The following is a 1,153,433-nucleotide window of genomic DNA, read 5'->3' on the forward strand; positions in this document are numbered from 1 at the left end:
AGGGCGATAGATAGATAGAGTGAGGGCGATAGATAGAGTGAAGGCGATAGATAGATAGAGTGAAGGCGATAGATAGATAGAGTGAGGGCGATAGATAGAGTGAGGGCGATAGATAGAGTGAGGGCGATAGATAGAGTGAGGGCGATAGATAGAGTGAGGGCGATAGATAGAGTGAGGGCGATAGATAGAGTGAGGGCGATAGAGTGAGGCCGATAGATTGATAGAGTGAGAGCAATAGAAAGATAAGAGTGAGGGCGATAGAGTGAGGGCGATAGAAAGAGGAAGTGAGGGCGATAGCTTGATAGAGTGAGGGGCAATAGATAGAGTGAGGGCGATAGATACAGGGCGAAAGATAGACAGAGTGAGGGCGATAGATAGAGTGAGGGCGATAGATTGATAGAGTGAGGCCGATAGATAGAGTGAGGGCGATAGACAGAGTGAGGGCGATAGATAGAGTGAGGGCGATAGATAGATAGAGTGAGGGCGATAGATAGATAGAGTGAGGGCGATAGATAGATAGACTGAGGCCGATAGATAGAGTGAGGCCGATAGATAGAGTGAGGCCGATAGATAGATAGAGTGAGGCCGATAGATAGATAGAGTGAGGCCGATAGATAGATAGAGTGAGGCCGATAGATAGATAGAGTGAGGGCGATAGATAGATAGAGTGAGGGCGATAGAAAGAGGAAGTGAGGGCGATAGAGTGAGGGCAATAGATTGATAGTGAGGGCGATAGCTTGATAGAGTGAGGGGCAATAGATAGATAGAGTGAGGGCGATAGATAGAGGGCGATAGATAGAGTGAGGGCGATAGAAAGAGGAAGTGAGGGCGATAGAGTGAGGGCAATAGATTGATAGTGAGGGCGATAGCTTGATAGAGTGAGGGGCAATAGATAGATAGAGTGAGGGCGATAGATAGAGTGAGGGCGATAGATAGAGTGAGGGCGATAGAAAGAGGAAGTGAGGGCGATAGCTTGATAGAGTGAGGGCGATAGCTTGATAGAGTGAGGGGCAATAGATAGATAGAGTGAGGGCGATAGATACAGGGCGAAAGATAGACAGAGTGAGGGCGATAGAGAGAGTAAGGGCGATGGAGAGAGTGAGGGCGATAGATAGATAGAGTGAGGGCGATAGATAGATAGAGTGAGGGCGATAGATAGACAGAGTGAAGGCGATAGATAGATAGAGTGAAGGCGATAGATAGATAGAGTGAAGGCGATAGATAGATAGAGTGAAGGCGATAGATAGATAGAGTGAGGGCGATAGAGTGAGGGCGATAGATAGAGTGAGGGCGATAGATAGAGTGAGGGCGATAGATAGATAGAGTGAGGGCGATAGATAGACAGAGTGAGGGCGATAGATAGACAGAGTGAGGGCGATAGATAGACAGAGTGAGGGCGATAGATAGACAGAGTGAGGGCGATGGAGAGAGTGAGGGCGATAGATAGAGGGCGATAGATAGAGTGAGGGCGATAGATAGAGTGAGGGCGATAGAGTGAAGGCGATAGATAGATAGAGTGAAGGCGATAGATAGATAGAGTGAGGGCGATAGATAGAGTGAGGGCGATAGATAGAGTGAGGGCGATAGATAGAGTGAGGGCGATAGATAGAGTGAGGGCGATAGATAGAGTGAGGGCGATAGAGTGAGGCCGATAGATTGATAGAGTGAGAGCAATAGAAAGATAAGAGTGAGGGCGATAGAGTGAGGGCGATAGATAGATAGAGTGAGGGCGATAGATAGATAGAGTGAGGGCGATAGATAGACAGAGTGAGGGCGATAGATAGAGTGAAGGCGATAGATAGATAGAGTGAAGGCGATAGATAGAGTGAAGGCGATAGATAGATAGAGTGAGGGCGATAGATAGAGTGAGGGCGATAGATAGAGTGAGGGCGATAGATAGAGGGCGATAGATAGATAGAGTGAGGGCGATAGATAGAGTGAGGGCGATAGACAGAGTGAGGGCGATAGATAGATAGAGTGAGGGCGATAGACAGAGTGAGGGCGATAGATAGATAGAGTGAGGGCGATAGATAGATAGAGTGAGGGCGATAGATAGAGTGAGGGCGATAGATAGAGTGAGGGCGATAGATAGATAGAGTGAGGGCGATAGATAGAGTGAGGGCGATAGATAGAGTGAGGGTGATAGAAAGAGGAAGTGAGGGCGATAGAGTGAGGGCGATAGATTGATAGAGTGAGGGCGATAGATTGATAGAGTGAGGGCGATAGATTGATAGAGTGAAGGCGATAGATAGATAGAGTGAGGGCGATAGATAGAGTGAGGGCGATAGCTTGATAGAGTGAGGGCGATAGCTTGATAGAGTGAGGGCGATAGCTTGATAGAGTGAGGGCGATAGCTTGATAGAGTGAGGGGCAATAGATAGAGTGAGGGCGATAGATACAGGGCGAAAGATAGACAGAGTGAGGGCGATAGATAGAGTGAGGCCGATAGATAGATAGAGTGAGGGCGATAGAAAGAGGAAGTGAGGGCGATAGAGTGAGGGCAATAGATTGATAGAGTGAGGGCGATAGCTTGATAGAGTGAGGGGCAATAGATAGATAGAGTGAGGGCGATAGATAGAGGGCGATAGATAGAGTGAGGGCGATAGAAAGAGGAAGTGAGGGTGATAGATTGATAGAGTGAGGGCGATAGATTGATAGAGTGAGGGGCAATAGATAGATAGAGTGAGGGCGATAGATACAGGGCGAAAGATAGACAGAGTGAGGGCGATAGAGAGAGTGAGGGCGATAGAGTGAGGGCGATAGATAGAGTGAGGGCGATAGATAGAGTGAGGGCGATAGAAAGAGGAAGTGAGGGCGATAGATTGATAGAGTGAGGGCGATAGATTGATAGAGTGAGGGGCAATAGATAGATAGAGTGAGGGCGATAGATACAGGGCGAAAGATAGACAGAGTGAGGGCGATAGAGAGAGTGAGGGCGATAGAGAGAGTGAGGGCGATAGAGAGAGTGAGGGCGATAGATAGAGTGAGGGCGATCGAGTGAGGCCGATAGATTGATAGAGTGAGGGCAATAGATAGAGTGAGAGCAATAGAAAGATAAGAGTGAGGGTGATAGATAGAGTGAGGCCGATCGATAGAGTGAGGCCGATCGATAGAGTGAGGCCGATCGATAGAGTGAGGCCGATCGATAGAGTGAGGGCGATAGATTGAGACCTAAAAAAGATTCTAGCGCCACCGGGTAACAGACCTGGTGGTGGACGGGAAAAGACTTGAGGGCACAACCGGCAGGAACAGGAAACTGTCATACGCATGTTTAGAAACCGGTAACATGGCAACTTATAGGTGCTGTGGTGACATGTTCACAGTTGGGGGGCAGGTATAGTTAGTTCTGCATGTGGGGAGCGCGGCAGAAAAAGAGGACATACTGACATATGCACATGCGTGACAGTGGCATGTACACATGTAGGAGCAGGTGACCTGCACGGATACAGCATGGGGGCTGACAGGTACATGCAAAGAGACTGTGTCCTACTCTTATGCAAATACACTAGACTGACATGTAAATATTTAGGAGCCAGTTGCGTGTGATCTGGTAGCACTGGTGGTAAGAGTAGACATAGGAGGGATTTCCATGCGCACAGGAGATGCAGGTATACGCAGGGGTAAAGAATATATGGATGAATACACACACAATTAGCTGGCAGAGAGCAGTACACATAAAGGAGACGCGTCCTGCACATACATGCACGTGCCCGTTCAGCAGACATAGGTGATGTGCACACACAGTGAAGGGAGGCTGCATGCAGACATGTGGGGATCAGTGACATGAGACAATGACTTGTACACACACAGGTCAGAGAGTGCCAGCACTCACAGAGGAGACAGTGGCCTGTGCCAACATATGCCCCTGGGAGATGGTTACCTGTGCACACTAAGCATAGATAAATGAGCATCTATAAGAAGGAAACGTATACTCAAGTGTGGCAGGTGTACACTTATGACATACCACTCACTAGCATGTACAGACATACAGAAATATAAACGACGGTACACGTCAGCTCAGGAGTAAGTAATATGTCCGCATACAGGAGACACTGATGTGTCCATGTATAGCGGGAACTGTTGTGCTCATATAGCGGTTCGCGTAAAGGTGACGTACACACAAAAGGATATAAGAGGTGCACACATGAGAGTATAGAAGTGTTGATGTGCACATACAGGAGTGTAGAACTTAGTGACATGTTCATGTGGGAGTATAGGGCGTGGTGACGAGAGCGCACAGAAACACAGAAATCAGGAGCATGTTTATACGTAGGAGGCAGTGGTATGTGAACGTGTACGCATGTAAAAGGTCTGACGTGCAAAAAGAAGAAAGGGGTGCGCACATGGAGTCAATGGGTGATAAGTCAGGCGACGTGCACACATACGAGTTTTGAGAAGAGCAACATGCACACATAGGGATACAGACAGGAGCACACACGGCTGTCGTGAGCAAAGGAATCTTTTGGGTGTGTTCCAGAAAGAATGTAGCACAAAGCTCCTTGAGGGGGCCAAGGACTGGGCGAGAAGGGAGGGGGGGGGAATGCCAGAGGGGTGACGAGAAGGGCGAGCGGATTCCTTTGAAGTCTGATGCGGGGGTGGATTCCTTTGAAGTCTGATACCGAGGCTCACAAGCTGAACAAATGGTGTGCTATGGGCATGCGCCCGGCTCACATGCACTGTAGGCAATCTGCTGTTTGTGCATTTTTCAGAGCCGTTACTTTAATCTCGCCACGCATCCCTAACGGGATGGCTTAGGCAAGACCTAATAAACCGCTAGCGTGTATATTTATGGTAAAATAATGCTTACATTTTACATAGACACTTGTGGTTCCCCTCATTACAGTTTTAGTCAAAATAATGGAATTCGTGGTATATATGGAGTGCAAGGAGCCGTTTTAACTCAAAGCTCTGGCAAGATCAGATCCAATTACACTTAACAGATAACATATACAAGAAGGACAGGCGCAGGGGCGGGGGGGGGGGTGGAGGAGTGAAAAAGTTATACAAGGAGCAAACACTTGTAAATGATTATCCAGCTGAGTCATGATCTAATTAGCAAGTAAACCGGTAACAAAACAAGTTTGATTCCAGCAAATGAATACTTAATAAAGAAATAAATGCTTTAGAGGAGGGTGTAACAAATCATTTGTACAGAATGGTCAATCTGAAAGTGTGCAGGACAAATATATTTACACATATAAACACAAACACACATTGGACACTGCGGAAAGAAGGGTGTGAAGTTTGTGTGTGATGCAAAGCTTGTGAGATTATACATTCGAAACAAACTTTGGACTTTATATGTGAACAAAATGCCTAGGAAGGCATCTCACACGTGCTTTACTGAATGGTGCTCTAAATACCCTACCACAAAACCAGGAAGGAGCGAGCGGAATATTACAATCTGAACCCCACAGATTTCAAAGTGGTGTATAATTCGAATCAAAGTGACAAACCCACGGCAGCTTCTTCCTGCACCAATATCAAAATAGACTAACACACACTATCAAGGATCTAGGGCTCCTTACACTTTTTGAGAAACTGAGGCTAATAGAATGTGCAGCACTGGATTCTCCATGTCTGACAGAAGAAAATGATTCCTGAAGAAATTAGGGGAGGGCCTGTGGAGGCCTGCAGAGTTACCAATCTAGCCCCATTTTGGGACGGACTGGCCCCCGTGTCTGCATGTAGCATCCTCAGACATCCTTTCTAGTGCTTGCCTAGAAGTAACTGCCCACACCAGGACTAATGTGGGAACACACTGGCGGCTCGGTGTCATTTAGTCTGCACACCCCCTATTGCAGCGTTGGCTTTCTTATTAAAATAGCGTGTCCTAAAGTATTATTACTGTTTTATTTGAACAAGACAGATATAGGAGTGAGCCCAGTTGTACAGAGGATTCCGCAGTAACCAAAGCCCGAAACACCAGTCACGTCATTGCTAGAATGTTGGTGCTGTTGAGAAAATAATGTGAGGGGGTAGGAGGCAAGAGATACGAGTCAGGAGTACAAGGAAAGAAGGGGCAGTGGACTGGATTTACATGTGACCCCCGCACAACTACCCATGGCCCCTCGCTAGCTTATTCCAAGGCGCATGGTAGTAAAAACCTTAGAAGTATTTCAGTTTACCAACCAACATTCCTCAGCGGGAGCGGTGGGGGAGACTGAGATAAATGGTATTTCAGGTGAGTGATATTGATTCCTTAAACAGCACAGGGGTACCAAAGCCACTCTTGTTCGCCTGAAGTAATGTCAGGTAACTCTCAGATGCTGTCACGGCGCCGATCTCAGGCCGCTGCTTTCACCTGTCCCCCAGCCCATGTCACTGCCTCGCCCTTTGTTCTGCTCTCAGAAGAGCAGCCACACACCAATTGAGCTCCTTTGGCTCAGCCCATCCATGGAATGGAGACAATGGACAACAGGAGCTCAGGATAGGCCGGAGGTAATCCTTACCACTAAGCAGAGCATGGTGGAGTAAGGTAGGAGATGGAGCTGAGATTCACATTGTTCTCACAGAAATACACGCACCATGTCAAATAGTGGTTGGGGTCCTCACAAGTGTGGCTAAAAGAGTGCAGCAAGATGGGTGTAAAGGAGACAAGAACAGGCACCTTCAAAGAGACAGGTTTGTAAACCACTGTACAGTAAATAGAATTCCGAGTGAAGAAGCTTAAATCGGCAGGATTCAGTGAGGGAAGCATATTTTATGATAAGGTCATGGGTTCAAATGATCATAGAACTTCTTTTGAGTTTAATCGGTCAGTCAGTAATGAGAAGTTTTTCCTTCATCAAGAATGCGCATAGAATTGATTGGGGAGATGTAAACAAGGCTAAAATCTAACAGAGACTGACTGGCCTATGTTCAGCTACATGTTTAAAAGTTAATAAACAAATGTTTTAGACACCAGAAAATGGTTCAAATGTTTATCGTAATGCACTTTGCCCCTTATGTTTCAGCAATGATGCTTTTGACCACCTTCTCGGGGAAGAATATTTAATCTATTGGGTTAGTTAAAACTGGGCAAGCTGGAAACTTTTTTATGCAGTATCTGTCTCTTTAATATACACGGCCTGCTTTAAAAAAAAATGTTAAAGTTCCTTTTAGGAGTGTACTGTGGAGGTCTGTATTTACAGCCATTCGAAGGGGTGGGGGGGGAAATCACAAATTGTGACATATTCAATTGAACTTCATTAGGCAGGTTATTTTGCAACCACCTGAAAATGTACAATTTGCAATGTGACCTACGAGTACATTGGTTGCAAAGCGTACTGTACTCCCACTCGCAAACCATTTGGTCGGCAAAGTTCCAATCCCAGCTTTGCGAATGAGAATAGTTCAGCAGGCCTCTAGTTCATCCCGTTGGTGACATGTTTGGCTTCTTTTTCGTCCTCGTAATAATTCAGTATATGCCATTGCAAGGGGCGAACCATAATTAATAATAATTCCTATTTGTAAAGCGCAAACAAATCACCCCCTTAAGGGTTTCAAGGCGCAGGGGTCTATCAGGGAGATTAAGTGAGCTATTGCCAAGAGTCACATGATGCTGAGCTGCTGCCAGCGCAGGGATCAATCCGCAAGCCTGCAGTCAGCCGCCCTGGCCAATGTGCCACAGCCATATAACCACCAGCTTTGAACTTGACTGATAACATATGTAGCAAAGCACAGCACATTCCCACAGAATAACCACCTCACGTGGCTATGTCTACGGCTTTTAACCAGAGGATGGGTAGTTTGTACCGGTGTTATTAAGCAAATGTTTTTATGATATGCCTTTCCCATGTATTTATCTTTTTGTCACAGCGCTCGTGTTGAAGCGAGCTCCTTGCTTGTGAGCGTTATTCCTTTTTAGTGTTATCTTTCAACTTGTAATTCTGGGCCTGTGCAGCCTCCATTGTTCGTTGTCTCAGATCACTAAGAGAAGCCGGTGCAGGAAGAAGACTGGATGTGGGCTCCTTATCTGCGATACTTACTAACAGAACACAAACTTGTTTCACATACCTCTTCATTTGTGAGGCGTTCTTTACAATATTTGGTGAACAAGAAGGAATCTCTCTAAATTGTTTCTAATTAAAGCCATTGAAGCAGCATTTTCAGCAACCCCAGATGATTTTCCTTTGCTCTCTAATACTGCTGGTCTCTACTGACGATGGGCTCAACCCAGAAATACGTGTCTAGAGATATACAGCAATGTCTGCACCAACTTTGGAGAAAAACTCCAGCTAATTTGAAGTAAGTTTGAACTGTGTACTACATTTACCAGGATGCAAAGGGGTGAACTGTGCTGTTACTGTGAGGCAGTGTGCTCCCAACGCCATTCCATTGAGGATGCCCAACCAACTCCGGATTGTGAGACATTTTGCTCTTTCCTTGGGCTTAGTGGGTATTACTTACGTTTTGTGCAGGACTATGCTTTCATTGTTTAACCGTTGAAAAATCTGCCTAAAAAGGGCGTGAAATACGTATGGTCAGATTCAGTGCATAAAATGTTTCAAAAAGGTTAAGAAACTCAACACCTCTGTGCCAGCTTTTGTCTCCATTTGTGTTTGGCAGAAAGTGTGTCATCACAGTTGATGCCAGCCAAATTGGTCTGGGAGCTGTGCTTTTGCAAATTGCTCAGGACAGGAATATACCATTGCCTTTGCCTCTTGCTCACGCAGTACTGCTGAAATACATTACAGTACTATTGAGCAGAATGCATTAGCCTATAGTTAAAAGATTCAAGACATACATTTGAGGTTCACGTTTTGATCTGCACACTGATCATTACCTGCTGCTACATTTCCTTAATGGGAACGGTGCTTGAAAGGCATCTGTATGTTTGGTCATGTTGCTTTCAAAATTGAAGGACTATAATTTCCCTTAAAAGTACATGGTGGAAACAAAAAGTGAGGGCTTACTGCCTATCCAGATTACCTTTTGCGGATGAATGTGTGCAGAAGATCAAGAGAATGAGTGTGTGATTGCCCTTGTTGTCATTTTGGGAGATACAGGTACAATCACACACAAGTGATAAGATACTTTCAAACAAGATACCGTTTTGCAATCCATTGTTAAGTACATGAAAGGGGGTTGGCCTAAGGATAGAAAAGTGGAGGCTTCGTTGAGATAGTACGTTCAGGTTTCTTTGGGCCTTCCTATTGTAGAACGTGCCTTATTACAGTCAGATGTTCGAGCTCATAAAAGGTCATTTGGGAGTCATTAGCGCCAGTAAAACTCTCAAACAATTTTACTGGTGGCCAGCTATGGAATCGAAGTTTGCCAAATTCATAAATGATTGTACCACTTGCTGGGGGTCCGACAAGCATTGGAAATTACACGAATCTCCCATTAATATGGTACCTTTACCGCGGGAAGCACGTCAAAAAGTAGCTCTTGATTTTGCCGGATTGTTTGAGCCATTATCAAATTCTAAAAGATACATGATGGTGTTGGTGGATTAATATTCTAAATGGGTATATTTTGATTTTACTTTAGTTCCCAACACAGATTCCATAATCACATTTTCAAGGAAAATGTTTGGTATAGAAGGGGCACCCAAGGAGATCGTCACCGATAATTGCATTAATTTTACTTCAGGTCACATGAAGGATTTCATCAATGAGTTTCATATTACACAATTTTACTTAAGGTCACATGAAGGATTTTATCAATGACTTTCATATTACACAACTCAAAGTGGCTCTCTACTAGCCTTCTTCAAATGGCCTAGTTGAGAGCAGGACTACATTTCCAAAGCAGGGTGTTAAACATCTTTAACCATGGGTTATGAAAAGGAATCATTCATGATGGAAATGATCTGGTCCTTCTTGGTAACACCTCATAGCACCACAGGGATTTGACCTTTTTTGTTGTTGTGTAAAAGATCTCCTACATTCTTAGTCTTTCCTGGCTAGGTAAGAGAGGCAAGGAACAAGAAAACAAATAGTTTGTCAACTGTGGCTTCGAGGATGCAATCTATACGGAGTCAGATTGAATAGAATTTTGAAAAGAAACGCCATGTCAAGGAGGTAACATTGAACATGGAAAATTGGGTTTTGGTCAAGATTCCCCCATGGAGGAGAAACTAAATTCTCCAGATCTGTGTGCATTGAGAATGTCTCAAAGGGAACTGTTCTGTTACATAACACATGGTGGTGGAGCAGAAGAGATGTGGTAAAAATGACACGAGAACAAGCATGTAAATTCAAGCTGTCAAATGAAAGTTCTTATGTAAATCCTAAATCAGTCCATGTAGCAGACTAGATGAGAATATTAGTGTGCCCGGTGACACAGCTCACTGTTCTGAGGCTGAAATGGCTGAAGAGGTGCCAGATGGAGTGATGAAATTTGTTACTGAGAGGCAGCACACTGAGTCATGAGCACCGACTCAATCTGGCAGAGGTCCATGTAATGTTTCCATCCCTGCTAAATTCAAGGATTATTAGATTACCTCAAAACATATGTATATACATAGAGTTCTGTATTTGAGTTCTTGAAATGGTTTGTTATTTTTCCCCCTGTAATCGCAACTTTATTTTTCAAAGGGGGGGGGGGTTGTACCTGTTATTTATTGAGCAAATGTTATGATATGCCTTTCCCATGTGTGCATTTCTTTTATTGTTATATCGCTCATGTTCGAGCAAGCTCCTTGCTTGTGAGTATTATTCTTATTTAGAGTGTAAACTTTTAACGTGAAAGTCTGGGCCAGCACAGGACGAAGGTTGAATGTGGTCTCCTTATCTGTGATAATTACAGGATATAAACTTGTTTCACATACCTCTTCGTTTGTGAGGCGTTCTTCACAACATGTGGATATGCCTATGGGTAATAACCAGAAGGATAGGTCATTTGTGGAAGGCAGCAAATGATGCCCTTGGTCATATTAACCGGTCCATGAGGGTGTCTGGCCACATCTAGGAGCTATGGTAATAAGTCACTGCAGTAAAATAGAGTGCTTGACAAAACCAGCACTGGGGAGTGTTTTTTAAAAAAATTAAGTGTACCATTCACCAGGCAGGGCAATGAGGACTTCGTAAAACCAGTGATTTGTACTCCGAGGGTTTTGATTCAAGTTCTAGAAATTTTGGGTCAGTGCAGATTTATAAAAGAAAAAATATCTTCTTTGTTACTAAACCGAGAACCTTCTGCGGTAGCCAGTGCGGCAAACAACCACGTGCTTTTATGTTCCGTTGACTGGCAGTGTGGCACGTCTATCCCCCGCCCCTCCCTCCCTTCCCTTAATATAAAAAGGTATTTGTATTTACATTTCAATAACATTTTCTAGATTAGGATTGCCCACGAATTTCTACATGGCATATGTTTGCTACAAGTTAGGAACTATATACTCCTCTCACTTATCCACATTGCAAAAGTGGTAAACAAAATAAATACATACATTACTATTCCTGACCAAAAAGAGAAACCTGAATGTTGTTTAAGATTACACTTTCGAGCATCTTTCATTAAATTCCTTTGATTTTATGCACAACCTGAAATTTTACGCTGTTGGATACCAATCCTTGCCAAAACATCGCCCTGCTCTTGACAAGGCTACTTAAATGCTTAACAATACTTAACCTATAGTTTCTCAAACAGGGATGCAGTGATGAAGACGCGATTCACTTTTGCTGAGCTACATCGTAAACTTAAAAAAAGTTACGATTTCTTTTTACATCACTATAGAAAGCACAGGAAAGGGAATTGCAAATTTTTTTCCAAATTATTTCTTACGGTACAGGAATAACGCTGGGCAGAGGATAAACACAAAACCCATTTAAACTGTAGCAGTACCATTTAATTTAAATGGACCTTTTTTCATTTTACATCAGAATGACAAGGTAACATGAGTAGCTTCTGTGACATGCAACCTTTTATAATCTTACATTATGTTAGTACAATGTCTTTGATGGAAAGCAGAGGTTTAATAACAAGCCTTTTCGTATGATAATGACACAAGTGCCCTGGTGCTCACCTTCGCATTCCCTACTAACCAAATTACATTTTTCAACAGCACTTTCATCTACACCAGTGCCAGTACACGCAGCAAGCAGCTCGAAAGGTTCAACTACTTTTCAATCTGTGATCAGACTTTTAATAATTCATAGTTCAAACTAATGGCACGTACAAACAACATTTCTCTCGCACTTCTGCTCCATTTTACTGTGCCAGTCCCCCACACAAAGACATTTCAACAGGCTGATGTCAGAGCTCTATTTGGCACAAGAGCTCCCAATGCAAACATTCCTCTGGAGTGTTAATTAAAAAGTTCTCCATGCCTGCCTTCTAACTTGGCCAGACAACTCTGCAGACACGACTGCCCCCTGAAATAGTTTTAAGTTGGCGCTAATAACAAGTCATCAACCCAAAACTAGCGTGCTGGTGTTGTATATCTCTTTCGAAAGTTACTCGAGAGCATACCAAGGTTATTGAAGTCTGCTATAAATTAAACTGCAGACAATATGAACTAGGAGCTATTGGTAATATGGTATTTGTCAAATAAATGGCTGGGGCGTGTGTGCTCAATTCCAGAGTAAGATTTGTTCTGTGCCTAGAGGTAAATGAATTTAAGGGTTTTCGAGCAAAATTAATAAGTTAAATGTACATAATAGACCAAATTAAGAGCATGCGTGAGGGGGCGTTGTGTTACAGTGCTCCTACGAAAGGACTTCCATGTTCTTCCTATTGCCCAAGATATCCCTACCTTCCAGTTCTTCGCAGCTGAAAGAACAAATCTGCAAAACAACTGGGACCAATGGCATGCCAAGCGTACCACGTGATCCAGTCCTGCAACGTGCCACATGCCATACCTTCTACATACGTTCACTATACTACTTGTGATGGCACAGAGAACCAACAGAATTGCACCACTCCCCCAACCACCATGGATTGGTGAAACAAGATCTTTCTTCTAAAAGATACTGAAGCTTTTTGGCGGCGTGTCAGAAAAGTTGCAGAATGCCAAGGAAGTTCATGAAAGCCTCATACTTTATGGATGGGAGAGAGGGGGCAACAAAGAAACCAATATGTATTACACATGAATGAGTGCAATATTCCGCATAGACTATACACCCGAGCATGGTAGGGTCAAATACTTAGTTATCCAAGTTTATGTGACACTGTTCTGACAAAGCTATCTAGTTCCACGGAAGGTACAATACAAATGCAGTCAGTTTAGCAAATAAAGCACTTTTTCAATACTCGATTATAGATAGTCATCACAGAGCTGAATAATATGTACACTATACAGAAACTGATAAACGGCTTTTAAAAGTACATTAAGATTACATTCATTGTAAGACTGTACTTAACACAATGATTTGCCTGGGAAAAAAAGGTATTTATCGCTTATGGAAGAACGAGGGTAAATTGGCCGTAACTTTCTGAATACAATATAATTTAGAGAACATTAGACGAGAAAAAAAGGTCAAAAATGCTGGGAAATCACTACCAAAACATACCAAGATAAGTATTGTTCTAATCCAAACTCGGATTCGGGTCCTACTTTTGAAAAGATTCTTCGGGAGACAAGCATGTCACTCCAAACCAAAACGAAGGTTCAGGTAGCATTGGAGAAGTGGAAGACTTATTTAATTGCATTTTCTCTCTTTTCCACAAAAGTGCACACAGATGTATTAAGAAAAAGCAGCATTAATGAGCATCCAAGCTAGTAAACACAAATAAACCACCACTGGTATAAGACAACATGCACGACCATCAGCAACAATTGTAAGGGCCTAGTGAAATTCCAGTCAGGACCACTACATGTCAGTGAGGAGACAAATATTTTTGGGTGACTCGAAACAACAAAACAAGGGTGAAAGACTGCAATGCTAGGAGTGCGGGTTCAACAGTTGGGGCAACTGCACTTGCAAAATATAAATAAATACTGACTAGATTGACCTGGAATATTGGTTGACAAAGGAGTTGAGAATTATTTGCCCATCAGTAAAAGTAGCATTGCAGCAATCGTTCTGACATTTAAACACAAATGATTAGACAAGATGGTCCACTCGAAATGCATTAAAATAGCAAGGCTGTTTTTTTTTTAACGAAACAGACAAAGAGCTTAAGGTTAAATGCATTTGTATACATTTTGCACACCTCATTTGTGGCTTATTTTTTGGTATAACTTGCTAATAAATCTGCTGAAGAAAAAGCTCTTTCTTTCAAGCCTCTGTCAGTCAATGTTGGTTCAGAAACTGTCTGTGGAATTATCCTATGTACTCTTGGGGGAGTTTGGGGAGGGAATGATGGAGTTTGTAACTTTTCATCGAACAGCTCATCCGATCTTGACCGAAACTGCAACACTTTATTCAAGAGTGGCCTCAATAAGCCAATAGTTACTTGGTCACCACTGTGGCTTGAGAACGGTACGTGGCCATCTGCTGAACTTGGGATGTGTTGTAGAACAATGTTAAGTATTTCAGTAGCTTTCATTTCTTCAGGGCACATCTGCCACACTTGGTCAAGGTAAGGATCTAGCTCACGATGCCGAGCAAACTCAATGAGGAGAATTGTAAAAATGTCTTTATGCAGAACTGGACTCAACTGAAGATATCTTCCAGCAACCTCTACAACCTTACCCCACCTTTTGCAACATATAAGCATATGTATCGCTTGAATAACAGCAGTGGGCCTTCCACTGCACAGCAGCAGGTCAACCTCAATGTCCGAGTCATCATTGGCTGTAGAGTTAAATCGCCTTTTCTTCAGCACAGACATTGCCCTTTTGTACAAGGGATTGACTTCGCAATTGTTACTGTAATTCCAGTGTACCCCAACATATTGTTGAGCCTTTGCGACAAAGCTGGCCAGTCCCTTGGGCTTGTAACTGTACATAGAGTGGCAGATCAACTCAAACAGAGGTACTACACCATTAATTGCCTCTTCCTGTGACACAGAAGGGGTTGGCACCAAAATCTTCTTCCAAACATCTAGTACAGCTTTGTCTATAGAATGACCAACTCCATTCTGTTGCAGCTGGAGGCACCTGCTAATCGACTTCCATGACGCTTGCGGGAAAGTGTTAAACAAGTAGTTCATATACACCATGTTCTCTTTCTCCAAGCCAGAATTAAGAAGGCGAACTATCTCCTGATCCACCAGATTTTCACAACACTGCTCAGTATCTGTTCCAGACAAGCTGACAATGCAAGACTTGAGCTGTTCCAGACTTAGGTAAATGTCAAGGTCAGCATTTATAATGTGAATCAATTTATCAAATTGTCCTTTGTGGTCAGCAGCAGTCTTGGCACTCTGACGAGCCTGCAGTATGGATGACAGTGCAATGGGAGCCTGGAACATACCCCCATCTTTCAGGCTATCCACAGTAAGTGTTGTGTTTCCCAGGCTCCTCTGCTGATAGTATTTACAAGCCTCTTCGTAGACCATTTCCACCAGCACTGGATCTGAACCGCTACCCCCAACAGTGCTGTCAGTCAGGCCAATCTCATAAATGCCAGTGTGTGTCAGAAACTGCATTTTGCCCTCGTTGAAAGGTGGCATGAACAGCATTTTATTAGAGCTGAGGATCTTCTTTTCCCTCAGCCGCCCAATGTTCAAATTGATAAGATATAGGACTCCAGACAGAAAGCAGGCCAAAGTACTGCCAAAAATCTGCAACTGGACAAGCTCATCCGGGGAAAGGTGGCTGCCACCAAAGTCGTAAACACGTCTCAGAGTGCCACCTGGTTGAAGCAGGCTCACTACCCCTCTTTGGGTCACGAATAATAGTCCCCCACAGCTGGACAAGGCAAAACTTTGAACATCTGCATGCTCAATGGAGGGCATTAGCCCAAGGCACGTGAACATGAGGTTCTTGTAATCCGAGTCTCCCAGTGTGAGGCGTGTGCTGTGGATGGCACCTATGGACGGGGCCACTACTGTGACTTTGCCCTCCTCGGGCATCCAGACGAGTAGAGTTTTGGAAATACAGCTCAGGTCGGTGGGAGAATTTGGCAGCAGGTAGACGTGTTGCGGAGAAGCCAGCAGCTGAAAACAGGGGCTGTGGTGAAGGACGATCTTCATGGGCCCCAGGGTCAGTTGGGGGCCGCCGAGTTTCAGATCACGGTGGCACACACAGTAAGCAAGGGCAGCGGCGCTGGAAGTGGCGAGGCTGGCACCCGAGGGTGATCTCTCCTCGCACCAGGTCAAACCTCGCTGGTGGCAGCATACAGCCACCACCCGGGCCCGGGGGCTATTGCCCAGCTCCAGGCTCTGTCTCTGCGCCCAGCCGCCCTCCGCCCGGTAGTCCCACACCTCTGCCTGGCCGTTCTCCCAAACCACGGCCAGCACCCAGGCGGGGGCTGGGCCCTTCAGGAACAGCAGTCCGGCCACGGAGGGCTGCAGCGGCGCCCAGGTCCTTTGCAAGCGGCCCTGGGGGCGGTGCGGCGCGGCGGGTAAAGAGATACGGTCAAAGGCCTGCAGCAGCCGGCGGTCCCGCCGCAGCAGCAGGAGGTGCTGCCCGTCCGGGCTGCTGTGCACCTCCACGCCGCCTCCTTCCACGCGCAGCGCCTCCCTCAGCTCCTGCGACCGGCCGAAGTCCTCCAAGTCCGAGACTCGGCGCGGCGGCCGCCCGGCCTGACTCATGGTGGCTCGCCGGCTGCCTGCAGTCCCCGCCCGAGCGGCTGCATCGGGAGCGAAGGAGCAGCTGTCCCGTGACTCTCAGCCCTGCGCCTCGGCTCTGCCCCGCACTCGGCCCACCGCCCCCGGCGCTGACATCACGGGCTCCTCATTTCCGGAACAACTCGACTCTTCTCCACTCTTTGCCGTTAACTTCCCGTCCCACAGCAGTGAGGTAGAGCCGCCGGGCGGGGTCCGGCAGGAGAAGTGGCGGGGATTGGCGAGGTACTGGTGGAGGGGAGCGGCGAAGAGCCAGCTGGGGCCATGATTGGCCCGTCACGAGGGACTTAGAAGCTCCAGGCCAATGGGACACTTGTCCGCAACCTCAGCCTGATGGTGCTGCTGCGCAACATAAGAAGGCGGGAGGAGTTCGAAGCTGTCAAAATAAAGTATTTCAGTTTTTAACGGAACTCGAGTCTTCGTTTAAACTAGTTACTTCTCTCCAGTATTTTAATTGGTTTTTATTATAGTTACAATTTTTTAGCTATATCTACATAGACTTGAGGGTGCCTGTTCCTCTTAGATCAATACAGCGAAAAGTATTAGTTTTGCCTGATTCCCCAATATAGAAACAGAGAGAGCATTTAACTTAACACAAAATAATAACCGTTGTGTTGAACGTGTATCTTTTACCTTATTGTGATATGTTGTTTATTTCCATGCTAGTCAGCATAGAATACACATAGGCATCACAGATAGAATTCATAAACAATCTAGAAGGCTAACACAGAAGAAAAGCTAAGCAGATTACAACATATCTCCCCCCCTTAGATAACGAAAGAAATTGACAGAAAACAAAAGAAATAAAAGAGCAAAAGAATCATCAGTGAATGTAATCATCCAAGTAAACAGGAGGATGACGGGAACGTGGACTCCTCAGACTGATACCTAAGGGAGCTAAGTGAACAGGAACAGAATCAACTTCTTTGACCAAGAACGCACATTTCTCTCTCCGCAAAGTGAGACCAGCCTCAGCCACTCTGCGCAAAACACTTCGTAAAACACAGTTGTGCTCCTCTAAGGAATCACCAAAAATTAGGATATCATCCTGAAAGTATATTACTTTGTCTAAACTCTTAAACACTTCGGAAACCATACGCTGGAAAACGCTCGCGGCTGAAATTAGCCCAAATGGTAAACGAGTGAACTGAAAAGTCCCTTCGCCAATAACAAAGGCTGTCAGATGTTTAGAAGCATCCTCCAGCCGAATCTGGTGATATGCATGTTTCAGATCTAACTTACTGAAAAATTTAGCTCCTTTGAGAGTGAAAATCAATTCCCCAATATTAGGCAACGGAAATACGTCAGCCACTACACACTTGTTCAAAGAGCGCAAGTCCACACAGAACCTAATTTTGTTGTCAGGCTTCTGAGAAATCACAACCGGGGAAATCCATGGAGACGCTTCCACAGGCTCTATAATCCCCCCTTGTAACATTTCTTCCAGAACAGATTTTACCTCATTTCGCAGAGCAAAAGGTACCCGTCTAGCTTTGTGCTGAATAGGAATACTGCCCTCTTTCAACACAATTCTATGTGAGTACCCCTGCAATTCGCCTAATTGCTCTCTGAAGACATTATTATAAGTGGTGAGAATGTCATCAACAGTGAGATTGTCTAGAACCATAACAGGTTCTTCAGCTCTTGGATTTACCACAATATGTAAGTCATATTGATGAGAACGTCCCAAAATGGCAGGGCCATCCACTGATACATAAACTTTACCCCAAGTGAACCTGTCTTTGAAAATGATCTTCCCTTCAAAGTAACCAAGAAGATTAATTTTCTCTCCCTGATAACCAGAGGGAAAGATGTCACAATCTTGGAGACATTTGTAGCCCCATACAACCTTTAATAGAGACGCAGAAATGAGGGTCCACTTTGAACCAGTGTCCACCATTAAACTGATACACTTATTATCAATCATAAAATCAGCTTTTGGAATTCGTTCTCTTTTCTCCAGACAAGAACATACTGAATCACACAAAACAAGTATTTTGTTCACATCTCGCTTTAGCTCACCAAAGTCATCCACCAAAGTTACCCTTGAATTAGACTTGTTTTTGCACATCTTGGCAAAGTGACCTAGCTTACCACACCGCAAGCACTCTTTGTTATTCGCAAAACAAATTTTGCCTCAGATGAATGTGAATAACTACCACATCTTGAACACATTTTGGGGTGTGGCCTATTAGAGGGTTGGTGAATAACATTTTTCTTTTGAAGAACGTAATCCTTTTTCCTCACAATAGCAATAGCAGCTGCTTCAGTGTCACTGTTATCACTATTAATCACTTTGTGTGAAACTTCAGCAACTTTTGTTTCCAAACCACTCTTCTGTAGTTCCTTCATGCATTTTTCGCTCTCTTCAACTATTTTTGCTAATTCAATCGCGACTTTCAAAGTAGGGTTTTTAGCTGCCCAAAGACGCTCTTGTATTTTGCGATTATTAGCCTGTAGTATAAGTTGATCCCTAATGAGCTCATCTGCCATTTGTCCAAAGTTACATTTAACAGACAATTCGCGCAAACGCGCAACAAAATCATCAATACTCTCATCTTCAAGTTGTCTGTTCTTATAAAATTTGTATCTCTGTAAAACCAAATTCTCCTCTTTTCCAAATCTCGTCTCCAACCTTGTAACTGCTTCTTTAAACTCGTCTAGAGGTGAGGATGAATCAGAAGGTAAAACTTGTGGTAAAAATGTAAATATACGCTGTCCCTCCTTCCCCAAAGTTGTCATGAGAAGAGCCTTTTTTTCTTTTAGGGGAAAAATCATCTCCATCTAGTGCCTCTATATAGTTATTAAACATTGCAATCCAATCCTCCCAAGCAGTTGATGGGTTTCCAGGCTCGCTAAGGAATTGAGGAGGAAGAGCATCATTGACTGGTTGTGCCATTATCAGAACGTAGTCCAAGATTTCTGTGGATCCGGACTTGTTTCCGAAGAAAGCGACCCTGCGCCTGAGTTCCAAGCACTAAGTATCACGTCACAGCTGGCCATTCAGCCACTAGAGGGGAGTAGAGTGCAGAGCGCGGAGCGGAGCACAGCAGAGCACAGTGCATCGAGGAGCGAGAGGAAAGCGCACCGGCTACACCGCTACACCGGCTTTCTGCTGAAACCTGCCCCCCCCCGCGAGGTGTTGAAACGCAGGGGGAGCACGGGCGCGGGAGGCCGCGGGAGGCCGCCAGCAGTCAGAGCCGGAGCTCTCGGCGTTCGCAGCACCGGGAGACAAGCGGGAGCCGCCCGGTGGCGGCGGGAAACACTGCGAGGCAAGGGCCTCGTTCCAGGCTCATTCCAGGCTCATTTCAGGCGGCTGGGACAGCGGAGCAGGGCGGGCTCCAAAAAAAAAAAGAGACAGAGACAGAGGCACTCTGCAGACCTTCAGAGACACTCGAGTGGCTTGCCCGCTTGCCTGCAGGGGGTGGAGCAATCATTGGAGAGCCAGCATCTGATCAGGCAGTAGCAGCATTTTGGGACGAACAGTTTTGTCATTCCATCATCATTTTATCATCACTCCTCCATCAACCCGCAGCTACACCATCACGCTCAAAAGCCATAAAAAGCTGCAAAGGCAAAGGGAAGACAAAAGCGGCGGCTGCACTTGGGACGAGCAGCTTGGGCTCACAAAAGAGACGTGAGCTGTGAAGCAGTAAGCAGTAAGCGGCAGTAAGCAGCAAAGCAAGCATCGCAATGGTGAGTGAAACCAGCAAGGGTGCCTAGGGGGTGGTCAAGTCATCGTTACAGCTGTCCCGGCCCTCCCATAGGGGCCTGAGACCTCAGCAGGAAAGGGGCTGAGCCAGCTCTGACCAGGGCTAGAGCACTGAAGTATAGGAGGCCAGCCTAGAACTATAGAACTACCTAAAGTGGAGGTTGCGGCGCGGTCCCGGACCCTGCCCTAGCCAGAACCTGTACCTACCTGTACCTACCGAAGATTTGGACAATATCTTACTCCTCGCTACCGCTCCGCACCCTCCCTGACGGCAGCCGCCCTTCCTGTGAGGGGTAGACGGGCTTGGGAGCACGCTGAGGAGCTAGCGTGGGGTTAGTGCAGGTCGCAGGGTAAGGCAAGGCAAGGCAAGGCGACATGAGATCAGGGCGAGTTCGTGGATGTCCCACTAGTAAAGGAGGGGCAAACAATCGGTCAAACAAACGAAAAAGATCTCCGAAGGCAGGCGAGGGGGCAAGGGAAGATCAAACAAGAAAATCCAGGCAATTAACTCAGAGCGAAGGCTCATTAATTGACATAGCAACCGACAAACTTGATCTTATCTGTGCAAGCAGCGAACAACCGGCAAATAGAGAGAAGAGCAGTAAAAAAACAAAATCCAACCTTGCAATGCTCCAACCAAAAATTTTCACAAAATTTCATTTCCTAAAAAAACACGGGGGACACATCACCCTCCAACACCAATGAATCTCCAGGCCTTCAGGAACCTATTGAACCTTCCCAGACTTGCCAGTTAGTGTCTGTGCACAATACAGGTTCAGCAACCAATGACAAAAGCCAGAGAAGCCCTATCTCTACAGCCAGAGAATCACTACAAGTGACATCAACCCCTCAGGGAGAGAAAGGTATTTTCACAATGGCTGCTACAACTCAAGGGCCAATATCCGGTAAGAAAATCGTTTTAGAACCAAATCTTATTCAAGTGCACAGAGCAGTCGACAATAATATAAGCCGGCCTGCACATATGTCACCCAAATGCCTTACAGACCCCGGCAAAACTGCTAGCAATAAACTATGTGAGAGGACGGCATCTGGCAAGGGTAGCGATGCCGACAAACCTCCCCATCGCATTACGAACTGTACGTCAAAAATCCAAGCACCAAACAAAGACCCAACATCCCACAACGGGGCAAGTGGAAAAGATACAAAGGAGTGTTGGGAAGAGAATGTCCTAACTCTTGGGGATCTAACCTTAACATATACCGAATGTACAACTGACCACAACAGCACGATGGGGCCAGGAAAGGATGCAGCAGACACACACAGGTCACCAAACTCGCCCCTAGATGTGATAGAAATATCCTCATACCTGGGTAAGGAAGAGTGGGAAGACCTCGTTGCAGCATACACCCAAGACAAAAGCAGCATTGAAACAAGCACGAATATGTCTTTACCGATCATCATAAATGATGCCTCACTGGATCACCCAGTAATGGACATGGGGACTCCAGTGCTGGCCCAAAAAAGCCCCTCGTCTGAGGATAATCTGGTCAATACCTCGAATCATACAAATCAGGGAGACGCGTGGAATAGCCTGCTCAAAACAACACAACTCCTGGTAGATGCCCTCAACTATCAATCTGACAAAATGGACATCCAACTATCGCTACTTGATACATTGGCTGTATTTGTGGTGGCCATTGACGGGAAGCTGGGCACGCTTAATACGCTTCTTCAGAATAAACCGCCATTGTCGGACCAGGCATCTGGGTCTTATAATGAAGGCTGCGGATGCGGCCCAATAATCGACAAGTTGTCGAGTCTACCAACAATAATGAGCGATTTATGTACAGAACTTAGAAGAACACCCAAGTGCAGGCAAAGAAACTCCTGCACCAGCCCTGGCGTGGCGGGGAAAACCCATCCAATGACCAAAGAAGCGCTGGGGAGCAAGGGACAAAGCAACCCTATTCCAAGGGCCCCCACACCCACAAAACCACCAAGTCCAGCGGCCAGCGATACAGGAAACTCAGAACCTCAATTCCCTGATAACACGGAAGAAGAAACAACAAATTTAAAAATGAACGCCAAACAAAGACGAGCAAAAAAACGCAAAGGCAGGAAACATAAAATAGATCTGCAACGCAACGGATTCCAACAACTTTTTGGGAACATTCCAAACAGGGAACAAAGCGCAGCACACCCTGAGGGAGCCACGTACCCACCAGAATCTGACGAAGTCATCGGCACACCTGAGCCCCCGATCAAGGCAACAACCACCAAAGGGCTGGGGGGCAACTGCAAAACAAAAACAAATCCAGAACTACATAACATCTGCACTCAAAAAGAACCCGGAAGAGGAACACAAAACTTATGTTTCCAATACAATGAAACTAGTAGCATAACCCCTGCCTCTTGTGCGATACATGAAAATGTATGTGTGTGGGTACTGCACACAGTAATCAAGTTTAAGGGCGTTTAATCAAAATAGTGTGCTACCTTTGATTGATGCCTGCCACACCATATGAAACTTGTATTAAGCCTGACACCAGGAAGGCTGCCAGGGCTCTAAGGTGCACAACATAAAACTGAGCAAGCTCTTAATTCGTTTGACTTTTTCGTTTATATTTCAACCATTGTTTCATCATGTTAAACACATTTCTTGAACATGCTTTCTTTCAAAAAATCACAGTATGCATTTTACAAATCATTGAGAGTCATCAACTAAACATAAGGATAACACAAAATAATGATGCTTAATATGAACACATAAGAACCCAATGCATTTCGGGACCTTTCGTGGCCCCTTCGTCAGGGGTCTGTTAAAGAAAAGGAAAAAATCGAATGAAAGAAAAATTAGTATAAAGCAAACTATTGCTTTGATGTTTACAAGTTGCTCAGCCATTTCCAATTACTTGATAATTTCTATATCTCCAAATTTGAGATTCAAGTCTTTTTAAATTTCAATGGAATTATGTTCCTTTCTGCTTTTATGTTATTCTCTGTGCAAAACAGTCTATTCATTAAATGTATTTCAGATAGTTATTTTGAATTCATTATTCATTTAAATTGTAACTGAACCTACCTACCGTGACTAGCAGGTTGTTTGGAACAAAAAAACGATGTTCCTACGTACAAAAGGGATGACATTGAACGAGATATTTAAGAATACCTTATGTCTAAACTTTGTTACAGCATATTTATCAGGTCTTCGAAAAAAGGAAGAATAGAATGGTTAAAAATGGTTACCTGCGAGCCGATGCGTGATGCGTTGGTCTCGCTTTTATAGCCAGTTAAATTGAGTTAATACTGAAAAGCAAAAAAATAAGATTGCAGTCTAGTTTCCTAAAATAACAGGAATATTGTCTATTTAGCGTTTACATGTGCCAAATTCTTGTTGTACCTGTTGCGTGTGGCGTTTCGGAATCCTTCTTGTTATTAGGCAGCCCTCACCAACCTATTAAAAGGTTGAGAGTGTTGTTTTAATATTAAGATCGTTTTAATAGTCAACAAGTATTCTCGCAAAAAGGGTTAAAGTTTACCTGCGGTCCTAGGCTGTGGCGCTTCGGTTCCGCAGTGTCAGTCTTTTTAATGTTTTAGCTGTGGGAAAACCACAGAATTAGTTGATCCGATTTTCGTTTTAAAATCCCTTTCAATTTAAGCGTTTTCGAAAAAACGCATTGCGGGGCTTACCTGAAATACAAGTTTTACTAGCCTTCCAATGTTCCACTCTGGCGTGTTCTCAGTCGCCATTAAAGTTTTGGTCCTTCTTCTAGTTTTGGTTTTGAGGTTTTCCCTAACACTAAAAACGGACTTTAGTAGTTCTGCGCTATTTAGTTGTGAGCGGATTGTGGCAGCCATATTAGAGTGTTTTGTAAAATCGATCCAACATAATCTATATTTTTAAACTTTGTGTAATATTGAGTATGACTTCGAACTATTATTTATAAGGGAATAATTATTTGAAACCTTTGGCTGTATTAATGCTGATTTCCCTAACACATAAAAAATGGAAAATAACAGTACTGCTGTATAACATTTGTATCTAAGAAAACATTTCGGAACATGTATCATCCAATAGATATTTACAATCCCTTTGTATTTTAAATCGATGCCTGCCTATTTACAATCTTCTGTTTAGTGTGTTAGAGTATGTAGAATAATGTGAATTATTCATAATTTGTGTTGCTTTGAATTTATGTCGCTTTGAATTTGTGTGTAGGGTTATAACTAGAACGCGTGCTAGAATTCACGGGGGTTTATGTGTAAATTTGTATCTAGAACGCGTATCAGAATTCACGGGGGTACCAGGACCGTCCATCAGTATTGGTTGTTTAAAGAAAACATACCATCTCAATTTTATCGTTGAGCCCAAATGGGACCAGAGTCTGCAATTTGCGTATCCAGAAGGCTTCTCTCTGGAGAAGAATCTTTGCATTATCGAATCCCAACCTTTGTGGTACCTGCTCAACTATTTGGAATCTTAGTTGCGCTATCGTATGCCTTGCTTCTGTCCAGTGTTGCGCTAGAGGTGATGTGATGTTTTTTAAGCGTATCCTGCTCTTGTGTTCCGTTAGTCTCACTTTTAGTTTTCTGTCTGTTTTTCCTATGTAGAGGAGTCCACACGGGCATTTGATAGCGTATATCACGTGTTCAGAATTGCATGTTGTATTGTGCTTAAGTTGAATTTTCTCCCCTGTTCTTGGGTGTAGTATTATATTTCCCAAAATGATGTTATTGCAATTTTTGCAGTTATGGCATTTCATTGTCCCTTTGAATGACGCTTGATCTTCAATGGTGGTTACCGACTTGCTCGGTTTATTAAGCATTTCCTTGAGATTTTGTGCCCTTTTGTAGGCGAACAAAGGTTGCTCGTGAAACAATGAACCAAAGTCCTTTTCTATTTGCAATATCTCCCATCTTTATTGGTTTAAACAACCAATACTGATGGACGGTCCTGGTACCCCCGTGAATTCTGATACGCGTTCTAGATACAAATTTACACATAAACCCCCGTGAATTCTAGCACGCGTTCTAGTTATAACCCTACACACAAATTCAAAGCGACATAAATTCAAAGCGACACAAATTATGAATAATTCACATTATTCTACATACTCTAACACACTAAACAGAAGATTGTAAATAGGCAGGCATCGATTTAAAATACAAAGGGATTGTAAATATCTATTGGATGATACATGTTCCGAAATGTTTTCTTAGATACAAATGTTATACAGCAGTACTGTTATTTTCCATTTTTTATGTGTTAAGGAAATCAGCATTAATACAGCCAAAGGTTTCAAATAATTATTCCCTTATAAATAATAGTTCGAAGTCATACTCAATATTACACAAAGTGTAAAAATATAGATTATGTTGGATCGATTTTACAAAACACTCTAATATGGCTGCCACAATCCGCTCACAACTAAATAGCGCAGAACTACTAAAGTCCGTTTTTAGTGTTAGGGAAAACCTCAAAACCAAAACTAGAAGAAGGACCAAAACTTTAATGGCGACTGAGAACACGCCAGAGTGGAACATTGGAAGGCTAGTAAAACTTGTATTTCAGGTAAGCCCCGCAATGCGTTTTTTCGAAAACGCTTAAATTGAAAGGGATTTTAAAACGAAAATCGGATCAACTAATTCTGTGGTTTTCCCACAGCTAAAACATTAAAAAGACTGACACTGCGGAACCGAAGCGCCACAGCCTAGGACCGCAGGTAAACTTTAACCCTTTTTGCGAGAATACTTGTTGACTATTAAAACGATCTTAATATTAAAACAACACTCTCAACCTTTTAATAGGTTGGTGAGGGCTGCCTAATAACAAGAAGGATTCCGAAACGCCACACGCAACAGGTACAACAAGAATTTGGCACATGTAAACGCTAAATAGACAATATTCCTGTTATTTTAGGAAACTAGACTGCAATCTTATTTTTTTGCTTTTCAGTATTAACTCAATTTAACTGGCTATAAAAGCGAGACCAACGCATCACGCATCGGCTCGCAGGTAACCATTTTTAACCATTCTATTCTTCCTTTTTTCGAAGACCTGATAAATATGCTGTAACAAAGTTTAGACATAAGGTATTCTTAAATATCTCGTTCAATGTCATCCCTTTTGTACGTAGGAACATCGTTTTTTTGTTCCAAACAACCTGCTAGTCACGGTAGGTAGGTTCAGTTACAATTTAAATGAATAATGAATTCAAAATAACTATCTGAAATACATTTAATGAATAGACTGTTTTGCACAGAGAATAACATAAAAGCAGAAAGGAACATAATTCCATTGAAATTTAAAAAGACTTGAATCTCAAATTTGGAGATATAGAAATTATCAAGTAATTGGAAATGGCTGAGCAACTTGTAAACATCAAAGCAATAGTTTGCTTTATACTAATTTTTCTTTCATTCGATTTTTTTCCTTTTCTTTAACAGACCCCTGACGAAGGGGCCACGAAAGGTCCCGAAATGCATTGGGTTCTTATGTGTTCATATTAAGCATCATTATTTTGTGTTATCCTTATGTTTAGTTGATGACTCTCAATGATTTGTAAAATGCATACTGTGATTTTTTGAAAGAAAGCATGTTCAAGAAATGTGTTTAACATGATGAAACAATGGTTGAAATATAAACGAAAAAGTCAAACGAATTAAGAGCTTGCTCAGTTTTATGTTGTGCACCTTAGAGCCCTGGCAGCCTTCCTGGTGTCAGGCTTAATACAAGTCTTGTGCGATACAAGCACAAACAAGCAGTATGCAGCCTAGCTCGGCAGGCCAGCAAATAAAAAATTATGGACCCACTAAGGGAACACAGTTTGGGATCAATCGAGGACCGGCTATTGTTGAGACAGGCAATCAGCTGCTAGAATGCTCTCCAGCTATGACTATGGAAGGTGCACTGACTACAAGAAGAGAAGCAGACTCGGCAATTATGGGGACATCGGGCCCTACGTGCAATATCCCTAGACCTTGTGAAATTCCCCATCTAGACGGGTCAGTAATAAGGAACGATCACATCTCTGCCCAAGAACTAGGAATAACTACAAGTAATTCAAATGACGTCAAAACCACTGCAGCACGACTAGTAGAGGTTAAGGGACGGTCTGACAACGATCATATGCTGAACCGCTCGTACCAAATGAACTTTTACTCGGCCGACGGTTAAGAGTCACTGCACCCACCGCCAGCCAACTGGAAACAACTTCAACACGACGAGTAGAATTCATGGGACCTAGCCAACCAATAACAAAGAGTGCAACTGAGGGAGAACGGAAAAACTCAACTGGCACTGTCTGGTTTAACCCGGACTATACATCGCAAGGTAGACACGACACTCTCAATAGAGGTAACATCTTAAGGCTGCTATCCCACATTCCATCCTTGACAGAATTAAAAAGCTCTGACCTGGAATCCATTGAATTTGTAGTCGATGAGGCTACAGGCAAAGAAAAAACAAAAGCAACCTGGAGAACCCTGGCAATTTCACAAAAAATAATTGCCGAGGCTGACATCTTTGGAAGCTGGGGGATCACAATAGAGCCTTATGTCAAATCAAGGTACCCTGACATACTTGTCCCGGCGGAAAAAGCGGCAGCTCCAGCTATCACGAATACTCTAAAAAACTCGGTCCTCAGAGGAGCGGTAGGACCAGGGAGCAACAAAATTGATCTACACATCAATAGCACTGGAGCCACTGTAGATGAACACACACAAATGTTCGACTCAGGATGGATTGCCAGAACTCTAAATAACAACGAATGACAAATCGGCCACAAGCCAAAGGAAGACTTATACGGCTCATTAAAAATATGCTCATGGAACATCAATGGCCTGGCTTCCAAAATAACTGACTCAGATTTTATGAATTACATCAGGAAATTTGACATAGTGGCACTCCAAGAGACATGGCTCGCAGACCCCCTCAACCTCCATGGCTACTTACGTTTTTACGCAGATGCAAGTAGGACGGCTAAATATGGGCATTCCAAAGGCGGCCTAGTACCTTTATACTGGTCACAAGTGTACTGACAGCAACAGAAGATGGACCATCCTCTACAGCCGCACTGGCTGTAAAAATCCGCATGCCACTCAAACAAGGCAATACTGAAACCGATTTCCTTCTAATAAACGCCTACATCAACCCAAGAAGGAAAGGGAAAGCAATTAAAGACCTCTGTAGCCTCATGGAGACACATATAAGGGAAAGATCCATACCAAATGTTGTTCTTACCGGGGACTTTAACCTTAACCTCATGGGCGAGACGCAGGAAGATGAACAACTAATACAAAACGCAACTTGGGACATCCCAACACAAGCAACCTCTCAGTTATCCAAAAAAACCAAGCTAGGTAACAGGGCACTAGAAGATCTGGAAAACTTCAACATTAGGGCCCTTAACGGTAGGACCTCTGGAGATAATCCCCCAGTCGCAACCTTTCACTCAACAAAAACGAGCAGTATTCTAGACTATACTTTTATATCTTTACCCCTTTTTCAGTTCTTAACATCATACCGGATTGACTGTAGCGGGGAAAGCGATCACTGTCCCCAAGAAATTATCATCAAGATCATAATGCCGAACTTTGAGCGATCAAAAGCACCTAAAGAGTCAATCCAAACCATTAACTTTAAAAAAATCAAATATTCATCAGCAATGGATGGAACGCTTGTGGAAAGGGCAAAACAGCACTTCGAGAGTCGCTCTGGGGATAGTGAAATAACAAAATGGGAACATTTTACAAGTACCATGTCTATGTATGCTACAAGACCCAAGTTTCAGTCACAACTGGAGGACGCAAGTTTCTGCAAATTCTCTAGAGAAGACCAATGGAAAATTAAAGACATAAAGACTCTAATCTACCGCACAATGAGAGAACTCCAACGGAAACCCATGGATAACGTAAAGCAAAATCATTTACGAGAACTAAAATCAACACTAAAAAAATTAAAATGGGAAGCAAACAAATCAGCTGAGGATAATTTATGGGCGAGACTTCATTCCGATATTAAACGGAACAATGAAGCAAGATTCTGGAAATCAATACATGCATTCATAAGACCCGCGCATCACGGGGTTTCCTCAAACATCTCGGAGGAAATCTGGGTTAGCTTCCTTGGCACCCATTTTAGTCAGACTGAAGGGAACAACCATAATTACGAGCCTGACATCTATAAAAAATGTACATCAATTATTGACATAAGGCCCACAGAATGCTTTACTTCAAATGATATTGTGAACTTGTCGAATTTACAAAGCACCATCCAGCGCCAAATCAAAAAAGGAAGAAAGGAAGGAGCGCCAGGGCCAAATGGCATGCCTCCTATTCTCTACAAACAAGATGTGCCAGGCTGGGCAGCAGCCCTGGAACCCCTCTTTCTGGAAATACGACAATTCAACATCATTCCAAGGTCCTGGAGGGGCTCTATCATCTCCTCAATCTATAAGGCAGGAGATAAGGCTGCCCCAAACAACTACCGACTGGTGGCTTTAATTGACAACGAGGCAAAAATCTTTGCAGGTATCCTTCTTGAAGAGCTGACAGCCTGGGCCACAGAGAGATCCTTAATCCCTGCCAATCAGACAGGCTTCGCTAAGTCAGTAGGCACGATGACGAACATCCTGAGCATGGGTATGCTCATAGACAACGCAGAATCTAACAAAATGCCCATCCATTTCTGCTTCATCGACTACAAGGCCGCTTTCGATAACGTAAATCGGAAGCTTTTGTGGTCTAAATTGAACGACTGGGCGATCTCGAGACCCCTGCTGGATCTGCTCATCAACCTGCACACAGAGACCTGGGTACAGATAAAAATAGGGGATGGATCCGCCTTGTCAAGGCCCATACAGACCAACAAGGGCCTAAAGCAAGGCTGTGTCCTGGCCCCCACGCTTTTTAACCTATTCCTGGGTGACCTTGTCCCAATACTAAATGGCTGCAATTCCCATGCCCCTAAACTAGGAGGGCTCCTGCTACCCTGTCTACTATACGCAGACGATATCGTCTTAATAAGCCACACTAAGGTAGGACTTCAACATCTTTTAGACGCAACACAAAGGTACTCAAGCAAGAACGATCTCACAATAAATCTGGGGAAAACCCAAACAATGACCATTAGCAGGAAAAAAAGGAAACCAATATCATGGCATTGGAACACGACAAGAATCAAAGAAACTCCAACATACAAATACCTAGGAGTGAAGATCGATAACAGTGGGCAGTTCTCGGTTCAGAGATCAAGCATACGAGGGAAAGGTCTTTCGTTAGCAATTTCGTTGAAGGCGCTAAATCACAAACTCTCCGGCCCATCCCTGTTACCCCTGACGTAAGTAATTTGAGCTAAACTTCTTCCAACAATTACTTACGGGAGTGAGGCACTTAGAGGAAGGGATGCCAAGATCCTGGATAATACTATAACAGCAGCTTACAGAACTATTTTCAGTCTACCCAAGCAAACCTCGCCCGCTCAAATCAGGCTTGAATTTGGCATCAACCAACAACTCCTGGCAAGGCAGGGAGCCTACGTGATAGCCTGGGACAAAGTGAGGAAATCAAAACAAGGAACCCTGAATGAACATTTGTGGAAGGAGTTAGAACAGCATCCTTCCTCACCAGCAGCTAAGTACCTCACGGGCAGCCTGACGAATACAGGTCTAGAACAGCTCTGGAATACTCCAACTAGTCATACAAATTTCAAAAAACTGGTAAGAAAATCAATCAAATTACAATCATGGTTGCAAGATAAGGAAACCCTCTCGAAGAGAACACACGGCTGGTTGACTCTGAATTCGTACACAACTAAAGCACAACAGCGCTATCTGGCCGAGGGTTATTCCAAAAGTGTCAAGATGTGCTTTCTAAGGCACAGGCTGGGCCTGCTACCTTGTACTCAAAACCTCCCACGCTGGCTCAAAATCAAAGCTGACCCCCTCTGTCGGCTATGCGGCTTGGCACAGGAGGACATGCTGCATTTGATATGCTCTTGTGAAAAACTACGAGACGAACGGAAACGCTGGATAAAACATCACTTCAATCGGCAAGGGATCCGCACTAGAAGGGCGGCGGTCCTTGCAGGTTTTCATCCTAATGACCCTGGCTTGAACTGCAGCTTTGTAAAATTCCTGAAGGCAGTTGGGAAAAAGATGCCAAAAAACTCAATCCATAACTGCCCCAATCCAACCGACTTGATATAACTTCGCTGACTGTTTCACTGACCTTATGAGCTCATGTGGACACTGAGCAACAACTTACAAACATTAAGTCCAACTACAAGCACATCGGTCATAAGGAAATGTGAACATTTTAAATTTTAAAATCTTGAGTCTTTTAAAACTGTAGTTTTATCCTTTCTGTTCTTAAATCATTTTTTACACTGCAATGGTTTTAAGTAACTATGCTAAATAAAGATTACTTACTTACTTACTTAATTATCAGAACTCTCGACTCAGGAATAATATGCAAACAAAGAACCACAAAATAAATGGTTTGAGCAATGTTTTGAAGAAATCTTTAAAATACACGTTATTGTCACAAAGCAACTTGTTATTGATAAATCGTTAGAATAATTAATTCCAGCAATAATCCACACAGTAGTTACTAACTTGTGTTGGAGAGTGAAATGGCAAACCACTTTTAAAGAGAACTAGCGCAAAAAGAAATGCGCGCTTACTGCCGATCCGCTGAAACAGGTATGACGAGTAATCCGATGAATGGCCGAAGGTAGAAAAGAAGATGCGCATTTAGTTAAAATGCACTGACGCGGTAATTTCCAAAACCATCGAAAGCCGATATGCTTTCCGAAAGATGGCCGACAGTGTCAGGCGTCAGGTCAGCGTCAAACGTCACGCGCGTTTGACCTTACGCTAGTGACGTGACATCAACTGGTTGCCAGGTGACAAAGAGAATGCTGTGCGTGAGCTGTAGAAGCTTCTGAGTTGCCGTAGATACAAGGAAATAATCAACTCACCGCAATGCAGTTGCTAAGACAACAAAGAGGTGACGTCAGTAGATTGAAGTAACGGAAATACCACGATGGAAAAATAATAAAAATGTGGTTCCGCTTCGTTTTTCGTGGCGCCGCTCGACGTCAAAAGCAAAGGAATGACTTTTCCTTTCGCTGCTTGTCACGCAGGATTCAGTTGGAAACAGAGCACTGTTCTTCTGTAAAATTCAACTCCGCTGCAATTCACGAACCTTGAATATTGGCCAGAAACATCCACAAGCCAAGTCGCCAAATGAAGTAAGTAAGAATGAGAATCTTACACGTTGATGGCAAGTAATTAGTAGGTTTAATGCAGCACAGAAGATAACAGGTCTGTAGCCTCTCTGGCCAAAGCTCTAACTGCCACAGCATAGAATACACATAGGCATCACATATAGAATTCATAAACAATCTAGAAGGCTAACACAGAAGAAAAGCTAAGCAGATTACAACACACAGCTGTCACTTGCCATCTGACAGCTGTCACGGCGACTTGCTGCCTGCTTTTCCTCTGGCTCCCCGTGGGCCTTTATACCCAATAAACATAGTTAAATATCATCTTCTATTGGTATTATTATTGGCCCCCACTACAATTGGCGACAAGGACGTGGAGATCAAAGGCCTACGGGTGATGTCGAATCTGCATACCGGACCGCACCTTTGAGTGAAGATCGGCAGCAGATTTATCAGTATATGTGCAGTTGGGAAAGTCATATTGAGGAAAAATAAAGAACTGAAGTAAGTGCGCTTAACAAAATAAAAGCGGATACCTACAGCATGTAATGCAGCGCTGTCAGAGAAAATAAGAGGAGTTTCTGCCTTTGCGCACTAGTCTTCGGCGTAAGCGCTCAACCTCAGTCTAACGCACAAAAGTCTGTGGCATAATCGCGCTGAAGTAAGGAGAGTCTACTTGACGAACTAAAAGAATATTTAATAACAGTTCGTGTTAATTGTAAGAGGAATCTTAACTCGATCTGTGTGCCGTCTATGTGCAGAATCCAGCTAAGTCGCTGAGGGAAATTGCCGGTGTTGTGAAGGAATCCTCTCAGACGTGTCGCCTGAGGCATGCTGGGAGGAACTGATGATCGTCGGATAAGATTGGATAAGCCGGTCAAACGTCATAACATGTGACCATCGAGCGGCCATTTTGAAAAAAAAAAATCTCCTCAGTGTTACCGATCTTGTGTAATCGATCTTATGAATACAACAGTGGTAACGAGGAACAAAGCAAGGCAAAGAGGCAGTGAACCTAAATTGGAAGTGAAAAATAGAGCAAAATAACAAGTATATTTGTGAAAATATTAATATACATTTGAAAAGTGTTGAAAAAAAAAAGTCGATATGAAATAAACTAAGTGTTTGATATATCCAACAAAATAAGAATAACTCAAAAAAGAGAATATATACAACATACATGTGTGGAGTATTACATTAAGTTTAACAAGTGTAATTGAAGCAAATATCCACCATGTAAAGGAAAGAACATGGCTCAAAGTAACAATATATGTGCACATCCACGCTTTCTTGATGAGCCAGGGAAGCCAACTATGAGGTGGAGGAAATGGATAAGAGCATTTGAGAACTATGTAGTATCCATTGATGGCAAGGCCTATGATGCAGAGAGGAAATGTTCTATTTTATTTGGACTATTAGGGAAAGTATTCGATAGCCTACCTGAATATGAAAGTCCTCCAGGCACATTTATTCCATACAGGAAGCTGTAAAAAGGCTAGAAAAACAATTTGATGAGGAAAACAATGTCATGGTTGGTAGGCATGAATTTGCAAAGAGGAAGCAACAGGAAGGAGAAACTATTGATGAGTACATTGCATGTTTAAGGATTTTAGCTATGGAATGCGAGTTTGAGGACATGACTGACATTTATATTAGAGACCAAATTGTTTTTTATTGCTATTCAAAAAAGGTGCAAGAAAGGCTACTTGCATGTAAAAAACCAACCATGCAAGAAGTTATTGATATTACTAGAGGGATAGAAAGGTCATTAGTATCTACAAAAGTGTTATCTAATGATAGTGGTAATACAAATGTATTTTACATGCAGGAAAAAAAGAAAGGGGACAGCGTGGAAGGTGAGAAAAGTTGGGGTGAGAGAAGAACAGGAGGTAAGCAATTAAGCTGTTTCAGGGGTGGATCAAAAGAACATCTTGCTGATAGCAAAACATGCCCAGCAATTAATAAGAAAAGTATTTTGTGCAAAACAAAAAGAGTTTATAGTAATGTGAATGTCAATACTGTTGGGGATTTTGACGAGGAAATGTGCGCAAACATTATCTTATATGTAGAAATGGAAGAAGGTAAGATAAAAGGGCCCATTGGTGAAGGGAAAATTGGTGAAATAGAGTTACAGTTTACTGCAGATTCTGGGTCACCCATAACTACTATTTCTGATAAAATGTTTGAAGATAAATGGTCAAAGGTATAGTTAATTGAATCAGATGTCAACCCAAAAGCATTTGGTGAAAAAGACTTTAACATGCTAGGATATTTTCATGATACTGTCACCTTTAGAGGTAGGAAGATTAATACTAAAGTGTATGTTGCTGAAAAAGGGAGAATTTTAATTGGATGGAGAGATTTAGCCAAATTAGGAGTAATGTTGGTGCCTGGTGCTAAAGATCCAATAATTCTGAGAGAAGATTGGGTGAACAGTGTGAGTTTGGACGACAACAGAAATGACCTAAAAAGTACGTTGGACAAATTTAAGGAAGTGTTTAAGAATGAGATTGGGTGTGTTAAGGGATTTGCCCACAACATAAAATTAAAAAATGGAGCCATTCCAAGTAAACATAAGGTAAGGACCATACCTTTGTCAATAAAGAAGGAGTTGAAAGAGGTATTGGATAAATTATCTAGAGAGGGAGTCATTGAGGAGGCAGATGAATCAGAATGGGTTTCTGCTATCGTTGTGTCCAAGAAGAAAAAGACAGGTGACCTTAGGCTATGTGTGGATCTAAGGTCCCTAAACAAGAACATAGTTGTAAATTGTCACCCCCTCCCCAAAATCCAAGAAATTTTACAGTCTGTATCTGGCTTGAAATTTTTCAGTTTGATTGACTTGAAAGCAGCCTATCACCAGGTATGTCTGACTAATGAGTCTAAAAAGCTAACAACTTTTGTAACACCATTTGGGGCATACAGATATGTTCGCTTACCGTTTGGATTAGCCTCCTCATCTGGAGTTTTTCAGAAATTAATTGATGTTTTGTTCAATGGCTTGAGTGGATTAGAGGCATTCCAGGATGACATCCTGGTGCATTCCAAAACGGAAAAAGAGCACCTGGATTTGATAGGAAAAGTATTGAGCATACTGGAAAAGAGAGGAATGACTGTATCAAAGGAAAAATGCAAATTTATGACAGAAAAAGTGGAATACTTAGGTCATGTTTTGACTTCTGAGGGAATCACTCCTAGGCACCAGAACCTAAAGACAAAGAAAAACGTAAGTCATTTTTGGGCCTTAGTGAATATTATGCCAAATTCATACAAGGGTATGCTAAAAAGGTAGAACCACTCAGGAAGCTATTAAGAAAAAATGTGTCCTACAATTGGTTGGATGAGCAAGTGCAAGCTTTCAAAATTGTGAAGGAGGAAATAGCAGGAGCTCCTGCTCTAAAACCCTATAACTCTGAACTTGAGAATGTTGTAACAGTCGATGCCAGTGCTGAAGGAATAGGTGCTGTGTTCTGTCAGCTATAAGGAAAAAGAGAAAACACCATCGCTTTTATTTCAAGGAAGTTGAACGAAACAGAAGTAAATTATAGTACAATCGAAAGGGAGGCATTGGCTTGTGTATGGGCTGTACATAAATTAAAAGATTATTTATGGGGAAAAAGGGTCACCATTGTCACGGACCATAAACCATTGATATACATGATGGATGGTGAGGGCCGTGGCAACGGCAAGGCGAACTCAAGACTAATAAGGCTGTTATCTAAGCTCCAAGAATACAATTTTGAGATCCAACACATTAAAGGTGGCAAGAACTACAGAGCAGATTGTTTGTCTTGCTTACCAGTTGATATAAAAGGAGAAGAGGCGTTTGATGACATTGAATGTGTGGTGGCATTAATTGACGCCACTGTTATGTGTGAAGGTTCTATAACTGAAGATGAATGGCAAGAAAACATGGAGAAGGACGCTACCTTGGAAAAAGAGATGCGCTTAGTAAGAACTAAGTGGCCTCATATCAGGAATTTGCAGAATGAATTAAAGAGTTACCAGCAAGTGGGCGATGAATTGTCATTGGAGAATGGTTTTCTAAAAAGAGGAGAACTTTTTGTGCCGCCAAATGGTTTGAGGAAGAAAATAATTTCTCTTGCTCATAAGGGTCATCCAGGAAGTACTGCAACTAGAAATATCCTCAAGATGAACTACTGGTGGCCCGGGGTAGATAAGGAAATAAAAGAGTTCATTGACAAATGTGAGCAGTGTTTGAAATCAGATAAACATTGGCGTATAGAAAAAAACGAACTACAAATGGTGGAAATCCCAAGTGGACCTTGGGCCAAAGTTGCTATTGATTTTGCTGGTCCTTTCCAAGTTTTACCGAATGACTGTAAAAATCTGATCGTTGTCGCTGATTACTACTCAAAGTGGGTTTATTACAAATTTGTAAGCGCTGTAACAACTGAGATAGTAATAAGATTTTTGAAGAAAGTATTTGACAAAGAAGGCCAGCCTAAAGTGTTAGTATCTGACAATGGTGCACAGTTGGTTTCTAAACAAATGACTGATTTTCTAGAAAAAGCAGGAATCGAACAGGTAAAAACACCTTTGTATAGCCCAAAAAGTAACAGCCAGGTGGAGAGGGTAAACAAATACATAAAGGAAGGAATCCAACTGGCTCTGGCTTCTGATATGAACGTCAAAGAGTTCATAAGGGTGAAAATCAATGCATATAACAATACACCTAATGAAACTACTAAGCATACACCGTTCTTCCTAATGAGAGGGAGGAAATGTAACAGTCAAATTACACCCAAATTCACAGACTGGAACAGAAAGTGTGTAATCTCAGAAGAAGTAGATGACAGAAACCTTATGGTAAAGGAAAAAATAATGGAAAAGCAAGAAAAGGCAAAGAAGTACTCTGACATGGTTAACCGAGTAAAAGTAAAAGATGTACAACCTGGTGATTGGGTGTTATTGAGAAAACCTGGTTTGGTGTCGAAGGGTGAGACAAAATTCAGTAAGCCAGTTAAAGTTTGCGAAGCATCTAAAGGTGCCGTTCACGTTGAAGGAGGTGGATGGCGAAGCAAAGACGATGTGATAATCTTAAAGAAGGGTCAAGAAAAACTAATAATGAGAAATAATGAAAGCGAGGAGAGAAGTCTAGACGATAGTATTCTGGAAAGGGAAAACGTATCTGAAAAACAAAGCTACTCCAGCCTGGAAGTTAGCCCAAATGTTTCTTTGGAAGTAGGGGAGAGATCGAGGAGTTGCTTGACTGACACAGTTAGTGGGGCTATAGACAATGATACATCTGTGTTAGTTAGGAGCATGGACAGAGTTGTATTCCCCAAGGAACACAGAACTGACATTGCGTGCCCTAGTACCTCTGGTGTGCAATCCAAGAGTGGAAGAATTGTTAGGACGCCTAAACACTTTGATGACTATGTTATGGAATAACTTATATTTTCCTTCAGCAGTTGTATTTGTGGGGAAAGGGAGATGTTGAACGTGTATCTTTTACCTTATTGTGATATGTTCTTTATTTCCATGCTAGTACGTCACCGTGTACCAGCCAATGCTCTTAGAGCTATATATGTGACGTCACAGCTGTCACTTGCCATCTGACAGCTGTCACGGCGACTTGCTGCCTGCTTTTCCCCAGGCTCCCTGTGGGCCTTTATACCCAATAAACATAGTTAAATATCATCTTCTATTGGTGTTATTATTGGCCCCACTACACGTTGCTACAAAACTTTTTGCTCAAATCTTTGCTATTTCTTCAAACATTCTATTACAAGACCGGAGGAGGGATTATGACAACCTTATTTACTGTATTCTCTAGCAGCAAAGGTATAGCATTCAATGTATAATAAATAAGGCAATACTATTAAAACAAGTTAAGCACTATGCAAGTGACATCACAGCCTGTGACAATGCACGTGGCATTACAGGAAGTGATACCATAACCCATGAACTCACAGGAAGTGGCATCAAAAGAAGTGACATCAGCCCTTAAGACCTCATACATATGTTTAGCATGACTGTCATGAGTAAATTTGAGCGCATTACAACATTTAATAAATGAGCTTATCAGTACTTATGCCTGTGACTTGAGTTCCCTTCTTAAAGGAATTAAGAGCCCAAATAGGGATAACGTTTGGTGTCTAAAAGTGGCACCAAGAACAAAGCACAGTTCATGCTCACATTAAAATGCTTTAAACTGCAGTTGTTAATATCAAAACTATCCTCAAGGTGACGAAGGTGGCCCTCCCCCCTCTAGTGAAAATCCTGAATAAATCACTTGAATCAGGGTCGGTCCCCCGGGCTTGGAAACACACCATCATAAAACCAATTAAAAAACCTCATCTGGACCCTGACACTCTGAGCAACCTTCGACCTATCTCCCTTCTCCCTCTCCTAGGCAAACTCCTGGACAGGTATGTTAACCAAACCCTAACCAAATTCCTGGAGGAGAACGCACTCCCCCAACCCAGGCAGATGAGCTTCCGCTCCATTCACAGTACAGAAGCAGCACTCCTGGCTGTCACTGAGGAACTCAAAAGCTTACTTGACTGTGGAGGGTCAGCAGCAATTATTCTGCTTGACCTTAGTGCGGCGTTCAACACCGTTAACCACACGCTACTAAAAAAAAGACTGAAGGAAATAGGTATCCAGGGTGGAGCCTTGGAGTGGTGGCCCTCCATTTTAGATGATCAGATCGATCGCTCCAAGTTATGGATAAGGACTGCCTTTCTGACAGTCTGAGTGCCGCAGGGCTCCTTTCTGAGCCCGACCTTATTTAATATATATGTAAGGCAGCTTGCCAACATTATATAGGAATTTGACATCCTAAGCATTTCGTGTGCGGACGACACCCAGTTGATCGTTGCTCTGCCCCAGGACTACCATCAGGGAGACTCCTCTTTGGGCCCCTGCCTGAACAAATTGGCTAACTGGATGTCAAATAGCTTTCTAAAATTGAACAGTGAAAAAACAGAAAACATGATATTGGGTAATAGGGCCATCCGAGACCCCTAAATCACTGGCCTCCTTGCATGGGGGACCCTCCAGTTCCTAAACTGGTGGTAAAAGATTCAGGTATGTGTCTCAACAATGCACTATCAAAGAACGTACAGGCAAACAAATTGTCAGGCATATGCTTTGGATTCCTGAGGATGCTCAGAAAGATACTAGAATTCATCCCGGAGCCTCTTAGGAAAACCGTCATACAGTCTTTACTAGTCTCCACCTCGACTATGGGAACTCCCTATACTTGGGTTCCCCCAAGTATGTGATCAAGAGGCTCCAGACTGTGCAAAATGCGGCGGCCAGGCTCTTGCTCAAACTCCATAGACAAGCGCCAGTGAAAGAATCCTTGAAAGTACTCCACTGGCTGCCAGTAGCGTCAAGGGTCAGATTTAAAGCCCTCTGCATAGCTCACAGGGCAGTAAATAGCAAAGGCCCACCCAAACTTAAATCTCTGATCTCAGTCTATGTCCGATCGAGACTCTATGGTCATATCACTTTCACCTCCTCAGCACCACTAGAATTAAAAAATCCAGATGGGGAGGCAGATCTTTCGCCCACTTGGTGCCAAAACTGTGGAATGTTCTCCAGTTGGACCTCAGAGGGCAGCAAAACGAACTAATTTTCAGGAAAAAGTTGAAGACCCTTTTTTTTCCCATCTAGCCATTAGGGGCCCTTTTGTCTTTCATCACACCTCTTATCGTCAGCCCAGGGAAGCCTCCGGGTAGCCATGCGCTATATAAATTACACAAAAAAAACTATAAAATGTATTAACCCACCTAACATACTGCCATTACATCCACTGACAATTTTAGCACACTTTAACCATTATCAAAAAATGCAAGTTGCACACTGCATTTGGTATTCCAAGCATGGCAAACAACATTCCGTATGAAAGATACAGTTCACTAGTAGTGTGTTTTTTGCCCTCAAAATAGCTTGCAGTTGTTCAGTAATCTTGTTATCACCATTGTCTATATACAGTTTCGGCGGCTGCCCATTCTGCGTGGTGGGAAAATGCAGGGGCAGCGCAAATAAAAATAAATAAATAAACACTTACCTTCTTCTCCCACACTGCTTCCCGCTGCTCATCTGCTCTCGGTACTGCAGTTCTCATAAGCACAGGCTAACATCTCACCACGCAATCCCAGCACTTCTCTCATGCTATTACTCCCAGCATGAGCGAAGCGCTGGGATTGGCGGGAGCGCACCAGTTTCATGCTCCAGCACGGACTGGGAGCCTCTGCTCCTGAGCCATGCAGATATCTCCAAGGAGTAATCTGGATATATATACTAGTGCGCATGTCAGTTTGGCCAGCCGTAGATGGTCAGCCAAATCGGCAGGCGCACTTTCAGTGCCCATTACTGATCCCCCCACCCCCCACCCCCGCCCGCTGGTGATGCTGTGACCTGGCCCTGCCACGCCGCAGACTCGGCGGCACTCAGAAAACTAGGTAGGGTCAATGAAAAATAAAATGATAATAAACGTGTTTTATTATCATTTTATTTTTCATTTTCTACCTTTAACCCCTTCCACACTCATGACGAGCTGGGCTCGTCATGGTGTAGCCTCCTCAAACACTGATGACGAGCCCAGCTCGTCAAAAAACAATGTAATAAAAGAATTTTCAGCACAGAGGGGGAAAACGCATAGCAGCCATGGAGTTAAACATTGGGGAGATACGCCTCTGCCATAGGGGAGGAGCCGCCCCAGTCAATATAGTCTATGTAACCTTCTGGTATGAGTTGATAAATAAGAGAGAATCTCCTGCACTAACACAAACTACACATACTTAAAATTACTTTCTTGTGCATTTCTTTGAGGGGCTTGCTAGGAGGATGTTTCTGCAGCCATTAGTATAGTCAGTGACATTAAGTACATGGACAGCAAGCACTTGTCGAGCATACATAAGTTGCCCAAGCATGCTCTGTGGGCATGACTCCTTCAGTTTTAACCCCACACCTTAAAAGGTCCAAAAGTTGTAAAATAATACTGAAAGATCATTTCTGTAATTAAGAATCAAGTGGTCGACAGCAGTAAAGAAAAAATATAAAACATTGGGGGATTTTTAAATCTCTAAAAGGCTTAATTATATCAAATAAAATATTTAACAAAGTGGTAAACTGATTGATCATTTGGCTGTATGAGTTAAAAGCTCACCCCTGCAGTGCTCCCGCGTAGCATGTAGATTCGTTTGAATAATAGTCAAGCCACCTCAAACTTTCAACATTGTGGAAAACTGATGAATTTAGAACAACAGAGTTGAATACCAAACATCTAAAGTTATGAGATAGGTACATTGACTGGAGAGAGACCCTAATAACCACAGAAATTGGTGCTGAAACTTGTCAGACAGATCAGTGGCCAAGGCATGGGACACAAAGTGAGCTCCATGTTTGGAAACCATCAAGCATGCTTGCAGATATTGTGAAGTGGATTTTGATGCCAAGGGAGAAGAAGTATATGTCCAAACACTCCAGATTTAGGCAGAACACTCATGGTAAAACTATGTTGCCTTTGGTCAGCGTAGAACATTTTTTACCCAAGGATTGAACCAACTCCGCCTCCAGCCTACTCCAACAAGCATAATATTCCATATGCAACACATTTCCTTTTAGATGTGATTGCTTTAGCTGCCTGCGCTCTCCAGAGGTGAGACAGTTTTAATATACAACATATGCTTACTCCACCCTTCCCACCATCTATTGTGTCTGCGGTGGGCACCTTCACTCATTTTAGAAGACTGAGACTCTTTTTTCACCTACAGAAAAAGTAAGGGAGAACAAAAGAAAGGAAAGGAAAAAGAGATAGGAGAACAATGATGAAGACAGAAAAGTAGATAAAAAAGAACCTGCAAGAATAAGCAAGTGTAGGGTAGTGAAAGAAAATGGCTATATTAACCCTGGGATTCAGCTATGAGACCCTACAAAAAGGTTCAAGGCTCTGCATTTATGTTTATTATGAATTATACACTGCACCCCAAAATGTCACCTCCACAGATAGCAGCAGACATCTCTTATGTTCTTATTGTTGCCATAACTATATCTAAATGACCCACAGATTCACCAGCAAATTTACATTTACAGCACAACCGGACAGCTTAACCTGGAATCAGTACCGACAGAACACCCACACAAAGAATGGACCATACATTTCACAATACGAGGTATCAGCTTGACATCAAAATAAGTATAAGCCACCCTGTATCCAAGGTGAAGCAGGAAACGGTGATAAAGTTAACTCACAAAGAAAAGGGCACATGCAATTCCAGTCCCAACTAGCACTTTCTTGGAAAATATCAGCATTCACAAGGAAATATTGCTAGTTTGCATAGAAAAAGGACACAATTGGGGAGGTGTAGCAATAGTGAGAGACAGCACAAACTATGTACAGTAATCAAAATATTCCCTAGACTACACTTGCTAACTAGAACTCTGCACATAGTAGACATGATATAATACCAGCATGGTGCTTTGGAGAGGGCCTACTCGACCTGCTTGTTTTACAGTAACTCTGACCCTTGGGCTTGCCTATTCGCTGTAACTTCATCCTGAAGAAGCAAGCCCTATTTAAGCACACGTGATCTTTCATCTCATACATAGTATAACTCAGACTTACATCAATCTGCAAGATCTAGAAGCATTGTTAACAAAAAAGCCACTGTGTTATTGTGTAATTAATTATACAGTACATCGCAAACTTTGCAGCATCTCTGCTGTAGTTAGGTGTGAGAAGGGCAAAAAATAAGACCAGGCGCACCCTGGCAGGATAACAAGTAGGCCAACTTTAACATAGAATATCCACCACTCTCGAATCTCCTAAGCTTCAAAACAGCAACTTGTCTTCCTTTCAGGAATAAAGATATTTAACATTTAATTATTGGAACTGGTAAGTAAAGCAAACAATTTCAAATGTTTGGAAATCATTTTTTGTTGTGGTGTGATGGATTTAGATACTTCTGCACAAAACTGAACTGCAAAAAGAGAACGGGGAATGGGGTCAAACACAATTGCACCTATCCTTAGTACTGTTTAGTGTATATTTTTAGGTGCCACGGACCGGAGATTCACAAGCCCCTAAATCTCTTAAGACAAAAGTCTTTCTCACAACTTTATGGCACACAATGGTCCAGCACACTAATTTTGTAAGTACATTGTAACCTTATGGGTATACAAGGAGAGAAGGAGCCACTAATAAGGTATCGAACAGCAAGTTTTATTATGTTTTTCTTCACAATGCAGTTCGACATGCTGTTCCGACTGTCCCAGGGGATTCAGTTGTCTTCCTGCTTTGTCTTCGGTTGTCTTCACAGCCCGGTCTCACCGTCTCGCAGAGTGATATCTTCAAAAAGCAACGGCTTGTAACAGCATTCTACATGCTGAAAGTGCCCACCCCAGGAGCACGATCAATGCAATAACCGATGGGGAGATGATAAGAGCCCGCCGTAACTGTAGTGAGGATAAGAATTTCCATAAACATGTCAAAACTCTAAAACGCGACTTCAGAGAGCGAGGATATTCGAAAAACTGCCTGGATAAGGCAGAATCGCGGGCTATATCAGTAGATTGTGAAACCACTCTGAGGACTACTGTAAAAAAACAGGGTAAAGCCAATAAAAAGGAGGAAGTTCTGTTCATAAAAGAATATAATGTATTTAGGTACCATCTTTACAACATTCTACGCAGAAATTGGCATATAATTGGATCTGACGAGATGCCAACAGGCACAATCTCATCTAAACCCAAGGTGGTATATAGTAAGGGAGCCAATCTGAAAAAAATACTCTGTCCCCGTTACATCAAAGAAGTAAAAAATGACAACTGTTGCATCCTGGTTGCCCGAAAAAACGGCTGGATTTTTTGTCTGTGGCACCTGTGTAACGTGTAAATTTGGCTTGAATAGAAAAACTACATTTAATTACAACACGAACAGGGAATATACAATTCGAACATTTATAAATTGCAACACCACGCACACTGTGTACATATTAGGATGTGCCTGTAATAAACTGTATATAGGTTGTAGCATTAGATGTTTGAAAATAAGAATACAAGAACACATTAGAGCCATTAAAAACAATGGTGTGAGATATCCTGTTGCAGTACATATACAAGAAAAACATTCTTCCGAAAAGAATGTCTGGTTCCATGCTTTGAAACATATTAATTTATCCAGAAAACAATGGTTCCTGTGGCATATCACTTTATCAATTACTTAATAGACTGAGGCTTGATAACAATCCTAGTATTAGAGAAAGGGTGGCAACAAGGAGAGAGAAACACAATTATACCAGTTTTAAACCATTTTTTGTATTTCAAATAACAAAATGAATAAAATTGATTTGACTGCGACATATAGTACAATATACAAAGTGCAATGTGTCCCAAGTGATTTGTGAAGTAACCAAAAACAACGTGTGTACAGTTAAGTGAGCTATACAGGTTACAATGGTGACTATTTACAAGAAGGAGACATGACTCAGAGCAATTATTTAAATCAATTGTAGAATAGCCGCTATAAAGTCATAGGCACTGTGTGAGTCTTATTCGCCTCCAAGTACGTCGACGGCGTTTCGACCCTTGGAATGAGGGTCTCATCAGGACTGGGAGTGAGGGACGTCTATAAAAAATAATATATGAAGTGATATTGTAAATACATATATAGTAGCCATGAATATATGAATATTCTTGGAGAAGGTTAAAGAAATTACCTTATACTGGGGTAGTAGAAAGTGTAACCCGTGCGTGTAAAAGTAAAGCAAATTTACTTACAGTGAACCCAGCCGGGCACTGTCGAAGAGCAGACAAAGAAAGGGCATGGAATTAGCCACATACGCAATATTATAGTTTGTACTTGGTATACTACAGCTAGAGCAATGATACAACTTACCACTGTCGTGGACAACTTGGTAATTGTAGTCTATCTATGTGTAGCGGTCGATACCGTCACTGCGCGAAATAAACAGCGAATGCCTGTAATACAAAGCGCTGTCTGAGTAATTGTAAGTCGCGAGTAGCATTTGTCCGGGCTAAGGGGGCCAAGTAATAATGGCAATTTGTTTCGTACCTGCGCGCGTTTCCAACCAGCCCGATCGCTGCCTTCAGGAAAATGTTTGGTGTGCGGCCGGGTGACGTCACCGCGATTATAACGTGCGGCGTTACGCACGTAATCGCGATAATGGAAGGACTGGAATGATTTGTTTACAAGTGCCGGGAAATGCGAACCCATATAATATTGCGCAAGGTTTATGTTAGTATCAACTTTTCACACTAGGTGTGATATTGTGGTGATAGAATCTCAATCGGAGAGGGACATATTTGTGTTATGGAGATAGAATCGCAATCAGAGAAGGACATATTTCTATTGTTTACAAGTACAGATTAGGCAGGGAGATAGCGTGCAATGTTTACATTTGCGTGAATATATATACATACATATACACTGTTCCTATTTTGCATAAACACATTTGCTGTTAATGGTTTAACAAAGTACGCATGATATTAAACAGAATCACCTGTTATACTAAACATCATGTAACCAATACATGTATATACAGTGTCACAACTTATTAACAATGATGGTATATAAATGTTCAAAACGTCTTCTCCTAAAGATGCCACAAAATTATCTACTTATGGGACCATAGTTAGTAAACCAATATATACCTGTAACAGTGAGCTTTAATTATGGTATCATTCGTAAACATGTTATCTAATATCCAGAGAAGACATCTAGGTCTACGTAAACAGTCTTCACAGTGTAGTACACAGCTTATAACATTCAAAGTTCATAAATACAAGGTAGATGTTATTTCCAAGTATTAATTAGGTCAATGTGGAGACAAAGCCCCTCCATTCATCAGCGGAGTTCAATCCTTCATTTATTGAATTGATTTTGTCAATCCAATGCATTCACGGCGTTGTAGAATCTGAGCAATGTCACCACCTCTCTCGGGTAGTGTTGCAATATCTACAACCTGCCACCTCATTTCATCTGCAGAATGATTGAATTCTTGAAAATGGGCAACGAGAGGAGCTGTCAGAACAGATTTTCTTATGCGGCTACAATGCTGCCCTATTCTGGCTTTTATCAGTTGTTGAGTTTGCCCAATATAGGGTAGGCCGCATGGACACCATATGCAATACACGACATTTCGTGTGTTGCAATTTGAAAAGAAATCAAGTTTGTGGTCACAATTCCCATGTTTAAAATTGGTAGTTTTACAAGTTAATGGGCAGAACACACAATTGCCACATGGGTGGTGACCGAGGAGAGGGGGAAGATTCCAGGATGTTTCAAGAGTGCCACTTCTCTGAGATGTTTTTTCAGTGGATGACCTAACCAAATGGTCCTTAAGATTTTTTGCCCTTTTGTATGCGAACAGAGGTACATCAATTTCAGAGTCAATACTTTGGATTATCTTCCAATTTTTCATGATTGTTTTACGAATTTTGTTAGTATTGACACCGAAAGTAGTGACACACGATTTTGTTCATTTCTTTCTTTGGTCTAGTGACCAATAATTCCGCTCGTGGGCAATACCAGGCACGCTTAAGTGATCTTCGCACCAATCTGTTGGGATATCCTCTCATTAGTAGTTTATTTTTCAAAACTTCTGATTCTCTTATATAGTCCTCTCGTCGCGCACAATTCCGGCGAATTCTCAAAAATTGCCCAAATGGCAGGCCATCCCTCAATGCTCTCGGGTGCTGACTTTTATATGATAACAATGTGTTTTTTTCCGTAGGTTTTCTATGGAGAGATGTGATCAATTTATTGTCTGTATTCAAGATATTTAGATCTAAGACCGGAATTGTCTCTTTCTGTAGAATAGATGGGAAAGTCAATTGAGTTTGAACAGTATTTAAATATACAATGAATTTAGTGAAGTTTTCTTCACTGCCTCTCCTAGACTACAATTACCAAGTTGTCCATGACAGTGGTAAGTTGTATCATTGCTCTAGCTGTAGTATACCAAGTACAAACTATAATATTGCGTATGTGGCTAATTCCATGCCCTTTCTTTGTCTGCTCCTCGACAGTGCCCGGCTGGGTTCACTGTAAGTAAATTCGCTTTACTTTTACACGCATGGGTTACACTTTCTACTACCCCAGTACAAGGTAATTTCTTTAACCTTCTCCAAGAATATTCATATATTCATGGCGACTACATATAGATTTACAATTTCACTTCATATATTATTTTTTATAGATGTCCCTCACTCCCAGTCCTGATGAGACCCTCATTCCAAGGGTCGAAACGCCGTCGACGTACTTGGAGGCGAATAAGACTCACACAGTGCCTATGACTTTATAGCGGCTATTCTACAATTGATTTAAATAATTGCTCTGAGTCATGTCTCTTTCTTGTAAATAGTCACCATTGTAACCTGTATAGCTCACTTAACTGTACACACGTTGTTTTTGGTTACTTCACAAATCACTTGGGACACATTGCACTTTGTATATTGTACTATATGTCGCAGTCAAATCAATTTTATTCATTTTGTTATTTGAAATACAAAAAATGGTTTAAAACTGGTATAATTGTGTTTCTCTCTCCTTGTTGCCACCCTTTCTCTAATACTAGGATTGTTATCAAGCCTCAGTCTATTAAGTAATTGATAAAGTGATATGCCACAGGAACCATTGTTTTCTGGATAAACACATTACCCTGGTTCCTTTGTGAGTAGGGTCTCCCTTGTTTTCTTCTTTCGCATTTTGGAACATATTCAGGCACTTCCAAGAGGTGGAGATAAGGAACTAGCGTTGAGAAAGGTGGAAGCAGGTTGGATCTGTCACCTTAGGACTACGACCCAGGGACTGAACACAAATACTGAATTACATCATTTTTTATAGAAATTTGCAAGGATTATTCACCCACATTTCTGTAAAGTGCTCAGGCGGTGCATTACTGTGGTTCCCTGAATAAGTTGTATCATTGCTCTAGCTGTAGTATACCAAGTACAAACTATAATATTGCGAAAGTGGCTAATTCCATGCCCTTTCTTTGTCTGCTCCTCGACAGTGCCCGGCTGGGTTCACTGTAAGTAAATTCGCTTTACTTTTACAAGCATGGGTTACACTTTCTACTACCCCAGTACAAGGTATTTCTTTAACCTTCTCCAAGAATATTCATATATTCATGGCGACTACATATAGATTTACAATTTCACTTCATATATTATTTTTTATAGACGTCCCTCACTCCCAGTCCTGATGAGACCCTCATTCTAAGGGTCGAAACGCCGTCGACGTACTTGGAGGCGAATAAGACTCACACAGTGCCTATGACTTTATAGCGGCTATTCTACAATTGATTTAAATAATTGCTCTGAGTCATGTCTCCTTCTTGTAAATAGTCACCATTGTAACCTGTATAGCTCACTTAACTGTACACACGTTGTTTTTGGTTACTTCACAAATCACTTGGGACACATTGCACTTTGAATATTGTACTATATATCGCAGTCAAATCAATTTTATTTATTTTGTTATTTGAAATACAAAAAATGGTTTAAAACTGGTATCATTGGGATTCTCTCTCCTTGTTGCCACCCTTTCTCTAATACTAGGATTGTTATCAAGCCTCAGTCTATTAAGTAATCGATAAAGTGATATGCCACAGGAACCATTGTTTTCTGGATAAACGCATTACCCTGGTTCCTTTGTGAGTAGGGTCTCCCTTGTTTTCTTATTTCACATTTTGGAACATATTCAGGCACTTCCAAGAGGTGGAGATAGGGAACTAGCGTTGAGAAAGGCGGAAGCAGGTTGGATCTGTCACCTTAGGGCTACGACCCAGGGACTGAACACAAATACTGAATTACATCATTTTTATAGAAATATGCAAGGATTATTCACCCACATTTCTGTAAAGTGCTCAGGCGGTGCATTACTGTGGTTCCCTGAATAAGTTGTAGGTTTATGTCTATCGTGTTGGTGTACATACTAATAATATAAAGCATGGGTACTCACAAACTTTCTCTCGGGGGCCAAATTTACAGCGTGGTTTGTGGCTGAGGGCCACACAGGTGGGGCAGGGTCAGAAGGGGAGGGGGCAGGGCTAAAGCAAAAAAATTGTGATCATAAGGTTGAACACAGGTCCCTGCAGCAGACGCCTTCGTCCACGGAGCCACCAGACCCGGCTTACACACATCTCTCTCACTCTCTGTCTCCCTCCCTCCCTCTCCCTCGCTCTCTTTTCCTCTGTCTCCCTCCGTCTGTCTCCCTCCATCTGTCTCCCTCTGTCGCCCTCCCTCTGTCACCCTCTTCCGTGTCCCTCTCTCTCTCCCTTTCTCCATCCCTCTGTCTCTGTCCCTCTGTCTCCGTACCTCTGTCTCTCTCCTCCCTCTGTCACCCTCTCTGTCTCCCTCCCTCTGTCTCCCGCCTTCTGTCTCCCTCCCTCTCTGTCTCCCTCCAGCTCTGCCTCCCTCCCTCTGTCTCTCTGTCTCCTTCTGTCTCCCTCCCTGTCTCTCTCCCTCCCTCTGTCTCCATCCCTCCTCTCTGTCTCCCTCCCTCTGTCTCCCCATGACTGCCTCTCTCTGTCTCCCTCTCTTTGTCACCCTCTGTCAACCTGTCTCCCTCCCCCCCTCTCTCTCCCTTCCTCCCTCCCTCTCTCTCCCTTCCTCCCTCTCCTTCTCCCTCGGTCTCCGTCTCCCTCGCTAACCCTCTGTCTCCCTCCCCCTGTCTCCCTTCCTCTGTCTCCCCCTGACTGCATCTCTCTCTGTCTCTCTCCCTCTGTCAACCTCTTTCTCCCTCTCCCTCCCTCTTTCATCCTCTGCCTCCCTCCCTCTGTCTCCCTTCCTCTGTCTCCCCCTGACTGCCTCTCTCTGTCTCCCCCCTGACTGCCTCTCTCTGTCTTCCTCCCTCTGTCGAACGAACAGTCTCCGTTGCCTACTTGGACTACACTCTTTAAATAGTGTCTGCTAAACAAAATGCGTCATGGACATCCATAGTTTCCTACCAAAATAATCTCTCCAGGCCGCCAAACTTCGTGTTCTCTTTTATTCTCTAGGTATTGTTTATTATTCCCGTCTCATTTATGTGCCGCCATATTTAATCTTCGTGCTAGATGTGAATCAGTAACAGTGATCAGAAAATGTTGTTGATGATCCTTTTGTGGCAGCCCCCTGCTGAAGAAATGAGCATCAACATCACTAAGGCCCCATCGTGTGTCCTGTGGAATTCCGGATTCTGTTTCTAGACAAATTGGCAATTGTTATTAATAGGGGAATACTGCATTTGCGATAATCCCCTCTGAAAGCGTGTGAAGTTGTGGGTGTGAATAGGCTGAAGAATGGAGGATTTCTGTGTAAATGTTGTATTTCCGGTTCCAGCAAGGTAATTCACTAGTATCCATAATATTGGTAATTTAATGTGTGATGCAAGAATACTGATGCGGAATTCCAGAGACACCAGTAATTGGGACCAAAGTATTTCTGATGAATACATTTGCAAGGAATTAATCCCATCTGATGATTTATTTGTGAATGCCTTTCCACTGCACGGGAAAACGTGTTGCCAACTTTTTTTGGCTAACTTTTGATCCGTTTTGAACCCTCTACCTCCCTCGGTCTCCCTCTCCCTCCCTCTGTGGCACACACACACACAGCCGCACCCCTGCACTTCACAGGTCTTTAAAAGACCATTAACATGTTAATGAGGCTTTGTTCACCTCCTAGGCCCCTGCAGCTCCACTCTATCACTGGAATCGCTCGGCCCCCACAGAGCAAAGTCTCTGAGAGTCTGGGCTGCTGCAAACTGCGTGTTTCCTGACACAATATAATTTTTTTCAAAAACACAGGTAGGTCCTCTGCGAGGTCCACGGGCCACCTGGGAAGGCTTGCTGGGCTGCTGATGGCCTGCGGGACGTACTATGAGTACCCATGACATGTCTCGACCACTTAGGAGGCCAAGCTACGAAGCCGGCCCAAGATCCCGTTTGAAGTAAGTGAGAGCAAGGCAGGGGTTCTGTCATTTTTACTTTGATTTAGGTTGCATTTTCTCTTGTGCTCCTATAGATAGATGATATAGAGAGTTAACTGATCTCTATTAAGTTGGATATGCAAAAAGCATGCTTTAAGGTATGCTTGTATATAATGGCAGCCAACACATTACATGATGGCTGCTAATACTATTGGCCAATGTGATTGGGGTTAGTTCAATATGGCGCTGCCAATTTATAATAACATCTTCATACCAATTACAGCTTAAAGAGCGGGGGATTCAAATAGGGTCTTTAAGACGCTAATAATAAGGGAATGAGAAATGACGTCTGTAAGCCACTGATACTTACCGTCCTCAAAAAGACCAAAGGGGCAGTGTATATCATTAAGAATTACCTAGAACAAGTGGACCTCCAACTGTTGGTTCTCTTTCGTGTGGAAATATTGCGGCCCGCACCAGGGTCACGGAAAGCCCCCGCTGCATAGCGAAGCAGGTCCGGTGTCATTACTGGGAATGACACTGATGGAGCAACGTGATGTTTTCTCTTGGCAAGTAATCAGCGGAGCAATTACTTTGAACTACTCGAGCAACCCACTGTGGTTTATGTATTTCTTTGAGGAGAAAACTGCAGCGAAACCTACTAAAGTATTAACTCAAGAACTATAAGTACCAGGGTGCTCAGCGAAGACGCCAGTAGGCGGGACCCGAAAGCACTCATTAAGGAACTATTTCGCTGCCTCTCCCTACATGACATTCTCCGTGATTAAGGGCGCGGTGATGCCCGAAACGCGTTGGAAATCTTATGGCAAATGTGGCTCGAGCCAGTTGGAGTTCTTAGCTGTGCTACAAGAGAAAAATAAATATATTTTTGACACGGATGCGAGTGGGCCTCCAACTGTTGGTGCTCTTTCGTGTGGAAATATTGCGGCCCGCACCAGGGTCGCGGAGAGCCCCCGCTGCATAGCAAAGCAGGTCCGGTGTCATTACTGGGAATGACACTGATGGAGCAACGTGATGTTTTCTCTTGGCAAGTAATCAGCGGAGCAATTACTTTGAACTACTCGAGCAACCCACTGTGGTTTATGTATTTCTTTGAGGAGAAAACTGCAGCGAAACCTACTAAAGGATTAACTCAAGAACTATAAGTACCAGGGTGCTCAGGGAAGACGCCAGTAGGCGGGACCCGAAAACACTCATTAAGGAACTATTTCGCTGCCTCTCCCTACATGCCATTCTCCATGATTAAGGGCGCGGTGACGCCCGAAACGCGTTGGAAATCTTATGGCAAATGTGGCTCGAGCCAGTTGGAGTTCTTAGCTGTGCTGCAAGAGAAAAATAAATATATTTTTGACACGGATGCGAGTGGGCCTCCAACTGTTGGTGCTCTTTCGTGTGGATATATATATGATCGCATTTATTTTTGAATATGTGTTTCAAGGGTTACATTACACTGAAAGGTCTGTTACTCTGTCACAAGGATGGTGTCATCAGTGATGTCATGAGTGATGTCACTGACCATGTCATGAGTGATGTAATATGTGACGTCATCAGCAGTGTATTGCAGGCGCGCAAGTTATAGTGAGTCCAACTAACTATAACGTGGAATTTCAATGGTTTTATGTCAGTAAAATTTCCAGCTAACTATAACTGGTGTGAAACCTATGGTTTTTGCAGTGAATTTAATAGGTTTTTAAATGCCAATTCCTAACTATAACTGGGGTGAAACCTATGGTTTTTTCAGTGAATATATATATTTAAACTTTACAGAAACACACAGTCGCTGGATGATGTCATCAGTGATGTCATTTGAGATGTCGACAGTGATATCATCATTGATGTCACTGATCATGTCATGAATGGTGTAATATGTGACGTCATCAGCAGTGCATTGTGGGGACACAAGTTATTTTTTTTTTTTAACTCTTTATTCGTGACTGTGTCAGTTATTACATTTTACACTTATTCATATCATCGTTCATCCGTCTTTTCTCATTTTCTCCCTCTAACTTTCGGCTAATTGACATGTAACTTTCCTTAATTGTACTTTAAATTCAATTTGTCTTAGAGTTATTACATCAAGAATCATATTGCATTTGCATTAAACTGTCGCCTCTTAACTAAACTCTGTCCCTCCCAACTCTCCCCCACCCTCCGCGTCGCCCAGCTTCTCCATCAGTTAGGCACTGTAAACCTTGGCATGATAACCTTATTCTGTCCAGAACTGTATTTGTAGGTGGCTGGCTAACCTGTACATCCGGCGGTTATATCCTTACTCTGTGTTCCCTTCGCTCTCCACCTTGTGCTTCAGGTCATGGGGTATTCCCTTGTGAGATCTCTAGGTCCTCATCCTCTATCTCCACCAGCATCCGCTCCCATTCCTGCGCAATTGGATGCTTCCGGAGCCCTTTCTCCTCTTCTCTACGCAGGATTACACTTTCTGCCCTGCCCCATTTTAGCAAATCAGACCACCACACCTCTACACTCGGGGGTCTGGCTGATTTCCACCTCATAGTTATGACTCTGGTTGCCAGTAAGAGTGCTAAGTCTAAGAACTTCAGCTGTGCTTTTTGGGTCTTGGGCCTTTTCCTGTGCCCTATCAGACAAGGCAGGGCCCCTTCCGGGATCTGCAGAGTTGTGATAGTGTGTAGTGTATGGCGGACTGTCCCCCAATAGCTGCGTATCCTCGGGCATGTCCACAGCATATGAAGAAGGTCGGCCTCATCCCCCTGACACCGGGGACAGCTATGGGAGGAAGTAGGGAACATCCTATGGAGTCTTTGTGGGGTGAGATATGCTCTGTGCAGTATCATAGCGTGTATGAATTTGAATTTGACGTTTCTGGACACCCTCCTAGGACAGTCTTCCAGGCCCCGTCCGTCATAGCCTCTCCCGTGTCTAGCGTCCAGGTGTCCCTTAGTGTAGTGAGAGACAGAGCAGCGTGTTCTCTAATGCCCACGAAGAGCCCTTTTACTAAGTGTCCCCCTGCCCCCATATAATGGAGGAGATGCACTAGTTCATGCTGTTCTGGTTTGCTACGCTGCGTGGATCATGTGCGACGTACCTAATGTGTCACTGTGGCATGTAGGAAGTACAGTCCTCCTGTTGACTGCGTGAAGGAGGCGTGGTCCAGAAAAGTGTTGTCTCCAAACAGGTCTCCCACTCTATCCACTACCGCCTCTGCCCAGGGCTGTAACCTGCGTTGTGTCAGATGTCCTTGCGGTGTTGGGAGCCCTAATAGGGGAATATTATCTGCCTAGGGTGTGGTCCCTGCTGTGTATGCCAACGCCTTCCGCCAGCACATTAAGGCAGTATGCAGCAGGGGGTGGCAATCTCGAGGGATCCTGGCTCTGGGTAACAGAAGGGAATGCAATTCTCCCCGTGCTAGTTGGTCCTGAGTGAAATCAATCTTGTGTAAATTCTTACCCGCCACCCATCGTGACAGTCATTGCAGCTGGCTTGCATAGTAGTAACTTCGTAGGTCTGGTACACCTAGGCCTCCCTGTCTAGTGCTCAGTTGTAGTTTCTTGAGGCTTATTCGCCGTCTCCCAGGGCCCCATATGAGAGTAATCAGGATCCTGTTCAGTGTGGCGAATATGTGCTGCGGGAGGAGGACCGGCAGGTTTACAAAGTAGTACAGTATTCGGGGGAGCATGACCATCTTTGAAACTGCTATCCGACCCATGACAGATAGTGGCAGGGATGTCCAAAAGTTTACACTACTTCGGAGACCATTAATGGCCCTCCGCAGGTTGCCCTCAATCTGGTCTTCCTGTCGTCTATATACGTTGATGCCTAGGTATTTAAATGTAGTCGGCTCTATGTGAATCCGACAGTCACCAAATTGTACGTTGGGGGGTCGTTGCCCTTCGCGGAAATAGAAGCCTAGGGATTTCGTTGGGTTAATGGCCAGGCCAGATACGGTCTCAAAGTGGGTAAAGATATTCGCCAGGTTGGAGTGGTTACCGTTCAGATCTCGTAGATACACTAAGATATCGTCAGCGTATATTGATATCAAATTATGCGTTCCCCCTATGGAGATACCCACCTCGCCCGCTCGGGTCCGAAGCGCTATCGCCAGGGGCTCGAGTGTCAGTACAAACAGCAAAGGTGATAGTGGGCAGCCTTGCCGGGTGCCTCTGTAAATGTTGTAGCTATCTGAGGTATACCTGCCTGTGTGCGCTCTAGCCGTCGGGTTCGTATACAGTAGACGAATCCATTTGATTAGTGAGTCCGGGAAGCCAAAACGCCGTATGACCTCGAACATAAAATCCCATATCAGGGAGTCGAACGACTGTCGGAGATCCAAGGCAATGCAACCGGCCTGAGGAAGGTCCGTTGGCGTGGCTGACATGAGGGCGTGGAGCCTCCTCGTGTTCTGGGAAGCGCTCCTCTCTGGGAGGAAGCCGCACTGGTCTGGGTGTATTAGAGCAGGGAGACGGGTCTGTAGTCGCATAGCGATAGCTTTGCTAAGTATTTTATACTCTGTGGAGAGCATTGAGAGGGGCCTGTAGTTATTCAAGTCAAGGGTATACCTGCCGGGTTTTGGTATGGATATCACTGAGGCCTGATTCGTCGTGGCAGGCAGGTGACCCACCTCGTAAGCTGTCTTATAAATGTTCTCTAAAATGGGTACTAGCGTTACAGAGTAAGTCTGATAAAATTCTACTGGCAGGCCGTCCATGCCGGGAGTTTTGCCCCGGTTAAGGGAGCCAATAGCTATTTTGATTTCCTGCTGCGTAATGGGTCCGTCCATCTCAGTCTGTTCTTCCCGGGTCAGGGTTGAGATCGGTAGGTTTCTTAGAAGTTCCATCATTTCATCTCCACCACCCTCGGGGGAGGGGCATATAGCCTCTCCAGGTGAACCCTAAATGCAGTATTAATATCCGACTGTGTGGACATCTCTCTGCCCTCCCCGTCCCTAACTTTTATGATCACTGGGGCTTCGGGGTTGTCTCCAGGGCCGGACTGGCATTTGCGGGCACCGGGCATTTCCCCGGTGGGCTGGAGGGGTGGGGGCCGATTTTGTGGCCGCAGGAGGCTGCTTTTCTTGCAGAGTGCCGATTTTGTAGTAGCGCTGCAAAATCGGCCCTCGGTAAGAAAAGCGGTAGCAGTGCTTTGCGGGTAAAAACCCCTCCCCTCCCATTACCAGGGCCGGTGGATAAGCAACCTGCCAGGGCTGGATGCTAGTCTCAGTCCGGCCCTGGTTGTCTCGGACCAGGCGAGCTAGTAAGGCCCCAGATCTGTCTGCTTCCGCCTGCTGGCGCCTCAGGTAGTCCTTGTGATTAATGACTCTCAGTGTCTCCAGGAGTTCCGCGTGTTCTATGTTGCATAACTGTAAGTCTCCCCTGCGTCCGGGGTCTACTCCTGCCGCCGTCTCTAGATCTTTCAGGCGGTCTTCGATCTCACAGAGTTTTCTGTGAATTTCCTGTCTGGCTCCCACCATCTGGCCTATAGCGTCCCCCCTTATCACAACTTTCATGGAGTCCCATACCAGCAGGTTCGAGGACGCAGTGTCCCAGTTTTCTCTGAAGTAGTTATTTAGTGTATCCGACAAGTGTTTGCGGAATGGGCCATCCTCCAGTAACAGTGGGTTAAGTCTCCAGGTGGGTACCGGTGGTGGCACCCTCCCCCAATGTAGGTCGAGTGTCAGTGGTCTGTGGTCTGAGAAGGTTTTAGCCAGGTGATCTGAGGACGTACATTTGGTCAGTAGGGAGTTGGTACACAAGATTCTATCTAAGCGGGTATGCAGGGCATGCACTGGGGAGTGGTAAGAATATTCCTTGTGTGTTGGATGCAGGGTGTGCCATACGTCTGCCAGTCCCCAGTGGGTTAAGTCTCCAGGTGGGTACCGGTGGTGGCACCCTCCCCCAATGTAGGTCGAGTGTCAGTGGTCTGTGGTCTGAGAAGGTTTTAGCCAGGTGGTCTGAGGACGTACATTTGGTAACAGTGGGTTAAGTCTCCAGGTGGGTACCGGTGGTGGCACCCTCCCCCAATGTAGGTCGAGTGTCAGTGGTCTGTGGTCTGAGAAGGTTTTAGCCAGGTGGTCTGAGGACGTACATTTGGTCAGTAGGGAGTTGGTACACAAGATTCTATCTAAGCGGGTATGCAGGGCATGCACTGGGGAGTGGTAAGAATATTCCTTGTGTGTTGGATGCAGGGTGTGCCATACGTCTGCCAGTCCCCATCCCCGGAGCCAGGTTCTAAAGGAGTCGGCCATCTTGTGTATTCCTGTCGTCTGGAGGGGTGGGGGGGGGGTGTGACCTGTCCAGTTCGACATCTAGAATCATGTTCCAGTTTCCACCCAGAATCCAGGGGATGTCTATCCAGTCAGCTAAAACTCGGCCTACGTTTGCTAGGAATTTGTCCTGGTCAAAGTTCGGGGCATAGATGCTGCCCAGGACCAGAAGTGTACCGTCTAGTGTGCCCTTCACCAATATATATCGCCCTTGGCATCTACCTTCCTCTCAAGTTCTACAAAACGGGTGCCGTGGCGCACCCATATGGTTGCCCCCATGGAAAAGGCGGAGTACGTTGTAGAGAAAATAGGACCCCTTCACTTTTTCCATAATGAATGTGCCTCAGCCTGTGTTAGGTGTGATTCCTGTAGAAATACTATTTGGGCGTGTTGACGAAGTAAAAAAGCATGTATTCTATGTCGTTTTTGTACTGCTCCTAGCCCCCGTACATTCCAGGTAGCCAGCCTATATTTTCCCTTCGTATCAGCCATACTTGAGTACAGATGCCATAATTGACAGTGTTTTACGTTGTGGTGTTTGTATTGTCAGTGCTAGCCAGGAGACGTTTCCAATCCCTCCCCAAACTTGAACTCTATAGGCGCAGCATAGGAACGTTGCTGTGCCAAACCAAAAAATGCAAAACTTAACTAAACAATTTGTGGTGCATGCGCCTTTAGGAGGTCGACTAAGCATGTGCCGTGTCTACAAAGTCTCACAGTTCTGCGATGCCGGCTCTACGGTGCCGCCAGGGAAGTCATTTCTAAAAGTATCTACTACTGGTATCCTCCGGGGTGGGTTTCCCCCGCCTCCGTATCTCTGTGTCTCACCTTTCTGCAGGAATGTAAGTTGTGAGGTCCACCAATCGCAACTTCCATGTGGTGAACAAAACATATATATGCCGGACCACAGCATACAGACGGCTCAACAAAGGCAGGTTCTCCCGCTTCAGGTTCCCTCCTCCCTCCCTTTCCTCACCCAGCTTTTCAATCAATATACAACTTAGAAAGGATATTAGTAGGTCCTAGGGCCTCCGGCCCCTTCCGTTTAGGCAGTTAATCCTGAGCAGCGTCCAAAAGTTCATCTGCTGCTCGTGGCGTTACAGTCGGGAACAATACCATGCTGTGATCCGAGTCCGAGTGTAATGTACTGTCTTCAGTGTCAGTATTGATGATCACTTGCTCTTCCCGAAAGGAGCCCAACATTGCGACTGCGTCTTTCTGACCTTCTTTCTGTTGGGATTTAGTAGGCTTTCGTCGTTTCGGTCTCGTGGTCCGCGTGTTGGAAGTACCTCCTGTATGGTCTGAGCTGTCCTTGGAGCCGCTAGCCGACGATCCCTGGGTTGATCTCGGATTCTCCTCAATGTCCATCACTTCCAGCCATTCCTCCACGTCAGTGGGGCTCTCAAAAAAGTGAGTTTTACTGTCATGTATCACCTTGAGGCAGGCTGGAAACAGTAGGGCATAGCGGAGGTTGGCTTTTTGGAGCCTCTTTTTTATCTCAAAATAGGAGGACCGTTGCTTTTGCACTAGGTTAGTGTAGTCCGGGTAGAGCGAGATGCGCCTGTTTTCATATTTAATGAGGGACTTCTCCCGGGCCTTTTGCAGCAGTGTGTCTCTGTCCCGGTAGTTGAATATTTTGACAATCAGTGGTCGTGGCGGTTGTCCCGGTCTCGGCCGTCCAGTGGGGATCCGGTGAGCTCTCTCCACACAGAAGAACGGCGACAGGTCTTCCGAGGTCACGTGATTCTGGAACCATTGTTCCATGAATTCCGTTGCGTGGGGTCCCTCACTCCGTTCCGGAAGCCCAATGACGCGGATGTTGTTGTGTCGATTGCGGCCTTCTGCATCCTCTACGCGTTCCATTAGGGCCTTCACTTGCTGTTGTATTTGTTGGATGGAGGTGGTATGTTCCGCCACCGTCGGGGTGAGGTCCGTTAGTGTTACCCCTTGGTCCTTGACTCTGTCCGCCAATTTGTTGTGCTTAACTTTTAATAGCGAGAGTTTAGTGGTAAGGGTTCCCATCTGTGCTTCTATTGCGGTTCTGGAGTCTCTGAATTCTTGTAGAATCAGATCTAGTTTATCCATTTGCTGGTCTCCAGGTAGGGCTGAGTTCACAATCGTTTTTGTGGATCCTTCCGGACCAGACTCTAGGGTGTGTCCTGCCGATGTTCCGTCTTTGCCATCTAGTGCTTTTGCCCCTTTCCGGACCATGGTGCCTTCTCCGGGTATGAGCCGTGTCCGAGAGCGGGACCCGGTGCGGGGCGCCCCCCAACCTCAGCGTCTGTCCTTCTCGGGCCCTCGCCTCAGCTCTGTGTTCCCAGACGCCAGCGGTGAGTAGGCGTCTTACAGTGTAAAAACTGTCCAGGTCCTCTCTCGGCGGGCCGCTGTTGGCATCTATTGTCTTTCACCCCGAGTGATCATGAGGGGCTCACCCACAGTGTGTGTCCGGTCTTCTCTCCCCCTTCTCCTGCACTGCAGCGCGGTGGTGATTTAGGCGGATTGCCCGTGACACTGGGCATCAATGACCATCTCCCATGCTTTGGGGTCCTCCACACGGACTCTTATCACCTGTCCCAGTGGCTCTCGTCAACCCCCACCCCAAGGGGGGGAGAGGGGGTGGGGAGAGGGGGTGGGGAGAGGGAAGGAAGGAGGAAGAAGCAAACTCACCCCCTCCGCTGCACCTCTGTACTCACCCCTCCGATGCTGCACCAGGTCGACTGCCGAGGCCGCGGAGCTAGTGCGGCAGTTCGGCCGTTCCCAGTCAAATCCCGCCTGGCCGCACTGATTCTGTAGTTCGTGTTGCAAGGAAACAAAGGTCTGCAGACTGCCCCGGTCCCTCCGCTCGTACCCGGGTGATCTCCACCGTACCTGTCTTCGCTTCCGGCAATGGGAAGGGATGTGTCTCGGGCAACTCCCTCGCGGCGGTTTCAGGCGATATCGGTGGGCGGCGTCTAGCAGTCTGAGCGCGCCCGCCACTCTAGGTTCCGGCTCGCAGCGTGGGGATAGGCCTTGGGCTCCTCTCTCCCGGTCGCTCTGCAGTCCCGGCTCCCAGGACCTCCAAAGTTTCGCTGAGTCGGCAAGGGGCTCCACGGAGCTAGCGTCTCTTCTCTGAGGCAGTATTCTGTCCCCCAGGAGCTTCTGTCAGGATTTCTTCTTCCCGGCGGCACCGGAGCTCTAGCAGACTCCGTCCGCCATCATGGCTTGCTAGCCAAGCCCCCCTGGGGAACACGAGTTATAGTTAGCTTAACTAACTCTAACTGCCAAATTTCTCTGGTTTTGTACTAGTGAAATGTCCAACTAACTATAATGTCCCTGAAACCTATGTTTTTTCAGCGAATTGCTATGGTTTTTAAAAGCTAATTTCTAACTATAACATCCCTGAAACCTATGGTTTTTTCAGTGAATTTCAAAAGTTTTTTCAATGAGAATTTCCAACTATGTCAACAGAGGTAGGACAAGTGAAGAAAGCGGATGAAAGGCACAGAAAGAAGCATGAGAAATGCAGAAAGAACCAACAGAGGTACAGAAAAAGGCCTTGTTCCAAAGTCACCCTGTGCCCCCAACTTCTTACTAACTGGTACTGGTGGTAACTGACTAACCAGACCTGGAGCCAGTGCTATGCTGAAAGACACCTAGAATACAGTTAAAACACCTACATAAACTAGGGTACACTATGGGTTGGGGTACACCTGTGATTGGCATGACCTCCCCTGTAAGGCCCTAGTACAGTGGTCTTCAAACTTTTTGATGCCAAGACCCTTGTCAAAATCTTTTAGGGGTAAGGACCCCCTTGTGACAAACATTTCTAGAACCTGGTACTCCTTATCATTGACAACCATAAATGTTCTCCAGTAAATCGGTCAATCTGTGGTTGCACCTCATTAGTACTAGTTTAACACCCAAATAAAGCAATAAGCAACAAAAAGGTGACCAGTGCAGCTTTACAAAGGGCCTTCTACTGAGCAGCAACCCAACTAAATGCTTTTTTAGTAACATTTAAAGCTTTTGAGTAAAACTTTTTTGTTGTCAAAATAAGCAGATTATGATGCAGATGATTGGTTATGTGGTAAGTGCAGCAAATCTATAATTACGCTAAAATCGCTGTGGCCGCACAATCACATAATTCCAGTGGCCCTTAGAAGAATAGCTGTAATGCATGGGCTGCAACTTAATTGCATGGCATCTGAGGAAAACCATACTATATTTCATCGGAAGCTGATGGCTTGGCATTTACAGCTGCATGGAACTGGAGGTAGCTCAACATCACTCATCACAAATAAAACATAGCATTTACAGGTTCAGGTTTTAAAGTCTTTATTTCGATTTTTTAGATCATAAAAGACAATTAAAAAAACAATAGAAATTGAGCATACATAATATGATGTAGTTAAAAGAATTTGATTTAAAACTATCATAGTTACAATTTGCAATTTCATAGATTACAAAACATTTCAACACTAATATTAGAATTAAACAGTATAATAAAGACCTAATACAAGTAAAACCTGTTTAGAAGTTGGGATACAGAAACAGAATCAAAGTGCCTGCAGGTATCTTGATCTAATCACCCATGTCCACCCCAGGAATTTGGCTACGGCCACAACTACCACCTCAGAGGTATTAGTACGAAGTGCCCAAATAGCCTCTGCACTCCCTCTGACTTTAAGATGGCGACATATGGGCCCTAACCATTTGCTTCTTGAGGCATGATAAACCGGACATGCAAATAGGAGATGACCCACACTCTCCTTATGTCCAGGGCACCGAGGACAGGAATCACTCACTCGGTTGGACCAATTCCTGGTAAATGATCTTAAAGGCAAAGTACCTACTCGGAACTGGTGATAAAGCTTTTTATCTAATGGCTTAGTTATGACATCCCAGTAGTTCTCTAGGAGAGGGTCCAGTTTATGGCACAAGAACCTTCCTGTTAAGTTAACACAATCTGAGTCAATACCAAGCCCTTCGCGAACAAAGGCACAATAGAGTGCTTTATATTCCTGTTTTGAGGGAAAGCTGGTAGATCCCGGAGAAACCCACAACTGATTAAGGCCCATCTCATCCAGGATCGATTTCACTTCACGCAACCAGGGTATACTACTAGACCCCCAAGTGGATCTTACTTCCTCGAGTTCCCTAGCAAAGAGGCTTAGGTCTGGGGAGGTCCAGATGCGTCTCCACAAAGCTACTAGTCTGTATCTAGCCATTTCATTAATTGGGTTACAGCCCATATCCAGACATAGTGGTTTACTTGGGGTCGATTGTGGAAGTCCAACTAGTTTCCGCATAAATTTATTCTGAACTTTCACCAGAGTTGATAGGTCCATATGTCCCCAAAGGTCTGCCCTGTACAATATTGCGGAGCTTACCTTAGTGGCATAAATCTTGAGTGCGGGTTTAATACGTTTAGTTAGGGACCTTTTTTTGGTCCTGTAAGAGACAACTCGTAAGGCGAGCAAATTTTAGGTGTAATGTATCAACCTGTGGTTTCCAGCGGAGACGGTAGTCCAAGGTTACTCCTAGGTAGGTCATAACCTCAACTTGTTCCAGACCCACTCCGTTCACGCTCACTGAGCTCTTAATGGGACGACTTTTGGTTAGGACCATGAATTTAGTTTTGCTTACATTAATTTTAAGGTCGTTGACGGTACAAAACTCCTCAAAGCGGGTCAATGCAATTTGCAAACCCCTACGAGTATTTGAGAGGAGTAAAGTGTCATCAGCAAAGATGAGCATGGGGAACTTTGTCCCGCCAAAGGATGGTGCATCGGTAGGGGTATTTGCAAAGAACTTGACCACCTGGTCAATGAACAATAAAAAGAGTGTGGGTGCTAGGACACAACTCTGACGGACGCCACGAGTTACGGAGAAGCAATCCGTCACCTGCCCTTGGCCTCCCCACCTCACCCTGGCAAAGTTACCCTCATGTAATCTAACAATCATTTCCAGTAATTCTAATGGCAGTCCCAGATCTCTAAGAACAGTCCAGAGTTTGGCCCTTGGCACAAGGTCAAAGGCCGATTTCAGATCAATAAATGCGGCATAGATCGTTCCGCCGCCCAACAGCACCATCTTCCAGTAAATCAGACAGAATCTGAAGACCTGGTCAATGGTGCTGGTGCCTGATCTGAAGCCAGCCTGTAGGGGGGACAAGATGCCCTCCAACTCCATCCACCCCTGAACTCTAGCAAGGACCATCCTTGCAATGACCTTTTGAAGTGAGTCTATTAAACTTATTGGGCGGTAGTTTCCCGGATCTGGACGGTCCCCTTTTTTAAAAATTTGGAGAATCTCTGCCCCCTTCCAGGACATGGGGATCCTGGCCCCCATTGCAATGGCATTCGCTATCGTGGTTATGTAGGGAACCCAAAGTTGGGGATTGACCTTAAATAAATCGTCCGGGATGCAGTCCATCCCTGGCGCCTTCCCCCTTAGGACCAGGCGGAGCGCAGACTCAGTTTCCAGTGGCGTGAATTTTAGCTCTTGGTTAGGAGTGAGGGTGATTACCTGCCTGGTTTGAGCTGTGTTGATTTCTAAGTCAGAGTCCATAAACTGACCAGAATAGAAATCAACCCATGCTTCTGCGGACACATGGTTAACTGGGGCTTGAGAGTCAGGATTTCTGCCCCACTTAACAATTTCCCAAAACTTAATCTAATTGGCAGAAATGCATGCATCCAGTAGGTCAGACCAATATAGATCGTCCCACTCCCTTTTCGCCTCCCACTGGGTTCTTTTATACATTGGGCGTGCCTCCTTTCTATCACTAGAAATCCTAGATTTCACTGCTTTAACTGAATGGCTATGTGCCTCCCTGCAATTTTTATTATACCATTTTTCCCGAGGACCATGTACCTTTACTGTGCCTTGCGTTGGTGGAATCGTCAAAAGGACCTTAAGATGAACAAAGCACCGTTCGTGAAGGTCACAAATCTGATTACAAGCAACCCTACTGTGGGCAAGGGACGAAATGTCGCTCAAAGTCGACGAGACTACCTTCGTTAAGCTATCAAGAAGGGTCGGGTTCTCCACAACCCTGGACCATCTAAGCCTTCTTCTATCGTTTGTTAAGATCGCATCCCCTGTTACATGAACAGCAGAAGCGGGCCTACCAAATCCACCTGGAAGTCTCAAGCTAAGTGACAAAGGGTTGTGGTCGATTTCAGGGTGGGGCACTACTTCCATGTCAATCAGAAGTGACCAATATTCCATTTTTAGCAGGATGTAATCTATCCGACTTTTTCTCACCCCATTATCAAAAGTGGGTTTGCCAACTTTGTCAGAGGCTGTACGACCGTTGGTTGCCCTTAACCCCCAATCTAGACACAGCCCCATCCATTGTAAGGCTGCCTCGGAGCCTCTTTTAATAGTATCGAGGGACAGCATTGGGATGTTCCAGACAGTATCCTCTGCAAACCCGAGGTACTCCCCCGCAGCATAAAGCAGCTCGAAAGTACAGTTGAGGTCCCCTGCTAGGACGAGTAACTTGTCTCTCCCTACCGCTTCAAGTAGGAGTCTAACACATCTAGGATACTGGAGCAACGCCCACCCGGTTGGCCACGTGCATAGAGGTTAATGACTACAATGTCCTGGCAATTTTCTTTGCTTAGCCTAATTCCCAAGAGGTCCGGGTTATCCACACAGATTTCCATTGGTCGATAGCCAATGGACTGTTTGACCCAGATCACTAACCCCCCGATGCCCGACCCTTATTGCCCCTTATAGCAGGTTTGAAGAAGTTTAGGAACCCTACCCTATAAATAGGATCAGGGGCCTAACTTTCCTGAAACAAAAGAATATCAAAAGTATCAATAAAATCCAACCAGTCCTCTGAGTCCATACGACTCTTCATCCCTGCCACATTCCATGATGCTAATTTAAGTGTTGCAACCTGACTGGATGTTATAATACTATGCGTACCACTATGATCCACTCCCAAGGGTGCTACTATACTCAGTTGCGGACCCACCACCGTGTTATCCTCCTGGTGAGGGTATACAGAGGCCGCCACCAACTTCCTCTCAATGCTAAGGTCCCCCTGAATAGACACTTCAGTGCCAACTCCGTCTGCCCCACCTACTTGGTTGCCCAGAGCCCTCCCTTTGCCACTTGCTCGGTGAAGTCAATCAATACAATCCAGGCCAGAGAGGGGTTCATAACGATTGAACAATAATGGGTGCTGCGGAATGTAAGGTGTTCTATCAGGATGATATCTTCTAACAGGTATTCGTGTGAAGGTATGACTAGAGGGGAACTCACAGGATCGTCTGGGATAGAAATACCCAAGGCCTAGGGTCTGCACATCCCCCAACCTCCCAAACCTTGCTTCCCTATGCAGAAAATCTACCACCCAGGGGTCCTTAAAGGATATAATAATGCAGTCCCCTTCTAAGTCCTTGGTACAGTGGCCCAACCATTCAACTCTTCTCACAAACAATATTTCAGTCGAGAAGGGGGGGGGGGGGCGGGGGGGGGGGGGGAAGAGGGCGGTTTTTATTAAGCCAAAATACAACCTTGTTTCGGGGGTCCCCGTGTGATTCATTTGAGCCCTCCCTAAGAAGGGCAACACCTGTTAGAACTATCGTATATGGAGTTGCTTCTAGGGGTAGATCTGTACATGGGGGTATCCGTTTGCTAGCTTTCACAAAGGGAGTAGGGGGATTGGTGGGTCTGCTCCCCTTTGCACCATTGGTTAGTTTGGGCTGAGACGATATACTTGGAACATCCATTACACTATCCTGTGGCCGAGCAGCCACATGAGGTGTAGGGCTATTCGGCTGGCCTTGGTGGTTGGATTTAAAGGGAGCCTTTTTTGGCACCTGCAGCAAGGAGACTGGTGCAGTCATACGATCATTGTTCCCAGAACTCCCCCCTGCCACTGAACCCTTGTTTTTATTAAGACCAGAATTGGATACTGAACCAACAATTGCTGACGATGAAATTTTACCTATGGTTACGTTTTTCTGGCCTTTGGGGTTACTCGAGGAAGAACTAGGATTCCCCTGAACAATTTGGGATTTTGCCAACTTTTTTAAGAGACCAGTATTGGTGTTAACAATGGACTCAAGTGAATCTAATTTGGCAGTCATCAGACGTGTTCTTTCAAGTACAGGGAGTAAAAGAGTTTTAAACAAGGCTTCCATTTTAACCAGCAAGCTATCATCGCTACTGTAACAGGTGGGGCATGGGTCCGAGGAGCCAAAGGGGATGTGAGATTGACTCGGAGGATCATTTAAGACTGGGACAGGATGTGAAGTGGAGATGGCTTCAAGAGTTGGGACAGTGGGAAGTGCTGGGGCATTAGGTTTCTGAATCTTAATAGCACCCCCCCTCTGGTGGCCCTTGCATCTTTTCCTTTTTCGTGGTATTTTTCTCTGAGAATCCTCATCCTTGGAGGAGTCCGACAGAGATTGACTGGCCAGGAGCACACTGCTCTCACCCCCACTGCATTGTGTATCATCAGAGCTAGAGTCATTCTCTATCATAGTCGGAGGTAGGCCTTCCCCCTCTACCTCACGGTGCACATCAACCGCTATTTCAACAAGATGGTGGCTCGTATTGGGGGCCCGAACATCAGGGCTGGGTATTGTGGCTAACCTTCCCAAGGAGGATCGTTTCCCGTTTACCAAATCTATGGAAAGCCTTTTTTCGACCATAGCTATCTCTTTTTCTAGGATGCCTGTGGCCCTGATGATAAAAGCGTCTAAAGGGCCAGAGACTATCCCCTTTGTGGTCTGTAACTGTACATTGCGTTCTTTACCTGAACGTAAAGGCATAATTAATTATAACAAAAACCGTACAATATTGGCGCAACAATAAATACAAAGGAGCAGGGGGGGTGGCCCAACCCAACCTCGGCCGACCATGGACGGAAACAGACGGTCCCGCCCTTGTCCCGGGATTCTCCCGGCGCTCTCCCACGCGCCCCCGCACAGCGGGGACAACAGGTCGCTAAAATAATTACTCTCATTAGTGAGGGGCGTGGCAGGCAGGGAGAGCGGCCCAGCTGGTTTCGATTGGGTCTGGCTGGGGCTCCTGGGAGAGGTAGTCCCGCAGCTCGCAGCCCTGCCCACGCACTCTCACACCCACAGCAGTCTCCGCCTGATTAAAAATACCACTGGAAAGGTCCAAATGTCCACGGCGAAACTTCCCTCGAAGCGGGACCCGCGAAGCGGGTTCCGCGAGGCGCTACAAGGGAAGCGGCAATTAGGGCAGCGACTCTGTTCACACAGCCACAGGTCAGCAAGGCGTCCCAATGAGAGTCGAAATGCCAAGGTTTTTACCTTCGTTGGTGGGGGGCGTGGCAGGCAGGGAGAGCGGCCCAGCTCGTTTCGATTGGGTCTGGCGGGGGCTCCTGGGAGAGGTAGTCCCGCATCTCGCAGCCCTGCCCACGCACTCTCACACCCACAGCAGTCTCCGCCTGATTAAAAATACCACTGGAAAGGTCCAAATGTCCACGGCGAAACTTCCCTCGAAGCGGGACCCGCGAAGCGGGTTCCGCGAGGCGCTACACGGGAAGCGGCAATTAGGGCAGCGACTCTGTTCACACAGCCACAGGTCAGCAAGGCATTTACAATCATTAGTGATGAACTGTAAGGCCCAAGTAGTATGCTTTAATTCAAGGGTAGGAAGTGGTCCCTTAATGTTCTGTCATACTGCTTTTCTAAAAAGGTTTTTATTTTTAATATTATGAAAATAAATGCTTCTATTTTAGCAATAACTGACTCCTGGTTATATTAGTTAGCTGCTGTTGTTGACTTCAGTCATGTTTTGGGGGCTGGAGGGCCTTGAGAGTCTGAACATGTGGGCTGGGTAAAGGGTGTGGCTAAAACCTAAATATTCTGTACACTTTTTGGTCTTTCACCGACGGATAGCTACATATAAAATAACGAGCAGGTACAATGAATAATAAATAAATTAAAGTTGTTACGCAGGGGGAAATGCACAATAGTATATTATGAAACCTCTATTAGTTAATGCACTGCAAAGATCTGTGTGAAACCAGAGAGCCACAGAATTAAATTGTGATTGGTCCAGTAGTGAATAGAAACTTGAGTATTTTTTGTGCTATGCGGTCACAGCCTGTTACAGGAAGCATTGTGAATATGTAAGTCTTCATGTTATACTTGCATTACACACAGTATTAGATCAACCACTACAAAATACGCCAAATGTTTTATGATAAAATGGTGCTTCCAAAATATAGCGGCTAATTGACAAGCCCCTTGCACTCCGGTGCGTCACTTTCTATGACGATCAAGTTGCACAGAGTGCAGAACCATATCTACGAGGCCACGGAAAGTCACTTTGCATGGCTTTTCATGGCCTCCTAGATATGGTGTAAGGCAATGCAGCGTAGGCCGCTGAAATGCATTACACTGCGTCAGGGAGGCTTTTCCATGGGCGTTATGGTGGGTTTTCCCATGCAACACCCATGGGTTTTGACATATTCCCAGATTCACAAGTATCTGTAAAAATAAGGATGCGTCAAAAACTGTAAGCTGCCCCAGGTGGTGCGTAACAAGGAGAAATATCTTTATTTCTCCTCAATTGTTTACTCAATGTGCAGCACACATAGAAAGAGGAAAAAGCCTTCATAGATTGTTTTTATTCAGGAAGGTGTGTGCACAAATCAATCCTGCTAACAATGCAGACACCCTTGCACTATGGTGCAAAGGTGCCTGCCTTGGTGCTAGGGACCAAATGATGCGCCAGCATAAAGGCCAGGAATGCACGGTATCTTATAAATCTACGAATTGGCGTAGGTCAATGCAGGAAAAATACTTGCGGCACTTACCTACACCATTTCATTGTAAATGAGGCCCATAGTTTTAGTAATATCCAGACTCTATGCAATGCAATTCTGTTTACGTAACCATCCCTTCAACACCTTCTCAGGGATAGTAAGTGCTATGTATATACAATGACAATAAATATCAAGCACTTCACAGCTCAGTTAACTCTAAGCAATACCACTGAAAAAGCTTCAAGTGATTCGATCAACTAAGTGCAACAGCACCCTTCTGTGCTGTGAAGTCAGGCAACAGCTAAACACGCCTTTTTTGCCAGTGTGCTGTTGGGCTGAAAGAAATGTATATGTGCATAACTAGTTAATCTGCAAATGTAAAGGATTTGCCGATTAACTTGTTGCACACATTTGCATGTTTTTCAGGCCATCAGCACACTGGTAGAAAGGTGTGTTTAGCTGTCTGCCCGTTTTCGATTTCACTGCACAGAAGAGTCCCTGAATAACACTCCAGCCGATGCATTTTAACTACAGCACTGTCTTTTTGCGAGATCCCCTTCCCATGTCTTCACAGCCCCCCTGTGAGTCGCGTCTCACAGTTTGAAGACCTCTGCCCCAGTACATATTAGGGCAGGGGGATTAAAACCAACTCTAACTCAGAGGTATAGAAAGAGGCAAGAGATGTGCATAAACAGGTAGGAAATGTGCAGAAACAGGGAACAGGGGTGCAAAAAAAGGCAAGTGGGGTGCAGAAGGAAGTAAGAGCAGGGGAGAAAGAACCAACAGAGGTGCAAAAAGAGGCAATAGGGGTGCAGGAAAGGTAGGAGGGGTGCACAAAGAGGCAAGAGAGGTACAGAAAGAGGCATGAGGGGTGCAGAAAGAAGGAAGAGAAGTGCAGAAAGAGGCAAGAGAATTGCTGAAAAAGCAACAGAGGTGTTGGAAGAAGCAAGAGAACTGAAGAAAGAGGCAAGTGAGGTACAGAAAAAGGTAAGAGGGTGCACAGAGGCAAGAGAGGTACAGAAAGAAAAAGGAGGGGTGCAAAAAGAAGGAAGAGAAGTGCAGAGAGAGGCAAGAGAATTGCTGAAAGAAGCAACAAAGGTGTAGAGAAGCAAGAGAAGTGCAGGATGAGGCAAGTGAGGTGCAGAAAAAAGCAAGAGCAGTGCAGAAAGAACCAACAGAGGTGCAAAAAGTGAAAAGAGGGGTGCAGAAAAAGGTAGGAGAGGTGCAGTAAGAGGCACGAGAGGTACAGAAAGAGGCCAGAGGGGTGCAGAAAGAAGGAAAAAAAAGTGCAGAAAGAGGCAAGAGAATTTCTGAAAGATTTATTAATTTATGTCCCTCCGGTGGGTGATGCCACGATTGTAAGTTGCTGTAGCCATAGTTAGTTGGTTACCATGCTCAGATGTAATTTATTCATGCTCACTGATGCTCCAGAAGGGGAGAGTTCCTTTAATATTGAATGGCTTGGTTCTGCCATAAGTGACGCACCGCCAGCAAGAAAGCCGTATCTGCCCTAAAAGGAACAGCCTTGAAATCTCGTGAAAGCGATTATGGGCAGCAGTGCAGCCACCGAAGACGGACATCGGCATGGACTCCAGCATCCTTGAAAATGGGATTGCCACGGAGCAATGGTGAGCGTGAATAAATTACATCTGAGTATGGTAAACAACTAACTATGGCTACAGCAACTTAATCAAAATCGTGGCATCACCCACTGGAGGGACATAAATGAATACTGGGTAATGTATCACAATTACCAGCATGCAATGCAATGGCCCACTAGGCGTGTCAGGACCACCATTGCTGTACACTGAATAAATTATTGACTGCCACTGTTGTGAGTGTAAAAAATTACAAAAAACTATTTGATGGACAGAATGTAGATCAATGTCTTACATTCACCCCAGTACAAGGATCTGGGCCTAAATCCATCGTTTTTTGCACTCCACACCACCCTGGGTTAGATAATGGCTTTATGCAAATCAGCTCTGACCCTGTGCCCCATGGGTACAGTCCAGTCCGAACTACACAGCCATATCTTTCCCAGACCGGAATCAAGCATCCGAGGACCGGACCGGTTTCGAGGTAACACCTCTCATCAGCCCGGCTAGCTTGACTCCAGTGGTGTGGAGGCTCTGGGACCCACGTCTGAGCTACCCCAGTACACTCAGGGAGAAAATTACATAAAAACTATTTGATGGACAGAATGTAGATCAATGTCTTACATTCACCCCAGTACAAGGATCTGGGCCTAAATCCATCGTTTTTTGCACTCCACACCACCCTGGGTTAGATAATGGCTTTATGCAAATCAGCTCTGACCCTGTGCCCCATGGGAACAGTCCAGTCCGAACTACACAGCCATATCTTTCCCAGACCGGAATCAAGCATCCGAGGACCGGACCGGTTTCGAGGTAACACCTCTCATCAGCCCGGCTAGCTTGACTCCAGTGGTGTGGAGGCTCTGGGACCCACGTCTGAGCTACCCCAGTACACTCAGGGAGAAAATTACAAAAAACTATTTGATGGACAGAATGTAGATCAATGTCTTACATTCACCCCAGTACAAGGATCTGGGCCTAAATCCATCGTTTTTTGCACTCCACACCACCCTGGGTTAGATAATGGCTTTATGCAAATCAGCTCTGACCCTGTGCCCCATGGGAACAGTCCAGTCTTAACTACACAGCCATATCTTTCCCAGACCGGAATCAAGCATCCGAGGACCGGACCGGTTTCGAGGTAACACCTCTCATCAGCCCGGCTAGCTTGACTCCAGTGGTGTGGAGGCTCTGGGACCCACGTCTGAACTACCCCAGTACACTCAGGGAGAAAATTACAAAAAACAATTTGATGGACAGAATGTAGATCAATGTCTTACATTCACCCCCAGTACAAGGATCTGGGCCTAAATCCATCGTTTTTTGCACTCCACACCACCCTGGGTTAGATAATGGCTTTATGCAAATCAGCTCTGACCCTGTGCCCCATGGGAACAGTCCAGTCCAGAGCTGATTTGCATATCGCCATTGTCTAACCCAGGGTGGTGTGGAGTGCAAAAGAACGATGGATTTGGGCCCAGATCGTTGGACTGGGGTGAATGTGTGACATTGATCCCCATTCGGTCCATCACCTGTTTTGTTTGCAAATTCCGCCATGGGTGCGCTGGGGATGCTCAGACGTGGGTCCCAGGCACTCCACATCACTGGAGTCAAGCTAGCCGGGCTGATGAGAGGTGTTACCTTGAAACCGGTCCGGTCCTGGGATGCTTGATTCCGTTCTGGGAAGGACATGGCTTTTGTAGTTCAGACTGGACTGTTCCCATGGGGCACAGGGTCAGAGCTGATTTGCATATCGCCATTGTCTAACCCAGGGTGGTGTGGAGTGCAAAAGAATGATGGATTTGGGCCCAGATCTTTGGACTGGGGTGAATGTGTGACATTGATCCACATTCGGTCCATCACCTGTTTTGTTTGCAAATTCCGCCATGGGTGCGCTGGGGATGCTCAGACGTGGGTCCCAGGCACTCCACACCACTGGAGTCAAGCTAGCCGGGCTGATGAGAGGTGTTACCTCGAAACCTGTCCGGTCCTCGGATGCTTGATTCCGTTCTGGGAAGGACATGGCTTTTGTAGTTCGGACTGGACTGTTCCCATGGGGCACAGGGTCAGAGCTGATTTGCATATCGCCATTGTCTAACCCAGGGTGGTGTGGAGTGCAAAAGAACAATGGATTTGGGCCCAGATCTTTGGACTGGGGTGAATGTGTGACATTGATCCACATTCGGTCCATCACCTGTTTTGTTTGCAAATTCCGCCATGGGTGCGCTGGGGATGCTCAGACGTGGGTCCCAGGCACTCCACACCACTGGAGTCAAGCTAGCCGGGCTGATGAGAGGTGTTGCCTCGAAACCGGTCCGGTCCTCGGATGCTTGATTCCGTTCTGGGAAGGACATGGCTTTTGTAGTTCGGACTGGGCTGTTCCCATGGGACACAGGGTCAGAGCTGATTTGCATATCGCCATTGTCTAACCCAGGGTGGTGTGGAGTGCAAAAGAACGATGGATTTAAGCCCAGATCTTTGGACTGGGGTGAATGTGTAACATTGATCCACATTCGGTCCATCATCTGTTTTGTTTACAAATTCCGCCATGGGTGCGCTGGGGATGCTCAGACGTGGGTCCCAGGCACTCCACACCACTAGAGTCAAGCTAGCCGGGCTGATGAGAGGTGTTACCTCGAAACCGGTCCGGTCCTCGGATGCTTGATTCCGTTCTGGGAAGGACATGGCTTTTGTAGTTCGGACTGGACTGTTCCCATGGGGCACAGGGTCAGAGCTGATTTGCATATCGCCATTGTCTAACCCAGGGTGGTGTGGAGTGCAAAAGAACGATGGATTTGGGCCCAGATCTTTGGACTGGGGTGAATGTGTGACATTGATCCACATTCGGTCCATCACCTGTTTTGTTTGCAAATTCCGCCATGGGTGCGCTGGGGATGCTCAGACGTGGGTCCCAGGCACTCCACACCACTGGAGTCAAGCTAGCCGGGCTGATGAGAGGTGTTACCTCGAAACCGGTCCGGTCCTCGGATGCTTGATTCCGTTCTGGGAAGGACATGGCTTTTGTAGTTCGGACTGGACTGTTCCCATGGGGCACAGGGTCAGAGCTGATTTGCATATCGCCATTGTCTAACCCAGGGTGGTGTGGAGTGCAAAAGAACGATGGATTTGGGCCCAGGTCTTTGGACTGGGGTGAATGTGTGACATTGATCCACATTCGGTCCATCACCTGTTTTGTTTGCAAATTCCGCCATGGGTGCGCTGGGGATGCTCAGACGTGGGTCCCAGGCACTCCACACCACTGGAGTCAAGCTAGCCGGGCTGATGAGAGGTGTTACCTCGAAACCGGTCCGGTCCTCGGATGCTTGATTCCGTTCTGGGAAGGACATGGCTTTTGTAGTTCGGACTGGACTGTTCCCATGGGGCACAGGGTCAGAGCTGATTTGCATATCGCCATTGTCTAACCCAGGGTGGTGTGGAGTGCAAAAGAACGATGGATTTGGGCCCAGATCTTTGGACTGGGGTGAATGTGTGACATTGATCCACATTCGGTCCATCACCTGTTTTGTTTGCAAACTGTTGTGAGTGTGGCTTGTTCTTTGCGGAAGGGGAGAGTTTGTTTAATATATATAGATATATACACACAGAAATATGTATATGTGTATTTATACTTATGTGCATAAATGTGTATATATGTGGGCGTGCACCTGTGGGCTACGCTACGTGGGTAGCACGAAACTACAGGTGCACGTCAGGATTTTGCAGCATATCAGGGCCATCTTACACAGCGACGCAACATACCCTGTTGCCAGACATTTTAAGAAAGTGCATGCCAACAACATCAACTGCCTTTCTTATTATGTAATTGACGCTGTAAACAAAAAAAGAAGAGGGGGCAACAGAGAACGCCAACTCCGGCAATTGGAGACCAAGTATATCTTAGACTTAGATTGCAAATGGCCCAATGGTTTGAACACGACGGAAGACATGCGGAGTTTTCTGTAATAATAAGCCAGTTACAGCATGGTCTTATCACGTTGGTTCATGTATCTCAGTCTTGTAAATATATGAATTGGTCCTTGTAAATAGAACATATGTATATAGTTTGTATATATATATTTTTCCCTCATTTAGAATTTCTCTCTTTTATAAACAATGAAATTTAATTAATTGTTTTTATTAATCAAATGGTTCTTGGGATTTTTTATGAATACCGACATTTTCCATGAATTCATTAACATGTATTCTTGTGGTCAATGGTAGATTAGACCCGTCAATCCAAATTTGATTATTTTGAGAAATTTGCACCATTTTTTCTTGCACTAGCACTTTACTATTTTGTAAGGGATGCACTTATAAGCACTTTTTGGAACCCTCTCCAAAGTTATAGACTATTCGTGTGTACAAACTTAACAAACTGTTTTAGAGTTTGATTACAACGTATAACAGTTTGGCTTTTTTACAGGGTATCTTGATAAAACGGATTTAACCGGTTATTCATTTTTCCCTGAATTACTGCTTGTAAATACGGCAACAGAAAAGGTTGTTTTTGCCTTTTTGTAAGAAGATATTTTAATCAATAAGAACTATAATTATATTTATTTTTTATAAAGCTCTGTGACATATTTTACTAATTGTAAACCCAGACATAGATTATTTGTCTAAATGTGGTTAATATGTCAATAGTGATATTTCGTTCCGTTGTATTAGCAGTAACATTGACACAAAAGAAGAAAGCTATATATACATAGTATTTTTTCTATGTTAATACACATGTGGTCTGTGATGCAAACAGTAGGAGGGGCGCTTTTTGCACTTTAAATTGTTATCATGGTGTATGCAATTTTGTGACACGTGATCAAGGGCTTACGGGCTTGAAACGCGTTGTGTTTGGGTCACTGAAATAAAATACTGCCCACTTGAAAAACTCCAGAGGTCTGCGTCTCTTTCCTCGCCTGACTGCCGCTGGGAGAACTCAGGAAGTGGTTTGAGGGTTTCCAGATATATATATATATATATATATATATATATATATATATATATATATATATATATATATATATATATATATATATATATATATATATATATATATATATGATAAAGACATATGCATGATAAAAATGTGCGTGGAAAAGGCGGATGCGTTGTAAAGGCATGAGTAGTAACTGCATGCGTGCTTTCATCATACATCCTTCTCCACAGCCAGGAGGGCAGAAATAGATTCAGGAGGACTCACCTCATCTGCTACCCTTTACTGGATTCATTGTGGCTGAGCCAGGACCAAGTTGTTGCTCACCCTCATCTTTCACCATTATGTGTTCTTTTCTCTCTGCTCTCCAGCCTGTTCAATCCTCAGAGGAAGCTGATCAATATTCAGCAGAAGTATCATCCTTAGAGGCCAGCTATGTCCCACGCAGTTTCGATCCCATGAATTCGGGTTCAGGGATGACAATTGTATTTTGTATTGTTTTGTAGCATGTGTGGAGCGCTAACTACCCGGTATGGGGTGCTGAAGCCCTTACAGAGAAGATGCTATACCATGTAGTTATGTTATGTTAAAAGTGTTTAATACCGCGCACATACACCAATTGGTTTCTTGGCGCTCGGGGACCATGGAAGAGGACACAGGGGGTGTAGGCAGCTAGCCGTGAGCAAGACGGAACAAATGAGTTTTCAGAGATTTGCGGAAAGTGGGATAATCAGAAGTGAGCCGAATTGGGAGGGGAAGGGAGTTCCAAGTGGATGGGGCAAGGAAAGAGAAGCCAGCACCACCATGCTTCTTGCGTCTGAACCTGGGAATGATCAGTAGATTGTGGGCAGAGGATCTGAGGTGTCGGGAGGGAGCATAAGGGTGTACGCAGAGGGAAATGAAAGCAGGGGCAGAAACAAAGAGAGATTTGAAGATAGTGCAGCCCAGTTTAAAGATGCAACGTTGCGCAACTGGGAGCCAGTGAAAGGTTTTTAGCAACGGGGTGACATGTTGGTGTTTGGGTTGCTGGAAGATTAATCTGGCTGCCTGGTTTTGCACCAGTTGGAGTCGTTGAAGATGGTATGCTGGGATCCCCACGTATAGACAGTTGGCATAGTCTAAACGTGAGGTAACCAGGGCCAAGATGACAAGAATGAGAGCCTCTGGAGATAGGAACCTTCGGATCTTCCCGATCCTGCGAAGATGGAAGAAGCAGGCCGAGGTAACAGTATTAATATGCGGCCGCATCGAGAGGTCATTGGAGATGGTAACACCTAGGCTCTTCACGGAGTAAACTGGGCAGGGAGGGGGGCCAGAAGTTGGGAGTCCAAGGATGTGGGGGCCCACCAATCAGGACCAGCTCTGTCTTGCTAGGGTTGAGCTTCAGCTGGCTGAAGTTCATCCACTCATAGATGGAAAGCATAGTGGTTTGGAAATTAGAGCGGGAGAGAGGGGAAGAGTCGATAGGAAAGATAAGTTGCAGATCATCTGCATAATTAAAGGTGGTAACAGAAAAGTGGCGGAGAGAGACCAGGAGAGGCTGCATATAAAGATTAAACAAAAGAGGAGATAAAGCAGAGCCCTGGGGGACACCACAGGAAAGTGAAATGCAGGGGGCAGAAAAGGAAGATAAGTGTACAGATTGGGTGCGGAGTTGGAGGAAGGACACAATCCAAGACAGGGCCAGGCCCGAGATCCCAGCATTTCTGACACGGTCGACCAAGATGTCATGGTCGACCGTGTCAAAAGCGGCCGAGAGATCGAGTAGCACTAGGGCCTGGGCCATGTTCTTATCAGCCCCCTGTCTCAGTGTGTCCATAACCGCTATCACCACTGCCTCCGTGGAATGGGAGGGTCTGAATCCGGCCTGTTGATCATCGAGGAAATGAGTTTCCTCGATGAAGGTACTCAGGCAACGGGTGACGTAGGTTTCCAAGACCTTCCCCAGGTATGGGAGAAGGGAAATGGGTCGATAGTTGCCCAGGACCGCAGGGTCGGAACCGGGTTTTTTTAGAATAGGTACTACCACAGCGCTTTTGAAAGCATTAGGGACAGAGCCTGTGGAGAGTGAACAATTTAGGAGGTCCAGAGGAGGGCCAGGACAGGCCATAAAGGCGTCTCTGAGGATTTGGGGAGGGCAACAGTCCTTGGGGGAGCCTGAGCCCACAGCCAAGAGTAATGAACGGAAAGTGGCTAAAGAGATAGGGGGAAATACATTCAGGGAGTGAGGATTCGAAGAAGGAAGGGCGCTGATCTGAGACATAGTGGTAGGGGGAATATTGTTTTTAATCGTGGAGATTTTGTCAATAAAAAAGAATTAAGGGAATCGCACAAAGCTTGAGAAGGCTGAGGCTGAGGTGTTACACGGTCGGGTAAAGAAAGTTCAGCTACAATGGAGAAAATTTCTTTTGTCTTGGATGCAGAGTTGATAACTTTCTGGGAGAAATGAGCAGATTTGGCCAAAATAATGGATTTTTTGTAAGATGTTAGTAAGTCGGTGTAAGCAGACTTCAATAAGGGATCATAGTTACGCCTCCAACGGCGCTCAGCCTGACGAAGAAGGAGTTTGCTGGCCTTCAGTTGGTCAGTGAACCAGCGCTGAGCGTCGTGGGGGTATGCTGTTGTGAGGTTATTATATTTCAGTCTACATGGGATGTGTTTTCATGTTCGGATGACCACTAAGATGGGGTTATCATGTTATGGGACGCAGCACCAGGCGGTGGGATGGGTGAGGATAACTGAATGATATGCACACAAATTATAATTAGGACTAACCAACTTAGCCATAGGAAATGCTGTGTGCCCATACACAAACAAGGAGGGTAAACAGAGAGGGTCCAATGAGCCAGGTAGAGAGAGTACAATGATAAATAGGGCATAAACGAGAATTGGCGATGTAGGCAGTAGCCATACAACATGTTTATGTATTTATTTTTTAAAGGCAGGGTGGAGCACTGTCTACTGCTGAACAAATATATCCCATGAAAGAAGAAGAATGTGGAATAGCATCCTTAGCAGAAACTAAACAAATTTAAAAAGCCACTATAGCTAGGCCTAAAGAAGCCCAAATGTTTGAGCAGGGGTTCATAACAGGGCAGGCTGCAGCTCTTCCTTGAGGTACATGGTTATCGTCTCTTCTGCCCTCCCACCCATCACCTGTCCAGTTTCTCCTTCAGGGTCCTCTATGTTAGAATGTCCTGCTGTGACCTTTTCGGTGACTTCTGGCACCAAGGTCAAATGATCTTCTTGGATAACCTTGCCTTAAAGCAGAGCCATCCCTGTGGTTCAGGCTGCTCTACAGTTCTCAAAACGGACCTGCTGACGATTATGTGGGCAATGGGAAAAGTGTTGTCTGTGAAAAAGCAAACCACTGCCCTGCTTCCTAGGCTGCTCTGCATGACGTTGGGTCTTTGGCTAGATACCTGAAAAATCTCTTGATCCCCCATGCCCGTTCCATGAAGTGGGTCTTCAGCTTTCTGTGATGCTCCCGGCGTTCAGTAGCATTTATTCAGTTTGAAGCCTCCACAGTGCTCTAACGTGGCTATTCAAAATTTCCAGAACGCCATGGAGAATTTGTGGCAAGTTTAAATACTGTGAGTACATTAGTAATTTGCTGTTTTTCAGGACGCCGAAGGCAAATTCTGTTTTTGCGTGCATGCATGGCCATGCACCCCTCTGTAGCAGTTGGGTTGGACCTCATGATAAATACTTTTCGAAATGTATGTGACTTCTGTGGGTCATCTGCTCACTATGACTGCAATTCCATGATTCTAAGCCATATAAACTGGCATGCAACCAATATCACTCGGGGCAGTGTGGGGTAGAGCAGTGTTTGAAACCGGTTGCAATTCGTCTGAAAGATCAAACACAGTTATGTTACCCACAGAGCAATGAGGGCATGCTATGAGCAGCAGAGTCGCCATTAATGGCTCCTTGCCTAAACATCGGAAAATTATGTTTCGGTAGTTTTTACTGTATTACAGGCAGGGCTTCAAGTGGGCTGGGTCTCACCGGTGATGCGTACCAGCAGTTTTTTAAAGGGGGCCTCGAAACAGGTCTCTATAGGGCTCTGTTTTGTGCCCTGGCACAGGCGTCCGTTTTTTCATGGACTGCAGTGACAGCAGGCACATCCATGTGTGCGTGCTTACACGGCTCACTTCTAACTAGTGGAGAAGTTGCGGCATGATGTCATGTCAGGTGAGCGTTGTAGGGGAAGGGAAATCCTTTAAAGAGAGTCATTTTCTCTCTGGATTTGCCTTCGCTTTTTGAAACTCAGGAGCAGAAACATTGTCGTGGTGTCACCAGGGCTTTAAGTGCAAGCTTTTCCAATATTATATGCAAGCCAAATCCAATAGTCCAGACTTGTTTTAGGTATGATGTTACTTGTTGTATCATATCTGGATGCAATGAAAGAAACAGCAAAATACAAGTCGGGAGGCACACTATGCTAAGCACAGATTTTTAGCTTACACGTTTTTAAGCCACGCCCTTAATTACATTGCCCACGCTCCTTTGAGGGACCCCCATAGTTTTTTCATCCCACTTAAAGCCCTGATTACAGATACTTATTCTTCCAGAATGTTCCCCTATGTCTGCATGCACCCAGCATCTCTGAATCTGGCTTTCCTTATTGGCGTAGCTTGACCCAGGCATATCAGTGTGTGACGCACGAGCTTAATTTGAGACTTAATTTTCTATAATTCAGTTAGGATCTTCCTCTGAGATGGGTCTGTTTGAGCTATTTACTTGATGCTAACAAACTTGTGACTTCAACGAACGGCTTTGAATAGACGAGCATATTAGATGCAATTTTAGGATCCGCTCTTTTTAATTGAAATCTCCAGTTCATCTTGTAGAACCAGTCTTCATAAGAAAAACAACAAAACGGTTCTTTCTGTGTGACTCTGCTTCCGTAACAATCCTGCATTATGGCCAGCTGACCAACCTCCTGTCGTCACAGTCATAGGTCATTGTATATATTTATATATTTTGCGCAAGTTTTTTACTGATCATTCCCATAATCAGTGTTTATTCCTGTAAATCTAGGTTGGAACCTACAACTACTTGACATCGCTGCCTAGAAGGGGAGTTAGATCTAGATATCACTGATGTGAGCGAAAGGCTCAGAAGGCGTAACATGAAACATAAAAATAATGATGGCTGTGTACTTGGTATTAGTAGCAACAATGAGAGTGACTGACTTTGTATCTCAGTGAGAAGATAAAAGCACAGCATTGTCTCTATGGCAATGTAACACTAGAGAGGAGTTTAAAGGTAAACTCACTGTTTCCTAATACCATATGAAAGGCCAATTGGATCCTAGTATAATGTTGCTGCCTCCTTATTTGCAACTATGGGGTACTGTGTATGTAGATTTAATTGATGGGGACATATATTGAAGAACAAAGTCTATGTTGTAGAGAGCGGGAAACATTTACTTAGTTGCCAAGGGGTTTGATAGATAGGAAGGTGGACTCCAGCGATCCAAAACAATTATTAATTGCTAGCTATAGCATGGATTGTAGAAAAAAGTGTCTTGATATGTTAGGGAACCAGAGAAAAAATATATATCAAGGATGTCCTGAAAAATAAATTAGAAATGGTGTGTTCATAAAAGAGCTTGATAAATTAAATGGGTTTGGGCACAGCAAAATTTTAAGGGACTATTTTAAACGAAGGCAGCTTTATTTTAAGGGATAAGGTTAAACCGAGGTTGCTCAAGGCGTGAAGTGTGCATATTACTAAGAGCTGCTTTGAAGGTAAACATAACATGTCCAGAGTGTGCAAAACAATATTTTGATTATTTATATGGATCATTTCTAATAATGATGCTGACCTATCATTGCAGCTGAAAAATTACTTTAATATAAACATATAATTTCCATCAGCATTATCTAACACCGATAATTCAGTATACCATAAGATCACTACCTACCATGGTACGAGGTATTATTCATGAGGAAAGAAGAAAGCACAATCATTCCTAATAACCAGCAATATATATGGATGGGAGTGAAACTGATACTAATTCTATAGGATGGTATAATCCTCACCTCTGTTCCATTAGCAAAAATAAAATTTTCCTTCACACTAGCTAGTAAAGTTTTGATTCTGTCAGGACTGGAGGCAAGAATTATGCTAGTTCAAGGCTCACTGTCCACCAGCGTAGCCATACCCACCATAGGTTTAAAACAGAATCTTTTAGAGGCGGAGTATACTGAAAAATTGAGATCATTCCTAGTATCCTCAAGCCATTCTGACAGAGTGGCCAAGAGCCCTGACATCTGGCACTCGTCTTCAGCAAATGATGCATGATAACATAGCCAACATATCTAATATATTCTTAAAGGACAGAGACAGATATTTCAACAAGAAAAAAATACATTCAACACTCCATTGGATCCTTATCTTATTGCACACACCAATGAAACCATCTTTTCCAGGCTGCCGTGTACTGCTGACAGTGTTCTATACCTAAGCTATTTTAATGAATTCCTCAAGCTGTTTCAAAAGACCAGGGACTTTCTATGCCAAAAAGTTCAGGAGTCCTTCTGAAGCTAGTTGATTTGGAATGCCCTTGTGACTCCCAAGAATGTTCTGATTCCGGCAGGGGGTGGGGAATTGGGCTAGAGAGATCGGCATAGCCCAAGAAAGTTCGATCAGAATAGGATACCAGACTTGTGATATCAAAATAGAGTGATGAGTACTACGTCCGTTTTCAGCCTCTGGACCCGAGCTGAAGTTCCCTTAATCATCGCAATGGTGGGAACATATACCCTCGCTCTTCACCCCAGTCCTGATAGAATGCGTCTGTGGCAGGTAGTACTAAATTTGGCCTCCAACTGAAGTACCTCTGGTCCTGGAAGTCTAGTATTGATGCAAAGAAGTCAAATGAATACGGCCCCCATTTATCCTCTTTCTCTCAGATGACCCTCATCTCCTATTTCCACAGACTTGGGCCCTGGAGATGCCTAGAATTCAAATCCGCCACTAGATTCTTCTCTCCATAAGGTATTCTGTTGTTACAGCCACTTGATTTTCCAGGCAGAAATACCAAAAGTCATTGGTCAAATCCACAAAGATCTTGGACTTGGTTCTTTCGAAATGGTTGATGTAGCAAACTGCAGAGTTGTTGTCCATTTACGGCAAGAAGTAGCCATGAGCTTTCTACTTTGTCCAACATTTTACCACAAAAGAACCCCCTGGGAGTCTCAGGCAGTTTATTTGCAGTGCCAATTTTTGTTCTGACCACTTTCGTCCTGTAGACAGTTCTCCATATCTTGCTCCCCAGCCCATTCTTCTGGCATTGGAATCTGTCACCAGATCAGGATTTAAGCCAAAGACGACTCTCCCATTCCAGACCTCCATGCGAGTTATCCACCAACAGATCTCCCTCTTGGACTCCCCTGAAAGAGGAATTAACTGTGAATATGACAAACTTCTTGGAGTCTTTGGAGCATACTGCAGTGCAGCAGACCCAGGAAGATTGGTTATATTGATGACAGAAGGCTGCCCAATCTATTTTTTTTACTGCAGTTTTAGGGCTGTCTTAATGGAATCTATCATAAAACCCAAGAAGATTATTTGTGTAAGAGATTCTTCTTCAATCTGTCCCTGTTTATAACAAAGCTTAGTCCTTACAACAGGATGACCACTGTACGAAGATGGTTCAATAAAGTTTGTGGCATTTAACCATCTTGAGGATGTCATCTAGATAGACAATGAACCGTATTCATTGAAACTTCAGCTCCTCCATCACTAATTTCAAAACCTTCGTGAAACATCATGGTGGTATAGAGGACAGACCAAAGGGATCTTGAATTTGAACACTTGGTGTCCCCAGATAAACTCAAGAAATTTGCTGTGTGGCAGAAAATCTGAATTGCCAGGTAAGCCTCCTTGAGCTCCATGTGTACCATGGAATCCCCTTGCCAAAGGATGTCCCTTTAAAGATGAATACCCGCCATCTTGAAATGTTAAAAAAACAGTCATCCATTGTATTCTTGGAGATTAATCACTGGGCGCTGCCTCTTATCTTTCTTCTCCACCTGGAAAAAAGATTGCTTATGAAGCCCTGCAGGTCAGATTTGTCCTTGGCCTGTAGGCCTGCTACTTCTCAATCAATTAGGAAAGACTCAGCCTCAGAAAAAGGAGAGGTTGAGTCACCTGCACTAGTAAGCCATAGAACTCAATGTGGTAGCCCTTGATAGTCTGTAATGTCCAATCGTCTGAAATTATTTCTTGCCATTTTTTTTAGCAAACTTCACTAGCCTTCCTCTTATTTTTAAGTATGAAGCAGGGAGAGTACTCATCAGAAAAATGTTGTGTCTTCACGAGGCCTCTGATGAATCCCCTTATGACTCTTTCTCTGCCACCTCCATTGCTCTCTTACATTATACTGTCCTCTATGAGGTGCTTAATATGGGAAGCACCCGGCCGAGCGTCGAATACCTCATCCGGCCACAAAGAAACCCTTGGGGGGAAAAGTCTTTTTGACAGAAGTATGTGCTTTATTGAAAGACTTAAAGGTTGCAACAAATGTGTTTAGTTCTTCTTCTTCCCATAGAGATCATTAAGTACTAATGGTCCCAAATAGGAGGAGGCCAAGTCCCCAAGTTGCGGGTCCACCTTAACAAGTAAAGAGTGTGAGAGATCTGTAGAAATAGCACAATTGACGTTTCCTAAAAATGTAATGGCCATATGATCCCAGCCTTATAGAATTTCAGGTGAAATCAAGTATACTGACTCCCTAGCTTCCCTTGCCATGTCCAGAACCTTTTTCAGGGGGCCTGCAATGTATAGGAGTCCAGAAGTGATCATTCAGTTCTTGGGATACTTAACAAACTTGGCTTGGAACGTTGTCATCTTAACATTGACCTCTGAGGTCAATGCTACCTTACCCTCAAGGGTAGGTCAAGAGCATTTCGCCCTAAGGAGTACTTTTCAAAACATGGAAGTATCCGTTTGTGCTCAAATCACATTTTGTTAATTATTGAATTTAGAGCTACACCACAGATAATTTCTCTTGGATTACTTTGTTTAGACCCACAGCTACTTTTTGTTGTTCATGCTGGGAGAGATGCCATAACCGTCCGATCTGCATTTGGATTTAACTGTATTAAGTTAGCTCAGCGTGTGCAATCATGGCATGATTGTGGGACCAATGACTTCATCTTTCTGCATCTTGAGTGAGGTACAGGTACTGTGTCGAACCAAAGGAGGACAGGAGCTTACGTGTGCTGAGGCATTGGAGCGTAAATGCCGTCTAGAGGTCGGTGGACCGCACTGCTGTAGGACTATGGTCCTGCAATAGATCACACTGCTCAGGTCTCAGCTGTACACGTTGCCAACCTGGAAGGGAACAAAAGTTAGAACTGCATAATAAACAAGAATTTGCAATGCAATCGGTCTCGCATTTGTTTGTAGAGGAATTATGTGGTTTGAATTGGATTTGTTAGTTGTTGAATTGTGTGGGTTTGAATTGCGTGGTGTGTAGTGTATTTGTTTTGTGGAATTATGTGGCACGGTGAAAATAGGGGTGAGAGCTGTATAGAATAGATAGAAAGGAAGATTGAGAGGGATATGTCGTTGGAACATCAAGTATTGAATATACTTTAGACAGAGTAGCAGAAACAAGTGAGAAGGAGAGAAAGAAGTGGAGAGAAGTTATTGATGCACATAGAGGCTGTTTTTATATAATCATTAAAATGGCACCACGTTTAGCATAAGATGTCTGTGTAACAAATAACTAGTAAGCTTCTGCACACTAGGTTTTGCACGATAGTACCAAAAAGATATAGATACTCCGTGGGTTGACTTTGTGGAGAAAGAATGTGCAAGATGAGACACAGGCGAATGGCAACTTGTGCCTCTACTTCAGACCCTAGGAATTTTAGTGTAAATAATCAAATCCTAATTGCACGCAAAGTCTAAGTAAAATCCTAACCAACATAACGGTTTAGGAAGAGTGTTCAAATTTAGAAGACTTTCTTAAATACTTTATGAATCAACGTTTTTAACAAATTAGCTCCTTTCCTTGCCCGCTGCATTATAGATTATAGTATCGGTGTGAAGAGTTGTAGCGTCTTCATTCATATGCCTCATTGTGAATGTATGTATGGATGGATGCGGGTATTTAGAGGGGGAATTGCCAAAGGCGCATACTCCAATTTGAATAATGCACATATGACTAGCAGTTGGCACATGACTTGAACTTCACACGCACACACAAACACACCAACACCCCACACTGTTATTTATCTCACTGCTGCTATTTTTCCTATTTCAGGCCTGCAAACACCCCTGAAAATTAGACAATGAAACAAGTGCTTGTAATCCACCTAATCAATCACACTCACAACACTGCTGATGAGCCCACTTTAAAAGAACCAGAAAAGTGCTGCACCACGTTTGGGCCACTCGGGTTAGACTCTGCCGGTGTTGGACGAGGGTGCCAGAGAAGACTGAGTGCTGACTGAATATCTCATGCACGGCCCTGCACACACAGTGACACTAGAAACAAGCTGGGGAGAAAGAGCTCTGCTATAAGGGGCGCAGAATGAGAAAGTCCCAACCCTCATCTTAAGAATTCGATTGAGACCGACATGCACTCAATTCTGCCCCCTCCTTTGGAGTTGAACCCCATATTTCATGAGTTGTAACTGCTGCGCCCACCAAGGCGCTTTGAGATCTAAATCGCTACATAGGTCTAAGCGACCAACCAGTCACTGACATGCAGTGCTTTTAAAGAGAATGTACCATAAGTTTCCAGCTTCCTCATCACATCGTCATGAAAGCACTAATAAAAGGACCGCCTAGATGGTCCAATGGACATGAAGCAGCCACCACCCTCAGAAATAAACCCTAAACGTAATCCAATTTCACCATAACATTTCCTTAATGTTCCTGAAGTCACAAAACAGTAACACTAAAATCATCAAAGCACCTCAAAATAAAGCAACACAAACATAGAGTTTTGGGAAAGAGAACGCGTCGTAAGTCAAATGGGCGCAGCGCTGACACAATAAAACATGATCACTTAGGAGAAGTGCTTGTTCTACATTTTTAAAAAGTGCCTACTCGCCTCTCTCTGTGCCTGGTGACAAACTGCTCTGAGTAGTTGAGCTGCAAAGCAAATGGCCAAAGACTGCGCAAACACAAAGGGAAAAACCCTTTGTGAAAGGATACCTTTAATGGGCCAATACTCCATGGGAGGAGAAAGAAACAAGAAGGTGGGACGTAGACGGCAAATACACCATTGAGAAGCAAGCTTTTGCAAGTGACGCTCTCTTTAACAAATCAGCAGTGAGGGGCGGAATGAAAGCCTACATACTGAATACAGCATGTCTTCCAGACTGCGCATGCGCTGACTAGGCTCGACCTAATAAAAAACATGCAGTAGGTCTTTATGACCACACAGAGGAAAAGAACACGAAATGGTATTCTTCTGGGGCTAGAGCAACAAAGAATGAGGGGAAACAGGAAGTCATGAAGCCTCTTCATTAGGGATTGGTTAAAAGACTGTTGACGTATTTCCACCAAGTTCCATAGGCTATGTAGTTTTGTGATTAAGTTTATGTTGTGCTGCTAGAGAAATAAATGAAGAAAACAAAGCAAAATCCTTGCCTCGTTTAAGGTTCTGACATGCAATACTTATTACCCGCACAATATTCTGGTCTCAATTGGCAGCCAGAGAATATCCCTGTCACTAATGTCGTGGGCTTCTACAGTCCTTTCTCTACGGACGGATTCAAACCAATTACAGACAGTACGCTTAATGCACATCTTTCATAGTTAAGAAGACAACAGCGGTCAACAGTATCAGGTGTGACTGACAGCTAAAAAATTAGGGTGTCGACACTGTTTACATACAATGCTTTCTGGAGATGATTCAGAGCTAATACCACGTATGAACGTTGTTTACCACATTAAGCCGACAATAGCACAGCTGAAGCAAAGAAACTAGATATGCTGCAAAATTAAGACTCGAATCTATAAATGATCAGAATAGGAATGGAACTTTTGTGCCTCCCTCCTACTTTCCCGTTTTCTTGATGCACCCTCACCACTTTAATCTCCTGAGGAATGGTGATGGAAATGTGAGGGTCATGCCTGTATCCAAAGCAGGCTGCTGTAACTATAAAAATATCAGATTGCCTGTCAAAATCAGTTTGTGAACTTTTGAGCATGTTTAGTTAAGCAGTGGACTGTATTTTACCTGTTTTTAAAACTCATCAGCTTTCACCATTGCCCCGTTCAACTATATTTTGTCCCTCTACAGTAATAGTGTAAATACCTCCATGTCTAGTAAAGTGGCATTCACAACTGAAAGTCGTTGAGAATGTGATGACCAAAATGAGGAATAGTTTTATGAATGATACATTCCTCAGAGAATAATACACGTAAAAACTAATTAGGGCAATTAAGGCTTTTCACTTGAAGTATGGTAGTTAGCACAGAAGAACACCAACAGGCCACACTCTGACTACTTGGTTAATGTAGGATTTCAATGGGGGGGGGGGAGGGGTGAAGGATTATTTGCCATTAGAACTTAGAAGTCATTGAGTCACACCCAATTAGATCACAAGTGACTTTCTACTTATACTGTTAATTTGAGGGATTGTGTTGCAATATGCGCCTTGGTAAAAGCAGGCATGAGAGTAATGGAGTGTGAAACAATCATGGCTTAAGTTAAAATATGCGAGAAAGAGTACAAGATGAGGAGTAATCCTAACATGATGTGGACAATCAAGCATAAACAATTTGCTATGCCCAACCTATGGCTTTGGGGCTTGGGGAACTGGGCACCTATGGTATGTACAAGAGCTGTAACAAGTCTCCGTTCTGATGGTCAGCAGACTTGAAAGCATGAGATTGCAAGACCATTTGTTACCACTCCACGCTGCCCCACTGTGGTTAGTACCTTTGTGGAAATCACCTGTGTTAATCCAGTAGAAAAACAAAGTTGGCGTGCTTTCACTCTGTCCAGTAGTACTTATGAAGCAGATGGGAGAAACCCACTTTAGCCTTTCAATTTAATACCTCACAAGTCACACATTCCTGGGGGATAAACAAAATCATTTTATAGTGAAAACGTGACAAACATTTACGGCCTTATTACGAGTCTGGTGGTCTTGCAACCGCCAGACTCGCAGAGGCGGTTCACTGTCCACCGTATTACGACTGTTAAAGTCATGGGGGTGGCCACGCCAGGGAACAGTCATTCCTTGGCTGTGGCATAGGAGTGCCACAACGCAATATGCTGAGTGGCGCAGTCCCGCTCAGTATATTACGAGTTCCTAGACCGCCAGCCTTTTCCTAGCCGAGCCCCGCCATGAAAAGGCTGGTGGTGCAGGAACAAAAGGAGCCCTACAAGGCCCGCATGTCCCCCGGCCATGCGGATACATGTTGTTCCCCCCCTTGTCCATATTCCCACAAAGTTCCAGCATGGCATGGACATCACCATCCATACCGTGCTGGAATCCTTTTGCCGTTTCCACTGTGGTGCCTGTTTTTCAGGCAAAGGACCTCCGACCATATCACGAGTTAAATGCGTGTAACACCAGTTTCACTTGTGATATGGTCGGTGGTCCTTGCGTGAGTTTGGCCCAGCTGTGCCGGCGGAGAGCCGGCGCAACTGCCCCAAACTTGTAATCAGGCCCTCAGTCTCCAGGATGAGGCAGAAAACACAAGACCCACAAAAACACAATGTACAGGTAGGCAAAAAAAAAACTGATCCAGGAAACCCGCAAAATATTTAAATGATATACAGGCCTCAGTTAGAATATGCCAAATTAAAAAGGTGACACTGGGCAGCAAGATCAAATTAAGCTCTCTGCTAAAATGAGCAATCACTAGATTTCAGCGAAAAACTCTCCTGCAACAGATCTGCACAATGGTAAAAAAAAATGACCACGGCTTAAAATGAAAATATGGTGTGCTGGTGCACTTCTGACGCAACTCATTCCACTTAAGGGGGCTAGCAATTGGTCATTAGATGAGGTCACACAGAAGTTAACTGCTTTTCTTCTTCTGCAAAGTTGCTTTCATTTTAGCTTGGAGTACAAATATGTATAAGTGAACAAATAGTTATCTTGTCCTTCCCGCCTAGAAGGCTTCTTCTAACGTAGACCTTTGATTCAACTAGTTGTCAGAGCGAATTGAGACTCAGACAGGCTCACATGTTAAATTTTGTCTTTCATTAGGGATCAGAGCTCTTCACTCAGTCAATGAATGGTCTCTTTTTCGGTACACTTTCATCAGGTCTTGTGCTGACCAAAACTGGTTTGCAAATGTTCGGTTTTATTTTGAGGTTGCGCCGCAAAGCAACCAAGCTTGAGAAACATTTAATCCTACTGAAGAAATCAAGAATACTGACTGCCCCTCAGACCCTTGATGGAGCGAGTTTCAGAACTCATTTTATTCTGACTCGCAAAGTTAATTCCCTGTAATGTGAACTAATTTATTAATGAATTGTTGCATGATTTGTATAATTAATTCAACCTAGAGTAAAAATTGCATACACACAAACACGCGGGTTTGATATTATGTGCTCTTGTTGCATTTGCGAGTTTGTCATGTAACACATGATTAATATGGTCTTGTTCGTCCTATTGTTCTTGTCACTATTAATGCGGCTGATCATTTTATGGCATGTGCTTTCATTATATGTGCTTATGTGTTTGTCTTATGTTGTGACTGTTTATCTATGTTTTGTTTGTCAATCTTTTTACTCTTTCAGATATATAAAGAATCCAGCTGGACATTAAGAAGAATGGTAGATATTAAATGTGCTGCTTTATTTGTTTGCTTTTGCTAGGTGACATATAATAATGGGTTAATATTTATCAATGGAAGGGTGGGTAACAGAAGGGTTTATTTTACTTGAATTAATCACCTTTTTGTGTTTGTTTAAATACTAGCTCGAGTGAAAGGATTGAGGCCTAGTTCTAATGAAAAGTTGGTTGGCCTGACAAAAGGAGCTGAGCACGACAGTGACGGTGTTTTCATTGATAAACTTCCACGGAAACGTGCAGAAGCTCAAACAATGGACGATGTGTGTATCAAGCTCCGAAAGTTAAAGCGTCAAGGCCAAGGAAGCGTGTAGAGGCAGCTTGGCTAAAATCCTGGAGGAAACAAAAATTAACGTTTAGTTAAATGTTACAACTCTGGGAAGTCAGTGTTGCTTTGTGTCAATGGACAATGACATAATGATGTCACTAAGACTGATGCGTTGGCCTCTCGGTGGTCTGGTGGATGACAACCAATTAGGTTGCTGTTTTTTTGCAAAAATAACATTTTAGTTAGATTAGTGAGTAAGAAAAGGTATAAAAACCTGGCCTCTTGAGGGGAGCGGGGCTGACTGTTTCCTGAGGGCGAAGTGCTGTCCGTTTACCCTTGGACGCGTAAGATTTGATTGCTTAATAATAAATGATTATTCCTTTCAGGTCAGAAAGCTAACATAGGGTTTAGGTTGATGTTTTTCTTTAATTCATTATTTCTGTGCATTTTCTGATATGCCGGACCTTTTGAGCCAATAATTTAATGATTAAAACTGATTTAATAAAATGATTGAAATTAATAAATGCTAATAAAGATTTGAAACTTTGAAACTTTAAAAATAAAAGACTTAAAACGTCAAGCTGGTCTTGATTATTTAGTCGTTACCATTAGCATAATTCCATTGGCCTCAGTGGTCTAATTAAATGTTTTCTTGATAAACTATGAATATAAATGTTATACTGCAGTTGTAAATATTGTACATTTGGTTTAGATAGTGTGATTAATTAGGCCACATGATTCAGCTTCATGATTTTCTGTCATAAGTTGTTTGGGCCTTGGTATTGATTAGTTTGGTGAGTATTAGGTAGTGAATGGTGACGCATGTATGACAGAATTTCTTTAGTGATGCTGGATCAATTCTTTTGGTAGCAGATTCCGGTTGCTATGGTAACATACATGTTACATGTAAATTACATAGGATACATGTCTAAAAATTGTTGTTAGGTTTGCTCACTTGTTGTATGTAGTCGAAAGGTTTTTTTCCAGCAGTGTGAAAAATTCCTGGTTATTTGCCGGCAAAGAGTAGTGTGACTAGAATAGTTACATAGTGCATTTGTTCTGTTTCAAAATTGTGGTATAGAATATATCACGTGTTGTGGATGTACAACACAAGTTTAGGGACCTTAGATGTGACTGGTTGAATGTAATAGCGAGGATTGTCTATGAAATCGTAGCATTAAGCATAGGGACCTGGTGAGCCTGTTTTAAAACTTTTTGTGAAAAGAGTAATAGGATTTATCCAAGCTTGAGAGAAGGGTGAGATAGCCTTGTCTATTCTTATTAACGTTTGACGTTTTCTGTGGTTGGTTCAAGTCCTGCCACGATTTCGTGTGTGTATGATTAGGGTTTCCGTATGAATGCGCGAATGATCGTATAGAAATAGCGTCGTCTATTTTATGCGAAGAGAGAGTTCTGAATGTTTGTAAAACTATCACTTTGTTAGCGAAACAGACAAGTGGTTTGTTTATTTGTGGTTACTAATTAAGATTCATTGGAAAGCATTGTTTAAAATGGCGCCGTGAAAAAGTTTTGTGAAGGAGGGGTGAGTTTACGGAGTAACACGCAGAGAAGCTGCAGCAGCAGTGTACGTCATTTCGGTTCGCGCTGTGATTGGCTAACATACGTCACAGAAAGCGCACTGATTGGTTCACGTGACAGTGACGAGCTGGTACCAGATTGGTCAGTTCTGAATACTGCATTTCTATTGGTGGAGCAAGGTGGTGACGTAGCTTAACCTGATTGGCTTGTTGGTGTCTTTCGCGCAAGGATTGGCTAGAATAGCGGAACACCAAGAGAACATATCGAAGCTTTCGGAATAAACGATTTGGATTTAAAACATGAGTTATTGGAATGATAGTGAGATAAAGAAGCCTTCATGGTTTCAGAAAGTGAAAAATTATTTTAAACCTGACAAGAAAATTGAAACGCGTGGTGGTAAATTACTTCATAAGTACAAAACACCCGCAGCCTATATGGAAGGCGAATATGGCTATCATACTGGAATTTGGTTTGACAATTGGATGCATTACACTAAAAATGATGGCGTATTGGCCTTGCCGGAAGATGGGTCATTTAATATGAAAGTTTTGAGAAACTTGAGAGGAAAAATGATGGATCTTGTGCCGAAGCCTAGACCTACACAATTTGAGGCATTGGTTGAATGGGAGGTTGAGATGATGGAACTTGAGCGTTAAAGTAAATGCTTGGCACCTAGAAATTCAAAGTATATTCTAAATAGAGAAACACATGAAGACAAAGTGAGACGCTGGAGAAAGGCAGACATGTATGATGGTCTGCATCCAGTGAGAATAATGATTACTGAAGATTTAGAACAAAAGAAAGCTGAAAAGAAACTTGATGAAGAATTAGATGATGCAGTTTTAGAAGACATTTATGCTACTAAACGCAAACCGCCACCTTATCAAGTAAGTTCTCAATCTACCCCGAGAGTTTCTACAGGAACTTCTCCAAGTGCACCTCCTAGAGAGGCTGAGGAAGGTTCTCCTAGATTTTTAAAATTACCTTAAAGAGTAGGGTCAATAAATAATTGTAGTACACCTAGAGAAAATAGATTTCCCCAACAACAGGAAAGTAATTTTGTGGGAAATCAGGAAAGAATACTTGCAGACATGCCAGAAATTTCCAGTTATAATAAAGCAAAGGAAGATTGAATTCAATAATTGACAAAAAGCATGGAAGCAGTGACAGTACCAGTAACTATTGGTCCTGTTGTACCAGTTTTCGACCAAGGAGAAAATAGACATTCTGCTTTGACAGTTCCATTAAATGCAGAATTTCAAAAAGTGGCTGAGAGATTTTATTCGGAACTTTCAGAGATACATAGAGAAAAATCTATGATGCCAAATTCAACTTTAAATGAAAGTATGTCAGGTTCACAAACACCATCTGTGGCAGAATCAGATCCAGGTCCGTCAGAGAGAAGCCTAAACAGAATAGATTTAACCCAAAATGCATTGTCCCCAGAAGCTTTTGATTATAAAAAGCTTGATGTTGCAAAATTAAAAGCTGACTTAGAAGAATTAATTATTGGCACAATTGGTACTGACAATTTGAAATTGTATCAGGATGATGAACTTCTTTTTATTTGTAAAAGTATTCAGTGGAAAACGAAAAACAGGTATGAACAACTGGAAGAAATGGCTGCTGAATTAGAAATTGATTTGAGTAAACAGAAACATTTGCAGAAACACTACAGAGTGGATTTTTCTGAAAGGGATATTGACAATCTCAATGCTGCTGGAAGAATGGAAGAACTAATACGTTTTCTCAGAAAACTGGGGGAATTAGGTAAATGGAGAATATAATGGTCAAAGAATAAAGAACAGGATAAAAGGTTGAGAAACGATGTGGTTTCAGAATTTCCAATGAGGGAAATAGCAGGAGGAGGGTATGTACATGTTCCTTGGTCCAGACAGGATACTCTACTGTTTACCAATGATTTCCCTCGTTTGAGAGAGAAGCCAGTTGAATGGTATCGACAGGTAGACAGATTCATAAAAGTGTCAAAAGTTTTGTGGATTGATCTGGATGGATTCTTTGACATTGTTGTCCCATCAGATCTTTGGACAGAATGCAAAATTTCTGTGGATTGGCCAAAAGAAGAACCTGCCCGAGACACAATTACAGGTGCCCCATCAAAAGATGTCATGGACATTTATAATAAAGTGATTTATTGGCTGAAAGGAAAAATTCCCCCGAAAGAAGTGGACTGGGTTAAAATTGACAGAACAAACCAGGAACCAAAGGAATCAGTTCACTCATTTTATGAAAGGTTACTGTTAGTCTTCAAACAGTACAGTGGCTATGAAAAATTAAGTGAAAAGGACATGAGCCACTTTATTTACAGATTTGTTTATGGCCTGAGACCTGAAATTGGTGAGATGATTAAAAATGGGATTGTGTGCTGGCAGTCACTTTCAATTGATGACATCCTGAGAAAGGCAAAATATTGCAGTGATGAGATAGATGCAAAGCAGAAAAACCTCAAGGAAAAAGCAATGTGGTCACAAGTGAAGGTAGCAGAGCAGCAACAACAGCAGTTAGCTTCTATGCAGCAGCAGAATCAAGGAAAATGTAAGAACAATTTCAATATTAATAACAAGCCTAAATTTAATGTAAATGTTGAAGAGCTAAAACAAAAGCTCCCTTGTTTTAATTGCGGCGAGATTGGAAACTGGAAGCGCGAGTGTAAAAACCCGCCCAGAAATGTTAAAAATATTTCATTTAATCCACAGGTGCAGTGTGAGTTAAATCAGCAGCAACAGCAACAGCTACAGCAACAGTTAAATGAGTTAAGTCAGCAGCAACAGCTACAGCGACAGGTAGCAAATCAGCAGAGCCAGATTCAGCAGAACCAGACACAGCAGAGCCAAATTCAGCAGAGTTAGGTACCTCAAGCACCATTCCTTAATAGTGCTAATGCTCAGAGGTTTTCACCCGAAATAGGTTTCTGTGGAAGTAATCAGGTAAATAATGTGTCAAGAGTTAACATGTCAAATGCTTCTCAATTTTGGCTAAAAGATAAAGAAGAGAGTGATTCATCAGAAGATTACTCATGACGGTGCCTGGGAGAGGAAGAAGAGTGTGTGCTTGGACCAACTCTTGAGGTCTGGTCTGGTCCATTTGTGAATGGTAAAGTGAATGACGTTGATGCCACTTTCCTTGTGGATACAGGTGCTACCCGTTCTACTGTAAGATCAGCAGAAATAGAAAATCTTCCTCTCTCTGGTGAGTGCATCCAAGTTGTAGGTGTAGCTAATCAGAAAATTAAAACAAGTTTAACAGAACCAGTTAAAGTGGAAATCGGAAATTACAAAGATAAACACAGATTTCTAGTTTGTGACAGCAGTCCTGTGAATCTGTTGGGTCGTGATATATTATGCAAAATGAATTGCAGGATATATTGCTCACCAGATGGCATTGAAATGCAAACATCAGAAGAAGATGGGCTTTATAATTTGACAATGTTGATGGTTGATGAAGAAAAGACATTACTGTTTCCTGTTTTTGATAAAAAAGATTTGCCAGAGGAGCTCAAAAAGCCAGTTAATCCAGAAATTTGGGACCTAACTGGAAATGATATGGGTCTTATGAAAAATGTAGATCCAGTAAAAATTACTGTTAAGCAGGGAATAGATTTTCCAAATGTTCCTCAGTACAAAATGAAAGCAGAGACAATTGAAGGTGTCATTCCAGTGATTGAAAAATTTATAAGTCAAGGTGTGCTAAAAGAAATTGAGAGCAGCCCATGTAATTCACCGATTATGGGTATTAAAAAGCCAAACGGAACATATAGAATTGTTCAAGATCTGAGAAAAATTAACCAAATTGTTGTTCCATGTTGCCCAATTGTTCCAAACCCTGCGGTAATTCTTTATCAGATTCCGCATGATGCAGAATGGTACACGGTCATTGACCTGTGTAATGCCTTCTTTACAGTTCCATTGCATCCAGAAAGCCAGCAAATTTTTGCATTTAGGTTCCAGAATCGCATATTAGCATGGTGTCGTATCCCACAAGGGTATACTGAGAGTCCATCTATCTTTAATCAGTTATTAAAGAAGTCTCTGGAAGATCTGATATTGCCTGGTAATTCTACGCTGGTTCAGTACATTGATGATTTGCTTGTGGCAGCAAAAACACGAGAACATTGTGTAACTGATACCATTACACTTTTAAATCGATTGGCAGATGAGGGACATAAAGTGTCACCTGCAAAATTGCAGTTTTGTAAGCAAGAAGTAAAGTATCTTGGTCACAGAATTGCAAAAGGAACAAGACAAGTGACAATTGAAAGAATTAAAATGATTCGAGCAATTCAGCCACCGACAACACAAAGACAGGTCAGAATGTTTCTGGGAATGGTTGGTTACTGTCGACAATGGATTAGTGGATGTTCAGTAATTGCAAAACCACTCCAGAGATTAACGAAAGCTGACATAAAAGATCCAATCAGATTGTCAAAAATTGAACTGGAAGCTTTTGAACAATTAAAAAGAAGTCTATGTGAAGCTCCAGCTCTGGGTATGCCAGATTATGAAAAATAATTTGAACTGTACTGCAGCGAAAGGGAAGGATGTGCATTGTCTGTTTTGATACAGAGACATGGGAAACTGAGAAAGCCAATTGCATATTTCTCAGCTGTTTTGGATCCTGTTGCAAAAGCTTTGCCAGGTTGCTTAAAAGCAGTGGCTGCATCAAGTGTAAGTCTTGAACAAAGTGAGGGTATCATTATGGGATTTCCTGTAAAAGTATATGCACCTCATTCAGTTGAAATTCTTCTTACCAGAAGTAAAGCTCAACATTTGATAAGTAGTAGACTGACAAAATATGAAAAAAATATTCTAGGATCAGATAACGTTTCAATTGCAAGATGCGTGAACTTGAATCCTTCCACACTATTGCCAGATGGAGTCGTTACTGAGGTAAATAATGAAAATGACATTGATCATGAATGCCTGGATGTTGTAGATTACTGTATAAAACCACGACAGGACATAAAAGATGTTCCTTTACCTGAATCAGATCTAGTGTATTTTGTGGATGGGTCTTGCTTGAGAACTGATGAAGGGATTCTGAGAGCAGCATATTCTGTGTGTACAGTTTCAGATGTTCTTGAAGGTTCACCTCTAGATGGAATTCGTTCTGCTCAGATTGCAAAACTAATTGGTTTAATTCGAGCTTGTAAAAAAGCAGCTGGCAAAAAGGTAACCATAGTGACTGATAGTCAGTATGGATATGGCGTAGTTCATGACTATGGGCAGCTATGGTCTGAAAGAGGTTATTTAACCTCTGCAGGTACGCCAATCAGGAATTCAAAATTGATCAAGAGATTGATCGATGGCATTCAGTTACCAGAGCAAATTGCTGTTGTCAAGTGTGCAGCTCACAAGAAGGGAGAAGATTACATCACTAAAGGAAATGCTACGCAGACGAGATTGCAAGATACTGCGCAAAGAATAATTATTCAATCAATCAGGAAAAAGACAAAAGTCACATGTTGAATTCTCTCATGCTAATTTCAGTAGTTGAAACATGGCAGGAGGTAAAAGAATTACAAGATGAGGCAGAAGATGAAGAGAAGAACTCATGGTTAAAAGCAGAATGCAGACAGCGAGAGGAAGATGGAGTTTGGGTTTACAAAGATGGAAGACCTGTAATGCCAAACTGCATGATTGCTGACATGGCACGGATGTACCATGGTCCAGGGCATTTAGGGAGAGACTCAATGATTAGGCTATTCAGAGAAACATGGTTCAGTCCAAAATTTAGGATCATTGCAGAGTCACTTTGCCAAAGATGTTTAACCTGTCAACAGATGAATCCAAATAGGAAAACTGTTGTAAGCATAGGAACCATAGGACGGGAGGGTGGTCCATTTACCAGATTGCAGATGGATTTCATTGAGATGCCGTTGCATAACTGGCTAAAATATGTGCTTGTGTTTGTTTGTTTGTTTTCAAGATGGGTGGAGGCTTTCCCAACTCGTCACAATGACTCAGTCACTGTGGCAAAATTGCTTTTGAGGGAGATCATACCTAGGTACGGATTTCCAGTAACCATTGAAAGTGATTGTGGAACCCATTTTGAAAACAGATTGATGAAATTGATTTGTGAAGCTTTAAACATTGAGCAAAAGCTGCATTGTGCATACAGACCGGAAGCATGAGGTGTTGTTGAACAGATAAATGGAACTATCAAAAACAGAATTTCAAAAATGTGTCTAGCCACAGGAGTAAAATGGACAGATGCTCTTCCACTTGTTCTGATGTCTTTGAGAAGCACTCCAGAGAAAAAGACAGGCCTTAGTCCCCATGACATTTTAATGGGTAGAGTAATGAGGCAAGCATTTATTCCAGTTGGCAAACTATTGAGTATTAATGATAGTGCAATCATTGAGTACTGTCAAAATCTTTCTGATGTAGTTAATTCTGTATTTCATCAGGTGGGAACAGATGTAATATCAAAGGAGAAAGAACAAGCTCATGATTTATTGCCTGGAGACTGGGTGAGGACTAAAGTTCATCGAAGAAGAAACTGTTTAGTACCAAGGTGGCAAAAGGCAAGACAAGTTATTTTGGTCACAACAAATGCTATCAAGTGTAGAGGGTTGAAAAGGTGGGTGCATGCGAGCCACACAATTCGTGTACCACCTCCTGAAAATCCTGATGAAGACAGTGAAGTAACAACTGATTCAGATTCAGAAGGAGATCCAGAAGATCCCGAGTCTGATGATCAGCAAGAAAATCAACATCAAGAAAATCTAGATGAGAATCAGAACTTGAATGAAGAAGATCTGAATATCGAAACTGAAGATCAAGGTGTTGATGAAGACTTCCTAGAAAAAGAATCTCAAAAAGAAAAGGGAAATTCAGAAGCAGAAGATTCTGAGCAAGACGAAAATCTAATCCAGGAGAGTATTGAAAAACAAAGAAGTAACTCTGTGTGTAGGAGCAAGAAACCTGAAACTGGGAAGCTAAAGGTGATTCCTGAAGAAGAGGAAGAATTACCAAGTACCAGCTGTAAGGAAGTTGTTCCTAATGGAGTGAAGCTGCCGAGTAAAGAAGTTCCTAGGTATAGAATTGAAGTCTCAGATACAGACACTGATGAGAGTGATGAAGAATCTGAAATAAGAAAATTCAGAAAAAGAGCTTGGAAAGCTGAATGTAACGAAAACGTGCCAAAGAAGATCTTGAGGAAAGGAGATATTTGGCCTGAAGATAATTTGAAATTCAAACTGGTGAAGAAATCAAAAGAACAGATCAACAAGATATCTAGTCAGGGAGGTGACTCTGATAAGAAAAACGAAAATAGAAAGATTGAAGTGATCACTCGAAAGACAAAAAGAGTAATAAAGCCAAATCAAAAGTATAAGTCCCCGGAGTGGACCTATATAATAATCCCGCCAATTGTTGAGGTGGAAAGCAGTAGCCAAGAAGATTTGGAAGAAGCTAGTGACAAAGATTGATGTTGTTTAAATTCTAAATAACGGTTTTGTTTCCTGGCATAAGGCTGAAGAAAATGTGTTAGGTGACTTTAGGTCGAAGAAATTGTGTTTAGCTGGAAAGCACATATTCATGTGACGCAAGGTCGAAGAAAAGCTGTTTAGGGTTTCTTTAAAAAAAAAAAATTAAAAAGGGGGCATATAGTTTAGTTTTACACTAATATTTTAGTAAACTCACATATTTTTAAAATTTTTGCTTTTCAATTTTGATCGTTTTTCAAAATGCCTAGTTCAGATACTTCAAGGTGTTCTATCTTAAGAAGATGTTGCAAAATGTCTTCAATTTGCAAATCTCAAAGTTGTAAATAGCTTAAACAAAGTAAAACCTGCGAAACAGATGAGGGAATTATTTTTAGTTAATAATGAACTCAATTACGAGTATGCTTATAGAAATAATTTAACATGCAAAATGAGAGCAGAAGAAAAGACTTTCCTGAACATGGTTGAGGAGAGAAGGGCTGTTTACAAAAGAAATAAGATGCTTAAACATGCCAAGTCCAAGTATTGGCAAATGGAGGACACTAAGCTTAACGGTGTTAACACAAATGCAGCTATACATATAGATGAACCAGTCAGTGGTAAATTTTGCATTAGGAGAGATAATACTCTTTATGATAACTTTTTTGTGGGTGCTAGTCAATGTGAGGATACCTATCCTATCATAGGGGGATGGGGTTTTAAAGGTGGTAAGGATCCAATTTTTCCTGGAATCTATTTTATTTGTGGCAATAAAGCATATTTTATCCTCCCAGACCATTGGTGTGGGACATGTTATCTTGGTTTAGTTTTTCCCAAAAACCAAAAAAATTTCATGTTGACAGAAATGAAAAGGGTACTTTTGAATTTGGTGAACATCTGAATAGGTACAAAAGAGAAAGTTTTACAGAAGTCCTGGGAGACATCTTTGGTGCTGTCATTCCTATGGTAGGAATTACCATGAATTCAATCAAAATCAGAAAGGTTTCTACAATCGTAGATAGATTGTCAACAGATACTGCAAGTGGTTTCCAATTAGTCAATACAGAACTTGTTGCTACCAGAAGCATGGTTATGCAGAATCGTCTTGCATTAGACATTCTGCTTGCAAAAGAGAAAGGGGTCTGTGGGGTCTTACATGTCCAGCATTGTTGTACTTATATTCCTGACAAGAGTCGGAATATAGAGTCGCTTATTAAAAATATCACTGAGTTTCATGAAGAAATAGAACCCCTGGAAGAAGAAAGTTTCACAGAACGAATAGGCAAAAGAATGGAGGCAATAAAAGAATGGTTTTCGGAAGTTGGTAGCTCAATCATCGGCAAAGTGCTCTATCCAGTAATTGTCATCATTATAGTGATAATGCTGCTAAAAATTAGTTGCATGATTCACAAGAGAAAGAAGCATCAGAAAGAAAAGAGGAGGATTTACAAACTCAGAAAGGAACAGGAGAAGGAATATGAGTTAGAAGAGATGCGGAGGGCTCAGTTTGAAAGTGTTGATCAGACAGCAGAAACAGGGGTTTAGGGAGACTAATACTGAGAGAATTCAAAGTGTGATGTCTCTAAATTGGGTTTAAAATTTTCTTGAAATTTTTGGGTGTTTGGTGATTTTTAAATCACCAGATGAGGGAGTTGATGGAGCGAGTTTCAGAACTCATTTTATTCTGACTCGCACAGTTAATTCCCTGTAATATGAACTAATTTATTAATGAATTGTTGCATGATTTGTATTATTAATTCAACCTAGAGTAAAAATTGCATACACACAAACACGCGGGTTTAATATTATGTGCTCTTGTTGCACTTGCGAGTTTGTCATGTAACACATGATTAATATTGTCTTGTTCGTCCTATTGTTCTTGTCACTATTAATGCGGCTGATCATTTTATGGCATGTGCTTTCATTATATGTGCTTATGTGTTTGTATTATGTTGCGACTGTTTATCTATGTTTTGTTTGTCAATCTTTTTACTCTTTCAGATATATAAAGAATCCAGCTGGACATTAAGAAGAATAGTAGATATTGAATGTGCTGCTTTATTTGTTTGCTTTTGCTAGGTGACATATAACAATGGGTTAATAATTAGCAATGGAAGGATGGGTAACAGAAGGGTTTATTTTACTTGAATTAATCACCTTTTTGTGTTTGTTTAAATACTAGCTCGAGTGAAAGGTTTTGGCCTAGTTCTAATGAAAAGTTGGTTGGCCTGACAAAAGGAGCTGAGCACGACAGTGACGGTATTTTCATTGAAAAACTTCCACGGAAACGTGCAGAAGCTCAAACAATGGACGATGTGTGTATCAAGCTCCGAAAGTTAAAGCGTCAAGGCCAAGGAAGCGTGTAGAGGCAGCTTGGCTAAAATCCTGGAGGAAACAAAAATGAACGTTTAGTTAAATGTTACAACTCTGGGAAGTCAGTGTTGCTTTGTGTCAATGGACAATCACATAATGATGTCACTAAGACTGATGCGTTGGCCTCTCGGTGGTCTGATGGATGACAACCAATTAGGTTGCTGTTTTTTTTGCAAAAATAACATTTTAGTTAGATTAGTGAGTAAGAAAAGGTATAAAAACTGGCCTCTTGAGGGGAGCGGGGCTGACTGTTTCCTGAGGGCGAAGTGCTGTCCGTTTACCCTTGGACGCGTAAGATTTGATTGCTTAATAATAAATGAATATTCCTTTCAGGTCAGAAAGCTAACATAGGGTTTAGGTTGATGTTTTTCTTTAATTAATTATTTCTGTGCATTTTCTGATATGCCGGACCTTTTGAGCCAATAATTTAATGATTAAAACTGATTTAATAAAATGATTGAAATTAATAAATGCTAATAAAGATTTGAAACTTTGAAACTTTAAAAATAAAAGACTTAAAACGTCAAGCTGGTCTTGATTATTTAGTCGTTACCATTAGAATAATTCCATTGGCCTCAGTGGTCTAATTAAATGTTTTCTTGATAAACTATGAATATAAATGTTATACTGCAGTCGTAAATATTGTACATTTGGTTTAGATAGTGTGATTAATTAGGCCACATGATTCAGCTTCATGATTTTCTGTCATAAGTTGTTTGGGCCTTGGTATTGATTAGTTTGGTGAGTATTAGGTAGTGAATGGTGACGCATGTATGACAGAATTTCTTTAGTGACGCTGGATCACCCTCACAGTAGGAATGTAGTGATGACTCTCATTCCTTTCAAACTGCCTCAGAACTCATAGCGCAGGAAACTGTAACCCTTACCAGGATCTCTACTCCGCCTCCTTAGGATGCATTACATGTAGGAAAACATATATAACACACAATGAAAATGAGCTTCACAAGATTTCAAGAAAGAAGAATGGGTTATGACCTGATTAAACTGTGGGTTAAAAAAAGTATTTTTGCAGCAAACAAATTTTCACACTGGTAAGTAAGTAAAGTGATGCTGTACAGTATGGCTAAAAAGTACTCCAAAGCCAATAAGTCCCACAGGCATTGGCTTTTTTCGACGAGCCTCTTTCAGCATCACTTCCTGACTCAGCCATATTCATCTTACCTTATGATATGACCTGCTTTTTTGCAGTTTTATACAGCAGAATCTTGTTGTGAGGGCTTTAGAGCATTTTATTGTTTTAAAGAGGTGAGATTAAGTGATGACGCAGAACAGAGGCTTGGAATGGAACCTGGTTCAAAAGTTCTAAAGACAGCAACTCTAGAAGCTAGGATGTTTGTTTGTATCCTTCTTCTACTACTTGAGCGCTTGTATTAAACTGCACTTGGGACTACCTTACAAAAAATACCCTTGTCTATCCAATCCTGCTGCCTCTAATGTGCTTGCGCTGCACTAGTTAGCAGCTAATGCTTGTTTTTTTCAGCCATTTCATAATTTAATTTGGTGAAAGTTCATCACCTTAATGCTGGACCCATTTTGTGCTCTGGCAGTTCTTATATGCCAGTAGAGGTGGATGAGCCCTTAAAAGCTTAAACCAAAAGCCTGGCTCTAGTTCAGCTTGAGGTCATCTTTGAAACTAAAACCTAAAACAAGCCAAGCTTTCACATGAGGCAATGCGGCCTAGTGGTTACAGCTGCTTACCAATGGAGAACCAGGTTCGAATCCTGGACCTGGCTCAGAATCCTGCATATCCCTGCAAATCTATGTGGGATGAAAAAAAGTGTAAGGCAGTCTGTATCTGTTTTGATAAGCTCTTCTGAGCGTAGGCAAGGTTCATTCATTGAAAAACTGGCAAAAATATATCTAGATACTGCACTTCAAGGACACTTTAATCTTATCCTCCAAGAATTGAGGACAAAGCATTAACCTTTGGCATCAGAAAGAGATATCCATCTAAAGGCTGAATTGCAGGGTGAAACTGGAAAATATCCCTGCCTCCTTTGCTTGGCCAAATTTGTGATTCTTAATAATTAATTTCACTATAGTTCATGTGTGCTTGCTTCCACATAGGAGAGTACTTTCAAATATTTGAGTACAGGGTGTCCGCTATACAGAATCTCCTTTAGCACCGATTTAACAGCTTATAATGTTGTTCCAGTGTAGTATCTTAAGGGTTATAAAGAATGCATGTTACAAACATGCTTAATTCTTTACATAAGTACTGGGTGTGCCAACACATTGCAGTGGGGGTGATAATAAAGAAGATTCCAGCACATACAGTGTTTCGGTGTTATGTGTGTGATTGGAGGTTACTACAATATTTTGGTGACGAGCGAGTAGCCTATCAACCCCTTGAGCCCATGTCGAGTTTCAGAAGAAGAAATTGATGTGCTACAATCAAGGGTTCCACATACTACCCTTTTCCCAGTTTGGAGGACATGAGTCCCTGATCATTTTACGAAAAGTGAGGAAAACAGAGAGTTGCGCCTGCGCTCGTGGTGGTCTGCTCGTAACGCTGCTGAGCTAGCTGAAAAACGCTGCTATTTTTCACTGTTGGAACCTTTTTAAATCCTTTTAAAACTTGTAAAAATTGTACCTTGCACTTGTGGTCTGCACTGATACTGACTCGCTCACAGCGCTCCCTCAATCTGCTTTGAGCACTTCCGTTTTTACTCACAGTCTAGTGCACGGGAATAGCCAGCCCTGCACAGCAGGGCTGAGTGGTGGGTGGGAGGAGTCTCACGCTTATTAGCGAAGCTGGAGCGCGTGCGCACAGTGGGCGCGCCTCAGGCAAGCCCATATGCACCCGTCCGGGACCAGGACCCCTGGCCCCCGCCTACTGTACTCCATGGAGGAATTCCTGCACCTAAACCAAGGTACGACGCTACATAATAACAACGTAGCTGTCGCACTCAGGTCAGAAAGGCTTCTGAGGTCACAAACAGGAACTGGCAGCCTAAATCGTACGTGTTACCCTACGCCGTCTTGGCCCACTAGCCCACAGGGACTCAGGCTCATCACCCATTCACTGCAGACACATAATCTTGAGGTTTTCTCGCTCCTTCAAGACGACCCTCTGGACATTCTAGCAATCACAAAAACATGGCTCGAGGAGTCATTAACCCTGGACTTGGTAGCCACCATGCCCCCGAACTATGCTGCCGTTTGCCACAATAGACTGGACAGCACTAGAGGGGGTGGGGTCGCCATCCTTTATAATCACCAATTTAAGGATGAGACTCTTTGCGCAGAAAGCATCGAGGGGGCTGATGTGGGGGTCAAGTTTTGCTCCCAGACTGCCTGTCTAGCTATTTTGATAGTGCACCGCCCCCCGCGAACGCCGGCCAGGTGCGTTGACCTCTTTACGGAACTAGTTAACGATATCCGCTCACAGTACCAATGTTGAGGTGATGGGGGACTTTAATTTCCATTAGGATCAGACTCCCAAAGACAGCCAGGCCAAACAGTTGGAGGAGGAGTTGATCTCTTTAGAACTCCACCAACTAGTGAATGGTACCACTCTTGAGAAGGGCCATACACTCAATTTGGTTTGGACATCCCATTCATTTACCAGCCCTATAGTTATCAGTCCCTGCTCCTGGTCTGTTCACTATGTAATTAGTGGCCGGTTCCCACTCACAAAACCAGCAGCCCGTCCACCCCAGGAGTGGAAAGTGTTGCGGAGTTGGAATAAAATTAGAGCTGACGACCTGGTTACTATCCAACATAAATCTGCCACCTCAACTCCAATACAGGGAGACCTTGATGTAGAAAATGCTTCCCTGTCGACAAGGCTGAAGAACGCTATTGACATGGTAGCCCCAACGCGCAGGGAAAGAATAAGGGACAAAGGCAAAGGGGCCCCCTGGTTCAATGATGCTTTAAGAAACCTGAAACAAACCCTTCTCCAGTGCGAGAGAGCCTGGCGGAAAGCTTACGACCCAGGAGCCCAGTTAGAATATCACTCTATGTTTACAGTCTATAAAAAGGCAATTCTTACAAGGAAAGCAGAATTCTATGAAGCTAAGATTGCGGCTGCTGACAATATACAAAAAGAGACTTTTCGGATCCTGAACGGGCTGAGACAAGATAAGGAACAGAAGTCCTCCTTCTGCCCGGAAGATTGCAACAAGTTCCGGTTCTTTTTCGCAGTGAAAGTGAAGGACCTACTGACGGAAATTCATCTTACTCCCACGTTCCCTTGCCCTTTAGCGCCAGCACCCCCGCCCCCCACATTTGATAAACCACTCACTGCCTTCCCCATGCTCACCCACGACTCCCTGTCTCCTTTATTAGGGCAAGTCGAATCAGGGTCCCCTGCAGATCCCTGTCCAAGGATCTTTAAGGTGGCACTACCTGGGATCCCTTGAAGCAGGGCATGTCCCTACTAACTTTAAGGAACTTTAAGGAAGCTTGCGTCATCCGCTTCTAAAAAAAACAAAGGCAGACACGAAGAACCTAAAGAATTTCAGGCCGATTTCCCAACTCCCATTCCTGGCAAAAGTGCTGGAACACCACGTGTTAAAATTCCTGTCACACCATAAAGAGGTTAACCACCTCTTACAACTCAACCAGGCAGGGTTTAGGGCTCACCACAGCACGGAATTGGTAATGCTGTCTGTGCTGGATGAACTAAGACTAAGGGCGATAAGAAAAAGTCATGTGCCCTGGTTTTGCTGGACCTATCTGCGGCATTTGATACGGTCAATCATGACCAACTGTTGTCGCGGATCTCGGATCTGGGCATCCAGGGCACGGCCCTTGCCTGGCTTACATCTTTTCTTAAGGGTCGCTCCCAAAGAGTACAGCTGACTGACCATGTGTCCGACCCAGGCATACTCTTGTGTGGGGTACCACAGGGCTCGGTGCTGTTACCTCTCCTCTTCAACGCCTACCTTCAGCCCCTCATAGCTGCATTGAATTTCATGTAGTGTTAGATCTATAATTATGCTGACAACACTCATATTATCATCCAGATAGACAGCTCCCCGACCGCCCACACAAGAATCCAAAACATTCTAAAATTTACTGTCAACTGGATGACAGCCAACTCCCTCAAAATGAATCCCGATAAAACAGAGGTAATGGCCGTCACTACAGACTACAACCCCGGGAGTGACCTCTTCTGGCCACAAGAGCGAGGCACATATCCGGAGCCGACATGGCCGTAAAAAGCCTGGGCATCAAAATTGATGCCAAACTTACCATGACCCAGCAGGTGTCAGCAGTAGTGGGAACATGTGTTGGCATGCTGAGACAGTTGTGAAAACTTGCCCCCCTTCCCACCTTTGCTACACTTAGAATGGCTGTATCAGCCATGATACTGTCGCAGCTGGACTATGGGAACGCCCTGTATATCGGCCTCCCGGGAAAACTACTGGCCAGATTACAGGTCATCATGAATGCACATGCCACCCCCCTTCTACGTCAGCTACACTGGCTCCCAGTCAGAAAGAGAACAACGTTTAAGGGCCTCTGCATCGCACATAAAGCCATCTATGACCAGGCCCCTATGTACATCAAGGATAGTCTGGCCAACTATACTCCCAGCGGGTACTACGGTCCTCGGAGACCAGCCTGCTGGGTTGCCCCCACTTTAGCTTGTCCTCTAAAGGAGGAAGAGCCTTCTCAACATCCATCCCCCAAACTTGGAATAACTTGCCGGAGAATGTATGTAAGGAACACGCCCTTCTCCCGTTCAGGAAGAAGTTAAAAACTATTTTTTTTTGGAAGCCTGGGGCACAATCTGATCAATTACATCTCCTCACAAGCGAGGGTAGGGCTCTCTCCCATAGCGCTTAGAGACCAGAAGGTGATAACACGCTCTATAAATGTGAATTACAATTACAATTACAATGAGAGTTTTCTTTGGATCTTATTTGTGACCGTCCCCACTCTACCGCCTCACGGGATCAATTGAGGAGCAGACCGCGGGACACTACTTTACCGTTGTCCATCCATGCTGCGTGCGAGCGCTGTTGACATTTAAAGTAGACAAAATGCCTCTCTGGGTTCAGCGCTCTTAAGCATCGCATGTGCAGCGCTTTCTGGCACAGCAAGTTACTACTCTGCAATAGCAACCGCATTAGCACGCACGTGTCACAATTACAAACGAGATCACGTTACGTGACCCTGTGAGCTACCGATTTGACTTCCACACGGATTCTCTCAGAGAAAGGGAGATTATGGAGCACTGACTGAGCAAGGAGAACTTGAAGGAGCAGGTTGCTATTTCAGTTATTTAAAGCTTGTCCTCCACCTTAACCTTGCCATGGACGCAAGCACAGCCAATAATACGAGTGTTGGCATAACATTAAGTAAACCTAAAGAGTTTCTTTCTAAACTAGGACAGCCATGTATCAAATGGGCAGACATGACCCTCTCCCTACCCAACTCGATATGCCAAATTTTTTGTAGTTACTATTTTTTTAATCCATTTTGTGTGGCAAACTGTGACACTATTTAGGGGTTGGGCCAACTCCACCTTATGGGTATAAGCAGTTCTGGTGCTGAATGTCAACTTTCCTGTTTATTTTTTTCCAGACAGAAGTTGTCTATAATTTTTTCTATTTTTACAGTTGTTAAAGTTTTGATGTGCAAGAAAAATTATGGGATGGTTTTGTTGTATGTTTTGTAGCTTTTTATTGCACACAATTCTTCACAGTATCAAATTTGTAAGACACCCTCTCAATTGGTGGTTAGTGATTTTCACTTAATATAGATTCTGCGGATTCAGGGTCACCGTTTACTATTATCGCTCGTTCCATATGGAAGAAGAATTTTGTAAACGTTATTGGGCCTCATTTAGAATCTATTGATGTGAACCCTGAAAGTTTCACCAGGAAAAAAAACTGACATGTTGGGATTTATGTGGTTAGTGTTCTAGTATTAAGAACAGACGTGCCACTTGTAAACTGTATACAGCAGAGGAGAGTCGTTCAGTTTTATGAAGGAAAGACCAAAGAGCGTCACACATTATTTTAGATCCACATAGTTTGGAGCAAGTTCTAGTTGCCTGTGAGAGGGAAGCACACAAAAAAGTATATCCTAAATGAGTTTTAAAATGTATTTTGTGGGACAATTGAGTAACTCAAAGGTTTCAATCACCATTAAAAGTAAAAGCTTTAGCTGCGCCTAAAATACACAAAGTTCGCAATGTGCCAATTGTGGTTATAGAGGAGGTTAAATGGAGCTTAGAAAATTGTAAGAAGCTGGTATAATTGAACCCATTTAAACCTCAGAGTGGATTTCACCAATGGTCATTGCTAGAAAGGCCAATGGTAAAATGTGGCTATGTGTGGACCTTAGATGCCTGAATGACAACATTGTAGTGGACCAATTTCCATCGCCCAGAATATATGAGATACTTTTGTTAACTATGTCTGCTAAATGGTTCTCCACAATATACCATAACATCGTTTCGTACACCTTTTGAGTTTGATTGTTTCCAATTTTGACGTATGCCTTTTGGCTTACCTTCTGTGGTGTTCCAGAGACAGATGACGGAATCGTTTGGTGATATGCCGGGTGTTGTGTCCTTTCAAGATAACATCTTGGTGGTGGGCAGTAGTAGGAAAGACCATGATGAGAAGTTTAGAAACGTTCTTAGGGTGCTAATGAATAAGGGTTAACAGCAGAACTAACAAAATGCTAATTTGCTGAGAAGAAAGTCATATACTTGGAGCATGAAGTCAGTGGAAGTGGAATAAGACGGAGAATTCAGTGAAAGCTATTGTCAATTCCCCCTTGCCCAAATCCAAGGTTAACCCGAGGTCATTTTTGGGTTTGGCAGAGATTTGTTCCAAATGTGTAAACACATCTTCAGAAAAAACCCATACCTTTAGAAATTTACTAAGGAACAAGGTGAATTTCAATTGGTCAAAAGAGTGTCAACAGTCATTCAATGACATTACAGGTGCCATTTGCAAAGCACCTAATCTTCAAGGGACTGATCCCACTTCCATTACAATTGTCACTACTGATGCTAGCAGTAAAGGATTGGGTAGTGTTCATTCTCAAATTTGTGATGATCGGTATGAAGTTGTGTTTGTTTTTGCCTTCTGATCACTCACTCCTACAGAAGAAAATAACTCAGTCATAGAACGTGAGACTTTGCCATGTTTGTGGAAATTGGAACACCTCAGGATTATTTTATGGGGTAGGAGATTCACTGTATGGAGTGACTATGAACCATTAATGAAGTTGTTAACCACAGAGGGTTTACTTAGAGCAATGGCTAGAATAGCTAGCTTATCAATGCGATTATAGGATTTCAGGAATGATGTCCAGTATGTTCTAGGGGCGAAGAATTTTATTGCAGATTTTTTTTTTTAGCAGAATGGCGTTACCTCTCTCTGAAACTATATGGACTCATCCAATGAATATTCAGGGGCCAGTTTTTCCCATGTTCTTCAGGATAGTTTCGATAAGATTGATTGGTTGGAAGCTGGAGACAAAGATATGGTGTTAAAGGAAGTGAAAGTAAAAATTGTGAATCGTTGGTGAAGAATAAGAAGTGCTTAAAGGGTGATTTGAGAGGATTTTGGGAAGTCAGAGATGAACTGTGTGTTTGTGATTCCTTTATTTTATGAGGCGATAAGAGTTAACCCGCCCACTGAACTATGTGGGAAAATTATCAACCTGTGTCATGATGGGCGCTCGGGCATCACATGCACTAGATGAAGTCTGAAGGATCTTTATTGGTGGCCTTCGGTGGACACAGAAGTTGAAAGATTTGTTAGGTCATGTGTGAAGTGGCAGATAAAACACAAAAAAACTTTTAATCCCCCTTTGAGCTCTTTAAGGTGTCCAAGTTTTCACTGGGAGGATGTTGTCTTGTAATTCATTGGGGGCATATAAATTGGAAGATGGAAGTTCAAAGTATATTATTGATTTAGTAGATATGTTTTCAAGGTGGTTCCAACTGAGCATCGTAGACAAAGTAGATACAAAAACTGTACTCAAATTTCTGAATGATGTGCTTTGGAGGGAAGGATTTCCTGCAACAATCTTGACTGATAATGGTGTGCAGGTTACATTCAGTGAGATAAATGGATATTTAAAGGTGTCTGGAATTAGGCAAAGATTAACAGCTTTGTATCATTTTAGCGGAAATGGTGTCGTGCATAGAGTCAACAGAATTATCAAAGGGATTCTACAACTTTCAAATGGTAGCAAAATTGGTTGAGAAAGTGAGCTTAGAAGGATGGTATGGGTGTACAGAGTGACTTGCCGCGGTTCAGTAGGTTTGAGCCCTTTTGCGTTGAGAGGAAGAGTGTCTTATTCTAAAGGTTAACGCAGGTTATATGGGGAAGAGTGTAATGTCAATGAAGTGAGGAGATGCATCATGGAGTCACAAAGGAAAAATAAGGCATATTATGATTCCAAACATGGAGTGAAACAAGTGAGATGGTGTGATGGGCAATAGGTGTGTGAAGAGTTGGAGAAACATTGCTAAAGGACTGAGCAAATTTAGCGAACCCAAAAAAGAGGTGAAAGTAATGAAGAATGCGGTTTTGTTGGATGATGGTGAAGTTTGACACCTTACCAGGGTAGGTGGTAATATTTAGGAGAGCAAAGATTCTTTTGGGAATTATTGGTGGATGGACCGGAGTGGGTTAATCAAGTTTTCAAGTCAATGATACTTTTATTTGATTTCATAAAGAAAATCGTAAAAGATTGTAAAAACACATTATACACAGTAATTAAAAGCAATGATTTGAAAAATGCAAAGAGGTAAAAAAACACTATTGTCATTACGCAATCTGCGCTAAAATTAAAAATAAGAAATGTTATGTTTATTATCAGTGCGGTATTTAAGTGCTAGGATATTTCGTTTGAGAAACGATCAAAAATTAGTGCATAAATAGGTGAGGTCCAGTCAGTCTGTCTTGTGAGGGCCACTCACGTTAATTCTTGTGATTTATCTAGTTCTTTGGCTGCCATTTCCAAAAACGCGATAGCTTTGCAGGACCGTTGCACTGACAGGCCTCCCAGACTTTCTGTGACAGCAGCTCTGCATGTCCTTAATTGTTTTTTCCTAAAAAAACTCTCGAAGGCTGATTTTCCAGCTTTCTAAAAGCGAGGGGCAGATGCATAGGGGGTGAAGTAGATTCTCATCTCCCTGTCCACACAGTCTGCATTCTTTAGTCAGCCATGTGCGTTTCCATTTCGGGGTCAGATCCTTCGTGGGGAAGTGCCCCAACCGTAGCATCGTCAGGTAGTGCTTTTTATGGTGTGAGAAGTGTTCTGACAAGTATTGTGGTGGTTTCAGCGTCTGATACAATTGAATCACTGCCCATGCATGTTTTTTTGTTGCAAATGCCGTTTTATCCATTAACAAAGACCTTTGTTTCACTGCCGTGTTCGCCACTTTTTTTAACACAGAATAGGAGGTGATTGTATGCCAGGCCTCTTCAAGGTGTAGTTCTGCAAGTGATTTTTTTAATATGCGGACAATGGAATTCTTTTGTCTCGCTTGCTGTTCAATTTCTGCCCAGCAAGAGTGGGCTAAGGTGTTTTCTTCTGCTTGCCTCATCCCCCAGTAATATTTGACCACCACTCCTTGTCGGGCTGGTTTCTGAGCCCCTATTCCAATCGAATCTGTGGCTGAGAGATGTATTGTGGAATTGAAAATAGATTCTTAAAGAGACTCGACTGGGCTTGGTTTAAAGCAGCTGCATCTTTTGTATTCATCAGTTCTGAGCCATAATAAATAGTTGGAATGAATTTTGCTGAAATTACCTTTAACAGGTGACCCGTTGAGCAGCCTTTTAACTTCCTCTTTAGAATTTTAAAAGTGTATTGGAGTTGTTTTGCCTTCATTTTTCCTTGGTTCAGTTGGTTGTAAAAGCTGAGGTTATGTTCAAGTTGAAACCCAAGGTATTTGTAAGAATTCACCTGGGATATTGGTTTGCCATCTAGATTCCAGATGAATTTACCTTTTGACCCCGTTTTCCGATGTTTGGAAAAACATAGCACCTTTGTTTTCTCGTGATTTATTGTTAGTTGGGCTGTGATCATGTATGCTCCTAGTTGGGCCATTGATCGCTGCAGGCCTATAGGTGTTTGAGAAAGGAGAAAAATGTTGTCTGCATATTGAAGGCTAGTGATTGGCGTGTTGCCTAATTTAGGGGGGTCGGTTTGAACTTGTTAGAGATGTTTCTCAAGGTCAGCAGTATAGATGTTGAAAAGACAGGGGCCAACACACACCCCTGTTTTAGTCCATTTTTGTTGGAATCTTGCTTGTTATACTGCGTCCGTCTCCTTTCTTTATTTGTACCTACGTTTTTGTTTAAAACGTTCATTATTGCCGCCAGAAGTTTGGTTGGTAACCCCCCAAGTTTGCATTTTGGCCCATAATCTTGCTCTTGGTACTTTATCGAACGCTGCCTTACAGTCGATAAAGCACGTGTGCAGAGTCCGTGATTTTGCGTGGGCTTGTTTCTCTAGAAGAGTAACCGCTGAGATGTTTGTGAGGGTGCACATTCCAGCCTGAAATCCGTTTTTTGTATTTGGCATTAGATTTGTACGGCTCACCCATTCTTCTAGATCTACCAACAGGTTCGAAGCATAAATCTTAGCCTCAACGTCAATTAGTGCAATCATTCTATAATTGCCGGGGTCCGAGCGTGAGCCTACAGAATAAAGCGTTTGGCAAACCGTTGGGCCCTGGAGCTCCTTCAGGCCTTAGATTTTTTGCGATGTTTAGGACCTGCTCTTGTGCGATCTCCAGGGTGAAATCAGGGAGTTCTGTTTTTGCTTTGTCATGGGATATTCCTACATTACTAGTTTGACTTGGGAAAATAAACCCCTTGCCAAGTCTAATACTCAATTTTTATAACATGTAAGTCACCCCTAAGGTAGGCCCCTAAACAGCCCACAGGACAAGGAGCACTGTAAAAAAAAAGTTGGACATATGCTTTTAAGTTTTACATGTACGGTGAGGCCTACCTCTCTGATATGATATCATTGGGCTACATTATTACATTTAATAAGTGCCAACTTTTGAAAGGGAGCAGGTAAGAAAGTCATGGTTGGCATCCGATGATTAATAATGCAGTCTGATTTTAAGTTACAATTCTGATAATGCCACTTTTAGGAAGTTTTTTTTAGAAAAAACAAGTGCCAACCCCACCACTTTTCAAATGCTCTCTACTGCGAGCAAACAAATCAAACTTAAATTTCAGATTTGTTCGGTATATTTATTTTTACCTTTTACTTTAGAAATTTTGACATATAAGAACAGACGGATTGTCTGAGAAAGACACTCAACATGTAACAACTACTATACAACAATACAACAAGGAAATATAAATCACAAGATAAATTACAAACACACAATTATATAATACACCTTTCGGATATTGAGTGATAGCAAACGATAAATCTCTGCACATATTAGAACAACACTCAATAAACCATAATCAGTATTTCAACTCAATGAAAGAGACACGTTCAAGGAAAAAATTGGAGAATATAAACAAATTAATCAGTAAGACTCAGAAGTAAATTCTGTATCCTTCATATATTCTTTCAATGATGCCGACGCGTTTCGAGTCCGTGAGCACAGTTGACGGACTCTCATCAGGGCTCAATCAATGTAGTTCTGCAAGGTGTTTATGTTTAAAAAAGAAAGACAAAAGGAGAACAGCGTGTCACCAAACATTCTCAATACCAGGGTGACTGTCCCCAATGCCCCTCATAGCCTTTTTAGTACCTGACAGTGACTCCGAAGACCTTGTCTCGGGAATCTGTTAGCACCAATACTCGTGGCGGGACCTTGTTATCTGCAAGATAACATCAAGCTCAGAATGTGCAAGAGCAATGTACTTCAAGTTTGTACACACGCGGGTGAACCCGCGAAACATAAAGGAAAAATTCAAAATTCCAAGTTCATACCTAGGACAGTAGCAAGTGTCTCTCCCTGTCCCTCTCTAATTCAGATATCCTGTAGCTCCTTATTTCACCTGTGGATAGCGAACCAAAGTCGCCACATTAGATTATACACCGGCATCAGCATTTAAAGTTACATAACGGATCACCAATGATTAGTTCTAAAAACGCATACCTTGAGAAACAACGTTTTCTCTCACGGTCTCAGGTATCAAGCACGCTGGCCGATCTAAGAGAGGGCAAAGAGCGAAGCACAATTTCAGAGCCTGCTCACAACCGGACTGTTTGCGCTGAAGACTGAAACGGGATAGATCCGTTTGCAGGTTACCTTTGTTTGCGCCTCGCAGAATCGCGACCAAACTGCTGTGAATTCTTCCACCAAGATACAGCCGTATCCAGATTACACCGCACTGTCTCCTATTCTTCGGCTTAAAACCTGCCAATCAAAGACGGGAGACTTGTAAGTTGTCAACCCCGTTTTCAAATACAAATGTAACTGCCGGCTATTTTACGGAGCACTCACCGGTTCAGTAAGGGCTCCATCGTACCACTGCCAGGTTCAATCAGAAACACCAGCGCCATCTTTAGGGCGGGGATATACACATTCAATAGGTGCATGGAACTATGGGACATGTAGTTCTGAACAGGTAAAGCAAAATTGCACTCAAGTTGAGCACTTACAAAAACACTCGAAGTAACAGGCTTAAAGCCTTGAGACTTCGGACATGCTATTCAGTCCAGTTTGGGCACTATTAAATCTCATGATCAAATAGGCTTCCTTGCGCAGCAGGGTTTCCTCAATGTCGACAAGACCTTTTTTAGTGGGCATTGTATACAATACTGCCAAGAAAAAACAGTTTCAGCATGTGATTTGTCCACAAAGTGTTGGACCATGGGCGTGCTAAGCACTTTATTTTTAATGCGGGATCGATGTTGTGTAATCCTTGTGTTGCCTTGCTGGTTAGTCTTCCCTATATACAGTTTTGGACACCCACAAATGATGGCGTACACGACATTTTTGGTCCTACAATTTGAAAACCCATTATTGGTCCATTTCACTTGCTTATGTTGGAATTCACAGCCCTCCAGACAGGATCCACAGGACACACAATTCCCACACTTGTGGTGCCCCTCAACAGGTTTAAGACCCCATTTGGATAGAAGGTCTTGCTTAGGTCTGGGTATAGCAATGTCGGCACGTACTAGGTGTTGGCCGATACTCCTATTTCTTTTGTAGGCAAAAATGGGCCTGGGGAAGGGGCACTCCAATTCTTCCAACGGGTGATCATCTCATCACAGAACTTGTCCGCATGATGGTCAAAGTCCATCATGCGGACAAGTTCTGTGATGAGATGATCACCCGTGGGTATCCCAAAAAGATGTTGAAACACTCATACAAAAGGGCACGCTACACGCCAAGAGAATGTTTACTGCAGAATAAAACAAAACGAGAATTGGAACAAATGGTGTGCGTCACGACGTTTGGACCAGATACACATCGGGTGAGACAAACGGTCCTAAAAAATTGGCACTTGTTGGAAGAATTGGAGTGCCCCTTCCCCAGGCCCATTTTTGCCTACAAAAGAAATAGGAGTATCGGCCAACACCTAGTACGTGCCGACATTGCTATACCCAGACCTAAGCAAGACCTTCTATCCAAATGGGGTCTTAAACCTGTTGAGGAGCACCACAAGTGTGGGAATTGTGTGTCCTGTGGATCCTGTCTGGAGGGCTGTGAATTCCAACATAAGCAAGTGAAATGGACCAATAAAGGGTTTTCAAATTGTAGGACCAAAAATGTCGTGTACGCCATCATTTGTGGGTGTCCAAAACTGTATATAGGGAAGACTAACCAGCAAGTCAACACAAGGATTACACAACATCGATCCCGCATTAAAAATAAAGTGCTTAGCGCGCCCATGGTCCAACACTTTGTGGACAAATCACATGCAGAAACTGTTTTTTCTTGGCAGTATTGTATACAATGCCCACTAAAAAAGGTCTTGTCGACATTGAGGAAACCCTGCTGCGCAAGGAAGCCTATTTGATCATGAGATTTAATAGTGCCCAAACTGGACTGAATAGCATGTCCGAAGTCTCAAGGCTTTAAGCCTGTTACTTCGAGTGTTTTTGTAAGTGCTCAACTTGAGTGCAATTTTGCTTTACCTGTTCAGAACTACATGTCCCATAGTTCCATGCACCTATTGAATGTGTATATCCCCGCCCTAAAGATGGCGCTGGTGTTTCTGATTGAACCTGGCAGTGGTACGATGGAGCCCTTACTGAACCGGTGAGTGCTCCGTAAAATAGCCGGCAGTTACATTTGTATTTGAAAACGGGGTTGACAACTTACAAGTCTCCCGTCTTTGAATGGCAGGTTTTAAGCCGAAGAATAGGAGACAGTGCGGTGTAATCTGGATACGGCTGTATCTTGGTGGAAGAATTCACAGCAGTTTGGTCGCGATTCTGCGAGGCGCAAACAAAGGTAACCTGCAAACGGATCTATCCCGTTTCAGTCTTCAGCGCAAACAGTCCGGTTGTGAGCAGGCTCTGAAATTGTGCTTCGCTCTTTGCCCTCTCTTAGATCGGCCAGCGTGCTTGATACCTGAGACCGTGAGAGAAAACGTTGTTTCCCAAGGTATGCGTTTTTAGAACTAATCATTGGTGATCCGTTATGTAACTTTAAATGCTGATGCCGGTGTATAATCTAATGTGGCGACTTTGGTTCGCTATCCACAGGTGAAATAAGGAGCTACAGGATATCTGAATTAGAGAGGGACAGGGAGAGACACTTGCTACTGTCCGAGGTATGAACTTGGAATTTTGAATTTTTCCTTTATGTTTCGCGGGTTCACCCCGTGTGTACAAACTTGAAGTACATTGCTCTTGCACATTCTGAGCTTGATGTTATCTTGCAGATAACAAGGTCCCGCCACGAGTATTGGTGCTAACAGATTCCCGAGACAAGGTCTTCGGAGTCACTGTCAGGTACTAAAAAGGCTATGAGGGGCATTGGGGACAGTCACCCTGGTATTGAGAATGTTTGGTGACACGCTGTTCTCCTTTTGTCTTTCTTTTTTAAACATAAACACCTTACAGAACTACATTGATTGAGCCCTGATGAGAGTCCGTCAACTGTGCTCACGGACTCGAAACGCGTCGGCATCATTGAAAGAATATATGAAGGATACAGAATTTACTTCTGAGTCTTACTGATTAATTTGTTTATATTCTCCAATTTTTTCCTTGAACGTGTCTCTTTCATTGAGTTGAAATACTGATTATGGTTTATTGAGTGTTGTTCTAATATGTGCAGAGATTTATCGTTTGCTATCACTCAATATCCGAAAGGTGTATTATATAATTGTGTGTTTGTAATTTATCTTGTGATTTATATTTCCTTGTTGTATTGTTGTATAGTAGTTGTTACATGTTGAGTGTCTTTCTCAGACAATCCGTCTGTTCTTATATGTCAAAATTTCTAAAGTAAAAGGTAAAAATAAATATACCGAACAAATCTGAAATTTAAGTTTGATTTGTTTGCTCGCAGTAGAGAGCATTTGAAAAGTGGTGGGGTTGGCACTTGTTTTTTCTAAAAAAATTGTGTATGGTCCAGCCGACCCTACGTCCCGGGACCTATCTCCTTTACTACACAAACTTTTAGGAAGTTAGCATTTTCTTGTCCTAACCATTTAGGGCAGTTGGCCTTTAAATATTCCTCCCGGACAGCCACATAAGGATGGTCTGGGTGCTGGCAGGATGGGACATCTCTGGCTAAATAGGTAGGCGGAGCGGTCTCCTACCAAACTTGCACTTGAAAGGTACTGGCTCAGCTCACACAAAAAGAACTTCACACTACCCTACTGTGCCCCCAGACACAGCGAGGCAGGGCAGGGCGACAGTAAATTCTAGACACTTCTGTGAGGATAAGCCTCCATAAGATTCTACCACTTCAAAGGAGACATCAGGTATACACATGGGACTCTCAGACCCACTCTACAGTACACTCCTGGACCAGTGGATACTACAGAAGGCTACGCTGCTGCTTGAGGCCTGTCCTGATAGCTGTGAAGGAAGACTGCACATTCACACTTTATCCCAGGCTGAAGTGGCTCTAAGGGTCACCTGTCTGAACTACATAGACACAACAAGTTCCAAAGGTCTCCCTGAAACTGCCCACCTGACCTTCTGCACTGGACCTGCCTGAGCCCTGCTGGTCTCTGCCAGGATGAATTTCTGACCCCCCAAGTGCTGCACCCCATAGATCCCCAGGGCTGACACCAATACTCTTTCCAACCAGATCACACTATAAACCAACACTCATTTAAAGAAGCACAATGGAATACCTAGTTACCCCATCAACATCAATTCCCCGCCTCGGCGGGTCATGGGCACAAATTTCCCCGGACCTGACAATTCTCGCCTCGGTGCCTATTCCAATCATGGAGTACCACTCTGTAACTCTGGGCAATAGCTTGCTTAATCTCCACAACGGCCCCTCGCAGCGGGATGCCTGGCTTTCACCTTGGGGATGCCCAGTAATGGGTTATCTCGCAGGGGAATACCAGGACGGGTTCCCTAAGCAAGCGCTGGGACGCTTTCGGGCAGCCATGCGCTCTACAAATCAAATTTCATTTCATTTCATTTCAACCAATAAATGCTTTGGGACCTCCTCAGGGGCATAAGGCTATATAACAAAGCAACCAAACTGCAATACAATATAATTGTTACATGTCAACCTGAGCTTAGTCAAATGTGCTTTTGCTCAAATTAATGTGCATTGGGAAAAGCAAATGTACATTAATTATAAACAATGAACATAGGAACTCACTAGGTATATATATATACACCTATGAATGGACGATTGCACCAGTGAATATACATTTACATCAGGGAATGTACACTTGGACTAAAATTGGCATTTGTAAATATGCATCACATTCACTTGAAGCAAATTAACATCCACAGTATAAATAGAGCATAAAAGAAGCCATGGACATTCTGAAAACAAAAACATTGCATGCATAAAATTCTCCCCTAAGCAAAGATGGAAAATGATATGCACTGGGCCTGCACAGCTTTGTACTGCGCACTACATTACTGTCCTTGGGCTCAGATTCTAAATGCTCTAGAGGACAGTGTAATATTCATCTCACCTGATAAAATGAAATCACAGGATCTGAATTTATCGAGTGTGATAAAAGCACCAATTAGGAATTTGCCCAAAAATGGGGCATAACAGGTGGCTTTTGGTTCTTTTCACGCCAATCCTTATATCCTGGTATTTACTGGACCTTTTTTCTCCCCATGTAAATTGTGGCAGTTTGACATGATGAAACTTACTTGCACAAATGTATGAAAATGCGCTGTAGGTGCAATATTTGTAAACACAACTCTATGCACCTTTTCAAGAAGGTTTCCAGTACTTTTGAGGAAAGAGCTATGAAATTATTATTTTTTTTAAAACCTTTACTGATGCCTTTCTTTAGTTTTGAGAACTTATTTATAGGTGTTGTAGTATGCAAGACAAGGTAACCTTTTTCTTGAAATCTTCCTCAAATATGTAATAATATTCTGCAAAGTTATGCACGACTACAAACGTTCTGTATGTTATCCGGTGTATAAATACCAGAAGGATGAAAGACTCACATGCCCACACTGTAAATTAATCTCATGCTGTGGGGACTTTAAAGCCCTGCGGAAGGCAATTAGGCCTATCTATGTACAGAGACACATTTTTTTGTGTTTTCCAATGATATATAAATAGCGCCTTTTACCTCTTATGTCAAGATGCTATATTACTTTTTCCACATTTGCAGTGGTACTGCACATTGCAAGGAGTTTGAAGCTACTAATAAAATAAAACAAACTGATTCCAACAGTAACGTTTTCATGTACCCTGTAGTTCTACTTTCTTGAGCATTTTCCTTGGAAGGCAAAATCCTTCAATCACATCACTGACTCAATTGCCTTTCTGGGTGATTCATTGCTGGGCTTTTATTACAGAGGGCTTGTTGTAGGGTACCCCTACTGTGCATTTGTTGATAGGGTGAGCGCGGAAATCTTATAAAGCATTTATAAACCGCTCCACCTTGAAACTTACTAAGAGAACATCCAATGTCGACGCCATTTTCTTCTTCATGTCGATGAATCTTTGACACTGTGTTAGAATTTAACACAATCCAAATACATTTCTAAAATAATCATCAACTAATAGTATTAAAGTTCAGTCAATGGTGAGAGGGTTGGTATAGTTTTAAAAGTTTTATTTTCTCATTAAGAGATTAGTCTGTAGTTTTTGTCTTTTTATTTAAGTTAGTCAAATAAGCTGATTTACAAAAATATCAAGAAAAATGTGGTTTGAATTAGTGTACAAAATATCAGTGTGTTCCAGAAAGGAATGAATCCCTATCTTAATCTAAGGACCTAACCCATCCTAGCCAGAACTCTTAAACAGTTCCTTCGCAAAAAAAAGCAAGAGACAATTTGGAGCAAAAGGCTAATAGCTATGAGAGGTTGAACTACCCATAAAGAGTACTTCTTACAACTCAGCTGAGTTCCCTAAAGCTGCAGTCGCAACTGTTAGCACAGGTGGAAGGAGATTATCACAGCAGTAGTTATGTTCAGCATGGAGAAAAGTCTACAAAGAATAACAGAAAATTGATGTTAGCAGTAGCTCACAGCAATTTCAGGCAAGAGTAGCACAGTCAAGTGCTAGAGGGCATGGCAGGTTGAAGATGTGCATAGTATTGTATTATAACTGAATATATATAGTGCTTACTACCCTTGACAAGTTATCAAAGCACTTTTTAAGCGAGTAGCACGCTACTCTGGAACCCAAAAAGGATTAGTGGTGAATTAGTATAGGGAGATATGAAATGTATTTGATCGGTGGACATGTGAGTTTGTTATATGGTTTGAAAAGGATAGTGGTGTCATAGAAGAGGTAAGGTTTTGCATTTATATAGCGCTTGTTATATGCAGGAAGCATATGTGGGGCTCTGCTTTATGGCTCCATGCACACCACCTGCAGGGATAGGATATATGCTCTCCAGAACGGCCGCTCACCCTCGCTCCTCCTCACTTACAGCTGCATTACTCCACGCTCTCGCTTCTGGTACCGTCAATTTCGTGTTCTGTCTAGCATTCAATTGTAGCACTGTTGGGCTTAGAATTGTAGCGCTGTGAAGCATCCAATTATAGCGCTGTTGTGCATTCAATTGTAGCGCTGTTGTGCACAGAATTGTAGCGCTGTTTAGCATTCCATTGTAGCGCCGCTGCTTTAATTGATTTCTTTAGCGCGACTTCGCTCAGGCTGCTGCGCTCGCTTATCCAGTATTTATTTAATCATTTCAGAGAACTGCTCACTCGACGCATTTTTACATTTGTCGTCCCTGTCTGGCTTTCCCTTTGACCCTCCATTTTGTTATTGGTATCCCCTGACCCGCCCCCTCACCCACACTACCGCCTCCCTGCTGCCCCTCCCACGCTCCGCCCCCTCCACTCTCCATTTACGTTAGATGTCCACACGCGCAGCGTCCACGCGCTACGGCCACGCCGAAGGTGCGCCAAAGGTAAGCCCGTCTACGCCCGTCCGCGCCTGGACCGCGCCCAGCGCCATACCCCCTGGTCCCCGTCCCTCCCAGCCCTCCCGCATTACCTACGATGCCGCAACCCTCCTAGCCCTTAACCCCGGTCGCACCCCCAACTGCGTCCAAGCAGCTCCTGGACACACCCATGGACCTTTCTCCTGCTACTCCTGCAAATTCAGCGGCACCGACAACTACTCCGCTACGACCACTCCACAGACTCCCGACCCCAACCACCTACAATGCATCCTTCTCAACACCCGCTCGGTCCACAGACACGCCATTGACCTATGGAATCTACTAGACACCATCTCTCCAGACGTCGCCTTCCTAACAGAAACATGGATGAACGCTTCCTCCGCCCCAGACATCACCATTGCCATCCCTGAAGACTATAAGATCACACGCAAGGACCGAACCGGCCACACAGGAGGAGGAATCGCTATCGTCCATAAGAAATCAATCCGCATCTCAACCAGCTCTGACGCCAACCTCGCCAACTCTGAACACCTTCACTTCCAGATCCACATCGACCCCAAGACCACACTCAGAGGCACCCTCCTCTACAGACCACCAGGACCCCGCGCAAAATTCAGTGAAGACATCACGGACTTCATCACTCCACACGCGCTCCCCTCCAAAGACTACATCCTTCTGGGAGACCTCAACTTTCACCTTGAAAAGATCAACGACCGCAACACCACCACCCTCTTGGACAACCTCGCCAACCTCGGACTTAAACAACTGGTCACTTCCCCCACCCACATCGCAGGCCACACACTCGACCCCATCTTCACCTCCAGCAATCATGTCTCCTTCAGCCACACTACGGATCTCCTCTGGACTGACCACAGCTGCGTTCACTTCACCTACAACAAGCCAAAACCCACCAACCACCTCCAACCAACTCTGCAAAGAAACTGGAACAAAATCACCACCGACCAGATCTCCACATCGTTCCTTCTAAACACCCCAGCCCACTCTTCTAACCCAAACCAAGCCGCCGCCAACCTCACCCTATGGTTATCCAACACCAACACCAACACCGCCGACACCTTAGCACCACTGAAAAAACCACTGAAAAAACGTCAAAGCAAACCTGGTAGCAAGAAGGCCTCATGGTTCAACGATGATCTTAAGAAGTCCAAGAAACTCTGCCGCTCCCTTGAAAAGGCCTGGAAAAAAGACCCAACCACTAGCACCAAGGACGCCTTCAAAAACGCCACCCGCACACACCACCAACTAATCCGAAAGGCCAAGAAAACAGCATTCAAGGATCGACCTGACAACAACGCCCACAACAGCAAGGAACTTTTCAACATCGTCAAGGAATTTTCCAATCCCTCGGCCAACTCCAACGACATCACCCCCTCTCAAGCCCTCTCGACTCCCTAGCCTCATTCTTCCACAACAGCTTCGACAACCAACCCGGAGACCAACCCACCCAACCATTTGCTGAACATTCTCCCCCCGTGAACACCCTTAACGACTGGAACCCAATCTCCACTGAGGACACCATCCGCCTGATGAATTCCATCCACTCAGGATCCCCCACAGACCCATGTCCTCACCACATCTTCAACAAAGCAGACTCCGTCATAGCACCGCAGCTCCGAGACGTCATCAACTGCTCCTTCAACTCCGCCACCTTCCCGGAAGACTGGAAACACGCTGAACTCACCGCCCTTCTGAAAAAACCCACAGCGGACCCCACCGAACTCAAAAATTACCGCCCCATTTCGCTCCTTCCATTCCCGGCCAAAGTCATCGAGAAAGCTGTCAACAACCAGCTCGCCGCTTTCCTCGAAGCCAACAAATCCCTCGACTCCTCACAATCTGGCTTCCGAGCAAAACACAGCACTGAGACCGCCCTCATCGCAGCAACAGACGACATTCGAACTCTACTAGACAATGGAGACACAGTCGCCCTCATCCTCCTCGACCTCTCTGCAGCATTCGACACAGTCTGCCACAGCACCCTTTTACAACGCCTCAATAACATCGGAATACAAGGAAAAGCACTTGAATGGATCACCTCGTTCCTCACCGGAAGAACCCAGAGAGTCCGCCTTCCACCATTCAAGTCCGAGGCCACTGAAGTCATCTGTGGCGTACCACAAGGATCCTCACTCAGCCCCACCCTCTTCAACGTATACATGAGCCCCCTCGCGGCCATCGCCCGCCAACACAACCTCAACATCATCTCTTACGCGGATGACACTCAACTAATCCTTTCTCTCACCAATGACCCCAGCACCGCCAAAACTAACCTACACGAAGGAATGAAAGAAGTTGCCGAATGGATGAAACAAAGCCGTCTGAAACTGAACTCAGACAAAACAGAAGTCCTCATCTTAGGTACATCCCCCTCTGCATGGGACGACTCTTGGTGGCCGGAAGCCCTTGGAAAAGCACCCATCCCGACAGACCACGCACGGAACCTAGGCGTCATCCTGGATTCTTCACTCTCAATGAACAGACAAGTCAGCGCCGTATCCTCATCCTGCTTCAACATTCTTCGCATGCTCAAAAAAACATTTCGCTGGATCCCCACCGAAACCAGGAAAACAGTCACCCATGCTCTGGTCACGAGCCGACTGGACTACGGAAACACCCTCTACGCAGGTACTACCGCTATTTTATTATTTTATTTAAAATTATTTATTTATTTAAAATATTTATAAAGCGCGGCTGTCACCTGGCAGGTATCCTGGCGCTAGTAGCTACTCCTGGGGTTTATTGCCGGGGGGAAATGAACTGTGGCTAGCTTGTTTAAAGAGGTAGAGGAAAGAGCCATGTTTTGATTCGTTTCCTAAAGGGGAGAAGATGGGAGATTTGGCGAATATCGACAGGCAGACTGTTCCACAGCTTGGCTGCGGCTACTCTGAACGATCTTCCCCCCATCCTGGCCTTCTTACATCTGGGCACTCTCACAAGGCTGGCAGTTGTGGACCTGAGTGTTCTGGTGGGAGTGTACCAGGAGAACAGACGTTGAAGAGGTCTGGGTCCTGCGCCATGTAGTGCCTTAAAGACCAGGCAGAGAGCCTTGAAGGCGATACGTTTCTTCAGAGGCAGCCAGTGCAGCTCGGCCAGTGCGGCGGTGGCCGAGGATCTCCTGGTCCAGCCAAGAGCCAGTTTGGCTGCTACCGACTGGACTCGTTGGAGTCTGTCCAGTAGTGTCGCAGGAGATTCTAGCAGCAGGGCATTACAGTAGTCGAGGCGACTAAGAATGGTACACCTGACTACTAAGGCTCTGGCGGAGGAGGGTAGCAAGGGCAAGACCTTGCGCAGTGAGCGCATAAGGCCAGAGCAGGTAGCGACTGTTCTTGAGACCTGCGTTTCCATGCTCAGTTGGTGGTTCAGCATGACGCCCAGGTTGCGAACACTGGTAACAGGTGGTGGGTTGTTAGAGTTTTCCGGGGGCCAGAACTCTGCGGGCAGAGGGCGGGGTATACGACACGCAGGGCAGAACAGTACCTCGGTTTTCGAGGCGTTGAACTGAAGGGAGTTCCGGTGCAACCAGCTCGCGGTATCTCTTAGACACTCATGGAAGGCTTGCAAGGAAATGGAATCTTCGCCTTCCCAAGAGAAGAGGAGCTGGGTGTCGTCCGCATAGTTTACTGTGGTCATGTTATGTGATTTAATTAACGTGACCAGTGGTTTCAAGTAAACATTAAAAAGAATCGGACTGATAGAGGAACCCTGGGGAACACCGTGAGGGACAGGGGAAAAGACCGATTGGAAAGGGGGGAGGGATACGGCCTGTTTTCTGTCGCTGAGGTAGGAGTGAAACCAGATCAGGGCCGTGCCGTCGATCCCTGCCTCTCTCAACCGCTCGAGCAGAATCCCATGATTAACAGTATCGAATGCGGCAGACAGGTCTAATAAAATCAGGGCCACGGCTTGGCCCCTGTCTGCGCGCATTCGAAGCTCCTCCATGGCAGTAAGCACAGCAGTTTCAGTGCCATGGGCTGGGCGAAAACCAAATTGGAATTCGTCCAGGATGTGGTGTTGCTCGAGGTGGGTTGAGAGGCATTTACTGACCCAACGTTCAAGCACCTTCACCGGAAAAGGCAGGAGTGATATGGGGCGGAAGTTGGACAAACATTCTGGGTTTAACGTTGGTTTCTTTAGTAACGGTGTGATCAGTGCTTGCTTCCAGGGACGGGGGACGAAGCCGCAGCTAAGGGATTGATTACAGATCATCCGGAGTGTGTGAAATAGTTCGTGCCCACATGCTTTCCAGATTTTCGGAGGCAGGGGATCAAGGGGGGATCCCGAGGTGATGCCCTGTGCTACTTTTTCAAACTCTGCTTGAGAAATAAGGGGAAAAGCCAGTAGTCTGTTCGTAGGAGGGCAGGCTGACCTGAGAGAGTTAGGAATGGTAGGGCAGACTTCGGGAGGGGCGGGATGAGTGTGTGACGAGGGCGATGCCAGGTTATTGATGATGGTCTCAATTTTGTCAGTGAAAAACTGAGCAAGGCTATCACAAAGGGACTGAGATGGGGAAATGGGGTTTTTGACGCAGTCAGGATGTAAGATGTTGTCCAGGATCTGAAATATACTTTTTGGACTGTTGGCCGCATTGGCTATAGTGGAGCAGTAGTACTTTGCTTTACTCTCTGCGATGGCGGCTTTGTAGTCACGGAGTGACTTTTTCCAGAGGATTTTATTGTCATTGCAGTATCCGTGTCTCCACTTTCTCTCAGCCTGTTTACAGGCTGATTTGTGGGTTTTCAGAGAGTCATTGTACCAGGGAGCAGGTGTTCTACCTTTAGGTTTCAAAGTTTAAGAGGGGCGACAGAGTCCGCAATGGAGGTGATTCTCGAGCTAAGGGATCTGTAATTGTCTTCCACCGAGCTGGTGGGGGAGAAACTTTCCTCCACCTCGAAGACTTTGGTGGAAATGCTAAGTTTTTCTAAAGCTTTCCAGTTCCGATAAGAGAATTGTGGTGGCGAGTGATTTTTGGGCTTACTTGTAGTGGCGTTATTGATGAACAGTTTGATGAGCGAATGGTCTGTCCAGCTCATGGGCAGAATGTCGCCTACTTGAGTTAGACCCGGGCTCGAGAAGATAAGGTCAAGCCGGTTGCCTGCGGAGTGAGTGGGGTCCTTTATCAGCTGGTGAAGCCCCACACTGTCACAGGACAGCAAAAGATTGTCTAGACCTGTGTCTAGGCTGCCGTTTGGCCAGAGATTAAAATCTCCTAGAAGTATAAGTTTATTATGCGAGGTTGCCATGTTGGTGATAGTCGTGAGGAGTGCTTGCTGTTGCGAGAGAGAAAAGGCCCCAGGTGGACGGTAGCAGATAATCACAGTAAAGGTGGCTCCTTGGTGGCAGTTTATGGTCAGACCAAAGAGCTCGATACCGGGTGCAGGATCTATGTCTAAGGTGTTTATTTGCCACGAGGCTCGGAAGATGACACCAACTCCGCCACCGTGGCCTTTAGGTCTGGGGAGATGAAGAATATTAAAGTTTAGCGGGCAAGCAGCTGCTAAGTCGGTCTCACAGTTTGCATGTGTCCAAGTCTCGGTTAGGAAGAGTACATCCAGATGGTGTGAGTCAATAAGGAGGTTGATTTCAGTGGCATGCTTCGGTAAAGATCTGACGTTCAGGAGGCCCCCTGCAATAAGGTCCTTGTGGGTGAAGTCAGTTAATGGAGAAGCAGTCTCTTCAAAGGTGAGCTTTCCTTCGTGCGCATACCCTCGAAGATTAAGCAGTGCATCCCGAGTGTAGCAGGGGGAAGGCGGACTGTGTAGGGCAGGGTTTGTGGTGTTAGGCGCGTCCTCGTCGCGGACGAGCGCAGACTAGCTTGCCTTAAGCGCGCCTTCGGCGCGCAATCGGCGTGCCCGCTGCGCTCGTCCGCTGCGCTTCCGATATTGACACATGAGTTATAGTGGTCGCTGGTGACGTAGGAGGGGTCGTGGCCTGCAAGAGGTGGGCGTGGCGATCGTTCTCCCTCGGCGGTCAATGGCGCCAAGAACGAGTGGTTTTTGTTTTCCTGACAGCTAATATTCAGCTGCTGTGGAAATGAGCAGAGTGTGCAAAATCGGCAGGTATTTTTAAAATCAGTACACAAGTTACACAGATTACAGGTTAAAAATGCAGTAAAACAACCTCCCGGCTTTTCGCCTCAGGAGTTAGCAGTGCAGTGGAGCAGCGCGAGAGTCAGCGCGCCCTATTTATCACAGCGGAGGGGGCGTGGCCTGCAAGAGGTGGGCGTGGCTATCGATCTCCCTCGGCGGTCAATGGCGCCAAGAATGAGTGGTTTTTGTTTTCCTGACAGCTAATATTCAGCTGCTGTGGAAATGAGCAGAGTGTGCAAAATCGGCAGGTATTTTTAAAATCAGTACACAAGTTACACAGATTACAGGTTAAAAATGCAGTAAAACAACCTCCCGGCTTTTCGCCTCAGGAGTTAGCAGTGCAGTGGAGCAGCGCGAGAGTCAGCGCGCCCTATTTATCACAGCGGAGGGGGCGTGGCCTGCAAGAGGTGGGCGTGGCTATCGTTCTCCCTCGGCGGTCAATGGCGCCAAGAACGAGTGGTTTTTGTTTTCCTGACAGCTAATATTCAGCTGCTGTGGAAATGAGCAGAGTGTGCAAAATCGGCAGGTATTTTTAAAATCAGTACACAAGTTACACAGATTACAGGTTAAAAATGCAGTAAAACAACCTCCCGGCTTTTCGCCTCAGGAGTTAGCAGTGCAGTGGAGCAGCGCGAGAGTCAGCACGCCCTATTTATCACAGCGGAGGGGGCGTGGCCTGCAAGAGGTGGGCGTGGCTATCGTTCTCCCTCGGCGGTCAATGGCGCCAAGAACGAGTGGTTTTTGTTTTCCTGACAGCTAATATTCAGCTGCTGTGGAAATGAGCAGAGTGTGCAAAATCGGCAGGTATTTTTAAAATCAGTACACAAGTTACACAGATTACAGGTTAAAAATGCAGTAAAACAACCTCCCGGCTTTTCGCCTCAGGAGTTAGCAGTGCAGTGGAGCAGCGCGAGAGTCAGCACGCCCTATTTATCACAGCGGAGGGGGCGTGGGCTGCAAGAGGTGGGCGTGGCTATCGTTCTCCCTCGGCGGTCAATGGCGCCAAGAACGAGTGGTTTTTGTTTTCCTGACAGCTAATATTCAGCTGCTGTGGAAATGAGCAGAGTGTGCAAAATCGGCAGGTACCTAAACTCCAGAAGAAACTCCAACGAATCCAAAACGCCTCAGCCAGGATCATATTAGACATCCCGCGCAACGAACACATCTCTGGTCACCTGAAAGACCTCCACTGGCTACCCGTCAATAAGAGAATCACTTTCCGACTGCTAACCCACGCACACAAATCACTCTACGACATCGGACCAGAATGCCTCAACTCACGACTGTCCTTCTACACCCCCTCCCGCCAACTACGTTCTTCCAGCCAAGCCCTCGCCACTGTACCTCGCATCAACAAGACCACCATGGGAGGCAGATCCTTCTCATACCTGGCTGCTAAAACATGGAACTCACTCCCCGCTTACCTGCGCCTCACCCAGAACCACCTGGCATTCAGAAAGCAACTTAAAACGTGGATATTTGACAAGTAATCTTCCTCCCCTTCCTAAGCGCCTTGAGACCCTCTGGGTATGTAGTGCGCTATATAAATTCTCTGACTTGACTTGACTTGACTACCATGAACACCTCCTACAGGGAGAGTGAGGATCGCTACTATCCTGTACCATGTACACCTTCTTCAGGGATAGGATATATGTTCCTGCTTTACCGTACCATGCACACCTCCTGCAAGGATAGGATATATGTTCCGGCTTTACCGTACCATGCACACCTCCTGCAAGGATAGGATATATGTTCCGGCTTTACCATATCATGAACACCTCCTGTAGGGATAGGATATATGTTCGTGCTTTACCATACCAGAGAGTGCGGTTGCTGCTATACTGTACCATGCACACCTCCTGCCGAGAGATGTTCAGTTCCACGCTTTGTTGGGTCGTGGGTAGCTCCTGCACAATGGTCTATAAACCTTCAGAGCATAGAAACTAGACGCAACATGGATCCCCAAACAAGAGGCGATTGCCGTGTAATGTGCCCAGCAGAGAGCCCAACATTTCGATATGTGATAAAAACACCGGACTCTTGAAGGGGTTGCAAATGCATTGACTCTCTAACTAGGAACACGTACTACAGAAAAGCACAAAACATGTTGCCAACCCTGAATGTTGGATCATCTTTAGCCAATAGGAAAGAATCTTTTCATGGTCAGTCATCTTCTCTCTTGATTTCCACAGTAAACGTCTATGCAGACATGTTATTTGAATGTTGCTACAGCATATTACAAAAACATACATCTAGGAAGGTCCTCAATAAAACCTTGCAATCGTGCTCTGTTAGCTGTTCAGTGACCCACTGTAGAAACATAGGCTGCTCTATGAAATTAAACATTAATATCTAGCATGTCCCTTTTAGATCATGAGCCTCGAATCTATAGCAATATACTTGTTAAATGTAAATGTAAATGTCATGGTACTTTTAGAGCGCACTGTCACCAGACGGTAACCTTGCTGCGTCGCCTATTCGGCTTCCTGGCGCTGATACTCATACCGCTGTGGAACCCCTCCTGGCATTCCCTGTGAAGTGTCCACTCCTGGGCACCCCCAGGGAGAAGCCAGGTATCCTTAGCGGTGTTGAGGCTAAGCAAGCTATTGCCCAGAGTTGCAGCGTGGGGCCCATGATTAGAATAGGCACCGAGGTGAGAATTAACAGGTCCGAGGAAATTGAGCCCGACACCGAGGCGAGAATTAACAGGTCCGAGGAAATTGAGCCCGAGACCCCGCCGAGGCAGGAATCGAACCCTGGTCCCTGGCCAGAACTCTGCATCAGGGTTTGCCGCTTTAACCATTGAGCCACACTCCTCCAATTGTTTATTATAAGCACGTGGCAGAGGTAACTATCTAAAATACAATGTAGTCATATGGTCCGAGGAAGTAAATTTTTGCAGCAAACAGCACATTTCACACAGATGTTAAGTTCTACAGTTCAATTATAACGTTAAATTCAGCATTTACAAAAAGGCATTTCTATTTATTAAAGGGAAAAAAGGAAATATTGAGACCTAGCAGTGAAAGAACGACAGAAATGGGAGCCTTTTTGCAAAAAGAAGTAGCATTTTTCTCTTTTTGCACGTTTAATAAAAGCATATTTTTTAAAACCTTTATATTGACACGCACTTTCTACGTTAATGTCAAGACATTTCTAGGTTGTTATGTTGCTAATTTACGTGAAAAATTTCAACTTTCTCATGACTGTCCGAATTGCCTTGTTTTGGGGATTCATTACAAACTGAGTTTTTATTGCAGAGGGCGTGGTGCAGGGTACCCATGCTGTACATTTGTTGATAGTTTGGGCTGTAATTACAGCTTGTGTCTGTGCTGCCGTTTCGACACTTCCAAATCTTCCTTGGCAGCGGAATGATTAGGCAGGGCAGCTATGGCTCGTTCACGTTGCACTTCAAATGTGCTTGAAAGCAACACCTTTTAAGTGTCCGACCTGCAGTCCAGGCTGCAGCCCCAGCCCAGCCAGACCATGTCACAGAACTGTCGGGGGAGGGCTAAAGCCCGTTCAGCCCAAGGGTCGTTGCGCGCCAGACTGTTGCATGATTCACATGCTAAATATGTTCAAGGCTCGTCTGCACGGGCGCTTAAAGCCAGAACGAACCCTTGGCTCGGCTCTCCCTGTTTTCTTGGCTTGCCTACCTTTATCTGTCTTTATTCGCAAGTGGAACTCAATGTGCTGATCCTAGCAACCTTGGATGCTGTCTATCCAGCACTTGAGTCCTGTATTACAACGGAAAAAGGCCAGATAACACAAACACGTCTGCCAGTCTTTGCACCCTAGGATAGCGGACCACGGGCTCCCGACTTCTGGGGCTGTAATTTCCGGTGCAATCGGGATCGTCATATCCGGGGCGGGTTGTGCTGTCAACTTCCAGGACTGCTCCTTCCTCTTTTCCGGGGAGGGACTTTAATATTATCACCTATTGCGACAGCTTTACGGGGCGGTACAACTGGCTTGCCCCTCCTACGACCGTCCCTAATATGTCAATCAGTATAATGTTGCTTTCCAATTGGCTTCCCCCTCCTTCAGTTTTAACTACTGGAGACTCAAAAGCGAGATATTGGATTTAAAAGACCCTCAGCTGGGAGTAGGAAGGTAAGTGTCAATGTCAGCACATTGCCTAGTTTTGGGAGAGCTGTATGTGTTCCAGTTGTCTTCCTTACCAGTTGTTCATTCCTTCACTCGTATTTGCACGTCTCATAGCCATTTTCACTTTTCTTGAACATACATTTCCTGCTATTCATCCCCCACTCTCTATTCACATACTTCATTCTTTTGCAGCCTTTATCAATAATCCATTTATGTTCCTTTCTCTGCCCTTCCCAACGTATTGGTCCCTTCTATGTCCTTCTTTCTTGTCTCAGACTTTTATCGTATTTTCTCTCTGTGCTCATGCTCTCTCTTATTTGAATTATCCCTTCGTACCCTCCTTTTTATTCTGTTGCTCTCTTGCTTATTTTCTTTTTTGTTTTTATCATAACCTGCGTTCTTCTACTCCTATCACTCCTCTTTCTTATGTCTTCACTTTCCATTGTTTTCAGCTCAAATACAAATAAACCACTCCTCTCTGAGGCTGTTGGCATCCATCATGTATGTATCAACCTCCCCATCATCCAGCTCCAGCCCCTGCTCTGTGGCCTTTTATTTCCCCGTGCACACTTGATGCATATGAAAGGTCCAAGATCACTGGCAGCGATGTGATTGGTCTTGCGTCCAATTGTCAAAAAGAGCCCTTAGTGCATTGTTTGAAAATCTTAATTCCACGAAGGGCCCTAATGTCAAGAGTTTTCATACCTTATTTTTTGGGCTGGAACCGCCTGCTGCATGATTTGCAGACAAAACAAAATGTTGCTTCTAGCTCAAACCTATCGAAAGTTCTAAAAACGCAGGAGCAGATTTACAAGAACTGGACCATCTTCTCATATTAGCAGAGAAGCTTCAGTGAATTTGTGTCACGTAAAAAAAACCTTGCTCTCCCATGGATGCTTCGTATTTACAATGCGGCGCACCGTGGCGCAAGGATAGACAGATGCGTGACGCATCTTTTGGCGTAATGGCAGCGCATTGCTGGAGTCATGTCGCAAGCACGACGCAAGTCCAGCAATGTTCAGGAATTCCTATTCCTATCCCTATCATGCTTTGTCACTCCTTACGCCTACTTGTAGATTTCACTGGGTCACTTTTACAAAGCTTTCTTACGTCGGAATGCCCACCCTGCATACATTATACCTTACACAGGTATAATGTAGCACAGGGCTTTACAACGTGACGCATCTCCCTAGATGCGTCACGTTGTAAATATGTCGCAACATGGCACATTGGTTACAACGCCTCGGCTTCACAGAAGTAACGCAGCGCTGATGTAAAGTTGTCGCAAGGGGGCTTGTAAATCTGCCCCGCAGTAACGTGGTGCTGTGTTGTTGAAAGCCCTTTGCAAAAGTTTACTGGTCACCTTTCAGTTGCCTATGTCTGTATTTCGATGTTAAAGTGGTATAACGAGGTGAAAACTTTTCTAAGACGTTCCCATTAAAAACAATAAAAATAAATGAGGTAATACTATCACAAAATGTACTGCATTACGCCGAGTAATTTGCCTTTGTTTTCATCGATTAATTACTCGGTGGCAGGAGCTTGCGGTCTCGATATAGTGGGGGTGTCTCAGGTACCCCATCTGTTTATAGATGCACATAATGGGGAGAGGATGTGATCACTGTCCTTCTTCTTCTGTCTGTTCTTCTAAGTCTTTTACTGACCATGCTTTTTTTCTGTGATCATTGCTTCTCTTTCACTCCATTTCACTTCTTATTGCTGTACCTTTCCCTCTCTTTCTCTCTTTGGATGCTGCTAGCTCTCTTACTAATGTCTCTCCCTACTGTTGTCCTTCAATTCCTTTTTTTTGCCTCCCTTTCTCCTATTGGTCAGTCTCTCTCATCTGTCAAGCCACCTCTCCTGTCACTGGCACATCTCTTATGTCTTTGCCAGGAGAGCAACAATACCCAACCTTCCGGGTGTGGTGAGTGCCAATACTTCCACCAAGTTGTGCAGGTCAAGAATTTCAAGCAATGCGGGCAGAGCAATCTTTATAGCCAATATGAGGGAAAGAAGTGACAAACTTTGCTGTTTAAATACATTGGACAAACCCAATCTTATTATGCTTGAGAGATTGGAGTCCTTGGTTGCCCTAGATTCCTCACTAGGGTTGAATTGTTTTGTGGTGGTCTGGGTGCTGGGGCCATATTGTTCATGGGTGGTGTTTGATTATTTTGGCATATATATGAATAGTATGATTTGTGACTTGTTTATTTTTCTGTGGATAGAGATCATCCTTTATTTGACCTCTTGAAGCAATGCCCAGTAAACATCAGATGGGTTTTCATATTTAAATGCAATTTGTATATTATCTGCATAACAGTAATAGTTGGGGTTGAACAGGAGATCAGATCTGGCGGAGAGGTCTTATAGAGGAGGTAGAATTATTAGGTACATTAGCTATGAATTAAATGGAGTGACCTGAAGGGATAAAGTGGGATGATAATCTGTCTGATAGAAAATATGCAATCTGCTTCAGTTCGCTGCCTGCAGTCTGATACTGACAAGTCTCTGTAGAAGCTTGGGATGAGGAACAGTATCAAAGGCAAGGAAGAGTTCAAGTAATAAGCATGCTGGTACTATAGTGCAGATATTTGTCTTAAAGCATATCTTTCTAGCTTTCTGACTAAAACAGTCTGTTATTGGTCATAAGTAAGAAGTATCTTGTTTCAAGGCATGTTTGTTTTAGGGAGGGTTTATGGAAGACCTTAAGAGGTCCCTTGGGAAGATACCTGCAGTCAAGGAGTTGTTAACAGGTCTGACTGGATTAGCTCAGAGCTAATCAAGATGACATTGGTCTGCTGGTGATTCTGTTGGCTACTAGAGTTTTCAGCATGTATGAAGTCTTCTGTGGTCAGGATGTTGCAAATGTAGCATTTATAGAGCGCATTATACCAGGAGGCATCAAAGTGTTAAAGATTATTAACTGTCATTGCTTTCGTGTTTTGTTATTTGGTACACTGAGCTGTGCTGCTAGAGTTGTGGTTGAGTAGAGGGAAGGCAATGCGGGAAACTGACAATGGTGGGTGGAAAGTAATTCGGGTGTGTCATGCAGACACCAAGGGTCCATGGTTTACTGTGTTGCCAAGGAACCAAGATGTCCTTAGATACTACCACTTCAGGTATTGTAGTTGAATGATTCTTTTTACTGAGAAGTGTGGCTCACTGGTTAGAGCAGGCAGACCCTGAAGCAGAGGTCAGACCCGGGACCAGGGTTCAATTCCCGACACAGCAGGGTCTTGAGCTCAAATGTCCATGGACTCGATAATTCTCGCTCCGGTGCCTGACCTAATCATGGGTTCACACTCTGCAACTCTGGGCATTAAGCTTGCTTAATCTCCACAACGGCCCCCCCGCGGCGGGATGCCTGGCTTTCACCTTGGGGATGCCCTGTAGGGGCTATCTCACAGGGATAAACCAGGACGGGTTCCCAAGGCAAGCGCGGAGATACCCCTTCGGGGGTCGATTCTGGTGCTATATAAGTAACATATTAATAATAATAATAACTCTGAACTCTTCTAGAGGGGCTGTTGTTTGTGACTTTTAGACCTCTCATCAGATATACAGGCTATGAAGCTGCTCTCCCTATTCAGATCTTCTTTCTTGTGTTACCGGATCTTGGCAGCTGTCAGCTCCCCAAGCTGCAGCTTAGCTCTCCATGACATAGAGAAGGTCTCCCTGAAGTAAGTCACACATCAGGTATCGCTTCAAACAGCTTTCTTTGCTACCTTCTACAGAAGAAAAGAAAATGTAATATCCACATTGCTTACTATTTGCAGGTTGCAGAGCAGCTATTCCTCCATGTGTGCATGGAAGTAATGTACATTTAGACCAAAGCCTATATACTGAGACACATATGCATTTGTTTAGTGTACACAAAACAGATTTACAGGTGTCACCTAAACATGCATAGAGTGAAAAGACCATAAAATAAGCCATGTTGATTTAGGAAAACATCAAATTGCCTGAACATGCTGTTGGGAAGGAAATGTTCCCTGCGTGGTATTTAGTCATGTTGCCCTTTCTTGAATACCTATCTGTGAGCATCTGGTATTCTAGAGATTCGTTTTGGCCTAGCCTCATGCTAAGCTAGTTTATTGAGGCCTATGCTTTCCCTTGATGTGACTGAGTTCCTGTACATGTCCTGTGATCTGGAGGGACATTTACTTGACAGTGGGCTAATAGCCTGCACAGGTTTAGCATGTAGGTCAGTGGTGCAGCTTACCGTGTTGTGTGAATCCACAGTAGTGACCAAACCTTTTTATCTGTGTTACTGGAGTAGAGGCCCCACTTTTGTAAAGTTCTTCTTCAGTGCGTTAATCCTAATATGAACATTCCAAACAAATGTGCGTGTTTTTGTCTGTGGCTAGTGTGGTACATGCAATATGTGAGATTGTTTTCCAAGGCAGTGGAAGTGTTTTGCTGATGTTCCTGAAGCTAGAGGAAGGAGAACTAGAAAGTTAAGTAGGGGCAGAGACGCCAAGACACATTTAGAAAGGTATTGAATCCCCTTTGTTGAGAGGAGTTGCTGATTAGTCTTCCTGCAGCACTGTCATTTGGAAAACGATGGAGGTAAAGGGTAGGACTGAAGTCTCTTGTTAAGTGTAAAAAGGATCTTTTAGGTGACCCACCCTTTTGTATTCCCCCTGATCACTGTACAGTGTGGGTGTTGATAAGTCAGGTATTGAAACGTCACACCTCTTTGTGCCTATGTACTGGTTACTCCAAGCTGGAGACTACTGTGCTCGGTGAGTGTTACAGAGACGCGAGGTGACTTTGGCAGCAATTCCAGCACCCCCACAATTACTTGTTGCTCTCTACTGATGAAGGAATGAATCCAGAAACACATGTTTAGAGTTACACAGCACAGGCTGCACCAACAAGGGTGAACAAATAAAGACTGCTACTGAAGTAAGTATTATCATGCACTGCGTTTACCATGATGCATTGGGGCAAATTGAGTGCTGGGATGTGGGGCAGTGTGCTCCCACCCTCCTGTTTGAAAAGGCTCATTTGAGCTACTGAACTGACAAGCTTGTGTTGCTGCACGTGCACTCAGTGAGTGGTACAGAGGCGCGATTAGACTATGGGCAGCATTTCCAGCATCCACAAAATGATTAGCTGCTCTCTACTGATGAAGAAATGAATTCAGGAACACATGTCTAGAGTTACACAGCACAGGCTGCATTAACAAGGATGAAAAATTAAAGAAGTAAATGTTAGCATGCACTACGTTTACAATGATGCATTGGGGCAAATTGAGTGCTGGGATGTTAGGCAGTGTGCTCCCACCCTCCTTCTGGAGACTACTGTATTAAGAGGAGCAATTCTCTGGTCTGCAGCACACTGTGATGACTACTGTGCACCCACATCTGGTGTCTGTCTGACAGCCAGCTTCCCAGATGGCATGGGTTATTCCCTGATATTTTGCCTTGCTAGAAGAGCTGTAGCTCGGAACCTAGGTGCTTGCAAACCAGTATGCCTGATGAGAAGGAAATATCCTGTCAACCCTGCAGGAGGTGTAGTTCGAGCCAAACTGAGGGTCTGCTCAGGGGAAAGGAGTCAGCAGAGACCGATTGATTAGCCTGATAGTATGGGCACAGTCCCTCCAGAAGTGAGGTGCCAAATGGGAATAGGGGCTTGGCAGCAAACCTCGCCGCAGTGCAATAGGAATGATTGTGGGTGTTTGCGCTGCTAAATAGAAAAAATCGTGCCTATGGAGGTATTTGCAGTCGAAGCCAAGACCTGTGCTTGTGGCTGTTGCATTTACAAAGTGTGCCCCATGACTGGTAGCCTGCTGTTGTGTCCCTGTCTACGTGGCTGCCCATCTGCTGCTCAACACCAAGTAACCCAGATGTGGGTTCAATGCTTGCTGTCTGCCCCCATGCCAGTATCTGCATTTATCGAAGAACTCTTGGCTACCAAGCTAGCTACCCATCCCTTTGCTGGCTGTGGAGATTGAGGGCCACTTCTGCAACCACCACGTCTCATCCTAGAAGTAGGAGGGATTGAATACACTTGCTATCGAAAGGACATGAATACCTGAGTTGTGGTGAGAATGCTTCAAAGAGACTGTATTGAACTGAGCTCAAGCATTATTGAACTGGGGTATCTGTGCCTGAGCCTTGATTCATGTTGCACAGAACCCTCTAACCTAATTGGGAACTGCCTAGATTCACATAAGGATGGACTCCAGGGAAATGGGGGCAGGGGACGGGGGGCATTAGCCCAAGGCACAGTAGCTCATGCACCAATGTATATTATTATTAACTGCTACTATTACCTATGTGGAATTTCATTTAGGTGAGTACTCTTCTTATCCAAGTTAAGCACTGTACTGGGCAAACAGATATTGTTCTGCGGGGTGGTTGAGTTCTGGGTTTGTGCACCCCCACACACTATCACCCTGAGAAGCCTTGACTGCTTTCCATTGCTACCACTGAGACTCCAGTACAAAAGAGTTGATCCAGTGTCATAGCCGTAATAGAATGGATTCATGAACATCAGAGGCAAACAACCCCAGCCTCAAGACTGAGGGCTAGTAGCCCATGCTTACCCCATGCCCCCCTGAAAGGGTCAGACACAAGTCCTTGAAAGAGTATGTATTCAAACTGACCAAATTTGCACTGTGTGTCTCCTAGCGCTATATAGTTCCTGCAATTCAACTTAATACTAGATTTTCAATAGGCGCCAAGGACACAGTGGGTGCAGAAATGAAGGGTGCACATTTTTTGTTACTAAAGGTATTAAAGCAAAGGCGTGAGAACTGAGGGATTCAGAATAAAATTAATAGTGTTATTAAACACACGTCACTGATTCTGGAGAATCAGTACTCCCAACACATACATAATTCTATGTGTAATTCTTGATGAGTTAATGTACTTGTATAGTGCTTTGAGATTTTTTTTTGAGCACCTTCACGGATGTATTTCAGTACTTCTGAGACTTACTTTTTTTAGATTTGGCTTGACAATGCAGCTGCTGCCAGAACTTGTGTGATGAATAAAAAAAGTTCTATGATGGGCACAACTGAAAGAAACCATTGGCTCCGCCCATGTTGGTTACCTTCAGTAAAGTACTTGGTTGGACACACGTTATGTGCTGCTGCAAAGAAAGTGTATTTGTTGCACTCCTTTTGGCTCCTGAGGGTTGTTACTGTACCTAACTTGACAGCCCCATTAAAATGTGGTGTGCAAGAGGAAGACCTCTCAACCACGATGTGATGGTATTGGCTAAGAGTATTGCTCCATGAGCCAGCAGCAGTATAACTGGTTGAAGTATTGGGGACTAGGGCTTGCCGATAAGGGTTTGTAAATCATTAAAATGGCTACTGCATACAGTGTGATGATGCAGTGGTGTCTGAGCCTCTTTATGTTTGTTCTTCCCCATCTGCATTTGTGACGTGCAGGAAATCCACCCACCCTTTCAGGCACTCTAATGTATGTGCTATTTGCTGCAGTCATAGCCTGTGGTTCAACATCTCAAATGGCCTTCTACCAATACCTACTCCTCCCACAGCCTCAGTTCACTCTACCCGGCTACTCCAGTTCCTCTATAACCAGCTCCCACAGATTAAGACTGATCTTGCCTCAACCCAATCCCCCTTCTTGTTCCATCCCACTGCCCCACTACACTCTTTCATGTAGCACCCACCCTGTGGTTGCAGATGGAACTGAATAGGTATCTAGTATTAACAGATATTCTTTGGATGCATTTGTAGAAATATTTGCATGTTTACAAGTGTTGGGTAATTTTTATGTGTGCTGTGTGAAAGGTGTGCCCATGTCACTGCTGGGTTACAGTTAATGGTGTGACTGCATGGTCAGCGTTGTGAGTGCTGTGTGAAAGGTATGCCTAAGTAAGTACTGGGTGATTGGGGTGCCCATGTGATCAGTGTGTTCATGTGACCTGAGGAAGAGCTGTGCGAGTAATGGAGAAGCAGAATGCCCTGTGAGTGCATTGAGTGGTGAACCTGTATAATTGTAAGGTGAGGAGTGTGAGTTGTATGAATGCAGGGCGATATATCCCTAGACGCTCTACACAACTCACCATGTCATTGACAATTGGCAAGTGGAGTTTCAGATGTATTTTAAACTATGATTATCTTGACGTCAATAAGGGATTTGAGTGGATAAAATAAATTCAGTTGATCTTGCAACAAAATGCCAGCTTTTTGAACATGCCTATAACCACTTTTCTAGAGACATGCGAACCACTGAAGGCCAGAGACAAAATCTGAGCCCTGACTCCGAAAGATTTTTGGAACCTCAAGATAAGTCTTCATGTGGCTTCTACTGCCCACCCAGTTTTATCAATCACCAAGCCCCCATCTCTTTATCTAGTGGCTAAATTGGGCAATGTGAAAGTAGGATACTTGGAATCAAATGGTTTACTTGTTTGATAAAATTGTGTGATCCTAGTTAATGACCTTATTTCATTATGCCTCCTTTTCCTTTGTCATCTCATTTGAATGTACCTTGATGAACCTCTGTTTAGTATGTGTGCAGCAAACACCTCACATACATATGTTTTGATACATTTAAGGTTGCTCCACATATTGTTAAAACCATTGCAGGGTTCACATGATGATTTTCTTGTATCTTGGTTCACTAATAGCATCATCATTGAAGACGCAAATGTTTCTGGTTTTTAGTTTAGAAACTGTGGGATAGATTTAGTAAAAACCCTAATAATGCAGTGCACTGCATTTCAGCAGCCAAAGTTGCTGAACTGCATTGCATGAAAGGAGAGAGCAAGACAATACCATAGCTTTTAAATAAGTGCTGATGCACAATCAGGCTGACAAACGCTGCACACACATCTTTTCACGAGAGTGCAAAGCTGTGTGCGTGATGTGCCGTATATCTTTTTTACTGGAATGGTGCCCTTCCAGGTCAAAATGGTATACCTAAGCAAACTTTAAAACATTTCCCACTTTGGATGCATGCTGTATAGTGCAGCAGACATAAAGTTGGAAGTGTTTGGAGAAATACAAATATTTTCTCTTTTTTAACACCTGCCTCAAAGAGGCAATATGTTTGCCACAAAACCCTCTCGGCTACTGTTAGTAGATAGGGCTTTCCATTAAAAACTTTGAAACATGGAGCATTCATGCCCTGCCTTTGGAATGCCCCCTTGACACAAAGTAAAGTAAAGTAAAGCAGAGCAAAGCGCGTTAATTGCATTACTTTCAGGTAACATTGAAGCGCCAAACAAACTTTGAACTCAAATGTAAATTCCAAATAAACATTTGCAAACCCAGTGCATAATGTAACTGAATGTGCTTTAAGACTTATGTTAAATGTCACTAAATGTAGCATTTCATTCTAGTGTCCTGAAGTAAAACACTTCCACATTAAAGAAATACGCTTTTTGAATTTTGAAGAGTCTGTACCAAATTTTACACAAAGATCCGCATATCATGCAGCAGGCTTTGTTTGTGGTGTAGCCATTAGAGGCAAGTCAGATCATTTGCTATGGTCTGGCTTGGCACTACATATTCATTTTCTGCTTGCCCACGTCTGTATTTTTCCTGAAATATATATCCACTCTCTCTATGGCAGCAAGCGCAACAGTCCTTTACAAGAGTGGGGATGATGAAGTGAAAACAAACAAGAGACTCGTTAGCTGTTAAATGGACTTTAGAATACCTGCAAAATACTTTAAATACGTGAGAGGCGTCAGCCCCTCCCCAGCCCAGCCTGCACAGCCCGGTCTCGTGAAAGACTACGGGGGAGGGGGAAGCTAAAACCCTTTGAGCCCAGTGGGCGTTGTGCACTTAGTCACTGCTATCCTCTCACACAGTGATGCTCAAAGTATGGCCCGGGGCCGCATGCGGCCTTCCTGACCTTTACATGCGCACTGGGCTGCTGTTTTTTCAACCCAGCACTAACATGGGAAAAAAAGTAAAATATAAAGTAATCACTTATTTAAAGATTAATTGCAGTTAGGGAAATAGAAGTAGCTAGGCGGTTAACTTTAGTAACACTTTCACTTTTAAAGACAGCCACCACTAATATACATGCCATGCTTCTCATACTCCCACTATACGCTCCCCGCTGGCATCAGTGAGGTCCTCGGTCACACCATAGACCAGGGGTACTCATATAGTACTGCCCGCGGGCCAGTGGCGGCCCGGCAAGCCTTCCCTGGCGGCCCGCGGACCTTCCAGACATCGTACACGAGCTTTTTTTTTTTTTTTAGAGTGTCTGCAAACAGAGCGGGACTCAGACTCTGCTGCTCTGTGGGGGCCGGGCGATTCTCACTATAGTCAGGGTGGAGCTGCAGGGGCGCTGAGAGGTGAACAAAACCTCATTAACATGCCAATGGTCGTTTAAAAAGCTGTCAAGTGCTTTTGGGTGCGGCTGTGTTTGGAGATTGTGCCCAGTAAAGAAATGTTCTCAAATCGCTGCACTTCTTCGCAGGAGGGCAGCAGCACTTTGAAGCTGAACAGCATAGGAGACACGCCGTTTCCAAGACTGTTTTTAGGACTAAACGAAGCGAGGCTTTTTCATTTGCGTCTGCTTGGATAGTTGGTGTTTACTTTGCAAGCGCCGGAACGCCTCAGCGACTTGCTTATTGATTTGATGCACCTTATTCCGTGTCAACGCGCAGGTTTTGGAGTCTCTCTGGGGTCACTGAGCGAACGGGTGGCAGTGGTGCCCGCCAGTCATGGCAGCAAATGGTGATGGCTCACAGAGGTTCCCGCCGCGAGGGGCACAGGGGGCGGCGGTCCGTGGCACAGGCTGATGCTTACAGCACAGGTACAGAGACTCCTGTATCGCACGCTGTGATTACCAGGGGCGCTGCCTAGAACCTCATCGGCTCTACCCTGTTCTGGGAGCACCAGTGACAGAGCAGACTCTCTTTAGAGATCCAGCCCTTCATCGCTGGTGCACAGTGGCAGAGGTGACGGGGTCCAACATTGCAGAGGCCGCCGCAGCCCCCCCGAAGGGGGGGGGGAGGCTCAAGGGCCGGCGCCTTAATCCACGCCGAGCCCCAGTGGAAGAACCGGTTCTGGGCACCCAGAAGCGGCAGGGAGACTTAACACCTCGCAGGGGAACATCCGGTTTACACCAAGGAACCCTCAGCCAATCGGGGGGACAGCATGGTACAAACCCCCCAATGGGGTGGCCAGCTTCAAGGAACGGACATACAGAAGTGGGGGGATATAAGCCACCGCTTCCACCAGTTAAGCTCCTAGTTTGGCGGAGCAGGGGAAGCGGCGCACCTGAACTTTTGGAAAATGGTACCTTTTACTTACTACGAGGCGAAGCTTTACAAATGCGGACGGAATGAAAGCCCGAATCTGTCGCCAGAGAAGCACGAAGAGGCGAAACCCACGCAGGGCCTTGCAAAGGTATTTGAATATGAAGAAAGCAAGGGAGGTGCGCCCGCTAATAACCCCCCCACAAATCTCCGCGGCTGGAACCCTCAAGATGCCGACTACTTGGTTGAGGCCTGGCGGTCTGCCGTATGTAAGGTGGTAGGAGACCTCCGCAAACTCCACGATGGCGGCAGAGGTGGAGGGCAGCGGCTAAGCCCAGCCGGTGGCAGAAATGGCGGCCTACGCGTTTCAAGGGAACGCCCGATGACCGTCGACGAAGGGGGTATGGAGTGACCCCTGATCAAGAGAGCCTAGTCCAGGGATCGGAGGACAAGGCCGAGGGGACCGGCGCGCCCAGGAGGCACGCAGCATAAGAAAAGCAGGAGGCTCGCGGTGCCAGCGACGATCCGGCAAAGGAGACGACGATGAAGTGCACCCCCCCCCCGCCCCTCCACCCCCGACAGCGATGGAAGAGGCTCCCAGCTTCGGTAAAGATCCAGGCGGAGCGGAGTAGCGGTGGTGGCGAGGTAAAGTGGCGAAAGGGGGGGGCTAAGCGCTAGCAGCAGCAAAGGCACAAATAGGTCGAAAAAAAAAAAAAAAAAAAAAAAGAGGCAGATTCCAAAATGTAAAGTGCTGGGCGGTGGAGCCCACAAAGGGGACGAATCGTGCCGATAACAGAGGTTTCTTTGAAAGGGAAACTCACGGACAAAGACCTCTCCTAAGCGAGGTAGGTTCATGGTATGCTTTCCGGGCAGCACGGGTTAATGTAACAGCATTTCGCAGCGTAACTCTAGGCCTGGGGGGCAGCCGGGCAGATAAGGCAGCTTGCGTGCTCGGAGATAGCAGTGTGCCCAGGATCACACAGAGCGGCCAAATGTGGGTAAATCGAGCATGAGTGAAAGTGCCCCGGACAGAATGTTGCAAGCAGCTTATGGCAGCCAGATCAGGCAACAAAAGAGGTGCCCTCCCGGGTAAAGCCAGCTGCGAACAACACAAGTTATGAAGAAAGTGCCCTACCTAGGGTAGCGGTTTTGCGGTGACTAATCGTGAGCAGCTCAGGTAATGAGGTACAGTGCCCCGGTTAGTTTTGTTGTTAATAAAGGTTGTAAACAGCTAGGAGACAAGCTGAACCGACGAGGCGCACGCGTGGCAGGCTTGCAATCCCGTCATGTAACACGAACAACTACGACGAGTTTGATCATAAGAAAAGCCGAAAGAAAGGAACGCTAAGGGGGCAGGTAGAACTCCCCTTTAGAAACGATCGTATATCGCATTGCGCTAGTGGGAACATAATGCCGAGGTAGAAATTGGTCAAAGAACCGCCATCACGATATAGACGTGGTAAGAGGCATTTAAAAAAAAAAAAAAAAAAAAAATTTTCACGTGAACATAAGAGTCATCCTAGACAATATTGTTAAGCAGGTGAGCATGCGGAGGCTAAACACGATTGGAAGGGGAATGATGTAGCAAGGTTACAAATCAGTTACACCGAGAAGTGTTGGCTTAGGCCGTCACACCCCCCGAAGGGGGGGGGGGCGCGGGGGCAGGCACCATAACCTTTGAAGCGAACAGAAGCCAAGAGGGGAAATCCGCGATTCACAGCCTCCCGCCAAAATGAACGAGAATGTCCAGTGGCGCCAAGAGGGCGGCCAATGGGCAAGGAGAGCAAAAAATGAACATCACGGACACCGCAACTTGATCTCCGCTGACCCAGCGCCAGGGCGGAGAACACCAAGAGGATAGCACATTTTTGTGCGTCACCACAAGCGCTCCAGGGTGTCATGTTCAGGAACGCCGTCCGACCTAATTGGTTTTAGACCGGCCAACGCTGTCGCTTGTCCTCATAGGTGTTAAACGTCCGCAGGCAAGGGAGAGATGTGTCTAAATGCAAGCATCGCTGGTGTTTTGAGCAGCCGAGGCTTGTGTACGGCAGCAGGTATGGCCCGGTTTAACTAGGATGTTTCCAGCAGTTGAGCGCCCTCGTAGTGGGATGCCCTACTTACGCGTGCCACGGCACCAGTCCGTTAAAGCAAGGGAATTTGCCTCCGGGTAGAAATTTCAGTTGACCAGTTGCAGTCAATTTGTTATGCAAACCAGATAGGGCGCAGTAAATTAACTCGTTTTCTATACAACGCTTGTCGCCACACTCTTGTCATTCCGAATCATTGTCAATGGAAGTGGCCGGGCGTAGTTTAAAGGTACTACGGCATCCGCCTCTGAAGAGTTGAGGGCGGCGTGAGCTTGACTGAGAGTAAACTTCATCAGTCGTTAGTACATGTTTGGGTTTGATAGGTTATATCACCGAACCTTCCCAGGTAACTGGACAAGAGATAAGTCGACTTCATCAAATGCACCCATAAGACACGTTTTAAAAAAAAAAAAAAAAAAAAAAAGCCAGGGGGGTACACCGAATGGACAACTTGGTGCACATTTCTTTCAAAAGAAGGGCAACCCCGGCCTTGAGGAAGGCATTTTGTTTGCGCGATGGCGGATACCTGTGGACAAATGGGTAATCCATTTATAGGCGCTGACCACCACCTGTTTCCAAGCGTCACGTTCGTAGAGGCATCATCTGGTATATCAGTGGTCTTTCCTTACCCGTCACCGGGGCCGGGGTTTGACATCAGGGTTGCGGTCCATATCCCGGCGGGGGGCCCAGCCAGCCTCTCATGCATCTGGGGTCGACGATAAACCGAGTACGAAGATGAAACAGCGTTTATTCAACAGCGAGGGAACGCGCGTTCAAAATTACACATGTTCGGATATGTCAGGCTACGGAATCCCAGAGCCATGGCAGTGTCGGGCAGAACGGTAGCAAACTGTCGCACACCAACGCAAGCGCTCCAGTGGTACTGTTGTTTTGTTGGTAGCGCCTGACAATTTTAAAGGGTTTTAAAGTAGGTAAGGCTTCCTATTGGGCCTAACTACGTTAATTTAGCAAACAGGAGAGCGATGCCTCAGAAAACAAGCACGGGCGGTCGTTAGACAGCCGGGTGAGACTATATCGTGCGATGAACTCGGCATATTGGTGGCGGCCTGTCCGCCCCAGAGGTGAACTTGGTGCCCTCATACCGAAAACAGTGGAGGGGAAGCACTGGTGATGAATGCATGTGCCACAGAGTTTGCCTTTGTGGTGCAAACAGTGCGCAGCCAATTGGCTTGGCTTTAAGTGAGGGCGGCCGCCGGAAGCCCGATGCGAATACCACGACATCTAAGGCCGGCTGACTTCATTTTTTAAGCGCTGGAACGCGCGAAAATCACGGAAGGCCACGGTCCCTGTAAACCCCGTTGAATATTCAGTTCACTAGCAGTGGCTAACCTCCAGGCCGGGCCGGGATCGGGCGGTCAGCTAATGCAGCATAGTGGTTAATCGATTTGTGGAGGAGGGTGAGGATGAACGCACCGCACACAGGCGGCTCCCACGTGGCAGACAAAGCCAACAGCGTTTTAAAAAAAAAAAAAAAAAAAAAAAGAACAGAGTGGAAGGCAGACGGCTGCCGGGCACGAGTTGCCATTGAATACTGCAGGAAAACAAGAGTTGATTGTCGCGCCGGGGGCGAAGGGCCCCGGCGCAGGTCCTGCGCCCACCCCGGCATGGAAAAGGAGGGCCGGCCTCACAAATAAAGGTATAAGAACAGCTGCGCAAAAGTACGCAAGGCCGGCTCAGGATATGCGTGGCGGGTGTCCACATTGGGTGTTGTGCAAGGTAGCCCTGACCCTCTCGGCCACGACCGAGTATAGCTGACTGAAGAAGGGGTAAGAGTCAGCGAAGTGCCGTCCGATGGCCCAAGTGCGCACTTAAGCCACAAGAATCACAGGAGCTGGGGGGAGCCGCAGGAAGACGTGCGCCTCCCTGCGGCGTGGCGGGAATGGTTACAATCGGATGGCTAAGGAGACACACCAACAGGGCGGTGTGTAGAAGTAGGCCACTCATTTTGGGATGCCGCACGGCAGGGTGAGGTGGCCTGGCCAAGGAGGGGAGTAGCGAACGGAGACGGCGCTCGCGGCCCAGACCCGGCCGGACGGCATGGCACATAAAGGTAGCGAGTTGGGGCCTAACTCCTTGGAGAAGCTACCCCTCCATACACGCAAAGGGCGTGGGTGACCAGCCAAAATGGCGGTCCTTGAGGTAACACGACAATGGGGAATACCAACGGACCAACAAAAGAACTGGTTTGGTAGACGTGCCATCTACGAACTGATCTGCACAATATGTTGATTGACATGTTTATGACCCAGATATGATTTATGAAAATAATGATGACATGTATGATTTATGACCCAGAGATGATTTATGATGATGATGGCATGTACGATTTATGACCCCGTTATGATTTATGACCACGGTAATGGCATGTATGATTTATGACCCAGACATGTTGTATGACACAGTTATGACCCAGACATAATGTACGGGATATTGTGTTGACATGTATATGACCCAGATATGATTTATGATCCCAATAAAAAATGCGGCCAACAACCACCACAACAATTACGAGCTTGTTGGCTAAGTGTGTTGGGGATAAGATGGGTTTGGGTCTTTGGGTAGATACTTCCACGGTATGGGGGAGTGCGGGGGTTATTGCAGAGGCCGCCGCAGCCCCCCCGAAGGGGGGGGGAGGCTCAAGGGCCGGCGCCTTAATCCACGCCGAGCCCCAGTGGAAGAACCGGTTCTGGGCACCCAGAAGCGGCAGGGAGACTTAACACCTCGCAGGGGAACATCCGGTTTACACCAAGGAACCCTCAGCCAATCGGGGGGACAGCATGGTACAAACCCCCCAATGGGGTGGCCAGCTTCAAGGAACGGACATACAGAAGTGGGGGGATATAAGCCACCGCTTCCACCAGTTAAGCTCCTAGTTTGGCGGAGCAGGGGAAGCGGCGCACCTGAACTTTTGGACCCACCCACCCACACCTAAGAACCAGCAGTTGTCGCAGTGCTGGACAGGAACACAAGCATCGACGGGAATGGTTACAATCGGATGGCTAAGGAGACACACCAACAGGGCGGTGTGTAGAAGTAGGCCACTCATTTTGGGATGCCGCACGGCAGGGTGAGGTGGCCTGGCCAAGGAGGGGAGTAGCGAACGGAGACGGCGCTCGCGGCCCAGACCCGGCCGGACGGCAGGGCACATAAAGGTAGCGAGTTGGGGCCTAACTCCTTGGAGAAGCTACCCCTCCATACACGCAAAGGGCGTGGGTGACCAGCCAAAATGGCGGTCCTTGAGGTAACACGACAATGGGGAATACCAACGGACCAACAAAAGAACTGGTTTGGTAGACGTGCCATCTACGAACTGATCTGCACAATATGTTGATTGACATGTTTATGACCCAGATATGATTTATGAAAATAATGATGACATGTATGATTTATGACCCAGAGATGATTTATGATGATGATGGCATGTACGATTTATGACCCCGTTATGATTTATGACCACGGTAATGGCATGTATGATTTATGACCCAGACATGTTGTATGACACAGTTATGACCCAGACATAATGTACGGGATATTGTGTTGACATGTATATGACCCAGATATGATTTATGATCCCAATAAAAACTGCGGCCAACAACCACCACAACAATTACGAGCTTGTTGGCTAAGTGTGTTGGGGATAAGATGGGTTTGGGTCTTTGGGTAGATACTTCCACGGTATGGGGGAGTGCGGGGGTTAATGTCTGGGAACACCAGGGGCGTTGCGGAGTGTCCTGTGCTACCCGCCTCTGCGTGCTCCAGGGACAGAGCCGAGGCTCTTGCAGCGCCCTGCCCTCTTCGTGAGTTTCACTGGTTTTAGGGACGCAGCGCCCGGTTTTGGGCAGCCGTGGCTCTCAAAGAGTCCGTCAGCTCAGGGGTACGGCCCGGTAGTGAAGACAGGTGGTGGACGAGCCATAAGGCCTCCAGACACGATGCCGAGCCTCTCCGAGCGTCCTGGTGTCTGTACCAGAGGTCTGGGGGTAGCGACATAGGGTCGGGCAGTGCCTGGGGTTTGGGACGCTAGAGCGCGAGAGAGGGAGAGCGAGGGAGGGTGGGAGAGGGAAGGAGAGCGAGAGGGAGCGAGGGAGGGAGGGAGAGCAAGGGAGGGAGAGCAAGGGAGGGAGAGCGAGGGAGGGAGGGAGAGCAATGAGCGAGGGAGAGCAAAAGGGAGGGAGGGAGAGCGAGGGAGGGAGAGCAAGTGAGGGAGCGAGAGGGAGCGAGGGAGGGAGAGGGAGCGCGAGGGAGGGAGCGCGAGGGAGGGAGAGCAAGGGAGGGAGAGCGAGGGAGGGAGAGCAAGTGAGGGAGCAAAGGAGAGCGAGAGGGAGCGAGGGAGAGGGAGCGCGAGGGAGGGAGAGCAAGCGAGGGAGAGCGAGAGAGGGAGCGAGGGAGAGCGAGGAGCAAGGAAGAGCGAGGGAGGGAGAGCAAGTGAGGGAGCAAAGGAGAGCGAGAGGGAGCGAGAGAGGGAGCGAGGGAGAGCGAGGGAGAGCGAGGAGCGAGGGAGAGCGAGGGAGGGAGGGAAAGCGAGAGAGGGAGCGAGTGAGGGAGCGAGGGAGAGCGAGGAGCGAGGGAGAGCGAGGGAGGGAGGGAAAGCGAGGGAGGGAGAGCGAGGGAGGGAGGGAGAGCAAAGGAGGGAGAGTGAGGGAGGGAGAGAGAGAGAGCGAGGGAGACAGAGCGAGGGAGACAGAAGGAGGGAGACAGAAGGAGGGAGACAGAAGGAGGGAGAGGGAGACCTCAGAGAGAGGGAGACCTCAGAGTGGGGGGGCGGGAAAGAGAGAGAGGGAGACCTCAGAGGGAAGGAGACAGAGGGAAGGAGACAGAGGGAGGAGACCTCCGAGTGAGGGAGAGGGAAGGAGAGAGAGGGAGACCTCAAAGAGGGAGAGCTCAGAGTGAGGGGGAGAGAAGGAGAGGAGAGAGAGGGAGAACTCAGAGTGAGGGAGAGGGAAGGAGAGAGAGGGAGACCTCAGAATGAGGGAGACCTCAACGTGAGGGAGAGGGAAGGAGAGAGAGGGAGGCAGAGGGAAGGAGAGAGAGGGAGACAGAGGGAAGGAGGGAGAGGGAAATAGAGTGAGGGAGAATGTAACAGAGAGAGAGAGGGAGACAGAGGGAATGAGGGAGAGGGAAGGAGAGAGAGGGAGACAGAGGGAAGGAGAGAGAGGGAGACAGAGGGAAGGAGAGAGAGGGATAGGGGAGAAAAGGAAATAGAGTGAGGGAGAGGGAAATAGAGTGAGGGAGAGGGAAACAGAGAGAGGCAGACAGGGAAAGAGAGAGAGAGTGAGACAGTCAGGGTGAGTGAGACAGATGAAGAGAGGGAGGGAGACAGTCAGAGTGAATGAGACAGAGGGAGAGAGGGAGTGAGAGAGTCAGAGGGAGTGAGACAGAGGGAGACAGAGGGAGAAAGGGAGGGAGGGAGAGAGAGGGAGGGAGGGAGAGAGAGGGAGGGAGGGAGAGCGAGAGAGAGTTGTGTGTATGCTGGGTCTGGTGGCTCAGTGGACGAAGGCGTCCACTGCAGGGACCTGTGATCAACCTCATGGTCACAGGTTTTCTTTGCTGTAGCCCCGCCCCCTTCCCCACTGACCCCGCCCCCACCGGTGCGGCCCTCGGACACAAACCACACTGTAAATTTGGCCCCCGAGAGAAAGTTTGTGAGTACCCATGCCATAGACCAAACTTTGCGGCCCCCAGGAAAATGTTTGTGAGTACCCATGTCGGTACCACCTTTTCAGAAATCCGCTTCAAGAATGCACCTGACTTTTCACTTTTTCCCTTCGCTAATTTATTTCCCAAGGCAGAATGAAAAATAAATATATCAAATGATCTTTTCATATCCTGAGAAAATAATGGAGTAAACAAACAAGATAATAAAACAAACGAAATGCAAAGTAACTTGAAATATTGTGATGAAAAATCAATACCACCTTCTAATTCACTCTGTGACACAGAAAGGGCAATGAAACGGAAAGTCAGTTGTTTCCAAAGACAAAGAGAGGTAGTTTAGTGGCTAAGTAGCTAACTTACGAATTTTGAAATCTTGTGTCTAATTTAGCACATGGAAAACGTGTGATTGTGGGCACATTATGTATTGTCACTGTACCAAGAACATTGTAAATATGTGAAATCTGATGCCATTGTATCGTGTAGAAATATAGAATGGAGATACTTTCAAATTTGTACTCCTCTACAAACCCCCAGTTGTTGTGCAGCACTACATGTTTCCCAGTTACATTCACAATTACCCGTGCATATGTATTCAAATTTTTTTCTATGCTTAAAACGTCATGGAAAAAAAAATTCAAGCATAAATAATGCACTGATGGGGGGACCAAGTTTTTGCTCAATTGATAGATATGGTTTTGGGGGAACACATATTTATTCTTCGCACATGTCTGTCAATTGATTAAAAAAGGTATGACCACTTCACATGTTCTAGTTACTCAACGGTTGTAATCCGTAGTATGTCAACATCAACTCAAAATACAAATCCATGTTTTAGTGTTAGACTGGTGTCTCTGAAAGCTGAGTAGCCTAGAGCAGCACTTTATTGGTAGGAGTGCGTGTCTCTGTCTAAATTATACTGATCTTTCCCTATCACCTTTAAGGGTAACTCCTAGAAGATATGTTAAATTGTGCTAGCTAAAATGTGTGCTGTCAACCTACAGTGAGCCTAGCATGCAAAGCAATCACATGTGACTTAAAAATAAGCCCAAAACAAGTGATACTCACATAGTGATGAAGACTGGTCAACAAGCATTTGCAATGCAATCGGTCTTGCCTTTGGGACCTTATATGTATTTAGCTATGCAGCACATTAGTCTGGGTGTAGAAACATATACTATTATTTAACCTGGAGGGAAAGTAAGCACCAAACTGCATGGCACGCCAGGTATGGGAACACATGGAGAGAAATATTGCCTTTCAGCTATAAAAATTGTATAGTCCAAAGGTCTATTTTTAATGGAAAATCAGGGCCTACTTGGCAGCAGGCACTATTCAAAGATATGGGAGGGAGGGTGGGTGGGGGGGGGGGCTTAGGTCGACAACGGAAATAGGTTCAGTGCTCGCAGATAATTGTGCAGCTTGTAGACATGTTCATTTATTTAATTATTTAACACTGACTGATAGCCTACAATTCTTCCTCCAAAGCAGATAAACAACACTGCAGGACAGCGCTAAGATCAAGGGTCACACCTAACGTGTGACCATGATCATGGCATCCGAGTACAAGAATGGATGGATGCCTTGTCATCCCTCTCCCTTCAAAGTGATGGATAGCTAAGGCATCGTTATGCCCGAGGAATTGTTACCACAACTAGGAATGTCATTATTCAAAAAAATCAACGTAAGGGAAGAATGTGAGCCAGAAAAAAATAATACCTCATAAGGCATTTGTCTGACACTCAATGGGACCTGAGAGATGCCACTGTAGCATCCATGGCAGTAAACTCCGCAGCCTGCAGTTCAAGCCCCAGACTTCTACAAAACTTTGAAGAAGACAACACTGAAAGATGCTGAGAGTAAAACTTGCAGAGGATACCCAGGACTCCATACCCTTTATGACATCCACCCAATTCAACTGTGGGTTTGAAGGACTGTGCTGCTTCAACCACATAAGACTTCACGCACCCAAATTAAAACCAGGAGTTTTTTTCCAGCATTATTATTTGGGAAGCGTGATAGCTGGAGAAATATGTGTCTGTGCTATCTGTTCTTCATTGAAGTAAAGGGCCAGCGCTGCGCTGACAGGCTCTAAAAGAGCTCTGTTAGTGCCGCTTTGGAATGACTTTATCAAATACCAACACTGATGCTGCCACATCATAGTAGTAACTAAGCCAAGCACAGCTTGGAATGCATTTATAACAGAGAAAACGAGGCAAACACATTTTGTTTCGAACTGCTCCTACAGTTTAACAGTGAATAACCGGATTTAGAATACAACATTTACGTTGTTTGTACTCTGAGAGAGTCGTACATAACATATAGAACTGTAGCCACGGGTGCCTGTGAATAACAGGAATGCTAATCACTAAAACATCTGTATGACAGCAAATAGTGAGGCTGGAAACAGCAAGTGAGGTGGGTCACCTGTCATGTCACCACCTCTTTGCTTGGCTTCCCGGGGGACCAAGGCAAGTCAGCACCTGCAAAGCGAGCACCTCCCTTGGTGATGTAAGTGCAGTGAAAAAAAAAATGTTGTAGTGCCATACATAACTACCTGCGCGTCATGAACAATTTTTATTACTATAAAATAACAGGCTTCCTAAGAATCCATATGACAGTAGTCAACCGTTGCCTTCCACGTTTCCCAGTGCCCACCTATGCATAGCCGCTCTAGTCCAGGTTTTTTCTTGGCATTCTGTGACTTGTAATTTTCTTTATTTCATTATAAAATAGGGACTGCAGGTCCCAGAATGCAAAAGAAAAAACATGCACTGGAGCAGGTAGTCATGCAGACTAGCAATCATTTTTAAACAACACTTGAATCTCTTGCCTAGCAGTCCCATAGAATTAACAAAAGCCGAAAGTCTGTCCTTCTGTTTTCAGCTAGACGGTTGAACTACGTATCCAGGAGTGTTGTTCTATAGACCACCTTGCTCTATCACTAATATCCTGGATAAACTAGGGGATAGTATCAGCTCCCTCGTAATCAAATATGCCAATTGCACTATTTTAGGAGATTTTAATATGTACTTAGAGGCTAAGGATATTCCTAATGCCAGATTTTTTCTGAAAACTATCAGCACTTTGGGCCTAAGACAACTAGTGGAGGACCCTATGCATGATGCAGGACACACCCTAGATGGGATGTGCACAAACATGAGCAGCCTTTCCTCGGAAACTCCCATTACACTGTCTTGGTCAGAGCACAAGGTCATCCCATTTAACCTGGAATATCAAATTAACCCAGTTGAGAAATCCATGGGACATACCGGTCCCATGAGTAGTCGTCAATGGAACAGCATGCTTAAAAATCCGGACCTACTAACTAGGGCCGAAGCAAGTAAGCCCATCTTTACGGGTAATCCCTCAGTAGATAACGGCAGGTTCAATGAATGGCTACCATCCCTAGTGGATAATCTAGCGCCAACTACTCGTCTCAGAAAGTGTACCACACACAAAGAGTCTGCGCCTTGGTTCACTCCCGGTCTCAAGGAGTGCCAGAGCCACTGCAGAAAACTAGAAAGAATATGGAGAAGGGACTACGCTCCTGAGAACCTTATTCTCCTCAAAATTGCTCTCAGACATAAACACCACCAAATCAAGAGAGAAAATAAGGCCTATTACTCCAACCTAATAAATCAAGCACTGGCTGATCAGAAACGTATTTTTAATATTGTGAAATTTTACACAAACCTAAAGGCATTAGATCAGGAAATTCAACCCTCACAAGATTTATGTGACCAAATTTCAGGACATTTTGAGCAAAAAATCACCAATCTGACAAAAAATGTCATTAAACCTATCTCCCCCACCTTCCATCTTTAGTGACCACAGGAGAATTCTCCTGTTTACAAGAAATCAGTATGGAACAGTCTAGACAAGCCATCCTCTTGTAAATCCGGCTCTCCATTTGATCCATGCCCCCCAAGAATTTGACACGCTCTCGTGGACATTATAAACTCTATGGTAAACAATTTCATTAATTCTTCATTTTATTCCGCTAGTCTACCCAACAGCTGGAAGATTGCAGCGGTAAAACCTCTGCAAAAAAAGAAAATGACAGACCCCACTGTTTTACCTAATCTTAGACCCATATCACTGCAACCCTGGGTATGTAAGATAGCGGGGAAGCTGGCTAACAAGCAATTAAATTACTTTCTCCAAAAAGATGATATATTGCACACCAAACAATCTGGTTTTAGACCTGGGCATTCAACAGAATCAGTGCTGCTTCATACTACTGAAACATTAAAGTTTGCCTTAGATCAAGTTTGATTTATCGGCAGCGTTCGACACTATTTCCCACGATATCTTGAGGGACAGACTCAAGTTGAATGGCATTACTAATAAGGCGCTCGCTTGGTTCTCCTCATTTTTGGACAACAGCCGGAATATTGTGACCCTCGGCGGCCACAAATCCGCAGAGCAACAGCTATCAGCAGGTGTACCGCAGGGTTATTCTCTGAGCCCGATATTGTTTAATTTATTTATGACCCCATTGCTTACTCTAATTGATTCCTTTGATTTAGAAGCTATTACATATGCAGACGACACTCAGATTATTCTTACCTTAGATACAAATTCCACCACTGCAGAAGAGAAATTCCACCACTGCCTTATGGCAGTTATGAATTCGATGGAACTCAACCATCTGAAGTGCAAATGTCAGAAAACGGAGATCATGCTGTTTGGGAAGGGCAATCGCTTCACACCCCGTCAGTGGTGGCCGGCCAACACAGTTCCACCACCAAATACTGCAGTTACAGCACGTAACCTGGGAATCAAGTTTGATCCAACCTTATCTTTTCACAGCCAAGCACTTGCAGTGGCTGGTATGTGCTTCCACACCATAAAAATACTGAGAAAGTTCTTAGATCTTCTCCCTCTGAATGCAAGGAAGGCAGTGGCTGTTGAATTGGTCTTGTCTTGTTTGGGCTACTGCAACCGCCTCTATTCAGGGACAAATAAAGCTGTTCTGAAAAAGTTACAGGTAGCCCAAAATGCTGCAGCTAGACTGGTACTTCGTCTTCCGAGAGGATCTTCATCAGAGGCAGCACTCAAACGACTGCATTGGCTGCCAATTCATAAAAGGATCTTATTTAAAGTCCTAGTAATCATGTTTAAAGCCCTAAAGACAACAGGACCGACCTATCTGAGGCAAAGAATTCATCCCTATATCACGCAACGTCTGCTGCGGTGAACCTCTGGAAATTTCTTAGCAGCCTCCAGCTATTGCCTGAAAACAAAAGGGGGTAAAACCACTGCGGTACTAGGAACCAAGGCCTGGAATATGTTGCCACTTCAGCTGAGATTGGCACATTCAGAACCACTTTTCAGAAAGCTTCTAAAAACATGGATGTTCTCCGTTCATGACAAATTGGTACTCTCTCTCATATGAGCTTCCTCCCTTTATTGGTCCCATACTACACACCCTATATGCCAGCGCCAAGTTACTCCGTGGAGTGAACGCTGCGCTTGATAAATTCCCTCATTCATTCATTCATGCATGGACGTTAGAAAACTGTCACCTGTCCGCGCTTCTCAACAGTCTCCACAGTGTCATCACGCCACACTACAAAACGGTGTTTCACAAGAACAAATCCCACATGTGACGCACTATTGTTCCGGTGTCTAATCATCCTGCCTTTCGACAGCACTGTAAATTCCCCCAAATTACACACACATTTGATTCTGATTGGGCGTCTGTCGATGCCGAACCAGACTTCGGAAGCACAGGTTTGTCGAAAGTCGTCCCTGCCCCTCCTAAGAGACGCTCTGTCACCGTGCCAGCAACAAAAACATAAGAATCAGAAACCAAGCTGCAGGCCGCGCACGTAGGCTCGCGTTGCTAGGATTACATAACTGCTCGGAACCCTTCAGCTGTGCTGTGCCCTGCACTGCGAGGAGGGCACTTGCATGGGCCGAGGCATCAGCGTGCAAGCTTCACTGTTTATAAATATTTGGCAGCCGGGTCGACGCTCCGAGCCGCAGCGAATTCTTTAGGGGGGAGAGGTGATTTTTACGTCTGTCTTAAACAGCGATTTTGGTTTATTCAGAGAGGTAAATGTGTAAGACATTTCTGAAGGTGGGGGTATTTTATCCGCCGAGGGAGTGAGTACAAAATCTCTGCGTTTTCCGCGTGCTCGGTGTTTCTTCAAATCATCAGATGGGAGTGGTGCGCGGACACTGTAAGGAATGCAGGTGCCATTGTGCCCGCTGCTGCACGTGAAAGTAAAAGCTAATTAGAAACCTGACCCAGAACAGATGGCACCCTGCCTGCTCCCGAGACCCCTAGGTCATGGGAGTGAAAGTTTTGAGGAGAGGCGGGACATGCACCCGTCTTTGGCCATTTGCGTGCTTTCAATTATTAGAACAAAAGGGGGTGGTGATGGACGGAGCATCTGAACCAATCAAACACTCACACCCAGTCAACAGATCTGGGTTTAATCCATCACCGTTCTTTATCCCACTCTGCCACCCCAGTTCAGACACGGCCATATGCAAATCAGTCTGACCCTGTGCCTCACGGGAACAGTCCAGCCCAAACCACCAAGCCATGCTTTCCCTGGACTGGAAACAAACTTCCTAGATCGGTTTCTGGCATTACAGCCGTCTTCAGCCAGGCTTGCTTGAATCCAGTGGCAAAGTGAGCAAGGGACTCACGTCTGAGCATACCCTGCCAACTTATGGCGAACAAAGCGGTACAAAAGGGGGTGGTGAACATATGGCCATGTCTGAACTGGGGTGGCTGAGTGAGCTAAAGAATGGTGATGGATTAAACCCAGATCAGTTGACTGGGGGTGAGTGTTTGATTTGCTCAAGCGCTCCGTCCATCATCCCCTTCTGTATCGCTTTGTTCGCCCTAAGTTGGCAGGGTATGCTCAGACGTGAGTCCCTTGCTCACTTGGCCACTGGATTCAAGATTACCTGGCTGGTGAGGATTATGAATCCAAAACTGGTCCCAGGATGCTTGTTTCTGGTCCAGGGAAGACTTGGCTTGGCAGTTCGGGCTGGACTGTTCCCATGAGGCACAGAGTCAGGCTGATTTGCATATGGCCATGTCTGAACTGGGGTGGCTGAGGGAGCTAAAGAATGGTGATGGATTAAACCCAGATCAGTTGACTGGGGGTGAGTGTTTGATTTGCTCAAGTGCTCCGTTCATCATCCCCTTTTGTATCGCTTCAATTATTGGAAGCCAAACGCAAAGGCTAATGGGATGTGTGGGAGGAGGAACACCCACACGGAGAAGGCTCTTTGAAGTCTGAAGTGATACCAAAAGCCCTCTCCTAGAGCCGCATATGCGCGCTGCGCTCTAGGCGAGACCTAAAAATGTTACCCCCCTAAGAATCAGAACATACAATTGATTTTCAAGAAGTTGTTGAACACTGGGAAATATCTGACAAACCCACAACTATCACATAAAATGTGGGACGGCTGCTCTCCTTGTTTGTGTGTCCACCAACAGAAAATGTAAGGAAAAATCAGTGTGAAAGGTCATGTCCAATCTGCAGTCTGCGAAATGCATTCAAGATCTGTTAATGCCCCCTATCATTGACACCCATTCTCAGTGATAGAAGGTCTGACTTTTGTAGGAGATTGATTAAGGATGCATGTGGGGAAAATAAGGTGTGTTTTTTTTTTCCATGCCTCGTGCAGGAAGTAGGGTATGTATTTGTTTTTCACCACAGTCCAGTGAGTGTGTTCTAGATGTCTTGTTCATGGGATAATGCAAACAGCTGAATGAAATGGAAAAGTTAGTTCAGTGAGGAAGTAGCTTTTCAGGTTGTACCAACAGCTTTTCTTATATGCTCCTAGTACATCAGACTCAAGACATTTTTGTCCGGTAACATGGTGCTCCTGCAGCCCGTTGTCTGCCTGTTGATAGAGATGGCCCTAGAATACATTTCCATGTAATTGGTCAATGCTTCAAGATGCAGTAAAGTTGTGGTGATTAGGTGTCCCATTAACAGGGGTGTTTAGCTTCTTTTTATAAGAAGAGCTACTTCTGATTTAATGGAAATCATCCAGAGCTATTAACACTCACCTCTGTGCCCCTGCACTCTACGCCTATACATTTTATGGCACTCTAATCTACTCTGTGCCACTGTACTCTATGCCACTGCACTCTACACCACTTTACTCTAGGCCATTACACTGTATGCCACTCTACGCAACTGCACTCTACCCTGCGCCTCTCCACTCCACACCACTTCACTCGACTCTGAAACAACCTACTCTATGCCTCTCCAATCTATTCCATTTCACTCTATGCCACTCTACTCTTACCTACTGCACTTTATGCCACTGCACTCTACTCTGCATCACTGTACCCTAGGCCACTGCTGTCTACGCCACTTTACTCTACACTGCTGCACTCTGACACTATAACCTGCAACACTTCACACTCCGCCACTGAACTCTACGCCACTCTACTCTTCTCTACCCCACTCTGTGCTGCTTCACTCTATGGTACTATATTCTACCCTTCACAACTCTATGCCACCCTACTCTGCACCACTCCATGCCACTGCACTCTATGCCACTCTTCTGTGTGCCACTGCACTCTATGTACTACTCTAATCCATGCCACTAAATTCAATGGCGCTTCATAGTATGCCTTTGAATTCAGTGCCACTGCCATCTACGCCACTATACTCTGCAACACACTACACCAATGCTCCCTACACCAGTCCACTCTACTCTATGCCACTCGGTGTTTGCCTCTCTGCGTGACTCACACTTTGCCATTCTAATTCACAGCACTATTTGCCACTGCACTCTACAACACTCTACTCCACTTTTCACCATTCCTCTCTACGACACTTCATGTGACTCTCCTCTGCGCCACGAAGTTTTTAATCATGGTGAACAGCAGCCACCCTGGTGTATGTACAACCTGGCTAAAACACATTGACAAAGCAAATAGCTCTTGCGTACGCGAGACCTGTTGGTTTTGCTGATGCTTATTTTTATGGTGAATGGTTAAGTTTCAGATGGCTGTTGCTTTGACTAGCTGAAATCCTGAACGTCTGGAGCTCGTCAGCAGTACCTTTTGCTTTAGTTGTTTGGAACCTAGTACTGCATGTCTCCAGCTCCTCTGAAAGACGTACTGAGCTGGGCTTCTAGTCTCTACGTTACTTACTAACTACTAAAACTCCAAGCTACCCATCGGAGACTCTGCCCTGGAATATGGTGGCCCCGGAGCACCTCCGTAGCTGGGTTCTGTCTGTTGCTTTTGATAATTTCCAAATATTAAAAGCAGAGTGGACGACTTCTTTTTGGGCAAAGTTCAGCGGCTACACATAAAATAAGTCAACATGCCATGGCAACTCTTCTCTTTTTTCCTTGGAAATGGCAGCTCCATGCAAAACAGGGGAAGGTCCTAGTAAAATGATGCTAGTCAAGTAGCTCAATCCATTACACCAAGCTTTACCAATGGCAATCCCGAAAGGGAAACACAAGGAGATAATGGACGGACCACTGAAACTTTCCAGACACTCGCCCCTAGTCACAAATCTAGGTCGAATTCATCATCGTTCTTTAGCTCACTTCGCCACCCCAGTTCAGACACATCCATATGCAAATCAGTCTTGACCCTGTTCCTCATGGGAACAGTTCAGTCCAAACTGCCAATCCATGTCTTCCCTGGACTGGAAACAAGCATCCTGGGACCGGTTTCGGGGTAACACCCCTCATCAGCCAGGCTAGCTCAAGTCCAGTGGCAAAGTGAGCAAGGGACCCACGTCTGGGCATACCCTGCCAACTCCCATTACTAGTCCCTTCATCAGGGGTATCTATAAACAAAAATACCTAATTTTAGCCATGAGCAAATTAAAGACAACTAATGTTTTAAAGAGTTATAACCTCATCTTGTGAAAGCCATAGTCTCTTCAAAAAGCCAATATAGTTATGAACCATATGCTTATAATCAAGGTGATCTAAAGTAGAAACAGCAGATAAGTTATGGTGCTTGCTCCATCTCAAACTTCTATAAATATCAACTGCGAGTGAAAATTGTGCAACCAAAAAGAGATGTGATCCTGGCAGACTGTGCTTAGTGCGTAGACGAAAAGCAAAGAGTGCTTTTGATCGTGTAAATAAACGCATGAATATCAAGTCGTGTTGACAATTAATTCTTAAGTGATCAGTGAAGGACATGCTAAGAAACAAAAAGCCAAACTCTGACCTTAACACAATCATGGAATGGCAGACCAGTAAATGTGGTGCCAAGGCATAAACTGTTCACCCATTGTTCCTTGTTTGGTATTCCCCTTGCTTCCCACATGCTGGAAGGGAGCCATGAAAGGCATGTTAATGCCATCTCGCCAGGAGATTCTCTTTACTTCCTGTTTCTTTTTTACTAGTGTCTCAGATTAGATTTTAAAGTGAAATTACACAAACAGTGACTCTGCTTCAATTCTTTATTGGCAATTATGTTGTAAATGTCTCACTAAGAAAGGGTAGCAAATCAAGGCAGCTAGGAAGTGAGTGGGTAGTGAAGTAAGTTGATGGCCGAGTGGACCATGGACTGATGCAAGCATTTCAGTTTCCATGTATGTTATATTAACTGAAATCAAGTTTTTACTGTTGGTAATATGCTAAAATTTTGCACATGCACTATCAGGTACTTTAAGAACAAGCACTTTTTGCACTTTTCTTGTACATCTAGTTTTGCTGCTAATCACCAATGCACTTTAATAAAATGAACAGGGAATAACTATTATTATAAAAACACGAAAGGGTTGATATGTTGTGGTGATGTCATTTAAATCTAATATTGCAGAGTAAAGGCATTTGAACAGAAGATCATTGCCACCAAACCATTGATTAGGCTAGATTAGGCTAGATGGGCAAGTTACAGCATGTGTGCAGGAAGATGACACCATTAATATATATATATATAAACGCGTCATGGCAAGCTGTTGGGGTAAATAAAATACTGCAGAAACTACAAGAAGTGGTCCTTGCCTTGTTTTTTCGCCCAGGAAACGGTGAAGTACTGCGAGGTATTGCAGAGAGAGATATATATATATATATATATATATATATATATATATATATATATATATATATATATATATATATATATATATATATATATATATAAAATCACATACTGGTGAATGTTACAAATAGAAAACACTAAGTGAAATGCATAATGTGGCTCACCGGTTAGAGCAGGCAGACCCTGAAGCAGAGGTCAGACCCAGGACCAGGGTTCAATTCCCGACGCGGCAGGGTCTTGAGCTCAAATGTCCATGGACTCGATAATTCTCGCTTCGGTGCCTGACCTAATCATGGGTTCACACTCAGCAACTCTGGGCATTAAGCTTGCTTAATCTCCACAACGGCCCCCCCGTGGCGGGATGCCTGGCTTTCACCTTGTGGATGCCCGTAGGGGCTATCTCACAGGGAAAAGCCAGGACGGGTTCCCAAGGCAAGCGCGGAGATACCCCTTCGGGGGTCGATTCTGGCGCTATATAAAAAACATAATAATAATAATAATAATAATATGTTTTTTAAGCATGGCTATGCCTCACATATTTACAATGCAAGTTTCATATATTTATATACATATTTTTGTGGTTAGCTTGTCTATTTACTTGCATTCGTAATTAATATGACACCGTCCATTGGATATTTGAATGATAAAAAAATAACATCAACCTTATGAGATATACAATGTTACTAGACAAAGTAAATGTTGAAAGTATTTTTTCCCTGTTCATGAACACGTGACACAGAAGGAGGGGGGTGTATACTAAGCAATTATAAAAAGTTATGTTTGAATAATAATAATAATAAAATATCATTTGGGTCCGTTACTCTCTCTTCGCCGGGAGGAGGTTGCGAGAGTGTGAAAGTCTTCGATATATATATATATATATATATATATATATATATATATATACATATACGACGGAGAACCTGTATCATTTTTTATAGGGTCCTATCGTATATTGCACAAATTATGTATTGTTCTGTACATACATACACGCATAGATTGGTTTGTTTCGGGGTTTATCCCAATACCGGCAAATTCACAATATCGATAAAAATGTCAAGTGCTTATTTCACGCTAAAAATGTAATTACGTAGTATTTTCACTATGTCGATTGCACTGTAGCACTTTGCGCCATTCTGGTTGGTTACCGCTTTACGCACTTGCACTTTAAATTCTGCCATTCCCTTGTGTAACACCATGTGATCAAGGCCTGTGAGAGGCCGAAACGTTATGCTGTCGATTGTTGCAGAATAAAAAACAACAACTCGCGGAATACCTGAGTCCTGCTGTTTTCTTGAGGTAGCGTGGCTGCATGATGCTCCGAGTGCCTTGCTGAGAACCCGTATGGATATATATATATATATATATATATATATATATATATATATATATATATATATATATATATATATATATATATATATACATATACGACGGAGAACCTGTATCATTTTTTATAGGGTCCTATCGTGGTTTACTCTTGTTGGCCTGCAACATATAATATCTGATGAAATGACAATCTATCTGAGGCCGCCCCCACCTCCCCAGTACCGTTCCGTTATTTACTAATTTGTAATGTTTTTTATTCTGTTGATTTGGGATGCAGATATGGCTTATTAAATCCGTCTGCATCCGTATCCTGCACCACACTACAGGGGGTTTCTTCCTTTTAAAGCACATTTAGCCAACAACCTACGGGTAACCCTATACATTTACAACACAGAGGGGTTGCCATCTTTATTCGATGTCCCCGTTGCAAGCTATCTATTTGTTTTTAATACATTATAGTTATAGTCAAAACAGTACTCGAATCATAAATTATTCGCATATGTTGCACAATTACCATGCTTACATTGCTAAGATTTGCACATCCCAATGGAAAGTTTTTATATGGAAATAATCTGTTCCTAGCATGGTTTTAAATATATAAATTATTGCTTTTAACATGCTACTATTTTGCACAAATCTTAATGTTTACAACTGCGGTATTTTGCACATGTTTATTAGTTTACATTATATAGTCTTTTTCATCAGTACTGTATAAACTATGTTCATTATTTCCTATATGCATTTATGCAGGGACCCGTGTTTTGTTCATGAATTTATTCAGCATATGAATTGATCCTAACTTTGATTGTGGCATTTTGCAACATAATACCCCTTGCGAAAGAGAGGGGAGATCAAATATCTTTCTATGGACTTTGGCTTACCTCTAAAGTATGTTGTTTATGTCTATATGTCACATGGTGTGCACAACAGCATATAAAAACAAGGCATTTTGGATTACATTTTACTGTGATCAAGGGTATCCGCCCGAAACGCGTCAGTCCGCTGCGCTGTTGAACTTAGTTTAATAAATTCCTTTTGCCTTATCTTTGGGATTCGTTTGGTCTCTGTTCGCCGGAGCTGGAAGTTCAGGACTATTTGTTTGAATATATCTATATATAAAATTAGGGATTGAGTAAGCAGCTGTGCAGCCAGTGCTAGGAAAATCTACTTGTGCTCACCTAAATGGATCTCCAGTCTTTTTCATTGATTTTCTTTCTCACCATTTACGGTGTCTCTTTCCCTCCATCTTCAGAATATTGAACCAGTATCTTGGTGGTGACAACCTGCTGCGCAGTTTTCAGCATATTGAAATAAATATGAGACTCTCGACCTTAATCTGACAAATCTTCTTAATCCTTGCTTCCAGATCTAGGTATTTCCAATCTAGAGCCACCTTCTTTATGAGGGGTGACGAGAGAGGTAAATTTCACTAAATCTGAAAGAAAAACATTAGTGATATATTCCTTACCTTAGAATTACCCCAAGGCGTCAGACTGGATCCGGGAAGTTTTCCCCAGCAGTACCCTTGCGCGTCGGAAGGTGGCGTTGTGTGGCTCCACCTCAGTGGTTAGCGTTGTGGTCACCGAGATGACATCGTGGCAGCTACTTAGACACCGCCCTCGCACGCTGGCGTCAGTTGTTTTCTTTTTCTACCCCAGCAAGCGCAGATCCGGAGAGAAGGTTACCCCCAGTCACTTTTTGACTGAGTTTGTTCGAGGCTTTTTGTCTCTATTTTTTGAGTCGATCGACTCCTGGTGCAGTAGGGAGGCCCGGCTTCAAGACCTATGGGGACTGTCATCGCATGATGTCGGTGATAGACCCTCAATGCGCTTGTCTTTACTGCCTGGGGTGCGACCACGACCCCAAGTCGTGACCCGACTGCCGGACCATGGCACCAAAGACTTTGCGGGAGCCGGGTCCCGGTCCTGTGAGAGGTCGAGGGACCGGTCGCAGAGCCCCCACCACCATTCATCAGGATCGAAGTCTTCGCACTCGGAGTCATGTTAAACGAAGCATTCCAAGAAGTTGAAGAATCACCATCGCTCTCTGACTTCCCTTCACCCGTCGTGCGAAGTGGCTGAGGGTTCATGTGGTGCCTTCCCCGCAGCTCCGGCGGAGCCTACGCAGTCGCCGCCAGCCTACCCGCCCTGCCCGGGTCTGTCGGCGACGCTGGCCCAGCTGCAGGAATTTCTGTCAGCCATGGCTCGCCTCTTTGGGCCGAAGGGCCCCACCGGTGCGTCTTCGGGCCCGCAAGCCCGACCGGGGATTCTACCTCTTTATTGCCAGCGGCTCCGGTTCGGGCATCGTTGTCGGCTCCGGCCCTGGTGCCGTAGGACCTCCATGGATCCGGGCCTGGATCGCGGTTGACGCTGGTTGACCTTGTGACACCACCAACAACCTGGACCACACCAGCACCATGTCCGACGTCAACCGGCCCTCCGGACGATGTCGCCCCTGCTTTCAGCCCCAAAGTGGATACGGTGCAGGTCCGGCGTCGCTCGACGCTGATTCCAACGCCGATGGGGGATTTCTATCCTTATGTCCATCCACCTTATTTTTGGCCTGGTTATCAGCCTTCGGAGGAAGGAGAGAACTCAGAGGGCCCCGAGGACCCTCTCACAGCACAATGTGAGTTTGACCAGGACTGGGTGGAGGAGTTGGGAGATGCCAGTGGCCTTGATACCTCTCCTGACTTTGCATACTGTCTCCTCCTTCCGTGGCTACGGAGGAGGGTGCAAGTTATGCAGTGGTGTTGCGTAGGGTGGCCCAGGCCCTCCACCTCGAGCTCCCTACAGTGCCCATCAGGACTAACCTCCTGACAGAAGTGTTTTCAGGCGGCAGCTACCTCTTCGGATAGCCACTGCTGCCTTTTAACTATGCACTTTTGGAAGTTCTTTTGGGCACCTGGACCAGACCCAACACAGGGGCTCCTGTGGATGGGAACGACTAACCTCCTGACAGAAGTGCTTCAGGTGGCAGCTACCTCTTCGGATAGCCACTGCTGCCTTTTAACAATGTGCTTTCAGACGTTCTTTTTGGCACCTGATCCAGACCCAACACATGGGCTCCTGTGGATAGGAAGGTGGCTAGACGCCATCGCCTGGCCCTGCGCGACCCCCTTTTCCTTTTTCAACAGCCCACCCCTGAGAGCTTGGTTGTCGAAGCCTCTGCGTCGCGAGCGCATTCCCTACCACAGAACCGGACTGGGAATCCAAGAAACTGGAGCATTTTGGTAAGAAGATTTTTTCTTCCGCCAGTTCAGGGCTGCGGCCTGTGCACACTGCATGCATCTTGGGCCATTATTTCGACTCTCTGTGGGATATGGTGGCGCGCGTGCTGCCGCAATATCCGGAGGAGGCACGGACAGTGCTCCCTCAAGCTAATGATGAAGGGAGGAATGCAGCCAAGTTTGCTATTCATTGTGGCCTTGACACCGCCGACTTGCTGGGCAGGGCGATATACACAACGGTGGCGCTCCGTCCCCACGCCAGGCTGAGGACAACTGGTTTTTCTGGGGATGTCCAGAACATTTTGATGGACATGCCCTATGATGGCTATCGTTTTTTCGGCGACAAAGCAGATGCAGCGTTGCGTTGCAGCACTTTAAGAACTTGCGGGCTACGGCCAAGTCCTTGGGCCTTTCCGCCACCCGCCACCCGCCACCCTCCCTCCTCCGCCTTCTGCTTTTCGCTCCTTTCGTGGCCACGGAAGGGGCGCCCAGCACGTTTGTTTCAGAGCCACAGGCCTGCGCAGCAAAAGTCTCAGTGCGGCCGCGGACGTGGGACCTGTAGAACCGGTTCAGGGGGCCAGCGGGTGGGTCAGTCCATCTCCACCCCAGCCACCACTGCCTCCAAACCATCCTTATCCGGTTGTTCAGGTGCATCAAACGCCAGTGGGCGGCAGGATTCACCATCACCTCCTCCACTGGGACGAGATTCAAGACAGTGAAAGAAGGTGGGCAAGGAAACTAAGAAATAGGTTAGGTGGTATTAAGAACCTCCATTCTGATTGTGGTACAATTACGTCCTGGTCTCCTTTTCCAGGTAAACCAGTATTTAAAGAATCTGCGGCTAAGGTGGCCAGGACTCTCAACCTGGCCTACTGTAGTCTGAAACCTTCAATCAGTTTTTCATTACTCTCTCTATGTCTTGATACTATTTTCCCTACCTGACGCAGGTCCCTTATCCCAGCCTGCGGAATGAAATTTTATGGGTAAGAATGGGATGTAATCTAATCCATTCATCCCGCTCTTGTTGGACCAGGTTCCAAGATAATAATGTTTTTTGTCCCTGCCCACTGAATGTAAAATGCTCTTTCTTGCATATACTTATGGACTGTGCTTTTTATCTTTCACGCCGCATCAAGTTTTTAAGGCACTTGTTTTATAAATACAGAACTGCACAAAGGATGAAGGCTGTATTGCTTCCTGAAATGCGTCATTTAGATTTGGCAGTAGGAACTGCTCGGTATTTACGTTCTGTCCAATAGTGTTTTAATGATGGATTACAGTGGGCGGTAATGGGTGGGCCCGATGGGTTTATAATCAGTTTTGCATTGTAACTGCTTTTATATGTGTGTTTTTTATTTTTATTTAGAATAGTTTATGGGCAATTGTCCAAATAAACTTGTTTTCTACCTACCAAATGTAGTTATGGTCACTAGGTTTCTCATTCCATCGGCTGAGTAATGATAGGGATGTTCAGACATTTTTCAGATTCTAGACCCAGTTTCTTACACCATTCCACACTTTGTTATACTTATGCAGCCAGAATTGCATATGTTATTGGCAATTTAGACACTGACAGTCAAATTTATTTTACAGAATAAAAATCCACTATAAGGCACAGTAACTTTTAGTGAGTTCGTGTTTCCACATAACTAGGGATTCCGAACGTCAGTTTTACATATCGCAGTGTTCTAACGTTTTATTTGATGTGCCATACACAGCATATTGTTCTGTTGTGTCAAATTTAATGCAGGGCGTGATAATGCTTATTGTTCTTCGCTTCTTGTTTTTCATGGTGTCTTTTTAAGTAAACTCTGCATTTCTTTTCGTTTTTTAAAACTTCTACCTTTCTATTGATTTTTGGCGGTCCGACACTTGCACCTCTCGAATTGTTCACATCTTTCTCCTCTTTAATTTAGTTTCTTGTATATTGTGTTTATATGCTTCAGTGGGTGGGCCTTCCAGATTCGCCTGTCTCCTTGTTCCTGTTGTCTTCTCCTCATCCCTCATGTGTCCACACTCATATGAATGCTTGGCTGAGCCTTTAATCCTTTTGCACTTTTCTAACAGAGCATCTTCTTTCCCGGTAGATTCTATCTTATTATTTTTTCGTTTTCGTTGTCATATTTGTACTTCAGCGCGTTTAAAAAAAACAAATATTAAGCGCTCTTTGGCAAAAGCACCATTTAAATGTATTAAGTCAGAAATATAGATTCCTTCCATTATTTCCAAAGCGTCGAAGTTGATTGAGTGTTTGTTACTTACATTTCCTGGTGGTGTTCCATTCACAGTCCCAGCAATGTAATCCTTCATCGAGTGGTTTTATCGTGTTCTGAACTTTGTTAAGTTGTAAGTGCAGCTCATAGGGAAAAGTCCATCCATTATTTATTTTACGCCTGTTAACCACTTTTATAGCTGTGTGAATTGTCTTTCCTTTCTGAAAAGTTTCCACTGAAAGGTTATAAAATCGTTGAATTTTAAACATCAAGTAGCAGGGGAAGGCCTTGCATGCTGTTCCACTCATAACTATGTTTTTTCAGCTTCAAGGAAGCCTTTACAGTACACCTTTACATCTATCCGTCGCCTGTATTTGCCGTTTCCGAGCTTGCCCACACTGCAGACTTTGTCCCTTTTTAGGTTTCGCCTGGCGATCCGCTGCGTAGCAGTGTTTGCGCAGGCAAAATCTTTTGAGAACAGTCTGGGGCTTTGTTCCACCTCTCTGTTCCATTGGCTAGCTCCATAAATGGAGGCTAGCCATTGGAACAGAGATGCGTCACTCATTCCCCGAGCAGATTCGTGGGCGTTCCGGCGATTTTTACTCATCCCGGCCATTTTCGTGCGTCATGCGGCGGTGGGCGTTTTTTTTTTTGTATCAGCATGTTGGTTTCATTTCCAACGTGTGCTTTGCAGGGGTGGGCTGCGTGATTTCACTTTCCAAGAGTTGCTAGCATGTAAGCGGCATATTTTACAATTTTTTTTATCCCGTTCCCGCCCCCCCTCCTGCTGTCCGTGAGCCCGTTCCCGCCCCCCCTTTCGCTGTTCGTGAGCCCGTTCCCGCCCCCTTTCGCTGTCTGTGTGCCCGTCCCCGCCCCCCCTCTCGCTGTCTGTGTGCCCGTCCCCACCTCCCCTCCTGCTGTCTGTGTTCCCGTCCCCCCTCCCGCTGTCTGTGTTCCCGTCCCCCCTCCCGCTGTCTGTGTGCCCGTCCTCCCTCCCGCTGTCCGTGTGCCCATCCCCCCCTCGCGCTGTCCGTGAGCCCGTCCCCCCTCCCGCTGTCCGTGAGCCCGCCCCCCCTGGAGCAAGGAAGAGCCACGAAGCATACAGGCAGAAGAGCGCTGTGTCCGCCAGAAGCTCCCGGTGAGTGAGGGCGTCTTAGCAGCTTCAGGGGCATTTTGTTTTCAGAGCCCACGAGGCGAAAGCGGGGGCATTTCTTTTGAGTCCCCCACGAGGGACTCCCACGACCGGAGGCATTCGTCTTCTGAGCCACGGAGGCTCGTGGGGGCATATTTGTGCTAGAGCCCATCTCTCTCTCGATCTATCTCCCCTATCCTTCTCTCTTTCCATAGATCCTCTCTCTCACACTATACTAAACTGTCTCTTTTTCTCTCTCCTTGTCTCCTTATCTCTCCTCTCTCTACCCATCTGGTCTTTCTTATTTCTTCTCTTTGTGTAGCTTAGTCTGCATTTTTTTTAAATAGCTCTCTTCTGTCTTTCACTGTTTCTCCTCAGTTTCTCTCTCGCATGCAGCTGCAACCTTCCGTTAGGCCTCGTGATCTTACTGGTCACCCCCACAGTCCTATATAGGGTGACCACCTCACTCCAGGTCATCATGGAAACTACATCCCATTTTCTGTGTGCCTCTGTTGCCTTCTGCTTGTGGCCCGTCCCCCCCTCCCGCTGTCCGTGAGCTCGTCCCCCCTCCCGCTGTCCGTGTGCCCGTCCCCCCTCCTGCTGTCCGTGTGCCCGTCCCCCCTCCCGCTGTCCGTGAGCCCATCCCCCCTCCCGCTGTCCGTGAGCCCATCCCCCCTCCCGCTGTCCGTGAGCCCGTCCCCCCTCCCGCTGTCCGTGAGCCCGTCCCCCCTCCCGCTGTCCGTGAGCCCGTCCCCCCTGGAGCAAGGAAGAGCCACGGAGCGTACAGGCAGAAGAGCGCTGTGTCCGCCAGAGCTCCCGGTGAGTGCGGGCGTCTTAGCAGCTTCAGGGGCATTTTGTTTTCAGAGCCCACGAGGCTCTTCCGAAGTGTGGGCATTTCTTTCGAGTCCCCCATGAGGGACTCCCACGACCGGAGGCATTTGTCTTCAGAGCCACGGAGGCTCGTGGGGGCATATTTGTGCTAGAGCCCATCTCTCTCTCGATCTATCTCCCCTATCCTTCTCTCTTTCCATAGATCCTCTCTCTCACACTATACTAAACTGTCTCTTTTTTTCTCGCTACCTGTCTCCTTATCTCTCCTCTCTCTACCCATCTCGTCTTTCTTATTTCTTCTCTTTGTGTAGCTTAGTCTGCATTTTTTTTAAATAGCTCTCTTCTGTCTTTCACTGTTTCTCCTCGGTTTCTCTCTCGCATGCAGCTGCAACCTTCCGTTAGGCCTCGTGATCTTACTGGTCACCTCCACAGTCCTATATAGGGTGACCACCTCACTCCAGGTCATCACGGAAACTACATCACGTTTTCCGTGTGCCTCTGTTGCCTGCTGCTTGTGCTCCGGTTTTGCGTGTGCCTCTGTTGCCTGCTGCTTGTGCTCCAATTTTGCGTCTGCCTCTGTTGCCTGCTGCTTGTGCTCCGGTTTTGCGTCTGCCTCTGTTGCCTGCTGCTTGTGCTCCGGTTTTGCGTCTGCCTCTGTTGCCTGCTGCTTGTGCTCCGGTTTTGCGTCTACCTCTGTTGCCTGCTGCTTGTTTATGAAGCATTACATTCGTTCACATTTTACTCAAAATTGGACTTGGTCTCATAATGCACCAATTCGACAATATTTTGTTATTTTCTAAAACTCAAACTCAAACAGATTACATCACCAGCACTATACCAAGGTTAAAAATTCTTAATTACAAATGTTACTCATAATGCCAGCATTTCATATATTTCCTTAGTTCAGGGACGTTTCTTATCAAATTTAGTATATCTCATGGGTAGAAAGTTTCTTTAAGAAGGTCAAGTCCTCTTTATGCATTCTTGAATTAGAATTCTTTGAAACAGAAATTAAATAATCTTGCCTATAATCAGTGTATAAGGGGCAAAACAGTATAAAGAGACTTGTGCTTTGTGTGGAAACTTGATCACAGTGACACAGGGGCAAGTTATGTTTCTAGATACTGTGTTGAGGAAAAGCTACCCTATAGTGTATCTTACATAGCCTAAAACCCCTCGCTGTGCTTGCTTCCCTGCCCCCTGGCTGTGCGTGATTTAGGTTTCGCCTGGCGATCCGCTGCGCAGCAGCGTTCGCGCAGGCGAAAACTTTTGTTTACTAGTATGGGGCTTTGTCCCGCCTCTCTGTTCCATTGGCTAGCTCCATAATGGAGGCTAGCCATTGGAACAGAGAGGCGTCTGTCATTGTCCGAGGCTATTCGTGGGCGTTCCGGCGATCTTTTTTTTTTTTTTTTTCCTCATCCTGCCCCTTTTTTTGCCGTCACGAAGAGGTGGGTCCATTGTGGGTGTTTCCTTTTTTTTTCTTTTCAGGTTGTTTGCGGCCGCCATTTTTTATGTGAAAGCTGAGCGTTTTGGGTCCTTGAATTTTGCTGCTGATCACCTACTTTGCTCTTCTCTGCTCCAGGGCGGGGGCTTGTAACCCCGGGGTCGCCTCCAGCTAAATTACTCGCACTGGCAGTTGCAGTAGCTGGTTTCACTGTGTCCTCAGGGCCCGATACCGCTCCACGTCCTCTCACCCCCTTGCTCCCTGTCTTCGGCGGCATCCTTACGGCTCCCTTCTTCCTGCTGAGAGGCACAAACCACACAGTCGCGGAACAGCAGAGAGCTCGAGATAGCAGCCAGCAGGGAAGCGGAGTCCTCCACACCGTGCTCTGCGTCCCCCAGAGTCTCCAAAGCATCAAAATCGGCCGTCGGGACATTGCTGGCCGGAGCTGCTATCGCTGTGAGTCTGCACCCCTCCCCCCACCCCCCATCCCCCCTATCCTACCGGCACCTCACGGCCGTATTTGTGCGGGCCTCTGGGCCGGAGTGGCGGGAGGTCGCCAACAGAGAGGAGTTGCCGCATCAGAGCATCGGCAGAGCACGGCAGTGACAGGGGACTTCTGTGGTGAGTGCAGCAGTGTGGAGCTCGCTTGCACCCGATCCTACTGATTTGCGGCGACGATCGCTCCACGGAGTGAAGGTGCGGCACAACCTGAGATTGTTGAATTGCGCAGCCGCCCGGCGACTGGAGATACTCGGGGGCCATGCAGAAGTGCTTCATCGTGCCATTCCTGGCCCGGGCAGGTGCCCGTCTCCCTCCCCCCACGATGGACGCACCATGACCAGCCCTATGTGCGATCACCCGCTCTGCTCATAGCCCGCTGACGGGGACGGCCGCCATTTTGGAAATTGCTGACTATCTTACTTTCTGCTTTTTGAGATCCCAGCCTAACCAGCATCAGCTCCAGAGCCCCCAGCCTAAATAGAGGGCACACTGTTCGCCTCTTGCCTTGGCGGCTTCTGCAGCTGCTCGTGTGCCGTCGGAGGCAGCCAATTTGTGAAAGCTGAGTTGGCCGCCCAGGGGAACGCTGAAGATTTGCTTGGCTGATGGATGCGCGTCTATAGATAGAGGTGGGCCCGGGGCCACTGCAGGGAGTGTGGGGTGCCTCCTCTGGATCATTTCTACACCCTCCTCACCTCAAGACGCCTGTGCCTTTGCTTTAGTCCTATGCCCATATCGACACGCAGAGCAGATCAGAAGGTTGCAATACTGGTGGGTCGTGCCTGCACAATACCTCATACCGCTGTGCTGCGGCTAGCGCCCTTGCCTCCTCCACGGTGTAAACTGCTCTGCTCTTACTTATTAGTAAGGGGAAACATTTACTCCATAGTTACATTCTTGATAAAACAATACATTTTATATCAATAAGTAAAAACTCAATAAATTACTCAATCGAGAAAAACATAGATTCTGAATCGGTTGCTGTTCTATTACAGATGTTGGTGACTAGCTGATTAATGTCTTATTTTCAAGATGGTCGCCTATGAAACATTTTTCACCCGTAGCGCTGCGATGCGCGTTGGACCGTAGTCCTTTCTCTACCTCGATAGTCTGGCAGGGGTGCTGCTGCTGGTAAGATGGCGGCGGTGTCAGATAGCAGAGTACTGGGGTACACCGTACACCGCTGGAGCTCATTCTCCTCCACATATCTTCCCGAGTAAGTGACCTAAGTATAGGCTCTGGTGCGTCATGGAAGGCTGAATGCAAAAGTATAAACTTCTGGGGTTGAATGGGGAATTTGTGAGCAGACATTGGATTGTGCAGAAGCCTGGTTGGAAACTGTGCAGGAACTAGTTAGTGCTGGGGTGTTGAAGCATTGCAGCCTGGAGTTGAATTGTGTTGGCCAGTGTCTGCTCGACGACCGGACCAGAACTTTGTAGGTCCATGCAGAGGAGTTGTGGAGACCACAGGGTTGGAGGGGCTTGAGAACATGAAAGGAAGATTGGCAGATCTCTTAAATACTAATGTCTTGCTGTGGAGATCTCTCGCATCCAAGTTCCTGGAAAGGAACTTTGCAAAACCATATTTTATTGGACACAGGAACCTGAAATAGGTTTGTTTGAACATGGGCATTGTTTACATCCTGTGTTTGTTGTTTCCCACAGAGGAATGAAGAGCATTACCATGTTGAAATGCCTTATACTGCAAAACAGCAGTGTAGATAGCGTTAATGCATAATGCTTTGAATTGAATTTTATTGGTGTGATGGAGTAGTCTCAGTGTTTGTGTCTGTGTGTGTGTGGGGGGGCTCTCTGTGTGTGTGTGTGTGGGGCTCTGTGGGTGTGTGTGGGGCTATGTGTGTGTGTGTGGGGGGGCTCTGTGTGTGTGTGTGTGGGGCTCTGTGTGTGTGTGTGTGGGGCTCTCTCTGTGTGTGTGGGGGGCTCTCTGTGTGTGTGTGTGTGGGGCTCTCTGTGTGTGTGTGTGGGGGGGGCTCTCTGTGTGTGTGTGTGGGGCTCTCTGTGTGTGTGTGGGGGGGGGGCTCTCTGTGTGTGTGTGTGGGGCTCTCTCTGTGTGTGTGGGGGGGATCTCTGTGTGTGGGTCTCTCTCTCTCTGTGGGGCTCTCTGTGTGTGTGTGTGTGGGGCTCTGTGTGTGTGTGTGGCTCTGTGTGTGTGTGTGGGGGGCTCTCTGTGTGTGTGTGGGGGGCTCTGTGTGTGTGTGTGTGTGGGGCTCTGTGTGTGTGTGTGTGTGTGTGTGGCTCTCTGTGTGTGTGGGGGGGGGATCTCTCTGTGTGTGGGGGGCTCTCTCTGTGTGTGGGGGGCTCTGTGTGTGTGTGGGGGGCTCTCTGTGTGTGTGGGGGGCTCTCTGTGTGTGTGGGGGGCTCTCTGTGTGTGTGGGGCTCTGTGTGTGTGGGGGGCTCTCTGTGTGTGTGGGGGGCTCTCTGTGTGTGTGGGGGGCTCTCTGTGTGTGTGGGGGGCTCTGTGTGTGTGGGGGGCTCTCTGTGTGTGGGGCTCTCTGTGTGTGGGGCTCTCTGTGTGTGTGGGGGGGGGGGCTCTCTGTGTGTGTGTATGGGGGGGCTCTGTGTGTGTGTGTGTGGGGGGGGGCTGTCTGTGTGTGTGTGTGTGGAGCTCTCTTGTGTGTGGGGCTCTCTGTATGTGTGTGGGGCTCTCTGTATGTGTGTGGGGCTCTGTGTGTGTGTGGGGCTCTGTGTGTGTGTGGGGGCTCTGTGTGTGTGGCTCTCTGTGTGTGTGTGTGTGTGTGGGGCTCTGTGTGTGTGTGTGGCTCTCTGTGTGTGTGTTGGGGGGGCTCTCTGTGTGTGTGTGGGGTTCTGTGTGTGTGTGTGTGGGGCTCTGTGTGTGTGTGTGTGTGTGTGGGGGCTCTGTGTGTGTGTGGGGGGGGCTCTCTGCGTGTGTGTGTGTGGGGGGGGGGGCTCTGTGTGTGTGTGGGGCTCTGTGTGTGTGGGGCTCTGTGTGTGTGTGGAGCTCTCTCTGTGTGTGGGGGGCTCTCTGTGTGTGTGTGTGGGGCTCTGTGTGTGTGTGTGGCTCTGTGTGTGTGGGGGGGGCTCTCTGTGTGTGTGTGTGGGGCTCTCTCTGTGTGTGTGGGGGGGGGATCTCTGTGTGTGGGTCTCTCTCTCTCTCTCTGTGGGGCTCTCTGTGTGTGTGTGTGTGGGGCTCTGTGTGTGTGTGTGGCTCTGTGTGTGTGTGTGGGGGGCTCTCTGTGTGTGTGTGGGGGGCTCTCTGTGTGTGTGTGTGTGGGGCTCTGTGTGTGTGTGTGTGTGTGTGTGGCTCTGTGTGTGTGTGGGGGGGGATCTCTCTGTGTGTGGGGGGCTCTCTCTGTGTGTGGGGGGCTCTGTGTGTGTGTGGGGGGCTCTCTGTGTGTGTGGGGGGCTCTCTGTGTGTGTGGGGCTCTGTGTGTGTGGGGGGCTCTCTGTGTGTGTGGGGGGCTCTCTGTGTGTGTGGGGGGCTCTCTGTGTGTGTGGGGGGCTCTGTGTGTGTGGGGGGCTCTCTGTGTGTGGGGCTCTCTGTGTGTGGGGCTCTCTGTGTGTGTGGGGGGGGGGCTCTCTGTGTGTGTGTATGGGGGGGCTCTGTGTGTGTGTGTGGGGGGGGGGGCTGTCTGTGTGTGTGTGTGTGGAGCTCTCTTGTGTGTGGAGCTCTCTTGTGTGTGGGGCTCTCTGTATGTGTGTGGGGCTCTGTGTGTGTGTGGGGCTCTGTGTGTGTGTGGGGGCTCTGTGTGTGTGGCTCTCTGTGTGTGTGTGTGTGTGGGGCTCTGTGTGTGTGTGTGGCTCTCTGTGTGTGTGTTGGGGGGGCTCTCTGTGTGTGTGTGGGGTTCTGTGTGTGTGTGTGTGGGGCTCTGTGTGTGTGTGTGTGTGTGGGGGCTCTGTGTGTGTGTGGGGGGGCTCTCTGCGTGTGTGTGTGTGGGGGGGGGGGGCTCTGTGTGTGTGTGGGGCTCTGTGTGTGTGGGGCTCTGTGTGTGTGTGGAGCTCTCTCTGTGTGTGGGGGGCTCTCTGTGTGTGTGTGTGGGGCTCTGTGTGTGTGTGTGGCTCTGTGTGTGTGGGGGGGGGCTCTCTCTGTGTGTGTGGGGCACTGTGTGTGTGTGGGGCTCTCTGTGTGTGTGTGTGTGTGGGTGGCTCTGTGTGTGTGTGTGTGGGGGGGGACTCTCTGTGCGTGTGTGTGTGTGAGGGGGGCTCCGTGTGTGTGTGTGTGGGGGGCTCCGTGTGTGTGTCTGTGTGGCTCTGTGTGGGAGGGCTCTGTGTGTGTGAGTCTCTGCTCTGTGTGTGTCAGTCTGTGTATGTGGGTGCAAATGCAATAGGTCTCGCATTTGCGAGAGATTAAGCTAATGGCATTGTAAATGACAATGCCATTTATTTATCTGTTTTCAAAACCAACACATAAATAAAAATGTTGTCATTTACAATGCCAATAGCTATAACTTTGGCAAAAGCGAAACCGTTGCATTGTAAATGCTTGTTTAACCTTACTAGCATTTCCTGGAGCAATTCTGTAATTTGGTTGCTATGTCTTTGCTTTTTCTGTAAGTTTTTATCTTGATGTTCTTTCTCTTGGAATTTACAGTTCGCTGTTCTTTTCTACATTTGAAGCAACTGTTTCTTGTCCGTTATTTTCTTTTGTATCTATTTTGCCTCCCTGGTGCACATTTCTGAAAATGAATTGGTGATATCTTACTTTTTTGTTGTTAATATCGTTATTTGAAGTTATCTGTTTATTTACTTTGGAATTCTGAAAAGCAGGCAGCCATATTTGCCTTTGAGCGAAAATTCATCTTTCTGTTGAATTCCGTTGTGTGTGGCTAATTTGCTCCCAGCTGTTCACGAATGTGAGAAGGGAAAGCTTGTAATAACACACACACACCTAGCAAGAATACCATCCTCTCTGCAGTTCGGCTTTATCAGTATGTTTTATAGGAAATTGGAAACTTACTAAACACTCCTCGTAATTTTGGTCGGGTGTACTGAGCAGCACCCAGCGTTTACAAGTAGACTCACTTCTCTTCTGTATTTCTGTGTGTCATTTTGGTCAATAGTGTAACGGGTTATTTTGTTAGCATTCACAGACTCATACATACCACCCTCCAGCTATTTATTAGTGTTGCTTCTGATGATGTAAAACGTTCTCTGTTCAGTAAAACTGTAGTTGTTACCCTTTGCTATAATGGAATTTCCACAATCTCTTTTCTGTTGGTAGATGGTTTGCAGTGCTTTTTTGTCTGTCTACTGGTATCTGTATGGTCCTTTCAGGGAGGTGATTTATACAGATCTCTAAGAAATCCTTATTTATATGGCTTAGAGATTGTTGCTACCCCCTCCATCTCCCCAAATTTGGATTCAGACTCTGTATGTCTGGATACTCTCCAGAGGCAGGTGGTGCCGTCTTTACAGATCACAATTTACAAGCTGCTTGACTCCCTAAAATTCAATCTCTATGCTCCTCAAAGTGGGGAGGCAGGCCCAAAACGACGCAGTAGCATAGACGCCTTTCACCCACAAGTGCTGGTTATAGACTGTTGAATGGACTGGTCTCTGCTGCTTAGACGTGCAACATCTCCTTTCCCCCTTTATGTTGGGCTGGCTTGATCTACCAGACCGTGTATGGTGTATATTTCTGTAACAGTGGCCAGAGCCTGGAACGCACTTCCCCTTCACCTTCGTGCTATGCAGGATATTGCCCTTTTCAAAAGTCAAAGGGGAACAAAGGCTGCAGGCTCGGGACGGAGACTCTCCAGGGGTGACCAGCACTTCGAGAGGTAAGTGGGGATCTTGGAGCACAGGTAGGTACCCCAAAGGGAGGCACAGGGGGCTGTAGGGCGCCGGGTGCAGGGGTGTCTTTGGGTGTCGGAAAAGCTTACCCTCAGCTGGTCACGGCTGGAGGGGCCCATGGTTCTGAGTCTGCAGGCGTCGGCTGGTTCGTCGAGGAGGGTCTTTGGGCACTGGATTTCGGGTCCCAGTCGCTGGGGGGACGTCCTTGTGATCTTGGTTCGGTTGGGCCCGGCTCGGGCTCGGCTGGTGCAGAGTGGGCTGGTCCGGAGCTTCCTGGCTGGCACCAGGTGGGTTGTTGCAGCAGAGCCTCTGCTGATGGGAGTTCCAATCTTCAAGAGGGTCAAGGCAGGCAGGTCCTCTGGGTGTCCCAAGGTTGCTGTCCGCGGGAGTCGCCGGGTTTAGTCAGGAGCAGGTTCCAGGATCTACAGGACGGTAGGGCTGGGGCCAAGTCAGTTGTTGTACTGTTGTTAGCAGCTGCGCGGCGGGTCTTCTTCTTCTTGATCTTCTTTCTTCTTTTTGGTATAGGAATCTGAGGAAGGAAAGTTCAGGGAGCTTCTAAATACTAAATTTAGGGGCGTTACATATAGGGCAAGGACAGGAACCAATGGGTCCCTGTCCTGGGGTGAGACCACCCCTAGCCTGCTCCCCTCCTGTGGGAGGGGACAGGAGCCTAGCTGGGATTGGGCAGGGCGCCCCATCTACAAGATGGCCGGTCGTGCTTCGCCTTGTCTCCCCACCTGAGGGGTGGGGTTGGCACAGGCTGGCACACCCCCCTTCCTGACGTAGTTTTTCCCGCCATAGTGCGGGTCAGGACGGTTGGGGGCTGGTTGCTGGGTACAGCAAATGGTCTGGAGAAGCTGCCTTTGAAGCTTCCCCCTGCCCATCCTGGGGGAGGAGACCTAGCACCTCGCCCAGGATGTGCATTGTTGCAGGCCCAGGAGAGCGGGGGCTCTCCTACCCAGGGGTCCAGCACCATGTCTGCTGTGTGGCAGCCTCTGCAGCCACTCAGCCAGACGTGGATTGTAGGTTAGGTTTTTCAAGGGGGCATCTCTAAGATGCCCTCTGCTGCAGTTTACATTAAATCTCACACTGGCATCAGTGTGGGTTTAATGTGCTGAGAAGTTTGGTACCAAACTTGTCAGTTTTCAGTGTAGCCATTATGGTGCTGTGGAGTTCGTAATGACAACATCCCAGCACCATATACTCTTAATGGCATCACTGCACTTACAGTGCCCAGGAATGGCCCTGGGTACTGTAGGGGCACAGGGATCTTGCACCTGTGCCCACACCACTGGCATAGGGCACCCAGCTAGAGGGGTGACTGATGTATGCCAGGGTAGTGGGTTTGTGGGCACGGCACACAGGGATGTGTGTCATGTCGACTCTTTGTTTAGTTCAGTACCTAGGCACTCCCCTTGCAAAGGCAGTGTGTGGGTACCAAGGTACAGGGCCACTAAGGGTGGCACAATAAGTGCTGCAGCCCTTAGGGGTCTTCTCTGGTCACCATGCCCTGGGTACGTAGGGTACCATTTACTAGGGGCTGATAGGTGGCCAGAGATGCCAATTGGGTTTTGTTTCAACACAGTTTTTAGGAAAGGAACACAGACCCCGGGTACCTGGTTGGCAGGAGCCCGGGGCACACTCAGTCAAAGCACAACAGCAGTTCAGAAAAAAGTGGGGGCATCCCAATGCAAGAAAGATGGCACTTTCTCACAGTCTACTAAGCATTTCATCCCTCACCCATTTCTCCCTCACCCTACTGCACCCTTCCACTCTATTCCTGTTGATGAATTCCACATGTCCCATACCCTTCTCCGGGAGTGCAGAATATTTGTGAATTGTCACCCATGGAAGAGACCATGGGAGCATACATTCATTTATCACCCACTGGTTTAAGAGTTGCAAGACCTCAAAGACAGGGACCTTGTTGCTTCTCTGTTATCCCACCCCCATGTACAATTTTATTGGATGCCAAACATTAACATGTTAGAAGTAGTGCTATTTGTTGTCTATCAGTGGCTATTAAGCGCCACAGCTCCAAGTACCTGCTCTCCTTTGTTGAACCTCTTTATGGTTATATTGTTTGGTAATCTCTATCTCGCCGTTAGCAACAATCGAGATATCATCTATCATTCTGATTTCCCAACTGCTCACAAGGTTTCAGATATTGATCTTGAGATTTCGGAGTTTTAAATCTGTGGTATAGGATATCTCTGATGGACTCCAATACATTCTTCAGTGCCCTTGAATCATTTGGCTCATACACAACATGGGCATTTCCAAGGCATTGCCTCCACAGGGCTTCCAACACCGATGTGGTATTCCTGATTATATGATGCTCCGTACAACTGCAGTCAGATACCAGGCTGCTATTATCTTGTTAGTAGCTTCCCTGTTTTACATCGCGTTTCTCCTTTACAAAATCTGTTCACTAATGAACATCTTTCATTTCTGGAGGCATATGGAAACTTTGAAGATTCTCTGACCATGCCTTTCAGAAGCCAGGTGTCCTACTGGGAATACAGAATGCCTTCGCACTCCTACCCTTGGTATACCGTGAAGCTTAAACACACAATTGTATGTAATGTGTATCACTTGCTGATATGACCAGTTGGAGAGCTTAGTCCAAATAGAAGAAACACCAAAGAGGCCAGGACACGAAGCATACTAGGCAGTTAAAAGCAGAAATACAACTCTCGCCCATTAAAACAGTTCTGGGGTCAGGTAATTTATAAACTAGAAATCTTTCAATTGGTTTCCTTTCTTTTAACCCCCTCCTTTCAGGGTACTAATTATTTCCTCACTTATACCTTAAGTGTTCAGTTGAATGAGTACATCTTTGACAAAAGTGAAGCTATGAGGACTGAAATGGCTACAATTTGCTTGGTGACCAATCTTCACCCCTCAGCACCCTGTTGGATGAATATGGATCCCTCTTTACTTGACATAACCTCTTTCTCATTGGGAACTATATATGTGAAGAAAACTGGTAATATCCTGCCAATCCGTATGTCTACAGTTTCACCCAACAACCCAGCTTCTCCCTGGCTGTTCAAAAAGGTTAGACCACTGTTCGGTCCTTTCATTTGCAAACGGAGCAGTCCAGCTATTCAGGAAAGCTTTGTTTCATCACAGCTCTAACATGGCAGAATTGCTCCCCTTATGAATAATCCAACTTAAACCATGCTACCTTATCTTTAACTTTACAGTCTCTCCCTCATGGCAAAGGTGCTAGAGAAAATGATAGGCCTTCGGCTTCAGGTGTAGCTTAAGATTTATAAATGCTTTCCCCAATACAAGACATGGAACCAAAAAAACTCTTCTGGCATTGTGGAATGACACACAAGGTAACAAAACGTTTGATGGTGTGCTCGATTTTTTTTGTGGCCTTCAATACTGTGGTCCATTCTATTCTTCTGGATAGGACGGCCACAGTGGTTCATTTCAATGAGCGGAGACTGTGACCTTTTTTTGACTCATTGCACACATATGGTAATTCTAGGGCCCTTTACCTCACAGGAGGTCTCCCTTTCCTGTGCTCCCCCAGGGATCCTGTCTCTCCCTTTTGATTCTTAAAGCTAGTTCCAATTTTTAACATCCTCCATGACCAATTAGTGTCCATACAGTTATATGCATGCACCATTGAGGTTTATGTCAAATTTTTCAGGGATTCTGAACCAATGACCGCATTTCTAAAATTCTTTGAGGCTATCGAAGGCTAGGTAAGATTAAATACGCTCATTTTCTGAACTTTGCAAATGTTATCATTCTTGTTCATGGAAAACAAGTTTAGTTTGGCCAACACATCTTTCCTCCTGATGAAGTGTAAATGTTTCAATTGACTGTTTAAAGCAGTACAGTAGAAGTACCTGCTTCTCTTTAGTGAGCAAATTGTGGCGTATCCTTCCATTACTCACCATACCCATCACTGCCTGTGCAGTGGGAGCTGTATTAAATGCTTACAAGTATTATTGCAGCACAATTTATGAAGGCCTACTGTTGCACAGCTCCATCATCAGTAATGCATACAGTGCAGTGATGCACCTAATCCTGGGCTTCAGAAAAAGTGATTACCGCATTTAGGAGTTCCTTTCACTGACTACCAGCCAAAGAGAAGATTCAGTTCAAGCTATGTTGCCTATTATTTAGGTTCACACTATCTTGCTCACTCAGCCTTGGATACCAAATCCATTGTTCATAGGTCCTGCCAGAGACCTCTGAAGCACACCTCTCCATCTCGTAGACAAGTTGTGGACTAAGTTGTTTACTGTCGGAGGTGGGGAAGGGGCATTTTTCTGCAAGTTCCAGTGTTCTGAAAGTCCCTGAATGTGTAGCTGTTATATTTTTAGGTTTTGCCTGGCGAAAGCTGCGCTCTGCGCAGCTTTTTCGCGCAGGCGAAAACCTAATGAGAACTGTAGTGTGGGTTTGGGTCGGCCCTCGTCATTCATTGGCTGGCTCCATAAATGGAGCCTAGCCATTGGACGAGGGGCCTGTCCGTCAATGCCGGACCAGATTCGGGGGCGTTCCCGAGATTCTTTCTCTTTTGCCGACGTCACGCGACGTCAGCCAAAAGCCGGGAACGCCCCCGAATCTGTTCCGGCATTGCCGGCACCCGCCTTCCTGCTCCGGCCGTCGTCAGCGTCTCTCCTCCCCCTTTCCCGCCCCCTCCCGCTTGTTTCCTCATGGCCGCCTTCCTGCTCCAAGGCCGTCGTCGGCCGTCGTCAGCGTCTCTCCTCCCCCATGGCACTTACTTTTTTTTAAATTAAGCACTTGTTTGAGCCGAATTGTATTTCGAAGAGAAGAGCTCTGAGATCTCTTTGGAAGGTAGCAAGGCATGCGGTCAGACCGAGGTTTGTAAATATTCAGTTACACTGTTGCATTCGCCCTCCCTATCTCTGACTTGCAAACCCTGTACAACTAGAGCGTATTTCTGGTAAATGTGGCTTAGGAGCTGTGGGCGGACGGACCATGTTAAAGGTCCTGTATTTGGGGAGGACGGTGGGTTGTTTCATGGCTCTGCTGCTGCCTCTGCGGGGGAGTGAGATGAGAGCTGGGTGTACAGTCAGGAGGGAGGGGGAGGGGAGGGAGGAAGGAAAGTGCGGCGTAAACACCGCATGAAACGGCACCGTAGCACATCTGAAAGCGGGCACTGCAGCTCTGCCCTGTCCCGGGGCACGGCAGATCCTACCACAACCACATCACTGCCGCCCCCGACTTCCCCTTCCTGCGGGCGGGCACCGGGAGAGGGGGAGGGGATCCGGCCGTGCGAGCCCAAGAACCGGAGCCCCAGACAGGAGGCACCGGCCTCATGGAAGGCCTCTCGGCCCACAAGCGCTGCTTTCAAGGCACAAGAGATTGCAGCTTTAACGGAGGCCGCAGCATAGGTTTTACATAGGCGACCGTTACTGGGAGGTACGTGTGGGGGGCGGCCCCCTGAGAGGATCATCGCCAGGGACGGACTGCAGGAGAAAATAGGCCCGGGCGGCAAGGTAAACGTGCCCCTCCAGTGAACTAGTGAGCTAAAAAGTGGTCCCTGTTCAAAATGGGGCCGCTTTGAACTTCTAAAGATAGCTGTTTACCTATTTTGCAAGGTAAGGAAAACAACAGTAGACATCGACTCTACAGACCATATAACTGTCTCGCACGTTCACCTTTCAGACTGGCCTGCTGGCCGCTGCCTGGTTGCCATATAGGCTCGTCCGACCCTGGGCGTGGTCATCACAGACACCTTCCCTTCCCCACCCTCTGAAGAACACAGGCCCTTTTCCAACTACATGAAGCAAAGGTGTTTGGAACCGTGGAAGGGTTTTGGGGGAGGGTGGGGGGCGGGGAGATAAAACACCAGGGAACTTGGAAACCCAGCACAGTTCTTAGAATTTCAGGTAGGCAGAGCGCAGCTAAATACCGAGCAGCGCAGGATACCCAAAGTCCCAGCTCCTGATGCCCACACCTCATGATGGTGTTCTTCATATTCGGGTTTTCCTTGGGCATATGGACTGACTGCACTCTAGAATGACATAACCCGGCGTGGCTGACGCTTCACATGTCCTTCACGTGACAGCTGGGCCATTTGTAAACACGCCTCTTGCACAGTTCTGGGTACACACACGTGCGCCTCAGAAAGAAGATGAAACCTGCCTGGGTCCGTGAGAATTCTTTCCTGGAAACCCCTCTTCAGTGCCACCCTCCGGCCCTTTGGGCGATGGCTGTCGTTCGTGCAGCAGGTGCAGTGGCACAAGGGCTGTGGAAGACACATATTGCACTCCAAATATAGCTTTGTTCCACTACCTATTTGAAGGGGGTGGTGTCTGGTGTCCATTCACCATGCTTGCATTAGGCCCCATGTCATTCTCGCTGCTAACACTAGCTGCCCTACAGCTCACCTCAGGGCTCCCTGCTACCCTCATTTTAAACCTTGGTCTGCCCCCTCCTGCTGGCCGGGAGCGGTGTGGCACTGAGGGTTGGCCACGTCGAGGCTCGAGCTGTCACCATATCTCCCTTTGCAGGGCCAGTGTTTACTCTGAGGGCCTCCGAGGAGCTCTGAACAACATTAGGGCAGTGAGGGCTCCCGGGGTACCACTCTTTAGAAGCGGCGAGGAGAGTGATAGGTGTACCCCTCACCCATGCCAGAAGAGGGGCGGCTTCCTGCAGCACACCTTGGCGAGAGGGCTCCAGACCACTAAACAGCCCCCTCCCCGCCGAACATGGCGACTTTGGACAGACATTGTTCTCTGGACACTAATCTGACAATGGAGAGTCCATTAGCAGGCATTAGGGGCTGGCAGCGGCCACGGGCAGGGCGGTGCCCGGACAATAGACAATTAGGGCTGCTAAAGCTGCCCCACTCGGGGCCGTGGCTATAATTCCCCATAATTGTGCCCCCAGCCCCCACCAGGCCCGACGCCTGCCGCACAGGCCTCTAATCGCATCACTACCTGACCTACATCCTGCGTGGGCTTTTGAGGACCCGTTTTATTCCCATCTGGCCTCCCTGCGCCCCCGCTCCCTACACACCCCCTTCTCTCGGGGGAGGGGCGGCCACGCGTCCAGCTCAATAAGGGGTACCGGGTAGCACATGCAAAAACAATAAGCTAATCATGCTGGGTGATTACACCCTGAGGGGGCACATGCCTGGCACCGGCAGCCCCCCCCCCCCCCCCCCACACACACACGTGTCCTGGGGGTTTTAATGCGATATTGCAATGCTGCGGTCGTCGTGTCATTCATTCTAAAGCGAACACAGCAACGTCCGTCAATAATGGACTTTATGTAAGGATTTCTCACGTATATCGTGTGGGGCGTCGGAAAAAATGTCATTTCCAGTCCCATTGTAGTTTCCAATTGTAATCAACAGTCGTGGGCACGCACCTGTAAAAAGAGGCAGAGCTGCGCGCGCTGGCATGTGCCAGGGCACGGTGGGCGCGTGGCTGCACGTGGAGTGTCAATAAGTCCGCGTGAGCTGTGAGGGCTTGGGAACATGAAGGGGAAGAATGGATGCGTGTGCCCCCCCCCCCTGACATTAAAATTGTTTATCCGCATTTACCGCATTTAAGAGACAATGGACGTATATAAGCGCAGAGCACCCCTTATTGCTAAATTATAAAATGCCTAAGAACCCCAGTTGTTTCCAGTAACGAAGTGGACGCAGCCACGTCACGCTGAGAGCCCTGCAGTGTATTGCGCACACCGTTGTAAAAATGAACGCTGCAGACATTCCATGCTACGTTGACATCGGTCATAGATTCTCAAAATTAAACCACCTGGAAATGGATCGCGCTGTTTCATTTATTTAAAGTTTCTTTACTGGCGCGTAGCGCTTCTTGTCTCCGCGTGGCAGTGTTTTGGCACTAGTCCTGATAAACTGAAGCGGATAAATCATTGTTCAGTGTGTGCATGCTTCAGGTGGATTACATGCTTGCTCTGCTGTTGGTTGTGTCAGTGTTTGCTGGTTTGCGTGTCTGGCCTCCTTCCCTGGTGGTCCCTAGTACAGTGACAGTTTGTGCTCTTGCACTGGTGAAGCTGTGCACAATACCCCAACACTCTGGGGGGTTTGGGGGCAGGTCTGGCATGTTTTCCCATTTGCGGGGTGTGAATGGAGTCTGGGGTTGGCCGCAGCTCCCGTGGGCTTTGGCAATCCGCTCTGGTCGCTGCTGGCTGATGATACGCTGGGCCGGTGGTCCCGCACGGCCCGCCCTCTCGATAGCTGACAAATGGTGCGAGGGTGCATCAGCGGGTTCCAGCTGAGCAGGGCCATCGCGCTCCCCGCAAAGGCGTGTCGGGGTGTGGGGAAGGCGAACGAACAATCTGCCCCACACCACAGCGACGGATGGGAGCTTCTCTGCTTCCACCCCGTGCGTAAAGCGCCTTGCTCATTTATGGGGCTGGTTTTATAGCTCCTCACGGTCGCTTCATGGTCCTGACTGCCAAATCTTTGTTTTCTCTTATCTTTCTGAGGATCGTGCATGTGGCTGGTACGTACGTTGTGCGAAGTAGAGTGTGTAAAGTAAAAAAATAAAATTAATATAAAACTACGATTGTCAGTTGTTAGTGATTGCTTTATGTATTCTCTTCCTTGTATTCTCCACCTGTTGTGTAGCAATTGCTATTCCTGGGTATAGTTCGGAAGCCCCCCAGCCCTCTCAGGCGCGTGTGCAGGCTTCAGTCCCCGAATACTTTATGTTAAAGCATACATACATTTCTTGGGACATATTACCGCCTGCATCTGTGCAGCAGCTTCATTTCGAGAGAAGGTGCCGGTGTGGGCAGGGGCACCTCCCTCAAAGGTGCAGCAGGTGTAATGCCAACGGGGCCCAGAGGCCCTCGGAACCCTGATCACTGCTGTTTTTCACAGTTCAAACAGCGGCCGGTGGGCCTATTTCCTCCTTGCCAACACAGTTTAGCAGCGCCAAATGAGCCCCTTAAGAGTGTCTCTGCCAAGTGGCCTCTTGACACGAGCACCGGCCATCAGCACTTTGTGTGCTGAGACACACAGCAATCATGAAAATGCGGAACTACATGCCTCAAAATGCATGGTGCCATCTGTTGAAAAGCCACGTTTGGTTGAATTTTCCAGAGGTGGATGGGGCCACCTGGCAGCGTCAGCTGAAGTAAAAGTGTGAGAGCAGATGACAGCGCATTCTAAACATCAATCGAGCGCATGCGTGTTCGAGCTCCTGAGAGCAGTGGAAAAGTAAATCTGTCACAGAAAGGGCGGAGTTGAGACGCCACACCACGAACGCGCAAATCCATAGCAGTGACGTTGCAGTCAGGTGATCCAAGACGCCACTGTGTTTGTTTCCTGGTGATGGGATCTAGCCGCTACCGTGGCAGGATCTAGTGCTGGCAGACGCAGGCAGATTACACGGCGGAGGGATACCTCGGGGCATAGAGGAGCTTGGAAAAGCGACGGAGTGATGTGTGGATTCGGTGCAACAAGTACCCGTGGTAGCTAAAAGTAGAACCGGCGTATGTTTTTCCAGTATCTGTGCGGGAAGCATTTTCGAGCCGATACTGTAACGAGAGGTCCTCAACATTAAATACATCGCCTCTTACAGAAGAAATAAAGGACAGATGTTTAAACAATCCTCAACAGCCTGCCTTAAACAACAGCAAAGGATTTGAGGTCTACTAAGTCTGGCTGCATTTGTGTATGCATTATAATTTATGTTTTAACCCGTGAAAGAAGCCTGCCCACATGAAATCCATGAATTTTGAAGACTAATTCAGGAGTTTTGATACTTTTTGTCCTGAAAACACTAGAATATTTTAAACACCAATCAGCTGTTTGAATACTTGTTATGCAGCGAATTGCTCGGAATTTTTTATGACCACGCTATTTTAAGTGACATTTTTTTGCGTTAGCTCACAGTGTGTGGGGGGCTCGCAGTGTGTGGTGGGGCTCGCAGTGTGTGGGGGGGCTCGCAGTGTGTGGGGGGGCTCTGTGTGGGTATGTGTTGGGGGACATTTGCGAAAGATAAAGCTAGTGGCATTGCAAATAACAATGCCATTTATTTATGTTAAAAAAAAAAATGGTCACAAGCTTTGCCAATAGCTCAAACTTTAACAAAGGCAAAACCATTGCATTGTAAATGCTTGTTTCTACTGCAGCAATGTTTTAGCAAGACCTGTGCCAAGAGATCGGTTCTTGGTAGTGAGTGTGTTATCAATTTGATCAGTCAGACACTAACTTTGTTTCTCATGCATGTATCCATCTTTGGACTATCTTTGCATAGTCATAACCACTAGGTGTGTGTACTTCCCTCATCTCTATTGTTCCCTACTATTCATATAATTCATTCAGGTAGCCTAGTTGGTTACCATGAAAATGTTGTAAAAATCCTTGTCATTTGCATTTTTTATCTGTGATTGGGCTATTCAATTATTTGATAGGTGTTTTGGCTTTCATGAGTGCAGATGTTATGGCCTGGTGCAAAGCCAATGGTTAATGTGATAAGAGCCTTTCACTTTCATACATTCCAAATTTGTGTTTCGATGTTTATGATGATTTGATGAGATTGCCGCCATGCATATTCAGTGTTCTACAGTATTCCTCTCTCCACTGGACAAATACTTCCCCGATTGTGCTAGGAAGAAATTGATGTGTATCTTGGTCACAGGTGATGAGATTGTGACAGCTATGCTATCCCAGATATCCTTTAAGGTTCGTATATCTGGATATGAGAGAGTTAATGTGGTTTGTTTTGTTAGGCATCCAGGGCCCCTTTTTGCAATAGCCTGGCCCACATGGGCCTATGTTTTTGTTGACTGTCTCGGAACCCACTAAACTAGTATCCTAATGTGATTTTCTTCTTAACAGAGTGCAATATTAAAGAAAGCTATGCCACACTTATACTTCGTGCATGATTCTATGGCAGGACCGGAGGCTTCTGATTATGCTTTTTTCCATCACACACAAACATAGGAGATGTTTCTGAAGGGACTCTGAAACAATGTTACAAATCTTGATTGGGTGGAGCCTGAAAGTTATAGAGCAACCTCAATGGTACAGAGCCAAGACTCATATGTAGTCTCCTAAGCCTTTTCTAAATTGTTCTGTGAGCAATGAAAAGTTTACATTATATAGCTTTTTCCAATCGATTACGTTTTTTGAATCCCTACATATCTCACAAAGGAATTTGCAGTTCTAAAGGAAAATGTCAGCTTAATTTCTTTGAGGCAATGTACCTGTATGGTCATAGCTACCATCTCCGATTTCGTCAAGATCCTAAACCACGCTACTTCTCTGCGTTGCCTTATCTCTTAGATCAATGCCTGATGTGAAGTTATAGGTGCCACAAAGACTGCATATAATCATCTGTAAACAAGAAAGCCTTGTGTTCCACCCTTCCAATAAGATACCATTTATGTCAGGATATGCTCCAGTTATAGTAGTACAGTATATATCACCATAGCAAACACATGGGGACCGTTTTGTGAGCATGAACATTGAGACTCCGTCTTCACGGAGACTCTCATTCACATACAACCAGCAAGGACTAGTGTGCCGTAATTCTTGGAACTGAACTGCGGATCTGAAAGCAGATTATCAGTACCCCGTCAAAGTCTTGAACAACCGATACTGGATAGTATGTGTCATTCTCGTATAAAGAAACGTTTTAGGACTGAGATCCTATTTTAACAGCAAACGTCTGGGCAGAAGGAGAACAACTACAAGGAAGGGCATGTGCATGACTGTCTTGTGTCCCTGTATAGTCAAATGTCATTAGAAAATTGTTTGTTCTTCACCACTTTTGCTGTCAGGGCCTGTAGATTACAATAGCAATGTTGATAAAATGTGGCCTGAGGCATAACCTCCCCTGGGCAATCTTCACAAAGGAAAAGCTCACTCTGTCAAGGCATTTTCTTAGCATCAAGACATCCTGAATGCCTTGATCTTGCTTCTTGTTTCCTTTCTCGTTTAAGTAAATAAGGTTTCTAATGTTGTTAAAGGTCTATGTGCAATGAATGAAAGCAGACTGGCTCTCATGCATTAGCCCAAGAGGAGGTCATCAATCCAGGATGCTAGGATATTGTTGTTTAGCTCATTGAGTTAAGTTATAGAGCTTCCTCTTTAATTGTCTCTTTATCTAAAGTTTTATGTTGTTCTCTGTTAAGTTTGTGATGGTTAACCCTACCATTCCAAGGATTATCAGTAAATGTGCGCAAACAACACACCTGTGCTATTGCCTTTCCCTTAGAGTGCTTCTTCAGAAAGAGAAATTACTTTTCTGACTTGACAACAACTAACTTTTTTTGTTCTTTTTTTTATGATGATTTCATTGTAGTACATGGATCAAAACCATATTCTGCAAGTAACATTTTAAACTACCCCATCACTCCCATCAAAGTGCCGGAGTCCTTCTTGAAACTAGAATGCTAAAGTTCCTTTTGAGCACCATAAACCTGTTTCTCTATGTTGGACCCGGCCTCGTGGCGTGGCCCTCGCTGATCCCCCCGACCCCAGAACGACGGATGGAAATGATTCCCGTCCACCCAGATCTATCTATGAGACTCCTACACCGGACCTGAGACGACCCCCAAACCGCGTGCCTGCACCCGTGCACGTGACCATCAGACTCCATGTTTGCCCTCCCCGGCCAGCCGGCCGCCTTCTTCCCTTTCGGCAGCCCCTGGCCACTCCTGGCTGCAGCTAGGCGTGCGTGTCCGGCGCGCCCACACCCGCCCGGGGGGTGAACGATTCACCAAGTACCCGAAACCAAGGCTTCCATCACACCTCCGGCCCCCTCCTGAGGAACTGGTCTCCCTCACACCTCTGAACCATCGCTGGGGGCTGGTTTCGATCGCACTATTTGCCTCCTAGCGAGTTGGCCCCAGACCGTGGTGAGCGTCTGGGATCCCCTGGACGCATGGCCCAAAAGCATCAAAGACCCACCGCCCAGACAATCGGACGCCTGGCCCTCGGACCTCCGGCCTCCTGCCTCTGAGAGTCCGGACATCAAAGGGCTCCTGGACTATAAGACAGCCTGCCTCCCATCTAGCCGGCAGTTGTATCCTGGACAAGAAAGCCCTGATGATCTGATCGCGGCTGACCTTGAGGAGAACAGACTCTGGACCACCGAGCCCTGCTGACGCTGTCGCGGCTCATCCTCGAAGTTACGGAACTGAACCACCGGGCCCTGCTGACGCTGTCGCGGCTCATCCTCGAAGTTACGGAACTGAACCACCGAGCCCTGCTGATGCTGTCGCTGCTCATCCTCGAAGCTACGGAACTGAGCCACCGAGCCCTGCTGACGCTGTCACGGCTCCACCTGCCCACAAGTACTACGGAGTACTCCCGATCAAGCCCTGCTGACCTCGTCGCGGCTTAAATAACCCTCTGGTCCGGCTGGACCATCGACGCTACCCTCACGACAATCTTGAACCGAAGTGAGTAGGACAGCACGTACCATCGCCAGTCCCCGTACCCCCCAGTTCGAGGATTGAGAACTGTGCGCAGGGTACGCGGCGTACCAACTGGCCCCCTAAGACTGTCCCGCTTCCCCGTTCCCTTGTTCATGAGACTTTTGCGATCCCTCGATCGCTTGGTATTGCTACCTATTTTACTTTGATAAAGTTCATACTTGATAAAGATTCACGGTGTGGTGTCCGTTCGTAAGTGTGGTGTGTCGACAGTGTGTACGATCAGTCCTCCCCGGCGAGGACCATCCCTCGATAAGACTCGGCAGGAATTGTGGAAGCGGAGGGTCTCGGGTGGTTAAGAGAGTAGTCTTGAGGTGGCTAAGGCGCCGATGTAGGTGGAAGCGGGACTCCGGAGCTCCTCCGTGCCCGCCTCGCACCACCGCATATCCTGAACCCCGGCTCGCACCCAGACCCCTCAAAAGTACATAGGAGGGCAACGGGGGCACGCAGGGTGAGTTTGGAGGACTGGGGGCCCCTGTGTACACCCCCCCTGGACTTAATGATTCGAGCGCGGCTCCCGGAGAGGAGAGCGCCCAAAATGGCGGCCGCCGTCCTGCCCTGAAGTGCCTGGCGGCTGACTCCAGGAGGCGAGGAAGGACCCCCTGACGCGGTGACGACTGACCGCTGGCCGGCGGAGAACCCCCGGAGACCGGACAAAGGTGAGGGGACCTGGCTGGCACACTCGCGGGTGCCGCTGAAGGACGGGAGTCGGCGGCCATGCCTGACCCTAAAATGGCGCCGGCGGAGACCGAGTGACCGCGTTGGCGGCCGGCGACAGAGCCCCTGGTGCTGCGTGGACCGCTGGACCAGCGCACAACACACGACCCAACCTCCTGGTGGTGGCGTTGGGGGGTGCGCGAGGACACTGGCCGTCAGGGAGAGCGGGGTTTGAGGGACTGACTGCCCTTCCCCCCCCCCTGCCACGAGGTGCCTACCTGGGCTGGGTGGCTGTCTGCGGAGCTGTGGGGGCCGAGTGGAGGCCTGGACCTACGAGGGGCACCTGTCCTGATATCCCGGTGACGGCCTTGCCAGGGAGCCTGTGCCACTGTGGATTGGCAGCACGCGCACAAGGGGGACGAAGAGGGGAACAGGAGACGAGGTGCTGACTCCCCACCCCCATGAGTCCCTGAAGCTCCGGGCGGGAAGAGGTGCCTGCCTGACCGGGGGCGTCCGAGCACAGCGGACCAGGTTCTCATCGGTGACTACCCTGCCTTAGCCTTCTAGGTGCCCGGACCAGGGGCACTGGTGCCACACGACGCCGGCGGAGACTGGCCCTTGAACTGGACCCCACGAGACGCAGGCCCAGTGGTCGGAAGGCACGGCGGACCGGAGGCGGACCAAGGACGGAGAGAGGGGGAACATCGGTGGCCACCGCAGGGGCGCTTGACGATCACTGACCGCCAGGATGGTGCGGGGCAACAGCAGGAAGAAAGGCTTCGAGGCCCTGAGGCAGGATGACCCGGGGCACCTCGCCGAGGACGACCCGCCGAGGGAAGGGGCCGGGAGCTCGACCCGCCCACGGGATCCCTCCCTGGGGGACATAATGCAGGCGATTGTGGCGTCGCGGGAGGCACTTGAGAAGCGCATGGACACCATAGGGTCGGACCTAAGCCTGTTGAAGGACGACCACAGGAAACTGAAGGAGCAGGTGACGACCTCAGAGGTGGCCCTGAAAACCTTGCCAGGGGACGTGGCGGAGCTCAAAACGTCATTGGCGGTAATGGCCCAGAAGGTGCGGGTCCTGGAGCTCCGAGCAGAGGACAGTGAAGGACGCTCTCGGCGCAATAACCTCCGCCTGGTGGGGGTCCCTGAGAACGCAGAGGGGCGGGATGCGGTCACCTACCTGGAGGGCTGGCTACGATCCGAGGTGGCCCCGGAGGGACTCTCGCCGTTCTTTGCCATTGAGCGCGCACACAGGGTCCCTGCGCGTCCCCCCAAACCGGGGGTGCCTCCGCGCCCGATTGTGCTGCGGCTGCTGCACTTCAGAGACAGAGACCATATACTGCGGAGGGTGAGGGAAATCCCGGACCTGAGAATAGACAACAGCAGGGTCATGGTCTTTCCGGACTTCACCAGAGATGTGCAGAAGCAGCGTGCCTCCTTCCTGGCGCTCAAACGAAAATTGAGATCACTGCACCTGCCCTACGCTATGCTGTTCCCGGCGCGGCTGCGGGTGGTCGATGGGGATCGCACTCACTTTTTCCTGACGCCGCAGGAAGCTTGGAGTTGGTTGGACGCGAGAGGGGAACCGGGCGCGGGCCCCACGCCGCAGACCCCCCCCAGGAGACACTCCGCGGAAGGGACACCGACGCGACGATCTGGCTCCCCAACGGGCTGGCAGCAGGAGCGAGCCAAGGCGGTGCAAGCGGTGGCGGCCATCAGCCAGGGGGACGCCAGCCCCTCCAGCAGTGCATCTGAGCAGTCGAAGGACAGCACTCTCAGCCCTGGCTCCAGCAGTGAGCACGAACATTCTGAGACGGACCTGCCGGTGGTGACCCCCCAGACAGCGGAAGGTATCCTTGGCTGAGACGGATCGTGAGACCTTGGCCGCACAAGTAAGATAATGGGACATGCAGGTGGGGGGGGGGACCGCTTCTGGACGCTCTGCAGTGGGATGCGGATGCCCCCCCGGGACTTCGCACTGGCACCGTGGGGGACGGGGTGAGTCGGGGGGCCTCTCCTGATTGTTGTTAGGGGTAGTGGGGCGGGGGCGGGGGGCTTCGGACCTGTCTGGAGCCGGCATCGCTGCCACTCCAGCCCTACTATGTAGTGATACGCTCTTTGATTCTTGAGTTTGGATGGGGTTTCCACGTTGGTTGTCTGTCCAGGGGTGTGGGAGTTGGGGTAGTTTGATTGTGCAGGTTGGGGGGTGGACGGGGGGGGACCTAGGCGTGCTGGGGGGGTTGCCGGGAGAGTGAGTGGAGTGGATGGGGCTTGGCAGACTTCGCCATGGGATCCGACTTAGGCTATAGATGTCTCACATGGAACGTAAGGGGGATGCACTCGATGCACAGGCGTCATAAGATCCACTCATATCTGGTCAGGCGGGGCATACACATTGCCTTCCTTCAGGAAACCCATCTGCTGGACAAAGAAGGGAGGGCACTGCAGCGGCGCTGGAGGGGGCAGGTCTTTCACACCGGCTACTCCGCTTATGCTAGGGGGGTGGCCATCTGGGTGCGGGCGGGGATTCCCTACCAATGCACACAACAGGTGATTGACCCAGAGGGGAGATACATAATGGTGCGCGGCAAGCTGGACGGGAGGGACCTTAACCTGGGTTGCATATACGCCCCAAATGTGGACCAACCTGCATTCCTCGCACAACTGTCCAATAAACTAGCTCAGTTTCTGGTGGAACCCTTGCTCCTGGGCGGCGACTTTAACAGCGTGGCAGACGTTAACCTGGATAGATCCCACCCTCCCCTCCCGAATGCACCAGCTGGTAAACTTGCACTCGCGCGCTCGGCCTGGCAGCGCCGGTGGGGACTGGTTGACTCCTGGAGGGCTAACCATCCGTCGGACAGGGACTACTCCTTCTTCTCCGCTCTCCACGAACTACATGTCCGCATTGACGCCTTCCTATGCTCGCAAGACGTGTACGCGGAGGTGTGCCACAGTGAGTATCTCACGCGCTCGATCTCGGACCACAACCCGCTCCTCATGCGGCTGCGCTGGTCGCAGCTCCGCCCGAGGATCCCGGCTTGGAAGCTCCGCCCTGAGGCACTGGACGATCAGCTCTTCCGTGCCACGATTGCCTCGGGCATTGAGGCATATTTCCAGGAGAACGCGGGTACGGCGGGGTCAGTCGCGACGGAATGGGACGCCTTCAAATCGGTACTTCGGGGCCAGTGCATTGCAACGGCTTCGGGAGTGCGGAGAACGCTACTGGAAGACATCGAGAAAGAGGACGAGACCCTGCGGAGACTAGAGAGGGCGAGACCTGAGCGGCCGGACACTCACGAGGCCCTGCTAGGGGCACGAGAGGCGGTGGCGGCGACAGTGGAGCGTCTCCGATGCTTTGACTACAAGGCCTACCTCACGCGAGCGCACTCGGAACGCGACAAATCGGGGGCTCTCCTGGCCTGGCTGGCCAACCCGTCCCGTCGAAGCTCGGTCATTCTTGAGCTCCGAGACCAGGCGGGGGCGGCGAGGTTCGATCAACAGGGAATTAACGCATTGTTTTATGACTACTACACAGAGCTCTACCGCAGCAGGGTCCTCCCGTCGGCGGAGGAGTTTAGGGCCTTTCTGGAGGGTCTTGACCTACCGGTGTTGGAGGAGGGGATCGCAAAGCGACTTGGGGACAAGATTGAGGAGAGGGAGGTACGGGTTGCCATCAAAAGCATGGCAAGAAATAAGACGCCGGGCACCGATGGATTCCCGACGGAATTCTACCTCACCTACACGGATCTCCTAGCGCCCCGGCTGACGTGCGTTTACAACGAGTCGAGGCGGCTAGGCTGCCTCCCGGCGTCCACGAGAGAGGCGCTGATAGTCCCCCTACTGAAGCCGGGTAAGCAGCCATGGGACAGGTCAGCGTATCGCCCACTGTCCATGCTCAACCTGGACTATAAGATTCTGAGCAAGATCTTGGCGACGCGTTTGCTCCCTCACATGCCCATGCTGGTACATGCGGACCAATCGGGCTTCATCCCGGCCCGCAATACAGCGCTTAACGTGCGGCGACTCCTGCACATACTAGAGGCCGACACTTACGACGGGGATGAGGCAGTGGTGTTTGCTGTCGACATGGAGAAGGCCTTCGACAGCCTGGAATGGCCGTATCTCTTCCATGTGTTGCGAGCGCTGGGCCTGGGCGAAGGCTTCGTAGATTGGACGAGGCTGCTCTATACGAACGCGACGGCAAGGGTCAGGACGGGGAGGATCATCTCTGAGATGTGCGGAGTGGGCAGGGGCACCCGTCAGGGTTGCCCTCTTTCCCCCCTGCTGTTTGCCTTGGCCGTCGAGCCGCTGGCGGCTCGGGCCCGGCTGGGGCAGGCGTATCGGGGCCTGGACGTCTATGGTCAAGACCACCACATCGCACTATACGCAGATGATCTGCTGATGTTCCTGGCGGATTCGACGGACTCCCTGCGAGGAGCTAAGGCCCTCCTGCAATCGCTGGGTAGAATCTCGGGCCTCCGAGTGAACTGGGAGAAGTCCCACCTATTCCCGGCCCGCCCACGGAGGACATGCCCGCAAACTACAGAGGGAGTGACCTGGGAAGAGAGGAGCCTGCGATACCTTGGCACCTCGATCTTCCATGACAGAGCCGATATTCTTGAGGGTAATATCGGTACGGCGACACTAGAGAGAATTTCGACTTTTGGGGCACGCTCCCACTGTCGCTCATGGGCAGGGTGGCGTTGCTCAAGATGGTAACCCTCCCGCGGCTGCTTTACTTCTTCGGGACCCTCCCGATCTGGATCCCGGCGAGCTACTTTCGGCGGCTGCGATCGATGGTCATCGGCTTCCTGTGGGGGACGGGAAGGCGCAGGGTGGCCCATGCCACGCTTCTCCGCCCTAGGGCGGAAGGAGGTCTAGCGGTGCCGGACTACGAGCTCTACTACTTAGCGGCGCAGCTGCAATGGCTGACACAATGGGTGGCTCGGGCCAGGAGGGGGGAGGATGGAGCAGGAGAACCGGCGGGTCCGGTCCATGTGTTGTCCCGGATTGTCCTGGGACTTCCGATGGGGGATTTCCACCTCACCCAGGAGTTTGCGACGGCCCGGAAATGCTGGAACAGATATCGCCGGAGATGCGGTGTTACGGTTCCTTACGCACCAGAGATCCCGCTTAGACTCTGCGGGGCGCTTCCGCATGGAGGCTCGTGGCGCGGGCTGAGCGGCTGGGACCAGCAGGGGCTGTCATCCATAGGTGACCTGTACGAAAATGGAGTGATGTTGCCCTTCGACCTCCTGCAGGACCGCTTCGAACTGGCGGGTGGGGACTTCCTTCTTCATGCGGCTTTAACGGCGGCGATCCGCAAACACTGGGGGGCGGGCATTTCGGAGCCACCATTGTCCCTGGGATGTCAGTACGTCGTGATGATGGCAGGGACGGTCAAAGCGGTCACGTGCCTGACTCGACGCATGGTCTCGGAATCCACCGCTCCGCTGCTGACCCTGAAGACGAAATGGGAGGCCGATCTGGCGACTGAGATCCCCGAAGAGGCCTGGAATGGTATACTGGAGGGGGCCCGGAACGGCACGCGCAACGCAAGGTTCCAGCTGGTGCACTTTTATGTCCTACATAGGGCGTATCTGACCCCTGATAAATTACATAAGTACTTCCCGGCTCACCCAGCGTCCTGCCCGCGCTGCCCGGCGGATCCCGCAGATTTCCGACACATGTTCTGGTCCTGTCCCGAGCTGGGGCCCTTCTGGGGGGAGGTGGTGGAGGTCCTGAGGGAGGTGACGGAGAGGGACCTGCAACTCACCATGGCACATTGCATACTACATTGGTTCCCACACACATCAAAGAACAAAGTCACTAGCAAGTTCCTGGACTTGGGGCTTCTCCTGGCGAAGCGGGCCATTACGTCCCAGTAGAAGGCGTCCCGGGGCCCCGTAGTAGAGCGCTGGAAGGCTGAACTGCTTAAATGGGCTAGATGTGAGGGTGAGCTTCGCCTGCGAGCTGCGCTCAGGATAGACAATGACATGGCACTGGAGAGAGCCAGGGCGTGGGAGGGGCTGGTCCTAGATCTCACGCTCCTGGACGAGGAGGAGGAGGAATCCCCGGTACATAGCCCGGCTCCAGAGGGACGCCCGCCTGACGGGGGGGCGGCATAGTCCCGCTCGGCTATTGCACTGCCCTTGCGTTCCATCGAGATGTTTTACGGATGATTGCAGACGAATCCTGGTACCATGCTTCGGGTCTGATCTTGGTGACAAGGTTGAGAGTTCAATTAGGTGATACTCTGGCACGCCTGGGGGGGTGGGGGGGCTGGGTAGGGGGCAGGGAGAGTTGGGGGGGGGGAATCCTGGACGGGGATGGCGGGGTAGGAAAAGTTGAGGGGGTTTAGGGGAAGGGGAGGGGGGTATGTTCACGGGAGTTGCACAGAAACTCTTGGCTTCAACTGGACTTGGGACAGGGGAGAGGGAGGGTTAGGTCCGAAAAGCAGCATTGCCGTTTCCCATCCACTTGTTGGCTGTAGCCACGCACAGAATGCTCCAGCGCAGTTTCCTATGTACCTGCGACTTTGCCGCTCGACCTCCGGGGTGCGAGCTGAATGGCTGTGTGATACTGGGGAGTGGGAGCGGAGCTCACACTGAGCATCAAGGGGAATGGCATAAATTGTACTGTATACTTATCTATCATTGCTGCAATAAAAAGATATTTACAAAAAAAAGAGAGTAGTCTTGACCCCTGGGGTCCCCGCCTTCCAACATTGGTGGCAGCGACGCGATACAAACCTACGTCTGGAGATTGTACCACTCACACACTACCTGAACCCACACGCAGCAAACGCACGAGAAAAGAAGAGCAATAATGTCGTCCACAGAATCCGGTGAGAAGACGACATTCAATAAAGACCTATTGGAAGACTACACCCATAGAGAGCTAAAACAGTTCTGCAAAGAACTAAGTATCGCGAGTACCAGACTAAGTACTAAGGAGGATTTCCAGAAAGCGCTAACCGCTTGGGTAGAGTCCGGAGCATCCCTTCCCCCGACCGAAGACAACGAGGGAGGGAGACCACAGACTGAACCCAGTACACCGGCCAGTGAAAGAAACCAGCAACCAACCCGGAGCCCAGCAACCGGGAGGGATCGGTCGTCAGAAGAGATGGCCGACCGAGAATGTGACCGAAGCCAGGAACTAGAACTGGCGCGCCTCAAATTGGCGGGCGAGCTCAAACTGGCAGAGAAAAAGTTGGCAATCGAGCAATTGCGGCTTCAGGGAGAGCTAGAAGAGAAGAAGCTCCAGAGGGAGCATGAAGGCCGGAAACTCCAGCACGAGCATGAGCGCAGCATCAAAGAACTAGAGTTGAAAGCCAGAGCGGAGGCACCCGGACCACCGGGACTCGGAGAACAGGTGGTTCCCCGAGAAACGAAGGTGCACATCCCCAAAGACGTCGTGAAGGAGTTTTACAAAGGAGACGACATCCAGCAGTGGTTCAAGGCCTATGAGGTCGTCATGTCGGCCCACCGGGTCCCCGAGAAGGACTGGGGGGCCGGCCTGTGGGGCCGCTTCCTCAGCGAGGGACGAGACACCCTGCTGGACCTACCGACCGCACACATGAACGCCTACCCCCACATGAAAGACGCTCTCCTATTCCGCTACGGCCTAACGCCAGAAATGTATCGCCAACGGTTTAGGGAGTGCAAGATTCCTGGCACCACATGGGGGGACTATGTGAACTACTACACCCGGGCCTTAGATGGGTGGATCAAGGGCAGCAATGTGACCACTTTCGAAGGCCTAGTCGACCTAATCGCTTACGAGCACCTGTCCGCGAATTGCTTTGTGGAACTAAGACAGCATCATCTGGACAGCAAGCTCGCCAATCCCCGAAAACTGGCTGTCGAAGCCGATCGCTGGGTGGCCACTCGAGTCCAGAAGGGGCCCGGGGGAGACCACCCACGGAACGACCAAGGATCTTCCTGCCAGCGGGGTGGGGGAGGTCGAGGTAAACAGCAAGGATCTCAGTCAGGGCCCCAGCGTAGCCCCCCCAGAAACCAGGCCCCCCGTTCTCCTCACTCTACGAGAGCAGCCCCGAGCGTAGGTCCCCCGGGGCTCCGCCCCAGCACAGCGTGCTTCAAGTGTCAGCAACCTGGGCACTATGCCGGTGATCCCCAATGCCCCATGTCCCAGAAATCCACTTCGACTGGCCCCTCCACCAGACAGATATCTTCGGTAGCCCTAGAAGAGGAAGAACTATAAGAGCAGGGGGAGTGGGAGCCCGCCGCCATGATCTTAGCCTCCCTGGGGAATTGCGAGATGGTCCCGGGAGATTACTTGCCCGACAACACAGAAAAGTATAGCCAGACAGTTAAGGTTAACGGGCGCAGCATTGGAGCCCTTAGAGACACAGGAGCCAGCATCACGTCCGTCAGATACACGCTAGTCCCTGAGTCCCTGATCATCCCTCACGCCTCCTGCAGAGTGATAGCAGCCGACAACTCCGTCCGCACCTGCAAAATAGCACAGGTTCCGTTTGAGTGGGAGGGAGTCTCGGGCGATCTACGGGTAGCGGTCCGCACGGACATGCCCGTGGACTGCCTCCTGGGGAATGACCTAGAGAGCTCGAAGTGGAAGGATGTAGAAAGGAGGACCCATCTAGAGATGTTGGGTCTGCCCCACTGGGGCTGTGTGAGCACCCGAGCCATGACCGCCAGAATGACCAACCCCGGGAACGAAGAGTCAGAGTTCCCCAGTGCAGCCCCTGATGCCCCCGCGGGAGGCGAGCGCCCCACGGTCCTCGACCAGCCCCCCAACGAAGGAAGCGAATTCGACGGAGGTCCCCTCGAACCTACCGTCGATCCGGTCCCCACCCTAACAGATATCCCCGAGTTGGCCCAGTGGCGCCAAGAAGGAGGACCATCCCGAGAAGAGTTCTGCCAGGAGCAGACCTCCTGCCCTGCCCTTGAGGGGCTTCGGCAACAGGCCGCAGCCCAGGCCACCGGAGACCAGTCCGGTTCCCACTACCTTTACTGGGAAAACGGCCTACTTTACAGCGAACAGAAGACCGCCGAACTAGGGTCAGCCCGAGTGCTGGTGGTACCCCTACGTTTCCGCGGCCTCCTCCTCAACCTGGCCCACGATGTGCCCCTGGCGGGACACTTGGGCCAAGATAAAACCTATCAACGACTAGTGACCCATTTCTACTGGCCCCGCATGCGGGCCGATGTGGAACACCACTGTAAGTCCTGCCCCATGTGTCAGGCTAGCGGCAAGAGCGGAGGTAAGCGCAAGGCTCCCCTCCAGCCCTTTCCAGTTGTCAGTACCCCCTTTGAGAGGGTAGGCATCGACATTGTCGGACCTCTGGACCCCCGGACCTCCTTAGGTCACAGGTTCATTCTTGTCTTGGTTGATCACGCCACCCGATACCCCGAAGCCATCCCCCTCCGGACAGTGACGGCCCCGGTCGTGGGCCGGGCCCTCATGGGGATCTTCTCCCGGGTGGGATTCCCGCGGGAAGTGGTGAGCGACCGAGGCACAAACTTTATTTCCCGGTACATGAAGTCCCTTTGGCAACAATGTGGGGTGTCGTACAGGTTTACCACCCCATACCATCCACAGGGTAACGGCCTGGTTGAGCGGTTCAACCGCACCCTGAAAGGAATGATCATGGGTCTCGAGGAGCCCTTGCGACGCAAGTGGGACGTCCTCCTGCCCTGCCTCCTGTTCGCATACCGAGAAGTTCCCCAGAAATCCTTGGGGTTCAGCCCTTTCGAGCTGCTCTATGGGCACCCCGTCCGGGGTCCCCTCAGCCTGGTCAAGGAAGGCTGGGAGACCATCCCCCCGAGCACCCCCCCGATGTGTTCTCCTACGTCCTGGCGCTCCGGAACCAGACGCGGAAATTTCGCGAGCTGGCCGAGGCCAACCTGGAGGCCAGCCAAGAGGAGATGAAACGCTGGTACGACCAGAATGCCACTCTGGTCGAGTTTCAGCCCGGCCAACAGGTTTGGGTCATGTCCCCAGTAGAACCTTGTGCCCTTCTGGACAAGTGGACTGGACCCTTTAAGGTGATAGAGCGCAAGAGCCAGGTCACATACCTCGTTGATACGAAATCGGCCAGGAATGCCCTGAAGGTTCTACACGTGAATCGGCTCAAACACCACTTTGTACGTCCTGAGTTGGGATTACTCCTTGCCACCGACGACGGAGAGGAAGAGGAAACGGACCCTCTACCGGATCTCCTGTGTGCGAAGGACCAAGATGGCTCCGTAGAGGGAGTGAGTCTCTCCTCCTCCCTCACCCCCGTGCAGCGTGAAGAATGTCACCAATTGTTGGAACAATTCTCAGACCTCTTCTCCCTCACCCCCGGCGTCACCAGTTGGTGCGTCCACGACGTGGACACCGGGGACAGTCCTCCGGTACGGCACAGAGCCTACCGAGTCCCTGACCGAGTTCGAGCCTGCATCAAGGCCGAAGTTGACAAGATGTTGGCCCTGGGAGTGGTAGAAGCCTCCAACAGCCCATGGGCTAGCCCCGTGGTCCTGGTTCCGAAGGCGGCCGCCCCCGGTGCTGTTCCCGAGCTAAGGTTCTGCGTAGACTACCGCGGACTCAACGCAGTCACCCGAACCGATGCACACCACATACCCCGAGCCGACTAACTCATTGACCGCCTAGGGTCGGCTCAGTACCTCAGTACCTTCGATCTCACCAGTGGCTACTGGCAGATCGGCCTCACGGAGAGGGCCCAAGAAAGGTCTGCTTTCTCCACTCTGGATGGCCACTTCCACTTCAGAGTAATGCCCTTCGGCATGAAAAACGCCCCGCCACCTTCCAGCGACTGGTCAACCAGGTCCTGGCCGGGTTGGAAAGTTTCAGGGCGGCGTATCTCAACGACATTGCCGTGTTCAGTGCCCACTGGCTCGAGCATCTGCACCACCTCTGGGAGGTGCTGGACGCCCTGCGCCGCGCCGGGCTCACCATTAAAGCTAGCAAGTGCCAGATAGGACAAAGCTCCATGGTATACCTCGGGCACCAGGTCGGCAGCGGCCTCGTAGCCCCCCTCCAACCTAAGATAGACGCTATCAATGCCTGGGAGATCCCCACGACCCAGACCGAGGTGCGGGCCTTCCTGGGACTCACAGGGTACTACCGTAGATTCATCAAGGGCTACGGGAGTATTGTAGGCCCCCTCACCGAGTTAACCACCAAGGCAAACCCCAAGAAGGTTAGTTGGACCTCCGCCTGTCAGAAGGCGTTCGAGGAACTGAAAAGGGCCATGTGCACCGCTCCAGTACTACAGGCCCCTGATTACTCCAGAGAGTTCGTGGTCCAGACCGACGCCTCCGAACACGGCATTGGAGCCGTGCTCTCCCAGGTGGTCGACCAGGGGATTGATCACCCAGTAGCCTTTATCAGCCGGAGGCTACTACCCCGGGAGCGGAGATGGAGCACCATCGAGCGAGAGGCCTTCGCAGTAGTCTGGACCTTGAAGAAGCTGCGGCCCTACCTGTTCGGCACCCACTTCCGGGTCCAGACCGATCACCGCCCACTCCGGTGGCTCATGCAGATGAGAGGAGAGAACCCTAAACTGCTACGCTGGTCCATCTCTCTCCAAGGGATGGATTTTACTGTGGAACACAGGCCTGGTGCCGACCACGCCAACGCCGACGGCCTGTCCCGCTTTTTTCGCCTCAGCGAAGAGAACCCCCAAGAGGATGGGTAGTTCTCCTCGTCTTTCAGCAGGAGGGGACACATGTTGGACCCGGCCTCGTGGTGTGGCCCTCGCTGATCGTCCGACCCCAGAACGACGGATGGAACTGATTCCCGTCCACCCAGAACTATCTATGAGACTCCTACACCGGACCAGAGACGACCCCCCCAAACTGCGTGCCTGCACCCGTGCACGTGACCATCAGACTCCATGTTTGGCCACCCCGGCCAGCCGGCCGCCTTCTTCCCCTGGCCGCTCCTGGCTGCAGCTAGGCATGCGCGTCCGGCGCGCCCACACCCGCCCGGGGGGTGAACGATTCACCAAGTACCCGAAACCAAGGCTTCCATCACACCTCCGGCCCCCTCCCGAGGAACTGGTCTCCCTCACACCTCTGAACCATCCCTGGGGGCTGGTTTCGATCGCACTATTTGCCTCCTAGCGAGTTGGCCCCAGACCGTGGTGAGCGTCTGGGATCCCCTGGACGCATGGCCCAAAAGCATCAAAGACCCAGCCGCCCACACAATCGGACGCCTGGCACTCGGACCTCCGGCCTCCTGCCTCTGAGAGTCCGGACATCAAAGGGCTCCTGGACTATAAGACAGCCTGCCTCCCATCTAGCCGGCAGTTGTATCCTGGACAAGAAAGCCCTGCTGATCTGATCGCGGCTGACCTTGAGGAGAACAGACTGGACCACCGAGCCCTGCTGACGCTGTCGCGGCTCATCCTCGAAGTATCGGAACTGAACCACCGAGCCCTGCTGACGCTGTTGCGGCTCATCCTTGAAGTTACGGAACTGAACCACCGAGCCCTGCTGACGCTGTCTCGGCTCATCCTCGAAGTTACGGAACTGAACCACCGAGCCCTGCTGATGCTGTCTCGGCTCATCCTCGAAGCTACGGAACTGAACCACCGAGCCCTGCTGACGCTGTCACGGCTCCACCTGCCCACGAGTACTACGGAGTACTCCCGATCAAGCCCTGCTGACCTCGTCGCGGCTTAAAGAACCCTCTGGTCCGGCTGGACCATTGACGCTACCCTCACGGCAATCTTGAACCGAAGTGAGTAGGACAGCACGTACCATCGCCAGTCCCCGTACCCCCCCAGTTCGAGGATTGAGAACTGTGCGCAGGGTACGCGGCGTACCAACTGGCCCCCTAAGACTGTCCCGCTTCCCCGTTCCCTTGTTCATGAGACTTTCGCGGTCCCTCGATCGCTGTGTATTGCTACCTATTTTACTTTGATAAAGTTCATACTTGATAAAGATTCACGGTGTGGTGTCCGTTCGTAAGTGTGGTGTGTCGACAGTGTGTACGATCAGTCCTCCCCGGCGAGGACCATCCCTCGATAAGACTCGGCAGGAATTGTGGAAGAGGAGGGTCTCGGGTGGTTAAGAGAGTAGTCTTGACCCCTAGGGTCACCGCCTTCCAACACTCTAATTTACTCAGCGCTATTGATTTTCACTTGTTTGTGTTTTTAGCTATTATTTTGCCACTACTCCCTGCCTTCAATGCATCGCATGCTTTAGACTGAAGTCACCAAAAGTTGGTTAAACTTGTCTACTTGATCAAATCATTGAATTTACAGCATCTTCCAAGATATGCCTGCCTAACGTTCATCTCCTAGTTTTGGGTTCAGGTGACTGCAATCTCAGGTGAGGTTTGTCCAGGGTGTAGTAATGAGTGAATCTTGAGTATAACTTGTATACCTGGGCTAAGACTGTGTAAGTCCTTTTCACTTAAAGGCTGCACCTTCCCAATATCAGCAAATCATAGGCCATCTATTGGCTTTGAGAACTCCCCCTATTCTATGTACTGTGACGAAAATGACCTTTTTCGGGCTTCTGCTACAGTTGCTCTATCCATGGATTTCCGTCTCAAGTGCCTCACTTCCCCACTTCTTGTTGTAAATTTTCAAATCACATATATCCCTCTCCTAATTGTGATGACTCCTCAGACCCGCAGTCACAAACTTGTTAGGGCAGTCTGCTCCTTCCTTTATGCCATGTTACTTTCCTCTGTCCCTTCTCAGTTCCCCTTCATTAGTTTAGGTCCGTAAAAGGGCATCACATAAAGCAACCCCAATAAAACCATTTTTTCCCCTTAGTCATCCCAGACAGTCGCCATCTTCTCAAGGTTTTCATTGTTATTTTGAGTACCGTGGTCAAGAGCTACTCTATGCTCCCTCTGCTAGGGTGTATTTGCATCTTTCTTTTGTATGGCCATGAGATCTTTCTTGAGTGTGGCGAAAGAAAAGATTTTGCCATCAACTTGAAACTGCTGATCAAATTGATTGGCTCCAAGTTGAGCTATTGGGCTGACCAGCTCAGTGGGATGCACCTGCACTCTGAGAGTGGTGTTGAAACCTAAGAAGGCTCTGAGCAGCAGAAGATGGTACATGTATATCTAATGTTTGTTTCTTTTGTGCCCACCGTGATATGCTTCAAATCTTTCTGGTTGAAGAAAATTTAGCATGATTGTTTTTCTGTTTGTCTAGAAGTATAGGCTGATTGTCATCTCACTTACTTTATGATTGATTCCTTTTGCTGAGCTTTGCCAAGTAAGCCAAAAATATAGCCTCTATGCATCAATGCCGTAATTTATTGACCAATGGTTTTGACCCCTTTGACATACCTGGCCTTTTTCAGAGGCCTTTTCTTAAAGACATCACCTCTCATTCTTTTTGTATAAAAAGGGATTCACAAACGAAGTGACTAAGCAGTGTTTCATGATTCCATTGGTCAATTGTTAGCTCAACCATTTCTGTTACATGGCACAACGGAACTAACACAATGTCTTGCCGACACTCTACTTATAAACATTTGCTCTCTATCACTGAGCTTTGCACATGCTTCCTAAGCACCTACCTTATGGCCATATTGAGTAATGAGAATTTGGAAAAAGTTAATCTGGTGAAGATCTAGTTAACGAGACCAAAGAACAAAAACAGTTGGCTAAGCTTCAGTTTTGGAACACCCTGCTGTGGGGATGCTACTTGAACTGCTTAGGTGACACGCCCCCCCAAACCTTTTCGTTGCCACACAGAAGATTAGGCACCGGTTGGGTCTACTTTCGTTCCAGTGAGAATGATATCCATAGAGGCCGGCTAAGTGAGAATGGAGGCAGGAAGGCATTGATGAATGTGCACACCCTTGCCCAGTCCAGAAAAGGCCCTGAGTAAATAGGCAAAATATGTCGACCATAAAACATGGAGCCCACCGGACAAGACCCAAAAGAGATACCATTGAATTGGGGATGGTATAGTGAAAGAGGCACTCTTGTGATTTGGCACCCTATGATGACCTTCGACTACTACAATTTTAATTGACTTTAGTGTGTTATTTTACCCTAGCCTTAATGTAGGACAGTCCTGCATATGCCTGCTTCTCTTCTGTCTTGTAATCTTGCTGTCATTTAGTGGGAGCTGTCATGGAGTAGAGCAGTACTATTAGCTTTGACAAGGTCTCATGTCATTTTGTTTTCTGACTTTGCCTTGTTTCTGCGTGCACAGCAGTGCTTGCAAGTTGTTTAGGTTAATTATGAGTTCTTACTATTGGCTTTGACATGGCCTCATGTCATCTTGTTTTCTGCCTTTGCCTTGCTGCTCGCACGTACCTGCAAAGTGGGGAGGCCATGTTTCTGCTCCTCACTTGTTTTTCGCTCTTTACTGACCAGAGTGAACTGGATATTATCTGTAGAATGTGCAACTCTGCCTCGAAATCAAAATACGGGAGCTTGGCCAGCCTCTGTCTTGGCCTTGACGCAGACTGGTACAGCAAGCTCGTTTTTTTCCATTGAGAAAGGGGCAAGGTTTTCTAGAAGCTTTGCCTCACGTTGAGTAATTATATTTAAGCTATGAACCTTCGGGGAAAGGTGGAAGTTAACCACAGAATAGATGTATTGCTGTAGAGGTGACTGAACTTGAGTCCGGATTGAACTCCTTCCTGGGCTGTTGACGGGCTTCCCCAGCTTGAGTTGGCAAGGATGATGCAAATTCAATCGGTGAGGTGTTCCTAACCCATAAATATATATATTTTCTACTCTTTGCTATTTGTATATACTGCATTCTATTTCGATTGTTCATTTAATTGTTCATTGTAGTTAATTAATAATTGGGAATCTGCATTTACTGATATATTTGGCCTACCGTTCTCATTAATAAATTTGTATGTTATTTTAAATGCACCTGGATTTGTTTTCTTGCCTTGCCTAAAGTTAGTGCTGTGTCCTTTCCTCATCTTTAGGGGGTGCTACTCAAAGTGTATCATTTAAAGGTGCAGTGGTATTTTAAATGCATGTGACCGGATCAATGACCACGGACGACTGAAAAGGGGGTATAAGAGGTATTTTATTAGCTATTCAGTACAGAGTGACATAGGGAGGAGTATCAATGGTGTTATCTTGACATGTCCTGGTTGGGCTTGACTGTCTCTCGCTCTTCCTGCTCTTGTTCTGTTGAGGTGGTGGCCGTCCCCTCTGTATAAGAAAAGAGAGGCAATCATTAGGGTCTCCTGGTCTGCTGAGCTTTTCCCTGTCACCCTTTTCTTTCTTCAGCTTTGACCTTCCCCCTCTCTTTCTGCACCTGCCCTGGTAGGTGTTCTTGTTCTGTTGAAAGGGGTCTCTTACTTGAGAGGACTCCCTTGTATTGTTGGGTACCTTCTCTGACCCTACCTGGTTCTCACAGTCAGGCTGTTACCCTCAAACTCACATGAAAGAAAAGAAACCAAAATTACTGCTGCCAGTCCTAGTTTATTCACCCTGGCTTCATACGCTCTATGATTATTAGCTTGAATTAGGTAAGGTGGGGAACCATTCACTCTTCCCTTGTCTTGCCTCCCTGTCCTCCCCACTCCCTTCTACAACCCTATGAAGACAGCTTGAGTGTGTAGCCACCTCCCCAGTCTCCTCCTGGTACCCGTAAGAACTTGCCTGTAGCTGTGACCCGCTGACAGGGTCACATCCGCCTCGCCCAGCTCACCTTCCCCGGGAACCGCCACTGCCTTCTGCTCCTCTCTGGTTCCGCCGACCTCCGGACCCGTCTTGCCGCCGCTCTCCGTCCTCGGATTCTCCGTTACTCCCGTCTCGCTCTCCTCCTCCGCTGTAGCTCCGTCGCATCCTCTCTTCGCTTCATCGAGCTCTCCTGCCTGTTCCACGTCTTCAGGGTTAGCTGCTCCCGGGACGCCCCACCTCCTAGGTTGTCCTGGGAACCAGGAGAAACCGGGTTCCTTGGTGTCCCCGGGGCATCCGCCGTTGTACCTCCGGGGTTCCCTGTCACAATGCACCTGGATTTGTTTTCTTGCCTTGCCTAAAGGGAGTGCTGTGTCCTTTCCTCGTCTTTAGGAAGTGCTGCTCAAAGTGTATTACTTAAAGGTGCAGTGGTATATTTGCCTCCAGGGTGGGAGTGCAAGGTTTGGGTGTGTCCTTTTAGTGAAAAGCACATTAATTGCAGGACTGTCTCTCTAAATGGTTAGAAACATTGGATATATAACTCTTTTGGCCGGCCCTATCCTTAGACGGACTATCTTTTGATGGTCCAAATTTCAAAAAATGGGAATGACAGCCATTTTCTGAAATATTATGTTTTGGCAAGGATTGTGCAATGTTTAAGATATATGATGATTGTTTTTATAAATTTCGCAGTACTTGTATGAGGAATTAACTTTAAATTCACAATAAATGACAAGATTTTGCATCAATAAGTGTTGTGTCTTCAGAGAATTCAGAAACGCAATATCCAGGTGATATAAACAATTGTTGAAAGTATTTCAGTTGGATCGTAATAATCCTGCCAATAACAATTCAAGCGCTAATATTGGCTAACAAATGCTTTTTTTGTAGGGCGTGCCCCTCTGGGGGGGCACGCAATCCACCCTACCCCTTCACCTTTCATTGTTGCTTCCAGGTGCCAATGCCTATTAGGCTGGAAGGGCTTCATCCCCTCCTTCGTGTGTATCAGCTGGGGTGCTGCTGCAGCTGGAGCTGCTGGGGGCTCGGCTGGGCAGTGCCTGGAGTCTTATCTCAGGTCTTTAAAGACTTTGTGTGAAGACAAGTGATTCAACGCCTCGCTAGTAAGCGCTATATAAATGCAATTACAACACTACAATACAATTTAAATAATTCTAAAGCTGCTAGATTCATTACAGCTGTCAAAAACGCTTGGTGCACAGAGTCTCCCAACTGTAGTGGACAAACAAATCTTTGCTGCCCTTTTGCAGGAGTCCAGGGAGGCAGAGTTCTGCACCATCAACCCCTGCATGACATCTGGACTAGGTTGGGGGAACCACTGGAGGCTGCTGGAGATCCAGCATATTAGTTTCTCCATAGAGGTCAGCGTTAAATAAAAACACTGAAACCATGCTTTTTTTTTTAGCTTCAGTGACTACCCAAATGCCTAAAGCAAAGAGGGACACATGTGCACAAAGAAGGGAAATTCTGGGAATGTTTGTTTTAACGGAATTCCCACCAGCCATCAGGGCCAAAGTTTCTGCAAATGCGTAGTATGCCGACACTGAGCACCATGGTGTTTACATGCATGCCTGGGTTCTCACTCGGAAGTTCACACTGACAGAGATCGACTACAGAAACAATTGCTGTTTGTGAAAAAGGCCTTTGTTTCAGTAGCAAGTTGAGTGCCCAAACACAATAGCCTTCGGTTTAGACGTACATTCTAAACTGACGTAACTAACATCCTAACAAGGTTAAACTAGCCCATCTCATCTCCCTGATACACCACTCACACACCCATGAGTTTGTAAAATCCATCTTTCAACGCCAACTGCAAAAATATGTCTACCGTTCAGCCTGCTGTTTATTTCCTCAGTCTTGAATTACTTCCAAATTCCTGTCTAGCCAGCCCACGCTACGCCCACGCTGCATCCTCTTGCTCGGGGTCTCTCCTTCACTTTTCTGTTTCTAATCTGCTCAGTCAGGGCTATCTCTTCCCATTTGCCTCTTGTGACAAAACTTAAAATGCCAATACCCCCCTGCCCAACCAAGCTGTAACATAGACTGGCACTCTGTGCCAGAGTGGGAGTTTGCCTTGCCTACCTTGAGGGATTGTGAACATCCCTCTATATAGGCAAGATAAGTTTGGTCTGCTGAGGGATTGTGATAATATATCTGTGCATTTGTGGGCTTCACACACATGCACAGATGTGCATGTGTGAAAGTTCAAAGACACAGATACCTGTGTCTTTGAGCCCTCACATCTCTGTGCTGAAAAGGCCATTCCTTCCCCCTCCAAAAGGGACCTGCCTTTAGTGAGAACAACTCCATACACGTTTGCTGTTTCTAAAACAAGCATTGGCAAAGCTGATAGGTCTCAGCAATCCGTGGTAATACATTTGTGTATATCAATAAAAACAGCCCCTGAACCATACACAAATGCACTTACATTGCCATCGCCTATAGCTATCTGATTGTCGAGACCTATTGCTTGTTCTGATATCTTGCCTAGGGCAAGGATGTGGTGCAACAGCCAGAGCTGATGACTGTGGAGCTGGCGAACCAAGTTCAATTCTTGGTGTCTGCTCAACATCCTGGGATTCTGGGTAAACCACTCTATTGCCCTGTGCTTACAAAAAATGTATGCTTGTATAATGTAAAAGATGCTCCTGTAAAGTGCTCCAATACCTTTGGGTCATGAATCATGATCGCGCTATATAAAACTGCAAAAATATATTACAACATTTTGTGAGCACTCCGCTCAAGACTGGAAGTGGAGCACTTCATTTATTATTATTTGCTCTTACGTCCTGGGCTACGCAGGAGGGAATGGCCATCAATGATGCAGAGTACCAGCTTACAGAAATTTTTTGTCAGGTGGTTGGGGGGGGGGGGCTCAACGGGTAAAAAGGGTTAGATGGGGGGCTCAGCCGACAAAAGTTTGAAGACCTCTTCTCTAGAGGAATATACAGGCTCAACCCTGATGTGCTTTTTACTTACTAGATTCTGCCATTGGGCACTTCCAAAGACATCTGCTTGTTTATTTGTTTTGCACTTGGCCAGATCAGGTATCCAGTTTGATCCTACTGGACATCTGTATATGCATCTCCTAATTCAAAGTGTTTTCACCTTCAAATTTCTGTTGCTTGGACATATTGATGGGCTACCCTTTTTGTCCCCCACTAGTACGACGATTCAGTTGGAGGACACTGCCCTCATTTTGAACCTATTTGAAAAGTGATAATGACATGAGCACTGTATTTCTTGTTGATTCTACTTCTGCTAGACAGCTCTGTGAATGACATTTCAGTCCACTGTTGATCTTACAACTGCTCTCAGGATGAGATTGCTCTTTCCATTTTCCCAACCATTCTGCCCAATTCTCTTCTTGCCCATGTGATTTGCGTATGTTTGCATTCTTTAGGTGTAAATATGTATTCAACAGGAAGATTTATAAGCCTCTGGATCTTCAATCTGTTTGTTTATTTTGATGGCCTTTAATCAGCAAGCAGGAATCGAACCCCAATATTTATTATGTTCCCCCCTAATTTTAAAATATTGCTGTGTCAATGGAATCTGCCCGAAGTGATTTGCTTAGCAGCATATTGGGCTCTATAACACTCTTTTTGTGAGCATTATATATTGACCATTAACTCCAAATTGCAATCTCAAATTGTTCCCCCATATTGATGAATATTTACGCTGAGAAGTCTTGCCTATATTTGCTTAAATTAAAATGTTCTAGGTGCTTCCCATGGGTCTTGTGGAAGGGGAGCTAATTGTAAGAGTGCATAGATTAATAAATCTTATTTTGTATGAAATCTCACATTCTTCTAATTAGGATCCACAGCTCTGTTATTGTGTTGATGTATATGGGTGTATAAGGCAAAGGTTTGCAGGCTGATTTTTTGATAATGTAGTTACCCGCTCGTCATGGCCTTATGGATGGAGGATGATGTCCGATTTCGCTGACTTAGTCCAGTATGCACTTAGCATCTTTTGCACGCTCACTATAAAGGTTGCAAACCCACTTAGAATGAAAAGTTAGGAGGCACAATGTTCATATTACTCCTACCCTCTTCTACCAACTGCACTTTCATTTTGTCAATAAATTCAACCTGCATGAGAGTCTTTGTAGTGAGTAACATTTTCTTGCTGTACTAATGTCCATTGAAGTTGGGTTAAGCTTTGTCTTTTTTTCTCTAAAACACAGATTGGATTGTGAACCATGGCGCAAGTGGAGAAGAAAGGGGGTCTACTGCGAAAATCTACAACTTCAAAGAAACCGCTGAAAGAAAAAGTTGTATTAATGTATGATGAGATCTTTACGGTAAGGCGTTTCCAGAGTTTTTTTTCTCACTAATCGTGTATTTTTCGTAATTTCAAGCAAATGGTGTTCTGAGGATATTTTAAGTGTTTGAGGATATTGTAAACATTTTGCTTTGTTTCCCAGCATATTTCGCTTCTGTATTCATGGGATTTCTTCTATAACAGATTATTGTTGAATTTAGGCTCATAGTTTTAGCAATAAACATATTCCTGCCTTTTTTTAAGTTCTAGTGTAAGCCATTGGGGATGTAGGTAGCGTTTTAGTGGACCAGGAGTGGGTTGCGAATCTATTTTATATTTATTTTGTAAATGATAGATAGGTATAGATAACTGAGCTTATAAAGCGCCTGGTTACACTTAGCAGTGTGTCCCCGCGCTGTACCGCTGAGGAACCCATCCTGGCCTGTTCCTGTGAGGCGCCCACTCCTGGGCACCCCAAGGTGAAGCCAGGCATCCTTAGCGATTAGGGCCGGTGTGGAGATTAAGCAAGCTATTGCCCAGAGTTGCAGAGTGGGACCCATGATTAGAGTAGGCACCGTGACGAGAATTATCGGGTCCGCCGACATTGAGCCCAAGACCCTGCCGCGACGGGAATTGAACCCTGGTCCCGGGTCAGATCTCTACATCAGGGTCTGCCGCTCTAACCAGTAAGCCACACTTCTCCAAGTCTGAGATTTTTGTCCACTAATTGTCAATCTAACCTTAACAATCCTACTAATAAAGAATGTGTGCATATGTCAGTACAGTAGAGCAGTTTGCTACGCTCTTACTTCTGATATTTGTTTCAACCTGCAGTTCCTCTCATGTAACATCCTACAAAGTTGATAATTTGCATATGATAGAGTTTGGTAAAGGTAACGGTATATATTCTTTAAGCTAGCCTGCCCAGTGCTGTGTCGTAATTGATTATTCTAAAAATGGGTGTTATTTGCCTTGTGCAGTTTTGAAGGCATTGTCCAGAGTAAGCAGATCTGGTATTTATCAAACTGTTGTTGCATGTTCCACCTAGCTGTGATCATCACTGTGTGTGAAAGATAATTCAAATTAGTGCTTGCTTATAAATATAGCTCATGTTGGAAACTATTTGATTTAATAAATCTTTGAATGTATACTAGTACCTGCTTGTGATTTTGCTTTGCTACCTTTGACAGTACCCGTTTTTTCATAAAAGTAAATAGACTTGCCTATAGGATAACATTATGTTCCTTTTGTTTGCGTAACTGGTAGAGTAAGGGGCAGAGACTCTGAGATCAAATAGTAGTCAAACTAGGGACACAATAATTCACTGTCCAGCCCAGTCTTAGTTTAAAGAAAGTACTTTTCCAGTAAAATGAAATACTACAATGGAGGTGAGCTCAGCCACAGGGTTCTATGATCTAATCACCACACCATCTACAGTGCCCTATCCCAATTCCAGGGTGCCACAATATCTGCAGGGACTTAACATAAATACGGTAATAGGCAGGGATCACTCATAAATTTGAGTCCACTAAGCAATTGCCTCATCATGTATTTCCTAAGTCAGTTCAATCCGATCATGGGCCCAAGATTTCACAGTGGCAAATGTTAAGTTCCTGATGGCATGTTAATCTCACTGTGTTCAAGACAGTCTTTCATCTTTTGATCTTAAGCTCTCTCTAACCTGCTCGCTGGATGATTTGAGCGGATCTCACTGGCAGAATCTTTTTCAGCCCCATTGAGCAGCAGATAGCATCCTCATTCGTCAATCAGGACGCTGGGATGAACAGCACAGCCGCCAAGATCTGTGGGTGTTTATCCTCAGCAGGAGCAGCCTCTGTGTCATGGGACAGGTCCTCCGCTATGGCGGCAATGGGCACTTTCCCAGAATATTTCATGTCGGGGAGTGACAGCATCAGCCTTTTGGTGCAATTCATGCTTCAAATGGGTGGAAGAGCTGGGGTTTTTTGATGGCGCAGCTTGTGGACATTTCATCAGGGTTCTGTCATCTCTGAATGAGACTGGAAAACTGAGAGATGGATGAATGTGGATTCATTATTTTTTTACTTTTTGGGGATGCCCATCAACTCTAAATGAAGCCTTTAGCCTTTCCTATTTTGTTTGTATTTTTAATAGCCCCTGTTTAATATAATGGAGTTCATCATTGCCAACGATTCAATAGCGAAGTACATAAAGTAGAATTTTTGATAGTTTACATGATTTCTAATTAACTCAGTATGGAGAGTGCTATATTGGTTTGCCATTTGAATTGTATTTTGTTGAAATTAACTGTTATTTGATATTCAGTGTACTCTGTAAAATTTGTTTTCCAAATTAAACAACAGCTTACTAGCTTTTCATTGTCTGAGGACTCTCTACATGAGGTTTGGATCAAAGCATTCCTTAGCATTTAGTGGAGGCAAGGTTTGCTGTAGAAGAATCCTGTATCGCTGTTTAGCATTTTGACATGCATGATCTCAGAGTAGCCATACATGCTCTACGCCATGACCATAGTCTCTTGCACTATATTTTTAAATTGCTCAAACAACTTGAGAACAAGTGTCTTGAGATAATTGCAATTCCATAAACACACATGGATGTCCAGTGGTACTGCCAGGTTTCTCACTCGTGGAGAGGTGTGGTGCAGCGGCCAGGGCAGCTACCTTTGGAGCACAGGGTTCACCGTTCGATCCCCGGCTCTGGTGGCAGCTCAGCTCAGCACCATGTGACTCTGGGCAATAGCTCACTTAATTTCCACGATGGCCCCCAGCGCCTTGAGACCAGTAAGGGTGAGTAGTTCGCGCTTTACAAATAAGGATTTACATTTTACTCGTAGAAGTTTCAGTTGTGACAAAATATATTCTCAAAAGGATCATCTCCATGATCTATGATAGATTGATGAATGCATCCCTAGACTTTCAAGACCAAATGCAAAATAGTACTGGGAAGCCTTAACAACAGACGGAGAGAAGGTCTGTTGAAGATCTTTGGCAACAAGAAGTATTACTTGAGGCATGTGAGGGATATGACTGAATAACACTCCAGGCTGACTGAGGCAATAGATACTATTCTTCTGATCTGGAATGGGTCCACCACGATAACGTAGTGCTCAAGACCAACTTATGATGGATAGAGATAAAGTGACTACACAGTGTACTTCACTTGACTAGATCGTAGATGATGGGATATTAGAATTGGCGTAAGAGGTTGTGGCGAAATGGCCCATTCATACAGATGTATCCTTTGGGATTATTTCAAGATTCGAAACTACTGGGATAAAGTCAGGAGACTGGTTCCTGAAACATTGATGCATGACAGCTGACAACATTTTTTAAAATGCTAGGATTGCCTTCCTAGGTTTGAAGAAATCGCTCTTTTGTTTGCAGTGATAACCTCTGCTTGCTGTGCTCTGAAAGGCAATGCAAAATGTAAAGTGTGATATACTGCACACCCAAAGCAACCGCCCACCCCGGGGACCCTATTGGTTCTCGGACTGCGTAGGTGGGGGACGGGAATTTTCTGCCACGGGCCGGTCCCAGTAAACAGTTGATAGTGTCTCCCCATGCCCACACACTGAGCGTGCTCACGCTATCTCCATAACGATAATACAACATGAGAGGGGACCGCAATATTACAGCGGATAACTAGCTGCAGGGGAAGCTTTACGTTACCACTGACACATAATTGCTGTAGGATTACGGCAACCTGTAACACTCCTAAGAGTTATCGGGCAGTGGCCATAGCCATGGTACAGGAACCCGTGATACACAGCTTAGTGCAGCGTAATGCTGCTTGGCCCTGATGTACATCTAACCAATACTCCTGATCGGGCTCACTACACATGCCCTTAATTGCGGTTTCTTCCGATGAACCGCCAGATATCTGTTGATGTGACCCGCTGTGTAACCTGCCGGAAAACTGTTGTTGACTGCTAATGAAACCGATTAGGTAAGTTAGGAGCCACGCCACCTATACAGTTGATGTATATACTTGTTTTAATTGTTTTTAACCTCGACATTGCGCACGGTTGCCCACAAGAGCATGCCCACCTTCCTGCTCACAAAGGATTTGCACGCACATTGAACTGTTTAATATATAACTCACATGCCAGCAGCACCTGTTCTAGCATGGCACAAGGAATGCATTATATCACCCGTTCTTTGTTTCTCAAGTCCTGTTGTGATTTGCTCCTTTTTCCTCCCAAACCAGGTAGAAGCAGCCCAACACAGGTACTACGCAGGAAACACCTTGTTCCTGTGAGCTAATTACACTTGATTTTAAGCATCAGACACTTAACATATAAACGTAGACAGTAGATACTTAAGAAACACTTTCTACTTGTAGGTCCTGAAGAATCGCTAGCCAATTGCATTACAGTGAGAATTATGCTGACCAATTAGAACACACACTAAACCGTGACTCGTGACACGGAAGCATAATATTCCAGCGAGTAACAGTTAGTTTTGTTTTTAATTAGAGCAGGGGACCCCCAGAATAAAGTCATTCCTGGTATTCCTAGCTTTATTTTAACCCACACTGACACGTCTACATACTTCTGGCCCCACACCCGCACTTTATCTGGCAGTTGGAAAAAGATCTCCGCCAAAGAGCCCCTCTTTGAGGTGTTTCCCGGTGGGTATTGCACCGCTGACCCAAAGAGGAGCAAGCCCAGATGATGAAGCATGACACCTGAAAGGGTGTGTGAGGGCATTACATCCAACAAAATGGATGCCAAATCATAGGACTCTAAGAGGCCCTACAACATCCTTCACACCACAGTGATACATACATTCCCTAAATTCAGGAACAGCACAACTCTTTTGTAATAATACAGTCTTTGTGTCATGTGTTTGAAAAGTAAGTCTCAAATATTGTTTCTTTACTACTCTACTACTGTGTATTTTTAAATATGGTCATGCTGATTGTACAGCGCCGCACTAGTTAGGTTGTTGTATTGTTGCTTGTATGTCACTATGTCTTATATCTGAACCTCCAGTAAAATGTTCTATTAAAAGTCTGTTTTTGGACCATTTAATATGCTCTTCTCATATTTTATGACATTTTTTTCTCAAGTTTGATAATTTATCACAAAGAATTTGAATGTTTCCTTCAATTGTGTGCATACAAGTAGATAATATGCCCTTTTTACAAATACGACAGTGACTGCAACAGTTGGGGTGTCCAGGAATACGTGTGCATTAACAGATTAAATATTAACTTGGAGAAACCTGTGTTGCCACACGGGGATGAGCTCATTAAATTTAATTTGTTTCTAATTAAAAGAAAGTTAAAAGTTGTCCACGCTTTTAAATATCCACAGATTACTGTGATGCCTAGATTGTGGTGAAACCTTTTTAGAAATGTCAATATATTAAATCCTTAAACGGGGCACATTTATTATAGAAAGTATTTAATTTGTCAGTTGATCTGCCAATAACAACAAATGTTTAAAATAAAAACACTAATTGTAAACTTTTGGCACCCTGGGTCTTGGTTAAGAGCAATCCTACAAGAAGGTTCAGTTTTCTGTACCAGAAAAAAAAGTACAAGCCACCTTATAGTGCGTAGCTTGAAGGACAAATTGTCAGATATGCTTCCTTCTGTGTACGCTTTGATTTATGGTATCTGGAAGGCAGAGCTAGATATTTATATTGGAGTGATGATGTAAAATCATCTGTGCTGAACACTGCATCTTAGTTGGATAACATCTTTTTAAGTGTTTCTGGTAAATTATCTGTTAGAGGCTTGTGATATAATATTGCTAGAGATATCAATAATGACCTGAAAACATTTCAAGGGTCTGATTTGAGCAAGACGGCTGTTATGGTCTTCTAAAATGTGCAAAACATTTACAAATGGTGAGGTTTCAAGAGTCTTGTCAAAGTATTCCAGGTTTGCACTAAAACATTACAATTAAAATGGTAATTAGGAGGAGGCAGGGCCACCTAAAACCCTATACAGCCATGGGGTCTAGGAGCTCCTGCAGAAAGTGTGGCTTACCTTCATGCTGTTGTGGTGCTGCGTTGCTCTGTGCCTCTGGAGCCTGCATCCAAGGCATGGAACACAGGGGCTGGTTCCTTGGTGAGGCACATAGAGATGAATTTCCAGTGAATTTCTTTCTGCACCCAGCTGCAAGGCCTGTGGGTGCTGGGTGAACTGTATGTTGCAAAACAACATCTGCAACTTCAGCTTCAAGAGATCTGCAGCTTAACCAGGACATTTGAGCACTGATGAAATCTGGGTGGTGGAGTAATGTGATAGGGACAGTGTTGGCTACAGGGCTGTTCCAGCTGTGAACTTGTACCTGCCTTTGGGTCCGACTCTCTGCTACCCCATGCTTTGGATTGACACAGTTGGAAGGCTTCATCAGAGCAGACGTAGTTTTGTATAGCTACGGATGATACTTTTCCCTGACCTCTAGGCTTGTGTGATATTTGTACTAATCTTGTTGTACTTTATGGCTTCTGCACACCGCGGAAAGGGTAAAGGAGAAATCAAATGCCCCAGGGGAGGCTGGCTTATCAAGTGAAAAACAAATACTTTTGAAGTCCATTGGTATTCTGCACGGCGATTTCTTTGACTGTGAAGCTTAGAATATAAAGCGATACCAAAGGGGATGATGGACGGAGTGTTTGAGCAAATCAAACACTCACCCCCAATCAACTGATCTAGGTTTAATCCATCATCATTCTTTAGCTCACTCCACCACCCCAGTTCAGACATGGCCATATGCAAATCAGTCTGACCCTGTGCCTCATGGGAACAGTCCAGCACGAACTGCCAAGCCATATCTTCCAAGCCATATCTTCCCTGGACCGGAAACAATCATCCTGGGACCGGTTTCTGGCTAATTAGCCGTCATCAGCCAGGCTAGCCTGAATCCAGTGGCAAAGTGAGCAAGGGACCCACGTCTGGGCATACCCTGCCAACTTAGGGCGAACAAAGCGATACCAAAGGGGATGATGGACGGAGCGTTTGAGCAAATCGAACACTCACCCTCAAACCCTCACTCAGAATATAAAGGTAGCCTCACACTCCTTAAAGGGGAAGATGAAGGGTCTGTCAAACCACTTGCGGACACTGCAGACTCGAAAGAAATAAACTGAGGTAACACTGAAAGACATGAAAACATTTTAAAATTGTCCCTTTGGAAGCATTGTTAAGCTGGATATGTGATTCAAGATGCCTGATAATCGAGCACATCACCCAGCTCGGTTTTTTGTGTGAACTACTCAAGGTATTGATAATGACAATGCTGAGAAATTATTGTCGTGCCAGGATGGTGAGGACCATCGAGTAATGTAAATGGTATTAGATTGCCCTTTAGATCAAGGAAGGAGGATGCTGGCATTATGGAAACAGCAATAGTTGGCTTGGTCTTGCTAAAGCAACGATATAGAATACTGCAGGACAAAGTTTGAAAAGAAAATAGTGCTACTGAAGGACTGTTGCTGCCTCCTCTTCCTTGCATTGACACCTTGTACCAATATGAGGTTTTAATGGTGTTGTTTGGATTTTCAGTAAAGCTAAAAGTGTGCTTTCATGTGATGAAAGTAGTGTTCATCCGGCCTGAAGAAGCGAGGTCTCTTTTTTGATTTTATAGACAAGGGAGAGAGGTGAACATATGCAGTATGTTTTCCCCGGTATATCCTGTGTGGTCTTTGTGGACAGAGTAGGGATTATATTTCCAGCCACCATAGGGTATTGTTCAACCTGAGAGGTGAGATGGGAATACCCAAGTGAGGTTATTACTCTGCTTTTATTGCGTTTTACAGAACTTTGCTCCTCTACTACAACCTTTTCCTGTATTATATTCTAACGAGTCCTTGAGTTTAATCTATTGGAGCAATTAACACAATTAATCATTAAAGTGTTGACAGTTTGAACACTATTTATATATTACGTTACACAGTGATAGTTTGTGTTTTAGGTGTATGTTTATTTCTATGTTGGTTTATTCCAGATTGAAACATCAAAAGGTAGAAAAGAATATACAAAATAGTTGAATATGTTGTGAACAAATGCCTGAGTTGGGATATGGGATGTAGTTAGGGTTACGTTCAAGGTTAGGTTTGCCTCATGTGTAGGTGTTAGGGTTATGGAGGGGATAAGATTTTTGGACAGTACTAAAACATAAATATAATGCTCAATATGAAGGAAAGGTTTACGTTTTGGATTGGGTAACATGGATGAGGGATTGATGTCGGGTTATCTTAACTTTGTTTTGGGTTAGTGGAAGGAGTAATTTAAGGGCCATTGTGGGTTTACAGTTGTAGTAATGATTTGTTTTCGAATTAGAGAATGGTTCAGGTTGGGTTAAAATGTTAGGGCTTAGATTGGGGATAGAGTGATGGAAGGGCTGGTGTAAGAGAGGGGGGGGAAATGTCACACAGGATAGACTTCCAATATCTCTCATGAAATGGCAGAGACCACAAGGTGTCAGTAATTCTTTTAGTGTTTGCGTTAAGTGGCGAGTAAGTGTAGAGGAAAATGTTTTATTTTTTAATGTCTTCATTTTATGTAGTCATACATGTTAGCCACAACTTTTTCGCCTCTAATCTCTTACCTATTTTTTGTGTTCTTTCTATTTTAACATACACATTCTGTCTGTTTTGTCGAACAAACTACCAAACTTTGTATAATTAGGAATTTGTGTCTAAATTTCAGTTTGTTATTGAATCCTGGGCAGGTAATATTATGTTTTGTGACTTGTAAATGATGGACAGAGTATGGGATGGTGGAAGAGCAATAACAGAAGTGAAGTTCTGTTTAGATGAATGATCATTAAACATTACCTCTGTACCGCTTGTGTTGTTGGTTAGACGCCTATACTAACAAAAGTGGAATTTCGTTTTTAAAATAAGCTACATTTACTAGTTTATTTATCACATGAGATTATATGGATTTTGTTAAATGATGGACACAATTTGGTGGACTGCTTAAAAATAAATGTGACTGTTTAAATTGTGAACTGTGAAGAGAAATCATTGCTTTGCTTTTTAAATTCCTACCTTATGGATAAATTGACAATCCATTTAAATTATGCAGTTTGTATGTACACTAGGTTGTTAGACAAATACAAAATACATATTTTCCTGAAAGACTGTTCTAATAGCTGTTGGAGATGATAACCTCTAAAGGATAGTATTATTACAGTTTGTATTGCACGCCTCTCTTGATCACCTCTTGCCCAAAACATTCTGTCTCTTGCTGCCGAGTCACAATAGTTTGAGGACTCGGTTTCAGTTTCTGCAGAAACGCCTTCTGCTGTCTTTGATATCTCTTGCTGTGATTTTGTAAGGTGGCTGAACCAACTAAGCCATATTCCTAGGTTTCATTATGCTCGGACTCCTACCACCTGTTTCCATATCTAAACTGTGAATGATTGCATAACAGGCACGTTCTCCTACATTTCTTTCAGGTTGATTCCACGTCTGTGAATGGAAATCTCCTGCAGCCACAGGCATATTGTCCAGTGAGCAGTGTGGTATCTTCTGTTGGGGGAACAAAACATATTTACATGGTTAGGTATCCTTGTTGGTGTAAGAACTCTTTTTAGTCCAGTAGTGATCAGAGCCAGCACAGATTGAAAATGGTCTCTGAACTCACCTGACATCTGCCCAGATGTAGAGATCCTTGCTAAAGTTAGCACTGTATAAAATAAATGCACTATTACCACAAAGGAGTTTTTGTGGGGCAGAGGGGGAGGTTATAGGATTTGACAAGCGAAACAAGCTAAAGACCTTGCACCCCTTCTTTATTCTTCTCGCCTTCTCCTTATTTTATTTTTAATAGTTTGGACCCAACTTTCGACTCTTCACTCCCTGCATTACATGAAAGCCAGGGGCGTAGCTCTGGGGGCGTGGGGCATTGGGGGGATTTGGCATGTTACACCCCCTCAATAAATCTATTCTCTAATAAATAGTTGGGTGTGATGAGAATTGTGCTGGATTTCATGTAGGATTATTACAGATCTACACAGACAAAAACACACATGCACTGTCTCTCGTCTATGTTCTAAAAGTCTTTAAAAATGTTGGTTATTTTACAAAATATGGTGTTTTAAGTACCCATACAATCTGCACTCCGCTCCGTTCCAACCGCCACTTAAACTCCCCTTGTTCACTGCTTCTCTTATAACTTATTTTAACATGATATGCCAGCATGGTTGTCTGAAAATATGAAGCTCATCCCCCCATTTTAGTGACAAAGCTACGTCCCTGATGAAAGCAGGGAGTAGCAGTACCGCCCATAGCTGTTGGTCTGTCTGATTCTGACGCTGTTTGCAATAGGAAGTTGGGTGATACAACAGTAACTGTGCCCATTTTTAAGAGCAGTTTGTGAAGAACCGTAATCCCATCATAAGAAACTACCTCCTCTGCCATGGCTTCCTTGCACAGTCAGCTATGTTTTCCAACACTCCCTCTCCTGTTCTCTAAACCACCGCCCCACGACTCCCTTGACAACTTACTTCAGTACCCCATAGGGCATGCCCATCTTGACAGTCACAGAAGATTACATTTTATGTGAAGGATTGTATAACATGGTTGCTGATATATCATTGCAGTTTATACACCTGCATTTGTGGGCTCGCTATAGCTGCACTCCCTGCAGTGTTTTTCTTTTACATTTGAGCTATGTGTTTTGACCTAAAGTTATATTATAGTTAGGTTTCTCATATGCATTTCTTCTCACTGACCTCTCAGAAATCTCATTGGAGATTACTGGGTGGTCTCCTTGTTGGGTGGTGACCAAGTCGGGGTCTCATAATCTATAGCATTGTATTTATTGGATTAATGAAATAGGTTGCCATTACAAATCACTAAATTGATGTAAATGGTTCATAGCTACTGACACACAATTGAAAACACTATGTATAGCCAACAAAGATGCTTGTTTTGATGTGGACGGTATATTTGAATGTTCCATAACAACATTTGATATTTACTGTGGATAGCAGAATGGTGAGCCCCCCAGAAAAAGAAGAAACCATAAAAAAAGTCAATGCATCTGTTGTGCATGCTCTGCTTTGTATTCTTCCGCCTAGGATCCATGAGGTCCAGGCTTTATTGCAGATGCAGCTCCACCACTTAGTATCTAAGTTGAGGTAGAAGCAGTAAATTATTGTTTTCCATTGCCGTAATCTTACACTTGTTACCAAATATCTTAATCATTTGTCAGCTTCATGTACCAGCAATGGTTGACAGCTTTGAAAATGTAACGCCTCCACTGCCTATACACGCATGTAGGGTCCTTACACATGAAATCTTTGCTCAGAGTCTGTATCTACGTATAATGATTTTTTCATTATGATTTGCTTTTGAACATTAGAATACTTTTTTTGTAGAATAAGTTTGTTCCTATTTCATGCTTTCCTTATCCTGTGGTGTGTGGTACTTTTGTATCAATTGTACCTTTTACAGTACGAGTAGAATTGTTTGCACATTGAACCTGATAATAATGAAATGTGAAATTTTGTTGTAGAAGGAAGACCCAACAAAAGTCAACCCACGATTTTGGGAGGAGCTGTTTCTGTTGAAGGTATTTGTTTTTCAGACTCAATAATGAAGTAATGTTGTATTAATGTAGTTATTATAGAGAGTTCCTAAACTTCAAAGAGTGTTACTGAAAAATATCACGTTTATATAATTTTCAGAAATGTTCATGCTTATTAGTAATTTTCATTCAAGGATGGGTTCAGTAGAACGCACAAATATACTTGTTTTATTAATGTGCGTGGACACACTCCCTTTATTGCTTTGATTGTATCATTGTATGTTCTCGTATTCTTGTGAAGCGGGCCCTATTATGTCTGAACTGGGGTGGCTTGGTGAGCAAACTAACGATGGATTAAACCCAGATCTGTGACTGGGGGTGAATGTTTTCCATTGTGCAACATTCCGTCCATCATCTTGTGTGTTTTGCTATTATCGTCTGTTGTCATGGTTTGTTGAGATGTGAATTGCAAATGTATATATGCTCCATTGATGAAAACTAGTCTTTTTCATAATTTGTTTGTTAACATTTAATACTGAAGTAAAAGTTGAGAAGTAGCTTCCTGATATTTGAGAAAATCCTGTTTAAATTATAGTACACTACTCCTTCAAGTCCTGGGTAGAAACGGGATCGTTAAAAATGTATATAAAGCGAGGGTTCCTGCGCAAATTACATTTTGCAGTTGGCGTGCGCCAGTGGTGCTCGAACAATTTTCCGAGTGGGGGGCTCTACTATTTATGTTACAACATTGAAGTCCAAAGGATTGTGAAAAATCCATGCGTTACACAAAAGTATTGCAAATGTATTCGGCAGGAGAGTGATAAGGGTGCAGTGTTGCTGGAGGTACTTTTTAGATAATAATGTTGAAAATATAGAACTAAACCAAGGTGTGGTAGCGCACTGACATTTACAAACACATTTTCCACAAAAATTACTACTAAATTGGCACAGACATACAGTTTTACTGATAAAACTATGCAGAGCATAAATAATCTGTGGAATTCAAGTTTCAGCAAATATATCACCAAGTGTATTAATTTGTTATGCTCTTATTGAAATCTGTTTCCCCTACACTTCAGAATTTAAAAATGTGCTTAACTTTCCCTTTCCTAGTTGCTGTTATTATTTATGGTTCAAATTTGTCTTAATGATTTTATAATATAAACAGAAACTCTCACCTACATCCAATGCTGGCCAGGTAGGAGAGAGGGAGAAGGTGGGGGAGCAAGAAAGCAACCAGGGCTGCTTGTCCATGATAGCGGGGTGCGGGTGGGGTATGAATCGTGGGGGTGGGTGTAATTCCGATATTGGGTAAGGGTTACTGTTTTAGGTTGCTCCTTGTCACAGACAGTTCGGTGGATATAGCTGTGGGGTGTTACATGTACGCAGCTCTAGGGTTTAGCGGTTGATGTTTAATCCCGCAGGGTGGCCAGCACTTGTTAATCAAAGCACACATGGGTATGCCGGGCAGGTGAGTTCATGGAATTCTTGCACCAGAAACTGGATACATGAGCCCCACATTTTTATCAAAGAGTGGGAGTTTGTTATCAATGACAGTAGTCCATTTCTCCATTTCTCCAGTCCCAAAGTTTGTGCAGCCAATCTGTGTGGGTGGGGCTTTTATCTGTGACCCATATAGCCAGACTAATTTGTTTAACCATCCAGAGTGCCAAAGTAATCCCATTACCTTTGTTGGAGCGCAGAGGGTAGGTAAGGGTATTTGGGAGTCCTAGTAGGATTAGCTGGGCAGATTGGTGACATTGGTTTGGTATATCTCATTCATGTTGTTTAGTACTTCTTCCCAGTATCTTTCAAGCTTGGTGCAATGCCAAAGCAAGTGGGTCCGTGTTCCTGTGTGGTCACATCTGCTCCAGCAGCCTAGATCCCGCTGTGACGCCATCAGGCCAATCTGGCCTGGGTGTAATACCAATAATGTACGATCTTAAGCAGAGTCTCTTTCCCCGCAGCACTATGGGAGGAAGAGTGGGCCCTGCGTAAGATGTCAGTCCATTCCTTTTGGGTGAAGGAGCATTTTAATTTAGATTACCATCTGTTTTGTCCAGGAGACTTGGTGGGCTCCAGATGGTGTTCAGAAAGGCATAGATATCTGAAAGGATACCCTTGTTCTGGGGAGTGAGGAGCCACTTCTCAAATGGCCTGTGCTGTGTAAGGGCGGACCAGGGTGGGGGTAACAGTGGCGTAGCGAGGCACTTTGCTGCCCGTGGCGGTCCCTGCCTTAAAGAGCGGGGTAGGGGGTGCTGGCGATGTTTCCTGCATTTGCTGCCCTGCGGCAAACTCAAGTAAGAGTGGGAGCGGACTGTTCCCCCGCCACCCCCTTGCTAAACCACTGATAGGTGAGCTAATTTGTGATGGTTGTGTTATGCCAGTGTTTGTGTCCTGGTATGCCATAGCTGGCCTGAATATGGGGAAAATCCATAAGGCCCGAGTGGTCAAAGAAGTCTCCAACTCTTTTGCAATTAAACTCTTGCCATGGGAAAAAATGCCATGGCCTTCCTTACAGGTGGAAAAGAAGCGCTGCCTATAATGGGTGTGTACAGGGAAATGTGTGTAGACATTTTCTGGGGGAGCTTGACCCTGACCCACGAGTGGTGTTTTTTTTTCTGCAGCCAGGGGATCTTCCAGATGTGAATTCTTGCTAATGTTTGATCAATGAAGCACCATTGTTTTTCTGTAAGTGGTCTGTTCCATTCCACCATGTACCATAGTTGGGCTGCCTGGTAATAGAGATTTAGGTGAGGAATCCCTAGTCCTTCATCCGCTAATGACAGGTAGGCTGTTTCCTGGCCATGGGCATTTTCTTGCCATCCCATATGTAAGTTTCTCTAATAGGCTTTGTAGTTACCCTAGGTGGGGGTGGCTGGAGAGGAATTGTCTGCATAATGTAGAAGATCTTCGGGAGGAGGGTCATTTTAATAGCAGCTATCCTACATAGCCGATGATGTTCCCTCCCTTCCACGTCTGCAAGCCGGTTCACTTTTGCCAGCAGATCATTGTATTTGCACACTGCTGTTTTCCCTGTCGAGGGGCTGAGTTTTAAACCAAGGTAAGGCACCAATGAAGTCACCCATGGGAACAGGAAGAGATGCTCTAAAATGTTGTCGCTCCGCAGGACGGCGATGTTCAGGATTTGTGACTTTTGTAAATTAACTTTAAAGCCAGACACCCTGCCAAAGGCCTCCAGATCCTGTTTAAGTGCCAGAAGGGAGGTGTGTGGTTGAGTCAGGGCTATCATAACGTCACCTGCATAGAGCTCTATATTATGCTCTTGGTGGGTAGAGGGGATGTCAGTGATTTGTGCGTTTGTACATATTCTCTCGGTCATAGGTTTCATATACAGGACAAATAAGAGGGGATAAAGAGCAGCCCTGCTGTGTTCCTCCTACTATAGTAAAATTCTGTGAGGCCAATCCATTAGTTTGTACACCTGCTGTGGGCCCTGGGTAATTGCACCAGACCCACTTCAGGAACAGGGCGCCTAACTCTACCCCCTCCAGTACCAAGCAGAGAAAAGGCCAGTGCACCCAATCAAAGTTTTCTTTGGCTTTGATCGATATTAGTAGGGCTGGCGTATGGGGGCGTCCCGTTTTATCGATGAGATGCAAAAGGCACTTTGTGTTGTCACTGCAACTCCTCTACTGTATAAACCGGACTCAAGGCCAGACTGGCCGAACCAGGCATCGGGCGATGCCCATGGAGGCTTGAAATGTGGGGGGACAGTTTTGTTAATGGGGCCAGCTTTCTATCAGTGCAGCGGATTTTAAAAGCACTGTAAAGTTCCTTGTATATACAACAGTATTCGGGCAGTAATAAAATTGTCAAGATAATTCTGGAGATTAATGTACCTGCCTGAAAGAGATGGGAGTTTTGTTTAGTAGCAGATTTGACTCCTCTAAGGTAGCGCATAGGGTTAATATGCCTGCTACAAAGAACGAGTACAATGCATATCAGACAGTATTTTATGTGCATAGATCAATGGGTTACTGCTTTTGTCACAGAAATTCTTTTTGTTAGTGAGCAGTTCATAAATTACAATCGTAATCTAGCACAGTGAGCTATGAAAGCCATCAAAGAGCTGGATGGTACAGGTTATAAAGTTATGTTTTTTCCTCAGTCTTTCATTATCCTGATTTTGCTAATAAAGGTTTGTTTGGGTAGAAATACATTCTTCTTATTAAAGTCAACCTTAACCACTGTATTAGGTTCTTAATTCTGAGTTTATGCTTATTCAGACCAAGGACTCTTAAAAAATGTATTTTAGTCCCATTTGCCTTATGTAACATTTTCTATACACTGATTTACACACACATGTTTCATTGTCTCTGTATATGTGTGTGATGGGATGTGCTCAGACACCTACACTTGTATGAGAGGTGCTAGAAAACTGATAAAATGCATGTGAGAAAGAGACTATGGAGAGATGGGGTGCACTGCTAGAGGGTGATAGTAAGGGAATCATTGAAGAGCCTCAGCAAAGATTGTTGTATCCTGGTGCACATCCAGGTCATTATTAACTATGCTTTAAAAACTAGTACAAAAATATATAATGACAAATATATTGTAGAATGCACCCATTCCCCCCACCCACCCAGAGCCCCCTTCTTTGCAGTGATCAGGCTCACTCGCTGCATTCGCTATGCACCATTCGAGGGCAGGTTGTGCAAAATTTTCAAGGGCTGCTTTGGTTTCCCAGTCCGGCCTTGAATTGGAATCTATTGGTCCTGCATATATAGATTAAGGCAAGCAGCCAGTATGCCTGTAAAGATTTTGGTGTCTACATTCAGTAAGGGTATAGGGCGATACGAAGTTAGGAGGATCTTGCCCTGGTTTGAGGATCACTGCGATGACTGCTGTTTTCTTGGTGTTAATAAGTGTGCATGTGACCCTAAATGAATTGTAGATACAGGTGAGGATAGCAGCCAGTTTGGTGGCGAACAGCTTGTAGAAAGTGGGTGTAAAGCTATCTTGCCCTGGGGCTTTGTCTGTTTGGAGTTTAGCAGTTCAGGGTCCGTGTTGGTAGGGAAGTTTGAAATGTGACTTAATGTGCCTCAGTCCATTTACAGGGGATTTGCCTTTTTAAGAACAGTTCCCCTCACACACCAGAGGTGTCATGCTTCATCATGGGGGTGCCTCCTCGCGTGAGAGACCTAGTCCTCACACGGGCTACAACCCCCTCGCTGCGAGGGAGTAGCTCAGGGATGTTTTTGATAGGGAGGATGGGTGTACTAAAACCCTATGAGAGCTTGGTGTGTTGAAGAAAGGTACAGTGCTGTGTTTATGAGTGATTAAAACTGGCTACGAGGTCAGCTATGATGCTACTTTTATTCAGCTGCCCGGTTTAAAAACAAAGTGTCGCTCGTGACGCAGGTGCCAGGATTTAAGCCTTCTGCACTCTTACAAGAACAACATGTTTCAGCCTAATAGACCTCAATTAGTGTCACGAATTTCTTCAGGGTCGGTGTTGTAGCTACTGCAAAAAAATAAGCGAATGGTGTGTGCAGAAACACTGGGAGGTTTCGCTGTTCAGGATGTTCAACGTATACCTTAAAATGGAGACAAATGGTAACATGTCACATGGACACACAGGATTATATCAAGAATACACAATTCGATCCTCCCTACATTTAAACATTACAGTCACATTCCCATATTAGAACAATGGTTAACACACTGGTATGGGCGTACCATATGGTACGGGCACCACAACCTGTAGAGGAAGGTTCATAGCGGTTAAAACCAGAAAAATCACTGAGGGGGAAAAAGGGCGAAAGTTAAAGAGTTGATTACAGCAGAGATGTACGCAGTTACCAACTAACCTTTAATTGGTTTGTAAGGCAACACTTCGAACCCAGACCAGGGAGCCGAGGGACGAGCAGTACTAGGGACGCGAGAAACAGTACTCAGCGAGACAACCTGTGTCGGGGGTCCCCATGATACCAAATGGACAGAGTCCGTATCGGAAAATGAGCTGGGGGGATGCGCATAGGTCCAAAAATAGACCTAAAAGTAACTAGACTTTTGCGTGGCCATGGTGGCCCAGTGAGGAAAAGAGGATGTCCCAAGGATAGAGGGGGCATTCCAAATTAAAGTAATGTGAGCGCTAGAACCTGAACCGGTGGTGGCGGTCTAGCGTGTTGACAAGGGCCCTTTCCGGGAAGCCGGGAGCACATCACTGGAAAAGGGCAAGGCACCCAAGCTCAATGGAAGGGAGGGGGGTCACTCAGGTGTCAGTGGCCCAGCACGGTAGGCCAGGCGTGCTTCTCGGTTGAAAGGAGCGGCCGTTGGTCAAGGCTTGGTTTGCTCAGGCCGGACCTGGAAGCCCAGGGGGTTGCAACCATGGCAGTGGTGTGATGGAAACTTACCGCCGTCAGTGCGGTTCCACGCAGGTCTGCAGCGCTCGTCTGGGGAAAGGGAATGAGATTCTACCGATCGAGCATTTTAAATACAATGGGATGATTGAAAAAATTAAAAACCTGCGGGCTGCATTCCTGGCTGGAAGGAATGCTGGGAAACGTAGTTCCGGGGGTAGTTGTCGTGGCAACCAGTGTACGCATAGCGCATCCCATGCGGTTAAGTGCTATGACATGCTCTGAATCTAGCTTGTCTCAAAAATGTTGACAGAGACTGCGGAGGCTTACTTAAACAAGCATTTGCAATGCAATAGGTCTCGCATTAGGAAAGTTTGAGTTATTGGTATTGTAAATGACAAATTATTTATTTATGTGTTGGTTTTGAAAATAGCGAAATTATTAGCTTTGTCATTTACAATGCCAAAAAATTAAAAACCTGCGGGCTGCATTCCTGGCTGGAAGGAATGCTGGGAAACGTAGTTCCGGGGGTAGTTGTCGTGGCAACCAGTGTACGCATAGCGCATCCCATGCGATTAAGTGCTATGACATGCTCTGAATCTAGCTTGTCTCAAAAATGTTGACAGAGACTGCGGAGGCTTACTTAAACAAGCATTTGCAATGCAATAGGTCTCGCATTAGGAAAGTTTGAGTTATTGGTATTGTAAATGACAAATTATTTATTTATATGTTGGTTTTGAAAATAGCGAAATTATTAGCTTTGTCATTTACAATGCCAATAGTTATAACTTTTGCAAATGTAACACTATAGCATTTGTAATGCAATATGTGTTGTATTAACGTGACTTAGATGTATTGATATTACAAATAACAATGGCTTTTAATTTTTTTAAATAATTAATACTTAAATAAAAGTTATTGTAATTTATAATGGCAATAGCTTAAACTTTTGTAAATAACTTTTGTGAAGATTATGTTCAGTGTATTTTATTGTGCCGAAAAAACAGAACTGAAATATTAACATCTTTTTGTGACATTTGTAATAAAGCTTGAAACATTGATAGAACATATTTGAACCAGTTGTTGAATGGTTGCACAGATTGATGCTGTGGTGGCGCTCAGTGATGTTGTGGTGGCTCTGAGTGATGCTGTGGCGTTCAGTGATGCTGTGGTAGCGCATTATGATGTTGTGGTGCCCCTGAGTGATGCTGTGGTGGTGCTGAGTGATGCTGTGGTGATGTGATAGATAGATAGAGTGAGGGCGATAGATAGAGTGAGGGCGATAGATAGAGTGAGGGCGATAGATAGAGTGAGGGCGATAGATAGAGTGAGGGCGATAGATAGAGTGAGGGCGATAGATAGAGTGAGGGCGGTAGATAGATAGAGTGAGGGCGATAGATAGAGTGAGGGCGGTAGATAGATAGAGTGAGGGCGGTAGATAGATAGAGTGAGGGCGATAGATAGATAGAGTGAGGGCGGTAGATAGATAGAGTGAGGGCGGTAGATAGATAGAGTGAGGGCGATAGATAGATAGAGTGAGGGCGATAGATAGATAGATAGAGTGAGGGCGATAGATAGATAGAGTGAGGGCGATAGATAGATAGATGGCTAGATAGAGTGAGGGCGATAGATAGATAGATGGCTAGATAGAGTGAGGGCGATAGAGTGAGGGCTATAGAGTGAGGGCTATAGAGTGAGGGCTATAGAGTGAGGGCTATAGAGTGAGGGCGATAGAGTGAGGGCGATAGAGTGAGGGCGATAGAGTGAGGGCGATAGATAGATAGAGTGAGGGCGATAGATAGATAGAGTGAGGGCGATAGATAGATAGAGTGAGGGCGATAGATAGATAGAGTGAGGGCGATAGATAGATAGAGTGAGGGCGATAGATAGATAGAGTGAGGGCGATAGAGTGAGGGCGATAGAGTGAGGGCGATAGAGTGAGGGCGATAGAGTGAGGGCGATAGAGTGAGGGCGATAGAGTGAGGGCGATAGAGTGAGGGCGATAGAGTGAGGGCGATAGAGTGAGGGCGATAGAGTGAGGGCGATAGATGGATAGAGTGAGGGCGGTAGATGGATAGAGTGAGGGCGGTAGATAGATAGAGTGAGGGCGATAGATAGAGTGAGGGCGATAGATAGATAGATAGATGGCTAGATAGAGTGAGGGCGATAGATAGAGTGAGGGCGATAGATAGATAGAGTGAGGGTGATAGATAGATAGAGTGAGGGCGATAGATAGATAGAGTGAGGGCGATAGATAGATAGAGTGAGGGCGATAGATAGATAGAGTGAGGGCGATAGATAGATAGAGTGAGGGCGATAGATAGAGGGAGGGCGATAGATAGATAGAGTGAGAGCGATAGATAGATAGATAGTGAGAGCGATAGATAGATAGATAGTGAGAGCGATAGGATAGAGTGAGGGCGATAGATAGATAGATGGCTAGATAGAGTGAGGGCGATAGATAGACAGATAAAGTGAGGGTGATAGATAGATTGATAGACAGATAGATAGAGTGAGGGCGATCAATAGATAGTGAGGGCGCTAGAGAGTGAGGGTGATAGAGGGCAATAGATAGAGGGCGATAGATAGATAGAGGGCGATAGAAAGATAGATAGATAGAGTGAGGACGATAGAGTGAGGGTGATTGATAGATAGAGTGAGGGCAAGAGATGGAGTGAGTGAGGGCGATAGATAGAGTGAGGGCGATAGATAGAGTGAGGGCGATAGATAGAGTGAGGGCAATAGATAGATAGACCGAGGGCAATAGATAGAGCGAGGGCGATAGATAGAGTGAGGGCGATAGATAGATAGACAGATAGAGTGAGGGTAATATATGGATAGATAGATAGAGTGAGGGCGATAGATAGATAGATTGATAGAGTGAGGGGCGATAGATAGATAGATGGAGTGAGGGAGATAGATAGTGAGGGCTATAGATAAATCGATAGAGTAATTATGTGGCGTGTAATTATGTGGTGCTGAGTGGTATTTGGAGTGTATGTTGCGTTTAGTGCAGTGTAATTATGTGGCGTGTAATTTAACGCAATGGCTTAGGCGAGAGCTAAAAATGTGTATAAACACAGAGTGAAGGACTAATGCGCTTCTGGTCAAACCATTGTAAATAAGAGCAGCGTACCCTCATAGTGGTGGAAACTTACCATTCGGTGCTTACATTTGGTTATGTTGGACAGGAATGGATATATTCTTGTACTTCAGAGAATTGAATGGCCAAGTCCCGACCTATAAAGAATATATATAATAAAAATGTGTATCAGGAACCCTTTAGAAGAATACAGTCATAATAGTGTGTTGACGGCATGGTCTAAACTAAGTCAATAGCGAACAAATATATCAGGAATCTTGTTATAGGGGACCACAAATTTATATATATAGGTGAGCCATTTAAAGTTGAATGAAGGTACCAGGTGACCAACGATGGCTCAATATGCGTATATGTTCGGTTACTCACACCGAGATACAGATCTCAAACTCTGGTAAACCAAGATAACGGGAAAGTGCTTGTCGTGTGCTGGTAGAGCGCCTAGTCATTTTACTGGTATATGAAATAGTGCAAATTGACTCTGTAACGGCTAACAGGGTACTACAGACCCAAAATATATATATATATATATATATATATATATATATATATATATATATATATATATATATATATATATATATATATATATATATATATATATATAACAAGCAATGATAGCATTATATTTTTATGACATTTTATGAATCTTTTATATATATATTTTTAATAGTGGTTTTTATCTGGCTGGAAAAAACTTTACACTGTTGAGATTGTATGGAATGATTTTGCTACTGAAAATATAATTTTAATAATCTGGTTTGTTATTTTATATATGTATAATGAACTTTATATTTATTGGTTGCTGATTGTTGCACATAGTTTATGGCACTTTAATTGTAGTATTTGCACTAGGTATACTGAGTATGCACTATAGCACTTTTTTTTCATAATAGAACAAGTAAGATATATTTGGGAACAGTAAGCTGATCGATATCATACGATAAAAACAAAATGATGTAAAGAATACATTGACTTTACAGTGGATAAATATCTATATATTTTTCATAACATTTGAGATTTATTTAGTTCACTCCGGCGGAAAACTAATAATATTATTTTCACAATGGTATTTATACTGTGATCCATTTTAACAATGTTATTGTCCTAGCTTTATGCACGACTGCATTCAGGCTGATGTTGATTATATATATCACTGCATTTAGGCAGACATAACGACTTCTACAGCAGCATATATGTAAAGTCTGTTGTTTATATTCATGATCACATGACCCAAAAAAATCACCTGTGAGGGGGCGTGCAGGGTGTATAGCACAATATAAAAAGTGAAAAAAGTACACATGAAGCTGAATGTGATCAAGGGCTCCTGAAGCCCGAAACTGCAGTATAAGAATAAAAATAAAAACATACCTTGCCTGAACTGCTGTGGTCGGTCTGAGTTCCTGCTTCGCTGCGAGACGGAAGTGGTTGGAATTATATATATATATATATATATATATATATATATATATATATATATATATATATATATATATATATATATATATATATATAACCTACTGGCGGTCGCCAGTAGGTGTATATATAGTTAGGATTTTTTCTCTATGGAACTTTTGAAAATTCTATGTCTAATAACTTTGGCGTTTGTGGACGGAATCGGCTGAAATTTTCAGGAAAATGGCACATTTTGTTTCTGAGCAGCCCCTGAAAATTTGGGAGGGTTCCGTCAAGGGGGGCCGAGAAAAAAGGGGGGTCCCAAAACGCGTTTTTCCCATTAATTTTTCCATAGGGCGTTTGGCCTCACTTTTAGCTCGAACGGCTGAATGGATTGGCACGAAACTTGGCAAAATTGTAGGGACTGTTAGCCCGATGTGCCTTTGCTGGGTCTCAATATATGTGCTCCAGTGGATTTTGAGAAGTTAACGTTTAAAAAAACAGATATATCTGTGACAGCGTCCCGGATAGCGAACCGGTTCGCGTACTTTTCGCGTAACGGAGCTTTACGAAGCGAAGCTGATTGGCTCTCCGGTGTCTGTCAACATTCTAAACAGTCCGGAGCGGCCGCCATCTTGTCTCTCGGTAGGATCGAGAGACAAGAGGTGGTGAAAAACGAAGGGGGAAATGAAGGAAAGGGGGTAAGGTAGACCTCTCCTGACCCCCTAGGATTGATGAGGGGGATATTAAAGTGCCCCGCGGGGCAAAAAAAAAAAAAAAATTGCGATTTTTCGCCGTAGAGGCGCGTCCCGGTTCGTGAACCGGGCTGCTAACCGGGCAGCTAACCAGCAGCGTAACGGGAGTCTGAGGAGAAGCTGATTGGCTGTCAACATTGTAAACAGTCCGGAGCGGCCCCATCTTGTCTCTCGGTAGGATCGAGAGACAAGAGGTGGTGAAAAACGAAGGGGGAAATGAAGGAAAGGGGGCAAGGTAGACCCCTCCTGACCCCCTAGGATTGATGAGGGGGATATTAAAGTGCCCCGCAGGGCAAAAGGAAAAAAGAAAAAAAAAATTGCAATTTTTCGCGGTAGAGGCGCTTCCCGGTACGCCAACCGGGCAGCTAAACGGTAGCGTAACGGGAGTCCGACATCTTGTGTTTTTGGAGCGTCCGGTTTGCGTACCGGGTAGCATTCCGGTAAGCGTAACAAGGGGAAAACCAAGAGAAACAGTAAAATAAAATTTAAAGGAATAGATTTACACCAAACTTGGCAAAATTGTAGGGACTGTTTGTTTGATGTGCTTTTGCAAGGCCTTAAGATATGTGCACGTGTGGATTTTGTCTAATTAAGGTTAAAAAAAAAATATATATATCTGTAAGCGTGCTCTGGCGCGCTTACGTTACGGGTTTTGTTTGCGCTGCAGAGACGATATGTCCCGTTTATGTGACGCGTCATGAGGCGTCTCACGTGGCTACGTGATACGTCACGTAATAAAGAATATATTTTACAGCTATAGATATTAGCTTTTAAAAAACCAATGAAATTCACTGAAAAAACCATAGGTTATAGACCATATATAGTTAGGAATTAGCATTTACAAAACCTTGAAAATTCACTAAAAAAACCATTGGTTATAGACCATATATAGTTAGGGATTAGCATTTTCAAAACCTTAATTTACTCGCACAAAACCATAGAAATTCGCATATATAGTTAGTTGCAATAACTATATATCGCGCACCCGCAATCCACTTCTGATGATGTCACATATTACATCATTCATGACATGGTCTGTGACATCACTGATGACATCACTGATGACATCTCAAATGACATCACTGATGACATCTCAAATGACATCACTGATGACATCACTGATGACATCTCAAATGACATCACTGATGAAATCACTGATAACATCTCATTTGACATTACTGATCACATCACTGATGATATCATTCATGTGATAATACCATGAACCTCTTCAGACTCTAATATAACCTTAGATACAATCAGTGTAAACAGACAGTCACAGACTGTCACTCATCCATGGAGTTACTCACACACCTAGTCAGTTATGCAAAAAATCAATCACACCTCCATTTTCTCAACTATACAGTTATACACACCTTACTTATTCAAACATATACTAACACATATTTACTTTACTCTCTTATACAATCCCTGATACATGTTCACAATGATCCATACAGCCACTCACACATTCACTGGCTCTTATGCACAGTTATTTATATATGTCAACTCTCACATGTACTGTGTTTTACATATGTACTTACTTTGACATGTAGCACTGAGATATCCATTCACTCACTAATACACTCATGCACAGTCAACCGCCCATACAGCTGTTTCCACATGCACTTTTGAACCCATACATATAGTGAATCAACTACTCACACATCTATGTACAGAGTCACACACCTCCCAGCCACCCATACACACACACACACACACTCAGTTTCCCATACAAATACTTGGACAACCAATGAATAACCCATACAGTTACTCATATAGCTACTGATCAACATATGCAGCAGTTTGTAGAACAACAGATATAATGATGCACAAATTAAAACAGTTTAGTCACTAACCCATGCACTCAGTGAGACACATTTAATCACTCACTCATACAGTCAGTCATGCACCTACTAAATCCTTCATCCAGACACTTATACATCCACTCATTCTTCAATATGTAAGACATATTTTAACTTTACAGAAACATACAGTCACTGGATGTTGTCATCAGTGATGTCATCAGTGATGTCATTTGAGATGTCATCAGTGATGTCATCAGTGATGTCACTAACCATGTCATGAATGATGTAATATGTGACATCATCAGCAGTGGATTGCGGGTGCGCGATATATAGTTAGTGGAACTATCTATATATGAAATTTCAATGGTTTTGTGTGAGTAAAATAAGGTTTTGAAAAGGCTAATCCCTAACTATATATGGTCTATAACCAATGGTTTTTTCAGTGAATATATATATATATATATATATATATCTCCTACCGATTATAGAGGTCCAAACACGTTGCAGCATCCGGGCAATCTCGCAAGGGAAAAACGCCACTTGCCCACAGGTATAAGAGACCGGATAACGGTGGACATAAACTAACGTATTAAAAACACAGGGCCGTAGCGAGGCCTAGCATAATGCAGCGCGGGAGACCTTTGTGGCGGCCATGTTGGATGTTGTATGTGTCTAGGATAGTATACTGTGAGGGAGAGCGATACAACAGCAGAATGAGTACAAGGACCCAAACTGGACCTCCACTCATATGGTTTCCGATCACATAATGTAGGAAAAGGGCAGAATTCTCAGTGGAATTTGCCACAAGTATACAGTGATAATCTCTCTGTCCCAAGTGACAATGCCTTATATTTTGATACCATCTAGGTTGCATTACATGAACAGCAAGAAACGCGGAATAAACTACGGTGTGACAAAAGAGCAGAAGTAATGTAACAAGCGGGATGGGCGCATAAAGAAAGATATACCAATCACTCAATGAAGAATCAGACAGAAGGGAAACGTAAGGAAAAGACGAAAAAAAGGAAATGGGACGAATATCAGAAAAAAAGATCGGAACGTGCTTGCGTGTAATGCGCGGGGACAAGATGGAAGCGGGTCTCAAGGAAGGAAACTGGGAGAGGAAAACAAAACAAGCATTGGCCGCGGGGCCTGACAGCAAAGAAATAATAATAAAAAAAAATGCGAGTTCTGCGCGCGCGACGGGAAAAAGTGCTATGCACGTCGCGCGCACGTGTGCACGTTCTAGCAAGCTGGTCGCCTGCAAGTCTGTGGTGGGTAGCACTTTTGAAACCCGCTTTCAGCTTATTAAATATCTCGCTGACAGTGCATGCGCGCTGGCTCAGCGAGACCTAAAAACGTACTCTCATAAGGTGGTGTGCATATTAGTATAGGGCACAAGTGGCGGGGAAGTACTATTGCAGCAGGTGTGATCCAACTCAAGAGGAGTGAGGTGCATGTGTCATTGCCCATGAATTGGCTGCGCTCTGTTGCTGCCGGTGGGGAACTAATATGGGGAGTGTGCAATGCAGAGCCAAGGCGAACTTTGTTAGGATCGGGTGTGCCAGTCCAGAAGCATGTATCATGGCACAGTGGCCATGCTGCGCGCTGAAGTGGCGAGTAGGTGGGGCCTCTAAATGAAATTGATTAGTCCATGGCAATATGGCTGTAGCAGTGGAGCCAACAATGGGTCAACAGGTAGCCTCTAGTTGTGAGCAAGGCGGCGAGGGGTCATTGGGTTTATGCCAATGCTAGCCAGGGAATGTCATCATTGAGTCCAATACTCTCGGTTTCCAGCCTGTACACCCACCTCTGCTCTAGCGTCAGTAGTTTGGTTGCCAAACCAGGTGTGGTTGCTTGCAAATTTGGTTTGTCAAGAATAGTTCAGCTCAGTGTATATGCTCTATGCTGTTAGTCAAAGAAATGTTTAGTTAATTTTGTTATTTGTTATGCACTACATATGTGCTCTTGTGTTCAAGTATTCTGGTGCGTACCTTCCTGGTGGTCCTCCCCACTTACCTTAAACCACAGGGGCAGGTGATCAGGTATATGACCCGTTCGCTGTTACAACTCCTGTGTTGTTGTAGTACCCAAGGACTAGATGTTCCTGGGTCTATGCTTTTAGTCATGTTGGTTTTTGCACATGACCCACATGGATAGTGGCCTTGAACATTGGGTAAGTTCCTTAGAGTATTGGTTTTTGGTACATTTGTGGGTGTGGGTCTGGTGTGGATCAAGTTATCTTTCAGGTTACGGCCTCTTTTGTATGCAAAGAGGGGTTTCTCAAGAGTCAATTGTCCTTTGTTAAGAATGTTCCAATTCTGTAGTAAGGATTTTTTTTAACTATGTTCGAGAGAGTGCTGTAGGTGTTAACTAATTTTGGTGACCCATTCAAAATTCAACAAGAAGTACACCAGTTCTTTAGAAAGGTCAGATTAACTTTTTTCTTTGCAGACAAAGAGACTCTGACCAGCGACACAGAGAAAAAGAACGCTACTTTACGACCAAAGTCAACCTTCAACCAACCCATTGGTGCAATTCCAGCTGAGGTAGCTACCTTCGAGAAGGCTGTCCTCAAAGATCTGACTTCGGCATTGTCATTGCCAACAAGAACCTATAACAACATCCCACGAAGAGAACAAGAAGCTCTCCGACACCTAACCATGGACAAAACGATTACCATCAAAAGTGCTAACAAAGGCAGGGCAACGGTAATACTGGATACAGACACCTATAGGACAGAGTGCTTACGACAATTCAACAATGAGACTGCATACCGGCGTTTGGACAGAGATCCAACAGATCAGATCATGGACACTATCTCTACTGTGAGCAAAGAAGCATGTGAAAGTGACTGGATCACCGCACAAGAATCTAATTTTCTCTGTACTAAATCTCAGACGATACCCTACTTCTATGTACTACCCAAATTTCCCAATCCACAAAAACCTCCTCCGGGTAGACCGATCATCTCCGGTATCAGTTCTGCATTGGAACTACTGTCACAACTTGTTGGCTTTTTTCTCAGACCACTGGTGTGTAACATGCCCAGGTACTTGAAAGACACCACAGATGTGTTACGCCTCCTGGATGTCTTCCTCAAAGAGGAAGTCGTCCTGCTCTGACTTCCGAACAGTAGGTGCTTTAGAGAGATATCTTGCAGCTTCATTGGAGTTTAGGGTCTCTGCGGTGTACAGGTCTTTATAGAAGCCCTCAAACGCCTATGGTATAGCCGCATCTGTGCGCAGTATGTGTACCGGGGGTTTGTGTAACTCCTGAATTCTACTCAACTCTACTCAACTGATGCGCCAGGAGCCTACCACCTTTGTTGCCACCAGTTTAGTACCTCTGCTTAGTGTGAAGAAGGGAATATACCTCCTTATCCATGTCTAGGGTTTTAACATTGTTTTCTGGCCAGGGTGATTTGCCACCTCCCCCTATGGGAGCCTGACTGTTTGTGTTTTCCAGGTCTTTTACCTGGGTTTTCAGTTTTCCAGATATTTTACCTGAGTTTACCTGTACATTTCTCTCTCCAGGACCTATATTCTCGCAGATATATGGCGATCCATGCGCCTCAGAGGATTGCTTTCAAGGTATCCCACAAAAGTGAGATGGAGGTATTCGGGTTGTCGTTTGTGCTTAGGAAGGTGGCAATTATTTCCTTGAGCTCTTTGACTGTAGAGGCATACGTTAGTAATTTGGGATTCAGGCACCTTGTCTTCTGTGTCTTGGGTCCTTCTCGAACAGTCAGCACAATGGAGACCGGGGAGTGGTCAGAGGACACTGCAACCCTAATCTTGACTTGAGTAACCTCTGTGATGATGCGTGCAGTGTCTAGGAAGTAATCAAGTCCTGCATTGGTTTGATGCCTGGCAGAGAAGAAGGTGTAGTACCTGCTAGTGGGATTGCTTGAGCTCCATATAGCCAATAGGCCTGCCTCCTGTAGCCAGTGCAGGTGCTCAGGGGCGAAGGCTCCAGTCTGCCCTATTCTTTGTGCCAAGCATTCCGTGAAAGTGTCTCGGACTAAATTGAAGTCTCCACCTAGCAGTACGTCGATGTCTGGAGTGGTCAGTCTCTGCCCCAAGGCGCTGAGTATGAACTTCTCTTGGTGTGTATTGGGAGCGTAAATGTTCGCTTAGGTAAAAGTATGAGTGTGTAGTGTGATAATGAGGGAAAGGAGTCTCCCTGGCTGCTACACCGGTGTTTGGAGTACCGGTCTGTGAAAGGACGCGAAAAGGATCGCTACCCCACCCATCTTCCCTCGGTCTGAAGAGAAGTATTGGTGATCAAACCAGCTAGATTTCATTTGCTCCCAGTGCATTTAAGTAGATGTGTTTCCTGCAACAGGCTGACATTGCACTGGGCGTCTTGAAACATGGAGAGGAGTGCTAGCCTTTTCGCCGGGGCATTGGGACCCTGTATGTTTAGATTCAGTATTTTAATCATTGTGTGGGCGTGTCCCTAGTGAATGGGATGTGTGGTTGTGCATCTGTCAGCCTCTTTAGGTGCATCACTGCAGAGAAACTGGTCAGCAGAAGGAGAAGTACGAAAACCCAGGCTGGAACTGAGGGATTCAACTACTCCCTCTATGGGTGTCAAAGCAACAGTGTGAACAGCGGTCGTTGCTATTGGCTTTAGAGGTGGTGGATAAGACCAGAGCATTGTCTGCAGCTTTCATCTGCTGTGGGCCTGTTGAGCTTGCCTGTGCATCTCCTGGAGGAACATGGGGCCCTCCTGCCAGCTCTTGTGCATCCCTGGTGTTTTGCGATGGGCGTCCGAGGAGGCGGTCTCCTCTTGGTCGGTTTCCAGGCCTAAAATCAATTTTTCTTACTCGTATCATGTGTGTTTCTATCTTCCACGCAATGGTCAGGTGGAACCGGTGGCCCCACCTGTATTTAACACCATTTTCCCACAGGAAGGCGGTAGCAGATCTGAGCAGGCGGCGACGTTGCAATGTGATAGAGGATAGGTCCTGTTACAGCCATAGTTGCACATCTTCGAACATAATCGCGGCCCAGTCCCACACAACTGCCATGATGCCCTCATTCTGGTGTAATTGATGGACACATGTTAAGATGTCCTGGGTTATACCTGGTGCACTGGCCAGTCTGCCCGCTATATGCGCAGTCCCAGACCACCTCCTTCTCTGCCATGTCCGGTAGCATGTGACGGAAGAGGAGGGTGACGTATCCCTCCAACTCCCCAGCGTCAGCCTGCAGTGGGACACCTCTGATTCTAATGTTGGATCGATTTTTAAGGTCCTTCAGGTGAATTTGCAGGTCTTGGTGTTATCTTCACAGGTCCAGTTGCTCCCTCCGTAGTGTTAGAGTTCCTTATCCCGGGCATCACTAGTTTTCTACAGCTTTTCCACCCTGCAGCCAATTTCCGTGACATCCTTCTTAACCTCTTTGATGTCCACCGTCCTCTCCTCCCACAGAGCAAATATGTCTGTCCGAAGCACACTAAAGAGTTTCCATGAAGAATCAAGTGACTGCCGTCTCTGCCTGTGTGGCTCGTGGGACGTTATGTTATGTTATGTTATTTGGGGTGCTTTTATAGCGCACGGCTACTCCGAGGAGTGTCCCGGCGCTGAAGACCATCACCGACCCAGAGTGGAAAGCAGAAAGGGAGGGGAACTGAGAGCAAAATGAGAGGAATCACTGCGTGAACAGCAGAGTCTTCAGATCCTTCCTGAAAGCCAGAAGATTGGTATTGGATCTGAGAGACAGCGGGAGAGCGTTCCATAGCCGGGGGGCAAGATGTTTAAAAGATCGCCCACCGCGAGTGGGGGTGAGGCCTCGCGGGTCTGGCCTGTCTTCTTGGCTAATAGCTTTGTGAGTAGGTCTCTCAAGGTGTGAAGTCTTTTTGGGCCTGTGACTTGCCATATTGTTAGCGTTGTGAGGTTGTTTCTCATTGACTCTGGTAGATTTAGTGTGCCTTAGCATGCCTACCACAGGAGCGTTGGTGTCTGGTTGAGTAATATGGATGTCGGCGGGCAGTCTCTCCCAACTTATTGTAGTGGTTTGCTGTCTCCTGTAGCTGTGTGTTGCCTCACCGCCTCTGCCAGCACCTACCTTCCCAAACCTCAAGGGGTGGCCTCGCAGTGAGAGTCCTTCGTAGCAACATCCAGTGGTCCGCAGGGGTTGCGGGGGTGGGAATACAGGCCTCCGTCGTGTTGCTCCCTGTGATCTGAGACCTCTTGGAGCGAAAAGTGGTGTCATGGGTCTGCGACTGAAGTTGTGTAGTGGTAAATGTCCCCTTCCCGGCATGCTACTCTGAGGGACACACGTTTGACGACAAAGGACTGCTCCCCTTCGCTCAGCTATGCACTGACTACGCATTACCCAAAACGGTGAGAATACATTACTTCCAGGTTCACCACTGACTGCTACACCCATCCGTCTGCCAAGGAGCGCAAAGACCCCTGATATCCTTTGAGAAATGTTTAGTGACCAAAACATCAGGTAAACACCTAGTTACTGACTTGTATGGTATCCTGCACCCCGCCCCAAACCTATTAAAACAGAGGGGCAAAGGAGCTGGGAAAACAAAGCAAGAAACCACTTCTTGGAAAACAAAGCAAGAAATTGTAAATCTTATCGCTGGCGTGGTGTCGTTTGTGTGGTGTGTACCGCCAGAAGACACACGATGTGCACTTGTGTACCAGTCATGATTGCCCTAAAGGCTGTTCATGGATATTCTATAGCACAAGGACCATGGCATGTTGTGTTGTACTGTTGTTGCTCGCAGGGTTCAGACTTGTTTCTCTAAAATTAGGTAGGCGTGCTTGATCTCATCATATACACATGTTACAGTCCCTCTAAAAATAAATGTTCAAACTAGACAAGGGTTAACAGAATATTAACAGTCGCATACTGCTGACATCTGTCCATGTTGATGTAAATAAAAAAATTACTCTTAAGTTGTGATACTGAAACTTAATGATACTGCAGTCCGGTACCTCTAGATCATAAGGGTGTGCTCCGACTGAGAGCAGCCAAGGGCCCGATCAAGTTCCAAAAAGAGGGAGGGAGGGGGATTTACTTACTTTACAAAAACCAACGAACCTAACAAATCCTGGAGCTGCTCTCATGATGTTTTCAGCATGATAGAAGCACCAGGATTGGTTGGAGCAGGCAAACCAGACTAGGGTCTGGTCTGCAATCTGCTCGACTGTTTAAAGCAGCTCAGATTGTTACTGTCTGTAGTGCGCATATCGGGCTGGCTGTCGCAAGACAGCTGGCCAATCTGACATGCAATCCGCAGTTAACACTTTAGGGAAGCCACCCCTGTTACCAATCAGCCGGAATAACGGCTGCTCCCGCCCGCACACTAGAGTTAGAATAGTGGTACTTTATAAAATGGTAATGACCATTATATTAATTTACGTTGGCTTCTACATTTGCAGCAGGGAGGGCAACACTCCTCTGCCTTCAAGGAGGAACCGCCACTGACTGCATTCAGCAGGCTTTGCACAGATGATTATATTTCTGCTACCCCTTTCGGAGCCCCTCTGATCCATTCGTTATACTTTCTCGAACGATTCAACAAATCGTACTGCTGATCTTCAAATATTATGTGCTGTTCCCCTGGAGTTATAAGACATGTCCTGTGCTCTTCCTCTCTTTCGATTGCTCTTTCATCGAGGGAGGTCTCCAACTAGTGCATTCTCTCCCTCCAGCTCGTCAACTTCTGACCGTATTTCTTTCAGACCTTGCCTTAGTTCTGTTCGGATCGTTCTAACGTCTTCCTTCATTTCTAGCATGAAGTGCTTTAATAAAATTTGTTGACTGGTTCCTTTTCCTGTTCAGTTTGTTCTAGTCCTTAATTTTCTCCCTGTTTAATGCTGCAAGTAGTTTCAGTCTTTCCCTGCCTCCTTGTGGGAGGTTTTTTTTTCTTTTGGAGTCCCTTTTATGCCTTTGAGTCTGCTTCTGTAGGGGTACGATCATCTTTTTGCCAAGGGGTCACTATTTGGAGCGTAGTTCCGTCAAGGCACAGTGTGCCTGTAGTGGAGTGGTGTGGCTCACTGGTTAGAAGTGGCAGACCCGGAAGCAGAGGTTGGCCTGGGACCAGGGTTCGATTCCCGACGCGGCAGGGTCTTGTGCCATGGTCAGCGGACTCCATAATTCTCGCCTTGGTGCCTACTCCAACCATGGGTCCCACTCAGCAACTCTGGGAAATAGCTTGCTTAATCTCTACTAACGGCCCCATCAGCGCCGGGGATGCTTGTCTTCACCTTGGAGATGCCCAGGAGGGACCATCTCACAGGGAAAGCCAGGATGGGTTCCCCAGCGGTATACAGCGCCGGGACGTCCCTTTGCTGGGGCAGCTGTGCGCTTTACAAGTATACGACAAGTATACAACATTTAACATTTTGTGCACACAACCTGCGCTAGTCGTCTCACTCCAGAGAGAAGTGAAATATAGTGCTGTGACTGTATTTTACTACCTTGCAGCAGAAATGCAGCCTATGTCTACTGCTCTGTCTCTGTGAGTAGAGTGGTGCTGATCTCTAGAGTTTTTGCATGTTGCTTTCTCCCACAGGCTCCACTACGTGTTATGACACTATTTTATGCAGCCTTTTTGTCGCTAGATGCAGTTCACGACTTACTTCTAAGTGTCGCCATCTTGGAGTGTCTATGCCTAAGATTCTCTGGTCACTGTTCTACTGTGTCTTGCAATTTTCCTTTAACAGAAATTGTCCTTCAAGCATTTGTTTTTCATCCACATCACTTGGTTAATCCCACCAACAGCCCTGTCTCCTATCTTGAAACACTACATCAGCCAAGGCGTGTTTTTTTAAACTCCTAGGGCGCAGTTTCACTGTACTCATTTTACTTCAAGACGGTCTGTTGACCTGCTGCACCAGAGAGGTCATCGCCGGAAAGCAGTACCTGCAAGGGGGCCAGAGTTTGCGTGGTGTTCTCCATTGCTCCAGGTCGGCATCTTGTCTCGAGGAGTTTGGCACTCTATGCTATCAAAATTCATGGTCTCAGCAGTTGCAGCCAATCAGCCCCTTCACCGGACAGTGTCAAGACTTCAGGCTACACGTCTTGCACCATCTTGGGCCTGGCTCCTTCCTCAATTTCTTTTTTTTACTCAGTCAATGAGCTATTATACTACTTAATGAATTAGGTCCCGTTGTACACATTTCTTTGTGGTTGTAAATCCTGTGAGTTGCACAATCTCTGGGTTCGTGACCACAAAAGGGCCTTTCTTAATGTGAGTCAGAATATGCTATCTGACTCGTAAAAGGGTTTTTGCGATCCTATCCGAATTGCAGATTGGAGGGGGCGTCCTTCCCTTATTTACAATTTGGAAAAGACTCTATCAATGGTTTGTGACTGAAACTGCGGTTGTAAACCATTGATGAGTTACTGCCCCACAAGTTGGGGTGGCAGCTGCTTCGCAAAGGTGGAAGGTGTCCCAATGGGGAAACTTGTGCCTTTTGCCCACTGGGAAAATTTTGCCTCCCAACACACGTTAAACGATTCTTGCCGGATGTTTCCTACAAAAGTGGAAAGAATGTGGAAATAAAACAAGCATTTGTTGTGCAATAGGTCTTGCATTTACGAGAGTTTGAGCTATTGGCATTGTAAATGCCAATGCATTTTAATTTGTGTGTTGTTCTTAAAACAGAGAAATAAAAGGTATTGTCATTTACAATGCCAATAGCTTAAACTCTCGTAAATCTGAGACCTATTGCATTGCAAATGCGTTTGTGCTATAAACATTTTAGCTGGTTTGTGATTCAAAGTTGCTCAAAATGCTCACCACAACCGTATCTAGGCACCAGCCTCTCCATAATGCTGAAGGAACGCTTTTTGGCAATGAGGATGGGGATTCTACCTGTTCAAACCCACATGCCCCCATGGAAACGCTTACCTGCAACCACCCTCTGCAGACTATGTGGAGAAACCAAAGAAGATATGTTGCACCTTCTGTGTATTTGTAAGACTCTCGACCTGGAGAGGAGAGAACTGTTAAAGCCACATATAAACAAACTGCATATTCAGTCCTGCAGACAGGCAGTGAAGGCGTGCTTCGAAGGGGCCAACGTAAGACTACTCTGCAGTTTGGTCCTCTTAATGAAAGAAGTACAGACAAAACTAGGCGCAGAAACCTGACAACATTCAACCACGCCCCTGGCTCCCCGCCAGGGGCCTACTTATGAACTCAACCCCGCACAGACACTAAAACTAGCGGGTAACGATCAAACAAATAACTATTTAGATCTATGGGCCCAGGTGCCGATGTAAGTTTGGAACTCGTACACAAACTTTGCCTGAATTAACGAAGTTTAATAACATTTTATTACATGTATTTTTAACCAGTTTTTAGAATACAGTGTTCTTGCTTTTCAGGATATATGAAATTATGTAATATATGCGTTTTATTGTACAGTCTGCTAAGATTTTAATTAATCATGCAATAATCAAGCAATAAAGATTACTTACTATAAACATTTTGAAAAGCGTTAGGAGAGAGCGTGTCCTGCCTGCAGCAGCAGGCAAGACACAGCTATTTGAGAAAATAGTGCTTGGAGGCTCTAATTGAAGATCTGAAAGAAACAGGTTAGTATTAGATTCCTTACCTTAGAATATCCCCAGGCGTCAGACTGGATCCGGAAATTTTTGCGTAGCAGTACCCTTGCGTGTCGGCAGGCGTTGCCTGCGGCTCCGCGTCCGTCATGGGCGCCGTGATGACGTCGTCAGAGTACTTAGACTCCGCCTCCGCGCGCTGACGTCAGTTCTTCTTTTTTCCGCACCAGCAGTGCAGATCCGGAAAAAAGTGGTACCTTAGTCACTTTTTGACGAAACTTTTTTGAGATCTTTTTGATCATTCTTCGAGTCTTCGACTCCGATCGGTGCCGGTAGGGATGCCATGTTTTAAACCTTGTGAGGACTGCGACCGGCTAATGTCGGTCACCAAACCTCACCGACGGTGCCTCCACTGCCTCGGCGACCATCATGACGACAAGACCTGCTCCGACTGTCGGGCCTTAACATTGAAAGCTAGGCTGGAGCGGTCCCGCAAGCGGCTCAAGCTCCGGCAGTCAGCCCCGTGCCGTGAGAGGGCCCGGTCTGGGCGGAGGTCGAGGGACCGGTCGCGGGGGCGGAGCCGCCATAGCTCCGGGAGTCGACATCACTCCTCAGGTTCGAAGTCGTCAGGTAAGCACAAGAAGTCGAAGAGACGTCATCACTCTTCCGACTCCCCCCCCCGACGCTCGCGCGATGCGGCCGGGGGATCGGGTGACACCTCGGAGTCGCGGGCATCGCGACCTGCCCCATACCCTCCGGTCCCTGGGCAGCACGCGACGCCTGGAGGAGATCGAGCACTTCCTCATGGCCATGAGGTCTCTCACTCCTCCGGCGGGTTCCGCGGCGCCTTCGGGCCCAGCGGACCCGTCTGGGGGCCCTAGCGGGTCAGGTGTTACGGCCCCGACGCCGGCGGGTGCTTCGACGTGACTTCGGGCCCCACTGGATCCGCTTCTGGATCCGGATCGTCGCCTGGCGACCTCACCGGCGCCAGTCCCGCAGGTGTCACCTCCGGCGCCGTCCTCGGGCGGCGCCGTCCCCGATACCTCCCTCGACCCGGTTCCGGCGCCGCTCTTGACGCCGCTTGGGGAGTTTTACTTCAATGAACCGGCCCCATCATTTGACAACCCTGATTATCAGGGGATGGGTGATGAGGAGTATTGGGAGGGGTCTGAGGACTCTCTGACACGTGAGTGTCAGTCCCAGGAGGTCTGGACAGGTCTTGGGGATGCCAGTGGTCTGGACACTTCGCCAGACACTGGTTTTGTCTCACCTCCTACCGTGGCTACAGAGGAGGGGGCATCATTCAGTGTGGTGTTGACGCGGCCGGCCAAAGCCTTGGCCCTTGAGCTCCCCGTCGCGGCAGTGAGGACTAACCTCCTCACTGAAGTCCTTAAACCGCAGTCAATCTCGGCTGAGCCTCTGCTGCTGTTTTAATGAGGCCTTAACTAACGTTCTTTTGGGCACCTGGTCCAGGCCCGCTACAGGACAGCCTGTAGATAGGAACGCGGCCAGATGCCACCGCCCGGCCCAGGGCGACCCTGCTTTCCTGTCCACCCACCCCACCCCAGAGAGCCTGGTCATCCAGGCCTCTAACTCTCAGACCGCATTCCCGTCGGCTCCGCCTGATCGGGAATCCAAGAGGTATGAGAATTATGGAAAAAATATATTCTCCTCCCTTAGTTTGGGACTGCGGTCTTCCAATACCGCATGCCTCTTGGGCCGCTACACCCACTCCCTGTGGGTGCATGGTCGCGGACGTGCTGCCACAATGCCCGGCGGAGGTCAAGGCTAAACTCGCCCATGCCCTTGCGGAGGGTCGAGATGCGGCACGTTTTTTCCATCCGGTGTGGACTAGATACCACCGACTCACTGGGCAGAGTGATGGCAACGACGGTGGTGATTCGTCGCCACGCCTGGTTTAGGTCCGCAAACTTTTCTGCGGATGTCTAGAATACACTCATGGACATGCCGTTTGATGGGCTCGAGCGCTTTAAGGACTCCAGGGCTACGGCCAAGTCCTTAGGCCTCTCGGCCCCGCGCCAGCAAATGGGTGTCTTTCGCTCCTTTCGTGGCCAAGGAAGGGGCGCTCCTACACGTGCTGCCAGCCACGCACCGCAGACTAACATTCAACGCAGTGGCGGCCGTGGAAACCGCAGTGGAGGCGGTCGGGGACAACGGCAAGGCCAGTCCTCACCTTCCCCCGCAGCATCCGCCTCCAAACCTTCCTAGTCCGTGCTTTCAGGCCCAAGTGACTCCAGTGGGGGGAAGAGTTTGCTATCACCCCTCCCACTGGCGCACTGTCACATCGGACAGGTTGGTGCTGCGAATCGTCCGAAGGGGCTACTCCCTCCCCTTCGAGACGACCACTCCATCCATGCCACCAAAATACCACTGCGTATCGGGGGATCATTTGCGGCTTCTGCAGGAGGAAGTTACGGCCCTCTTGGCCAAGGGGCCCATCGAGCACGTTCCTGGGCCAGAAGTAGGGTGTGGTTGCTACTCCCACTACTTCCTGGTACCCAAGAAGGGCAAAGGGGGCCTACGCCCTATCTTGGACCTACGGAACATCAAAGGCTTCCTCCGGAAGGAGAAGTTCAAAATGCTGACACTAGCTCAGGCCTTGGCTGCCCTGGACCCAGGAGACTGGATGGTAGCGTTGGACTTGCAGGACGCTTATTTCCACATCCCCGTCCTGCCGGCCCACCGGCGCTACCTGCGGTTCACGGTAGGCCACGAGCACTTTCAGTTTACCGTGCTCCCCTTCGGCCTTACCAGCGCCCCACGGGTGTTCACGAAAGTGAAGGGCGGTGCTCGCAGCACATCTGCGCAGGTTAGGGGTTTCAGTCTTCCCCTACCTCGACGACTGGTTGTTGAAGGCGGGCTCCCCCCAGACAGTCGTCAGCCACCTCCAGACGCCGGCGGACCTCCTGCACCTGCTGGGGTTCTCCATCAACGTGCCGAAGTCACACATGTGTCCCTCTCAAAGCTCCTCTTCATCGGAGCGGTTCTCAACTCGGCGCAGTTTCGGGTTTATCCCCCCGAGCAGCGGGTTCGGGATATTAAGGCTCTGATTCCGATCTTTCAGCCTTTATCCCGAGCCTCGGTCAGGTTGACGCTGCGGCTTCTGGGTCTGATGGATTCCTGCATCCTTCTGGTGCATCACGCCCGTTGGCGGATGCGGGCTCTGCAGTGGGACCTGAAGTTTCAGTGGGCCCAGCATCAGGGCAACCTGTCTGACCATGTCCTGATCTCGGAGGGCACTGCGAGATGGGAAACAACACTTACAACGCAACTTTTACAACGCACTACCTTTACAACGAAACTTTTACAACGCAACATCCCTTACAACGCATGCCATTACAACGCAACCATTACAACACATGTCACTACAACGCATACCAATACAACGCATGTCATTACAACGCAGTCATTACAACGCATACCATTACAACGCATACCTACACTATCCAACACTTACCCTACTGTTGCACCCCCTGGAGTTAGAATACTAATTTTTACCCCTACACTATCCAATACTTACCCTACTGTTGCACCCCCGGGAGTTAGATTAGTAATTTTTACCCCTACACTATCCAACACTTACCCTACTGTTGCACCCCCCTGGAGTTAGAATAGTAATTTTTACCCCTACACTATCCAATACTTACCATACATGCAATGTAATGGTATGCGTTGTAATGCTATGCGTTGTAAATGTAGTATGCGTTGTAGTGGAATAGGTTGTAAAGGTAGTTTCAAAGAATTCGTTGTAATGGCATGCGTTGTAATGGAATGCGTTGTAATGGATGTTGCGTTGTAAAAAATGCGTTGTAAAGGTATGCGTTGTGAAAGTATGCGTTGTAACGACATACATCCCAGTGAGACAGCTGCAGTAGTGGCTCACGGACGGCGATTGGGTCAGCGGCAGATCCCTCTCCCTTCCCCAACCGGAGCACGTAGTTGTGACGGACGCGCCCCTCCAGGGTTGGGGAGGCCACATGGGAGAGGCGGAGATCAGAGGCGTCTGGTCTCCGGCGGAGTCCCGGCTCCATATCAACCTTTTGGAGCTCTGGGCGATTCGTCTTGCACTGAAGGCATTCCTCCCCTCTGTCGTGGGGAGTGTAGTGCAGGTGTTCACGGACAACACCACCGCCATGTGGTACTGCAACAAACAGGGCGGGGAGGGGTCGTGGACCCTCTGCCAGGAGGCTCTGTGCCTCTGGCAGTGGCTGGAAAATCAGGGCGTGAAACTGGTGGTTCAACACCTAGCAGGTTCTCTGAAAGCCAGGGCGGACGAACTCAGCCGCCGGTGCATGATGGATCACGAATGGCGTCTGAACTCGGACGTGGCGCAAGGTCACTTTCTGCAGTGGGGAGAGCCTTGGTTAGATCTATTCGCCACCGAAGAGAACGCGCAATGTCATCAGTTCTGCGCGTTGGAATTTCCAAGGCGGCACTCGCTCGGAGATGCTTTTCGTCGCGAGTGGAGTTGCGGTCTGTTGTACGCCTTTCCGCCTATACCACTTCTGCCCAGAGTGCTGGAGAAGATCAAGCGCGGCCGGGCCCAAGTCATCCTTGTGACTCCGGACTGGGCACAAAGGTACTGGTATCCCGAGCTACTCAGTATGTCAGTCGATCCCCAGGTTCGTCTGTCTCTTCTGGAGGACATTCTGTCGCAGCAGCAGGGGATGGTCCTTCACCCGAACGTGTCTAGTCTCCACCTCCATGCTTGGAGATTGAGCGGCGACAGTTGAGGCCATTTGACTTGCCTCCTGAAGTCTGTAATATCATTCTGGCGGCCAGGCGGCCCTCCACAAAATCGGTATACGCCTGCAGGTGGAACAGATTTGTGGCATGGTGCACAGCAAAGGCTGTGGATCCTCTCTCTGCCCCTCCTTCTGAGGTTCTTCTCTTCCTTCTTTCTCTTGCCCAGCAGGGCTCTGCTCTGGGCACTATCAAGGGCTACCTTTCTTCCCTTTCAGCCTTTGTTCAAGTCCCCTATTGTAACTCGTTTTCTGAAGGGCATCACACACACGTTTCCACCTGTTCCATTCGTGATGCCTCAGAGGGACTTGAACCTGGTTCTTACTTAACTGATGTGCGCTCCCTTTGAGCCACTTCACAACTGTCCTCTCCGCCTTCTTACTCTGAAGACTGCTTTCCTGGTTGCCATCACCTCTGCCAGGAGAGTGAAGGAGCTCCAGGCTCTTTCCTCCAAACCTCCTTTCCTTTCTGTTGTGTTGCGGACTAGACCCTCTTTCCTGCCCAAGGTTGTCACGGCCTTCCACATCGGGCAGTCTATCACCTTGCCCACCTTCTTTCCGCCTCCGCATCCCTCAAAAGAGGAAGAGCGGCTCCACCGTCTGGACACAAAACGTGCGCTCTCGTTTTATCTCGTCCGCACTCGCCAGTTCCGGGTGGATGACCAACTCTTTGTTGGTTACGTAGGCGCTAAGAAGGGACGGGCGGTACACAAGCGGACCATCTCTCGGTGGGTCGTGTTGTGTATCAAGGCATGCTACTACTTGGCTAAGAAGGAACCTCCTGTTGGGCTGAGGGCCCATTCCACTCTGGCCACGGTGGCTACTACTGCCCTGGGTCGGGGAGTCCCCTTGCAGGACATTTGTCAGGCAGCTACGTGGGCCTCGCTGCACACGTTTGCAAGACACTACTGCCTGGACAGTCAAGTCCGGAGGGATGGCTTCTTTGGCCTTTCTGTCCTCCAGGACTTTCTGGTGTGATTATTGGTTCGCAGACTCACCACCGGGGTTGGTATTGCTGGGGTATCTATTCTAAGGTAAGGAATCTAATACTAACCTGTTTCTTTCGGATGAACAAGTTACTTACCTTCAGTAACAATATATCTGTAAGAAACAGTAGTTAGTATTAGATTCCTTACCGCCTCACCCATCCTCCCCGTTCTGCGAACCGATATCTAGGGTTAAGGGCATCCCCTTTCAGGGCCCTAGTTTCAATGGCACCAGTGTTGGTTTTTAACATGGCTCTGCGTTTCTGGCTCGGAAAAGCTGTGTCTAAGAACTGACGTCAGCGCGCGGAGGCGGCGTCTAAGAACTCCGACGACTTCATCACGGCGCCCATGACGCCGACGACGGACGCGGAGCCGCAGACGATGCCTGCCGACGCGCAAGGGTACTGCTACGCCAAAATTTCCGGATTCAGTCTGACGCCTGGGGATATTCTAAGGTAAGGAATCTAATACTAACTACTGTTTCTTACAGATATATCGTTACCGAAGGTAAGTAACTTGTTCTTTACCGAGTGACAACACTCGTAACAGGGGATGTCACCATGGGAGCTTACAAAATGCGACAATGAACAGCCACAGTTTACAGTGAACAATGACACAAGCCAATGAAAATATGGGCGGAGATTGGGTGGAGCTTCAAGTCCCTACCTGAGCACCGCATGCTTTGCAGTCCAGCGCATGCACTGCCTAGGCTCGACCTAAAAAGGGGAGTGGATAGAGGTTTAGGTTTCCAATCGAGATGGTTATTGCTTGATTTTTGACACATTAGTCTAAACGTCACTTTTTCAAGAAATGCACATGGCCTTCAGATTGTTTCTGTAACAGTGAGTAAAAATAGCATTTCTAAACATGCAGAGGTGTTTATATTTTTGCATGTACATTATACATCAAACATTGAATAAAGTAATGAAACTGCTCTTTAAACGTCAGACTACATTTATGTGCATAAGCGTGCATACATTACTAAAAACCTGTAGCCTTAATGTATTGCTCCCCTTAAGTACAAAAAGTAAAAACAAATGTAATCAAGTCACTTACATGATGTTCATGTCTTCCATTGTGTTTATCTGCTTTGCAGTTATTTGAGAAATGCAATCAACCTTGCTGTTAGTTTTAGGTTTGTAGCCATAAAACAAACTGCTCCTGCCTTTTTGAATGACCTTACACCCACCTGGAGCAATATTGCTCTTAACCATGGTCTGCCTGCTAGCAGTAAACTTTTACACATGCACACCAAATGGGTGATGATTTCTTTAAGTGCTTCACATAACCACCAGCATGCGCTATTAAAATGAGTGCATCCACAATAAAGCACATTTCAGCAATGTTTACTAACATAAATTGAAACTATAATTCTACCCAAACCTGAATGTGTCCATCTCCGAAACCCGAAACTTAATCAGGTATGACCTTGACCTCCGGGCCAAAGCCAGCACTCTCCTCAGTAGCTCCGCCTCACCAGGACTCTCCCCAGCTGCTCTGCCGCCAGGACTGAGACGTACGCTGTGCAGGGTTCGAGTCAGCTACCCGGCACTATGCGCCGGTCCCGCCCGGCTGCCTCCTGCATCCTGGTAACCCACTGCCTCCCTTCTGTTGCTGATTGCTTTCTGGTGCTGTTTTTATTTTTAATTATTGTACTGTGTTGCGTTTTCCCCCCTAGGTTTTCCTTTGCCTGCCCATTTCCAGGCGCTGCTGAGCCTGCGGCTCCGCCCCCGTTCCAGCCGCTACTTCCTCCCTGCCTCTGCTCCCGCCCCCTCCCCTTTACATGGCGACCTCTCGGGCAAGCGCCCGTGAGACCTTGACCTCTGGGCCAAGGCCCGCACTCTCCCCAGCACCTCCGCCTCACCAAGACTCTCCCCAGCTGCTCTGCCGCCAGGACTGAGACCTACGCTGTGCAGGGTTCGAGTCAGCTACTTTGCACTATGCGCCGGGTCCACCCGGCTGCCTCCTGGTAACCCCACTGCCTCCCTTCTGTTGCTAATTGCTTTCTGGTGCTGTTTTTATTTTTAATTATTGTATTGTGCTGCGTTTTTTCCCCCTTGGGTTTCCTTTGCACGCCCGTTTCCCGCTGCTGCTGACCCTGCGGCCCGCCCTGTTCCAGCCGCTTCTGCTTCCCTGCCTCTGCTCCCGCACCCCTCCCCTTCATATGGAGACCGCTACACGGTCGCACCGCTTGCGCACCTAAGGCAAACCCATCTGCGCCCGTCCGCGCCTGGACGGCGCCCAGCACCAGACCCCCTGGTCCCTGCGAACGCCACACCGACCGCAGCCACTACACCACCAGCGCCCTCCACACACTCTACACTGGACGACGGCACACCTGCTTCCTGACCGCCCCGAAGTACACCAAAGGACCCTTCTCCTGCCAGAGCTGCAGCTTCACCAGCCTCCGAGCCGCCAAACGTACCACTGTGACAGGACACAACCACCTCTGGTGCATACTAATGAACACCTGCTCCGCACGCAAGCACACCGTCAAACTCTGGGACCTGCTCAACACATCCTCCCTGGACGTCGCCTTTCTGACAGAGACCTGGATGAAAGCCTCCTCTGCACCTGACATCGCCATAGCCATCCCGGATGGCTACAATATCACCCGCAGGGACCCCACCAACGGAGTAGGGGGTGGAATCGCCGTTGTCTACAAGAACACCCTTAGGGTCTCGACCAGCACCGACAACCCCCTCAACACCGCCGAACTCCTGCACTTCCAGATCCACATCGACCCCAACACCACCCGCAGAGGAACTCTTGTCTACAGACCCCCGGACCCCGGCCTCTGTTCAGCGACTCAATCGCCGACTTCGTCAGCACGCACGCCCTTGCCTCCACAGACTACATCCTCCTCGTAGACCTGAACTTCCACCTCGAGAACAACAACTACACCAACTCCACCACCCTGATTGACAAACTCGCCAACCTCGGACTCAGACAGCTTGTCACAATGTCCACCCACTCTGCTGGCCACACGCTTGACCCTATCTTCTCCGCAAGCTCCCACATCACCTTCAACCAAACCACCGAACTCCACTGGACCGACCATCGCCTCATCCACTTCACCTTCCGAAAACCCCCCTCGCACCACCACACTCAACCGTTTCCCCGTCACAACTGGAGAAAAGTCCCTGAAGACTAGCTAAACACCACCCTTGCCCAAAGCCCACCCGCCGACCCCACCGACGCCGACACCGCCGCCCGCAATCTCAAGCGATGGATCGACGACTTCGCCAACACCCTCGCCCCGATCAAGAAACCCTCCAACAGATGCACTAACAAGAAAGCCAGCTGGTTCACCGCGGACCTCCAGGCCTCCAAGCAAACCTGCCGAAAATTAGAGCAGGAATGGCACCGCGAACAGACACCGGACAACTACTCAGCCCACAAGAACGCCAGCCGCAGACATCATCGCCTCATCAGATCCGTCAAAAGGGCCCCCTTCAAGGACCGCCTCAACGACAACGCGCACAACAGCAAAGAGCTCTTCAACATCGTGAAGGAACTCTCCAACCCCAGCTCCAACACCAACGACATCCCACCATCGCAAGACCTGTGCGACTCACTTGCCACCTTTTTCCATCGCAAGATTGCAGACATCCACAACCGCTTCAACAACCTGGCCGCCCGACAACCACCGTCACCTCAGATCTCACAGCCACCACCACATCGATCCCCTGCTCACCTGGACCAACATAAACAACAACGAACCCATCAAGAGGCGGCGTGGCTTGGACGCCGATGGCGATGGTCGCCTGAGAGCTCGGCTCCGGGACTGAGCCCGCATTGATCCTGCAGATCGGAGACCGCGGGGCACCCCGACCCCCGCAAACCGAAGATCGGGTCAGAGGGGACCTGCTGGGACGCCCGGTGACACTCGAAAACCGGTTGTTCCGACGAAAAAGCGAAGTTACGGGGACCGCGGAGCGGGACCCAAGATGGCGCCCGGACATTCTCTATGGCTTTGTCGAGACCCCAGACCCGTGGAAGCCTAGCAGGGCTCCGCGCATCTTCTCTACATCCTATCTCTCCGAGAAACGTTAGTCTGGTTGATGGTTTGGAAGGATCTGAGCACGGTGGCCATCCCCAGACGGATTGTTAGTCGAATTTTCGTTGAGAGCAGCTCACGGGTGACCGGAGGCCCTGAGTGGAAAGACGATGCCACGAGACACACCCGGCTGCCCCCCACTGAGTGCCTGAACTCGCCTGAGCCCCGTGCACTTCATGGGCGGCACAGCGACCTGGCGCCACAGAGTTTCCTGCAGCACTGGTGATTCTCATTCAAGGTCTTCATCGGCCAGGTGGGCCTACCCGGCCTGGCGCCGATCGTCCCCGCCTCCCCCTCGTTGGCCTCCGGTGACACGGCGGTGGCACGGCCCGAAGAGTCGAAGGAGTAGTGGGCCCTGGCGATGACGATCGACGGCCCTCTGCACAACGACCGCGTGCCAGGAGTGCCGTAGTCGACGTCCACACTTGGTAGTGCCTCTGACGAACTTTCCTCCACGGGATTCAACCGCCATGGGGAAACCGAGGGGGCCCAAAGGGACCACCCCGGCCGCCTCGGACACGGAGGTGCCGGATAAGGATGAACGAGTTGACCCGGAGAGCTCTGGTGGTCCCCACCTACAACAACAATTTGACCGGGTCCTGGAGGCGATCGCGATCGGCTCTACAGCAAGACATCGCCCAGGTTGCGACGAGCTTGACCCTCCTCAGGGCAGACCACGGCAAGCTCTCGGACAGAGTTAAGGAGGTAGAGAGCTCGGTGAGGGTTCTGGAGCCAGTGCAGAAGACCCTGGCCGCGACAATGAAGGATGCCCTGTCCCGGATTGAGGCCTTGGAAAAACGGGCGGAGGACGCTGAAGGGCGTAACAGACGGAACAATATTCGGGTGGTAGGCCTACTGGAAAAGATCGAGGATGGCGACATGGTGGCCTACTTGGAAGCTTGGCTCCGGGACACGGTGGCTCCGGAGGGTCTGTCCTCCTTCTGCACCCTGGAACGGGCACATAGGGTGCCGGCGAGGCCGCCGCAACAGGGCCGCCCCCGCGTCCGGTGGTGGCGCGTTTATTGCATTTTCGGGACAGAGACCTTATCCTCAATGCCGCCAGGTATAACGGCCCTTATCAGGTGGAGAATAGCCAGGTGAACATTTTCCCGGACTACACGTATGAGACCCAACGTAAACGGACCTCTTTCCTGGCGGTCAAGCGCGAGCTCCGGAGCGAGGGCATCCAGTACTCACTCCTTTTTCCTGCAAGGTTCCGTATTATCATTGACGACAAAACCCAGTTCTTTGATTCCCTGGAGGAAGTCTGTAATTGGCTCGAACTTTATAGGGCCGGCAAAGATGGTTTCGGCTCGTCATCCCAGTTGGCTATGGAACCTGGTCAACAACGTCGTTCCAAAAGGCTCCGCAGCCGCCGCAGCAAACCAGGCAAGCCTTCGACTGTGGAGACAATGGCGGAGCGGCGAGGAGTACTGGAGATGGTATCTAATCTGTCTGGTTCACAAAGTGGCCCCATTGTCGAAGAATCGGAACCCGGAGGCGAGGGGGCGCAAACAGACACGGAGGAATCAGAGACCGATAGTGTTCACTTGCCAGTGGTTACTCCAGACTCGGCTGAGGGCATGCTGGATGGGCAGGGATGACTGGGTGAGCTACTTCCATTTGGGTGGGGGTTTGCAGCGGGGGTGGTAGGGGAGGCGATTGGTGACATGATCCGATGAGGGGGTGGGGGGGCCCCGATCGAGCTGTCGCTTTTTTGACTTGGGCTCAATTTAGTCTCGGTAGTCCGAGACTCGAAGGCCCATTACTGGCGCCCAGCCCGCACCTAGCCATTAAGGCTTCCCTGCGGTGGCGACCGCAGGATTAGTCGGGGATTGGGGGGTTGTTGGAGACATGGTTTGGATGGGAACTAGATGGAGCTATTTGGGTCCTGTTCTGGGGTGGGTGGGAGGGGGTTTGTTTCAGACGGGTGTTGGGTCTTTGTTGGGGAAGATGGCCGCCATCAGTGTTGACTTGACTGTCGCTTGTTCTTTGTTGGAGCCTTGGTGGGAAAGCCCGGGACAGACAGTATGGGACAATGGCTGAAATTGCTAATGTGAAATGCATCACTTGGAATGTACGGGGGCTTCACACAATGTCTAGACGACACAAGGTTCACGCTTATCTAGTGCGTAGAGGGGTGCAGATAGCGCTGCTGCAGGAGACTCATCTCACCAAGGCGGAAGGGGCGGCGCTACAGCGTAGATGGAGAGGGCAGGTCTTCTACACCTCATACTCAGCTTACGCAAGGGGGGCGATAATATGGATCAGGGCTGGGGTTCCCTTTCAGGTTGCGAAATCGGTGGTGGATCCGGAGGGTCGCTACGTGGCTATCTCGGGCACACTGGGGGGTAGGGACTTGAATATTTGCTGTATTTATGCACCTAATGTGGACCAGCTTGACTTCCTCTCCGGGTTATCGGGTTCATTGGCCCACTTTCTCTCGGGAACCCTCTTGCTGGGTGGTGATTTTAATTCAGTAGTAGACTTAGAGGCCGACCGCTCGCACCCCCCCCTCCCGGACTCTCCAGTCCGCCGAGTGGCTAAAGGGAGGAAGGAATGGCAGACGCACTGGGGGCTCACGGATATCTGGAGGGCGCAGCACCCCGACTCTAGAGACTACTCCTATTTTTCTGGCCTACATGAATTGCACGTGCGACTGGATGGGCTTCTAGGATCAGCAGAGTTGGTGTCCGCAGCGGTCCGCTCTGAATATTTGACCAGGACCATCTCGGACCACAACCCCCTCCTAGTGGACTTCCGTTGGTTTCCCGGGGTCCCTAATGTGCCCACCTGGAAATTGCGCCCGGAGATCTTGGAGGACATAGTCTTTAAGGCGGACCTGGAGGACAAAATCTCGGATTATTTTGCGTCCAATGGGGGCACTGCGGAGAGCGTCAGAGTGGGACGCCTTTAAGGTAGTGGTCAGGGGCTACTGTATTTCTAAAAAAGTGGGCATGCGGCGAGTCATCCTTGATGACTTGGCCACGGCTGATCGGAAGCTCCGTGAGATGGAACTTCGCCGCCCCGGTCATCCTGAACTCCAGGAGCGTACGGCGGCGGCAAGAGAGGCGGTGGCGGCGGAAGTCGAAAGGCTGCGCTGCTTCGATTATAAGGCCTACACCACTAGGTCGCTCACGGAGGGGGATAGGTCGGGCGCGCTGTTAGCGTGGCTAGCCAATCCCACACGCCGGACCTCTCTAACGACGTCCATGCGCACGGCGGAGGGGTCTGAGGTGCACACCCAGCCGGAGATTTTAGGCTGCTACCAGCGCTACTATGAACAGCTGTACCGCAGTGACTCGGCCAGAGACCCTGCCCTGATTGATGAGTATTTGCAACCCTTAGAGATGCCAACGCTGGAGCCCGATGTGGCGAAGGCTCTGGGCTCCGACATCGAACTAGGAGAAATCCGTAGTGCCATTAAAGGGATGGCGAGGAATAAGACCCCGGGCCTGGATGGCCTTCCGGTTGAATTCTACTCCACATACGTTGACCTCTTGGCGCCTCGACTGTTGATAGTCTACAGAGAGGCGAAGCGATTGGGTCGCCTCCCCGGCTCGATGTGTGAGGCCTTAGTAGTTCCCCTCCTCAAACCTGGTAGAGAGTCGACTGACCCGGCGTCCTACCGACCATTATCAATGCTGACGGTTGATTATAAGATCCTAAGCAGCATATTGGCATCGAGGCTGCTAGGGCACATGCGCTCTTTAGTGCACGAGGACCAGGCTGGATTCATTCCTAAGCGAAACATGACCATGAATATTCGCAGGCTGTTTCGCTTGCTGGGGGAACCGCACATAGAGGCCCCGTGCCCGGTGGTTCTTTCGGTTGATCTGGAAAAGGCCTTCGATAGTTTGGAATGGGACTACCTGCGCAGAGTGCTGCTGCGTTTTGGTCTAGGGGAGGGCTTTGTCAGGTGGACCACGGTACTTTATGCCTCGGCGTCGGCCAGGGTGAGGGCAGGCCCGCTGATTTCCCAACAATATCCGGTGGAGCGAGGCACGAGACAGGGCTGTTCACTGTCCCCACTACTCTTCGCGCTAGCGGTGGAGCCACTGGCGCTGTTGATCCGGTCCGGGGTCTCCTTCAGCGGTTTGTGGACTCCATCTGGCCCGCATTATATCTCGCTGTATGCTGATGACCTGCTGCTCTTCCTCGAGGACCCGAATGCCGCTTTGAATGGGGCTGCGACGGCACTAACGTCTTTTGGGGAGGTCTCGGGCCTTCGGGTGAATTGGGCCAAGACTTGTCTGTTCCGGGTTCGCAAGGGAACGCCCAGACCTGACATCAGTGGGGAAATTAGGTGGGAACCCAGCTGCTTCAAGTACCTGGGGGTATACATATACCACGACCCCACCGACCTCCTGGATGGGAACATAGCCCGCTGTACTCGCGCGTTGCGTGGTAGTATGGAATTTTGGGCTACCCTGCCGCTTTCGGTGGCAGGGCGGATTGCTCTATTGAAAATGGTGGCACTCCCCCGGTTGCTCTACTACTTTCGAGCGCTTCCGATTTGGATCCCGCCGGCCACCTTTCGGCTATTGCGATCCATGGTGGTGGGATTCCTCTGGGGTTCGGGCCGCCGGAGAGTGGCTCTCAAGACCCTGATGAGGCCAAAGTGTGAGGGTGGCCTTGCGGTGCCGGATTTTGAGAAATATTACCTGGCGGCGCAATTGCAGACCTTCACCCAGGAGGTCGCGAGGGAGTTTCGTGGCCCGGAGATTGGGAGGGGCACGGGGATGCCCAGGCATGTTATCTCCTTCATCACACTGCAACGTTTGGCCCTGCAGGACCTGACGCTCGAAGAAAAGACCATTCGATTATGCTGGAATCGCGCCCACGCCCGGGGGCAGTTAAGGCTTCCGTATGCACCAGAAATACCGTTGGGGATGCTGACGGCCCTGCCTCACGGGGGAGACTGGTCACGCCTAGGGCAGTGGGAGGACGCGGGATTGCAATTGGAGGGGGACCTTTATGAGGACGTGGTGTTACTGCCCTTCCAAGAGATCCTAGACCGTTTCGATGTTCCCCGAGGCGACTTCCTCTTGCACACGGCTCTGGTCCGAGCGATTCAGGCGCACTGGAAAAGTGGGTTAGAGGAACCGCCCACGTCTCCGGTGTGCCAGCATGTTATGATGTCCGCGGGGACGATCAAGACAGTCACGTGCCTGTATAGCAGACTGGTTAACGAGGGATTAACCCCCCTCGCCACTCTGCGGACCCGTTGGGAGGCCGACATAGGGAAAGAGATACCGGAGATGACCTGGTCACAACTCATGCGCCGAGCCTGGAAGGGCGTACGTCATGCCCGATTCCAACTAGTTCATTTTTACATACTCCACAGAGCCTATTTGACCCCGGCGAAGATTCAGCAGTACTTCGCCACGGATTCAGCAGAGTGCCCCAGGTGCCGAGCGCCTGAGGCGGACCTCCTTCATATGTTGTGGTCCTGCCTGGCGCTGTCCTCCTATTGGCTTGTGATAGAGGATACTCTGAATAGGGTAACGGGGAGATCTTTATCGGTCGACGCGGCGGTGGGGCTCTTACACTGGTTCCCGCATACCCCTAAAAATAAAATTTCGAGTAAATTTATTGATTTGGGGCTTATCCTCGCTAAACGGGAGGTGACCAGGAATTGGAAGGCAAGAGTTGGTCCGACGGGAGTTAGGTGGCACAGCGAACTTCTGAAATGGCCTGCGGGGGAGAGCACTCTGCGATACCAATTGGCTAGGCGGCAGCACAACGAGAGAGCGCTAGAATCGGCACTGGAATGGGAGACGTTAGTGCAGGCCCTTAGAGATTATTGCGCTTCCAGCGATTCCGAGGGTGAAGATGCAGCACAATCTGAGTCCCGATAACCGTTCACGATACAGATATGAATATAGTCATCTGGGGTTTTTCCCATAGGCTCTTCCTACACACACTACTACACACTGATGGCGGGGTTGTGGGGGGGAATAAGTTGAATCATTGGGCTGTTGAGGGGGAGTTTCTTTTGCCTTTTTGGTAGGTTGATCTAGGAAAGCAGATGAAGCCCGTGGGATTATCCGGACCAGCTTCGACCTTCTATCAGATCCCCACCTGTGTTCGCCGCCCGACCCTTGGGTTGTGGGCTGAATGGCTGTGTACCCATGACGTTTTCTCACGGGGGATCGGATGTGTCTACTATTTTATTCCTGTAACTGTATTGCTGGTCCGACATGTAATTTTGGCTAATTCCTGCAATAAAAATATATTTAAAAAAAAACAAAAAAAAAAAACAACGAACCCATCAAAATCATGAGCACCATCCACTCCGGCTCTCTGTCAGACCCATGCCAACACCACATCTTCAACAAAGCTAGCGCCACCATCGCACCCCATCTCCGCAAGGCCATCAACGTCTCCTTTGAGACCGCGACCTTCCCGGAGAGCTTGTAGCACGCCGAAATCAGCGCCTTACTCAAGAAACCCAAGGCGGACCCGAAGGACCTCAAGAACTTCCGGCCAATCTCCCTGCTCCCGTTCCCGGCGAAGGTCATTGAGAAGACCGTCAACAGAAACTGACACGCTACCTCGAGGAGAACAACATCCTGGACCTGGCCCTGTCTGGGTTCCGCAGCAACCACATTACCGAAACTGCCCTCAACGCTGCCACCGATGACATAAGGGCCCTGCTGGACAACGGCGAAACTGCGGCCCTCATCCTCCTGGACCTATCAGCTGCCTTCGATACTGTCTGTCACCGCACCCTATGCACACGCCTCCACAACACAGGGATCCGAGACAAGGCTCTGGAATGGATCACCTCCTTCCTCTCCGGCAGAACCCAGAGCGTCCGCCTCCCCTTTTCCATTCCGTAGCCTCCGAGATCATCTGCAGCATATCCTAAGGACCATCCCTCACTCTGACATTGTTCAACATCTACATGGCACCGCTCGACATCTACATGGCAACGCTCGCCCACGTTCCCTGACTGCACGACCTCAACATCATCTCTTATGCCGATGACACCCAGCTGATCCTCCCCTCACCAAGGACCCCCTCACCGCCAAAACCAACCTCCACGAAGGAATGAAGGCCGCCGCCGAGTGGATGAAGAACAGCCATCTGAAGCTGAACTCTGACAAGACGGAGGTCTTCATCCTCAGCCTGGGACGACTCCTGGTGGCCGACCGCACTGGGAGCATCACCGATACCCACTGTCCACGCATGCAACCTGGGGTTCATCCTCGACTCAGCACTCTCCATGACCAAGCAAGTCAATGCCATCTCCTCCTGCTTCAACACCCTCCGCAAGATCTACAGGAGGAGAAGAAAAATGGTCTCCCAGGCCCTCGTCAGAGGGAGGCTGGACTACGGAAACGCCCTCTACGCAGGAGCCTCGACCAAACTCCTGAAAAGACTAGAACACATACAGAACACCTCTGCATGCCTGATCCTCAACATCCCTTGCCACAGCCACATCACACCCTACCTGAGAGTCCTGCACTGGCTTCCAGTCAACAAGAGGATCACCTTCAAGCTCCTTACCCACACACACGAGGCACTCCACAACACCAGACCGGCATACCTCAACAGACGACTCACATTCTACACCCCGAACCACCAGGTCCGCTCCTCCGACCTTGCCCTCGCCACCATCCCCCGCATCCGAAGAGCGACCACCGGCGGCAGATTGTTTGCCCACCTCGCCGCTAAGAACTGGAACACGCCCATCCTCCTACAACAGACCCAGGACCTACTAACCTTCAGGAGGCTACTCAAGACCTGGCTATTCGAGCAATAGCAACACCCCCTGCCCCACCCCCAGAGCCTTGAGACCCTCATGGGTGAGTAGTGCGCTTTACAAATATATTGATTGATTGATTGAAAGACTAATGATTGTTATAGTAATCCAGCCTCTACCAAAATTAGGGTTAAAAGATTTAAAATGAAAGCTTTTGCTTTTATCAGAGACTAGACGAAGCGCGATTCACTGGTCCTCCACGTTTGAGGTTTGGGCACAAGGCTAACAACCTTGTCCCATTAAAAATGTTTGTTGCAGAAATATCAGCAAGAACAACGATCTTGGATACATTTTTATCTAATATAATTAAGTAGAGTTTCCTGTTGAAAGTGCTTTGCCACTGCCAAACACCAGAGGCCAGATGTAGGAGCCCAAATACCGGTCGGTAACGGACGATTTCGGCCGTTACCGACCGGTATTTGGGTATTGTAATGTAGGGGGCTAGAAAATTACAGAATCAGTATATTTACCAATTCGGTAAATTTACTGATTCGTTAAAATACTGATTCGGTAAATATACTGATTCTGTCATTCAATATGTAGGTGGCACAGTTTACAGTGCCACAGGCCCTTGTAAATTCGTTATTTACCAACCAATACTATTGGGTGGTAAATTACGAATTTCTGTGTACATGCACATCTGTGCATGTACACCTGTGCCATGTGGCACACATACATGCCCTAAGGGGATGTATGTGTGTCACATAGCACACAATCCAGAAACAGGGGTGCAACAGGGTGTCAAAGTGACACACTGTCCCCCTTGGAAATTCTGTATTTTTACCGATTCGGTAATTACCGAATCGGTATTTGCTATTGAATCCTATGGGCTTCAAGGCCCATAAGAATCTATGGCAAATACTGATTCGGTAAATACCGAATCGGTAATTACCAAATCTTACCGATTCAGTATTTTTACCGATTTTTTTTTTTTTTTTTCTTTTCTACATAGCAATTACCGATTAATAAATACAGAATCGGTAAAATTCGGTTTTTACCATACGGTAATTTGCTATTACCTACATCTAGCCCCTGATTCTTGTTTTTACCTACATTTGATGATACATTATTTTGCCTATTGTCACCCCTAAGAGCATGAAGGGAAGGTTGTAAACCAATGGGTATGGTCCAGAACAACTGTGTCATCCAGCATATTGTACAGTATTTATGTGTAAATTACTATGTTTAGGTAGACCTACTGTAAGCTTCTCATGCTGGCCCCCATATCTGCTTTGTAAAAGTTAAATAAAATGGGCCCAACACACAGGCTTGCTTCAGGTGCTGATTCTCTTAAATATTATTTCGGTCATTTTGGTTTTGTCTCTCTTTTTGGGCTCTAGTCCCAAAAATAAAACATTAAAACACCATCAGAGATCTGCATTGCTGACAGAGTGTACGTTTTGTGTTAATTTGATAATCTGAAAGAAACTACTAGTTATAGATTCCTTACCTTAGAATTACCCCCATGCATCAGACTGGATCCGGAGAATTTTTCTTCAGCAGTACCCCTGCGAGTCGGTGGGTGGCGCTGGTCGACTCTGCGTTTGTCGTTGGCGTCGTGGTAGTCATAATGACATTGCAGTATCTACTTAGACGCCACCTCTGCACGCTGACGTCAGTTCTTTATTTTTCTGCACCAGCCAGTGCAGATCCAGAGAGAGCGGTACCCTCATTCACTTTTTAACTAACCCTTTTTCAACTTTTGTCGACATCTTTTTTTTGAGTCGTTTGACTCCTGGTGCACATAGGGATGTCCCATCAGCGTACTGGCTTCAAACCCTGTGACTCCTGTCACAAATTGATGTCGGTCACAGACCCACACCTCGTGTGCCTATTTTGACCTTTCAGGATCACCAGTTGCCAGTGGGCGGCAGGGTCCCCCATCACCTCCCCCACTGGCACAACATCACTTTGGACAGGTGGGTTTTGCAGATAGTCCAAAGGGGCTACTCCCTCCCCTTAGAGACCACCTACAATCAATTGCATGTCAGAGGAACACTTGGCCCTTCTCCGTCAGGAAGTGACTGCTCTCCTGGCCAAGGGAGCTATCAGGCGCGTCCCTGTCCCAGTAGTAGATTGTGGTTGCTACTTCCACTACTTTCTGGGACCCAACAAGGACAAAGGGCTGTGTCCTATCTTAGACATCAGGGATGTCAACCACTTCCTCCGGAAGGAGAAGTTCAAAATGTTGACATTGGCTCAGTCCTGTCTGCCCTCGACCCTGGAGACCAGATGGTTGCGTTGGACTTGCCGGACATTTATTTTCACATCCCCGTCTTGCCAGCCCACCAGCGTTACCTACGGTAGGCAACAAGCATTTTCAGTTTACCATGCTCCCCTTTGGCCTTACCAGTGCCCCTTGGGTGTTCACGAAAGTGATGGTAGTGGTCGTAGCTCATCTGCGCAGATCTGGAATTCCAGTCTTCCCCTATCTCGACAACTGGCTGTTGAAGGCGATTTCACCCAGGCTGTTGTTTCCCACCTCCGACTATGGCAGACCTTCTGCACTCGCTGGGGTTCACTATAAACGTGCCAGTCACACCTGATTCCCTCTCAGATGCTCCTATTCTTCACAGCAGTTCTGGATACAGCACAGTTTCAGGCCTATCCTCCCGAGCATCGAGTCTGGGATATTTGGGCTATGATACCGATGTTTCAGCGTTCTATTCCGGGTCTCGGTGCTCATGACCTTAAGGCTGCTGGGCCTCATGGCCTCCTGCATCCTGCTGGTGGACTATGCCAGATGGGCTATGCGGGCTCTGCAGTGGAACCTGAAGTTCCAGTTGGTGCAGCATCAGGGGAATCTTTCAGATGTCGGACAGATCTCAGAAGGCACTGCACACCAATTGCAGTGGCGGCTAAAAAACAGGATTGGGCCAACGGCAGATCCCTCTCCCTTTCCCAACCAGATATCTCAGTGGTGACAGATGCGTCACTTCTGGGATGGGGCGGCTGCATGGGAGAGGCAGAGATCAGAGGCCTCTGGTCTCCGGCGGAGTCCGGGCTCCACATCAACCTGCTGGAGCTCCGGGAGATCCATCTTGCAACTGAAAGCATTCCTTCCTTCTGTCAAAGGAAGAGTAGTGCAGGTGTTTATGGACAATTCCAACACCATGTGATACTGCAACAAACAGGGCGGGGTGGAGTCGTGGACCCTATGTCAAGAGGCGCTCTGCCTCTGGACGTGGCTGGAACGTCAGGGCAAATCCCTGGTGGTTCAACACCTGTCAGGTTCCCTGAATGCCTGGGCGGACAAACTCATTTGCCGGTGCATGATGGATCACAAATGGCGTCTTTACTCGGAGGTGGTATTGGGGAGAACCTTGGTTAGATCTGTTCACCACCGAAGAGAAAGAGCAATGTCAGCAGTTCTGCGCATTGGAATTTTCAAGGTGGCACTCTCTCGGCAATGAATTTTGTTGCGATCTTGCGGTCTTCTGTACGCCTTTCCGCCTATACCACTTCTGCCCAGAGTGCTGAAGAAGATAAAGCAGGATCGGGTCCAAGTCATTCTTGGGGCTCCGGATTGGGCATGAAGAGTCTGGTATCCCGAGCTCTTGAACATGGCCATCGACCCTCCGATCAGATTACTTCTTTAGGGGGAATCTTCTGTCGCAGCAGCAGGGAACGGTCCTCCACCCGAACCTGTCCAGCCTCCACTTCCTTGCGTGGAGATTAAGCGGCGACAGTTGACAGCTTTTGACCTTCCTCCCGAAGTCTATAATGGCTGCCAGGCGTCCCTCCACTAAAATGGTAAACTCCAGTAGATAGAACACATTTGTGGCATGGTGTACAGAAAAGGCTGTGGATCCCCTTTCAGCCTCTCTTTCAAAGGTTCTCATCTTCCTTCTCTCTTTGGCCCAGCAGGGCTCTGCTCTGGGCACTCTTAAAGGCTATCTTTCAGCCATTTCAGCCTTTCTTCACCTTCCTGATCAGCCTTCTTTTTTCAAGTCCCCTATTGTAAATAGATTTCTTAAGGGAATTACTCAACCTCTTTCCTCCTTTTCCTTTCATAATGCCCCAGTGGGACTTGAATCTCGTCTTAACCTACCTCATGTGTGCTCCTTTTGAACCAGGCCATAATTGTCTTCTCAGACTATTGACCTTAAAGACTGCTTTTCTGGTTGCCATCACCTCTGCTCGCAGGGTGGGTGAGTCTCAGGCTCTTTCTTCTAACCCTCCTTTCCTTGCTGTTCATCTGGACAAGGTTGTCCTTCGAACTCGACCTTCTATTTTTTCCCAAAGTGGTAACCTCTTTCCACATAGGCCAGACCATCACTTTGCCCACCTTCTTCCCGCCCCGCATCCTTCTAAAGAGGAGGCGAGGCTCCACCGTCTGGATCCAAAACATAAGCTATAATTTTACCGTATTTCACAAAACAATGCTGGATGGATGAGCAGCTCTTTGTTGGCTATGTGGGCGCCAAGAAAGGTCGGGTCACGCAAAAAAGAACCATCTCTCGTTGGGTCTTTCTTTGCATTAAACTCTGTTATTCCTTGGCAAAAAATGAGCCTCCAGTAGGGTTGCGTGCCCATTCCTCCAGGGTGACAGCAGCCACTACTGCTTTGGGACGTGGAGTCCTCCTCAATGACATCTACCAGGCAGCCACGTGGGCATCATTGCACACGTTCACTAAACATTACTGCCTGGACAGCCAAGTCCGGAGAGACTGCTTCTTTGGCCGTTCAGTTCTCCAGGAGTTTCTGGTGTGAACTTCGTTTGCAGACCCACCTCCGGGGTTGGTATTGCTGGGGTATCTATTCTAAATTAAGGAATCTATAACTAATAGTCTCTTTCAGATGAACAAGTTACTTACCTTCGGTACTGATATATCTGTAAGAGACATTAATTAGTTATAGATTCCTTACCGCCCACCCATCCTCCCCATTCTGTGAACTGACTTTTAGAGTAAGGGTCTCACTTTCAGGCCCCTAGTTTTGTGCCCCAGCGGTCAGTATCTTACATGGCTCTGCGATTCTGACATGGAATGCCGTATAAAGAAATGACATCAGCACGCAGGGGTGGCGTCTAAGTAGATACCGCAACATCATTCCGGCAACCACGATGCCAACGACAATTGCGGAGTCGACCGACGCCACCTAACGACACACAGGGGTAAAGGGGTACAGCTGAAAAAGAATTCTCTGTATCCAGTCTGACACCTGTGGGTAATTCTAAGGTAAGGAATCTATAACTGATATATGTCTCTTACAGATATACAATTACTAAAGGTAAGTAACTTCTTCACAAACATTCCCAGTATTGCTCCTGAAAATCTCTGCCAGGCGCAGGTTTCCAGGCATATTACTGGGAACTCCAAAAGGCGCCTGATCCCACTGAGCTGTGTTTAATTCCTGATGGCACAAAACAGGGTATCATGGATTACCGTGACACAGCTCGTTTCTGGATTGGACAGATTAATTTGTTCAATGGCCAGTATTGCTTTGTCTGCTTCAGTATTAATATTAGCAATGGCCTGTTGATTGGTCTCAACGTGTGCCCATCTTAACCTGCGCATGTCGTTTGTAGGCACAATCGAAGGTGGGATAACTCCCTCAGTGTTTGTAATCACATTAGCAGGTGTCCATCACTTGTGCTCTACGCATAGTGGGTTGTGCTCGATCCTCCATGTCACAAACCAGGGTCCATATTTTTAAACTGCATAAAACATGAGGAAAATTAAATTTTGGCCATGTTGTGTTCCCTAGCGCGTACCCCACCGACTCCATGTACCAGCTTAAAGTGCAGGTAACTTCCCTCCTGTACCAGTTATGAAGACGCAAATACATTTGCGTCCACCGTCAACTTGTCCTCTTTCAGACGCATCATGAATGGATTATATAGTCCGTTCCTAAGTATGCTGTGCCAACGTCTTTTTGTAGTACACTTTTCACTTTTTCCTGCTCTAGCCAGAGTAGGCCCTGAATTCCTGCCATCTGAACCTCTTTTGTGGCTTCTGGCTCTGCCCAGGCTACCTCTGTACTCATGAACTATGCCCTATATTCAGCGCGGCCCCTCGCGCTCAGCTCAAGCCTGCTTTCTGCCAAGACTGACTATAACCTTCGAGTTATCTGTTCCGCTCTCCGAGAACACATTCCTGCCTACTAGATCCTGTAAACATCCTCTCCAGCTGCAGAGCCAAGAGGCCGAATCTGTCTTAATGCAAGTAATTCATAGCCTCCGTTGCCATGCTGCCATGGAAGGCCCCGTGCCCCCACGCTTCACATGTAGACACTCAGGCGCTTATACACGCATCTACAGTTAGCATAGAATAGCTTCTGCCCTAGAGACCTTTCCGCCCAGATAGTATAGTTCCTAAAACATCAGATATCAGATATGATAGAAGTACAAGTTGATCTGACATGCCAGACTTCTGTCTCTTTCCGTCAGTGTAAATGTCAAGACCCCTGCACCCCGTCAGTCGCACGTCATGCAGCTGCGCGCGCATCCAAGCTTCCGATTTCTGCTGACATTGCAACATTCTGTTAGCACCACCCCTTGGTGCCACCCACTTGCGTCACCTATCAGTGACGTTTCTTGCACACACCTCTAGTTCACGCCTAGTTTACGCCTCTTGATGATGTATTGGTATCACGTGTACACTGTTATCTTGTCTTCTCTCAGCTGTTACGCCTCTCACATTGAAACTTATGATGTAAATCAAGTATATAAGCTATGTAATGTCAATAAACGAGAGCGCGCTCATCTATCCCTTCTGACACCCCTGTGGTGGTCAGAACATGATATCCTGATTCCTTTATGAGGAATAAAACCCTTAGAAACTCTAACACCACGGACTCTGTTTCCTTTCTTTTTATTGAGCTATCATTGATTAAGTACTTACCTGCATAGAAATTAAGAGAGTAAATTAATTATTTACGTCATTTTGGCGCCCGAACAGGGACCCCTCCCCCACCTCACGCGCCGGAAGGTGCGTTGCAATCCGTGTCCCCTGCCATCAGTTAGACGGACAACACGTGTACTGGCAGGATTTCCTGCATCCCCCTCTGACACACGGAGGTGACGAAGACTGCGATCAGTGCCCAGACGAGGCGGTGAGGAGTGCGGAGGATCCCGACCAGAGCCCAGCCGAAAGAAGCAAGGTCCGAGGTGTGAAGAGGCCCACCAGTTTTCCGAAGTTTTCCGAAGTTTTTCCGAAGTTTTCCGAAGTTTTCCGAAGTTCCGAGTCGAGTCCAGTCGAGTTTTCCGAGGCCTTCTGTTTCCGTGCTTCCCGGTGAGTACCATTGCTGGGTCGTATCTAGACGGGTTTGGGTACGCAAGTCCGGTCTGCACTGTTTTTAGGCAGTGTATCTGTACTGTTTAGCAGTATATAAAGTATTCCGAATTTCTGCACTGTTATACCAGTGTATCCGTACCGTTGAGCGGTACATTCAAGTGTAGGGGGTAGTTAGCTATGTCTTCAATGTTTTCATGTGATTAATGTTGTGGTATGAATGCGACTGTTTTACTGTGTATTATTGTATTTCTTGTATCAACTAGCAACTCGTATCAAGGAATAAAGATTTAGTGTTCAAGTAATAAGTAAACAAGATGCCGTTCCTCAGCAAGTTAAAACAGATAGGAACTAGGAAAGGGTTACTAGAGGAAGAAATTCCTATCCCCCCTAGGGACACTCCCGGTAATTTTATGTATCAAAAGCACGGCATAGATGCCATATTATATCTAGATTTATGGGCCGATTACACCAAACACCTAGACGAGAGACACAGATGGCCTGTTACCGGAACGTGGGATGCCGAGTGCATCATGAGGGTAGAAGAAGCATTATGGAAAAAGAAAGCTAGGCAATCTCAGAAGGACGCCATAGAATTCTGGCGTAAGGAATCACGTAAGCGTGCTGACAAAGCACTCCGTAGAGAAGACAGACTTAAAGAATCAGATAAAGAACGAGAAAACGAATTAGTTACTGAAGGGATTCGAGTAAAAACAGAACAAATAGACCGTGCCCGAAATAATCTTGTAAACGGTATGTACCTCGCAGCAGATGGCCCATCCGAAACTGAATCAGAAATACCGAAAAACTTACAGACACCATTAGTTCCAACTAAAGTAATGCATAAAACTACTAAAGACATATTCCTGAATTCCTATCTAGAGGATGTAGCACCAGCTTACACCAATCTGCCTGTTCGTGCCCTGCCTACTGACAGGGATGGAGGTGGTACTACGCCCCCAGATCCAGCTCCGCCGGTACCGCAACAGACCTCTCCCGCTCCCCCAGCTCCGCCACCCCCCGTTCTTAAAACGGATCTACCGAAACCAGTACTACCTGATCTTACTAAAAGACAGATTCAAGTTCAGATACAGACTCCGCGGAGAGATAATGCCCAAGCATCGGCCTCAGGAGGTGCGACGGCGGGTCTACAGACCCCTCCACCGACACACAGATTACATTTAAAGGACACACAGAATCCTTTCCAGTCTCCTTATTCAGCCCGGCTTGACGCACTCAAAGATAGGATGTCATTCTGCAGATATGATCCAGTACCCGGAACAGACGATCTGATGGTATTAGCATCACTACGCTTAAGATCTGCCACCGATAGCTTGCTATGCTGTGTAGGAATGCAGGAAGTTCTCGACAGGCTATACAAATTCATACAGACGGGGAAAGACCCCGACAGTGTCCAAGCTGCCATGTATAAACAGAAAGTTGACGTCCAAAAACAGATATTACGATTCTTCATAAATTGTGTGATAAGAGAACGAGACAGGCCCGGGACAGACCAGAGTGAATTAGACGCATTGAACAAGTGGGGCCAAAATATAGCAGAAGCAAAACATGACAAGGGGACTAGCATAGCCACCATGTCCCAGAAAATTAGAAAGGCAGTATTAACTGCACATCAGGAAGAAACTGATAAAACTTCCTCCGGGGAGGAAGATGAAGATGAAACATCGCAAAAGTCTACAGACACTATAGCATATGTAGGTAGGGGAAACTACCTTAGGAAAGGTGTCCGTCCGGAGAGCAAGAGAGTTCTTTTCTCCGCTTTAACAAATCCGAATTCTTCTGAACATCAGTTCCAGGAAACTGATAAAAGGCTTCGAGATCGAGTAGGGTACCATATACTCAATTCTATGGATGAACAGGAATTAGCCCGGTCCGCCGTGTTGTGGGCAGAAAACGCAGACATATATAATGATGACACGTTAGTGCAGACATTTTTGAACCTTTCCCCGGAAGAGCAGAAAATAGCAGGTGTATACATGATTCAGCACCTCCTTATCAAGTTCAGAAACCATCATTCTGATCCAGGTCCCTTACACGAAACATTAGAAGCACTAATCATGGATAGATGGAGAGGTTTTAGTACCAAATTAATACAAATAATTCTAGAACAACGACGTAAGTATAACACTTTCCTGAGCTCTGAATATGTTCCTGCCCCGCCTCCAGAAAGGAAAATGTACCACATGCAATGCGGTGGCGGCATTGAAAGCCAGAATCCCTTACGAGAAGTACACCCAGTTATGGGTGCGGACCAACGCCTGAAACGTGTGTATGTTCACACACCACTGACTAAGTTAGAACTATTAGAAATGAAGAAATTAGTTCCGTGCCATGATAAAGACCCTGCAGGTTTTCACAGAGAGCTTAAAGACATGTTATTGATGGGAGATTACACGTATGATGATATTATGAAAATGTTAAAAGTACTGTTGCCTACGGGCATTTACGAGAAATTAAAGGAGAAGGATTGGGAAGTGGGAGAGTCAAAGATAGCATGGGCAGAGATAGAAGACGAAGAAAGCAAACGAGTCCCAGGGGTAGGTCTTGGGGACAAGACTAAAGCATTACCAGGTTTAATAGTACAGGTTCTGCCAAGATTATTGACAACTAGAAAGGAAGATTGGGACGCAATCTCGTCCTGCAAACAGAAACAAGATGAAGATACTAGTGACTTTTATTCGAGATTCGAGAAATGTTTCATTATCAATAGTGGCCTAAAAACAAGTAGCGAGTCATATCCACACCTTTTTGTAACGAAACTAGTAGAGAACGCCCTACCACTGGTTAAAAATAGAGTGTACAAGGTTGAAAGTACTTGGCAGGCAAATACGCCATCACAGATGTTACAAATGTTACAATATCACCAGAATAGAATTAGGGAAGAACAAGAGCAGGAACAGAAACGTATGAAAGACACGAAAATGAAAATGTTAGTAGCTCAGACAATTCCAGCCGAGGGTCATAGGAAAGGTGGGGCCCAGACACATCATTCTGCTGCTCCCGTTAAAGGGACATGTAATTATTGCAAGCAGCCAGGTCACTACGTACATGAATGTCCAGTCCTGAAACATAACATCGAGACAGGTAAAACTAAAGAAAGACCGCGTCCGCCTAGACATGAACAGGGTCATCAACAGACCTCACAGAACGAACAGCCGATGCAGAATACACAGTCTATGCATGATCAGTCCCATACAGCACAGACCGTAGCAGTACCGCAGCCACAGCATGCTCAGACACAGCCCGCTGCTGCAACTAGAGAAGTCTCACAACAAATGTACCAGTATGCCCAGTCGGCATATCCAGATTATCAGCGTTACACATGAAACAGCCTAGGGAGGGAAAGTGATTTGCCTCTTATTGAAATTCCTGTAGATCAAGAAGGTCCATATGTACATAGTCACGTATTAGGAAAAGATAGAAAGTTTTTAATTGACACAGGGGCAAGTCACACTACTATAAGTCATAATGAAGTTCCAGGGGCACCCCTCTCAGGCTCACAGAATGTTTCCCTTGGTTTTTCAGGACAGCCTATTGTAAATGAAGTATCAGAACCAGTACCACTAGCTGTGGGTCCATTATCTCGAGTTACAGATTTGTTACTCACGAAATCATGTCCCGAAAATCTGTTGGGAATTAAAACATTAAAGGCTTTAGGAGCTATAATCTGCTGTTCCCCGGAGGGAGTCAGACTCTTTCTACGGGATTTCAAGGGACATTATGTCCTACGTGACTTTGATGTCAGATTGAAAAATGTACCAGATCACTTATGGGCAAAAGGCCCAGCTGATGTAGGTTGTATGCATATCACACCATACCGTGTTACACTCAAGACAGGAGTTGTTCTACCCAGAATCAGACAATACAAGTTACCACCCGATGCTGTAGTGGCTTTACTGAAAATAATTGAAGAGCTTATCGCCCAAGGAGTGGTCGTAGAAACCGACTCCAATATCTGTAATTCGCCTATCATTCCAATTCTTAAACGTACAGACCCCAATGCACCGCCAGTATATCGGCTGGTGATTGATCTTCGAGAACTGAACAAATGCATTGTACCACAGTATCCTGTGGTCCCCGATATCTCCACCCTGTTAACTGCTATTGATTCAGAAGCAACGTTCTTTACTGTAATCGATCTCAAGAACGCCTTCTTCAGTGTACCCATTGACCCGGAGAGCCAATATCTCTTCGGATTCAGTTTAAATGGACGAAGTTTCAAATTTTCCCGCGCACCTCAAGGATTTACAGAAAGCCCCAGCATCTATAGTCAAGCACTGAAAAGACAACTAGATTGTATTCAAATGCCAGTTAATACAGCTTTATTACAGTACGTCGATGATCTGCTGATCACCGCACGAAGTGAGCCCGAATGTGAACAAGCATCTCTGATAGTTTTGCATTTTCTGGCCGACAAGGGACACAAGGTGTCTCCTTCGAAGCTACAATTCTGTGTTCAGCAAGTTGTGTACTTGGGTCACTTGCTGTCCAAAGTGGGGAGACAGCTCACTCCCGATCGCATTCAGTTAATAGTAAACATGCCCCGACCCCAGTCACAAAAAGAAGTGCGGGCCTTCATAGGCCTCACCTCGTACTGCAGACAATGGATTCCTCAATATGCATTTCTAGCTAAACCACTCATCCAGTTAACGACACAGGAGGCAGCGACTTCGACTGTCCTTCCTTGGACTCAGGAACACACACAAGCCTTTGAGGAATTAAAGAAAGCTTTATGCCAAGCACCAGTTTTAGCGACACCATGTTACAGCAAACCGTTTACACTTTTTGTTACAGAACGTGATGGTACAGCATTGTCTGTCCTCACTCAAGATCAAGCAGGTTCACATAAGCCTTGTGCTTATTTTTCAAGTACATTGGATTCAGTAGCTCAGGCACTCCCTGCATGCTTAAAGTCAGTAGCAGCAACAGCGTTAGCAATCAGACAAAGCGATTCAATTGTTTTAGGCCATCAGTTAACAGTACAAGTTCCACATTCTGTAGAGGTTCTGTTAAACAGAACCCAGACTCAACACTTGACTATAGCACGATTGACAGGTTATGAATTGACATTATTCCAGCCACACATAGAAATCAGACGCTGCAGTATCTTGAACCCAGCAACATTGTTACCTACAGTTATGACAGATCCAGCTCCACATGATTGTATAGAGATTATCAATGCAGTAACAAAGCCTAGACGAGATTTAACAGATGTTCCATTGACAAATCCAGACCTAACACTTTATGTGGATGGTTCATGCATGAGAACAAGTACAGGAGAATTAGTGGCCGCATATGCCGTGACCACTGAAACTGAAGTTAAAGAAACACATCGTATTGATACACTGTCTGCTCAAGCGGCAGAGCTCATCGCTCTGACCCAAGCCTGTATTCTAGCAAAGAACAGAAATGTTAACATATACACAGATTCCCGTTATGCGTTCGGAGTCGTACACGACTTCGGCATGCTCTGGCAGGAACGAGGTTTCCTGACCTCTCATGGTACCAAGATTCAGCACGGTCCTCTCATTCAAGCACTATTAGAAGCAATACATCTGCCTTCAGCCATATCAGTCATGAAGTGTAAAGCACATACTAAAGCCACAGATTCTGTTTCCCAGGGTAACGACCTGGCAGATCAGACAGCAAAGCATACAGCACTGACTCACACTCAGACAACTAACACGATCAAGACAACAGATCCGACAAACTGTATGACAGTCAGAGATCCCACCCTAGATGTTATTGACATTCAGACACATGCTACTCCAGACGAAATAAAGAAATGGATCGAACTAGGAGGGATCCAGACAGATCAAGGTTGGATGACGAAGGGAAAATCTACATGGTTTCTCCCTGACTCTATGGTTCAAGTCATGATAAATACAGCACATAGTCCTGCCCACCTAGGAGAGAAAGCCATGCTAGACAGTTTGCAAAATCTCTGGAACAATAAACACTTACGAGCAGCCGCAAAACAGAAAGTGCGTACTTGCATGATCTGTTGTCAGTTCAATCCAGGTAAAAGCGTCCCTGTGGAGCAAGGTGGATTTCATCCTCCCGATCACCCTTTTGAAGTACTCCAGATGGATTATATCCAGATGGACCGTTGTCGAGGATTTAAATATGTTCTCGTAGTTGTCTGTGCTCTGTCCCGCTGGACCGAAGCATATCCTGTCCCAGATTATACTGCTCCGACCACTGCCAAACAGTTGGTTCGTGAATTTTTCCCACGGTACGGCTTGCCTCGTGTTGTGTACTCAGATAACGGTCAGCCATTCTCGTCTGCCCTAATGAAAGAAGTTTCCTTGTTATTAGGATACCAGTGGAAGTTCCATTGTGTCCGACATCCAGAAGCAGCAGGCCTTGTAGAAAGGCATAATCAGACATTAAAGATTCGCCTTGCCAAAATATGTCAGGAAAAAGGGGTCGACTGGATAGTCGCCCTGCCGGTGGCACTATTCTATATGAGAATGGTCGCCCATTCAAGATCAGGGCTATCTCCGTACGAAGTGGTCTTTGGCAGACCACCGAATATGTGGGGGACGCCCATTCCGAAAAAGATAACCGATGTTGATTCTAATATGTTGACAGATTACCTTGCCTCCTTGATGTCTGCACTCCAATCATGTCGTTCACAGGTTGCCGCTGCCTTCCCTGACAACACCGATGTGAAGGAGCATGATGTCCGCCCCGGTGACGTTGTTTTAGTCCGCAACTTCGACAGGAAAAGTCCGTTGGAGCCCCGCTGGAAGTCTCCGAAGACCGTCCTTTTAACAACAAAGACTGCAGTCAAGTTGGAAGGAAGAAAGGGGTGGGTTCACCTAAGCCATATCAAAACATTCCCAGGACTGAAACCGGATCAAGACACACCCACCCCCACCAAAGACTCTGATACCAAAGACTTTTCCGAATGCAAACGAGAAAAAACTCCTCAAGAACAATATCGTATGAAGTTACGATCTAGCAAGTCAGACAGTTTAATTGTTTAAGTCCTCCCCTAGGTGAATCGGTTAAATAGTTTCTGACATGTATCCCCTAGATCGAGTTAGAGAGAGAGAGGAAAAGAAAAGAACATATTGCAAATCACTGCGTAGTCACTGTATAGTGACATTGTTAATAATGTTTTTCCTAAGTCTTCTGATAATAGTTGCAAGTGTACTTCTCCCTATATATTATCCTATTTTCAAGCGTGAACAATCTGCTTACAATGTCTCTGCTGAACACACTTTTAGTGAGTTACCTCCTCATGAGCTTTCCTACAGACTTGCGCTGCGCAACAATACATTCATTAGTATGTTACATCATTCTCATCAAACTAACAATGCTACAAATTGCTGGATATGTGGTCGACTCCCTCCCTACCAGAACTACAAGGGAGCCCTGCCTCTCTTCCCGTACCCGTTCACTCATAATGGCTCCTGCGGAGCATGGTTTAAGATAATTAATTCTTTAGATCCCGACATTGCTGTTTTCGATGGAGGTTGGGTTTGGGGAAACTTGAACCTGGTCCTACTAGACGTCTGTTACCCGGATAAGGAGGGACTCCCCATTAGAAAAGGAACTGATCTAGAAAATGAAGTATATGGATTAGGTAATTACACAATTAGCCTTATGATTCTTACTGTCGAATCCGAAGCCGCACCAGTTCTACCTATTATGTCAGTACTGCCAGTCACTGGTGAATTATGTATCAAGAAGAAAGGTTCAGTACACTTAGGTCATAGTAAATGCACTACTGTGGTCGAATTCAGTGATGATGGAAAGTCATCCTTCAAAGCTATCAGTCATTCTTACTTTGTGTGTGGTCATACCGCATACATTCGTCTACCTCCAGATTGGGATGGTACCTGTTACATTGCATTCCTTCTGCCACCCGTTTTTCTAGCTCCTTCTGATTACCACAGAAATAGCAATCTAGTAAAGAATAGACCCAGAAGAGATGCCCCCCTTGTCGACTACACAGAAACGGCATGGGAACAGTACACTGACTTTAATAAAGGATTCTTTTTCTTCTTAGGCCCTGTCCAGAATAGTAAATTAATACGCAGATTAACTAGAACACTTGAAGCTGTAGTAAATGAAACTACCTCCGCCTTAGGAAACTTAACAGAGGAGCAGTCCGCTATGCGGGTTGTTGTCCTTCAGAATCGTCTTGTAATTGACGTCATCTTGGCAGATAGAGGTGGAGCTTGTAAGGTCATCGGGTCAAGCTGCTGTGTTTTCATTCCACAGAATGCACCATCTGTATATCAGGCTATCACCCGTCTTCATAAAATTGCAAATCAGATACATCAGAATCCAGGCACCTGGACTTGGTCCGGTTGGTTCTGGACAACGTTAACAGCTTGGGGATGGAAGATCCTATCCTTCCTAGGCATTGGCCTAGTCCTAGTATTCAGTTGCTGCCTGTGCCTACAGTGTGGGCCAGCGATTTGTGGACTGTGTGCCACTTCTTGCATTAAACATTCCAGTTTTCACTCAAAACGTAACAGAAAGAAAGAAGAACAAATGATGTTACAAGAACAGACTGATCGATTCATGAGGATCGATATTTCATGAAGGGTCCGTAGGGAACAAGGAGGGAATGAGGAAAATTAAATTTTGGCCATGTTGTGTTCCCTAGCGCGTACCCCACCGACTCCATGTACCAGCTTAAAGTGCATGTAACTTCCCTCCTGTACCAGTTATGAAGACGCAAATACATTTGCGTCCACCGTCAACTTGTCCTCTTTCAGACGCATCATGAATGGATTATATAGTCCGTTCCTAAGTATGCTGTGCCAACGTCTTTTTGTAGTACACTTTTCACTTTTTCCTGCTCTAGCCAGAGTAGGCCCTGAATTCCTGCCATCTGAACCTCTTTTGTGGCTTCTGGCTCTGCCCAGGCTACCTCTGTACTCATGAACTATGCCCTATATTCAGCGCGGCCCCTCGCGCTCAGCTCAAGCCTGCTTTCTGCCAAGACTGACTATAACCTTCGAGTTATCTGTTCCGCTCTCCGAGAACACATTCCTGCCTACTAGATCCTGTAAACATCCTCTCCAGCTGCAGAGCCAAGAGGCCGAATCTGTCTTAATGCAAGTAATTCATAGCCTCCGTTGCCATGCTGCCATGGAAGGCCCCGTGCCCCCACGCTTCACATGTAGACACTCAGGCGCTTATACACGCATCTACAGTTAGCATAGAATAGCTTCTGCCCTAGAGACCTTTCCGCCCAGATAGTATAGTTCCTAAAACATCAGATATCAGATATGATAGAAGTACAAGTTGATCTGACATGCCAGACTTCTGTCTCTTTCCGTCAGTGTAAATGTCAAGACCCCTGCACCCCGTCAGTCGCACGTCATGCAGCTGCGCGCGCATCCAAGCTTCCGATTTCTGCTGACATTGCAACATTCTGTTAGCACCACCCCTTGGTGCCACCCACTTGCGTCACCTATCAGTGACGTTTCTTGCACACACCTCTAGTTCACGCCTAGTTTACGCCTCTTGATGATGTATTGGTATCACGTGTACACTGTTATCTTGTCTTCTCTCAGCTGTTACGCCTCTCACATTGAAACTTATGATGTAAATCAAGTATATAAGCTATGTAATGTCAATAAACGAGAGCGCGCTCATCTATCCCTTCTGACACCCCTGTGGTGGTCAGAACATGATATCCTGATTCCTTTATGAGGAATAAAACCCTTAGAAACTCTAACACCACGGACTCTGTTTCCTTTCTTTTTATTGAGCTATCATTGATTAAGTACTTACCTGCATAGAAATTAAGAGAGTAAATTAATTATTTACGTCAAACATGATCAATTCTACTTCTGTGTCGCCCATTATCGAATGTACTGGTCCCAATCTTGTCGCTCAGAGTCCTCCCATTTAATGCTCTTAGACCCCTTTCATAGCATAAGGCATTCAGACAAATGACATCCTCAGACCAGCGAGAAACTGGTTTCAGGTCTAATTTGGGGACACCCCATTGTCTATCCTCTTCGTCCCCAAGGAAATCGTCGTCAATAGCCAGGGGTTTGACGGTTCGATTTAGATCACCAGCAATCACAATGTTATTATCTTGGGAGTGGGCTTCAAGGAGGGGACCCAAAGCCGCTAAAACTTCTGACCTCCCACCCCTGTTACCCCTTGCGTAGATATTGTAGACATTGAACTGACCCAGTATACCTGAGTCTACTCTAATAAGTTGGATATCTCTTATTTCAGGTGTATATCACCTTAATAGTAAACAGAAGACTCTGGCAGACCCAAATGGTTAAACCACCCATAGGTCTTCCCTTTGTACCCTTGGATGCTGGCACAGAGTAGTTTAAGTAACCCTGAGCAAAAGATGGTTCACATAGCCATGTCTCCTGAAAAATACACATATCAAAACTGTTAACAAAGCTTAGCCAATGCTGGGAATCTTGTTTGGAACGCAACCCAGCAATATTCCATGAAACTAACTTCCCCACACCATCCTTGATACCATCGGACGGCTTTGATGTAGTAATTACAGGGGTAACTGTAGTTTGCCATTGATCTAATTCACATGGCATCCCTTGGTACTGGTTGATTTGATTTTAAAACCAGCTCTGCTCCTGGTATCAACCTTTCGATTGGGGCTCAGTGGAAGGGCAGCATCCCATAGTTCAATCCCCGCTACCTCTGTTATTTCTGGTGCTTCCTTACATTCTCCACCATTCAGGTCCACCAAGTTTCCACTAGCTGCTAACGGAGAGACCGATGTTTGTCAATCATTGTTGTCTAACCCAGGGCAGCTCTCCGCACTTGCTCTTCCTGTGGCGTTAGAGATGGGCGCCAGAATATGGGGACATGTTTTCCTTAGTTGGATCTGTGATTGGGATGGAGCACTGGATCTAAACTCCAGTGTAAAGAGATTGTCAGCAAGGAATGCAGATTTCAAAGTTAGCTCTATAGAGTCACATGTAAAATTTGGGGAACTTAACCTTTTTGCATCTAAGATATTCTCCCTAATCACCGAGCGGCATCCTCTAACTTGGCACAGTCAGTGAATCTCTGTTAGTTAGAGAATCTGGGCGCTCGCTGTTGCCAGATTTCATATTCCCTAATTTAGGAACATTAGTCCTATATATTTTGTTCCTTTGGGAGTGAGTTTTATTAGAAACGGTATTCTCCTTATTCACTAAATTACAGGCCTCTGCAGATGTGGAACCCGTGGCCATTCCAGTTGCTTTTATCTGCCGTCCGGCTAGACCAGTGGTTTTTTGTCTTAACTCTTGCCCACTTCCCTCTCCTCTAGAGTGATGGATAGGCAGCCCTTCCTTCGTGACTTTCAGGGGTGGGGGACCAGGACTAAGAACAGCAGCTTTCGCCGTAATATGATCACTATGCTTATTCAAGGCTTTGGCTAGATGTACATTGCTTACTTCATGAGTTTTTGTGGGGAAGAAATTTCGTGCTGCAGGTGTCACATTAGACGTGGACCTTAATAAGCCCTCGCAATTATCATTGACCGTAGAAGTTAGATTAATGATCAATGCCCTCAGTGATTCTATTTCATCCCGTAATAAAATAACAAGGTTAGTCAGAGCACCAACTTCCACAGTCATTGCCTTGTCCCTGCTATTGTTGGTAATTGGGGGGGGGGCGGATAGCTCATTATGGATTTCAGCCAGGACCGCGAACCTGTTACCCAGAAGTACCTGGGGGACAGATGGCGATGACAGGTTCACACTCTCGGAATCAGGGTAAATAATCGGACCTTCATTGCTGAGAGACTCATTAGATGTAGTTAGACAGTCCCCAATGAGATTAACCATGCCATCCTTAGGTTTCCTTTTTGCTTTAAACATATCTGGGATTATTGGAGGTTCGACAGGATCTTTTGCTGGCTTTAAGGGAACCCCACCCTTGTCACTCGTGGCATCCTCGCTGATATGTCTTTGATCAGTCACAAGGATCTCCCTGCACTCGTCCACAAGAGTATTAATACGATCCATTACACTATTACCAGCTGACTGGCTTGACCTCTTTGATGCTTTCTTCCCTTTACGGAGCTTTGAGGGGTTACCAGTTCAGTTCGCACCCTCCATTGATTTGCGTTTCACCATTGTGCCTGGATATGAACAGCTATTACTAGTACAAACAATGTAACAGCTAAACCTCAACCATTAACAGTCACAAAGAGAACAACAGGTTCCTCTTACCGTTTTTAGCGATGGAAGTCTTTTTAGGCAAGCGTTAGTGATGGGGCCCTGCCCTGCCTTTTCCTGCCTCAGACTGCCACAGACGGCCCGCCCTTTGCCCGGGCTTAGCCCGGCGTCGCCCGCGCGCGGTCCCGCAATGCGGGGGATCAGGCAAGTTTTAAGTGCCTCTGTGCGCGATTCGGCTGATGGCGGCTTCCGCTTCCGCTTCCGCCACTGGGGGACCTGGGTGTTGTAGTCCTCCCAGGCCGCGTCGCGTTGGTGGTGTCTGCGGCAGCAGCTGTGGCGAAGCAAGGCAGACTCGGAGCATCAGCAGCGGGACTCCGTCAAGGGTCTGGGTATTACAGGTGGGAAACCCCACCAACAAAGCAGTGTTCAGCCTCAATTCCCCCGCTCCACCGGGGATCAGGCAAGTTTTAAGCGCCTCCGTGTGCGATTCGGCTGATGGCGGCTTCCGCTTCCGCCGCTGGGGGACCTGGGTGTTGTAGTCCTCCCAGGCCGCGTCGCGTTGGTGGTGTCTGCGGCAGCGGCTGGGGCGAAGCAAGGCAGACTCTGAGCATCAGCAGCGGGACTCCGTCAAGGGTCGGGGGATTACAGGTGGGAAACCCCACCAACAAAGCAGTGTTCAGCCTCAATTACCCCGCTCCACCGGGGATCAGGCAAGTTTTCAGCGCCTCCGTGCGCGATTCGGCTGATGTCGGCTTCCGCTTCTGCCGCTGGGGGACCTGGGTGTTGTAGTCCTCCCACGCCGCGTCGCGTTGGTGGTGTCTGCGGCAGCGGCTGTGGCGAAGCAAGGCAGACTCGGAGCATCAGCAGCGGGACTCCGTCAAGGGTCGGGGGATTACAGGTGGGAAACCCCACCAACAAAGCAGTGTTCAGCCTCAATTCCCCCGCTCCACCGGGGATCAGGCAAGTTTTAAGCGCCTCCGTGTGCGATTCGGCTGATGGCGGCTTCCGCTTCCGCCGCTGGGGGACCTGGGTGTTGTAGTCCTCCCAGGCCGCGTCGCGTTGGTGGTGTCTGCGGCAGCGGCTGTGGCGAAGCAAGGCAGACTCGGAGCATCAGCAGCGGGACTCCGTCAAGGGTCGGGGGATTACAGGTGGGAAACCCCACCAACAAAGCAGTGTTCAGCCTCAATTACCCCGCTCCACCGGGGATCAGGCAAGTTTTCAGCGCCTCCGTGCGCGATTCGGCTGATGTCGGCTTCCGCTTCTGCCGCTGGGGGACCTGGGTGTTGTAGTCCTCCCACGCCGCGTTGCGTTGGTGGTGTCTGCGGCAGCGGCTGTGGCGAAGCAAGGCAGACTCGGAGCATCAGCAGCGGGACTCCGTCAAGGGTCGGGGGATTACAGGTGGGAAACCCCACCAACAAAGCAGTGTTCAGCCTCAATTCCCCCGCTCCACCGGGGATCAGGCAAGTTTTAAGTGCCTCCGTGCGCGATTCGGCTGATGGCTGCTTCCGCTTCCGCCGCTGGGGGACCTGGGTGTTGTAGTCCTCCCAGGCCACGTCGCGTTGGTGGTGTCTGCGGCAGCGGCTGTGGCGAAGCAAGGCAGACTCGGAGCATCAGCAGCGGGACTCCGTCAAGGGTCGTGAGAGTACAGGTGGGAAACCCCACCAACAAAGCAGTGTTCAGCCTCAATTCCAGGACAAATCACGCACTGGAATGCCCTTTTCACATCTCTTGAGTCATGTTTGCTACTGTGAATTTCTCTACCATGATGTTGGTACCTTAGGCCAAGTAGCAAATGAGTTTCTTATGGCTCAATCGGGCCAGATACTGTGCGACTAGTCACAAGATTGTGCCAACGCGTCTGTTTATGAAGCCCACATTGTAAAGGTGACAACCTGGTCCTTACGATGGGGTGCATCTTCCAAAATATTGTGAGGAAATGCTACTGGCACTGAAAGCCTTCCTGCTAGTAGTCTATTCCAGACAAGTGATGGTTCACATAGGCACAAGTACAGTTCCATATATTGTGATGAAACAGGGAGGCTTGTGCTCTGCATAGCTCGGCTAGCTGGTTACACTTCTATTTGGACTTCATATCAAGTTTTTGTGGCTTTTAGAAGCAATAATGCTCAACAATAATTCTCGCTGAGTGGCTGCCAACTTCACTGTTGGCTGATAGATAATGTCAGTCAATGTCCTGTGTTACACTGGGGCTCTGCCTTCTTTTGGTTTCTTGGCACACTCCATTAGGGCTAAGGTGGTGTCCGTTTCATTCTTCAAGCATTTACCTGTCGGGGACCTATGAAAGGAGGCTGTACTTGCAACTTCACCCACAATCTATAAAAGTAGAATCTTGGAGGCTTCTTAAAGCAATACGAGAATGGACTTGAAGGTTTCTTCTCTGGCCTGCTTCCCTAAATGTAAGCAGTTTCAACCAGTTCTGCCTATTAATAGTACTTTTTTTTTTTTTACAGATGTGAAACGAGTTTTAAGGCTGCACATACTCCCAGTTTAAATGTGCTCACGTACAACATTTATATAGTTACTTTCTGTATTCATAGCTCTCATTAAACACAGATCTTTCCCACTTCAATAAATAAATGTAGAAAAGTGCAGTTATTTGCAGTATCAAGGATCTCATTGATGATCATATTGTTAATGTTATATGTTATGTTACATGTTGTCATGCTCTCATCACTGATGCAGGTGCAGAGGTCCTACACAATGCAGTGCGATGTGGTGGATTTAGAATTATGTAGCTATTAAAAACTTTACATTTGGTTTTTTTTAGGTTTTGAACTTGAATGCTCCTTCAACTAAAAGCGAAGCTTTTAAAGGACTTTTTGAATTCTTGATAATTTACTACTTTCCATAGGCAATCCATTTTGTCCAGTAACATACGTTTTTAACTGAATTGTTGCATTTTATTTTGGTATATTTTTACAAGCCGTCCTTTTTTAGGAATCGCCTGCAGACCGCTTTTAGCCGAAAGACATCTTGTGGCAGATATCAAAAACCTAACTAGCTTTCTGCTTTCCATTGGTTGGCTTTACTATCATTCTCATTTGCTTGCTTCTTATTCATTGGTTTCCCTTCTTCTTCTTGAGCTAGTCCCTGCGCTGGAGCATAGCTTCTTTACCACTATTTTGATTGGATTACTTGTATGCTTCCACTTCTTACATTTAGGAAACACATTTTCCTTGAAGCACTCCATGAGAGTGCATGTGTTTTCTTGCTCTCTCCCCTATAGGCTTTGCGCTGCTCTGTCCTCCCACCACCCAAGCTTGTCCATTTTTGCCTCCACTTGCTGTCACTTTCGTGAATTGCTTCTTTTATCCTACTCCTTTTTGCTCCCTTCTCTTTTATCATGTCTATTGCTTATCCCACCTGCCTATTTATTTATTTTTATATTTATCTCCTTCAACATCGACTTTACATATCGCTCCACCTGCTACTCTGTTGCTCACCCACCTCTTGCAGTGTGTGTGCGTGTGTGTGATATATATATATGTGAACAAGGGCAACTGCCCGAAACGCGTCAGTCTCGTATGCTGCCTTTGCCTTAAGAAAATAAAAAGAACTTGCCTTGATTTTGGGACTCGTGTCGTTTTCTGGGTCTGGGGCTCCAGATTTCAGTCTTCGTGCTTTGCCTGCATATATATATATATATATATATATATATATATATATATATTTTTTTTTTACAGCAATTGTGGTCCAAACTGCGGCGCGCTCTCGCTGCTGGTGCGACATGTAGGGGAGAAACCACAAACCCCTTGAAAAAATGTTCAGCAATGGAGAAATAATGCCGCACTCCCAGGAGTTCAGTAAAAGCTGTTCTTTATTGAAGACACACGTTTTCATTCAGCTTTATGTTAGAGCCCCATGATGCATTTCGACTTCCGTCTTCCTCGGATGGTGATTGCTCACAGCTGTTGCGCACATTGTGCTTTCGGGTCTTTTTTCACGTTTTATTAAACGTCCTTTTTTGAGCATTCTGGTAAATGTAGTTGTCGCTAAGTGCGTTCCACGAATGCCCCTTTGAATTTATGAAAATTGCTTCCTCCTGGGCCCTTTCTCCCTTCTCTTATCCTGGGCCGCATCGGTGCTTTACAACCAAAGATGAAAGCCTCAAGGGGTTTGTGGTTTCTCCCCTACATGTCGCACCAGCAGCGAGAGTGCGCCACAGTTTGGACCACAATTGCTGTAAAAACAACTCAAGAGACGGCAGCGCCCGGTGCCTGAAGACTTTCAAAGTGGACGGGGAGATACCAATCTCCAGCGGAGTGCACTCAGCACTTGAAGACCATGGGACCGGAGTGTCTCTTACTTCAAATTCCGCCGAGCGAGACTTTGTTTAAAAGGACAGCTTCATCATATCGCTGAGGCTTTCATCTTTGGTTGTAAAGCACCGATGCGGCCCAGGATAAGAGAAGGGAGAAAGGGCCCAGGAGGAAGCAATTTTCATAAATTCAAAGGGGCATTCGTGGAACGCACTTAGCGACAACTACATTTACCAGAATGCTCAAAAAAGGACGTTTAATGAAACGTGAAAAAAGACCCGAAAGCACAATGTGCGCAACAGCTGTGAGCAATCACCATCCGAGGAAGACGGAAGTCGAAATGCATCATGGGGCTCTAACATAAAGCTGAATGAAAACGTGTGTCTTCAATAAAGAACAGCTTTTACTGAACTCCTGGGAGTGCAGCATTATTTCTCCATTGCTGAACATATATATATATATATATATATATATATATATATAAATAATATATATATATATATATATATATATATATATATATATATATATATATATATATATATATATATATATATATATATATATATATATATATTACTTACTGGCGGTCGCCATTAGGTAGTTATAGTTAGGATTGTTTTCTATAGGAAATCCGCAACATTCTATTGGGAATAACTTTGGCGCCGGTTGAGGAATCTGCCTGTAATTTTCCTTAAATTTGCCTCGCTGCGCTCCGCTCCTTCCCTGAAAGTTTGGGGGGGATTCGTCAAGCGGGGGCCAAGATAAAAGGGGGGGGGTCCCCAAAACGTGTTTTCCCCTTGTTAATTTCCATAGGGCGGTTGGACTCACTTTTAGCCCGAACGGCTGAATGGATTTCCCCAAAACTTGGCAAAATTGTAGGGACTGGTAGCCCGATGTGCGTTGCTATGTCTCAAGATATGTGCTCCAGTGGATTTTGAGTAATTTAGGTTCAGAAAAAATATATATATCTGGGCGGAGCCTAACCACACATCTGATCTGATTGGCTGTCAGCACTTCATCCAAGAAGTGTTGGCAGCCATCTTGGGACCAATATACATGTAGCACCTCATTGAAAAGCATTGTAGTTAATAGAGGGTTTTAGGACTTTAGTTACATTATAAATCATTTGTTGATGGTACCATACTCATTTTACGAATTGTGGTGTGTTCTAAGGTGATTTTACCATGTGAAAAAGCCTTCTGCTGTGATATCATGAATCATGTTTGAAAGAAAACTAATATCTCATGATTTTCCCACAGTGGTTTGGAAGGGGATCTATAAGCTAAACTGAAAGCATATTTTCTGTAAATTCACATTATCTTTCTCTGTCATGTGAGAATGAAGTCTGACATTCTCAGTAAAACATGTACATCCAACAAGGACAGAGACTGTCAGTTGATTCCTTTGTGTTCTACTGCAGCCTCCTAGAGTGTTCTAAAGAACAACTAGAGCGCTAACAGTCCTACTTATTACAAAGGTATAACGCACCTGAAGCCATCGTGATGGGAATAAAGTGGTAACTCTTAAAACAATTAATTTAAAAAGGAACAAAATGAGGGGGTATATTTTGCCATAGAAAGTATTATTAGTGCTGCAGAAAGAAAAATTAGGGCACATTTTGAGTGACTTCTCAAATCCTCTTCTATTTCATTAAAAACTTCAGACATGCAGTCTCTCAAGATGGCCACCAGAGACAAAAGAGCCCAAATGTAGCCCAAATATCACACAGATGTAGCCCAAGTATAGCCCAATGACAGAATGTCCCAGAGTGTTCTAAAGAACAACTAGAGCGCTAACAGTCCTACTTATTACAAAGGTATGGCACACCTGAAGCCATCTTGATTGGAATAAAGTGGTAACACTTAAAACATTTAATTTAAAAAGGAACAAAATGAGGGGGTATATTTTGCCATAGATAGTATGATTAGTGCTGCAGAAAGAAAAATTTGGGCACATTTTGAGACTTCTCAAATCCTCTTCAATTTAATAAAAGAATTCTGACATGCAGACTGAAACATGCACTTTGAATACCAGCAGCAGACTTCCCTGGTGAGCAGTAGCTTTACTACAGTGATCTAATGAGCAACTAGAGTGCTAACATTCAGAATTTATGGCAAATGTGTGACACATTTGAATGCCTTCTTGATGGAACCAAAGTTAAAAAAGCATTTAAAATGCATTAGATCTTGCCCTCGTTTAAGTTAAAGCCATTCTGTTTGCAATGAGGTGGCTTTTTAGCTTTGCTTTTATTAGTGTTTTTTAAACTTTCATGTAAATAACATGCTTTTGTATGCATATATGTATATGTATGCATGCATTTATATTTGTATTTATATAGATATACAGATTATATATGTTTATATATATATATATATATATATACACATACATATATATAAATGCATATATATGCATATATATATGTGTATATGTGTGCGTGTAGAGAGAGGTAGAGAGGTAGAGGTAGAGGTAGAGAGGTAGCGCTAGAGAGGTAGAGACTAGTAGAGAGAGAAGTAGAGAGAGGTAGAGAGGTAGAGAGTAGAGAGTGAGTAATAGAGAGTAGACAGTGAGTAGTAGAGAGTAGTAGAGTGAATAGTAGAGTGAGAAGTAGAGAGTAGTAGAGAGTGCGTAGTAGAGAGTGAGTAGTAGAGAGTAGTAGAGAGTAAGTAGTAGAGTGAGTAGTAGAGAGCAGTAGAGTGAGTAGTAGAGAGCAGTAGAGAGTGAGTAGTAGAGAGTAGTAAAGAGTGAGTAGTAGAGAGTAGAGAGTAGTAGAGAGTGAGTAGTAGAGAGTAGTAGAGAGTGAGTAGCAGAGAGAGAATAGTAGAGAGTAGCAGAGAGTGAGTAGCAGAGAGTGAGTAGCAGAGAGTGAGTAGCAGAGAGTGAGTAGCAGAGAGTGAGTAGTAGAGAGTGAGTAGTAGAGAGTAGAGAATGAGTAGTAGAGAGTGAGTATTTGAGAGTAGTGGAGTAGGAGAGAGTAAGTAGTAGAGAGTAGTGGAGAATATTCCAAAGTTTGGCACAGCACCACTTGCACAATAAGTCCAATCAAATCATATCACTTCGAGTCCTTATTGAAGCGCTGAATCTTGGTGTATATTCAAATGCTTTGATTTTCCTTAAGTTTATGTACCACAGCCAGCCGAAACGTTTCGTTCTGTACAACAGAACTTCTTTAGGGCGTTCTTATTTCCTTCAAATTATGTCGGTATCCTGTTGTCATATAACTAGATATTTCTTCCAAATGTTAGACGAGACGTAAGTACATTCTTATTCAAAGTGACTAGGTATCAATTTTACCCACACAATTCGGGCAGACTTGAATAATTTATAGCATCCTCAAAGTCAGTCTTTCAAAAATTCCAAAGTATAGGACTTGATAATCCAAATCCGAATGTTTCTCAAGAAAAGTCATTTTCAATCGTTCGGAAAATCGGTGTTTGGGCAGATATGACCCAGGGACCCTCAGTATGCAAGGGGAATTAGTCCCCCCTCTGCAAACGCGCCAGTGGCCTGCGTTGCAGAGAGGTGTAAAAAGGGGCATAGCCTCATTATACCTTTGTGCAATGCAGCCCCCTGGCGCATACTGGAGGTTCCAGTGGGCTAGTTGGCCCCCAGGGACCCCTAGTATGCAAGGGGAATTAGTTCCCCCTCGTCAAACATGCACGGGGGCTGCGTTGCAGAGAGGTGTAAAAAAAGGTGTGGCCTCATTACACCTCTCTGCAATGCAGCCCCCTGGCGCATACTGGAGGCTCCTGGTGGGCTAGTTGGCCCCCAGGGGCCCCCAGTATGCAAGGGGAATTAGTTCACCCTCTTCAAACATGCACGGGGGCTGCGTTGCAGAGAGGTGTAAAAAGGGGCGTGGTTAATCAGTTTAATACTTTGCTCTCCATAGCAAATTGTCCTTCCACAAAATTTGCAAACTATTTTGAAATCTCCAAACTGGGTTTGGATGTTTGGGACCATCTCACTAGTCTCTGGACCCGATGGAGTGGGTTGCCTACCTTGGGACGTGCTTGGTGAAGATTGGGGAGGGTTTCTGGTCATTTCTCTGACCTCTGCCGCAGCATAGTTGTTTGGGTGCCGGCGTTGCATGTGGCGAATCATGGTGTTGTTGCCAAAAGAATACTTTTTGGCAGGGTTCCCCCTGGAAAGTACAGTGCCACACATCAGACAAGTAACCTTTGGCGCATTAACTTTCTTGAGGCCCCTTGGGATTTAAAAAAACTCCCAGACAATGTGCTCCTTTGGCTTATAGGTGGTAGTATCTTCAGGCAGGTACCGCCTCTCCTCCTCCTCCTCCTCCTCTTCTTCTTCTCCACCACTCTGGTGTTGTGGTGATCCTTGTGGTGGTGGTGGTGGTGGTGGTGGTTGAGATGCTCCTGCTGCTGCTGCTACTGTAGCCATTTCTCAGTACAAATAGGTACAAATGGGTCTGCAAACAGGTCTTCCTCAGTCAAAGTAAAAAGTGAGAATGAGAAAAAAAGGTGGGGGCTTTCATCTTTTGGAAAACAAAACTGTCCTGAACCAATGAAAAGTGTTATTTTCAGGTCACATGACCCGACGCGCTTATGCTACGAGCCCCGGGGCGCGCCCGGGGGCGCTTACGTAGCGCGATCGTATGCGCTCGAGTGCTTCCGGGTGTGCTTACGCCGTGCGTATCACGCGGACGCAGCGACGCGATACGTCAAGATGATGTTTTCATTCGTGGCAATAGCGCTAATGGGACGCTCACCGGTACTCGCACCGGGGCGCGCCGCATGACTGCGCTTACCGGTACGTGCACCGGGAGTGCTCCAGGGCAAAAAAAAAAAAAACATGAACAATATGCATAAAAAAAATAGTATTACATAAATATACAATATAGGATTCATTATAAAAAATATTACATTTCATAGCTATAGAAATTCGCTATTAAAAAACCTTTGAAATTCACTGAAAAAAACATAGGTTTGATGCCCTAAATATAGTTAGGAATTAGCATTTAAAAAACCTATGAAATTCACTGAAAAAAACATAGGTTTCACACCAGTTATAGTTAGGAATTAGCATTTAAAAAACCTTTGAAATTCACTGAAAAAACCATAGGTTTCACACCAGTTATAGTTAGGAATTAGCATTTAATAAACCTATTAAATTCACTGAAAAAACCATAGGTTTGACACCAGTTATAGTTAGCTGGAAATTTTACTGACATAAAACCATTAAAATTCCCACGTTATAGTTAGTTGGACTCACTATAACTTGCGCGCCTGCAATGCACTTCTGATGGCGTCACATATTACATCACTCATGACATGGTCAGTGACATCACTCATGACATCACTGATGACACCATCCTTGTGACAGAGTGTCAGACCTCCTTTCAGTGTAATGTAACCCTTGAAACACATGTTCAAAAATAGAAACTAACATTTTCAAAAAATGGAGATACCCATACCAGTTACAACAACCAATTCAGTAATTCCACCATCTATATACACATCCACTCATTCACCAACAGTTCTATATAGTCACTCATACATATACTCACTCATCATATGTAGTGATACACCTATACATCCTGTTACACACCGACAGTCATCCAAAAGTTACTCACACACATACTCACACATGCAAATAAACTATTGAACATCCATTTATTTGCATATACAACTATACACACACTACCACCTTACTTCTAAGGAAACTTACACATACTTACTCTCTTAAAGAATCACTTATAGAAACACATACTTATTTAAACAAGTGTTGTCGCTGACCATGTCATGAGTTATGTAATATGTGACGTAAGCAGCAATGCATTGCGGGCGCGCGAGTTATAGTTAGCTGAACTAATTATAACGGGGGAATTTCAAAGGTTTTGTATGAGTAAAATGACCAGCTAACTATAACTGGTGTGAAACCTATGTTTTTTTCAGTGAATATATATATGTATGTATATATGTTGTTTTGGGTCTTTGAAATCTAACGTGTCTGTTTTTCATTTTTTTTATTTCAAAGGAAATTAGGTAAATTCCTTCTTATTTCCAACAAATTGTATTTTTTATTTTATTTCGAACAGGTGAACCTGGAGTACCTTGAAGCCAAGCTGCAATCTCTAGATGGAGAAGAACTAATGAAGATAAAAGATAACATTAACAGTCTGTTCCAACACTGCATCCAGGCTTTGGGAGAGGAGCACCAGATCACAGTGGTGAATGCGTTACAGGTACCATTCAATAGCATTCGACATCACGTTCCTGCTTCTCTTACAGGTCAAGGGCTGAATACTTTGTGACTTGTATTTATACATGGTTAGAGGGGGGGCATCCATGGTTGACCAAGTATGAGCCATGGTTTATCTTCGAATGTAAAAATAAATGTCTCCACTATGAAACAGTTTCTAATGAACACTTACTGAGCTTAGATCACTGAACAATATGTGAAGAATCTACTCCAGAGCAAGAGAGGTAATTTCAGAAAAATTTAAACGGAGACTTCCGCCTTCATTGTGAGGAACTGCAGTAAATAAGGGTGACCAAGCACTTTGTTCAGAACCATAAGTGTCATAGACTGTCTGCCCACATATCATTAATTTCCCTTAGTAGCAGATGACTGGTTGACAACAGGTGCAGTGTTATGGGTATTGTTCAATCACAAACGTTTGTGACCCTGGATTTAACCAGCTTTCAAACAAAACCCTAGCTAAGCAAAATAATACGTAGTGCCTTGGGCTAATTCATTCTTTAGGGTGACTGTTTGGTGTTTGCCTAAATTAAAGTCAACCAAACCATTGCTAAATAAGTTCTTTAATTTGGTGTTTGGTTACTGAGTAGAATTGATTGGATGTCTAACCAATGATTCACTTTCTGGTGCTCTCTAGCATGGGATAGCACCACTCCCACCATGACTCTTTTATCGAATACTGAAGCCTTTTTCCTGAGGTGGGTGGACTTTGATCCTTCTCTGTCCCTAAAGAGGAGGACATGCCCTCCTCTCTTGGTCTGTCTGTTTCTCTCTTTCTTGCCTCCCAAAAAAAAGCAAGTGTACAGAAGAAAGAATAGGAATATGAGCAAAGGCTACATTTCATTCTGGGTACCTTTCATGGGTGTCATGCAATCTATACTTTCAGGAGTCTCGGGTACTTGAATGTTGTCAGGATTGATTTTCTCATGGATAACCGCAGATTTTTCATCTTTGAACATTTCCCAATGCACCAGACTAGATCCAGAGAGGTTTTTGTAGCAGTGCACTCGCATGCTGCTAGGTGTCCTCGTACATCTCTGTGTGTGCTCTATACCGCCCTGTAAGGGACAGGGCGGAGCAACATATAAGCATCACTCATGCACACTGATGGTAGTTCCTTTCTATCTGCGCCTTCTGAAATGGATCTGACGTGCTGCTGCAGAAATTGTCGGTCACCCAAAGGTGATTTGAGATTCGGAGGTGAAACTGTATTTCGCCGAACACAAGAAGATGATGTGACTTTCATCGAGATCCTGCTCCCATTCTAAGTCACGGCCTTGGAGGCTGTACTGGACAATGGGACTTTCTCTGCTCAAAGACCTCTGGTAAGTCCAGGTCCCAAAGGCAAGCATAAAAAAGCGACTCCCAATTCCAAGCAGAAGGTGCAAATGCATTAACATTTAAGTCACACTTTTTCGAGGTTGACAGCCACAGAGCCAATTCTGCAGCTGAACAGTATGTGCCTTGAATTTCCAGGGCCGTCGGGACCCCACAAAAGATTGAGGTCTTCAAATAGGCTTTTTCCAGATATTCAGGGTGCTTCTAGCTTCCTTTAGCATGCCTTTGAGCTTCAAGAAACCTGAAGAGCCTTCAGTCAGGTTGGAGCGAGCAGGTCCCTCCCAGGCGCTGTCTGTCTCCTTGGATCCCATACTGGACCTTTATTGATTCCTGTACACACTTGCAACCCTAGCCTTATGATCTACACTTGTTCCCACCACTTTGCTGCTGGCTCCCACTCTGCCAGTGCTGAATGATGATCCGGCGCTGACAAGCATGTCGGACCCTGAGGCAATATCAGCCCATGCAGGACTGATGCCATCAATGAAATTACAAAAGTGCAACCAATTGTCAAGCAGCCAGACTTTAACCCTTTGCCTTTACTCCTTCACAGTTACCCGCTAGAGCCTCAGTAATCTTTTTGTTTCTGACTATGACCCTGTTCCAAACCAGGGTGCACCTGGAAATGCTGATGGCCCACTCACCCCAGCGGCACATATTCCCAAAAAGATTGAAATTCGATGGAAAAAATCTTGATTTTTCCACTATACCTTTTGGTACCTTTCTTGTTGTGGGTGATGGAGCCACAGAACATTTGTTGTTATCTATCGAGTTTCTCTCCATCTTTGGTTTCAAAACTATGGTCAGTGTGCAAAAAGAACCCATTCTGCAAAATCCTCTCTGAGTCTCCCATAGTATTATGGGTAACCTCAAATTCAAAGTCCTACAAATAGCCTCTAATAATAAACTCAGATTCTTGTGCACATTCCAAAAATGCATGGCTTTCCTTTATGACCATTTTTCATTCTTAGATTTTACCTTATTAAGTTATGTGTGGTTGCTGCACAACTTTTCTTCCCATTTATCCAAAAAAGCTCCACTTTTTTGCTATATTGTGGGCAGTGTTCCCTGCAACCTGCGCGCGTGCGCGGCCGCCCACTTCAGTGACTCCGAGCGCGCACTGGTCTTAGTGAAGCGCGCACATACCGAGAGAACAATCGCGCCGCCGCTTTTAAAACGCGAGCGGCGCGAAAACCGGTAATTTTCAAGTGCACTTTCCCATAGTAAGTGGCTCTTGCACTTGCTACATTTATTTTCTAATGGGCCACAGCAGCGGGCTGATTGTGGGCCATTGTGAAAATATTCCTGTTAATTGCAGCGCAGTAGGGTGCTGCAATTAACGGGAATACTTTCACAAGTGCCCACAATCAACCCTCAGCCCAGCTCCATTAAGAAAAGCCGCATCAAGTTAAAAAACACAACGTGTAAAGTGCACGTCGTGCTTTTGGGCCTGTGGGCATTTCTTTTCTTAATGGAGCTCGGTTGAGGGTCGATTGTGGGCGCTTTTGAAAGTATTCCCGGTAATTGCAGCACCCTACTGCGCTGCAATTAACAGGAATATTTTCACAATGGCCCACAATCAGCCCTCAGACGTGCTCTCTTATTGCAAAAACAGAAATGCGACATGAAAGAGAACCAACAACTTGGTAATGGTAATTTTCTACTGCAGTTAACAAAAAAAGCGTTGGATCAGTAGCCTCGATTCTCTTCCTACGTAGCTGGATGTTTATATATCCCCAAGTCGATGGCGCTGTTTACGATACTTTCACCTTTGAAACTTCGTTCTCTGACCTCCAGCCTGAATGCTCGTAAACATGTGTCAGAATCAGGGAGTTTATTACGAAAAACATTGTTCCTATGAACATTGCTCGCTCTTTGTTTAGCTTTTGCTAAGATCCGGTATTAGTGAGTCTGTTGTAAGATACAAAAAGTATTAATTTGTAAGATAAAATGCCTACACAGCAACAATGTTATGAGTAAAATTCCTACCTCTCCTGGCCACTGTACCATAAAGAATTAAAGAACTTCAACACATCTTTTATCAGCATCAGGCAGCCGTAGTCCGAGCAGACCATAACTACAGCACTAGTGACCAAATAGGTGCCGGTCCAACTGGCACCACTTAGTTAAGAGCCTGGTTCTTGTAGTGGCTCTGTGAAGTCCGCAGCCTGCTGGTGTGATCTGGTGCAGCATGTAGCAGTGTACCGACCGGGGCAGGCACCGCTCGGCAGGGCTCGGTAATCATTATTGTTAGGGTTGAAGAAGCGCTAGTCAAGTCTAATACAGAATACCGGCAGGCTGTAATGCGTGCCACGCTCTCCTCATTTCTGGTGCTTTACAGTAGTTTTAAGATCTTCTTAGAGTTTCTTGTCGCTCAAATGGGTGTCATTTCTGATAGTTCAAGGTTTCCCTCATCTCCATGGCTCTTTGTCACAGAAACGTGGCTTAATGAGACATGCAACCCAGCTGTTGAATTCGCTATTCCACGTGGCTTTAAAATCACTAGACAAGATCGCCCCTTAGGCAGAGGAGGTGGCATAGCAGCCATTTTCAGAGAAAAATTGACTTTTTCTCTTGATCCTTTGGGCCCCCCAGCTGATGCTGAGGTGCTCCACTTTTCTCTTTCTTTGGGGGCACATTTTACCTTAGGTGGAACTTTGGTGTATCGGCCACCTGGCCATGCAGGTAAATTTCTAGAGGCACTAGAGGACATGATAGTCCCACGGGCCCTGAAATACTCTAGATATCTCCTTTTGGGGGACTTTAATATTCATGTGGATCATCTAGATCTACCTGATACAGTTCGGTTAAACAATGCTTTTGCGATGGCCCAGCTAAAACAGTGGGTTAAGGCTCCCACTCATTCAGGGGGTCACGTCCTTGACCTAGTATGCACTAACTTTGATATAAATATGTCTTACCCTGAAATAGTAACCTGGTCTGACCATATGCTGATTAGGTTCACTTGGTCCCTATCCCGCCCCGTTGAGACCAATCAATCAGCTGCTCATACACAGAAAATTAATATAGTTACGCTTTGTGATCAACTAGATACCTCTCGCCCTACACTTCCCTCTGAAATTGAGTCAGCCGTTAGTTCTTTCAACTCATGGATTGAATGTGGAGCTGCTTCTTCAATTAAAACAGGTCGTGTCTGTAGAGTGCGCTCTACCCCTTCTAAACCTTGGTTCTCTAATACTCTCCGCGATCTCAAATCAGGTTGTAAAAAACTTGAAAGACGTTGGAGACAAGCCTATCTCCCTGAGGCTAAGAAAGAACTGAGGACGGCACAAAAGAAGTACTACGCAGCGATAAAATCGGCAAAAAGTCTATACTACGATAGGCGTATAACCAAGGCTAACAACAATAGCAGGGAAATCTTTGCTATTGTTAAAAGCTTTGTTTCTCCATGTGCCGCTCAACCTCTTTTAACCTCTTCGGCCAAATGGTGTGAAGAACTCTCTGTGTTCTTCGTGGACAAAATTGCTAAAATTCAAGACGATTTACTCACTGTTTGTCATAATTTTCCATCCTCAATGACTATTCCACCCCCCATTATGCCTGTCCCTATGGATCAGTTTGTCCTTTTTACTCCAGTTGATAAAACAGACGTTGTTAAAATTCTTGCTACTCTACAATCAGGATCCCCCGCTGACCCTTGCCCTGCCAGAGTCCTTGCGGGCCTGGCTAATACAGTTGGCCATGAGGTGACACATATAGTTAACCTCTCTCTTTCCACTGCCACTGTTCCGGCATGTTGGAAGCAGGCCAAACTGCTACCACTTCTTAAAAAAAATGGCTTAGACCCTAGGGTCCCCGCTAACTTCCGGCCCATATCATTGTTGCCGGCCCTGGCAAAGATATGTGAAAAAGTCGCATTCACACAGTTGGATAAATTTGTTGAAAGCTCTCAGGCTCTTCACCCAGCGCAATCAGGCTTTAGAGCTGCTTTCAGCACAGAGACGGCTTTAGTTGAGGTTTCTGAGGCTATCCGGGAATGTCTGGACGGAGGTGGCAGAGCGGCTCTGATTCTATTGGACCTCTCTGCCGCCTTCGATACGGTTCCTCACTCCCTTTTTCTTACCAGATTAGCGGCCATAGGCATAACTGGCTCCACTCTTGGCTGCCTGACATCTTTTTTAGATAACCGGTCCCAGCAAGTGTGGATGCCGCCTTTTTCCTCCTCTCCCAAAAAACTTACAACTGGTGTCCCACAGGGCTCCACCCTCAGCCCCCTGCTTTTTAATATATATATGACCCCTCTCATTTATCTTGCGGAACAGCTGGGAGCAAAAATTATGGCCTATGCCGATGATACACAACTTTTGTTCACATGGCCTAAAAACAACTTGGACACGTCGAGAGTTCAATTCTGTCTATCATCGGTCTTTCGCTGGCTGGCCTGTGCCCAACTTAAATGTAATGAGAGCAAATCTGAAATCTTGCTGTATGGTTCCTTTCCAGATAACCTTAGTGACTCTCTCTGGCCCACCGATCTCCCATGCCCCAAATCCATCGGTGGACCTGCAAAAAACCTAGGAGTCTGGTTTAGTGACAACCTCAGATTTGAGGACCATCTGAAAAAACTTACTGGGATTTGCTTCTCCACTCTCAAAACATTGCGCAGATTTCTTCCTCTGCTTCCGAGAGAGACCAAGGAGACGGTCATTCGCGCTCTCATATTATCCAGATTGGATTATGCGAATGGCCTCTTCTGCGGACTTCCGGCCTATTTGATTCATCGTCTCCAAGTCATTCAAAATGCTGCGGTCCAGCTGTTGTTTAATATACCCAGAAGCTCTAGTGTCCGTCAACCTCTCAGAACTCTTCACTGGCTCCCAGTTGCTCAAAGGATTTTATTTAAAATCCTCGTGCTGGCATACCGAGCAGTCCATCAAACGGGCCCAGTTTACCTAAGGAATAGATTTTCCCTTTATGTCCCCAACCGCCCTCTCAGGTCAACCAATCTCCACCAAATGAATGTGCCAAAGTTTAAATACAGCAGGCTCGGCGGCCAATCCATCTCTGTCAGAGCGGCGAGAGCTTGGAATACCCTTCCTCTCCATTTGAGAACATCTTCATCCATTATGGTGTTCAGGAAGGGCCTAAAAACCCATTTCTTTAACATCACTTCTTAATGGATGTCCCTCTAATCTGGATTTATTCTGATCTGTCTTCCCTTTCTCTCGCGCCAGGATACTATCATTTTAGTAACAGAGCGCGCTACAAAAGCCTCTATAATAATAATAATTTGCTTGCGAGAAAGGGTCACTCATAGTCGTTGAAGTGTCACTCATAATTACACTGCAATTATGGAAAAGTCACACATAACAATCTGAAACCTTGGCAGCTATGTATTTGGCACTCCAGTGAGTGCCGCCACTGAGGCTGCTGGACAGTCTCAGCTGGTGGTGCCTGCTCCCTGATATGGTAATGCCACATGAGTCTGGGCTGAACTCGGCTGCTGGAGTTTATTTGGTGCCTGAGGCCTCTCATAACTCTGGCCCCGCCAGCACCCAGAGGAAGAGTTTTTAACGTTTCACCAGTCCTAGTCAGTGCTGCCCAGCCCTGCAACCGTAGCGGTCAGCGTAATCAGTTTTTTACATGTAAGTTTTACATTTCTGGGCAAATCCCTTAACAAAAAAAAATGAATGTCTGGTAGTCTATAACGTAACTGGTGCTCATGTAAAGTGCTCTGACCCCTCCGGGTGGAGTTTGCGTACATAAAACTAGAAAAAAGAACAAAAGTGTATGAAGCTTCACTTTTTTCAAGCTGTCCCTCGCACTTATTATTTTCTTTTAAACCACAGGGTACAAATGTATGAATGTGCCTAATTGCTACAAGTATTAGAATAATTTTGCCAAGTATTATTAATATAGGTTCTGTTTTTGAAAAATGTCATCATAAATAGGTCGGGAAGGTGGCTAGGTGTGCTGAATGCTTGTCGCTGGCTAGTTTGATGTTTTGGAATTTAAAACTGGGTAAAGCAGACTTATCCTCCCATCTTTTCGATGTGAGTACCCTAAACTATGTAATTGTAACAACTACTATTTTCATACCTTATAAATGGCAGAAATGTAGTGTTTACTGCTGTACAAAATTAAACTTTAATGATTGTATCCTAGATATTGGGTTTAAAGATCTGAAAAGTGACTAACGACATTTGTTAAGAGAAACTCCTCAAATGCATCGTTGCCAGACCCTTTCATTAACAGTTACACCCTTTTGATCAATAAGACCTACAATATTTTGAAACTGCTTCAAACCCCTGAAATGGAAAGTTAGGATACTGATATGAGTTGTGTGCCCAGAAGATATAAAAGTAAAGAAATAATCCTAAAACATTGCATACCCCCATGCCTTTGCACTTTATTGCACCATAATACAGCTAAGTACATCATGCTGAAATCAAATGAACACAGGGAAGGTATTTTGATGTTGCAGACAGTACAAAAATAAGCAAAATCACTTAAAGCTGCAATTTTTACATTTTATCTGTACATACTACAAAGAACAAATATAAATAGAAAGCAGTTTTAAAAGTGTTCTGGGGGTGATCTATGAGTGACTAACACTTAAAGTAAACACATACTGAAAAGGCACATTCCAATTAATAAATTCAATTTTGTATTCAGTCCTATTTAGTATCAGATCCAGGCCTTTGCAGATTCTTTGAATAACAACTAATGGCCAATTTTTCACTGGAAAAGGTATCAACCCTAGGGTGAGTTACCTGACTGCTGCTTCCCACCAGTGTCTGAGAGCAGCTTTGCTTTCAAGTCTTGAGCTGCGGTGTGTTTTGTTGCTTCAGCCGGGGAGGAAGGAAACAGTCTATAGCTCCAATTTAAAGATGTGTGAGAGCGCATGGAGAGCCACAGGCAGTTCTCCTCAGGAGTTTCTCGCTCTGGCTCACGGCAGTTTTTGCTTCTTACGGGGCTCCTTGCATGCTGTTTAATGGGGGCCCAGCCACCAGCCCAAGCAGCTCAATGCCTTCTATGGTGATGCTAGTAAAATGAAAACATCCTGCATAGTCTCAGTCACCGACGCTGACATTGTGAAGTCCTGTAAGCACGTACATTGCCACTGTGCCTGCAGCCAGCACCACAATAAGAAAAACAATGTTTTATTTCCCCAACACTTAATTCATAGTTGTATCTCAGTATTTACTGTGGATGACGCTATTCAGTAATTCTGTCAAAGGCGGGTGTATTCGGCTAAATGTTAAGATTTGGTGCTATAATACAAACCAGGTAATTCATCAACTCATGTTCTAAAGTTTACAGTGGCGATAGCAAGTAGGGCGTACCACCATACCCTGTGTATGGCTTACTGCTTTGACGTTCCTCAAAAGGCAGGCGGGAACTTCCAGAGAAAGCATATCATGTGCTTTCCTAAAAGTAAATCAATTTGATTGTGACTGGTATACTGTGACTGGTGGTGACTGGTGGTTATACTTACTGTGTTCGTTCTGTGGTTCCTCTTCTTCTTCCCCTCTGCAGCGTGACTCTCAAAAGGTGACGACTGGCCATCTCACTGCTGTCTCCTAACTGCATGATGCAGCAGTGCACTCTCCCTCGCCCAGTGGAATCCAGTCGGCAGTCCCGGGCTGCTTAGAAATAATTTGCTGGCGTGGCCAATAATTTAGCTCCTGTGCCACCTGACAGAGCGGGCGGCCTGGACAAGTTTCAACACCATCACGCCTTACACATTGTGCTTTTGGACGTTCTGCATTTCTTAAGTAACACATAAGTTAGAAATCTCTGCTTAGCCTAGTGTGCCGCCCAGCTGATATTTTGCTGCTTCTTTCTGTCTCTGCATCCAGATATATAATACAACAAGTACCATTACACCTATAGCAGTAAAATCTTATGATGGTACCACCATTGGAGTCTCATGCTTTTTTAAACCCGAAGTGTACTTGCCTGTGTAACCAATTCATGTCATGGCATATGTATCCAAATTACAAACCTGTCTTAAGAAACTTAACGTGGTGCTGTATGTGTGCAAATGCACAGTCTTTTCATTTTTTTACGCAAAAGTTTGGAGTGATATTTAGCGCTGTACCCAGAAATGCGGCTTGGTTCCTGGCGCAGATAGCCATGGCTGCAGTGCACGGAACACCTACACTGCCGCACACGGAGGAAAAAAATTAGAGGGAACATTGATTGTGGGTGTTTTCAACGTTCCCTCCATAGTATTCGACAAACTCCCTGTATCTGTAGAATTCCCAACATGTCGAGTTAAAAGGACATTAATTTGACCTGCATATGTTTTGTGGAAAAACGTTATGCAGACTTAAGCAAAAACTGTCCCAACCATCAAAAAATGGCTCAGCATAGAAGGTTAGCCTAAGTTCTTAATGCCTACTGCTTATGATTACAAAACAAAATGTGGACTTGCAAAGCCCAGACTTATTTGCTTTCACAATGCTTGTTTTTATTGAGTTACTTGATTTAAGGAATGCAGAAAATGTAATATTTTCCAGCAGATGACTATTACCATAAATTAACACTGATTGAATTAAATTAAATTGAATTAAAACAGACACGCCTTCAAGGGGAAATTTGTTGCGCAAATAGGGGGTTTCTGATTTCTCCTGATGTTAATAGACAGCCGAGGTCAAACACATAAAGAAACACAGTACAGTTGTTACAAACATTTTGTTTGAAACATTACGTAAGGTTTAAATGTGTTTTTGCTTTTTACTGAAGTATGCGTCACAACCCTTCCAAGTAGTTAGTTTGTAGTCAGTGGTTCAGGTTGCTTTATACAAAGCCATTGTGTCTCCAGGCTCTAAATACATTAGTTTCCACATATATGAGTACATTACATTCCTTGGGAGACCAAATCGATTCAGCATGTGACCTGTTTTGCAGCAAATCCTTCGAATCTATTATTTGTAGTGGTTATTTTTAAGCTTTTCTGAAATATACTTTTCTGTTTTTCTGTATAAAATGCACAAGCATATTTCGAGGCTAGGATGGATTTTGATGTATATTTATCTAGGCATGAGAAATACAGCTCGGCCCCAGTGTTGTATCCTATGCCCTTGTATGCCAGGTAATTCACAGGGCAGCCTCCCCTGGGACTAGTCCCTGACCATGCTGGTCAAACATGGCCACACAAACCAAGGAAACATCAGATATTTTTTTTTGTTGGAACACAGGGAAGGGGTACGACTCTTGCACTATGACTACTCTTAGGCACATTTGTAGCTTTCCTTTGCCAAAAAGAGCAAGAAGTGATCAGTAGACCTTGTAGTTAAGGACCTTTGTATAGAAAATGCTGCTCAGAACATCAATGGATCCATCTATGAATTTCGATGTACTTTTTCTTAGTTATCTTGAAAGGAAATCTGGATCTTTTTAAGATCATGTACATTGTGATTGTCACAATTCTCTACAGTTTGTGAGTAGCCTCTACAAGATTTCAAACTACCTTTCCAGTCACCCTCAAACAATTGTTTTACTAATCCTGTGACCTCACAATAACTAATAAGACAGTTGTCTCGTCTCATTCATAATAATTTCTCACATCACAACACGTCCTCTTATTTTAATGTAGACGGCCTGAGCGTGCCACCAGGGACCAACCAACTCTTGCGCTATAACTGACAGTTGGGCTAATGCTTACCTCTTCATTTACTCTAGCAATTCTGATGGAATTTTTAATTCAAAGAAAATATACATTCTCTGATAGTACCCGAGGTGAACAATATGTTAGTCGAAAGATTACTCGCCGCCAGCATTACCATGCATGAGATTTGATTAAAGCAAAATCTCTTAAATGTCAAATACTATGCCCAGTCAGCCATTCTAAGAATATCGTCTAGCCCCTAGTACTTGCCCAAAAATCTTTGGAGGCCATGGCTTCCATGATAAATGTGCCCCAAAGGAAAACTCGTCAGTGTCTACTTCTTGTATCACACACTTGACCCATTGGATCAGAGTTAAAGGAACAAATGGGATCAATCATTTTTAAGGGAAATAATATGTAGACACTTATGGTCTGTATGCACCACTGTTGTGTAACCCTACTACACCCAAAAGCTCCTAATTACACAAATCTTGATCTGATCTGGGAAGGGCTGATAAACAATAGATCTGATGCCTGTCTTAATCCTTCTAAAACCTCAAAAATGTCCCCTTTGAGGTTAATTGTCTGACCCCTTATCTAAAGCCTTAACATCTCTTGCTCTCTTGCCATAGTTTAGACCCCAATGCCTGTTACCTGCATGTTCCCTTAGGTGGCTTAACTTGCTGAAATCCTTCTGAAGTGCAAAATTGAAGGGCTCCTCTACTTACCCACTGGTATCCTGCAGTGTGATGGTGGCTGATCTGAAATCAATGGGTTCAATTTGACCTCCTGGGCTAGCTGTGACAAAAGTCAATACTTTATTGTTCTCTGTGAAACCAGATTGTTGTCACCCTCTAGACATTAGTGTGCCCTAAGATTCCACAGCAAGTCGCTTCTATTTCTTGTACACACAGTCCAGGACTCATGAATGAAGAAAGTAGTATCTTGCAAAAGCCCTGGTATGGTCTATCTCTTCCCAGATTTCACTAGGCCACCAATTTTAGAATCCCTTCTTCCACAAGAGAAAAGTAATTTTGTGCCAGGCGGCGGTTGCGGTCATACTAGGTCTAAACGGCGGGGAGTCGCATCGGAGAAAATGGACCGAGCGTGAAGGTTTTCCCCCCACCGCCAACCCATGAGGTCCCACTGAGGGCTTACTAATACTTTTTGTCTCCCCCTTTGGGTGAGACTGCGGGGACAATTACCCAAAATAAGAAAGTCCACACTAATCAGGTTGTATTAGTTTTTTACATTTATTTTTCTTTCTCTTCACCTTAGTTTTGGACATCTTAGCGTATGTCCATCTAGGGGTTTGATAGAGTCCTGTGGTCCTGACGAATGCTGAGCTGAATTTTAGCTCTTAAGCAGAAACATGTTGACCATCTTTGATTTCTTCTCACTTCAGTAAGGACTTTTGGTTCAAACTAACTCAACCATACACTAGTCCTTTAATTTGCACTGTTTTTATCAGAGTTAGAGCTACCCTCTTAATAAAGTTATTTTGTGATGAGTAGCCAATGCTCTTTTTAAAGCACTTCTGTATCACTACTTCACATCCTTTTCAACCTTTGGGAACCCAATGAAGACAACTGGCTACCGACCTTCACAGGCGGTGCCTGAGGGTTCTTTTTCTTCACTGAGCACATGCACCTAATTCCTTTACTTCATTCTTGTCTCTCTAGACGGTGGTAATTTTCTTTCTGTCTATGGATACTTATTGGTTTATAATCCTGTTATTTTCCTTGTAGTTCACTTTGACACTCTTCTGTTGATTATTGTACATTTCGGAAGGGGTGAAAGAGTGTTCTTAGCTATACCCTCACTCTCCTGTTGTTCCATAAGACTCCGAAGAAGACCTGAAATCTGCGGGACTAGTTCTGGAAGATTCTCAGGAAAGTATCAAATCTGCTAGAAATCAAACTTGCAGTGTCAACATTCGAGTGATCAGAACCACCACAGTAATTTTCTGTGTGACCTGCGCAATCATTTGAGGGACCTTCGCGATTTGGGTAGGTAATAAGCTTACTTGTTTCTAGGGGCCCTTATCTGTAGTAAGTTGTCCATTGATTTGGTGAGAGGATCCAGACACCAGCTGAACATTCTGGCAGGTATTGAAGAGATCTCTGACAGAAGAGCTTGTCTTAGACCCTTGGAATCCGTGCATCCCCACCTGCATTGCTTCTCTTACCTCAGAACTGATTTTGCTAATATTTAGGGCTTAAATGCACAAATCCTGCCCTCTACGTTTCCTCCTTCTCTTATGCATTCATTCCAAACCGAGGGCTTTTCTTATTGCCAGCCTCTGTCTTTGTGAATGGTCCCCACCACTAGATGTATACCAGAATTTAATTTATGTATCAGTCTGTATTTATTTGTTCTTACTTATTACAATAAACATTCATGGCCCCATTCAAAACGTGTACCTAATAAACCATCAAAATGTTTAAGAGGCACCAATTATCTGGATTGATAGATATGAATAGTTGATGGAATTTTGTCACCTGGGACATGTAACTGTCAGGCTCCAAAACATGTTTTCTTTCCGCAAACCTGCACAATATTTTTTCTGGTCCCATCTGTCTCATTACAGGTGGGTTTATAGAGGCAGAAAGTAAAAAAACAACCAAAAAAACATCAAAGGAAAACATTCCCATGCTGAATTTGGAAAAAATGCCCACATCCCTGGTTCCAAAAGAAGCATATTTTAGATGAATTTAACACTATCTGAAGGGGGTATAGATTATATATTGAACTTATCAGGATGTGGTGTTATGCTTTGTAAATGATGTAGCGTCTATCCATATGGAATTCACACATCATCAGAAATGCTTCCATTTTAACGAAACTTTAGGAATTGAGAAGCTAAAATACCAGGTAATCAAATATATAAAATCTACCTACTTCTTTCAAGAAGTAGCCATTGCACACAGGTGCTGGAAAAACGTATTCCATGCTCCAGCCTTGCTTCATGCCCCCGCTAACTAATTCATTTGTCATTTAAAGAAATCAATGCTTTTCTACATTGTGTCCACTTAAGGGGAAGTAAAATCTGAAAATCCACCCTCCGCTGTCCCATTACCCTTATAGTACTGCTATATGTTGATATTTCTGAAATCGCAGAAACTGAGCTCTTCTTGCGATTTTATTTTTCCACCCAAACCTAGTTTGTGCTGACCGTGTCGGTCACACAATAGTCTTGTTGAACCTTGTAACTTAGGCCTCTGTTTGTGATAGTGAACATCCTCTTAAAACACTGTATTTCCTCCACTTATTTTAAAAGCCAATTAATTTCACATTTCCAGAAAATTACCTTCATCTAACTAACCATATTGATTTAGCTTAGTCATATCACTAGACTTCCCTTTGTGGGTAAAATCAAATCTGGCTTTAGCTGTTAAAACTGCACGAAGAGAGACAATCTTATTGAGACCTACTAATGTAAGGAACATTTGTCGTAGGTGTGATGTTAGGTTTCTTTGGCTTTGATAATGGGCACAATGAGGAACTCCTGCCCTTTGTGCCTTGGTTAAATCCATATTTCAACAAGGAAGACACTCCACACAGACACACTTCCTTTCACAAAACCGTATCGAGATTTCCACTTTAGGCATTGGATCAAAATGTTTTAGAGTCTTGGATTACAATACCTATTCTCTCTAAACTATGAACAAGTCCTCGACTGACCAGCGACACAGGAAGAAACCCTTCTTGACAATATTAAGAGTTTGAAAATGTAAGGACAGACGCTGGAACAGATCTATTAAAACAAGCATGAGTATTGATCGTTGTTATGATACATCTTTTAGAGTATGTTATTATTTTGTACCTATAAGTGTCAGATGATTATAGTGTACATGCTATTGCAACTTCAGTTTTTTGTGCTACTGTCTGGCATATATGTTCCACCAGGTGATTATTAAATGTATAATTGTTATTTTAGCTCACTGATACTGTGGTCCAAACCCCTTCCTAAAGTAAACCCAAAATCACCTGAGAAGGCTAACAAAAAAAATCATTGTCTGCAATCATTCAGATAGATTATTCAAGAAGAGATCCTGAAAAACACCTTGCATTTTTTATTCGCGGCCCATTACATTTTATATGTAATTGGATATTTTTCTGCCACCACAAGTCTTGATTCCATGATATATCACATAACTACCTAAAGAAACGTGGATGACTCCATTATCACAGAAAGTTTACGTATCCCAGAACTATTATTCATAATCCTATTCCAAGCACACCAGTTTTGATATTCCTGGTTTACATACTCATTTCATCTAACTCCTGCAACCTGCGATTTAGGCACGGGAAAGATATTCATATGAATAATGGACCAAGGAGCAACTACACCTTTGGCACAATTTGATTGGAGAGCGGTTTCTGACACTCTAGCATGGTCTTATGGCCTTCAGATTCTCAGACCATATCTCTCTGAGCAAGGATCATCTCATTGCTCTCTAAAAAAACTTATAAGCTAAGAGAGCTTCAGCATAATTCCCTCTCTATCCTTCTTTAGAGGTTACAGGGATCCGCCCTATTATCAATATTTCTCAATGAAAGGGCAGTAGATGTTCGATAAGCTCTTGGGTACTATGTTGATTGTATCAACACTAATAGAAAGACCAAACAGTTGTTTTTTGCTCTTGCGCAGTCTTACGTGGATCACTCAATCTCAAAGTCTGGTATAGTCAGATGGATTGCAAAATTCATCCACCGTTTTATGTTAAAGATACGCAAAAATTACTCTCTAAGCCAATGGCACGTTCTACTCCTAAAAAATAAATAAAAGACAAACTATGGCCTTTCTCAGCAATATATCTTTAGATGATATCTGCAATGCTGCTACTTATTCTACTATCCACACATTAAAAACAAAAAATGTGTGTGGACATACATACATGCATGCCAAGAGTCTTAAAAACACTATTTCACATGTCTTCCGGTTCTGCTTGCAGACCACCATTTTCAGGCAGAGGCCCTGTTTTCTATTTTTGCAAAGTGTTTGGTCTACAGCTAAACAAGTTCAAATGGAAACAGTTACTTGTCAGTAACAATTGGTGTGCAGATTATATTGCTGGTGATTCACTTGCACCCCTCCTCATATATGAGCACATGTAACATGTGTGCTACTTGACATACTCTTTCTAATAGTTACAGTATTAGAGTTCGCAAACATCATAATGCTTTACATATTCAAAAATAGAACGTGAAACGTGGCTGGGTTAACATTGCGTAACACCAACTTGCAACAGTAGATTCTTAAGTGACTGGCTCAAGGGAACAAGGGAAAAACAGCCACTTGCGTCCCCAAACTCCTCTGTGTAAACACAGAGAATACAAGAAAAAATAATTATTGTCCCCGAGCACAGTACAACAAGTATTAAATCTTAAGAGAAAAGAAGAATCAAATCATATTCTTTCTTTATCACAAGTTCGTTAAATCAGTTCCTTTTATTTTATTTTATTTTCTCTTCACAAGTGTAAAGTTTCCAACACTGTCAATCTTCAATATTCATTGGATTCGTACAAAGTGTTGCCAAAAAGCAAAGCCGACACGTGTTTTGTCTCGGGAAACAATCACCCAATGACTTCTTCAGGGCGTAAGAAAAATCTTCACGGGCACAGCCATCACCTCGTCGTTTGTTGGGTTTCCAAATTTTTGCTACAATTTTGGAAACCCAACAGATGACGATGGGAGTACTCTCCCAGAAACACTATAATTCTTTTTGCTTTACATATTCACTCCTGTGCCTACCCATGGTGAAAATCACTCTCAGTCCATGTCCTACTGCATGGTGGGCTTCAGGGTGAGACGCCACCGTTGCCTCAAACCAGACTCCTCCTTCAAAGAAAAACAACACATAACGTTCTGAATCCCGCACTAGGTAGTAAGAGTGTGCAAAGCATGTGAATCCGTAGCACTACAACCTTCAAACTGATTGTTACAGGTAACTGTTTCAACTTTTTAATTATTTATAGAATCACATACTAATGACCATCCTTCCTGTCTTAAGTTCATTCTAATTTATTTCCTTTTATAATTGTGCTATAAAATGAGTGGTGTGCTTCTGGGGTGTTGGTGTTCTTGGCGCTGGAAGCCTATGGTCCTCTGTTTGAGTATTTCTCCTTGAGGCTCTTTGGTTACTAGAATGGCATTATTTCTAGACCTCTCAAGTCCTTGTCACGGGATAGTGTAATTTGAAGGTTACTGTGGGACTCAGTTTAACAGTGAACAGCGTTCAAGCATGCGATTCTGAATGATATCAATATGGGAGAACTGTAGTTACAGAAAAATAGCTTGTTTCATAGTTGGATTACACACTTGCCCTGATGATGCTCTGCTTTTGTTGAGAATATTCCCCAACCCATCGTCTAGCACCACCACCCTAACCAAAATTTGAATTGCATCACTAGTTGGATGACACACAACTGACTATGTCTGAACGATGGAGCCAGAGTTAGTAGCCAAAAGGCTCACATCTTCCTTGTTGTAGCCAAAAATCCTTCCAACATGCGACCATGAAACCTAGAAGTTGTCATCTGATCTCTTCAAAACCTTTGGGCGTTGTTCAACCAATGCCTTGTCTTGGAAATCTTAACAAATGGAATTGTGTGCACCACCTGCTTCTAGATGAGACTCTTATGCAATAGCCTTTCATGAAAGAATAACACCTTGTTTGAAATAGAATAGCCATCATCAAAAGCTGCTAGAGTTCCTTTTGCAAGCTAGTGAAACATCTCTCTCTCCCTGAATACTAAAGAAACTGCATTATTGTCGAGGATTTCCAAGAGTCTTATTCAAGAGCCCAACCACAGTCCACTTGGTCGTGTGTGGCAGCACCGCTCCCCTCTTAACAGGGAGATCTCCTCCTACAAATGATAGCCTTGCCTCCACCCATGAAGCATTCATTGGTTGCTACCTTCCTCCTTGTTATCGATACAAACAACTCAGTTGGATACAAATTATTGTCCATAAAACAGACCCGGTAAATGGGACAAGACAATTGAGATTCAACAGGCAGAGTAAAATGTTTACCTTAAGGAAGAAAGGGAAAAATCCATATTGCTAGTTTCTTTAAGGTACTTCCCTTGAACCAATGATCAGTCACACACCACTCTGAGAAACCTCCAAGTTTAAGCATCCTACAGAAACTTTCCATTTATAATAATCAGCTTACTTGTATCTAACAGTTTGAATTCACATTTTGTATATATTGCTTTTGTGCATTTGAAGAAGCTATTTCAAAGAAGTCGTTGTTATGGTTGGACTATATTTTACTTTGCCTATTCGCTGTTTAAATTAATAATACAGCGCTCCTAAGCGGTATATATTAGGCGCAGGTTCTGTAACAAACCGCAAAAAGCTGAGCTGTATGTTTCTAATTACACTTTTCACTTTGCGTCTAGAAATAATGTGTTGAAATTAACCAACCAGAAATTCTAGTGCTTACCTTTCTTGTGTGCATGCACTCTGGTCTTCATTCTACGCATGTTCTTATCTAACAGGCTTAACTGATATGTAAAACCCTATAATGAATAGTGTAATACCATTAATTAGTTCATGTTGTTTTCTCAGACCTTGTGTGCCCTAATCCGAGGAGTCCATCAGAAAAACAAGTCTACTTCCGGCTTTGACATCATCAATATGCTGATGGGATTTGATAAGGCAGAGCAGCGCATGAAGGTGAGTTTAACAGTGAAAGATACTTTGCCTTATGTTAGAAAAAATTAGGCCGGTTCGTTTAAAGTACTGTGTGGCCACGACGGGTTATATTAGCCCTTTCAATGCTGGAGTGTTTGGACACCTCCGAGGAGCAGTTTTATTTTCACCCAAAAATCGGCAATAGGTTGTTCAACCACATGCACCACTTTGGTCTCTTTGTGTAGCCACGCAAATTATATGTTCTGAGTTTTTTGGTACACTGAAGGGGTATGTTTTATGTCAAGCCCTGCCTCAGTATTTCATTGCAGGCCGAAGATTTGATGAAAAATGTCGAAATATTGTCATTTTTGATTTAAAAAAAAAAATGGGCTCAATATTTTGCTGCATTTTTCAAATTGAAAAATATACATTCCAGGACGCTAAGCAATGAATTATTGCCCTGGTTGTCTGTAGTTTGGCAATACCAAATATTTATGGGTTGTCCTATAAAATGTAGTTTGGACCTGAGAGTATAATCTATATATTTAACTAATTCAGTGTGTGACTGAGGATTCTATTAGGGCAAGCCAAACCTCCTGTGTCTCTACTGGCTAGTCAATTGAACCTCTGAACATGACTTTTGTCTTATTTTTAACATTTTTTAATGAAAAAAACATGGTCTTTCCTCCAAGTCTTCCTGCTGTCACTAGTGACGTTACACACATATAAATGAGTCGACCTGGAAGTGAGCACCAGGTTGCCTCATTCTTAAGTTTGTGTGTACTTCTAACGCCACTAGCATACTTCTTCTGCCCTACTGCCAGGCCAAGAAGGACTTTGCCACCTCTCTTGCACAGAGTATTTCTGCCTTCACGAGATATATGTGTATATATATATATATATATATATATATCACGCTTCTTGTCTCCTTATTTATCAAGAAATACACAGCACTCACGAGGGAGAGTCATAGATTTATTAAGACTCTCAAACGCATCAGACGCGCTTCGGCTTTTGCCTTCCTCGGTGGTACGAGGGGACACCTTAAACGGCCATTTTTTAACATTATTCCAACGTGATCACTTGCTTTCTAAGCACTGCCATAAAAATAGGACAAATGTATTTACACAAATTCAGGCGCCATCTTAGAACAGTGTACGATAACAAAAGTATATATATGCACATTACATATATACATATTTGTACAACAGACCCTTCTCGTGCTAATAATAAATTAGTGATTTATCGGTTCACTCCATACATTTGGATTCACCAGCATCGCTATTATGCCCTGAATGGGCCTCACCCTTCTTAGCAATTCATAGTCCTGCGCCCTTCTAACACATCACGCCCTGGATGGACCTAATAGTACAAAAGTCCTAATTAGAAAAAAGTGTATGTGCACCATCACCCAAACTGTAAATTAAACACAATTATATAACATAAATCTCATTAAATTCAATTCATCACTGCCATGGAGTTAATGCTTGCATAAACAATGAGTATCTACCATGATATTACAGATAAAGTTCTCTTTCTTATAATCTCTGTTAATATCCTGAACATGGCACCTTATGTCCCAAAACCACGACTACAACTCCCTTTATTTTCTCTCTTTTTTCTCTCTGTTAGTATATCCACTACTAAAGCAACCACCATGCTAGGAATAAAGAGCCCTTTACCCCAAATGTACTGCCATTTCTTCATTGCTGTTCAACTGGAAAAGTAACTTAAAGATAACAATACATTAAAGAACTAGAAACATAACTTTAACAAAACAATATAATAAACAAAATTGTGATATGGACTCCAATAGAAGTACAGTAGGTAATCTGCAAAACAAAAAAGAAAATTAGTGTTTAAAATTAGATTGATGTGACTAAATGAGGTCAAACATTACAAGTCAAGGTAACACTTGACGATATTTCCTTATTTTTACGTGTGCAGTGTGCCTGGTACATTTCACTTGTCTTATAGGCCCGCGTTCAAGCGGTGCCTATATGGAAGTGCCTACTGCGTCAGGTTTACATTACAGATCAACCGGTCTTTAAAATGATTCAGAGATAATATAGAATTAGGTGAGAGATTAAGTCATTATGCAGGACAATATTCTTTAGGGCTTATTTACAAGACTATTACAACACTTTTGTGTTAGTTTTCTCATGTTGAAAATGACGCAAAAGTGGCGCAAGGGGTTTGTAAATAAGCTCCTTTATTTCTAATGCATTTAATTGGAGGCATTGTATATCTAGGCTGCTCTGCTTACCTTGTGTAAACACTGTGACCAGCAGAATTCACAACTTGAATTCAGCGTTGGTTCTACACGGCAGAGTGAACAGCAGCGTCCATAACTTTAAAAGAGAAAGAGAAACGATCTGAGAGAGAGTGAGAAAGAGAAAGAGAAAAAACGACATTGAAACGTGGGAGAGAGAAAGTTATAGATGGAGCAGTTAATACTGGAGAAAATACTTGTAGCTCACCTTATGCTTCCGTTGTGTGTCTAAGCAGGTGTTGGTTTATAGTACACCCTCCAGTTTAGTGATCTGAAAGATAGTATAAAGAGTTAGTAATAGCATAGTCCATACAACTGCACACGTATATTTTAGCTTTATTTTATCTGTACACTCAGGATACTATATTACAGCAAGTTCCACTGTAAGGAAGCGTCTGTGCGCTGTTTTTCTTCCAAAGTAGTATATCCCATGCACTCACACTGCATAGAGGTGAGTTCTCAATATTGCGTATCTACACTGTTGCACCCCATTGACTCGCATAGTCCGGAGGTGAGTGTATTTGTTGGGAAGTCAGAGGCAGATTTACAAGCTCCTTGCACCACTTTTCCCATGTCAAAAGTGACAAAAAAGTGGCGCAAGGAGCTTTTAGATCTGTTCCTCAGACCGTTGTAACCTATCCTCACTTGTCAGAGGTAATGGTACATTTCTACGCAGTGAAGCTGCTGCACACTACCCACTCTCTCCTTTCACAGATGACTTGTCGTTGTTTCGGAAAGAAGCTTATTTGCTCACCTTGTGCCATTGGCGTGATTCAAAGAGGGTGCACTACGTGCCCAAGCAGGCTTCTCAGGCGTTGGTACAATGGCCACGCATCATCGCAGAATACACAAACGTAGAGCTTATTTACGGTGTACTGAGTTAGTCGTACGTCTGGTGTTTATCGTGTGCTCACCCTGCGATGATGCATGATCTGAGCGGGCTGCACTTAAACCATTCACTGTTGCATACTGGACTATATAAACTTTGAGGCGGGGGGGGAATAGCATTGATGGTTATCAATTGCTCTGTAAACTAAGTCTATTGATTGCTCCCCATAACAAATTAAACGATTCCACTTCATGCAGTGCATTCTAACTTTCTCAAAATAGGGACGTATGTCTGGTGGCAATGTTGATGTCCCAGAGGTACTGAGGGTCAGATTTACAAGCCCCTTGCGCCACTTTTGCGTTACTTTTAACATGGGGAAATTGATGCAAAAATGGCGCAAAGGGCTTGTAAATAAGCCCCTTGGTATTGCCGGTGATGGAGGTACATTCTGCCACAATTTTCAACATTCTTTGTTATCATAGTTCACATAATGCAACGAGTGAAGGAGCTTGCGCATACTAGCAGTGCAACAGCACAATTTTTTTCTCTGCTTTAAATTAATCGAGGCTGAATTTAATTCTGTCTGTAGTGTAGATGAAAAGGTAAATTCAAGTTGTGAACCCTACTGTGCACAGTGTATATAGAATCTAGTAGTCAGAACAGTTATAGAACAATGCTCTTTTTTCACATTTTTTAACAAAATCTGAATACATACAGTATAATTGTCTTGGCAGTAAATAAATTAAGGTTGAATTTCGTACTGTCTATAGTGTAGATGTAAAGGTGACTTCAAGTTGTAAACCCTGCTGTCCAGTGTAGATGTTAGGGTGGAGTGCATCATTTGCAATTATGATTGAAGTGGAAGATAGAACATGTATGTAGCGTGCATTTTATTATTCAACTAAATCTATAAGTGATATTAAACATTTTATGAAGGAAGCATACTAAAGGGATATTGTCACGGTTTTGATAGGTGTTATACTTAGTTTGGTTTCCACTGAGATAGTGGTACCTGAAACAACAAGGTTCTATGGACTTTGCAATGATGTGTGGTTTCGTCAGGCCGTATTGATATTAATGTTTTTTGTCTTGTGAATTCTGTCTTAGTAAGGCTATGTGGTGATTTGGTGTAGGTTTGAGGGACGTTACTTTGTTTGCTACTGCACTTTTTAAATAATGAATGAAGAATCATTTAAATTCTGCCTGAATATGGCTATGTGGCGATGAATTATGGTGCACTGAGTTAGTAGTTACTTTGGGACTGAAGTGTACGTAACCTGCGATGATGCGTGGTCCGGATTTTTTCTTAATAAAGCCTTGTGGTAATTATTTAGGGTGTTCTGAGTTAGTGGTACATCTGGTGTTTAGCATGTGCTCACCCTGCGATGATGCGTGGCCTAAACGGTCTGCACTCAAAGCATTGACTGTTGCATACTGGACTGTATGTACTTTGAGGGGAAAAAAAGTACCATGGATGGTTATGAATTCTTCACCAACAAAATGCTCCGAATCAGATGATTCTTCCAGTTGTGTAGCCATTTTTGTCTCCAAAAAAGAAATTCAGGTTTCCAATGGAAAAAAAGTGAGTTTGAAATTGTGACCTATGCTATCCACAGTGTAGACTATCATTAAGTGTACCTTTGCACTTGTAGTGTGAAATGTATTATTCCAGTAAATTTATAAGTGATATAAAAAAAGTTGTTAAAGTAAGCATAATAAAGGGATATTGTATAGGGTTTGATAAATGTTATACTTAGTTAAGTATTGTACTCTCCAAATAATAAATCAACAGTGTAATTAATTGTAAGCTCTGATAACTGCAGTGTAGGCAGGAGGCAGCGGTTAGCAAGAGTCCACGACCATGTGGCATTGATTAGAGCTGCACAGTATTGGTAATTTAGTGTGTGTGCAGCCAGCGATGATAAGTGATGCACAGAGTTAATGGTACCTGAAGCAACAAAGTTGTGTGGAGCCTGCGAGCGTGGTCCGAGCAGGATGCACTGGTGGCAAAGTCTTTAAAATCAAGTTTTCTTATAAATATTGGTTGTCTTTTCACAGGAGTAAGTTGCAGTAGATCTCCAAAAACTATGATACATTTTCTTCCAAATGAGACATCTGACTCAGTATGGTCACAAGGCAATGATTTTTGGTGCACTGAGTTAGTAGTACCTTTGACGCTTAGCGTGTACGAACCCTGCAATGATGCGTGGTCGGGGGGCGAGGGGGAGGCACAGTAATTGAAGTATTGTCTTTTGTCAATTGCATTCTGCATGACTTCCATTTAAAAGTGATAGTATGCCTCATTGCTGATATAAAACTGTTCACTCTTCTTTGCGAGGATTTTTGGTGCACTGAGTTAGTAGTATCTTTGGCGCTAAGCTTGTTTGTGCCCTGCGATAATGAGTGGTAAAGGGGGGGCCGCATTCGGACCAATGTCTTTTCTCTATTGAATTCTGCTTGAATACGGCCACGTGACGATGAATTAGGGTGCAGTGAGTTACTGGAACCTTTGGCCCTGAGCGTAACCTGGGATGATGCGTAGTCCCGGCAGGCAGCACTGGGACTAATGTTTTTTGCCCAGTAAATTTTGTCTTAAAAGGGCCACTGGGAGATGATTTGTGGTGCAGTGAGTTAGTGGTACCTGAAGAACTCAGCTTGTGCTCATCCTGCGATGATTCGTGGTTCGGGCGGGTCGCACTGGTACAACGTCACTTGGCTATTGGAATGCGTCATGTGCAATCACCATTCTACCTGAATCGTGAGCCCTCATAATGTAGATAGTTCAAGTTCATAAATTTGTATAGCGCACTACTCACCCAGAGGGTCTCAAGGCGCTTGAGGGAGGGTGGGTGCATTACTTATCGAATAGCCAGGTTTTCAGCTGCTTTCTGAAGGAGAGGTGGTTCTGTGTGAGGCGGAGGTGAGTGGGGAGAGAGTTTCAGGTTTTGGCCGCTAAGTAGGAAAAAGATCTTCCTCCCATGGTGGATCTATTGATGCGCGGAGTTACGGCGAGGGCTTGATTGGATGAGCGAAGTTGGCGGGTGGGTGTGTAGAAGGACAGTCGTTTGTTGAGGCATTCGGGTCCAAGGTCGTAGAGGGCCTTGTGTGCGTGGGTGAGGAGACGGAACGTTATTCTCTTGTTGACGGGGAGCCAGTGGAGATCTTTCAGGTGACCGGAAATATGGGCTTGACGGGGTATGTCGAGTATAAGTCTGGCTGAGGCGTTTTGAATGCGTTGGAGTTTTTTCTGTAGTTTGGCTGTGGTTCCGGCGTAAAGGGTGTTTCCATAATCTAGTCGGCTAGTGACTAGTGCGTGGGTGACTGTCTTTCTTGTTTCGGTGGGGATACAGCGGAAGTTTTGTATGAGCATGCGTAGGATGTTGAAGCAAGATGATGAGACGGCGTTGACTTGTCTGGTCATCGATAGGGAGGGGTCCAGGATGAAGCCCAGGTTACGTGCGTGGTCCGTAGGTGTGGGTGCTGTGCCCAGGGCTGGTGGCCACCATGAGTCGTCCCATGCAGAGGGGGATGATCCTAAGATGAGGACTTCCGTTTTGTCCGAGTTTAGTTTTAAGCGACTGTTCTTCATCCATTCGGCTACTTCTTTCATTCCTTCGTGTAGGTTGGTTTTGGCGGTGTTAGTGTCTTTGGTGAGGGAGAGGATTAGCTGGGTGTCGTCAGCATAGGAGATGATGTTGAGGTTGTGTTGGCGTGCGATGGATGCGAGGGGACTCATGGACACGTTGAACAGGGTGGGGCTGAGTGAAGATCCTTGTGGTACGCCGCAGATGACCTCGGTGGCCTCTGATTTGAAGGGGGGGAGGCGGACTCTCTGGGTTCTTCGGGCGAGGAACGAGATGATCCAGTCCAATGCTTTTCAATAAATCGAGAATGAATTCAATGTTGACTGTGGTGCTTATGCGCTTCAGGTATCAAGTTGTAAACTCTGTTGAACGCAGTGTACACTTGAAGAAAGTGCTTAGTACAGACATAGATGAATGTTTTTTGTGGCATCCATTAACAAAATTGACTCTGCCTTGCATAAATCAAGGCTAACTTGCATGCTGTCCATAATTGTCTCTGTATTAAATCAATGAATGCTGAGTTTCCTACTGTTCAAACTTTACCAAAAACTGAGGACCTAGTGCAATTGTCTCTGTTTTAAACAAATCAAGACTGAATTCATTGTTTTCTGTAGTGCTGCCGCACCTGGTATCAAGTTGTCAACTCTACTGACTGCAGAATATATTGAAGGCAGTTCTCAGCACAGATACTGAAGACAAATTTAGATCCAAAGCTGAATTCAAGTTGTGAACCCTGCTGTCCGCAGTGGAAATCAAAGGCACTAGTCGATACAGACCTAAGTCTGCGGTGGTGTGGCGCTGATTTCGCAATCGGCCTGTATCGAGGAAGCACATGGTCGTGGCGGTAGCCAAGTGGCTGGGTGCGGACCGTCGCTGCGGCGCTGTCTCTTCTCTTTGCAGAAATGAACCACACCCAAGGCGTAGACTAATTATTTATAGTCTTACGTTTACGTTGGACTAGCCCACTCCGCTTCTGTTTCAAAGGAGGGTGTTAAAAACAGGTACATGACCGTAATATTCCCTAGTGTCTGAGATAATATGGTTCCGTCCACTATTCAGTACACTACACGTATCAATGGTATATGTACACACTAAAAATTTGTTGATTTCTATAGTGAATTGTGTATAGTATTTCATCGATAGTCTTAGCGTTGTGTACATTATTGTTGATGTTCGAGTTCTTTCCCTTATACATACTTGGTTGCTACATATCTGTAGATTGAGCTAGTGTACTGTTGAGGAGATATATTATTTTAGAAAGGTCCGTAGTACTGTTTTGCGCTGCCTCTGGGGCAGTAGGGGGGCGGGGTCCGTGGGGAAGGTTGTGGTGATCGTGGCGCTGGGTATTTTGATTTTGTAGGGTGTGGGAAGTGTATAATTAGAAACTCTATCACATATTGCTCTTCAACCCCTTCGCTGCAGGGTATTTCCCCCCCCCCCCCCGCTTTGCGGTGGCGGGAGGGCGCGTGCAGCGCCCACATGCTGGTGACGAGCTGAGCTCGTCATGGAGTACAGCGGAGCTGCCCTCATGACGATCTCGATTTAGAAAAGGGGGTGGTGATGAACAGAGTGTCTGAGTTTAGCAGACCACTCTTACCCAGTCCAAAGATCAGGGCTTTATCCATCACCGTTATTTATCTCACTGCCCCATCCCAGCTCAGAACCTGGCTATATGCAAATCAGTCTGTCCCTGGCCCAGTGCATCATGGGAACAGGGCAGACTAAACTACCAAGCCAATTCTTCACCAGAAAGGAGACAAGCTACCGGGGACCGGTTTCTGGCATTTCAGCCTTCTTCGGCCCGGCTTTCTTGAATCCTGATGGAGCAGTGAGAAAGGGACTCATGTCTGAGTATACCCTGCCACACCTATAGTGGCCAAAAACGATTTAGAAAAGGGGGTGGTGATGAACAGAGTGTCTGAGTTTAGCAGACCACTCTTACCCAGTCCAAAGATCAGGGCTTGATCCATCACCGTTATTTATCTCACTGCCCCATCCCAGCTCAGAACCTGGCTATATGCAAATCAGTCTGTCCCTGGCCCAGTGCATCATGGGAACAGGGCAGACTAAACTACCAAGCCAATTCTTCACCAGAAAGGAGACAAGCTACCGGGGACCGGTTTCTGGCATTTCAGCCTTCTTCGGCCCGGCTTGCTTGAATCCTGATGGAGCAGTGAGAAAGGGACTCATGTCTGAGTATACCCTGCCACACCTATAGTGGCCAAAAACGATTTAGAAAAGGGGGTGGTGATGAACAGAGTGTCTGAGTTTAGCAGACCACTCTTACCCAGTCCAAAGATCAGGGCTTGATCCATCACCGTTATTTATCTCACTGCCCCATCCCAGCTCAGAACCTGGCTATATGCAAATCAGTCTGTCCCTGGCCCAGTGCATCATGGGAACAGGGCAGACTAAACTACCAAGCCAATTCTTCACCAGAAAGGAGACCAGCTACCGGGGACCGGTTTCTGGCATTTCAGCCTTCTTCGGCCCGGCTTGCTTGAATCCTGATGGAGCAGTGAGAAAGGGACTCATGTCTGAGTATACCCTGCCACACCTATAGTGGCCAAAAACGATTTAGAAAAGGGGGTGGTGATGAACAGAGTGTCTGAGTTTAGCAGACCACTCTTACCCAGTCCAAAGATCAGGGCTTGATCCATCACCGTTATTTATCTCACTGCCCCATCCCAGCTCAGAACCTGGCTATATGCAAATCAGTCTGTCCCTGGCCCAGTGCATCATGGGAACAGGGCAGACTAAACTACCAAGCCAATTCTTCACCAGAAAGGAGACAAGCTACCGGGGACCGGTTTCTGGCATTTCAGCCTTCTTCGGCCCGGCTTGCTTGAATCCTGATGGAGCAGTGAGAAAGGGACTCATGTCTGAGTATACCCTGCCACACCTATAGTGGCCAAAAACGATTTAGAAAAGGGGGTGGTGATGAACAGAGTGTCTGAGTTTAGCAGACCACTCTTACCCAGTCCAAAGATCAGGGCTTGATCCATCACCGTTATTTATCTCACTGCCCCATCCCAGCTCAGAACCTGGCTATATGCAAATCAGTCTGTCCCTGGCCCAGTGCATCATGGGAACAGGGCAGACTAAACTACCAAGCCAATTCTTCACCAGAAAGGAGACAATCTACCGGGGACCGGTTTCTGGCATTTCAGCCTTCTTCGGCCCGGCTTGCTTGAATCCTGATGGAGCAGTGAGAAAGGGACTCATGTCTGAGTATACCCTGCCACACCTATAGTGGCCAAAAACGATTTAGAAAAGGGGGTGGTGATGAACAGAGTGTCTGAGTTTAGCAGACCACTCTTACCCAGTCCAAAGATCAGGGCTTGATCCATCACCGTTATTTATCTCACTGCCCCATACCAGCTCAGAACCTGGCTATATGCAAATCAGTCTGTCCCTGGCCCAGTGCATCATGGGAACAGGGCAGACTAAACTACCAAGCCAATTCTTCACCAGAAAGGAGACAAGCTACCGGGGACCGGTTTCTGGCATTTCAGCCTTCTTCGGCCCGGCTTGCTTGAATCCTGATGGAGCAGTGAGAAAGGGACTCATGTCTGAGTATACCCTGCCACAGCTATAGTGGCCAAAAACGATTTAGAAAAGGGGGTGGTGATGAACAGAGTGTCTGAGTTTAGCAGACCACTCTTACCCAGTCCAAAGATCAGGGCTTGATCCATCACCGTTATTTATCTCACTGCCCCATCCCAGCTCAGAACCTGGCTATATGCAAATCAGTCTGTCCCTGGCCCAGTGCATCATGGGAACAGGGCAGACTAAACTACCAAGCCAATTCTTCACCAGAAAGGAGACAAGCTACCGGGGACCGGTTTCTGGCATTTCAGCCTTCTTCGGCCCGGCTTGCTTGAATCCTGATGGAGCAGTGAGAAAGGGACTCGTGTCTGAGTATACCCTGCCACACCTATAGTGGCCAAAAACGATTTAGAAAAGGGGGTGGTGATGAACAGAGTGTCTGAGTTTAGCAGACCCTTGCTCATTGCACCATCAGGATTCAAGCAAACCGGGCCGAAGACGGCTGTAATGCCAGAAACCGGTCCCCGGGAGCTTGTTTCCTTCCCAGTGTAAGAATTGGCTTTTGTAGTTTGGTTTGCCCTGTTCCCATCATGCACTGGGACAGGAACAGACTAATTTGCATACAGCCAGGTTCTGAAACTGGGATGGTGCAGTGAGCTAAAAAACGGTGTTGGATCTAGCCCTGATCTCTTGACTGGGTGAGAGCTTTCTGCTTAATTCAGAGACTCTGTCCCTCACCACCCCTTGTTGTAAATATTTTTGTCCACCCTAAGCGTGGAAGGGTATTCTCAGATGTGAGACCCTTGCTCATTGCACCATCAGGATTCAAGCAAACCGGGCCGAAGACGGCTGTAATGCCAGAAACCGGTCCCCGGGAGCTTGTTTCCTTCCCAGTGTAAGAATTGGCTTTTGTAGTTTGGTTTGCCCTGTTCCCATCTTGCACTGGGACAGGAACAGACTAATTTGCATACAGCCAGGTTCTGAAACTGGGATGGTGCAGTGAGCTAAAAAACGGTGTTGGATCTAGCCCTGATCTCTTGACTGGGTGAGAGCTTTCTGCTTAATTCAGAGACTCTGTCCCTCACCACCCCTTGTTGTAAATATTTTTGTCCACCCTAAGCGTGGAAGGGTATTCTCAGATGTGAGACCCTTGCTCATTGCACCATCAGGATTCAAGCAAACCGGGCCGAAGACGGCTCTAATGCCAGAAACCGGTCCCCGGGAGCTTGTTTCCTTCCCAGTGTAAGAATTGGCTTTTGTAGTTTGGTTTGCCCTGTTCCCATCATGCACTGGGACAGGAACAGACTAATTTGCATACAGCCAGGTTCTGAAACTGGGATGGTGCAGTGAGCTAAAAAACGGTGTTGGATCTAGCCCTGATCTCTTGACTGGGTGAGAGCTTTCTGCTTAATTCAGAGACTCTGTCCCTCACCACCCCTTGTTGTAAATATTTTTGTCCACCCTAAGCGTGGAAGGGTATTCTCAGATGTGAGACCCTTGCTCATTGCACCATCAGGATTCAAGCAAACCGGGCCGAAGACGGCTGTAATGCCAGAAACCGGTCCCCGGGAGCTTGTTTCCTTCCCAGTGTAAGAATTGGCTTTTGTCGTTTGGTTTGCCCTGTTCCCATCGTGCACTGGGACAGGAACATACTAATTTGCATACAGCCAGGTTCTGAAACTGGGATGGTGCAGTGAGCTAAAAAACGGTGTTGGATCTAGCCCTGATCTCTTGACTGGGTGAGAGCTTTCTGCTTAATTCAGAGACTCTGTCCCTCACCACCCCTTGTTGTAAATACTCATGACGATCTCAGCTCGTCACGGCCGCACCCGTTTTTCGAACGTTCAGCACAGCGGGGGAATTAGCCCCGCGTGCGAACGTTCCAACCGGCGTGACGAACTGAGCTTGTCATGAGTGCAGCTCCACTGTACTCCATGACGAGCTCAGCTCGTCACAAGCATGGGAGGGGTTAAACAAGAGTGTGAGTTGAATGCAATTCACGCACTACATATTCGACGTTCTTACATTACTTAGATGTTGATGTTAATTTGTTAGTGGCAAGTGAAACTATTGCCTGATTTTTTTAGGCAGTATTGCAGATTTGGTTACTTGTTGAAAATATAGAAAAGTGGTCAACATTATAACTAGGAATTGTCATTTAAAAAACCTTTGAAATTCACTGAAAAAACTATAGGTTTCAGGCAGGTTATAGATAGGAATTAGCATTTAAAAAACCATAGAAATTCACTGAAAAACCATAGGTTTCAGGCAGGTTATAGTTTGGAATTAGCATTTAAAAAATATTTGAAATTCACTGAAAAAAACATAGGTTTCAGTCAGGTTATAGTACGGAATTAGCATTTAAAAAACCTTAGAAATTCACTGCAAAAAAACATAGGTTTTAGGGGTGTTATAGTTAGCTGGACATTTCACTCATACAAAACCATTGAAATTCCTCCGTTATAGTTAGTTGTACTAACTGTAACTCTCGCGCCCGCAATCCACGGGTGATGATGTCACATATTACATCATTCATGACATGGTCAGTGACATCACTGATGGCATCACTGATGCCATCTCAAATGACATCACTGACTAACTGTGTATCTGGCAGAGACGATTCTAGACGCAGATTCCTTCACGACCTGCTCTTCCTCCCTGTTCTGCGAGGACCTTTGGCTTGGTCTTCTGCACTCGCCTCCCTGTGGGTGGCTATGTCTTCTGTGAGTGTATTATTTTGCTCTGTTTTGGTGGGATGTTGTCCTGCTAGTTGTTCTGCTTCCTCCCTTTGGTCATTGGAGGATAGGTTTATGGGTGCGTCTGTGCCCTTACGCTCTGGTTGCTCCAAGTTGGGGCTACCTTCAACCACCCTCCCCCCCCTTCAGTGCTAGGGGTCTGGCCCCTATGCTTCTCTGCTGCCCTCTGGGTTGGGGTCTTTTGCCCGTGTTCCTTATGAGGGATGTCACATTCTGTGCTGAGCTGTTCTGAGGTTGTTGTTCCTTGTTTGTCCTGGACTGGTTCCCCTTCATTGTTATTGATTGGGGTTTTGGTCCTGCTACACGTTATCATGACATTTTTTCATATGTTCTTTGTTTTTAGGGGGCGGCTATTTCTGTATTGGCAGGGTTGCTGATCAGGGCGGTATTCTGTTCTTTATTCTATTCCCTGCCCTTAGGTGCTGCAGTGTCTGGCACGGCCTCTTATGGTGTTGTTCCTCACCATTCCTTTTCTGTGTTTCTGCTCTTTCGCACACTGTTCCTGTACTGTTCCCTTACTGTCACAGTTTTGTCTGATGGCTCCGCGATGTGGTGCGGAAAAGTTCTCCGAAGAAAACTGACGTAGGTGCACCGGGGTGGGACTTATGTGACCTCGCTGACGTCACTTACGCGTACAACGTCAGGGCGGAGTTGCGTGATGCCGTCCACCCGGTGCCAATGGATGCTGGTCAAAAATGTTTCCGGATCCAGTCTCACGTCTGGGGATAATTCTACGTCAAAGAATCTGAAGCTAGAATCGTCTCTAACAGATTCACCGTTACCCAAGGTAAGTAACTCGTACAATTGGTCTTGGTAGTCGAGCAGATGTTATATAAGCCTCTTGGTGTTGAAAGTGAATTTCCTGATATTAAGCATTTTTTCCAGGAGAGTCTGTGAGGTAGATTCAGGCAGTAGAAGTAGTTGAGCCTTTTAGAGTTTTTTCTTTCAGGTAAGGTGGCTCTTAGGACCCAGGCTTCCTTTTTACCAAACCAGAAGTACCAGCCCTTTTAAAAACCCCACCTCTACAGAGAAGTACGATCTACACTTTACTCCACAACTATGTATCTTGACGGTGTGTGTATATATATATATATATATATATATATATATATATATATATATATATATATATATATATATATATATATATATATATTCACTGAAAAAAACATAGGTTTCAGGCCTTATATAGTTGGGAATTAGCATTTAAAAAACCATTGAAATTGCTCCTATATAGTTAGTTGTACTAACTATATTTCGCGCACCCGCAATGCACTGCTGATGATGTCACATATTACAACATTCATGACATGGTCAGTGACATCATGTAATATGTATTTAACAACAAGGGGTGGTGATGGACAGAGTTTCTGAATCAAGCAGAATACTCTCACCCAGTCAAGAGATCAGGGCTAGATCCAACACTGTTTTTTAGCTCACTGCACCATCCCAGCTCAGAACCAGGCTATATGCAAATTAGTCTGTTCCTGTCCCAGTGCATGATGGGAACAGGGCAAACCAAACTACCAAGCCAATTCTTACATTGGGAAGGAAACAAGCTTCCGGGGACCGGTTTCTGGCATTTCAGCCGTCGTCGGCCCGGCTTGCTTGAATCACCCATACGGCAGTTGGAAAAAGATCTCCGCCAAAGAGCCCCTCTTTGAGGTGTTGCCCGTTGGGTATTGCACCGCCGACCCAACATGGAGCATTGCCGATGATGAAGCATGACACCTGCAAGGGTGTGTAAGGCCATTATATCCAACAAATTGATACCCACGCGTTCTACCACTACGCACGGGTGTCACCGACACCAAACCCCCACTCCTAATAGGAACAGCCTGGTACTTCTTGTATTTCATAATTCCTAACTGTCAGGCGTGAAACGTATATTTTTTTTCAATAAATTTCAAAGGTTTTCTAAATGCTAATTCTATTAGCGGATAACGTTTAAATATGTAAATATCCTTCTGGGACCATCTGAGCAGCCCTGGGGGGTCAGGGTGTTTCTACCCTGCCCCCTTTTTGCGTTCTACACGTTTGTTTTTCTGCTTCTTTTGTGCCTCGGTCTACCTAGCACAAGATGAATGCCAACACTTCCTGGTTAGAAGTGTTGACAGCCAATGAGCATGCTGCTGTCCTGTGAAAGGCATGCTGATTGGCTGCCACTGTCTGTCAACACTCCAAACCAGGAAGTGTTGGCAGCCATCTTGTGACTCGGTAGAACCAAGGCACAAGAAAGCAGTGAAACAAAGGTGCAAAACACGCAAAGGGGGCAGGGTAAAAGCACCCTGACCCCCTAGGCCTGCTCAGGGGGTCCCACAAGGACCCCACAGGCCCCGCCAAAAATGTATTTTTGTTGTTGAAAAAATTTTTGTTTTTTTTAAAAATCGCAGAGTGCGCGCACCATGCGCGGACCCCGCGTTTAAAAAAAAATATATTTTTTTTTTTTGGGGCCTTGGGGGTCCTTGTGGGACCCCCTGAGCAGGCCTAGGAGGTCAGGGTACTTCTACCCTGCCCCCTTTTTGAGTTTTACCTGTTTGTTTTTCTGCTTTCCTGTGCCTCAGTCTACCGAGGCACAAGATGGCTGCCAACAATTTCTGTTTTGGAGTGTTGACAGACATTGGCAGCCAATCAGCATGCAGCTCGCGCACGGTAAGGCACGCACCGTGTCCCGCCTATAGATATATAATTTGAAAAAAGTCAATTTTCTCAACAATTACTGAAGGGATTTTCACCAAATATACAAAAGGCACTTCTGCATACCAGGCTCTACCATTTTGCCAAGTTTGCAGTAATTCCATTCAGCCGTTCGGGCTGTAGCTGTGTCTAAAGGTCCTATGGAAAATTGCATTGGACTCAATTTCACATTCAATTTTCTCATAAACTACTGGAGGAATTTACACCAAACATACAAAAGGCACTGCTCCATACCAGTCCCAACCATTTTGCCAAATCTGGTGTAATTCCGTTCAGCCGTTCGAGCTGTAGCCTTGTCAGAATGTCCCTATGGAAATTAACATGGGGAAAACACGTTTTGGGACCCCCCTTTTTTCTCGGCCCCCGCTTGACGAATCCCCCCGAAACTTTCAGGGAAGGAGCGGAGCGCCACGAGGCAAATTTAAGGACAATTACAGGCAGATCCCTCAATCGGCGCCAAAGGTATTACCAATAGAATGTTCGGCATTTCCTATGGTAACAAGGTCCTAACTATATATACCTACTGGCTATCACCAGTAGGTAATATATATATAATATATGAAAAACAAAGGCTCTGCAATGAGAAAGCACTCGAACAGCAGTGAGGTAACTCTCTTTTTATTTCATAGCGGTGATGAACAGCCTCCGTCATTTAAATCTTGTCTGCCCAACACGTTTCCGAGCTGTCCGCTCCTTCCTCATGGGCAATTCTGGCAGTGTGGTAGTTTGTGAGGCTTAATCGTCCCATTTCCGATTGCCTTTAATAGTAAAAGCTTCACCTTGCATCGCTTCAGTAGCGCTTTGAATCCTGGGACTTGTAGTCTTGTGTGCCAATATCTAGACCCACAGTGGGTCCCACAATGTCAGATACATTTGTCCAAGTTCGCAGTGGAAAGTACAGACCCACTGCGAAATTTCAAGCACTTAGTGTGCCCCGGTGCATGCATTCACCTCCGCTTATTTTTTTAATCTGCTGTGTTTTCGGGCACGTCCGTGCCCTTGCTCACTGATACCTGACGGTAACATAACACTGATTTTTAAAAGAAGGATCATCTGCATTTTTCGCGCCATTCAGTAATTGAACATGGCCACAGAAATAGGACTATAACATACAAATCACAGGTAGAACCCGGTAAAAGCAGGCGCCATTTTAAAGTGCATACAGTATAGCGTTTTGACATCAGACAATTGGCAAATGGTAAACAAATACTCTCATTAAAACTTTGATTGTATGATGTAAACATTAATAAATCTTTTAAAACGTGCTTATGTGCTGTTTGCTGATCAAAAGAGTCTTAAAAATCATAACATTTCAACCGCAATTCATAGCATATTCAGTGCCAGTACATATTTACAAAATATGCTCAAATGCATAAATATTGCGCCATATTGTCCCTCCCTCTATTGTCTGTATAAATACATTTGCCAGTACGGGATAAATGGACCAAATTTCCGAAAATCCTAAATCCCTTTGCTATCGGAAAAATGTCTGATACTATGCATTTGTAAACATAATACCCTTGTGCAAATCGCATAATAAAAAATAGCACGTATTTACAAAAGATAATCAACAACAATCGATTGTATAGGTTTAACAGTGAATAGATACCATTATATAACTAACCCAAAATGTAAACAGATGCAGACGCATCGGTGTAATGCAATGGCAGTACAAATACATGATGTTCCAAAACCGCCAGTGGGGCGCATCAATTCCAAAAGTGGCATACTAAGGCACCTTTCTACCTAATATATCAATCCTAAACCGGTCAAATGAATGACTCCCTATCGTTATAACATTCCTAATGGATGGATTAGGCATGGCCATGTATTGTACCATGGGGCGTTACAAGCATATTGATCCTATAATATCAATAACAGTGCTGGAACTGGTGTTAAAGTGCAAAGAAGTTAAAGTGCATGTGCTAAAGTGCTCTGAATTCATATATCAAAAGGTTAAAAATGAAATTTGATCCAATATCTCTTATTTGCCTAAGGAAAAATCAGGAATACTCAATTCTATGCACGTTAGAGTTGTGCGTAAGTTACTGAGAGCCCTCAGTCTATCTTATCAAAAGACACAGAATTTACCATGGGATTGATCTACTGCATCGAGATGGGGCTGTTCATAAGAAGTTACGTAAATCTTCCCCCATGTTAAGGCCTCCTGGGGTCTTACTGTTAAGTTGGATGATATATCTGGACTCGAGTTGTCTCAAAGTCTTCTCATGATCACCCCCTTTCTTGTTGAGCACAACAGCATCTATCACAAAATATTTCAAATGTGAAACATTTTTATCATGAGTAGTCTGAAAATGCCGAGCTCCTGGGTAGCTCTGATCGGCATTTACTATCGCACGTAAATGCTGTAGGATACGAACATGGACTGCCAACTTGGTGCTTCCCACATACATAAGATTGCAGCTACATCGTAGTACATATACTGCCAATTCTGTGCGGCAAGTAAAATGTCCTTTGATGGCAATCGGGGCTGTATCAAATGGGGTTACATAGGTGGAAGTGTTAACCCCAAATTTGCAGGCCCGACAGGAACTACAGCAGAAAAATCCTTTCCGTGGCGATAGCCAATCAGTTTTTGGTGCCGTCTCTGGGCGGTTTTTCACCAGGTCATTGCGCATACTGTAAGCCCGTCTGAAGGTGACCATGGGGGTCTCAGGTAAAACTTCTTTCAATACATGATCAGTCATATCTATTGGCCATTGCTGTCTTACTATTTTTGCAATCTGACGTGACTGTCGGTTGTAGCCTGCTATCAGCCTCAATGCCCCACTCTCCTGCTTCCTACCAGATGTTTCAATGTTTACTCTATTGGGATCTAAGAGCTCGAGGCGATTTAAGCTGTTGGCTTTTCTCATTGCCTCATCTAGGCTGCTAGAATTATAGCCTCTTGCCAAGAGTCTATTTTTGGCTTCACCTTGATGGAGATCCCTAAGTTCTGGTGTGCTGCAGGTTCTATGGATTCTGAGAAATTCCCCATAGGGGATACTTTTGATGGTGTGGTGGGGATGGAAGCTTTCGGCATGTAAAATCGTGTTTCCTGAAGTAGTCTTGCAAAACAAACTGGTAAGTATCTTATTATCCTGGATTTCTACATGTACATCTAAAAAATTAGCTTCCTTATAACTTATATTGGCTGTAAAATACAAATTCAGATTGTTGATATTGAAAGCATTGACAAATTCATTGGCCTGTGCCACAGTCCCACGCCAAATAACAAAGACGTCATCAATGTACCGCCAGTATTTTATGACGTTGTTCAACCAATAGCCCACATGTTGCCCCTTGAGTACATGTTCCTCCTACCAGCCTACATGGAGCCCCGCGTAGCTGGGGGAGAAACATGCACCCATGGCCACGCCCCTAAGCTGTTTGTATACTGTGTTGTTAAATAGGAATACATTGTTGTTTAAACATTTCTCAACCATCTCGATCAACATTTGGTTGTGCCGGTACATTTCAACTGGGCGTTTATCAAGAAAAAATTGCATTGCTCTTGTGCCATCTGTGTGGGCTATACTGGTATACATTGTTGATATGTCCATAGTTATCAATAAAAGGTCATCTGACCATAAACACTGATTGATGTAAAATAAGAACTCTGTCGTGTCTTTAATATAAGCTGGTAATGAAGACACAAACTCTTGCAAGTAGTAGTCGATGTATTTGGACGTATTTTCAAAGAGACTATTGATTGCAGATACAATCGGTCTACCTGGTACAGGTACTTGTTATTTATGTACCTTAGGGTTAAAGTGCGGATTAGGGAGAACAGGAAATTCTTTATTGAGGAATTTCAGTTCATCTTTAGAGATGAGCCCATCTCGTTTCCATTGGTGCAAATCCTTGCGATACATTTCTTGGATATATTTGACTTCCGCCATGTCAGTTTTTAGATAACATGATTGATCGCATAGATGTCGGTTTGCCTCCTCAATGTACTCTTTCCTACCCCAGATCACAATATTTCCGCCCTTATCGGACTGTTTGATTATAATGTTTTTGTTATTTTTCAGTTTATTCATTAAAGCTGTATACTGTCTCATTTCATAGGAGGGCTGCTTATGTGATTCGCCGTTTTGTGTTGCAATATCTTAAGTTCTTCAATCACCCTGTCTGCATATACATCTCTGGGCATATTGGGGATAAATGTTGATGATGACTTGAAAGGACTCAAAGAAGGACCTCCTAATATAATTCCTTCTTGATTTGCTATTTCTTGCGTACTGCTCTGGGTATCATCCTCATTGCGCAAATCGTGTAAGGCCCGCATCAGCCCCACATCCTTAGCTTGTAATCCGCTGAGGGCATCCTTTTTACCTCTAGCCAAGTTCTTTTTTGTTTCCAAGCCAGTTTTGATGGCATAATATTTTTTAAGTTTGATTTTTCGGATAAATTTAAATATATCTACCCTTGTGTTGCATTAGTTGAAATTGCTCTCAGGGCAATAGGAGAGTCCTAGAGATAGTAGTTGTTTTTCTGCTGTTGTGAGGACAATTTCGGTTAAGTTAATGATAGTATTCTCATCAACTATTTTTTTGTTTCTCCAAAATCGTTTTTTCTTTTGCCTTCCTTTTTGTTGTGGCGCACCTGCGTCGCTGTCTTCTCCTTGCATTTTTCCTCTGCCTTGATTTTGCTGTTGAGTCCTCGGACGTAAGGTGGATTTCCTTTGCATGCGGATATATTTGATTTCTTCCGCTAAGGTCAAGTGCCCCATATCCCCTTGTTTTAAACCTGGGACACTGTCATCCGACTCATTTTCGCTGGGCACTAAACTGGTCTCTGACCCAGACGCAGTGGACTCATTACCCGCTGTGGTACTCGGTGTTGGTATCCTTGTGTTCGGTATGTTAGTGGCTCTTTGTCTGCGCATGTGGTCGAATTTTCGGGCAAATGTGTAGATCTGGCCCAGCTCGTAATCTTGTTGATCACGAGCGAATTTGTAGGCCTTTCTCGTTTTAATTACCTCTTCTTGTTTTTTAAGGCGTTCCTTCATCTCTTTGATAGTTTTGTCGATGTGGGCCCGGTCTTTATTGAATTGTTCTTTCTCTAATTCTTTGGTGATGCGCGCGACCTCTTCCAAATTTGTTTGCCGATCTATTTTAGCATATTGTACTAACAGGCAAACTAGGCGCATAGAGGCCTCAAGGTTACTCTCAACCCAGGCTTTCAATAACAGCGGGTTAGGGTTCTCAAAGCTCAGGACAAGCATAATGCGCAGACCGTGCGGCACTCTCCCCACTTCATGGTACTTCTCGAGTGATCTAATTTCCCACCACTTAGTGAGCTCTCCCCTGCTGTTTTTTTCTAGTCCTTTCAAAAGTGTTTTAACATCAGGGTTCTCATTAGTATCCGTTTTATTATAACTTGTGTTGCTATCCTGACCAACTTTAGGCAAATTAAGGAACAGGGCATCAAAAGCTGCTTCTCTTTCCAGTTCTTCCGACATGATTTCAACGAAGATATTACTTGCAAAATATTAGCATAAGGGGTGTCATATAACTCGACCACCTCAATGCCGACTCTTCAGGCAACTCCCCAACCTGCATGTATGTCAACGCAATTTCTCTCACCGTTGTCGTTGCTGCTGTGGTCCGTCCTCCGACTGACTCCTCGGCTGCGCCGCTCTGGTGCTGAGTTACTCGTTATTCCATGACGTGCAGGGGGCTGACATCCGTTGCTCCAAAAGAAACAGGAACTCCAAACGGGTCCGTATTATAGCCAGCCAACTTGTTAGTAGAGGGGTCTGCGTGTTTCAGGAACTGACCAAATCCTGATGTAAATGAAATCCAACTTGCCTCCAAAGTGCCTCGTGCACAGACAGGTACGCAGACAGCAAAAATACGCCGGAGTCGGACTTCAAATTCGTGATGCTTTATTTAATGCATGAAAAGGTGCATGTCGTCAGACGCGTTTCGGGCACGTCTAAAGGTCCTATGGAAAATTGCATTGGACTCAATTTCACATTCAATGTTCTCATAAACTACTGGAGGGATTTACACCAAACATACAAAAGGCACTGCTCCAACCATTTTTCCAAATCTGGTGTAATTCCGTTCAGCCGTTCGAGCTGTAGCCTTGTCAGAATGTCCCTATGGAAATTAACTCCTACAATCTACTTCTAACCTACAATCTCCTACTTCCCCCTTCCGGCGCTACAGACGTTCAACTCCTGACTGACCACTATCTCAATGCTATGACCACAATAATCAATGAGGCTGCACCCATGCAACTGAAAAGAGTTTCGTCCAAGATCTCCAACCCATGGTATGATGGGATCCTCAATGAAGACAGATGGGCCATGCGAATGGCAGAGCGCACCTGGAGATCAGCCCCCTCTGCTCTGCACCTAAAAACCATGAAGAAACAGAGAAAAGCCTACTTCAGGAAAATAAAACGCTCAAAAAGAGATTTCTTCAGCCTCCAGCTCGCCCAAGCAAAAAAACGCCCAAGAAAACTGTTTGAGCTCATCAGAACACAATCCAAAGAACAACCCCAGACACTCAGCACCATGGGCGTTACACCTTCCTGTGAAGACTTCTCTGCTTTCTTTAACCAAAAAACCGACAACATAAGAAGCGATCTCCTCAATGACGCAATCCTTTACTCCAACCCCCAACACAAAGCAGTGTCTGAACCAAAGAACAATGCTACATGGTCATCCTTTGGCACCTACTCCGAAGAAGAAATTGGCAGATTGCTCAGCACTCTGAAACCATCCAATCACCTCATTGACCCCCTTCCTGCTAACGCTGTAAAAGACTTTACCCCTTTGCTCCTCCCACTCTGGACTAAGATTATCAATAGTTCTCTTCAACAAGGATCCATCCCTAACGCCCTCAAAGTTGGACAAGTCACACCGATACTAAAAAAACCAACAGCAGACCCCACTGATCTAAACCATTACCGTCCTATTACAAATATTCCCACTCTCGCTAAACTGTTGGAAAAATGCGTACAGCTACAACTGACTAAACACATAGATAAGTTTGATCTCCTCAACCGTCATCAATCAGGCTTCCGAGCAGGGCACAGTACCGAAACTGCTATGACTCACATAGTTGACGACGCCCTCCAAATCCTAGACCAAAACGATACCTGCCTCCTCATCCTTCTTGATCTCTCCTCAGCATTCGACACAGTTAAACATGAGAACCTACTCGAACTATTAAACACAAGAATGGGCATATCTGGGACTGTTCTCAAGTGGTTCACCTCCTTTCTACACAATCGGTCTCAGAGATTCAAAAGCAACAACCTGATGTCCTCTCCGGTACCTGTATCGCTAGGCGTCCCTCAAGGATCCTCCCTCTCCCCAACACTGTTCAACCTAGTTATGGAACCTCTCACTACTTTGCTACAAGCATCCAATGTTCACTTTCACATGTATGCCGACAACACCCAACTTTATCTCAAAGTACAATCTCCCAAGGACATCATGCTTCTGAACACCACGATCAGAAACACCCAATCCTGGCTTGCCGAGAATCACCTCAAATTCAATGCGCTGAAGACTGAGTTCCTCCTGATCTCAACTCCCGCAAAAATCTCTACCGCTCAAACATGGCTTAAACACCTAACGGCTCTAAATGTACAACCTACCATCGTAGACTCAGCAAAATCTTTAGGCATAACACTTGACGCCAATCTCAACAGCCAGCAGCATATCAGCAAGGCAACCAAAGGAGCGAACTTCCAAATCAATACCTTGAGAAAACTTAAACCATTCCTTCCAAACAAAGACTTCCAAACTGCAGTACAATCCATAGTCATTCCGCACATTGAATACGGTAGCACCGCCCTCTGCGGGCTCCCCCTAACTACAACGGCACCCCTAAGAGCATCCCTTAACGCTGCAGCGAGACTCATCACTGGCTCAAAAAAACACTCTCATATTTCCCCTGACTTTAAATCCCTGAACTGGCTACCTTTTGAAGCCAGAAAACATCTGAAAATCGCCTGCATGACACACAAGGCTGTACACATGAACTCACCCGCCTACCTCACGCAAAAGCTGACAATTTCTGGTGGCTCTAGAACTACTAGAAGCACAAACAATCTTCTGCTGAAGCCTCGAAGATTTCGGAAGGAAAAAACCTATAAACGCTCCTTCTCAGGAATTGCGCCCAGGATCTGGAACTCACTCCCTCCTGAAACTAGGCTCATCTCCTCCAACAAACGTTTTAAGAAAGAAGTAAAAGCGATCTTCATGGCTAAATACACATGATCTATTATTCTGTATTTCTCAAGAATCCGCTCTGTACTACCTGCCTGACCCCTTGGACTATTTGTATTACCTGCATTATCGACTTATTTGATTGTATACGTTCCCTCTTTGTATATTTTTATATTGTTGACGCACCTGTCTGACTTTGCATACTGTACCTACACCACCTCAACTATTCCTACTCTTGTACTACTGATGCACCTGTATGACTATACACCCTGTACTCTCCTACCTCAACTATGCCTACCTTTATGCTATCTCCAAAAGCATTTAAGCACGCTTAAACAAGTATATGCTCCTTCTTTTTGTACTTGTATATTATTGGCGCACCTGTTTGACTATGCACCTTGTACCTACACTACCTCAACTTTGACCTACCTCTTGTATTTTGACCTACCAATGTAACTATGCACCTTGTACCTAACTACCTCAACTATTATTATTCTATCACCCCCTTGTCCATGTAAAGCGCTCTGATATCTGCAAAGATCTTGTTTGCGCTATATAAAACTTTTAAATAAATAAACATGGGGAAAACACGTTTTGGGACCCCCCTTTTTTCTCGGCCCCCGCTGGACGAATCCCCCGGAAACTTTCAGGGAAGGAGCGGAGCGCAGCGAGGCAAATTTAAGGAAAATTACAGGCAGATCCCTCAATCGGCGCCAAAGTTATTCCCAATAGAATGTTCGGCATTTCCTATGGTAACTAGGTCCTAACTATATATACCTAAAATTTCTCCACCAACCAGCGGTCGGAACACAACCCCTTTCAGCAGTCTAAAAAGTTCTGTTAAATGACAACAGAAGGGACAGGCAACAAGAACCATCAGTCAAAGAGGGGAGGGCAAGTTCTTCCCTACCGGGTCACGTTGGGGCGCTACCGGAACTGATCGAATTGGTAGTCTACAGTGTTTCTGGATGTTTCAGACTGAAGCTGGCGTTAGCATGAGAGCACCACCATCTCGTATCTCAGTCGTGGCCATTCCACGAGCAATCATGGCAGCCGCTCCCCACCAGAAGCCTGCGGGAGTCGGGGGCCCCCAAGACTTTTGTAGAATCTTCAAGGCTCAGTGGACGCTTTCGAGAATGGGGCCCAAGCCCTAGCAGACAAGCGTCCGAGTTCCAAGGTGTCCCATGGCCATTTTAGTGGACCACGCCCAAATCTGAAGAGGCGGCCGCCATTTTGAGAGTCCTGTGGCAGCCGCCTATAGCTGCATCGCAAGAGCGGGAGCAACTCAACTACATGGTGAGCGAGACGCTGTAGTCGCAAGAGCGGGCGGTAAACAGCTGAATGGCGGAAGAGGCACAGTGTAGCAAAAGCGGGCGGAATGGCAACTGAAACGGTAAAGGGGCGCCCCACTACAGCATGTCTTCAGGTCAAACGGATTGTGGGATAAGGTCCAGAATGGAAGAGTCATCAAAAGGCAAAAAGTTCCGCCGGACCCCGGGAGCCGGCCGCCTATGTCGGGGCGATCTTAGGCCACGCCAGGGCAACACGACTTGGGGAGGGGGCAGAAGTCAAGCGCACCCTCCCAGTCCGCGCCACCACACCGTATGTTGAAAATCTGAAGCCATCGTTCTACAAACTCTCAACCAGCCTTGGATGAAAAATCTTGAAGAATATACAAACTGAAAACCAGTTTTTGTTTGCATAGCATCAGCAGCAACGCTTGCTATCAGAGTGCATGAGTTTCATGCTCGATCGATTGAGCTAGCCGGATCAGGCAACAAAAAGTATAAAATAGTTATGTAAATAGTTATTTAATAAAATGTTTTACCCTGTTACTTTGCTGGTGTGTTGTATATATTTATAATATTTGCATAGAGTTTATCATTATTTTGGGTGGGGTGGGTGGCGGAGCCGAGCTGTCTTGCAGCCATCATGGTGTGGAGCTCAGTTCATCTCACTAGTTTCGTATTTCTCATGAAGGGTTGTTCCTAATGTTTCTATTTTAGCGAGGTCAAAAAGAGATCCCATTAGTGGCCTACTGATTTTGCTCGATTATTTATTTTTTTACACGATTTTTCACTATCTGCAAAGACTAAACAGAGTATTGCGGCTTTGTGCTTGTTAGTAAATAGAGAATGAACCAAAGAGAATAAATTCTAAAATAGTAAATGCTTGGATAACAATCAATCAAATGGAGAGACAAGCAGGCACGACGGATTACAACGGGGGCAAAGGCCTGCGTTAACTACCCTTCACTATCTGCAAAGAGAGAGTACTTCTAAGAGAAAAGAGGGGGGGGCAGCGTTCAAAGCACATCAGCGTGCATAAATACGAAAATGTTTTTACCTATCACGTACTTGACATTTGACAGCTTTTGATATTTGCTATTAAAAAACCATTGAAATTCACTGAAAAAACCATAGGTTTTAGCCCATATATAGTTAGGGATTAGCATTTAGAAAACCTTGAAAATTCACTGAAAAAACATAGGTTATAGACCATATATAGTTAGGGATTAGCATTTCCAAAACCTTATTTTACTCGCATAAAACCATTGAAATTCGCATATATAGTTAGTTGCGCTAACTATATATCGCGCACCCGCAATCCACTGCTGATGATGTCACATATTACATCATTCATGACATGGTCAGTGACATCACTGATGACATCACTGATGACATCTCAAATGACATCACTGATGACATCACTGATGACAACATCCAGTGACTGTATGTTTCTGTAAAGTTAAAATATGTATTACATATTGAAGAATGAGTGGATGTATAAGTGTCTGGATGAAGGATTTAGTAGGTGCATGACTGACTGTATAAGTGAGTGATTAAACGTGTCTCACTGAGTGCATGGGTTAGTGACTAAACTGTCTTAATTTGTGCATCATTATGTCTGTTGTTCTGTAAACTGCTGCATGTGTTGATCAGTAGCTATATGAGTAACTATATGGGTTATTGATTGGTTGCCAAAGTATTTGTATGGGAGACTGAGTGTGTGTGGGGGTGGCTGGTAGGTGTTTGACTCTGTGCATAGATGTGTGAGCAGTTGATTCACTAGATGTATGGGTTCAAAAGTGCATGTGGAAACAGCTGTATGGGCGGTTGACTGTGTGCATGATTGTATTGGTGAGTGAATGGATATCTCAGTGCTTCATGTCAAAGTAAGTACATATGTAAAACACAGTACATGTGAGAGTTGACATATATAAATAACTGTGCATAAGAGCCAGTGAATGTGTGAGTGGCTGTATGGATCATTGTGAACTTGTATCAGGGATTGTATAAGGGAGTAAATATGTGTTAGTATATGTTTGAATAAGTAAGATGTGTATAACTGTATAGTTGAGGAAATGGAGGTGTGATTGATTCTTTGCATGACTGACTAGGTGTGTGAGTAACTCCATGGATGAGTGACAGTCTGTGAGTGTCTGTTTACACTGAGTGTATCTAAGGTTATATCAGAGTCTGAAGAGGTTCATCGTATAATCACATGAATGATGTCATCAGTGATGTGATCAGTAATGTCAAATGAGATGTCATCAGTGATGTCATCAGTGATGTCATTTAAGATGTCATCATTGATGTCATCAGTGATGTCATTTGAGATGTCATCAGTGATGTCATCAGTGATGTCATTTGAGATGTCATCAGTGATGTCATCAGTGATGTCACTGACCATGTCATGAATGATGTAATATGTGACATCATCAGCAGTGGATTGCGGGTGCGCGATATATAGTTAGCGCAACTAACTATATATGCGATTTTCAATGGTTTTATGCGAGTAAAATAAGGTTTTGTAAATGCTAATCCCTAACTATATATGGTCTATAACCTATGTTTGTTTCAGTGAATATATATATATATATATATGTATATATATATATATAGATATATATATATATATTCAAACTCTCTCTCTCTACATAGATGTGGAGTTATTTATATATATTAAAACTTTGCTTAACTACAGAAACTTGCCATCACAATATTTTTGTCCTCTATATTTTTAACATAATATTTTGCCCCATGATATTCCTGTTTCCGATGTTCTGTCTTAAACGTCGTTCATTCACAGCTATACATTTCATATACAAGTCTTTTCCTTTTGGCTAAATCTCTTTCGTTGGTTTTGTATTTTCCTCCAATAACTGTCGTAATTGACATACCTTTTTACTTCAGTAGAATAAATATGCTTTTTTCACAAAGAGAATTGTCTCCCCTTCCTGTAGACCCCAAATGACTGAGCTCGTAGTGCGAATTTGGACTGAGATTTCCTAATACCAACCCACCCACCCCCGCCCTTCGAAGAGTCAATATTACCAGTATTGCATTACACAGACATGAAAGTATTTAGTACTAAAATAAGAAATTACATTGTATTCCTGTTGCAAGCGGCACAGCTCCGGAACACTACTCTCTTTCCTCAGAGAACATTTGAAGTGCATCCCAGCCAAAACAACATGACCTCACCATGAACAGTTCTTGTGCCATCGGGTGCAGTTTTGGAGCTCTGCGATGGGCACCACAAAATGATATCTGATTTTCACTCTTTTGTAATGTGCTTTACAAATACATTGGGGTTATTTCCTCTTAACCATCAATTCACACCCTTTTAATTTACAATAACCATTATGCTCTGTTTCTGCCACTGCTTTCCTGACACTACCATAGCGCGAAAATAAAAAATAAAAAAAGTGTGAAAAATGAAGAATGCTGTCTGCTGCAAAATCCTCACTTTCATGTAACAGCTCTTCAAGTATGTAGATTGCACTCTCCAGTCTAATGGAATAATAGTCAATGTTGGTCAATACCTGGCTATACACCAGGTTAGACTAGATCCATTTTAAATATTAGTGTTAAATAATCAGTGATGAAGGTAGCTTCTCCTTGCAGTTTCTCTACCGCCCAGAATGGATGCTTAACTTGGAAGGTTACATTTAAAATGGCCCCTGCATGCTCATGAACTTTCTTTTGTCAATGAGCGCTTTGCTGAATCTTAAAAAAATACAGACCCATGATCGCCTGCCCCCAGGTTTGGCAAACCATTTTTGCTTAAGCTTGGATGGGAGAAGAGATGCACAGGTAGGTCTGCAATTCCGCTAGAATCAGTTTGACTATTGAGTCAATGCCCTCCACCTCTTCCTGCTTCGTGCTTTAGCGCTGATCTGACATCTTTTCCGAACTTGTGAACGGGGGTGGATCCTTTGATCGAGAATGTAAACTTACTTACCTGTAGCAAAAGTTCTCTAGAGAGTGTGTGTGCACCCCAGATTAATTACCCACCAGCTTCCTTTCTTGAAGGTTTCAGTTGTCTGCCTGGGTACTGAGCTCTCGCGGGCTTTGTACGCTCTGTTCAACGTAGAATCAAAATTTAAAGAAGCAAATTAAAAATGTTTTTTATTTAAGGCATGATAAAACATTGAGCGTTTCTAAGGTCAGGAATCGTTTGCTGGAGAACAATTGTTTCAGGTGAGTATGTTGAAAGTGAGCCCATATTACTATCGATGCCCGGGCTGCTGGCGCAAGTCGCCTCTTAGTTCCCATTCTGAATAGTTACCAAATAAAGAGACGGGCGCTGGAAGCAGGAATCATAAGAACAGGATTTATTACTCATGAGGAGAGCCTGTCATTTCGGACACGAAACACAGTGTCTTTCGGGAGGTGCTCTAACAAGTGAGCTGAGACTTCGTCTTTTATACCTTACAAAACACTTGGCATTACAATCAGGACATTGTGACACAAAGAAAAGACATCCCCATAATCCTCGTGTCAATCCTACCCCACATATGCTTACAATAGAGACCCTTGAACTGTCGATAAGAGAGGGGGCAGTGACGCAGCTGAGTGTTCTGCTGATTATTAGGGTATGTGCGCCTGATCGTATCCCAAGGGGTGGGGAAGCCAGGATCAATAGTGGGTTCTTTGAAGAGGAGTGACTCCATACCATAAGGGGCAATAAACAGTTTCTTCCGGCTTAGGCGTTGGCCTCGGACATGTGTGGACAGTCCATCGCGGAGGGAGGGTTTACTAACAGAGGGGTTATTGATGAAAGGAAAGGAGGTGCTGGTCAGGTGCGGTCGTGACTCCCAAGGACGGGGTCTTGCAGAAGAAGAAGAGTTATGACTTGTCCATGCGAGGGAGGAGGGGAGAGCCAGGGTGCGCACAGGGACAGAGTCGCATAGAGAGAGAGGTATTATGACCCGCACATGAGAGAACGAGGGCAGTCAGATACAGCTGGGGGGGGGTTGTGTCAGCTGAGGCGAGGGATGCTTTTTCAATAAGGAACGGGGGGACTTTGCGTGGGTCAAGCAGGGGGGTTGCTTTTCGTAGCAGGGTCGCGCAGAGGGAGAGGGTTTCATGATCTATACATGTGAGAGGGGGGGGGGGGGGTTCAAATACGCGCAGGAGGGAAGCCGGGGATTCCGATGAGCGGGCAAACAGGGCCATGGTGCCTAAAATGGCTATCAGGTATATGTGGGCACGGGCTTTTACTGGCGGGGTGGCGTGGTTAACGTACAGGGAAGGGAATGGGAAAGGGCAAATGAACACTGCTTATGTACATCACTTTTCCTAATTTTCCACAGTCGCCGCTTTTTACATAACAGAGTTCATTTTCCTAATTAGTGGGGGGGGGGTGTACATATAAACGGGTGCTGTTAAGGAATTAGCATCTGTCAATACTAACATATGGCATATATTCATGGACAGTTGATGTGATTGGCAGAATGCAGCACATAGGGAATTGCATTTTGTTAAGTTCCTAACATTTAAATACACTACATAGCATAAATGCTTCTGACTTTCTCACTAATGTGACCAATGAATATTTTATCAAATAGTCGAGGGAGGAGTCCAGTTCAAATAAGATCTCTTCGTCACAGTGTCTTTTTAGCAGTGAGCCATCACTGGTAGGCTCTAGTCCGTGTCCTTATGTTGGCGCTGTTGAGCACCGGCGGTGGAGCTATAGGTCCAGCTCGGATCCATCCTTACGCGTTGCAGGGTGCGGTCAGTCCTCTGCTGTTAGACCACAGTCCTGTTCCCTAACCAGTCCTTTTAGTGGCGCCTTATGCTCGGCACCCATATTCCTGCGGCATACCCCATTTCCACCTGGATGCTGTTCTTCCTTTCGACAAAAAGTCACGTGGAAAAGAGGGTGTGTGGTTTCGATAGTCGATGGGAGTGAGGGGGCGGAGTGGGGGCAGATTTTCCTGGGACACACCAAAGGGACCAAGGGAGCAAAGGGTAACAAGCGGGCAGGCCCATCAATCGAGCTTGAAAAGGGGGACGGAGACTTCAGGCACGCGTGGGTAGGTGGACAAAAGGCTTCAGGACAGCCTTTCATCCTTTCGTTTTACCACATTGGAGAGTGCTGTCTCGTCCCGTATTCCTGTTGTGCTGTGGCTCCACCTTTGGTCGAGGTCGCATGTATCCCATGATCGGCGGCCAAGCTGTGTGTCACGTCCGACCCTCCTCCTCCAGTGGTCGTATATCTTTGAATAGGTACAAAACAAGCTTTAGAGAACTGGCAGGAGAAGACATTTATGCATGTGAATTCCTCCCTCAATCCTACGCAGACACGTTCATTGGTCACAGTCAGAAGTTTATTATCAAGCAGTGCATATGTCGGCATTCCTACTGAGCTTATGCCAAGCTTATTCATCGTCTATTCATGACATAAAAATAGATAGAAATTAGACTCCTATCAACTGCGCATTTTGTCACATTCATCCTTCCGGAACCTCCAGCGGACTTTGGTCTTTCAAACCCGGGCCTTAACAGTCTAACATTTCCCTCCAAAGCTGGCTATCCCTTTCAAAACTGGGATGGGGGCGCTATCGTCGGGGGTCAGGGTAAAAACAACGTTTTCCTGAGGGACGACAGTTACTCATTGTCACTATGTATATATCGGGGACAGTAGCTGGGGTCAATCAAGTGGGGCGGGGACGCTTCGGGCATTCGCGCTTGGGTGCAAAAGGGGGTGGGGCAATCTGGGCATCACGGGCCAATCTGGACATTGACGCTTGTCTCTAACAACAACAAAAATAGGGTGCCATTGACATATAGTTCCCCTTTTAAGAGGGCCAGATTAGGGGACCTTAGTCGTCTCACCTGTCCTTTCTTAGTCAATTCGAGTTCATTCATTTTGTAGAAAGGAGAGGTAGTAATATGGCAAATCACAATCATTTTATTTTCTGTCAATTTCACTGAACACCTTTGTGTTCACAGAGTATCCAATCAGACTGGTGCCAGCGGGGCACACATTTTTTATCACAAAAAGGAAGATGGAACAGGGGGACTCTCGTAGAGAGTGAGAGTCGTCCGCAACCTAAACGAGCCATTCAGTACACGTATGACATGTAGAGAGAGAGAGAGAGAGAGAGAGAGAGAGAGATGGAGGGGGAGAAAGAGAGAGAGAGAGAGAGAGAGACGTGTACGAAAATAGGTCATTTAGTGCGCTCACAACACAGAACAGCAGGGTCAGGTAGCACGGAAACACAAAACAGAGGGAAGACATAAATCCCTACACTACACATACACACACTCAAACAAGGGTTGGGAGGAGAACAGTACGTGTTTTACACAAAAAGAAAGATTCACGACAAAACATAGAACAGTTGTTGGCCAAACAAAAATCTCCTTGCGCATGCTGCGCATTTTTAATATCCTATTTATCCATGGGCTGAGCTCTTTTTACCTTTCCTCCTTTTCTTCTCGTTTGCCACTTTTGCGAGCGCTCCCAATTGCCAATACTTACACCTCGTTCAGCCGGTCAGAAATTAACCTGGTCGGGCTATTGTCCATAGGTGGATCTTAAACCACTTTTGAGTTTCTTCCTTTGGTTGGAGGTTCTCCAGGCTGAGGCAACAGAAGGTATTGATCAGGGGAACAGTCGGGCAGCTTCGTTATATCTATAAGAGGGTGAGAAGGAGGTGGTACATTTTGAACATCAACAATATTTCTAACTTCCCAGACGGGTGGTGCCTGGGTACCCTTACCTCAGGACTTTTCCTAGTCCTTTCCCTATCTAATTAAACGTCATAATCGCGTTATCTAGCGTGCTAATTTCGAGTCAATTTCCGTCATACAGTACCCGTCAAGTTTCTATGTCAGTCCATCCTCCCAGTCGTTATGCTCTAATGGAGGAACAGTCATATTTAAGTCTAGCGTCAGTACTATGCTCAAAGCTCCTCCTTCCCTTATCGTCGGTCGTTCGATCATCGCTCTTCCATCCTTCAGCCGACGTTCCGACGCGACCTGCAGACAGGAAGAGAAGAAGGGGGTGGGGGCAGCATTCAAAACACATCAGCTTGCATAAATCCGAGAATATTTTTACCAACCACATACTCGACCTATCTCCACGGGGTGCATTCTCTACCATCTCGGCGTTTAAGCCCAGAGGGACCAGCAGTGTTGGATAGATAATTGTTGATGGTCTGCGTATCTACATGAATCACCTGATCGTGGCTTTTTAGGTCATGTGCAAGGGTGGTGGTCAAGTGGCATTTCTTCGGTATCGTTCTAAGGGCGTCTGAAACACTTTTCCGGCTGTCTGTGACACATAACGTAGCTGCTAAGTATCGGACCCTTTTAACCTCCAACCTTAGTCATACTGCATGTATTTTACTCATGTTGGTGACAGTAGCCATACATTTCAATAACATTCATAAATACAAACGTTACAATAATATTTGCGTGTTCAAAAAAACTTTAATGAAAAGGTTGGCGCACAAATACGGGCCTACAACCCAGTGGGCCGGCTACGGAGCGGACTGGAACTGGGCATGAGGAGCGAAGTCGGTGGCCATTTATTTCATAAAGTGCAGCAGTGCAATGAAAATCATATCGGACTTTCTTAAGTGGCAAGTATAAGGCGTGTCAAGCGTTCAATAATATCATCTCATTATCCTACTATTTACTCAATACCTAACGGATATCAATTCATTGTTCAAATGCCCAATCAGTGCCTATTTCATACAAGTTCATTTCTTCCAACACATAATTAGTACCCACTCTAAATCAGTTCATCATCCCAACACATAATCAATGTTCATCTTATATCGCTATCTTTTCCAAGCACGTACTCAATATCCTTCTTATCTACTTTCATTGTCCAAAAACTGCATACATATCTCGGGGCATCAAAGCCGCGCAATCAGGGTGCAACAAGGTTTATTTAAAAAGTCTCATTTTGTGTCGGCGCCATTTTGGGCGAGGTCAGGCAAGTCCCTGCATAGTCAGATTGCCTCCACTGACTCGTAGTAGGACCAGAACCTTCCGTTGGTAGTTCAAAAGTTTTTCGCAATGTAGTAACAGTCTAACAATATGGACCATCAGTCAAAGAGTGGGGAGGGCGGTAACAATTTTTCCTACCGGGTCATTCTGGTGTTCCTCCGGAACTGAACAAGTCTGTGCCTTGGCTGTATTTTAGCCATTTCCAAACTGAGGCTGGCGCTGGCAGGAGTGCGCCGATGTCGCGGTTCCCAGTGAGGGGGACGGGGGCGCCCATGCGGAGGGATCGGGGTGCCCCCCGGCTCTCATAGAATCTTCAAAGTTGAGGAGAGAAGGCATGGGGCGTGTGCCCGTCCTGGGCAAAAAGACCGCTTTTCGATGTTGACCCTCTTTAAGCAAGAGCGTTGGGGTGTCGCTGGAAGCCTCCACCTGGAGGGAGGTGGGGGAGGGTCGTTCGCGCTGCCTCCCCCTTCCAGCGACCCTGCGCCGTTCCTCGGCTCCAGAACTTCGGTATTGGCCGTGCCGGCTGATGAAGATGGGGGGGGGTCGGTGGCTGAGGCAAGACATCCCCCCCTTTTTGACATGTGGCGGAACTACCTGAAACTCTCAGGCGTGGTCATGTGGCGGGACTACCTGTAACTGTCAGGGTTGTCCATGTGGCGGGACTACCTGCAACTTTCAGGGTTGTCCGACCTCGCCTTTTCTCCGGTCCTCGACGATGGCCAGATCAGGCAAGAGAGGGGGTGGGGGGTGGTCGGTGGCTGAGGCAAGACAGCTCCCCCCCCCCCGTGGCCTGCAGGGCAGCAGAGGAGGGAAAGGGGAGACCTCCATGATTCCTCGGGCCGTCCGCCCTACAGCCTCCCCTTTCGACCGCGGCCAGCCAAGCCCTGCACGCATCGAGGCCTCGCCTTCCGGATGGGCGTAACCGCGGACCTGTTGCACTTCGGGAGCTTCCGGAATGGGGGTAGGTGTCTTATTTATTTGTATCTATTTCATGTTACCGTTATTTGGGTGTGGCAAACAATGAGGCAGACATGTTGGGAGCAGGAATAGGCAGCGGAGCCTAGCTACCTCGTGGCTATTTTTGCTGTCAAACTTTTCGCCATTTTATATTTCTTATTACGAACTGTTTCTAATGTTTCTTATTTTTAGTGAAGTCGAAAGCTCATCAGGGGGTTACTGACTTAGCCCGATTTCTTTTTATTTTTCCTTCTTTTCCTTAGCGTGTTTCGAGCTAAAGTTTTCTGTTAGTAGGGTACGGTGATCACTTCATTTTTATATGTCCTTTCACTAGGGGTACTCCTGGACGGACCAGGTGAGTTACCTCCAATAAATGGTCCGGGTTGGAACTAGATTATCGATCAGAGGGGAACACATATCCTTCGTTAGGGTATCATCCTGGTCGGACCAAATGATGTACCTCCACTTACTAGGGTAGCCTCCTGGGCGGACCAGATGGGTTACTTCCAATAAATGGCCAACAAGTGGGGGCATGTGTCCTCCATTAGGGTAGCCTCCTGGACGGACCGGGTGAGCTACCCCCCAAATAATAGTCAATCAGTGGGGAGTGGGTAGGACTGACGGATTACAACGGGGACAAAAGTCTGCATCACCTACCCTTTTCTACCTGCAAAGACTAGACAGAATATTTCTATTCCACGTTGTTTGCAAACAGAAAATACCTCAAACAAACAATTCCTTGGACAACAATGTCCAGTCAATCAATCAATCAGTGGGGAGAAAAACAGGCATGACGGATTACAACGGGGACAAACGTCTGCATTACCTGCCCTTCGCCATCTGCAAAGGGAGACAGAATATTTCTATTCGTCTCTGTTTGTGGACAGGGAAGATCTCAAAGAGCAACAATCGATTATTTAATCGATTTCAAACAATCAGTGGGGAGAAAGGTAGGCATGACGGATTACAACGGGGACAAAAGTCTGCATTACCTACCCTTCTCTATCTGCAAAGAGAGACGAACGTTCCTATTCGCCGCTGTTTGCAAACAGAGAATGTCTCGTTCTCAAGAAGAGAACCAATATTTCAAGTAGCATCCAAAGCTAAATGAACCAATAACCAAACAATATCAGTATTTAAATACTGATTCCAATACAATCAATCAAACAATCAGATGGATAAAACCATCCTACCAATCAGGCGTAAAACGCCCTACTTAATCTTACCCGGACCGGACCATACGAACAGTTCTTCGTCTTCCTCCTCCAGCGCCCGATCGTTCTCTTACTCCATGCAGCATTCCTGTGGGATCCCAGTCAGGACAATAGGTCACTCGAGAGAGGTCCGTTCAGAATCGGTGAAGTTCATTCGATCGGCAGCCGGACGAGGGCCCTCTCAAGGCAGGTATACTCCGATCATTTATTATTATTATTATTATTTTATCAATTTATAGGGCGCAACAGCTACCCAAGAAGGGTTTCCCGGCGCCTAGACACAGCTGGAAATAAGGACAGAAAGGAGGGAACTGTGTGAGGTGGTTATTGTTCGTACAGCCAGGTCTTTACAAGCTTTCTAAATCTACAGTAGTTTTCTTCCTTCCGGATGCCTGGAAGAAGCGTGTTTAGATGTTCACTTCTTCGTCTGGATCTCTCTTACCGGACCTTATGTCACTGATGGACCCCGCGTTGGGACGCCAATTGTTGAAAGTGAGCCCATATTACTATCGATGCCCGGGCTGCTGGCGCAAGTCGCCTCTTAGTTCCCATTCTGAATAGTTACCAAATAAAGAGACGGGCGCTGGAAGCAGGAATCATAAGAACAGGATTTATTACTCATGAGGAGAGCCTGTCATTTCGGACACGAAACACAGTGTCTTTCGGGAGGTGCTCTAACAAGTGAGCTGAGACTTCGTCTTTTATACCTTACAAAACACTTGGCATTACAATCAGGACATTGTGACACAAAGAAAAGACATCCCCATAATCCTCGTGTCAATCCTACCCCACATATGCTTACAATAGAGACCCTTGAACTGTTGATAAGAGAGGGGGCAGTGACGCAGCTGAGTGTTCTGCTGATTATTAGGGTATGTGCGCCTGATCGTATCCCAAGGGGTGGGGAAGCCAGGATCAATAGTGGGTTCTTTGAAGAGGAGTGACTCCATACCATAAGGGGCAATAAACAGTTTCTTCCGGCTTAGGCGTTGGCCTCGGACATGTGTGGACAGTCCATCGCGGAGGGAGGGTTTACTAACAGAGGGGTTATTCATGAAAGGAAAGGAGGTGCTGGTCAGGTGCGGTCGTGACTCCCAAGGACGGGGTCTTGCAGAAGAAGAAGAGTTATGACTTGTCCATGCGAGGGAGGAGGGGAGAGCCAGGGTGCGCACAGGGACAGAGTCGCATAGAGAGAGAGGTCTTATGACCCGCACATGAGAGAACGAGGGCAGTCAGATACAGCTGGGGGGGGTTGTGTCAGCTGAGGCGAGGGATGCTTTTTCAAGAAGGAACGGGGGGGACTTTGCGTGGGTCAAGCAGGGGGGTTGCTTTTCGTAGCAGGGTCGCGCAGAGGGAGAGGGTTTCATGATCTATACATGTGAGAGGGGGGGGGGTTCAAATACGCGCAGGAGGGAAGCCGGGGATTCCGATGAGCGGGCAAACAGGGCCATGGTGCCTAAAATGGCTATCAGGTATATGTGGGCGCGGGCTTTTACTGGCGGGGTGGCGTGGTTAACGTACAGGGAAGGGAATGGGAAAGGGCAAATGAACACTGCTTATGTACATCACTTTTCCTAATTTTCCACAAGTAACCTTTCAAAGTACCTCCCTTTCTGTTTTTTTTTTTTAACGACTAAGTCGGTCATATGTTACTATAATGACTGAATGATGGATTAATTGTAGTAGGGGACAACTTCAGCGTGTGCTCTTTCTTCCAGAATCTTATGGAAAGTTTGGATGCGCTACTTTGTGGAGATGGATCTGAAAGTCTGAAAAGTTTATGTTTGAAGCTGCTACTTTGCTTAGTAACTGTAAGTAAGTCAAATATGTATTATTTATCAGTGATAGGGTATAGATCAATGTTGTTTTTTATAATTATCTGGCTGTTTAGTAAAGTTACATGAAGGCCATATACTTTTTGTGTAAGGCAAAATCCTAAATGAACTGCCTTTTAATACTTGATATTTTAGAAATTAGGATCTTTTCAAGACTTCCCATAACACCCTTTGAAGTCATTGAAATAACTCGTAGTCTCTAAGAAATGTACATTTCTACTTCTAGAAATGTAAATGTACATTATCTAAAATTGTATTCCTGTCTTCATGAAGCTGCATAACTTTCTACATTACCTTGTTCTTCATTTCATTGCCATAGAAATGGTACATTTATTTATACATATATCTTTCTGTCTCTAGCACTTGCTGCCTCTCACACTGTGTGTATGTAACTTTCTCTCTTTCGTTCGTTTGTAGAATTTAAATGCATTCCCATTAAAAGAACAATTGCACACATCTTCATCTGTTGTTTATTCCTTCACCACACAGATCTCCCCAGGACTTTTTTAAGTGGTTTCTTAGCTTAAGCTGTAAAAGCCACCATTTAAGTTGACCAGGATATGCTCTAAATCAACATCTTCCATGTCCCTTTACAGCCCCCTCCTTGATTTTGAAAACTGCAGGAAAACTCCCCTATGACACTGCAACACCTTTCAGATTCACTCTATTGAGTCAGGTAGAATATGATGCAAAGAGGAGGGTCGGTGCATACAGGTTTACCTTTATACTCGGATAATTACACTAGAATTTACATGTGTTATGAAATGGGTTATGTATTTTTAGCATTCTGTATTTTTATAGGCTAGAATTAAGAGGTTTTAAAAAAAGCTTATCCCAAACCTTACATTTGCCCTTTCCCTACTGTATTGTACACAATGTATGTAATCTTAAATTAATTCCACACAGGTTGTTGTGTCTTAACTGGATCAATACAGGCTCCATGCGTATGTCATGACGAATAAGCTTGTAATTGATGCATCTGTTTCACAAATGTCTAGGTTGGCTAAAAATGGACAGAGGATTTGAGCTCTATGAGGGTGTCAGTATCTCGAAATTCATTTACTTTTCCTCACAAAAGCTTTAACACGGTGTTAAATAGTTTTAGTCGCCACCCTTAAATCTAAAGGCTGTGAATGCTAATTGCCTATGTGCGTTCCGGATATTACATTGGATAGCCACCATTACAGGTAAGTAGCTCATTTAGGTAATGTGAATAACAATATAGAAATAACCCCATAAAGCACCCTCTTTCCTATTGCAGGTTATGAAATACATTGAGTTCTAATATAAGTAGCTCAAATGTTTTCGGACAGAATTGGCTTGTCTGGAAATATCTTACAAGTGAAGCACTTTTTATGAAGGAAAACTAAAGCCTACCATTCATGAAGAGAAAAATATATTAGTTCTAAAAATATAAACGTTGGCTGTCAAAGGAAGATGAAATTGCAAACAGATAGTACTGTATTTGTTGGTTTACAAAGAATTATCAGAGGCTCACAGTTTCACTCTTGGAACTTGGCTTGGCGCATCATATTTTTTTGTTTCCAAACTGAGTTGATATTTTGTATATTCTTATCCCCACTGGGCGCGTAGTTGCATCTGAATATGAATGTTCCTTTCACAACAAATATAAAAGCTGTATTTGTTTGCACAGGGAACTATGAACTCCTTGGATATAGAGAAAACCAATTACTCATTATAGTCATCATTATAGTCATCATTACACACTTCAATTCTCTACCCAAACACCTTTACTCTACCTTTGCTGTGCTTCCTGGATAACCTGGATGTGACCTCTGAAATGCAAATGAACATTGTTTTGCCATACTGAATACTGTTTTAGATAAATATTCCCATGTCTTTGCGAGACTATCAAGCAGTGAGCTACAGGGCAGCACCGTTAGATGGCAAAGAAATAATTCTCGTGTCTTACTCTGCCAAGAATATCTTATGGTGCCTGGTTCTGTAGACATTGGAATTATTTGATGCATAAAACAGCCTGCATGAGGTCGACATATTTCGTGCCTAGTTAGCCCCTAACGGGTCTGGTGGCACTTCATCAGGACCAAGGAATATAAATAGGTACTCTGGCACTATTGCAATACTGGTTCAGTCATTACCAGTTAGTAACCAGATGCAGTTAAGTACCCCGGGCCAGAGGATCCCGAGGAGAAAGACCCCAACAATGTAGGGCTTAAGGCTGACTGGGATGGCAGGCCTGGTCCCTTGATAATAAATAAAATAAGTTAGGGTAACCCTAGACCTATTTTATCCTTCACACTCACTGCACTACCTAGCCCACACACCCGCACTCACCCTACGGCTTCATCACCTAAAGGTCCCCGCCAAAGAGGCCCTTCGCGGGTGCCCGTCGGGCATTGCAGCACTGGCCAGACGAGGAGCAGGCCCAATGATGAAGCATGACATCCTTCGGGGTGTGTGAGGGCACTTTTTAGAAAAGACCTTCCTTTCCCCTCCCTTAGGAACTGCACTCTCTCATGAATCACACTGTTACAGTGGAGCATGTGTGCAGGGCCTGTTTAAATATAGCTCCTGGTTCCCCTTGTTTAATACATGGTCTTAAAGATAGCAGCCCTCCCCCTACATCAAAATTTGGAATTCATGTTAGCATCTCATCTGAAACTCGATACACCTCTTCTTCTCCCCTGTAACTTCTATCCCAAGATATTTAAACTTTTCTTTAATTATTTTGATGTACCTGGTTTGAATCTACTTTATATCCCACTCATTTATTGTCATGAAAATGCATTTGCTCTACTTTACTCTGCGGGTTCTCTAAACTTATCTAAAGGAGTGTGGGAATTGTTTCAGGTGGTACTGCTGCATACAAGAGGATGTCCGCATAGAGCAATATCCTGTACTCCCATCTTTCAAACAGAAAAACTCCTTCAATTTGGGATTAGATCCTTACCAGCAGGCCAGAGGTTCAATGCAAAGTGCAAAAAAGTGGGGACAATGGACAGCCTTTTAATGTTCTCCTATCCAATTTAAACATGGGGGAGAGTACCCAAATCAGTATCACTGTTGCAATGGAAGCTTTGTACAGGAGGTTCACCAATGCCTTTGATGGAAAGGCCAAATGCAAAGTGTTTGCAAGACACAGTTTAAATATCCTAAATCTATGGAAGCAAATGCCTGAGGAGTTTCAGCCTTGTTAATGAGGCAAAGCCTAGTCCTTCTGGGTCAACCATGTAAAGACTTGAAAAAGTTTAATTGCTAGTATTTTGAGCAGTGTTTCTACTTCTTTGTTGAGTAATGATATTGATTAATGTGATGAGCAGTCAAGCCTGGGTTTACTGCTTATGAATGACCATTTAACAGCATGTTGGAAGTCTAGCTGTAGTCCATCTCCCCCCAACCCACCCCCATTACTCCCCTCTTCACGGGCCTCTTTACACCTTATGTTTAAACAATTCTTCCCCTTTCTAAGGAAGCGATCAAGGAGTTGGATTGTGCCCCTTCTCCTTCTTTAACTCCATTTCCTTGAAGGAGTCTCTAACAGCCAAAGAGGTGGAATGTTCTCTCTCCTCCTTTAACTCCATTTCCTTGCAGGAGTCTCTAACAGACATCAGAGTCTAAAATCTGGCTCACCAGCGGACCCCTGCCCGATTTTCTGTTAATTATGGTGACACAGGGAATCAATCAACTGGTAAACAAGCTGCTCAACGATTCTCTTGCGTCTGTGGTGATCCCCACAGTCTGGAACAGGCAAAGATTCTTCCACTCTTGAAGAAGCCTTCGGAGGACCCCAATTTGCCGAGTAACTATAGGCCAATTTTCTTGCTCCCTGCATTTTCTAAGTTAGAGAAATTTGTTAAAGGCAACTCTCCTGCTATTTGGAAACTAACAATATCCTACATCCTGGTCAGTCAGGTTTTTGGCGGAATTCGAGTACTGAGATTGTCCGTCCTGAGGTTACTGAGCAAATAAAATATACTGATTTTGTTAAGTCAATCAGCAACCTTTGACATAGTACCTCATTTCTGTTTCTTGGGCCGCCTCCTTAGGATTGGAGTAAAGGGGTTGGCACTTAAGTGGATGGCCTTCTTTTTGAACAACAAAGAATAGGAGGTACAGCTTCTTCCTTTTGCATCTGGCAAAAAGGCTATTACAGTTGGAGTTCCTCAGGGCTCTGCCCTTCACCCTACTGTGTTCAATATCTATCTTACTCCTCTCACCCTTTTGGTTGAGTCATTCAGTGCCAATATAATATCATATGCAAATGAATCCCAAGTTCTGTTTACATTCCAGCAAGGTGAGGATTTTGACCCTGATTCAATCAAGCCTTGCCTGACTGTTGTGTTTGCTTGGATGCATCAGAAACAGCTGATGTGTAACACGGACAAGACTGAATACTCTTTTTTGGCACCCCGACCCGTAACAACTGGCCGGCATGCTGGCCGATTGTAGCCCCCCTTCCAGTTTCTCATTCAAAAGTGGGCAAGAACTTAGGGTTTAAGTTCGAGAATCTGTTAACTTTCCAACTTCCGATTAGTTTGGTGGGAGGAAGGTTTTGGCCTCTTGCAAGCACTGAAAAACTTGCTGTTTTTTTGTGTCTTATCCAGCCTGGAATTTTTTTTATCAAGGTGCTCCTTACTTCTTGCTTGGATTATGCAAATGCTTTCTTTCTTGAACTTCTAGACTGTGCCATCCATACGTTTTAGGTGGTACGGACTGCTGCAGAATTATTTTTATTGAATCTTCCTCCGAGAACCAGGACCTCTAATCATCTTCATTCTTTGCACTGGCTCCCTGTTAAGAAGAGAATTCTGTTCAAGTCAATGCTGCTGACTTTCCGTGCTTTAAATAACATTGGCCCAAGCTACTTGTCTTCTACAGTCTATTTGTATTGCCCCGCTAGGAATCGTCGGTCCTTTAATCAGACCATAGCAAGCGCGCTGAGAGTCAATAGGGTAGTGAGCGGTGGGCACGCATTCTCTTTCCTGGGTCCCTCTGGACGGAATAAACTTCCCCAGTATTTGAGGTGACGGTCTGAGCACATTTTCAAAAAGAAGCTAAAACATGGCTTTTTACCCTATAATAAATGATGTGCTTCTGGACTAGTGCCGGGCCACCCCTAGAAGCATCTGTACATTCTATGAAGCTTGTTCATCATCATCCTTATCATCTGCTGGCCTACTGAGTGGTCCTGAAGCCTTTTGCTTTGAAGAGGTTTTGTGTCCTTTATCACTTTCACAATCTATTTCTCCTCCTCTAGGGATACCCTCTCTTCACTTATTATCCAAGTAGTATGTTGCTTTCCTCACCAGATATGGTTGTGTAGAAATCAGCAAAGCCCTTCTTAATTTCTTTATCAGTGGAGACCATCCCTCCCTCCATGTTAACTATTTCACCAACCAATATGGCTTCTTCTTATCTCTTTTTTAATCCGACCAAAAGGCATATCACCTTATCCCTAACTTCATATAGATTGTACTATGTGTTTAAGTAGTGCCGCTTCACTGCATTGATTACCTCATCAATATAGGCATTTTGAGATAACTCAAGTCACCTCACATATATGTCAAGTTGAGGTTGGAGGAAGTAGATCAGGGACCAAGATGTGAAGTTGTGTGTCACCGAACATAAGAAGTTGTCGTCCTCACGTCCGTTCCTCTTTGAGTTGTGGATGTGGACTCGATCTCAAGGCCATTCTTAAGAGAAGTCCACTTTGGGGTTGAAGTACTTTAGTAATCCCAAATAAAGTCCAAACATAGGCACTAAAAAAGTTAAGCAATACAATCCCGTTCTGCCATTCTGTATGTAAAGAGAAGATGTGAGGGCTTCCTAATGTCAGTTGGTCTCCCTTTAGGTTTCAGCTTGCAGAGCCAATTTCCTCGACTGAAGTTAGTGACCTGACTACTCCCCCCGAGTTTCCCAGACTAAGGGTGACGCTGCAGCAGATTGATGATTTCAAGGAGGAACATGCTGTAGTTGTTGATACACTTCCAGCTCCGTCTGTTGTGCCTTTGGGCTCCAAGGAACAGCAGGCTCTCTCTAGATGGACTACCACAGTGGATCTAACCTTGGTGACCCGGGCCCCATACCAACTCCAGTACATGTGTCAACTCCAGCTTCAGGTCCTGCACTCGGACATTGCTCCTTGATGTCGGTACCGACTCTACTGGCACTAAATTCTGATGTGTGACCCTGACTTGGTCAAAGCCTGATCTTGCCCATCGGTGAATAGGCAGGTGCTGGGCTCCTTAGACCAATGCCTCACAATCCTGATTTTCTCACTAAGCACCCCACCGTAGAGAGCCTGGTGTTTCAAGCTTTAACCAGTAAGGTGAACTCCAAACCACAACTCCTCCTCCAATTCCAAGAGGATTGAAGCCTGTTTTTAACCAACATTCTCCTTTGCTAGCCTGGCTTGAAGATCTGTCAATGTGATCTGTCTGTTGGATCACTAAAAACATGCTCTCTATGATATGGCCACTGAGATCTTGCTGATGTCCAGAAGGACCTGTCTGACTCAAAAAGTTCTTGATTTTACCAAATGTTTGATTTGTCTTTGTGTAGGTACTACTGATTATCTGGGAAGGGTCTGTTGGCACCAGTTGTCTGTTATGTCACCACTCATGTATGCACTCAACAGGACATTTTGGAACTGTTCAAACCTTTCTCATGGATATGCCCTTGATAGCTCAGGTTTTTGGTGAAAAGGCCGATTCTGCCCTGCAGCATTTTAGGGACAGTAGACCCATGGTACACTCTGTCTTCTGACCCCTGCCAAGGAGTTCCCACATGAGTTGAGAAAAATCAGAAGCTACTCAATGGAGCTGCCATACAAGACAACCGCTACATCAGTCTTTCTTGTCCTTTTGAGGCCAGGGGTCTGCAGGCGACTCGTAGGACACCAGGGGCACCAGTCCTCCCATTCCCCTCCCGCACCCCGCTTCCCCCTTGCAGCATCCATTGCACAATTTAGAGCCTCAAAACATGACCCACATGCTCACCACCACACCTTACACATACTCCTTCCATCCTTAACATACACAAAAAACATAAACAACACACCCCTGTTCACAACTGTGCATCTCTGTCTATTGTACAAGACTACCACAATAATACCTGCACAGCCCAACACTTTGCACACATACTGTCCCCACCATCTGTACACACACACATACAACATGCCTTCTAAGCCTGTTGAACTAGCATAATGGAATAGACAAACACTATTGCTCTTTCAATACATATAATAACATCACCAGTAATCCACCTACTACAGCAAAGTATACTGCTCACTCTTTCAGAAAGCAAATTCAGACAACCACTAAAATATAATCTCTAAACTGCCTGCTAATTAATGCACAATCTCTTTCTAAAACGAGCACCACATCTGACGTACTCACAGACATACAACATGACTTGTTACCCATAACCCTTCATGGTTGGGGATGACATTGTCCCAGTATTGCACAAAGCGGTTCCTCCAGGCTATCAAACTCTCACACAATTGCAAAGGCAAAAGAGGAGGCGGAATTGCTGTTGTATTCAAGGAAACCCATCTCACCAAAGCTAAGGATATTTCCATTCAAGGTTGTAAGGCCCTCATCACCTGATGCAAAGCTACATCAACTTTCTCCTGTAGCTTCCTCCTTTTTAACTGACTGCCGCCACCTAGCAATGGAACATTCCAAGACCCATTTCTAGACACAGTTTCAAACTTTTGGACATTATACTTCAACCTATGTATCCCTGATGACCTAAACATGTAGTTTGATAAACCTAGTATACCCCATTCCTAGAACTATCATCACTAACTTAGAACTAATCACTTTCCAAAGGATTACTCCAGCAATGTGGTCAGACCTCCATCTGGCAGCTTTCCAACACAAGCCACCACTACTCTCCACACCTAAGGCCACCTTACCAGCAAGCACAAGTACATTTTACGGCATAGAGGACATTAGTGGTGTTATAATGTGTAATAATAGATAACCTGTGAGTAGTATTCCTGGTTGTAAACGTTTTAGCATTAGCAATTTGTTCACATATTGACCATTAGCCACACTTAAAGTGTTCTCTTATAGCTGGTATATCCCAGTTAGCAGTCACCATTTTCAGAACTGTTTATTTAGAATAATGGGATTTGCCCTACTGGATTTAATGTTTTTTATTCCCCCATAAAGTAAACAGTGGTTTATTGAGAAGCATCCCTATCGCTGATAATATATGTCAATTTTTTAGAATGATTTTGTAATTTAATTTTAAAACGCTATATTCTTTTCAGTGTTGCTATAACTCTGAGTTATAGTTGCTTACTGCAAATACATACATTCATGGTGTGCACACACACTTCAATATGTTTCCATTGTTTGGAGTGTTTGCCTAGTGCATTTTTGGGGATTTGTAAAGCAGTAATGTTGACGTTTTGTTCTTTATACAGGTGACGGACAACATCAGCCAGAACACAATTTTGGAATATGTTATGATTAATAGCATATTTGAGGCTATACTACAGGTAGGAAATGATAGTTTTATGTGATATTTGTCATATTAAGTATGCAGAGTAGTGTTTTTTTTGTTTCCCATCACTCTCTTAGCTTGGAGGACAAGACCTACTACTGACCAGAATTTACCGACTTGGTTCCATGAGACATCCTGTGCCCATTAAAACTTCAATCTTACATTACGTGCACATTGCACAGTGGAAAAGTGTGGCTCAGGGGTTAGAGGCGGCAGACCCGGAAGCTGAGATCGGCCCTGGACCATGGTTCAATTCCCCGCCTCGGCGGGTCTTGGGCTAAAAATTCCACGGACTCGATAATTCTCGCTCCAGTGCCTTCTCGACTCATGGGTTCACACTCTGCGACTCTGGGCAATAGCTTGCTTAATCTCCACAACGGCCCTTCGCGGCGGGATGCCTGGCTTTCACCTTGTGGATACCCTGCCGGGGTTATCTCACAGGGGAATACCAGGACGGGTTCCCTAAGCAAGCGCCGGGACACCCACTGCGGGTTGCTGTGCGCTATATAAGCTCAAATACATTTACATTGTTAGTTAATTGCACATGTCAACCATTTAAACTGATTGAACATCAAAGAGTGCACATTTTCATTTATCAAAGAGTTACAAAATATTCACAATGACTTGACAGTACATTTTCCTTGTATTTTAATGCTCCACTCTCTAACTCTAGCCCCTTCCTTTTAAGTGCGACTGATCTATTAAATAGATTTCGGTTTAATATTGTGTGCAACTGTTTTGTCAGCTAGCTTTTGCCTTTAGACACACCTCTCCTCTTACTACATTTACATTACACAGGAAGGAAAACTGGTAATATAATTTGGGTATGATCCTTATACTAGCTAAATTGTGATTGACAAGAGCATGTGAAGCGAAGGCCATCTCCCCAAGGTATATAAATGTGAGTTTGCTTGCTGCAACAATTTTCCTGGGTGTTTTTGATAAGGCCCAGAGATGAGTACATGTGCCTCAAAAGAAGCAGTGTGCTTCTTGCTGAAAACTGCTGCATTGAAAAACATTCATCACTAAAACATCTTTTAATTACCTCGACTACGTAATCTAATCATATTTATTTTATTTTACTTTTTTTTTTTTTTTTTTTTTAACAGATCTTTATTGACAGTAAAGCCTTCGACAACACCAGCACTATTACTTAAGCATAAGTACACACCACGATCAACATCATATACACAGAATCAAGTAGGCATCAATAGTACACAGCCTTAGTGCCAGCATCCCTGAGGCCTGGCGGCAAAGTAGAATGGAGGTAGTGCAATGGTGCCAATCAATGACTCTCAGTGCAAGTGGTGTACTGCAGTGGTGTGCCAACTGGCAATCCATTTGTCCATGTGCTAGTCTGCGATCCAACGACCTGGTTACGCTAAGAGATTAAACAACCCCAACCAATCCCCCCCCCCCGCCCGCGTGTGTGTGACAGTGCGCCTACCCAACCCATCCCGACTATATCACCTCCCGAGTGTTCCTACCCCGTGTCCCCATTCCGTCCCCCCCATGAACCTACTCTTGTACCACTACCCACCAGCAGCTCGTCAACTGGCACTCACAGCTACCCTTAGTCAACCAGGGGCCTCCCCCTTCCCACCTCCCCTATGTCTCCGATTCCAGAGTGGGCCTCGATTTCCACCACTCCGTCTAGCAGTTCCGTCTCCTCTGCGGAGTCAGAGTCTTCCTCTTCGCTTCTTTGCCTGTAATCTTTGTAGAGGTCCCAAAAGTTCTTGGGCCTACTTCTGGGCGGAAGAAGGTCGCTATACAGTTCCGTCTGGGTACAACAGAACTGCAGGTCTCCTAGCCATGCAGTTTTGGTGGGGAGGGGCCCCCTCATCCAGCACGCCGCCACCACTCGTCTGGCAAGGAGCAGCGCCAGGTCCACCAGACGACGCAGTCCCGGGGCCAGCGGTTTCGAGTAACCTAGTAGCGCCAAGGCAGGGGCTCGAGACAACGGCTCCCCTAGCATTTGATCGAGTTCCGCAAAGACCTCAGCCCAGAATGCCTGCACTCCAGGGCAAAGCCATGCCAGATGGAAAAAATCGGCTGTCTGAGTCCGGCAGCGCTCGCACTCGGCCGATGCGCGAAGGCCATAGCGATGTAGGCGAGCAGGAGTGTAATACACTCGTTGTAAATATTTAAAATGCACCAGACGGTGCCGACCATTAAGAGAAATCTTGCGCGTGCTTTTGCAGCAGTAGCGCCACATTCCATCGTCTATAGGGGATTGCAGGTCTACCTGCCAGGCCTCTCTGGCCTTTGACGGTTGCAGACGTTGCTGGGCCACACCAAGCTTGTTAAGTTGCGTGACAAGTTTCGCCGCGGAGGTGGACTTCAAGATATAGGTCAGTTCCGGGACCTCCTCAGGTTCCTTCAACTCTGGCCCCACTAGGTCACGAAAGGCCAAGCGGAGCCTATGGTATTGGAACTTTTGTAAGAGAGTGTGTCCCGTCTCGGCCACTGGCAGCTGGTCCCATGTCTTGAGTACGCCGCTCTCAAACAGGTCTTCCATCTTTTTGACGCCAAGAGAACTCAGCACCTTGATTACTCCCTTCTCGCCTAGCGGGTCAAGCCAAAGGGCCCACTCCACCGGTAACAGTGGGGAGTAAAGTAGTGTGCAGCTCTGTGCGTGCTTCAGGCAATTCCAGGCGTGGTTGGTCGCTTTCAACGAGACCATCCGGCCCGTTGCGCGGTCCGTGGGCAGGCAGACAGTGGCCGGTAGAGGGAGCGGGGCTGCAAACAGCCGTTCCAGTATAAGGTGCGGGGTCCGCGAGTCACCGTGTATCCAGGAGTATAAGTGTGACGCTTGGGCAACTCTGTAATACCGTTCTAGGTCCGGTGCTCCCATTCCCCCCATGTCGCAGGGCAGAGTCAAAGTCTTCCAGCTAACCCGCGGTTGTTTCCCCCCCCACGCCAGTTTCACCAGCACCGAGGTGAGTTGTCGAAAGAAAGTTTTAGATAAAACCACCGGCAAATTCAGGAAGAGGAACAGGAATCGGGGGAGCACCACCATTTTCATCAGTGCAATCCTACCCGAGAGGGAAAGTGGGAGACGGGTCCACTTATCTACATCGTCCACTAGTTTATTATAGGCCACTCCGTAATTATCTCGAATAAGGATTTCCGGGTCCGAGTGAAGTTGGATGCCCAGGTAGCGAACTGAGTCGGTGGACCATTGCAGTGGATAGTCCATGTCGAATTGTCGCGTCACCGGAGTGAGCGGGAATGCAATCGACTTGTCCCAATTCACTTTCAGGCCCGATAGCGAGCCAAAACGGACCACTTCACGGAGGACCGCGGGCAAATTGACTTCCGGTTCTCTAACGTACAGCAGCGTGTCGTCTGCGTAGGTTGATATCCCAATCTTATATGTGGGGAAGCTAACCCCCTCTAGGCTGTGGTACTCCCGCATGGCACACGCCAGGGGTTCCGCCACCAGAGCGTAGAGCAGCGGCGACAAAGGACAGCCTTGTCGAGTGCCTCTGCTTATGTCTATCGGGTCCGTTACCCTGTCTCCCAGGCGGAGCCTAGCGAAGGGACGGTGATACAGAGCGCCAACCTGCTGAAGGAACTGTTCGCCCAGACCTAACTTGCGCAACACTCGAACCATGAAGGGCCATTCAACCGAGTCGAACGCCTTCTCCATGTCCAAAAATATTGCCAAGGCACTGTTATTCTGCTTAATATGCTGCATCACGCCTAACACTGTTCTGATATTGTAGGTCAAGTTCCTGCTCGGGACAAACCCCGACTGCTCCGGGGCGACCAGCTGAGGTATTAATAGGGCCAGACGGGTAGCCAGGACCTTCGCATAGATTTTGGCGTCTACATTTAGTAGACTAAGGGGTCTGTACGATCCGCATAGATCGGGGGGTTTACCGGGCTTGGGGATGGTGATGAGCAGCGCCTCGCGCATGGTGGTCGGCATTTCCCCGTTCTCGCAGATGGTGTCAAACAGTGTGATGAAGTGTGGCAGCAGTTGGTCTTTAAACGCCTTATAAAACTCAACCGTTAGGCCGTCTGAACCCGGCGCGCTACTCGAGCGCATGCTCGCCAGCGCCTCTAATATCTCGTCTTGGTGAAAAGGGGCCATTAAGAATTCCCTGTCCGAGTTCTTGAGGAACGGCATGGCTAAATGGTCTAGGTAGTCTTCCATCTCCCCCTCCACTCCCTGTGTTTTCGTACGGTATAGCTCCGCGTAGTAGCTCCTGAATGTCTGGAGGATCTGCTCCTCATCAGTCACCGTGCCCCCCTCCGGGGTCTTCAGCCCCTCTACGACTAGTGGACGTCTGGTGTTACGAGCCATACGTGCAAGGAGCGCTCCAGGCCTCTCACTCTCCCCATATTGTCTCGCCGTGGCGTATTTGCCCATGTAAAGGACCTCCCTATCCGCCAACGTTTGAAACTCAGACAGGAGTTGGGACAGGGCTCCGTCTCCTGCCCTGCCGCCCTGCCGCAGCTGTTCTGCCTCCAAAGCAGCCATCTTCGTCTCCAGAGTGGTGAGGTCCCTGCGTATGGATCGCAGCACGCCAGAATGCTTCGATATCGCTACCCCCCTGATGTACACCTTGAATGCCTCCCATACCGTGAAGAAGTCATCTACTGTGCCTATATTTTCAGTAAAGAACTGGTCTATGGCCTCCGCCAGTTCCCCCCTGAAGGCCTCGTCTAGCAGTGCAAAGGGCGGGAACCGCCATGTGAAGGCCGGGACCCCCTTCCTAGGCGTTGCGAGGTGGAGGAGAATAGGGGCGTGATCTGAGAGCGTGCGTGGGAGGACTGTGCATGTGCGAATATTATGAAGTACCAGGGGAGTTGCCAGCCAGTAGTCTATCCTGGTGTGTATGTCGTGGAACGCAGAGTAGTGCGTAAACCCGCCCGCCCCCGGGTGTTTTTCCCTCCAGACATCTAGCAAGTCAGATTTGATCATCTCAGCCGCCATATACGAGGCCGAGGCAACAGGTCTGCGGGCAGGGCCCGCTGAGCGGTCTAGGGTTGGATCGAACACAAAGTTAAAGTCCCCGCCCCACAGTACCCAAGGCTGTGCGTGTGTCCTTGCAATAGCTGCCAGGGTCTTGTAGAATTCAGGGTGGTCATAGTTCGGGCCGTAGACATTCACTATCAGCATGTCCAACCCCTTACCCACACATCTCGCCAGTACATATCTACCGTCTGGATCCGAGTGTACCAGTGTAAGCTGCAGTTGTGACTTCGGGTTGGCCCAAATTAACACCCCTCGGGCATGTGTAGTGAAGCCCGCCGCCACTGTGTTCCCCGACAACCCCCTGGATCTAAACATTCTGCTGGAGAGTGGCAGGTGTGTCTCCTGTAGAAGAGCTATATCAATGTGGTGCCTGTTAAGATAGTGGAGAACCTTCCGCACTTTGCGGAAGTCATTCAGACCCCGCACATTCCACGTCATTAAATTCAGCCCACTGCGGGCATGTGTACGCGAAGTCGATGTTGTATCAGCCATTGTCAGGCGGAGTCAGAGTGCGGACCAGTAAATGGGGTAAAGCAGGACACAGTAGGACACCCCCACCCCTGAACTCCCTCGGGCGCTCGCAAACAAGGACAGCGAGGCATATCAATGCACACACATCGCAGGCAGCCCCCGTCAACAACCCCAACCAAACATTTCCCTTCCCTTCCCCGAGATCGTCACCCACCCCCAGCACAGCAACCCACCCACAGCCGACCTCCCCCAACCTGGCCAGGCAGACCCCACACTCCCCCCCCATGAACCCCAACTCGGTGTGGTGTCAAATAGTCCGACACACACCCCTCGGTGAGCAAAAAACAACCAAAAGCTCGAGGGCAGAGCGCACCAATGCAAGTCGCCTCTAACTGTTTCAAAAGTCTGCGAGTTCTGCTCTCCCTCAGCTCCATTCAAATGTCAGTGCTCAAAGCGGGATGAAAAGTGTCTCTCAGCACCCCTTTGTCCAGCTCCCTCGGCCCAGTGTTACTGCAACAATGCGCACCCCTTCTTACCAGCACCATAGGGAACCAGGTTGTCTATCTCTGAGGCTTGGAGCAGGCGCTGTCTCTAGGCCGGGGCACCACCAATGTCCGGGACCGCGTTCTGATTCATGTTTTTAGGGGCAGCCCCAACCTCGGTCGCCATTCAGTCCTGTTCTTCCAGGGATACTTCCTCCTCGTCCTCTCGGCCACTCCGGTTCTCCTTCCTTTCCCGCATCCAGGTCTTAAGGGACTTGTGCAGTTCCTTCGGATCCGTGAAAAAGTACGACTTCCCTCCAGTATTGATCCGAAGTTTGGCCGGATACAACATGGCGTAGTCCAGGCCCAGCGTCCTGAGCTGCTTCTTGTATGGCGCGAACTGCCGCCGTTCCTCCTGCACTTTGGCTGTGAAGTCCGGGTAGAGGGAGATATTCATGCCCTCATGCTGGAGGTTGCCCTTCTCTCGCGCCACTCTCAGGGCAGTGTCCCGGTCTCGGTAGTTGAGCAGTTTTGCAATTATGGGGCGAGGTGGCAAGCCAGGCTGGGGCTGCGGGCCTAGCGTGCGGTGGGCGCGTTCCACTATGAACATGGGGGAAAAAACTTCCTCTCCCAGGAGCGCTTTCAGGAGTTTCTCCACATACAGTTCCATTCTCCCCGTTTGCGTGGATTCCGCCACTCCCGTGATTCGTATGTTGGATCTGCGGGAACGCGCTTCCAGGTCCTCCGTCTTGTCCCTGATGACGGTCAGGAGCCTGTCGAATTGCTTGCGCTCCTTGTCCCATTCCATCTGGGCTTCCTCGGCCTCAGTGAGCCGGCGCTCCGCCATGTCTAGGCGCTCCGCGTGTTTGTCCACACGCTCTGCCATACGGTCCATTCTGTAGGACAGAGCGTCAATTTTGGTGCCCACCGCTGCAATACTGTCTTGGATGCCTTTCTCCATGGCCGCCAACATGTCCCGGAGCTCTGTTTGGGCCTGGGCCGGCGCCGCCGCTGCACCCTTCGGCGACGAGTCCGGTGCCGGAGCCTCCGAACCTTTCGGACGGCGCCGTTCAAAGGAGAGCTTCCCCTGGTTCACGTCGTTCTTCCCCATCTTATTCACAGTGAGCGGCAGCGCCGTGTCGGGGAGTGCGCCGCACAGGCCGAACAAGAATCTACCACCGTCTCCAATACCGCAGCGCTAGCAGTCAGGTGTCCGAAGAGTAGAAAATGGCGGCCACACTGGCAGGCAGGGCCTCTCCGCCCGCAGGTTCCAGAGCGGCTCAGTGCCAGATGGGAGCTGGTCTCTCAGGTGTGAGTCTCTCCGCAGGAGACGATGTCTCTGCAGGCGAGCAGGGCTGCTACGCCGGGCCCGACGCCGCCATACCACGTGGCGTGGTGCCGTAGTTAGGTGCTCCGCTGCTCCTCTGCTCCACCAGTCCCTCCACCTACCAGGGCAGTGCCGTGGTAGAATGTAGGGGGCTTCACCGGCTAGTGTTCGCGCCAGATATGATCCGGTGTGCACAGTGTGCGGCAGTCGCCGTAGTTATGGCCGCACGTACAGTGACGTCGCCCGGCCTCCTCGCCAGGATAGTCCGCTGCTCTCGGCCTAGCCCGCTCCGAGCTAGCCTCCAGGCACAGTGCCCCAGGATGTGCAGGAATTCGCGCTCCGGCCCCAGCCGAGAGGACTTCCAAGGGTCGCCCGGGGTGCCAGCAGATAGTCCCCGGCAAGCTTTAGCCAATTCGAGCGTAGTTAGGATATTTAAGCAGGATAGTTCTGGAGCTTCGCGAGGAGCCGAGGGCTCACGCGTCCGCCATCGACGCCGGCTAGCTCCGCCCTCCTATTTTATTTTACTTTTGTTTGTTGTGCAGTCACTTCTGTAAAAATTACCAAAGCCAAAAATGTCTTTAATCGGTGACTAGAACAGTTAATAGTTATCCTCAATTTAAAATATTATTTTAAAACTCAACTACATATATCAGTGCTAAAATAATTATATGCAGAGACCAAAATAAGCTACTCTTGTTTGCCACTATAACATTCATATTCGCAGCATTTGTTGGCCATAGATACATATGCTAAACGTGCTCCTGCCATCTAGTGTTGGGCTTGATGGTTGCAGCTTGTTTTTCTTCGAAGTCTTTTGAACCACAAGGTATATATAGATAGCGATTCCTTCTATCTCCTGTATTGCGCAAGATCATTGGCTCCTTTGTTAGATTGTTTTTCTCCATCGGGTTCGGACGTCTACCTCGGAGCTCCGGGATCGAAGCTTTGACGCGGTTTCACCTGCCCCTTCGGTGAAAAACACATCCCCTTTCGATGGAGACTAGCAAAAAAAGACTGTGATCTACTCGTTTTTTTGCAGATTTCTCCACCCGGTCCTGCTCCTTTTACACTTCAATGTTTCACTGCCATCTTCTTCCACTCGACACTTGTTCAGTGATGGAAAAGACTCCTTTCAGCTTCTGCCCCAACTGCTATGTAAAGTACTCCAGGCAGGGTCACCATACAGTGTGCAACCTCTGCCTGTCTCTAGAACACAAATAAACCTTGTGTGAAGCGTGCCTGGCCTTCCAATCGTAGAAGACTCTTTGATAATGAAGAGAGTGCCGCTGGGCCCATAGCACAATGCAGGCGCACCAAACAGATTATGTCCACTCTTCTCCAAATTAAAGATGAACTTCATAATTTCAAATAGTTGATCTCGAAACAACCCAGGCACCCCACACCCCCCAGAACCCTTTCACCCAACAAGCCCACCACCCACCCTCCACTTTCATATAAACAGAATTCTCCTTACTGGACCTCCATTCCCTCCCGTAATTCTGCCACCCGTCCTCTGTGAAGCTTCAACCCACTTTCGGCGAACGACATACGCTCCCTCCTGCACTCCTATGATCTCGCACTCTCGACCCACATAGCCCCCACACACCTTCCCATCCCTACTATCCTCCCCAACCCTCACAGGTCCTCCACACAGGATGATAGAGGTATCGTTGCCAATAATCTTAAAAAAGTCACACTCACTCCTGACCCCTCCTCCTCCCTCATCACTCCCCGGCTTAAATGCACACTTTTGAACTGTAGATCGGCCCCTAGACACGCATCAGACATTGCCGACCTCATTATCGCACATGACCTAAACCTGACCATACTCACCGAAACCTGGTTAACAGAATCTTCCCCGCCACTCATTGACATTCTAGTTCCCCCTAATTACCACATCAGATTGGATAGGATTGGCAAGATAGGGGCTGGAATCGCATGTATTCACCGGAGCAACCTCTCAGTAAATAGAGCCATATCCCCTATATTCTCCTCCTGTGAACACTTCTGCCTTGACATCAACAGCGAAAGCAATTCTGTATGCTCCCTACATATTATCTACCACCCACCAGGAGACAACCTCACCTTTACTGAACACCTCATGGACCTGGTCACAACGAACTCTGGACGACAACACACACAAATATTCCTTGGAGATTTCAACCTCCATTGGAACGATCACAACGACTCTGTTGTCAATAGTCTCAAAAACTTCCTCAGCACCCTAGACCTCCCCCAAATTTGCAAAAGCCCCAACCATGATAAAGGCTCTATCCTGGATCTAATCCTTTCCAAAGACGGCTCCATCCATCTCGAGTCAATCCAACCCTTTGACTAGTCTGACCACCACATTAACACATTCTTCATCAATGAAAAAGTGAAATCTAACCCGGTTCAATCCACCAGATCAAAGGTCTGGAAGAGAGACTTGAAGAAACTCAATCCCAACTCACTACCCTCCCCCAGCTACAATCTTCTCCTACCCCTTACCAGCGCTGCTGACGTACAGGTTCTCAACGACCACTACCTCAAGTCGATGACCTCTATTATCAACGAAGTTGCCCCCCTTCAGTTAAAGAGAGTTTCCTTTAAAATCTCCAAACCATGGTACGACGGGCTGCTTAATGAGGATAGACGAGCTATGAGGCTGGCGGAACGCAATTGGAGATCAGTCCCTTCAGCTATGCACCTCAAAACACTAAAGAAAAAAAGAAACGTATACTTTAGTAAAATTAAACGTTCGAAAGCAGCTTTCTTTAGCCACCAGCTTGACCAAGCAAGAAACCGACCAAAAAAACTGTTTGAGTTAATCAAAACTCAATCCAGCGGTGGACCTCAAAGACTACAAATCACCTCTAGTACACTACCGTCCTGTGAAGAATTCTCTACTTTCTTTAATCTAAAGACAGACAACATCAGGAAAGATCTCCTCACTGATCTAAGCCTTTACTCTAACCCCCACAGCAAAATGCCCCTTGATCTAAAAAACGATGCTTCGTGGTCATCCTTCGAAACTTACTCGGAAGAAACTATTGGCAAGATTCTAAGTACACTGAAGCCCTCCAATCACCTCACTGATCCTCTACCCGCAAACGCTGTAAAGAACTTTATCCCATTGCTTCTTCCGCTCTGGACCAAAATTATTAATAGCTCACTTCAACAAGGATGCATTCCGGACTCCCTCAAAGTGGGACAGGTATCGCCCATACTAAAGAAACCCACAGCAGACCCCACCGAGCTGAACAACTATCGCCCTATCTCCAATATCCCTACCTTGGCCAAACTCTTGTGTACAAAATGTGTACACCTCCAACTGACAAAACACATTGAGCACTTTCACCTCATCAACTCACACCAATAAGGCTTCCGAGCAGGCCACAGTACGGAATCAGCCATGATACACATAATTGATGACGCACTTCAAATTCTTGATCAGAACGGTACTTGCCTCCTCATCCTACTCGACCTCTCATCAGCCTTTGATATGGTCAAACATGAGAACTTACTCGATCTGCTAAATCTCAGAATGGGTATATCAGGGACAGTACTCAAGTGGTTTACCTCCTTTCTGCATAACCGGACTCAGAAATTCAAGATTAACAATACTATGTCCACACCAGTTCCGGTAACACTAGGTGTCCCACAAGGATCCTCCCTATCCCCTACTTTGTTCAATCTAGTCATGGAAACACTCACCGCACTGCTTCAAGCATCTAATGTGCAATTCCACATGTATGCAGACGATACCCAGCTCTACCTTAAAATACACACCCCTGAAGACATCAAACTACTCAACACAATGCTTAGGAACACACAGACTTGGCTGGCAGAGAATCATCTCAAACTTAACGCTCTAAAAACGGAATTCCTCCTTATAACACCTCCCACCAAAGCCCCCATCACTCAGGCCTGGCTTAATCATATCACTGCACTCAACGTTCAACCTACTATTGTGGACTCATCACAATCTTTAGGCATAACCCTCGATAGCAATCTCATTATGAATCATCATATCAGCAATGCAACAAAGGGAGCTAATTTCCAAATCAACACATTGCGGAAGCTGAAACCTTTCCTCCCTGCTAATGACTTCAGAACTGCAGTCCAAGCCCTAGTTATCCCTCAAGTGGATTATGGAAGTGTTGCCCTCTGTGGCCTCGCCATATCGACAACTGCACCATTATAAGCCTCTATTAATGCTGCAGCCAGACTAATCACAGGCTCAAAACGCTCACACATCTCTCCCGACTTAAAATCCTTGAACTGGCTGCCATACGAAGCTAGAATACACCTAAAAATCGCATGCATGACACACAAGGCTATACACCACAACTCCCCCAGTTACCTCGCTCAGAAACTGACAATCTCGGGTGGCTCAAGAGCCACAAGAAACGCAGAAAATCTTTTTTTGAAACCTCAAAGAAAAAAAACATATAAACTCTCCTTCTCAGGGATGGTGCCTAGGATCTGGAATGCCCTTCCTCCAGAAATCAGACTTATCTCATCCACGGCATCCTTGAAAAAAGAAGTAAAATCTCTCCTCTTAGCTAAATTCACATGAATTTAGACAAAAGAAATCTTGTCACTCATTATTTTTTTTTCCTCCAATGACTATGTACAGCTGACCACCTATGCACCGTTGCTACCTTACCTTGTTTCTATTGTTTAACCATTTGCTCATCTTTGCACAAAATGACTTGCTTAATTATTATTCCTTTGTCTTTTTATCCTATTTGTGTGTAAAGCGCTCTGATATCCGTAAGGATCTTGTTAATGCTCTATAAAACTTTCAAAATAAATAAATAAAAATAAACACAGCCTCCATGCTAAAGGAGACTTCGAAGAGGAGGCAGAAATACAAGGGAAACCAATGGACATCCCCATTCTTCTTGCCAGCAGTGGGGAAGTGTCCGACTATGACCACGAACTAGAAGCTCAACCAGTCGCTTCGACGGGGCAAGTGGGCACTGTAGAGAAAGCCTCCCATACCCAAACTAAAGTACAGGCTCACTGAACCCCAATGGCCCGAGAACATGGAGGTATCTGGCATAAGGCAAAGGAACAGACAGTCTTCCCTCCTTCAAAACAGTCTGTAAAGGCTACCAAAAAAAATGAAGGCATCGACTGTTCCTAAGTCTAAGTCAGTTTTGGAGCTGGTATCGAAAAGACAACTAGCAACGCTGGAAAAGCCTTCCAAGCCTTTGGAACCAAAATCTCACAGAAAGATGCAGGGCACCCTCAGACTCCAACCTACGAAAGGAGCCGAAAACACCTTCACATTTGAAGCCAACATTGGCACCGAACATTGCATCTGAAGCAACTTTGGCTTCAAATTCTTTGGTTCATAACCCACTCTTGGCACTTCAACCACAAGAACTGCTTGTTCAGTCTATTTTAACAAAATTACAGGAAAAGTTTAATGCCAGGCAAAAGACTGCTCATAAACCCAAATACTGGACGGGTGGTAGTCAAACCACCTCTTCCACCTTTGGACACACTAACAAAACGCAGAAAGACTTTCGAAGAAGAAATCATGGAGCCCCAAACCCCCCCCCACAGAAAAAACACACTACAGAGGCAATACCAGCAGGGGTCGAGGACGTGGTTCCATTCCAAGGGAGCCTCTTACACCAAACAGTGACTCCATCTGTCACCCCACGCATTTAACACCAGTGGGGGGGATGGTTAAAGGACTACCACACACATTGGGTACAAATTACCTCAGATCAGTGGGTTTTATCAATAATAAGAAAAAAAGATATTGTGTAGCACTCACCTGTACTCCACCCAGTATCCCACATCAGGCTGAAGGTATGTCACATCGACACTTAACACTCTTACAAGAGGAGACTTAAATTCTGCTTCTGAAGGAGGGCATAGAGCAATTCCAGAGAATGAGAATTTGCCTAGCCTTAGTGCTGGTAAGTTCCAATTCTATTAAGGAGGCGAGGATTATGCCTTACTATCTTCACTTTATTTTTACAGCAGCAAGGAAAAAACATCAAAAAACTACTTTTCCCATGAACACTTGGGAAACAGGAAGATTAAACACAAGTCCTTTCTAAGTCTCTGTGTCACAGCAGCTCCCATCATGCTCCTCTGCTGCCTCCTCTTTCTCTTTCTTCGCGCGAAGCCCATGTTCTGGCCTGCTCACGCATCCTGTTTGGGACCGTCATTCCCTGAAAAGATCATATCATCAGACACTGACCATCTCCTCAGCCCGTCCAAAGGTACATAGACATTGTGTACAATGCATCCGCAGTCATAAAAGCATAACAACATCATGAAGAACTTACTTACATTTCGTACGGGAAATGTCCACTTCTTTGAAGTCATTGGGAGGGATAATCCTCGCCTCTGAGTCCTTAATAGAATTGGAACTTACCAGCACTAAGGCTAGGCAAATTCTCATTCTATGGCAGGACCGGAGGCTTCGGATTATGCCAGTTCAAAGCCTGTCGACAACCAGCCGAGCCACTTCTAACACTGGCTTAAAATAGAACCTCATAAACGTGGAATCCTAGGACCAATCGGCCGCTCTCATCAGATCCTTCAGCCGGGCCCGAGGGCAAACGCTTTGGAGGCCACAGCTCCTCTTGCAGAGTGAGCCCCGAATTGTTTGGTTTCTATCCCCGCCTCCTGCATCACCCAACGCACCCATCTGGCTATCGTCGGGGAAGAAACAGCCTTGTACGGTTTACCTAGGGCAATAAGAAGTTGTCTTTCGCCCGGAGGGCGAGTATCGTCCGTCATGTCTTCGTAAGCACGGAGGCACTGTACCACACACAGTTTAGGGGAATCAGAAAAAGCTGGGTATGAAATAACCCCAGTGAGGGTCTTGGTCCGCCTGTGCACAGTAAAAGACACCCCGTCCGGGGAAAAAACTCTGGCTGTAACGTCGAGAGCTCGTACGTCTGAGACCCGCCTACAAGATACCAGGCACAACAACATTGCCAATTTGGCTGAAAGCTCCTTACGGGAGAGAAACCTATTTGGTTGCCAAGAAAGGAATAAATTCAGAACCCTGTTCACGTCCCACAGGACGGAGTAGCGCGGTTCAGGCGGCAGCGAGAGACGGATCCCTCTTAACAATCTGCACACCAAAGGATGTTCCCCAACCGGGGAGCCTTGCACCAAGTCATGTCCAGCCGAGATTGCTGAACGAAAGGTATTGATGGACCGATAAGCCAGGCCCTCCTCCGCCAGACCGGCCAGGAAGTTAAGGACCTGCACTACATCTGCCCCCACGGGATCGAAACTCCGTCGCACACACTAGCGACGCCACCGGTGCCAAGCTGATCGGTATCTCCTGGTCGTGCTATCCACCCAGGCCCTGGAAAGCAAATCCTCTGCTTTTCCTGAAAGGCCAGGGAGTGTCCAGCGGCGCCAGAGATCCTCCATGCCATCAGCTGCAGCGATCCCTCCTGAACCAACCGGTGGGGAGTCCCTTCCGGGCTGAGCAGAATGCGAGGAGAGAGGGGGAGTAGGATTGGAAAATCCCAAGAAAGTTCCAGAAGAACCGGAAACCACACTTGAGACCTCCACCATGGCGTGATCAACACCACTTCTGCCAACTGACGACGCAGAAGCGCCGACACTCGCATTATCATTGAAAACGGGGGAAACGCATACCCCTTCTCGCCCGACCAATCCTGGATGAAGGCATCCGTTGCTTCCGCCAATGGATCCGGACGCCAACGGTAGTACCTCAGAAGCTGATGATCCAGGCGAGACGCAAACAGGTCTACCGTGAAGGGGCCCCACTTGTCCGTCAACAGTGCGAAGACCTGAGGGTCTAGTTTCCACACACTGGCATCCAGCAGGTGCCTGGAGTGCCAATCTGCCACCTTGTTCTGTCGACCCGGCAAGTACTCTGCCGTGACCGACACCTGATGGTCCAGGCAAAAATGCCAAAAATCCCGTGCGAGGTCCGCCAGCATCTTGGATCTTGTCCCACCCAGATGATTGATATAGGGGACCGCAGACTCGTTGTCCATTCGCAGCAGGACACATGATTGCACTCTGTCCTTCGTCCAACATTGGACTGCAAAAAATCCCGCGAGCAACTCCAAACAATTGATATGCAAAGACTGCTCTTGGGCCGACCAGGCTCCCCCTGTGGAAAAATCGTCGCACCTGGCTCCCCAACTGGACCGGCTGGCGTCAGACTCGATAACTACATCCGGGGCTGACCCGAAAATCGCACGACCGTTCCAGGCCTCCATGTGCGACAACCACCACTGCATCTCGCCTCTCACCTCCTCCGACAGCGGGATGAGGTGAGAGTATGTCAGGCCCCTCCGAAGGTGATACGCCTTCAGACGTTGCATCGCCCGATAATGGAGGGGGCCCGGGAAAATGGCCTGAATCGAGGATGACAGAAGGCCCACCAAACGCGCTAAGTGGCCTTGCCAGGGTCTGGCGCAGCTCGTGCCTGATCTTTGACATTTTCCTGGCAGGAAGGCTCAAAGTGTCAGACGCCGAGTCTATGTTGAACCCCAAAAAGGTGGCACACTGGACCGGAACCGGTAGAGACTTCTTTTCGTTGATAACAAACCCCAGACCCTGGAGGAGGTCGACTGCCATCTGCTGCTGTGACGCTAATCGCTCCGGGCATTGGTCCATGAACAGCATGTCGTCCAGGTAGGCGACCATCCTGACACCCCGTGCCCTCAAAGCCTCCACCGCCGAGCACAGCACCTTTGTGAAGCACCAAGGCGCCGAGGAGAGTCCGAAGGGCAGCGTGGTGAATTCTTAGACCTGACCGTCCCACTTGTACTGTAGGAAACGGCGGTGGGGAGGAAATATCGGGACCGCCAAATAGGCGTCTTTCAAGTCGAGCCTGACCATCCAATCGGACTGCCGTAAAACATCCCTCAAAAGGTGAATCCCCTCCATTTTGAAATGGCGGTACACCAGCCACTCGTTGAACTCTTTCAAATTGATGACCGGACGTCGGCCTCCGTCGACCTTGTCGACCAAAAAGAGGTTGCTGTGGAAACCCCCGGGGTGTTCGCTTGGGCAACAGATTGCCCCTTTGTGGAGGAGGGTGGCAATCTCATAGCGCACCAAACCTGCATCTTGCTGAGAGAAAACTATGGGCTGGGGACGCTGAAGCTGACAAGGACGACCATGGAACTCCATTTGAAAGCCCTGGACCGTCTGCAGCACCCAAGCGTCGCTTGTGAGGGCAACCCAGGCTGGGAAAAACTGCGCCAGGCGCCCCCCTACCCGCAAACTCGCTTAGGGCAGCACACTCACCTCTTCCAACACTTTGTTGCTGGCTCTCTGGCCTCCTTGGCCGCGGAATCTCTGTCCTCTCGTAGGGTAGAAGTTGTTGAAGCGGTCGTTGGACTGAAACTGACCGCTCCCGGAGCCTTGCCCCCTGTCGGAGCTATTGCCACGGCCGAACGAGCGACCCCTGCCACGTCCGACCCGGTCAAAAACCCGAGGGGCAAAGGCCTTCTTGATTTTGGACTGCGCTCTGTCCAGTGAGGTAAAAGTGGCCACAAATTTACCAAGCTCCTTAATTAACGGGCCCCCAAAGAGCCCGCCCTGAGCCACAGCACCGGCCTCAGAAGAGGCGAGGTCACCCAACTTGGGGTCAATCTTAATGAGAAGTGACCTCCGTCTCTCAGTAGAGAGCGCGCAATTTGCGTTGCCAAGAAACACAATGGCCCGCTGCGCCCAATTCGAAAGGACCTCAGGGTTAATCTAGTCCCCAGACACCTTGGCTTCCTCGGCCATATCTAGAATTTTTGTCATGGGACCAATAGCATCCAGTAACTTATCTTGGCAGGTTCGCCATGACCTGTCGATACCTTTTCTAGGGTCTTTAACGAACTTGGCGAGAAACGTCGCCATCTTGGGGTCTATATCCGGGGTCGTCGCCACCTTTCCCTCTAATGAGGGGCAAGGACACTCCGCCCGAAGAAGACTGCGGGCGTCCTTATCAACTGGCTTGCGCAAACGGTTGGCCACATAAAGTGCCACCTTCTATCCGGGTACCCAGTCGGAAGACCGAGGATGGACAATCTCGTCCGGGTCCAGCATGTCAGAAGGACCTGCAGAGGAAGACGCCTGCGACGGGAGCCACGATCTAGAGGAACACGCCTCTTCGTCCGTGTCTTGCGAATCCCCATCATCTTTTGGGTCCGGGGACATCGTGCTCGGGGTAGGGGGAGGGAGGTCAACCAGGGGCACAGGAACTGGTTGGGGGTCCTCATGCGCCGCAATGGCGCGCTTAACCTTGTCAAAAACCTCTGAATTCACCCCCTCAGAGCACTGCTTCTTACTAGGGGGGGAAGGCGATGGGCCCGGGGCTGGGGCAGGGGCCGGGACCGGCGCAGGAATCGGGGCCGCAAGCTTTGAGTATGCCTCCTCCATACGTGCCGTGATTTGCTGTTCAAGGGGAACGATCACCTGATCTACCGCCCTGTATATACTATCGTCCACTGCCTGATAAAAATCATCGTCCCAGGGAACGTAATTGAGAGGATCTTCCTCATGGTACTGGCCTTGGCCCTCCTGCATAATGAGTGAAATCAGGCTCTGCAGGGAACCCGGAGAATGCCACAGACCTTAACCTTCGGCTGTCACCGGCACCAACTTATGGCTGGGGGTAAGCCCAAGAATGTGGGGGCACCAACAAGGGGCACACAATTTAAGGAGGGGGCAACCCCAGGGGACGCTGCCACCCTTTATATCTATAGGACACCACCCGGATAAAGCATCCCACCGCACCACACACAATCGACTGGTGCTATTTGCAACCCCTCAGGGTGTCCAAAAGAACCATACAACTCACGCAGGGCGTCAATGCCAATACAGTGATGTTTGCGACACCCCAGGGGTGTCAAATCCGGGTGGCAGGGGCAAAAACGGCAAGATCTGAGGCGAACACGGGAAAAAACGCTGTAAAAGCGACTTTTTCGCGCTGGCTACCGAGATGCAACTGCGTTCCCTAGCGGCGGGCGAACCTCACCACGCTGACAACTGGGCAAGCAAATCACGTGAGGATCGCGCAAAGCGTCCAGCGATGAATAAGGGACTCTGGAAATCAAAGCAAATATAAGCGCAAGCCTGAAGGACAAAACGATACCCCAAGAGCCCCAAAAACCCAGGACAAATGGGAAAAAGCCACTTAACTTGCTGCTGAGCAGCGAAGAAAGAGGAAGAGGAGGCAGCAGAGGATCATGATGGGAGCTGCTGTGACACAGAGACTGAGAAAGGACTTGTGTTTAATATTCCTGTTTCCCAAGTGTTCATGGGAAAAGTAGTTTTTTTGATGTTTTTTCCTTGCTGCTGTAAAAATAAAGTGAAGAGAGGAAGGCATAATCCGAAGCTTCCGGTCCTGCCATAGAATAGGGGTGGACTCAATGTATTTCCTCATTCAGAAGAAATATGTTACCTTAAAGCCTATATTCGACTTAAGACCAATCAACAGATACATCATGTCAGAACACTTCTGCATGGTTACTCTACATGATGTCATTCCGCTCTACTACAGCAAGGAGACTTCATGACAGCCATAGACCTCAAGGACTCCAATTTTCACATATCAATACACCCAGACCATCAGCGCTACCTCTGTTTTCAAGTAATTGGCCCACATTATCCATTCAAAGTGTTGCCATTCAGAGTAACTACTGCACCGAGGGTATTCACAAAATACCTGGCAGTAGTTGCCGCTCATCTCAGAAGGGGGAGGCACACACATGTACCCCTACTTAGGCGATTTGCTGATCAAGAGTGCAAGTAAGCATAGTTGCCTGCAGGACACTCAGAAAGTAATCAACATTCTACGCAAACTGGGTTTCGTCCTAAAGGCTACAAAATCCCATCTACAATCCTTACAAATGCAGCTGTTCCTAGGCGCTAGGCTAAGCTCCATTTCCATAAAAGCTACAGTCCATCAAGAGTACAAAAGGTGCAATGTGCACTGCCGCTTTTTCTACCACATCATCACATCACAGTCAAAAAAATGAAGAGCATGTCCTCGCAGACGCCCTCTACAACAATGCTCCTAATCGCAGTGGTCTGAAGCCTACAAGATCTAGTTTTGATAGGGCCAGCGAGCCACTACTGTCTGCAGTGGTGGAACAGCAACAGTCTGTAGCAGGGTCAGCCCTGCTAAGCCCTTGTACCACAAGTGATCAATATAACAGATGCATCCTTACACTGTTGGGGTGCACGCATTCTAGACATTATAGTTTGTGAACAGTGGTCTTCAGTGCAGAAACATCTACACATCAGTCACCTAGAGCTTCTTGTGATTCAGTTTGCTCTCAAAGCATTTCAACAACATATTCACCACAAAGTTGTCCTAGTCCACACAGACAACATGACAGCCATGTACTACATTGAAAAAGCACGGGAGCACGCATTCCTTACAGCTCTTGCAGGTAGCTAAGAGCATATGGCTTTGGGTCTTACAGCACAACATTGATCTCCTTACAGAATACCTACCAGTGGTGGACAACGATTTCTCAGATATGCTCAGCAGGATGCAACAACAGATGCACAAGTGAGAAATTGATATGCACTACTCCACTCATACTTACAACAGTCGGGTACCCCAGAGATAGACCTTTAGGCCGCACAACAGAACATCAAATGCCAAAGCTTTACCTCTAGGTTTCCTCATCCTCAATCCAAAGGCAATGCCCTATAGACCAACTGGTCAGGGAGATTTGCTTACGCTTTTCCTTCTCTCTGTCACATTCCTTACCTGGTTCAGAAGCTCACACAAACATCCCTCACACAAATTCTAAATTGCCCCAACATGGTTCAAAACCGTTCTAGATCTGTTGGTTGTGCCACACTCAAAACTTCCAATATGACCATGCCGTCTAACTCAGGAGCAAGGCATGGTTATAAACCACAATCTCAAACAACTCAGTCTAGCGATCAGGTCCTAGAATTTGGATACCAAAATCTTCCCCAAGAATGTATGACCAATCTAAAACAAACCAGTAGGCCTACCGCTTGGACATGTTATGTTGCAAAATGGATAAGATTTGAACACTATTGCCTAACAGAACAAATCCAGCTGCTCTCCCAGTATTTTATTTGCGACCTACTACATCAAAAAAAGACAGGTCCTGCATATACTTGTATTCGGTTACACTTAGCAGCACTAGCTGCGTACATGCAAAACAGACGTCTTTGTTGAAAATTCCAGTTATCAAAGCTTTTATTGAGGGAATAAAGAGAGTTATTTCTCCCTCCGGTCCCCAGCACCTGTCTGGAATCTTCATATTGTTCTTACCCAACTAATGGGTGCTCCATTTGAACCACTACATTCATCTGGACTACAGTTCTTTACATGGACGGTAGCCTTCTTAGGAGCTATAACTTCCCTTAGCTGAATCAGTGAACTTAAACTGCTCACTTTAGAAGAACCTTTCTTCACAGTCCATTCTGATAAACTTGTACTAGGAACAACCCTCAAATGTCTCTGGTTCTAGATTAATAAATCACTCTACCCAGATTCCTCAGTGTTTTTGTGGGCTAAAGCCAGAATAGAAAATCTGATCCCACCATCTCCCACGCATGCACTTTTCTCAATGTGTGTTCTACTGGAGTTAAAATAGTAAACTCAACTCCCCTCTCAGAATGTTTACACTGCCCACTGTTTGTCGGGATAGAGTTAGACTATAAAATCTGAATTCTTCTATGATTACTCTTTCCCCTGTTCTTTTTCCGACTGGTATTAGCATAGTAAATGTTAGCCCACCCCCTTCCACTACTCAATGTCTGCACTTTGTCCAACATTAGTAGTTAAAATAATAAATCTGACCCTCTCTGATGTATGCCATTTTCCATATGTTTGTTGAATTTGAGGTAGAATTGTATATTTTAGCCCTTATATGTGCAATTCCCCAAATGTTTGTTTAATTGGACTTAGAATAGAAATTCTCAGTCCACCCCAACACTGTTTGTATTTTTCCTAATGTTTGTAGGATTTCAGCTTTTAATTGTAGTTTTTAAAATGATTTCCACTTATGTTATGCCTTTTAGTAATACATTTTCTATGTCTAGTTATGGTATCAGATGCATACATTTTTTTTAAATTATTTATTTGATATATTTTATTGTTTTTTATTATTTACTTTGATCATGTATATTTTCAATTAAGAATTATTTTATCAGTATTATATATTTGAGTTGATAATATATTATTTATTTGAAGAGACATCAATTTGGGTGAACTACATGTTTTCAAATGTATTTGATATTTGTATATTTTAAATGTTATTTATTTTTAAACAAACGTCTTAAAAATAATTAAACATTTTAAAATATATATCTTACCTATGTAATGTTGATAGTCTGGTCCACTAAGTTTGTTGTAATCTATATTGGAATCAATCTTTTGGTATCTTACTTTATATTTATGTACAGTTGGTACAAGTGACCAAGTTAGAATAATGTTAATTATATTTAAATATATATGTATGTACCTAATAATGTCAATATTTTGGTCCAGACTATTTTTCTAGATGATATTCTAGTATGTTGCAATATATTTTTGTAGATGATATTCTAGTATGTTACAATATATGTATGTAAAGTTGATACTCAATATTTTTGTATCTCAATATTTTTGTGGTCGATACGGTCATTCATCCAGATGGTAGTGTTGACAGGGTTCTGGTATAAGGGAATGTTATTGACGTGTATTGCTGAATTATCTAAAGGGGAGAAGCTAATGATAGTGGTAGAGTGACAGATAGTTTGGATGGAGCAAGTGTTTGTGAGTGAGTGGTCTAAGAGAAGTTCGTTGAATATAGGCTTTATTGGCAAAGAAAAACAGATAAGTGTTTCGAGAGTGTGGCAATAAGGAGAGCATCAGGGTCTTCCAAGAAATTCTCTGTAGTGCTGGGAGGGAGCAGTATAAAGCTGCAGACTGGACTGGGGAAAGATCATAATCCCTTAGTTTTCCAAGGTGAATGGGGTTGAGTTATTTGGTGGAGCTGGAAGAAGGTGAAGGATCTGTTAAAGAGGAGGGTCTGCTCTTGTTTCTGGTAAGTGACTAAAAGCATCATAATCAGTGTGAGGGGCATCTGGCAGGAGTGTGTCTTCTTTGTCGACGTAGGTCATGGTTATTGCAGTGAACAGTATTGCGGCGCGTATGACTTCAAAATGCTGAGCAGTCAAAGTTGTTTCAAATCGATTGTGAAGATGGTCTATTTTTCGTTGAGACATGGTAGAGTGATGAGATTGAGTGGGGACATTTACTAACACATTTTGTGAATTGAGTAAGAGTGAGTCACCAAATGGAGTGCAGTATTAGTGGAAATTGTGTTCTGATAAGAAGAAGATAGGCATATTGGGAAATGTAGCAGTCAGCTGCAGAGCAAAGTGGAGTGTTGAGACTGCTTAAGAGTATTTTGGTGTATTTTGTGCTGGGTGATGGTTATAGATGTGTGTTGACTTAGTAGTATGTTGACTTATATCATTGAACACGCTATATAAATACTATATGGCACTGGTGCTGTGAGTCTTGGCTTCTGTGTTCGGGCGTGTGAGTCGTTACGTTGAATAGGATGGTATCGTGGTCAGTCCCATTTAAGAGGAGTTGGTCTCTGTGAGGAAATGCAGTTTACTTTATGGTGTGTGTGTGTGCAACCTCACCATGTAAAATAAACTCACAAACCCATCTTGGGTCCAGTCAGACTTGTTTATAAAACCTTAGCTCAACCCTGGGTAGCAGTGGTTTCGTGCAGTCAGACTTGAACATAGGAACAAGTTCAAAGCATTTAAGACAATTGAATAAAAAGTACTCGAAACAGAGGAAATTGAACAACAATTTATAAAAATAGATCTCCTTTTTAGACACCAGTGCAACTAAAATCTACCAGAGGGTGTCTGGGGTTATAAATTATTTTATTAAGCAAATCGTAAATTACTGTTTCACACTCAAAATGCAAACAAGCATTAGGAACGCCTGTTGTTAGCGGTTACTTTGAAAACTTTTTTATAAAGTTGTTTTCGGATATTCCTGCCTGATTTGTATGACCAACTCTGGCAGGGAGCAAGTCAGAGGGGACCAATAAGTCTTAGCAGGATAATTACCGTGCAGTCAGAGCTTTATTTACTCTAATTCCAGGCTTTGTTGTCAAATTGCCATAGACATTCATGGAGTGGTCCTGATGCAAGGGATACATAATGGGGAAGATGTTGAGCCTGCTAATTTAGTCGACATGGTCTTCTTGGAGCCATACCTCAGTCCATGAACACAGTGGGGTGACTTTGGCCACAGAGGTTGATGTCCCTCACAATCCAGTGAAGCCCAGCCAAATATCAGTTGCCACTGGTCTTCTGGTCTCTCTTCACAGCAAAACCAGGGGTTCTCTTTAACTGCAGCTCGTGTTTGTTGTTTATGACTAAACTGCACTTCAACAACTCTCCTGGGTCCTGCTTACTCTGATACACTTTTGAGTGTCAGGACTTGGTCTGCTGGGCTGTGCTTTGGTGGTTAGCAGTGTCTATTAAATTGTGGCTCCCTACTCACCATTATAGCTTCTTCGGCTTTTGTTGCCCTGGAGAGGTTCCGCGTGTGAGGAAGGCCCGCGCCGGGGGGCGCTCTTTCAGCTGTAAGGCTCCCCAGCTGTGGAATTCGCTTCCGCTGACGCTACGCAGCACCGCCAATCTGCTTCAGTTCAGGAAGAGTCTGAAGACCTGGCTTTTTAACCTTTAGGCCTTTTTGTTTTCCCCTTCCCATCTGGTGTTTGTTTGTGCTCTGTTGTGTTATTCTACTCCGTGCTGCATGTGGAAAGCGCCGGGACACTCACTTGAATAGCCGTGCGCTATATAAACACATTATAACATAACATAGCATAACAGATGTAATGGGACATTAGCCAACTGACTCTTGAAGTTCACCTCTTCTGTCTGGGACTCATGGGATAACTTTTCCTCGAGCAGGGTACCACAGGCACGGTCCTCTCTTTACTAGCCCAGAATCAGCAGGTTCAGTCTAGTCTTTGGTGCAGTATCTCTTTCCCAGGTCCAGGGCAGTACTTCTTTGGTTCTCTCTCCAGTACAGACGTGATCTGAGGTCTTTGTGCCAGGGTTGCCATTTGTATGCCCCCATCGTTCCTTCGGAGAATGCAGTGACTACTAGCCAATGGGCTCCCAGGTCCCCTCCTGCAATGTGTGGCATCAAGCTATCTCAGAGTGCAATATTCTGCCCATTCCCAATATGGTGTGGAGCTTGGTAACCCACCCTAGAGAACTGGTTTGACCGCTTTTTTTCCCTCTCCCTCTCTCTGTCCCAGCCGCTAACCTGTCTACCAGAACAAAAGAGAACCACCTCTCCTGTGTGTCCATCATTTGCCCTTCAAAGGCGACTTCCCCATTGAAGCTAGTCTTTTGGGCTCATGTTCTGTTGGGCTTCTGCCTAGAAGATGTAACACCTTTTTCAATGGCAGGCCTCCATTTGGCACTTTCATGCAAGTCATTCACACCTTTTCCCAGTAGGGCATCTGCAATTGGCCACTGGAAAAGCAGCTGAGTATTAACTTTCCAAAGTTGCGTTTTACTCAAAATGTTAAATTGAATTCGACTTGTAATCGTAATTTGTAATGTAACAAGTACCTTGATTTCGTAAAGTACCAATTTGTTGGACCGGATTTAAATGGAAAATCTTATCTTTCCATGCAGGCTCTTTGCCCAGTGTTTGTAAATCTGGTTTTAGAGTAATAAATTCTCCCACCCCAATGTAGCTATGTATGCACTTTGCTCAGTGTTTGTTAGGCTGCATCAAGAATAGTAATTCTGATCCCACCGTCCCCCATGCATGCACTTTTCTCAATGTGTGTTATACTGGAGTTAGAATAGTAAATTCATCTTCCCTCCCAGACTGTTTACACTTTCTCCAGTGTTGTGTGTGTGCTTGTGTTGTTTGAGAAACATTTAAGGATGCAATTACTGAAGTCCAGAGATGAATATGGGGGAGTCTCACTTTTCTGTTACCTGTGGGTATGCGTTGCTGAATGTAGTGAGGTCTTCTATGTTTCCGGGTACTGAGCAGGTGAAAATGGTGTTGTGTTGTGGATGTAGTCAGATTTGACCTGGATAGGATGGTGTGAAATGGATTTTCCTATGAACATCACAAAAATATCAACAAATGGTAACTTTCGGGTACGTTTTTCATTTGCATGCCTCCTCAACTCTTAATGGCCAGCTGTACTAATATGTAGGATTGAGTAGTTTTACAGTTTGATTGTGCTTTCTCCCCACAGATTCTATCAAATCCTCTTAGCCGGAGGGAGCATGGTTACGATGCTGTTGTTCTGCTTGCTTTGCTAGTTAACTATCGAAAGTATGAAGTAAGTGCTTTGTGGAAGTTTTTACATGTTGATAATTTATTGGCAGTCCTATAAGGACCAAATAATTTGGGATTGCAGTGTATTCTACTGTTGATTTTTAAGAAGTTAAATCAAGTTTGGTGTCTGTCCTCAGTTTTCATCTTCTTAACTGGCTTACCTTTAAGAACTTTTTACAATGCTTCAGTCCATATATAGGCACAATTTAATACATCATATAGGTGTAGTAAATGCAATTATGATCCTACCATTAATTAAGGCAATTGAGTATAGTTGTTATAAATGTCCGTTTTTTAATGGCTAGAAGTGTTGGAATTGTAATACATTTATAAAGCTCTACCCTTCCTTTAGGGTTTGACCATTCATTTGATTAATAGGATCGGTTTAAAGTCTTTAGTAAGAGGATTCCATCACATCTCTACTGTTGCATCACTATTTCCTACTTCCTGTTGGAAGAAGCAGCTTTGTTATGTATTCATCAAGTAAATAGTTATTGCTAATATAATGCATATTTTGTTGGCTGAATTTCTTGGCAAATCAGTCTGTGGTGAATAACATCTTCATTATCAAATGTTTATCCATCACTTGTTTCTTCCACTAATACAACTGAGATCGATACCTAAATTACATTTTTGTAAGTGCTACATCATATCATCTTACCGTTTTATAGGTTTTTGATCACCTCCCTAAATACCATTTGGGTGGGTAAAGAAGATAATCTAAAATGTTTATCCATTCAGTGATTGATTATATTCTTAGTACCCTCTAATTGTAACATCAGAATATATCATAGCCAGTGATTTCACGTAGTATACCCGCACTATTGCTTCTTGCTTTAGAGACTTCCATTTGAGTGCTGTTCTTCTTTTGGCATACCAGGCCAAGTTGATAAATGTATTTTTTAGGGCTTATGCAAACAACTTCTCCCAGAGATTGCTTCTACCTGTTGTGTCACTATTGCAAATGTCACATCCCCTTACTTTATGATGGTAGATTACTTGAACACTCGTCTAATTCCTGTTTACAATAAGTATGATGCCAGGAGGGCTGTATTATTTATGGAAGTAGTTGAATTTAGCCAATTTTAGACTTGGATTTCTGGACTCACTTTTGCCACATACCTGCCAGTGGTATGTGTTGGTCAGGTCCTTCTGTATGTCTGTGTGAACGTACAGGTTGTCAGAGTGTTGGAAAATCACACCATCATACCTGTTCTGCTTTCATTATCCAGGGATAATGCAACATCTTTCATGTGATATTTTATGTTGTAACCTAATTGTATTTTGCACCCCTTAGCCTGACCACTCGTTAGGAATCCTCTCCTCTTCCAGATATTCTCTTTAAAGCCTTAGCTGCATCCCCAAATTCCGTTGCCTTTGTACAGCTGAGTCTGTGCTGCACAGGGTTTTTCCAACCATGTATCTGCAGATTACCTCCAGAACCCTTTGGGCATATTGCACCGTTCTAGGTAATTGTTAGGTGAGCAGTCATTACATCACAGTCAGTACATCGCAGGTAAGTACATCAGAATTTGTACATTGCAGTTAAGTACATCCAGTGTTGTTTTTTTAAACCTTTATATCATGGTGCTTTAGATCAATGGTAAGTAATTTGTTAATGGTTTTAATTGATATAATGTTAGGTTTGTGTGTAAGTGTATGTTAATTGGTAGAAATTGGGTTTCTAGTTAGAGATATGTACCCTGTTCAAGCAAGAACCACAATCCTAGTCAGGGAAGGTCACAAAACAATCTAAATTAATCTGTACTCCCCCTCAGTTAGCTTGGCACAGAGCAGTCCGGCTTGATTTAGGCGGCAATGTGTAAAGTATTTGTGCACCTCTTCAAACAGTAACAGAGGAAAAACCCTCAAAAACACTTCACATCAGGTTAGAAAAATACATTTAGATTTTATAAATAAAACAAGACCTAAATGACAAAAATCCGCTATACTATGTAGAAGTCGAGATATGAATTTTTAAAGAATAAATGTCAAAATAGCCCTTAAAAGCAATAAGCGCTTAAATTAGTTATCTGTTCGCTCTAGACCAGACCAAAGTCAAAAGTGAAGGCTGATCACAATGGACCGCAGTTCGAATACAGGGACCCACTTGAGCTTGCTGAACCAAAGTACCTTCACCTGGGATGCGTCAATGAGGATGCGTAGTGCAGCAGACGTGATGCCTCTGTATCGAGCAATGCTGTGGACAAGATGTGTTGATTTTCTCCACGCAACTGCGGCAATGTGTCGGTTACAAGTGCCAGCACTGGTTGGGGATGCAATGCGCGGCTGCTGCTCCTGCAGTAAGCGATGCATCAGTGCTAAAGGCGAAGCGCTGGTTCCCAGGATGATGCGCCTAGTCAGCTCCATGGAACGACCAGGATGCACAGATTCCGACTCACGCAAATGTGAAGATATGCTGGTTCCAATGAGGATGCTCAAGTTCTAAATGAAGAAGCACCTTAAGCCTCATTTCCAAGGCTCCAGGATTGGAGTTGCACCACTTGGTACGGCAGACTCACAGCTTGTAGAATCCAGGTGCAGGTAGTTGAAGTCTTTGATATCCCTGAGACTTAGTACATGAGACAAGCCAGCAAGCCCTTAGAGTCACTCTGCATTCAAGGGATGCAGGCCCAGTCCTTCTCATCCAGGCTGGAGAACAGCAGGCAGCAGGGCAGCTCAGCAAGGGAAGAGCACATCAAGGCAGCAGCCAGCAGAGTGACAATCATTTCAGTAGCACAGCAGTTCTTTTTCCTAGCAGAGTAGTCACAGGTCCAGAAGTATACTGATTTGGCAGTGCCAGGGGTCCAGTACTTATACCCAGTGGTGCCTTTGTAGATGGGTAGACTTTACAGAAAGCTTGGAAGTGCACAGTGGTTCTCCCCTCCTGCCCTGGCTCTATGAAATCAATCCTTTGTGAGGAGATAGGACACAGCCCTTTCAGGTCTTTATTTTAATATAACCCTCACTTTTCACGTCACGCTTATTGTCACTTACTTGTGTGAGCATCTGAATACTATTGTTTTGTAAATAAATAACAGTCATAAACTGACCTTCATGTCCCTCTGTATATTACTTACCGCTCCCTATAACATCAACCCTAAACATAATGCCCCCCACAGGGTCACTTACAGTTGAACCTTTTGGCCACACCAGAACCATTGTTTTCCTAAAACATGTCAGGAATAAAGTCATTAAAAAATGAAAAAAGAAAAAGAAGGCTGGGGTTACTGTGGTCCCTACATGACTATGGTTACTAGGAGTAGTGGTTGTTCGCTGGAACATCTGTCCACACCGGTGCGCTGAACATATCATCAAGACCACAGCTGTGTTTCAGACACATAGTTTTCTGCCAAAATAAACACCTTACTTGGATTAGTGGGCTCGAGAGTCATCTGTTCTGGGGATTTGTTGTATGCAATATTGTGGTGGTGGTGTCCGCCTTCGCACCCCGGCTCACCAGGAAGGGCGTACGTTGTCCGAACATTTCAGGTACATGAATATTTATTTATATATATAAATTAATAATATATTGGTTTATAAAGCGCCTTGTTACACCGAACCCGCGCTAAAACCCGGAACCGCCAGAGAGAGAACAGATTATAATGAGTCAAACATACAGGACATCGAGAGTAGTAATCAAGAAGAGCGGAAAAGCCAGGTTTTCAGTTTGCTTCTCAAGAGTTTTTCAGACTGTGCAGCTCTCAAATCATGGGGGAGAGAGGTTCCGATTTCGGAAGCCTGAAAGGAGAAGGAACGATGGCAGTGGTCGGAATAGACTATATTTCACCCACCCACTATGTTAGGGTCATATTAGGTAATCCCTAAAAGGAGTGGTCCTACTCTATAAACTGAACTTATCAACAAATATGCATTCTGAACCATGGAAATATACTGGCTGCATTTTGTATCCCTAATGAAGGCCTCATTATTCAAATATAAATAGCTAAACAGATGTTTTGTTGGAAACCTTTGAGAAAACAAATGATTTTCTTGAAGATTATTACTTTAAAAGAATAATTAATCTTTTCTTTGTGTTCCTGTATAATATATCTGATTTCAAGGTTTTTTTTCAACAATTAATGTGAAAGTGACTCGTGCTTCTTGATTTACTACTGTGGCATGAAGGCGGTCTAGTAAAAATTCTGTATTTCTGCTAACTTTACAGTCTGTGAATCCTTATATCGTGAAACTATCCATCGTCGACGATGAATCAACACTCAATGTAAGTACTGACTGAATAACTGCTTGTTTTTGCACTGTGCACGTTGTATATATGTGCCATAACTATAATTAAGTGACCCTGCTGCCTCAAATGGTGAAATTCATAAATCCGATATATGAACCAATATCAGCTTTTTTAAGGGATGCTTTCTGGGTATAATTCATTTCTAGTGTACTCTGCACGAAGGAAAGTTATAAAGATTTTGTGTATGATGACCATATCAATAAAATATTAAAATAAAATAAACTACATGTTGCCTAATGCTAAATGGGGGCAAAATGCTGTTCATATTCTTTAACGATGGCACGATTTTAATCTTGAAAACTCTAGTGGGTGTTCATAACTTGCTTTATCGATCAGGCATTTTGTAAAGAGAAGAGAACAGTATTTAGTAAAGCTGAAACTAAGCGCATGGTGCGTAATGAACGCAATAAGTTTAAGTTCAATGTAGGATTACAAAATCTTGTGCCTGTTCTACTATTTGGGTCTGTAGTTTTCACAAATGCACAAAGTGGCTAGGCGAAGTTGAAGAGTGCAACAACTTAATGATACTGAAGATATGCCACCCTACTTTTAAGTAGGAAGGATGTGTGTAGGGCTAATGCCGCCTCCAACGAGGTGTTGGCCTGTGGTCAATTATTTCAAATTCTCATGCAATGCTGCAAACATCCAAAGGTCTTAAAAAAAAAAGCAGTAGTTTACCATGTTAGTAAAACTCTGCACATAACATCGGGCTTCCTTCAAAGGGTATTTACCAAGATCCATTTTTAGGTTTTGCCTGCACAGCGTTTGCACTTGCTTGAGAAATCTATTGTTTTAAATATAAACTTAAAAGGGACTTACATCCCGCCTCCCTTCTTTCCTGGCTTCTCATTTGTTCCTGTGAGTGCCACTTACCTTTCCTCCATTTCTATTGGATAGAGCATATTTTATTGCATTTACCAATTCTTGTTCCTGGTCTGCTTCTGTTATCAGTTTCCCGCCGCCGAACTACTGTTAACATCCGCTTTGGTGGCATATGAGCTGTAGATCATATGCTGTGCATAGATCGCCATCTAGCGTTGGGGCTGGATGTTTACACTTTGTTTTTCTCCGAAGAAGTCTTTCTAGTCACAAGGTAGGTGACTCCTCCTTTCGGTGATAGTGTGCATGGGCATCGATTCCATTGTTAGATTGTTTTTTTCCGCCATCGATTCGGATGTATATCGTTGCGCTCTGGTTCGACACCGTTCCTTCAGATTTCCCTTGGCTTGCAAGATCCTCACCCTCGACTGTATTGTTTTTGATTGCGTCTCTCTTTCTATTGCGTATCGTAATTATTTAAAGTAATCTTTCGAATGGAAAGTTTGTTGAAGGCCTTCAGGCCTACCCGCGTCGAGTCGACCTGTAGTTGATGGAACAAACTCACTTTAATTTCTGCCATTGGGGTCATGCGAAATACCTGTGCACCGATTTACACGAAGTGTGTAACCTGTGTTTGTCCCCCGAACACAGTGAACAAGACTGCAACGTGTGCTAGGCTTTCCGCTCCAAAAAAACACTTTGCAACCGCTGGGCTCAAAGTTGCGACATGCAGAGCCAGAACAAAAGCTCCATTCTGGACTTTTTCGATCAACCGTCGGACGAAGAGGCTGGCGAGGCCATGGGAGCAGAAGAGGACCAAGAGCCGGACGATATCGCAGATTTTGAATCCGACCATCAGGAGGACATCCCACGTGGTCAACGTACTGTGAGTAAAGCTCCCCCCTCATCCCAAGACACAATTTCGATTAAAAAGAAGACTCCAGTCCAACCCACACCTTCGGGCCCCGGTCGGTACCGAGATCACGCTTCCGGTGCCCCACCCTCTGACTCTGCACCGAAGCCTACCAAAAAGCATTCAGGGTCCGAAAAGACTCCCTACAAACCAACTTCGGAGCCCAAACCTTCGGGGTTGAAACACTATTCGGTTTCGACTCTGGCACCAAAGATTTTGTCGCTGAAACACACAGAAGTGCAGAAAACAACTACAAAGCCCAGTTTTGATGCCCCAATGGAAAACCCGGATCCGAAACAAAAGCTTTTGTATATCCATTCACAGACTGGCCATATCACCACTAAAGTGACTCTGAAAAGAAAGGCTGATGTAGAAGAAGAATATTGCATCCTTTTAAAGAAGAGATCTGCTGGAACTAACCGTTCCCCTCCTCCTCTTCCTCCACCTATTCTTCCTTCATCGCCACCTTCCCCTCAGCTTCAGGCAACTTCACCTGAACATTCACCACCACATGCACCTGACAACCAGATGATGGGGATGATTATCGGCTAATGCAAGACCCAAGGGACGATTATAACTCCAATTCGTCCACAGGCAATGATCTCGACCTGTATCCTACCAAACCCTCTACACCAGATGATAGTATTGGCCACATTGAGTTACTGGGTAGAGCTGCCCACTATCATGAGGTGCAGTTAGATATGGACTCATTAGAAGAGGATTTCCTCTTTGAAACCCTCAGTACCATACCAAAGTCATCAAATACACTACCCATGCTTAAAGGGACGGTCATGTATGTAGATTACATGTCAATGACCCAGTCAGGGCTCAAATTCTTAGTACAAGCCAGCACCATCAGACCCAGTATATATATAAGGGGCCAATTGCCACTAGACCCCCTAGTTGTGTCCAATGCAAGAAAAAGAGCCAACTCACAGACCACGTGAGACGTTCCACCTCCTGATAAGGAATCAAAGCTTATTGACGCTTCGGGAAAAAGGGTAGCTTCTCAAGCAGCCAGTTTCTGTCGTGTCTTCAACATTCAGGCACTGTTAGTGTGATACGACTGTGCACACTGGGATGAAATGGAACGACTAATTCCATATTTACCCCCGGAACACAAATGAAAAACACTAGATCGGATTCATGAAGTGCAACTTATTGTTAACAATCAAATAAGATGCTCTTGATGCTGCAGACACTCCTGCTAGAGCTATAAACACTAGTGTCCTCTTAAGGAGGCACGCCTGGCTCCATTTATCCGGTTTTAAACCTGAGGTTCAAACCTCCATTTAAAATACCGCATTCGATAAAGAATATCTTTTTGGCCCAGCGGTAGATTCTTCACTTGAGAAAATTAAGAAAGATACAGAGGTAGCCAAATCTATGGGAGTCCTTCAGTCCACACAGGTTTGTGCTTCCTTTTGACGCTCCATCTGAAGGTTATTTCATAGGAGGTTACAGCTGTAACAACGGTAAGGGCAGAGGACGGGGTTCAAACACACGCAACTCCCCTGCCAACACAAAGCAGTGACTTTCCTTCACTTCCCCCCGACCACTCAACACCTGTTGGGGGAAGACTGTCAGATTTTCTACCAATCGGGCAATCAATAACAACATATAAACCACACTAACCCCAGTTGTTAACCGGAGGAGGGAACTAGAGGCACAGGGCGTCAGGAGCAAGCCAGCCTCCAACATCCAATGTTAAACACAAGTGGAGCTGCTCCCAGAAAAGTGACTCAAACGTTGCTCAAAATTAAGCTGTGAGTGTTGACATCTCACAAAAAGTGAAGGACTGGCCTCACACACCACCTGGAGTCATGCTTCATCATCGGCAGTCCTCGCCCTCTAAAAACTTGGTTTGATAGATGGCGGGCATACACCTGACGACAGAGTTGCACTTCTAAACTAAGTGGGGGCCCGTGAAATAGTGAGTGTGATTTAAAAACCATTACAGTTGTCGAACTAATTTTAATAAGGTGGGCAACTGTATGGTATTAAAAAAAAGTGAACGGTGACCTGGGGAAATTATAGTCCCCTCACCGTGATGTATAGGGCCAACATGTTTCTTTCTGCCTGGAGTCCCAAAGGGGTACGCAGAATTCTTCAGGACCTGTTCTAAAGCGGACTCTGACCTTACCAACCTTGTGATAAGGGAAAACCACTCGGTGGGGTGACCTTTGTCACTCCACTTGTCAAAAAGGGCTCCAAGTCAGCCCAAGATTCTTAACCATGGAAGGAGGAATAGAGGGAAGGCCCCTTTAGTCACACTTGTATCAAGGTGCGCCTTCAGATGTGGCACCTATCTGTGTCTGTCTATCCTCCCCTTTTCGACAAGTGGGGTGACAAAGGTCACCCCACCGGGACTACCAGACTAATGGGTCCACCCTTTGAGCCATTGCACAAATGTGAAGTGCAATTTCTCACATGGAAAACTGCTTTCCACTTGCTATCAAATCACTCAGAAGAGTGGGTGAGCTTGAGGCATTAACTATAGAAGAACCCTTTTTACAAATGCACCAAAATAAAGTGGTTCTTCGAACTAATCCTAAATTCCTTCCTAAAGTCATTTCTGCTTTTCATATCAATCAATTTGTTGAGTTACCTGTGTTCTTTCTTCAGCCAGATTCAGTGGCAGAACGTGCCCTACACACATTAGATGTGCAGAGAGCATTGTTTTATTACATAGAAAGGACAAAACCTTTCCGTTACACAAATCACCTTTTTGACACTTTTGCTCCACCACATAAATGCAATCCCATATGAAAATCAGGAATTGCAAGGTGATAGTCAAGTGCATTCAAATATGCTATACAAAAGCAAAACGAACGTTAACAGTTCCCCCTAGAGCACACTCTACACGCAAACTGGGGGCTTCTATGGCATTCTTAGGAAATATACCCATAGATGACATATGCAAAGCTGCAAAATGGTCTACACCTCACACATTCACAAAACACTATTGTGTAGATGTGTTAGCAAGACAACAAGCTAGAGTGAGCCATACAGTTTTACGTACACTATTTCAAACCACTGCAACAGATACAGGTTAGCCACCGCTTTGGGAGATAACTGCTATGTAGTCTATGTACAGCATATGATCTACAGTTCATATGCCTCGAACGGAAAAAGCTACCTACCCAGTTTGCATCTGTTCTTGGCATTTTGAGCTGTAGAGTCATATGCGCCCACCCGCCTCCCCGGGTACCTATACCTGATGCAGTAACATCTTACTTAGATACATGCATTCATGGACATATCCTTTTACTACTCCTACTAACTCAATTTTCACACTCTGCGGGACAACAATCTAACAATGGAGTCGATGCCCATGTGCTATATCACCGAAAGGAGGAGTCACCTACCTCGTAACTGGAAAGGCTTCCTCAAAGAAAAACATAGTGCAAACATCTTGGCCCAACACTAGATGGCGATTTATGCACAGAACAGCTCTATATGCCAAGAACAGATGCATACTGGGTAAGTAGCATTTTCCTTCCATAAAGTTTTGCCTCTTACTATTGAATAATTTATCACCCAGAGAGATTACGTGATTTGCATAGAATCGCAGGCTGTTGCACAGCGTCGCCGAGGCTCGACTGGGATCCCCAACTCTGGAGTCAGCAGCTCTGGCCGCTATGCCACATCCTCTCCACTCCAGTCTTCTCTTTCAGGGAGCTCTTTACTTCTCCCGGACGATGATTGATGAAAACAGCTCTTTATTCATTACATAGGCGAAATGGATGCATTACCAATGCTTGTTCTAAAATTCGATCTATAGCCTATATAAAATGCTAGAAGAATTTTTGACTCCAGGGTTTCCCAGAGGATTCTCCTCGTAGGCCACATGAGAGCAAGCAAAGGAACACAAATTGTTCTGTCCAAGAATGCTTGCAAAACGTTTATATTACTGTAGACGGTTGATGAAGTGCAAAAAGAAAAGTTGTTTTAACAATGAATATTTCAGAGGTTTTGTGGCAGAAGAGATTTATTTTTAGGTGTAGATTTTTAATATGTTAATTGAATGTTTTGGTTTTATTCAGATCTACTTATAGGTATAAGTCATTCCTGTGGAGGCATAAGGTACTTCATAATCTTTGTTTTAGTTTGCAATTTTCTTTAATACTTGCAAGAAATTCAAAACGTTCTTATTTTGACATTATACCTTGCTTGAATACAATTTTTAACTGTAAACCATTCATGCTCTTGTGTTTTTCACGCTTGTAGGGGATGGGATTGGTGATTGCTCAAGCACTATTTGAGTATAATCGGTGAGTGTGCCTCCAATGGCAACATGCAATTCCTTATTTACACATTTTAGGAGCAGTATTTTATGTTGCTTTAGTCTTACAGCAACTCCATACCCTTAGAGCTAAAAAGTATGCGTCTGGTTAATTTAAACGTACCTTTTGTGTAGTACGTGAGGTGAAAAATGTAGAAATTCACTAGATTGAATGCATCTGTGCTTGTTTAATGTTGTCCATCTTGACTGACCGCGTATTTAAAATGATACTTTATTTATGTAAGCAATATTAACTTGTACATCGAATGATTGCAATTGAGACAACCCTCCTTTCTGGTGTAAAAACTCTTGATAAAGGGCGACAGAAGTATGCAGATGAGCAGGAAGATTTCTTTTCTTTTCTGGTACTTCTACCATTTGATGTATTCCCTTTTGGTTGACACAGTATTATTTTGGGGTATTTTCTTTAGTGGCCAAATCATTCATTTCTGATGAGGAGGAAAGATTTATTTTTCTGATGGATACTTCTATCTGCAGAGTCCTCACCTGTGGAATATGCCCAGGTGCCAGACTGGATCTGGAAACTTTTCATAGGTTGCCTTCGCCCGGAGGGAGCTCTAGCTCTAATTTGATACCAGAGAGACATCAACAAGCAATATAGTGCAAAGATTATGTTTATCTTGTGGTCATTAACTCAGCTAGGTCCACCGGTGAGTTGCAGGCACTTAGCTTCTACTGGGACAAACTGGTCCTTAGGAATAAAACAGCTTTCCTGACAAAAGTTGTGACCCCTTTTAACTTGGGACAATCCATTTCTCTTCCTACTTTTCACCCTCCTCATCACCATACTAAGGAGGAGGAGAGATTACAAAACAGGACCCCTGTGGAGCAGTCAGTTACTATATTGACCACACCAAGGAGATAAGCTCTGACAACCTATTCTTTGTGGGGTATGCAGGCAGAAAGAAGGGCAGGCCAAGTCCAAAAGAGGACGTTCTCTCATTAGATCACACTGTGTATAAAAATGTGCTATGCCTCTGTCAAAAAGCAACTACGTGAGGGAATCCACAATCTCTCCTCCTAGACCGAATTCTTAAACTTCCGCTGTAAACAAGGATGTTGAGATTTGCGGTGCGGCAACAGGGGCAATTTGGCAGATCTCTGTTGGTGCCCCTCAGATGCCAAATTGAGATTTAAAGTGGCATGCCAGATTTGTATCATGATACATCTTAACTTTCCTTCTGTATCGTGACACAAGCCATCATTACCTTTGGAGTGGTGTGTAAGATCAACCTTCTTGTATTAGGATTTCTGTTTTGATTGTTTTGCTTAAATTTCTCATTCCCAGTTTTGTATATGAACTGAGGTCTTATATTCAATGGTACTTTTTATGTTTATTTAAAATGGTAAAACAAAATTAAAATAAATCTAATGTGCTTATATTTAAGACTGTGTTCCTGTTCTCACTCCATAGGCAATATCGGGATAAAGAAGAGGAAAATCAGACAGGATTTCTTTCTGCATTGACAAATATGGTAAGGTACACATTGAAAAGGGCCCACATTATTACATTAATTCTGAAATAAAATGGATTAGATTGACTTTTTAATGTTCAAGTCTGTCTGTTTTCACTTTTAGTTTCTTTAATTTGTGTGGCCTTCTTAAAACTGCGTCGGAACTGCGCATCATCTTACCGGCACCTGCTGCACCAGGGGGACTCCAGCCCCCAGACTGCCCCGCTCTTGTGGCAGGCAGCGCTGTCATCATTGCTTTCCCCTGAAGGCGCATAAGGCAATCCCCGGCTCCCACTTTGTGGGAACCACGCATCATCTTACCGGCACCTGATGCACCCGGGGAACTCCAGCCCCCAGACTTCCCCGCTCTTGCGCCAGGAGGCACCGTCATCATTCCTCGTGGCCGGAGGCGCAAAGAGCAACTCGTGGCTCCCGCTTCACGGGACGCGGGAAGGGCCGCCCGGTCAAAGCCCAGGCCAAGGGCCGGCCCATCCTTGCCCGTCATTCTCAGAAAGAGGCAGGGCAGAGCCACCTCTCTTCCACCTGCCATTCGGGTTCTGGATCGCTTTATGGACTCCCTTGGTCGTTGAGGTACTGAGTGTTTGTATTCCTTCAATTGCTCCCTTTTCTAAAATTTGAGGCTGAGGACCTGACTGCTGGAACTTGAACACTAAAACATCTAGTATTGCTTTTTAGGAGTGTTTTATGTCAAATGATATTCTGATTCCAAGGCTATAGAGTTGATCTTGTATCTTACAAGTATGGGGAAATGGAAGACTATAGAAGGAAGTGGGGGCGGTGGTAGAGGTGGTGGCACGGGCAGGGGTAGCAAACGGAAAAAGGCCAGGAAGGTAGTTAAACATGCAGTTAGCAATTGTGTCTTGGACCGCATTGATACTCTCATTGGTGAGTGTGAGGATATACTAGTAGCTGACCCAAGTGTGCAATCTGACAGGGATAGGTCTCCCTCTAGATCTACCCAACTCACTAATGGAAGTCCAACCTGCCATTCTGCTATTCCTGCCATGTTTCTCAAAACATGTCAAAAAGGTCCCACTACCATTAATGCTGAGAGAAAGCATGGATTCATGAGGTTAGGTGACTCCCCTACTAGTCCTTCTAGTCCATCTGGCATTAATCCCCAACAAATCGATCCCACAATCACATGCACAAACAGGTTCTTGGCTTTGTCGAAAACATAGGGGGAAGAGAGGTCCCAACCACCTGCGTCGTCTCCAATTAGTAGCATTGAGGTAGCTGCAAACCCATGACACAGACCCTCAGGATATGATCCATTTGGTCCACACGCTTTGGTCTGAAATAGGGACTATGAAAGTAATGATTGAGGACTTAACCACTATGGTTAGGCTTTTATCGCAAAGGGGATCCTCATTCACAGAATGTGTTAACAACATGGTGAGCCATCAGTCCTTACCTCATGTATCAACTAATTCTGGGAGAGAAATAACCCCCCATACCATGGGCGGTAACCACAATAGTAGTTCTCCTCATCCTGTGGTGGTGAAGCACCAAAAGTGTACACCATTGCCATACACCATGTTTAAGCATGTGTCTGTAGAAACACCACGAGACCAGCCAATACATGACAGACACACTCACTTCACCCAGCTTTAACTTTTACAGCGTAGTACCTTATCTGGGTGGGCGGAACAGAATGCTGACAATGCGTTTAACACCCATAGAATCTATATGGTGAACGTACCTAAGTATGACACCAACAAAGGCACAGAAAAAGCGGACTCCCTAACTAACAAAGCCATTCTCTGGATACGGCATGTAAGGGGATGCCGTTCTGTGACCAGGGAAGACATTGTCAAGGCTCCCAGGCTTACTCCCCCCCCCCCCCCCCCCCCCTTCGTCAGGGAGATTGTATCAAGCTTACCTTTAAAAGGGAGGATTTCATTGAAAATATTTTTGCTCTTGAGTTTCGAACCTGCTCCCCTGATTCGTCATCTATTCAGTTTAGACACTCACCCCCGTTTTGCCAGCTTAGACACCTCCCCAGACAGATGCCTATTAGACAGATGGGATGCTCCACACTAGAGAGTAACGATTGACTCAGAAAAGCCACTATAACACATCAAGGACCCAGGGAAGTCCCAATAAACACTAGGGGTAGTCCTCCTAAAATTAAGCTTTTAAATAAAGATGTTGGTCAGTTCTCAGGGACCATAGTTAGGACTCCATCTTTGATAGCCACCGGGAGGCTAGTTGTACATCTCCTAACGATTCAAATGACCCACTGTCATACTTCCCATAGGGGAACCCTACTGTCATAGAATATTGCAGGGATGCGTTATAAGTTATCATCTCCTGATTGGTATGCTTTCATAGATTGATATGATATCTGCTTCTTTCAGGAAACGTGGCTAGTGGCACCCGATCACTGTGCAGGTTATCTAAATTGTCACATCCCAGCTTTGAGAGAAGCATAAGGCCGCCCTTCTTGGGGACTGACAATCTGGGTTCGCCAAGAATTAGGCAACGTCATTGAGGATCTCTCGCCCATGAGTAATGACTTTCAGGCTATAAGATTGAAAATGGGCCCACAGGGGAACATGGATATCTACAACATTTATGTGAGGGGAACTAGAGGGAAAAAGTCGGACGTTTTAGCGGCTCTCAACGACCTCCTTGATCTATACTCAGTAGACTCTAACGTCCTAATTGCGGGTGATTCTAACTCGATGTTTGAGCCCCTTGCTAATGAGGAATGTTATGTTCGAGGCATGTGGGCTGCTGAATTCATATCTGTGCATAGATCGCCGCCTAGTGTTGGGTCCGGATGATTGCACATTGTTGTCCTGGAAGAGTCTTCGAAGTATCACGAGATAGGTGGCTCCTCCCCTGGACTACAGTGCGCATGGGCATCCTCTCCAGCCTCAGATTGTTTTTTTCCGCCATTGGGTTCCGATGTACTTTCTTGACTCTAGTTCGGAAACTTTGTATTGACTCTTTCCTAAGGCCAAAAGGCCTTCAAAGCGTCGGTATTGTCTCGTTCGGTGCCTGTTCCTTTCCAGTTCTTCGAACCGGATGTCGGAAGCTGGTTCTCGCTTCGACACCACAGGCCCAGACTACAACGACGATGGATCGGAGCCCGTTTAAATGATGCCCCGTCTGTAATTCGAAATACCCCCACATCGATGTGCACCCAGTGTGCAATAAATGTTTGTCCCCCGAGCACGACGAGGCCAGCTGTATGGCCTGCTCGAAGTTCCGCTCCAAGAAGACGCTTAAACTTCGATGCGCAGCGAGGCAGTCGGCGCAACAGTCGGCGCCCGAGCCGGTCAACATCTACGAGGCCGGTGACGAAGAAGGCGTCGAAGATGAAGAAGAAGAAGAAGAAGAGGTTCCTGAAGCGCAATCGGAACCAGCGTCGGAGCACGACTCCAACTTCGAGGTGGACGAGCAAGCTGAAGAGTACGTCCACGAAGAAGACGTCGTCGAGGTAGGGGACGACGAAGGGGCCATCGGAGCCGTCGATGACGACTCCAGTGATGAGCCAGGCCCAACCGCAGTAGCGGGGCCTATAACTGACATTACGCTCCCTACGGCTCAGGTCGAGGCATCGCCGAGAGGCCTTACCCAAGATCTTTCTACACGTTCTATAGCCCCGCGTCCAAGCCAGGCTAAGAATACATCCAAGGAGCCATCGGTCTATTCCTCTAAATCGAAACCGAAACCAACGGAGCCGAAATCGAAACCGAAACTATTTAAAATGGTGGTCGGTTCGACGTCGACGCCAGTCCAATCAAAGACTATCGACGACACTTCGGCGTCGAAAGTGGCTGTCGCCTCGAAGACTGGAGCGTCGAAGCAGAGCTCAACCAGCAAACACATCACCTCGACGCCGTCGGCGTCGACGTCGACGCACAAACATGGCGACAAGCCCAAAGGCCTCCAGACGAAGAAGGCCGTCGAGCCGAAGATTTCAGGGCTCAAGCCACTGCTCAGCAAACAACTCGAGCCGAATGCCAAAGCCGACCCGAAACAGCAAGTCACGTCGACACCTAAGGCTGGAAATGCTACACGCCGGGAGCTCGAGTCGACTCAATCAAGCAAGCGTCCTACTCAGGCCCTGAAGCAGCTCAAATCTACCACTACATCAAGCTCAAAAACCGTCCGTCACCCTCCGATTAAGTTCGGTCTTCCGCCAACGGCTCGAGCGAAGCATCTCGAACACCACAGAGGCGCCGAACCTTCCAAGACGTCGTTGGCGCCTTCGAAGCCTGCCCCCGAAGGGGTTGTTTAACAAAACTAAGCTCTCGCAACCACAAGTGTGTTCATCAAATCAAGGTACAATGACCAAAAGTTAAAAAAGAAGCGCAGAAGCAGGTTCTTTGATGAAAGTCTTCTTGTCACAGCAAGATGTTTAACTTTCTCCAGACTTGAGAATAATACAGTTGCCGACACGTGTTTCGTCGTGTGCGGTTGAGTCACACGACTCTTCAGGGCTTCCACTCCAATTCCAATGTATGGATGGAGTAAGTCTGGGTCTTTGAAAGCTCAGTAACAAGCAATGGTTCGTACACGAGAGACGACCGCCGGGAACTAACAGAGGAGGGATTGCCTGCAGCGGCACACCACCGCGGAGGTTACGTACCCGTTTCCTCCATTTGGCGCCATAAAGAATCCCCTCCCGGCTCCCCGCCTGACAACATAGCGACACACAGTGCTATACCTTCAAATGAAAACTACCAGTGGGATACAACATTTTCTATCCTTACACTGCAACTGAATATTGTGTTATACAGCATCGACTGTGTCACATACCCACAGGAAACCCATTGCTTGTTACTGAGCTTTCAAAGACCCAGACTTACTCCATCCATACATTGGAATTGGAGTGGAAGCCCTGAAGAGTCGTGTGACTCAACCGCACACGACGAAACACGTGTCGGCAACTGTATTATTCTCAAGTCTGGAGAAAATTAAACATCTTGCTGTGACAAGAAGACTTTCATCAAAGAACCTGCTTCTGCGCTTCTTTTTGAACTTTTGGTCATTGTACCTTGTTTTGATGAACACACTTGTGGTTGCGAGAGCTTAGTTTTGTTAAATTGCCTTGTCTTTTGACTTGTTTGGACGGTTAAGGGTGTTTTGCCGTCTGCTCTTCACGCACTACATAACGACTATCTTGCCTCTCACACACTTTGTAACGTTTTAACCTAGGCAGCGCGCCCTTCTAGTCCTAATTTTCTAAAAACCCCCGTAGCACAGTATCCCCGAAGGGGTTGTGTTCCACGAACCCTCATACGACAACCAGTCGAAACTCTTTATCGACTCGGAATCGGGCAGACTAACCATCCACAAGCGGAAGATCGCGCCTGAACATCCTTTGGAGGGTTACAAAATTCCTCTTAAACGCAAGAAGGACTCGGCCACCTCACCAGTTCTCTTCGAGCACGTTCAGGACTATTCGCAGCAAATGGCATATTCTCCAGCACAAAGCGAGGAAGACATGGATGAAGACTGTGGTCAAGCGGCCTTCACCTATCACGCTGACACTGATCAGGATGAACCACAACAGTGGTCTGAGGCTGTAGATCAAACTGTTGACCCTGATGATCCACATGCTGCACCAGACGCCCAGTCCTACAGCGTCAAAACATCGCCAACTGAGGACACGGCGGCGTTTAACGCTTTGATCGAGAGGGCAGCCCTCAACCATGACGTGGAAATGCACGCAGAACCTGTGGATGAAGATTTCTTGCTTGACACTTTCTCCACCTCTGAACGTTCCACTAAGACTTTGCCTATGCTTAAAGGGGTCCTCAAGCATGCTGCAGACATTTTCAAAGAACCCACAAAAGCTAGGGTTATCAACCCACGGATTGAGAAAAAAATATAGGCCGGCTCCAGTGGACCCCACCTACATCAAAGACCAGCTCCCCTTGGACTCCCTTGTAGTGGCCAATGCCCGCAAGAGGGCGAACTCACAAACTAGTGGTGATGCTCCACCTCCGGACAAGGAATCAAAGATTCTGGAGGCGTCAGGAAAGCGAGTGGCAGCGCAGACTGCTAATATTTAGAGGATTTCCAATACACAGGCCCTGTTGGCTAGATACGACAGGGCACACTACGATACACTAGAACAGTTGTTGCAACACCTGCCTGATATTTACAAGGAGGGAGCAGAGATGATTATACAGGAAGGGAAATTGATTTCTAATGCGTCCATCAAATGCGCATTGGACGCAGCATACACGGCAGCTAGGGCCATAAACACTAGTGTGATGCTAAGACGTCACGCATGGCTCCGCATCTCTGGTTTCAAGCCCGAGATTCAAACGATTCTGATCAACCAGCCGGTTAACCAGGACTTCCTTTTTGGTCCCGAGGTAGACACAACACTCAAAAATAAAAAAGGACACTGAGACAGCCAAATCCATGGGGGCTCTGCAATCTCAGCAGTTTCGGGGCAGTTCCTTTCGTCGCTCCGGTAATAGGGGAGCTTCTAGAAGACAGGCTCTACAGCAGGCCCAGTACGCCAAAGGGAGCACGCAATCCACCTACACAAAGAATACCAGGGGTGGATACCGTGGGAACAGCGCCAAAGGCAGAGGACGTGGCAATAACAACGCCAGATCCTCCGCTCCCAACAAACAGTGACGCCTTGTCACTGCCCCCCGACCATCTGACACCTGTCGGGGGAAGACTCCAGCAGTTCCTGCCAGTCTGGGAAGGCATTACCACGGACAGGTGGGTGAGACAACTTATCCGATACGGCTATTGTCTAGAACTAACCTCCACCCCCCCAACATACCCCCAAGGCACCGTCCTATGTCCGCAGAGCACATGCACTTATTGAAGCAAGAAGTACTCTCCATGCTGCAAAAAGGGGCAATAGAGCTCGTGCCTGCAGAAGAACGAGGTACAGGGGTGTACTCTCTGTACTTCTTAATACCAAAAAAGGACGGATCCCTGCGGCCCATTCTAGACCTCAGACCCCTCAACCAATACATCCTTTCAGAACACTTTCATATGTTAACCTTACAGCAGGTCCTGCCATTGCTCAGTCAGGGCGACTTCCTAGCGACCCTGGTCCTCAAGGATGCATATTTCCACATTCCCATTCACCAAAGTCACAAATAATATCTCCGGTTCACCATCAACAATCAGCATTACCAATTCAAGGTTCTGCCTTTCGGGGTCACCACTGCCCCCGGAGTGTTCACCAAGTGCTTAGCGACCATGGCTGCGCTCCTTCGCAGACAACATGTTCACGTCTATCCCTACCTGGACGACTGGCTCGTTCAGGCCAAGTCAGCCCAGCAGTGTGCCAGCCACATGTCGCGCACGATTCACCTCCTTCACAGTCTGGGGTTCTCACTCAACTACACAAAGTCACACCTGCAGCCAGCCCATGTGCAACAGTACCTAGGGGCAACATTGAACACTCTGACGGCAACAGCGCAGCCGAACTCTGCCAGGGTCAACAGTATGCAGCTGCTCATTCGGAGGTTCAGGCCTCAACAATCCCTCCCAGCGCAGGTGTTCATGCAACTGATCGGTATGATGGCATCCTGCATATTCATAGTCCCGCACGCGAGACTGCACATGCGTCCCCTCCAAGAATGCTTAGCACGACAGTGGAACCAGGCTCATGGGCATCTAAAAGACCTAGTGTTGGTGACCGGTCGTGCTTACAACTCTCTGCATTGGTGGAATCCACAAAACCTTTGCAGGGGACGACCGTTCCAAGAGCCTGTCCCACAGATAGTGTAAACGACGGACGCATCTCTCCAGGGTTGGGGAGCGCATGTCCTCCATTACACGGTGCAGGGACTATGGACAACACAACAGCAGAAGATGCATATCAACTTGTTAGAGCTGATAGCAATCTTCATGGCACTGAAAGCGTTCAAGTTGCACCTGTGCAACAAGGTCGTGTTGATCCGGACGGACAACATGACTGCCATGTATTACATCCAGAAACAGGGAGGCACACACTCCCCGCAGCTATCTCACCTAGCCCAGAGCATGTGGAAGTGGGCCATTCAGAGGAACATCTTCCTCATGGCGGAGCATCTCCCGGGTGTAGACAACCAGATGGCGGACCTGCTCAGCAGGCACAGTCATCAGATGCACGAGTGGGAAACCCACCCCTCGGTACTCCAGCCATACTTCCAGCAGTGGGGTCATCCAGAAATCGACCTCTTCGCCACAAAAGAGAATGCAAAATGCCAAAGCTTCGCCGCCAGGTTCCCACACCCGCAGTCTCAGGGCAATGCGATATGGATGAACTGGTCAGGCAGATTTGCGTACGCTTTTCCCCCAGCCCCACTCATACCGCTGGTGGCGCGCAAACTGCGGCAGCACTCCATGACGCTCATCCTGGTTGCTCCAACGTGGGCACGGCAGGCGTGGTACACCACGTTCCTGGAACTTTCAGTGGTGCCTCTCCAACGGCTGCTCCTCACTCCCAGCCTCCTCACTCAGAGCCATGGCGACATTCAGCACCCAGATCCTCAACATTTGAGCCTAGCGATTTGGCTCCTGAGGTCATAGAGTTTGGCTACCTCAACTTGCCCCCTGAATGTATGAACATCATCAAAGAGGCAAGGCGGCCTACAACCAGGGCGTGCTATGCAGCCAAATGGAAACGATTTGTCATTTACTGTTCCAACAATGACATTAATCCGCTAGATGCATCCACGCAGAACATCATATGTTACCTACTGCATTTGTACCAATGCAACGTAGCGTATAGTTCCATCAGGATACATTTGGCTGCTATAGCCGCTTATCTTCAGAACAGGCAGCACCTTTCACTTTTCAGAGTGCCTGCTATCAAAGCCTTTTTGGAGGGCCTTAAAAGAGTGATCCCTCCCAGACACCCTTCTTCGCCTGTCTGGAATCTAAATATCGTTCTCACCAGGCTCATGGGGCCCCCCTTTGAGCCTCTCCATTCTTGTGAGATACAGTTTCTTACTTGGAAAGTGGCCTTTCTAATAGCCATCACATTGCTGCGAAGAGTCAGCGAGCTTCAAGCCCTCACAATTCAAGAGCCCTACCTACAAATTCATGCTAATAGGGTGGTGCTGCGCACCAACCCCAAGTTCATGCCAAAGGTAATCTCGCAGTTCCACATTAATCAAAACATAGAACTGCCAGTTTTCTTTCCAAACCCTGACTCAGTGGCAGACAGAGCACTGCACACCTTAGATGTCAAAAGAGCTCTCCTGTATTACATCGACAGGACAAAAGACTTTCGAAAGACTAAACAACTGTTTGTTGCCTTCTCTCCACAACATAAAGGCAACCCTATTTCCAAATCAGGTATAGCCAGGTGGATAGTTAAATGCATTCAAATCTGTTATCAAAAGGCTAAACGCACTTTAACAGTTCCCCCAAGAGCGCATTCCACACGCAAGCTAGGGGCATCCATGGCTTTCCTAGGTAACATTCCTCTAGTGGATATATGTAGAGCAGCCACATGGACCACCATACATACATTTACCAAACACTACTGCGTAGATGTACACTCCAAGCAGCAAGCTGCTGTAGGACAGGCTGTTCTCAGAACTCTCTTTCAGACTGCTGCAGATGGCACGGGCCACCGCCGATAAGGAGGTAACTGCTAATTATTCTATGCACAGATATGAATTCAGCAGCCCACATGCCTCGAACGGAATATGCTACCTACCAGTATGCATCTGTTCTTGGCATGTAGGGCTGCTGACATTCATATCGCCCACCCTCCTCCCCGGTGCCTGTCGCAGCTGTAGCACTCAGAATAATTCTCAGGCATGGTCATCTCTTACTGTATTACACTCCATCTCTGCCACAATGGCGAAAAACAATCTGAGGATGGAGAGGATGCCCATGCGCACTGTAGTCCAGGGGAGGAGCCACCTATCTCGTGATACTTCGAAGACTCTTCCAGGACAACAATGTGCAATCATCCGGACCCAACACTAGGCAGCGATCTATGCACAGATATGAATGTCAGCAGCCCTACATGCCAAAAACAGATGCATACTGGTAAGTAGCATATTCCTTCACAGAAGAGGAAGATGCACAGTGGGGTATCCCAAAGTTGGAGCTTGTACCCATAAAAAAATTGACCGATGTGGCCATCCAAATTAACTCCATCTGCCTGGAAAAGGGTTTGCGGGCGGCAAATGGAAGGTCCCCATCAGACAGACTTGGGGTGAATACATTTAATAAGGGATCTAGAGCCAGTCGCAAATATTATATATTAATAAGCTTGAAACTATGGCACACTTTTGGGGACATGGTAGTGAGGGACCGGATATCGAGCGACCATAACCCCTTGTGTGTGACTTTGGGATTGCTACAGCAGAAGGCACTCATATAAATTGGGAGCGGATTGCTCTCTCACGATATTGTCCCCACTAATGACAAGAGACGTCTTAAATGGGTGAAGATAGTAGAAAAGCCAGAAACTATAGCTAGTATTACTAAGGATATTGACAGTGCCCTAATGGAGCTAGAGACCTGTGTAGCTACTAGTGAAGTACCTGGGCTTACTACTCGTATTCATAATAAATTCTTTGCCCGCCTGCGAACATATTTTGTAAAGCAGTGTAAGTCTAAAAAAGTTATAAAACAGAAAGCCTGCCATTGGTTTAATAAGGAATGTAGACATGCACAGGAACATTAGGGAAAGCTATTAAATTATATGTATCTAATAGTGCTGTGTCAATGTGTTTGACAGAAAAATGTAATCTATTTTTAAATTTCTGTGTGTATCATGCTTTTATGAGTAATACTCGAATAAAGCACTTTTTGACTTGACTTGACTTGCTATTAAAGCAGGTGAGCCTGCCGCAGTGAGAGTAGCTAGACAAACATACTGGAACACCCAGAAAAAGGCTAAGAACATTTGGGATGAGAAAAGATGGCAGGATCTCAAGGAAGCCTCTGCCACAAGTGATACTGAGCACTTTTGGAATATAGTAAAGTGGGACAGAGGAGGGAAGCCAGAAAAGCCACAAAATCATGTAATGCAGGAAGATTGGGCTAACCATTTTAAACCCCAATATGCATGTAGCCCCACTGAGACTCATTTGGTCGAACATACTTACTCGTTGTATGTAGATGAGGCTTTTTTTAGTGCGGACATCAATGCAGCACTTAGATTGGCAGCAGGTGGTAGAGCACACGGTCTAGACGGTGTTCCTACAGATATGTTCCTTTATGATAAAGCTAGATGTTGTTGGTACATCCTTTTGCTGGCTAACGCTGCTGCTAAAGGCGCACCAGTACCCGACTCGTGGAAAGGGGCAGAAATTATCCCCGTTTATAGAAAGGGGGACAAATCCCAACCAGGTAATTATAGGCCTATCAGTTTAATAGACTCCCTGCAAAAGACAATGGGGCGGTTAATTCTTAACAAGATACAGGAGTGGATAGGTGATCATTGTATCTTATCCCCCATGCTGGCTGGCTTTTGGGCATACACTAGCACAATCGACCAGGTGTTTAGCTTTATTGTGTGGCACTGGAAGACGGTGGTCCTGGCAAAGGTAGCCTGTATGCTGCCTTTGTCGATTTAAAGTCAGCATTTGATCTTGTTCCCCGCTCTTCATTATGGGTGGTCCTGCAGGAATTGGGAATGCCTCCCGAACTGCTAACACTCCTTATTAGATTGCGTGAGGACAATTATGCTAAAGTTCGATGGGGCTCCTAGGGTATGGTTACTAGTGCTTTTCCAGTACAGAGAGGTGGGCGCCAGGGTTGCGTTATGGCACCTACACTATTCTCCTTGTTTATCAACAGAATAGTGAATTGTATGGAATCTACCACTATTGATGCTCCGACATTAGCAGGTGACAAAATCCCTATTTTAATGTTCACGGACAACACAATAATTATCTCTAAGACCCCAAGTGGTCTTCAGCTGGCCCTGCTAATTTTTTAGGAGTTTTGCTCCACGTGGGGTCTCGAAGTTAATGTGTTGAAAACGAAATTTATGTATTTTAACCCACATAGAACATTTAAAAAGGTCGTATCTTAACAAACAATCGTCCATTGGAGCCAGTCAAAGTGTTTACCTACCTGGGGGTTAACATACAGAGTGATTTAAAATGGAACCAACAAATTGACCTGGCATCACTAAAGCAGTCCGGTGCTAAAGGTATACAACATGAAAGTGGTTAGCTCATCCCTCTATGGAGCCAAACTATGGGGTGTGAGAATTTGTCAAAACTGACCATAGTAGAAAAAGGTCCTACGTCAGATTTCCAACTTCCCTCAAAGTACCCCAGTGTGCCCTATACTTTACGACCTTGGCAGAAAACCCCTGGCTGCTATTGCAAAATTACATCCTTTATTATACTGGCATAGATTATGGAGCACACCTGAATTGGCATCATATGCCACAGGCTTTATGGATGTATTAAAATCTGATAACTTCAACCAAATCAAATGGCTGCGAGAGGTTAGAGATACCCTAATAAGTATTGGTCCTACAGCGCTATGGGAAGATCCAATTAATGCTCATTTTCCCCTGAAAAAGATCCTAAAAGAACAATTCTGGGAGATGGTAATGCACAAAACCCTGGGAAGTAGTGAGTCCTCATCACTCACAGGAATCTTTTTGGAAATAAAATTATTCCCTAGATTAGAACAATATTGGGACACAATAACTAAACCCCATGATCGGAAATTATATTCCCAATTTAGGGTGGGCTCATTGCCACTAAGAGCTTTTACTTCTAGATGGGCTAAATCAGATGATAACAAGTGTCCCGTATGCCAGGCCCATGTGGAGTCAATTGCACATTTATTATTTGTTTGTCCAGCATATGATGCCCCGCGACGTGCATGGCTGGTGCCGATTAGTGAACTGCTAGGCGTGCAGAAGCTGAAAGAATATTACGCACCGACACGCCAACTCCTATTACTATCGAAGTAGCGAAATGCCTAGGGTGGTCATGGGCCATAAGGTCGCGTTTTTATCTGTATGATATGGGCGTATTTGTGGTGTTCGTTTTGCACATGTACCAGGGGATCTATAGTCATACATTATTGAATAAGCTATCAGTTCTGTCAGAGTGTTTTGACTAATTATCTACAGCTAAAATGTTGTGTTCCTTTGGATGAGAAACGTATAAATGTCACTGTTTTTAAGCGAATACTGGTGTTTTTAAAGTTTTTATTGAGAACTAGTTTTTATGCTGACCTCACTTAATTTACCCAAACAGGCTCTATATGTTTGCTTTATATTGTGGGTAATGAAATATTTGTATACCATGCTACCATATGGATCCATCAATTTTTTTTTTAGAGAATGCAATAGCATTACTTCGTGAGCAGGTGGAGGCCTGTCTCGCTTGTGGATGTTGGTTGGGAGTCATTGGTGCCTCCTGAATTTGATAACCCATACCTAGTACTTTGGCAAAGAACAGAGAAGACTAACCGTTAGGCATTTTGAACATATTACAAAACCTTTACCCAATGTATGGTACTAGAAATAGTGCTACAAATTATGTATTAGAGAGGTGTACATATCCATTTGTGAATTCATATATACTAATCTGTGGCCTTTCTGCTGTAGACCACAGCACTGGTTAGTATGTATGCGGTATTTGTTCTAGCGCAAAATGCAACAGACTGCTGTACATGGTAAAATACACAGTAAACATATGATAGCAGGGTCCGTTGCTTGGTGTAATATTACTTCATCAAGATGTCTTGGTCCTCAAAGAGATGATCCCTCAGCTCTTTTCTAAATTGTAGAAGTATTGGAGCAGTCCTGATGAATACAGGGATATTGTTCCAAATCCCTGATGCATAGATGGAGAAAGCCTGTTACCTTGTTTTTGTTTTGCACTGCCTCGTCTCTAGTCTAATGGCTTCCTGACTGTAGCAATGCTGAGAGGCATCTGAAATCATTAGCTTGTCAATCAAGTAGGCTGAGGTATCGCTTGTGATGGATTGTAGTTGATGCAGCTAGTTTAAAACATTGTACGGGCTGCCAAGGAGAGCCAGTAGAATTCTTTCAGGAGGAAGCTGATACGGTCATACTAGAGGGCCCTTAAAAAAAAGCGTGCCCCAGCATGTAGGATACTTTTCAGTAGGGACAGCTTTGAATGGCAGTTTTGAATTTTGTTTATTGTTTTATTTGATTCATAAGAAGGTCAACAGTCAATAAAAAATAAGTTACACACCTCGCCGTACACCTTGAAAAATTAAAACGACAGTCACAGTCCCTTGCATTTGCAGGGGCATTGGCATGTAATAGAGCTTCTTTAGCAATATACATTTTATTACATTTCATTTTCAGCATGATGGTTTTAGAGAAGGAAGGAAAAAATTACATATATCAAATCCCAAGACCCTTCTTTACACAAATGACTTAAGCTTTCTTCTGGGTTCAGACCTGACAATCTCCTAGGACTAACTTTAAAGAGTAACCTTCCTGTTCTTAAAATGAAAAAAATATTTGTATTATACTTCCAATTAGTATTCTCATGTATTCTTGTCTTTTATGTATATTGATGATTTCGTTGCCATCTCAGATAATGTACAATATGAACATTCTGCTCCAAATTTGCTTTTACAGTCCTACATTTCAATTCATATTATATTTCAATGTTACAGTGCTAAAGATCAGTTATGCATACCTTTCCAGACTGTACAGTCAATTAATTAAAATTCAATATTAAGTAAACTTCGGAATGAGTGTATGCAATATCCCCAGGAAATGATTGCCACTAGCGAGCTGTGGTGATTAGTCCTGATTCCAATCAAAGTGCCTCTACTTGAGTAGATTTATTCAAATAATATATACCTTTTAGAATGTTGCCTTCAAACGTGTTGAAAAATTAAAGTTGTTATATTTGATCCCTTATAAAAGTGTTATAGGTATCTTTGTATTATATATTTGTAGAAAGTGTATTATATCAAATGATTGATGGCGGTTGCAGACCCCCTGCTCCTGCCATTGTCTTCATGTTCAATTGAACAATATATGGTGGGTTGGGAGAATGTCATATCGAAGTAAACATGGTGTAGCACGTTTTCCAGTTCTTCCCCCCCTTAGTTTCCATTTAAATTCCAACCCTTTACGGGCGTATTTAAGAAAAAAAAAGTGAATATAATGATAACAAATCAAGACCACGTTGTAAACTTATCTGAGTTAGACCAGAGATGAATGCAAAAAGAACAGTTGATGGACAGAATGTAGAACAATGTCATACATTCACCCCAGTACAGAGTTCTGGGTCTAAATCCATCGTTTTTTTTGCTCACCATGCCATTCCAGTTTGAACCCAACCATATGCAAATCCGTCTTGACCCTGTGCCCAATGGGAACCGTCCAGCCCGAACTGCTAGGCCACATTTATTTATTTTATTTATTTATTTTTAGAGTTTTCTATAGCGCGAACTTGAACCGATTAGGTTATCAGAGCGCTTTACATAGCACAAGTTTCGTTACATGTTAACACAGCAGTTTACATAGAATCAGTTACGTTGCACATTTCAGTAGCTTGAACCGAATAGGTTATCAAAGCGCTTTACGGTAGTAGAGACAGTGAATGGGGACCTGGCTCGCAATATGACATGTTGTCCGGAAGTATGCTTACTGTGACTCTTCCCGAGGCCCAAATCCAAACAGATGGGGCACAGATTTGTGGATCTAGCCTTTCAGCTGGCTAAGCGGAGAATAGCCCTACGAAGGAGGGTGGGAAAGGGCCCCCTGATAGCCGACTGGGAGAAAGATGTTGACTGCTGGGCTAGCTCCCTGGACTGGAAACAAGCATCCTAGGACCGGTTTCAGAGTTTCACCCCTTATCAGCCAGGATAGCTTGACTCCAGTGGCATGGAGAGCACAGGGCCTGGACTGTTGGGCCGACGGAGCTCAGAGGGGCAAAGGTGACAAACCTGAGATAGTTGTGGGGGTGCTCGTGTACAGGACGTGTTGGTTGGCCTAGCTCAGAGGAGAGCGATGCTGCACTCTGGCTTAGTTTGGGTCCCCACATGCGGGGCTGTGAGGCTGACTCCCTGTTAGGTGGTGGAGGCAAGGGTCCTGCTCTCGGAAAGCCGGTGGTGCTAGTCAGTGGTGGCCCTGAAGAAGCACATTCTACGGGCTCTTTTGGAGAGCCTTTCATCGGAATCCCACCCTTTATGAACATTGACCTTCCTGTTTCTTGAGGGTGCAAGGGGCGAAGAGCCCAGTGGCCTGGAGATGGTGCAACCAAAATCCTCAAGGGTGCTTTAGCAAGAGGATTCTCCCTGAAACAAGCGACCACGGTGCGTAGCACTGCTGACAGAAGAAGATAATAGCCTAGAGGCCCAACTGGCAATATTGGCGGCTATCAGCGACACAACAACTGCCCTGAAGCTGAAAATTGATACAGTGGCCCAGGATGTGAAACTCCTGATGGATGACCACAGAATGTTGGTTGGTAGGGTGATCAAAACAAGAGACCACCCTCTCCTGTGTAGGACTGACCGCATCAGAGTGTGGACACTGGAAATGGAGGTGGCCACCTTGATAGAGAGAATGAATGATGCCCAAGGAAGATCACGCTGCAATAACGTATGACTAGTGACCATTCCTGAGAAACCCAAGGGCTCCAGTATGGAGCTGTCCCTTGAGGAATGGTTGTCCTGAGTGGTGCTGGCAGAGGCCAATAGATGGTTTGCCCTTGCAGGGGAGACAGAGGATTCAGATGGGGGAACAGGGAGGGGACTGAGAGGAACCTTCTCCAATAAAAGTCACCCCAATGACTTCCAAGATCATTAGAGTGGGTGCCCCACAAACGGAAAACACTGGACACGGCAGGCTGGACAGCCATGATAGCTTCTGAAGTAGTGGCTAACACTACATTTGGAGTTTCCCCGTGGTGCACCATTACCAACAATGTATTGTTCATAATGTTCACTTACCAACTTTATGATGTGAAAGGACAACAGACACTTTGGGCATTGGGGAGGTGGGGAGGTGAGTGGTTCTAAACCTGCAGCTTGACGATGTGTTGAGGGAAGGTTGGGGAGTGGGAGGCTTTGAGGTCCGCAAGATAGTACTCATGAGTTCACCAACACCATGGGAGAGGCAGATGAGAATACCAAATCGCTACACATGGCAGATCCCATGATGCATCACCTGCAGGGGGCTGACACTTAAGTTACTCTCCCGGAATGTGAATGGCCTAGGAAGTAGGTAATTACGGAAGGGAATAGTGGTGAAATGCCTGAATAAACATGACCCTGACCTAGTTCAGCTACAGGAGACACACCTGGTAGGAAATAAGTATGGGTTTCTTAACCATGGCCGCTACCACCTGCTAGCCCATGCTGGGTTCACCGCCGGGTTCCAGGGACGGGGATTCTAGACCTTAGGTCCCACCTGTATAAATTACGAAAAGTTGGATAGAGGCCTACGGATGATACGCTGTGGTTAGTGGTCGGTGGAATGGAATGAGCCTGGCAGTGGCATTCTGATATATTTTCCACCAGGTCTATAGCTGCGGGCTGGACAAACTGGGAGAGTGGATCACGGAGGCACCTGACGCCATCTTTGAAGTGAAGACTCTTTAAGCCTCACACTAAATGGTAACTTAGACAGAGTTACTGTGGCTGGCATACTACCAAACGTGTTTCCTGTTGAATAGTGTGTGAAATCTAACATTGCAAGGCCCCTCAAGACCATGTTTGCCAAAGTTAACGATGAAGGAAAACTGCCCTGAGATCTGCTGCAAGGAACCATACTATTCATCCACAAGGACGAAAAAACGATGGAGTGTGTCTTCTACAAGCCAATCTACTTGATAAACCTGGAAACGAACATCCTGGCAAAATCCTTGTGAACCGCCTGGCGCAGTTGGTGGACATGCTTATCATGCCAGACTGATCTGGTTTTATGCTCTGCAAAGACACAATTTTAGAAGACTATTCAAGTGTCTGGCACATAGAAACAGAGTACAGTAGCCAGCCATATTCCTGGCCCAGGATGCAGAAAAGGCTTTCAATTAGGTGGAGTGACCATACTTGATGGCAGTCCTGGCCCGCCGTTCATGGCATGGCTAGAGTTACTATATAGGGACCCACTGGCAAGAGTCCAGGTCAACGATGGCCATCTCATGAGAATTTAAATTGGGCAGAGGTACCTTTTCAAGGCTGCCCACTACCCCTTTTGCTTGTTGTGGTGGTAATTGAATTACTGGCTATGTGGATACAGGGGATTACACTGCTTCGTGGACTGAAGTGCGGCCCAGACTGGGAGGATGTGTTCTCACTCTGCTTGAACAAAATGCTTCTCTACCTTCCAAATCCCTAGAGCTCAGTCCCAAGGTTCTGAGAATCCTAGTAGTGTTCAAGAAGTATGAAGGAGTCAGGGTCAACTGGTGCAATCCAGCTGCTTACCCCCAACAGACTGAGTGCTAGGACGAGACTGGGCCTGAGCCTTGAAGTGGAAGACCATGAGGTTCACATACCTGGGGATTTTTGTGACCATTAACAGCGTAGGTTCCTCTGTGACAACTTGGGGGCGATATTGGAGAGGTATATGAATAAAGTGAGTCCCTGGCGGATGCTGCCTCTGTCTATGTTGGGTAGGGAAGTCCTTTATAAAATGATCTATTTAGCTAAATTCCTGTGTCTTACAGAATACCCTATTTGAGATCCCAAATCGATTCCCCCAAGACTTGGACGCACTGACACAGGAACTGCTGTGGGGCAAGGATAGCCCTCTCAGTCCTGATTAAGAAGCCCCATGATGGTGGATGGCTCTTCAAAATGTACTGCTATATTACTTGGCGTCCCAGTTATTGGCGGTTAACTACTGGGCCTATGCTGCACAGCTGGACCCCTCTCTACTAGCGGACAGGAGGGCCATGGACCCAAGCAGCCTATATGGTGAAGGTTGGAAGATTTTGCTGCTGCCCCGAACAGCTACATTGATGTGATGCACACATCCTGTGCACACACAGTTAATCAAACATATAATATATCCATTAGTGCATTCTCTCCGACAAATAAGGTATAGTTGACGTCTTGTTGTTGATAATTATTTTTTTAATACTTGAGCTACACAGCGCCAGCCGACACGTGTTTCGTCAAAGTATATTACACTCCGACTCTTCAGGGCTTCCTTCTATTATAGGCAAGTAGTGTATTTCCACTAGACCGATGATAATTCCAACCCGGTTAGGGTATCTGTAGGTTACTCTGTTGGTCATTTAGATTGAAAATCTCTCCCACTCTAGAGCTTTTCTGGTGTGAATTATGTATCGGGCCGTAATATACGTTGAGGCAGACCAGGGCTCTCTTTTCTGTTGCAGAATCTGCTCAGTGTTAGAGAGCTGTCCTTTTTGTTCCTGTTTTATAGTCTTCCAGAATTTGTTCAAAACGAACTCAGTCCCTGCCGGTCATCCGGTCAATCCTGCATTTCTCGTAATGGTGGATGGTTTGCGCTGCAAACCATCCACCATTACGAGAGATGCCGGATTCACGGTAGGGCAGACCAGCAGGTAAAAAGTTTGGGATTGTTACCCAGTATCATTAGCTCTGTTTTGTTTCTGTTTAATTTGAGCCCTTGAGTACTTTTCATTTAAGGGGAGACCGGCCGATGTACAGTCTCCCTCAAATATATAAAATGTCTTGTCTTCCAGGAAAGAACTGAGCCGAGCTGAAGCAGTTAAGGCAATTCCAGCATTGTGTAATCTATCTGCAATGATATTATGACTTACGGTATTGAAAGCTGAACTAATATCTAGGGGGATAAGATCTAAGGGATAATCGCTGACGAAGCTCCTTGATCTAAGAGAATTTTAACTCCTTTAATCATTGCCAGGAGAGAGGGCTCTGTTCCATGATGGGGACGAAATCCGGTCTGCTTTGAATGCAGAACATCATGTTTCTCTAAGAAATCCGAGAGAAAACAATGTATATGGCTTTCCAGTATTGTGCTTATTCCAGGCAGGAGAGAAATTGGGTGATCATTTCCTAGATCGAGTGGATCAAGGGTAGGGTTTTTCAGGAGTGCTTTAACCATTGTGTGTTTCCACGCCACTGGTACAATGCCTGTGATTAATGAGAGATTCACCAATTCGAGCAGGGTGGGGAGGATCACCTCTGCTCCACTGTAAAGGACGCATGGGGGGACCGGATCTTGAGGGGAACCATATTTGATTCTGCTCAGAATATCTGAGAGACTATTGGATGTCAGAGATGGAAACGATGACAATTTAATTATGTTGGTGGCCTACACATTTTCCTTAGGACAGTCCTTGTCAAATTGGGGGACCAATTGGAATGTATCATATATAGTCCTAATTTTCCTCTGATAAAGGTTTGCCGGGACATTACACCATTCAGGAGAGACTTCCGGAATAGGGCTTGTTGAGGAGAGCTCAAGGAGGCGAAACCTTTTGCACGTGGAATTAGTGGAGCCATTAATTTTCTCCTTGAAATATACAGCTTGAGCTTTTTTAATTTCTGTGTGGTGAAATGTGATGGTGTCCTGATATTTCTGTTTGGTTACCTCTCCATAATCTCTCCTTCGAGTCGCACTAACAGTGGCTAGACCGGACTGGGGAGTCGTGTCACCTACAACGACAGCTGATGGGAGTCAAACTCTAATTGGTGTACAAATCCCTTAGCTGCCCTCATGAATTTAAAATGTTTGGGATCCTGGAAACAATTGGGAGGTGACGGGGATGGTAAAGGGGCTGGAGCTGCGAGGATGTGATGCCCCCTCTGGTTGGGCTGCTGTGAGGAACACCAAGAAATAAACTAGACCCAGTGGGACATTGGGGGGTGGCAGGATGAGACTAATTCTTGCTGTATTTTATCACGGGTGGACATGCAAAGGAGCTTGATTGTTGAAATGTATATTTCGAAATTCGAGGTTATAGCCGGTAACTGTTCGTTTTTGTTTGTATACATCTGTTTTGTTGTGAAACAAATAAACTGATAAAAAACAAAATAATAGGATGCTATGGCCAGAAGGAACTTGTACTCCAGGCATTCAAGATGGCTGCCGCCTTTGGCAAGTCTTGTGAGATTCCTGTGGCTTTATGGGACAAGCAGTTCCGCTTTGTGTTACACAGGTGTTTACCATAAAGTGTGACTCTGAATATCAAAGCTCCTGTCCAGATGGTACCCATGCTCTGTATCGCTCCATCCTCTCCTGGTCCCGAAGAAATGCGTTCAGGACCTTCAGAGTACTGAGTCGTACGGGACTGCCTGGTAGATATAAATGTATTCCGCACTTGATCCACACGCTTAAGTAGAGAGGTGGTACCAGGTTGTCTTTATTTTCATGGCGATGTGTTCTAGGAGGGTGAAATTGGTGCCCTAGAGGTTCGGCATTTCAAAGTTGGGGTTTAAATATGTCCATATTTATGTCATTGAGCCAGGTTTGCTCAACAAGATGCTGATGACGGCATTGTCTCCGGATGGTTCGAGGTCCTTTTGTCTCAGATCTCAAAATCGATAAAGAAGAAGCCCACTGAACCTACTCTGGTGCCAGCCAAGGGGTTGATGGGAGCACATTATCTGTATCTGTGTAACAAAAGAGAAGGCAAGTTGAATTTTGATGATGAACCACTGCGTGAAGCCCTCCCCAGGACCCAAAGATTCATATGCCTAGAAGAAAGATACTGCTCACGTGGCAATGCTCTGACTGTGGAGGTCCTGCCACCCTTATAGTACTGATGATATTTATTTGGGCTTGCAAGATGAAACCGTCTAGATACTTCACCAGAACGGAAAATCTCCTAGCCTTTTGGTCCGACTTCAGAGTAGATTTCCTCTAGCATAACAGTTGTTCAGAATTCAGAGGCCTTGAAACTGACTCCAGACACTGTTGGTTTGGACTATGGGTACAGTTGACACACTATCTTTTTTTAACTTTATTTAGCATTTTAATAGAAAACAAAGCAAGGCACTGAATAGCATCAATTTCCTTCTCAAGTACATCAAGAAAAAGTAGAGCTAACGTGTTTTAGCAGACTTAGGCAGGGATGCGACAATGCATTTTTTTGCGTGAATAGGTCCAATAACCCCCTTCTCAGTTATTCCCCCAAATTCCATACCCATTAATGTACATACAGCCCACATTGCAAATGACAACTACTTAAACAGTTCGAGATCATTGTCATGCATAATTTTTATGACATGTGGGTTAACAATTTGTGCAGATTTACCATCGGTATAACCCACCCCTGTTGGGACTATCCCTTGTTCTTGTTGCGTAGGGGGATCTTGTTGCTGCGAGGTCAGGAAGGATCGAAATGGGCCCCATATATCTTTGGGTCTGGAGGTGTGGGGAATCATGTTTGCTTATAATTCACTTCTCATGGACCAAGATGCCAGGCTCCGTAACCACCCCTTTACTGAGGATGGCGACCTCTCGCTTAACCAGTAGTAAACAAATGGCCACAAATCTACGGGCTTTTTGAGGGAATTGCACAACATATCCTAAAAGGGCGATCTCCGGCAATGGAACCATTGGCACCTGTACCATCCCACTTATTGGCCAGAAAGCATGTATTTGGGGGCACGTCTAGGCAAGGAGTGCGAAGTCAGCTTGTGGGGCATTGCACCTCGGACAGTGGTGTGACCTGGAGGGATCAATCCTATGGGCTCTAGCTGGGGTGACATAGATCCTGCGCAAAAACTTAAAATGTATCAGCTTATGGCGACTATTCAAGGAGACTTTATTTGTTACCCCGCAGCAAGCCGCCAATTGCTCGTCCGTTATAGGGTTACTTTAAGTCTAACTCCCAGTTGCTGCGCACCATAAGATCGCTGCATGGGATGATGTCAGCACATGCCTCGTAAAGCTTAGATATAAGGTGAACCCCTCTCTCACTGTCAATCACCAATGTGAGCTGGAGGAAGGAGGCAGGTTCCAACGGATAATCTGGGATTATGGCTCGCAATGCTGAATGAAGCCTAATAAGAACAAATCTATCCATAAATGTAATATCAGGAAAGGAGGGATTCATTATCCAGGTCGAAAATATGGCCATTCGGGAACGGATCGCCCACCTTAACAATGTTAAATTTAGCACATATTTTCTGTACACATTTTTCGCCTGTGAAAGGTATCCACTTGTTATTTGGAAGTGGAAGGGCAGGGAAATAGAGCAGTGGAGTGTTTGTGATGCCTCTCAGGGTAACCCATGCCCAACTTGTGGTTGAGGCAGGTTGAATGTCCTTGGGGTCTTTGGGGAATCCCTGTGGGAGCACTGTCGCCAAAGTAGCCGGGAGAACCAGATCAGATTCTGGGCGCAAAAAAGGGATCCTAGCATCTGGGTGGTACCATGTCTGTGCGAAACTGCACTGAGCGGCTAAATAATACAATTGCAGGTCAGGGACCCCGTATCCTCCTCTATCGCAGGGGAGCGTCATGACCTGCCAGCATACCCTTCCACTTTTATTACCCCATACCAACCTAATGAAGTGGGAGCGAAGGGTTGAAAAGGGGGATTGGAATGTTCTGGAATAAATACAGAAATTTGGGCAACATGATTATCTTGATAAGGGCCACCCGCCCGGCCATGGAGAGTGGGAGTTTAGCCCATTTGCCGATTTGCGTCTCTAATGTGGAAATTGCCGTACCATAGTTACATCTGATGATCTGTTTCCGTCTCTAAGTGTACATGTATACCCAGATACTTCACCGACTCTGTGCACCATTCCAGTGGGAACTCTAGGTTCCATTTGACTGTGCTCGCTGTAAGGGGGAAAATCACTGATGCCCAGGCCAGAAAATGTTCCGAAGCGGAGTATTTCTAGGACAAGGGGATCCAAATTTACCTGGTGATTGCGAACATATAATATGATAGCATCAGCATATAGAGATACTAATAGCAGGCCAGTATTGAACTGCAAACCTCTGTGTAGGTGTTTCTCCTGAAAATGTCTTATCAGTGGGTCCATAGCTAGAATAAATAGTAACAGCGATAAAGGGCAACCCTGCTCGTGCCTCGCGAGAGGGAGAAGGGTGCCAACAACGAACTATACAATCGAAGCCGGGCTGTAGGTTTACTGTATAATAAGGCTACGGTGGCAATGAATCCTCCTGGCATCCCCATTCGCTGCATGACGGATAAAATAAAGGTCCACTCCAGGGAGTCAAAGGCCTTTTCTGTGTCTAAAAGGATTGCCGCTGTGGTGAGTTCAGGATTTATTCTGTGCAGGGTGTTGAGTAAAGTGTGAAGGTTGAATGCTGTAGAGCGATGAGGGATGAAACCTGATTGGGCCGGGGAAAATATAGATTCCATCAGGAGGGAGACACGACATGCTAGAGCTTTGGCCAGTATTTTATAATCGAGGTTTAGTAGCGAGAGCGGCCGGTAGGAGCCGCATAATAATGGATTTTTCCCTGCTTAGGGAGGAGAATTATGACTGCCTCGCGCAAGGTAGGTGGTAAAACTTGCCTCTTCAGGGCCTCTGCATACACCTCCAAGAGGTGTGGGATCAGTAGATCTTTAAATACCTTGTAAAATTCGCCTGTGAAACTGTCGAAGACGGGGGCTGTGGAGGGCTTAAGGGCAGTGATGGCCTTGTCAATACTGTCTGCTGAGATAGGTTCTGCGAAGAAATCCTGCTTATACTTCTCAAGATACACCAAAGCGATCTCCGATAAATAGTTTTCCTGCTCTGTGCGATTCTGTCCTAACCTAGTGGCATACAATGTTTTAAAATATGACCGGAATTCCATCCGGATTGTTGCCCCGATGAGGTGTGTAGTTCGGGGATATATGCCTTACTGTAAGGGGGTCTGATCATTTGCGCTAATACCCTACCCGGATGGTAAGTCTTGTGTGATATTTCCCCATAAAAAGGATCTCCCTCTCAGCAGTATCCCTATATTCCAGGAGCAGGGCAGCCTGCTGTTTGTCCGTTTGTGGGTCATTCGCCAGCTGTTGTCTAGCGTCTAGGGAGCTCAGATCTTTGTCCAAGCGGGCTAGAGTGCTGCGTATATCTCGCAACACTCTGGCGCTCTTGGAGATACATATGCCTCTCATGTAAGCTTTAAAGCACCCCCCACAGCATTGCTGCTGAATCAACCGATCCCGTGTTTATGGTAAAATAATGCTCAATTGCCTCCCGCAATTCCTGTCTAAATACCTTGTCGTCTAATGCGCGACTGGGAAACCTCCACTATCTCTCAAAGCCTTCGGGTCGAGGAACCTTCAGCATCAGTAGTACTGGGGAGTGGTCGGAGTAGGTTCTTGGGAGTGTCTGGATCGTGTGGAACCAACCTGTTATCTCTGGGGAGATCAACCAATAATCTATTCTCGGCCACGTGTCTTGAGAGCTAGTATAGTGCATATAGTTGGTGTGTTGTGGAGCATGTGTACGACTCACATCCATTAAAGCGAGCTGTTCTTGCAGTGCATATAAGGCCTTACATGCCCTAGGCTTGGGGACTGGCGCAGTGAAGGTGCTGTCAAGTGATCGGTTAAGGGCAATGTTGAAGTCGCCAGCCAAAAGGAGGAGCATGGGGCCAAGCTGTATAATAAATAAATCGGGCGGGGTATGAATAATAAAAATCGGGCGAGTCGGTATTGGGGCCATATACGCATACCAACGCCACTTTGTGGTTCATTAGTGTACCCAAAAATATTACATACCTGCCCTCCTCATCGCATGTTACGGAGTGGCAACAAAAGGGAATCCTTTTGTGGATTAGAATGGCCGTGCCTCTGGCGTAATTACTGAAGTTAGCAAAATATCTATGCGGCCCCCAGGTCGTGGCGAAACGGGTCTGATCACTTTTGGCAAATGAGTTTCCTGTAAGAAAGCTATTTCGACCCTGTGTCGGAGTAAGTAATGAACTATTTGTCTCTTCTTTCGGGTGTCATTTAGACCACGGACATTCCATGTGGCAAAATTCAGATCCGAAGGGCCAGAGTTGTGACCTAACTGGGCAATGTCAGCGACATAAATTGTAACTGAAAAAATAACAATTGTGTATTCTTGAAGGTTGTGCCTATATGCAAACATAAAATTATCTCAGTGCAATGCAATGAATCCCATTCCGCTCCCACCACCCTCCTCCCAGCCTCACCACCCGTCCGGAGAGGCAACACCAGCTCTGTCCAAACATAGCTTAGTACCAATGGTATCCTTAATATAATGAAAAGCAACCAAATTAGGTACATTCTGGTTATGCAAAACCTTGTAAACTAGGTGAACACCAAAAAGGGGGGGGGGTGGCGGCAGCACTCTCCCAGCTGTGTGGCATATACAGTGTAATTTAAACAATGTACCAAATCTCAGCTTTGACCATGAACTACTGAAAAAGTTAGACCTAAGGGACTGATGATACCGCTGGTCAGGCTGGACCTGACCAGGAAAATAGTTCCATACTTGCATCTGAACCACTTTGCGTAGGGGAAAGCCTGTCGCTATCTTCGGCAGGACGCTTATTGTTGATTTTGAATTTGTGGCAGAAGTCCTGCACCTCTGTTGGAGTGTCAAAGACACGTGCCCGCCCATTTACCTCTACCCACATCCGGGCAGGGTACAACATTCCGTATTTCAGTCCGAGATTCCTAAGTGTTGCCTTGACTCCCAGATATTCCTGCCGGGCTTCCTGGACCATGATGGTAAAATTGGGATATAATGACAGTTTAGAGCCTTGCCACAGGATTTCGCCCCTTCGCGTGATAGTCGTAGGGCAGTGTCTCGGTCTCTGAAGTTAAATACACGGGCAGTGATGGGCCGAGGTGGGCATCCCGGATTGGGTCTGGGACCAATGACCTATGGGCACGTTCTATCACAAAGCCTGGAGTGAAAGAGTCTCTCCCAAACACCGCTATCACTATCTTCTCCACCAAAGTGTCTATGTGTCCAGCAACTTCGGGATCGCCCAAAATGCGAATGTTGTTTTGGCGACTGCACGCTTCCAAGACCTCATTCTTTATAGCAATGTCTTTAAGGATACGTTCCATGCGGTCCAACCTCTTCAGCCACTGCGCCATGCCATCTTCCAGATCCGTAGTGTGAAACTCAACCACATCTAGGCCCTTGTCGTGTACTTGACCTTAGTCCCCAGCTCCGCTATGTATTTGTCCAGCGTATCAAATCGCACGTCCAATGCTTTGAACCCCGCCCTCATCTCCTGCAGGAGCGAACCCAACTGGCTGGTGCTGTCCTCAGACATATGGGCCGTCTGTCCACCCTCTGCCATGTCGCTGGGTTGATCTTGAGTGGCCTCTATGGCCTTTTCTAAAGGTAGCAGGTGTTGTTTGGGGTCCTTGCGGCCCATGCCGCAGTTGTACCAAAGGATTAAGGATAGGGCCCTCAACTATGGCAGCAGGGTGAATGCGATAAAGTGGAGCGCCAATTGACCGCTTAGTAGTACGAAGGCTCACTCAAGGGACACGCTGTCAATCGCCCAATGCGCGGGTTAGCGCAATGTTTGGTAAGGGTCCCTGCGGCTGTGGGGGTCCGTAGGTAAAGAGGCTGAGACCACGTCTGTGCAATCTGCACAGTTATGGTGCAATGAGCTGCTGGAGAGAGGCTTCCAGTGATGGTCTTGCGGGGCAGTTACTGCTGTGGCTGGGTAGAAATCAGGAGCTGGTCTTGTTTACCCACTCCCTGCAAAGCTTCCCCAGGCAGGGGGGCCCAGCCGGGCCAATATCGAGCAGTGGAGGGGATGCGGTAGGGGATGTGTCCAGGCGCTGGCTCAAGACAGTCACTGCGTCTCCCAAGAGCACCGGTCAGGCCGCTTTGAATGAGGCTGGGGCCTATACTGCAGGGTGGGAGCGGGCCTTATCCCCGCTTGTTCCGGTGCTGGCGCCGGAGGGGAGACACCACGCTCGCCGAGCAAGAGGCCTACGGACCCCCTGCTGGTGTAGTGCCGACTCGCCAACTGCATAGGTGCCCAGCGCCTCTGAACGCGACCCACCACTCACCGCATCCATTGTGGCCGGGGCTCAACTCCGCTCATCCTCGTAGCTGTGGTAGGGTCTCAGAAGTCCTGTCTCTAAAGTGCTTCCTAGGCTTCCTGAATTCGGTAGCACCACTCTCTTGTCTACCCTCTCTTTCTCCCTTGGGTGTTGATTGGATATCTTAAGGGGGATGTTCTTCCTAGAGTCTCCCCATTTCTTAAATGGAGGACCCGCCACTTCTCTGTTTCCCCAAAACGTTTGGTCTGAGTAATTGAGAGTTGGTGTTGAGTGTCCCCTAGACTCTCCTCCAGCCCTGTGTATTTCATACTGTGAGTGTTATATGTTTTTGAATTATGGCAGCCTGCAGGTCAGCTCCCTTTTCCTCCCTTATTCCACGACCACCAACCACCAACCACCATCCATCTGTGAAAAACAGCAGCGGATAACATGAGTGTCTCAGGAGCATTGTTCCTGTCTACTGTGGAATAATGCGTTATGATGACCCAAAGGAGTGCAGTATTGGAATTAGGGCTACTTCTGGGATGACTTCTGTTAAGCTGAATTGCTTCTGGCTTAATGCAGCCCAACAATCTCCAAGGCGGACGAATGCCTGAACCCCATCCAGCGTCTCTGTCTTCTGAACCGGTTTATGTAGCAGGACAAGTTTAAGATGAGCTAGGTCCTCTTGGCCTGGGCTCATGAAGCTGATTTGTGACTATGAATCTCCAGGATACCTGCTTCCATCTTCTGATTCTCCTTGCCAACAGGTGCTATTTGACGACTGTACCATGTGTTTTTATGAAGGTGTTGGTGGTCGTGGCAGGTCACTGAGGGGTTTGGGAGTCCATGTATTTCCATACTCCGACGACAGGCTGTTGAATGCAAAGCTCTGAGTAATGGCCCAGGAACATATACGGCAAATAAATGTTATCCTCCTTGATCTGCGAGTGCTTTACCATCAGAAATCTCATTCACTCCGACAAAGAGGCCGAGTTTTACTGCAGTGGTGTTTGACACAACCCTTATGAAACCCTTCTGTCCTACTCCGAGGATCACGGATATTCAGACAATGATTCCCATTTTTTAGACTCGTGCTTGGATCCTAGTCCTGAAGGTCTTATTTATCCCTGTTAGGTCTCATTACGGTTTGAATTCTGTTGCTATCTGAGCTCATCAAGGAATGATGTCTCTTATCTCATGTGGTGATTTTTCATCAGTATCTGCACTGGTGGATCCACTAACCTTCTGAGGGTTGCCTCCTCACTACCAACCCAATTCCAACCTCCATCCCTACAGGCTCATGCTACCATTGTCACAGACCCCTCCTCGCTGGGCTGGAGGGTTAATTTGGACAACATGACTATACGCGCTGCAGCACATACACATAAATGTGCCCCAGCTGCAGTTGGTTTGTCTTCTCCTGAATGCCATTCTCCCTTTCATCTAAAAGAGCAACCTGCAAATTGTGTCCAACAACACCACTTCTAACCAATATATCAAAAGACAGGGTGGTGTGTGTTCCTATATCCTTTTTTGGGATGGAATTTGTCTGTGGAAGTGGGCGCAATGACGGGGAATCTTCCCAGCAGTACTTCACCCTTGGAAGCTCCCTCAATGTGAGGATGGATTATCTGTTTGTTATCACTGGAGGATCACACGTGGGCAGCTACACCCTGAAGTGAGGAAAGTGATCTGCAGCTTGATGTTTCGACTCCGTACAGGAATTGTTCTTAGTTTTGTGCCATCCACTTCCCTTGACTAGTTAGTGTGCAATGCCTTCAAGTTTGACTGATCTCAGGGCCTACTATATCCATTTCTGCTGATCCTACTTGTCTCAAAAATCATGCGGAAAGCATGGGAGTATCGAGTCCAGCTTATAAGATCACTTCATCTTTTAGCACACCTTATCCGGCTGCACCTTCCTCTCACAGCCATCCTAGTCGCCAGATGCATCTTCTGCATCTTTGGAGATTTGCTGTGCCAGTTAGAGTTCTTTTTCCTTCCGGATGTGGTTTCAGATGTCATCTTGGCTACCAGGATGCCTGCTACTAAATCCATCTACACACTACTAGAAAGGTTTGATTGGTTCATTTAGGCCTATTGTGATTTGCATTGTAAGACTTGTAATCCCAATTTTTTTATAACTATCAAGTTGCAGAATCCAAAGAATTAAACAGAAAATTGTGAAGGTGGACTGAACAAGGGACAACTAGTAACTCCTAGGTACTCAGGTGCCTGGGGAGTAGTCACTGATTATAAGGATTAACATATATAAAACTATGCATGAAAAAGGATATTTCAAGACATCTCAGAGTTTTTTCACTTCATAAAGGCAGTATGACTGTGCCCTCGTTCCATTATATGGTCACTGGACTCCTCAGTCACTTGCAATATCCTTATAGCGTGCAGTTGGGTGCATATTATATATTCCATCATTGATAGAGAGCTAGAATTACAAGTAACTCGTTTTTTCCTCTTTTTGTTGTCGAGTAAGGGGGACAATAACACTTCATATTAACGTTGTTCACATGTCACACATGCTTCAAGGCGGGCACTGCATCCCAGCCATTCACTGGCCTTCATTTTCAAAATCTAGATAAAGAAATTGTGAAGTGGAGGATTCATTTGTAGAAAGAAGAAACAAACCACCGCACAAATGTCATTTATTTTCGAAAACGTGGTATAAGAAATGCTGACTCTAAAAGTGCACTTTATTTTATTTTTTAAACCACAGGTTGGCAGTATGTTCATAGCTGATGCCGATGAGAAAATTTCCATTCAGTAAGTCCTTTGTCGTTATCTGTACGGTGCCATCTTACTGAGATCTATAATTTGTTTATCTTAGGCATGAAATTTGTTTGCGTTATCAAGTGCGTTCACAAGTCATTTTGAGCCTAAGTCAGTTGAGCATTTATGCCAATTATGTGCAGGGTATAAATCAAAGGCTTGGAAACCGCATAACCACCAATTGCAAATTACCACGCATACATAGGCATTATATGAAAAAACATTGTTGTGTTATGGTTCCAATGCCAAACCAAAACCATCGAAATTCTCTAAAATTCACACCCCTGCTTACTGTGTTCAGGCCCTTGAACATAATATTACTGCTAACATCTCAAATGATATTGCCAAAACAAATCACCTGTTCTCTGTCCGAGCTCACTTCTCCCTGGTGTTTACTGTGCACAGAAGTACAGCCTTACAATATGCTTTGTTGCACAGAAGTACAGACTTACAATTTGCTTTGTTGCACTGTTGATTTTTATTTATGTTCAGGATTCTCCAAGACGGATCTGCATTTGCAAATCCAACACAATGTGCTGCTCACAGATATGGCAATCTTGCAACAAATGCTTGAGGATAGTATCAATTGGTGCTCTAGTGTCCCTAGATATGCTCCCCCTATTCCTTATATTTCTATACGCGCACACAGTCCTTTTGAGGACACATACTCTCATCTAGTAATAGTAATGTCCATAAAAACAATGTTCATAAATGTTTAGTTGTGCACGGCCAATCACGGTGCACAGATCCTACAAAGTTCAGGGAATGTGTCTTTCACCAATGGGTGAATATCTTACCTTGTGCAATCCTATAATTTTATTTTTGCAAATTAAAAAATATAGATTTTATTAGTTTTATGCAGTGACAACAAAACGCGCCCGCCCCTCCCCCCTTCCACCACGGTACATGCAGCTATGTACCATATTTTAAAAAAAAAGAAATATCCAGGTCAGATTGCCACAGTGTTGCATCCTCGTAAAAGCATCCTGCACCACACATGTACAGCCCAGAATGTCCTTTGGTGTCTGCATCGTGAACGCTACCTCAGTTTGCAGGTATCACCCTTGTAAAAGTCCCTTTCAGCCAAACCATGAGACCGTGCCAACCCAGATTTTCTCATATTTCTGTTCACAGCCCCTACATCGAAAGACTTCCTTTTCCAATATTCTACAGTAGTCCGTGCCATCCATTCGTTCTTGATGTTGAGGAACATTTCCCAGAGACCTATTTCCAGGCGATATGCCTGCTCACCAGCATGCATCCTAGGTTGACTAATAGTTTGTGGTATCACATAGGATCCTTCTGCCCCAGTACACCCAGCAGCGCCAGTCCAGGCTGAAGCCCCAGGGGTATCCCCATTGCACCTTCCAATGTTTTCCTTACCTCCTACCAGAAATTCCCAATTTTTGGGCAGCTCCAGAGAATCTGATAGAAAGTGCCCTCCAGGCAACACCCCCTGAGACAGCCGGAGTTTGCCACCTTGTCCAATCTGTAAAGCAGCGTTTATGTGTAGTAAACTCTATGTACATTTTTACGTTGAATAAGACAGAGAGACGCCGAAATGACCACATTCACTGGAAACATAAGTGCCTCACGCCACTCGTCTTCATCAAGGTCTACACAATCCCACAACCATCTATCCTGTAGGCCAGACAATGGCGGTGGTGTGTTTCTCATCAAAGTCCCATATGTTAGGGAAATCAGTTTTACCTTTACTGACCCATCCAGCAACCCTCTCTACAATGGAGAGTCCTCCTGCATCGCCTCATCAGTGGGGATGCTGTGCAGAGGAACGTCTCTCAATTGGGTGTATTTAAAACCTGCGTGACAGGCATCTGGTATTCCGTTTGCAAATAAGCAAAGGGGACCAACCCGTTAGCGTTCCAGACCTCTACAATTGTCGAAGTGCCAATGTTGCCCCAACTTTGAAAGCCCTTCAAGGCTGCAACTCAAGAGCGATTCGACCCCTCCCACAGTGGTATTCTCTGAGCCAGTCGAGTGCCCCATCCAATTTCTTTAGTTAACTTCCTCCAAGTCTTAACCACCACTTTCCTAATTGGACATAGTGTTGAATTCAGTTTACCCCCCATACAGCCAGTGCAGATAGCTTCCATTCCCCAGAGCCTGGCAATCTACCCAGAATGCCGGGTCTCCCCAGTGGGCATATACCCAATAATTAACCACACAAACCGGCACAGCCTCATAGTCCTTATGGAGATTCAACAAAGCTATCTCCTCTTCATATTTATACCATTGGAGGGTACGCAGAGCCTCTCATGGCTGCCCACTCACCCTTAGTAGGATGCTCATCAACACATCAACTCATACAAAGAAGGTTTGTGGGAGTATGTATGGTGAGCTCTGGAGAATATAGAGGAAATAAGGAAGAGACATCATTTTAAACATTGCTGCCCTCCCCAACAGGGATATTGTCAATGACTGCCAGTGCCTTTCATCCTGGTCAAAGTGCTCCAGCACAGGGGCCAGATTTGCATCATAATACAGATCCCAGCTCCTGGTGATACAAATCCCCGAATATTTAAATGCAATAATGTCCACTATAAGTGGTAGGGTCAGTGGCTGGCCCCAATCTCATCTGCCTATTGGAAACAGTAATGATTTGTCTCAGTTTAAGGCAAACCCAGAGACCTCTCCAAAGACCTGCACGATGTCCTGAACCTCCGAATTGTCGTAGGCACATGGGTCAAATATAACAAAGTATCGTCCTCATACAAGGAGATTCTTTCCTTCCTACCTGATACTCCCAGCCAACCCCAGATCTGCGAATCCACCCTTATCCATTCTTCCAGACTCTCTATTGCCAACGTAAAAGCATCAGCGAAAAAGGGTAGCCCTGTCTCATGCTTATATACAACTGAAACTCTTGGGAGGGGCACACATTAACCTTCACCCTTGCACTGGTTCTGTCATAAAGCAGCCCTACCGATCGACAGTATTTGGAGCCAAAACCCATTTCCAGGAATCCAATAAGAAACAGCCACTCCACTGAGTGAAAGGCCTTATTGACATCCAGTGAGACAATAGCACAGCCCATAGAAGATGACTACACTAAAGCCAGAATATTGTGGCGCCTGCGGAGTTTCAGAGCAGTCAAGCGACCAGGCATAAACCCATTCTGATCCAGTGTTTTCACAGCCTTTCTCAATCAGTTAGCTAGAAGTTTGCCCAGGATTTGAGATCTACATTTAATAATGATATTGGTTGGTAAGATTTACAACTATCTCTTGGCTTAGCAGGTTTGGGGACTAGAATTACTGTTGCTGAACGCATATCCGCCAGGAGTTCCCCTATCCTAAATGCCTCCTCAAAGGCCGAATGCAAAGGGAGGTCTTTCCAATTGATAGGTTTATGGAAGAACTCCACCAGAAACCTTTAAGGGCCCAGGGCCTTCCCTGCTTACCGTTGACTCACAGCCAAAGACACCTCTCCCACCGATATGTTCGCCTCTAAATCGGTCATTTGGTGTGAGTCCAGTCTTTTCATGTGGCAATCCGCTATGAAATTTAAGATTTACGGCTCAGGGCCAGATCAACCATTTTTTCCAATCTGGATCTGTTCTGTTGTGAAGCAAAATAGTATGTACATCGACCTCCCCCTCTGAAGTGTTATTGTTTTCAGGTGTAGGTATGGGCGGATTGTTCAGGTCTTTGATCTTGGCTAACCCAAGACAAGACGTCTGTTGGACAGTGTCATTCAAACACATAATTTGCTCAGGGATGATACAGGCTCTAAACATTGCTTCTATCCCCTGCACCTGCCAATCTTTTGTGCCCCAGACAGTTTTCGTCTCAATGTTGTCTTTCCAAAAGTCAAAACCTAGTTCAGACAGTTGGGCATCAAAGGCTGCAGAATAAATCTGTTTGGTATTTGTTAACATACTCTTAATGCCTGTTTTGTTTGCATTTTTAAAGTAAAATGATTCAGCATTGGATGCATTGAACCCTGAAAAGTACAGACTTTTTTGCACATGTTTTCGAGCTACCCTTTGGTGGTGTTGGACAATGTTTCCATTAGTTATACATTAATACATTTCTAGGATTTGCAGATTTGTGCAAGAAATGACCATAATTATTATAACAATACATTTGTTCAGTAGTCTGATGAACCTTCTAAATAGTACACAAAAACTTTAAATAGAGGGTCCTAGGGAAATTTTGAAAGACCAGGTACTGTTCAATCCCCATCGGCTCAGTTTCTTTCCGAGGTACCGACGGATAGAGCGGGCCTCATCCCCTGATCTGTCACCAGGAGAGGTGAGGAGTACTCCCACACAAAGCTGGGAATGCGTTTGTATGTTCCTGCAAGGTAGGCTTACCTGATGGGAGATACAGGACACTGGTAGGTTGTATTGCACCAAACCAGATATTTTTCTCTTGGTTTGATTGCACTAATATTTTCTGCAGTAGCGCTATATTGGACCACAGACCACAATTGAGGGTTGAATTAGGCCATATCATCCCTAACTGTTGCGCCTCAGTACCCCTCATTTTCACTCATTTTAATAAGGCAGTGAGCCATGCTATTAAAGGTTTCCTCAATGGACTTTGCTGACCTTTTTTAAATCTCACTCACGATCACTACTATCTATTATATTCCTTCTTCTTTTTGGCCCCTCACACGCATGCACCCATTGGCTTAAGGAATAAAAGAACTCCGCAAAAGTGTAGCACCCTGTGCTACCCGACAGGCATTGCACCGCCAGCCTGCCGTGGGAGCAGGAAGCCAATGATGACACGATACGATCATCGGGGGGATGGCAACAGTCGTCCAACCTGTGCATTGTGTGAGGCCTCCTCAAATTCCGTCAAGGGACCACCTTATGCCCCTTTTACTCGCCCGCAAAGAGATAGGATTGCTTTAGCCATTTAAGCCCACCTCCCTTGGGGAACTCTGTACACTTTTTTGTTGAACTTCTTGTTACAGGACATGTACATTGGACCCCGGTAAAAATTGTCCGCCACCTTGTTCCCTCCTTTTGTTACAAAAAGAGTGCCTGTACCAATCACTATGGTACAAAACAAGCTTAGTTTTTATACTGTACTTGGCAGGTTGCACAAGTTGGGCAACTTATCATCAATCCCAGATGACGATGAGTAGCCACTTAAGTGGGCTAATGGCATTCTTTTGTACCTGTTGTTTCTCTTTCTTCTATGGCCTGGACATCTAGGGGTCTCAATGTATCCGTTTTCTCATGTGTATTAGACCGGTAGGTTCTTTGAACCTTCTAAATATTCATGATTTGTAAATACTGCAGACATTTCTAGGTGTGACATCGTATTATTAACAGTCTTCAAGTCCCAATCATCAGAAAAGTTACTAGATGAAACAAAGTCACTTAATGAAATCTTGAATAAGTGTGGAATCTTCAGCAGCTTCGATGGGCCAAAAATGTCATATTCTGTTTTGTCCCAAGCTATACCCCCAGGTATAGGAGCGGCTGTGATGTTCACTGATGACAAGTCTCTTTTTTCACAATGGGATGATTTGTGTGGCTTGAGGAGTAAGTTGACGTTCTTACTTGCTGTGTCCATTTTCACATATCTTCCATTTATCAGCATTCCCTGAGTTATTAACAGAGTAAACCAAAGTAGAAGAAAACATATTCACAACACAATCCAAAGTTCAATCCATGTTGAAATCGGATAAGTCTTTTCTAGGTGATGAAAAGGTCTGTTGCTTGCTCTTTCAAAGTTTTTATTTGCTGGCGTCGTTTCAGGTTCGCTGGGATCCTCAGAAAAAGTATCGAAGTTAATGAAATAGCCAGAGGCACTTCTGTCAATTGTTGGGATTGTATCCGGATTCGTTGAAATTGATCGAACCACAGGATCACTTGTTACGTTTGTGTAGACAGATGCTACTTTATTGTAGACAGGGGTTTCTTGACGAACTGTTATTTGGGACTCAAGAGGTACAATTTCCATAGCTTTGTTCCATAGTCCTTCTTTGCGCACTGCAGATTCCTCAAAGGTGAAGAGTCTCTCAGTTTGAACCTCTTGGATTGTAGCGAGAGGATTGTTGCTTGGACTGTTGGTAGATGTCTGCTACATTGGCGGAGTCCACTTGGCCTACTGCTTATTTTCGGCCACATAGTGTGGTTTAATCAGGTAGATGGACACAAACCTGTTCTCCTATTTACCAGCAAGGGGCGGCAGCAATACTGTTCTTGATCAGTGGATTGCTAGGACAGGTACTGGTTGTCTGTAAGAAGGCCCAAATTCCATCTTGTCCGAGATCTTTTCTCTGACTAGATCCCCAAGCTTTGGGATCCAGACAGGCCTTGCTGGGACAGTCGGTTGTTCTCCAGTGGTGGTTGGCTTCAGGATCACGTTGCTTTGTTTTGTTCTTATTTCTTTTTAGCCCTGTAAAACAGCCAAACGATCTTTGATATCAAAATCTTTTTGGTCCAATACTGATGTCTGACAATCAAGGTCCACGACTCGCATTCTTGTCCCAAATAGGACCTCATATGGAGTGATACCCCCTAGAGAACTTCTTGGCAAGTTGTTAAGACTACGTCGGACACTTATTAGATGTTTGACCCACCCGTCACCCGAACCTAATACCCTAGCTGCTATAGATTGTCTTTATGTCCCGTTATTTTATCTATACAACCGAATTTCCCTCAGGATGTAATGGACTAGAGTACCGCAATGCAACGCCCAAATTGGCCATAGCCTCTTTGTAAGCTCGAGAGCTAAACGCAGGACCCTGGTCAGAATGTAGCGTCCCGACTGCGTCTGTGTCGATAAAGACTCGCAAATCTTTTATAACAGTTCGAGCGCCAGGCGAACGCTGAGGCCACATCCAAATGAACCGTGTCTTAATATTTGTGGGATTGCCTTTGTCCACAGGGACGTTTGCGTGTAGATAGTCTAATGCTGTCTAACAATGGTGTCTAACAATGGCTGTAGACCATAATCTGGCGGCTTTCTGTGCTACGATCTCTATTGCAGTCTATGCATTCAATGACAAACATATGAATGTGAGCATTCACTCCAGGCCACCAGTACGTCTCTTTTACAGTTAATATCGTTTTAGAGATTCCTTGATGTATCAGACCCTCTCCCAAATGTTCTTTGTATATCAAAGCTACTCTATGTTTCCTGTTTGGAATTACCCTATCCCCCACTCCAGGGATTCAAGCAAAAGGAACACTGTTTGCATCAATTATATATGAGTATTTGAGTGGAAACCCTTTCGGTAATGTTTTACCACTGTCTTTGCTTGAAGCATTGACAGCCAGCATTATTTCGCTGTCTATTTTCGTTTTTGAATTTTGCAGCTACGGAAGCCGTTTGCACAGCGCCTTTGCAGCTTCATCAGCCAATAAATTCCCTTCAACATGAACACCATCACGTTGATGACTCAGCGTGTGTATCACGTGAGTGTTTTGTAGTCCTTCTCGTAACTGAACTACTTGTTCCCAAAACATTTTATGCTTGATGGTGCCACCTTTTGCATCTTTGAAACCATTTTGAAGCCAGTTTTGCAAGTATTAATTGAAAGATTGAACACAATAATACGAATCGCACCTTATGAGTGTGGGGAATTCTCGGTCCGTATTCTCAAGTTCCATCTTGAATGCTTGTAGTTCAGCTCGCTGAGCTGTACAATCTCCTAAGGATTGAGTTTTAGTGACCATGGGTCTAAATTTGCCATTACGCCAACGACCTTTAACGATCGCGCACGTCTCACTATATGCTTGTTTCACACCCCCCCCACCGTAGCGGGTTGAGCTAATCCGTCAGTATAAATTATACATTCATACTGGTCAAGAGAGAGAATTTCAGTAGGCAGAGGACATTCTTGTTCGTATTGTAGAAATGCTTGTGTTTTTAAATAAGGATCAAAAACGTATTCAACATCTGTTGCAGTAACAGAATTAACCCATTGTATCCATCTTGGATGTAAAGCTTTAGCATTAGGAATGCTCGCTTTTGTCACTGTTTCTAAGGCAGGTACAGGTGTCACGACCATAATGCGCTTTCCCTGTGCGAGGGCTCTTTCTTTTGCTACAGCAGTTTGAACAGCTGTCAGAATTTTATCTGTAGAAGTGAATTTAATTTCTGCTTGTGTGTACAAGTGTGATTTGTAAGCTATTGGTACTTTTTCACCTCCGTTAAAAGTTAAGTACGTGAATCCGCATTGCCTGGATGATTCGGATCACTAAGTTGCATATGTTTATGCAGGTTTGCAAATGCTTCGTTGCCAACATGTCTGTTTGCAATGAACGCAAAATTTCTGTGTGGTTTTGAGTCCAATTTACTGTTTTAAAATCAGGTTTGATTAATTCGTAGAGGGGTTTAACCCTTTCTGCGTAATTTAGAATGTGAGTTCTTCCGAAATTCAGGAAACCTAGAATCGACTACGTTTTTCAGCGTTTTTGGTGGTTGGAGCAGCGCACACTTTTCTAAAAAGTTGGCTGCCAAGCTTTTGCCTTCACTTGACAATTCATGTACTAGGAAAAGGATGTTGAGGAGGGCAATTCTTGATTTCTTAAAATTCAATTTGTTCCCCTCTGAGGCGAATCCAAGTATAATGGTGTTCACCCTGTTTAAGTGCCTATCCAAGTCATCGTCTGTCAGATACATGTCATCGACATATGACAATGCCTCGTCATCATAAGTTTGCAGTAACTCTGTTACCCTTGCTGAGAATTACCCAGTACAATTCTTGAATCCCTGAGGGAGACGACAGAAGTGACGCTGTGTCCCCATTATTGAGAAAGCAGTCCAATACCTACTTTCTGGTGCAGTGTTTTGACAGAAGAAACCATTTGAAATATCTAATGTGGTTTTATATTTTTTAAGCACAATGTTATTCATTAATTTCGAACTGTGTGCATTCTGCACTGCAAATGTTTTGCAACAAGAGTTTAGATGTCTGTAATCCAATACTAGAAGATATGTATTGTTTGGTTTGGAGACCGCAAACAAAGGATTGTTCATTGATGAGGTGCCTGTTTCAATCCCCCCCGGTATTCAATATGATCTAAGATCTCCCTGACCTGATTTTTAGCTTCTTGCTTAACTGCGTACTGTCTATGTGCAGTTGGCAGATTTTTTAACTGGATTTATGGTGAGGAGAATTCTCATCCCATCCTACAAGATTTTTGTATAATGCAGGAGCTTGGGCAACTGCCCATTTCCTGGCATAAGTATACTTGAAATCAATTGGAATATGATTAGTGAAGGCTGGCATAATGATGTCTTCGCCATGTGGGCACTCCCTGACAAATTCTGGTGGCCAGTCTTGTTCAGCTAGAAGAATGTCATAACCCTTAGAAAGTCGCTCCCAAAAGAGTGCTCTTACTTTTCCTTGTATGTCTCCCTCCACCCAGAGTGTTATTTCATATAACTTATGTGGAAAACTAACCCTGGTATCTGTAGTTTCAACTTGAATGAATTAATTCAAGTCCACTGTCTCCAGAAGATCCTTCAGGTTCTGGCGAGCTATTGTGCCTTCTGCTGCGCTGTCCAACATTGTCTAAGCTCATTCTCCATTCTTGAGTTGTGTCCTCAAGATCCTAGGCATGTCTGATTTTTAGACCTGCTACCATCTTTTTGGTGAATTGAGCTTTCTTGCTTTTCTGATCGTGCTGATCGTCTTTGGACTTCATGCGTTCTTCCGTGTTTTCTGACCGTCCTCTCCTTTCGGATTTCTGTGACGAAGGCTGAAAGGTACGAGAGGAACGTGTATCAGTATCTTGATATCTATGAGGTTTTCTCAAATTATACCTATTCCTGAGGTTACACCTCTTTTCAGAGGGCTCCTTTTGAGGAGACCTACACCGGGAATGAGAATGCTTCTCTTTAGAAGTTTGTTTGCTATTTTCCCACTTCTTTTTAGAAGAAGGAGTAGGAGTGTTTTTAGTAAAGACTTTTAACTGTATAATTTTATTAAAATTTGTATGTAACTAAGTAAGTCCTCGTCCGACATTGATTCAATGTCAGGGTCTGGTGTATAGTCGGCTAAGGCCGACCATGTTGCTCCTGGTCTACCTAGTGGACCGAGCCTGGTAATGTGATTTAAATGTTTTAGGGCGCCTTTAAACCAGAGATCATGCTCCTGGTATGTGAGTGGAATTTCAATATCCTCGAAAGTAATGTATTCCTCTGGTGGATCGTTTTCTTTGTAGAAGTGAAACACATGTTTTATTGGATTTGCTTCAGGGAAGACTATCCATGAATAGAGTACCTCTGTCTAGTGATCTTCATGTGCCTCTATCACAAAAAGTGCCTTACCACCTCTTGATGTTAGGCCATGTTTTATAAGTTTTATAGTGATGGCTTTCCTTAAATTTAGAGGAATGGATATAGCATCCTCGTCTGTTTCTTGGAAACCTGTACAATTAAAAACTGCATCGGCTGGATCAGCCGCAGCTCCACCGGTTTCGGTGTTGTTGCCGTTATTCGACATTGTTTAATGAAATTTGCAGAGCAAGTTTCAAGGAAACAAAGATAAGGTGCACAATATTTTGGAACACTGTATCCTTCAACGATGAACAAACCAAAAAGATAATATATAGGATTTTTCATCCTACTCAGCTATGGCGGATATTATCCCTTTACCCACTCCAGACGTCTATTGGAGTATTACGGAAAAAATAGGTCTCTGAAAAAAGTACGACTGAGTTACTTCAGTATCTAGCTTAAAATTAGTGCCTTACCAAACCGCTGGGCACCATGTAGTGTAGTTCCAATATTCCCAATAGGCTCTGCGCATTGGAATAATATACACTATAGATTTGACATAGGACTGAGGTCAGTATGTCTCTATCAAGTATACTAAACTTAATTGTGTGTGCCACCTAACTCAGAGGTCACTAGAAACTTTCTCGAGTAAACAAGAAGGAATTAGTTTCTGACAACCGCATAAACATGACAACTTTTGTTTTACCCTAGAATCGAAACATATCTTCAGAGTCGTCGAAACAATAGATAACTATTTCACTCAGTCAATCGTGCATGCTTCATTTCTACAGAGTTTGCACAGAAATAGAAAGATGGGTGTTTCAATAAAAAGGGTTTATTAAACAGTCTTCTTTTCCATGCAAGAGAGGTGAACTGCTAAAATCGTTAGTAGGTGAAGTATAATGCGTAATTTGTAAACAGTACTATTAAATAATACTGTAATAGCGTGGTCTGTTGCTATGTCATATAAAAATACATACATAAATAACACAGGCTCAACTGATGCTTCTAAAATACGCCTACCCCAGTGTACCTAACCTACGTCTAGTACGAGGGAAGAAGTAGGTGTTTGTCTTTTAGCATAGGTTTAGTTTTGCCAAGAATTGCCAAAGGTTTCTCTAGGTTCTAATCAGCTCCATACCTTAGAATGAGAGAGGTTGGTATCTGTGTCTCGGGACTCGATTTCCCAACACCCCGCAAGGGGAGTCAGAAGCACTGGAGCTGGATTTCTGGGCAGGAGGATGACAGCTTCTTGGTCAGTGCGTCAGCTGGAGAGTTGGCTTTCTTCGGCACTTGCTGTAGCGAGCTGCGTCGTGCAAGTAGGTAGTGAAACTGCACCGTACCACACCGTGCTTTGCCATAGCAAGTGAAGGTATATTTATACCTTGAGGGTGTTTAGGAATGCCAGCTTTGACGTAAAGTCGGGCATATGAACGTCATGAATGAACCCCTAAGGAATAGATGTTCATGTATAATAATGAGTTCTTGGAGGAATCAATATTCAAGCAAGTGGAAGTCCCTAATGGCTTAATAGTCTGGTTTTCCAAGAAATCGTTGTGACATAGTTGAACGGATAAAAGTAGCCATGCCTGTATTTGGGTAGCAAGGACTATGCCTAAATAAGGACTGGATATCTATGCCTATATAAGGGCAATGTGAAATATACCTATGTAAGGGCATGTTTCGGGAAATGCATAAAGAATCTAAAATCAAGCACAACAGCTCCAGATTTGACTTGGAGAATTTGCTGTCATGACCTGTTAAGCATTGCCATCAGTCCTCTGATCCGGCTGCCCCTCAGGGAGTTTCTTATGTTGCTGCAGCAGGGTAAGGTTCTCCAACCAAACCTGCCAACCCTCCACCTTTTTTCATGGAGATTGAGTGGCTGCAGTTTGCAGCTTTTGACCTTCCGCCTGAAGTCTACAATATTGTCTTTGCAACCAGTTGTCCCTCCCCCAAGACTGTATACCCCTGCTGTTGGGGCAAGTTTGTGGCATGGTGTGCAGAGAAACAGGTTGACCCTATTCTTACTCCCCTCTCAGGTCCTTCTCTTTATCCTTTCTTTTTCCCAGCAGGGCTCTGCTTTGGGTACCTTAAAGGACTATCATTCTGCCATCTCAGCCTTTCTGCGGCCCCCCTTCAGATCCTCTGTTGTAAATAGATTCTTGAAAGGTTTGCAACATGTTTCCACCTTTGCCCTTCATCACGCCTCAGTGGGACTTCAATCTAGTCCTAACTTTTCTGATGTGCTCTCCCTTTGAGCCATTGCACAACTGTCCTCTCAGGCTCCTTACCATCAAGACGGCCTTCCTGGTGCCCATAACATCTTCCCAGAGGGTCAGTGTGACTCAGGACTTATCAGCCAAGACTCCATACCTGAAAAAGCTCGCTCTGCGCACCAGATCTTTCTTTCAGCTGAAAGTCGTCACTCCCTTTCATGTTGGCCAGTCCATCAACCTGTTTCCTTTTTACGTTGCGCCGTATACCTCTAAGGAAGAGGAGTGACTTCATCGTCTTTACCCAAAAAAGAGCATTGTTATTCTACCTTGACCACACGTGATAGTTCCGGGTGGATGACCAACTCTTCGTGGGGTATGTAGGAACACTGAAGGGAAAAGGCTGTGCAAACACGAAACATTTCCGAATGGATCATGCTCTGCATTATTATCTGCTACGCTTTGGCCAAGAAGCAACTTCCTGAGGGTTTGTGTGCTCATCATTCCAGCAGAGTTAAGGCTACGACCACTGCGTTAACAGTGTACTCCTGCTCCTAGATATCTGCCATGCAGCAATGAGGCTCTTTTTTGCACACGATTACAAAATACTACTGCCTGGACTCTCGGGTCCTTTGGGACGGGCTCTTTGCCTGGTGGGTCCTGCAGGACTTTTTAGTGTGAAACAGTTTCGCAGACCCACCTATGAGGAGGTATTGCTTGAGTTTTTATTATAAGGTAAGGAATCTGTGGCTAGAAGTCTATATTAGATGAGCAAGTTACTTATGTTTGTTAACACTGAGACTATCTAGCTGCAGATCCTTACCGACCCGCCTTTTCAGGTCCCTTGTTTCCCACACCAGCTGTCAGTGTTCTTCTTGGCTCTGCTCTCCTAGCTTGGACTGTTGCAAAAAAATTAATCTGCCGGCAGCACACATGGGTGGCGCCTATATAGGCACTGCGCTTATCACTTCCAGTGCGGATGATGACTATGCCACGTGGAGCCGAACAACACCATCTACCGGTGTGCATGGGTACCGCTCACAAAAAGCATTCTGGATCCAGTCAGACTCCGGGGGATAATTCTAAGGTAAGGAATTTGCGGTTAGATAGTCTCTACCAGATAAGGTGTTACCGAATGTAAGTAACTTGCTCAATAAAGCTAAGGAGGAAAGCGTAATTTTCCCCTCCAGTCTTGACATTGAATTGGATTGCTATGTGAAGTTACTGGAACATACAATTTGTGAGGCGGCAAAAGTGTTTTACTGTAGTCCATTTCATTGTGCTGTGGTATTGAGATAGATTTAGATCTTTGCACTGTAGAATTAAACGTGGAAATGCGCGTTTGTTAGTTCAGTTGCTCTTGATGCCATGTTTTATTGGCCCATATTTATTGTCGCTACCAAGGCAATATGATAATTTGCAACCAAAGCATCCAGAGAAATGTGGAAGAAGGAAAATAGTTTGCTCCGTTTTCTCTGTTTGTACCTTCACCGTGTTTTTCTATTTATTCTCAGAACCAACGAGGCAATTCTCTTAGCCCTGTATGAAGCAGTGCATTTGAACAGGAACTTCATCACGGTGTTGGCACAGGTATAGTCTTTGTGTTATTCAATTAACATACTGTTTTTGCGCCAAATACTCTTTAACTGTATTGAGTTATACAAATTCTGCATTGTAGGTTATTCTTAATAACATGGTAAAACGAGTTTTAACACATTGATGGACTTGGTTTCTTAGTATGTATCTAAACCAAGAATTTGAAATGAATGAATGATAAAGGATTGATTGTGTGCGTGCCAGGCCGTTGCTTCATTTTGCGTCTTGCAGCTCACCATTTTGTGGCACAATCTGTCACGTTCTGATGTGTGTGTTTGTGCAATTTATATGCAAATTTATATAATCCCAATAGGTGCCTTTCAAGATCTGAGACTTTTCTAAGGGGTTAATTGAAGGGCGAGAGAGGCTTTGATATAAACATGCTGGAGTGCTTTACAGAGCACTGTAGGTTTTTGTTATTGAGGAAAACAAAACCATTAGTTAAGCAAGCATTGGCACACTGGCATTGATCTGTATCTATTCCAAAAAGCCTAATTGGAACTTCAGCACTGTGCCAAATCGCATTGTGTAATAATAGACCCATTATGTTTTGTATAATTTTCTGTTTGTTGATTGAAAGGGAAGCAGAAAAGCAAAACAGGAGCTCAGATTTAATTCAGTGCGGTCATGGCAGCTGAATCTTTTCCCACTAATGTCCTTTTTTTTTTAATAAAGTCGATGGCAGTCGGGGTTAACCTCCATTTAAGCTCTTTTAAATGTTGCATTTAAGAGAATTGATAATGAGATTGTTCCAAGCGTTACATGTGACCAAGGGAGCAAGCCGAGATATCAACCTCTTTTTTCAGAAAATGTATCTAAAAAGAAGAATGCTAAAGAAACATCAATGCCAAATACAGTATATTAACTCATAAAATAGATTTTTTAGTTTCACTTTAGTTTGACTATGCCTTAATGACGAAGCAATGACATCAATCCTAAAATTACTCTTGCACTAACTTTCTCTATTTGTAGCTCTATTTAAATACAGTTCTTAGCATAACAAGAATTTCAACTTCAAATTTCACATATCGAAATTACCTTATTTTAATGTTTCTTTTAATTTTAACCTTCATTATAACCAAAGATTATTTTTTTTATTTTCACATCTCTTCATTTTGTGTACATTAGGGTGTACCTTCATTACAGCTTCTTATTTTCACAAGATGCCACTTCAACAGCTGACACTTTAACCTCTAACCTAATGTTCTCCTTACATTGGATCACATAGGATTTTGGGCAGCTATCGGAACTGTGGTCACATGTGGATCAATACATTGGAAATTTCCACTAAGAATTTTAGTCCTTTTCTTTTTTGTGAAGATTGGCTTGATTACAATATTCTTCTCATGTTCTGAGTCAATGTTCAATTGTACAGCTTTTACCACATTTTGGTTGGAAAATTCAGGTCCAGAATAGCGATGTATTAGCGGATATATTGCAGTCATTTGATATTTCCACTGTTGGGCTATTGTTGATATTTTCATATCGCACATCTCATTAGTTCCCTGGAATAATATTTTGTGGAAGACAATAACATAGAGCAATACCACTATGCAACACCACATTGTAGGAAGTTCTCAGACAAGCAGCGTGCTTGTGAATGCGCTGAGGTGCAGACTTGTTGATTCTTTAGAGAATATAAACTTTTAATTTTTCAAATTCCTGGGAATTCTGTAATAAAAAGTGGCAGATCCTTTCTTCAGCTGCTAAATGCAACCCTGCCTAAATGTACCTTTCAGATTTAGAGATCATAAACTAAAACAGCATTAAATGGGTCATTCCATTAATTTGGGGTGTCTATTGCCCTATCTGTATTGGTCTGTTTATCCCGCAAAACAGCACTTTATCTATATCTGATGAAAGCAAAAAAATGACGTAGTTTAAACAACAAAAGAGTGTGATTACTGTGACCTCAAAAGAGGGAGCATGGGGACAGATATATAAATCTGTTTGGATTTATATAGAAGGCCCTCACTCACCAACCTGGTTGGTGACATGCTTCATCATTGGGCCCCACCAGGAGAGGCCGAGTGCCTCCCCGGTGTGCTTCGACGTCAGAGTTACTGCGAAGCTGGTTATTTTGTGTTGTGACAAGTGAGAGGGTGACAGAGTGATTTACTTAAAAATGTCTAGATTGTGTCACAATTTTTTTTTATTGGGTGGCCAATCAGACATATTAAAAACAAGGTGTGGGAAGGGAGCCAAATAAATTGTTCGGCTACGTCCTCTTAGGTAGGGTCAACATGTTTCTGCCATTGTGGTGTAAATTATTTCATTCGTCAGGACCATGAATGTTGAACCTCTGCGGTATGGGCGCGCTAAAGCCCACCCTAACCTGAGGACGTGAAAGTGAAAAATGAGTGGAAAATGTGCAAGTCGAAAAAAATGGGTGCTTAACCTCTAATTTAGAGGAACCTGTTGCACCTGTAAAGAAAAATGACAGTAACAAACACAAAGAGAGAAGACAAGACAAACAATTAATTACTTATCTTGCACAGTAGGTTTGTTATAGGTATACCATGCTCTCAATAAGGTGCTTTTGTGCTCAGAGATCATCAGCTGGCCATTAACCTGTACTCCTTATCTTATGAGTGGTGGTAAAGTTAGCCAGAATGGTCAGGCTAGTTGATGTGCATGATTTGGGGAAAAAGTTTTCATAAAATATAAACACACCTGCAAGCCAGCTAGGGCGTTTAGTGGTAAATGTTATGTTGGGTGAACGATCAAAAGCCCACAAATTGGCCAGAGAGCCACAGTGGCGTGACACCAACCTCACAAACACATGCACATTATCAGAACAAATGCATAATTAAAACATCTCACGTTTAGTGTGAGAAATACTCACACCATGGGTCTCGGGAGGGGGGTGATGGCAAGGGGAACAAAAAGAGGGATCTAGGGTGAGTATAGAGCTAGCTAGAAGCGTGGGTTACATAGCTGAGGATCTGTAGGAGAATTCATGGCCGCGTCGGCAGGCACCCGTTCGGTGCCTGCGTATATCCCTCTGAAACCGGACCAGTGGATGCCGCGGTATTTAAGCTCTGTAATATTCAGGCAGACTGGAGCATCTTTGTGGAAGCGGGGGGCACAGCCACACATGTCACGACGTAACAGTGGAACGTGGAGAAGCGTGACTCATTGGCTAGAGCGGCAGACCTTGATGCAGAGGTCTGGCCCGGGACCAGGGTTCAATTCCCGCCTAGGCGGCTCTTGGACTCAATCTCCCCGGACCTGATAATTCTCGCCTCGGTGCCTAGTCTAATCATGGGTCCCACTCTGTAACTCTGGGCAATAGCTTGCTTAATCTCCACAACGGCCCCAGCAGCGCTTGGATGCCTGGCTTCACCTTGGGGGTGCCCAGGAGTGGCCATCTCACAGGAAAGCCAGGAAGGGTTCCATAGCAGTATGAATACAGCGCTACGAGACCTCTGGGTAGAAGGCCCTATATAAATACAAACCCATTTACATTTATGGGCACGCCTCACCCGCCAATCATGGGGCGCGTTGAAGTGAGGGAAGCGCTAGTGGCGTGGACACACTAGAACGCTGCCTCAAAAGGACAGAAAAAACTTTAACCATTCTAAAAGCGCGCTGAAGTTAACAGTAACGCGGGTGAGAAACAATAAAGGAAAAATGCTTTCCTGGCCGGGGAACGGACAACAAAAGTTAATTAAACAAATAAACATACCGAGAAGGGGCTGAAGACTAACACCCAAAAGGTAGATCATTGATAGTAATGTCAATGCAGTAGACAGAGAGAGGACAGAAGTTACTGAACAAGAGTCCAATCTTGATGTTATCAGTGAGATAAATGAGCTAGATTTACATTTGAGGGTTAGCTCGGCACTCCCATTGTCGAGGTAGCGGCATTCTACTTAGCTGAGATAAAAGTTCCCCAAAATAAAATAACACAAAACCAAAGGGGGGGTATGACAATATTCCCTAGTTCAGGAACGTGATGCTAGCAGGATAATGGACTGGTCCAGTGTGGGGGTATCTCTGGTCCATGAGCCGGTCGGGGCACCAGTGTGAAAGCTGGACTAGAAGACCAGTATGGATAAAACCATTGTGTATTATTATCTAGATACTGTTACATTACCCAGTGGGGGTGCCAGCTAAAGGGTTGGGCTGAAAGATAGTTACAGGTTAAGCCCTTTCCGTACTAGTGTCTTAATACTGTCATTTAGGCCATGTTTATGAGTCCCCAGGCGGTAGACCCACCTTTGTTCTTTTTCGAACAATGTTTGGGGGATGTTTTTACCAGTACACGCTTGCTCAATGATGGTCCATTTGAGGTAGTTAGTGGTGTGGTTCTTCTGGAGGAAGTGTTCGCTCATCTTAGTGGGAACTTTGCGGCACCTGATGTTACTTCTTTGTTCACATACTCTGTTTGATTTTGCGTGTAGTCATTCTTACGCACCTCAGTTGGCACGGGCATGTGATTAGATAAACTACATTCGTAGAGTTACAGTTCGTGTGAACACGTTGCATCCATGTTTTCCCAGGTTTTAGATCTAGGTGTTTGGTGTGTGTTGTTAAATGACACACGCTACAGTTGGAGCATGGGAAATGGCCTGTTACTCTTGGGAGTCCCCAAGTGTCTGTGACTGATCTCACTGCCATCGGCAAATTGTCCCTCGGACGTGTGTGTACTAACGAATCTTTTAGGCTCCGTCCTCTTTTAAAAGAGAATAGGGTTTTTTTCCAAGTCTTGTTATTGCTTGTGACTATCCTCCAGTTTTTATTGATTTAATTTTTTAATTTAATAGAACTTGTTAAGCGCACGAATACCCGAAGGTGTCTCGGCGCATGGATAGAGTAATCACTAAGTAGGAATTTATTGATTGAACAGCCATGTTTTTACTTGTTTACGAAAGGATATTAAAGTTGCAGTGTTTTTTATTTGGTTTGGCAGTGAATTCCACAATTTGGCAGTGGCAATTGCAAAGGATCTGTCGCCCCATGTTGATTTACTGGTTTTTGTAATCTCGAGGAGATTAGCCGAAGAGGATCGTAATGTACGTGATGGTCTGTAGGGGCAGAGGGAGTGTTTTAAGAACGTTGGTCCTTTTGCATAGATGGACTTCAAAGCTATGCATAAAGCCTTAAATTTGATTCTGTGTCTCACTGGTAACCAATGAAGTTGTCGAATAGTTTTTGATATTGGCTTGAATTTGGGTAGTCTGGCAGCGGTATTTTGTATTAGCTGGAGTTTATTTAAAACCTTTTCTTGAGCATTGATCAAAAGGGCGTTACAATAATCAACTCAGGACATTACCAGGGTACTGACCAAGGTTTTTATTGTGTTTGTGGGGAGATAGGGCATAAGTTTCTTAATCATTCTTATTGTAAAGAACGATGCAGAGACTATTGTGTTTGCGTGCTGTTGAAATGATAGTTTATTGTCAAAGATTACCCCTAGGTTTCTGACTTAGTTAGTTGGAATGGGTGGAGGTCCAAGATCTTGTGGCCACCAAATAGGGGACCATGTAGCGGTTAGATTGCCGAAAATCATGTCCGAGTTTAGCTTTTAAGCAATTTTCGTTCATCCATTTGCTGATGGATTTCTTCACAGCATTGGATAAGCTGCTGTATGTGGTTACACAAGTGAGAGGGGTTTCCGGGGGTTCCCTCACATTGTCTTCCAGCAGAACTTCAGAGGGTTGATTGCGGGCCCTTTTGTAACCTTTGTCCAGAATTTTAGAAGGGTAGCCTCTTGCTTGGAGTCTGGAAGTTAGACCAGAGGCTTGTTCAAGGAAATCTTTGATGTTACTGCAATTTCTCCTGATTCTAAGATATTTGCCATACAGTAGGTTTTCCCTGAGTGGCCGTGGATGGAAACTTGAAAATTCAAGGAGCTTGTTTTTGGAAGTAGGTTTATAGTGTGTTCTTGGTGGTCAGAGGCGTGTCTTTAACTGCGAGTACCACTTCCAAGAAGACCACTTCATGTTGACTACTGGAATGAGTGAATTTTAGGTTCTCATCTAGGGTGTTTATCCATTCCAGAAAGTCTTTGAGAAGAGATTCTCCGCACTTCCAGATGAGGACGTCATCTATATACCTTCTCCATAAGCCTATGGAGGAGGCAAAACGGCTGTTCGTGGGCAGAATGTGTTTGGCTTCAAAGTCATGGACGTAGAGCCCAACCACGCTTGGAGCAAAAGTACTGCCCATTGAAGTGCCCGTGCATTGGAGAAACAAATTGCATTTGTATTAAAAAAATAATAATTCTTTGAGGGCCAAGGTGGCACACTCCAAGATGAATTCCTTTGGTGTCTGGTACTCCCAATTGGTGGAGTTTAGAGCAGACCCCAGGACCCTGATGGTGTCATCCTGGGGGATGCTCGTATATAGGCTTTCAATGTCAAGGGTTACAAGTATGATAGACCCTTCTTCAAAGGTTAAGTCCTGTAAGAGTTGTAACAAACTCTTAGTATCTTTCAGATACGTGGGAGTACTTTGGATGATGGGTTTCAAAAAATGGTCAAAAAAACGTGACGGTGGTTCCAGGAGTGAACCAATCCCTGACACGATAGGTGTTCCTGGTGGGGGGGGGGGGATTTCGTTTTTGTGGGTTTTTAGTAGCGTGTAAAAGTATGGTATCACACTATCCACTGTGGTCAAAAATTCTGCTTCGTGTCTGGAGATATGACCATTCTTTTCAGCTTCCTTGACCAGGTTGCCGATACGTGTTTTGAGCTCAGGTGATGGGTCTTTTCTGAGCGGGGTGTAGTTCTTCCTATCATGTAGGAGGTTCAGACAAATGTTATCATAATCCTTATATTCTGGATGACTATACCACCCCCTTTATCAGCTGGCTTCAGAGTGATATCTTTGTCGTTTTGGAGGTCGTGAAGGGCTTGGTATTCCAGTGCACTGAAGTTTTTGAAGGTTGTGGGTTCTTGGTAGGCTTCCATGTTATGGAAAACTGCTTGTTCGAAGGCTGTTATTTCCGCAGGCACTGTGTAGGGCGGTGGTGTGGAACCAGATTTTAATCTTAGGCAGTGTCCCCTTTGGGAGTTTCTGAGGTATTGTCTTCTTTTCCTTGAAAAAAGGCTTTTAATTTCAGTTTTCTAAAAAAGTCTGATAGCTCACAGTGCAGTTTGAATTTATCTGGTTTGGCTGTTGGAACAAATCTTAGGCCTTTTTCAAGTACTTGAGTTTCTACAGGAGTTTTGTCTTTGTCCGAGAGGTTAGTGATCAGACTCCCTGTGCACTTGTGCTTGGTAGTGGTGCCTTGCTGCGGGTGTGGCTGCCCACTGAGTCCTCCGTCTCCCAAGTGACTTGATTGGGTCCTCTTCTTTTGCCTCTTCCTCTCCGGCCTCGCTCTAAAAAAGGTGGCTGACCTTGATTTGTATGGAAGTGTGGGGGTTGCATATATGCTAGATTCCATCCCATCAATGGAAAATGCAGTTGATGGAAATGCATTGGTTGGGGTCCACCCCCAGGTGTGGAAAAAGGGGGCCACCTTGGCTGTTGGTTGTTGTGTCCATATCTACTCCTTGTTCCTCGTCTCTGTTTGTAACTCCCTTTGCTTGACCCACTACTGTTCGATGAATTTCCATCCCAGTATGTTAAAAAACACAAGAGGGAGGTAGAGCGAAGGGTTGGATTCTTGCTCCACAATAATACTTAAATAAACATAAAAAATCCAACTCAAAGGAAGGAAGGGGGGGGGAGTGATCAGCAAATGTTGAAGCACTCAGTGTTCTGTAGAATACCCCTCACACACCAAAAGGCCCCTTGGGTCCTCGCACCCCTCTATCGGGATGCGGCGTGCTACGACCTGCGACTACGCGGGAGCACTTATAGGAATGACTATGTGTGGTGTGCGGTGTGTGGGGTATGTTGTCATTAGTGAGTGGTGGGATGTGGTGAAAGATTAAAAAGTACCTGGCACATGAGTGTTTAAGAAAAATTTTTATTCTGAACTCTGGCTGGTACTATTAAAAGAAGTGCAGTATGAGGTCGAACCTGTTGAATTAAGGAAGAGGACCTCTGGTGTGCGTTGTCGACATGTTTCAGAGACAGGCTCCTTCTTCAGGACGGGGTCACAACCTCCCCACCTTACTCACGTCTTGTTTTAATAAAAAATAGTGTATTTACAAAAAAGTGACAATTTTTAGGCTAAGTGTGCCTACAGCGGTCTGCTACAAGTACAATGACCTGCAGAAAGACAAAAAGAACAACTAATGGTTACCCATGTAGCGGGTAGTTCAAGCAGGTGCAGTCACCTGGAACCTCACCATATGCTTGTATTAAGCCTGTTAAAAAGGAAAAGTACTCACAACACAAACAACATAAAACACAAAAGATACTAGGAGTTATACTTGGTTGTAGTCATACTTGTGAAGCTTGCTTGTGGGCTTCATGAGCAGAAAAAAGGACGTCAGGGGTGTTGCTTGATGTGCAATCTGTAGTGAGGAATGATGCAGGTTTTAATAAATCATTCTCACTTACTTAGGCGGGAGAAATCTGATGGTGGTTTTTCAGTTGTTTTTCTGCATGATACTCACATGATCGGGACGCTTTGATCACCGTCTTACCCCTAGCGCTGCTCCCCTGGTATGAGGAGGTAGTCTGGTTAATACTATTTATACCCTGAGGGACAAATGGGCGGAAGCATCTAAGTGACCATATAGGGGTGTTCCGGTGTTTAAGTATGTGCCCATGTATGGAGTATCCGCTCATCCACCACACATAATCCTCGTATGTTAAACGTGGGTTCTCACGGGATCAGCGTGTTGCTAGACGAATGTTGCGCATGCGCGTGGATATCTGTCTTTTCTTCCGCGCATGCGTTTTTAGGCCAAGGTGCTTATTGCGTGACGCTAAAGTATAAGTGTAGCGCACGCGTGTTAGTTCCATCTGGGCACAACAGAAGTTGGTTTTTTTAGGGGGCAAACCCTAAACGGTCCTGAAGTCCATGAAGACATTACAACAGTGTGTCTTGTATTTGTAATGATCCCCTTTTAGTTGGACAGTTGGCTCCAGGGCACATCATCATTAAGCCCTGTTAAGTGGGTCCCAAGTCTGAACACCCATCTTTGTTCCTTTTGAAAAAGACCAGCAGCTGTGGGCAGTTGCTCTATAATGGTCCACTTGAGGTCATTAACGCAATGTTGTGCAGTCAGAAAATGTGTGGCCATTTTTGTTGTGCTTTTTTTGCAGCGCACATTGCTCTTGTGCTCATTCATCCTCGTTTTCATTGCACGTGTAGTCATGCCTACATACTCAAGGTTGCAGGGGCACCTTATGAGGTAGACCACATTTTTAGAGTTGCAATTGGTAAATCTTCTTTGATCCCAGGTGGTTCCATTGCGGAAGGTGAGTTGAGTGCTTTTTTCTGTCAAGTGGCAGCTGCTGCAATTCCCGCATGGGAAATGACCCTGGATGCCTATAGATGGTTGTGAGGCAATGGTTGTTGATCTTGGTCTGGTGTGTACCAGCATATCTCTGAGATTCCGTCCCCTGCGGTGAGCAAATAAAGGTTTTTCAAAGTTCAGTTTGCCACAAGTTAGTATCCTCCAGTGTTTATTAACGATTTTGGATACCTCGTTGGACATTGTGTTGAATGTCGTCACACATATTGGTCGTTTGCTCTCCTTTGGTTCTGTGCTTCGCTCCTCCAGTAGTGCCTCCCTTTTAGAACAATAACAGGGAGGCACTACTGGAGGAGCGAAGCACAGAACCAAAGGAGAGCAAACGACCGATATGTGTGACGACAGCCATCTATAGGCATCCAGGGTCATTTCCCATGCGGGAATTGCAGCAGCTGCCACTTGACAGAAAAAAGCACTCAACTCACCTTCCGCAATGGAACCACCTGGGATCAAAGAAGATTTACCAATTGCAACTCTAAAAATGTGGTCTACCTCATAAGGTGCCCCTGCAACCTTGAGTATGTAGGCATGACTACACGTGCAATGAAAACGAGGATGAATGAGCACAAGAGCAATGTGCGCTGCAAAAAAAGCACAACAAAAATGGCCACACATTTTCTGACTGCACAACATTGCGTTAATGACCTCAAGTGGACCATTATAGAGCAACTGCCCACAGATGCTGGTCTTTTTCAAAAGGAACAAAGATGGGTGTTCAGACTTGGGACCCACTTAACAGGGCTTAATGATGATGTGCCCTGGAGCCAACTGTCCAACTAAAAGGGGATCATTACAAATACAAGACACAGTGTTGTAATGTCTTCATGGACTTCAGGACCGTTTAGGGTTTGCCCCCTAAAAAAACCAACTTCTGTTGTTGTGCCCAGATGGAACTAACACGCGTGCGCTACACTTACACTTTAGCGTCACGCAATAAGCACCTTGGCCTAAAAACGCATGCGCAGAAGAAAAGACAGATATCCACGCGCATGCGCAACATTCGTCTAGCAACACGCTGATCCCGTGGGAACCCACGTTTGACATACGAGGATTATGTGTGGTGGATGAGCGGATACTCCATACATGGGCACATACTTAAACACTGGAACACCCCTATATGGTCACTTAGATGCTTCCGCCCATTTGTCCCTCAGGGTATAAATAGTATTAACCAGACTACCTCCTCATACCAGCGGAGCAGCGCTAGGGGTAAAACGGTGATCAAAGTGTCCCGATCATGTGAGTATCATGCAGAAAAACAACTGAAAAACCACCATCAGATTTCTCCCGCCTAAGTAAGTGAGAATGATTTATTAAAACCTGCATCATTCCTCACTACAGATTGCATATCAAGCAACACCCCTGACGTCCTTTTTCTGCTCATGAAGCCCACAAGCAAGCTTCACAAGTATGACTACAACCAAGTATAACTCCTAGTATCTTTTGTGTTTTATGTTGTTTGTGTTGTGAGTACTTTTCCTTTTTAACAGGCTTAATAAAAGCATATGGTGAAGTTCCAGGTGACTGCACCTGCTTGAACTACCCGCTACATGGGTAACCATTAGTTGTTCTTTTTGTCTTTCTGCAGGTCATTGTACTTGTAGCAGACCGCTGTAGGCACACTTAGCCTAAAAATTGTCATTTTTTGTAAATACACTATTTTTTATTAAAACAAGACGTGAGTAAGGTGGGGAGGTTGTGCCCCCGTCCTGAAGAAGGAGCCTGTCTCCGAAACATGTCGACAACGCACACCAAAGGTCCTGTTCCTTAATTCAACAGGTTCGACCCCATACTGCACTTCTTTTAATAGTACCAGCCAGAGTTCAGAATAAAAAAAATTCTTAAACACTCATGTGCCAGGTACTTTTTAATCTTACACCACATCCCACCACTCACTTATGACAACATACCCCACACACCGCACACCACACATAGTCATTCCTATAAGTGCTCCCGCGTAGTCGCAGGTCGTAGCACGCCCCATCCCGATAGAGGGGTGCGAGGACCCCGATGATGAAGCATGACACCAAGGGGCCTTTTGGTGTGTGAGTGGTATTCTACAGAACACTGAGTGCTTCAACATTTGCTGATCACTCCCCCCCTTCCTTCCTATGAGTTGGATTCTTTATGTTTATTTCCATCCGAGTAGTCAGAGTTGTTAGTGTTCCTGATAGGTGGTGTATAGGTTGTGTCAGCATACGAATAGACCTAATTGAATTCAAATTTTTTTCAGGTCTTTCTGGAATTTGGTCACTTTCGATTGCATTAGGGTATCTTTGTATTCTGTCATTTCTTTATTAATTTCATTGAGTTTTTTCTTGTAACCTGTCGTGGTTTTGAAATGTGCCTCAGTCTGCTGTATTTCCACCATCAAGGCTTCTGATAGGCATAGTGCAGTTTTAATTATAAGCACTAGCCAGTCGCGTGTACAATGCCACGCTATCATTGCCCACTCTTGCCGGAAAGTTGCGTCATTCAGAAAAATTCGAGGAGCATTTGTCACCAGAAGTCCTCTTGGTGCGGTGTTGGTATGGAGGTATTCTTTTAGTATGGTCCCATGTAAAATGGTCAGAATCCTTTCACGTTTTTGTTCAGTTAATTTTTCCCACTCTGTAGTGTGGGCGATGGCCTGGGAAATTGCAGGGTCAGCAAAGAGCTGAGCCGCTAGAATTGTGTCTACCTCTGACTCCGAGTATGTGAGTCCAAGGTTCGCCATGGTGTAAGAAGAAAATGTTTTGTAAAAAGAAATAGTAGAGAGTCAGAATAGATGTTCTGCTTCAACTGTACTCTCAATGCCAGATAATTTACACCACAATGGCAGAAACATGTTGACCCCACCTAAGAGGAAGTAGCCAAACTATTTATTTGGCTCCCTTCCCACACCTCGTTTTTAATATGTCTGATTGGCCACCCAATAAAAAAATGTTGTGACACAATCTAGACATTTTTAAGTAAATCACTCTGTCACCCTCTCACTTGTCACAACACAAAATAACCAGCTCTGCAGTAACTCTGGCATCGAAGCACACCGTGGAGGCACTCTGCGTCTCCTGGAGGCGGGGGCCCAATGATGAAGCATGTCACCAACCAGGTTGGTGAGTGAGGGCCTTCTATAGAAATCCAAACAGATTTATATATCTATCCCCATGCTCCCTCTTTTGAGGTTACAGTAATCACACTCGTTTGTTGTTTAAACTATGTATTGGGGGACTAAGAGTGTATTCTCTACATTATCCCTCCCTCTCTTGTTGATAACAAAAATGCAAAAAAATGACGACATCAGAGCATGTTGTTTCAGCAAATGCATTACTGCAGCTTAGATTTACAAAACGTGACCATCGTCAGACACAAATTGCTGCACCCCATATGTACAACAAAATACATTGAGGTTTGTGCATTTTGATAGCAGGAGTCAGATTAGGTAGGTGTTAAAATAGGTCTCACGTAGACCCCAGATTTGGTGTTGGTTTATTTTGGGCAGCCTCTGGTTTGGAATAAAAAGGCTTCTATCCACACCCATAAGTCACTCATCTGTCGAGGGCGCATGTTTATTTCTCTAAATCCTATTGATGATCCAAACTCAGATTTAATAGAGCCTAAATAGTTTGCACCCCCTTGTCTCCCTTTCACCATAACACTATATCAGATGGATATTACATCCAGCACATCGAGTGCAGAAAGTCTCTCTTCTTAGCACCACACTTCGATCAGTTGGGGGGCAAAAGTATTTCATGTGTCAAAGATGCAGTTGTATATAGGATGTCAGATGAAAAGTATTAAATACATTTTTTAAAGATGGTTGTTGCTGTTTCAACCATTTTGTTCTCCTTCCAACGCTTGTTGGTTAATGTTTCCAGTCTGACTTTCCAAGCAACCGTCACATGCAGTAAATGGTTTAACAATCCCATTTGATATATCGATGAGTTTCAACCCCGAAAATCTTTCCATTCCTTTCACCTTCTTTTGCCATGTATCTTCTAACCCAGATGCTTCTTTCTTGTTATTCGACCCTCCTAACTCACCATTTTCATTGCCTGGCTGGAGATGCCCTGCTGCAATATGTCCCTCATAGAGGATATGTAGGGGGCTGAAATGCTCAATGGTTCATTTTAACCACAGTAACGCTTCTCGATATTAACAACCATTTATTCAAAATATCAGGGGGTTGGTCAGTAACACAGCTAAATAGTCACCATTACAAGGTCACTGTCAAAAGATGATTGTTAACACTTCGACATAGACATCTTGGGACCGTTCTGTGTTTGATGTGATGTTGAAAGACATCTGTGTGAATTAGATGTGGGTAGTATGAATGATGTAGAAGATCTTAAGGAGAGACTTCTTTATAAAGTGAACTAGAGCACCCATAATAAATGTCAAGAATGTATTCCTGTGTTTATCGCTTGTGACAGTGTGGGGCCAGGTCGTTTAAGGCTAAGGGGGTTGGGACTCTTTTTCCTGGGAACTGTTTTGGGGCCCTATAGAGAAATCCTTTTGGTTACCCTTGTCCTCCCCACCCTTCTGCTGGGGACCCTGCCCACCTTTGGCTCTTTGGCTGTGGTACCCACAATCCCCTTGTGAACCCTGGTGCTGGTCCAGAAGGACCATGTTTCATGTTTTGCACACATCCTCTTCCATGGAAACATGAACACCAAGGTAATTAAATATAGTCAGATCTACTGTTCATACAGACTGCCATGCTGTTGCCTGGTCCTTAGCTTCTGTCAATCCTCCTACCACTTATTTGTATACATTATGTACTTGGACCACTTATGCTGCAAGCCTGTCTTGACAAATCCCCAACTTAGTTGATTATATCAATTAATCTGTGTCACCATTGTCACCTGTGAAGTTTTGTCTATACATGCTTAGTAATTACTTACATCTCAATACGTCGTTCTATGCACTCAGTGCAGCAACTACAGGGGACCAATGTATGCAAATCGTTCTTGGTCCTACAATAAAGGAACTGTCCAGCCTGAACTGCTAGAGCGCACTGGGGCAAATTCAGTCACACAACGAGCTAAAGGACAAGAATCTGTGCTGGTGCCCTTTATACATGTCAGGATAATGTGAGAAAACAAAGAAGTTAAGGATTGAAGGGTTAAATTAATTTTTGCAACTCAAAGTTACTCTCAGTATTCCATCTTTTGCTTTCTTTTTTTTCTGGCCCGAAGACAGTAGACATTGAAATTGGAACATGCAGTACCAGGCCACACAATGATAAATTGTGAGTGGGCTATACTCCTAGGATATTGCCTTAGTGCATCCCTCCACATCTCAGCAGTTCATTAGTGTCGCATCACCACGTCTTATCACCACGTCAGCAAGTTGATAACACTCCCCTTTTTGGGTGGGTTATACGCTGCTTATCGCCACTTGCAGAATCCACTGCCAATATCAAAGTGGTTAATCCGTTCTTTTAGCCAGGTTACACAGTAGGCAAATCCCACAGCAAATGAAAACTTGCCGCTAGACTTATTTATGGAAGAACATCACACAATCAGGAGGAATAGAAGGCAGACCGTAGATGACAAATATGTCATCCATTTTACAGTTTAATTCACGTTTATGTACCTTTTTGACCAGTATGTGTGTGTGTGTGTGTATGTATTTATATATATATATATATATATATATATATATATATATATATATATATATATATATATATATATATATATATATATATATATATATATATATATATATATATATATATATTACCTACTGGCGGTCGCCAGTAGGTATATATAGTTAGGATTTTTTCCCTATGGGATTTCTGAAAATTCTATGTCTAATAACTTTGGCGTTTGTGGACGGAATCGGCTGAAATTTTCAGGAAAATGGCACATTTTGTTTCTGAGCAGCTCCTGAAAATTTGGGGGGGGTTCGTCAAGGGGGGGCCGAGAAAAAAGGGGGGTCCCAAAACGCGTTTTTCCCATGTTAATTTCCATAGGGCGCTTGGACTCACTTTTAGCCCGAACGGCTGAATGGATTTCCACGAAACTTGGCAAAATTGTAGGGACTGTTAGCCCGATGTGCCTTTGCTAGGTCTCAATATATGTGCTTCAGTGGATTTTGAGAAATTAACGTTTAAATCAAGATATATATCTGTAACAGCGCTCCGGGCAGCGATCCGGTTCGCGTACTTTTCGCTTATCGGAACTTTGCGAAGCGAAGCTGATTGGCTCTCCGGTGTCTGTCAACATTCTAAACAGTCCGGTGCGGCCGCCATCTTGTCTCTCGGTAGGATCGAGAGACAAGAGGAGGCCAAAACAAAGGGGGAAATGAAGGAAAGGGGGCAAGGTAGACCCCTTCTGACCCCCTAGGATTGATGAGGGGATATTATAGAGCCACGCTGGGCCCAAAAAAAAAAAAAAAAAAATTCCGATTTTTTCGCCGTAGAGACGCGTCTTGGTACGCGAACCGGGCAGCTAACTGGGCAGCTAACCGGGAAGCTAACCGGCAGTGTAACGGGAGTCTGACGAGTAGCTGATTGACTGTCAACATTGTAAACAGTCCGGAGCGGCCGCCATCTTGTCTCTCGGTAGGATCGAGAGACAAGAGGGGGCCAAAACAAAGGGGGAAATGAAGGAAAGGGGCAAGGTAGACCCCTTCTGACCCCCTAGGATTGATGAGGGGATATTATAGAGCCACGCTGGGCCCAAAAAAAAAAATTCCGATTTTTTCGCTTTAGAGACGCGTCTTGGTACGCGAACCGGGCAGCTAACCGGCAGTGTAACGGGAGTCTGAGGAGAAGCTGATTGGCTGTTATCATTGTAAACAGTCTGGAGCGGCCGCCATCTTGTCTCTCTGTGGGGTCGAGAGACAAGAGGTGGAAAAAAGGTGTAAATGAATGAAAGGGATAAGGCAGACCCCTCCTGAACCCCTAGGATTGATGAGGGGGCTATTAAAGTTCCCTGGGGGGTGAGAAAAAAAAATGCGATTTTTCGCGGTAAAGGTGCTTCCTGGTACGTTAACCGGGCAGCTAACCGGCAGCGTAACGGGAGTCCGACATATTGTGTTTTTTGAACGTTTGTGATATGTGCACGTGTGGATTTTGTCTAATTAAGGTTAAAAAAATATATATATATCTTTAAGCGTGTTTTGGCGCGCTTACGTTTTGGGTTTGGTTTGCGCTGCAGAGACGATACGTCACGGTTATGCGATGCATCATGAGGCGTCTCACGGGCTACGTGATACGTCACTTAATAAAGAATATATTTTACAGCTATAGATATTAGCTTTTAAAAAACCAATGAAATTCACAGAAAAAACCATAGGTTATAGACCATATATAGTTAGGAATTTGCATTTACAAAACCTTGAAAATTCACTGAAAAAACCATAGGTTATAGACCATATATAGTTAGGGATTAGCATTTAAAAAAACTTATTTTATTTGCACAAAACCATTGAAATTCCATATATAGTTAGTTGCACTAACTATATATCGCGGACCCGCAATCCACTGCTAATGATGTCACATATTACATCATTCATGACATGGTCAGTGACATCACTGATGACATCACTGATGACATCTCAAATGACATCACTGATGACATCTCAAATGACATCACTGATGACATCACTGATGACATCTCATTTGACATTACTGATTACATCACTGATGATATCATTTATGTGATAATACATCTTCAGACTCTAATATAACCTTAGATACACTCAGTGTAAACAGGCACTCACAGACTGTCGCACATCCATGGAGTTACTCACACACCTAGTCAGTCATGCAAAGAATCAATCACACCTCCATTTCCTCAACTATACAGTTATACACACCTTACTTATTCAAACATATACTAACACATATTTACTCTCTTATACAATCCTTGATACAAGTTCACAATGATTCATACAGCCACTCTCACATTCACTGGCTCTTATGTTCAGTTATTTATATATGTCAACTCTCACATGGAGTGTGTTTTACATATGTACTTACTTTGACATGTAGAACTGAGATATCCATTCACTCACCAATATACTCATGCACACAGTCAACTGTCCATACAGCTGTTTCTACATGCACTTTTGAAGCCATACACCTAGGGAATCAACTGCTCACACATCTATGCACAGAGTTATACACCTCCCAGCCACCCACACACATACTCAGTCTCCCATACAAATACTTGGGCAACCATTCAATAACCCATATAGTTACTGATATAGCTACTGATTTAAACATGCAGCAGTTTACAGAAGAACATAAATAATGATTGCCAAATTAAGACACTTTAATCACTAACCCATGCACTCAGTGAGACACATTTAATCATTGTCTCATACAGTCAGTCATGCACCTACTAAATCCTTCATCCAGACACTTATACATCCACTCATTCTTCAATATGTAAGACATATTTTAACTTTACAGAAACATACAGTCACTGGGTGTTGTCATCAGTGATGTCATCAGTGATGTCATTTGAGATGTCATCAGTGATGTCATCAGTGATGTCATTTGAGATGTCATCAGTGATGTCATCAGTGATGTCACTGACCATGTCATGAATGATGTAATATGTGACATCATTAGCAGTGGATTGCGGGTCCGCGATATATAGTTAGTGCAACTAACTATATATGGAATTTCAATGGTTTTGTGCAAATAAAATAAGGTTTTTTAAATGCTAATCCCTAACTATATATGGTCTATAACCTATGGTTTTTTCAGTGAATATATATATATATATATATATATATATATATATATATATATATATATATATATATATATATATATATATGTATATGTATGTGTATATATATATATATATTTACATACATACATACATACATACTTACATACCTTTGTTTGGGATTGTTTATTTGTCTTTAGAGCCACCCAGAAATGGGATTGATGACGGTGCCAGTGAGTCCACTTCCTACAACACCAACCACCCCTCTTGGAACAACGCCTCCTTCTTCAGATGGTAAGAGTTCTTGCAAGGTCTTCTGAGTTTTGCTAATGATAATTGTACATATAGGACTGGATGGTAACAAATGTTGTCTGATCCATACTTTAACTTTTATTTTCATGATCGCTGTGCATATACTTCAGTTATTATGTTATTTATGATGGTTGATTGATTTATTATAAAGGCAAGTATCCCTCATTTGTTTTTTATTTTATTTGTGTCAGTTCTTTTTTATTGCTGTATGGATGATATGCATCTTAATGCACTACAATCTTATTCATTCACTATCATCGATCTCCCCAGGATTACCCAGAAAACCCACAATAGCAGTACATGAAATCCCTCTAGCTGTGTCATGGAGCTTCTAAAGACCACAGGGAGAAACACGACAAAATGTTAGATTAGAGCAAGCATTACTTAGAGTTAACAAGCAAGTGACATAAATATACACCATAATGTGCAAGGAAACTATAGACTCACCAAGTTAGCCAAAGATAAAATGCAGGGATGCATTAACTGGCGAAAACCGTGGACCCCGTTGAAAGAAATACCTAAACATGTTCTTTCCTCATTTGTTTCCAGAGGACACCGTGTGCAGTACTGGTTCTAAAAGAGTACTTGGATGGAAATCTACAACGTGAAAATGTATATATCTACGTTAAAAATCAGAAAATGACTCTAGGCTGAGTGGCACAGCTTGTAATTATGAGCAGGCCGATAAATCCTTATGAGCACGCTCATACATTAATAGACTATAACAAGAAAGGATAAATTGATCACAAATCTAGGTAAACTGTATGAAACCTAGCAGGGCAATGTTCTCTCATGAAAGAGATTGAAATGAAGCACAGGTGAGCACATTTAACCACAGTCTCGACCTCCATGCTGCACACAAGAGGTAGAATAGCAATAGGGAAAACAGGAAAGTGATTGCCTGAAATAGTTGTTTTCTTTAGGAAGCCCAGTTTCTGAGGGAGCTGAAAAATATCAATCCGTTCTCCGACTGTGGAAATTGAACTGTCTGGGAATAATCATTATGCATCTGATCTGAATGTATGATTATATACCTGTGTAAAACGATATGCACCTAATGTTTTAAAGTCAACTGATATGTAAATCAATACCTTTTTTGATTGGAAGTTTGATAATAATAAAATAATTATATTAAAAAATATACATCAAGCCATGTAATTTCTTTCAAATGTAACAAACCCTAGGTTTTAGACTATCCCAGCAAACAAATTGGTAGCACCTTATAGAAGCAGCGTTCACGAACATACAGACTTTCTAAAATAATAAAAGATCACTGTTAACCTGATAAATATTTTGCCCAGCACAGAACGGCTAGGCTACGCAATCAAAAACTGACATTGATCCGAAGAATCATTCAGACATCCAGAAAAGGCTTGCCTGTGGAATTTATGTGCTTACTCAGGATGCTACCCAACGGTGTTGACAGAAACTGTAACATGAGTAAACTATTGGTTGTTCTGCTGTAATGCATTAAAGAAGCTCTGAAATTAGGGTTTATGGAGGTGGAATTAAATGTGGGAGGGGTCAGTATTTAAGTAGTACCCGATTCTGTGTTTGGAAACCAGATGGACAGTCAAATAACATCACAAAAGTGTTGCTCAAAACGTGGTAACAAATGTGACAACTGGCTTCATAACTCCCTTGGTATAACTTCATGCTCTGCCTACCTCAGCCCCATGTATGGCAATTGAGAAGTTGGCAAATAGCCAGATCAGACCTGGTGTTAATCCTGCCCCCTGATTTAAAGCTTTAAGGTCCACTTCTGGAATTCTGTAGTTTTAAGTTTTAAGAGCAATAGTCAGGAAATTTGGTCTGCAAATTTTGGTAGATTTCCACATGGCCCCACAAAATCCATGAATAAACACCTATCAAAATAGGACATATACAGTCTGCTGTGCAGCCCACTTGCCTTAATTGATGGTTCACTGGATTCTGTTTCTGGGAGTGACAAATTAATTGTAGTCAACTCGCTGCCCTCCTTTTTAATTACCAGTTCCTGTGAGTGTACTTGAATTGGTCATAAACAGTCTTCCTTAGTGGCTCTGCTATTTTTGTGAAGGACTTCTCATTCTTTTCACTTCGCACCTCAGGTTTTTACCGTAGTTATATTAAGTTGTTTGCTGAAAAAAAAACTTGAGCGAATGTGTGTAATTTACTCTAAAATCTTCCCAAATCCCTGCAATCTTCCCAAATGCTGCCTTCACTGCAACCTCATAACTTCTAATTTTCCCCAACCCGCTTCATTGAAGGAGACACCATTAGCTCCCTTCCCTGCTTCTATCCGTGTACTATTTAGATTCTTATCTTTAGGTCTGCTTTGTTTTTAATTCCACCCTGCGAAGTTTCGGGCCTGGATTATGATTGAATTGCTTGCTGTTGACTTGCCTATAACAGCGAAAACCCAGGTGGACGTCCCATTCCACAAAGTAACTGCATACTTTGAAAGTCCACAGCCATGTCCAAATTGGTCTAGATTGCAGCAGACAACCCTCTACTTTTACATTTACCTCTTTCCTGTTCCCAACCTGTGGTTATCCTACCCACCCAGTGGTGGAACCAGAAACTGCTTTTGTCTCACTTTAGAATTAAGAACTTTCTGCACTGGCACCACATGCACATGCGTATGTCATAAATGCAGTGCCTGCTTCTTGCACATATTACTTTCTCACCATTTTCCTTATTTTTCCTCCCATCAGCGTGGATTTCGGAACTACTGCTCTCACACCCAATGAATATCCTGCTTAGTTTTTGATTTTTTTGTCTATATTCTGATTTTATTTCCCACTACATCTCCTCCTTCCTTATTATGTAGCTCATGCTGCCGCACATCAGCTTAAACTGTTGGCCATTTGCAGCATCAGACCCACTTACCCACTGCATTCCATGATTAGGGGCAATAGTTACCCAGTACACGCCACCACTCTTTGCTGAAATATATGTTGATTTCATTGCAAGGAAGAAGAATTTCGAGATACGTAGAGGGCCTTTGCTACCAGGTGCATTACTGAACTCCCTTCCTGCCAGTGTGGAAGCAAAGCATCCTCCCTAAGGAAGAGAGCTGATTAGTGACACTCAGGTTTTCCACTTGGTGCTTAGATCATCCAAGAATCAGCTAGGGGAAAGGATGGAGGACAGCATGAAGGCAAAACCTGCAGTCAGATCCACAGACAGCTAAGAGGGATGTGGCATCCCTGCTCCTTTCGGCCATGGAAACCACCAGTCCTGAGTGAAGGACAGCCACTGAGAACTGTGTCCTCAATAGACAGACTTATTGTTGAGAGTGGATTCCTGCAAGAAGACGGCTGTAAAGGAGAAGTTGTTGCTAAGTGGAATATGTGATGTTACAACGCGATCAAAATGATCGCGGTATGTAATATTGCAATTTTTACATTGCAAGTCGTTACAACGACTTGCGCTGGAGGGAGCTGGACTTAGGAGTACTAAGATTTTCTATTCCAACACCAGTCTACGTACAGTAGGGAAGGTGTTGGAATAGTAAATCTTACTATTCCTTAGGTTATAGCGCTATCAGGCGCAAGTCAATGCAACTCTTGCGTTGTAATGGCTGCGTTCTAAATGCATCGCGGTGTAATCACTGCGATGTAAAGGACGTTTCCCTGCTAAATGCTGCTCCTCAAGGCAGTGACTAGCAGAATAGGTAGCTGGGTTACTCTTAGTCCATGGGCTCTTTCCATTTGTGAAAGCTTTACACCAACTCCTCTGCCATCAGCTAGAAAACTCCCACCAATCAGCTCCTGATTTTTTAGGTTGAACTTAACTGTCATAGGAATGAATCTGTGAAAAGGTTGGGGACGTTTTACACTGGACATATAAAAGCAAATGTACTACAAGTAGACTAAACTCTGAATAAAAAAAAAAACATAGGAGCATATTTTATTCCCTCCACTAACCTTTAATCATAAACATATCACCTGTCAATGTTGATGTTTTGTAAGTGCAGCTTCTGTTCCATGCTTCTGCTAACTAAAGCTTCTTCTGCAGTATTATTGTATTGTATTGTATTACAGCATTTATATAGTGCTTACTACCGCATGTAGGTCGCTGAAGTGCTTGCCTACATGAGTAGCATGCTACAGCATGTAGGTGTGTAGTTGGAAAGATGTTTTTGTTTTCCTATGTGTGAAGGGTTTCCATTTCGTGCATTAAGACCACCGAAGTGAGGTTATCCTGTATTGGCACGCAGTGAGTAGTGGTCTATTGGATGAGGAAGTGTAAGAGACAGACAGATAGTTATATTCACCACTAATCCTTCATGGGTTCCGAAGTAGCGTGCTACTCACCAAAAGAGCGCTTCAACACCCCATCAAGAGTAACAAGTGCTATATCAATGCAAACCTTTTCCCTCTTCTATCCCTCCACTATCCTTATGAATCCAAATAACTGACTAAGCTATCCACCACTCAAATTGCTTTCATATTTCGCTATACTAATTCAACACTAATCCTTTATTGGATCCGGAGTAGCGTGCTACTTGCCAAAAAAGCGCTTCAACGCCTCGTCAGTGGTAGTAAGCGCTATATAAATGCAATTACAATACAATATGATATTGAGTACGTTGGTGCATTTGAACAGCTCTTCAGGTCCCTTTATGGTATTTCATATGATAGTCTGCTTAGCTGGTTACTGTCCTGAGTTGTACAATCTGAGATTTTATGTATAGTTGTGGTCTTGAGCAGGCATGGTTGGAGGGAGAGAGAAGAGGGGATATCTGTTTGGATGGACATTTTCATTATCATTCCATATATGAGTGTATTTGCAAGATGTAAAGAAGCAGTCAGATTGTCTAGATATTTGAGTCCAACGGTAAATGGACTATATTAAGGTCCTCCAAATTGTTCACTAGTGTATGACATATCTCTTCAGTTAATCTATGCCTGTTCATTTGGTGGTGTTTGCTTTTTTGGCTGTCCAGTGCTCTGATGGACAACCCTCATAGCAGATATGTCTTATGTGAATTTAAGAGGCATAAGTTACAATGTGTTGCTGACCACTGCCTATTATGGGTACAGTGTTATTGTTGGCCATAACTGGTATTTATGGAAGTACATAAGTATACAATTCCATGGCACATAATAGGTCATCCCTTTTTTTGACTACCTGCATAATGAAAGCATTTTGCTGGTTGAGTTGTTTGCAATTTGTAGGTTGTAAGCCAAAACTTGCGCTTTAGGGTATGACTGTTTTATCTGCTCTTCTGCCGGGATGTGAGCAGTGCTGGCATCTAGGAAATATGCAAAAACCACAGTTGATGGACAGAATGCAGAACAATGTCATACATTCACCCCAGTACAGAGATCTGGGCCCAAATCCATCGCTTTTTTGCACTCCACACCACCCCAGTTCAGACATGGCCATATGCAAATCAGTCTGACCCTGTGCCTCATGGGAACAGTCCAGCCCGAACTGCCAAGCCATGCCTTTCCTGGACCGGAAACAAGCTTCAGAGGATCGGTTTCTGGCATTCCAGCCGTCTTCAGCCCAGCTTGCTTGAATCCAGTGGTGTGGAGAGCATGAGACTCACGTCTGAGCATACCCATCCCACTCGGGGTGACAATTGCAAAAACCACAGTTGATGGACAGAATGCAGAACAATTGAAAAGAAAAGGAGAGTACCCTGCCGCAAGATATTGAGGCCCTAGTTAGAGGGTCCAGGAGATATACAAAAAGGGGTGATTAACCTAGGGTTTGACACTAAACATCACAATCACATGGTCAAATCAAGTAGACTAAACAGTTCATATTGAAAAATATATTTTTTTTTATTTTTAATTTTCTGATCACATAGATATAAAAGGTTTCTTCTTGAAATATAGAAATATATTTTTTTAGTGTATCAAAATTGCATATATATCATAGATAAAACATACAAAGAAAACGAAGGGGAAATTTTGTCCTACCCAGTATCGGCCAATATTTAACACACACCATGTCATTCACATTCAATCCTTCCTCACTCTAACCAGTCTCATACCATACATCATTCATTCTACCAATCAGTTATCTACTCCTTGCAGGTATGGCACAACGATGGTTCATGTGCTGGATATGTCAAGATGTTAATCCAGATAGGTGGTTTCAACTACGGGTCCTGTTGTAATGTGGACTATAACCGTGTTCCTGGAGACATACGCCGACGCGCGTTTCGGTGGCAAGCCAGTGAGGCTGCACCTTCGTCAGGGCAAGGGGCAGTATACTGGGGCGGACACAATGATAAAATTCTGATTTTAGTTATGTAGTGCAAGAATTTCAGGCATCAGGCACCTTCTTAGCAGGTATAGGGCGATGGTATCAGGAGCCAGACTTCCAACTATTCAGATTCGGGAAAGTAGGCTTCTAGGGCTGGAATACTTTTTTCAATATTTAAAACGGCACTGAGTGGCACATTTGTCTCTGACGTTCCTTAGATAAACGTAGTTCTTCCTCTTAGAGGGGGTTCCAGAATTGCTGTACTCTATCGTTCTCCTAATAGTCCCAGAAGGATAGCGCTGCCTTAATGATTTATCAGCTGCTGCTGTACCTTAAAGTAAACGTAGTTTTTCTTCCTCCTAAAGGGGGTTCCAGTAATGCTGCACTCTATCGTTTTCCTAGTAGTCCCAGAAGAATAGCGCTGTCTTAGTGATTTATCGGCTACCGCTGTACCTCCATTTCGCCGGTAATCTTCTTTCAGATGGGGTTCCGCCGACCCGGTCCGTCGGCCGATGAACAGGGATGTAAGCCAAAACTTGCGCTTTAGGGTATGACTGTTTTATCTGCTCTTCTGCCGGGATGTGAGCAGTGCTGGCATCTAGGAAATATGCAAAAACCACAGTTGATGGACAGAATGCAGAACAATGTCATAAATTCACCCCAGTACAGAGATCTGGGCCCAACTCCATCGTTTTTTTGCACTCCACACCACCCCAGTTCAGACATGGCCATATGCAAATCAGTCTGACCCTGTGCCTCATGGGAACAGTCCAGCCCGAACTGCCAAGCCATGCCTTTCCTGGACCGGAAACAAGCTTCCGAGGACCGGTTTCTGGCATTCCAGCCGTCTTCGGCCCGGAATTTTGTGAGGGGGCGAGTGGCTGCCTCACGCACCTGAGGGGTAAGCACCTAATGCAATAACTGGGTGTAATGGTATCATTCCGTATCCCCAACTCCATAATCTCTCTTGCAATTATCGAAAGTAAGGGGGTCAGAATTGTGGTATAGATGAGTCAGAGCAAGACAGCCTCCCTCCCTCCAAGTGTCAAAGGGCCCCTCTTGTAGTGCCAGGGGGAATGCTGTGTTAAAATGGAGCGATGTAAATGGGGAGGGAAAAGTAGTCCACCTATCGCCCCCTGCTACGGAGTCCCATACCCATAAGGTGGTGCGTGTGGGGGTGCTAATGTAGACGGTCTTAGGTCTATTGCTTTTGGGACGCCAAATCAAATTCCATATGGTCCTTCCAGCCACACTGTGGCCCATATGGAGCCAGTGCTTTTCAGATTCCTTCTGTGACCACTCGACCAACACTCGAGAGAAAGGAGAAACGGGCACGCCCCCCTTGCCAAATAAAGCGCAGGATCATAGCTTTCACCCGCCTAAAGAAGTCCCCTTCTAATTCAATGGGTAGGGCCTGGATTAAATATAGAAGTTTAGGAAGAAGAGTCATTTTTAGGTCTCGCCTGTCGATGCGCATGCGCATCGAGCTTGCGAGACTATGGGGGCTTATCCACTCTTGAACCAACTTGCAAGGAATCGTGGCGATTCCTTGCAGTGCCCGTGACTTTTAAGCTCAATGCGCATGCGCATTGAGCTTAAAAGCGCGTGCACATCAGTTCCCTCAGCCGCACTCCAGGCCCCCGCTCCGCCCCCTCCCCTGCCCGCCGTGTCGCATTTCTCCTCCCCCCTCCCCTTATCTGCCTTCTCTCCGTCTGTTCCCTCTCCCCGCTCCGCCCCCTCCCCTGCCCGCCGTGTCGCATTTCTCCTCCCCCCTCCCTTTCTCTCTCTTCCCTCCAGCGCCCTCCAATGCATTTTTTATTTATCAGAGCCGTCCAAGCCGATGCAGTTACATCGGAAGAAATTGGCAAATGTATCCCCAGACCAAAACAGATGACGGTATGCCGCTGGAGTTATGTTTTTTTCTGTTCCTTTTGAAATTCATTTTATTGCCGGTTGCTGTCACGCAGTGCCCTCTCTCCCCGGATCGGTTTTGTTTTGTTTCCCGGCATGTGTGCAGCCGGTCTTGCTGTTTTGTAAAGCGACACTCGGGCTCGCCCCCTCCCCTGCCCGCCGTGTCGCATTTCACCTCCCCCTTCCCCTTCTCTGCCTTCCCCCTCCGTCTTGTTTAGTGTAACCCTCCCACCTTGTTTTTACTCGCCATTTCTTCCTGACGTACTGTTTAACAATACAGCTGTAGTGATAACCAGCACAGAAAGAAAGCGTCCATCCACTGTATATCAAGTCTAAATCGACATTGTCCCGACAAATTAACAAACGTCACAGACCCGGTTTCCTGCTGCCCTTTCAACAGCCCCACACAATCTGTAAAGGGCGACTGTGAATATAATGGCGGAGCAATATCATAAACATAAATTAATGAGCATATTCATGAGATTTAAATATCGGCAGGCTGGAACAATACATTCCTCTCTCGGTGGAGCTCTGAAATAAAAAAAGGTGGGGCCGGCTGCTTTTAGGAGCGCTTCTGCTCGCGTAGTTTTTTTCGTCTTTCGCTAGTCGAGGAGCTGCTGCGTTAGCTAGAGTTAGTATTTTGGTTGCTAGATAGCGAGGAAGGAAATGTTAATCGCAAGTTTGGCAGCCAAAAATGTTGGCCATCTAGAAATAGTCCCTCTACCCGCCCCCCTCCCAAAAAAATGTAGTTCCTCATTTTGTGATGAGGATGCAAAGAAGATTTTTGTCTGTTTTTCCATTATTGTATTTTTTTTAAACCAGGACGTGAGCAGTTGTGTCCATCTTACAGCCGCTGTATGTTATGTATTATTGCAGCAGGTTTCACAGAACATCAGAGCAAAAGAAGGCATAGCCCGGACTAGCGCCTTGAAAGACTTGGAGTGTACTGAGCACTACAAGTGAATTTAAAAAAACTCTACGCCTATATTTTTAAATAATCCTATATATATTTTGTATTCTGTTGGGATCAAAATCGACTTGGTGCTATTGATTGCTTTGTTGGTTTGTAGAAGAAGGACTCCAGAATGGAAACATAGCTTAATACATAAATGATCGACCATTTAGTGATTGTGTATATAATTCTAAATTTGCATGGTGTCAATCTGACGGCTGTTTTATTTATTATTGGGGTACGTTTATAAGGGGAGTTTTTGTTGACAAAAGTATTATAACATTTTACAGGATACTTACTCACTTTTGCTACATGAGCGCCGCAAGACTTTACAAATATATAAATGCTACAGTACAGTATAACTGTTCTGCCACAGGGCATCAATTCTCAGTATGTACAATATGAAAAAAAAATATTTAATAATAAACCTTTCACTGTACTGTGTATCTAGTTACAACCTAGGCCATGCCGGGTGATTATCCTACGATATCGCTGGTCTCGGGGGCATAGGCTTGTGGCATATGTGCTAGCTTGAGGGATAGCTCTGATGTTTACAACATGGTACGCATAGCCATAGAGTGTATCCACAGCTTCTTGGCAGCTGCCCTCTGTACGGAGCCGGGCCTGTGTTCAGCCGTGTCACCAGCTGGTCAATAATCTGTTGTCTGCAGTTTCCAAGCATATCCTGAATTTTGCTGTCTCTAATGTGACCGTGAAAAATCTAGTGAGAGCTCCGCTTTCTCATGAATCCAAGGCATAATCCAACTCTTCTGTGGAGTGTGTTTATTTGTTGATCATCTTTGTCACCCAAGTTATACCATCAGTTGTAGTGATACTCGTGAAGATAAATATTTCAATGTTCCTATTATTTCAACACGCGCTGTTAATTTTAGCATATTTCCTAGCAGTTTCTGATCTTAGTGGGCTTTAAGTGTGTATTTCCACTGTCCTACATCCACCACCCCATCCACCACCACCCCATCCACCACCACTGCATCCACCATCACCACCGCATCCACCACCACCACATCCACCACATCCACCACCACATCCACATCACCTGCACATCCACCATGACATCCACCACCAAATCCACCACCACATCCACCACCACATCCACCACATCCACCGCATCCACCACCACCACATCCTCCACCACCACATCCACCGCATCCACCACCACATCCACCATCACCACCACCTCCACATCCACCATGACATCCACCTCCACATCCACCACCACATCCACATACACCGCATCCACCACATCCACATCCACCGCATCCACCACATCCCCCACCACCACCACATCCACCACCACATCCACCACCACATCCAACACTTCCACCACCACCACCGCATCCACCACCACCACATCCACATCCACCACCACATCCACCACCACATCCAACACATCCAACACCACTTCCACCACCACCGCATCCACCACCACCGCATCCACCACCACCGCATCCACCACCACCGCATCCACCACCACCGCATCCACCACCACCACCACCACATCCACCACCACCACCGCATCCACCAACACCACATCCACCACCACCACCACATCCACCACCACCACCACATCCACAACCGCCACATCCACCACCACCACATCCACCACCACCAACACCACCAACACATCCACCACCACATCCACCCCCACATCCACCACCACATCCACCCCCACATCCACCACCATCACCACCACATCCACCATCTCCACCACCACCATATCCCCCAGATCCACCACCACCACATCTATATGTGTGTGGTTCTGTGTGTTTGTAGGTGCAAATGCAATGTTCTTGGATTTTTGTCACAATAACATACACTGAACATAATCTTCACAAAAGTTATTTACAAACGTTTAAGCGATTGCCATTATAAATTACAATAACTTTTATTTAAGTATTAATTATTTACAAAATTAAAAGCCATTGTTATTTGTAATATCAATACATCTAAGTCACGTAAATACAACACACATTGCATTACAAATGCTATAGGTGTCACATTTGCAAAAGTTAAAACTATTGACATTGTAACTGACAAAGCTATTAATTTTGCTACTTTCAAAACCAACACATACATTAAAAAAGTGTCATTTACAATAACAATAGCTCAAACTTTCCTAATGCGAGACCTATTGCATTTCCAATGCTTGTTACTGTATGTATTCGACCCAACCATGACAAAAACAACGGCTACCATCTCGTGAGTTCTGTTTGGATGCGGGTGAGAATGGGGGAAAAGTTGGCTGAGTATAATTTCACTACTGTTTGTGTCAGCTGGATTCCTAGGTATTGGATGGAGGAAGTGGTCCAAGGCAAGGGTGTAAGTGACTGGAGCCAAAGGACCTCTGTCTGCAGAAGGGTGAGATTGAGTATGTAGGATTTATCTAAATTAACTTTGAAGCCTGCTACCGCTTCGAAGTGTTCAAGTTCCCGTCGTAGTTGTGGAAGGGATGCAGCTGGGTCTGAGAGAGACAGGAGGACATCATCCGCGAACAGGGAGATCTTATGCGATTCACCCGTAAAAGGCAGGCCCTGAATCCCAGGGTTGGCTCTGACCGCTAGTGCTAGTGGTTCAATACTGAGAGCAAAGAGCAGGGGAGATAGAGGGCACCCCTGCCTAGTGCCTCTAGAGTGAACAAAGGCGGAGGATTGCACCCCATTAACCGACACCCTAGAGCAGGGGTGTTGATAGTTGGCCCAGAGCATATTCATAAATTTGGATGAAAAGCCAAATGCTTTAAGTGTGTGGAATAAGAATGCCCAATCGACCCGGTCAAATGCCTTCTTGGCATTGAGCCCAATTAAAGCCGCTAGAATCCTGTATCTGTTAGCCTTTTCTATCAAGTGAATAATGCGGCGGGTTTTGTCATGTGTCTGGCGACCCTTAATGAATCCAGATTGGTCCCGATGAATGAGGACCGGCATGAGATCATTCAACCTCTTGGCGATAATAGAGGAATACAATTTCGCGTCTAGGTTCAGAAGGGCAATAGGCCTATAGGAGGCGCAGCGGAGGGGGTCCTTCCCTGGTTTAGGATTCACCAATATCACGGCTTCGGACATGGAGCCTGAGGTCTCTTCATCTTCAGCGATCCTATTAAAAAGCCTTACAAGGTGGGGGCTAATATCAGAGGAGAATGTCTTGTAAAAAATAGCGGTATACCCATCAGTGCCAGGTGCTTTATGGGTTTTCAGAGCCTTAATAGCCGAGGTAACCTCATCCAGGGTGATTGGGGCAGTGAGTGCCTCATTCCAATCAGCGGAGACCTGGGGCACGGGCAACGTTCGAAGAAATTCTTGCTGCTTATCCGAGTCCAGGAGTTCTCCAGTGTATAGAGTTTTGTAAAAGGAACCGAAAAGCTCTGCCTTATCCTCCTCTCTATGAGTGACGTCTCCGGAAGGTCCTTGAATGCCCCCTATATACTCCCTCTCCGGCTTATCTTTTAGTTGTCTGGCGAGATGTTTCCCAATATTGTTGCCCTGTGTATAGGACAGATGTCGTAGTTTAAGAAGTGTGAACTCCGCCCTATTGGTGTAAATAGCCCGGAGTTTACCTCTGACCGCCGTTAAGTTGCGCAGAGTTTGTCTAGTGGGGTTGAGTTTATGGGTATGTTCAAGGGCAGACAGTTACGTCTCTAATGGTTCCCTCTCCCTAGTACGCTGTCTGTTGAGGGACGTATTGAGAGCGATACATTTACCTCGCAGCACAGCCTTAAAATGAGTCCCAAGTGGTGTATTCTGGAGTGTCCTCTGGCTTATTAAAAGCAAATAATTATTTAATGGCTTTGCGGTGCTTGTTACAAGAGTCCTTGTCCCGAGCCAGTGATGCTGGAAATACCATCTAGGGAATGCCGGGGTGCACCCATACCAATTGAGACAAATAGAGTATAGGCTATGATCTGAGACTGACAAGGGGAATATCTTGGCTTCTCAGAAGGCACCCTGCAAGGATTGGCTGGTAAAAATGTAATCTAGACGGGAGCAGCTACGGTGGACGTGAGAGTGGAAGGTATAATCGCGAGTTCGGGGAAAGAGAAAACGCCAGGTGTCCAACAAGCCCAGGTCCTGAATACTCTGTTGTGTGTCACTGGCAAAGGAGCCCATTGCAGAGCGTTGTGTGTGTGCTATCCAGGTCGGTCTGCCAAACCAAATTGAAATCCCCCATAAGAAACATAGGTCCTCAGCGAAGTCAGTTAGTTTCCCCAGAAGGGTGTGCAGGAAGTCAGTCTGGCCAGAATTAGGGGCGTATAGCGCTACAAAGGTACACACCCTCCCCTTCAGGCGCCCCTTAACCATAACCCAGCGGCCATCTCTATCGCTCTGTACCCCCACCGGCTGAAATTGTATAGTAGATCGGAACATAAGTGCCACCCCTCTGTGTTTCGTGGGAGCTGAGGACTTATAAATGAGCGGGTATTGTTTGTGTTTACGACGTGTATCCTCAGCCCTGGCCAGCTGAGTCTCTTGAAGGGCCACTATGTCTAGATGATGATGGATAATATACTTCCATATTTTCTGACGTTTCTTGGGGGAATTGAGACCTTTGACGTTCCAAGTGCCAATGGTTATCGGCTTTGTGTTACGGGAACAAGGTACTCCTCTCTACGGGCTCTGTCGATCTCTCCCCGTCCCCACTCCGCACCCACCGCCCAACCGCCCAGCCGCATGAGTGTAGATCTACTGTACCGTTACATGGAGCAGAAGAACCCGCAACGATCATCATTAAAAAGCCACCACCACATCCCTCCCCCCCTCCCCCAAAAATCCCCACAAGAACAAAAACAAAAGTGAACAGGAAAACAATACACAAACCATATCTAGGTCTCGCTGCGGGGATGGGACGCCCCCACATGGACCAAGGGGGACAACAGGTCCAGGGACCCAGTCCGCGCCCATCCCGGCAATCCCTCAGGGAAGAATCATTGTGCCCAAGCATCATTTGGGCTTACCTGAAGAACCCGAAGCACCAAAGGAAGTAGAGTCGCCCTGCTTCTTAAAGAGTGAGAAAAGTAGGGACTAGGCCAATAACAACAGAGCCAGTAACGCCCGGACTAATGGCCAATTGACCCTCCAGATCAACAACTCTATGGATAAGATAGAATTCCCACATATGGAGCTCTCTCAGTGCCTAGTGCATCCATAGGTCCATTAGTGGCTCACGCCCCTCAAAGTAGGAGCCAAGGGGAAGTCTGAGGGTGGAGTTCTACTGACATAAAGTGTACACAATCTCACCAGTCCAGAGATCATATGCACTGTCTGTGGACAAGTTGGCTTGGAGCAGTGCAGAATACCTCCATTAAGAGCAAGAGAGCCCGCTTCCGCGGAGCGGTCACCTGTAAGCCATCACCAACGTCTCCTGTGTGAGCCCGACGCCCAAGCAGCAGTGAATTTCGCACCATGGGAGGAGTCCCCAGATGTACCGTGATTGAGACAATCATCCTCCGGTGGTAGGCCCAAGAGTTCCAAGCCGTCCTTCAGTTCAATGATGTGTCGACGCTTGTTCCGATATTCAAAGCTGAGCCCAAAGGGGTAAGTCCAGCGGTACCGGATGCCATCCACTTTAAGCTTGGTGGTGACCAGCCTCAGGGTCTGTCTGCGGGTCAGTGTAGAAGGAGCGACCTGATAGATGGTCCGGGAATGGTTCTGGAAGGAGATGGAGTCCTTCGCTCTAGCCGCCTGCAGCACAGATTCTTTGACTTTATAGGAGTGGAACTTCGCCAAAACGTCGCGGGGTCTCATCCTATTGCCACTCTGCAAAGGACCCACTCCAGGTTCGGTCCCTTCACACCCTCCTCCAGGTCTTTGACCCAAATGTTCTCCCTCGCACGATTTTCAAGATCCTCCGCCTTGAGTTGCGTCTGCTGCAGTTGTTCCTTAAGGGCGCGAACATCTTCACACAGCCCTTCTGTATGTTGCCGTTGTTCCTGATGCTGCGTTTCCAAATCTAGTACTCTAGTGCCCACAGAGTCTACGTCCTGCTGGAGAGAGGTCAAACGGTCTGAAAAGTCTGATCGCAATTGATCAATGGAGGACTTGATGTCTTGACCGAGCTCGGTTTGGATGTCAGATTTAAATTCTTTTAGCATGGTCATCAGGTCTGATTTCGAAAGAGCCATGGCAGCCCTGTCCGTGTCACCCCTCAGTGTCGGGCGTTTGTCAATGGCGGAGAAGAAGTCCAAACCTTTTGCTGGTCGCTTTATTTGTCCCTTTCTTCGACGGGCGTCGGTGGTCAACGCCAGAACATTTCTATGGTCGCCAGATTAAAAGGTGGCCGCCACCAGCCAAGGGGAAAGCAGAGACCTGGAGTTGGTTACAGGCTGAATCTGGCCCAGAGACGCGGGTCAAGACAGCTGGGGCCCTCAGGTGAAGCTGAGGTCCTCAATCAGGCGCCGATGGTGCAGGTCAGGGTGGGAGGCGCAACGGTGCCCAGCGATGAACAATCTGTGTAAAACGGCTGTGGTAGGGCTCCCCAAGGGGGTCACATGCATTGAAGGCTGAGCGGGAGGACTCCCTGACCCACAATAATCCCGGCAGTAACGTTATGAGGAACAAAGAGGGCAAATCACTGTAGCTCCCCTGAGGCACGCTCTCCCTTGGTTCGCAGTCATTGGCTCATGGGGAGGGAAGATACTCTGCAAAATTCGCCGCCATGGAGAGGCATCGCGGCCGCCATTTTATAGTCCAGCAAGTGCGGGCAGGCCATCCCGAAGCCTCCGCTGTTGCAGAAGACCCACCATGCGCTTCATGTAGCTCACCACAAGTGTCCCCAGTGCTCCGGTGCAGCCGTCAAGCCAGCGCGGGCGCTGCGATGCACCGGGGAACCCGCCTGCCGTCTCTCAACGCCGAACTCCGCCCGCCATTTTCGCTCACACAGGATAACCCTCCGGGGGATGGACGGACGCTCACATCCTTCAGAGGCCTTCCGAGGGCAAGAAGTTCTGTTTTATGTAATGTCATGCCATAAAAATGTGTGCTTTCTTTGTGTAAAACATTATAAAATATCTGTTGATGTTATGTCATTTAGAGACTGCAAGTGATTTAGAGAGAGCTAGTCAATTGACTTGCCTTAGATATTCAGGCCTTTTAAACATTAGACATTTTGGCATTGTAGCATTTCACATTTAAAAGTGCTAAGTGTTAGTTTAGAGAAGTATTGCTTAATTTGATTTAGTTTCGGTATTTGGCATTTTGCTTGATTTCTCTTGTTCACACATGTGGTCCTTTTGCAATAGGGTTTATCTGGTGTGGTCACTCTCACAACACCAACATTTTCTTATGGAAACTTCTAACCACAGATTCTTCATCTTTAGAATATTCCCTGGTTACTAGACTGGATCTGAAAATTCCCAGTTACTAGACTGGATCTGAAAATTTTCATAGCGATACCAGACACTGCTAGGTGGCACTGTGCGGCTCTGTGCTGGATTCGTTCCACCCCTGAAGTGAGAGTGGAGCCGCAAATAAGCACAGCCACTACACATCGAAGTGAGTTATTTTCTTTCCACAACTTCAAACGTGGATGCAGAGCTTTACTCCCTTTTCGTCAGTTGACGAATTATTTCAAATTTTCTTTCAGTGCGCAAAGGACCGATGTCCCAAAAAAATACTAGAGGGTTCAAACCAGGCTGTGACTGTCAGAAACAGATGTCGGTGACAGACCTGTACGAAGTCTGCCTGTGGTGTTTTGGGCTCAGGGCATGTCTCCCAAGTCACGCAAAGTATGTGCCATTATACACTCACATGCTTTCTGGGACCGTGAAGTGAAGATGTATGTCGCCGAACACTGAAAGATGTCACTTATTTCACCCAAGTCCCACTCACACTCCAAATCAAGGATGTGGACTCTTTCCCATGACAGGCCTTCTTTGCGGTTTAAGTTGTCTGGTAAGTCGAAGTCCAACTTGAAGAACTATCATAAGAAGTTGAAGTGGGACCCCCCCCATCCTGTCATTCTGACCAAAGAGAAGTCATGAGGGCATCAAGGTGCCAATCTAACTTGCTTCTGATCAAAGAGACGATCCTACAACTGGACCTGCCACGCCCAACTCTCCCAGGCCATCACCGACACCAGAGCTGGTTGAGGCTGCATTTTTTGTCACTCTCCTGTCTCCTGGCACGCCTTTGATCCCCAAGAATCCTAAGGGACCGACAGTTGGGTTACCTCTGGTGTATCTGTCCTTGGTGCCTTCTGAGCCCCTGGAAGCCACTTGCCTTTCTGCACTATTCTGGTTTGAGACTCCAATTCTGGCTGCAAGACTTGCACCGGTCCCGTCTTCATTGATGCCAATCCAGACGTTGCTGGGTCCAGAGATTGAAATGCTGCATAATCTGGTGACTGGCCCTGAACTGAATGTTTTGCAACCTCGGCTGAAGGCTTCACTCCAGTGCACATTGTTCCCTTATGGTCTAAATCAGACAAAACACCCCATCTACAATGGAGCTATCCTCTGATCCGCTACCATCTTTTTGGCTCCGATTCTGACCAGAGTTTGCCAACACCTAATAATATGAAGTGGATGATGTAGCCCCACATTACGATGATAACGAATGTATACATATGGTCTTTCAGGGGGACAGTGTGTTTGGTAAAGGGTTGTTTTTGCCCTTTGCGCCCCCAACGCAAGTTCTTCATTTGCCATAGTGATTACACGCGCAGCTAAAGTCCTGGACCTACAGCTGACCGTCTGTTGAAATCAGTATACACGTATGTAATATCCTGTTATTCTCAATGTGTTGGCTTTCCACCTCCAATGGAATGTTCATTGGAGTAGCTGTCAGAATGTTGGTGTTCTGCCTAGATAGTGACAGTTGGATGGGCTGAGCACCTTGATGGATGCTCCTGGTGGGGTCTCCCTATGGTCTCCAACTGAGCTTATTGTTGACTTAACCTAACTGCTCAATAAACCTACTTGGGAACTACCTACAAGCGTGGACTACGTTATTACATTATTTTGGCGACGAGATTTAAAGAACCCTCTTCTGTCACCTCTTCAAGCGCTACAAGCAATGTACAAGCAAGTTACTGGAACAAGATATTCTGTAATTTAATCAAGGCACCTCAACTGGCATCGTGACCCCACCAGTGACCTGCCACTGGTCGCCCACAGCAGTCTGCCAGTTGTACAAGTGTCTGGTGAGTCAATTCTTGACTGTAACTTTATCTCTACAAGCTGGAGCCACTTTATTGCTTTCTAATTACAAGCCTTGTCTCATCCAGTGCTTTGTCAAGCCTTCTAACACCCACATTTGACGCCCTGCACCTTTGACTTTTTGCTCCATCATTGCCAACCTGCCTATTTTCTGCCTTTCTGCTGTGCTGGATGTGTATTTCAGTCCTCAACCTGACATCTGTTAATTTTTTTTGAGGCTCTGGTGCAACGTTTTTTCTTCAAGAGAGCCATTTTGTTACATACTGCCTGGAGAAGGAGTGTGTTATGGTCTTTATTGTCAGCACCTGCCTGCACGTCAGTACCTACGACCTGGCACTTTGAAATATTCTTCATTAACAGGGTTTGTGTTCACTTGACTATGTGTTCGAGACAGCGCTGTGCACAGCGATATTTTTGTGAGTGGACTTTATTGTTTTTCAACATTTTCCCCTACTATGGTGTTTCAGCTGTATCTTTTCATATTGCAACCATAGTGCATTTTATGGGCGCTGTTCTTTTATGGCAATTTTTTTTTTTTTGAGTATTTCAAGGAGCATTCAAGGAGCGCTGCGCTTTTCTTACTGTTTTCATTTTTCAAACGATTTCAGCCCTTAGCGCCTTTCATCGATCTATTTACTCACCGTCTTTCTTGTTGATGACGGTTGAGTGTCAGTTGGCTGGCAGCGATCCTCACTGCTCCTCTCCTTCCGTCCTTCTGATGACGTCGATAGAACGCTTCTGGGAGTTGGTGATCAGTGTTTTTTCCACAAAGGCTGACGTTCTTCACTCCTCTGACACCTTCCTTTCTACACACGCCCATCTTGACCTCACGCATCTTACGTTGTTATGTTCGACGTGACGGCCATTTTCAATGCTATTCCGTTACCATGACAACAACTTGCCCTGTTCTCCTCATTTTTCCTCTTCAGCATATCGAACGACAACTGTTCAGCGCTTCGTTGTCTTCACCAAAGGAAACGTTCATATTGAAGCTGGAGCGCTCTTTCTTCACACTAAATGGCGTAATGCTTCCTGTTCACTTTTAGTTATTGGAGCAAAAGGTATTTGGACTTTGACACTTTATACCAAATCGTCTGAGAGCACGATCCTTTTATTGTGGTGTGTGACATTTGTGACTAATTGTTCAGAGAAGAAGGCATCTCGGGTGAGACAGTTCGCTCACCGGTGTTCTCTAATTTTCTTTTCTTTACAGGAATAGTTGTAATTCTTGTGCATTTTGACAACATTTGTTCTTTTAACATTCTGGTTGTGATCTGCCTGTTTAATATGTTCTCTGCTATTACTTGCCTGTGTATAGTTAGGTGATATGTTGTTTTATGGTGATGTTTGGGCACATATATGGTGTAGGTTGTTATGTTTGGGAGCTGGTCTCCTTATTCTGGTTCATTCTCAGTGTTGGGTGGTGCGCACACTCCTTCACTGGTCCCTCCTTTATGTGCCTGGTCTTTGTTGCCTATGCTTTTCACCTAACTCACATGCTTGCCATGCATTATCTGTACACTCTCATGTACTTACAGTTTATTTTACATGTTATTCTGAAAAGGCAAGTTGTTTTTGTTGCTAAGGGTCCCTGTATGTCCCTTTTGGTTCCATTTGTACGCGCAGACCTCTCTAGTATTTGCAATAGTGCACGACAGTTATTCATTCACAGAGATCTCACTAAATTTTGTTGCCTGTTTTTCGCATAGGGTTATACTCCCTTTTGATTATAGTTGTGCACATTTAGTGTTGACACACAGATCTCATTAATTTTGTTTTTCTGTGTTTTGCTAAGGTTAGTTGTCCTTTTTGGTCTCTAACAGCTCCACAATAGTTGTCCTCACATGGAACCCATTAATTTTGTAGGTACATTTTGTTATGCTTGGGATACTGTCTCTTGACATTATTGTAATGGGTTCCTACTCATACTTATTTTTGTATTTCTCTTCCTGTTTAGGAGTTGTTTTAGGGTGCAATTCCCTTTGTGTGACATGGGTTCCCACCCATACTCTGTCTTTTCGATCCAATTTGAAGGGATTTTTGAAAAGTTTAAAGTCTCTTATATCTCTTTTCACGAGTTTTACTCATTTTTGCTAGTTATTTAGCATTTTATTAAGTGCACATCGTGGTTTTCCACACAGTTTTGTCTTTATTCTTACAATGCCAGTAAGTTCTGTTTCTATTATGGTGCACTATGTTTTTTTTTTATAAAGAGATTTGGTCTTCTTATCATATTTAGCTTTAGTTTTATGTTTATTCTAGTGCTTTCATGCATATTTAGCTAAATATGTTCTGTTTTATTGTGTTTTGATTAACTTTTCTCACTATTTCCATTGCATTACTGATTTGTATTTTGTTTATGGTTAATAGTGCTTTGATGAGGTTCTCCCAATTTGTTCCTCATCTTCTTTTCTGTTTTATTCTTCTTTCTCTGCTTTTCTGTGTTCTACAATTTCCATTCTTTTTCATTCTCCATTCATTCCTGTTCTGGCCAGTAGGTGTGCGTTGGAGTTGTTTTTCGTATTTTCTTCTTTTCTTTTCTTTTCTTTTCTGCCGTGGTGTGAGAAGGGAGGATGGTTTGTATGTTTGGTTCTATTCTTCTATTCCTATTTCTGGATTTCTCTTTGTTTGTTCCTATTCCTATTTCTGGATTTTTATTTCTGGTTTCTTCCTATTCCTATTTCTGGAATTCTATTTCTTTATTTCTCTTGTTGCTTTGCTTGTGACAGGTTGTTCCCCTTTCGCTGTTTCTTTCTTTCTTTGCTTACTTTCCTTGTTTTATTTCTCTAGTTCTTATTTGTGGTTTCTAGCTTTTGTTTTCTGTATAAGAAAAGGGGATATGTAATATCCTGTTATTCTCAATGTGTTGGCTTTCCACCTCCAATGGAATGTTCATTGGAGTAGCTGTCAGAATGTTGGTGTTCTGCCTAGATAGTGACAGTTGGATGGGCTGAGCACCTTGATGGATGCTCCTGGTGGGGTCTCCCTATGGTCTCCAACTGAGCTTATTGTTGACTTAACCTAACTGCTCAATAAACCTACTTGGGAACTACCTACAAGCGTGGACTACGTTATTACAACGTCCTTATGTTTTACATCCTTGATCAGCCTCATCTGAGCCTTTTTCTTCCATTTAATGAAGCCCTGATTGGCACCCTTATGGGTATGTGGATGAAGCCTGCTTTTGCCCACCTGTGAACAGGCAGGTGGGAAAAATGCCACAGTGCATGGCAACCCAGCTATTCCTATGCAGAAAAATGAACCCTAATGCATTCACCATGACTCCTCCAGATGAGTTGAAAAGGATAAAGACATTTGGCAAGCTAATGTACTCTTCGATTAGCTAGGCATTGAGTTCATTCAATGCCCTCTGCTTATTAGGCTGCTATATGCACTCCCTCTGGGACATGGCTAGTTAGATCTCTTTTGCAGTACCAGATATGTAAAATCATTAAGGACGGCTGAAATCCACTGACTTTTTTTTAAAACTTGCAGGCATCCTTTATGGATATGCCCTTTTGCCCTGACCTCTATCCCCTAAACTTACTCGCCCCTTTCCGACCTATGTCCTCTCATTTGATCCTTCTGCTCTTCATGTGCCCCAGATGGAGTTACCAAGATCAAATAAAATGAAATGAAAATTAGATTTATAACGTGTGCTAATACCCGGAGGTGTGTGAGGCGCGGTGGCTCCCCCTGATATACTTACCAGAGTGTATAATTAAAATGCTGTGATGGGCTAGTTAACAAAAAGCTGAGTTTTTAAACGTTTACGAAATCAAAGTAAATCGTTTTCTGTCTTTAGAGCCAGTGGGAGGCAGGTCCACAATCTGGCTGTACCTGAGATAAAGCTTCCACCCCACCCCCCAGGAGGCCATCTTGGCCCTGGGATTGTCAGATTTGCAGAGATCGCAGAGCTCAACTGCCTTCCTGGAATATACCGCTTGAAATGGTCTGTGAAAAATTCAGGTCCCAGGCCATGTAATACTTTAAAGGTGATACAGAGGGCCTTGAATTCTATCCTTCTTTTAACTGGAAGTCGGTGTAGAATTGGGACAGCATAGGCCACTGATTGCCGTTTCGGCATGTCAAGTAAAAGGCGAGCAGCTGCGTTTTGGAGGACTTGCATTTTGTTAGAGACATGACTGAATATTTAGAACCAGCCCGCTACAGTACTCTATTCAAGATAGGATCAAGGCTGTAACCACCGTTTTCGGGAGTTCTGACTGGATGTATGGGAGAATTTTCCTGATAGTTTTGATCAAATAAAAGCATGCAGAGGTGATTGCGTTTATTTGTCCCTCGAAGGACAACTTGGTGTCAAAATAGACTCCTAGATTTTTCAAATTTGAGGTGGGAGTACGAATGTCTCCCATTTCCTGAGGCCACCAGCTGGGTTGCAAAAAAAAAGGAGGTATCTCGCCCAAACATGAGAACCTCGGTTTTCCCTGTGTTCAGCCTCAAGCAGTTTTGGGACATCCAAAGCCCAACTTTGCGTATATAGTCCTGAAATCTCCAAGCAGTGTTCATTGAGTCCCCTGAAAAGGACGCTATGATTTGTGTATCGTCTGCATACTATACTGTCTTAAAACCGAAAGACCTAATAGGAGAGCAGAGGGGGGCAACGTATAGATTGAAAAGTGTCTGGCTCAACGAGGAACTCTGTGGCACCCCACATTGAAAAGTGAACCAGGAAGACGTATGTCCGCCTGTTTTGACTTTGACTTGATGAGTCCGCTAGCCGGTTGCAAAAGTCTTTGTCTACTACTGTATTTTTCTGACCAGGGAGTTTACTCCGCTTCTGCACTGTGTAGAAGAGTTCTTTGGTGGAGTTAAGGGATGCGCTAATTTTGGCCGAGTAGTACTGTTTTATTTTGGTTAAGATTTTTTCTTTGTACTCTGCACCAGGATTTTTGTATATGATCTTATCATCGTGGTTATAACGCAAATGCCATTTTCTTTCCAGCCTTCGACATGCTTGCTTAAGTAATCTCAGGCTAACGTTGAACCATGGCTCAGATGGACAAGTACTTTTATTAGTTGTACTTTTTAGGGGGGCATTGTTGTCGAGCGTGTCGATAATCCAGTTGTGAAAGGTAATTGTGGCCTCATTCTGGTCTACTGGAAGCCTCGGTTTAGAGAGGTGTAGGTGGCTGATGACATTTTCTATGGTAACTTTATGCAAGGGCGTTTCCTAAAAGTGGGTGGGAGGGATGTCCCTGGTTCAGTTATCATCTCTGGACTGATGCTGAACATCATCACTGAATGGTCTGGCAAGGTTAGAGGAATAACCAAGAGAATTTTAAGATGGGGATTGTCGGAAAAAATGCCATCCAGGGTATGTCCTGCCTTGTGAGTAGGACTATCCACTAATAGTGTGAGGCCCACACTTCCCATCAAGTCAACGAGGGCAGCCTCCTCTTTGGCTGCTAGATTTTCAAGATGCAGATTAAAGTCTCCTAAAATTTTGAAGTCGGAAGTAGGACTTTGATATCTATCAGTTGGCTGGTATTATATAGAAAATTCGCACTCTGACCTGGGGGTCTATAGAGAAGCACCCTGTTAAAGGAGTACCAGCTGGTCAGGGTGATCTTGAATATCAGTGCTTCACAGTTCGATGAGGCTTGGATGGGTTCAAAGGAGACTTTCAGCTGTTCCTGAAAAATGATTGCAAGCCCACCGCCCCTTTTATGAGTCCGGTCTAGTCTGGAAATAGCAAAGCCCGAGGTATAGCCAAAATAAGATCTGGATCAGACACAGCGTCAACCCAAGTTGCAGTAATGAATGCTAGGCTCAGACCCATAAAATCAGCGAATGCCAGTGCATTTTGTATCAACAACCTTACGTTGATGAGTACAACTTCAAATGTGTCTTTCCCAAGCGGGTGGAGTTAATGAAGTGTGTGATGCTTCGAAGGGGGGTGTGCCCTTAATGTTATGGCCCGTTGCGGAAAGTTGACTAAGAGGGCAGGATCTGAGACCTACATGTTTCCCAGGTTCGAGAGTGGGATCAGGGCAATAAGAGCCTGAATCTCGAAACCGGATCCGCTCCCCTCGTGAAAATTGTAGATCAAATGCAGCTTCATGATATAAAGCACTAACTTTGTTCTCCTGGTGGATGAGGCCTTTGCCCCGTGCAGCCCCTGACTCCTGCCCTCACTAACAGCTCTGAGGAAACAAATGGAACACCGTTGATTGAAAATCCTAAAACAGAAAGACAAAACAAGATGTTGGTTCACCACAAGTTGTAAACGTTTGCCAGTCTAGAGCACCCGGATAATAAAGGTCCAGGAATAACTCACTAGGCCTCGCACTGCAGTGCAGTCCAGGGTTTTCTCCTCTGCCCTTCAGATTCATCCACTTTCTGCCTATTCAAATCAGTTTCCTTTCCTAGCATCTGTTCTCTGCCTGTCAGATTCGTTCTTATCTACCTACCACTGCTCCGTCGCTTTTTGCCCCTTGTTCTTGTTCTGTTTTTCATTGCAAACCCGTGACATTCACGAATGCTCCTAAATTCTGTGATTCTATTATCTCTGTGTATGTGCACCACACGAGGGGAAGCTAGCGTGTCACAATGTGTGCTGTTATGTCCGTTTCCTGAAGCTGCAGGGTCCATGCTGGATAGTGAGAATGAATGGCAGAGAAGGCCCTCCCTTGCTTGCATTCTGTCCCCGCCACCCCAAAAGACAGCTCACTTGGGCTTTATCTAAAGCGGAGCCCAGGAGTGGTCCGTGCCAAACTCCAGAATGAGCTTAGACGGATCACCTCTTCGTTGTAGGGTGATTTCTGATATTTAAATGTCATTTTCCTCGTTTTAGATGTCCTTTTTGTAGTAATGCAAAGCAAGACAACGTCCTACGAATTCTTACCAAAACATGAGCAATGGGAAGCAGCTGCGGTCCTTGGCCACCCCTAATTCACGCCCATGCTCAAATATATGTGGAGATTCCTTCTCAGTTTTAAGGCTTTTAGTGTCTGCACTGGGGTGGCCATTTTGTAGAGGGATCCATCCAGTGCTGATTAACACTATAGAAGGAGAGAAAGAGTCTGCAGTTTTGATGTAATTAGCACAAAAAAAACTGATTCCACAAAGTGTTTGAGGCAATTCAAATGCGATCATCAGGTTTAGCAAAAAGCGGGGCAAAATAGGTGTGCATAAGGGAGAAGATTAGTATTATTATTCTATCAAGGCAATCTGCCACCTTCCAATTTTTAGCCCCCGTCCTAAGCAATGGATTGAATCAAAAGTATAAACAGATCAATCGGGGTGTTTTTCTTTATTAAGTGATTTCCCTGGCCGACGCGTAATGTCTGCTCAAATGTTTGTTTCGCTAAAGTATAAATTGCAATAGTTTAATGGCGATAATATCCAGGACTTGACTAGTCCTACATTTTGAAATGTAAGATTTAGGTCACTTTAATGTTCCGTCCATAAAAGGCTTTCCTTCTCATTGAATATATCTGTCTTGTTTCCATGGATATCGAAGGGCTCCAATAACACTGCACACTTCACGGAAGATTTTTAGAGCTTTCTTGCTGTCAGCTTTTTCAGTGCTAATAGTCCCTCCCACGCAGTTCATTCTACATTTGCCTAAAAAGCATGCTTACCTATATTTATTTCTGTTTTCAATAAAGGATGTTCTTTTTAAAATTCATGGAAGACACCCCTTCTCTGCAGATTTTTTTAAAAGCATCTTTTCTGCAGTTGAATCGACCTTTTCATATGAAGGTGCACATAACTCCATGCTGTGAGACTTCAGCATTATTCAGGCTTCGTATTTTTGTCAGGACTTGGCAGAATAAGTGGCTTGTTGCTACTGTACGACACATTTCTTTTTTCTGAGCGTCCTGTCTGATCTGTCCATGTTTATATATGTTGCGTATCACACGCATTCGTTGGGATTCGATCGTTGCTTTTTCGTGGAGTTGGTGAAGTGCAAATTGGTTTCTAAAGCAGAACGTCACCATGCATAATACACAGTGATTGATGGATGCCGGTGGGGCGCACCGGTACTCATTTTTGGGCGCCGTTTGACCTAGAGCAGGAGAGTGAAAAAGCCACAAGTGGGAAAGAAGAAGAGACAGCGAGAAAACCTTGACAAAGGGCTAAAGGAGGAACGTGCAAAAGTAAGATAGAGGGACAGGGAGTGTCTGATGGTGGACTAAAGAGGAATGAGGTGGAATCAAGGCTACTCATACTTGATGTTATGTGCCCGGGTTAGTCAAATGTAGCGTAGCAGCTCATTTCTTACATTGTCCTATTTTTCACAATAACATTTCTGCTGTGACCTTCTGCACATTTTTGTGTGCATGACCATGTTGGATTAGTTTCTCTGAAACTACTTTGTTTACTCATCTAGCGTGGCACAACATTATCACGATACTTCGAACATCATACACAAGGACCTTCTAGGCACTGTGTACAAATGCCGTTCTGTCTTCATCCACGGGGCGACAGGGATGTCCATATCCATAACTTCGCTAATCTATACGCACATCGCAAGGCTGCTTTCTATTATAAAAAAAGCATCCCAAAAGATTAGCAGAGGAGGCACTTCAGCTGACACTGAGGATGCCTGCATGATGAGACTGCACCATGCAGCAGTCTGACATCTCCGTGAGGGGGTGTCTAGTTTGTAACCAAGACAGGCTCCTACATTCTCTCCCGCCAGGTAATGGGGCTGGATCGTCCCTTGGGGGGATTTTTGGCTTTACACCTATACACACTTTAGGTACACTTAGAGTAGGGTTCGCATAGTAGGAGTACGCCTGATTACTGCTTTGTTTATATGCCTGCATATGTACACTGTTTTAGCACCATGGTAGAACTATATCTACTATTTACGCTTTTGGTGCTTGCAATCACTTTTATCTGCTGCTGTCTGCTGATTATCGCAGCACATGTATTCTATACAAAAATAACATTGGTTCAATAAATATATTGAAAACATCCCACTGTGTATTCTCTGCATATTTACTTGAGCACAGGTAAGCACGAGTGACGAAGCAAAAGGTTTTGACCTGTTTCCACAATCCCTGTGGGGTCAGAGCCATGTTCAGTGGTTGCCATAAACAATTTGCTCCCTGGTAAGGATAGGGGGCTTATGGTGGCACTGTGAGCTAGCAGGTCTCTAGGCCAACATATCATGTGGGAGGACCCGGAATCAGTCGAGTCACCTCACCCAAAGCTTATGTTGTCCAACAAACGTGCAGGTCCTACGGATTAGTGGAAACTGCATGATTGTATTAGGCACCCCAACTGTTGATTGAACTGGCCACGGCAGTCTGAAGAAAACTTTGGGCCCAAGCACTTAGGGGCTGATTCAGAGCTTGGTGGAGAGGGTACTCTGCCAAACTCAAGTACCATCTGCAAAATGTGAGGTGGGCAGACCTGAAATTTGTCGACAATAGAACCTACTTCTGTTCTATTGTCGACCTACTCCAATGACAGCTCAACAGAGTAGTGGCCGTGGAAGTTAAACATCCGACGTCCACTCGATTTAGAGTGGATGGTCGGATGTTTTTTTTTATTGTCCATCACTGCCAGGTTAAACTTGACACTGAGGGACAGTAAAAATAAAAACAAAATACCCGCACACCATGGGAGTTTTCCCCGATGGTGTGCGGGTATTTTGTTTTACATTTTTCAGTGCCAAACTCTAGCTTTATTTGAAAAATGTAAAATATATGTAAACGTTTCATTAACACCCGTGACGTTTACAGCAATTATAGAAACTGCTGCAAAAGCAGTTTCTGCTAATATTAATATTAAGAGTGTGCTACTCAGTCCTCCACCTCTCTTCCCCCAGTGACTGACGGAGGACCATCTCACCTTTTTAGCAGCAGGAATTACTAGCACTTTTCGCCAAAGGTGCTGTTGAGAGGGTGCCAGCACTAGGAGTAGGACCTGATCATTATTCCTGCTGATTACTGGTGCCTAACAGGGACAAAGGTCTTTGGCCTATTCTAGATCCATGCCCCCTCAAAGTCTTCCTCTGGAAGGAAACATCTAAATGCTCGTCTGCCTTCGACCGTGGAAACTGAATGGTGGTGTTGGACCTGCAGGACGCCTATTTTCAGGAGCATTTCCAGTGCACTGTGCTCCCCTTTGGTCTCACCAGTACCCCTCGAGTGTTCATGAAATTGATGACAATAGTGGCAGCAGACCTTCAGAGGTCAGTGGTGCCAGTCTTCTCCTACCTTGACAGCTGTCTATTGAAGGCGGGCTGACTGCAGGCAGGCATCAAACACCTCCAGACACTGGCGAACATCCATTGATCTCTGGGGTTCACTGTAAACATTCTAAAGTCACATCTGACTCCTTCTCAGATGCTCCTCTTCATCAGAGCCATTCTGGACATGGTTCGGTGTTGTGCCTGTTCCCCAGGAAGAAGTACAGAACATTCAGGCTATGAGTATACTCCTGGTAATAGTTCTCAATTGTATGGGAAATATGAAAAAGGTACTATAGGAAGTCAGCTGATTTGTTAGAAGTAGATACTGCTTTGCTGTAACCTCCCTTTTTATCTTCTCTTTTACAGTAATGATTTCTGGTGAGCTCCCTTTGGATGCTGATGAGCAGAGCAGCAACCTACTGATCACCTTCCTGAAATACAGCTCCATTGTCATGCAAGACACAAAAGGTAAGTTGGTGGCATCAAAGCAGTTAAATTTGGCTTGCTTGAAAATCTCGGAAATGAAAATTCATGCAGTACTGAATTTTGGTTACCTCCTGAATCAATTGGAGATGTCTGTGTTTGACATACTCTATATATTTTCATATTTTATCTTTCTAAATTGTATATTAAATCACTGAATTTCGAAGTCTAACAAAAGAAACCCTTAATTTTGCATTAACTTATCGTACTTCTGTCTTCCTTCTTAGAGCCACATGTCTTATTTTTGTTTATCCTGTATATCCTAAACATATATTTGGAGAAAGCGATAGACGGGAGTTAGTTGTTCTATAAACATTCTATCAGTGAAAACAACCAGTTATTATGTCCAGCTCCTCTAAGTTAGAGGTTTTTGTGGTCTTAATCATGTAACTATGACCTGAATATTTCAAGGCCAGTTTAATAAAATACCTATTTGTGTGGTTTATATAAACATGCAATGTGCTTCCTGTAATGTTGTTGGTACACCGACCCCAGATGTGTGGTAGGTATGTAACTTGGAGATTCTTTATCATCTTATGTAGAAAAGTTAATTTTTCTATCTTTTCTTGCAGATGAACACAGACTTAACAGTGGTAAACTATGTTTGATCATTCTCACCTGCATAGCAGAGGCAAGTTGTGTGTAACTCTCCTAAAACAAAACTGTATTTCTTTCATATGATACACAGGGCCACTGGAATTATGTTGTATGGGACGGCCAAATTATGCAGCAGGTTTGACTAAATTAGGCATCAAGAAAATGCGAATTATGTGACATAATGCAGCAGATTTCTTTTTACAAGTATTTCCTCATTATTTGATCATTTATGCTCTTGTTAACACTTTGTGAGCAAAGCTTTCACCTCACTATCACCAGTGTGACACCCAAGTAAAGCAGTAAGCAACAGAAAGTTGACCAGTCAATGTTTGCGAAGGGCATTCCGGTGTGTGGCAACACCTGTTGCCATATTTTTAGTAACGTTTGCTCCGTTTGAGCAAAAACAACCTTTTTTTGTTAAAGTCTGCAGATTATGCAGTTGATGATGGTTTATGTGGCATATCACTGATAATGCAGAAAATGCTGCAGCAGCAAAATTGCATGATACCAGTGGCCCATATATATATATATATATATATATATATATATATATATATATATATATATATATATATATATATATATATATATATATATATATATATATATATCTCTTATCCATCTCAGGTTCGTTCTTGGCTTAAGGGAAGGTTAAATGCATATATTTATAGTGTCGCTAGGAGTGGTTGATGCGACAGAGAGGTCATCTGAAAGCAGATAGCTTATTGATGTACACTACAACATGTTTCATGAAGTTAACTTTTCTTCAGACGGACAAACTGCAAGTGCGTCTGGAGCGATCATTGTTGACCACATGTTTACATAAGATGACTGGTAGCCACTGACAATTGTCTGCATCTTTTAAACTCGCATTGTGCCTGATTAGCCCATAATCAGTGGTAAAATAAAACACAGCATGTTGGGAATCCGAAAACTCTAACTTGCGTTTGGTACAAAAATAGCAACCAGTGCAGCAGATAATCAGGAGACCATTGTCATTTCCACCGAATAGCTCTGTTGCCCAAAAAAGCTCTGTTGGAGCATGTACTGCTAAAATTCATACAATTTTGAACAGTATTGTATACACCTTTGCTTCTATACAAAGTCTATGGACCATAAACACGAGAAATCGGTAATTTCATATAAACGTAACTAATAAGAAGGTGGTAGTATCTACTCATTGAGAAAGATGCAAGACGTTGTTGAGATGAAGAATCAAATGCATGAATGCACTGTTAAATTAGTTTTCTAAAATCAGGCTTTTGGTGGCTAACATTAAAAATAAGGCTAGACTTTACTACATGATGAAGGAAATGGGAAAAGGCACTACCTTTAATAAAATGGTGTATACGCCTATTAGAGACCTCAAACTTAGGATGCACATTTATGCTGATGGGCACTTAAGATTGATTTAAAAAAAATCCTCATTTCATAATAAAATACATCGCTGTACATTGTGGTATACATATGCAGGGAAACTGTAAGGTTAAAGTAACAGGAATACATGATTTTTCACAGCTAACCCCTGTAGGCAGCTGGCTCTGTATATACCATACCAAAGTATGGTGTAGTGTGCACAGAGTACAGGGAGTCCCCAGAGGTATAGCAGAGGCTGAATTAGGTAAGTACTAACAGCTCTCTTTGTGGTAGTGCGGACAAGCAGTTAAGCTTATACAGAGGGTGTGTTAAGCATTTGTTGTATTCTCTTAATCAAGTACTGATTACACACACTCAGGTACAGAATCCAGACCAATTAGGTAAGTATGAAAAAGGTATGCTTATGTTTCATTTTAGAACCAAGCAGGGCTTGGTACAGGCAAGTAAAATATACTTTTAAATGCAAGACTGTTCAATGAAATGGTTGTGCTAGGGGTTGCAATTGTTACAGGTTTGTATATGCTTTGGAAACAGTTTAAATTACACAGTAATTCTATTTCATTACTTTTGGATTACTTTGAGTACTGGGTGATATGCCTAGACACCACATCTTAGGATCTCTAAATACAAGGTAAATAGGACTTTTTATACTTTGCAATAGAATTCTCTTTTCTTCATACCACACAGTTCATCAGCTATTTTAGGCCAAAAATCTCTTTACATGGGTTCCTATGGGAAAAAATGTGGTACCTGTTTCACAGGTAAGTACCAGACTTACGAGGGTGAGTTTTTAGGGTAGGACCAAGGTTCCCCAAGGTCTAGAGGGGCACCCGGGTTGCACCACGAGCGGCACTGGGGCTGCTTGGGTGCAGAGGGAGGGGCCCGATGTTAGTCAATGGGGCTAAGGGGGCCTTTGGTTAGGGACTGCTTACAAGCAGGTCACTTGGGTGTGGGAGCAAAGCTCCTGGGGTTAAGGTCAGCACTGCAGGGACCAACAATCCGCATAGGAGCTGCACCACCAGTGGCACTGGGGCGGTGGGTGCAGGGAGCAAAACGAACGTCGGGACCCTGTGTTTTGAATGGAGACCTTCGATTCTGTGAAGTAGCTGTAGGCTCGGGCAGGGAGATTTCTTGAAGGCAACCACTGGCTGGAGAGGTAAGTTTGGATCTTGGGGGATGCCTGAACACCGTTGGTTAGGCCACCCAAGGACGTGGGGCGTTGGGTGCAGGGGTGTCTTCTGGCGTCAGATTTTCTTACCAACTCCGGTCGAGGGGATCTTTCAGGTTGAGGCTGCAGGCGTCGTCTTGAGGCTTGAAGAAGGTCAGGGATCACCAGATCCCAGGTCAGGATAACTCGGGAGCCCTCTTTGTGGTGTTGGGCTACTCGAACTCGGGCCATGGGCGTCATGTGCAGAGTGGTGCAGAATCGTGGAGTTGCCGGAATCTGGATTCTGGAGGTGAGTCTTTGAGCAAAACTGGTGCTCAGAGGAGGCAGAGTCTGTAAGAGGGTCGCAGGGCAGGTCCTTCTAGCTTTGAGGGTTGCTGGCTGCTGGACTCGCCAGGGTTTTTGCTGTAGGCAGGTCGTAAACGGGACAGGCTAGGGGGGCTGGGGCCAAGTCTAATCTGAGGAGGCAATGTCCAGGTTCGCCCCTAAATACTAAATTTAGGGGCGTTAAAGGGGTTTGCAGGTCAGGACCAATGGTTCAAAGAACAACAAAGAAATCCTTGGGTCTGTACTTACAAAACAAACATACAGAGGCACTAGAGGTTAATAAGAGAGACCAGTGGGGGAATCCCTTTTAGGACAAAATTCCTCACCCACCAAAGGTGGCATGCTTCATCATCTGGGATTCTCCTCCTGGCGAGAATACCTAGTCCCGCAAAGGGCTACAACTCCCTCTCTGAGAGGAAGGAGCTCAGGGATGTTTTATTCCTACTCTATTGGGGTTGTACTAAATCCAACAGATGAAAGAGAGTAAATCGGGTTCGGGTAGGGGCGCAGCCAACAAAAAATATCTAACTGTGTGGGTAGTATTATTAAAACTAGCTAACGGGAGCGAAGACGTTGCCTTTATTAGCTCATTCCCATTGCCAGGATTAAAAACAGTTCACTTGCAGTATGGATTTAAAACTGCATGTGACGGATGAAAAGTGGTCTACATGTTTCAGCCTGAGAGACCTGGAAGGTGTCAAGGCTTTCGTCAGGACCAATAGAAATGCTACAGCGAAAATAGTGAATGGTGATGAAAAATTAATGAAATATAAAGAATACAAAACCAGTAATCCTGCTATTTTCAGTTAAGATTTACTGGTAGTACCTGTGGTGTACGGATAAGAACCCTCACCTCAACCTGGCGACAGCTCAGGGAAGGGGGGCACCTCCGGTTGCAGCTTATGTCCCGCCAGGGTTACCGACGGACAGAGCGGTGCCTCCCTTCCCTGATCTGAGGCTGGGAGCAACTTGCTTTCAATGAGATGGTCCCACATCACTAGACCGCAACAACTAACAGCTGTGTTGGTCATGAGTTGAATGTGTCTACGCTAGCGGGACTGCAGTGTGGTCTTCCTCTTCTGTATGCATGTGTACACCCCCTCATCAGGATGTATGGAGGGGCAATCCTCGGTCGGACACTCTGGTAATTTTGCTTGAACCGGAGCACAGAAACTGTAGAGCCATTGTATACGTTTTATACAATACTGTAGGACTGTATCATTCAGCTGTAAATCAAACTTAGCAGCTGAGACTGGGGTATTTGAGGGTAACGTCATGAGTCAGACCATGACTATTTCATATGGGCTCAATTTGTTTTCTGTGAAGGAATTGTGCTAAGAGGCCATAGTGCTTTGACAGGGCTTAAGGTCATTTCATTTGAGTGTCTGAACTTATCTTAGCTATCTTGCTCTTGAGGGTACCATTGTTTCTTTGTAATTCACCCAATGATTCTCTAAGATTTCCTCAGTGGAAATGTTGGTCTATTCATACGGGCTTGCGAACTTCTTGTACTTCTGCTATATACCGATATAAGTATCTAGGTGTGATCATGGATAATAAGGGGACTTTCAATTTACAAAAAGAAGCAATTAAAAGAAGAGGCAACTCGATCGCGGTAGCCATAATATCGATCAAACAGAAAACGGGCGGCCCTACCCTTATCCCACTGCTACAAGTCTGGCAAGCGAAACTCATCCCGGCAATCACTTATGGGAGTGAGTGTCTGAGGGGAAGAGATGCATTGACTTTGGACAGAACTGTCTCAAGAGCTGCCAGGATAATATTTAATTTATCAAAGTACGTCTCACCAGCCCAAATAAGGCTAGAATTCGGCATGCAAAGTCAAGAAATAGCCCGCAAAGGAGACTATGCTAAGACCTGGTATAGGATAAAAAAATCTGAAGCAGGCACACTGAACTCACATTTATTGAATGAAATACATCTAAAGAGGGAGTGTGCAGCAAGGACTTATTTGACAGCATCAATAGATCGTCTGGGACTCAAGGAACTCTGGGCCGCCTCAGGGTCCTATCATTTTTTTAAACGAATTGTTAACAAGACAGTGAAAAAGCTATCACTAGTAGAAGACAAGGCAATACTCACAGAAAGAGCCCACGGATGGTTTGTGGTTCACAGCTATGACAAATCCTCTCCACAACCATACTTAGGCACAGGCTTTAATAGAAAGAAGAAATAAAAATATCTTCACTTTCGATTAGGTATTTTGCCATCTTTACCGCATCTTCCCCCGTGGAAGCGACTCCAGGGTCAGTCAATATGCCGCCTATGTGAGGACGCTAACGAAAGTGTATTACACCTACTATGTATATGCAGAAATTTACAGACCGAACAGCGACAGTTACTAAAGCCGCTCTTTGTAAGTAAGCGGATAAGAACATGCAGACAAGCTGTGAAGGCATGTTTCGGAGGTGGAGATGTACAGCTAGCGTGTCACTTTGTTCAATTCATGGAAGCGGCAGGGGCAAAAGCTCTTGCGTCAAGCGACCAGACTGCTTAATCTTGCATCTCACGGCCCCTTAAAGCTAACAGCAAATCTTCTCTCATTACTGTTAACAACCAATTGATGACGGAACAGTCCCTCCCTCTTTCTCTCTTTGAGAATTGAGCCTTGCTTTTCTTAACTTATGGTCTGTTTAAACATTTACTGACAACTGCTCTGTGCACGTTAATATAAGTAATGAAAGTTTTATATGTTTTATTTAAATGGTTTTACAATATGAATTGGAAACTGTGGGTACTGATGGCAGAGATGAGTTTTGAAATTGCATTATTCAGCTCTTAAAAAGATTACATTCGAACACCTCTGTCTCAATAAGATTTGGCACTCACAGGGAAAGAACAAAACCTATTGCTTCAACAGAAGGAGTGCGCCAAGGGTGCATTTTAGCCCCTTTCCTCTTTTTAGTATACACAAATGGTTTGGAGGATTTCCTGTTGAGGCAGAAAATTGATTTCCCCCAAGTCAAGGGGCAACCGGTTGCGTTACTTTCGCACGCAGGCGACGCGGTTCTTATGTCGCTGACAGCGAACAGCTTACAAATTTCCTTGGATGCCTTTACAAATTATATGGCAACATTAGACTTAAAGGTTAACTTTTTTAAAGTCTTATATAATGGCCTGTGGTCCAAAACATGTTAAATCCAGGAGTTTTAATGTCAGAGGCAAACCGGTCGAAAGGGTGGAAAACATTTTATGTATTTAGATAATACGTGCAGCAGGGATCTTAAATGTTTTTTTTTATTACAATGAGGGCCCAACAAACCAATAGAGTAGTGAAGGGGCTTTTTAGGTTTGCCCGTAAGCTAGGTCCTAGGTCGGTGCCACAGCTTGTTACTCTATATAATGCAAAATGTGCATTGGTGGCATCATACGGGGCTGGGGTTTGGGGTCATCAAAAAAGCCGCGTGTTACAAGTGGTAGAAAATACATTCATAAAACGCTTATTGATGATCCCAATCAGTACGGCCACCTCGTTCTCTCATCGAGAGATAGGGTTGGATTACCTGGAGGATCGTACTAGCTCTGCCCCTTTGCTTTTATGGTCTAAAATTTGGATGAAAGAAGAACTACAGTTTACTAGGGAAATAATGAAAGAATGCCTTAACCTTGATAAGGTGACGACTATTCCCTGGTTTCAGTATGTGAAGGAAAGATTCTATGATATTGGGCTGGGTGAGTTTTTTATGAAAACCCAACAAATATCCCCATAAATGCCAAAGGCATAATCAAGAAGCAATACGGGGACTGGGCACATGTGAAACATTTTCAGCAAGAGGCGCTTGGCCCTAAATGTGCCTTTTTGTCTAACCAGCAGTATTATCTATCCTTTTCTACAAATTGTCAGATGCGTTTTTATTTAACCATTTTTCGCCTTGGCACATTGCACTTTTTGCTTGCTTTTCCTAGACAAACCGGGTGGGTGGAAATCCTTAGTTCCTGTCCCTGTGATAACAGTACTCCCCAGATCACTATGCACCTTACACTTTTTTGCACACTCTATGATGATCCTAGAAGGAGATTTTTTAGACCAATACTAAAAAATATCTCTCCATGTACATATCTAGAGGGATATGAGTGTTTGCAACTATTGATGATGAGATTCATTAAAGTAGCACTGGTTATTAGGAGACGATGTGCAATGTAGTAATTGAATCAGGCAGGGAAATGAAATGGTTTTAGTTTATGGAAATTATAATGTTCTTAGCGCAATTAGTGTTTTAAATTTCCAGGCAAAATTTTTATTTTTTTGGTTTCAAAGATAAATATGGTCTTCTTCCCAAAATGCACTTAGCACTTTATGTATAGTGATAACCTGGCTTGTAATTGAACTTTACATGATTTTTTATTATTTCCCACGGTGATAAATTATTTATATCCCACTGTGATGATTTATGATAAATGTTTTAACGTTTTTATACTTGATGTGTTATAGAATGCTTTTGTGGTTGTTTACTAACCGAATAAAGCTTGTTTTGATTGATTGCATACTTGGAGTCCGTGTACATAGTCACACACTTTTCTTTGGCTAAAGTAGAGGCTCTGGTGAGAGTAATAAGCTCTGCAACTTGAGCAGATCTCACATTTTGCAAATGACAACCATGTCTCATACTCAACCATGCTTTCGGGGACAACCCGTCTACTTCGTAGACTGGTTTTTCCTGCATGAATTTAATTTTTAGCAAATAATTGGAACTTCAGACTTTGTTTCTATCTGATGACTACTTTTACCTTCAAATTCCTCACCTCTTGAATTTCCTGAGGCATGAGATGGGATCTGGAATCCTTTCAAAATTCTCCTATGCCACTAATTTGCGCTGGGTCAATTTATTTCCCGAAAGCGGCAAAGGTGCAACATCACCAGAACCATAGAGTGCCTTCCTTGTGCATAGGTGGCAATTCCCTTTTTGTCTGCCCTCCTTGGCGAGGATCTGTAGTTTCTCTCTGACTTTCCTCATTCTCTAGTATTGTTTCAACACATTTTATCCAAATTTCTAGGAGCAGTACATAGGGATTTTGTCACAAAAAAAAATATCAGGATTCAAACCCTGTTATCTTTGCAGTGTATTGATGTCCATTTCTGACCCATTGAGTTCTGCCTCTGGCCAGAGCTTGACTCACAGTTGTGCAACAAATGAAGCCTCAAGCCTCATGCATGACAAGGCCATCAGAAAGTGCACAGTCAAACTTTAATGTTCCATAACGAGTGTCTGGCTTACTGCAGGTCACCGTTGACATGAAGGGCATCCTCTGTGTTCTTCATCCTTATCCAAATCCTTAAGGGGGAAGAAGAGGAAACAAATAAAAGAAGAACAGAATACCATAAAACCTGTTGTCATTGCTCAAGGTCTTGATGGAAGTGACCTCGCTGGAGTCCTCCTCCGCAGTAGAGCTCGTTGTCATCAAGCTGCCAGAGGAGCCCATTCCAGCAGCACCACTGACTCTGGTGCCTCCCACGGGGCCTATTCTGATGGATACTACTTGCCACAGATTCCTCACCGTGTGATTGTTCCCCAGGCGGCAGACTGGATCTGGAAATGTTCTCAAAGTACTTTCCAGTGTGCAGGGGAAATGGCCAACCCTAAAAGGACAGGGTTTAAACCTTGTAGGAACTGTTGCAAACAGATGTCTGTAGCAGATGCTCATGAAGTGTGCCTCTGGTGTTTGGGACTGAACTCCAGAACCTGCAAGACTGTACCCAGATTAACCAGAAGCCCATACGAAATTGCAATGCTCTGCATTGTAAAACACCTTAAGACTCCACTCTGTTCCCCTTTGAAATCAAGAGCGAGGTCCCGTCCTTGCTCCCAATGTCATTTCCACAGCAGAGTTTTGGATACGTCGAAGAAAAAACATAAGTAGTCGAAGAAGGATTTGGCCCCTTTTCACAATTCTGTTCTTCAGTGAGGGTGCAAAGCCCTAAACATGCCAAACAGTCTCACTTACGATCTCCTCTCAAGCAGATTTGGTGTCTGGTCGAGAAGCAACCTGCCTTACTGATACATTACAGCAAATTGAGGCACTAAGGGAAGCTATGCTGCACATTTTTGCCATGCTTGCGACTCCTTCTGATGTGCCTCTGGGCGGCAAAGATCCTCAAGGACCTCCAGTCGGGTTACCTCTGGTATTTTCTCCTTTAGCACCGTCTGTGCCCCTTGAACCCGATTTGGGTTCTGCATTGACTTTGGTGCAGACTTTGGTTCTGACGTATACCACAAAGTGATGGAATGAATGCTTGAACTAATATCAGCCACTGGTAATTACTTGGGGCTCCATCTCAGTCCCTCGTTATTTTGCACACAATTCCACCTGAGTTTGGACCAGTTTGAGCCAGATTCGGGCTCTTTAGTCTGGAGTACCTTGGTGCCACTGGAACAGACCTATGCTTGGTCCGGCTTATGGGCCCTAATGAGGGGAAGCTATAGCATTATCTGCCTTACTAATGCTCCATTATGTCAGACCAGTATGTGCTTGGATTGTTCTAGTACGACATGCACTCCCCTTTCTAGACACTCCTCTCCGTATGCCCCAGGCACTCATACTTTTGCAAATCACGTTGGGATTCTATCAAATTAAGTGCTGATGCTGCTTGCATATGGGGTGATCAAAATCATACCTGTGGTGGAAAGAGCATTGGGCTGTTACTGTTGGTATGTCTTGGCCCCCAAGGAGTGAGGAGACCTGAGACCAGTTATAGGCCTCAGATATTTACACTCCTTCCTCAAAAAGGGAAGTTAAAAATGATGCCACCTGCTCAAGTTCTGTTGGTCCTGGTCTTTAAGGGCGTGATCATGTCCCTGGGTCTGCAGAATATGTACTTTCATGTGCTGATAGTGCTGTCCCAAAGCAAATATCTTCACTTTGTGGTGTGGTTGAATCATTCACAAGTCATTATCCTGCCTTCCTGCCCTAAATTGGCACAACAAGTCTTTTTGAAGATCAGGTTTGTAGCCAATCTTCTCAGGTTCAGCATATACGATGACTAGCTGTAGAAGGTGGGATTGCTTTGCATAGTCTTTGACTACCTGCTGACTGTAGTGTTGCAGCTTTCCTTTGTGGGATTTTCTATGAAAGAGTCCAAATCCCATTTCCAAACTGCTCAGAGAATTATCTTTATTGAGCCATTATTGACTTGATCATATTGAAGAATTTCCTGCCTCCACAATGAGCCTGGTACATTCAGGCTATGGCTCAATGCTTTAGGCAGAAGCTACTGTTCGACTTTGATGGCTCTGGGAATTCTTGGTCCTTTGGCATCGGGCATAAAACACTATGCTGGTGTCTTATGCCTGTTCGTACATGGAGGCCCTTCAGTCACATCTGCTGCTGAAATTGGACTGGCAAAGAGGATGTCTTTCAGACAATATTCATGTGTGTGTGTGTGTGTGTGTGTGTGTATAACATGGCTCAAAACTTTCAGTGGTGGATGACAGATGTCAGTCTGACACGCGGCATGCTCTTGTCCTTGGTTCCTCTGGAGTTCATAGTTGAGATGGATGCCTTTTCTCTGCACTAGGGAGGTCACCTTGAAAAAGTGGCAATCACAGTGCTTTAGTCGCTGATGGAGTAGTGTCTCCACATAAATATTCTCCATCTGCATGCCTTATGGCTTGCCCTAAAGGTCTTTCTGGCTTGCATCAAGGGCAGGTCAATTTTGTGTTGACAGACAACACAATGACATGTGGTACAGCAACACGCATAGCATAATTGTGTCTTGTGCCCTCTGTAGTATGGCTCTGTCTCTGAGTCACACCACAGGATTTCCCTGTTGGTCCATCATACAATAGGATTGCTCATCAGCAGGCACCATCTTACTAACCTTGACTTGCGTCTGCACCCAGAAGTGTCATGGGGTGTTTTTCCCAGTGGAGTGCACCATTGGTAGATATTTTAGCTACCTTTGAAAACACTCAGTGCCACGACTTCTGCGGCCTAGAGATTCCTTCTGTGGTCGGCTTGAGAGACACATTCTGCCTTTGGAGTGACTTTGGCATCCTGTACACTTTCCTCCTCAGCCTCTGATTCTGCGAGTTCTAAATAAAGTCAGGCCCACCAAGCACAGCTGCTTCTAGCGGCCCCAGATTGGGCTTGAAGAGTTTGGTGCTTTGCAACTGCTGACTGAGCATTTGCCCTCCACTTGGACTTCTACAGGAGGATTTACTGTCATAGCAGTAGGGCACAGTGTTACATCCTAACCTCCACTATCTACAGCTACATGTGTGGAGGTTGAGCAGGATCAAATAAGGGTTTAAGTCCCTTGATAGGAGGTGGATGTCATTTGCGCCCGCTGTCCTTCTTAGAAGATGATTTATTCAGGTTGATGGGCCAAACACTTCACCAGATGTCAAGAAAAACCAGTTCAAGCGAGCTTGTGCTTAAGACTCGGGCACCTGTACTTCCGAAAGTGGTGTTGCTTTCAATTATGTGCAGTTCATCATGCTCCTGCATTATTTTCTCTACCAAATTGAGGGAAGACGGAACTTAAGAAGTCACTGGTTCTACAAAGGGAATGACGAATAGCCTGGCCTCCTGGTCAGTGTGATGAATGTCCTCGTAATCGCTGAGTGAGACTCGTAAAAAGGATTTTTAATATTGGATTGATCCTTGTCTAAGGTGATAAACGTAACAGAAATTTGTTTGGAAATTTTGTAAATAGATCACCTAGAGGGAGTAATTGGTATCTCCTGGAACATGTTCTGAAGGTATCTTTGCTAATTTAGGATCCATTCTAAGGAGAATGATTTTATGGCTCTTAATGGAGATAGGTGAGTGTGCAGCACAAAAAATGATCAGAGCACATTGAGCCCAACCCCTAAAGAATTGAATGTCTTCCTTCTTGGGCAAGTTTGCAGTGAGTCAGGGCATCCATGAGGTGAATCAGAGCTGTAGTTGTAAAGAAAGAATTCCTTGCAACTCTTTAAGGTGTGATCAACACCCTTGCGGATGCCTTGACCCAATCAAATGGGAAGATGTTGAGACAGGAAAGTCAGTTGCATGGTGATAGATTTGCATCCCTGCCTTGAGTGCTCCAGCTGTGGTGATATCTGATCCTTGGTAATGATTTTTGGTCATTAGCAAGCATGGATCATGCGAGTGCACTATGACCTAGGCCTGTCTTATGGACTTCGATCTGCTGGGAAGGGCACCAAAATCATTGTAAATAAAGGGTGGGAATGGCCCGGCTATCCAAGGGACAGGGTACCAACAATTGCTTACCACCCAAATCATTACCCTCGAGTGGTAGAAAGGTACTGCCTTCATCGGTAAAGTACCCTTCCACCACTTGAAGCTAATGATTTGGGTCCCCCTCCCATTCTAAGCCGATCAAAGTCCATGAGACAGGCCTAACCTTAAGTGTGGAAGGGTACTTCCTTCTCTGGTAAATATGTAGCACGAGCACGGTGGTGGCATCATAGTGTTTTCGTTTTTAGTGCTCAGTAGAGTGAATAGGCCTCTTTTTAGCTATGTCAGGAGTAGTGATAGAACAGTAGTGATTCCTGGCCCACACACTGGTACAGTTCCATTGCTGAGTGCTCAACTGACCCTTGACCTGCACTAGATTATGTGCAGCGCTGAGATGTATGTGTGCCTTTGGAAGGTGCAGTGCATCAGAAGATAGTGTGCAAGGTTGCATGTGTACGTTGGGATACACGTATCTACACTGGGTTATATGTGAACCTGTGAGCTGGTACTACTTGTAGGCAATAGCGTGTGGTATTGCCTGAGCGCACGGGGATGTGTGGATGCCTGTGCGAGGATACAGTGCATTGGAGGCTACACAATTGTTTGTGCGTGCACACGCAGTAGAGCATGCGTACACACAACACACCAAAGATACCGAGTTCCATTTTGGGAAGCCCAGGGCTTGTGGGAGGTGCTGGGAGAGTTGGATGTTTCTCCCAGATAGATTTGTGAATTGCTGCATTCCTGAGAACTGGGCAAGACTTACATTGGAGGAAGGAAAAGCCTAGCTCTTCAGTGCACAACACTAGTGGTACTTTGATTCTGGAAGGAGGTCACTGGTCAAAGGATCCTGTTCACGTCTGAAGAAGGGGATGCGCTGAAAAGAGAATCATAAAGAGTAGGCTGGGGCCCTTTGGTAACCTTTTGATGTGCATGTCTTGAGGCTGACATCCAGATGTGAACCTCTAGTCCCTCATGGCCTGTGTTTTGGGCTATCAAGATTGTAGTCAGTCCTGCTGTGATAGACTGCTCTCTGGAGGAAGAGCACAATGAACTAGAGAGCATTTCAAAGTGGGCAATCCCCAGAACACGAAATTCAAAGACAGAGACACTAACACACAAGTATGTCTCTCAATGGATTATAAAGCTGTAGCTGAAGCTGTACATCAGCACGAGAAGCTCATCACGAATCCTGCCTGTTTTGACCAGATAAAAAGTAAACCAAGTAAAATAAAAAGCAGAAAAAAAGTAAGGGGAGTCTGTGTGATGTTTGCAAAGTGTGAACCTAACTAAAAAGGCGGTGGAGTGCTTTATTCGCTCGAAGGCAAACATACAGTTGATTAGTTGTAGGAGGTTGCTAGCTATTGGATTATTACTGCATTGTGATGTAGTGTTCATTAAAGAGGCGTATCTTCAACTCTTTCCTAAATTGGAGCAGCATGGTGCAGTCCTTATGGATATGGGGATCTTAAACCAGATCCTTGATGCATAGATAGAAAAGTTCTACTGCATTCTTTGGTTTCTTTTTTACACTTCTTAATGTATGATGGTGTCCCAACTGCAGGAGCCTCCAGAGATGCTCTTTGAATCCTTGGTTACTTTGTCCCCCAGGTTGGCATTGTGGTCAGAAGTTGGTACTTGGAGTTAGATAAACCTAGTTCACTGCTTTCGAAAGCCTATTGATCCTTGGTGATCAATGCTAACAAAGCTGAACTAGTGCAGTGACCTCTATTGTGGCCTCTATGAAATTGCCAAGAGTGCAAAATGGTGCTGTTAGGGCTATTTACGGCTGATTGATACAACCATATCTCACTCGCAAGGAGATCCTTACGCTGGCTTCTTCTGGCTAAAGTATTCACTGCATATAATTATCTGCAGCGGCTGGCTGCTGAATACATTGTCTTCGACATTTTACTCGATGCCCCTACTAGGAGTCTCTGTAGTGCTAACCAGGTCAGTAATTATTCCACGGTGCAACGTTAAATATAAGGGTAGTTGATCCTTCTATGTCCAGATGCCTTCCATTTGGAACACTCTCTAGATATGTTAGATGCTCTGCCTTACTACTGGCATTCAGAAAGAAGCTTAAGGCAGTTCTGGCTGGCTAGGCTGCATTTAGACCAGCTGCAAGGGAGCCTTCAGAAGATACTGGCACAATACAAATGAGTAATCAGCTAAAGAGCAATGCTGTCCTGTAGTATTGTGCTGTATGAAGACTGCACTGAAGTGCGGATGGCACCTCATCTTTGAATAACTTATATTGCACTTGCCTAAATACCTTTCCGTATGAACCCATCACACAAATGCGGAATACTATGTTGCCATCACTCCAAAATCTGAAACATTAAGTATGTAAACTGTTGTCGCTTACCTTTGTCTGCTAGAAGCAGAAAATGCTTTTATGTCAAGCTGTCCTATTGTTCTTATTTTATGCCATTATGCTGCACTACAACAGCATAGGTGGGCTCTGTGCCTGTGCCCTTTGCAACACATTATACTGCTACATTTGTTTGCTAGGCACAGACAGGCACTTGCCCCGCAGCGCCTACATATTCTTTGCATGATCATGGCAGCTTACATTATAGCAATTGGCTGTGGCTGCTAGGTACTGGTGCAACTACAGTATTTGCTTCTTGGTTGCGAGATACTGGTGTGACACTTGTGCCAGCTACTTTTCAGTTCAGATGGGGTCTGCCCCTTTCAACCATTGACTTGCTTTGATCGGCCATAGGTTTGGACTTAGTGAATTGCATCTAGACACAGCCCACTGGAGTATTCATCGCTCAGCTAATTCCATTGGCTGTTTGGGTGTATTTTTCTGCATCCACCTGAGTGCTTATTGAACTGATGGAGAGACTACATGTTATGTTACGTTAATTAAATTTTTGAGCGCACAGCTGCCCCAGCGAAGGGGCGTCCCGGCGCTATATCTGAAAGGTAACATAACTAACAGAATCAGACAAAGTAGGGAGTTTTTAATAAGGCAGGGGGAAAAGATACGTTTTAACAGCTTTCCTGAAAGCAAAAAGATCTTCTAAAGAGCGAATGTAGACTGGAAGCGTGTTCCACAGTTTGGAAGCTAGCACCGTAAACGATCGGCCACCTAATCTGCATTTTTGGAAACGTGGGACAAGTGCTAGATTCTGACCGGCAGAACGGAGGCTGCGTGAAGGGGTGTACAAGGTCAGGAGGTGCTGGAGGATGGTAGGGGTATCAGTTTTAAGAATTTTAAACGCAAAACAAAGAGTCTTAAATTCTATGCGTCTAATTACTGGTAGCCAGTGCAATTTAGAAATTGTACTGCGGGCAGAGCAGAAACGCGGCAAGCCCACCAGGGCCCTGGCTGCCGCGTTCTGCACTCGTTGGAGTCGCAGGACTTCCGCCTGGTTGGCGCCCAAAAACAGTGAGCTCGCGTAATCGAGCCTCGATAGTACGCCAGCTTGAAATAACCATCTGACGTGTAGGGGCATCAAAAAATTTGAGGGTAGGCCTCAAACCACGCAGAATGCCAAAGCACATGGATGCCACCTTCTTAGTATGACACGAGAAGGTTAGTTTGGAGTCCAACCAGACGCCAAGATTTTTAAGTTCGAACACAGGTTTTGGAGGAGGTCCCAGCTCCTTAGGCCACCAGCTCGCACCCCACAGATCAGGATGTTTCTCTAGTACCATCACCTCGGTTTTGAGGGCGTTGAGCTGTAAACAGGTGGCTGTGAGCCAACTAGCAACAGCCCTCAAACCATCCGCAAAGTTTGATGCCAGTTGGTCAGAGTCCCCGTTTAGAGCCACCGCCAACTGAGTATCATCGGCGTATGATACCATTGTGAGACCCCAACTCTTCGCCACATTACATCTACAGCCCCCTCTGTCCACTCCAGCTTCCTCCTGTGTGCCTCGTTGTACTGTTCTAACGCGACATGCATTAGCAGAGTAAATCCAGACGGTGAGCTTTGCAACGCTTCTTAATTTATAGAATTTAGTAAGATCTCAGTCCCTGTATTCGTTTGAATTATTCTTTAATAAAGTAACTACACTATGGAGGGTTAACCCATCTTTCTTAAATCCCGTTTGTTCTGCGAGGTCTTTATTCTTTAATGAGACAACCTACTTTTACTTCGAACATTGATTGAGTCCGTTTTAATAGAAGCCTGATAGGGTCGTTTTAAAGAGTTACCACGAAGAATCCTTTGTGAAATGTAATGAGTAGCCTAATTTTATTTTAATAATATGTCATTAAATCTATCCCTGCAGTTTCAGAAAAAATACCTAGTTTTCCATTTAAACTTCAGAGCAGATCATTGGAACAAGGACTGTAAATCCAGCTTTTGTTGAAGTAGTGAAAAAATGTTTGCAGAAACAGAACTCTTTTCTAGAATGTTCCAGTTACTCGGTCTTGTTAAATAGCTGATTTTGGCCTAGAAAATAATCTTCCATTCACCAGAACCTCATAAAACATAAATATTCTGTTTTTATATTCAACAGGATCAATATGCAAATGCATTTCTACACGATGACAATATGAATTTCAGAGTCAACTTACATAGAATGGTAAGTGTTTTATTCAGTGACAATTTTAGCTCCATAAAGTTAATCTGCAAATGAGTAAATTTATTTAGTGAGCTAAGTAAGCAACCAACTCAATCGATTCCAGGACTTATTTTGTGCACATTGTGTCTTCTGTCTCCAGTTTTATTGTTCAGCTTTTAAGTGATGTGTATGGTGCTATTGGCAGTTTTCAGTAGTTAACCATAATAATCTCTCCATTAAATGCCTGGTAGAAGAGTAATGTGGTGTACACCCTCACTCTGTGTGCTGCCACTGGTATAAAACCCTCCGGAGCCACGTGGTGTGCATGAAGAACAAGGGCTCACCATCCCTGAACGAAATATTGAGTTTTGTCCACGGTAAGAAGAATCAGGCAGTGAATACAGAGTGTTGTCCTTCAGGTGCGGACTCAGCACTCTTCTTGTCAATGCAATAATAAAGCCTCAATCTGAGGTGCCCTACTCCTCCCCTGTGTAGGTCACCTAAACCGGCCTTATGCAAGGGGTTCAAAAATTCCTGGGAAGGCTAAAAGCACTAGGTCAGAAGACTATCCACCCTCGGATTCTGATTACTTATTCCAGTGGACCTTGTTGTCATAGTCCAGGGGTGTGGTCTAAAGTGGCTACACCCTGATAATCACCTAGGATCTAAATGACCTGCACAGGAGACCCTGTTACACTGTCAAGTAGAGTATCCACACCTTGGCATTTTGCCCTAAAACCTGTATAGGTAGCTACTGATAAGTACAGTACATCCCAGTCAGTCAGAGGTGAGCCATAGCACAGACAAAAAGCTCAAGAGGCAGTCTTTCTCCAATTGTCAGGAACTTCCAAAGTCAATCCCTAAGTTCAGGTGGCAGAAGGAGCATCAGAAGCACTAGAAGGCATCAGCCCCTGCTGTGATAGCTCCCTTGCAATCCCGACCCCTGTCCTGCTGAGAGTTAATTCCAATACCAGAAGTACACCATAACAAAGAGTTTGGGACACCACCTTGCTGGTTCACTTACTTACTCAAGTGACTTGGCAACCGTTTAAGTGGGTCAAGAGTTGAGCTATCATGAGTTTGACCACTGTAGCATGGGCCTATCTTTTCAGTACTTTCACACCAGCATTCTTTCCTTGAGGAGGTTGTGGCAAGGACAACTGGAGGAGAACCCACTCTACTTCTGTTATCCCGCTGACCCAATTGCATAATTTGACCACATGCTATCCTCCATCCTCTTAAACTTCTACCAAGATGCTCTAAGTCCAGTGTTGAAAGCCACCAAGTTCCTCTTCCTAGAGTTCTGCTGAAGCTCTGCTGCCTCCCTTATGACTTCTGAGGCCGGAGAATCATCCCACAGTACTCTTCCTGAACATCTCTGTGATTCATCAGTTCATGGTGCTACAGCTCTAGAAACTTTTGTGTATGTGTAGCATCTTCCTTTAGTTGTCTTTCTGTGAAAAGGCAAGAAAAAAACAAAGCACTATTGGTGCAGTAATAAAATAAAATGCAAGCTGGACTGGAGCCCATCAGTTGTACAAAGAATGAGACTCATTGCTAAAAGGACACAAAATATTTTTTTTAAACTTTATTTTTCCATTTACCAAACAAAAAACACAAAAAAACGAAAAAGAAAACATACAATGAAATTACAATCTGAGAACATCAAATGACATTTACCAAAAATCTGAAAAACATATTCATAAAATATGACTACAAATCTTGAGGACAGAGAGACTAAAAAAGGAAAGAAACAATGTGGTACATGAACACTAACAACTCCAAATATGCTATACTCAATGAAAAATCAATTACATGACAAAAACGGCAAACAATAAATACTGCTGAGCACAGAGACCGATAACCAAATAGATGTAAGGACAACTCTCCCCTGTTGTTCCACCCCAGAGTCCACAAGGTGCTTTCCCACACCGGAAGGGGTGATGCCGGACTGTAACTGAGAGTCTTGGGCTAATTGGTGCCAGGAGATATAGTCCCTATACGGGCCCCAGATGTCGATTGGTCTGGAGGAGGTGGGGAGTAAGGTGCTGAAGTCTTCGCAGTTCACATTGCAGAATGCTAAGCTGTTCAACCAGGAGCGAAGAGTAGGGGCGCGCCTGCTACCCCATAGCAGTGCTATCTCCCTTTTGGCTAGTAGGAAGCCAAGAGCCGCTAATTTACGAACCTTCTTTGGGAAGTGCTCAACATACCCCAACAGTGCTATCTCAGGTGTGGGAAGGAGCGGCATGGACAGTATATCCCCCAGGGTGGAGTGGATGTCTAGCCAATATGGTGTATTTTGGGACAAGTCCAGGACAAGTGTGCGAAATCAGCAAAGGGGGCAAGACATTTCTGACAATGGTGGGGTCGGGAATTGTCAATTCTGTGTGCGCGGGCAGGGGTAAAATACATCCTACGAAGGAATTTGAACTGAAGCAATTTATGGCAGCTGTTCAGTGAGACGACTGTTGTGGTTTTACAGCAATATGCCCTATGATCATCAGAGATAGGCCCACCCAGGTCCCCCTCCCAAGCGGCCCTAAGCCTAGAGTCATCAATTGGTTTGAGTGCCCCACACTGTTTGGGAGGCGTCTCATCCGGGGCTAAAGGAAATGAGGGGAAACCCGCCCTCAAAGCAGAGCGAATCCGGGTGAGAAGGAATGTGTCCATGAAGGAGCGCTAGCTAAACCGTGCCTCCTCTGACGCGGAGAATACATGCCCATCTGGGAATAAGTCCCCAAGGATGCGTATGTTGAATTTCGCCAAGGTGCGCTCTACCAAAGCCTCCCCTGTAATGGGGAAAAGGGGTGCATTGGGAAGGGGGAGGGCCGGTGAATATAAAAGATCAAGCCCCAAATATCTACGCAGTCTAATCCAGGCCCAACATGTAGTGGACACAGTCTGGATGTCACGGGGATCACGAGGAAAACCAGTGGGAAGAATTGTAAGGAGCCGTCTTGGAAGGACTAGATCTGCCTCTGGCCGTAAATATTGTATGCGTACGTCTGGATGGAACCAAACATATGCGTAGGCGCACTGCGCAACCAAATAATACAGATAAGTCTGGCACACCTAACCCCCCTCTGTCAGGTGGCAAAGTTAATACCTTCCAGCTGACCCGGGGTGTCCTATCTCCCCAGACCAAGCGAAGCAGTAGAGAGCTGAGTTGCGTGAAAAATGCCTTGTTTAAAGGAACGGGAATATTATTAAAATAGTACACAAAGCGGGGCAACACTATAATTTTAATAATTGCAATTCTGCATGCCATTGTTAAGGGCAAGCGAAGCCATCGGGTGATCTGTGATTCCAATGTGGCAATAGTGGAGCCATAGTTGAGACAAATCAACGATGCAGTGTCTAAATGGATGTGGATGCCCAGGTATTTAATGGAATCAACACACCATTCCAACAGAAACTCGAATGACCAAGGCGTAGTGCAGCCAGTGAGCGGGAAAATGACTGATTTGTGCCAGTTGATATGGAGCCCGGAAAAAGTGCAGAATCGAATAATTTCCCGAATCAATGATGCCAAATTATCCTGAGTCTGTCGAACGTATAATACCATGTCGTCCGCGTACATGGACAACAACAAAGGACCAGTGCGAAATTGCAGCCCACGCTGAAGGTGGTTCTCCTGAAACTGCCGAGCCAAGGGGTCCATGGCCAAAATAAATAAGGGGGGAGAGGGGGAAGCCCTGCTTAGTGCCTCTTGATAGAGGGAAAGGGTCAGACAACGTACCAAAGGACAAGAAATATTTTACTGAGAAACAGTATTTTTTTCAAGTGAGTAGATCTTTAAGATATTGGTGGCTCATAAATCTGGGGTCCCTAGGAAAAAACAACATACTCTCAGGATAGACTACAGAGATAAGTAGAGTGCACTTTGTTACATCTGTTCCCTCTGAGATTCTAGTACATTCAGTTCAATTCCAAATAGGTTGATTACTAGAGTTTGCTACAAAACTCATTTTTTAAGACCTGCCGTAATACCTTGCTTGTTTTAAGAGCACTAGCAACATAGAGGAAAAGCAATTATTCAGAAAGCAGATGTCTAATTAACCTAGAGTATGCTCATAGTCTTCTGTTTACCACATTGTGGCATTTGTAAGTCTTTGATTCATATAGGTTCCCTGACACGTCTCACCAAAGCCCAAAAGTTTGCTACATATCACATGGCCAGAGATACATACAAAGGGTTAAGTTGCTGTACTTCTATACCTGTGGATTGTTGTGTTTGAATCAAAAACACCTTAGTGTACTCCAGTAATGCACTGTATTTTGTGTCAGTTTAAGGTGGCCTATCAGCCATAGTCGGTAACACAGTGTGAATTGGGTCTTTACTTATGCAAAACTGTACATTACCGAACCGCAATAATGATTCCTCAGTTAGCATGCTGTAGAAACCATGTTTTTCCCATCAATTTACCTCTAATTCCAAAAATAATCACAAGGGTTGAGCTGTATTTGCATCCTTCCTTTGGTCTTAAACCCAGACAAATATTTAGAATTCCATGAGCTGATTAGTTAAATGAAAGTATATGGTTTGTAATGTATTTACGTTACATGAAGCTGTCAAAACAATCACCCTTGTTACACAGTACTGAAGCACGAGATTGCACAAAGGGGGCTATATTGTGTGCTCCTAATATAACACCTAGGATGTACAGGCAGGCCTGCACCCCCTCCACTTCGATCATGTTCTCTTCTCCCTTACTTTTATTTGTTCTCTTCCTCTCCTCCTGATTCTGATTACAACTCTCTCTACAGTACATTGTACTTTAAAGGGATTGCAAGCTTCCATCTTTTGTCCCCTCTGAGATACAAAGCTGTAATATTGATAATCACCTGCATGCAGCCGACCCTTCTCAATCATTTGGTGCTGATCCCTACGGGCACAGGTTGCTAACGAGTGGAGAAGACCATATGGAGATGGAGGAGGAGTAGCATAAGCTCTCTGCCCGTGCTCCTGCATGATCATCTGTACTGCTATGAGGCATGTAATTGCACAGTAAAATAAACATTTCTTGACATTAGCAGGGGTGTGCTATATGCAGCCAGTGCACACTCACGTTTCGCTGGTACCGCTCTGACAATTAGAGGATTGCTGGATTGTAACATTGTAACCCACTTTAGTAGCACAAGGTTGGGTCTTCAGTAGATGTGCATTTAGCCTACGTGTATTTTATAACATGCTCAGTTGCTTACTTTCTTTTGCTTGTCCTTTGCTTTGAATTTACAAAAACAGGTGCATTGCCAAACCCATATGAAGTATTCTCTGAAGCTGAAAATTCCAATGTCTGGGTTAATTGTGTTGACACTTCATCTAAGTGATAGATGTTCACTAGAAGTTATTACTCTCATTTTTGATAACATTGGTCTCTAAAAATGTATTGCACAGCACATAATGTTTCTGTGACCCTCACCAAATATTGTTGCTTACCACGTGTCCTCAGAAGTTGCAGGTTTTGACTTGTATGTTGCAGACAGAAGCCTGAGCACACCTATGAAAATCCATGTGAGTTTAAAAAAAAAACGTTTCCTTGTATTCTTGTCTGCTTTAACATCCTCCACTCATTCTAAAATTGACAGGGCCAGGATTCTTCAGCTAAAATGACCAGTACCATTATTTCTGAAGGATATGTCTAGCCACATATTCTTCAACTTGTGAATATCACCAGGCACCAGAGTGGATCTGAGATATGGAAACTAAAAAAGCAGTGCTTTCTCCACACCGACAAGTGGTGTGGCACAGTCAGTCATCACCCCTACTGACTAAGACACAGTACCATTACCGTGCAGTTGCGCACTGAAATTGCACCAACATTTTGGCTCAGGCTCCAACCAGAGTCTGCCTTTTGGAGGTGGCAATTGGGGTGATGGGAAAGTCTTTTGCTCACCCTGTGATGAGGACAACGGGTCTGATGACAGTGGACTGGATAATTCAGCCTTCACTGGATTGGTTCCTGCCCCTCAAACCGTCAGCTGAGAAAAATATATTCTTTGCCACAGTATTAGCAGGGTTGCTGACATCCTTGATCTCCATCTCCCAACTGGGCAAGTAAAAATACATTTTCCAATTGAGGTTCTTCGTAACCCTGACCCAAAGCCGACTGAACCTGTCCTGCTCTTCAGTGAGGCCCTCACTGACACTCTCTTATGCTAAAAGATGTTCTTACCATACGGTTAATTGATAAGTCCCACATCACCATGGACCAGGTTCAGGCAAGTCAAATGTTTTTAACTCTGCATCCAACCCCTGAGGGTTTTGCTAGTGCAGGTGTCCACTAGCGCAGGGGACCCTAACCTCTTTCTTACTGCTTCTCCTGAGTCCAAACATATTGGGACATTTGGAAAGAGAACATTTTCATAGGCCAGCCTTTGTTTTAGGTCTGTCAAAGCCAGCTGCCTCCTGAAACGCTACACCCATGCACTTTGGGACATCATTGGTGGGAGCTTACCGGCAGTCCGAGAACCCTTATAGTCCTCCTTCACCCAAACCAATCATGATGGCTAGCATGCAGCAATGTTTTTCATCTGATTTAGGCCTAGTCATCACAGATTGTCTAGGACAGGCTATTGGGACACCTGTGATGCTTCAGCACCATGCTTGGATGGAGTCAGCAGGCTTCTCCAGGGACATTTCAACATCCCTAATACACATGTCTTTTGATTAATCCAGTCTGTTTGGCAAAAAAGCAGACTTAGCCACAGAGTGTTTTAAAGTGACCAAAGCTGTAGCACATTCCTTGGGTCTTTCTTTACCAGTTCGACAATCTTCCCCAACAGTTATATCACTTTCGGTGATATGCCTGGGGCATGGCTTATTTGGAGCACCAGGCACCACTGTGGCCCCAACAGTCCAATAAGGTAATCAGGTACAGCATGTCTCCGTTCCCAACCTTCTGGCATCAACTTCAATAACTCTTTAGTGCACCCTTCGTGGCACACAACCATCTTGTAGGAGGCAGGGTCTGCCACTTTCTCCAGGGGTGGCAGAAAATCATTTCTGATAAGTGGGGCCTTGAAATGATCTCACTGGGCTACACCTTGCCATTTCTTTTTTGACTTGCCACCTCCTTTGGAGCAACTTTAGCTGGACCTTCTGTCTATTTTGTGACAGTACATGCAAGCTCTTTTGGCCAAAGGGGCCATAGAGATGCTTTCAGCCTCAGAAGTGAGGAGTAGTTATTCCCTGTACTTCTTTGTACTGAAGAAGAAACTGAAGAAGAATGGAGGCCTTCATCCTATTTTGTACCTTCATCCTCTCAACTCATTCCTTTGACAGGAAAAAATCATTATGCCCATGCTGGCCTAAGTTATATCTGCCCTGGATCCAGAAGCCTTGGATGGTAGTGTTGGGCATGCTGGATGCCCATTTTCACATTCCTGTCTTTTAAGCCCACAGGCACCACCTGCATTTCAAAGTGGGCAACAAGCATTTTCAGTTTGCTATGCTTCTTTCAGACTCACCAGTCCCCCATAGATGTTCACAAAGGTTATGGCAGTGGTTGCTGTCCATCTTCGGAGGTCAGGGTTACTAGTCTTCTCCTAGCTTGATTACTGGCTGTTGAAGGTGGGTTCACCATAGTCAGATGCAGACCACTTCCAGGAGATGAAAAATCTTTTTACAGCACTGAAGTTCTCCGTCAACCTGTTACAGTCACACCTGACTCCTTCACAGAGGCTCTCTTTCATTTGGTCTATCCAGGATGCTGAATGTTTTTTTACCTTCCCTTGATATCCAGGAGTACTGGACATTTGGGCTGTTTTCCTGATGTTTCAAAATCTATCCTGGCTTTTAGTGAGGATCACTTTAAAACTTGGTCTACTGACCACCTGCATCTTGCTCTCTGACCATGCTAGATGGCACATCTGAGCTTTGCAGTGGGGTCAGATGTTGCAGTGGTCCCAGCACCAGGGGAACATGTAAAAGATCTAAATTGGTGGATGATCAACCTCAATTGGACTAGCAGCAGTCCCCTCTCCCTCTGCCACCTAGAGTTGATGGTGTGACGGACGTGTCACTACTGGATTTGGGAGTTCATCTGGGAGATGGGCAGATCAGAGGTCTCTGGCGCTCCTCTGCATCTATTTGCTAGAGTTCTGGGCAATTAGGTTGGCATTGAAGGCCTTCCTGCTAACCATCAATGGGAGGCTGATGCAGGTTCTCATGAGCAATATCACTGTCATGTGGTACTTTAACAAGAACAGGGGTGGGTTCTCGGGTCTTGTGACAGGACACTCTGAATCTTTGGAACTGTCTGTGTCAACAGTGCATTTCCCTGGTTGTAAACCATCTGACAAGATCTGTGAATGCCAGAAAGGACAGACTCAGTCCCCATTGCCTGGCGGCTCACCAATACTAGCCATACACAGAGATGGCATAGGGTGTTTTTCAGCAATGGGAAGAACCCTGGGTTAGTGTCAACACTTTTGCCTGTTGGAACTCCGAACGGTGCTCTCTCTCAGAGACACATTCCACCCTGAGTGGAGAATGGGAGTTCTGTATGCCTTACTTGCCGCTCCTCCCCAGATATCTGAAGATCAGAAGAGACTGCGCTCAGGTCATCTTAGAGGCTTTAGATTGCACCGGGAGAGTGTGGTATTTGGAACTTATGGATTTGAGCATCTGTTCTGTGATCAAACTGCTGCTTTATGGTGTCCTTATGTCACAGCAGCAGGGCAGGGTCTTTCACCTGACCTGCACAAATTGCACCTCTATGCATGGAGGTTGAGTGGCAGCAGTTGATCTCCTTTGATCTTCCTTCCAAAGTCATTGATGTGATCTTGGCAGCCAGGCGGCCAGGCGCCCTTCCTTGAAATCTCTGTATGCCGGCCACTGGGATAAGTTACTGGGGTAAGTTGATGGCTTGGTGTGGCACTTGCAATGGGCCCAGGTCAAAGTGTCAGATGTGTTATTGTTTATTTTATCTTTGGCCAAACAAGGACTTACAGTGGACACTAAAAGGTCAGCCTTTTTACATTTTCTGGACCAGCCATCTTTGTTTAAATCACATGCTGTGATGAGTTTGCTTAAAGGTTTGAAAACCACGTGTCCACCAGACCCCTTTGTAATGCCACAATGGGACTTTAATTTGGTAATCGCTTTTTTAATCTTTACCCCTTTTGAGCCAATACACACTTGTCCTTTAAGCCTCATGACCTTGAAAACGGTCTTTCTAGTTGTGATAACACCAGAGCTTCTCATTAGTGTGCTTCAGACCCTCCGGGTCCAGCCCATAGTGTTAAGAACTCTGGCTGTGATCTTGCAGGCAGTGATGCCTTTTTATGTTTGACAGGATATCTCTTTTTCAATGTTATGTGCTCTGCCTAATCCCTCATCCCTCGAAAGAATAAGAGAGCTTTCATCTCAAAGAATATCAGGTGGGACATCAGCTCTTAGTGGGGTTCCATGGAGCAAAACACAGGCAAGGCAGAGCAGAAGTGGACCATTTTCTCCGTAGTAAGATCTGCTTCACATTAGCTTAAAAAGCAGCCTCTGGAAGGTCTGAGGGCTCATTCTAACAGAGACAAGACTGCTACCACTGCATTGGCACGTGGAAATCTGTTACCTTGCTACGTGAGCTTCAGTGTACACATTCACAAAGCACTATTGTCTTCACAGTCAGGTCCATCAGGATGGGAATTTTGCATGTTCTGTCCTGCAGGACTTTTTGTTTTGAGCCATTCCACAGAACCATCATCTTGGAAAGTACTGGTATGGTATCTATTCACAAGGTGAGGAATCTGTGGTTAGAAGTATCAGTCAGAAGAACAAGTGACTTACTTTCAGTAATGCTCTTTCTGATGGATATTCTATATAACTGCAGATTTCGGACTGCCCTCCCACTTCCCTGTTCCGTGTAATAGTCTCCTTCTCCATCTAAAAATGGCCCACTTTAGGAATCCGTACACTGGTCCTTCCAATCTGCTGATGGGCTCAGGGTCTGAGGGTGCGGGCAAGCTTACAAAAGATAATTACGCCAGCGTGTATGGGTGATGCTTATATACGGCTCCATTCATCACTTCTGGAGTAGAACGAAGTTGGCGTGGACACGCACAATGCCACCTACTAGCTCACAGGAGCACTGCTTTGCTTTTTGAGTTTCTCGAGCCAAGCTGATGGCTGGAGATCTTCACATAGTGAGGAATCTACGGTTAGATTCCGTATCCACCAGAAAAGAGCAGTAACATGTTCTTATTTGTGAGCGATTTTGTTTTAGCCTGTGCCACACCTCCCAAGGGCTCTGTCATAGTTGAATACAGGGCTGGGCCGGCAGTAGCAGGTATCGGACATTTGCCCAGGAGGCTGGAAGAGCGGGCCAGTTTTGTTACTGGGGGCCAGTTTTGCAGCAGTAATGCAATATTGGCCCCCCAATAACAAATTCAACATTGCTGGAGGCCGGTTTTGTTAAGCAACAGTGCTTCACGGTTGCCACCCTCTACCTCCACCCCAGGGGTGGGGGCCGGTTCGACAAAATTGGCAAGGCTGCTTTGGGTTCCCAGTCCGTCCCTCGTTGTATAGGTACAGCACACACTCTGTAAATCAGTCACAGATAACATATTCTGCCACGACCAGTGAAGTGCAGATTATGGTCACAATAAAAATACAAACTAGACCACATTTGGTTACTCATGGTTAACTGATGTGTAAAAATGTCAGAGTTCACTAGGTACATGCATAGTTTGATGGGATTTAATGCTTTTTGAGGAACTTAAATGAGCTCCAAATTCATACGACATGGACAAAGCACATACGTGGTTCTGTCCAAGAAGCAGAAGGGCACTATCTTTATCAGCTATCGTTAAACAGCATCACCATTGATGGGATCCTGCCTGCCACAAAAATGACAACACTCATACTGCTATCATGAAATTGGGAAGGAGGCTACTGCTAGGGGAATTGCATCTGGCACATATGGATCAGATGCCAATTGCCAAAGACTTGGGCTCAAAATGACTCTGTGCCATGATGTTGATTGTTAATGTATGTTAAGGCTGTGTTATTTTTATCTTCAAGATTGCAAATTAAAGGCTCTGAATGTTAGTGTGTCTGATGGGTGTTTCAGATTGCATTTGGAAGGCAAAGCAGTTGCGTACAATTTTTTCTGAGTTCAGTCTAAAAGGATGATCAAGTTTGAATACAACAGACCATAGTTGTGCTCAATCTTGGCAATGTAATGGTAATTTATGTATTTCTGTGCAGTGCACAATTTTCACATATTATATCCTTGATTATGAGTACAGGGCTAAATTATGACATTCTGAGTTTGCACACAGTTTGAAATTATGATAATTCATTTATTAGTGCCCCCTGTCCTTTTCCCCTGGGAAATTTCTAAGGCCATGACCTACTGAAATGTAATTTTGGAAACTCATGGAAATTTTCTGAAGCATGTCTTACTATATATATTCCTCAACATACAGGTCAGTTATAGAAGGCGCTCAGCATAAAGCACAGTAAAATGAGGGAATGACTGAGTTCATTACCAGGGTTGAAACTAGAAACACTATATCCTTCTTGCATTCCGAGGTAGAGTGGGTCCAGTTTAACTTGGACACCAGGTGCTAAATGCCGAGGAAGTGGTTTAGGGGTCACTTCTGATGGACAGTTGTGGAATTGTAGTTGTATGCAGGTTATAGAGGTCCCATTTAACAGTAGTCCTAAATTAATTCATTGAAAAGTTTTCACCGCCTTCACTCTACCCCTAAGGCAGTGGTTCCCAAACTGTGCACCGCGGCACCCCGTTGCGCCGTAATGAGGTGCCAGGGGTGCCGCGGTACGATGTGTGAAATTGCAGCCGCACCGTAATCATCCTGCAACATGTTTGGCCCAAGAGCGACGTGCGTACGTACGCGCTTATGTGCTTTCAGAGGCTTAGTCTCTGCCATTGCTTGAGAGGCTGGAGCCAGTGTGTGTATGTGTGTGAGTCATCTGGGAAGGGTAGTGACATGCCTGTGTGAAAGGAGGGGATGTGTGTGTGACTGGAGCTACAGGCTGATGGACCCAAGTGTGTATAAACGTGAGATTGAAGAGGGAGGTCTTGCTCTTGTGTGTTCGTGTGCATGTCAGCATGAATGTTAGAAGAGAAAAGGTGCTGACAGGGCCGGCTCTAGGATGGTGCGATCGGTGCCATAGCACTGGGCGCTGACTTGGGGTGGGGGGGCATCATTTTTAGGTCTCGCCTGTCAATGCGCATGCGCATTGAGCTTGCAAGACTATAGGGGCTTAAACAGTGTTTAACCATCAGGCGATTCCATGGCGATTACGTGCAGTGCCCGGGAAAAGCAAGCTCAATGCGCAAGCGCATTGACATTGAAAGCGCGTGCACATCAAAGCGACAAGGCTCCCTCCCACGGCTATCCCCAGCGTCCGCTGTGCCTCAGGTATTTCTCCTCCCCTAATTTATTCACTGCCCACGGCTTTCAATTTGACGGCCGCCAGGCCGTCTCTCCCCTTTCTCAACAGCACGCTATCACGCAGTTCAATGGCTCACTCCCATTGGCTCTTCAGTCTCTCCAGCACGCTATCACGCAGTTCACACCCTCTCTTCCATTGGCTCTTCACTTATTGCACGCTGTTATCCGGTCACTCGCCTGATTACACCACCTTTCTGTCCTGCACGCTATCACGCATCCCATACCCTCTCTCCTATTGGCTCTCCACTTTCTGCACGCTGCACATTTAGCCTTTGAAAACACACTTGCACGTTATATGTTAAGCATTTCTTTTAGTTTATTAGTAAAAGTTTGTTTTACGTAAAAACATTTTTAACTCTCTCCCACACAGCTGGCTAATACCCCCCCCAAAATCCGTCTGTACCGCGCGCATCACATCCATACATCATCAACACCCCAGCCATGTCCCCCACTACATTCATATATCCGCGCACTACATACATCCATTTCTCACTTGCAACACACTCACACTCACACAGCATCACATCAGAAAAAAAATAAAAATACATCAAACACTATGCATAACGCCACAACACACAATACACTAATAACACTTATCAACACTACAGCAGTAAGACACACCATCACAACAAAACACATGCTCTTTCCAGGGTATAATTGTCCCAAAGACCTGCTGGATACTCTTATTATCTACCTCATCTTCGTGTTTTTTGTCATCCATGTTTCCCATTCTCTGTCTTACTTTCCTGTCCCTATCTCTCTCTTTCACTGTCCTTTCCTGTTCCCATGTTGCATTTGCTTGATTGTCCCTGTGCTTTGCTGTCCTAATGCCTTTATGTCTCTGTGCCCATGGTTTACTGTCCCCATCTTCCCTCTTTCTTTCTCCTGTGCACATGTCTCCATGTTGCTGTGTCTCCTGTACCTCGTGTCCTTGTATAGGTATAATAACTTCCCTGTTTCAGTGCCTCTGTATCCTTGCAGCTGCCTTCATGCCCCCTTGTCCTGGCATTCCCCTCACTGGTGTGTTTTTTCCTGACTTTTCTGCATGTGCTACCCGTTGCTCTACGTTTCCAGCCTCCATTATCCAGTATTACTATGCCCCATGTCTCGGCAGTCTCACCCTCACACTCACACCGTCCAAGTCCACCCTCCAACTCCACCCTACAACTACAATACCACCCTACAACTCCACCCTCCAACTACAACACCACCCTCTAACTACTAATCCACCCTCCAACTCCACACGTCAATAGCGTTAGGCAACATTTATTTCAGTAACTAAACATCGGGTTACATACTTGTAGGTATTCAATAATGAAAAATGCATTTTCCCTTCTTTCTTTTTGAATTGTCTTACTATAGCACATACAACAAACAATGTTTTACTAAGGTGAGTTTTTCCACACCAGCAAGAGACAGTGGTATAATACAGCATGTTTTCTACTAAAAATAGGCAAACAGAGCTACCATGAATTATAAATATGTAAGACACCACATCAATTCAATCCACAACACACAATTCCACATCATCCCACAAAATTCAACAGCACACCACATAATCATAATACACTACATACAAATCCACAACGCAATCATATCACATATTTACACTTCATAACAAAATCACACTCCAGTTAATTCCAGTACACTCACAACCACATAATTACTATCCACATAATTCCACTGCACACTATGACACCTAATTTTCATACACCATACAAATACACTGCATACCACACAATTCCCCCCCGAATTCAACACACATAATTCCACTCCGAACCACATATATCCAATCCACTCCAAACCAAAACAAATAGGTAAGATACAATTCCAATAGCTCAGGTGGTGGTGCTGTATAATAATGTTGTTGTGCAAAGTGCTGCTGTGGTGCTGCAGAGTGATGCTGTTGAAGAACAGAGTGGGACTGTAGGGGTGCTGACTGATACTGTGGTGGTGCTGAGTGGTGCTTTGGTGGTGCTCAGTTATGCAGTGGTCGTGATGAATGGTGCTGTTGTGGTGATGCATAATGCTGGGGTGGTGATCAGTGAACACCAACACAGCAGCACTCATCACCAACACAGCACTACTCAGCACCACACTAGCATTACTCAGCGACATACTGCATCACTCAGCAACACACCAGCATCACTCACCACCACCACAACACCACTCACCATCACAACATCATCACTCAACGCTACTACAGCACCACTCATCACAACAACGTTATCATACATCACCACCACAGGACCACTCAGCACTACCAAATCACCTTTGACCACAACTACATTGTCACCCATCACCACAACATTATCACTAGACAACAACACAACCACAGCAGTACACATAAGCACCATAACACTAGTCAGCACCACAACACCATCAGAAAAAAGCTAACTTATACTAATTAGCAAACATATACAGTGACATTTCATTATAAAAATGCGCAACCAAAAAAACATTCAAAAAAACAAACAATTTTTAACATAGCAATTAATACGCATCTGTGGTACAAAAACTTAAAAGGAGGTAAACATTGTCTCTAATGAGCAAACACAAACAAAATAACTGCGCATCTATGTTAATGCAAGCGAAGCTTTTGCAGTGCAATTTGATGTGTACCTTACTAAAAAATTGATAACTTTTTTAATGCATAGTATTCAAAAAATTACTGATGTGTTTCTTTTTTAATTCAGCGCAAATACCAGCATCAATCAACATTACATAGGTCTCTTTTAGCTTCTGAAACAACGTTCACAACATTAATACATTTTAAGTCTACAATATTCACGGAGAAAAACTGATCACTTATAGGCACCATCTCAACACCTCACACTCACACCCACTCACACCCTCACCCACCCTCACCCTCAGCCTCACACACCCTCACTCACCCTCACCCTCACCCTCCCTCACACCCTCACACACCCTCAATCAACCTCACACCCTCACACACCATCACTCACCAACACACCCTCACCTTCACAACCTCAACCCTCACCTTCACAAACCCTCACTCACCCTCACATCCTCACCCACTCACCATCATACACCATCACTCACCATCACCCCCTCACCCTCACACCCCCTCACACACCCTCACACACCCTCACCCTCACCCACACACACCCTCACCCTCACCCACACACAGTCACACACTCAACCTTTAAACTCGCACACTCTCACACCCCCTTACCCTAACCCCATCATCCTCACACACCCTCACCCCCTCAACCTCACAACCCTCACACATACTCACACCGTCACCCTCACTCACCCTCACACACCATCACACACCCTCACACCCCCTAACCCTCACATCCTCTCACCCTAACACTGACAAAGTCCACCCTCCAACTCCACCCTACAACTACAATACCACCCTACAACTCCACCCTCCAGCTACAACTCCACCCTCCAACTACTAATTCACCCTCCTAACTCCACACGTAAATAGCGTTAGGCAACATTTATTTCAATAACTAAACATCGGATTACACACTTGTAGGTATTCAAAAATAAAAACGTAATGCATCGCGAGGACAGTGCAGCAATTAATACATCATAATGCAGAAAAAGATTGTAAAAGAAAACATTTTTTTAGAAAAACCATAAATGCAATATCTGAATACACAGCGAGCAATAGAACAATTCAAAAGGGCACAAAGCCACACCCTCACCCCCCTCACCCTCAGCCTTACACACCCTCACTTCTAAAGGACACGAGTTCACAACATAAAGCAGTTACTCAAGTAAGCAAAAATAAAACCATTAAACAATGGCGGAAATAATCCACCAAACATATTAAGTGCGTAATCACAAGAGCACAAGACTTCGCAGCCTAAATGCAATTCTTCCAAAACTACAATACAGTATTTCGCTCAGACTAACAACAAAAGAAAAATTAAGGTTGCTTCATACGTATACTTTGCCATTAATCATACGCATCAATACATGTAGGTTTCAAACTATGCAGCAAATATAGCTTCTACGTACCATTAAAATAAGTACTAATATTTAAAGAGGGGTGAAAATCACAAAGTTTACGGATAACAACAAAAAAAAGCATAAATACGATTTAAGCAAGACTAAAACACAAGGAAGAATACTATAAAGTACCGTCTAAATAACACATTGTTAACCAAAAAAATATAGCAACATGTGGGAAGAGTACATCCAAATACTTTTTCTTTATGACATACATTACATAAAAGTATACAAAAAACATTAAATACGGAGAATTTGAAACATTCCATAAAAGTACAAAAGTTACATACACAAGCCGAGTACGATCGCAAAGAAAAAACTTTAAAAAACATTACGAAACATTACAAAACGTAATAAATATATATATAGTAGAGAAACACTAGGTAAACAACAAAAAAATTTTTTTCACATTGACAACTTACCTGTCAAATGACGCAGCTACAATGCAGGAAGCATGACACGCCATCCCCAAACGCCGGTCTGTGAAGATCTGGAAGTTTCCCAATTAACGTGACGCAATTGCAACGCTACGTAGGAGAACGTTGCCTATTTGATTGGACGGAATACACGTCAATCAAAATGCAAGGTAACTGAGGGAAATAAACTAGAACGCTAACCTAAAAATCATAGGTAGCGTTATGGCACTGGGTAGCGTCCGCCATTTTTACGCACTAACAAAAAAAAAAGGGACCAATTCGAAGACTACGCCAGGATCCGTACTCAGAACGCACACACATACAAACTCACACAGCCACACACACACAAGCTCACAACAACACACACACTTACAACAGACTTACAGTCACCTGAACTTACTCACTATCACACCCACACTGACCCTCACTGCCTCACACACCCTCACTCTCACACACACTCACTTTCCCTCACACCCTCACCCAATCACCCTCACACACACTCACTTACCCTCACCCAATCACCCCATCACCCTCACACAACATCACTCACCATCACCCCATCACCCTCACACCCCATCACCCACACACCCCATCACCCTCACACACCACTCACCCTCACACACCATCAATCACTCACACCCCTCACCCTCGCAACCCCTCAGCCTTACACCCTCACCCATTCTCACTCACCCTCACCCACCCTCATTCACCCTCACACCCAAAACACCCTCTAGCACACTCACCCTCACACATCCTCAACAACACAAACGTCACATCCTCAAATCCTCACTCAACCCCTCACCCTCACCTACCCTCACACCCTCACACACCCTTACTCACATTCACACCCTCACACCTTCACACCCTCACACCCTCAACCCCTCATCCTCACACACCCCCATTCACCCTCAAACACTCATCCCCCTCACCCTCACAACCCTCACACCCTCACTCACCCTAACACCCTCAATCACCCTCACACACCATCACAAACACTCTCACCCCCACACCCAATAACCCTCACACACACTCACTCACCCTCACACCCTCTCCCTCCCTAACACCCTCACACACACACACACCCTCACTCACACCCACCCACCCTCACACACCATCACTCACCATCAGACCCTCACCCTAATCCGCACACAACCTCACTCACCCTCACACCCCTCGTCCTCACAACACTCAAACACTCACTCACCCTAACACCCTCACCCTCACTCACCCTCACACATCATCACACACCCTCACACCCCCTTACCCTCACCCCCTAACACCCAATCACCCTCACACACCATAACACCCCCTCACCCTCACACCCCCTAAAACTTACATCCACTCACTCTCACACCCTCAAACTCCGATTTCCACACTCCAACTACACCATCCAACTCAAACGTCCAAGTCCAAATACTACTCCGGCCTAAAAATCCACCCTACAAATACAACTACACCATACAAATCCAACTCCACCCTCCAAATACAACTCAACCCTCCAAAAACAACTCCACCCTTCAATTCAACCCTCCAACTCCACCCTCCAACTCCACCTTCCAACTCCACCCTCCAAATACACACTCCAAATTCACCATCAAAATCCACCCTCAAAATCCAACCAACAAATCCACCCTCCACCATCCAACGCCACCCACCAACTCCACCCTCCAAATACACGCTCCAACTCCACCCTCAAAATCAAAATCTACCCTCCACATCATCCCTCCAAATCCACACACCAACTCCACCCTCCAACTCCACCCTCCAACACAACCCCCCAACGCCACAGCACCACTCAATGCCACAGCACCTCTAAATGCCACAGCAACACTAAATGCCACTGCAGCACTCAATGCCACAGTATTACTCAATGCTACAACATCACTCAATGCCACAGCATCACTTAATGCAACGGCATCACTCAATGCCACAGCAACACTCAATAGCACAGCATCACTCAATGCCACACAAACAGTCAAGGCCACAGCATCACTCAGCACAACTCAACGCCACCGCAAAAGTCAACGCCACAAAACAATTCAATACCACAGCACCACTCAATACCACAGCATCACTCAGCATCACTCAGCGCCACAGCATCACTCAGCGCCACAGCATCACTCAGCGCCACAGCATCACTCAGCGCCACAGCATCACTCAGCACCACAGCATCACTCAGCGCCACAGCATCAGTCAGCGTCACAGCATCACTCAGCACCACAGCATCACTCCGCGCCACAGCATCACTCATCGCCACATCATCTGTCAGCGCCACAGCATCACTCAGCGCAAACACAGCTTCACTCAGCGCAACAACAGCATCACTCAGCGCTACCACAACATCACTCAGCGGAACCACATCTGCACTAAGCGCAACCACAGCATCACTCAGCGCAAACCACAGCATCACTCAGCTCAACCACAGCATCACTCAACGCAACCACAGCATCACTCAGCATCACCACAGCATCACTGGTTCAAATATGTTCTCTCAATGTTTCAAGCTTTATTACACATGTCAAAAAAGATATTAATATTTCACTTCTGTTCTTGGATTTTCGTCACAATAAAATACACAGAACATAATCTTCACTAAAGCTATTTACAAAAGTTTAAGCTATTGGCATTATAAAATAAAAAATTTTATTTACGTATTAATTATTAAAAAAAAGTTAAAAGCCATTGTTATTTGTAATAATAATACATCTAAGTACGTAAATACAAAACATGTGGCATTACAAATGCTAGAGGTATCAAAGCTATTAATTTAGCTATTTTAAAAAACAACACATAAATAACAAATAAATGTCATTTATAACACCAATAACTCCAACTTTCCTATTGCGAGACCTATTGCATTTCCAATGCTTTGTTACAAGTATCTTATCATTTTGAAAGCACCTGCTTCAGCCTTCTTGGCCTCGAGCAATTTGTCAGGCATCAATTAAAATGTCAAGTTAAAGCGGGTGTTTAATGTCTTCCTGGAAAAAGACCGGAGGTTTGTCTAATGTAAGTTTTTAACTCATCCTAGGGAAGCGCAGAGCGTTAAAATGCCTGCTGCTAAGAACGTGTACTATGCAGATAAAAAACTGCATATAATGTAAATAGGTCAGGGGGTTACTGCTTCGGTAAGAGAGCTCCTTTTGTTACTTGTCATTTATAAAGCAGCTACTGCAGCTCCTGCGCCCTGGCACACGTCAACTAGCATCCAGGTGAGGCATGCACACACGATCAAAGAGCGTGCGTACACACTAAAACGCTGAATGGCTGTGCGTGCACATAGAAAAGTGCACACACTTCAGAGAGAGAATCTCAAAAGTGTGCACAAAGGAAGGCACTTCTGAGCGGAGAGCGTCTACCCGTGAGAAAAGAGCATGCAAACATAGGTAACGTGCACACCCTTGAGATTGCTAACACACACAGGATACACAACTTCCAAAGAGAGAGCATGTGAAGTGTGCACATACCGCTGTTAGCATGCCTAGACAGGCGAGGCGAATGCATGCACGTGCTTATTGACCGTGTACACCAGTAAAAATATGGTGGGAGCCACGGCCAATTGCCGATTAGGTCAAGGGAGCTGAAATGCATTCATAAGGCGTGTGCTACAACCAGAGCCATCCACGTCAATAAATCCATAAATGAAGTAATAAGTAAATCAAAAACCCTGTTCACTGTGGTGAAGGAGCTCGCTGGTTCTCAGACCACGGCTACACTTCCCCAACTATCCAATGCGAAATGCGATGAGCTTGCCCAGTACTTCACTTCTAAAATCACGATTATACATCAGGATATCCTTGCTCAAATCAAAATACCTATTCCCCCCACCTCCCCCGAGACTAGGAACGTGCCTACCAACTCCTCTGGGTCACCTCTGCCACTACTGCTGTCGTGGCCTGATCTCTGCTCGGAAACTCTTTCAGAAACACAGAGCAAAATTAAATCAGGTTCCCTGCTGGACCCATTGCCCGCCCCTATTCTGCGTTCTCTGAACTCTTCACATCTATCCACCATCTGTAAGATGCTAAACCACTCACTCGATACTGCTACTGTTCCTAGTTGTTGGAAACATGCCATGGTCACCCCGTTATTGAAGAAACCACAGGCGGATCCAAAAAGTATCCGCCAATTATCGTCCCATTTCTTTACTACCGGCATTCACGAAAGCTTTGGAACGACACATCCACTTCCATCTTTCAAAATTTGTGACAGACAACAATCTGTTACATCCTTCTCAATCGGGATTTCGCCCCGGTTTCTCTACGGAGACGACTTTGTTGGGCGTTACAGATAACTTGCGTCTGCTTTTGGATCGAGGAGAAATAGTTGCGCTGATCTTGCTAGATCTCAGCGCAACTTTTGATACTGTGTTACACAGTATCCTTCTCAAATCCCTTGCTGCCTTTGGCATCGGCAACAAATCAATGGACTGGCTTGCATCTTTTTTTATCTGACCACACTTTTCAAATTTACTCTAAGTCATCATCTAAGAGTCACTCCTCCCCCCCCTGGGGTACCCCAAGGGTCTATCCTTAGCCCTCTGCTTTTTAATTTGTATGTCACACCTTTGGCTTATGTTGCACAATGCTCGGAACTAAATCTTTTTTCATATGCCGATGATTCACAAATTGTTTTTTCACTTTCCCAAATTGATCCCACGGCCCCCTCCCCTTTGCAAACTGGACTCAGCAAGATAGCTGAATGGAACAACTTACTTAAGTTAAACGGCGGGAAGACGAAGGTCCTGATTCTTGGCAACAAACCCGATCTCTGGAACCTGACTCATTGGCCCACTTCCATGGGTCCCCTTCCAACTCCATCTGAACAAGTGCAAAACTTGGGAGTAATTATCGACAGAGGTCTTACCATGAAAGATCAGGTCAACAGAGTCACAGCCATCTGTTTTACCATCCTACGATGGCTGCGTAAAATCTTCTGGATGATCCCTAAAAACACCCAGAGATCTGTCGTGAACGCCTTGGTGACCTCCAGATTGGATTACGGCAACATGCTCTATCTGGGGTCTCCAAAGGCCGTCATACGTCCCCTTCAGCTAGTTCAAAATGCTGCAGCTCGGCTCCTCTGTGGCTGTCGTAAACGTGACCACTTCACAGAATGCCTGAGAGAGCTACATTGGCTTTGTGTTGAAAACCGGATCAAGTTTAAAGCGCTGTGCTTTATGCACAAGATCAAAGCCGGATCAGCACCCCTCTACCTTCAAGCCCTTGTCAGCCCTTACCTTCCAGCTCGCTCTCTTCGTTCCTCATCTCACCATCTTTTTAAAGTACCTAGGTTCAAACTTACCAGAATGGGCGGTAGCTCCTTTTCGAACTTAGGACCCAGACTGTGGAATTCACTTCCACTGGCCCTACGGATGGAAAATAGTCACACGCGATTTCGCAGAGCAGTGAAAACCTGTCTCTTCGACCTCTAATTCTTCTGTCTTATGTTGTCATTCTGTCTCTTAGCGCCAGGAAATCCTTACGGGTAGCTGTCGCGCTCAACAAAATCAATAAATAAATAAATAAATAAAAAATAAAAGGGAGCCACAGGTCAAAAAAGTTTGAGAACCACTGCCCTAAGGTGATGGCAAAATTTGAGTCAGAAATTGGTAAGTGCATACCTTGTTCTGCCAGTGAAATAGATGTTCTTACACTTGGTGTACCGCTTCTCTGCAGTGAGGAAATACTGGTCTGCACGGTTTACCTCTCCAAATGAAATAACCTCCTTGGGGATACTATCCCTCTCATTGCTCTATTGGCTCCTGTGACCGATTTTTCCCAGAATCTTCAAATCGTTGTGGCCATTACCCTGATGTTGGTAAAGGAAATGGTCGGGATGCGCTAGTTAAATGCTTTCCTCTACTTCACAGGGACTGACTGAACGATCTTGCCTATTACAATGAAATGTCCAATACCTACTCCACCTCAGTACATCCTGCAACTAGGCAGCGTGAGTTGCAGGTCCCTTCGCCATCATTTACTCACCAAAGATAGCACACACAACTTGTCCATTAAATCTCACACTTGAATTGTGTTAAATGTCTTTCCACATTTCTTGCCTATTGCTATTAAGTCTTTCTTCAAAGGACATGGTGTTATAATGTTTATAACACTATCCCCATGTCTTATTTGTGACCTGAAAAGTTTTTACAGTCTGGAATTACCTTTTAATAAGTTTCTGTTGCAAGCGATTCTAACATGCTGTATAGTAAGGAGACAATTATCCTCAGATACCGCCTGGGATGGAGAAATTCATCAAGAATGTAACAGATCATCTCATTGATCCAACATGTATGTGATTTTTGTATGATTGATGTTGGTATTTCTCAATAATTGCTAAAAATGTCAACTAAAGTTTACATATAATTGATACATGCAAAAACAGGTGCTGTAGGCACCTGTTTTCACATGTAATTCTCTATTTTTTTTGTCCATTTCGAATGAGTTTTTACCTTACCCAGTAAATACTGCACTCTGGGGTATTGATATTTACCGGGTGCAGTAAATTCCTCACTCCTCTCCCGCCCACTCATAAACTTGGTCTACATGAAGTTCAATTTAATGTGAAAACCTTCTAAGTTTAGATTCAAGAAATGTACTTTGTAAGACCATGACAATGATTAGCATTTAAACAGTTGGACACCTGAAATTGTGTGAAAGGATACATTTATCTTTTTCACCCCTAAATACCATTATACATACTGATTAATGTCCTCTATCTGGGGGTTTAATGACTTTTGCAGCCAGTGATAGTTTGGAAGGTATAATGATCAGTACAAATTTGCATATGATCCCCAATCAAGAGTTGGTTCCAGTCATATCCTCCTCAAAATTACTACAGTGTTTTGCCTCCACTGTTAAAGATACTATCAAATTGAACACCTGCTGTCGTCAATTATCTACAGTGATCATGTCTGAAGAGCATTTCTACCTTGATATGAGAATCTTGGGTGATAGTCGGCTGATTAGTCTGTATTGCCAGTGTGTGGTTTTATTGATTTGTGTGTACAATTTTTCTAATTTGATGTTTTGTTAGATAAAAGAATCTCCTAAAAAGAGATACCCTTTTGAAATAATAATAATAGTATTCCAAAATATTGATCTTATTTGAAGACATACCTAAGATGCAGTTACTTGGGTGTAAAAATAAACCCTTGTACTTGTGCTTTAAAAACCTTAATCTCTCCCAGTACGATGTAACAAATAACCAATTTCAATCCTAATTCAATCTCGTGCATTTTAATACCTCTACAATTTAATTTGAATACAATGCAGAATATATAAAAGTGGAGTCAAGTGTACTGTTTTATCCAGTTTAAGCGTTTAACGTTAATTTTCATAAATGCAGCAGAACACTAAAATTGTCTAAGTTACATTAAAGTTTTTTGCGTCTCTTGCATTTACCACGTCTGAAGGTGGGGGGTGAGTGCATCTCATTCCAGATCTTCCAACTTCCTCAAACCTTTTACCTGTTGGGAAGGGGGGCATGGCCCTCATGGGAGTGAGGCTTTATGCCAAGAACTTCCAGAGAGACACCAATGCCTCTCCCTAACAGCCACCCCCTTCAAAAAAATGAAAAGCTTGCTGACAGTGCTACAGATGTCTTGGGAGCTTTTCACGGCCCTTCATAATCCTCAAGCAGTATAGAAAACAGTGATGGATGGAATGCTTGAATTAATCTCAGCCACTGGTAATCGCTCTGTCTGCATCCCTGTCCATCTTTATTCTACACACCATGCCACCCCAGTTTGGGCCCAGCTATATGCAAATCAATCTTGACCTTGTGTCAATAGGAACAGTCCAGCCCAAACTGCCAAGCCGCTTCCTTCCTGAACCAGAACACAAGCAACCCAGGACCGATTTCGCCCTAGTTAGGAGCTCATCAGTCAGGTACAGCTTGGTTCCAGAGACACAGGGTGCACAAGGCCCACGTCTGGGCATACCCGTCCAACTTACGAGGACACCTTAATAAATCTCAGCTGCTTAGAGCATTCAACAACGTGCATAAAACTCACTCAGTGCTGGGGTTTGCAGCTCACCTTTCCTGCCACTATGTGATATTGGCTTTTCACCTTGTGGATGTGTGAAGGAAGCCGATATCGAGTGGCACGCTGTGACACTGTGTGAGTTGGCAGGTCGGTCATTAACATTTGTTTGTAAGATCTTCTGTCTGTAAGTATGTGAAATGTTGTGTAAATAGACAGTCTCATAGGGAAGTGGGTCTGAGATGGAAAACTCTTTTGTATGGTTGAGTTTTATTTATATTATGCATCTTATAAAGTGCAAACGAGCTGTGCTAATAGCCGCTTGTAGGGCTTGTCTAACCGCAGAATTTCAGTATCTGTTCCCTGGCTGTGGATTTCTAATGTACAAGTACTTACGTTTTTTGAAAGACATTTATTTAGACTACATTTTGTTAAAGTTAAGAAATATGGTTGCATTTGATTAAGTTCTACATTGCTTACTGGTGCCAGAGGGCTTAAAGAGTGATATACAAAAGCAGGGGGTGCCCCAGGAAGTGGGAAAAAATATGGGGTGTGTGGAGAAGATACAGAGGGGAGGTGATGGATACTCAAACTATTTCAACGCCGAACTGATGTGGTATCAGGATTTAAGACCGATTGTACAGATCATGATGATCGCATTGACTTTTGTGTATTTATCTGTCGCCTGTATGTTCAACTACCATCAATTGCTATGTGCTATGTCATTGTCAACATAGCCTGTTATCTTAATAAAAAGACATAAAAAAAAGTTCTTCATTTCTTTGGAGGGAATTTTATCTGAACGTCCTTCTGACGGGTTAAGAGTACATATGGTGAAAAAGTTGTCATACTGCCACCATGTCTTGTCACTGGATTTTTTATTTATTTATTTATATATATTTTTAAATTTTAAACCACTAACCCTGATGGGTTGGTACTTTTCTCCTAGCGGATGTGGAAAACACACACAGATCTCTACATGAGATGTCTTAACCCTGTAAGATATTTTAAAATGCAACCTCTTTGTGATCAATTAAATAAGTTAGAACCGATTTGGTGTCAAATGTTTCCTTGTTGTCCATTTGTTATCAACTGATAAAAAAAAGTATCAGTCGACCATTGTGAGAGCCGCGTACATGCAGAGTCTTTCTCTGCCCACCTGCAAATGTGGCATCTGCCGCAGAGTTTAGAGCAGCATGTGGGAGGACTGTTTATAGCAGCTATTTCCTAGAAACACTGGGCAGAATAATGCCACCTTGCTCTGCGCAGCTTTATGAAGCTGTTGCATGTGTAGGAAGCCCTGTTTTCCCCACACCATTGCTGTTCACACTTCTGGGATCAGCAATCATTCCATCTGTCTAGAGTACTGGTGACAGTACTTCTGGTGACACTTTAAATATACATGGTATGACTTTTTATTACTTTATTGCTATTCACTTTTAACTACTACACGTGAGATAGTTAAGGCTGTTGTATGTTAGAATAGTTTTGATGTAAATATCACTGACTTTAGTAATGCATCCTAAGTATTGTTTACAAAATTATCCATCCACTTGGTGTACATTGTCAATTTTGAACACCATTGACATCAGTGCTGAAAAGTAGGAGGATCGCGCCGGATCTCGGTTTCGGCAGCTAAATCGGGGAGTTGGCCAATGTGGGTAAATACGCTGAATTCGCCTGGTGTCATTTTCCGACACCTGGATACAATTCAACAGCTCCTGCACATTGTCTGCAGGCAGAACAGGTGCTTTCTTATTCTCGCTTCCATTCAGTCCCAAAACAAAGGCCTAATTTAAAGGGCCATCAGCCCTTCTTTTTTAATTATTACCCTCACTGGGAGTTATCTAGAGTCTATTATCTAGATGCCAATGGAATGAAAGGAAACAAAGGCGCACAGCCTATCACTTCACAAGCACTTTAGAGAAACTATGACTTGGATGCACGTTTTTGACTTTGTTCAAACACCCTGTGTAAGAGATGTGCATGCACTGTAAGGGTTCAAGATTGTCCTGTGTGTATGATCAGTTACTCTAATAATGATTTAAACGGCATGTACTACTTCATTTTCTTTTTAGTGCTATTATAACGCTACTCATCCCAGTGTAGGTGTGCTTTACATCACACACAGTGACACAATAAATCGTACAAGTATGTACATCAATGTATAGGAAATGTTACTTAAGATAATGAGGTTTATAAGATGTAGGAATTGCATATTGTTCATATTTGAAGACATTATATGTTAAGAGTGAACAATCTGGAGAAACATAAATTCAGAATATAAAAGCGTAGCACAGTGATTGTGGTTGTCTGTACTAACAAGACTTTATTAAATCTCAGAACAGCCTTACTTTGCAATCTTAGAATTGTAACAGATTGAGAAAAAAATAATAAGGATCTAAACCTACGACTTACAGTCCTCATGCAGCATCTTGATGCCTGTAAATAGATCACTGTGCTATATATTACAAGGATTGCAACTTTTGAAGTGGAAGTAACAAACTGATTTCAGTGTCAAAAACAGTAGGCCACTTACCTGTCTGCATAAAATACAAATCTGTGATCTGCATGTTACACAGTATGATTTGCAGTAGGCACGTTAACCCTCCAGGCTACGTTCTGAGTCAAAACTGAGATTGGAGAAAATAGAACTATTCCAGAGCTGCATTAATCGCCAGAATTATCTTACCGCTGTTCTAATTCTTTGAAAATGTGTGCTGGGCAAACCACGATCTAAGCAGCAGGTGTCTTAACCATGTGAGATATTTTATACTGCAGCCTCTTTGTGACCAATTACGTTAAAACAGATTTGCTGTCGCATTTGTCCTTCTTCCCAATTTCTTTGCAGCAGTTTTTTTTTATGTATAAGCTAACTGTCAGACTCTGCTTTTCGAGCTCCGCCCTTTGTGACTCTACCCTCATTCCTCTGCCACATCTTGACCCCCAAATTATGGGTTTGCCGGAGTAACTTGCTTCCAATTCCAGCGCTGCCTAGGATCACACAATTTGGCGAATCAGGGATGCTGGGATTGTTTCTGGATTTTCCAGTTTCAAACTCTGCAATTCACCCACTAGACTGCATTCTCTTTCTGCAATCAAAGTATATGGCTGTGTGCTTATTTTTTGGAGGATGAAATTAGAGTCTGGGTGACTGGCTGATTTCACATGTTATATTGGGAAGTTTTACATAGCACAAACCTTGCCCAAGTGCATAAGTGCATGTCACAGCAGATACAGAATACTTGCATGTTCTGTTTCTTGGCACGGGGAGATTCGCCAAGATTCAGAGGATGCAGAGTGGAGGCCGGTATTAGAACCTGGCTCCCGATGATGCATGGTCAGCAGCTGTAGCCAGTAGCCAATATCGTTGTGATCAAAGCTCAGCTTGTTTTGGGTCAAGGAACGCAGATGACGTCGAGCTGACCAGAGAAATGCATTTTGCTCAAGCCTGGCTCAATCTTTCAGTGGCTCACCCACCTAAACGATTAACATGAGTGATGTTCACACTGGCCAGTGACTTGGAACGCAGCAGCCCAGTCAAAGAGTTGGCATTTTATTTAACCAATAAAATATGCATTTGTTTGCCGTTTGATATATCAGCTCCTTTTTGCCTTGGGTCCTTCCGAGTCTGTGGAGAGGCAGTGAACCAAATAAGATCGATATCCCTGTTGTTTAACAGATGTATTTTTTCTGTTCATATAATTGACTATTCTACAGTTATTATGAATTACACATTCTATGTGTAGATAAGATGTTAATTGAATATTTGTTCTCATTGATTTCTTAAATGAAGCACTTCCCAAGTGCCAAACTGGTTCTGGAAAATTATCTGTAGCAATGTGGAGCCAGCTCCACCACATTAGCAGTGGTACCTCACAACTTCTTCAGAAATACGCAACATTCAAATGTACTATTATGCCACATGCAAATGGTATGTTGGTTCCTTTTCATTCCCGACACAGATGCCGGATCTTGAGTTGCCCTGGTTTCTTCCCAGGTTCGTTGATACTTTTTGCAGTTTTTATTTCTTAGACTTAAGGTATGTTGTTACCCAAACTGTAAAGTCCTTATTTAAACATATCCGGACTTCGCAGCATTTCAGCTCCACTGGATGTGATCAGCTTCACTTCAACTTTTGACAACGTCTGCCTTGTACCCACCTCTTCATTCTCCAAGCCTGCTCCCGCTTCTAAGTCAACCCTGAAGTTTTATTCAAAGATGGGCATGAAGCTTCCAACTTCGGCCTCAAACACAATATTGGAGTCCACACCATCTGAAAGTTGCTGGGGTCTTCAAAATTGAAGCCTGCCACATAACATTTATAAATTGCAAGATCCTAAACCGAACAGTTGCTTCAGGTAAAGGAATTTCCCATGGTTATTTCCACATCCAGGCCGGGAACATTCCTGTGTGTGAAAGATCTCTTTGGTTTGGATTTGAACCCTTTCGCATTTCGGATACCAGGTATTCATATTATTATTAAGTATTTATAGAGCGCCTGGCTAGCCTTATGCATCCCTGCGCTATTAGTAACAAGAAAAGTCAGAAGGCAGGATGATTATGGAAAGATTTGGAACAGCCAAGTCTTTAACTGTTTGTGAAAGGTAAGATGGTGTGGGGTGGAACGTAATGGAAACGGGAGGGCGTTCCAGAGCTTAGCTGCATTATAGGAGAACATGCGGCCCCCAGATTGTACTCTCTTAATTTTTGGGACCACTCCCAAAAATTGATCTGCAGACCGGATGTGCCTCGTGGGTTGGTAAAAAGCCACCAGAGATTGATTTATCTTGGGACCAGTTGACAGGCGCAAAGATTCTTGAGGTGTTGACAGTTCATTGTAAAACATTATTGATACTGTTCTGGACACATACAGTGTCTGCTTCCGGCTTGTGGGGCATTGACAGTCAGTAGTTCGGCATGTAAAGTGTTCATTGTGAGTCAGCCCGAAATTGCACAACTTTTGAAAGATCTTTTGTAAATTGAAATTCATTTGTGAACCGCAGATTATTCTTTCCATAGCATTTGCAATAGCTGGGTACATAAAGGATGATCTTATTTGAATGTAGGTTCCAAATCCTTTTACTGAAAATGTACTGCTGATGCCAGAGGTTGAAGGTCATAAAACAAGTATCGAAACTATGATAAATGCACTAGGAGTGGGATCAGAGATTTTTCGGACGAAGGAACAAGAAGTACAGGAACCTGTTAGTGCAAAATTAATACAAATAAAGAACTTTGGATGCCAATCCCAATAGATGCCACCTACTCCAACCACTGGCTATTGCCAGAGGAGTAATCGGTGCAGCAAATTAAGGGTCCGATTAGGATAGCGGTGAATCCGCATCCTCCGGGCCGGCGGAAGCCACCGCCGGCCCGGAGGATGCGGATTCACCGCTGCTGGTGATTCTAAAGACCCCCCGCCAGGTTAGGATGGCTGGGGGGTCATCGGCGGACGGGAAGACCGTCCGCCGCTTTTCCGCCGCAGACCGCGGCGGAAAAGCTCTAATATGGTGGCGGTGTCTATCAGGCACCGCCAGCCATATTAGGATTTGCATTGGGACATGCCTTTCCGTAGCTGCAATGCCGCCTAGGAAAAGGCATACGGTCTTTTCTTTGGGGGCTCGTTGCGGGCCCCCAGGGTGAAGGGGGGGTGGGTGGTGCACATGGGGGGTACCTATGGTACCCCCTGCATTTACATGCACAAAGCTGCAGGCACCGCGCGATGCCTGCCGCTTTGTGCATGTAAATGTAAAACATGCTTTTTTAACCTTGCGGCGGGTGCTGCTTCAAGCAGCACCCGCCGTAAGGTTAAAGATCCAGGATGTGACCGCCAGGGTGTCGGTCACATCCTAATTGCACCGGAGGGACCGCCGCTGCCCCTGAGGACGGTCCCTCCACCTCGGGGTGGCGGACGGACGCAGGTCCGTCCGCCATCCTAATGAGGCCCTAAGTGTGGTCGATTGGCTGGAAGAACTAAGCAAGGCACAGTAATGGACATAGCAACATTTAAAGTGAGAAGGTGACTTCACATGGTCTCACGCATCTTTTCATCATTTCTGGAAAGGTGCTGTATAACTAGCCCATTGTTGTTTTATATACACCAAGTTCTGTTATATCTTAAAAATGATGTCATAATTGTCGGAGGCTTTCCTTTTTTCTATTCTTGTTCTAATGTGAAGTGTCCTCTTTTGTTTATGTGTAGTGTATAAATTGTACTTGCCGAATAGGGAAAACAGTTATTTGTGCTATTTATTTGTAATAAAAAAGAAATGAGTCCAACTTCGTACATTAAGTTGGAGTAAATCCACTCTTCCTCCCTATTTGTGAGGGGAGACCCTCAATTAACAATATAATTCTTTATCCTTACCTGGGCGGCTAAAATATCCCTAGTTGTGAACAAACCACGTCTGTGTACTTAGTCAAGATTTTATTTACCAATAAGGTTCCATCATTTTGGTTCACTTATGTGTCTCATTAGTCATGTATTTTTATGTTTCATATGAGATGATATGGGTTCCCATTGGGACAGTTTGATCATTAATAAATCTCACACTCACACACACTGTATTATTTTCTCAGCTTTTGAAGTTGTTGCATTTTATGGGCTTAGGTTCTTATGTTGGGTTGTTAATACAAATGAGTGGGTAATAAAAATATGTAGATGCAGTTAATATTTTATTTATGAAACTTTTTACTGAAATGTAGGTCTCAGGCGTTAAACCATTTAGTAAAATAAGCACATATGATTTTTCATACTGACCATGACTGGCTATTTGAATATATTAAAGCATTTGTCATTTGAAAAACCAAAATAGTTCATGTTAAACTTGGATTAATATCTTATGTGAATGTTTTGAGCTAGTTCAATTTTAGTATTTGTGTTTAGTTTCACACGTCACATGACATCTTAATAGAAAAGCCAAAGCAATCTAGCTTATCAGTTAACATTAGGTTGGCTTAAATGTCTGTTTGAAAGTTGAAGCAATTCATTGATTTTTGTTTGGTCCTTCTGTGTTTGAAGCCAATGAGACACAGGAAGAAAACCGCTGACAAGAACATTCCCTGTCGGCCTCTTGTATGCGCAGTGCTGGGTAAGTGAAAATTACTATGATCTCATTTTGCATGCTGTCATAGCTATACTTATGGGAAATAAGAGAGACTCAGGGCTGAGAGACCGCAACAGCAAAGGTACAAATATTCACTGAGATGAAGGCTTTAGATATCAGGCAGAAATGGTATTTCCAGTTAAAAATACCAAGCCTTGTTCATGACTTTCTCACCACATGTACGGAAAGTAGGGTCCATTGTCAATTTTGGGTGATGCGAAAGCTGTATTGACTCAGCCTAACTCGGTTGGAGGAATGGCGTGAGACCCAGGCTTCCAATTTTACCAAACTAGTATTATAATTGCATGCATCATATGACCGAAAACAAACAAAAAACATAGTGACATTATAACATCCAACTCAACTCATAAAAGGAAGCTACTTCTGAAAATATTAACTACATGAATAAACTGATGGACAGATTAACGTTAACTTTTTATTTATTTGTTTTATACAGTAACCACACTGCAGTGAGGCTGTTAAAGAGCATTAAGTGAAGGTTGTCTGATCTTTGTGGGATCCGCATTATGAGGGGACTTGTTGAGGTAGATGGATGGGAGCTAAAGGTACATCCATCTGCAGAAAGAGAATGTTTTGAAGTCAATATAGTTCTTGGATGTTGGGCAAATTATAGCATTTGGTAAAACTTGACTGCTTTGGCTGGGCGAACCAGACTGTTCCTGGTGGGTGGTCAAGGGGTACACTGTGATAGAAGAATTTTTTAGGTTCAGCTTGCAGAGGCATCTACTGTTGATGCAGTATTGTACAGGGAACAAAACAAGTAAACTGGCACTGGATGACATTTTAAATACACTAGAGGTATTCATGTTTTTTCACCCACCAGCAGCTCATTTCTACTGCATTTATCTCCTGATGATGAAATGCCCTGTGCTTTAGAAAGCAATATGTCTATCATTGGGCATTTGGGCATCCCCCCTGGATGGAAAGAATTTAAAGGACCAGAGTAAAGGTCCCAAGGAAATGGAGGGTTGAGCTTGTTTATTTGGCAGATTTTGGAGTAGTTATTGATGTTGATCTCAATACAAAATAGCTTTTAAGTTGAACAGTAAGTCAGTACTTAGTCAAAACTACTGTATGATGTACAAATTAAAAACTGAGTGATGAGCACAGAAAAGAGAATTAAATGATATGGGAGAAGGGATTGTTGAATACAGAAAAGAGAACCCCGAAGTCTACTGTCCTGCAAAAGGTCATTTATGAATTAATTGATAAGGCAGGGAAATAGTTGACATAGTCCCATTAGATGAATAAGGAAGAGGGGTTGCAGCATGTAATAACTATAAAAAATACGTACGGACATTCTAGTTGAAATGAGTAAAATAACTAAGGAACTAAGGTTTTTGTGAAATACTCCAGCTCATTTTATAACGCGCAATAAGCCTTTGTGTAGGAGAATATCTTTCTTGAGGATAACTCTCTTAAAGCCACAACGCAGCTAGACCAGGCACGGTGAGGCACAGAAATGTAACCTGTAGTAAAACAAAAGCGCAATAGGAAATCACGAGAACTCAATGGCGTCTTGTCAGAATTCCTTAAAAATAAGTTCTGATATTATGCTTTGCTGGATTGGTGGTTTAGAGACTGGAAGCAATCCTCACTCTGAACATAAAGCATAGGCATATTACACTGATCATGAAAAGGATCAACCTACGGATGAATTCTTTATGTACTGTCAGATATCCTTTAGGAATTAGGAGACCACAATGCTGGCTGATCAACAGTGCGTTTGGGCAAATTCGTGACATTTGAAAACGTGTATATCAGAGGAGAAGCTGCACTTATATGGTTTAGAAGATGTGTTTGCTGTGGCATAACTTGTTGTCTTTTTTTGGGAGACGGAAGTTGAGAAACGGACAAGAGCACTAGGATAAGATATGCTATTCAGGTAAAGGACATACTCAGGTATACATTCATCAAACTTTAAAAAAGAAAGAAGAAGTTAATTAAGGGCATGTTCACATTTGCAAACTAGGTATATATTATCTTTCAGAAATAGTAGCTATGTTTGCTGTCATTTTTCATTGTTGCGGAGTTCAAAAGAAGTATATGAAAATAAATATTGAACAGTGTTTGAGTAGTTTAGATCCATATATTTGATGAACACGTATCGGCAAATTGGTAATATTGTAACTAACTTTTCCCTCGAAAAATGTAAGTATGAATCAATGTCGAATTGACTTCCAATACTGTTTGAAACGTTTTTCAATTGGACGTGATGTGTATGCTACGAAACGTAGACCATAGTTTGATAGAATGTTAGTGATGCGTTTACTACGTGACCATACATGCAAAAAAAAGAGGGAAGGAAGCCTAGTAAAGGCACGATAAAAGATGCTGTATTGCCTCATCTGCAGTTTCTACTAAACTAGTTCAAGATAAGCTAGATCTCCTTGAACACCTTATACATAGATTTCAAAACCGGGACATACTGACAACTTTATTCTATATGAGAAGGTCTCCTGCTTTTAAGGACTGCATTGGCCTGACTGCAAGAGACATCTCACCTTCAAGGTTTCGATTACAAATTTTGGACCTTTCACATGGAAACTGACTATTCCCTAAACAGGCAGAGAGAGACTGAATGCATTCTCAACACATAAATGGAATGTTGGAGAAACACTTGGTGTAGAACCTTTGTGATTTCCTTTTCACAGTCTCAATGGCTAACAAACTTTCACTGATATGAAATACATTTTCTAATATCTCGAGGAAGTGCTAAGTGTATCTATCTCCCAAGAGTCATGAAGTCCCTTTGTTCATCCAATTATTGTTTCATGTATGAAGAAATATTATCTTGTTCTGTTAATCTTCTACCATATGCTCAATGGCAATACCTTCACTTATGTTATATGTCAGAATATTGTGCGCAAACATTATTTTCATTCAAAAATATTGTTGCCAGAATATCGACTACCACAATATCGTATATATAGTAAGTGTAGAATTACTATTCTTAACTCCACATCTACGTACCTTTAACTTAGGTATATATAAGATTTATGCATACCTATATTTAAATCTGTTGATTCTACACTTCTCCATATATACTTTAATTCACAATATTGTGGTGGTTAATATCATAGATACATAATTTTCACCTTACATAAATAAATACTACTTATGCACTGGCTGTGTTTGAAATTGTGATACACCACAAACAATTATGTTTTAGGGAATTTAGCCTTTTATTTGAACTTGAGGTATAGACTGTTATACCATATTTGGAGATTAAATTACCCCTGTTAGAGTATAGATTCTGCATTTATGTATTATGTAAATGTTCTTTGTACTGTGTGAACCTATCCAGCGTGGTGCTGTAGATGGTCATAACCAAGCTTGAAGGTCTGTAGTAATAGGAAACGGACCTGAGATGTGGACTGTTATTGCATTGTGCTGTAACATTTTTTAATGAGGTGAGTATTAAACTCTTTCCTAAATTGGAGCAGTGTTGAGGCAGTCCTGATGGATACTGGAATGTTGTTCTACTTCATGGGTGCATAGAGGGAAAAAGCATGTTGCCTTGTGTTTTTTAGGTCTCGCCTACGCAGCGAGCATGCGCTGCATAGTAAAGAGACCTTTAGCCATTGATTCAGTTTGGCTGCCAAAAACATGCAGGCATTGCATTGCCTTCAATGGCAACGCATGCACGTTTGGCGATTCCCTTGCGGGAGCGAGCTTTGACATATGATTCCTGCCCACTCCCGCAAGGGAATCCGGCGCAGGCCTCCTTCTCTGTTCCCCTCCCCCTGCTGCCTCCTCCTCTCCTCATCAACGCGAGGCGCGGACTTGTCTTTTTTGGATCCATTTCACATGGAAGCAACTAAATGAAAGAAGGAAAGAGAGGTTTTGAACCGTTTCTTAAAGTCATGGTTTTCAGTAAGTGAGGAGCAAGACAGAAAGAGAGGGAATAATAGGAAGAGAGGGGTGTGGGCAGCTGCCAGCACAGAAAAGAAGAGGACATTGTCTATGTCTTCGCTGGGCAGTAAGGAAGAGACAGCATCCTTTTCCTTCTCTGCCCGTCCCTGAAAGCAAGCCGAGCCTCATCTGAATGCCTTTGCTATTTCTGCCGTCCTGGGACACAATTTTGAAAAGAAAAAGTAGGGGAACAGAATCTTTAGCAGCACAAGACAGTGCTTGCACCCAATGACTTGTAGGTTCTGATTGTCTCCTTTTTTTTAAATGTATAAGTATGTGTTTATTTACCATGGTAAAGAATACAAACTTAAGGTAAATAGTGTAGCATGTTCTTAAGGTGACATGAATTTTACTATGTTAATACGTCAGATGAACTTAAATAATATCTAGCTAGCATTAACCATGTGTTTTGAGCCCTCAGATTCAGCTCACTTGTTATCTCCGTTCAGAGTTCATGCGAATAATCCCTGATATAAATAGTCTATTATTTGCTAGTCAATCTGGCTCTCAGTATAAACGAAGTAAGAAAAGATTGGAACCTAATAATTAATTATAACTTTACTGTTTAACAAGTGATTTAGAACTTATAATCGGCCCAGGTTTCTTGTTTTGATTGTGTAGCGAGGTTTAAGGTTTTAAATCATGTTTTCGGCTTTTTTGATTTCATGAGCCAACTACTTTTTTTCTGTGCATTACTTTTGCGCCTGCTCATGTTACAGAAGTTCGAATGTAATAAGGTAATTTTTACAGTAGGCAAGATTTGGGCATCTTTTATCCATGCTTTAGGATTTGTCCGCCCCATTCTCGCACAAGAAAGGTTTTGGTTGTGAAACTCATGATTCCTATACATATGTCAAATATTTTCCTAAGAGACCTGATCCCTTCAATCTTCTGACTTCCGAACTGCCCCCAAGGGTTTTCTACAATTTTTCACAGCCAGGATTGACAAATTCTTACTGTCGCTTCATGGTGGCACATTATATATGTGGCTCCATAGCATAGTGGAAAGGTTGTAAGATAACCCTCTGATTGCCTGGTAAATTCAGCATGCCTTGCATTATATCAAACCATATAATTGACCGAATTGTGTACCCCTCACGGAAATGCAATGCAGGTTTGCCATTTGTCAAATTGGGACATGGTAAACTAAATGGATAATACATTTCCTCCTCCCACTCGCGTGTGTACTCGGCATTATATCTGCCTCCTCCAAGACATCATGAAACTGTTGAAGGCTCGACTGCAAAAAGAGGATCAAAAATGTTGAAAGGATGAAAACCATTTCAGCATCTTTGACCAGATACTGAATGGAGCTAATCAATCTGAAGGAGTCTCAGACTTCTCAGGATTAACTTTGAAAATGGTGTTTTTGAGTCCCTCCATTCTAAAGAACAAGAACTTCAAACATACGTTGGGTCACTATGGTGTACTGTATGGATCTTTGTTGCCACTTGACTGCTTTTTTCCTTGTAAGACGCTTTACTATGCAATTTTTTTATTCCCCTATCTTTCATTACTTTGTCCATGGTCTTCTGCAGGCACAGACTTCCTATTTTTTCGTGCTCAGTGGTTCTTACTTTGAACAGCACATGCTTCTCGATTCTCTCCTTTCACCCCACTCATCTCCTTTGGTGCATAAATTAACATTAACATTTAAGGACCAAGGGATATGTTGATGTGGAATATGAGCTATCTTCTAGCCTACCTGACCAGAATAATAAACATACTACTGTTTCTCAAGGGGGTGCTTGCCCTGCTGTGGTAAATTTCTGTTTCTGACGCTCTTTATCTTACGACTTTCTCAAGCATTAGTGCGACCAGGTTCTAAATAACCAAAGGTTAGAGTCAGGTTCAGTCTGAAATATGTAGTATAAAAACACTCTCTCATCTTAGTGTCTAGGAGTACTGGAAAATCTTTTTGACCTATCGTTTTCTCAAGCCCTTTTATCAGTGATGGCTTGTGTCATTTGATAGTGGTGGGGCGTACAAGTTGAGTACTAGTGTTGTCACAAGCATAACCATGATACATTATTAAATGATTCCTTGCAACACAATTAGCTAATTGCATGATACTCTAATAACCAGTTTTTCAGGACATTATTTGCATATTCCGTGAGATATTATTATCAAGCTTTCTCAGACACTATCGCCCAATTTCTTGAGACACTTTAAACCAATTCTATTAGAATCTATTAACCAGTTCCATGAGACACTATTAACCTGTATCTAGAGGTACTATTAATCAAATATGTGGCATACAATTTACCAGTTCTTTTTTAGAGTCTGTTAACTAGTTTCGACTCTATTAACCTGTTTCCTAAGACACAGTTAATTCTCTCAAAACACAATTGAAAACCTGTTAACCAGTCCCTGCGAGCTGTTCTACAGCTTGATGGCACACCATTAACCACATTCACAAGGTACAATTAAGCAGCAGAACGAGACACCATTAACCAGTTCAGTGATACACTTTTAACTGGTTCCCTGAGAGAGTATTAACCATCTCCATGACACACTATTGAACAAGTCTCAGTGAGACTGATTTTTTACATTTGCTATTTTTTTATTTTATAGGTTTTATAAAGCGCTAGCTAGACCCGAGGGCATGAGAGCGCTTGACATGATCATAAAGAACACAGTATAATCAAGTCGCTCACCATGTGATGCAAGACATATTAGATTCTAGAACTCACATACAAATATAAAAAGAATAATCAGCTCTATAAGATAATATTAACCAGCTCCATGAGATACTATTAATGAGCTCTGAGACGGTGTTCGCCAGTTCCATGATGCGACCGAAATCAACCAAACTGATTTGAAATTTAAATTCACCGGTTGCAAATGTCTTTTGGAAGGTTCCAATTGCAGGGCATGGTGTTTTTACAACAGGCTATATATGTCCGTAAGAAAAACAAGGGAATGCTAATAGGTACTTATGTCTGGTTCCAAGATGCAAGCGGGCTGTTTTTCCATATCAGTTATTTAGATGTTCAAAATTCCACCTATGCTACCAATTGGATCATACTAATGGAAACCCTGTGTAACTCAAATTTCCTCCAAAGATCTCTACCCTATGCTCAGAGATTTGGTGTAGATAATATAAATGGTAAAAATAGCATAGCCTTTAGGTGAGTAACTTCCCAAGCTACATTGGGTAGGGACAAAGGTGACTTTGGCACCTTAAGCAAAACACAGATCAGGCAGGCCGAGAGTGACTGTTGCTGTGACTGTACACCTAGAGACCGGCACAGCCTATGTGAGACAGGCAGAGACTGCTGAGACAGGCAGATGACTGCACTCCTGGAGAAAGACGCACACTGTGACAAGCAAGAGACAGGCCGGGAGTGACTCCGCTTTGAGACAGGCAGGTGACTGCACTCCTGGAGGTGGACACACTGAGACAAGAAAGAAACAGACACCTTCTATGTGAGACAGGCATAGACTGCTGAGACAGGCAGGTAGCTGCACTCTTGGAGGCAGACACTCTGAAGCAAGCCAGAGACGAGCACAGCCTATGCGCGATAATGCAGAGAGTGGCTTCTGTGAGACAGGCAGTAACTGCACACCTGGAGACTGACACACACTTAGACAGGCGCAGCCTACGAGAGACAGCTCAAGACTGCTGAGGCAGACAGGCGATTAAACACCTGGAGACGGACACACACTGAAACAGTCACAGCCTATGAGAGACAGACCAACACTGCTGACACAGGCAGGTGACTGCACAACTGGATACCAACACTCATTAAGACAGGCACAGTCTAATAGAGACAGACAAAGACTGCTGAGACAGGCAGGGGACTGCACTCCAGGAGACTGACACACACTGAGACAGACCAAGACGGCTGAAACAAAGAGGTGATTGTACACCTGGAGACGGACACACACTGAGACAGGCACAGCCTATGAGAGACAGACCAAGACTGCTGAGACAGGCAGGCAACTGCACTCCTGGAGACAGGCATATACTGAGACAAGGTACAGGCTTAAACTATGCGAGATAGGCCGAAACCGCTAAGGCAGCCAGCTAGGGCACTGCACTCCGGGAGACGGACATACACTGGGAAAATGAAGAGAAGCTTGCAAGCTGTACACAGCTGAGGCAGACATAGGTTGTGCAGAAACAGACAGAAGAAGTGCAGCTCAGCAAGAGGTGGGCATGCTCTACCCTGTAGACACGCATGATAAACACTGCAGCAAGAGACAGACAGGGTGTACACTAGTCATAGATGCAAGATAAGCACTACAGTAAGAGACCCACACCCTGTACACTGCAGAGACAAACACAAGATGAACACTGCAGCAAGAGACAGACACAGGGTGCACTTTGCACACACAGGACTTCTAAAGAGGTACACTTCAGAGAGAGACATAGGATTAACATTAGAGCAAGACACAGACAGAAGAAATTCCCTACCGAAAGAGACAGACACAGGCTGTACACGGCTGAGACAGACACAGGCTGTACATGGCAGAAAGACCACCAGCTAAACACCGCACCCAAGCAGACACAGGCAAAGGATGAGAATCACAGGCAAAGGATGAGAATCACAGGCAAAGGATGAGAATCACAGGCAAAGGATGAGAATTACAGGCAAAGGATGAGAATGACAGCAAGAGTCAGACACAGGTCGTGCTCTGCAGAGAGACACTGAGAATACGGAGAGAGACATAATAAGTGCTCACAGAGATAGACATGGGGTGACCACTACAATGAGCCTCGGGCATAGGATCTGCACTGCCAAAAGAGAACAAGCAATGGCACAGCCAATAGGTCTCGCTTTTGGGACCTTATAAGTATTTAGTTGTGCAGCACAATATCCTTGGTGCAACAACAACTGTTGCATGGCTAAACACTTATAAGGTCCCAAACGCTTGACCTATTGGCTATGCCAATGCTTGTTTTATATGTTGTTGGCTGCGGATTGCATTAGCCAGGAAAACTTTTGTTTCAATATGTGATAGCACTAGACTTCGTTTTAATCTAGAGTGATCTGTTTATATATTTATTTATTAACTTATTTCTTTTCAAGTTTCATCTGCACATATAATTTTAAGAGGTGTAAAGTTCGACCATATCACCTTTTTCCCAAAAACTCTTCATTGGCTATTTAGATGTACCCCCAGGTATTGTTCGTTGTCCATCAGGTCGGGCTCTGTATTCAAGCATTTCCTTTAACTTCATCACACTTGTTTTGTGTTTATAAACCTTAATGTCTAATGATTGTACCTCGCCACTGGTTTGAAAGATATTGCAGAACCTTTTCTGTCCTTTGCCCAATACGATGAAATTACCAGCCTTGTAGCTCTTTTACCGAAGCTGATTTTACTAAATGTTCTGGAACTGAAAACCATTGTTTTAATTCTCTCCTACAGACAGCTTTAATTGTCTTTAAGCAGACCTGTTATTTCCTATAAATTATACATACCGAGGGTGGTCTTTAGAGTAGCTCATTGCTCATGATTGGATAGCTTTGTTGCCTGCCTCAGTTGTCTGCTTTGGATTTGATTTCTTTCCTCCCTGTTTTTGTGTTTTGTCCCACAGGGAGCATTTGGCCTTCGCAGTGTTCTGATTGGATAAGCTTATATCTTCCCACAACATAAATGTTTTTAATACTCTCCGATGCTCCCTGCCCTATCCATCTCCTGTCCCATTCCCTCTAGCTGTGGCTTCAGATCATGGTTATTTTGTTTTGCAAGGGCCCTTCAGCTTGTTGCGACTTATTTGCATGCATGTGTCACAATGCACACAAACACATTTTAATGCAATGCACGTACCATGACGTGGAAATGCCATGTGTGAATGGGTACCCTTTAATAGTTAACCAGTTCCAGCATTGCTGACTATTCGTGTGCATGCGTCTTAAAGTATGTGTTCCTTCTTCAGGGCCAACCAGCATTGGCAAAGGCAGTATCCTGGCCATTTAAAGTTGAGACCGCTTAGCTTTTTACAGTGCTTCTTTTTGTCTTGCTAGCACAGGTTTCAAGATATTTGTTGTTGGTAACTGCATGTATTCTAATTGTTTATAATGGTCGTTACAAGGATTTCTGACAGGCAAGTAGCGCACCCCTGTAGTATAGCAAGGTGTCTATGTGGGCTAAATGGTTCTAGCACGGATTGTGACCAATACTGCACAGGGTGTCACCCTTCAGCTACTTGTTATAAATTGCAGCCTCTTCGTGTCGCTTCAGCATTGTAATTTGACACTAACCCAGCCTTGTCTATTCAGCTCATGGTTGACAAAATCTTGCCCCTAACAAGGGTGCCATAGGCACCAAAGTACATGTACAAGTTAAAATGCCTTGAAAGTAACGACTGCTACTTTGCAATCAGTACTCTGATTGATTCTCTTCCCAGGTATAACTGTTCCATCCCATTGAATACTGTTTGGGTGGTCTAGGGAAAAAGATATTCCTGAATAGTTTGCTCAGACAATGCAAAGAGGATTGAATTAAAAACTGGCTACCTTATCAGGAGTCAAAGGACAGTTCAGCTAGGCTGAAACACGGGCTTCTGGCTCATTACCCCCTCTCTTGACGGTTGGCTTCAAGATCCAAAAGTTGACTAGAATCACTCCGAGTGTTTAAACCACTCAGCCTAGGGCCAGAAAGCGGATTTAGGCAAATTGGATTCTTCTAAAGTGCACTGCATTACATGCATGCTACAAGCCAGACAACATCATCCTTGAAACCACTGAACAATAGGAATAATGCCAGTGGCGGCATCACTGGAATACATTAGCTAATGTATTGTTACACTTTAGTAATAATACACAATTCTTCTATCAAAACACAGGGTCAAATTGATTTCACATAACCTGCTACCAGCGCATTTAGCTGCCGCGCTTTTACTCGCTATTACTCGCTATAATTTTTAAGTGTATCTGTATCTGTATTTTAGATCCCGCGGCGCTTTAAAGCTCACCTTGTCAGCGCTCACCCTCTTGGTCAGAATCTCCCTTTACCATTCTTCATTCTGTTGGCGTCCGCAGGCCGGGGAATTTTGTGAGGCATACCGGCACATAATTACTCACTTCCTCGCATTCGGCGGGGATTAGACAGACTTAGTCGGGTCCGACATCTTGGGTTGGGTAGTGAGGCGAGGCACTCCGCGGCCATCTTGCGTAAGGCAAGAGGCTAGTAGGCGGTCCTCCGCTCAGCGTAATAGTATTTCAGGATGGATAGATCGACGCGCAGCGCTCGCGCGCAGCGGGCGCGCCGGAGGTGCGCCAGAGGTAAGCCCGTTTGCGCCCGTTCGCGCAACGGACGCGTTTAGGGCCGCTACCTCTGGCCCCTCTGGCCCACTTCGTATTGCCTACTCTCGGGCTGAGCTACTTAGGCTCCGACCTTGCCAGAACCCGGTTAGGCAGCCAACTATTAGGCGAATTTCCTGTGGGCTGCTTAACGTCAGATCCCTCTGCAAGCACTACACGGAAATTGCCTTCCTTATCGAATCAGAAAAACTCGATGTCCTCTTTCTCACAGAAACGTGGACTCGGGAGGACTGTGAGGTTGAGCTGGGCCTAGCCTGCCCCTCAGGCTATAAAATCAGCCATACCCCTCGCCCACTCAATCGAGAAGGGGGAATCGGGTTCATCTATAAAAACTCGCTGACCCTTTCCCAGCTAAAGATTCGAGAGGTTCCGGGATTCGAACTGATGGGTTTTACAGTCAAACAGCAGGAGTTGATACTTTGCTCGGGTGTCCTGTGCTATCGTCCCCCGGGACCGGCACCTTCCATATCGCTCCTTATTGACCTGATCTACGAACTCGCTAGCTCCCACTCCAAGTTACTGATTCTTGGTGATTTTAACTTGTGGGCAGGTGGCTCACTGGACAATGCACTCTTTTCCCTCAGTCAAGCCTGCACGGACATCAAGTTGGAACAGTTGGTGAATGCCACCACGCATCGGAAGGGTCATATCCTGGACTTAATATTTGCGGATCCACAATGGGTATCAATAGAGGATATTAAGTGCCAGTTCTGGACAGACCACTTTCTGATTTTGTTCTCTGTTTGTTCAGAGGATCACACCTCGCGGAAGGCCGGATTACCCCAAGCCAAGCTAGAGAGACCTTGGTCCCGAATTCTCAAAACCTCTCCACTGCCGAATATCTTAGGTAAGGACTTTAAGCTTGGCAACACAGCTGAAGAGAGTAACACTCTCTTCTGCCAATCCATCTCGAGCTTGCTGGATAAGTTGGCACCCCTCCGGAAGTCATGAGGGAGGGTGAATCGAGCTAGCCCTTGGTATACGAGCGAATTACGCCAGCTTAAACTTGACTGTAAACGTGCAGAAAGGGCGTGGAGGAAACAGTACTTAGAATCGGAGAAAACTGTGTTCCGGACCGCCATACAAAAATACAAGGCTCAGATCAAGATGGCTAAAGCGACCTATCTTGAATCCACCTTGAATCAGGCCCCAAATAAGGCACAGGCCCTCTTCAAAATTGTCAGGGACCTTTCCCACCCTACGTGCGTGGCCAGCTCCGTCCCCTCATCGCAAGTTCTTTGTGACTCACTTGCTGATGCCTTTGAGGAGAAAATCAGCAAAATCCTGGAGGGTCTGCAGGACCCAGTTAATTCCACCACTGGTTTGGGAGCTCCGGAGGCGATGGCCAGTCGACCCCTGCAGAGGGTTTCTCACCTCTGTTTGGAAGCTCCGGCCACGCCTTCCAGTCGACCCCGACCAGAGGACCGGGCCCTCAGCCTGGGAGCTCCGGCGATTGAGGCCAGTCGTCCCCAGCTGAGTAGCTTTCCCCTTCCCTCTCTGGACCAGGCCCTCAGTCTGGGAGCTCCGGCGATTGAGGCCAGTCGACCCCAGCTGAGTAGCTCTTCCCTTCCCTCCTTGGACCAGGCCTTCAGCCTGGGAGCTCCGGCGATTGAGGCCAGTCGACCCCAGCTGAGCAGCTTTCCCCTTCCCTCCTTGGAGGAGTTTGGCAGCCTAGCCCTTACGATCTCATCTGGCTCGCCTCTTGATCCTCTTCCTCCAAAACTCTGGAGGATGTTTCAGGAGGAACTCTTCCAGCCTTTGCATTCCATCTGCTGCCAGCCGTTTGAAACAGGGACTGTACCGGGTTGCTGGAAGAAGGCAGTGGTATCCCCGCTCTTAAAAAACCTACGCTTGACCCTGCTTGCCTCTCCAATTACCGGCCAATTTCCCTGCTTCCTTTTCCAGTCAAAATCATGGAAAAATTGGTTACCCGCACTCTGTCCGGCTTCTTAGAAGGGAACACCTGGTTGGATGAGACGCAATTCGGTTTTCGCCCAGCTCATGGGATGGAAGCCGCGTTAGTGACCGTGTTAGACAATCTGCGGGCGCGAGTCGACAGTGGTCGGGCAGCCTTTCTGGTGCTGCTCGACATGTCGGCCGCGTTCGACACGGTCAGCCATCCTACCTTGATATCGAGGCTGGAAGAGTGCGGGGTCAAAGATAAGGCCAGGGACTGGCTAATTTCCTATCTGGACAACCGTCAGCAACGGGTTTCGCTCCCTCCCTTCAGCTCAGAGGAGCGGAGAGTAGGACAAGGAGTACCTCAGGGCTCAGCCATCAGCCCTATACTCTTCAATATTTACCTCCGCCCTCTAGTCCAGCTCATTAAATCATTTGGGATCTCCGCATTTAACTATGCGGATGATACCCAGCTGGTCTTTTCACTGGAGGGACAGGATGCAGTCCCATTGGAGACCTTCCACCGGTGCATGCAGGCTACAGCGGAATGGCTCCGTCTGAACTCGTTACAGTTCAATGGAACTAAGACAGAGGTCCTGCACTGCTCCAACGACCGAGTTCCCAGAGATCTCCCAAACAATTTTTGGCCCCCGTCATTTTCAGAGACGGTGTCAGCCGCACAATCGGCGCGTAATCTGGGTGTCATTTTTGGGCCCAACTTGCAGCTGGATCTGCACGTAAACAAGACCACCTCAACGTGCATGATGCTTATCCGTATGCTGCGCAAGGTTTTACCCCTCCTCCCTGAGCAAGCCAGACCCGAAGTAGTGCGGAGCACCATCCTAAGTCGTCTCGACTATTGTAACGCACTACTTCTGGAAGCCCCGGTAACACTTCTGGGCAAGCTCCAAAGGGTGCAAAATTTGGCTGCCAAACTCGCCCTATCCCGCCCCTACCACAGCTCTTCCACGGCAGCGTTACAGGAACTCCATTGGCTGCCGGTCCATCTACGCGTTCGTTACAAAGCAGCGTGCATTGTGTTCAGAGCTATCCATGGCCTGGGCCCGATCCCTCTGCGAAGAATGTTTGCCTGGTACCTTCCATCCCGAGCTTTACGTTCCTCTTCATCCAGGCTACTAGTAGTTCCGCGTTTCCAGAGAGTGAGGATGGGTGGCCGATCGTTCAGAGTAGCGGCGGCCAAACTCTGGAACTCCTTGCCATTATCCCTAAGGAGTCTTGAGGATCTCTTGGCCTTCAGAAAGGCGTTGAAAACTTACCTCTTCCCTAGGACAGGCTAGTTGCTGAATCTGCTGGATCAGTGTTCAAAGCGCCAGGATGCCCTTGGTGGTGACAGGTTGCGCTATATAAGTATACCACAATACAATACAATACATAAAGGTGGAAACATGTTTGATTTTAACCTTGCTCAGTACTCAAGTAAAAATGATATAATTGAAGAGGTCTATGAGTGATACTGGCACAACTGTAGTTGTAATCCACAAACCACCCGAGGGCAATGCTGACTAAACCTACCAAGCATAATAGGATTGGTGGGGACAGGTATTTAACATATAGGAGAAGCCAACCTTTGAGTTGTAGCTGGAGCATACATAAAATGCATTGGTTCATAATGCAGATTCAAGTGAAATAGGGTATACCCCAATACCATAATCATGGAAGTTCATTCCTGAGAAAGCAGTAATTGTGCAGGGAATAGCATTCGATTTCAGACATGAAAAGTGCTAATGTTGTTTGGTATGGCAGTCTTTTGTGAAGTATCATACGGGCACGCCTGATAGTACCAGGTTTCCCCATCTAAAGATGCTCCCAGTGTCCAACTTCTCTTGCAACTACAAGGAGTCTCACTGTCCATGGAATTAACTCCCTCTTTCCCTGTCAGTCTGTTGCCAGTTAATGATCATCCATTTTCAAAATAGGCAACCTATAAATTCTGCAATACTGTGGTTCACTGGATCCCAACATGTCAAACATGGCATTCTCTTTAGCTAAATGTAGTATTTTCTGAGGTACATATACTATAATAACTGAGTTCTAGGACGCTCGTTCACATTTAAGGGTTTTGATACTATGAACGTAGAAATGCGAGTGAAATGGTCTGAAAATAGAGTACCTAAACTAAATCTGGAGCATTCACCACCAATTTGGCAGCAGTGTTCTAGACAATCTGAAGATGACAGAGAAGGTAGTTAGCCATGCCCAGATAAATACATTATAAAAATCTAAACAAAAACTGATAAGGCCTACATAATCAGCTCAGGAACAATTGGTGTTAAAATAGGGCAACAGTTTAAAAAGCCTCTTTAATTGAAACACTCATGTTGAGGCTAGGGTTTAAACCTGTGCTTTATGCTTGAATCTAGAACTGATATTTATGTACAGGTTCATTACAACAGTCACTGAGACCGGGCAAAGACCCACAGCCAATGGCCAGTTTGTAGGGCTCCAGTGGTACATACTACTACAAAGCACCATAATCTCTGGTTCATTTCACTGTAGTTGATGTTTATAAATAATATTCCCATCTGCTTTATGATCTCTAGTAAAAACAAATATCATCTTCCAGGGTTACCTCACTCCCCCTAAGCAGGACGGAAGCTAAGTATCAGCCATGCAGTTGTAAAATTTGGAGACCAGTGAAGTGGATGAGAATGGGAGAAGGAGTAACCTGTTTATGAAAAAAGTGAAGCAAGAGTGTGGATCCCTACTGTAGCCCGCATGACACAATAACTGCTTGAGAGATGTGCAGTTGAATCAAGACTCGTTTGTATTGTTCAATGACAAAGGATTCTTCTCACTTCCCGTCGGGGCCAGCTATACTTAACTGACATCCACCCAAGATGAACCACATGTCAACGGTCTCTGGGATCCAGGGGTTGATGTAGTTATTATTTAAAGCCATGTAAAGATCATGACCATGATTAGAATTGATTCAGTACTATGGTCCAGGCAAAGCTTACCATGGCTTTCATCCATTGCTTTAGTGTTTTTCTAAAAAGTCATTTAGTTGAGTACCTACATGACTATCAAGACATTTTGCGATAGGGATAAGATAAATAGTTGTACAAACTGACCACCAGATCAGAAAGCTGGTCTTTCTTTTACTTAATAATAGAATAACTATAGTTTCCTTCAAGGTGGCAGGAAGAGTGTGTTGTCCCAAAGAATGACTGATGATTTTACTAGAAAGGTCCCTCAATTTCAACTGAGATTGAGGTCCTGGGTTAACTTGTTCTCTTTTTCTTTGGAGAGGTATTGGGTTCCCCTGCAGGTGAAGTACCTGAATGTGGCTACTGATATTTCACAGAAGCTGCTGTGTACCCTAGTGGACAACAGAAAGATTTACACTTGATACAGACTTGTGCTCAATAAACCCTTTTATGTAGCAATTTGGGAATGCAGCCAGTTTATTGTGGTGTTCTGATTCATTTTGTATTCAGATTGTTTCTGTCTCTGTAAACCTGAGGTATTTGTGTGGAGAGGGCGCTGCTGGTTCCGGTTTCCCCTCAAGGACAAGATATGGTACAGACATTGGAGAATTCTCTGCTACTGTGACCTGGATAAAGTAGAAAGTTGTACTCCCTGATGTGAGAGAAGCCCTAACCAGGAGTGTTCAGGTGCATGGCTGCACTGACTGGCGCCTCTGGGGGCGTCATTTCAAGGACATGAGCTGACCAAGTACAAGAGCAACATTGCAACTCTGATGGCTAGAGCTAAACAATGAAACCCACATGCATGACCGGAAGGTTGAGTACATGGCATGAGCATTCAAGACCTACAGGTATGTTGAGGGTGCATCATCCTCTATCTGCCATGCACCATCCCTGACTATGTGGAAGCCCATGCCCACTCCTTGCCAGCCCAAAAGTTGATACAGAAGTTTTTGCTCTCCTTGGTCCCTGTGTAGCATGCCCTGTGCCCTGTTCTGATTCTAGAATGTTTAATACTCACTCAAGCATCTATTGTTCCATGTATATCTATGTTTAGAGTCTTGAATGATCACTGACCCTGAATCTCAGTTCCCAATGTAAGTCTCTCTAGTTAGGTGCTTGTCCCATCATGTGGGCACTCTTGTCAGCAAAACATTTTGATTATGATCTGGCAATTTCAATCTACTGGCCTGTATATCTTAAGACACAATTTAGAATGTCAGCAAATGCCTGATCTAGTAATTCTCCCTACAATAAATCTTTACTTAGATGAGCTCCTTACATATATCCTTCCTGAATTGTAACAATTGTCCTGTAATCTCAACACCTGGATCCCAATATCCCCGTTAGCTAGTCAGCAAGACCTTTGTCAACTGGCCACCAGCCCTGGATATCCAGAAATGTCCATTCTGGCCATTGAGTGTGACTGCTATTTATTTTAAGTTGGGTGTTTAGGAGACCATACATTTTGATACTGTTTTGTGGATTCTGAGCCACCAGTTATCACACTTATTGGGTTGTTCATCCTGCACCAAGGACTTCTTCAAAAGCTAAGGAAAGGGTAGACTTTTTACTGCAAGCTAAGTGCATTGTAGTATCCTGGGTGATTGTGTCCATTGTGTTGTGTTATAGAGTGTCTTGCCTCTACCTACATTAAGTGTTATGTCTGTGCCCCACAACGTGTAGGGGCTTGATTTTTTTGTAGGTTCTTTATTTTATTCACTTAATTTACTACCTATGCATAAAGGCATCTTTTTTTCTTTATGGCACTGACTGGGCATTGGGTGTTTTGTGTAATTACACGCCATAAAATATCAGAGTTTTTAGTCTTGTTGTTCTTGAAAAGCAATATACACAGAGGGAGATACTTGATTTCCCAGTGGAGTGCAAGAGTGCCAATGAAAAACAATGCCACTGATAAACACACAACGTGGCATCCACTACAGATACCTCCGAGTGATTACCACGGATCTGACATAAAGCCATTTCTGGAGAGAAAAAATACTTATAAACATCGTTCTCCAGCACTGGTATAGTTCAAGAGTTTTGTTAATATTCAGATTACGATACAAATTGTGTATAAGACTGTAGCTGTAGAGCAAACTACATCTACTGAATGTAGACATTACCCCAAGATAGGGCTGGAAAATTAAGTGGTATTTTATGCATCATAGTTGTTATAATGATAATTTCCCCTTCTTTTGTCTGAAGATGTGTTGTATTCACATTTTTGACACAATTGTTTATTGTGCATTTTCAAAGGAAAGCAATACTAGAACCATGCATGAATATAATATATTGTCACTCAACACTAGAATAATCTTACATCTATGTCAAATCTAGAAAAAGGCATCCTCTTGTTTAAGACACTATTCATGTAGGGTAGAAAGTGTGGAAAGGGAGGCGGGGGCTGTCAGGAAATAAAGGGAGAACGAAGATCACCATTAGAGGGGTAGGGGGAGACAAGAGACTCTATTCAACCAGGGAAGGCAATCTAGATTGTGTGTGAGTGACAGGCATTTTCCCTAGAAGACTGTTGGATGTGTGAGGGTGGTGGGCAAGGGAAATGGAGGCTGTGGTCCATAGGCCGTATTACAGAAATGCCCCGGGGACGCAAGAGGTGCGTGTGCCCTCTATGAGTGCCCTCAGGGTACTTTAGTAATACAGATAGTGCTGCTGCACATGTAGCTCCAGCGCTATCATTAGAGGGCGTTCCCTCATTTGCATGGGATGTGGCTCCATGCAAATGAGGGAATTACTATGCCTCTGCGCCTGCACTGTATTATGGACGCGGGGGCAATAGCAAACATGCCTTTAGGAGGCTCACTGAAAGTGCGCCACAAAAAGGTCTAAAGCTTGTATAAACGCAAATGATGTGAAGGAACTAATACAGAAAAAATCTTTTAGAATAGAGAAAACATGAATTAGTCTCTATTACTGGGTATCGTTATCCCTACCAACGTACATTGGTTTCATTTCAAACTGTGGTCTTAATATTAAATGTGTGATGGTGATTTTGTGTATCTGTGGTGCAGTGTTCAGAGTTGGAAGTAAAGGCAAAAGATAGGAAAAGATGTATTCTTAGATCTTACATCGTTTAGATGCTACTATAGGATTACCTGTTTTGCCATCGAATTGGCAGTGGAATATCAGACTTCTTTTGAGGTAGGAGTATATTGTGTTTATTCTTCATAATTTGCGAAGTAGGAATCTTCAAGTGCTCTACATGTAAGCTGTCTTTGATGTTGGATTGAGATTAACTATATTAATGGATTCAGGAGGAACGGATGTAACTTTAATGTATATCAGACTTTTAAGCATACAGTAATTGAGTTCTGGTAACCCAACAGTAAATTATTCCATATTCATTTGTGTATGTAGAACTTAAATTTGAATTGATCTTGCTCGTGTTTTGAACTTGTATAACACAAGTTGTTCAAGTGTGTGTTCCTTATTACTTTTACCTTAATTTTGTACCAAATTGTGTTGTCTTGAGTTGTTTGTAGAATTGATGTAAATGTTTGTGTGTGTACTATACGCTATACCTTTTGCTTTTGCTATTGCAGATGTAGGTGGCAGCCTAGTTTTCTTGTACAAGGGTTCAAGTAACTATATCATTCAAAGTGTTAGTGAAGATGGGTCAGCTGGGAACTATTGTGTCAATATGTACTTCTCCACCAGACATCCTAAATGTTTTGCTTCCTTCTGCTGTCTAATACCTTTATTCTACTTGTTAGATCTGATGGTGGAATTCATTGTAACACACATGATGAAAGAGTTCCCTATGGACCTATACATGTAAGTGCAATAATCTTGTGACCAGAAGAAAAGCATAAAATGTTTTACAATATGTGAAAATTAACACATTTCATTATTATAAAGAGTATGGCACATAGAGTACTATTTATGTGATTGTTGCTTCCTATAATGTGATAAAATCAGGTGTTGAATATTGTGTGAATCATTGTAATGTAACGTTTCTAAAATAAACCAGAGCTTGTACAAAATATAATAGACCTATAATCATCAAGAAATTGGATCCAGAGCTAAAATGGAGTAGATAAGGACACGTAAAGGATGCTTATTTTAACTAGTACTTTTCACATTATTGTAAATAATTACATTTGTAAATCAATTATTAACAAGTTCACAGATTGATCCCTTTGATATGCAGAGCCCTAATTAATGATGATAATATTTACTTTTATAAATTAAAGGTTGAATACTGAGTTGTGTAATGTATGGGACTCAGATGTACAACCAGACTTTCTCTCACATATCATTGGTGTTAGTAAAGTATTGAGATTAGTATAATCACCCTTGCTCTCTCTCATTTTCACTTCAATTCAAATTCCCCATGATTTTAAAGCTCATATCACACTACTCGAACGTACCGCTATTTTTAATCATTATCCAAGAATAGGAATTAAATAGAGCAAACAGAAATATGTTATTGCACAGTCTACCAGAAAGCCCTCTGAATGTTAAAAAAAAAAGAAGAAACAAACCTCATCAAACCGGTTTCAGACTTTTTTCTCAAGAGTCCAGTTCCTCAGATGACCTGAACATGGAACATGCACCGCAACAGATACTGGTGGAAATTAAATGAAAAACCAGCAAACAAGGGCAAAGTGACAATGGAGTAGTAGGGCATATGTTAACATCCAAAAACTTGTTGCCAGAAAAGTCAGGAAAACTTGCCTGCAGGCCATCTGCCAAAAGACCCATTGCTGCACACAAGCATATATTTGAGACAATTCATAGTATTTGGAAACTGAAATCAATGTTAAGCTCCTAACATTTTTTTCATTCTTTATTTATTGTTTTTGTTGTCCAACATACACGAGAGAGTAGAATACAGTTGGTTACAGTTAAATCAAGTATTTTCACAGACATTAATTTTCTGTAGCATTGATCAGAAAGATGTACACGTGGTGTATAGTGGACTGAAATAACAGTAGAGGTCATATATCTCCGCACATTTTTAAAAATGTATTTTATTGCAATTTGTTCACAATATATTGTTGATCAGATAGTACATTTCTTTGACTGCATCAAGTTTACAAGTGAACAAACCCTTTCTTCAATTCCCCAAAAAGAAGAAAGTATTGTCAGCCTCCCAGTTGGTCATATAACCCCATGGGTTTACAGGTTCGACACTTATGCCTTGGAATGATGGTACAACATCAGTTACTTCTCCCCCTGTGTAAGAGGTCTAAATGCTGCCTCTTTGATGCACGGTCGGAGCACCCAGTAGCGGATTTGTTGGTACTAGAAGCTTTTATTCTTAAAGTCCATGTGTGCATTTGCAATCCACAAATGAGCTGATTTGTTCCCCTTTGAACATGTCTTTGAGCATACAACAATCCGCTTCCCACCTTTTCAGGAACCCTGTGTAACGCTTACCTGGGATGAAGTCAGATTTTATCAAGAATGGGTGTCAAAGGGGAGGATAATGAGGTTATTCGTTATTCCTCCAGTTCTAACCAGTGTATCCCAGATATCCAGGATACTATGTGTCATCTGACCACAATAGACATTCTGTGCTCTGGATCTCCTAGGCACCCAAATTAGGTCCCACCTCTACGTACTCCCCCTCCCCGCCTTACACATGTGGACCCAATACTTCTCTATTTTTCTCTTTGACCCTTCCACAATTATTTCCAGTGGGCGGCTTTATAGTAGTAAAACAATATAGGTAGATCCCAGGCCCACTTTTTCGATGGGGGCTTTCAAGACATCAGAGGAAGCTTTAGGTCTTTTCACTCTTTGCACAAAAAAGGGCATCTTGCATGTCTGAGTGAGTCCCTCCCAAATGTATTGGTAATGCCTGAAAGTCATATAGATATCTAGGTATAACGTTCCTCTTGACAATTGTAATGCTAGCGAGCCAGAAGACATACAGGTGTTGCCATGCTTTTTTGATTATTCTTGATTTCTTTCCAGAATTGAAGTTTATTTTTTACATGTAGTCCTGCCAAAGAGGGTGCTAGATTAACTCCCAGATACCCAGATTTGTGATCGTGAATGGTTCCTCTTGTTCTGGTTTCCGAGGGTCTAATTCGTCTAGTCCCAAGGACAAACATTTGGTTTTACCTGCATACATTTTGTAGCCATAGTTCCCCAAGATTGTCATTAGGTCTAGGAAAGAAGTGTCCGGGACAGATGGCAATGACAGAATGTCCTCAGCAAAAGAAAATATTGTGGTCAATTCCCCCAAAGTAGCCACTCTTCTTGCCAGTGCCATTTGCTCTATAACCATGATATGTAATAGGGGTGACAAGGAGAATCCTTGCATAGTCGCCCCTAGTAGGTTTGTGAGTGCTGACCTAACCCCATCTACCAACATGTGGCCTTCGGGTCCGAGTAGCTAGCCAATACCATGTCTATAGAATGGTCTCCCAGGCTGAATCTTGTGAGGACCTCTCTCTTAAATGTCCAGTCCAGCCTGTTGCAGGCTGTTTCTGCATATACTAACATACCTTTTAACTTCTTTTGTGAGCCTTTTTGACAAGTGGAGCTATCCTTTGAACATTGTCAAGTGCCTGTCTTCCCTTGACGACTTGTATTGATCCTTATATGCTAGATCTTGAAGAAGAAAAGCAAGCCTTGCAGCTAGTACCTTCATTTATATTATAACATCTACATTTAACAGTGTTATTGGTCTGTATACTTGAACTCAATTCATACAACTCCTTCGGAAACATTTGGAGGCATATGGGAATAGCATGTTTTCCTCAGCCAGTCTTGCCATTCCCTCTGTCAATGCTAGCTGTCTCCTTGGACGATACTGACGTGCATTGTGACATATGGTCAGTGAGATATTTCCAGCAGTCCCTGATAAATTCCGCTTCAACCTAGCACAAATCATTTGGGATTAACAGGGCTAGGCAAAGTATGGCATCCGTACAGCACTGCACACTATTGACTGTTTAAGCAGGGTGGTCGGTACCAGCGTAGTGCTTTGGCGCCACAAAGGGATGAGATCAACAGGTTTTTTGGGTGGCATTCAGTCATCAATAATGGCTACCCCATTAGACGGCACCCGTCTATTTGAAAAGAAAGAAGACCTAGCACTCGGGTGCTTTAAAGAAAAGAGGGATGCAGCACACCCCCTTGGCCTTTCTCTGCCAGTACGGTAGTATCCCTAACAATACCACCCATTTCAAGGCTCCGGAAGTGGTGTCGCTTACAGACCACGTTAAGGCACATAACCTCAGTGGTAGGCACCCCAGTCCTTTCGAGGTCTGGATTGGTGATCCAGCTTTTGCACGTTCAGGCCAGCATGTACAACGTACTGCCTAGTCCTCTGCTCCTCACGCTTCAGCTTCCAAGATGTTTCAGTTTGCCCTTAGCATCACATGACCACCCTGTAGAAGGTGGGAGAAGTTAGTTTAAGGGGCGGAAGAGCATTACATCCAACCAGTGTGTCCTTGTACTAGTCCAACAGGGTTATACTCTGCCATTCCTGTCTGACCTGCTGCATCTTCGCCTACATCAGAGCAGCTTTCAAGGGACCATTTGTCCATCCTGTAACAGGAATCCAGGCTTTCTTTCACAAAGGAGCCATAGAGAGGGTTTAGGCATAGGAAATAAGGACTGAATGTTATTCCCGCTATTTCCTGGTGCTGAAGAAGGGCAAAGGCCTATGTCCTATTTTAGATCATCACCCTCTCAACTTAATCCTGAAAAAGGGAAAATTCAAGATGTTCATGCTGGTCTCGCTTATCTGTCCTGGTCCCTGGATCCTGGATGGTAGCACTAGATCTACATGTTGCTTACTTTCTCATTCCCACCCTGCAGTCTCACTGTTGTTATCTACGGGACAGCTGGAAAATGAGCATTTTCAGTTTTCCATGCTCCCTTTTGGCTTTGCCAATGCCCCTCAGGTGTTCACAAAAGTGGTGATGGTATGTTGTTGAGGGTGTATAATGCTGTTTGCTTCTCTTTCCAAATACTAAACAAAGAGATATTTAAAATAAAGTGGTGATGGTGGTTGCAGCACATCTTCGTAGGTTGGCATACCAGTCTTCCCCTACCTCGACTGTCTGTTGAAGGTGGGCTCATCACATTTGGTCATAGACTCCCTCCAGCTGAAGGTGAACTTCCTAACATCTTTGGGGTTCTCGATCAACATGCCAAAGTCAAACCTGACTCCTCTGCAGAGGATCCTGTTCATGGGAGCCATTTTAGATACGGTGCAGTTTCAAGCCTTTGAGGTGGGTCAACGAGTCCAGGACATTGGGGCTATCATCCGAAGGTTTCAATCTCAATCCAGATCTCCAGGAGAGTGGCTCTGAGACTTCCTGACCTCTCGGCCTCCTACATCCTGCTTCTTGACTATGACAGATCACACTGCAGACCCTGCATGTGTGATCCCAAGTCTTAGTGTGCTCAGTACCAAGGGAACCTGTCAGATTCCACCCTCTCCCTACCACACCCAGTGGTGATAGTGGTGATGAATGTATCTCTGATGGGTTGTGGACGTCACCTGGAAGAGGTGGAGATCAGAGGACTCTGGCCTGTGGTGAAGACCCAGCTCACATCAACTTGTTGGAGTTGCACTCGGTTCTCTTGGTGTTGAAAGCCTTCCTTCGGCCTTTCAAAAGGAGTCTGGTACAGGGTCTCTCGAACAATATCATGTGGCATTGCAACATGCATGGCAAGGTAGGGTCCTGTAAAAGAATTTGGTTGTAATTCACTTTGATATTCAAAATTCAAACAGTATATTTAATGTTTAACATATTAAATTAAACTTTGCATGCAACGTTGTAAGGGGGTCTGCCCTGACCCTGAAGAAAATTATACAAACATAACTAGAACGAATGTTCTAGGACCAGCGTGCAGTGCTATGCCCTAAGGCTTCCCGTATTCAAAGGTAATCAGTCTTTAAATCAAAGGCCAAACAACAATAAACAGGTGGTGTTCCAATGAAGTAGTAATTTTAATCCAATTGACTGTAGTACTCAAAAGTAAATCACAAATGTTGACATCACACTTGTGACTGTAGTTGAGATGGCATGTATTTTTTCTCTATACATTAAATCCACAATAGCCATAAAAACCCAATGCCTTTCGGGTGTAATATCCTTCATCCAAGTGGCACCAGAATGTGCCAGGAGTATGGGGTACCCAAAACCTATGAGTATGAGCATGTCCGATAATCAGGCTACTACTTTGAGAGGGTTTTCTGTAGCAGCAGCTGGACAGGATCTTGTACCCAGGCCTACGCAATCTACATCTTCATGTGTGGAGAGTGAGTGGCGGCAGTTGACTACATTCACCTTCCTTCCAAAGTTGTGAATGTTATTTTGTCAGCCGGGTTCCTACCAACAAAGTCTGTCTATACCAAGCACTGTCATAGGTTTATGACTTGGTGTGGTTCCTGCAATATGGACCCATTACAGGCAAAGCTTTTGGATATCTTATGTGCGAGGCATGTGGGCTGCTGAATTCATATCTGTGCATAGATCGCCGCCTAGTGTTGGGTCCGGATGATTGCACATTGTTGTCCTGGAAGAGTCTTCGAAGTATCACGAGATAAGTGGCTCCTCCCCTGGACTACAGTGCGCATGGGCATCCTCTCCATCCTCAGATTGTTTTTTTCCGCCATTGGGTTCGGATGTACTTTTTCGACTCTAGTTCGGAAACTTTGTATTGATGTTATATATATAGGTCTTCTATAGCGCGAGGCTACTCCGAAGAGTGTCCCGGCGCTTTGTACTATATGACCTAAGAAAGAAACAGACAAACATAAGAAAAAAAGAAACAGGGAGAATAAAAGCAAGCAGGCACAGTACTGAAAAGGGTAGGAAGTCTCTAACAGGTAAAGAGCCAAGTCTTTAAACCCTTCCTAAACGCGAGTAAATTAGGCGTGGAACGCAGGGTCAGAGGAAGGGAATTCCACATCTGAGGAGCCAGCAGCCAAAATGATCGTCCTCCAGTGCGAGCTTTTTTTACTCGGGGGACTACCGCCAGAAATAGGGACTCCGATCTCAAGGATCGTGCCGGATGGTAAAAAGCCAGCCTCCTTTGCAAGTATTGAGCTCCCATGGCATGCAGAGCTTTATGGGCCAGCGTCATAGCCTTGAATATTATCTGTTTCCGAATGGGGAGCCAATGTAAAGCTTGCAATAGGCTGGAGGCGCTGGCTCGCCTATGAAGGCCAAAAATGGCTCGAGCGGCAGCATTCTGGGTCACCTGTAGACTTTGTACAAGGTACTCCGGAAGGCCAAGGTATAAGATGTTAGCATAATCCAATCTGGATCCAATGAGGGCCTGAACAGTTGTTCTCCTATGTTCCTCCGAAAGTAACAGGAAGAACTTCCGGAGCATCCTAAGAATGCCAAAACAAGTCCCTGTAAGAGTCATTACCTGGGATTTGAGCGTCAGTCCATTGTCGATTTTAATTCCCAGGTTCTTGGCTGACTGGGATGAATGAGCTGGCGGGAACATGTCAGCAGGCCACCACCCATGCCAATCCGGATCAGATGAGCATCCGAAAAAAAGTATCTCAGATTTGTCTGAGTTGCACTTGAGGCTGTTCAGCTGGAACCAATTAAAAACAGCTTCAAGGCACTCACGGATACCTTCACCATCGAATTCTTCACCCTTCCGGCAGGAAAAGAGAAGCTGGGTGTCAATTGACTCTTTCCTAAGGCCAAAAGGCTTTCGAAGCGTCGGTATTGTCTCTTTCGGTACCTGTTTCTTTTCCAGTTCTTCGAACCGGACGTCGGAAGCTGCTTCTCGCTTTCGACACCAAAGGCCCAGACTACGACGACGATGGATCGGAGCCCGTTTAAACGATGCCCCGTCTGTAATTCAAAATACCCCCACATTGATGTGCACCTAGTGTGCAATAAATATTTGTCCCCCGAGCACAACGAGGCCAGCTGTATGGCCTGCTCGAAGTTCCGCTCCAAGAAGACGCTTAAACTTCGACGCGCAGCAAGACAGTCAGCGCAAAAGTCGGCGCCGAGCCGTTCGACATCTTTGAGGCCGGTGACGAAGAAGAAGAAGAAGAAGAAGAAGAAGAAGAAGAGGTTCCTGAAGAGCAGTCGGAACCAGCGTCGGAGCATGACTCCAACTTCGAGGTGGACGAGCAAGTTGAAGAGTACGTCCACGAAGAAGATGTAGTCGCGGTAGGGGACGACGAAGGGGCCATCGGAGCTGTCGATGACGACTCCAGTGATGAGCCAGGCCCAACCGCAGTAGCGGGGCCTATAACTGACATTACGCTCCCTAAGGCTCAGGTCGAGGCATCGCCGAGAGGCCTTAGCCAAGATCTTCCTTTACATTCTATAGCCCCGCGTCCAAGCCAGGCTAACAATACATCGAAGGAGCCATCGGTCGATTCTTCTAAATCGAAACCGAAACCAACAGAGCCAAAATCGAAACCGAAACTGCTTAAAATGGTGGTCGGTTCGACGTCGATGCCAGTCAAATCAAAGACTATCGACGACCCTTCGGCGTCGAAAGGGGCCGTCGCCTCGAAGACTGGAGCGTCTAAGCAGAGCTCGACCGTCAAACACGTCACCTCGACACAGTCGACGTCGACGCTCAAACATGGCGACAAGGCCAAAGGCCTCCAGACCAAGAAGGCCGTCGAGCCGAAGATTTCAGCGCTCAAGCCACTGCTGAGCAAACACCTCGAGTTGGAAACCAAAGCCGACCCGAAACAGCAAGTGTTGTCGACGCCTAAGGCCGGGCATGCTACATACCGGGAGCTCGAGTCGACGCAATCAAGCAAGCGTTCTACTCAGGCGCCGAAGCAACTCGAATCGACCACTACTACGAGCACCCAAAAAGTCGGCCACCCTCCGATTAAGTTCGGTCTTCCGCCAACGGCTCGAGCAAAGCATCTCGAACACCACGGAGGCACCGACCCTTCAAAAACGTTGTTGGCGCCTTCGAAGCCCACCCCTGAAGGGGTTGTGTTCCACGAACCCTCGTACGACAACCAGTCGAAACTCTTCATCGACTCGGAATCGGGCAGGCTAACCATCCACAAGCGGAAGATCGCACCTGAACATCCCTTGGAGGGTTACAAAATTCCTCTTAAATGGAAGAAAGACTCGGCCACCTCACCAGTTCTCTTTGAACGCGTTCAGGACTATCCACAACAAATGGCATATTCTCCAGCACGAGGAGGACATGGGTGAAGACTATGGTCAAGCGGCCTTCACTTATCACGCTGACACTGATCAGGACGAACCACAACAGTGGTCTGAGGCTGTAGATCAAACTGTAGACCCTGATGATCCACAAGCTGCACCGGGCTCTCAGTCCTACAGCGTCAAAACATTGCCAACTGAGGACACGGCGGCTTTTAACGCTATGATAGAGAGGGCAGCCCTCAACCATGACGTGGAAATGCACGCAGAACCTGTGGAAGAAGATTTCTTGTTTGACACTTTCTCCACCTCTGAAAGATCCACTAAGACTTTGCCTATGCTTAAAGGGGTCCTCAAGCATGCTGCGGACATTTTCAAAGAACCCACGAAGGCAAGGGTTATCAACCCACGGATTGAAAAAAAATATAGGCCTGCTCCAGTGGACCCCACCTACATCAAAGGCCAGCTCCCATTGGACTCCCTTGTAGTGGCCAATGCCCGCAAAAGGGCAAACTCGCAAACTAGTGGTGACGCTCCTCCTCCGGACAAAGAATCAAAGATTCTGGAGGCGTCAGGAAAGCGAATGGCAGCACAGGCTGCTAATATTTGGAGGATTTCAAATACACAGGCCCTGTTGGCTAGATATGACAGGGCTCACTACGACACACTAGAACAGTTGTTGCAACACCTGCCTGATGTTTACAAGGAGGGAGCAGAAATGATTATACAGGAAGGGAAGTTGATTTCTAATGCATCCATCTAGTGCGCACTGGATGCAGCAGACACGGCAGCTAGGGCCATCAAGACTAGTGTAATGCTAAGACGTCACGCATGGCTCCGCATCTCTAGATTCAAACCCGAGATTCAAACAACTCTGCTCAACCAGCCGGTTAACCCAGATTTCCTTTTTGGTCCCGAGGTAGACACAACACTCGAAAAAATAGAAAAGGACACTGAGACAGCGAAATCCATGGGGGCTCTGCAATCTCAGCAGTTTTGTGGCAGTTCCTTTCGTCGCTCCGGTAATAGGGGAGCCACTAGAGGACAGGCTTTACAGCAGGCCCAGTACACCAAAGGGAGCACGCGATCCACCTTCACAAAGAATACCAGGGGTGGATACCGTGGGAACAGCGCCAAAGGCAGAGAACGTGGCAATAACAACGCCAGATCCTCCGCTCCCAACAAACAGTAACGCCTTGTCACTGCCCTCGACCATCTAACACCTGTCGGGGGAAGACTCCAGCAGTTCCTGCCAGTATGGGAAGGCATTACCACGGACAGGTGGGTGAGACAACTTATCCGATACGGCTATTGTCTAGAACTAACCTCCACCCCCCCCAACATACCCCCAAGGCACCGTCCTATGTCCGCAGAGCACATGCACTTGTTGCAGCAAGAAGTACTCTCCATGCTGCAAAAAGGGGCAATAGAGCTCGTGCCTGCAGAAGAACGAGGTACAGGGGTGTACTCTCTGTACTTTTAATCCCAAAAAAGGACGGATCCCTGCGGCCCATTCTAGACCTCAAACCCCTCAACCAATACATACTTTCAGAACACTTTCATATGTTAACCTTACAGCAGGTCCTGCCGTTGCTCAGTCAGGGCGACTTCCTAGCAACCCTGGACCTCAAGGATGCATATTTCCACAGTCCCATTCACCCGAGTCACAAGAAATATCTCAGGTTCACCATCAACAATCAGCATTACCAATTCAAGGTCCTGCCTTTCGGGGTCACCAGAGTGTTCACCAAGTGCTTAGCGACTGTGGCTGCGCACCTTCGACGACAACATATTCACGTCTATCCCTACCTGGACGACTGGCTCGTTCAAGCCAAGTCAGCCCAGCAGTGTGCCAACCACATGTCGCGCACAATTCACCTCCTTCACAGTCTAGGGTTCTCACTCAACTACACAAAGTCACACCTGCAGCCCGCCCATGTGCAACAGTACCTAGGGGCAACATTGAACACTCTGACGGCAACAGCGCAGCCGAACTCTGCCAGGGTCAACAGCATGCAGCTGCTCATTCGGAAGTTCAAGCCTCAACAATCGCTCCCAGCGCAAGTGTTCATGCAGCTCATCGGTATGATGGCATCCTGCATATTCATAGTCCCGCACGCGAGACTGCACATGCGTCCCCTTCAAGAATGCCTAGCACGACAGTGGAACCAGGCTCATGGGCATCTAAAAGACCTAGTGTTGGTGACCGGTTGTGCTTACAACTCTCTGCATTGGTGGAATCCACAAAACCTTTGCAGGGGACGACCGTTCCAAGAGCCTGTCCCACAGATAGTGCTAATGACGGACGCATCTCTCCAGGGTTGGGGAGCGCATGTCCTCCATTACACGGTGCAGGTACTATGGACAACACAACAGCAAAAGATGCATATCAACCTGTTAGAGCTGATGGCAATCTTCATGGCACTGAAAGCAGTCAAGTTGCACCTGTGCAACAAGGTCGTGTTGATCCGGACGGACAACATGACTGCCATGTATTACATCCAGAAACAGGGAGGCACACACTCCCCGCAGCTATCTCACTTAGCCCAGAGCATGTGGAAGTGGGCCATTCAGAGGAACATCTTCCTCATGGCGGAGCATCTCCCGGGCGTAGACAACCAGATGGCGGACCTGCTCAGCAGGCACAGTCACCAGATGCACGAGTGGGAAATCCACCCCTCGGTACTCCAGCCATACTTCCAGTAGTGGGGTCATCCAGAGATCGACCTCTTTGCCACAAAAGAGAACGCAAAATGCCAAAGCTTCGCCGCCAGGTTCCCACACCCGCAGTCTCAGGGCAATGCGATATGGATGAACTGGTCAGGCAGATTTGCGTACGCTTTTCCCCCAGCCCCAGTCATACCGCTGGTGGCGCGCAAACTGCGGCAGCACTCCATGACGCTCATCCTGATTGCTCCAACGTGGGCACGGCAGGCTTGGTACACCACGTTCCTGAAACTTTCAGTGGTGCCTAACCAACGGCTGCGCCTCACTCCCAGCCTCCTCACTCAGAGCCATGGAGACATTCAGCACCCAGATCCGCAACAGTTGAGCCTAACTATTTGGCTCCTGAGGTCATAGAGTTTGGCTACCTCAACTTGCCCCCTGAGTGTATGAACATCATCAAAGAGGTAATCAAAGAGGTAAGGCGACCTACAACTAGGGCGTGCTATGCAGCCAAATGGAAACGTTTTGTCATATACTGTTCCAACAATGACATTAATCCGCTAGATGGGTCCACGCAGAACATCATATGTTACCTGCTGCATCTGTACCAATGCAATCTAGCGTATAGTTCCATCAGGATACATTTGGCTGCTATGGCCGCTTATCTTCAGAACAGACAGCACCTTTCACTTTTCAGAGTGCCTGCCATCAAAGCCTTTTTGGAAGGCCTTAAAAGAGTGATCCCTCCCAGACACCCTCCTTCGCCTGTCTGGAATCTGAATATCGTTCTCACCAGGCTCATGGGGCCCCCCTTTGAGCCTCTCCATTCTTGTGAGATACAGTTTCTTACATGGAAAGTAGCTTTTCTAATAGCCATCACATCGCTACGAAGAGTCAGTGAGCTTCAAGCCCTGACAATTCAAGAGCCCTACCTACAAATTCATGCTAATAGGGTAGTGCTGCGCACCAACCCCAAGTTCATGCCAAAGGTCATCTCGCAGTTCCACATTAATCAAAACATAGAACTGCCAGTTTTCTTTCCAAACCCAGATTCAGTGGCAGACAGAGCACTGCACACCTTAGATGTCAAAAGAGCTCTCCTGTATTAAATCGACAGGACAAAAGACTTTAGAAAGACTAAACAACTGTTTGTTGCCTTCTCTCCACAACACAAAGGCAACCGTATTTCCAAATCAGGTATAGCCAGATGGATTGTTAAATGCATACAAATCTGTTATCAAAAGGCTATACGCACTTTAACAGTTCCCCCAAGAGCGCATTCCACACGCAAGCTAGGGGCATCCATGGCTTTCCTAGGTAATATTCCTCTAGAGGATATATGTAGAGCAGCCACATGGACCACCATACATACATTTACCAAACACTACTGCGTAGATGTACACTCCAAGCAGCAAGCTGCTGTAGGACAGGCTGTTCTCAGAACTCTCTTTCAGACTGCTGCAGATGGCACGGGCCACCGCCGATAAGGAGGTAACTGCTAATTATTCTATGCACAGATATGAATTCAGCAGCCCACATGCCTCGAACGGAATATGCTACTTACCAGTATGCATCTGTTCTTGGCATGTAGGGCTGCTGACATTCATATCGCCCACCCTCCTCCCTGGTGCCTGTCGCAGCTGTAGCACTCAGAATAATTCTCAGGCATGGTCATCACTTACTGTATTACACTCCATCTTGGCCGCAATGGCGAAAAACAATCTGAGGATGGAGAGGATGCCCATGCGCACTGTAGTCCAGGGGAGGAGCCACCTATCTCGTGATACATCGAAGACTCTTCCAGGACAACAATGTGCAATCATCCGGACCCAACACTAGGCGGCGATCTATGCACAGATATGAATGTCAGCAGCCCTACATGCCAAGAACAGATGCATACTGGTAAGTAGCATATTCCTTTTGTGTTGTTTTTAGCCCGGCAAGGACTCGCATTGGGCACTGTTAAAGTTTATTTGTTAGCCCTTTTGGCCTTTTTGTGTTTACTGGACCAACTGTCTTTGTTTAAGTCACCTGTTGTGATGCTTTTTCTTAAAGGTTCAGTGCATATGTGTTCTCTTAAATCCATTGTGATGCCTCAGTGCGACCTTAATACGTTATTCAAATTTTTTACTTCTCACCCAATCCACAGCTGTCCTTTAACTCTCCTGACTCTCAAAACCGTGTTTTTATTGGGAAATATGTCCATAGCCCATTTTAACAAGGCTGTTGAGCATTTAGTACTGTTCCTCATATTGTTCAGCTCATGGTGGAGACTTTTTTCCAGTCTTCTCTCCATTCTAAGGCCTTGAGATGCTCTTTTGTCAGAACCATGTCAACCTTTCTTGCCGCCTTGTTGAGTCATGCTCTGAAAGAGTCCTTTGTCTCTCTGCATCCACTTTCTAGGGGTTGATCGAATAGTTGTTTCGTCTGAGACAATTTTCCCTCAAATTGCATGGCATTCAATATTGCAGATGGTCTGTTGGTTTTTGAACTTAGAGAGAGTCGACCCTCCAGATTCAGGAGTAGGCTTGTGCGGTGTCCAGGCATAGATTTCTCATTCTGCCTCTTATAGTAGAGTGTGGGGTGAAGTTGTGTTTAAGTTCCGTCTGGCGGTGATGGCTAAAGTAGTCCATTAGTTGCCTTGTCCTTTGGACTAATGGGATTTTGTAAATGGTTGCCGGGCTTCACATGGTGTTTTATTTAAACTATAGTGCTGCTAGCATCTCAGATGAGAACCACTGGGTGCCAGTCTGTTCTTGTAGAGTTTGCAGGCAGCTCATGTCCCTCTAGTTCATTAGGAGGAAGTGTGCCTAGCGATTTGGCCAAATCCAATATGGTGCTCCCATCCCCCAGGGAGCGATGTCTTGGCTATACATTCATACAGTCTCCAGAGCTCCTGCAGTTCTGCTTTTGTCTCCTTTCAGGAGGGGGTCAACATGGCAGGAGGCAGAGCAGGTGGAGACCACTTTCCTACCTCACTTCCTCTGCTTGGCTGCCTCCTCTGTGTTACCTCCCAATATCTATTGCTTCATGGCCTCTGCAGTCTTGGAGCCCTCATGGCCCAGAGCCCAGCTTCTTCTGGCTATAATGGTAAATTTAATCGGTTCATCAGAGAAAATGTACTTTGTATCTGCCGCTGTTTCAAGAAGTCTGCCATACTGTTGATATTGGATACTTCCAATCCCGATTGTTTGCTTTCAAGGTGATAAGCAATTGTGGGCTCGCTCCCTGAGCTCCTGCAAGCAGTGCATAATGTGGCTTGTTGGTGTACTGTTCAAGCATCCTAAAAGTCCCAAGCTCTGCAGCCAGTCTTTTGGGGATTCGCATTGGTGATGCTGAGGGATACAACAGAGGCAGTGTGGTGCAGACAATGGAGATCCCAACCCTGGTGTGATGCCAAAAGGTACACCTTTGTTCTAATGGATACTTCAGTCTGCAGATTCCTCACCTGTAAAACAACCCACGACATCAGACTGGACTTGGAAACTTCAAAGCAACAATGTCGACGGCTGAGGTTGCTGGACGCCGTCTGCGCCGGAAGTGATGTCAGGTGATGCCACCACGGCCATAAGTGCCTGCTCTGGAGTATCAACATCAGTTCCCTTTTCTCCTTGCATTTGACGCCAATTCAGAGCTCCTTCTCTCCGAGGAATTTCCTTTCACAAATGAGTAAATAACCACACAAAAAAACACCAAATATCTCACCCCTAACAAATCTGGTTTTAAACCCTGTAGGGATTGCGAGGGACAGATATCGATCACAGACCCCGACTCGGTTTGTGTGTGATGCCGGGGGCCACCTATGATTCAGAGACCTGCTCCTCGTGTCTCAACATGAATCCCAAGGCCATCAAGGGAGTGGGAGGTCAAGTTGTTCATGCCTATGATGAAGGACAACCACTGGCTTCTGAAGCGTTCTCAACTTCGTTCCCACTCTCTATCTTCCTCGTCCACCCAGCGGAGAAAGCACCATAAGAAGGCTAAGATGCACTCGATAGATAAGTGTCACAGATGCTCTCTGACTCCCACAGGACCTTCATCCTCTGAGCCAGTGCTGGTCGAGATAGCACTTGAGGATCCTCTGCACAGCTGCGCTCCTGTATTGAGAAAGGCTCTAGATAGACCTCCAATGTGCCCGGAGCCCTTGGCCTCGGCATCCTTGCCTGAGCCTCCCAGGCCACTATTCTCTGAGTTCCTGACCCCGGGTTCAGATCCAGCGCCGTTCCTCAGTGCCAATGTACAATAGCTATGTGAAGGCGTCAACACTATATGTAGCTCCTTCTGACCCTTCAGATCCACCATGGCTTTTGATGTTCTTACCCTTCCAGCCGACTCCATTCGGTGCCACACCTTTGGATCCAAGGCTGACTCTCTCCTATTTCAATCCAGTACTCCACTTCTTAGTCCAACTCCATAGCTGGGGCTGCCCTCTCCACCTGTACCACAACCGCTGCCACCTGCACATACAAATCCAGATATAGCTTCACTGGCAGCGCAGACCTACATTGATCCACCTTTCCATTCCTGCAGGGAGGCACAAAGATTGCTGGTAAAGGAAGTTTACAGATGCACCTCCACAAAATCTTTGGCACAGACCCTGTTGAGTTTATGCCCTGTGGTGAGCCATACCAGTACTCCCTCCAAGAATATCAGAGCCTGCCATCGGCAAGTTGCCTGGATAGTTCACAGGTTGGAATTTCCCGCTGGACCATCAACGCCATAGGTGGTGCCTCTGCACAGGATAATGCTGAAAGCTGCGGAAGCCTCGGATTAACAGCTGCGATCAGCAGAGAATAAGGCCAATATTTTACTGAGATCCTCTCGACTTTATCAGCCACTTCCAAATCTCTGCTGTCCTTCAATGAGGCCTTACTGGCACCTGACCTTGTGGCTTGGGAGAAACCATTTTCTACACCACCGGTAGAGAGACTTTTGGCCCACCTCTACCATTGAGCGCTGGGTGACAAACCATTTCTCTCCACAAACCCTTCACTGGAGACTCTGGTTATCCAAGCTTCATGTTCAGGCACGCAAAGGGGTGGCGCCTTCCCTTCTTTACCCTCAGACAGGGAGTATAAACACCCGGAGGCTTGGGGCAAGAAGGCTTTCCTGGCAGAGAGTATGACCCTAAAACAGTTAAACACCAACTGTATTTTCTCCTGTTATACCTATGCATTGTGGGACATGGCCCAAATAATGCTGCCACATATCCCTTCCGACATAAAGACTATTTTCCGGAGGTTAACGCAGAAGGTCAGATTGCTTCTTGGCATATTATCAAGTCAGGACTTCGTCACCTGCGCCGTGGGGGCCTCCAACTCCATTCTTCATCATGTTTGGCTCCGAATGTCCAACTTGTCATCAGACGTCCAATCAAACATTATGGACCTTTCCTATGATAGGGTACACCTCTTCGGTGGCAAAGCGGATTCTGCTCTTGAGAAGTTAAAAACTTTGAGAGCCATGGCATGATCACTAGTCCTCAAACTTCCACCACTATCCAAGGACTTCAGTCCTTTTGTCGCTTTTGTGGCTTTGCGCGAGGTTCTTCCTTCTGTCCCAGGTAATATCGGCTGCTCCAGCAACACCCTACCCACCTCATTTGCCAATACAGAGGCCACACCAGATGATGGGCCGTGGATCCATCCGACAACCCTCCTCCTTTTGCTCCTCCAAATCACCCCCAGGGAAGCATGCAAAGTTTTTTTCTTCGATCTCATACAGAACCATTGGGAGGGCGGTTGTCCATTTTGCTCTGGCCTAGAACATCTTTACTTCTGACCAGTGGGTCCCTGAGATCATAGAAAAAGGTTACACCCTTCCCTTCCTTCAAGTTATGCCAGCATCCCCCAATGCCATCATTCCCCCACCTTCTGATCATTTGGCAATTTTACAGCGGGAAGTAACGGCTCTCTTTCTGAAAGGAGCGGTGGAGTGAGTGTCAGACAAGGAAATATGCCATGGTTGTTCTGCACGCTACTTCCTGGTGCCCAGGAAGGGCGTTGAAGCTTTGAGACTGGATGGTGTCACTGGACCTGCATGATGTGTACATTCACATTCCCATTCCTATCCTGCTGTCCCACTGGAAGTACTTGAGATTTGTGGTGTGTTCTATGCACTACCAATGTGCAGTAATTACCTTTGGTTGAAGGTGGCGGCAGTGGTTGTATCTCAATACAGACAGTTGGGCATACCGATTTTCCCATACCTCGATGACTGGCTGTTCAAAGCGAGATCACCGGAGATGCAACCAGTGGTGTCTCTGCTGTTCGACATGGGCTTTTCGATCAATATGTTTAAATCCCACCTGTGGCCCTCCCAACGAATCAACTTTATGGGGGTTTGTGCAGAACACCACCCTTCTTCACACCTTTCCTCCTCTACAGGAGATCATAGACAACCAGGAGATGATTCCATCTTTCCAGCTAGGCGTGAGCGTTCCAGTCCTTAGAGTCTTGTGACTTCTAGGTCTCTTGGCGTTCTGCATTCTCCTAGTCCGAAACAGCGACGACGACGAGGCCATATACGGGATCCCGAACTCGCAGATCTCGGTGGAACTGCCCATTGTCACGCCGCAAACCTCAGACCTGATCCACTGATCCTACGGGGGATGTCTGCACTTGCCTTGCCGCGACAAGGGAAGGGCTGGCAGTGGTCGCCTGGACGATGATGCGCAATTGGCGCCCGCCACTGCTGGAGACACCTCCCCCCCCCCCCCTCCCCCCCTGCCAGCTGACCGAACTGTGGACACCTGGAACAGTGAGTAATGCCCTTATGGCGCTGGTGGTAAGCTGGGAGGGCACTGAGGGGGTGGTCTTTTAGCACGCATCTGCGCCTGGCCGCACACAGGATGGGCAACTTGGAGCATTGGACAGCAGTGGGCGGCCTCTAACGTCCTGTATTGAATGGCTCAGGGAAGCGGCCTGCTTCCCCTAAACTGACTATATATCTATCCTGCCGAACTTGTGCTTAGCACACACTGACCCTTAAACGAAGTAAGAATGTTCCTCTCTCCTGAGAGTATGGACGGTGGCCCGTTCCGCCACTGCCCTTTTGGTATTTTAGTGGGGATAGCCCGCTGTTGGTTGTTGTTCTTTACTGTTTTTTTTCCCTGTCCTTATGTTTTCCCAAACTTTGCTGAGTGTACTGTGGGGGGTGGGAACGGAAGAGCTGGGAGAGCCGCTGCTGGGGCCTTTGGTGGTGCCGCTACTATTGGGAAGGTCAGGGGGGAATGTGTATTGCTGAAATGTCTGCCATAAAAATATGCACATGGAACATTAGAGGTATGCACACACCCGCGCGCAGGTACCAAATCTACTCCTACTTGAAGAGGCAGAACGTGCAGGTCGCGCTATTGCAGGAAACACACCTGAATGGGGCGGAGGTGACTGCGCTGAGGCGGAGATGGAGGGGACAACTGTATGCCACTGAATACTCCTCGTACGCCCGCGGGGCACTGCTGTGGGTAAAGCCGGGAACCCCCTTCGTGATGTCGGACGTTCACATAGATGCGGAGGGGAGGTATGTCCTGGTGAAGGGTCGCATAGACGGGCAACCAGTGGTCCTGGCGTCCATTTACGCTCCAAACACGGATCAGGGCACCTTCCTGGCGCGTATCTCAGAGAAATTAGCGCCCTGGCACGGCGTCCCATGGATCCTGGGAGGCGACTATAACGCGGTACTGGACCCAGTGCTGGACCGTTCGGTCCCGCCGAGGCCAGAGGCGACATCCCTGGGGGCCACGAGGACACTCACACAGTGGGCGACGCAGTGGGGTCTGAAAGATGCATGGCGTGCGCACAATCCGAACACTAGGGTGTACTCATACTTCTCGGGAGCACATGCATTACATGTTCGCCTCGACAGATACATGGTGTCAGCGGACATGTTGCCCCATATCACTGACTCTCAATACCTGGGTAGGACACATTCAGACCACAACCCCCATACACTGCACATGGCCTGGGAACGCCCGCGCCCACCAATCCCCACGTGGCGATTGCAACCTGAATTACTGCTAGATGGCCCCTTTAGAGATTCCCTGCAGGCCAGCGTAGCGCAATACTTCGAAGACAATTCAGACACAGCATCCTCCCCGAGAGTAGAGTGGGACGCATTCAAGGTGGTGGTACGGGGACATTGCTTGAGCACTCAGGGGAGCATACGGCGGAAGCTAGAGGAGGACTTGCGCAGGGTGGAAGCGGACCTACTCGGCGGGGAGCAGGAGGCGGTGGGGGGTGCAGGTGACCGGCTGCAGGCGGCCCGGGCGGAGCACGAAACGCTACTGGAACGGCTGCGGCACGTCAACTTTGCGGCCCATTCGGCGCGAGTGCACCAGCACGGTGACAAGCCCGGTAGGCTACTGGCCTGGTTAGTCAGGCAGGAGGAACGCACGGAGCCGGTCTCCGTCATCCGCACGACTGAGGGAGAACTAGTGTACACCCAAAACAGGATACACCAAGCGTTTGTGGGACACTATCGGGCCCTATACAAATCGCAACTGAGAGTAACTGCGGCCTACATAGCAGAATACCTGGCGGACATCCCGCTGCCCTCCCTTATAGGCTCGCAGCAAGACGCCCTGGGGGCGCCATTCTCCGCGGAAGAAATACGCGAGGCCATTTTCGCACTGTCCAACGGCAAATCACCTGGCCCGGATGGACTGCCCGCCGAATTTTTTAAGGCGTGTTCAGACACGCTGGTTCCGGAGTTGCTCAAATTGTACAATACTGCAATGGAAGAATCAGCACTCCCAGACTCGCTTAACGAGGCAAACCTGGTCTCGCTGCTGAAGCCGAGCAGAGATGGCGCACTCATGGGGTCCTATAGGCCGTTGGCCATGCTAAATACTGATTATAAAATTTTCACCTCCCTCCTGGCCCGCCGCTTGGCCCTGGAGGCACCAACTCTGGTACACGCAGATCAAAACGGCTTCATGCCGGCGCGGAGCACGTCTCGTAATCTACGCCGCCTCTTCCGGATTCAGGAAGCGGCTCTGACGCATTGGCCTATATCGGGGTGCCTGGTCCTGGACCTGGAGAAGGCCTTCGACTCGGTAGAATGGCCATACCTGGGAGCCGTGCTGGACAGATTCGAGGTGGGAGATGCATTCGCTGACATGGTCGGACTGCTCTACCAGAGACCCAGTGTCCGAGTGAGGACGGGAGGGCTGCTGTCGGAGAAGATCGGGGTGCGTAGAGGCACCAGGCAAGGCTGCCCCCTGTCGCCCCTCCTCTTCTCCTTAGCCATTGAACCACTAGCGGCTCTGCTACGGGACAGAGGAGCGGAATGGGGGATCCCATTGGCTGACGGAACGCACATAGTCTCACTCTACGCAGACGACCTGCTGCTTTATGTGCTTGACCTCACCGCGGTGCCAGCCGAGCTATCGGACGTCTTCCAGACCTTCGCAGAGGTCTCGGGCCTCAGGGTCAATTGGGCCAAGTCCGGGGCATACTCGTTCAGCCGTGACCAGGAGGAATGCGATGTGCATCTTGGAGGGGCCAGGCTCGCTTGGTACCCGACCACGTTTAAATACCTAGGACTACACATCTATAGAGACCCACAGGACTTACTGGAGGGCAACCTGGTGCGCGCCATTTCTTCTCTGCGAGCTCAGATGTCCTTTTGGAACACCCTTCCGCTGAACGTGCCCAGCCGCATAGCTCTTACTAAAATGAGAGCGCTCCCTAGGCTGCTATATCACTTCGCGAATATCCCCACGTATGTCCCCACGCGGATATTCCGCGATCTGGAATCAATGCTTCGTGGCTTGATCTGGAACTCGGGGCGACCTCGAGTGGCGCTAGCTAAACTGTACTCCCCGACCGCGGAGGGAGGATTGGCTGTCCCCAACATGGAGCTGTATTACTTGGCCGCACAGCTCCAATGGGTGACGTACTGGCTCAGCGATGCACATTTGGACGATACGGCCACTGCGGACTACCAATGGACGCATCCCCAGACCTGCGCCCTGTTTCACCCATTGACCAAGGGACCCCGTCCCCTGCCCTTGCATGTGGCCGTGGCCCGCAAATGTTTTCTCCGCAGCCTGAAGCTGACGCAAACTACCAGACCGTATGCTCCTGCCCTCCCCCTGCTGGGCACCCCCAGGAGGAGCGGGATGGTTACGCCGCGCAATCTGGACCACTGGGTCACAGCTGGAGTAGAGACCATGGGTGACCTGTATGTTGACGGGGCCCTGCTCTCATTCGCGGAGTTATCTGACACCACGGGACTCCCGGCCGGGCAGTTCCTACTCCATGCGTCGGTACTGCGGGCATACGCTGACTCCTGGGGTGACATCCAGGATGAGCCGCCGATGCACCACCTGGTCCAATATCTACATGTAATGGGCAGAGGCTCGCACATCACGCATTGGTTAGCGCAGGCGCTTCTCATCCACACGCAAAAACCCACACAGCAGATTAGGGCTAAGTGGGCGGCGCACCGTGGGAGGGATTGGACAGATAAGGAGTGGAACCTGGTACTAGCTAGCCCCGTAAACATCCCCCGCAATTCCCGCTTCCGCATCATCCAACTGTATATATTGCACCAGGCATACCTAACGCCAGATAGAATAAACAGATACTTCGCGATCGACACTGCCGTTTGTCCCAGATGTGACCTGTTGGGCGCAGATATCCTGCACATGCTTTGGCACTGCCCAACCCTGACCACGTACTGGGGGGAGGTGACCTCACTCCTGAATCACAGCACGGGCCCGGGCCTGCCGGACACGTGGGAGGCGTGCATTCTCGGACTCTATAAAAGAACCAAGCTGAACAAAACACAGGCACGATTCTGGGATTTGGGCCTCATCACGGCCAAACGGCTGCTTACGCGACACTGGAAACGGCGGGAACCACCTACCCCAAAACACTGGTTCACATCCTTTACAAACTGGGCCAGGGCGGAAGGCACGGCGCTCCACCGGGAAGAAATAGCGGGCCTGCGGCAGTTCCCGATAGCACAGCTCTGGGATGGCATCCTGGGGTCCATGCAGGGGGAGGGCACTGTCAGAGGGCTCACGTAGAATGAGTGACACCGGAGGTGGGTCACAGAGGCTAATGCTGTATCGCAGGAACCACCGCAAGCGGCGCCCCCCCCCCCCCCCCCCCCTGACACAGACAAGAATCAGCCAGCGCGTAGACCTCGGACACGACCCAACGCCCACACGGGCGCCCATCAGTGGCCATTGCCCAGCAGCGCGCCCCAAGCACAGAGTTGCTGACATCGCCCCCGCAAGCACACTCCACCCCCCCACCCCCCCCCCCACCCACTTTCACATATATGTTTGCATGTTTGCAGTATCGGACCCCTGCTCACAGACGGTGGCCTCTCTGACCCCCCGTGTCGAAGTGGGTAGGAGCCGCTGGCGGCACTACAGACGGCGACTGCAGGCGTAGACACCGATAGCCACACCGACAGCGAGGCTCCTCCACCTGATTGCCACATGCTCCACTAGCAAGGCCGGCGGCCGATGACACACCATGGCCCACAGGGGCTGTCCCACTCTAAGTTCAGGCACACTTGCGCACACACACCTCAGACCTCCAGTTGCATTGTAACAGCGTCGGCAAACAACACACCGATCAGAGGTGGCTCCTACTAACACCGTGCAAGTGGGACGGACTTCGAGTGGGGAAGTCGCAATAGGAACATTGGGACATACCGATACGAACTGTTTTGTTTAGTTTGCCGATTTCATGGCTCAGTTCTAGAAAAAAAAAAGAAAAACAAGGCGTCATTTATGGACTTTTCCTTTCTAGACTTACGAAAATGTGACTATCTTATCCATGTCCTAGCACACCGGGGACACAAGGGACGCAATGACATGCCCTTTTATGATGGCCCACACCCTCACGATTCACCGTTCATTTGCAGCCGGCCCGCAGGGTTGTAGGCTTTGCTATATGTACTGTACCTTTGAACATTAATAAACGTCTTAAAAAAAAAAAAAAAAAAAAATGAGGGCCCTCGCAGGCAGTGGCTCCAGTACTGGGGAGTTCTGTCCGACTCCATTGTGATCTCCTGCATCGCAAGCGGCTTATACAAAGTGATGAAATATTTTTTTTGCATGGTGGGCAGACAATGGTATGAATCCCAGCAGATCAAATTATCCTAAATGCTGCATTTTGCACTTTTCTTGACTCATAAGGGTTGGGTCATTGGCACTGCGAAGGGTTATTATCTGCCTTGTATGCCTTCCTTTGTCTGTGGATCAGCAATCTCTGTTTAAGTCCCCAGTTGTCATGCGTTTCCTTAAGGCTTTCACTAATGTTTTTTCGCCTACCCGCCTTGTGGTTCCTCAAAGGGACTTCAATTTTGGTTTTCATGTTTTTAATGGGGACTCCGTTTGAGCACCTGCACAGTTGTCCCCTTCGCTCGTTGACCCTTGAATTGTGTTTTTGATTCACGTCTGATAGAAGGGTCAGTGGGTTGCAGGGCCTTATCTGTTGGCCCTCGTTCACTATCTTCTTCCCAGACAAGTTGGTGTTGCGAACCAGGGCTGCTTTCCTTCCTAAAGTGCCTAAAGTGATCATTCCCTTCTAACTTGCCTAATCCTTTCCGACCTTATAACCTCCCCTTGATCATATGAAGTAGGTGGAACCTGGTTATTCGGCTAATGACCCTCAGCAGCATCTACACCATCACCCCCTCCCCACCCCTACCCCCCACCTCCACGTCTACGTCTGGATACCCTCACAGTGATAGGGATAAAAAAAATCCTGTTTTTTGAGTTGCATCAGTTGGACCCTAAGTGTACCGTTCATTACTACCTGGATTGCACCAAGGAATGCCGGTTGGACAACAGGCTCTATGGGGCTATTGTGGAGCCAAGAAGGAGAAGGTGGTTCAAAAAAGGACCGTATTCCCCGGTATCATCCTCTGCATTGAGACCTGGTAGGCCTTAGCTAAGAAGAAGTCAGCTGAAGGGATCAGTACCCATTCCACCAAGCACTGACTCCGACCCTGAGAGCTTCCTTTCACACCTTTGCAAAACATTATTGCCTTGATGTGGAGGTGCATAGGGATGGACACTTCGCTAGATCCGTCCTGCAGGATTTCCTGGTTAAATCATCCCTCAACCCTCCTCCTGGCCATGGTATTTCTGAAAGTTTCTCTATAGGTGGCAAATCAGCGGGTATAATTAACCATCAGAAGTAAAAGTTACTTACCTGCAGTAACTATCTTTCTGGTGGATACTCTGTCTACCTGCAGATTCCTCACTAGCCTGCCCTCCTCCGTTTGATGGGTGGCTTATAGGCGAAGTAAAAAAGATTCCATATTGCTAATATGTTGGTGGTGGCATTTCTCATGATTTCAATCTCCCTCTCGCCTCGATGGATTGGAAAAAATGCAGGTAAACTGACGCCGAAGCGGGCGCTCTATCACCTCGGTGGTTTCGCAGGACGTCACTTCTGGCACCTACTGAGTCCTGCTGCAACACTGTTGCTTTGACGTTTTCCGTATACAGTCTTGATGCCTGGGGATTGTTCTACAGGTGGAGAATGTGCAGGTAGATTGAGTATCCACCGAAAGAGATCGTCACCGCTGGTAAGTTACTTTTTCATTCTGCCCACTTTCCCTTTCGGGCCATCTTGTGCCATTGAGGTAATGAAAGAGACAGTGAGGAGGTGGTCGTGAAGATATCAGTCTCTTTGTTGTGGGAGACAGGGACTCATCGAGACTGAGTTCCCTTTTTATTTTTTGTTTTTTTTACTCTGCTTCTGTCACATCCTAAGACAACCATTGTGGCTTTTAACATGTAACCATGTACTTTTATCACGCCTCGGCTGGCCTACCTTATTCTGCTAAAGTTCTGAACTCTACATACTCTGACAGCTGACACATCCAATATAGAGTGCAGTGCTAATAATTGTATTCGGTTACCACCCCTCCGATGGGTTCAAAACATGGTTCATCTCTTTGGTGTCTTGTGTCCTACAATATATAAAAGTTTGGAATATAGACTCTTAATTAGTACACACAGAGATATTCGAATTGATCAGACTCCCTACTCTACCATGGTTGTGAATGATTTACTTAGAAAATGAATGATTTTTTGTTTTCCTGGGTAGGGCCTCCAGTTTTGTTTGCACGATCCCGACATCAGGGTAGTTTACATTTGTGCTCGTTCCCTTTGCAAATATCAAATGCATTTCCTAAGGAATGAGATTTCCAGGTAATCTGTATTTTTGCATAAGTTACGTTTTTCTCAAAATAGTGCAAGGTCAAGAAACCTGAAAGACTTGTACTACTTCTGGGCACATTCTGGATTGTAGGTCTGTCACTCAGTTTCCCTTCTGCTGCTTAAACCTTGTTCACGGTTTACCATAGGAAGGTTTTTTGGGCAACAGAGTGGGTCCAGCTGATACACAGATAAACAATAAAGCAGTTCTGTATCCCATCATCGCCAAATAGTGTAGCGAATAGCTTAGAAAAGCCAGATAGTAATCAAAAGGAGCTTCTATTACTGAAGGCCAGATAGTGATGAAAAGGAGCTTACTATTAGTAAACAGTAGGTTTTAAAAATAGTCTAGTGAAAAGCTCAGAAAGTCCAGATAATAATGAAAAGGAGCTTCTATTAGTGAAGACCAGATAGTAATGAAAAGGAGCTTCTATTAGTGACTAGCAGGCTTCAAAACTAATCTAGTTAAAAGTTTAGAAAGACAGTAATGAAAAGGAGCTTTTGTTAGTGAAGACCAGATAGTAATGAAAAGGAGCTTACGATTAGTGAAGACCAGATAGTAATGAAAAGGAGCTTCTGTTAGTGAAGACCAGTTAGTAATGAAAAGGAGCTTTTATTAGTGAAGACCAGATAGTAATGAAAAGGAGCTTACAATTAGTGAAGACCTGATAATAATGTAAAGGAGCTTCTGTTAGTGAAGACCAGATAGTAATGAAAAGGAGCTTCTATTAGTGAAGACCAGATCGTAATGAAAAGGAGCTTTTATTAGTGAAGACCAGATAGTAATGAAAAGGAGCTTCTATTAGTGAATAGCAGGCTTAAAAAATAATCTAGTGAAAAGTTTAGAAAGAGAGTAATGAAAGGAGCTTCTATTAGTGAAGACCAGACAGTAATGAAAAGGAGCTTCTATTAGTGAATAGCAGGCATCAAAAATAGTCTAGTGAAAAGCTCCGAAAGACCAGATAGTAATGAAAAAGAGCTTCTATTAGTGAAGACCAGACAGTAATGAAAAGGAGCTTCTATTCTATGTAAAAATGCAATAATTAGCGATGCTGGGTGAGTAGCAGTTCATTCTTCAAAATTTGAGGTGAGCATGCAACAGTTTTACTAACATGGCCATCACTGAGACTTTAACTTAACTAGCGGCAATGTGAGGCGTGTGCAGAGGCAGATTGACAAGTAGGACACACTTTAATCAAATATCTATCTGGGTGAAGTACCAAGCCCCAGCATCCACCTCCCTGACTACACACCCCCAGGCCTTTTAAAGCAAGTACACAGATCTACAAATGATTATTTGCTGAAGAATATGTTCTCCTGTAAATAGGCGGTATCTTTTATAGATTCGCTTGTGACTAATCAACTCTCCAAGTAGGCTGATAATGTTATTCCCTGATGTGACTATATAATGGACATAACGTGTTTAAAAGTTTGGTGAAAATAAGCTCTTCTGAATCTTGTGAAATGTTTATCTAACTTACAAAGATTTCTAGAAATATTCAAAAAGGCTCCCGAAGTCCCATTACTAGCCTGCAAGTTAGAGTTGAGCTAAATTGGGTTTAGAAATTGTGTCTATTGCTACAATTTATCATCTTTTCCCCAAAACTTTAAAAGTCTACCACTAACACATAACGCTGTTTCTACTGCTTAAATTAGAAAATGTCAGAGATGATGTATGAACCGAATCAGTGCACACCGAGTGTATGAGAAAATCAAGGCCAAGCTCCACTTTAACAAGAAAGTTGCAAAGTCTGTAGAATGAAACGCGTGTATAGTCTTGCATCTAACATTTGAGAGATAATTACTATAACCAGACAAACCTTGTAGAAAGCTCTGCTGAGTAATTGATTAATGCTACATTTCTTTGGAAATTGCGAGAAGATTGCTGCTAATGCAAGTTGCAGCACAGGTTTAAGCGAGCAAACCTTTCTCATTTTTCAATGTCAATCAACAAGCGGTCATCTGTTGAAACCTTTGTATATGGTAGATGTGGATGAGCTTTGAATCGCTCCTGCAGCGGTGTGCAAAGGTGGTCCACATTTGTCCAATCATTGTGACATCTTCAAGATGACAGCATTGCATAAAAATATGCATTAAATCTAAATGACGATAATTTGCATATCAGTCTTTATCCTGCAAATCTACTATGGTTCTGTCTTCCGTGTTTTAACATGGGACAAGAATGGGCTCGCATATTTTCTATTAAAACGCTCAGATTGGCTAGCAAACATTTCAGCTGCTGGTCACTGAACACTGTGTTTGTGCCAGAGATCTACCGGCAGAGTAGCCCAACTGCACGAGAGATGATGTCTCTAAAGTGCCTCTGTCCTGAAGATGTGTTTAAATGATCTAGGGCCACATGAATTTGCCATCACTTAAATTGCGATTGCATTTACGGAATCGCAAATTGCAATTCCTTAAATGCAAGGCGCATTAACAAAAAAATAATTTGCGATTTCGCAAACAGTTGCAAATTACAGTCAATTTGATGTTGAAAGTAGTTTGCGGACACTTTGAAAAATGCACTAAAGTGCATTTTTCAAAGTTTCATGTTACACACACACATGCCCTTGGGGCATGTGTGTGCGCAACGTGTAGTAAAATGGAAATTTCAGGGATGCAACAGGGTGTCCTTTTGGCACCCTTGAAATTCCATGCGGAATTTGTGAGTACCTATTGGGTACTCGGAAATTGCGCATGCAATTTCCATTCATTCCTGTGGGCCTCTAGGCTAAGAGAAATGAATGGGTAGCCATTCCTTAATTGCGACTCGCAATTTGCGAGTCGGAAATATGGAGTGTGTAGGAATCACAATTTCTTTTGCGATTCCTACATGCATAGGCAATTGCGATTCCTTGATTGCGATTCCTTAATAATCACCATTAAGGAATCGCAGTTGCCTATATTGATGCATGTGCACCCTAGTTTCTAATTTTCAAGGCAGCACAGCTCCCCTGTAAATAAGCAGCAGAATGTAGTCCTGAAAGTGCTTCCACAGAAGCTCTAAAAACGTTTTTCTAATAATTTTGCTTGATGTTATCAAGGGCTATGAATAAATCCTGATATCACCAGGTAATATCCTCCCTCCCCTTGGTGACTGCGGGGAGGGAGGTGGCAATAGAAATAGTAGGGATCACAAGTGGGATCATGAGGGAGTTTTGGGGGAATCAGTAATTTGATTGCAGTATTTCTCAATTAGGCACCCCCTGCATTCAGGAGGCAGAGTGTCTGGGTCAGCATTGGGGTGGGGGTGGGGGGTTGGTTAAGGAGTTTTTAGGGTTCTGGATAGGATTGGATTAAGGGATATTATGGGGTTTTCAGGATTCTAGGAGGAGTAGTGTTGAAGGATAGTAAGAGCTTTTTAGAGTTCAGGGAAGTGTATTGTTAGAGGATAGAAGGGGCTTTTAGGCTTTACTTAAGGATAACATTAGGCACTAGTAAAAAGTTTTTAGGTTCCAGGGAAGGATAGCGTTAAGGGGTAGAAAACGGATTTTAGGGTTCAATAAAAAGTAGCATTAAAGGATTTTAGTGTTTAGGGATCTGTAACATTAAGGTGTAGTAAGGGTTAAGGAAAGGATATACTTAGGAGGTTATAAGGGGTATTAGGGTTCAGGAGAGTGTGGTGTTACGCAGTAGCAGCAAGTTTTTAAGGTACATGGAAGGGGCGTTAAGGGGTGGTAAAGGGTTTTATGGTTTAGGTATGGGTGGTGTTAAGGGGCAATAATGAGGTTTTAGGATTCAGGGAAGGGTCGCATTAAGAGGTAATAAAGGGTCTTTGGGTTCAGGAAGAGCAGTATTGGGTGGTGAAGACTTTTAAAGTTCAGAGAAGATTATGGGTAAGGGGCAGTGTAGTTTTTAGGGTTCATGTAAGGTATAATTAGGGGCACTAAGGGTTTTCTAGGCATAACGGATGGGTAGTGTTAAGGGGCAGCATGGGTTTATAAGGTTCAGTGAAAGTTAACGTTGAATAGTAGCATGGGGTTTATTGAAGGGTAACATTAAGGAAAAGTAAGGGGTTTTTATAATTAAGTGATGGGTACAGTTATGAGGTAGTTAGGGGCCTTTAGGGTTCAGGGAGGGTCGCGCTCAGGGTTATTTAAGGGGCCAGGAAAGAGTAGCATTGAGAGATAGTAACACTTTTTAGTTTTAGGGTTCACAGAAGGGTAGCATTAAGGGGTAGTAAGGAGTTTTTAGAGTTCAGGGAAGTTGAAGTTAAGGTTACTAAGATTCTTAGTGTGCAGGGAAGGGTAGCATTAAGGCATAGCAGGGTGTTTTTAGGGTTCTAGGAAGAATAGCATTAAGGAGTATTAAGACCAGTAGTAAAGTAGTTAAGGTTTTCATGGTTCAAAGATGGCTAGCGTTAAGGGATCATACGTGGTTTGTAGGGTTCAGGGAGTCAAAATATTATGAGTTTGTGGGGTCAGGGAAGGGTAGTGTTAATAGGTCGCAATGGTTTTTTAGGCTTCAGAGAAGGGTCACATTAAGTGATAGCAAGGGATTTTAATGCTCATGTGTTGGGTAGCGTTAAAAGATTGTAAGGATCTTTAGGGTTCAGGGATGAGTAACATTAAGGGGTAGTATGGGTTTGTAGGGGTCATTGAGGGACAGGGTGTTTAGGGCTCAGAAATGCATAGCATTAGGGGATTTTTAGGGTTCAAGGAAGGTAGCATTGAGGAGTAGTTAGTTTTAGGGTTCATAGGTGAGTAGTATTAAGGGATAGTAAGGCATCCGTCGGGTTCACTCAAGGCTACCAGTAATGGGTAGTAAGAGGTTTTTAGACTCGTGGAAGAGTAGCGTTAATGGGTAGTTGGTGTTTTTTTAGCGTTCAGAGAAGGGTAGCCTTAAGAATAAGTAAGGGATTTTAAGGATTTCAGGTTGGGTAGCTTTAAGGGGTAGTATGGGATTTTCAGAGCTTAGGGCATGATGGCATTCAGGGGTAGTAAGGATTTTTAGTTTCATGGAAGAGAAGCATTAAAGAGTAGTAAGGGTCTTTAAGGTTCAGGGATGGATATTGATAAGGGGGGAAAAAGTTTTGTAGAGTTCCGGAACGAGTAGCAGTAAGGGGTAGTAAGTGGTCATTAGGGTTGAGGGATAGGTAACTCTAAAGGGCGGTAACCATTTTTAGAATTATGGGATGAGTGGCATTTAGGGTAGTCAGGGTTTTTAGGGTTTACAAAGGATTAGCTTTAGAGGGTAAGTAAATGTATTTTAGAGTTCAGGGATAGTTTGGGATAAAGAGTATTAATGTTTTTAAGGTTCAGGCAAGAATATTGTTTAGTGGTAGGAAGAGGTTTATAGGTTTTAGGGATGGCTAGCAGTAAGGTGGTAGCAAGGGTGTTTTATGGTATAGATAAGGGAATCCTTAAAGGGCAATACAGGTTTTGGGGTACAAGGATGTATACCGCTTATGGGGTAAGAAGGGCTTTTCAGGGTTCAAGGATGAATAGTGTTACGGGGTAGTTAGGGTTTTCATGAATAGATAGCAGTAAGGAACAGTAAGGGTTGTGTATGGTTGTGGGAAGGGTAGTGTAACATTGTTTGTTGAGTACAGGGAAGTGTATCGTTAAGGGGTAGTAAAGGGTATTTTGGGTTCAGGAAAGGGGAATGTTAAGTTGTAGTAAGGTGTTTGCATGATCAGGACAGGAGTAGTGTAAAAGGGTAGTAATTTGGTTTTTTAAAAATCTTTTTGGAGTTCAGGGGTGGGTAGCTGTAACGGGTGGTAAGTTTTTTTTTTTTAGGATTATCAGATGGAAAGCATTAAAGGGTAGTAAGGTTTTAGAGTTCAGGGATGTATAGCATTAAGAGGCAGTACTGATTTTAGGGTTTAAGGAAGGTGTAATTAAAGGATAGTATGGGGTTTTTAGTGTTCAGGAAATGGTAGTGCTAATGGGTGTGTAGGGTTCATGGAAGGGTAGCAGTATTGGGTAATAAGAATGTTTAAGTTTTCGGGAAGGGTAGTTTTAAGTAGTAAGGAGTTCTTAGTGTTTAGGAATGGAAAGCATTAAGGGGTACTTCAGGGAAGGGTAGTGTTTAGTGGTAGTATAGGGGTTTAGGGAAGGGTAAATGTTAGGGGAAGTAAGGGTTTTAGGGATAATATCATTAAGGAGTAGTATTCGTTTGTAGGGAAAAGGGATGAGTAGCTGTAAGGGGTAGCATGGGCATTTATGGTTTAGGGAAGGGTAGCAAGGCTTTTTAGGGTTCAGGGATGGGACCGTTAAGAGGTAATAAAGGGTTTTAGGGTACATGGAAGATTGGCATTACGGGGTAGTTTGGGTTTTCAATTATATAGGATATTTATTGCATTGCAGTGGCATGTGTTTGACATAATGGTGAACTCTGATTGTAAATCATATCTAAAGTTGACAAGGAGCTGTGGCTTACACTATTTGATAAACAAATGATTGCAGCTCTTGCTTTAAGCAACATTTTGACATCCAATTGGTCACTTTTTCCAGGCAGGGTACCAATTGTTGGTTTTCAGAATTAGGCCCATTTGTCAGAGAAACAACCAGCTGGGTATCGTCTGCATCGGAGACAGTAAGATGTCAAACTGCTGCATTATGTTAGCCAGCTGTCTAACGTATAAGGTAAACAGCGTAGGGCTGAGTGATGGTCTCTGTGGCACTCCACATATAGATAGCAAACTATCCGAGAAGCAGGTCTTTTCCATAACTTGGTAGGATCTGTTTTCCATGAGAGATAAGCCAATCTAGCGCTCTATCCTGAATTCCTACTTCCCTTAGCCTATCTTTCAAGATGATGTAATCAACTGTATCAAATACCGCGCTCAGGTTGAGTAGTAGGATAGCGGACGATCCTCCATTATCTAACTGTGCTTTAAGTTCCACTGTGACCACCAGGAGTGCTGTCTCTGTGCTATGCTGAGCACAAAAGCCCATCTGGGTTGGATGGAGAATGTCATTTTCCTCCAAAAAACTGGCTAAAGACCACTTGACATGTTTCTCTAGATGTTTGCCCAGAAAAGAAGCAGTGAAATGCCACTTGCTCTGTCTGATAAAGCAACTGCACCTCCATCTTGTGAATATGAACAGGTCAGGGGTTTAAAAAATGGAACCCACTGGCCACCGTCACTCTGGTTCACTGAGCCACTTAAGTATTCAAGTCAAGTCAAAATAACTTTATTCGGTTCCATCGACCAAAAAAGTTTGACACACATAGATTAGATTCTAAAATTTTCTTGGCATATTTGTACAACAGGATAAATAAAATCAATAAAAACAAGCAATTCGTAACATTCAGACAATTTAAGAAGAGGGATATGATCCCTAGTACCAGATATCTGATGCAATGGACCATATCACAAATCCCAAAATTTCACAATATAAAAATTATTTTTTAAAAAGTTACAGCGGTCCTCTTCATCTATTGTGACTCATATCGTGTTATAATGGCTATTGCAACTTTAATGAAATCAAAAACTGCAGTACAAATGTCGAAAGTAGCCAAAGAGTGCAAAACATGAAATCCTTCAATATAGGCACAGGGCCAAATTTCCCTGAGAAGTGGGGCTAAAAATGTTCCCCTCTGCTCTTTATACCGTCACTCTGGTTCACTGAGCCACTTAATTAGTATATAACATGGTTCACATTCATCCATGCCCTCAGGATCTCTACTCCAAGACTCACAGTTCAGCATTAGCAGTGGACATTTATAGACATAGGCTAGTAGGCTCTCGCTTACCTGACGCAGATGAAGAAGGCCTGGTCACAACAGGATCACTAGAAAACACGGTATGTTGACAACACTACACACTACTCGTCCCTTAAGGTCTGGATAGGTCCAGGGCCTGTCGCATGTCAAAGGCAGGGCTAGGCCTTTGCACACATGTTAGAAACAGGATACCAGTTACTCGCGGTTGGGCATAGAAGATGACTGCACAGTACACAATGAACAGCATACTCCCATCCCAGCATCTTGTCTCATGGGGCAATTAAAGGTAAACCCAGTGCAAAGAAAGCTGATCTTCTTGCGAAGGTTATTTATCACAAAGCGGAGGGTAAATGCTTTTGAAAACCTGATCCTATGGCTCACTTCAACAATAAAGATATTTTGACCTATATGCCCATATCTGTACTTAGCTACATTAGCCTTGCTTAAGAAAGCCAATAGTTCTGTAACATTTTCCATTACATTTACCAACCTAGTTGCTTGATAGTAAAGTAAGTAAATGGTTACAAGCTTTTGTTGAATAATAGAAAGCTTTGCCCCTCACATCCAGAATGACTAGAGGCTAGGTTGAACAAAGCTTCAAATAAATGCTGATGGTGCCAATGTCTGTGCACTAATCAAATTGGAAATTTTGCCTCTACCAATGGCAGCATACTTGCCTCTCTGATTTATGTCCTAAGGCATGTTCCACATTAGCTCAGCTGATTTCACTGTGAATGCGGACAAAGTACTGGTAGTCCTCCTTTTATGTCTAATAGAAGTCACATTCTGTGCAGTGTGGCACAGATCTTCTCTCTTTAGTTTAATCTTTGATGCAGGCATTAAACCTGTTTTCAAATTTCTCTTTCGTTTTACTAGATGTAGATGAAACACAGATCGGGGAAGGGTCTATTCAGTACTGTGAAATGCTTCTCATGTGCCTGATAGAAGGGTTACACAATAATTCAATCTATAACAGAAATTCTGGTTTGTGAGTCCAAGCACAAGGCCTGAAACTCCAGCTTCTGGCCCACCTCAGTCAGAGATATCTATTATAACTGTGCTTGTACTCAAGAATTTCTTTTGTACCCAACTTCAGATGGTTTCTAGAGACGGTTTCTCCGGTTTGAGTATTATTGCCAGATCCTACCAGGCATTACTTTCTTGGCAGTGAACATATTTTTGTCCTTATGACTTGCCTTTGGGAAAAACGTTCCGAGTAGCTACTCCATCTGCAAATTGAACCACTTTCTGAGAGTCAGCAGGTGTGATCTGATAATCACAGTATTGTGCTTGGTCCACTGACTCCCAATCTGACATTCTAGTAGCTTTGCTAATTGCATCAGACTTTCAGTGCTCCTGGTCCCTCCTTTCTTGGTCACACATTTTTCCATTATAGATCCAGCTTAGCATACTTGTATAGTTCTCTATGTCCCCATGCTCCCTGTTTTTGTTTTGCCTGTAACTTTGGTACTGCTTCACGAAGTCGCACGAAATTGTCCAAAAACAAAGTTCAGCCTCCTCGGTTCCTTTACGGGAAGTGTTGCACTGATCTGGCAAGGTATACACCCGTTACAACGCATCTTTTACTCCGCACTACCATTACAACGTGACTTTTACTCCGCATACCATTACAACGCATTGCGCTGGGGGGCGCTCTAGGATAGGGAATAAGTATAATTTACTATCCAACACCTTCCCTAGGGTCCACGGGGACTGGAGTTAGAATAGTAAATTATACTTACCACTATCCAGCACCCCAAAGCGCTATGCGTTGTAATGGTATGCGTTGTAAATACCGCATTGTAACGGTATGCGGAGTAAAAGTATGCGTTGTAACATCATATATCCATCTGGCAAGCAAGGGCCAAAAAAAGGGAGGAGGGTCTTCAAAAGATTAATGTCCCATATTAATTCCCATTGGCAAATTTTGCAGTCTGATGCAGAAACAATGGTTGAACTGAATACCACCACATTTTGCAAAAAGGTAAACTTTTACTCACAAGCATGCTTTTTGTGAATTGATGTAAATCCGTTCAGCTATTTTCGAGAAGTTTGGGTTTAGGGAGATGCTTTATTTGGGATTGAACTTGTTAAAAAGTTAGATATATCTGGACAGTTAGCGCCATGGGATCCTGCATTACCAAATTTTAAAACGAAAAATATAATAATGTCCTCCGATTGGCATGGGGAGCTTTTTCTACTGTGGGTCTAAGCAATCTGATTTGCTGGCCGCAAACCAGAAGAACATGTTGCTGATTCCATTACTGGAATCAGTGTCTCTGTCCCCCTCTCCTGCAAACGGTTTGTAAAATCAGCATAAGAGGGTAGAGCAGGGACGCCCCTCCTGGCACATGGGGGGACCTATGGCGTTTTTCTTTGTGCCGTGGGTACCGTAATACTCAGATGTAAGCTGCTACTCAAGCTTCATCTCCATGCTACCGCAGCACTGGGCAAGTTTTCTTGGGGAAGCTTGCATGGTGCCTCAATACATTGATGGTGAAGCTTGTCCAGCAGGTACCATGGAAATACTGCTGTTCCTGAAAAGCAAATTAATTTGTAATAAAAAAACTAAACAAGAGTTGGGCATTAGGGGCCAGACGTGGGTTGGGTACAGGCAAGGCCCTGCGTACATCCCCAAAAGCTGAGCACAGTGGGGTCTTGCGTGTCCACTGAGTGTTGGGTGCAGGCTATGCACCTAACCCCCAGCTGTGCATGGCCAAAGGCTGTGCACAGCAGGCAGTTGGGTGCCCGTTGTTGATTTATGTGTAGGGCATGGCCAGGGCCTGCCATCAACCCTCCACTGCACATGGCTGAAGAATCATTTGAGATGTCTTCAGTGATGTCATCCGAAGGGGCTACACCCTCCCCTTTGAGTTTGACCCCCCCCAGCCATGCCACCTCAGTTCCACCGCATGTCGGGTGATCACTTTGCGCTTCACCAACTAGAAGTCACGGCCCTCTTGGCCAACGGGGCCATCAAGCGTGTCCTTGGGCGAGAAGTAGGATGTGGTTGTTATTCCAACTACTTTCTGGTCCCCAAGAAGGAGAAAGGGGGCCTGCACCCCATCTTGGACCTTAGGAACGTTAATCGCTTCCGGCGGAAGGAGAAGTTCAAGATGTTGACTCTGGCTCAGGTCTTGGCTGCCCTCGACCCTGGAGACTGGATGGTAGCGTTGCACCTAAGTCCCTCTCAGAAGCTCCCCTTCATCGGAGCGGTTCAGGATTCGACGCAGTTTCAGGTTTATCCTCCCGAGTAGCGAGTCTGGGATATTCAGGCTGTCATTCTGATCTTTCGGCCTCTATCCCGGGTTTCAGAAATGATGACCCTCTGGCTCCTGGGCCTGATGGCCTCCTGCATCCTGCTGGTGCAACATGCCAGATGGCATATGTGGGCTCAGCAGTGGGACCTGAAGTTCCAGTGGGCACAGCATCAGGGCAACCTGTCCAATCGTGTCCAGATCTTGGAGGGCACTGCACAACATTTGCAGTGGGGGCTCACGAATCGCGATTGGGTCAATGGCAGATCCCTCTCCCTTCCCTAACCAGAGCACACAGTGGTGACGGATGCGTCCCTCCTGGGATGGGCGGCCACTTGGGAGAGGTGGAGATCAGAGGCCTCTGGCCTCCAGCGGAGTCCCGGCTCCCTATCAATCTTTTGGAACTTCGGGCAATCCGACTTGCACTGAAGGCATTCTTTCCCTCTGCCCGGGAAAGTGTAGTGTAGGTGTTCACGGACAACACCACTGCCATGTAGTATTGCAACAAACAGGGCGGGTGGGGTCGTGGACCCTATGTCAAGAGGCTCTGCGCCTCTGGACATGGCTGAAACATCAAGGCATTAACTTGGTGGTTCTACACCTGGCAGGTTCTCTGAAAGCCAGGGCGGACAAACTCAGCCGTGGGTGTATGATGGATCATGAATGGTCTCTCAACTCGGACGTGGTGCAAGGTCTCTTTCTGCAGTGGGGAGAGCCTTGGTTAGATCTATTCGCCACCGAAGAGAACGCGCAATGTCATCAGTTCTGCGAGTTGGAATATCCAAAGCTGCACTCGTTAGGCGACGCTTTTTGTCGCGAGTGGAGCTGCAGTCTGTTGTACGCCTTTCCGCCTATCCTACTTCTGTCCAGAGTGCTGAAGAAGATTTGGCGCGACCGGGCCCAAGTCATCCTTGTGGCTCCGGATTGGGCACGAAGAGATTGGTATACTGAGCTACTCAGCATGGCAATCGAACTCCCCATCCGACTGCCTCTTCGGGAGGATCTTCTGTCGCAGCAGCAGGGGATGGTCCTCCACCCAAACCTGCCCAGCCTCCACCTCCATGCTTGGAGATTGAGCAGATACAGTTGAGGTCTTTCGACCTTCCCCCCGAAGTCTGTGATGTCATTCTGGCAGCCAGGTGTCCCTCCACTAAAACTGTATACACCTGTAGGTGGAACAAATTTGTGGCATGCTGCACAGAAAAGGCTGTGGATCCCCTTTCTGCACCTCTTTCTGAGGTCCTTCGGTTCCTTCTCACTTTGGCCCAGCAGGGCTCTGCTCTGGGCCCTATCAAAGGTTATCTTTCGGCCATCTCCGCCTTTCTACGGCTTCCAGATCAGCTTTCTCTCTTTAAGTCCACAGTTGTTAATCGCTTCCTCAAGAGCATTATAAACACGTTTCCTCCTGTTTCTTTCATAATGCCTCAATGGGACTTAAATCTTGTTTTGACCTATCTGATGTGCGCTCCCTTTGAGCCCCTTCATAAATGTCCCTTACGGCTTTCCTGGTAGCTATCACCTCTGCCAGAAGTGTGAGTGAGTTCCAGGCTCTCTTTTCTAAACCTCCTTTTCTCTCTGTTCATCCGGACAAGGTGGTTTTGAGAACTCGTCCTTCTTTCTTGCATAAGGTTGTCCCGCCCTTCCACATCGGGCAGACCATCACTTTGCCCACCTTCTTTCTGCCTCTGCATCCTTCAAAAGAGGAAGAGAGGCTCCACCGTCTGGACCCAAAACGTGCGCTCTCGTTCTGTTTGAAGCGCACACAACAGTTCCGGTGGATGACCAACTTTTTGTTGGCTATGTGGACGCCAAAAAAGGTCGGGCTGTGCACAAACGAACAATCTCTCGGTGGGTCGTTCTGTGCATCAAAGCATGTTACTCGTTGGCTAAGAAGGAGCCTCATGTGGGGCTGCGTGCCCATTCTACCAGGGCAACGGCAGCCACTACTGCCTTGGGATGTGGCGTTCCCTTGCAGGACATTTGTCTGGCAGCTACGTGGGCCTCGCTGCACATGTGTAACAAGCATTATTGAGTACTGTGGTGCCATAAAAGGTAAGCTGCTCAAAAGAGGGGACTCTCCCTTTGGAGCATATTTTGCATCAAGATCTGCTATGCCTTTGCCAAGAAATAGCCTCACGAAGGGATAATAGCCTATTCCATCAGGGCTAAATCCATCACTTCTGCACTTGCCACAGGAGCCTCAATTGCAGAAATTTGTAAGGGTACAATGTTGCTTCTGTGCACACCGTTGCAAAGCACTACTGCCTGCATTCAGAGGTTTGCAGGGATGGACACTTTACCAGGTTCGTTTTGTAGTATTTCCTTGTCTAACTATCCATCAACCCTTCTCCTGGGTGTGTTGTTTATGCAAAATCTGTTCTACCGGTGAGGAATCTGAAGGTAGATGTATCCAGTGCTTCATTTGAGCCAATGGTTTCCGTTGCTCGGCACCAGCACTTAATTGTCAGCACCGGCTCTTGTGACAGTCCACCCATAGTGGCACTGTCTGTGATGAGCACAGCAACCGTGTTTATCAAGTCAAATCGCATTGATAATTATTAATACTAACCTATCATGTCATTATTATAGCTTTCTGTGGCCTGAAATAGTGTGAATTGCCATACTTGTAGGAGTGCGGTGGTTACGTGTTATGTTGGGACTGTCATTGGCAGCGATGGCAGGAGGACTGTCTGGTGAAGACTCCAGTGGCTTTCAAAGAAGGGCCCCATCCCCAGCACTTAATTTGTTCAAATTAAGCACTGGATGTATCCATCAGAAGAGAGTTAGTTATACACTGTAACGACCCTTCTGGTGGCTACTTTATCTCCCTTCTTTTGTGCTCACAAGTGGCATTATGTACAGATTCTAAATCAACAAGTAGGGGAGCACGATCTTTGGCAACCGATGATCAGCCTTTGGAGCTCGGTGCTAGATCATCAGCTATGGGTTTTAAAAGCCCATTTCATTAGGAGGTCAGACAACTAAGCCAACTAACTGAGGATTTGCCCTGCTTATGAATGGGGGTTGAACAACTTGTCTGGTTTCTGAGTGTTCACTTTTGAGAGACACTAGACATCTCCCACAACACTGAGCATAGTCTACTTTGCACGCTTCCATAATGCTCTCAGTATGCACGCTTTCAAAATTCCTATTACCTCAAATAGGAGTTTACAAGTTTCCTGCAACTATCACCAAACTGAAAAAGTAACAATATGAAGACATTGCTAAGACTCCTTTCCTAATTACCCCTTAATTATATTAGAAATTGGACCCACTATATACCCAATCTGAAGGCATCTCTCTATTAGCTAGTCTTCCTCTGGATGGATATCAAATCAAATCAGTCTTTATTCAGTTATGTTAGATAAACCATAAAAGACATCAGCAATGTTAAAAACAATACATAGAACCAAGTCCATGAAGGCCTATATATAAAAAACAACATGCCCTAGGAAATAAATATCCAGGTTATAAGATATACAATTAATCATCCCGTATGCTCCGTAAAAAAAACTGCAGCTTTTCAAAAGCTTTCGACATTTGGTATAACAAATACATCTGATAACATCTGTAAATAGAAAACACCCAGGCGAACTTGTCAAAAGCATCTTCCGTGTAAAATAGGTACAATAAAAGCTCTCCTGGATTCCGCTTAAAAACTCCAATATATATATATTTTTTTTTTCTCTCCTCTCCTGTTTTCTTCTTTCCTTTTCTTAATACACAAAATACCCAAAAATGTGATGTCCTAAGTGCAGAAAGATTTCATTTAATAAGTGTATGATGTACTCCTTCCTTTGTATTAAGTTGCAGTATTGTTTTGCCTTTCTGGTTAAAATTATATTTCATAGCTTGATTTCTCCTTCTGGGTAGTATTTAATTCTGTACATTCATATTTTATTCAATAAAGCTTTGTTAACTAAATAAAAATGCAAAATATAAAATACAAAGAGTCCTGACAGGATTTTTATTCACAATCACATGGGGCCCAAAGATTACAAATCAAAAAGTCCTTTGGGGTAACAAGTGCCAGGTGCAAAATCTCTCTGTGTCCTATCTTCCAGGAGGGCCTCCCGGTTGTTGTTTCGTGCCCTCTTCATTGCTGAGTTTATTACCCTATCCGGGTACTTTCTCTGTCTCAATTTCTCTTTAAGATCTTGGGCTTGTGCTTTGTATTTGTCTATGTCGCTGCAGTTCATACGGATCAAAATGGGCACCACTTTGGAGCTACCTCGCGCCTGGCAATGTATCTATTGTTCAAGAAATACTTGGGTCATATGATTTCTAGAATTATCATTCCTTCCCAGAGCTGTCATTGATTTTAATTCGTGGTTAACAGATGTTGTTGTACTGACTTTATGTTCCTGCTTATGCTCCTGATCTTGTTTTGGGTCTTGTTTTGTGTCCTCATTTTCCTTCCTTGGTTGCAGATTTGTATTTGTTGTGAAGCGCTCTGATACCCTCGGGTCCAGCCAGCACTATACACAACTTCAATAAATAAATAAATAAAATACAATTAGTCAGCTCCAGTATTCCTCAAAAGGATTCCACGTTAACTAGAAATAACCAGATAGACCATGCAACAATGAATTCAGGTTTTCAGCCAGTCGGGCTGAAAACCCTCCCACTAAATCATGCAAGCTGCTGAAGCAATTCAAAGCCGCCTCAGATTGGACTGAGCCGTATGTAAAGCAGGCTTGACCCAGGCCCGGGTTTGCCCTTGTTTGGGCTTATCAGTCCCACTTAGGGTGACACACTAAAGTTTACAAGCAAAATAGTGGATGGAATGCTTGAATTAATCTGGGCCACTGGTAATTACTCGGGTCGCATCCCAGTCCATCGTTATTGTGCACACCATCCCATTGCAGCAGGGTCAAGACTGATTTGCATATGGCTGGGTCTAAACTGAGGTGGCACAGTGTGCAAAAAACGATAGCTTGTGATGCGGCCCGAGTAATTACCAGTGACTGAGATTAATTAAAGCATTCCAACCATCACATTTTGTATACTACAGATAATGATGATGCATTATATTTCTTTTAAATCATTCCACAAAATGGTATCATCCTGCCAAACAATGTGATTGCTTGGAGTCCATCATATAGTCTGGGCCAGTGCAGACTAAATTTGGGGCTTATTGAGATTGTGTTTAGCATGTATGCTACAGTGTAACTTCTCCAAATTGTTTTGCATTTTTGCCTTATGTTTGACTGTTAAATTGTAGAAAAAATTTGTTTAGTCTATGCCAAAAAAGTCCCATCATTAAATTTGGTCTTTTGTTTATTTTGTAGACGATGTATTCAAATTGTTCATAAGGTCCTCTGTTACCAGAAGAAATGCCGTGTGAGGTTGCATTATACGTGGCGGGAACTTTGGTCAGGTAATCTCTTCAAATGTTTTGGTTTGATTAACCTGGCCCTTTTGTTTTGTACGGTGTCACTTTTTAAAAAACACTGTGTAATGTACTGTATTTGGCTGTAGGCCTTTTCATATCACTGACCTCTCATTTTAAACTTCAATCTGGAAGAAATGCAATTGTGTTTTTTGTCTGTTAGTTATGTGTATGTAGGGTCGGCTTTAGTGCTGGTGACGCCCGGTTCGACAATCACTTTTGGCACCCATGACTGCCTCCTCGGATTCTTACACTACCACTGGGCAAAAGTGCCACTCCTCTCTGTAATCATAAGATATTGCTAAATACAGCACCCCTCCTGAGGTAGGCGCCCATCTCCACAGGTCAGCGCCCAGTGCGGTCACACCAGTCACACTGCTAAAGCAGGCCCTGTGTCTATGCATTTGTGTCTCTGCAGGGTGAACCTAGCTACAAAGAAACAAAGTTATACACAATTGGAGGGTTTGTGGATGTAGGACATGATCATCAATGGATGAGGGAGGGGAGGCAGACAGGACAATGAGATCACCAACCGAGTGTGCATCGTCCAGCTGGGTGCACTTGTTTGAAGAGAGGAATACTCCGTTCCTTCACGAAAATCGGGAGTGAGGATCTTGATGAGGTGGAAGTTTCAGGTCCTAGGAATTTACAAAGATATGGTTTGCTGTCTTGTCTTGTCTTTCCTGCATCTTTTTTTTATCTTGAGCCTATTGATTTTACTACACAAAGTGTTGCATAACCGAGCATAGTTTTTGCTCTTCAGCTATGGCACAAAACGTGCTTCTATCACGTTAAAGGTGATGCAGCACACCTTATACAGGAGAGACTTTAGTGAGAGCCTTTGGAGGTATTTAAGGTCAGATGAGGTTCCGTCAAACCTCTTGAGACTTTACCTGCAAGACAGCAGCTTGGACACATTTCACTGAGATGGGATGTGATTCTGGGACTTTGGTGAGCAGGGCATCGCTTCTGTGGAGGAGAGATAGGACCATGACAGCTGTGCTGACATCTGTTGGGAGAAGAACTTTGAAATGGTGAGCATGATTAGTTCATCCAGTCAATGTATTTTTTTTTTTAGATGTGTGTTCTGTAGCTCAGGGTAATGTGATGTGAATTAAATTGTAGTTTCAATTCAGTTGGTAGAGAGGAAGTCATATCTGCGGATGTTCTGAGCCCCCATGCAAGCGGAGCAGCAAACGCGAGGGGAAGCAGCATTTAATCACTGCATTGGTGCTTTATCTTCCTATATGATGATCAGTTCATAATGTTGTCCTGTAGCTTCCCCAGAAAACTAGTGAAATACTTCACAAAAGCAAACAGCAGTAGTTGTAGAGTGTACACAGCCTTGCAAGAGTAAACTATCAGGGCTCACCTCGTTGACCACCAAATAGAAAATTCCAGTAGATTTTCCCCAGTGATTAACAAATGTGCAAATAATTTATGATGGCATTCTATCTATACCCATATATATTCACTGTTGATGTAATGAAAATCTGATTTGATGTTACTGTTCCATGTACCGAAACTCCCAGTACTTCTCTCGCTAACCCATGACAGAGGTGTGTTGGAGTACGATTTCTTATAAAGAATTATATGTCTGCAGGTACTGTACTAACCTGTGTATATGTCCTTGGAGGAGCTAGGCTTACCAACCTCTTGTTTTTCTCACTCTATACCTTCTAGATGTAGAATACAGTATATTGCTTAACAGAGTGGCTATAGAGGCAACTAGTGCAAAGCTTAAAGGTTACACTTTTGCAAGAGTGATTTCTGGTATTTTGCCTGTTAACTCCCACCTTTTGCCCTTCATGGCCACCCTATTCCTGTTTTGTTAATAGAAGATCTGGATGGTATAAAATTTGAGTTTACACACTTACACACTTACACACACACACACACACACACACACACACACACACACACACACACACACACACACACACACACACACACACACACACACACACACACGCACGCACGCACGCACGCGCACGCACACACACACACACACACACACACACACACACACTTGTGTGGACATGCTTTGTCCCCCTACAATCACAATACGCCTACATTTTTACGGTGGCTTATACCGCCTGACTGACCATCTCTGTTTGATTAGAAATTCTCTTCTCCTTCATTTTAAACCTTACTAGAATGAAGCACTGAATTAACCTACATCTCTCTTGCCTCTATATCTTGAATTCAAACTCTGACACCACAGCTGTTTGTGTATATTAAACTCCTACACCATATTTCTCTTATGAGGCTGTGTTAACCATGAATCCGTTTGTGGTTGTTGAATTTTGGGACAAATGAATCCGTTCTTTCCTAGCAAATCCACTTGTAGCGCATAAGGAACACAAATGCCTGTAATCATCGCACGGGGTCCTCTCTCGTACTGAGTGATCCACCTCATATCTGAGCGACTTCCCTCAGAAATCCACATCCGAGCCTCATTCCTCGCCCCAGGGGGACAATCGCGCCCATTCTGAGTGATGTCCATTCTCTCGCTCTGCTAGTACAGGATCTGGATCATACGAAAGGACAGTAAGGCCCTTGTCAAGGGCAACTGTTCATCCTACTGGGATCTGTGACACTCTGCACAGGCCTCATCGGAATTAATCATATTTTACTTTCATATTTACATATTTTATTTTCATCCAGAGTTTAAAGTTGCTAAAAAACGCTTAAAACTCCAGGTGAAAGTCCCACCCAAAAATGATGGTTCGTGCCTGAAAGGCACGCATTATTGGCACTTCCATTACAGCTGTACCGGTTTATGTTTCGAGTTGGCATTGATAAATATTTGCGTCCACGAGAGCTCATGACTAATAGCCTGTAGAATATAAAAGTTAAAAATTAGGAAATGGTTTCGAAAATCAATCTTCATTAACTGCAAATCAAAAGTCTCCTGTGATTGTTGTGGTACAGTGAGAAGCAGCTGGATGAAAATCGACCACTAAGTCAACCCTATTACCTTTATAATTAATGCTGCCAGTGTGCAAGGTTGTATGTGGGTACCTTGCTCTGCTGTCAGCATCTATCTATACATAGAGCCGGTCTTCAGTCAGCTCATATGTGCGTGCTGCTACTGAAAATGCATGGGCCTCTGAAATGCCAATGGAGAAATTATATGTGGCTTAATCAATGTATTAGCGCTTCCAGTGTGATATCAAGACATACAAATTGTGGCAATAAAAATATACGTTGTCATGCCTTCCAGTCGTGAAAGTACTCAAGATATGATGGTTCATGTAAGTCATGAACACACTTATTAAAGGTGTGCTTGAATCATTGAATCTCCACGTGGTATGGCTTTTACAAAGGACAGTCCCAAAGATGTTGCACTGAACATAAGATATGGGGGTCGATTAACAAAAAAAATTTGGTAAATCTACCCTCAGATTTTTACGTCTACGCCTGAGTGTAGATTTACTACTTTTTAGGTCTCGGCTAGGGTAGGCTGCGCACATGTGCAGTCTCGCTGGCGAGATTTAATGACCCTGAGTAGCGAGGGTAAACCCCGCCCCTCTTCTCCGTTGGCTGGCCTCCTAAACGGCGGCCAGCCATTGAAGAATAGGTCTCAGTTACGTCATTCTGTCGCTCTAAGCCCGTCTTTTTCGGATTGGGGAGCGTGTTTTTTAGGTATGTTTTACCCTCTTCTCCATTGGCTGGAATGGTAAACAACAAGTCAAAAACACGCCCGTTGTTTACATTGCAGCCAATGGAGAAGAGGGGAGAAAGAAAAACACGCCCCCAGTCTGAAAAGGACGGGGCTTACAGACGCAGCCTGGCTCGAGGCAGGTCACTCAGGGAAGAAGCGTCGTCGGCGTCAGGCCACTACAGTGGGCCGCTCCCGCGTTCCTCCCAACGCTCATTTTCCCTTCATGCCCAGAGCCCGTTGCATCCTCGCTCCACTGCTGCGCTCGAGTGTGGGCACAAGGCAGCTTCAGAGCCTTTGTTGCGACAAGAGCCCTCAAATGTAGGCGCTGGGTGGCCTGAGGCCACCAACCCCCAGAGTGAGAGGAACAAGCGCCGCAGCCGCGCGATCCTCAGCAGGGCCAGGCGGCCTCCCGTTCACAGTGCCCAGCCCCCGCCCTCACTCTCAAACCTGCGAGTCGGAGGCGCCGCTTCTTCTCACAGACACCAAGAGGCGGAGCCGGGCGGGGGAGAAGGGGAGACAGGGAGCCAAGAGCGTCGAGCCGGAGAGGACGAGTATGCAGAGAGAACGAGTATGCAGCGCAAACTTTATTTCTGCAAAGGGAAGTAAGTGCACTGACTTAGTAAGGATTCTATTGGCCCCGGTGCAGCCAAATGCAGCCTATTGGGGAGGTAGTAAAAATACAGCAATGATCGTGGTGCAGTGGGCCCCGGTCCCACTGCACCCGCTTCACCAATGTTAGTGCTCATCTGTCATAAGTGACAATTGCGTTGCTTGACCTGAAGGGTACACGACTGGCAGGAATGCACGGGAGAGGGTGCGTACACCGATAACTTAACACGCGTGTTAGTGTTAGTTGGGAGGGGATCGGCTTCAGGCAGGCACTAGCCTAGTGCCAACGGGTGTGTACATTCGGGCTTTTGTTTGAGTTTGTCCAGTTGCCGTTGGTGATGGCATTCCGGTGTCTGGAAGTAAAACTCAGGGCTGTTGGGAGGGATCAATGTTTAAGGGGGAGGGGCTTGCAGTAATGAGACGTGTGCAATGATGTGGGGTCGCTCCGATGAACAGACGAGCGAAAGCCACTGTATTAATGAGATTGTGAACCGCGTACCAGAGGGGTACGCTGTGCCCGGTATACGTGTGGCACCGGTTGTTGTCTGCCTTTGAAACTTCGACCTTGGACTATGGCCGGAGGGGCAGGTACCCCCAACATGTTGACGTCAGGTCCGCTTGGGTGTTAGCCGGATCAGGCTGTGTTGCGGATAGCTCGCTGCGCAACCTTGGATGGGCTTGGGGAGAGCGCTCTGGGGCATTTATCTGACTTTGTTCAGGTTGAAGTTGTTGGCGCGAGGGTTCAGTAAAGAAGTCTTAACTTCATACATATATCGATATTGACGTCTTTCATTATTAAAGTGCCTAGAAACGTTGTAGCGTGAATTTAAAACACTCCTCTGCAGTGTCCCTACCTCGCGGCGTATCTAGTTCCGCTACAGGTCTCGCGCTGGTCTGTCCGCCAATGTTGATGCGCGTTCCGATCCCAAAGGGTCCACCTCCACCCCTCCAGGCACACACCCACTTTGCCCTTGGACACCTCGGCGGTGTTTGTGCCTGAGCCGCCTCTGCTCTGAAGCCCGGTAATACACGGTAGCCAGCCAGCTTCAACTATGGGCCCAGGGAGTCTGGGGGATGGGGATGTCGCAGGCTCCGCTTTGGTTTGGGTGGGTGAACGCTGGTCATGTCTGGACCACTGAGGTGCGCCCGCCCATCCACCCCTTGTTCGTACCTGCGCCGCTGCGCCTCAGAGGCAGATCAAAGACTCATCTGGTGGTGGGTGGGAGGGACGCTGGAAGGGCCCTTTGAAGTTAGATGGAGAGTGAAACTTTCCCTAAGGCACCGCCCCGCCACATTCAATACTTATTTTTTTTTCTTTTGGGTGGGGGGAGGGTGGACTCTGTACAACAATAAAGTCCGTGGGGAAGATGCTGGGGAGGGGGGGGCGTTGCCACATCACCGGCCTTGAGGGTTCCCATGGAGCGGCTGGCAGACCTAGCACTGATCATTTCCCATTAAGCCTTGTGACATTTCAGTGTGCGTGAAACGATATTACCCCCTCGCGCTAGCACCTAAAACATTGCATTCCTTCGATCAGTTTCGGAGTACACTATCTTCATCCACTTCCCTTCCTGTTTACTGTGCCCGTCGCCTGAGGCTTCGTTGCAGAGTCCAAAAAGATCATCTGTCCAAGGGTATAGTGAGTGTTCCCGTTATAGGTTTAGCCCCTCTAAACCACCTAATACCTGTTTAAAAAAATGATGGTAAACCATTGTTCCTGAAAGCCCCTACTTACCTCACTACGAGCCAACACAATTGAGGTAGGCCTGCTTTACCCCGTGACAGCACAGAGCTCCCGAGTTTCGGTTTCTCTCCCCCACCCCCTCCGGACAACACTGGCAACGCGGCCGAGTGAGTTCAGTGTCTGAACTCGACTTGATTGTGACCTGGCAAGGCCAGTTTCAATCATGGCATGTGTAACCGAAATTTGCTTTGTGTGTGGCTGTGTGTTTGTGTGTGTGGCTCTGTGTGTGTGTGGCTCTGTGTGTGTGTGGCTCTGTGTGTGTGTGTGTGTGTGTGGCTCTGTGTGTGTGAGTGTGGCTCTGTGTGTGTGAGTGTGTCTCTGTGTGTGAGTGTGGCTCTGTGTGTGTGAGTGTGGCTCTGTGTGTGTGAGTGTGACTCTGTGTGTGTGAGTGTGGCTCTGTGTGTGCGAGTGTGGCTCTGTGTGTGTGAGTGTGGCTCTGTGTGTGTGTGTGGCTTTGTGTGTGGTTGTGTGTGTGTGTGGCTGTGTGTGTGTGTGTGTGTGGCTCTGTGTATGTGTGTGTGGCTATGTGTATGTGTGTGTGTGTGGCTCTGTGTGTGTGGCTCTGTGTGTATGGCTGTGTGTGTATGTGACTGTGTGTGTGGCTTTATGTGTGTCTGGCTGTGTGTGTGTGGTGTGAAGTGAAGGGGTTTTGTAGTGCGCGACTGCTGCCCGAGGGCGTCCAAGAGCTAAGTAGAGGTAATGGAACTCTGAGGGACAAGGGGAGAAGACCAGGTTGGGAGCTAATTTCTGAAAAGGAATGTTTTCAGCTCTTTACGGAAGCACAAGAGAGTCGGTTGGACTCTCTCGTGCTTCCGTAAAGAGCTGAAAACATTCCTTTTCAGAAATTAGCTCCCAACCTGGTCTTCTCCCCTTGTCCCTCCGAGTTCTATTACCTCTACTTAGCCCTTGGACGCCCTCGGGCAGCAGTTGCGCACTACAAAACCCCTTCACTTCACACTTCACTTCACACACACACACACACAGAGCCACACACACAGTCACATACACACACAGCCACAGCCACACACACAGAGCCACACACACACACAAAGCCACACAGTCTGTGTGTGTGGCTCTGTGTCTGTGTGTGGGGGTGTGGGGCTCTGTGTGTGTGTGGGGGGCTCTGTGTGTGGGGGGCTCCCTGTGTGGGTGCAAATGCAAAAGATCTCGCATTTGCGAGAGATTAAGCTATTGGCATTGTAAATGACAATGCCATTTATTTATATGTTTTAAAAATAAAACATAAACAAAAATAATGTCATGAGCAATGCCAATAGCTCTAACTTTAACAAAGACGAGACCATTGCATTGTAAATGCTTGTTGGAACATACACACATTTCCAGGAATCCACATGGAAATCTGCCCCATGTGAAGGTTGCCATGCAGATTCCTGGAAAATAATATGATTTTGAAATCCGGATCCCATTTCTGCTGTCCTACATTGTAAGGAACTCCCAAAGGGATCCCCTGTGGAAATGCACTTGTTTTCGTTTTGTTTTCGTTTTGTTTTCTCTACAGTAAAACTATTTCCCTGAGGAGAAACTGGGGATGTGCCATTCCTCTTCCCACCCTGAAAATGGTATTTTCACCAGTATTGTGCTGGAGTAAAAATGTGATGGTTTACTCCTGCCAGCAATCCCTTTATGAACTCCTTCCTTCCCTTCTTAAAGTAAGGTGAATTCAACAGTAATATGTTTTCAACCAAATTTATCTTCGTGAATAGGTCCCAGTGTTTACTTGTTCCAAAGAGTAGGTTTAGGTTACTGAACTTTATGTAATTGTTTGTGAGATATTGACCTTCTCTCGCCGTCTTTGCTAAGGGCATTTACTGTACTGGAGGATATCGATCCGGCCTGCTTCTGAGCATCGATCTATGAGCTTGCTCAGATTTTTGAATATGTTAACAATTTAAGATAACCCAGTTGATCCATTTCCTTGTCTCTTGTCAGTTTCCATAGCGTCAGACTTGTGAGAGGGGGTTAAAAGCCTGCATTGAGTTTTGAAAGTTTGAAAATGTGTTTGCCAGTTTCAAGCTAGGAGGTTACATTTGAAACAAGCATTGGGAAAGCAATGAGGTTTCGCCTTTTGAGATCTATTGGTTTTTTCAATGTTTTTGACAAGCTGCACAGCAGCGCGGGCTGCTGTGCAACATGACTTGAAGTAAAGAAATAAAAGTGCTATGACTTGGCCCGCATCGACCATGTCATATCACTTTTTTTCTTTAAGCGATGTTGCACACACTGCTGTGAAATATGGCTGAAAAAAATATTAAACAAAGCCAAATAGCACTTGCATCCTTGAGAGCTATTTGACTTTGTTTTTTGTGGCGGACAGGGGTGTTGGCGGGGCAGGGGGAACTTTGGGGGTGGGGCATCAGCACTAGGGACATTGGGAGGAGGTGCTCTGGGGGAGGCAAGCATCTTGAAGGTGGTATAGCGGGGCAGGGAGTGAGCAGAAACATCGTAGAGGGCGGAGGAGTGCAGGTGGGCCAGCAATACGAGGAAAGTGTGTGGGGGAGGGATGGAGCACCACGACAACATGGAGCCGAAAGAAGGGGGTTTGGAGCAAGATCATGGACTGTGGGAGGAGGGAGGGACCGAAGACACATGCACTTGTGTAAAAGCATGTAAAAAAGGTACCTGCAGGAGCGGAAGGGCACTGGTCTCAGACAAGAATCTGTACTTGGTCCATGTTCCACTGCAAGGATGAACCCTGAAGCTCCTAAGGTGGCATGAAGGAGGCAGTGACGAATAAGAAGCAAGGAAACGAGTGACGTCGAAGCCAACCAATGGTAAGTAAAGGGCTCACTCTAAGCCCATTTTAGGATTTTGTTTTTGTTAGCAAAAGATTTTGCTGACTGCGCATGGGTGTTCTCCCTGGCGAAACATAACAATTACATTTCTCACTCTCTATATCCGCAGAGTGGGAATCCCGCCTTATACCCCACTCTTGAGTAACCCAAAGTTCAATCCCAAGACTAGATATGGGGGCATCCTAGAATTGGCAGATAGAAAGATGCATTTATATTGGGCATATGTTAAAAAAAGAGAAGATTAAGTTGTTTGATAAAATCAAGAAAGATTATGAATTATAGTGAAAAAGTTTATGGATTATAGCGCGGTAGAAAGTTACCACTAAACAGAAGTTAGAAATGGGGCAGTGAATCCACTGAAGAAATGAGTGGCAACACATAAGGTCAGAGTGCATAGATTCTGTCCTGCCAAATTTGTACTGACAAACCTGAGAATTGATCATAAAAACGATGCTCCACCTTGTCCTGTGAGTTTAAATGTAAAAGACTGTGTGCATATTGCCGATCCTATTGGTACACCTGTGATTAACTAACTAGATCCAAGATCAAACCATGATGGGTCAAGGTCACACAGTGTCTAGCCTTAATCACATAATGGTGGGGCAATCCTAAATCGTGCAGCACTGGGACCAAAAAGCGTTTGGCCAAAGTCAGTTTCCCCCTGAAAGCGCACAGTGCTCCTGCACATGATGCAGTTCTTTACATCGGACACATTTGTGCTAAAGGTCCAGATACAGAGCAATGACGGTCCAACCTAATCTGTCTCTCTTATGCAGTGGACTGCACAGATACCACAGATGGTCAACATAGCAGACTCGGTATTAATTGTTTTCCTGTGGCACAATGCAGAGTCAGTTTGCACATTTGATACTTTTTAAGCAGACTTAAATACACCTTTCATGAATGCAAGGGCAAATCGAATACGTTATAAAAAATGACCCTTATCACTACCCAGACCCACCACTATCCCCCCACCTGCCCAGGCCCCTGGCTCACTTGGGTGAATGCCAGCAGTTCTTTTTTCCCCAATGAAAACACTGCTTCGACACGAACTAGCCAGGGCATAGCACAATCACTGCGTAATATTCACGATTCACAATCCTCAACTCAGTGGACGCCGTTGGACGTCAACCTTCAGCTGCACACTCAAAAGATGTCACTCCTGACAGAACTCTCGCCTGCAAGAAAGCCCCGACTCCGAGCATCGCGAGACTTTATCAGTGGCGAATATGCTGCCTACAGAGGTCGGAAAACTAGCATAGCAAACCTTTCGGCCTCTCAATATTTCTTTCATTTATGGCTGCCGAGGCGAACACCTGCCTGTTACAGGGCCATTATTTTACTTTTTGCTCTTGCAAACTTTGCCTTGAAATGCATTGCCTCTTGCTGATTGACAGCCAGGCTATCAGTTGTTGGCAGTGTCGCCCAGTAATTGGTTACAGCGTACATAGATGCTGAAATAGACTGCAGCTCACTGTGCCTCAGGGAGTTTTGTTCCATTAGCTTGTAATAGCGATTCGGTTTTTTCAGCTGCGTAAACTTCACCTTGCTGAGTGACACTAGGATTTCTCGTCTGTCAGTCACTGTATGATAAATCATTTCATCCGGTTACTCTGCTCTTTTGGGTTTCCTGTGCTTCAGCTGCAGATTACGTAAATAAAGTTTATAGCAGACCATTTTCTGATCAACCAGGCACCTGCAAAAAAATGTACGTTTTTATCTTCATTCATTTCTTTAACTCTTGACTGATTTTCTTAATCAAGGTGCCTTTTGAAATGTATTTTCAGTTGAATTTGTGCGGAAACAGTTAGCTACCTGTGCGATTTAAGGGCCTGACATGTTAGCACAGGGATTCCAGATTTATGCTTCCAATACATGGCCCTTTGTCAGTAGGATCTGTGATTCATTCATATGTAACATGGTTTTTGGAGTCATGAGTGACACCGACATTTGCGGGCTGGTGTCAAGGGTGCTGGTGTACACAGAGATTGGAATCAAACTTCAAAATAAAGTCCTGCTGGTAGCTGGGTCTAGGGTAGAATTCTTACTGCTGTTCACATGTGATTGTAATCGGCTTCCAATTATTTAATGGTGTCATGCATGTCATCATGTAATTTGGTATGGGTGTTTCAGATTAGGGCAAATAACAAAGAAGAGTTTGCTTTGATCTGATTTGATTTTTATAAAGCGCAACAATTACCCAAAGGCATCTAGGCGCTTAAGCCGAACTTTCAAAACGGAACCGTGTCCACTATATTAAATAATAGGGCGAAATGCTGCCTATATAGTGTAGATCCAGGTTTAAGTGTCTTTCTAAAAGGCAACAGCTCTGTGATCGTGGTAAGGCACTGCGGAAGGGAGTTCCAGAGTCTGCCTGCGGTGACCGAGAAGTCTCTGCCTCCCCATTTCTTTTTTCGGGTCCTAGGCACAGAGGCCAAATGACGGTGTGTCGAGCGAAGGGTTCTTGCTCAAGCGTGGGAAGGACTCCGGTGCTAATTCCCTTGGAGTGATGTTTTTCGGCCCGGTGTGCTTTTCGTGTGGTGCGGGATTCATACACCTCAAGAGCCAAGCTACCCACAAGGGCTGGGTGGCGCACCGCCCTTAGCGCCCAGAAGTTGCCAACCTTCCACCGCTCCCAAAAAACGTGACTCCTCTTCACCACCGCCGTGAGCTGCATTTGACCCCGTTCGTGTTTCTGGTGTGAGCCAGGGTTTTTGAAATGATAAACGCTCCACCGTTTTTACGTTAATAAGCAGTGCGCACGACTGATGGTGGTCTCGAGCCCCCCTGCCACCCTCCCCACGCGGGAGCAGAAGTTTATCGCTCACACCCCCGGGCACCCCCTCTCTATCTCCAGGCAGGATCATTCATTCATCTCTGAAGCTCTCGGTGAGTCTGCAGCAAACCTTCCCGGACACCGTTTCATCCGTTTCCAACGCACGCCGACCCGCACCCTGATAGGAGCCAGGAAGCTGATAAAACAGCTGCACAAATAAACCACTGAAAACGCCAACAATCCGCAGATTCTCCTCCGGCTTTGGATAAATCACAGTGTGATGCCATCGCAGATTTTTTCATCTCTAAGGTGGAGCGTATTCATGAATCCTTGATTACTCCTCTGCCATCTGCTGATTCCCTACCGGTGGATACTTTTAGCAGTCCTCTTCCCTCTCCCTCAATGCACATCTACGACTGGCTATTGTTTGATGACATCACTTTCTCACCGTGCTTGAACAGTATCAGGTCAGGCTCCCCTCAGGACACTGTTCCTATGAAAATCCTAAAACTGTTGGACCTCGAACCACGGAGAGTCCTAATGAGACTTCTGAATACATGTCTTACAGAGTCTATGGTGGCACAAGAGTGGAAGCATGCCATGGTCGTTCCCTTGCTGAAGAAGACCGGCGCGGACATCACTAACTTAGCCAATTTCAGGCCCATATCCCCGCTGCCTGCATGTTCGAAAATCTTGGAACGACATGTGAACACTCAGCTTAATTCGTTTGTTGAGAACGTGGGATATCTACATCCGTCCCAATCTGGGTTTCGCACACATTACTCCACTGAATCCGCACTCCTCGGGGTGACGGAGAGGCTTCGGCACGGTATTGATCGCGGGGAGACCTTTGCACTCATCCTTTTGGATTTGAGTGCAGCGTTCCATACCGTGTCTCATTCCATTCTTCTTGACTCTCTCCGCTCCCTTGGTGTTGCTGGATCTGCGCTGGCCTGGATTGCCTCCTTTCTAAGTGAGCGCACCTTTCAGGTGTTTTCGACAGAAGCTGAATCTGCTGTCTATTCCTCGGCATATTGCATCCCCCAGGGGTCGATTCTCAGCCCTCTGCTGTTTAACATCTATGTCAGACCCCTTGCTACCATCGTGGAGGACGCCGGTTTGACAATCTATTCGTATGCCGACGACACGCAGATTGTGTTCTCTCTCTCCAGCAGTGAGGGCCATGAGGTCTCTGCCTTGAAATCTGGCCTGTCACGCGTTGCTGCTTGGATGCATGACCATCTGCTCAAGCTCAACGGTGACAAGACTGAGGTTGTTATTTTGGGCAAGAATAAAGATCTGTGGGGCCCTCTGCATTGGCCCTGTGATATGGCTCCTTTGCCGAATCCAGTCCCCGTAGCCCGCAACCTCGGCTTCCTCATTGACGACAGGCTCTCTATGAGACAGCAGGTAACAAGGGTTGCTGCAATCTGTTTTTCCACCTTAATATGGTTGCAGAAGATCCTATGGATGCTGCCTCGCTCTACTCGGCGAACTGTTGTCCAGGCTCTTGTGATCTCCCGCATCGACTATGGGAATGTGCTTTATCTTGGGGCCGATAAGGCCACTATAAATAAACTTCAGGTGGTGCAAAACTCGTCAGCTCGTTTATTATGTAATGTACCCCGGAGATCTTCCGCAGCTCAGGCTCTGCGTGACCTTCATTGGCTTAAGGTCCCGAATCGTGTAAAATTTAAAACCTTATGCCTTCTCTTTAAAATCAGGCAGGGTACTGCCCCTAAATACCTACAGAACCTGGTTCAAGTCTATAAGCCTGGTCGCACATTAAGATCTTCCACTAGTGGCGATTTTTCTGTTCCCAGAATGAAACTGGCCAAAATGGGTGGCCGCTCGTTTTCTTATCTTGGCCCAAAGATGTGGAATGCTCTTCCGCCGGCCTTGAAAGCCGAGACTGATCTCCTCCCTTTTCGTAAAAAATTGAAGACCCTTCTGTTCAATTAATCCCTCTGCACTGTTTGTTCTGTTTTGGGCCTTTTGCTTGTTTCTCTTTCTTTTATCTATCCCTGGCGCCGGGAAACCCATTGAGGGTAGCTGTGCGCAATATAAGTTTAAATAAATAAAAAAAAAAATAGACTGCAGCTCACTGTGCCTCAGGGAGTTTTGTTCCATTAGCTTGTAATAGCGATTCGGTTTTTTCAGCTGCGTAAACTTCACCTTGCTGAGTGACACTAGAATTTCTCGTCTGTCAGTCACTGTATGATAAATCATTTCATCCGGCTACTCTGCTCTTTTGGGTTTCCTGTGCTTCAGCTGCAGATTACGTAAATAAAGTTTATAGCAGACCATTTTCTGATCAACCAGGCACCTGCAAAAAAATGTACGTTTTTATCTTCATTCATTTCTTTAACTCTTGACTGATTTTCTTAATCAAGGTGCCTTTTGAAATGTATTTTCAGTTGAATTTGTGCGGAAACAGTTAGCTACCTGTGCGATTTAAGGGCCTGACATGTTAGCACAGGGATTCCAGATTTATGCTTCCAATACATGGCCCTTTGTCAGTAGGATCTGTGATTCATTCATATGTAACATGGTTTTTGGAGTCATGAGTGACACCGACATTTGCGGGCTGGTGTCAAGGGTGCTGGTGTACACAGAGATTGGAATCAAACTTCAAAATAAAGTCCTGCTGGTAGCTGGGTCTAGGGTAGAATTCTTACTGCTGTTCACATGTGATTGTAATCGGCTTCCAATTATTTAATGATGTCATGCATGTCATCATGTAATTTGGTATGGGTGTTTCGGATTAGGGCAAATAACAAAGAAGAGTTTGCTTTGATCTGATTTGATTTTTATAAAGCGCAACAATTACCCGAAGGCATCTAGGCGCTTAAGCCGAACTTTCAAAACGGAACCGTGTCCACTATATTAAATAATAGGCAAACTGCTGCCTATATAGTGTAGATCCAGGTTTAAGTGTCTTTCTAAAAGGCAACAGCTCTGTGATCGTGGTAAGGCACTGCGGAAGGGAGTTCCAGAGTCTGCTTGCGGTGACCGAGAAGTCTCTGCCTCCCCATTTCTTTTTTCGGGTCCTAGGCACAGAGGCCAAATGATGGTGTGCCGAGTGAAGGGTTCTTGCTCAAGCGTGGGAAGGACTCCGGTGCTAATTCCCTTGGAGTGATGTTTTTCCGCTCGGTGTGCTTTTCGTGTGGTGCGGGATTCCTAAACCTCAAGAGCCAAGCTACCCCCCCCCCCCCAAGAGGGCACCGCCCTTAGCGCCCAGAAGTTTCCAACCTTCCCCCGCTCGCTCCCGACAAACGTGACTCCTCTTCACCACCGCCGTGAGCTGCATTTGACCCCGTTCGTGTTTCTGATGTGAGCCAGGGTTTTTGAAATGATAAACGCTCCACCGTTATCACGTTAATAAGCAGTGCGCATGACTGACGGTGGTCTCGAGTCGAATCCCAACCCCCCAGATCCCCCCCCCCACGCGGGAGCAGGAGTTTATCGCTCACACCCCGGGCACCCCCTCTCTATCTCCAGGCAGCATCATTCATCTCTGAAGCTCTCAGCGAGTCTGCAACAAACCTTCCCGGACGCCGTTTCATCCGTTGCCAACGCAGACCGAGCCGCACCCTGATAGGAGCCAGGAAGCTGATAAAACAGCTGCACAAATAAACCACTGAAAACGCCAACAATCCGCAGATTAGCCAGGAACAGCAGTGCATTTTTTTCCAGATGAACAAACTTTACATTTTGGGGCCAAAACATAACGTATTCACACTGCAAGGGTGCCAAAAACAAGCAAGCCGTTTGGGTGGCCACCCCATCCCATGTTATCATGGGATCCTGTCCCAGTTCAGGCGTTTGTGTGAGCGTTGCAGCCTCGCTTAGTTGCAAGTGAACTATGAGACTATCACATCTGGCAGTGATGATCTGCAAACTAACAGCCCAGGACTGGAAACAGTGTCTGGTGACGTGGAGGCTGCAGGTCAGTTTGGAGTGCATTCGGCCCCTCGCACCCTTAGGCCCTAGTGCCCTGAACCTGCTGTGTTTTTAATACAGCGCGTACACAGCTCCTCAGCAGATATGGAATATTCTGCAATTGACTGAAAGTACCTAACCCACAGCCACGAAACAAACTGAAATGATCAAGTGACATTACAGCAACAAAAAGAAGATAGGTATGCTAGGACAGACATGAACAAGTTCTAATAGTGATATCTAACGCGCAATGACCACTGGCGCTTACACAGCTCTTGGGCACATGTACAATATTCAGCAGTAGACTGAAAGAACCTCACATGGCCGCTGGACCATCCCTTAAACATTTTCCTAGTTTTAACTGCCCTCTGTGTTGGGGTATCATCACCCTATTTATTACACATGGCATATTCCTAGGGGCTTCGGTCCACCACGTAAATGTGTTCCCAATATTGTGTGGCACACGGGTACCGTTCCAGCAGTGTTCACCCCAGCCCCCACTCAACCCAGGTCTCCGCCATGTCCGCCCAGTACCAGCCTGTCATTTGTGGTCGGTGTGCAGCTTGCATTGTGGCTGCCGTTATACAACGCCTACAGAAGGCAAGGTTAGGCTGCTTCCCACACTGGGGTGGGGGTGGTGCTTTCTGCTCATTAGCATGTATTCTGACTGTGCAAGGTTTGCAGGGGTTGCAGGCAGGCGGTGATTTTCTTCCTTTGTGTGAGGAGCTCCAGAAGATGGTAAGTACTTCATGCTGATTCTTTGGAAGGTACAGTTCTGCTTGGGTGTGAGAAAGTAATGCCCACATCCACTAATATCTGACATGCATGAGATGAGCAGAAATCAGTTTCTGTAAAATTCTCAGCGTCTGTGATTAACATTATCATCACTCAACACCACCACAGCATCACTTTGCACAACTACAGCAACACTCAGCACCAACAGAACGTCACTCAATCCCACAACAAATCACTCAGGGCCACAACAACATCAGTCAGCGCCACTACAGCATCACTCGGTGCCACCGCAGCATCGCACTACGCCAGCACAGCAACACTCTGCACCACCTCAACATCACTCAGCACCACCACATCATCACTCAGCGACACCACATCATCACTCAGCGACACCACATCATCACTCAGCGACACCACATCATCACTCAGGGCCTACACTACATCACTCAACAACACCACAGGATTACTCATCTCCACCACAGCATTACTCAGCACTACCACAGCATCACTCAGCACCACCACAGCACCACTCAGCACCACCACAGCATCAATCAGCACCACACAGCGTCAGTCAGCACCACCAGATACTCACTCAAAACCACCACAGCATCACTCAAGGCCACCCCAGCATCACTCATCTTCACCACAGCATCAGTCAGCACCACCACAGAATCCCTCAGGGCCACAGTAGCATCACTCACGGCCAGCACAGCATCACTGAACGCCACAACAGCATAACTCAGGGCCAGCACAGCATCACTCAACAACACCACAGCATAACTCAGTGCTTCTTACACTTTTTTAATTTCAACTTCTCAGCATGCTGCACAGCGGCCACACTTCTCTACAGCACAACTTAGAAACATTGGCAAACACAATAGCTCTATCGAAACACTTATAAGGCCCCCCAATGCATAGCCAATAAGTCTCGCCTGTGGGACATTATACGTGTTTAGTTATACAGCCCAATATCCTTGATTAAACAACATCAAGTGTTGCATGGCTAAACACTTATAATGTCCCAAAAGCGAGACCTATTGGCTATGCCAATGCTTGTTTTTATTACGATAAAGAGGGGAGCCTAAAGCTTTGTTGTGGAGGTAGAATATATGCAGAAACTTTCCAGACTGCAAAGCTTTTTTCAATAAATGTTTTGCATGGTATCTTTGAAGGTTGCACATGCACTGTTGGTCGGGCATGTTGGACATTTGTTGTCATTTATTGATCGCTGTTTATGGGGACAGTATTTCGCGTGCATAACTCCAGTGTATACCTAGGCCTAGATCAATTGTGATCTATCAACCAAGTGTAAGGCATTTTTCTGTTTGCCAAGAAAATAGCGAATGTGCAAAATCAGAGCCAATTGTAGAAAGCTTTTGAAACTTTAAAAAAAGAAAAATCAGTAACCCACCTTAGAATATTTTGTTCTTATATTGCCTACCAAGATTGACTGTGCTATTTGAAGACTGCAAAACATTACAGCAATCCGGTTGTAACACATTTTTATGAGGTGTTCACCTTCCTTTTCTAGACCTCTAGACTGGATTGAAAAGTATAGATTCTTTCACGAGACAAGCATGTAAGGACAAATTAGACTAAATAATTTCAATAAATATTCGTTTTAGGCTTTGTTCCCCCCCAGAATGATTTAGAAAACCTTTTACTGAGTTAGTAAAAGGTTTTCTCCCCACTTCTCAGGACAGTCTTGCTATGGTCATCTGCTTGACATAGGGAGTTACAGCGCCAAGATGCTCCTTGGAGTGGTAGAGCGCTATATAAGTGCTGAATCACATCACATCACATCACAGTAATGTTCTCTCACGTCTACTATTTAATTCTATTGCTTTTAATCTGATTCTCATACTATGGCAATACTGTACTGGCACAACCTAGTAACTACTAGTGTCACTCTCAGCTTCTAGTTCACTTTAGGTTCAAATCTTTGTATTGGTTTGAAAGACAAAAGAACAAAACACGATGCACCAGTCAATGTGGCCCACTTTGTCAATTGAAACGCTACATAGGGCAATCAGAACAGTCGAGAAAAAACAACCTGACCTCCCCCCAACCCCTTGTCCTCCCCCCACCTCTGTTGTTACCAAAGAGGTATCTGAGGCCAACAGCAAGCAAATTAGCAGCCCTGGGGCAGAGTGGAATCTTGCGATAATGCAGTAAGTCGCAAGAGGCGCATGTACCTAGGGCAGGTGAGTGCGCGGAATTCAGAGCATAGGTAAGCGGTGAAAGAGCGCCCCAGATCCGGAAAAAAGGCTCTGTCACCTTGGACAGAGAAAGAGATGCGCTCCATGCCCAACGCGTACCATAGCCTGTGCATCCACCCCTGTATCGAAGGTGCCCTATCCGAGCCCCATGTTGACAGTATATTCTGTAGAGAAGCCCCTAGGGCGATACCCATCTGCTTCCCATTGCGTGATTTGAGGGGAAATGTAAGTCTAAGATAATGTATTCTGGAAATCATAGGATAGTAGTATCAAAGTGGAGGTCTATTTCATCCAAGATTTGTGTCCAATAGGACTTAAGAATGGGACATTCCCACAATATATGCAGCAAGGTGCCAACAGCTCTGCATCCCCTCCAGCAGCTCGGAGAGCGACCAGGATCGCTCTTGTGCAGCCTATGAAGGGTAAGGTACCAGTATGTCGCTATCTTAGTTGCAGACTCTACGCTGGAGATGTTGCCTGCTGAGTGTCGCTCCACTCTTTCTGGATTAATGTCAGCCCCGGCTCTGCCTCCCACCTTTTCGGTCCTGCCGACTTGATCTCTTATTCCGGTGGTGTAATATGTGATAGAGTTCTGTGATGAGTCATTTGGAGGATTGATTGGATAGTAACCATCGTTCGTAGGGAGTAAGCCTTCTCTCAGCCCCTTGATGCACCTGGGGTTGCATCACCTAATGCCGTATTTGTTGGTAATGATACCGCTTCGTTTCGGGCATGGCAAAATCAGTTCCATGTCCTCAAAAGACATGGGTCCCTTCTCTTTAAAAAAGTGTCCTATAGATCTGCGGAATTCCTTATCCCAATGGCAAAAAGCTGTCTGATCGAGAACCGGGGTAAAGTCAGGGTTGCTAGTGAGTAGAGGGATGATGGGAATGTGATGAGGCCATTGCGTGTGGCCGTAGAGTCCCAAACGTTGAGAGTGACTCGTCCTATCGGGGGGCCATAAAGACCTGAAAGTCTGGAAGCTTTGCAGAGAAAAGGGATCTTCCACAGAAGCTGCCCAGCCAGTGCTCGTTCCATAAAAAGCCAATGCTTCTCAGACTGTGACTGAGCCCAGTCCAATAAGCTGCGGATCTGAGTCGCCTTGTAGTAATAGTCCAGGTTAGGCATTCCTAAACCCCCTCCCCTGTGGATCTAAACCTCATGTCTCTGCTTTCCTGTCTGCCCAAACAAAAGACGAGAACCTGCTTAGAGCTGCTTAAACATGCTCGGGTGGCTCCACAGGCAATGTCTGGAAAAGGTCGAGAATTATAAGGAATGTATTCATTTTGAGAGCTGCTACCCGGCCCAGCCACGAGTCCAAACGGGCTCCAGCTCTGCAGGTCACGCCGTATCTGTGCTAGTATACGCGTGTAGTTTAAGGAGACTGTCTCCGCGGTTGAGACTGCCAACGTTCTACCCAGGTAGGAGATGGTTTTGTGATCCCACTGAATGGGGCATGCCTGGACGAGGGCGTCAACAGTTGAAGGCTGCTAGGAGAAACCCAAGGTCTGCTATTTAGAGACATTTACACAACAGCCAGAGGGAGTGGAAAACTCCTCCAGTTCCGCGAGGAAGACCAGGCCAGATGAATGGGGAGACTCAAGCGTGGCAATGATGTTTTCTGCATAAAGGCTGATGGTGTGCCTCCCCTCCCCCCCCCCCCCCAAAAAAAAACCCCTGCTGATCCGCTGATTTTCCCTGATCCTCTGGGCCAGCATCTCCATATAGAGGGCAAACAGTAGTGGGGAGAGCGGGCATCCTTGTTGCGTGCCCCTGGCTATCGGAAACTGTTCAGACGTGCAGCCAATTCACTCTGACGGTGGCCGAGAGGTGGCTATACCCGCTATGCACCCACCTGCGAAATCGGTTCCCTATTCCAAACTGCTCCAGCGTGGTCTCTAAGAAGGGCCAGTGTACCCTGTCGAACGCTTTTTCGGCGTCGACAGATAGTAGCACTCGTTCCACTGGTTGGCGGTGCGCCTTGTCTAGGAGGTGGAGTAGCCTCCTGGTGTTATCGCTGCACTGCGTCATCGTCACAAATCTGGCCTGATCTGGTTCTATTAGTCCAGTGTTCAACGGGCCCAGTCTAGGCGCCAATATCCCAGTGAAGATCTTAAGATCTATGTTCAACAGGGAAATAGGCCTATGCGAGGCACAGTACCTACTGTACTTTCCGGGCTCGGCCAAGACTACCACTGATGCCATGAGTATCGTGGGGGCCATCACTGAGGTGTCTCCGATCTCGTTGAATATCCGTGTCAATATTGGGGCTAGGTCTGAGCAGAAGGTTTCATAAAAAATGGCTGTAAACCCATCCGGGCCGGGAGATTTAAGGAGGTTAAGCCTGAATATAGCTGAAATTACCTACTTGACTCGGATCGGGGTATCTAACGAGGTGGCCTGATCAAGTGACAAACGAGAATGTTATGAATCAGAAGTATGCCAAGGAGTTTTGCTCTGTAATTTGCTAAGCCAAATAGAGATGGCCATAAAAGTCTCTGAAGGCGCGAGAAATATCAGCCTCTTTGGAAAATTCAGAGCCCCCCTCATCTATGATCGTTTGGACTGCCGCTGCCTGATGTTGCGCGTGCAGTTTGTGCGCCAGTAAGTGTCCTCATCTGTCTCCTCCTGTATAAAACATGTGTTTGAGTCGGAGGGCTGCATATTCAGCTCGGTCCAAGTCCAAGCTAGCTAGTTGAGCTCATGCAGACTTTAGTTGCCTCCATACCCTCGGAGCACCTGTTCTTTTGTGAATCCTCTCTAATTCGGAGACCTGCTGGGAGAGCTCCTGCCTTTTCTACCTACATATTCTATCGTCCGCAGAGGATGTGGCTATTACATCTACCCTAGCCACCAGTTTGAGTGTTTCCCATAAGGACACTATGGAGGTTTCAGGAGTGCCATTCAGTTAGGTAGTCCTTTAGTGTCTTAGTGAGGCAGGCAATAACTTCGGGGCGATGTAGGAGTGTGTTCCTAATCCTCCACGAAAAGGATGGGTGAGAGGCAGGGGGAGACAGCAGGGCCATGGTCAATGTTGCGTGGTCAGATAGTGACTGAGGTTCAATAACTGAGTCTTGTAGTAAGAGGACGAGAGATCGAGACCCAGGGAAATAATCTAAGGGAGCATAAATTCCATAGGAGTGGGAGTTGAAAGTGTACTCATTTGAGTGGGGGAGAAAGTGGCACCACACATCGAATAACCCCAGGTCGTGAAACCACTGCTGCGTGCTTCCCAAGAGAGCACCTGTCTGGCCCTGCCTCTGAGCTGAGCAAACTTGCTTGCCATCGAAAACAATATTCAGATCACCCCCAAAAGTATTTGCCTATCAGAGGAGGAACTCAAGTCAGCCACCGCTTCGCGTAGGAACGCCTCCTGGCACTTGTTGGGAACATAGATGATAGCTAGTGTAAGCGTGTGTGACCCCACAGTAAAAGAAAGTGCCAAAAGTCTCCCTCTAATCTATAGCACCTTCGCCCAACCACTCCAGGGAAAGCGCAGGAAATGAGAATGGCAAACCCAGCCCTTTTAGTTGGGAGAGACGAGAAATATTGCTGAGGAAAGGCCTTCGAGCGTAGCCTATGTGTATCGCTGCGCATTAGGTGGGTTTCTTGTAGCTAGCAAATATGAGCTTTGGAATTCTCCAAATAGGGCAGGATGGCTCTGCGTTTGATAGGGTTGTTGAGCCCTTTCACATTAAGGGTCAAGATTTTAATACTCAGCGGAGCATGTAGAGGAGGCACAGTGCAAAATAATTGCAGTGGGGCAAGTTGTGCATTCCCTGTTCGGGCCCCTGTGGGACAGCATCCATGAGGCTCTAGCTAGGCAAGAATGGCAGGCATGCAAGCAGGCCAAGAAATGCGTGTGGGAGAGGGGAGGGAACCGATTACAAACAAGAGAAACACCCCAACGTAATAAAAACATTAAAAAAGAAAAATTGCAAACAGTCAATGTCCAGAGCACACTGCTCCCAGGAGAAGAAGTTTAGGGTACCTGTGGCCAACAGCTCCCCGCTTCCCCCAGGCAAAGCCCGCATCAATAAGTAGACTATATCCAGCGGCCATCAAAAGTTAGAACTGCAAATTGCAGAGCTTCTGCCTTGGTGTGTTTATTTACTCCGAAAACGCCCCAGAGAGGGACGCCAGGACCACCTGGCATTCTCTGGCCAAAGTGTCTGGATCAGGGTGTGTTGATGGGCTGGGAGTTTTGATAGTGGTGCACGCATGTCCACTTTGGTGGCTGCGTGGAAGGTTATTCTGGAGCGATGTGCCTGCAGTAGGGTCCTCAATGCCCAAAAGATTACAAGCAGCATAAAGAGATCGGATTTGCCTTGGTTCTCCCTTGAATTGAAAGATCAATCTAGGTGTCCCCAGGGATATTTGATACCAGTGTCTCTGAGGTAGGACGTGATCGGGCGGAAAGTTTTGCGTTTGAGTAGGGTGGAGGCTGCCAAATCCTGGTATAGTGTAGGCTTTGAACCTTCGTAGGTGAGGTCCGAGCAGCACTGGGCCTCTCTGAGAATCCGCTCCTTTAGCTGAAAATCATGTCCGCACGTCAGGATATCCACCGGTGGGGAAATCGCCGCTCTCCTGGGGCCCACTCTGTGGGTGCAATCCCACTTGATGGGGAACTCGGGAGTCTCCCCCAGAATGGAGCGAAAGAGGCCCACCACCCTTGCCTCGAAAGTCGCCGTCCCCCTCACCCTGAGCCATTCCATGAATACGGATATTGTTCGGGCGGGACCTGTTCTCCAGGTCCTCTGTGTGGGACTGGAAGTCCAGGTTCTGTTCTTGCAGTTTAAGGACTTCTTGCTGGAGGTGCTCAAGTTCTCCGTCCCGGCCTGCCTCGTGTTCCTCCAATGTGTTAACCCGTTCCCCCAAAGTCTCCACATCACGCTGGATCTCCCTCATGTCTGCTGAGAGCTCACATTTCATGGTGGACAGGTCCTCGCGGAGTGAGGAAAGTAGCGACTCCATGATGGATTTTCTGATCGGACCCTCCGGTCCCCCACCGCCTTAAGCCTCGTCCAGGTGCTTCGGACCCTCCACTTGCTGTGCTGCCGGCTTGAGGAGCAAATCTTTTACCGATCTGTCCTTCTTGCCTTTTGGGGCCGCCATTTCGCAGTCACTGTAAAGCCTTACTGTATGGGTGCCGGCCCAGAGTAGGAGGGCCCGATGGGCAAGGCGGTGCAATGTGGTCTCAGATGTGCTAAGGTGCCATTGAAGTGAGCTTGTCCCATCCGCCTGTCTACAATTACCAGGGGATGGGTACTCGCTACGCCACCAGATGCCTAGCTTCACAACCTCCCCGAATCAAGTCCGGTGAGGGCAGTTGCAAGGGTACACGGCCGGTAGTTGAGCTAGGGGTCTAGAGGAACTTGTGGGGCCAAGCCCTTCAGCTTGTTTGTCTCTGGCGTAGTTTGTGTTTGCTCGTGCCCCCCCCTCTTATTCCCAGGGTGCAGTTACCTACTTCCTTCAGGGCCCACCACACTGGTTCTCCCCCGACGAGGCCTGTAACCTTTCACAGATCCCAAAGTCCTGTATAGCTTACATCTGGTGCCCTGCAGGGATCGCCTTAACTATGACTCTGGGGCTCTCGGAGAGGGACCGCTCATTCCAGATGGTGTCTGTTGGGTGCAGGCCTCTGACCCCTCAGTTAAGTGCTGCCGCAGGGGAGGTCCTTCTTGGCCAACCAAACTGGAGCGCGCAGCCCGGGCTCACCTCCAAGGCCTCTAGTTCTGCTGAAAGTGCTGTCTGGTGCGGGTATTATGTAGCAGTGGCGTCTCCCTTATACAGATCTAGGGGGACTGCATGGAAGCCCTTAATGTCCAATGGGGGAGAGTCTTTTCAGGCCTGGCGGTACAGCGGTCCCCACTATCTGCCGGACTTAGGTGGCCGCCCCCTCAGGCAGGTGCTGCCGCAAAGAAGGCCCTACCATGCCGCGGGCCCCGGGGAGAGTGCGCAGCCCAAACTCACCTCCCGCCTCTGGTGCGTGTCCGTGTCAGCGCTGCCGGGAACATTATTAGAAGGCATGCGTGGTATGCTGGTGGCGACCCCCTTATACTACTCCGGGGGTCCACCAGGGAGTCCGCTATGGCTTCGGGGTGGGGTCCGCTCAGGCTAGACAACAGTGCGAACACCCCCCCCCCTCTGTAATGCGCATGCAACCATTTTCCCAGCAGTGTGCTGACTCAGGAGAGGCCCAACCAGACCAGCCAAGCTGGAGCCTCATGTAGGTCGCGCCACCCAGGCCCTCCCTGGCAGCCTCTGGCATATGCCTTGCGGTTGCCGCCGGGAGTTCTGTTGAATGGCGGGTGTTGTGTGGCAGTGGCGGTTCCCTAAAACTGCTCCAAGGGACCACCAGAAACATGTGCAGGAGCTCGAAGATAAAGGCTCACCACCGTGGCGACTCACAGGATTCCAGCACGCTCCCTGCTGCTCCACCGCAGATCCGCTGCCGCCTCTTTCCCGGGTGTCTGGATCACCGCTACCTCGCAGATGTGTCGCAACTCTCCCTCGGCAGGCTGTGGCGCACCTACGACCACAAGAGGTGCGGTAAGGGGCCAGCGGAAGCGGAGAGATAAACTGCTGCGTCCTATTGGGACTCCATCTTGGCCACACACCCCTTCTAGTTCACTGTAAAGCTGACGTTTTCACTATCCTGGAAGGACACTAAAGTCACTTGAAACCCTAGGCCTGTTCCTGAGGTCCTTTGTTGAACATTTGTTTTTATTTTGAAATATACAGCACATGTTATGGGGATATGCACCATAAAGTCCAGACATAATTGGTCACAAATATTCCCAGCAGACAGTCTAGACCAAACCTGAGAGCCGCAAAAAATGAGAATGAAATGGGGAAAATTCTCTGTAACCTAGACAATGAAAGATGGCTCAGTATAGTTGGTTTTAGTTACAGAAGAACAATCTAGTAATTGGAATCAACCAAGGGTTCTCCACTAGACCTCCTAGGTTCATGGGCAGCTCCACTGCAATGGCGGAGGAGTGTCGCCCCACTGGCAGAGTTTTCCAGATGGGATACTCCAATATGTATGTGATGGAACATTCCATGTGCTAAAGTCCCTTTAAGTATCCCATTTTTCTCAATCATCGATGTATCATCTGGATATAACAAAGGACATTAAAACATGGTTTGGGGTATGTTTTACTCTGTCACATTCCTGTGTTTGTCCCAAAATTGTATGCCTATCACAATTATTTGCCTAAAAAAAAAGCGTGGCTTACATGCACATTTGTTAAGGAGTAAGACATCATGCAAACCTGTCACTTTTAACATGAATGAAATAGTATTTTTCAATCAAACCTCATTTGGGTTATGTTTTGAATCGAAAATGTAACCTTTTAATCTGATGTTACTAGTCATATTGGCTCACATGCTCACTCTTGTATGTGTATAAAACCAACTTATCAATATGGTGTGTGGAACATCCTCTGTATCATAAGTGCATTTTATGCTATGCCACCTGTAATTGGGCTAACGTTACATCATTCACAATAGTGAAGGAGCATCACACCTGACACAATAAAGACTAGTTGCCTGTTTGGTGTAACTGTCCTTCGTCAAACAACCTGATGTATATTTGTTGTTTAGGCAGGCATGTGTCTGCTCGAACCAGTCCTTTGGTAGTGAACAGAAATTAGGTCATATCCTTTTCCACAAATTCAAATATGAAACACATCATCATACACCTTTTGGAAAACTTACACCTTCAAGAATTCTTCTTGTGCGTTGAACATGTATGAACCTTAATGGTGATGGCAACATTTGTTGCTGTAACAAAAAATAGTTATTTAAACTGTTAAACTCAAACTAGAACTTACCCCCTTGATGCTGCTGTTATGCTCTCAACTGCCCATCAAGCTCTTGATAGGCCGGAAGCACTTCCAATCTTGGGAGGACTGGTCGAGCTGGACTTCTGTTGACTTCCTGGTCCGGTGTCAAAGGTCTGTCCACCTATTTAGACAATGAATGCTGCACCACTTGTAGACCCCCAGGGTCCCCACCTTCTTAGCGATGACCTTCCAAATGGTCTTTTTTTGATGGGCGTTTACCTGTATAGATACCAGAAATTAAAGAACAAATATTATTCTTTGTGAATTTTTTTGAGTTGATGTAACACAATTATACTACATCAATCATAAGCATTATTCAAAAGTTACTACAAAATATATATTTTTTCATTCTGCCAAAATAAAACACTAAATATTACTTTTGTTGTAACCTGTTGACTAGCCTTATCCTTTGTCTTGTCCTAAAATCACAAATCCAGGCCAGTGGAATCATCTAGGCCAGGGGGCTGCAACATTTTCTGCAATGAAAGCTACTTCCTAACCGTGAAAATCATTTTGAAATGCTGAAGGCTAAACAACTTGCGCATTGTAACCAGACAACCACATGCTCAGCTACATTGACTTGAGGCCTAATGTCCATAGAGCCAGGTACTATGGTTGGATCTAAATACTATGACTGAGGGCACTATGAAAGGTCTGCCCATGTGTGTCAGTGAGAGTGTGGTCTTTGGGGATGTATGGACATGTGTGCTTATGAAGAGGATGTATTTATACAGGTGACTAAGAGCCTGTGTTGTATGTACTTGCAGCAAAAGACATACCTTTCACCACGTGACACCGTTAGATGAATGATACAAGCATACAATTGTATGTTCCTTTTAATGTGGATAAATTAAAACTACAGATACATATTCAACCAAACACCTAATATGATGGAACATTGTTCTGCACTTTGAATTTCCCTCATGTAAAAAAGGGCTGTATTTTTCCTATATACTTATGGCACAGTGTATACTGCCCACTGGGAATGAGGGGCCTGCTTTTCGTAAATGCAATACTTTGAAATGGGAGAAAATGTAAATAAAGAGTTAACTCCATTAATGTAATTCTTCATTTTATTGTTCGTCCTTTTAAAGCATTCAGATGCATCATTTTGTTCACAACTCCAATTTTGAGTTGACAAGGAATTATTTTTAATGGTCAAATCCCTCAGTGCTACAGTTGTTCACCTCTATGACTCCGCCCCAGCCTGGCCCATAAATTTGACCGAGCACTCCTCATTGTCAAGCCCTGCTATCTGCAGCCTGATGAGCATGATGTCAAATTAACACAGCCTTTCCTTAACTAATTGAAAATGTGCTCATTTGAAAATGAACTCAAGGCTGTGAGCTACTCTGAAGGTGCCTGGGAGCTACTGGTAGCTCCCAATCGACTAGTTGGAGACACCTGATCTAGGCTGAGGGATTTGTGGGATAATACACATAGCACACATCATTTTAATTTGGTACGTAAAAAATTATATATATGTACAGTTGTAAAGAAAATATAACGTGTTTTCTAATTTAACATGGTGTGGAATTTCTAAATTTCACATGAAAATCATACATATACATAGATATTTCTCAAAATACACATTAAGTAACATGTAGGGCTTAAAGCACACAACACATACAAATGTTGTCTTCTCTAATCATAAAGTGCTTTAAAAATTCACACAATCATTGTTCTATATAATGTAAACAATAAATGCCACTTCTCTTCAATCTCTACACGTCACTCAGGAACTGAATGGGCCTTTCTAGCCTGTTTTCTAAAAAATAAATTACAAAAACAGGTACATTTACAAATACATTTTAAACATGTACCTGTTCCTCTGGTGACCCATAAAGCTGGCTGTACAGGAACAGGACCTCCATTGCCAGCAACTCCAGCTCCTCTGGCGAGAAGGCTGGGTGGGGCCTCATCACCTGCTCTTCCTGGTATCATGGCTTCTGGAGGTCGTAAACAGCAGCAAAAGTGGAGGAGGACTTCGTGGCTGCAGTAATAAGCTGTTGTTGCAAAGTACAAAGGGAACATGAATTAATCCTGTGAAAGACACACACACATTTTAGGTGTACATATCTTGTACAAATAAAACTTTCACAGTTGTTGATTTGAAGTTATTAAGATTGCCGTAGACTTGTTTTTCTTTTGAATGATGCCATCAAGCCAATATGTGCTGCTTAAATTGCTCTAACCACATGTGGTATTCGAACCAAACCATACTAATCTTCCTTCACATTGGTAAAATCCACATTTTTTTGTTAAGTGTACGAAGCTGTTGATGTGTCTCATCATTGTAGAAAGAACTTCTTGCATCACACCACTTAAAGTTGGTATTGACATTTCATCGGATATGGTAACAAAGTCTTGGAATGATCCTGTGGCCACAAAATGGAGAAATGCCAGGATTTTCACTATTGGCTTTATTGATGTTGGATTACTATTCTGAGCCAGAAGATCAGGCTCCAGCTGATGACAAAAATCAATGATAGTTTGGCTATTTAATCTGTTTTTTTGTATTATATCACAGTCTTCCATGGTGGCAATGTCTGGGCTGTAAATGTTAACATGGCACTGATGATTTGGATTATGCATGGGTTGTAATGTTTTTAATAAACTATGACAAACATTAATTTCTTACATTTTAAGAACATACATCATTTGGGTTTATGCTCTTAGTTCTTTTTGGTCATTTTTAGAGATTGTGAGAAACATAACCTACATGAAATTAATTTATGAATAAGCAATCACTTTAATTTTGTATATTTTAATATGTGATGGAAGGAAAACAGTGATTGGGAAGAAATTGGGGACAAAATATAACAGCAGTCTTTGACTTTGTTAGTTTTGTTTTTTATTCAACAAAGCCAAATAAACAAAAACAGGATGTTAACAAAAGAAGATAAACAAAATGATACAAGTCAATTATGATAAATGAAACTATTATTAAAAAGCCAAAAATGTTAGAAATCCAATGTCCAAAATACAACTGGTATCAGAAAGGTAAATGTTTCCAGGAAATAGGTAACAGAGTGAATGGTAGTCACACATTGGAGGAAATTAGGTCCTACTTCGCTTGGTGGTGTTGGTCTTGTCATCCTCACCTGGTGGTCCAGGTGAACGTGCTCCTTCGGGGGGTAGGTGGATACACAATTACAGGGACTGAGGTGGGTGCAGGTGTTGCCTCTTGTGGCAGGGCCTCACTTTCTGTAGCTGAGGCAGATGTTGTTGGCCCAGATGTTGTTGGCCCACAGAAAGGGAAATATGGTGCTGGAAAGGCCCTGCACATAAGGGTGTAAATGTCATGCAGCACCCCAGTCAGGAAGTCCCCAATTGGAGTTCAGATTTTCCATCTGCACATTGTGTTCCTCTGCAACTGCTTCTTCTCTCAGAGCTCTGTAAGGAGCTGGCCCACCATCCCTTGGGAGTTGGGGATAATGGAGGGATCCCGAGACTTGGGCAATGGTGGTCTAAGTGATAGTGAGCCCAGTTGCCTCACTTTGTTGGCCCACAGATTCCTTCACACGAACCCTACCCCCACTATCCTGTGGCCATGAACCAGTGTGCCCATCTCACTGGTTTCTGTCTGAACTGGAGGTGGTGGTGGTTTTTGTTGAACTGCAGCCAGGACTATGGGGTAGAATATTGGGGTGGTATTGGTATGTATACCGGAAGTGGAGATACCTATAGTCTAATGGCTGGTAACAGCTGGGGTAGGAGGTTTAGTTGTGAGCCGAGTGTGACTCACTGGAGCTGTCTTCCCAGGCATGCCAGATGGACCACGTTACTCCTCATCATCCTGACTTTCATGACCAGAGTCATCCCTGAAGGTTTGTTCCTTTTCTGGAGTGTGGAGTATACTCAGTGGCAGAATGTTGTTCACGTACTCTGGGTGTTGGACATATAATGAATGTAAAAAAATGAAGAAAGTTGTAAAAGTCCGGATTATACGTCAAATGAGTTTGTAGCTCAAAATAAAGTAGAATAAAAGGAAAAAATGAACTTTTCAATGTTATGATAAATTACACTATCAGTTTAAATTACACACAACGGTATCTCAAAATAGCAGGCAAAAAGATATCCTGAAAGGAAAATAAATTGGTAAGTATACATACGATATACTAATGATTAAACACAAAAGTAGAGAGGAGAAATGGGACAGAAGCCATTCAAAGGCTTACCAGGCTAAAATTCTGACAATGACTCAACTTGGGAAGATATATAGCATTACTCCTCATATAAACTTCGCAGAGTACATTTATTAAACAAATGTGTTTAAAAAAAGACAATTGATATTCAGCATACAAAATCCAATCCCTTGACATTTGTAGGTCAGAAAACTTTGATTTTTGAAACAAATACCATCAATTCAATGAGATACGAAGGATAGAACAACATTAAACACAAACACATTTAATAACATAGCATGAAATAGAGATTGATAAACGGCATAACACTTCAACATATGTGAAAATCTGACAGAAAAGAGATAAAGAGCAAAATTAAATTGCAATATTATTTTCATATAACAAAAACAAGACATGGTGGTTGTAGTCATTTCAATTAAACATGCACAACAGTTGCAAAATAGTAAGTAAAACATACAAAGTGAAAATATGCAGTAAGAACAAAAAACGGTCATTTAGGATAGAAACACATATATGAAATATATTATTTGGTTGAAAGCCATTACATCATGTGAACGGTAATTGAGATTGAAACTTGTAATCATTCAAACAAACAATACAAAAAATATGATACTAATATATGTAGGTTTATGTGTTTAACAAAGCTGCAAAACACTTAGCAGCAGCTAAAATAATATGCAAAATTAGATTTAGGTTTAGTGACACATTTAAAAGCATAAATTACTAGTCTCTACTGCACCAGGGATTCCTGTCAAGTCTTTAGGATGTCGGATCTGTAAGACCTTCTCCTCCCAAGGACAAAGTTGTAAGGGTGGCTGGAAGAGCCACCACCAGTCCTCTAGGGCTTCAGGTGATGCTTGGAGGCCAGGGAATGCACTCTCCCCTGCAGTTCATTCTACCTCTTTCTAATTTCCTCCTGTGTGCACAGGTTGTGTGCTACATCATTCACTTTGTCAACCTTTCTGGCTCACATTTGCCTTTTCTGAGATATGGTTGTATTTTGGACTTGGGCTCCAAACAATTGTGACTCTAGTCTAATGATTTCATCCACCATTACTGACAATTCTCCCTCTGTAAAAGGGGGATTGTCCTCCCTGCCATTATAATGTAATTAAATTAAATGAATTTGTGATCCCACAAGTAAAAGAAAATAAATTGTAGAATGCACAAGAAACAGAGGAAGTAAAATTATAAACTTAGAATACTCTGATAAAACTTCTCCAGGAAAATGTTGTGCTGTGTTGGAATGGCAAAGGATTGTGGTCTGAAATGTAGTGTGTTTTATAGGGTGGTGTGCAGGTGCAAACAAATGGATAGAACACTTCACGTGTGTGATGCCAGCATCCATCCTACAGCAACAGGAATAGTCCAATGTTGATCGCGTCCCACGTAACCTGCCGCTAGAACACCGCCTGCACAACTGTTATAGCTAAATAGGCTTAACGAAATCCAGCCATGCTGACGTGAATGGAGTAATGTTAGCCAGCAGAGAAGTCTGCTGCTTTGACATCGGCAAACCATTTTGCGCGAGGGGAAACACTCTATTGATGCTAGCGGCGGTTCAGCCAGCTCACCTCTAAATAGGGCTGGCGGGATTCCGTCAGCTTGCGGAGTACTTGAAAACTTTGCCACAGCGAACACATATAATCAATACAACTAAATTGAATTAAAACAAGTCAAAGTTTGAGCACAAAATATAGCAGACAACACATATAATCAGTATAGGTGAAATGAATCAAAGCAAGTCAAAGTATGTGCACAAATTATGGCATCAACAGAGCAAAGAAATCTTCACTGCGAAGGATTTCACCTCACCATCGGCCGACTCTAACTCGACCACTCTCTCTCAGGACCTCTACAACAGTCCCTCTGAATTGTTCAGCATCAAAATCAGCGCCATTTAAGCCAACTTCAACCCGAAACCAAACCCGACAGACCTCTCCAAACACCTCCTAATCTCATCCAAAGAAGCAATGCTAACCTCATGGCCCCTCATCATCCCAGAAGAAACCACTGGCACCATGAAGTCCTCCACTTCCATGGGGCAGGTGCCCCTTTGGACCCCTGCCACTCCACGCCTAATCCAGAGGGCTGCAACTCATCAGCACAATGTTCACATCCATTCTCAATGCCTTCATGTCTTCAGCAACCTTCGCAGATTCTTGGAAGCATACAATTTCCCTCCCATTGCTGAAGAAACCATTTGCGGCTCCTTCAATGCTCACCAACTGTAGATCGCTCACCCTACTAACATTCTCGGCCAAGGTCTTAACGAACATCATCAACAGACGCCTCACTGAATACCTTAATGGCCACTAGCCCCTCAACCTCACTCAGTTTGGTTTGAGATCCAATCACAGCATGGAAACTGCTCTCATCGTCGTCACAAATGACATCCGCATGACTCTAGATGGAGGCGCAAGGAGGATGTTGGCCCTCATCCTCCTGGACCTCACTGCAGCATTTGATGCTGTCTCCCACCCCATCCTCACCCTACTTGCGGATTCCACGGCCACGCTGATGGATCTGCTTCTTCCTGATTGGAAGGACTCAGTCAGCATGGCACGGTATACCTTGGACCCTCGCAATATCATCTGTGGAATCCTGGAAGGATCCTCTTGAACCCGACCCTCTTCAATGCATACAAGATCCATCTAGCCAGCATGATCTGCTCTCACGATATTAACGTCCTTTCCTATGCCGATGAAATGGAACTCATTCTCGCTCTCCGACAAGATGCCCAGTACCCGGGTCAAGCTCAATGCCTGCATGACTGAAATCGCCCAATGGATGAAGACCAACTGTCTGCAGCTGAACATTGATACGACTATAATTTCCAGGAAGAGCCCTTCACTGTGGGACTCCGCCTGATGGTTAACAGGCTGACACCCACCCCACCACCCATGCCAGGAACATCTGGATCGTCATCAACAGCAGACTCAACATGACCATCCAAGCCAATGCCTCACCCTTCCATACCATGAAGATGCTGAGGAAGATTTTCAAATGACTCCAAATCAGCACCCAGTAAACCGTCACACAGGCCCTCGTCACAAGCAAGCTGCACTATGGGGGATCCCTCTATTCTTGGATAAACAAAAAGCTCACCAGAAGACTGCTGATTATTCAGACATTGGTGGCCAGAATCACTCTCAACCTTCCATTCCACACTCACATCACACCACTCCTCAAAGATCTCCACTGGCTCCCCATACAAAAATTAGCACAATTCAAACTCCTCCCCTGCACTTTTAAGAAACTATGTAATTCTGGCCCAGTATAACTCAACAATCGCATCTGCTTTCACAAACCTTCCAGACACCTGTGGTCAACTGGGCACCTGCTTGTACACATCCACACATACTGAAAACCAGATCCAGTGGTTGAGCCTTCTCCTACATCACTCCTAAAGCATGGATTGACCTGCTGCTACGCAAGTCTCCTTTTGACTTCTTGAATTTCACAAGAAGCTGAAACCCTGTATTTTTAGCAGTCCCACTAGGTCTTAGGTTTGGCTAGACTCACATCTTCTCAGTACCTGACTCACTTCATGGGTAATAGTGCACTCAACAAATATACATAACATAACACCTCCACAAGCCCCCCTCATACCCTCTCTATGAGCTGGTGCATGAATCTAAAATAGTGCTTGTTGTTAGCTCTAATAGCTTAAGTCAGATAAGAGGTTGTTGATTGTAATCCCCTTTGAGAGTGGGGCTTTCCCCGTGTTTTGTGATCCTGTAGCCAGCCAGAATCCTGCTTAGTCAGTTAGTTGAGATTGGCCATCTAACACTCTTTCACAATATGTCTCTATTGGTCAGTGGCCAAAGAGCCACCTAACTTCAGAATACAAAATTCTGACATGTTCAGTATATTTATAATATTAGTGTGTGATTTTTCTGATTTACAGAGCCCCATAAGAGCAACTTCCAAAACGAAACCCATTCCTTATCTTTTATGGACACTTGCAGATCTTCCCAGTTTGAATGAGCATATTTTTCTTTTTTTTACAGTTAGCTTTTTAGATGGCTCTTATTTCCGGTACTTCTGCCTTTGCTTTGTCTCTGTGAATTTTGGAACACATAAGCCTTTTCTTCTCCAGTCTCCATTCATTGTGAACCCACCCTAAAGATGTTTTGCTTTTCGTTTTCCTGATTGTAATAGCGAACGTCTGTCCTCAAAAAGAAAAGGTGCATAGAAATTACTAAAATATTTGGCTTGCTTTGCTTATTATGGGTGTGTCAACCAATCAACTCAAAATACTTCTTGTCCAACTTGAGGAGTGACCACTCAGCTCCTCCTTAGAACTCTTTAAGAATAATGAGGCCACTGAAAGTTTGCTAGGTCTGGTCTCCTGGGCCTGACATGTAGAAACATACTTTTATGCACTATATTAAGAAGGTATTACTTGTTACTTAACCTGCATCTATTTCTTTTATTTTAGCTTTGATCAACTTGTTGAAGTTCCTTATGTCCAATGAGACGGGGCTATTGGCAAAACACAACATTTTTACATTGGCTCTAATGGTAAGCATTATGAGAGGAGAGGTAAAAGCTTTATAACACCTTCTGCATGTATATCATTCATTTATCTAAAATGTAAAAAAACAAGGTCACATTGAGATATCAAATATCAGCCTACTAGACGTTGAACACCAGATGTGGGGGTTGAGTGGTGTGCTATTGGTTCAGCTGTGTATAATGACAAGATGTTAGGGGTCTCCATATACAGTGCTAATAGGTTTTTAGGTCGAGCCTAGGCAGCACACATGCGCTGTCTGCAAGACCTGTTGTTATCTCCTCTATCGGCTTTTGGCATGCCCATGAATTGTCATTTGTTTGTTGTTGTGCCTTTTAGAAGTACAGCGTTTTTATTGGTGCATTGGGTCTGATTCTCCTGCCTTTGCATGCTTGGTGCACGCTCAGGTGATTTAACTCATTGTTTACTTGCATTGGCCATCCCAATATGTCCCCTGTTCCTCCTGGTCATTCTGATCTGCCTTTTATTTTGTAGGCTATCAGCATTGTTTAAGGCTTTCAGGACATTTCACAAGCAATGATCTGTTCGGCACCTGCAAAGTGGCAATTTCTGTCCGGTAGCTGTTGAGCTATGCCAATAGCTCTAACTCAAAAAATGCGAGACTTATTGCATTTCCAATGCTTGTTTAGATTGTTGTAGACTCACGGAGTTAGTTTTTCTAGATCTTCTGGCACTAAGGACTCAGTCAATGTGGCAACCCAAATCAGAAAACCAGGTGGACTACAACCACGCCACAATCAATCCCATGACACTTTACATGTAGCTAGTGGAACCCTCTGTCATTAAGGGATAAAACACTCAAGAACACTAGAAAACAAGGAATGCATTTTAAAAGGTAATTTTAAAATTGGACATCTAGTCTGGTGCATACAATATAAATTGTAACCACAATCAAGACACACAAAACTGCAGCAGCATTTATCAAAAGCCTTGTCGTGTAGTTCCTACAAATCTAAATAGGACATGTTTTATGTTTTAGACAACATTAACTAAGGGATTGGTGTCCAGACTGATTCCAAACACCCCCGAAGGATATGTTAGCCTGTAGACTAGCTAGCTCACAGTGCCACTATAAGCCCCTATTACCAAGGAGTGAATAGTTTCTGGGAACTATCGAACATGACAACCAGACCCCTCAGGGATCTGGAAACAGTACAGTACTTTTTGCTCAGTCACTCTTGCTCACTTTGTCTCAGAGAGATACACAGAATATAAAGGTGGGGACATATTCAATAAGTATTTATTGAACCAGTGTCGTTCTAGTATAAAATACGTGTGCTGCAACAGCCATTAGACACAAACAGATATTTACGGTTATTAGCACTAATAGAGTAAAGAAAAGGTAGAATTCTACCATATGCTAAAACAATGACTATATGCAGGCATATATAAACATAACAGTAATAATTCATACTCCTACGATGCAAACCCTTACTAGATGTACCTAGGATGTATGTTGTTGTGTAGCCAAGAATACCCCTAGGTTAGAGCCAACCCCCAATACCTGAGGTGGAGATTGAAGGACCCCGTCTTGATCTCAAGATGGACACCCCGCAAGGGATGTCAGACCACTGCGTGCTGGAGTGTCTGCGTGCAGGGACCTCAGCGTCTCGCATTAGCTTGGAAGTCTTTCTCCTCTAGTTTGCCCAACAAAGATGTAGTGCTTATATACCCAAAAGGTACCCTCAGGGGTTCTACCTAGAAGTGTACTATGGGCATGTCAAGCACGGTTGACGACAGCGGTGACCCTTATGCAGAGTTATTATGCAGAAGATGGTACCCCTGCTGTGATACTGAGAATCCTCATACATAATACATGAGGCTAGTTTTCATGGAAAACCACAGGACAGTCTTGTAGCACCTAACTAGGTAAAAGGTCAGCGCAAAAACCCGTTATGTAGAACAATGGTAGGACAGATGTAGGTAAAAGGTCATGTAACTACCTTGGCCTATATTGGAGTACATTGGGGTTCATAACACCCACTCCTCATCCGACTGGACGACATAATACTGAATGCTAAAATATGCCTGTTTTTAACCCCTTCTGTGCGGCGCCGATTCCCCCCCGGTGCTGCGCTCTAATAGAACCGGGCGTGGTCATGACGGAACAGTTCCGTCATAAGCACAGCTCGACCGATGCTCATGACGGAACCGTTCCGTCATGAGCATGGAAGGGGTTAAATAAACAAATAGCTAAAATATGAGTCTAAAAACATAGTAAGTGTTAAAAAGTAATGATTGGTGGAAAAAAAGCTCTGGTAGTCCTCTAGAAGTCAATATACTGTTAGACCAACTGAGCATGCTGAAAGCCACAGTGCTCCGTGAGAGCAGAAGAGTGAAAATAAAACAAAAATTATGTTTTCGAATTCCATTTGTAGTTGTTTTTGAATAAAGGTCAAATTGTTCCCAGCACACAGAGAGCCAAATATTTGTTTCCTGTGCTGGAGACGCAACATCACTGTTGCCTGCCTTCGCAGACGACCGTCCCTGTAACACTTCTTGGATCAGGTCAATGGCACACATGTGATCTTCTCCGGTTCCCACAGCTGTTGCTGTGGAAGAGTTCAATGCCTGTAAGCTTGGTGTAGAGCCAGTGTCCATTCCAACAGGTGCTGAAGCATCCTGTGGTGGCTCCAAGAATACAGAAATTAGGATTGGGATACGCAGAGGACACTGCACTACATAGGCCTTTAATGGGTCCAGCAGTACATCCATGTCTGGAGGCGCAACCAATGGAAGTGTTAGACGGAAGTCCAACACGCATTCTTTCTGCAAAATCTATCCAGACTGATCTGAATGACAGAAACCAGTGCTCCGTTCCTGAAGCCGATTCATGCCCAGATGTTGTACCATGCATTCACTGCAACTTCGCTCCAAGAGTGCATTTTCCAGCTCCTTGGTATTTGGAAAATCCATTGCAGAGCAAAAAAAATAAAACCAGGATACCCACTACAAGTAGCAGGATCAACAAAAGACCTCCAAAAATGCTTCCATATACAGAGAGTATCAAAGATGGAATAACTCCGAAAACCATCTGAAAGGTGCTTAATAGCCCAGAATCTATGGTCTTAAATATGGTTGTCTCATACATGTTAAAGATACGATGTGCCATTTTCCTCGAAATGGAGCAGAAAGTTAGTTTGGGCTAGGGCCTGTATCTCAGCCGAAGACTTTGCAACCTGTAGATCAAAAGACTTGCGGACCTAGGTTAAGGTCACCTCTTTCTGTAAAAGTATGGCTTTCAGTCTCCTCAGAGAATCAATCCGTATTTAGGAAACGTTCATTAAAGGTCATAGCTGCGCCTCCCTGACTGTGTGGGTCGGTGGAAACAATACTTGCATACAACAAGTAACCCTGGATTTTACTGTGACCAGATATGCGATGCCCTGCAGCATCTCGCAACAACCTTGATGATTCAACATCAAATAACTCCCGTTTGACAGTAGTTTGAACACCAGAGCAACCAAAGCGTTGCAAGCTCCGTGAAGCATAATATCCTGACAAATTAACGATCCACTTAACAAATTCTCACAGTCTGAACTGCTGAGAGACTTCAGTATCACTATTTCTGCATCTAAATCTGTAAGGTAACTCCCACGATTCATGGATGTACTCCCTACCCAATGCTTCATACCTTCCTACCTGGTGGTATTGTAGGCAATATTGAAATTGTTATGTTGTCACTGGCAATGTGATATGGCCCTGGATTAACCATTCTGTGGAAGGTGATTCAGCCACGGTGAAAGGTAATTGGTCTAATTTGTCAATGTGCAACATTGTATATTTTGCATCTCTTTGTACCATTGTGGTCTACCTTTTTGTTAAATTATAATGAGAGAACAGAGACGTACTGTTAATATATTGCATGGGCACGTGTCTGGAGCGCTATGAAGGTAACGTCCAGCTTAGTAACAGAATTGATCGTAGCTGTGATTTCCCATGTTGAAGAATGGACAAATCCAGTTCCAAAATATCTATAGCAGAAGACACAATGTTGTCCAGTGAATAAATCCTTGCTGTTAGTATGGTCACGTCATTGTCGACCATTTCCAAAGTCTTTTCTAGGTTAGCTCTATCAATTTCATGTAATCTTCAGCAGCCTCCTATTAAAAGATCTTTCATACTTTGTTGTAAACAGCATATAAGAAGTGTTTTCGCTGCGGTTTCCGGGGACCTTAAAAAAATCCCTTAGATCCATGTCATCTTAAAGTAAGGATAAGTGTTGTTTGCGCTGGGACAGTGTTGAGGTCTTTAGCCAATCTAGGCATAACTTCCCAACACTTTATGATGTCACCACCCCAAATGTTCCTGTTGTACATAGCGTTGATCAGGCCTATGGATACTAAACCCTTCAGTGTTACCCCTGAATCTTGATTAACATTTATTTGTGTCTGTTAGCCAAACCTACCATCCCTTCCAATTGGGGTCTGATGAATTGTGTGAAACCTCATGCATGATGTCATCAAGCGTGCCCTCACTATGTTCTGTATAATTTAGCCATTTCTCACAGTGTGAAGGCCAGGGAATCCGAAGTGTGTGTGCCTTCGCTATGTTCTGTATAATTTAGCCATTCCTCAAAGTCTGAAGGCAAGGGAATACGAAGTGTGTTCAAGCCTTAAATCTTGGCTAACCCAACACAGGAAGTTTGTTGCACAGTGCCTTTAAGGAATATAATTTGTTGTGGTATAAATAATGCCTCAGTCCCCTGAACCTGGCATTCTTTAGTTCCCCAGGCTGATTTCATGTCTATAGTGTCTTTCCATAATTTGAAACTGTGTTCAGACAGTTGGGAGATAAAAGAAGCAGAGTATATCTGTTTTGTGTTGGTGAGCATATTTTTCTTCGCAGGTGTAGGTGAAAGTTTATATTATTATGAGCAGCGATCTGATGTTTTAAACCCAGAAAAATAATCAAACTTTTGTGCAAACGTTTGTGAACTACCTTTTGGTGGTGTTGGGCAATGTTCCAATTGGTGGTATGCGAAAACATTAGGTGGAATACTTTTTTTGCGGAAAAATTGATGAACATAATGTTGGTAACAATACTTGATGCCAGAATCAGATGTATCATCATACATTTCATTTTTCGAGAATCCAGCAGATTGTTTTAAATCAGGCTGCATACTATTTGTATTTTCTAAATCCCAATCGTCAAACAATGTACTGGAGGTGATATCATTGAAAGAAATTTTAAATTCATGCAATATTTTTTACATTTCAGTTGAACTAAATACATCAAATGAAACCCTATCCCAAACTATCCCCTCAGGAATCGGAACTGCTGCAATGTTCACAAAGGACAGTTCTCTTTGTTCACGATGAGATCATGTATGTGGTTTCAGGACCATGTTCATATGTAGTAATGCGTTCTGGGAGGTAATGTCTATTTAGAAGCAGAAAAAAGACAGTCACTACACCTATCAGTAGACAAATTGCACCCCAGATTTGTAGTTGGGAGAAACAAAGTAAGTTTTTTTCCAAAGGTAGATATGATACATTTTTTCTTTGCGGCAAACTTGAGCTGGTGGTGACTCTGGTTCACTTGGATCCAGAGAAAAGGTATGAAAATCAATGAAGTAGCCAGATGCTGTTCAATCTATCTTTGGTGGCTTAGCAGGTTTAGTAGAACTGGCAGTTGGTTCATTTTAAGGCATATTCACATACATGTTGGTATTAGGCCGAATCTATGTTTCATTTGAATTTTGTTCAATAGGCACGAGTTCCATTCCATTGTTGGCAACTCTGTTACTTCGTAGAGTAGAATCTTCTAATGTTATTAGTCTTTCTGTCTGAACTTCCTGTATGGTAGTGAGAGGAGATGGACTCCTACTCAGAAGCCCATGTGGCCTGCTATTCAGTATTGGCTGCATAGTGTGGTTTGATCAGATCAATGGAGACCAATGTCTTTTCTTTCTTGCCGGCAACGGGTGGAAGAAGTACTGTTCTTGTTCCTTCGACAGCCAGGACAGGTACAGGTGCTCTGTAAGATGGCCCAAATTCTTTTTTGTCCCCTATCTTTTCTTTGACCAGGTCCCTGATCTTTGGGACCCAGGCAAGTCTTGCTGGTACAGGTTTGACTTCCCCAGTGGCGGTACGTTTTACTTGGACATTGCTTTTAATGCCCAGAATTCATTGAGTTCCTGCAAAACAGCCAAACAATCAATGATGTCAAATCCTTTTGTCATCCACCACTGTTCTGCCACTATCAAGGTCGGGTACCCACATTCTCATCCCAAACTGGACCTCATAAGGAGTACGGTCTCTGAGAAAGCACAACTCAACTACTCAGATATGACAGTTAAATAAGAACCATACAATGTTGGCGGTGCCATGTCTGTTAGTTCCTACAAATCTATATAGGATCTGTGTTTTAGACAACATAAACTAAGGGATTGATGTCCAGACTGATTCCAGACCCCCCGAAGGATACGTTAGACTGTAGCCCAGCTAGCTCTCAGTGCCACTATGAGCTCTTCTTACGAAGGAGCGAATAGTTTCTGGCAACTATCGAACTTGACAACCCTGACCCATCAGGGATCGTGGAAACAGTACAGTACTTTTCACTCAGTCACTCTTGCTCACTTTGTCTCAGAGAGTTGCACAGAATAAACAGTGGGGCCTTTTTCAATAAGTATTTATTGAACCAGCGTCATTCTAGTATAAAATACGTGTGCTGCAGCAACCATTAGATACAAACAAATATATAAATGTAGAATTCTACCATAGTGCTAAAACAATGAATATATGCAGGCATATATAAACATGACAGTAATAATGCATACACCTGTGATGCAAACCCTAACTTGATGTACCTAAATGTACCTAGCATATATGTAGGTGTGTAGCCAAGAATCCCCTTAGGATAGAGCCAACACCATGACCTGATGTGGGAGAGCGAAGGACCCCGTCTTGGTCACAATAGTGTCTGCGTGCAGGGACCTCAGCGTCTGTCAGATTGTCAGCATGGAAGTCTTTCTTCTCTAGTTTGCCCAGCGAAGATGTGGTACTTATATACCAAAAAGGTACCCTCAGTGGTTCTACCTAGAAGTGTACAATGGGCATGTCGGGCAAGTATGACAACAGAGGTGACCCTTATACAGAGTTATTATACAGAAGATGGTAATCCTGCTGTGATACTAAGTATCCTCATGCATAATACATGAGGCTAGTTTTCAGGGAAAACCACAGGACAGTCAGGTAGCACCTAGCTAGGTAACATGTCACTCAAAAACATGTTATGTAGGTAGGACAGATGTAGGAAAAAGGTTGTGTAACTACCTAGGCCTATATTGGGGTACATTGGGGTTCATAACAACATGAACAAGAAGAAATACTACAACATGATTGTGGTTCTATATTTATAGCAATTCTCTCCCCATTCTGCTGCTTCTGGGCACTAAGCTGATTTTAGCACATTGGAAAATAAAACCTATTTCAAGTTTCAGAGATGGTTTACGACTGCATACCAGTTTCAACAATAGGATTTATGTTCACTATGATAGCCAGGCCTGCTGTTCTTGTCTCTCAAAGCCAGCTGCATTGATAAGTTCAGCCAGCAGAGAATTGAATGCAAAGTGCCTCTCCAGTACCCTTCAATCACAATCTGTGATGTGATTTTGCACTGTCTGTCCCAGTGTCGCCTGGTGTGAAAGTCTCCTCTCTAACCCTTTTCTCTTTGGTTTTGGCTTTTGTAACATTATTTCACCTTTCTAGAAACTCTATGAATAAACAATTAACAGAGAGTGGCATGATGCAATTTGACTTATTTTAATTCTGGAAGATCATGTTCCTTTGAACAACAACAAATGAAACATGTAGTAATCAACCTTCTACGAATGCACCAGAAATCAGTAACACATAGTGCAGGACAGTACAGTCTGCACTTAGCTAAAATACTGCAAATGTATTCAAGCAATACTTAATTTTCACTGTGAAGAACCTAATAACATAAGTTAAATGCACTTTCTTTTAATCACTCTTACCCACTTTTGATTGATTCTCCGACACACATGTGTCTTAAGCAGGGGAATACCCAGGAAAGACCGTGCAGTGTGCAGTGTGGAAGTGTGCAGCTTTTACAGTTAAGGGGCATGGTGAAAGAAAAATGTTAAACTTCCCCAACAGGTCTCTTTTATTGCTTCTGGAAGTGATTGTGAGGTGTTTAAGGGAAGAGCCTGTATTTCACCCTATGTTATTATAGCTCTGAATTTGGTCCAAAGAACCTCTGGCCGCTTAGCTATAACTAATCTGTTGAGCAGGCATTAGGCTCTGAGTCTTCCCTGAATGAGACTTTAGGGAGACTCTCAAAATCATAGCACTTCCCAATCGATCAATAACCTCATTTTGTGAAGTTGCGCTTGCACCAGAATGGATCTGAAAGATTTTCATGGCAACTAGCCCGTGCGCGGTAGGCGGCATTGTGAGTCTTTCTGTCGTATCCGTCCCGCATCAGATGTGAAGTCAGAGCCACTATATCTACACCACCTCCATATGTTGACATTGGTTCCTTTCTTTCCACACCTTCTGCGCAGATCTGGAACTTGCTACCTTGAGTCTATCAGAAATTACAGTTTTTCCCTCAAAAAATTCCAGTGTGCAAGGGCCACTTACCCTCCTACAGCTGCAGTTTATAAACCGCATAACGACTGACACAATCAGATGTTGTTGATGTACAAACACAAGGTTTGTCTCTGGTGCCTGAGCTCTAAGCCGGGTACAGTGTTGTGTGACTAGTACGCCAAGATGAATTCCAAGGCCAGCCAAGACCGCAAAGCCAAGTTGTACCTTGCCGAACATCAACAGAAGTTGAAGAAGGCCCAGTCAATCTTGTGAACCAGTCATCCTCAAAATCGTAGTTGTCCGGTAAATTCAAAAAGAGTAAAAAATCATAAGTCCAAAGACTGGTCTCCCTTGTCCTGCCGCTCCTATCACTCTGTATTGTGCAATGCCCCGGACACCCAAAAGCTGCGAAATCCCTGGAATCTATTCTGACCCTCATAGAGGCTATATGCTGAATTTTTGGTACCCAACTGGGCCCCTCTGATGGTCTTTAGGCCCCAGGGATTCAAGATGGCCTCCCGTCAGACCACTGCCGGCAGGTCAACCAACTGATGCTGACTATGCCACTTATCCCACAGCCACCCCGGCCTCCAGATCAATGCTGATGCTTCATGTCATGTTTATTAGGATGAAAGCTTATTTCTGAACTTGCATGATGCCACTAACCTGGATACTTCTCATGACACTGGCTTCCACTCCCATCTCCGAGATGTAGTCACTGAAGAGCCTGCTTCCTTTGTCATAGTGATATGGGCAAGCAAAGTCTTAGACCTCACTCTATCCACCACTGAGGTAAAGGCTAATTAATGTGTTGACAGAATGCTTCATCCTGGACAAGCTAACCAGGAGCCTCTATTGCCATTCAGTGAAGCCCTTATGGACACACTATTGGGCGTCTGAACAAAACCAGGATCTTGCCCACCAGCGAATTTTTTTTTTTTTTTTTTAGTGTATTTTGTAAAGCGCACAGCTGCCCCAACGGGGCGTCCCGGCGCTGTATAACGCTGTGGAACCCTTCCTGGCTCTCCCCGTGAGTTGCCCCTCCTGGGCACCGCCAAGGTGAAGCAAGGCATCCCAGTGTTGTAGGGGCCGTTGTGGAGATTAAGCAAGCTATTGCCCAGAGTTGCAGCGTGGGACCCATTATTAGAGTAGGCGCCGAGGCGAGAATTATCGAGTCCACGGACATTGAGCCCAGGACCCTGCCGCGTCAGGACTTGAACCCTGGTCCCGAGCCTGATCTCTGCTTCAGAGTCTGCCGCTCTAACCAGTGAGCCACACTTCTCCACTAACAGGTAAGTTGCAAGGCAGCTCCGGATGTCCTACCTTTATGTCACCAGAACACTTGGCAGTGTAGGCCACCACCAGCCGCCTGACCACAATACGTTACTGATCACCTTTCCAGAATGAGAGTGGAAACTCCTGGAGCCATTCACCAAAAGAATGTTCTCCTGTGCTAGCCTTGCCCTCAAGTCTGTAAATACCAGCTGCGTCCTGGGGGAATAAACTTATGCATTATGAAACATGGTGCAAGGTATCTTGCTTAAAGTCCCAATTGATGTAAGGCCATACCTCCAACAACTTTTTCAAAATGGACAAAATTCAGTGAAAACTGCAAGATACTTCATTAGATTAGGCCTGGACATGACCGACTCTGAGTAGAGCAGTCTGCACTAGTGTGGTGCTGAGGTACCATGCTTGGATATTCTCCACTGGATTCTCCAGTGATGTCCAGCAGCCACTGATGGATATACCCTTTCATTGGGACCGATCTCTTGAAAGACAAGGCAGATTCGGCCCTAGAGCATTTTAAGGACAACAAGGCAATAATTCGCTCTCTTGTGCTCACTATGGTGCACCAGTTTCCTCAACAATTTTGAGGCCTTGAGTGGGTATACTAACAAAGATAACACTAGAGTTTGCCTTAACAGTAGCAGCCCTATGTCCTTTCAAAGATAAACGTTGGGGATCTTGCTGGCAGTGTCCAGGCACGCAGGGGAAATGATCTACCCAAACCCCGGCATCAAAGATCGGGACTGGCTGTTCTTCCCATTATTTCCTGCCACCTTTGCCCCGTACTAAATCTTCGCCCTCTGAACTTTTTCCTTCAGAAGGCCAAGTTCAAAATAGTTACCGGAGCCCAAGTTCTGTCTGCCCTGGACCGAGGAGACTCGTTAGTGGTATTTGATTTACAGGACGTCGGTTTCCACCTTCCCTTCCTGCATTCCCACTGGTGTTATCTGTGGTTTCAGATAGGCCAAGACCGCTTTCAGTTCTCTGTGCTCCCCTTTGGCCTAGCAGTGAACCTCAAGTGTTCACAAAGATTATCCTGATGGTCGCTCATCTGTGGAGGTTGGGAATACCAGTCTTCCCATACCTTGACGACTGCTTGTGGAAGGTGTGCTCAGCTCTAACAGTCGTAAACCAACCCAGATGATGGCTGATTGGTTGACATCATTGAGCTTTTCCAGCAATGTGCTGAAGTCACACCTGACTCTTTCATCGAAGCCAGGCTGGATAAGGTGCTTTTCCGAGCCTTCCCTGTGCCTCAACGAGTCAGGCACATTTGGGCTATGACCCTGATGTTTCATCTTTTGACCTGGGTCTCAGTGAAAGTGGCTCTGAGGTTTCTTAGCTTCTTGGATTCCTGCATCCTATTTGTGGACCATGCAAAGTAGCCCACGTGGGCTCTGCTGTGGGATCTGAAGTCTCAGCACCAAGGGAAACTTTCAAATTCAGTTGAGTTTTCAGAGAAGACTACGAAAGACCTGCAGTGGTGGCGGCATGATCACTGTTAGACTGGCGGCAGATCCCTCTCCCTACCCCACCCAGAACTAATAGTTGTGGGACAGATAGAGGCCAGAGTACTCTGGTCTCCAGTCGAGACCATTTTCCATATCAAGTTGTTGGTGTTGCGAGCGTTCGTCCTGACCATCAGGGTTGAACAGGTACAGATTCTCACAGACAAATCGACCGACATGTGGTACTACAACAGACTGGGTGGTGTGGAATCAAGGGTCCTGGGCCAACACACTCTATCTATTGGAGTGGCTGAATGCTCAGGGCTTCTCCAGAACACCCAACACCTAGCAAGATCTTTAAATGCCAAGGCGTACGAACTAAGTTGACATTACCCAGTAGATCATGAATGGCAGTGGCACAGGGTGTGTTCCAACAATAGGGAGAAAGTTGGCTCGATCTTTTGGCCACCAGAGAAAATGCCCAGTGTCCAAGCTTTTGTATGTTGTAGTTCCCAAATCCTGTTCTTCCTTGGAGATGCCTTCTGCCTGGATGGGGGGTGGTGGTTTGTACTCCTGTACGCCTTTCCTTTCCTTCCCTTCCCTTCCCTTCCCTTCCCTTCCTTCCCTGCCCAGCGTATTGAAAAAGATCAAGAAAGACTGGGCCCAAGTCATCCTAGTGGCTCTGGACTGGACGAGTGTGGTACCCCGAACTTCTGGCTGTGGGCAAATCTCCTCCAATCCAGGTGAACGTCTGTTAGGATCTGCTGTTGCAGCAGGGTCGAGTCTTGGGCGCGAGTATAAACAACCTACACCTCCATGCATAGAGATTGAAAAGCAACAGTTGATGGTTTTTGATCTTCAACCTGAAGTTGTCCTTGGCAGCCAGGCATCCATCCACAACATCTTTCTATGCAGGACTCTGGGAGAAGGTTATTGTTTAGTGTTTCTCCCAAAATATTCATCCCATGAATGCACAGTTATTGGATGGCCTGCTGTTTTGTTTGTCCTTAGCGAAGCAAAGCCTTCCTGCAGCAGCAGTTAATGTTAATGTTACTGACATTTATAAAGCGTGCTGCTACGCGGCTACCCAAGGGTGTCCTGGCGCTAGTTAAGGGTTACCTTTCAGCATTTCTAGGTTTACCATATCAACCATCCCTCTTCAAGTCATTGGTTGTGATGCGTTTTCTGAAGGGGCAGATCTACATGTTCCAGCCAACTCTTTTTGTGATACCATAGTAGGACCTTAATTTGATTCTCACCTTCCTGCCTCAACGCTTGCACAGAGTAGGGAACTCGTCGTGAGCCTTACCGGTGCGGAGGTGATGCGTAGACTCTCGGCTTGCGGGCCCGTTGTGGTGCGCAAGATGGCGCCTTGATGCAATGCGACAATCCGGTTGCGATGCGAGAAGATGGCGCACATGATGCAGCGATGTAATGACGGTGCGATGATGCCCTGGCAGCCTTGCGACGACTCTATACTTTGGAGCCGCGACAGGCCCTGCGACATGCTTCTCCGGTGATGCTATGGCGACTCTCACGATGGCGTCACGCTTCTCCGGTGATGCGACAGCAGGCAGCTTCGATGAACACACGCTTCCAGGGAGATGCGACGAGGGCTCGCTTCTCCAGCATTGCGACGATTTCAGCTGAGGCGGCGACACGCTTCTTCTCGATGCGTCGCACTTCCAGCTCCCAGCAGCACGCAAGTGTTTGGAGTCAGAATTCCCAGCAAGGAAATTCAGGAGGGAGCTGGAGGTGAAGTCTTTTGTCTCTGAGACTTCAGCAGGAGGCAAGCACAGTTCACGCCCTTGGAGAATATTCTGTAGATGAAAGTCCTTACAAAGTTCCTTCTCCTTTCCCTTGGCAATGAAGCAACGTCATAGGAGCACGGCATCACGCGCGACTCAGTCTGACGTCACCGACCCCATATTAGACCTACGTCGGCGTGATGACATCAGTTCCCCGTTTTCTGCGTTGTCGACGCCAACGGTTTCTTGGATCTTCTGTGATTCAGATAGTGACTTTGTTACTATTTGTGTGTTACTGTGTTTCTGTTCTTCGTCGAAGATGTCGTCGATGACGACGGGATTTAAGCAGTGCAGCTCGTGTGACCGGATGATGTCTATGACAGATCCACACGACGATTGTTTGAGGTGTCCGGGTTCTGACCATGATGTCAAAGGCTGTTGATCCTGCTTTAAGATGAACCCTAAGGCTTAGCGTGAACGGGAGGCAAAACTTCTGCTGGCAAAGGTGATAGGTAAAGAAGCCAAGAGATCTTCGAGGTCAAGGTCTAGACGCTCGAGATTGAAGCCGAAGTCAAAATCGAAGTCGAGATCGAGGTCGAGGGCCAGGTCTGAGTCGGCGTCGAGGTCGGCTTCGGGACATGCTTCGGGTTCCTCGAAGAAAAAACACGAGAGGAAGAAGCATAGCTCAAAACATCATTCTGGGTCATCGGACTCGAAGAGGAAGTCTTCTTCTCGAAGACATCATAAGGATTTTATGTCTCCTTCTCCTGTCTGTGAGCCTGAAGGTGGTGCCTCGCCTGTACGATCTTGAGAGAATTCACCGGATCCGGAGCTGGAACCGAATCCGGATTCGTGTCAGTCTTCGGAGCATGAAGAAGACGTGGAGATTCCTCAGGCACCGACTCCGGTGGATAACCCAGAGGGTCAAGAGGAGCCGAATCCGGAGCAGCCTCCTTTGGAGCAGCCATTGGGTTCCTACCCTCCCTTTCCTGGTCCTGGTCAGGACCCTTCGCATTTCCTTAATGCCATGTTTGGCGTCTATGCGAGGGCAATGTACCCCTCTGGAGCACCTGCGGATCCCATGGGTCCATTGTCGTTTACCTTGAGTGTCCCTCAAGCTTATGCTCCGGCACCTTTTCTGCCGTTCATGCCGACGCCATATCCACCTTGGCTCGGTACGCCGCCACCGAGGTCATCGATTCCGCACACAGCTTCGCCGGCTCCGGAGCGACCTCGGAATTTGGATCGGGGCTCGACGCCGGTTCTGGCTTCTCATCCTCCAGCTGTTCCGGTTCGTCGTTTGACGCCGGCTCCGACTCCGTAGCAGTCATTACCGGATCCGACGACTTCGATTCGTCTGGAGTGGTCGAGGAGTAGTGCCCAGCGTCTCCTGGAGGAGAAGGAATATGAGGACCCTGAAGTGGACGAAGGAGAAATTTGGATCTCCAAAGTGCTAGTGGCCTAGAACTTTCTCCAGAATGGGGGTTGCCTGCAGTTTCGGATGCACCCTCTAGGGATGTGGCGCCATACCATGTGGTTATTAAAAAGGCTGCTGAGCTGCTAAATTTGACTTTGCCTACGGTGGAGTTCAAATCTAATATCCTCACGGAGGTTTTACATTCGCCCTCTTCAGTTGTTGAGCCGACTCTGCCATTCACTGAGGCTCTGACTGAACCAATTTTGGAAGTCTGGAAAAAACCTTTGTCTGCTCCTGCGGTTTCCAGATCAGTGGCGAGACGATATAGGGTGGCACCTGGTGACCCTGAGTTCTTGACTTCCCATCCTTCGCAGGAGAGTCTGGTGGTGCAAGCTGCTTGTTCGAACAGGTCAGCAGGCTCTTTTCCCCAGGTACCTGGAGATAAAGACTCAAAGAAATTAGATCAAACTGCTAAAAAGGTTTTCTCCTCAGGTAGCATGGCTCTGAAGTCTACGAATGCTACTTGCCTGCTGGACAGATACGTGCATGCCTTAATGGATTTGGTTAAGCAATTGTCATCTAAGCTTCCGGAGGAAGATAGAAAGAACTTCAATGAGGTTATCTTTGACACTCAGGCGGCAGCCCGCCAGGTTATTCAGAGTGACATGGACACGGCGGACACTGTGGCTAGGATTATGGGTTCTTCAGTGGCCACCAGAAGAGCCGCTTGGCTAAAATCTACTGAGTTTTCAGCAGACTTTCAGGCTGCTCTTATGGATTTGCCTTTTGACGGCACTGGCCTCTTCGGAAAGAAAGCGGATGCGGCATTGGAGAGGTTCAAAGATAGCCGGGCGACGGCTAGGTCTGTGGGCCTGCAAACTAGCGGCTCTTCCACCAGGAAGTACAGGGGCTTTGGGAGGTCCACTTTTCGTCCCTTTAAACAAAGCCAACAACAGCAGCAACAACAGAACCCTTTGTATAAGTCATACAGAGGTAGACAAAGGGGCCGTGCCCGTGGACGTCAAGCCTCCTCCTCCTCTACTTCCTCCTCTAATACCCACCCCCCACCTATAACAGCAAAGCAGCCCTAGATCCACCATTCCGGATCATGCGGGTCCGGTAGGGGGTCGGCTTACTCATTTTCTACGGGATTGGGAATCGGTTACATCAGATCTTTGGGTTCTCAATCTCGTAGAAAATGGGTATGCTCGTCCTTTTCAGGAGTTCCCTCCCAATTACCCTCCTTGCCAAGGTTATTGTTCGGAGGACCGCCTGTTTCTCCTGCAGGAAGAAGTTCTGGCACTGTTCAGAAAGGGTGCGATAGAGGTGGTTCCGGAGCAGGGGAGGGGTCGGGGTGCTAGTCCCAGTATTTCCTGATCCCCAAAAAGGATGGCAGACTTCGTCCAATCCTGGATCTCAGGATCTTGAACTTGTATCTGAAACAGGAAAAGTTCAAGATGCTCACTCTTGCGCAACTTCTTCAAGCGCTGTTGGAAGAAGACTGGATGGTGTCGATCGACTTGCAGGATGCTTATTTCCACATCCCCATCCTGAAGTCGCACAGGAAGTATCTCCGATTTACGGTGGGGTCGCAACACTACCAGTTTGCGGTCCTTCCGTTTGGACTACTACTGCGCTTCGAGTTTTCACCAAGGTGATGGCAGTGGTGGCAGCACATCTCAGGAGGTCGGGGATACCTGTATTCCCGTATCTGGACGACTGGCTGATCAAAGTGGAGTCGCCAGAGAAGGTGCTCCATCATCTCCAAGAGACAACTCAGTTGTTGCACAGGTTGGGTTTTTCGATAAATGTACCCAAGTCTCACCTGGTGCCCTCCCAGTGCAATCTGTTCATAGGTGCGGTACTGGACACTACTGTATGCCGTGCATTCCCTCCTCCTCAAAGGATTCGCGACATACAGAAAATGATTCCTTTATTCTACAATGGAGCGGTTGTTCCAGTCCTGAGGGTCCTTCGGTCTGATTGCTTCCTGCATTCTGTTGGTCAACCATGCACGCTGGCACATGAGGGCACTCCAGTGGTGCCTCCGCAGGCAGTGGTATCAGCGCAATGGAGATCTCAGGGAGTCCGTGAGGATCGACAGAGAAACTGCAGCGGATTTGTCTTGGTGGAGCGTGGAAGGCAATCTGTCTCAAGGAAAGCCTTTTCAACTTCCTCCATAGTTGGCCACAGTGATACCGGATGCATCCACTCTAGGGTGGGGTGCTCATCTGGGGGATCTGGAGGTCAAAGGTCTTTGGTCTCCAGAGGAAAGGTTGCTTCACATCAACCTTCTAGAGTTGCGGGCTATACGTCTGGCGCTCAAGGCCTTCCTCCCTTCCCTTCGCGGTCAGTCGGTTCAAGTCCTGACGAACAACACGACCGCGATGTGGTATGTCAACAAGCAGGGAGGAGTAGGGTCGCAGTGTCTCTGCAGAGAGGCTCTGCGTCTCTGGTCCTGGGTTCAGGACCACCAGATTTGTCTGATGGCAAATCATCAGGCCGGAGTTCTGAACGTACGTGCAGACGTTCTCAGTCTGCAGTTCTCAGCTGACCACGAGTGGAGGCTCCATCCAGAGGTTGTTCACGACATCTTTCAGAGGTGGGGGACTCCTCGGGTGGACCTGTTCGCCACTCGCTAGAATGCTCACTGCCTGTCATTCTGCAGTCTCCAGTATCCGATGCTAGGAGCTTTGGGGGACGCGTTTCAGTTGAGTTGGGGAAGTCAACTCCTTTACGCGTTTCCTCCCATACCCTTGATTCCTCGGGTTCTGAGGAAGATTCGCCAGGACCGGGCCCAAGTCATATTGGTCGCTCCGGATTGGCCAAGAAGGGTGTGGTACACGGATCTTCTCCACCTCTCCTCTCACACGCCGCTCCGACTCCCTTTCAGGGCAGATCTTCTCTCTCAGATGGAGGGGCAGGTTCTACACCCCCACATCCAGACATTACACCTTCATGCCTGGAGATTGAACGGGGCAACTTGAATTTCTTTTCTCACCCACACGATGTGGTGGATGTCATATTATCGGCCAGGCGTGACTCCACTAAGTCCATCTATTCGTATAGGTGGTCTAAATTTGTTGCTTGGTGTGGGGAGAAGTCTATTGACCCTTTGAGGGCTCGCTTGTCCGATATTTTACAGTTTGCTCTTTCTTTGGTGCAGCAAGGATTTGCTGTCGCCACAGTCAAAGGTTACCTTTCGGCGTTGTCGGTATTTCTCTGTTTGTTGCATCAGCCGTCTCTTTTTAAATCTCCAGTGGTTTTGAGGTTTCTGAAGGGCCTCACTAATAAGTCCCCTCCTTCTCCATTTATCGTGCCTCAATGGGACTTAAATCTTGTCTTAACATTCTTGATCGGTTCTCCCTTCGAACCCTTACACAAGTGTCCCATGAGGCTTTTGTCTTTTAAGACGGTCTTCCTAGTTGCGATCACCTCAGCAAGGAGGGTAAGTGAGCTTCAAGCTCTTAGTTCCAAGCCCCCATTCCTGACCATACATGCAGAACGTATGGTTCTTAGGACCAGGGCTGCTTTTCTGCCTAAGGTGGTAACTCCCTTTCATCTAGGTCAATCTATTACCCTTCCTACCTTTTATCCTCCCCCCTCACCCTTCCAAGGTGGAAGAGAGACTGCACCGTCTGGACCCTAAGAGGGTGGTGTCCTTTTATCTTGATAGAACAAGAGACTTTCGAGTGGATTACCAGCTGTTTGTTGGTTTTGCTGGCTGCCGGAAGGGTAGAGCGGTGCACATGCGCACACTTTCCAGGTGGATAATTCTGTGCATCAAGATCTGCTACTCCCTGGCGGGTAAGGACCCTCCTGAGGGTATAAGAGCTCACTCTACCAGGGCAAAGTCTGCTACTTCTGCGTTGTCTAGAGGTGTACCTGTTGAGGACATTTGCAGAGCCGCGACTTGGGCCTTCCTCCACACTTTCGCGAAGCATTACTGCTTGGATACCGAAGTGAGGAGGGACGGCCACTTTGCGCGCTCTTTCCTCCAAGATTTCCTGGTATAGCAGAGTGGACACCCTCCTCCGGGAGTGGGGACTGCTGTGGGACTCTATTCACAAGGTGAGGAATCCACTGGCAGATGTATCTATCAGAAGAACAAGTTACTTACCTTCGGTAACGCTTTTTCTGGTAGATACAGTATCTGCCTGTGCATTCCTCTCTGACCCACCCGCCTCCCCGTTGTCCGCTCTGCTTTACCTGTGTTTATGGACATTTTTGTATATTTATGTTTGTTTGAATGAGGTTTTCTTACGTTGGCTACACACTATGTGTGTGTAATTTTGAAATGTTTGTACTGTGTACAATGTATTTGTATATATCCACTGTCATTGGTCCGTCCAGGTGCCTCGAAGGCACGGAAAAAAGGGCGGAACTGATGTCATCACGGCGACGTAGGCCTAATATGGGGTCGGTGACGCATTGGAATAACATAAACAGCAGTGTAGACGTAGGACTGCGGTCTTCTAGGTCTCTACTGACTATGTTAGACTTAATTTAGATTTGTGCCAGCTAGCTCAGAGGTCACTGGAAACTTTCTTGACTGAATAGGAAGTGATCAGTTTCCCTGGCTCAGACAAGAAGGGATTCAGCTTCCGACAACTGCATAAACATGACAACTTTGCTCCTCAGAATAAGAGTCAATCTCTAGAGTCGTGTGAAACAATAGACAGCTATTTCACTCAGTCAGTTGTGCAGATTTACTTTCACCAGAATGCAGAGAATAGAGAGACAGGCGTTTTCAATAAAAGATATTATTTATTGAGCAGTCTTCCTTCTCATGCAAGAGAATTGAATTGCCACAATTGCAAGACTTGGTATTATGAAAAGTGCGTACAGTAAAAGGAGTATTACAAAATAATACTGTAAAAGCATTGATATGGTTTCTTAGCCATAAGATAGTTAAAATGAATAAAATATATACATTCATATATACATTGGCTAACTATCTCAACTGGTGCTTCTAACTACGCCTACCCCAGTGTACCTGACCTAAGCCTAATACAAGGGAGGGAGTAAGTAGCAGTTTAAGTTAAGTTGGTTTTGCCAAGAGTTTGTTTCAAGAATTCTCTCTAAGGGTTTAGTCAGCACCGTACCTCTGGAATAGAATGCAGAAGGTCTGGTATCTCCTTTTTAGGACCCGATATCCCAGTCACCCGCAAGGGTAGGCTGGAAACGCCGGAGCTGGATTTTCTCGGCAGGAGAAAAGACAGTGTCTTTCTCAGCGCGTCAAGGAGGAGGGGCAGCGTCCGTGGGCTTCTCGCATCTGCTGGGCTCTACAAGGGGACAGCCGATCTGCTCCAGTATTCACCACCACCGTGTGCTTGCTTAAGGCAACGTTGGTATATTTATACCTGAAAGGTGCCGAGTTTGACGTAAGTTTTTGGACATAAGACGTCAATAAAGATGTCACTAAGAACTGGTCGTTCTTACAGTGCTCGCAAGAGTTCTATTACTAATCAAAACAAAGCAAGCTGGGCTTTCCCAGGTTGCTGGGGGTTTGGTATATCGAAAGAACTAGGTTTGCTATCTAGGAATCTAAGGAAGTGGCTTCTGCTGTGTCATGGACTGTCATGAACTGCAGAGACGAGTTAATGAAATATGTCTCTGATCGCTATGCCATTATCGGGATATGTATTGATTATAGCCGTATAGGGGCATGAGGTCACAATATTGATCGGGGTCCTAGATAAAACACAACAACCCTATAAGCAGCCCCCTGAAGGTTTGCACACACTCTCTACCAGAGCAAAGGCTTCTACCACTGCGTTGGGTGCAGTGTGCCAGTCATGGGCAGTTGTCGGTCCGCGACAAGTTCGTTTCTCCACACATTAACAAAACATTACTGATTGGATAGCCAGGTCTGAAGGGACGGGCACTTTCCCCGGTCTGTCCTGCAGGACTGCCTCATCTAAGCATCTCCTGAGATTTACTGGGGAGGTGTACTGTCTTGGCATTTATTCAGAATTTTGAGGAATCTGCGGTTAGAAGTCTTGATCGGAAGAACAAGTTGCTTACCTTCAGTAATTCCTTTTATGGTAGAGACTTTATCTAAACACTGATTCCTCACTGACCCACCCTCCTCCCTGTCCTGTGGAATGGACAGTCAATAAGATGCCAAATCTCCAAATCTGCACAGTGCACTGTCTGATTCCTATGGCTCCGCGCCCGAGAGTGCAGACAGAAAGAAACTGACATACGTGTGTAGTGGTGGCGCATATATGGGACCCCAAAATCACATCATGGATGGGATGAATTAAACTTGGTGCTGCACAGCGCCACCTACTGGTGCTCAAGGGAAATCCTATAAAAGTTTCTGGACCTTATATGGTGCCTATGAAAATTCACACGGTGAGGAATCTGTGGTTAGATAGTCTCTGCCAGAAAAGGTGTTATTAAAGGTAAGTGACTTTTTCAAGTAGGATGTTATTCTGAGAACTTGTCAGAAGTATTGGATCATAATAGGGATTTGGAGGTATTGTGCTAACTCCGACAGTGGGTGTTGGGTCTTTAAGGTTATTTCTATTTTTATTTTTATGATTTTTTGTGTTCTGTTTCACTTCTGACACAAGACTTCCACTTTCACAAAAGACATGTTATACGCACTTCTGTACAGTGAAAGATGTGCTTTATTTCCGATTCCAAAAACAGATTTGATTAATAGTAAATTGTTATGCAGTAGCAGATTGACACATTACGTTGACAATATTACTTTTTAGTTGAAGAAATGTGGTTTGTCTGGCTTGTTAATCCCAGAAATATTTTGCATAAATACCTGGCACTAAATAAAGATCCAATCTGTTTTTTCTTTCAGGTAGTGAATTTATTCAACATGTTCATCACATATGGGGATACCTTTCTTCCAACTCCCAGTAGTTATGATGAGTTGTACTATGAGATCATTCGAATGCATCAGATTTTTGACAACCTTTATTCAATGGGTGAGTATATAATGTCCATCTATGTGAACTCGATCATCGTGTTGACGCAAGCTGAATATTTTCTGTGCTGGAAAATGTCCCTTTTTAGGTCGAGGACTCCGTCGCACTGCTGTAAGCAGTGTGGGCGGAGCCCGAAGATTTAATGTTTCTTAGAGGGGACTTGGAACCCGCCCCTCTTCTCCATTGGCTGGCCTAGTAAATGCTGGCCAGCCATTGGAGGAGAGGGGCGTCACTCCCTTTAAGCCCCCTCTTTTTCGGATTCGGGGGCGTGTTTTTTGCGTTCTTTCTATCTGTGACGTCATCCGTCACTCAGCAAAAAACACGCCCCCCGATTCCGAAAATTTCGGAGCTTTGCGGCAGCCATTTTTTTGTTGTTGTTGTTGTTGTCAGGAACAGCACCGCTGCCACTCCAGGTAAGTTTTGCTTGTTTAATTTGCTAATAGCTTAGATGCTTCAGTTCGGAATCTGACAGACATTTAGCATGTTTAGCTCACGGTTGCAGATTAATTCTGTCATTTAAAACATTTTTGTCGCATGCTTAATTACTTCCAATCCCGGCTCCCCTATGTGACCAGTTGTGCGATCACCGGCAAATCACATTCACAGATGTGTGTGCCGTGGCACACTCTAGCACACTGTATAACACCCATTTTCATTACATGTTTTAATGCAAATGTAGAACTTGTCTTCCGTCCCCCTACTTACATTTTACCCATTCTACCTGTTAATTAGAAGAAACGTTCATCAACACATTGAAAAGTTGGTAGCTAGACGCTAATCTCTCTACAGACAATTAATTTACCTACCAAAATGTAGTAGTGCCTAGAAGAAGGGCGAACGCCAGAATTAAACGCTATAACATCGGGCATTCATGTTTAAAAGCCAACACTTACCCTTGTATTCAGCCGGACAGACGCTGCAGCCCAGAGACCTCTGCAACACGAACAGGCGTGAAAAGCAGCGAAGTTTCCCAAAAAGAGCTGGTTGGGCAGTGACTGCGTGCCGGACCTCCTGTGTGACTAAGAAGGCAGACTTCCGGGTCTGTGCGCTCTCTGAGTCAGAGAGGCCGGGCCCCGAGGGTTGGCGTGCCCCGGAGCCACATCTGGGCTGAGAAGGGGCCCCCTCTCTCCTAGCAGCCAGTCTCTGAGCACCAGGGGTGGGCCTAGCAGCCTCTCAGCGAAAATAAACACAGCGTGAAACGCACACAACCGCCGCCCCCAGCCTGGCACTGCGCGCACACTGGAAAAATTAACACGACTCATTTAAAATGTGTATTGAAAGCAGAGGTGCCGGAAAAGGAAATGTAACTCCTCACGAATTTAAACCACAAACAAACAACTGTGAGCAATGTATAAGGAGTAGATGCGGTCAAGTGGTTTGTTAGTCATGTTATCTGAGTTAAAATCCCGGCTTCTCCGCTCCAATTTATCACAATGTGATCCTGAGCAGATCACTTTTTTTTTTTTTTTTTATTAAAAATTTATAAAGCGCACATACGCCCGAAGGCTTCTTGGCACTGGAAAGAGATAAAAAACATAACAAGGGGTGAGTCTGCAGGAATCTTTATTTCAAGTAAGCCTGTGTGAAGAGGTGAGTCTTAAATGCCTTTCTAAAGGCAAGGAGGTCCTTACTCTGTCTGAGGGCTAGTGGCAGAGAGTTCCATAGGGTAGCTGCTAAGAAGTGGAAACTGCTGCCACCTTGTCGTTTTTTCTTAAAGCGTGGTACTTCAAGTAGGTCTTTGTGGGCTGATCTCAGGTTGCGTGAGGGAACATATCTTCCAATCAGCTGCCTGATGAATAGAGGTCCCTTGCCTTGCAAAGCCTTAAAGATGATGCACCCAGCTTTGAATTCGGCTCTTTGAGCCACGGGTAGCCAGTGCAGGGTCTCTAGGCCTGATTTGATCGATTCCCATTTGGGTACATTGCAGATCAGCCTGGCGGCCTGATTCTGCAAGTACTGCAGTCTTCTAAGTTGTCCTACAGGTAGGCCAAGGTATAGACTGTTTGAGAAGTCGATGTGGGAGAGGACTAGAGCCATGACCACCTGGATTAAGGCGGAAGGAGTGAGGAAATGGGCGATTTTCCTAATTTTCCTCAATTGGAAAAATCCAGAGGAAACCACGGTTCCAATTTGGGATTTTAGCGAGAGGTCCTCATTGATGGTTATCCCCAGACTTTTTACAGTCAGAGATTTCTTAGGGGGGAGGCCCATATCAGCAGGCCAGAAGTTAGGGCTCCAACTGATTTCGCTCTTGCCGGGCAGGATCAACTCAGTTTTCCCTGGGTTTAATTTAAGGAGATTTGAGGACATCCAACTCTAGATTAAAGTCATAGTGGCTTGGAAGTCCTCCACAGCATTTGGGGAATTAAGAACGAAAACTAGCTGCAAGTCATCTGCATAATTGTATACAGTGACTTTGTGCTTTCTCAGGGCAAAAAGAAGGGGCCGCATATACAAGTTAAACAATAGGGGAGATAACGAAGAGCCTTGGGGCACCCCGCAGAAAGAATTGACTTTGGCAGCAGAAAAGGAGCCTAAGCGAACAGACTGAGTACGTTCAAAAATGAACGATTTCAACCAGGCTAGGGCAGAGTCTCTAAGGCCTGCCTGTTCGACACGGTTGACCAGGATAGAATAGTCAACCGTGTCGAATGCGGCGGACAAGTCAAGAAGTACCAGGGCTTGGTGAAGGTTTTTGTCAGCGTTGGACCTCAAGGTGTTCTGGACGGCCAATATTACTGCCTCAGTGGAGTGACCAGGCCGGAATCCTGCTTGGTTGGGTTGAGGAGCTTACATTGTCTGCAAACAACTCGGAGCGCCTAGGAGCGATTCAGATCCCGGTAGAAAAGCGGAGTTAGAGCAATAATTTGAAAAAAGTATTTCTTTTTGCTCCGCTTTGTATTTTTGTAAGGGGGAGTGGACTCAGATTGGAGCCTAGCGGGGGAGGATTGGTGTTGTTGCACACCCCTTATAAATGTATTTTCTAGTAAACAGTTGGGTATAGGTGCTTTCAGTCGGGGTTGGCGAGGTGTCAGATTTCACAAGGAATTTTTACTTAAACACACAAAAACACACACTCTCTCCTTTTCTGCTTTGAAAGTCTTCTAAAGTGTTGGTTATTTTACAAACTATTGTTTTATCTTACTTAACACCCCTACCAATCCCCATTCATCTCCCTTTCCACTGCCCCTTTAACCCCTGGCATGCTCACTGCTTTTCGTTTAAGGTATTTTAACATTGTGGGCCACATTGCCAGGGTGATAGTTTAAAAATCTAAAGCTCAAACCCCCTCCCCAGTCTTACTTGCCAAACTACGCCCCTGCTCAGATATAGCACCTCAAGTATATGAGACACAGAAAAGGGGTGCTGTCTTTAATTAGCAATGGGCCTCAACTTCTGGGGGGGCTACTGCAGAGTGCTCAGAACTGGCCTTAAGATATCAAGGACGCATGCTGTGATCCTTCAGTGCCAGACTTGGCTGCATAGCAGAATCTATCTATGGCTTCATGCGCCTGCAGCAGAGCTCTGTGCAGGACCTGAAGGTCATCGGTCAGGACCTCAGCAGGACTGGCTTAGTCTTTCACTGGAGTAAAGGGCAAAGGTCACATCTTATTACAGTGCTACAATGCTTGTCGAGTGCTGTAGCAGGCGTTGCACCACTGATGACTTTAGTGCTTGCTGGCGAAAGCCTATTGTCAGTGGCACTGGAATTATGCTGCAGGAGAGGGCCAAATTATGCGGCATTGCAGAGTACATTATGTAGCAAAACCAGGCAAATTATGCGGCCTAATGCGGCCCTTTTTGTAATGGTATTACTTTATTAGTTTGTCATTTTATAACTTGGTAACACTCTCTGGGCATTGGTTGCACTTCACTAGTACCAGTTTAACACCCAAACATAGCAATAAGCAACAGAAAGGTGACCCGTCCAGGTTTGAAAGGGCCTTCCAGTGCGCAGCAACACATGTCCTGGCATTTTTTGTAACTTTTGAACAGTTCGAGTTAGGAACAAATTATTTTTCTAATCTGTGGATTATGCGTCAGATGATGGATTATGTGGCAAACGCAGCAAATACATAATTATGCGAAAAAAGATGCAGCCGCACAATCGCATACTTCCATTAGCCTAGCCTATTGTATACAATACCAACACCTAACGTCCAAGTTTTTTGATGTCTCCATACCCAGAATGATTGGGTCCTCAAACTCTGAGGAGCTGCGGGGGCTGCAGCTAGCTGCGGTGTCCAGCCACCACCCGCACTTAAGCTGCGGGGAGCAGAAAACGTCTATTGAAAGGAACTCTGGCCACCAGAACACCTTCCGTGGCTGAGAAAAAAACCTCCAAAATGTACCACCTGCACCTGGCCGGTAGTCAAAGTTTGCAGATTTGAGTATGGTATTTCCCCAAGAAGAGATGAAAACATGCGGAATGGGGTCTGGTATTATCATGTATGCATGTCATTCCCTACTCCAGGGGTCCAGGGAGAAGTAACTTGTGATCTCCGTTATCTAGTTAGTATAGTTAAATCCCACCTAGTATCTCGCCTTCTGAGATAAGATGGAACTCGGAATGAGGCTTTAAATGGCCTTTGGGTCAGTAACATTGCTTTACATTTGTTGCATTTCTTCTTAGCTGCTTGCTGCTCATTGAATGGCTTACATTCTTCTTCTGGTGTTTGGCCCTCCCCAGAGCACAGCATCTTTGGCCATCCTTTGGATGACTTCTTTCCTTGCACGGTTTACACCAGGGAACTGAGTTTTTAGGTCGAGGACTGTAGGCTGCGCTTGCGCAGTCTCGGTCAGAGAATTAATGTCTCCTAGAGTGGGGCATTAACCCGCCCCTCTTCTCCATTGGCTGGCTTCCTAAACAGAGGCCAGCCATTAGAGGAGAGGGACAGCACTCCCTTTAAGCCCTGTCTTTTCGCAATTCGGGGTGTGTTTTTTGCATTCTTTCTATCTGTGACGTCATCCGTCACTCAACAAAAAACACGCCCCCGAATCGCGAAAATGTCGGAGCTTTGCGACAGCCATTTTTTTTCTTGTTTCCTGGTTCGCGTGTCCTCTTTTCTTCCCTGCTATTACATGCCAGAACCTGCGGTGCCCACCTCCTTACCACCCTCTGCTGGCTGTCTCAACGCCACCCACCGACAACGGAGACATGGAGGCGAAATTGGCTAATAGGTATGGAGGGGGACAGGGCGCAATGCTTGTTACTGCAATATGATTTGCCTTTCACTCTGACCTGTATTTCCGCTGGATTCTGCAGTATTTCATTTATGTTAAGGCCGAACGGCGCGCTGTCTGATTGGCTGTGTGACAGGCTGTGTTGGCTTATAGGTACTTTCAGGCAGGTACTAATGATTAAAGGGCGGCAGCTCCTCGCAAGGTGCGCCTGTAGGCTCCGACGTGTCACCAGCCAGAGATGGGTAGTGTCACAGGGCGCCCCTTGGATTATGGCCCGTCAAACTGTCAGGTGGCGGTAGGGTGCTCCTCGCAGGCCTGCCCTGTCATTAGCAGCCTGCACCAGTAAACAGCATTTGTTGTGGGTTTATTGTTAGCGCAGTGCATGACGGAAACGCCTCCCTACCAACATGGCGTCCCTCTGACAGTTGGAGCAGCTACCGGAGTCTGCCTGGGCTGGTTTGAATCACAGACAGTGGCAGTCGTTGCTGTCAAAGCCGCAGAGGAGGACCGAACTTCACTGCTGCCTTTTTCCATTCAGCAGAGCTGTGTGAGGGGCTGAGACCAGATGAGCTGCACCGGGGCTGCGGGACTCCCTTCCTCCTCGCCCGGGCTGCCGGGCTCTATTCCTCCTCCCTCGGGGCTGCCGCTCGCTGACCATGGGAGAAGGGTCAGCCAGCCGATCGTTCTTTCACGCAGGGTGTTAGCTGTGGCTACTTGTGTTGCCTTGTGGACCTGGACAGCCACTGCCCGCAGCAATGGGCTCAGCTGCCGCTGACTCTGCTCAGTGGCTGCCGGTGAAGGAGGAGACAATATTCCTGCATGACGGGCTTATCCGGGTCACCGGTCTAGCCGAGCTCCCCAGCGAGATCGGGGTGTCCGAGTCTGGCGGCACAGAGCTGGAGGGGAGTCTGTGCCCGGGCAGGGGGTTATCCCCTACCTGCTGATACCAGTCCACTGTGTGTACAAGAGGGCAGGGTGAGTGCATGGCTCATACCTGGGAAGTAATGTGGTCTGACGCAGAGTATGTGGCCTTTGTACAGAAATGGGGCTTTGGCGACAGACAGCCTGACCCCAGACCTGGGTTATGTGCGCATTTGTGGGGGAGATGGGGTGCGCATTTGTGGGGGAGATGGGGGGTGGGAGAACCTTATTCTACAACTGAAGGTAGTAGTGTGCGTGGCTCTGTCTGTGTGTGTGTGTGTGTGGCTCTGTGCGTGTGTGTGTGTGTGTGTATGTGTTTGTGCGTGGCTCTATGTGTGTGTGTGCTTGGCTCTGTGTGTGTGCCTGGCTCTGTCTGTGTGTGTGTGTGTGGCTCTGTGTGTGTGTGTGTGTGTGTGTGTGGCTCTGTCTGTGTGCATGGCTCTGTCTGTGTGTATGTGCGCTGCTCTGTCTATGTGTGTGTGCGCAGCTCTGTCTGTGTGTGTGCGCGGCTCTGTCTGTGTGTGTGTGTGCGCGGCTCTGTCTGTGTGTGTGTTTGGCTCTGTGTCCGCGAATACTCTCTACTACTCTCTAATGCTCATCTATTGCCATTGTAAATGACAATACCATTTATTTATGTTTTTTTAAAAAAAATGAAAAAAAATGTCATGAGCAATGCCAATAGCTCTACCTTTAATAATGCTGAGACCATTGCATTGTAAATGCTTGTTATTCTTCTTATTCAGTTTTGAGACTTTCTACGAATGCAGGCCAGTGGAAGGAGCCAGCCAGCAAAGTGACCCATGCACTTGTTAATATAAGGTAAGGTGAAAAATCACACATTAAATTTCGATGTGAGTTTTTTTCCAGAAAATGCTAGGCCTTGTGGTCATGTCTCAATGTTTTCAGTTGCTTTATTGTTTCTCTTTAAGTTGTGAACTTGTCTAAAACTTTTAGCAGTCCTTCACCAAGAAAATATCAATTGTAGGCATCGGAAATGTGCTTCACATTGCATTTTCTTGTGTTCAAATAATGTCATATCTCAGCACTTGTAGGTTTACTACTTAGTAGCAAAAGTGGAGGAACCAGGGGAGGTAGTGAGAAAATAAGAATATCTGCTACAAAATGGAAGGGGTTTACAAAGGGCTAAACTACTAAATTGAAATCAAAAGTTATACATCTAAAGTTACTGCAGCCCTATAGATGATAAAAAAAAGCTGTAAATGTACTTTAGCTCAGCCTTGGAGTAAGTCGAGCACCACACACGGCCACTTACTGGTACTGCAACACTTTCTCATAGAACGTTAAGGAGGCTGGGACCTAAAATAATGCAGAACACACAAAAGGTGATGAAGGAATGTTTGCATATAGTCCAACCACTTGCAGTCACTCTGGGTAGCATTTCAACTAAGCATGGGCGGAAAATCCGTTTCGCTCGCGGATTTTGCGGATTTTCGGGAAATTCGCAATCCGCGAGATTCGCGAATCTCCCGCAAAATCCGCAAATCCGCAAGCAGCGGATTTTGCTCGCACTGCTCGCACTGTTCGCGTGAGTTCGCGTGAGTTCGCGCCCCGCGAATAAGTGCAAAATTGCAGAAATACGATTTTAGCAAACTGAAAGTAACTACTTACCAGGTTCAAAAGTTCAGGCTCATCATTAGTAGCCATTTCCTGTAGTGCTTGCTGAGGGGCCCCTCCAGAGAGTTCAGTTGCCAGTTGCAACTATTATGTGACCCTGCTCTGAACCTCAGAATAGTTACACATATGCCACAAAGGTCCTGAATTACAGCTAAGGGAGACAAGCAGGAGCCAGGCTGGCAGTTCAAATCCATTAATCAGCCCCTAATTCATTATTGTCAGTTGGGGCAGGGCAGGTGTTGTAACTAATTTTGCAACAATGAAAGCACTTAGCAAGTGCAAAAGTTCACTAATCAGGAAGCACTAAGGAAGCAGGTGCCAGCTAAAAAAATATTCTGTGACACATTAATCAGCCCCAAATTAATTCAGGTCACTTGAGGCAGGGAAGGTGTGCTTGCGTTGCCACAATAATGTACACTGACTGGACAACCAGAGGGTGCTGTGATGAAACAGAGGGTGGCATGGGTGGGCCAGAGGGTGGCATGAGTAGTCAGAGAGTGGCAGTGGTGACAGAGAGTGGCAGTGATGAAGAAGAGTGTCCCAAACAGGCTGGACACGTAGAAACAACAAGTTCGCGAAACTTGCGACCCGACAGGTAAGTTCGCAATTTGCGACATTGTACAAAACCCTCGCGAACTGGCAGAAACCCGCGCAAACACACAAAAAAAAAAAATTCGCGAGAATTCGCGGATTTTGCGGATTGCGAGTTCGCAAATCCGCAAAATTCGCGAACGCGAGATTCGCAAAATTCGCCCATGCTTAATTTCAACCCATTGTTTTTCGACCACTGTGCCACTCTAGATAGAGGCTTACTTAATGCAAATCAGTACTGACCCTGCTCGTCATGGGAACAGTCTTGGCTTGGTTTAATCTGAGGTGTCACGGCAGGCACAACAAGCATTTACAATGCAATGGTTTCGGCATTATTAAAGTTAGAGCTATTGGCATTGCTCATGACATTGTTTTTATTTATGTTTTTAAAACATAAATAAATGGCATTGTCATTTACAATGCCAAAAGCTTAATGGCTCACAAATGCGAGACCTATTGCATTTGCACCCACACAGAGCCACACACACAAAGCCACCCACACACACATACAGAGCCACCCACACAGAGTCATTTACATAGAGCCACCCACACACACACAGAGCCACCCACACACACACAGAGCCACCCACACACACACAGCCACCCACACACACAGAGCCATCCACACACACACAGCCACCCACACACACAGAGCCACCCACACACACAGAGCCACCCACACACAGAGCCACCCACACACACAGCCACCGACACACACAGCCACCGACACACACAGAACCACCCACCCACACAGCCACCCACACACACAGGGCCACCTCCAAAAAAAGCTACACACACACAGAGCCCAATACACAGAGCCACACAGACAGAGCCCAACACACACACACAGACCCCCACACACACAGCCACCTACACACACAGAACCACCTCCAAAAAAAGCTACACACACACAGAGCCCAACACACAGAGCCACACAGACAGAGCCCAACACACACACACAGAGCCCAACACACACACACAGAGCCCCACACACACACACAGATCCCCCACACACACAGAGCCCCCCCCCCCCACACACACACAGAGCCCCCCCACACAGAGCCCCTCCCCCACACAGATCCCCCCAAGCACACACACAGCCACACACAAACACAGAGCCACCCACACAAAGCCAACCAGTACCAAAAGCCTCAAGCAAAATGGGGTACACAGAGGGCGCCAGGAGGCATACCCAACAAGGAAACTGAGAAGGAAATGAGGAAGCACTTTAAGGTGACTGGCAAGGGCCCAAAATGAACTGATGGCAGTACTAGGTCACCCGGAGGTCCCATGCAAAGTCTATACAGAAGCTTTTCACCGCTCCCTAAGGCAGCCTCCAGCATGAGGAAGGACTGTAGAGACCTGTACGGGGCAGTCAGCCAGCTCTGGGAAGATGTACGTCTGCTGCTGCTTGGTCTAGTCAAACTAACAATTTTACTTACACAAAAATCAAAAGATGCTAAAAAAGCAACGTGACCACATCCTGTAAAGGAACTTTTGAAATACATCTGCACAAATCAATAAACATGCATGAAAGTGAAGTGCAAGGGAGAGTGTGTCAGATGGAAGGGGCATGCATCAGAGGACCCTTGTGCGTCGCTCTGTCCTATTGGCTCAGCTGGTCAACAATGCCATAACTACATTTTCACAAGTTATACATTTCAGCGTTTCACAGAACTGTTAATAATTAGAATGACCCTAATGGAGTCAACACTTCTCCGAACTCGGCACATGAAGGCATAAATGGAGGTTTGGCCTCCTAGTCAGAAATGGACAACAGCCTGCCAGTACCTACATAAGAAAGCAGCACACCTGCATAAACCCTGTTATCCGGGTAAAACTGGATTTTTAACTCATGAAGAAGCATGCCATTGCGGTGGAAACCACTCAGCTGCTGCAACTTATGGCTAACTAGATAGTGTAATTTAAATATAACCCTGAATCTTGCTCGACGGCGAAACAATCCTAGCCTGTCACTACCCTACTACATCCTAGGGTTTGCTCGCCTACGGAGGAGCCTTTTTTTTAAAGGTAAAGTTTACAGAAACCACCACCGTCTCTCTAAAGCCTTTCACCGCCAACCCCCAAGGTCTTCAAAAAGCACATGACCCAACCCTGGCATTTCTCCACACACCTGCCCACAGAAGCATTCTCGCCCTTCGACTGGTATTTCTCTGTAATACTTACCAGTTCCCCGCTGGTTAAGTTGCTAGGGCGCAGGGTTCTCAAGCCCTGCCGCTATGTGGCTCTATGCAATACACTCAATGTAAATGCGAGGACCAACCATGTAATGCAAGTTTGATCACTTGTTTCATACTTTGTGCTAATAGCTCAAGGCAAGCAGAAATTGGGTTTTCGGAACCCGGGCCACCAGAGCCATCGGTGAACAGCCTCTTTATGCCCTTCAGCGTGATAATGGTGCACACATTTCAAAGGTGATACTAGGTTAGCGCCACTGGAAGTATTCTATTCTGCATCCGTGGCGTTGCCTGCGTAGTTATAATTTTACCACATTTGCCACATAATCCATCATTGACGGCATAGTTTGCAAATTGTAACCAAAAAATTGCTTTCAGTTCAAACTGATGAAAAGTTACTCAAAACCAAGCCAATGTGAGCCCCTGTGCAGTGAAGGCCCTTCGCAAAGGAAGACTGATACTCTTTCAGTTGTCTATTGTTGCGTTTATGTAGTAAACTGGTGCTAACAGTGAAATATTTTCAAAAATATTATTACAATGTGTACAACTTAGAAAACTATGACGGAATACTATCACAAAATGTGGCACAGTAAGCCAAATATTTTGACTTTTGTTGCTGCATAGTTTACTTAACCGTGCCACATAATTTCACAGTGATTGAGCTGGGTATTAGTAATGAAAACCATGTGCTATGAAGATGAGGAAAAGGGTCCGGATGACAACTGTGACAGGATGCTGGGCCTGACATACTAGAGGTGATGACTGACATATAGGGGGCACTCACCCTGAACGCATTTCAAAAATAAAATGGGGTAAACTGGTTGGTTAGGCTTAATTGAAGCACAGTAAAATTCTAGAAAATTCATGAAGTGCCCTTTCAGAGCCTGTGAATGCTTAGCAAATTTATGAGAAAACTCTACTTCAAAATGTACTATTTTACCGTATTTTGTCCCCTGAATTTTCTCGAGGGGAGACCCAACCGAGCCACGCTAGAGGAACTCGGTCTCACTCAGTTCTGCGCACTCGAATTCGTGTCAAGGATTACACCCCCCACTTAAAAAGATCACCAGATCCCTCGGATCGACCACGCCAATCACATGCCTTCCCTCGGGTTCATCCCTTACCCTGGAATAAAAGAACGAAAACAGATTATCATACGTTTAGCATGAAGAGGGCTTTAAATTGGATAAAAAAACTGGGGGAAGGGGCATTGAGCGAAGCCATTAGCGCAGGAGAACCCAGCACGAGATAATAGCACTTGTAGAATCGATGCACTGTGGAACGCGTTGCGGTAGTTGTCCATAGGCTTGTCCACAGACCAGGCGTGTTCTCAGCCCAGTATCCACAGACCAGATGTGCTCTCAGGCTGGTGAGGGCAACTGAGTGAACATCAGATTTCATGGTTTACCGAGCAGGGCCCGATCAAGCATAGATCTAAGCGCTATGCCGACGCCCGCGCCTCAGACTGGGGGCTCTCTGCTGAGCAGCGCGGCTCCACGGCCAGGCCAGCGCCTCGCTGCTGGGGGGCTGCTTCTTTGGGTATAAGCCTGCCTTGCGCACCCTGGCTGCTGCACTGAACGTGTCTCCTCAGGTTAAGAAACAAAGGCTGTCTGGAGAGTAAAAAACACACGTGCGTCACAACTGGGGCAAGTGGATTTCCGTGCATTTAACTGATTTTTCTTTTTAGAGAAAAGTGATATTACTGCCACTTTCCCAACCTTCTCTAAAGATTTAGGAGACTTTTAGTATGCGCATGTTGTTGAATGACTAAATGCACAGATCCGCCAAAACACGAAGGTGCCTTTCTATTTATGCGGCTGGCAAACAAACAAAGCGCTGAGATTTTCGGAATCCGGGGTGTGTTTTTTTTGTTGTTGAGTGACTGCCAAAGAAACGAAAAAACAGGACCCCGATTCCGAAAAGGACGGGGCTGAAATGGAGTGACGCCCCTCTGCTCCAATGGCTGGCCTCCGTTTAGGAAGCCAGCCAATGGAGAAGAGGGGCGGTTTAAGCCCCCATATTGCAAATCATTACATTTCGGCTGCACAAACACTGCTGCGCAGTGTATCGCTAGGCCGAAACCTAAAAATTATGCTTTGTAAAGCTACTCTGAAGGGCTGCCACTATTTTGATTATTTGCAGGCATTCCTCCCATCACCTTTTGTTTGTTTGATGTAACACCCGACGTGGCAAGGGTATGCCCAGATGTCAAGTCAAGTCAAGTCAATGAATTTATATAGCGCGCTAAATACCCAGAGGGTCTCAAGGCGCTTGAAGAGGGGTGGGGAATTACTGGTCGAATATCCACGTTTTAAGTTGCTTTCTGAATGCTAGGTGGTTCTGAGTGAGGCGAAGGTGAATGGGAAGTGAGTTCCATGTTTTAGCAGCCAGGTAGGAGAAGGATCTTCCTCCCATGGTGGTTTTGTTGATGCGAGGTACCGCAGCAAGGGCTTGGGTGGAAGAGCGCAGCTGGCGGGAGGGGGTGTAGAAGGAGAGTCGTGTGTTGAGGCATTTGGGTCCGAGTTCGTAAAGTGCTTTGTGTGCGTGGGTTAGGAGGTGGAATGTTATCCTCTTATTGACGGGGAGCCAGTGAAGGTCTTTCAGGTGACCAGAAATGTGGTCTTTACGTGGGATGTCTAGTATGAGTCTGGCTGCTGCGTTCTGGATGCGTTGGAGTTTTTTCTGAAGTTTTGCGGTGGTACCGGCATAAAGGGTGTTTCCGTAGTCCAGTCGGCTTGTAACCAGTGCGTGGGTGACTGTTTTTCTAGTTTCGGTGGGGATCCAGCGAAATGTTTTTTTGAGCATGCGGAGAATGTTGAAGCAAGATGATGAAACGGCGTTGACTTGTCTGGTCATCGAGAGTGAGAAGTCCAGGATGACGCCCAGGTTCCGCGCGTGGTCCGTTGGGATGGGTGCTTTTCCAAGGGCCGCTGGCCACCAAGAGTCGTCCCAGGCGGAAGGGGAGGTACCTAAGATAAGGACTTCTGTTTTATCTGAATTCAGTTTCAGCCGGCTGCGCTTCATCCACTCGGCTACTTCTTTCATTCCTTCATGTAGGTTGGTTTTGGCGGTGTTGGGGTCTTTGGTGAGTCAGAGGATAAGTTGAGTGTCATCAGCGTAAGAGATGATGTTGAGGTTGTGTTGGCGTGCGATGGCCGCGAGGGGGCTCATGTATACGTTGAAGAGGGTGGGGCTGAGTGAAGATCCTTGTGGCACGCCGCAGATGACTTCAGAGGCTTCTGACTTGAATGGTGGGAGGCGGACTCTCTGAGTTCTTCCGGCAAGGAACGAGGTGATCCAATCAAGAGCTTTTCCTTGGATTCCGATGTTTGAGGCGTTGTAGCAGGGTGCTGTGACAGACTGTGTCGAAGGCTGCGGAGAGGTCGAGGAGGATGAGGGCGACTGTGTCTCCATTGTCCAGTAGAGTTCGAATGTCGTCTGTTGCTGCGATGAGTGCGGTCTCAGTGCTGTGTTTTGTTCGGAAGCCGGACTGTGAAGAGTCGAGGGATTTGTTGGTTTCGAGGAAGGTGGCGAGCTGGTTGTTGAGAGCTTTCTCGATGACTTTGGCCGGGAATAGAAGGAGCGAGATGGGGCGGTAGTTTTTGAGTTCGGTGGGGTCGGCTGTGGGTTTTTTCAGAAGGGCGCTGAGTTCGGCGTGTTTCCAGCTTTCCGGGAAGGTGGCGGAGTTGAGGGAGCAGTTGATGACGTCTCGGAGGTGTGGTGCTATGATGGAGTCTGCTTTGTTGAAGATGTGATGAGGGCATGGGTCTGTGGGGGATCCTGAGTGGATGGAGTTCATCAGTCGGATGGTGTCCTCCGTGGAGATTGGGTTCCAGTCATAAAGGATGTTCAAGGGGGGTGAAGGTACAGCAGAGGGTTGTGTGGGTTGGTCTCCGGGTTGGTTGTCGAAGCTGCTGTGGATTTCAGCGATTTTGTCGTGGAAGAACGAAGCTAGGGAGTCGCAGAGGGTTTGAGAGGGAGTGATGTCGTTGGAGTTGGCAGTGGGGTTGGTAAACTCTTTGACGATGTTGAATAATTCCTTGCTGTTGTGGGCGTTGATGTCTAGTCGGCCTTTGAATGCGGCTCTCTTGGCAGTCCGGATCAGTTGGTGGTGTATTCGGGTGGCGTTTTTGAAGGCGTCCCTGGTGCTAGTGTTTGGGTCTTTTTTCCAGGCCTTCTCAAGGGAGCGACAGTGTTTCTTGGATTTCTTAAGATCATCGTTGAACCAGGATGCGTTTTTGTTGCCTAGTTTGATTTGACGCTTTTTCAAAGGTGCTAGGATGTCGGCGCTGTTGGTTAGCCATTGATTGAGGTTAATGGCTGCTTGGTTGGGGTTCGAGGAGTGGGCGGGGGGGTTTTGAAGAAGCGATGAGGAAATCTGGTCGATGGTGATTTTGCTCCAGTTTCTTCGCAGAGTAGGTTGAGGATGGTTGTGGGTCGTGGTCTTTTTGTAGGTAAAGTGAACGCAGCTGTGGTCCGTCCAATGGAGAACTGTGGTGTGGCTGAAGGAGATATGTTTGCTGGAGGTGAAGATAGGGTCGAGTGTGTGCCCTGCGTAGTGAGTGGGGGTATTAACAAGTTGTTTAAGTCCGAGGTTGGCGAGATTGTCCAAAAGGGTGGTGGCGTTGCGGTCGTTGCTCTTTTCCAGGTGAAAATTGAGGTCTCCCAATAGAATGTAGTCCTCGGAGGGGAGGGCGTGTGGGGTGATAAAGTCTGTGATGTCTTCACTGAATTGTGCACGGGGTCCTGGTGGCCTGTAGAGGAGGGTGGCTCTGAGTGTGGTCTTGGGGTCGGTTTGGATCTGGAAGTGAAGGTGCTCGGTGCTAGAGAGGTTGACGTCTGAGCTGGTTGTGATGCGGATGGAATTCTTGCGAACGATGGCGATGCCTCCTCCTGTATGGTGGGTGTGGTCTTTTCGGATGATCTTGTAGCCTTCCGGGATGGCGATGGTGATGTCTGGGGCTGAGGAGGCGTTCATCCATGTTTCTGTTAGGAAGGCGACGTCCGGAGAGATGGTGTCTAGTAGATTCCAAAGGTCGATGGCGTGTCTGTGGACCGAGCGGGTGTTGAGCAGGATGCATTTTAGGTGGTTGGCATCAGATCTATGTTTGGTGTTAGTGGATGAGGGATTGGTTTTTGTACAGTCAAACTTGCAGGAGTTGCAGGTGAAGGGTCCATGGGTGTGTCCAGGTGCGGCTTGGGCGCAGTTGGGGAGTCGGCCGGGGTTTAGTGCAAGGAGGGAGGAGGAATCGTATGTAATGCGGTTGGGCTGGGACTTAAGGGAACCAGGGGGTCTGTCGCTGGGCGCGGGCTTGGCCCGGACGGGCGTAGACGGGCTTACCTTTGGCGCACCTTCGGCGCGGCCGCAGCGCGTGGACGCTGCGCGTTGGAGCATTGGTCATTGATATGGATGGCTGAGGGTGCGGAGCGTGGGAGGGGCAGCAGGGAGGCGGGAGCGAGGTCGAAGGAGGGCTCGGGTCAACAGCCAAAATGGCAGCAACAACAACAACAAACGCGGCAATGCAGGGCGAGAAGGGGCACTGGCAGTGGGGGCCAAGGGGCGCTTTGAGGTCCAGGTATAGTATGGGTACTGCCGCAGTGGGAGCGTGTACAAGCGTGGGGTGGAAGCACTAAGTAGAAAGTGATTTCAGCCCAAAGAAATGAACAATCAAATGCACGCAGGCAGAGTGCTATGCAAATTAAGTACACTCTAAGGCGCTTTTCACACGATCACAGTCTAGTTCAGAGTAAATGGCCAGAGGTGCATTCAGACGCAGCGCTATCACAATAAATCACAATCAATGCAAATGGAGCCACTACAGTGCAGTAAATAGTGTCTAGCGGTGCACGTAGTCAAGGCGCTAAGAAAATGCAATTATTCAACAATGTACAGGGATTAAGGTAGAGGAGCGCGCGAGCGGATCACAGTGCAAGCAGAATAGCTGAACGATACCACAGTAATCAGGAGGAGGATGCGAGGGGAGCGACCACTCGTCAGGACGGCAAGATGTGGGCCCAGTGCTTACTGTACCACTAGAACCAAGCTGCACCTGACTGGAAGAGGTCCAACTAGGCCGAAACCAGTTGTGGATTGTTTGGGTTTTGGTTCAAAGAGGAGCTGGCTTGGCAGTTTGGGCTAGACTTTCTATTGGAGCAGGACCAAGGCTGATTTACATTTTCTGGGTCTTATCTGTGTTGGCACGTTGGGCAATACAATGATGGGTTAGAATGCTACCCTAATTGATTGCCATTGGTTAGGCTATTTGTAATCATTCGTCCCATCACCTTTTGTGTGTTTGATGTAACGTCCTATGTGGCCAAGGATATGCAAATACATGGTTTCTGTCCTCACTATGCCTTTGAAACCAAGTTGCAGCCAACTGAAGAGGCCAAGTAGGCCAAAACTGTTGTTGGAGCAGGACCAATGCTGATTTGAATTTGGCTGGGTCTAACCAGGAGGTGCATGGTGGGCAGAAAAAAAATGATGGGTTGTTATGGTGCCCTGAGTGGTTGACAGTGGTTAGACTAATTACAAGCATTCCTCTGTCAACTTGTGATGTTTTTACTTAAAATAACACTACATGGGAAACAATGTTAAATATAATTGATTCAACTTTAAAAAACAATATATAAATATATTCATTCACAGAAAAAATAAAGGTTAGGGGACGTTTGAGTTAGGCTCAGATTTCACATGCTCAAAACCATAGAAGTCCAGCAGTTTAAGTTACCTGAGCTAACTATAACTTAGGCCCTGACAATGACTTCATATAATACATCACTCATGACATGGTCAGTGACATCACTGATGGATCTCAAATGACGTCACTGATTACATCATCCACAGAACCACTCATGCACCCACACAACCACTCACACACTCATACAATCCCTCACACATCCTTACTACTTTTGTACCGTCACAAACTCACACAACCACTCACACACCCATACAACCACCCACACACCCATACAACCACCCACACACCCATACAAACACTCACACACCCATACAACCACTCACACACCCACGCAGCTACTCAGGCACTTACTCACACAGCTGTACAACCCTCACACACCCATACAACCACGTATGCACCCATACAACCAGTCACAGACCCATACAGCCACTCACACACCCTCTGACAGACCTTTTCAGCCATTCTCACACCCAATGATAGATCCATACAGCCGCTCACACACCAACTCACACACCCATACAGCCACTCAGACACCCACCCACTCACTCTGTGAGAGGGGCTGTTTGAGTGGCTGTATTGGAGAGTGAGTGTCTGTGAGAGTGTCTGTATGGGTAATGGAGTGAGTGAGTGTTTCTATGTATGTGTGAATGTGTATGTAAGTGATTGTGTGGGTGTGTGAGTGATTGTATGGGTGAGTGGGTGGCTGTTTGAATGGGTGTTTGCTTAAGTTAGTTGGTGTGTGAGTGGCTGTTTTGTAGAGTGAGTGTCTGTGTGAGTGGCTGTATGGGTGAGTGAGGGGTTCTATGGATGTGTGAATGTGTATGTAAGTGATTGTGTGGGTGGTTGTATGGGTGAGTGAGTGGCTATGTTGAGAGGCTGCATGGGTGAGTAGGTGTGTGAGTGAGTGGTTGTATGGGTAAAAAAGTGAGTGTGTGACTAGCTGTTTGAGTAAGTGTGTGGCTATGTGAGTGACTATGGGTGAGGGAGTGGTTGTGTGAGTAGCTGCATTACTTTTATTTTTCTTTCCGTCTTAGTAAGAATAGGGGAACACAAAAGTATGATTCGGAACCAGAACATTAAGTCCAATCTAGCGGCCCATTGGATCACTAACCAACACAACATATCCCAAGTTCGGTTAATGGTCATAGAAAAGATTGAAGACAGAGAAGGGACAGATTGTCGCAAGATCTTATCTCAAAGGGAGGTCATGTTGATGTTTTTTGTAACATGTATTAAAACATAGGGACATAGGATATTGGTTGTCATCTGCACGTGAAATTCAGTTATATATGTGATGCAAATGTCAACACGAAGGTGTACACTCAGGAAGCCATATGAATGATGCATAGAATACATGTGATACGTGACACAAGACAAGTTAAGCAGGAGAAGCCTAACATTACGACAGAAGCCACGGCACTACAGCAGTAATTTAGGTAAGTTTGCTTTATTCAATTAAAACACCATGTGCAAATTGCAAATATATATTCAGGCAACAAATGTATGACTCTGCACTCCTGGGGCCTCCACTTGCCAAATTGATTCCATAAAAATCCGCAAAACGTCAACGCTTTTCAACCATTCCGGTCTTGATCACTGCAGCTGAGTGAGTGTTAAATTGCGATGTTAGTTCTCATGCCTTTTATACCCTAATCGGCATGGTGGTACTTGGGATCCGTGTTACTATCCCACCTTGAAGTTTTTGCTATTTACAAAATGTGTGCACGCCTCAGAACAATGAATAATTGGTTAACCCAGCACATACTTCAAGGTGGGATAGTACAGGGACCACAAGTACTAACATGCCCATTAATTTTAACATACTCTTTGTTCTCTATTTAAGTAAATGTTGCAATGGTTTTTAATAACTATGCAAAGAAAAAATAAACTTAAACTTAACAAGCCCATTAGGTCCATGATGCCCGATGGAGCTACCTGGTTTAGCTATAGGGGAGATGGGCCGTGGACTCCCTCCTTGGTCGTCACCTACCCAGTCGGCCTTTTCATTTCGTCTCTCCTTGTTGTCTCTTCCCCTATCCTCCCTTTCTCACCTTCCCTGTCCCCTCCCCTCTGCGCTCCATTTATTTTGCCATCCATGTTCCTTAAATTGTTTCGTACTGAGACCTAGCTATTTGGCCAAAGCCCGATGGAGCTACCTGATAGCTATAGAGGAGATGGGTTTTGGGACTCCTCCTCGACCGTCACCTACCCAGCCGGTCTTTGGGCAGACTTTCCTTTTTCTTTCTGCCGTATCCCCCTCCCATTCGGTTTTTCTGCGAACCTCTTCCCTCAACACCTGAGACCGAGCTACTTTGTCTGATGCCCGATGGAGCTACCTGGTTTAGCTATAGGGGAGACGGACCGTGGATTCCCTCCTTGGTCGTCACCTACCCAGTCGGTCTTTAGACAGACTTCCTCTCTTCTCTACGGTTGTCTCTTCCCTTATCCTCACTTTCTCACCTCACCGACCCCCCACTTCTTCTGTCTCTCCTTTCTCTCCTTTCCTAACGTATTGCTGACTGTTCGTTGTAAGATATAATTTTTGATCTTGTTCTGTTATACTGTTAAACCACATTGTTGCACTTCCTTTCGTCCCTCCTGTTGTCTCCTCCCGCATCCTCCCTCTCTTTATGTCTCCCCTTCTCCCTTCTCTCAATGGATTGACACTGAACTTTTTTTGCCTGATGCCTGATGGAGCTACCTGGTTTACTTATAGGTGCGATCGGCTGTGGATTCTCTCCTTGGTCTTCACCTTACCCTGCCGGTCCTTAGACAGATCTCTCTTTTCGTCTCTCCATATTGTCTCTTCCCTTATCCTCCCTTTCTCACCTTCCCTGCCCCCTCCACTACCTCTCTCTCTCCTTTCTCCCCTCTCCTAATTGTATTGCCTAATCTTTTTGGGGGATTTTTGTGTAATTATTGAACTTTTTCTGTTACATTGTTTATTCTCATGTAAAGCGCTCTGATACCTCTGGGTCTAGCCAGCGCCATATAAAACTCTTTAAATAAATAAAAAATAAAAAATAAATAAATAAAAATGACCACTAACATTGTAATTAAACACAGATTTAGCTGCCGTGTTCAAGACCAGAATGGTTGAAACGTGTTGGTGAGTATTGCTGAGTTTTATTACATCAATTTGGTAAATGCAGCCCCCGGAATGCAGCGTCATTAATTCGTTGCTTGAATTATCTCGATAATACTGGTCATCCCCTAACGACTGCACCAGCAGTCCGAGTGCGCCACTTGTGACCGCTTTGTGTTTATATATCCCGCCTTTATCATATAGATAGGCAGTCCCGCCTTTTCATCTCTTGCCCTCTCTGCCACCCTCCCCACCGAGTAAATTTGGGAGCCTATGAGGAAAAGAAGAGTTGAATCCTTTCTGAAGTCTCTAGGTGCGACGCCACGAAGCATATTTTCCAAACCAGTAACTCATTGTATTATTATGCAAGGAGTTGCAGTCTGATGTGTCCGTTGGAGAGCACAGAATGCTCCCAGTCCAATGTTTTTATTCCGATAAAGCCACATTTCCGTATTAATGTAATAAACTGATTGTTTGAATAATGAGAAAATTTGACTGTGTCGCATTTGATTAAATTTGTAACTTGTCCTTTTCATAAAAGCCCTAATTATAGCATTTGGACATCTGAAAAACTATTCTTTATGGAATGTCTGATTAGTAATGCGCTCAAATGTATCGTTGGAAGATTAATTGTCAAATGTGCCGTGTTCATTCAGTGTTATTTAAATTGTTTTTGATTAGTAAAATTAAAAGTATCACATTTTAGAATTCAGTTTCATGAACATCGGAAGGAATTTCTAGTGTAGTTAAATGTCTTTTGAAGTCTGGACCCCGGCAGCCTGTTTTTCTGCATGTTCGTGCTGTGTCTGGTATTGGGCTTGTGATAAATGAGTTGATTTACTGCCCCTGATTATAGATTCGCTCCAGGAATCTGATAGTGTACATGCAGTAAACACAGTAGGGATTTCTGGTAATTGGTGTCTGTTTAATTTAGTTTTTGTTAAGTGATTTAGTCACTAGCACGCGATTGTTTTAGGTGGTTTAGTCTTACCACAGGATTCTCTAGCAATGCATAGCATCGTTGTCTTCGTTTTGTAGGGTTTCTTTTATTCGTTTTATTTCATTCAGGTATTTTAGGGAGGATTAATATAAACAAGTCCGTCATACTGAGTGCATGCTGCATCCTTAAAAGCTTCTATTTGACTGTTTTTCTTGTCATTTGGACAGTCTTCCATAAATCATATATACATTACGTTTGTAACGCGCACTCCGCTCATACTCCATGCGCGAACATCGCATTCCAGATGCGCCTGCTCTGGAGAACAGTTTTGGAGCATTTTCCGTTCCGTTTTCTCACTTGAGGGCTGATCATAAGATTCATAATATACAGAATAATTGATTCGTTCCAAAGAAAGCTTCTGATATTCGACCCCCCAACCATCCTGCTTCCCACTTACACCGGCCCGCATTAAGAAAGACCTTTTAAAATCTAACTATGCCCCCTCGCGCAACTTACGATCTGTGCATAAAGGCTTGGCAACTATCCGTCCGTTTAAGAAGAAACGCCAAGGAGGTAATTGCTTCCATCATTTGGCGGCCACCTTTTGGAACTCCCTACCACTTGTCTGAAGACAATGTCAGGACCTTCTGATTTTTAGACAATCTCTCAAAACTTGGCTTTTTAAAGAGGCGTATGCTTAGAGTAACTGTGTTTTGTGCCCTGTTTTACCAGTCAGCGCCAAGAAACCTACGGGTGTATGAGCGCTTAAGAAGTTTATTTTAACATAACATAACATAAAATCCAGATTCTTCCTTGCCGCTGAATAACTGTTGCTGGAAATCCAAGCTACTCTTGATCTGGGGAAAAGTGGAGATTAGGACTTTTTTATGCTTCTAAACCCCTTTGTTTTACCCTCCCACTGACATATGTATAACTTCAGTGGATTTGGTAACTTTTACTGGGCCTGTCTCAATTTACTGGCCGATTCTATTGAGGGCCTATTAAATGTGCGGAGATCAAGAGCAGAATGGTTGGTGTGGCGGCCATATTTATGTGCTTCCCTCCCAGAGGGCATGTGCAGTGGCCGAGAGAAGGCAGTGTTGTGTGTCGTTGCAAATTGCAGGTCTGACATAGAGACTGCTTTCACTATTTTGTCAGCCTCTCTGTTTCCAAAATAAAAAAAGAATCCGAGTCATTTGCATTTTATTTCCACCGTGTACAGAATACAACTTGGGGCAGTGTGCCAGCTCACTTCAGCCATTGGCACTCTTGGACTGTGAGTCCGGAACAAGGCTTACCAGAACCGCATCGGAGAACACGTCTCGGGAAATCCTCCCCGCACCGGGGCAGAACAACGTTTTGGAACCTTCGCACCTGAAGACCCATTTTCCTTTCTTTCCCATGAGACATCCTTTACCTCTTACGTATTCACGAGTTTAGGCAATCACCCAATTTCTTGAAGACTCCGCCTAAGACTGGAACACTATTCATGCATGTTACTTAAGAAAGATTTACAAACGGAGTAGTCTGGAGAAACGCACAGTCCGTGATACGTTTCATTTCTGTACACCTGGTCTCGAGCGGGCCGGGTTGGAATTATCACCGGCCTAGCGACCTGCTGTGCGCCATCATAATCATTCAGCCCTGAGGAGTTGCAGAATCATCGCATTCCAACGCGACGAAACACGTGTCGGCTGGCTATCAAGAATATTAAATGAACAGTGGAACAAAAAGACATTGGGGTTCTTTCTGACAGCTACAACTTAAACTTTTGAGGTGCCAACTAAGGCACCAAATCTATACTCTCTTTTCTACTGTGGTGTGTGCGATAGGCATTTGTTTTATTTGGTTGGCGGATGAAGACCCCTTGGCCGCTAAGGGTCCTTAGGGACCAAGCAAGGCCTCCTGTTACCTCCACCAGGCCCCACACAGTGGGATTGCTGAAAGGTGGTTGGAGGACACGCCCCCTTTCTCCACCACTCTGCAAAAATGCCTCTTGGGAAACTGCTGGTGGGGGGATGAGGGCCTCGTGCTTCCTGAGGGCCTCCGGACTAAAGTGGACTTAATACCCCAAGCAGCAGTGCACCAGGAGGTGCATTTGCAGAGTGGTGGGGAAAGCGAGCATGGCCTCTGATGACCTCTCAACAATCCAGCTGTGTGCATCTTACTGGAGGTAACCAGAGGGCTTATTGGGCCCCAAGGACCCTCAAGAGCCAAGGGGACTTAATTCCCCTACTAGTAGTGCTCCAAAAAGTGCGATTCCAAGGTGGAGAAAGGGGGTGTGGCCTCCAAAAACCTCTCAGCCACTGTGTGGGACTTGCTGGAGGTAACAGGAGGGGTAGTTGGCCCCCAAGGACCCTCAATAACCAAGGGAACTTCTAGTAGTGCACCACAAGGTGTTTTTGCAGAGTGGTGGAGAAAGGGGGCTTGACCACCTACGATGTATTAGGAATCCCGCTGTGTGGGATTTACTGGAGGTAACAGGAGGGGTAGTTGGGCCCCAAGGACATCCTTGGGGGCCAACTAACCCTCCTATTACCTCCAGTAAATCCCACACAGCGGGATTGGTAAGAGGTCTTTGGAGACCATGCCCACTTTCTCCACCACTCTGTAAACGCTGCTCCGCTCGTGGTGCACTAATAGTTGGGGGATGAAGTCCACTTTACTCCCTTATGGACCTTAGGGGCCAAGAAGCCCTCCTGCTATCTCCTGTAAGTCCTACCCTGGGGATTCCTGAGAGCTGGTCGGAGGCCCAGCCCTCTTTCTTCACCAGTCTGCAAACACGATCACTAGTTAGAAAAAGCATAGAAATTCACTCAAAAAAACAAAGGTTACATGGATGTTGAGTTTGCAAATAAAATTAAAAGAACCTTAGAAAGTCAATACAATTTGAAAAAAAAACCCTTCGAAATTTACTAAAAAAATCAAAGGCTATAGGGACGTTATAGTTAGCAAATACAATTTTTTTAAAAACTGAAAAAAATTCACTGAAAAAACAAAGGTTACAAGGATGTTAGAGTTAGAAAATAGAAATTATAATACCATGGAAATTCAGTGAAAAACCCAAAAGTTACAGGGATGTTATAGTTAGGCTGACATTTCACTCATACAAAACCAGTGAAATGTAGCCGTTATAGTTACCTGAGTTAACTATAACTCACAGCCCGCAATGCACTGCTTATAACATCACATATTACATCACTCATGACCTAATCAGTGACATCAGTGATGTCATTTGAGATGTCATCATTGATGTTATCAGCGATGACATCATCCAGTGACTGTTTTAAAATAGTTTATGATTGTTAAATATATATACTAAGGTGCATTGCTGAATCAGTGGGTGTACTCTGGCTTCACCTTCCTGTTTGACTCCATTGCAGCTTTCCCACATCTAACGTCAACTCTGCAGGAAGTCAAGGCCTTCAAAGAGGACAGGCTGCAATTATTCACACCTATTTTAGCTCCCTTTTGTTCTCCATCTGTCCTTATGGGCCCACCTTGACCAGCAACAAGCTCTTCCCCAGTACTGCTGATTGACCCCAAAGAAAGTATGCAGACCTCTCAAGTTGTTCCTCTAGTTGTGCCAGTTCCCGATCTGATGTTAGCTCCTGCCCTGAATTCATACCACCTTTGACCCGAGTTCACCCCATATCGCAGCTTGCCATAACAAAAACACAACGTTTTTGACGAAGACAACTGTCCGGTTCCTCTGCAGCACTACTATAGGAGGCTTGAGGCTAATTTTCATGTCTGCTTCTGGTCGGGTGTTCAACCTGCCCAAAATGATGACTCTTAGAATGCTCATGGCTTGTTTGAAGTGCTATTGCAGCCCCTCCCCACTGACATTTTTCTTACAGAGAATTTGCCATTTAACGAGGCGCTGTTTGATACAATGAATTCAGCTTGCTCAAAAACCATTTTTTGGGCTGGCAACAAATTGCCCCATTGCTAGGTGCTACAGGCCGTCTCACCCTCTGGCAATTGAGGTTCTCCCAGTGCTGAATGAAGACCATGAAAATGTGTTCTCACAAGCAGTGATGGACAAGGTGCAGTGTAGCATTTTATACTTAGAGTATTATCATCTTTCTGTAAACCCTGCCATTTGATTTCTGCTGCTCTTGCATGATGCCCTAGTGTTCCTAAAATGTTTTGGTCTGTTGTTTTGCCAAATTCTGATATTTGTTAAGAGCTTACCTAATGGTGTATTCCCTGTTTCTCTGAATAAAACTGACATCTCACCGGCTTCTCTGTGTGATGAAATTACTACATGTAGCTATTTAGATTTTAAATGTTGGCCTTGAATCCACAAACCCGGGTGCTTGTGCAGCGGGCACCAGTGTCATTATCAAACAACATGCCTGAAATACACTCCACTGGATTTTCCAGAGGTCTCGAGGCATCAGTGATGGATCTGCTCTTTAATGCGGCCAGTCATTTTGGAGTAAAGGCTGATGTGGCGCAGGTTTGTTTCAAAAAGAGTGAAACCACAGCTATATCCTTGGGCAACCCGTTCAACCAGTAGTACAGGACGTTTTGAGGTAACTGGGCTCTTTCCTTTCATCAAAGGCAGCTGTCGCAGTCCATCCAGCAACCTATACAGACTTTCTGTGCGCTAGAGGAAGAGGCAACAGCAGCATTAATCATCTTTCACCGCGTTTCTCGGCAATGCTTGCACTCTGTCACGTTGGACATAGAGATCTTCCGTGGTGTACAAGGTAGCTTAGCCCTTCTATTTCTGGACACCCATCCTCACATTCCCCTGTTTTCACTCAGACGTCGCCGGGTCACCCCAATATCCTTTCCAAAGAAGTGATGATTTTGCTTGCCAAGATGCTATCGAGCTTGTATCTGAGGTCGGGCAAGGAAGGATTTGTTGTTCTTGTTGCTTCTTGTTCCCGAGAGTAATGGGAGATTGAGACTGAGTTTAGACCTCGGAGTTCTTAACTCATTCCTCAAGAAGTTCAGCATTATGACTCTAGTGTAGGTTTTGCTGCCCCTCAAACACGAGGATCTGATGGTGTCACTGAAGCTGCAGTATGCATACTTTGTTGTATTAGTCATGCAATTCCACAGGAACTATCTCTGCTTTGTGATAGGGTCAGACTACTTCCAGGTCACTGTCCTGTATTTCAGTCACACATCAGCCACTGAGGGCTTTACAAAGATTGCCAGCCCTTATTCATTGGTCATGCATATACTCTTTAACTGACTGGTTAAGGCTGTCTCGCCTCTGCTAGTTTTAGACCACCTGCAGAAAAAGATGTTGCTGTCATCCCTTCAAATGCACCAGCATGTGCAGTGAGCTCAGTAGTCTCAGACAAGGCTTGCACTTTCAAAGGGTAGGCTCAGGACCTCCAGTGGTGGATGATGGGGGCCAATCTGACCTAGAGCAGACCATTCTCCAGACCACCTGCATTAGTTTCATTGGTGACAAATCCATTGTCTGTCAGTTGCAATTGTTACTGTCGTAAAGCAAAATTAAGAATGTCACTTTCAGGTGACACGTCCAACTAGAGAATATTTGGGACATTTCTGATGAATACTTCCAACTGCAGAATTTACACCTTTTGGAGTATTCAAAGGCAGCAGCTGAATTCTGAGATTTTTCAAACAATAGCTCCTGTGTGCTGGTAGATGGGGTTGTGCGACACTGCAGTGACTGCGCTCCATCTCAGAAGCCATGTGACGGAGTGACATATAGGCACCACTTCTGTATGCTGATGTCCGTTTCTGTTTGATCCTCCTTCTGCACCCTGAGGCAGGGGACAGTGCTTTATCAAAGATAAGTAACATATTCTTCTGATGGATACTTCTATCTGCAGATTCTTCCGCTTTATAATAGCTACCACAACAGTTTCTTTCAAAAAGTAGAGGGTCAGAGGAGTGGGCTCAGACCAAAATGTCCTGCAGGTCTAAGTGAGCAAAATGCCCCTCTATGCATCCTGATTGTCAATGCAAGAAATTGGTGAATGTGTGCCTTGATGTACATGTTGCTGCTTGACAGATGTTTAAAATGCCCAACTTCCCTTGCTAACGCTTTTATAGCAACCTTTCATCAGGGGTATCCGCTTTGGCTAGGGCGTAACACATCTTTATTCATTGGATGATTCCCTTCAACAGAGTCGTCTTCAGGACCACCTTTCCCTTTTAGATATTGACAAACCCCACAACAAGTTGATTGTCAATATGATACTCCTTTCTGTGTGCATAGGGTATCCATCAGAAACCGCATTACTGAGTTCTTTTTGGCTCTCCAGCCTATACTTATGTTCGCTATGTGAATGCCACTAGTGTAATAGTTATTGTTGCCTCTTCCGTTCCCATAGTGGGTTCTTGGATGGTTTAGTGCAGAATTCACACCCTTAGGTTGAGTGCTGACTTTGCATTTAAACCTACTCTATTGTTGTATTTGTTGAAAATCAGGCTTTCTACAATGCTCTGTAAAAGCTCCGCTGTAAAACACTGTATAAAGAGAACTAAGGGCAATTCATACAAATTAAAAATGATAAATGATATATCCTGAAAGTGCAACGCATTAATTTTGCTTAGCATTCAATTTCTTAATTGCTTGCCACATTAAATTGCTCTATAACAACGCAGAACATTTATTTGAATTTTCTTCATGGTGATTAATTGTGGTGTGCTTTTCCTTTCTATATGTTAATGATGTAGATATGAATTTTCTTCTGTCATTTATTAGCTACATGTGTACATATTGCTTATTTAACTTCATCAGAAGTCATAGTAGATGCATTTTGTCCTGATAAATAGCTTTTAGTTATATAAGTAGGAAACACAAATCTGCTTAGTTATGAATAAAGAAATATTTTTTGTGCTTTCATTCCGTGCATACTGTTCATGCAAAGCTCTTTCTTGAAGTACTAGCTCCAATAAGTGTTCATCGTTTTAAAACTCATCATGTGCCAGATTAGTATTTAAGTAGTCTCACTTGAGGACATGATGATGTCATATGTACTTTAGATTCAAAGTATTTCTCTACTCAAACGAGTATACATAATCATCTCATGTGTTATGGCTTTTGAGACTTCTCCCATATTTCCAAATTGCTCTTGAAAATGATACAGTTTGGACGTTTGGTTAAATCTTTTCATTTCATTGCTGGGTCCTCATCAAGGATCGCTAAAACACTTTGGATTTCAAGCCATGCAGTTAATGCAGCAGACCTATGTGTTTGGCAAACCCTCAGTGCTTCTGGATTTAGTGTTTGATCTTTGCTGTATTTGGCCATCCTCGGGAGGAACCGTTGGCTTCCTTAGCTGTTCCCCTGTTCTGCGCTACGGGTTCCACCTGGGATTGGCTGTTGGTGTGGTGTGTGAGGTGCGAGGGTTTCTTTGATTGATGTGCGGTCTGGCCCTGTGTTATGCATTTTTTACTGTTCAGGATATTCCTTAGATGCTTTAGAAGGTGTAGAGGGACTGATCACAACTGATTCTAGACGTGCCAGTTTGGGTGATGGTGGCTGATACTCTGATCTGTCCCCGATTCTGTTTCTGGACAGGGAGGGAAGATCTGTTGTAGCAGAGGTCCTCCCGGTCTCCAATCCAAGGTTTATGACTTCTTCTTGTGGTGACACAGCTGTTGAACACTTCTCTTTATGCAGGCTGCTGGTTGCATTTTTGCTTCCTAGTTGTCTTCAGAGTTAGTGAATCTATTGCAGGTGATGATCTCAAATATGTTGCTCTCTTTTGCTGCTGGCACCAAGCTATACCTGCCTGATGAGCCCTAACAAGGGCGAAAACGGTCCTGGGTTACTTGTGTTCCGGTTCAGGGAGAACCTGGCCTGTCAGTCCGAGCTGGAATGTTCCCATAGGTGCATGGTCAAGACTAGTATGCATATGACTGGCTCCAAGATGAGGTTGCTTGGTGAAAATGCATTGGGATGAGGACCTGAGTGATTGGCAGTGGCTGCGAACAATTCAAGCATTCCACCCCTCACCTTGATGTTGTTGCAGATGACGCTCTAAGTGCAACAGCTATACCAAGATGTGGGTTCCGTGCTCACTGTGCCACTGGAACCAAGCTATGTACTTGGCAGTTCCGACTCGATTGTTCCCATTGGAGCAGGGTCAAAATTGATTTGCATAACAATACACCTGTTGCCTACACACAATTGAAAGCGAGCTGGGTCCCTCACTTGGGGGTCCTTGATGATGACAAATGGGAGGGGGACCTGGCATCCCATAGAGAAGTGGCTTTACGGTCAGGTTTCTGCCTCGCCAAACAAAAAATCCTTCACCTCTCCTTTTGCTCTCAGACCACACTGGTTAAGATGGGTAGGGCGCCGCATGTTTACTGCAGACGTGGCTGTGGCCAGGGTGGCCTCTTTTATCATACTGTTTGGGACTGCCCAATGCTACAGAGCTTCTGAGTGGCAGTGGTTGGATGTTTGAGTAAGGTGCCCGAGACTACTCTTATCCCCTCGAGGAATCTGCAGTTAGAAATATCCATCAGAAGAATAAGCTGCTTTCTGATGGATGCTCACTGTCCTCCCTCTTTCCTGTTCTGTGTACAGACCTTTAGAATTCTATAAAGGTCTCAAGTAAGGTCAGTCTTGCCATGTTTGCAACGTGTCAGGGTGGATCCATGTCTGAGGGCGACGTAGAGTTGAAAAAGAAAAGGGACGCCAGTATGCAAGCGTGACTCCTATATACAACTCCCTGTGGTCTCTTCTGCAGGGAGTGCGATATCACCTCAAAGTCTGAGAATGCCACCTATCGGCATGCGGGAGCAATTGCTAAAACATATTCTGGATCCAGTCTGGTCCATGGAAATTCAAAAGGGGAGGAATCTGTGATCAAACATCCACTAAAAAGAGGGTTGCCAATCATAAGTAACGTGTTCTCTGCAGTCTATGTTGACAGTATTTGGATAGCATTTAGGAGCGCAGCCAAATGTTTCCTTGAGACCGTTAGCCAAACATTTATATGATCATAGTGCAACGCCTTAAAGCACCCTCTACTAGGCATGATCGAGTTGAATATGGAGAATATTAGAAACGGGAATAAATGTACTCCCTTCGGAAGAAGATGGGAGAAACAGGTGGAATTTAGAAGCTAAAATGCGGCCTTTATTGTGTATTGCTAACTAATTATTAAATGGCTGAAACACTGATTTTTCTCTTTGTAAAACATTGATTGATCCTAAAACAACTGGCAGTCCTCCAAGCGTGTTTAAAAATACGAGCAGGGCTCCTGTCATTTCACGGAAGCACTTTTAAGAGGGCCAGAGAGTTCATAGCGAATGTTGTATAACCAAAAGAGAATGCGAGTAGACAGGAGGAGCGGGTGTGCTGGACCATCTAATCCTCTGTCGCTGACTAATTTCTGCTGTTTCTATGAAGTTACGCCGTCAAAGAGGAATAACGAGAAAACATGAGCAGATTCCTTGTTACATTGTCGTGAAACTTCGTGGCTATTAATTCTAACCATAAATAAACAATTAATCCTGCTGGCGAGGTGAATTGGTTTTAGGAAGCGAATTTATTTTTAATGAGTTCGAGATTTGTGTACTACTGCTCTGCTGCTACCCAGCCCCCATGCTATGTGTGACCTCTTCAGCCAGTGCTGGCTTTTTGCCCCCAGCTAACTGAGGTTTGAGCCCACATTCAATCTATATAGCGAAAGTAAGGACCATGATTACAGTGGAATTGGCTACAAAGACATGACTGGTTGGCGGTGTCAGCCATTGTATGGGGCTTGTGTATAGCCGGGCGAGTGCAACTTGCACGACTGCAGTCCATGCTATACAAAGAAAGCTGCGTGTGGGAGAACGCATGCAAGCTACTCCGCGTTCTGTAAGAGGGAAGCTTGCACAGTGACAATGATGCCTGTGGTGCACGCTGCATGGACACAGACAGCTGGCACTCACCTCAGATGAGGCAAAGCCTCGGGTCCCTGATTCTTCTTCAGCTACAGCAGACTCGTGCTAATGTGTCACCTGCATTAACTGGGCGGTCTGCTCACATCATGCATGGCAGTGAGGCGTGTGTGTGCGTGCATGCGGGAGTGCGTGTGTGTGTGTCTGTGTGTGTCTGTCTGTGTGTCTCTCTCGCCCCACTTCCGAATTAGGTAGTTATTCCCCCAACTCTTTTGTGGAGCTGGGGAACCGGATTCGAGTCTCGGAGTCGGCTCAACATCCTGTGATTCTGGGCAAATCGCTCAATCTCCCTGTGCCTACCAAAATGAATGTGTCCTTGTGCAATGTAACTGGTGATCATGTAAAGTGCTCCAATACTTTCGGGTCGAGTTCGCGCTATATAAACCTGCAACAACAAAAAAAAGTCACTTCCAACGCCTTCTGTCTGAGACCCATGTAATTGTGAGACAGACACTTGAAGGGAAGGACCCACGCCTTCTTGCAGAGGGAATTGAAAACATTGCTGCCAGCGAGTGGCCTTGACTGGCGGATAGGCTCTGCCGGGCTGTTTAGCCGGCAGGTTTATCTTCCACAGCCGGAAGCAGGCCAACGACCAGCGTGCATCTGAGAAGTTACCCGCCAGTATTAGGATAACGTGGATTCCGCAGGAAAGAAAACTCAGGGGCAGAATTTCAAGAAAGTGGCGCATCTGTGGAGATGCGTCACTTTCCCTGCGCCACCATGCAAAACCCTTGTGTTACCATGGATGCGCCGTATTTACAATACACTCCGTCAGTTCTACATGACTTTTTGCGTGGGAACGCCCACCCTGCATACATTATACCTGACGCAGGTATAATGTAACGCAGGGCTTTACAACATGACGCATCTCCCTAGATGCATCACGTTGTAAATGGGCTGCTACTTTTCGGTGCCGCTGCATCACAAATGTGACGCAACAGTGGCGCAAAAGTGACGCAAGGGACTTGTAAATCTGCCCCTCAGTTTGTCCACACAAGGTAGTGAGACATTTGGTTGGGGAAGAGGAGGCAAACTGCCGTACAATTTTTTTAAAACCTAGATAATACTTTTTCTCTCCCCATATCAGCATTTTTTTCTCACACATGATTATTTTCACCAACCTTATGTTCGCTGCTCTCAGTGGCCCTTTTTATCATGAAAATCCTGGTGTTTTTGCAGTCGTCCTGTGTCTGTCTCAGGCCATCATTACAGCTACTCCTTCCACCAGCTGCGGATCACAGGTAAGTACCACAAAGCATCTCATTCACGCACAGTCTTCCTAGAAGTCATTAAAAGCATGCAAGGTTGGTTGCACATGCTCAAGAAACACCCTAATGCGCATGCTCACCTTAGCTTGTAGTTTAAAACATTATTTGGGCCGGGGGCACTTTTTGAAAAACCCAGAATGTACTAGGAAAGGTAGGCAGATGCCCTCAATCAGCCCAGCTGACCATCCAAGCGCCACAAGGGCCGCACATACCTGCCAGCATTTTAATTAGTTTGTTTTGCTATGCATCTGAGTAATTTTGCTGCGCTGCGTGCACTGTATATGCCTTCATCCCCGTGCTTTATTGGGAGAACAAGTATGGATCATTTTTATGTTACCCCAGACCCCATCCTTCTCCCCACAGAATCATTGCAATTTTCTGAATGTGGTTTATTTTATGATTATTGTCCAACTGTTTTAATAGTGTTGGCAGTTTCTAGGGTTGTATGTCCATGGGAGGTTTTAAAATATCTAATGCTTCCAAGTTTCGGTGTTTTAATTTAGCTTTATTACAGAAGCTGTTTTGCGGCAAACGCTGCATGAAATGTGCAGTGAATCATATGCTTAATCACACCATTGAGTGCTAATAGAGCGAATGCAAGTCGTTTACTCTTAATTTCATTTTATGAACTCAGACATGAAGATGTTGAATTGCAATATTCTGACCGTGCTCGGCCAGTTTTAGCTTATTCAGTTACTTTGTAATAGCAGTGGAGAGTGGCCACCAGCTCCATGGGCGCCGCGGGACTCAGTGTGGACCCTCAAACTCCTGTCATTCCAAAGACCCCCTTGTGGAGAAAGTGCCCACATGCATTGGTATTAGGCAGCTGACCGTTTCCCCATCTTATTCACGTTTTTTTAAGTAACAACTGAAGTTATTGGTGCATAACTGTTTTGCTTGATGTAATGCTGTTCAACATTTTATAAACAAAAAAATCAAAAAATATTTTAAAAACTGAAATTATTGGTACCTCTTGCAACTCAAGAAAGATGCAATAAATGATAATCTCTATGAGCCCGTTCTGTTGGGCAAGAAAATGCACTTTTATGGTGTAAATTGCGTGCAAAAAATATAAAGTGTAACAAGTTGTTGTGAAGTGCCATGAGACTGTTTGAAGAGGTTTGACCAGCAGAAAAATGTAAATTATTTTATAACTGTGTAACTTCTTGCCATGATCTAGCTTTGAAATATTGTACTCTGTTGTAGCATCCATATCTGAACCAGGGTAAAGATAGGTCCAAGATTGTGCAAAAGGTCAAGTCAAGTCAAGTCAAGTCAAATAATTTATATAGCGCGCTACATACCCAGAGGGTCTCAAGGCGCTTGAAGAAGGGTGGGGGATTACTTGTCGAATATCCAAGTTTTAAGTTGCTTTCTGAATGCTAGGTGGTTCTGAGTGAGGCGAAGGTGAGTGGGAAGTGAGTTCCAGGTTTTAGCCGCTAGGTAGGAGAAGGATCTTCCTCCCATGGTGGTTTTGTTGATGCGAGGTACAGCAGCAAGGGCTTGGTTGGAAGAGCGTAGCTGGCGGGAGGGGGTGTAGAAGGAAAGTCGTGTGTTGAGGCATTCGGGTCCAAGTTCGTAAAGTGCTTTGTGTGCGTGGGTTAGGAGGCGGAATGTTATCCTCTTATTGACGGGGAGCCAGTGGAGGTTTTTCAGGTGACCGGAAATGTGGTCTTTACGCGGGATGTCTAGTATGAGTCTGGCTGATGCGTTCTGGATGTGTTTGAGTTTTTTCTGGAGATTTGCGGTGGTTCCGGCGTCTAGGGTGTTTCCCTAGTCCAGGCGGCTTGTAACCAGTGCGTGGGTGACCGTTTTCCTATTTTTGGTTGGGATCCAGCGAAATGTTATTTTGAGCATGCGAAGAATGTTGAAACAGGATGATGAAACGGCGTTGACCTGTCTGGTCATCGAGAGTGAGGAGTCCAGGATGACGCCCAGGTTCCGTGCGTGGTCCGTCGGGATGGGTGCTTTTCCAAGGGCCTCTGGCCACCAAGAGTCGTCCCAGGCGGAGGGGGACGTACCTAAGATAAGGACTTCTGTTTTGTCTGAGTTCAGTTTCAGACGGCTGTGTTTCATCCACTCGGCTACTTCTTTCATTCCTTCATGTAGGTTGGTTTTGGCGGTGTTAGGGTCTTTGGTGAGTGAGAGGATCAGTTGAGTGTCATCAGCGTAGGAGATGATGTTGAGGTTGTGTTGGCGTGCGATGGCCGCGAGGGGGCTCATGTATACGTTGAAGAGGGTGGGGCTGAGTGAAGATCCTTGTGATACGCCACAAATGACTTCAGTGGCTTCTGACTTGAATGGTGGGAGGCGGACTCTCTGAGTTCTTCCGGCAAGGAACGAGGTGATCCATTCCAGTGCTTTTCCTTGGATCCCGACGTTTCTGAGGCGTTGTAACAGGGTGCTATGACAGACTGTGTCGAAGGCTGCGGAGAGGTCGAGGAGGATGAGGGCGACTGTGTCTCCATTGTCCAGTAGAGTTCGAATGTCGTCTGTTGCTGCGATGAGTGCGGTCTCAGTGCTGTGTTTGGCTCGGAAGCCGGATTGTGAGGAGTCGAGGGATTTGTTGGTTTCGAGGAAGGCGGCGAGCTGGTTGTTGACAGCTTTCTCGATGACTTTGGCCGAGAATGGAAGAAGCGAGATGGGGCGGTAGTTTTTGAGTTCGGTGGGGTCAGCTGTGAGTTTTTTCAGAAGGGCGCTGAGTTCGGCGTGTTTCCAGCTTTCCGGGAAGGTGGCGGAGTTGAGGGAGCAGTTGATGACGTCTCGGAGGTGTGGTGCTATGATGAAGTCTGCTTTGTTGAAGATGTGGGGAGGGCAAGGGTCTGTGGGGGATCCTGAGTGGATGGAGTTCATCAGGCGGATGGTGTCCTCAGTGGAGATTGGGTTCCAGTCATTAAGGATGTTCAAGGGGGGTCGCTCCAGTGCACTGCAAGGTCTGCACCATATATTTGTCTGACGTGGAAGAGAATAGGGAAGGGGAGGACATGCTAGAGGCTTCTCAATTTCTCAGGATTATAAACCTAATCAGGCTTTGCCACCTAAGCCAGAGAAGCAACAGTTAATCCAAGAAAGCCCAAAATATGTCATGCTGAATCACAACCCTGCAAGACCGCAATGTTATATCAGGGAGGGCCACCATTGTGCAAAGGATGCACCTAAGTGAAAGCATTCATCTCTCATATAGTGACATATGGGGCTGAGCTACATGTACGCGAGCTACTTAGTGGCAGCTGGCTCTGTACTGACTCCATGTGAGGCTCTAACAAGTGACTGCAAGATGTGTGGCCCATTAACCGATGCTGCACATTGCTCCTTTTGCAGAGCCGGAGGTCTCAGTAGAACCATTACATGTCATGCACGTAAAGTGAGTTTGTCCCAAATAGCCTGATGATGAGACTAGCGACAGGAACATCTCTAGACCAAAGGTGTTCAAGAGGTTTTCCTCCTCCTTTGAATCCGTTGGATCAGAAGAGCCAGCTTCGCTCAGATTTGTTGACCCTCACAATACTGATCAATCAAAACCGGAAGAGAAGCCATTTCTCTGGTCTGCTTCATGACCATGAGTCTAAGAGGGTGGATTTCCAGGTTTGAGATGCTTGTCGTGTAGGTAGAGCTTTAATTAGAAAAGTCTCATTGTGGTTTGGATTTCATTGGTCAGTAGTTATTGAAATGTGCGAGTTCCCCAAAACTGTTGTGTACTTTGAAGGGTTCACATTTTTTTATACAATATTGCATTTGATTAGTCAAGAATTTATTTTTAATTGGAGGGACATGTTATTGACCGAGGCAGCTCTTTTAACTGCAATTGATTCACAAACGGGCCTTTAAATGTTCGAGTACCGCCGCAGTCTGATCCTCTCGGTGATTAACAGTCTTGCTCCAACCATAATGACTGTATGCTAGCACTTCTCAAAACTGTACCACGAATAAACATCATGGATGAAGGGCAGCCAATTAGGAAGAAGAGTGACACGCCTCAGCAGTTAACAGTGGCCATTCTAGACGGCTGGTAAATGCTCTTTATTCCTAAGGAAAAAAAGCTTACAGTTTGGACTCAAAGTTCGAGATCCAAAAGAAGTTTTCGAACCAAAATGTGTTTTTTTTTACTTGAGGTAGAAGAACACAAAAAACGTATATCCATTATAAATAAGGTCTGAAATTGGCGCTATCTTAAATGTGATGAGACTTGTTTGATGCTACTTTTCCAGAGGATATACAGATGCTTGAGTATTCTATGAGGAGGCTTCCATCCTCTCAATACCCGCACGCTCAAGCCGCCATTTCTCGCTCAGACATTGAGACTATTGAAAGACGTTTCCCCCTCCATATTTTTATTGTTTTAGCTGACATGTTTTATTCTTACCCATCCATTTACTTTGTAGGACCAGTGACTATGGATGTAAAGTGCTGTGCTGTCCTTTTTTGGGTCTAGTTTGTGTTCTATAAAGCGATGAATGAGTGGATACTTCCAAAATAGTCCTTGAATTCAGGAACAGTGTTTTAGTGGCAAGGTACTGAGTATGGCCGAAGGCCAACCCCTCCACTCAGAACCCACTGTACATATTCTTCAGTAAAGCGCTGTGCGCTCTGGACGTATTTGGGATAGGTGCATTTGTGGCCAGTGGCCACACACCGCAATCATTGCCCACAAAGCGGAAGGCCATGTTCAGTGTACCGAATGGCCACAAGGCTGAATATTAATATTGTATACTTTTATGGTCACATTTGTGTCCGAAATAAAGTGATTTGACTGATTGACTGAATGTAAGGCATGGTTGACGGCAAGCACTGCGGTCAGAACCTGCTGCACATGGACAATGGCCTCCACTCGGTCTGTTGTAAGCTTTGGTTCTTTCATTGAAGGCTGTGCTTCTTACTACCACACTGTTAACCATGGCAGGTCCATGTCCACCACTTAAGAGCCAGGATTCTGCTTATGAGAAAGCTTTTACTTTAGAGGTGTCTCCATCATAGTAAGACTCTGCTGAGACAAATGCTTTGTTTCTTTGTTTGAGTCACAAGCTAGTTACAGTGAATGGCTGATGCATACTGAATGCATTTCTGTTGAATACCTAATTTCCAATGGATTCTTTGCCCATAGGACCCTGATTTATCCCATGTGGTTAAAAATTGCAGCTCGCCATTAAACATCCTGAAAAACACCATGTCTTGTATCAATAATGACCCCAAAAATACCCCTGACCAGAGCCACCGTATTTCCTAGTTCAAATTACAAACAAATCTAAATATGGCACAGTTGGCCGTTCAGATCATATACTCAAGGCGCGCACACAACCTGCTCTAGTCCAAACTCTTGCATCGGCTCCTCTTCTCTAGCGGTGAGTGACACCATGTGCAGATGCTGGAACAGCAGTGAAAGGCGGAGGACTCGAAAGCTGGATGGTGGCGTTGCATGTTACAGACTCTTCCTTGACGGTCTCTTCACCATCCAGCATGCAACGCCTGTTCAGGAAATCTTGTCTCATGTAGAGTGGATTCAATTATTTTGAAAGTGCAGTAGACGCTGTAGACAAACTGTGTATCCTGAAAACAATGACCCTCATGCTCTTCAGATGCAATTTGGCAATGCAAGGCCTCATTGGGAGTGCCCCGGTGTGTGGGTGTTAATTCTGCACCTCCTGAGTTAATGATTCAGCGGTGCAGAATTAAAGAGGATTTCTGGCTCAACCCCTAGAAGTGAGACATTATCTATGGGAGTCTCTCCATTTCACCCCTGTAGTTTGTCCCAGAAATGTAGGCTGCTGGAAACTATGAGAGGTCTGTGGCCAGTAACAAAAGGTGCAGCCCATGGGGAATTCTGGGGCACTCTTATTCAGGCCCGCAGAGTACCCTTCTACTCTCAACCGCTCTTTGTGTACACAGCATTGTGGCTCAAGTCTCACACCTGGCAATCGTTGCTTTGATGATGAAGATTTGAAAAATGCTTGTCCAGTGACTCTTTCGACCTTGGGATTACTGTTCACGCGTTGCCTGCTTTTTATATTTATTTAATGGGTCAGCGTGGATCTTGCATTGCGTATGTGAGTACCCCGAATAAAGACTTAGCCATACATTTATGCTCAGAAGGCTAGTTATTTATCCACTGGTCCCAGGAAATTACTTACACAAAGAGGGAAAAAGCCATACCTGTCTGGCAGAATATAAATTACATACAGAAGTGTTGCACACCCGTGACATCATAGCCGTGCACAAGGTCTTGACGGCCTGCCCTGCGGTTAAACATATTATGTTTCATAGAGTCAATATTGTGCTGGATGTTCCTAATTTAATTTTCAAATATGTTTCTCAATAATGTAAGACAGGTGTATTTGGTACCTTAAAAATAACTCAGTCTTCCGAATCACTGGGGCATTTAGACCTCGTTTTGTTACCCAGCGTTCTTGTTCGTAAATAATTTGTCATATTGCAATTCTGTGTTCTTTCAGGGCAATTATCAACCATTTCAATCCCAAAATCGAATCCTATGCTGCAGTGAATCACATATCTCAGCTGGCCGAAGAGCAGGTAAGATAAGTCTCATTTAAGGTTGCCATTAATATATCGCTGCTGTTGCTGACTGGCCCTGCACAGAACATTTATTTGCTGGTTTTGATAAACGTTTAGGAATTGTATGCTACTGTTCTCTTTGTTTCTACTGTGGATACCAGTGTGGTTGCAGTGAATAAAAATGTCTGAGTAGCATTATGCCATCCAGCTGTACAATGGTTTGTAGAGACATGTTTGTAACATCATCTCAAGTGCAGGTGTTTGTGTGTGTGTGTGGGGGGGGGGGGGGGGGGGGTGGGTAGGGGTGTAAAGATCAGGCTGTGCAGAAAATCAAGACTTTAAGCCGTTCATCAAACCTTTCTTCTTTTTAAACAAGTGGAGCAAAACGTGGAGCAAAAGCAGTCGTGGGTGCTGCCCATTCTACATGGTGGGGAAGTACAGGGAAAAATAAATATACATTTAACTTCTACTGCAGTGCTGCACCTCACTGCTCCTCTGCTCCATACACCGCAGTTCCCATGAGCACAGGCTCCCAGCTCACCATGCAATCCCAGCGATTCTCTCATGCCATTACTTCCAGCATGAGAGAAGTGATGGGGTTGGGCGGAGCGGGCTGGTTTCACGGTCCAGCAGGGACTTGGGGCCTGTGCTCCTGAGCCCTACAGATATCTCCGAGGAATATCCTGAAGATAACCAAGTGCGCATGTTGGTTTGGCTGGCCCTAGTCGGCCGGCCAAACCGAGATTTGCACTTTCAGTGCCCTCTACTCCTGCTCCTCATGCTGGTGATGCTGCGACATGGCCCCGCCCCAGACTCGGCAGACTCAGCAAACTCAACAGAGTAAATAAAAAATAAAATTAAAATACAAGTGTTTTATTATCATTTTATTTTTCATTTTCTGCTTTTAAGCAATTGGGCGATGCTCCTCCGCCATAGCAGAGAAGCCGCCCCTGAGCAAAAGGGAAGGGTTGAATTATTTTCAGATTTTTGTGGCATTCGAAAAGTACTATGCTGCTATAATACTGACTTGTTTGATAGCCAAAATTGTCTTTAAACCTAAAAGCACATAGTTCAACTTTGTGGTCGAACTTCAAAGTAGGAAATTGAACTGAGACCAATGTGATTTTTTTTTTTTTACCTAAAATTAGCAGACGCTGATTATTTGATCTATATACCAGAGTGGAAATAACTCCGAAACCAGCTGTGCAGGAGAGAAACCCCTAGTGTTTCTTCCACAAGAAAGGCATTGCTCATGGATTACATTTCCAAGAACTAGTTAAAAGAGTTTTATATTGAGTTGCCAGTTGCACAAAACATTTGATTGGAAGCCCTGGGAGTCAGAGCCATCACAATAAATGGACCAATAATAATGGCTTGTGAAGCAAAATGTTGGTCTTCACTGAGAGCATATACAAATTCCTTTAGAGATAGAAACATTCACTGCCCCTAAAGGTCCATTGTCCTAAACATTTTCCAACAGGATTGCTCACAAAAAGAATCCTCCTGGAATGTAGACTCCATTTTGCCAGCAATAGCTTGGAAACATACTTTACTAAACTGTTTCCCAATCACACTGGCTTATTTCAAGACCACGTTTTTTGGGCCATTTTATCCTAATGGTAGCTAGCAGGTCCTGAATACAGACTGCACTTTATTTGCTGCGCTGTAGCATTCTCTTGGCCTTTACTAAGTGCCTCATTGTTGGTCGAGAAACGTGATCAAATGTTGACACTCTTTAGCTCCACAGTGCACAGATTCCCTATGTAAATTTGAACATTTGCTTCTGATAGAGACTTTTAACTGCAGAGCCCTTACCATGGGAATTTTCTCAGGCACCAGACTGGATGCACAAGATTTTCATAACAACTCCCATGTGTCCCAGTAGGTGGCAATGTGCAGCTCTGCATTAGGTCAATCCCATTCTGGATATGATGTTGGGGCTGTTTTCTATCTATAGTGGAGCTTGTGACTCCTGTATACCACCCCCCTGCTTCATCTCCTGCCCGAGTTCTGAAGAAGATCAGAACTGAGCAGGCCCAAGTCATTCTAGAGGCATCGGATTGGGCCAGGTGAGTGTAGTATACAGAGCTCCTGGGCATGAACATGTGTCTTCTGATCAAGTTGATACTTACGAAGGATCCTCTGTCATAACATCAGGGCAGGCTTCTGCGGTCAAGCTTGCACAATGTGGATTTTCATTGTTCGCGATTGAGCACTGACAATTGACCTCCTGAGGTCATTGATGTTATTTTTTAATGGTGAGGCATCCCTTTACAAAATTAGTGTATGCCAGTAGTTGGTACAAGGTTGTGCACCCAATAAATTGGCACACTATTAACTAAGTTGTCTGAAGTTTTATTTTTTGTGTTATCCCTTGGCCCAGAAAGGACTTGCTTTGGGCACCGTTAAGATTTATTTTGGCTTTTTTGCGGTTGCCGGGCTAGCCATTTTTATTTTAATCACCTGTTTTAATTAGGTTTTTGAAAGGCCATCGACATTTATTTCCACCAAATCCATTAATGATACCATAGCAGGAGTTAGACATAGTTCTTGTTTTTTTTTATGTGCACCCTTTATTAGCTATTGCACGGTTTTCAATTAAGACTTCTGACATTGAAAACGTTTTTTCTCATCACCATAACCTCAGCTAGGCATGTGAACGGGCTACAAGTTCTTTCTATCAACCCACCTTTCTCAACATTAATTCCAGGTAGGTTGATGTTGAGGACTTGAGCATACGTTGTATTAAAAGTGATCATTCTAGGGGGCGTGGTCTGGCCATGCAGCAAGAAGGCTGCTTGAACCCTGAGCTCCACGCTTTGGAGAGCCTCAGACGGCGGCGTGAGGGCGTTCTTGCTGAATTTTGCCAGTCTGAGCCCTGATATTGGATTACAGAACAACCGAGAATGACCAGCTGACAAGTCAGATGACAATGGACGGCCTTAAGCAAAGTTCTCCGGTAAAGAGTTGTGTGGCTCTATGAGCGGAAAATGGTGGCTCATGATGCACACAGGAAGCTGTGAAACGGTCCTGTGAGCCTGTGTGCTGAGGAGAGGAGGAGCCTCTTCTCATTGTTTTGCTGCTCCGGCCCGTAGCTGACCCGACTGCCATTTGGCTCCGTTGTCCATGGAGTCTGGTGGCTGTAGCCTGGTGACACAGCCCCTTGGAAGATGAGGCGGATGAGGTGACCTGCTATGCTTCTGGGGCTTGACAGCGCCCACCATTTTAATCATTTTGGCTTCCTGACCTTGGATGGGAGAGTGGTGTGCACCGTAGTGCACATCGCAGCGCTCAGGTGAGACTGGCTACTAACGAGCCTCACAGACGAACAGGGTACTCCTTATGGATCCCTTTGGCACATCTGAAGTTTACTAGTCCGCCATTTTGTGCAGACCCACAGCGTTGTCTGGGCCTATTACTGGACCGTGCTCCTAAACGTATGGACAGAGAACTACTCGCCTGCTGACATTCAACAGCGACTGATCCTGGAGGCGGCCTGTTGACGCCGGAAAGTGGTGCGGTAAAACAGGATGTTGCCCATGACTTCCCTAACCAGAGCAATAGTTTCCTGGCCTGCCGGCCTGTGCTGACTTGCAGTGACAGCTGGACCTACTACTACTACTACTACTACAGTGCATATCTGAGCACTTGGACGGAGTACTGACTACTGAATGCTGGTCTGCCACTCTGTTGGACCCTCCTATCTTAACCAGGTCTCTCCTGCTTGTAGTCTATACTTACAAGCCAGACGAGTGAAAGGACTGGCTGTTGAATGCCTGGCAGTCGTTGGCGCATCTGGATGTGTGTGCCTTGTGAGATTCTTCAGTGGTTGGATTACTCCACAGCCCCAGCGAGTCTTTGCTGCTTTTCACTGCCCTGGTGGGACTATCATACCCAGGGCTCCCTGTAACATGGCTGCAACACTACTTACCTGTTTAGCCAAGAGTGGACCGGTCTTCGACCCCCCCGGAAAAGTCTGGGCATGGACCCCTCACTTTCATCGGTGGTCTACTATGGTAATCAGCTGAAGACGTCTTCTACATCCCTGATTATCTGAAGTTTATTACTGTTCATTGTTGGTCTGAGCTTACTGATCCTCTAAGACAGGTTGAGAAGGCGGCACTGAACTGAGGTGAAAGAGCTGCGCGCCATTTCTCCAGGCTCCCCAGTAACTCCGAGGCAGGGTTTCCATTTATTTGGTCACATGCTGAGATGAGGTGACCTCTTCCTCCGAAAGAGCGGTCTATGCTACAGTTGTGCTTTGGCATCCTTCTTGTTTGCCTCACACCTCATGCTGTACTGAACTTTGCTGATTTGCATCGAACTCGGTTGGATTACTTGTCTAGTGACCCTAGTGTTTTTCTTGAGGAAACCTATTTACTATATCATAATATCAATTGCACGAAATAATTCATATGTCAAAAGACTGTCACAAAAGAGTTGGTGATGCCTTCTGGTAATAAATCTGGTAAACCAACAACACAACTCTTTTCGGAAGCCTCAAACCAGGGCCGTCCCACCTAAGATACTAGTGGTGCCCCTTTCTTGACTCAGAAGTCATCTAATCCTACGATGACAACCATAAAATATTCTACCTTGGAACGGATACTTCAAGAAATTTCTGCTGTGGGCCGACGATTAAAGGGTATGGAGACCTCTAAATCTACTCTCACGACTAAGACTAAATCTATACGTACAGACATTGCTGGATTACAGAGCGGGATGCATGGGCTAACTGCGTGGGTTGTAGCGGTTGAGAACTGCCTTGATGTTATACCAGACCAAGACCAAGAGCTTTTATTTCTCAGGAGTATGGTAGTATATCTGGAAGATAGAAGCCATCAAGATAATGTCCGTTTTTTTTGCTTTCCGGAGAAAATAGAAGGCTCGGATGCAAAATCCTTTCTTAGAGAAACCCTTCCAAAACTCACATGTCTTACTTTTGATCCACCATTGGAGATGCAGAGAGCCCATCGTATTGTTCAGCCCAACACAGTGAAAAATATTCACCACGCCTGCTCATCGTCTGTGTCCTACGACTTGAACAGGCCCGCCAATTGATCATAGCTGCTCGTACCCATGTCTCATATATATATACATTCAAAGGTCCTGAGATCTGAAGGGCAGCGGATTTCTCGAAAGACACTAATGACCGTCGCAAAGCTTTCCTTTCTCTTAGAGCCTGCCTACGACAGCTTGATAGCAAATATGGCCTCTTCGAGCCTGCACGTATGCGGATTACCAAAGATGGGATTTCCAAGGAGTTCTTTAATCCTTGAAGGAAAACGGGATGCATTTAAAAAAAAAACGTTTTTGTTTAATTTGGTAAGGGAAGGTAGTGGTCCCTGGGACCACTGCCTGCCCCTAAAAAATATTTTTCCCTGCATTTGGAAAGGGGAAGGGATCCCCTGGGGACCCCTTCCCATTTGCGAGTGCATTACCAACCTGTAGAAGAGGGCGGTAAATTATGAGTGTTTTGCAATTGTGGTTGCAAATCATTCTTACATAAGGTAGCGAGTCGCAATTAGGAAGGGAAGCCCTTCCTAATTGTGAGTCGTAAATCCTATTTAGCGAATCGCAAATAAATTGTGACTCTCTAAATAGGGTTTGTACATGGCCCTTTAGGTTTTTGCATGCGCAAACAGGTCGCAAACCCGTTTACGCATGCAAAATCGGGTCATGCATCTGGCCCTAAAACTCCACTTTGGGGTATTGAAAATATTCAAATCAATGGTCATGCTATTCACTGGTCTGGTTGGAAATCGAGAGGAATCCAGACATTAAATCAGATTATACTAAACGGTGAGTTGAAATCCTTTGACCTGCTTTGTGAAGAATTTGATATCTCTTTGCTCCAAGCTTCGCGACACTTGCAACTACAGCATTGCCTAAGGAGATGTCTGGGTCCTTCTTCCTGGATGTTGGAATCATAGCCGATACTGGATTATCTTCTTATCTGGGACCAACATAAGGGAGGAATGTCGGGATTATATTTTGCTTTAACTAATCACCTATACTCACAACCACTTCTTAAAGCTCTTCGTGAGAAATGGCAGAAACGCTTATACATTACCATAGATGAAGATGTCTGGCCGGACATACTCGAAGCCTTAGACAAGGGCACCTCTCCCATTATTTTATTGCATGATCTTGTTGTTCACCTGACATTATATGTGAAGATTGTGCCCTCATGAATCCAAAGGCAATCCAGGTACGTGAGATGAAGCAGCGGATTGCCAAACACCCTAAGAAACCTTGTAAGTCCCGCTTTGGCTCAATGTCAAGGATGTGGATCCGCTCCCTCTGTTAGAGCAGTCCTTAGCAACAGGTCCTCATCACGGTCGGAGTCTTCCAGTAGGTCAAAGCGGAAACACAAGAAGACTAAGCAGGATTTGTCCCAGTCCCACCACTCTCTGCCTGAGAAGTTGTGAGGGTATCAGGGTGGTCACGGTGCCTCTTGGTCTCATTCCTGTAGCTTTGCTGAGGAGCCGATTCCTCAGCTGATCCTAACGCACTCCAAGTTTCCTGGGCCCTTTGCAACGTTGCAAGAGATTGAGGCCTTTAAAGTGTCAATGTTGCATAGTTTCAGGGCCCTTCTGGCTTCCTCTGGCTCTTCTTCAGGCCCAAAGGATCTGCTGAGACCTCCAGATGGCTCATCATAAGCAGATCCATCCTCGGTGCCACCTATGGCTCTTGCACCTGGCTTTGGTTTTGCTCTGGCTTTGATACTCTGGCATCAAAATCCACGTGAGCCCGACAATGCTGGAAGATGCCAATCCACTAGTTATGTCTGACGTCAAGCGGAATTAATCTCTGCTCTGAAAGATGTTGCTTCCCGAATTCGCATGACATATCTGGTTCCCTACAATCCAGTTTGGACAGGACAGTGGATCTGCTGTGAAACTGCTCTACAGTCTTCCAGCAACTTTTCGGTTCTGGCTTTGACCAAAGTCAGCCACACTTTGCAAATAACATTGTTGGTGATGAGTTAGCTATGGTTTGTGATGATGATTTTATATAAAACAAGGCCAGTGTGTTGGCCACTTTTGGTAATACTGGAATGATTCCCTCCCCACTCCACGGCCACCATCTGTAGAGGAAAGTGTTTTATTTGCTATGGTGGTATGCTGTGCTGTGCAGCTGAGTTTTTGGACTTAAAATTTCCTTCTATTGAAGTCAAAACAAATATTCTCATTAAAGTTATGCAGTCTTGACAGGTTTACTCCGAACCTCTACCCTGGCCAACACATTACTAGGCACCTGGTAAAGATGTTTTCTTGCAACGCCGGATGCCAGAAAGTCTGAAGGTTCAAGTTTCCACCAGCAGGACCCCCATTCTTTCCTATGACCCCAATTCTTTCCTGTGACCCCGTACTCCCAGACGGAGAGTCTAAGAGAATTAAGACATTCACGAAACAAATGTTTTAATCTGCTAGCCTGCCCTGTGGTTGACAATGCCAGCTGTCTGTTAGGGCAATGCTGACCAAGTCTTAGAACACATGTGAGTGAGATTTTGATGGCAGTCCACAAAGATGTTTAGGCCTTCCTGGTTCAACCCATTCATGATGATCAGGATGTGGCCAATAGGAAACACATTACAGATTTGTCTCTTTGGGCGGAGCAGTTGGAACTTGTGTGGTGCTGCAACATCACGAGGGGATGAGATCCACAGGCTTCTTTGGAGACCTGCAGGCATTACATGGACCTGCCTTTCGACTGATCTCAGCTGCTTGGTTGGAAGGCTAATTCGTCCCTGGAACAATTTAAAGAGAGCCAGACCATAACAGACTCCTTGGGTTTTTCTTCTCCTGCTAGGCAATTTGCTCAGCAGTTTCACCCCTTTTAGCGATACCCCAGAGATGTGGTGTACTGGCAGTACCAAGCACCTCAGTCCTTTCAGGGTAGGGATCAAGCAGACAACATCCAGGCAGCAGTAGGAACAAACTTTCCAGTCCCCACCCTCACCCTACAGCAGCAGTCTGCAAACCAGTTTAGTTTGCCCTTAGTGGCACACGACTACCCTGTGGGAGAGGAAGGACAAGATATTTCCCCCAGGGATGGCAAAGCATAATATCAGATTGAGTTCTTTAACTCATTCAGTGGGGCTATGCCCTGTCATTCCTTTCCAACCTGCTGCATGTTCCTCCCCTATCAGAGCAGTTTCAGAGGAGTACCTGTACATCCTACTTCTAGAACTGCAGGCTCTTTTGACCAAAGGAGCCATAGAGATTGTTCCTGGCCCGGAAATAGGGTCTGGCTGTTACCTGTGTTATTTCCTTGTGCCGAATAAGGACAGAGGCCTTCATCCTACTCTAGATGTCTGCCCTCTGAAGGCCTTCTTGGGGTAGGACAAATTCAAGATGCTCATGTTGACCCAGGTTCTGTCTGCGGATGAATGATATCTGTGGATCTGCAAGATACCTACTTTCATGAGCTCATCTTGCAGTCCTACTGACGCTACTTGTTCTCCAGAGTAAAACAGGAACATTTTCAGTTTGCCATGCTTCTCTTTGGTCTCACCTGTTCCCCTTGGGTTTTCATAAAAAGTGATGGTGGGATCACAGCACACCTGTGGAGGTCGGGGGATTCCAATTTTACCCTAACTTAATGACTGGCTGTTGTAGGCAGGCTTGCCCCAGTCAGTCGTCTAGCACCTCCAGACGATAGTCAACTTCTTGACATCATTGGGGTTCACTTTCAACATGCCAAAGTCACACCTGACTCTTTTGCAAAGGCCTCCTTTCATTGGAGTCATTCTGGATACAGTGCAGTTCTGGTCTCCATCTCCCTTACGTGTCCTGGACATTCAAACTGTGATTTCCACATTTTAGCCCTGGTCCTGGGTCTCAGTGAGAGTGGCTTTGAGGTTTCGGGACCTTTTGGCCTCCTGCATCCTGCTCTTCGACTATGCCAGGGGATTTATGAAGGCTCTGTAGTGGAGCCTGAAGTCTCAGTTGGTCCAGCACAAGGGGAACCGTTTCAGGTTTTGGAGGAGACTGCAAAAGAACTGTAGTGGACTGTAGTGGTGGCTGCTCGGAGGCAATTGGAACAGTGGCAGATCCATCTCTATGGCCTATCCTGAGGTGATGGAGGTGTCACTGTTGAGCCAGGTTGGCCATCTGCAAGAGGTGGAGATCAGAGGACTCTAGTCTTCAGCAGAGACCTTATTCCACATCAACTTGTTGGAGTTGTAGTTCCATTTGCTTGGTTCTGAAAGTCTTTCTGCCATCCATCAAAGGGAGGCTGGTTCCGGTTATCATTGACAACATCATTGCAATGGGGTATTGCAACAAGCAGGGTAGGTTTGAATGCAAGGGTGGATGAACACAGCCGGCGATGGTGGACGGATCACAAATAGTGCTTACATCCGGAGGCGGCACAGGATGTCTTCCAGCAGTTTAGAGAACCCTGGCCAGATCTTTTTTTGCCACCATCAAGAACACGCAATGTCAAATCTTTTGCATGCTGAAGTTTCCAATCAAGCTCTCCCTCAAGATGTATTCTAGCTAGAGGGGAGCACAGGACTCCTGAATGCCTCTACCTTTCCTACCCCCAATTCTGAAGATGATCAGGAACGACTGGGCCCAAGTAGTCTTTGCAGCTCCAATTTGGTTTAGGAGTGTGTGATACCCAGGAACATTTGGCCATGAGCATCTGTCCAATGATCAAGCAACCGCTTTAGGATGGTCTTCTGTTGCAGCAGCAAGGCAGGGTAATACACCCGGACCTATGTAATATACTCTATACATGGAGTTTGTGCGGTAGTAGTCGACTGCATTCACTCTTGTTTCAAAGTAGTAGATGTTATGTTGGCGGCTAAGTGGCATTCTACAAAATCTGTTTGTCAGATGATGGAACAAGTTTGTTGCATGGTATAGCGTCAGTAATATTGAGCCACTGCAGGCCAAACTGTCAGAATTGTTACTTTTAGTTTTGACTTTGGCACAACAAGGATTTGCAGTGCGCTTTGTTAAAGGTTCCCTGTTGGCCCTATAAACTGTTTTGCAGTTATGGGACCGGAAGTCTTTGTTTATATCAGCTGTTGTGATGTGTTTCCTAAAAGGTTTGCCCACGTTTGCCCCAGAGCCCTTTGGGATGCCTCAGTTCACCTTTAATGTGGTCCTTATTTCCCGTGTGTTTATATCCAGTGCAAACTGTTGCACTGCTGTTCCTTGCTTCTCCTGACCCTGAAAATAGAATTCCTCATCGCAATCACTTCAGCTAGTGGAATGAGTGAGTTTAAAGTTCTTCAGTACAGCTGACCTACACCACCTTATTTCAGGGAAACTGATGCTTCGGACTAGTGCTGCCTTTCTACTGAAGATCATGTCTATACCAAACATCAAGATGGGGTACCTTGTTTACCTAAAAAGAGTTCCTATAGAGTCTCTAACTCACAGCAATAGGGGGGAGACCTCAGTTTTTTTTAAGAACCCTCACTCACCAACTGAGTTGGTGACCTGCTTTGTCATTGGGTTCTCACCCTGGAAGCCGAGTGTCTCCAAGGTGTGCTTTGACCCCTGATTACAGTGGAGCTGGTTGTTTTTGAGTGAAGTGAAAAAAAAGGTGCAAGTGATTTAAAATTCACTCAAGGTCACCTGCCCGAAAGGTATTTTAACAATGGTGACCTTGGGCAGGTTCCTCCCCTTATTACTGTGAGTTCGAGACTCTATAGGAACTCTTGTTAGGTAAACAGCTGACTTCTTTCTTGTTGCTAGGTATATAAAGTGAAGGAAAGACGGGTGGGTTTTCGTTCTCTCCTGTTTGTGATCCCTTTCATGTCTGTGAAGTCACATTTTTCCCTTTGGAACCACCGTTAAACACACTTATCTATCTATTATAATTCCTTCATACATGCATTTACAAAATCCTGTGCATCCACCTCTCATGCCCCAGCCTGAGTAAGTCAAGTGCCACAATAGTTTACATAAGGTTTCCAATATTTAATGTAAAAAATTCATCACACATATCATTCAATGGATACTTCATTTAAAGTATATACACATTACATGAAACATGAGTATAATAACCCTCTTTTAAAAAAACATACAAAGACGTGACAAACTTTATGTCACTACAACAGGAGTTTAATAAAAAGGAGAGGAAGAGAACTAGACTATCTCATCTGTCTTTCACTTCTGCTACTTTGTTCAAAACATCAATCCAGACACACGATTATTGACAATCCTCATTTACTATGTGTCTTCCAAATTTAGCACAAAAATAGACATCTTTTATGTTAGCCAGTCCAACACACTCCCGACATTCTTTGCTCCACCTCACCCCTTGCAAGAGGAGGAGAGTCTATTGTTCAGATTCCAAAAGAGCGCTGAGCTTTTACATCGTTCAGACCATTGGGTGGACGATCAGCTCTTTGTGGGGTTCTCTAGGGCAAAGAAACGCAAGGCTGTGAAAGGAGGACCTTATGCAGGTGGATAGTGCTCTGCATCAAGAACTGCTACACGTTTGGCAAAAAAGCAAGAGATCACTTCACCAGACTGGAGCCCGGAATGCCTGCCCTGGATATTTGTCAAGCTGCTACATGGGCATGAGTGCACACGTTCATGAAACACTATTGCCTCGATAGCCAGGTCCGACGGGCTTGCCAGTCCTGCAGGACTTTTTGGTCAGTCACCCCAGAGACCCACCACCAGGGGGAGGTACTGTTTTAGGATCTTTTGTAAAGGTGAGGAATCTGCAGCTAGAAGCATCCATCAGAAGAACAAGTTACTTACATTCAGTTACGCCCTTTCTGCTGGATACTCTAGCAAACCGCAGGTTCCTCACTGCCCTCCCACCTCCCCGTTCCATAGAATGGACTCCATTCTATATGAAATTGTCCCAGTTGAAAGATCTGAACACAGGTTCTAACTTTTGGTCTGTGGGCTTATTCAAGGGCACGGACTGTGTCTAGAAAGCAACTGACGTCATGCGCACCTGGGTGGCTCTTCTATGCGGGTCCGGCCGTCTCTTCCAGGGCAGAGTAGAGTTGATGCAGAGTCGCGCGACTCCACCTACCAATATGCAGGGGCGATGCTGAAAATTCTCATGGATCCAGTATTGATCCTGGGGATAATTTAAAGGTGAAGAATCTGCAATTAACCCAGTAATCTTATCTCTGTGTGTTGACCATTCTCTGGGAGTTGAATCTTGTTGATGTCACACCAAAATCTTACCTCCCATTCGTCCTAAAGACTCATGGGTCACCATCTGCTATAGGGTGACCTCTTAGGAAATGCAGGTAAATATAAGCACTGCCGTGCTGTGCACCAGCCATTCGCTGAATAATGGTCTGCCACTGCCTGCTGCATATGTTTTGGGGTTTCGTGCCAGACATACCTGTATGTGCAGTTCTCTTCCCGATACATTCTGCACAGTGTACTTGCGTGCTGCTTTGTCTTCCACCGCATCTTGAATGTATTCACAAAATGTAATGTAAATTGTAAATTGTATCAAGAAAATGGAAACATGGTTATGAAATTGCACTCCTGTAAACAAAGTGAAACTGGCACAGCACTGTGCCACCCTTCTGGACTCGTACACGCCCTACACATTTGCTAAATAAATAAACCAGAGTGTTACTGTAACAATAAGCAATGTGTGCAATGTACAGCAAAGCCATTGCGAATGTAACTCATGCATCCATGTTCAAGTGAAATGAACTTGAGTCCCTGGTTATAAACGGTGGAGAGCAGTATTTCCTCCACTATTACTCAGCATCATGCTGTTTCGGCTCACAGCTTGAGAAGCCTCTTCTTCATGTGTCTTTTGTGAACTGCTGGTGCAGGACTTGAAGCCAAATCCATCTGTTTTTTTTTTTGTTTTGAATTAATTTGTCTTCAATTCCTGTGTGGCAGATGGTTTGTCAGTGGGGCTGAAAACACCTGCTTTGTAAATTCTGAATACAGTAATTATATCCCATTGATCTCCGTTGTCCTCTAGTGCATTTATTTTGACTATATTATGATAAATGTTCTTTTGCATCAGATCAAATATGTATTTCAATGTGCAAGGCTGCGAGTTTGATGAACTTGGTATTTAAAAGTATGGGTACCATACCTCTCTCACTTCATTATCCTGCTGCGCCATTTGGCAAAAAGCCAAGGAGTGTCGTACCTGCTTAAATGGTTGAGCTGTGTTTTTTAATAGGATCTTTAAATATACTACTGTCAGTAAGCGTATGCCTCAGTTATGATACAATAAACTAGTCGACTCGATACTGTGCATCATATCTCCTATTTTGGAGCTAGTGACTGAGGTTTGCTATTCTTCGTTGGATGTATTTGATTCATTTTTAGTTCGTTTGAGTAAGTACTTTATATTTGTATTCTTCAAAGTTTAATAATATTGTTTTTCGTAAAATGGTTTTCTCTACTAATCACGAGTTTTATGAATCTCAGAGAACCTTTTATGTATCAGTACACAAGGAATGACGAAAAAGGTTATCTACAGCCACACAAAAGACCATTCTGATAGACTGGTCCACCTGAGCAGCGATGACCTCTCTGAGCTACCTACTTCCACTCCCATATATTCATTCCATCGTTACTGCAGTCGCATATATGAGTGTGTTCTGATAACTTGTGGGTATGAAGCCTCCATTTAAAACCGGCGAGGAGGAGAGTGTGCATACTTCAAGATATTGGATCATCATGGAGGTATAGCACTGCAGGGATCCTGAATAAAATACTCCAATGTGGCTGAAGTAGGCAGTGTTCTTGCTGAAGTGCGACAGTTGGGTGAAGACACTGCTCCAAGACAGGGAACCAGTAGTGGATAGCCATGGAAGTCCAGATTTATAATAACAAATCCGAAAACATTCACCCCCGCTCACTAATAAGAATGTATTTTCTTGTAAATGAGTTTCAAGGAGAGTCTACCCGGGTCTGACATCAAGCAGCAGAAGGTGTCGGTTGGGCATTGTCATTATATGTGCCTCCTATAGGCCTGCACCACAGCACTGTGGCCTCTGGCCTGTCTGCAAAAATGCTAAATGAGGTAGGCTAATCTTTTGGTTTTGTTTGCCCCAGCATCTAAATAAGTATGCTGACATGTTTGTGCTTCTTCATGGAGGTGCATGCTTTTATATAGTGGTCTTCCTCATCATAGAGATTTGGTGATTTTTCGCAGTGCGTTCTAAATAGTGCAAGAGAGACTGTTCCTACTCCCCTTGGGGTTCAAGTTCTGGCTCGAGCAATAGCAGTATCTTTTTCCGGCTATACAATATTAATTGGATTCTTTCGTGGAGTGGATTTAACATGAACTTCAATTCACTAAAACGACAGGGGTAGCGGAAGTGACTTCGCAACTCAGTGACATCACAGGAAGTGAAATCATATGATCTTTGACTCTGAATCCTAGTAAATAATGCCCAAGACCAAAATCCTGTTGCTATCATAATAATTTACATGGCGGAACACTACCTTGTACCTCTATGGGAAAGATTATTGCTAGTTCACAGGGAGATGCCGTGGTAAGACCCACTAGTACTGGCTCGTAGGATCTATATGTTATAAATGAACCAATGAAGAACACAGAGGGGACGGTTCTGTTCAAGTTAACACCTTGGATGTGGCGCAAATATCCCTCCCCAGTGCTGCGCTGTCCATTGGAACTAGTGCTGAATGGACGTCCAATGGTCTTGCGCAGCACTGGGGAGGTAGTGCTGCCGTCGGCAAACGCCCCGACGCAGCACTTAAGAGGTTAAAAAAAAACTATATATATATATATATATATATATATATATATATATATATATATATATATATATATATATTGTTTTGTCTAAATTTCTTTGTATAATCAAAGTGCACATTCCACTTCTACATTCATTTTCAATTTAAGAAAATAATCTCCCAGTGTGATCTGCTGAAGGTAAACAGTGTTCTTCAGTACACTCTTTTCTGTGCCTGGTGCTGCTTTTGCCACCTCTAGGACTATCCTGCAAACGTTTTCTGATTTAGCTCCAAATCTGCAGATCATAGGAACACCTGTGGCAACTGTCTGCGTCTCCCCAACATTGAGAGCAGCCCCGACCGCCCCCCCCCCGACTGTACTGCGGATATGCCACTGACATTAATCAGGAGCAGAGCAGGCCTCCGACTGGACCTGCACAACGTGAGTGTGGGAGATATTTTGCTTGATGCTAAGTGTTCTACTCCGATGCTCTTTTTAGGTCGAGCATTCGAGACCTCTTTTATATACTTTAGTATATACTTTATTTTATACTTTTGTATATACTTATATGTGTATGTACGTCAGTCTCCAGAGAGCCCTGAGGTGCAGAATTCCTCCCATCGTTGGTCACCTCAGAGCACAAAGGGCAAAATGTGTTTTTACTGCAGGTGCATGATTTATTTGTGCATATGTATTGCTCCACATTCGTGTGAATGACCGATGATTTGACTATACCTGTCAGTACAAGAGGTCACCCTTTTTCGGTAGCTGTTTGACAGATATTTCACACTCCTACATTGTATTTATTTTTTTTAAATTTTTGAAAGCCTTTATTGTATCAAAGCACACAGCTATTCAGCCTAACATCCCGGAGGCAAGGCAGCATGGTATCAGGAGGAGTAGAGTGCAAAACGATTCATATCAGGACAATGCAGGTTGTTTTTTATTTTATATAGGAACAAAAACCAATACAGAGGCGCCAAAGGGCGCAAAAGAGAGGCAATGGAAGAAAAGAAATGCGTATGAGTCAGTAGGAGGCGTCAGAGGCCAGGTAAAAAATTTAGAGAAGAACGTAAGTAGGATGTAAGAAGGGGGGAGAGGAAGGAGCAGGAGAATTACAACATGAGTAATGTAGCTGGTGTCGTCGGCTACGGCGAAAGGTGTTCATCACGGGGAATAGGCTCCGGAGGTAGGCACAGGTCACCCCTGTAAGCATTCCATGCCCCCCACACCTTATTCCATGTCTGAGGCCTCCCCCTGGCAACGTACACCGTCTTCTCTCGTAGCATACACCAATCCATATTGGCCTTCCATTGCACCACCAGGGGGGCCGTGTTAGCGCCCCATTTCTGCGCTATATCCCTCTTAGCAACCATGTTGCCCAGTGTAGCCCAACGAGTCTGCGCCGTGTTGTAGTCGTTCGGCTCCCAGACATTGAGGAGGCACCTACGCGCCTCCGCTGCCAACTCGACTCCAGTCACCTCCATCATCACTCTGTGTACTCTCTCCCAGTAAGGGGCAATAACGGGGCACTCCCACAAGATATGCATGAAAGTAGCTAGGGCTCCGCAGCCACGACGACAAAAGCCATCAGGCGAGAAGCCCATGCGTACAAGCCGGGGGCCGGTAACATACACCCGGTGGAGGATCTTAAACTGTACCAGCCGCAAACGCGAGGAAATGGCGACCTCCTTAGGGGAAGACACAGCACTCTGCCAGTCCTCGTCGTCCAGTTCCAGGCCGTCGGCTACCCACTGTTCTCGCAGGCGCTGGAGGAGGTCGACTCTAACATTGATCAGCTTCTTGTAGGACAGAGAAATGGCGCTATCAGGCATATGTCCGTCCAAAATTCTGTCCTCCAAGGGGGAGCTCTCGGGGATTTCGCCCTCCTCTGGCCTAGCAGCAGTTAGCGCGTGCTTCAGTTGGGCATAACGGAAGAACTCCGATCCACCCAGGTGGTATTCAGCCTGTAGTTGTGGAAATGACTTGACCTCCCCCTTAACTAACATGTCTTCCACCCTAGAGATACCTATAAGGTCCCATTTGTCAAAACCCTTGGTGTGCCAGAGCTTGCCTAGGATATCGGAATCATACAGAGGGGTGAGTCTCGTCAGTCTGCCCTGCCAGCCCTGTATCTTGGTGATCATCCGCCACGTGTGGACCGCCGCCTTGGTCGGGCCCGTGAGGTACCGATCGAAGGATTTGGAATATAGGGCGCGGTAATAGTTGCCTCCTTGCAAAAGCCACCTATCCATAGCGTAGCCCGGGCTGTCCACAGGGCCATACAGGCCATGGTTAATAGCAGTAAGTTGAGAGGCCCAGTAGTACCTCCGCACATCTGGTAGCGCGATGCCCCCGTCATACCACGGCAATGTAAGCTTCTGGACAGCGACGCGGGGCCGACCCTCCCAAAGCAGGGCACGCTGCAGGCTCTCGATCTCTCTAAAATAGCGAGCCGGAACTAGGTCCTGGGTATTCTGCAAGGCATACAAGAACCTGGGCAGAGACATCATTTTGAACAATGCCGCCCAGCCCAGGAGGGAGAGCGGAAGCTTGCGCCAACTATCCACATCCCTCCGCAGTCGTTGGAGAGGCGGGAGTAAGTTGCAGTCATACCTCGCCTTAGGATTACTCGATATATAGATTCCTAGGTACTTGAAACCTTGTCCGGCCAGCTGTATGTTGCAGCCCCTAGGGAGGCGCGGCGTGTCACCCTTAAGAATGTAAAGGGAGGATTTGGCCCAGTTGATAACCAGGCCAGAGTAGCGCCCGAACAGCCGGAGCACGTCGCAAGCCACAATGAGCGACTTACACACACTCCTACATTTCATGTAATTACCAGGGCAATTAGCAGAGTTTGTCTTTCGTTCCTATGTTTGATGATTTTCTCCATCTTTTGTGGCGATGTACATGTCAGATTAATTCAAACATCTGTTGTTGAATAGGGCTTTTTCAGGAAGACATCCGACACTTCTCAGTGGGTATCAACCAGCACATACCACTGTTCCTCTTATTGGTACGGCTTCTAATGAAAGATAGTTTTGCTAATAGCATCACAGATTTCTGATGGCTACACCTAACACAAATTCCTCACCTTTACAGTATCCCCTAGATGACACACTGGATCTGTAAACTTTTCATAGGATTGGTCCCACACCGAGCTAGTTTGTGCTGTGCAATTCTGTGTAGGCTTTGTTCCTTCGTGCCAAAGACCGATGGAGGGCTTCAGCCTATCTTAAATCTTCGCCCTCTGATTACCTTCCTACCAAAGGACAAAATCAAAATACTCACACTGGTCCAAGTTCTGTTTGTCCTGGATCCCGATGGTAGCCTTGGAACTTCAGGTTATCTATTGTCATATATGGGAGGGCGGAGCTAGCCGGCAGCGAACATGGCCGCATAAACCCAGAGCTCCGCCGTGCACTACCCAATATCCTCCATTATCCTGGCACAGAGTGTAGTTTTTTCGCCTCAAACTCCCCCCACAGGAGCGGGAACCATCAGGGACACTGGCGATCCTGGCTTTGTGGAGATTCGGCGTTCCGTGGCATCGCTATGGCAAAGCATTCGAGTGTATTCAAAGCTATACGTCAAAGGCTACTACACTTGGAAACACGACTGTCCGAGTTAGAGCGAAGCCAGCTTGAGGATACGGGCGAGGACGTGACGGAGGACATCAAGAACCTCATAGTTGAGTTTAACGAGGAGGCCGACAGAGAAGTTCAACATATGGGGAAGTACGCGACGGCCGGGACGTGTAGGGTGGAATATACCTTCTCAATATCAGGCTTCATCTGTTGGTTAGATATTTCGGTCTCCTGGATTTTTACTCTAAATTAAGGTTTTTTTTGTTTAGCGTTCAGAGTAAACCTAATGAAGTGCACCAGTAATGTTCATAAATTGTTTTACTATAACTCTTTCATTCTAATTTTTCAAACGGATCTGCTTTCTACCGCTGCCTGTAAAGTTTTTACATTCATTTAGAAATTTATGGCTCAAGCAAATATAGATGTTAAAAATATTGATTTTGTATTAATGTAATTATGTTTGTATTTATTTTGAATGTGTGTGATGCATGTATTTTTGTTATAAGATTTGTTTTTGTTTTTATTATCTGTGTGAAAATGTTAGTAGTTATTACATTTGTTTGTTCTAATTTTGCATTTTTAGTTCCATAGTGGGATGTGGGTTAATAGGGGAATAGGGTGGGAAGTTATTTAATTGCCTCAAATTGTAAAGCGCTCTGATATCCTTCGGGATCAAGTTTGCGCTATATAAAACTTTATAAATAAATAAATAAATGATGAAGGAGAGCGCCCGGGCTCATTCCTGGCCAGGATAATGCGAAATTCCAGACGTCCTCTGGTGATATCAGAGTTGGAGACTACATATGGTCTTCTCCTCACAGAGGAAGCAGAGATTGTAGATGAATTCAGAAACTTCTATTCGGGTCTCTACACTTCTCGGGCTGCGAATAATGAGGAGGCCATTGACGAATACCTGGGTCATATACAGTTATCTTTCTTGCCGAATTCTGACCAAGAATTCTTGATGCAGCCCATTTATAAAGACGAGATAGCGGATGTGTTTGTGAGTATGCGCTCGGACAGCGCCCCCGGGGCGGATGGGCTTACTGTGGGCTTTTATAAAGCTTTCAAGGACGTTCTACTCCCACATTTATCCACACTGTTTGATGACATCTGCGTGGAGGGCAGCATGCCACGATCTATAAGGGAAGCTCTGATAGTGACTATTCTTAAACCGGGAAAGCCCGCAAATTCCTGTGGCTCTTACAGGCCGTTATCTCTTCTAAATGTTGACGCCGAGTTATACGCAAAGATTTTGGCGACACGTTTAGCATTATTGGCCCCGGAGTTGGTTGGGGCAATTACCAGAGTTTGTCTTTCGTTCCTATGTTTGATGATTTTCTCCATCTTTTGTGGCGATGTACATGTCAGATTAATTCAAACATCTGTTGTTGAAGAGGGCCTTTTCAGTAAGACATCCAACACTTCTCAGTGGGCATCAACCAGCACATACCACTGTTCCTCTTATTGGTACGACTTCTAATGAAAGATAGTTTTGCTAATAGCATCACAGATTTCTGATGGCTACACCTAACACAAATTCCTCACCTTTACAGTATCCCCCAGATGACACACTGCATCTGTAAACTTTTCATAGGATTGCTCCCACACCGAGCTAGTTTGTGCTGTGCAATTCTGTGTAGGCTTTGTTCCTTCGTGCCAAAGACGGATGGAGGGCTTCAGCCTATCTTAAATCTTCGCCCTCTGATTCCCTTCCTACCAAAGGACAAAATCAAAATACTCACACTGTTCCAAGTTCTGTCTGTCCTGGATCCCGATGGTAGCCTTGGAACTTCAGGTTATCTTGAGGTCCTGCGCAGGTTTGATTGCTGCCGTGATTGCTCCTCAGCAGGAAGGTTGCTGGGTTGCTGGGTGCGGCTGAGGGGCGGTGACCTGAGCGTCCTGTAAACAAGTCTTGGGAGTCAGAAGGCCCCCCACGAGTGGATCGGAGCAGCCCCACGGGAGTGCTGGGAGTGCCCCCTGCACAGGCCTATGCTGGCTGGTGGAGGCAGGTGATACTGCGCGGAGAGGAAACTGGACGGCTGCTCCAGCTTGCTGCGACATGGCCATTCTGGCACAGAGTCCCTCCCACGCTGAGTAGGCTGGACCCCACGTGCCATACCGTGACGCCGGGGCTGACTGCAGGGAACCCACACAGACAGTCGACGGGATCTACGATCTCACACTCCAGATCTGCGAAGAAACTAGACACTTAGCCGGGACCCCCCGAGGCAGTGCCCCGCATTTACACTCACAGTGGTGTGTCAGAACGGCCACAACGATGGGTAAGGGCGGCCAAAACGCAGAGCAAACTCCCATTCACGCAAAGAAGACTGCAACTGCAGAACCCAGGAGCACAGAGAGCCGTCACATCCCGCGGAGGAACTGGCAGCTAGTTCCGACATCAAGAGCCTTCTACGCTCCATGGAACAAAGTCTTCAAACTAGCTTATCAGCGCTGGGCGCCAAGATGGACGCTATGACGTATAGAATGGACCGCATGGCCAAGCGCCTGGATAAGCATGCTGAGAAGCACGACATGGCGGAAAGGAGAATCACAGAAGTTGAGGAGGCGCAGACCGAGTTAGACACGGCGCATAAGAAAATAGAAACCCTGATGCGCTCTCTTCACGACAAGACGGAGGATTTGGAAGCACGCTCGCGCCGCAGCAACCTCCGCATAACGGGACTGCCGGAGACCACGCAAACAGGCACGATGGAACTTTTAGTTGAAAAGCTTCTCACTACCCTTCTAGGTGATGGAGTGTTCTCATCGATGTTTGTGGTGGATCGGGCTCACCGGGCCCTGGGCCCCCGCCCGAAACCGAGAGCGCCACCTCGCCCGATTATTGCTAAGCTGCTCAACTATCGGGACAGGGACACTGCCCTCAGACTTGCCAGAGCAAAGTTTATGCTCCAATATGATGGGTCGGCGATATCAATCTATCCGGATTTCACTGCGAAAGTGCAAGAAGCACGCAAACACTTCATCCCTCACAAGAAGCGACTCAGAGAACTGAGCCTTGACTATGCAATGCTGTACCCAGCCAAACTCCATGTCAATAGGCAGGGGCATTTGCATATATTCACAGACCCGAAAGAACTGCTGCAGGCGATGAAGCGATGGCCGAGAGAACAGAGGAACGATAATGCAGAAATTTTGGCTGATGAAGACTATAGCCATCTGGACGACCAGGAATGATCGAGAAACTGGTGCTCTACAGGGTCCTAAACCAGAAGCGCTGGTACGCAGGTTGATGGCCTGCGATCTTTGTTTGAGAGGATTTGATCTGTGTCCTGGTCTGCTCTTCGGATGGAGGAACCCTGTCAGATAAGTTGCAGAGGGAGTGGAGGGTCGCGGGGACAATGTGGATATATAACTGTACATGCAAGTCCTCTTCCGCGACCTGGGTTGGCACTCATTGACCTAAAAAGCGTTGGGGTGTGTGGGGAGGGGTTGCTGGGGGGGAGGGGGAGCTGCGAAATTCACCGAACAGTCCGAAGTACCAATATGCAGCTCTGTTTACATTTACAGTAGTGCATGGCGGAGGGGGGTGCGGACCCGATATATTGCTTGGAGAACATTGGAGGTTACAAGCTGTTAGGCGACCTTGGTCCCCGGGCGCAATGCACCGCTGAAGCTCTAGTTACTATGTTGAGGGAGGTGGTATTGGGGTGGGGAGGGTTGGAAGGGAATCTGCATGACCACTTTGGGGGGGTCTGCTGTGGGAGGGGGATGGAGGGGTCGGGGAGTTTATGGATGTATTTTGGTTTGCTCTGCCTGTTTGCACTGCCCACTTTGGTCTTTGAGAAAATAATTGCCTTACACTATATGGTCCCGCTACTACGATGGCTAGCACAGAAAATGAAATTGTGGATGGGGAATCTGTTACGCTTAGAGCATTGACGTGGAATGTAAGGGGGCCGAATGACCATCGGAAACTCAGAAAAGTCCTGAATTACTTACAGCGCCATAATGTCGACCTAGCACTCATCCAGGAAACACACCTCCCGCTCACGAGTAGAATGTTTCTGAGGAGGGGACTAGTGGGAAACTACACTGCTGCTGGATTCACTACTCATTCTAGAGGGGTCTTGACTTGGGTAAATCCAAAGTCCAAACTGGCACTGTCTTTGCTGAGAGCAGACCTGGAAGGTAGATACCTAATTTCTAGATGTGTGGGAAAGGGGCATGACTTAATAGTGGTTAATGTTTACGGATCCAACTACGACTCCCCGGAATTTTATGAGGGCCTCGCTCAGCATTGTCATGCATATTCCACTACACATGATGTGGGGGGAGACTTGAACCTGGTGATAGACCCAGAGCTGGACCGGTCCTCAGGTCCTCCACGCAGACCTGCGGCAGCCGCAATGAAAATCCGCTCTGAACTCATCACACTTGACTTAAAAGATGACGGGAGAGGCAGACACACTGAGAGAGGGGGGTACACTCATTACTCGGCATACCACGACATACACACCAGATTTGACTACTGGCTGGCGTCATCCTCGATTATGAGATATGTAAAATCGTGTGCTGTGCTGTCGCGCACTCTCGAACCACTCGCCGCTACTATTGACACTCTCGACTCCAGTGAACAGGATTCCGCCCTTCACGTGGCGTTTCCCTCCATACTCTCTTCTAGATGACCACTTTCGTGGTGAACTGGCGGTAGAGATAGAGAACTACTTTGAGACTAACATAGGTTCGGTTGATAGCTTCCAAACAGTATGGGAAACGTTTAAGGTCTATATCCCTGGCATCGCTATGGCGAAGCATTCGAGTGTATTCAAAGCTACACGTCAAAGGATACTACACTTGGAAACACGACTGGCCGAGTTAGAGAGAAGCCAGCTTGAGGATACGGGCGAGGACGTGACGGAGGACATCAAGAACCTCATAGTTTAGTTTAGTTTAACGAGGAAGCCGACAGAGAAGTTCAACATATGGGGAAGTACGCGACGGCCAGGACATATGATGAAGGAGAGCGCCCGGGCTCCCTCCTGGCCAGGATAATGCAAAATTCCAGGCGTCCTCTGGTGATATCAGAGTTGGAGACTACATATCGTCTTCTCCTCACAGAGGAAGCAGAGATTGTAGATGACTTCAGAAACTTCTATTCGGGTATCTACACTTCTCGGGCTGCGAATAATGAGGAGGCCATTGCCCTCGAACCGGACCCTGAAGGGTCTGGTTCGAGGGCGATGCAGGTAGACTGAGGGTGCCGAGCGTCAAGGGCGGTGTGCCGAATACGCTCTCACCCCCCTCCTGAGACCCATGGTGATTTATTTTAATACTTACAAAGTGCAGAAACCGCAAAGTTGAAGCCTCCTAAACCAGGAGTTATTCGGAAGACATTTATTCTTCCTAATTTTTTGCACTTTTTTCACCTTTTTGTTCTTTTTCACTTTCAGGCCCCTAGGAATGGGTGAGCCTTAGCGCGTCCATACCGCCAGGGTATAGAACAGTTATAGTCCTGAAGAATTGCCAGGTAAAATCACATTGTTTCTATGGCAAGAAACATGTCGACTAATATATAGGAATCTACCATTCAACTAAAAGTGGACTGCTTCCATACACATAAAAATGTTAATACTGTCTTTAGTGATCATAGAATAAATAATTACCTTTTGATACACTACTGACTATTTTAATACCCTCACCACTCATTAATTTACTTTCACACAACACGTCCTGAACTCACCATCCCGCTCCGCAGTAGATCTGGCGTTGTAGCACACCAAAGAGACACTCGGTCTCTTTGGTGGAGCCCGATGATGAAGCATGTCCTCACTAGGTGGTGAGTGACATCCCAGTGAGGCTTTTCCCGTATCTTAAGTTTGTTGCTCCCTACTGTGGTCAAGTCTACTCCTTATGACACTCTTTCTTTGTTTATTGATGATTACACGCTGTGTGTGTCAACTCAACATAATAAAGGTTTTTAAAAAAAAACATTAAATAAATAAATCTATAGTCATATATCCGTCCTGCAATCTCACAGACATTACCTATGGATCAAGGTAGGCCAGGAGCATTTTCAGTGTGCCATGCTCCTATCCGGCCTCACCAATGCCCCTCAGGTGTTCACAAACTGATGACTATTCCCCAGGCTTCGGATTGGATCCAGAAACATTTTAGAAGTACCTCTGCATGCTTGAAGATAGCCCCATGCGGCTCTGCACTTACGCTGTTCCACTCCAGAAATGAATTCCAGGCCCTATATAGGTGCCACTCCCATTTGTTGACGTCAGTTTCCTTTTTCTGCACCTTCAGATGCAGATCCAGAGCTCTTTTTGTATCTCCCTAAGATGTTACTTAGCAGGGGTTTTGCTCCCTTGCGCCACTTGCAGTCACCCTAAGCAGGAGCAGTACCACCCTTCATTATCTTGTGCTGGGTCTGACGTAACCCAAGTTTCTGGGGCCTTCAGTCACTGCGTATCAGATAGAAGAATTCTGTGCAGCCATGCACCTGCACCTGCACCTGCACTTTAGATCCCTACTCCCTCTGGCGTACCTTCGAGCCCCAAGAAGCCGAGAGACCTTCCACGTGGGAAACCTCAGATGCGTTTGCCCTGGGTGCCAGCTGGACCCTCCGAACCTGTCTTGTCTCCAACTCTTCTTCCGGCACCATAACCCACACTGGTCCCAGGCATGCCGATGCCAACTTCACTGATGCAGAGTAGCAACCTGGTTGTTCTCTCCGCTGAATCAACACCGGTCCCATGTTGATCCCCCTTGGAGGTAAGAGGAATGTTTTAACTGAGGTCCTTCAACCAAGGCAGACATCTTTGGATCTCTTCTTTCCTTCAACAAAGCGCTGACGGATACCTTATTGGGGACTTGGGCCAAACCATGCTATGGCCCACCGGTCAATCAACAAATTACTTGGTGGCATCTCCCTTTTCTAGACGACCCAGCTTTACTTTCACAGCACCTCTCACCAGAAAGCCTAGTGTGCAAACGTCTACCAGCTGTTCTATTCCCAACACACATCCTACCACTCCCCCTAATAGGAAATCTAAATAAGTTGAAATGTTCGGCAAACATGTCTTTTCTCCACCAGCTTGGCACTCCGCTCTGTTCACCCAAGCTGTTTGTTGGGACGCTACTCTCACACCCTGTGGAATTTAGTGGCATAAGTCCTCCATGGTGTGCCCGAAGACCTTCTCCCTGTGCTCTCTCAGGCAGTTCAAGATGGTCATGATGCAGCCAAGTTCACAACTTGTTGTGGCTTGGGCACCACCGATTCCATCCGGCTGGCCATAGGCACCACATTGCCATTCGCCACTATGCATGGCTGTGATCAACTGGGTTCTCTGGCAATGTCCAGTCCTCCCTGATAAACATGCTCTTCAATGGGAGTTGCCTGTTTGGGAGCAAAGCTGATTTCACTCTCAAGCATTTTAAAGGAGTGAAGGGCTACCACTCACTCTCTGGGCCTTTCCGCCTCACAGTGCCACCTGTAACAGTTCAAAACGCTCCTTTTGCGACTTTGATCTTTGATGTTAAGCCGTCTGTGGTTCTAACCGCAGGTCCTTATGTTCTTGTCCTCTGCTGCGGGATTTTTTCCCTAAGAGTGGTTCTCATGTTTTTCTTGGGACGTGTATTACCCTAAGTGGGGTACTTGTAGCTATTGTATAGCTCTGTCCTACACTGGGAGAGTGTGGACTCCCCTTTGCGGGTTCCTCGCCTTTCCTGGCGATGCTGTATACCGCTGGTGCGGTTTCTTTGCTCTTGCCGGGGCGTAGCTTGCGCTGCTTCAGGGCCTGTTGTTTCAGTATCTGCTGCATCGCTGGACCAGCTTGGCATGCCGATTGCGGCGTTGTGCTGTGGTGTTTCCACCCTTTATTGTTCGGCGTTTTGGCCTGGTCCTCTGTCTGGTGTTCCAAGGGGGATAGGATTTCCTGGTATTTTCATGGGTTCAGGTGGACGGCTTTGTCCATCCTGCTTATTTCTCCTCCTCTCATCTTCTGGCTGGTTCCACTTCTTTCTTGGGTCGGTTTCTGCCCAGAACTTGCGGTTTGTGGTGGAATAGGAGCATTTTTTGTTTGATGTGCTCTCCATGGGTCTCACCAGTACCTATTGGGTGTTCATGTAAATTATGGCGGTCGTAGCAGCACACCTTCGGAGGTCAGGGTTGCCATTCTTCACATACCTCGATGACTGGTTGTTGAGAAAAGGCTCGCACTAGGAAGTTGTCTACCTCCTCCAGACTACAGCAAAACTCCTGTCATCTTTGGGGTTCAATACCAATGTGCCAAAGTCAAACCTGACTTCTTCTCAGACCTTCATCTGAGCTATTCTGTACACTGCTCGGTTTTATGTCTTTCCCCTAGGAAAGAGAGTCCAGGACAGACATTTACACTGTGATTCCAAACTTTCAGCTTTGGTCCTGGACTTCAGTGAAGTCGACTCTGAGGTTTCTGGCAGTGATAACCTCCTGCATCCTGCTAGTCAAGCATGCCAGGTGGCATATGCGACTTCTGCCTTGATATCTGAGGTTCCGGCTACCCCTGCTGGACGACCTGTTGTCACAGCATCAGTGTAGGTTCTGCACCTGGGTCTTCCTATTCTCCATCTTCCTGCTTGGAGATTGAGCGTATGACAGCTGAACACTTCAGCCTTCCTCCGTAAGTGGTTGATGTCATCTTGGCATTCATTGAGCAAAGGGTATACGCCTGTCACTGAAACAAATTTGTGGTTTGGTACGGTACACTAAAGATTGACCCCCAGGCCAAATTATCTGACGTTCTCTTGTTTGTTCTGTCTCAAGGCTTTGATTTGGGAACCGTTGAGGGTTATCTTTCTGCTGATCTAGCAACCCTAAGAAGCCGTTGTTGTTTAAGTCACCATTGAGGTGTGATTTATGAAAGGGCTGCAACACGTTTCCCCCTTATTCCTTTGGAATGCCCCAATGGGACCTTAATCTGGTCTCCACTTATCTGATGTGCATTCTGTTTGGATTGCTTCATATCTGTCCTTTACGGATCCTTACTATTGAAGCTGTGTTCCTCATTCGCATCACCTCAGCATGTCATGCGTGAGCTTCAGGCTCTTTGTGTCACTCCTCTGTACTCGACCTTCTTCCCAGACAACCTGGTTCTGCAGCCTCCATCATCCTTGCTGCCAAAAATTGTGACGCTGTTCCACGTCAATCAAACCATCAGCCTGCTGATGTTAAATGCTCTGCCACCCGCTCTAATCTGAAGGAGAAACTCCATCACTTGGAGTGCTGCATTTCTACATAGATCGTACCAAAAAACATTGGGTGGGTGATCTGTTCTTTGTAGGGTTCTCTGGAGTAAAAAGGGGCAAGTTTGTGCAGAAGAAAACCATCAACCACTGGATCAAGCTTTGCATTAAAATCTTCAACATATTGGCCAGCAATCAAAGTCCAGAAAGATGGAGTGCTTATTCTAACAGGACCAACACTGCTACCACTCCGTTGGAAGGGGAAATATAGGACATGCACTTTATTTCCAAAGGGGAACGGAATCAGGGCAGAGCTGCACCTTGTTACCTTCTGGCGCACAGAGGTAATGCTGAAAAGCTTCAAGAACCAGTCTGACGCCTGGGGAATACTCAAAAGGTGAGGAATCTGCAGTTATATAGTCTACAAGAAAGGATGTAACCGAAGGTATGTAACTTATTCATAACTTGGAGCTTTCTCCCTGCAATCCTAAACTGTTTGATTTTGGCACTTGGTCATCGATTGTCCTGTAAAAGTGTGACGTGATATTTACAAACCATTTTATTGCAACCAGCCTTTTACTGGTCACCTAAGTTACAGGGAATACTGAGGCTATTCATTCTGTAACGTGTGCCCCAAAATCTGGCATAGCTCTGTTTTTTGTAGTTTAATTTAAAAGTATTTTGGGCATCCTGGAGTGTTCTAAGCCTTTCAATGATGGCACAGTTGCTGCTTTTAAGGCATTTTTGCATTCCCTTTTGGTGCTGTTCTAGTATTGCCTTGCGCAAGAACCAGCCTTGTACACTTTAGTTTAGATGGTGAGGTGGGTGCGAAATTTGCGTGAATTCCTTTGTAATAATTATACAATATTTCAGAAAAACTATGTGAACTGCAAAGTCTGCATTTAGTTTTTCATATTTGTGTGCAAAGAATTCATGTTCCGCGAACAGCAGCTGCTCTGTTCTGTTCAGTCATGGTGTTACTATGCTCCCCTGATGGAATAGAATTTTTGCACAAGCATACTTGAAGTTATTCGATGTGGCGTAGTGGCATCATGTTGGGTAACAACCATAACATGCCACAGACGTAATGAAAATTTCACCCAGGCTAGTTTTGAACCAGTTTGTCATTTTGTAAACATTCAATACACAATGCCCTCTACAGACTACCATATTTGGGTGCAGTAGGTGATAATGCTGCAGAGCACATTTGATTTCTTCATCTAGATACAATTAGGCTCTCATGGTTCGCGGAGTCCAGATGAACAGCAGGGGCGGCCTTAGGCATGTGCAAGCTGTGCACCTGCACAGGGCCACCAAACCCCAGGGGCCACCACGCCAATGTATATCCTTAATATAATAATCCTCTGAGTATGGTGGCCCCTGGCAGAGATTTGGTAACCTCCGGTTCTGTTCCACTTCCAAACACCTTCCAGATCTCCGAGGGGCTCCGTCCCACCCAGACCCCTACCTACGCTCCCTGCCCAGGGCTGCCATGAGCCTAGAGCCCCTGCAGAACAGTTCTTTGATTATTGAAGAGTCTTTGGTATAATGAACCATCTCTTGGCAGGTTGTTTCCTACATTGACATTTGACAAGCGTTGGATCATCAGTCTGTGCCCCTAAACATTTGACCCTCCGTGTTTAATGAGGTCCTTTAGTGGCCAAGTCCTTTATTTTGAGGGTTTTGCGTGTAGACCTCTGCAGTATTGCAATGTCGTCCTCATTTCAAATTGTCACCAAGACCTCTAGAAGGATGTTAGTCCTCCGACTGTGACTAGCTTTCACCACAAAACATTTTGGTTTCTTTTGTTTTATAGATTTGTTTAGGCCCCACTATCAAAATAGGAGAGCGCTGTACGCAGAACCTTTCTGGAAGTGAAGAACTTCCTGGGTGAAACTATAAATTAAGAGTAAGGTTTGTGTTTTTGACAGATATCCTATCCCCAGCACTCCGAGCCCATGAAAGAAACAACTGCATGTCTCACTGTTGATGTTGGGCACACCCATCTCCCTCTACTGCAAATTCTGTGTAAATAATTACCAGAAGAAAGTAGAAAGCAGATCGATGCGTTGTATTCTCTCTTTTTGAACCTGTATTATTGGCTTGTAGCTGTGAATGTCTGTGACCTCATAACGTTTTTTCTGATTCGTTGTAGGTCCTGGAAGTTGTGCGTTCTAATTATGACACCCTCACGCTGAAGCTTCAAGATGGCTTGGATCAGTATGAAAGATATGCAGAGCAACATAAAGAAGCAGCTTTCTTCAAAGAGTTGGTGAGCTTTTGCAGTAACTTAAACATTGGGAGCATAATTGCGTTTTGTGGATTGTAATTTATTAGTTTGGTGTTCCATATCCACTAAATATTGGCCTCATAAACTGGTTCGTTTATCTATCCTTGTCTGCCTCATTTGTAATTGATGGGGTATTAAAAGGCACTTCGACCGCTTAGCAGCGCAACATTTACCTAGAAGTTTGAAGATGCATATGCCTCAGAAAAGTAAAAATTGGTATTAATATGGATGCATGCAGATTTTCTCATCCTTCCCTTCTGTAAATCAAACGTTTCTACATTTTTGCAAGTAGCCAGACCGGAAGTTCAGCTGGTATCTAAATTGATTGCTGTAGAAGAGTTTGTGAGAGAACATAAGGACATATTTGGAGTTCAGCAGATGCAGCACATCTGCCAAAAAGTGGTGGACGTCCTGTCCGTCATATTAAAAGTGCATTTACTGATGTTAAAAACACTCTGAATAGTGTGGCTGGGACACACACCACAGGATCTCAGTAAGCATGTAGACGGTGACTTAGGTAATTGAATTCAACTTGTTTGCACCATTGTTTTCCCTCGATGGCCAAACTTTGGGGTAGCACATGGTTATCATGATGAACTTGCTGGTCTCTCTGATCCTTGTTTTGTAGAATTGTCCTGGGATCCATTCTTGATGGCAACCTGCTAGTTGGCTTTTGCAATCCCTTGCGTAACCAACTTGATATAACTGATAGCTATTTTGTCCTCTGCCTTTGCTGCTGACCCCTAAACTTAAATATACTGGGAGGCATACATTTCTATGCATCATCAGATAGTAGTGAGAAAATCCTATTGAGACGTTCCTAAAGTAAATTATATTTTCTCCATCACTCTCTTTGGCCGCACTGTTGAGGCCCTATCCTTTTGAGCAAGGTCGAGCTATACTTTTGTGCTCATTGTTCTTTCCTCCAGTGGCTGGTATATGATCCACTGGGTCTCCACTTTCTAGAAATTACTTTAAAGTCTCAGCTTTTATGTGAATTTACGTCTACAGCCATTTCTGGCTGCCAATATTTATTCTACAGAACTTTGACTAATGTGGAAAATTTCCAGTCTTCACTAGGATGAGTGCGTGGTTGTTTTCAATATGTTCTGGATCCCATTACTCCCATAATCAGAATACAGCATGTCCAGTTACTTACTAATCATTTGCCCATTGCTTTTGCTTCTCTTTATTTGGCTTGCTTTATTCGGGCAATGTAGCTAATATGCTTACTGCCAAGGGATATCACATAAATTGTCAGCATTGAACTATAATGACATCCTTAAACAAGATCCAAATTCTGTTGACTACCCAAACATAAATTGTAATTATGGCTAGTTTGCAACATAATTTTGTGGTGGTCTGTGGCCAGAGACATTTGAAACTGGATTGTGTAACCCTTTTTTCCACAATTACACCAATCTCCAAAATGCGAACTTACCCTAGGTCAGTTAAACTATTGTGCAAAACATGACATATTCAGACATTTTGAAAAGTATACTAACCTAAAATGAAGAAAATTAAAATGATATGCCTGTATAGCCACAGTTATGTTGTTCTGATAGAGACTGCTAGCCTCAAATTTGCGCTGGAAAGTGGAGACTACTCATCGATGACAAAGATCAAGAGGTGGGAGAATGGACCACTTGTAACCACGTTGCCAGGGTTCTTAATTCTTGGTGCCTTTCATAAAAACCCTCATACACGCACGTAGATTGTAAAGCGGTATATCTTGATTCTCCCCTTTAACGTTGCGTTAATGCATCATCATAGGGTTTTGCTTTCTGGTATGCTAATCTCCACCTGGAGTTAACCACTGGGTTCGCAGTAGTGTCCAGAGAAAAAATGTAGTTAAGTGCTCAGAGTGAAGTGGGTTAAAATTCTTTGTACATCCTAATTAATACGCAAATATTTAATGGAAAAAAAGAGGGGGCTGTTCAAGAAATTAAGCGACCCTGTTTGTCCTCTCGAACGCCAACTCCACACCGGTCTGACCTTGACCGATGACGCACCTGAAATCACTCGAAGCACTTGTGAGAAAATGGATTGTATTATATAGTGTGGTTGTGCAACCTCACCGTGTAATACTCTTACCAACCCCTTTAGGACCAGTAGGTTTCGTCTGTAAAACTCAACCAATCCGGGGTAGCTATGTCACTGAGAAGCAAGGCTTACACAAAGGAACGAGTGTTAAGCATTAAACAGCAACAAAGCAATTGAAGAAGGAATTCGGCACCAATTTATGAAAATAGACTGTATTTTTATAAGAATTTAGACACTAAAATGAAAACATCAGAGGGTTCCTGAAATATGGCTTTCACAAGATTAATAAATCAAGGCAATTTCATTGAACCACAAACGAGCCTTGGCAAATTCAATAAAATTCGACACAAACATTTTCAAAGAAAACTTAGAGAAGTGTCAGTGCAGTCGCGCAGAAGTACTTGGAGCAACCAACTTCAACAGGGAGCTAGTCAGGGAGACCAGCAGGGTCTTCTAAAACAGTTATCGTCACAAAAAAGAAGTCTTCAAGCTGTTTTGGGCACTTTATCCGCATTGTAGTGGGTCCCCATGGAGTGGTCCTGATGCAAGGGATGAAGGATGCTGAAGATGCTCTATGGAGCTGTGAGTGCGACAAGGTCCATTGGGGTCTACTCTGTTTCTTCCAATCTGTTGACCTCTTCCTGTAGAGTGTGGCATCTCGCTATCCCAGGGTGCACCATTCTGCCCACTCCTGAGATGGTGAGACCCCTCTTTCGGTGTTCAGACCTCCATAGCCCACCCCTGGGGTTTTTGCTACATGCCCCTGGAGAAGTTGGTTTGACAACTGGTATCCCCTCTCTGCTTCCCATGCCAGCTGTCTGCTTAACTAATGGGGCAGAGCTCCTCCATAATGTGACACATCTGCCCTTCAAAGGCAAATTCTCATTTGAAGCCTGCATTTTGGGGCTAACACTTAAACCTGCACGAAGGAGGCAACACCTCCCTGACCTGCAATCCCTCATTGTTCTCTTTCCTGAGAGCCATTGGCATGTCTCTCCAGAAGGGCAGAAAGCTTTCTCATGGAACAGGCTCCATGTGTGTCATGGAAGGCATTGGAGTTTTAAAGGCACTAAGGTGGCAACTTAGTAAAAGCATTGATTTCCACTTGAGATGCAAAAGTCGGGTTTAATGTAATGAGATATTTGATACCTTGGGGTGCCAACTTTGGTCGCCCTGTTCAGGAGTTAGCACAGCTAATGGGTCAGTGTGTAATCCTCTACTCACCAATTAGACGAACAAGTCTTTCTACAGTAAAAATTGTGGTTTTGAGTGTTTACTGTCAGGACGTGAAATACCTGTCCTACCCGTGTCATATTTTGCACCCTGCTTTAGGACACAGTAGGCCTGCCAGAGGTGTGTCTTACACAGATGTACAGGGGAAGTAGTAGCTTTGTCATGGCTTTTAATGGCAAAGTTAGGCTAGCAATACAGGACTGCTCTACCATTCTGTAGTGGCGGACTGGGGACTTGTTTTACTGGGGGGTATCCAGGGTAGCACAACCAGTGCTACAAGCCCTGGGGTACCCCTCTAACTTACATGCCCTGGGTACCAGGGTACCATATACTAGGGACTTGTAGCTAAGCCATTTACAATTTGGTACAGCCAATTGGACATACACTTTAGGGTCAGGGCACTAGCACTGAGGTCTGGTTAGCTGGCCTCAGTGCACTCTTGAGTTTAAAAAAAAAGAAACCGCAGCCTCAGTCAAAAAACTGTTGTGTTACTATACAAAAAGAGGCATTTCCTTACACGCCTCGTCACCCACTTGAATTCCAACACTCTAGACAACATTCTCTCCATTCCCATTTTGGGACTGACTCTGATAATGATTAGGACCCGGGTGATGAGTTCGCTCAGCCCTACCAAGATGACAATTGGTACGAAGACTTAGAGAAGGTAGTGGCCTTAACCTCCCTGGACATGGTTCTTTTTTCTCCTCCTGGACTGGCCACAGAAGAGTCCACTTCCTATGATATGGTGATGTGGAGGGTGGCTGAAGTACTTGATCTCCAGATCCCTAACTGGGAGGTTAAAACTAATGTCTAGACAGAGGTCTTAAGATCTTCTGAGCTCCTTCTTCCCTTTAACTAGGCATTGATAGATACCGTATCGGGAGCATTGGTCAAAAATTGCTCTGACCCCCATTTAATAGACAAACTAGAAGGCGTCATCCCCTTGCTCCAGGCAGCCCAACATTTCTTTCAGAGTACCCCTCGCTAGAAGGCCTAGTAGTACAGGCGTCTACCAGTCGATCTAATCCCCACACATTTCCCACTACCCACTCTAATAGGGAATCTAACCAAGTGGAAACACTTGACAAGCATGTCTTTTCTTTTACCAGCTTAGCCCTCTGATCCATTTGCACCAGCTATTTGTTGGGACACCACACTCCTGTCCTTTGGGATTATGTGGTACAAGTACTCCCTGTTGTGCCTGTAGACCTTCACTCTACTTTTTTAGGTGATCCAAAATTGTTGGGATGCTGCCAAGTCTTTGATTCGTTGTGGCTTGGACACCACTGATTTCAACGGGTGGGCCTTTGGCACAAGTGTTGCCATTCTCCGCGATGCGTGGCTGCGATCAACTGGGTTCCTGGCTGATGTCCTGTCCTCCTTAATGGACATGCCATTTGTTGGGACTCACCTCTTTGGGGACAAGGCTGATTCTGCATTTGAGATCTTTAAGGAGAGTAGTGCAAACTGTCCCTCTCTGAACCTTACTGTCCAGCCTTGTGAACCGCAAGAGTTCCACCATTTCTTTCACAGCTTTGACAACCCATCCAGCTCCAAAAGAAAACCCAGTGGTACCCAATCCAGCCTCCACAGAGAACGGCCATAGAGCCCATGGTGCCCATTAGCCTGATACCAAGGTAAGAGCGTTACATAGCAAACCCCGCCCCCTCCCCTCCCCCAGAAATCCCCCTGCCAAACCTCTTTACTGTGCCCTTCCCGGGACACAGCTACCCGATGGGAGGCAGAATCCACTGATTTTTACCGGGCTCCTAGGCATCACGTCAGTTAAGCGGGTCCTACAGATTGTTCTCAAGCGATACGCCTTGCCCTTTCTCTCTTCTTCGCTGCACCTTCTTCAGTCCCATCCGTGACTGACAGAGGTCCGTCAAAGGAGAGATGCTTGGACTTACTGCTGCAGAATGCTGCATCAGTAAATCCGATCCTTTTTGGCCAAAAGGCTGTTGAGAGAGTGGCAACAGCAGAAATAGGACATGGTTGTTATTCCCATTACTTCCTGGTGCCCAAGAAGGGTACATGTCTTTGGCCTTTTCTAGACCTGCACCCTCTCAATGTCTTCTTTTGGAATGAGCAGTTCAGAATGCTCACCCAAGCCCTGTTCTCATCTGTCTTTGACCTTGGATGGGTGCATTGGACCTACAGGATGCCTATGTCCAAATACCCGTCCAGCCAAACCCTGGGCACTGCCTGCGGTTCGTGGTCGGAGAAGAGAATTTTCAATTTAGTGTGCTCCTCTTTGCTCTCACCAGCACACCTTAGCTCTTTTAGAAAGTGATGGAGGTGTTGGCAGTATACCGTCCTAGGTCAGGGGTGCCAATCTTGCACCAGGCAGTTGTCAAGCGCTTCTAGACCTCAGCAAACCTCCTGTCATCTCTGGGTTCACTATTAACATGCCAAAGCCAAGCCTTACTCCTTCTCACATACTTACCTTCATCAGAGCCATTCTGGACATGGTTCAGTTTCATGCCTTTCCCTGGGAATGAGAACTCATGAAATTCAGGTTATGACCTCGATTTCAATGAGGTCGTCTCTGAGGCTGCTTAGACTGCTGCCTTCCTGCATTCTACTGGTGGAGCACACCAGTTGGCATATGTGGGCTTGGCAGTGAGATCTGAAGTCCCAGTGTGCATAGTGTCAGGGGAATTTTTACGATCTGGTCCAGATTTTGGAGCAGACTGCAAACTATCTGCAGTGATGGTTGTTGTACCACGATTGGGTCAATGACAGATCCCTCTCCCCTTCCCTACCCAGAGCTGAGAGTGGTAACTGATTTGAGTCAGCCACCTGGGAGAGGTGGAAATCAGAAACCCCTGGTCTCCAGCAGAGTCCTGGCTCCACATCAGCCTTCTGGAGCTTAGGGTCATCTGCTTGGGGTTGAAAGCTTTCCTGCCATCTGTGTAGGGAAGGCCGGTCTAGGAACATAACCGCCTTGTGGTACTACAACTAACAGGACAGGTTGAGGTCAAATACCCTGTTCCAGAAGATCTTGCACCTCTGGAAATGGCAGACATCAAGCAATTTTTCTGGTGGCAAACCACCTGACAGGATCAATTGAATGCCAGGGTAGACAAGTTTAGCTGTTGATGTTTAATGCATTACGAATGGCAGCTACACCCGGAGGTGGCGCAAGGTCTCTTGCGCAAATGCGGCGAACCTTAGCTTGATCTTTTCTTCACCGCAAGAACACACAATGTTGGCACTTCTGATTGTTGGAGCTTTGCTCAAAGACACTTTCCGCCTCAAGTGGAACATCACACTCCTGTACGCCTTTCTGACGATACCACTTCTGCCCTGAGTTCCTAGGATCAGGATAGGCCGAGCCCACATCATCCTAGTGGCTCCAGATTGAGCACCGAGAGTGTGGTATCCAGAAATCTTCACTTAAGCATGTGTCCTCAGATCAGGCTGCCTGTTCAGGAGTGTCTGCTGTTGCAGCAATAGGCAGGTTCAGCACCAGGCCTTCGCAATCTCCACCTTCATGCAGGGAGACCCCGTTCTGTGGTTGGCCTCTATCTATTAATATGATCAGAAGTCTAGGAATCTGTACACTACCAATTTGCTTTTGGGGCTCTGCGTCTGGGGACTCAGACAGTCTTGAATGCAACTGACATCAGCGTGCAGGAGTGGCGCATATATAGACCCCTCACAGCATTTCTGGAGTTGAATGGCGTCTGTGCAGAGGCACAAGGTACCACCTTATGGCTCTCAGAGGTTGTGCTGAAAAGTTTCGGGATACAGTCTGATGCTGGGGGAATATTCAAAAGGTGAGGAATCTGCAATTAGCTGGGTTCTCTACCAGAAAGAGCCTGCCTGTGTTTCTTAAATTTAAATAGGGCCATTTCAACAGGGGCCAGTTTAAGCATTTTACTCACTCATCTGTTGTGTTTTATAAGCTTCTCAGGTGCTTAAAATTAATTCTTTCTGATGTGTACTTAATCCCAAAGTTTCCTCATCTTGAACCCTTTCCAATCCTCAGGCTAGAATCAGAAGATTTTTAGCAATGCCAATTAAAGGCATCTGTTGGATGTTTGTGGTGCTAGTCCTGGACCGACTTGGCCACATCTCTATAAGTGATGAAGTGTTCCTTCCATGTCCAAATGGGGACTGGTGATATCAGTTCATTCTCTTCTGCACCTACAGATAGTGACATCTGGCAGTCGCAAATTCTATCTTGGAATTTTTTCCCGTTCTGTGATGATTTTTTAGACCAATCTCCACTAATATCTTCAGAATTAATGCCTTGTTCCAACTAATTCAGTGAGATGTCTAGCAGAAATTCACATTTGTCATTTCTGTGGTGTACTGATTATAAGAATCATGTGATCTCATATGACCTCTGCACCATCGTGCCCCACAAAGTTATATTGTGATGAAATGGGGTATATTATATGTCTGGTTATGCAAGACCTCTCCATGTAATACACTTAACACCCCCTTTATGACCATTAATTTTTGTTTGTTAAACCTTTAGCTCAACCCTGGGTAGCTGTGGCTCTGAACAGCCAGGCTACTACACCGGAACAAGTGTAAAATACTTAAACAACAGCAAAACAAGTTAAAAAGAAACAAGACACTCAGGAAATCCAACACTAATTTATAATAAATAGATTGCATTTTTATATAAATTTAGACACCATAAGGAAAAGATCTACAGGAATTTTTTGGAGATGCAGAATTTACAAGGTATAGTAAAGCAATATTTTTACCTCAACCGGGGACAAGCATTGGCAAATTCAGCGACACGCCTGCCCCTGGTTACCAAGCAAGGAACAATCAATCACAGCTCCTCGTTAGAGCACACTGCTGCTGGACTCACAGAGAATAGCATCCCACAGCAGAGGTGCTTAGGTGCAATCTTTGGTGGCCCTGAGATAGCGAAACCAGGGGCAAGCCAACAAGCAAACACTTGGGGCCACAAAGAAATGTGGCAGGCAGTAGGCAAGCACATTAATGCAGGCTACAAAGTGGCAGTCCCTCCTAAAGTCCAGAACTCAGCAGGCAACAGGCCAACGCAACAAAACAGTCAGTAAAATCGCAATCCCTGCTGGCAGCACAGTGGTCCTTTGCCATTGTGCACATGTAGAGCCAGGAGCATCTGTTACAAGTCCCACGCAGTTTTTAAAGATATGGGGTCAGAGTCTCTGTACTTACACTCAAAAATGCCTTTGATGTAGGGTGACTTCAAAAGGACCCTTATAGTTGCACAACAATCCCTTTCCACCCAGCCCTGGTTCCAGGTGATCAATAGGGAATAAATCAGCCCTTTGTGGTATGGCAGGACACAACCTATACAAATGTAAATGTGAACCACCTCTCCCTCTCCCAGCCCAGAAAGACTATCAGTATACATATGTATCCCCTGTCACACCCAGCCCTTCTTGTGTTGCGGCTGTCTGGAGAGAATGCACAAGGTGTTGCTGTCACCCAGCCCAGGCATGTTTTTGAGTCAGGCTGCAAAGCTCAAAGAGTTATAAACACAGAGAAATGTCCACTTTCTAAAAGTGCCATTTCTAAAATAGTACTGTAAAATCCAACTTCACCAATAAGTAGGATTTATCAGTACTATTCTGAACATACCAAACATGGCAACGCCAGTTCTTTCTGTCCGGGAATTACCAAAGTAAATAAGGCAATTCCCATTGCTAGCCTATGAGACGAGTAGGCCTCACAGCAGAGAAAAACAAAATAGGCTGTTTGTCACTAGCTGGGCGTACAGAACATAAAGGAACATGTCCTACCTTTGACTTACACAGCACCCTGCAAATAGGGCTACCTAAGGCCTACTTTAGGGATGACCTATGTGTAATGAAATGGGAGTTTAAGGCCTTTGCAAGTAGTTTTAAATGCCTAGTCAAAGTGGCAGTAAACTGTGCAAACAGGCTCTGCGGGGCAAGGCCTGAGACAGGTTTGAAAGGCTACCTTTGTGGGTGGCACAAGCAGTGCTGCAGGCCCACAAGTAGCATTTAATGTACAGGCCCTGGGTATATGAGATACCACTTTACAAGGGAATTACAAGTAAATTAAATATGGCAGTGGTAACGTGCCCAGAGTCCTAAAACCAACAAAAAAGTTAAGAAAAATAAGCAAAGAAAAGTAAAAAGTTTGCGGCTAATCCTGCAGAAAGGGCCAGGTCCAACAGGCTGGGTCTAATCTGAGGTTTAATGGCGAGTAAAAAAACGATGGGTTGGAAAGCTACCCAGAGCAATTGCCAGTGGTAAAGACTTAGTGCAAGCATTCCTCTCATAAACTTCTGTGTTGGTTGGTAAAGCCTTTCTTGTCGTATTTAGTGAGATGGCGTTTAGAGGTTACATTCACCCTTTTGCAATAGATGGTATTCTCACCAGCACTGAGAAATCCTTCCTATCTTCCATTGAGAGTCTTCTGTTGTTCCTGGCGGACCTGAACATTCAGGCTATCAAGGTATTCCAGCCACTTGACAAGTTCCTGGTTCCTTAAGGAATTGCAGGGTATGGAGACTGCAGTGAGACTTGAGTCAACAGTGAAATCATTTTCGGATGGTCTAAATTATCAAATTCACCTTGATCAGACTCTGATTCAAGTGTTACAACAATAGGCCACTGAGAATAACATTTAGTAGGGTAACTCTTCTTTCCACCTTGGCATGATGGGACAGCAATGTTGAACTCTTCCCGGTTAACATGGGGCATCCACTTATAGATGACTATAATGTTCTAAGATCTCGCAGCTGAAAGCAGCAGTTTCACATAAACATGTTGGAATTGTGGGCCATATTTTGCGTAAAGTTTCTTTATAGCCCAAGATTATCTGTTGCCTTGTGTAAGTCTTGATGGTCAGCACTGCTGCATTGTGTATTAGCAAGCAGGGAAGCATCAGCTGTAGGTGCTGTTGTGAGGAGATGATGTTCCTTTGTTCTTGTTGCCCGGACAACACATTGGGTTTGTGCCAGCTCATCTGGTGAACACTTTGAGCAGGTGGTCATCTGTGAACTATGAATGGGAACTGTAGCAAAGTATAATGGTAACAATTTTCCACACATGGGGCATAGTAGAAGTGAGCATTTTGTTTACCATCCAAAAATTAAGTGACCTCAAGATCAAGATAGCTAATCCCACTCCCCCGCCCATCCTAGCCTCCTGTCCACCGGTATTTCAAATTACAGTTATATCAATCTTGGTGTATAATCTAGATTTTAATTTCCCATAGTTTCCTGATTTCAGGAGGGGTTCTTCCAGTCTCACAATTCATACAGCTTTAGATTTAGTAATAAATCATGTTTCCTTTTAGTAGGAGATCAGGTCCCTTCATGTTAAGGAATGTGAATCAGAATTACATTTCTTGCCTAAAGTCCCTCTTTGTAGTTAAAATGATACTGCTGTCTCCCTAAATTTTGTTTGTCTATGCTCCAAATTCTCCTCCCTACAACAAAGAATATGAGGCTAGACTAATCATCCCATCCCCCCAATGTTTATAGGCAGAGTATATCAAAAAGCAAGAATTATCAACCACAAATAAACAGTGATTGGTTGGTTCTCTGTTGAGCTCTACAGCCACGGTTGTAATTTTTGGATTAGTCAGTACTTTTCATTAGCCCTAATCTGGCTCTCTAAATCTGATCTCTTTTCCACAGGATCATCTAGTATGGCTATAGGAATCAACCTTCCTCCTTTACCATGATCCTAATGTTGCCCCTGTCGTATGGGGTCGATAGTTCTGTATTTTCTTTTTTCTTTCTGTGCAGCACTTTATTTCATGTATTTGCTCCTTTGTGTCTGTCCTTTAGTAAAGGGATTAGATTTCATGAATTTTGCGTGCTGTCTGTTGGGGTATTTCCCATCGCACAATGATATGCATATCACTTGACAGTTGAACTCATTCATTTGCATCCCTAATCCTAATATTGTGTCTTCTTGCCCTACTTTCTAAGGGCTCAAATTACTTTAACTGGAGGGCCTCGACCTGAGCAAGAATGTTTTTACTCTTCCTGTGGTGTTCGGCAATTTTGCAGAAGAATCTTGTGCATCCCCTACCACCTCAAAGTCAGTCCCACACCTGTCCACGAAGAAACCCATTGGTTTCAAACCTTGTGTGACCTGTCACAAGCAAAGGTTGGTGACAGGCCTTCAGTTGGTGTGTCTGTGGTGCGTAGAACAGGACCATGACGCTACAACCTGTGCAGATTGCAGGGCCATGAATCCAAAACCATTCGGCAATGGGCCATTAAGCTTCTGCTGGCCACACGACTCGGAAACACTCCAGGTCCTGTACACCATAAGTCACTCACGCTGGTCACTATCGTAATCCTGTACATCTTCAGGTAACTTTCACAAGAAATCCCTTGATGCAGGGGGCTTCCAGGCTTGCCCATTCAAGGGGGCCCCCCTCATACCCTCCTGTGCGTTTGATTGCTTAAAAAAGAGCAGCTCCTGGAAGCCTGTTTACCACCGAGGTGAGAGTATAAAGAAAAACTTGCACATTATTGCTGTTTTTACTGTAAGGCCTCTCAGAAGCTGAATTGGGGTCACAAAGGGCCAGGGTTTGGAAGCCAGTTTCAAACCTGGCGACAGTTGTAGATCTGGATGCCTCTACCCCTTCGCTGCTATCTGTGCCACTTGGGGGGGAAAGCATGGGTCTTGTCGGAGATGGAGTCTCTGTGCTTTGTTGCTGCTTTGGTACTCGGCTGCTGGAAACCTTTGAAGAAAGTCTACAGGCATGCTGAAGCAGGGCACAGAGTCAAGTGCACCGCTCATACCTATCGCTGTTTCACTTCTCTGTTTTATTCGGCTGTGCAGCGACCTCTGTGAGGCTTTCCCTGGTTTCATGGAGAGGGACTGGTAGGTTCTAATGTAGTTCAGTACCAGTGAGAGCTGATGCCCCTAGATGACTTGCATGTTGAGGTTAGGACGATATCGTAAGTGTGTTCACTCTCTAATGTAAAAGGTAGCACAATAACAACTTTGCATGGCTACTGCATACATAGGGTACCCCATGCTCACATTATGAAGCTAACTGCACACATTTTTAAAGTAAATGTTCTTTGAAATGCAAATGTTAGATCCTTCACATAGCCTTGAAACCTACTTGGAACTGCTCGGAGAACCTCTGTCAGACATTCATTTTAAGCATTTCTTTTAAAGTCCATAATCCAATGCATCGGTGCAAATTTGACTATAACTTTGGAGGATGTTGCGGTTTAATTATCCTACTTCAGTAATAGCACCTGGTATAGGTCAGTAGTATATCTACACACATAGCTGCCAATTGACATCCACCCCGTGTCATAAGAATCCAGTGCTCACTTTTTAGCTATCATAAATATGCATTGTGGGACTGTAGTTTTATTTTTACTTTAGAAGGATGGGATTGTGGGATTAGAAATCATTGTTTTCACTATGCCTTTTGGATAGAATGTGGGCGACAAAAATACCAAATAATGTTAAAAATACTCAATTGGCTGGAGATGTCACATACAACATGAACACCACTTTGAACCAGTTCACATCAATGCTTCATGGTTGCCCATGCTACACATCTTTTGTTCTACAGATGTACTATTGCTGACGTCAATCACCTGTTTTCGTGGGAGAGGCTTACATAGCCATTGGTAGACTGGGAAGCCTCAATGTCTCTAATATGCTCCTGGCTTACTGCCCCTTGAGTGGCCCTATACACTGTAAAAAAAATTGTGCCCAGCTGCTGGCCATGCTGTCGGTGTTATGTGAGGTCTTGCTTCCCGTGCTACATCTAATTTTACATGCAGCTGTTGCTTATGCCTTGGTGTTTAGTACTGCTGCGTCCCATGCGGCATCTCCTTTGTGATGGGTGGTGCCCCTGCTCCTTGCTTCCCATGTTATATTTATTTTGTGACAGAGGCTTGCACTGCTTCTTCCATTCCTGGCTGTATTTTTCTTTGTTTATGAGCAAGGCTTGCATTACTCCTGCTTTTTTCGTACAGCATCTGTTTTATAGTGGAGGCTTATAATTCTCTTTTCTTCCTGAGCTGTGTCTATGTGAGGGAGGCTTGTACTGAACAGTTATGAATTATGATCATTTACAATGAGGAGTGCCTTCTGTTTTTCTGTCTTCCCTTTCTCAGTGTTCAGCCTCTTGATGTCCTGGTTTCTCATCTGGCACTGTGTGCTGGAGGGGGTTCTTGAAAATGATGTGGACTTGGAAGAGGAAATCACAGTGCCCATCTTTGAAAGTGGATGGGTGTGATACATGTCCTTGAATTCCAGCAAGCGAGTGAAGCAAGCTGGGCCAACTTTTCCTAGAGGGCTCAAAGTGGGGTTCTCTTCCGAAGAAACATTTGAAAAAAAATTGGGTCAAATAGTTTATTTTAAAGATCTTTGAAAATTTGGTAAAAAACACGGGCTTAAAATGTCACTCAAATATTGAAATAGTTAGTGCATTCAGGTAGTGGGTGCTGCCAAGGTTCACACATAATTGGGCGGGACCCAATCATTGGTTTAGCACATACCTATCTGGTGGTTTCACCTAATGGAAGGTAAATATTTCGGAATTGTGATAGGTCTGTGCCAAGGGTAAATATGTAGAATCCTAGGGTAAGAGAATCCCAAAGTCGGGTATTACTTTGTGGATACAGGAAGTCCAATATTATATTCTAAGTATTTTCCTCTTTATTCAAATGCAAGTGAACACAAGAACAGCCAGCACATGTTTTGCCCAAAAGTCCAGCTGGCCAAGGGCTTTTTCAAGGCAAGCTGTGAAAACTTCTGAGGGAAAGGTCAAAATTTGTTAGATTGTTATCGCTTTGAAATCTGAAACATCCTGAATCGGGATGCGTAGTGCGGTCTCTGTGGTACGGTCACTTTTATTCTCACTTAAACTCTTTCTCTCACTCCTTCACACACTCTCAAACTGCCTTTCCCTCATTCTCAATCACACTAACTCTTACTGTTACTCATTCTCGCTACTGTCTTATGTGTGTACCATAGGATCTGCACATTTTACCAATTAATGCGCCTGTTGAACTCTTATAAATGCTTCAAAGGCCTTTTAGAATATAGAGACTAGTTCAACCTGCAAGGTAAAGATAATGAAAACAGTTCAGACATACTTTGAGAAGTAAGGCAGGATTTTTAGGAAAGTAACCATAATGTGAAAACATGGCACTCTCCTCTCCAAAGAGTCATGTCATATTTTTAGAGCCTACTGTTTTCTATAGACCTGTTGTGGAGAATACCAACACTTACAGTCTGCTTTGAGCTTGCCCACTGCTACTCACTGCTCAGCTTTCTTGTTAATCACAAATGTTTGTTTGTTGTGCAATAGTTTCCTTCCTCCTCTTGTGTTTCTCCCTTCCCTGGAGCATAGCTTCTTAACCATAATTTTAATTAGATGATTTTTATCCGTCCACATCTTGACATCAAGGAACTACTTTTCATCTTCTGAACACCCCATGGGAGTTCATGTGTGTTCATGCTCTCTCCCACATGTGCTGTTCCTCCTCACATCCATTCCACCCACGCTCTCTGTGTTACTTCCCCTCTCTTCTCCCAGTTGCTCTGTAAAAGCACAGTAACGGGTACCAGTGGCGTAACAAAACATGAGGGGGCCCCCCTGCAAACTACATGGAGGGGGCCCCCCTCCCATTCTCCGTGCCAGTCTAGAGCTCTCAGGCCAGCGACCCGCCATACTGCGAGGGATGCGGGGCGATCGTTACGCCACTGTCACCAATCCAGCCGTTATAAGTAACACTGGATGGTGGAGTCAAAGGTTGGGCTTAGTCTGCCCGCAGGCTATCATAGGTGGCGGTCCATTCATTACAGGCTCCCTGCCATCAGTATGCCGGGGAAGTTTGCCCAATTTTAGGTGGGTTTCCTGATGCAGACTCCTGTCATGATATACAACACCGGGCTCACTCATCGTTCAGTTTTGACAAAAGTGCATCCACTGCTCCTTCTCGTTTCCGTTTTAAGACATTGGACAAAGCTTCAATGCAGTATTTCAAAAGCAGATGTAACCACCAAGAGCACATTTTGATAATACATTTTTATTTTTATTAGACAATAGCAATCTTAAGAGGCATTGCATAGCTTCATACACACTTTGACCTCAATTCCATCACAGTCTCTCTCTCTCTCTCTGTCAGTCAGTATCTCTCTTTCAGTCAGTCAGTCTATCTCTCTCTGTCATTCAGTCTCTCTTAGTCAGTCACTCTCTCTGTCAGTCAGTCAGTCTCTCTCTCTCTCTCTTTCTCTCTCTGTCAGTCTGTCAGCCAGTCAGTCTCTCTCTGTCAGTCAGTCTCTCTCTCTCTGTCAGTCAGTCTATCACTCGCTGGCATTCAGTCTCTCTCAGTCAGTCTCTCTCTGTCAGTCTCTCTGTCAGTCTCTCTTAGTCAGTCTCTCTCTCTGTCAGTCAGTCTCTCTCTCTGTCAGAGTCTCAGTCTCTCTCTCGGTCAGTCAGTCTCTCTGTGAGTCTCTCTATCAGTCAGTCTCTGTCAGTCAGTCTCTGTCAGTCAGTCTCTCTCTGTTGGTCAGTCTCTCTTTCTCTGTCAGTCTCTCAGTCTCTTTCTCTCTCTGTCAGTCTCTGTCAGTCAGTCAGTCTCTCTCTCAGTCAGTCAGTCAGACTCTCTCTCAGTCAGTCAGTCAGTCTCTCTCTCAGTCAGTCAGTCTCTCTCTCTCCCAGTCAGTCTCTCTCTCCCAGTCAGTCAGTCTCTCTCAGTCAGTCATTCTCTCTCTACCCCAGTCAGTCAGTCTCTCTCTCTATGTCAGTCAGTCAGTCTGTCAGTCAGACTCTCTCACTCAGTCAGTCTCTCTCTCTGTCAGTCTCTCACTCAGTCAGTCTCTCACTCAGTCAGTCTCTCACCGAGTCAGTCTCTCTCTCTGTCAGTCTCTCTCTCTGTCAGTCTCTCTCTCTGTCAGTCTCTCTCTCTCTGTCAGTCTCTCTCTCAGTCAGTCTCTCTCACAGTCAGTCTCTCAGTCAGTCTCTCTCTCAGTCAGTCTCTCTCTCAGGCAGTCTCTCTCAGGCAGTCTCTCTCAGGCAGTCTCTCTCTGCCAGTCAGTCTCTCTCAGAGTCAATCAATCTATCTCTCTGTCAGTCAGTCTCTCTGCCTCTCTCTCTCAGTCTCTCTCTCAGTCAGTTTCTCTCTACCTCAGCCAGTCTCTGTCAGTCAGTCTCACTGTCAGTCAGTCTCACTCTCAATCAGTCTCTCTCTCTCTCTCTGTCAGTCAGTCACTCTCTCTCTGTCAGTTTCTCAGTCAGTCAGTCTCTCGGTCAGCCAGTATTCAGTCTCTGAGTCAGTCAGTCAGTTTCTACTCTCTCTCCACTCTCTCCATTCGCTCTCTCAACTCTGTCCACTCTATCTCTACTGTCTCTCTCTCCACGGTCTCTCCTCTGTCTCTCTCTCCACTGTCTCCCTCCACTGTCTCCCTCCACTCTCTCTCTCTCCACCCTCTCTCCCTTCTCTCTCTACTCTCTCCACTCTCTCGCTCCACTCTCTCGCTCCACTCTCTCGCTCCACTCTCTCTCCACTCACTCTCTCTCCACTCACTCTCTCTCCACTCACTCTCTCTCCACTCACTCTCTCTCCACTGTCTCTCTCCACTGTCTCTCTCTCCACTGTCTCTCTCTCTCCACTGTCTCTCTCTACTCTCCATTCTCTCTCCACTCTCTCTCTCCACTCTTTCTCTCTCATTCCACTCTCTCTCTCTCCACTCACTCTCTCTCCACTCACTCTCTCGCTCCACTCTCTCTCTCCACTCACTCTCTCTCTCCACTCTCTCTCTCCACTCTATCTCTCTCTCCACTCTATCTCTCTCTCCACTCTATCTCTCTCTCCACTCTATCTCTCTCTCCACTCTATCTCTCCACTCTCTCTCTCCACTCTCTCTCTCTCCACTCTCTCTCTCTCCACTCTCTCTCTCCACTCTCTCTCTCTCTCCACTCTCTCTCTCTCTCCACTCTCTCTCTCTCCACTCTCTCGCCATGCTCTCTCCACTCTCTCTCCACTCTCGGTCTCTCCACTGTCTATCTCCACTCTCTCTACTCTCTCTCTCTCTACTCCCTCTCTCCACTCTCTCTCTCTCCACTCTCTCTCTCTCCACTCTCTCTCTCTCCACTCTCTCTCTCTCCACTCTCGGTCTCTCTCCACTCTCTCCAGTGTCTCTCCATGCTCTCTCCACTCTCTCACCACTCTCGGTCTCTCCACTGTCTATCTCCACTCTCTCTCCACTGTCTACTCTGTCTCCACTGTCTCTCTCCACTCTCTCTCTCTCTCTAGCCACTCTCTCTCTCCACTGTTTCTCTCCACTGTTTCTCTCCACTGTTTCTCTCCACTCTCTCTCTCTCTCCACTCTCTCCCACTCTCCCTCACAAAGTAGTGTGCGTTTCATGGGTGTCCGCAGAAATGTTTCCAGGGGGGGGCACATTTTTAACTTCATCACCATCCCCCCTTGCACCCTTCTCCCCTCTGCCTTGCACCCTTCTTGCCCTCCCTCTTGCACCCTTCTCCCCTTTCCCTTGTACCCTAGTCCACCTCCGCCTTGCACCCTTTTCTACCTTGCACCATTCTCCCCTCTGCCTTGCACCCTTCTCCCCTCTGCCTTGCACCCTTCTCCTCTCTGTCTTGCACCCTATTCCACCCCTGCCTTGCACCCTTCTCTAACTTTCACCCTTCTCCTTGCACCATTCTCCCCTCTGCCTTGCACCCTTCTCCCCTCTGCCTTGCACCCTTCTCCCCTCTGCCTTGCACCCTTCTCCCCTCTGCCTTTCACCCTTCTCCCCCTCCCCCTTGCACCCTTCTCCCCCTCCGCCTTGCACCCTTCTCTACCTTGCACCCTTCTCCTCTCTTCCTTGCACCCTTCTCCCCTCTGCCTTTCACCCTTCTCCCATCCGCCATGCACCCTTCTCCCCCTCCGCCTTGCACCCTTCTCTACCTTGCACCCTTCTCCTCTCTGCCTTGCACCCTTCTCCCCTCTGCCTTGCACCCTTCTCCCCTCTGCCTTGCACCCTTCTCCTCTCTGCCTTGCACCCTTCTCCCCTCTGCCTTGCACCCTTCTCCCCTCCACCTTGCATCCTTCTCCCCTCTGCCTTGCACCCTTCTCCCCTCCGCCTTGCACCCTTCTCCTCTCTGCCTTGCACCCTTCTCCCCTCTACCTTGCACCCTTCTCCCCCTCCGCCTTGCACCCTTCTCTACCTTCCACCCTTCTCCTCTCTTCCTTGCACCCTTCTCCTCTTTGCCTTGCACCCTTCTCTTCTCTGCCTTGCACACTTCTCCCCTCTGCCTTGCACCCTTCTCCCCTCTGCCTTGCACCCTTCTCCCATCTACCTTGCACCCTTCTCCCCTCTGCCTTTCACCCTTCTCCCCTCTGCCGTTCACCCTTCTCCCCTCTGCCTTTCACCATTCTCCCCTCTGCCTTGCACCCTTCTCCCCTCTGCCTTGCACCCTTCTCCCCTCCACCTTGCATCCTTCTCCCCTCCCCCCTCCGCCTTGCACCCTTCTCCCCTCCGCCATGCAACCTTCTCCTTTCTGCCTTGCACCCTTCTCCCCTCCGCCTTGCACCCTTCTCCTCTCTACCTTGCACCCTTCTCCCCCTCCGCCTTGCACCCTTCTCTACCTTGCACCCTTCTCCTCTCTTCCTTGCACCCTTCTCCTCTCTTCCTTGCACCATTCTCCCCTCTGCCTTGCACCCTTCTCCCCTCTGCCTTGCACCCTTCTCCCCTCTGCCTTGCACCCTTCTCCCCTCTGCCTTGCACCCTTCTCCCCTCTGCCTTGCACCCTTCTCCCCTCTGCCTTGCACCCTTCTCCCCTCTGCCTTGCACCCTTCTCCCCTCTGCCTTGCACCCTTCTCCCCTCTGCCTTGCACCCTTCTCCCCCTCCGCCTTGCACCCTTCTCCCTCTCCGCCTTGCACCCTTCTCTACCTTGCACCCTTCTCCTCTCTTCCTTGCACCCTTCTCCCCTCTGCCTTTCACCCTTCTCCCATCTGCCATGCACCCTTCTCCCCCTCCGCCTTGCACCCTTCTCTACCTTGCACCCTTCTCCTCTCTGCCTTCCACCCTTCTCCCCTCTGCCTTGCACCCTTCTCCCCTCTGCCTTGCACCCTTCTGCCCTCTGCCTTGCACCCTTCTCCCCTCTGCCTTGCACCCTTCTCCCCTCTGCCTTGCACCCTTCTCCCCTCTGCCTTGCACCCTTCTCCCCTCCGCCTTGCACCCTTCTCCCCTCTGCCTTGCACCCTTCTTCCCTCTGCCTTGCACCCTTCTCCCCTCCGCCTTGCACCCTTCTTCTCTCTGCCTTGCACCCTTCTCCCCTCTACCCTGCACCCTTCTCCCCCTCCGCCTTGCACCCTTCTCTACCTTCCACCCTTCTCCTCTCTTCCTTGCACCCTTCTCCTCTTTGCCTTGCACCCTTCTCCTCTTTGCCTTGCACCCTTCTCTTCTCTGCCTTGCACACTTCTCCCCTCTGCCTTGCACCCTTCTCCCCTCTGCCTTGCACCCTTCTCCCGTCTACCTTGCACCCTTCTCCCCTCTGCCTTTCACCCTTCTCCCCTCTGCCTTTCACCCTTCTCCCCTCTGCCTTTCACCCTTCTCCCATCTGCCATGCACCCTTCTCCCCCTCTGCCTTGCACCCTTCTCCCCCTCTGCCTTGCACCCTTCTCTACCTTGCACCCTTCTCCTCTCTCCCTTGCACCCTTCTCTACCTTGCACCCTTCTCCTCTCTTCCTTGCACCCTTCTCCCCTCTGCCTTTCACCCTTCTCCCATCTGCCATGCACCCTTCTCCCCCTCCGCCTTGCACCCTTCTCTACCTTGCACCCTTCTCCTCTCTGCCTTGCACCCTTCTCCCCTCTGCCTTGCACCCTTCTCCCCTCTGCCTTGCACCCTTCTGCCCTCTGCCTTGCACCCTTCTCCCCTCTGCCTTGCACCCTTCTCCCCTCTGCCTTGCACCCTTCTCCCCTCTGCCTTGCACCCTTCTCCCCTCCGCCTTGCACCCTTCTCCCCTCTGCCTTGCACCCTTCTTCCCTCTGCCTTGCACCCTTCTCCCCTCCGCCTTGCACCCTTCTTCTCTCTGCCTTGCACCCTTCTCCCCTCTACCCTGCACCCTTCTCCCCCTCCGCCTTGCACCCTTCTCTACCTTCCACCCTTCTCCTCTCTTCCTTGCACCCTTCTCCTCTTTGCCTTGCACCCTTCTCCTCTTTGCCTTGCACCCTTCTCTTCTCTGCCTTGCACACTTCTCCCCTCTGCCTTGCACCCTTCTCCCCTCTGCCTTGCACCCTTCTCCCGTCTACCTTGCACCCTTCTCCCCTCTGCCTTTCACCCTTCTCCCCTCTGCCTTTCACCCTTCTCCCCTCTGCCTTTCACCCTTCTCCCATCTGCCATGCACCCTTCTCCCCCTCTGCCTTGCACCCTTCTCCCCCTCTGCCTTGCACCCTTCTCTACCTTGCACCCTTCTCCTCTCTCCCTTGCACCCTTCTCCTCTCTCCCTTGCACCCTTCTCCCCTCTGCCTTGCACCCTTCTCCCCTCTGCCTTGCACCCTTCTCCCCTTCACCTTGCACCCTTCTCCCCTCCACCTTGCACCCTTCTCCCCTCCCCCCTCCGCCTTGCACCCTTCTCCCCTCCGCCATGCAACCTTCTCCTATCTGCCTTGCACCCTTCTCCCCTCCACCTTGCACCCTTCTCCTCTCTACCTTGCACCCTTCTCCCCCTCCGCCTTGCACCCTTCTCTACCTTGCACCCTTCTCCTCTCTTCCTTGCACCCTTCTCCTCTTTGCCTTGCACCCTTCTCCTCTTTGCCTTGCACCCTTCTCTTCTCTGCCTTGCACCCTTCTCCTCTTTGCCTTGCACCCTTCTCTTCTCTGCCTTGCACCCTTCTCCTCTTTGCCTTGCACCCTTCTCCTATCTGCCTTGCACCCTTCTCCCCTCCGCCTTGCACCCTTCTCCTATCTGCCTTGCACCCTTCTCCCCTCCGCCTTGCACCCTTCTCCCCTCCGCCTTGCACCCTTCTCCTCTCTACCTTGCACCCTTCTCCCCCTCCGCCTTGCACCCTTCTCTACCTTGCACCCTTCTCCTCTCTTCCTTGCACCCTTCTCCTCTTTGCCTGGCACCCTTCTCCTCTTTGCCTTGCACCCTTCTCTTCTCTGCCTTGCACCCTTCTCCTCTTTGCCTTGCACCCTTCTCCTCTTTGCCTTGCACCCTTCTCCTCTTTGCCTTGCACCCTTCTCCCCTCCGCCTTGCACCCTTCTCCTCTCTTCCTTGCACCCTTCTCCTCTTTGCCTTGCACCCTTCTCCTCTTTGCCTTGCACCCTTCTCTTCTCTGCCTTGCACCCTTCTCCTCTTTGCCTTGCACCCTTCTCTTCTCTGCCTTGCACCCTTCTCTTCTCTGCCTTGCACCCTTCTCCTCTTTGCCTTGCACCCTTCTCCTGTCTGCCTTGCACCCTTCTCCTCTCTGCCTTGCACCCATCTCCCCTCTGCCTTGCACCCTTCTCCTCTCTGCCTTGCACCCTTCTCTACCATGCATCCTTCTCCCCCTCTGCCTTGCACCCTTCTCCCCCTCTGCCTTGCACCCTTCTCGGCCCCCCTTTCCCTCTCCCTGCGGATGCCCATGGTGTGTTCTAACAAGCGTGCTTACCTGAGGGCACCATTTTGCTGCCTTGTCCCTTCTCATGTGAGCTTTGCCCTGGAGAATACTCTGTCTGGGGGCCCCCACTCCCACCCTTGTCAGGGTCCCGAGCACTGCTCTGTGCTGTCTCTTGCTCTTGCTCTCTGAGGCCCCTACCCCATCCTTGTCCCTGTCTCTTCTCTTCTCTTGTGGGGTGGGCCCCCCACCCTCTCTTCTCTTCTCTTGTGGGGTGGGCCCCCCACCCCATCCTTGTCCCTGTCTCTTCTGTTCTCTTGTGGGTGGGCCCCCCCGCCCCATCCTTGTCCCTTCTCGGATGGGGGCCTGTCCCTGTCTCTTCTCTTCTCTTGTGGGGTGGGCCCCCCACCCTCTCTTCTCTTCTCTTGTGGGGTGGGCCCCCCACCCCATCCTTGTCCCTGTCTCTTCTGTTCTCTTGTGGGTGGGCCCCCCCGCCCCATCCTTGTCCCTTCTCGGATGGGGGCCTGTCCCTGTCTCTTCTCTTCTCTTCTCTTGTGGGGTGGGCCCCCCCCCGCCCCATCCTTGTCCCTGTCTCTTCTCGGATGGGGGCCTGTCCCTGTCTCTTCTCTTCTCTTCTCTTGTGGGGTGGGGCCCCCACCCCCACCCCATCCTTGTCCCTGTCTCTTCTCTTCTCTTGTGGGGTGGGCCCCCCACCCCATCCTTGTCTGTCTCTTCTCGGATGGGGGCCTGTCCCTGTCTCTTCTCTTCTCTTCTCTTGTGGGGTGGGCCCCCCACCCCATCCTTGTCCCTGTCTCTTCTCGGATGGGGGCCTGTCCCTGTCTCTTCTCTTCTCTTCTCTTCTCTTGTGGGGTGGGCCCCCCACCCCATCCTTGTCTCTTCTCGGATGGGGGCCTGTCCCTGTCTCTTCTCTTCTCTTGTGGGGTGGGCCCCCACCCCATCCTTGTCCCTGTCTCTTCTCGGATGGGGGCCTGTCCCTGTCTCTTCTCTTCTCTTATCTTCTCTTGTGGGGTGGGCCCCCCACCCCATCCTTGTCCCTGTCTCTTCTCGGATGGGGGCCTGTCCCTGTCTCTTCTCTTGTGGGGTGGACCCCCACCCCATCCTTGTCCCTGTCTCTTCTGTTCTCTTGTGGGTGGGCCCCCCACCCCATCCTTGTCCCTGTCTCTTCTCTTCTCTTCTCTTGTGGGGTGGGGCTCCCACCCCATCCTTGTCCCTGTCTCTTCTCTTCTCTTGTGGGGTGGGCCCCCCACCCCCCTTGTCTGTCTCTTCTCGGATGGGGGCCTGTCCCTGTCTCTTCTCTTCTCTTCTCTTCTCTTCTCTTCTCTTCTCTTCTCTTGTGGGGTGGGCCCCCCACCCCATCCTTGTCCCTTCTCGGATGGGGGCCTGTCCCTGTCTCTTCTCTTCTCTTCTCTTGTGGGGTGGGCCCCCCACCCCATCCTTGTCCCCGTCTCTTCTCGGATGGGGGCCTGTCCCTGTCTCTTCTCTTCTCTTGTGGGGTGGGCCCCCCACCCCATCCTTGTCTCTGTCTCTTCTCTTCTCTTGTGGGGTGAAGCCCCCACCCCATCCTTGTCCCTGTCTCTTCTCTTCTCCTGTGGGGTCGGCCCCCCACCCCATCCTTGTCCCTGTCTCTTCTCTTTTCTTGTGGGGTGGGCTTTGTTTATCGAGAGGAGAGAGTGGGGGCCGGGCTCTGTGCTGCCTCAGAGGAGCAGTGGAGACTGCTGTCTCTGGGGCCCCGTCCTCGTCCTCGTCCTCTTTCCGGGACTGCCTCTGGCTCTGACTGAAGAGAAACAATGTATATTGATACTTTGTTTCTCTTCAGTCAGAGGAAGGGGGCGAAGGGCTCCGAGCAGGCTGCACCTGCTTCAGACGCAGAGGGAGAGAGGCTTGCTTCAGCGCAGACCTCTCTCACAGCTCTCAGAAGAGCTGAGGGGGACGGGCCCCCAGGGGGCCCCCTTCATTATCTGTAAAGAGTGAGGCCCCCCCGCAATGCGGGGGCTGCGGGGGCGTTTGTTACGCCCCTGACGGGTACACGTTCTCCAGTGTTTGACTAAAAAAGCAGACTGCTGGTATAGGTGTATCCCCTGGGTTCTCAACAAGTTGCATCAAAGCACAGACCTTCATATACGAGGCAGCATGTATTACACTGGGAGAGGGACAGGTTGCTGCACTCCATCTCTGCTAGTGATGTCCTTTATTCCAGAGCCTCATAAATCATCTTACCGGGCTGCTGCATAGCACAAGTTGTACTGAGATTTTGTTCCAGTTCGAAGACCTGTGAAAAGTAAATTAGGCTTTGGATCCTTTTTACTTTAAACATGGGCCGTCCCTGAACCACAACCTCAGACAGCTGTTATGTTCTTTTAAGTACCTACAATTAGTCCTCGTGTTTGTTTTATTTTTTTAAGGTGGCTCATGTGCAAAAGACAATATAAATTATGCTAAGAATTTCCAGCGTGAATGGTATTTGAAAAATAAACCGCACTGTGTTTGTAAAGACTGAAAACATGATTTAAGGGTTCATTTTTGACATAGCTTAAGATAGGAGTTCGCTTCTCCTCCAGTATTTTAAAATGAAGGTTTTTTGTTTAACTTTTCGTTAAAGCAGAGCTCTTTAAGCAATGTTTTTTTTAAACCGTGCTCTATAAATAAGAATTGCCAACGCCAATAGCTTGACTTTAGCATTCTAAGTGTGACATATTGGCTTGGCAATGCTTTTTAGTGTACATATGAATGGCAGTGGTAAGTTTAGATACATCCAAACACACAGCACAGCTACAAAGAGTAAGTCATTGCTTACATGATGTGCACACTTTAACAATGTGGTAGCTGGTATGGCAATGTGAGCTGTCTCAAATGCAGCCCGACTCCCCTCGCAGTACTATTAATGGTGTCAGTTTGGGAAACTTACTAGGTGTAATGCTGCGCAGTGTGGTGAATGGGGAAGCTGAGATTTTAACAGAGGCCTCGTGGGTCCTGTAGCTGCTAGGCAATTCCCCATGCATGGAACAGTGGCGCATGGGGTACACCGCACCATGTTGACTGTTTTTCTCTGAAAAAGAATAATGCAGAACTGCAACTGAAAAAGAAGGAAATTGACATTTTTAATCATGGGGTGATGGTAGTGAGGGTGACACTTTGGTCTTCCGTTATTTTTTAATGGAATTCACTTGTATCTGCACATCCCTCATAAAATAACTGATTAAAGACTATTTTCTTAAGAGCTGTATTGGGTTATATTTTTGTGAGGCCAGGGACCCACAACGTTAGCCCCTCAACCCATATTGTGTAAATTACATTTCAGTTTGTCCAGCTATAGCCATAGAAGTACACAAAAAAAGTGATGAATTAAATGCTTGAATTAATCTCAACCACTAGTAATTACTTGGGTCGCATCTCAGTCCATCATTAAGGTGCACACCATGCCTCCTCAGTTTGGACCCAGGCATATCCAGTCTTGACCCTGCTCCAGTGACTATAGTCCAGCCCAAACTTCTAGCTCAGGTGCTCCCTAAACCGGAACAAAAGCAATCGGGACCAGTTACACCCTAGTTACGGTTCATCAGTCAGTTGTAGCTTGGTTCCAATCACAGTGTGTATGGGGCATTTGTCTGGCCATGCTCGTCCCACTTAGGGTGACATACTAAAAAATCCAAAAATTGATGGATAGAATGCTTGAATTAATCCCAGCCATTGGTAGTGTCCCGGGCCACATCCCAGTCCATATTATTCTCAACACCATGCCACCTCAGTTTGGACACAGACATATGCAAATCCGTCTTGACCCTGCTCTGTTGTGAACAGTCCAGCTGGAACTGCCAGGCCAGGTCATCCCTGAACTAGAACACAAGCAACCCATGACCGGTTTCTCCCTAGCTAGGGCTCATCAGCCAGTTATAGCTTGGTCACCATGGAAATGCGCACTACATATTTTGATGAGGTACTTGAACATAATGGTTGACTTTTTGATTGTATGATTTGGACACTTCACTGTACCTTGCAGGGGGCCCCCTAATGTATTGTAAAGCCACTGGGCCTTTGTCCTATACTAGACCCTTCTCCCTCTCAACTACTTCCTGAAAAAGGAAAATTTCAAAATGCTTACCTTATCTCAAGTGCAGTCTGCCCTCAGTCCTGGAGAATGGATAGCAGCATTGGACTTGTAGGACTCCTACTTCCATATTCCAGTCCACTCTGCCCACAGGTGTTATCTGCAGTTCACAGTAGGCCAAGAGCATTATCAGTTTGGTATGCCCCTTTCTGGCATTTCAAACGCCCCTCTGGTGTTTACCAAGGTGATGGTGGTGGTTGCAGCACATCTGCGGTGGTAGGGGGCTTCCAGTCTACCTCGACAAGTGGCTGTTGAAGGTGGGCTTGCCCTAGGCAGTCATGTCCCACCTCCAGACTACAGTGGACATACTGCACTTGTTCGGTTTTACTATCAACGTGCAAAAGTCACACCTGACTCCCTTTCAAATGCTCCCTTTCATTGAAGCCGTTCTGGATACAGGGAAGTTTTGGCTTATCCTCTGGAACAGCGAGTCCAAGATATTCAGGCAATGATTCTGATGTTTCAGCCTCTATCCTGGATTTCGATGAGACTGACTCTGAGGCTCCAGGGTCTCATAGCCTACTGCATCCTGCTGGTGAAGCATGCCGTTGGCATATGAAGTCTCAGTGGGTGCAGCCTCTGGGGAATCTCTCCAACCTGGTCCAGATATTTGAGAGACCTGCAAAAGATCTGAAGTGGTGACTCACGGACCATGATTGGATCAGCATCTGATCCCTCTCCCTTCCCCACCCAGAACTCACAGTAGTGATAGTTGCATCACTCTTGGGTTTAGGCGGCCATCTGGGAGAGGTGAAGATCAGGAGCCTCTGGTCTCCAGCAGAATCTCAGATTCACATCAATCTGTTGGATCTGAGGGCAATCTGGCTAGCACCGAAAGTCTTTCTTCTGTCCATTACAGGAAAGTTCTTTCGACAACAACACTGCTATGTAGTAATGCAACAAACAAGGTGGGGTGGGTTGTGGACCCCTTGTTAGGAGGCCCGTCCTCTCTGGACATGGGGACATGGCTGGAACATCAGGGCATTTTCCTGGTGGTTCAACATGTGGCAGGGTTCATTGAACACCAGAGCAGACAAACTCAGCAGTCAATGGCTTGTGGACCACAAAAGAATTCACCATCTGCAGGTGATGCAAGTTCTCTTCACATATTGGGGAGAACCTTGATTAAATCCATTTGCCACCTCTGAGAATGTGCAATGTCAGCACACTACGTCTCGAGTGGAGCTCAGGACTCCTGTATGAGTTCTCAGAAGCACATGGGGCCCCTTTCTCAGCCCTAGGAGTCCCCTGGGACCCCATCCCCCAGGGCCAAACATATTTATATTAGGGGATGGGGGCACGTGGTCCCCAGCGCCACAAGCCCCAATGGACTCCGGGGAACACGCCCCCCAGGAGTATACATAAATTATAGGGCAGACGGGCGAGTGGGCGCAATCCCTGAGCCTTAGTAGGCCCAGGGGACCCCATCAGGTTAACTAGGCATTGACTTAATACCCTGCCTAGTAGGCCCAACCTACTTAAGTAGTATCTTTTGAATTTGGCTATACTCTGCATCACTATTATCCATTCTTTAAATAGGAGGTGGTTGGGGTCAATTTCTCCTTCCTTTTTTTTCTCTATGGTATGCCTAGCAGCAAGCGCATCCACAAATAGGAGATGCCATTTGCAGACATGCAAAGGGTAGGTAAAGTGTCAGAACAGTGCCATTTAGAAGTTATTGCAAGTTATTGCAACTCCTTTTCCAACAGTCCTCTACTAAAAAATCTGTGATTTTACTCCACAAATCGCTATAACAAGGGCAGTCTTTCATTATGTGCGCCCATGTGCCAAATATGAGGCAACTTTTACGGTTGTGGTCATTGTCGAGCTGATTTGTAGATTAGCATTATGTAACATGAGCAATTGAGGTATCACAGTGCTGTTGTGTTGCAGAATCAAGACACTTGGTAGAGAAGCGTAAAGGACATATTTACAATTTAGTACATTGATCATTGTTAACTAAAACTACTGGCTTCAAGCCTTTGCAATGGCTGCAGAAAACAGGTGTTGGTCAAAGACCGACATGAAATTTGTATTTGGGCTCCAGGCACAACTCCAAGTCGGTCGATGAGATGAGTGCACGCAAATGCACCCAAAGGTGTCCATGCCCGCAAATATAAGCTGTACCTAACTGAAAGCAGTAAGACATATTTGGCCTCCTTAAAGTCCCTCTCTCACTCCAAGTCGAAGGCCCAGATCTGCTCCTGCTTGAGAGTCTTCTCCCGCAAGAAACCTTCTTCCTGGTCAATATGCTGCATTGAGACCTGAATTTGGCATTCAGGTACTTGATATGCACATCCTTTGTTGCTTATTTAATTTTTTGACAATTAAGACAGTATTCCTCATTGCAATTACTTCTGAACGCCTTGTCAGTGAGCTACACACTCAGTAAAACTTCCATATACCATCTTCTTTCCTGATAAGTTGGTGCTGTGAACCTGAGCCTCTTTGTTGCCAAAGGTGGTGTCACCCTTCCACGATGGACTGTCTATCACTCTCCCAGCATTCTTTGCTGCACCCCCCTCCTCTACGGAAGAGCAGTAGCTTCACTTTCTAGACCCAGAAAAGATCTTAGTTTTTATATCAAGAGCATGAAGGAGAACTAGATGGAAAATCCGCTTTTTATTGGCTTTGCCTGTGCAAAAATGGGTAAAGTGGTCCAGAAGCTAACCTCGTATACAAGAATCGTCATGAGCACAAAACATGGTATTCCAAAGCTGCCTGCTAAAAAAAAACCTTGAGGCTCATTCCACCAGAGTCTAGGCTGCCACAAGGATGTTGGCAAGAGATGTTCCTGTGGAAATCTACCAAGGCTGCATCATCGGCGTCCGTACATGTTATTTTATTGGTTACCCCTCATAGCATGTATAAGCAACTGGTTATGGATCCATTATTACATGTAAGTAATTTTGTTTTTGCAATGTGAACCTATTCTAGATTCACATGCTGTGCATTGGTTCACCATATAATGGTTGATGGCTAGAAGGGCATGTATTGCATGGAGGTGATAATGTGCATCTTCTATAGAGAACACAAAGAAGTCTGTAAGTTACGTTCATAATTGACCTTTAAATAAATGGAACATTTATTTCGTTGTAGGCTCGTTCTATCAGCATCAATGTACGGCGGAATCTCGCATTTAATACATTAAGCCAGGAAGTTCTACTTAAAGAATTCTCTACCATCTCCTGAAATGGATACACCATTGGATCGCGCCATTCCTTTGTGGACTTTCAATACTGGAGTACGTCTTACTACAGGGCTTCCGGCTTGTGGCCCACCTTCCAATTCAGCGACGTCTACTGAACTGACAACACAAGCAAGCACTTTTGTGAGGAGGGCATCTGTGCTGAAGCTAACCCCGCAAATACTTTATTCTGAAAGACTATAGGGGAAGTAATTAGCCAGATAATGAATGCATCAGTTTTTATCTTTGTCTCCTGGTGTGCTTTTTTTTTTTAAATTGTGAGACTGCTGTCCGAATTTGGTTTAAGTAATCTACATCTTGTCAGGCGGGGTTGGTAGAGGGATGCAGAGAGATATGAGGGGTGTGGTGTTTGATAATCCTTTGTCTAGTGGAATGTGTTTTCGGTCCCAGAGCTATAGAAAAGAAGTGATTCCTGGATTTTTCAGTAGATAAATGTCCCTTAATTGAAGTCCAAGTTGGCCGGAAGCAAAAAGCAGCACAATTAAGTCTTAACTTCTCGCTTAAGGACTCTTCAGAACCATTTGAAGCGGAATATGTGTGTTAAAACTTAACCTCCCTGGCATTTCCTTCTTTAATAATTCAAGCTGATGACTGTTGTTCCACTGTGAACGTGATGTCCATAGAAGCATCTAATACACAAACTTGGAAGAGGAGGATACAAAAAAACTGTGGCACCAAGTATTATTTATTTTTAACACATTTTGACTCCCCCCCCTAGTTTGATGGATCCACGAGCTAAAATGATTAAAGAACAGATGCAATCTCATGTATTGCATATAAATAAGTATACTATTTGTTTTCTTCTAATGTGCTGCATTAAGTCATTAAACAGAAAAACCATGTAGGAAGGTCTTATTAAGTGTTGTGTTTTTATCACCTATACAGTTGTACAAGTAGAATATCTCAGATCATTAGTACGTAGCTCTGGATTATTGTCTGCTATCCTTCCCAAAATGTACTGTCCTAAGAAGAATGACCAATCTGAATTGCTTCCATATGTAAGCCACTTACTGTATTTGTCATTAGGTCTTGCCTAAGACGGCGCATGCTTTGCCTGTTGCAAGACATTTTGTTATCTTACAGTTGGCTTGGAGCCCACTTATTGCTTACCACTGGATTGCTTCATTGTCACTAATTTTATTACTTTTTGTTTGTTAGCTGTGTGGGCTTTCTTTCGTCTTCTTATGTTTGTCCCTCCGCTGGGGCATGGACGCGTTACTATGTTCCTCCACTTCTTGCTTTTTCAGGTTCTACTTTTGTCTTTGTTTAGGCACTCATGGGTTTTCCAGTTGTCTCACTTGTGTGCATTAACCCCTCCCCTCTGCTGACTCTGTAAACCTCTCTCACACCCGTTTGTGTCTCGCCTCTTCCCCTGTCTTGCCTTCTCGTTTGTGATTTCTCCCTGCCAGCTCAACATCGCTTTCTTTCCCTTATTTGATCCTCCCCTCCTGCGTCCCTGTATTGCTTCTGCCCCCACTCATACCCCATGCTACTTTTTTTGTGTATGTTTATTTTTTGTCTATTTAGTTACTGACCCAAATCGGATTGGTACCAAAAACAAAAAAAAGCATCCATGCCAAGACCTCCTTTTTGTTTTTAATTCCTACAGCATAGGGGATGTTGTGCTGCCTGACTAAAATGATCAGCAAAGTCAATAGGCCCCAAAGAGGAGACCTATTGGCTTTGCCAATGTGTTGTTAACATACTTTGGCCCTCATTACGAGTGGCCCGTGATCCCTATCAGGACGGTAACAAGAATTACTGGTCAAAGTTTTGCAGTATTAAAGTATTAAAGTATCTAGTATACCCTGGTTGAGTAATACTGGTTGAGTAATACTGCATGTTGTATCAATGGCAAATCTTCCCGGCTATACCTCGAGTAGCTTGTCCCCAGTCAATGAAATGAAATGAGGTTGTGGGTTTACATTTGGAAAAATGGTGGGAAGCATTGATATTTGCACTTTAGCCCCAATACATAGGAGTTCCCAGGAGACCAACTTGTGATTTCCCCAAACATAGTATCACGGAAGTCCCCATTATTGGCAATAGTGATCCATTTTACTGGGCCACTCGTATTTAGGGCATTAGTGTCTCACTTTGATGGAAACTGTATATGGTATTACTCCGTGCCCTCATTTTTTTCTACAAAACTATTTTGTTTCTTACTAAAATCAAGGTGAATATAGATATCTTATCTCGTAAATCTTTTTATCTACATTGTGAATGCCTTTTGAGACCAAAATAACAGATGTTGAGTGGATGGGCACCGAATGCCACTTATTTTTTTGAAGCAAATCCAAGGATTATTTTTCATTCATGAATAAATTGTGCTATGGAATTGGCCTGATGCAAGTAATACAGGATGCAAAAGATGCTCAAGAATGCTGTGGATGTGATGCAATGAATGGGGTCTTCCTGTGGCTACCCCTCGGTCCACGGCTTAGTGAGGTGGTTCTGGCCACAGGGATCAACATCCCTTTACGTCCTCTTGGTCCTGGCAGAAGTCCACTGCTACCAGGCTCCTGGTATTGCGGTCACAGGCAAATTTTACAGTGGACAGTAACTCGCCTTCTGGGCATCCAAGCTTCTCTCTGACGACTCTACTGGGTCTAGCAGACTCGGATGTACTTTGACCATTGGTTCCTGGTCCTTGGTGCTGCACAGCAACGAGGAGCAACAATAACAAGATCTGGGCTACCAATTTGCCCCAGCAGACTTCTTCAGCTATTGTGGCCCGGTGCTGCGAACAGGAAGTTAGCCAACTGACTCTTGGAGTCTCTTATGTTGGCTGGGCTTTGGAAACAAATTCTCCAGAAGCAGGACACAGCTTGCTAGATCTCTTCTCCTTTGCTAGCTATCTGATAGTGAAGGTGCAGTCCACGTCAGTGCAGCCTCTCTTCACCAGGCTATTGGTGCATCAGGGCAGTCCTTCTCCAGTCCTTTGAGATTTGAGGTCTAGGTGTCAGGGGTGGCCTTTTTGTGCACAGAAAATGCCCCCGGGGTGGACTTAGTGGCTAGTGGGCTACTAGATTACATACCCCCTTATGACCACTTCCTGCAAAGCGTGGCAAATGACTGCCCCAGAGTTCTTCCATCATGTCAGAACCCTTCTCTTGGCGTGTAGAGCTTCCTAGCCCAACCGAGAGGTGTGGCTATAAAGGGTGCTACACGTCCCTGAAAAATCTGTTTGGCAACAGGTTTCCATTTTCCTTCCTGAGTGCCATCCTGTCAACCTAAACAGTAGAGCAGCCACTCTCCCAAGTGTTCACCATTTGCCCTTCAAAGGTGGCCTCTCCTTTGAAGCTCAACTTTTTGGCCAATAACTGTGTGGCTTCCTGCAAGATAGAGGTAACACCGCTCTACTGTGCAGGTTTCTATTCTGTTCCCATGTGCAGCGGTAGATGGAGACAGATGATTTAGGGCAATAAAGTGGCAACTTTATTGTAAAAGTTCCACACTGCAACAAGTTACATTATTTTGACTTGAACATCAAGTCGAGCTGTTTCATACCTTAAAGTATCAACTTTGCTGGGGACGCTGACTCCGATTCTGTTATCCTTCTTCTGAGCTTCTCCTTGCTTTAGCGCCACTGAACTGAACCCAATTTACAGCTGGATCACCTTTGTTATTCTTAAGGCGGAGTCTCGCTCCCATAAAATTACGTGGAGGATCAATCCCCTCCTTTTCTTTCTTTATACACTGCATCACCTTTACCTGAGATGGAGAACTCTTTTTTGTCTTGATTCCCGCATTTCTACTTAGGTTTTTTTCTATAGATACGTATTTTACCTTGATCCTGGTCTCTTGTTCCTTAAATTTGAGGTCCTCCTAGTCGGACTTCAGATTTAGGCTCGTCCATCGTTGTTAATGAACTACCAATACATTTTGATATGTTTCTAAATTTTGTATTGTGACATGCCTTTGTGTTTTGGACAGCTCCCTGGGTGTATATATATTAGCGACTCATAGCGCATGTTATTTACTGTGATAGAGAATTTCTGTTTTGAGTAGCTTACTTTTTCCCCTGATTTTTCTCTACCTTATTCGCTTCAGGGGCCCCCTCTGATTGAGTGTCCGTAAAGGAGGGAAAGCTCTGCAGAAATGGACTCTGTTGTGGTGGATAGTCCTGTGTATTAAAGTCTGCTGGGCCTCATTTATGAAAAGTGACGCATCGCTGCGTGAAAACAGCGGTGCGTCACTTTTCACTGCGCACTCCTTGCGACCCAAATGATGCGTCATATTTAATGTATGGCGCATCATGTCGCAAGGACTTACAGATACGTCAGTATTTCTGACGCATCTGTAAGCGCAAAAGTGACGCATTGCTGGAGTGTGTCACAAAAGTGACGCATCTCCAGCAATGCGTCCTTTCACATGGGGAAAGCCCCATGTGAAAGGGCTTGCGTCAGTCTTACGCCTGCTGTCAGGCAGGCGCAAGATTTTGACGCAACAGCATCCTAAAAGTGACGCAGTGAAATCTCATAGATTTCACTGCGTCACTATTACGAGGCTTTTTGCGGGGGAACGCCCCCTCTGCATTCATTATACCTGACGCAGGTATAATGTGGCGCAGGGGTTTAAAAAGTGACGCATCTACCTAGATGCGTCACTTTTTAAATATGGCGCAACAAGGCGCATGTTTTACGCCGCAGATGCGTCACAAAAAGTGACGCATCCACAGCGCAAAACTGACGCAAGGCCTCATAAATGAGGCCCTGCTATACTTTGGCCAAAAATCTTCTTAGGAATGTCTGAGAGCCCAGTCTATCAGGGCTAAGGCTGACACGTGGAGTGTCTGTCCTTGACATTTCAGTCCCCAGCGTGGGTATCGTCGTGCACTTGTTTACGAGGCACAACTGCCTTCACAACCAGGTCCAACCGGAATGGCATTTTGCCCATTTCGGCCTGCAGGATGTTCTGGTCAGCCCATTCCACATACCCTCCACTTTCAGGAGCTGTAGGTTTGGCATCTATTCTAAAGGCGAATATTATGTGGTTAGAAGTATCCATCAGCAGAACAAGTTAGTAATGCTCTTTCTGGTGGAAACTCTATCTAGCCCAGCACTCGAAGTGCATTAAAAGAAGTAAGAGAACTGTAATGCTGTGTACAATAGGGCGGGGTCAAAAGCATGGCTAAAAACATAATATTCTCTAACTTTTTTCGGTCTTTCAGATTCAGGTATGTACATATAAAATAACACACAGTTTAAATGTAAAAAAGTTCAAGTTAAGGTAATCATTGGGAAATGCACCATTGTACTTTAGTAAACCCCTATTAGTAAATGCACTGCAAAGGCCTGAGTCTGTAACCAGAGAGCCACACACTTGAATCCTGATTGGAGCAGTGGAGAATAGTTAGGAGTGTAACACAGACTCCTGTAGCCCCTCCGGCACAGGGGCCTGTGTTACACCTCTTTAAAAAGCATACACTTCTTTGCTCAACTGGTAACTCCTTTCCAATACCACTCAAAAAGAATAAATCTGTCTTATCAGGAAGCATCAAGTGATTCCATTAAATAAAGCCAAAACCGCCTTCTGAGCTCCCTTTACATTTACAGGTTGGCCCGTTGTGCACATTTACACTTGTTTCAGGCAAGCGAGAACTTTGACAAGAAGGATTGTTTACCTGTCTGTTTCACAGCACAGGATACTCCCTGCCTTACACTGCAGATGAAGCATTTCAGCTCTTGGAATTAACCGCCCCAGGATGATTATCTTTTTACAGAAAGTAGGGAACTGTTTTCCTTAAATTAAAAAAGTATTGACACGTCGTGCCCCTCCGATCCCACCCACTTCGACCACTGATCTAGTCGCAGATTACTCATGGCCCTCCCATTTCCCCATTCATTGGATTGGTTGCTTTTTACCATAAAAAAGGTCCCAAATTAGAGATCTGTACATTGGTCCGGACGATTGTTTTGTGCTACAAGGATGTGGAAAAAGTCATGCAAGAAACTGTCATTGGGGTGCAGATATGGCACTTATATGCGGCTCCTTTCCGTCCCTTCCACACCAGAATCCAGAATGCAGAGACAAACTGCACTCTCTAGAGGCATGCACGAGCTCTGCTATGAAAATTTTCTTAATCTAGTCTGTCACCTGGGGAATATTCTAAAGGTGAGGAATATAGTTAGATTTGAGTACCCACCAGAAAGAGCAATACTAGTAAGTAACATCTGTGTAGAACATTTACCCCAGGATGCAGATGCATTAGTGATTGAGATCCCTTTACTATCATAAGGATAATTCAGGACTCTGAAAAAAAATCCACAGCTTTTTCTCCCGTTTGTTCTACAGTAAGAACTATTAGGGTTTTTCAAATAGGTATATTTGGCACTCAAGGGTGTGTCTGAAAGTTCCTAGGATTCAATGTGAAGTTGGTCTTATGTTTCAGAAATAAACCTAATACAAGAAAATGACAAGCTAAAGATGCCAAACATTCAGCCCCTCTTTTTCATTTTTTTTTATAAGTCTTTTTATTAAAGAAACAATAAACAATAGTACCATAAAAAACATCAACGCAAAAAAGAAGAGCAGTTGTCGAAATGAGCATATCACATAAACTAGACACGTTGTACATATGATCAATAAACTAAAAAGAAACAATACAGATAATGGTACGGGCACACAGTGACAATAAATCATTAAAGTGTCTCTTTATCAACGTTGTATGGGGAATCATCGTCAAAGGGGGTGCACAAAAACCCTCTTCTTTAGTTCCAGGGGCCCCATATTTTAGTCCATTTGCCTGTCAGCCCCTGCTCTCGTGTACCACCCTTTCGGCCTGCATGCACCAGTCCATGTCCTCCGCCCAGTCCTTATCTCGGGGCACAATTCCCCCTTCCACGTTCTGGCTATATTGTGTTTTGCTATGATACAGCCCAAAGAAACCCATATTTGTTCGGTGTGGTTGAGGTCAGTGGCGTCCCAAATATTTAAAATGCAGAGTCAAGGGGAGGATTCTATAGATTTCTGGCATATTCGGGACATGGTGGACAAAACCTCACTCCAATACTGTTGAAGAACTGGACAGTCCCACCACTGGTGCAAGAAAGTACCCAAGGAGCCACAGTCTCGGGGACAGAGTGGGAATACCTTTAGACCCATTTTAACAAGAGCTGTGCTGGTGTAAAAAGCCCTGTGGAGTATTTTAAGTTGTATAAGCTTAAAGCGAGAATGGATTGCCACCTCCATGGGAGATGCCAGGGCCTCTCTCCAATATTCGTCAGGTAAAGCCCCCACGTCATCAGACCATTTTGTGCGGAATTTATCGAGAGGCTCAGGTAAGTTATTGAGTATTTTGCGGTAGGTCAAAGAGATGGCCTTCTCTGGTAGGTAGTCGTCCAGAAGTCTATCCTCTAGAGGTGAAGAGACAGGCAGATCGAAACCCTTGGGAATGGCTTTACTTAACTCACTACACAGCTGAAGATATCGGAATGTTTCCCCCTCATGCAGCTGGTATTTTACTTGCAAATCACAGAATGGAACCACCGCACCTTTCGCCCACATGTCCCCTACTGCAGGAAGACCAATCCGGTCCCATTTGTCAAATCCAGGTTGACCCGAATGCATACCAAATTGGTTGGAGTTCAGTAGCGGAGTAACCCCCCCATATTTTACCCTTCCAAGCCAACGCAGCAGTTGCCATGCGCCAGATTGAGACAGTGGTGGAGGTCGGGGTAAAGATGGCTAGATGTCCAGGCCCCCCATATAACACCCGCAAGTAAAAGCCAGCCGCCATAGTGAACCTGTCCGTTCCGTACGCTGGGTCCGTAATGGGACGTGGGCCCAGTAATTGAGGATCACTAATTATGAGGCCCAGTCATATGTTTTAATTGCAGGGAGAGCAATACCTCCATCGTACCAGCTGCGTGTGAGTTTGGTCAGAGCAATTCGGGGCGTGCCGCTGTTCCATAGTAGTGAACAGACCTCGGAATCAATTCTTTGGAAATATTGAATCAGGACGGGGTAGGGCGTATTCTGTAGGGCATAGAGGAAATGGGGAAGTGCCATCATTTTAAAGAGGGCAGCTCTACCCAGTAGAGTAAGGGGCAGTGTCTTCTAGTGCTGCACGTCGGCCCGGAGGTGATGCAGGAAAGGGAGGAGATTCTTTTGGTGGAAGCCATCTGCGTCTCTCATGACATAGATGCCCAGGTAGTGAAAGCCGTCTGTGACTATGGAAGCATTGCAGCCCAGGAGAAGCCACGGGGGCTCCCCACTGAGGACATAAGTCAATGACTTGTCCCAATTAGTGGTGTAGCCTGACTATTTGCAAAAGAGAGTGAGAATATGCAGCACCACGTGAAGTGAAGATTGGGGTTTGGCCAAATACAAGATAATGTCATTGGCGTAGAGGGAGATTCTGACCAACCAATCCAGGGCCCAATTCAGTCCATGGATAGAGGTGTCACCTCTGATCCACAGCGCCAAGGGTTCTAGGGCCAGAGCGAATAACAATGGTGACAGGGGAAAACCCTGTCTCGTAGCCTTTCCCAACTCAAAAATTGCAGATCTGCCACCGTTTACCGAGACGCGAGCCAGGGGTTTAGCATATAATAGACTCACCCAAGACATAAAACGTGGGCCAAAACCGTACCTTTCCAGAGAAGCAAACAGAAAAGGCCACTCCATCATGTCAAATGCCATTTTGGCTTCTAAGGACTAAGCATGGGCGAATTTTGCGAATCTGGCGTTTGCGAATTTTGCGAATTTGCGAACTCGCAATCCGAAAAATCTGCGAATTCTCGCGAATTTGCGGATTTTTTTTTTGTGTTCGCAAGGATTTCTGCCAGTTCGCAAGGATTTCTGCCAGTTCGCAAGGGTTTTGTACCAGTTCGCAATTGCGAACTTACATGTCGGCTCGCAACGGTCACGATTATGTTGTTTCTACGTCTGGTTCATCATCACAGGTTCCCAGCACCCTCTGTTTCACCCCTGCCACCCTCTGTTTCACCCATGCCACCCTCTGGTACATCAATGCCACCCTCTGGTTCATCATCACTGTAGATTATGGGGGGAAAAAGCAAGCACACCTGCCTGCTTCAACTGACATGAATTAATTTGGGGTTGATTTATTAATGTGTCACTGTTTTAAAATTCCAGTCTGGCACCTGCTTCCTTATCTGTAATTTGCTTTCTGTTGCAGTGCAATTTTTTTTTCCAGGACCTTTGTGGCCTACTTGTAGCTATTCTATGAGCCTGCTGTGAGGGTCAGAGCAGGGTCATACAATTGTTGCAACTAGCAACTGAACTCTGGAGGGGCCCTTGTCAGGAAGCACTACAGGGAATGGTTACTAATGATGAGTTTGAACTTTTGAACCTGCTGAATGCTTTCACTATTGCAAAACTCGTTTTTCTGCAGAACAGCATTACAGCAACTGTAATGCCCCAAACAAGCTTATATGAGAAAGTTGATTTCTAATCCAAAAGTTATCCAAAGAAAATCAAAAGGCCTCAAATCCAAAAAAGTGCAGGCAAATGTCAACCTGAGGAGTTATTCTGATAGAAATCATCATTTTCAGAAGGTCTATGCTGCTTGCTAGTAGATTTCTTGTACAGAATTGCAATTTTTGTAATTTCGCGAGAGCAAGATTGTTGCTGCCCGCCGCACCTACATGTTCACAATTGCGAACTTACACCGCACGCCGCAAACTTGTATCACCAAGAAAAAAAAATCCGCTGCGTGCGAATTTGCGGATTTTCGGTAAATTCGCGAGCGTTCGCGGATTGCGAATTTCCCGAAAATCCGCAAAATCCGCGAGCGGAAAGGATTTTCCGCCCATGCTTACTAAGGACACAATTACCTCATCTTCTTGTATGGTGGGGGCTCTGCCATCACTCTGAAGAGGCGACGGAGATTGAGCGCCATATTTTCAGTCGGCATAAAGCCGGATTGGTCCGGGTGTGTTAATTTATGAAGATGGGGCGAGAGGCGGAGTGCCAGAAGTTTGGCCAGGATCTTGACCTCTGGGTCGAGGAGGGAAATCGGTCGATACGAACCAAATTGGTCCGGGGGTTTCCCGTTTTTGTATATGATCGCAATGTTAGCTAATCTCTGTGTTTTGGGCAAAATTCCTTTATCTACACTATCATCATACATCAGCACGAGAAACGGAGCCAGCACAGAAGAGACTGCTTTATAGAGCTCGATTGGAAGGCCACTAGGACCCATGGCCTTCCCGGACCGCAACGCACCAATAGCTTTAGAGACCTCCTGAGGAGTCAATGTGGTGTCAAGGTCTGTGACATCTTGACGGTCTAACCTTGGCAGGGGGAGGGTGGAAAGCAGTTCGGCTGCTTCCTCCTGCTTGGAGGTGGACGTAGGGACATAGTCACTCAAAATGGTTAGCAAAACTATCAGCGATCCCATTCCGGTTGCATCGCCTCACACCATTAGGAGCCACAATTTCAGCCACCCACCTGTTGGCCAACTCTCGCTTATCCATGCCAACAGTTTACTGGCCTTCTCTCCAATCTCATATATACGATATTGAGTGGTTTGGTAATGCGGTTGGGCTGCATCTCTAGCTATATCACTATATTCTTTTTGTTTCATTGCATGTTTGTGGGAGGTGTCAGAGGAAGTGGATGCGATTAGTTCGCGTTCAAGATTGGTTACCTCTAATTCTATATCCTCCAGTTGCTTACGCTTCTTTTTCCGGTGACCCGCCACTGCCGCCACCCCACACCCTTGAATCACTGTCTTATATGCCTCCCAGAGTGTCACATCCGATTCGACGGAGCCCTCATTTTTCGCAAAATAATCTGTTATGGCCTGTACCAGTTTATCCGTATCTCTGGCTTCTGAAGATACCATGGGTTAGGGCCATCTCGGGACGCGAGCGAGAAGGCACACCCCCGAAGTGAAAATGGCCTGCCCCTTGTAAGCTCTATGGCTGAAGAAAATTTCTATTTTGTTATGACAGAGGATATATATAAACCTTCTGTCTACATAGACTGCACTCTGTTGCAAGTTCGACCTGGCATTAATGCCTATATGTGTGTGTCTAAGAGGTCCACCACCCAACTATATGTGACCACTTTCTTCCAGTCATGAAAAAAGGGGAGGGAAGGTTGACAGTGCCTCACGAAAGCAACACCAGGGGGAGGATTCTACCAGGCTGGTACTCGCCTGATTCCTCACTTCTCATCATCAGCTACTGTCAACCCAGAAATAAAATGGGAGAAAAAGAGAGAAAGTGCATTCAAATCAAAAACCATTATGTGTTGTATGTGTTAGAACCCAGTGTGATATTGCCCGTTTCCCAAGTTAGTGGAGTACAAATATATCACAATTAAAAAGAGCAAGGCTAACTGGCAGCTGTTGTCTTTATTCTGTGCTGTTAGCTCACTCTGTTAAAAGTCAACCGACATGTTTCATCACTGTATCTTACTTTACCAGTGATTTCTTCAGGGTTTTGGGTCAGCACGTGAATTGCACCTTTTTGATTCTTCCCTTATTGTACCAGGTGGCCTCCTCTGACAAGCCTACCCGGCCCCCGTGGAAGAATGTATCGTCATTTACAAGCCCTAACTCAGTAGTGGGTCCTTGTTAACCGCCAAATGGTCGGTATCGCTAGCGCGTCCAGGTGTGGTCTGAGCTGGGTGAGCTCAGACCACACCTGGACGCGCTAGCGATACCGACCATTTGGCGGTTAACAAGGACCCACTACTGAGTTAGGGGCTTGTAAATGACGATACATTCTTCCACGGGGGCCGGGTAGGCTTGTCAGAGGTGGCCACCTGGTACAATAAGGGAAGAATCAAAAAGGTGCAATTCACGTGCTGACCCAAAACCCTGAAGAAATCACTGGTAAAGTAAGATACAGTGATGAAACATGTCGGTTGACTTTTAACAGAGTGAGCTAACAGCACAGAATAAAGACAATAGCTGCCAGTTAGCCTTGCTCTTTTTAATTGTGATATATTTGTACTCCACTAACTTGGGAAACGGGCAATATCACACTGGGTTCTAACACATACAACACATAATGGTTTTTGATTTGAATGCACTTTCTCTCTTTTTCTCCCATTTTATTTCTGGGTTGACAGTAGCTGATGATGAGAAGTGAGGAATCAGGCGAGTACCCGCCTGGTAGAATCCTCCCCCTGGTGTTGCTTCCGTGAGGCACTGTCAACCTTCCCTCCCCTTTTTTCACGACTGGAAGAAAGTGGGCACATATAGTTGGGTGGTGGACCTCTTAGACACACACATATAGGCATTAATGCCAGGTCGAACTTGCAACAGAGTGCAGTCTATGTAGACAGAAGGTTTATATATATCCTCTGTCATAACAAAATACAAATTTTCTTCTGCCATAGAGCTTACAACGGGCAGGCCATTTTTGTTGAGAGTATTTTGAGAGGGGGGCGGCCTGCTTTTTATCCCCCTAAGGCTCCTGTTAGTTGAGAGGACACCCCCGAAGTGAGCCAGGATAGGAGAGTGGTCAGATATACCCCTGGACAAAAAGTTGATGTCACTGAACATAGAAAGCTGTGTGGCTTGGCACAAGAGATAATCTATGCAGGACATACTACCACTGACCCCCAAAAGGAAGGTGTATTGCTTGTCGGAGGGGTGGTGTGCGCGCCATGCATACACCAGTCCCATGGCTGTCAGAAAGTCAGATACGAGTTTCCCTTGTGGTTCTCTTTGTCAGGGTGGTAAGTGATCCAAGTCCCCAGCCAGAGCAGCGTTACAGTCTCCCCCCAGTAAAGTGTCTCCTTTGGGTAGATTCAACATGTGAGTGCCCAAATCAGTCAGGGTGGAGGAGTGTAGCTTGGGGGGGTATGTATAGTGAGGTTACGTTGAGGGAGCGACCCTCCCACAATCCGGACTCTGTGACAAAACGTCCAGAGGGGTCGCGTGCAATTTTTTTAATCTGAAAAGGAAGGGAGGCTCGTGCAAGAATGCCCACTCCTCTGGACCCCCATGTGTAACCTGCGTGGGCAAGCAGTTTATAACTCCATAGATTTTGTGCACAGTATGTGGTGCCAGGAATATGAGTTTCTTGAAGCAACACGAGGTCGGGCATGGCGTTTGAGATATTGTAACACTATCCCCCTTTTAATCCAGTCACCCAGTCCGTTCACATTCCAAGAGATTATTTTGAGTCGACCCAGGGATGCAGAGACGATAGGAGTGCCACTCCTTTGCATCGGAGAACAAGATCCCCGCTTCCCACAGGGCGAAGGAAGCGACAGTGCTCAATGGGACACATCACCACACCGGGAAAGAAGAATAAGCGGGTCACGCAGGACCCCTTGCGAAAATCGGCACAACCCCCCGGGGAAACCCACAGGACCATAAAGGGAACCCCGTGTGTGTGACCACCCCAAAAGCATATCAGAAGTGTGCAGGGTAAATCGTCGTGTGTGCCGGAAACCCCCCGAAGTTGTATGTGACCTTGATAGACAGACTGCTCATAAAACATAACATAAATTGAAAAAACCCTTACTAAAATGCCCTGGAACCCCCCCCCCCACCCTGCCTCCCTGCAATGTTGACTCAGAAATGCCCACCGCCCCAATTTGCAAAGCACTTGTATACCCATAACTAGAACCATGTAGAGGGGAATGCTACACAACCAAACTACCCCAAGATTCGACCCTCCCCCGTACGAACAATTACATTTGCCCAAGATGAAACTCAAAGTGTCTTGTAGCCCCAAACTGGGAATATGTAGCTCCAATCACTCTAGGCGATATGTCCCCCAACCCCTCCCCAAAATCAGGCTGCAATTAAACACTAACAATGATCCTAGTGCGTTCATTATGGGAAACAACACATATGTTAAGCAATTTTCAGATGCAGAGTGTACCCCCCCTCCAAAACCAGGGAGCGTGGTAAGGGCCATCTTAGTCAGCGCCATAGCTGATCACTAAATACGGGGTGGGACCCCAGTTTGTGCAAAGTCTGCCAATACCTGGGTCTGAGGAACTCAGTCAATCTTTCCCCGAGGATGGTCGGATCCATGAGGGTGATCCTCAGATGAGCCATCACGGTCTGCGGAGGAACACCACCTCTCCAGCCAGTCCCAGGCCTCCCCCGGGGACTGGAAGATCAGCGACTTACCATCTGATTGCCCATGCAGTTTAGCTGGAAAGAGCATGGCATATTTCAAATTGTGGCCCCTGAGAACTCGTATAATTTCCAGGAAGGAGTGGCGTTTCTGCTGCACTTTGTAGGTGAAGTCTGGGAAAAACGTGATGCTCGAGTTCTTGAATTTGAGTGGAGGTCCAACTCTTGTAGCTTGAAGAATGATGTCCCGGGTTGCGAAAAATTGAAGATCTGCGCCAGGATGGGACGCGGCGGAGCGCCCAGCTTCGGAGGTTCCCCAGGTACCCTGTTGCGCTTTCGAAGGAGAAGTATTTGGAGAGGGATCGGGGTTGTAGATGATTTTGGATCAAGTCTTCAAAGAACAGATCAGCGGCCTGCCCCTCCGCCCGCTCGGGAACCCCCAGGATTCGCACGTTGTTTCTTCTTGCGCGCCCTTCATAATCTTCCAGTCGAGCCTCTAGGTAGGATGTCTGGGCCTGCAGTTGCTAGACTGTTGTTTCCAGCCAGGTCATGGAGTGTGGCGATGGAGCCTTCATTCGCCTTGACCCGCTCCCCCATGTTCCTCAGATCAAAGTGGATGAGGATGACATCTATAGAGACAGTGTCAATCTTGAGTTCTAATGCTGTACGGACTCCCTCGACTGCCTCCATGATGTCTAGCGGTGTCGGGCCCTGTCGTCAGGTTGCTCCCTCGCCTCCGCACCATCCTGCTTCCCCTCTGTTTCCTCGGGCTTGGAATGGGCACATTTTGACGGTCTTTGCATAGCGGATTGCCTGGGGCCTTTCGCTGTGGCCATTGTGTCCCGTTCCCCACCTTGGACTGGGAACCGTCGGATCAGGGGAGTGACAAGTACCGGATATGCAGCACAACAGACAATTGAGGTCAGTTCAGTTGTGCCAGTGACCCTTCGTTAGGGAGCAGTTTGTGGCAGTGGTTGTTTCTCAGGCAGGTATGGCACAGACACTGGAGGCCCCAGACCTCCCGAGGGGCTAATGGGCCCAAAGCAGTGGCACACGATGAAAGCCACCAGTAAATTAGGAAGGTGGTCGCATCTGTCACCGCAGAGAACACCCGGCCCCCTGCAGATCCCAACAGCAAAAAGGGGTGGATGGCGGATGAGGAAAACGTCTCTTGTAGTCCTGTATCACCAATGGGCCCCAATACAGTTTATAGGTGCAGGGGGTGTGCACAGTGACGGGGGCCTCCGTCTGTAGTTCACAAAGGAGCCGCTGGAGAAGTGCTGCGGGCCCCCGTGTGGCGTATGCACCCAGAGAGTGATGTCGGGAGCGCCACGGGTCTCCGTCGCTCGCTGGTAGTTTGTGGAGGCCCGCGTAAGCCTCTGTCCTCGAGAGAAGCAAAGCGGCAGCCGTCGGTAGTGGGGTCGTCTCTCGCAGGGCGTCCCCCAGGTTCGATCGCCTCCAACGCGCCAGCCGGCGGCAGGGGAAGCCATGCGACATCACGGCCGGGTCTTCACTCTCCTCCCGGCCGGCAATGCCAACAGCTGATTGTATCGGTGTAACGACCGGATTTTCGGACCAGATAGGATCAGCTCACCAAGACACCACCAACCCAGCCGAAATGCAACCACCTCCCTCCTCAGGACCCATCTATCCAGGCACCTGGGTACCTACCTGAGGATGGGGAACTCGCAATATACAAGCTCATATCATCAGAAACACCACTAAATCTATAGGGATTACTAGGAATACTCACTGATTACTAAGGACGTCCATGCCCTACACCACACTCATACCTCATAGTCTTGCGACCACATGGGCCCAGACTAATCTACCCTAGGGCAGTTCTGATTACTTACCATTACACACTGGCTACACCCAGTGCTCGCTCAAGATAGGCACTATATCCCCCCAGGGTTCTCACTATTTCATACAAACACAAGCCACAATCCTGTGGGTATACACACTAACCTCAGTCAGTGCTCTCATTAACGCCTCTTTCTCTAGAGACGATCTCATTACACACCAGTGTCCTCCCTGGTGCTCTCATTAACGCCACTTTCCCTAGAGGCGATCTCATTACACACCAGTGTTCCCCCTGGTGCTCTCATTAACGCCGCCTTACAACGACGATCACTTTCCTATGAATACCTTTAGCTCTCTCTCTCTCTGTTGGGAAGTTTCTCTCACTATTCACTAGGGGATCACTACTACAATATTATGAATAAAAGCCGAATCACATAGTGTATAACTTATTCTCTTAGCTCAAGGGCTCCTCTCTCCCTAATTATTCAGTGGTCATTTACCTGATCGGGGGTCGCTTCCGTTCGTGCACTGACACCTGACTAGAAAAAAAGGTTACCTGCTCTATATAAGAACAAGGCATACGCTGGTTCACTAAGAACTGGGGTATCTTTATTACAATAACAATAACAATATAACACTATACTATAACACATAGCCTGAAAAGTAAAATGGGAATAGACACATACACAGATCTGCGGGGTCTCTGTAAATCTTTATTACTATACCACATCCACATGTAACTAACAGGGACTGTAAATAGACTGCACACCGCTGAAAGAAAAAGGATTAGCAATACAGTAGGGGAATTTAGCCTAGGAAATAAAAGACAAGATTAAGGTGTAAGTGTAAAGCAAACTAGTTTAGAATACCTCCCCCTATTAGGAGGAATGTTTTTCTCTCTCTCTGGTGGAATCAGGGCTCTCTCTCTCCCTCCGTCACCACAGCTTCACTCCTCTGGCTCAACTGCTCCAACTGGCAGCTTCAACTCCTCCATCTGACTGGTAACTGCTTTAATGCATCCTGATAAACTAGCAGCTCCAGCTGACAGTTCCAACTTCGTTCATCTGACTGCTCTCTCCAGCTTCAGCAATTATCTGCCTTCTCTCTCCATTCCAGAAAACCAATTGAACTGAACTGTTCTCTTCAGCTCCAAAAAAACATCTTACTTCTCTCTCTCCAAGAACCGACTGACACTCCTCTTCTCCTGCACTTCGCTAATATGGAATGCTCTCCCCTCATGGAAATTTCCAACAGAGGGCTGCCTCCCACCGAATTCCTGTGCCAGCTCCAGGGCTCTCCGCGCAAACGCAGTGGCCATCTGCATGTTACGTCTGGGCCCAAGAGACAAACACATTCTTCCGATAAGAACCAGTCTCGGCTGGTTTTCCCCTAGCGAACAACACCTCATAACTAAAACATCACCTTTACCCTGCAAGCATCTCAGTCTGCAGGGACAAAAAGCAAAATGGAGTCTCTCTAGTTCTGGGCCTTGTAGGCCTGAGAAGGATGAAATAACACTTAGCTCTATCAGAAAACCTACACAAACCATACCAATATGTAATATAAAGTCAGGACTACAGGATCCACCCTCTACTATAGGTAGGATGATGAAAGGACACATAATTATGTCAAAGCCAATAGGCAATAGATGGATTAGAGTCAAGAATAAGGGATCTATCATCATATTAAGCAGCTATCCTCTAGTTTATGCTTCTAGGTCTGGAAAAAGGCCTTAAAAGGACCAACATAAGGCAAGAATAGAGATTCAGGATGGTAGCAAGCTTAAAGTCACCATCACTCAGAAATAGAGCCAAAAACCCGGTCAGCACAATCGGCAAATGGGGTTCGATTTACATTGGTGATGGATCGGAAGGATCCTTGCCTCCGGGCTTGTCAGCGGCATCTAGAATTGCAGGCAAATGGATAAATGTAACGGATGAAGGGCTAGATTTAGTCGGTGGCCGACAGGAGCTCTATTCCAGTGCGGCCATCTTGGGTGTTGGCTAACTACCATCCCCCCCACCCCCCCTTTTTCTATTTTTAGTAATGGAGTCCTGAAAGATAAAATCAAGTGCTAATGCAATCCTCTAGATCATTATAAATCTGGTACAAAACCCAATACAATACACATTGCCATCACTGAATACGACAAAGCCTGTATGACACTCCTGAACAACAGAGCAAATTACTTGCTCCTCAACATGGACCCTACCACAAAAATGAAGGCACGCATTAGAACCTTTGTACAGGAAACGGAGACTGATGGTCACATCTCCCCGCATGAAGCAGCATTTCTCATGGCAGGGGGACATACTATACCCTACTTTTACACGCTGCCTAAAACACATAAAAATGTAGTCCCACCTCCAGGTAGGCCAATAGTATCAGGGATCGGGTCAGTTCTGGAACCCCTATCCACATTTTGTGACTATTACTTGAAACCACTTGTACAGAACTCTAGTACCTACTTAAAAGACACCAAGAGTTTACTCAAATTACTGAATGAGATCACTCTAGCAGAAAACTCAGTAATATTGGTAACAATGGACATAGAGAGTCTGTACACCAGTATCCCACAGGAAGACACACTACGGGTACTAGGAGAAGCATTAGACAAGGTAAACTGGGAATACACTACCCCCAAAGATTTCATCCTTAAATGTGCAAGAATGGCACTCAAAGAAAACTACTTTGAGTACAAAGGACAACTGTACCTCCAATGCACTGGGACCTCAATGGGGAGTACTTTCGCTCCTAGCGTAGCGGGTTTGTATGTTTACGATTTTGAAACAAAGCACATCCTACCAGCAACTAACCCCTTCGCCTCCTCCATAGGATTATGGAGGAGGTACATCGATGACATTCTTCTGTTGTGGACAGGGACGGAAGCTAGTCTCCTCCAGTTCCTAAATTGGGTGAATACTCTTGATCCCTTCTTGAGGTTTACTCATAACTTCAGCAGAGAATCGATCATTTTCCTTGATGTGGTAATCAAGATAGAGGGAACCTCTCTCACAACTGTGACCCACCACAAACCGACGGCGAAAATCAACCTTCTTGATTTTAGGAGTTTCCACCCAAGGCCTTTAAGGGAAAACTTGCCCTATGGCCAATTCCTACGGCTAAGAAGAAATTGTAGTAATATTAACGACTACAAAGAACAGGCCAAGGAGCTAACAGAAAAACTAAAACAAAGAGGTTACCCTGAAGGAATACTCAAAAAAGGCCAAACTAGAGCACGAAATCAACCTCGAGATGCACTCCTAGAGGACAATGTAAAGACAACCACGGAAGTACCACTCACTTGTGTAACCACCTACAGTACCCTCTCAGACACAGTCAAAAAATCCATCAATAAGAATTGGAGAACTATCACGAGCAATATGAGTAACTGGGAAAAACCTCTTTTCTCCTTCAAGAAAGGCAGGAGTATAAAAGATGCCTTGGTGCATACAAGACCATTGCAAGGCTCTACTGTAAATACTGTCACCAGGTCTATCACAGAAGCTTGGCACCTACCCCCAGTTACGGGTCACTTTCCATGCACAGACTGCAGTGTCTGTCATCTGACCACTCACTCCAAACAACTTAACTTGGAACCTGGAAAAGTGTGGACACAAAAATCCCACACAAACTGTAATTCAACAAACGTGATTTACTTGATCACCTGCCCCTGCGCAAAACGCTACGTGGGGATGACCACCAGGAAAGTTAAAACACGCATCGGTGAACACCGTAGCAACATTCGATGCAAAATAATCACCACAAAACTCAGTGAACACTACCTACAAGCCAATCATACTCCTAATGATATGACCTGGACAGTGATCGAACAGGTCAATTGTGTTAAAAACAGAGACAACATATTGTTTGAAAAGGAACAGCGCTGGGTCTATAGACTCAGCACCCATATCCATGGACTAAATGACCAAATTCCGTGGACTAGCGTCCTAAAACACTAATCAACTGAAGTTCTGTTGCTATCCCACCTCCTTGCTGTGAATATTACAACTGAACCTGTTGGCTCTTATTGTTCATAAAAAGCTGATATTAGCAATATTAAATAAATTACTTCCACCTCTGATAATTTATTCAGTCAAACATTATCAGGGACTCCACACTAATGCTGTTCCCTTAGCGTTTTCGCATTGTCCCGCTTTGTACTATTTGTACACAAAGGCGGACCCCGCCCACTCCATTACCAAGGCTTGCAAACTAGTCTAGCTTGCGATGCAAGCCTCGTTTCCATTCCAGGAAACCACTCGGGGCTCCGCGTCCTCTCTCGGGACTACGCGAGCCTCAAAACCAAGCCTCGTGTCCATTGCCGGTACCCGATTGGCTGAGACGCTTCTGTTTCCAAGCCTCGCTTGGAACATAGGTCCCCGATTGGCCCGCGCCCGGCCACCGCTCTTCAAACTCCTTGCTCGCCCTTCGCTAAGGATCCACGAGATCCAGCGAGGGTGCAGCTAGGTGCCGAGCGGGTGCTGAGCGTTGCGGGCGTAAGAGACCTTACTATGGGACATCTTTACATCAGATAAGTTCTGTGAATGGGATCTTGCCAGTTCTAAAAACCTCCTTTGTGTGTATATGTTTCTCTTCCCTTTATTATTAGGGTGTGCCATTGTCGCTCCCACCCCCCTCCTGAGTTCTATGGGGCGTGGATCTATTTCTTTACAAGTGAGGACATTTTTCCTATATCTTGTACTTAGTGTTGTGTGCTTGGTTAAATTACATACCACGGCCGGCAGTGTCACGGCGCTTTGCACCAGAACCCTGCTCTCACGTTTTTTTCCCTCGGGGTTCATTCCCTGACACCCCACGATAGGTAGCGTGCTATTTACTTGTACTACCTCACAGATAGACTTAGACACGATAAGTCTTCTCACTAAACCACTGTTGCTATACTACACATACGCAACAGTCCGCGCTGAATACATCCCTTCAGCGTTAGTTGAGGCCCCTCCACCATGGATTTTGGCACAACCTCAACAGCGCATCCCATGCATACCGGCCACGGCCCTTGATAGGTATGCAAGCACGTGTCATGCCACAAAGTCACTCTTTATGGCCACTGTACATATGTACAAACCATTGATTTTATATCTTTGTGTTTATGTTTGTGTTTGTCTGTTTGTCACTTTCCTCCTACAGACTCCTAGGTTCCTCGCAAAAGAGGTAAAACCCCACAACTTATGAGTTTGTTTTTTCTTTTTTGCACCATTTTACACATAGTGCTATTTTTAACTTTCACGACCATTGGCAGGGCGGGCCTTAGCGCGCCCCTCCTGTCATTGGCACACTCGCTTACCGGTCCTGATGAAAGCCCAGTAAATTAACACATAGAATGGGCAGAAACATGTTTACCTCCTTTACAGGGTAAACACCAGTATAATATAATTGGCTAGTTTCCCTTCACATATCTAGTTTTTAATATGTCAGGTTGACCAGTGAATAAAGTTTTTTTTGGTACAACCATTGACATTTTTAACCTCATTACTTTTTCACACTTTATCTTCACACAAAAACCTGCTCCGCAGTCTTCTGGCGTCGCAGCACACCGGGGAGGTACTCGATCTCTCCCGGTGGACCCGATGATGAAGCATGTCACCACTAGGGTGAGTGAGGGTTTCCTGAAAAAACAGTGTACTTTTTCATGAAATTGGTCTTCCTATCGGACCACTTACAACTGGCCTCAGACTTCACGTGCGACAACCACTTTTCTATATATCCTGTCCTTTGGGACACTCTTTCTTTGATTGCCTGTAACTACCATCCCCCCCACCCCCCCTTTTTCTATTTTTAGTAATGGAGTCCTGAAAGATAAAATCAAGTGCTAATGCAATCCTCTAGATCATTATAAATCTGGTACAAAACCCAATACAATACACATTGCCATCAATTGTTTTTCCATACCACTGATCCACCATTGTAATGATTTTCATTTACTCTAATTAAAAATCATTATATGGAGAAGGCACTTAGGGCCACATGTATCAAAAAGTCATTTTGCGATTCTCAAATAGCAATTTTTTACGAATCGCTATTTGACAATCGCAAAATGCTATGTATGTAGGATTTGCATTACATTTTGCGAATCCTACATATTCCTTAATTGAGAATCGCAAATTGCGATTCGTAATTAAGGAATACCTCCCCATTCATTCCTATGGGCCTAGAGGCCCATAGGAATGACTGGGAAAACATTCTCAATTTGCAATTAGCAATTAGTGAATCGCAAATTGAGAATGCAATTTCAAGGGTGCAGGGGTGTCAAAAGGACACCCTGTTGCACCCCTGAAATAAGCATGGGTGCACATGTGCTTCACATTGTACTTTGAAAAATGCAAAAAAGTTGAAGTTGGTGGTAATTTGCGATTCCTTAAGGCCAAATTGCACTTTTTTGGTGCTTCCTACTTTGCATTTAAGGAATCCCAAAATTTGCAAATCCTTACATGCCATCGCAAAATAAAGAATTGCAAATTTTGCGATTCCTTATTTTGCCTTAATACATAACATTTGGCAAAATTGCATTCGCAAACGCTGAAATTCTGCGAATTTTGGCGTTTGCGAATGCAATTTTGCTTGATACATATGGCCCTAAATCTTTCTGGCTCAGCGTTTAAAAATACACTTTCACTTAATATTTTGTGAACCAAATTTGAATGCACAGTTCAAAATCACATGCTGCAGACTTTTATTTTAAATAGCGCAAGTAAGTCCTTTGAAACACCGTTGCCTATATATCAGATAAGGCACGCTGCCCTTGCCTGTGCAGTGGCGCAAATTAACTGGCTATGTGGTAAGCAGACCAAAGCAGTGCACTCTATTACACTGAATGTGCTGTCCCTTGTGCAGGTACTAGTTCACATCTGTCTATGCTGGGAACAATGCATTAGTGAAAGGCTGCCAAATTGTTTGAAGTTGCTCGAATGTCTTTCAGTGTGCAAAATCGCAACCCAACCTGCTTTATACAGGGGGACAGAAATCTCCCTCAGGTGGTTGTAGTTTAGGGTGACCAGATTTCAAGAAGCTAAAACCGGATTAGGTTAGACATAAAAGTAGGACTAAAGCCTTTAGTCACATTTTTATATCTGTCCTGTCCTTTTTATGTGTAGCCTTGAAAATGTGTGTGTGTTTATTAAAAAAAGAAATGAAAGAAAAAGTTGGGCCCCAGGAGATGGGGTCCCTGGGGCCATATTCGGCCCGGGGAGGGGGCCCCATGGCCCCCTCCCTATTCTAAAAATACCTGTCCCCAGGGGATGGGGTATCCGGGGCCAAAATCCATCCAGCTTTCCTTTATAATAAAAAAAATGAAAAAGCTACCGGCATAATCCCAGAGCCCCCCCCCCCCATTCTACACCACTCTGCAATCGTGCCTCTTGGCATGTTGCTGGTTGGGCGATGAAGTCCCCTTGGCTGCTGAAGTTCCTTGGGGTGCAGCAAGACCTCATGTTACCTCCAGCAAGTCGCACACAGTGGGATTGCTGAGAGGTGTTCGGAGGCCACGCCCCCTTTCTCCACCACTCTGCAAATGCACCTCTTGGCGGACTGCTTGTGGGGGGAGGATGCTGAGGGTCCTTGGGGGCCAACAAGCCTTCCTGTTACCTCCAGTAAGTCCCACAGAGCAAGCTTGCTGGGAGGACTTCGTAGGCCACGCCCCTTTCTCCACCACTCTTCAAATGCATCTCCTGGCGCATTGCTGGTTGGGGGCTAAAGTCCTCTTGGATGCTGCGGGTTCTTGGGGACCCAGAACCCCTCTTGTTCCCTCCAGTAAGTCCAACACACCAGGATTCCTGAGAGCTGGTTGGAGGCCCCATCAACATTTGTCCACCACTCTAAAAACATGACTACTAGTTAAAAAAACATAGAAATTGCCTAAAAAAACTAAAGGTTACAGGGTCATTATAGCAAGCAAATAGAATTTTAAAAACCTTAGAAATTCACAGAAAAACCAAAGGCTACAGGGCCATTATAGTTAGGCTCAGATTTCACTCGTGCAAAACCAATGAAATTCTGCAGTTATAGTTACCTGAGCTAACTATAACTACATATATATATATATATATATATATATATATATATATATATATATATATATATATATATATATATATATATATACATGTATGTATGATTAGCAGCAACATGCTCCTAAAGAGCCTTTATGGTATACAGTCCACCAGTACAATGATAACTTTAAGCAGTTCAATGTGCCATGGATGCCTGAAGCGTTTGAAAGTGTCCCCACTTCTCTTCAGAGGCTTCGGCAATTGAAGGCACATAGGACAATGCCATCATCATTTAAATGCTCCAATGCATGCTCAGGAACTCCTAAATGCTTGCCTTCCCTTTGCTCTAATAACTAGAATCCTCTTAAAGTGCAAAAGATAGAGGCTCAAGTAATTTTGAAAACTCCTTACTGGCTCAGGAAATTTTGGTTCGCCCTCCACAAGCAACGGAGTGTCAAAAATGGGTGGAAATTCCCATTTTACCCAATACCATTGAGGTGGCCAAGCTATCCTCTTCCAAACTTGAGCAAACTCAAATTGGTGTCTGACAGCTTAGGCTTGTGTTGATTAGGTGTCAGCCTGTGGAATCTGCACACGGGAATAGCGGGTAAGATTCCTATTGTCTACTCCTTCCATGTGAGCGTGGTGATTTAAGCTGAATATGTCACCCACAACCGGTGCTAGTCACCTCCAATTATTTTACAGAGTGTCAAATGGTTTATCGCTTTTGCGGTTTTTCTGCTTTATAAATACGGTTTTTAAATTTCTCACGTCACTTTATTATGGAGGGTCAACTACACTCACTGATGCTTGTGTGATTGAGACACAACACACGGCATGCCTGGTTGACGTGATATAGGCAATGACTATGATGCATGCCACCTTCAGAGCATGCAAGCCACATACAGGACGCAGTATTACCTCGTTCTGACTCTATCCTTTAACCTACTCTCTCACATGAATGCCACACACTGACGGGGTCAGTGCAATTTCTTAAACATCCCGTTATACATCACTAGCACGTTCCTTTGGCACATTATGATGTACTCGGGCCACAGACACAACAGTGATAATAACCGCCTGTTTGTTTCCTTCCTAGTTCCCGGGAGATCCATAAAGAAAAGGGTCATTCTACGACACTGTTCAGGTCGTATATTCGATTCCTCTTATTATTGAGGGACCGTAAGCAATGATATGAGCACTACTGGTCCTGATGAATTGCCTTTCAGGCAAGAAACATGTCGACCACACTCACACTAAGGGTTGAATGAGGCTTGATTACCTTACCCATCACTCCTCAAGACCCCTTAATTTCCTTTTTAATAAAGCAGTGAGCCATGCTATTAAAATTTTGTTTAATGGACTCTACTGACTTTTTTTAAGACTTCACTCACGCTCACTATTGCACTTTTTTTAGGCCCCTCACACTCACACACCCACTGGCAAGGAATAAAAGAACTCCGCCAAAGTGCAGCCTTCCGTGCTGCCCGACGGGCATTGCACTGCCAGCCTGTCGCAGGAGCAGGAAACCAATGATGACGCTGGACGGTCATCGGATGGGATAACAGTAGTTGTCCAACCGGTAACCTGTGTGAGGTATCCTTAAATTCCGCAAAGGGTTCACATCATGCACTTCCCCCGTCAGACATAATGAGAGAAAGGTTAGCTTGAGCCAATCAGTCGGCTCCCTCTGGGGAACTTCGTACATTTACTTTGTTTACTACTTGATTAGGTGTCACTCAGTAGTTTGCAGCAGCAAGCCAACAGTGTGTTTCCCCTCTACAGTAAAATTATGGAATAATCATTGAGCTTCCTTCAGATACTGGTGCATGTCCAAGTACCTACTTTCACTTTCTTGAGACCCCCTATATCTTTCCCTGATTTTCTTAAGGAGAATTGTCTTTTCGAGTTGTCTCTTCCTACCTTACAATGTCAATTGACAGTTTTCACAGCCTTTATATCTCTAAGAGGATTTTGGGTTCTCTTCCAGAATTAGCTCCCCGTCTTTAAAATTGTTTTAAGTAAGCGTGTTCTAAGATTCGGAATCCTCAGCCACGGCCCATGCTAATCGGATGAGGGGCCACACCACCTCACCTTTTTACTATCATAAAGAGTGTCTGTTAGGCTAAACAAAGGTCCGCCTGACAGAAACTCTTTCTTTTCAGGTCAGGCTGCCAAGAGTTAGACATGCATTAAATGCACAGACACCTGGCTGCCTTAGCTGAGCTTACCCAGGCTGAAGAAGTCAGAGCTCCTGTGGGCGTCACCTGTTCAGCCTGGCAAAGCACCTGAAGGCCCTCTCCCTTGTGACAAGGGAGAGGATCACGAATTGCCTCACACATGGGCGCTTCAGCTCCAAGTCCTGAAGTGCCATGGGCAGAGTGTCATTGACTGATACCTCATCACAGGGTGGGGTCAGCAGTCTCACTGACCCCATCCCAGTCTGTGATGATTGAGGAACTGCTGCCTGAGGAACCTAAGGCCAGCAAATGAGGGAAGGCAACAGTGTCAATCCTCCTGGGATCTCTGAGGCGGAGTTGCACTGGTAAGTAGGATTTTATTTTTAATGTTTGTTGCATACATATATGGATATTTGGGAGTGAGTGTGTTAATGGATGTTTGTGTGTGTGTGCATTTCTGTTTATGCGTTTGAGAATTCATGAGTGTGAGTGAGTGTCTATGTGTGCGTTTGTGCCTCGTCTTCCCTCTCCCTTCTAAAAGTACAGGCCACCACAGGTAATCCTATTCCACTTTGGGATCTTCCCTTAGTTGTGAAGACACTGCAGTCTGCTTCATTTGAGCCTTTATAAGAAACATCTATGAAAAACCTCTCTATTAAAGTAGTACTCCAAATTGCAATAACCACTGCACGTAGGTTGAGATAGATTGGTGTTCTTTATTCAGAACCTTACTTTCACTTTCTTCCTGAAGGTCTTGTTTTATGTCTTACACCTTCTCTAATCCTAAAGGCGCTTCTGACTTTCATATCAAACGTTTATATCATCCTTCACTGTCTAAAGAGCATTCCTTACATACCTTGAACATAGGAGGAGCTGTCAGGATGTATTTAGAGAAAACATCTGAATTTCACAAATCTGATTCCTTTTTTGTTTCTTTTGGTTCTAAACATCAGAGCCTGCAGTTTTTGTGGCCACTTCTAGTCGGTGGGTATGCCTAGCTATATATGAGTGTTACAAATCATCAGGTGCACCTATACCCTCTACTACTAAAGGACATTCAAAAAGTGTCTACCTCATGGGCTATTGCTTGTGGATTATCTATAGAAGATGTGTGTAAAGCAGCAACTTGTTACTCTTGTTATGTGGTTTAGGTTACAGCTTCCCAGTGCGGGTAAAGGTGTTTGTTCTTTAGTTCTGAGTGTTGTACCTAATTAATTAACAAAAAGGAAAATATCAATCATTTAATAAATTATATAGATTTGTTTTACTGAATAGAAATGGGTTTGTCTAAATCAATACCATAACAATTATTTGGCACATCCTAAAGATGTAAGGACTGGGACAAGAAAGGCTAGGCCGCAGTTTGATAAAGATTACTGGTAAGTGATTTGACTGTTACCTTCAGATGTTTCTTGTGGGTACTATATCTTCATGCATATTCCTTTATTCCGCCATACTCTTCCCTGATGTGTTAGTGCTGTGATTAATAAGATCCCACTGTATCTAATTTTGTTGTATTCTATGATTGATACTCTTGTTAATGCTCTTTTGCTTCCTCTCCACACATTTTGATGGGCACTGTGTCTATACCATTATACTGTCATATCTGAGGTGGGTGAAGGTCTTTGAACCCAATAGGTGGTGAGGAAGATTTATTACTAGAGAAACATTTTCTAAATCCAGTCTAGTACTTGGAGGATATTCTTAATTTGAGCATTAGGCATAAAGATAATACCCTCCAAAACTATATCAAGGAAGTTAAGTAACTTTTTCTTATGCTAGGTGTTAGTGATTATTTGCTTGAGTTATGTTTATTGCCCTACTTTGCAGTATTCTCTGTGTTTATTTATGGTACAAGGTGAAAGGGCAAAGTATTATCTTCTTTTTTAGCAGGCTCTTTGCTCAATGTTCTGCTCAGTTGTCCAGCCTTTCTCTTTCTGAGAGTAGTCTGTAGATCATGAGTTTGCACACCCCCACCCATCTAATACCACCGAAGACATCTATTGTTGCACAAATTGAGTCTCTAGCTCAGCTCTTCAAGGTATGTTTTCACACCTACAGGTTACACAAGTGAACTTAGTTCAATGCGCCAGCACTTGAATGTGAAAGACAGGTTTTTGTAGCCCTGCAAAACCCCACCCAATACATAGTTGAAGTGGCGTCAATGCTTTTGGGTAACTAACCGTCACTAAACAGGTATCCAGGGACACCGTTGTGACCAGAAACAAACTCATTTTGTTCTTCTCAGTACGACACACACAAACTGTTCTAAGAAAAATACATTTTAACTAAAAAAGCATGTGCATTTCAACAGGTGTAACCTGTTGCTCAGCACATCTAAATCAAATCTAAATCAATCTCACAGAATATGACTAAAACTGCACAAATGCATATTGTAAAGAACGAGAATAGAATGAAAATTTCTACTGTGGTTAAAATCTCATCTAAAAAACCTAACGCCCCTAAACCTACTTCTTTGCGCTATGTTATGAGGGCATGGAGTTGGAGTAGAAGAACTTGCATCTAGGGTTTCTTAAGGAGAATGGGCACACTACATACATGCTTACAACCAGACACTGTGATTGTTAGTAGTCAGGGCGGTCATGCTCCCTGCGGAGGGCAAACACGCATTGAATCAGCATCAAGTCCTCCCAGACTAGGTCTCAATATCAGCTTTCAGTAGAAAGTGCAACATGGCAGCATCTATGGCAGTCAAGATTGTCTCTTCCAGTATCTTGCGCAATAATCTGGGGTGAAGGACCTCTTCTGGCAAGTGGTAGCTCTTTTATACTGTGTCTTATTTACGATGGAATTTCTAAAATCACCGTAGGAATGTCTGGTATAACTAATGAGTATCAAAATGCTAGTCTAAGACGCATACTTTTAAACAAATAAGGTAAAAATACAACAATTATTACCACATTAGTTTGGCTATTGTTCTTATTTGATCTTGACATGGTGATAACTAGACACTTGTTCCAGACTGATGTTGCATCAGGTGTCTTGTTGATGTCTATGTCTGAGTGACTTGTCACAGGTTCTTTGAAAGATAAGGACAGATGACATCAGCGTCAAAGGCAGACATGTTAATGATTTTGTAGCAATGCAGATAATGGAGCCTCGGCTTGCTTAAAATGGAGGCAGGCCTTATAATATTTACATCACTATGAGCCAGATGTACAACTGTTTTTAGCGGTCGCTAAGGAAAACGGGCTGCATTTAAAGAAAAAAAAACTTGCTTTATTTAAAAAGCAAACACAGACATGGTGGTCTGCGGACCCCAGTAGGCCACCATCCCTGTGTTATTGGGTATTTCCAATGGGTCTCAAATTGCGACATTGGCTCATGAATATTGATGAGGCAGGTCATTTGCGACCCCATTGGGAATTGCTAATCTGTCTGAGACACACCAGTACATTCCATTTTGCAAGTCACAATTTGCGACCCGCAAAACGGAATGGTCGTACATCTGACGCTATATTCTGTAGATTAATTATCAAGCTTTCAACACGTAGGACCTCATTGAGACTTGGAAAGATGAAATGCCTGTGCCTTGAGCTAAACACCGCCATCACCAATGCCATACCTCTTGTCACACCTACAATCCGTAATTGAAGTTGACTAAGGGCAGGAGAGTTGTGACTGGAGGATGACAGGCGGTGGCAGACATTAGCATGGCAGCCTGACAGGAATGTGCTTTGCTGAAGTTTCACGCATGCACAGTAGAGGCAAGAGAATCCCTAGAGGGACAAAGGCACATTTCTAATACCTTCCTTTGGGAGCACTGTTCGTGTGCAGGATCCCGCTTTTATTACTGGTGCTTGTGCACCCCAGGGAAAGTCATATCGAAGATAGCAGCAAGTGCAGGGGTAGCAGGAACTCTCTCCCCCTACCCGTGGTGGTTTAATCCTGGTGATTCCCCCTGGTCTAGTGTGCATCCGCAACAGGCTTGGTAAAACCATGAGATTTTCTGAATCCTGGGAAGTTAAAAACCGGGTGCTACCACCAACTCTGAGGTGAGCGCTTCAACCACCATCATAATGCCATTCTTCCACCCAGTGGTGTGGTGTGGCTCACTGGTTAGAGGTGGCAGACCCGAAAGCAGAGAACGGCCCGGGACCAGGGTTCAATTCCCAACGCGGCAGGGTCGTGAACCAGGGTCAGCAGACTCGATAATTCTCGCTTCGGGTGCCTACTCTAACCAGGGATCACACTCGGCAACTCTGGGCATTAGCTTGCCTCATCTCTACAACGGCCCCCCATATTCGCCGGGGATGCCTGGTTTCACCTTGGAGATACCCAGTAGGGACCATCTCACAGGGATAGCCAGGACGGGTTCCCCAGCGGTCTACAGTGCCACGACGCCTCAGGGCAGCAGTGCGCTTTACAAGACCACATAGATTACATTAAGACCACATAGATTACATTACAATAAGGTCATGTCAAAATCAGATGGCGAATGATGTCGCCTGTTCCTGACAAGTGGGCGTTTGGGTGGTAGTGAAGGTTGTGGCGAAAAGGCCATTGTCGGCACTCTCCTGCGACCCCTCTTTGGTCACTGACTTGTAATTGGCGCTGGGTAGCCAAGCACTGACCAGAGGGAGGCTACAAACCCACTCTGGCAAGGTCTAAATATGGGCCTTAGAATGGACCTTAGAATATTCCTGGTCTGCCACCCTCTGGGGGTGGTACATGGAGGAGAGGAGTTGAAAGTTTTTCCTTACAATGATTGTTATCAGAAAAGCTCCAACTGTCTACTGCACATATTTCATAGCCATATAACTCGTGAGCCGCAACTAAAGGCGGTGCTGCTAAGTGCTCAAAAGCAATTTACATTCACAGACAAAAAATTGCCGAAAACATAAAACCAATGATTACCTCAAATCTAGCGGTGCATAATGGCATGTGCTTTTGACAGTTCCTTTTAAACAAGGGCGTCCCATGTCATTTCCCCGTGGTACACTGAACAAATCCTAATTTAAAATCTTACCCTCGTGGCTGCTGATTATTCAAGCCCTAAATCTTCAAGCAGCTGATCTGTCATGACGATGGATTGCCATTTCTGGCTCCCCTGCCTCCCAAGAGCCTGCTGTCACGTTCGAAAATCCCACATACTGGTGGTGGCTGTGTATTTATGCAAATGCTTTACTGATGTGTATGTTCTGCCTGTGCTGAAGCCTGGGAACTTGTCGAACTGTGAAGAGAATTCGAAGCAGCCCCGAAGCCAGGAATAGAACTTCACTAAACACGAAGGTCCCTGGGAAATGTACTGTCGCCCACAGGCACAGGGAATTATTTTGCCATGTCCCTTTGGCTGAACACCATGTAAACAACATTATCTGAACATTTTTGCTAGTTTGTGTTTGCTGTACATAGATTACATCGGTCGCTTCATAGCTAGTGAGTGTTAAGCATATGAGTGCTGATGGATTAGTTAATACTAACCCCGGATGAACAGCCGCCGAGGGAGGAAGTTCCTAAATTGCCAGTAGTAACAAGCATTTGCAATGCAATAGGTCTTGCATTTATGAGAGTCTGAGCTATTGGCATTGTAAATGACAATGTCTTTTATGTATGTGTTGTTTGTAAAATAATTTATTAGTAGGGGGGTTGACCCAGTTAAGGTTACGGGGACCTGGGTTAGTTACGTAAGTGAAAAGAGAGGGGTCCCAGTAGCAATGGAACTTGTAAACACTTGAATGAAAAATAATCAAAGAAACATGACTTGAGTCCACACTGTTTACTTCACAATGGGAATGCGCATTTAAATATGCTGTATTAGTATACACAATAATAAATCGGTAATTTACATGGTGCCCCAAGGACAGGAAGGGGTAGGAGGTGGTGGTGGTGGTGGGGAAATAGTGAAGGAAAGAGTGAAAATTCGAAAGTGACAGTAAAATCAACAGTTGTCAATCATTTAGCAATGTTACAGACTCTGTACAATGAAATGAGACCAAAATATTCATTAGATTATTCAAAGAACGCCATACTCCAAGTAGTTCAATTAATGAGAATAATAGGGAGTAGAGTTGGCGATGGAAAGTAGACGTATGTCGACGTTTCGACCCTTTTAATATGCAGACATCAGTGGTTATCTTGCTGTAGGGTCTTCATCAGGACTGGAGGGGCACACACCCTATTTGGTATATAAAAATATTTTGTGAGTACGGGAAACTAGTCCCTGTAAATAGTTGTACATAGGCAAGAAAAACACATCACCCTATAATGGGTAGAGATCAAGGCACTGGTTAAAGTCCCATAGAGTATATTGGGACAGTGATATCTGTACGAATACATTGAATTAGAAAAGGGTCAAATAAATTGAAGGTTGACTGGTTGTTGGCGCGTGGAGATAGGCCACAGCGAACAAGGTAGGCAGGTACACGCGACTGCTCAATATTGAGACCGCGTTAGTGGGAGGCCCAGGCAGCATTGGGGCTGAGGATTATAAAGCGCCTACACACAACAAAGTTTGAGAATCGTCGTATGACTTACCACAGATGTGGTAGAAACAGGGCCGAGTTTGGTAAGTACAAGGTGTCCCGGATGAATCTGTGGAGTGAGAGTATTCACAAAATGAAGCACTAAATGGCTACTGAATACTAGGTGATCGGGGATACTGGTAACGGCAAAACTCACCGTCGTAGGCAACACTAGTTGTAAGTACGTTGCTGGTGAGGATCCGGGTTACAGTTACCCTGGAAAGTCGACTCTACAAAATGGAATGGAGATGCATAATAGTAAGCTGGATAGAGTGAGAGTTGCAGAAGCAAAACGGATGGACATGAACTCACCCGGTTGCCGTCGTGAGTAAACGTCCGGCTGGGAAATTGGTCCGTGTCGGTGTGGATCAGGCTAAAAAATACCAGCAATTGTAGAATCTGGAAAATTAAGGCGGCGCAGAATGAATTAAACTAGAGGGACTAGTGGGTACATACTACGGCATGCATGCAGGGTGGACGGAAACTTACCCGAAAACCGTCGTGTGAAAGCGTACGGCTCGGAAATGGGTCCGTGTAGATCAGGCAAACCTTGCTCGTTCAGGGATCTGAGGAGCGTAGAGTCATAAAATTACTCGTGAGCAAGAGAACCAAGTGGATAGATTACAAGTATAGGGATTGGGGGAACGCCGAAAAACGGCTTACCGGTCTCGGACTGAATCCGTGTTTGATCGCGGCAGGCTGTTAAAGTGAAGGCGCCCGGTTCCGGGTATGATAATATCGCCGTGGTAACCGAGTCATGTGACAGAGTGGGCGGGGATACGAAAAGGCAGGAGGTCGCTTAGCAACAAGGAAGCCATAGACATAGTCAACATACTGCAAGGGGGTAGGGAAGCTGCTATCACATTAGAGGCGCCCGGTTCCGCATGTGAACATATCGCTATGGTGACCACGTCACGTGGCAGTGTAAGAACGGGGGGTCGCTTATCAACATGGAGGCCATGAAATGGTCCGCATACTGCGTTAGAGATAGCTGCAGGCATATGGAGAATAGAATGGTTCGGTAAATGGAAGGGATCAGCATATACAATGAGAGACCGACCAAGGGGAATCGTCTGCATTACTTATTCAAAGAAGGGCAGAATCTGAGGTTTTGGTATTTGTTACGAGACTACATCAAAGTCTCTTAAAGCAACAATATAGTAGTAACTAAATCAAGTTTGGACCATGTGGATAAAAGGGACCAGAACAGGGTTCACGTTCAAAACATCCATGTAGATGGAACATTATGCTGTACATTAAGGAAGTTAAAGCCACAAACATAGTAAACTGATGACCAATATAAAACCACAATAAGTAAAATGTTGACCAATATATAACAACATTAAAGGGCGTACCTCACTCAGGCGGGTAAAGGCCCTTTACAATTGCAATGAGATATGTTTGAGCGATATTGGCGTACCTCGCACATGCGGGTAAAAGCCACTGAACATTAAATTGAGATACTAATTAAGTCAAAGTGGCTAATTGTGAAAAAGAACTGTCCTGCTCGTTGAGCCCTGATTCAATTGAGTCGAAAGTGAACATCCATTTGAGTTCACGAGTATTGAGGATGCTGGAGATACTACCCCCCCGAGGTCCCAAGGAGGCTTTCTCAATGATAACCCACTTTAAACTTTCTGGTGAGTGGCTTGCGGTGGAGAAATGGGCAACCAAAGGTGCGGTTTGTACTTGGCAACGGATTCTGCTCATATGTTGAAGTATCCTGGTTTTAGCCTTTTGCTGAGTCTGTCCTATATAGATCAAATTGCATGGACAGAGGATGGCATAAATAAACGTTGACCGTGTTGCAGTTGGTATGACTCTTCAGTTGAATTTTGTGATGGCGATAAGTGAACTCTTTCGTCTGTATTGTGCTGTCACAGGCTTTGCAACCCCCACATCGGAAGTGTCCCAGAATGGGGGGTAGGTTCCACATAGTGTTGATGGTAGGGGCCTCCGGTGTCTTAAAGAGGGAGCGGACCACATGGTCTTTGACACTCCTTGCTTTCTTGAAAGCATGTAGTGGCGGGTCTTTTTGTTGGATATCATCCGATATCAGTTCCCAATGGTTATTTATGATCCGTTTTATTTTGTTACTTTTTGTATTGAAGGTTGTGACGCATACCATTCTCTGTTCCGTTTCGTCATTGTCCGTCTTAGGAATGAGCAGCTCCTCACGTGGGTAGAACCAGGCTCTCTTCCTTGCTCGCTTAACCAGTTGTTTAGGGTAGCCTCGACTAAGAAGTCTCTGTTTGAGTTCTTCAGATTCAATGAAATAATGGTCCTTGATGGAACAATTACGGCGTAGGCGTAGAAATTGCCCAAAGGGCAAATTATCCCGCAATGCTCGAGGATGATGACTGCCGTAATGCAGCAAGGAATTTCTTTCAGCTGGTTTTCTATATAATTTAGTCAACAAGTGGCCTTCGTTCTCATAGATAGTAAGATCCAAGAAGTTGATTTTGTCAGATTGGATTGTGAATTTTAGAAACTGGGATTGGACGTTCAACCAGTCAAAAAACAACCTCAATTCTTCCAAATTCTTCCAATTGCCCTGCCATATCAATAGGATGTCGTCTATGTATCTCATCCAGAGACCAAGATGGTCTCTGAATGGATTGATAGGGTTTAGTACCGTGTCTTGTTCGAAGGCCGCCATGTATAAAATGGCTACATCTGGGGCGAAAGGAGCTCCCATGGCCACTCCAGATGTTTGCATATAGAATTTGTCCTTGAAAACAAAGAAATTCTTGGTCATTGCGACGCGGAGCAGATCCACTATAAATTCAGTTGGTACTTGGACCGGGGTAGGTCGTTGGTTTAGGCAACGCGTTGATATGGCAGGGCAATTTGGAAGAATTGAGGTTGTTTTTTGACTGGTTGAACGTCCAATCCCAGTTTCTAAAATTCACAATCCAATCTGACAAGCATGAAATCAACTTCTTGGATCTTACTATCTATGAGAACGAAGGCCACTTGTTGACTAAATTATATAGAAAACCAGCTGAAAGAAATTCCTTGCTGCATTACGGCAGTCATCATCCTCGAGCATTGCGGGATAATTTGCCCTTTGGGCAATTTCTACGCCTACGCCGTAATTGTTCCATCAAGGACCATTATTTCATTGAATCTGAAGAACTCAAACAGAGACTTCTTAGTCGAGGCTACCCTAAACAACTGGTTAAGCGAGCAAGGAAGAGAGCCTGGTTCTACCCACGTGAGGAGCTGCTCATTCCTAAGACGGACAATGACGAAACGGAACAGAGAATGGTATGCGTCACAACCTTCAATACAAAAAGTAACAAAATAAAACGGATCATAAATAACCATTGGGAACTGATATCGGATGATATCCAACAAAAAGACCCGCCACTACATGCTTTCAAGAAAGCAAGGAGTGTCAAAGACCATGTGGTCCGCTCCCTCTTTAAGACACCGGAGGCCCCTACCATCAACACTATGTGGAACCTACCCCCCATTCTGGGACACTTCCGATGTGGGGGTTGCAAAGCCTGTGACAGCACAATACAGACGAAAGAGTTCACTTATCGCCATCACAAAATTCAACTGAAGAGTCATACCAACTGCAACACGGTCAACGTCATTTATGCCATCCTCTGTCCATGCAATTTGATCTATATAGGACAGACTCAGCAAAAGGCTAAAACCAGGATACTTCAACATATGAGCAGAATCCGTTGCCAAGTACAAACCGCACCTTTGGTTGCCCATTTCTCCACCGCAAGCCACTCACCAGAAAGTTTAAAGTGGGTTATCATTGAGAAAGCCTCCTTGGGACCTCGGGGGGGTAGTATCTCCAGCATCCTCAATACTCGTGAACTCAAATGGATGTTCACTTTCGACTCAATTGAATCAGGGCTCAACGAGCAGGACAGTTCTTTTTCACAATTAGCCACTTTGACTTAATTAGTATCTCAATTTAATGTTCAGTGGCTTTTACCCGCATGTGCGAGGTACGCCAATATCGCTCAAACATATCTCATTGCAATTGTAAAGGGCCTTTACCCGCCTGAGTGAGGTACGCCCTTTAATGTTGTTATATATTGGTCAACATTTTACTTATTGTGGTTTTATATTGGTCATCAGTTTACTATGTTTGTGGCTTTAACTTCCTTAATGTACAGCATAATGTTCCATCTACATGGATGTTTTGAACGTGAACCCTGTTCTGGTCCCTTTTATCCACATGGTCCAAACTTGATTTAGTTACTACTATATTGTTGCTTTAAGAGACTTTGATGTAGTCTCGTAACAAATACCAAAACCTCAGATTCTGCCCTTCTTTGAATAAGTAATGCAGACGATTCCCCTTGGTCGGTCTCTCATTGTATATGCTGATCCCTTCCATTTACCGAACCATTCTATTCTCCATATGCCTGCAGCTATCTCTAACGCAGGATGCGGACCATTTCATGGCCTCCATGTTGATAAGCGACCCCCCGTTCTTACACTGCCACGTGACGTGGTCACCATAGCGATATGTTCACATGCGGAACCGGGCGCCTCTAATGTGATAGCAGCTTCCCTACCCCCTTGCAGTATGTTGACTATGTCTATGGCTTCCTTGTTGCTAAGCGACCTCCTGCCTTTTCGTATCCCCGCCCACTCTGTCACATGACTCGGTTACCACGGCGATATTATCATACCCGGAACCGGGCGCCTTCACTTTAACAGCCTGCCGCGATCAAACACGGATTCAGTCCGAGACCGGTAAGCCGTTTTTCGGCGTTCCCCCAATCCCTATACTTGTAATCTATCCACTTGGTTCTCTTGCTCACGAGTAATTTTATGACTCTACGCTCCTCAGATCCCTGAACGAGCAAGGTTTGCCTGATCTACACGGACCCATTTCCGAGCCGTACGCTTTCACACGACGGTTTTCGGGTAAGTTTCCGTCCACCCTGCATGCATGCCGTAGTATGTACCCACTAGTCCCTCTAGTTTAATTCATTCTGCGCCGCCTTAATTTTCCAGATTCTACAATTGCTGGTATTTTTTAGCCTGATCCACACCGACACGGACCAATTTCCCAGCCGGACGTTTAGTCACGACGGCAACCGGGTGAGTTCATGTCCATCCGTTTTGCTTCTGCAACTCTCACTCTATCCAGCTTACTATTATGCATCTCCATTCCATTTTGTAGAGTCGACTTTCCAGGGTAACTGTAACCCGGATCCTCACCAGCAACGTACTTACAACTAGTGTTGCCTACGACGGTGAGTTTTGCCGTTACCAGTATCCCCGATCACCTAGTATTCAGTAGCCATTTAGTGCTTCATTTTGTGAATACTCTCACTCCACAGATTCATCCGGGACACCTTGTACTTACCAAACTCGGCCCTGTTTCTACCACATCTGTGGTAAGTCATACGACGATTCTCAAACTTTGTTGTGTGTAGGCGCTTTATAATCCTCAGCCCCAATGCTGCCTGGGCCTCCCACTAACGCGGTCTCAATATTGAGCAGTCGCGTGTACCTGCCTACCTTGTTCGCTGTGGCCTATCTCCACGCGCCAACAACCAGTCAACCTTCAATTTATTTGACCCTTTTCTAATTCAATGTATTCGTACAGATATCACTGTCCCAATATACTCTATGGGACTTTAACCAGTGCCTTGATCTCTACCCATTATAGGGTGATGTGTTTTTCTTGCCTATGTACAACTATTTACAGGGACTAGTTTCCCGTACTCACAAAATATTTTTATATACCAAATAGGGTGTGTGCCCCTCCAGTCCTGATGAAGACCCTACAGCAAGATAACCACTGATGTCTGCATATTAAAAGGGTCGAAACGTCGACATACGTCTACTTTCCATCGCCAACTCTACTCCCTATTATTCTCATTAATTGAACTACTTGGAGTATGGCGTTCTTTGAATAATCTAATGAACATTTTGGTCTCATTTCATTGTACAGAGTCTGTAACATTGCTAAATGATTGACAACTGTTGATTTTACTGTCACTTTCGAATTTTCACTCTTTCCTTCACTATTTCCCCACCACCACCACCACCTCCTACCCCTTCCTGTCCTTGGGGCACCATGTAAATTACCGATTTATTATTGTGTATACTAATACAGCATATTTAAATGCGCATTCCCATTGTGAAGTAAACAGTGTGGACTCAAGTCATGTTTCTTTGATTATTTTTCATTCAAGTGTTTACAAGTTCCATTGCTGCTGGGACCCCTCTCTTTTCACTTTTGTTTGTAAAATAGACAAATAAAAGGCATTGTCATTTATAATGACAATAGCTTAAACTCTCTCAAATGCGAGACCTATTGCTTTGCAAATGCGTTCGGGCCCCCGTGCTATAAAAATGAAAATAAAATATTAGGAGAAAGCCTGTCCTGCCTGCAACAGCAGACAGGACAAAGCTATTTGAGAAAATAGTGCTCAAAAGCTGTAATTATAGCGTACTGAGTAACAGCATGCGTAACACGGGGGTGTCGCCATGGGAGGTTACAAAATGAGACAAGGCGGTACTAAGGAGTGACTACTAAGCATATTGACCAATGAACAGCCACAGTTTACAGTGGACAATGACACAAGCCAATGAAATATATGAGCTGAGAGTGGGCGGAGTTTTAAGTCCTTACCTGAATACAGCATGCCTGACAGAGCAGTGCATGCGCTGTACAGGCTCGACCTAAAATTAGGAGGTGGAGGACTTGTTTCTGGCATCGGTGTAAATATAATATTGTATATAAGGTCATCACATTGTTTGCCTGTGTGCTTGTCACAGTTTTCAATAGGTTATTTAGATCTTGTCACTCCACCCCCTGCCACAATAATGTTAACCACTGGATTTTCAGACCGGAAGTTGTTGAAATTATTGAAAAGTGAGTGAAAAGCAAAGAAACCTCCACTTAAAGCCTCCTAATTCAACAGACAAGCATTTGCTTTCATTAACCTGTTGATGACTGTGTGTCTGTTTCTAAAAATACATTTATGGACGAAAATGGGAGAAGTATACTGAAAATATCAACAATAGAACGTTATCTGTAGGGTTTCTAGCTGTGGTAAGCAGATCTGACAGTTCCTTAAGAAGAAATTGGAAAATTCACCCCAAGAATGTCTAACGGAGTAGCTGTGGTGTGGGGTGTTATCAACAGCGTGGTTATGGTTCGGTTTCAGGATGTGCATGCTGCTGAGACATGGTATGTCTGCGGGTAATGGTGTATCCCGTGATCAGCTAAGGTGACAGTGACACGGCTTTCTCAAACAAGTTGTAATCTGCCCATCAATCTTGTTCTGGCAAGTGGGGCAAGAACTTGTCTCGAAGAGTGGCTTTAGCGTTCAGGGTTGGACCTGTCCAAGGAGAAACTTCATTGTCAGAAGCCCGGCAAGCATTAAGACTTGATGTAGGAAAGTACAAAGTGGCCTGTCTAATGTGGTAGCTATCATGAGTGCCACATAGTATGGCCAGCAGATGTGAGTGGAGAACCACCGTGACCTGCTTCCCCTTTGATGCAATATTTATTTACTTATTTATTTATTAATGCAATTTATAGAGCGCGAACAATTGCCCAAGTGCGTCTCGGCGCTATGGATGATGCAGAATGAAAGGAGAGGGAGAGGTTTTATTGGCAGAATAGCCACGTCTTTATTTTGCGTCTGAAGATAGTCAGAGTGGGAGCAGCCCTTACGTCTGCGTCAAGGGAGTTCCATAGTTTGGCCGTTGACACCGTAAAGCTGCGGTCGCCCAATGTGACCGTCCTAGTGCGTGGGACCGTCATAATGGAGGAATTCATGGATCGAAGTGGTCGTTTTGGGACATGGAAGGCAAAGGATTTTGTAAGGAATCGAGGACCTTGGTTGTGTGTGGCTCTATATGCGATACAAAGGGCTTTGAACTTGATTCTGTTTTTCACAGCTAGCCAGTGATATTTTTTGATGATGTGAGCGATCGGTTGGAATTTTGGGGTACCTGAGAGTAGTCTAGCCGCAGCTTTTTGGATAGACTGCAGCCTTTTAATGATTTTGTGTTGGGCATTAACCAGGAGTCCGTTACAATAGTCCACTGAGGACATGACAAATGAGGTAATCAGTGTTTTGCCAGACTCGGGGGGGAAGGAATGGAAGAATCTTTTTTATGGTTTTGAGTTTAAAGAAAGAAGATGATACGATGGAATTAACATGTGCCGCATAGTTGAGTTTGTCGTCTATGATAATTCCCAAATTTTTGACCTTGGTTACTGGGATTGGTGGAGGACCTAAGCTAGAAGGCCACCAGGCGTTGGGCCAGGTGGGAGTGAGCTTGCCAAATGTCATGACCTCGGTTTTATTCGAGTTTAACTTGAGGCAGTTGACTGACATCCAGTTGCTGATAGCTAGCATGCCCTGAAGGAAATTGGCCGCTACTTTGTCACCGTTGTCTTTGATGGTAAGAACCAGTTGGGTATCGTCAGCATATGATGTTAGGCCCATCCCCCAGTCCTTAATGACCCTGGCTAAGTCAGTAACATAGATATTAAATAATGTTGGACTGAGGGATGAACCCTGAGGGACCCCACATGGTAGGGTCATTTGTGCTGAATGGAAAGTGCCCAACTGGACAGTCTGAGTACGGTGAGCAAGAAAAGAAGTCAGGAGGTCTTTAGCTTTGGCTTGGATACCTATGGCATTGACACGATCGATCAAGATGTTGTGATCGACCGTGTCAAATGCTGCTGTAAGGTCCAGTAGAATGAGCACCGCTGCTCCACCTTGATCGAGAGCTATTCTTATCTCATCGGTGGCTTTGATGAGTGCAGTCTCAGTACTGTGGTATTTCCGAAAACCAAATTGACTGTCATCTAAAAGTGAGTGTTCTTCAATGTATTGGGAGATTTGAGAGTTCATGAGTTTCTCTGCAATTTTGGCTGGGAACGGCAAGCCGGCAATTGGTCGATAATTGCTGGAATCGTCTGCGTCGAGATGGGGTTTCTTCAGCAGGGGTTTAATAATTGTGTCCTTCCAGATCATTGGATAGATTCCGGTGTTAAACATGGTATTGATGATTTTTGTAAGTTGGGGTGCTATTATGTCTGCAATGGGAAGAAGAATGGATGAGAGGCATGGATCTTTGGCAGATCCTGATTTAATACTGTTCATGATTTTGATAACTTGCGTAGGGTCAATGTTATGAAATTGTAAGAAAGAAGGGCCCTCTGTGGGGATATCAGTGAAATTGGGTTTGATATTTGTTGTATCCGCAAAATTAGTGTATATGTTATTTACTTTGTCGAAAAAGAAAGTAGCCAGGTTATCGCAAAGGGTTTGAGTGGGTATAGGAGTAGATTGAGGGGGAAAGTGTGATAACTTGGCTACAACTTGATTAAGTGCTTTGTTGGAATTTTGAGCTTGCTGGATTTGAGAGGAGTAAAAATTACTTTTAGCCTGGCAGATTGACTTTTTATACCGGGTGAGTTCTTTTTTGTAGTTTTCCTTGTCCTCAAGGGAGTATGTTTTCCTCCAGTGTCTTTCTTTATTTCGACAGTGCTGTTTCTGTAGTCTTAGCGCCTCATTGAACCAGGGTGCCGATGTGGCGCTACGGTTCTTAGAGGTAGTAGTGGTAGGGACTAATTTGTTTAAGGCCAGGGAAAGCCAGGTGGAGTATTCTTCGGCAGCAACATTAGGGTTTTGAGATAGATCGGTGGTGGGTAAGGACAGAAGGTCATGGAGTTGATGGTAGTCAAGATTTTTCCATGATCTAGAAGTCTTTATAGTATGAGCAGAGTTATTAGGGGGCGGAGAAGAACTGGATGGAAATTTGAGAACCCTTCTCGTATAGAAGGCAGCTGTCATCACTTTTGCTCTCTCCCTGCTCTCATCATACTTCCTGACCATCCTGTTGCCATCCTCTCTCCATGCCTGCTCCCACCATGCTCCACCAGCCCCTCTTCCACCATCCATCCTGCCCTCCTGCTTCTCACTTTCTTCTACCTCCATACCTCTTGACCAATTTTGTTATCAACAGCTCTCTCTCTCTCGCCATGCCTGGTCACCCTCTTCTTTGCTTCCTGATCAGCCTCCCAACTTTCCCAATGCCCAGGTAGCAGACCTACACTAGGTGCACGAACCCACAGGTACAGGTTTAGACTTCGGCTCTCAAGCCCTAATCTCCTTTAGGATGACCCTCCAGTTTTTGCAACCCTATCACAGGAATAAAGAGGGTAAAAAAAATACAGCCCCCGAGGTCAGTTTTAAAGCATGTATACAACTCTGCAACAATAGATGGCATCATGGTATTTTCTTATCATGTCATATTTTAATTACCACATCCATTCCTTTACTGGAAGTCTACTAACTGCCCGGTAGGACCGGTGGATCTCCGAGGTCGTTTATTATTCTCCTTTTAGATCGGTATGGACAAGACTTCCGTTATCTTCTGTGAAAATACTGAATTTATTTAACACAAGTGTTTACTATCAGGCACCCACAGCCTCTATAGAGCTCGTAGAAGGAATAAAGGCAAAATCTATTATGGCCACCGCCTATATTTTGATAGTTCGCCTAATCTCAAAGATTAAATAAATATATTGAAGGTACTACAATGTTCTGAAAAATGTTTAGCGTTCAGCAGGACAAGGATGTGGAACTAAACACGGTTTGAAATGGACATAGCTGGCGCATGGTTTGCAGATGGACTTGTTGGCCAGCTCATTCTGTGGGGGCAAAGATCGCTCAAGCTAGGCCCACAGCATGCCTGAAAGAGTGTCAACATTCTCCAAGCACCGGATAAGTGACCCTGTTCTCCATGCTGAAATGTGTGTAGAAAATGCTCCCAGTATGAACTCAGGCTCATAGTGTCTGATTGGGGATTGATCCCAGTTGATTTATTTGAAAGTTCAGAAAGTCCTCTGAGCAGACACCAGTCTCGAAGCAGCAGCACCCCCAGCTTCGCTCTACGAGGGGGTCTAGGAAAGTGAGTATGCGTATGGTGGTATGGTTTTTCATCCTTTGACTTTTGCTATTGCATTTTTAGGAATACTTTTTTGTGAGGACAAGATGTAAGGAGCAGTCCATACTTCCTGGTTTTCGTGAACTTCCCCTGTAGGTCTTCTTTTGCAGGACAAACCCTGACTCTAGCCACCTAAATAGACATCATTCTGTGTTTCGAACCAGTGCTCACCTGGCTGCTGGATGGCAGACATATTGGCTAATTAGCACAATTCTGAGCTGGAGGTGCTGTAATACCTCTGAAGATGCCAGAAGCTTGCAAAACTATGGGTTACCTGGTCAGATATTACAGTGATAAGCATCACAGAGTCTTATACAAAGTACCTGTAGGCAGGGGGGCTAGAACAAGGGGCGCTGCAGCAACCCAGGCCTAGAGGTAGAGCGCAGTGAAAACTAAACAAGCATTGGCATAGCCAACAGGTCTCGCCTTTGGTGCCTTATAAGTGTTTAGGCAGAACTATTGACTTTGCCAATCTGTTTAAGCTGTGCCGTAGAGAAGTATGGTTGCTGTGCAGCATGCTGTAAATTTGTAATAAAAATGTGCCAGAAGCATTTTTGTTACCTTATATATGACCAAGAAGGCATTATGTCCAAAAGAACAACCATATTAAAAAATGTATGTACAATAAAACAATTCCTCATTTTTCCTTTGTTCTTGCAATGCTGGAAACATGTTTTTGCCTATTCCTATGGTTGTTTGTTAACGTTTTTTTTTGAGGGGGCATGAACAATTGGAGGTTGAAGGTGGTGAACTAGTACCTGTATTATAACACTAGCAGCGGCCAGATGCTGCAGGAGAATCAACAGATGGCAGATTCCGAGGGCAGGCTGAGGTGGTGTTGACTGATGTTGAGGTGGTAGTGGTGGTGGTGAGTGGTGCTGAGACGATGCTGAGGTGATGCTGAATGATACTGAATGATACTTAGGTCTTCCTGAGTGATTATGATGTGGTGGTGTACTATTGCAAAGGCGATGCTGAGTGCTAATGATGTGGTGTTGAGTAATGTTGTGGTGGTGCTGAGTGATGCTGTATTGGCCGTGAGTGATGCTTTGGTGTTGCTGAGTTATGCTGTGGTGGCGCTCGGTGATGCTGTGCTGGCCCTGAGTGATGCTGTGGTGGCGCTGAGTGATGCTTTGGTGGCATTGAGTGATGCTTTGGTGGCATTGAGTGATGCTGTACTGGCCCTGAGTGATGCTGTGCTGGCCATGAGTGATGCTGTAGTGCTGCTGAGCCATGCTGTGGTGCTGCTGAGCCATGCTGTGGTACTGCTGAGCCATGCTGTGGTGTTGCTGAGCCATGCTGTGGTGGTGCTGAGTGATGCTGTGGTGGCCCTGAGTGATGCTGTGGTGGCCCTGAGTGATGCTGTAGTGGCCCTGAGTGATGCTGTGGTGGTGCTGACTGATGCTGTGGTGGTGCTGACTGATGCTGTGGTGGTGCTGAGTGCTGCTGTGTTGGCCCTGAGTGATGCTGTGGTGTCGCTGGTAGAGGGGCAGTAGAGGGGTAGAGGGCTAGTAGAGGGGTAGAAGAGGGGTAGAGGGGTAGAAGGGTAGTAGAGGGATAGTAAAGGGGTAGAAGAGGAGTAGAGGGGTAGAAGAGGGGTAGAGGGTTAGATGGGTAGAAGAGGGATAGCGGGGTAGAGGGGTAGTAGTAGGGTAAAGGGGTAGTAGAAGGGTAGAGGGGTGGTAGAGGGGTAGTAGAGCGGTAGAGAGGTAGAATAGGGGTAGAGGGGGAGAAGAGTAGAATAGGTGTAAAAGAGGGGTAGTAGAGAGGTAGAGGGGATGTAGAGTGGTAATAGAGGGGTGGTAGAGGGGTAGTAGGGTATGGGGTAGTAGAAGGTCATTGGTGTAGAGGAGTAGAGTGGTAGAAGAGGAGTAGAGGGGTAGTAGTGGGCTAGAGGGGTAGAAGAGGGGTAGAGGGGTAGTAGATGGGTAGAGGGGTAGAAGAGGGGTAGAGCGGTATAAATGGGGTAGAGGATTATAAGAGGGGTAGAGGGGTAGTAGAGGGGTAGAGGGGTAGAGGAATAGAAGAGGGGTAGAGGGGTAGAAGAGGGAGGGGTAGAAGAGAGGTAGAGGGGTAGAAGAGAGGTAGAGGGGTAGAAGAGTAGAAGAGATGTAGAGGGGTAGAAGAGTAGAAGATAGGTAGGGGGAGCAGAGGTAGAGGGATAGAAGAGAGCTAGAGAAGAGGTAGAGGGGTAGAAGCGAGGTAGAGGGGTAGAAGAGAGGTAGAGTAGAGGTAGAGGGGTAGAAGAGAGGTAGAGGGGTAGAAGAGAGGTAGAGTAGAGGGGTAGAAGAGAGGTAGAGTAGAGGGGTAGAAGAGAGATTGAGGGGAGGTAGAGGGGTAATAGAGGGGTAGTAGAGGGATAGTGGGGCAGAGGTGTAGAGGGGTAGAAGAGGGCTAGAGGGGTAGAAGAGGAGTAGAGGGGTAGAAGAGGGGTAGAGGGGTGGTAGAGGGGTAGACGAGGAGTAGAGGGTTATAAGAGGGGTAGAGGGGTAGTAGAGGGGTAGAGGTGTAGAGGGGTAGAAGAGGGGTAGAAGGGTAGAAGAGGGGTAGAGGGGTAGTAGGGGGTAGATGAGGGGTGGTAGAGAGGTTGAAGGGTAGTAGAGGGGTAGTAGAGGGGTAGAAGAGGATAAGAGGGGTAGAAGAGGGGTACAAGAGGGATAGAGGGGTAGAGGGGTAGAAGAGGGGTAGATTGGTAGAAGGTTAGAAGAGGGATAGAAGAGGGGTAGAGGGGTAGAGGGTAGAAGAGGGGTAGAGGGGTAGTAGAAGGGTAATGGGGTAGAAAAGGGGTAGAGGGGTAGTAGAGGGGTAGAGGGGTAGAAGGGGTAGAGGGGTAGAAGAGTAGGATAGGGGTAGGAGAGGGTTTGAGGGGTAGTAGAGAGGTAGAGGGGTGTAGAGGGGTAATAGAGGGGTACTAGAGGGATAGAAGAGTAGTAGAGGGGTAGAAGGGTAGTAGAGGGGTAGAAGAGGGGTAGAGATGTAGAGGGGTAGAGTAGTAGAAGAGGATTAGAGAGGTGGTAGTGGGGTAGAGGGGTAGGAGAGGGGTAGAGGGGTAGAAGAGGGGTAGAACGGTATACGAGGAGTAGCGGGGTAGAGGGTAGAAGAGGGGTAGAGGGGTAGAAGAGGGGTAGAGGAGTAGAAGAGAGGTAGAGGGGTAGAAGAGTAGAAGAGAGGTAGAGGGGTAGAAGAGTAGAAGAGAGCTAGAGAGGTAAAAGAGAGCTAGAGGGATAGAAGCGAGGTAGAGTAGAGGTAGTGGGGTAGAAGAGAGGTAGAGGGGTAGAAGAGATGTAGAGTAGAGTAGAGGTAGAGGGGTAGAAGAGAGGTAGAGGGGTAGAAGAGAGGTAGATGGGTAGCAGAGAGGTAGAGGGGTAGATATATAGGCAAATAAAAAGGAAGTTATTGACTTCAGGAATGTGAAAGAAAGCTCTTGTATCTTAAAAGCTGATGACCCATGACGAGAGAGGAAAGGCAGATGGCGCCACAGCTCGTAAGCGCGCGCCCGCGCACGTAACCGCAAGCTCTAGGCCACAGTGGTAGCATTTTCTGAAGCCCTTACTAAAAGTCTCGCCAGAGCAGCGAATGCGCTGGCTCAGGCGAGAATTGAGGCCTTTCAATCAGTTATCGTTTCCTGTAGTATTAACTGTTTGTTCCAATAGTTTTAAAGAGTGGATTCCGCTGGCCAGCACCCCCAGTCAGAAAATTGTTCCAGCACCACTGCTTCTAGGACTGGCCATGCCTTGGGCGAGTAGTCTTCGAGCCCTCCTGACCAGAGTTGCTGGGACTTAATGTGATTTTAAGCATTTCTCATCAATTGCTACTTCGCAATGATGCTGTGCATACGTTGAAACAGCTCACCGCTAGAGGCAAGCAGCACTTGTCCAGGAGTTCTGCCTTGATCCTTCCATGGACACTTAGCAAAAATGTCTTCCTTGAAGCAGGGTCTAAGCACCATGGGGCAGATTTACAAGCCCCTGGCAACACTTTTATGCCGCTGTTGTGTCACTTTTGTGATGAAGCGGCAGCGTAAACCATGCGCCACGTTGCGACTTATTTACAAGGTGACGCCTCTAAGCAGATGTGTCATGTTGTAAAGCCCTGCGCCACATGAAACCTGCGTCAGGTTTCATGTGGGCGTTCTGTTGCAAGGTGGGCGTTCCCTCGCAGGAAAGCCGCGTAAAACTGACGCAGTGAAATCTGCAAGATTTCACCAGTCAGATGTTTACGACTCTGCTGCGTTAAATCCTTAAGCCTGCTTGAAGCAGGCGAAAGGAGTGACGCACCACGTTAAGTATGAGTGACCCCTGTGCATTGCAGGAGTTGCGTCGTGCTTGTGACACGACTCCAGCAATGGGCCGCCCATACGCCACAAGATGAGTCACGCATCTGCCCCTCCTTGCACCATGGTGCGCCACATTGTATATGTGACGCATCAGTGGTGGAGCAAGGGGGAATTGCGTGACGCATCTGTTCTGGTGCATCCCTGCTGATTTGCAGAGATGCGCCAGAAGTTGTAAATCTGCCCCTTAGAATATTAAAACTGATGCCCTATTGCTGTCATGTTTGATTAGACTCTCTTCAGTGCAGTTTGCTAGCCCTAAAAATAATCGCTGAAGATCTGTCGTAAAATGCATCAGAGTAACTCTGCTGCATGAAATTACACAAATAATCCAGTATGGGTTTTTATGAATAATAAAGGATAAAAAGTTACAATCGGAATGTGATGAAAGTAGTTATAAATAAAAGGTAATTGCTTTTACCTAATGTCTATCACAACAATTAATTAGTAGTGCTGTAAGGTTGCCATTTTTTTAAAAATTTACTACAACTGCATTGAAACTGAAATTGCGGCTAAAATGTAAAGCATTTAGGCGCAGGTGGCTGCTTTGATTGGAGAATTGAGGAGCCAAATCTGGGGAGTTGATAAAACACGGCTAGAGGCTTTTGAGTAATATCTACGTGCTAAATTTGAAAAATGTAAATGCCAGAACCCGAGTTATTGCTCAGTATTTTACCATGATTGGCACTACCCACTATCTGGAAAAAACACAAAGGGGGTGCTGACGGTCTGAAAAGGCTAAAGTTAGTCTGCTTTTTAGAATGTAGTGTGTGTAAAAACTAGTCAGTGTATGGAAAGAAACCCATCAGCCCAACTGTTGGCGGAGCTTCATCATCTGGGATTTTTCTGTAAACTGGTATCTACTAGGTTCCTCACTTGTGGAATTGTGAGGGAACCCTAGTATCAGATCCACCAGTGATGGAAAGCCAACAAGCTATGGTAATTTGTGCTGTATGGAAAAAGTTGCAGTGCTCAAAGAACTATGTGAAATGTGTTAATAATAAAGAGTGAAGTTTAAGATTGACTATCATGGTGCCAAAATGGAAACTTTATTGGGGGGGGGGGTCACCATAATGACAAGGTTAAAAGCAGAGTGTGGATAGTAAATATTACTATCAATTGATGGAATAAACTGGTCGACATGTTTCAGCCAATCATGGATTTCCTCAGGACCTATTGATATAACACTACTGCAACTGTAAGGACAAAATATATTATATTCGCCCAATAGAACAAAGAACAAAAATACCATGCAAAGAAAATAGCCTACCATGTGTTGAGTACTAGATGGTAGGTAAATGAAGTCATGGTAAGAAGAATTCTCTTCCAAATTCTGCTTGGGGAAGGCCTCACCTCGCCTGGCACTCGCTCAGGTTAAGAGGCCCCGCTCTGTCTGTCAGTACCTCCGGCTTCCCCTCGGCTCAGCTGCTCAGCGCCCTGACCAGGCGCTGTACGTGGGGGTAGGTTTGGACGGCCTGGACCGCGCGCCGCCAAGGTACCATACCCAATTGTGCCAGTCCCACGGGAGCAGTCTGCGGGGCACCTTAGGGAACCTCCTAGGGTCGCATCACTAGAGTAGGACCATTCGGCCTGCCCATTTACTGACCTACAAGATGAGGATGTAATTTATACTACTTGTATATATTTTTTCACTGTGTAGTACTGAGCACTTAGGTCCTGAAGAATTGCCATGACGGCAAGAAACATGTTGACCTGACCTGAGGGTTGTAGATATTTTGCTGTGAATCTTCACCGGTATATATCTCCCCTCCCACCCTTTTTAACCAAGGGAGTCAACCACGCCAATAAAGTTCATTGTAGACTGACCCAACTTTTTTAACCCACCTTCACTTCACGACTACACTTCCTCCTGCCCTCTCACACGCATGCACCATATGGCTGGAACAAAAGATCTCCGATAAAGAGCCCCTTTAAGGGAGCCCGTCAGACATTGCAGCGCCAGTCTGACGAGGAGCAGAACCCATATGATGAAGCATGACACCTAGCTTGCTGGGTGTGTGAGGGTTTTAGTTCTAAAAAGAGAATTTCCCCCCATTTTCTGTCCTCTACGCTACACACACACTGTTCTTCACATTCCGATTGGGGAACTTTGTACCCTCCTTGTGTCACTAGTTGTTCGGACTTGTACACTGGACCCCATTAAACAAAGTCCTTCACGGTTTCCCCATTTGTTGATAGGACAGCAAATGACAAAGCAACCTAAGGGTTTGGTTACTAGAATTGCAAATGTTCCAATTCACTTCTAAGAATAAGTAACAGAGAAGCGTGCAGGCGAGAGCACGTTTTGTTTCGTGGATCAGGAGGCAGCCCCTCATTAGACCTGCCTGCTGCAATCTACGAGAATAACAGTACGATTGGAAGGAGAAAGGTGTCTCTTGCACTCTTCAAGTACTGGCAACTTCGTGGGTTTGGGAGTACGGTGACAGTGGGATATTTGTCACTGAGCTTGCATTCTGTTTTAAACTTTGTGTATAACTTGTTTTTAAAAGCAATTTCACCCAGGCCACTGCCTCTTCATCGCGCAGACACCCGCCCAGCCGATTGAAGGCTGCTGCGGCCGAGTGTTGCTAGGGCAACGCCGCCATTCCCGAGTAGCGGACACGCCCATCCACGCTGACCACGCCCCCTTGCCACACTATATGAACGCGCGCTGAATACGAGCGAGGCGTTCATTGAACTCACTCCTGAGGCGAAAAGCCGGGAGCTTGCATTCTGTTTTAAACTTTGTGTATAACTTGTTTTTAAAAGCAATTTCACCCAGGCCACTGCCTCTTCATCGCGCAGACACCCGCCCAGCCGATTGAAGGCTGCTGCGGCCGAGTGTTGCTAGGGCAACGCCGCCATTCCAGAGTAGCGGACACGCCCATCCACGCTGACCACACCCCCTTACCACGTCACCTTCTCTGGATGATAAAACATGTTCAGCAACCGGAAGCGCAGCGGACGAGCACAGCGGGCGCGACGAATGCGCGCCGAAGGCGCGCATAAGGCAAGCTCGTCTGCGCTCGTCCGCGCCGAGGACGGGCCCAGGGCCACCCCCCCTGCCGCTCCGGTCCCACGTCCGGATCTCGATACGGTGGGACTTACTTACACTTCTGCCGAATTACTGAACCTCAGACATGTAGCAGAAATACCCCAAGCTCTACCACAATTCGGATATACTAATTCCATCTTAGGCCCGCACAAATGTCCAACTTGTATAAAGGATACTCCAAATCCCCCAAAGACTGTCCCACAACAAGTGTTAGCAGCACTAATAAATGCTAGATCTCTTCCCAAACACAAGTTGGAAATAGCCGACTTGATCGATACACACAAACTGGATCTGCTTTTTATCACGGAGACATGGGGGGATGAATCCTCCGGGCCAGACTTTAGAGCTGCCACTCCGACCAACTACAGTGTCTGCAGACTGGACAGACCTAAAAAAAAGGGTGGAGGTATAGCAATCATTTATAATGACCAGCTTAAACTCACAATGGTACAATCAAACTGCTCTGAGTATGAGGCTTTTCTCTTCACCATAGGCCTCTCGGCCAAAACATAATTTAAGGGTATGTTAATCTACCGCCCTCCTGGGTCGAGATCTAAGTTTCTTGCCAACATAGGCAATATGATTGAAGCCTCGGCAGGATCCCCACATTTCACCTTACTAGGAGATTTTAATTTTCACCTTGAAGCCCTCAACGACCCTGACACAGCACAGTTAACGACCGATTTAGCCGCTGCCGGCCTGCTGCAAATGGTAAAAGAACCCACTCACCAAGCGGGCCACACTTTAGATGGTCTATTTACCAACAACCCGCATATAGCCGTGATCCAGGTAATCCCCCTGATCTGGACGGATCATGCAGCGATCTGCTTCTCTATCGAAATTAACTCCATCAAACCCCCTTCCACATCTTCGTCTCTAGTCTCCTTCAGAGACTGGAAACATATTAACCTTGTTCACTTAGCGGAGATGATGCAAGATAGCCATATCCCCGACGAACAGGATCCTACTCTAGCGTCCTCTAATTACCTGACCAATCTAAATACAGCCTGTAACAAACTAGCCCCGATTAAAACCTCCCACCGCAGTAGGAAATTCCCTTCAGCACAGTGGTTCACGGAGCCCTTACGAATTCAGAGACAGTACTGCAGGAACCTGGAAAGGCAGTGGCGCCGCCATTACAGCCCTGCTGACAAAATGACCTACAAAAATGCTCTCTCCACTTACAAAAAACTCATAATATCAGAAAAAAGTCTTTATTACACTTCCCAAATCAACCAGGCGAAAAACTCGGTAGGGGAATTATTTCAGGTGGTTACTCATCTGTCCAACCCCCCTGCCCCGCGCCTAGAAGGCTCCCAGTCTCTATCGGATGCTTTGGCCAACTTTTTTGAGGATAAGGTTAGTTCCATCTTTCTGACCTTTTCCCATTCCTCTTCTTCTCCAACCCCCATGGCACCCCCCATCAACAACCCACCGATCTTTTCATTCTTCGAAGCGACTACGCAGGAGCATATTCAACATCTGGTAGCCTGCACCAAATCGGGATCCCCCCTCGATCCATGCCCTCCTGCTATCCTGAATCTCATCCCGGAAGCTATCTCTCCTGCTCTATCAACAATCTGCAATGCTATGTTTCTAACAGGCACCTATCCATCTGTTTGGAAGAAGGCTATCATTAAGCCACTTTTAAAAAAGCCCACACTGGACCCTCTTCTACCTGCCAGCTACAGACCTATTGCCTGTCTTCCCTTCCCAGCTAAGATTTTCGAAAAAATAATGAACACTCAACTCTCGAAATTCATTAACGACAACGACCTACTCAACGACACCCAGTTTGGTTTCAGACAAGGTCATGGAACGGAGACAGCACTACTCAAAGCAGCAGATGAAATAAGAGCCACGATGGACAAGGGAGGATCGGCGGTTCTAATACTTTTGGATCTCTCCGCTGCCTTTGACACGGTCGATCATGTCACTTTGATCGACCGTGTCTCGGCTTTAGGAATAAGAGGCAAAGCCAAAGATCTCCTTGCCTCATTCTTGGCCAACCGTCCCCAGACAGTTAAGATGGGTAACTACACCTCCCAGACCTTTTCTCTCCCTTGCGGAGTACCACAGGGCTCCTCGCTGAGTCCGACGCTTTTTAACATCTATGTATCGGACTTAGCGAGGGTGATAAAATCCTACGGAATTGCCCTAACAACGTATGCAGATGACACCCAACTAGTGTTATCGGTACACAACGATGGTACTTCAGTCGCAGCCAACTTCCAAGAGGGAATGAAGGCAATAAGTTCCTGGATGTCATCAAACTGTCTCAAACTAAACTCCGATAAGACGGAGGTGATGACATTCGGGACCTTGCAGCCCGTCTGGTCCCCTCAGTGGTGGCCATCTCAGTTGGGGGCCCCCCCCCCCAACCGGTAGTCAAGGTACGCAATCTGGGAGTCATATTAGACAACAAGATGACTTTCCTCCAACATGCCAACGCGGTGGTATCTTCCTCCTTCTATATCCTAAAAAGGATTAAAAAACTACTCCCATACTTACCGCCGTCCGCGGGCAAAACCCTAATCAGCACCTGGGGGTTCTCGAGAACAGACTACTGCAACGCCCTCCTTCTGAATGCTCAAGAAAAGGTCCTCAACAAATTACAGACGGTGCAAAACGCCTCGGCCAGAATTCTATTAACCATCCCCAAATTTACTTCTACTTCCCCCTACATCAGAGAGCTGCATTGGCTCCCAATTAGGAGTCGGATCAAATTCAAGGCTCTATGCATAGCCTACAAAGCTATCAATAATCCTGACCCACAGTTCCTAAAAAAAGCTCTCTGCCCGCTGGAACATTCTAGGACCTTACGATCATCTTCAGCCCATCTGCTGAAGGTTCCACGGACAAGAAGGACTAACTGGGGAGATAGATGCTTTACCATAGCAACTGCCAAATTGTGGAACACATTACCATTCCACATTAAAACCGCCCCTACGCTATTAAACTTCAGAAAGATTCTCAAAACTTGGTTGTTTTCATCCTAATTCATCTATATCTCAAGAGTGAGTTCTGCAACGCTAGCGCCGAGACACCCGTATGGGTATTTGCGCGCTTTAAAAATCGCATAAAATAAATAAATAATATTTGTTGGGGTATAATGGGAACCTCCTTTTTGATCCCCAAATCAACAGTACCTGGGCAGGGTGGGTACGTTCAACAACGAGCATAGGGAGACATGTTAGATGGGGGAGATCAGATGTGCCTCAGAGACAGAAATTAGTAGATGCTTTACAAAGGTAGCCAATCTGTGATCCGCACTGATTTGCATAGTATCCATTTCTTTTGTCTATATTGTTTTCCTTATACATACATCTCTACTGATGTGGCGTTTGCATAATGGCCCAACGTACACAAATGTCATACAACATGTATCATGCCATGTGCAGCTGTGAATGTGCAGGGAAGAAGGGGGCAGCTGTAATGTGTGCTGACATATTGTATGTGGCTGGGTGGCCTATGCAAGACTTCTTGTGACACTTATAGCATAATTTTACCATGGCTAGCAGGGCACCACTTGGCTGGCTAATTATTCTCTGGGAATTAGCGGTGGCACCAAATAATGGGGAGGCGTGTGCCTGGAGCAATGTTTCATAAATGGACTTCCCAGTTAGCCATACTCAGATCCACCCATCCATTTCTTGGGAAGAACAGTGTTTAAGGAGTCGTGGTGGAGGCCCAGGAGGGAGTAACTGGATAATCTATTGGATGTACAGTTTGAACGAAGGTGTTAGGGAGAACATTGTTGGGACCAGCAGGTCCACATTGGAATGTCACTCTTGTCTATATTTCCATTGGCAGATATCCCAGCACGTTTCCTTAACAGTAATAATTCACTCAACATGACTGGCATAGTGTACTGCCAAATTACTGTGCTTTTAGGCTGATACTGATGCTACCTGGAACAGGACATACACTAATGTTACACCCATATCAGGGCCTGGAGACACAACTACAATCTTTACGTGTAGCACATATTTAAGGCAAGGGCTCCTAGCTCACCATTAAACCCCCAGTCATCACCTGCAGGACTATCCATGACGTTGTCCCTGAGGAACACATTTTCTGGTTGTCATCAGTATGTAATCCAAAGAATGGCACTACATCCTAAAGCGCAGACATCTGCCATTTGCTAATAGACATCTCTTCTTGCTGGCAACTCCCCTTGAAGATTCTGATGGAGATGAGGGCCCATTGTGTTCTACTTCCACACCAGTTGTGTCGAAAGAAGCCAGTACTGCAGTCAAGAATGCACTCTCCACTACTACTAGGAAGACCCAGTTACTGTAGCCACAACTGCACCCACAACTGCGGCTTAGAAAACACCCACCATTTCAGCTAAGACAATACCCAGAGGAGCTGTCCAGAATGCATGCACCACCACAACTAAGGACAGCAATTAGTGTTGCAACTGCAGCTGCAAGCTACCACTGCCATCTCATCTGCAATCACCACTGCTAGCTCGGCTGCAACCACCACCCCATCTCAGTTGCACATACCACCACCACTTTGGCTACAACCAACTCTTGAGAGGGGTTGGCCTAACGGCTAGGGCGGTCGACCTCGGAGCTGGGGAACCAGGTTCAAGTTTCGACAGGGACGTGCAACATCCTGCGATTCTGGGCAAATCACTTAATCTCCCCGTGCCTAACAAAAATGAATGTGTTCTCATGTAACGCAACTGGTGCTCGAGTAAAGCGCTCTGATACCCGATACCTTTGGGTCAAGTTTGCGCTATATAAAACTCAGTGAAAAAAAAAACTACCACTTCGGCTGAAACCACTACTGCCACCTCAGTTGCCACAACACCTGTGTTCTTTGCTGCACAACACGCGCCACCTAAGCACACAAAACAGATCACCTGAGGTACCTCTCCTCTGGATTTAACACAATGGATGATGACGTCATTGCCCTATGTGTTATGTTATGTTATGTTATTTTACACTTATAAAGCGCGAACTGTCGCTCCGAAAGGAGCATCCTGGCGCTGTGCATTCAGGTAGCAGGTTTAGCCGTATGGCCCTCTAGTGGTTTTGGAGTCCCATTAGCAGGTTGTCAGGTGGGCACTTTTCACATGTTTTAGCTTGGGAGTTTTGAAGGAGGCCTTCACGGATCCTCTCTGTTGCCATTGCTTTTGAACACTTAAATGCATCTTGACTCTAGTCTTATCCACTCCTTTGAATGTTCACTATATTCATATGCGGATAACATACAATTCACATCGCTGTAGATAAAACACCTCCAGGGTCTCTGATTCCCACAAGTATTTGCTGTCCATACAACATTAGATGGCCCTCAACATTTCAATGCTGAATGCCAGCAAGACAGAATGTTTGCTTATCAGTAGGATCAGTGAGTGTTGAAATGGCTTAGTGTGGCTAGATAGATGCCAGCAACACATCATTTTAAATGAGTGGCTGTCTGGTTGGACTCAGTGCTCAGGTCCAGTGCCCAGATAAATGCAGCATGCAGTATTAGCTTTCACCCCTTGGGCCTTCTGAATTGGGTTCTCTTAATCCCTCCAAATAATCCTCCATGCCTCAGTCATTATTGCTTGCATTTTATCAGAGATTATTACAACAACCTTTATTTAGCCTTATGCTTTTGGAATATGGAATATAGAAAACAGGGGTGTAACTATCCTGCCACCTCAAATCATTTGGACTTATCTCCCAGAAAAGTAGAGATTTCAACTGGCTGGAACCTGAGCTGAGGATTAATTTCAAATGCAAATATTTATTACATAAAACTTTCGATTAACTGGACCAGCCATATCTGACACAGCTTTTTTGCCCGTAAATTCTAGATATGATCGGCCACTCTTGAACTCACCTCGCTGCAGATTCACTCTTGCATTTTTTTAAGTTCAAAAAATGTTTAAGTTCAAAAAGAATTTTATTAAGAAAATTCAAATAACAATACAAAGGTCAATAGAACAATAAATAATCACATAAGTTAAACTAATCCCCGCCCTCAATCTCTCAATGCACCAATCTTAGTTTAGCCGCCATGGAATTTGAATTAGCCATCACCACTGCGCTAGATGATATAGCACCTATGCGCACCTCCAAGCCTCCAAAAAAAAACTCTCCATGGTTTACGCCAGAACTTAAGCAAATAAAATACTCCACTAGGCTGGCAGAGCGAAAATGGCGACAGACAAAAAGCGCCCAAGACAGGTACTCATATAAAGTGGCTCACAGACAGTATATGCAGGATATTGCTGAGGTCAAAAAAGCTTACCTAGGAAATAGGATCGCCCTAGCAGCTAATTCTCAACGAGAACTGTTTAATATCGTGAAGGAGTTCACTACACCCCCAGGTACACAACAGGCACCCCCTGACTCTAAAAACTGGGTGGAATCCGTAGCCTCCTACTTTCATGAAAAAATAACTGATATTCATAAACGGTTTCCTCGACAGAGGATGAGGCCAGCACCCCTCCTATTATAAGGCAAAACTCCCTCAGCATCCACGCCAACACGCTGAAACTGTTCTCACTCCTGACCGAGCAAGATGTGGACCAAGCGCTGTTGAAAATGAAATCTGGAGCACCGGGTGACCCTGCCTCGCCACAAGTCATACACAAAATCTCCCCAGCTCTGATCCCCACCCTGACCAATATATTCAACCAATCAATACAACACTGTGTTGTCCCTGACCATTGGAAGGAAGCAATAATTAGGCCCATCTTGAAGAAACCTAATGCTGACCCAGATCAATTTGTAAACTATAGGCCCATCTCCCTTTTACCACTCTTTGGGAAAGTCATGGAGACCCTAATCAACAAACAGCTTGTTGCCCACCTGGAGTCAAATAAATTCCTCGACCCATCCCAATCCGGTTTCAGGGCATTCCATAGCACTGAAACGGCCCTGTTGGAGATTGTGGACAACATAAGGCTATCCCTGGACTCAAAAAAATCAGCCATTCTGATACTATTAGACCTATCTGCGGCCTTCGACACCATCTCGCATCGCATTCTGCTAGAGCGTCTTGCTGAGATTGGTGTTGAAGGAAACGCTCTTAAATGGATATCAAGCTACCTTGGAAACAGACGATCAAGGGTCCAACTGGGCCACCACACCTCTATCTCCTATAATAATGATAAAGGTGTCCCACAGGGATCTATTTTAAGCCCGACCCTTTTTAATATTTATGTTTCCCCCCTGGCCAAGATCATCAGAGAAAGCGGTTTTGGGACAATATCCTATGCTGACGACACTCAAATCCTCGTCACCATCAGCCAAAACCATGATGACGTTAAAAATAGGTTCAAAAACTGTATGAACAATATACAAGAGTGGATGACCAGAAATTACTTGATGATGAACGCAGGGAAGACCGAAGTCATGCTCTTTGGCAAAGCTGACCAGATCTGGTCATCGGACTGGTGGCCTGACGCTCTTGGTGCCTGCCCTGCCCCTAAACCATACGTCAGGAACCTGGGAGTAATCCTAGACAACAAGCTTACCATGTCTGAACATATAAAAAAAACAGTGGGAAGTAGCTATGGCCAGATACGTAGCCTGAGGAAGGTCTTTAAATGGATCCCACTCTCAGCACGCATGCCCCTAGTCCAGGGACTGGTTGTAAACAGGATGGACTATGGGAACGCCCTGTTCTCGGCCATCAACCAATCGCTACTTAACCGATTACAGGTCCTTCAAAATACAGCTGCGAGGCTGGTATTAGATCTACCTCCCCGCACCCCGTCAGCAGCATGTCTCAGATCACTGCACTGGCTCCCCGTAAAAAAACGTATAAAGTTCAAGCTCTGCTGCCTAGTCCATAAGGCAGTAAATGGACATGGACCTGCTTATCTGGAACGGAAACTCAAGGCTCATATCCCTAACAGGACCCTACGCTCCTCCAGTAAAGCCTTTCTCTCCGTTCCCAGAGTACGAACTGTCAGAAACGGGGACAGAGCTTTCAGCAAAACTGCCCCAGAAGCATGGAATTCTCTCCCCATCTCACTGAGAGAAGAGCCAGATCATGCCAAATTCTAAAAACCTGCCTTTTTAATCCCTAGCTAACTGAACCCTCGACCCCCTGAACCTGTTGAATTTTAAGGATCCTTGTCTGCTCCCAGCGCTCTGAGACCTTCGGGTGATTTACACGCTATACAAGTGAAATAAAATGGAAATGGAAATGGAAGACTAAAAATGAAAGGTATTGGATACATGAGTCAGTTTAGCATAGTTTGGAAGAGAAAATGACAGAGGTATGTGTTGGAAGTAAAAAGGAAGACAGGAAACCAGGTAAGTGCAGAAGTACTCTTTTAATGGCCATCCACTCTCCTCACTGAGGAGTGCAACAACATTCCATAGTCAACTCCAGGTCGGGGGAAACCAACCTAGGCAGGGAGCGGGGGTGGACGGACTGTACCGAGGATAAGGTATAATTTCTAGCAGTATGCAAATTGATCAGTGCAATAAAACAAGACTACAATTCATATAAAAATCTTACTACAAAATGCAAAAATAATCCATTAATATAATATCAGTATGTGGAAAGTCAAGGAGGTTTAGACACCTCTTGTTGAATTGGATTCAAGGAGAGGGAGCGTCTAGCACTGTTGTAATTTGGCAGCGATTAGGTTAGCATTAGCGGAAATCATCCTGCATTTAGAGACTATCTTGTCCATTTTGGGGAATCCATTTTGTATTTCTGTCAACCATTTTGTTTGCCATGTGCTACCATGTGCTCGCCATGTGCTCTGTCCTACCTTCCTGTTAACTGCTCTTGAAATCTGCCTAGAGATGAGATATATTTAGCCTTTTCTGCTTCGCACATACTCAGTTGAGCTTGCAGCTGTCCTTGCAGCTGTCCCCAGTTTGTAACTGTCAGGATGTGTTCACCTGAATTAGCAACTGTTAGCTCCTCCCACTTGTTGGCTGTGCATTTTTCTGTATGACCTCATATGTACCTAAAACCAGCATTTTGTACTTGTACTGCCTTCATTTGAGCCCCTGTGTGGGTATAAAAGCCCCAAGCTCCTTCCATTCAGTGTGCTACTTCATACACTACCGAAGGGTGTTGTGTGCATGTAGTTGCACCTCATGAGGTTTAATAAACTCTGTATTTTCTATTCCAGCTTCTGTGCCAACTTCTTTCTATTGGTCTGAGGACTCTGTGCAGAGAAGGGAGAACCTCTAGCACTGGTAGGCCTTGCTGAGGCCCATCACCACAGCACTAGCATCAATGAACAGTGTGACAGGTAACCATAAATTGGAGCGTTCCATTGCCATGTGGCTAGGGTATACAAAAGTTGTGTCCAATCTATGGTTATAACAAACAGCGTACCACCATGCTTGATAAGATAGTTTGGGTACATCTTTCACATTTTGGGTTATTTGTTGTAAAGCAACTGCTAACAATAAGTTTATTATCTTTATGTTAGAGTTGCAGTCTGCTCAGATAGGGGATAAGCTTCCCAAAAACACACAAGAGTTAGAGAAAGGGCAATTGGAATTCTAAATGTAATTAATTTGAGTCCAAACATTTTTCCAAAAGTTATGTACGGGCGGACATGTAAAAAGTAAGTGATATAAATTGGCATGTGGACAGGAACATGTCCAACAGGTGTCTGAGAGCTCAGCATGTCTTGCATTTAAGGCAGCCGGGGATAACAGAAGTCTATTGTATATAAAGAAAAGTGTCTGTGTAGTGTTCGCTTCTGTATGATGGAACAGTAATTTCTTCTGGTAATTTCTCAATGCAAAACCCTCATGCTACCTCTATTATACCACTGAAAAGGTGTTGGGCCCTTCACACCATGTATTTACCTTCAGGAGATTTAAATAAACCTGAACAGTCAAAAATGCCAATAATATTTTAAGCCAATAAAGAGAGTTGTTGAGTATTTTAAAGGGTTTTATTTCCTAGTCAAAAGGTAAGTTTTTCTCTGACCCCTTATTCATTAGTAAAATATCAATCAGGTTACAGAATTTGAAAAACAGGAAAAATAGCATTAATACAAAACACATTACAGTCTGCATATAAGCATTACATGTAGGAAAGAACATGTGGCGCAAAATTCTTAAAGAGTTTCTAAGAAAAAAGTCTTGCAAAGCTAATCAATAATTAAATAGTAGGCACAAATCTCCCATTAAGAGAAATACATGCATAAGTCAAATACATCTTTTCAGACCTAATTAATAAGTCGAAGCATAAACTTAAAGTTTAGAATCTAATTCTATCCTAATCCACTGCACTCTGCTCCTGTCTGTGTCTAAAGAGCAAAACAGCCCGCCCTTCACAGACCTCGAAGGAATGTGGCCTGCAGTGCCAAAATATGACGTGCCAGGACTTTGGAAGAAAAAATCACCAGGGAACCCCCCACCTGACTCTCCTCGGACGCCCAAGGCTGCACCTGTGACGATCTTGTACCTAACCCATAGAATGTCTGGTCTAATCTGTTCCTTCTCTCAAGAGCTCACCCCCCCCCCCCGAAGCCTAATGAGCCTAGTAGCCAGATGAGCTAAAGCCAGCCAGTGAGCAAAAAGCCAACCACGCCTCCAGAGAGGTCATTATTTATACTCTAACTAGCAGCCCGTCCCGACCTTGTCTGGGAGCAACAGGGTTCCCCGACCCCCGCCCGCCCCGACATTGTCCAGCAGCCCGGGCCCCCGTAAGGCCCGTTCCCCGGCCTGCCCCGACCTCCGCCTGCCCCGACATGGGTCCCCTTACCTCAGGCGCCGCTCCTCCCGCCTGTCCGCTGCTCGCACCGCCGCTTGCCTGTCCGCTGCTCCTCACGTCACCGCTCCTCCCCCGTGCCATGTCCGCCGCTCCCTTACCTCAGCCGCCGCTCCTCCAGCCTGTCCGCTGCTCGCACCGCCGCTGGCCTGTCCGCTGCTCCTCAAGTCACCTCTCCTCCCCCGCGCCATGTCCGCCGCTTCTCGTGGCGCTCCTGGACGCCGCTCCTCCCCGTGCTCCTGACGTGAGCACACACGTCGCGGCCGGCGCTACTTCGGACGGACTACTTTTTTTTTTTTTACTGTAAATTTTTTAAATAACGTTTTGTTTTTACATTTATATAGCCTATAACCATCGACACACCCTTGCGATTCCAACGGTGTATCGGGTGTGTGGATTGGCGCTGTGGTTCCTGAGTTTACCCGCCTCAAAGGCTGAAAGTTCTTCCTTTATTATAGTAGTGTAGATTCTTGGCAGTCTACACAAAAATGTTGCATCTTCAGGAAAACTTGTACGTGATAGGTCAGCCACAATGGCATGAGGTCTAACCTTACTGACTCATTGAAAATTCTAGAGCATACCAGTTTTAACAAACGAAGCGCTAATAATTTATTACATTTTATATTTTTGCATCTTTTGCTAGGAAAAATGTTTCTATTGTTTTCCTTCCTTCCTGTCACAGTGCAGTCTAGTAGGATACTTTATCTAACTGGTACATTGGCACAATCACAAGAATGTTTCAAAGTACAAAGAGGCCTTGACTTCTTCATAGTTTGAGTCAAACAGATCTGTGCATGCACTCTTCTTTCATGCAAGTCATAGCCTTGCTGGATTCACCGGCAGCCATTTTTTTCTTAGGCCCAAAAAACAAAGCAAACACAAAGAGAATATCAATTTCATGTTAACCAGCCCATTATGTTTCCCAACTCCAAACTAATACCCCTTATAAATGTTTACCTAGCCAAACTATTAGTTTCAAGCAGCTTTTCTATTATTTATGACAACATGTAAAATAAATGTGTAACATAGCATTTTTATGCATTTAGTATAAAATTTAAAAGCACACACAGTTAATACAGCACACACAGTTAATACAGCGCACACAGTTAATACAGCGCACACAGCAACATGCTTTAGTGTTTTAGCCCCATGTGTAGTGTTTGGTGCATTATTAATTCACACACATTATAAAAAGAGGTGTTTTAAACTAAACATGTTTATCAAAATATGCAACAAGCCAAAGTATTTTAAGACAGGAATAGTGAATTTAGATTACAAGGGATGAGCTGGGAAGAGAGAAACACATTCTATTAATCTTCAAAGCTAAAAAGGCCACTTTTCTCTGGACTGCAAAAACACATGCTAATTCAGAACAAGCATTTCAGACTGACTTAGGCCTCACTTTCATGTTTTTCATGTGCCATGTTTTTAACTTGCACCAAAATGTGCGTGGCAATTTAAATGCAGTCTGTCTGAAGCACAAAAATGAAACAATACCTGACTGCAGATGACATCTGGGCCATCACTAATTTAGTCCATATTTTGTTCCAAAGCGTAGTGGACCAACAAACCTCTAAATCTTTTTCCCAATAGAGCTCCACCTTAGTTTTTTCTTGTGTATTGCATGAAGTATGTAGATAATTATAGATAACAGAGGCTTTGCGGTTAATGCGTAGAAGAATATGTAATTTGTTAACCAGAGAGGAGGCAGGTTCAGTAGGGGGATTTGGGAGTATGTATTGGGTATGAGCGTCTAAAATGGCTTGTTTCAGAAGGAGATATTTAGGTTGGAAAGATGTAGGTCGGTTAAAAAGTCTAATAACTTCCTAGAAGGACATAATCTTGTCTTGTATATACAATTTATGTATCCAGATTTAACCTCTTTGCCTCCAGGATTTCCAATGTATTGGCCTGCCACGTTATTGTTATTGTTATTGTTATTATGGGTTTATATAGCGCCGGGTCACCTACAGGTCTCAGGGCGCTTTGACCACAGAACATAACATCCGAGAAAGAGAAAGGGCGGAGTGCCTAAGCTGGACTAAGTGCTGTTCGAAACAAGCTGGTCTTCAAGGCTTTCCTGAAGCGGAGTAGATTCTCCTCCTTTCGGAGTGTTTCAGACAGGGCGTTCCAAAGTTTCGGTAATAAAACCGAAAAAGATCTCCCTCCCATTGTGGCCAGCTTAAAACGAGGACATACAAGGAGTTTGGCATCAGAGGACCTGAGATTTCTTTCCGGTCTGTATATCTCGATCCGTTCCTTGATGTAGGTCGGGGCCTTCCCGTAAATGGCTTTGTGGGCTATGCAGAGGCCTTTGAAAACAGACCTCTGTCCAATTGGTAGCCAATGTAGATCTTTTAATAATGGAGAGGCATGCGTTCTCCGCGGGAGATTGAAGATAAGTCTCGCGGCGTCGTTTAAGACTACCTGAAGTCTGTTAGTTAATATTTTTGGCAGGCCTAGGTATAGCGCATTGCCATAATCGAGTCTTGACACTATAGTGGCCGAGACCACTGTGCGTAGCATCGATTGGGAGAGAAGAGGGACCAGTTTACGCAGCTGTCTTAAAAGCCCTGTACAAGTGCCAACCACGGTGGAAACCTGGTTGGTCATTGAGAGGCCACTGTCCAGTTTAATGCCCAGACTTTTGACCGTGGCTGCCGGCTGTGGGGTTGGGCCCAGCTCCTGGGGCCAGTACATATCGCTCCAGGAGATGCACTTAGATGGTATTATCAGCACCTCTGTCTTTTCCGGGTTGATTTTGAGCTGGTTGATGGACATCCAGTGGACCGTGTATCGGAGTATATCTTGCGCGTGCAACTGGGCATGTGTTGTATCATCTATGCCCAGCAGCAGCTGTGTGTCATCAGCATAATTGAATACTCGACAGCCCATTCCCGCTAGTGTGTTAATCAGGGGCTGTAGATATATGTTAAACAGGAGTGGGGATAGTGCTGAGCCCTGGGGGACGCCACAGGTCAGACTTCCCACTCCTGATACACTATCTCCCATCTGGATTCTCTGCGTTCTCCCAGATAGAAATGATTCCAGCCACCGAAGGGCTAGACCCTGGATCCCAAACCCAGCCAGCCTGTTCAGCAGGATGGGATGGCTGACAGTATCGAACGCCGCCGATAGATCTAACAAAATCAGGGCGCTCGGTCTTTTACTGTCAGCCATCCTTCTGAGCTCATCCAGCACCGAGAGCATGACCAACTCGGTGCTGTGGTGTGCACGAAAGCCTGCCTGCCTCTCATGGAGTAGATGGTTAGACTCCAGATAGCTTGACAGAGATTTAAGTACATGCTGTTCGAGTACTTTAGACAGGAAGGGCAGCTGGGATATAGGTCGATAGTTTTTTAAAACATTGGGATCTCCCCCCACTTTTTTTAACAGCGGTCTTACACGAGCTTCCTTGAAGCTAGTTGGGAGCCTGCCAGTACTCAGGGATTTATTAAGTGTGGCTAGAATATGGTTCTCTAGGATTGGGCCTGCCAAGCAAAAAATGCTTGGGGGGCATGGATCTGCTGGGGAGCCAGATTTCGTCTTTCTCATCAATGACTCAAGGGTTAGTGGATCCATGGGGGGAAATGATAATAAGCAGCTAACCGTTGGCTTTAGATCGGTGTGCTGCTCAATTAAACTGCACCCTGTGCTTTTTATTTCACGCCTGATAATGTCAACCTTATCCAGAAAATATTTCTGGAAGGTGTCACAGTCTATGCTGCTTTCTGCATCTTGGGCTCTTTTTGTTAGTTCTTTCAGAATTTTGAATGTTTCCTTTTGAACATTATTCGCCTTATTTATACGGACCTCGTAGAAAGCAGCTTTAGTTGTCTGGATAGATTTTTTATAACTACGGAACGCCGTTTTGTATTGTTCGCAAGTGGCTATATCCTTATTCCTCCTCCAGTTCCTCTCTATGTTACGCAGGGCCTTCCTTTGGTCCCTCAAAGCAGGCGTAAACCAAGGGGCTCCCTTTTTCCCACAATTTTTTGTCTGGAGTTTCTCAGGGGCTATCTGATCAATGGCCTTTACCAGATAGTCCATCATGTTTTTACAATCCTGGTCTACATCTTGATTAAGCATTATTGGCTGGGCAATTCCTCTAAGTGATGTAGTCAGCGTATCTTGGTCTACGTTTTTCCACTGACGAGTCAGTCTAGTTTTAGGTACTGGACGTGAGGATATGGTGTCCAAAGGGATGTCACAGTAGATCAGATGGTGGTCTGACCACATACAAGGAAAAATTCCAACTAGTACCACCCTGGGATATGTGGTCCATATCAAATCCAGGGTGTGGCCTTTAGTATGGGTAGGGGCATTCACAAGCTGCCTGAATCCTAGAGAAGACATGGTTGTCTCTAGGGTGTTGGCTGCAGGCTGTTTCCTATCTTTGTCCCAGTGAAAATTGAAGTCTCCTGTGACTATGACGTTTCTATATCTAGAGCACATATCAGATGCGTAGGTCATAAAGGAGTCATTAAAGCCACGTATCAATATCATGTTATTATGCCATACTGTGGATGTGGGGAAGGAAGTCCAATCCAAAGGATCTAGCAGACAATTAGGCATCAAAATGTTTGATGTGTGTTTAAGAACGGGATTAGATAGATATTGTGGCTTCTGAGAGAAAGAGATATATTCTGGAAATGCAGTAAAGACGTTTTTCAGTAAGCAGTGATTGGTGCTGGTTGACTCCACTAAAGTTTCATTTGGTCTTTTCGCAAAAAATCTGGCTCTGGTATATGCTGCACTTTAAAATAACTACATCAAATCAACCCTCTGCCAGTGCAGCTGCATGCAATTGCCCCTGTTGTGCCAGTTGTTGTCAGTAAGATACCCAGATTCAGTAGTAGGACATCATACTTTTTAAGCATGAGGGCACTCAGGAGGAGGCCTTGGAGTTATCTGAAGACCGTAGAGATCCGAGACCATCTTGTCCTCCATTTTCTGAGGAGGCTACAGCTGACATAGGACATGATGCTGACCAGCTACCCACAGACACAGTGTTGACACTGAGAATATCGAACTTGGAGGAAGGGGAAGAAACTCTCTTGGCGACATATGAAAAAGACTTGCAATGCTTATCTTCCCTGCAGGAGAACATGGACACATGCAAGGAGGTTTATATGTGCAAGAGGCTGGAAAATCAGTTGACATTGTGTTACTGCGTGGACCAGTGGTACCTCACGCGTTCCAGAACCCACACTATGGGGTGCCTAACAGCATCTGTTCTCACCCTTCAGTTGGAAGTTCTTGAGTCAGCAGGTTCTGCATTGAAGATACTGGCTAGGCTCTATGCGGGGGAAGAGTCACATGACAAAAGTATTTTTGTTCCTTTCAAGATACATATAAAAGCTCCACTCTGCCATTGATGATATTTTCTTCTACTACTTCCCACAACCCGTAGCACTTTTATCTATCACAGGGTAACTACGGATCTGTTCACTGTGTTTTGTATTTCTATAGATAACACTTCATTTCCATGTTATCACTTCTCCCTTAGTGTGGCATCTTTTGTAATAATTTAATTTTGTAGTTTTCTATTTGTGACAATGATGTCTCTCTGCGATCTCCAAATAATTTTTTCTATCTTCTCTAAAAGTTGAAAGCGTTTTTTAATTAAATTGTGCCTCTTATTGGAAAAGTGCAAGTCCAATAGCCACATCTGTGTTTCTAGTTCTAATGATGGCGTTATGTTCAGACAATCTTATTTTTATTTTAAGGGTCATTTTGCCTGTATATGGTAACCCACATGGGAAAATATACACATAAATATGTGTCACACATATTATACATCTTTAACATGATTCCCCTGCTTGTTTGAGGATGTTGAACAACTTTATCTTCAATATTGTTGCTGCAATGAATGCACTTAAGGCATGTAAATGTATATTTTTGCTCCTTAAATGTTGTCCTATACTCTTTTGAGGATGATCTGCTGTTATCACATTTCTTTTATACTCTATACCTGTTTGTAGGCAAATGCTATATTTTTCATAAATATATTCTTTCACTCATAAATCTGTAGTGGTATGTTTCCAGCCCTTAATGATAATAATTTTGCTCTTTGTACTGAATAGGTTTATGTAATACTAATTGTTATTTTCATTTAGTATTTGCTGCTACGACAAATATTGTCATAAGATATTATTAGTTTTAGTGATTGCTTCTTTTATAATTTTTTTAAATAAACTTTATTGGGTTTTACTAAGTAACACAGTACAGCTGGGTACAACATCAATTGCATAATGTGTCAGAATATCCATTTATTCATGCGAAGATAGACCTGCGCACTGTATCTGAATGTGGTATCATTAAATACAGCATGTACATTGTGGAATGCATTATTTCACCTGCTGCATCATATAATGATAACTCTCCTGTGCATTCCATAAGTGTAAGAACATTTAAACTCCCCCCCCCCCCCACTGATGGCAGACATATAGGGCCAGATGCATCAAAGGGTTTTGCCCATTCTGTGTCTATGGGAAAATGTGTTCATGCATATGGCCGATAGTGGAGCTTATGCAGTAAATGGAGCATTCCTTATTTGATCACTACATTCTACTATACGATCATTTAACTGAGTCCCCCGCATTGCCCTGGCACAGGGTGGTTGCTTCATTTATTACATCTTTTGGATATTCCCTCACCATGAACGTATTCATTATTACGGGTGACAGGAGGCCATGTACGCATATGAGCACAGTACCAGAATGAATCATAAAACATTCCTTGTGGTTTGGAGATTAAACATTTTGTATTCTATGCCTATGGCATCAGTATACAATAATTTGATTTGATTTTTGATTTATACAGCGCACGAATGCCCTAGGGCGTCTTGGCGTTAGAGAGTCAGTAGGACAGTATAGTGTAATGCAAATTACTGATAAGTTAGATTATTTAATGATTAATTTATGATTTAGTTAACAGAAAAAGAATTATAAAATCCAGTTCTTTATTTCTGATAATAAAGGATGAAAAGGCCCTAATTGACTGCATACATTGTCAAATAATTGGATAGCAGAGAATTGAGACTTTGAACAAAAAGTGTTACAATACACATGTGTGGAATCAGATATAAAGTTTATTTGAAGTGAAAAGAGTATGTGATACCTAATAATGTGCACACGCAGAATTGGGGAACTAACAGCCCTCAAACGATATTGCATGAGTATGTATAGCGAAGGGTCAGGACGGGCTGCAGTATTGCATCTTCAAACATTGAAGTGGTAAAAATCAGAACAGGTGTTCCTACATGTACTGTCTTAGCGCATTTATGGATGATGTCCCATGAACGATTTTGCAGCAACAAACAGTTTCACTCCCCCACTGCACTATCTACCCCCCACAACTTCACTTTGCCACAGGCCCCTCTTCAAAGGGCAAGGAGAAGATAAGTTCATACAGCACAAGTCCCTTGGACTGCATAGGAACCTACCTAGGTTGACCTGGGGCTTTGGTGTTAAGGTACCAGCTGCAGAATATAAAAACATGAGTGTGAATTGTAAGTATGTGTTTCATTTCTAGAGTATTATAATGTTGTGTCTGCCTTGCGAGAGGTAATTCATGATGATGTAGTGCTGATGCCGATGATAATATAGGCATATGTGCTTTTGCTGTTCCTGACTATGGAATTGAAAAAGTGTGTTTCATGTAGGTCTATATACAAATGACCTAAACTGGGACCGAACGTACTTTTCATACTGCTGATGTTAATGTTCATGTTAATAATGATTTATAAAGCGCATGTACACCGGGTGGTTTCATGGCGCTATAAAGGCTCAGAATTTATCAGTAGACAGCTTTAATTATAGGCTTGTGCAAATAGCCACGTTTTAAGGGATTTTCTAAATTGCAATAGCTCGGTGCAGGAGCGGATCTCCAGCGGAAAAGTGTTCCACAGTCTTGGGGCAAGAGTGGCCTCAATTGAAAGAAACATTTAGAAATGACCGTGCCAACCTGAGTTTTTAGTGACGGGTTATTGTTGAGGGTAACTCCCAATGTTTTGGCCGAAGGAGAGGGGGATGGAGGAGGACCTAGGTCTAACGGTCAGTAATGAGGACCCCAAAATTTAAGACTGTACCCAGTGAGAACAAGCTCCGTCTTCCCAGGGTTTAACTTAAGATGGTTGTGGTCCATCCACTGTTGGATAGGTAGCATGCTGGCCTGAAATTCGGTGATGGAACTGTGGGAATTGTCGATCGGGAAGACCAATTGCAGGCCATCTGCATAGCTAAAAACTGTCACAATCCTCTCTTTAACTGAAGATATAGAGATTAAACAGATGGGGTGAGAGAGCGGATCCTTGTGGGACACCACAAGTGGTTTTACGTGGTGGGGCCAAAAAGTGGTCTAGGCGGATAGCCTGGAGGCGGTCCTCCAGGAAAGAGGCAAGCTAACGAGCCCATGTTTATCATATCGTCCTTAAAAAAGGTTAGGTTGTGTATGTGTTGCCAACCTCTGCGTTGGGCACTACATTCTGACATGTGTGTGGTGTTATGCAAGTTGGAAAATAAATTTGCAAGTTTAGAACCCACCTGTTTTTTGTGTGGGGGCATTTTTCTGTGCTAAATTCCTTTGCTTTTCACAGCCCTAACAATTGTATTTTATTTAATAGATGCCACTTTTGCCATATGCATTAAATATCACATGTGGTAAATATCAGTATCAATATTGAGCTCATATGCAAATTATGGCTATCATTATTTACAGCTTTTGATAAATATTGTATGTTGTTTTTCAGGTAATAATCGAGACGACCTGTCTGGATATGTGGTAATGACAATAGATGTGGTAATGTTGACATTGTACCACTCATAATCAGGGACAAAGTGTTTTGATTAGAATAATGCTTTTAAGTGTCCATTCCTTTTGAAAAACGGAAAGGCTGTTGAAGAATAGTACAGGATCCAATTTAATTTTCCTATCCCAGAATTAAGGGAACTATGCCAGACATCTTGTCCAGAACATCTTAGCTATTCCCTAGTAATATTTGTTAAATTGCTTTGATTGCTTCCACTTTCAGCAACTACTGCTCTTTTTCACATGAAGCTTGCCTGAATTTTCAGAGAATTATTATGCATGCATAGTATTGAATTGTTAAGTAATCTTTTCAGAGTGCCATACTTATCATGCATCTTTTGAAAGGTGTTTTCAAAGGTACTATTTTTCTTTTGCTTTAAGAGAGACTGTAGCCTCCAATTTTTTACGCCCATTTAGAATGTATTTTTATGGTTAGGGTACCTGCAAAGGAAACTAGCACAAATCACCTTGGTATCTGACTGCATATTCTGAAATTTCTATTACATTTTATTGATCTACTAGGCTTATGGATCAAATATAATAAATGTAAATATCCAGTCAGTGAGAAGGCCTCCATTAATAAGGAAACCACTTTTAGAATTCAGATAGCCTTTGAATGCACATGGCAGTGGCGCAAAATGAGGTTGAACATCTGAAGATTAGATTGGAACAACAAATTGGGAAGGTCTACAATTTCACTCTCACCAAGGAGAGTGAATAGGAACATCTGGAAAAGAGAAGTGTAAACATATGGAAATATGTGCTAGCAAAAGTAAATATTGGGCCTCAGTGTGTAGAACTTTTAATGGCCCAAAATAGCAAAACAATATTGACATAGATTTGCCATTCTATCTTGGAACGTAGTCTTGATAACATATAATTTCAAATGTAGTGCATATGTGAAACAGAGAATTTGAACCATGTAACTCTTCTGGACTATTATTGTTTTGACAGTGCAGTGAAATGTCCTGGGATCACCCACTGGAGGCCTTCAAAGAAGAATTGAAATACCACTAAGCTTTTAAACTGCCCTGATCAATTATAAAAACAATGCCAGTAATTTGGATTCAATTGTAGATTTGCTGTGTTTGGCACACAATGGGCACAGTTCAACAAACTAAATGTAAAAGTGTGGTTGGAGATTTAAATCTCTGCCTGAAAGCACCTTTACCTTTTTTCATATTTATTAACATTCTCTCTGGTACACTTTTAAAGCAGAGCCAGACACAGGTTTCCTAGTGTATTTCTGGGAACTGTAGGTACAGAGTATCAGGTGTGGAATTTCAATTTACCAGAATATCAAATCCAAAACATCCTCCTTGATTTGTCTGGTTCTTCTCATCAGGATCATCACAGTCTGCCTTTGATGGATCTTACCAAAGACCGTTTTACATTGTTGGTTGTGTACAATTGTACACTTACCATTCCTATGTTGGAAAGTTCTTAATCTCCTTCGGCAAGAAAAGAGGACTTGTTGATTCCGGTTAAGGGGTTTGTTATTTATCTTGTACGTGATTGGTTATTACCATTATCTCCTCATAATGTAGTTGTTTCTCAAAGCACCATGAGAACTGTACATTTTTCCTTAGCTGCCATTGTAATAAAGGCAAGAAAATAATGCATTGTACTCATCTCTGTGTCTTTAATAAGATCAAAACGTCCGTTTATAATAGCTAAGAAAATCTCCATTGTTGCTATTCAAAACTGAAGGGAAATACATCACCTATTTCTGGAAAAACCGAATGGATTGTAAAAACTTGCAGAAAATTCTTGTTGACATGAAGAGCAATTGGAAATGATGCTGAAAAAAATAATCCAGTGATTTTAATAAAAAAAATAAGAAACAAAGTATACATGAGCCAATGTTTTGGCGATCTTAATTTGTCCATAGAGAGGCCCTGTTAAATGGGATAGAAGGTGAAATATTTTGACACGTCATGAAAACCTGTCTAACATGAATTGAAGTGAAAACATCTCTTGTTCCGCTAAAGACATGGCAGAGTAATAAAACCTCTCAGATAAATATCTTCTTTTTATAGGCAATTTTTTGCCACTAATATCTAATTAAGTGTCTGGCCTCTATAAATAGAAGGGGCCAAAATGTTTAATTATTATAACTCTTGTATCCTGTCTAGGGCTAAGGGGTGTTCATGTGCATTAAAATATATGTGATGTGTAAGGAATATGCAATTCATTTGTAATCAAATTACAATGATTTTTTTTAAACCACCTGACCGATTGGAACACTATTGCTCTAGATTAGGCATATAATGGTAATCCCTTTATGATAAAAATTGTATTTTAGGATATGATTAATTCCCATTCCTTGTTTTCTAAACTAATAAAATGCATCACTCTCCAGAAACGTTTTGTTGAATTAGAGTCAAAGAAACCTAAATTATGTGGGGAGTATTTTTTATTAGACGATGAATCTTAGAACATCCTGTAAAGTAAGTCCATCACTCTTAACCCCTCCCATGCTCATGACGAGCTCAGCTCGTCATGAGCCACGGTGGCCGTGTGCTAATGATGAGCTGAGCTCGTCATGAATGTTGCGCCGCGCCCACGCAGGGATAATTCCCCTGCTGTGCTGGGCGTTCCATTGGAACGGGCGTGGTCATGACGAGCTCAGCTCGTTATGAGCGCGCGCCCCCTCCCCCCAGCACAGCAGGGGAATTAGCCCCGCAGGGAAGGGGTTAAGGGATGTGTTTCAATTATAAATACATTTCTGTAAATGTATAGGTTTTCCAGATTGTCTGGAGTTCGTAGCATGACCCTGTTGAAGAATGTATTGTATTTAGACTGTTTGGTTCCTGCAAGTCCCTTGACAGTGGTGATGGTCTATTTTCAGGAGTTACAATAGATATCCAAGATAGATGGTGATATAAGAGAGAAGTTCTTAAAGGTTTAAAGAAACTACTGGAGAAAAGTATTGTATACTGCCTTGGGAAATGGCATGAAATCTAAGGTATCTACACAAAAGGCATGTGCAAAAATGACTGAAGACCACACTCCTGGGTATAGTGAGATCAGTCTCAACTTGAGAGAGCTCATACATCAGAAAATCTTTTAATAGAAATAAGGCTTTAGAGTGTGGTTAACTTGACGGGCGGGCCCATTTCAGCCCGTTCCAGACTGATCCAGGCTGGGCTGGGCTACCCCCCCTGGTCCCTACTTTCCAACCGCTGCCCACCTCTGCTAAAGGTATTGACTATTGACTATTGATATTTGAACTTACTAACAATGACCTTGACAAGGGGCTCTAGAAGCAAGACTGCACATAAAACTGCCTTGTTTACAGGTCCAATCGATAAGTTTATTTTGACAACTACTGAGGCTATTAATGAAAATATTTCCTTGCTAGAGCGCAGGGTATCCCAGGACCTTGCGATCGCAAGGAGATCTTCAATGGGTCTTATAGCAGCGGCACTAACCCCGCTTCCATCAGACTCTCCTATCCCTATCTTAATACAATCTGATGCAACAGCTCAAGTCCACTCCATTCCAAATGCTGTGGATTTGTCAGCTACCAACCTGTCGCTGGTATTGGACTCGATAGGGAGCCTTGAGACTACTCCGAACCTTGAGCTGATTATGACTGAAGACTCTGTACATACAACCAGGCTCAAGGGGGTTAGAGAAGGTGCTGTCCCTAAGCAGTTACAACCCAGGAACAAAGGTAATAAGGCTAATAATAATAACAATAAACAATGTCCCAAAAATACAAAAAAGAAAGGGCCCATTGTGGCACCTATTATGAATAATTCGCTCCCCGATAGAAATTCTGCACCACCTTCTTTACCAAACTTACAAAACCCACCATTGAATAACGATCAAGAGGGTGGCGTTGGTTTGAATGCTTGTGATTCCTCACAGCTTTTTGCAAGTTTTAGGGATTTACTAATACACCATCTGCAACCGTTGGAACGGAGTATTATGTTAATAGAAAAGCAACTGGCCACAATCGTGGTCATATTATCCAATCAGACCAAGGAAGCAACCAACAAGCCTGGGGGGGGGGACGACAGCGGTCAATTCTGGGGGCCTCCTCTCTAAGTCGGATAGACCGCTTGTTATGAACAAGGCACAGACTAAAACAATTGAGCCTTTAACATCTATTCCGCCAGTGCCAAAAAATTGTGTTACATCTAAGCCCAAAGCAAAATCTCCAGCCCAGCCGTCTGCTACTAGTCAGCAGCTCCTCACTGCTCCTCCCCCACCGGCCCCAGCAATAGCTGTTAATCATACTATGTCTAATGCGTCTACAGAGCCACCTAAAACAAAAGCCCCTATGCCCCCACAAACCCAAAATCAACCTCCAGAAGGTAAAAATAGATCTAGACCCAAACGCCCAGTCCATCTAGCGCCTGAGGTATCCCCATTTACAGTGATTTTAACAGGAGTACCTGAACTCACAGCAGGAACAGATGAACCGCATTGGTCACTCCTGAATAAAATCCTCCAATGGCTCAGTATTAACAGGCCTTTACAGCCTCCAAACACCAGTAGGATTTCATCTGTACGTAGAGTATCATGGGTAGGGACGAGCCCTAAGAGTATTCAAGGGGATTGCGTCATCATTACATGTGAGGATGCGTCTACCGTGAATCATATTTGTTCATGGCCAGACCTGGAGAAGAGAGGGGGAGTTGATACCCATCGACTCTCCTTCTTCTATCCTCCTACATTCAATTATCATCATCCAATACCTCTACCTAATTGGGTTATACCATCTGAACACCCCTGGAACTTTGGGGGCCCATGGCTGACCCAGAAGAACAGGAGTAGGGAGTGGGTACCTCGCCCTTGGTACCCTAACAGAGGACAACCTCTGGGCAATGGGTGGCAAGGCATTCATACTAACAACAGATTTGATTGCCTTGAGATGGTCGATTGACATCTTGTATCGCCATCGTTTAATCAGCCTGACAACAGGCAGCTAGGGATAGGGATGGACCCATGTATGCAACATGTCCTCATTAGTGAACGAGCAGTCCCTACTTTTGATTGCGTACCCCCCAGTGGACATGCTGTGACATGGATGATCCCTGCTCTAGACGATAGGCCCCCTCTAACTACCCCTCTCAAACCCTTTACCAAGAACATCCAGACTTCTACTTGTAGTCCTGTAGCAGGGCACCTCCAAAATGATGTTTCATGTATCATCAAAGAAGCATGTGTAGATTCCAGTGCCTTGAGGGTTCCCCCATGTGAGAGTGTCAAGGTAGATACCTCGAATATATAGCCCAGATCTCTCATCTGGAGTCTGTGGCTAATGACCCAATCGTGCACGCTGGCCTTACCCTTATCTCCTGGAATATTGCTGGAATTGCCGGGAAATTGGACACCCCCTTCTGGCCTAGCTTCCTGGGGGAAGGATTTGATATAATCCTCCTCCAAGAAACCTGGTGCCAAGACCAAATAAATGTAGAGGGGTATTCATCCCATTGCCTTAATGCCACCAAATCCAATTCAGGAAGGGCTAAGGGCGGTCTTTTGCTCTTATTGTCTAACAAGTTATGTAATTTTAAAGTTAAAAGTAGTACTAATGTGGGTACTCATAGCCAGGTAGTAAGGGTCGAATGCGGTAAGGGAAACAATTTGGTCCTTGTTAACTTTTATAACAATATCTTTGATATAACCAGAGGGAATATTTTATTCCCTTTGGAAAAGGAAATTGTAAAGGTTTTGGGCACCTCAAAGAGAAGGGCTGATATTCTTTGGGCAGGGGATTTTAACTTGCAGCCAAGTTATCTATCAAATGGGAATCCATGTGGATTTGGTATAGAGATGGTCAACCCCAGGGGGGGCGTGGATGAAAGTGTGGATTCTCCTCATTTCCCACATTGCCATTACGGCTCTATTCTAAACAAACTGTTAACCAAATTTGATTTAACTTTGTTAAATTGCAACAAAAACAGTTTGAACGTTATTTGCCCTACCTTCACAGGGAGGGATGCTGGGACTTTTATTGATCATATTTTGTATTCCAGCAATGGAGACTTCCTAAATCTATTTGTTAAAGAGGAAAGTCTTAGCGATCATAATAGTATCTGTGTTACCCTACCGGGTCGGGGTGCAATTATAACGACTGGAGAAACCTGTTCGACTAATATAGTTCCGATTAGACCAAATGGTCCAAGGAATAAATGGACAGGAAGTAATTCCACGGCCAAACAAAGGGAGGTTATATATAATTGCAAATCAGAAATTAGTTATTGCCTAATAAACGATATTGATCCTGATTTCTTGTTAATACAATTTATCAGGCTTAATACTATCATTAATGCTATTTTTACCAGGAAATCTGCATCTAATAGAGTTGTAAAATTAGGCTGGTTTGACAAATCATGTACAGTAGCTTTACGGGAACTGAAGAAAGCCCTAGGTATTAAACCCCGAGATAACAATAAAATAAAAAATCTAAGGGACAATTATAGGTTGGCAATCTCCAAAAGAAAAAAGGGTCTACAAAGTGAAGCATGGGACAAGCTGAGGGAAGCAGCAGAGACTAAAAATTGTAAACTCTACTGGGAAATAATTAATAGTCCCTTTCTGAATACTGAAGGAATCCCAGAAATAACTTCTTATGTTGCCTGTGAGGAGCGGATAACCCACTTTACCAATATTTTTAACCCTGAAGGGATACCCCTTACTCTACCAACTAATGAGCCCTCCTCCTGGATACCTTTACCTCTGGAAATAACTCTGGAAGAGGGATACGAAGGGCTTTTCAATAGTAAGGGGGGGAAGGCCCCAGGTCCCGATGGGGTCCCTATCGATCTACTAAAAGCTGAACCTAATTTGTGGGCCCCCATCTTGGTGAGGACTTTCAATTGTGCAGTAGAAGGTAATATTCCCCCTTCCTGGGGTCAATCAATTATTATCCCCCTATTTAAAAAAGAGAGTAAATCTGAGGCTTCAAATTACCGTCCAATTTCTTTGTTGGACGCTTCAGTAAAGGTCATGAGCAGAATTATGCTCAAAAGATTAGAAACCTGGGCTACAGATATGAATATTTTAACAAAAGTGCAAGATGGCTTCAGGAAAGGTATGGGCACACTGGAGCAATGTGTAAATTTGGACCTTATTTTAAAGAAATATACCGTAGCAAAAGAGGGTAACCTTTTTTTATGTTTTGCTGACTTGAGCAGCGCGTTCGATTTAGTTGATCATGCCATTCTTTGGAAGGTTTTACTTGAGTCAGGCACCAAAGGAAATAGTCCATTTTTTGGCCAGGCTATACGAGAGACTTTCTTGTAAAGTTCGGTATGGCACCCTAGGCGAATGTACGCCATTCCTTAAAGTTGCACGAGGCATTCGCCAGGGATGCGTGTTGGCCCCCCTTTTATTTTCTCTTTTTATTAATTATATTGATGGCACCTTGGTTAATACCCCAGCAGATGCCCCCCTGATCGGAGGAAAACCCGTCCCAATACTATTATATGCGGACGACGCTGTTCTTTTATCTCGTACCCCGATTGGTTTACAGCGATTAATTGATAGATTTATGCTGTTTATCAAAAGCAGAAGGCTCCGCGTGAATAAAACTAAGACGTATGTAATGCAGTGTGGGCAGTCCATTAATAAATTGAAGTCCAGCTTTTTCTTAGACAGTGACAAGATGACGCAGGTAAAAACATTTTGTTATCTGGGAATTACCTACGCTAATGATGGGTCATGGTTACCCGAGTTTGATAATATCCGGATGAAAATGCTGCGAACTACTAGCAGTATCTTTCGCTTTGCATCCAAGCTCGGATCTAGAAGCATTCTAGATGTGACTAACATATACAATATACGTTGTGTTTCCTCTGCATTGTATGGGGCGGGTGTATGGGGTCATACTGAGGGCCCATCACTTCCAAAGGATGAAAATAAGTTTTTAAAAAGATTGTTATGCCTCCCCCCTTCCGCCTCTGTTCAACTAATCCATGATGAGGTGGGGATCGAGTTTATTTCTGACTTAGCAGCCGTTCGGCCACTCTTATTGTGGCGTTCTATTTGGGCTAAGACAGAGACCCGATTCACTCAAGAAATTATTCTTGATTGTATAGGCCTGGATTATTCACTTCGTATTGAGTGGTTGAAATACATTCAATTTTGGTATAAAACCCTTTTCAAAATTGATGTTCTTCTGGATCCCGAATTGGCGGTTGCAATCCCCGAAAAAGAAATTAAACAAGCATTTCTTAACTTCAAAAAGGAAGGGCGAGATAAGGTGTATGGCAAGTTAGCCACCGTGAAGTTTTACAAAGAACTAAATCTAACTCCGGGGTTTCAAGCCTACCTTTCAAATGTTTCCCATCCATCTCATCAGTTTGTACTTACCCGAGTTAGGTTGGGTATTGCACATCATCTTGTCGCCTTCCCAGTACAGAAATTAAGGTCTGAGACTCTCTGCCCATGCGACAATTCCTCACGCCAAAGCTGCAGTCATTTTTTACTTTTCTGTAAATTTTATCGTTTTCTAAGAATAAGGTATCTAAAACCTATTTTTATAAAATACAACATTCGATCTTCTAAGACTGCTCTAGAGTTGCTATCCTCCCTAGAGAATGTGGATATCTGTTTTTTTGTTGCCACTTTTATCCTGAAGTGTACAGCTGCCAGGAAGTGTATAGTGCTGCCATAATTATATACACTCCTGTCTGTACACATTTTTCTTTTTCTTTTATCTGCATATTGTTTTTAAACTTGTATTATGCCCATTGCCTGTAATTGTATGGTCCAACTATCCTTCCTTTTGCATTTTACTTTGTTTTATCCACATCGAAATAATACTATAATGTACAGCTGCCAGGGATAGTATTTGGCATGATAATCTTTACTATTTCTGTCTGTACATGTATGATTCGTTCTAATTTTTAGCTTTTATATCTTTAATCATGTATTGTTGCCCAGTGTATGACTAGTTTAAGCTTTCTCCCCTTATGAATTACTTCTGAGATCGTTTGAGTCTCTGTGTTTTTAATATTAACTGTGTATGTAATGAATTATGTTTATGTCTTCGCTTGTGTGATTTGTATTCTCAATTCGAATAAAAGCTTATGACTTGACTTGACTTGACAGAGAATTCTATAAGCAAGTGATTAGAATTTATATATATATATATATACAAGTCCTGGGCACACGTATAAGGTACACAGTTGATACTAATTTGAAAATATGGTATAGTCGACACCGGTGGTTTCATGAGGGTTATTTTATGTCGGAATGTTCTTGAAAGAAAAACAACGCCAGCCGACACCTGTTTCGTCAACAGGTCGCTACCTGTAACTCATCAGTGCTGGGAACACTATAATATAACAAAAAGACAGATTTCAAAACCAAAACAACATATACATCAATTGAAAAGTTAGTGACACGTGTGGGGCGATCAAACAAAACCCCTATCTCACTTGGAAACCCTAATGAGACCTGTGGCAGACAAATGGACATAGTGACATCATAGGCAAATGTTACACACAAGGGAATATCCTGTCAATAGTAGTGACCTCAATGAGAAAAAGAAGGTCATCTTGCGATTCACTTGGAGAGCATACCATGTAGTGCCTCTCAAGGAATAGGGTTACATCACATCTCATCATGATTCACTTGGAGAGCATACCGGTGTAGTACTTCTCAAGGAATAGAACCTAACAGAATTGCCAATAATTACAAGTAATCAGAATGTGGAAAATGGTCCCAAAATGTAAAACCTCCAAAACAAGCCAGAGAGAGACACAAGGGAGCTGCTGTTACCAGGTGAGCTAAACAGTATTGAGCATAGACCATGACTCCAAGAGTCATCTTGAACAGAACTAAGACATTGCCTCCGAAGACGTCCTAGTCTAGGACAGGTGCATGTCACTCCAGCCTCTGTCTGTTTCACAAAATACTGAATCTGATAATTGATGCAGGAGATGAATGCTTACACTTCCAGTCTTTCGGTTGCTTTGAAGACATTAGAATGCCGCATCCAGTTGAAGGAGTCCCTGAAATTTCTCAAATGTCTGTCAGCCACAGTATTCCAGAAAAAACTATGCTTCAACAATGATATAGCTTAATAAACAACACGTCCATAGATTCCTGGCCAGAGCTGCTGGATTCCTTTCCCTAACTTGTTCATGTAGAGCACAGCTGAGCTGCTTTCTATCCAATATGATGTATATCCTACACGAATAGTACAGATGCATTAGTTGAAACTTAACTTGAAAAGCTAGACCTCCACTTGCATGAATCCTTGCACATTGGGATCCCTGGTAGGCATTCTCAACTCTAGTTCTAGAACAACAACAGGCATTATTTAACTTCTTTAAGCAATGCAGATATTACATCTGAGTAGCCAAAACTCTTCTTCAAGTGAAAAATTGCATAGACGAATGATGAATGGAGACTTATTATTCAGGTACTGTCCCTGAGAGATAAGAGTTTCCAGTCTAACATGAGAGAAAGTTAATTTACAAGATAATATTTCTCCCTAGGAAGACTGAGAAGACAAAGTTTGGTTTCCATAACAAAGGTGAGGAAATCTCCTACCGAAGGAGTTCAAGCTAAATTCCCAAATATTACCAGGAAGCCTAGACCATGAAGAAGACTACAGTATAATGAATCGGTTTATGAAGCAAATAAGGTGTTGAGTCATCAGGAGACTGACTTCTTGGCTCATCACAAACAGGAAATCCATGGGTGCAGAGATGGCCCATGATGGTGCAGAGGAGCTTGGAGAATATCAACTTGGCTGAGGTAGGAGCATAGGAAATGTATTGGGAATTCCACACCCAACTTCCTGAATGGAACTGGCAGAACATCTGGTAGTCCTTGCATATCCGCATGGAGAAATAAGCATCTAGGATTTTTGTTTTTCTCCCTCCACCCCTACGATCCCACATGATAATATCCCTCCACCCCGCAACATAACAATATATATAACAGCATTACATCCTGTGACTATCCAAATTTCTCCCCTACCTATTAACTCCAAGACCTCACAATAGCTACATTCCTGTATGTCCTCTTGCAACTGTAACCAAACTACCCTCTAATGTAACCCCCAAACTATTGACCCCTTTCCCCGCTCCCGGTCCCCAAGTCCCCAAACTTAACGCCAAAATACCAAACTCCAGCCAAACTTGGCCAACATCCCAACCAAACTCCGCCTGCACCTGCTTCCAGCGACAAAATACAAAATAACCCTGCCCAGTGAACCTGTCCCAATACCGCAGCCTTCAGAACAAACTTCTAATATCCCCGAAAAAAATGGCCCGAGGGTAGATAAATAAAAACCCTAAGACCCCAAAACATAGGGAGGGAGGGTGGGACAAAAAACACCTCGCTCCGCTCCCAGCCACAAGGTTCAGATACCTAAAATGGTGGCTGGGTCTCGTGTGAAGCCCTATTTATTCTTGGGCTGTAAAACCTGGGCTTGGGCTGCTTTTGGGCTATAAACCAAAGCAGCCCAAAACGGCACAATGGCTGCGCCCATGCTTCGCTCCCTCCCCCTCCCAAAACTGCCCGGGGGGCAGACCTCGCGGCTCGGCTGCCCCCCAAACCCCTCATTTAAAGATGCGAGGATGGAGACAAACTAGGAAATCTCCTTGATGAACTAGTCTCTACAAAGAGACCTTGAGCTGAGTTGATGGAGTCATATCAGCAATCTGACTGTTCATGCGCAGAAGGACACGTTTAGCATTCCGCAATAATGACTGCTGGAACATAACCCAAGAAACAGAAAGCTTTCTGAGTCCATTTTTTTAGTGTAGAGATATACTGTGTTTCTCGAGCAGAGGAGGTTTCTTCAAGTATATGGATGTTTCTTATCTAAAGGCCCAAGATTCTAGAAAGTGGTATTGGTAACACTTCAAGGTGCCCTTCCTGGTGTATCTGCAAGACCTCAATAGAAGAAACAACGTAATAGGGTCAACATCTCGTGTAAGGCAATGCTTACCTTTAAGTGTGGGCTCGGGTACTCATCTCAGAAAATAGACCTGGAAACCTTGTCAACAGGGTGAGCCTACCAATAGTTAGTAAACAAGACCACAGGTTGTAAAGACCTAGACTTAATGTACCCTAGTTAAAATGGATAAAAAAGGGGGCGGGTTTAGAAAGTACAGATGCATTATTTGAAACTTAACTTGAAAAGCTAGACCTCCACTCACATGAATCCTTGAACATTGGGATCCCTGGTTGGCATTCTCAACTCTAGTTCTAGACAACATCTGGACAGGAAATGAAGACCGCATTGGCCTCTACATTGTTCAGGTACTATTTAACTTCTTTAAGCAATTCTGAAATGCAGAGATTTAAATCTGAAAAACCAAAACTCTTCTTGAAGTGAAAAATTGCATAGACGGATGATGAATGGAGACTTATTATTCAGGTACTGTCCCCGAGAGATAAGAGTTTGAACGTGCAAAGGCAGCTCTATCGAAGATGGAGACAAGTATGGTTGGCAGTAGGTCCACATCAGATGTAAACATACTTCTTCTCTAGTTGTCTTGGACAGAGAGGTTTAGACCTCGAGAATTGATTGAGACTCTAAAAAGGAAGTAATAGTAGGCCTCGTTTATTGTGAGAGGAGTAAATCCCAAAGTAATTTAGTACCTAATGTCAACACCACCCATAACGTAAGAGAGTATATAATAAAACTGATAAGCTCATCATGAGGTACAACATATTTCTTTATTACAAATAGGTTAGTGTTTGAGGATAAAATGTGTGTACTTTCTGAGAATAACAAGCTGATATTTTGGGACACAACATTTCATTGACTAAAATACAAACCTAGCATGCAGGTACATGTAAATGTAATGTTCATAACTGTAATATGAGGGAATGCCTTCCCAGACATATGATGCTGTGCTTTGCACCTGGCTTGAATTTTTTTCCTTGTCCTTTTATGAAAATACAGGACAATAGTATAATTGGTTTTATGATGGGGTACATTCTGGGACATAAGCGCCATCACTGAACATGTCAGGCTGTTCCTGGGCACAGCACGACTACGTCAGACTTTACAACAGTTCAAGCGCCTAAAAAGTTGTTCTCGGTTTTGATGGCAGAGACTGGGCAAGTGAGGTTATAAATACGTGTATTTAAAAAAAAAACAGCTGGTATTTAGGGGCACAATAAATTACTTAATAAAAACGCTAAGCACATTGTGATGATGTTAGCAGTCTAGTTGGGTGTGGGTGGAGCAAGGGGGTTGGAGGAAGAGGAGGAGCCAGGGCAGGAAAGGGTTAGAGTAGGGACAGGGATGAGTGAGGAGTAGATTAATAAAGCTCCTGTTGAATCAAAGAAGGTGTCTGTGATTATTAGCCGAGACACTACACACATTTAGCGAAGTAATTAGCCAATTCATATAAAATGACAAGCTAATATTTGGGGGCACGTGAGTTTATTTAAAAAAATGATCTACTGGTAGTTTGAGAAACATGAGATTATTGCTCACGTGGTTTAATTTCCATTGTGCAAAATGGCACTTTCTTAGTTCAGTATTTATTAGTTCATGGCGGTGCAGGCATTTAGTGTATTCGTTTTTTATGACTGTATTTCTGAGACCCGAGACTTTAAGATCAATATGATATAAGGTATATGCCTACCTGCTGGCTGACGCTGCAAGTTTCTCTGTAACCTGTACAGTAACTTTTGTAAACCACCTTTGCAAATCCTGTGCCTCCAACAGAACATAAATCATAACATGTCAATGAACCACTGGGGGTGGGCAGGATGGGAAAAAATGGTAGTAATTAAGGGCGATTCCTCATACACGTAATACAATGATGCGAAGCAGTCTCAAACTGCATACCTAAATTATGTCAACTGGCAGTAAAACCCACAGATTTATTTACATTTTGTTTGTAAAATTGTGCTGAAAAAGCACCACTATACGACACTATTTTCAAACTCTAAATAGGAATAATGCCACCCCTCCACTTTAATTCAAACACAAGTGTTCAAGTCAATCAGCAGGCTCGGAAAAAATACTTGAGTGCCCTTTCATCACTAGCTTTGACCATGCACCCATGCACACATTTACTGATTGTAAAGCTCACTCTTAGCTCCCCAAGAACAACTAATTAGGGGCCTTATTTTCAAAGCTGTTTTGCAGTCGCGAAGGCTCTGATTCGCAAAATCTGATCCTTTGCTATCACAAAATAGCTTTTGGGGATGTTCAAAACTCAAATTGCAATTTGGTAACATGTTACCAAATCGTAAAATTGGTTTGTGACTACATAACGAGTCGAAAATTGAAAGGGACTTGTTTAGAGTGCCCCTTCCAATTTGCAGTTTCTAATGGTATGTACCAATGGTTTGCGACCACAACTGCAGTTGCAATCATTGATAGGTTACCCACATCTCAAAGGAGGTGTGAACCTACTCAAAAACCATTGGGACACTTTCCTCTTTGTCAATGTTATCAATATTTTTTTTGAAGCGTCGGCAGTGGTTCCTGATACCACTACCTACTTCTAAAAAACGGTTTTGAAACGTTTCTTTTTTTCGAAACCCATACTTTAAGGTAAACAAGCTGCGTAAAAAAAAAAAAAGATTGCTTTATTTAAGTGTTCAAAATATTTTAGTTATTTTCAAATTGATAAAGACAATACAACAAACATTACTGAATAGGAACATAATACCCGAATGTAATAAATGATGTTGTATTCATATATAAATGTATGTATTTTGTAGAAACTAATGAAGTAATCTTGTAACTAGTCCATAAAGAACCTACAGGTAAGGGAATAAACAAGAGCTACTTCATGCATAAGCAGCAATCTAAGATAAATATGAGTAACCGTCATATAATATTATTAAACATTACATATATAATGAAATATAGTCATGGTTTCCAAAATAATTGAAAAGAGGGGTCATATTAATGCAGTTAGTAAGGGATAAATGGGCACTTTGTCGAGTACAGGTGATCAAGGACCACCAACTGTGAAATGAAAATAGAGATGCGGTTTTCCAATTTGAGGTAGTTGATTTTGTAGAAGTCAAATAGTTTACTTTGAATGCCAGATAATTTATAAGGAAAGGCAAGTGATTAACAGACAAGCAATTCATAAGAGAATGAAGTATTTTTGTAATAATTTTCCAAACATCCTCCCAAATATCTGAAAGCAACAGGGAGCCATTCAAAAATGTTTGAGGACCAGATTTTCCTCAAAGTTTCTAGAAAAAAGGTTTTGCAGAGTTTCTTATTCCAAAAATTACTGATAAGAAGTAAATAAGCTTCTCCCGTATTATTTAATTTTTTTGTAAAATTTATAAAGTGAATGTGAAGAACCATTAAAAGTATTTAAGAAGATTTCCGAATCAGAGATTATAACCTTAGTTATTGTCTTTGGAAAACAATTAAGTATGGAATCACATAGGAAATCAAATTTATAACCATCTGCTGATGATAATAAAAATAAATTTTGTAATTCTGAAAAAGATGTCGTTATCAAAAATATAATTTAGAAAACAAACTCCACTATAATTTACAAATTTTATCTGAAATTTTTGTTTTTACTTTTATTTTTGCATTTTAAATAGTTCAACTCAACATAAAGTGCATGGTCATAGGTGTCAGTATAATAATCAGAAAATACAAGTATGCAATCATTCCTCCTGCAGACTGAAGCAGGTCCACCGATTCCCAACACATAATGCACTGTTTAGTGGAATGAGTCACAACCCAGGTTCACTATCATTGTCAGTCATATACCGACAGCGGATGTCAGTGTTCCATTCAATTCTGGTCTTCCCGATCTAGAGCCCTGTCAGCTGCAGCATATTTATTAGAGGCGCTCAACATTGTCCCTATGCCCCAAATCCTCGTTCAGTTTGCCATCTGAACGTGAGAGTTTCATATGCTGTTCCTCAGAAATTCCCCATTCCAACACATCTTTTATCCTCGAACCCTCACTTGGGAAACTTGGACCCATCTGCCCATTGCAACCCTCTGCTTCGCAAGGAGCAACGCCAATTGGAGTAGCCTGTATGATGCCTTCCGTCCCCTGAATTTTTTGATTCCCCCAACAGACAAGCACCGGGGTTAAGGGGACAACCATATCCACTGTAGCTGTGACATGGGGTACCACTAGTTGCCCAAAATTATGGAACTCAACACAGTGTCTAGCCAGGAGTAAGAATGTGGCCCCATCTTCCACACAACATGGACAACCTGCTACCCTGCTCGGGTCTGTGCTATGGAGTCTGGTCGGTGTTATGTATGTACGGTATAAATAACTAAAATGGATCAGTTTTAATCTATCTATCTATTCTTCACTAAGGCACGTGCATGCTTCCAGTCTGCATCCTCCAATGCACCCCCTAATTCCAATTCCCATGCAACCCTTGCCTTATGATTTCTATTTGTTTGGTCCTATGGAGTGCCCTTATAAAAGAGGGAAATTAGATGTCTACCGTGTCCCCATTGGAGTATCCTCCAAGCATAAGCAGAGGCGGTGGTGGGTAAAAATTACTATTCCCACTCCAGTGAGTGCAACAGTAGGGAAAGCGTTGGATAGCGTAGGGGTTTAAATTACCATTCCAACTCCAGTGAGTGTAACAGTAGGGTAAGCGTTGGATAGCGTAGGGGTAAAAATTACCATTCCCAATCCAGAGAGTGGAACAGTAGGGAAAGCGGTGGATAGCGTAGGGGTAAAAATTACTATTCCCACTCCAGTGAGTGCAACATAGGGAAAGCGTTGGATAGTGTAGGGGTAAAAATGACTATTCCAACTCCAGTGAGTGCAACAGTAGGGAAAGCGTTGGATAGCGTTGGGGTAAAATTACTATTCCAACTACAATGAGTGCAATAGTAGTGCAAGTAAATACTTTTTTTTTTTTTTTAATTTTTGAAAACCTTTATTTGAGAAAATGGATGCGTACAAATACGGGCCTACAACCCGGAGGCCGGCCACGGGGCAAAACTGGAAAGCATCACCATCAACTAAAGGCACAGAGTGGTTAGATGATATTACCTAACGCTGCAAGTCAATGTTATCAGCTAACTAGAACCACTCGACACAGGATTAGGGAAGGTTAATTTTATATAATAAAGAATAAAGGATCGGTCGTATAGGTAGCAACCTGGAGTACATGGCGGGGAATAATCCAACTGTTTCAATACTTCTTATTTAAATATAAATAATATAAATAGTAACACCAATTACAAATTAATTAAAATATTTTACAATTGTGTTAAATATATTAAATAATCAATTTAAAATACAAATAAAAATTATTTAATAATAAAAATTACCTACTAATACTAATTATTTACCTATTAATAATAAAATAATTAACAATTTAAAAGTATTTTGAAAAATTCACTCAATCATTTTTTATTCAAAAATGTAATTACTTACAATTAAATTACTTCACAAGCTATTCCCCTAAAAACACACAACCCACTACAGAAATTAATTTAATGAAAGTAACATAATTATCAATTAATCAATTACAATAAATTACAAAATATATTTTAATTAATTACAAATTAATAATTAATTCTAAATAAATACCAATAATTAAAATAACATATTTAAATAATTATAATGAAATGACTTCCCACCCTATTCCCCTATGAACCCATAACCCGCTACAGAAAATAAATTAATAAAATTAACATATTTATCAATTATTCAATTAAATGTAATTACCAATTATATTTTAATTAATTGCCAATCAATTATTAATTATCAATTAAGTCTAAATAAATACCCACAAATTAATTATATATTTAATTAATTATAATAAAATTACTTCCAACCCTACTCCCCTATAAACCCACAACCCCCTACAGAAAAAAAGTAATAACATTAACATATTTATCAATTAATCAATTAAAATTAATTACCAATTATATTTGAATTAATTGCCATTTTTTAATTAATTAACAAATAATTCTAAATAAATACCAATAACTAAAATAACATATTCAATTTATTATAATTAAATTACTTCCCACCCTATTCCCCTATAAACCCACAACCGGCTACAAAAAATAAATTACAAAAAATAAAATATTTATCAATTAATCAATTAAAATTAATTAGCAATTATATTTTAATTAATTACCAATTAATAATAATTTAACAATTAATTGTAAATAAATACCAATAAATAAAATAACATATTTAATTAATTATAATTAAATTACTTCCCACCCTATTCCCCTGTAAACCCACAACCCACTACAGAATTATATTACACACAAATTAAATATTAATATTAACTTACCTTAAATTCGATATTTTTTTTGTCCATATTCTGTCTAGTCGATATTATGTCTATTCTATCTTTTTTACTCGATATTATGTCTAGTCGAAATTAAAAACTCGATATTTTGACTAGTTACCGAATAGCCAGCCCGTCTTCCTCCTATATCCCATTGCGAAGTCGAGAGCGCCACCCTGCTAAGCTTCTCTGCCCATATCAGTGAGATAAGGAGACTATCCAGACCAGAGTCCGAAAGAAGGACTCTTGTAAAGGGAAGAATTCATTCTGTACTAAGTATAAACACTGTGGAAGGAAGACCATCTTTGCCTCTGCCACGCATCCCATAAATGACAGGGGGAGTGTATTCCTGAACTCCACAGAGTTAGTAAGCTCCCTTACCATGCAATACACATTGAGGTGTTGGTGTACCAATTTCCGTCTCAGTAACCATGATGAGCAGGTATCGAAACCTCTCGATTTCCCACTGATTGCCCAGATCAGGCAATTGTTCCTGAGCCAATGGAACCATTCAGCCGCGGAGAAATAGCAATGTGTTATTAAGATTGAGTCCCAGGCCCCATACCAGCCAAAGTCTTTCAAGCACCACACCAACATTGGCACCGCCTTCACCGGGGACAGATCATACACCAGGGCATCATTGACATATAGGGCTCGATTCCGATCCGGTAAAAAAATCCACCGTACGATTCGTATTCGTAGCCCTTTCCGTACGAATCGTACCCGTCCGTCCGAGTCGCGTAGTACGATCCGCATTCCGTGAATCCGTCCGAATCGTCGCGATCCGTACGTATTGCAAGGCTGAGACTGTGAACCGTACGACTCGTACACACGCCGTACGACCCAACAAGTACGATCCGGACCGGGGAATCAGGACGCGATTCGTACGGTCCACGTCAGGTAAGCGTGATTCGGATGGAAAAGCGCACGATTACATACACCCCTTACAGCGCGTACCCCCCATGATTGCAGGGGTACGGCGCGTACCCCTGCGATCATGGGGTGTACGAGCCGTACCCCCATTGTACGATCGGTGTATGAGCCGTACCCCATGTACGATCGGTGTACGAGCCGTACCCCCATCGTACATGGGGTACGGCTCGTACACCGATCGTACAATGGGGGGACGGCTCGTACACCCCATGATCGCAGGGGTATGGTGCGTACCACTGCGATCATGGGGGATACGCACCGTACCGGGGGGGGCGTTCCGTACCTGTTTCGGCACGAACTCTGCTTTTACGGCTGTTTTCAGCTCCCATAGAAAAAGGGTCGTACGGTGCGTACCCAACACGTATCGTACTTGCTGGGTCGGAAAAACCAGCCGCGAACCGTACAGATGTCGCGTACAGCAGGTTCCGAGGGAGAATCGTACGGAGATTAGAGTCGTACGGTGTCTTGTACGACTCGTACGGAGTACGGCTCCTGGTACGAATCGTACTTCGTCGTACGTACGGGGGACGTTGCAGGGTACGATTTGTACGGGAAAAACGCTCCGAACGGCTATTCGGAGCGGTTTTTCCCGAATCGGAATCGACCCCTAAGTGTTACAATATGCTTCTTTCCATTGAACTGAATTCCCCAGTCCCCCAGCTTCTGGCACAGCTAAATGACCAAGGGGCTCTATGGCCAAGTCAAATAAAAGTGGTCAGGGGGGCAACCCTGGTGGGTGCCCCGCTCAATCTACCACATGTCAGAAACCTTGTCCCCCACCTTAACAAAGGCAGCAGACTGCGTATACAACAGTTGTATCCAGCCCCTGAAGGCTGGGCCAAAGCAGTACTTTCATGAGATAGCTCCACCAGGCGGTATCAAATACCTTCTCTATGTCTAATGACACGAGGGCAGATCCTCCTCTGATTCCATGGTTTTGTGCAGCACATGAGTCAAACGTTGTAGGTTGAAGGTTGTACTACATGCAAGCAAAAAGCCACACTGATGACTCCCTGTAATAGTTACGCCAGCAACTTACAGAGAATACTGACATCTGTATTTATCATAGTAATAGGCCTGTTGGTAGCGGGGTCCTCGGGATCCCCACCCTGTTTTAACATGAAGCTAAGAATTCCCACCTGCAAGTTGGGGACAGGAAACCAATATTATGTGCCTTCTCAAAGAATGCTAACGGCTTCAACGCCAAGATACCAGCATATGCCTGATAAAACTCCACTGCAAGGCCATCTCCTTCGGGGGCCTTGGCTGTATTCAGCTCTCGAAGTGAGTCCTTCAGTTCTTCCAAAGTAAGATCCCCGTCAAGGTTGTGAGGATCCTCTAGTGTCAGTCTGGGCAATATCACTCCCTGGGAAAACCGTTCTTTCCTGTCAAGGAACTCGTCACTGGATTCCTTGTACACACAATGAAAGTGCACCACCAGGGTGTCTAGGATCTTGCTGCGCTGTGATGGTATCTGTCCCTCACGGTCTTGGATCTAGAGGCTAGATGGGATCTCCTGCTCAGGTTGCTTTATCCAGGTCAAAGAACACCCAGATTTGTCTCCTTCACGATGCAGATGCTGTCGATATGCGGTAAGGGTATGTCTATCAAGGGACTCCCACAATCTCTGCAGGGCTCTTTGGACCCGTAGGACTGCCCCTCTAGTTGTTGGTGGGGAGCTGTTGTTTAACCTCACAGGCCATTACAAATCATTGACCATGCATGACCGCCTTAAGCGCTTTCCACTCTGTAGCATGTTTCTCGGTTGACACCCAGTTACCATTGAGATATTTCTAGAGTGCCTCTCGAAGCGTTTCCTTACAGGAGGCATCCGTCAGGAGATCTGGGGGCATATGCCAGCGTCTATTAGTCTGTACCTCCCTCCCCATCCCAAATGAAGCACCACTGGTACATGATCAGACATACATCTACCCAAGTGGTTGGTCCTCTGTACTTTCCTGGGGTCCAGACCCCCAACCAGGAGACTTCCAGAATATGGAATGTGTTAGTGAGTGACAGGTGTAACCATGTACCTGTGGACGTAAAACCTGGTAGCTATCAAAGAGTCCCAGGTTAACCATGACTCAGGACAGGGACTCAGCCATCCAGGGTTTGGTGCCCAGTTTGGGTGGATGGTAGTCCATGCGACCGCCTACAAAACAATTGAAGTCACCCACCCACACTATAGAGGAATCCACACTCTCATCTAACAACCCTTGCAGAGTAACATAGAACTGGTCATCATCCATGTTGGGACCATATGTGTTCAGAATTATGTCTCTCCAATTAAGTTTCTCCTGTAATAGAACATAGCACCCCTCTACATCACTCTCACTATACACATGACAAAACGGTAATCCTGGGGCTATCCAAACCGGCATCCAGGGCATATGAGGAGTAGGTAGTAGAAAACAGTTGCCCTTGCCACTTTTTCGCCAACTTTTGTGTCTCTACCCCCATCAGGTGCATTTCCTGCAAACAGGCTATTTGTCTACCCTGACGTTTGAGATAGGAGTGGACCCTATACTTTGCGTATAATCTCCAAGACCCCACACATTCCAGGTATAAATGCATATTGACTCAGCTATGTGGGATTTTGACCTCACCACTCCCCACGTCCCATCCCCAAAACAGGTAGGTTTATCTGTCCCACAACCTATGTATGGATTCTAATGTATTAAGACATGGCCATGCACATAAACAAGTCAGTTCCCCTAACTGGAACGGCAAAGACATTAACATCTTACCCTCCAGCCTGGACTGACAGTAAATAAACAACTTAACACACTGCCTATCCATGTATTCTAGCACTGTGACGACCCACAGCCTAACCCCACCCTCCCCAACTGTACCATACCACAAATGTGGTGAGGGCCCCAGACTGCCCTGCCCTAGCAGAAATAACTGTGCAGCGGCATCGACTCCCCACACCAATCCTAGTATTAAACAATAGGCAGAATTAGATACCTCGCCTGCAATCAGAGCTATAACCTCACCCCCCACCTGCAATAAAGAGGATTAGTTAAATCTTATCAACAAGAATACAAAAACAACACTGATGCCTTTGTTATGCCCCCTCAGGTAGCTAACTCCTCCAACTGTGCCACCACCAGATCAGCCTGGGTGTCGATGTCCACCCTGCTCGACGCCCCAGACGGGGCCCTGACCATGGTGCCATCTTCTTGCACCACAATATGTCCATTGCCTTAAGTTACTGTGACCTCCGAGTTCCCCAGTTGGGACTGTGCATTCCTCCCACTGTCCGTAGGCTTGATTGTCTGGAGCCCTTCCGTTCATGTGGGACCTTGTCTCACATTTTCAGCCATCACCACACATCCTCAGGGAAGTCAAATGAAGTGGGACTTTCCACCTGAAACCACCTGAAGGCAGGCCGAGAACAGTAACATATAACGGAGTACGTTTTTAACTTCCAGGAAGCTTTTTTAACTTGTTTGCACTTAATGAGTGTAGTTGGGGTATTCTGATATTTTGTGATTCTCGAAACCTGTGTCCTCTGCTTCTCGAGCAGCTCTTATCACACAGTCCCTGTCCCTGTGATTGAGTATGCATGCAATAATGACTCTTGGGGGTGCCCACGGCTTAGGAAGTGTTACTAGATCCCGGTGCACCCACTCAACTGCAAAGAATGGCAAGAGGCCCGCAGGTCGCTCTGTCTTGATCATCCAGCGCTCAATAAAGGCCTCCGTCTCGGCCTCCTCTGCACGTACCGGGAAGTCCAACAGGCATAAGTTGTTCCGAAAGGATCTCTTCTCTGCGTCCTCTGCCCTTGCCTCCAGCATCGCCTTCTGGTAGGTGACCGTGGCCAATTGCCACTTGAGTGTCGCCACTTCTGTCTGGAGCTCCAGAATGGACTCCTCTACAACCTGGACCATATATAGGATACTTTCCATAGATCCTCAAGAAGAAGATTTACCTCAAAGGCCACAGTCTAGATCTTGCCCTCTAATGCCATCCAGGATCCCTGGATTGCTGCTAGGAGTTCGCCCCTCGTGGGTTCATCAGCTGAGGTGTCCAATGGCAGGTCTCTTCGTACCCCCCCAGCCGGGTGGAGCGCTGACCACAGGTCCCCAGTGTAATATATTGCTTCATTGTGTACCCCACCGCGGCCCCACCAATTTGGTCTTGCCCATGAAGCAACCCTGCACTGCTGTGATATCAGGGGTTAAGCAGGAGATGTGACCCCAAACACAGGCATCACCGCCGGGCCAAACAGTGATCTGCAGGTCGTTGTCGGAGCAGGGGCGGATTGGCATGGTGGGCATTTGGGCATCGGCCGAAGGGCCGGTGTCTGTGCCCTCTGTGGGCCGTTTTTTTTCTCCCCTTTCCCAGTCCACAGAGAGTGGACTAGGAAAGGGGAGAAAAAAAATCGGCCCACAGAGGGCACTGAGACAGAGACAGGGAAATGAAAGCAGCCTCTCTGTGCGGCCGTACAGCGATTATCAGCTGTGGCCTCTCCTTCACCCCCTGCTCTGCCAAGCAATCACGCTGAGGCTGGGCTGGGGAGGGGTGATTGTTTGCAAGCATCGGCCTCCCAGGGGGCCAGGTGTTGCTCAGGCCTATGAGCCATTTTCACCTCGGCCCCCCCTGGGGCCCACGCAGCCCAGAAACAGTGTTAGTCTTAACACCTAGCCCACAGCCCTTCACATTCAGGGCATAGTGGGTGAGGAAGAATGGGTCTCGCTGTGGGGGCCAGGTGATGTTTGGAACTCGCACCATCTTCACCTCAGCCTCCCCCTGGCTACCTGGCTACCTTGGATGACCCAGGAGCTGTGTTTTGTGCTCCCCTGACAGGACATTGCCCTGAGGCCTGGAGGGCCGATTAATTTACTAATTGCAGGGGCCTTACCTCTGTTCATGTGCTCCTGAGCTGAATGTCTGGGGAGGGCTAAGTTGGTTCGTAATAGCAGGGGCTTTCCTGCTTTTCAGGGGCTCCTGCGCTTGAGGGATCGAATAATTTTGTGACAGAAAGGGGCCTTGCTGTTTTTTTTAGTTGCTCAGCATGTAGGCCATTGTCAACTTGGCCCTGTGTCCTGCGCAAGAACAGTATCCTCCCACTTTCATTCCATGTCTTTGCAAATGGTTTTTCATGAATGGGCACGCCCCTTGAATTTGGGCCACGCCCCTTAAATATGGGCCACGTCTCATGAATGTGGGCCACTTTTTTCGTCAGTGCCCGGGCCAAATTGTGATCCCAATCCGACCCTGTGTCGGAGCCCCGCCCTTTCAGCCTGTCTAGGATAATGAATGTGGTGCCAGTACATGCTATACCCTAGGTCAATTGGCCCCCTCAATTGCAGTCCCACAGCAGGTCCCAGAGGCGCAGCCAGAGGTCATCTCCATGCAGGGCACATATCTGTGACCTTAAGAAGGGGCCGTGTCCATCTGGCCCCCATATGAGGTAGCACTGGCCTTCCACTAATTGCTGCCTTGCCTCCACTCAACCCAGAAAACCAGATTCAAATCCCACTTGCACGTCTACCTGTAGCGCTCCGCTGTGCTCCCCCCTCCGCCTCCATTTTGACTGTTGTTGTTGTCCTCGTGTGCCCGCCCCGCCTCCCAGCTGAGACGCCCTCCCACTGTCCTCAAATAGCGCTTCTCCACCTTAGAGCGCTGTGACTCACTCCTCTCTTCGAGCCGAGTGGTCGCTCCCAGCGTCCCCTGCTGGTTCTGGTATCGTAGCGCTGCTTTGCCTGTGCATCTGCCGACTATTATTGTCTGCTGCCTGCCTCTTTGCTTGATTTACATTGCTTTGTGATTGTTACTGCTGTTTTGCGCGTCTACCTGTAGCGCTCCGCTGTGCTCCCCCCTCCGCCTCCATTTTGACTGTTGTTGTTGTCCTCGTGTGCCCGCCCCGCCTCCCAGCTGAGACGCCCTCCCACTGTCCTCAAATAGCGCTTCTCCACCTTAGAGCGCTGTGACTCACTCCTCTCTTCGAGCCGAGTGGTCGCTCCCAGCGTCCCCTGCTGGTTCTGGTATCGTAGCGCTGCTTTGCCTGTGCATCTGCCGACTATTATTGTCTGCTGCCTGCCTCTTTGCTTGATTTACATTGCTTTGTGATTGTTACTGCTGTTTTGCACGTCTACCTGTAGCGCTCCGCTGTGCTCCCCCCTCCGCCTCCATTTTGACTGTTGTTGTTGTCCTCGTGTGCCCGCCCCGCCTCCCAGCTGAGACGCCCTCCCACTGTCCTCAAATAGCGCCTCTCCACCTTAGAGCGCTGTGACTCACTCCTCTCTTCGAGCCGAGTGGTCGCTCCCAGCGTCCCCTGCTGGTTCTGGTATCGAAGCGCTGCTTTGCCTGTGCATCTGCCGACTATTATTGTCTGCTGCCTGCCTCTTTGCTTGATTTACATTGCTTTGTGATTGTTACTGCTGTTTTGCGCGTCTACCTGTAGCGCTCCGCTGTGCTCCCCCCTCTGCCTCCATTTTGACTGTTGTTGTTGTCCTCGTGTGCCCGCCCCGCCTCCCAGCTGAGACGCCCTCGCCCCTCCCCCTCCACCATCCACATATGACAGTAGTTCCCGCGTGCAGCGTTCACGCGCAGCAACCGCGCCCCATTCGCGCCGAAGGTGCGCCAAAGGTAAGCCCGTCTACGCCCGTCCGCGCCTGGACCGCGCCCAGCGCCATACCCCCTGCCCCTCGCGCTGCCCAGCCCTCCCGCTTTACCTACGATGCTTCCACCCTCCTAGCCCTTAACCCCGGTCGCGCCCCCAACTGCGTCCAAGCAGCTCCCGGACACGCCCATGGACCTTTCTCCTGCTACTCCTGCAAATTCAGCGGCACCGACAACATCGCCGCAACGACCACACCACAGATTCCCGACCCCACCCACCTACAATGCATCTTGCTCAACACCCGATCGGTCCACAGGCACGCCATTGACCTATGGAATCTACTAGACACCATCTCTCCAGACGTCGCCTTCCTAACAGAAACATGGATGAACGCTTCCTCCGCCCCAGACATCACCATTGCCATCCCTGAAGACTACAAGATCACACGCAAGGACCGTACCGGCCACACAGGAGGAGGAATTGCTATCGTCCATAAGAAATCAATCCGCATCTCAACCAGCTCTGACGCCAACCTCGCCAACTCTGAACACCTTCACTTCCAGATCCACATCGACCCCAAGACCACACTCAGAGGCACCCTCCTCTACAGACCACCAGGACCCCGCGCAAAATTCAGTGAAGACATCACGGACTTCATCACTCCACACGCGCTCCCCTCCAAAGATTACATCCTTCTGGGAGACCTCAACTTTCACCTTGAAAAGAACAACGACCACCACCACCCTCTTGGACAACCTCGCCAACCTCGGACTTAAACAACTGGTCACTTCCCCCACCCACATCGCAGGTCACACACTCGACCCCATCTTCACCTCCAGCAATCATGTCTCCTTCAGCCACACTACGGATCTCATCTGGACTGACCACAGCTGCGTTCACTTCACCTACAATAAGCCAAAACCCACCAACAACCTCCAACCAACTCTGCAAAGAAACTGGAACAAAATGACCACCGACCAGATCTCCGCATCGCTCCTTCTAAACACCCCAGCCCACTCTTCTAACCCAAACCAAGCCGCCGCCAACCTCACCCTATGGTTATCCAACACCGCCGACACCTTAGCACCTCTGAAAAAACGTCAAAGCAAACCTGGCAGCAAGAAGGCCTCATGGTTCAACGATGATCTTAAGAAGTCCAAGAAACTCTGCCGCTCCCTTGAAAAGGCCTGGAAAAAAGACCCAACAACCAGCACCAAGGACGCCTTCAAAAACGCTACCCGCACTCACCACCAACTAATCCGAAAGGCCAAGAAAACAGCATTCAAGGATCGACTCGACAACAACGCCCACAACAGCAAGGAACTCTTCAACATCGTCAAGGAATTTTCCAATCCCTCGGCCAACTCCAACGACATCACCCCCTCTCAAGCCCTCTGCGACTCCCTAGCCTCATTCTTCCACAACAAGATTGCAGACATCCACAACAGCTTCGACAACCAACCCGGAGACCATCCCACCCAACCATTTGCTGAACATTCTCCCCCCGTGAACACCCTTAACAACTGGAACCCAATCTCCACTGAGGACACCATCCGCCTGATGAATTCCATCCACTCAGGATCCCCCACAGACCCTTGTCCTCACCACATCTTCAACAAAGCAGACTCCGTCATAGCTCCGCACCTCCGAGACGTCATCAACTGCTCCTTCAACTCCGCCACCTTCCCGGAAGACTGGAAACACGCTGAACTCACCGCCCTTCTGAAAAAACCCACAGCGGACCCCACCGAACTCAAAAATTACCGCCCCATTTCGCTCCTTCCATTCCCGGCCAAAGTCATCAAGAAAGCTGTCAACAACCAGCTCGCCGCTTTCCTCGAAGCCAACAAATCCCTCGACTCCTCACAGTCCGGCTTCCGAGCAAAACACAGCACTGAGACCGCCCTCATCGCAGCAACAGACGACATTCGAACTCTACTGGACAATGGAGACACAGTCGCCCTCATCCTCCTCGACCTCTCGGCAGCATTCGACACAGTCTGCCACAGCACCCTTCTACAACGCCTCAATAACATCGGAATACAAGGAAAAGCACTTGAATGGATCACCTCGTTCCTCACCGGAAGAACCCAGAGAGTCCGCCTTCCACCATTCAAGTCCGAGGCCACTGGAGTCATCTGCGGCGTACCACAAGGATCCTCACTAAGCCCCACCCTCTTCAACGTATACATGAGCCCCCTCGCGGCCATCGCCCGCCAACACAACCTCAACATCATCTCTTACGCGGATGACACTCAACTAATCCTTTCTCTCACCAATGACCCCAGCACCGCCAAAACTAACCTACACGAAGGAATGAAAGAAGTTGCCGATTGGATGAAACAAAGCCGTCTGAAACTGAACTCAGACAAAACAGATGTCCTCATCTTAGGTACATCCCCCTCTGCATGGGACGACTCTTGGTGGCCGGAAGCCCTTGGAAAAGCACCCATCCCGACAGACCACGCACGGAACCTAGGCGTCATCCTGGACTCTTCACTCTCAATGAACAGACAAGTCAGCGCCGTATCCTCATCCTGCTTCAACATTCTTCGCATGCTCAAAAAAACATTTAGCTGGATCCCCACCGAAACCAGAAAAACAGTCACCCATGCTCTGGTCACGAGCCGACTGGACTACGGAAACACCCTCTACGCAGGTACTACCGCTAAACTCCAGAAGAAACTCCAACGAATCCAAAACGCCTCAGCCAGGATCATATTAGACATCCCGTGCAACGAACACATCTCTGGTCACCTGAAAGACCTCCACTGGCTACCCGTCAATAAGAGAATCACTTTCCGGCTGCTAACCCACGCACACAAATCACTCTATGACATCGGACCAGAATGCCTAAACTCACGACTGTACTTCTACACCCCCTCCCGCCAACTACGTTCTTCCAGCCAAGCCCTCGCTACTGTACCTCGCATCAACAAGACCACCATGGGAGGCAGATCCTTCTCATACCTGGCTGCTAAAACATGGAACTCACTCCCCGCTCACCTTCGCCTTACCCAGAACCACCTAGCATTCAGAAAGCAACTTAAAACGTGGATATTTGACAAGTAATCCTCCTCCCCTCCTAAGCGCCTTGAGACCCTCTGGGTATGTAGTGTGCTATATAAATGCTCTGACTTGACTTGACTTGACAGGCATCTGGTACAGAGTCCAGGCCCAGGCTCCCTCTCCTCCGATGACAAGCCAGGGGCTACCGCAGTATCAGCACTGTTGTGAACTGTAGGAAACTGTCCCTGATATGCTACTTATATTGGGCCGCTGCACTTCAGAGCATGCCCGGTCTGTAGGTCCTAGAAAGCTGTTCTGCTCACCTTGCTTAGAGGAGGGGATTTTGCTGAGGGGGGCCGCCACCCCTGCCGTACCATACTTCTCACCTCTACGCGGGGCTGGGTATGTCCGGTGGCTCCAGTCACCTCAGGCGAGTCACTCTCAGGTTCCCAACGTGCAGCAGGCCCTGTTTGGCTCTGTCTGTTCTTGCCCAGCAGTCGCAGCCATGCCACCTTGGCCTCTAGGCAGCCCAGGCACTTTCGAACCTCTCCTTCTTGTCATAGGATATTTGTGGGAGTCAATCTGGTGGGCGGCAACACAGGTAGATCGCCCCCTGTGCCTGCTCCTGTAGGATTTTGCGGGACAGCCTCAGAGCTGCTCAGGGACGCATCCTGTTGGCCATCTTGCATGGCCACGCCCCTTATCTGTAATTTTAGAAAATAAATAATGACAGTTTAACATCGCAGTTTGTTCAATAGAGTGTGAAAACGTAATTTACAAAATGTTATTTTCTAATTTCGCATTGTGATATCAGTACTGTTTAACATGAAAGGGGTACAATGTACATTTAGAGCAAAACAATTGTTTTATTAGTGTTTAAATTTTAACCTGAAAGAGAGTTTGTTTTCTGCTCCGTGGACCTCCGTGGACCTCCGCGTAGACCCGTTACGCACACTACGTCCGGGGTTAGTCTTTATCAGGATTAATTACAAAAACCAAAATATGCCTTCACAGGATTTGTTTCATAATACTTCAGTTGATACAATTCAGTCACCAAACAGTGATCTTCAATAAACAAAATGCAGGAAATACAATTTGTCGTGTTATTTATTCACAATTTTTAAAAACTGAAATATGGCAACATACATACTACTCCAATATTCGCATTTAATTATCGGTAGTACAAAAACAATTTTCGCTCCTTCATATGGACCCGTCAAAAGACCATATATCACATTCAATTTTGAATATCAATGAACCCATTTGAGGTCATAACAATGATCTTTATATTTGCGAAACAGTGTTTAACTGTCGACGTTTCGGTCCCCCGTTGGTCTATACAATCCTTGGGACCATCATCAGGACGGACAAGTTGCACATCAATATCTTTACCAATCACTTCCAGCCGGAAGTTCAGATTCTCCACGTAACTTTAATGTCCTCTGATCTAAAAAAACTTACAAAAATCACCACTGTCTTTAATATAATATCGAGGCTCCACAATAGCGTATCAATCACTTTAGTTGTTGGAGTTCTCCACGTTCTATATCCGTGTCCTGCCAGTAACAATCAGGCGAAGGCAGTACAATTATTAATACCTCCGTAAAAGACCCTGAAACCATACCTATATTACTAAAGTGGGTGAATAACTGAAATGAATGAAGATTGAGGTGAGAAGAAAATGATTCATCAAATTCATCAGGGATGCCATGAGGTCTCAAGGATTCTCGTTGTTTTAGTGAATTAATAGCTATAGTAATGTCACCAATGGAAATGAGTAGATCTAAATTAGACTTTTCAGATTGAAAAATTAGAGGCAGATTACATAAACTCAAAAGCAAGTCTATAAATTGGTTATCAATGGGTCCTGCTTTACTGTATGGAGAGAAGTACATTCTAGAAATTCATCAACAATATCTGAAGTAGATAATGCAAGTTTCCCATCTTTACCATGATTAGCATGAAATTAATGACGCGTGCCTCCTTTAAAGAGGCACGCGTCAGACCCCTGTTAAAAAAGCCCGGGGCAGATCCATCCAGCCTGAAGAACTACAGACCTATTTCTCAGTTGCCATTTCTGTCAAAAGTGTTGGAACAGCACGTGCTAAAATCCCTGTCATCCCTCCTGGAATCTCACCATCTTCTCCAGGAGCGGCAGGCTGGCTTTCGGGCCCACCATAGTACAGAACTGGTAATGTTGTCTGTACTGGATGAGCTCAGATGCATGGCTGACAGCAAAAATCCAAGCGCCCTGATATTATTAGACCTTTCAGCGGCGTTTGATACTGTCAGCCATGCATTGCTCCTGGGCAGACTGACTCGGCTTGGGATAGGAGAGCGAGCCCTCGAATGGCTAACAGCCTTCCTATCTGGGAGGACGCAGAGAATTCAGGTTGCAGATCAGGTCTCCGGGGAGGGTGTTTTATCTTGCGGAGTCCCGCAGGGCTCCGCGCTCTCTCCACTCCTATTCAATCTGTACCTGCAGCCATTGATAGAGTCCCTGGCAAATATGAACTGTAAAGTTTTTAATTATGCCGACGATACTCAGCTGTTGCTGAGTATCGACAATACATCATCAGCTCAGTCCACGGCCCAAGACATACTGCGATTTACAGTGAACTGGATGTCGTCCAATTTACTGAAAATCAACCCAGACAAAACAGAGGTTCTTGTAGTTTCAACCTTGACCTCTCCCTGGAACGATCTGTTTTGGCCACAAGAACTCGGACCCACCCCAAGACCGTGTACTAGTGTTAAGAGCCTCGGCATGAAGATTGATCAGGAACTCTCGATGGCTAACCAAGTGTCTGCTGTAGTTGGTTCCTGTACCAACCTAATCAGGAAATTGCGGAAGCTCGTTCCCTTACTCTCATTGAATATGCTACGAACTATTGTCTCGGCTACAATAGTGTCGAGAATTGACTATGGCAATGCGCTATATCTTGGCCTCCCAAAAAACTTATCCAATCGTCTTCAGGTTACTCTGAATGACGCAGCACGCCTGATATTTGGTGTGCCAAGGCGGACTCATGCCTCCCCCTTGCTCTACAGGCTTCATTGGCTGCCTGTCGTGCAAAGAGTTGAGTTTAAGAGCTTGTGCATCTGTCACAAAGCAATCCATGGACAGGCGCCAGCCTACATAAAAGAGAGACTCGAACTATACAAACCCAAGCGCGCCCTACGATCCTCCGGTTCCTTTCTGCTGTCCTGCCCACGTTTTAAGCTGGCAACTAAAGGAGGCAGAGCTTTTTCAGTTCAGGCTCCGATAATCTGGAATAAGCTACCGGAGGTGCTCCGTAGAGAGCCCAACCTTCTCCACTTCAGGAAGTCTTTGAAGACTCTACTCTTCAAAGATGCATTTACTTCCTAGTTTCTGGCATTCCAGAATCTCTCTATAGTCATCGTGCTTCTTGTTGCTGCACTTGGTTAGTAGCGCTTTGAGACCTGTCGGTGAGCTGGCGCGATATAAAACCCAGTACAAATACAAATACAAATTAATTTCTGTTATTGTTAATGCAAAGATAATCAGCCAATAACTTCCTAGATATATTTGGATTAAAATAAGGTACGTTTTTTTAACTGAAATTTACAATCCAGCTTTTACTTAGTAAGTAATTATATCTATAACAGAACCTCTTTAATGTAAGTTTAAAGAATTATTATCAGATGTGATAAATAGACATTCAAACTCAGCAATTTCTGTTTTGAAGTCAGAGAGTTTCACATGAAATTATTTATTTTCATGGGTCATCATGGAAATTGCTGAACCTCTAATATGCACGTTAAAAGCACCCCAACCTATAATATTGGAAATTGCACCACCAGTATTAAGAGAAAAGTAGTTGGCGATAGCAAACAACCTTTTAGCCGTATAATTATGATTGATATGATGAGGGAATCCCTAAAGCACAAATTACTTCTCTATTTTTGAACATTGGAATAGTGAACCATACGCTAATTCCCACTACTTACGTTCGTGACCAATTTCTCTGTTCTATCCCCCAAATATAGTTTAGAACTATATTTAACTTTTGCAGAAAAATAGCACCACAATTCATTTCTAACTTGACTACGTCTTGGTATATTTCACTTTCTCATAGCCTTTCCACAACAGAGTGCAAGGTTTCCTATTCTCCCAAATTGCCCGTGTGCTAATCAATCCCCTCAAAGCACAACTCATCCCATGCTTTTGTGCACTTTATACAATACTAGCAGCCCATCCCGACCTTGTCCTGGTATGAATTGCTGCCGGCCAGTAGTATATTGTTTTTTAGGATTTCGTTTAGATAGCATTTCTTATCTGTGACAGGCCTGTGAAACGCTCCGATTCACAGTGCACTGCTGATGCACTTAAGAGTGCGCGTTCAGTAGTGTGTGAACTCGAGTTTCCCTACTTTATTTTTCCTAGCAATATTATATAGCGCACACTCAACAACATGGCATGAGCACAATTTACATTACAGAAGAACACATTCATTTGTGGTAGGCACGGGGAGACAAAGCGATTTGCCTGGAATCACAGGATTTTGAGCTGATGCATAGATTCGAACGTAGCTCCCCAGCTCTAAAGTTCGCAATTCTAGAACTTGTGGCGGGAGGTTTGTCTAAAAGTGTATGTCGGTGCTGGCCATCAATGAGAGAGACCTGTGCATTTTTCAAATGGGTGGTGAAAAAATATGAGTATGTTGCTGGAGATGTGGGCCGCCGTGCCACCAATGTACTTACTGGGGAGGGTAAACACCCATTATTCCGCAACTTTCTTTCCGCATACCATCACTCTGCATACTTTCATTACGAAAGTACCATGACTCCGCAATGCCATTATAACGCATGGCATTACATTTTATATGCTTTTACCATGCATACATTTACAACTAAATTTGTTGCAAATGCATGAATGGTAAAAGCATGTTTTTTTAATGTTTGGATAAGGTAAGTATGGGTATAGGGGTATATGTTTTGGGGTACTGAGGTATATGTTTTGGGGTGTTTGGGTATTTTAAGGGTTCAGATATAGTTTGGGGTTATGGGGTACAGGATTAGTTTTAGGGTTTAGGGATAGGTATGGGTTTTGGGGTACAGGGGTATTTTTAAAGTTCAGGGATAGGTTTGGGTTTTGGGGTATAGGTATATTTTAAGGGTACAGGGCTAGGTTTGGGTTTTGGGGTACAGGGTTATTTTTAGGGTTCAGGGCAAGGTTTGGGTTTTGGGGTACAGGGGTATTTTTAGGGTTCATGGGTAGGTTTGGGTTTTGGGGTACAGGGGTATTTTAAGGGTTCAGGGCTAGGTTTGGGTTTTGGGGTACATGGTATTTTAGGGTTCAGGGGTAGGTTTGGGTTTTGGGGCACAGTGGCATTTTTACGGTTCAGGGCTAGGTTTGGGTTTTGGGGTACAGGGGTATTTTTAGGGTTCAGTGGTAGGTTTGGGTTTTGAGGTACAGGGGTATTTATAGGGTTCAGGGCTAGGTTTGGGTTTTGGGGTACAGGGTTATTTTTAGGGTTCAGGGCTAGGTTTGGGTTTTGGGGTACAGGGGTATTTTTAGGGTTCAGGGGTATTTTTAGGGTTCAGGGGTAGGTTTGGGTTTTGGGGTACAGGGTATATTAATAGGGTTAAGATGGGTTAGTGTTTAAGGGTGTTGGGGTATTTTATGGAGTAAGGGTGGGTTATGATTATGGGGTGAAGGGGTATTTAAAGGGAGCAGGGTGGAATTAGCACACAATATGAGTCATGGCATGAAGGGCGGAACGTACCACACGCCCCCAGCACATACCCACAGCACAACACAGACACGCCCACAAGGGACTACTTTGCTGGCACGGTTCTTTTACCTTTTAAATGTATATGGCGGGCGTCTGCATAGCCTATGTCCTTCTGCTGCAACTGCCCTTTCCAACGCTGTATTGGGTGTTGTGATTGGTGCTGTGGTTCCTGAGATTACCCGCTTCAAAGGTTTGGGCTCTCTCTTTATTATATTAGTATGGATGGTGGTCGTATTTCTTAGCTACAATCTTGGGTTCTGCTAATATTAAATCTTATAAGTTGGGAATGCTCTACTTACAGCAGCTGGGCTTCCCTGCGGCATGTAGTGGAGTAATCAGTTTATTAAAAGATGCTCCTTAAGGGTGAGGAAAAGATATGGAGTATCTATTTAATAGGTTGTAGACCCAGTGCTTTTGTTCTGCTAATTTGTATTTGATGTTTTACTCTCCAGCCTAAGGAGTTTGGTTTTAAGTCTGTATTTTCGTCATTTTCTTCTCCAGAGGATGTATATGATGAATTGCTTAATTAATTAATAATTATCATTTAATTGCTTTATTAGTTTGATCAACATCTATTGGATCTGCGATTTGACTTCTATGTTGTCTGTGTAGACTGTGTTTAATTTGTAGAGTATGGAATGTTATCATTTTTCCATTTATTTATTGATTGTTGTGGTATTGTTATACATATGATATACTTTCATGGCGATCTAGCTAAATAAAGTGTTATGGCTGACTGACTAGGAGAAATACTAGCATTCATACGCCATCTGGACTTAGAATCACAGGAATTATTTAATTCTAAACACGTTGAAGTCATAGCATGGTAAGAGATATCGATATTTCCAATTATGGGGTTAGTGATGGAATGAGCTTAATCCCTTGATGATAATAAGTAATCGATTCTTGAATACGAGTTATGAGGATTGGAAAGAAAAGTTAGAAAACATAACCCCCAAATATCAATACATTTTGTATTTAAAAAATTGTTTTAAGTAAATAGAAAGCTTTAGGAGGTTTAAATTTAGTAGAAAAGAGTCTTTCAAGAAAAGAATGACATATTAAATTGCAATCACCTCCAACAATAAGGGAAACATTGCCAGTTGAAGAATTTCCGAAGTAATTTTGTTCCAAAGAGTCAAATCATCAGTTGTTGGATAATAAATATTAATTAAATGGAACACATCTCGATCTGTTTTGACTTTAGCAAATACAAATCTACTATCATATCAAAATGCTTGTCTAATATATGTAATTGGAGTTTTTTCGGAAATATGATTGCAACTCCATTTGTTTCTTTTTTAACCTATGGCGGAGAAGAAATAATGTTTCCGCACCATTTTCTAATTCATATAAGCTAAACATTTGTCATCTTGAGTTTCTTGAAATGTCATGTTTAGCTAAGTCATCTAATATTTTCATACGTTAAACTGGATATCTTAAACCTTTAATATTAAAAGAGACAATTTAATCTGTTTAGAACTATCCATGAAGTAAAACAACAAAAATAAAAAGTGAAAACATTAGAAAACAAAAGAACAAGAACAGTGGGAATGAATCAAAAAGGTTATAGTAGACTGAGAACTAGAGCATTGAGAAAAAAACAAAACAGAGAAAAGACAACCTAGAAAAGACAACAAAGAACATTACTGATAATCTTGAGTCACACATGTGCCTGTACAAGAGTAGCCACTGGAAGAACCCTGCAACTAATATATTCTACATAAAGAAGGCCAATATATAAGTGATGATAGATCTCTTCTTTGCATCAGTTTGTAATTTAATTTCCTCTGCATCCGTGCAGAGAGGAAATGGTGATCCAGAAATGCTTGCAGGTCTTCAGGATGATGAAATGATTTTCAGATGTTGTATTTCCAGATGTGCACAGATGAGGGTTCAAAAAGACCATATTTGAAATAAAATTTCCTAGTCTGGGTCATAGTGCAGTGAATTCATTATGAATGGAAACTGTTTCCTTTGCAAAATCCGGATGTATAAAAATTATATTGCTATTAAGCATTAACAAAGAATTTCTCTTGTAGCCTTTCTTATCCTCACTTGGTGGTTGTGACGAAGAACCTGTCTGGGTTTGGTTTGACCAAATTTATGGTGTGACTGTATGCAACATGCTTTATCAATCTAAAATTTCTCAGCACATTTTTAAATTTAAAGGATTAGTCAATAAGTTCTCCAGAAACTGTCTGCAATTGTTGCACTCTGTCTTCAGGCAAATTGAAAATCTTCATATTGTATTATCTGTTTCGATTTTCCAAGTCTATCAGTAGTTTAGTCATAGTAGTCCTAACCCCTTGATATACCTCTGTAAAAAAGAAAGAATTCAGAGATTTTCATTTTTGATGTGTGTTTTTGTATCATTAGAGAAGTAATTTAGCTTGGGTAGACATTGCTAAACAGGGCCGAATTTTTCGGGACACCATTTTTAAAAATGGCAGATGTGTTGCAGTGCTGATGTAATATTTCAGGAACTCTGTTTTGGTGTCAATGCATAGGTTTTAGGGGTCAAGTTGTCTTATAGAAAAAGAAAATAACTCCTCAGAGCAACCCTGCCACCATTTACCAAAATGGCGGCTCAATAATGATGTGTTTTAGCCATCATATTGACAATTTGTTTTAATATTGTTTTTATTTCAGGTTTTCAGATGATTCAAATTCATAAACATGAGTGAAGAAGGTGTTAGCAGAAGATCTATACCTCCTGACAGAGTTTTGCTAACTACAAAATCTGAGGACTCCTTCAATGAAAAAAAATCTGTCATATGCAAAACGAATCAGAAAGAAAAGCTAATATCAACTGCGGCTCGACAGAAGAGAGTTCGAGATGCTGCAGAAATACGACAAGACGAAGTTCACAAAAGATTGAAACTGTTGGGTGAAGTGGATCAAATAATTTAATATTGTAACAACAAGTGCTACAAGTTGGATACAATGAAGCTTGGAAACGATGTGTTCATAAATATAAGAAACCAATGAATAACAACAAGAATCTGAGTCTACTGAGAAAGTGATGACAACCAAACCCAATTCCCATTTACTTAGAAGATCCATGGCTAACCCTCGTCCAATTCCAACAATTGTTCAGAAAGCAGAAGATATTTAATGTGTTATCTGTGGTTTTGCTAGAATAAGGGCCAAAGAGATTGACAAAAGAACAAAGTACAGAGTATGCAAGTCTCAAAGGGCAAACATGTTTTTATCTGCAGCTAGTTTCTTCCAAGATGAAGTCTTCAGCCAAGTAGACGATCTAAACAACGAGGTGAATGTAATTGCAGTAGATTTGTTTGCCCACCAGAACTGCATTTGTGCATACATGTGAAAATATGAATGTATAATGTGCTCCCAGCAGCAACGTAACTGCCAGCCTTTAGTTAAGTTTGCACTCTTTGAAAAAGCAAAGGAAGTTATAAAGCCACTCTTTACGGCTACGGGTTCACACTCAATGAGATCAGAGAAATAATGGTCATCATTATTGAAAATGTATTGATCCATAATAATTAAATTAAGATTTTTCTAAGCTGCGAAATTGAGATCACAGGATGCAGTAAAATCAGCACAAACCATTTTAAGAAATGTCCTGTCAGATTTAGATTTTGGACTTTCTGATGTCCTAAAGTTCCACAAATCCTGGGAGTCAAAAAGAATGCCTGTTGTTTTCTTAACACTTTTTACATCATTGTTTAATATCAGAAAAGCAAACCTGTTACAAACTAAAGTTCTTGAGTTTGGAACAGAACCTGACAAAATGGATGATGGCTTTGAAGATATAAGCAAAGAAGGTGAAGACAATCCCATGAACCGACAGGTTTGTGCTGTGCAAATGTACTGTTTTTTTTAATTCATGCTTTATGAATTACATCACGTCAAAAAGAAAACACCGCGACACATGATGCCTGTCCACACAATCTAGGATAAGTTCAAAAGTAGCGAGCTAATCACTTCAATGAATAGGATAGCTATATCAACAAGTTATAATGACATAGTAGGGAGCAGGAACTTGTTAGCAGCTCAAAATGTAAAATATTGTGAAAACAGCAGCACGCCACTTTCAAGTCACTTTACTAGGAAAGGATTTACAATTGCTGCTCTTGATAATTTTGATTTGAAAGACAGCTCTTCTTTGACTGGAACATCCAGCACACATGATTCTGCCGTGCTGCTTTTTCAAGACTGTACCAATGAAGTAGTTGCTGGAAAATATGTTGTGTCAGCTGTAGCATAAACAAACGAATCTGCAAACTTATAACCCAACTGCCTTGCTGACGTGTGCAAAATCAATACAATGAATCTGTAGTCCAGCCCACAGTGGGTTGGATCCCCCGGCGAAACAATCTTGGTCTCCCAATCAATAGAGAAACAGTAAAGTTTTTGCAATCCAAACGGTTTTATTGGATAAACTTGAATTCAATACTTTATTGTATTACTATATTCATAATACCATCATCATTTTCCTTTTTGATTTACCGAAATCCAACGCATTTCGGTCTGATGCCCTTCATCAGGGATCACTTTAAAGTTTGAGATGGTCAAGGTTCATCATGTGTATGAACCGGTGTTCACTTCTCGATCCAATTTCGGTAAATCAAACAGGAAAATGATGATGGTATTAGGAATATAATAATACAATAAAGGATTGATGAAGTTTATCCAATAAAACCGTTTGGATTGCAAAAACTTTGATTACTGTTCATTTCATAAAACCTATATCTAAAAATCCTCTATTGATTGAGAGGCCAAGATTGTGCACCAGGGGATCCAACCCACTGTGGGCTGTACTACAGATTCAGATTCTCCACGCTCTCGCTCAAGGAGCGATACACAAGTAGCACATCAAATGCAGACCAACTTCATAACTAAACATTTACAAAAATAAGGCTGTGCAGAAGCAATATTTCTGATACAAAATCACTACAAGCCATCAGCATGTCCTGGTCTACCAGAACGCTTCAAAGTGGCAGAGGACATAGATCTTCTTCTACCTGATGCTGCAGATCAGAAAACTGATTGAACTGAATTCATCATATCACTTATTCGGTGCGGACTGAAGGATGAAGAAAAGCCAGATCTGGAATTCATGCTCTCATCACTCAGAATACTGTCCCACTGAAGAAGGTTAGGTTTTACCAGTAATACCATCTCCAGTCACAAACTACGAACAGTAAAGCCATCTCAAAATAAAAAACTTCTAAAATGTGCATGCGCAGGTTGAAGACCAGCCTATCCTGCCAAATCTCTGTGATTAAGGTGTTTTCCATATTGTAGCTGACATTTTTATGAGCAATCCAATAGAATGTGATGAACTTTATCTAAAGATGGGCCTCTTCCATATGACAAAAGCTGTGTTGCAGTGTGCAGGAAGTTATCTCAGTGGATGTGGCATAGACAATGGATTTAATGAGGCTGAAATCTTTGGAAGCAAAAATGTCCAGTCAGTATTGAGCAGAACTCATTATGGTTACAAGGTCTGCTCATCATATCTGAGGCCATAGAAACATTGTGTAGGAATGCTTTCTGGAACAAGAATGACAAATTAGGTTTTGAATATCTTATCTCAGAAGTGAACAAGGTGCAGTGTGCACTTCATTCAGAAGACATAATTCAAAGCCAAGCAATGTTCAGTACACTCAGTTCAAAATCAGAAAACCTGAAAAACAAGTTTCTATAGTTTGTCAAAGAATGTGAAGATAAATCTGAACTTTCAAGTACTGGGGAAATGTTTACACATGATAGCTCTAGTGGAAAACTTGGTACATGCTGATTGGGAAGGCGATTGAGAGCTGCATGTTGAGACTGTGGAGTCCCTGATTACTGTGTTTCACAAATTTGATTGCATAAACTACCTGAGATATGGGTCCTGGTACTTGGAAAGAGTGAAGAACCTAGAGGTGGAAAATGATACCTTCACAGAAAATTCATCAAAAGACATTTTGTGGTGAAAGACATAGAGGAAAGGTTCCATGCTGTGGCTTCAGCTATGAAACTGGAACAGATTATCCAGAGATCACAGAAAAGTTCCAAGGGAATTGTTTGTCAGACACGTAGAAGTGAATATGTTGCTCAATTACAGCCAGTATACCCTGAAGTCCTTTCTATCTGCAATGCTTTTAGAGAGATCACACATTCTAAACTAATAGACCATTGTGATTGTTCCTCACTATGAACTTGTGGGAAAGAGAGAGTAATAAACATGTTGACAGTCTCCTTCATTTCATGCAACAGGAAGGAAACCCCTTTGAAATGACTGAGCCTGTGTGACCATACAACTTCATGACCAAACAATATGTGGATAATGATATAAAGACACCACTACTCACGTGTCTCCTTCCTGCGAGGCACCGCACTCCCTGCCCCTGTGTCCCCTGGTGCCCTGAGTCTGGAGTCTGTGGACCTACTTAAACAGATCCATGTAAGGCAGACATCAATGCTGAGTGTCCTCCATGCACACACCGGTCTGTTGACACAACTGGTGTCGTTCATGGAGGGCATCTCATCTGGCATTTCTGCCCTACAGAGGACCAAATAGTCCATGGCCCCCTCCCTGACAGCAGCAGTATCCCTCCTCCAGCAGTCCCTGACCCCTTCAGCGTCTGCCCAAACAACTACTCCTAGCACCCAGGGAATGGGTCGTAAACACACACACAGGCATCCACAACCACTCCGCAGTCCTCAGATCCCTCTCCCTCCAAGAGCCCTTCCCTTGCTTTACCTGCAACCCCATCTCCTAAGAAGCTCTTCCTGTGTGACCTAGGCCTCTTCCCCTCAGATCCAGCAGATCCAGACTACAGGGGGAAGAGGAAGTCCCCACACACAGAGAAGAGTGCTCCCCACACCCAGACACCCTCCCCCAGGTGCAGGCAGACTGAGACCCCCACCCGCAAGACACCCCATACCCGGAAGAGCAAGACCCCACCCCCACCCCCCAGCTCCACTGCACAGTCTCCTTCCTCCGTTCACCAGGGCAGCACACCACAGGCTCCCCGCCACTCCCTGTCCCAGGTTCCCCACCCACAGATAGATCATCCCTAAAATGCTCAGGCCCTCCACAACTCCCACTTGCTCTTCCACTGACACCACCACCAGTCTGTCTGTTGCTGTAACTACTGTGGCGAGCGTGTCCCCCTTAGCTGTCCTGCCAACCTCACCTGCACCCCCTTCCACTCCCATGGGGTTAGGCACTGCAGTGGATTCCACACCCACCCAGTCTGACATGGGCACTGCAGTGGGGACCATTTCCACTATAACTGACCTGCCCACTGCAGTGGTTTCAGCACCCACCCCATCAGCCTTGTGCCCCACAGTTGTGACGGAACAAACCATGTCAGACACCTCCACTGCAGTTGCCACTGACCCTCCTGCACCCAGCACCCCTTCACAGCCTCCTTCTGATGAGCCCTGATCCTGTCCCTGCGGTGCCTGGCCTGCCCCATGTATGCCCCTCAGAGTGGATTTCCCCAGTCCTTATCAGTGCAGGCAAGCAATGGGTGACAGGTGTCACTCACACCATCATTGGACTTTGGATTTTCCAAAGGACATTGGACTACATTTCGTTTTTGATTTTCCCTTCCAGATGGCAGATTGCTGAATAAAGCATTTTTAGTTCTACTTCTGCATTTGATTTAGCTGTAGATTTTGTTGATGCCGTTTACCCTGACCTTGGTGTGATGATGCAGGATTTACAAATGTCTGTTACTGAGGTATTAATGTGGTGTACTCCATGTGGCCCATGAAATAAGTTTTATGTTCATGTTGGTACCCATGTCATCCTTTGCAGCTGAGTGGGTGTGTCATGAATAACTAATTTAGCACAGGAATGGTAACATTTCATTGGCATGGCCACATCTGTGGCTTGCACACATGTACATATGATGTGCTTCACAATGTCCAATTTGACACTTTCCCTGACTGTTGTGCCATCTCCACTGTACATGCAGGTGTGGGCATCATTGCTGTAAAGTCAACTGTGTTCTCTGTGCAACTTGGTAGACATATGTATTGTCTATGTGCAGGTGACTTAAGGGGCAATACCGTACTCAGGCGTATGTTACCAGTGCCTACATTGGGTGGTAGATGAAGGTTAACTGTACAGGTGTTGTGCTGATATGCCCAGGAATCATACATACTGTTTGGCATGTGCTGCTATTATCATGATGACACCTACCTTGTGGTCACTGTGATGATGGGGGATTTTCACCCTTTGCCACAATGCTCAACTTTAGCTGCAGTTTGTGTCCACACATTTTACATTGGATGTACACACTGATGGGGGTTATCACACTAGTGCTATTTCAAAGCTTGACTTGTGTAGCCGACACTCTAGTGTTGCTCACACATGTGATGGTAGTTACTTTGTGTGTCATGAATCAAAATCACTGTTGGGGCTATTTGTCAAGCACTACACACTGTTGGCATGATGTTGTTGTGAAATGTATTTGGCTGACATGCCTGTGGTGGATGTTTGATGGATATGTGTCGCATCATCCTACCTCTGGGTGGGGGTGTCAATATTGTCTTCCCCACTGACCCCTATGGGTGGGTGAGGCAGTATTGATAGGCAACAAGCCCCTATGGGTGGGGTGGCATCAGTGATAGGCAACATGACACATATGGGTGGGGTGGCATCCGTGGTAGGTAACAAGCCCCTATGGGTGGGGTGGCACCAGTGATAGGCAACAAGCCCCTATGGGTGAGGTGGCATCAGTGATAGGTAACATGACATATATGGGTGGGGGGCATCAGTGATAGGCAACAAGCCCTTATGGGTGGGGTGGCATCAGTGATAGGTAACACGCCCCTATGGGTGGGGTGGCAGTAGTGGCGGCCATGGGTTCCCTCAGGAGGCGTGGTACTGGTGGACAGGGTGTGGACCCCCTGGGTATGTTTGTAGGGTGGGTCTTGGACTTACCGTCTGCGCCGTCCGCGTCTGTTCCTGATCCGGTAATATATGTACAGGACTGGTATGAGCTGCACGATTGGATTTATGCTTCGTCTCGATCCGTTGGTAGGTGCTCCGTTTCAAATCCGTGGAAGGGGTTAATGGCGCGAATCAGAGTTTTTATGCAGCTCTTCCGGGTGCTGAGACGTGCTCTACGTGGCGACCCGTCCGGAACGTAGGAACTGTGCATCGTACTTGACCACCCGGAAGAAGCAGTGTTTATGTTGCCGTGCGGCGCGAATTGAGTGATTCTGGGTCAGGCTCAGACGGATATTGTGGATGGAATCGGAGCATGCGTGTCAGTTGGGAATTTGGCACTTGTCCGCATCGTACTTCCTCGCCCGGACGGTCCCGCTCCTGGTACGGTTCGGTTGTAAGGTAAGGCCACTGACACATCTTGGAGGGCTGACCGACCGAGATCGGACTCGACCCCTTAGATGATTGAATTTGTATGATTTTTATTGACAGTAATGTTTTTTTTTTTTTATCTTGTTAGCAAATTAATATGGAGGAATCAGAAACGAGATATAATAAGCATGATTGGCAAAGGAAGTATGACTATTAATATATTATATAAGAATTTAAGTTTATGAGGACATATGATATTACAAAAGACTCACAGGAACTTTAAGATAGAAGATTCTGGGGTAGATATCGGAAATATATGAAAGTGTCTTTGGAAAAGAATATGTATGAGGTCTTTCTTGTAAGCCACAAAAGACGATGGCCTAGTCTAGAGGGCACGAGGCCAATAGTCACAGATGTTTGGAGCATGGTGAATGATTAAAAGGACAGGGAATTAATCTATTGCCAACAGAACAGCCAATAAAATGAGTGAAACATAGAGGATTTAGGCAAATCTATGCAAAAATTGAAATGAAAATAGAATATACTGCAAATATTAAAAGAAAACATAATTGACTTATTCTCTTTCATTAAACTCAATAATGTAGAGTAGATCTTGTAATTGTTGTTTAACCATAAAGCATCGATACCATTTCATGGGTGCAGGAGAAAAAGCTTACAAATAAATAAACAAGACCATGGAAGCAATTATCAAACCAAAACATTTAAGCATCCTAAAGTAATTCCAAAACACCACTGGAAAATAAATACAAGAGTATTTTTAAACATTTTAGACTCACTTGTTTCAAAATAAACATACAAAAATACACAAAAGTATAATATGGATTTAGGATGAAATAAATGATAAGAAATAACAAATCATAAAATTCTCAATGTATATTAGATTAAATATTTTTAAACACATTTACAATGTTTACAGTTATCTCCCTGTAAGGTCGAAAATAAGAAAAACATTTAAAGGAGAGAGTTTTATACGCTACTACGCCACGTTTCATCTATGCTTCCTAAACAATGAAACATATTTTTAGAAATCTCATATGTCTTGGATTACAGGGAAGCTTGCTTGCCTTCTTCTATTTCCACCCTGGAAACACTTCTGAAGTTAAGTGCAGAAAATTGAGGTTTAACTGTGTTTTCAGAAGGTGAATGGGAAGGGAACGCTTCATAGTTCATGGGGGTGCAGAGGACGGAGTTTTCTGCGCAAAGGCACATCTTGTTCATGTGGAGAAATAAAAAACAACAAATAATACCCAAATTGCAAAAACCTATTTTTGCCATTTTTAAGTGAAGCAGATTATCCTCCTAGTGGGCTATCGATTTACAAATATGTGTACATACTCATGGAAATACCCAACTGGGATAGATTTGCATGGAAAATCCCAGTGATGTTTTTGTAATTTATACAAAAGTTAGAAATCTACACAAATGTAGGAGGAAACATTGGGGTTTATTTCTAGCATTTACAGGTCTTTTTGAATTGATCCACAGTGCTTAGGACAACTCAGTAATGATAAAAAAGAAACAGTTGATGGCCTACATGGGGTGCAGCTTGATTATATTGGGTCAGTGTTAGGGCCTTATGCTACACTACTGGTTCAATTGGATGATTTACTTATTCCGGGATATCTCGGGCTGGCTGTCTGAAAATTACCTAGGGTGACATTTTTAAAGTCATTAATAGCCACTTGTGCACGGTGCTTTGGTATCCAATGGGACGTTAAAAAAAAAATCTAAATCAAAAAGCACCAAATGATGGCCTCTGTGTTTTAGGGTACACATTAAATACATCAAGCATAGTTATAGGCATAAAAACTAAGGTTTGAGACCGAAGTTAGTTGAACAGAAAGTATAAAATAGGTGCACAACAAATCCTTCAAACAAGTTACCAGGATAAAAACTAAAGTCTGAGACCCAAATTAGTTGAAGCTAAGTAATAAGAAAGATGCTAAGTTAAATATTGGAAACATATCTCAACTGTAGCAATTTGGATATCACGTGGTGCATAGAACATAAACACGTGTTTTTCTTTCTAATTTACACTAGTCGCCCTACAGGACCCTGAATAAAGGGTATTTTTACATTAACTTGTTATTTGTCGCCAGTCGCGATATGGGTTTCATTTCAGTAATTTCTAAAGAAGTAGAAATGTATGCAATTCTGTAAAAGCAGGCCAGGTGTATGAATTATAAAATGTATGTAAATTATCTGCATTAGCCTACCTTTTATAAGGTCTCTGGGGCTAACATCTACCAAAATGTTTAGGAGAGAGTGACTGGCCAGGCTAATGTTAGCCATTGCCTGATTGGCTGCATTAAAGCAGAGCAATTCAAGTCTTAGAAAGGGAAATATTTTGCAACAAAGAGCTAGACTTGAGTGACCATAAAGCAGTACACAAGAATAAACTATTGTACATCATTAGATTTGACATAAGATGGATAGTTGTTCAGTTATACCAGGTGCAAACATTAAATCTTATCCTCAGTCTGACATCAACCCACTCAGATATTCAAGACAATTCATTGCATATGCATGGGTATAGTAAAAAGAACATTATTGTTCTTGGGTGTTGCAAGATGTTTGCTGTCTTAAAAAGCATTACCTTTCAGTTTTTGTGGCGTACAGTTTCATTAAAAGAATAATGAGCGCCAGCAGGGAAATTTGTTGCCCAGGGGAGAAATGTCTGAAAAAGAAATACATCGCATTTGATTATTTTGCAAGTAGGTAAAAAAAATCCTATTTAATTAGGCACCTGGAACTGTTCATTTAAAGCAATAACACTTTTATTGCATACCATGTTAAGGGCTGTTCATATCCAAGACAATCTACTTCCTTTACAAATGAAATGGATGAATTTAAAAAAATGTCCATTTCATTAAAGGTGTGCATATGAATTTGGGACTCATAAATAGTAATTAGAAACTAAATTGCATGAATGATGCACAAGCAGGGTGAGAGCTGTTGCTCAGAAAATGACACAAGAAATGTTTAATTTACATTGAACATCTGTAGCCTCCCTCACCGAAATGTAATTAGAACATTATCTGTTTCACACTTGTATTTTCACGGATTTTGAAAACAGTGATTAAAATTGTACTTACTAGATGCCTCATATCAAGCAAGGGAGTGTCGTATTCACAGTAAACTATTAATCAAGGCTCATAAACTGTACAGTAGAATTTATGTTCATTAAATTATTTAGTAAAGTGGTTGCAATTTGCACACTGACTTTGATCAAAGTCATTGGGGCAGATGTATCAAAATACCTATTTGCGATTCTCAAATAGCGATTTTTTGAGAATTGCAATTTTTTGCGATTTCTTATTATTCCTTATTTGCGAATTCGCAATTAATTAAGGAATAATTTCCCATTAATTTCTATGGGCCCATAGGAATGAATGTGAAGTTATTCTCAAATTGCGATTCACAATTTGAGAATCTCAAATTGAGAATAATTTCAAGGGTGCAAGGGTGTCATAAGGACACCCTGATGCACGCCTGAAATTTACATGTGTGTGCATATGGCGCACATACATGCCCTAAGGGCATGTATGTGCGCCACATGCCACCTTTACAAATGCAAAAAAGTGCATTTGTGAAAGAATTCGCAAATTACCACCAACTTCAAGTTGGTGGTAATTTGCGATTTCTTATTGAGGATTCGCAAAAATAAAATGCTTGATGCATAGCATTTACGGAATCTCAAAATTGCGATTTCTTAAATGCTTGAGCAAAATAAGGAATCGCAATTTTTGCGATTCCTTATTTTGCGATTTGGCTCATACATACCAAAACACCGTTTGCGATTCGCAAATGCTGGAATTCTGCAAATTCCGGCGTTTGCGAATCGCAAACAGCTTCTTACATCTGGCCTATTGTTTCACAAAATTCCGATTCGTAGGGTGTTGCAATTTGACCTAACTCATTAATATGCATGTTGTAGGTCATAAATTGCAAAACACTACGAATCAATAGCATCACAAAGATGGTAGCCTGCTGTTGTCAGAAGATCACGATGCCTGTGATTGGATTTAAATAAAGAGGAGACATTCAAGCCCCTGATTCAAGATGGCCGTCTCCCAATAACTGTCAGGGAGCCCGTTACAAACTCAGAAGAATGCAGCCTATTTGAGGGCTTTTTTATTTTTAACCTGCACCTACTTACTTGCAGTCCCTGAAGATACCCATGGTGCTTTTGTTTGCCATTATAAACAGTACTGGTTGACGAGATGAGCCAGGTAACTGCATAAAGCTCTCTGTTCACTGCAACTAAAATTCCTGTCAGAGGAGGCAGAGTTATAGTAGGAAAAGGTGCGACTTCAGCCTAGGATCTTTCTTCTGCTGATTTTACATGCTGCACCTGTGTAATTACATTGGTTTGACCTTTTTCACTTGTTTTGTTGTTCTCATATTGTAATCCTGCATTTTCATTTCTCATTTTGGGCTACATGACTGGCAAATCAGTGTCTTCTAACGCTTATAAGCATAAAGAAACCTTATCTTCGCCTAAAATTGTAGACACCTCTGAATTATCACTAGCCACAATTCTAGAAGAACTACAGGCTGTTCAGCCTAATTCTGATAATATTGTTGCAGAGATTAAAAACATTGGCAACGATATGGCTGGTCAATTAATGAAAGTCTCTGATAATGTAATTAAAATGGGAGACAGCAAACCTTTTACCTACAATCCCGGCCCCCTGATATACCTTGGTGACAAATTTGTTGTTCAGAGATTTTCATGTTTGATGATCTGGGCCGAATTCTTCTGGACAACATTTTTTAAAAATGGCAGATGTGTTGCAGCGATGATGTAATATTTCAGGAACCATGAGACCTATACACTATACATACAAATATATATACCTATATACTATACATAGGGTTAGGGTGTCAAGTTGTCTTATAGACAGAAAAAAAACTCCTCAGAGCAACCCTTCCACCATTTTCCAAAATGGCGTCTATAATGGTGGTAGAGACATATATAGAAATGAAACAAGTAATAGTGGTTTGTAATCCTTTTATATATACACCAAATACGGTTTGTGATCTGAATATGAAGCAAAATTATGCTCATCACACTGTTTTGGACACATCTTCTTAGTTCACTTTATTTATTTGTATCGGCAATCGCTTGTGGTACATTTGCACAATGTTGAACATTTGAGAACAGAGACATCTTTTTGTAGCAATGGTTTTCCAAGTACATGTATATATAAGTTCTGTGGGTAGAGGCTTCAGACAATCTGTCGGTTTTAGAACCCCATCAATATCTTTCCAACCAAATTCCCAAGGATCTTTCTGTACATATTGCATGATCCAAACTATTGCACATCTTCTGATCAAGTAGAAGTAGAACACTCTTTTAATGTGTCCACGCACAGAATATGACATTGATGGAAGGTCAATTAGTGGGACTATTCTCTTGAACTCATTGTACCAAAGATCGTCACATGTATGACAGTCAGAGCTCGTTTTCCACACACGCACCATGTATTTTTCTATGTCTTTAAAGTCACATCCTTCTTATGTCTCAGCAAATCCTTTAAGAAACTTCACAGGTACAGCAGTTAAAGCTCCAAGCTTTGTTCCAATTTTGCTCATGGTGCCATCATCGTTAAGAATATGTGCCTTGATAGGAACACTGGGCACATGTGGATCAAGTTTCTTGTACAGAATATTAAGCAGAATTAAGTGTCTTTTCTCGACTGTTCCATAATTTATCCATAACACTGATAATCCTGGATTTATGTACTTTGCAACAAATCTAAGTAGCACAATAAAAACATCAGTGTCATTTGACAGAAAAATGACTCATTTGGAACCATTTCGAACAACCCACTCACTCAACATGTGGCACTGCACGAAGGTCAGCTTCCTTCAATTAGCTGTTAAGTTCTTGAACAATATGGCTTGTAGCTTTTGAATATTTCTCTGCAGGCACCAACTCCTCATTGACAATCATTCCACTTGCAATATTTGGAAATTCAGTGTTCCCTTCACCATCAGCAATGTTTTGGTGAGTTAAGATCTCCAAGTTCATCTTCTTCAATATTGATGACCAGAATGTATCAAGTTGCACAGGTATAGGTGTCGAATTTTTGATGCAGGTAAGGTCAATTGTTCCACTTGCAGACATTTGTCTGATTCTCTCACATTCTATGACAGTTAGTTCAAGATAACTGTCAAAGAAAATAAATGTGCAGTTCTTGCAAGGTGTAAACTGACTTTGATATCTATAGAACAGTCTCAACAACCTCTTTGAAGTGTTGCATGGATGAAATCTTGACCATTCTCAATTTTCACATATAGTCCACAACAATAGCAGTTTTCAATAAGGACACCTTTTTGAGTTGAAATACTTCAGGTGAAAGGTTTTTTTCGAGCTCTTATAAGAGTTTGTGTTTGGTTGCAGCAACTCCATCAAGTAATGTGTTTGTTGGAACAAGAACATGTAAGAGAATGTCCTTGATAAATTCACCCCTTTCTTTTGCTACATCCATCTCCCTATGTGTTTACGAAAGTACTTTTTTTGTAACCTGTTTTGTAGTGGCTGATTGGACAAACATCTTACTATGGCAATTAAAGCGTGGACATTGAGCTTTAGTGATTATGTGAAACAGCTTTTTCTTTTTCAATACATATCACATCCCTCATGATTCAGTTTTGCCTAACGTTTTGATCCATGTTACAGGACACAGGAGCTGCCACGGACCTCTGCGATGGGAGCCAAGGGGAGTGTGGTGGTGGTGGGGACTGCCTCACTATCCGTTGTATCCTGGCTGCTGACACCCGCCCCCACAAGGGAGTCATCCTCCAAGCTGCTGTGGTCCTCAGCTGCGGTGGATGGTGCTGAGGACTCCTCAGTGTGGCTCCCCTCACCCTCCGTGCCACTGGGTCCCTCCGACTCCTCAGTTGCAGGCCCAGGCTGTCTCTGCGGCTCCTCCTGTCCTGTCCCGTGTCTCTGTCTCCTGTGCCCGTGGATGTATCTGAATATAAGTAGGAAAAGAAGGACCACATTAGTTACCTGCACTGACTGCACACAACACTGTAAATACACCACATCACAGGCCATGCACTGGTATCCTTAACTGATATTTGCTCAAAATTCACACACAGGTGTACATAGGGCAATAGCCAGTCTGAACATCAACCATGGCACACATATCCCTCCTGGACCTGTACCCATATGTCTGTTAAATGCTGGCTGATAATACCCCAAAGTGCACACATGCACCACATACACAGTTGTTGAGCATGCAAATGACCATGTAGAAGTACAGTACTATTGACATACATCACATCGCATGCCAATCACTCAGTACAGGGGTATGGATGACTCTCATTTCACAATCTTGTAATGCCTAGCAGCACAAAACATAATGATGTCCTTACATCCTGAAAGTTAATGACACAATGGGGTGCATGGAGTACCTCTGACTCCAATGCAGGATCCCTCTTCTCAAGTCAATGACATGGCATAGACATGCATGGTAAGTCAGTCTTTACTGTCACATGTCATGGGGAAGTGCATCCGGACAACATCAGTCTGCACTGCATCACATTCATGGGCCGTGCCCATACCAAACTCTGCAGCTGACAAGTGCACCAGTCTGTCCACTGCCACACACTGTTCTTGGACCATGATAAACCTCCATCACTCAAATCTGACATATGAGTGACTGCAAACACAACTACATGAACATGAGCACCTCACAGTCTGCTGACAATGAAGCACAGCTGTGTGAAAGTCACTCTTGCATACAGCATTGTGCACATTCAACTGACCACACCGGTATGATCACCATTGTCACAACTGTCACAACTCAGATGTCCTGCTGACACTAAAATCCTCAACACACCAGTGGTCACCAGTTGTCACAAACAGGAAGCCACACCACAATGATATTGTGTCAGACACCTGATGGCACATTTCAGGAAGCACAATCAGTAGGTCCATACACGTGAGTGTGAGTACAGAGTCTCCCAATGCTGTGGAGTGGGCATGACTGACCAGATAAACCTAAAACAGTGTCTTGGCCTGGACTGTAGGCAGTTGTCTGGGCAAGTATGACATACTTCCTAAACATACTCCTGAGGACATTACATGGACTCACCTGATGCATGGGTATGTTTTAAGAATCCCTCACACATGTGACCCAGACCAGCCCTTTGAACACATATGAAAGGCACACACAGAACACATGTCAGAGACCAAGCAAAGTGCAAAGAATAGACCAACCCACGATGCACTCATCAGAGTCCCAGTAACATATGCTGTGCAGGACCCTCAGCATAACTGAAAGAAAGGACACAGTGCCCAAGTAAAAAAGAATCACAGACTGTAGGGGCTACAACTGTGGATCAGATGAGGAGTGTGACTGACACAATTGAGGGACATGAGTCCTGGACTCCAAGACCAACATAATGTGGGAGTATGACCAGGCCAAAAGACAGCAAATGGCATGTCAGACATGTTCACAGATCAGACATGGACTTACCCCCTCCTTGCTGCTGTCTGGCCTTCAGTTGCCCATCCATGTCCGGGAAGACCACCTCCAGAATCCTGAGCATGTGGGGGGTCAGGGTCCAGTGTCCACCCCTACGGCGAGGAGGCGACAGCTTCAGCTGGATCCTCGTGATCCTCCGGATCCAGCCACATAGGTCCTGCCACCTCTTCTGACATTTGCGGATCTGGCGCTTGTAGACCACCCCTGATCTCACTACCCGTGCGATGGTCCACCAGATTTCATGCTTCTGGTGGCATCAACCTGTGAGTATGACAAAGTGAAAAGGACATTACCACACATGCCACATAATTGTGCTGCATACAGTTGGGAATAGATGTAGTCACCACAAAGCTAAAAGAGGTACACAGGTAGTGCACCCATATGAATGTGCATATGTGCTGTTGGTCTGAGATGGAAACACTGGCTATGAATTTAAGGCTAGCACTCCTGCTCTACTGCAGCAGGACACCTGTTCATCCCATGTACCCACATAAATAGGTAGCTGAAAGTACTCAGTGCATATGCCTCACACTCCTGTGCACACTTCTATTACTTTTACAAAGACAACTTGCAGAAAATGATAAGCAGTGTACTGCACACTCACCTGCTCCCCTGGTTTCCCATACAGCTTGCTGTACTCTGGGAGTACCCCATCTAGCAGGGCCTGGTTCTCCTCCTCAGTGAATGCTGGGGTCCTCTCCAGAGTACGTGCCATTGCAGGATCCAGAGGAAGCATAGAGAGCAGCAGCAGTGGATTTGGGAAAGTGGTCCTGTAGCATGTAGTGCAGGCAAGTGAGCTCCCTGGGGCCTGCCAGCCTTAAATCAGTGCTGCAGAGGCAGATTCGGTGACATTGCCCCTTACTGATAGGCCCGACACGGTTGCATTCTATGAATCTTTCCAATCCATGGAAATGTAAGACTCCTACACGTCTTCCGCATCGTTCAAATCACTCACCTTCAGGGCACCCTAGGATTGCAACATTGTTGCACGCATCCAACTGAATTTCCAGCCCACGACTTGAAAGTTTTTTGAATTTGCGTCCGTCTCCATGACAGCCCATTGCCAATGAGTGCGCACGGCTTGGTAAACTGACTATCCAACACGTCCGTCTGGATACGATTCTATGGGCTATGCGTGCGCACAGCTCGGTCCATGTCTGTACGACGCGTCTACTTACAAGTCACCCGCCTCAGGTCACATTGCAAACGTGTCCAACATGCATGAACCGAGCCGTGCGCACGCATTGCCTATTGGCATCAATGTGATCTGATGTGGGTGACTGTAATGCATACGCATCGTGCAGTCAATGGACAAGGTGTGAGCAATACTCGGTCTATGCATGTACGGTGCATCTGCATACAAGTTAGCCGCGTCGGATCACATTGGTTTGACTTGCAGACGGTTTACACACAAATTTCAGTGCCATGGCCACATCTTCAACCCCACAGCATGTCCCACACTGCATCCCATGGCATGTAAGGCTGCATCACCTGAATATGTATGGGGGAGGCAACATTTCTAATCTAGAATGGCACTTAGGTAAAGCCACTCCCAGGCTGGGCAGGGGTTCATGGTGTCAGATTGGTTTTGGTGTGGTGCACCTCACAAATGTAATGTCCAAGTGTTGGCTTATGGGCATGAGTCATGGACACAGTACCAGTTTAGAGATGTGTATGACCTGTCACATACACCATGAGTACAGGGTTGCATGTCATGTACGTCACAGCCAGACCTATGGCCACAATCATGATGTACCCACACCGTCTGTGTGCATGTTGTGTCTCTGATGTTTGTGGTTCCATGTGCCCAATGTGAAACAGGGTCCACCAAGTGCCTTGTGCACCCAAATTCATGCTGTGTGTGTCTCAGGGATATCCATGTATGGCCTGCAGGGACCACAGGGGCCACAAACTGTGGGACTCATGATCGGTTGTGAGATGTCCATGATACAACATGTCATTCCAGTTCACATGTGGCAATACAGGGACCATGGCTATCTCCCTGACATGGAGTTGTGATGCCTGTGGAACATCAGTCCTCACTTGTCACTGTGTTGTGTGTTTTTCACGTGACAGCAGTCCATGGGTACTGTGCCACAGCTCAATGATTTGCCATTGCACCACAAGGAACTCATGCACATATGTGTCAATGATATGTGAGATGATGGGCATGAAGGTGACATATGTGTCCATAACCAACCACACACACCTTAGTTAATTGTGAATAGCTATGATGTATAATGTGATTTTTTGTTAGGTGAGTACCACATGGGTAGCTGAATGTATAATATTACTTTACTCATCTCTGTACTGCAGGGCCCCAGCAGTCCATAAACCATTCCCTGACCTCGAGACCATAAAGGAATGCTACAGCATCTGACGGTACTGCTTCACCAGGAGCATGATCGATGAGTTGGCGGAGCGATTGGCACCAAATCTGCTACCTGGCCCGACAGCACTGACACCAGAGGTGAAGGTGATGGCAGCCCTGCACTTCTTTGTCACCGGTACCTTCCAACACACTGTGGCTACTGTTGGTGGTATGTCACAAACTATGTTCAGCCGTGTGCTACGAGATATCTTGGAGGGGATGCTGATTCACCTGGACTCCTACATCAAGTTTCCTAAACCGAGTGAACTCGCAGAGATCAAGGATGCCTTCTATGAACTGGCGAGGATGCCAAACGTGATAGGCTCAATCGATGGCACACATGTGGCCCTGATACCACCACGGGCACAGGAACAGACCTACCGCAACCGCAAACATTACCACTCAATCAATGCTCTTGTGGTATGTCTGGCCGAGATGGTGATTACACATGTGTGTGTACATTTCCCTGGTTTGGCCCACAATGCCTACATCTTGAGGAGGAGTCGCTTACCGTTGAAGATGTTACAGATGCCAAACCAGCGTGCCTGGCTTGTTGGTATGTACTGTTTACCATTGTGTGTGTTTTGCTATTTTGTCTCCCACCCCCTTACAATACTCAACTAATGTGTGATTCTTTGTATGTAGGTGACTCTGTATACCCCAACATGCCATGGCTGCTGACACCCCTGAGGAACCCTGTGACAGCATCTGAGATGCGCTACAATTAGGCACATGGCAGAACCAGGTGAGTCATTGAGCGTACCTTTGGTCTCATGAAAAGCCGCTTCCGCTGCCTGGACAAGACCGGAGGGGCCCTCCCATATGAGCCTGCAAAGGTGTGTAAAATCATCATTGTCTGCTGCATTCTCCACAATATGGCAGAACAGAAGGAGGTGCCTCTCATCCAGGTTGACGACGACCAACATCCACCACCTGTGGAGGATCCTGGCCTGGGCCACGAGGCAAGAGATGATGATGATGAGGGTGACGTACGCACACAGCTCATCAACAACTTCTTCAGCTGAAGGTGGGTTCACAGAGTTGTCATGTCAATGTCTTGAGTGAGCCTGTGATGTGTTTGTGCAGCTCAGTTGCTGTTTGAGTTTGTCCGTGTGGTACTTGACTGGAAGCGTGCAGTGATGTGTCCTGTCAAATGATCTATAGTCCACAATGGTGTTGACATGCTAATTTGTTAGTGTGTAAGTTTCTTGTGACATGTTTATTGCATTTCTATCCTGTTCTGGTGTGCTTCTGACTGTGTCTCATTTCTGTCTTTCCCAAGGTACTTTGCCCGTTGCTGGGGCAAGTCTGAAACCGACAACCAGAATCCACACTTAAAGCGCCATTTGACGACACTTGGTGACCATGTGCCCACTGTCATGTAGATTCACCTTGATAATGATGTGTAATAAACTTGTTTCTGAATTGTGATGAACCTGTGCTTCACTTAGTTATGTGTGTTGTCTGTCTTCACACATCTGACTGACATGTGGTTACCTCACTGTGGGCTTGTTGGCAGTGACTGTGAAAAGGTGTGGTGTCTGTGCATTCCACCGTTTATCTGGCAGCTAACTTTGTAGGCAATGTGTCACATGTCCATGGTGAGTATGTGTTGTGGTGCCCTTTTGGTGTGTCTCCCTCATAGGTGCCACATCAACATGAGTCACATAATGGTAATGCCATTGCTGTAGTAGTTTGCATGCACTGTGTGCTTCGGCATTTCATCATCTCCATGACACATACCAAATTTGAATCACAACATAGGCAAGTATAGTGTAATAGTGATTTTATTTACATACATGTGTGGAGATAGTGCTGTACATAAGGTTTAGAATCCAAAGGTAGATGAAATATCCAGAGTGAAGTCCACATTCATCTTCTACATTAGTACAACATGGACCCTCCATGTCATGTTGGGGAGTTGTGTCATGTGCAGCAAGGTGAACGCTTTGCACACAAAAACCAATATCCAAAACAGGTTCTGGGTTCCTGGGGGATGTACATGGACAACTGTGGCTCACTTGTCCTTCTTTGGACGACTCCTCCTCTTCTTCTGGGGGGGATCCTCAGGAGCAGGCGCCAAGTTTGCATCAGACTCTCTACCAGATTCATCCTCCCTCCCTGAGATATTTGTAGATGTTGTTGCAAGAGATGTTGTGGGCACACAGGGAGAAGTGGCCGTATTTGGGCTGATCTGGCGGAGACAGGTCAATATGTCCATATGCACCGCAGTAAGTTTTTCCCAGTTTGCCCCCATGCGTGCATGATGGCCAGCCTGCTCCTGTTGCATGTCCTTGAAGACCCCCACTGCCTGGCTGAATCCTGCGGTGCTATCCTGATACGCATCTATGATGCATACTAGTTGGTGGTCATCAGGCAGTCCAGGACCCTCTGCAGACCGTGGCCTCTGCCTAACACCACTTCCACCACCCCTAGACACACGGGCTGTACCTACGGTAGCAGGCACAGTTGACCCGGGGCCCCCTTGGGTGCTGCTACTGGTGTCATTGTTCTTAGCCTTCTGGGTGGCCGGGCCCATGTCCTATTTGAACTTGGTCTCCTAGGTCTGTCCGTGTTGGTGTGGGTGTTAGGTCTGTGGCCAGATGGTGTTGGCGTGGCTGCAGTGGGTGCTGATGTTTCTGATGGTAGGGCTGCCTGAAAACTCACACCGGATCTTCGTCATCTGAAGAGGACAGAGCCAGATCCATACCAGAGAGCTCATCCTTCACCAGAGTCTGGGCCAGGGACACATCTTCACTTGCTGCTGTTTCCCCAGTATCACCTGTGTTTGGAGGAGACAGACATTGTCAGTTATGTAACTACAGACATCAAAGGTTGAACCATGTATATTGAAACAGGGAGGGAGGAAGAGGTACTGATACATTCATCTTGCAATGGGAAGTACTAACAATGAAGGAGGGAGCAAGGGATCACTCATCCTGTGCAGCCATGGTATGTACATGATTTCATTCCTTAGTAAATTCCCTCATATATGTATACAGGAATGGGGCTTTGCTTCTTGAATTGCTGCCTCAGTGTACTGTAGCAGCATTTACTTTGGGTCTCCATTGTTGCAAATATGATGTGCCTCCACCTGGAGGTAGACTGGCTGCTTTCCCAGTAGTGTCCAGAGGAGATATTAGCTCTAGGATCACATGGGGCTGCTACAAGTTGACCAACAGTGACCAACCCTGGTGCGGTGGATCAGTATCTGGATCCACACACACACCTTTGTTTGTAACTTCATACATCAAAATGTTCAACAATTTTACTTTGCCTTTGGGTGTTGTGTGTGTTGTTGACTCACAGCACTTGAGCACAAACACACACTCTCAGTTTTCTCCTCTGGGCACTACTGGGGAACCAGCCAGGTTACCTCCAAGTGGAGGCACAGCATATTTGCAACAAGGGGGAGCCAGTGATGCTGCTGATACAGTACACTGATGCGGAAAAGCATGATATCACGCACTATGCATGTGTACATATGTGAGGCTTTCAATGGAGGCAACACAATCTGTAATGAGCCAGATTGCACAGGAGGAGTAGATAATTAACCCCTTCTTGATCTTTGTAACAGTGTTTGATATACATTATATTTGCAACGTGACGTCATGATGCATGCCTGAACATTGCATTGTTTTCAATCGTCACGGACAGAGATTGATGTTGTGGTAGCACATTGTCCTGCCAACATGAAGCCTGTCAATGTGCATGTTGATGAGTGCACATACCCAGCTCATGTATGGATTTCCATATACATGGTCATTGTTACTCAAGGGCCATCAGGTGGCTGACACAGGAGTGTGATCCCTGTTAACATTGACTCTGCTTCCCTGTGAGGGTGTGTGCCTGTGCTGACAAGATGGCTGACGTGGAGTTCTGTTATTTGGTGGTGGCCAATTCCCAGCAGGGCCTTTTGCTACCCACAACAGAGCCCAGTCCCATAGTACTTGCCAGCACATTTACAGCCCCTCTGAGGTGAACATGGTTCAGTGTGGGCTTGCTGGGCCGTGTAGGTTGCTGAGGTTTGTGAGTGACTGCAACTCCCAGCATGCTCTTGGCTACACCCCCTTCCCAGCATGCCCTCACTTCCCTCCTTCTGACTCTGCTTCCTTGTGAGGGTGTCTGCATGTGCTGGCAAGATGGCTGACAGTGGAGTTCTGTTGTTTGGTGGTGGCCAATTCCCAGCAGGGCCTTGTGCTGTCCACATTAGAGCCCAGTCCCAGAGTACTTGCCAGCCAATTTACAGCCCCTCTGAGGTGAGCATGGTTCAGTGTGGGCTTGTTGGGCCATGTAGGTTGCTGAGGTTTGTGAGTGACTGCAACTCCCCGCATGCTCTTGGCTACACCCCCTTCCCAGCATGCCCTCACTTCTCTCCTTCTGACTCTGCTTCCCTGTGAGGTTGTGTGCCTCTGCTGACAAGATGACTGACAGGGAAAACGTTGGATAGCGGGAGGGTAAAAATTACTATTCCCACTCCAGAGAGTGCAACAGTAGGGAAAACATTGGATAGCGGGAGGGTTAAAATACCGATTCTCATTCCAGAGAGTGCAACAGTAGAGAAAGCGTTGGATAGCATGGGGTAAAAATTACTATTCCCACTCCAGAGAGTGCAACAGTAGAGAAAATGTTGGATAGCGTAGGGGTAAAAATTACTATTCCCACTCCAGAGAGTGCAACAGTAGGGAAAACGTTGGATAGCGTAGTGGTAAAAATCACTATTCCCACTCCAGTGAGTGCAACAGTAGAGAAAGCGTTGGATAGAGTAGGGGTAAACATTACTATTCCCACTCCAAAGAGTGCAATAGTAGGGAAAACATTGGATAGCATAGGGGTAAAAATTACTATTCCCACTCCAGAAAGTGCAACAGTAGGGAAGGCGTTGGATAGAGGGAGCGTTAAAATTACTATTCCCACTCCAGAGAGTGCAACAGTAGAGAAAGCGTTCAATAGCGTAGGGGTAAAAATTACTATTCCCACTCCAGAGAGTGCAACAGTAGAGAAATCGTTGGATATCGTAGGGGTAAAAATTACTATTCCCACTCCAGAGAGTGCAACAGTAGGGAAAACTTTGGATAGCATAGGGGTAAAAATTTGTATTCCCACTCTAGTGAGTGCAACAGTAGGGAAAGCGTTGGATAGAGTAGGGGTAAAAATTACTATTCGCACTCCAAAGAGTGCAACAGTAGGGAAAGCCTTGGATAGAGTAGGGGTAAACATTTCTATTCTCACTCCAGAGAGTGCAACAGTAGGGAAAGCGTTGGATAGCGTAGGGGTAGAAATTACTATTCCCACTCCAAAGAGTGCAACAGTAGGGAGAGCATTGGATAGCGTAGGGGTAAAAATTACTATTCCCACTCCAGAAAATGCAACAGAAGGAAAAGCGTTGGATAGCGGGAGGGTTAAAATTACTATTCCCACTCCAGAGAGTGCAACAGTAGGGAAAGTGTTGGATAGCGTAGGGGTAAAAATTACTATTCCCACTCCAGTGAGTGCAACAGTAGGAAAGTAAATACTTCATATATGAATAAAAATAAATTAAATATTAATACCAAATACAAATTAATTAAAAGTAATTAACAATGTTATATAATATATAATTAATCAATTAAAAATTAAAAATAAAATAATTATTACAAATAATTACCTATTAATACAAATTATTTACCAATTAACAATTAAATAATTATTAAAAATTAAAACAAAACAAAACCAATAAATGAATAACAATATTTATTTATTTATTTACAATTAAACTACTTCCCACCCTATTCCCCTATAAACCCACAACCTGCTACAGAAAATGCATTAATAAAATTAACATAATTAACTATTAAACCATTAATAAAAATTAATTAATAATTATATTTTTATTAATTAACAATTAAACATTTATATATCAATTAATTCCTAATAAATACCAATAAATACATTTAAAAATGTAATTAATTATAATTAAATTACTTCCCACCCTATTCCTCTATAAACCCACAACCCACTACAGAAAATACATTAAAACAATTCACATAATTATCAATTAATCAATTAATGAAAATTATTTGCCAATTATATTTTAATTAATTACCAATTAAAAATGTGAATATCAATTAATTCAAAATAAATACCAATAAATACATTTAAACATTTAAATAATTATATTTAAATTACTTCTCACCCTATTCCCCTATAAACCCACAACCCGCTACAGAAAATACATTAATAAAATTAACATAATTATCAATTAATCAATTAAATAAAATAATTAACAATTATATTTTAATTAATTACCAATTAAAAATGTGAATATCAATTAATTCAAAATAAATACCAATAAATACATTTAAACATTTAAATAATTATATTTAAATTACTTCTCACCCTATTCCCCTATAAACCCACAACCCGCTACAGAAAATACATTAATAAAATTAACATAATTATCAATTAATGAATTAAATAAAATAATTAACAATTATATTTTAATTAATTAACAATTAATTATTAAGTAACAATTAATTCAAAATAAATACCAATAAATAAATTAGCATATTTAATTAATTATAATTAAATTATTTCCTACCCTATTCCCCTATAAACCCACAACCCGCTACAGAATTATAGTACGCAAAAATTAAATACCATAAAATTAATTAATTAAAATAAATTATAAAATAAATATACACTTTTCACACATATACTAAAATAAAAAATACCTAAAAAAATTAATATTAACTTACTTACCTCAAATTTGATATTTTTGTTGTCTATATTCTGTCCATTCTATATTTTTGTTGTCTATATTCTGTCCATTCTATATTTTTGTTGTCTTTATTCTATCATTCTATATTTTTGTTGTCTATATTCTGTCCATTCGATATTTTGTCCATTCTATATTTTTGATTCGATATTTATGCTATTTTATTCGATATTTTTGTAGTCTATATTCTGACCATTCGATATTGTGTCCATTCTATATTTTTAACTCGCTATTAATGTAACTCGATATTAAAAACTCAATATTTTGACTGTATACCTTCTGGAGGAGCTTCTTGACCCTCCTGTGCACGTCATACCACCTGTTCTGGATGTCGTTCTTTGTGCGATATGCTGGTGCTTGTGCATTCACCTTGTCCATGATCCTGTCCCACATCTTGGTTTTCTGTGACATGGGGGTCCTTTGTACCAATGCGCCAAACAAATGTGGCTCCTCTCTGAGGATCTCATCTACCAATATTTCTAACTCAGTGTCTGTAAAAGGTGGATTCTTCTTAGGGGGCATGGTGATGGGTGGTGGTGAGGAGTGATGTGGGTGTGTGGGTGCAAGTGAGGGTGGGAGGGTGGGTGTCTGTTTTGGTAGGTGTATGTGTGAGAGCTTTTGGAGGGGTTCTGATGGTGCGTGGGTTGTGTGATGGGTGAGTTGTGTGTGTGTCTTGGTTGGTGTCTCAAATTGTTCTGTGTTGGCTGCACTGTTGTATTTGCAAAGGATCATGGTAGTATATTTTTGCCTTTTTATAGGTGGAGTTGTGGGTTTGTCTTTGTGCCAATTTAAAAAAAAATGTATTTATAGACTTTGCCATTGCTTTTTTTGTGTTTTTGCCATTGTTTTTTTGTGGACATGTAGGAGACGTTCTTCTGACCAAGTAGGACGCTCATGTTGGCTTGTGCGGGCAGCTCTGTGCCTTTCATGTATATTTGGCTCTGTGTTGCATGCAAATCGATTGCGGTGGTATCTCTCGCTTCAGGTACGTTTTCTGGCTGTGTCGGTCGTGCGGCTTGGGCTCCGTGTGAATCGGTGGGTTTTCATGCATTTTGCATCGCACAGGTCATGTCGGACATCGCGGGTACATATCGGTCGAAATTTGTACGGCTCAGTCGTAAAGCTTGTTTTCCGTATGGCTCGGTCGTGGATCACGGGCTATGCATCGTACTGCACGGGTCCTAGGGTGCCGGTCGGTGTCCATCAGACTCCGTTCCGGGTACGAGTCGGTCGGGCCGATTTGCGACCCGAATCGGAATCGACCCCAATGTGTTGAAAGTCAATAATTATTACGATTAGAATAGATAAGTTAATTACAGTTATTAAATCTACTATGTACATACATATTTCCCCTGGATCAGAGAAGAAAAAGGGCTTTGCAATCCTTTATTCCAACAATAGGGAAGGTGTAGCTAAGCACATAAAAAACCAGTAACTATGTTAAAATGTTAAAACAAAAGGAATAGACAAAACACGGAGTAGGCCTACTGAAGCTTTTCCCTGTAGGTTTAGAGTTAGTATCAGGGTTGACAATCATCTAGGGCCTTTCTCCTCTGGTTCCAGGCACAGAGTAAGTTGCGCAATATCCCAAAGGCGAGGATCTTCATAGTATCAATTTTAAAGAGCCTTATAGCTTCTTGACAATATCTCACTCTCATAATTTTTAGTGCTGCTACCAACCATTTCTTTAGTGCATTCCTGCATTGGGGTCAGAGGAGGATGAAGTGCTTTACTGATTCCACTGTATTGGGGCAGTTTGGGCAAAATGTCAATCTTAATTGTGCCTTATCCCATTTCGAATTGTGAGTTCTCACCTGAATTGCACATATAAATATTTAGCATAAAAAGGGTGTATTCGGTCCATACATTGCTCAAAGCCAGGTACACACTTGTGATTCAAACCTGCAGCACAGTGCTCCCCACATATCTTAGATTGCAGCTGCAAGACATAAATTGCATGGTCGGTTTTACAATAAGTATATGCCCTTGATTTTCCTAGGTATCGTACTAAATGGTATGTTATATTCTCTTGTGTTGGCGCCTATGGTGCAGGCATTGCATCTTGTACATTTATGAAGCCTTGTTCTCTTGCTCTCTCTGATAACCAATTGCCAGATCTGGTGATTTTAAGACTTGTTTTGACCAGCTCATCTTTCATCGATATTGCTCAACAGTGTCTGATTACGGGAGTTCTGGGCATTAATACCCCTATTATAAGGTCAGCTTGAAGAATGTGCCACTTTTTTCTCATCACCTTTCTTATTTCTTGGCTTTGATTACTGTAAGTGGTTATCATTCTAATCATTCCTGTCTCTTGTAGTTTCTTTTTATTTTTGGAATTGGTAAGAATATTTTCTCTAGTTAATGTCTTTGCTTTTTCTGTTGCTGCTCTTAAGACACTCTCCTTATAGATTTGAATCTGCCAATCATTGCACTCTGACAAGCTACTACTTTTGTAAGTGAACTGCAATTGCGCTTTGCCCGTGTAATTTCTCCGGACGGAAAGGTAGCAATTTGGTGTTTGGGGTGAAAGCTAGAGGCTTGTAATAACGTGTTTCCTGATGTTGGCTTTCTATGAAACTTGGTGACTATTGTATTGTTGTTGATGAATACCTCTAGATCTAAAAGGTTTATCTTATCATGGCTGACTTCACCAGTGAATTTCAGATTTAACATGTTCTCATTGATTTTGTTGATGAAATCTTATGCACTCTCCTCCGTGCCCCTCCAGATTGCAAAGACATTGTCTAAGAAACGTCGCCATGTTCTGTAACTTTTTTTTATACTCCATATAACCTAGAAATAGAAAACGCAATACATCATGCTTGACAATGCAATTAACAGTATACATTCTATTCAAAACTATGGCCGAAGCATAATAACATTTCATTACTTTGCTTTCATGTGTGATATCATAACAATATATAGTGCTATATATGATAAAGTACCCTGACATACATTATTAGGATATTGCAAGTTACTGACGAGCTTCATAACCAAAGAGAGGGAAAAGATTAATGGCCGAGTTCCTTTATAGGTTATGAAACTTTGAGGTGATTTGCAGTATCCTTATCATGTACACCAGGGGGTACTTTATCACATAGGTCACACCATCACCTTTCCCATAAACCACCTAACACCTTAGAGCATAGTTCTTTCATATGAAAGAGCAAGCTTGTTTGCAAACATGAAGAACAAAAATAAAATCTCTAATGCAAAATGTTACACATCAAAAACCTGTTAGTTATTTGTTGCAAACAGATATTAGAAACAGTTCAATACAAGCCAGTTTAAAAAACTAGCTTGAATGAATAGAAACCTACAGAAAGATTCCATTTTTTCTCTATCTAAGGAGTGCAAAAAATTAACATATTCTCTCTGCTTATCATTGTAAGCTAAAAATAGAGCAGAAGAAATAAAAGCAATGTTCATTTTCGTTGCTTTAAACAGCTGCTTCAATTATGCTCCATGACCTGGCCTGCCTTTCACCTCGGTTGCTGGCAGCAGACATTGTGACATCAGAACATGACTGTAAAAATCATAATAGTCAAGTTCTGACGTCTTTTCATTATAATCAGCCACTGGGTGCATCATAAGATGGTGATCATAAAGATATTGGAGACTGCCATACTGCCACTTAAAAGGAATTGTAGAATCCCATGATATATATATATATATATATATATATTTCACACACCTCTTCGATAGAAGAATTGAGTACGCACTCACAAAAGTTCTTTCTTTTTCCCAAAAGGTTTATTTCGCAGTTGTTTTCCAGCGTATCAGCAAATAATTCCGCCGCGTTTCGCTACATACATGTAGCTTGCTCACGGTTAATGCAATGATGAAATTGAGTCCCTCCTATTTCTACGGAGGTCCCGCCAAACATTCTGTTACACAATGCATCACTTCCTGTTTCATGATACCGTACGTTACTTGGGAAATGTAGTTTTTAACATATTTTTGACCAAAAACACAGATTTAAAAAGCTAGTATGTTTAGTCAGTAAATAAGTATTTTTTGTATATCCTTTCATATGTGATATTATAACGTGTTCAATTTGGTTAAGGGACATCCATCTGTCTTAAGAGAGGACGATACACGACCATATTTAGAAGTTATATAGAAATTTCGACAGATTATCCGTATTTATGTTTTTCCAAATTATAAGAATAATTTTTGTAGCCCTCCAGTGGGTGTTGATGTCTATTTGTATCTAAACTGATATCCTCATTTTGATATTATTCCGTAGTTATTTAATGCAAGGTTTTTTTACCTAGTTTATTTTATTATAACCATTTCTCGCCCTCTAGTGGGCTGGATATATTGAGGATTAATTATGATTTTTACGGATTCTATCATCACATTTAGTACTCATAATAATTGATTAATTATACCTGTTTATGGATGTCCCTACCAATAAATATTCCCACCAAAAGAGAACTTTATTTTTTTTAAAACCAGTTCCTGCCTCATATTGTTTGTTTATGTCTATATATTAGTGCTATATATATGTATTGAATCCATTTCCATTTTTCTAAGTATATTGCATATTGTTTCTATTCCTGCTATTCCTCTATATTTTCCGAATTACTCAAACAACCATATTCCAAGAATCCACATCATTTTTTACAAATGTACATACAGTTCTTCACTTTGGTTCAGACCCATCGGGGTCATTGTCCTGAAATTAAGTATTTGCCGTGATTCTCTGCATCTCAAAGTTCTTTCTCTGTCACCACCCCTCTCATGTGGGATGATGGTTTCTAATGCTTAAAATTTTAACAATGTCCAATCCCCGTTATGAGTACTCTCCATGTGTTTCGTGACAGCATTATTACTGTCTTTGTTTACTGTCGCTCTTAAATGCTCTAAAATTCTCTTTTTTAATTCATTCTTTGTACTTCCAATGTACTTGAGAGAACATGAACATTCTATCACATATACCACGTGAGTACTTAGACATGTAATCAGTTCCTTGATTTTCCATTTTTTGTTATTGGGCATCAGTACTTCCTTCTTGTTTACTGCTAATTGGCACACCTCACAGTGCTGGCATTTGATAAAACCTTTTGTTTTCATCCATTGTATTCCTTTCTTTTTCTTGGTATGATCCTGATGGTGACTCTGTACAAGTCTATCTTTCAGGTTTTTGGCACGTCTGAAGGTTACCTGTGGATGTTTACCCATTATTTTAGTCGTTGTTGGGTCTAATTGAAGTAGTTTCCAGTTTTTCTTATGATGCCCACAATTTGCTTGGATTCTCTCGTATAATCTAGAATCAATCTTACTTTTCTTTCCTCTGTTTTATTCATGGTTTGTGTGGCTTCACGTTTAGTTGTTAAGGCATCCTTCCTTTCTTTCTCATTTGCTCTCTTCCAACTTTTTTCAATAACTTTCTTATTGTAGCCCCAGCTTTTTAATCTCCGTGCCATTGCATGGCTAGTCTTTTTCCATTCGCTTTCCTCTGAACAAATCCGTCTTAATCCTTAAAATTCACCATACGGAATATTTTCTTTTACAGAAGGTTTATGAAAACTGCTAGCATGTAACATGGAGTTTGTGGCAGTCTCCTTTCTGTGTAAGGTGGTTTCAATTTTATCATTTCGAATATATATTTCTGTATCAAGAAAAATCGCTTTGTTTTTACTGATGTTATAAGTAAATCTTATGTTGGTGCTGGATGAATTTAGGATTTGAAAATAGGCCTCAAATTCTTGACTAGTTCCTTCCCATACAATCAGAACGTCGTCGATATATCTGACCCATTTTGCTATTTTGTTTACATAGATGTCATTGTCCGGGTGCCATGCAATTTGTTGTTCCCACCACCCAATGGTGAGGCATGCATATGCCGGGCTGAATGAGAACCCCATTGCACATTCCTTGGTTTGTTGGAAGATTTCCTCCCCAAATAGAAAGATGTTTTGGGTTAAGCACATTTCCACCATATCAATTAGCATTTGGTTATGTCTGTTGAATTGAATGTCTCTTTCTTTTAGAAAGTAAGCACAAGCATTTAATCCGATGTTATTCTCAATATTAGTATATAATGATACTACGTCCATGGTGATGAGCATGTAATTTGACTGCCATGGTAGTTCCTCTAGATGTTTCAGAAGATATATATATACACATTAAAGTCATACCAATAAAAGATATATTCATTTCATGTTATACCTTCCCTTTGTGGAAAGTTGGTTTGTGGGTTGAATGGGGGGTGAGCCCTGTTCAAGCAACAGCCACAATGCCTGTCAGGGTGAACCACAAAAGTCACTAAATTAACATGTGCTTAACCCTTGTAGCTTGGCACAAAAAGCAGTCAGGCTTAACTTAGAGGCAAAGAGTAAAGTGTTTATGCAGCATGCAAACTGTAATAAACTGAAAAATCATGCACTAACTTATAGAAATCGAGTACATTTAATAAATTATTTGACATAAAGCAACAAAAATGTAATCACTCGATCTGGAGTTAGGATTTTTTTAAGTTTAAGGTTTGAACTACTGGCTAATATGGGAGTAGCAGCCCCGGCGTAGCAGGGTGGGCCCGAGCTGCAGGGGGCCCTTCAGCACTGTACTCAGGCCTGAGTGCTCTGGATTAAATCCAGAGCGTGGGCCCCTCCGTATACATTGGAGGGGGCCCCCATCAACTTTCGTTACACCACTGCTGCCTAAAAGATGAAAGCGTCAAACATGGAAATCTAGTCAAGCGAGTCTGGGTCAAAGTCAAAACTTATGGCTAGCCATGATGGAGCACAGGTTGGATACAAGAGGTGGATTAGGCCCAGTCAGTGTTTGCTTTCGGACTTAGAAGAAATTTCAAACGAAAAGTTCTGAGAAGGTAAAATTCATCAGGGAAAGGCTCCAGACGGTGTCCAAGGAGGATACATCGTCATCAGAAAGCCAGTGGACGAAGTTGCGGTGAAGAATTCTTCACTCAGACTTATTCTCTTTTTTGAAAGTCGAGAATCTCCAGTGGCTCGAGGTAGGAGGCTGTACCTGATGAAAGTTCCAGGAGGCCAGAAGTCCCTTTGGCAAAGGACCGCTGAACAGAAGTTGCCACTGCGGACAAGAACGTGGTGGGAGCTACCGGAAAGTCAGAATGACAGGTGATGTACCTTGGGCGGATACACAAGCAGGTTGGTCTCGTCTTCCCTCAGTTCTCAGACTCCTTTTTAGCCAAAAGATTTCCAAGTCCCAGAATTTGGATTTTGGCTATCTGTGCACCCTAAGCACAACAACCAAGGGCCCAGGGATGGAAGGGCACCACTTTGGATTTTGGACTCACTCCGGCAGGGTCAGGGAGCGGGTTCAAGATGGTGTGAGCCCATTATGTCCCTGAGACTCTAATCAAGAGGCTAGCAAACTAGCCCTTGCAGTCACTTTGGTAGTGCTGGGTTCAAGTGATGAAGCAGGACTCAAGCAGCAGGGCAGGTCTGTGAGTGTTCGAGGCATGCACCAGGCAGCAAAGCAGTCCTTCCAGGTGCTGAAAAACAATCTTGTGGAGTACACACCAGCAGGCAGTCCTCTGAGAGTCCTTCCACATGTCCAGAAAGTGAACTGAAGAGTGGGTCTGAGGGTCCCTCTTTTTTTATACCTGTGCCTTCTTTGAAGTAGGAGAAGCTTCTAGAGGATTCCCTTTGAAGTCCTTGACGTTTCATGGCTTCCCTTCCCTGGGTCCAAGCTGGATACAGGGACAATCCAGTGGTGACAAGTCCTTTGTGTGAAGGCAGAGCATAGCCCTTTCAGGTGCCAGTGAGGCTGTGCCCAGCTCCGCCCCCATCCTGTCATTTGATGGCCTATTCAGGCACACCTAATCCCTCTATTGTGCGACTGTCTGGGAGGAATTAACAAAGTCCAACTGTCAACTACACTCGGTCATGTGACCTAGAACAGGCTACAGGCTCTAGATAGCAGAGTATTTTGCCAACTTTCTGAAAGTGGCATTTTCAAAATTGCAATTTAAAATGCGACTTTGCCATTAAAGAAGATTTTTAATTACAATTCGACAGACACCACACATGAATCGCTTACCTGTTTCCAATAAAAAATGAGCACTTATTAAATATAACAAGGCAACCCAATGTTATCATATGGGACAGGCAGGCCTCAAAATAGTAAAAAAAACAAAGTTAGGAGTTTTTTCACTACCAGGACAAGTAAAACTTAAAAGTACTTTTCCAAATTTTTAGTTACAATTCACGCTGCCCTATGGGATACCGAGGTCCTCCCTTATGGGTGACATATGCAAAAAAGGGAATTTTAAGGCCTGGCAAGGGGGTTATATTGCCAAGTCGAATTTGCAGTTTAAAATTGCATTCAGGCTGCAATGGCAGACCTGGGACTACATTTTAAGTGGCTACTTAAGTGGGTGCACAATAAGAGCTGGAGGCCCTCTAGTAGCATTGAATTTACACGGCCGGGGTATATCGTATTCCACTCTACAAGGGAATTCTAAGTAAATTAAATATGTCAATCAGGTGTAAGCCAATTTAACCATGCTTAATGGAGAAAACACATGCACTTTAGCAGTGGTTATCAGTGGTAAAGTGCACAGAGTCCTACAGCCAACAAATATGAATTCAGAAAATGTAGGAGGGAGGAAGGCTAAAGTTTTGGGAGACACCTTGCAGAGAAGGCCAAATCCAACACCCTGCATTTGACCAACTCATTCTATTAGCTTGCTTTAAGCAAAATAGTGTGGTGCAGTAATCATCATGTAGTAGAGCCACTCCTTGTTTAATTTCCATGCTTCTCATTAATGTATGGACATAGATATTAAATGTAAGGTTCCTCTATATTTTTATTCATGATTCATTTTCATATGCATCCCTTCATTTCTAAACAATGTGTTTTTCATGGTCTCTTCCATCTTTTACCATTTTATTATAAAGCTTAACTAGCAACTATTAACCACCCTTCTACCTTTAGCCTCCATCTCTTAACCATCAGCATCCTACTATTTGCCGCTTGCTAGATGTGAAAGGGCACAGGGTATGGAGTACATAAAGCAAACCTGACTGTTTGAAACCCTCTTTTTATTTCTCATCCTGACTATTCTGAAGCTTTTAAGCCATAGGATGCAAGAGTGGTTCCAGAGAAGGAATGGACCTTCATTACATTGCCACCTAGCAGTAATGCCATTTTTCTACAAAGACAGCAGTTTGTTTTCCAACAGGTCCCTACCAAGAAGATTATTGATTAATGGTGCACATAAACAGTCAAGTGTTGAAGTGTTCATAATAGACTGGCATATTGTGATGGCTGCGTGAGGGAAAAGGGTAACTTATTCCATGCATTAGGGGAAGAGTATGAGAAAACTTGAACTCTGGACTTGCCTCTTCGAATAGACGGAATGGACAGCAAAACATCTAGCACATAGAAAGTATCCCTGGCTGCCCAAAATTGATTCCCCTGTTTTCACAGGATCCCTGTGGATCACTGACATAATATAGAATGACAAAATATAGACTTACCAAAATATAGTCACCAAAATATAGAGTGCCAAAATATCGAATTGCTATCTACAAACAGGTAAGTACAAAAATATCGAATCCAAAATATAGTCTGTAAAAAATATAGTCAGTCAAAATATCGAATTTTTTTAAATGTCTTAAAAGTAATTTAAAATTAATGAAATAATAAATATAATTAACTAAAACATACTTAAAAATACTCAAATAACCTTAAAATTAAGATATAATTATTTAAGTTATTAATAAAAAATGTACAATATTTTACCGTAGGATAGCAGGAGGGTAACATTTAATATTACCACTCCAGTGAGTGCAACAGTAGGGAAAGCGTTGGATAGTGTAGGGGTAAAAAATACTATTCCTACTCCAGTGAGTGCAACAGTAGGGAAAGCGTTGGATAGCGTAGGGGTAAAAAATACTATTCCCACTCCAGAGTGCAACAGTAGGGAAAGCGTTGGATAGCGTAGGGGTAAAAATTACTATTCCCACTCCAGAGAGTGCAACAGTAGGGAAAGCGTTGGATAGCGTAGGGGTAAAAAATACCATTCCCACTCCAGTGAGTGCAACAGTAGGGAAAGCGTTGGATAGCATAAGGGTAAAAATTACTATTCCCACTCCAGAGAGTGCAACAGTAGGGAAAGCGTTGGATAGCGGGAGGGTAAAAAATACTATTCCCACTCCAGTGAGTGCAACAGTAGGGAAAGCATTGGATAGCGTAGGGGTAAAAAATACTATTCCCACTCCAGAGAGTGCAACAGTAGGGAAAGCGTTGGATAGCGTAGGGGTAAAAATTACTATTCCCACTCCAGAGAGTGCAACAGTAGGGAAAACGTTGGATAGCATAAGGGTAAAAATTACTATTCCCACTCCAGAGAGTGCAACAGTAGGGAAAGCGTTGGATATTGGAAGGGTAAAAATTACTATTTCCACTCCAAAGAGTACAACAGTAGGGAAAGCATTGGATAGCGTAGGGATAAAAATTACTATTCCCACTCCAGAGAGTGCAACAGTAGGGAAAGCGTTGGATAGCGTAGGGGTAAAAAACACTATTCCCACTCCAGGGAGTGCAACAGTAGGGAAAGCGTTGGATAGCGGGAGTGTGAAAATTACTATTCCCACTCCAGATAGTGCAACAGTAGGGAAAGCTTTGGATAGCGTAGGGGCAAAAATTACTATTCCCATTCCAGAGAGTGCAACAGTAGGGAAAGCGTTGGATAGCATAGGGGTAAAAAATACTATTCCCACTCCAGAGAGTGCAACAGTAGGGAAAGCGTTGGATAGCGGGAGGGTGAAAATTACTATTCCCACTCCAGTGAGTTTAACAGTAGGGAAAGTAATGATTTAATATATTATTAAAAATAAATTAAATATCAATACCAATAAAACATTCATTGAAATTAATAACCAATTTAATATTATGTAATAATTAATTAGAAATACAACTACATACTAGTTATTAAAAATTAATAACCTATTCATAATTATTTAACAACTAATTAATTTTCAATAACAAAAACTAATTAATAATAAAAATTAATAGCAATTAAAAATTAACAGTACATTAATTATCAATACACAAAAAGTATTTTTAATATGTAATTAATTACAATTACATTACTTCCCACCCTATTCCCCTATAAACCCACATCCCACTACAGAAAATACATTAATACAATTATCCTAATTATCAAAGATTTAATTAATACAAAATAATTACCAATTAATAAAAAATAATTGCCAATTAATAGAAATTAATTACCAATTCAAAATTAATTAACAATAAATTTAAAATCAATACCAATAAATGAAAAAAATTATTTACTTAATTACAATTAAATTACTTCCCACCCTATTCCCCTATAAATCCACAACCCGCTACAGAAAATACATTTAGAAAATTAACATAATTAACAATTAATCAATTATTACAAATTAATAGGCAATTAATAACAATTAATTACCAATTAAAAAATAACAATAAATTCAAAATGAATACCAATAAATAAATAAAAATATTTAATTAATTACAATTAAATTACTTCCCACCCTATTCCCCTATAAACCCACAACCCGCTACAGAATTAAATTACGCAAAAATTAAATAACATAAAATTCATTACTTAAAATACATTAAACATACATTACAAAAATTAATATACACTTTTCACACATATACTAACATACAAAACACTTTAAAAAAATTGATATTATTAAAAAATCGATATATTTAATGCCTATATTGTATACTTCGATATTTTGACTTCTATATTTTGAAAATCGATATTTCTTACCTTAAATTCGATATTTTTAACCACTATATTGTGCCCATTAGATATTTTGTCCATTCTATATTTTTACTTCGATATTATGTCCATTCTATATTTTGGAATCAATATTATGACTGTTTACCGATCCCTGTGTTATCCTTGACTGGGCCTAGACCCTAGATTTTTGACTGTCCAATGTAAACTTTTTTCTTTGGCTATGCATTTTTACTAGAACAAAGCCATGAATTAAGCCTTGCTTTGCCTATTTCTAACAGTACTATGCTTTGGTTTCCAAACATGTTAAAAGATCACCATAGCTTAATTAGAACTTCAAAATGAGATTTAAATGAGCTATAGAGACCCAAACAGAATTTATGGAGATCAGAACAGTGTTGCATTCGCCTTACAATTCTATAGTGCAACGTCTTGGGAGGTTTGATTTTCTGAGCATGGTCTTTGGTGCTTTCCTTGCTGGTCTTAAGTACAGGGAGTTGGAAAATAACATACCTGAAGTGCGCTTCCCTCACTGTTAAGGGTGCTCTGACCAACCTACTCATGTAAAGAATCTGCATATGTCCTTTTGAAATTTTATGGGAAAGAGTCTAGCCCTGGAAGGCCACAAAGTCAGCCCTATGTACCATTTGCCTTCTCTCTTAATTCAAGTGCTCTGCTTCCCAAAGTCAGTGGCTACTGCCACCATATGTAAAGCGCATGCTGAAAGAAGCATATTTTGTGAGATTGCTGATGCTGTGATATTCTAAGGTCTATGATCAAAATGTACACTGCTTCAATTCATTCAGTCAGAAATTGAACTTCCCAGTAGTCTTTATGTATTGAAATACAGCACCCAATCAGTTCCACAGTCAAATGTGACATTGTCATTTTTTATTGCATGGAAGACATATCACGTGTGAAGGTGGTGGAAAACTGTAATATTCACTCTTGATTTGTAGTGTATATTAGCATTTGTACAAGGGACACTGCCCTCTTCGGGGTTGTGAAGGTACAATGATTTGTGTCAGAACTGCTTGCACTAGTTCAGATTACTGGGGGCATGCTCTGCTAATGTAGCTTTGACTGTATCCTGCCTACTGGCATACCTGCAAGATATGTATAGCTCTGACCTCTACTCCTCTGTAGGTGTCCTATTCTCTGATCATGGTGCTGAAATGGGTGCTTTAGAATTAGAATTTTTTTGTTCGCATATAAAAACCTGAGGTAAAACTACAAAGGTTTTATTACCTCAGGCTTAACTGCAATGGTCCTCAACTATTACCATAATGAGCACGTTATTCTCCGTCGCGTTTGATTACTGCTTTTAAGTTTTCGGATCCAGTCTGGCGCATGTAGTGTACTGACTAGGTGAGAAATCTGTGGTTAGAGAATCCACCAGAAAGAGTGTTACTGAAGGTAAGTAACTTGTTCATTAAGTACATATCATCGTCATTAAGTGGATTGTAGGAACAAAAATTGACAGCCATATATAGATTTAAAGTTTAGAAATGTGCCAGAGGGCTCAATAAACGTTGGAATGGTAACCTAATATACCCATATTATCAGCATCAAATACAAATGTATCTGTTCCAAAACATATTGGCAGTGGTTATTGTGGGAACTGCTTTCTTGAGAACGTGTAGCAGAGGCCAGTAAATGAAATAACGGATGAAAGGCTTCCTTAAATCAGATTGTGGGACTCAGATCCAACTAATGACATAAATCAAGTTAGTATTGAGCACCTGAAGAAAATGCAATGCTACACTTTCAATCCCCTGCTGTAAGCAGCCTGCTTTGGCCATCTAGCTGTTCTGCTGGCACCAAAACATACTCTAATGAATCAGATTGAATGCATGAAGCATAGCACCGTCCACTCGACTATAATTCACCCGAAGTGAAGCACTACGCTGATTAAACCGAGATAGACGGGCTCAATATGCACCGAGAATTGACTCGCACAATAACTCTATGCAGCTTTCAGGCGGGGCAGGCGGGAGGGGTAAAATAGAGGTAAGCCTTAGCAATTTTTTCTGTGAATTTCCATGGCAGGCTGCAGCTCTATTCATCATGGTGTGTGCTTGCTACAACAAGAATCTGTAAAGGAAAACCTTCAACTAGAGATCCAGATAAAAATTTGGGGGCAGATTTATGAGGCCCTTGCGCCACGTTTACGCCGCTGTTGCGGCACGCAAGGCGGCGTAAACGTGGCGCATCTCTACGAACGATTTACAACGTGACGCATCTAGGCAGATGCGTCACGTTGTAAAGCCCTGCGCCGCTTGTGGGCGTTCCGGCGCAGGGTGGGCGTTCCGGGGCAGGTGCGCCTCGCAAAAGTGGCTGAGTGAAATCTATGAGATTTCACTCAGTCACTTTTAAGCCAATGCTGCGTCAAAAGCCTGCGCCTGCTTGAAGCAGGCGTAGGTCTTGACGCAGCATTGTTAAAATGGGGCACACCCGAGCCTTGCTGGAGCTGCGTCGCGCTTGCGACGCAACTCCAGCAATGCGCCACATTTCCGGCACAGATGCGTGACGCATCTGTGCCGTTTTCGCACCATGGTGTGCCGCATTATAAATGCGGCGCACCATGGCTGGCGGAGCTGTGGCGCACTGTGGCGCATGTTAACTGGCGCATCCCTGGGGATGCGCCAGTTAACATAAATCTGCCCCAAAGTATTTAAGCGAGCCATTCATTAATTGGAAGGGAATGGTCCATGCATAGAGCAAATGGATGACATTTATTTTCATGCCAGGAAAGACCTATCCTGCTCCCTTCCTTCAGCAAATCAATAACAATGAGATCACGAGAAGAGGTGAGATGGTGCTCAGGTAAGGCAGCTCCAACATTGATGGTATTTAGCGGTTATTGTCCAGCGAGACAACAGTGCAGCCCGATACTTGCTGTTTTTTACACAACATCAATTTTATTATTTATGTGTTTTGCACCCAGTGAGACCCCAGTGCATTTTGGTAAATGCAGCCTTTCATTTCACAAGCTTTCAGAGTTGGCTCTCAATTTAAAGTCAGTATCACTTTGCATGTAAACAGTCTAGTAACAGGTATTTTACCATCTTTATGTACATGCATTGCTCCTGAAGCTAAGATGAGACAGAGCTGTGAAGTTGCAGGGCCATTTCTTCAGCATTTATCGCTCCTGTCCTAAGCCTTTCGTTGGCCTGCATCGGTTTAGTGCACACCATAGCTATACCATCCCAAGTGTACGCAGGGTGCTGAGGTGAAGAAAATCCACTCAATTAGCATAAAAGATTGACTTAACCTAATTACTGATACCAGATTCCACTCAATCCTGCTTAGTAGAAATCGCCATTAAGCCAAAATAGCTGCTTTCATGCAGTGGTGTATAAAGTATGCCAAAGGGCCCCAATGCCGTCCCAGAAAATGCTCACCACAGCCGCTGGTTGGCAATAAACTACTGCCATCATTATTTTTTACAGCTTCCCTTAGACGCTATGGCCATGATTCCACTGTTCCTTTTTTATTTATTTATTTATTTAATGCGATTTTCTATAGTGCGAACATTACCCGAAGGTGTCAGAGCGCTTTACATAAGAACCAGTTGCGATACATAAGGATTTAGGATTACATGAGCTACATAAAAGATACAAACAGAAAATTTGCAAATATAAAAGTTGTAAATTCACTCAAGGAAGAGATACAAATGGATAAACTCTAAGGATCACATAGAAATGGTAGTGTGTACAAAGGTCTACTACATATACTAGTGGTTAGAGTTATCTCTATATACATATATATACAAATAGTAGATTTGCTCAGGATTACATTTTACTAGCGATTAGGTTGGACAAGTATATATCACATATTTACAGAGTTAATTAAAAGAAATACAAAATATAAAAAGGGGTAGAGAGCGGTAGGTGGGGGAGAAGAGTTGGAGGCTGGCACTTCCTCTGAATGAAATCTATGGACCTGCCATGGGCCTAATTGTCAACTCAGTCACAGCAGCTCCTGCTCATGCGCCGTGTCACCTAGGATGAATGACTATGTATATGGTGTCAGAAGTGTATCACTTGCGGGGTGATCTTGACAAGTATTGGCTGTTTCTGATTGGCTAATTTACAGGGGTCCAGAGGGGCGAGCGGACGGATGTGAGAAGGGGTGCAGAAGAAAAGGAGGGTACGGGGGAGGAAGTGCCCAGCGGGTGTCAGGTCCTCAGGGAACACCCACGCAACCAATGGGCGTTGCTTGAAGAGGTGGGTGTCGGTTCTGTCCGATGCGCATCAGTACAGGGTGTGGGCTGCGAGAGGGTCTTCGCACCTTGGTGTCATTAGGGAAGCTTGACTCCACAGCACGGGGTAATCTAGCGGAGAAACACACCATGCCAATCAGGAAATAATTTACTGATGAAGTTCCAGCAGCGAGGCCCAGGGGTAAACCTTTTGGGGCTGTTGATCGTGGACAATAAACGCTCCTCAACTTTCGGTTTCAGCATGGGTGGCAGTGATCGGGGTGGAAATGCTAGGGTGGCAGTGTTCGGGGTGGGTGCCTCTTGGGTGGCAGTGTTCGGGGTGGGTGCCTCTTGGGTGGCAGTGTTCGGGTGGGAATGCTAGGGTGGCATTGTTCGGGTGGGTGACTCTTGGGTGGCAGTGTTCGGGTGGGAATGCTAGGGTGGCAGTGTTCGGGTGGGAATGCTAGGGTGGCAGTGTTTGGGGTGGGTGCCTCTTGAGTGGCAGTGTTCGAGGTGGGAATGGTAGAGTGGCAGTGTTCGGGTGGGTGCCTCTTGGGTGGCAGTGTTCGGGGTGGGTGTCTCTTGGGTGGCAGAAATCAGGGTGGGTGATTCTTGGGTGGCAGTGATCATGAATGGGCGTCTCTTGGGTTGCAGTGTTCGGGGTGGGTGCCTCTTGGGTGACCGTGATCAGGTGGGGGAATCTTGGTGACAGTAATCCGGATGGGTGCCTCCCTCAGCACTTTCTCTGCATTGTATTGTAAGAGAAACAATGTTGCAGTTTTCCCCCCTCAGAGGCGGGGGGAGGGCAATATTTCGATCCCACCTGTTTTTCCTGTAATTTATTTATTTATTTTTATTTATTTAATGCGATTTTCTATAGCGCGAACATTACCCGAAGGTGTCAGAGCGCTTTACAAAAGAACCAGTTGCGATACATAAGGACTTAGGATTTCATGAGTTACATAAAAGATACAAACAGGAAAAAAAATGTGCAAATTTACAAGTTGTAAAGTCACACAGGGAAGAGATACAAATAGAAAAAAAAATGCAAATGTACAAGTTGTAAAGTCACTCAAGGAAGAGATACAAATAGATAAACTCTAAGAATCACATAGGAATGTTAGTGAGTACAAAGGTCTACTACATATACTAGTGGTTAGAGTTATCTCTATATACATATATATACAAATAGTAGATATTCTCAGGATTCCATTTTACCAGGGTTAAGGGGGTACAAGGTGCAGTCCAGGTCACGGATTGTCCAGTAAGTCCATTTGCGCCAGAAAGACCGTCATGATGGAGGATCTAGGTTAAAGGCCACTACGACAACACTACAAAATGGTGTTGCTGTTTGGTGAGAGCCCAATCGGAAAAGCTGTATGAGTCCACGGGAGGATGTGAGGGGTAGGCAGAAGTGCGGCCCCCTTCTCTCTCTTCAGGTCCCCATACTGATTCCAGGGGCCCCTCTCACCTCAGTCTTTTATCTCCCAGTGTCCGTGCTGTCTGCAGGCCTCTGTGCCCCCGCACCGCCCTCAGAAGAGGCTCCAGCCTTTACTCGGGAGGGGGGGCCAAGCCACTGCCCCCAGACCCTGACCGTGGCACTCTGATCTCCGTGTCTGCTGCCAGGCATCAACGCAGCCAGGCTCTCACCTGCGGCCACTATCCCAGCGCCAGAGGCTTCGCCTGCCCCTCGGCCAGCGGAGCCCCGCTTCTTGGCACCCCGAGTCGCTCGCAGGCCTCAGCACCCACGCGCGCCTTCCTCAGGTTCTTCACCGCTCCCATGGTTTCAATGGTGATGCTCTGCTGTGGGGGGTCGGAACCACAGTTCGTGGTGCTCGCTGGGCCCTGTTTCAGCTCCTCCGGCCACTGGGGTCACCATCGGGCACCACTACAGTCCAGTCTCAGCGCCCCGTCCGTAGCCACTAGGCCCAGCGCCGGACGCTCAGGCTCACTTCTCAGCCGGCGGTGCTACGTCGTCTTGCACTGCCGCCCGGTCCCTCCGCCACCGTCAGTCGGCCATCCGGGATCGCCCTGCCTGCTACAGCTCCGCTAGCGCTGGCGGGGCTCCTCTGTATGGCCTTAGGATTGAGGTGAAACCTCCAGCCTTGCTTTCAAGATTGACTCAAAAGAGACTTGCCTGATGAAATAAGGAGCATCTTTGAGTCTGACTGTGTGATATTTAAGGCCCACAGCGATGCAACTGCCACCACAAAAACTATCAAATGAATAAGAACAATTTGCAAAATCTGAACAAACACCGAGTCAGGTTTAAAGCTTCAGTAATATCATGCGCTTGAAAGAATGAGTAGTGTCACAGAATTGTTAAGGTGGACGTATTGCACTCTGAATGAGACATAAAAGCTAATCTTAGGAATGCATTGTTATGCTGAAGCACAGAGAAGGGGTCAAGTTTCAGCCCTCATTTGGAAGTATTTATATAATTATTGTCAAGGCATTCCTATGACAGATTTACATGTCCTTTCAGGAAGATGGCCCTTTTTAGGGATCCTCTGTGACAGCGCATGCACAAGATATTGTTTACTGCAAGGGACTAGGAGCTCGTCCTTTCATACCATTTGTAGGCTTCTTTGTCATGATTATCTGCTGCCTCCTTATTTGACAGCGCATGCATGCTTCAGTTCCTCTTCTTTCATCTGGAGCATAGACCAAGTACTGTTTGCTTAATCTTGATTAGGATCCTTCCACTGCTGGTTCTTTGATTGAGGTACTATTTTTATTTTTTCTTCGCCTGTCGTCCTTGTTGCTTCCTTAGTCCCAACCCTTCCTTGCCAATTTTGCTTCTTCCCTCCCACCCTCACCTTTCTGTTTTCAATGTTGTATCTTCCGTCCCACACCCATCCTCCTGTTGTCAGTGTTGCCTCTTCCCTTCCACTCTCCACCCTCTTGTTGTCGATGTTGCCTCCTCCTTTCCACCCCACCCTCTCATTGTCTGTGCTGTTCTCTGTCATAAGAAAAAAGTGAGTCAGTGCACTTTTTTTGCTTCTCTTTCCCTGGGTGATCCGTGATGGCCATTCCCCCCCTGTCTCCCTCATGTTCTCCGTATTACCCACCTACAATAACAAAAAAGCTTTATAGCACAACACAACTAGCACTAGCCACATCATAGCTCTTTTTTTTTATAACTTTAACCCATGCTGCACAGCAGCCAAGCTGCTGTACGAAATTGTTAAAATACATAGAAAAAGACAACAGTTCTCACTCAGGCAAGACCTATTGGCTTTGCCACTGCTTGTTGTTCTTGTCCCTTCATAGCGTAACTCTGTTTGGCACATTACAGCATCAATAGAAAGTTTCCGGTGCTAAGGAAGTGACTGGCCTTTTACTAATACTTTTCCTATAGGCGAGTGGGGCATAGTCTGCAGGCCCCTAACCTAAGTCTGACTTAAATTAACACCAGAAATAGTCCTTCATATGTCTGCCGTTTATAACACAAAATCCTGTTGAAGCTCCCTGAAATGTTATCAGGGATCACAGACTCATTCCTAAAATGGTGTTGATCAGTTCTGGCTCATGAGAGCCAACAGCCTAAAATTGGTAGCTCATCATAATGAGTGATGACTGCCACAAGAGGCGCCATGTTATGGTGGTTGTCTTTCTTCATCTTCATGCTGCAACTTGCACAGATACACATCGCCATCTGCATACTGAAGTGGATGACAAGCAACTAGACATAAGAATTAAGGGTAATATAAATTAACTAGGGATTCTATGAACAGCTCTTTGAAAAAATCTTACCCCTAGATAAAAGATAGCAAACTGAAGAGTACTAAGATGGAGATTATGGTATTTGGTTAGCCCATCTTTTCAACAAAATGAAAATTATTTTTGTATAGCGCACTACTGCCCAGAGGCATCTAGGCGCTTCCTGCTATGGAAAGAGAAGGAACTGAAGAATATGGAAGTTAGTGGAGAAGATCATAACGAGGGGAAAAAAATAAAGAAACTATTGATTAAAAAGCCATATTTTCAGGGCTTTCCTAAAAGCATGAAGACAATGTTCCTTGGGGAACATCCTTTTCAACGCAACTTTTACGACGCATGCCTTTACATCGCAAGTTTTACAACGCATGTCATTACAAAGCATTGCGCTGGGGGGCGCTCTAGGATAGGGAATAGATTTAATTTACTATCCAACACCTTCCCTACTATCCACGGGGACTGGAGTTGGAATAGTAAATTAAACTATTCACTATCCAGCACCCCTCAACACAATACGTTGTAACAGCATGCGTTGTAATACTTGCGATGTAAAGGCATGCGTAGTAAAAGCATGCGTTGTAATGTCATACAACCATGTTCCTTTACATCAGATAGAGAGGAAGGGAGTTCCATCTTCTGACTGTACAGTGAGTGAAGCTTCTACCTCCTCAGTGAGCTCTCTTAACTTTGGAAATCATCACATAGGCTAAGTAGGACCACAAAGTTCTGGACGGGCGGTACCAGAGGAATTTCTGTTTCAAATATTCTGGGCCAAAGCCATTCCAGGCGTTAAAAATATGCAAAGTGCTTTGAAGTCAATGTGCTTGGTGATAGGTAGGCAGTGGAGCTGAGCCAAGGCTTGAGAACCAGAATGATGCTTGGGGATCCTAAGTATAATATGTGCCTTGGTGTTCTGCAGGACTTTTTAGTTTGTTTATAAGTCTCTGCTGTCAGTTAACATATAATGCATTGTAATATTCAAGTTGTGAAAGCAGAGAGGGGTAACCACCATCTTTTACGTCTCTTGCTGAATGAATGAACAGATCATCCTCAGAATTTTGAAAATGAAAAAAGAAGAGGAGGTCACAGCATTGATATTTTTATTGAAAGACAATTTGTTATCAACAATGATACCCAGGTTTTTAGCTTTAGAAACCAGCGTGGGTAGGGCTCCTAGTTCCTGTGGCCACAGAGAAGGGGAAAGATATATTGTTGCCGAGCAGGAGCACCTTGATTTTGCCGGAGTTTATTTTTAAACAATTATTGGACATCCAATTACAAATCTCCAGCATGCAGCTGTGGAATCTGTTCCCTGTGCCCTATAGGTTACCAGCCACTGATGCAACTAACTGAGTGTCAACTACGTGACTAACAAGTGAGAATCCTAACTTTTTTTGATCAGCGTAGCCAGGGGGGTAACACAAAGATTAGAACGCGTAGGGCTCAAAGATGAGCCCAGCAGTACCCTAGATGGTAGTGAGAAGGTGCTGGAGGAGAAGTCATCCAGGGCCACAAATTGTTCTCTCTACAACTGTAAGTATTTTAAAATGGCCAGAGCAAAGCCCCTGCTACTTAGAGAAGGGAGCTGGTAAATCAGTATAACATGGTTGACCGTGTAAAATGCAGCTGAAAGATCCAACAGGATCAAGGCTGCATTTGATCCTGAATCTAGATTAGTTGTCAACTCTTCCAAAGCAACTATCAAAGCTGCTCTGTGGTGTGTCCACCCCTAAAGCCGAACTGAGAGTGGTCCAGTAGATGATTAGACTCAAGGACTGTTACCAATTCTTTGTTAAGCACCTTCTCTACAATCTTGGCAGGGAAAGGGAGGTGTGATATAGGCCAATAATTATTTGGACTCAAAGGAGACAGGTTTGGTTTCTTAGGTAGATGCAGGATGAATGCGATTTTCCACGCCTTCAGAAAATAGCCTTGTCTGATCATTTCTTTTAAAATAATTGTCAGTAGGTTGGTTAGTAGATTGAGAACTTTGGAGGACAGGGATCCGAGGGAGTACTTGACTTTATTGATAAGAAGAGGTCCAGGACTTGATCGACCAATAGGATTGAAAAGATGAAAGAAGCGCTAAATCAGACCCAATGTTACCATTTTTATTTTGAGACCAGGATGGGCCTTCTGATTACCCTTCCAGAGCATCAGACCCCAGCGATGAAGCGGTCAATGTGCTCTTTGCAGTGAAGATATTAGATATGTCTTCAACCTTTGCCAAGAAGAAAGATGTGATAGAGTCACATAAAGATTGGTAACTATCTGTCTTTTCGAGATTTTTCGATGTTTGTTAGTTATTTTACTTTAGTAAATTACTCTGTGGTCCAGCTTTTTTGTATTTTTGTTGTGTTTGTAAAGTAGGCTGATATTTCTGTACAAATTAAGGCTTTATGTTTGCAAATTTTCAGTTAGTAATGTTCTTTTTCTGTTCTATCATAATTAAGCCTCCATTCATGCTCCTGTTTCCTACAGGCCTGTTTACATTCTCTCACTTTGTCCGAGAACCTGTGCTGTGATGAAGAGGCTCTCTTGTTCGTGGTGATTTTCTTCTGGGGCTAGCTATCCAATAGCCAGATCTAGCCAGGAGTGGTAATTTGGATGTAGTGGGTGTAGAGGCCCTAAGAAACTCTGCTAAGTTAGTAGAATCTATTTGGTTTCATGGGCGAGTTTTTCGCAGGTGGGACTGCGGACTTCGAAGGGATGGCTGCAGTTTTTATTTTTAAAAAGCACAGCATGATGGTCCGACCACATTAGTGGAAATGCTTCTGGAAATGATATCGAGGTATTATCAGAAAAGATCTTGTCTAGTCTATGTCTGGCCAAGTGTGTAGGTACACTGACCAGCTGCTCCAACCCAAGGCTACTCATCAGGAAAATAAGGAGTTTAGATTCTTTGTCATGGCTGTTTTCGAAGTGGAAAATTAAAATCCCCTAGAATTGTATAATCTGCATGATCGATCTTGGTTTCAAGCCATTGGCTGCTGGATTATACAAAAAGAGGATGTAGTGGCACAAAACAGAGATAAGCACTGGGAACAACGGTAGCGGCCCTACCTCCCCAGTGTGGGTGTCAACCATTGGCCAACACTAGGGAGGCACCTAAAGGCCCCACTGATGCAGAGCACCAGAAAGAGTCCTTTATTATTTTTTCAACAATGACTGATCGGGAAGTGTTTCCCGAGCAGTGAGAGTCTTGTTTTAGGTCTTGCTTGAGCCAGTGCATGCGCGGGTTTCAAAGTGCTACCCACCACAGGCTTTTGCAGGTCACCAGCTGTCTGTTACGCGCACCAGCGCGAGCGACGTGCACAGCTGGCATCTGGCTTTCTCACATGAATCCCTACCCCTACCCCCTCCCTTCTCCCACTCCCTCGTCAGCTTCATGCCTCACTGCTGTGCGTGCATCCCACGCGTGCTTAGCACAGAGCGCTTCATTACGAACACTTTCGCTTTCACTGCGATGACTTTCGCTTTCACGGCCACGCGGCGTTACTGTTCCAAGAATAACTGAGTCTGTGCAGAGGAGATAAGTATTGCACGCATTTTTTTATTTTGATTGTAAACTGCTGTGCGTTCTGCAATTACTGACTGTACTTTTTCAACGTAAGCATAATTGCTGACATAATTTTAGTTCTTCTTTAAGCTTCAATTGCAGCACACCTTACTCTTGTATATCTGCTGTTTCCTCTGTTTTATGTTCTCTCGTGCCTGTCTCTTGCTCCAATCCTGGCTCTGTTATCTGCGCCGCCCCTTTCACTCTTCTCTCTCATGATAGTATCTCTCCTTTTACCCTTGCCCCCTCCCCTTCCCATTGCTTGCCCGGTATCGGCTGCTCCTATGTCCGCTCCTGCTCGCCCCCCTTTCCGCATGGCCCCTTTGCTCAGTGCCGCTTTCGTGGGCAACGCCGCCCCTCCCGGTGGATGCCGCCAATCCAGAACCGTGACTCTATTATTCGAGCAGCAGCTGGTGTCTGCTGCAGTCGGCGTCACCACACCAGAAGGCAAGATTACATATTTACCACTCTGAAATGAAGTGGCAAGTCACGCCAAACAATTGAAGATGTAGAGCCGCACACCCCCGCTTCTTCACGAGCCCATGCCTTCCATACGAGCCCTAGCTTTATCTTAAAGTGCCTTCCTCCCCTTTAGCAAAATACCGCACTTACAGCTACAGTTCCAACTTCACACCCCAACTCTTCTATGTCGCCGTATTGACGTCAGCGTCTGCCACATTACGCTACCTTCAAAGTGATGTGATGTAGCCAGAATGGCTGCCCGTCTCATTGATAACCTTGCCAGCCTCATTGATACCCATGACTAACAGCCAGTTGAAATAACGTGATTTTTTAATACATACTGCAGTTATGCTGGTTCTTAGTGCACTAAGTATCAGGTGTTACCAGTACCCATTTGCATAGCCAACTCTTACACAGAAAGCTGCCAAGTCGCTTGCTGAAGCAGATGTCTGTCCAACCTTTGACCGTCAGGTAAACAAGACTGTTTCCACCTGCAGTGGGATCATCAGGATCCTCAGAAAGATCTCCCATTATCTTTCTCCAGCTGCTCGGAAACAGGCTATGCTAGCATTAGTCTCCTCCAGACTGGACTATTGTAATGCTCTTTATTTGGGCATTAACAAGAGACTCATTCATCGTCTTCAAATGGTCCAGAATGCTGCGGCGAGGATGGTATTCAACCTCCCTAGATTTGCCTCGGCCGCACGTAAGAACTTACACTGGCTTCCGATGCACTGTAGGATCACCTTTAAAATGTTATGTCTGTCCCATGAAGCCTTTTTGGGCACTGGCCCGGAGGGTATCAAGTCACTTGTTCATCTTTACACCCCCACTAGATCTCTTCACTCTTCCAACAAAAATTTCTTGCGGTCCCAGGTTTGCCAAGGCAAAATGACGCGGTAGAGCGTTTTCCACTGCGGCGCCCAGATTGTGGAATTCTCTCCCTCCAGAGCAAGCAGGGCAGCCCTCTCTCTCTGTTCCGTAAGGCCTTAAAAACCTGGCTTTTCTCTGAGGCATATTTGTAAAGCTGTCCCCTCTGTTTTGTGTGTTAGATGACCCGCGCTGGCACCTTGATGCCCTTAAGCTAAGTTGCGCTTTACAAGACCATATTCATTCATTCTTTCACTTCAACCTGCTCAGTGTCTGGAGGTTTCTGTGTGTGAGATACTTCAGGGCTCCTCGTGTCTCCGTCCCCTCCCACGATATGACACAAAGAGAAGTTGCTTATTCTTCATTCTAGTTTCCCTTCTCATTATTTCATTTAAATGAACACTGACAAATGTTCGCCAGGTCCATTGAGTCCGCACTTCAGAGGCTATGAAATTTGAGGATACAAATTAATCACAATCAAAGCTTGTGACCAAAGCCGAGGCCTCTGGCATTCTGACTGACTTACATTTTTGTAGGAACCACCAACTTAGTGGAGTCTCTTGGCATTGATCTAACCATGGCATCGCCAAGCAATAACTTCAGATTTTTCTTCTCTTTTTTATGGGATGCGCAACCAACATCTTAACTTATATTAAAGAGGTTAAATACATGTGCAGCACATCTGGACTGTACTATAAAGCTGTTGCTGCATAGACCAACAAAATGATGCTAGCTAAATTTCTACATCTCAGAAACATTATTTACACTGGCAAAAAGCAATGACATTCCTGTGTACTATTCAAACAGTTTAACGCACTGAAGAGAGCTAGGCACTTATCAAAGATTTTTACCTATCAACTACTGCTGGGAGTGCAATGATTCCTGTGTGGAGAACAATATGTAGAAGAGACATGGTGAATGTAACACTAAAGTAATGGTACTATTGTAAATTACTGCCCGTTCACAAATCACATTTGTTCTTAAGCATACTGTATTTACTCTCACAATGTAAATCATTGTTTCTAGGTCATTTATCGAAGTACAATTATCCACAATATAACTAGCACTTATTTTGAGCCTTAACCCTTCTTTTTTTCCCGTAAAATTAACATGTTATCATTGAGATGTTTCCTATGCAATGGATTAAAGAAGCTTGCAAAGCACAAGCATTGGCATAGCCGCTAGGACTCGCCTTTGGGGCCTTATAAGTGTTTAGCCATGCCACAGTTGATGTTGTTGCACCAAGGACATTGTGCTGCATAACTAAATACTTATAAGGTCCCAAAAGCGAGACCTATTGGCTATGCAAATGCTTGTTTCTTTTTAGTGTAATGACAATCTGCACGCATGGTGCACTGATGTCATTATACAAAAGTGAAATTAATATATCGCCCCCTGAGCACTGACTGGGGTGGGAGAGGTATTGTTGGAAAGGGGAGGATCTCCACTTTCCAATGAAATCTCTCCCTAGTGGATCCCTGCTTGGGGATCGTCATAGGATAGAGATCCCCAAGCAGGGATCCACCCACTGGCACCAGGGAGTTTGGGGGAGCGGCCCCTTGAACATGGACTTGTGCTCCCCCACTGCGATAGGAGATCAGTCTTTCTGACCCCCAGGTTCTAGATGGGGGTATTTACCCCCGATCTGCTCCCCCAGGGAAGCAGAATGCCCAATAGACACCAGGGTTGTTTTTTTAGCATAAATATAGGGGGTGGGGTGCCCATTAAGGGCATGGCCATCCCTTACCCTGAAGAATTATTGTGGCAGTCTTTCAGGTGGGGATAATTACCTCTGATCTGCCCCCGTGGAGCAGAAAGCCATTAGACACTAGGGTTGTTTTTTAAAATAATTATAAGAGGACGGGAGATGCCCATTATAGGCATGGCCTTGCCTCACCCCCAAAAACTATAATGACAGTCTTTCGGCCCTTCTAGAGGGCAGATGGGGACGATTACCTCCAATATGCCCACCCTGGGGGGGGGGGGGGGCAGGAAGCCCACTAGACTCAAGGGAATGGTTTGTTTGTATTTAAATATAGGGGTGGGAGCTGCCCACCAAGGGCATAGCCATATCCCCACAACAACAAGAGAGGTAGTCTTTCTGCCTCCCTGGGACCAAATTGGGTAATTCCACCCAGTCTGCCCCCGGGGGTCAGAAAGCCCATTAGAAGCCAGATATTTTTTATTTTAAAATATTGGGGTGGGGGTTGCCCAGTATGGGCATTGCTATGCCATCACAGAAAGTAAATGGGGAATTAGTCTTTCTGCCCCCCCCCCCAGGGGACAGGAGGGGTAATTACCCACTATCTGGGTTATATATAGGGTTGGAGGCTGCCCACTATGGGCAGGGCCATGCCCCCACCCCAACTAAATGGGGAAACTGACTTTCTGCCCCCCTGGAGGGTGGAATAGGGTAATTAGCCCGATCTGCCCCTCAGAAAGCCCACAAGACCCAGGGATTTTATTTTAAAGTTAGGGGTGGTGCTGCCTGGCCATTCTTCCACCCCAGGTAAATGGGGAAACAGTCTTTCTGCCCCCCAGGGTGGCAGATGGGTGTAATTACCCCCGATCTTCCCCCGGTGGGTCAGATAGCCCACTGTAAGGCAGCAATATACATTTTTTTTTTCAGAACAAAATTTTATTGCAGTACCGACAAAATACAAAGGGGACACCGTCCCGCATTACATCGCAGGACTAGCGAGCATATTATGAAAGAAGATGTGTAGTCAGCACAAGCAGTAATAGGTTATACACCCGCCCCCCCAACTCCCAACTCCCTACCATCCCCCGCGGGTCCCAGCCAGTCCCCCACACAGTGTCTTCAAAGTCTCAAGGCACAAAGCAAGAAAGTACGAAAAGTGCGTGCTCCCTGTCGCCCAGGGTCCAATAGTTAAAGTTCTTCTCCAGCGTCCTGGGCACAGGTGGCTCCAGCCACAACCCTCTATAGTCCGCCCATCTTTTCCATATCTTAAAATGTTTCCGGGGGCAGCCCCTGGCCTCAAAGACTGGACGCTCCAGCCCCATGCAAAAGTCCAATACCCGTCTCCACACTTCCAGCAAGGGGGCCCTGGGGTCCTTCCAGGCCCGAGCTATATCTCGTTTGGCCACAGTGAGGCCCAAAACCAATAAATGACGTTTGTATATGGTGCCCCCCACCTGTTCCATTACATGCAGCAGGCCGAGCTGCGGTGATCGGGGAAGGTCCCATCCCAAAACCTCAGACAAGCAGTCCCATACACCCATCCAGTACCTCGCCAGTTTCGCACATGACCACAGTGTGGATAAACGTCCCCACCGCCCGTTCGCACCTCAAGCACTCAGGGGAGGCAATCAAACCTGCCCTCCACAGTCGTTCTCTGGTAAAGTAGGCTCTATGTAAGTATTTAAATTGGATAAAGCGTAGACGCATCGCAATGGCCGCCCCCCTCGGGGCCTCCAGGGCCTCCCTCCAGTCTTCCTCTTCGAGAGCTCCTACATCTCCCTCCCACACGGAGCGTAGCCCATCAAGGGAGGAGGAGCAGTGTGTGACTAGGGTCTGATATATGTTAGAATTTTTTTTTCCTCCAATTCCCCCATAAACACCTTAGCCTCTAGGGGGCTGAACTCGGGCAGGGACTCTAAGCCCACCAGAGAGGGGGACAATGCATGTCGCAGTTGCAAGTATTTAAAGAATTGGGTTTTGGGCATAGCATATTCCTCACTCAAGGTCTGGAAAGACTTGAGGGTAGTGCCCTTCATGACATGGCCTAGTGTTGAGATGCCTATGTCATCCCAGCCCCTGAACCCCTGTAGGGATGCCAGTGTCGGCAGTCGCCCGTTCCACCACAGCGGGGTCTCCCTCGTCAACTTATTTCACCACCCCATGCGGCGCAGAGCCGCACGCCACACTCGGAAGACCACCTGGGTAACCATTGGGAGCCTCTTCCTGATAGTCGCCGAATACAGAATGGTATGCACCGTGTCTGGATCCATCAAGTACCGTTCAAGGGCATAGGTCGGGTCACTCCGATTCCCGTACCACCAGTCATTAAGCACCAGTAAGTGTGACGCCTGATAGTATGACAAAATGTCTGAGGTGGCCAGGCCCCCGCAGTACGTGGACAGGAAGCAAGTGCGAAGAGCCACCCTCGCCACTCCCCGGCCCAAAGAAACTGACTCAGCGCAGCGTTCACCTGACGAAACCACTGCGGCGCTATGGAGCATGGGTGGTTTTGCAGTTGGTATAGGAGGCGCGGGAGGGCCACCATTTTAAAGATCGACGATCGGCCGTAGATATTCAAGGGCATTCTGGACCAAGTTTTCATGTCCAACCGTACTCTATCCCAAACGGGCACCACATTGCGCTCCCATGCCACATTTGGAGCATCTGTAAGGAAGACGCCAGGTATTTAAGTCCGCCTGCCGCCGTCTGCAGTATTGACGCCCATGGACCCAGTCTCTCACTACCCCCCAGCACCCACAGCTTAGACTTTCGCACGTTTAAGTGCAAGCCTGATACTTCCCCGAAGATTCGCATTATCTCCAGGACTCTGGGCCCGGATCTATTGATGGCCGTAAGGAAGAAGAGGACGTCATTGGCGTACAGTGCAATGCGATCGGACGGACCCATCTCCCACTCTAGCCCCCATAGCTGCGCATCCATCCGCACCCACGCCACCAAGGGTTCCATAGCCAATGCGAATAAATAGGGTGAGAGAGGGCAACCCTGTCTGGTGCCCCGTCCGATGGGAAAGGGTTTTGACACCGCCCCGCCACTCTCACAGACGCTGTCAGGTCCGTATAAAGCAGGCGCAGGTATGAGAGGAAGCCAGGCCCAAGATTGAGGCGGGACAGAAGCGCCCGAAGGTACACCCAGCTGAGAGAATCGAATGCCCTATCTATGTCGGCTAGAAGGAGCGCCGCCGGGATCCCAGCGGCTTGGGCTGTCTCCACCACCACCTGCGCGCTGCGAATATTGTGTCTTGTCGCCCTATGGGGCATAAACCCCGCCTGATCAGGGTGAACTAGGTCGGTGATATATGGGAGGAGGTGGTTGGCTAGGGCCTTAGCCAATATCTTCGCCTTAAAGTTTAAAAGGGAAATCGGCCTGTATGAGGAGTGGTGTTCAGGGGGCCTACCGGGTTTACAGAATACAACAATTTCGGCATGTCGCCAATCCGCTGGGAGGCGACCACACTCCCTGGCTGCCTCCAACGCCAACCTATATCGCCCCTCCAGTTGGAGATGAAAGGTTTTCATGAATCCACACGGGAACCCGTTAGGTCCCGGGGCTTTGCCAGAGTTCAACTCCCCAAGTGCCGTGCCTAGCTCCTCCAAGGCCAGGGGGAGTTCCAGCCGATCGCGGCCGTCATCCGAGAGCGCACGCAGCGGGAGATCCGCCAAGAATTTGTCAACGTCCTCCGCAGGGAGGACCTCCCGGGAGGCATACAGATCCGCATAGTACTGTGCGAAGCTGGCCGCTATGTCCTCAGGGGCCGACATCGGGTCCCCCCGCTCATCCCGAATACCCGGCAGAGTCTGAGCCTGGAAGGTGTGCTGGCAGAGTCTGTAGAGCATGGTGCTGGATTTATCCCCCTATTGATAGATTCTGCTCTGTGTGGCCAGCCACAGCTGGCGCACCTCATTGAGTAACAGGGATGTGTATGATTGCTGTGCCAACAGGAGCTGCCCCACTGCCTCGTCTGTGTCGCCCATATTGCATTCTCTCTCCAGGTCCCGTACCCGCCCCGCTGCCTCCTCCACCTCTCTCTGACGGGTTCTGCGGGCCACCGCACACCAAGCTATGTCCACCCTCCGGAGCACCGGCTTCAGTGCCTCCCACTGGGTGGCGGCGTCTACCTCAGGCCTATCGTTCTCCTCCCAGTAATTAGAAATGGCTTCACGAAGATGTGATCGATAGCGATCCTGTTGCAGGTGCCACGTAGACTGGCGCCCTCGGAAGGGCTGTCGCCTCTTGTCTAACGAAAGGTCTAGGGACACAGGGGAGTGGTCCAAGATACCACGAGGAAGCACAGCCATAGAAGCAACCCTCGCCAGCCAGGGGAGCGGCACGAACAGGTAATCTAATCTGGAGAAGGACTTGTGCACTGCAGAAACATAGGAGTATTTGTGGCTCAGAGTGTGCTGGTAACGGAGTCAATCCAACCCATGCCCTGTGCCAGGCCACTAAGTTTCGTCGGTGCTGCCGCCGGGAGGTCCCTTCCGGGCCTATATCGATCCATCCGTCCATCCATCACGTCATTCCAGTCTCCTCCCACAATCGCCAGCACATCCAGGATATCGGCCCACACCTCAAATAACTTCTCAATGAGCGCTTCTTGCAACGGGGGCGGGGCATACACACTGCCAAAGACCATCGGCTCATCCCCAACCATACCCTTAACAAACACAAATCTACCATGGGCATCGATCTATTGCGTCTCGTGTACATAAGAGAGCCTGCGATGTACCAGGACCGCCACCCCTCGGGACCCCCTCACAAAGCCTGCATGAAACACTTGTTGATAGCAATACCTCTGCAAAATGAGGGTCTTGGTGCCCTGGAGGTGCGTCTCCTGTAGGAGGAGGACGTCAGCCCTTTCCCTTTTCCCCAGCTGCAGCACCGCCCCACGCTTTATTTTATCTAGCATCCCCCGGACATTCCAACTCACCACTCGTAACAACGCCTGCGGGAGGCCTGGTCTCTGGGCGTCAACCATTGTCAATGGGGAGAAAAAGCAAAAGCCTGGGCTCTCGGAGGCACACACACATACATTTCAATTGCCGAAGTAGCGCAGACACTGTGTCAAACTTATCTACCCCCCCACCGCCCTCCTCCCCCTCCCCCACCACCCACCCCACCCAGCAACACCCACCTCACCTCCAACCCCAGCCCCATCCCCCACCTGCCCCCCAAACAAACCCCTCAACTTCCTACTCCCCCCCCCAATACCTCATAGAACACTGAAGTATCTGTCACGGCATGGGCAACCTCGGGCCCAAAACAGAGCGCCCGAGGCCAACCATACCAATGGATCCCAAATACCCACTAAACTAAGAACTCCCCCCTTCCCCCTAACATCTCCCATTCACGTAGGAGGCAGGTAGCCCCTATATTGGAGCACCCCGAACCCTTCTCCCAGCCCCATCAATCGTTAGAATAACCAATTAATCATGGCAATCTACGCAGCGTTCAGTCATCTGTAAAGCAGAACACAGGTGGACTACTCCCTTCAGCAGGAGCATCTGGTATCCGTAGGTGGGCATGGCCCCCCATAGTCCCTCAGCTACCCCTTCCTGAGTGGTCTGAGTCAGTAGGCGCAGCAGACCGGGACCCACTGCAAGAGGCAGTGCGCTTTCGAGATCTGGACTTCCTATTCTTTTTGCTTCGGGCGTTCTGGTCGCCTCGGTTCTGCGATGAATCACTCGTGTGTCCCGGATCAAGGCCCGGTTGAGCATGGGGCCTGACTCTCACCATTTCATCCGTCCACCTGAAGACGTCCTCTGGCGTATCAAAAAAGTGAGTCCGGGATTGAAAGACCACTCGTAGGCGGGCCGGGTAGAGCAAGGAATATTGAATCTTCAGGCCCCGAAGTTTCGCCTTGGTGGCCAGAAAGGAGTGCTGCTGTTGCTGTACAATTCTGGTGTAGTCGGGGAAGATCATGATCTTTCAGTTTGCAAAGAGAAGGGAGGCCTTGGCCCTCGCCTCCCGCAGTATAGTGTCTCTGTCATGAAAGTTCAGGATTCTAGCGATCACCGGCCTGGGCCGCTCTCCCACCGGCGGCTTCTGTGTCATGGCCCGGTGGGCGCGCTCAATCACAAAACAGCAGGACAAGACATCCGGGGGGAGCCAGCTCTCCAGCCATTGGGACATAAATTGTTCCATGTTGTCCTTTTCACAGCCCTCCGGAAAACCTACAAAGCGAAGGTTGTTTCTGCGCGCCCGTCCTTCGGCATCCTCCACACGAAGCGCCAGACCCTTTTGAATATTCTCCATCGCCGCCATTTTCTGCTTCAGGGTCCCGACATCGTCTTCCACCACCGAAATCCTAGACTCGGCCTCCGTAATTCGCGCCACAGCGTTGCGCAGGTCCTGTCTCAGGAGGGTCACATCTGCCCCAACAGCCCCAATGTTGGCGTCCAGCATATCCCTTGATTGGGTTAACGCCGCCATTAGCGCCGCGTTGTCCGGCCCCGACCCCTGGCCACCTTGTGCTCCGGGACCGCCACTCGGTTCCGTAAACTTGTCGATGGGCCCCTGCTTAGCGGGCCCACCCCCCCCTCTGGTCATGGCCAAGGCTTACTCCGGTACCACTGCCCTCAAAACGTCAGCGGATCCTCTTGGCGGGGCAATCCACACCTCCAACAGCTGCCAAGGGTAGTTCACTGGCCAGATACCCCAACTGCCGGCACACGCCTCATACACACGGCCGTCGTCTGATCCGGGGGGGGGGGAGATTGGCTCCCGCAGAGCCCTGCAGGTCGAGACCCAGCGTGAGTAAGATCCACCAGGGACACCTCTCCCTATGGGTTCCACCGCTTCAGACTGCACGCGCCCGCCTTGTGGTCCTCCACGGCCGCCCAGGGGTACCCCAGGCCCGCATTCAGGTCCGGCAGCGTGCTCAGGACAACAGCTTGAGTTTAAGCCAGTCCCACCGGTCCCCTTCACCCCTCGAGCAATCACACCAATGTGGGGGGGGCCCCCGGGGGAGGCACTCACTGTTCGTCGTCTACCTCCACAGGGTCAGCCCCAGGTCCACACCAGGCCAGCAGGCACGCCTCTCTAGGCACGGACACGAGCCACTCTGGTCCGTTCGACAGGCCTCCAGTCCACTGCCCCAGTGAGCACAGCTGTGATGTTCCCAGCGATCTAGTCTAGACGCATATCCGACCCCTCTGCTCCTTGGGTCCCACTGCGTCTGCACTCCTGTCCGAGAACAGATGTCGGTTTCGCCAGGCGGGGACCACCAAACTCGACCACCAAACTCGAGGCCCCGGCTCCCCCAAGGCCAGGTAGGCCGCTGCTCCTCACCGGCGTCCTCTGGGCACCAGTCTCTTCTGCCGCCACAGCAGAGTCGGTCAGGGGCCTCCTCGTTGCGCCGCTGGTACCAGGCAGCCCCCGGCTCGGGCAGAAGAATTGCGCTGCCGGCCCTCGCGCGAGCTCTCCGGCCCGGGTACGCCAAAATTGAGGCCCCGGCTTTGCCGTTCGGGACTAGGCCACCTGCTGCTCCGGCCGGTTGCGCTGCTCTGGACGGTCCCGGAGCGCCGGCTCCAGCACCGGATGACTCCCAACACCGTCCGCCACAATTGCCCCACAAGCAGTGTGCTGTTCGGGTCCGGGGTCCAGGATAATCAGTCGGATAATTATCGGGCCGGCGGGAGCTCTAGAAAGCTGCGTCCGCCATCAACGCCCGCTAAGCCACGCCCCCAGCAATATACATTTTAAATAAAATAAAATGTTGGATGTTTCCCATCCTAACATCTGGCCTCACATTCTCCTCTGACACCTCAACACTCTTTCTCCTCCCCTGCGGACGAAAGCATCCCATCCCAATGGGAAGTGTGGCTCACTGGTTAGAGCAGGCAGACCCTGAAGCAGAGGTCAGACCCGGGACCAGGGTTCAATTCCCGACGCGGCAGGGTGTTGAGCTCAAATGTCCACGGACTCGATAATTCACGCTTCGGTGCCTGACCTAATCATGGGTTCACACTCTGCAACTCTGGGCATTAAGCTTGCTTAATCTCCACAACGGCCCCCCCGCGGCGGTATGCCTGGCTTTCACCTTGGGGATGCCCTGTAGGGGCTATCTCACAGGGAAAAACCAGGACGGGTTCCCAAGGCAAGCACGGAGATACCCCTTCGGGGGTCGATTCTGGCGCTATATAAGAAATTTAATAATAATAATAATAATAATGGCAAGCAAGAGGACTTGATTCTTTTGAGTGTTGTTTTTGTGTTTGGGCCTGGAGAGTGTGGCTTTCTCCCAATAGCATCCCATTTGCAATGGTGAACAGCTGCACTTTTTGAGCTTGGATAGGCTGCCATCTGGAAAAATTCACCAGACCTAGACAATTCTGAAACATAGACATCTGGGGGAGTCCAGGGTGGTGTGCTTCACATACATCCCACCCCATTTTCTTACCCACAATGCAAACCTCAAATGTTGACTAAAAACACAAATTTTCCTCACATTTCTGTGAGGAGAGCTTCTGAAATCTGCAGGGAGACACACATTTCCTACCACACAGCATTCACCCAAGTCTCCCGATAGAAAATGGCACTTTACTTGTGTGGGTGGGCCAAGAAACCTTGTCACTAAATGCTCGAAAGTGCTACATAGAGAGATCAGCAGTTAGGTTAGCTGTGGGATTTGGGGTTATGCCCAGCTGCCACTTATGGAAACCTACCAACCACAGACATTTTTGAGAACTAGACAAACGGGATTCCAGGGTGAATCCCACAAGGTGTTCTTACCCACAAAGCCCTACAAACCTCACACTTTGCCTGAAAATATGCATGTTCCTTACATTTTTGTGATGGAAACTCCTGGAATCGGAAGGAATCTAAAAAATTCCTAACACCCAGCATTACCCCACTTGTGCCGATAAAAGCACTGCGCCACTTGTATGGTTGGGCCTAGTGCCAGTGACATGAATGCATCAAACCGTGGTCAATAGGGCTTCCATTGACCTTAGTATGATCTGTTCCTGTCTTGGGCACTAGGTCCAGCCACACAAGTAGGGCAGCATTTTTATCGACACATGTTGGGTCATGCTGGGTGGTAGGAATTTTGTAGACTTCTGCGGATTCCAGAAGTTTGTTTCACAGAAATGTAAGGAAAATTAGTGATTTCAGGCAAAGTTTGGGGTTTGCATGGCAATTGTGGACTAATAAAACCTCATGTGATCCACACAAGGTACACTACCCTGGAATTCCATAGTTGTCTAGTTTAAAAAAATTTGCAGGTTTGCTAGGTTTTCCTATATGCCGGCTGAGCTAGGGCCCAAAATCCACAGCTACCCACTTTGCAAAAAACGGGTGAGTTTTTAATGGAAAAATGTGATGTATTCATGTTGCGTTTTGGGCTGTTTCCAGGCATAGGCACTATGCCTACCCATACAAGTGAGGCACCATTTTTATTGATGAAGGACTTAGGGGCATGCTGGTTGAAAGGACGTTTGTGGCTGCCTGCAGATTTCAGAAAAAACGTTTTTTTGTAATCAAAGTTTAGGTTTGCAAGGGATTCTGGGTAAAACAACATGGTGCAAGCCACGCATGTCACCCCTTACTGGATTCCCCCAGGTGTCTAGTTTTCAAATTTGTACAGGCTTGCTAAGTTTCCTTAGGTAGGCTGAGCTAGGCTCTAAAATCCACAGCTACCCACTTTGCAAAAATAAAGTCCGTTTTGAGTGGATAAATGTAATGTCTCCATGGTGCATTTTGGGCCATTTGCTGTCGCAGGCACTAGGCCTACCTAAATAAGTGGTAAGTGGCTTACCATTTTTATTAGAAGAAATGTGGAAACAGAGAATAATAGGATATCTGTTATTACCCATTAGATTTCACTGTATTTGGGCCTTCCAAATGTAATCCAGTGTGTAAGAAAGAAGTAATTTTAAAGAATGTTTTCTAAATCATATAATAGTATGGGTACCCACAAATTCAGAGATGTAAAAATAATCACGGCTCCTAAACTCCATATTTAGTGCCCATTTCAGAAATACATAGGTTTCTTTGATACCCATATTTCACTCTACATATTTCACCATATGACTTGGTCTATACTCACAGAGAAGGAGGAGGTACTGCTGATTAACACATACATCAACTCGAAAAAGAAAAAACAGGATTCAAATACACTGATTGAACACCTGTACCAACTGATGAGCACACATACTACTCCAAAACTCATTCTGTCTGGTGATTTCAATCAACACTTACTAGGTACCTCCCCAAATGAAGACGTACAAGTACAATCTTTTTCTTGGAATATTCCAATTCAACTGTACAGCCCTCAAGGGAGAAAAGCCAAGGGTGTACCGGAGCTGCTAAATGATTTAGAGAGCATTGGCCTAGGGGTGTTAAATGGCAGATTTGTGGATGATTCCCCACCGTGCGCCTCCTTCCTCTCTGGCCGTGCAACCTCCACAATTGACTACACGCTAGTGTCTCTCTAATTTTTCCAAAATATAAAAGGCTACTGTCTAGGTGACAAAGGGGATAATGACCATCGGCCTCAAGAAATATCACTTTACGTAACACCGGACAAATAAATTCCAAACCCAGTTGGAATGTATGCATGCCACACAATAAACCTCAAAAGAATCAAGTCATCAATAGCAAATCCCACAGAAGTACTTATGGCAGCAAAACAGCAATTATATGAGCTTAACCAAACTACAGGGAACCACATTTATATCTGGGAAACCTTCACGGACACGTTTTCAAATTCCTATTCATCTGTCATCCGGCACTCCCTGCCCAAGGATCCAACAATCGCAGGGTGGGCCACGAGGGTGCAAAGGGTGTCCCTGAAAAGCCTCAAAAAAGCCATAAATAAAATACTAAGGTTACTAAGGGACTGGCTGGGGGATAAGGCTCTACACCAACAGCTCCGCAAGAAAAAGGCCGAACTCAGGAAACTGAAATGGGATACAAGAAAACCACAAGAAAACAAACTTTGGGCTAAACTCCATCACGACTTCAAAGGGAACAACGATGCGCGATTTTGGGCAACAATAAATACAATTTTACAACCTGCACATGATGGCCTAACATCATACATAACAGAAAACAATTGGACATCCTTTTTAGAACATCACTTTAATCAGCAGGTTCTTGGACCAAACACCAGCATGGACAAATAACCTGTATTTCAACTTCATACTATGACGACCGACGAGGTAATAGAAACTGAGATCGGTGCCGACCAGATCAGAGAGCAAATACGTAAAGGGAGGAAGGATGTTGCACCCGGGCCAAACGGGATCCCGACAGCTCTTTTTAAGCAAGACCCAGAATATTGGTCAGAATCCCTAGTTCCCATCTTCAGCTCAGTTAGGCAAACTAGGTGTATGCCCGCATCATAGAAGGGCTCCATTATATCACCAATCTATAAAGCGGGGGACAAAACACTACCAAAAAACTACCGCTTAAACGCGCTACTGGATGTATTTTGCAGGGAACTTACTAATTGAATTACTGGAATGGGCCACAGAGCAAAATATAATCCCCCCCAGCCAAACAGGGTTCTGTAGAGACACTGGAACAACAGCAAACGTCTTAGCCATGTCTCTACTCATAGAGAAAGCGATTCTAACCAAACAAACTCTCCGCTTTTGCTTTGTGGACTTTAAGGCGGCATTCGATAACATTAACTGAGCCAACCTTTGGACAAAGCTGTCTCACTGCGGGATTCCTTCGTCCCTTTTGAACCTTCTAATAGAATTACATTCCAATACATGGATACAGGTCAAGCTTGGCAACGGCTCTTATCTTTGAGGCGTATTCAAACAACTAAAGGCCTTAGACAGGGGTGCATTCTCGTACCCTTTGTCTTTAACCTTTACACATATATATAAAGAAAGTGGTCCTAGACACAATTTTATAAAAAACAATACCAATGATATGAGTATTACTTATTCTTAGTTAACAAAAAGTCAGACTTAATCTGCACAAACGAACAAACGGAGATGTATTCTTAGCTAATTCAGCTGGAAAAGCAATGGACCCAACACAACAGTATCTAGACAAATTGTACTGTAGTTTATTTACATATTCATAAAAATTGTTTCAACGAGAGGAAAAAAGGGAAAGTTGGTGCTCAAGTGATGAGAAGAGAAAGGTTGTAAGCAAAGGTTTATAATAATTCAGTGCAACAAAGGAAATATTTTTACATTTGCACATGTAAAGCCTACCCATACACAGTATATATACACTATTATACAGGGGGACAGGGAAGGGCTGATGTAGGCTTTAAAAAATAAAATGGGGGATCGTCGACGTTTCGACCCTGGCGCAAAAAAGGGAAGTTCACGACCTCTGCTGCGGGTCTTCTTCAGGACAGTGGGGGGGCGGGGGACAGGAAAGCACCTGAAAGGGTAAGTATAAATACATTTTACAATTTAATCGGAAGGGATTCCAGTGTTAAAGAATTTAAAAAGGGAATGTTGGGTACATTACCATGAAAGACTTGGAAGGTGTAGCAATGCCAGATCAGTTGGGCAGTACACCTATGAGGGGTAAGAACAAAATGGGGAGACTGTCAGCCCTTCTCCAAGGCACAGTCATCCCACAACCAAAATACCAACCAAGAGGTGTGGACTCACCTCTGACTCCGAGTTCAGTGGATGAACGGTTGGTATACAACGAGTAGCCGATATTAATGATGCTACAGGAGGGAGAGAGGATTCAATCACTCTCTCCCTCTTGTAGCATTATTGATTACGTGAATCATAATCACGTCCTCCTCGCCTACAGTAACCGGTACATTACTCAATTCCTTACCGGACTAGGGTGAGTTTTTTGTATTTATGAGAATTGCTTGCTAGTCACCACGTAGTACCATGGGACTGATTGAATCCTCTCTCCCTCCTGTAGCATCATTAATATCGGCTACTCGTTGTATACCAACTAAGCATGAGCGAATTTTGCGGATCTCGCGTTCGCGAATTTGCGGATTTTTGAACTCGCAATCCGCAAAATCCGCGAATTCTTGCGAATTTGCGGATTTTTTTTTTTTGTGTTCGCAAGGATTTCTGCCAGTTCGCGAGGGTTTCGTACCAGTTCGCAATTGCGAACTTACATTTCGTCGCGCAACGGTCGCGAATTATGTTGTTTCTACGTCTGGTTCATCATCACAGGTTCCCAGCACCCTCTGTTTCACCACTGCAACCCTCTGTTACATCAATGCCACCCTCTGGTTCATCATTACTGTAGATTATGGGGGGGGGAAAGCAAGCACACCATCCCTGCTTCAACTCAGATGAATTAATTTGGGGTTAGTTTATTAATGTGTCACTGTTTTAAAATTCCAGTCTGGCACCTGCTTCCTTATCTGTAATTTTGCTTTCTGTTGCAGTGCATTTTTTTTCCCCAGGACCTTCTTTGTGGCCTACTGTCTTGTAGCTATTGTATGAGCCTGCTGTGAGGGTCAGAGCAGGGTCATACAATTGTTGCAACTAGCAACTGAATTCTGGAGGGGCCCCAGTCAGGAAGCACTACCGGGAATTGTTACTAATGATGAGTTTGAACTCTTGCCCCTGCCGAGTGCTTTCACTTTTGAAAAACTCGTTTTTCTGCAATTTCGCGGGGTTCGCGGGGTGCGAACACGCGCAAGATCGGATTCGGAAGCCGCAAATTCGTGCGAATATGCAATTTGTTTTTTTTGCGGCGTGTTAGTTGGCAAGGTTTTGTGCGTTTTTGCGAGCCGCTCGTAGCGCAAGACGCGAAGTTACCCTCGCGGTCGTTCAAGGGCGCAGCCATCTTGTTTGCCTGACGTATTTCCGTTTCCGGGCGCGAAGTGTAATCTCGCAAAGTCCGCGGTTTGCCAGTACAGTCTCGCGCGTGTTCGCAAGGAAAATCTCGCGCGAACTTACCCGCGCGGTCGTGAACGGGCGCGGCCATCTTGTTTCTCATTCATTGCTATGGTTCTGGGCATGGTCTTTGTATCCTCTGTCAATCTCTGCCATCCTTTGCTTGTTTGAAGTTTTTTTTTATCTATTTTACTTATTATCTATCCCTCTATTTTTCTAGCCCTATATTTTCTGTGTTTACTGCTACTTTTGGTTAATTTTAAACTACTTTTGTAAACTCTTTTCTTTTCTTCTCTTCCCTATTCTATTTTCTTTATTCCTTTCCGCCCAGACCATGGTGAAGGGAGCCGGGAAGCATCCCGAGAAGGGGAAGGGTCCCGCACCCCGTGTCCGGCTCCCGTGCGGGCGTTTGAGGGGGGAGCTAGTGATGCCACGGGAGATCTTTACCCCGGAGGAGGTGGCCCAACTCATTTTTTATGTTCAGCGCCGCCTCCCCAGGACCATCATGGGAGGCGGCAAGATCAGTGCCGGGTACGGGGCCCGGGAGCGCCGGAAGCGGTGGGAGAAGGTGTGCCAGGCCATTTACCACCACTCTCGGGTCTGGCGCACCTACAACCAGGCCACCCACCGCTGGACGGATGTCCTGACCCGTGAGCGAGATCTGCTCGACCTCCTTGGCCTTGAGATCCCCGGGCTTGGTGAGTAGTAGTAGCTATGTCTTTACTACTATGTTTTCTCCTGCTGTGTTATTATATTGCAAATTTTTGTTTTTTACCAAGAGCAATAATGCTGCTCATTACATTGTAGGTACATTTTATTTCAAAATCTTCTGTGCATTTCAGGTACACTGCTCTCCTTCTCAGTAGTGTTGCTACTATGCTTATTTGTTTTAGATTTTGTGTTCATTTCATTGGCCTGTGAAATTATGTATGAGTGTAGTTGAAAGAACTGCGCAATGCTACACACTAAGGTTCAGATTTTTAATTACCGGCGCATCCCTGCAAAGTTGCAGGGATGCGCCAGTAATTGTGCGTCACGCCACCATCACCCATGGTGCGCCGTATTACAATGCGGCGCGCCATGGGCCCAAAACGTCACCAAAGCGTTACGCATCTGTGCCGTAAAGGTGGCGCATTGCTGGAGTTGCGTCGCAACGATGGTGCAGCTCCATCAATTCTCTGGGGTGCCCTATCTCCCCAATGCTGCGTCAAGCCGTACGTCTGCTTCAAGCAGGCGCAGGGTTTGAGTCACGCATCATTGTCCTCAAAGTGACTGATTGAAATCTTGTAGATTTCCCTCAGCCACTTTTAGGATGCGTTCCTGCGCAGGAACGCCCTCCCTTGCGCCGGAACACCCCTATTGGCGCAGGGCTTTACAACGTGATGCATCTCCCAGATGCGTCACGTTGTTAATATACGCCGCACCATTGCGCCTCTTTTGTGCTGTCGCTGCGTCACAAAAGTCACGCAACAATGGAGCAAAAGAGCCGCAAGGGCCTTATAAATCAGCCCCTATAGACTCAAGTCCAGTCCTTCCTTTGTACACATGGCGATAAGAAGAAATAGTGGTGGTGGATTAATAGTTTGAGTATTTTAATGACTGGTGAATGTAGTAGGAAACTTTAGTGTTGTCGCTGATCTTCAATCACAATGGACTTTGGCTGTCACTTTGCGTGCTGCGGACTGCTGCCTGCCAATCCTAGGCAAACCTTTTTAGTACTTTGTTTAGTGAGTTACATAGGGTAGTTTCCAATTCGACGGTCCGCAAATCAAGCAATACTAAAGTAATGACGTAGTCGACCACATGAGATTGGTCAATATTATATCCCGTGGAGTCGTTCCCTATTTGCTATTTCGCAAAAATATTTTGTTACTTTGTTAGTTCTTTTTTAAATGTTTGATTTGGTTGAGAAATAAATATCATCCATGTTTTCTGTTTTTCTTTCTTTCATGTTGTACATCAGCTTCCCCCAGGGGCAAGAGGAGGACACAGGAGGAGGAGGAGGAGGGTGCTGTTGTCGATGCAGGCCAGGACCGGGCAGTCGAGGGCTCCTTTGCTGGCCCCAGTAAGTTTTAATTTTAATATAGAGTACTTATTTTTTCCTAGCGTTCCTCATTCGATTTTTTCTAAATCGTCTGTGATCTTCTTGTAGACAGGATCTAAATTCTTATCCCTATGACTCCGTGTGGTATTACTAGATTATTCTTATTAGTCTGTCTGTGTAGCTAACTAAGATTGCACATTTGGCATTTCCATTGGACTCCCATTCTAGTCAGCAATAGCTCTATGCACTGAGTGTAGTCCTCTGGGATTGTCCATATTGTCTTTTCAAGTATTCTAAATGTTTATGCTTTGACCATTGCCAACAATAAAAAGGTGAATGACCACCACCAAGAAATAATAAGATACTACTTTACTTTTGGTTTGGATAGGACAATCCATTCTACTACTGTTGCAGGGACAAATCTGCACAAACAGAACTATGGACACTAAATAATGCATCGCTTAGCTTATCAATTATAATAGGTGCTGTAACTGTTAGACTTTCCACATACCTCAGTGATAACAGACTTTGTAGTTGAACCCCCAATCTCCTTACTGACTAGATAGTGTGGCAGAGTCATTTAGCTCCCAAAGTCACCGATGGCAGAGGCACGGACTCATGCTTGCAAAAATTCGAAAACCTTTAGCTCATCCACTCTAGTCTGGAGGACCAAAAACCACAGAGTCTATTTAAGTTTAAAAGCTTTATTAAAAGTAAACACATTTATTAAATTCAAGTTTGTCATAAAAGTGAACGTGTAACTGAAAATGGAAAAGTGCTTAGTGCTGACGATTAATTGGACACATTTCTTGTGGTCGAGCCGAGCTCTCACCTGGTTTGAACTTGATCCTGCTCGTGTTCTTAGAAGTCAAGGTTCTGTCTGTTAGGAGAAAAAGTGGTGCGTGTTAAAAAGTAAAAAGCAAACATTCATCAGTTGTGCCAAAAAGTGCAGCAAGACAACAGCCTTCCCTGGAAAAAGGGACATTTTTACTCTAGAGTACACAGTCAAAAATTATTAAATTGTACACTTTTTTTCACATTTCTTTCTTCCTCCTAGACCAAATATTATATAGTAGTGAGTGGTGTATTCTAACATTATTAAATGTACTTTGTAGGTGGAACATCTGGAGACGGGGCCAGCGCGGAGGTGGTGGCATTGGACGAGGAGGACAACTCTGGGGAGGAGGCGGTGCAAGTGCCGGAAAAGGACATGCCTGTGAGGGTTCACACGGTGGTGGCGGGCAGAGGTAAGCTATACATTCCTTAGTCATTGAGATTGAAGACTGCAGAGTGTGCTTTCTGCACGGGTGTATTATAAAAAAAGCAGGTAGTAGCCTCCTCTAAATGTACTTCGACTTAGCTGTGAAGTTTTTGGCGAGAAGAATCCCAATCAGATCTGAGGTGAACTTGATGGATGGGATGAACGAAAAGCGAAAGAAGGGTGTAAGTAAGTGTGGAAGCACGAGAAATGTAATGATGACTGGCAAAGAAGAATGATATGTGTTTGCTTGGTCCCCGAGGTGGCTGGGAAGGTAAGAAAATGGTATGGTGCATGGCTGGGTGAATGATGAAGCAAGGATGGGTGGAAGGAGAACAGCCTGGGTGGGTGAGACAGAAACTGTATGTGTGCAATATACTTTGAATGGATGGATGCCTGGATCATTCATGGTACTATCTGACTCTTAGATAGCATATGTGAATCTAGAGAGAGTAGACGGTCACTGGATGAACTAAGTGTTACTTTGAAGAGCATGTAACACCGCACCCGCACGTCCGTTCCAGTGTAGGAAAGGCAAGGAAAAGAAGTTGTAACGTTGTCCAAAGACTACCATGAATAGTAGCAGTAGTTTGTATTGCAACTGCAAGCACAGCATATATCCAGTTATTACGGTGGGCACTCCCTACCTCCCTTAATAACTTTAGTTTAGTAGTAGTACGTCATTCATGTGTGGGGGTATCACTGTTCACTCAATAATAAGCAAAGCACCTAAAGTCATCCCATATGTCATCAAATACATCCCATGTGAAGTGATAGATAATCAGATAATTTAGCTTCTTCATTTTCCTTTTCTAATACTCATTTGCACTGTAGGGTGAAAGCTAAATTAATTAAGCAGTAGCCCTTTTAACAGAGTATTCTCAGTGCCACCCGTAATAGAAAAGTAAGAGCTTCACCACCTGCATGTACTGGACCGGTACAGTAACGCAAGTCTGTCTCACTCACCATGGTGTGCGTCTGTTTTTCTCGGGTGCAAGTTCACTGCGCTGGCATTATGCCGGCTTGCATAAGATAACGTACCAATTTTCCTAAACAAGAGAGAAGAAGAAGAATAAGAGTGGTGTACTGTCATAGTCGACTGTAATAGAAGTCCATAGTGCTCGTAGAATTTGTTCCTTAAACTCCCACTAATGTTAGAGCAAGGATGAAGAAGTCGGAGGTTACATAGATACTGTCCTCAATAGTTATGCACTGTGCTTTCAATTTGCTACTTGTACTGTGACAACTTTCTGCTCAATCATTTTGTGTTAATCTTAAGGAGCATTGGTTACAGACTATGTCTTTCTTTTTTCATGTAGTTGCTCCTTCCAAATCCAAGACACCATCAAGGAGGAAGGAGCAGGCTCGAATGGCCCGGCAACGGAGGCTGGATGCCACTGTTGCTGAATATCGGCGGCTGGTGGCCCTGGAGGAGGAGGAGACGCAGTCTGGAACAACAACAACGTCCACTGGGACAGCTGCCTCCTCCTCCGTGCGGGCTGCCAGCCAGCGCAGTGCTCCAGCGGTACGGAGCCGGGCTACCAAAGCCAAACGCCACCGCCCAGCAGCAAAGAAAGCAGCTGCCCCTCACAGGATTTGCAAGGCACACCGGCGCCGCTTATCCCTCAGACTGTCCTACCTGGAGCAGGAGGTCCATAATTATAAGAACGTGGTGGAGGGCCTCCGCTTCGAACTTGCCACCCTCCGCAAGGAGTATGATGCCCTGGCTGCTAATTCCAACAGCACCCTGCCATAGTGTCCCTTGCCCCTTTTTTAGAGACTTTTGGGGGGTGGGAATTGGGAGTTGTGATTTTTGGGGACTTTTGAAGGACAATCGTTGGGGTTAGGGAGGGTCTTGCGGGAGATTCTTTTGTTAGGGCTATAAAAATATACTTTTTGAAACTTTATCTGACCATACCTGTTTTTTACTGCTTTTGAGTCTGGTGGGTGGGGGTTTAACATAACAGTAAGTTTGTTTTCCTGAATAGTCCTAGGACTTTAGTAGTACTACCGTCAATCAAATCTCTCGTCTCTCCTAATACTCCATTATACTACCTCCAACCAAACGCCTATCTTACCTGTAATTTCTGTTTGCAAGTAGGGCTAGGCCCAGGGCTGGCTCCACGGGAAACAGCAAATAAGGTTGGCAATCCTGGGCGGATAAAATTTCCTCATAGCGGTGGTACTAGTGGTGTGACACAGTGGCAGTTGCTTGCCTATGAAAAAAAGAAAATGAAATCTGGTTTGTCCTCCTGAGCAATACAAAGGTACAATACAGAATATAGCAGGTGACAGAAGTACACTAGAACAGTGCCACGTTGTAGCCTAACAAATGTTAAAGTATAACTAATTCGGTTGAAGTTCTTTGACATTAGCCATGGGTCTTTGTCAAGCAGAGTAAGAATATATCCTCGGATTTCTTCACCAGCCTGTTGCTATCACCTTATCCTCCCCAGCAAGTGTGTGGATTTATTGCTGTAATTTAGTCACACATCAATCAAAACCACACAGCCCGGGGGAAGAGGGTTAGGGTTTGAAAAATGGATGGGTACGGGGGTTTTTGGGAAAGGTTTTGGGAGACAAGAAAAAGTAGCACAGCATGGACGAACAATTGTGAACATAAACAAATCTTTGGGTACAAACCTATCCCTCAATCTTTGAAAGTGCATACACTACTGTAACTGCATGCATGTCAGTTAAAAGTAATTAGTACTTTCGACAACTGTGGAAGAAAGAATGCGACAGTACAGGGCGTGGGTGGAAATATTGATAACTATATTCAACATAAGGTCTCTGTAGCCAGATACCTGAGAGCCTTGCTGGTCACTATAAATCCATTCACAACAACACTCAATGGGGTTGGTCTGGAAGGTGTCAGGTTTACTCCCCGTGATCCAGTCGATGCAAATATGGTTCCACCTCCAAATGTCACCAACACCCAGAAGTGTAAACACAGGGTGTTCGAGGCATTAGGCGGGGGAGAAAAATAACAAACTAAAATAAAAAATGTGGGATGGGTAAAGGTAGGGTCAGCAGGGAAAGGATACCTGTAACAGAAGACAAGACAGGCATCAGTGAAGTGCTGTCCTAACATACAAGGGTACTCTCATATAGTCTCACTAAATAGTCTGCAAGTCTCCCGCCTACTCATGGGAAATGTAGTTTCATAGTACGGTAGGCGCTTAGGGGCTGCGTAACCTGACAGAAGGTATAGTAGATAGAAAAGGAGAAATTGCTTTTTTTCTAGGTGTCCCCTCACTCACCAGGGTTGCCCCTTGGTGACATGCTTCATCATTGGGGCCATCCCAGTCCTCTACGGCCTGGGGCGTGCTGCGACTTGCGAATTACGTAGGAACACTTACAAATGACTATGTGTGGTGCAGATGTGATAGTGGAGTGGACTAAGTGATGTGTTAAGGGATCAATGTAGAAGCAGAGAGAGAGCCAAGAAATGCAGTCACAGTCAGAGAAAAAGGCAAGGGATACTGTATCTATGTGGTTGTAGTGGTCCTGTTGGAAGTGGTAAGTAAGTTGCCCGCAGAAAAAAAATCCTCCTATTAGCGGCACTCCTCCATTGCAGCCGACGCTTCGTCCATCGATGTTGGTCACCAGAAGACACCCTGTCCACTGCCTGCCTGATGCTGAATTGTGGCTCGCTACTGTGAAGCCTGACTCCATCCTTTTTTCCCCATTGCAGAGACTGAAACCCGGCCTGTAATTATTCAACGAAAAACAGGAAGTGATATAATATTACAACACCACTGATAAATAAATATAAGGCATGTAGGCTGTGGAGTGCAAAAAGTCACAATTTGTTTTTCCTAGTAGACAGTACAATGTTTTTGAAAGTGCGTACTCTGAGTCACCTTTTGAAGGATGTATGGGCAAATTAATGTATCGGATCTTGCCCCTCAAGCTAGGTGTACTGTAAACTGTGTTTTAGAACAAAATTAGATCTTCCTAGCAGTGCTCCCACCCAGACCCTTACTAAAGCCAGTCGCAAAAATGTAGAAGACCCCCAATCAAATCTCAAAAAACGAGGCCTAGCAGAAAACTGGTGACAAAACTAACTTTGAAAGTAAAAGTAGGCCGAAGTACCCTAATTACCCATTACCCACCGTGGATTGCATTCAAACCACTTGCAAGCAACCAAGCAAAAGTAGCCATAGCCAGCATCGCTCCAAGACTCGAAATCCCCCCCACTCAAACACATGCAATAGAAATACTGCTAACCCTAACGAACCCTAAGTTAAGAATAGTGGCAAAGGCTTTCTTTAACTATGCCAAATCCCCCTTTCCCACCATGGATTTTCTTCAAATGACTTGCAACCAAAATTACACATTCTCACGAGTGCTCTAAGACCCCAGAACTCAGTTTGAAAAATCTAGAACACCCCGAAACACATGCAATCCTGCTGCTAGGGCTAACCCTAACGAACCCTAAGTTACAAAAAGTGCCAAAACTAAAGGCTTTTCCGCGCGGATTTTGTCCCAACCACTTCTACCCGGTATTAGACCTTCCCAGGAATGCCCCAAGACCCGGCAACCCACCCGCCAAGAAGCGTAACACCCCCAAACAGGCCAAAAGCAAAATCTCATACTTGCAATATTTCTGGGCCTTCGGTCCAAACGCGCTGCGTAGCTAGGCCATAAGTCGGGGTTGGCACGACGGATTTCCTGAAAAGCAAATGCAATCAAGATTAAAGTGTCCCAGCAGTGCTCCCAGACCACGAAACTCACCCGCAAACACCAGGAAGCCCCCCAAACAGGCCCCCGAAAACGCTACATAGAGCAAAATGTCAGAAATAGCCCCAAAAAAAATCGGCCTGGATTTTGTCCCAACCACTTCTACCCGGTATTAGACCTTCCCAGGAATGCCCCAAGACCCGGCAACCCACCCGCCAAGAAGCATAACACCCCCAAACAGGCCAAAAGCAAAATCTCATACTTGCAATATTTCTGGGCCTTCGGTCCAAACGCGCTGCGTAGCTAGGCCATAAGTCGGGGTTGGCACGACGGATTTCCTGAAAAGCAAATGCAATCAAGATTAGAGGGTCCCAGCAGTGCTCCCAGACCACGAAACTCACCCACAAACACCAGGAAGCCCCCCAAACAGGCCCCCGAAAACGCTACATAGAGCAAAATGTCAGAAATAGCCCAAAAAAAAATCGGCCTGGATTTTGTCCCAACCACTTCTACCCGGTATTAGACCTTCCCAGGAATGCCCCAAGACCCGGCAACCCACCCGCCAAGAAGCATAACACCCCCAAACAGGCCAAAAGCAAAATCTCATACTTGCAATATTTCTGGGCCTTCGGTCCAAACGCGCTGCGTAGCTAGGCCATAAGTCGGGGTTGGCACGACGGATTTCCTGAAAAGCAAATGCAATCAAGATTAGAGTGTCCCAGCAGTGCTCCCAGACCACGAAACTCACCCGCAAACAGACGGAACCCCCCCTAAGAGCACCTCAAAGGCAAGCAAGTCATCAAAAACACAAAAAAAATTCCGCCTGGGATTTGGTCCAAAACACTTTTATCCGGTATTAGAGCTTCCCAGCAATGGCCCCAGAGCCGTCAACCCAGGAGAAAACGAGTAGAAGACCCCCAAACAGCCAAAGAGCAAAAGTACAAAAATGGGGACTTAGTCACTTTTTCACAAATTTCCCAAATCACTCCGCGCGCACTCTGCAGCTAGGCCCTAAGTCCCCTCAGCCACCATGGATTTGCTTCAAACCTCTTGCAAAGTAAAGTATATATAGCCAGCAGTGCTCCCACACCACGAAACTCACCCACAAACACCAGGAAGCCCCCCAAACAGGCCCCCGAAAACGCTACATAGAGCAAAATGTCAGAAATAGCCCAAAAAAAAATCGGCCTGGATTTTGTCCCAACCACTTCTACCCGGTATTAGACCTTCCCAGGAATGCCCCAAGACCCGGCAACCCACCCGCCAAGAAGCATAACACCCCCAAACAGGCCAAAAGCAAAATCTCATACTTGCAATATTTCTGGGCCTTCGGTCCAAACGCGCTGCGTAGCTAGGCCATAAGTCGGGGTTGGCACGACGGATTTCCTGAAAAGCAAATGCAATCAAGATTAGAGTGTCCCAGCAGTGCTCCCAGACCACGAAACTCACCCACAAACACCAGGAAGCCCCCCAAACAGGCCCCCGAAAACGCTACATAGAGCAAAATGTCAGAAATAGCCCCAAAAAAAATCGGCCTGGATTTTGTCCCAACCACTTCTACCCGGTATTAGACCTTCCCAGGAATGCCCCAAGACCCGGCAACCCACCAGCCAAGAAGCATAACACCCCCAAACAGGCCAAAAGCAAAATCTCATACTTGCAATATTTCTGGGCCTTCGGTCCAAACGCGCTGCGTAGCTAGGCCATAAGTCGGGGTTGGCACGACGGATTTCCTGAAAAGCAAATGCAATCAAGATTAGAGTGTCCCAGCAATGCTCTCAGACCACGAAACTCACCCACAAACAGACGGAACCCCCCCTAAGAGCACCTCAAAGGCAAGCAAGTCATCAAAAACACAAAAAAAATTCCGCCTCGGATTTGGCACAAACCACTTTTAGTGCTTCCCAGCAATGGCCCCAGACCCGTCAACTCACCTGCAAAGAGGTAGAACAACACCCCCACAAGTGCTGAGTCTTTCTTCATTGGGCGTAAACCAGCCCTCTGCTTTGATGGAAATAGGAGTCTGGAGGAGGAGGATAGAGGAGCATGTTCTTCTGAACTTGTGAACCTGAGGAATGCAGACTGCGGCACCTTCAAATAAATTAGCAAACAAGTGAAGACAGTTCTGCTGATGGGCTTGTTTTTGTGATTATCTGATTAAAGTTTGAATTATATTAACTGTGCACAACAAAGAAAGACAGACACACAGGAATAAAAGTGAATAAGGATGAAAAAGAAAGTTATTGATTCGTTGTCTCATTTTCAGGGCTCGAAGTCGGTATCACGGTCCAGGAATAAGAATAAGGCTTCGTCATCATACTCTGCGAATTCAGCCAGGGTGAGGTCAGTGCCACCTGACAGAGTAGAAATTCCCTCATCTATGGTGCTGGCCACCTCCTCTTCATCCGGCACGCTCTCTTGTACTCTTATATCTGGTGGTATGAGGTGCTGATTCATCTTGATCATTGTTAACCTCTCCACATTTTTGGGCGAGAGGCGGCTCCGTTTGGGAGTTACAATCCCACCAGCCGCACTGAAAACCCGTTCAGAAGACACACTTGCGAGTGGGCAAGACAAGTAGTTTAAAGCCAGGTTGGTGAGCTGTGGCCACAATTCTTTTTTCCCATGCCAATACGCCAATGGGTCAGAATTAACATAGACCTCTGTGGAGTCATTCAGATAGTCCTTCACCATCGACTCAAGGTCCTCCTCCAAGGTTCCTCCACTTTGCGTAGCTCTTGCTGTGCCTCTGACCTTTTGAGAACCAAACCCACGCAGAGCTAGCCAATCCTCTTCAGCCTCCAATGTTTCTGTTGTCTTTCGTGCAGATGATCCGGTTGCCGGTGTCTTTAACGGCTGAGAGGTCACTTGTGCCACAGCCACAGGTGCAGAAGTGGATTGTTTTGACTGGGGATGGCCTGCTGATGTACTGCCATTTCCTTCAATTTCCAGCCGTTCTGTTTCAAACTTCTTGGCTGACAAGGCTAGCCAACGTTTGTACTTTGTAACATCTTCATCAGCAAAAGGAAAGAATGCTCTGCCTGCCAGCGCCTTTTTGTAGCGTGGATCCAGAATAGTAGCACAAATGTAATGCTGTTCTGAGTGGATCTTTTGAAGACGTTCATCACCTTGTAGGAGCTCTAATAATCGCTCAGCCAGAAGCAAAGAAGAGTCTTTATTTTTGTCATCTTTTCGAAACACAGAACACACCTCCTTCAGTTGGTCCTCCAGCATGTACAACAATGGGATAGCTTTTCCCATATTAGAGTCCTCCTTGCTGACTGCACGCGTGAAGACCTCAAAAGGACGAAGCATGCGTGTTAGGCTTTCAACTATGTTCCATTGCGGCCCACCCATCCTCAGCTCCTCTATACCCTCTTTCAAGAAATATTGATCGAGTTGCGTATACTGCTCATACAGACGCTCAAGCATGTAGAAGGTTGAGTTCCAACGTGTTACCACCTCCTGGATGAGTGCTTTCACTGGCATTTGACATTGATATAGCATGCTCCTCAGCTGCTTGCGGGCCTTAAAAGAATGCCTGAAATGCTTGCAAATTTTTCGGCAGTTCTCCAATACACTGTACGCTGCACTGCGTTTATTACCCAAGAATTTTTGGACAACCAGGTTTATACAGTGCGCCAAACACGGCACTCTGAAATAGTAACCGTCCCTCATGGCCTTAACTATATTGGAGCCATTGTCCGTGGAAACATAACCAACCTTGCGTTTTAGTGGGGACAGACAGTTAAGGACCTTTGTGTTAAAGACATCCAAAATGTTTTCTGCTGTGTGACGTTTCTCCAAACCAAACATGGCTAGTGTTGCATGTTTCCGAGCACCTTTAAAAACAATGTTAGTGTCAACACCTGAGTTTAGCTTTGCTTTAGCCCCTGAAAAAGAGACCCAGTGTGCAGTGATGCACATGTAATCAGCGCCTGCGCCACTGGTCCACATGTCTGTTGTCAGATGTGTAGTGTGAACAGCACTCTTCTGCAAAGCTGCCCCAATCACCTTCAGAACATCTTCATGTAGTGCTGGAACCGCAACTCGGGCAAAATAGAACCGGCTAGGAACCTTCCATTTAGGGCAGAGCGCTGTCACTAATTCTAGAAAACCAACCCCTTCTACAAAAGAAAAAGGGAGAAGGTCCAGAGCTAGCATTTTAGCCAGCTTAGTGTTATACAGACGGGTCATTGGGTGGTTGCGTTCATATTGCGCTTCTGTAAACAACATCTTTTTAATGTTGCCCTGGACCAATGATTTACGGGATGATGATGATCTCTTCGACCCAGTTACGCTCGCTGATGAACTTTTCCGCATTGATGTCTCACTCTCTCCCACACTCTTAGTGTGGCTCCCATGGGGTGTGCTGCTGACATGGGAACTGGGTGTAAGTGAAGTGTTTGAATCGTCTTCTTCTACCTCCTCGTCATCAGCAGATGACAAATCAACGTTTTCATTACGTGCAATTCCGGCTTTCTTGACCGCCTCTAGGTGCGGAAACCATTCAACAGGGTGCCTTCTCTCAAGATGACCTCTCTGGCCTCCGGTACCATAGTTAGAACCAAGCTTACCACGACTAAATCGAAGCTTACAAAGGCTACAAATGGCTACGTTTTCCTTTTTTGGGCAAACACTAAAGAAGTCCCAAACTGGAGACTTGAAATGTCTTCGGGGGCCGGAGGAGGCGGCGATACTGGTGGTGGTGGTCCTGCTGCTAATGACAGATGAAGTGGAGGATGTGGATTGCCGAACTGCAGTACGTTTTGCACTTTCACCACCACGAATTGAGGTCGAGGATGAGGTGGGTACCTTCTTGCGAAGAAATATGGAAGCGGTAGGTTTTGGTGTACTACTTAACTCCAAATCTAATGATTCCATTTCCATTGCCTCCTCGCCGACATCATCATCACGCTCAGCAGCTTCTCGGGATAGGGTCAAAATGTCTCTTTGCTGCATGCCCGGTGGGGCTGCAGTGACCTTTGTGATGACTGGCTCGTCGTCATCGTGAGAGGCTTCATCACCAGCAGTATCTGTCACTTCTTGTTGAGCCTCATCACACTCCATAGGTTTGAGTTTTTGGACGACCTTCCTTTTACGCTTAGGTACCGGTGCCAGATCATGGTGTGCCTCTGCCTCACTGTCAGACCGCAGTTGTGGTTCCCAAGACAGATCACTTGCACCAGAACGAGGTGGGCTTGAAGAAGATGTAGACACCCCCCTTGATCTTTTCCTTGCTAGGGATGTGGAAGACAATGAATGATCATCAGGAGGAGTGGCTTCCAATGATACCTCCGCTTCATTGTCGATTTCCAAATGTGCCCCTACTTCGGGAGGAACAACTATTGTGGGCACTTGTGAACGTCCATGCACCTTTGCTTGCCCATCTCCTTTTGCTGCCTCTCCTTCCACATGTACTTGGGCGTGTACTTGCACATGGTGTTGTTGTTGCGGCTGTGGTTGTTCAACACTTGTCAGATGAGTTACAACAACCTGTGTTGATTCAGGGACATTGCTGCTACTTTCTTGCGATGAGCCAACATCACTGGTCGATGGTGATTGGAGAAGTACACTGACTGCCTCTGAAGCACTCAAGGGCTTTGACTTAAGTTGGCGTGGTGGTGGAGGCACTGAACCCAATGGAGCAGGGGTGCTGCTCTCAGGTTGGTCCCCAGCAGATCCTGCTGCTGCAGGCGTACTTTTTTTTTTGCTCCCAAAAAAAGTGGCGGGTGGCACACCAGCCTCCTTGGTAACTTGCTTCTTCTGCTCCTTACTAGCAACTTTCTTGCTAGAGGAGCTACGGAGAACTTTCTTTGGGGGCGGGGCCATCTTCTTCAGAGCAGGTCAGACAGCAGGCCGCAGTTGCACGAATTGTAGAGTTGTCTGAGGCCAGACGTGACGTCGCGTGACGTTATGCTGCACACACACACCGCTGCAGGACTTCTTCCTGGCATTGGTGGTTCTCTTGAGTCTTGTGCACCTAAAAAAAATGGAAGACAGAGGAACATCAGTTCAGTTATAGAGCACAAAAAAATCGAAAAACACTGCAAAATCAGCACAATCCCAATCCATCCATGCCCTCCATAATGTTTAAATTCAAGACAACCCACAGAAAGACTAGGCCCATGCTAGACTGAAATACCCCTGGTGAAAAGGCCACAAGTACAGGCCCAAAAATCGAAAAACACTGCAAAATCAGCACAATCCCATTCAATCCATGGCCTCCATGATGTTTAAATTCAAGACAGCCCACAGAAAGACTAGGCCCATGCTAGACTCAAATACCCCTGGTGAAAAGGCCACAAGTACAGGCCCAAAAATCGAAAAACACTGCAAAATGAGCACAATCCTATTCCATCCATGGCCTCCATGATGTTTAAATTCAAGACAGCCCACAGAAAGACTAGGCCCATGCTAGACTCAAATACCCCTGGTGAAAAGGCCACAAGTACAGGCCCAAAAATCGAAAAACACTGCAAAATCAGCACAATCCTATTCCATCCATGGCCTCCATGATGTTTAAATTCAAGACAGCCCACAGAAAGACTAGGCCCATGCTAGACTGAAATACCCCTGGTGAAAAGGCCACAAGTACAGGCCCAAAAATCGAAAAACACTGCAAAATCAGCACAATCCCATTCAATCCATGGCCTCCATGATGTTTAAATTCAAGACAACCCACAGAAATACTAGGCCCATGCAAGACTCACTACCCCTGGGCATAAATAAAGGTTGAAAAGTAGGCAAAATGGTTGGAGGCCTAACAACAAAGCCTGCATTCAAAATGGCCACTTGCCTGCCAGCACATGGCCAGTGCCTGTAGCTGCACTCAAAATGGCCACCAGCCACATGGCATGTCCCTCCCCATGAACACCCCCAAAAATCGAAAAACACTGCAAAATCAGCACAATCCCATTCCATCCATGGCCTCCATGATGTTTAAATTCAAGACAGCCCACAGAAAGACTAGGCCCATGCTAGACTCAAATACCCCTGGTGAAAAGGCCACAAGTACAGGCCCAAAAATCGAAAAACACTGCAAAATGAGCACAATCCTATTCCATCCATGGCCTCCATGATGTTTAAATTCAAGACAGCCCACAGAAAGACTAGGCCCATGCTAGACTCAAATACCCCTGGTGAAAAGGCCACAAGTACAGGCCCAAAAATCGAAAAACACTGCAAAATGAGCACAATCCTATTCCATCCATGGCCTCCATGATGTTTAAATTCAAGACAGCCCACAGAAAGACTAGGCCCATGCTAGACTCAAATACCCCTGGTGAAAAGGTCACAAGTACAGGCCCAAAAATCGAAAAACACTGCAAAATGAGCACAATCCTATTCCATCCATGGCCTCCATGATGTTTAAATTCAAGACAGCCCACAGAAAGACTAGGCCCATGCTAGACTCAAATACCCCTGGTGAAAAGGCCACAAGTACAGGCCCAAAAATCGAAAAACACTGCAAAATCAGCACAATCCTATTCCATCCATGGCCTCCATGATGTTTAAATTCAAGACAGCCCACAGAAAGACTAGGCCCATGCTAGACTGAAATACCCCTGGTGAAAAGGCCACAAGTACAGGCCCAAAAATCGAAAAACACTGCAAAATCAGCACAATCCCATTCAATCCATGGCCTCCATGATGTTTAAATTCAAGACAACCCACAGAAATACTAGGCCCATGCAAGACTCACTACCCCTGGGCATAAATAAAGGTTGAAAAGTAGGCAAAATGGTTGGAGGCCTAACAACAAAGCCTGCATTCAAAATGGCCACTTGCCTGCCAGCACATGGCCAGTGCATGAAGCTGCACTCAAAATGGCCACCAGCCACATGGCATGTCCCTCCCCATGAACACCCCCAAAAATCGAAAAACACTGCAAAATCAGCACAATCCCATTCCATCCATGGCCTCCATGATGTTTAAATTCAAGACAGCCCACAGAAAGACTAGGCCCATGCTAGACTCAAATACCCCTGGTGAAAAGGCCACAAGTACAGGCCCAAAAATCGAAAAACACTGCAAAATCAGCACAATCCCATTCCATCCATGGCCTCCATGATGTTTAAATTCAAGACAGCCCACAGAAAGACTAGGCCCATGCACCACTCACTACCCCTGGTCAAGGCCCCAACAACAGGTAAAAAATCGAAAAACACAAAATTTTACACAAAAAAAAAATCGAAAAACACAGAAAAATCAGCACAATCCCAATTCATCTATGGCCTCCATGATGTTTAAGTTCAAGACAACCCACAGAAAGAATCAGTCCACCCACCACTGAGTACCCCTGGGGAAAAGGCCCCAAAACAGCCCAAAAATCGAAAATCCCAAAATTTTAGTTGCAGCAACTGTAATGCCCCAAACAAACTTACTTGTAAAATTTCTAATCCAACAGTGATCCAAAGAAAGTCAAAAAGGCCTCAAATCCAAAGATCCAGCAGCACCAACAAAAAGTAATCCTTCCAGGTCCACATCCGAATGAAAAGTGACCAGGAGATGGACAAAGCACTGGGAGGAGCCTGCTGAACAGGAACAGGAAGTTGAAGACTATGGGGCACTTCCTTCCTCCCACCCCCCTGCCCCCCTCCCCAAAATGGACTCCTCGCTAAAAAAGTGCAGGCAAATGTCAAACTAAGGAGTTATTCACATAAAAATCATCATTTCTAGAAGGTTTATGCTGCTTGCTGGTGGATTTCTTGTGCAGAATTGCAAATTTATATTTTCGCTCGCCGCATCTCAAATCTCGCAATTGCGAAGTACCGCGAGACGTGATCTCGCCGTACTCGCGTTGACAAACTATCGCTGGCAAGCCGCGATGACGTAATCGCGCTCGCAAATTCCCGCGGGATCACACAGCAAGATCCAAAATGGCGCAGCACTCGCAAACTATCGAAAAAAACAACTCGGCAAACGATGATAAACGCCGCGCGCCGCAAAAATTGTATCACCAACGCCGCGCGCCGCCAAAAAAATCCGCTGCGTGCGAATTTGCGGATTTTGCGGGAAATCCGCAAATCTCGCGGATTGCGGATTTCCCAAAAATCCGCAAAATCCGCGAGCGGAACGGATTTTCCGCCCACGCTTAATACCAACCGTTCATCCACTGAACTCGGAGTCAGAGGTGAGTCCACACCTCTTGGTTGGTATTTTGGTTGTGGGATGACTGTGCCTTGGAGATGGGCTGACAGTCTCCCCATTTTGTTCTTACCCCTCATAGGTGTACTGCCCAACTGATCTGGCCTTGCTACACCTTCCAAGTCTTTCATGGTAATGTACCCAACATTCCCTTTTTAAATTCTTTAACACTGGAATCCCTTCCGATTAAATTGTAAAATGTATTTATACTTACCCTTTCAGGTGCTTTCCTGTCCCCCGCCCCCCCACTGTCCTGAAGAAGACCCGCAGCAGAGGTCGTGAACTTCCCTTTTTTGCGCCAGGGTCGAAACGTCGACGATCCCCCATTTTATTTTTTAAAGCCTACATCAGCCCTTCCCTGTCCCCCTGTATAATAGTGTATATATACTGTGTATGGGTAGGCTTTACATGTGCAAATGTAAAAATATTTCCTTTGTTGCACTGAATTATTATAAACCTTTGCTTACAACCTTTCTCTTCTCATCACTTGAGCACCAACTTTCCCTTTTTTCCTCTCGTTGAAACAATTTTTATGAATATGTAAATAAACTACAGTACAATTTGTCTAGATACTGTTGTGTTGGGTCCATTGCTTTTCCAGCTGAATTAGCTAAGAATACATCTCCGTTTGTTCGTTTGTGCAGATTAAGTCTGACTTTTTGTTAACTAAGAATAAGTAATACTCATATCATTGGTATTGTTTTTTATAAAATTGTGTCTAGGACCACTTTCTTTATATATATACATTTACCCAGGTCCTATTGATTGATTGGGTTCACCCCATTGGTTTCTTTAACCTTTACACAGCAGATCTGACAACAGCACTTACTGCTTGCAATGCGCATGCCCCCCGAATAGGAGGAAAAACTAAAAACAATGTTGTTCTATCCAACCATACTCAAGTTGGTCTACCACTGCTACTCAACACACTGCTTAGGTACGCCGACGAGAATTATCTGAAAGTCAATATCGATAAAACAAAAACACTGACAATAAATGGAAAACGGCCCCACTCTTGGTTACTAGGTAAAACTGCAATCCCCAACTGTGATGTGTATAAATGCCTAGGTGTTATGATCGACAAGGGGGGGTCACTTCACGAATTGGCTCAAAGCCCTTAAAAGGAAAGGAATGGCGATTGCGACCATGCTAAGACAAGTCAAAACAAAACTGACAGGACCAACATTCGCTCCACTTCTCTGTGTTGCTGAAGCAAAAATTCCATCATCAGTTACTTATGGCAGCGAGGTTCTGAGAGGCAGGGATGCTCTACTACTGGACACCACTATGACAAAAGCATACAGAGTAATGTTAAACTTACAGCCTTATACGTCGCCAGCACAGATTCGGCTCGAGCTCGGTCTATCTAAGCAACTCATCACAAGGCGAGGCTCGTACATCAAGTGCTGGCATAAAATTAAGAACTTTGCCATAAAAACACTGAATCACCAGCCTTGTCAGGAACTGTGCAGCACACCTACCTTGCCGGCCAAAGCCTACTTGGAGGAATCGCTCACCATAACGGGACTAGTCAACCTATGGGAAATCCCAACAACGCACCTGCACCTTAAAAACACATCACCAATAAGGTTGTTATGGAACTCTAACTTATAGAAGACAAAGTTGCATTTTCACACAGGAGCCACGCATGGATAACCTTATCCAATTATACATCATTTGGATCACAGGCATACTGTGAATTAGGGTATTCAAGAAAGTCTAAAGAAGCCTTTCTAAAGCACAGACTAGGGATCCTGCCGGCCACACATCATCTTCCACCATGGCTGAGAAAGAACTACAGAAACTCATGCCGGCTATGTGGAGTCAGAAAGGAGGACATTGAACACATAATATGCTCTTGCGCAAAGCTTAATAAAGAAAGGGTTGGCCTGCTAAAAACTCCTTTTACCAAACGAGGCATACGCACTCGGAGACAAGCAGTTCTTGCATGCTTCAACCCACTAGATCCGCAACTGAATGGGAAGCTTGTCAAGTTCCTTTCTTTAGTAACATCCAAGCAAAAGATGCTTGATACTACAACTAGTGTATAATTTTTCACAGGCTCCCAGCAAAAAGACTCTGGACACTCTGTACATTTAACTCACGCACGTGTGCACTGACACTTAAACAACCTTTTAACAGAGCATTGATAGACAAGTTATTTTATCAAAACATTTTAATCGAATGTATTTTTGTAATAGTTTTAATTAATCAAATACAATACATTTTTACTTACTTACCATACTCACAGAGGTAAAGAATGAAAAAACATTGTTCGATGCTGCTCACTTGTTCGCTCTGTGTACTTTGGGCTCGTGGAAAACCTACAAACCCAATATATCCCCACAACTATAAAAGGCCTGGAGGACGTAATGGTATATTGTTTGTAAATCGGTCATTGTGACACCAAGTTACAAATTAAAACTTTGTCAACAGTGGCAGTTTTTTCCTACTTATTTTCAGTATTTCTATATTTCAATAGTTAGTTTCGTTGGGAAAACCTTGGGAGATCTACACATAGGACCCCTTGCTGAATTGCAAATGTTGTCTATTTTCTAGAAATCTATAGCTTTTCTGGATCACCCACAAGTTTCACACTGGTTTCCATCACAAACTGGAAGTAGGTTGAGAGCACAAAAATAGGAAAAATGGGCTATCCCTTTGAAAAATGCCACAAATGTGCTAAAATTGTGTTTCTTTTATTCAGCTCTGCATGTCCCTGAAAGCTGGAAAGATGGTGACTTTAGCACAGCAGACCTCTAGTTAATACCATTAAAAAAAAAAAACACAGACCTTTTTATCCAGAATACTTTTTCACATTTTTCCACCAAAACTCTAAATGTTGCTATATTTTGCCTATTTTCTCCATCCCCACTTGGGAAATCAATAAACCCTAGTTACTTTTAGAATTTCCAGGATCTGGAAAAAAGGGACATAAATTTGGCATGGATAACTTGTGTGGAAAATTCTTTATGGAGCCCTAAGCGAAAATTGCCCAAATAGTAATAAAAAGGGCTCATTGGGGGAACGGTCTGGTTGCTAAGGGGTTAATAGTACCCTAACTGAATACTGTAACACGAAATGTATTGATTAATCAAAGGGAGAGGAACAAAAAGAGGGTTAAAAAAAATTTGTAGGTATGCCAATAACATTTTTAATGGACCATATATTGGATATGTACTTTGCTATTAGCTTAAATTATTCATTATTGTGAAAACATTTTGGTGTATGCTCATTTGCAAAGCACACACACTCATGACTAACCCAAAGTTGAAGATTTATTTCAAACACAACATTTTTCACGTATTTATAATAATGAGCCAGCCATGACAACAGCTTGTTGAAAAATGTATCTGTTTTTGCATAAATATTTTTATTTAATCTACTACTGAATTTACTTATTTTTACAAAGCCTGGAACGCAATTTCTAGGTCCCAGTGAAATTTGCAGCGAGCAACAGTGCTCATCAAGACACTGTTTACTTACTGCTCTTGCAGTGGCTGCTGGTGATCTTTGAAAAATGTAGTGCACAATACTTCCCCTGAATGAGTGATGCAAGTGTGTCTGGTCTCTTCTAGGGAATGTGCAATTTCAGACTTTTTTCATTAGTGGCGTCCATATACCATGGTGACCTGTATGTCAAAAATTACCTCTTGCTCTTCAGGACCAGCATTTTGTAATGGTTGTCCCCTTCCCTAGTCCATGGTTGTCCGCCTTTATGACAGAAATTAACTCTAATGTGCCAGTACCAGCAATTTGCCATTGATACCCCATGCCAATCATTTCCTCCTATATGCCAGCGCCACTAATTTTCCATGAAGGCCCCATGCCAAGAATAACCTCCAGTATGCTAACGCCAGCATGTAGTGAAGGGATTCTCAATATACCAAGTATTACCTCTAGTATTCACATTGCCAGTATTTCATCACAGGTGCGTGTTATGCTAAGAATGACCCCCAGTGTGCCAGCACCAGCATTTTGCTTAACCGTTATTCAGTTATGTTATGTTATGCAGATATGTAGATTGCATTATCACCCGGGTGGGTATCCTGGGGCTGAGCAGGTGTGTGTGTAGCCACACCTAGGGCCTAGTCGTACTGCTCGAAAAGCCAGGTCTTTATGCTTCTTCCACAATTCAAGAGGTGATGGGGAGACTCTTATGTGCAAGGCAGGCTATTCCACGCTTTAGAAGCAATGTAGGAGAAGGCTCGACTGCCAGATCTTATTTTCGGTATGCATGGGATTTGTGCAAGGATTAGCGAAGGTGTCTGGAAACTTTGTGAAAGCAGATGCTATTGTTGAGGTATGCTGGGACAGTGGTTTGTAGTGCCTTAAAATGGTGGCTGAGGACTTTGAAATGTGCTATTTTGTGGATGGGCAGCCAGTGGAGCTCCTTCAAGTATGGTGTGATGTGAGTTTGGCCTGGAAGGTTGAGAATGATTCTGGCTGCCGAGTTTTGAAGAGTCTCCAATCTTCTGGTAAGTTTTATGTTGATCCTGGGCTAGAGGGTGTTCCCATAGTCCAGCTTGCTTGTGGCCAAGGTGTGTGTGATGGTTTATGATTGCTGATTGGGGGCCATTTAAAAATGTTCCTCCGCATCTTCAGGAAATGCAAGTATGAGGCTGTGACAGCACTGACTATGGTGGTTATGTCGAGTTTGTTGTCTATGATGATCCTAAGGTCCTGGTGTGGAATGGGTCTCAGTGCTAGCTCTGTTGGCTACAAGGTGGAGTCCCACAGTGATATGCTCTTCCCAAAGATCCTGGTTTTGATCTTGTCAGTGTTCGGCTTTAGACTGTTGGCCTTCATCACAATTGCATGATTATAATCATGCAGGCTTAAACCTTGATACAGGTACTGGTTGTCTTGTCCATGAGGGAAAGAATGACTTGCATGTTGTTGGCATAATAGAGAACATTGATGTTGTGAGAGCGGATGATGCTAGCTGAGGGATCATGTATGGACTGGAGAGGGTTTTGCTCAGGGAGGATACTTGCGGAATTCCACAAATGAGGGTATGGGCATCTGAGGTGTACAATTCCAGGCTGATTGACTGGGTCTTTCCAGTAAGGAAGGAGCCTATCTATGTGAGTGCATGCCCGTGGATTCCGATGTCATGTAGTCGTTGGATGAGGATGTGGTGAGAGACTGTGTTGAATACTACAGAGATGTACTGGAGGATGAAGGATGCAGAGTTATGCAGATGTCATCTCTGGCGGCAATCACGCCAGCTTCTGCATTGTCGTTGGATCTGCAACCAGATTGAGTCGTGTCGACGAGTTGGTGGTCATTGAGGTATTCAGTGAGGTGTCTGTTGATGATTTTCTCCAAGACCTTGGTTTGGAATGGTAGCAGGGAGATTGGTTGTAGTTGGTGGGTTTTAAAGGGTCTACTGAGGGCTTCTTCAGCAATGCGAGGACAGTTGTATCTTTCCAAGTAAGGGGTGGAGGCATTCAGATTGGGTGTGAGCATGGCGCTGATGGGTTGCTGTGCTCTGGAGTATGAGTGGGAGGGTCAGAGATCCGATGTGGCCTCTGAGTGTATGGACTTCTTGGTGGCAGCTGTCTCATCTTGGGTGATGACATGCCACGTGGTTAGCACTGGTTAGCACTGGTTCTTTGGGTAAGATCAGGAGGTGTTTGACGAGGACTGTTGGGTACGGTTGCGGGTTGAAGTCGCAGGAAAGGGCGGAGATTTTGTTGAATAGAGGGAGATTGTTGCAGAGGCCTGTGAGGGGATGATCGAGTTGGAGGAGGCTGATGGTGAGGTGAAATCTTTCACAATGGCAAAGATTTCTTTGCTTCTGTTGGTGCTATCATCAACACGGTCCGCCAGAGCTGCACGTTTGGTAGTACGGATCATTTGGTGGCAGTATCTTAGGCCAGATTTGAATGTACTCCTGTCTGCATTACCCTGGCTCATTCTCCATTTGTGCTCCAATTGTTGGCAGTGGCATTCTATGAGTCTGAGTTCAGTATGCCAGGGCTGAACGGTAGACTTACAAGCATTTATAACACCATATTGTCACTAATGCTGAAGAACTTTGACTCACTCAGACTCAGATTCTTACTCACTTGCACTCAATTATTCTCACTCACTCTTACTCATTCTCACTGCTCACATTCTCACTCACTCATACTTTCTCACTCACACTCATTTGCACTTCACTCACCCATACTTTCTCACTCTCACTCATTTGCACTTACTCTTTGCCTCACTCCCTCATTTTCACTTGCACTCTTATTCACTGTCACTCACACCTATTCATACTCATAATCCGTAACACTCGCTTGCGCTCATTTTTACACAGAAATTCTCCCTCACTCACTTGTAGTCACTCTGTTAGTCATTCTTACTCTCTGACTCACTCGCGCACTTGACTCTCAATCTCGCTCCTTCTCTCTAACTCACTTTTACTCACACATACATGTTCACACATACAGACACTTGCTCAGACAAAGGCTACCTCTCACATATATACACTCTCACCCACACACACATCATACATTTTAAATAATTTTATTGTACTTACCTCAACTGATAGCGAGAATCCTGCCCCAACTCTTGATGCACCATTTTATAATGCCCTAATATTAAATAACAAATTATTATTAACTATTAGTGTAATACAAATGGGCTGAAAACAAGGATGGTTATAAGGGTGAGCCTCCCCGGTGTTTATGGCACTGATTTTACCACCTTTGAGGCCAGGAGTCACAAGGGGCAAGCCAGGGGTTGCAGTTGCCACCCCTGGTTGACCGCTTGAGGTACCATATCACAGTTCAGCGATTGCTTTAAAAATTTCAACCCAGTAACGAAAGAAAAAAGTCCTATCCTTTTCCCCCTGGATTGCCTGCAGTAACAGCAAACTTGTACAAAGATTCCAGTTCACAATCTTTGGGGAAATTATTTTATAATAAGAATTCATTGATATGATGAAGTGGTTCATAAACATTTGTGCTAAAAGTAGTGTAGTGGACAAAACTGGTAATGAAATGAACTTAAATCCTTCATCTTCGTTAGATGGTCTACAACTACCAAAATGACGAATTTACTTGTAGGCAATTCTGCTATAAAATCTTTAGATACTCTATGCTAAGGTTTGTCTGGAACATGCAATCACATCACAAGGATCATATGTTCAGTATATTCTTGTTCTTGTCACTAATAGAACATATTTAACATATTTTGTAGCATTCATAAATTAAGTTGGTCACCAAAATATCTTCTACTGCTGCTAATATTTTAGCTACTCCAGGACACCCAGCAGTTTTAGGATTTTGAAACATGTTTTCCTAACTAAAGTGAGGGCAAGTATATGTAGCCTTGAATCAGTCACTCATCCTTACTGTTCTCTGATCCAAGTTTGTTTAACTATGAAATGTAATTTTGTATGTACTTTTTAATAAAGGCTTCTATATTAATTAAAAAACAGTGGGGGATCAATCAATCAGCCGAATACACTTTATTCGTTTTTTACATAAAACCATAAAAGTAATCTAAAACAGTACACTATACAAAGATTTAACATAGTCGGCAGCTCGCACTTACAAATCACTAGTACAGTACATAGGAATAAAGTCACAGAATATAAAACAAGCATTGGCATAGCCAATAGGTCTCGCTTTTGGGACCTTATAAGTATTTAGTTATGCAGCACAATATCCTTGGTGCAACAACATCAACTGTTGCATGGCTAAACACTTATAAGGTCCCAAAGGCGAGACCTATTGGCTATACCAATGCTTGCTTTTTATCGTCACCTCCACACAAAAAAAATAGTATCATGCATGGTAGAACTGAAAGGCTTGAGCAAATGGCAGTGGCTCTTCAAAAACTTTAAAAAACATGTATTTGTGGAGGACTGGCGGCAGCTGTTGGAGTGAAAGTAACACAGGCGAGCAACAGAGGAGCTAGAGGCATGTGTAAATAAATAAGAAAAGAAAAAAAGTTGGCCTGGTGGAAGCACTGCATGAGATGGGGTTGGCGGAGCAATGCAGAGCGCGCCGGGTAGGGGTAGTATGGAGCAATGCATGGCATGCTGGGTGTGGGTAATATGGAGCAATGCAGAGCATGCAGGGAAGTGAAGGAAACAAGACGCGTGGCCGCAAGACGCACTCTGTGGTGGGTGAGGGGCAGAGCGAGGCGCTTCATACTTGAACAAATGGCAGTGGCTCTCTAAAAACTTTAAAAAATATGTATTTGTAGAGGACTGACGGCAGATGTGGGAGTGAGAGTAATGTAGCCGCAGAGCATAAAAATATCTTCTACAACAACGTCTTTTGAATAATGGGGGAACCAAGAGATTTAGAGTACAAGATAGACAATGACCTGGTGGTATGTGTTTCCTTAAATAAATAAACAGGAAATGGGCCTTCTGTGGTAGTGAAAGAAAGAAAGCGAAATATTTGGTTGGAGATATGCATGCAGTGGCTTGATGAGGAGGAGCTTGCTATATACTTTTACTACTATAAGTCACGGCCATCCTTTCACCTGCCAATGCTTGTTTGAGGCGCAATGGCAAGGTGACAGAAAATGAACAGAAGACTACGTAATTCAGCCGTCAACATCCGGCAGGCTGTATTTGAACTGTAGACTATTTGCACAGTCAATACCAAGTGAAAATTGGATTCTATGCACCGTAAGGATTGAACATTTTTACTAGGTGAAGCAGTCCTTTAAATTAAAAAGTTAAAGATTCTTTTACTGGTCGGTTATGTGCAGTAAACTTGTGCTCTCGTATAGCGCTCAGCACCTTGGGATAATGTCTGTGCTTTATAAACGTGCATGATTCTTTAGACACAGATATAAATACACTCACATATCTACCAAGCTGGGTTTAAACCTTTTAAGCGAATGTTGCTTTGTAGAGGTTGTTAGACAGATCGGTGTGCGGCAGTGTTAATATTTTGCTGTCTCCTGTACACCCATCAACTAGTGGTAGGGCACAAGGGGAAGGCATACGACTGGTGCCAGGGCGTACAGGGCCCCAGCAGCCCCCCTACAAAGAGGCCACTGACTGGTGGCCTCGGAGGCAAAAGATAGGCCATTTCAGTGCAGTTCGCAGCCTCCATGATTGTTCGGTGGGCCCGTGACTCGTACATTCTACAGCCCTGTCTCATACATCGATGTCCGATGTGGGTGTCCGTGGTCTGCAGGGGACGGCGGGACTGCGAGGAGACCTCTGCCCCTCCCATAGCGCCGGTGGGGGTGTGGGAGAAGATTGGCCCTTTGCTCTACCGCTTTTGCCCCTTCATGTTATACAACAACCATAACAAGTTCCGATCAACACGTCAAGTCCGGGCGTCCACACCTACCCCTGTTAGTGCCCTGCCCCAGCGATGACTAAAATGCCGGGGATCAGCCTGCCCCACCGCGGCCCCACGTGGAAGATCCTGGCGGCCGGTGGAGTCCTCCAAGGCGCGGCTTTGCTGAGTCACTTGCGAGCGGGAGTAGCATAGACACTCTCCTCTGGCCAGATCCTCTGCCCTGCTTGGGCTGTACAAGTACTACTATGTTGTGAAATCAAACAAGCCTTTTACTGCTACAACCGTGTCTTTATCCATGACCTATCCAACCCTTCTTTCCTTTTCAAATTCAGGTGTGAGTGCAGCTGCAATACCAGTCTGGCCCCCACTAACCGCAGCGCCGCACATCTTGTTACTGTCTGCAAGCGCTTTGACTCCTTGTCGGCACTAGAAGGCGATAAACAAATGCTCTATACACGGACCATGACGACGGAAACCTGCTTTTTAGTGGGGTTCATAACCGACTGCTGGGAGGCGGTTCATGTTGGGTGTATCGGGAGCAGTTTAGGGGGTAAGGCAAAATTGCTGACTGCTGTCGGGTCTCAGCTGCACCGTGGAATGGGCCTCCTCAGTGTTAAGTTTAATTGGCGTCTGGGCGCTATACAAATCAAGCAGGTTCCTTGCGCTAAAAGGAGGCAGCAGGGGGAGGGGCGAGAGGAGGGGCCGAGCGAAAGCGTTTCCCTTGCGGGAGCGTGCAGTGCCAGGAGCGATAATTGCTACCATATGGCGCCGTGCGCTCCTGCAAGGGAATCGCCACACATGCACGCGTTGCCATTGAAGGCAATGGAACGCATGCACGTGTTTGGCTGAAAAACCAAAGCGATAGCAAAAGGTCTTTTTGCCTTTGTAGCGCATGTGCGCTGCGTAGGCGAGACCTAAAAGAACCACTTAAGTCCCATCAATGCAAATAGACGGAAGTACACCTACTACCCCACGGAGCACTGCCAAGGCCAGTGGCCTCTGCTGCCTCCCGCCATTCCTTTTCTCCTGTGCCCACACTTGTAATCATTGCGCTTACAACAGGAGAGCTGGTGCATAGTTCAAAGTAATTTACCAGAAAAAGATATGCTTGCAGATCATGACATGAGACCACCCTTTGGCTATTATTACTATATTAAGGTTCATTACATCTTCTCTCCTCTGCCATATGTCCTCCTCACTCACTCTGACTCACCGTGGACTACATTCCATTCATGTACATACACCCTCTGCTTGGCTGGTGAAAATGACCCCAATGCTTCTATTTGTCACAGGTCCTAGAGGCATTGGCATTTTCTCCTTGTCCGCTCCCAAAGCAAGTCCACTAAATGTCCTCCACTGCAAACAAGATAAAGCATCCTCACATCATTGTCCATTCCCAGAACATGCCTTGCCCTGAGTACTATGGTATGCCATAGGAGGCTTCCCACAAATACTCTCAACAGCTTCAGGACTTTCGAATCTCTTACAGACCTTTAACTATTTGCACCACGGCCATGTCATACACGTTAAACAGCAGTTGCTTGTTGGCAAACCAGGCCCCCCTACAGAACCAAGGCAACCACCAATGGAAACAATCTAGGAAAGCTATGCTACTCCCCCTTTCTTTCACCTTTCAGAGCATTGTTCCACACATTAGTGTCCTTGCCAAATCAATCAATCAGAAATGTTAAGTGTGACTGCTCACCCGTGAAGGTCTCAAGGTGGGGGGGGGGGCAGAGGGGCTACAGTGGCAACTGGGTGCTGCAGTTCAGTCAAAGAGCCAGGTCTTGAGATCCTTACTGTATCGGGTCAGCAACGGGGATAGCCTGAGGTGGAAAGGTAGGGTGTTCCAAGTTTAGTTGGCGAGGTAGGACAAGGATCTTCCACCAGTTCTGGTCTTGCAGAATCAGAGGGACAGTGGCAAGGACCAGTTGGGCGAAGTGGAGGTGTCTAGTGGGTACGTGGAATGAGAGGAGGTGGTTCAGGCATGCTGGGACGCGATCGTAGAGGGCTCAGTAGGCGTGTTTGAGGAGCTTGAAGGTGACTCTTTGGTTGACTGGGAGCCGGTGGAGTTCTTGTAGGTGTTCGGAGATGTGGCTGCGGTGAGGGATGCTGAGGAACAATCTGTCTGCAGCATTTTGAATGTTCTGTAATTTCCTGAGGAATTTCCGGGTGATGCCTGTGTAGAGTGCATTGCCGAGTCTGCTGCTGATGAGTGCGTGGGTGACCGTCTTTCTGGCTTCAGTGGGGATCCATCTGAAGGTCTTTCGAAGCAGGCGAAGAGCGAGAAAGCATGATGAGGAGAAGCTGTTGATCTGGCAGCTCATGGTGAGCTAGGAGTCCAGTGGGCCGCCAGGAGTCTTCCCAAGTGGAGGTGTTGGGTTCCAGGTTGAGCATTTCAGTCTTGTCTGAGTTGAGCTTGAGGCAGCTGGCTTTCATCCAGGTGAGGACGGACTTCATCCTGTCTTGGAAGTTGTTTCTGGCGAATGTTGGCTCGTAGCTGAGGGAGTGGATCAGCTAGGTATCATCGGCGTAGGAGATGATGTTGAGTCTGTGGTTCCTGACTATGGCAGCGAGTGGGGTCATGTAGAATTTGAAGAGGGTGGGACTCAGGGAAGAGATCTAGGGGACTCCCAGCCAATCTCCCTGGGTTTTGAGAGGACCGGTGGTAGTCTGACTCGCTATGTTCTACCGTTGTGGAAGGAAAGGATCCAGTCCAAGGCTTTGTCACGGATGCCGGCTTTGTCGAGTCTCATGCTAGGGCATGGTGGGAGATGGTGGGAGAGAGGTCCAGGAGGATGGAAGCTGCTGTTTCATCGCATTTAGGAGGGAGCAGATGCCATCCATGGTAGTGACGAGGGTGCATTCGGTGCTGTGGTTGCTTCTGAAGCCCGATTGAGAGGAGTCTAGGATGTGGTTAACTTCGATGAACTCTGCGAGTTGGGAAATTATGGCCTTCTCGATGACCTTGGCTGGTAAGGGGAGCAGGGAGATGGGTCTGAAATTCTTGAGGTCTGTCGTGTTGACTGGGGGCTTGATCTCGTTGTGTTTTCAGTCGTCGGAGAAGGAGGCAGTCTCGATGGAGCAGTTGATGGTGCAGCGTAGTTTGGGGGCGATGGCAGGTCTGTGGAAGATGTGGTGCGGGGGGTGCTCTGGAGTGAATGCTGTTCATGGTCTTGAGAGTGTTGTCTGTGGCAAGCAGGGTTCAGTTGAGCAGGATCTGTTGGGAGCATCATCATCGTCGTTGTATGTGGTGGTGTCGGAGTGATGGGTGGGTCTTTGGTGTCAAAGCAAAGCTGCTGTAAATATGCTTGATCTTGTGGTGAAGTAGGTCCCGAGTTTGTTGAAAAGTTCTTGGGAGGGTGAGACTTCTGTGGTCTCACTGTTGTGTTTGGCGAACTCTTTGACAATAGCGAAGCATTCTTTGCTGTTTTGTGCGTTGGCGTTGATTCTGTCTTGGAGGGTAATTTTCTTTGTGGTTTTGACAAGGATGTGGTGTGCGATGACGGCGGTTCTGAAGGCTGTGTGGGATTCCAGTGTTTTGTTTTTCCTCCATCTCTTCTTGAGCTGTCTACACGTGCATCTGGACTCCTGGAGGGCAGTACTGAACCAACAGAATTTCTTGGAATGTTGTTTGCCGGGTGATTTCTTGTAGGGTGTCAGTGCGTCGGAACAGTTGGAGATCCATTGGTGGAGGTTGCATGCTGAGGTATTGGCATCTATGGGTGCCGGCAGTGAGATGTTCTTATGTGGCCTTGTTCCAGTTGTGGCGGGGGCGGTGGGTGCAGTGTTGGACGGTGGGTTTGGTGGAGGCAAAATTAACCAAGTGGTGGTCGGTCTAGAGGAGTTCAGAGGTGTGGCTGTATGTGGTGGTTTTGCTGGCGGAGAAGATGGGGTCGTTGGGTCGTCCAATTGGGTGGTCAGACAGAGGTCGAATGGTGCGATCCTTGCTGGTGATCTTGTAGTCGTTGAGGAAGGCGTTGGCGATGTCCGGGGCCCAGCTGGGGTTCGTCCAGTTTTCCATGAGGAAGGCTATGTCGGGGGAGACTGAGTCGAGGAGTTGCCAGATTTTGGTGGCCTGTTTGTGGAGGGAGATTGTGTTGAGGAGGATGCAGCTTAGTCAGTCAGTTGCACTGTGGGTCGGCCAGGCAGTGGGAGAAGCTGGAGTGCATAGGTGGGTGAGGGTGCAGTTGCAGTTGCAGTTTCGGCAGGATAAAGGTCCTTCGGAGACGCAGAGTGGCTTCCAGTGTTGAGGGCAAGAAGGGTGCTGGCGTCGTATCGGTGAAGGGTCCGAGAACCTGGCTTCATTATGCTGGGGGCAGTCCAGGCGCAAACGGGCTTGTCTTTGGCACGCTGGCCACCATTAAGTAGTGTGAGGGGGAGGGCTGGACAGCTGGGAGGTTGGAAGTGGGAAAAGCAGCAGTGGAAGGGGGGGCTGCAGGGGTCAAGCAGCGGCAGGAGCACGGTGCAGAAAAAGTAAAAAAAGTATGCAAAAGGGGAAAAATTTGAAAAAGTACAAAAGGAGTGTAAAGAAGGCAGATGGGAAAAAGAGGCAGAAGAACAAGGACAGAAGGCAGACCAGTAACAGAGCAAAGATGATTCCCACTAGGCCACCAGAGATGAGGCGCAGGTGGGAACCTGCGGGTGGAGGAAGGCCTTATACCACCAACCAACAAGGGTTAGTGAACCAGCCAGGGGCATAAACTACCAGGAGGAGCTGCGCAGGGAGGGAAGCAGATTACTCACAAGGTCAGTGGAAATGCCAAAACAGTCTAAAGCTGAGAAAATATGAATATTCCACTGGACCGCCACACCACAGTGATATTCCTTTAAATTGCTCCAGAAGTGATCACCGCTTAATCAGTTTAGGCTGTACCACTGCAGACAGTGTCAGCAAGTTGTAAGGGACAGTCCTGACAAAGCCAAACCTCATAGTCTACAAAATGTCCTACCTGTCCGCACCACACTACAGGCAATGTTGAGTTGTCCCAGACATACCTGTACCTACGATACATGCACACTGTTTTTACCACCATCCTGTCAATCCACGTTAGAGGTTTTCCCTCAGATTAAACAGGACCGGTTATCCGCTCTCTGTGTTAAAATCAAGTCTGGCTCAACAGCGGACCCTCTGAAACCTGAGCAATTTATGAAAATATTACCTCTTATTTCTCCCCTGTTTGAACAAGTGATCAACTTATCGCTTAGCTCAGCTGTTGTGCCTATAGCATGGAAACAAGCCAAAGTACTGCCACTGCTTAAAAAAACGTCTCTAGATGCCAAAAAGCCAGAGAAAGTCAGGCCAATTTCATTGCTCTCCTGGATTGCTAAAATTTTGGAAGCTTATATTAATTCCATTCTTTCAGAGCATCTGACCAGCAATAATATACTGGATTCTTCGCAAAATGGTTTTCGTCCTGGCCAGGGTACTGAGTCGGCGCTTATGGCGGTAACAGAGCATCTGTGGGCAGTGCTGGATGCAGGACAGACATCGGCACTGATCCTCCTGGATCTCAGTGCTGCATTCAACACTGTGTCCCATACTATCCTGTTGCACCGCTTGGAAGAGGCGGACATCAGTGGCCTTGCATTAAAATGGCTAGTGTCATTCCTTCCTGACAGGACCTACCAGGTGATTGCCCCCCTGTTTTCTTCATCTACCTTTCCCATCAAGCATGGTGTACCACATGGTTCCTCTTTGATTCATCTGCTCTTCAACTTATATGTTCAACCTCTGGCTGTATTGGCCAAGAGCAGAGGACTGAGGGTGTTTCCTACGCCGACGATACGCACCTGGTGGTAGCACTGTCAAGCAACTCCAGGGACGCCGTTGCTAAGTTTCAAGGTGATCTTGTGGCAGTTGCCAATCGGATGACAGCTAACTGCCTCCAGCTGAATGCTAGTAAATCGGAGGTGTTGCTGGTGGGAAAGGACCAAGGGTTATGGAACGAACACTGGTGGCCCAGGAATCTAGCCCCCCCCCCCCCGCCCCCCTCTGAAACAGGTTGTAAAGAACTTGGGGGTGTGGATGGACTCCACACTCAGCTTCCAGACTCAAATGAAGAAGGTAGCAGGCACATGTTTCAGTCTATTACATGGGCTTAAACCCATTTTAGGTTTCTTTGATGCCCCTACTAGACAGATCATTATTCAAGCACTGATTATATCTAGGCTTCACTATGTGAACTCTCTTTATTTAGGGGTGAATAAGGCAGAAATACAGAGGCTCCAGAGAGTACAGAACGCCGCAGCCAGAGCTCTTGTGGGTCTTCGCAGAGTCTGTTCGGTGACCTTGCCAGTGGCTCAGCGGATTGAATTTAAGGCTCTCTATATAGCCTTCTGTAATAAATTACTTCTCTACTGTTCTCCACTGAATATAATGTACCATGACATCATAGAATGCCTGGGTCTCTCTCTGGCTCACAGTGTCAGTTGGTCATCTCAGGCTGAGCTGCTTGGAGCTTGCTCCTGGTGGGGCTACATCTGTACTTCCTATCTTCTCCTACTCATCTATCCTAGAAGAGAGCTACAATAAAGGATTATCTAACTATACAGCTGGACGGTGTATCTTCCTTTACCACACCTTCAAAATCCTGAAGTTCTCAGCCCCTGTGTGTAGGAAGGTAGATACCTGACTATGGTTACCCCCGACTTTTTGCCTGGTGTTTTGCTGGTTTTCTGACTTAGTTGACCTGGGGCCCTGCCAATCAGGACCCCAGGCCTATTGCTCTCTCTCTAAAATGGATTCCATGTACCTTAGGTACATTTCCAGTTGGAACTGGGCCACCTTGTCAGACCCTGTAACTCAGGGCATCGGTGTACCCAGGGCCTACCAGGGGCTGAAGGATGTATTATGCCACCCCTGGCTGGCCATCTAAATTTGACACAACTGGCTGCCCGACAGCTGGGGCAACGTGGTGTACTCGCCCGTTGCTGTAGGTATAGTATCCCTATGCCTAACCTTAAAATGGGCACCCGAGTTCCTATCAGTCACTCCTATGGCAGGCCTTGACAATCCTGAAGGCAGAGTGCAGGGGACCGTGTGAATTGGGCTCCGGCACGAGCCGAGCCCGGTTGCAGCTTGCGGAACCAAGATCCAATGGCTGTTCCATGATAACGCGTATCATATCGGTAACTTCGGTATAGCGTTATCAAGACATGTCGAGTAAGGTGTCATACGAATCGGGATGCTGCCCCCTCACCAATTCTGGCGACGAGGTTAGCATTCCGCCCTTCTAGAGGGACACGACATGTACGTAACTGTGAACCCCGGTTAAAGTTAACTGAAGCCTCAGCTCCACAAAATGGATGCTGCCACCACAGACACAAGTCTGACCTCCTGCTGCTGGGAGTCCTTCCAGCGAGGAGAGCTTGGACAAAGGGTTTCCTGTCAAGGGCGGTGTTCGCACCGTCCCAGACAGGGTTTGTGTATTCTGGGTAGGTAGGGCTTCGCAAGAAGGTGACTGCGGAGTGGCACCCCGGTGCTCACTACGCATCTGCCGGCTAGAACCAGTTCCAGGGGCGCACAGCCCCTGACCTGGGGAAAGCCCAGCAGGGGGAGAGGGGTGTAACTACCCCCCTTCCTGGTCCCACCCTTAGGGCCGGACCTAGTCATGTACCCGCCCCTTTCTTTAGGATAAAGGCCGGAGCGGGGACCCTTCCAAATTAGATCATCTTTGAATCAAGAATACTTTCTACGAAAGGACTTCAAGACTCTTCTCAAGATTTCTCCCTTGTGGCTAAGGAGTAGTCACCCTGCACCAGCGGGCACCATCTAAGAACTCTGCGGTTTGCTGCAAGTCCTTCCTCAAGGATCCGACGGACCAGCTCGACGAGAACCGGCTTCCCTGGCACCTCTGACCTATACCCACGTCGTCAGCTCAGCTGAGATCTGTGGGTGCGACGAGACCTCGAGGGACCGGCCATCATCAAAACCTGAACGCTTTCTTAACCAGCACGACCATCGAAGCAATTCTCTGGTGAGTGCTCTGGGGTCCGAGAAGCCCCGACCCTGAGCAGCTCCGGCACCAAAGTGCAGTCTCCCAGCATCTCCACGATCTGCGTGGGGCCCTTCTGCTCGCTGCTCAAGCACGTTGTCTGGTCACTAGCCGCTGGCTTGTGTCCTTCTTTGACGACATCCGACAACCAACGTTGCTGGTCTGGTTGCTCCAGACTGGCCCTTGCTCCCTTTTTCGAGAGGAGCACTCCGGACCCTCCTGGTCCACTCAAGACGCCATCTTAGGCCCACCACGTGGCCCTGAGATCTGCCAAGGCTTGTTGCCCCAATCCTGGGCCCAGCGACGCCGACAGCATCAACCTTCGTGGGACAGCTCGCACCTCCATCCTGGTCGCCGACAACGCCTCCCGGTCCGTGAGACTGCAGAGCCTAGCATCGCCCACTCACCTAGTCGAGGTGACGGCCATCCGGTGCCTTCCTGGTACCCTCTGACTACTAGCTGGTAGTACGAACTTGGTCCCCTCTGCTTTCAGGTATCAACTGTAGGAAGGTGGATATCTGACTATGGTTACCCCCAAACTTTTTGCCTGGTGTTTAGCTGGTTTTTGACCTAGTTGGCCTGGGATCCTGCTATTCAGGGCCCCAGGCTGATTGGTCTCTCCTTAAAATGGACTCCATGTACCTTAGGTGCATAACACAATTGGAATTGGTTCACCTTATAGGCCCCTGTAACAGTGTACCATAGGTACCCAGGGCATAGGTGTAGCCAAGGCCTACCAGGGGCTGCAGCATCTATTGTGCCACCCCTGGCCTGGCCTCCATATTTGACACAACTGGCTGATCACTCAGCTGGGGTAAGTTGGTGTAATCACCTCTTACTTAGGTACAGTATGTCTGTGCCTAACCCTAAACTGGACACATATGTTCCTATCAGCCACTCCTATGGAAGGCCTCATCAATCCTGGAGGCAGAGTGCTTGGAAATATGTGAGATGGTGCTCTAGCATGAGCTGAGCCTGTCTGCAGCTGTCGGGAACCACTCCCTAAGCTGTTCTGGGATATTGCCATACCATATACTCTTAAGTGCATTATAATCCTCGCGGTTATTTGCTATCTTTGGTTTGGCTTTATCAAAACATGTCGAGTAAGGTGTCATACGAATTGGAATACTATCCCCTCGCCAATTCTGGCGACGGGGATAGCATTCCACCCTTCTAGAGGGACACGACATGTGTGTAGCCTTAACCCCGGTTAAAGTTAAACAGAGCCTCAGCATCACAAAATGGATGCTGCCACCACAGACACGAGTCTGGCCTCCTGCTGCTGACCGAAACTCGGCAGATGGTGGCCTGGACAAAGGGTTTCCTGCCATGGGAGGTGCAAGCACCACCCCAGACAGGGTTTTGTGTATTGGGTAGGACAGGGCTGAATAGAATCAGACATGCCCGGGGCACACAAGGTGTCCCCGTGCATAGGCCAGACCAAACCGGTCCTGGGACTTTCCAGACCCAGGCTTGGCGCGGAACTGGACAAAGGAAAGGGGGTGTAACCGCCCCCCTTCCTGGTTCCTCCCAGAGGAGGGACCTAGTAGGTGATCCACCCCTCAGATTGGGAATAAGAGTGGGAGCAGTGCCATTGCACAGCAGATCATCCTGAATCAACTTTACACGAAGAAGAAGACTGGACTTCGACATTCTGCTGCACAGAAGACTGAAGAGAATCTCCCTTGTGGCCTAGGAGTGGCCACCCTGTGAACACAGGTACCAACCAGCAACTCGACGTCTGCTTTGCCGCCGCCTCCCGCCGGAGCCCGAGCCCAGAGCCCAACAAGACCCAGACTCCCAGACCTCTCAGAGCCCGATCCACAGTCCCTGCAAAGAAGGGACCCGTGGAGGCACCGAGTGACGTGGGACCGGACCTCTTGGAAGACACTCGAAAAGCTGACTGCGCAGCTTCTGAGGCATCTTCGACGTTGTGCTTTGGGGACTGAGAACCCCCACCACCGAGCAGCCCTTGCACCGAAGATCAGCCCTCCAGCATCTCCACGATCTGCGTGGGGCCCTTTTGCATTGTGCCACTTGACGAACATCCCCGCCACTAGCCACGTGGTCAGCGGCCATCTTGGCGACGAAACCGATGATTTACACAGCAGGTCTGGTTGCTCCAGACCTACCCAAGCTCCTGTAAAAAGGAGCACCCGCTCTGACCTTGCTGGTCCGAGTGGTAAGCATCTTTCAACTTCTGCCTGGCTTGCCTTTGCCAAGGCCTGTTTGCTCCGATCAAGTTGCCGACACCGCCAACAGCGAGAAGCCTGCGTGGGACAGCTCGTGACCGACTCCTGGACGTCCTCGACCCCGGGTATCCACGTGGCTGCAGAAAGAAGCTACCCCGACAATGCCTGTTTGCACCCGACATAGCCTGGTTCCAATCTGGTTCCACGGTAGTCACTGGCTAGTGACTTTGAACACTGTCCCCTCTGCTTTCAGGTCTTTACATCTTCAGATCCACCCTTGGATTAGGCATGAGCGGATTTTGCGGATTGGCAATCCGCGAATTTGCGGATTTGCGAACTCGCAATCCGCAAAATCCGCGAATTCCCGCGAATTTGCGGATTTTTTTTTTTTTTGTGTTCGCCCGTGTTTCTGCCAGTTCGCGAGGGTTTTTACAATTTCGCAATTTGCGAACTTACCTGTCGGGTCGCAAGTTTTGCGAACTTGTTGTTTCTACGTGTCCAACCTGTTTGGGACACTCTTCTTCATCACTGCCACTCTCTGTCACCACTGCCACTCTCTGACTACTCATGCCACCCTCTGGCCCACCCATGCCACCCTCTGTTTCATCACCACACCCTCTGGTTGTCCAGTGTACATTATTTTCGGCAAAGCAAAGCACACCTTCCCTGCCTCAAGTGACCTGAATTAATTTGGGGCTGATTAATGTGTCACAGAATATTTTTTTCGCTGGCACCTGCTTCCTTAGTGCGCCCTGATTAGTGATCTTTTGCACTTGCTAAGTGCTTTCATTGTTGCAAAATTAGTTACAACACCTGCCCTGCCCCAACTGACAATAATGAATTAGGGGCTGATTAATGGATTTTAACTTCCAGCCTGGCTCCTGCTTGTCTCCCTTAGCTGTAATTCATGACCTTTGTGGCATATGTGTAACTATTCTGAGGTTCAGAGCAGGGTCACATAATAGTTTCAACTGGCAACTGAACTCTGGAGGGGCCCCTCAGGAAGCACTACAGGAAATGGCTACTAATGATGTGCCTGAACTTTTGAACCTGGTAAGTAGTTACTTTCAGTTTTGCTTAGATCGTATTTCTGCAATTTCGCACTTATTCGCGGGGCGCGAACTCACGCGAACAGTGCGAGCAGTGCGAGCAAAATCCGCTGCTCGCGGATTTGCGGATTTTGCAGGAAATTCGCAAATCTCGCGGATTGCGGATTTCCCGAAAATCCGCAAAATCCGCGAGCGGAACGGATTTTCCGCCCATGCCTACCTTGGATCCACCGGAACTCTTCACATCGAGCCGCCTGCAGCATCTTCAGCTCCAAGCACCATCGACAGGCGTGACGAAACCCGACACTACTTCGACCCTGTGCACCCGCTTCCTGTGGGTGAGGTAACTCAGCTCCGCCAGTGCTCCTGCACTGGTACACATCTCAAGGGCCTGTGTCTTAAGTTTCAGCTCCGTAGGTCACTCGGAAGGTTCCTAACTTTCTAACTTTGTACTTTTTACGCACCATAGACTTTACATTGGAAAGTGCGTGCACTTTGAACACTGCACCCGAGTCCCGTGGGCCTCTCCCGACTTAGTCACTGCTAGTCTCGAATAGCTCCAGCGATTCCCAAGGCCCTAGGCCTGTTCACTTTCCTATTGGTATCTCTTATACCACTTTCTTAGTATATGGTTTAGGTGGCCCCTAGGGCTCATCCATTGTGTAACTTTTGTGTATTTTAAACTGTCTTGTGATTAACGCTTGTGCTTCTGTGCTCATAAAGAGTCCAGGGGATTTTATAGTTAATAAATCAATATATATTTTCAATATATATCTGTGTGGTGTCCCTTTCATTTGGTATTCAAGGGGGTTGTGTATGGTATAACAGCTGGCTTCACATGCCTTTCAGAGTTTAGCCTAAGACTGCTTTGTCCACGTTACCACTAGGATAACTGGTCTACAAGGTTGAATTACAACCATCATCATAAGGGTTGCTTGGCATGGTACAAAGTGATCACTAAGAATTAGTGAGCATTATATACCAGGCCAACTTCTCACATTGGTGGCAGCGGTGGGATCTGAGCTTGCTGTTGTTTTACCATTACAATCTTTGAGATTATCATTTGAAAGATCATACAGGTACCTGCTAGGTACATATAAAACAAGACTAGTATACTTAAGTTCTACTGAACTTAGCTGTTGTAGAGCAAAGGGAGTAGCACACCCTAGCTACAACTACTAGATAGGTTTAGTAGGTAAACACCAGTGTAGGTAGATTGCAACACATCCACCCACACTAGAGCAATGTCTGGAGCAGAGGGGTCCAGTGGACTTACTCCTGTTGAGAGTGACCCTCCAAGGGCACCATCCAAATTTGCTATTTTTTCCTTTAAGGAATTAAGACAGCTTTGTGTCTTAAGGGGTCTGAAGACAGGGCCTTCCCCTACTACAGACCACCTAAGAGAGCTCTTAGACCAGTCTGAGATTCTAAAGCCCTCTAAGGCAAACCCCACAGGGAATGCTGAAGGAGGCCATCCTTCAGAGGATGACACTGTAGACACCCCTGCCCCTATCATCCTGGTAGATGAGGAAGCCTCCACCACTGGAGCTCCTCAGGTAGATGAGGAGGAAGAGGAAGAGGAAGAAGAGGAGGAGGTGGAAAGCAGTGAGTCAGATGATGACAGAAATAGTCAGGTGCTGGTCAGTAGACTGAACCAGGCTAACTTAAGCTTACTTGGGAATGAATCAGGTAACAACCCATTCAGACCCCCAGGTGGACTTAACCAGAAGCCTAGAAGGAGAAAGACTCACTCAGGTGACTCTGACAACTCCCATGCTTCTAGAGGTTCTCATGGTCACTCCAGAAAGAGGATGACTAGCCTCAGAGAAGGGAACATGAGGCCAAATTGAGAGAATCTCAAATTAGAGAGGCTGAATTGAGAGTCCAGAGACAAGAGTTAGAAATTGCCCTGGCCCAAGAGAAACTTGCTAGAGCAAGACAGCCTAGAGAGAGTGGGGTAATAGAACCCACTGGTGGCAGCAATATCCAGAAGGATAAAGACAGGTCCTTTGATACAAGAAACCTGAGTAAGATTGTGCCCCCCTACAAAGCTGGGGATGATATCCATAAATGGATTACTGCAATGGAGAGAGCCTGCAGAGTACAGCAGATCCCTCAGGAGCAGTGGGCAGCAATCTTGTGGCTCTCCTTTGAAGGTAGAGGCAGAGACAGACTCCTCACAGTTAGTGATGGGGATTCTAGAAACTACATGGTCCTGAAAAATGCTCTGATTGATGGGTTAGGCTTAACCACTGAACAGTACAGGTTAATGTTCAGAGATACCCAGAAGACACAGACTCAGGACTGGTCTGAATTTGTTGAGTGTGCCACTAAGGCTCTGGAGGGCTGGTTGCTGGGAAGTAAGGCTACTGACTATACAGGATTGTATAATTTAATTATGAGAGAGCAAATCTTAAGTAATTGTCAAAATCAGCTTCTACATCAGCACCTGGTTGACTCTGATCTGACCTCCCCACAAGAATTGGGTAGGAGGGCAGACAAATGGGTCAGAACCATGATCAGGCCTAAGAACCAGGGTGGTGACCAAAAGAAAGAGACTACCAAGCCTCAAGAGAAGGGTGGGGATAAAAGTAAGGAAAAGACTTCCCAAGGCCCCAAAACTCCAAGAATGGGGGTGGGTCCCAAGACACTTCTACAACCCAGCAAAAGCCTTAGTGTCATACCTGTAAACAGGTGGGGCATTATAAAACAGACAACTGTTGTCCCAAAAATGGCAATAAGGAGAATATACCTCCAGGTAAGGCTCCAACACCTCCTGTCACTGTTAGCAGTGGTCCCCCAGGTGGTGGGAGCACCCCCAAGAATTTGGGTGGGTTTACTTTTGGAGGACAGGTGGACTCTGGCCTATCCAGGTCCCCTAACTCAGATACTCTTGTCTATGAGACTGGCATGGGGTTTGCCAATTTCACTGCTTGCCCAAACACTTTGAGCAAGTATAGACAGGAGCCCCTCATCAATGGTTTGAAAGTTGAGGCCTTCAGAGACACAGGGGCTAGCATCACCATGGTGGCTGAATGTCTAGTCCCCTCAAGGCAACTTTTACCTGATGCCAGATATCAGGTGACAAACATTGATGGCATAGAAACCAATCATCCCATGGCAGTAGTCAATCTTAGCTGGGGAGGTGTCACTGGCCCAAAGAGAGTGGCAGTGTCAGCAAACTTGCCTGTAGATTGCCTACTGGGTAATGATTTGGAAATCTCAGCCTGGGCTGAGGTTGAACAGCAAACCCATTCTAGAATGGTAAATCTCAATGGAAAGGTTAGTGGGGCTGTGATGGCTACAGCCCCAATCCAAGATGTCCTTCCTGAAAAGGTTGGGAGGGCTGAGCAAACCTCAGCCCCATCTTTAGATAACCTCCCTCCTGAAAAGAGTAGCAGGGCTGTACTGGTAACAGCCCATACCCAAACTGAGTCTCCTCCTGAAAAGGTTGGAGGGGCTGTGATGGCCACAGCCCAAACTCAAACAGATACATGGGTAGTGAAGCCTGAAATGATGGATCACTCCACCCAAACAGAGAGCATTGAGGAGGAAGAGAAATCTCCCTCCCACCAGACTTTAGGAAAGGATCAGCCTCCTCAGGGAACTGATCTTACCCCTGATGAAGGAACTGTCCCAGAGGTTGTTAGGCCTGACCTGACAGAGCCTCTGATGGCAGTGGACCCTTCTCAGGAGGGACCCAGTCTGGAGCAGGTAACCTGCCCCTCTCTACCTTGCCTTACTCAGCCCAGGGCTGCAGAGGACAAGAAGGACAGTGAGACCCAAAGGGCCCCCTGTCAAATAAAGCACCCCCATCAACAGATTAGGGGCACCGAAACTAGTAGCCCTAGTGAGGTGAAAACTTTAAAAACTCCTGAGGGATCCCCCTTAAGTAGTTAGGGACCTCCCCCAGATGGATATTGTTGGGCACAGCCAAACCTGGGACCAAAAGGCCCCAGACCTGACCTGTCCCTCCAGTAAGCCAAACAGAGGGACCCAGCCTCCAGCTTTAGGTAGCCAGAGGTTGACCCTGAGAGCACAGTGCAACTCAGTCGGAGAAAGAAAGGCACACATGGTGGAGAGTGATTGGAGGAAGCTGAGCCCTACAGAGGAAACTCACTTCAGTACTCCATCTCAACACCAGCCTTTGACTTTGCAAAGACACACCACAGGTAGAGATTCCCTATGGTGGAGACCCTCAGATACCCTTAGGGTGAGGGATTGCTTAGTGGACCATGAGACAGGGGGTTACCAAGCCAGAGCTGGTACTTCCTTATATGGTCACTTAGGCAATATAGGCTTACCTGGTCAAGGATAGCCTTATCTCCTTTCGTTTGGGGGGGGGGGGTTATGTAGGAAGGTGGATATCTGACTATGGTTACCCCCAAACTTTTTGCCTGGTGTTTAGCTGGTTTTTGACCTAGTTGGCCTGGGATCCTGCTATTCAGGGCCCCAGGCTGATTGCTCTCTCCTTAAAATGGACTCCATGTACCTTAGGTGCATAACACAATTGGAATTGGTTCACCTTATAGGCCCCTGTAACAGTGTACCATAGGTACCCAGGGCATAGGTGTAGCCAAGGCCTACCAGGGGCTGCAGCATGTATTGTGCCACCCCTGGCCTGGCCTCCATATTTGACACAACTGGCTGATCACTCAGCTGGGGTAAATTGGTGTAATCACCTCTTACTTAGGTACAGTATGTCTGTGCCTAACCCTAAACTGGACACATACGTTCCTATCAGCCACTCCTATGGAAGGCCTCATCAATCCTGGAGGCAGAGTGCTTGGAAATATGTGAGATGGTGCTCTAGCATGAGCTGAGCCTGTCTGCAGCTGTCGGGAACCACTCCCTAAGCTGTTCCGGGATATTGCCATACCATATACTCTTAAGTGCATTATAATCCTCGCGGTTATTTGCTATCTTTGGTTTGGCTTTATCAAAACATGTCGAGTAAGGTGTCATACGAATTGGAATACTATCCCCTCGCCAATTCTGGCGACGGGGATAGCATTCCACCCTTCTAGAGAGACACGACATGTGTGTAGCCTTAACCCCGGTTAAAGTTAAACAGAGCCTCAGCATCACAAAATGGATGCTGCCACCACAGACACGAGTCTGGCCTCCTGCTGCTGACCGAAACTCGGCAGATGGTGGCCTGGACAAAGGGTTTCCTGCCTTGGGAGGTGCGAGCACCACCCCAGACAGGGTTTTGTGTATTGGGTAGGACAGGGCTGAATAGAATCAGACATGCCCGGGGCACCCAAGGTGTCCCCGTGCATAGGCCAGACCAAACCGGTCCTGGGACTTTCCAGACCCAGGCTTGGCGCGGAACTGGACAAAGGAAAGGGGGTGTAACCGCCCCCCTTCCTGGTTCCTCCCAGAGGAGGGACCTAGTAGGTGATCCACCCCTCAGATTGGGAATAAGAGTGGGAGCAGTGCCATTGCACAGCAGATCATCCTGAATCAACTTTACACGAAGAAGAAGACTGGACTTCGACATTCTGCTGCACAGAAGACTGAAGAGAATCTCCCTTGTGGCCTAGGAGTGGCCACCCTGTGAACACAGGTACCAACCAGCAACTCGACGTCTGCTTTGCCGCCGCCTCCCGCCGGAGCCCGAGCCCAGAGCCCGACAAGACCCAGACTCCCAGACCTCTCAGAGCCCGATCCACAGTCCCTGCAAAGAAGGGACCCGTGGAGGCACCGAGTGATGTGGGACCGGACCTCTTGGAAGACACTCGAAAAGCTGACTGCGCAGCTTCTGAGGCATCCTCGACGTTGTGCTTTGGGGACTGAGAACCCCCACCACCGAGCAGCCCTTGCACCGAAGATCAGTCCTCCAGCATCTCCACGATCTGCGTGGGGCCCTTTTGCATTGTGCCACTCGACGCGCCATCCCGGCCACTAGCCACGTGGTCAGCGGCCATCTTGGCGACGAAACCGACGATTTACACAGCAGGTCTGGTTGCTCCAGACCTACCCAAGCTCCTGTAAAAAGGAGCACCCGCTCTGACCTTGCTGGTCCGAGTGGTAAGCATCTTTCAACTTCTGCCTGGCTTGCCTTTGCCAAGGCCTGTTTGCTCCGATCAAGTTGCCGACACCGCCAACAGCGAGAAGCCTGCGTGGGACAGCTTGGGACGTCCTCGACCCCGGGTATCCACGTGGCTGCAGAAAGAAGCTACCCGACAACGCCTGTTTGCACCCGACCGCCTGGTTCCAATCTGGTTCCACGGTAGTCACTGGCTAGTGACTTTGAACACTGTCCCCTCTGCTTTCAGGTCTTCACATCTTCAGATCCACCCTTGGATCCACCGGAACTCTTCACATCGAGCCGCCTGCAGCATCTTCAGCTCCAAGCACCATCGACCGGCGTGACGAAACCCGACACTACTTCGACCCTGTGCACCCGCTTCCTGTGGGTGAGGTAACTCAGCTCCGCCAGTGCTCCTGCACTGGTACACATCTCAAGGGCCTGTGTCTTAAGTTTCAGCTCCGTAGGTCACTCGGAAGGTTCCTAACTTTCTAACTTTGTCTCGCACCTCCATCCCGGTCGCCGACAACGCCTCCCGGTCCGTGAGACTGCAGAGCCTAGCGTCGCCCACTCACCTAGTCGAGGTGACGGCCATCCGGTGCCTTCCTGGTACCCTCTGACTACTGGCTAGTAGTACGAACTTGGTCCCCTCTGCTTTCAGGTATCAACGATCACTGATCCAGGCTTGGATCACTACGAACTATTCATCACTGGTCGCCGGCCAGCAACTCCTTTTCTTCCGGCTCCTGACTCGTCAGCGAAGACCCCCGACGCCTGTAAGACTTGTGCAGCCGCAGCCCTCGTGGCTAGGTAACTTCGGCATTCCGGTGCCTGCATAGCCTCCTTACTCTAGGGTCCCGAGTCCCCCGCTTCCGACTTGCCTTATCGGGTCCGCCCGAGACCACTAAACTTTCCGTGCCCTCGGGCACTTGTTTTTAATTGTGCACTTGAAGTATTTTCTAAGAGCTTTTGGTTCTGTGCTTAGTACCCTGTCCTCATAAAGAGTCCAGGGCTGTTGTGATTCTTAATAAATATACTGTTTATTTTCATAACACTTGTGTGGTGTCCTTTCACTTGGTGTTCAAAGGGTATGTGATGGTATTACAGCTGGCTTAACACGCCCTCTAGAGTTTAGCCCGAAGACTGCTCGTATCCACGCTACTAGGATAGCTGGTCTAAGGTCGACTTACAACCAATCACCATAAGGGTCGTTGGAACGATACATAGTGGTCGCTAGAATAGCGAACGCTGCATATCGGGCCACCTTCTCACATTGGTGGCAGCGGTGGGATTTGAGCTTGCTGTTGTTTTACCACGCGTATCCTAAGAATATCTTGTGAAAGATCGCATAAGTACTCCAGGTACATATAACTTAGCTTAGAACACTCTGAGTTCTACTGAACCAGCTGTTGTAGCTCCTCAAGGCTTAGCACACCTTGGCTACAACTCTTAGCAAGGGATCAGTAGGTAAACCCATAGTGTAGGTAGGTGCATCACTTACACCACACTAGAAGCAGCATGTCGGACAAAGGAGGAAACTCTGAGTCTCCCCTTGTGTCAGTCGACCCTCCACAGGTCATCTCCAGATATGCTGCACTTAGCTTCCACGAGATGCGACAGATCTGTACATCTCGGAAGTTAAAACAGGGTGCAAACCCTACCATTCCGTTTCTGATTGGTCTCTTGGAGACTTATGATGCTAGGAGAGCGGGTAACACCGACCCTTCTCATCCAGGAATGGAAATGCCTCCCCTCGAGGGAACCCGAGGTGACCCTGACCTTATCCATCTCTCCGCCGAGGGTGAAGAGGAGGACGAGGAGCCAGAGACATCTGGGGACGAGGCAGACAAAGGTCCAGTCATAGTTAGTCAGCTAACTCAGGACAACTTAAGCCGGCACGAGATTGGTACTAGGGGACCCCTGGGCCCTCTCTCGGGCCAGCTTAACATTGGGAACGGACGAGTTAGGTCTCTGTCGAGAGGCTCTAACAGATCAGCTCGAACCAATGGCTCTCGAGGTTCTGCTCGAAGAGGGATGACATCACCTCAGAGGAGAATGTACGAAGCAAAGGAGAGGGAAGTCAATCCGCGGATCGAGAGGGAAGAACTTGCCCTAGCCAAAGAGAGACTCGCCTTTGCTCGAGAGCAAGAGTTGAGTGGGACAATTCCCACTGGTGGCAGCATTCCCCCATGGGAACCCAGGAGTTTAGACACTAAGCACCTGAATAAGATAGTGCCCCCCTTTAAGCAAGGGGACGACATCCACAAATGGATTACTGCTTTGGAGCGGGCCTGCACTGTACAGTGCGTCCCCCAGAGTCAGTGGGCAGCTATCTTGTGTCTCTCCTTTGAAGGTAAAGGTAGAGATAAGCTCCTCACTACTAGAGTCGAGGACGCTAACAATTACCAGGTCCTGAAGAACACACTGATTGATGGGTTCGGCCTAACCACTGAGCAGTACAGGTTGCTGTTCAGGGATACCCAGAAAACTCAGTCTCAGGACTGGTCTGACTTCGTTGATTGTGCCACTAAGGCTTTTGAAGGCTGGCTACTGGGAAGTAAGGTTACTGATTTTAAAGGATTGTATAATCTAATTATGAGAGAGCAAATCTTAAGTAATTGTCAGAACCAGTTATTACAACAACACCTGGTAGACTCTGATCTGACCTCTCCACAAGATTTGGGTAAGAGGGCAGACAAATGGGTAAGAACCAGGGTCAGGCCTAAGAACCAGGGTGGTGACCAAAAGAAGGAATCAACCAAGCCTCAAGAGAAGGGTGGGAATAAATCTTCTGATCAAACCACAGGGCCCCAAAATTCCTCTGAAAAGGGTGGGTCCCAAACTTCTCCCAAAACCCAAAAGAAACCTTATTGTCATACCTGCAAACAGGTAGGCCATTACAAAACTGACAGCAGTTGTCCCAAGGCCAACAACAATAAGGAGAGCATACCCCCAAATAAAGCTTCCCAGCCTCCTGTTACTACTAGTAGTAATCCCCAGGTGGTGGGAGTGCCCCCAAGAATCTGGGTGCATTTTCTTTGGGAGTGCCTGGGGACTCTGGCCTAACCAGATTCCCTGACTTAGATACTCTTGTCTGTGAGACTGGCATGGGGTTTGCCAACTTCACAACCTGTCCCAACACTTTGGGCAGGTACAGACAGGAGCCCCTCATCAATGGTTCAAAAGTTGAGGCCTACAGAGACACAGGGGCTAGCATCACCATGGTGGCTGAGAGCCTAGTCCCCTCAAGGCAACTTATGCCTGGTGCCACATACCAGGTAGTGAACATTGATGGAGTGCAGAGAGACCATCCCATAGCAGTGGTAAATCTCAGCTGGGGAGGTGTCACTGGTCACAAAAGAGTGGCAGTGTCACCAAACTTACCTGTAGATTGCCTACTGGGGAATAATTTAGAGACCTCAGCCTGGGCTGAGGTAGAGCAAGAAACCCATTTTAAAATGGTAAACCTCCATGGTAAGGGTAGTGGGGCAGTGATAGCCACAGCCCCAGTCCAAGATGTCCTCCCTGAACAGGTCAGGAGGGCTGTGCCAGTCACAGCCCTATCCCAGAAAGATGCCTTTCCTGAACAGGTTGGCAAGGCTGTGATGGTCACAGCCCAAACCCAAACTGAGTCCCTTCCTGAAAAGGTTGGTGGAGTTGTGATGGCCACAGCTCAAACTCAGACAGATAATAGTGTTGTGAAGCCTGAAACAATGGATCACTCCACTCAAACAGAGAGCATTGAGGAGGAAGAAAAGTCTTCCCCCTCCCAGACACTAGGTGAGAGCCAGCCTCCTCAGGGAACTGACTCTACCCCTGGTGAAGGAACTGCCCCAGAGGTAGTCAGGCCTAGCCTGGCAGAGCCCCTGATGACAGTGGAACCTTCCCAGGTGGGACCCAGTCTGGAGCAGGTAACCTGCCCCTCTCTACCCTGCCTCAGTCAGCCCAGGGCTGTAGAGGTCAGGGAGGCCAGTGGTGGACCCCAAAGGGCCCCCTGTCCAAAAGAATTTCCCAATCCGCAGATTAGGATCACTGAAGCTAATAGCCCTAGCCAAGTGAAAATAAAACACACTCCTGAGGGATCCCCCTTAAACTTAGTTAGGGAACTCCCACAGCTGGACACTGCGGGGCACAGACAAACATGGGGCCTAAGAACCCCTAACCTGACCTGTCCCTTCAGTAAGCCAAACAGAGGGACTCAGCCTCCAGCTTTAGGTAGCCAGAGGTTGACCCTGAGAGCTCATAGCAACTCAGTACTGGAAAGAAAGGCACATATGGTGGATAGTGATAGGAGGAAGTTGAGCCCGACAGTAGTGGAGTCTCACTTCAGTACTCCATTCCCACACCAGCCTTTTACTTTGCCAAAGCACGCCACAGGTAGTGATTCCCTATGGTGGAGACCCTCAGATACCCTTAGGGTGAGGGGTTGCTTAGTGGACCATGATACAGGGGGTAACCATACCAGTGCATGTACCACCTCATATGGCCACTCAGGCAATATAGGCTTACCTGGTCAAGGATAGCCTTATCTCCTTTCTTTTGGGGGGGGGGGGTTGTGTAGGAAGGTAGATACCTGACTATGGTTACCCCCAACTTTTTGCCTGGTGTTTTGCTGGTTTTCTGACTTAGTTGACCTGGGGCCCTGCCAATCAGGACTCCAGGCCTACTGCTCTCTCTCTAAAATGGATTCCATGTACCTTAGGTACATTTCCAGTTGGAACTGGGCCACCTTGTCAGACCCTGTAAGTCAGGGCATCGGTGTACCCAGGGCCTACCAGGGGCTGAAGCATGTATTATGCCACCCCTGGCTGGCCATCTAAATTTGACACAACTGGCTGCCCGACAGCTGGGGCAACGTGGCGTACTCGCCCGTTGCTGTAGGTATAGTATCCCTATGCCTAACCTTAAAATGGGCACCCGAGTTCCTATCAGTCACTCCTATGGCAGGCCTTGACAATCCTGAAGGCAGAGTGCAGGGGACCGTGTGAATTGGGCTCCAGCACGAGCCGAGCCCGGTTGCAGCTTGCGGAACCAAGATCCAATGGCTGTTCCATGATAACGCGTATCATATCGGTAACTTCGGTATAGCGTTATCAAGACATGTCGAGTAAGGTGTCATACGAATCGGGATGCTGCCCCCTCACCAATTCTGGCGACGAGGTTAGCATTCCGCCCTTCTAGAGGGACACGACATGTACGTAACTGTGAACCCCGGTTAAAGTTAACTGAAGCCTCAGCTCCACAAAATGGATGCTGCCACCACAGACACAAGTCTGACCTCCTGCTGCTGGGAGTCCTTCCAGCGAGGAAAGCTTGGACAAAGGGTTTCCTGTCAAGGGCGGTGTTCGCACCGTCCCAGACAGGGTTTGTGTATTCTGGGTAGGTAGGGCTTCGCAAGAAGGTGACTGCGGAGTGGCACCCCGGTGCTCACTACGCTTCTGCCGGCTAGAACCAGTTCCAGGGGCGCGCAGCCCCTGACCTGGGGAAAGCCCAGCAGGGGGAGAGGGGTGTAACTACCCCCCTTCCTGGTCCCACCCTTAGGGCCGGACCTAGTCATGTACCCGCCCCTTTCTTTAGGATAAAGGCCGGAGCGGGGACTCTTCCAAATTAGATCATCTTTGAATCAAGAATACTTTCTACGAAAGGACTTCAAGACTCTTCTCAAGATTTCTCCCTTGTGGCTAAGGAGTAGTCACCCTGCACCAGCGGGCACCATCTAAGAACTCTGCAGTTTGCTGCAAGTCCTTCCTCAAGGATCCGACGGACCAGCTCAACGAGAACCGGCTTCCCTGGCACCTCTGACCTCTACCCACGTCGTCAGCTCAGCTGAGATCTGTGGGTGCGACGAGACCTCGAGGGACCGGCCATCATCAAAACCTGCACGCTTTCTTAACCAGCACGACCATCGAAGCAATTCTCTGGTGAGTGCTCTGGGGTCCGAGAAGCCCCGACCCTGAGCAGCTCCAGCACCGAAGTGCAGTCTCCCAGCATCTCCACGATCTGCGTGGGGCCCTTCTGCTCGCTGCTCAAGCACGTTGTCTGGTCACTAGCCGCTGGCTTGTGTCCTTCTTTGACGACATCCAACAACCAACGTTGCTGGTCTGGTTGCTCCAGACTGGCCCTTGCTCCCTTTTTCGAGAGGAGCACTCCGGACCCTCCTGGTCCACTCAAGACGCCATCTTAGGCCCACCACGTGGCCCTGAGATCTGCCAAGGCTTGTTGCCCCAATCCTGGGCCCAGCGACGCCGACAGCATCAACCTTCGTGGGACAGCTCGCACCTCCATCCTGGTCGCCGACAACGCCTCCCGGTCCGTGAGACTGCAGAGCCTAGCGTCGCCCACTCACCTAGTCGAGGTGACGGCCATCCGGTGCCTTCCTGGTACCCTCTGACTACTAGCTAGTAGTACGAACTTGGTCCCCTCTGCTTTCAGGTATCAACTGTAGGAAGGTGGATATCTGACTATGGTTACCCCCAAACTTTTTGCCTGGTGTTTAGCTGGTTTTTGACCTAGTTGGCCTGGGATCCTGCTATTCAGGGCCCCAGGCTGATTGCTCTCTCCTTAAAATGGACTCCATGTACCTTAGGTGCATAACACAATTGGAATTGGTTCACCTTATAGGCCCCTGTAACAGTGTACCATAGGTACCCAGGGCATAGGTGTAGCCAAGGCCTACCAGGGGCTGCAGCATGTATTGTGCCACCCCTGGCCTGGCCTCCATATTTGACACAACTGGCTGATCACTCAGCTGGGGTAAGTTGGTGTAATCACCTCTTACTTAGGTACAGTATGTCTGTGCCTAACCCTAAACTGGACACATATGTTCCTATCAGCCACTCCTATGGAAGGCCTCATCAATCCTGGAGGCAGAGTGCTTGGAAATATGTGAGATGGTGCTCTAGCATGAGCTGAGCCTGGCTGCAGCTGTCGGGAACCACTCCCTAAGCTGTTCCGGGATATTGCATATCGGGCCACCTTCTCACACTGAGGTCTTGATGAATTTGCTCTCTTTGTAAGCCCCTTCTCATCAGCTACGTACCATGGGCCAACATTTGCTGTCGGTCCCTCGAGTCAGGAAGGCACGGGCCGGGGGTCGGTCCTTCCTGTACAGAGCGACGACTCTTTGGAACTCTCTGCCCCTCCATATTCGTGGTCTCAACAATCTGATCGACTTTGGGAAAGCTATTAAAACTTTTCCTTTTCCTACTATATAGGCTGCTGTCGGTGTTGTTGCTTCCTTCTGCTGTTAGCGCCGGGTCGCCCCTTGGCTGGGGCAACTGTCGCGCTCTATAAATGTTTAAAATAGAAATAGAAATCACTGTTAGTATTTTTGCATCTGGCAACCTGACTTTTCCATTTTCATAGTATATCTCAAACCCCAGGATTTATAGTTCGGTGTGTGGCGTCTACTATGGGCACACACAAATGCGTCATTAGCTCTAGAAAACTAACCAGCCATCGCTGATAGTTTGTAGAGCCAGTTGCTCCCACAAAAAAGACATTTTCTAAGTTGTGTGCCACTGTCATTGCTCCAGTCACAAAAGTAAACAGCCAGTATAAAAAAGACCTGATCTTCTGAAATAAGGCACGAGAGATAGAGTTGCCGATCAGCTATGCCTTGTTCATCGGCTACTCCTTGCCCGCAAGGCAGGAGAGCTGGGGTAATGACTGAAAGGCTGTGCACAGGAGAAAGGGAATGGCGGGAGGCAGCGGAGGCCACTGGCCTGGCCAGTTCTCCATAGGGTAGTAGGTGTACTCCTGTCTATTTGCAGTCATGGGAATGAAGTGGTTATTTTTTGCTATGTTGATGGTTTGGATGATCTTGGGGCATACAAGTGCCCCCAAACTGTATGCTCAACAGATCAAAATCACCTGGGTGCAGTGGCAATAAGTAAAACACAGATTTTATGTAGCTCTTGGCCACACATGTTGCTACCCCTACCCGTCTCACCAGGCGAATGCCAACATTCACTGACAGGTATGTCACTGATAATAATCATTCAAGGACTGACCTTGTGGCCCGGACAGATGTTGAATCAGTCTGAACTGTCTCTGCTCTTTCATAGACTCTACCCCAGTGAGTGACTCTATCAAACTGTCCAAGGGCCACACATCAAATGGCCCCGCCATTCTATCTTCATTCAGTTCCTTCAACAGTTGTGTCCCCACTGGCTCCAGGTAGTCCATCACTGAATTTAGGTTCTCCTATTCCTAGGTCCTTCGTACTCCCAGCTTAAACCATCCCATAAAACCTGTCAGTAATAGTTGTGCATCCTCCCTGTTGTCGTAATACCGAAGCCCAAAGGCCAGTCTATCGACTTTAACAAGAGTATGAGCCCTTCCCCAGAGGTAACTGTGCTGCCCATCTTCTCTACTCTTCAGTTGCATATTCACCTTGGCCTTCCTTGTGCCCCTGTCTGGATTGCCCTACACTGTGTAAGTAGGTGTTACGCCCCATACGTGTATTCTAGAAAAGTGACGTGATTTGAACCTTACATGGCAGATCATCAAGCAGCTATAACCCACCCTATCATATGTGGTGATAAAGCACAGAGCTAAAAGAAATCCATGCAGATGCTGCATCACTTTGGTGTTCTGCTTAACCTGCCATTTGGGCTTGAAATGGGTTTGTTGGTGTACATGGTAGATGATTATTAACACGTCTGAAGCTCTCACTGAACTGAAGTTGGTGATTTCCTGAGTTGAACCACAGGAACACGTTGTTGCTTGATTGTGAGGGATGGGGGGGAAATAAACCTAGGAGGCCGGATGTGCTTCTCAATTTTGGCGTATTTATTCGGGAAGACAATGCAACAAAAAGAGTACCAAGAGAAATCAACAAAAAAAGAGGGGGGGACTTAATTCGGGGTCAGTGGCTTTGGTCTTTAAGTTATTCTCCTCTCACTATCAATCTTCTTCTTTCTCTTTTTCTTTTCTTTGGTTCCAGGTCCGGCTCCAGTGGTATATCGTCCCCAGGTTGCCAGGAGGGAAGACAAGGAGAGCAAGGTAAATAGAAGGTCTAGACGATTAAGTTATAAGGGACAGGAACCATCACCACTAACCCTGGGCGTAGTTTGCGTAGTAGCGCTACGCTTAGCTACGCGTAGCTACGTGAAGTGTACTACACGAGCTACGCAGTGCACTGTGCAAAATGCTGTTCGCACTGAGCAATCAGTGCAAACTGCATCTTGCGCAGTGCAAGCGGTCGTTTTTTGCTGTTCGAGTAGATTTCTACTCGAGCAGTAGCTTTCTCAACGCGGACTGGTAGTTTCTCATCGCGAGTGGTCGCGAGCATACGTGATCACTCGCAATGAGAAACCTCACCTCCCCGTGTTGAAAATCTCACGAGAAGTTTATTTTCCACGCTCTGGATCAGCAACTTGATGTTGCTGATCGCAAATGAGGAAAAAGTCTCACCGGCATGTCATTTTACTCGCTCGCCGTCGGCAACTTGACGTTGATGACCGCGAGCAAGCTAAAAATGACCGCTACGTAATGCGTGTTTGCACTGTGCTTTATGCAATTCACGTAGTGCGAAGTAGCGCAAACTTCGCAAACTACGCAAGCGTAGCATAGTACTTCACCCAAGGTTAATCACCACACCCTGGAGTGCTGGGGAAAAACTCTTTCACTCTTCAATTACCATCTTCTCTGGTTCACACTGATTCAGAACTTATTGGCACGTAATTGGTCCCAGATTTCCATTATATTTTGAATTGTATCTGTTCCTCCACAAAGTGGGTATCCACTATTCTATCGGTAGGCATTGTTAGGAACAAAAGTGGGATTGTACCAGTCTCCATGATTTACCATTACATTGCTCCTCCTATTAGTTTTTTTGTTAAAGCACCAGTACTTTTCATATGTGTCAAGGCCAAGCTAGCTTGCTTATGTACATTTCTTTTTAGAGTTGTACACTGTCTGAAAAGGAAAAGTTTTTTAAGAGCTCTCCATTAATAGCTTTGATGGACTAATAACTCTTGGATAATTTATGAAAAATAGTAACACTTCACTAGGTGATAGATGGTGCGTGTACCCATTTGAAAAAGTAGATAACACTAAATCAAGCATTCGATTCTGAAAGACGTCTTTGCACTGAATCTCAGATTTTTCTTCCTCGCAGCAAAATGGAAAAAACCTTGGCCAAGGTCAAAAAGATTAGGCAGCATGACTTGTGACTGCTATCATGCATTGTATGAGAATAAAACAACCACATAGGCTACCAAGAGCTACATTTAGTGGTACTGTAACCTCTAGCTGACTTCTGCAGGTACTCAGACTGTGGAAACATGATAGCACTGTTTGTTGAACTCTGGAGGCTTTGTTCTGTAGCAAGTCTAATATTGATACTTCGGCTGAAGATATATAGAGCCAGTTTCCTACAGATTATAATGGGATAACACTGGAATACATTTGGGACCTTGATGTATAAAAAGGTAGCAGGACACCGTCCTCAGTAGCAGCACAGTCGCAAACATGGGCAAGTTTCTTCTCCTCACTGGTGAGTATAAACCTCAGGCTCTTGAACAATTTCGGAATAGCTGTCTTTGTCTCTGCCTTTACCCTGGATAACAGTATGTTTTTAAAATGTTTGTAGAGCACACCTGCTACCCAGAGGAGTGTTCTGGCACTAAAAGCTGGTCGAACTGAGAAACAAATTGAATACCCATAACTGTACTTGCTCAAGTAAAAAATATTTTTTAATTCTGAACTGAAAGTGATTAAAGCCTAAAGGAAACCAGAGAGGGCTTTTAGATGCTTTGCTCTTGTAAACTATGGGCTCCTCCACCAATTAAGTTTCTGAAACAAGAAATCATCAAATTAAGGTCTGACGCAGAAAAAATGAGCTATTAAGAATATATATTTATGGAATGTATCCTAAAGATTAAAAGGCCAGAGTTAGTTAACACTCAAGGTACTAGGAATAATGTCTTGAACAAGATTTTTTTTCTCCTAAGCACATCAATATTCTGCATGAGTTGTAGTTTAGCAGTAAGTTTATGTGGTAGCAATATAAAGACTGTTGCAGTAGTCAAGTCTTGAAATAATGCTGCAAAACCTGTTTATGACATCCTAAAGGAGCACAGAGGAGATTTTTTTTAACAGTTTCAAAAATGAGAAACCATTTAGAAACCATGTTTTTATCTAGATTGGCAGGGTAAGGTCGTCATCAAGCTAGAAAACCAGATTTCTCATTGTGTTACTTGAAGTCGGTGGATCGCCCAACTCAGACCACAAATTATCAAACATCATATTATAAAACACTTCAGTATAGTCAGGTTTAAGTTTCAAGACATTGCAATTAATCCATTTAAGCTACTTCAAAAATACAACTTTTAAAATAAGCCTAGTTGATTTTCATTGGGCCAGCTAACGCAATGATTAGGCAAGTTTCACAAGCATACATCATAAAACAAAGTAGCCAAATGCTCGGATCAGTAAAAAGGGAAGGTTGATATAGATGTTAAATAGTGTAGGGCTCAGTAAGGAGCCTCGGGGAACCTCATGTTAACACCTGAAATTAAAGAGGCTCTTTTGAGCACTTGCGTTCTATTCTGTGAATATGAGTTTAGCCAATCCCAAGCTAAGCCTCTGACGCCGGTCATTTGGAGCCTTGGTTTTAGGACTTCATGAGATGTTGTGTCTAAAGCTATAGACAAATCCAAAAGAATCAGAGCTGAACCATCTTCCTGATCTAGAACCCAGCACAGTTCATCACCCACTGTTACCAGTGCCAATACTGTACTGTTGTAAGATCGAAACCGGATTGTAGCAGGTCAAGAATGGAAGTTGACTCTATGACAATTGAGAGACTATCGTTTTCTTGTTTCTCCAAAATATTGATGGCATAAACAGTAAAATATTAGGGTGTTAGTTAGGAGTAGAAGAATGGGGTGATGGTTTTTTCAAAATTGCACACCCGTGCTGCTGCAAGAGAAGTACTGCATGGCCGAGTGAGGGGTGAGGCAAGCTTGTCAATCTCCAGGTGCAGGATCCGAACTTGGCTGGAATAACACAAGAGGAACTAAAACTTATGGAAAGGGCAAGCACTTTCAAAAGATCAAGTGTGAAAGTAGATGTTTGAATGAGCTGATGCCTCACTAAACCTTTGCTTGTAAATGGAGGGTCCAGGTTGGAACTTACTCAGGCATATCACTTTTTGATTTCTCCAGAAAGTGATATTCTAGGTTCTTGCATGTAACTTCGTGGTTCAAAATATCATGAACATTACATCTCCACCAGATAAAGGAATTAGTGATATTAATATATATATATAAAAATATATTTAGTGGAGTTTGTTACAAATTTAATTTTATGAGTCAAAAACCTGGATTTAGCAAGTTTAATGATCTGTGCCACAGGACAACAAGATATGGTGACTTGTTTTCAGTACTGTAGACATGTTGTCATATACATCAAGCTTCTTACATTCTTTTTTTAAAATGTAGTAAATCATCCACAAATGAAGGTATATTGCTGTTAAAGGGTATGATGCACTGACTTACTGATCTGCCACATTAATCCAAAGTGGCTGTTTACATATTAGGTTGGAGACCTCAGCCTCCTAGTATTCTACATACACTGAGATGATAGTAATGAGTGGACATAAATGTATTTTTAGGAATTAGGCATGTGCTTCATCCTGTTGCTCATAGAGCAGGGAACTATAATCCCTTTGGGATGTGGAGAAACACCCCAGAGCTTGTGATTACATGTTAGCTGATGCATTACATAAATGCAGTCACTCAGTTCATATACTAGGTACCAGTCATAAGCTGCTGACGGTGATAACCTATGTTTGACTGACCATTGAAGACAGACGTTTGGTGGTGGCGAAAATGAAAACAAAAGCTATTGTTTTGTTATGCAGATTTATAAAGGGCACTATCGCCCGGATTGGTATTCTGGTGCTGAGCAGGTGTGAGCCTAGCCAGATCTAGGGCCTAGTGGGACTACTCAAAGCCTTGTCTTCAGTATCTTCTGGAATTCAAATGTGAGGAAGAGGCTCTTATGTATGACTACAGGTCGTTCCACACTTTCGTAGAGATATAGGAGAAGGCTTGATCTCTCCCCTCCAAGCCCCTCCTCGGGATCTGGTTTTCCATATGCATGGGATGTCTGCAAGTAGATGTCCGGATGAGCGGAGGTGTCAGGAAAGTTTGTGAAATCAGGTGGAATTGTTGAGATATGGTGGGCCAGTGTTATGGGGTGCCTTGAAAGTGTGGGCGAGGAGTTTGAATTGTGCTCATTTGAGAATTGTGAAGCCAGTGGAGCTTCTTCAGCTTTCATGTGATGTGAGTGCATCGATGTAAATTGAGAGTAATTCTGGCCTCAAAGTTCTGAATGACCTGCAGCCTTCTGGCGGTTCTTTTTTGTTGATCCCGTCATAGAAGGGTTTCTGTAGTCCAGTTTGCTTGTGACCAGGGTGTGCGTGACTGTTTTCCCGGTGCTGATTGGGAGCTATATGGAAATCTTCCTCAACATCATCAGGGTATGGAATCATGTGGATGTGACTGCATTGACTATTAGCAATACAATTAAAATAAACACTCAATTTTAAAGATCAAAAAGTAATTTACATGCACGCATATGCAATTCATATGTGGATGGTTTAAATTAAATATAAGTACGGTCTACTATGTAATGTTTTGCCTGATCATGTCTATTTAACTAATCCATACATCCATACTAGTTCATACAGCCACAGTTGATATACAAGTTTACATTTTATAACAGAATAATTTTTTTAACATTCCAAATACTTGCCTTCAATGCCATAATACATTTCCTATTGGAATGCTTAGACTCCCTTAACGTAGATTGGGTTTCTCATATTAAAATCTTATAACTAACTTACATGCTTCTTGTGACAGCTATTTTCAGGTAATTATATGTTAGTGTTTAGTGTGCAAACTAATGTTGATAGTGTTCTGTTTGTGAAATATTTATTAACAACCTTAATCATGACAACTTCATCATACCTTCATAAACACAAATTGTATTTGAGTTTTATGAAGTGCATGTGTCTCCTTATGACTGGTTCAGAGAACTGCATTGTTCAGCAAAGATTATGATTCTGACACTTCTTACGTAGATTATAGGTCCTAACCAAAATAAAGTATTTAAAATCCAATCAAGTGTGTGGGAAGAACACCTATACGGTATTGCATTGTCGCCTATATGTATTGTGGAATTTTGGGAACGTTTTTCTTATTTGTTGTAACTTCAATAGACGAGCTTCATTCATGGCTGTGTCTATTTGATTCTCATGAATATGTTTGATTCTTCACAGTAGATCTTTAGTAGAGATGGGATACAAATTTGCTGAATCAAAAATCCCCCTGATTCTGGTGTTATTTCTGAATTCATATCAACAGTATTTCATAAATATAACCTGTATCTCCTGCAAATACATAAATATGATCACATTGTCATAGTAGAACTATTTTAGGCTATAATTAGAAATGATTAGCAAGAAGTCTCTAATGTGGCATTGAGTTACTGTTAATTCAAGGCATGCCTAAAGAACAATTTTTGATCCCTAAATATATCCTTCTTAATATCCAATATGCTTGGTATGTAGTTTTCATGAAATGTTAAAAAGATCTAAAACAGAGAATTCTAAATTGACGTGGCACCTGATCCCTGCTACTGCTCAAAATGTTCAAATAGAAATGGCTGGTCAGAGCATCAGTCACTGCAGACAGGCAAGTGAGGAATGCATCTGTTCAGGTTTTTAAGACTCAAGGAAAAGAAGACTTTTGTAGACAGTGACTTTACATGGTAAAAGCAGCGCAAACATCTAAAGTTTCTGTAGAGAATGATGTCCTTAAAACAGGACATTTTCTTAATGAAGCAAATTAAATTGTGTTTTGAGTTCTGCTCCTAAACCCTCTACGTGCTGTGGCTATTGCCCTCTTCTCATTGCTATATTGTAACCACATTTTTACCTCCATGCAGGTCTGGCTCTGCTGCTCAATGCCCAGATAGGTAAGTGGCCTTCATTACTTGTTTCTGTTCCTCAGACAGATGTGTGCATCAGATAGGACTAAGTGAGTTGAAAATAGCACCCTCATTGTAAATGCCACTTTAGTTATTGCCACATTCTACCCCTGCCACCCAAAGCACTCTTTGAAGTTTAATGCATTAGCTAGAGTGTTTTATTTTTTAAGAGTGGCCCTTAGATCAAAGCCTCCATTAAGCCCGTGAATGTGACCCTCACCCTGCAATTTAATTTCCGTGCCTTGGCTTGAATTCAACCTTCCTGCTGTAATACTGTGAGTTTGAATGACCTGGTAGTTTTGTGTAGTCTGAAGGTGATGGTGACTCGATACATGTGCTTAGGCTCAAGAACGTTCAGTGTTAGCACTGTGATTCTTTTCTGACAGTGTAAACCATAGAGATAACTGATTTGGCTCATGCAAACAAAGAATTCCTATCAGAGTGAAAAATGTTTGACTTGACCTAATTGAGCTACGAGTATTTCTGCAGAGACACCTTAATGAATTGTTGGTGGGTTTCCGCCTCTGATCATGTGACACTTTCTGTGATCTAAGGAGTGAAGATCAGATTTTTAATTTTAAGGAGAGTTCTTGCACTTTTACGTCCCTCTTCAACATTCCTCCCATGTTCTCCCAAAAAGCCTAATAAGGGAATTCAAATACCATAATTAGGGGCCCTCAAAGTCTTTGTGAGAAGATGAGGTCAAACAGCATTGGCCATTAAGAACTGACCATGGACTATCACTGCTAGGCGACAGCTCTATGTAGTCTGTCAGCCATTGTACTTGTACAGTATTCTGGTGTCTGCATGCCTCCATTTTATTATTTGTTCCACAGCTAGGAGGCTTGACGATGTAGTTTGGAATGGAGAAGCGCTGTAGGGGAAGATGTGTGAGAAAAATATTACCTACTAGGGCATGCAATCCAATAGATAGTACCTGACAGACAATGTTAAATGTGTGCAATAACTCCCTTAATCCTATTCACAATGCAGGCTCCGCCTACCAGCTAACATGCTACTTCACCAACTGGGCCCAGTACAGGCCAGGCCTGGGAAAATTCAAGCCAGACAACATTGACCCATGCCTGTGTACTCACCTGATCTACGCCTTTGCTGGAATGTCTAACAACCAAATCGCAACAATTGAGTGGAATGACGTGACTCTCTACAGCTCCTTTCAGAACCTAAAGAACCAGTAAGTAATTGACCACATCAGTAACTCTATAGGAGCATTAGTCTGCAGTTACATTTGTGACTTAAAGGGTCTCCAAGAATAACAAAGAGGAGATAAAATGGTTAGTCAAAGTCTCCTCTGTTCTCTGGAGATCATCATTATGTAACACAAATATCTAATGAAGAATCAATAAGTAAATATGAGTTAATAACCAGGCTAATCCTTTTATTGATGCATGCATGATTTGCAGCAAGTAAATTACAGAGCTAAAGCTAAGATGAGAAGGTGAAATCTGAGAGTCCTGGACAGGTGATGCTCACTTCTGACCGTATTATTCACTGATTGTCAGTATTTCAGTACAGCACGAATATGTATTTCAATCACGGTTGCATTTCAGGAGTCCTTCCTCTTGTTGTATGTTCTAATGGTACATCATAATTTATTAAAAAGATTGCGTTCTTAAACTTTCTCTTCCCATCATTCTATCCATAGGAATGGAGCACTGAAGACTCTCTTGGCGATTGGTGGCTGGAACTTTGGCACAGCACCGTGAGTTTTAAAAATGTGGTACCTGCAAATTGCGTCTATTACCCACTTTGCACAGTGCCATCACTCTTCAAAATTACCCTGACCCTTGCATCTTTCTCCTTTTTAGATTCACCGCCATGGTTTCAACTTCACAGAACCGTCAGACCTTCATCACCTCTGTCATCAGCTTCCTGCGTCAGTATGGGTTTGATGGGTTGGACTTTGACTGGGAGTACCCTGGATCCAGAGGAAGCCCACCCCAGGACAAACAACTCTTCACTACTCTGGTCCAGGTGAGGAAGAGTAATCAGACCTCAGGTTTACCGAGGGCAAAGCCTGGGGTGAAGAAAGGAACACCAACTTGCACAGGCAGAAAGTCACAAGCCAGATGGTGAGGGGGCAAGAGCAGCAGTGAGTTGAATAGATAAGCAGATGAGCCGGTAAGTTTGAGTATGGGTACCTGAGGATCCATCACAAGGGACACATGGTTTGCAGTAAGTGAAGAAGCGATGTTGTAGGCCAGCTATTGGGAGGGCCAGGGCAAAAAAAGAACACACTGGACAGAGAGGATACAACTGAGTCATCCACTCAGTCAGCCAGACATCTGGTTTGCAGAGATAAGAGAACCAGCTAATGAGCAGGGAGATAAGTTAGCCAACTACCAAGCAGATAGCAAGGTCACCAGGCATTTCTTGGGTGTACAAGGGTGCCAGCCAGTTGTTGCCGATACCAGTGCTACATTCATCCAGCGGGGCAAAGAGTACCATTCAGCAACAGGGAGGCAATGGTACAAAGATACCAATAGGCAGACAAGGGTTCCATCTGCTACATGAGAGACTAGGGTACTAACTAGCATGTGGAGTGATAGTAATGTCAGTCAGACAGCGACAAAATCTCCAAACAGCTCTTACTGTCTTGGTGACTAGTGGGAATCTAGGTCTTAGTTTTGAAAACAAGGGTGGCGGAAAGACTAGGAAAGAGTGCCATACATTGGTTGAGGAGACTGGAAGGATGATTTAACACTGGGTGTACCGGAGATACTAGCGCTCATATAGAAATCACACTCGTATGGACGTTCACAATACAATTATGTTGGGTGCTTACAGACCAATTGAGAGAAGAGAACACCCTACTTCCCTACATACAACCTTACGGTTGAGTACTGTATAAGAATACTGTTTGTAGCACACCACTTATCACAGTCTATTCAGACAATATTCATATAAAGAAAATATAACAACAATCCATTGGGCTCATGGTGGTCTTTGTTTCTTGTTTATTCTCCCAATTCCAATCCCTTTTGGGGATTGGAATTGGGAGAATAAACAAGAAACAAAATGGGCCAACCAGGCAGTTGAGAGCAGCAAGGTCCGTGTCTACAGCAGCCCTCCGTCAGCACCAGAAGCACCCACCGGATTCACTCACTGCGAGGGTCTTTTGTGCAGGAGGGGGCGGGAAGAGGACCAGCTGCGGCCGATCAGCGCCGCTGAGCAGGCTGGTCCTCGCAGTCCCGCCTCTGTCCGTGTGTGGGGCAGTCAGAAGCAGCAGAGTCCAGATGGTCCCAGGCAGATGCAGACAGCAGGGGTCCAGGAACGGTGAGCGGCTCCCGCGAAGCGGGGGCCGCGAGAAGTGGCGAAGTGGCCAACCAGGCAGTTGAGAGCAGCAAGGTCCGTGTCTACAGCAGCCCTCCATCAGCACCAGAAACACCCACCGGATTCACTCACTGCGAGGGTCTTTTGTGCAGGAGGGGGCGGGAAGAGGACCAGCTGCTATTATTTAGATTCTGACAAAAATAGCTATTACAAAGCTTAAAATATGAAAAATGGGTTTCTATTAACTTCTCCCAATTCAACAAGGATATCTTAAAAAAATATATGCAGCTTAGCTCATCCAACTGCTGCAGGGCTAGCATCCCTGACTGTGACACTCTGTGGAGAACTGCCATATTCTTATGTACAGAGTTTGAAATAATTATTGGGGTTTCTGAGTAGCTACCCCTACCCCTTCTTTGCATCTTGATTCCTCTGCCTTTCCCAATGGTTTGATTTTCTATTCCACTTTGATGGTGGAGTTCATGGTTTCCAAAGCAAAGTCCATCAGATCCTTGTTTGATGAATATTGTACCAGCACCATAGCTCTGATCCTCAGGGAACTTTGGAAATTTCCAGGGACATGTGTATGGTGTCTTTTTCTCTTTTCCCTGACGAGATGTTGAAAGCAGTTGTCTATCTTCAGCTCTTGACCTATGTGGAGCTGTCTTCTCTTGCTGGAGAGGCTTGCACTGTCTAGAACAAGAAGCCCTTCTGTAAGGGATGATTTTAATAAAGACTGTGTATTGTGCTAGAAGATATGTTTTTAATTAATCAATACCCAGGCTGTCTGGAGAGAGGTATTTTTTATGAATTTACCCATAAATGCTAGAGTATCCATTCCCTCCATTATAAACTCTATTTTCAATTTCTTCCTTTCTTTATAGGAAATGCGGGCAGCCTTTGAGCAGGAGGCAACTCAGAGCAACAAGCCCCGGCTCATGGTCACAGCTGCTGTGGCAGCAGGCATCTCCAATATCCAGGCTGGGTATCAGATCCCTCAGCTCTCCGCGTGAGTACAGTGTTCTTTCTGAGGATGGGTTTAATAATGTTGTAGGCAGGGGCACCAATAAAAATGACACATTAAAATTTGAAAGTTTAATGCTTAGAAGGTTGGTCTTAATGCTTAATCCTGCCTGACTCCCTACAGGCCAGGCAGGGCGCTACGATCTGCAGACGCTACCCTCCTCACTCAACCACGCTGTAGACTGGCTACTGTGGGTGGTCGCGCCTTTTCCTATACTCTCCCAGCATTGTGGAACAAGTTGCCAATGGAACTGCGGAAGGAAACCAACTTGTTGTCCTTCCGAAAGAAATTAAAAACAGTGCTCTTTCAGCAAGCGTGGGGTGGCCTGTAATTTATGACCAGCTGCTTTCTGTACTCGGTTGTGTGGATCCTGACAAAGCGCTTAGAGACCCCTGGGTTATTACGCGCTATAAAAATCAAATAAATAAATAAAAATAAACAAAATGCTCACAGTCTGTGTGCATTCTGGAAGTAAATGAGATGGGCAAGAAAAGTAGGCTGTTGCATGGCAGGCATCTAATAGGAAATCCAAACACTAAAGAACAACCTGATCTAATGGTGCATCAGGATAGTACACCCACAGGAAATACAACTGTATCTGCCACTTGTCTTGTAAGTTCTGTACAGTGCCCTTAATATATGGAACAGCAACCTATTTATGCATATGCCTTTTCCGACAGGGCTCTCGACTACATCCATGTGATGACCTATGATTTACACGGATCTTGGGAGGGATACACGGGGGAGAACAGCCCCTTGTACACCAATCCTTCTGCCACTGGGGCAAACGCGTACTTGAATGTCGTAAGTATTGTGACAGACCAAAAGTGATGACATGCTGTTTAGTGACTGTCTGAAATTTTCAATTCATCTTTGTCAAGTGCCCAGTTTTAGAGACTCTCAAAGTATGTATGAACTTGTTATGACATTTTGTGCACCACTCTCATAGAATTTAACTTGAAAACAACTGTTATCTTTGTAGGATTACGTGATGAACTACTGGCTGAATAATGGTGCCCCAGCTTCTAAACTCATTGTTGGATTTCCCACCTATGGACACACTTTTGTTCTGAGCAATCCATCCAACAACGGCATTGCCGCCCCAACATCTGGAGCTGGTCCTGCGGGGCCGTACACCAGACAAGCTGGTTTCTGGGCCTACTATGAGGTACATGTACTTTGACACATTCATTGACTTTGGAGTTATTTCTGGCCAGTACATTATACCACTCAAAACAAAAATAAAATGAATGAACATTTCCTACAATCTCTAATCTTTACAGATCTGCACGTTCCTGAAGAATGGAGCTACTGATAACTGGTCATCTGCTGAAGAGGTTCCCTACGCATACCAGGGCAACCAGTGGCTTGGATACGACAATGTGAAGAGTTTCACGCTCAAGGTATTCTTTACAGATTGGCCTGTTCCATGGTATTTTGCAAAGGCTGGAGGCAACACAAATTAACTGATGTTTATAGCAGTATGCTCCATCTAATGCTTACAGGCTCAGTGGCTGATGAAGAACAACCTGGCTGGTGCATTGGTGTGGGCCATTGACCTAGACGACTTTACTGGCACATTCTGCAACCAGGGCAAGTTTCCTCTGATCACTGCGCTGAAGACTACTCTTGGAGTACAAGCTTCAGGTTAGGAACATTCACACATTTGAAGGACATCCTCCTGTTTTCTTTCTTTTCAGTTTTCATCCTTTATGAAACTGAGCGCTTAATGAAGATTTAATTTTCTGCATGTATTAAACATACAATGACAGGGCACCGTATTGTAAAAAGAGGATTTGTGGTAAAGTTTAACAACACAGATCTAACTGGGAATTTCCCATACGTTGTCAATAGCAGTACATAATGAAGTTGAATCTAGCCAGAGTTTACCACCAGTGGCGTTTCTCCTGTACAGTGTCTCCAACCCTCTCCCACTAAGGGTTTATTTTGTTTTGTTGGTATTGAAAAACCAGTGCACTCCAAACTGGACAAGCTGACACTGCCAAGAGAAGGATTTTTATAATTTAGTACAACTAATACTAAATGTTGTGTGAGACATGGACATCATTCTAATGGATTCATTTAACCTGCTAAATCACTTTGGAGTTTAATGAATGCAGGACTACCGCCCTATTTGGAGTGTACCACTACCACCACATGTACACTCGAAATAGGACGGAGGGGAACTCTGTCAAACTCTACATAGCACCCTAAGCATGTAATAAAACTGATATCATTAAAGTGTAAAGGAATAGGAATTGAACACCTGCCTCAGAAGCACCTAGCATTTAGGTTCAGAACAGTAAGGTTGCTTTACAGAGCTGGGAGGGTCTCTAGGTGTGTAAAACCTCATGTGCCTAATAAAGATTTTTTGTTAGGAATGAATGTAGTATCTGCTTAATCTGGAACCAGATTGTCCTTATTCCAAAGAAACACAGCTTGTTACCGTAGATATGGTGTGAAGCCAAGACAATGGACGGTTGTCCCTTTTGGTGGTTGCCCACATTCAGACAGCATAAGTCCACCTGACTCATAAAAGGGTCATAAAGAAGGTCCATATGATCTGGGCAAAAGCTGGGGTTGTGAAAATGGCTTTGGTTGCTTTATTAATGCTGAATGCATGCAACAGTTTTTCAACTCTATGACTGGAGACATTGTAGAATTTGGGTTTCGTAATGCAAACATGGTACACCTGGGAGCAAACATTCGCAGAAAGATGAGGTTGTGGCAAAGGCACATCTGCCCTGGCTTCAGTAACCGGGGGCTTGGCAGACTAGATGCATATGATGGTCAGTTTCCTTCATAGTATTTTGCCTGTGTCTGGGTGTGTTTCTACAGTGTTTGTGCCTGGCTTCTTCTTGCAATGAAGCCCCTTATTTCCATGTGCCCGTTGAGGATTCATAATTTTGACCTCATTGTTTTCTTTTTCTCTGCCTTTTCTCTCCAGTAAGACCATGTGTTCTCAAAACTTCAGAACCATGCTACTTGTTGCATTTCACCGCTACAAGATGCTCAGGATATTCAGATGGCACAGTTCCACATTCTGGGCATGCCATACAGAAACAATTAACAGTATTTAAAAAAAGAAACATTCATAATTATGAAGTGGAAATTTAATTAGGCCGCAACATTAGATTCATGGGCTAAATTAGCAGACCATGTTTGACTAGAGTTGGATTGCAGAGTATTTCCACTCATTGGTACCTTTTATTCATGCCCTTTTAGGTTGTACCGCCCCTGCAGTCCCAGTCACAGCAGCTCCAGCCCACAGCGGTGGTGGTGGAGGAGGCAGCAGCGGTGGCAGCAGTGGTGGCAGCAGCTCTGGTGGCAGTGGATTCTGTGCTGGTAAAGCCAACGGCCTCTACCCGAACCCAACATTGAAGAACGGCTTCTACAACTGCTTGAATGGAAATACCTATCAACAGGCTTGTCAGACCGGCTTAGTCTTTGATGCCAGCTGTTCCTGTTGCAACTGGCCATGATTAAATTCACACCACAGAGCACATTGCACAGCATTCCTCCACTGTATGCTCTTCTGTAATGGGTGTGGCAACGCTTTCCTATCACATTGAGCAACCTGGCTGTATGCCAAACAAAGTGCAAATGCCTTCTGAATACATTATATGAATGGTCTTCATCTCATCTTCTGCAATGAATGCCTTGTGTTTTCCTGTAGTTATGCAATTCATCTCTGTATCAGGTTACATTGGGTGCAACGAAATAAAGTATGTTAAAAATCCATGCTTCATTTTCTGCTTTCAGTTTTAAAAGCAATCATTTCGGTCTTCCAGTTTCTGTAATTATTACAATCATTTCCTCTCTACAGGTGAGCCATACTACATCACTGTTGCTAAAATGACTAATTATTAATATGCATATGGAAAATATTTGAGTGATTAAATGTGTGTAATTACAGAGTGTGAATATACAATTTTCACCCAAAGGAGTCATATGCCTAAAAAAAAACAGACGATGTAAAACTGAAAAAACTGACACCTACCTATTTTTCCTCTTTTGCAAAATTTAGGAGTCTCCTAAAACAAGTGAAACTCAAATATTATATATTGGTGTTCTGGTCACTTTTGGGGCCTAGTGATTTTAGCAGATATGGAAAGAAGGACAAATAAGTATATTACATTAGAGAGTCAGTGATAGTGCCTTATTCTTGAGCAAAATAGCCTATTAGATTACTAATAAATTTGGCAGTGTTTGACAAATGTGCTAAAAGTGATTTTAGAATATTTTGTAAAGTATGTTCAAAGGATGGGGAGGGGGGGTGATTGGGCAGTGTAGGAAATGGGAAATGCTAGGTAAAGTTGTGACACATTTGAAATGTAGACAAGAGTAACTGATTTATGTTTGAATGAATCTTTAGATCATTCACAGTTCATGAAGCAGTTCTCAGTTTGCGAACCTCTGAGTGATACATTAAGTCAATTTTCTACTGCCCTTTTAACTTTTGGCGATTTACAGAAATTGACAGGCAAATGTGACAAGCCAAGTTGTGAATCATAAAAATGAAATGAAGAGTGTGGAGATTAAGCAAGTTATTGCCCAGAGTTGCAGAGTGGGACCCATGATTAGAGTCGGCACCGTGGCGAGAATTATCGGGTCCGGGGACATTGAGCCCAAGACCCTGCCGCAACGGGAATTGAACCCTGGTCCCGGGTCAGATCTCTGCATCAAGGTCTACCGCTCTAACCAGTGAGCCACACTTCTCCACATCCTGTAATCCATAAATCACAGCTCTCATCCATATGTTTGCTAGCACTGGGAATCCAGCCAGTGGGCTGAGGGTGCACTGGGAACATCCGAATGCAATGAACAAGTGGGGTTTGACACGAGAAAACTTGTTGCAGGACATGGTCAAAGGTCACGCCCTACACTCAGAACAGCTGAGTGTGAAGGGGATTATAGCTACAAGAGTACTACTATTACAAGGATGCAGCGGTGAAGAACATATAACTGCACAAGGGTTTCCTTACAGATGTGGTCAGTACATGAAAATCAAAAAGCTGTGTGGTGCTACCACAGACTACACCCCTGCTGCAATGAGGTGTTAAAGAGCCAACTGTGAGAGCAATCACTACTACAACATATTATTAGAGTCTGGAGCACACAGAAAATACAGTAATTCCCAATTTTGTTAGAAAAAAAGAGTCTTATTTATTTCCAGTCTCAGTGAAATATATTGGTGTCTCACAATATTATGTTTATTCTTAGTATTTGAACATGCAACAAAAGACATTTATAACAATTGTTCGATTTGAGTGTTGATACACATGATGTGATATACTGAAAGAGGTAGTTTTTAGGTCGAGCATAAGCATACGACCTCTTGTATACTTTAGTATACACCTCTGTGGGCCTTAAGCCAATCCCAGGCTTCTCATTTGTTGGTTTCAGTGTCCTTTAAAAATCCTTGCTTGATAGTGGTCAGTCCTGCCTCTTTGTCCCTCCTTTTTTTCCTCCAAGGAGCAGGGACTTTGTACATTATCATTACACTTTGTTCTTTTAACCTGCTCGTGTGGGGGGGAGGGGGACTATTGTATTATGGGGCATATTTTCAAGCGGGTTTATCTCCGCTTTTTTGGCTTTAAAAGCAAAAAAAAGCAGAGATAAAATTATCTCCCTATTACCTAGCTGTCGCTAACACCAGTTAGCAACAGCTAGTAGGAGATAGCGACCATCTTGGGCCCCACTTTGCATGTCAGTGATATTTATCACTAATGACATGCAAAGTGGGCGTGCCAAGATGTTAGCGACTGGAAACAGTCGCTAACATCGCTATCTCCTATTACCAACTTTTGGAGATATTCGCGCTAAGCGCGAATATCTCCAAAAGCTAACACCTGCCCTGAGCAGTTCTTAGCCATGTTATCCAATGGGAGGTGGATAACATGGCTAAGAGCATTAGCTCGATAATGCATGAATATCGCTGATTTTTCAGCGATATTCATGCATTGCGGCCGATTTTTATCGCATTTGCGATAAACCTTGGTAATACCAAGGTTTATCTGCGATAAAAATCGCCGCAGCTCAGCGGTAATTTTTTGTCTCTAACCAAGCAATAGCGATAACTATCGCTATTGCTTGGTAATATGCCCCTATGTTTTTAACGTCATGTTACACTGTGGTTGCCCAGACCCATAGCTGCTTACAGTTTATTGCAGCATTCGTCCTTCCCAGTTCCTGCCATGTGGCTGACATTCTTTTGTTTCCTTTCCGAAGGCAGCTCCCAGGCTGCATTGTTTACAGTTTGCTGGTAATCTGTGGAGGTGCAGTTTACAGAGGCAGTTCTGCTTTCATATGCATTTGGTTCTGCTCTTGAAAAGCCACACAGAGTGTTGCACACGCTTCTTCAGAAGCATAAACGTGTGTTAGCTTATTTGAAGTGTTTCCTGTTTCGGAATACTGGTGCTGTTGTCCCTGTTTCTTTTCTTATATTATTTCTCAGAGAAGATAGACACCTTCAAAGGTTGCGTTTTCTCACGTATAAGATTAAAATAATTTAGAGTGGCTGATAATGGAAAATATACTTTATTGTTACATTCAAAATATACCTGGGCTGCTTCTGTCACCTCCAGTTTTGAAAGCTGCAAGACTTGTGCCTCACTTCATATCGTTCAGAGCCTTTATTATTATTGAGCTCGGCAAATTGAACCAAATGCCCTAGTATTCTCAGAGGCCAAGGAAACATCTGCATTAGTTTAACATTGCATGGTAACTAGCTTCTTCCTAAGTTATTTAAAAGTTTGTCCGGCTCTCGCTGACAGCGCTAAATGGTGTCACTAATATGTTTGACACTGTTGAGGGGTAGAATTAGCCAGTCTGAAGCCTGGAGCCCCCTTTTAAAAATGGTGAAACAAGTGGCGGTCACCTGGTCACCTTCGCCAACTGTAGCGCGGCGGGGCCTGGGGTGAATCTAGGCCGCAGTCGCGCATGAACTAGACACGAGACAGATGGTTTCACTCTTGAGGTTTTTACCTATTTACCGGCTTGTTCCCCCTTCACCCTCCCCCCCTCTTTCATGCTCTCTATCACCCTCCCCTACCGCTTTCCCTTCTTCATTCTTTGTCTACTTCCTCTGCTCCTATCCCCTTAATCTCTCCCCTTGCCTGCTACGCCGCCTAGCCCCTGACCCTTGTGCCCTTTAACTAAGCACTCCTCCCCTTGTTGGGGAAATCTCCAATTACTTATACTCTGGAGCCTCCGTGATTCCTCTGAGAGAGTCCACAGCGCCAAGGGCGCCACTCACAGTTGAGGTATGGTATTGCGCCCCTTGCCAAAGCACTCCCTCTCCCCTTTTTGGTGAAGGATCCAATAGGTAAGCCTTGGAGTCTCGGAGACCCCTCTGAGCGAGTCCACTGCATTAATGGAGCCTCTCGCAATGGAGTTGGGGGAATGATACAACTTCCCCTGGGATCACAGCTTACTGGACTTTGAACATAACTATTACTCGTCTACCGGTTTATGCCCTCGTCACCCTTCCCCTCTACTTTCATGGTGTGTCTCTCACCCTCCACCTCCTCTTTCCCTCCTTCATTCGCTGTCTACTTCCCCTGCTCCTACCCCCTCTCCCTTCAATCTCTCCCCTTGCCTGCTTTTTCCCTTATGCATATTTCCTTATTGTTTGTCTCGACCTAACATGTAACTATGTTGCTATGCTTTAATAACTGTGTAACCTTTGTAACGATGTAACCTGCAACTATGATCTGATACTCATGTAAAGCGCTCTGATACCTTCGGATCTAGCCAGCACTATATAAAACCTTTCAAATAAATGAATAAATAAATAAATAAATAAATAAATTAGTCCTCATAGATAAAGTTGAGCAGACAATGATTGTAACTTGATATTATCAATGGATCATTTTTCTACTAAAATGCCTGCCCTTAGTTTTAGTTAGATATCTAGTATAGTCTTGCAATTTATTCAGGGGTCATTGCAGACTATTTGGCATTAAAGCTAGCAATACTAAATTAGAATAAGCTAGATTACTGATTTTTACTTCCATGAAAAAGGGTGGAAACTATTGATACCAACTAAAATCTCTACGAGATCAACATACAAAGGGACAATGATGATGGTTCAAAATGTAGCCCTGATTTAATCCACAAAATTTAAGTATTTTAGGAAAACTACTAGTCCTGTTATCTAATTTGACTGATATTCACACTTCAGTGTGAGTTTGTATAGTTAGGTTCAAAAGGGGTTAGTCAAACATTAATATGTTCAGAGACTCACTCTTGACAAAAATGCAACAACATGTGTTTCCGCGCAGTGGAAGTCCCTTTGCAACGCAGGACTGGTCACCTTTCTGTTGCATGTAGCTAATGAGGTGCAACTAATGCCCATACAGTGTTACCATGTTTAACAAGCATTGGTAAATGCAATATGTTTTGCCTATGTGATTAATAATATATATTTTTTTAAGTTTTAGCTTGGTCAGCAGATGTGTAATATAAGTTAAAAAAAACGCCGCAAAAGTATTATGACTTGCTTAGTGAGAAAGGCAATATATTGTGCAGGAACAGGTGGTAATATAAAGTGCTCCTGTGGTGTTGGCGCTATGTAAAACGGATGTATGACGTTACAACGCATGCTTTTACCAAGCATTCTGTTACAACGCAGGTTTTACTACGCATACCATTACAACGCATAGCGCTTTGGGGTGCTGGATAGTGAATAGTTTAATTTACTATTCCAACTCCAGTCCCCGTGGACACTAGGGAAGGTGTTGGATAGTAAATTAGATCTATTCCCTATCCTAGAGCGTCCCCCAGCGCAATGCGTTGTAATGGTTTTCGTTGTTAAACCTGCGTTGTAATAGCACTGCGTGGTAAAAGTTGCGTTGTAAAGGATGTTTCCCATGTAAAACTGATCCTAAAATAAAATTGTGAAAACTGCTTTAAATGCAGAGCCGATTAGTTAGCTGTGTGCTTGTATGAAGTAACTGGTGGTGATATAATGTGCTCCTGCACCTTCAGGTGATGTTGACACTATATAAAAGCGCCCCACAAAGGAATTAAATACAACACATGTTACATAGCAGCACTGTAACATGTTTTTTATTTAATTAACCATGGGAAGCCATCAATAGTTCTCAGCCAATGTTCGTACTGACCTTTAAATACTTTAAAGGAAAAGACCTTCAATATTTACACAGCAAAACACAGCCTCCTTGCCAAGCTGAGCTCTGCTACCTAGGTTTATCATTGACAACGTATTTAGCATTTAACACACCACCAGAGAAGGTTATATCACTGCAAGACTCCAGAATGTCATTCCACCAACCACAGGCCTAAACAAAACCACCTACCTTTGAGAATGAAGTGGCCAACATGTCCGACTCCGTGCTAGTATCTTCCAGTGTCGAATGTCTCACACTAAACAGGGCCTAGAGGACATCTGGACATCAGTGTTCTGCTATTTAAAACATTTACAAACATCAGTATGCAGAATGACTTTGGTCTGTTTAAAAACCAGCGTAACATATGAGCCAACATGCATCGGCCATTCAAGACTCACCTATTTGTTGACAACTAACAGCACTCCCAACCTTCAGCACATGGATCACCACTAGAGCATGAAAGCATATGTAGACAGCTATGGGTCTGAATGCTATTTTACTACAGCACCACCAATACATTCAAGCACAGAATGTTTGCACCCCTCGGAACAAGCTGCAATATAAATGACAAGGTTTTAGTCTAAAAATGCAATGAATGCAATGATGCAGAGATTGCTTAATAGCTGAGTTTGTTCTTCGATTCTATTCCCAGTTGCTGCTGAAATGCAATTAGATATTCCACTATTATCGGAGCAATGCAAGTGTTATGTTAAAAATGCAACTATTTTGAAGACAAAACTTGCCCAGTCGCCATTTGTAAGCGATTTTATAGCACCACTTAGCTTTCAGAAGAAAAATAAGCATTGGGAAATGCATTAGATTTTGCCTATGTGCTGTCGTTTGCTGTAAGTTGTAGCTTGATGAGCTGTTGTGCAATATAAGTTACTGAAACTTAATTAAATTGTTATGACTTACAATTACAATAGCCGAGTGGAAATAACAGGTAGTGAGCAGGCTGCCGTACAATTTACTGTGTTTAACAGGAGAAAGGCACATGCTTCGTAAGTAATGCATTGATGACAGATGGAGCACGGACGGCGCATGAAAGAGATAGGTGGGAGGTCGGGAGTAGAGACTGGGAGCAACATGACAAAGAGAAGTGAGAGGTAAAGGGGAGAGAGACAGGGGTGCGAAAGGCAAGGGAAAGGGCAGGAGAGAGTGGAATTGCTGAGGTCAGTGAAACTATGGAGCATAGTAGGGGGGTTATACGGGAGGTTTAACTATACATAAGAAAAATAATTAAGATGGTGGCCCGCTGAGCAGCGTGTGTTAGGAGGACCCCAATGTGTACTGTAGACACCAAAACAATACTCTAATCCGCCTTGTTGCTTCCTCTTTGCAGCCTCTTTGTTGAAGCACCTCTCTCATGTCAGTAGCCGCAGATTTTTTTAGCCGCAACATTTTGAACTAAAAGCCGGGCCATATCTATCATGCATTGTGTTTGTTGTGAAGAAGGCCCCATCAGTCACTTGGAGGAGGAGGTCTGGAATTACTTTCTAAACATATTTCCCTCTTTGCTGTAATTTAACAAAGTGGAGATGTGATTAGTCCACCACAGGGGAGCAAGAAACTGGAACCCTTGTATGAAAATGGGGGGACCTGACTGTATGTCTACAGCATTTGCTGTTGTCCTTCACCGTTGCAATTCTCCATTCTCTTGTATTTTGTGGGTGGACTAGAGGGCCAGAGGGGGGTAGGTGTGGTTTGTGGACAGTAAATGGTGAGGGGGGGGGGGGGAGGGAGTGAAGCCAGCAACACAATGGTGGGGTGGCGAACGGAGTTGGTAAATTGGGAGTAACGGAGGCTGAGGGGCACAAGGAAAACAGACAGCCAGAGAGGCCACAAGTAACACAAGGGGGGCTGGAGAGGTAGATTTGAAAGAGACCATGGATGTCTGGAGGCTGGAGGGAGTCAAGAAGAGCACAGACAGCTGAGGGGTGGATGGGCTGCATACACATACACTCTTAAAGAGTGCATGTCTAAAAGAGAAATGGGCATGCTTGAAATGCGTGCAGCCTTAACCTAATAAAAGAAGTTCTCCTTGGCGATTTGTTATTAGCACAACTGCTGCCTGAATCCAAGATGGCAGCAGTCTCACCAGGTCCAAGCTAAGCTTGGTAGTTGAGCCACTGTTAGCGCGTAGGAGGAGGGAAAAGGTGGAGGGAACAACATAAGGTATGGGGACGAACTGTAGAGAGCCTTAAAGAAGCACAGGGCAAGCGGAGTACAGGCTAAGCTAAGCTCTGTATTTGAGCTAATGGTGGCGCATGGGAGGAGGAAAAAGAAAAAGGGGGACTACAGAAGGGATGCAGACCAACTGTAGAAAACCATAAACAAGCACAGGGCAAGTGTTGTGCAAGCAAAAGCTTAAAAGAAAGTTCTCCTACAGCGGATGAAAACAGTACTTGGACCTCAGGACAATGATCGTCGTTACAACGCATAATTTTACAACGCATACCTTTATAACGCATTTTTAACACCGCAACATCCATTACAACGCATTCCATTACAACGCATGCCATTACAACAAATTCTTTTAAACTACCTTTACAACGCATTCCACTACAACGCATACTACAATTACACCACATTCCATTACAACACATACCATTACATTGCATGTATGGTAAGTATTGGATAGTGTAGGGGTAAAAATTACTATTCTAACTCCAGGGGGTGCAGCTGTAGGGTAAGTGTTGGATAGTGTAGGGGTACAAATTACTATTCTAACTCCAGGGGGTGCAACAGTAGGGTAAGTATTGGATAGTGTAGGGGTAAAAATTACTATTCTACCTCCAGGGGGTGCAACAGTAGGGTAAGTATTGGATAGTGTAGGTATGCGTTGTAATGGTATGCGTTGTAATGACTGCGTTGTAATGACATGCGTTGTAGTGGTATGTGTTGTAGTGAGATGCGTTGTAATGGTTGCATTGTAATGGTATGCATTGTAATGGATGTTGCGTTGTAAAAGTTTCGTTGTAAAGGTAGTGCGTTGTAAATGTTGCGTGGTAAGTGTTGTTTCGCGAGCAAACACATGAGGAAGAACAGGTAATAGTATGCTACAGCCAATAGAATCAGAGAAAAAGTAATTGGCAAGCACAGGAACCAATGAAAATCAAGGAGGCCGGATCATGTGCAATTGTATAGAGAAAGAGTTCTGAAATAGAATGCCATCTTACTTTTTCATTTCAATCCTCCTTAGGGGAAATATTGTTCCTCTGAAGCAACCTCTTCTCCTACACATCCACCATATTTAGGGGCCTTCCTTTCCCTCTGAAAACGATCACAGTTAAAACGAATTGAGAAAACGTTTATTAATACCTACAAACTCTTGAGTTGCAGGTTCTCCATAAATTTCCAGGGCATTCCTTTAGGTGAGCCACTTCCTACCACTGGAGCAGGATTTACCCACGCTCTTATTACCCCACGGTGGGTAATGTTACTTTTAGATAAATAGATTTATGAGTGCAAGTATACTTTTCTGAAATCCATACTCCAATAAATCGAGTAGTTTGCGAATGTAGGTTGAACATACTGAGCAAATGGATTTGCGATTCTGGGCCCTTAGTAAAATAAAATCATCCTAAGCAGAGATAACCCGACAACCAAACTTGAATGCAGAGAGGACGGGCTCTTCCAAAGTAAAAGGAAACAAGTGTGTTTGTCCTTTGTGCCTTCTGAGGTGCAGTACCGTGTTCGCTGCTGCTACCCGTAGCAGACCTGAGGTGGGCCAAGCCCTGACCTCTTGTGGAGAACTCCTATTAATTCATTGTATTGTGCCCTCAGTAAATGCGAGTCGTTAGGAGTGTGGCACACTTTGTTAGGCGCACAATGTCCAGTATTTGGCAGTGACTGCTCGCTCTGCACTGTCTTGTTCTCCGCTCCAGAAGAAGACGCAAGCTGCAGTGAACACTGCCACAAACTGCAATTATATTTATTTAAAAGCTGATCATCACTGCTTAATGATGGGTGGTGTAGAAATATCTCATTCAGCAACCACAAGGACTCCATGTGTCCATTCACCAAAACCCCAATCAAACATGACAATCTTGGTTTTATTGGGCGGCCGCTCATGCGCATTTCTTGCGAGAAATGTGCATGCGCGGGCGCCCGCGTATGCGCATTTGTTTTGGAAGAAGTCGGCGCAAAGAAGAAGATGGAGCCCCGGGACGCCGCATAAAAGGTAGGTGTTTTTCTTTACTTTTTAACCTATTAAAAATCCAAATTAGGGGTGTAAAAGAGGGATAGAGGGAGGAGGGCGGCGCGTAGTGGGGCTACGCGAAGCGCGTGGGTGGGCGTAGATTCATGCCCACTTCACGAAGCTTCGTGTAGTCCCACTACTCTCAGGGTTAGTAGGGAGCCATAAATAAGCACAGGGCAAGCGCTGTGCAGGCAAAAGCTTTAAAAAATTTCACCAAAACAATACTTGAGCCTTGGGACACTGATAAGGGCAAACACACGAGGAAGAACAAGAAATAGTATGCTACAGTTAATAGAAACGGAGGAAAAGTAAGTGACAATCACATTAACCAATGAAAATCAAGGGAGCGGGATGTAAGCCCCTTTTAAGATTTATATTGAATACAATAGATTTTGCAAGCACTGTGCAGGCGAAACCTAAAAAACAAGTGCGCACAGCTTCAGATCCATAGCATCAGCAGACCCTAGAACATCAAAGTTGGTGACATAAAAATGTCATTATTTTCACATAGCCTTAATTTTACCCTCACTCTGCAGACATACAAACTGGGCTGTTCCACCATCCAAAACCTGACACTTGCATGCATATTCTGACTCTATGATCATGTACATGCCAATAGCTCAGCTGGTGCTTGAAAGTGGAGATTTGGCAAAATGTGAATCCAACCAAAACAGTAAGGAAAAATTAATTCAGGACAGTATTGCACTCTTTTAAACAGGAATTTGTTGCAGTGCTATTCATACTTTCTACGGTATCCGGACAGCGGACACAGAGAAGACTTTGGCGATGCCCGGTGGAGCCGCTTGGTTCGGCTATTGGGGAGTCTGGCCCGGGTCTCTCCCGAGGCCGTCTCCTACCCAGCTGGACATCGGGGCATGACTTACCTCTCCACGCTGATACTCCTCTTTTCGACTCTTCTGCCTCCCTCAGAGATTTTCGTCCTCAGGATGACTGACCAGCCTCAGCGCAGCTCCGGCTCCATTGGATGGCTCAGGATGGCGTCGGATTGCTCTGGGGCCCGTTACCACTCTTGCCGGGACTTCGTGATGACTTGACCGATGCCCAGTGGAGCCGCTTGTTTCGGCTATCGAGGAGTACGGCCCGGGGTCTCCCGCGGCCGTCACCTACCCAGCTGGACATCGGGGAAAGTATTCCTCATCCCTGCTGCTACTGCTATTTAATCTTCACTCTGCTCACTTCATCGGAGTTATTCGCCGCAGAAGACTGATGATGGGGCCTCCCATGGCGCAGCTTTCTCTCCTTCGGTGGTCTACCTCTCCTCACTGCTGCCCCGCTGCCTTTTCATCCAGGCCATTTGCCAGGATGAGTTTCACTGTGTCCCCGACTTCTGAAGACCCATGAGGTCATCAAAAAGTATGGGGGCGTGGGTGCCAGGACCGGCAGATTACCTACACCGATGCCCCAGTGGTCCCCAGCCTGCTGCCTCACCACCCATAACTTTGAACTACATACACTAGATATCAAAAACAATGCCCAACTCTTCTACAGCACGAATCCAGACTCAGCGGAGACAGCAGAGCTAATGCTAAATAATATACATAGTTAGACTGTGCGTTAGTATGTTGGGCAAACACAACATGTTCCGATCGGCATGTTTCCCTTAATACAGATCCTCAGCAGCTGCTATATGGAAGAACCTATCCTATTTCAGGTTTGCATTGAGTTCTTAATTTGAGCCGGACCGCACTTGTTCTGTTATGTTGCCTCGCCCATATCTCTGAGAAGCATTAACAGTTGCATCTTATTTTGAGAACATAATGCTAATCTCCAGCCCTAGAAGCCTGAGAGTAGGCAGGAAGTATGTCATTCTTTGGGGTTGTGAGGTTAGGATGTTAAATCTAAATTCCGAACGGCTTGTAAAGCCACAGCGATCACTTTTTTTACCCAGAAACGTGAGAAACTGATATGTGGCAACTTGGGTCATGTAAGGGGAAAAAGTTACTGCGTGGACTATGCAAAACACTGAGCAATATAATGCAATTCAAACGGCAGGCTCATTCTGGGAATCGTTTCAGAGATATTACAATTGCTTTTGGCTCATAGGAGTAAAAAAAAAGAGGCTGCAGTGGTAGTCACCAGGCAGAACACAGCCCCAGGACTGCAGGCAGGAAGTAAGTCGCGGCTCCTGTGGGGTTGTGAGGTTAGGATGTTAAATCTAAATTCCGAACCGCTTGTAAAGCCACAAAAAAGTTACTGCATGGACTATGCAAACAAATGAGCAATATAATGCAATTCAAACGGCAGCCTCATTCTGGGAATTGTTTGTTAGAAAGAAAAACAAAGCTTGCGTACGACTCGCGCTAAAGAGGACAGCAGCAGGGGGAGGGGAGACACAAGGAAGCCTGCGCCTGCTTCCCTTACGGGAATGAGCAGGGGCACCATATGATTGCACTTTAATTACAAACATATGGTGTCAGCGCTGGAGCCCGCAAGGGAAAAGCCACACGTGCATGCATTGCCATTGAAGGCAATGGAACGTGTGCACTGTTGTGACTTAAAAAGGGGACCGATGGCTAAAGGTCTCCTCCTATGCAGCGCATGTGCGCTGCATAGGCGAGACCTGAAAATGAGTGTGTACTAGTTCTTGAAAAGGGAAGGAGATGAGCGCAGGAACCCTAGCTCCACCAAATCCCCCAGCCCTATATACTGGAACGTGTAAAAGAAAATACATCTATTAGTCGGAGCAGGCTCTAGGCCTCACTGCTGATTTCAAGAAGTTAAGAATGTAAAAAACGGTGTTACCAGATAAGATTTGTAAAAAGATAAAAGCTGGTCGCACCTGCCTGAAATACAGTGAATTCAGGATGGGGATGATAAACATTTCCGGGGAATCTTATAAAAATTACAAAACAATAGAAAGTGAAGCATGTGCTGTGGAGACTTACCGTCGCACCCACAGAACTCTAAGCTCTGACCTCTGCTACACCCACATGGCTGTGATAAGAGGAGGTGGAATAAATCAAGGCGAAACCTAGTTAATAAAAAACGTTTGTGAGTACTAAAGGCCCTAAAAGATATTGCTCAGTATATTGTACAGTTTTCAGTGCGACAAACCTGTGAACACCAGATTTCCTCCACTCACATTCTTCATGTTCCAGGGGCTTCTAATTTAAAAAAAAGTCTCCTTTACCCAGCCAGATCTTTCTTATGCACCAATTCCGGTTGGAAAATAGGTCAGCTCTACCCAACCCGCCAAAGCATTTCTTAATATAATTGAACTATGGGAAATGGTGAGCATGGTCAAAGCCCATGCACGCATTTACAATTCATTTACTTAAAGTTGGACCCTGATGCAGCCAGAGGTTCAACCACAATGTTAGGGGGTGGAGAGCCAACAAATCAGAGAGGTAGAGCGCACCCAGCACTTCATGAACCACAAAACATGAAGTTCCCTGAGACACACATAAAAGCCGTTTTAAGAAATAGTTTTCAACCACTTGTAATTCCTCTGTGGTAACATAGCCCCAAATCTATCGGCCATAGGAGACTTTTGCAATACATTTTGCCTTGTGTATCTGCAGGATTGCCGCAATCGGTCTACTACCTAATCTTGAGGCAAAGTTGAAAATAACTGTGTTAGGACGCACTAAATCACCCTTATTGCTCTGTTTTAAAGCGCCCCATGTCATCTATCAAGACCCTAAGGTAAGATCATTAATCACTGTATTGTTATTTTCAGGTTGGCTCTGCCTGAATAATGCATATTACCTACTCTTATTTTGACCTGGTTTGTAATTAATAACAAAATCATAATCAGGAAAGAACAAGGGCCATCTAAGCTATTTGGGAGTTAGTATCTGGCTGATATAAAAACCTATAAATCAACAGATCCTTAGTGCTAAAGTGTGAGAAAACAAAGGCTACTTTTGTTTGGCCATCTGAGGAAGTCATATGAAATGCAATTAGTACTGAACACAAACTTTTTTGATCTCCAGAAAATCGCTCTTGAAGCTATAAGGGTACACTAGGAATTGCTTGAGGATCTGAGTGTGAGTAGAGCGTATAGTGTTGTGATGGGGAGGGGAGGCGGGGGGGGGGGGGGGGAAAGGGGGAAAGCCCAAGGAGCTGTTTTTGCAGGATCTGAAGGGAATGGCACTTGACTGGCTTCTTTCGTTTCCCTATTTTGGCTGACTCCTATCTGTTGTTTGACTGAAATGACTACTGTTACTAGGTCTAAGATTTTGGACACGGTAGACTCAGAATGTATCAGTCAGGTTGGAATGACAACAGCAATCTGTCAGAAAGAACAAACCTTTGAAATTGAAACTGTATCTAACAGGAGCACCGAACACTTTGTCAACTCTCCAATTCCACAGACAAATCATACAAGAAACAATATGCTGGTTAACCGTACATCCAGAAAAACGGAATGGGATAAGAGACAAAACAGAGACACCGGCTATCACCACGCTGAATTGATGTTAGGCTGAGCACTACCTTGAACTAGATAAGTGCTGGTTTCTAACATATAAGAAGAGCTCTTAAAGGTCTTTTCACCCTTGCTATGCCTTCAATATCATTTGTCTCATTCGATATACCTTCAAGATATCTGTGCGCTTCCAAATCTCCAGGTTTTGACGGAACTCTAAGTTTTCTTAAAGCTGAAACACATATATTATCTACGAAATATGTATTGAGTTTATGGAATTCGCAAACCTTTCCAGTAGTATGCCTTGAAAATGGCATGAAGTGCAGGTTTCCAGACATACAGGTAGAAATATCATGTGACATAATCCCTGGGATGCAATTTCTCCAATGTGTCATCCTACATCCCGAACAACTATGCATTTGGAAAGGGAGCCCAAGGTGCAAATGCACATTTTTTTTCTTTTCTGTTTTTTTCTGCATGAGGAAATCGGATTGGTGTCAGTACAACGCGCTCTTTTACGTCGCATTCCGTTACAACGCATATTTTACAACGCAGGATCCATTACATCGGATGCCATTACAACGCATGGCATTACATAGCAGATGCTATTACAACGCATGGCATTACATCGTAAGTATAGGTAAGTATACCTTTTTTTAAAAATGTTATTAAGTTAATTTAATTAATTTTATTTAAACAATTTAATTAAAATACATTTTAAAATAGTCATTCATTTATTTTAATAACATAATATCTATTTAATAAATGTAATTTTAATAAAAATTGTAATTAATTTAATTTAATTAAAATAATGAAATTAGTTTAATGTACATATTTTTAAAATTGAAATTAAATTAAATTAATATTATTAATTTATTTAATTTAATTAATTTAATTAATTGAATAAAAAAATTTTAATAATGTAAAATAATTAATTTAATTTATTAAATATATTTTAATTATTTTAAAAATGGTAAATATAATTTAATTAACCCAAAACCCAAAACCTACCCTAAAACCTAAAAACACCCCTGTACCCCAAAACCCAAACCCTGCCCTAAAACCTAAAAACAACCCTGTACCCCAAAACCCAAACCCTGCCCTAAAACCTAAAAACACCCCTGTACCCCAAAACCCAAACCCTGCCCTAAAACCTAAAAACACCCCTATACCCCAAAACCCAAACCCTGCCCTAAAACCTAAAAACACCCCTGTACCCCAAAACCCAAACCCTGCCCTAAAACCTAAAAACACCCCTGTACCCCAAAACCCAAACCCTGCCCTAAAACCTAAAAACACCCCTGTACCCCAAAACCCAAACCCTACCCTAAAACCTAAAAACACCCCTGTACCCCAAAACCCAAACCCTGCCCTAAAACCTAAAAACACCCCTGTACCCCAAAACCCAAACCCTACCCTAAAACCTAAAAACACCCCTGTACCCCAAAACCCAAACCCTACCCTAAAACCTAAAAACACCCCTGTACCCCAAAACCCAAACCCTACCCTAAAACCTAAAAACACCCCTGTACCCCAAAACCCAAACCCTACCCTAAAACCTAAAAACACCCCTGTACCCCAAAACCCAAACCCTACCCTAAAACCTAAAAACACCCCTGTACCCCAAAACCCAAACCCTGCCCTAAAACCTAAAAATACCCAAAAACCCCAAAACATATACCTCAGTACCCCAAAACATATACTCCTATACTCATACTTATTAAAAAAATTACTTAAATTAATATATTTAATTTATAATATTTAAAAACATAAATAAATATTTTTATTTATAATTAATAATAATTAAAACAATTATATAATATTAAATAAAATAAAAAATAATTATAAACTTACCAATACTTACAATGTAATGGTATGCGTTGTAATACCATCTGCTATGTAATGCCATGCGTTGTAATGGCATCCGATGTAATGGATCCTGCGTTGTAAAATCTGCGTTGTAACGGAATGCGACGTAAAAGATGCGTTGTAAGTGTTACATACCGAGGAAATCATATGGAGAAAAAAGTAAACAGATCCGCAGTTCTCTGGCAGATCTAATAATTCTGACTTAGCTGGTGTCTCTAGTTGTTGGCAATCTCTATTAATGGCCCAATCAGACCTAAATGACGTCTCATAATGAACCCCTAAGAGGAGCACTACAGTATTTCCTAGATTTCAAGCACTTGCACCACTAGCTGACCTTCTCTGGCTGCCGGTCAAGAATCATGTACGACTTCAGGGCCGGCTTTACCACTGCTGACACCCAGTGTAACTATCCGCAAACCCCCCCCTCCCCGTCCCACCTCCCCCCATGACCACTTCCTCGGATTCCCTCACTATCACCAGCAAAAATGCCCTTCATCTCTCCATAGCCCTTCTCTCACATACATTTCATTTATTTTAAAGCGCTGGGTAAGGCTGGCTTTACTAATCCACTCAACTGTCCATATAAAATACAGATCTTTTCTTTGCAGCAGGTATATAAACCCTCTGCGCTACCTTATGCTCTAGCAAGAACATTATTCACAAGAGTTCTCTTGACTTTTTTATTGCTGCCTAAAAGCTGGATGCACAAGTCACTTTGCAGAAGGTGCTTTTAAATAGTTATTGCTAAACACAGCTCTCCCCCCCCCCCCCCCCCCCCCAGGTCAGTGCCCCCCTTCTGGGTCAGCCCCTAGTGTGGAATTCCAACTGTTCTACAAAGGTCTCTGCGCTCCCTGGGTCTCTGTCTAACGGAGTGGACCAAGTGCGCCCTTGACCTCTAGTCTCTGACCTTGCCAACCATCATTTGAAAGAAGTTGAAAACTATGGGCCTCATTTATGAAAAGTGACGCATCGCTGCGTGAAAACAGCGATGCGTCACTTTTCACTGCGCACTCCTTGCGACACCAATGATGCGTCATATTTAATGTATGAGGCATCATGTCGCAAGGACTTACAGATACGTCAGTATTTCTGACGTATCTGTAAGCGCAAAAGTGACGCATTGCTGGAGTGTGTCACAAAAGTGACGCAACTCCAGCAATGCGTCCTTTCACATGGGGAAAGCCCCATGTGAAAGGGCTTGCGTCAGTCTTACGCCTGCAGTGAGGCAGGCGCAAGATTTTGACGCAACAGCATCCTAAAAGTGACGCAGTGAAATCTCATAGATTTCACTGCGTCAATATTACGAGGCTTTTTGCGGGTGAACGCCCCCTCTGCATACATTATACCTCACGCAGGTATAATGTGGCGCAGGGGTTTAAAAAGTGATGCATCTACCTAGATGCGTCACTTTTTAAATATGGCGCAACAAGGCGCATATTTTACGCCGCTGGTGCGTCACAAAAAGTGACGCACCGGCGGCGCAAAACTGACGCAAGGCCTCATAAATAAGGGCCTATACTTTTTACTTTAAAGTTCTAGGGGTCCTAACCTTTTCGTGTCTTACTCTTTTCTGCCTCGGCCTATCACGTTCTAGTCCTGGTTATGTTGCTGTCTACCACAACGCCATTTAACTCCCTTATACATGCAGCCTACAGATTCATAACATAACCTCATATGCACTAGTAGGCAATTAAAAATATTGGGCATATTAACTCGATGTGAGCCCTACACAATATTAATAGAGTACTCAGTAAAATCCAACAGAATCATGTCTTTACAAAAAATTGCAGCCTTAAGGTGTCTTTCATTGGTAACAGATATGGCTGCATTCGTTGATTTGTATGTGCCTTCACGTTACTCGGGTGTTCACCTGATGATCTATTCCTTTTGTTTGACTACAGGAGCATTTTGCAGCACATAATACCGCGCACTGTACTGTGTACTTGCTGTGTTAGACGAGCACCCTGTTGCCAGAATCTGCATTTGCATTTCTGCGTCAGACCTGTGCCTGCTTCAAGTTTGAGAGCTTCTGCACACGGGCGGCGAGAGAGGAGGATGGGAAATTCATGCTGCGTCAGGCGCTGCCTGGTTTCCTGTCAGACACTGGCAAATAACCTTCTTGCATTTTCACTCCAAGCAAGGAGCATTTGGATCAAGGCTTCTAGCACAGAAGAAAATACCAGTGGGCTTTGGGCAGATTCTTCGTGTGCTGTGCCAGACAGGTGGGCAGCATTTATCAGTTTCTGAATGAAAAAGGAAATATCCAAATGGCTTTTATTCCAGGCTTCCTCGTCATACTAAGCAATTAACGTCATCAGAGGACACAAAGGTCTGATGTATCACTGCTGGTGTCAGGCTTACTGATGTTGCAGAGTTCAAGCACTTGTTCACAGGGGAGACGTTACAACGTTCAGTCCATTTCACGAATTTGGCATAGACGCACGTGTACTGAGAGGAAAGTGTCTGTTATTCATCTCGTGATGGAAGACGCGACCCATGAAGGCGTCAGTGAGGGCAGGAAATCCGGGCAGGCTTCAGTACCTTATCAGAATAAAGGACAGAAAGATAGATTTATTATTGGTAAAGAAAGTATTGAGAGAGATCAATAGGTTTGTCTTTTGTGTAGTGCAGGGACAGAGAGACAAACAATATACGGACTGACATAGAGTACTCACCCCACACATGTATACCTACATACAAACCAACACTCCAGCAGACACATTGTCGCTACGTTCAACAGACATATTAACCACTAAATAATAACCATATCAGCATCGGTGCATCAATCAACCGTGATACATTGTCCCTCAACAGGAAACAAAGGGGCAGTTGTTTCATTGCGAAAAAGATGATCAAAAGGTCGCAGAAGGTAATGTGTTTGAGGGACACAGAGGGACATAGCAGAGGGGTGTGCAGGGTGGGAAACATCCATTAAAATGCAGTCATTACAACGCACTACCTTTACAAAGCAGCCATTACAACGCAACAGCCTTTACATCGCATCTCACTACAACGCATGCCATTACAACGCATGTCACTACAACGCATGCCATTATAACGCATCATAAGGTAAGTAATGGGGATTTTTTAAGTTTTAGGGTGAGTGTGGGTTTTGGGGTACGTGGGAATAGTATTTTTTTACCCCTACACTATCTAACACTTTCCCTAATGTTGCACTCACTGGAGTGGGAACAGTAATTTATACCCCTACACTATCTAAAACTTACCCTACTGTTGCCCTAAAAGTATTAAGCATTGTAATGGTATGTGTTGTAATGGTATGCGTTGTAATGGAATGTGTTGTAAATGTAGTTTCTAAAAGCGCGTTGTGAGGGTATGTGTTGTAAAATCATGCGTTGTAAATGTTGCGATGTAAAAATCGCGTTGTAAAAGCATGCATTGTAAATCTTGGTGATGTGCATGGAATGTACCTCAGGGGAGCACTGAGTAATGCTTCACAGGGAAACACCGGGTGATGTGTCAAGGTGCATTGGGCAGTGGGCCTCTGGGGAACACTGTGTAACTTGCCTCTGAGGTGTACTGCGTGATTCATCTCACCGGATCACTCTTTGATGTTCCTCATAACGAGCATTTATGCCCTTCCTATGTATCAGAGTTATCAGATCTGTGTATTTGATATGAAAGCAGCTACAATGCCTCTGTAAAAATCCGGGGGAACATGAGGAATTAGCTTGGGAATTAGATCAATAAATAGAGATTCCCCAAGTAATTCCTCATTTCTTATGGAGCCCTCAGGGTCTCACTTGTAATGGCTCAGATTTTCTACACCCCCAGAGTTAGGGAGGGTGGGAAATCTGACTTATTTTCCAGGTGTCTTGTAATGCCCACTCTGATAAATCTCATGAACGCACTGAGTACAGTGCATCAAGGGAGCACTGGACATTGTACAAGAGGTAGGCAATAAGTGGTGTGCATCAAGGGAGCACTGGTGTATGTTTAAGGGGAGTTGGTTCTGTCTTACATGGGGACACAGAGTAATGTGCAGCAGTTATGACAAGTTGATTTAAAATGTGGCTGCTTTGTGGTGTTCAATATGAAATACATTTCAGTGAGTCTTTTCATTCCCCCCCTGCTTGTGTATTTTTCCCCTCCCCGTGCCCCCTTGCTGGTCCCGCTTCCCGCCGCTGCGTCCCCGCCCCCCCACTCCCATTCGTCCGTCGCCCCCACCCAGCTGCTCCTCCCTCCCACCTCCCCTTCTTATGGCGGCCGATATGCGCCCGTCCGCGCTTGGACCACGCCCAGCATCAGTACCCGTGGACCCCGAAGACACCATGACACCTGACTGCACTACGACACCAGCATCCTCCACGCACTCAAACCCGGACGAGAACACACCTGATACAGGGCCACCCCAAAGCGAACCCAAGGGCCGTTCACCTGCCAGAGCTGCAGCTTCACCAGCGTCCGACCCGCGAAACCACCAAACAACGAACCTAACCACCTGAAGTGCATCCTCCTCAACACTTGCTCCGCCCTGCAAACACGCCGTCGAAATCTGGGACCTCCTCGACTCAACTGCACCAGACGTCGCCTTCCTGATGGAGACCTGGCTGAACCCCACCTCAGCCCCCGACATCGCAATAGCCATCCCGAAAGGCTACAAGATCGCCTGCAGAAACCGCACCAACAGAGCGGGAGGTGGAATTGCCATCGTCCACAAGAACACCCTCAGCGTCTCGACCAGCACCAATGACACCCTCAGCACCTCCGAACACCTGCACTTCCAGATTCACTCTGACCCCAACACCACCCTCAGAGGAACCCTAATCTACAGACCCCCTGGACCCCGACCGCAGTTCAGCGACTCCATCGCCGACCTCATCAGCATCCACGCCCTCGCACCCACAGACAACATCCTCCTCGGGGACCTGAACTTCCACCTCGAGAACAACAACAATGTCAACTCCACCACCCTGATCGCCAACCTCGAACTCAGACAGCTTGTGACAACACCCACCCACGCCGCCGGTCACGCGCTAGACCCCATCTTCTCCACAAGCCCCCACGTCTCCTTCAACCACACCACCGAACCCCACTGGACCGACCACTGCTGCATCCATTTCACCTTTAGGATGCCCACCACACACCACTGCACCCAACAGATGCCGCGTCGCTGCTGGGGCAAAGTCACCGAAGAGCAGCTAGCCACCGCCCTCGCCCAGAGCCCACCAGCCGACCCCACCGAACCCGACACCGCCCCCCTCAACCTCTGACAGTGGATCGACAACTGCGCCAACACTCTCACCCCGCTCAAGACACCCTCCAACAGCCACATCAGCAAGAAAGCCACCTGGTTCACCGAAGATCTCCAGGCCTCCAAGCATACTTGCCGGAGACTGGAGAAGAACTTGCTCTGCGAACGATCACCAGACAACTACACGGCCCTCAAGAACGCCACCCGCCGACATCATCAACTCATCAGAACCGCCAAGAGGGCCGCATTCAAGGACCGCCTGGATAACAACTCACACAACAGCAAAGAGCTCTTCAGCATCATGAAGGAACTCTCCAACCCCAGCTCCAACACCAACGACATCCCCCCTTCGCAGGACCTGTGCGACTCACTGGCCACCTTCTTCCACCGCAAAATTGCAGACATCCACGACCGCTTCAATGCCACTACCGCCCGCCAACCACCGAGACCTCCACCCCCGCAACCACCAGCCGCCAGATTGTATGGACCAACTTCATTGACGATGACACCATCAAAATCATGAACTCAGTCCACTCTGGATCCCCGTCTGACCCATGCCCACACCACGTCTTCAACAAAGCCAGCACAATAATCGCCCTCCATCTACGGAAAGCTATCAACATCTCCTTTGAGACAGCAACCTTCCCGGAGGGCCGGAAGCATGCCAAGATCAACACCTCACTCAAAAAGCCCAAGGCGGACCCCAAGGACCTCAAGAACTTCCGTCCCATCTCCCTGCTCCTGTTCCTGGCGAAAGTCACAGAGAAACAAACAACTGACCCGCTGCCTCGAGGACAACAACATCCTGGACCCATCCCAGTCCGGTTTCCGTAGAAACCACAGCACCGAAACCACCCTCATCGCCGCCACCAACGACATCAGGACCCTGCTCGACAATGGAGAAACAGCAGCCCTCATCCTCCTGGACCTGTCAGCTGCCTTCGACACGGTCTGCCACTGCACACTACGAACACGCCTACATGACGGCGGTATCCAAGAGAAGGCCCTGGACTGGACCACATCCTTCCTTTCCGGCAGAACTCAGAGCTTCTGCCTCCCACCCTTTCACTCCACCGCCACGGAGATCATCTGCGGCGTACCCCAGGGCTCTTCCCTCAGCCCAACGCTGTTCGACATCTACATGGCACCCCTCGCCCACGTCGCCCGACAGCGCGACCTCAACATTATCTCCTACGCCGATGAAACCAAGCTGATCATCTCCCTCACCAAGACCCTCACACCGCCAAAACCAACCTCCATGAAGGAATGAAGGCCGTTGCCGAATGGATGAGGAACAGCCGACTGAAGCTGAACCCGGACAAGACAGAGGTCCTCATCCTCGGCTCCTCCCCTTCAGCCTGGGACAACTCCTGGTGGCCGACCACACTGGGAACAGCCCCGACACCCACTGACCACGCACGCAACCTGGGTGACATCCTCGACTCCACCCTCTCCATGACTAAACAGGTCAATGCCATCTCCTCATCCTGCTTCAACACCCTACGAATGCTCCGCAGGATCTTCAAGTAGATCCCCACCGAAACGAGAAGAACAGTCACCCAGGCCCTCGTTTCCAGCAGGCTGGACTACGGAAACGCCCTCTATGCAGGAACATCAACCAAGCTCGTGAGACGGCTGCAATGCATCCAGAATGCCTCGGCACGACTGATCCTCAACATCCCCCGCCGCAGCCACATCACACCCCACCTGAGAGACCTACACTGGCTCCCCGTCAACAAGAGGATAACCTTCAAGCTCCTCATCCACACACACAAGGCCCTCCACAACGCCAGCCCAGCGTACCTCAACAGACGACTCAGCTTCTACGCCCCTACCCGCATACTCCGCTCCGCCGGCCTCGCCCTCGCAACAGTCCCACGCATCCAAAGAACGACCGCCGGCGGCAGATCCTTCTCCCACCTCCCCGCCAAGACCTGGAACACCCTCCCCACCAACTTACGGCAGACCTAAGACCTACTGGCCTTCAGAAGACTTCTCAAAACCTGGCTCTTCGATCAGTAGCAGCACCCCCTCTCCTCCCCCCAGCGCCTTGAGACCCTCACGGGTATGTAGCGCGCTTAACAAATGTCCTGATTGATTGAATTCCTTGATCGATCTTCTAGAATATTTTCTTATACAGTGGTTACACTTCAATGTAAGCAGAAAGTTTCCCAAATAATAAATCATGGTATTAGGATATGCCACAGATGAGAGTCTCTGAACCTTGCCTAGCCAATACATTGTATTCTGTAACTGATTCTATAAACACAAAACCTGTTTCTATCATCGCCATCCCAATGACAACAGTACATGCCATGACAACAATGCCTTTTACAAGCAAACCTCCATTCCTGAAGCTTAATGCTAGCAGCTCCACAAGAGTAGTAATCCAAGATTGCTGTCACCTCCTGTAGGTTTTGGCTGAAATGAACGGCTCTTTACTGCATACGAGTCACATTTAAACAGCTGGATCTGTTTCTGGTCTGTAGTGGGTGAAAAAGCATTGCCCACTTTCGAAAGATATTAGTGCGGTTTGGGCCAATATATTGCAAAAAGCACCTGCAATATATTGAAGGCACCTGTATGCCTTCATATGACTTTGAGGCAGATGGTACCTTTTGCTCTTTGATGTGGTGACTGTTCAGACTTCGCCCGTGCTTGCCCTTGTTTTGCTTTCAATCACACCCTCTTCATCCTACCCATCAAATTCAAACCACAGCACTTGTGACTTGCCAAGTCTGGTATTCAAATGTCTTTCAAATATATTGATGTCTCCTCCTAATTATTACATTCCGTTTAATGGCCCTTGTACAGGTACATAGTGAGAAGGCAGCACACTGCTAAGGCACATTTAAAGAACTATGGCACGAGATTAAAATGTAACCATCGTAGCTTGAATATGTTTATGTGGTACAAGCTTCATAATATGTCTTTGGGAGCTCTGCGACCATGTTGCCTATAAATAACAGGAGGTGGATGGGTAGCTAGCCAATGATCATTTAGACAATAGTATTTTCATTGCAGACTTGAAAATAAGATTCGCCCTGCATTTATGCTTAGGGAAATCAGGCAATTACCTTAGCCTTAGAATAGAAAGAATTCTCCTGTCCAGTTTTCTCCATCTGACATCTAGGGGCCCATTAGGATGTCGGGCGGATTGCCCCCGCCAGGCTGGCGGAAGCCACCGCCAGCCTGGCGGGGGCAATGCGCCCGACATCCTCACTCGTTTTCCCCCGCCATATTAGTATGGCGGGGGGACCTCGGCGGATGGAAAGACCGTCCACCGCTTTTCCGCCCCGGTCGCCTTGCGGCCGGGGCGGCAAAGGAATAATATGGTGGGGGTGTCTATCAGACACCGCCAGCCATATTATGATGAGCATTTTACAATGCCTTTCCGTGGCGGCAATGCCGCCACGGAAAGGCATGCGGTCTTCACTTTGGGAGCCCCCTGCGGGCCCCCAAAGTGAAGGAGGGGTGGGGGGTGCACACGGTGGGTACCTGTGGTACCCCCCTGCATTTGCATATACAATGCGGTAGGCACCGCACGGTGCCTGCCGCATTGTGTATGCAAATGCATACATTCATTTATGGCATTGTGGCGGGCGGTGCAGAGAGCACCGCCCGCCACAATGTTATAAATGCAGGATGCAGCCGCCACTGTGGCGGCCGCATCCTAATACCACCCACAGGACCCCCGCCCTTATGGCGGGCGGTCCAAATCCCCGACAGGATGGCGGGCGGGCAAAGTCCGCCCGTCATCCTAATGACCCCCCTAGTCTTTACTGGTAGTTTATTTCCAGTTTAGTGAAGGAGTCTGGTGCGTCTTAATGGCTGGATGTTTGGGGTGGTATAGCCTGAGGAGTTTATGCAACAAGCACTGGGTTTTAAATCTGATCCCATCCTCCACTTTCAGCCAATTTAATCACTTACAACCTTCGGTGATACATATTTAAATAGGTCAAAGCCTAGCCAAATCTGGCCTTTTGGGCCAGTTATTAATTTATTAGAAAGATATATGGTCATACATACTATTGGCGTCATCCAGCCTTGAGTTGACTATTACTCTTATTACTATGTGACAGTACTAGACAGGGATAACTTGAATTTCATTAACAGACCAGAGGCTACCATTATACAATAACCTTTTATTGCTGCCCAAACATGCAGCCATTTAAAGAACAATAATACATGATAAAGCATTAGAATGTCCTGACAATATATATATTTAGGGCACTCAGTCGTCATCTTCTTTTATTAGCTGTTCCACTGATGACTTGAATTCTCTTTCATAGTCCGTATAGGCGAAATAAGATGGTATGTATCACTTCCCACAATTGTTGTCAGTGCAGAGACCAACCAACTTGTACCCCACCTTTCTGTCTCTCTCAGGACACATGTTTGAACAAGGAGGTCAGGTTAAAAAAAACTTGTAGTGGATTGCTTGTTTGCACACTCTTGAGACCCAAGAAAAGCTTCTTTTCCTCTTGGCGCCATTTAATTGAATTCATCCATGAACTGATTTGGGCCAGACTGTTTATCAGGCCACCATAGTGTATGCTCTCGACATTGCCCTTCACCAAGTGCCGGGCATCATCGGCATACAACTGGAAGGACAAACCCCATAAACTGATCAAATTCATATGAGGCAGATGTTACCCTTAAATAGTACGCTTGAAAAAGGTTATCCCTCTGGTACCTCTGAGCTTGAGTTTTGTGACTCAGCCTGGAACGAACCTTGTTCAATTATCCCGCTCTTTCTGATACAAATGAATTGATCATTCAATTTCAAGACCTGCCACCCCTTCTTCTATCGTGGTTCAGGCACACAAATAAGTATCGTCATCTACAGGGCTGAAGGCTGCAGAAAGTTCTAAAAGCAGCAGAACAGCCAGGTCTCCACTGTCCGCTGTAATACAGATGAGACTGCCAATATCCAGGTCCAAAAGTTCTGTTCCATGACCCTAAAAAAGCCTGATTAGGTTTTATCAAGGAGCTCATGCTTTTTCAAATGCTTTTGTAATTCCTTAGAAAATGCTTCCTCAAAGATATTATTCACAGTGGGTAAACCAATTACAGGTCTTTGAATTGAATTACTGTTTTTGGTCCATGTGACATTTCTTTGATAATGATGTGAGGATTGCTTCTATGAATCTTCAAGGTATAATCTCTTCATGCAGAATAGTATTATTCAATTGTTTTATACTGATCCATCAGCTGGATCAGCACCAATTCAGGAATAGTGTTAGAACAACATCTGTGGGTTTGCTGCAGCCTATACGGCTTAGTACTTATTTCAGTGAAATCTGGGTATGTGTGGCTCTTGATCCGGATAAAAATGAACATCTTAGTGATGCATACAAGAATTAATTGATGCCTTTGCTGATGCATTTGGGGTTTGAACCCATTGGATGTAGCAATCACTAGAACGCTCTCCATAGATTTTTTTGGCAAAAGTGCTGCCAGAGTGATGTATGGAATGCATGAATTCATCTCAGCTAATAATAATAACAGGGGGCCACATCCCAGCCCATTTTTATTTGGCACACCATGACACCCCAATTTGGACCCAGCCATATGCAAATCAGCCTTGACCCTGCTCCAATGGGAGCAGTCTAATCCTAACTGCCAGGCCAGGTCCTCCCTGAACCGAAACACAAGCAAACCAGAAGTTGTTTCACTATGATTAAGGCTCATCCACAGAGTATAGCTTGATTCCAGTGGCACAGGATGCGCTGGACCCACGTCTGAGCATACCTGCCCGCTTAGGGCAACACTTTGAAGTATACAAAAAAAATGGTTGATGGAATACTTGAATTAATCTCAGCCACTTGTAATTACTTGAGGCAGCATGCCATTCGCACTGTGCCGTCTGCATATGCAAATAAGTATTGACCTTTCTCCAGTGGGAACAGTCCAGCCCGAACTGCCAGGCTAGGTCCTCTGTGAACCAGATCATAAGCACCATTCTTATAGGGCCACATGGCCCCCTCCTCTTTTAGTTACATTTCAATCCTGTGGATGGGATCCCAGGAACCTAATTAGGCTTGGGGATGGGGGCTATGCCCCCTCCCTTTATTGATTACTTGGCTCCAGGTAATGGGGTCCCTGGGGCCTAACTTGGCTTGGGGGAGTCTGGCTGTGTCGCCAACCTCCCGTTTTTTATTATATTTGGTCCTGGAGATGGGGTCACTGGGCCCAAGAAGCCTCATGGAGGGGTTGTTTGCCCCTCCCCTGTTTAAATATATTTTGTCCCGGGGAATCGGGCCCCGGAGCCTGATAAGGCTGAGGGAGGGGGGCGTATGCCCCTTCCTCTTAGAATTCACCATTGGGGGATGGGGTCCGTAGGGCCTATTAAGGCTTGGGGAGAGGTGCCTCATGGCCCGTCCATTTTTTTGTTGAATTTGGTCTTGGAGGATGGAGTCCCTGGGGCCTAATACGGCTTGAGAAGGGGGGCTGCATTCCCCAAGCCATGCACTGATAATTATCCTGCATATTAAATCACTAATGAAATCTTCTATGACTTCATTGATAATGTCACTGCAACATCTGAAGTGAAATCAAATCATGGATGAGAAATATGTGCATGGCGTGTGAGTGAGCTATAGTTACTTGGGATATATATATAACTGGTAAATTATGTGTTTTTTTAGAGTTTAAAACATTACGTTGTTACAGAGCATTTCATTTCACCTAACTATAACGTTACTTTAACCTTTGGTTTTTCTAGTGTGAATATATATATATACCAACTATATCCTACTGGTAGTTGCCAGTAGGTAGTTATAGTTAGGAGCTAGTGTCCATAGTAAGAGAGTTTTTTCATTTGCCAATAACTTTGGCGTTATTTGACGAATCCTCATGACATTTTCAAAACTAGAATGATGCTCACTTCAGCTACTGTCTTGAAAGTTTTGTGCCGATCCGTCAAGCAAGACCGAAAAAAGAGGGGTCATAAAACGCATTTTCCCCATGTTAATTCCCATAGGAATGTTAGACACAGCTACAGCCCGAACTGCTGAACGGAATTCCACCAACTGTTTGCAAAAGGGTAAATATTGATCCAGGGCAGTGCCTTTTTGCGATTTGGTGTAAATCCATTTAGTAGTTTTAGAGATATTAACCATAATCCATATTTGAGGATCCAACGGTCCTCGTGCTCAACTCTGATTGCCTGCCAACATTTCAAACCAGGAAGTGTTGGCAGCCATCTTCTGACTCGGCTTCAGCTGAGTCCCAGCAAAAAAGCAAAAAATAAGGGGGCAGGGTAGGAATACCCCCCCCTAGGCCTCCTAGGGGGGGGTTTCAAAGGGACCCTGCCAAGTCAAAAAACTGTTAAAAATAAAATTCACTGGGAGCAGTGGCTCCTGCCGCAAAAATGAAAAAAAGAAGCACCAGCTCCTGCACTTCTTAATTAATAAGCCCTGCATGGGCTAGGTCCTGGGGCAATGAAAGGAGGGGGTACAAGGGTTACCACTCCTGGGGCTTGTAAATGCCCCAGGTCCACTCCCGACCCAGTGCTTATGTGAAAATAAAGGAGAGGGGGGGCTCAGACCCCTACGGCCTCGGGGACCACCATCTCACTAGGGCCAAATAGCTCGTATAAATTGGGGGCGCGCGGACCCCCCCCCCCCCCCCCCCCTGTCCTGGGACCGCCATCTCCCTGGGGCAGGTTCTACTTAGTGAAAGTTTCCATCGAGAACAATGAGCCTAAATATCCAGTTGGTCCAGGAATATGGGGGAACCCGGATGCTCATAGAATATTATGGTTTGGATAAGGTGAGGAAATATCAGAGAGAGGGTGATCAATGCCTGAGGCTGCACAGGTTGGACTCTGAATATATTATAAATTTGGCAGCTACAGAGCCACTGTGTCTCAACATGAGTAAGGATCTGGTGGTACATCTGGAAGTGTAGCATAATGAAACTTGGATAATTTGCTTTTAAGTCTCCAAGTCACTGATAAAGAGAGATTATTTATTGAATGTTTGTTCAATATTGTTGTGTATATATTCTTTTTCTTTTTTGTTGTTTTTCTCTTTTTTCACATGGTGAATCCCTTGGGGAAAAGGGGTTGTTTCTGATCGGCTGTGATTTGTAAGTATTTGTCCACTAGGGCATCAATTGCTGAGATGCATGAAAGGCTAAGAGTGAAGTATGATAACATGATATTACAAATGAACTAAGCAAAACATGGCTAGCCTAACGAAACAATATAATCATGCATTGAATCACTTTGATCATTCTCATTTTATTATTTATTTTCTTGAAAAGTCGATGGATATAAACTGAACATTGTGGAAATGACGAATTAAAAGCTGTGGTGTTCAATGAATATCTGACAGCTTTGCCCACTTGGGCTCTAATTGGTTGGATGAGAGTATGTATATAGCGCAGAAAATTGAACATGATGAAAGGGTAACAATAAATAAACTGTAGAAAAGTGTGGTTAGCCTGAGAAATGGCAAGATGTAATTATATATTGAATCATGGATAACATTTCATCTCATTCTCAGAGATCGCTAGAGATGAATTAAACATCACTGAAATGATGAACTGCAAGCTGTGATATATAATGTAATACTATTGCATTGTATACATATTTTTAGGAAGTTTAATAATATAGTTTTATAAGAAATTGAATCTAAGAATGTAGGAGAAGAAATTACATAAAGATGTATTGTATTTTTCTCATTTTTATTCTTTGCGCGTATGCTCTTTCTCTTTAAAAATCGCTTTGTGTGTGAGCACGCCCATCCATGAGCAAGGCTTGAGGTGACTAGCCAAAACACGCTGGGTCTGTGACATTCCTAAAATTATACAATAAAAAGGACATTTTTCACACCAGTTCTGACCTGCGGCATTTGATTCCTTTAATTATGTGGGACGAGAATGCAAAGGAGATACAGCGGGTGTCTGTTTCATGCACACAACACCGCTCGAGAGAGATGGTAACGTGTAAACAAAAGTAAACGGTGTTTATATGTATGTATGCGTTTATACATATATATATATATAGACTAACAACTCAACCCACTGGGGTTTTAGGTACATTTAATAAGAAGTCCCAAGCATGCCAGCTCACTGCAGCAAGACAGAGCACTTCAACTACCAGCGGGCCACGGGCGTCGCCGCGCCCACATGGGCGGTGTGAACAATAGTTTAAAAGTACCGAAATTGAGCGTGCTAGGACTTTTGAAGCCTGTGCCTCTGAAGAAGTGGTCTCCCATGAAACGCGTCAGGCTGAGGCTGGATATTATTGCAGTAAAGTTTGTTCTTTTTCCTCACAGCAGCCTCCAATAAAGAATCGTGGCAAAATTACCTACCTGTGATGTGGCTTACATATATATATATATATATATATATATATATATATATATATATATATATATATATATATATATATTTATATTCCAAAACAAATTAGCATCCGTTGCGATGTTGAAGCAAGGAAAGCACTCAGGTCTCTACTTTACAAAAAGTGTTTATTGCAGACCCCCTACCCCTCCAACAGACGCTTTTCGCCTCACAGCTTCATCAGTGTTGCCGTGTGTAAAGAACAATGACCATTTTATTTCAAACCTTTCCACAGACAACCAGTAAACAGTGAAAGTGGACTATTTGCATAAATACCACTATGGCGGCCATCTTAAAACATGTTTTGACTGGGTCATTTCATACGATAAAATGGTCATAACAAAGTGCAAGTGCAAAAATAAAAACATTTTTTCAGTCATCCAAAGAATAATTCATTATGTGGAGAAGAGAAAAAGGGAAGAAAATGAATCAGTTCCTAATTACTAATGCATAATATACGTCTCATATTGTGCATTAATGATACCTATCCTAAGGATATGTACAATTGTAATATCTTGTGCACAATATAACTAAAAGGCAAGAGTATAAATGCCATTTATGACACTAGATATCTCTGTCAATATCTAAGATTATCACCAATCCAATCTCCATAACCTCCATAACCTCCATAACCTCCTTAACCTCGTGACGCAAAACGCGTCACGAGGTTTATGGATTAATAAACCCTTTGCTCTGGAACCTTGACCTGACTCCCGTGTTTTGTTCCTCTAAGTGCTCGTTGGTACGCCGTTTTCTGCTGTGATATTGTTTCCGGCTGCTCCGCCGGATACGAGCCACTTCTTTAAGCGTCCGGTTTGCTAGCAGGAGCTTCTTGAAAGGATATATATATATATATATATATATATATATATATATATACTACTATTGTAAAGGAAGAACAGGCGGGTAAACTCGGGAACCACAGCGCCAATCCACACACCCGATACATCGTTGTAATTGTCAGGGTGTGCAGATGGACATAGGTTATATAAATGAAAAAAATATAAGTTAATTAAAAAATTTACGAGAATAAAAAAAGTAGTCCCATGGAAGTAGCGCCGGCGCGACGTGCGTGCTGACATCAGGAGCGTGGGGAGGAGCGGCATCCAGGAGCGCGAGGAGGAGCGGCGGACATGAGTGCGGGGAGGAGCGGCAGACAGGCGGGGAGGAGCGGTGAACAGGCTGGGAGGAGCGGTGAGAAGCGGCGGACAGGCGGGGAGGAGCGGTGAGGAGCGGCGGACCGGTGAACTCAGGAGCGCAGGGAGGTGCGGCGGATGAGGTAAGGCTCCGGGAGACTCACGGACAATGTCGGGGTGGGCAGGGGCCTTGAAGCCAAGGTCGGGACGGGCTGCTACTCCGGGGGACCCACGGACAATGCCGGGGCGGGCGGGGCGGGCAGGGGCCCTGAAGCCTAATTGCTCCTGGTCAAGGTCGGGACGGGCTGCTAGTATATAGATAATATAATATATATTTCCATCAAAAACAAGCTCTTGTCACTCTTTATTGTTTATCGTTATTCTTGGATCAAGATAAAGAGAGACAGGCACTTGTTTCTGATGCAGCACGACTTGGTTCAGCCGGAGTTCAGCAACCCCACACGACAGCAGAACACACTTCGATATATATAACACAGTGGTGGTTGCCACTGTGCAGTGATAGCTAGGACCTAGTTACCATAGGAAGAGCATTTTTTGGTTTGCTAAAACCTTTGATAACGTTTGCCGATTCCGCAAGAAAGTTTCCCCCCAAAAAGTTAATCCACCTCAGTTTAAGAGTGTCTTATCAAGCTGGGGCAGAGCAAAGAGGTGGATCCAAAAATGCTAATTTCCCCATGTAATATCTGTAGGGATTTTTGAACAGAGCTACAGCCCAAACAGCTGAACCGAGTTATACCAAATTTGGCAGATGCTAGCTTTTTACCCAGAAAGCATACTTTTTGTGCTTTGGTGTAATCCATTCATTCATTTTTGAGAAACTAAGGTTCAAAATGTATGTTTATCTGAACACTCTGTTTCACAGGAATCTTGCGAGAGTCCTGTGGGCATGCATCTTAAATAAAAGAGCGATCTGGTTGTCTGAGGGGCCTTTTTACTCCCACAGGAGCAAGAGGCGCCTGTAAGTCACCTGCGGGATCATAATATAGTTGGCTGGCTGCAACAAGAGGAGAAATGGTGTGGCAGTGTTAGAAATGGGGCTTCTGCCTGGCAAGGGTATGCAGCTAAGCCAGGCAGAGCCCACTACTTTAGTCAGAGTAAACTAGATACACACCTAGGAAAACCTGTGCTCACCCTCTGGTAGTTTGGCACACAGCAGGCAGGCTTATAATAAGAAGCAATGTGTAAAGTATTTGTGCAACACACGCGCACACACCAGTCATACAATGAATGCACCACAAAAAACTCCACTCTGGTTCAGAGAAATAGGAGATATTAATCTGAATTAATAAGACCAAAACTACAAAAATTCAATAAATAGGTCAAGAGATAGCCCTTGTAACTGAATCAAGGAAAAATCAGATTTACAAGCGTTATCAATGTACGCCTAGTACTGCATTCCTAGAAGAGCCAGTGCGCTTCAATTAGAACATTTATGGTATTGCTGGAAGTTCGGTCATGTCCTTAACATACAACTTCAGGCTTGTAATGAGTTTAAGGGATCCAAATAGCAGCTGCGTAGAGTGCAGCACAGTAACACAGCGACCGCTCAGGTCTGGAAGTAGACAGAGAAAAGTGTGTGCCCTCAGCTGCGATGAGCACAGTACAGTAACACAGGGACCCTTTGGTTCCAGTTATAGCCAAAAGAACAGTACGTGAACTCTGCAGCGAGGAGCGCAGCACAGTAATAAGGACTGTTTGAGTCCGGCCACACACCATACATACCTTCAGTGAGGTAGCCGGAGAAGTCATTGACAGCGCCGACCTCTGATACGGCGCTTCCGCAGTGGTGATGGAGCCTTGGTGAGTTGCTCGGCTTGGCTGAGTGCGGCTGAGGTGGCAATGTTGTTGCCGAGTTCTTTGGTGGCCTCATTGCCCCAGCAACAGGTATAGGAGGTGTTGCGACACTCTCGTGCCAGTGCTGCGTTTATGGTCAGCACTCCACCACCACTCAAATGTAGAGTGTGGCTTAGGGCCACAATTTCAGCATGGAGCGAAAAACAGCCTCCACAGTGGACTAAAAATAATAAAAAAGCTTTGCTGGGTAAATCACAGCACGCTGAACCTGCATCGGTCAGGCAACACTGCAGTTCCAGAAATGCAGATCTTGGCATGGCGAGGTCTCTGATAGAACAGAAGAACAGAAGGCAAGCCAACATGCCCTTGGAGTCACTCTGAGGCTTAATCCTTGGTCCTCAGCAGGATAGTGGTCAGGATGCAGCAGGGCAGCTCAACAAAGCATGGGAAGCAGTTCCTTAGAACAGTCAGGCACAGCAGAGTGGCAATCCTTCAGCAAATCAGCCTTTACTCCAGCAGGGTTTCTTCCAGGTCCAGTCGTGTCAGAGCCCCAATGCTTATACTCCAAAGTGCCTTTGATGTAGGGAGTGACTTTGAAAGAGCCTTCTGACATGCACAAGGATCCCTTTCAGCTCAGGTCAGCCTTGGCTCCAAACTAGCAGTTGGGGAGAAATCAGCCATTTGTGTGAGAGCAGGACACAACTTATTCAGATGTAAGTGTGAACCCCCTCTTTCTCTTCCTGCCCCGTATGCAGATGTATCTCATGTCACACCCAACCCTTCCTGTGTTGCAGCTGTCTAGAGAGTATGTACAAAGTGTAGCTGTTACCCAGACCCAGCCCGGACGTGTATTGGAGGCAGGCTGCGGGCAGACAGAACACAGTTAAGAGCAGAGAAATATCCAGTTTCTAAAAGTGGCATTTCTAAAATGGCAATGCAAAGTCCAGCTTTATCACTAAAGAGTATTTATCATAACTATTCCAAAGATATTACACATGAAGTAGCTACTCCTTTCCAATCAGGAATTACAGCTTAAAAGCTATTTTAAGGAACATGTAAAACTTAAGAGTGCATGTCCTGCCTTTCAGTTACACTACACCCTGTCCTTAGGATCACTTAGAGCCTGCCTATGGGTGGCTTAGGTATAATAAAAGGGGAGTTTTAAAGGCTTGGCATGGTTTTAAATGCCAAGTCTACGTGGCGGTAAACTGCACACACAGGCCCTTCAATGGCAGGCATGAGACACGTTTGAAAGGCTACTTCTGTGGGGGTTACAACTAGTGCTGTAGGCCTACTAGTAGTACGGGGGTACCACTTTACAAGGGACTTACAGGTAAATATGGCAATCAGGTATACACCAATGTCACAATGTTTAGCGGAGAAGCACATGCGGGTTAGCACTAGTTAGCAGTGGTAAAGTGCTCAGAGTCTTAAGCAGCTCACCACGTTTGGATCACGGCATGAGTCACAAGCATGGACTAGTCATGGACAGTATGTTTATCTGGCACAGTTACAGATATTTACATTTTTTTAAGCACTGACATAATATAGGGGGTTCGGGTGTGAGGTTTCATTTTGTAAAGGATTGTGGTAAATGTAGTGAGCACACATACGCAGTAATAGGATTAGAGAGTGGGAGGCGGTGGGGACGCACATGATGGCTTGCACCAATGATCGTAGAGGCTGGGTGGAAAACATCTATTTATATTTGGAAGCATTAGCATGGCCGCAACGAAGAAACCAGGAGCGCTTAAGTGTTGGTGGTTGAAGAGTTGCAAAATCCACACCAGGTATGCACGGGGGTTCGATTAGGTGACAAACCTAACATAGGGTTTTAATGTATTATTTTTTTGGGGAGTTGTTGAAGTGGAATAGAGGTGGCTTGAGGCACACAGGGGTTTGTTGTTAGGATATTAGGGGGTTAGTTGAGGCAGAACGCATAGAGTAATTATGTTTGTTTAAATTAGGATGAACTTTTTACGTTTAGGGGTCAGAGTTGTGGGTTACACCAAATGGTTTGGTTGTGGCGAATATGGTGGGAGTCACGTTATGGGGGATTCTTGTGTTAGGCATTATTAATGTATACAGTGCTTTGGGGATCTCTGTATGTGATACATTACCAGTAGATCCGCACACATACTTACTCCGAGTGGTCGCTCCCAGCGTCCCCTGCTGCTACTGGTATCGTAGCGCTGCTTCGCCTCTGATTCTGCCAAATATCATTGCCTGCTGCCTGCCGCTTTGCTTGACTTGCATTTTAATTTATATTTATTGCTGTTGTCTCCTTGGTCGCGCGTCTGCCTGTAGCGCCACGCTGTGCTCCCCCCTCCGCCTCCATTTTCATTGTTGTTGTGGTCCTCGTGTGCCCGCCCCGCCTCCCAGCTGAGACGCCCTCCCACTGCCCTGAAATCGCGCTTCCCTACCTTAGAGAGCCGTAACTCACTCCCCTCTTCGAGCCGAGTGGTCGCTCCCAGCGTCCCCTGCTGCTACTGGTATCGTAGCGCTGCTTCGCCCCTGATTCTGCCAAATATCATTGCCTGCTGCCTGCCGCTTTGCTTGACTTGCATTTTAATTTATATTTATTGCTGTTGTCTCCTTGGTCGCGCGTCTGCCTGTAGCGCCACGCTGTGCTCCCCCCTCTGCCTCCATTTTCATTGTTGTTGTGGTCCTCGTGTGCCCGCCCCGCCTCCCAGCTGAGACGCCCTCCCACTGCCCTGAAATCGCGCTTCCCTACCTTAGAGAGCCGTGACTCACTCCCCTCTTCGAGCCGAGTGGTCGCTCCCAGCGTCCCCTGCTGCTACTGGTATCGTAGCGCTGCTTCGCCTCTGATTCTGCCAAATATCATTGCCTGCTGCCTGCCGCTTTGCTTGACTTGCATTTTAATTTATATTTATTGCTGTTGTCTCCTTGGTCGCGCGTCTGCCTGTAGCGCCACGCTGTGCTCCCCCCTCCGCCTCCATTTTCATTGTTGTTGTGGTCCTCGTGTGCCCGCCCCGCCTCCCAGCTGAGACGCCCTCCCACTGCCCTGAAATCGCGCTTCCCTACCTTAGAGAGCCGTGACTCACTCCCCTCTTCGAGCCGAGTGGTCGCTCCCAGCGTCCCCTGCTGCTACTGGTATCGTAGCGCTGCTTCGCCTCTGATTCTGCCAAATATCATTGCCTGCTGCCTGCCGCTTTGCTTGACTTGCATTTTAATTTATATTTATTGCTGTTGTCTCCTTGGTCGCGCGTCTGCCTGTAGCGCCACGCTGTGCTCCCCCCTCCGCCTCCATTTTCATTGTTGTTGTGGTCCTCGTGTGCCCGCCCCGCCTCCCAGCTGAGACGCCCTCCCACTGCCCTGAAATCACGCTTCCCTACCTTAGAGAGCCGTGACTCACTCCCCTCTTCGAGCCGAGTGGTCGCTCCCAGCGTCCCCTGCTGCTACTGGTATCGTAGCGCTGCTTCGCCTCTGATTCTGCCAAATATCATTGCCTGCTGCCTGCCGCTTTGCTTGACTTGCATTTTAATTTATATTTATTGCTGTTGTCTCCTTGGTCGCGCGTCTGCCTGTAGCGCCACGCTGTGCTCCCCCCTCCGCCTCCATTTTCATTGTTGTTGTGGTCCTCGTGTGCCCGCCCCGCCTCCCAGCTGAGACGCCCTCCCACTGCCCTGAAATCGCGCTTCCCTACCTTAGAGAGCCGTGACTCATTCCCCTCTTCGAGCCGAGTGGTCGCTCCCGGCGTCCCCTGCTGCTACTGGTATCGTAGTGCTGCTTCGCCTCTGATTCTGCCAAATATCATTTGAAGGAAGGATGGTTTTTTGGATGTCAGAGAAAGGGCGCACTGCCAGTATGGAAGCACTGTAGGACCAAGTGGAATGTGGTGCAACTGGGTGAGTGGACAACCATATAACCACTCAAAGGAGAAGCAAGCAAGCTGTACTAATCCAAAGTGACAAGAGAAAACATACCCTATGCACACACTTGACAGGTAAAAATTGGATACAATGTCCAGACGCAAATGTTCAATATAATACAGAGAAACAACAATAATTATGCAAATTGTTATGAATAAATGAATAGGTGTCAATAAAGAAGTCTTGGTCTCCTTGTTTTAATCAAACACAGCTTGTGAACAACCAGCCGACACGTGTTTCATCGCATCTGGCGAATCTTCAGGGCTGGAAATAATACAGAAAACAAGGAGCTATACTTGGGGATATATACATTTGTATGTTCGACCTTGAATAACACTTCAGGTCAGCCGTTGAGACAAGCATCACATTGGATAATCTCATGCATAAGTCTATGCCCTTGAGATGGTTGTGGGAAAACATCCTTTAGTGTGCTAAGGTGCTTAAAAATAGCTCATGTATACCATGCAATTGAGGTGAGCCGTCGTGCACTTAAGCACCCTAATTGATGAAGTGAATTTACGTGTATATCTTTTGCTGTTGTTTCAAAATTGTGCACGGTGAAGTGCTAAACTAAGTTCTATGCCGATGTGCGAGATCATGCGTACAATAGGTGCTTAGTGACACAGTAGTAGAAAATTTCGACACATACCTCCATTGGTTGTGTTTGGACTATGCGGTCTGTCGTGATTAATAGTGAAGGGTAGATTTTGAGAAACAAGAGAAGGAAAGACAATGGGAAAGAAGGGGGGAAGAAAGGAAGAAAGGTCGAAAAGTTAGATGAATAAAGATGTAAATAATTGTAGATTGATCACGTGACTAGGCACAGACTTAAGGTTTGCTCTAGTAAATTACAATAGAGATAAAGGTTCTTTTCATCAGTAAATTCAGAATGAGAGTTGAATAGCGATATAGAATAAAACACGGAAAGCTCACCGCTCTTCCGGTGATACTTCCGACCCGGAAGGGCCCAAGACCATCCAATCTCTATTTAGAAGTAAAGTGCAATGGCTGCAATAAAGTTGAAAAATATAGAGTTATATATTTACTGGTGTTAAGAGAGTGGATTAGTGGTGCTAATCATAGTTATTCTTGTAGACAGCGAATTGTAATAGGTGCCTTCTTATGTTTGCGCTCCTCTAGTGAGAGGACTCAACCTGCACCGAGTGATTATATGTTGGACAACATTGCAACAGCTCCTTTGAGCTAGCATATAGAAATCCCCAAACATAGTATGTTGGGATTGCTGACAACCGTGAAACATTTTTATTACTTTGTCTAGTAAAAAGACACCACATTCTATTTGAACCGCTCAAGGTATTGTAAAGTAAAAGCCACTATTTAAGTGAGATCATTGAAAGACAAGAATTACTGTTCTCATTAGGTGTGTCATGTTACCTTGCAAGCGAAATGCGCTTGTTGTGGGTCGCCCGGGGGAAGGTATAGATGTCAGTCACTTTGTATCTGAAATACGATATATGTGGGTCGTGTTAAATTGGAATATAAGCATGCTGGCACAAAGCATGTGTCTCTACGTTGTACTAGGAACATGAATTCAGGCAGCCTACCTGTAATTCTAATATTTCTCGATCGATAGGGATTACTCCGTAGCCTCGTCCGGACTTGGTGTCTGTAAGACAAGCAATCCGGACAGGCGGGTTAAAATCTCCAAGCTATAGCTATTTGGCAAAAAATCATCAAGCCCCCATGAAAGACCTCGCGGTTACGTTACCTTGTGGACGTCTTGTTTCTTTCCTCTTCTCCCGGGTCTCCGTGTTCGAAGTGCGAACACGTGACCCGGAAGTGCATGTGCTTTAAGTAGCGTCCGGCCCCCTGGGTGACGTAAACGTCATCCAAGCTAGACAGATTTAAAGAGATAGAAGCAGTAAAGGGAAACCTGGACAGGGGTGTGCCTTCATCAAAGTTATATGTCAATTAGATTTTAAGGTCATCACGCCGGGAAAGGATTGATTGTAAAATTCTTTTGGGGGCATACCTATTGCTTATCATTATGTAAAGTAGTACATGCAGAAAATAGAAAGAATTGCTCGTGACGATCCGCAATGTGCGGTAGGTGAATATTATCGCAAGCATAGTGCTAATAGATTACATGCTCAGTGCTCTATTGTATCTGTCAGTGAGCAGAAATTAGTGAATAAGCTTGAGAAGATGTTGCAACAGTCTCGCATATTCTCACAGCGGTTGTGGAGAAACGTGAAACGATCTCTTCCCAACCTCTCTTACATATCTAAGAATTTCATTAAGTTAATCCGATCATAAAAGGAAAACATCATTACTAAAGTATAACCAGAATGCAACCCATGGGTTACACTGTGGTTATCTTTGTAGTTATCACATTCATATGAAGCAGAATTACATTCGTTGTTAGAAAGGCGAACTAGAACCTAGTAGATACCTCATGACAACGTAGTAGTGATGAACAAAACTGATTACGAAGGAGAAATTCACAGCCAACTAGCAGACGCTACTTGCTATGAACCAATACCCTTCAATCCAATAGGTCCTTTGACAACTAAGATCAATGACAAATTATTGCTGTGGAAACAATGACCAAGAATACTTATATCTTAAAATTTTCCGACCTACATACCCTTGGCTTTACACACTCCCCAAAGTACACAAGAACCAGCCCTTCCCTCCGGGTAGACCAATAGTCTCGGGCATAGGGGGTCCTACCGAAAGGATGGCTGAATACATTGATCTCTTTCTAGGTCCCTTAGTACACAATCTTCCTTCATACATTCAAGACTCCAGACACATTCTGAGCATTCTTTCTGATATTCACTGGCAACCAGATACATTTCTTGTCACTATGGACGTTGTGTCCTTATATACTAGCATCAATATCGATTTGGGACTACTTGCTATGAATAGATGTTTAGGTAACAGACCAGCCTCACTGTATCAGCATACTGCAATGTTATCAGAAATGATGGAATTGGTGTTGAATAACAACTTTTTTGTTTTTGATAAAAAATGGTATTGCCAAAAGAAGGGAGTGGCGATGGGATCAAAATTTTCCCCCTCGTTTGCCAACCTTTTCATGGGTAACTTAGAATCTGATCTTATCTGGGGGGACAAGGGCCCCCAATACATTGACTCTATAATCTTCTGGGGACGCTATATAGATGATTGCATTCTCCTATGGTCAGGCTCAGAAGAACTACTCATGGAATTCTTTAACTACTTGAACAGTAATACGTGGGAAATCAAATTCACCATGACGCATAGTCAAACCAAAATTGAATTTCTAGATATAGAACTATATGTGGCAGACAACACTCTACATAGCAAGCTCTTTAGAAAATCTACTTCATGTAATTCTATATTACATGCAAATAGCTCTCATCCTCCGCACCAGGTAAAGTCTATACCGTATGGTGAATTCCTAAGAGCCAGAAGGCTCTGTAGTGAAGAATCCCAATTTAAAGACTGCGTACATGACATGAAAAACAGGTTCTCCAAAAGAGGTTACGCCAGTAACGTGATCAAACAAGCAGAAAGGAGAATCAACAAAACTGTAAGAACAGACATTTTGCAACCTAGAAAACAACCTTTGCCCACAAACAACACAATTAGGTTGATCACTGAATTTAACGCTTTTCATCACACTTTGAGAAAAAGCATGATTAAACATTGGGGAATATTAAAGAATGAGAAATCTTTGATTCCATTTATCACAGACAGGCCCCAGATCTGCTTTAGGAGAGGCAATACCCTCAGAAACAGATTGAGTCCAACTGTACCACCTGGTCTACAGGCAATAGATTGGCTTTCCACAAAAAGCAAGGGTTTTTACAAATGTGGATTCTGTGCCATGTGCAGGTGGGCTAAACACAAGACAAAACAATTTTCTAATCCCAAAGGTGAATGTTTCTCTATAAACACCAACATCAACTGTCTCACCAAATACGTAGTTTACATCATAGAATGTAAGTGTGGTAAACAGTACGTTGGGAGCACCATACGTGCCCTCAAGGACAGAATTTCGGAACATATGAGGGCAATCATCACACAAGATCCTAGATACCCTGTAGCACTGCATGTGGCGGGTTGTCAAAACTCTGAGAGTGAGAAAGTTGTCTCCTTCTTCGGCATTGATGTAGTAAACCTAGGAATTAGGGGAGGCAATAGAGAACTGAAACTAAGACGCACGGAGGCCATGTGGATCATGAAAATGTACGCAGTCGGCTAAGAGCCTCAACTTCGATTCGGAGCTTCAATTTTTCTTAGGCGACTGAATTCTTGAATAGCATTAAGGAAAGTTAGATAAACTTACTATGTACTGACATAACAACTATGATACATGATGATGTTTTGATGGACTATACTGTTTTATTGACTCTCACTAAATTTGTTGTTTGTCATGAGGTATCTACTAGGTTCTAGTTCGCCTTTCTAACAACGAATGTATTTCTGCTTCATATGAATGTGATAACTACAAAGATAACCACAGTGTGACCCATGGGTTGCATTCTGGTTATACTTTAGTAATGATGTTTTCCTTTTATGATCGGATTAATGTAATGAAATTCTTAGATTTGTAAGAGAGGTTGGGAAGAGATCGTTTCACGTTTCTCCACAACCGCTGTGAGAATATGCGAGACTGTTGCAACATCTTCTCAAGCTTATTCACTAATTTCTGCTCACTGACAGATACAATAGAGCACTGAGCATGTAATCTATTAGCACTATGCTTGCGATAATATTCACCTACCGCACATTGCGGATCGTCACGAACAATTCTTTCTATTTTCTGCATGTACTACTTTACATAATGATAAGCAATAGGTATGCCCCCAAAAGAATTTTACAATCAATCCTTTCCCGGCGTGATGACCTTAACATCTAATTGACATATAACTTTGATGAAGGCACACCCCTGTCCAGGTTTCCCTTTACTGCTTCTATCTCTTTAAATCTGTCTAGCCTGGATGACGTTTACGTCACCCAGGGGGCCGGACGCTACTTAAAGCACATGCACTTCCGGGTCACGTGTTCGCACTTCGAACACGGAGACCCGGGAGAAGAGGAAAGAAACAAGACGTCCACAAGGTAACGTAACCGCGAGGTCTTTCATGGGGGCTTGATGATTTTTTGCCAAATAGCTATAGCTTGGAGATTTTAACCCGCCTGTCCGGATTGCTTGTCTTACAGACACCAAGTCCGGACGAGGCTACGGAGCAATCCCTATCGATCGAGAAATATTAGAATTACAGGTAGGCTGCCTGAATTCATGTTCCTAGTACAACGTAGAGACACATGCTTTGTGCCAGCATGCTTATATTCCAATTTAACACGACCCACATATATCGTATTTCAGATACAAAGTGACTGACATCTATACCTTCCCCCGGGCGACCCACAACAAGCGCATTTCGCTTGCAAGGTAACATGACACACCTAATGAGAACAGTAATTCTTGTCTTTCAATGATCTCACTTAAATAGTGGCTTTTACTTTACAATACCTTGAGCGGTTCAAATAGAATGTGGTGTCTTTTTACTAGACAAAGTAATAAAAATGTTTCACGGTTGTCAGCAATCCCAACATACTATGTTTGGGGATTTCTATATGCTAGCTCAAAGGAGCTGTTGCAATGTTGTCCAACATATAATCACTCTGTGCAGGTTGAGTCCTCTCACTAGAGGAGCGCAAACATAAGAAGGCACCTATTACAATTCGCTGTCTACAAGAATAACTATGATTAGCACCACTAATCCACTCTCTTAACACCAGTAAATATATAACTCTATATTTTTCAACTTTATTGCAGCCATTGCACTTTACTTCTAAATAGAGATTGGATGGTCTTGGGCCCTTCCGGGTCGGAAGTATCACCGGAAGAGCGGTGAGCTTTCCGTGTTTTATTCTATATCGCTATTCAACTCTCATTCTGAATTTACTGATGAAAAGAACCTTTATCTCTATTGTAATTTACTAGAGCAAACCTTAAGTCTGTGCCTAGTCACGTGATCAATCTACAATTATTTACATCTTTATTCATCTAACTTTTCGACCTTTCTTCCTTTCTTCCCCCCTTCTTTCCCATTGTCTTTCCTTCTCTTGTTTCTCTAAATCTACCCTTCACTATTAATCACGACAGACCGCATAGTCCAAACACAACCAATGGAGGTATGTGTCGAAATTTTCTACTACTGTGTCACTAAGCACCTATTGTACGCATGATCTCGCACATCGGCATAGAACTTAGTTTAGCACTTCACCGTGCACAATTTTGAAACAACAGCAAAAGATATACACGTAAATTCACTTCATCAATTAGGGTGCTTAAGTGCACGACGGCTCACCTCAATTGCATGGTATACATGAGCTATTTTTAAGCACCTTAGCACACTAACGGATGTTTTCCCACAACCATCTCAAGGGCATAGACTTATGCATGAGATTATCCAATGTGATGCTTGTCTCAACGGCTGACCTGAAGTGTTATTCAAGGTCGAACATACAAATGTATATATCCCCAAGTATAGCTCCTTGTTTTCTGTATTATTTCCAGCCCTGAAGATTCGCCAGATGCGATGAAACACGTGTCGGCTGGTTGTTCACAAGCTGTGTTTGATTAAAACAAGGAGACCAAGACTTCTTTATTGACACCTATTCATTTATTCATAACAATTTGCATAATTATTGTTGTTTCTCTGTATTATATTGAACATTTGCGTCTGGACATTGTATCCAATTTTTACCTGTCAAGTGTGTGCATAGGGTATGTTTTCTCTTGTCACTTTGGATTAGTACAGCTTGCTTGCTTCTCCTTTGAGTGGTTATATGGTTGTCCACTCACCCAGTTGCACCACATTCCACTTGGTCCTACAGTGCTTCCATACTGGCAGTGCGCCCTTTCTCTGACATCCAAAAAACCAATCTTCCTTCAAATCCATTGAGTCAGTTTAGGGCTGCCGCCTAGCACTCTTCAAACAATCTTACCCGAATTGTTTGTTTCTATTAGACCTATAATAGAATTAGCTCATATGGATCGCGGCAAAGCAGCAGAGGAACTCTTTGATAATCTAGCGAAAGGCATGTCCACCACAACTGCCACCACCAGTACGAATCCTCCACGAAAGGAAGGCCTTAGAGACAAGTTTATCAAACTTGAACGCCTCAAAAAACAGGAGAATGCGAAGTGGTGGGACGGCACTACTCTTAAACAATACCTAAGATTAAAAAGAATACCCAGGGGCCTCAGAGGTCAAATCTTTCCCACCTATGATGACTTAGACGCAGACCTCATGTCAAAGTGGGAAGATTCACTCACAGCGAATTCAATGACCCTTATAGATATATTAATAGAAAGTTCGGACCGCAAAGTTACTAAGCTACAAGCAGATATTGCTGTGGTCGAACAAGAAATTAAGGATCTGAATATCCCTGAAGCGACAATGAAGAACTACGATATCCTAGATGATATCCTTCTCAAGCAGCAAAGTGACATCAAAAATAGAAAAGCGAGACAGATTAGACGAGATGAAAATGACTACCAACAAGGCAGGGTATTCACCTACGCCAGTAAATACGATCTACTTATTCCAAATAGCAAAACTAGAAATGCTAGCAATCAATCTACAGCAGGAGCTAGTTCGATCTCGTCCAGCAATGCCTCTATCAGCAGTGCGGGACTAAGCAGTGGGGAACCAGAAACCCCAGCCACGGGCAGTGTGGCGACTTTTTCTCAAGAGGTTCAGAGAATCAGGAGAGGCAACAGGTTCCCAGTCCAGAGAGATCCACCCGAACCAAAACCCGTAGGGGTAGGAGATCAAAGAACAGAGTACAGAAGCAAGCTCAGATCAGGCACGAACAGGAACTGAACCCAACTAACCAGACAGAAGTCCAAGTAATCAACCTTTCCTCACATGAACTTACTTCAGATATGATTTCACTGTTGAGCAAATGTCTGAGCTTCAATCCGTATGCCACAGGTGATCTCTGTAAACTTAAAATAGACCTGTTTAAGTTTATTAGAAATTTAAAGCTGAAAAAACATTTTTCTGATAAAACCAGCACTGATGTAGGTAGAAAGAATATTCCTGTGCTTGTCAATACAGATGATTTTTTGTCAATTAAAGATGTACAAGCAACGCATTTACTCTTGTCTATTACTGATATGGAAGATTCACCATACGACATGGATAGACTTTCAATGGAACTTGACATAGACCCAGACTACAGTGTATCTAGTGGTTTAAAAAGCAAATCTAGATGGATACCTACACTGTCAGGAGGAAAAGCAATAGATCAATTTCACAAGAGGGTACTAGAAGACATTGATAGAACTAACACTAACAATGCAGCAAAATCTTTCAAATATCTGGACAACCTGACAATAGGAGAACGAGCAGCCTTAACTTCTCTCAGTAGCAATGTACACATTGTTATCAGAGAGGCCGATAAAGGCGGCAACGTAGTAGTGATGAACAAAACTGATTACGAAGGAGAAATTCACAGCCAACTAGCAGACGCTACTTGCTATGAACCAATACCCTTCAATCCAAAAGGTCCTTTGACAACTAAGATCAATGACAAATTATTGCTGTGGAAACAATCAGGTCTATTAAATGACCAAGAATACTTATATCTTAAAATTTTCCGACCTACATACCCTTGGCTTTACACACTCCCCAAAGTACACAAGAACCAGCCCTTCCCTCCGGGTAGACCAATAGTCTCGGGCATAGGGGGTCCTACCGAAAGGATGGCTGAATACATTGATCTCTTTCTAGGTCCCTTAGTACACAATCTTCCTTCATACATTCAAGACTCCAGACACATTCTGAGCATTCTTTCTGATATTCACTGGCAACCAGATACATTTCTTGTCACTATGGACGTTGTGTCCTTATATACTAGCATCAATATCGATTTGGGACTACTTGCTATGAATAGATGTTTAGGTAACAGACCAGCCTCACTGTATCAGCATACTGCAATGTTATCAGAAATGATGGAATTGGTGTTGAATAACAACTTTTTTGTTTTCGATAAAAAATGGTATCGCCAAAAGAAGGGAGTGGCGATGGGATCAAAATTTTCCCCCTCGTTTGCCAACCTTTTCATGGGTAACTTAGAATCTGATCTTATCTGGGGGGACAAGGGCTCCCAATACATTGACTCTATAATCTTCTGGGGACGCTATATAGATGATTGCATTCTCCTATGGTCAGGCTCAGAAGAACTACTCATGGAATTCTTTAACTACTTGAACAGTAATACGTGGGAAATCAAATTCACCATGACGCATAGTCAAACCAAAATTGAATTTCTAGATATAGAACTATATGTGGCAGACAACACTCTACATAGCAAGCTCTTTAGAAAATCTACTTCATGTAATTCTATATTACATGCAAATAGCTCTCATCCTCCGCACCAGGTAAAGTCTATACCGTATGGTGAATTCCTAAGAGCCAGAAGGCTCTGTAGTGAAGAATCCCAATTTAAAGACTGCGTACATGACATGAAAAACAGGTTCTCCAAAAGAGGTTACGCCAGTAACGTGATCAAACAAGCAGAAAGGAGAATCAACAAAACTGTAAGAACAGACATTTTGCAACCTAGAAAACAACCTTTGCCCACAAACAACACAATTAGGTTGATCACTGAATTTAACGCTTTTCATCACACTTTGAGAAAAAGCATGATTAAACATTGGGGAATATTAAAGAATGAGAAATCTTTGATTCCATTTATCACAGACAGGCCCCAGATCTGCTTTAGGAGAGGCAATACCCTCAGAAACAGATTGAGTCCAACTGTACCACATGGTCTACAGGCAACAGATTGGCTTTCCACAAAAAGCAAGGGTTTTTACAAATGTGGATTCTGTGCCATGTGCAGGTGGGCTAAACACAAGACAAAACAATTTTCTAATCCCAAAGGTGAATGTTTCTCTATAAACACCAAAATCAACTGTCTCACCAAATACGTAGTTTACATCATAGAATGTAAGTGTGGTAAACAGTACGTTGGGAGCACCATACGTGCCCTCAAGGACAGAATTTCGGAACATATGAGGGCAATCATCAAACAAGATCCTAGATACCCTGTAGCACTGCATGTGGCGGGTTGTCAAAACTCTGAGAGTGAGAAAGTTGTCTCCTTCTTCGGCATTGATGTAGTAAACCTAGGAATTAGGGGAGGCAATAGAGAACTGAAACTAAGACGCACGGAGGCCATGTGGATCATGAAAATGTACGCAGTCGGCTTAGGCCTCAACTTCGATTCGGAGCTTCAATTTTTCTTAGGCGACTGAATTCTTGAATAGCATTAAGGAAAGTTAGATAAACTTACTATGTACTGACATAACTATGATACATGATGATGTTTTGATGGACTATACTGTTTTATTGACTCTCACTGAATTTGTTGTTTGTCATGAGGTATCTACTAGGTTCTAGTTCGCCTTTCTAACAACGAATGTATTTCTGCTTCATATGAATGTGATAACTACAAAGATAACCACAGTGTAACCCATGGGTTGCATTCTGGTTATACTTTAGTAATGATGTTTTCCTTTTATGATCGGATTAATGTAATGAAATTCTTAGATTTGTAAGAGAGGTTGGGAAGAGATCGTTTCACGTTTCTCCACAACCGCTGTGAGAATATGCGAGACTGTTGCAACATCTTCTCAAGCTTATTCACTAATTTCTGCTCACTGACAGATACAATAGAGCACTGAGCATGTAATCTATTAGCACTATGCTTGCGATAATATTCACCTACCGCACATTGCCGATCGTCACGAACAATTCTTTCTATTTTCTGCATGTACTACTTTACATAATGATAAGCAATAGGTATGCCCCCAAAAGAATTTTACAATCAATCCTTTCCCGGCGTGATGACCTTAACATCTAATTGACATATAACTTTGATGAAGGCACACCCCTGTCCAGGTTTCCCTTTACTGCTTCTATCTCTTTAAATCTGTCTAGCCTGGATGACGTTTACGTCACCCAGGGGGCCGGACGCTACTTAAAGCACATGCACTTCCGGGTCACGTGTTCGCACTTCGAACACGGAGACCCGGGAGAAGAGGAAAGAAACAAGACGTCCACAAGGTAACGTAACCGCGAGGTCTTTCATGGGGGCTTGATTATTTTTTGCCAAATAGCTATAGCTTGGAGATTTTAACCCGCCTGTCCGGATTGCTTGTCTTACAGACACCAAGTCCGGACGAGGCTATGGAGCAATCCCTATCTATCGAGAAATATTAGAATTACAGGTAGGCTGCCTGAATTCATGTTCCTAGTACAACGTAGAGACACATGCTTTGTGCCAGCATGCTTATATTCCAATTTAACACGACCCACATATATCGTATTTCAGATACAAAGTGACTGACATCTATACCTTCCCCCGGGCGACCCACAACAAGCGCATTTCGCTTGCAAGGTAACATGACACACCTAATGAGAACAGTAATTCTTGTCTTTCAATGATCTCACTTAAATAGTGGCTTTTACTTTACAATACCTTGAGCGGTTCAAATAGAATGTGGTGTCTTTTTACTAGACAAAGTAATAAAAATGTTTCACGGTTGTCAGCAATCCCAACATACTATGTTTGGGGATTTCTATATGCTAGCTCAAAGGAGCTGTTGCAATGTTGTCCAACATATAATCACTCGGTGCAGGTTGAGTCCTCTCACTAGAGGAGCGCAAACATAAGAAGGCACCTATTACAATTCGCTGTCTACAAGAATAACTATGATTAGCACCACTAATCCACTCTCTTAACACCAGTAAATATATAACTCTATATTTTTCAACTTTATTGCAGCCATTGCACTTTACTTCTAAATAGAGATTGGATGGTCTTGGGCCCTTCCGGGTCGGAAGTATCACCGGAAGAGCAGTGAGCTTTCCGTGTTTTATTCTATATCGCTATTCAACTCTCATTCTGAATTTACTGATGAAAAGAACCTTTATCTCTATTGTAATTTACTAGAGCAAACCTTAAGTCTGTGCCTAGTCACGTGATCAATCTACAATTATTTACATCTTTATTCATCTAACTTTTCGACCTTTCTTCCTTTCTTCCCCCTTTCTTTCCCATTGTCTTTCCTTCTCTTGTTTCTCAAAATCTACCCTTCACTATTAATCACGACAGACCGCATAGTCCAAACACAACCAATGGAGGTATGTGTCGAAATTTTCTACTACTGTGTCACTAAGCACCTATTGTACGCATGATCTCGCACATCGGCATAGAACTTAGTTTAGCACTTCACCGTGCACAATTTTGAAACAACAGCAAAAGATATACACGTAAATTCACTTCATCAATTAGGGTGCTTAAGTGCACGACGGCTCACCTCAATTGCATGGTATACATGAGCTATTTTTAAGCACCTTAGCACACTAAAGGATGTTTTCCCACAACCATCTCAAGGGCATAGACTTATGCATGAGATTATCCAATGTGATGCTTGTCTCAACGGCTGACCTGAAGTGTTATTCAAGGTCGAACATACAAATGTATATATCCCCAAGTATAGCTCCTTGTTTTCTGTATTATTTCCAGCCCTGAAGATTCGCCAGATGCGATGAAACACGTGTCGGCTGGTTGTTCACAAGCTGTGTTTGATTAAAACAAGGAGACCAAGACTTCTTTATTGACACCTATTCATTTATTCATAACAATTTGCATAATTATTGTTGTTTCTCTGTATTATATTGAACATTTGCGTCTGGACATTGTATCCAATTTTTACCTGTCAAGTGTGTGCATAGGGTATGTTTTCTCCTGCCAAATATCATTGCCTGCTGCCTGCCGCTTTGCTTGACTTGCATTTTAATTTATATTTATTGCTGTTGTCTCCTTGGTCGCGCGTCTGCCTGTAGCGCCACGCTGTGCTCCCCCCTCCGCCTCCATTTTCATTGTTGTTGTGGTCCTCGTGTGCCCGCCCCGCCTCCCAGCTGAGACGCCCTCGCCCCTCCCCCTCCTCTATCCATATATGACAGGAGTCCCCGCGCGCAGCGTTCACGCGCAGCGACCGCGCCCCATCCGCGCCGAAGGTGCGCCAAAGGTAAGCCCGTCTACGCCCGTCCGCGCCTGGACCGCGCCCAGCGCCAGACCCCCTGCCCCTCGCTCTGTCCAGCCCTCCCGCATTACCTACGATGCCGCCACCCTCCTAGCCCTTAACCCCGGTCACGCCCCCGATTGCGTCCTAGCCGCTCCCGGACACACCCATGGACCTTTCTCCTGCTACTCCTGCAAATTCTCCGGTACCGTCACCAACTCCGCTACGAACACACCTCAGATTCCCGATCCCAACCACCTACAATGCATCCTGCTCAACACCCGTTCGGTCCACAGGCACGCCATTGACCTATGGAATCTACTAGACACCACCTCTCCGGACGTCGCCTTCCTAACGGAAACATGGATGAACGCTTCCTCCGCCCCAGACATCACCATTGCCATCCCTGAAGACTATAAGATCACACGCAAGGACCGTTCCGGCCACACAGGAGGAGGAATCGCTATCGTCCATAAAAAATCAATCCGCATCTCTATGTCAGATATGATCAAGCACTCTTACCTGAGCTGAACACCAACCTTACCTGTAAGGTGCTTGATCGGTTTTGCAGAGACGCTATGGACCAATCCCCCAAAACCCTACCTTTTCAGCCAGTGATTCTTATCAACACACTAGGATGTTGGGTAGCAGTCAGGGAGAGAGGCCGGATCTGACGCTACTTGATGTCTAGTAGTCGACCTGAAAATATATACAAGAATATATTTAGCAAGAATCCTAATTACTTTAATCTCCAATTCTACTCCTCTAACTCTTCCTTGACTTATGTGGAAGCAGTCTCCTACCTGCGAACTACTCGATAAGGCTTCGCGTCCAGGATGTCGTTGTCGTGGTGTGTGCAAGGGTTGAGGTTTTCTTGGTTGAAGGTGGTTGACTTGTCCGCCCCCAGATTAGGTTTTGTAAACGCTATGGAAAGAAACAACACTTATTTGCACTTTCCTTACACCTTTTCTTTTGTTTGTAAAATACCCTTGAAGAAATACTACTCACTTCCTTTCCCTGCTTGGTAGGTTTAAACACGACTTTTTCCGTAAAGATTAATAGTTTAGTTCACTATTAAAACCATCGAGATTCCGGCTGAAAACTTTAGAAAATTCTGTGAGGATAAACATTATCTATACATTTGCTTTAACATGTAGCCTTTAAGTTTTCAAACATTCTAAACATTCATGTTATAAATAGTCTTTGACTTGGTTCACAAAAGAACATCCCGGAAAAAACCTTTAAATAATATTTGCAAATGTCCAAACGAAGTCTCTTGAATCCTAGCGTTGGGCGCCTTGACGAAAAAAAGTACTTAGCTGTTTGAGCTGAGCTGTCCGATGATTCCTGATGGATGGCTGACTCTGACTCAGGCCTTCAACGATGTACGCGAGATCTGCAGGATAGCTGACTCTGACTCAGGCCTTCCAAGATGTACGCGAGTTCTGGATCACAGGTGTTGCTTCCTTGATGCTCCGAAGACCAAGCGTCTTCTGGAAGCCTGGGTGTGGCTTTTATAGTCTAGCCACACCCTGGGACGTCGGGGAATGGCTGCGTGCCACGCCCTAACCTGCCGAGCACTCCGAGAACGGAGCACCGAATCACTTTGCATCGCGCACCAAAAAGATGCGTGTTGTTTTTAAAGCGCGTCTTTCTTTTTCTTTGATGCAATACCAGAGCGCGTCTTCTTCCCCTTGATTGACAACATGAAACACCACAAGAATCTTATATACCAAACATGACAAAACGTACTAGAGCTTGAATTAAGCATAAAAACATGATCAGTGAACCTTTACTAATGACATATCGATGACCATAATAACATAGTTCACAGCAACTGGTTTTCTTTACATTCTAACCCCCTTTCTTCCCTTAGGTACAGGAGTGCAGGTTGCACGGGACAGGGGTGGGTTTTCATGAAGGGTGTTCTAAGCTCATCATGGGTTTGGAAAGACAGTGTCATGACAGTACCCTCCCCGTAGAATCCCCCCTAATACCATTGGAATTGGCTTCGGTTTGTCTGGGAAACGATTATGGAAAGTCTTTAGGACTTTGGGAGAGTTTTTTAAGTTTTCTAGGGGTTCCCAAGAGCGATCTTCTGGACCATAGCCCTTCCAGTCCACCAGATAAAACAATTTACCTTTCCTTCTCTTGGAGTCTAAAACTGCCTTTACCTCGTATTCTAAATCACCCTCTACCTCGATTGCAGGTGGCTGAATAAGCTTCCAAGTGTCAGGATCATAAGGTTTCAGTAGTGAAACGTGAAAAACTGGATGAATGCGATAAGAATCAGGTAATTTCAATTTCATGCTGACAGGGTTAACGATCTTTTCTATTGGAAAAGGTCCTATGAATCGAGGTCGAAATGTTTTATGAGTTTTTAATCTTAAATTTTTTGTGGCTAGCCATACTTCGTCTCCTACTGAATAATCGGGCTGTTTTGACCGATGTTTATCAGCAAATTTCTTTTGTACTTCTTTTGCATGTATTAGCTGCTGCTGAGCTTTTTGTTGAATCGAGACCAGATTATTTACAAAATCAGTGACTGCTGGTATATCATCAAGAACCTTTTTATCTATACCTAGCATATCTTTAGGATGAAAACCATGGACACAGAAAAAGGGGGACATACCAGTAGAAGAATTGTTTGAATTATTATAAGCGAATTCAGCGGCCCAAATAATATCAGACCATTCCTGATCATGTGTGGTTAGTAAACAGCGTAGAAACTGTTCCACCGTCTGGTTTGTGCGTTCAGTCAGTCCATCAGTTTGTGGATGATAACTGGACGACATGCGCATTTCCATCTTTAGTGTTTTCCCTAAACCTTGCCAAAAATGTGACACAAACTGTGAACCCCTATCTGATAACACCACCGATGGAATTCCGTGTAATCTAACAATCTGTGTGACAAAAATATGTGCTAACTCCAAGGCAGATGGAAGCTTTTTTAGAGGGATGAAATGAGCATATCTAGAAAAGTGGTCCACTATAGTAAGAATGGTGGTAAACCCAGAAGTGGTGCGAGGCAACTCTACAATGAAATCTAAAGATACCGTATGCCAAGGCTGAGGAGGAATTGGTAAAGGCATAAGTAGTCCAGATGGAGATTTATGAACCGCCTTATTTCTGCTACAGACAGTGCATGTTTGCACATATTTCTGAATGTCCTTAAACATGTTCTGCCACCAAAAATGTCTTTTAAGAGTTCATACATCTTGGTAACCCCTGGATGAATTGACAGCATTGAATCATGGTAATTTTGCATCACTTTTTCTTGTAAATTTGCATTGGGAACAAAAACTTGATCATTCATAAACAACAAATTATCTTTCCATTGCAACAAAGGAAAAAGCTTATTCCATTCAACTTTTGTATGACTTTGTAAGGCTTTCTCAATATCAGGTAAAACGTCAGAATTAACAAGACCAATCTGAAATCTATCTTCTGAAATTATAGGGTGTAATTTTTCCTTTTGAAGATTCAGGTCATCACTTAAACCGATTCTAGACAAGGCATCGGCTTTGTTGTTTTCTTTTCCTGGTCGATAAGTTATGATGAAATCATAATCATTAAAAAACAAAGTCCAACGCAGTTGGCGAGGAGTCAAAGCTTTAGCGGATCTAAGTGTTTGTAGATTTCTGTGATCTGTATATATGGTCACTGGATGTCGAGCCCCTAGCAAGTAGTGCCGCCATTCTTTGAACACAGCTTTTATAGCCAATAACTCTCGATCTGCAATTGCATAATTCTGTTCAGGAGGGGTTAACTTTCTTGAATAGTATGCAATGGGGTGTAATTGTCCAGTTTTAATGCTTCTCTGAGACAAAATCCCTCCTATAGCAAATTGTGAAGCATCAGCTTCTACTATGAACGGCTGGGAGGGGTCAGGGTGTTTTAACACTGGGGCAGTCACAAATAGGTCTTTTAGATCTTGAAAAGCTTGTTCGCTTTCTGAAGTCCAATCAAATTTTGTGTTCTTGCGTAACAATTTTGTGATAGGCGTAACTTTTTGAGAAAAATCCTTAATGAATCGCCTATAGAAATTCGCAAAACCCAGAAAACTCTGTATCTGTTTTACTGAAGAGGGACTGGGCCATTCAATGATTGCTTTGACTTTCTTTGGGTCCATTTCTATTCCAGCCGGGCTAAGGATATACCCCAGGAAGTCCACTGTGGTCACATGGAACAAACTTTTTTCAAGTTTGACAAACAAAGAATTTTGTAAAAGCTGTTGAAGAATGGCTCGTACTTGCTTTACATGCTCAGATTTGTTTTTTGAATAAATTAGGATATCATCAATGTAGACAATACAGCAAATATCCCAAAAATCTCTGAGCACCTCATTTATAAAAAACTGGAACGCTGCTGGTGCATTGCAAAGTCCGAAGGGCATTACCTGATATTCATATAAACCGAATTTAGTTCTAAAGGCTGTTTTCCATTCGTCGCCCTCTCGAACTCGCACCAAATGATATGCGCCCCGCAGATCCAGTTTCGTATAAATGGTGGCATCTTTAATCTGATCAAGTAAGGTCGGAATCAAAGGTAAGGGATATCGATTCTTTACCGTCACATTGTTGATGGCTCGATAGTCGATGCAGGTGCGCAATTCTCCTCCCTTCTTTGGGATAAAGAAGAGAGGAGAAGAGACCGGAGACTTAGAATGCCGAATGAACCCATTGGCCAAGTACTCATCCAAATAATTACGTAGATGTTCATTTTCTTTCTCTGTTAATGCGTAAATACGACTACAGGGCAAGGATGCCCCAGGGACCAGATCTATTTGACAATCAAAGTCTCTATGAGGAGGCAATGTCTCTGCCTTTTTTTTGTCAAATACATCCGATAAGTCCTGATATTCTTCGGGTACCCCTGCAACCACTAGAACACTCTTGGATCTCTTTGGGAAGTCATATCCTTGGATTAACAATTCCGAACCTGGGAATTGTTTGAAACACTTAGCATGACAGTAATCAGATTTGAATAAAATACTCCTGTTAGTCCAATCTATATAAGGATTATGTAAAACTAGCCATGGAATTCCCAGTATCAAACCGAACTGAGGTGCATCAATTATGTCAAAAGTTATTTCCTCTGTGTGTTTTTCTGCACAAGTCATGTTTAAAATTTCGGTATGGTATTGTATGAGCCCTGACGTGAGTTCCTTTCCGTCCACAGCTCTAACTACTTCTGGTGAATCCTTAACTATTTGTTCTAGACCTAATTTCTGGAATAATTTAGTGTCAATGAAATTTCCAGTTGCTCCGGAATCAATTAAGGCATCTATGGACCAGGACCGTTCTTTATTCAGTTGAGACTGAAGAAGGATACGCATACTCAGGTGGCAGTGAGAGGCAGTTGGAGTTAAGGAGGCCAAAGTGATAGATGGACTCGGTAGATTGACCTCTGTATCTACCGAGAGAGCTAGTTTTCCGACTGTTGCATAGCTGCAACTTCAGACATCTTGGTCTTAGGCCTTGCAGGACGTGTGGGACAATCTTTTATAAAATGCCCGGTTTTCCCACAATACATACATTGGTTCAGTTTTCGGCGCTTCTCTCTCTCATCCTTAGTGAGGGGTCCTCTAATGGTGCCTATTTGCATTGGTTCAACTGGATCAAGTTTAGAAGGAGAAGACTCTGCTCTTACATTCCCTTTTTCTTTGAAGACCATCATTCTAAAGTCTGTTTTCCCCCTCTCACCTTTCCTTTCTGAAATCCTGTGATTTAATTTAACAACCAGATCTATAAATTCCTCGCAATCTGTAGGTGGATCTAAAATTTGTGTTATCATATCCTTTAAATCATCGCGTAACCCACGATAAAACAGCGACACTCTTTTCTCCTCAGGCCACTCTGCTTCAATAACCAGCCTGTTAAAGATTGAAATATAATGCAGAAGATCTGAATACCCCTGCTTTAAGTTTAACAGTTCATGATCTGCAGATTGCACAAATACATGTTTTGCAAACAATTTCTTCATTGCTCTTTTGAATCTTCTAAAATCAGTTAACATGGGATCATTCCTTTCTACGTAAGGAACGGACCATAAAGCAGCATCTCCGCCCAAATAGGACAAGATGAATGCCACCTTAGAAGAATCATCGGGAAACGCTGTAGGTTTTGCAACAAAATGTAACTGACACTGATTTAAGAAAATGGTGAATTTGTTACAATCCCCATAAAACCTCTCAGGTGGTGCTAATGGTATAGAAACTGGAGTAACCACCTGAATTTGAGGATTACCTGACGTATTAGTGTTAGCTTCCCCACTATACAGAGTATGCATAGTTGGCTGAAAGACTGGTGGTTTCATATAAGATTTTTTATCAGAAGTAAAGGTCCAGGTCTGAGGACTTGGAGTAATTCTATTCTGAATAGCAGTTAGATCCTTCCTTAATTCTACATTTTCTGCCCTGATTTCTAATAGTACTGTGGCTAAATCCTGTAACGTGATTTGAGGAGATTCATCCATAGCGTCTGGGCAAAACTTTGCCGTGGGCTTGGTCTTCTGTCAGATATGATCAAGCACTCTTACCTGAGCTGAACACCAACCTTACCTGTAAGGTGCTTGATCGGTTTTGCAGAGACGCTATGGACCAATCCCCCAAAACCCTACCTTTTCAGCCAGTGATTCTTATCAACACACTAGGATGTTGGGTAGCAGTCAGGGAGAGAGGCCGGATCTGACGCTACTTGATGTCTAGTAGTCGACCTGAAAATATATACAAGAATATATTTAGCAAGAATCCTAATTACTTTAATCTCCAATTCTACTCCTCTAACTCTTCCTTGACTTATGTGGAAGCAGTCTCCTACCTGCGAACTACTCGATAAGGCTTCGCGTCCAGGATGTCGTTGTCGTGGTGTGTGCAAGGGTTGAGGTTTTCTTGGTTGAAGGTGGTTGACTTGTCCGCCCCCAGATTAGGTTTTGTAAACGCTATGGAAAGAAACAACACTTATTTGCACTTTCCTTACACCTTTTCTTTTGTTTGTAAAATACCCTTGAAGAAATACTACTCACTTCCTTTCCCTGCTTGGTAGGTTTAAACACGACTTTTTCCGTAAAGATTAATAGTTTAGTTCACTATTAAAACCATCGAGATTCCGGCTGAAAACTTTAGAAAATTCTGTGAGGATAAACATTATCTATACATTTGCTTTAACATGTAGCCTTTAAGTTTTCAAACATTCTAAACATTCATGTTATAAATAGTCTTTGACTTGGTTCACAAAAGAACATCCCGGAAAAAACCTTTAAATAATATTTGCAAATGTCCAAACGAAGTCTCTTGAATCCTAGCGTTGGGCGCCTTGACGAAAAAAAGTACTTAGCTGTTTGAGCTGAGCTGTCCGATGATTCCTGATGGATGGCTGACTCTGACTCAGGCCTTCAACGATGTACGCGAGATCTGCAGGATAGCTGACTCTGACTCAGGCCTTCCAAGATGTACGCGAGTTCTGGATCACAGGTGTTGCTTCCTTGATGCTCCGAAGACCAAGCGTCTTCTGGAAGCCTGGGTGTGGCTTTTATAGTCTAGCCACACCCTGGGACGTCGGGGAATGGCTGCGTGCCACGCCCTAACCTGCCGAGCACTCCGAGAACGGAGCACCGAATCACTTTGCATCGCGCACCAAAAAGATGCGTGTTGTTTTTAAAGCGCGTCTTTCTTTTTCTTTGATGCAATACCAGAGCGCGTCTTCTTCCCCTTGATTGACAACATGAAACACCACAAGAATCTTATATACCAAACATGACAAAACGTACTAGAGCTTGAATTAAGCATAAAAACATGATCAGTGAACCTTTACTAATGACATATCGATGACCATAATAACATAGTTCACAGCAACTGGTTTTCTTTACATTCTAACCCCCTTTCTTCCCTTAGGTACAGGAGTGCAGGTTGCACGGGACAGGGGTGGGTTTTCATGAAGGGTGTTCTAAGCTCATCATGGGTTTGGAAAGACAGTGTCATGACACTCTACCAGCTCTGACGCCAACCTCACCAACTCCGAACACCTTCACTTCCAGATCCACATCGACCCCAAGACCACACTCAGAGGCACCCTCCTCTACAGACCACCAGGACCCCGCGCAAAATTCAGTGAAGACATCACGGACTTCATCACTCCACACGCGCTCCCCTCAAAAGACTACATCCTTCTGGGAGACCTCAGCTTTCACCTTGAAAAGTTCAACGACCGCAACACCACCACCCTCTTGGACAACCTCGCCAACCTCGGATTTAAACAACTGGTCACTTCCCCCACCCACATCGCAGGTCACACTCTCGACCCTATCTTCACCTCCAGCAACCACGCCTCCTTCAGCCACACTACGGATCTCCTCTGGACTGACCACAGCTGCGTTCACTTCACCTACAACAAGCCAAAACCCATCAACCACCTCCAACCAACTCTACAAAGAAACTGGAACAAAATCACCATCGACCAGATCTCCTCATCGCTTCTTCTAAACCCCCCAGCCCACTCTTCCAACACAGACCAATCCGCCGCCAACTTCACCCTATGGTTATCCAACACCGCCGACACCTTAGCACCACTGAAAAAACGACAAAACAAACTTGGCAGCAAGAAGGCCTCATGGTTCAACGATGATCTCAAAAAGTCCAAGAAACTCTGCCGCTCCCTTGAAAAGGTCTGGAAAAAAGACCCAACCACCAGCACCAAGGACGCCTTCAAAAACGCCACCCGCACACACCACCAACTAATCCGAAAGGCCAAGAAAACAGCATTCAAGGATCGACTTGACAACAACGCCCACAACAGCAAGGAACTTTTCAACATCGTCAAGGAATTTACCAACCCCTCGGCCAACTCCAACGACATCACCCCCTCTCAAGCCCTCTGCGACTCCCTAGCCTCATTCTTCCACAACAAAATCGCTGACATCCACAACAGCTTCGACAACCAACCCGGAGACCAACCCACCCAACCATATGCTGGACCTTCACCCCCCTCGAACATCCTTAATGACTGGAACCCAATCTCCACTGAGGACACCATCCGCCTGATGAACTCCATCCACTCAGGATCCCCAACTGACCCATGCCCTCACCACATCTTCAACAAAGCAGACTCCATCATAGCACCACACCTCCGAGATGTCATCAACTGCTCCTTCAACTCCGCCACCTTCCCGGAAAGCTGGAAACACGCTGAACTCACCGCCCTTCTGAAAAAACCCACAGCGGACCCCACCGAACTCAAAAATTACCGCCCCATCTCGCTCCTTCCATTCCCGGCCAAAGTCATCGAGAAAGCTGTCAACAACCAGCTCGCCACTTTCCTCGAAGCCAACAAATCCCTCGACTCCTCACAATCTGGCTTCCGAGCAAAACACAGCACTGAGACCACCCTCATCGCAGCAACAGACGACATTCGAACTCTACTGGACAATGGAGACACAGTCGCCCTCATACTCCTCGACCTCTCCGCAGCCTTCGACACAGTCTGCCACAGCACCCTTCTACAACGCCTCAGTAACATCGGAATACAAGGAAAAGCACTTGAATGGATCACCTCATTCCTCACCGGAAGGACCCAGAGAGTCCGCCTCCCACCATTCAAGTCCAAAGCCACTGAAGTCATCTGTGGCGTCCCACAAGGATCCTCGCTCAGCCCCACCCTCTTCAATGTATACATGAGCCCCCTGGCGGCCATCGCTCGCCAACACAATCTCAACATCATCTCCTACGCAGATGACACTCAACTGATCCTATCACTCACCAATGATCCTAGCACCGCCAAAACTAACCTACACGAAGGAATGAAAGAAGTAGCCGAATGGATGAAACACAGCCGTCTGAAACTGAACTCAGATAAAACAGAAGTCCTCATCTTAGGTACTTCCCCCTCTGCATGGGACGACTCTTGGTGGCCGGAAGCCCTTGGGAAGGCACCCATCCCGACAGACCACGCACGGAACCTTGGCGTTATCCTGGACTCTTCACTCTCAATGAACAGACAAGTCAACGCCGTATCCTCATCCTGCTTCAACATTCTCCGCATGCTCAAAAAAACATTTCGCTGGATGCCCACCGAAACCAGGAAAACTGTCACCCACGCCCTGGTCACGAGCCGACTGGACTACGGAAACACCCTCTACGCAGGTACTACCGCTAAACTCCAGAAGAAACTCCAACGAATCCAAAACGCCTCAGCCAGAATCATATTAGACATCCCGCGCAACGAACACATCTCTGGCCACTTGAAAGACCTCCACTGGCTACCCGTCAATAAAAGGATCACTTTCCGACTGCTAACCCACGCACACAAATCACTCTACGACATCGGACCAGAATGCCTCAACTCACGACTGTCCTTCTACACCCCCCCCGCCAACTACGTTCTTCTAGCCAAGCCCTTGCCACTGTACCTCGCATCAACAAGACCACCATGGGAGGCAGATCCTTCTCATACCTGGCTGCTAAAACATGGAACTCACTCCCCACCCACCTGCGCCTTACCCAGAACCACCTAGCATTCAGAAAGCAACTTAAAACGTGGATATTTGACAAGTAATCCCTCCTCCCCTCCCTAAGCGCCTTGAGACCCTCTGGGTATGTAGTGCGCTATATAAATTCCTTGACTTGACTTGACTTATGTTAATACATACATGCCAACAAATGTACGTCTTTGTGGGTGTTCTTAGCTTTCAGAGCTATTTATTCCATCTGCAGCCGTATATTTCTAGTGATCCTAAGTCTGTGAATCAGGATGTGAAATTCGGCACCACAAATCCCTATATTCTGTTCATCTAAATTGATATTAGGTGTATAAAAAAGCGTGTAGAACTTTATTAAAAAAAAGTCCTTTTCCATGAAATGAACGCCTACAAAAGGCGCCTTCTGTAAAACAACCCACTTGTCACCTTTGATGTCATGCAGTAGATCCCATCCAATGACAATGCTCTCATTTGATCAAAGCTATCTTAGTGCCTGCCTTTGATTATGGCAGTGCCCATATATTGTAAAATGTGGATTACACCGGGGCCCGATTAGCCATTTTGCTAATTATATATAATATATATACGAATATGAAAGGATGCTATTCACGTCATTCCTCTGCAGGGCCAGGGTTTTGATCTCGGTGTGGCTCTGAACATTCCTGCAGTCTCTTCTTCCCAGCCTTCTGTTTCTAACGGTGTTCTGGGTATGCCGCATTGTGATTATGCAATGCCTCTTAGTTTCTGAGAAAGAGAGTCGCTAATTGCTCTGGGGCAGGGAACACGTTCACATTTATTCTAACACATTAAGGTAATTGTATCAAAATGCTCCTGGAAACAAACGCATAGTATACAGGTAATTAAGGAGAATGGTCACAGCTTTACCATCTGCACCTGACCTCATTGTAATAGCAATTAGCAAAGATGTATGCAGCCATTGTCTTGTTTTAAATTTAGCAACATTTTTACATATAATTTATTTTAAAGGCGAATAGTCACCGATCTTGAGTACATTCCTGTGAAGATATTGCTTGCACAGAAAGTGATATTTGAGTTGATGAGAGCATGTGCTGGATTCCACGGGATTTCTCTTTGCATCCTAGATAGATTTATAGAGGCCAAGACCTACTTCCAGGCACTGGCAAAAATGTAGAGGTTTCAGGAGAAACTTGAAGAGTGGCAGCATAACAGCAGTCACAAGCCAATTGAAGAACATTGTGATAGTTTCATGTGCTGCACAAAACAGAAGGTGCCAATTTTCATCCCTGCACAGATGACCAAAATAGCACTGGAGGTACTGATAATCTCCATTTTGGCGCTGGTTTACTTCTGCTGATTTGTCTGTAAATGAGAGGTGGAAACAATTGGGGGCTTATTTACAAGCCCGTTGCGCTGCTGGCGCGTCACTTTGCGCGACAAACCAGCAGCGCAACCTGCTGTGTTATATTTGCAAATGCAAAAACAACAGTTGATAGACAGAATGCATATTTGCAAGCACACGTCAAGCCACCCTGCATGGCTTTATGTGTGCTTGTAAATATAGCCCCTTTCCACGCAACACTTTGAGTGTTAAAGGGTGACTTATGTTGCTGTGGGTGTTTCCACGCAACACCCATGTACACTGATGCATTTCCAGATTTATGAGCAATAGTAAACCTGGAAGTGCCAGGCGAGGCACAACGAGGTGAAATGTTTTAATTTCTCCTCGTTATTTCCCTCTTTCAGTGCGTGCTGCATTCTTCAGCACACATTGGGAGAGGAAATCACCTCATTTGAGGTGCCCCTTCCTGCACCAAAACAATCTACCCAAGTCTAACTTAGACTAGTAAAGTTAGACTTTTGGTCTAAATTAGACTTTTGGTCTAAACTTTGGTCTAAGTTTACATTTATGAATCAGGCCCAAGGTTTTTTAAGGATTATATTACTAGCTTCTTTGGTTCTGTGTCTGCTACGCAGAGAGTGAGTGGGCCCAGGACTGGCATCCAGTGAGCTCCAAGACACAGTCCGGTGGTAATGATGCGCTTTGACATTTTCCTGCCTCCTGCTGTCCTGCCTGCTGACCTGAAAGGGTTTGGCTTTGGGCGGGTAGGACACACTGCACCTACTGCACCCTAAGTGCAGGGAGAATCCTGACAACATTGGTTCAACGCCATGCTCCTCAAATAGGCTTACTTGTCCGCTGCTGGCCCGCCGGTGCAGTCCATTGCTGCAGCATTCTTCTCCATGGGGAAGACGACCTTCATTGTGCCATTCTTTTTCTCCTTCTCCTCCCAGAATCCCCCTGTGAGCTTTGTGGGAAGGCTGTACTGTTTCTCAAACAAAGATGGCTGTCACCCTTTTAGCCCAATATTGTAACCAACATGGAGAAGCCACATGTTTCTGTTACTATTGCACGGCTCTAGCCTATATAAGGGGAGGAACTCTTCTACTCCTTGCATTGCAATGCTTCAGGTAGTCTTCATTGGGTTGTTGTGGTTTTATCTAGGACCCTAATTAAATATTTCATAATAGCCAATGCAAACCAAATGTGGCAAGGCTACTTCCTTAGACTCCTAGAAAGTTCAGCGAGTTCTTACAACATACTAAACCTCCAGCAACCTGGGAATTCTCTGTGCTTTTGTTTTGATTTGTCCTAGAACTCCTGCAAGCACTGAAGGAATGGCCCGTTCTTAGTGACATCTTTTTATTGACGTCTTATGTCCAACCTTACGTCAAACATGGCACCTTCCAGGTATAAATATACCAGCGTTTGCCTTAAGCAACACACGGTGGTGGGGAGTAGAGCGGCTATCTACTTATCCGAAGCCCAGCTGATGCGAGTGCCGAAGGAAGCCGTCCCTCCCATTTGACGCACTGAGAAAGACGCTGTCTTTTTCTCCTGCTGAGAAAATCCCGCCCCAGTGTTTCCAGTCACCCTTGCGGGTTGCTGGGAGATCGAGTCCTGAGAGCGAGATAAAAGACCTCCTCCATTCTAAAACCAAGGTACGGAGCTGATTAGATCCCTAGAGAATTCTTGAGTCAGAATCTTGGCAAAACTAACTTAACTTAAACTGCAACTCATTTACTCCTTCCCACGTACTAGGCTTAGGTTAGGTACATTGGGGTAGGCGTATCTAGAAGCACCAGTTGAGTACGTTTAGTCAAACTATTATCGTTGTATGTAACTGTATATATTTTATACCTTTTAAGTATCATATGGCTCAGAAACCATATCAATGCTTTTACAGTATTATTTCATAATACTCCTTTTACTGTACGCACTTTACTTTATAAAAAGTATTGCAATTGTGGCAATTCATTTCTCTTGCATGATAAAGAAGACTGCTCAATAAATAACACCTTTTATTGAAAACGCCCGTCTCTCTATTTCTCTGCACTCTGGTGAAACTAATTATGCACGATTGACTGAGTGAAATAGCTATCTATTGTTTTCACACAACTCTGGAGATATACTCCCTATTCTGGGGGAGCAAAGTTGTCATGTTTATGCCGTTGTCAGCAGCTGAATCCCTTCTTGTTTATTCAGGGAAGGGCACTCCTCCCTGTTCATTCGAGAACGTTTCTAGTGACCTCTGAGCTAGCTGGCAAACCTAAATTAAGTCTAACATATTCAGTAGAGACGTAGTCGACCTCAGTCCTACGTCTAAACTACCGTTTATGTTATTCCAATGCGCAGAGCCTATTGGGTAAATAGGAACTACACTACAGTGTTTCTCGCTTCTGATCCTTCGTGTTTCCCCATGACCCTTTCTTGCTTTTCTCGTGTTTTTCCTGCTTCCTTGTTCTTCAGGTTCATTCTTCGTTTTCCAGCTACTGACCTTTGATTCCTGTTGGTGTCCAGGAATGGCAGCTTTTCCGCCAATACTGTGACATCACGAGGCTGCAAAGTGGCTGCCAATCAAACACCAGAAGCTGGTGAGAGGCCATGGGCAGCCTGTTGATGTGCATTAAGGGCTGTTTAATTTATTTATTTTTCAGAATTTTTTTCTAAAAGTTTGATTTTGGTAATTATCATGTGCATGCTCAATTATAAGGAAAACAAAGAAATGAATCAATGGTAGCCTTGTGTTTAAGGTCCTAGACTCTCACTCTGAATATTAAAGAGTATTACATTCTGGTGCATATGTGGCCATGGGTCAGTTGCTATCGTGGCCCTTATTGATGATTAATATGTGCCATTGAGATGCATCAAGAAAAAGGGCAACCCAATAATGCATTGCAAGCTTGGATATGAACTACGAAAAAGGGTTAAAGGCCAACAAGGTAATCATGTATAAAAAAATTACTTGGGAATGATTTGCCTGAATTATTTGTCCAAACTGTGACAGTAGAAATTAAATCAAAACACAACTGTCAGTGGAGTTGATGAAAGAATTAATCCTAATGAACAGCCACACACAACATTTAGATTGGAGACATATCCTTGTATTCAATATATATAATTCAGGGGTGCAAATCACATAATTCCACATACACATTAACCTTGTCAATCAAATCAATGTCTCAGTAATAAGACCAAATATTAATGTTTTATGAGTCCACTCTGGGTAATATCAATGTCTTTACATCATGAAATTTGAGCAATTAACTGCTGAAGAGCCAGTAAATTCCTATGGAAAGACCATCCACAGGACCACAATAAATTGGAAATAAAAAGATGAGTCCTCATGAATTTATGTAGCAGCAATGATACCTCTCACAGAAAAATACATGTTTTTCAAGCACTTCAGCTGATAATGTTTATACTTGTGAGCGTACCCACATGCTGGTTCATTCACTGGAGCTTCATTCACAACTTGTCCTCCCAATTATTTCATGGTGGCTCTTCAACTTTGCAATTTGATTAATTCAGGGCATATACAGCATAGCCCATTTCTTTCTTTCTCTTCCTTCACACAAAAGGCTAATCGACCCTGCATTTTAACTTCAGTCAGTTTGGAACTGGGGAAGGGGAGGCAGGGAATTCTATACACTTCATATCCACTGTCTAGAAGCTTCTCCCACCTTTCAGGGGAAGAAGAACTGGACATGTAACTTCATTTTAAACCCAGGATCCAGTGGTGACTTAAAGGGCCAGTCTGCTGGCCTCCTGATCTGATCCTCATGGGCACAAAAGGGTCCCCAAACGGCTCCTGGACCCAGCTGCAATGATTTCCTCACCCCCTCCCAAATGTTGCCTCTCAGGTCCTGGACCCTTGGCATGGCTCACAAGCTCTTAAATCAAGCTTTTGGGCTTATCGCCGATTGCCAAGGAAGATGAAAGCAGACTCCGCGACTTTATACGTTCGGATGGATGCAGTATAAAGAACGGCGTTATAAACCCGACTAAAGAAAGGAATACTCTCCATTTCCGTCCTAAGAACGGCGTGATAAACCCGACTAAAGAAAGGAATACTTTCCATTTCCGTCCCAGGAATAAGATACCGCAGTTGTTGAGACCTTCTTTTATCTACCTGTGTTGCACCGTTGAGGGCATCATCAACCATTAAAAGCTAATTCGACTTCCTGGAGAATAGACAACTACCTCTGAACAGATTGGAGTAATTGCACCCTGTCTTGTAACGCAAACTGGTGCCCCTTAACATGTATCCTGTCCTAAAATCTATCAACTGATAGGAAATGAGTACCAAAGAAATATAAACCTGCTTGTGTTTTACCGTCCCCTGATATCTTTGATCCACAAGAGAAAAAAGGTCCTGAGGAAGGTGGTTTACCCACCGAAACGCGCGTCGACCGATCATGTGCGGGGGTCTCGAATCCCTTCTGAGACCCTAGTATTTGACAACTTGTGAACCTGTCAATTAATACTTAGTTTCTCCCTTTTTCCCTTTTTGGTAGTGTGGGTTGTTTGTGGTATGTATGTGTGTATGTCAGTGAATTGAGTTGAGTATTTAATATCAGGTGGTTTTCTTAAAAATCAATTGTGTACTATAACTTTGTATAATTTTTCAATCACTGGTGCGTTAATAATTGTGTTTGTTCTTAAAAGCAAAAAATATTCGTTTGAAAAATGTATTTATGATGAATTATGTCTTTTTTATATAAAAAAGTGAAATGAAAAACTGCATTAAATGAAAATAAAAACTATGATAAAGTAAACATTGTTATATAATTCTGTCACCTTTCTTTAAATAATTCGATGTATATTGTTTAGTGATATCTATGACCATTGAAGGAACAACTTTCTAGAACGAGGCCTCCTGATCTGATCCTCAGGGGCACAAAAGGGTCCCCAAACGGCTCCTGGACCCAGCTGCAATGATTTCCTCACCCCCTCCCAAATGTTGCCTCTCAGGTCCTGGACCCTTGGCATGGCTCACAAGCTCTTAAATCAAGCTTTTGGGCTGTTTGCATGCGCGAATGGGCCTGTTCACACTGAGACCATGCTGCTTGCACCGGAAATAAGTGTGAGCCACCTCAGTCCATTTCTTCGCACCACAGCATCTACCACACACAAGGGACTGCCAACGCAAAGCACCAGCCTGCCTGTCCACGACCCCCGACCTGCTCTTCACGCCATGGCGACAACCGCCTGTGACACTCTCCTGGCTCCCTGCAACCCTTTTCAGTGGAAATGGGACTCTTGGCACAATACTTGAGATGGTAAAACCTCAGCAGGACTAATTTGGGACTCTATACAACCTGTGCCACATTGCGGTAGGCTTGAACTTTTGGCTGAAATTTGAAATATGGACTATGCCATCACAATTCATCACACAATATAGGGTAATGCAAGATACTGATGTGGAGAAGGTTTTGTGGTCTAAATTACTTCTATGAGCCATTAGAGGGGAGCCTGAAGTCAAGTATATAAATCTAGTTGATCATGAAAATTGTCTTGGTCTATGTCATTGCCGGGTTAGGTGAAACTCGTGGAGTTTTAGTCCCCGGCATTCTGCTGAATTGTCTAAAAACACAGCACGATTCTGCAAGCAGCAGAGATCGGTTTAGAGCCAGGAGGTTCTCCTGTGCTTTAAAATCAGTGCAAACAGCACCACGCGGAGCGTCAGAAGGTGCTGATTCTTTCCGTCACTTGAGTACATTTTCTACTCAAGTGGCAGCTTTCTCAAAGTGAGCCTTAATGACCTACCATGACCACCCGGGTGAAGAAATCTCACCAGGAAATGATTTGGGGCCAGATGTCCGGCCATTGTTTGTGGTGGAAAAAGGACAATCTGCCCATTTTCGACTGCAAAATAGGTCTTCCCAATGTACCAACCATATTTTGCGAGTCGCTAACCTATTAGCGACTCGCAAAATATGGTTTGCGACTCACTATTAGGAAGCGGCGTGCCAAGGGCGTCCCTTCCTAATAGCGAGTCTCAAACCCATGTAGAGATTGTTTTGCGACCCCATTTGCGGTTGCAAAACACTCGCATTTTCCCACCCTTTGCAAAAGGGTGGTAAGCCACTCGCAAACGTGAAGGGGTCCCGAGGGGACCCCTTCCCCCTTGTGAATGGGTGCGTAAATATTTTTTAAGAGCTGGCAGTGGTTCCAGGGACCACTGCCTCCCCTTAAAAAATTAAACTGAAAAGTTTCAGTTTTATTTTTTAAATGCATCCCGTTTCCTTTAAGGAAAACGGGATGCATTTACAAAAAATAAAACAGCTTTATTTAAAAGCAGTCCCAGACATGGTGGTCTGCTGACCCCAGCAGGTCATTATCCCTGGGAGTGCTAGCCATTCCCAATCGGGTCACAAATTGTGACAGTCTCATTAGTATTCATGAGGCATGCAATTTGCGACCCCCTTGGGAATCGCAAACAGTGTCTGAGACACTGTTGTACATTAAGTTTATCGAGTCACAAATTGCGAGTTGCAATTTTGCGCAATTTGCGACTCGCTAAACTTAATGGTCGTACATCCGGCCCCCATAGCTCAATTTTCTTGCTTGCGCTCACCAACGTTGGTGAGCCACACAAGAGAAAAATCTCTACCACGCTGTGGTTGGTGGAGTTTTTCCAAAACTATGTGCTCCAAAACTCTGCTGACTTAGGCGGAGGAGTGGAGTTTTCCGCCCACCCCTACATCTCAGTATCTAATTAACCATGGTGAAAATGTTTGAGGAGGTAATGTTTCAATTTCGTACCAGTAATTGCATTACTCCAAATTGATGTTTGCCTACAATAATTACATGTTTAGACCAGGCCAATTGTGTTTTTAAGGGGCTTGAGTGAACTACAACAGGAAGTGGTGAGGGTGGGAGGGGCTTTAATGTTGTTTAACTTTAAAGGGGTGTGTCTTTGTTGCAAGAAGGCCTCAGTATGTAATTAATCTAGGTGAAAATGTATTTTGGGTAATGCAATTACCCATGAGTAGTTAAACTATCTCCTTTATTGTAAACTAATAGCCGCAGATTCCTCTCCTTATAACACTCCTCAGCTTCAGAGTGGATATGGAAAATCTTGAGCAGTCCCTTTGCACACTGGTAGGTGGCATCAAACGACTTGAGACGTCATCCATGCTGGATGTGATGTAATCAGTGCTATCAGTGCTATTATAGGCACCACCCCAACACGCTGACATTCGTTTTTTTCTTTCCACGCCAATAGCACGGATCCGGAAAAGCTGCAGACCATCTTTTTCAACGTTTTTGTCAGACTTTTGAGCATTTTTGCTCCCAGTGTGCTAGAGATTTCCCCTAAGAAGCCAATGGGTTTTAAACCCTGTGGGGCCTGTCAGAGACAAACATCTGTGATAGACCCACACCTGGTTTGCCGGTGGTGCCTGGAGTCAGAACACGAATTCAGGAACTGTCCCAAGTGGCTCCTGGTGGCCTACCACCAGAATACTTTGCACCATTTCAGGTACCGGCTGAGTGGAAGGCCCTAGGCTTGCCCTCAAATCGTTCCTGTATTTGTCATCGTCAAGGTAAAAGCCATTGTCAGGAAAGTCCAACAAACATAAAAAATCCAAGAAGTTAAATCAGCGATCCAAGTTATTGGACGAGGTGGGGGAACAATGCCACAAGTCAAGGGCCCGCTACTGCACTCCACATGCAGATCATGAGCATATACACCTCATATTTTGGTGTGTGGACCCCTCTGGAGCACCTTCAGGACCCACGTGTATATGAGGCACACCGACCAGACTCCGTCAGCAAGTTCGTTCTCGGTGTCAGTAGGGCACTCTGGATCCTTCCTAGATCTAGATTGACTCAGGTGAATCCACAACCTTTGCTGGGGTTCGGTCATGTGGTGCCAACGGGTGCCTCTGGTACCAAGCCCATCACCATTGCCAACTCTGATAGAGAGCTATACCAGCACCAACCGATGAAGACACCAGTACCGATTGGACCCCAACAACTGTACGGGTCATAGACAGTGCCTCCTTTTCTTGACAGGCCCTGTGGGGATTTTGAATGGGGTGGATCTGAGGATCCTCATGGCAATCCTGACCCCAATGAAGATTCTTTGACCCAATTAGATGATAACTGTTATTTGGACCTGGTGGATGCCAGTGACCTGTACACCTCGCCAGACACTGGTGTAGTATCTCCTCCTAGTGTGGCTATGGATGAAAAGGTCTTCTACGGGATGGTAGTAAGGAGGGCAGCTAAGGTCCTCAACCTCCAGCTGCCCTCTAGGCAAGCCAAGACTAATGTTTTGAGGGAGATGTTTCAGCCGGGGATATCCCACACAGAACCCGTACAGCCCTTCAATAAAGCCCTCTCTGATGTCCTAATCGGGGTCTGGTCCAGCCCTGCATGGGCACCTCCCTGCTCAGGACAATCACATGTGACCATTGTCCCACTCCTGTGGATGCAGTATTCCTCACCCATCACCCCACCCCTGAGAGCCTGGTGGTACACACCATAAAATCCAAGGTGAATCCTGGTGCATTCACTTCCACATTTCTACTCCATCAGAAAAGGAAGAAGATTGTCTCTTCTTTCAGCCTTGCACTGCGGTCGGTGAACACAGAATGCCCCTTGGACTGATATAGCTACACTGTATTTGGACCTGGTTGCGAAAGTGCTGGCTCTTTTGTCCAAAAGATCCACTGGGAGGGTATGGGCATCAGAAGTGAGTCTGGGTTGATATCCCACTATTTTCTGGTGCCAAAGAAGGATGGAGGACTCCACCCTATTCTAGATCTGTGCCCTCTCAATGCCTTCTTAAGAAAGGAGAACTTGAAGATGCTATCACTTGTTCAGGTCTAGTCCGCGTTGAACCTTGTAGACTGAATGGTAGCATTGGACCTGCAGGATGCTTAATTTCACATGCCTGTACTGCGGGCGCTTTGGCATTACCTGCGGTTCACAGTGGGTCTGGAGCATTTCCAGTTCGCTGCGCTCCCCTTTGGCCTCACCTCAGAAGTTCATGAAGGTGATGGCGGTGGTTGCTGCACATCTGCGGAAGGTGGGGGTACCAGTCATCCCTACCTCGACAACTGGCTGTTGAAGGTGGGCTCGCAAAAGGCAGTTGTTACCCACATTCAGTCTACCCCAGACCTCCTGCATTCACTGGGGTTAACTATCAACATGCCGATGTCACAGCTGACTCAGATGAACCCTTTTATCAGAGCAATTCTGGACATAGTGCAATACCGTCAATACCTCCCCTCCCTAGAGTTCTGAAAAAATTCAGAACCGAGTGGGCCAGAGTCATCCTGGTGGCTGCGGTTTGGGCAAGGAAAGTATGCCATCCAGAACTCCTGAGCATGAGCATCTGTCATCTGATCAGGCTGCCCTCTTGGGAGGATCTACTGTTGCCGCACCAGGTCAGGGTCCTACACCCGAACCTGCGCATGCTCCACTTTCATATATGGAGATATTCGGCAACAGTTGGGGTATTCCATATTCCTCTATTAGTGAGTGAGGTCCTCATGGCATCCATAATAAAACTCTGTATATGCCTGCCATTGGGACAAGTTTGTTGTTTGGTGCACTGAGGTGCACATCAACCCACTTTCTGCACCCCTGTTCAAAGTGTTGCTTGTTTGGCCTTAGCCCAGGAAGTTCTTGCGCTGGACACAGTTAAGGGGTAAATTATGCCCACCTTAGCATTTTTGTGGATGCTGGACCAACCCTCCTTGTTTAAATCATCAATAATGACATCTTTTCTGAAAAGTCTTTAGCATATGTTTCCTCCCACTCCTCTTGTTACAAAACTATGGAATCTAAATTTTGTTCTAACGTTTTTAATGTGTTTTCACCTTGAACCTGTCCTCTCACACTCTTGACAATAAAGATAGTCTTCTTGGTGGCCATCACATCAGCCAGGAGAGTCAGGGAGCTGCTGGCTCTTTCTGTCCAACCTCCATTCATCAGATTTTTCCCAGACAAACTGGTATTTCGAACTTGTGCATCTTTTGTCCCTAGATTGTGACACCATTTCAAGTCAGCCAAAACATCATGTTGCTGACTTTCTTTTTTCCACCTCATCCCTTCAAGGTGGAAGAGACTCCACTGCCTGGAACCTAAGAGAGCAGTGTCCTTCTATATTTGCCGTAGTAACGAAAAAACAGGTGGGCAATCAACTGTTTGTACGGTTCACTCGACCATGAAGGTGAAGGCAGTGAAGAAACAGACCATTTCCAGATGGGTAATACACTGCATTAGGATCTTCTACACATTGTCCAGGAAGTAAGCCCATGAGAGCTTGCGGGCTCATTCCACCCAACCCAAAGCTGCTGTGCCTGCATTAGATCACGGAGTCGATGTCCTGCACATCTGCCAAGCTGCTTCATGAGCATCTTTTGCACACATTTAAAAAGCAATACTGCCTGGACAGTCAGGTTTATCATGATGGGCACTTTGCCAGTCTCGTCTTCCAGGATTTTTTGGTCTGAGCCAATTTGCAGACCCACCTCTGGGAATGTATTGCTTTGGTATCTACTCCAAGGTAAGGAATCTGTGGCTAGAAGTCCCAAGTGAACAAGTTAATTACCATCAGTAACGCCTTATCTGGTAGAGACTCTATCTAGCAACAGATTCCCTACCGATCCCCCACGTCTGCAAGCCAGTTTTTCATCCTAAAGAGATCCTTTCACACCCTTAGTATCTACACACTGGTTGAGTAGCCTTCTGTTGTGCCTCTATGTTTCTGGTGCAGAAATGGTCACGAAAAGAAACTGATGTCATAACTGTAGGGTGGTTCCTTTATTGGCACTGCGAACGTCACATCCGACTCAGACACCTACAACACTGACGTGGAGCCACTGAGTGCTACCTGCCGGTGTGCAGTGGTATTGCCTATGATTTTCCAGATCCAGTCTGACACCTGGGGAATAGTCTAAGGTAAGGAATTTGAAGGTAAATAGAGGCTCTACCAGATAAGGTGTTATCGAAGGTAGGTAACTTGTTCTTCAATTATACACATGTTCGATTGGATGGAACATTGTTGTACTAAGACGTCAAAGATGGAGCTGACATTACTGCATAGGGTACTTTGAATTTTTAACACTGTTGTCACTGTTAATTGAATGCACTTGATTGTATATCATTTGTGTTTCTTGAGCCAACGACTACCCATGATCAAGGCGCCTCTGGCCAAAATGCAGATATAATGCATTTGCAGCTCCAGAGTGCACATCTCTCTTTTGCAACAACAGACTCTTGGTTTTTTTAAACAGGGTTGCTCACACTGTGCGAGAGTACACCAACATTGACTGGGTTTATCGAGGAGGTTCATGAGAAGATTTACCCGCTAAATTACTGATATATTCATATTTATATAACTCTATCTATCTATCTATCTATCTATCTATCTATCTATCTATCTATATATCTCTATATCCATATATTTATATCACTGTCACAATTTTTTTAAAAGTTATATCATTGGAAAAGGAGTACTGATCACCTGTCACTTTCCTCCTATATATAATTCTCATTTTATGGCCCTATAAGGAGAATCAATGTGAATCCAAATATTACTACTTTACCTGCTGTTTCCCCCTCAAAAAAAATTCTGAAACTGATCTGCGTATTTAAAGGGAAACTGAAATGTTTGTAATTTACCAGTTGTATATCTTGGTCTGTGTAATGGAAAGTTCCCCAGAGGTGCAACGGGTGTGTGTTCCCCCAGGGAACTTTGGTATTAGAGAAGGGGCCACTGATGCTTGTATGGCCCTTTCTGTAATACTGATCGCACTGGTATAAATGTAGCACCAGTGATAGCTTCAGAGGATGTTCCACCATTTACAGAGGCAAACAGGCCCTTAGGATGCGCACTGAAAGTGTTCCATAAAATGGTGGTGCATTGTCAGTGCGCCCCTGAGGAAAGCCCTCTGGATGGGTATAAAAGGTCCCATGGAACTCCCAGATATCTCCACGTAGGTGGGGGGTGTCACTTACTGCACCTACCTGCAAGAGGATGTCCCACCTCCCCTCTTCAAAGTCCGGGAAGAAACGCAGAGCGGCTTTGAAGAAGCCGCTCAGTATTTCATTGAATGCGCTGCCCCCAGGGCGACCACGCATTTGTTGCTGCCCTAAGGCAGCACATTAATTGAAATAGGGCATACTGTCTCTATTTGCGCTGGGGCACATGTTTAAAAATGAGCCTGGCACAATCACGGAAAGTGTTCCCTATTTGTAACATGGACCCTGAAGTTCCTAACCCCACATCAGTGGAGTTTAGGTTTTGCATACAAGTGCAGATGCACATGTTCCCTCTTGATTTCTACAAAAGAAAAAGATGTGTTTATATTCCTAAATAATGTCCTTCACTCATCCATCTTAATGGCACCATTTACGCTTCTCTTTTGTATGTACGTGTTTATGTTTTTCATGTGTGGAATGCAATTCAAAGCTCCTTTGTGTGTGTTCATTAGTTTCTAAAGGGCACTCTCTTCTTCCCATCTCACATTTATGATTGCAGAAATGCTGACCACCTGTTTGACTTTCCACAACTGGAAATGACGTGCATCAAATCATTTAAATCTGGGACTACCACTTACAAGTACCGATTACATGTTTTTAACACTCAAATGTCACTTATAGACACAGAAAAAAATTCTGAATTTGCTCAATGAGGGCTCTATGGTGTGTTTTAATGTGATGCATTGGGATTTTCGGGCCACATGAAAATGCTTTTACATATGTACAAAACACAAATTGAGATTCTGTAGTACTTTACTGAATCATAATTTATGTTTGCGATTCGTTATTTGAAAGGGGCATGTTTAGGGCGTCTTTTCCAAATACTGAATCTGAATGGGATGTATGAATATTTAGCATCCAAACTATGGTTTTAAAACATTCATTGTTTACCGACTGCTTAAAGAAGGTAGTAACCCATTCGCAAATGGGAAGGGATCCCCAGGGGACCCCTTCCCATTTAAGAATGGAAAACAAATCTTTTTTGAGAGCGTGGGACCACTGCCTACTCTTAAAAAATGAAACTACAAAGTTTCCTTTTTTTCTTTTTAAATGAATCTTGTTTCCTATAAGGAAAATGGCCTGCATTTAAAAACAAGCATTTGCAATGCAATAGGTCTTGCATACGTGGAATGTGAGCTACTGGCAATGCAAATGCTACTTTTTTTGTTTAAAATGTTGCCAGTAGTAGCATAAGAAAAATAATCCCACCAATGAAAGCAAGGGTGCACTACCACAGGCTGTTACTAGGTGTGAGACACCTAGTAACAGCTTGTGGTACTGCACCCTTTCCTTAATACCTTATACAGGAATTCCATTACCATGAGGCTTAAGGAACAAACCCGAGCATTTTTTCCTTTATTAGTGGATTTGATTTTCTTTTCTTATTGCAAAGGCGACAAAAGCTTTAAAAAATGCTCGGAAATGATTGCGCTCGTTCTTTAAGCCTCATGGTAATGGAATTCCTATATTATGTCTTAAGGAAAGGGTGCAGTACCACAGGCTGTTACTATGTGTCCCATGGCCACCTAGTAACAGCCTGTGGTACTGCACTCTTTCTTTAAGACATATATTTAAATTCTATTACCCAGATGGAGTGGCTTATGGTAAGGAAGTGCAGGAGCAAGAGAGCACTAATGGAGGAAGCAGTGATAGGGGCAGCACTCGGAGAAGCTGCGGGGCTGGGCGAGAGAGCACCAGAATAAGGCTTCTCTCTGGTGAAACCACCCTGGAATGAGGCAGCACTAGTTACCCAGGACTGGGTAGCGGCTGCACTGTGCCTGCAGTTAATAAGCAAAGTTCCTCAAACCAACAGATAAAGAATAAATCTATAAGGGGACTGTTAAAGGCCTGTGCTCCTGTGCCTTGAATGAAAGTGAGCTAGTGGCTGCCAGAACGAGTCAGGATGTAGCAATTAGGAGGGGCACTGGCAGGACCCTATGGCAAACAGCAGGTGGTAATAATGTGCTGTAAGTGATTTCAGCAGGTCTTGCAGACGGTGCATGCGCGCTGTAGGCTTGACCTAAAAAAGATTGCTTTATTATAAAGCAATCACAGACATGGTGGTCCGCTGACCTCAGCAGGCCACCATCCGTGTGATGGCTGCGATTCCTAGTGGGTCGTGTAGTAGGTTCCCTTTAGGGCCCACTTTGGTTCTCCCTTATTTTAGCCAAACTGCACGATTAGGATGATTTTGCTTTGCACAGCTACACGTAACACGTTTATTTTGTGCTATGGTATTATTTTAGAAATACGCTGTACATGTTATTAATCTTCAGTTCTTCATCTTGGGAATCAGTTGGAACATTTTGTACAAGGTTGAACAACATGATGCCCTGTTGTTCTGTGCTTGGTTATCTACATCGACTAATGTTTACACACAGCACAGAGGCGCAGCTGCTGTTTTCCAGCATGGCACTTCTTATCATACAATCAAACACTGGGAGGGGACCTGCCCGCAGTAATTTTAGTAAATGGCCTCGGAGAGGTCCTTGGTATTATAAAAATTGCCCTGAACCCAAGCAAATCATATAACAAATTGGATATTATCAAAATTTATTTTTTTATTTTTATGAATTCATTTTCATTATGTATGGATATAAATAGTTTAGCATCAAAATAAATAAGCACCTTAGCAACAATTAAATAGTGGTTCTGACTCCATACTTGCATACCATTAACACTCATACAAAAAACATTCACACCTCATACATCATACAACACTAGGCAGAGATGATTTTAGATGACAAGGGGACCGATGATCAGATGTCCGGGTTGGTTCAGTGGGTTCCTAAATAGGAACAGACGCCAACGCGCGTTTCGGTGTGTGGCCCCGTCCGGGGCAACACCTTCATCAGGGCAAAGTGGGGTAGAGAAGGAGGAACCACAAGTGTACAAAAATTCTGTATAGGGAAACATATTAAAAACATATATTTTAGAAAGCATACTTGCGTGGGTTCAAGGCACAATAAGGCATAAATACTTAGATACTCATGCAAATAATGACTAACAGTTTGTCCAGTCTTGACTAGGCCCAGAGACAACAATTAAACAGTGAGAGCAACACATCAATATATAGACATCTTAGATGAGAGAGAAAAAACACTTTAACGCATAAATGGGGATATCAACAAGGGGCACCTCCAAAAGATGAGTACAAAATGTGTTTAGCCAGACATGACAGTAGTGCTGTATTAAATTTTACCTATTGGTGGCGAATGAGGCTGGCGTATGATTAACGAAGTAGGTGATAATTTGCTAGTGCCAGGAAGTAATCGCGTTGCCTTAGGAAGTATCTGTGATAGATGGAATCCTGTCCCCAATTATACGTGGCGGAATCCACCCCAAGGGGGGTGACACAAGGATAGATAAAAATGTATCCCTGAGGTGGAAGAAAAGGCACATCAGTATACTTATCTTACCGGGGGATGGTCTTGCCTAAGGGGAGAAAGGCAAGGTAAAGGATCGCAGTTTTTAAGGGCATACCTTCAGATCGAGGGGGAGATACCATGGATGACTTTAGATAAATGCTGACATCGTCTGCTACTGGTACGAAAGGAATAAACCTGAAACGGAGGAAACGGCGGCTTAATTAAGCGCAGACTACAAGTATCGTCCTGACTCAGTAAAAAAACACTTGATAACAACATGGGATGTTATTCCGGGGGTACCTTTTCAATGGTGGAGTGAATGCCACGGTTGGATTCTGGTCAGTGCTGGGGCCGCCGTCATACAAACTGAGACTTGCCCTTTGAAAAACAGAGAGGGGAATTCTTGTAGAGGAGAAAGGTGCTAGAACAGGCGCATCAGTCTCGCGCAACCTAAGATGCGGACACCCTAACTACAAATGCCAGGTATGAGGTCTGGGGCTAATCCCAGAGGTTACTGATATATCCCTGTGCTCATGTAGTGAGGGTAGGCTTAGGCAGATATATCATAAGCCATGATAAGGATTTTCATTGTGTACAGTTTGCTTGTAGTGCTGATTACTTCGCTCAGTTGTATATGTTTTCTAATCGCAGCAAAGTTGCTTCATAATAGAGCAGGACAATTAAAAAAAATATTCTAAACTTTCTTCGTGTGTTTCTTTTGTTTATTATTAGACCTGCTTGAATGAGAAAATGAAAGGTGATGATCTGTTTCCATAGTTCCCTTGGGGTCTAGAGAGCTGTGTTCTAGGTAGCCAATTCACTGTTACTCTGGGAGGTTTAGAAGACATAGTGAGCTAGTCGGGTTTGGGGCCATAGGTACTGATGTGGTGTGAGGACTCACTCCCACCATTCTGAATCCTTGTGAGCCCAGCCAAAGTTCTGTTTCCAAACAGACTCCCTGCAACAGTTGAAGATTGCGACCTACCTCATTAATATGCATGAGGTAGGTCTGAGGTAGGTCTATTTGTGACCCACTAGGAATCACTAATGAAACTCAAAAGAGTTTCATACATTAGTAATACTAATTTCCTAATTGCTATACATCTGGTCCCTGGTTGTCTGCTTTGTCTTTTCAGGGGTGTCTCTTGTTTCCCATTGAGCATAATGAAAAGCTGCTTTTCTGTTTGTCTCCTTTCCTGCTACACAATTGCTCCATGAATAACCCACCAACTATCGAGCAACACTGTCAATCTTGGCCTCAGGGAATTTCCATCTCAAGATATGCCCTAATCATCATTCTAACTGATCCCTGTGTTGATGCTCTAAGGTCAGGCTGATTGCTCGGCTTTTAAAACATTGAAGCATCTTGGCTTGTTTGGAATGTCTCCTATATTGCACTTACTCAGGATAGTGTTATTTGCCAATCGCAATACTGAACTACAACACTACAAAATGTCCTCCATTCCTAACTTCAGGCCCACTTACTGATACATGTTTAAATTGCATGTATTCTCTGGAGCTACTTTTTCTTTATTTATATATTTGATAAAACATTTGTTATTTTGGTTCTTTTACCAAGTTAAATATTCCCCCAGCCTTGCCACGTCAGACTCACTCCCTCCATTCACCACCACCACTCCTACCCCCTTCCTGGCCTTTCTACTGTCCTGGCGTTTTGCTTCTCTTTCCTACTGCCCCCTCCTGCTCTTATCTGATTGCATACAGCTGAGCGGTATCAATACCCACAGTGTACATCAGTCTAGTGGTTAGAGCGAAGTTTGTGCTATGTATGTCCAGCCCGTACATGCATTTTAAAGTATAGCTGAATAGAAACAGTAGGTATCTCAAAACATGAATCCTTACATTTCACTTTTGAAAATGCCCAGTGTAGTCCCTTCCACTCGGTAGTGTGTCTTACTGTGCATGTATTGTCGCAGCTATCCCTTTGTAGTTGGTTACATGTGTGATTGATGTCTACTATTCTAGTCCGCACCAGTCAGCATCTGTTTAAGGGTAGGAAAGTGACTAACTCCATGGCTATCGCTCACAATGTATGGCGTGAGGAGGGTGGACGCTTTCTGCCGAAAAAATGCTAGACGCACTAATGTCAGCTATTGTCACTTATAATAGTATATCCTGAATAAAAACCCAGAGATTTAGGGGAGGGGACGGGGCTGTAACAGTGCCTACAACAAAAAACCTAGAAAGACAGAATATTCACAAGATACGATAGGTTATTAACACTACCTCCTACCACCACTGTCCGCGCTCAACCCTAGCCCCCACCTTGCTATACATTGTTCTCAACATCAGACATATTTTCAGGCATATAATGCCAGGGGAACATCCTTTACCACACGGATTTTACTCCGCAGTACCCTTTCAACGCGTCTTTTACAACGCAAGTCGTAACCACAACTTGCGCTGGAGGGCCCTGCAGGACAAGGAATAATTTAATTTACTATCCAACACCTTCCCTACTGTACGTAGGCTGGTGTTGGAATAGTAAATGAAAAAATTCCTAAGTCCGCACCCCTACAATGCAAGTCGTGGTAACGACTTGCGTTGTAAAAAACGCGTTGTAACGGTACGCGTGGTAAAACCATGCGTCGTACCGTCGTATAATCAAAAAATGCCACAGTACATAATGCATGTTATGACAAATAGCATATATAAGTAAAGACATCAACCCACAAACGTATTCAGTACCTCATTTGCATCTCATTTCCGCCATTCACAAGCGAAAGCCAGGGTCAGAGGTAAGGATGAGGATAGTGGGAGCGTGGGGCCACGCCCACGCTAGGTAAGGCTCATTGCTCCCCTCTGCCTTTCCTAAGAGTGAGGGGAGGTTTTCTTCAAAATAGAGGCCCAGCTACCGGCTGCTCCAATGCCATCTTCACCTTTGGAAGTCGCAACATAGCACCTGTGAGCTGTCCCTATACTTCTTGGGGTGCAAACAATATGGGCCACAAAGGGCCCAGGCAGCTGAGAGCTTCTCTGGTGCCCTGTTGACATTCATGAGCAGGTCAGTGGGGCAGCTTTGACATGGCCGAGAAGTTAGCGACAAATGGAAGTGCTGAGTGGGAGAAGAATGTGGGATTTCACCTGTACTGCAGGTTAGGCACAGTGTGCACTGTGAATATCGAACCCACAATATCGGTGGGACAGAATATTGAGGACAAGATATCAATAAAAAATATTGATAGATAAGTCTAGATTTGTTTGACTGAATTCCCCATATATGTACCTACTTGGTACATTTATTTTCAAGTTTTGTAGATGTAGAGCAAGAAATAGAAAATGACTCTTCCCTATATGCACTTAGCTTTGCATGCTTTTATCTCTCGATATTCTTGTACCCTGATGTTGTTGGTGTCGATATTCAGTAGTAAATCTGCAAGCCACTGTTGCGCTGACTGCATGGTACAGAAATCCATCCACTTCAATGCAGCTTGCTGCCACAGGACATCAATATACTTAAAACAGGATCAGAGAGCCATGCTTGCAGAAATACCAACCTCAGCATGGATGCTGTAAGCTGAGGCAGAGAACTTTCAGCGGAATGTCAGTCTTTGCCCCATCATGCTGCTCCTATAAAGGGGCGGCTCCTGCTAAGCCAGAGAAGCATCGTCCGACTGCTCTCAGAGTAGGAAAAATATAATTATAATAACGTTGTTGTTATCATTTTATTTTTCATAGGTTTGGGGCTGGGTTAGTGTGGGACCGAGCTGGTGGCACAGGAGGAGGAGTGGTTTGCACACTCCAAGTGCGCATAACTGTTTGGCCGGCCATCAAAGGCAAGCTTAACGATCATATGCACTTTGCATGTTCACCACCAGGCTGTAATGCATAGTCTGGTGAGGTACAGGCCCAGGCTCCCATTCCTCATCTGAGCACCGAACCGCGGTGCTTGGACCAATCACCACACTGCGTTGCAGCTTGGTGATTGGCTTAGGGGAGGAAGTCTGTGTGATTCCTGGTTCGGGCCGCAGAGAGACGACGAGGGACGACAGAGGAGAGACGTGACGAGGAGGTAAGTGTATTTTTTTGTATTTTGTATCCCCCCCCCCCATGACCCCCCGCCCCTCCACTCTCGTTCCCTGTCAGCCGCTACTGCTCCTATGTACTAGTTTTCCCACAGTAACACTACAGGACAACACTAAAAACAGTCTATTCAGAGGCTGTGTTTTGTTGTTGTTAAAGGTGTTCATGTAATTGATGATTTTGTTTAAACAGTTTCCTTTTGAGCATAATAATATAGACAGCTGCATATACTGCACGTGCCCTTTGGTTTGTGCATTTTGGTGAATTATCTAATGTTCCCTAATTGTCCTGTTTCACACTACCTTTTGGACAAATGCTCAGTGAATCCTCTTAAAGGACATTGAGTCTAATGTATTTATTTATTTGTTATTTATGCTTCTCAAAATGCACCTGTTTTCAAACAGCAAAGCTCTGGGTTGTGTGCTCTTACCTAAACAATTTATCGCGCTTTTTGGAACAAGGCTCCTGTTGGCAAGATATTCATCAACCAATCCCATAAAGAAGTTAATCGCAGCCAAGAGCAATCCATAACAGGTATGCTAGCTTGGCAGAAGAGTTGTCAGTTCGTATTCAAAGCACATACTTGAGGACAAGACCATTACTTTAAAGGTATTCATTAAAGTAATGGTGCACAGGTCAGTATATTGATCAAATCCATCAGCATGTGTTTTCCGAGAGTAACTATATTTTCCATATCTGGCAATGGTAAGAAAATAGTGCGGGAAGGCGATTGAAAACTGTCACTGTATTTGCTAATCTTTTGTATAGTGCCGATGAGGCGCTTCTAGGCAGGTTCGTGGTGCTGCATCTTTGGAACAGCCGTAGATTAAGTCACTAATATCGCACTCAGCCTTCCATCCTACTAAGGTCGATATAATGAGTACCATTGAGTTGGTAATAATAAACATATGCTATTCAGTGCCAAAATAACCTCCAGGTTGATCATGTGACGTTTAGGCATTACTTCTTTACATTAATAAAATTAATAACTTAATTTAACATTCTTCTTATGTTTCAACAGTTCCACAGATGACACTGGCTGAAACTGAGTTTATCTCTGGCTCTTCCAACCGTGACTCTGAAGTTCAACTAGTGTGAGCTTCTTCTGAGCAGAAATGGGAGGATTTTGCCCAAATTCTTCCACTAAATGTTAACAAACTATTAAGCAAGTTTGACCTGAGCTTGTTCAGTGTGATTCGACAGACACTTGAGAAAGTGCTTCTACTTATGAACTCTAGGTTTGCGATTCTGCATTGTCAGAACGTTGTGCTCTCTTTTTTTGTTTGTGGTGAGTTTAGCTTTAGCACCTTTATCTAGATTACCATCCTCAGGACCTCAGGAGTTTGGAATACCACCAACAACATTCACCGAAATGAGAAACGTGGGGATAACCATAGATTTGAACTTTCCCTCACTACTCAGTGTAAAGAAAAGTCCTCAGGAGCAACTTTTACATCACGAGGAACCTCATTGAATGTTGCCTCAGTTGGGAATCTAGGAAGCTGCAGGAGACCACCTACCTGATCCTGTCATGTTTTGACTACACAAACAGATACTTCCTTTGCATTTCTTCTTTCTTCCTGTCAGGGCTACAAATGATTTAGAAGGATAGACAATGTATGTAAGTACATTTGTGTGGCTACACATTACCTGTCATAGAAGCATATACCGGGTTTCCTGTTGCTAGGCATCTACTTTCAAGATGCTCTTCATACGATTTGAGACCATCAACATCAAAGATCCAGCATTCTGGCAATCAAAGCTAAAAAGGTTTTTACAGTTCAGAACTAGACTGGCACCACAGCGGGCACCACAATTGATCTTACTGACTTACTAAAAGAAGGGAATGGGGGAATCTCATTCTCAGTACAAGTGGATAAAGTTCTGCAATTTTTGGCTGGCAAGAATAGCAACTGTAAGAACTTGGACTATCTGTTGAGAGTGTAAGTCCCCACCTCAAGTAATAATTACAATCCTTGTCAGGGTGAACCCTCAAAGGCACTAACAGCCAGATTCATGAAGCTACCATTTTGCGAGTAGCAAATTGTGAAAAATAGCGTATCGCTATTTAAGACTCGCAAAATAGCATTCATGATAAAAAGCGCGGAAAAATTGCGATTTGCAATCGATCGCAATTGGCGATTGCGATCTAGCCGCAATCGCTAAATAATCGCAGTTTCGGCAATTTCCCATGCCGAAATTGCGATATCGCAAATAGCGATATCGCAATTAGCGATCTCGCTAACTGCGAGATCGCAAAAACGGGAAGGCGCATTTCGAGCCCACTGATGACATCACAACCAGGAAGTAGGCTCACCACACCCAGAAACCGAACACAGAGCCAGGGAGTGGCAGCAGGAAAGTTTGGAGCTCCAAAAGCAAGACCCTGCAGCACCCCAGCCTGAAGGAAAGTTCAGAAAGATGTCCCAGGATGCAGCAGGGAGCAGTGGGCAGGAGAGGAAGAGGAAAATGAAATTTTCCGAAGCTGAATTGGAGTATGTAATTGAGGGGGTGTGCAATGACTATGGGAAGCTGTTTGGTAAAGACTCTCTGAGGGTACCAGAGCCCGAGAAGCGCAGGATCTGGCAGCGCATCCGCGCCAAGGTCAATTCTGTCGGTGTCACCCAGCGCTCCATCGACGACATCAAGAAGCGCTGGTATGACCTGCGAGGACGTTCCAAGGAGCGGATTGCTTTCCGGCTTGGGGACCAACTGGGCACCGGTGGAGGGGATGCATTAGCCACACCTAACACCCCATTGGAGAACATGATTGAGGAGACCATAGCGCCAGTAGCCTGCGTGGGGGTCATTCAGCTGGACTCCTCTTGACCCGGCCAACAACAAAGTCAAGGTAAGTGCCATGCGACTGTGACCCAGTCCCCTAACAATGCCCATACGTCCTGAACTAGCACCATGACATCCACAAATATGCAGACCAAGCTCACCAAAAAAGCCCCATTGCATTGTGGTACTTGTAGTGTAATCATGAGCCCGCAGTCAGCCCAACAGTGCCAGAGCACTCATTGCTAAGTCTAAACAAAACCCAGTCATGGAAAGCAAGGCTGCGTGCATGTGTTAAATTTTCCTGTGCAAGACACATCACATTAATCATGCACCCTTTCACATTACAGGTGCAGGTGATCAAGCCAGCACCGATAGTGGTGCGCTACACATCGCTGAGAGCCCGGAGGACACTGAGGGTGAGGGACAGTCCTCCCAACAACCTGGCACATCACAGCAACCAGCATTGCAGCCAGCACCACTCACAGCACCAACACCCCGTGCCGACAGGGCCACCCCTGCATCCACTGCAGTGCAGCCAGCACCAGCTACAGCACCAACACCCCGTGCCGCCACAGCAGTGGTACAGGCTCCACCACAAGCGCCTCGGAGGCAGACGAGGCACACACCAGCTGGCAGGTCACAGACCATCGCACAGAGGCGCCAGCAGCGCCAGGGCCCAGCAGGCACCGGCAGGGCACTAGAAACACCAGACCCAGGCCTGGTCATTGAACGCCGCATGCTGGCGGTGCATCGCACGCAGGCACGCCACATGGCAGCAATGCTTGCACAGATGCAGGCAAATGGACAACATATTGCCCAGATGACAGCAGCTGTGAGACAGAACAACCAGATGCTTGTCTCACAGCAGGACATGACCCGTCGACGCCACCGCCAACTACTGGCCCGCCTATCGGCCTACACTAGGTCTAATCATGTTGTTGGCCACGCCACATCTCAGCTGGCACGTCGGTCACTTGCTATGCAGGCACAAATGGTGCAGTGTTGCCAGGATGTGGCCAGGTCACTCGACCTACTCACTGCAGCTGTGCTTGGCAGACAGGCCACTGGCCAGGAAGAAGCAGAGGGTGGTGACGACGCAAGTGAGGCTGCGTCGACCAATAGCAGTGCCTCCTTACCACTGTTGCCTCCACCTCGCCGCAGCAGCCGGCCAACATCAGGGAGTAGGGCCAACACCGTCCCTGAGAATGCGGAGAGACGACTTGGGGCGTCTCGTCGTCAACATCGCTGAGGACTGTAAAAATATGAGGGAGGCCATGCAGTCGAGTCCTGCAAACCCCCTACCCCAGCATGGGGAGGTATGGAGGAATACACTCCCCATCAGACAATTTGTTTTTTGAAGGCCTATTTATTGTGATGTAACATTAAAGAAGAAAGGTCAAACTTCATACACACTCATGTCATTATTTCATTCGTCATGCATGGGTGCAGTGTTGTGATAGTGGTATGTGTGCACTAGAAACAGTTTGTAGTGATGTGGTTGCGGCGCCTGTGTCCTTCCGCAGGATCTTCATCGCGGGCATGACGTACATGTGGAGGTGGCCGGTCGTCCACTTCAGATTCACTGCCAGAGATGTCAACAGGTATCCGGCGCTTGGTTGCCATGTTATGTAGTATTGCGCAGACAGCCACAATGCGGCAGCACACTGCTGGACTGTAATACATGGCCCCACCTGTCTTGTGCAGTATGCGGAACCTGCTCTTGAGCAGGCTAAATGTCCTTTCTATGCAATTCCTTGTCCGTATGTGTGCAGAATTGTAACGCCGTTGCTGGGGTGTGGCAGGGTTGAAGTAAGGGGTCAGGAGGTATTCACGGAGGGCGTAGCCACTGTCACCTGAATGAGAGGAGCAGATGGTGATTGGCTGTGCTGCGCAGTTACTTCATAGCAATGTGACATTGTTGACAAAGTGCACTTACCAAGTAGGTGTCCTTCACCGAACTCTCCCCTTACCAGTCGTGAGTGGAGGCCGCTATGCCGGAATATGAAGGAGTCATGGGTACTCCCTGGGTACTGGGCCACAATGTCAGTGATGTATGACTTAGCATTGCAGACCATCTGTATGTTCAGGGAGTGGTAGGACTTTCTATTGCGGAACATATACTCTGTGGCAGCTGGAGGGCAGATGGCGACGTGGGTACAGTCTATACATCCAAGTACATGAGGAAAATGGGCTACATTGTAGAATTGTAGCTTGGTCAAGTCCAATTCCTGTTGGCTCGTGGGAAATTTGATGTGACGCTGTAGCTGGGTGAGCATGGCGGCAACGAAAGTGTGGAGGCAGCGTGACAGGGTGGGCTGGGATATCCCCCCAGCAGCCGCTACTATCCCCTGGAAACTCCCGGAGGCCAGGAGGTGCAGGCTACACAATACCTGCACATGTGTAGGCACCGCATTGGTACGGCTTGTTGGGTGCTGCATCAGGGGGTCAAGGTCCTGTATTTGCTGGATTATCATTTCCCCATTCAGCCTATGTTTTGCATATATCTGCTCTCTGGTTTGGCCCAGCAAGGTGACCCGCTGGAGGAAAATTCTGTCCTGGATCCTGCGTCTCCTCTGTGCTGCTCGCTGTAGCCTTAGACGCCTCACCACCATGTACATTCCTGGCATTGTGGCACTCCAAATGCTGTTGCTGAAAGTCCTTATGTGTGATTGGTCAGGCCTGAACCTGTTGCTGATTGGCCAACGGTTTTTCAAATGTAATTTTTTCATGGCTTTTATGGTTACCACCTGCTTTGAGTTCTCCTTAATTTGCGCCGCGCAAATAGCGATTTTTGGATTTTTCGCTATTAGCGATTTTTTATGAATGCCGATTGCGATTATTTAGCGAATTCGCAATTTATTTAGCAGAATCCGTGGTTTGTCGCATTTTCCGATTCGCTAATGATCGGCTACCGGGATTCTGCGATTTTTATTGCGAATTCGCTATTATGTGTTACCGAATTCGCTATTTTGATGTTGAATGCCGATTACGTCAATTGCGCCCGCAATTGCATTTTCACAGCGATTGCGGGCGCAATTTCACTTCATGAATATGGCAGTAAGTTAGCCCGAGCACGACCCCCTGGTAGCTATGGCACAGGGCAGGGCAGCTTAACTTCGGGCAATGTGTAAAGTGTTTGTACAGTCATAAAGTCGAAATGCAACTATAAAATTCCAAAATGAACTAGGAAAATAGAGTAAATGTAATAGCACCAAAATGACAAAAATCCAATAAGAGCAAAGGGAGACATACATTTTTTACGTTTTAAGTAGAAATTATGCAAAGAAGCAGAAAGTGCCACTGATAGTCATGATCACAGTAGACCGGGACCTAGGCACAATTTGATGTTGACCCTGATGGAGTGCAGGTCGGATACACTAACCAGGTCCATCCTCGTCAATTTATATTACCTTCACACGTTAGTCCTTCAAGTCCTAATCCACCACAGGAGTACACTTTTAAAGCCATCCAAGACCTCAGGGAAGGCATTTAGAGACTCAAAAGGTGGCAAGCAGAGGCCAACAGGAGAGTCCACTTCAAGTAAATTGCACTGGACAGCTGGGCAATTGCAGAAAAAGCCCTCTTGATGCTTGCTGTTTGCCTGCAGCATTAACCCGAGGTCAACATTTTATTCTTGGATTCCATTCTTTCTCCTAGGTACAAGAAGAATAGGAGGCCCTGCCTTGTAGGCTCTTCTCAGGTCACAGACAGCAGAATCAGTCCTCTTCTGATCTTCCACAGGTCCGGTAGTGTTCTGCAGTGGGAACCTGGAGATGGCACATTCATGCCTGGCATGAGTTTATAGTTGAGAATGATCTCTAGGGATGCCCTAACCAAAGAGGTAGAGGTTCCTCGGACTACCCCTACTCACAATGGGCATTTTGAAGAAGGCTGAACTCTTTGGCCAGACTAAACATAGGCTCTGAGGCATGGGGAGGGGGGATGGGAGTGCTGTATGGTAATCCTAGTGTCCTCCCACATCGACTACTAAAATGTAGTTTGAGGCAGGTCCTGTACCCACAGCAACCTCAGAGACTGAAGTATGGTAGAACAAAAGCTGAGTTTTCAGCAACCAGACAGTGAATACACACAACTTGTTTTGGCATTCATTTCCCTCCTTTGAAGTGTACATCAAATGTTATATGTAAGGCCAGCAAGACTGTCAAACATTCTTTAATACTGTAATGTTAAAAAGAGGCGCACTGTGTTAGAGGTTAGTTTGGTTTGGGGATCAAAAGAAGGGCCCTGCACAAGTTTCAGCTAATATTTGCTGTGACATGGGAGTCTTCTTTGAAGTGCACCTCAAGTGTCATAAAAAACCCAGCAGGCCTGTGAAGCAGGATGTGACACTTGGAGGTCAAAAATGATCATCACAGACCCCCACTGTGCATATTCTGTCAGGTTCTGATTGGTCATCTCTGTCCATTCAGGTTAGCCTATTGCTTGATCCTGAAAGCAAGTTCACTTCTATTTAAATTCTAATTACTAGCTGGCAGACATAGGATTGATAAAATACAGATTTCAATTTCAGGGGCTTTAGGCAGGGCACTTTGTAAAAGTTACTTTTCCGTAATATTTAAAACAAATCTGACTTCAACATTGGAGTGGATTTTAAATAGCTATTACAAATAGTTGTTTAATTATTTTTCTAGGAAGTCCATTCCCGACATACAGTATTAGTCTTTAATATTGCTCCAAGTGTTTTCCTATGACACAGCCAGCCTTGCTACAGCAAAAATAACTTTGAGGGGCTAAGCACTGTATCAGTATGTTTAACATTAAACTTTACACGTCCTACTTTTACATGCCATACACCCTTCCTTATCTTATCGTTAATAAGACCTAATTAGGAATGACCTGTGAATATTTAAAAGGAAGGTTTAGGCCTGTCACAGAAGAGTAATTATGACAGGACTAATTTGAAGTTTTAAAACTGCACAGCCAACCGACCATTGTAAACCTGGAGACATACCTTACACTGCCTCTGCAGTGGATGGCACAATGAGTGCTGCAGTTTGCTGGTATAATTTAATTTGCAGGCATTGGGTGCACTCAGCACCATATAATAGGGCATTGTAGTCAAATTAAATATACCAATCAGGTGTATATCAATTTTACAATGTTGAAAGGAGGAGCACAAGCACTTTACCTCTGGATAGCAGGGGTAAAGTGCACAAAGTTCTACAGCCAGCAAAAATAGGTTCAGCACAAAGACAAAAAATCCAGTATGCCCCTGCAGAAAGGACAAATATCCAGCATGAACTATGAACAACCACCTGCAATTCATGAGGACTGTGGATACCTGCCTCATTTCCAGATGAGTCCACAAGGACATGGCAAGAATACACCTAACTAAATCCTTAGACATTCAAAGATAATGATAGTGCCCTGCACTGCATTGGCTAACCTCTGCAGCTACGCTATGACTGTACTATAACCAAAAAGCTAACAATGATATGAAGCGAGTACAGTTTACGTTCCTGCTGGCAACCCCAACTGTTGGTGGAATCTAATCTAAACATTGACGTTCTTTGACATGCAGCACCAATTTTTACTGATAGGTCTTCTGAGTTATCTTAGTTTGCAGGTACCGTGCCACTGGCAGAGGTATATTAAACTGTCTCTGAAATGTACATTGGCATGCAGCACTGATTTTGACTGATTTTCTCTGAAAGGTAATCATAAATTTCTGTGTAGTAAGAAGTGAGGGTACTGGAAACGTTATGCTAACTTAAGTGTCTGCATTTAGTAGATCTAGGCAGCTAAGACCAACTAAAATTTAAATCCAATTCAACTGCTTGCATGAACTAGGCTACTAGGAAATTTTTATTGTCTCTAGTAAATTTACTCTACTATACTTACTGTGTTTAATATGCTAAAATTGACTAGAACTGAACTGTAGTTGAAGTGAATTTCCTTGCTCGAGCTGCCCATCTACACTGGTAACAGAGCTGTACCACTATTCCTAGAATGCAATTACAAATTCTAAGAATATGTTTACATGACCACTCCAGGGTCTCTTTGCAATATCACTTGCGGTATTGCTTAAATGACTGCTCGCATGACTGTTTGCATTGCTGCTCACATTATCTCTTTGCTTGCATGATACTTCACTTTTTTTAAGTGTCTTAGACCTTATTTGTTTTGATGCAAATTCATGCATCAGTCAGCATTAGGGGACATTTTTGATTTAAGGAATCTGCTTTATAAATTAACCAGTGGATGAAAATAGCATTTCTGATTCAGCAGTAAGGCAGAAATTTCACAATTGTGGCATGTTTTAACGTATCTTCTTATAATGGAACAAGTCTGTTCACTTCCTGTTTTAATTAAAAAAAATGGAAAGGAAATGACTGCCTCCTGTATCAGCTCCAGTATTTGCCAGCTTAGTGTTAGGCATCCCTCTGCTTTATTAGAAAATTCAAAAACAAGACCAAGTTTATGGCATCTCTATGCATTATTAGAAACATCAAAAACAAGACCAAGGGCTTCATTACAAGTTTGGTGGACAGGGTTACTCTTTTACAAACGTGATGGACATCCCATTCTCGGTATTACAATTCCATTATCTCCTATGGAACTTGTAAAATGTCAGACAGTATATCCTTCATGTTTGTGACAGAGTATTCCAACCACTTGACTTGTAATCAGGACCCAAGTATTAACTGTGACTACCTGTACACTTTTAAGGCCTTAATTATGATGTTGGCTGGAAAGCCTCGGATGGCAGGTAGGATGCTTTCCATCCGACATTCTTGGTTTGAATTTTGACGCCGTATTCTATTACAGCTGTTGGAAGTCAAACCGGCTGGTCATTCCGGCTGGCTTCTGACAGGCTCAAGGAACCCGTCGGCCAGTCGGAATCCACCACCACATTCCCATACGGACAATGTTTCTGCTGTTGGGATTATGATGTTAGTTTCGGACAGGCTTTCCATGTCGGGTTTTCTGACATGGAAAGTTTGTCAGAAAGTACATTTTGGGGACCCTAGCAGGGCCTCCCTAATACTGTCTCCTCCGGTTGGGGGCTGAGAGGGCATCTATGGTCCATTTGTTCAAATCCCTGCAATGCCTGCCACAAGGTGCAGGGATTTACAGTGACACCAATTTTTCTATGGGAGCTTGTGCTGCGGCCGGTTTTCAGAGTGCTGCACAAGCCCCCATAGGGAAATGGGAGTCTGCGACAGCCGACCAGAGGTCAGTCAGTCTCCAGGCCACAGGGATGTCGGTCGAAGGAAACTCAGACCCACATCCTAATCAGCCCCATAATGTTTTTGAAATTCTTAGCAATAAATCAATATCTTTTATTCCATAGTACAGAACCCCACACTTGAGTGCACTGCAAGGCTCAGTAAAAGACGTTCAAAAGCCCTTTGTTCTTAATCCCTTGAGGGCAAGCCTCAATGGACTCATTTACATCAGTGGTCAATATTCTAAAAATTATCTGGAGCTGGATTCTAGGCTAGTAACATTATTACAGAAAAAGTTACATTGATTTGTTCATCCGGAGCTGTGTAAACATGCATCTACTCAGCCAGATATATGCTCACTTGCTTTAAAATACTAATTCTTCTGTTGCACACCTGCAAATCCTAGTAGAGAGGTCGGGTCATCCTCTGTGTTTGAAACTTTCAGCAACCCAGCCAATATTTTATCCTCTCTGCTTTAGCTTCCCTGCTCTCTCATATCTCCTGAGTGACTCTTCTTTTCTTCCACTCCTTTTCTTCTTCATGTGTTTTCCTCGCTGTCCTGTCTCAAGCTAGGGGCTCTGCACACTTCTTTACATAAACAATCTCAATATGGATGGAAATAATGACTTCCCACCTTGGTATACATAGAAATCTTACATTGAAGTAAGCCCCCACTTCTCACATGCATCTCTTTCCTTCAAACCTAAAGCTGTCCTTCAGGTTCTATACATTAGAGGCAATACAGCCATATCCTTTACACTGATTATAAACAAAATGTGTTGCTATTCGTTAATGGGAATTATTGTGTTTCATTGAAGCATTAGTTTCTTTTAGAAACTTCTCTAATAACCAAAGTGAGGTTATTAAAATAATGATTTATTTAGAATCTAACAACATTTCAATGATGTTTTCAGGTCCCAAGGAATCATAGGATACTACCATAACTAGAGATATTTGGGTCTACTCTCCATTTTATGTATTAATATAATACCACCTTGGAATTCCAGTCTAATAAAAGTATTTCTTGAAAATATAGATTTCTGTTGTCAGCTCAGTCAGCAATGCCCCTATTTGTTGTTGCTCCAACACATTGGGGCTTAATTGGTTTTCAAGTTATGCCTACTTGCTTATACACAAAAAATAAATTATGTAGTAATGACCACTGGCTTGTGATAATAAATACCAAATATTGTTAGACATGTATATCGTGGATGAAATGTCGGAGGTTCAAAGGTATCATGGGACAGAATATCAATGGTAAGTATATCACTTTTTAAGTATGTAAGACATATCGATGTTTAAAATATTGGATACTTTAACTATAATGGTACATATTATTGCTTTATGTATATTATTTTCCTTTGTATTTTTGCTAACATTTGTATATAACTATTTGTTAAATTATTGTCAATTTAAATTAAGTTTATATCTGTTTTTTGGGTTGTTAGATTTATTGGTGTGTTGAATTGGTCCTTTTGTTTACTTGTAAATATAAATGTAATTGTTATCAATTAATAATCTGTCAATTGTGTAATGTTAGTTTATTTATGGAACCATTGGCTTTGGCTTTATTTTTTATGATTTATTGGGCTTGATTGATTGTGTGTGTAGAGTACATGCACTATTAATAAACATATGAACAATAAATAATTTGAATATTAGATTGAATATGTTTTTAAAATCAAATACATAAAAATAATGATAAATAATACATTCTAATTAAATGACATTTCAAATAATCTCATTATTAAATTGTAATAAAACATTGTAAATAAAAAATTTCAAATAATATAAACATTTTATATTTTATAAACCATAAAATGCCATTTAACTGTGAAATTATTTGGAATAATATTTAAAATACAAGGTATGTCTTGCAAACCTCTATTATTTTTAAATATTATTAATGTTATATGAATATGAATAGCAGTTGTATAATTTATTTTCACAAGTATGTACTTTATAATAAAGTGTTTATATTAGTGACGTTTAATATGTGAACATAACATATTGTTTATGGTAAGAGGTTTTGAATAGTATATTTAAAAACACCCATAATATATATGTAGTTTCCCAAATGTTTAATATTTGTTTATGTTTTATATTGTTAATTAATTGTAAAGTTTTTCAAGTAATATATAAAATTAAAACAGAAAAATAACCCATTTGCTTAATTGTAATATTTTATTAGCATCTTTGTGGTATATACATTTTAAACAATAAACAAGTGGGCATAACATTAATGTAATTAATGAACCTGTTGCAATAAATTATTTATAAACAATTATGTTTATTTTTTAAACATGCTGTAAAAGTAAATTAAATAATAAACATATCTGTAAAGTGATAATTAACTGTTTGGAAAAAAATATCGTTTGCCAACCAAATATATATTTTTATAGTAAATGTATACAGAATAACTGTAAACATTAAATAATGTGTCAAAAGTTATTGTTTACATCTTAAAAAAACTAGTAATTTGTCATAACCTGCATTTATTAAAAATAATTTTCTTTTTTCTCCATTAATTCATAGTAATGCATGTCTATTTTTTAACATGTTCCATCTTTTTGTTTTACCATTTAGTCATTTAAGTCCTGAATAAATCTTGGCGGATGGACTACTTTGTTACAACTGTGACAGATATCCCATACACGGAAATATAAATGCCACAGGATAGAATGGGATTCATATTTCGGCGGACAGGATATCCATCACTGTAGTGACAGGTAACCCATCCGCCGAGTTCTAAATCAGGCCTTACTCTCTTTCCTTCACAACAAGGATGGCAACTGCAGGGAAGACAGGTTTTCATTGCAGATAAGGTCACTAAATACTCCCTTTTTAACTATTACTATTAGGTCCGGTGGGTATAATAAGAAGTTCATTTAGGTTATTTGTTTAGGATTACTGTTTTTGTTAGTTAGGGTAAAATTTCAAGCATGATTTCTTTATGGAAGGTGTATTTTATCCCTCAAAGAAAATGTTTTCAAATTTGCTGTTTCTCAAATATTTTTCTTTATGTTTTTCAATTTTTGTGGATCATTTCTATATTAAACTACTTTTTTCCAGGTTTTCCCTAAATCTGCTATGGCGTATCATTATGAAGCAGGATTATATTTTAGCAGGATTATATTTTTGTATGTTTCTGTTTTTTATTGATTCCTGCCTGTGTATTTGGGTTTAAATGTATTCTCTGAGTTACCTCTTGCTTAGAAACTGTGAGTATATTTTTTATTACTTTTTTAAAATGACAATGTTTGCTCAGTTACTCATTTATATTTTTATTATTTCCGCAAATACATTTCTCTTTTCAAGTTATGTTACTTATTGTATTGGTATTAAGTTTCAATTTTACTAGGGATTTTGCATTGATGGTATGATTTGTTTTAGTTCTTGTAAATAATGATTAGATGTGTGTGCCTGTAAACTGAGCTGTTTTCCTTGCATCTGTGTTATTTTTTTTTAGAAACAATTTAGCATTTTGATATACATTTTCATTGCTTTTACTTCATTCAGCCTTGTATAGTTAGTGCATAATTTAAATGAATAATTGATGGAAAAGAAAAGAATAGATTATTAATTAAATATTGTTAAATTATTGATTACTCCACAGTTTAAGTTTTGTGGGTCATTGGTTTTGTCAGTTACAGTGTGTCACAGTAATATGTTTGCTATGGTTTCTAAATGAAGTCATTGGCTATTTTCAAGTAGCTAAGCTTTTTAAATTAGCATTTCATACACTTGTCTAATTTAGAAACATTAGAATGTAATTTTAGGGTGAAAGCTTGTTTTTAGTATGAATCTCAGTAGTTTTTTTTAAATCTCATGTTGATACAGGGTATAGAATTTTCATCCTAATATGTCTTTGATGGAGTACGGCCATTTTTGCACTGCATCATTTGTTTTTGCTTCCTGTCTGTGCCCTGCAACCATGCATTCAACTGTCTTAAACATAATCAAGAAATTGAGTTCTTTTTTTCTTAATTAGTTCTATAGGAATGTGAGTCAAAGACTTAGGGCCCGATTACAAATTCGGTGGTGTGGAAGCTAACTGCCAAAGAGGCGCCCCTCTCCCACACCGCCAAAGTCGACTGCCACCAGCCCACCAGATTACGAGTCATTTTCTGGCCTGGCGGGTGGACGGCACGGCGGTCCTGTGGCAGTGCAGTTCAAAGGCTCTTATGTGAGCCTTTGAACTGCAGCGCCGAAGGATTGCCAAACAAGATCCTGCACAGTATAGACTGGGCAGTCCATGCCATGAAGGAACTGAGGTGCATGCACACAGGGGGGCACAACAGATGCCACCATGCATGTTTCCCCAGGACCTAATGTGGCATAGGGCCCCCTTAGTTTCCTCACCGCCTCCCTTTTCATGGTGGGCTCACCTCAATGAAAAAGATAGCGGTGAGGAAAGTCGTAATATGCTTGGCGGTGCCCCGGAGCATGACCAGAATATTGCGATCCTCAGAACGCTGACACCACTGAGGGATCACGGATCCCCAGTTGCTGCAGTAGTCCAATGGCAGTCTGATCACCAAACTCAGAATTCAGCAGTCGAACTGCTGGTGCACACTGCCACCGCTGCGCCAGCCCGGGTTTGGCAGTCCACAAAACGGCAAACTCCGAATCGGGCCCTAAACAATAATTCTTAGCTACCTCACTTAGTGGTACAATGACTAAGATAATCAGTTTCTATTTCAAATGCAAGTTCACTATTATTTGTATAGAGAATGTTTAGGGGGGATTATTGTGGATGTCTCCATACATTAAGGGCCTTATATTTCGATGTTGCGTATAAGGGTCCCACAGACTTCGAGTCAGGGGTCCTGACCTCTGAATGTTGATGCCACCGCACATGGTGCAGAGGCAAGCTCTCTTTTCTGTATTGAAGCTTGTACTGCGCCCCCAAAGACGCTTTCCGACAGGGTTTCCATGGCAGAAAGCCTGGCATTGAAACCCTGCCGGAAACCAACATCGTAATCCGGAAGGCGTAAAACACCGCCCATAGGGATTACATGCCAGTTCCGACTGGCTGATGGGCTCCTTGAGCCCGCCAGAAGCCATCAGAATGTCCGGCCAGTTTCAAAATTGATAGCCTCTATTGTAATGATACTGTCAGTTTTGAAACCGCGATGAGGCACGGAAAGCCTTTGAACTGCGTTCGGAGTCTTCCCGAGCCTTTTCGTAAGGTGGCCCTTAATGATTCAAATGTAAATAGCACTGTTAGATTGTTATTTCTTTTTACATCTATAACATTGTATGGAACTTCTTTTTCGATGTTGCGGATAAGGGTCCAACCGACCTTGAGTCAGCGGTCCTGACTGCTGAATTTTGATGACACCGCACATGGTGCAGTGGCAAGCTCTCTTTTCTGTATTGGAGCTTGTGCTGCGCCTGCAGCACAACCTTCCTTACAGGAAATTGAGTTTGTGTTCATCCCTGCACCACGTGGTAGGCACCTCATGGTGCTGGCCATGTGGTGCAGAGATGAACAGAGGGGCACGGCCTCCAAACGGAGGCTGCTGGCTGAAGGGGGCCCTGCTAGGAGCCCATCAAAGACGCTTTCCGACAGGGTTTCCATGTCAGAAAGCCTGGCATGGAAACCCTGCCGGAAACCGACATCGTAATCCGGACGGTGTAAAAAACAGCCTGTAGGGATTACAGGCCAGTTCCGACTGGCAGACGGGCTCCTTGAGCCCGTCAGAAGCCATCAGAATGTCCGGTGAGTTTCAAAATTGACAGCCTCTAATGTAATGATACTGTCAGTTTTGAAACCGCGATGAGGCACGGAAAGCCTCTGAACTGCGTTCGGAGTCTTTACAAGCCTTTTCGAAAGGAGGTCCTTAATGATTCAAATGGAAATAACACTGTTAGATTGTTATTTCTATTTACATCTATAACATTGTATGAAACATTGTTAGTTCAAAATACACTACACTTTTTCAAGGTACATATTTTTTTTCTTTTTTATTAAATCATTGATAGGAGTTGATGGCACGTGGCACTTTCTTTATTAGCGAATAGATTAATGGAATGTTACTGATGTGATACTGGCTATGGATGGTATATCTAACAAAAGGGTATTGGGCAGGGTTTGAATGTGGCGTACATTAGCCCTATGGTACATTGTGCTAAGGTTAGTATTCATTATTAGATGTGCTGAAAACTCATATAAAGTAAAGGCTTCCTTGGTAGGTGTGTATGTAAGGTGAGTGGGAATGACTAAATCTGCAAATCTTTTAGGTTCAGGCATAACTCCTCATCCTGCTCTTTATGTACAGGTGATTGTCCTTTTTTTAAATTAGATTAGATGTAAAAAGCATCAGTCCTGTTACTTGGATTAGAATATTTGGTAGTTACAGCCTGATTCATCAAAGACCCGTTTTGCGAGTCTTTAATAGCGATTCTTAAGGAATCGCTATTACAGACTCGCAAAATGGGAATCATGTAGGAATCGCAAAATTAAATGCGATTCCTACACATTCCTTATTTGCGATTAGCAAATAGCTAATCGCAAATAAGGAATAGCTCCTCATTCATTCCTATGGGCCAAAAGGCCAAGAATGAATGGGGAGGATTCCTTATTTGCGATTAGCAATTTGCTAATCGCAAATAAGATAGCGATTTGAAGGGTGCCAGGGGTGTCCAAAGGACACCCCGTAGCATCCCTTAAATGCACATTTAAACAGGTGTTGCGCACACACATGTCCAAAGGACATGTGTGTGTGTAATATGCAACTTAGAAAAATGCTTTTAAAAGCATTTTTCTAAGTTTTCGCTATTTACCACGAGGTTTGACCTCGCGGTAAATAGTGGCCCAAAATTGCGAATTCGCAATTTTTAAATGTTTCAAGAATAGCATTTAGGGAATCTCTAATAGAGATTCCTTAAATGCTATTCCTCGCAAATTCGCGAGTTCTTAAATAGCGAATTGTGCATTTGGGATGATGAATCCCAAATGCAAAAATTGCACTCGCAAAGGGCCAGATTCTCAGAATCTGGCCTTTTGCGAGCGCAATTAAGCTTGATGAATCAGGCTGATAGTCTTTAAGTATTGTCAGTGTTGGAGCACATTAACTTGTGTAAGTTTATTTTAAACTTTGTAATATATTCAGAAACCCTTGTTCGTTCACATATGATAGGTGGTTGTGCTTATTAAAATTCTCTACATGCTTACTAGTAACCTTTCTGTTGTAAATGAAGGCACAGAGGGTTCCATCTCCTCATCTGAGGGTGTGAAAACTCACAAGGCTAAAACTAGGAATCCAGGGCAGAGGATATGTATCATTTAAAATTAGCACTTCTGATCAGAGGATCAGCTGCTAAGGCAGGGATTGCAAGGGGAGAGCAGGCGATGGATAAGTAGCAGAGACTTTGACCAAGAGGACTCTTATTTTTGATTGCTTCATGCGTAGCATTATTCAAAAGAGTGGGAACCCAATATACCCTTGCAGGCTTGGGCAATGAAGTTTTCAAAGAAAGGAGGGATTACCTACAAGGGATTTTGTTTATCTAGATCATTTGAAATTATGTGGACAATAAAGCTATTTGAGATCACACCCTCTACAGTGGTGGACAGCAGAGTCAATCAACAGAATAATGGAATGTCATAACAATTCTCAATTGAAAATAAAAAGTGAATCATACACAGGGCAACAAAATATCTTTCAAAAAAACATTCATATATTTAATATATATATACTTTATCATTTATCAGGGAAAGAGCAACAAAACCTAGTTTGTAAGGTGACGTCAATTGACCTATACAATGTACTATGTTGACATCTTCTCTATGTCATTTAAAACAATCAATGTTATACAGAGAAAGATGCTCTAGTCGACGTTTCGGTCTGTCAAGGAAGTAAAACCATCAGACCATCTTCAGGACAAAAAGTTGACTGTGGCTCCAAAAGGTTTAGTGATGGACTGTAACCTGTAACTTCCGTTTGGCAGGTATATCAGTTCTGAGTATTTTGATTAAGATTAAAAATGTAAACCTGTCACTGTGATTAGAACAGGTTTTGGATGATGGTGCAGCTATCAACTAGCGGCACAGCTTTAGTCGGTGCCGTTTGTGTTTGTAAACAGGTTTTCCAACATGTTGGGAAAAAATGGGAAAAGGGGTTTTAGCACAATTGCACCTATCCTGTATACTGCCTAGTTTTTTGTATGGTGCCACGGATCGGAGATTCTTTTCCCTAGACATCACAAGAGAAGACGCCACGCGATGGAGCTGGCCTGATCTACACTTACAAAGTCCTGTCACACTGGGCTATCTGACCCTTATCTTCTCATCTACTGGAATTGGAATGTCTTTTCACCTAATAAACGAACAAATCTAAATATACACTGAAGTTTTTTCCGGATGGAATTACAGTTATTTGATCAATATCAAGAAGAGTTCACCCCAATTGCCCTGAAGAAGTCCGTGGAGGACGAAACGCGTTGGCTACAGGATTGAAGCAATAAATTAAGATTAAACTTCAAAAAACATCTGAAGACTCTGCTACTGAACTCTTTTAGCTTTTTTGACTTGCGTTCAATGACTACTATTGTACAGATTCCTAATACATTGATGTGTGTGCTGGATCATTTGTTGAAAAAAAGGTTTTCCAACATGTGTAGCCTTCAGAAATAGACGGTTTAGTTGTGTCTTGGTAAACGAGTTAACTGCAATTTGCCTTGGCGTAATGTCGAGACATCAGCAACAAAGGGCCTCATTTATGAGAAGTGACGCATCACTGTGTGAAAGCAGCGATGCGTCACTTCTCAATGCGCCCTCCTTGCGACACCAATGATGCGTCATATTTACCGTATGACGCATCATGTTGCAAGGAGTTACAGATACGTCCGTATTTCTAAAGTATCTGCAGGTGCAAAAGTGACGCTTTGCTGGAGTGTGTCACAAAAGTGACGTAACTCCAGCTATGTGTTCTTTCACATGGGGCAAGCCCAATGTGAAAGGGCCTGAGTCAGTCTAACGCCTGCTGTGAAGCAGGCGTAAGATTTTTACGCATTTGCACCCTAGAAGTGGTTCAGTGAAATCTCGTAGATTTCACTGCGCCACTTCTACTAGGCTTACTTACATGGGAACGCCCACCCTGCATACATTATACCTGACACAGGTATAATGTAGCGCAGGGAATTACAAAGTGACGTCACTTTGTAAATAGGGCAAACCAGGAGGCATGGTTTACGCCGCCGATGCGTCACAACAAGTGACTCAACGGAAGCGCAAAACTGTTGCAAGGCCTCATAAATAAGGCCCAAAGTTTAGAGTGCCTGGAGAGAAGAACATTTTCCCCTGGGGTGTTACAGTGTCTAAGCACAAGCACTTTAGAGGCGGTGATCACGAGAGACGAATTTAAGTGAATTGTGAACTGACCATCATGTGAACAGAGAAGGCTGTGGGTTAGCCCTTACCGTACTCTGATGAAACCTTCAAGGATAATTGGGGAAACCTACTCAGGGCGCAACAATGCTGATCTCCAACAAAAGGATATTTGCAGCATGGAGCTCGAAAAAAGTACCAAAGTAAAGACAGAAATCAATAACGGAAGGAGAGAAAAACAAGCATTTGCAATGCAATGGTCTCGGCATCATTAAAGGTAGAGCAATTGGCATTGCTCATGACATTTCTTTTTTTTCTTTAAATCATAAATAAATGGCATTGTCATTTACATTGCCAATACACACCACTCTGCACCTGCACTCACTGCTCTGCACACTCACTACTCTGCACACTCACTACTCTGCACACTCACTACTCTGCACACTCACTACTCTGCACACTCACTACTCTGCACACTCACTACTCTGCACACTCACTACTCTGCACACTCACTACTCTGCACACTCACTACTCTGCACACTCACTACTCTGCACTCACTACTCTGCACTCACTACTCTGCACACTCACTACTCTGCACACTCACTACTCTGCACTCACTACTCTGCACTCACTACTCTGCACTCACTACTCTGCACTCACTACTCTGCACTCACTACTCTGCACTCACTACTCTGCACTCACTACTCTGCACTCACTACTCTGCACTCACTACTCTGCACTCTGCACTCACTACTCTGCACTCTGCACTCACTACTCTGCACTCTGCACTCACTACTCTGAACTCTGCACTCACTACTCTGCACTCTGCACTCACTACTCTGCACTCTGCACTCACTACTCTGCACTCACTACTCTGCACTCACTACTCTGCACTCACTACTCTGCACTCACTACTCTGCACTCACTACTCTGCACTCTGCACTCACTACTCTGCACTCTGCACTCACTACTCTGCACTCTGCACTCACTACTCTGCACTCTGCACTCACTACACTCACTACTCTGCACTCACTACTCTGCACTCACTACTCTGCACTCACTACTCTGCACTCACTACTCTGCACTCACTACTCTGCACTCACTACTCTGCACTCACTACTCTGCACTCACTACTCTGCACTCACTACTCTGCACTCGGCACTCACTACTCTGCACTCTGCACTCACTACTCTGCACTCTGCACTCACTACTCTGCACTCTGCACTCACTACTCTGCACTCTGCACTCACTACTCTGCACTCACTACTCATGACATTTCTTTTTTTCTTTAAATCATAAATAAATGGCATTGTCATTTACATTGCCAATACACACCACTCTGCACCTGCACTCACTGCTCTGCACACTCACTACTCTGCACACTCACTACTCTGCACACTCACTACTCTGCACACTCACTACTCTGCACTCACTACTCTGCACTCACTACTCTGCACTCACTACTCTGCACTCACTACTCTGCACTCACTAGTCTGCACTCACTAGTCTGCACTCTGCACTCACTACTCTGCACTCTGCACTCACTACTCTGCACTCACTACTCTGCACTCTGCACTCACTACTCTGCACTCTGCACTCACTACTCTGCACTCACTACTCTGCACTCACTACTCTGCACTCTGCACTCACTACTCTGCACTCACTACTCTGCACTCACTACTCTGCACTCACTACTCTGCATTACCACTCTGCATTACCACTCTGACAGGGGGCAGCCACCAGCACATTCTGCCCTCGCAGTTCTGCAGATGAGGATTGCACAAGACATGTTGTTCTGGTGGACCGTGGGGCTTCTGAGGACGCGTGCCTGCATCCCATGGGAGCATCATGTGTGCTGGCGGACATTTTATCTTCTTGTCCTTTTTCAAGGGAGAAGGAGACGACTAGCTTAGTGTGCTGCTGTGCACCGGTGTTGGTTTGCAGTGGGCGGCTGTGTGCTCATATGTGGCTTTGGGGTGGGCTCCTGTGCCCAGGTGTGCTTTAAAAAGGGAAGGGGAATAATATTAAATCAGAATTCTGCCTCTTGCTGACCTAGATCAACTTCCAAGCATTACTCTTTACAGCAAGGTGGAACTTAGTGAAGGGCAATCTCTAATAACAGCTGCAATTGGTCGCAGTTGGTATGTTTCATAATGTCTTTGGCACAAGCATGTGGATTGCCGCCCGAAGGGGTATTTGAGGCTTAGCCCTATAGCAGCCAAAAAGGGAAATAGGAGGTTTGCTAACTGCTCTGCAGCAGCCGCACTTGACACATTGTACAGGTAGTGACACGATTTACTTTATTACCCACTATTATTTACTTATTGAATACGCCGCTACTAAAAGTAGAATTGTAATTTCCTACCTCACAATACATACAGCCATGATAAAGGCTTGAGTGAAATGTGCCTGCTCTGCATATGCTGATGACGATCAAGAGATTCAATTATTAATGACAACAATACTGTCTTATAAAAAACCTAACGTGGGGCGGGACTGAGAAAACGAAACCTATCGTGGGGCGGGACTTCCGTTTTGTGAAGCCCGCGCCCACGGAGTGCCTGGAGGAGCACCGAGGGAGAGCCCCGCGGTCGGAGGGCCTTTGACCGGTGAGCGGAGGGGGGGGGGGGGGGGGGAGAGAGAATGCCTGTATGTCTGCGTGTCCGGAGGGCCTTTGACCGGTGAGCGGAGCGGGGGGGGGGGAGAGAATGCCTGTATGTCTGCGTGTGTGTGTGCGCGACGGCGGAGGGGTGGGGGGCGGGGTGCGACGGCGGAGGGAAGGGGTGCGACAACGGAGGGGTGGGGTGGGGGGGGATGCTCGGTGCACGTGTGTGTGTGTGTGTATGCATGCGACGCTGGGTTCGCTGTATGTGTGGGTGCGTGCGTGCATGAGCGCTCGTGTGTGTCTGTCGCTGTTTCTGCGCATGCGCGTGTGGTGTAGCTGCTTCCCAGGAGACAGCAGCTGAGCGCGTTCGCGAGCGCGTGGCCAGCGGAAATCGCCTCCAGAGAGGCAAAGCGCGCGACAGACCCTGTCTCCTGGGAAGCATCGTCCCTGACATAAGATCTCGGCGGAGACGCGCTTACGCGCGTCTTTTAGCCGAGACCTAAAAAGGCTCTATCTGAGAAAGAAAAAAAGCAAAGCCAAAAAAAAACCTTCTTCAAAAAGTAGTAACAAACAATATTGCAGCAACGACCATCAACAGACAAATGGCAACAAGGAACAAAAAAGAACCCTGAACATAAACAAAAGAACATAAATGCAGGTTGTTGATGAACGCAATGAAGACAGAAACTCGAAGCATAGCAATGCACCACTTAGCTATTCACTAGGCCTGGGCGGTGAACTCTGCTCCCTTCATGGAGTTTGCAGAGTATTCCACACTACGGGAAAGCGTCAGCAGGTAAGGCATGGCAAGCCATAAGATGCTATAATTGCTGAGTGACAAGACGACATAACTGCAAGGTTGAGAGAGAAAACCAGCATTTTGGCATTTAATGAAAGGAAGTGGAGAAACAATATATAGAAGGAGCAAAGCCAGGACCAGAAACGCCAGTAAGCTATGAATAAATCACTGGAAGAAGGTCAAGGTGTTGTCATCCAATAGCACATGAACCTCGAGATAGTGTATAGCCGTAGAAAAGCATCACAATGAATAACAATTACAGATATTTGGACTACTGCCTGAGTCAGAGAGCAGGCAGCCAGGCTCAAAGAAAAGTGCAGTGGGTAAGGATGCTGGCAGATGTCATTCAAGGGAAGGTTTCCAGATTGCTGAAAAAGAATGTTCAGGCCATATTCAGACAAAGGAAATCGTAAATATAAAGTTGCAGACGTAATGTATTGCACAGGTACTGATTAACCATTTGTCCCCATTTTCAAAAGTGGTGCATGCAGTCTTGGCTTTTCAGATATACCGCTGACTGAGTCATGTAATTGCCTTTTGAGGCTATTTTCCCAATGCCTAATTGTTCATAGTGTACTATTATCCTATGTGCAAAGGCAGCCCGATGAACAAAGATACATCTCTTTCTCTTTTGTTTCCTTAGAGAGAACATTTCCCCCCTGCAGAACCCTCTGTCCTTTACACCCCCACAAAGTCTGGGGGTGAGCCATTCCCCTTCCCACATTGAAAGGGGAGTTACTGCAGCCTTTTGCTGGATTAAAATTCCAACGTTTTCCAGGGTGGGAAAGGGTCTGGGTTGTGAATGGACAAACACTCACAAGACTGTGGTAGTTCACACACTTACGAGGCATACCACTCTTTGGTGTGCCCCGTGTCACCTCTCAGGGTTCATGACTGCATAATTCTATTCACTCCTATTAGAGAATTACACATTAGTAAACCATTTATAGCTGCAGGTATTTGGCGGTAGCTGTGAGGCGTACATATAACCGTTTAAGGCTGTAAATGTAGATGGGTGTTAACACTGTACATACAGATTTCTCATGGACTGTAGGATCACCTTACACAATGACCACACTGCCAACGGTTACATTCACACAGGACCCTATTACACATATATGAGTGCAAGGTCTGAGGCAAGGAATTAGAGGCATAGATTTAAGCATTTGGATCATGGCATGCCTATAATGTGTCTAGCAAGGATCCTTAGTTGGAAGTTGGTGAAGTGCAAATAAGACAGGCCATCAACACTACCCAGAACAGAGAGAAGGTGAGAGTAGGTTAGAATACTAAGGGATGGAGTGGGACACTTAAAAGAGAACAACTGAAAAGAGAACAACTGAAGCAGTCCTAGGTTGATCAGGGAGAAACAAGGAGATATCCTGACTTTCTTTCTCCACCACAGGCAACCGTGGTTGATTTTTGTATGTAAACAAAGCGAGAGGTGTTCATTGGGGTTGGTCACAGAGAGAGATGGTTGTTTCTTGACACCCTTCCTTAATCTTCCATGGGCAGAACTGCTGTTGAAGGATATCCCCAGAGATTTTCGGATATAAACAGTTTGGAGAAATGATTGCGGCTTTGAGGTGCTGCCAAATTCATTCTTTAGTGTATAAAGTGAAGGGAAAGAAATCTGCCTACCCTGGACTTTCTTATGCGTGAACAGCTATTTTGACTCCTTAATTAGATAGTTTAGCTTGTTAAATGTGTGCTCTTCATCTCTTCTTGGAAAGGACTTGGGCCTGATTTGGAGTACGCAAAATGGGTAACTCCATCACAAACATGACACACATTCCGTCCGCCATATTACAAGTGTGTTATATTCAATGGCATTTGTGATACTCTGGACGGGATATTCATCATTATTTGTGATGGAGCACCCCATCCGCTGAACTCTTAGTCAGGGTCTTAGTATCTCTGGGTGAGGCATTGCTATGTAAAATCTCTACTAAACACATAAATCTAACTAAATGCTAAACTCCAGGAATTAAAACTCAAATAGCCTGATCCTGTTAAAACAGAAGGTGGAAAAGCTGCATCAGTAATTTCAAACCTTGCAAGGATGCAGATTTCCATCCATTTGGAATTAAAACACGTTTTTTAGGTAACACCTGGAAACATGCGGAGGAAATATAAATTTTATGGTCAAGAAATGTTCCCTAACGTGTACCCCACCATCTCCATGTACTAGCTTGAAGTGCATGTTACTTCCCTCCTGTGCCAGCTATGAAGACGCAAATACATTTGCGTCCAACGTTAACATGTCCTCTTTCAGAGCCGCCAAGAACGGGTTGAATATTCCGTTTCTAAATATGCCATGCCAACGTCTTTTTTGTGGCATACTTTACACGTTTTCCAGCCCAGGCGAAGTAGGCCCTGAATTCTGCCATCAAGCCTTTTCCTGCCTTCTGACTCTGAATGCCTCAGCCTGGTCTGCCTCTGTACCCGTGACCTCTGCCTTACTCCCTGCGCGGCTCACGGCGCTTAGCTCAGCCTGTTGCCTGCCAAGACTGTATTCAACCTTCGAATTATCTGCTCCGCTCCTCGAAAATACATTCCTGTCTCGTAGTTCAGGTAAACATCCTCCCAGCTGCAGAGCAAAGGGCCCGGCCTTATTGTCTCCGTGCAAGTAATTCATAGCTCCTGTTTCCATGGTAGGCCCATGCCCCCTCGCATCTCATGCAGACACGTAGACGCTTATACACGCACTCACAACCAGTATAGAATAGCCTCCGTCCGAGAGACCTTTCCCTTCCAGATAATACAGTTCCTTAAACATGAGATATTAGATACGATTTGGGATTAGGTTGATCTGACATCCCAGACTTATGTCTCCACTTGTAGGGCTAAATGTCAAGTCCCCTTCACCCTCCAGTTACACGTCAATCACACGTCATGCTGCTGGGCGCGCATCTCTGCCATGTATTCTGCTGACACTGCAGGATTCTCTTATGGATCCACCTACTTGTGACATCATGTTAAATGACGTTTCTAGTACACGCCTATTGCAACGCCTTTTTTTGTTACGTATGAACATTTTTATCTCTCTTCTCAGCTGTCACGCCTTCTGCATATGCCTTTACTGTAATGCATTGACTATATATATGAATAACTGTCAATAAAGTACTGTCTGTCAGTCCCTTCCCGAACCTATGTGGTGACGGAATGGTATGCCACCTTGGCTTGAGCCAAATACCCAATTCCTTTTTAAGGAATAAAACCCTTTTTGAGAAACCTCAAATATCACGGATTTTGCCTCTTATTTTCTGAGTTATTCTTATTGAACTTTACCGCATAAATTAAGCATGGGTAATTAGAATTTACCACATAATTGGCGCCCGAATAGGGACCCCTCCCCCATCTCACGCGCCGGAGGTGCGTTGCAGGCCTGGCCCCCTGCCACAGCCGGACGGACAACTACGCGTACCAGCAGGATTTCCTGTATCTCCTTCAGGCCAACGGAGGTGACTGAGGCTGCGATGAACACCCAGACGAGGCGGTGAGGAGTGCGGAGGATCCCGACCAGAGCCTAGCTGAGAGAGCAAGATCCGAGGTATACGGAGGCCCACCAGGTTCCGAAGTTCCGAAGTATCTGCGTCACGAGTCGAGTCCGAATCCAGTCCGGTCCAGTCCAGTCCAGAGTTTCCGAGGCCTTCTGTTTCCGTGCTTCCCGGTGAGTACCGTTGCTGGGGACGCATCTAGACGTGCGCATTAGTTTGTGCCGGTAAAGACGGGTTTGGGTACACAGACCTGGTATGCACTGTTTAGCAGTGTATCTGTACTGTTTTTAGCAGTATATCCTGTCTGCACTGTTTACGGTGTATCTGTACTGTTTAGCAGTACATCTAGTACCACGTAGTTAGTAAGTTTTATTCTAATTATTGTTGTTCGTTTTGAAATGTTTTAATGTGTTATCTAAATGTCGTGGTATGAGTGATTGTCCGGTCTTCTTTATTGTGATTATTGTGTTCATTGTGCTCACATCTGAGTAAGAACCAAGTAGCCAGATTTTAAGATGCCGTTATTCTCCAAATTAAGACAAATAAAAACGAGAAAAGGGATACTAGAAGAAGCTGTTCCCATTCCACCTAGGGACACTCCAGGGTACTTTATGTACCACAAGCACGGCCTAGATGCCGTTTTATATCTCGATTTATGGGTGGATTATACTAAAGATCTAGCAGAGAATCAGAGATGGCCCGCTGCTGGGACATGGGATGCAGATTGCATCATGAGAGTAGAAGAAGCATTATGGAAAAAGAAAGCCAGGCAGTCACAGAAAGATGCCATTGAATTATGGCGTAAAGAATCGCATAGGCGTACAGAAAAAGCACACAGAAAAGAAGAGAAAAGTAGAGAGGAGTCTGAAAAGGCCCGAGAAAACGTATTAGTTGAGGAAGGTATCCGAGTAAAAATAGAACAAGTAGATAGACAACGAAACACCCTTATGAATGGTATGTATCCTCTTTTGGCTGAGGGTTTGCCTAAGGCCACCCCGGAAGTACCGAAAAATCTACCACCCCCATTGCTCCCGACTAAAGTGCATCAGAAAACAGCAAAGGACATTTTCCTTTCTTCCTATCTAGACGATGTAGCCCCCGAATATGTTAATACCGCACCGCCACGCACACCTCCTCCTGGCGGCCAAGGTGGTCAGCCCCCACCTCCGCGACAAGCTACTCCTCCCGTTCCTCCTGGTCTTCCAGCCGTTCTTCCACCTCTCCCTGGACCTAATCCCCCTGCTTTACACCCAACGAATCCCTTCGGAGCCGGTGCCTCAGGAGGCGCGTCCGGAGGGGAGACAGGTTTCCAGACCCCGCCACCCACACATCGGTGGACTTATAGAGACCTGGCACAACAACGTACACCTCGAACAGCCGATATTACAATATATGGAGATCGTCTTGCAGACTGTAGATATGATCCAGTACCTGGTAAAAAGAATGACGAAAGAATGTTGCTCGCATCAGTCCGATTGCGACGAGTCACAAACTTTTTATTAACACTACCTGGAATGGTAGATCATCTAGATAAAATATATCAGTTTGTCCAAACAGGGGTAGGGCCTGAAAGTATTAAGGAGGCCTTGGCCTACCAGAAAGTGGATACTCAAGCCAAGATATTACGGTTTCTTATAAACTGTCTAATAAGAGAAGTGGATAGGCCGGGTATGAACCCGGATGACGTAAAAGCACTCCATAGGTGGGGTCAGAATATAGCAGATGGGAATCATGACAAACAGGCCTGTATAGATAATATGTACCGAAGAATCAGAAATGCAATAACAAAGATGCATGAGAGGAGACAGCCCCCACCAGAAATAGATTCAGACAAACTTGAATCCTCAGAGGAGGAGAACGAACAAGAAGAGACACCAGAACAAACACAGTTACCAGTTAGGGAAATGATAGCTTATGTAGGTAAAGGAAGACCCTATAATAATTCAATGCGTCCAGTACGTCCAGAAAGTAAAAGAATTTTTCAGGAAGCTATGTGTAACCCGAGAACTCCTGAACACTTATTCCAAGCCACTGACAACAGGCTTCGAGAACGAATGGGGTACCATGTACTCGATTCTATGGACGAACAAGAATTAGCCAGGTCAGCAGTACAATGGGCTGAGGATTCTGGGAAATATAGTGATGATGCGTTAGCACACACGTTTTTGAACATGACACCGAGTGAACAAAGGTTAGCTGGTACATACATGATACAACACCTACTTCTATTGTATAGAAGCCAACATTCCGATCCAGGTCCCCTGCCTGATATATCAGCAGAACTGCTCATGAATAAATGGAGAGGTCTAGGTACCGATCTAATTAAAGTGATTTTAGAACATCGACACAGATATAGTGCCTTCTTGTGTCCACAGACCGATTCAGCACATCCCATGGGAAGACAAATGCATTACATAGATAGACAGAATCCGTTGCGAGAAGTGCACCCAGTTCAGAATACAGACAATACGCTTAGACGCGTGTTTGTGTACACGCCCATAACTAAAATAGAATTGTTGGAAATGAAAAAATTAGTACTTAGCCATGACAAAGATCCCGCAGGTTTTCACCGTGAAATAAAAGACATGTTACTAATGGGCGATTACACCTATCCCGACCTTATGAAAATATTGAAAGTATTACTGCCTCCTGGCATATACGAGAAACTCAAAGAAAAAGAATGGGAGGTGGGAGATGCAAAGATTGATTGGGCTGCATTAGAAAATGAAGAAAATACTCGAGTTGCAGGCCTAGGGCTTGGAGACAAAGTTAAGGCGTTACCAGGATTGTTAGTACAAGTATTGCCACGTTTATTAAGTACGAAAAAGGAAGATTGGGGTGCAATCTCAGCCTGCAAACAGAAACCCGATGAAGACACTAGTGATTTCTACACCCGATTTGAGAAATGTTTTGGTATTAATAGCGGCCTGAAAGCAAGTAGCGAGTCATATCCACATCTTTTTGTAACGAAATTAGTTGAGAATTCCCTGCCCCAGGTTAAGAACAGGGTACTGAAAGTCGAAAGCACTTGGCAAGCTAATACTCCTTCACAAATGTTACAAATGTTACAGTACCATCAGAATAGAATTAGAGAAGAACAAGAACACGAACAAAGACGTATGAAAGACACAAAAATGAAAATGTTAGTTGCCCAGTCAGTTCCTGCTGACGGTCATAAAAAGGGTGCGACCCAGCCCAGTAATTCGACGGCTCCTGTTAAGGGAGTATGTAACTATTGTAAACAGCCAGGTCATTATATAAACGATTGTGCAGTCCTGAAACACAATATCTCCACGGGTAAGACCAAGGAGAGACCGCGTCCACCTAGACAAGATCAAGCCCAACAACAAGTACCCCAGAATATACAACATATTCCGCCTATGCCAGCTTCAGCACAGACCGTAGCAGTACCACAGCCACAGCCTATTACCGCAACACAAAACACGACACAACAGATGTACCAGTATGCACAAAATGATTACCCCGATTATCAGCGATACACATGAAACAGCCTAGAGAGGGAGTTTGGCTTGCCTCTTATTGAGGTTCCTGTAGATCAAGAGGGTCCTTATGTACACAAGTATTAGGGAAAGACAGAAAGTTTCTCATTGATACAGGGGCAAGCAGAACCACGATAAGCCACAATGAAGTTCCAGGGGCACCCCTCTCAGGCTCACAGAATGTGTCCCTTGGATTTTCAGGAAAACCCATTATTAATGAAGTATCACAACCCCTTCCTCTTGCAGTTGGTCCTTTGACACGGACTACAGATTTATTGCTTACCAAATCATGCCCAGAAAACTTGCTAGGTATAAAGACATTGAAAGCTCTAGGAGCTATCATATGCTGTTCCCCGGAAGGAGTACGATTATTCTTGCGAGATTTTAAAGGCCACTATGTATTGAGAGACATGGACCACCGGTTACAGAATGTCCCTGCACATTTGTGGGCACAAGGCCCCACTGATGTAGGTTGTATGCACATTACACCATATCGAGTCACACTCAAAGCAGGAGTGGTATTACCACGGATTCGACAATACAAGTTACCCCCAGATGCTGTAGTGGCTTTACTGAGAATCATTGACGAGCTCATTGCACAAGGAGTGGTTGTGGAAACTGACTCCAATGTATGTAATTCTCCCATCATTCCAGTTCTTAAACGTACTGATCCAAACGCACCACCTGTCTATCGATTAGTTATTGATCTGCGTGAATTGAATAAATGCATTGTACCACAGTATCCCGTGGTCCCAGATATCTCTTCATTACTGACAGCCATTGATTCAGAAGCGACGTTCTTTACTGTAATTGACCTCAAGAACGCCTTCTTTAGCGTCCCAATCGATCCGGAAAGCCAATACCTGTTCGGATTCAGTTTAAATGGACGAAGTTTCAAATTTGCACGCGCACCTCAAGGATTCACAGAAAGCCCCAGCATCTATAGCCAAGCATTGAAAAGACAACTCGACAGTATCCACATGCCAGTTAACACTGCCCTACTTCAGTATGTCGATGATCTGCTGATCACCGCTCGAAGTGAACCCGAATGTGAAAAAGCATCACTAACGGTTTTGAATTTCCTGGCTGACAAGGGGCACAAGGTATCCCCTTCGAAGCTGCAATTCTGTGTTCAGCAAGTTGTGTACCTGGGTCACTTGCTGTCCAAAGTGGGGAGGCAGCTCACTCCTGACCGCATTTAGTTAATTGTAAACATGTCACCACCCAAGACACAGAAGGAGGTGCGGGCTTTCATAGGCCTCACTTCGTACTGCAGACAATGGATTCCCCAATATGCATTTCTAGCAAAACCACTCATTCAGTTGACAACTCAGGAGGCAGCGACATCGACTGTCCTCCCTTGGACTCAGGAACACACACAAGCTTTTGAAGACTTAAAGAAAGCCTTATGTCAAGCACCTGTTTTAGCAACACCATGTTACAGTAAACCTTTTACACTTTTTGTCACAGAACGTGAAGGTACTGCCTTGTCAGTACTCACTCAGGAACAAGCAGGGTCACACAAACCATGTGCTTACTTTTCTAGCACATTGGATCCAGTAGCCCAGGCCCTCCCTGCGTGCTTGAAATCAGTTGCAGCGACAGCTTTAGCAATCAGACAGAGTGATTCCATAGTGTTAGGACATCAATTGACAGTACAAGTTCCACATTCCGTGGAAGTCCTTTTAAATCGAACACAGACCCAACACCTGACTATAGCAAGACTGACAGGTTATGAATTGACATTGTTTCAACCACACATAGAAATCCGACGCTGTAGCACATTAAATCCTGCCACGCTTTTGCCATTAAATGGGGTAGATCCATTGGCACATGATTGTATTGAAGTCATTACTATTACAACAAAACCCAGACAAGACTTGACAGATGTTCCATTATCAGATCCAGACCTGACACTTTATGTGGACGGTTCATGTATGCGAACAAGTACAGGAGAATTAGTGGCAGCCTATGCTGTCACGACAGACACCGAAGTTATTGAAACCAATTGTATCAACAGCCTGTCAGCCCAAGCAGCAGAGCTCATCGCTCTGACACAAGCATGTATTCAAGCCAAGAATAAGAAAGTTAACATATACACTGATTCACGTTATGCATTCGGAGTCGTTCACGACTTTGGAGTCCTCTGGCGAGAGAGAGGTTACTTGACTTCTCACGGTGCCAACATTCAACACGGTCCCCTCATTCAAGCTCTGTTAGATGCAATACATCTGCCTACTGCAATCTCTATCATGAAATGTAAGGCACATACAAAAGTCACCGATACGATCTCCCAGGGTAACGATCTGGCAGACCGAACAGCTAAACAAACTGCTCAGAATCGAACTCATGTAACTGACTTAACAAAAATAGTACCGATACCGACACACTGCATGACAGTCAGGGATCCCGCACATGATGTAATTGACATACAGACACATGCCACACCAGACGAAATCAAGAAGTGGACTGAACTAGGAGGGATCCAAACAGATCAGGGATGGATGACGAAGGGAAAATCTACATGGTTTCTCCCCGACTCTATGGTTCAGGTCATCATTAACACGATACATAGTCCAGCACACCTAGGAGAAAAAGCTATGCTAGACAGTATTCAGCACATATGGTACAATAAAAACTTACGAGCAGCAGCCAAACAAAAAGTGCGTACTTGCATGATTTGTTGTCAGTTTAATCCAGGTAAAAGCATTCCCGTAGAGCAAGGTGGATTTCAGCCTCCCGATCACCCTTTTGAAGTCCTCCAGATGGATTATATCCAGATGGAACGTTGTCGAGGTTTCAAATATGTCCTCGTAGTCGTATGTGCACTTTCCCGATGGACAGAAGCATATCCAGTCCCAGATTACACTGCTCCGACCACTGCTAAGCAGCTGGTTCGTGAATTCTTCCCACGGTATGGTTTGCCCCGTATCGTGTACTCAGATAACGGTCAGCCATTCTCATCCGAGCTTGTGAAACATATTACACTCCTGTTAGGCTATCAGTGGAAATTCCACTGTGTCCGGCATCCCGAGGCAGCAGGTCTCGTGGAGCGCCATAATCAGACTCTAAAAATCCGACTTTCAAAAATCTGTAGAAAGAAAGGCGTTGACTGGATAGTCGCTTTGCCAGTTGCCCTTTTCTACATGAGGATGGTGGCGCATTCTCGAACCGGGCTATCCCCGTATGAAGTGGTCTTTGGTAGGCCACCGAATATGTGGGGGACGCCCATACCTCGCAAAATCACAGATGTTGACTGTATTATGTTGACAGATTATCTTGCCTCCTTGATGTCTGCACTACAATCTTGTCGTTCACAGGTAGCTGCAGCTTTTCCCGACAACACCGAGGTGAAGCCCCATGAAGTGGTCCCTGGCGATTTTGTCTTCGTGCGCAACTTCGACCGGAGAAGTCCACTGGAGCCCCGCTGGCAAACCCCGAAATTGGTTCTTCTAACGACGAGGACAGCTATTAAGGTTGAGGGCAGGAAAGGGTGGCTGCATTCGAGCCACGTCAAGAAGCTTCACGGACTCCCTTCGGACTTGGACTCTAAGCCCTGCCCTCCTACACAGACTGATTCAAAACTCCCTTTGGTTGAGAAAACCGCCTCCGAAGAATACAGACTAAAGTTACGATCTAGCAAGTCAGACAGTTTAATTGTTTAAGTCCTCCCCTAGGTGAATCGGTTAAATTAGTTTCTGACATGTACCCCCTAGATCGAGATAGAGAGAGAGATAGACAGAGACAACTCAAGAAACGTGCATATCGTAAATCACTTCGTAGTCACTGTATAGTGACGTTATTGATTATGTTTTTCCTAAGTCTTCTGATTATTGCTGCTAGTATCTTACTGCATATATACTATCCTATTTTCAAGCGTGCACCATATGCTTATAACGTCACTGCCGAACATTCCTTTAGTGAATTACCTCCACATGAACTGTCTTACAGACTTGCGCTGCGCAACAACACATTCATTAGTATGTTACATCACTCCCATCAGACTAATAACGCTACAAATTGTTGGATATGTGGCCGACTCCCTCCCTATCAGAAATACAAGGGAGTTCTGCCCATCTTTCCGTACCCGTTCACTCATAATGGCTCATGTGGCGCATGGTTTAGATTGATTAATTCCCTAGATTCTGACATTGCTGTATATGAAGGAAGCTGGGCTTGGGGAAACCTGAACTTAGTTCTGCTTAAAGTCTGCTACCTTGACAAGAAGGGACTTCCCGTTAGGACAGGAACTGATCTAGAAAATGAAGTATATGGATTAGGTAATTATACAATTAACCTCATGATTCTAACTGTTGAATCCGAAGCTGCACCAGTCCTACCTGCTATGTCAGTATTACCAGTTACAGGTGAATTATGTGTCCGAAAGAATGGTTCAGTACATCTAGGTCATAGTAAATGCACTACTATGGTCGAATTCAGTGATCAAGGCAAGTCTACATTCAGAGCTACACGTCATTCCTACTTCGTTTGCGGCCATACCGCATACATACGCTTACCTCCAGATTGGGATGGTACCTGTTACATTGCATTCCTTTTGCCACCTGTTTTCCTAGCCCCTCCTGATTATCACAGAAATACTAATCTAGTAAACAATAGACTCCGAAGGGATCTCCCGATTGTCGATTACACTGAAACGGCATGGGAGCAATACACAGACTTCAATAAAGGTTTTTTTCCCTACTTAGGTGCTGTCTTCAATAGTAAACTGATACGTAAATTAACTAGAACACTCGAAGCAGTAGTGAATGAAACTACTTCCGCTCTAGGCAACTTAACAGAGGAGCAGTCTGCGATGCGGGTTGTTGTCCTTCAAAATCGTCTTGTTATTGACGTCATCTTGGCAGATAGAGGCGGAGCTTGTAAGGTCATCGGGTCAAGTTGCTGTGTTTTCATTCCAGAAAACGCGCCAACTGTATATAAAGCTATCACACGTCTTCACAAAATTGCAAGTTTGATACATCAGAATCCAGGCACCTGGACTTGGTCCGGTTGGTTCTGGACAACGTTGACCGCTTGGGGATGGAAGATCCTATCCTTCCTAGGCATCGCCCTTCTCATAGTATTCAGTTGCTGCCTGTGTCTACAATGTGGGCCGGCGATTTGCGGCCTGTGCGCCACATCATGCATTCCGCATTCAAATTCCCTTTCACAACGCGAAAAGAAGAAAGAAGAGCAAATGATGTTACGTGAACAGATTGATCGATTCATGAGGATCGATGTATCATGAAGGGTCCGTAGGGAACAAGGAGGGAATGAGGAAATATAAATTTTATGGTCAAGAAATGTTCCCTAACGTGTACCCCACCGTCTCCATGTACTAGCTTGAAGTGCATGTTACTTCCCTCCTGTGCCAGCTACGAAGACGCAAATACATTTGCGTCCAACGTTAACATGTCCTCTTTCAGAGCCGCCAAGAACGGGTTGAATATTCCGTTTCTAAATATGCCATGCCAACGTCTTTTTTGTGGCATACTTTACACGTTTTCCAGCCCAGGCGAAGTAGGCCCTGAATTCTGCCATCAAGCCTTTTCCTGCCTTCTGACTCTGAATGCCTCAGCCTGGTCTGCCTCTGTACCCGTGACCTCTGCCTTACTCCCTGCGCGGCTCACGGCGCTTAGCTCAGCCTGTTGCCTGCCAAGACTGTATTCAACCTTCGAATTATCTGCTCTGCTCCTCGAAAATACATTCCTGTCTCGTAGTTCAGGTAAACATCCTCCCAGCTGCAGAGCAAAGGGCCCGGCCTTATTGTCTCCGTGCAAGTAATTCATAGCTCCTGTTTCCATGGTAGGCCCATGCCCCCTCGCATCTCATGCAGACACGTAGACGCTTATACACGCACTCACAACCAGTATAGAATAGCCTCCGTCCAAGAGACCTTTCCCTTCCAGATAATACAGTTCCTTAAACATGAGATATTAGATACGATTTGGGATTAGGTTGATCTGACATCCCAGACTTATGTTTCCACTTGTAGGGCTAAATGTCAAGTCCCCTTCACCCTCCAGTTACACGTCAATCACACGTCATGCTGCTGCGCGCGCATCTCTGCCATGTATTCTGCTGACACTGCAGGATTCTCTTATGGATCCACCTACTTGTGACATCATGTTAAATGACGTTTCTAGTACACGCCTATTGCAACGCCTTTTTTTGTTACGTATGAACATTTTTATCTCTCTTCTCAGCTGTCACGCCTTCTGCATATGCCTTTACTGTAATGCATTGACTATATATATGAATAACTGTCAATAAAGTACTGTCTGTCAGTCCCTTCCCGAACCTATGTGGTGACGGAATGGTATGCCACCTTGGCTCGAGCCAAATACCCAATTCCTTTTTAAGGAATAAAACCCTTTTTGAGAAACCTCAAATATCACGGATTTTGCCTCTTATTTTCTGAGTTATTCTTATTGAACTCTACCGCATAAATTAAGCATGGGTAATTAGAATTTACCACAATGCGACAGTTGACATGTACTCTTGTAAACCGTTTGAAAATTCAATTTTTGAATCGGAGAATTTAGGGGGTGATTTAAATCCAGGTGGCCCCTCTGCTATTCTGCCATGTGGACGGCATAAATGACTTCATTCTTATGACAGAGGGACCGCCCGCCTAATATATAAATGACTGCCAAGCAAGAGGTCATTCATAAAAGCACTGTCAGGTACCGCCATCACAGCGGTCCCTGCTAATGCATTGTACTCTGTGCTACCGAGCTGCGTCAGCAGGATGCAGCCCTGTAGGGCATAGTATTCTTTTTTCTTTACAAAAAAGAAAAACCCAAAATGAGATTTCCTTTTTGTAAAGAAAAAGCACAATGCTCCCCCCTCCATAGGAGTTTTCTCTCATGACGGGGGAAGCATTATCACAATTTTAGTGTTCCTTAATACTACATTTTACCTGATGGTAGGAAACAGAAAAGAAAGACTGCATGTCCACCCATCTGTATTGGACAGACGGACATGTAGCCATTACTCTGACTGCCGTTATTCCTCAGGGTTGTTGGAGAGGTTTTGTCATGGCATGGACAGAGTACTCTCCACCATTACCAAACTGAATGTCCACTCCTACTTAAATTGAGTGGGCGTGCCTTCATGTTGGTGGGATATATACTCTGCCCCCATAGTCACAAATAATTTAGCTAGCGGAAAAAAAAACAAGGTGTCCCGAAACGACAGCTTTCACTGGAGAATGGAAGCCACAGAAATTGGCTGGTGCAAAGAGTGTTGCTCAAGACCATCAATGCCATTTACTGAATGTCAACTATTATCTGCTTTAAAAAATGTTGGTTTTCTACATATATCAAAGTCTTTTAAAGATCTACAAAAAAGGATAGGAGAGAGTAGAAAGTACAGCAATTTCACCTCTATGACATTCTGTCACTGATTTATTTTAATAACTTTTACTACAAGGAATAAACTCAGACTGCCTGACACCTTGTTGGCGACCTATGTATACACCTTCTATAGTCTCAGAACTGCCGTCTTCCAGTTTGTGCCCACTGCATTAATGTTAATAAATATCAGGGCTTCGCATGGATCTACCCTGAACTATAAGTTGTTTACTTAATTATGCTTCATTCACTGACCCAAACGGCGCACTTACCACAGAGCATTTTTGCAAAGTTTAGAATCAAATTTAGTAATACTTCTGAAACCCTAAGAAAACTCTGCGAAGCGTGATTTTATTTTAATGATTAGTCCCCATGCAGCTAATAATTGACAATGGAAGCACAAGGCATCCGCAAACAAAAGTATATTATTTTTTTATAAAAATGAAATATAGCACATGGACCACATAGCCCCAGTTCTAATCCACCGTCTTCCTTGGTGCCATATCCACAGGTAGAAAAGGAGCGTTCAAAGAATATAATATTACAGTTATGAACATCACACATTGCATGTTTGATATAGAACTACATTGTGGTTGCACTGAGAGGCCTTGTTCATTATTCTCTGCTGGCGCTATTCTACAGCTGTTACTGCCAAGGCTGCTGACAGTCCACTTCCTGGGTCTGGCTCCTCAGTGGACTAATGCATCCACTGCAGGGGCCTGTGTTCAACCGCATGGTCACAGGTTCAAATCCGGGCAGGTCCACTCAGCCTTTCATCCATCTGAGGTCAATAAAATGAGTACCATTGAGTTGGGTAACAATAAACATCTGTTATTCAGCACCAAGATGTCCACAGGTGAATGTGTGCTTTACAAATACATCTGTTATGTTCGGTGTCGGGCATGTCTAGTGTTAAGCAATGGATATACATATGATGGATGTTCTTAGGAGTGTTGTCTCCGTCCGTAATTGTAGGGCGAGTCATACAGGCTACCCTTTTGCATTAAATTATCTACAGTGGCTGGCAGCAGCAAAGAGTTAGGTTACACAGCAGTAAAGCAACAACTGCTAGTAAAGCATCATCTGAAGCAGTGGCAAGGGTTGCTCATTTACCAGTGCTTAATTTGAGCTGATGGTTTCCAGAGCTCAGCACTGGTACTTAATTGTCAACACCTGCACTTATGACAGTCTGCCACATGGTGGCACTGTTTGAAGTGCACAACAACAGTTCTTTATTTAATCAATACACATTAAAAATGAATGATATGTGAAGGTCAATCCATTATTATAGCTTTGGGGGCTTGGAATAGTCTAAATCGTCACCATTAGAGGAATGTGATGCTTGGTAATTGTATTGGTACTTTCATTGGCAGGGGCATTGGGGGTGCAAGCTGCAGTGGCCGATAAGGGCCCTGGCACTTATTTCTTTACAAATTAAGGTCTGTCATTAACCCATCAACCAGTCCATCTTGGTCTTGCCACATCTTGTGCAATACAAAATGAACATTGTTCTCACTTTAGCTATTGCCCTTTTCCAGTCCTCCTTTTCCCTCTCTAATTACCAAATGGACGGAAGGAAGGAAGGAGTCCTACAGAGGGAGCTCAGTTCTCGCCTGGCCGCTCACGAAGGGACATAGTCAGGAACCATTTCTGCTGAGTTCTTCTTGCAAGCAGAAAGTGCCAGCCATGATCATGGTCTTGTTCTGCTGAATCCTCATGAATTGTCGTGACAGACTTCACATTATATTAGCAGTCACTGCCCGGGTAACTCCTCCTTCTAGTTTAGTGCCAGAAAATGGAGCCTTTAAAATCGCGCCCTCATAATATCACAGGAAAAATATCAATGAACCACATATCAACAAAGTCAGTAGAGCTTTCCTATACTTATTACTTATCTCCATATATATATGTACCTTTAAGATATACGTCTTCAAACGTGGAATTAAGGATGGTAGATAAATATCGCTAATAAAATGTTTTACAGCATTAGCTTTTTTTCAATAAAAATATTGTAGGGAAAAAGTAGACTAAGAGCGAAGTTGTCAAAAATGGTATGTTATGAAACCATATTTTTGAAAAATGTTGTGGCAGCAATATAATGAACAAAAATGTCTTGCCTTCCATGGCAAATGCAAGTTCACTGGGAGCAGGAGCAAGAGTTATGCTCCTGCTAAAGTAGACTGAGGCGGGGGACTAGTATGGAGTTTTTAGGGTTCGGGGAAGGTCAGCGTTATGGAGTAGTAGGGGCTTGGTAGGGTTCAGGGGTTAGTAGTGTTAAGGGATTGTTATAGGCTTTTAGGGTTCAGGAAAGAGTCGCATTAAAGGGAGGTAAGGTTTTTTTTAGGGTTCAGGGTACACCAAATTGTCTGGGAAGGGTAGCATTGAGGCATGGTTCAGTGTTTGTAAGGTTCTAGCATGGGTAGTGTAATAGCTATTATAAAGTATACTGTTTTTTGTAAATCTTGTAAATTTTTATTGCATTTTATCAAAGTATTTATCGTTCTTATTTTATATTGGTGTTTCCTACTTGTAATAGCTTTGTCAAAATTGTTTTACCAGGGAAATGCTGGAGAACATATTTTCTCATGAAACAGGGTATTGTATTGCCATCCATGAACATTGTTTTTTTATTTATTTCTTAATATGCTCTTGTACTCTTTTATAGCACATTGCCGAAAAAAAGATTTATTAAAGTAAAGTAATAGCAAAAGGAAACTGCATGGTCCAATTGACAGAAGAAGTACCAGGGCCCTCATTTATGAAAAGTGACGCATCGCTGCGTGAAAACAGCGATGCGTCACTTTTCACTGCGCACTCCTTACGACATTCCTGATGCGTCATATTTAATGTATGACGCATCATGTCGCAAGGAGTTACAGATACGTCAGTATTTCTGACGTATCTGTAAGCGCAAAAGTGACGCATTGCTGGAGTGTGTCACAAAAGTGACGCAACTCCAGCAATGCGTCCTTTTACATGGGGAAAGCCCCATGTGAAAGAGCTTGCGTCAGTCTTACGCCTGTTGTGAGGCAGGCACAAGATTTTGACGCAACGGCGTCCTAAAAGTGACGCAGTGAAATCTCATAGATTTCACTGCGTCACTATTACAAGGCTTTTTGCGGGGGAACGCCCCCTCTGCATACATTATACCTGACGCAGGTATAATGTGGCGCAGGGGTTTAAAAAGTGACGCATCTACCTAGATGCGTCACTTTTTAAATATGGCGCAACGAGGCGCATTTTTTACACCCTGGTGCGTCACAAAAAGTGACGCACCGGCGGCGCAAAACTGACGCAAGGCCTTCATAAATAAGGCCCCAGAGTTTTACTTTTAGTAGTTTTCATGTATATCGATCTTCAATTTGAGTAGACCCAATCTTATTCCAGCAATATTTTTCATAGATTAATTGTAAATTTCTGTTGTTATAGACACTGTCTTATTCCTGTGATCATTTTCATGAATGGATTTCCGGTGCTATCAGATTATTGTCTCATACTGGGCTTTTAACCCCTTCCATGCTGATGACGAACCCCAGCCGTCATGCACTACGGTGCTCGTGTGCTGATGACGGCTGGGGTTCGTCACGGCCCGCCCCTGTTCGTGCTGTTTACAGCACACCAGGGGAATCGCGGCCGCATGGAAAGGGTTAAGCATAACCGTGTCTAGTCTGGCCCAGCAATAGTGCCTTAAACAGGAAGAATAATAGTAGCAATATAATTACGGAAGCAATGATAATAACAACAGCAAGGCTCTTGACACTAACTCCAACCCCTATCAGTCTCATAGCCATCATTCATGCTGCTAGCCAACCAGCTGACTCCTGAGTTATGTTTTGCACCATCATGCTGCAGGATGAGTACACTGCTCAATCCAAACATGTTGGCTAATGTTGAGGGTGAAAGGTCATATCTACTCCACGAGAACCTCAGGCCGCCTCCTTTAACCTCCCTAGTATGTCATACACCACTGTCTCACAGATGACTGAAAATTCGAACAACATTGAGACTGATTGATTTAATTCATCATGTGGTAGAAGAAATTCACCTGTTATTGCCAAATGCATATTCAGTGTCCTTTTATGGCTTAAATCCTGACGGTAAAGAAAGCACAAAGGAGATGGTACAGGTACTCATATTCTTGGATCTGTCACATTAGCTCCCTTTCCTTGCTAATGCTAGGATGATGTAGGTTAGAGTCCATCTAGTAATCAGGCACGCTCTTTAAATCTGTCAATGGTTTCCTCAAGAAAGGAGTGATGACAGTATGTGTCATGGCCTTGGGAATTACTCTGCGTATGAGGGAGACCATTAAACATGGGTTTGATGTCTAAGGGAATTGGTTCATGCAAGTGACAACTCTCTGAAAGCAAGTTCAGTGCTTTTATTTTGAGGTCAAACTCTTGTATGCAAATTACATCCATTCAATTGATGGAGTAGCTCAATACCAGCTGTCACACTAACTCCTGTGAGGAGCCTTGCCCACATCAGTTAATCAAGGACATCCTACTCTCCACTGCTAGAAACATCATCAGCAAACCCTTTTCCTCAGGTAGTTTCCTGTAACCTGTCCATCAATCCCATCTTAATTATGGATGGAAAACTTCACAGGGAACCAATCTCTCTAAATATCTATTCCCTGGTAAACTGATTGAAAGAGCAGCCTTCACCGAGATCTCCAAATTCTTGCAGGAAAATAACCTGATTTTAGAACACCCAAGAACATTTATGAACTTGTAGAAGAATGTAACCTACCTTACTCCTAGTTTGGGGGGATTTTACAACCACAAATGACAGAAATAGAGTTGTCACTCTTTTTCAATGCATCTTGCATTTGTCTTCCATATGGTCCAGTACACCGGGCTACTAATTTGTTATAATCTTGGTGTTGAAAGGCACCATCATGAACTGGAACTCCTCTTGTCTCTCCCACAGGTCATGGACTGTTTTTCTTCCACCATATTCTTGAAATGACTCCTGTATCCTACCACTCATTTGGCCTCAGGAACTTGGACCACTTTTGACTTTGACAGAGGAAATCTGACAGTGAACAAGGAATCTGGACTATCTCTAGTGCCTCATGTAAATCAATTTACCCAAACGGCCTTCTTCACCAAGTAAACACTGTACTGCATTTATCCAGCGCTATGAGGCCTCCGGGTAGTAACGAGCTCTACAAAACTCAATTTCATTTCATTTCATTTCATTTCATATCTAGAATTCCTTCGGTCCATGCCAGTGTCTCCTTGGAGCTATTGCTACTGGATTATATCATCAATCTATACCTTGAAAGCCACTCTTCGTATTGGAAATACAACTGCTGCACCAACACCTCTGTCGCCTAAGGTATCATCTGGTTACCTATGATCAGTTACCCCTCTTTCTAGACTCTATGCTTTGACGCAGGGCTATTCAGGAAATCGAACCACTTTTCATCAAGTTAAAACACTAGAGATGGATTCAAAATATGACCTTCTGTTAATGATTGGTCTCCCGATCATGATTGGACCGCCCTCATGACAATCTCACACATTCAAGAATGGGTGTAATGCTTATACATCTTTCTCTGTTCAAACTGCCAAGCTATAGAACCCATGGGCAAAAAAGAATGTCTGCCTCTGGGTTATCTGGAATTGAGGCAGGTGATAAAAACCTGTTTTACCCACAGAGATAACACCTCTACCTTTAGAGAATAGTAATATTTTCAACTGTGTATATTCCCCGTCACCCATTCAATGCACTGAAGGCACAGACATAGCTCACAACACTAGAAAAAACGTAACTCGTTGAGACTCACATGTAGTAATCATCCAAGACTCACACATGACACCATTCTCATGCTTTACAGTCTCCTCTGTAAACAGGCACCTGCGAAACCCCCATAACAGACATGAATCCACTTTATTTTGGCTCATTTGAACCATAAAAGTGCACAATGTAGAAGAATATATATGAGTAAAAATATTATAAATTCTCAGCCTATTTCATAGCCATAAATAAATAGTCATACAACATCAATCGTCAGATGGAATATCACAAAGCTCAGATAAAACCAATGGAACAAAAACCTCAAAAGGAGTCCTAAAAGGGAACTCTTTAGGGGTCTGCTATGTCCTCCTGGGTTCTCTGAGCAGAAAATCACCCATATTGAGAACAGTCAGTACTACGATCAAAAGCATGTGGATCTATCATAAACTAAAGATAAATCCGTTAAAAAAACATACAGCATCATATGAGAACTATCGCCCTCTGCTTATTAGCACAATCAATATATGTAGCAGCAGAGGAGCAGATCTTGATTGTGTGTAAGGTCTGCAGGTAAATAAAAGTGCATCTACAGTAACGAATGTTGGCCGCTCTGAAAATAGGCAGTAAATAGAATTTCCTCAGCAACGAATAGAATTTACAAAATAAAATGAAATGTAAGGTAGTCTGTGGAAATTGGTCATTACATGGGCATAAAGGAAGTTGCAAAAAATAAGTGCCTTGTGATGGAAAAGCAGCAAGAAAGCGCACTGTGCAAATACTGAGTCTCATCAATAAACATTTGTGGTGTAAGTCTAACACCCATACTAAGTAAGGGGCAGGACTTTCAACCAGACAAATCCCCATATAGGTCTGGACCGTTGGTTTGTCTACAGCCCTCTGTTCTCCAGGCATCCCTCTAAAAAAGCATGCTTCAAAGTCCTACTATTGCTACTGGATTACATTATAAATCTATATCTCGGATTCCACTCTTCATATTGCAAATACAGCTGCTCCACTCACACCTCTGTCGCCTAAGGTGTCATCTGGTTACGCATGATCAGTCAACCCTCTTTCAAGGCTCTATGATTTGCTCGAGGGCTATTCATGAAATCGAACCACTTTTCATCAAGTTGAATCACTGGATATATGTACAAAAAATGACTCTCTGATAATGATTGGTCCCCCGTTCATGATTGGACCCCCTCATGACCATCTCACACATTAAAGAAAGAGTTTAATACTTATACGTCTTTCTCTGTTCATACTGCCAATCTGTGGAACTCATGGCCAAAAAAGAATGTCAGCCTGGGTTATCTGGAATTCAGGAAGGTAATAAAAACCTATTTTATCCTTAGAGATAGCACCTCTACCTTTATAGAATAGTAATATTTTCAATTGTGTCTATTCTCTTTCACCCATTCAATGCACTGAAGGCACAGACATAGCTTACAACACTAGAAAAAATGTAACTCATTGAGACCCACATGGAGTTCCCATCCAAGACTCACACATGACAGCTTTCTCGTGCTTTACAGTCTTCTCTGTAAACAGACACCCTGGAAACCCCCATAACAGACATTAGCTGCAAACACAAAGATGGTAAATATATAAACAAAGGGGTCGATTACGATGTAATTCGGAAAGGCTCCGAATCAGATTCGGGTCTGGGAAATCAGATTCGGAACCCGTCTTTCCGACCAATTCAGAAAGCTTTCTGAATGACTGGTTACGATGTTCGCTAAGCGTACATACTGTCCGAGTCAGTTCTGAATGGCATTTGGAGGAATCGAGTCATTCGGAGCAGACTGGTACAGGTCAACATTCAGCGTTTCCGACCAAGCGTTTACGATGTCAGATTAGGACTGCCTTTCCGAATCGGTTGTTCCGACATGGATCGGCTGGTGGAATCCAACTTTGGGGGCTTGTAGCAGGCCCCCCTTTACCCAGAGCCTTCAGAATGGGGCCTGTGGGGGTACCCAAGGGACCCCTCTTTGCAACCATGCACAGTGTGGCAGGCACCATGTGGTGCCGGCCAAAGGTGTATGAATTTCCACACCCACCCCGTACTTCAATGGGAGCCTTTGTATTCAGTCAGAACACAGGCTCAGATTGAAGTTAATTCGAGTCGGATCGAAAGATGTTGGGAAGCATCGTAATTGGTAGAAGGACTGGTAGAACCCGATTCGGTCTGAAACGTTTCCCAAATCGATTAGGTCAGAAGAGTTTCCAACCGAAATCGTGATCGGCCCCAAAATGTGACGGTATCATCTCTTTTTCACATTTGCTAAACATGGTGCAGCTACATTTTTGTTACAAAGTGATTGGAGCACATTTCCAGACCTCAAGCATGACTCAGAAACCCTTCCTACATAGGCCACCCTATAAACATAGACTCTACTAAACAAGCAGAACAAATTGAATAGCCTCCTACTGATCCAAAAGATGTGCCTCAGGATTACATCTGGTGTAGGAGGTGTGACACAAACGCTGCTAAAAAATAATACAAATGCCTCTTTTGTTTCCAATGATTTGAAAGTGGTAAATGCAGATTGTAGTGGAAGTAGGATAAGAGAGGAGGTACAGTAAGAATGTAGAGGCGTTGTAAATGGACTTCAGTAATCTGCTTATTTAGGGCTTCACAATCTCCAATATGTCTACAGGGTGCTGTTGGGTCACACCGTGTTTGTATTGTAGGGTGTAGGACGCTTGGTTCAGTTAGCACCTCCTGTATATTAAATATTTCCTTGATATTTATGAAGTGTCTGAAAGAGGGGGTAGTAGATATGGGGTTACATTATCTTGTTCAATGTTTCTTTGTTGTTTGTGAGCACTACCATGAGTGTGGGTCCAGCAGAGTAGAATAGGCCTACTTCCAATGAAATGCTCACCAATCCATTCGACTACTGGGCCCGCTTCATTAATAAAACCATTTCTTTTCAATGCTTTCAATCTTTTTTTGCTCCATGGACTGTACTGTACTTTGAAAAAGTTGAAATGGGGGCAATAGAAGTCAGCAGGGGTGGGCTCTTCTGTTTTTATAAGCAGATGAGAGGACAGGCTCAAACACTGAATATGTAGCGTGGGCAGCTCACCACAAACCAAGATCATGGGTCTAGCATTTCCAGTATGTGTAGGCAATGATTATCAATAATAGTCGTATTGGTGTAGAATCTACTCTCGACTATCAGGATTTGGGCTATTTTTTTTAGCCTTTCCGGGGATATGGCATTGATCGGGCAGCTGTTAACAATTTGAGGTTCCTTACAAATGCATGAGGTTGTACTGGATCCATTGCATATTGTAAATAAAAACAAGACACCGAAAGTAACTTTTCAAGAACGTACAGCAGACGGCATGAGTGTTTGGCATTCTGCCATGTTCATATTACGTGAATTATTTCTCCCATCTCTGCAATTTGCCTCTTGCCTCAAAAGCTGCTCTCACTTCTCATCAGCGGATCTTTGCAGCCTCTCCCGCGCAATCCCTCCAGGGCTAATTGCATAAAGTGCATGGAAATTGAATTGAATTGAGTTGAATAGATTAAATGAAGCTAGTGTGCTCCTTTGTAAAAACCCAGTCCCTCAGCAACTTCTTATGTAAGGAGAGCTGCTCAGGAAGCTAGGTGGGCCCGGCGAGCCAACGAGGCGTTCAAGAGGAAAGAGATGCCTGCTGTCCATTGTGAGAGCCGGGCGCGTGCCGAGCCTTTATCTGCCCACCGGCAGAGGTGGCATCTGCCGCGGAGCTCAGAGCAGCGTGTGGGAGGCCTGTTTATAGCAGCCATTTCTGAGGAAAACCGAGCAGTATAAAGCCACCTGGCTGGGCACAGCTTTATGAAGCTGTTGCATGTGCTCGAAGTCCTGTGTTCCCCAAAATATCGCCTTCTACAGTTCTGGGGTCACCCACCATGCCATCTGTCTAAAGTACTGACGATGGCCCTTCTGTGTGTGACACTTTTAATTTCAAATTCTATTGTATTACTGCTGTTCAGTTTCACCTACTGCACGTGAGATCTTTGCGGTGGTTGTATGTCATAATATTGTTGATGTAAATATCACTGATGTTAAAATTGCATCCCAAACATTGTTTGCAAAATTATCGGTCCAGTTGGGTGTACATTTTCTATTATTTAACCCATTGAGGCAGTATCTTTTATAAAACATATTTAGGTCACAATATTTTCGTCAGACGATATCCTTGTGCCATACCATATGGTTTCAGATTTGAAAGGGTTAAATGTTACTCCAGAAAAACCTGTCAGACATATAATTGACATATTTGGGCTTTTAGAAAACAGAACTAAACAGTTCTCTGTACCCTTTAGAAAATGAAAATAGAAACAGATGAATATGCATGTCACATGCTGACTGCTCACTTCAGCAGGTCTTTATAGTGAACCATGGACAGTGAATTTTATAATTCTTCTTCATATACACACACACACACACACACTGCCATGGTATTGGGCTTTGTGTAGGCCGGTCCCTCCCCGACTGAGCGCTCAGACTGACTCTTGGCTGAATCTCACACGACTGGAGTATACTTGGTCATCCATTGCATCACTCACTGAAGATGCTGAAACGTGTACAGCTTGCTGAACATTAACATCCCACTCAGATACAATAAAGCTCCCATCACACAGAAAGAACACGCACTAAGCACCAAAGGTAGGCCTCCTTTAAAAAGCACAATACGCATTCACACTCAACCATATACTAACCTTTAAATACTCAACTCACACTATACAGAATACACATCCTCACACACTACACCATTTGACCACCACCCAGTAATAATTAGGGTGGGCAGGCAGTGGGGGTCAGCTTGCCTGCGGTGCTTTTCCTACCCGCATGTCAATAGTTGGAGTTTAGTAAGTTTCACCGATCCCCATCACAATCTTTGACAGCCTGGAAAAGGGTATGGTGGCAGAAGGAGTCTCTCACGCCTAGATCTCTTCCTCGTATAAAGGAAGTTTAGAGTAGAGATGAAAGATGACAGGCAGGACAACTTTTGGCCCTTGGCTCAATATTTCGTGTATCTGTGACACAAGCACAAGGGTGTGGCTACAGAGGGGGTGTTTAAGGTGGGAAAGCCCCTAAATAAAAGAATTATTGGCTTGGCAGTTTGGTCTGGAGGCCATGAGTCTAGTCCAGGCGTCTCCAACCAGTAGCTCGGGAGCAACTGGTAGCTCACCAGCACCCTCAAAGTAGCTCTCAGAGGTGAATCCAAACCAATCTGATTTCAGGGATTCAGTGTTTATTAAAGAAGGCAGCACTGCTCGTTTCATTACCCGTAAGAGTACAGACAGCCAAAACAATGGCAGGACCTCTTGATAACACTCAAACACACACTCTGTTGGCCTATCAATCAATAATTAAACAACAAGGGGTGGTGATGGACAGAGTTTCTGAATTAAGCAGAATACTCTCACCCAGTCAAGAGATCAGGGCTAGATCCAACACCGTTTTTTAGCTCACTGCACCATCCCAGCTCAGAACCTGGCTATATGCAAATTATTGATTTCGTCCAAGGCCTGGTCAGCAGAGCGGAGGTTTCTCTTGGAGGTGTAGAAGAAGATTTCTTTGTTGAGGTATTGGGGTCTGGTGTTGTGGAGGGCTTTGTAGGTGTGTGTGAGCAGCTTGAAGGTCACTCTTTTTTTTCAAAGGCGAGCCAGTGGAGGTCTTGTAGGTGCTAGGTGATGCAGTCTTGTCGTGGGATGCTGAGGACGAGTCTGGCTGCTGCGTTCTGGATGGTCTGGAGTTTGTGGAGCAGAGATTGGTTGATTCTGGCATAGAGGGCATTCCGGCAGTCCAGCCTGTTAGTGATGAGTGCGCGGGTGACGGTCTTCCTGCGTTCAGGGGGGGGATTCATTTAAAGGTCTTGCGAAGAATGCGGAGGGTGTTGAAGCATGTGTAGCCTACGGTGTTGGCCTATGGGTCTGTCACATGAACCATCTTTATCCACTTTAAATCTACCTAATAAGGAGATTGGTCATGTTATGTGCCCTGCTCTTTCAGTCACACTGTGTGTGCCATCAAAGAATAGTGGCAGCAGTAACCAGGGCTGACCCACCAAAGTGTGTGACTGCAAGAACTAGAGTGAAAATGTATTAGTTGGGAGCATGATCAACCAAAGAGGTGAGGGAAGAGAGGATGCATGCCGGACAGGGAAAATTAGAAGCATCATATTATTTTTGTGTGGGTGTGTGACATTGTGTCTTTCCTTAAAGCTACTCCTATTGTCAAGGGCTGCCAAATATGTATGCTGGTCCCCATCATAAGAGTATTATCTCTGACGCAATTGTGCCGTTCATGGTATAATTGTGCCATTGCCATAATATCACATCCTTGACTATTTTGGGCATACAAGTCTAGTAATTACATACTTGCTGCCACCACGGACATATTAAGAGCATGACTGGCTTGCTTTTAGCCATTCCTGACAGAGTGGCAACCGCTTCTCCCATAATAATGTCCATAACTGATATATGTTGGACATCCAGCTGTGGCACAGTGGTAGCCTCGGTTTAATCAGACCCCCCAGGATATAGCGGCATGGATTGGCAAATTTAGCGGCACAAAAATGAAAATTTAGCGGCATTTAGCGGCATTTTATTTTGGGTTTTTTGCAACACCAAACAAAGATATCTTACTGTTTGAGTTATTTGACAACATGGAGCTATGTACATTTTGTTTATTTTCAAATTAATCAATGACTACTGCATACATATATATATTTTTAAACTAAAACACCCCAAGCACTGCAGATATTTGAAGGCCATGAAGACAAAGTACTTGTGTAGCTTATGTAAATGCAACCCTTTGCATGGCAGGGTGAGCAAAAAAACACACCACCATAACGCATGTCTGGAGAGCAGAATGATTTTCGACAACCATCAAACGTTCCCTCCAAAACACACGTGCTGTATTCTCACATCTGAGTAATTTATGACTAAAAGTAGGATTATTACAGATTATTTGCCATCTTGCTGGCTGCTGCCCCACCCCCTGATTGACCTATAAAACCATAGTAAGACAGGGGGCTAGTAAACTACATAATGACAATGGTAGATGTCAACACTGATTGCTAAAATGAGCTTTACTGACAACGAATACAATTCTATCACTTCATATATTATTTTCTCAAAAATGTTTTCATGTTTTTGGGGAGATCAAAATGTCCAATGCAAACGCTTAATCGTTTGTATTTCCAACCTCTTATATGGCCCACAAGAACCTCAATGCCTTGGGAGAGTACCTCGGTAGAGGACCAGGCCACTTCCTAAATAAAGCGTCTCTTCAAGAATGTATGTATGTATGTATTTATTGCTTATTAAGCGCAACTGTCACCCCCAAGGGTATCCTGGCGCTGAGACCGAACCGTGCATCTATTAAGACAGCTACATTACTCTGGGGAACAGATAAGTTTTGAGGCTCTTTTTGAAAGTGAGCAGATCAGGGCAGCTCCTTAATGCCAGGGGGAGGGTGTTCCACATCGTGGCAGCCGCAAAACTAAAAGCGCGACCACCCATTCTCGTTCTATTAATTTTAGGGACTTTTACCAAGAACGCCGAAGATGATCTTAAAGGTCTGGCTGCCTGATACCAGAGGAAGAGGGTCTGAAGAGGTATTGGTCCCAGTCCATGCAGGGCCCTAAAAACAAGGCAGAGAGCCTTAAACGCAATTCTCTGCTGGACTGGAAGCCAATGTAGATCGGCCAAAGCTACCGATGAAGAGGCGGACCGTGGTCGAGACAAGGCCAGTTTGGCGGCCATATTCTGTATCCTTTGGAGCTTTAGGATCAGAATCTTCGGGGCACCCAGAAGTAGTGCGTTACAGTAGTCGATCCTACTGAGAATGGAACTACGCACTACCTCAGCTCTGGAGCCCCGTGGAAGAAGTGGCAGGATTTTCCGTAAAGCACGGAGCAGACCCATGCATGTTGCTACCGTTTTGTTTACGGAGGCATCAAGCTGCAAGTTGGGTTCGAATAGAACTCCCAGGTTGCGAGCTGACTCTGCCGCCTCCACCGATCCCGGGATGGACACTGGCCAGAAATCAGCCGGTAGTGTACGGGGAGTTCGGTCCAAGGAGCAATGGAGTACCTCCGTTTTTGATCCGTTGAATTGCAAGAGGAAACTGCAAAAGAAATAACAAACCCACAGCATTCCCTATGAAAAGGTGTGACTGCCAAAAAGGCATAAATCATTTTTTCGTACGTGTGGGAAATAATCTGCCAACCTCGGCACTCCTACTGCCCTGCAGGCTGGAAAGGAGAACTGCCAGGTCCAGAAGAAGGAAGAACTGGCCCCACCTGTATCGGGAACAAGAAAGGACACCACCCAGCCCCCACTACCGCTTTACTCTCATGCCACCGCACACACCCAAAGCAAATTACAAGCACGGCGGAGAGCGTGAGAAAGTGCTGGGCACGTGCGAGACAAACTTGGGCACTTTTAAAAGATTCACATATCGACACCCCTAGGAGGGCAACAGGGAGTGGTGTCCCAAAATCTAGAACTATGCATGGGAGTGTTAGGAGAAACGTGCCAGGTAATTGACTAAAAAAGATAAGGGTAAAACGTAAACATGACAGGAATGAAAATGATTTACAGGCCCCCACCAGCGTGAAGGACAGACGTACCTCCTCTCCTGTCTGTGTTCGCCCGCCCGGCTGTTCTCCTGCTCCGAGTCCGCTTTCCTGGTCTCTGGAGAAGAGGAAGAGTCTTCGTGTGTGTCTTCGTGCTCTCTCCCCCTCTTGCGGTGCTGGTCTTCTCCCTCTCTCGCCCGTCGTGGTCTTCTCACTCTCTCGGCCGCCGTTCTCGAACTCCTCGCTCCTTCTCGCCGCAAAATCCTGGGGGGGGGGGAATGGGAAAATGGGTGCGCACGGGGCTGGATTTAAGGAGGAAACGGCGGAAACGGCAAATTTCGCGGGGTTTTGCCCAAATATCGCGGCATTTCCACAGATCACCCGATTTCGCGATTTTTTTGCAAATCGCGAAATCGCGATAAGCTGGGGGGTCTGTTTAATGGTGGGCATTATTAGCATAACAGATTCATTAATAGTGTTATGGTGAGCAAGCATGTCATATGATTCCAATTCCTGGGTATTTGAAGCAGAATGTGTCCATCCCTGGCATTTTTACATGGTGGTACGCAATGAAAACGTAAAGCTGATGTTTAGGGACTGTCTATTTTCTAACAATGAAAACTGATTTGATTTTTAAAGAAAAAAATTATCCTTTTTCTGAAAAGGTTTTTCTTTTGGAAAATTTATTTTGATTGCTGGGAAGTGGAAAGTGGTTTTGATAGAAAAATGTGTCTATTTTTAAAAACTAATATGCTAATGAAGACAAAATATTACAATTCTAAAACACTTTTAAAGTTGTTAGATGAATGATAATTCAATTTGAGTTGGGGAGACTTACGAATGTGGTAGTACCCTTTGTGGCACACAGCATGTGATGATTTGAATTTTACTTGATTACAAGCATTCAATATTGATAAACGTTTTCCTAACATTCTGCTGATAACTTCATCTGGAATGTTTGGGTGGTGACTACTGATAAATCTTTCTTAGGGTGGTCATAGTGTAATGTTAATACATATCATCAGCATTTTACAGTGATAAAATATGCTAGTAGCTCGGCAGGACTTTACTTGAGGAGAATTAGCTCTCACTACAGAAAAAGGTTGGAGACCCCTGGTCTAGTCTGCTATCTTTGTGTAGGCTTTTGTTGGGGGGTGGGGGAGGGGGGGGGGGGAAGAGAGAGCGAGAGAGAGAGCGAGAGAGAGAGAGAGAGAGAGAGAGAGAGAGAGAGAGAGAGAGAGAGACCCCCCGAGCCCTATTACGGATAGGATGCACTTTTTCTGTTTCTGTCACAAAGCACCTTGAAATCTGTGAGCCGTGCGCAAACAGGGAAAGTGCGCCCTATTATGGAAAATGAGCTTCCCTCAGGGCAGCTGTGAACTTGTGCTGACCTGGGGGGAGCCCATTCAAGTGAAATACGTAGTGGCTGCTTCAAGCCCGCTACATGTTTCATTTTACAGGTGGCTACCCACCCGCACTTTTAAGAAGGATCCCCTTGCAGGAGGGGGCAGTGAATGACTGCACCCGCCTGCAAAGGGATGTCTGGGAGGTGCAAAGGACCCCTTTTGCATACTGGCAGTGCACCAACATTTTATGGTGCCTGAGAGCTTTTTTGCCTTCGTGCCCGCGTCCATAATACAGAGTGGTCACAGAGGTAAACAGTTTCCCTCATTTGCATGGGGCCATGCCCCCACGCAAGTGAGGAAATGCCCTCTTGAAATAGTGCTGGTGCTACATGTGAGCCTGTGCTTTCTTTATTAACCCCTCCCCTGCTGATGACGGAACCGGTCCGTCATCAGCCGCGATGGCGCTGTGCTGATGACGGAGCGGTTCCGTATTGGCCCGCCGGACGCTCCTGCGCGGCGCGGATTCCGCGCCTGCGCTGAGCGTTCTATTGAGCGGGCGGGGCCACGACAGAACCGCTCTGTCATAAGCACAGCGCAACTGACGCTGGTGAAGGAGCAGTTCCGTCACCAGCATGCGCCCGCCACATTTTCGCCCCGCCCCCTTAGCACTGCGGCGGAATAGCCGCCGCAGTGAAGGGGTTAAAGAAGGGGTCGTGCAGCCATCTGAGGCCACTTCTGTAATACCAAAGTACCCTGGGGTGGAAAAAGTGGGTGCACATGTTCGATGCCCCCCTCCCAAGGGCACTTTCTGTAACACGACGCCTGAAGGATGAATTTCAAAATGTGAAACCAGATAACCTAAAACCAAGACCGCTTCCCTGCTTCTCCAAATTGTGTGACCAAAGTCACATCTTTTTTTTCACAATGCCTCCTTTTTCTTTATTATCATGAATGAGCTCACTTTTAAATACTTCAGTTCAGTATGCCCTCTGTATAGGCACCTGCTATATTTGATTTGCTAGTCTGCAATTTTGCTTCATGTATAATAACCTAGGCCACGTTTAGGTTTTACATTACTACTGACTTTCTTCTTAGTTCAATAATGCCATTGTTGTTGGTTGGGGTGAGCCATGAAGGTTTCTAAAAACTATAATTTTTTTAAATAAATGTCTTTATATGAGGTGATATAATCAAATGTACTGAGTTGAAACGCTTCCGCGTCTCTAAGAAATACACTTTTTTTTAATTTGGGAAACATTGTATCATATTTTCACTTTCTGTTTGTTACACAATATACATAACAAATATTTCTTGCTCATCTCGTGCAAGGAGTCTTGTATTCTAGCGAGGTCCATGGCTTAGCTCTGGCTCATCCCACCATATCAATTTTTCTGCACGCCCTCCTCTATTTGCAAACCTAGCTTAGTACATGGCGCCATCAGTCACTTGATAAAATGATTGGTAACAGGCAAGTGCTTGAAACATGAAGTCCTGCCTAAGTATGGGCGGAAAATCCGTTCCGCTCGCGGATTTTGCGGATTTTCGGTAAATTCGCAATCCGCGAGATTCGCGAATTTCCCGCAAAATCCGCAAATCCGCGAGCAGCGGATTTTATGGCTTGCTCGCACTGTTCGCGTGAGTTCGCAGCTTCCCAGTTCAACTTCGCGCCCCGCGAATAAGCGCTAAATTGCAGAAATATGATCTTAGCAAAACTGAAACTACTTACCAGGTTCAAAAGTTCAAGCTCATCATTAGTAGCCATTTCCTGTAGTGCTTCCTGAGGGGCCCCTCCAGAGTTCAGTTGCCTACTTGCCAGGGCCGTTTCTAGGTGTTTTGCCACCCTAGGCAAGAATTGAAAAATGCCGCCCCCTCTCTTTTTCTACCATCACTCTCTCCCCCTGTCATCCAGGATAGAGAGGCACACCCTCTACTGCCGAACCCTTCTATGTTACTCTCATTTACCATCAGGAAACACGATCATAACAGTCAGTCCTGCAAACAAACTCAACGAAAGGCCCAGGTCAGACCGTTATGGTAGCAATACACTCACAGAATTATGTACACAGATTCCCAATAGAGCCTTGTGTTTAAATACAACCGAGGCGTCAGTCCACCTCGTTTTCAAAACCAGAAACAACAAAAATAGTAACTTGCACCATCTTCCAAGGCCAGATAGTTGTTTTGCCAACACTTGTTTTTTTTAACTGAGGCACCTGAAATAGTTATCATCTCCATTGTGCCCATTTAATAGAGGCTTATCACAACAATTAAAAGATTTTCACGTCAGGGAGATTATAGTTCATGATGCTCAAATCTGCGCTAATCAGAGACTATGGCAAGATGTTAATAAAGTTTGCCGTACAACACAGAATGAACTACTTCTTGGCGCTGTGAATAGAAGTTATTGACAATCTTGTGTTTGTTACCGCTATGAGAGTAATCCCGACCAGAAATTGAGCCGGTGCAAGGCAGAATGCACACTTCACCATAGTTGACAAGTGGTTCCATGTTGTTTAACACCTTCAACCAATCCTGAGTTTGCAGCCACCTGTGCATTGCATTCTGGGATTTGTAGTCTTACTTTTAACAGGGTAGCACTGGCTCAAAAATCCCAGCATGGACATTGACGTTGGCCTAAACAGTCACTACCGGATGACGGTATCGGACATGGCACAAGGCTAGTGGTCAGTTCTTTTTTTTTTCACAGAGTTTTATATAGAGCGATCTTGACTCGAAAGTATCGGGTATCAGAGTGTTTTACACAAGCGCAAGTTGTGTTACATCATGGGGACACATTCATTTTTGCTAGGCACGAACAGCCTATTATTATGACAACAGGTGCAAAGTTCACTGAGCTGTAAATATTCCAGCCCAGAATTCCGAAACATAACAGTAACCATTTTTAATAGCTCAAAGCATGTTGAAGGTGAAGCCAACTTAAGTGCAAATCTCTAATCATTCAGTTGTTAAGTCATTAACCAGTTACCAGTAATGAAATACGTAAAGGTTATATGTAATGCTTACAGGATAAGAGGCAATCGCCACGCAGTTACTCTGCTCAACCTTCCAACAATGTCTTCAAAAAGGTACAGAGCGGATAAAAAAAAATATTTTTTTTATGACGGTCAAATGAGACAAAATGTACTTTATTGAAAAACATGAACTGTTGACATCCATTCTCGTTGTGTGTCGCATGTGCTGTGTTGACAATTGCCAAGGGGTGAGCACCAACACTGCTATTGCAGCCTTGGGCAATTGATTTGTGATGAGAAATGAGTAAACACGGTCTACAGGGTCTGTGCAGCTCTGTGCACAGTGTGCATACTGATCGCAGGTGGTCTGTGGCTGGTGCTGAAGATGCACAGCCCCAGAGTGGGGTTGCCTTGAAAGTAGCAGAGGATGGCCTCCTTTCAAGTAGAGGGCTATCCGCTTCCATCCTGCGTTACGTTGCATATGATTTGTACAGTGCCTGTGACCTCATAAGGGCGCTTCAAAGTACTGAAATCAGTTTTCACTACACCCCTCTCTATGAGCTCTCAGTGTTTAGGAAAGCCGAGGCAAGTGGCTTAAAACAGTCTAAATTCCCTGCACTGCCAGCCCCTTCTCTTGTACCGGCCGAGACGCTGCTTGTTTAGGATTTCATTTCAGCACTTTTTCCACGCATTGGAAAGAGACGAAGGGCCCAGGGTGGGGATTTGGCGCACGTCGCCCCTTCTGGCTGGATCCGGGGAGAGACAGTCTGCGCCCCCTGAAAAGTCCTCAGAAGCAGGGCCGTTTCTACCATTAGGCAAGACAAGGCAGCCACCTAGATTTATGTTCGTAGGATCAAATTTAAAAGAATTCCCCCTTTTGCCGCCCTAGCCCTTTTGCCGCCCTAGGCGGCTGCCTAGTCCTGCCTAATGGTAGAAACGGCCCTGCTACTTGCAACTATTATGTGACCCTGCTCTGACCCTCAGAATAGTTACACATATGCCACAAAGGTCCTGAATTACAGCTAAGGGAGACAAGCAGGAGCCAGGCTGGAAGTTCAAATCCAGTGACGCATTAATCAGCCCCTAATTCATTATTCTCAGTTGGGGCAGGGCAGGTGTTGTAACTAATTTTGCAACAATGAAAGCACTTAGCAAGTGCAAAAGATCACTAATCAGGAAGCACTAAGGAAGCAGGTGCCAGCTAAAAAAAATATTCTGTGACACATTAATCAGCCCCAAATTAATTCAGGTCACTTGAGGCAGGGAAGGTGTGCTTTGCTTTGCCACAATAATGTACACTGGACAACCAGAGGGTGCTGTGATGAAACAGAGGGTGGCATGGGTGAGCCAGAGGGTGGCATGGGTGAACCAGAGAGTGGCAGTGGTGACAGAGGGTGGCAGTGATGAAGAAGAGTGTCCCAAACAGGCTGGACACGTAGAAACAACAAGTTCGCAAAACTTGCGACCCGACAGGTAAGTTCGCGTTTGTGAAATTGTACAAAAACCCTCGCGACCTGGCAGAAACCCGCGCGAACACAAAAAAAAAAAATCCGCAAATTCGCGAGAATTCTCGGATTTTGCGGATTGCGAGATTCGCAAAATTCGCCCATGCTTAGTCCTGCCCACATGCATTGTTTTACCAACTCTATCATCAAAGCTTCTTGGAGCAGAGACGAACATGCGTACATACAATGAAAATACATTTAAAACAAGCAGTTGCAATGCAATAGATCTTGCATTAGTGAGAGTTTAAGCTAGTGGAATTGTAAATGACAATGCCTTTTCTTTATCTATTTTGCTAATTAACACATAAATAAAACGCATTGTCATTTACAATTCCAACAGCTCAAACTCTTGTAATTGCAAGACCTTTTCAAAGAAGTGGCCGGCACTGTTCCGGCTGCTCAGAAAGTGAAAGCACGCATGGCGCGCTGAATGTTGCAGGAAAGCATGGTGTGCCTGCAGTAGGAGAAACTCATTAAAGAAAATAGTGCTTATAGGCATAGTAACCACACTATATGATTGTATATGTATAACTTTGCCTTAGATATCTCATGTTAACTCTGTTACAGGCTTTGAGTTTTCTTTTCCCTTTAAAAAAAAAAAGAAATCAATAAAGTATTTTGAAATAAAAAAAAAAGAAAATAGTGCTTACAGTCCTTCCCGTCTGCCTGGTTTTTCAGCATATTTGTATTTGGGCGATTGAAGCCAGTTTTTGAAAGTGACCAGGCTCATGAGTTAGTGGGAGCACTGGTAATCTCCTTTATTTTATTGAATCCCACGTACTCCGAAATAAGAAATGTCTCTTTCTTGTGAGCTGCCAGTCCCATCTTCATTTAAACTGATGGCAACACTGGTTGACGGAGACAAAGGCCAGTGGAGAGGGCGGGGTTGGAGAGGAATATACATGCATATGCAAGTTAATAACAGGCGTAACAGAGGTGCTTTACATCTCTGCTGACAGCTGGCCTGTTGCTTACCTTTTTTAATTGCCGACAGCAAAGCGCTAATAAAAGGAAGATCAGCTTATTTTAATTTTAGGTCAATTCTTTTAATTTTTGTGGTCACTTTTGTAAAAATCACAATATCCTTGGAGGTCTGTAAATTGAGCTGGCGAACCAAAAATTTGGCTGTCAGGGTACACACAACTTTTACCATGTCCCAGTCCAAACTCTAAATGAGTCCCATTTTCTGGTGTCACGATGTTTGACTACAGAGGCAGGAGACATCAGGGGCCTCATTTATGAAAAGTGACGCATCGCTGCGTGAAAACAGCGATGCGTCACTTTTCACTGCGCACTCCTTACGACATTCCTGATGCGTCATATTTAATGTATGACGCATCATGTCGCAAGGAGTTACAGATACGTCAGTATTTCTGACGTATCTGTAAGCGCAAAAGTGGCGCGTTGCTGGAGTGTTTCACAAAAGTGACGCAACTCCAGCAATGCGTCCTTTCACATGGGGCAAGCCCCATGTGAAAGGTCCTGCGTCAGTCTTACGCCTGCTGTGAGGCAGGCTCAAGATTTTGACGCAACAGCGTCCTAAAAGTGACGCAGTGAAATCTCATAGATTTCACTGCGTCACTATTACGTGGCTTTTTGCGGGGGAACGCCCCCTCTGCATACATTATACCTGACGCAGGTATAATGTGGCGCAGGGGTTTAAAAAGTGACGCATCTACCTAGATGCGTCACTTTTTAAATATGGCGCAACGAGGCGCATTTTTTACACCGCTGGTGCGTCACAAAAAGTGACGCACCGGCGGCGCAAAACTGACGCAAGGCCTTCATTAATAAGGCCGCAGGTTATATTAACCCCAGCTTCCCCACTTTACCCCAAAAATGTTTGATGCAGGACAAATCACTTATGACTCAATGCCTTAAATCCTGAGCTGTATAAAATTGAGAACATTTATAAACACCCATACTAAGTGCTACATAAAGTGTGTTTTAAGTGTATTTCTATCACGCATTCACTCTTTGCACGGTTCCCAAATCACTTTCCAAATCCAGGCGCTGCAGAACTGGTTCAGTTTACAGTGTTGCATTTAAAGGTCAAGGGCGCAGGTATCATTAGTGCAGCAGATACAGTGGTACCAAAGTTTAGGACTGTGAGAAGCTCTCTGCACCACGATGATGGCTGTCTTTTACCACAGAGCAATGGGTAGGTGAGGCATTATTCTTGCATGACTCGAGAGCCCACAGTAACCTTGCTAAGCCACTGTATGGTTCACCTTCCTTACACACTTTAATGAACATGTAAAAAAAGTAGCTCTGAAACCTGAAGAGCCTGTAAACTTCACAGGGTAAAACTTTGGTTCTGCCCTTTGCAGTCAATCAGGCTCCTAGACTTCAAATTATTGTAAACTCTATCCACTGTGTTTGGACAATAAAAGGCATGCCTTGGGCGTGTGGAGGGGTGGAACATTTTCCAAAACAAATAATTCAGTTTAGCTTTTTTCTTTTTTAAAAGTATTTTATAGAAAGTTTCCAAGCAAACAAACTCAAGCACATAAAAAGCACAATTCATGTGACTACCTCTTCCCTTCTTTCTTGTCCCTGCCCAGAGCCTCTCGCTGAGAGGCTACAGGAAATGAAAACAAAGAGGGGTTGGCATGGTAACTGGGTGGTAACAAGGGGAAGACATGGCAGAGGCACCTGATGTACAGCCGGGTCACCAAAGGTTGGCTCCGGAGTCCTGCTAATTTCCCGACCTAAGGTGCGCTTCATTAACCATGTGTCCAGTAAAGGGAGCTTGTTATCCAAGCAGGGAGTGAAATATACGGATCTCTTAATATTTGTTGGGGCCAGTACAGGTTTTTAGTAAAAATAAAAACAAGGAATGCGGGGAGAGAGAGGGGGAGCAGTAGGTGAGCCCGAAAGTGGTGCATGCGTGCCCGCGCAGTCTGCTAATTTTCAAGCACTGCACTCGTGCTTGTGGCGGGTCCCTGCTTGCTCCCTCAAGGTGGATGCCGCCACAAGCATGAGTGTGTGCTTGAAAATGAGCAGAGCGATGGCTAAAGGCCCTCCTAAGCAGCGCATGCATGCTGAGTAGGCAAGACCTAAAAAGGGATGCTAGGGAAGAGACTCCAGGCTGTTGAGTTGCCAAGGAGAACTATGAGGCCCAGAGGATAGTACAGGGGCATAGCTTCAGTTTGGGGTGTGATATCCCATAAATGCATTTTTGGTTTGATAGTTGGATCAGGGAGCCATGAGTCAGTTTTTTACATTGTTCTAATTTCACTATGAGGTTTAAACTTTAAAATGTTTGTTATCAGGATCTTTACTATCTACAGTCACCAGTTTATCAAAATAGTAAATCTGCACCTATAGAAGTACTCCTTGAATGGGTGCAAATATCCCAGGTTTTGGAATTCACAAACATTGAAAGTAGTAGGCTTGGAAAGCTGCTCCAGTCTCAGCTTTCCAGGCATAATACTGGAAATCAAACACCAAAAAGAGATGGGGTAAATACTTGAAAATAGTCTAACCAGTGGCAATTGTTCAGGGAAGTATTCCAACCCACTGATTTTCACCCACTGTGTCACTCTAGACAGAGGTATGCTTAATGCAAATAAATACTGAGTCTGTTCCTTGTGGAAAAAGTCCATCCTGAATCTTTGTCATCTCTTCTCTCCATCCTGCAGCACAATGCTTTTTAAGTTGGGAAATTTAAGATTCACACACCCCGAATTTCACTGACAAAGCTAAGCATCTGCACAGGCAGTTTGCACAGTCACCAGAATGAGCATGAGGCTTCATTGTAGGAGACGCGTAGAACATTGCGAAGACCATTACAGATGTAACACTGACGAGAATTGGTCATAGTGCTTTTACAACTCCAGGAAGAGCAAGCCTCTGATGAAGGATGTGGAGCTAAATTCTTTCGATGCAGCCATGTTAAAGAAAATAATGTTTACTATCCTATTATCAGGATGGATTCATGTGATAAAAATTAATAGAATTCATGAAAGAAGATGAAATAAAATACAATTTCAATTGACTACCGGAATACATATGGTGAATTAATTTTCCTTGAGTGCAGTTGGGGACACTCGCTCCCTACTAGTTAGGGATAGGGCTATGATTTCCATTTCATTTACCTCATACTCAGGAGGATCAACCAACCAGCACCAACAACTAGGTTTAAAAGAGAAATTGGCATAACAGAGAGTGCGTGAGTCTCACCAATGGCTCAATTTGCTGGGCTCAGCTGCCCAGGTGAGACCATATTCTGCAGTACAAAAGTAAGGTGGGATGAATCAAGCGTCATGAGGTCCTATAAAGTGAGTGCAAAGTGTGAAACTGGGAAAAGACAATTTGTGAAGTTTGTACTCTTGTGTGACCATCTCACTACAGGTCATTATGGACATCGTCTCCACGTCTGAACTTTTCACCTACAAGTCACTGCCTTCAGGTGCCTTGCTCTAATTAGTTCAATGACAGCAAAATATTATTACACCACCCGCCATGCATTAGGCTGTCACTAAATAGTGGAAGACTGGAAACAGTGTCCCTAATGACATGGAGGGAGTTGGCCACCATATTTTGCTGGCAACACAAAATACAGTAATTGATTCCAACTAACTACATAAAAGCTAACTACATAAAAGACTTCACTCCTCTCTTACTTCTCCTCTGGACCAAGATCATTAATACTTCCCTTCTGCAAGGATCCATTCCAGACACCTTGAAAACGGGGCAGGTCTTGCCTATCCTAAAGAAACCCACAGCGGATCCCACTGACCCTAATAACTATCGCCCTATCTCCAACATCCCTATGTTAGCTAAACTCCTGGAAAAATGTGTTAACATACAACTGAACTGTCACATTGATTGTTTCGACCTGCTGAACCAATTTCAATCTGGTTTCAGAGCAGGTCAAAACACAGAATCAGCTATGACACATGTATTAGATAACGCTCTAAAAATCCTCGACCAAAATGAGGCCTGTCTGTTAATCCCACTCGACCTGTCATCAACTTTTGACACTGTCAAACACGGCAACCTGCTGAATCTCCTGAAACACAGAATGGGTCTATCTGGAAGTGTATTTAAATGGTTCACCTCTTTCCTCCAAAACAGATCCCAAAGATTCAAGGTCAACCAATCCCGGTCCTTCCCCTCGTCTGTCACTCTGGGAGTTCCTCAAGGCTCCTCCCTCTCTCCTACCCTTTTCAACCTTTTCATGCAACCCCTCACTGATCTTCTCAGCCTCTCCAAGATACAATTCCACATGTACGCTGACAATACCCAAATCTACATCAAAATTCACTCTCTAGAAGACATCAAATCACTCAACTCCACACTACAAAAACCCAAATCTGGCTGGCCGAAAACCACTTAAAACTTAACTCCCTTAAAAAACGGATTCCTTGTAATCACCCCCCTAACAAAACTCAAACTATCACAGACTGGATGAAGCACCTAACAGCTCTCAATGGACAACCACTCATAGTCGACTCAGCAAAATCTCTTGGGGTAACGCTGGACAATACCCTCAAGATGCTGAAACACATCAGCGCCTCAACAAAGGGAGCCAACTTCCCCCTAAGGACCTTGCAAAAACTGAAACCCTATCTGCCCGCCTACGATTTCAAACAAGCTGTTCAAGCCTTAGTTATCCCTCGCTTGGAAAACGGAGCAGTAACCCTATGGGGACTCCCGTGGTCATCGACAGCCCCGCTAAGAGCCACGATCAACTCTGCTGCGAGACTCATCACAGGCTCTAAGAGAAACGCCCACATATCCCCAGACTTGAGAGCCCTCAACTGGCTACTGTTTGAAGCCAGAATTCATTTAAACATTGCTTGTATGACACACAAGGCTCTCTACCACAACACCCCACAATACCTAGCTCAGAAACTGGTGCTCTCAGCAGGCAGCAGAGCTTGCAGGAGTGCCAAGACTCTTCTCCTACAACCTCAACGATTTGCCAAGAAAAAATCGTATAACCGGTCCTTCTCCGGTATGGCTCCAAAGGATATGGAACACTCTGCCCAGTGAAACTAGAATGAACCCTTCCTCTGCTTCCTTCAAAAGAGAAGTGAAAGCTATCCTCATGGCTCAATCCACGTGAACTCTTTATCTATTCACTGTACTTTATTACTTGCTTTTCTTCGCTTATATGCGTCCTTCTGTTTATCTTTGCCATTTTGCACTAGCCTTTTCTTGTTCTAGACTTATCTAGCACTTCCTTATTGCGTGATTCACTATATCGTAATATATTCTGTATATATTTCTACTTGTCATGTAAAGCGCTCTGATACTCGCAAGAGTCTGGTTCGCGCTATATAAAACTTTCAAAATAAAAAAATAAATAGATGGGAGGGAAGGCATGAGGGTAGCAATTTAGTGACAATCCTGCTTAGGTCGAGTGTACCAGATAGCCCAGCTGCCTTGTTGTGAGTGACATATTGGGGATTTACCAAGAAAATACAGCCGCTTGGAGCCCACACATTGTATACCATTGGTTAGCTTTCTTGACTCTCCCATTTGTCTGCTTCTAATTTGTGTCCCAGCTTGTCAATCTTGTGTTTGTCCCTCTCATGGAGCATAGACCTTTACCATTTATGTTGATTGGCTGGCTTCTGTGCTTCCAATGTTTGCTTTTCAAGCACTGTTTTTTCTTTTTAGTCAAGCACCCTGCTGGCGTGAGTAGTTTAAAATGAGTTCACCCCTTTTAACTTACAAGAAAGGTCTCCAACACCATGCCTTGATCTTCTCCAGGTCAACTGAATCTTTGCCACCTTTTTAGAATGGAGCATAAATCAATTTCACATTTCAACACTGCTAATGCTCAGTCAATAATGAGAGTTTAAGTATGTTTTAAAAGTTTTATTTATCTTTTTAAGTTTAGTGGTTTGAGTTTTATTCTCTTTATTTAAATTCAAATTAGTTAAAATAGTTTACAGAAATGTCAAGAAAAGTAATGATTAGCAGCAAGCAGATAAATAGCACAGCATTTTCCATGAAGGAATTTTACCTAAATCCCTACTCTACTCTAATAGATTCTAACCTTTCAGAATCCACAAAGAGTGGATCAGAAAGGAGTGATAATTTTATGGAGCATTTAGAAATGGCAGTTAAGCTATAGTGAACTTCTCATATAGAGTAGTTCTGGATAACTCGTCTGAGTCTTCTCCCAATCAGGAATTAGCCAGAGCAGTTGCTGTATACCTAAAGAAAGTTCTGAAAAAACCCTCAGAAATAGCGTATAATGTAAAGGTAGGAGATAGTCACTAAACAATTAGCTTGGACCAGGCTGATCAGCATAAAGCTCTCAGTGCTTTTCTAAAGAATGGGTGGTGGACTCTGGCTGGATTCTAACTAGGAACACGCATATTAAAAACAAAAAATTCATGTATCCATCCTGTCCAGTATCAGGTCATCATCTGATGATCTGTCACATCCTTCTTCATTCCCACAGCAACATATGAAAGCAGCTAACATTATCTTCAATTGAAATACTAAGGGGCCCATTTGGATGTAGGGCGAATCGCCATCGCCCGTGGCGGTCCGCCATACATCCTAGCCCGCCTGCCACCCATTTCCCTCCGCCACATTAATATGGCGGGGGGGACCGCAGCAGATGGGAAGACGGAAAAGGGTTTCATATGGTGGCGGTGTCTGCTAGACACCGCCATCCATATCAGAATGCAGGCGGGAGGGTGCCTTTCCATGGCGGCGTTGCTGCCACAGAAATGCATGCTGTGTTTGTTTTTGGGGGCCCGTTGCGGGCCCCAGGATGTTGGGGGTGAGGGGTGGCACATGGGGGGTACCTATGGTACCCCCCAGCAGTTCCATGCACAACATGGCAGGCACTGCACGGAGCCTGCCATGTTGTGCATGGAAGTGCACAACATGCCTTCCTGGCATTGTGGCGTGCTGAGTGCACCGCCCGCCACAATGCCAGGAATGCAGGATGCGCCCGCCACTGTGGCGAGCGCATCCTAATTGCCCACATGGGACCTCCGCCCTTATGGCGGGTGGTCCCAATCCCCGAAAGGATGGCGGGCGGACAAAGTCCGTCCGCCATCCTAATGACCCCTCAAGTTGCAAATGCTTATGTACACTGGTTTCACTTTGAGTTCCCATGAAAACACTGTAGCTCACTCTATCAATTATTCAGAACTCCATTGCGTGGCAATGGACTAGTCTAAATCAGAAATATTTCAGTTGCAGTTTCTACAGGTCTACAGCATAGGCTTCATTTTCTATGCGGACACTCATTGTTTTTTAACTCTTAACTATTAATCATTAAGAATAAGTGACAGCTAGAATCTGTCTAAAAGTGATGAGAACATGTAACTTAGGAGGGAAAGAAATAGTTTGTCGAAGTCAGCACAGTCTACAAGAATGACATTTTCTAAGGCTAAAGTAAAATATTTAATTAATATTGCAGTATGCCACATTCGTCTTAGACACATTAAGACGCAAAAATAAATGCAAGACAGAGGAAGAAAGATTGAATGAGGTATAGCTTAACTTGACTATGAAAAAAGATAGAAATGGATGCTTAATACAAAAGAAAAGCAGGCTAAACATATCACATGTTAATTTGCATGTTTAGTGTAAGGCACGTTTTCATTTTTCGGTTTATTTTTTATATAATTTGTGTCAATGTTTTACATACTAACTGCATTATTTTATTCTGCATTTTCTTGCTTTATCAATCCCCACGAGAGTGCTGTCTCCCTCATGCATTTCTCTACTCTTGCACTCCATGTTGCTCTCTGCCACCTGTGTGCTTTCTCTGCCCCTCATATTGTCCTCGCTCTCGCTTTCTCCCCTGTTGGTTTCTTGCCCGAGTGCTTCTCCCATCTGTTCCATGTCGATCTCTTGCCCCTTGCCTCTCCTCCCCAGTCCCTGTCTGTGTCTATCCTCCCACCCTCCATGCTGCTTCTCCCCACCTCTGCCCTCCTTATTTCTTATCCATTACTTCTCTTCCCCACCCACTCCCTCTGTCTTTATCCCCCACCTGTGCTCTTTGTGTTGGTCCCTCCTCAACCACACCCTCCGTGTTACTCACCCGATCCACAGTTCAAGTAATGCCTTTGCACATTTGTTTTCTTCTTATATGCTGATCCAACTCAGATCGGCAAATCAAAAGGAAAAAAAATGAAATGGTTCTGTCATTATGTAGGAGCGTGCACAATGTTGCATGTGCCTACAAAACCATGTGGGTGGCTCAGTCATAGGCTTTTTTTAAAGCATGGGCGGAATATCCGTTCCGCTCGCGTATTTTGCGGATTTTCGGTAAATTCGCAATCCGCGAGATTCGCGAATTTCCCGCAAAATCCGCGAGCGGAATGGATTGGGTCAAAAGTTCAAGCTGACTTTTTGTAACTATTTTAGAATGGCGCCGGCAAGCTGCCAGAGCCTCTAAAATAGTTACAAAAGTCAGCTTCAACAGGAAGCACTAATAGATAAAGTAAAGCAGGTGCTACAGTTGAATCTCAAATTCAGTTACACAATCATTAATCACCCCAAACTTGGGGTGATTAATGACTGTGTAACTTAATTTGACCTTCAACTCAAACACCTGCTATACTTTATCTATTAGTGCTTCCTGTTGAAGCTGACTTATGGCTGAGGGCAGAAGGGCACAAAGTGGGACAGATAGCATGAGTTAGGCAGAGGGCAGAAAGGGCACAGAAACCAGTGGGGCAGAGGGCAAAAGGGCACAAACAAGAGTGGGGCAGAGGGCAGAAAGGCACAAAAACAAGTGGTACAGAGGGCAGAAGGGCATAAAAAACGAGAGGGTGGCAGTGATGAACCAGGCAAAAAAAAACGCGAACACGCAAAGCGCCCCGCGAATACGCAAAGTTCCCCGTAAACACCCACAAACACCCGCGAACACGCAAAAATAAAAAATCCGCAAATTTGCGCGAATTCGCGAATTTTGCAGGTTGCGAATTCGCAAATCCGCAAATTCGAGGATCGCGAATTCGCAAAATTCGCCCATGCTTACTTTTTTTCTCCTTATTTAGCCATTGACAAAGCCAACAGATCAAAAAGGCAAAAGCTATTGGCTTTGACAATGTTTGCGATAGCAGCAGAGTTCTGCTCTCGGCATGAAGCATTCTCTCTAAAATACCCTGCTTCAAGTGGGAAACTTAGAGCTAGGCTGCCTAAAAATAAACATGTATCGTTCAGAATGAAGAACACTTTTTTTTGTTTGGAAAGCAGGTAATCCGGACCGCGCTGAAAGGGTTAGAAGAGGCCAGATGGTTCTGTTAACTCAAGAGTGATTAAAAGTGCAATGTATTTTTGCAAATCCGAAATCCCCCTGAGATGAATTTAAAATTGCCAGCAACGTTAGCTTTAACATGTTAACCAACTGAGCTAATCTGATTACAGTACATGTTTACATTATTTCATAATCGATGCACAGAATAATCACATGCTGAGTTTATACCTTTTACTGATGCATCTGCGGCTGCACTGTGAAGGTGTATCTTTAAATAGAGCACAGCTCTGAGGTCCTTTTTATCCGATTGCACCTCCTAAATTGCATACATTTAACTCAGAATTTCTCAGACTTCATGTATTTCGCTGCACAGCTCAGAAACAGAGAGATACAATCACTGCTCACATTTTTCAAGTGGTGCGGCAAGCACTAATTTGTGACGCCTCACAATGTTCATACCAGTTACTTTTATCACTACTACATGCCTACCAGAATCCTCAGGTGTGTATAATAATTGTTTTATAAAAGGAAAAGAATTGTTAACGTGTTCTATTTGAGGCACTGATGAGATTACAATTATATTTTCATGATCCCAGAGTTTGGCAAGACTGGAATCTGAGATTTGAATCGAGATCTTCTAGTGCTCTATTTGACACTCATATCGCAGCATCACTTCTGCCTTTATCCCTCCAGTCGGTGTGTATCTTGTGTACTCGATAGACAAGTCCCAAGGAGAGAGTACAGTGTGGCACTATGGAGACTGCTGGATATTACCATCTTTTGAGTCCATGAGTGTTGGAAATTACCATCCTTTGCTTGGTAGTCCCCTAGATTTCTGCCTTGTTTTACTGAACCTGTTTTTGCTGGCCATAGGACTCTGCACACTTTACCCATGCTAACAAGTGGTAAAGTTCTTGTGCTTTCCTCTCCTCTCTAAACATGCTGAAATTGACATTTCCATAATTGGCACATGTAAATTACTTGTAGGTTCCTAGTATCATACCACATGAAACCAGACAATTTAAATTAAATGCTGCTAGGGGGCTGCAGCACTCCTTATGGCACCCACTAAAATAGCCCTGTAAAACACGTATCCGGTCCTGCCATTTTAACCTGACAAAACAAACATTTTGCCAGGCCTACACTATCCTTTTCAATAGTTATAAGTCCCTAATGTAGAAGTCAAAAGGACCTTAATGCCAGTGTCCAGTGTCACCTGACTGCTGATGGCTTCCCAGTGGTGAGATGTGGATTGCTCCCAGACAATCAACAAAGCACTTGGGTGTGGGGAGGTGTTTTTCTTCCTTGAGTAGGATGGCTTTGAGCTGTGTCCAGCCCCGTCCTGAGCTTCAAAGGATACCTACCCTGTCACTGGCAGATGTAGCTCACACCGAGACCTGCCCCCTATTGTCTTCCTGGATAACTTGACTCTAACCCCAGTGGCAGCAGGAGCTGCCTCAGACCTGGTTTGTAGTGACCACAAGGGAGGATTAACCCATTATCATAGCCTTACCTCTGGTGGGCACAGGGAGCGTTGACCGGAAGTTGGTAAGGTTCTGGTATGTTGGTATTCGGGAAACAGGGGCACTGTGAGATAGTTTACAGTAAAACACGCAGGAAGTGCTACAAAAGGGGGTAGGGTGCCCTGAGAACCTTTGCCCCAATGGTTAAGGAGTGGTGAAGGATTTCCTCCACCCACAGGCTGGCACCAAGCATAAATGTGGCATCCACAATACCCTATTAGAACACTCTTAGACCTCTGAAGAATCAGAAGAAGGACTGCCCTGCTGTCTGAAGAACCTGAAGGCTGACTGGACCTACTTGCCTTGAACCCAGGACCCCAGAAGTGACTCCAATGTTGACAGTGTTCCATGGGACCACTGCCTGCTCTTAAAAAAAAGTCTTTAAGAGCATTCCCCTTTATGAATGGGTGACCACCTACTTGAAATAGCGGTAAAATGCAAATGCTTAGTGACCGCATTTGGGTTGCTAAACATTCTTTCATACCACTGCAGTATTAGGCAGACGCCCTAAAAACCCCTTTCCTAATGCTGAATCGGTTTCTATTCGCGAGTCCAAATTGTGATTCAGAAATATGTTACCAAATCGCAATGTGGGAATAATACATACCATGATAAATGTTTCCAGTTGTAAACGGCCCGATCTTGTGAATAGGGCCACTTGCACCGGGACAAATGCTTGATACATACGGCCCCTTGTGCCTTAGCTACTCTTGCCTTCCTAATTAACTTTAATATATTATGATGGCTGCATGTTTGTAGGCTCTTTGTACAAGTCAAAGTATCATTTATATCTGTTAATGGAACTTCATTGAAGAAGCATAATTCTGACCACATTTTCTTACCATTGTTTTTCAGTTATAGGGTCAGGCGATTTTGGAGATGTGTTCTTTGTAATTCTGGCTGCTGTAAAACAGCATATTCTAGGGTTTCTAGCGTAAGTGTCAATTGACAAAGACTAACATTACTTTAAAGCCTCGTTTAATTGGACTTCTATGCACAGTCTTTTTACAAATTTTCTCAAAAAATATATTTTTTACTACTATAAATACATTTCTTTGAAACTGCTTCCTAATTAATTTTTTTGTTTACATTTTTGCAAGACCTAGTTTCAGCTGTTTTAAGAAGGCCTTCATGATGATTTGACCTTTTCAGATAATTTCAAGTTTAAGGAAAAATCTGAAGGCATACTTAAAGCAGAAATGAAGGCAAGTAGTGAGTTAGATAATATTAAATGGTTCCATGTTTATACTCTTAAGATTTAAAAATAAAATGCTGGAAAATGGTTATGTTGCTGAGTTCTAGAAACTTGTGACCAATATTGTTTTTTGATTGGCTTTCACTATTAAGAAATCATCACCAAGACAATAGTTCTGAGCCAGTAACATTAGGGAAATGTTTAAGGTCATCAATGATAGAAAGCAATCACTGAGGTTTGTCTGGATTATGTTCTTGTCAAAAATTTGAGAACAGAAACTAATTGAAAATAACATATACTCTACCACAGTGCCCCTAACTCTCGCTTGGATGAGCAAGTGCTATGGGAATGTCACATTCAATCCACCCTTTCAAAAAAAGAGACCCAAGTGAGGTTAAGAAGGATTGAAGACTGTTTTAAAGTCTTCTTGGGAAGCATATAAGAACGTTGCAACTTTAACATTCAGATCACCTACCACCATTATTTCCCTTATATCGTAAATGGCACATATATTTCTTATTTGATCCCCTATTTCCATAACTAAATAATCCTATTTTTTTTGGGGGGGGGGGGTAGATAGACAGTGCTTATCAAGAAACTCACAGGATTTCCATTTTCAGGTAAAATTAACAAGCTCAAGGATGCATTGTAAAAGGTTGAATTGAGTGATTAACATTGTGTAGGTCCAACTATAGACAATACTAAGTCAGATTGAAAGACCTAGACCAGCCCTACTTAGAAGGGACCGCAATTTTATGAAAAAGGTAATAATCACAAGACTCCCACTCCCTATAGCCTAAGATTCTTTTAAAGAGAGGATGAAATAATGAATGTGTTCCATAAATACTTTTTCTTATTTACGATTTGAACACCTCACAGTTCCAATGTGAATGTTGCTGCCAGAGTGACTTTTCAATATATCGGGTAGAAGTAGAGCCAGTCTGATAATGAGACTTCCTTGGCATGGCAAATTGTAAAGAGTGGTTCCAGAGGCAGGACATTTCTGTGACCCATGGTAGATAGATGAACTTTAAAAGAATTGTTATTGAGGATACATCATTTTAACTTGTAAGACTGAGTGCATACACATTTACATATTTTAACTGTTTGGGGAGATTATTTCTGAAAATCATTCCCATTGAATGAAATGCAGAAATCAGAATCAAGTCCACCATTACTGTGTCTGAGATTGACTCTAGAAATGTGCTCCTTTTCTAAAGTTACACTAAGAAAATCATTACAATTGATCATTTTTAGCTAGGGTATGATCAATCAATCATTCTGATTCTAGAATGCACATCTACTCCAGGGTGTGTCTCGGTGCTACGAAGAATGGATTCCACCCTCACCTAAAGCAGTCAAACAACCATGCTCAGAGAGCAATCCTAAGCAACCATATTTTATGGGACTTGCTGAACTGACTTTTGACCTCGATCTTACAGAGATGCACTAGGAGAAGCTTCCAGGCATGTGCCGCTATATAAGGAAAGGCTAAACCTCCCCACTTCTTAAGTTTGATATTAGGGATCCAAAGCGGAGCGGAGGGTTCGAATTGGGTGATAAAGGTTTAGTCAACTTGAGAGGTATAGAGGAACTGAGCCATAAAATGCTCTGTGTGCTGGAGCAAGGGTTTTAAAAAGCATCTTGTCCCTAATCGGTAGCCAGTGGAGCTCTTTCAGCTAGGGAGAGACTGAAGACTGCCTCTGGATCTTTAATTAATAACCTAAATAATAACCTGACTGCTACAATCTGTACACTGTACGAACTGCAGCCTCTTTAGCAGGCAGGCCAATGTACAGTACATTACAATAGCATGCATCACTGTTCTTTGTAACTGAAAAGGAAGCAGGAACAACATTAGAGCAAAACATGATCCAATAACTGCAGCAATTTACGGAGTCCTAGTCAGATGATGATCTATCTTAACTCCTTGGTTACGAACCACAGTAGCTATAAGGAGGGGGTGGGAGAGGCCGCATGCTTCAGCCAACAATCCGCCCCACTGAGGTGAGGGGAGCCAAACAACAAGATTTCAGTTTTATCAGTATTACACTGAAGGTTGCTGGCCCACATCCATTCAGAAACAGTTTTCAACCATTGTTTTAAAGGTTCCTGTGCCTCAGTTGTGTTTTTCTCTATAGAAAGATACACCTGTGTGTCTTCAGGATAGGAAGTTATCCACACCCCAAAGTTTTCTACTAATGGGACCAAGAGAGACAAATACATTCTCAATACAGTAGAGCTCAAAGCTGAGCTCTATGGGACTCCAAATGTGAGCGTTTCGTATTCCAAGGAATAAGGGGTCATCCAAACTGCTTAGCTTTTATTATCTAAGAAGGAGCAAATCAAACCCAATGCTGAACCGTCATCTTCAATGATTTCCAAATGCTGAAGAAGGATGGTATGAGACACAGTATCAAAAGCTGATGATAAATTTAAGAAGATCAGGGCACCTCTTTTCCCTGATCTGGTTCCTGCTTAAAAGAGTAGATCATCTCCAAAAGTGCCATCTCTGTAGTCTGACGAGGCAGGAAACCTGATTGCGAGAGCTGAAATAAATTAAACTGCTCCAAATTTAGTTTGGAATTGACAAATTTTTCCAACTTCTTAGAGGAGGCCAAGAGTTGGGATATGGGCCTAAAGTTTGCCAATTGAGTTCTGCCGCTGAAGTTTTTTTAACAGTGGAACCAGTCTAGCCTGTTAGCAGCAGGAAGGCACAGTATTGGATTGAATAGTTGTAATAAAAGGTTGATTAAATATGGGATTAATCACCTTAGAAATAGTTGTCAGCATCCGTGGAGGACAAGGATCATCAGGCAAACCAGATTTACAAGCACAAATGGCACATTCAAATATGTCCAATATGATTGTGCAAGACTCATGCAAATTACATTGTCTAGTCTTTCTTGTAGCCACCAACCCCCTTTTCATGCTTCTAAGGACAAGATTAGCTTCCAAATTTGATACGATTTTAAGAATCTTATGTTCAAAAAAGTTGGATAGCTCATTGCCCACATCTAAGAAGGCTAAAATTGGCTGTGAAAAGGTCACAGAATGGAGAAAGTGCTTAACAATATCAAATATTTCTCGTGGACTATTAGCTGCTGAAAATATTCTGCTCACAAAGTAGATGGGCTGTGCCTTTTTAATCATTCCATGATAAATCCTAAGGGCTACTCTATACTTATCTTTGTCCTCCAAACGATTGTGCTGCCTCCAAAGCCTCTCCAGTTTCTTACAGTGCTTTTTCACTTCTCCCACCTAAATAGAGAACCAGGATGCAGAAGGATTGTGCCTATTAATGGCAGAGGTTTTTAGAGAGGCCACCTTGTTAATAATATGTAGTAACCAGGTATTAATGGCTATAGCATCACTCTTGACGTCCCTACCAAGCGTGAGAATGGAGATCTCCAATATATTCTTCTTCTCAGAGAACTTAACTTTTGACCATTCATGACAAAGACTAGATATGACCAACAAAGCCCCTCTTTTATTCCAACCCCAGTCAAAATAGATTTAAGAATGGTTAGACCAGGAGATGGCCTAAAACTTCCTGACCCTTACAAGACAGTTGGAGAAGATACGGTCCAGGGTGTGACCCACCTGATGAGGAGGGAGGGTGATATATTGAAATAAAATTAAGAGACGTTAACTTCTCCCAGAGTTCCATTGATTGAACACTGGGCGAGGGCCACTTTAAGAGTGTCAAGGAAATCACCAGCAAATCCCGGGGGCCGATAGACCAAAACCCCAGCTAATGATAACGATTCAGAAATAGAGATACAGAACTCCAAAGCTTCAGCTCCTTTGAGCTCCGACAAAGCAAATATGGAACATTTAAAACAGTTTTTAAAAAGAATGGGTACACCACCTCCTCTGTTATCCTCTCTAACTTCTTAAACAACGGAATAGCCCTGAGACAGAGCCAAACCCGATGTCTGGGGCCCATACCACATTTATCCATGTCGCTGATATAAATATTATAACGGCCTGCTCTCCACTAAGCAGGTGAATATGTGATGGATTCTTATGTAAGGATTGAGTAGAATAGATGGAATTTCGGGATTATCCAAACTCATCTTCGTTTGCTGCCCCATAGCATTTATGTTCCCTGCTGCCCTAACTCCAAAGGAAGATGTGTAGCACACTCACCACATGGCAGGGGCGTAGGGTGATGACCTAACAACACGTTAAACTTACAGGCCATCCTAGGCCTTAAATGTTATAGCTCGTGCCTCGTGTGTGGAGTATCTGATGTTTGATCAGGTCATATGAACAAGAGCCAGCATGGCTGGTGCTGGACGCAGAAACAGACGTGGACAGCGCAGATGGGCTAGCCTTTACCATGCCTTCGGCATGCCAGAGGCGCACCCTATGCATGCGTCCGTTGCACATCCTTTCTGTGGTGCTTCTTATAAAGGGAGTGAACACGCTCCTCCTTAGATGACTAGAGCGCAGCTGTCCAATATGGCACCTCTCTGTGTCTAAAAGGAGCAGGAATGGCCGCCAAATGCAAAATTATACTGCTGCTGAAAGAGTCAAGTTTCCAAACAACTGTATGACATAAAATATGGAAATGAGACCAATACAAATATTGTTTTGATTTGCGAAAATGTACAATAATGTTTAGGCACAGAGTATCTTATCACCGACACTTAGCCCTCTGGTGAATCCTTGGTGACATTCTGTCGAACTCCTTATGATGTACAATAGAAGGATGAATCATTGGTCCATGCCTGCTATACTTGCTAGTTACTCTTTCTACATGTCTAAATTTAAAGGACAGTGGTTTCAAAGGCAACTCTGATGCTACTTCAGAAACATAAGGTGAAACCATTGTCTCCACAGTATCAACATTGTTAATATCTGTTACGTCTACTTTAGGTATGATATCTTCTGAAGGAAGGCTTTCTACTGGTGGTAGTAACATGGGAGGAGACTAAAATATGAAGGGCATTCAGTCTTTATTTTTAAATACAATGGATTTTCTCTACTTCTTTTTTGTTTAGTATTCAACACTATTAGACTCTGTTTACAATATTCGAATGTTGAAATACTTCCTGCTTAATTGTACGTTGACAGCTCTTTGTTCAACTATATATTGTCTTCAAAAAGGCTTTTGAGAGAAAAAATTTGGTCTGGCTTTTGAAGCAACGTTGCTGTATTACGTTTGTCTTTATTTTTATTAGGTTTCTTAGAATTAATTTTTCTCAATGACTGTATCAAAACCAGTTTGAGTAGAAAAGCTGATTCCCTGGTTACATTGAAAGAAACAGTAAAGTCCAGTTTTTGTGCTGATTTGTCCCACGCTAAAGCTATACCAAGGACAGGACTACTGCTCAATCTGACATAAGTGTTTTTAGCATCTCTAGGTTGTTGGGTCTTGACATTTCCAGCAGTGGATATATTGTCATATGTCTATTAAAGATGGGAAGGGATCTTAGGTAGCGTTAAGTCATAAGAACAATAACATTTAGGAGCAGGAGGTTGAATGGTGTTACTGCATCCATCTTTGGAGATGCAGTCTTTCTTTACTTTATTTCGGCCACAGCCATAAAAGTAATACAATTAAAATGAATTAAAAAAAACACAATACAATGTCATCTAGCAACGCAGAAACAGATATACAAGTGCTGACCATACTCAAAAACCAAATATGGCCCATCCAGCCTAACGTACAGATTATGTGTATCATGTTGTAATATTATTTATGTTTATTAAATTTACAAACCAGAAGTAAAAACCTTAAACAGTAGGTACTCTAATAAATACATTACTAGCCATGTGCATACCACATTTAAAATGAAGATCATAAGATTTTATCCATTGTTAAACAGAGGTAGTATAGGTACAAGGATATAGCTGAGGTTACTTTCCCTACCCTGTCTTGCAGGACAGCCTAGCTGAATAAAGTGCAAGTGTTCCAGCTTACACTATAATTATAAAAACACAAGTTATAAAATCAATAAAAACATAGTATACAGTAAAGAAGGGAATTTGCATTACGGCTTGGCAATAGCTGAAGTGAGGGTAAAAGAGCCAATTTTTTGTCGAATTGACCATATGCTCTCCAAGTATGTAGCAATGGAGAAGACAATGACTGGTATTGTGTCCACTCTACATAATTTTATCGCTACCCTATATTGCACAACACCTAAAAGACTGAATAAGGGAACAATCCAATGCCTGCGCAGCTTGTAGTACCTTGGACAATAAAAGAGGATATGGCCATCAGTTTCTTCAGCACTTCTGCAAGCAGGACATATTTTACTTATTCTTTGATAACCATTCCATTTAGCGGTAGAGAGAGCAAGAGGTTGTGTACCTAACCTGAAACTTATATAAAGAACTTTTGTGAATGGGGGATCAATGTCATTCATATAATTTTAAAAGTGCGAGGTCGGCTTGAATCCTATAAAACAATCAGTAATTTGGCCCAAGCCTACCTGTTCGGAGAATTTGGCCTCCTCAAGCTCCCAGTAAATGGCTTTCAGTTTCTTTCTTGCAGAAGATGTCATAGTTTCAGGGGACAACTAATACTCATGTAAATTCATGGAGTTTAAGGTGTGCTTCATATAGATCAACCAGGAT

At 45.2% G+C, this 1,153,433-nt stretch overlaps 3 protein-coding genes across 4 annotated transcripts; 2 read left to right on the top strand and 1 right to left on the bottom strand.

Annotated features, from left to right (window-relative positions):
* Positions 1-11,751: 11,751 nt before the first annotated feature.
* HPS6 (HPS6 biogenesis of lysosomal organelles complex 2 subunit 3) lies at positions 11,752-16,757 on the bottom strand. Its single transcript, XM_086922651.1, has one exon. It carries the CDS (start codon positions 16,564-16,566, stop codon positions 14,092-14,094), a length of 2,475 nt encoding a protein of 824 aa, XP_086778777.1. The 5' UTR covers positions 16,567-16,757; the 3' UTR covers positions 11,752-14,091.
* A 116,181-nt stretch (positions 16,758-132,938) lies between these two features.
* ARMH3 (armadillo like helical domain containing 3) lies at positions 132,939-757,402 on the top strand. 2 transcript variants are annotated; one of them, XM_086922652.1, is made up of 26 exons: positions 132,939-133,060; positions 214,384-214,500; positions 225,942-225,998; positions 297,181-297,327; positions 315,839-315,946; positions 353,925-354,017; positions 362,458-362,532; positions 388,056-388,142; positions 392,307-392,363; positions 398,350-398,393; positions 399,840-399,900; positions 430,468-430,514; positions 444,465-444,540; positions 462,802-462,895; positions 491,696-491,797; positions 492,385-492,443; positions 508,962-509,027; positions 540,841-540,910; positions 560,723-560,783; positions 602,179-602,267; positions 637,227-637,309; positions 658,607-658,733; positions 665,582-665,657; positions 697,603-697,681; positions 727,277-727,393; positions 756,445-757,402. In XM_086922652.1, the coding sequence occupies exons 2-26, from the start codon at positions 214,399-214,401 to the stop codon at positions 756,535-756,537; spliced, it is 2,070 nt and encodes a 689-aa protein (XP_086778778.1). In that variant the 5' UTR covers positions 132,939-133,060; positions 214,384-214,398; the 3' UTR covers positions 756,538-757,402. The 2 variants fall into 2 exon arrangements, with proteins under 2 accessions (XP_086778778.1, XP_086778779.1); XM_086922653.1 differs by lacking the exon at positions 362,458-362,532 and having other exon boundaries at positions 132,943-133,060.
* A 225,116-nt stretch (positions 757,403-982,518) lies between these two features.
* On the top strand, positions 982,519-995,170 carry LOC147711928 (acidic mammalian chitinase-like). The gene is made up of 11 exons (XM_086922654.1): positions 982,519-982,611; positions 987,072-987,101; positions 988,107-988,308; positions 988,780-988,836; positions 988,943-989,108; positions 991,292-991,416; positions 992,112-992,235; positions 992,414-992,599; positions 992,715-992,834; positions 992,937-993,078; positions 994,657-995,170. The coding sequence occupies exons 1-11, from the start codon at positions 982,587-982,589 to the stop codon at positions 994,911-994,913; spliced, it is 1,434 nt and encodes a 477-aa protein (XP_086778780.1). The 5' UTR covers positions 982,519-982,586; the 3' UTR covers positions 994,914-995,170.
* The last annotated feature ends 158,263 nt before the right edge of the window (positions 995,171-1,153,433 follow it).

The sequence above is a fragment of the Lissotriton vulgaris genome, chromosome 5 (genome assembly GCF_964263255.1).
Source record: "Lissotriton vulgaris chromosome 5, aLisVul1.2, whole genome shotgun sequence".
Classification (NCBI taxonomy): domain Eukaryota; kingdom Metazoa; phylum Chordata; class Amphibia; order Caudata; family Salamandridae; genus Lissotriton; species Lissotriton vulgaris.

Coding starts and splice junctions, on each gene's coding strand:
- LOC147711928 (XM_086922654.1), top strand. CDS start 982,587: ATGGGCAAGTTTCTTCTCCTCACTG. Junction 982,612..987,071: donor CAAGTTTCTTCTCCTCACTG/GTGAGTATAAAC, acceptor ACCTCCATGCAG/GTCTGGCTCTGCTGCTCAAT. Junction 992,236..992,413: donor CAAACGCGTACTTGAATGTC/GTAAGTATTGTG, acceptor TTATCTTTGTAG/GATTACGTGATGAACTACTG.
- HPS6 (XM_086922651.1), bottom strand. CDS start 16,566: ATGAGTCAGGCCGGGCGGCCGCCGCGCCGAGTCTCGGACTTGGAGGAC.
- ARMH3 (XM_086922652.1), top strand. CDS start 214,399: ATGGCGCAAGTGGAGAAGAAAGGGGGTCTACTGCGAAAATCTACAACT. Junction 315,947..353,924: donor AGGCAGAGCAGCGCATGAAG/GTGAGTTTAACA, acceptor TCTTTCTTCCAG/AATCTTATGGAAAGTTTGGA. Junction 658,734..665,581: donor TGACAACCTTTATTCAATGG/GTGAGTATATAA, acceptor CTTCTTATTCAG/TTTTGAGACTTTCTACGAAT.